At 41.9% G+C, this 1,153,433-nt stretch overlaps 3 protein-coding genes, 3 long non-coding RNA genes and 1 pseudogene across 40 annotated transcripts in view; 3 read left to right on the top strand and 4 right to left on the bottom strand.

Annotated features, from left to right (window-relative positions):
• Window positions 1–176,317, bottom strand: part of CNTLN (centlein) — a 388,354-nt gene extending 212,037 nt beyond the window's left edge. For 9 of the 11 annotated variants that reach the window (XM_070052688.2, XM_070052657.2, XM_089317500.1 and 6 more), the window contains exons 1-8: window positions 175,759–176,258; window positions 169,229–169,317; window positions 83,985–84,069; window positions 74,633–74,767; window positions 73,820–73,999; window positions 58,531–58,664; window positions 45,923–46,085; window positions 33,790–33,984 (exon numbers count right to left, since the gene is read on the bottom strand). In XM_070052688.2, coding sequence (XP_069908789.2) covers window positions 33,790–33,984; window positions 45,923–46,085; window positions 58,531–58,664; window positions 73,820–73,999; window positions 74,633–74,767; window positions 83,985–84,069; window positions 169,229–169,317; window positions 175,759–176,118 — 1,341 coding nt within the window. In that variant the 5' untranslated portion in view covers window positions 176,119–176,258. Of the gene's footprint in view, window positions 1–33,789; window positions 33,985–45,922; window positions 46,086–58,530; window positions 58,665–73,819; window positions 74,000–74,632; window positions 74,768–83,984; window positions 84,070–169,228; window positions 169,318–175,758 lie in introns of all 11 variants that reach the window. The other 2 variants (XM_008254476.5, XM_089317486.1) reach the window with 2 other exon arrangements.
• Window positions 31,226–32,240, bottom strand: LOC149128778 (mediator of RNA polymerase II transcription subunit 10-like). Its single transcript, XM_089317516.1, has 2 exons — window positions 31,973–32,240; window positions 31,226–31,873 (listed from the first exon to the last, which is right to left on the bottom strand). Exons 1-2 carry the CDS (start codon window positions 32,177–32,179, stop codon window positions 31,664–31,666), a joined length of 417 nt encoding a protein of 138 aa, XP_089173642.1. The 5' UTR covers window positions 32,180–32,240; the 3' UTR covers window positions 31,226–31,663.
• LOC103347692 (oxysterol-binding protein-related protein 9 pseudogene) lies at window positions 158,200–159,868 on the top strand (annotated as a pseudogene).
• A 55,715-nt stretch (window positions 176,318–232,032) lies between the features above and the next one.
• Window positions 232,033–334,715, bottom strand: LOC149128777 (uncharacterized). 3 transcript variants are annotated; one of them, XR_016213654.1, is made up of 3 exons: window positions 334,189–334,710; window positions 314,463–314,608; window positions 232,033–232,245 (listed from the first exon to the last, which is right to left on the bottom strand). It is a non-coding gene; the product is annotated as an uncharacterized LOC149128777 (long non-coding RNA). The 3 variants fall into 3 exon arrangements; XR_016213655.1 differs by lacking the exon at window positions 232,033–232,245 and adding an exon at window positions 273,020–273,131 and having other exon boundaries at window positions 334,189–334,715; XR_016213657.1 differs by lacking the exon at window positions 232,033–232,245 and adding an exon at window positions 279,811–282,173 and having other exon boundaries at window positions 334,189–334,715.
• A 13,925-nt stretch (window positions 334,716–348,640) lies between these two features.
• On the bottom strand, window positions 348,641–422,340 carry LOC149128776 (uncharacterized). The gene is made up of 4 exons (XR_016215132.1): window positions 422,327–422,340; window positions 422,134–422,250; window positions 418,751–418,807; window positions 348,641–348,797 (listed from the first exon to the last, which is right to left on the bottom strand). It is a non-coding gene; the product is annotated as an uncharacterized LOC149128776 (long non-coding RNA).
• BNC2 (basonuclin zinc finger protein 2) lies at window positions 422,186–877,415 on the top strand. 23 transcript variants are annotated; one of them, XM_089317439.1, is made up of 10 exons: window positions 422,235–422,349; window positions 498,425–498,499; window positions 560,775–560,900; window positions 570,021–570,221; window positions 613,711–613,794; window positions 720,734–720,836; window positions 749,268–749,503; window positions 856,126–858,095; window positions 872,548–872,581; window positions 874,147–877,415. In XM_089317439.1, exons 1-9 carry the CDS (start codon window positions 422,347–422,349, stop codon window positions 872,564–872,566), a joined length of 2,817 nt encoding a protein of 938 aa, XP_089173565.1. In that variant the 5' UTR covers window positions 422,235–422,346; the 3' UTR covers window positions 872,567–872,581; window positions 874,147–877,415. The 23 variants fall into 23 exon arrangements, with proteins under 23 accessions (XP_089173576.1, XP_089173572.1, XP_089173531.1 ...); XM_089317432.1 differs by lacking the exon at window positions 872,548–872,581 and adding an exon at window positions 859,046–859,106; XM_070052632.2 differs by lacking the exons at window positions 498,425–498,499; window positions 872,548–872,581 and adding an exon at window positions 858,548–858,609 and having other exon boundaries at window positions 422,218–422,349.
• A 31,095-nt stretch (window positions 877,416–908,510) lies between these two features.
• On the top strand, window positions 908,511–912,024 carry LOC149128775 (uncharacterized). Its single transcript, XR_016223827.1, has 3 exons — window positions 908,511–908,865; window positions 910,773–910,861; window positions 911,189–912,024. It is a non-coding gene; the product is annotated as an uncharacterized LOC149128775 (long non-coding RNA).
• The last annotated feature ends 241,409 nt before the right edge of the window (window positions 912,025–1,153,433 follow it).

The following is a 1,153,433-nucleotide window of genomic DNA, read 5'->3' as shown; positions in this document are numbered from 1 at the left end:
CTCAATTCAGGTCTCCCAAGCAGGTAGCAGGACCACAATTACTTGAGCTACCACTACTGCTCATCAGAGTCTGCACTGGCAGGAAACTGGAGTTAGAACCCAGAACCAAGAATCAAACCCAGGCACTCTGACATAATATGTAGGTATCTTAACCACAAGGCTAAATGCTCATTCAAGGAAAAAGGATAATTCTAAATGATAACAAGTTTCTTGTAAGTATATGAAAGGTGACAGTTTCATACACTGTGAAGACACAACTTGGTGTAATCAAGCTGGGATAGAGTTTGGTGTGGTCTATTTAAAAGTTTCAGGTTCTTTGACAAAAGATAAGGAGTTCATCCAGAGGAAGCAGAGATGGGAATAAACATACACAAATGAAAAGGTTCATCATAGCATCAGAATTCAAAGAAACAGAAAACAAAACATAAATTGAAATAAGCTAATGTTTCAAAGTAGGGCAACACTTAAGTGAAAAACAAAACAGAGAAATTTCTGTCCAAATATTATATAGGCAAAACACATTTTGAGGTCAGCACTGCGGCAGAGGGAGTAAAACCACCACCTGCAATGCCAGTATGCCACGTGGGTGCCAGCCAGTTTGAGACCTGGCTGCTTCACTTCTGATCTAGTTCCCTACAAATGTGCCTCGGAAAGCAAAGGAGGATGGCCCAAGTGCTTCGGCCCCTGCATCCATGTGGGAGACCCAGATGAAGCTTCTGGTTCCTGGCTTTAGCCTGGCCCAGATCCAGCCATTATGGCCATTTGGAGAGTGAACCAGCAGAAGGAAAATCTCTTTCTCTGTTTCTCCCTCCCTCTGTTGCCCTGCCTTTTGCAAATAAATCAATAAATTTTTTGAAAAAAGTTTCAAATGTTAACTCATTATAATGAAATGATAATCACACAAGCAGGATACAAATTTATATTCTGTATGATTCCAATTATATAGCATTTTGTATACCATTTTACATATACACATAGTTTCATGCAAGGCTTAAAGAGTATAAGCAAACTTTAGGTCTAGGACTATGTCTCTCTTAGGCCTTCTATCCTTATCTGAGACTGAAGGAGAGGCCAAGCAATCAGGCTAGGACCCAGATTTGACTAGATGTCACCTCACTCTACAGACATCAAGAGCTACTCTAGGCACAGGCCAATCTATTCTTGAATACACTACCCTGCTACCACTATATGTTATGAATTCAAAACTAATTTCTTTGTGCCTTTTGTCTCCATTTGTGTGAGTTACCAAAAAGTTTCAATGGTCATGTCAATTTAGCAGAATTATCATACTCCCATGATAATTATGAATTATTTTTAAAAAGAAAAGTTAGAAACTCGAAATATAAAAGAGTAAGAATTTGCAGATTTAGCTAAACTGGGTAGACATGAAAGAGTCAAAAAAAAAAAAAAGGAAAGCTAAAGAATCAAATTCAAGGACATTTCAAATATTCCAGGAAAAATAAAATTAAACATAACTTTATTTTAGTACAAAAATGTTTTGAAACCCAAACATAGTCTACTGTAACATACATTTCCACAAACTTTTGAAAACATCTTACACAGAATTGAAGAGTTTACTGCTCCATAGTAAGACTCTATCTTTTCTTTTACAATTATGCATGTTTGAACTTGGTCTCTCATCCAGGTCCACTCACCTCTTTCATACTTTGATCACACTTTCTATATGCCACATGTCAAGTCATTTCATCAACTTTATAAATCAATTTTCTAATACTTTCTTTAACTCAATAACTCATTGTGTGAGGTTGGTATTTTAACTCAAACCAGATAAAGGTGGTTTATGAAAGTTTTCCAAAAGACCAATCACATGCATAAACACCTATTGAAAACAAACGGGCCAGAGTTGTGCTGCAGTGGGTTAAGCTAATGCTTACAATGATGGTATCCTATATCCTGGTTCAAGTGCAGTATCCTCTGCTTTAAATCCAGCTTGCTACTAACGTACCTGGGCAGACAGAAGAAGATGGCCTAAGTATTTGGGCCCCTGCAACCCAAATGGGAGACCTGGATCGAATTCCAGGCTCCTGGCTTTGCCTGAGCCTTTGCAGACATTTGAAGTGAAGCAGCAAATGGAAGCTCCAACTCTCTCTCTCTCTCTCTCTCTCTCTTCCCCAACACCTCCCCTCCCCTCCCTTCCCTTCTCCTCTCCTCCCTTCTCCCTCCCCTCACTTCTCTCCCTTCCCTTCTCCTCCCCTCCCCTCCCTTCCCCTCCTCTTCTTCTCTTCTCTTCTATATTCTCTCTCTCTCTCTCTCTCTCTCTCACACACACACACACACATAAACACACACACTCAGCCTTTTCTATAAATAAAATTTTAAACCAAAACAAAACAAAACAAAACACCACAAAATGCCAGTAAAATGAATGAAGTAGTATAAAAAAAAGCTGGACATGCCCAGGTATGAAAAGATAAAACTTTTGACTTTTGTTAAAATTTATGACCCAAGGCCACTGTTTGGCATAGCATATTAAGCCATTACCTGCATTGTCAGCATTCCATGTGGGCACTGGTTTGAGTTGCAGCTGCTCCACTTCTAATCCAGCTCCCTGCTAATGAGCCTCAGAGAGCACTAGGAGATAGTCCTAGTGCTTGGACCCTTCCCACTCAAATTGGAGACCTAGAATAAGCTCCTGGCTCCTGGCTTTGGCCTGGCAAAGCCCAGCCATTGCAGCCATTTGGGGAGTGAACCAGCAGATGGAAGCTCTCTCTCTCTCTCCACCTCTCTGTCTGTAGCTCTGCCTTTCAAAAAAATAAAATTAATCTTTAAAAAAAGAATTTTTGACCTATTCAGCATATTAGTTTATCAGGCCCATTAATCCAATAAAAGAATATCTATAAGAAACCCCACCTAACTTCACTCTCAGAGATGAAATATTTAGAATTCCCTTTGGAATTAGGAACATGACAAGGACATTCAGTTTTATCACTGCCAGTGAACTCTGTCTGGCTATAAAACTGGATAACATTAAATATTTGTGTAATATCAAGACTGTGATCATTTACAGAGGATATGACTTTCTGTATAGAAAATACAGATTAATCCGCAGTAAATAATATTATTAAGAGCAGGGTGGTTGGATCTAAAATAAACATTTACAAATCAATTATGAGTTACACTCTTCCTCCAAGTGTGCAGGCTGCTGTGGGACAGGGTCACAAACTATGACTTTTCATTGACAAAATCTTCCTTCCCTGAGACCCTGCAATATGGGCCTGACCCCACCTCCAACTTGGAGCCCACAGTTCTTACTCTCACACCATCCAATGACTATGGGGAGATGGCCTCACCAACCTGCCCTCTGCTAACTCATGACCTGCTATAAGGGTGCTTTGGTGTCAAATCCTGAAGTATTACAGTTTGTGAGGAAATGAGAAATGAAATCTCATTTCAATGGATTCCAAGAGGGCTGAATATGGAAAGACATGCTGCCTTTGATAATGGGGAAATAGCAGAAGAATCATAGAAGTGCATTCCCAGGAGAGAAGTTTGCAGTAAAAATTCTGCAGAAGGAAGGAGGACACCATGCAGCAGGCAGAATGTGGGAATGTGCAGCAGCAAGCAGGGACAGCACACACAAATGCTGCAGGTGTGGGCTGGAAAAGACACCAGCACCTGAGACCAAGCACACACATTTGATATTCAGTGAAGAAGCAGAAACTCCCTAAGTAACAGAGGAATAGTTCAAAGATGAAACCCAGCCAAGGAGAAAACCAAGTATTTCCATAAATACTTAAAAATAGACACATAGACACAGAAATAAAACAAAAAAGCACAAGTAAGACAGCATGACTCCCCAAGAAGGGACAGCCAACATTTGAAAAGTAGAACGTCAAGATGAAGAGACTGATGAAGTGCATGAAAAGAAATTCAAAAATCATACGATTACTCAGAAGCAATGAGAAGCAAATCATGAGTAAAGAAATCCATATATCTCATGGAAGAAAAATTCTCCCATGAGATAGATTATGAAGATAAATTAAATGAAATATTAGAAATGAAGAATTCAATATGTCAAATGAAAAATAGAGTGGAAAGCCATAACAATAGATTTGGTGAGGCAGAACAAAGAATATCTGAGCTAGAAAACAAATCTTTAGAAATATCTCAGTCAGACCAAAACACAGCAAGAAAAAAAAGAAGAAATTAGAAAAATTAAAAATAGCATTCAATATATATGGGATATTATCAAATGACCAAAATACTGGTCTTAAGAGTTCCTGAAGTGTGAGAAGAAAGAAGGGATAAGAGGGCCAATTCAGTGAAATAATAACAGAAAACTTAATTTGGAGAAAGAAAAGGGGCACCCAAATACACGAAGTACATAGAACTCCTAATAGACATGACCAGAAAAGATGTTCACTATGACACATTGTAGTCAAATTTTCCAAAATAAAACATAAAGAGAGATTCTAACATGTGCATGACAGAAATTCCAGATTACTTTCTGAGAATCCACAATTAAACTCAGAGCTGACTTCTCATCAGAAACTACCAACTAAGAGAATGGAGAGACATAGTCCAAATCATAAAAGAAAAAAAACACCATCAACCCAAAATGTACCCTGTAAAGCTCTCATTTATGAATGAAGGTGAAATTAAGACCTTCCATAATGAACAGAAATGGAAAGACTTTTTCATTGCCCGTCCAGTCTTACAAATGATGCTTAAAGATGTGCTACCCAGAGAAATAACAACAGTCATCATTATGAAAGAATGTGAAAGCAGAAAATCTCCAGTAAAAGTACAAAGGGCATCCAATGCAAACAACAGGAATATTTATAGGAAAATGGCAGGACCAAGTCATTACTTATCAATAGTAACCATGAATATAAATGGCCTAAACTTCCTAATTAAATGATACAAACTAGCTAAATGGATTAAACAACAAGATCCATCTTTTTGCTGCCTACAAGAAACACTTTTCACCAACAAAGATACACGTGGACAGAAAGTGAAAGGATGGAAAAAGATATTCCATGCTAATGGAAAAACAAATGGCAGGTGTGGCCATCTTAATATCAGACAAAACAGACGTCAACATAAAAACTGTTGATAGACAAAAAAGGACACTAGTAACAATTAAGGAATCAATGTAACAGGAAGATGTGACTATAATAAATGTATATGCACCCAATTGTAGGGCACCTGGTTATGTAAAAGTACTGTTAACTGAGCTAGAGAGACACAGATTCCAATACAATAGTAACGGGGGACTTCAAAACCCCACTTTCACCAATGGATAGATCGAGTAGAAATAAAATCAACAAAGAAACAACAGAGCTAATTGACACTATGGACCAAATGGACCTAACATATCTACAGAATTTTCACTCCACAGGACAAATTCAACAGGAAGATGTAACTATAATAAAGGTATATATACCCAATGCCAGGGTGCCTGGCTATTTAAAAGAAATGTTAATGGAGGTAAAGGGAGACACAGATGCCAGCACAGTTGTAATGGAGATTTCAACACATCACTTTCAGCAATGAACAGATTGACTAGACAGAAAATTAACAGAGATAACCTACATATGGACCAAATCGATGTAACTGATATCTAAAGGACATTCCATCTCACAGTTGAAGAATACACATTATTTTAATCAATGCATAAAACTTTCTTTAGGATAGACCCTATGAAAGGCAGAAAGCAAGTCTCAGCTAATTAAAAAAAAACTTGATTCACAGCATCTGTCTTTTCTGACCACAATGGAATGAAGCTGAAAATTAACAACTCAAGAATCTTTAGAAAATATGTAGGAACATGGAGACTGGACAACATACTTCAGAATTAAGAGTGGAAAGAAGAAATCAAAAGGGAAACAAAAAAATTCCTAAAAACAAATGAAGATGACAATACAACATATCAAAACATATGAGATAAGGCAAAAACAGTCCTAAGAGGTATGTTTTTACCAACTGGTACCTACATCAAGAAATTAGAAAGACATCAAATTAATGAGCTTTCAATGCATCTCAAGGACCTTGAAAAACAACAAACCAAACCCAAAAGTAGTAGGAAGAAAGATATAATTAAAATAAGGAAAAAATAAACAAAATTGATTGCTCCCCTCAAACAAAATCCAAAAGATTAGTAAAATCAAGTGCTAGTTTTTTTGAAAAAATAAACCAAATTGATACAACATTTGTCCAACTAACAAAAAAAAAAGAGGAAGAAGACTTAAATTAAAAAAAAAAAAACAGTTGAAAAAAGATGTAACAACAGATAGCACAGAAACAAAAAAAATGATCAGGAAGTAGTACAAATAGCTATATGCCTATAAATTGGAAAAAATATAAAAGAAATTGATAGATTCCAGGACACACACAATCTATAAAAAGTGAGTCATGAAGACATAGAAAACCTAAACAGACTTAAAACCCAAAAGAGATTGAATCAGTAATCAATACTCTCCCAACAAAGAAAAGCCCAAGACCAGGAGGCTTCACTGCTAAATTCTACCAGACATTAAAGAACTAATTCCAATTCTTGTCTAACTATTCAAAATAAAATGAAAGGGGTGGAAGCCACTCAAACATCTTCTGTGAGGTTAGCATCACCTTAATTCCAAAACCAGAAAAAAAAGAAAAAAAAAAAAACACAACAAAGAGAACTTAGACCAATACCCTTGATGAACACAGATGCAAAATTCCTCAGCTGGAGCTGTGGCTCACTTGGTTAATCCTCCACCTGTGGCACTGGCACCCTGGATTCTAGTCCCGGTTGGGGCGCCGGTTCTGTCCTGGTTGCTCCTCTTCCAGTCCAGCCCTCTGCTGTGGTCCAAGAAGGGAGTGGAGGATGGCCCAAGTACTTGGGCCCTGCACCCGCATGGGAGACCAGGAAAAAGCACCTGGCTCCTGGCTTCGGATGGGTGCAGCGCACCAGCCATAGCAGCCATTTGGGGGGTGAACCAATGGAAAGGAAAACCTTTGTCTCTGTCTCTCTCACTGTCTAATTCTGCCTGTTAAAAAAAAAATCCTCGACAAAATACTAGCCAAATGAATTGGACAATACATCAGAAATATTCATTTAGACCAAGTGGGATTTATCCCTGGTATACAGGGATGGTTCAACATACACAAATTAATAAATGTGATACAAAGCATTAACAAATTGAAGTATAAGAATCCTATGATTATCTCAGTAGGTGCAGAGAAAGTATTTGATAAAATAAAACCACCATTCATGATAAAAGCCTTAAAACTTTAAAGAAATTGGGTAGAGAAGGAATGTTTCTCCACATAATCAAGGCAAACTGAAAGCCAGCATCTTATTGAATGGGGTAAAGTTGTAAGCACTTACACTAAGATCCAGATCAAGAAAAATGTCTACTATTCACCATTGACATTCAATATAGTCTTGGAAGCTTTGGCCAAAGTAATTAGGCAAGAAAAATAAATCAAAGGGAGACAAACTGGAAAGTAGGAAGTCAAATTACCCTTGTTGCATATGACATGATTCTATATATAGTGGAAGCAAAAGACGCCACTAATAGATTACTGGAACTCATGAAAGAGTTTGGCAAAATTGCAGGATATAATGTTTTTATTATTTTGTTCAAGGAATGCAACTTCATGCATTTAATATATACAAATTAGGAACATGATGATTCTTCCCTCCAACCACCTCCATCCAACCTGTACTTCAACCTTTCTTCCTCCTCCTTCTTGCTTTCCCATTCTTATTTTTTTATAGAAATCAATTTTCAGTTAACTTTATACTCATAAGATTAACCCTACACCAAGTAGAGGGTTCAATGATTAGTATGAAGAAAAAAAAGAAGACCAAAACTAAACAGACAAGAAAAACATTGTTTCTCAACAGTAAAAGCAAGGGCTATTCAAAATCATTGTATCTGAAGTTTTCAGTTTCACTCCTATAGACTACATTTTAGGTGCTAAATTAGTTACCACTTTGGCTTATTTTACTAAGTATAATAGCTTCCAGTTGCAATCATTGTGTTGCAAATGACAGGATTTCATTTATTTACCACAATGTAGTATTCCATAGTATATATATACCATAATTTCTTTATCTAGTCTTCAGTTGATGGACATCTGGGTTGATTCCATATCTTAGCTATTGTAAATTAAACTAAAATGAACCTGGGGGTACAGATCATTCTTTCATAAAATGATTTCATTTCCCTCGGATAAACTTCCCAGGAGTGGGATGGCTGGGGCATATGGTAGGTATATATTCAGCTTTCTATCTCCCTACTGTTTTCCACAATGGCTGTATCAGCTTACATTCCCACCAACAGTGGATTAAGTACCCTTCTCCCTACATCCTCTTCAGTATTTGTTGATTTCTGTATGAGAGCCATTCTAGCAGAGGTGAGTTGACATCTCATTGTGGTTTTGATTTGCATTTCTCTGATGGCTAGTGATCCTGAGCATTTTTTCATGTGTCTATTGGCCATTTGAATTTCCTCTCTTGAAAAATATTAGTTCAGGTCCTTTGCCCATTTCGTGACTAGGTGGTTTGTTTTGTTGAGTTTCTTGAGCTTTTTATAGATTCTGGAAGCTAATCATTTGTCAGTATCATAGTTTGCAAATATTTTCTGCAATTCTGTCAGTTGCCTCTTAACTTTGCAGTGCAGAAGCTTCCCAGATTGATGTAATCCCACTTGTTAATTTTGACTTTGATTGCCTGTGCTTCTGGGATCTTTTCCAGGAAGTCTTTCCCTATGTCAATGTCTTGTACAGTTTCACTGATAGTCTCTAGTGATTTGATGGTATCATGTCATAGATTTAGGTATCTGATCCATTTTGAGTGGATTTTTGTGTAAGGTATAAGCAGAGGCCTTGTTTCATACTTCTGCATGTGGATATCAGTTTTTCCAGTAAACAGTCTTGATTCAGTGGACTGGAGCACATGTGGACAACGGCTCTGGGAACACCTTAGTTTCCTTGCAGATAGGACGGGCCAGCAGGGCAGAATGGCCCCACTGGCATTCCTTGACCGTGAGAGCCCTGGGAGCTGAGACTGAGAAAACACTGTGATTGCATGAGAGGAGGCAGGGGGTAGCTGGGTTCTGGACAACCAGAGTGCCTCTGCACACCCTCAGAGCTCCTTGGTTGCCTACACCAGCTCAGAGCAGAGGGAGCTATGCTCACAGGAAGGACTCCTCAGATCATAGGTATGGTCCATACAGCAATGCAGATGAGTGTAGACATTGAGTGTCAGCAGTGACGATGCAAGTAATTGTGTTCCTGCCACCACACAATCTGGATTAGGTTCCAGTTTCCTGGCTTCACACCAATCTTAGTCCCAGTCAATGCAGACATTTGGAGAGTGAACCATGAATGGGAGATCTACCTTTCAAATATATATATTTTTTAATTTTAAAGTAAACCACATCCTCCATTGCAAATGAATACAGTCTCTAGAAATGGACTCACATAAATATGGACTCATATACACATGCAACAGTAAACATCAGTAGTGGCACTCCAGATCACTTAGAAAAACTATTATTGGCACAATAATCAGTGCCAAAACAATACCCACATTTTAAAACAATTAAATTGAAGTTCCTTCTTTAAACCAAATACAAAAATGAATCTCACATAAAGACATATGTAGAAGTCAAAACTGTAACATTTTACATGAAAATATAAGAAAATATCTTTATTTCTCTGGATGAGGTAGATGTCTTAAGATATAATGCACATACATGTCATTTGTGAGAGAAAATACTGAGAAATTTCACTACATTAAAACTAATACTTCATTTTTCCAAAGTCACCAAAAAATAAACTAGAAAGCCACAAATAAGATTTTGCAGCACTTACAACTAATAGCTAAGAGCACTTCCTTTTTTAGGAAAATGGGCACATATTTCCCAGTTTTGCAATTATATATCACTTACACAAATAACCGAGTTTTGGCCAATGGTGTTCCAGCAAAAGTAATATATACCCTTGCTAAGCTTGATTCATAAAACCTAATGTGAGTCTAAAAGCTCTTTTCCTCCTCTGATGGATGGTTGGTGTACAGATAACTCAAGCACACCTTCAGAAGTCCTATTTAAAGACAGCAGATCCAGTGATGAATGCAGTCAAAGGCCACATAATAATCACATTAGGATTTTATGTAAAGAAGAAATAAATTATTTTAAATTACAGAGATCTTGAATTTATGTATCACAGAAGCTGAGACTATTCTGTATAATACAATAACTACAAAGAATTTGTGGTATCCAAAATAAAAAATTTTAGCACAAAGACCAACACTGTAATAAAATATAGGCACAAGATATTCATACAGGTATTTCTTATAACATGAATTCAAGATGCTCAAGCTCATTAGAAATTAAAAAAACATAAAATGAAAATCAGCATGATATACTATTTTATTCAAGAATGTAATCAAGAATTCTGTAGTTTGATACAGCCACTTTGACAAACAAATCAATGTTTTCTTACATGCCTAAACGTATACATATCTATAACAAGTGATTTTACCCATAGCAATAAATACTAACAAACATCTTCAGTGTGTGTCAAGGAAATATGTACAACAAAGTTCACAGCAGCAGTGTAAAAATTCCTATACTGAAACAAAAACCAAACAATCAAAAAACTACACAAAGAAATTCATGGGCAAAAAGCACTGATAAATTGTAATAGCCCATTCAAGTTTGCTATAACAAATTACAAATTGGGTATCTTATAAACAGAAATTTATTCTTCACACATTGGAAGACAAGAAATCCCGAGATTAAGGTGCCAGCAGATCTGGTGTCTGGTGAGGGCCCATTTTCTTGTTCATAAATGATACTTGCATATTGCATCCAACAATTCACAAGAGTATACCTCTCATTGTCCTGTCTAGACATTCCCCAAATGTCACATTTCCAAATACTCTCAAATTAGTGTCAGACTTCAACATGTGAATTTGGGAAGAGCAATCTCAAACATTTAAACTACTGAATAAACTAATGGTATTTATTCATACTGTAGAATCCCATGGAAGTGGAAAGGAATTACAGCTACACTGAAAAGCAAAGAGTTATATTTTAAAAAATATATTCACAGAACATAATATACAGAAATTATATTTTCAAGGTTTAAACAAGAGAAATACTGAATACTATATTATCTAATGAAATACTGTATTAATAAACAGCAATGAATAAATAAAATCCAAGAGAATAATTATCCTTAGGAAAAATAACTAAGGACTGAATCAGGGAAATATAAGAAGCTGCCATATAGAGTACTGGTGAAAAAAACTCAACAACCAAAACCAAACTGCACAAAGGATATTAACAGACATTTCTCAGAAGAAATACAAATAGCCAACAAATACATGAAAAAAATGTTCAATATTACTAACCATCAGAGAAACATAAATCAAAACCACAATGAGGTATCAATTCATCCTAATTAGAATGGCTATTATCAATGGCTAACAAATACTAGCAAAAATGTGAATAAAACATTGGCATTGTGGCACATTGGTTTAAAGCCATGGCCTGCAGCACTGGCATCCCACTTGGATGCCAGTTCTCGATCTGACTGCTCTACTTCTGATCTAACACTCTGCTGGTACACCTGGGAAAGCAGCAGAGGATAGTCTAGGTACTTAGACTTTTGCATCCATGTGGGAGTCATGGAGGAAGCTCCTGGCTCCTGGCTTCGGACTTAACCCAATCTAGGCCATTGCAGCCATTTGGGGTGTGAACCAGTGGATGGAAGACCTCTCTCTGTTTCTCCCTCTCTCTGTGTAACTCTGCTTTACAAATGGATAAAAAAGAAACCTTTAAAAAATGTGGAGAAAAGGAAACTCTGTACACTGTTTCTAGGAATACAACATAGTACAAATGACACTGATGGTGGCTGGCTTACCTGGATTCTTTTCGGCCAGTGGATTAATGAATTAGTTTGGAGAGGCAGATGTACAGAGAATGAAAGAAGATTTTTTAAAATTGTTTTTAACTTTTATTTAATAAATTTTGAAAGCACAACTTTTGGATTACAGTGGCTTTTTCTCATATAAACTCCCTCCCACCTGCAACCATCCCATCTTCCACTCCCTCTCCCATCCCATTCTTCATCAAGATTCATTTTCAATTATCTTTATATATAGAAGATCAACTTGGTATATACTAAGTAAAGATTTCAATAGTTTGCACCCAAACATATACACAAAGTATAAAAGACTGTTTGAGTAGTAGTTCTTTTAGTTTCTGTTTTCTATGAAAGGTCTTTATTTCACCTTCATTCACAAATGAGAGCTTTGCAGGATATAATATTCTGGAATGGCAGTTTTTTTCTCTTAGTATTTGGGCTATATCTCGCCATTCCCTCCTAGCTTGTAGAGTTTCTGATGAGAAGTCTGCTGTGAGTCTAATTGGAGATCCTCTGAGAGTAATCTGGCGAGAAACGCATTTTAGAATCTTTTCTTTATGTTTCACTGTGGTGAGTTTGATTACAATGTGTTGTGATGAAGATCTCTTCTGGTCACGTTTATTGGGAGTTCTGTGTGCTTCCTGTACTTGGATGTCTCTTTCTTTCTCCAAACCCAGGAAGTTTCCTGCTACTATCTCACTAAAAAGGCCTTCTAATCCTTTCTCTCCATGCCTTCAGGAACTCCTAGAACCCAAATGTTGCGTTTTTTTAATAGTATCCTGTAAACTACCAACAATATTTTTTATATTTCTAATTTCCTCCTCTTTTCTTTGGTTTGACTGTATACTTTCCTGTCTCTGTCTTCTTCCCTCTTCTGCCTCACTGATTCTGTTTTTAAGGCTTTCAACTATGTTATTTGTTCCATTGAATTCTTCATTCTATTTTGATTTCTCTTTAATATCTCAATTTCATGTTCTACTAAATTCCTCATTTCATTTTGATTCCTCCTTAAGATTTCACTTTCACAAGAGATTTTTTCATATCCAGCATGGATTTCAGTAGTTCATGCATTTTTGATTACTTCTAAATATTCTTAATATAATTTTTTTGAGTTCCATTTCTTGCATTTCTTCTATCTCATTGTCTTCATAATCTTGTACTGAAATGACGTGTTCTTTGGGAGTGTCATGTTGTGTTCCTTGTTCTTGTTTCCTCGTTTCTTGCATTTGTTGTTCAGCATTGTGGAGATATTCTTTGGTTTCTTTTTTTTTCCTCACTGCGGTGGCTTTTCTCATTGTACTATGAATCTGTAGATAAGTGGACTGTCTGCTTTTGGGGAATCTCTAGAGGCTTGTGGTGGGTGTGGCCAGAGAGTTCAGTCTAGTTCTTTAAGGTTAAGGGTGTGCCTAAGGTGACACACCCAGGTTTGGTGTGGTAAATCTTGTCTGTCTCTCTCTCTCTCTTTAATCAGAAGGGAAGTAATTCTGCTCTTCCAAGCTCTTCTCCTCGATGGCAATCAGTGCCTGAACACTAGCCCCAGTGGGAATAAAATTCGTCTGCTCTGTCCCAAGGACCACATAAAGGATCTGTGCAGTCTTCAGTGTAAGCTCAGATTCCCCTGCAATGTCTCTCACTGGGTAGCCAATGCTGCCCGAGCTTGTGGCATCTCCCACTTAGACTACTCACGTCTCAGCCACACGGTGAGTTCTCCCACACACCCTCAATTTTTTTTATTTCCTTTTTTTCACAGTTCCAGTTCATAAGCTCCACTCATTCACTAGGTCTTGGTCTCCTGTTATTACTCCCCACCAGAGTCATGTTCTTCGGCTCGGCTGAAGAACAGGTACAGCCCTGAGTTGGCGCAGCTGTTATGTATGTTCAAAATGGCAACTGCTCTGTTGGCTCCTATGCCTTTGTAAGGTGAGTGGAGAGAGAGAATCGTATCCATACCATTCTTTCATTTTTTCTCTACTCGTTAGGTAGTGTACTTGGGGCTTCAAGCCTCATTCCCTCTAGGTTCTTCCTACTGCTTTTCCACCAGTGTCTCGGGCTACTGCGGTTTTGTCTTACCTCTCTTTCCAGCACTGGGGCAGAAGCTCTCTGCAGCTGGGGTCCTGAGCCATGGGCGCCCATGCCCTCCATGTAGATCCACCATGTCCCTCTAATTATGGGAGAGTTTCCTCTGCCGTTTTTCCCCTAACTCTTCCCCAAGATTTGAAGCAAGGTTTATTAAAGTATCTTCCAAGTTAAAAATAGTAAAGTTGAGAGGAAATAAGGCACCCTTTCTTCATGGCTAGGGACATTTATCCTTAAAGCTTAAGTGTGTGGACTGGTGATGTGGCCAAGATGCTCATGACTGATGTCTGTGGTTGACATCTGGAAGTTGCTTAGCTTTGTGGTCTCAGTGCCTATAGCTATAAACTAGGATTTTCTGATTTGGCTGAGCTCCCAATTTATCAGGATGCTTTAACCACAAGTTAAATCATGAAGTGGAATTCCCTGGCACGTTTCTAGCTCTCCCATTAGGGGTAAGTCTTAGTACGCATATGCCAAACTGTACCTCTCCTCCCTCTCTTATTCCCACTCTTATATTTAACAGGTATAAATTTTCAGTTAAATTTAAACACCTAAGAATAATTGTTTGTTAAAGAGTTTAACCCATGTTATTAAGTAGGACAAAAAAATACTAAAAGGAAAAAAATAATAAGTTGTTCCTCGACAGGACAAGGGCTGATCAAGTTATTGTTTCTCATAGGGTCTGTTTCATTTCTACGGGTTTCCTTTTAGGTGCCATCTTGCTAGTCAAAGTGATCAATTTCACGTCATAATTGATGATAATGATAGGATTAAGTGTCAAAGGGATCACATAAACAAGACTAGAGTCTGCTAATAATAACTGATAGAATTAAAAAGGAGAGAATGATCCTACATGGGAAACAGGATACACAGCAGACTCATGGAATGGCAGATGCCCTAAATAGCACTCTGGCCTCAGAATCAGCCCTTGAGGCATTCAGATTCAGCTAAAAAGCCCATGAGAGTTTCTCAGGCATGGAAAGCCAAGACACTGTGGCAACAAATGACCTAAATGAAAGATCTCTGTGAGTGAGATCCCAGCAGAAAGAACGGGACATCAAAGAAGGAGGTACCTTTCTCTGAAGGGAGGAGAGAACTTCCACTTTGATTATGGCCTTGCCTAAATAAGGCTGGAGTTTGTGAACTCAAGAGGCTTCCATAGCCATGGCAGCTCGTGACAAGAGCCTCGGGCAATTACTCACGTTATAAATAAGAGTGTCAATTGTTAAATCAACAACGGGAGTCACTGTGCACTTGCTCCCCATGTAGGATCTCTGTCCTTAATGTGTTGAACTATGTGAATTAATGGTAAAACTACAATTCAAACAGTACCTTATACTTTGTGTATCTGTGTGGGTGCAAATTTTTGAAATCTTTACTTAGTATATACCAAGTTGATCTGTACATAAAGATAATTGAAAATGAATCTTGATGAAGAATGGGATGGGAGAGGGAGTGGGAGATGGGATGCTTGCGGGTGGGAGGGAGGTTGTGTGGGGAAGGGCCGCTATAGTCCAGAAGTTGTACTTTTGAAATTTATATTTATTATATAAAAGTTAAAAAAAATCATGAAGTGGATAGTCTTGGGATGGCCCCAAGGGAAAAACAGGGTCCTTGGTTTCACCCTTATAGCAGAGTTGTACAGTCTTTCTCCAGTCACTCATGTCTAATTATCTGCCTGAAGCAACAGTAATGGGGAATAGTACAGAGGATCCTCAAGAAACTAAAAACAGATTTACCATATGACTTGGCTATTACATTTCTTGGTGTATTTCCAAAGGAAATGGAATCAGCATAACATAAAAAAAAAAGCCCGGTACTCCATGCTTATAGCAAGACTATTTACAATTGCCAAGATATGAAATCAACCTATATGATAAAGATTAATGAATAAAGATAACATGGTGTGTGTGTGTGTGTATGTGTGTATATATATATATATAATGGAATATTATTCAGCTGTTAAAAAGAATAAAATCTTCATATGTGCAGCAAATAGATGGCACTGGAGATGTTAAGTGAAATAAGCCAGGCACAGAAACCCAAAAATGCATGTTCTCTCTGTGAAAGTCAAAATATGTATTAAAATAATTAGTCGATCTGAACTTAGAATAGTGATTACTAGAGGGAGTTTTCATAATGAGCTCAATCTACAGTCAGATAGAAGTAACAAGCTCTAGTGTTCCAAAGTACCTTGGGGTAAAAGCGGTTCATGATAATGTATTATGCACTGTGTGTAGCACTGGGAGAGAAGCTGATAGGATCCAAACTCAAAGAAAAGGTAAGAGAAAGGCTAGATGCCTGGCTTCATTGGTTTACACTATGCCCTCCTAAATAAGTACTACATATTAATCAAAATTTTTTAAATAAAATAATTTAAGCAAATAAAGTATTGGTAATAGTGGGTATATAGACTACATTTGTTCTTTTGTGGGATTCAAATATTTTATAAAAAATGTTTTACAATAAAGTGAGAGTTTAAGTGGAAAAACATAAAGAAAATCCTCAACAAGTTAGGAAAGGAAGGATAGAGAGTATTTATTTATGAAAAGAAATTAAATACAACTGTGGTTAAAACTGCAACTCCAGTCTTGTGGTTCCACATTAGCCACATGGAGTGTATCTCATTCACATTTAAATAAAGTAAATTTAAGTTTCTCTCTTGTCCTCTACTGCAAGATATTCCTCCAAGGCAATAAACTAAGTATTTCTGCATGAAGAAGACAAACAATTGCTCTGAGATAAGAATAGGCAGTCATTCAGAATTCAGCTAGTTAAGAGCAGGGTGCTAAGAAATCAAAGGTCACAGGTTTCAGTCCCATATGAACCAATTAGCACTGCCCTTTTCTATGGCAAAGACTGTCAGTTAATGCACCAATAACTCAGATTATAAGTAAGATCAGGGAAAAGAAAAAAACAAATCAACACCAATTGGGGCAGGGTGGATCTCAAATTTACTATCATGATGTAGCAAGCATCTTCCCTAAATAATATTTAAAGCTAATATTTATTACTCTAAATGTCCAAAACATGGTAACTCATGTAATTAACACGAAACTTCTGTGTGGTAGGTACTATTATACTATCCATTTTATAAATAATGAAACTGAGTTGACTTAGAGAACTACCTTGCCCAAGGTAACATAGTTAAGGGATAGAGTCTGATCTAAACCCATGCATCCAGAACAGAATTTTCGTTCTTACCCATTACCTGGTAAATGTATTTCCCAAAAATCCTGCATAAAAATGTCCTATAAGCATTTGAAAAATCTTAAGTAGGGACAGAAAAAAATAGAAGAAACAACTTTCCTACTATTTCCCCTCAATTGAAAATTCCACTTGCCACTGAATATCTTATTAATCAAAGTATGATTCCAGGATTATATGATAGCTGCAATAGCCTATCCTGAGAATGTGATAGAAATAGAATCTTAGCTCCCAATCCAGACTTTCTGAATTAAAATCTGTGTTTTAATAACCCCCACCCCAGGTGATTCAGATGCAGATTTAAATTTAAGAAGCTTTTACCTTGAGTATTCTCATATCCAGGATATACCACAAACTTTCTCTCTTCTGGGCATATGATAATGTACTTCTGACAAGAAACTACAAATTCCCTAACAATTCCAGGCTGATACACACCCTTTCTCTGTAGAAGCTTTAGCAATCCCTTCGCTCATTAACATGTTTCCTGAAAAGCTGTTATCCACAAAGCTACCATTTAGTTAAAACTGAGATAGCAGCCTATGACATAATTATTTTTCTACCTGAACCCTATCTATAAGATTAGTAAGACCAAAAACCACTGTGTTCATTTTTGTATCCCTGATCACTAAACTGGCTATACAGAACACAGTAGGAATAGCAAATATTAACAAACATACATAATTATTAACAAATATTGATTGTATAACGGAATGAATGAATGATGGATGGATGGATAGAAGACTGGACAGATAAAGAGGTGAGTCTAGTTAGACTGAATCCTAAAGAAGAGATATAATACTAACAAGCATGATAAAGGACATGTTACTAATTGGTGGAAATCCCAAATCACACATTTCTTTCCATTCTACACCTTAATTCTGGGCTTCCACATCTCTCTTCAATTTAACGTCAGTGTTCTCCTACCTTGTAAGAGAGCTGACTCAATAATTTTTCTCAGAAAATGGCAAATCCATTTGTTCAGTTGGATAGTCCTGGAAATCCTGGATTCATTTTTAATTCCTTCCTTTTACTCATAGTGTACATGAGAATAAGACATTACCAAATCATGTTGGATGAAGTTCTAGGCTCCTGGCTTCAGCCTGGCCTAATTTTGGATGTTGTGGACATTTGGCGAGTGAATTAGTAGATGGATGCTGTCTGTTTGTGCGTCTAGGTCACTCTGGTGTGCTACCATTCAAATAACTAAAAATATATAAATTTTTAAAGGCATGCATAAATTGGAAGCTATGCCAAATCCATGAATCAGAAGATGCAATATTGTTAAAAATGCCCATTTGTCTTTAAAGTAATGTGTATCATGCAATCCAAGTCAAGCTCCCAGGCTTTTATTAGGAAAAAAAAATCAACAAGGCAAATGAAAAGTTATGAGGAAATGCAAAGAACCTAGAAGAATGAAATCAAATTTAATATATAACAAAATTAAAGGATTTATGTACTTCCTTATTTGAGATTTATTTCAAGTTAAATAATCCAGTGATGCGTTTGCATAACAATTAATAAAATAATCAATTGAAAAGAACTGATTCCAGAAATATACCCACTCAGATAATTGGCTACGGTAACCTTTGCAATGAGAGTGATGTAAGTCCTTTTATTTTTTTTTCCAAGTATATGTTTCTTGTTCCTTTACTTTTTGTAGAAATTTTAGGATCAGCTTGTCAATCTCTACAAATAATTGTTAACCTAGATGTGTACTTTTCATTTTATGACTTTTCATTTTACCTGGCTGTCACTTAGAAGTGTTTTTTTTTTCTTGAAATATTTTGTGTTTGTGTTTGTCTTATATATCTTATTATGATTTCTGATGTTCTTCCTTTGTGGTCATAGATATTACTCTGTAATATTACTGTTTTCTGAAGTTTATTGATGCTTGTTGTAAGGCCCATCATACAGTTTTGGTGAAAAACTTTGTTTTCAAGTACCACATGTACATGGAAATAATTTGTTCTTTGTAAATACTGGGCTGATTATTCCTTAAGAATCAATATTACTTTTGCCATCGTAAATGATAGTGTTTATATTATTCATGTATTTTTCAAACATTTATTCTGTTTATTAGAAAGGCAGTGACAGAGAGAGGGAAAGGATGAGATAGAGAGTGAGCGAGAAAGAGAATGAATCTTTCCTTGGCTACTTTACTCTCCAAATAGCACCAAAAACCTAATCTGGGCCAGGCAAAAGCCAAGAGCTCATACTTCCATCTGAGTCTCCCATGTGCATGGCAGGGTCCCAAGCACTTGGATCACCATATGCTGCAGTCCCAGGGGACAGAGCAGAGAGCTGAATCTGAAGCAGAGAAGTTAGGACTGGAACCAGGCACTCTGTTTTGCCTCTAACCTAAGCACTCCCTTTAGTATTTCTTACAGTGGGAATCTGTTCATTATAAATACCCTAAGTTTAGATTTATTGGAGAATGTCTATTTCTGCCTTCATTTTTGAATGTTATTTTCCACATGGATAAAATTATTGATTGAGATGTCTTTTTCTTTCTACATTGTAAAGATGCCTTATCTTTTGGTTTCTGTATTTTGCATTGAGAAGTCATCTGTTTGTCTTACTGTTGCTCGCTGGAAGGTAATTTATCCCTTTTCTTTTTATGTTTTATATTGTCTTTATTTTTGGTTCCTAGAAATTTTCATGTAATTTGTTTAATTGTGGTACTGCCTTTGTTTTTTCCTTATTTGGGAGGCTTTTTAGAGCTTTTTCTGAATATGGCTTTATGAATTTTCTTACAAAAGTCTTGGTGAAAGTATCTTCAAGTATGGTTTCTGAAAAATTTTTAATCCCCTGTTGAGATTTCAATTAATATATATGTTATTTCTACTATAACCCATTTACTATTTGAGTTTTAAAAAAAACAATAAAAAGTTTTGTTTATTTACTTATTTGAAAGGCAGAGTGACAGAGACAAATATATTTCTGCTGCTCCACTCCCTAAATGCCTGCAAAATCCAGGGCCATGCTATGCCAAAAATAATAGTCATGCATTGTTTCCTGATCTCCCACAAAACAAGCAGGAGGCCAAGTACTTGAGCTTTCATGTGCTTGCCTTTCTAGGCTCACTAGCAAGAAGCTGGATCAGAAGTGGAATAGCCTCAGCTCAAACACCAGTCCATTATGAGATGCTGCCATTCCAGGTTCTAGCTTAATCCTTTGTGCCACAGTGCCAGCCCCTGAACTCTTTATTGTATCATCAATACATTTGCTCTCTGTGCTGCAACCTTAATTTTTTTCTTTAATTCACTCACTCTCCCCTTCTTGTAGTTAGTCTTGCTGTATCTATCTCTGGAATGCTTGAATGGAATGAATATTACAGTATTCTCTAAGTTCCATTTAGGAAAAGTTTGTTGATAGTATTATTTAGATCTATATCTGTAGATTATTTTTACATCTTCTGTCAACTACTGAGGATATGTTGAATTATTCAATTGTATTTATAGAAAGTTTGTTTTACTTTTAATTAGTTCTATCCACTTTTTTCTGATTTGTTTGTAGTACCTACTTTTTTATTTTTTTCCTCTTTTTGGGGGAGGTTTTTATTTAATGAATACAAATTTCATTGTATAGCTTTTAGGGATATAGTGTTTCTTCCCCCATTCCCATCCTCCTACCCTCACTTTCATCCCACCTCCTATTCCATCTCCCATTCCATTTTCTATTAAGATTTGTTTTTAATTGACTTTACATAATACAGAAGACCAACTCTATATGAAGCAGAGATTTCAACTATTTGCACCCATACAGACACACAAAGTATAAAATACAGTTTGAAGACAAGTTTTACCATTAATACTCATAGTAGGACAGAGGTCCAACATTTGGAACAAGTGCACAGGGAATCCTGTTTTGATTTAATAAATGGCACTCTTATTTATGACGTCAGTGATCACCAAGGCTCTTGACATGAGCTGCTAAGGCTATGGAAGCCATTTGAGTTCACAACTCTGTTGGTTTTTACACAGGGCCATGTGCAAAGTGGAAGTTCTCTCCTCAATTCAGAGAAAAGTACATCCTTCTTTGATGGCCCATTCTTTGGGCTGGGGTCTCATTCACAGAGATCGTTCATGCAGAACTGTTTTTGCCCCTATGTCTTGGCTTTCCATGCCTGAAGTGCTTTCATGGTATTTTCAGTCAGATCTGAATGTCTTAGGGGCTGTTTCTGAGGTCAGAGTGCTGTTTAGGGCATTTGTCATTCTATGAGTCTGCTGTGTGGACTGCTTCTCATGTTGGAACTTTCTCTGCTTTGTAATTCTATTGTTGTTACCAGGCACTTGGATTTATTTATGTGGTCCCTTTGACTTATGGTTCTATCTATATGATCAATTCCATACTTAATATACTCATTTTATCACAAGATGGAATTAGTGCTGCCCAGCTAAATGGGATTGGAGTCCCAAGGCAAGAATTAGCTTCACCCTTAGGGGTAAGTCTGTGGGAATGTGTGCCTATCTATACGGCTCCTCCCTCTCACATTCCCACTCTTATTTTTAACTGGTATCTATTTTCAATTGACTTAATCCATTTATGATTAATTCTGTGTTAAGTAAGGAGTTCAACCAATGGTATTAAGTTGGGAAAAAAGAATAAAAATAAAAAAAAATTAATAAAATGAAATAATAAACTGTTCCTCAACTGTCTAGAAAAGGGCTGCTTAAGTAATTGCTTCTTACAGTGCTTCACTTCTACAGGTTTCCTTTTAGGTGTGCTGTTGTCACAGATCAGGGAGAACATATAATATTTGTCTCTTTGGTACTGGCGTATTTCACTAAGTATGATATTTTCCAGACTCATCCATTTAGCTGTAAATGACTGGATTTCATTTTTTAACTGCTGTGTAGTATTCCATAGATTACATATCCTATAGTTTCTTTATCCAGTCTTCTACTGATGAGCATTTAGGTTGATTCCATGTTTTAGCTATTGTGAATTGAGCTGCAAGAAACATGGAGGTACATATGACTCTTATTTCCTGATTTAATTTCCTCTGGGTACTTTCCAAGGAGTGGGATGGCTGGGTCATATGGTAGGACTAGATTCAGATATCTGAGGTATCTCCAAACTGTCTTCCATAGTGGCTTTATCAGTTTGCATTCCCACCAACAGTAGATTATGGTATCTTTTTCCCCACATCCTTGCCAGCATTTAGTTGTTTGTTGATTTTCGTATGAAAGCCATTCTACCTGGGGTGAGATGAAACTTCACTGTGCTTTTGATTTGCATCTGCCTGATGGCTAGTGATCCTGAGCATTCTTTCATGTGTTTGTAGGCATTGGGTTTCCTTTTTGGGAAATGCCTATTTTAAGTCTGTTGCCCACTTCTTGACTGGTTGTTTGCTTTGTTACTGTTAACTTTTTTGATCATTTTATATATTCTGGTTATTAATCCTTTATTAGTTGTATGGTTTGCAAATAATTCTCCCATTCTGTTGCTTGCCTCTTTCCTGTTTCCTTTGCTGTACAAAAACTTCTCAATTTGATGTAATCCCACTTGTTAATCTTGGTTTTTATTGCCTATGCCTCTGGGGTCTTGTCAGCAACTCTGTGCCTAGGACAATGTCTTGCAGGATTTCTCCAAGGCTATCTAGTAATTTGATGGTATTGGGTTGTAGAGTTAGGTCTTTAACCAATTTTGAATGGATTTTTGTGTAAGGTGTAAGGTAGGGGTCTTGCTTCATATTTTTGCATGTGGAAATCCAGTTTTCCCAGCACCATTTGTTGAAGAGACTGTCTTTGCTCCAGGGAGTGGTTTTAGCAGCCTGATTGAATATAAGTTGGTTGTAGATGTTTGGATGGATTTCTGGCATTTCTATTCTGTTCCATTGGTTAATCCATTTGTTTTTGTACCAGTACAAGGCTGTTTTGCTTATAACTGCCTTGTAGTATGTCTTGAAATTTGGTATTGTTGTAAGATTGCTTTAGTTATCTGAGGCCTCTTGTGTTTCCAAATGAATTTTAGCAGCATTTTTCCTAGATCTAAGAAGAATGCCTTTGTATTTTTATTTATAATGCATTGAACCTATAAATTATTTTCAGAAGAATGGACATTTTGATGATATTGATTCTTCTGATCCATGAACATGGAAGTTTTTTCCATTTTTATGTCTTCTATTTCTTTCTTTTGTAATTTTCATCATAGAGATTTTTGACATCCTTGGTTAAATTTATTCCAAGGTACTTAATTTTTTGTAGCTATTGTGAATGGGATTGATCTTAGAAGTACTTTCTCAGCCACGGCATTGTCTATGTACACAAAGGCTTCTGTTTTTTGTGTGTTGATTTTATATCCTGCTATTTTACCAAACTCTTTTATGAGTTATAGTCTCCTAGTGGAGTCTTTTGGTTCCCCTATATGTATAATCATAACATCTGCAAATAAGGATAATTTGACTTCATCCTTACCAATCTGAATTCCTTTTATTTCTTCTTCTTGCCTTATGGCTCTAGCTAAAACTTCAATATATCTAGGGATATACTGAATTGAAATGGAGAGAGTGGGAATCCCTGTCTGGTTCTAGATCTCAGTGGGAATGCTTCCAGTTTCCCCATTCCATAGCATGCTAGCTGTGGGTTTTGTCATAAATTGCCTTAATTATGTTGAGGAATGTTCCTTCTAGCACCAATTTGCTTAGTGTTTTCACTGTGAAAGGTGTCCTATTTTATCAAATGCTTTCTCTGCATCTACTGTTCTTTGATTTGTTAATGTGCTCTATCACATTGATTGATTTGCGAATGTTGAGCCATCCCTGCATATGAGAGATAAATCCTACTTGCTCTGGGTGAATGATCTTCCTGATTTGTTGTTGAATTGCATTGGCCAGGATTTTGTTGAGGATTTTTTCTTCTGTGTTCATCAGGGAAATTTGTCTATAGTTTTCTTTCTCTGTTGCACCTTTTCCAGATTTAGGGATTAAGATGATGCTGGCTTCATAGAAAGAATTTGGGAGGATTTCCTCCCTTTCAATTGTTTTAAATAGCTTGAGAAGAATTGGAGTTAGTTCTTCTTTCAATGTTGGTAGAATTCAGCAGTGAAGCCATCTGGTCCTGGGCTTTTATTTGTTGAGAAGGCCTTTATTACTGACTCAATTTCTGTCTGTTATGGGTCTGTTTATGTTTTCTATGTCTTCATGGCTCAGTTTAAGTAGGTTGTATGTGTCTAGGATTCTATCCATTTCTTCTAGGGTTCCCAGTTTGTTGGCATACAGCTCTTTGTAGTAATTTCTGATGGTTCTTTTTATTTCTGTGGTGTCTTCTGTTACATTTCCTTATTCATTCTAATTTTATCGATTTTGGTCTTTTTTTTTTTTTTTTTTGGTTATTTGGGCCAATGGTGTGTTAATTTTGTTTATTTTTTCAGAAAACCAGCTCTTCATTTTGCTGATCTTTTGTTGCTTCTTAGTTTCATTTTTTTATGTCTTCTCTAATTTTAATTACTTATTTCCTTCTATTGGTTTGGGGTTTAGTTTTCTGTTTTTTTTTTTTTTTTCTAGGTCCTTGAGGTACATAGATAGTTCGTTTATTTGGTGCCTTTCCAGTTTCTTGATGTAGGCTCCAATTGCGATAAACTTTCCTCTTAACACTGCTTTTGCTGTATCCCACATATTCTGGCATGTTGTACTGTCATCTTCAATTGTTTCCAGAAATGTTTTGATTTCTCTTTTGATCTCTTCTATGATCCACTGTTCATTAAGTAGCATGTTGTTCATTCTCCATTTGTTTGCATATTATGTAGGGATTCTCAAGGTGTTGATTTCCAGCTTCACTGCATTGTGGTCTGAGAATATGCATGGTATGACTACGATTTTTTTGAATTTGCTGAGACTTGCTTTATTGCCTAGCATGTGGTCGATCCTAGAGAAAGTTCCATGAACTGGAAAGAAATATGTTTACTGTTTGGATGTAGTGTGGAAGGTTCTGTAGATATCTGCTAGATCTATTTTGTCTATGGTGTCAATTAATTGTTGTTTCCTTACTGATTTTCTGTTTCGTTGATCTGTCCATTGCTGAGAGTAGGGCATTGAAGTCCCTCATCACTATTGTATTTGGATCTATATCTCCCTTTAAATCCTTTAGCACTTCTTTTAAATAGCCAGGTGCCCTGTGGTTGAGTGCATATACATTTATAATGGTCACATATTCCTGTTGTATTGATCCTTTGATCATTATATAGTATCCTTCTTTGTCTCCCTTGATGGTTTCTGTGTTAGTCTATTTTGTCTAATATTAGGATGGCCACACCAGTTCTTTTTTGGTTTCTGTTGGTATGTATTATCTTCTTCCATCCTTTCACCTTCAGTCTGCAAACATCTTTCTTGGTAAGATATGTTTGTTATAGGCAACAAATAGATGGGTTTTCTTTTTTAACCCATTCAGCCAGTCTGTGTTTTTTTTAACTGTGCGTTGAGACCATTTACAATCAGTGTTACTATTGTTAAGTAGTGATTTTGCCCTGCCATGTTTCTGTAAATAGTTCTGTTTACATATTTTGGATTTCATTTGCTCTTTTGCTGGGTAATTATCTACTTTTCCAGTGATGTTCCTGTTTCTGTGTTTGTGTGTAGCACATGTTTGAGCATGTTTCCTAGGGCTGGGCGTGTACTTACAAATTCTTTTAATTTTTGTTTGCTGTGGAAGATCCTTATGTCTCCTTCATTCATAAATGAGAATTTTGCAGGGTACAGTAATCTGGGTTGACAGTTTTTTTCTCTTAGGACTTGGAGCATGTTTTGCCATTCTCTCCTTGCTTGTAGGGTTTGTGATGAGAAGTCTGGGGTGAGTTTAAACAGGATCCTCTGAATGTGATTTGGCATTTCTCTCTGGCACATTTTAGGATCTTTTCTTTATGTGTTACTGAGGAGAGCTTTGACACTATATGTCTAGGTGAGGATCTTTTCTGGTCATGTCTATGGGGAGTTCTGTGTAGTTCCTGAACTTGGATGTCTCTTTCTTTCTCCAGAAGAGGGAAGTTCTCTACTATTATTTCATTAAGAAGGCCTTCTAATCCTTTCTCTGTTTCGATGTCTTCTGGAATTCCTAGGATCTGTATGTTGGATTGTTTGATAGAACCTTGCAGGTCTTCAACCATGTTTTTCAGTTTCCTGATTTCTTTTTCTTTTGTTTGGTCTGACTGTGTTATTTCCAGAAATTTGTCTTCTAGTTCTGATATTTATTCCTCTGTCTCATTTATTCTATTTTTGAGACTATCCACTGTATTTTTTATTTGCTCTATTGAATTCTTCATATCTAGAATTTTATTCTGATTTCTCTTCAGTATCTCAATCTCTTGGGAACACTTTTCATTTAGGTCATGAATGTGTTTCCGATTGCTTCTAAGTAATCTGATCATTAATTTTCTGATTTCTGTTTCTGGCATTGTGGGGGAGGCTGAATCCAGAGAGGCCTAGAGGAACTTCCTGAGTCCTGCCTTGAATTTGAAGACTTGTCTTTAAGTTTCAAATCCCTGGCGGTAAACGACCCAGCCCCAGGGCGCTTTTGGCTAAGGATCATCAAGGTGGTATAATAGGCTAAAACCCTTTTGCATCACATCACCCCACCCCTTGCCCGCATCCACTCTGTACAGCAGCTATATAAACACCTCCCTTTTACAATAAAGTGAGATCCTGCTTTGACTGGACTCCCCACCGCATCTGACTGTCCCCCAGGGTTTGGGGAGGCTGAGTGGCGGGTGGCGCACTTCCCCTCCTCAGCCAAGGCAAGCTGCGGGCAGCCTGCCTAATTCTCCAAAGGTGACGAGGAAGAGTCACTGCAACTGGCGCCCAACGTGGGGCACGAGGGGCACAAACAGGACATTCGGCTGAGGCCAAGCGGTTTGTCAGAGTAAGTGAAACCCTCAGGCATGGGTAATGCAACTTCAGCCAAGAATGACCCAGCCCTGAAAGCCCTAAGGCTTATGCTCAAGTCCAGAGGCTTGGAACTCTCGGATAGCTTGGCGCTTCAGACTTGGGAAACCATCATCTCCTTCGCCCCTTGGGTGTCTAGCACTAATCTCTTTTCCTGGACCACATGGGCAAGGGTTGAGAAAATATCCATAGACAGAGAGAAACATTTGGGGATCACCCCTCCACTGGGGTTCTTCCCTACCATCTCGGCTCTCAAAGCCTCATTCCACCTGGAGGGCCTGCTCCCCCCTGTAAGGGAACAAGGCGGTGAAGCCTCCTCCCTAACCTGCAGTGACGCTGATAAGGCATTCTCCCAACAACAGTGAGATGATAAGGGCCTTGTGTCCAGAGCTGTAGGTCCTGTTTGGCCATCCCAGGGGTTGGAGAAGGGCTCATCCCTTAGCCTCCGGGAAGGTGGGCTGGATCAGGTGTCCACTACAGATGAAGAGCGCAGGGAGGAGGAAGCCTGGACTGACTTTAGCGAACAGCAAGCCGCTCTGAGCCTGACAAAAGCAGGGGCAGGTGAGGCGGGTGTAGATGTGCCTACAGCCACAGCTCCACCTCCCCCTGAAAGGGCTCAGGGGTGAATGGAACTTCCTCTCTCCTATGTTCCGCATGTGGCGGCTAAGGCGAGGATGGGTGCCAATTCCCCTTATGCAGCTGCAAGGGAGGACTCAAGTCATGGCGAGATCCTGGAGGGGATTGGGCGTGTGCATTGGATCATCCCCCTCCTTCTCCTCAGGCGGGAGGGGGCGATTCACAACCGCCACTAGCTAAAACCCAGGCCTTCCAGGTCAACTTAGAGCCTGGGGGAGCCAGGCCACAAGCATGGTACCCCTGGGAGGCTAAGGATCTCAAAGAACTCAGCAAGGTGGTTGCTGAGGATGGCCCCAATTCACCATGGGCGCTTACTCTCCTTCAGGACATAGCATATCACCCCTGCATGCCTAAGGATTGGCTTGACTATGCAAGGGCTACCCTCAGTGGCCCACAATTCATTAAATGGGTGGCATATTATAAGGAGGAATGCAGGACTCGGGCCGAAGCTAATAGGCAGGCACAACCGCCAATCCCTATTACTTACCCCATGCTCTCGGGGACCTAGGAGGGCTATACTACGGACATTCAACAAGCTGTTGTAGCCGCCCCATATCGGGACCAGGTGCAACAGGTGGGATTGGTGGCCTGGCAGAAGTTGGATGAAGGACCAACAGAGTCACCCTTGGGAGGGGTTAGATAAAAACTTAGTGAACCCCTTGCAGACTTCATCAATAGGGTGGAACAAAGTGTCAAACATAAGCTTCCCACAGGGGACCTCAGGGAATGCATTTCAGCCATCATTTTTAGAATAGTGAAAACTATTACAAATAATATTTACATATGGAAATAAATACACACATTTTTCTGTCAGATTACTAACGCAAGTAATTGAGTCTGTCTATTCTAGGTATTGAGTATAATGGGTGACAATGGTTGCCATGATTACTTTCATTGGACCTCAACCTTAAAAATCTTCTAGGGACAGGGGCCAGCTCCATGGCGCAGTGGGTTAATCCTCTGCCTGCGGCGCCAGCGTTCCAAGTGGGCACCAATTCTAATCACAGCAGCTCCTCTTCCAATCCAGGTCTCTGCTATGGACTGGGAAAGCAGTGGAAGATGGCTCAAGTCCTTGGGCCCCTGCACCTGCATGGGAGATCCGGAGGAAGCTCCTGGCTCCTGACTTTGGATCCGCACAGCTCCAGCTGTTGCAGCCAATTGGGGAGCAAACCATTGGGTGGAAGACCTCTCTCTCTCTCTCTCTCTCTCTCTCTGCCTCTCCTCTCTCTGTGTAACTCTAACTTTCAAATAAATAAATAAATGAAATCTTTAAAAAAGTATCTTCTAGGGACAAACTATTTTTACTTTCTGCTTGGAGTTTTGTTTGTTTTGTTTTTCATGATGTAACAGATACTATCATGTTAATAAATTAAAGTAAAAACAGAATCATCCATTAAGAGAATTTCAGTTTGGGCTAGAGAGAAACCTAACTCTATGTCATATCTATAAGCATAGCAGGTGATTCAGAAAGGATATAAATAAAAAGTATGAGCAAAATACATTGGGAAAATTCAAGCAAAGTAAAAAGTTCAGAAGAGTACAATATTAATACCAGGCATTAATTAACATAATCAGGCCAGAAAGTGCTAAACAAGAAAAAGTCTACCTTTATATGCCTTCTGTAGCTTCCCATTGGAATGTTTTGTACTTATTTATTTGAAAGGCAGAGTTACAGAGAGAGACAGAGATAGAGACAGAGAGAGAGAGTTTCTCCAAATGTCAACAATTGGAACTCGGCCCATCAGAAGCCAGGAGTTTCTTCCAGGTCTCCTACATGGGTGCCGGGTCGCAAGCACTTGGGCTGTCTTCAGCCGCTTTCCCAGGTGCATTAGCAGGGATTTGAAGTAGAGAAGCCAGGACTCAAATAGGCACCCATATAGGATGCTGGCATTGCAGGCAGGGGCTTTACTCGCTGCACCACATGCCGGCCTCTGCTTTGTGCTTTTCAAAATACACATTTTACACATGCTTTGTTAAATTTATCCTTAATTATTACATAGCCATTGACATAATTATCAATGGTATCATTTTAAAATCTCAATTTCTGAATATTTGTTTCTGATATATAAAATAAAACTAACTTCTAAACTGATGTTTAGAATTAACTGATGTTAGATCCTGCAACACTGCTAAATTTACATGCCATTCCTAACAGCTTTTCCATAGATTTGTAGGGTTACAATATAAAATTACTTATTACCTGTGTACAAAGAATTTTCCTTTCTTATTCCTAATTGCTATGATTTTAGTTATGTTTTTGATTAATAGTATTAGAATCTCCAGTATGATGTTGAGTAAACTTGTGAGAAATGACATCCTTGACTTGTACCTGATCTTAGCTGGGAATCATTCATTGTTTATTACTGAGCAATACATAATCAGTCTTACATGAATTCTTCTATGGAAGTGAAAAAGGGAGAATATTTTGCAATTCATATTAGGATGCCAGCATCACTTCATATCAAATTCTGACAAGAAACATTCAAGAGATGAAAATTACAGCCCAATAGCCCTCATAAATATAGATGCAAAATTCCTAAGCTAAACATTAGTAAATAGAATTCAGCAATATATGAAAATGGTAAAACACTACAACTTTATTTCATGAATGCAAAATTGATTTAATAATTGCAAATTAATCAAAATGATTCATCACAATAACAATAAATTAGGTTAGCCTTATTATCTTAAAAAACATAAAAGCATTGTGTGCACTCAATACTTATTCATGAAAAAAGCCTTCCTCAAACTACTAGTAGATGGTGTCTTACTCCCTTTGTGCTGCTACAACAAAATACTTGAGATAGTGTAATTTATTTGTAAAGACTTATTTGGAAAACAGAATTACAAAGACAGAAGGAGAGACAGTGAAAGAATGAATGAATGAATGAGAGAGAAAGAGAGAGAGAGAGCGAGAGAGAGAAAATCTTCCATCTACTGGTTCACTCCCCAAATGGCCACCAGGGCCAGGGTTGGGCCAGACTGAAGCCACGAGTTTGGAACTCCCATGTGAGTGGCAGGAACCCAAGCACTTGGGCCATCTTCTGCTGCCTTCCTTGGCACATTAGCAGGGAGTTTGATTGGAAGTGGAGCAGCCGGGTCTTGAACCAGGGCTCATAAGGGCTGCTAGCACTACAGGTGGAGGCTTAACCCATTGTACCACATGCTGGTCCTGAGACTGTGTAATGTTAAAAGAACAGAAATATTTTTGTACAGTTGATCAGGAAGTCCAGTATCAAGATGTTGGCACTGGAGGGAGGGTGGGAGGTGGGGGTTAAAGAGAGAGGAAATTTATTTTAACATTTAACAAATGTTAACATTTCACCATATTCAAATTTCATATGTAGATATTATATACATACATATATACTCTTTTTTTCTTGAAAATGAGGATATTAATTTCACATAAAAATGGACTCCTGGTAATGACCATAAGTGAGAAAAGAAGGGTATTTTGGAGGCCATTGCTGTGGCACAGCAGGTTAAGCCTCCACTTCTGGTGCCTGCATCCCATATGGGCACTGGTTCATGTCCCAGCTGATCTTCTTCTTTTTTTTTTTTTTTTCCCACAGTAAGCCCACTTTTTATTTTGTTTTCAATTTTTTCTTTTCTTCTTTTCTTCGTCTGGTTTCCTGACACCATCACAGAACGGAACGGAAAGTCCACAGAGAGAACAGCATCAAGTGGAAGCTTTGATTTTCCAGTCCTAGCAACTGCAGGGCGCCCCTTCCCGTGCCCTGCGTGTGCACAGAGAACGAGAGGTCGCGCCCCGCGAGCAGGAGCCACCAGGCTGAGGGCTGCAGAGGCAGCTGGGGCTCAGTCCCTGCCCTCCTCTAGCCCCACCATCCCACAAAGGCAAACGGCAGGGACGGAGAGGCCAGGGGCAGGGCTGGGGCCCAGGCCCCGGTCGCAGCCATGGCTGGTCCACAGGCACGGCGATTCCGAGGTCTCGGAGGGATGCGCCCCAAGGGCACGAGGCACTTAGGAGGGGGGGTGATCCTCCCCCCGGATGCTTCGATACTTGGCCATGTCCTCCGGAAATACTTTAGAAAGCTCTTGAATCAACAGGCTTTTAAATTTCTTCATCGTGTCAATCTTGCCTTTAACTTGTTCATTTTTGGCTAGAGCCCTTTCCAAGCACTCTTTGGTGTAGAGCTGGGGGTTTCGACCTTGATCTATGTATCTCACGTTCTCCTGACGGCTTGCTTCACAAGCCGTTCCATTCCACGTGTGTTGGCATTTGTATCAGTCAACACGCCCTCACGCTACTGCTTTCTGATGCTCTCATACCTCGAAGACTTCCAGAGGCACGGTGATGTCGTGCAGCTGCTGCCTGCACTTGTCGATATCCTGTAAGCCAGTGACAATGAAATTCAGCTTCTGGTTGAGCCCGGCCTGGCTGCTTGGCTGGAAGTCGCTGACGATGATGCCGAGCTGCCGGATGTTCTCCACGAACTTCTCCAAGTGCTCCTCCAGGTGATCAAACTTCTCCGCCATCGCCCCGGCCCGACCGCCACTCCGCGCCCTCGGCCGGCCCAGCTGATCTTCTTCTGATCCAGCTCTCTGCTGTGGCCTGAGAAAGCAGTGGAAGATGGCCCAAATGCTTGGGCCCCTTACCCATGTAGATGACCTAGAAGAAGCGTCTGTCTCCTGGCTTCAGATAGGCCCAGCTCCAGCTGTTGCAGCCGTTTGGGGAGGGAACCAGCAGATGAAAGAACTTCCTCCCTGTCTCTCCCTCTCTCTGTAACTCTGCCTCTCAAATAAATAATTTTCTTTTAAAAAAAGAAGTGTATTTTGTCATGCAGATGGTATACCTTATGGAAGACATTATTTAAAACTATATACCAAATAATATGATATCCACACAATGTTTATACTGTCTATACATATTAAATTTCACATATAAAGAAAATGTGATATTTGTGTTTCTGTGGCTGATTTATTTCACAAAGCATAATGATTTATAGTTCCATCCATTTTGTTGTCAGAGTTTGATTCTTTTTTAATGGCTGAGTAATATTCCAACACCTATATATACCACATTTTATTTAGAGTTCAAAATTACTTTGAAGATTAACTAAAAGTGTTACTACCAAACTTTATATGTCAAGCTCTGCAGTTCACATGCACCACACAAATAATCCTCAAAAAACTCTATGATATAGATAACGTTATCAAGTTTATAAGGAAACTGGATAAAAGGATTAAGAAATTTGTTCAAGTTAATTAGGCATGTAAAGTATATAGTATATCAAATTATCTGTCGGCACTTGTGCTGGCCGCGACGGCCATTTAGGGGATGAACCAATGGAAGGAAGACCTTTCTCTCTCTCACTGTCTAACTCTGCCTGTCAAAAAAAAAAAAAATTATCTGTCCAAAGTCACACCGATGTAGTGATAGGATGAGGACTAACAGATAGAGTGTCATATACCAGGCATTATGGTAAGTGCCTTATGAGACTTACTGTGAGATACTCTTTCCAGGCATTACCACCTTCAGTTATAAAGTCCCAAAGTAGATATGATCTATTAATTGACTCTTCAATAAATGAATATCAACCAAATGACTCATAACAACTATATAGTTGTCCCTTAATATCCACAGGGTTTTGGTTCAAACTCCTAGCATATACCAAAACCCATAGATGCTCAATGGCATAGTATTTGTATACATCTTCCTTTATATTTTAAATTATCACTTGATTTCTTACAATACCTAATACAATGTAAATGCAATGAAAACAGTTGTTACACCATTTTGCCTACAAAATAATGAGTCCTAAAAACATCTGCACATGTTTTGTAGAAACCCAATCTTTGTCCTAAGTGTATTTTTGGTCCATGACTGGCTGCATCCAAAAATATAGAACCTGCAGATATGGAGGGCTAACTGTACTTGATATATCCTATATTTTTCACATCTGTATCTATCTGTATTGTATATAACGTTCACATCTACAAAACACAGAAAATAGTATAATGCAAAAGTACATGCCATAATTTATATTCTAGTATATGAAAATGTATTTAAATTTTCTGGTTTAGGTAACTGTTGATGGCTTAATTTGGTATTATACTAGATAATATTTTTAGAAAATGTCTCTTACCTGTGCTGAGTGGTCTGAATCACTTTCTTGAGGTAACGTGTAGTGTGCTCTTTGTGATTCCTGAAGTTCTTTTTTTAATTTAGCGTTTTCTTGCTCTTTTTGAAACAGCTGATCCTGAAGATTAATAACACTTTGCCGCAGCATAGCTTCACTTGATTTTGTAGTTTCAAAACAAACATGTAATTCATTGTAAAGCTGTTTCAAAAAATATTCAGATTCTATTAATGCCTAATACTTATATGTTTATGTATAAATATGTTTGTATATATTAATAAATATATATGATTATATGACATAGCACTTTCCCTAAGGTTATTTTAATAGTACAAGAGAGAAACAAGATATAACCAAAAGAAAAATTAAATGATGTAACCAAATATAAATATAAAACTACAACTGATATAAAAAGGCGATTATATTATATAAATATTATTTTACATATATTATATTATTATAGGAAATTATAACTAAATTTCTCAGGAGAATGAAAATATTTTAAGCTACCAATACAACCTTCAGAATACTTCATGAAAAAAGGAAGTAAATAGAGTCATGACAGTATTACCAGAATTGATTAGAAAAAATCATCCTAAAGATGTCAGAAATGTAATATACATATATATAATATACATATTGTATATTATAAATATGTATATTTAGGTACAGTGATAGGAAAGGACAGAAAGAAATAGCATAAGGTATATCAGCCTAACTGGCCTAAGTTTATGAAAGAAAACCTGGGAATAATTCACTGAGAGTTCTAACATTTTCCTATTTATAATAAATTAGTCTCCATTGCTGAGGTGGGGTAGAAGGGATAGTAAGAAACAAAATCAGGCATTAAGGCTGTGTAAGGATGTAAAGACTCTTCACTGCCAGATTAAGGGTGGATTTGTTTGTTTTGTAGACCACTGGGAGTTTCTGAAGACTACAAACAGTGTGATAACAAAGAAGCAATGTTTTGAGGGCATGTTTGATAATTCAAATTTTTTAAAGTCAAGGCAAAATGACATAAATACATTTACATCTAGAGTTTATTAAAACTATGAGATTGGATATGGTATATGAATGGTATCTTCCTCAGAGTAGTACTTCAAAAAGTCCATGGAAATTAAAATTACAGGATAGTGAACATTTTCTGTGAACTCTTTCAAGATTCCTCATATGGTTAAAATGGCATACATCCAATCGCATGAATTTAGTTGGTGAATAAAATCTTAACATAGCAGGGAGGGCATTTGGCCTAGAAATTAAGCTGCCATTCAGGATGTCTATTCCTATCAGAGAATTCAAGTTCGCTTGCTTTGGCTCCAAATTCCAGCTTCCTCCTAATGCACACACTACAAGGCAGGGATGATGGCTCAAGTAATTGCCACCCAGGTGGGAGACCTGGATTGAGTTCCCAGCTCCCAGTTTCAGCCATGGCCAGGGGCAGCTGCATGTACAGAGGAGTGAACCAGTGGATGGGAGCACTTGTATGCTCACTCACTCTCTTTCTCTCTCTTTGTCTCTCTACCTCTCAAACAAGTAAATGAAAAGAAATTAATCCTAATTTATGATTGAAATTTAATGAGACATAATTCAATTTTGGTAACTGATACACATGTGGTATCTGTACGTATATCTGCTACTGAACTTAGGAAAATAACCCAAGAGCTAAGATTTGCTTTTAAAATAAAAAAGAAAAGAAAGTATGACAATAGAAAGACCTTAAGACCAAAATCTCAAAGTGCAAATTCTCAAAATTATGTTATTTTATGTGTGGGATTTTAGATTTGCTCATCCAATTAAAAGATTTGAAATATTTGAGAACTAAATTGACAATGAAAGTATTGACAGAAAAATGCATGGTTCAAGCACAATGCTAGGATGTGGTCAAGTGAGTAGCAATATATTGGCCATTAGTGATAAGGCTGTGGCACACCTCACCCTTAGGTGTTATGTTTTCATATATTCCTTCCAGACTTTTCTGGGCCTATTTACTCTTGAAAGAAGGCTGTATCATCATCCCTTTACTTGTCCCCTGTCTTCTCTCCCTTTCCTTTGTTTCACAAAATACACAAATGACAGCATTATTTTTCTTGTATTCTCTACCATGATGTCTTTGCCATGCAGCTTATATAGTTCTACTTCCACTCAGAAGTTGCCTTAACTAGATTTGATTGGACCAGAAGCAAGATCATTTTTAATTCTAGACCTCAAGCTACCAGTAAACTTCACTAAAACAGCTTTTCACAGGTTGAAGTTAAATCTTTTATTTCCATCATGTTTTTGGTGACAAAGCCTCAGGGGTGATAAAATGCTGATTTCTTTCTTTCTTTTCTTTTTTTTTTTTTTGACAGGCAGAGTGGACAGTGAGAGAGAGAGACAGAGAGAAAGGTCTTCCTTTGCCGTTGGTTCACCCTCCAATGGCCGCCGCGGTCAGCGCGCTTCGGCCGGCGCACCACGCTGATCCGATGGCAGGAGCCAGGTACTTATCCTGGTCTCCCATGGGGTGCAGGGCCCAAGGACTTGGGCCATCCTCCACTGCACTCCCTGGCCACAGCAGAGAGCTGGCCTGGAAGAGGGGCAACCGGGGCAGCATCCGGCGCCTCGACCGGGACTAGAACCCGGTGTGCCGGTGCCGCAAGGCGGAGGATTAGCCTAGTGAGGCGTGGTGTTGGCCAAAAATGTTGATTTCTTTAGAGATCTTGTAAGGAGGCAAAAGTTTCAGATGGTCCAGTGCTCTGGCTAGACACTATATTATTCTCATTAACTAACATCATAAATTCACTCATCTACACTGGTTTAGGCATCCTGAGGTATTTCCTTGTTCACAATCAGAATTCTTTACAGCAGATTCCAGAGAGTCTTGTTTCTCTACATTTTCTTTACTCTTACAACCTTAATGTTGGAAAGAATCAGACTTTTCTACAAGATTCTGCCCTGTAAAAACAGGTACTCATGGATTTAATAATAAACTTCAGGAAAATCCATCATAATTCATAAGTAACTTAGGATGCTTTCTATTCTTCAAATCATTTTATATTAAATAAATTTAATTAAAAAAATTAAGTCTTTTCCAGTGTACAGAAAACAAATTAGCTCTAGAAATAGAAGCTCAAGCTCCAAGTTCTTTAATTTTCAAGGACTAGTCTGAAGCACTTTTCTTTCCATATTTATTTATTTTAATCATTAATGATTAAAAAAATGCACATGCATTGTAACCCAATCATACAAATTTACTTAAAAGTAAAGATTTCCACAAGTAAACTATTTGTAACACTGAAACAATTTATCACTGAAAATTGTAGCAGATAATGAGAAAACAGTTTAGACAAAGTATAAATAAGCTAACCCATTTCTTTTTAATTTATTTTGTATAATTAAATTATCATTGAATATAACAAATTTATAAAAACACATATTCAGCACCCCAAACATGTTAGATGGCTTATATATCAAAAATCCTGGGGTACAGTGTCGTGCACTGGCAGGTTAAGCCATAGCCTGAAATACCAACAACCATATGAAAACTTTTTAAAAGTCCTGGATACTTCATTTCCAATCCAGCTTTCTGTTAATGTGCCTGGGAAAGAAATGGAAGATGGACCAAGTACTTGGATCCCTGCCACCCACATGGGAGATCCCAACGGAGTTCCTGATTCCTGGCTTTGGCCTGACCCAGCCCTGGCCATTGAGGCCACTTGGAGAATGAACCAGAAGACGGAAGAGCTCTTTCTCTCTGCCCTCATTCTTTCCTTCTGTAGTTCTGCCTTTCAAATAAATAAATAAATCTGTAAAAAAAAAAATACACTGAAAGAAGGGCTGGTGTTGTGGCACAGCAGGTTAAGCTGCTGCCTTAGATGCCAGCATCCCATATAAGAGTTCGTTTGAGGCTTTGCTGCTCTGCTTCCAACACAGCACTCTGCTAATGGACCTGGGAAAGCATCAGAAGATGGTGTTAAGTGTTTAGGTCCCTGATACCCACACAGGAGACTCAGATGGAGTTCGAGGCTCCTGGCTTCAACATGGCCCATCTCTGGCCACTGCAGCCATTTGGGGGAATAAACCACCAAAGGAAAGATTTCTCTCTCTCTGACTCTCCCTCTAATTCCGCTTTTCAAAAAAAAAAAAAAAAAAAAAAAAACTTTAAAAATGCTGATATAATCTTATCAAAAATTAAATGATATGACTATAAATGATACACAGAAATATAAAAAAGTTAAAACTTACATACATACCAGACTTCAAGAGTTATTACAGGTTAGTTACAATCAAAACAGCCTGGTATTGGCAGAAAAACATACAAAAGTTGACCAACGGAATAGATTAAGAACACCAGAAATTAATCCACACATCATACATTTGGAAAGTGAACTAATGCAATGGAAGACTGCTTGTCTGCCTTTCTGTCTCTGTCTCTCTTTCTCTCTCTCTGCCTTTCACATAAAATAAAAATAAATTTAAAAAATAATTTAATAGGCTTAATGAAATATCTAAAGAAAGCTAAAAAGTTAAAACTATGACGTTGTAGCAGAATAAAAGAAACCAAATCTGTACAATCAAGAGAAAGAGTGGCTGTAGAGCAATGATGGATGAACTTTTCACAGAAGGTAACATGGTAAAATTCACACCAAAAAGGAAGCAATGGAAACTTCTGAATAACATTTAACTTAGATATCAGGATACATTTTCTAACATTAAAAGTTACCAAGTACTGAAAGGCTTTTGGTGATAATAGATAATGCAACTTTGTAAACCTGCTTACTGAGTCCTTTATTCTACATATAAATAAGCTGTAACTGTGGACTGTATCATACAGAGTAAGAGTGTGGTTTCTGAACTCAGGATTATCGAAATTTGAATTCTATTCAAGAGCTGTTTCACTTTAGACAGTATTCTAAGACTCAGTTACCTGACCTATAAAATAAAGAAATAACACCACAGACAGTTGGTCTGACACTTACACACTAAGAAACAGAGATCTATTGTCAGTATCTGATGCACAAGTTCAATAAATATTAATCATCATTATTATATAGTTGTTGAGCACAACTTAACATTTTTGCCTCAGTTTACATAATAAAAATCCAAAGTAACATGTGAAATGGAAAAGCATATTCTCTCTGGCTTAAAGTTCAATTTTATATTCATTATCTTTATGATTACAATCTAAATGGAAGGCCTTCTTAAATTATATTCTCCGTTTCTCTATCTTCTTATAGCATTCCAGAATCATTCACCCACTGAAATACTTAAACATTACATGAATTAGAATAATAGTTAAATTAAGATGGAAAATCTCTGTGACATTTAAATAAACATCTATAATTTTCAAATTATAAGTATTCTGCTTTTTTTTTTTTTTTTTTTGACAGGCAGAGTGGACAGTGAGAGAGAGAGAGACAGAGAAAGGTCTTCCTTTGCTGTTGGTTCACACTCCAATGGCCGCCGCGGCCGGCGCATCGCGCTGATCCGATGGCAGGAGCCAGGACCAGGTGCTTTTCCTGGTCTCCCATGGGGTGCAGGGCCCAAGCACCTGGGCCATCCTCCACTGCACTCCCTGGCCACAGCAGAGAGCTGGCCTGGAAGAGGGGCAACCGGGACAGAATCCAGCGCCCCAACCGGGACTAGAACCCGGTGTGCCGGCGCCGCTAGGCAGAGGATTAGCCTAGTGAGCCGTGGCGCCAGCCAGTATTCTGCTTCTTAAGATTGAATAATTTCCACTCAACATGGATCAAAGAACTAGAGATGCACCATGACACCATGAAACAAATTGAGAGCATAGGGGAAACCCTTCAAGATATTGGAACAGGCGAAGAATTCCTGGAGAAGACCCCAGAGGCATGGGTAATCAAAGATAAAATAAACAAATGGGATTACCTCAAATTGAAGAGTTTCTTTACAGCAAAGGAAACAGTCAGGAAAGTGAAGAGGCAACCAACAGAATGGGAGACGTTATTTGCAAACTACACAACAGATAAAGGATTAACAACTAGAATCTATAAAATCATCAAAAAACACCACAAAATCAAAACAAACAACCCAATAAAAAAATGGGCCAAGGACCTTAACAGACATTTTTCAAAAGAGGAAATCCAAAAGGCCAACAGACACATGAAAAAATGCTCAGGATCCCTAGCCATCAGGGAAATGCAGATCAAAACCACAATGAAGTTTCACCTCATTCCGGTTAGATTGGCTTACATACTGAAATCAACCAACAACAGATGCTGGCGAGGATGTGGGGGAAAAGGGACACTAATCCACTGTTGGTGGGAATGCAAACTGGTAAAGCCACTATGGAAGACAGTTTGGAGAGTCCTCAGAAACCTGAATATAGCACTACCACAGGACCCTGCCATCCCACTCCTTGGAATTTACCCAAATGGAATTAAAGGGGAGAAAAAAAGAGCCATTTGCACCTCAATATTTGTTGCAGCTCAATTCATAATAGCTAAGACATGGAATCAACCTAAATGTCCATCAACAGTAGACTGCATAAAGAAACTATGGGATATGTACTCTATGGAACACTATACAGCAGTAAAAAACAATGAAATCCGGGCATTTACAACAAAATGGAGGAAGCTGGAAAACATCATGCTGAGTGAAATAAGCCAGTCCAAAAGGGACAAATATCATATGTTCTCCCTGATCGATGGCAACTAAACGAGCATCTAAAATGATACCCACTGAAGTGAAATGGACACTATGAGAGACAATGACATGATCAGCCCTTGTCTAGACTGCTGAGGAACAACTTACTATTTTATTCCTTTTAGTCTTTTTATTGTTGTTGTTGCTCTGTTTGTTCTACATAAGACCACTGGTTGAACTCTGCAATCAATGCACAATCATTCTTAGGTGTTTAAAATTAACAGAAAAGTGATCTCTGTTAAACACAGGAGTGGGAATAAGAGAGGGAGGAGATATATAAGTTGGCACATGCTCACTTGGACTTACCTCCAATGGTGGAACTAGAAATGTGCCAGGGGATTTCAACTCAATCTTACCAAGGAGGCAGGTACCAATGCCAGCGCACTTGGTAAAGTGATAAGTATAAATACACAACCAATCAAAAAGATAGGGTATGTGTCGATGAGATTTCACAAATAAGACCAGTATAAGCAAATAATGAAGGATAGAATTAAAAGGGAGAGAATGATCCTGCGGGGGAAACAGGACACACAGCAGACTCATAGAATGGCAGCACTCCTGCCTCAGAATCAACCCTTGGGACATTCGGATCTGACTAAAAGGTCCATGAGAGTCTCGCAGGCATGGAAAGCCATGACACGGTGGCAAAAAACAATCTAAATGAAAGATCCTGGTGAACAAGACCACAGCAGAAGGAACAGGCCATCAAGGAGAGAGGCGCCTTTCTCTGAAGGGAGGAAGGAACCTCCACTGTGATACGGCCTTGACTAAACAAGTTCAGAGTTGGTGAACTCAAGGGGCTTCCATAGCCTAGACAGCTCATGGCAAGAGTCTCGGGTGATTGCTGACGTCATAAATAAGAGTGCCAATTGTTAAATCAACAACAGGAGTCACTGGGTACATGCTCCCCACTTGGGATCTCTGTCCTTAATGTGTTTTACTATGAAACTTAAAAACAACACTACTAGTCGAACAATACCCTATACCTTGTGCGGTTGTGTGAGTGCAGCCTGTTGAAATCCTTGCTTAGTATATACTAAGTTGATCTTCAGTATATGAAGGTAATTGAAAATGAAACTCGATGAAGGGCAGGACGGGAGAGGGAGTGGGAGAGGGGAGGGCCACAGGAGGGAGGGAGGTTGGGGGGGGAGCACACAACAATACAAAAGTTGCACTGTGTAAATTCACATTTATTAAATAAAAAAATATATAACAAACAACAAAAAAGAAGAACTTAATACTTCACCATTTTAGTATTTTTTATGTTCTGCTTAAAACTATTGGTTGAACTTTGTAATTAATACACAATTACTCTTAGGTGTTTAATTAATGCTATAACTAGTACTCAAATAGTATTTTACACTTTGTGTTTCTGTGTGGGTGCAAACTGTTGAAATCTTTACTTAATATATGCTAAATTGATCTTCTGTATATAAAGAGAATTGAAAATTAATCTTGATGTGAATGGAAGGGGAGAGGGAGTGGGAGAGGGGAGTGTTGTGGGTGGGAGGGAAGTTATGGTTGGGGGGAAGCTACTGTAATCCATAAGCTGTACTTTGGAAATTTATGTTCATTAAATAAAATAAAAAAATATTGAATAATTTAACATTTAATGATAATGTGCTAGTTAGGTCACCTTCAGACTCTATTATACCCTGTACATTCTTATTTAAATATTTAAGCAAGACTGATCTACATGTATCAACTAATTGAGAGTAAACTGTACACATTTAATATGTTACAAACTTCCTAATAAAAGGAATTCTTCCCTGTGTGGGTAGATCATTGTGTGTGTGTGCTTGTGTGTGTATGTGTGTGTGTGTGTATACTCACTACTCTCTAGTAAATAGTAAACATCTGAATAGCAGTAAAACATGTTTATTTTAGGGGCAGGTGTTGTGATGTAACACGTAAGTCACTGTTTGCAATGCCAAAAATCTGATATGAGTGCCAGTTCAAGTCACAGCTGCTCCACTTCCAATTTAGGTCCTTGCTAATGTGCTCAGGAAGGCAGCAGAAGATGGCACAAGTGTTTGGGCCTCTGCCACCCAAATGAGAGACCCAGATGAAGTACCTGGCTTCACCCTGGCCCAGTGCTAGCAGCTGCAGCCATTTGGGGAGTGAAACAGTAGATGGAAAATCTCTCTCTTTCTCTGTTTCCCTCTGACTCCGCCTTTCAAGTAAATAAATTCATTTTAAACAATTCTTATTGCACTATTATAACAGCGAAAAATTTAAATGCCATATATAATCAACATTAGAAAGTGGTTAAGCAAATTATATTACTATTTCTAATATAGCTACATGTCATATTGTTTTAATATAATGTTGAAGTAAAAAAATATTAATGTGCTCACTGACACATTAAAACACATTTTAAAAGTTGAAAGGAGGGGCTGGCATTGTGGTGTAGTGGGTAAAACCACCACCTGTAACACTAGCATCCATATAGGTTCATGTCCCAAATGCTCCATTTCTGATCCAACTCCCTGCTAATGGCTTGGGAAAAGCAGCAGAAGATACCCCAAGTGTTTGGGCCCCTGCCACCAATGTGGGAGATCTGGATGGAGCTCCTGGCTCCAGCCTGGTCCAGCCTGGTCCAGCCTGGTCCAGCACTGGCTATGACGGTCATCTTGGGAGTGAACCAGCAGATGGAAAATCTCTCTCTCTGTCTTTCCCTCTCTCTCTGAAACTCTATCTAAATCTTAAAAAAAAATCTGAAAATAAATATTCAAAATGTTAGCAGTGCTTGCCTTTGAGGGATGGAATTTCAAATTTTTTCCTGTTTTTATGAATAACTTCTTATCATAGACTATCAAAGAAAAACTGTAATGTTTAACTACTGGCAAAATTTATAAAGTATAAATAAGTAAAACAAGACTTTCAAGTTGAGTCTAGTCGAGCATATAATGAAAATCTTATGATCTACTATAAAAATCTAAGATAACTTCAGAATTAAAAGATTCTGATGGAATCACCGTTACAGAATAAGTAGCAAGCTAAGTACCAAAAAAGCTCCTTCACTCCACCCATTTATGTAGTGGTAGCACTTGCATGTATATATTTATTGTATTGTATGTATTTATGTAGTAGTTGCACTAGTATCAAAAGGAAAAGGGAATTCAGTCTGGAGAAATGGAGGGGAAAAAGAAACGTGAAACAATTGGGAGGATTTAATTATTATTTTAATTATTATTATTTTAATTATTTAAAAAACAGAGTGACAGAAAGAGGGAGAGAGAAGAGGTTCTCCTGTCTACTGGTTAACTCCACAAATGCCCTGCAACAGCTGAGGCTGGGCTAGGCAAAGCCTGGGTCTGCTATGTGGATGGCAGGAACCCAAGTACTTGGGAATCATTTGCTACCTCCCAGGCACATTAGCAAGATGCTGGATCAGAAATGGAGTCACAGGATTCCATTGAAGGCCCTCTGATATTGAAGGTGAGCATTTGAAATGGCAGTAACACAAAAATACTTCATCTGCACAATACCTATCTGAAAGTAACCCAAACTTAACTTGTCCTTTTTTTTTTCTTCTTGCCTCAACAGTAGTCAAAAGCACAGCACATTCCTATCACTTACCATAATAATTCTTTCAGGGTATAAAAATAATGACAAGGGGAAGGTATGTGAAGTTTTAAAAAGTATCCCAGATCAAAGTTCACAACAAGATGAGTTCTCAAACTGGAGTATACATGCTCTACCTCTCTAAATTTTGGAGTCACGGACTAGGGAATTTTTGGCTTGAGTTAGAGTTCATCTGGAAGACTTATGAGAAACTAATTTTGTGTCTTTGATGTCATCTTCTCAGGATAAACATTACTAATAATACTTCATCGATGAAAGCCTTCTACATTCCCAGCCTAGGATCAGGCTTCAACTATGTTCCCAAACCTCTCTTCTTCTATTATTACAACTTACATCACACTTTCTTTTATTTATTTAAAGTCTGTTGTCAACTAATTTTAAGCTATAAGAGGCAAAGAACAAAGGAAGCAAAATGGCAGTGATGTAGAGAAGTCAGGGAAGTGTTCTCAGGCACTGAGAGAAAGCACTGACACCTGAGGTTGAAGAATACCTGATCTGTTCAAGAAACAAAAGGTGACTTTGTCTGAAACAGAATCAATGAGAAGAGATGATAAACATTCTACTAGAGAAATAAAGTAGAACCAAATCACGTAGTGCGATTCCAGTTAAGAAGTTAAGTTTTTTACCTTTCATGGTCTGGAAAACTAATGGAGAGCTTTGTACCCAGGAATGCCCTGATTTTACTAACTAAGTTTTAGCAAGAATTTCTTGGCATTGGTGTGGAGAATGGATTCTCAGGGCACAAGGTTAGAGCAAAGACACAAATGGCATAAAACTATAGTATTCCAGATAATCCATGGCCTGGACAGAATCGTGACATAAGGGGTGGTAAGAAGTAGAACCCTAGACATGTGTTGAAGACAGATCAGATGATAGCTTAGTTCTGAGCATGATAACTGTGAGATGCCCATCAGCCATCCAAGAGAAGATACATTAAGCAGGTAATTACAAATACTTTTCCCTAATGTTTAGGGAATTAATCCCAATATTACATGTTCTTCAACAATTTTAAAAATACATGTTCAAGGTTTAATTAATAAAGCTATTTATTCAAAATTTTAGATTTTCAATTTTCATGGTGCTTTTTTTAATGAATAAAAGATTGAAAAAAATCCCAAAATGTTATGAATAATATGGATTTTTACTAATTAATCTTTCTAACTAAGCCTTACCTACCTCAACTATTAACTATCAGTCTCACAGAGTGATCATATACATTCTAAATTATTTATATATACAACCCCTCACACAATACAAAACACAGAAAGAACTCAATAATGGTTTCTTTTTATTACTACCAATAATTACTGTTGTCATTGCTGCTGAGTCAGCACAACTAAATAGCTGATAAGCCTTCTTGTGGGGCATCTAATACAACTATAAAGTAAAATGACTACTAAAAAGAAACACACAAAATAAAGAGAGTATTCAAACATTGAACCTAAAGATATCATCATCAGTATTCTCCTTAGTGTTTGAGCAGAATTCCCCCTGCAAAAAAAAAAAAAAAAAAAAACATACACACAAATTTTATGACAGTCTGCTTTCATCACACTTGATGAAATAAATTCATAACCAAAGTCTGAATAATTCCAACTCCCAAATCCTTTGCAGATTGGGGGTTAAACCACTAGAATGTTTGAGAGTATGCATCAAAATTCCAATTTATAAAAACAATATCCTAAAAAAATAAATTTATATTTATACTTTAAATGACTCAGCTCTAGTAACATAAGGAAAACAGGAGATTAATATTACCAAGTTGAACCATACTTCATGCTTCATTTTTCATTTTGAAGAAACATATGTAAAAGGAAACTAGATATGCTAATATTAAAATTTTTTTATATAGTTTCTTAAGTTCATACAAATGTTTATATTTTTTGATACAATAAAAACATACTTTTTGATAGGATATACTTTCAGCTGTATGAACATCTTCCTGATTCCTCAGTACTTTCTGTGTGTCCATATTGAGAACCTGAAGCTGCTGGATCAGCTCTGCTTGCTGTGCTGTGTGTGCACTGTTCTGTTTGTAAAGATTCTGCAGCTCCTGCAATTCTTTCCTGTGCCAAGCAAGCAATAAATAGAGAAAAGCATGAATAAAGATAATCTCAGTTAAATTACTGTGTTCATCTGATGTTATAAATCGGCTTTCTATTTTTCATCTATTATGCTTTGCAGCAGGAAAACTTATTAATAAAAGAAATAAAATATAAAGTATTTAATATTTATCACATATACCTAGAAAGTATTGATAGAACTACTATGACTTTCAAAGCCAAACACTTATCAATTTTCTTTAATAGCTTAATAGTAATAAAAATCCTGGATATACAGTCACAGTACCACCTTTCTTATTGAAATTAAGTTAACACTTCAGTTACAATTGATGTTGACTACAGTTATCCGACAATGTTCAAATAAGGTAAGTCAATCCTCCATTTTACATTATTAAAAAATTAAATGTATTAAAAAAGGATTCCAAAAGGCAACTTAAGTTTCAAACCAAAGTTCCTAAAACTCCACTGCCAATTCTAACTTGTAACCTCAGAGGCCTAGGCTAGGATTCTTGTGCCTCTAATGCAACTTAAAGAAAATAATGAAGAAAGAAGAATTAAGGACATCACCACAAGGGAAAATCAGCCCTTTCAATCCATGCAGGGTAAAATTAGTAAGCAGGAGGACAAATGACTGATGGTGGTGATAATGATGGCACTAAGAGTCCAAGAGAACCAGACACTTTGGACAAAGTGCTCCAGTTTCCTGTGGTAGTGAATTCCTTGTGATATAAGTAATACAAAATTGGAAATTATTTTGGGTATTCAAATGGAGCAAATATTTATGGATACCAATTTTATCAAAATAAAATACATAATGTACAGTCTGGAGATTGTGTCTTCTAATTTTTGGAAAAAGTACTAATTCATTTTATTTATTTGAAAAGCAGAGATATAAAGACAAGAGGAGTGTATAGAGAGATAGAGCTCTCCCATGTGGTAGTTCACTCCCCAAATCCCTACAATAGCCATTGCTGGTCCAGGCTGAAACCAGAAGGTAGGAATTCAATCTGGTCTCCCAGCAGGTAGCAGGAACCCAACTATTTGAGCCATTACCCACTGCCTCCTGGGTGCACATTATCAGGAAGTTGGAACTGGGGGCAAAGCCAGGACTTAAATCCAATAACTGATATGATATGTGAGAATCCCAATCAGGGTACTAACCACTATGCCATATGGTTATCCTTGTATTCCTTTCATTCATTCTTAAGTGCTTTATAATAGTATGATTATATCACTGCAGTTTTTTTTTTAATCACTACTGTTAAGTGTGTTTTTTATGACTAAAGATACATCATACATTTTGTTGCCTCTGATTCTTAATGCAAACCAATTACTGATTCTGGTCCTCTCATTAAGAAAGAGCAAATGTCTTCTAACATTGACACAAAAGTAAGTTTACTATATTTTACGTAATACTGAAATATGATATGTCATGTCCTCATTATATCCCCTCTCTAAATGGAACATTGACTTAGGTCTCCTGGCTAACATATGGCTGACTATACTATATAACATATACTGACTATACTAAATAGGAATTTTCTCCTCAACTAAGGGATGATTTCATTCTATGAAGATATGTTTCCCCTCGTCTACATACACCACATTCTGAAAAGTAGACAGGATGAAACATATACCACAGTTATAAAAGTTGAAAGTGGAACTTAATGAACATCAAAGTCTACAACAAAGAAACCTTACAAAATGCACAAATTTGGAGCACCAGTAAACACTGAGTCTGTCTAGATTTCTCATTTAAAAATTTATAAAAAATAAAAAATAGTAAGCAGGACTTACTTAATGCTTAAAATTAAGAAAACTGAAAATTTCAACATGCATACTCAGAGGTAAAGTGTAATTCTGAGTAGGAACTACTCGAGAAAATTTAGAACAAAAATTTAGATAAAGTATGGAAAAAACCCATCACACCTCTCGGAAAGAGCAATAGAGAGTCAAGAAGTGAGGACATCTCTGGAAGGGTAGGAGTGTTTTATTCACTGCTATAAGCAAAGCACCTAGGGTAGTCCCTATCCCTTATAAAATACGTGTTGTTCTGGCCGGTGCTGTGGCTCACTAGGCTAATCCTCTGCCTGAAGTGCTGGCACCCCGGGTTCTAGCCCCGGTTGGGGTGCCAGATTCTGTCCTGGTTGCTCCTCTTCCAATCCAGCTCTCTGCTGTGGCCCGGGAAGGCAGAGGAAGATGGCCCAAGTGTTTGGGCCCTGCACCCACATGGGAGACCAGGAGGATGCACCTGCCTCCTGGCTTTGGATAGGCGCAGTGCACAGGCCGTAGCAGCCATTTGTGGGGGTGAACCAATGGAAGGAAGACCTTTTTCTCTGTCTCTCTCACTGTCTAACTCTGCCTGTCAAAAAAAAATATGTGTTGTTCTATCAGACACATGTATTGTTTCTTTTCAGACTGAGACTCTCCTGGCTCATGAACACATGGTCTCTTGTTCTGCCTTGGCCTTTAAACGCCACTTCAGCCCACCCAAAATTTACAGCTCATGTGATTCCATCACTTGAGGCCAACCAGATGTATGCCTGGATTGTTTGTCTCTTTGTATCAGACTAGGATAAAAGGATTACCATATAGGATATGTTATGTTGGTAAACTCTGACCAATGGAAGATAAAACTCAAGAGGAAGCTGTACAGAAAAATGACCTGCTTCCATCTGATTGATTATTGTATGTAGTACAGCTAAGTTTCTCTCTCTAGAATCAATGTGGGCAGTTATTCAGTGTACCCACTATCTCTTCATGGCTCAACAAGAAGCAGTAGCCAGCACAATAATGCATTATCTTGAATTACTTTCTATCCTTCTTTTCCTCGGATTTTTGTTGCTTCAATTGCTTTGTACTGGAAGTGAATCTCCCAACTAAGTAATCAATACTTACTGCTGTTTCTAGCATAGATGAAAACAGTTGCTGAATGAATGAAATGGATTACAAAAAGGGATTTTTAAAAAGGAAAAAAAAAGATGACACCGTGGCATTAAAATCCATAATGAGAGCAGTTATAAGCAAAATCAAAGCTATGGAAAATAAAATAATTCTCTTAGGTTCAAACTTGAGAAGTTCCTCTAGACACAGATCAAAAGGAATAAAGGAAATTCAGGTTGAGATGAAAGAGAGGATGCTAAGCACCAACAATATTTCTTCTCATCGGGGAAGACTGTTAAGTTTTGTTTAAAAAATATTATATTGTGAAAGATAAATCCAATGATCTCTCAGTCACCATGATGCTATCAAAAGGATTGAGTGGGCCATGGGATAAATTAGGAAGATCTCTTTAGAGACCAAGTTTGATAGCAAAAACACAGAGGGTTTGAAATAGCTTTCTATATTATTCTGCAGTTTACAAAAAAAAAATCTTGATAGCTCACAAAAGTAAAGATTTATTACTTGCTCACATTGCAAGTGACTTTCATCTTCTGGTACTCAAACTAGAGTAACAGACTGCATTGGGAATATGTTACTCCCCTGGTGGAGGGTGAAAAGCAAAGGTAAACTAAGCAAGGAGTCCTTTAAAATATTTGCTAGGACATGGCATATGTCACTTTCACTCTTGTTCCACTGGCCAAAATAAATCATATGGCTAAATATGAGGCTGACTGAGGAGAAAATATACCCTAGCAACAGAGAAGACCCTGGTAAAGATGGGTCCATAACAAAATACAAAATAAGAATGATATGTCAAGAGTAAAAAGCTGTGACTGGCATTGTGGCGTAGCAGGTTAAGCCATTGTTTATGACACTGGCATCCCATATGAACAGCAGTTTGAGTCCCAGCTGCTCCACTTCCAATACAGTTCCCTCTTAATGCACCTAGGAAATCAGAAGATTCCTTGAGTACTTCAGCCCCTGCCACCCATGTGGGAGGCCCAGACAGAGTTTCAGGCTTCTGGCTTTGACCTAGCATAGCCCCAGCAATTTGGGACCATTTGGGGAATAAATCAACGGATGCAAGATATTCTCTTTCTGTCTCTCCCTTTCCCCACCCACACTTCCCTTTCTCCCTCATCGTCCTTTTCCCTCCCCCATGTCACTCTGCCTTTTAATTAAATAAAGTAAATCTTTTCATAAAAATACTAAGAATCTTAGTGATGAGCACTGAAGTAATATATACAGCTAAGACTAAATCTCTGTGGGCAGAGTGATTATCCAAGAGGAGATAAAAGCTATACTTCATGAAGCAAAAATTAAGGGGGAGTTCACATGGTTGAATTTCTAGCTAATTTCCAAAGTGTACATACCAGAGTATCAAAACTGACTAAAGATGAAATGTTGTGTTGAGAAAACACAACACAAACATGCAAAGTTTAAGATTGTTTCCTATAGATAAGAAATAATTATATGAGATTGGATAATTCCCACAATTGTACATAAGAGAGTCAAATACTGTTTCAATACATTAACAAAAACTAAAGTTATTAGTTACTGAAAGAATATGTGCAATTTAGTTCCTTTTATACAAAAACTTTGTCTACCCTATCTTCTATCTATAAATAGGGACTGAGAAATATGTAGAACAATGCTCACAAAAGTTAAATGGCTGTTATTTCCCTAGGTTGCATTTCTAGTGTAATTTATAACTATCATATGTACCTAAATAATTATGTTCTTATTTTATGTTATCCTATAAATAAACTGATTTACAGCCGAAATATCAATAGTAACTTCAGAGGAATTAGAACTCAAGGCAAAAAATTTACACACAAAAAAATTCACAGTAAAAATGAAATAATTGTTTGGGTTACCTTTAAAAATTACACTTTGATTCATGTACAGTAAAACCATAAACAATAAAAGGAAAATCACTTGAAAACTACATGAGAAAAAATTCCACTCAAAACAGCTTCAAAAACATGGAATAGTAACAGTGTATGCAAGACACATTCAATACCTTTATGGGAAGCAAAGCACTTCACAGGGACACAAAGGTCGACTAAAACAAATGAAATGGCAAACCATAACACAGAACAAGATTGATCACAATGATACCAAGTTCTTTGGGTTTATTTGTAAATTTGGTACTGCAATATAATACAAAAATAAGCAAGTTTACTCTAAAGTAAATATAGAAAAATTAACAAGCAACAATGTCTAGAACAGTTGTGAAAAATGAACCAACACAGAATGCACCAACCTTCATTGTCTACCCTACTTAGCCTGAGTGGCTATATTCTACAGCCTGCATTACACTGAGGCCTTGATCTTTGTCTCTCACTGAATTTGATCCAGTGGACATAATGGCCAAATCCTGGAAGGCAAAGGGGAAAGAGTCTAGGGTATTTATTTCCCTGGCCCCCTCTCTGCTGAGACAGTGCAGCAGTGTGGGTGGTCCTCTGCTTAAGGACACTGCTCCTATCATGCAGACACTCTCCCAGGGTTCTTTCTACTACTGAGATCCAGAAACAACCTCTCCTTGCTGCTCCTGGCCTAAGAGTGGTAAATGCTTGCTTTGTTGATAATTCATGAGGAGTTTTATTCTGAATCTAATTCAATTTGGAAAAAAAGTGAGTTTTTCATCATATCTAGTCTTCAGTATCATGAATTTTCCACATCCCTGCAACATGTTAGATCTTTTACTCTCTCAATGTTTTAGAGCTAGCATTCAGTGTTTAATCTTTATATTTTCATTGATATTATAAATTATTTTAAGCTTTTTTCCCAGTATAAAATGGCAATGTAGTGCTTTGTTGTTGTTGTTTTAGTTTATGTATTTGCTTATTTGAAAGGTCAAGTGACAGAGAAAAGAAAGACATCTTCCATCTGCTGGTTCTCACTCGAAATGGCCACAACAACTTAGGCTTTGTCAGGCTCACATTAGCAGCCTAGAACTCCATCTGGGTCTTCCAAGTGGGTAGCAAGGACCCAAGCACTTGAGCCATCATCTGCTGCTTTTCCAGGCACATCAGAAAGGTTCTGGATTAGCTATGGGATGCCAGTGTCAAAAGCCAAGGCTTAACCCACTGTACCACAACACCAGCTCAGAAACTGAGTTTTATAAATTGACCTTCTATCTACCAAGAATGATATACTCATTTTTAAAATTTGAATAATATACCTATACTACTCTGAGTTTTCTATGCAAAACCATCATAAGTTAAGTCTTCTTCATTTCTGGTTACTATTATTATTACTATTACTATTAATTTTTATCTACTTGAAAGGAAAAGAGAGGGGAATCTTCCAAATACTGGAACAGCCAGGGCTGGGTCAGTTCAAAGTCAAGAGCCTGGAACTCCATCTGGCTCTCCCACAAGGGTAGAGGCCTCAAACACTTCAGCCTTCAACTACTGCCTCTGAGGATACATCAGTGTTGGGGTCGTAAGCCTGAGGCTGGTCCCTGACCAGCAGGGAACAGTACAAGCACTCCCTGACAAGGCGAACGGGAAAGGTAAGGTCAATGGGTCAAGAACACAGCAAGCACCAGTGAGTTCTGTCAAAGCAGGAACTATTTTATTGAGGAAGTGTACAGGCTTATAAGGCTTACAAAAAGACATGCGCAGCAGGGGAGCCAATTAGCGAAAAGGTCATGAAGGTGTGGGTGGACCACCCACAGGGGCATCTTAAGCAAAGTATAGAGATCACACACTGTCCACCTGTCCTGAACCAAAGCGGACTTATCCCTGCCAGTGGTCCGATCTTATGTGGCTTAACCGCAGCAGCCGCAAACATGCCCCTCAAACATCCGCCAGGCACCATATTGTAATGGAGGTTTTAGGCAATGCCCAATACATCAGCAGGAAGCTGGATCAGCAGTGGACTAGATGGGACTCACATCATCATCAGATATGGAATCCTTGCATCCCAAGCAGTGGCTTAAGGCACTATACCATAATGTCTAACCTCATTTCATATTCTTATGTCTTTTTAATTTTTCTCTTTCCTTATTACATATTTGTTATTTTTAACTATGTGCTAGACATTATTTTGCAAAACTATAGACATAATTTAAGTTCAGAATTGTTTAACCATCCTCTAGAGACAATGTATACCTTGCTTCTGCCAAGTGACTGGGAAAAACCAGCAACACATAGGTATTCATTCAACCTGAGTTCTGATGCTAAGGATTTTCCTATCAAAAATTATAACTGTGCTGCATTCACATTCATTTTTTGTCACAGATTCACAACAAATTTCTAATAAAAATTCTCACCTCAACTGTAGATTTAATCATTATCTACTCAGGAAAAAGTTGTAGTCAACTTACTTGGCTAGCACTTGCTATGGAATTTATAGTTAAATTACAAGTATGTTCAGATGCTCTGTATTTATTATAGACATGTATATTATTATATATGTTATACAGTATTTACCAATTTATTTGCACACCCTAACTCCTGGAAGCTATTTTGAGGTAGTTCACAAAAAATAGCCCATGTTACTAAAGTAATATGGATTAACCTTCAATGAAATTTATATGGTTATGAATTCAAAACAGAATTTCCACAAAGAAACAGAGCAAAGTCAACTTCATCATTTATCAATAAGGTAAAGTATCTCCAAAGAAGGAAGCACCTACACCACTTTTTTCACAATCATGGTTGGTGTAATTTGAGCACATCATACAGATTCAATAAAGCAGCACTGGTATATCACAGCCATCACCCCCCTGTGAAACAAAAATGATGATGGAAATGAGTACATCAGCAGACAATCCTCATACAGAAAACTCAAGAGCAACACTGCAGACATTCTGACGATTACCTTATAATGAGTGTTCAAGAGAAACTCCTCTGCTCCAAACTACCAACTGTGCTACTATCCTTCTTCTCCATGAGTTCTTACAATGAAACTTTTATAATTATACACACTCACTTAGCTATTACTCATTTACTGTTGTGTAAGAAAATGTGCATATGTGGATATTGTTGCCTTATTTGTTATCACAGCTCTTGCAATAACTAAATTGAAGAACATAAACTCAAGCAAAATTTAGTGCAAAACACAATTTTTATACTTCCAATCAGTTAACATTGCACTGTATCCTCGAATGGATCTGATGTTCTATTCAATAGCCTAGCTTCCTCAAACTGTTAAAATGAAATGTAGGGACCAGGGCTGCAGCGCAGTAAGTTAAGCCTCTGCCTGCAGTCCCAGCACCCCATATAGGTGCTGGTTTGTGTCCTGGTTGCTCCACTTCTGATCCAGCTCCCTGCTAATGTGCCTGGGACAGCAGTGGGCCCCGGCACCCATGTGGGAGACCCAGAAGAAGCTCCTGCCTCTTGGCTTTGGATCAGCCTAGCTCTGGCAATTGCAGTCATTTGGGGAGGGATCCAGTAAATGGGGACCTCTTTCTGTCTCTCCCTCTATCTGTCTTTAACTCTGCCTCTCAAATAAATAAATAAACCTTAAAAGAAAAAAAAAGGAAATGTCATTTCTGGAATATTTTGTGCAATTGTATATCCTGTATCCTGTATTTTTTGAAGAAAAAAATATGTAAAATGTTTCAAGTAGTTTACTATAAAAAGGAACTAATATAGTTTTTGATTTATTTTTATATGTAAAATGAAGATTATTAGTTGATTCAGTCTTTATTTTTTGGCAACATTCACTTTTTCCAAAGCTATTACTTCACACACATCAAAAGCAATTACTATAATTGCTAGCACCTTATCTAACAGACTAGGACAGTGATTAATGTCTTTAAGACATCTTCTTATTTTTTTTCTTTTCATAATCTGTGCTAGGCACTGTATTAAGTTCTTCAATAGCAGACAACAATTATGAATCTGCATTTAGGGAAATACGAGCAAAAAATGTGACTAAGTGGCAAGGTAAGATTAAATTGAAAGGCACTCTTAAACAGTCATTTCAATATTTGCCAGTTTTCAACCTATGAATATGGGTTAAACCACCTCAACTTCTTACCAATCAGGACAAAATCATAATCTTTAAAACTCAACATCTTTGTACCAATCTCTTGCCATTTCCAGAGCAGTTTGCTTCTTTGGTTGAGTCAGTTATTTTACCCCATGAGGTTAAAACCCTTAAACCTAAGATGTCTTTTTCAAAGGCAGTTGTTCTCTGCTGTTATTAATGTTGTGATGTATTAACATATCAGAGAAAAGCTAGAGAACAATTTACTTAAGACAAGATCACTCCAGGATTGGCATAAAGGCAACCACTTCTACCATGTAATGTATTTTAAGAATTAGGAGGAAAAAATATGGCCTTAAGTTTGTTCACAAAAAAAGTATTGTCTGTCTAGGGAACTAAGATATCTTCAGTACAAAAGTAAGAATTTTTTACTTTCAGAGAGGTCTTGGATATCACATTATCATTATCACTACAAAGTATTTATTATGTTCAGTAGAGTACTATTTCAGATCCTGTTTTGGGCATTTAGAAAGTAAGCACCTTTTTTATTTTTATTTTTATTTATTTATTTTTTAATTTTTTTTAATTTTTTTTTTGACAGGCAGAGTGGACAGTGAGAGAGAGAGACAGAGAAAGGTCTTCCTTTGCCATTGGTTCACCCTCCAATGGCCGCCGCGGCCGGCACGCAGCGGCCGGCGCATCGCGCTGATCCGATGGCAGGAGCCACGAGCCAGGTGCTTTTCCTGGTCTCCCATGGGGTGCAGGGCCCAAGCACCTGGGCCATCCTCCACTGCACTCCCTGGCCACAGCAGAGAGCTGGCCTGGAAGAGGGGCAACCGGGACAGAATCTGGCGCCCCAACCGGGACTAGAACCTGGTGTGCCGGCGCCGCTAGGCGGAGGATTAGCCTAGTAAGCCGCGGCGCCGGCCCGAAAGTAAGCACCTTTTATAAGAAAGATTTATGTAAACATTCTAGACAGTGATACTTGTAACATAGTTTGAAGTATTTCCATACTCGGTGCTATATTTTAAGAAAATTGACAATATGGATGCTGACAATACAGCATATATATTTATAAAGACAACACAAAACATCATAACACTATTTTATATATAATATATATATTTAAAATATACATTTTTATATTACATATAATTGTAATATATATGTGTTATTTGTATGAGAGACAGGGGTAACTAATCAATTAATGAGAAAATGTAGTCATTGATACTATTTTCTACTAATGGAAGGGTTCTGTTAAAAAACAGATTAGATTGTCTCTGAGATTCTCCAGATACAAAAACTAAGATAAACAGGTACAAGATTATAAAAAAGTGATTTTAACTCAATATATAAAACAATGTTCAAAAATTTAAACAATGTAAAATGAAAATAGCACTGCTGAGAAGTATAAGAAACCTTTAAACTGAAAATGTCAAAAAAAGTCTAGAAGTTACAATATCATCAAAGAGAATCACAAGATATAATCATTTATTTTTTCCCAATCTAAGATGCTATTCCTATTTAGAAATACTCATCTAATTTTGTTAGATTATTGGCTTTTTTTTTTAACTTTTATTTAATGAATATAAATTTCCAAAGTACGGCTTATGGATTACAATGGCTTCCCCCCCATATCGTCTCTCCCACCCGCATCCCTCCCCTTTCCCACTCCCTCTCCCCTTCCATTCACATGAGGATTCATTTTCGATTCTCTTTATATACAGAAGATCAGTTTAGCATACATTAAGTAAAGATTTCAACAGTTTGCTTCCACATAAACATAAAGTGAAAAATAATAGATGATTTTTTAAATGATGATGAAATCAGATCAGACCTATTGTAATGTTTAATCCCAGTGAGAGTCAAGTTGGGAATTGATAATTTCTTCTTCTTTTTTTTTTTTTTTTACAGAAGATCAGTTTAGTATACATTAAGTAAAGATTTCAACAGTTTGCACCCCCATAGAAACACAAAGTGAAATATACTGTTTGAGTACTCGTTATAGCATTAAGTCTCAATGTACAGCACATTAAGGACAGAGATCCTACATAAGGAGTAAGTGCACAGTGACTCCTGTTGTTGACTTTACAAATTGACACTCCTGTTTATGGCATCAGTAATCTCCCTATGCACCAGTCATGAGTTTCCAAGGCTATGGAAGCCTTTTGAGTTCACCAACTCTTATCTTGTTTAGACAAGGTCATAGTCAAAGTGGAGGTTCTCTCCTCCCTTCAGAGAAAGGTACCTCCTTCTTTGAAGACCTGTTCTTTCCACTGGGATCTCACTCACAGAGATCTTTCATTTAGGGTTTTTTTTTTTTTTTTTTTTTTTGCCTGAGTGTCTTGGCTTTCCATGCCTGAAATACTCTCATGGGCTTTTCAGCCAGATCCGAATGCCTTTAGGGCTGATTCTGAGGCCAGAGTGCTATTTAGGACATCTGCCATTCTATGAGTCTGCTGAGTATCTCACTTCCCATGTTGGATCACTCTCCCCTTTATTTATTCTATCAGTTAGTGTTAGCAGGTACTAGACTTGTTTATGTGCTCCCTTTGACTCTTAGTCCTTTCATTATGATCAATTGTGAACTGAAATTATTGGCTTAAAACCAGAAGTAACACTACACACTGGACTGGTAAGCCAACCAGTACATTATCAATGAAACATCTATTTTTCCTCACCTTTATGATAGAAAGTTTTAAAAATGTAATACAGGGAATTAGTTAAAATTCTGACATTTTATTTTACTAGATTCAATAAAATTTCTCATCCAGAATAAATTAACAGTGGCATATCTGAAATTACAAAACCATATATACCCAGTGGAAATACATAAAACACAGCAATCATTTATCAAGTTCTCAGTCAACTTTTACCTCCCTTTAACCAAAAGAAAAACTGCATCCCACTGAGTAACAAAATGGCAATTACTTCCTCCCTCTCATGTACACTAAGCATTTATTTAAATGAAATAAATTATACAATTAAGGTTTAGCATATACTTCTATAAGCACTTATATAAGTGTGTGTATGTATCAATCTGTCAACTAAGCAAAATCCTTGTCCTGATTTATTCTCTTTAATAGTGTTTTCTAGTAAAGGTAATTATGAAGTAAATTAACCGCTGATTTTAACATCTTTCAAAACACTTAAAAAACAACTGTACTATGCTCACTTTTTCAAGTAAGCACATTTTTAGTGGCATTATAAAACATACTACGCTGGTAGTTAAAAAATATTTCACAACCTAAAACTATACAGAAACCAATAAGACAAAAAGTCAAAAATTTTCTTAGATAATATTCATTATAATAATATGAATAACATATAGAACAGAACTAGGTATTTTAGAATAAAGCAATGAAAAAATGTCTTGTTCTTGTTAGGGAATTAAATGTGTTCCTACTCCATGTTTTCCTAATTCTGTGGACCCACCAAATGCTACCAGGTAACTATTCTCAGTTTAGCATATAAAATTCCAGGTATCCAATGCATAATCATATGTATCATAGAAAGCATATTCTTGCTATTTTGAGATTTTAATAATAAAGATAAATTCTGTCATTCTGAATGACTGATGACATTTCTACGATAGTAAATAAAAATTGGATATACTTGCCTAACCAGGGTAATGTCCATATCCTTTTGGATGAGTTCAGTCTGTTTATTATTCAGCTGTAATGATAGGGCATTATATTTACTCTGTGATGCTTCAATTTCTTTCTTTGCTTCAATTAAGTTGTCTTCAAAGGCCTAAAATTAGAATACTAACATTATAATCAAACAAAATATACGAAATGTAACAAAAAGTCCGTTACAGCTAACTAGTCCACAAAATGACAGAAAAACAATATTATTCAACAATTTTAAAAAATGTTTTACTATTATTTACTCATTTTAAATAGTTTAAAGGCAGAAAGAGGGAGATAGCCAGCCAGCCAGAGGCAGAAACAGCATCTCCCATACACTGGTTCACTATTATAGTGCCTGAAGGAGTAGGAGCTGGACCAGGCCTAAGCCAGAAGCCAAGAATTCATTCTAGGTGTCCAACATAGGTGATAGGAACCCCACTACTTGAGTCTTCACTTGCTGTTTCCCTGGGTCTGCATTAGCAGGAAGCTGGAATCATCAGCAGAGCTATGACTAGAACTCAGGCACTTTGATATGGTATGCATGTGTCCCAAGTGATACCTGACTTCTACATAAATGCCTCTCTCAGGACATTACAATTTTTGTTGTTTTCATTTCATTAAAATGCTACAATTTTTAATTTTTTTTTTTCAGAAACTAAGAGAGTGTCATGGCTTCCTGGTGTAAAAAAATAAGAAATTTTTAAAAATTTGAAAGTTCATATAGAAATTTAATGATTAAAATTATAATAAAGGCATTGCTGTGAATAAAATGTCATTCATTATGTGAATAAAAATGAGCCTATTTAAATATTAATCAGAACAAATGGTTCTTATTTCCTATTTCCTCTGTTTTAAGTGCATACACTCAGAAAAGAAAGAACAGTTTTTGCTGTGTTTGAGACTCAGATCATATTCAGTTCACTTGTGGTCACATTTCACCAAAAAATTCTTCAAAGCTGTCCTTGTCTTTCTGATTACTCTGTAAATTTCTTTTCATCTTAAATGATTTTTAACTTACTATTATATTTTTAAAATATATTATTAGTTTTAAACATTCTTATGAAGAATTAAATAAATATATCTAAATATACATACTCACAGACATTAAACATTCATTATTTTCAAAAATAAACACCAGAGGTTAGTTTAAGCACTAGAAATTTCCATTTATTCAAAAAAAACCAATGATGGGTAAATTATGGGTAAATAACTAGGTAGGCAGATGGAAGGGAGAAACACAAGGTCAGAGTTTTACAAAACGTAAAACATTCAAAAACAAAAGGAACTGTCAAAGGAGTGAAACAGAAAATGGTAAGTGAGAATAGAGCAAATACATTTTGATCTCTGTGCCTTACTATATTTAGGGGTGGTTAGATGTTCAACAACTGAGAGACAGTTAGGAATAAATGCACATATTGATATGCTTTGGGGAAAAGAAGTAATTTGGATTTACAAAAGGACCTGGAGACTATGAAAGGGCTCTCCTACTCTCAAAAATAAATGAAAAAAAATATTGACTAATCTAGAAACAGAAGAAATTGTTAAAGTATCACAGAATCTGGGCAAAACTGCCTATTTGAAGAGTCAATGTGACTTATGCCAAATGGCAGTAAGGGAAAAACACCCAAAGTCATCAAAAAAAAAAAAACACCCTAATTCCTGACAAGGATCCCAGAGTGCCAGAAACCTCAAAATTGTTTAGAAGGAAGAAAAGAACAAGGGCTGGGAACAAGGACATTATAACATTTTCATTCAAAATAAACTCTTAGAAAATCTATCCTTCATAAGAAAGTCATGAAAAATAGAAGATAAATATTATAATAACAGAATTATTTCAAAAGAATTAGAAATATATATATGTATGTGTGTGTATATATATATATATATATATATATATATATAAAGGGCTATTCAAATTTCCCCAGTTTTGAAGATATTTACTCTTTTATTTATTTATTTGAAAAGCAGAGTAATAGAGAAAGAAGGAAAAACAGAGAGATATTCCATCCACTGGTTCACTCTCCAAATAATAGCAAAAGCTGAGGCTACCAGGCCAAAATCAGGAGCCAATAGCTCCATCTGTCTATTCCAAGTGAGTAGCAGGAATCCCAAGTACTTGGAACACCATCTGCTTGCCTCCCAGGTGGATTAGCATGAAGCTGGATTCAAAGCAGAAGCAAGACTGGATTCCAGCATTCTGGTAATGGGATATGAGTGTCCCAAGTGCCAGTTTAACCCATGTATCTGAATGCCCATCCTTAAGTAAATATATTTAACATATAAAAAGGACAAAAATGGAACACACAGGCTACTTAAGTGAAAAAAGTAATAGTTGGTATCAAGAGTAGAATCAAAGAAATAATGAAAAGGCTACTGAACCCAAGTACCAAAAAATCCAACCAAAGATGACAGTTGCTTGACAAGCAATAAGAAGAGTCAGAGTTGGGGCTGGTACTATGGTATAATGGGTAAAGCTTCCGCCTGCAGTGCCGCATTGCATCCCATATGCACACTGATTCAAGTCCTGGCTGCTCCACTTCCATTCCTGCTCTCTGCTATGGCCTGGGAAAGTAGTAGAAGATGGCCCAAGTCCTTGGGTCTCTGCAGGAAGACCCAGCGGATGTTCCTGGTGCCTGGCTTCAGATTGGCACAGCTCTGCCCGTTGCAGCCAACTGGGGAGTGAACAAGCGGTTGGAAGTCCTCTCTCTCTCTCTGCCTCTCCTTCTCTCTCTGTGTAACTCTGACTTTCAAACAAATAAATAAATATTTTAAAGAGACAGAGAAACAGTTGAAATATAGTCTGCAGGTAGAAATGACAGAATGTGTTGATAAGTTGCCTATGGGAGAGCAAGACAAATAGACAAAGACAAGCATGAAAGATCTCTCCTATTGATACAGCCTGGGTAATGAGGAACAGTGGTCCCCTTTACCATGACAGGGCCAACTACAGAAGGGATATGTTTCAGAAAAAAAGACAGTCTTTTTCTTTTTTAATTTATTTATGTGAAAGGCAGAGTTAGAGAGAGAGGAGGAGAGAGAGAGATATCTTCCATCTGCTGGTTCACTCTCCAACTGGCCTCAATGGCCGAGGCTAGGCCAGGCTGCAGCCAGGAGACAGGAGCTTCTTCCTGGTCTCCAACGTGGGTGCAGGGGCCCAGGGACTTGGATCATCTTCTGCTGCTTTCCCAGGCACATTAGCAGAGAGCTGGATTGGAAGTGGACCAGCCAGGACACCAATGGCACCCATATGGGATGCTAGCACTGCAGCCCACAGCTTAGTGACAGAGCACTGCTCTCCCTAAAGCCAGTCCTTGCATACAATTCCAGCCCATAATTCCATTGTTGAGAAGTCAGTGAACTCCAACCTGGCTTTATGTGCCCCCAAAGGTACTTGGAAGGAAACTCTTTGAATGAAAGTCTCTTAATAGTAACACAGAATTAAAATGAAACTTTTCACTGTATACTGTTAAATTTTAAGCCAGGTATCTCTATTATGCATTTTAAATGAAAAACAAATTCAATTGAAGTTGGAGCAAAAATAGAAGCATGTCAGAAAATAACTAAAATTTTAACAAATGCTGGTAAGCTAAAATAAGTATTTAAAATCTATACACAAAAAGCACCTAACCTGGTCATGAAGATTTACTGAAAAGGTTTACAATAATCTCAATAAAGGAATAATCTCAGTCTTAATGAGAAATGTTATAACAAAACAAATGAAGGAACTCATCTTATGAAATTTGCATGACTAAAGGAAAAATATGAACATTCAACAGATTTGGAACAATCATCAAAAAAGCTCAATACTTTTACAAGGTGATTTAAATAAACAAGCAAACAGAAACAGTACCAACTAAATAGAAATATGAAGGAAATTGTTAATTTGATAACAGGAATGCCAACATTTTGGCAAATATCATAATTAACAAAAAATATCATTTGTTGAAAAGATTGTCCTTTCCTCATGAAAGGGTCTTGTCATCCCTTGTCAAGATTTATTCTAGACTCTCTATTGTAACCCATTAGTGTGTATATCTGTTTTTATGCCAGTGTCGCATGGATTTGATTACCACTGTGTTATAAAAGCTTTGGAATCAGGAAATGAGAGACCTCTAACCAAAACACATTGAACTCTATGTAGCAGGCACTCTATCATGTTTGTATTTTTCCTTTATAAAGTCCCACTCATTCCCCAATTTTGAAAGAAACTCTCACCAAGGTTCTCCCTGTAGTAATGATGCATTTCTTTGGTTTTTGAAGAATTTTTTGAATTTCACATTTTGGTGCTGTGACTGAAAGAAGAGTGCAGACAGAATCAAAGGTGCCTCATCACCACATCCAGGTAGATGGACTACCAGAGAGCCCGTTCTTCTACCCTTTTTACAGAAATCAGAACACCCAGATGGGGAAGCCTTATTCCCAAGCCTTTACTTCAAAGTCTAAAAGTATGGTTTTATTATATGCTTAGAATTCATGTTTTGTCAGTGAATATTTGACTTTCATTTGCCTCTGGGGCTTTCATCTGAAAGAATATTTAGATTACCAGACTTTATCTGGTAAGACTCCTGCATTCTTAGAACCTACCTTTACACTAAATGTTACCTTTTCATCTGAGATAATTTAGCAACATTAATGTTCTCCTTTGTTTGAGACCTGTTTATCTAGTATACATCACCTTAGAACACAACCTTCAAAAGAAGTATGAAGGCCTCTAATGGAGACAGAAACACCCAATATGCAGATTAAGCTCTATTGATAGGGAGAAAAAACTTTTCTATATGATCCAAGAGCTACTCTGTTAACTATCCATGCTACCAATTCTATCATTCCTCTAATTCTTTAGGTCAAAAACATACAGTGATAATGGTAATATCTACCATTGTCTACTCCACATTTGATAATAATTTGGGGAGCTTTCATAGGATTACATGTACCAATTCTATTCGTTAACATAGAAGGGAGATATCACCCTTACAAACTGTTTTTTCCCATATTTACAACTTTCCCTTCTTTGGAAGAAATGAGTTTTTTCTTCCTTAACAATTTCCCATTTGTTAAAAAGCTGCTCTCTCCCATCTTCTTTCTGTTCCTCTTTTCTTTTCCTTACTCATTTAGAACACTGTAAGTATGAATTTGTCAAGAGAAGTCATTTCTGTTCCTTTCTCTGACTGTACAGATCGGATTAAATAAGTTACAAATACATTTAAAAAGATGAAAGGTTAAATTGTGTTTATTTCATTTGAAAAAATGTGTCAAGATTCCACTTTCAAAATAGCATAGTATGAGAAGTTTCCGAGATCCACACCCCGGAAAAATAGAAGCATAACTGATGGCAGTTATAAAACTTTTTTTTGAAATTTCTGGAAATTCTAATGTTCAAAGGCATACAATAAATGACAGAACATCCATAATACAAACCTACAAAAATTCCATTAGGAACAGTAAGAATAGCCGGCGCCGCGGCTCACTAGGCTAATCCTCCACCTTGCGGCGCCGGCACACCAGGTTCTAGTCCCGGTCGGGGCTCCAGATTCTGTCCCGGTTGCCCCTCTTCCAGGACAGCTCTCTGCCGTGGCCAGGGAGTGCAGTGGAGGATGGCCCAAGTCCTTGGGCCCTGCACCCCATGGGAGACCAGGATAAGTACCTGGCTACTGCCATCGGATCAGCGTGGTGCGCTGGCTGCAGTGCACTGGCCGCGGCAGCCATTGGAGGGTGAACCAATGGCAAAAGGAAGACCTTTCTCTCTGTCTGTCTCTCTCTCTCTCCCACTGTCCACTCTGCCTGTCAAAAAAAAAAAAAAAAAAAAAAAAAAGAACAGTAAGAATCACTGGCATTGGAAGCAAGACCCACTCACTACAACCCTCCTCCAAGTTTTGTTTGACAGAAACAGAGCCAAGAATTCTGATATCTCCACAGTAGGGGCAGTTAACAGGAATTCATAACCCTCCTTCCATAGCTGTGGAACTCTTGACCACCCAGGCACCACAGAGGCTCTACTGCAGGGGCAGTAGTCTAAAATACTGGGACTCCAATCGCAATCACCCTCACCTCAGATTAATTAATTAATAATGAATAGAACACAATTGACAGGTATATAATGTTACTAGGTTGGAAGACAATGTTAAGATAACAAAACTACCTTAAGTAATTTATTCAATGCAATACTTACCAAAATATCAATGGCACTTTTTGCAGAAATTGAAAAAAAGTCATCCTAAAATTAATTTGGAATATCAAGGGACCCAAAATACTCAAAACAATTTTGAAATGAACAATATTGGAGGACCCATATTTCCTCATTTCAAAATATATTATGAGGCCGGCGCCGCAGCTTACTAGGCTAATCCTCCACCTTGTGGCACTGGCACACCGGGTTCTAGTCCCGGTCGGGGCGCCGGATTCTGTCCCGGTTGCCCCTCTTCCAGGCCAGCTCTCTGCTGTGGCCAGGGAGTGCAGTGGAGGATGGCCCAAGTGCTTGGGCCCTGCACCCCATGGGAGACCAGGATAAGTACCTGGCTCCTGCCATCGGATCAGCGCAGTGCGCCAGCCACAGCGCGCTGGCCGCGGCGGCCATTGGAGGGTGAACCAACGGCAAAGGAAGACCTTTCTCTCTGTCTCTCTCTCTCACTGTCCACTCTACCTGTCAAAAAATTAAAAAATATATATATATATATTATGAAACTACAATAATCAAAACAGTGTGGGGGCTAGCGCTATGGCTCACTTGGTTAATCCTCCACCTGCGGTGCCGGCATCCCATATGGGTACTGGGTTCTAGTCCTGGTTACTCTTCTTCTAGTCCAGCTCTCTGCTGTGGCCCAGGAAGGCAATGGAGGATAGCCCAAGTGCTTGGGCCCCTGCACCCAGCTGGGAGACCAGGAGGAAGCACCTAGCTCCTGGCTTCGGATCAGCATAGCTCCAGCTATAGTGGCCTCTTGGGGGCTGAACCAATGGAAGACCTTCCTCTCTGTCTCTGTCTCACACTGTCTAACTCTATCTGTCAAATTTAAAAAAAAGAAAAAAACACAGTGTGGCAATAGTATAAAAGCACATAGAACAATGGAATTCACAGGCAAAAATAAACATTTTTACATGATAAAATCATTTTGATAAAGGTACCAAAATCACTTGATGAACTATGTATGCAGCCTTAAAATTAAAGTAATCCTGTCACATGTTACAACATGGAAGGACACTGAAAGAATTAGACTAAGTGAAACAAACCAATTACAAATGACTTGCACTAACTGTTGAAATCTTTACTTAATATATGCTAAATTGATCTTCTGTATATAAAGAGAATTGAAAATTAATCTTGATGTGAATGCAAGGGGAGAGGGAGTGGGAGAGGGGAGTGTTGTGGGTGGGAGGGAAGTTATGGTTGGGGGGAAGCTACTGTAATCCATAAGCTGTACTTTGGAAATTCATGTTCATTAAATAAAATAAAATATAAAAAAAAAAACAAATGACTTTCACTAAATCATTCCACTTACATGAGGTATGTAAAGTAACAAAATTCATAGTCATAGAAAATTAAAGTGACTGTCAGGAGCTGGAAGAGATGATACAATGAGGAGTTTTTTAAATATATATAACTATGAGGCCGGCGCCGCGGCTCACTAGGTTAATCCTCCGCCTAGCGGCACCGGCACACCGGGTTCTAGTCCCGGTCGGGGCGCTGGATTCTGTCCCGGTTGCCCCTCTTCCAGGACAGCCCTCTGCTGTGGCCAAGGAGTGCAGTGGAGGATGGCCCAGGTGCTTGGGCCCTGCACCCCATGGGAGACCAGGAAAAGCACCTGGTTCCTGGCTCCTGCCATCGGATCAGCGCGGTGCGCCGGCCGCAGCGCGCCGGCCGTGGCGGCCATTGGAGGGTGAACCAACGGCAAAGGAAGACCTTTCTCTCTGTCTCTCTGTCTCACTGTCCACTCTGCCTGTCAAAAAAAAAATATATATATATATATATATATATAACTATGGTTCAGCAGGATAAAAAGTTCTAGGGATTTGTTTTACAGCAATGTTAATATCCTTAACACAACCAAACTGTACACTTGGGAAGTTAAGATAGCAATTTTTGTTATGTGTTTCCTGCCACAACTTTGATACATACTATAACATGTATAAATTGAGGATATTATAGTTAATGAAATAAGGTATTTACAAAAAAATTAAAGTTCTATATGATTTCACTTCTACAAGGTATCTAAATTAGTCAAATTCATAGATGCAGAAAGTAAAATCATAGTACACAGGGTCTGGTGGTAGGGAGAAATACGGACTCATTTAATGGGTATGGAATATCATTTTTACAGGATTGAAAAGTTCCGCAGATTGGCTGAACAGCATTGTGAATATACTTAATTCTACTCAACCATCCACTTAAAAACAGTGAATTTTTTAATGATGGTAAATTTTATTATGTACATTTTCCTCAACTAAACAAATAAGGATAAGCCCACAAAGTAGCCCAGGTTTAATCACTTCAGACTGGGAAACAAACTATGTTGGAGGAGACCACCAAAATAATAGAAAAATCAATCAGCCATTTTTGGAGCTTAACAGCTCTCAGTGTTATACCAACAGTGACAGGCATATTAACAGTGAGATCAGGAGAAGAGACACTGACAGAGAGTCCTGCCATAACTAATTATGATCTCAGAATGAATGCACCCATGCACAAATCTATGCAGTTTCTGAGGATGTACACTACACGGGAAATAAACTTTACTGAAATACTATAATCAATCACTAAATGCATAAAGAAGTAACAACAAGCCATAGTGACAGAGGCAGGAAGGAATTACTATCTAAAATTGCTATAATGTATTTTTTTATTTATTATTTATTTTCATCTTATTTGAAAGACAGAGACAGAGATCTTTCACATGCTAATTCACTCCTCAAATGTCTGCAACAGCCAGGGCTGAGCCAGGACAAAAGCAGGAGCTCACAACTCCACCCAGGTCTCCCATGTGGGCAGTAGGAATACAAGCACTTGAGTCACCTTTTGTTGCCTCAAAAGATATGCATTAGCAAGAAGTTAGATCAGAAGTGGAGGATCCAGGACTTGAATCAGGCACTATGACACGGGATGCAGGCATTCCAAGCAATGGTTTAGCTGTTGCACCCAAGGACTGCCCCTTTTGGGGCCAGCACTGTAGCATAGCAGGTTAAGCCACCACCTGCAGTGCCAGCATCCCATATGGGTGTGGGTTCAAGGCATGGCTGCTCCACTTCCAAGTTCAAGGCATGGCTGCTCCACTTCCAATCCAGCTCCCTGCTAATGGCTTCGGAAAACAGCAGAAAAGATGGCCCAAGTGCTTGTGTCACTCCCCACTATGTGGGAGACCTCAAAGATGCTGCTTCTGTCTCCTGGCTTCAGTCTGGTACAGCCCCAGCAGCTGTGACCATCTTGGGAGTGAACCAGCAGATGAAAGAGATTCTCTTTCTCCCCAGTTGGTTGCAATGGCTGGAGCTGCACCAATCCAAAGACAGGAGCCAGAAGCTTCCTCTGGGTCCCCCACAGAGGCACAGGGGCCCAAGGACTTGGACCATCCTCCACTGTTTTCCTAGGCCATGGCAGAGAGCTGGATCAGAAGTGGAGCAGCCGGGACCCAAACCAGCGCCCACATGAGATGTTGGCCCTGCAGGTGGCGGCTTTACCTGCTACACCACAATGCCGGCCCTGTCATATATATATATATATATATATATATATATATATATATATTTTTTTTTTTTTTTTTGGACAGGCAGGGTGGACAGTGAGAGAGAGAGACAGAGAGAAAGGTCTTCCTTTGCCGTTGGTTCACCCTCCAATGGCCGCTGCGGCCGGCGCACTGCGCTGATCCGATGGCAGGAGCCAGGTACTTATCCTGGTCTCCCATGGGGTGCAGGGCCCAAGGACTTGGGCCATCCTCCACTGCACTCCCTGGCCACGGCAGAGAGCTGTCCTGGAAGAGGGGCAACCGGGACAGAATCATAGGACAAAAATAACAAAGTCCCAGCCAATAGAAAATAAAATATAGAGAAATAAATTATTTAATAACATTCAAATAGAAATAGAAATTCTGGCTTTTATATTTGTTGTGAATGTATCTTTGTTGGAAATTCTTATGTCCTCCTTTGACTTAGAATTACTGTCTTGCATGCTTTGTTTCCATCTGAAGGACCCCCTTTACCATTTCCTATAGCACTAGTCTAATGGTAATTAACTCTCTGGACTTGTGTTTGTGGATGTCTTCACTTTTCCCTCACTTTTTTAAAGATTTATTTTATTTGAAAGGCAGAGCTACAGAGAGGCAGTGGCAGTGGCAGTGGCAGTGGCAGTGGCAGTGGCAGAGAGAGAGAGAGAGAGAGAGAAAGAGAGAGAGAGAGGTCTTCCATCCTCTGGTTCACTCCCCAGATGGCTGCAAGGGCAGTGAAGTAGGCAGGCATACAGGTTAAAATAGATTAGGTTTGTGAGCTGGAAGACCACGCCTTCGCCATGCCCCTGTGTGACCTCATGACCCTACCTGGCCACACCTGGGTGCCCACCAGCCAATCAGGTTAATTAACCACTTCCCTTTGGAAGAGGGTTAAAAGCCCTCTCTTCCCTGGCCCCTTGCCAGGAGTGGGCTGGCTATAGCCCTGTGCCTCCAGGGTGCATGGCCTTCAGGCCAACTGCCCTAGGCTTCCTGGCCTAGATGCTCCTCCATGTGGCTGGTTCCTGGTGCTCAATATGAACCCAGATTTACCTCTCTCTCTTAAATAAAGCTCTCATCTTTCTCACTAAATAAAAGCCTAAAGTCTACCATGCTGCCTCATTTATAGATGCTGGTATTTAGAATTCTTCTCTAAATATTAGGCAGGCTTATTAATATTGGGGATTTATTAGTAAGCATATCATATGGCACCCCAAATTCTGGTAACATATGTGGCATCCCACATGGTGCTTCTGGGGAACATTAAAGAGCCACATTTTGGAGTCATTCCTAATTTCAGCAGGAGCTAAGCCTATCCGAAGCCAGGAGCCAGGAGCTTCTTCAGGGTCTACCACATGGGTGCAGAGGCCCAAGGACTTGGGCCATCTTCTACTGCTTTCCCAGGCCATAGGAGAGAGCTGGATCCGAGAGGAGCAGCCAGGACTTGAACCAGAGCCCATAGGGGACACCAGCACTGCAGGCTGCTGCTTCACCCGATATGCCACAGCCCCGGCCCCTCCCTCATTTTTGAAGGGACATGAACCATCAGATGGAAGACCTCTCTCTCTGCCTCTCCTCTCTCTGTGTAACTCTGACTTTCAAATAAATAAATCAATCTTAACAAAAAAAGATTAACAAGAGAAAAGCAAAATATTTGTTTAAGCCAAGTTTTACATGACATCAGAAATGCAAAACTCAAAGATCCAGGAAAAGGGCCAGCACTATGGCGTAGCAGGTGGTTACGGCATCCCATAACACCAGTTCAAGTCCCAGTTACTTCACTTCCAATGATTAAAGTATCTGTACAATGGAGTCTTATTCAATAATAAAAAGGAATGAAGTATTGAAATATGCTAACACATGGGTAAACTTTGAAAATATTAACCAGGGTTGGAGAACCTTCTGAATCCAAAGGGCATTTGAATATTTATAACATAATTCATGCGTCATACAAAATTATCAACTTACAAATTAGCTTAATGTAGATTAACTGATTTTCAAGTCCTGCCTGTAGTTGCCTTGGTAGGACAAGATCAAAAGGTTTCATGGGCCATATATCCATGAGCCAGATTCCCCCATCTCTACTACATGGAAGAGGTCAGTCACAAAAGACTACAGACTGCAATTAATGTTCTTAAAATGTTTATAGAATATAAAGATCTATAGAGGCAGAAGGTAGATTTGTAGTTATGTAGAGCTCGGGAATAAGAGGGAAATGCAGAATGACTGCTAAAAATATAGGGTTTCATTTTTGGGATAATGAAAATGTTTCCTAATTGATTGTGGTCATAATTTTACAACTTTGTGCATAAACTAAAAACCACTGAATCTAGACTTTAAATGAATTAAATGTATAAAGAAAATATGACATACAAATTATAATCCAATAAATTTTTTTAAAAGGAAAAGGGGGTTACAGCACTGTGGTGTAGCAGGTTAAACCAACCCCTACAATGATGGCATCCCATATGGGCACTGGTTCTAGTCCCAGCTGCTCCACTTCCAATCCAGCTTCTTGCTAACACTCCTAGAAAAAGAAGCATAAGATTGCCCAAGTCCTTGGACCACTGCACCCATGTGCGAGATCTGGATGAAGCTCCTGGCTACTGGTTTTGGCCAATCATTGTGGCCATTTAGAGGGTAAATCAATGGATGGAAGATCTACTCTCTCCTTCCCTTTCTCTATACATTTGCCTTCCAAATAAATCTTAAAAAAAAAAAAAAAAAGAAAGAAAGAAAGAAAGAAAGAAAGAAAGAAAAAAAGAAAAGAGGGGCCAGCATTGTGGTGTAGAGGGTAAATCTGCTACCTGTGACTCTGGCGCCAATTTGTGTCCTGGCTGCTCCACTTCAGATTCAGATTGCTGCTAATGGCCTGGGACAAACAGGGGAAGATGGCCTGAGTGTTTGGGCCCCTGCCATCCTTGTAGGAGACCTGGATAAAGCTCCTGGCTCCTGGCTTTGGCCATTGTGGCCATCTGGTGAATGAACCAGCAGATGAAAGATCTATTTCTTTCTCTAACTCTGCCATTCAAAAGAAATATCTTAAAATAAACTTAAAATTTTTCTAAAAAGTTTAAATAGGCAAATTATTATTATCGATAAAAATAATTAATTAGAAAAATAAAAAACTGAACAAAGCATTAAAATTAACAATTGGGGAAAACTGTTCCATAGAAGTTCAAGTAACATTCCTGTATTCTGGAAATATAATAGAAAATATATTACTTATTATAATACAATGTTATTTACAATAATATTTGTGTTAGAATCAATAAGGCCACTGAAGCCTAAACCCCTAAGCTCAATAAAACTAGTCAAAGGTAGATAAAAGGCTAGTAGAATGTTTATTGCTGGGGAAAGCCCCTTACCTGGGACATTCAAAATTGCTAAGACAATGCATTGTCCACTTTACCAAGAAGCTTTTCTTCAGGTCCGCCATCTACCTTATCAGGTTCCATATGGCTCTATGCGCCTCTCCCAAAAAGCTGCTTAAGAAGGGACTCTGCCTCTTGTTCAAACAGAATGAAACCTGGCTTCAAACCCCCTGCCCCGAATCCCCACTCTTTAACTCCCTTTCCACCCCCTCTAAAATAAACTCCTTTTTATTTTGACTAATTGCCTCGTTGCCTTCTTAGAACCCTAAAAATCCTAAAGCCTAACAAATTATTTTTAGGAATAAATCTAAAAAAACGAGGCAATGCAATTTTAGAGGAATTCACAAAACTTTATCCCATACAGAATCACAACTCTCTCAAAATTAAGTCATAGATTAAGTGTGGGTCAAATCTACTTTCTAGCTATTTTTCATTGAAGCTAATAAAATGATTCTTATTATTATAAAACAGTAAAGACACACATTTAGGGCTTATGAAGTAGACTTGTCTACCAAACTGTGAATCAACTTACAGAGTTACAGTATCCCAAACCATGAAAATAGTAGAAAGTCCAGAGATAAGCACGCATACATGTGGACACTTAAGAGATGTGAGAAAGATTAATTCACAAATCAATAAACTATTGAGTAAATGATGTGAAAATCATACTATAAAACGAATTCTAACTAAATACTTTAGGATAGGGAATACTTTAAAACTCATAAAGCATCATAAAGCAAAAACTTTAGAAAGTAATAAAATTGACTATTAAAATTCATACATCGTTGGAAGTCCAATTTACCTTATTCAAGATAGAAAAACATCACAGAAATAAAAGTTACAGCAAATCTAGAAATTATTATTTTGAATGGCATAAATAAGCACATGAAAATTATCACAAATAATCACATAGTTGTGAAACAACACAAAAAATGTTACTTACCTTTATCACACTATCAAATTGTTTAAAGGTTATACAAAAATAGAAATGAACACCACACTGATATAAAACATCAAGAAAACAACTGCATTACAATTCAATCTTCTTTATGGTGTAGTCATTCCCTGATTGTGTACTAATTTCCTAATGTATTTCCTTAAATATATTCAATAAATTGATTCACATACTCAAAAAGATGCAGCTTCTTCTCTTAAATAGTTATGCACACATGCATACACACATATGACATATACATACACATTAAATGAGTATATTTGTTGGACAGTTACATATATATAAGCATTTATTTGTTATATATTCTTTTTAGGCACACAAAGAAAGATTACAATATGGTAAAAGAGAAACCTGAATTTTATGGGAAAAAATGTTGAGCAAAAAAACTTTTCAAGACAGAGGGTACCACAAAAATGTATGTTTTAAAAATACTAATATAAAAGAATATAAGCAGTTGTCCTGGACTAGCAGTTAAGATGTTGGTTAAGGTGCCTGTATTCATATGTGAATATGTGAATGCCTCGTTTCAGTCCTGAGTTCTAGTTAATGCAGACCCTGGAAGGCAGCAGAGATGGCTTATTTGAATGAGTTCCTGCACCCATATGAGAGAGGACTGAGTTCCCAGTTCCCAATTTTGGCCATTTCATGCATTTTGGGAGTGAACCAGTGGATGGCAGTTCTCTCTCCCTCTCTCTCTCTCTTGCAAATAAATAAATAAAAATTTTAAGAGGTAAGAATATTATAAAGATTGATGGTAACTTTCACCCTTCTATAAAAATAAAATTTTACTATGAATAAGAGCCTTTTAAAGTCAAACAAAACATAATTTTAGAACCACATTTGAGTATTTTAACTGTTTTGTGGGTTTTTTTTTTTTGCCATATTTTATTTTTTAAAGGGCCTAGAAAACATTCTTTACACTGCAATATTATCTAACTATATTTATAACCATAAGCTTGAATTAAAAAAACTCAAAATCCCTGACTCTAAATATATTTTTTCAAAACACATTTTATTTCAAAATGCAACAGCCTTTATTTTTTAATGATTACGTTTTAGGATAACTATTTGAAGTCAGTTTCCTGCTTTGCAGCATCAATTTTTAAAAAGCTGTGGGTCTTAAGTGAAAGAATATAAATTAATGCTAGTCCCCACTGGTGGATTTGAATATATAACTTATTACTTAAAGAAAATAGTATGTCTTAAACTTCCTATACGAAGTGAGAGCCAAAACAGCAGTGTGGATTCCATGCTCATTCTATACCTTTATTTTTGCTTCAGTGCTGTGTTTTTCTTTTCTCCAATGTGTTTCCTGCTTCCTCAGTTTCTCCAGGTCATTTAGCAGGTCAGTGCAGCGGATATTTAATTTCTCATTTTCCTCCTCCAGATTTTTTATAACCAGTCTATTTTGTTCTTCTTTATTCTGTACACGCTCCTTAGCGTCCTGTAGAACAGTACCACAAGGGCCAATAAACAAAATAAAACCAAAAACCAAAAAAAAAAAAAAAAAAAAAAAAAAAAAGGTGAGAACTAATCAGCAAATATAAACTGTGCAGTTTTACCCTCACAGCAGCTTCTTCTATATTTGATGGCCAAGGTCACCTGTGTACTTTTATTGGCCTCTTTTCATGCAGGTGGATGGGTCATATTTTTTCACTGGATGACAGCTTTGATGAGTACACATTTGCAAAGAGCCCATTAATTGATCAAGCTGCCTTTGATGCTGTCCCCAGCTATTTTTGAGACCCACACAGACATATCCTCCCAGACCTGGGTTTTATCAATTAATAATGCCAGTCCCATCAGAATCTAATTACAAGAAGCCACATATTCACACTCCTACTTTCTTAGCTCCATTTCCATCATTAACTATTTATCTGGAAGTTATAAAGCTTAGAGTCTTAGCTTTAAAGCATCTTTATCAGAGTTTTTGCATGTGTGAAAAACTGTATGGTACAGCAGGGCCTAAGGCAATTTTTCCTCTAAGCCTGTCACTTTCTGTGCCACAAAGGCTGACAAAGCTTAAAGCAGGACTTCAAAGCAACAGTCCTATAAAACTGTGTACAAGTCAACACACCTTAACTTCTTGACTTTTATCTTTAAATTTCTTCTGCAAGTTGCTGAATTCTTCCCTTAAGAAAGCATATTCTTCATCTACTGCAATCTTCTTCTTTACAAGGTCATTTATTTCCTGCTTTAGTACTGATTCTCTCTGTGGAAAAAATTTAAATTATTGGTGAGCTGGTATTTCCAAGAAAAAATTATTTTAAGTTTTAGATTTTAACTGCTCATATCAGAATTAGCTAGCTTTCATACTAATATTTTCCATCATAATTATCATTTCCTGTGATATGTCCATGGATTATGAACAAATATGTGCAAGTAGGGTCCCTATTCATTAGTTCCAAATGAAGAACACAAAAAGCTTTACAGTAAATAGGCCACATAATTTCAGAACTTAGGTACATAATACGAGTAAACAAAAATTTATCAGGACACTCTAATACAAAAAAAGCCTTATAGCCAAAAGAAGAATTATTTATTCTATTATTTCAATGTCATTTGGAAAACTTTTTTTTTTTGAGAAATAATTACGGTTTTCAGAAGGCATAAATCATTTCAAAGAATAGAAAATGGCAATTTTATTGGTACTAACATTCTTATGCTATTGCCAAAATACTGAGACTACTAGAATTTTTAACTGAATAATCTGCTAAGAGGCAAGAAATAATTAAATGATACCTAATTGGTGGATGTACCCATGACTTAATTCTCAGCTTCCCTCTTTTCTCTTTACAGCTTTCTCACAGAAAATTTATCCTCTCTACTATCTTCTAGTCTTACTTCCAGTCCATAATCCAGCCTTGAATTTTCCAGTTACCAATCTCACATTTCTTTTTTTAAATACTTTTTAAAATTTTTTATTTATTTATTTTTTGACAGGCAGAGTTAGACAGCGAGAGAGAGACAGAGGGAGAGAGTTACCGACAGTGAGAGACAGAAAGAAAGGTCTTCCTTCCGTTGGTTCACTTCCCTATTGGCAGCCACAGCAGGCGCCGCGACAATCCAAAGCCAGGAGCTGGGTGCTTCCTCCCGGTCTCCCATGCGGGTGCAGGGACCCAAGCACTTGGGCCATCCTCCACTGCCCTCCCAGGCCACAGCAGAGAGCTAGACTGGAAGGGGAGCAACCAGGACTAGTACCCGGCACCCCAACCAGGACTAGAACCCGGGGTGTCGGTGCCGCAGGCGGATTAGCCTAGTGACCAAGGCACTGGCCCACCAATCTCACATTTCTAACTTTCTGTTCAATACCTACACTTGGATGGAGGGAGAGGAGGATGAAGGGAGAGAGAAAGAAAGGCTGAAAAGAATAAACAAATCCTTTGAGACTTAATAGTATACAATTAAACTAGGAACTATTAATTCACATTACAGGTATTTCAGAAGAAGAAGAGAAAATAAAATGCACAGAAAACTATTTAATGAAATAATTGCTGAAAATTTTCAAAATCTTGGGAAAGATAAAGACATCTAGATGCTACCTTCCAATAGGTATTATAGTCAGACTCTGTAAAATACAAGAAAAAGAAAACTCTAAAATCAGCAAGAGAGAAGTGCCAAGTCCGTTATATAAAGGAAGCCCCATTAGACTGACAGCAGACTTCTCAGCTGAAGCCTTATAGAACAAGAGAGAATGAAATGAAATAGTCAGTCTTGAAAGAAAAAAATCACAGCCAAGAATACTATGTTCAGTAAATAAATACTTCCAAAATGAAACAGAAATAATGATCCTCCATGAAAAGCAAAAACTGAAGGAACTTGGGTCTGGTGCTGTGGCAAAGCGGGTAAAGCCTCTGCCTGCAGTGCCGGCATCCCACCAGTTTGAGTCCCAGCTGCTCCACTTCCGATCCAGCTCTCTGCTGTGGCCTGGGAAAGCAGTAGAAGATGGCCCAAGTCCTTGGGCCTGTGCACCCACATGGGAGACCTGGAAGAAGCTCCTGGCTCCTGACTTCAGATCGGCACATATCCAGCAGTTGCAGCCAACTGGAGAGTGAACCAATGGATGGAAGACCTCTCTCTCTCTCTTTCTCTCTCTGCCTCTCCTTCTCTCTCTGTAACTCTGACTTTAAATAAATAAATCTTTAAAACAAAAACATTGTATATTCCCTTCTATTATTATATATAGTGGCAACAGCTATTTTATGAAATTTTTATCTCATGTATGTATACCGGATCATGAAATAACATGTACTTCTTTCAGTGAGGAAATCATTAAGAAAAATTTTAAACAACACTTGTCCAGACTCTATACATTTAGAGGTGAAATTTTTGTATCATTGGCTATAGGTATTTTAAGATTTACAATCCTTTCACATCACCACTAACACACAACTCTCACACTTACAAATGTTTTACAAATCCAGTAAGAATAAATGGCATGTCCATATAAATTTAATTATTCCCTGTTTTAATTATTGGCCATAACAAAATTTGCCTGACATCAATCAAACAGCATCAGAATAGCTACATTAAAATGACACTCCATGTCAATTTGTAAAGTCAACAACAGGAGTCACTGTGCACTTACTCCTCATGTAGGATCTCTGTCCTTAATGTGCTGTACACTGAGGCTTAATGCTATAACGAGTACTCAAACAGTATATTTCACTTTGTGTTTCTACGGGGGTGCAAACGATTGAAATCTTTACTTAATGTACACTAAACTGATCCTCTGTAAAAAAAAAAAAAAAAAAAAAGAAATTATCAATTCCCAACTTGACTCTCACTGGGATTAAACATGACAATAGGTCTGATCTGATTTCATCATCATTTAAAAAAAATCATCTATTATTTTTCACTTTATGTTTCTGTGTGGGAGCAAACTGTTGAAATCCTTACTTAAGGTATACTAAGCTGATCTTCTGTATATTAAGAGAATCGAAAATGAATCCTCATGTGAATGGAAGGGGAGAGGGAGTGGGAAAGGGGAGGGTTGTGGGTGGGAGGGACGGTATGGGGGGGGGGAGCCATTGTAACCCATGAGTCGTACTTTGGAAATTTATATTCATTAAATAAAAGATAAAAAAAAAATGACACTCCATAGGCTAATCCTCCGCCTTGCGGCGCCGGCACACCGGGTTCTAGTCCCAGTCAGGGCACTGGATTCTGTCCCAGTTGCCCCTCTTCCAGGTCAGCTCTCTGCTATGGCCCGGGAGTGCAGTAGAGGATGGCCCAAGTCCTTGGGCCCTGCACCCCATGGGAGACCAGGAGAAGCACCTGGCTCATGGCTTCGGATCAGCGCGATGCGCCAGCTGCAGCACGCTGGCCACAGTGGCCATTGGAGGGTGAACCAACGGCAAAAGGAAGACCTTTCTCTCTGTCTCTTTCAATACTCAGCTTCCACACCCTCCATAAACCTTCTCCAACTATTCCAGTATTATGTAACGACTGCCATTTCAAATTGTCTCTATTAACTACATTACTCATTGAACACATTTTACCATGTTGTTAATTATCTTCCTACATACTTAAACTATCTCCTATACTAGATTAGTAAATGTTTAAGGATGACTTGACACTGAATAATAAACTGAATGATGTAAACAATAAGACCCTTTATAAAATATCTATTGGCCCACCCCTTGAAAAATAAATGACAACATTTGAGTTTCACTCTTCTATTCTGTAGACTAATTTATATTCTAGGAAGGAGAGAATACTAACCACCTGAAGTTTCAGAAAGGTTTTCTTCCCATTAAAGTGAGCTAAATTTAGTAAGCACTGACAATATAAATGACACCAATAGCAAGTTCTATCATGAGAATTAGTTAATAATTTAAAGTTTATCATTTAAATTAACTTTGTAATTTTACAAAGACAAACAGAACTAATGTGTAGGCAAAAAAAAGCATATTAAGGTGGTAATTGGCTAATCAAAACTTCATATTGGTATAATGAAGTTGACAAGTTTGATATTATTGTCCACAACCATTAAAGCAATAAATTATAGTCACTCCCAATACAAGAGGATTGATAAATCAAACTTTCAAAAAATTTTGTATAATTCAACACTTTTTCCTAATACCCTCAATGAAGCTTTTTAAAATGGAAGCACAAGTTTATACAATTAAAGTTCACTTTAAATTTCTGCTTTATGAAATTTTTTAAAAAGTCATTTATTTCAGAGGCACACAGGAAGAGAGGCAGACAGACAGACTCAAAGAGAAGGCAAAAGAAAGAGAGAGACACCCCATCCACTGGTTCATTTTCCAAATCCCTTCAATGGCTGTGGCTAGGTTAGGGCCAAAGCTGGAGCCAAAAACTCAATCCTTGTCTCACACATGGTGGCAGGAGTTCTATCACATATGTCATCACCTCTGTTTCTCAAGGTCAGCATAAGCAGGAAACAGGAACCAGGAGCTAAGCAGGGCATAAAATCCAGGCACTCCAATGTAGGATGCAGACATCACAATCAACATCTCCACCACTAGGCCACACCCCACCCATATGGGACATTTTCAGCAAACCAGTCTGGATACAGTAAATTCTTAATGGTCTGGTTTGAATTAGTATTAAAACAGCAAAACGGAAATTGAGGAACCATAAAACATAACAAGAGAAAGTGTGTCTGGAAAAATAATTTATTATGGATAAGCCATGAAATGAATAATTCAAATAATGGTCAAGAGAAGTATACAGAGTAAGAAGAGAATAATAGTAGGTATGAAGCGAAAATTAAAAGTAGAGGAGGGGAACAGCATATGACCTAAAGCTCTATCAGGCAGTACTTGAGTAAAGTTAATTATTTATACTGACCTAGTTTTAAAATTGACCTGAGGCCGGCGTCGCGGCTCACTAGGCTAATCCTCCAGCTAGCGGCACCGGCACACCGGGTTCTAGTCCCGGTTGGGGCGCCGGATTCTGTCCCGGTTGCCCCTCTTCCAGGCCAGCTGTGGCCAGGGAGTGCAGTGGAGGATGGCCCATGTGTTTGGGCCCTGCACCCCATGGGAGACCAGTAGAAGTACCTGGCTCCTGCCATTGGATCAGCGCAGTGCGCCAGCCACAGCGCGCCGGCCGCGGTGGCCATTGGAGGGTGAACCAACGGCAAAGGAAGACCTTTCTCTCTGTTTCTCTCTCTCACTGTCCACTCTGCCTGTCAAAAAAATTGACCTGAAAGTATTAATATAAAATAGAGAAGTAATAAAAACAGAACAACTAAAATAGAGGTATAGGAGTAAAGAGAAGGAGTAATAAAACTAATGGCAACTGAAAACCAAGAGTTATTATTGAACTTCATGGAGGGGAAGAAAAAACAGAAGTATAATGACTAAAAGCAGTAATCATCTAATTAAATACAATATACTAAATTATCAAAAGTCATGTTATATAATACAAGGGAAATTTTTAAAAAGATTTATTTGAAAGGCAGCATTACAGAGAGAAAAGGAGAGACACAGAGAGAAAGAGATCTTCCATCTGTTAGTTCACTCCAAAATGGCAGCAATAACTAGGGCTGGGCCAAGCCAAAGTCAGGAGCTTCATCCTGCTCTCCCACAAGGGTACAGGGGCCCAAGTACTTGTGCCATCCTCTTCTGTTTTCCCAGGAGTATCATTAGGGAGCTGAATCAGAAGTGGAGCAGCCAGGACTCAAACTGTTACCAAACTGTTGTTAGCATACCAGGCAGCAACTCAACCCACTATGCCACAATGTCAGCCCCCAGGGAAATTTTTATATAACTAATAGTGACAAAGCTAAAGCATAGACTTACCAGAAGAAGTTGTATGGAATTCTACCTCCAAACTACCTTAGGATTTTTGCTCCACATAAACTTTCCTGGTTCTGCATTCTGCATCTTTTTTTTATGAAATTTTAAAAAAAAATTTAAAAAATTTTAAAAAATTTAAAAAAAAATTTCATAAAGCAGAAATTTAAAGTGAACTTCAACTGTATAATGTTCTACATCTCTCTATCTCCCTTTCTCTCTCTCTCTCTGCAATCTCCATTCCCTTGACCCATATTATTGCATAGCTTTGTCAGACTTAAATATTTTAAGATTTCATGTGCCATGTTCTTTCATTACTTTCTAAAATTACTTAAAATCTCATGGCTGCTTAAATTTTTTTGCAAATATCCCATCTTTTTATAGCATTTTATATCAGCCACCTTTTGCTTCTTAAAAGTCTTTTATTCTCAATTTATGAAATATTAAGGGAGCTTTTCTTTCCATACTTCCCTAAACAGTCTTTTTATCACTAAAATTTTTCTTTTCTCTCATCTATGCATAACATTGCCAAATATCTTATTGTCAAAATTTCTTTAAAGTCATCCCTCTAATTGTATAACATTAAATGTCTATATCTCAAGGTCAAAACTGCTTCCCAAGGGTCAGATTCATGCTTCCAATAGTTTGTTAAAAATCTATAAAGTGAATTTCCATCTGCAACTAAAACACAAACTGTCTTAAAGAAGCTCAACATTTTACTCTCAAAACAAGCTATGCTCCCTGTTAATAACCCTCTTTTTGATAATAATGTCACTGTTTTTCTGGTTTCTCCAGACTGAGAACCCTAAGAGTCACTTTCAATCTACTATCAATTCCCAATGGTTTCATTTATACACCTTTAATCCAAACAAACCTAATTAATTCAAGTCTATGAAATAAGCTCCTAACAGATCATTTCAATAAACACTAATCTCAAACCATAGTCTATATATTATCAATGAAACAAACTATAAATTTCAATATTACTCAGACATACCCTAAACTCCTGTCTTCATGATTCTTGCCCAGTACTCACCCTGGGTAAACCTTCCTAGAATCTCTACCTATAGCAGCTGGTTTGAATACTTTAAGACCCCATCACTGAGTTTAATTTCTCCCTGTTCTGAGTCTTTGTTGCATGGCACATAGAATTTATCATTGCTATCTGGATTCAATCACATACTCAACAATTTCAATGAGTACCTATGGTGAGTCAGGAAGTGTGCTAAACATTAGGTGTTCAGTATACAAGGGTCAATGAGAAAAAAAAAAAAACACCAACCCAAATATAAGAAATAAACTAGTGTTAAGAAAATCAGTATTTGCATCTTATTTTTATTCTACTCTACTCCTAAATGGTTTTTGAGAATTATTAAAGGCAAAACCGTAACTGAATTTTCTACAGGATGATTAAACACATTTAATACAACATGTTATTGTACCTAACTGAAAATACATCTAGTGAAATGTTATATCAATCACTGCACAAAAATGTATATAATTTAAGAAATTTGGGGCTCCCTAAAGAACAAATAATTTATTTTAAAAATTTAATATTTTACATAAAAACACAATTCTTCTTAAAAAAAAGTAAATATTGTAATGATTTCTATCCAAGAGAGATATAGCAGTAAAATAATCAGTAACAGGGAAAATTCACTGCATTCAAGAAAATCAACATTTTTTAATGGTATGCTACATTTTAACTTGGATTCTGGCAAACTGAACTGCATTCACTAAAGCACTGCACATTTACTATAATAACATATTAAAAGAGTATCCAAACCCACTCTCTTTCTCTGTAGAACAATACCATTAAATGAGGAAGGGGCTGTTCAGCCTACAACTACATTTTCCCCAACCTCTGATTCTTGACGTTTTTCCAGTACAATGTGACTGCAAATTACATTGTCACTTGTGAGTTACAATATTGTAAGGTAGCTTAACCTAGTCTATTTTTTTTGGGGGGGGGGGGACAGGCAGAGTGGACAGTGAGAGAGAGAGAAACAGAAAGAAAGGTCTTCCTTTTGCCATTGGTTCACCCTCCAATGGCCGCCATGGCCAGTGCACTGTGGCTGGCGCATCGCACTGATCCGAAGCCATGAGCCAGGTGCTTCCTCCTGGTCTGCCATGTGGGTGCAGGGCCCAAGTACTTGGGCCATCCTCCACTGTGGAGGATTAGCCTATTGAGCCGCAGCGCCAGCCAACCTAGTTTAATTAATACACTGGGCATGTGGCAATATTTATCTTAGAATGTACTGGATATTGTTTGAGACTTAGATGCCAAATAAAATTTTTTTTTTACAAAATGAATAAATTCTATCTTTAAAATGTTATAATTATTGTACCAAACAATTCTGGAGAAGGTAGTGCATTTTAACTGCATATTGGAATGCATATTCCATTTTAGAAAGAATTTGATGTGTACAGAAAATGAAAAAAAAAAAACGTGGATTAAAGTTAATGTCTCCTTTTAGTCCTTTAATAGAACAGCTTTATAATGATAATCAACTTTAGATCAAAGTTCTCATTATTGTTTAATTGGTTAGACAAAAAGATAGAATCTTTCCCTACTGAAACCAGTTTGAATACTTCAATACCTCATCAGAAAAAAATCCAGACAAAAAATCCACTTAATCCAGAAAAAAAAAAAACTAAATTACAGCTAATTTAATCTATAATAAAATTAGATATAAAATAAATTTAAATATTATACAATGACACAGGCCATTCTTAGAAAATTTTTTTCACTTCAGTTGTTAAGATATTTATACCTGGCCTGTGCCGCAGCTCACTTGAATAATCCTCTGCCTTCGGCGCCGGCACACCAGATTCTAGTCCAGGTTGGAGTACCGGATTCTGTCCCAGTTGCCCTTCTTCCAGGCCAGCTCTCTGCTGTGGCCCGGGAGTGCTTGGGCCCTGCACCCGCATGGGAGACCAGGAGGAAGCACCTGGCTCCTGGCTTCAGACTGGCGCAGCGCCGGCCATAGCGGCCATTTGCGGGGTGAACCAATGGAAGTAAGACCTTTCTCTCTGTCTCTCTCTCACTGTCTAACTCTGTCAAAAAATAAAAATAAAAAAAAAAGATATACCATAAAAATGGGACCTGTAAGCAATGAACACATGCATTTTTGCCATGATAATATACTGATTATACAATCACAGATCATTTTACATATGTATAATTTCATATGTATCATTATGAATAATTATATGTTATTTTATAATTTACTGACTACACATAAAAGATAGGACCATACTAATTCAAAAACTCAACGGAATCATTGCAATTATTGTTGAATTTTTCTACAAATGAAAATAATTTGAAAATTTACAAGTTTCAGAAATGAGCAATGCTTTCTAATAATAAAAGGCAAAGTTCAACAAAACAATGAGTTAATAGCTAGATATTACTCTAAAATTGTAACATTACCTTAAGAATTTTTAATGTATAAACATCATACTCTATTAATTCAGAAAACAAAGAACAGGCTATAAGCCAAGTATAATAATGAAAATAAAATAACTACAATGATTTTGAGATACTAACACTTCAACACAGCAATCCTAACATTTTTAATACTCATATTGGCAAAATAAGAACTTGAAATAATTTTAAAAATCTACAACCTGAAACAAATATAGAAATTTTATTATAATACCAACCTGTTCCAATTCTTGTATTTTAGCATCCTTGACTTGCAGAATTTCTAGAACTTTTCTATCCTTATATTCAGATTTCTGCTTTTCTCTAAAAACAAAAAATATATATATTGAGAGTTTATTAGTCAAAACTGGTAGTCATGCATTTAAATTGTTACCTCCTGATAAGGAATATCACTTTAAAATATGAGCCTAGAAAATTAAATCATCTTGGGCTGACAGCCCTTTCAGAATTAATCGGAACCATATGGCAAATGACAGCAACTTATAAGTGCTGACAACTAAGACAACTTCATACTAAAAGACAATTTAGTTTCCAGATTTAGATATATGATAAGAAATACATAAAACATGGTTTTGCTTAAAGTTGCTTGAAATAAGCATAATGTCATCACTTGGTGACATAAGCATTTTATACACACACTTATGTTAAGGATAAAATACTACCATTTTTAACGCAAGAGTCCAAAGGAGAAGGGCCAGAGATTTACTAATAATCAATATCCATGACTGGAAGTTTTGCATTTTAACACCTTCTTATACTTTTAATTCATTGAAAGTACCACTAAATAAACTGAAGTGGAGTTGTAAAACCAAAGCCATCATTCTCTGGGAAACATAAAAATCACAAAATTTATAAATGAGTAACTCCTAAGATTAAACAAATGTAACTTTAAAAAGGAAAAGGAAGAGAAGAAAGAAAAGAACAGAAATCTTAAAATGATTACACAATCAGGCTGACATTGGTTAAATTACATAAAATAATGAGGGGATATTTATTGGACACTGATTCATATTTTTAAAAAACCTTAGAGGTTCCAACATGGCAGAATAGAATCAGGATGGTCTGATTTACATGGGACGAAATTTATATATAAATAAGGAGAGAGAGTGCACTCTCAGGATAAAGCTGCAGGACAGCTGCAGTGGGGAGACCCTGACAGGGTAGTGGAGGTGGTCTGGACCCATGCTGAAAGAGCAAATACACAACAGAAGTCCCAGGGACTTGGATCTGGGGAAGAGGAGGCCCACCCCAGCAAGCCAGGTGAGAGGGGATTCCACAGGCCCAAGGCACTGCTGATGTAACGGGAGGGAGAGCTTAGTGAACTGCTTTTGGAGTTCCACATGGATCACTCACTACAGCAGGCCACCAATTGCCCAGAAGCAGGAAAAAATATTTTTAAAAAAGGTTGTGCTTCACTCTCCCTCCCCACCTCCCCACAACAGTTGAAACATGTGGCCAGTTGGGGGAGACCTGATACCATTTTTGGATACAGGTAGGGGGCAGCCGCCCCAGCTCCCGAGTCAGTTGTACCACCCTAGTTGCCCTGTGATGGGAGGGGAAGGAGGGAGGAACCCCTATGGAGGGGAAGTGTTGCTTGTGGGAGTCTCCAACCAACGGAGCACAACTGAGAAGAGCCAGCAAGGCTGCAATGAGCAGATACTTTGCGCATCTGTGAACTAGAGATCTAATCCGAGAGCAAAAAATTCCAAAATGCTGAAAAGTAAAGGCAAAATTCAAAAAACAAGAATAAGGAAGACACAATGAGTCACCCAAAGGAACACTACAACATTTCAACCAAAGACTGTGAGGATGAAGAGATTGAGGAAATGTTAGAAATGGAACTAAAAAAACGAATCATTGGATTACTCAGAAGCAATCAGAAGCAAATTCACTACCTAAAGAAAACTATATGATATGAAAGAAAATTTTTCCCATAAAACTGAGATTAAAGAGAAACCAAATTATAATACTAGAATTTTTAAAATAGATCAAATAAAAATTGCAGTGCAAAGTCCTAAAAACAGAGTTGGTGAGGTAGAAGAAAGAATATCCAAGGTAGCAGACAAATCACTGGAAATTCTACAGTAAGACCAAAAACAAGAAGAAATTACAAAACTAAAAAACACAGTTGGAGACCTACAGTATACTATCAAATGACCCAACATACGAGTATTAGGAGTACCTGAAGGCATGAAAAGAGAGAAAGGATGAGGAGGCCTTTTTTAGTGAAATAATAACAGAAAACTTCCCTAATTTGGAGAAAGAAAGAGATATCCAAGTACAGGAAACATATAGAACTCCCAACAGAAAGGACCAGAAAAGATCTTCAACACAACACATTGTAGTCAAACTCTCCCAGTAAAACATAAAGAAAAGACTCTAAAATGCACACAAGAGAAATGCCAGATCACTTTCAGAAGATCTCCAACTAGACTCACAGTGGAATTCTCATCAGAAACCCTATAGGCTGAGAGAGAATGACAAGAAATATTTCAAGTCTTAAGAGAAACAAACTGCCAACCCAGAATACTGCATCCTGCAAAGCTCTCATGTATTAATGAAGGTGAAATAAAGACCTTTCATAACAAACAGAAATTGAAAGAATTTGTCCAGCCTTACAAAAGATGCTTAAGGATGTGATACACAGAAACAAAGAAACATGGTCATCACTACAAAATAATGAGAAGGCAGAAAATCTCCAAGCAAAATTAAAAAGGAAATCCAAAGTAAAAATATAGGAATGTTTATGGAAAAATGGCAGGGATAACTCATCACTTATCAATAGTCACCTTGAATGTAAATGTCTTCAACTCACCAGTTAAAAGAAACAGACTGGCTGAATGGATTAAAAAACAAAATCCATCTATATTTGCTGCCAATAAAAAACACATCTCACCAAAAAGATCCATACCAACTGAAAGTGAAAGAATGGAAAAAGGTATTCCATGTTAACAGAAACCAAAGAAGAGCTGGTGTAGCCATCCTAATATCAGACAAAACAGACATTTTTAAATAGTTAAAAGAGACTAAGAAGGGCACTATGTAATGATGAAGAAATCAATTCGACAGGAAGAAGTGATTAATATAAATGTATATGCACCTAATTACAGGGAACCTGGCTATTTAAAGTAAATATTAATGGATCTAAAAGGAGACATAAACTCCAATACAATAGTAATGGAGGAATTCAATACCTCTGTTTCAGCAATGGACAGATCACCTAGACAGAAAATCATCAAGGAAACAACAGAGTCAATCAACATTACAGACAAAATGGACCTAAAAGATACCTACAGAACATTCCACCCTACAGCCAGAGAATATACATTCTTCTCATTAGTGCATGGAAGTTTCTCTAGGATGAATCACATGCTGGCCATAAAGCAAGACAGCAAAAAATAATCAAAATCATACCATGCATCTTCCCTGACCACACAGAATGAAGCAGGAAATCAGCAACTCAGGAATATCTAGAACATGAGGAGATTAAACAACATGCTTCTGAATGAAGTGGGTCATAGAGGAAATCAAAAGAGAAATAAAAAAATTTCCAGAAACAAATGAAGATGATAATACAATACATCATAACTTATCGGGGGGCCAGCGCTGTGGCACAGTGGGTTAAAGCCTGGCCTGAAGCACCGGCATTCCATATGGGTGCTGGTTCTAGTCTTGGCTGCTCCTCTTCCAATTCAGCTCTCTGCTGTGGCCTGGGAAATTAGCAGAAGATGGCATAAGTCCTTTGGCCCTTGCACCCACATGGGAGACACAGAAGAAACTCCCGAATCCTGGCTTTGGATTGGCGCAGCTTCGGTCATTGTGGCCATCTGGGGAATGAACCAGCAGATAGAAGACTTCTCTCTCTGTCTCTACCTCTCTCTCTGTAACTCTGTCTTTCAAATAAATAAAAATAAATCTTTAAAAAAAGACACTTATGGGACACAGCAAAAGTAGTGTAAATAGGAGAGTTTATAGCAATTGGTGCATACATCAAATATTTGGAAAGGCACCAAACAAATGAACTATCAATGCATCTGAAGGACCTAGAAAAACAACAGCAAACTGAACCCAAAGCTAGTAGGATAAAAGAAATAATTAACATTAGAGAAGAAATAATTTGGGACATGCTCAGGCTGACTTGCCCCAAGTGGTGGAGTTGGAAGCATACCAGGGGATTCCAATTCAATCCCATCGAGGTGGCATGTACCAATGCCATCTCACTGTTCCAGGTGATCAGTTTCAGATCACAGTTGGTCATGGTGAAGGGACTGGGAGTCAAAGGGAGCACATAGACAAGTCTAGTACCTGCTAACGCTAACTGATGGAGTAAATAAAGGGGAGAGTGATCCAACATGGGAAGTGAGATACTCAGCAGACTCATAGAATGGCAGATGTCCTAAATAGCACTCTGGCCTCAGAATCAGCCCTAAAGGCATTCGGAGCTGGCTGAAAAGCTCATGAGAGTATTTCAGGCATGGAAAGCCAAGACACTCTGGCAAAAGATCTCTGCGAGTGAGATCCCAGTGGAAAGAACAGGTCTTCAAAGAAGGAGGTACCTTTCTCTGAAGGGAGGAGAGAACCTCCACTTTGACTATGACCTTGTCTAAACAAGATAAGAGTCGGAGAACTCAGAGGGCTTCCATAGCCTTGGAAACTCATGACCGGAGCATAGGGAGATTACTGATGCCATAGACAGGAGTGTCAATTGGTAAAGTCAACAACAGGAGTCACTGTGCACTTACTCCTCATGTAGGATCTCTATCCTTAATGTGCTGTACATTGAGATTTAATGCAATAACGAGTACTCAAACAATATATTTCACTTTGTGTTTCTATGGGGGTGCAAACTGTTGAAATCCTTACTTAATGCATACTAAACTGATCCTCTGTAAAAAAAAAAAAAAAAAAAAAAAAAGAAATTATCAATTCCCAACTTGACTCTCACTGGGATTAAACATGACAATAGGTCTGCTCTGATTTCATCATCATTTAAAAAAATCATCTATTATTTTTCACTTTATGTTTCTGTGTGGGAGCAAACTGTTGAAATCCATACTTAATGTATACTAAGCTGATCTTCTGTATATTAAGATAATCGAAAATGAATCTTGATGTGAATGGAAGGGGAGAGGGAGTGGGAAAGGGGAGGGTTGTGGGTGGGAGGGACGGTATGGGGGGAAGCCATTGTAATCCATAAGTCGTACTTTGGAAATTTATATGCATTAAATAAAAGTTTAAAAAAAAATAAAAAAAAAATTAAAAAAAAAAAACATTAGAGAAGAAATAAAAAATATGAAAACAAAAAAATACAAAAGATAGCAAAACAAAGAGATGGTTCTTTGAAAAATAAACAAAATTCACATACTATTGACCCAACTAACCAAAAGGAAAGACCCAAATAAATAAAATTAGAGATGAAAAAGTTAATGTTAACAACAGACACAAAAGAAATAAAAAAGAATCATCAGAAATTACTACAAAAGGCTGTATGCCTATAAACTGAACCTAGAAGAAATGGATAGATTTCTAGACACATACAACCCACCTAACTAGTGCCATGAAGACACAGAAAACCTAAACAGACCCATAACCAAGACAGAAATTGAAGTAGTAACAAACACCCTCCTAACCAAAAGAAAAAAAAAAAAAGCCCAGGACTGGACAGCTTCACTGCTTAATTCTAACAGACATATAAACAACAACTAACTTCCAATTCTTCTCAAGTTATTCAAAACAATTGAAAAGATACAACAGAGAAATAAAGAATACTATAGACCAATTTTCCTGATGAACATAGACACAAAAAACCTCAGCAAAATATTAGCCAATTGAATCCAACAACACATCAGGAATATCATTCACCCAGACTAAATGGGATTTATCCCTGGTATGCAGGGATAATCAACATTCACAAATCAATCAATGTGATACATCACATTAACAAATTGAAGTACGAAAACCATATGATTACCTCAATAGACACAGAGAAAGCATTTGATAAACTATGACAACCTTTCAGAATGAAAACTCTAAGCAAATTGGGTATATAAGGAAGATTCCTCAACAAAAGGAAGGCAATTTATGACAAACCCACTGCCAGCCTCCATCTGAATGAGGAAAAATCAGAAGCATTCTCACTGAGACCCAGAACAAAACAGGATGCCCACTCTCACCATTACTATTCAACATTGTCCTGGAATTTTTACCCAGGGCCATTAACTATACCTACCTGCAGATGATATGTGCCTATTAATAGGAAATTCAAAAGACTCCACAAGGAGACTATTGGAACTCATAGAAGAGTTTGGTAAAGTAACACAATAAAATCAACACACAAAAATCAACAGCCTTTATATACACAGACAATGCCACAGCTGAGAAAGAACTTCTAAGATCAATCCCATTCACAATAGCTACCAAAAATTCAAATATCCTGGAATAAATTTAACCAAGGATATCAAACCTCTCTATGACAAGATCTACAAAACATTAAAGAAAGGAGTAGAAGACATCAAAAAATGGAAAAATTTTCCATGTTCATGGATTTAAAGAATCAATATCATCGAAATGTCCATACTACCAAAAAGAATTTACAGATTCAATGGGATACCAATCAAAATACCAAGAACATTCTTCTCAGATATAGAAAAAACGATGCTGAAATTCATTTGGAAACACTGGAGACCCCAAATAGCTAAAGCAATCTTATACAGGAAAAAACAAAGCTAAGGCACCAAAATACCAGATTTCAACACATACTACAGAGCAGTTATAATCAAAGCAGTCTGGTACTGGTACAAAAACAGTTGGATAGACCATTGAAATAGAATAGAAACACTAGAAATCAATCCAAGCATCTATAACCAACTTACCTTTGACAAAGGCACTAACATAAATCCCTGGAGCAAAAACAATCTCTTCAACAAAAGGTGCTGGGAAAACTGGATCTCCACATGCAGAAGTATGAAGCAAGACCCCTACCTCCCACCTTCTACAAAAATCCACTCAAAATAGATTAAACACCTAAATCTAGGACCCAATACCATAAAATTATTAAAGAACATTGAGGAAACTCTGCAAGATACTGGCACAGGCAGTTCTTGGAAAAGACCCCAGAGGAAACTCCACAAAAACAAAACCAACAACCCACTTAAGAGATGGGCCAAGGACTTCAATAGACATTTTTCAAAAGAGGAAACCCAAATGGCCAACAGGCACATGAAAAAATGTTCAAGGTCACTAGCAATCAGGGAAATGCAAATCAAAAGCACAATGAGGTTTCACCTCACCCCAGTTAGAATGGCTCACATACAGAAATCTACCAACAACAGATGCTGGCGAGGATGTGGGGAAAAAGGGACACTAACCCACTGTTGGTGGGAATGCAAACTGGTCAAGCCACTATGGAAATCAGTCTGGAGATTCCTCAGAAACCTGAATATAACCCTACCGTTCGACCCAGCCATCCCACTCCTTGGAATTTACCCAAAGGAGTTTAAATTGATAAACAAAAAAGCGGTCTGCACCCTAATGTTTATTGCAGCACAATTCACAATAGCCAAGACCTGGAACCAACCTAAATGCCCATCAATGGTAGACTGGATAAAGAAATTATGGGATATGTATTCTTTAGAGTACTATACCGCAGTAAGAAACAACGAAATCCAGTCATTTGCAACAAAATGGAGGAATATGGAACACATCATGCTGAGTGAAGTAAGCCAGTCCCAAAGGGACAAATACCATATGTTCTCCCTGATCGGTGACAACTGACTGAACACCAAAAAGGAAACCTCCTGAAGTGAAATGGACACTATGAGAAATGGTGACTTGATCAGCATAGCCCTGACTGCTAATGGACAACTTAATACATTATCCCTCATAGTATTTTTTTTGTCTGTTCTACTTAATATGACTGGTTTAATTCTGTAATTATCACACAGTTATTCTTAAGTGTTGAAAATTAACTGAAATGTGATCCCTGTTAAACATAAGAGTGGGAATAAGAGAGGGAAGAGATGTATAATTTGGGGCATGCTCGGGCTGACTTGCCCCAATTGGTAGAGCTGGAAACATACCAGGGGATTCCAATTCAATCCCATCAAGGTGGCATGTGCCAATGCCATCTCACTATTCCAAGTGATCAATTTCAGTTCACAATTGATCATAATGAAAGGACTAAGAGTCAAAGGGAGCACATAAACAAGTCTAGTATCTGCTAACACCAACCGATAGAATAAATAAAGGGGAGAGTGATCCAACATGGGAAGTGAGATACTCAGCAGACTCATAGAATGGCGGATGTCCTAAATAGCACTCTGGCCTCAGAATCAGCCCTAAAGGCACTCGGATCTGGCTGAAAAGCCCATGAGAGTATTTCAGGCATGGAAAGCCAAGACACTCTGGCAAAAAGATCTCTGTGAGTGAGATCCCAGTGGAAAGAACAGGTCTTCAAAGAAGGGGGTACCTTTCTCTGAAGGGAGGAGAGAACCTCCACTTTGACTATGACCTTGTCTAAACAAGATAAGAGTCGGAGAACTCAAGGGGCTTCCATAGCCTTGGAAACTCATAACTGGTGCAGAGGGAGATTACTGATGCCATAAACAGGAGTGTCAATTTGTAAAGTCAACAACAGGAGTCACTGTGCACTTACTCCTCATGTAGGATCTCTGTCCTTAACGTGCTGTACACTGAGGCTTAATGCTATAACGAGTACTCAAACAGTATATTTCACTTTGTGTTTCTATGGGGGTGCAAACGATTGAAATCTTTACTTAATGTACACTAAACTGATCCTCTGTAAAAAAAAAAAAAAAAAAAAAAAAGAAATTATCAATTCCCAACTTGACTCTCACTGGGATTAAACATGACAATAGGTCTGATCTGATTTCATCATCATTTAAAAAAAATCATCTATTATTTTTCACTTTATGTTTCTGTGTGGGAGCAAACTGCTGAAATCCTTACTTAAGGTATACTAAGCTGATCTTCTGTATATTAAGAGAATCGAAAATGAATCTTGATGTGAATGGAAGGGGAGAGGGAGTGGGAAAGGGGAGGGTTGTGGGTGGGAGGGACGGTATGGGGGGGGGGAAGCCATTGTAACACATGAGTCGTACTTTGGAAATTTATATTCATTAAATAAAAGATAAAAAAAAAAGTGAAAAGGCAACTGACAGAATGGTAGAAATTATTTGCAAACTACATAACTGATAAAGGATTAATAACCAGAACATATAAAGAGATCAAGAAACTAAAAATAACAAAACAAACTACCCAGTTACTAAATGGGCAAAGGACTTAAACAGACATTTTTCAAGAGGAAATCCAAATGGCCAACAGACACATAAAAAAAAATGTTCAGGATCACTAGCTGTCAAGGAAATGCAGATCAAGACCACAATGATGTTTCACCTCATCCTATTAGAATGGCTTTCTTACAGCAATCAACAAACACCAAATGCTGGCAAGGTACCCTAATCTACTATTAGTGGGAATGTAAACGGGTAAAGCCACTATGGAAGACAGTATGGAGATACCTCAGAAATCTGAATATGGACCTACCATATGACCCAGCCATCCTGCTCCTGGGAATTTACCCAAGGGAAATGAAATCAGCATATGAAAAAATGATCTGTACCCCCATGTTTATTACAGCTCAATTCACTATAGCTAAGATATGGAATCAACACAAATGCTTATCAACTGAAGATTCGATAAAGAAATTATGGGATATGTACATCATGGACTATTCTACAGTGCTAAAAAAAATCTAGTAATTTGTAACAAAATGGATGAAACTGGAAAACATCATACTTAGTGAAATAAGTCAGTCCCAAAGGGACGAATACCATATATGCTTCCTGACCTGTGACAATAAAGGACCTAAAAGGCAGTCTGTAGAAGTGAAATTAACACTTTGAGAAACAAAGGTTTTGAACAGCCCTTGTCTTGACTGTTGATGAAAAGTTTGTTTTTTTTTTTCCATACCATCTCTTGAACTACTGACTCAACATAGAGATAACCATATGTGTATAAAGTTAATTGAAAATAGACCATAGTTAAAAATAATGGTGGAAATAAAAGAGGGATGAGGAAGGGTATGTGGGAGATTGGGTGGGAAGGTAGGCATGGTGGGAAGAATCACCATGTTCCTAAAGTTATAATTGTGAAATTTATGAAGTTTGTAAATGTAAAACTATATAGTTCTGCATACATTCCACGACTTACTTCTAATGGTACAGTTTGAAAACTTGACATGGCACAGACTTCTTAGAAAAGATCCCAGAGGCACAGGTAAGCAAAGCCAAAATTCACAAATGGGATTACATCAAATTGAGAAGCTTCTATAAGGCAAAAGAAACAGTCAGAAAAGTGAAGAGGCAACTGACAGAATTAGAGAAATTAATTATAAATTATGCAAAGTATAAAGGATTAATAACCACAATATATAAAGAGATCACGAAACTCCAAAATAACAAAACAAACATCCCAGTTAAGAAATAGGAAAAGGACTTATACAGACATTTTTCAAAAGAAGAAATTAAAATGATCATCAGACACATGAAAAAAGGTTAAGGATCACTAGCCATCAGGGAGATGTAAATCCAAAGCATGATACCAATATCCCATGTGGGTGCTGGTTCGAGACCCAGCTGCTTCACTTCCCATCCAGCTCCCTGCTATGGCCTGGGAAAGCAGGGCAGATGGCCCAAGTCCTTGGGTCCCTGAACCCATGTGAGAGACTGGGAGGGGACACCTGGCTCCTGTCTTCGGATCCTCACAGCTCTGGCCATTGCACCCATTTGGGGAGTTAACCAGCAGATGGAAGACCTCTCTCTCTCTCCCTCCCTCCCTCTCTCTCTCTCTGCCTCTTCTTCTTTGTAACTCAGCCTTTCAAATAAAATACATAACTCTTTTTAAAAAAATCACACTTCAGGTTCCTTCTATTTTCTAAATGTGTGATATTAAAAGAGAATCATAATGAAAAAAGTTAAAGAGACACAGCTACTTCTCTGAGGATCACAAACTAAACAGAAATACAAAGCTACAAACAGAAGTGAAGCTGTTGTTTGCTCTCCTCCATGTACAGATGTAGGCTGCAATGGAAAGGAACTTGCTTCCAGGAATAATAAGAAACAAAAGTATCTTGCTCAAGGTGCAGAAGCAGAGTTGGGTTCACCTTTTGAAATCGGAACTGGAGTGGAACTCCTAGCTCATGAAAAAACAAACAAACAAACAAACAAACAAACTTTTCCCCACCCTTGCTTGGAACTAAGGCTTATATGAGTGCCTAGAAGAGCAAAAGTTTATAGGTAAAGTACCCCAATTAGAAACCTAGTTAAAACACAAGGCAACTGAGGCACAAAATATAATGAATCCCTTATGTCACTATTGGTTAAAGTCCTAACTACCTACATAAAACCTATTTCAAAAGTGGTTTCAGGTGACACTGACAATTAGGAGAAATCATAAAATTTCTAGAGACAGAAAGACATTACATGCGGAGAAATATCTGGGAAAGAGGGGGAGAACAATAATTTGCAAATCTCCCTTTCCAGATGTGACAAAATCTAAAAACACATAAACCCACAAATATCGACACTATCACAGAGTAAGGTAAGCCTCCAGAAAAAACAAAAATAACACACTGAAGAAAACATTAATTAAGGGTATTTAAAGATACAAAGCAATGGTTAATATTAAAATAAACAAAACAGGAACAGGTGGGTATACAATCTATCAAAAATCTTAAAAATAAAAAATTATCTGGGCCACCATTGTCATGTAACAGGTAAAGCTGCTGCCTGAGATACCAGGAGCCCAAATGGGTGCCAGCTCCCTGCCAATAGCCTGGGGAAAGCAGCAGAAGATAGCCAGAGTATTTGGGTCCCTTCTACCTATGTGAGAGACTGAATGAAGCTCCTGGCTCCTGGCTTTGGCCTGGCCCAGTCCTGGCTACTGCAGCCATCTGGGAAGTGAACCATGTGATGGAAGATTCTCTCTCTCTGCCCCTCTCTCTCTCTCTCTCTGTAACTCTGTTAAATAAATAGGACCAAGTACAAAGACACCAAGAAAAGAATCTACTGCAATCCTCTTATCCATGGGGACGCAAAGATCTTCAGTGGGTACCTGAAACTGCCCTAAACATACTGTATTTTTCCTACACATACATGGCTATAATAAAGTTTATTTTATTATACTTATTATATATTTATTTATATTTATATTTTATTTATTTATGTATTAGGCACCAAAGAGGGATGGGAAATAACTAATGATAAAATAAAAAACTAAAACGGGGCCAGTGCCATGGCGCAGTAGGTTAATCTTCCACCTGAGGTGCCAGCATCCCATATAGGTGCCGATTCTAGTCCTGGCTGCTGCTCTTTATATCTAGCTCTCTGTTATAGCAGTAGAAAGCAGTAGAAGATGGTCCAAGTGCTTAGGCCCCTGCACCCATGTGGGAGACCAGGACGGGGCACCTGGCTCCTGCCTTCGGTTCCGCACAGCTCCGGCCATTGCAGCCAGTTGGGGAGTGAACCAACGGAAGGAAGACCTTTCTCTCTGTCTCTCCCTCTCACTGTCTGTAACTCTATCTCTCAAATAAATAAATAAAATCTTTTAAAAAATTATACTAATATACTATAACAAAAATTAAGTGAATGTGATGGTAGGTAAGTAAAACCACATAAAGCAAAACTGTGATAAGGGGGCATTACTATAATTGGTGTACTTAGAAAATGGTAAAGAAGTAATTATATTTATAATTAAGTGAGCAAGGGAATGGCACCTAAGGGAAAAGATGTCAATGGAGATGAAATAATGTAAAGCCTTCTAGGACCTGGGAAATTTGAATATGATTCATAGTAAAAACGGAACAGCAGAGGATAGTTTGGAGTAGAGAAATATCAAATTAAAAATTAATACTTTAAAAGTATCATAGTAGCTTATTAGTTAAGAACAAGCTTAAAGGGTCAAGGGTGAAAGCAAAATGACCAGTCAGAAAGCAATTACAATACCTCAGGCGATAGGTGTAGTGGTGTTAAACATGATAAACATCTGCATATTTTAGAGATAGAGCTAGTAGGATTTCTGTATGGATTGCATATGAGATGTAAAAGTGAGAGAAGAGTTAAAAATATCTCCAAAGCTTCTGCCTGAACAAGGGGAAGAATGCAGTAGATATTATCTGATATATGGAGGAGGAGACCGGTGGACACTAGGGCTTGGTATTTGGACATGTAAAATTTGAGATGCCTAATGAACACACAAGAGAAGAATCAGTTTTATAAAGACATCTGGAATCAGTAAAGAAGTTAATACTAGCAACACAACTTTAAAACACACTACAATACATTTAACACCATAAAGTAGACAGGATCATCTTGGGAGTGAAGTAATTTTGGATAAAGAAGTCTAAGGCTTAAAGCCTGGAACACTCCAACATTTACAGGTTAGTAAGATGATGAAAATACTGTAAACGATACAAAGAAGGTTAAGCCAAGAATAGTAAGGGAGAATTAAGAGAAAGGTAAGTGAATAAATAATACATTTCTAGAAGAAATGATCAATTATGCCAAATGCTGCCAGTATGTTAAAACCGACAAGCAACTGGCCAGTGCTGCGGCTCACTAGGCTAATCTTCTGCCTTGCGGTGCCGGCACACCGGGTTCTAATCCTGGTCGGGGCGCCGGATTCTGTCCTGGTTGCCCTCTTCCAGGCCAGCTCTCTGCTGTGGTCCGGGAGTGCAGTGGAGGATGGCCCAAGTGCTTGGGCCCTGCACCCACATGGGAGACCAGAAAGAAGCACCTGGCTCTTGGCTTCGGATCAGCATGGTACGCTGGCCGTGGCGGCCATTGGAGGGTGAACCAATGGCAAAGGAAGACCTTTCTCTCTGTCTCTTTCTCTCACTCTCCACTCTGCCCGTCAAAAAACAAAAAACAAAAACAAAAACAAAAAAAAAAAAAAAAAAAAAAAAAAAGAGACAACTAACTGCTGGATATAGCAATATTACTTTATGTTCACTGATCATCTTGTCAAGAGCTGTTTAGGAGAATGGCATAGGTCAATTACAGAGTGAATTTAAGAGAGAAGGAAAAGATAGAAATAGTATGAACTACTCTTCAGAGAAATTTTCCTGTGCAAAGGAGCCGTGAAATAGGACAATTCAAGGGAAACAGAGATCACATGACTTTTTTAAAAACAGATGTGAGATAAAACAACATGTTTCTATGCTGACAGGAATGATCTAGGACAGAGAGAGGTATTGATGAGATAGGAGAAAGAGAAATCAATCCAAACATCTACAGCCAACTTATATTTGATCAAGGATCTAAAACCAATTCCTGGAGCAAGGACAGTCTATTCAATAAATGGTGCTGGGAAAACTGAATGTCCACATGCAGAAGCATGAAGCAAGACCCCTACCTTATACCTTAAACAAAAATCCACTCAACGTGGATTAAAGACCTATCTACGAACTGACACCATCAAGTTATTAGAGAACATTGGAGAAACCCTGCAAGATTGGCAGCGGCAAAGACTTCCTAGAAAAGACCCTGGAGGCACAGGCAGTCAAAGCCAAAATCAACTATTGGGATTGCATCAAATTGAGAAGTTTCCATATTGCAAAAGAAACAGGAGAGTGAAGAGACAACTGACAGAATGGGAAGAAATGTTCGCAAACTATGCAACAGATAAAGGATTAATAACCAGAATCTACAAAGAGTTCAAGAAACTCCACAAAAACAAAACCAACAACCCACTTAAGAGATGGGCCAAGGACCTCAATAGACATTTTTCAAAAGAGGAAATCCAAATGGCCAACAGGCACATGAAAAAAATGTACAAGATCACTAGCAATCAGGGAAATGCAAATCAAAACCACAATGATGTTCCACCTCACCCTGGTTAGAATGGCTCACATACAGAAATCTACCAACAACAGATGCTGGCAAGGATGTGGGGAAAAAGGGACACTAACCCACTGTTGGTGGGAACGCAAACTGGTAAAGCCACTATGGAAGTCTGTCTGCAGATTCCTCAGAAACCTGAATATAACCCTACCATTCAACCCAGCCATCCTACTCCTTGGAATTTACCCAAAGGAAATTAAATTGGGAAACAAAAAAAAAAAAATGGTCTGCACCTTAATGTTTATTGCAGCTCAATACACAATAGCTAAAACATGGAATAAACCTAAATGCCCAGCAACAGTAGACTGGATAAAGAAATTATGGGATATGCACTCTATAGAATACTATACAGCAGTAAATAAAAATGAAATCCGGTCATTTGCTACAAAATGGAGCCATCTGGAAAACATTATGCTGAGTGAAATAAGCCAGTCCCAAAGGTACAAATATCATATGTTCTCCCTATGGGCAACAACTAACCGAGCACCAAAAAGGAAACGTGTTAAAGTGAAATGAACACTGTGAGAAACGGTGACTTGATCAGTCCTTGCCCTGACTGTTGAAGAACAACTTAATATGTTATCCCTCTTAGTATTTTTTTGTTTATTCTACTTAATACTATTGGTTGAATTCTGTAATTAATACACAGTTATTCTTAAGTGTTGAAACTTAACTGAAAAGTGAACCCTGTTAAATAAAAGAGTGGGAATAAGAGAGGGAGGAGATGTACAATTTGGGACATGCTCAATCGACTGGCCCCAAATGATGGAGTTAGAAATGTGCCAAGGGATTCCAATTCAATCCTATCAAGTTGGCATGTACCAATGCCATCTCACTAGTCCAAGTGATCAATTTCTGTTCACAATTGATCAAAATGATAGGACTAAGCGTCAAAAGGATCACATAAACAAGACTAGTGTTTGCAAATACTAACCAATAGAATAAAAAAGGGAGAGAAAAACCCAACATGGGAAGTGAGATACACAGCAGACTCATAGAATGGCAGATGTCCTCAATAGCACTCTGGCCTCAAAATCAGCCCTTAAGGCATTTGGATCTGGCCGAAAAGCCCATGAGAGTATTTCAGGCATGGAAAGCCAAGACACTCTGGGGAAAAAAAAATAACCTAAATGAAATATCTCTGCGAGTGAGATCCCAGTGGAAAAAACAGGTCATCAAAGAAGGAGGTACCTTTCTCTGAAGGCAGGAGAGAACTTCCTTTGACTACGACCTTGTCTAAATATGATCAGAGTCGGTGAACTCAAAAGAATTCCATAGCCTTGGCAACTCATGACAAGAGCCTAGGGTGATTACTGATGTCATAAACAAGAGTGTCAATTTGTTAAGTCAGCAACAGGAGTCACTGTGTACTTACTCCTCATGCAGGATCTCTGTCCATAATGTGCTGTACAGTGTGATTTAATGTTATAACTAGTACTCAAACAGTATTTTTCACTTTGTGTTTCTATGTGGGTGCAAACTGTTGAAATCTTTACTTCATATATGCTAAACTGATCTTCTGTATATAAAGAGAATTGAAAATGAATCTTGATGTCAATGCAAGGGGAGAGGGAGCAGGAAAGGGGAGGGTTGCAGGTGGGAGGGACATTATAAGGGGGAAGCTATTGTACTCCATAAGCTGTACTTTGGATATATATATTAAATATGTGGTCAATCCTAGAGAAGGTTCCATGTACTGCTGAGAAGAATGTAAAATCTTTAGCTGTAGGATTGAAAGTTCTGTAGATATCTGTTAGATCCATTTGGGCTATAGTGTCGTTTAAATCTACTGTATCCTTGTTGATCTTCTGTCCTGTTGATCTGTCTATTTCTGAGAGTGGACTATTGAAGTCCCCCAGTACTATTGTATTGGGGTCTAAGTCTCCCTTTAAGTCCCTTAACAAATCTTTTAAATAAACTGGTGCCCTGTAATTACGTGCATATACATTGATAATTGTTATATCTTCCTGTTGAATTGATCCCTTAATCATTATATGGTGCCCCCTTTGTCTCTCTTAACAGTTTTTGTGGTAAAGTTTATGTTGTCTGATATTAAGATGGCTACGCCCGCTCTTTTTTCATTGCTGTTGGCATGGTATATCTTTTTCCAGCCTTTCACTTTCAGTCTGTATGCATCTTTGTTGGAAAGATGTGTTTCTTGTAAGCAGCAAATAGATGGGTTTTGTTCCTTAACCCAATCAGCCAATCGGTGTCTTTTAACTGGACAGTTCAGGCCATTAATGTTCAATGTGACTAATGATAAGTGGTAACTTTGCCCTGCCATTTGCCAAAGATAAGTTCTAATATATGCTTTGAATTCCCTGTGATCTTTTGCTGTGAGCTTTCCTTCCTTTATCTTATTTCATATTGATGACCGTGTTTCTGTGTGCAACACATCGTTAAGCATCTTTTGCAGGGCTGGATGAGTGGCGACAAATTCTTTCAATTTCTGTTTGCTATGAAAAGTCTTTATTTCACCTTCATTCACAAATGATAGCTTTGCAGGATATAATATTCTGGGCTGGCAGTTTTTCTCTCTTAGTACCTGGGCTATATCTCGCCATTCCCTCCTAGCTTGTAGGATTTCTGATGAGAAGTCAGCTGTGAGTCTGACTGGAGATCCTCTGAGAGTAATCTGACGTTTCTCTCTTGCACATTTTAGGATCTTTTCTTTATGTTTCACTGTGGAGAGTTTAATTACAACGTGTCGTGGTGAGGATCTCTTTTGGTCGTGTTTATTAGGGGTTCTATGAGCTTCCTGTACTAGGATTTCTCTGTCCTTCTCCAAACCTGGGAAATTTTCTGCTAATATCTCACTAAAAAGGCCTTCTAATCCTTTCTCCCTCTCCATGCCTTCAGGAACTCCTAGAACCCGAATGTTGGTTTTTTTAATAGTCTCCTGAAGATTCCCGACAATATGTTTTAGGTTTCTAATTTCCTCTTCTTTTCTTTGGTTTGACCGTATCCTTTCCTGTGCTCTGTCTTCTAAGTCCGATATTCACTCTTCTGCTTCACCCATTCTGTTTTTAAGGATCTCTAGTGTGTTTTTCATTTGATCTATTGAATTCTTCACTTCATTATGATTTCTCGTAACTATCAGTTTCCTGTTCTACTAGTTTCTGCGTTTCATTTTGATTCCTCCTTAACATTTCATTTTCACGAGAGAGATTTTCTATCTTGTCCATTAAGGATTTCTGTAGTTCAAGAATTTGTTTTTGAAAACTTCTAAATGTTCTTATCATAAATTTTTTGAGATTTGCTTCTTGCATTTCTTCTATCTCATCATCTTCATAATCTTGAATTGGGGTGTCTTTTTCATTTGGTGGCATCATAGTGACTTCCTTGTTTTTATTACCTCGGTTTTTGCATTTGTTTTTTTGGTATATTGGAGATACTTGGTTTTTTTACTGTGGTACTTATTCTTGTTATACTATGACTCTAGATTAAGTGGACTGTCTGCTTTTGATGGAGCCTTAGAGGCCTGAGATGGGTGTGGCCTGAGAGCTCTGTTTGGTGTGCCAAAGGTGACACTCCCAGGTTAGGCGTGGTAGATCTCTCTTTCTTTCTTTCTTTCTTTTTTTGATTCAAAAGGGAAGTAATTCCGCACAGCTGAACGAAGTTGGAGGTAGTTAGCAGGCAAATGATATACCCAAAGGAGCCAGAGATCGGAAGCTCTTTCCCAAGGACCACACAGGGAATCTGTTCTGCCCTCAGAGTGGGCTCAAATTCTCCTTCAGTCTCCCACTGGGTTGCCAAAGTTACGGAATTGTAGTGTCTCTGGAGAGTGCTCACGTGAATTCCGTGAGTTCTCTCCCCCACCCTCTCTTTTTTCACAGTCTCAGTTCAGTAGCACCACAAATTCACTAGGTCCTAATCTCCTATTAATTCACCCTGCCCAGAGTCAGCTTTTTCTGCTAGGCTCAGGGCCGGTGCAGACCTGAGGTCGCTCTGCTTATGACGTATGTCCAAGATGGTGCCTGCTCTTTGTCTTACTCGCCTTTGAGAGGTGAGCAGAGAGAGAGAAACCTGTGTCCGTATTGGTCACTTTTTTTTCCTCTCTCTCTCTTCTAGTTAGCCTGGTGAACTTTTCCCCCCGGGGTTGTTCCCTCTAGCCTCCTCTTTCTGCTTGCCTGCTGGTGTCTCGGGCTATTGAGGTTCAGTTCACCTCGCATTCCAGCGCTGGTGTGTTGAGTCTGCCGCTGGTGTCCCGAACTGTGGGATCCCACGCTCTCCACACAGGTCCACTGTGAATCACTAGTTCCGGAAGAGTTTCTTCTGCTGTTTCTTCCCCTACTCTTCCTTGAACCTGCAGTATCTCCACTTTTATTAAACTGTAACTCCCCGGACTATCAGTGTGCTCCCTTCCTATTCCGCCATCTTGCCACCCTCCTTATTTTTCTGCCTCAAAATAACTGACTAGGACAAAAAGGCCATAAAGCAAGTCTCAGCAAATTCACAAGAATTAGAATCATACCATGCAGCTTCTCAGACCACAGCGGAATGAAGTTGGAAATTAGCAACTCAGGAATCCCTAGAGCATACGCAAACACATGGAGATTGAACAACATGCTCCTGAATGAACAATGGGTCATAGAAGAAATCAAAAGAGAAATCAAAAATTTTCTGGAAGTAAATGAGGATAACAGCACAACATACCAAAACTTATGGGACGCAGCAAAAGCAGTGTTAAGAGGAAAGTTTATATCAATAGGTGCCTACATCAAAAAATTGGAAAGGCACCAAATAGATGAGCTTTCAATTCACCTCAAGGATCTAGAAAATCTACAGCAAACCAGACCCAAATCTAGTAGGAGAAGAGAAATAATTAAAATCAGAGAAGAAATCAACAGGATTGAATCCAAAGAAACATTACAAAAAATCAGCCAAACGAGGAGCTGGTTTTTTGAAAAAAATAAACAAAATTGACACCCCATTGGCCCAACTAACTAAAAAAAGAAGAGAAAAGACCCAAATCAATAAAATCAGAGATGAAAAAGGAAACATAACAACAGACACCACAGAAATAAAAAAATCATCAGAAATTACTACAAGGACTTGTATGCCAGCAAACAGGGAAACCTATCAGAAATGGATAGATTCCTGGACACATGCAACCTACCTAAATTGAACCAGGAAGACATCAAAAACCTAAACAGACCCATAACTGAAACAGAAATTGAAACAGTATTAAAGACCCTCCCAACAAAGAAAAACCCAGGACCAGATGGATTCACTGCTGAATTCTACCAGACATTTAAAGAAGAACTGACTCCAATTCTTCTCAAACTATTCAGAACAATCGAAAAAGAGGGAGTCCTCCCAAATATATATTAAATAAAAGTTAAAAAAAAAAAGAGTTTCCTCTTTTGAAAAATGTCTCCTATTCACATCCTCTGTCCATTTCTTAATTGGATTATTTGTTTTGTTGTTGTTGAGTTCCTTCAGCTCTTCATGGATTCTGGATATTAATCCTTTCCCAGTTGCACATTTTACAAATATTTTCTCTCATTCTGACAGCTGCCTCTTCACTTTAATGAGTGCTTCCTTAGCATGATATAATCCCACTTGTCTATTTTTGTTTTGAATGTCTGTGTTTTTTGGGGTCTTTTCCAAGAAGTCCTTGCCTATACCAATGTCTTAACAGAGTTTTCCCAATGTTCTCCTCGAGTAATTTGATGGTATTAGGTCATAGATTTAGATCTCTCATTTTTTTTTCCAGTTCTTCATTGGGAGGTCTTTATTACTGATACAAACTCCAGCTTGGCTATTGGTCTGTTTATATTATCAAGTCTTCATGAATCAATTTTGGTAGATTGTATGTGTCTAGGAATTCACCCATCTCTTCTAGATTTTTCAATTTTTTGGCATTTAGCTATTTGTAGTGATTCTAAATGATTATTTTTATTTCTGTGGTATCTGTTGTTAATTCTCTTTTTCATCTCTGATTTTATTGATTTGGATTTTCTCCCACACCCCCAATTTTTTTGTTACTTTGGGCATGATTTTTTTTTTTTTTTTTCAAAAAACCAGCTCTTACTTTCACTGATCTTCTGTGGGTTTGTTTCAATTTTGTTTATTTCTTCTCTAATTTTAATTATTTCTTTCCTCCTACTACTTTTGGGTTCCATTTGTTGTTGCAGTTCTAGGTACTTGAGATATACTGATAGCTGGTTTATTTGGTACCTTTCCCATTTTTTGACATATGAATCATTTGCTATAAACTTCCCGGTTAACAGTGATTTTGCTGTCTACTATGAGTTTAGATACATTTTACTATCATCTTCATTCACTTCCAGAATTTCCTTTTATTTCTCTTTTGATTTCTTCAATGATTTATTGTTCATTCAGGAGCATGTTGTTTGATCTCCATGTATTTTCATAAATTCTAGAGATTCCTAAGTTGTTAATTTCCAGCTTCATTCCATTGTGGTTAGAGAAGATGCAGGGTATGATACTGATTTTTTTTAATTTGCTGAGACTTGCTTTATGGTGTAGAATATGGTCTATCTTAGAGAAAGGTCCAAACACTGATGAAAATGTATTCTGCACATGTAGGAAGAAATGTTCTGTAGATGTCAGTTAGGTCCATTAGTTTCATTTTGTAGATTAGCTCTGTTGTTTCTTCGTTGATTGTCTGTCTAGTTAATCTATCCATTGACAAAAGTGGGGTGTTGAAGTCCCCCATTACTATTGTATTGGAATCTATGTCTCCCATTAGACCTATTAACATTGTTTTAAGTATCCAGCACCCTGGCATCATGCATGTACATTTATTATAGTCACATATTCCTGTTGAATCAATCCCTGAATCATTATATAATGCCTTTTTTGGTCTTTTTAAAAATTTTTGTGTTAAAATCTATTTTGTCTGATATTAGGATGGCTACACCTGCTTGTATTTGCTTTCTGACAGCATGAAGTATATTTTTCCATTCATTCACTTTTTGTCTGAGTGTATCTTTGTTGGTGAAGTATGTTCCTTGTGGGCAGCAAAGAGATGGGCCTTGTTTTTCAATCCATTCAGGGATTTCTCATGAATGAGATTAGTACCTTTATGAAATGAAACACTCAAAAAATGATCCCTCTCTCTCTACCATGTGAGGAAGCAACCACCAACTAAAGAATCCACTCTGGGAACCCAAATAATCAGCATTTTACTTTTGGACTTCTTAGCTTTCAGAACTATCATTAAAAAATGTCTGTTATTTTTGTATTTTGTTACAACAGTCAAACTAACACACAATGCCTCAAGTGATTCCAATGCACACAAAGTCTGAGAATCACTGAAATAATAATAGCTGACATACTTCTCAATAGATTCATGAAAGTGATACAATGCTCCAAATATAGGTTAAAAATTAAATACAAAATGTCAAATAAGGTCTTTAAAAATGCACTGCAATGATATATTTTATAATTAAAAACTCCAGAGTTGACTACTGCTATAATTTTTAAATTGAAAAACTATCACAACTCAAAACCCATATGGAGATTCGGCCAGCAGCTCCTCCCAGTGGAATGAAACACCTGATATCTTCATAACAGGAAAACATTCCCAAGAGAAAACAGTACTACAATGTGAATACATTTTTTATAGTAGAAAAAAATAAGGTTGTAAAATGTTTGCTTCAAGTTTAAAACATCACTAGCCTATCTGGTCATTTCAATTAATATATGCTCTATTTTTTATGAGACATAGAAAAGTTCCTAAAAAAAAAAAAGCACTGTCAAGAAGATGATGATGATCAATGACTGAGACAAACTCCTGTTTAGCTAATTAGAACCACTGATGTGCAATAATGATGTGAGCTAAGAATATTTGCAGATTTCTTTAGGATGAAAAATGAAGTGAAGTGAGGCTGTCAAATACACACAAGTTTAAAGCTCCAATCACTTTTCCCAAGAGTACTACCCATTTAAACATTTCACATTACTGTACTTAACCATGTGAATTACTATGCTAACTTTTTGTCATTTCTCTAAACACAAAAATATGAAAAATTATTCTAAATCAAGAAGCAAAATGTTACTGTATTATACATCGTGTCATATATAATATAACAGAATCATATTTTCTGGGTGTGAGCCCATTTTTAATGAGATGTCAAGATGAAATATTAGAGTCTAAAAGAAACATTTAACTATAAATGAGGATTTGATATAGGTCTGAATTAGAAAACAAAGAAAATAAAAAGCAAAATTTAATGAAGTTGATTATTGTTAATTAACAGATAATAGTACACAAAGTAAAGCTAGTTGCATGAACATTTGATTATAGTATCTGTTAAACTGCATATTTTACAAATATTATTGACTTTCACTTCAAACATATTTCCAATTTCTAGTAAACACTTTGATTCTAAAATAGTAAGGCTGGTAAAAACAGAAATTTAGGAAAATGACAATTTTATCATCATCAAATATTTATCCTTTATCCAAAAATCATTTTTTAACTATTTTCCTATTTTGAATATGCATAATGAATTACTATAATGCTTACTCATGAACAATACAATAACAATAAAATTTAAAGAAATCACAAAAATACATAAGAACACATCTTACTCTATAATAAAAACATTTATTGAAAAAAACCTTTTAGGACCCTGAACAAAAATAACTCAACAGATTCTAACACATAAAATCTTCAGTATAAAATATTTTAAAGCTTCAGATATACTTAGTATATTTCTTTTGCTTTTATACAGAACTCAGTCTTCATTATATAATCTAGTATTTACAATTATATTTTATTTTAATACATAATAAAAATTTATGACTATATCTGAAAACAAAAACCTGCACTTGGAAGAATCAACCTTATACATGAAAAAGAGTTTTTCCCTCCTCAATCAGGTATGTGCAGAAGACTACACAGGGTAGAATAAGGCTACAACATTTAAATCTCAAACTGTAAATTATATTTTATTGATGAATGTTTTCATCAAAAAAGAAATAATTTAATAACTACAAGTCAGTTTAATATATTACAATATAATGTTATATACTTACTAATGCAACATTATTTCTGAATATATAAAATTGATGCACAGAACACAACCTTTTCCACTTTATAATTAGAAATAAATGACTATTTCCTATATTTCTTCTAACTACATATGCAGATATTTCTGCATTTACTCAAAATTTATTATGTAAAACATTCATAAAAGAGTTGGAAAAGTTTATGTATTTCTTTAATAATCATACAAATATTTTTCACCTAGAATCTCACCATCTTTTACACTGTTCAAAAATATCAGCACTTCAGAACAGACTGTTTTAACATCTGCACATCACCAGGGTTGCCCCTCAGGATTTTTAAATGATGTCTGCCTGTGCTGAATAAAGTGCTAACTTGCACCTTGCATTTCAAACTGTGTCCTGAGCAGCCATCCAGTTGGTACAACACCAGCTGAATTCCCACAGGCCACTGTTCATTCAGGCTTGACTGCAATTATCATGTCAATATTTTGTGCTCCGATATGCAGATATGCACACATGCAAACTGCATAATACTTCCTTCTCCATGGAATGTTGACTTATGTTCAACGTTTTGGGAATTTTTAATGAAATCAGAAATAAACTTACATCAAATAAAGACAATCACAATTATTTTCACTGTAAAAACTAAAGTTGTTTCCGTATTACCCTTTCCATATATAGAGATGCTGATTTCTAAAATAACTATGCTTCACTATAATTCCACAGTTCTTCAATTTAAAGGTCTTCATAAAAGTTAAAAGACTATTTTTCAAGCTTCTTGCATCTATCATAAAAGTTCAAATATGTTTCTTCATACTTTATTGTATGTTATCTCACCTTGAACACTAGAGTGGTTCTAATTAAACACCTTTCTGTTAGTTCCCATAACCACCTATGCATATCTCTGCCTAGGCATTCATGGCTGTGGCAACAGGAAAGGTGCTCAGCAAAAATGTATTTATGCCCTGGTTAGAACTGCCTAGCAACACTGCTGCCAGATGGCAGAATTCTGGCAGCTACACTTCTGGGGTCTCCAACCAGCCATGCTACTACCAATGCTCTAAAATGCAACCCCTTTGCAGGCTGTGTTTGCTTAATACACATAGGACAATGCACAACCATATAGCAGCTGTGCAACCCATGTGTTTAGGAGTAGAATAGACCAAGAGGGAGTTCTTCCCAGAGGTGAGAGTATATAATATAACTGTATAGCAAAAGCATGCTTATTAAGTATCTAAGCTTTAAACATAAATGAATGATAACCTCTTGTCTATGAGGTTATATCTTTAAATACAAGTAGTTCAAAGATACAGCAGGTATATACTAAATAAACAAATAAGAATAAAAATCATCTTGCCTATTTTCTTCTCTTATAATTTCCATTTACAGGATTAAGTTTTCATTTCCAGACCAAAGAAAAAGAAATGGAAGAAAGTGGTGGAGAAGGGGCAGGGAACTGGGAAGGAAGAAGAGGTGGAGAAGAAGAAAAAAATAGGAATACACAAAAAAGTATTGAGAATTCTACCCCAAACTATAAATATATACAAGAAAACACCAAAAAAATTCATGAAAAATGGAGTTATAAGGTGTTTAGTGTGGTACAAACATTTTTTTAAAGTCATGTATACTTTTTTCACAGTATGCATTTTCCAAGAACTTTCTAAAGTCCCCTAAATATGTATAAAATAAAAAAATATTATTATTGGTTAACCCTGATGTATGCAGTTAGATATTTATAAATATTTCTTAATTTGAGTTTTCAAATAAAATGCAATACACATTTAGGATTAGTAAATTGCAAATCAAATATAATATTAAAGAACAATGTAACACCAGAAAAGCTGTGATACACCTTTAGAAGCCTATCATAAAGAAAATATTGACTGTTCTCAAGATTCAACACAAACAAACTGGGAAAGAACCTAAACTGTAATATGAGATGATGAAATCCTGAACATGCATTAATTCAAAACAATACTTTCGTGCCTAGGTTTGATTCCCAGCTCTTGCTCCTAACTTCAGCTTCCTACCAATGCAGACTATAGAGGGCAGCACATGATGGCGCAAATGCATGAACCCCTGCCACACACTTTGGAGACCCGAATAGAGTTCTAGGCTGTGGTGGAATGAGAAGGCCACGCCAAGATGGCCACTGGCAAGCAACTGTCAGTTACTCAGTAATGGCTTTGAAACCCACCTGGCAATAGAGCCTGCCTGGCAACAGACTGTGATTGGATGGCTTTAGAAACCACATGGCAACAGGCTGTGATTGGTTAGGGTATAGACCGCCCCTTGACTGGATTGGCTGCCTTGGCTATTTAAGCTGCTGTACCAACTGAAATAAACGAGTCTTCAGGCTGCTGGCCTCTGGCCTGCTTTCACCCACTCCCCGGGATCTGTGTGGTGACTCCGCGCCTCTTGTCCCCACCACACTCCTCCTCTCAGAATGAATCCATCTCAACACTAGGCTCCTAGCTTGGGCATGGTAAAGCTTTGACTGCTGCAGGCACTTGGAGAGTGAACAAGCAAGATGGAAGATCTCTCTCTTTGTTTCTCTCTCTCTCACTCTGCCTTTAAAATAGGTACATAAATCTTAAAAAGTAATAAAAGTAATTTCTTTTTAGATATTAGAATTAAATAGTAAGTTAAAATGAAAGATGTACAAATTTCCTCAAAACCTTTAAAACTGTTAATAGTGTTGGATCTTGGTGTTTTTTCATATCTAAACATGGGAAAACATTCATCTTTCTAGCTTATATTCTCATTTGTAGTATTTTCTGTAAAGTGAAGTCAGCATTGTCTATGAAACTTTCAAAAACATGGATAACCTCAATTGCTTTCTAAACCTTGGTAAATTATAATCTTATAGGTCATAGGTGACTCATAGCACAAGAACATCTTAAATGAATTCACAATTCTGTGAAGGAAATATTCAGCTAAATAAATCTTTCTTTTCTGTAAGTCTTCAACGCTTAAAATTAAATACACTGTTCCTCACACATCCTCTGATCAAAGTTCTGATAACTTGAGAACTTTTAAAGTATCATTATAATTTTTAGTACCTATTACTCAACAAGCTTTGAAGTAAACATTTTATGTACACTTTTTCTAATCCTTTAAAAAAAGCTTTTTTAAAATCATTTTAAAAAACGTAGAAACTGAAGTCTCTTGACTTCAGTGTAAGGAAGCCACATTAAAAAAGGTTTTAAACTCCAATCTATATAAGAGTTTAAGTCTATTCTCCTAACCATCATTACCTGTGTTAAGTGTTTGCAATTCTTTAAAGAAAATTATAATCTTATTTAAATGTCATGAAATTCTGGCTTTACATAAAAGTATAAGATTCTTTTACATAACAACCAAAATTTTAATCACTGGAAAAAAGTCTTTTAATTGAACGAGTACATCAAATTGAGTACTGAAATAGAGCGTAGGGAAAAGAAATTTTTTTAAGACTTATTTATTTGAAAGCCAGAGAGAGAGAGAGAGAGAGGAGGAGGAGGAAGAGAGAGAGAGAGAAAGAGATAAGAGAGATCTTTCATCTGCTGGTTCACTCCACAAATGGCTGCAATGGCCAAGGCTGAGGCCAGATTAAAAAGCCAGGAACCAAGAGCTTCATCTGAGTCTCCTGAGTGGGTACATGGGTCCAAGCACTTGGTCCATCCTCTGTTGCTTTCCAATGCATTTTAGCAGGAAGCTGGATCAGAAGTGGAGCAACAGAGACTCAAACAGGCACCTATATGGGATGCTGGCAGTATGAACAGCAGCTTAACCCACTATGTCACAGCACTGGCCCCAAGAACTTCTTTATTAAATAAGGGAGGTCAGAGAAGCCCTCTCTAAATCACTGACTGAATTTTTTCTGCCAGCACCACCACCAGGAAAACTTTTAACAATTTTTGCTTCCCTTGCTTCTCTCTACCTGCAAACAATGTGCAGAATGCTAAGCACATATTAGGCACTCAGTAAACAACTTAGAATTAAAGCATTTGTTAAACACCTTTAGGTATGCAAATTACAATCTATCTAGCCTTGAACTTAAAGCTTCCTAAAAACATAAAGAAGTTTAAGAAGATTCAAGACAATCAAACCATATATAATAATTACACTCTTTGGTCTTTTGCGCTGATAGGACAATGCATCAAAAAAAGGATGAAAGAACACTCTTTATTAAGAAGCAGACCATACAAGGAAAAGGTCATTCTGATGTCTCACTGAACCAAATAGCTTTCATTTCCAGTAATATTAAAGGTTAATATGATTAAGAGTGATTATGTCCACATATCTAATCATTAGTATGACCCTGAAAACATGATGAGCTCCAAGTATCTGCCTGCTAAAATCCAATCCCTTAAGCCTATTATGAAACATATTCCAATTTTAATATTAAATTCATCACAACATAAATTGAATAAAACACTACTAAGTAAAGTACTACTCTTTATTTTAAAATTCAAAGTATTCTATATAGCTTCTTTTCGTTGACCCTATCTACTAATAAAATATTTTAATGAGCTTAGGATCTTAAAAGAAATTTAGATCACACTCACTTTTCTTCTCTTTTCCTGACAAGTGTTTTCTGTGCTACCACTCAGGTGAAAGCTCACTCCTTAGGTAGTGGTACCTCCCTTAGGTAGTGGTTCAAAACATTGGCTCTGGAACTATACCGCCAAATTTCAGATTCTGACTCCACCATTCATTAGCTCTGTAAGCTTGGACAAATTACTTAACCTTTCCATGCCTCAGTTCCATCGTATATAAAACAAACAAACAAAAAAATAGGATCGATCTCATGGGACTACTGTTGAGAATTCAGTCAACATATGAAAAGCATATGTACTGTATATAATATAAATATGAACTATAAACATTATGGTTGTTCTAGGACATATTAAACTGTGAACATATGGAATTATAAATGTATCCTTATAATATTACACAAGAATAGCATTTTTCACAAGGTTCAGAATATACGTCCTTATAAAACATGTCATTCTAAAAAATTATTATGTATCACAGTACAGTTTAGTACAGTTCAATAGGCAGATATCTTTAAGCATCAATCATAACGTCCTTAGTACATTATAAGACAATCGATTCCACAAAAACCAGTAACAGCATAGTTTTTTCTTTTCTGTTTATTCGTACTATCTTGCATAGTAATATCTTCCTTCTTCTCTATATCACATTTACTATCATGTTCCAATATTTAACTCACTCATTTCTCTTTGTATTGTATATTATCGGTAAACATACTGTATAAAACAAATGTATTCAATAACTTCTCTATTAGGCCTCTGCTATAAGCACTTTCCCATCAAGAAAAATATCATATTTTATTCCCTTAGTTTACTATTATTCATTCAGTTTTTTAAGAAATTCCACTGATCACAAAGAATTCTCTATTTTCAAACAGATAAATTGAGACATTAATCATACCAGAATGCCAGTGAGGAACATTAGATCAGAATTAGCTATCCCCACGTTATTGAGAATGTGTGCCAAGGTTCTTGAGGTTGATACAAAAAAACACACAAAGGCCCTAAGGAGTATTTTTAATGTTTTGGGGAAACAGAACAACAGTTGACCTCTGTTACATACTGCACAGACCACTAGTTAGAGGAAGTTTGTGGTTTCATGTTCATATTTCAGTGATTCATGACATCATATCTTTATGATGCTAGGTTTTTAACAATTGATGTCATAAAAAGTAGAGGTCAAAAAGCAGTATGAGGGGCCAGCACTGTGGTATAGCTGGTAAAGCCACCGTCTGCAGTAATGGCATCCCATATGGGCACCGGTTCGAGTCCTGGATGCTCTACTTCCGATCCAGATCTCTGCTATGGGCTGGGAAAGCAACAGCAGATGGCCCAAGTGCTTGGGCCTCTGCACCTGCGTGGGAGACTCAGAAGAAGACGGTTTGGGATCGGCCCAGCTCCAGCCGTTGTAGCCATTAGGGGAGTGAACCAACGGATGGGAAATGTCTCTCTCTCTCCCCACCACCCACCTCTGCCTCTCTATTACTCTGCATTTCAAATAATAAATAAGTAAAACTTTAAAAAAAGCTATATGAAAAAAGAAATAAGGGTGGCAGTGGCCAATCTGATTCCAAGGTTTGAAAAGCTGTCCAGTATCCAATAGGCTCACAATCCTATCAGCAAATAATAATGATTATTGAAGAATTAAAAAGTATTTTTCTTTTAATTTGTGCCTATATTTTAAATGCCAACTACAATGTTAAGACATAATACTTAATGAAACTGTTAGGTATTTCTCTTTGCCTTGGAGTGCATAAAAAATTACTGAGATGCTAAAAGCATCATGAACTGAGAACATTTGGGAATGCCTGAGTTAATCTATAATGAAAGTAAGGTATTATTTAATGACTAAGAATTATAATGTGTGATAGTTATTAATTGCAACATTTACAGTAATAGAGATCTTTACTAAAAAATCTCTCAACTCCCTGGTAGTTCTTAATTGCTGTAATTACAACTCCACTCATTCTTACTCAACTTTAATCTCTACGTACAATGCACTCAGCATTTTACCAAATCCATACCTTCCTCTTCAAGCCTAATATTGAATAGGCATGAGAATATGCCTCAAGTGGTGAAAAAAAATCAGTCACACACTGCTAAGGTTAGAGATTTGGCATGAATTTTTAGCCAGCAAAAATTTCCAGGTATAAGCATCATTACCCATATCAGTCAATGAACTTCACTGTGAAAAGGCTACTTGAAACTCTAAAAATAACAACAAATCTGGTGAATTTTTGATACCTGGTACTTGAATGAAAATGAGTAATTGCCATGTGAATAAAGATAAAACTCACAAGATAAAAAAAAAATTATTGGCATAGTATTCAGTACCATCTGTTCACAATATACTTTATATATTAAATTATCTGAGGGAAAGGTGTTTGGTACAGCAGTTAAGATGCCACCGGGGTTGCCTTAATCCCACAGTGGAGTACCTGGGTTCAAGTCTTAGTTCTGTTCCCAATTCCGATCCAGCTTCTTGCTAATATGTACCTTGGGAGGCAGCAGGTGATGGTACAATTACTTGGGTACCTGCCACCCCCGTGGCAGACCTGGATTGAGTTTCTGACTCCCTGGCCTCAGAGTGACCCAGCCAGGGCTGTTGCAGGCATTTGCAGAGTGAACCAGTATATGGGAGATTTCTCTCTCTCTCTCTCTCGCTCTCGCTCTCGCTCTTGTTCTCTTGCTCTCTCTCGCTCTCTTTCAAATAAATAAAAAACAAATTATCTGAAAATTCTGGATCATTTCTTAGCATATAATGCTGAGTAAACTTTCACTTAATGCCATAAAGGAATAACAGAGACCAGATTCACCCTGCTGCCTTAACTTAAAAACTACAAAATATATAAAACATTTTCAGACACTAAGGTAACAGATAAAATATGACTACAATCCCTGAAGAAAGGAAATGAATCAAGTAAGTTAGCTGTATGATTGCCTCTGCTGCTTCACAGAGCTGTTTCCAACCCACAATGAACAAAGAGAATAACCAAACAGAACTTGGGTTCTCATCAAGTTGAGTAGACACATACAAATTCAGTAAGTCATGGCAGCTAGAACTTGTAGGGCCAAGTCCTAGAGGATGAAGCACCAGGACAGAGCTGAAAAGATCTCCAAAGAGCTCCTCTTTCTTCAAGTATTTATCAATCTATGCCTGGGAGAAAAGTAGAAAAGGCAAAAGAAAGAGCTATTATAAAACAGTAGACTGAACAGTTCCTAGAGGTCACAGAATGCTGCAAAGAGTTCATGCTTCCATTAGTTGCACTGGAAAGAGTTCACAGTACCCAGGGCCTGAGTCTCTGAAAGGGCCATGCGTTAGTAGTGGAATTAAATGCATCCTAGACAGAAAAAATGTTTCCCTAGATGTACCCTAATGAGGCTTAAAACTAAGCATCAAAAGATCAAACTGATACACAGGTAGTCTACCCACAAGCAAGAACAAATTGTAACACCCTTTAAAGCAATACAATAAAAATCAACAAGTTCAAGTGCATGGTGTCTAGCATCTAATCCAAAATTATCAAGCATGCAAAGAAATATAAACATGATCCATACTCTGGTAAAAAAATGCTTCAGATAATGGAATCAGAGGATTCAAGGACCTTGAAAGAGCTATTGTAAATAATAAAGATATGTTTGAGAATTTAAATAAAAGCATTAACATAATGAAGAGAAACTAAAGTTTAAGTAAAACCAATGGAACTACTATTGTGAAAAAATAGCATGTGAATGAAAAATATATTAGATAGGATTAATGTCAGGTTAAATAATACAGTAGAAAATGCCAAACTCAAAACTATAGAAACAAATTATTCAAAGCATAGCTAAATTATTTGCTAAACAACTGACAATCTGGACCTTGAGTAATTCTCACGAATCAAAGTCACTCAAAAAGAATGTAAAGACAAATGACACTGTGGGCTATTCTAGAATCTACAGACTTTTTCATTTTAAGTATAACAGTTATAGTTTTAAAAAATTAATTATCTTTGTTTTAATATCAACATGCTTCATAATATGTTTCCTAAGATAGAATTGGAGTAACCTTCAGAATTTTGCATATAAACACAAATAATAAATCTAAATATGTGATAATTTTCTCCATACCTTTTCCCCCTCTGACAAACATTATTTAGACATTCATTTTAAAAAATGTACCAAGGTCTTTATTTAAAGTTGACATTACACTTTGTTGAGTACGGTTCTTTTTGTGTTCTTCATATATAAAGGCTTGGACAGATAAAATATGGACTGTAAAACAATGTGAATGAAACTACTATATATATACACATATATATATAATATTCTTAAGCAAAAACAGAAAGCATATGAATATCCATTAAGTTGTTCTTTATATATTTTTCCATACCTAAAATATCTCAGAACAAAAACCACTCAAAGCTAGAGAGGATGTCATGAAATTAGCATTCTTATAAACTACAGCTAACTATGTACTATGAAAGTTAATTTAGGGGCCAGCACTATGGCGTAGTGAATAAGCCATTGCCTGTGATGCAGGGTGCTAGTTGGACTCCCAGCTGCTCCACTTTCCATTCCAGCTACCTCCTAATGCACCTTGGAAAACAGCACACAGCCCAAGTGCTTGAGCACCTGCACGAATGTGGGAGACCTGGACGAAGCTCCTGGCTCCTGGCTTCAGACTAGCCCAGGCTCTGGCCATTGCAGCCATTTTTGGAGTGAACCACCAGACAGAGGATCTCTCTCTATCTCCCCCCACCCACTGCTCCATAACTCTGCCTTTCAAATACATAAATATACCTTTAGGGGAAAAAAAGTTATTTTAAAGCTCCAACATGACCCAAGATTTCTAAGGTTTATGTTTTAAATTCATCATACCAATATTTCTAACACTATAAAATTGGAAAATAACTTTCAAAGCATAAAATAAGATTTTAAAAATTATGTTAAATTTATAAAGTAGAATACTAATCAGGTATTGAAAAGCAAAATTTTCAAAGAAAGGATATATAATGAAAATGCTATTGGTATATTACCAAGATACAGAAATGTGAATCCTTTTTTACAGAATAAAAACAAAAAATTTCCTATTTGCAAACACACACACACACACACACACACACAAACTACTGGGGGAAACTTTTGCCAGCTATTACAAAAGTTTTCACTAAGGGGACAGAATTGTGGAATAGCAGATAAAGCTGCTGCATATGATGTCAGCATCCTATATGGACATATAGGTTTGAGTCCTAGATCTTCCACTTCCAATCCAGCTCCCTGCTAATGCGCCTCAGAGAGCAGCGGAAAATGGCCCAAGTTTTTGATCCTGCACCCAGGTAGGAGACGTGGAAGAAGCTTCTGGCTCCTGGCTTTAATCTATCTATTATTATCACCAGATGCTTAATCCTATTTGTATGATCACTTTAACAATCCTATCCATATGATCACTTTAACACTTAAAATGCTTATCCCCATCCACTGCCCTGCTTATGGGGATTTGGCGTCCCATGGAAAATTTTTAAACTGTACCCTTAGAAGTAAGTCCATAGGAATGTACGCAGAACTAAACAGCTTCACAGTTACAAGTGTCATACATTTCATAATTACAACCTCAGGAACAGGTGATTCTTATATAGATATATATAATATTTATATTATACATGTGTAAAAAAGAACCCATCAGAACTATCCACATTTAATCAAATTATATTTTCACACATTTCAGAAAGTATCAAAATTAATGTGTACCTTGTGTGTCTTAAAAATGGTAATAAAACCCAAATATATCCATAATTGACAGCTAAATGCTATAAGCCACGAACCACAACAACAAGGAAAAAAGTCAGTAACATCTGCAACTCTGAATTAGAGAAGGGAACATCTTCTACTAAGTCATACACGGCAAGGTAGTCCAGCAAGAATTTCTAATTCAAACTGAAACAGATATTCATTCAATATTTTTGAACAGCACATTGATAACTTTAGAGTTAACAAATGTCCCCAATCAAGAAAACCAAAATTAATTACACCGTACACTTCCAGTACTTTCTAATGCCTACCAACACATATCCTACTCTGTTGGTAGAAGATTCTGTTAATACAACAACTACCCAATTTCTAAAGAAATGAGTTGATGGTACTTCTCTACAAAAGTACTAAATATACTCTATCTATTAGGAATGGCCAACTATAGACTATTTATGGAGATTAGTCTCAAGAAGTTTATAGTCTACTCAGCGGGTACATGCACATGAAAGACTGTGGAAAATCTTGTTAACAATTATAAACAGGGTCCAAGATGAAAGTAATTATCCTTAATTGAGAGGCTTAAAGAAGTACCAACTATTCTGAGTACTAAAAAAGCAAAGTATTTCAAAAAGCAAAGAATTGGAAGAAAAGCCTTTCTGGCATAGAGAAACAAGCAAGGCATAGAAAAGAACTTCCTTGGTGCTTTGTATCTCCCCCATTTGATCTCTAAAAAATCTTACTACTCTAGGAAATCCTTAGATTTGATTATATACATCATCCACATCTGAACCAAATCCAAAAAACCAAGTGATATTAAAGAGGAAATGTAAACTGAAAGAATAAAAATATTCAGCACAAATTTAAAAGTAATTTTCATATGAAGATCTGAACCAAATGATAATTAAAAGGCAGTGCCATTTACCATTGCAAATAGCAATGTATTCTAGAAACAATGGTGTGACAACATGATAGTTAGGAATTTATTACTGTTTAAGAAACCCCTTTAAAGGTTAAAATCATGTTTAGTTTATAGCCTTCCAGTTTCTAACACAATAGTGAAACAAGTATCAGAAGTTAATTCATATTTCATTTCCCTTTGACTAACTTATGTCCTAGGCATACTAAACACTGGAAAAAATAATGGATACCCTCCTTGGAAAATTAAAGAGTACATACGTCACCTAGGAGTACAAACAGTAAATATGGTTGAACTTTTACCAGAAGACAGGTTTCAACAGAAAATTCCACTAAAATGTCAACATTCATAATGGTTTACTTTAAGGATAACCAGTAAAGGAATATTTGGCTAGAACATTCTATTATTCCAAGACCATGTAAACATAATTTATTTGGCCAGAATTTTCATAAAACTGTCACTTTTAACTAGAGAATACACTCAATAGATATATTGTACGTTTGGTTTTAATACCAGATTTGCTTTTACAATATTTTATTCAAACCTACAATTCTTCAAAAAATAATTAATTATGGGTATTTTGACATTTCAAACTTTCTACAAGAAATCTTCTACAAAATTTTGAATACAGTCATGCTTATTTTGAGGGGGCTTAAGTATGATTATTGTGTATTACTTTTATTTTTATGGATTAATCTTACATTGCCAACTATGGTAGTAGGAATTCTGCTGAAATGGGTGCACTGGACCCTAAAAAAGCCAATCAAAAATGGCAATAGCATCTGTAGGTATGATCATAGCAATAATACTTAACTTCTCATGCAATACAATTTACAGTTCTAAAAAAAAAATATATCTGACATCTATTCACATTCACCAGTGCAAGAGTATCTGATTTCTTTTTTTTTTTTTTTTTGTATTTCTTGCATACATTAGTTTTAACTTTTGTAAGGAACTTACTATACATAAAGTCAAATTTTTAAATCAACAGTTATTGTAAATATTATATTTTAAAATTAAACTGCTGGGGCCGGCACTGTGCATAGCAGGTAAGGCCTGCAGTGCTGGCACCCCATATGGGTGCTGGTTCAAGTCCTGGCTGCTCCTCGTCCAATCCAGCTCTCTGCTGTGGCCTGGGAAAGCAGTAAAAGATGGCCCAAGTCCTTGGGCCCCTGCAGCCATGTGGGAGACCCAGAAGAGTCTCCTGGCTTCTCATCAGCACAGCTCTGGCCATAGCAGCCATCTGGGGAGTGAACTAGCAGAATAACCACCTCTCTCTCTCTCTCTCTCTCTCTGCCTCTGCCTCTCCATAACTCTGCCTTCCAAATAAATAAATAAATATTTTAAAAAATAAAATAAAACCGCTTCCGTATTTTAACTATTAAAATGAAAATGTTCTAAATTTGTTGAAGTGGTATTATAAAACGTGGTACCTATTATAATAAATATCCATGTTTACATAATGATATGAAAATTAAAATTATATAATTGTAAGAATTTTATATTCTTAAAATATAAACAATAAAATTTATCTAAGATTCTGAGTAATTTTGTAGGTGAAATCATTGATATACTTTAATAAGATTTCATAAACTATCAAAAGTAGTCAAAGTTAATGTCTGTAGAAAGATATTTAAACCGAAGGGTAAAACAAGCATTTGGGCTCATTTGCTGCCTCTCATGTGCTATCACAAACCAGATTATCTCATGACCTCAATGTGAAACTATAAAAAAGTTCACTATTTTTCCAAAGTTACTTACTTTACACTTGACTGGTTCTTAATCACAAAATTAGATACTAGCTTTCAGAGTTAGGTACATTTCTTATCGGCTGAATATAACCATATCTGAATATTAAAGGAAAATATAAATAATATTATCTTTGCTATGCAAATAAGGAATGCCTTAGGGATAAGAAAAGGCCTCCAGGTATTTTCAAATAAGTGGATGCAGAAGTGTATTTCATGTTTAGTTTACTTCCCAACTATTTTAAATACTATTGATCTCAGCATTGTTTATATATAATATCTAGTTCATTCTCCTTTGAAACACTTAGTTTTGATTATAACATGAAAATTAACCAAAGGCATTGTAAGAATGGGTAAGCCTTTATCAATGTTACTGAATAGCCAAAGACCATTTTTAGTGTCTCCTGTAAACACTGTAAAGTTACCATAATTGCATTTTCATTGCCTGACATTTTATTTAAGCATTTACATATCTTTTCTTACATTTTTTAAAAATAGGAAACTAAAAAAAGTTTTATGATACTAAAACTCTATAATCCTACTCAATACATTTTTGTGGTCATCCCTTTCTTCCAGGTTTATATTCTCCTTAAGGACCTTATAAAATAATAAATTTGTTAAGAGAATTAGGATTATTCTGTGATAACTCTACATAAAACAAAAACATATGTCCCATTCATAAGTACAATGATTTAAATTTACAGAGGGCTTCTAAATGTTTTTATTTGTTTACTAATTACATATTTATCTCCCTCCCACACAAAAAAAGTAAGTAAATGACAATTCCGAGTGACAAAACCTCAAAATTCACACATAATTGCTAGGATCAATAGTAAATACAGATTCTGGGCACACAACTATCCATTTATAGATACAAACAGGAATCTCCACAGATACGGACCCTCTAGTAACAACAATCATGAGGCACTGCATCAATTTATGGACAACAGAACCTATCCCAGTTGGGATCCTCTCATTACAATACAAATTACCACAGTTCACATATACTGATGAAAGCTGTAGAATAGGTACGGCAAATAAATTTTCTCTCCTATAAAAAATCCTCACAATTGACTACCTAAAACAAAGTTTTAATTCAGTACTTGATGGGAAGAACTGTGAACAACAAACAGGATGTTGCGGCATGGATAACACAAAGCCCAGGTACTTACTTTCTTCCTTCTAGGGCAAAACCTTCACTAGTCAATCTTGTAAAATACTATTAAGAATAGGGGGCTCTAACAATGTCTAATCACTCTGCAAATAAAGCATGACCATGTTCCACTCCCAGGAAAATGGAATCCAAGCATTTTCTCTATTTCTACAAAACTGAAAAACCCTAAATATTATATATAGAACAAACATAAGAGAACTCTGAGAGATAAAGGGGGGGGCATGCTGGCTAGGATCTTGAGACCCTAGAAACAACACACCAGGGAATTTCTTGGGTTTTCTTTTTCCCTCATATATATCTCTACCACAATCATGGAGCAGGAAAAGTTAGGAACCTAGAAATATCAGCAAACACAAAGAGGCAAAAGCCTCCTCTCTTTAGTTAAAGGAACAGAGGAAAGGGGAAAGGTAGCCTAGTCAGACAAAACAGTTTTAGACATTAATCACTCTACTCCAGCCAAACAGCACAGGAAAAATTATATAAACACCTATATCTATATATATCACCACCCACACCAGCAAACTCAAGTAGGGAGCTGAGTCCTCAATTCTTGCAAGGCGTTAAGGAGGCTCTCAAACCTCCCTAACTGCTGCAAGGATAGTTTCAGAGAGACAAGTGGGGAGCCTTTTATATACCCACGGGACTGTAAAGAGACTCTCCACTCTCCTGTCCACTGTTCTCCACTGGAGCAGTATCACAGGATACTGGTGGAAACAGAAGTTTCACAACTGCCCAGCAGTTTCAAAGCTCCCTTCCTCCCTACAGCATCAGCAGAAGCTACATAGAGAAGAGTAGGCAGACATTCTTGCTCATCCTGGGCAAAGTGGTATTAGTGAGGCCTAACAGAAGAGAAGAATGCTCATGCCCATCCATGAATAACAGCTACCTAAAAAGAAGGTTTAAATAAGATGCCGAAACCATGACATAAAAATGAAAACAGGATCTGATAAAAAAAATTATTCCTAACACCCCAAACCTAGAATATTTCAAACTGAATTAAAAATAAAACAATCAACAGATGTTGATGCCAAGATGACAGAGATATTAGAATTACTTAACTATAATTTAGCAGCAACCATCATAAAAATGTTTCAAACAGTAGGTATGCATATACAAGAAATAAATTGGACAGCTTGGCAAAGAAATAGATATTCTCAACAAAGAAAGAGATGACAAAAGAAAAGCCAAATGGAAATTTTATAAATGAAAAGTACAAAACCCAAAATAACTCAATAGGTGGGTTCAAGATCTGATAAAGGATACAGTGAAAGGGACGAGAGAACAACTGAAATTACCCAGTCTGAACAACAACAGAGAAAATAGACTTAAACGAAATTAGCACTGATTCTGGAACTTGTAAAGGATCTAACATTTATGTCACTTCCGGACTGAGAGGAGAAAAAAGGAAAGCAGAGGAAAATAAGTATACAAGAAAAACAGTGCCTCAGTTATCAGATATGGCAAAGGACATAAATGTACAGGTTCAAAAGGCTGAACAAATCCAAATAGGATACATTCAAATAAATCTAAACCAAGACATGTAAAAGCAAAACTTCTGAACTCTAAGGGCAAAGAAAAAAATCTTGAAAGCCAAAATAGCAAAATGCTGCCTTACCTTTATGCAGGTGTGGGAAACTCTGGCCCACACACGGTCTAAAGCCCACAAAATTATGCAATCTGGCCTTGCCAAGGCAGCCACAGGTGGGACTCAAAATTCAATACATCTACACCAGAATAATTTTTAAGTTGGTAATTTTGTATGGCCTCCAAATAATGTTATCAATATGCAAATGGCTTTTAGCAGAAAAAAAGTCTCCCACACTTGCAAGAAATAATTATTTATATGACAGCAAGTTTCTCATTGAAACCATGTTAGCAAGAAAGTATAGACACATTTTATATGTACTAAAAGAAAAGAATTATAAAAATTCAATATCCAGTGAAATATTTCTCAGGAATGAGACATAAGTCAGGACATCCTTAAGTAAAGGAAAACTAATTTGTTCTCAAGAGACTAATCATAAAAGAATGGCTTAAATAAGTTTTCTAAGAAGAAAACATAAGAAGAGATCCTGGAACATCACAAAAGGTGAAAGAAAAGAGCAAAAATTTGGGTACATAAAAGATCCATTGTCTTCTTACAGTTTCCTAAATTATGTTTGATGGTTGAAGCATAAGCATAAGAAAAATCTTTTGTGTTTCTAAATGTATTTAGAAAAAATATTTATGATAATCATGTTATAAATTGGGGAGTTAAGGTAAGGAACATGAAGAATAAGATTTCTACATGTCCCTTAAAATAGTAGTATGTATACATTGGAAGACTGTCAAAAGCTACATATATACAGTATAATTCTTATAGCAAAAAATAGATACAATCAGAAATATTATATATAAACCAAAATGAAATTCTGAAACTTGATTAAATTGTAAACCAGAAGATAGGAAAAATAAAATGAGGAAGGAAAACAGAAAATAAATGAAAAAGAAAAATATACATTTGAGTGCTAACATATTAATAATTACATAGAAAGTAAATAATCTAAAATAAAATGAAAAACATAAATCACAAGATTGCATTAAAAATATGGTATCTAAAAGAAACTAATTTCAAATATAGTAGTATAGGTAAGTTTAAAAGAAAAAGAAAAAGATCTCTCATTAACACATATTCAAAAGAAAGGAGAATACTTATTATTAACACTAGAATAAAGAGACTTCTTCAAAGCAAAAAATAAAACTATGTATATAGCTGATATTAGTGATGAAAATATCAGTGCAGGGGCTGGCATTGTGTTATAGTGGGTAAAGCCACCACCTTTGATGACAGCATACCAATTGGGCACCAGTTCAAGACCCAGCTATTCCACTTCTGATCCAGCTCTCTGCTAATTCTCCTGGGGAAGCAGCAGAAGATGGCCCAGGTGTCTCCCAGCACCCACATGGGAGACCTGGAAGAAGTTCGTGGCTTCTGGCTTCAGCCTAGCCATTGAGGCCATTTGGGGAGTACATCTGTAAATGGAAGATCAATCGATCTCTCTTTCTTTCTCTTTCTCTCTCTCTGTAACTCTTTCAAGTGAATAAAAGAAAAATCTTTTTTAAAAATCAGTCCAATAAAAAGACTTTGCTGATCTTAAATGTGTATGCTAAAATCTTTAGAGATTTAAAATATTTCCAGAAAAAACTGACAGAACTAAAAAGATTAATAAATCAATAAATCAGCAAATATTTTGGCAAAATCAAAACCACTAACTCAAAAATGATAGAAATTGGCAATAAATCATCATATATTGATTAAACATTCCACTAAACAGCAAATAGACTTTTTTTCATATCCTACAAATTTATACTAAGATAATCCATATCTTGGGCAATCAAATAAATGCTGACAATTTAAAAGAAATTAAATCATAGAGTTTATTCTCTGACTATATGAAATCAAACTAAAAATGAGAGGCAAATGGAAAGTCTCCAACTACTTGGAAATTACATAACACACTTTTACATACTTCTTGGGTCATAGAAGAAGTTCAGAGGGAACTTAAAAATACATATAAGTGAATAAAAGTCAAACACCACAAATCAAAATATGAGAGATAAAGCTAAATCAGCTGAGTAAAACTTATGAAATTAAATGTACATTACAAAAGAGAGAAAATCTCAAATCAATAGTCATGCTTTCACCACAAGAAAATAAAAAGAGCAAAGTAGATCCATAAAGGAAATAATAATAAATGGAAACCAATTAAATGGAAACAGCAAAAAAAAAATATAGAAAATCAATGAATCAAAGAAAGAGCTGTTTTGAAAACTCAATATACATGTAGAAGCTCTAGCAAGGTGCTCACTCTGTCAAACACACACACACACACACACACACACACACACACCCCTCACTGGTATCAAGAATAAAATATGATTATGCCTACAAATTCAGAAGACACCAAAAGTAATAAGAGAATTCAACGAACAGTTCTACACATACACATTTGGTAACTTAGGTAACATGAACCAATTCCTTGAAATGTACAAATTACCACACAGCCTCAATATGAGACAAATTTGACAGCTGAACTGTTAAGGAAATTGTATTTATATTATGAAAACTACCAGCAAAGAACTCTATGATTTCCCTGGATATTCTATCAAGCATTTACAGAGGAATTAACATCAAATTCCATATAATTTGTTACAGAAAACAGAAAAGAAGGGAAAATTTACCAATTCATGTTAGAAAACTATACATATTTCCAAAAACAAAACTAAAGACAGTAAAAAATAAAATACGCATCAATGTCCCTCATAATTACAGATGTAAAAAAAAATCCTTAACAAGACATTAACAGATGATACTTGATAATATGTAAAATGAACTGTACACTGTTACCAATTTAAACATATTCAAGGTATGAAAAGCTATTTCCATAGTTCAAAATAAATCAATGTGTTTAACCACATCCACGGTCTAAACAAGAAAAATTCATGGTTACATCAATAGGTGCAATAAAAGTTTATGACAATATTCAACAACCATTCATGACAAAAGTTTTCAGAAATACAGGAATGGACAACTTCCTCAACTTGATAAAGGATATTTACTCCAAAAATACAGTTAGTGAAATAAGTACCTTAAAGTGAAAGACAGCCCTTAGTGAATGCACAAGTCAAAGACTCAAATGCTTTCCACGAAGAAGGATATTCATTCTGACAGCTTTTGTTAAACATAGCACTTTAGAATGAATAAAGTGAGATTAGTACTAATGAAGTACTCCAAGATATAGTATAATAATGTAAGATTTTTAAAAAGTAATAAAACTGTACTTATATGCAGAGGACATGATTATGTAGAAAAATACAATCATAAAATATAAATAAAAAAATCTTAGAAATGCACAAAAAATAATTGTATAGATAGTAATTCACATAGGAACATCAAAATTTTAAAAACAGTATCACTATCACACACAAAAATGTTTAAATATGTTGAATGTAATTTTTTCAAAAATGGGCAGGATTTTTATACTATCAAGTAAAAAATGCTAATGAAAGAACCCAAAGATTAAAATTAAAGGAGGAACATACTGTGTCCAGAGTTTAGTAGAGTCATCATAGTAAAAACATTAATTTTCCCCAAACTGATACCTAGGTTCAACAGAATTCGAGTTGAATTATTCGAGTAAGATTATTTTAAAATAAAGATAAGATTCTAAAATTCATATGGAAAGCTATAGGATTAAAATAGCTAAAACATTTTTTTTTATTTATTTGACAGATAGAGAGTGAGAGAGAGAGAGAGAGAGAGAGAAAGGTCTTCCTTCCATTGGTTCACCCCCTAAATGGCGGCTACGGCCAGCGCTGTGCTGATCTGAAGCCAGGAGCCAGGTGCTTCCTCCTGGTCTCCCACGTGGGTGCAGGTGCCCAAGCACTTGGGCCATCCTCCACTGCCTTCCCAGGCAACAGGACAGCTGGACTGGAAGAGAAGCAGCCAGGACTAGAACCCGGCGCCCATATGGGATGCTGGCACGGCAGGCAGAAGATAAGCCAAGTGAGCCATGGCACCAGCCCCACTAAAACATTTTTGAAAAGGAAAAGAAGGCAGAGGAAACCATTCCACTCACCTTAAATATGTATTACAATGGTTTATCAGAGTGCCTGGGTTAAATACTTGCCTCTGGCTCCTGACTCCAACTTCATAACACAGGGAAGCAACCTATAATGGCTCAAGTAATCACATTCCTGCTATCCATTTGGGAGAACTTGACTGAATTCCCAGATCCCTCCTTTGGATACACCCAAAATACCAACACAGTCCCAGCCAACATAGGTATTTCATGAGTGAAATGTAGTAGATGGTTGTGCTCATTCACTCTTTCCACTCCTTGCAAAAAAATAAAATAAAATAAAAATTTTAAAATTTTAAAAAAATTGCAAAAAGGAAATTCTACTCACAAGTTGGCTCATTTATTTAAAAAAATGCATTACACTGCTACATAAATCAAGAATCAAGATACTGTGGACAGGTAGAAAGACAAACACATAGCTCAACAGAACAGAATAGAGAACTAAGAAGTACACTCCTGCAAACGCACCCAATGATTTTAGAAAAAGGTGCATAAAATAATTCAGGGAATGGAGGCAGGATTTCTAACGAACTGTGCTAGGAAATTGGACATCCACAGACAAAAAAAGAACCTTAACCTCCTAAATTTCTCGTTTTACAAAAATTAAATCAAAACGAGTCAGAATTAAATACAAAACATAAACATATAAAACTTTAAGAGATTGGATTAAGATGGATGCACAGGGAGGGAGTTTACTGCTCCAATCTAGAAGATAGGTTTTTTTGTTTTGTTTTGTTTTGTTTTTTATTTTATTTTTTGACAGGCAGAGTGGATAGTGAGAGAGAGAGAGACAGAGAGAAAGGTCTTCCTTTTGCCGTTGGTTCACCCTCCAATGGCCGCCGCGGCGCCGGCCCTAGAAGATAGTTTCAAAAACATGGAGAGAGGCTGGCGCCGCGGCTCACTAGGCTAATCCTCCGCCTTGCGGCGCCGGCACACCCGGTTCTAGTCCCGGTCGGGGCGCCAGATTCTGTCCCGGTTGCCCCTCTTCCAGGCCAGCTCTCTGCTGTGGCCAGGGAGTGCAGTGGAGGATGGCCCAAGTACTTGGGCCCTGCACCCCATGGGAGACCAGGAGAAGCACCTGGCTCCTGCCATCGGATCAGCGCGGTGCGCCGGCCGCAGCGCGCCGGCTGCGGCGGCCATTGGAGGGTGAACCAACGGCAAAAGGAAGACCTTTCTCTCTGTCTCTCTCACTGTCCACTCTGTCAAAAAAATAATAAATAAATAAATAAACAAACATGGAGAGAGTGCAGTCTCAGGAAGTTAGGGGAAAAACAGCAGAGGAAACTCCACACAAGTTAGAGGGACACTGTGGACCTGTGTGGACAAGCACAACTGAGGAACCCAGTGGCCAAGTACTTCAGCAGCAGCTCTGGAGTGAGGTGAGACCAGTCTGCAGCAGCCCAAGCCAATGGTGATAAAGCTGCGGGAAGAGCCTGAGGGGAATCCAGCTTGGGGCCCTGTAGGGGGACAGCATACCTGCCAAACTAGAGGGGAAAGGAAAGGGGAAGGCTCCTTTTTCTCTTTCTGATCACCCTGTAACCGGCCTCCTATAACAAGTTGATAGAGGGCGGGCACCATTTGGACATACGTAACAGCTGCACCAGCTCGAGTACACACGCCAGCAACCAGCAGAGCAGAGACGCCTGAGTCGGGCATGGAGAACTGACAGGGGGCTGGGTGCTTATGACTGTGAGAAGCTTGTGTGCCAGGACTGTGAAAACACTGTGGGCTGTGTGGGAGGCTTCAGGTTGTGACTGGGATTTTGGGTAGTCACTGTGAGAGGTTCCACATGCTCAGGGCTCCCTGATTCCCAGGTGAGGGTCATTGCTGTTTAATCTCTGCTTACACCCAGATGCTATATGTGGACAAATATCATACCCTTGGGGAGCTAGCACCAGGGTACTGGTCTCCTTTGAGGAGAGGTAAGCTGAGACTACACCGAGAGAGCAGAACAAACCTCCCCTGAGGTTTGTTCACAGACTGGCAGTCACTGTGAGAGGTTTCACATGCTCAGGGCTCCCTGATTCCCAGGTGAGGGTTATTGCTGTTTAATCTCTGCTTACACCACAGATCCTATATGTGGACGAATATCATACCCTTGGGGAGCTAGTACCGGGGTACTGGTCTCCTTTGAGGAGAGGTAAGCTGAGACTACACCGAGAGAGCAGAACAAACCTCCCCTCTGACCATAAAAAAAAAAAAAAAAAAAAAAAAAAAGAAAGAAAGAAAGAAAAAGAGGAGATTTACCACATCCAAAAGGGTGTCACTTTGGACACTCCCCTCACATTAGAGCACTGAACAGAGCTCCCTGGTCACAACCACCACACACCCCTGGGTATTCGCTGAAGAAGCAGACACTCTACTAATCCACAGAGGTATAGTCCAAAGATAAAAACCATCAAAGGGGTCTGGCGCTGTGGCGCAGCAGGTTAACACCCTGGCCTGAAGTGCCGGCATCCCATATGGGTGCTAGTTCTAGTCCCAGCTGCTCCTCTTCTGATCCAGCTCTCTGCTATGGCCTGGGAAAGCAGTACAATATGGCCCAAGTCCTTGGGCCCCTGCACCAGAGTGGGAGACCCGGAGGAAGCTCCTGGCTCCTGGCTCCGGATCGGCACAGCTCTGGCCATTGCGGTCATCTGGGGAATGAACCAGTGTATGGAAGAACTCTCTGTGTCTACCTCTTTCTGTAACTCTTTCAAATAAATAAAATAAATCTTTAAAAAAAATCAAAGGGACAAAACAAAGAAACTAAAGAGTATCTCCATAAATGTCAAATAATAAATGCAGCAATTCAAGAAACATGAGCAAGAACGACAACATGATAGCTCCAAAAGAACACAACACTTTAATAGTACAATGTGAAAATGATGAAACTGAAGAAATGCCAGAAATGGAATTTAAAAAATTGATTGTAGGATTTCTTAGAAGTAATCAGAAGCAAATCCATGAACCAATGAAATACATATGAGACATGAAAGAAAATTTCTCCCATAAAATCGAGATCTTAATGATAAATAAAAATGAAATACTAGAAATGAAAAATTCAATAGAACTAATAAAAAATGCAGTGGAATGCCTTAATAACAGAATTGGTGAAACAAATGAAAGAATATGCAACTTAGAAGACAAATCACAGGAAATTTTAGTCAGACAAAAAAAAAAAAACAGTAATTAGAAAACTAATAATCATTGTTGGAGATTTATAGGATACTAGCAAACTACCCCACATACAGGTCTCAGGAGTTCCTGAGGGCATGGAAAGAGAGAAAGGATTAGAAAGACTTTTTAGTGAAAAATAACAGGAAACTTCCCATTGCTATTCAATATAGTCTTGGAAGCTTTAGTCAGAGTCATTAAGCAAAAAAGAGGAGAGGGAGAGGGAGAGAAGAGAAGAGACAAAGAAAGAAGGAAAGGAAGAAAGAAAACAAAGAAAAAAAAGGAAAAGAAATCAAAGTGATACAAATTGAAGGAGGAACTCAAACTGTGCCTATTTGCAGATGACATGATTCTATATATAGCTAAATATAGGGGATCCAAAAGACTCCACTAAGAAACTATTGGAACTTATAGAAGACTTTTATTAGAGTAGCAGAATATAAAATCAACACACAAAATTCAACAGTCTTTGCATGCACAAACAATGCCACAGCTGACCAAGAATTTCTAAGATCAAACCCATTCACAATAGCTACCAAAACATCAAATACCTTGGAATACATTTAACCAAGGATATCAAAGATCTCTATGATGAGAATTACAAAATATTAAATAAAGAAATAGAAGAGGATGCCAAAAAATGGAAAAATCTTCCATGTTCATAGATTAGAAGAATCAGTATCATCTAAATGACCATGCTACCAAAAGAATTTACAGATTCAATGCAATACCAATCAAAATAAAAGGAAATTCTCCTCACATCTAAAAAATGATGCTGAAATTCAAATGGAAATACAAGAGACCCCAAACAGCTAAAGCAATCTTATACAACAAAAATAAAGCCAGAGGCATCACAATACAAGATTTCAAGATGTACTACAGGGCAGCTATAATCAAAACAGCCTGGTACTGGTACAAAAACAGACGCACAGTTGAATGGTACAGAATAGAAACACCAGAAACCAATCCAAGCTTCTACAACCAACTTATCTTTGACAAAGGAGCTAATAGCAATCCCTGGAGCAAGGAAAGTCTCTTCAACTAATGGTGCTCAGAAAACTTGATATCTGCATACAGAAGTATGAAACAAGACCCTACCTTACACCTTACAGAAAAATCCACTCCAAGTGGATGAGTAACCTAAATCTATTACCCAATACCATAAAATTATTAGAGATCATTGGGGAAACCCTACAAGACATTGGCATAGGCAAAGAATTCTTGGGAAAAAAAAAACCATCAAGACCTCTACCTTACATAATATACAAAAATTCACTCAATATGTATTAAAGATCTAAATCTAAGACCCAACACCATCAAATTATTAGAGAACATCAGAGAAACCCTGCAAGATATTGGCACAAGCAAAGACTCCTTGGAAAAGACCCCAGAGGCACAGGTAGCCAAAGTCAAAATTAAGAAATGGGATTACAGCAAACTGAGAAGTTTCTGTACTGCAAAAGAAACAGGAAAGTGAAGAGGCAACTGACAGAATTGGAGAAAATATTTGCAAACTATGCAACTGATAAAAAATTAACAACCAGAATCTACAAAGACATCAAGAAACTCCACAACAACAAAACAAATGACTCATTTTTAAGAGATGAGCCAAGGACTTAAACAGACATTTTTCAAAAGAGGAAACCCAAACGGCCAACAGACACATGAAAAAAGCTCAGGATCACTAGCTGTCATGGAAATGCAAAACAAAACCACAATGAGGTTTCACCTCACCCTATTAGAATGGCTTTCATACATAAATCAACAAACAACAAATGCTGGTGAGGTTATGGGAAAAAAGGTACCCTAATCCACTGTTGGTAGGAATGCTAATTGGTAAAGCCACTATGGAAGACAGTTTGGAAATAGCTCAGAAATACGAGTATAGTCCTACCATAAGACCCAGCCATCCTACTCCTCAGAATTTACCCAAGGGAAATAAAATCAGCACATAAAAGAGTTATCTGTACCTCCATGTTTGTTGCAGCTAAATTCACAATAACTAAGACATGGACTCAACTTAAATCTCCTCAACAGAAGACTGGATGAAGAAATTATGGGATATGTAGCATTATGGGATACTGCAACAAAATGAATGAATCTAAAAAACAAAACAAAAACAAACAAACAAAAAAAAAAACAGTTCCAAAGGGACCAATACCATATGTTCTCCCTGATCTGTGACAACTAACACAGCACCTAAAAGGAAACTTGTAGAAGTGAAACTGACACTATGAAAGCAATGACTTGAACAGCCCTTGTCTTGACTGTCAAAGAACAGTTTATTATCTTTTTTTATTATTTTCTTTTTCTACTTAATACCACTGGTCAAACTCTTTACTTAACATAGAATTACTCATAAGTGTTTAAATCCAATTGAAAATAGATACCAGTAAAACTAAAGAGTGGGAATAAGAGAGGTAGGAGCTGTACAGTTCAGCATACATTCCCATGGACTTACCCCAGGGGTAAAGCTAAAATCTTGCCATGGGACTCGAAATCTCATTCAGCTAGGTGGTACTAATGCCATCTTACATGTTAAAGTGAGCATATTAAGTGTGAAATTGATCATATAGATAGGATTAAGTGTCAAAGGGATCACATAAATAAGACCAAGGGTCTGTTATAAGAACAGATAGAGTTAAAAAGGAGATAATGTTCCAACACAGGAGCAGTCCACACAGCAGACTCATATAATGACAAATGCCCTAAACAGCATCCTGACCTCAGAATCAGACTTTACAGCATTCAGATCTGGCTAAAAACCCCATGAGAGCATTTCAGGCATGGAAAGCCAAGACACTGTGGCATAAAATGTTCTACATGAAGGATCTCTTTGATCAAGGATCTAAAACCAATTCCTGGAGCAAGGACAGTCTATTCAATAAATGGTGCTGGGAAAACTGGATTTCCACGTGCAGAAGCATGAAGCAAGACCCCTACCTTTCACCTTACACAAAAATCCACTCAACATGGATTAAAGATCCAAATCTACGACCCGACACCATCAAATTATTAGAGAACATCAGAGAAACCCTGCAAGATATACGCACAGGCAAAGACTTCTTGGAAAAGACCCCAGAGGCACAGGCAGTCAAAGCCGAAATTAACAATTGGGATTACATCAAATTGAGAAGTTTCTGTACTGCAAAAGAAAACAGTCGGGATAGTGAAGAGGCAACCAACAGAATGGGAAAAAATAATTGCAATTTATGCAACTGATAAAGGATTAATAACCAGAATCTACAAAGAGATCAAGAAACTCCACAACAACAAAACAAACAACCCACTTAAGAGACGGGCCAAGGACCTCAATAGACATTTTTCAAAAGAGGAAATCCAAATGGCCAAAAGACACATGAAAAAATGTTCAAGATCACTAGCCATCAGGGAAATGCAAATCAAAACCGCAATGAGGTCTCACCTAACCCCAGTTAGAATGGCTGGCATACCAACTTACATACTTACCAACTTACATACTAACAACAGAGACTGGCAAGGATTTGGGGAAAAAGGGACACTAACCCACTGTTGGTGGGAATGCAAACTGGTTAAGCCACTATTTAAGTCAGTTTGGGTATTTCTCAGAAACTTGAATATAGCCCTACCATACAACCCAGCCATCCCACTCCTTGGAATTTATCCCAAGGAAAATAAATTGGGAAATAAAAGAGCTGTCTACACCTCCATGTTTATTGCAGCTGAATTCACAATAGCTAAGACATGGAATAAACCTAAAAGACCATCAAAAGTAGACTGGATAAAGAGATTATGGGATATGTACTCTATAGAATACTATACAGCAGTAAAAGAAAATGAAATCCAGTCATTTGCAGCAAAATGGAGGAATCTGGAAAACATCACACTGAGTTAAATAAGCCAGTCCCAAAGGGACAAATATCATATGTTCTCCCTGATCTGTGACAACTAACTGAGCACTTAAAAGGAAACCTGTTGAAGTAAAATGGACACTATGAGAAACAATGACTTGATCAGTCCTTGTCCTGACTGTCGAGGAACAACTTACTATTTTATTCCTTTTAGTGTTTTTTTTTGTTGTTGTTGTTCTACTCAATACCATTGGTTGAACTCTTTAATGAACACACAATTATCCTTAGTCATCTAAATTTAACTGAAAAGTGATTACTGTTAAATATAAGAGTGGGAATAAGAGAGGGAGGAGATGTACAGTTCGACACATGCTCACTCAGACTCACCCCTAATGGTAGAGCTACAAACGTGCCAGGGGATTCCAATTTAATCCCATCAATGTGGCATGTACCAATGCCATCTTACTTGTTAAAGCGATCAGTTTAAGTTCATAATTGATTAAAAAGATAGGATTAAGTATCAAAGGGATTACATAAATAAGACCAGTGTCTGCAAATAATTGATAGAATTAAAAAAGGAGAAACGATCCTACATGAGAAGCAGGATACACAGGAGACTCATAAAATAGCAAAAGCCCTAAACAGCACTCTGGTCTCAGAATAAGCCCTTAAGGCATTCAGATCCAGCTAAAAAGCCCATGAGAATTCTCAGGCATGGAAAGACAAGACATTGTGGCATAAAAAAAATAACCTAAATGAAAGATCTCTATGAGTGAGATCCCATGGAAAGTACAGGCCATCAAAGAAGGCAGTACCTTTCTCTGAAGGGAGACGAGAACTTCCACTTTGATTATGGCCTTGTGTAAATAAGATTGGAGTTGGTGAACTCAAGAGGCTTCCACAGCCTTGGCAGCTCATGACAAGAGCCTTGGGTGATTACTGACGTCAATAAGGGTGTTAATTGTTCAATCAACAATAGGAGTCACTGTACAGCTGCTCCCCATGTAGGATCTCTGCATTTAATGTGCTGTACTATGAGAATTAATGGTAAAACTCCTATTCAAACAGTACTCTATACTTTGTTTGTCTTTGTGGGTGCAGTCTGTTGAAATCTTTACTTAGTATAAACTAAGTTGATCTTCTGTATATAAAGATAATTGAAAATGAATCATGATGAAGGATGGGATGGGATGGAAGAGGGAGTGAGATGGGATGGTTGCAGGTGGGAGAGAGGTTTTGGGGGGAAAACCTGCTATAATTCAAAAGTTGTACTTTGGAAATTTATATTTATTAAATAAAAGTTTAAAAAAAGAAATTATAAATGAGTTATCATCAAATAAATGAGCTATCAATGCCATCTTCAAGACCTACAAAAGCAACACAATCAAACCCAAAAGTAGTAGGAGGAAAGAAATAATTAAAATCTGAAAAGAAATAAAATTAAAACCACAAAAAATTAGAAAATGTCAGTGAAATGAAAAGAAAGTCATATTATTCCTTTTTGCAAATGACATAATTGTATCTTTAGGGGACCCAAAAGACTAAACTAAGAGACTATTGCAACTCATAAGACAGTTGGTAATGTGGCAGGATATAAACTGGCACACAAAATACATAGACTTTGGAAACACTGATAAGGCCATGACTAAGAAAGAACTTCGAAGATCAATCCCATTCATAATAGCTACAAAAAATTAACTACATAGGAATAAATTTAGCCAAGAATGTTAAATTCTTGGTTAAATTGAAAATGATTAAAATTACAAAACATTAAAGAAGGAAATAGAAGAAGACACAAAAAATGGAAAAATCTTCCATGTTCATTGATTGGAAGAATTAGTATCATCAAAATATCCATACCACTGAAAGCAATTCACAGATTCAATGTGATCCCAAAGTACTAAGGACATTTTTTTTTCAGATCTAGAAAAAAAAATGATGCTAAAATTCATATGGAAATATAAGAGATCCCAAATAGCAAAGCAATCTTAAACAACAAAAACAAAGCCAGAGACATCACAAAACAAGATTTCAAGACATACTACAGGACAGTTATAATCAAAACAACCTGGTACTGGTAGAAAAAAAAAAAGATGTTTAGACTAACAAAACAGAATAGAAACTCCAGAATTCAATCCACACTACAACCAACTTACCTTTAACAAAGGAGCTAAAATCAATCCCTGAGGCAAGTACAGTCTCTTCAACAAATGATTCTGGGAAAACTTGATATCTGCATATTGAAGTATAAAACAAGAGCCCTACTTTACAGCTTACAAAAAAAATCCACTCACAATGGATCAGTGACCTAAATCTATGACCCAATACCATCAAATTTCTAGAGAATATTGGGGAAACCTTCCAAGACATTGGCATAAGCAACGGCTTCTTAAAAAAAAGCTCAGAAAATCAAAGCCAAAATTGAAAAATGAGATTACATCAAACTGAGAAGCTTCTACACTGCAAAAGACACACTCAGCAAAGTGAAGAGGCAATCAACAGAATGGGGGAAAATATTTGCAAACTATGGAACTAATAAAGGATTAATCTCCAGAATCTATGAAGAGGTCAAGAAATTCAAAATCAACAAAACAACAATCCAGTTAAGAAATGGGCAAAGGGCCAGAGCCACGGCTCACTAGGCTAATCCTCTGCCTGAGGCGCCGGCACCCCAGGTTCTAGCCCCGGTTATGGTGCCAGTTCTGTCCTGGTTGCTCCTCTTGCAGTCCAGCTCTCTGCTGTGGCCTGGGAAGGCAGTGGAAGATGGCCCAAGTGCTTGGGCCCTGCACCTGCGTGGGAGACCAGGAGAAGCACCTGGCTCCTGGCTTTAGATCAGTGCATCGCACCAGCCATGGCGGCCATTTGTGGGGTGAACCAACGGAAGGAAGACCTTTTCCTCTGTCTCTCTCTCTCACTGTCTAACTCTCCCTATTAAAAAAAGAAAAAAAGAAAGAAAAAAGAAATGGCAAAGGATTTGAACAGACATTCGTCAAAAGAAGATATTCAAATTGCAATCAGACACCTAAAAACATGCTCAGGATCACTAGACATCAGGGAAATGCAAATCAAAACCACAATGAGGTTTCACCTCATCCCAGTTAGAATGGCTCTCATATAGGAATCAACAAACAACAAATGCTGGTGAAGATGTGGGATAAAAGTATCCTAATTCACTGTTGGTGGGAATGTAAACTGGTATAGCTACTGTGGAAGACAGTATTGTGATACCTCAGAAATCTGAATATAGACCTACCACATGACCCAGCCATCATACTCCTGCAAATTTACCCAAAAGAAATCAGTATATGAACGAGTGATCTGTACCCCAGGTTTACTGCAGCTCATTTCACAACAGTTAAGATATGGAACCAACCCATATATCCATCAACTGAAGACTGGATAAAGAAATTTTGGTATTGGGGCCAGTGCTGTGGCACAGTGGGTTAATGCCCTGGCCTGAAGTGCAGGCATCCCATATGGGCGCCAATACTAGTCCCAACTGCTCCACTTCCGATCCAGCTCTCTGCTATGGCCTGGGAAAGCAGTGGAAGATGGCCCAATTTCTTGGGCCCCTGCACCCACGTGGGAGACCTGGAGGAAGCTCCTGGCTCCTGGCTTCAGATTGGCACAGCTCCGGCCACTGCAGCCAATTGGGGAGTGAACCATCAGATGGAAGACCTTTCTCTCTCTCTCTCTCTCTTTCTGTATAACTCTGACTTTCAAATAAATAAATAAATCTGAAAAAAGCAAGAAATTTTGGTATGTATACCAAAATATATACTATGGAATACTACTGTAATCAAAAAATGAAATCCTGTTATTTACAACAAAATGGATGTAACTGCAAACCATTATACTTAGAGAAATAAGCCAGTCCCAAAAATACAAATATCATAGGTTCTCCCTGCAGTAATAACTAATAGAGTATCTAAAAGGTAATCTATAGAAGTGAAATTGGCACTGTGATATGCGATGATTTTGAATAGCCCTTTTCTCGACTATTGAGGAACACTTTTTTTTTTTTCTTTCATACATTATGTACAACTCTTTACTTACTGCAGGGTCAATTTTATGAATATAAAGTTAACTGAAAATATAGATCTTTGTAAAAAAAAAAAAAGAATGGAAATAGGAGAGAAAGAAGGGTGGGAGTGTGGATGCAAGGTAGAGTAGGGTAGGTAGCAACACTATGGTCCTAAATTTGTATATATGAAATGCATGAAATTTGTATATGTTAAATAAAAGTTTTTAAAAACTAAAAATAGAACTACCTTATGAAAAACTTATAAGACAAAAAAAAATAACATTGCCCTCTTTTCCATTTGGAACCATAAAGGTGGAACCATAAAGGATACCTAAGGGAAGAAGGGCTATTCAAAATCATCGCATATCACAGTGCAAGATACCCTTAAGAAAAAGTGGAAGAATTCAGAGAGCTGAAGATCAAGCCGCTGAGAAAAAAAACTTACCAGAATGTGCTTTGAAAGGCAAGGAGGAGGCTTATCTATGAAAAATTAAGAACTATCACAAGGAATACAGGCAGATAAACAGATCTGAAATTGGAATGGAGAGGATGGCAAGAAAGCTGGAAACTTCTAAATTAGCATCTCATTAGAAACAGGGGTATCAATGGTGTGAGACCAAAAGTTTGCAAAGTGTTGCAGCTTCTTCACCCTTGTCAGATTTTCAATGATACCCTTCTTAAGTTCAACAAGGCTTCAACACACATACTGAGTGTTATGCAATCATATATTATAGATTCAGGATACCTGAAGCTGAAGTCAGTATATAAGCTAATTTACAAATGCATCTATGGCAAAATCATTAAGAAGCAAATTGCCTTGACGGATAACACTCCAATTGCCAATTTTCTTAGTAAGTATAGTATCATCTGTATGGTGCTTCTTATTCGTGAGCTCTATACTGTTGGAAAACACTAGAAGGAAGCAGACAATGTCCCCTAACCCTCCAAGTTACCTTCTCTAAAAGGTAGGATGAAGAAAACAACCACCCAGTTTGTAAAGGGTGGAGATGCTGACATCATGGAAGAGCAATCTTATTAGAAGGATGAACTAAGATGTCTACTATAGTATTTTTGTAATCTGCTCAGCTAAGAAACCTAACTATATTTATTCAGTTTGCTTTTCAAACTGAAAAAAGAGGAACATTCCCCACCACCATCTTAAGTTTAAATATATGTCTTCCTTAAGTTATAAAAATTCATACTGTTTAATTCAAGATACAATCTTTTTACCTCTCACCTTTTTCCTAATACTAGAAGCCTTTGGATCTTAATGCCCCAAAAACAGATCTGAATATATCTTCCTTTGTGTGTGTTAGAGGACTACTATCCCTTGCTATTTGAACTTTTTCTACTTGCTCTTTAAAATATAGTATCAAAATAGATTTCAATAATTCAGCCTGCCTCATTACTGAGTTTTCATTATCTATATTCAAGTGAATAGATCTGAGTACTAAAAATGTTACGTTCATTCTTCTGATGCCTCTCAGCCTCTCATCACACCAGGAGAAGAACTTTCCTCATCACGCAGTTCAGTGACAGGATCATTCTCACAGCCTCTGTATGACAATGTGTAGCCTTGCCAGACAGTTCTGTACTGCCCAAGAGTGAAGAGGGCAAAAGAGTACTTGCACGCTTGCTAGAGACCCCATTGTGAGTTTTCACAAGGTGCTCTAGGCCAGCACCTTTGTGGATGTGCTATGTAACCCTTGTTTACATGAGAGGTATACAGCCCAATTTTCAGCTCCCTCAACACTCACTTATTAACCATTCATAAGTACTGTTAATGGCCAAGCAACATAACTACATTTTCTTTCGTATATTTATTTCATCTAGAGTTAAAAATTACATCATTCAATGACCTTATCATTTAGTTATGAGAATTAATAATACTGTGAAGATATGTTTCCTATCTTATTGGATAATTTTTCCACTTACTGCCAACTCTTAAAGAGAGCAGAAAATAATTCTGTTTGATTTTTGCTTCCTCTTTAAATATCTTTGATATATTCTTCCTTTTAGGTAATATCAGGCCTTTACTAGCCTTATGTGTCTTCTTTTCCTTCTACCATTAAACTCATGCCCACTAGAAATAAAAAACTTACAACCTTTTAGGACCTTGAATTGTGTGTAGATCTCAAAAGAAAATCAGTATTGACACTTTCTCTAATCCCTCATGTGAAAGGTAAGAGGCCATAACTGAGAGGAGAAAGAATAGGATATTGGAAAGAATTTTTTTAAAGTGAACTCTACAATAGGAAGTCTCGAGAGCTTACATATTCCTCCTTACAATTTATTTGGTGTAATATCTGGAATCCTATCAGGAAGTGATGGTTTCATGAATGTGTTAATGATGGAAACAAATGTTAATAAAGTTTTCCTTCTAAAAGTTTTTAAATGTGTCACTTTTTTTCAGTATTTACTTATCACTAATTCTGTCCATAATTCTCAAAAAAAGTAGCTTTCCCAAAAGCATTACATAGTCCAACAGCACCAACTTGTTCTTAGAATCATTTATCTTAGTCATTTATCCCAGGCACATCAGCAGGGAGCCACATCGGAAGTGGTACAGCGGGCCTTGAATCAGTGCCCATACAGGATGCTGGTGCTACAAGCTGGGGCTTTAACCACCTGCACCATAGCACCAGCCCCTGTCACAGTTCTTAGTGCCAGACATTTAGGGGATACTTTGAAACTAGAAACTCAGGATATTAGTCTTTACTGTCTTCTTTTTAAGTATCATTCTTGCACTTGCTCATCCATGCTTTTGTCCCAGAAACTGTGTTAAGCACTATGGAAAACAAATATAATACAGTCCTCATGGTGTTTATGGGAAAGGCAATACACTGATATATGTAAATAATTGTAATAAACTACAAATGCTATTAAAGCAGTATTCAACCACCTGAGATGAACCTCTCAAATCCGACTTATTTGGTAAAACTTAATGAATCAAAATATAATTAATTATCAACTTACTCTATGCTTCATGATACTCATTTCTGTAATAGTTTCTGAAAATTGGGGGATGATTACCATGTTAATAAAATAAATCCATTAGCACATCAATATATTACCAAAACAAGAAATCTACCCAAGAATCTATTTTAAATCCTCTCATCCAATTCCAAATCAATCATCAGTGCAAGAGGTTCCTCAGTTCATAAAAACTAAAATAAAAAACAGAACATTACCCTGTACAGTTACAAATGCTTCTGGCTGATTGACTTTAAGAGAATTGTTCTACATCCCATAAACTGTAGGTCTTCCTGCCCACTAAACCACCAACCATTCACAGGTGGAATAGCAAGTAAAGCAAATTAACACCTCAGGGAAGAGAAGGAATTATGTAAACCACCTGAAAGAGACCTGAAGCTCATAAGAATAAATTCCTCCTGCACAAATAAGTAAAGTCAAGTCAAAATGCATGTTTCAAAGAGTTCCATAATTTTCATTATTTTAATTATACCAGTACTTTTATGATGCATTTTCTCCCTCAATATATGTTTAATCATGGCCTCACAAACTTTCAGTGAATCCTTAACAATCACCTTTCCAGTTCTCTTCATACTCTACTGTCTTTCACTCACAGAGCTTAGAATATTTCTGGAGAAGACCATAGTAACAAAGAATAGAAACTTATATGAAGCAAAGAGTAGAAAAAATAGTTTGTTAAAATGCAAGACACTGGTGTGCTTGTTGTGAGTCAGCCATAGACAAAGCAAGATAAGTGTCTAGGCTTTCTCAATGAAGAAAACTCAAGAGTGATTTATATCCTGGCACATACTCCTTATTCTTTGCTTTTCAATACCGGCTTTCAGACTGACTCAAGACAATTACATTTCAAGTAACTAGAAAGAAACAACAGGGACTGGCATTGTGGTGCAGCAGATTAAGCTGTTGCTCATGAAGCTAGTATTCAGAGCAAGTCGCAGCTACTCCACTTCTGATCCAGATCCCTGCTCATGTGCCTGAGAAGGCATCAGAAGATGGCGAAAGTACTTGGGCCCCTCCTACCCATGTGGAGACCCAGATGGTGTTCCATGCTCCTGGCTTCAGCCTGGCCTGGCCGCAAATGTTCGTGCATTTGAGAAGTGAACCAGAAGACGGAAGATCTCTTTCTCTCTCTGCTACTCTGCCTTTGAAATAAATAAAATAAATCGCTTACAACAAAGAACAGAAAGTAATAAAAATGAGATTAGAAGCAGTAGCAAATGTGAAAAAAGGGTCACGAAACAGATTTATAAGCAACAGAACAAATCTGGACAGATTATTAGCAGCAAAGAAACATAATAATTCACTTCTTCGGAAACTCGTCACAGTAGTTGAATCCTAAATTGCAGTTCCTTTAAAGCAAAGCTATACAAAATATAGATTAGCACCTTGGTGAATAAATTTACAAAATTACTTACAATACAATTTTAGCAAGTAAATTAATAGCTGTGTCTGTTGTTCTACTCCAAACTTAAAATACTGGTCTTTATGGATAAAATAATTATTAATTTCAAAAGCCAGGATTAAGTTTCTGTCTAATGCAAAGATACTGGGCGTTAGCACAAATTTGTAGTTATCCAAAGTTGAAAAATTCAAGCTCCTATAGTACCTAATATATTGATACTCTATGAAACTCCATATTATTGTTTCTTCAATGTTTATTATTTTTGGCTCCTGAAGTTGTAATTTTTCCTGATGCATTCTAACATGCTGTGGTTATAATCATAAAACACTAATAATTTGAAGTGAGACTTTATATAAAATAGCAAGGAAACTGGATTTGGGGAGCCAATAAACAAATGGTAGATCCAAAAGGTACTTTTGGCAGCATTGGTTCATAATACACTCAAATAGGATCAGTAAACACAAATATCTATAAATATATATATATATATCCTAATATTTTAATAAATTCAAACTATTTTGTGATATTCTCTATTAGAGTAATTTTATTTTCAACAACATAAACTGCTAATTATTTAAAATAGATCTAGTTATAACATATTTATCTTTTTCATACTATTGACCAAATACCACACAAATCATCTCTGTATACAAATGTATTTCCAGTCAACAGTACCCTTTACCAGCTCAATGAAGAGCTCTTTTTCTAATTTTTAGCACTATGTCTGGTAATCAGATGATGTTCAATTGATACATTTTGAATAAGTAAATGTACTGGAGATACCTTAATGATTGCCATGCATGTACAACTCTCAGAATCTAGCTTCTTTGTAATCTTTGGTATCCCCTAGGCATCCAAACCTAAAGGTTATCTATCCTGTAGATATCCATTAGGAAAGTCCTAGAATTTGCACTGCTACCATTAACCTGAATTTTAAAAATTATTTTCTTTGGAATCTTATATCTTGCTTTGTCTCAATGTGAAGATGTAAAACAGAACTGATGTTTGAAAAAAAATCAATAAGATGTTCAAAGCTGAGATACTAAGAACCAAGATACAGGATTTGGAACATAAGGACACAGAGGAATTATGGGATTTGAGTGACACTGCAAAAGAGAAAGTGACTGAACTTGGGAATTGATTTTCTGTTCAAAAAGAGACCAAAAGGTATCAAAGATTACTCTCAAGATGTGAAATTTAGAGAAAAGGAAGAAAATGGCATGCCTGTGGTAGTCAGAATTTATGTAGTAACATAACTCAAAGGAAAGGTAAATAAGTTGTATACATAATATATTGATTTGAAGGGTATCGTAGGACAGGAATTAGAAATGCCGCAGGCGATGGATACAGAAAGACATATCAAAGAAAAAAGCCAAAAAAGGATATAAATGGTTCTTGGACTTCAATCATATACATTAAGAGAAATTTAAGAGAAAAGCATTTCAAGATATCATTTTTTACCTCTCAAATTGAGACAGATAGGATTAATTCAGGAGGCTAGCAGTCGACTCCTTACAGATATGTGACTGAAGAATCTGGCCTTATACAAACTACTTGTGCAGTTACTTGACCAATCAATAGTCAGAAACTTTCCTGAACTAGAGTTAAGACATCCAGGATTGAGACTCAAGGAAAATACCTCGATTAGCACCTGAGCAGAAGGGAAGGCTATGTCTCTGCCATGAACTTTGCTTCCTTACCATGGTTAAAAAATCACACTTGTGAATGGAGTCTTAATAAGATGTACAATGTATGAAGCAGCATAATGACTGACAGCTCCCCTCTCTACGTGCAATGATGTCAAGAAGCCTGGTCTCTGTTCATCCTAAGAATGCCATAAAAGTTTGCAGGACTTCTGTCCTGCACAAGTCAACCTGGAGAATCTTACTCTACATGCTGCCACCCTTGTGCTGGAGCATAACAAAGGTCTTGTTCTTTGGAGTACGTACCTCTGTCTGATTTTTCCAACAAGTGGGCATAAGAATCTCCATGGGTTGGTAGAAAGAACATCAAAACTACAAAACTTTGAAAACAATGTGGTGGTCCAGATGATGGGGATAGGAGATGCCTTCTTAAATTTCTGGTAGAAGAATAAATGGGTGCAACTTATAAAATCAATCACTTAACAGTCTCTGTATCAACTGCAACTTTATACATTTTTTGCTACAGTATATAAATTATCTACTGCTGTAAAACAAATTATCCCAACATTTAGCAGCTTAAAATAATAAATATTGACACTTTGGGCAGGACAGTGAAGAACTCTCATGACTCACTCCTCAGTGATATTGGTGAACATTATTTAAAAGCAAAACAAAGTACTTACAGCAACAGTAAATGGTCCTAAGGGCAAACAGCAAATGCAAAAAAAAATATTTGAGAAAATCAATGAAAATTTAGTAAGAAAGGCAAGTGGCTGTGCTACCTGAACTAACACCATTCCTTCTTTCTTCCCTACCAACTCAACGTGGAGGAGACGCCATTCCAGGACTCAAGGCTCCTTATCCCTTCAGCTCCTACTTGGAGGTTTTGTTAACAGGAGGTAAAGGCCATCAGCATTTCTCATCCTGTTCCAAACCGTCATTGAGGTCAAGTACAACTCAAGTGCTGTTAATATGTTAGGACTCTATCTTCTGCCCATGATATACTCTGAGTGCAGCACACTGAGATCCAAATACCTTTGCCCCAGCTTATGATGCAGTGGTTCCACACCAGCAGAGGCAAGCAAAGGATCTCAAGCAACTACCTCTTCCTCACCAGGCAACTGGCTCCAAGAGCAGGATGATGATATCATCCTCACCTCCAACTCCAGAGGCCCAGCTCAGAGATTTTTGCATGGATTAGGAAGCAGGACATGATCCAGAGAAATCCTAATCCCTTCCCAAAGAGAAAAAATTACTTTCTTTGCAATATAATGTGGAGAAGTTCAAGTTTAGGGGTACTCTAAAGAACAGTGGGGGGTGATGATAATGGGCAGCTGAAATGAGATTCAAAATACAAGCTGGGAGGCCAGCGCCTCGGCTCACTTGGTTAATCCTCCACCTGCGGCGCCGGCACCCATATGGGCACAGGGTTTTAGTCCCAGCTGCTCCTCTTCCAGTCCAGCTCTCTGCTGTGGCCCAGGGCAGGCAGTGGAGGATGGCCCAAGTGCTTGGGCCCCTGCGCCCACATGGGAGACCAGGAAGAAGCACCTGGCTCCTGGCTTCAGATCGGCACAGCACTGGCTGTAGTGACCATTTAGGGAGTGAACCAATGGAAGGAAGACCTTTCTGGCTGTCTGTCTCTCTCTCATTGTCTGTAACTCTACCTGTCAAATTAAAAAAAAAAAAAAAGATACAAGCTAGGGTTTGTGTTGTGGCACAGTTGGTTAAGTTACTGCCTGCAATGCTGACATCCTACATGAGCACCAATTCAAGTCCCAGTTGCTCTACTTCTGATCCATTTCTCTGCTAATGATCTTGGGAAAGCAGAAGATGGTCCAAGTACTTGGGCCCCTGCCACCCACATAGGAGCTCCCAATGGAATTCCAGGCTGCTGGCTTCAGGCTAGCCAAGCCAGGCCATTTGGGGAGTGAATCAGTGGATGAAGATCTCTTTGTATCTGTCTGTATCTCTCTTTATAGATAGACAGATAGATAGATAGATAGATAGATAGATAGATATAGATGTAGTTGTAGATGCAGATGTAGATATAGATATAGATATAGATATAGATATAGATATAGATATAGATATAGATATAGATATAGATATAGATATGTAACTCTGCCCTTCAAATAAATAAAAGAAATCTTGGGTTTGGGTTGGGTGGGAGATACAGGCTGTTTGCCAGCCTGCTAGTTTGTAGGAGACGGCATTGAGGAGCTCTTTAAGGACTGGGAAAAAAATATCAAGTAATAATTCAGAAACTTCAAAGAAGTCACAGATTATATTAATTTACAGAGTAATTTATGCTCTCAGGCATTGTTGAATAATCAGTAGCAATTAGTGGAGTTCAACAACTGGGCATGATCAAGGAAAGAGAGCAAAGAGCCCTTCCAAAACTACCATTATTCCAAGGTAACATACCCAAATCTGTATCTCCCTTAAGAACATCAGAGAGTGAACACAATGAGAGGGAAAAAATAAACCACCTAAGAACATGAGAGACTTAACATAATAACAGGGGGGAAAGGACTTCAATAAAATAAACAGTTAGTCACCAAGCAAATAAAGAAGGCAATAACAGTCCAGGAGTGGAAGCATGAGACCAATAACCAGATTTGCTGCAATATAATATCTAAAATGACTACTTTCCAAGAAAAAACTAAAGGCATGCAAATAAACAGGAAATACATGTATATACACACAAGTGATTTGTCTCTCTGGAGAATCCTAATACACTCACTTTCACCAATGGACAGAACAACTAAAGCAGATCAACAAGGAAAGAGAAAACCAAAACACTAAAAACAAAGCAGACCTAGTAAACATCATTAGAACACTCTACACCAAAAAAGTAAAATACATACACTTTACAACAGCACATATCCCAGGATAGACAATATACTAGGCCATAAAATAAATCTTTTTTTAACTTTTATTTAATGAATATAAATTTCCAAAGTACGACTTATGGATTACAATGGCTTCCCCCCCATACCGTCCCTCCCACCCACTACCCTCCCCTTTCCCACTCCCTCTCCCCTTCCATTCACATCAAGATTCATTTTCAATTATCTTAATATACAGAAGATCAGCTTAGTATACATTAAGTAAAGATTTCAACAGTTTGCTCCCACACAGAAACATAAAGTGAAAAATGATAGATGATTTTTTAAATGATGATGAAATCAGATCAGACCTATTGTCATGTTTAATCCCAGTGAGAGTCAAGTTGGGAATTGATAATTTCTTTTTTTTTTTTAACAGAAGATCAGTTTAGTATGCATTAAGTAAAGATTTCAACAGTTTGCACCCCCATAGAAACACAAAGTGAAATATACTGTTTGAGTACTCGTTATAGCATTAAATCTCAATGCACAGCACATTAAGGACAGAGATCCTACATGAGGAGTAAGTGCACAGTGACTCCTGTTGTTGACTTTACCAATTGACACTCCTGTCTATGGCATCAGCAATCTCCCTATGCTCCAGTCATGAGTTTCCAAGGCTATGGAAGCCCTCTGAGTTCTCCGACTCTTATCTTATTTAGACAAGGTCATAGTCAAAGTGGAGGTTCTCTCCTCCCTTCAGAGAAAGGTACCCCCTTCTTTGAAGACCTGTTCTTTCCACTGGGATCTCACTCACAGAGATCTTTTTGCCAGAGTGTCTTGGCTTTCCATGCCTAAAATACTCTCATGGGCTTTTCAGCCAGATCCGAATGCCTTTAGGGCTGATTCTGAGGCCAGAGTGCTATTTAGGACATCCGCCATTCTATGAGTCTGCTGAGTATCTCACTTCCCATGTTGGATCACTCTCCCCTTTATTTATTCTATCAGTTAGTGTTAGCAGGTACTAGACTTGTTTATGTGCTCCCTTTGACTCTTAGTCCTTTCATTATGATCAATTGTGAACTGAAATTGATCACTTGGAATAGTGAGATGGCATTGGTACATGCCACCTTGATGGGATTGAATTCGAATCCCCTGGTATGTTTCTAACTCTATTTGGAGCAAGTAAGCTTAAGCATGTCCCAAATTGTACATCTCTTCCCTCTATTATTCCCACTCTTATGTTTAACAGGGATCACATTTCAGTTAATTTTCAACACTTAAGAATAACTGTGTGATAATTACAGAATTAAACCAGTCATATTAAGTAGAGCAGACAAAAAAAAATACTAAGAGGGATAATGTATTAAGTTGTTCATTAACAGTCAGGGCTATGCTGATCAAGTCACCGTTTCTCATAGTGTCCATTTCACTTCAGGAGGTTTCCTTTTTGGTGTTCAGTCAGTTGTCACCGATCAGGGAGAACATATGGTATTTGTCCCTTTGGGACTGGCTTATTTCACTCAGCATGATGCGTTCCAGATTCCTCCATTTTCTTACAAATGACTGGATTTCGTTGTTTCTTACTGCGGTATAGTATTCCAAAGAATACATATCCCATAATTTCTTTATCCAGTCTACCGTCGATGGGCATTTAGGTTGGTTCCAGGTCTTGGCTATTGTGAATTGTGCTGCGATAAACATTAGGGTGCAGACCGCATTTTTGTTTGCCAATTTAAATTCCGTTGGGTAAATTCCAAGGAGTGGGATGGCTGGGTCGAATGGCAGGGTTATCTTCAGGTTTCTGAGGAATCTACAGACTGACTTCCATAGTGGCTTCACCAGTTTGCATTCCCACCAACAGTGGGTTAGTGTCCCTTTTTCCCCACATCCTCGCCAGCATCTGTTGTTGGTAGATTTCTGTATGTGAGCCATTCTAACCGGGGTGAGGTGAAACCTCATTGAGGTTTTGATTTGCATTTCCCTGATTGCTAGTGATCTTGAACATTTTTTCATGTGTCGGTTGGCCATTTGGATTTCCTCTTTTGAAAAATGTCTATTGAGGTCCTTGGCCCATCTCTTAAGTGGGTTGTTTGTTTTGATGTTGTGGAGTTTCTTGATCTCTTTGTAGATTCTGGTTATTAACCCTTTATCTGTTGCATAGTTGGCAAATATTTTTTCCCATTCTGTCGGTTGTCTCTGCACTCTCCTGACTGTTTCTTTTGCAGTACAGAAACTTCTCAATTTGATTCAATCCCAATAGTTGATTTTGGCTTTCACTGCCTGTGCCTTCCGGGTCTCTTCCAGAAACTCTTTGCCAGTGCCAATATCTTGAAGGGTTTCTCCAATGTTCTCTAATAACTTGATGGTGTCAGGTCGTAGATTTAGGTCTTTAATCCCTGCTGAGTGGATTTTTGTGTAAGGTGTAAGGTAGGGGTCTTGCTTCATGCTTCTGCACGTGGAAATCCAGTTTTCCCAGCACCATTTATTGAATAGACTGTCCTTGCTCCAGGAATTGGTTTTAGATCCTTGATCAAATATAAGTTGGCTTTAGATGTTTGGGTTGATTTCTGGTGTTTCTATTTTGTTCCATTGGTCTATCCATCTGTTTCTGTACCAGTACCATGCTGTTTTGATTACAACTGCCCTGTAGTATGTCCTGAAATCTGGTATTGAGATGCCTCCGGTTTTGTTTTTGTTGTACAAGATTGCTTTAGCTATTCGAGGTCTCTTTTGCCTCCATATGAATTTCAGCATCATTTTTCTCGATCTGAGAAGAATGTCTTTGGTATCCTGATTGGAATTGCATTGAATCTATAAATTGCTTTTCGGAGAATGGTCATTTTGATGATGTTGATTCTTCCAGTCCATGAGCATGGAAGATTTTTCCATTTTTTGGTATCCTCTTATATTTCTTTCTTTAAGATTTTGAAATTCTCATCATAGAGATCTTTACCGTCCTTGGTTAAGTTTATTCCAAGGTATTTGATTGTTTTTGTAGCTATTGTGAAGGGGATTGATCTTAGAAGTTCTTTCTCAGCCGTGGCATTGCTTGTATATACAAAGGCTGTTGATTTTTGTGCATTGATTTTATATCCTGCCACTTTGCCAAACTCATCTATGAGTTCCAATAGTCTCTTAGTAGAGTTCTTTGGATCCTCTAAGTAAAAAATCATATCGTCTGCAAAGAGGGATAGTTTGACTTCTTCCTTCTCAATTTGTATTCCTTTGATTTCTTTTTCTTGCCTGATGGCTCTGGCTAAAACTTCCAGAATGATGTTAAATAGCAGTGGTGAGAGTGGGCATCCCTGCCTGGTGCCAGATCTCAGTGGAAATGCTTCCAACTTTTCCCTATTCAATAGAATGCTGGCCGTGGGTTTTTTATAAATTGCTTTGATTATATTGAGGAATGTTCCTTCTATACCCAATTTGCTTAGAGTTTTCATCATGAAAGGGTGTTGAATTTTATCAAATACTTTCTCTGCATCAATTGAGATAATCATATGGTTTTTCTTTTGCAGTCTGTTAATGTGGTGAATCACATTGATTGCTCTGCGAATGTTGAACCATCCCTGCATACCAGGGATGAATCCCACTTGGTCTGGGTGGATGATTTTCCTGATGTGTTGTTGTATTCTATTGGCCAGAATTTTATTGAGGATTTTTGCGTCTATGTTCTTCAGGGATATTGTTCTATAATTTTCTTTCAGGGCTGCATCTTTCTCTGGCTTAGTGATTAAGGTGATGCTGGCTTCATAGAAAGAATTTGGGAGGATTCCCTCTTTTTCGATTGTTCTGAATAGTTTGAGAAGAAATGGGATTAGTTCTTCTTTAAATGTTCTGGTAGAATTCAGCAGTGAATCCATCTGGTCCTGGGCTTTTCTTTGTTGGGAGGGCCTTTATTACTGTTTCAATTTCTGTTTCAGTTATGGGTCTATTTAGGTTTTCTATGTCTTCATGGTTCAATTTTTGTAGATTGCATGTGTCCAGGAATCTATCCATTTCTGATAGATTTTCCTGTTTGCTGGCATACAGGTCCTTGTAGTAATTTCTGATGATTCTTTTTATTTCTGTGGTGTCTGTTGTTATGTTTCCTTTTTCATCTCTGATTTTATTGATTTGGGTCTTTTCTTTTTTTAGTTAGTTGGGCCAATGGGGTGTCAATTTTGTTTATTTTTTCAAAAAACCAGCTTCTCGCTTGGCTGATTTTTTGTAATGTTTCTTTGGATTCAATCCTGTTAATTTCTTCTCTGATTTTAATTATTTCTCTTCTCCTACTAGATTTGGGTTTGGTTTGCTGCAGTTTTTCTAGGTCCTTGACATGCACTGAAAGCTCATTTATTTGGTACCTTTCCAATTTCTTGATATAGGCACCTATTGCTATAAATTTGTCTCTCAATACTGCTTTTGCTGTATCCCATGAGTTTTGATATGTTGTGTTGTTATCTTCATTTACTACCAGAAAGTTTTTGATTTCTCTTTTGATTTCTTGAATGACCCAGTGTTCATTCAGGAGCATGTTGTTCAGTCTCCATGTGTTTGCATACTTTCTGGGGTTTCCTGAGTTGCTAATTTCCACCTTCATTCCGCTGTGGTCTGAGAAGCTGCATGGTATGATTCTAATTCTTTTAAATTTGCTGAGACTTGCTTTATGGCCTAGTATGTGATCAATCCTAGAGAAGGTTCCATGCACTGCTGAGAAGAATGTGAAGTCTTTAGATGTAGGATTGAAAGTTCTGTAGACATCTGTTAGATCCATTTGGGCAATAGTGTCAATTAAATCTCCTGTTTCCTTGTTGATCTGTCCGGATGATCTGTCTATTTCTGAGAGTGGAGTATTGAAGTCCCCCAGTACTATTGTATTGGAATCTAAGTCTCCCTTTAAGTCCCTTAACATATCTTTTAAACAGACCGGTGCCCTGTAATTAGGTGCATATACGTTTTAATAGTTACATCTTCCTGTTGAATTGATCCCTTAATCATTATATAGTGTCCCTCTTTGTCTCTCTTAACAGTTTTTGTATTAAAATTTATTTTGTCTGATATTAATATGGCTACACCTGCTTTTTTTTGGTTTCTGTTGGCATGGAATATCTTTTTCCAACCTTTCACTTTCAGTCTGCAGGCATCTTTGTTAGAGAGATGTGTTTCTTGTAGGCAACAAATAGTTGGGTTGTGTTCTTTGAGCCAATCAGCCAAACGGTGTCTTTTAAGTGAAGAATTCAGACCATTAATGTTCAATGTGACTATTGATACATAGTGACTTTGCCCTGCCATTTTCCTGGAGATATTTTCTAGTATATGCTTTGAGCTTCCCATGCTCTTTTACTGGTAGGTGTTCTTTCTTTCCCTTCTTTCATATTGATGGCCGTGTTTCTGTGTTTCTGAGTGTAGCACATCTTTAAGTATCTTTTGCAGGGCCAGACAAATGGCCACAAAGTCTTTCAATTTCTGTTTGCTGTGAAAGGTCTTTATTTCACCTTCATTCACAAATGAGAGCTTGACAGGATATAATATTCTGGGCTGGCAATTTTTCTCTCTTAGCACCTGTGCTATGTCTCGCCATTCCCTCCTAGCCTGTAGTGTTTCTGATGAGAAGTCAGCTGTGAGTCTGATTGGAGATCCTCTGAGAGTAATCTGACGTTTCTCTCTTGCACATTTTAGGATCTTTTCTTTATGTTTCACTGTGGAGAGTTTAATTACCACGTGTCGTGGTGAGGATCTCTTTTGGTCATGTTTACTGGGGGTTCTATGAGCTTCCTGTACTAGGATGTCTCTGTCCTTCTCCAAACCTGGAAAGTTCTCTGCTAGTATCTCACTAAAAAGGCCTTCTAATCCTTTCTCTCTCTCCATGCCTTCAGGAACTCCTAGAACCCGAATGTTGGTTTTTTTAATAGTATCCTGTAGATTCCCAACAATATTTTTTAGATTTCTAATTTCCTCTTCTTTTCTTTGGTTTGACTGTATCCTTTCCTGTTCTCTGTCTTCTAAGTCCGATATTCTCTCTTCTGCTTCACCCATTCTGTTTTTAAGGCTTTCTAGTGTGTTTGTCATTTGATCTATTGAGCTCTTCATTTCATTTTGCTTTCTCTTCAATATCACACTTTCCTGTTCTACTAGTTTCTGTGTTTCATTTTGATTCTTCCTTAAAATTTCATTTTCACGAGAGAGATTTTCAATCCTGTCCAATAAGGATTTCTGTAGTTCAAGGATTTGCTTTTGAAAACTTCTAAATGATCTTATCATAAATTTTTTGAAATCCGTATCTTGCATTTCTTCTATCTCATCGTCTTCATAATCTTGGCTTGGGGTGTTTTGTTTATTTGGAGGCATCATAGTGTCATCGTTGATCTTGTTCCCTCGATTTCTGTGTTTGTTGCTTGGTATAGTTAATTCTTCTTTCGTCACTGTGCGTTTTTTTTTTTTTTAATTTTTTTTTTTATTTTATACTATGTCTGTGTTAAGTGGACTGCCTGCTGTTGGAGGAGCCTTGGAGGCTTGAGATGGGTGTGGCCTGAGAGCTCTGCTTGGTTCTTCCTGGTTACGGGTGTGCAAAGGTGACACTCTCAGGTTATGCGTAGTAAATCTCTCTCTTTTTTTTTTATTTATTTATTTATTTATTTATTTTATTTATGCAGGGGGTAATTAATACCGCACGGAACGGCTATGCAGAATTGATTGTATTTAGCTTCCAGTCTCTGGCTTCTACCCAAAGAGTCTGTAGGCTTCATTTCTCCTCTGGACTCCCACTGGGTTGCCTAGGCTACTGAATTGTAGTGACTCAGTTCCTTAGCTCTCCCCTGTTGTTATGTAAATCCAGAGAGGGGGCCTGCTCTTTGTCTCTTGCAAACTCAAGCCTTGCAGCCTTGCAACCTTTGCAAGGTTGGCGGAGAAAGAAACCCCCAAGCTTTTTTTTTTTCCCTTCTTTCCGGTAGTGAGTCTGCTGCACTTTCCGGCTCCCCTGTAGATTCTGACCCCCGTTTCCCCGCCAATGTCTCAGGTTATTGAGCTCACCTTCCCTTCCAGCGCCGATATGTGGACTCGGAGCCCTGGACGTCCCAACTCTCTCCGCTGGCGTCTGTGTGACATGCACTCCCCTTCCTACACTGGCACGCAGACCCTGCGGCTCCCGCGGCTCCCGCGACTCGGCTTCCGCAGTGGGCGACCTTGTTCTCCCAGTAGGTCCTCCGATTCACAGCCACTCGATCCAGGAGAGTTTCCTCTGCAATATTTTCCTGGTTCTTTTTCTGAGGCTACCGTAATTCCCCTTTTATTAAACTAAATTTTCCCGGACTATCGGTGCGCACCCTCACTATCCCGCCATCTTGGCTCCGCCCCCCATAAAATAAATCTTAATACATCTGAACACAATGGTATAAAATTAGAAATAAAATCAGGGATAAAACTGAGAAACTCAAAATATGTGGAAATTAAAAAAAAAAAAAAAAAAAAAAAAAACTCCTAAATAACAACTGGTTCAAAGAGGAAGTCAAACAAAATTCTTTGAGATGAATTAAACAGGGACACAAAAATACCAAAACTCATGGCATGCAGCTAAACAGTGCTCAAGGGGAAGTATGTAGCTATAGATGTCCAAATAAAGGAATAAGAAAGGTCTGTCAAGAACCTAATATTCCAATACCTTAAAACATTGGAAAAATGAAAGCAAACTAAACATACAGGCAGGATGAAAGAAAAAAACAGAGGAGAAATTAAATGAAATAGAGAACAGAAATAATATTGTTAATAACTAGAATTGGCTGTAAACACTAAAGTGCTTACAGGAAAAAAAATAAAAATAAATTAAAAAAAAAAAAAAAAAACATGATGTCTGGGATTTGCTTCCAAAAAATCCAGTAGAGGTAGAGGGAACAGAGGAGCAGAGGGGAATAGCAGTTTATAGATCAAACAAGACTGGCAATGTGCTCATTATTGTTTAAGGTGGGTAAAAAGTAAACATCGATGTTCATTTAATGTATTCTCTACCTGTGCAATTAACTATGTTCCATACTAAAGAGTAAAACACATACACACAAACATCTACACATACATTCCTTCAAAAAAAAAAAGTATAAGGACATGAAATAATGTACCAAATGTCAAAGAAAAAAGAATTACAGATAAAGTTGTGTTTTCCCAAAGGGATACTACTGTCATTCAGAGTATTATGGTTGTTTAACTTGTTAGGATTATTTTATTCATTTCAGAATGTTTAGCAATTTCAATTACTGTGTCAGTAGCACAACTAGTTGAAAGTAATGATGTAGGCAAAGTCTTATATAAAAAGTTATTCATCACAGTATCAATATACTATTGCTAGAAATAAAATAACCTTAATGTACAAGACACTAATTAAACAAAATACGCTGTATCAATAGAATGTATAATAACACCTAAAATTATGTACTTCTCTTTAAAGATGATGCACTGAAACCATGACACTGACATTTCCATGTCACACTTGCTTAGACAAATCCCTATTATTAAGGAAAACAAAAAAAGGGCCCAAAATTGTGGGTGATCCTGTGTCTGGCTGGAAGACTGAGTGCCTAGCCTATGCAGGAAGTCAAGAGCGTGGCACATCATGTCCCCCTGGGGGGAACCATGGTTGAAGACTCAGCACACTGAAACCCACCCATGACCTGACTGCTGGAAGGTGACAGGGGACCCAGGCACATTTCCTCCAACCCCATTTCCTGTTGAAGGGCCTTGCACTAGGTAAACAGCTCCCAGTTGTGGCCCAGACCCGTAAGACCACCTGGAAGGCTATGTAGGCTTTGTGACCTTCAAGCTGATTGGAGAAGTGTACAGGTGCCAGTATCAGCTTTATCCTGTAGAATTAGTGTTGCTACCCTGAACTAGCTACTCCCCTTTGCCTGCCCTATAAAAGCTTGTGTCTGATTGTTAATAAACAGACATGTTCACAGAAACTGTCTCCATTACTTCTTGTCAAAGAACACTGTCACTCTACCATCTCTAAAGCGTGGGTTTCGCAGGATGAGCCCACAGCCGGTGCCCAAACAGGGACCTGAACGCGTAAGGTAGGCAACAGTGGGGACCTCCCTGCTAGGAGAGGAGACATTGCCCATCAGTCAGGCCCCCAATCCCTCTCTGCTAGGTGAGAGGGCACTTCTGCACATCAGTCGGGCCCCCAATCCCTCCTGCTAGGTGAGAGGGTACATCCGACCCTTTCTAGGGACCCCCGCCATGTACATCAGCTCCCCACGTGGATCTTCTCTTGTCCCCCTGTGATAATTCTCTTGGCTACCCTCGTTTTCTCTCTTGGACTTTCTTGCCTCCTCATCGGACTGGTCTGTCTGTAGTTCTATCTTTCTAGCTCTTTCTTTCACTTTCCTGATTGGTTACTTACTTTCACCCTCCACTATGAGCCAGATTCCAAGTAAGGACCCCAGGCCTAAACTCTTGCAGGCTTTGATGGAAACTCATGGCCTTAAACTGAAACAGGAAAAAGCTGAAAAGTTTTGGAAACCACTGCAGGCATGTGGCTTAAGATAGTAGACATTTATGACCCATTCATCTGGGAGGAGGTTTTACAAACTGCCCAATGGCAGGAGGTGGACACCCACATACCTGCCCCCTCCAGTTTTACCCTATAGTTACTGCCATCTTGCAATGCTTAGCACCCCCACTGCCATTTTCCCGGGCTCTGACTGCTGTGGTACGGGTTCAGGACCCTGCGGGAATAGGTGAACCCCCCACTAAGCTGAGGCTGTGGAGCAAAGGGCCAAATGCGATGCAATTGCCCTGCCACGTTTTCTCTGGCTTGTGCCCTACAACCTGTTCCTCCTCCCTCCTCTGCTCTCCATTTGGTGTGCCCCCACTGTAGGAAGGGCAACCACTGGGCAAAGGATTGTAGGTCCCAGTATGACAAAGAGGGCAAACCTTTAAATGGGAATCAGGGCATCCTCCAGCCCCGTCACCCCAAGGGGGACCGTCCCGCCATCCCAGTGTTGGATGATCCAATCAAATGGGAACAGATTCCCCTGGAGCTTACTGGATCATTCTTCTGGAGTCACAAATCAAGCCTCTTCAGGTCTTCAAGGACATAGCTGACTCAGGAGCAGATGTCACCATATTGCAAGAAGAGGAAGTTCCCTCAGGGTGGGAAACTATCCAGGGCCCTGATATGTGAGAGGTGGGGGGACTTTCTCCCCGTCAGCTAAAAAACCCTGTTACTTGGATAGACTCAGATGGACACAAAAATGCCCCTAAGGTTATTGCTCTCCTGTCCTGTTTTCTTGTTATGAGACTCCCACTTTCCATAAAAACTGACAATGATCCCATCTACACATCCAAAGTGTTCGCTTCCTTTTGTGTTAAGTATGCCATTCATCATATCACAGGTATACCCTATAATCCCCAGGGCCAAGGCATTGTAGAAAGAAGACATCAGGACCTTAAAAAACTCTGAGGGGCGGCCCGGGAGTCCCGGGGCAAGGGACGGGCTATACCTCTGACCAATCGCCCCCACTGCTGCCAGGCATCCGATCGCACCACGAAAAGGGGTGCTCGGGGGCATTCCTCGGCTCCCTCCCCTGGAGGCACTGAGGGTGGGGGCCTTGGCGAATGGCTTTCTCGCTGGCTACTTGCAGAGTGAGTAGACCCCAAGGGTCTTGGTGAGGGGCTGGCCCCCACCCCTGAGTCCCCGGGGTCCCTGCTGCCTGCTTGGGGCCACGCTGTGGGCGCTAATGTCACGCTCTCCTGGCCTCATCCTTGCCGCCCTCTGGGGGTTTGGATTCAGGGTTTGTTCCTACTGTCCAAGACTTTGATAAAAAACTTGCAGAGGCTGATGCTTACCTACATATCTTGATAGAACAATTAAAGCTTTTTGATGACAAGCTTCAAAGCTGCAAAGATGATGAACAGAGAAAGAAAGTTGAAACTCTCAAAGAGACAACAAATAGCATGGTAGAATCAATTAAACACTGCATTGTGTTGCTGCAGAAAGTACTATTAATCCTGTAGATGCAATATATCAGCCTAGTCCCTTGGAACCAGTGATCAGCACAATGCCTTCCCGGACTGTCTTACCTCCAGAACCTGCATAGTTGTGTAAGTCAAGCAGTGTCCACCTTCCCTACCAGTTGGACCTGTATTAGCTACTTTGGGACATCATCAGACTCCAACACCAAACAGTACAGGCAGTGGGCATTCACCACCTAGTAGCAGTCTTACTTCTCCAAGCCATGTCAACTTGTCTCCAAATACAGTCCCAGAGTTCTCTTATTCTAGCAGTGAAAATGAATACTATGATGCTGATGAATTCCACCAAAGTGGCTCATCCCCAAAGCGCTTAATAGATTCTTCTGGATCTGCCTCTGTCTTGACACACAGCAGCTCAGGAAATAGTATGAAGCGTCCAGATACCACAGAATCACTTAATTCCTCCATGTCTAATGGAACAAGTGATGTGGACCTTTTTGATTCGCATGACTATAGAGATGATGACGGAGAGGCAGGGTCAGTGGAGGAGCACAAGAGTGTTATCATGCACCTCTTGTCACAGGTTAGGCCCAGAATGGATCTAACTAAGGTAGTTCTTCCAACATTCATTCTTGAAAGAAGATCTCTTTTAGAAATGTATGCAGACTTTTTTGCACATCCGGACCTATTTGTGAGCATTAGTGACCAGAAGGATCCTAGAGAGCGAATGGTTCAGGTTGTGAAATGGTACCTCTCAGCCTTTCACACAGGAAGGAAAGAATCAGTTGCCAAAAAGCCATACAACCCCATTCTGGGTGAGATCTTTCAGTGTCACTGGACACTACCAAATGATACTGAAGAAAATGCAGAGCTAGTTTCTGAAGGACCAGTTCCCTGGGTTTCCAAAAACAGTGTAATGTTCGTGGCTGAACAGGTTTCCCATCATCCACCCATTTCAGCCTTTTATGCTGAGTGTTTTAACAAGAAGATCCAATTCAATTCTAATATCTGGACCAAATCAAAATTCCTTAGGATGTCGATTGGTGTGCACAACATAGGGCAGGGCTGTGTTTCGTGTCTAGACTATGATGAACATTACATTCTCACATTTCCCAATGGTTATGGAAGGTCTATCCTCATGGTGCCCTGGGTGGAATTGGGAGGAGAATGAAACATTAATTGTTCCAAAACGGGCTACAGTGCAAATATTGTCTTCCACACTAAACCTTTCTATAGGGGCAAGAAACACAGAATCGCTGCAGAGATTTTTTCTCCAAATGACAAGAAGTCTTTTTGTTCCATTGAAGGAGAGTGGAATGGTGTAATGTATGCCAAATATGCAATGGGGGGAAACACAGTCTTTGTAGATAACAAGAAGTTGCCTATAATCAAGAAGAAAATAAGGAAGTTGGAAGATCAGAATGAGTATGAGTCTCACTATCTTTGGAAGGATGTCACTTTCAATCTAAAAATCAGAGACATCGATGCAGCCACTGAAGCAAAGCACAGACTTGAAGAAAGACAAAGAGCAGAAGCCCGAGAAAGAAAGGAGAAGGAAATTCAGTGGGAGACAAGGTTATTTCATGAAGATGGAGAACGTTGGGTTTATGATGAACCATTACTGAAACGTCTTGGTGCTGTCAAGCATTAGGTTGGGAAATACAGAGTTCACCCCAGTGACCAGGACAGCAGGTGCCATCAGGCAGCAGTCTTTCTGCGGGAGAACCTCGGCGCTCCCTGCATGTCGCCGTGGCCCCTATCTCAGGGATACTGGACTTGCCGACGCAGAGGAACAATTACAGCAGGAAAAGTCTCCCTTTCTTCCTGTGTGGCAGTTACAATTTTGACTTCAGTCCTGAGAAAAACTTTAGGTTTTGAAAACAAGATGTCTGCTCGTTTTCAAAACCCTGTGCTTTGAAAAGCATTTATAAATCCAAGTCTCAAGCTTGCCACACTAGTATTGCTATTCAGATATACAACCTGTTTCCTAGTTCATGTAATCTTGGATTCTCTCTCTATATATACGTATATATATATATATATATATATAAATACAAATATATTTGAGATTTTTTTCATAAATACTCCATCTACTGTAAATATTGGTTCCTCAGAGATGTTTTAGAAAACTAGCTCAATGTACTTAAAATCAAGTGTTAAGGAAATTTCATGGCGTCACCTACAATAACTTTTATTTTGGAATTGAACTGTTGCTGAGTTGTATCTAACGCTGGATTACAGTTTAATTATACTCAGTGCTTCCTACAGCTTCATAAAATAATTTTTCTAACCTTTTTCAAAAAAAAAAAAAACTTTGAAAAACAGAGTGAGGAGTATGGTATTCCCAGTAAATATGTTAACTTTGCTCTCTTCACCTTAAATTTCTTACAAGCCTCACACTCTGGAGAGCCACCAGCAGTAAGACACTGGAGACCCCTCAGGGGCACAACCCATTTGCCTCTGGTTTAATGGAAGGACCCAACCACCCAACAATGGTAGGCACCTGATCCCCTTCCAACAATGGGAAGAGGTTTTGCTCTGCAGCCTGTGTGGATACTGACCCAAAATGTCAAACTCTAGACCCCAATCTCTGAAAACTGACCCTCTGACAAGCCAACTTCAATGCCTTTCCCTGAATGAGCTGCCAATGAAGACACACCAAAAGAGGAGAAGGCTGGACCCTGCCCAACATCAGGTGATATAAGGGGACCTGAAGGGTCTGGTGGGCCAAGCCCAATGCCTATCCCCAACCCCTAATCCCACGGGCTCACTGCTGGTGATGCTGATCTGTGCAGCACTGACATTAAACTCTCAGGCTGCTGGTGACCAGGCTGGGTTCCAGGATGACCCCGGTGATTTGACTTCTTGCCCAAATACACAGTAACTAGACTGGACCCTAGGACCAGCCCTTCAAAGATGCAGTCAGGTAGCTGGTAGAGCAGACAAAGAGGACCCTTGGACTGATTATCACTGCCATTATATCCACTGTCACTACAGTAGCTGGTGCAGCTGTTGCCACGATTTCCCTCGTCCAACCATGCGCCCCCAGTGTGATGCTTGCTTCATAGCTGTTTGTGTCTCCAATGTGCCTGTCTTGGACTGAGAAACTCAAAATCATAACTTGTCAGCCTGGATCAGGGGCCCTGGGGGTGGGACATTTTCTCAGGCGGTCTTCAATTTAACCCAACAAATTCTAAAGCTTAATGCCACCCACATTTCTACACTGGCAGTTACCACCTTTACACAGGGACTGGTCAATTACTGGTGGGGAGTCATGAAATCTTGGTTCCATACCTATGCATTGATTACTACAGTAGTGGTTATTGTAGGTTGTGGCTTATTGATCTGTTTTTTTTCATGATGCACTAAATAGGGTCACATCCACCAAGAGAAAGGTTGCCTTACTGGCTAAGATTTTGGCCATAGAGATAGTCTACCCTAAAAAAGAAGGGGGAGATGTGGGTGATCCTGTGCCTGGCTGGAAGACTGAGTGCCTAGCCTATGCAGGAAGTCAAGGGCATGGCACATCATGTCCCCCAGGGGAAACCCTGGTTAAGGACTCACCACACTGAGACCTACCTATGACCTGACTGCTGGCCCCAGACACATTTCCCCCACTTCCTGTTGAAGGGCCTTGTTCTAAGTAAACAGCTCCCAGGTGTGGCTCAGACCCATAAGACTACCTGGAAGGTTATGTAGGCTACATGACCTTCAAGCTTCAAGTGTTCGTAGATAGATAAAGCTTAAGACATTTTAATAACATGGTTAAATATAACATATTGCTGTTCATTAAAAAATATTATTAGTGGCTAGCGCTATGTGCTCACTCGGACTTACCCCTGATGGTAGAGCTAGAAACATTCCAAATCAATCCCATTAAGGTGGCACGTACCAATGCCATCTCACTAGTCAAAGTGCTTAAAGTTTATGATTGATCATAAAGATAGGATTAAATGTCAAGGAGATCACATAAACAAGACTAGTATCTGCTAATACCAACTGATAGAATTAAAAAGGAGAGAACAATCCAACATGGGGAATGGGATATACAGCAGACTCATAGAATGGTGGATGTCCTAAGCAGCACTCTGGCCTCAGAATCAGTCCTTAAGGCATTCAGATCTGGCTGAAGAGCCCCTGAGAGTATTTTAGGCATGGAAAGCCAAGACACTCTGGCAAAAAAAAAAAAAAAAAAAAACAACAAACCACAACCACACCTAAATGAGAGATCTCTGTGAGTGAGATCCCAGTGGAAAGAATGGGTCATCAAAGGAGGTACCTTTCTCTGAAGGGAGGACAGAACTTCCACTTTGACTATGCCCTTGTCTAAATAAGATCAAAGTCTGCAAACTCAAGAGGATTCCATAGCCTTGGAAACTCATGACTGGAGCATGGGGAGATTACTGATGCCATAAACAAGAGTGTCAATTTGTTAAGTCAACAACAGGAGTCACTGTGCACTCACTACTCATGTAGGATCTCTGTCCTTAATGTGTTGTCCAATGTGAATTAATGCTATAACTAGTACTCAAACAGTATTTTTCACTTTGTGTTTCTGTGTGGGTGCAAACTGTTGAAATCTTTACTTAATATATTCTAAATTGATCTTCTGTATATAAAGAGAATCGAAAATGAATCTTGATGTGGATGGAATGGGAGAGGGAGCAGGAGATGGGAGGGTTGTGGGTGGTAGGGAAGTTATGGGGTGGGGGGGAGCCACTGTAATCCATAAGCTGTACTTTGGAAATTTATATTTGTTAAATAAAAGTTAATATATATATATACTTATCAATCTATACTAAAAAAATATTGCTTTGTAACTTGACAAATTTATTTTGCAATTTATTTTAACAGGTTTCCATGCTATAGCAATGGGTAATCAGTACTTGATGAAACAGCAATGGGAAACCAGTACTAGTTATAGATGAATGCAATTTTAATTTTAATTGAATTCAGATAGAGATATAATATCAGTATCTTAAGTTATTTAGGTATAACTGCTAAATGTAAAATTGGGTAAAGGCAAATGAGATAAATGTGTTTAAATGTAAACTTTGGTACTCTCAGCACATTATATTCTATAAAAAAAACTATTTGGGTTTGTTAACAAATATGTTTCCATAAACTGTCTATGAAAAGTAGTTCAATACTACTTAAAGTAACTCAGGCTGAAATTTGAAGTGTTACCTTATTTAAAAAAATGTTGTCTTAATTTGGAGATTTTTGTAAATCAAGGAAGGTTAAGAAGGAAAGAGTGTTCTTGTTAAGGAAAGTTAAGAAGGAAAGTTTTTTAATAAAGAAAGGACATGGTTTGTAAGAATACTTTATCCTGAGGGCTAGTTTACTCTAGACTGGAATGGAAATGATAGAACATTTCAAGTAAGTTGAAGAGGATGTGTGGAAGTCACAGAAGGCTATGAAAGAAAGAAATTTTTGGATATAAAAGCTATTAATCTATTTCTCTTTGACATAGAATTAGAATATGATCCTCTGTTAAAGCAATGAGATAAAATAATCTATTAAGTTTTCTTAATGTCTCTGTTAGGTTCTAATTGTTTAAAAACAACTGAGTTTTTATTGAGTTATGATTTGTTTGTGCTTATTTTAAAACATCTGAGAAAGCACCTTGTAACAGTGATCAAATCTGGTCTATATTATGGCATGATGTTACGGGATCTTATTTCAACCACATATTTTAAGCCTTCTTGGCATCCCTAACAGGCATTCAAAAAAAAAAAAAATCAAAGTTCCAAATTATTCGGACTTTGATATTCCCAGGTGGGCCCTTGGAAATACCAAAGGATATGTCTCTCATCTTGTAGAAATACCAACCAATCAGGCTATTTGGATTATATTAGAAGTACTGTCAAGATGTGGGGTGGTGCTAAGTTTTAAATTTTGATAATATAAAATGCTACTTATACAAATGTCTGAAAGTTAAAAAGTCTAATGAGCTGTGTTACTAGACCTGATGGTTATCATAATGAGAAAGGCCCAGAGGCCTTAAAGGGTAAAAGATTTTGTAGAATCCTACAGGTGCTTTCAAAAATACTGTGTAAAATAAGCAAGTGCCTCTTGTTGGCTAATGAGTTTACAATTTTAAACATGGCAACTTAAAGTCTTTTGTCATCCACAGTTTTGTATAGGTTCCGATGGACTTTTTCAGCCACTTCTATTGTATTCAGTACTTTGGGATGGCTCTGTAAACAGATGAAGCCAATAATGCACTACAGGTTCCAACTGGGAGAAAGTATGGTTAATCGAGGTTACTAAGAGCAGAAAGTAATTCTAATTGGTTGATGGTAATAAAAAACAGCTAAAGGTTTTAGGAAACTATTACTGAAGCTGCTCTATTGTTCTAATTTCTATGCTGTTACATGTGTGCAGATGTTGTATGTCTACATGGAAAATTTATTAAGAACTCTGTTTTAATTGGCTTATGGATAAAATATCACTCACAAATTTAAACTGCTAAAATTAATCAGATACATTTTGATTCACATGACCTGCATCTCTGTGTCAGATGTTTTAAATTTGTTGGTAGAAAAAAACTAAAATGTTTTTATATGTTTGTGCTTGAGGTTACTGATTAAACAAGCCACACCATGTTAGATATTTAAGAGATGTTTCCAAATACATGTATTCTTAAGATTTATAGAAGGCATTGGACCTTCCAATAAATGTTTTTATAAGTTATTTAACGGTTGAAATTGTTTGCTAAATTTTCATTTGCTGTTGGATTTGGAACTGGCTACCTCATTTCTCTATTCTAAGCCTGACTTATTCCCTCATTTCTCTATTCTCTTCAAGGTGAAAACTGACTATACTGAAGGACTCTCTAGGATGTACAATTTGATTTTTAGACCTTATAAAATAGATGGCTAACATTTTCCGTAAAGACATAGCCAAAATGAGAATTTAATTATAATTTCACAGCTAGATTTACTTCGCCATGGGCACAGTAAACAGGCAAAACCTCCCTTTCAGACCAAACAAAGGGAGAGAAAGTTTTAGAGTGAGGACATAACTTTCCTCATGGGCATTATCTATCTCACAAAAAAAAAAAAAAAAAAAACCTATCAGAACATGCCTGTGATTACAAACTTCTAGTTTAGGCCACCAAAGATTAGAGATGGACCTTGAGCACCCTCTTGATCTGCATCCTCTGGTCTGCTTTAACAAAAACCAGGAGGAAAAGAAAGCTAGGCATCAGAAGCAATGTAAAGATAGGTGGCACGCCTATTAAAGACTGCTCTGTACAGTGATCTGCCCTCTAAGAGACCCAACAGGACAGACCACTACAGTGGCTTTCAATGTAGAAAGCCAGGGATTCAGCAGAAGTCAGCTTATGAAGAGCCCTGGCAGCTCTGCCAGCCAAGAGTTGGATCAATGGAAAAGGAACTGCCCTGGAGTCAAAGGATGCCCAATCAGAGCCGCAGATCTTGCTGGCTCCAAGCTGAAAAGCCCTTCACTCGGCCCAGCTTCCAAACTGACCACCACTGCTGAGGGGACAGCCAAGTAGGGTCAGTAACATTGTAGGCAGAACTGTAAATAAATTTGCTGTTAGACATGCCACTTGCCTTCAACTGGCTAACTCTCCTCCCAGGCCAGCTAGGTAATGGAAATCAACAGGGTGCCTTTCCCAAGGAGATTCACACCTCCCTTAGGCTGTATCCCATGTGAAGAGATTGATAGGTCTGGGCCTCATAACTGACAAGGCCTTAAAGCCCACCAGATTATTGTCAGGCCCCTTTTGTCAGGTTCTATTTGCCTCTCAATCAGAAAACTTATTCGTGTTTAGAGAGCAGCTTTCATAGGTCCTCCAATAATGACTCTTTCCTTTGTTCTAGACCCTATCTAGCCCACTTGGGGCCTCATTCCTTTGTAATCATAGCCGCTACTGTAACATCAATGGCTCTACTCCTGACCTGTGTGTACTGATGGTCCTCTCCCCTACTTAATGTTGTATGATGGTTCAGGATTTTCTCCACAGACAAACCTCTCTACCCACAAGAGATAAGTGGCCTTTCTCCCAGTCTTGGTTGACATCAGCTTTAAACCACATCCATCAAACATTCTTCACAAGGGTCCAGAGACCATTGGTTGCTATTCTTACCCCGTCTTTTATACTACCGTGTCTGTTTAAGTGTTTACAGGAGTTGATAACAGAACGAACTAAGGCCTTCACCAGCCAGATAGTCAACCAAATGCTGCTACAACGATATACTTGGCTCCCCACCCAGGAGACAGCAGCTTGAGACCTCATCCTATGCCAGCAGAGAGTACCTCATCACCCCATGTCAGTAAAAGTAACTCTAAAAACAGGTCATCATCCCTCTACCCTTCCTGGAGTTTTGGCGCTAATGTAATCCCATACAACTCTTGCTTTATAAAAAACAAAAGGGGGGAATGTTAGTAAAATAGCACCATCTTATCTATGGTGCGATCTATACCCCAGACGCCTTCCTAGGCTCTAGTCCCTGCCGCCATGACCCCATGGCCCAAAACCCAGTGTCATCTCCACCCCCATCCTAATGGGATTCCCTGTTCCTCCTTCCCTGCCTGCCCCCACTGGGGCAAAGTTTTAAGAGGACCTGTTCATGAGCACATGGCTCTTTAGATTCTCTCTCTCGACCTCTCTCAAGCTCTCCTTCTCCCTCTTTTCCTTCTTCGCCCCTTCCTTCCTGTCTGTCAGGTTTCCCCACCAATAAACCCTTTCCCTTAAAAAAAAAAAAATGAGAGAGAGAGAGAATACAAACTCTAACAGAATGCTCAAAGAAAGAACACAGGCAATGAAGAAAAATGCAAAAGAACATTTTCTCAATTAAAAGAAAATCTTCAGTTTTGAGATTGGAGAAGCCCCACTAAAGGCTAAGGATAAACTTTTAAAAGACCCAAATAAACAGATGACGTTGAAATTTCACAATATCACATATAAAGAGAAAATCCTAAAGTTTCAAATGAGTACCTTTTAAGAAACATTGGGCTCCCTGGTAGCTCCACCAGGAGAAGATAACAGAGTGCTTTCAAAAACCAAGGGAAATTACACAGACATAAAATTTTATGTTCAGCTGAAGTATCAAGGGCAAAAGAAAGGTATTTTCAGAGAAGGTAAGGAGTCAGAAAAAGCACCTGCACATCCTGAGAAACAATCCAATGAAAAGCAAAAGGGAAAAGTAGGATGCTACAAATTGTGGAATCAGTTCAGATGTACACAGAAAGCCTAGCATGACAACTGTGAGTAGATGCCCAGGAAGACCAAGGCTTACACATTACCTCACCAAAATGGAGCATGAACTGAGCAATTACTAAGTTGTACAGAAGGCCAATCTATTTTATTTTGAGATTTAAAATATTGTTGTTGACACATGCAGGTTGAGTGGCATAGCATTTTCACTTCTCATTAGGTCCAAACATACCACAATGTTTTCTAATAAATAAATACTTTTGTAGTCATAAAATTAAAAATGCCACTTTCAGGTTTTTAATTTCAAAAGTCAAATAAAAATCCACAGTATTTCACAGTGTGGTCTACGGGCTACATTTGAGAATTATCTGGAAGGTTATTTTTAAAGGAGATCCCCTAGAGATCATCATTTTAATAAACTCTCCAAGTGCATCTCTGCAAACTAAATTGTGTGAACCATGGCTATAAGGCAATAATCTCCAAAATTCTCATCATACATCTTATCAGCAAAAAACTAAGTATTCACCTATATATGTTTGTTTACAAAATGCACATTATACCTTTATGTTTTATATATTATATGTATTATAAATATAAAAAATAGAAATTGTAGAGTATTAGGAAATGGCTTAACAATAGTTTAATATATGCTTTGGCCCAATCAAGAGGAAAGTAAAAATTAAGGATGGATTTTAAAAGTTGAAAAAATATTAACAAATAAAAGGAGGGGAGAATAAAGAATTACAGAAATGAAAACTGAAGTCTCCAGGCTGCTACATGAGGCTTTTTATACTTCAAATTAAAAAAAGGGAGACTGAGAGTAATCAGATGTTATCTCAAAGATGACTGAGGAAGTAACAAGGGCATTTCAACATAAACTTAATTCTGATCATCAAAAAGAGAAATTTGTTGATGTGTCAGATAAATATACAAGCAACATGAGGAGAAAATAATTGCATTCTTTTAGATTCAGCCATAACCATAGATGGTAAAATTAGGCAGGTTTATGTCACACATTTTAACAAGTCAAATTTCATACAACTGTGGAATGATCCCAGGGCAACAGACACAAAAATTGGATATAGTCAGGTTATCAAAAATAATATTCAAATAATATAATCGTGACTGCAATAAAGATCAAAGAAAAGGGGAAAGGTATCCATATGCTAGGCTTCTCATTTAGAAAATATAATGAAATCTGTTTATTAGGAAAGCAAGTGCTTTAATTGCTGTGCTAAGTATCGTGGGACTACTGTATACCAAATGTTTGATAAAGAGTACCCAGCATCACTCCACTGTTTCTAATGACCAAGGAGAGGCCCAATAATCTATAGTTAAATGACTGAGAATCCCCTATAGGGTGATAGGGAGTGTTAAGTGAAATCCCTCAACCTATTCCAGAACACTTATGAGTACACTACTCTGGGAAGGTCATCTCAGACTTTCAAGTTCACACTGCAATTATCTCAGGGGAAAACTAAGCCATGTCTACAGTTTCCTACAAAGGCAGTCTATTGGAGTAAGAAGCCAAAGAGATTTCTGTAACTTTTAAAGCCGAACTTTAACAGCTGAAGGCAAATACACAGAGAGTACCCAACTGATAACTTTTCTATTACCTGCAAACTTCCCAAATATGTCAGAAAAAGGATAGGGCCTATCTATATGTGGATCCCTTACAACAAATCCAGTATTTATACTGGTCTATATATTTATTTGGAAATCCAATGAATTTCTTTAGGGTGTTAATGATGTTTTAACCTTAATACTAAAGAGAAACAAATCCAACAAATCAAATTCTTATGAAAAAATAATATAAGAGCTCACCTTTCCACAACCAAACTGACTGCTTGTGTGAGATCTGGATTTGCCACCTGGAGACGTTTCCACAAAGACCATACAAATTCTTTGTCAGCCTTAAAAGAAATAAAAGATATTTTGAATGTATTGTTTTGTACCAATACTACAGAAGACAAGATACTATATTAAAATTTGAAAATGAAAAACAATTATTTAATGCCTAGTGTTATAACTATACCAACAGATTCTTCAAAATAATGGCAGGAGAGTTTTATTTTTTAAAAGTTCTCACAATGGTAATCCCCATTCACTTTTATTTCTACCATCCACATTTTTGGGTACAAATGATGGAACCTGAATATCGAGGTACATTTTCTCCAAAAAGCAATTTTCCCTTCAGCTCCTAATCCATTTTTCAGCTCCCCTTTTCAGCAAAACTAAAAAGAATACCATATAATCAGTCTCCTCTTTCCCACCTAACATTCACTCTGAAACATCTTAGTCTAAGATGTTTCTCTCCTCTGACCTGTTATTAATAAAACCATTTTCCAGAGTCCACATTGCCAAATCCAATGGGCAATGGGCAGTTTCATTCCTTAATGCTTAGGTCAGTGATTATTAACACTGCCTGACTGATAGGAAGATTTTTAAGGAATTTTTTAAATAATAATGATCAAATAATTCTAATTATTGGCTTTTTCAGGTAAGCATCAGAATTTCTGAATAGCTCCTCAGGTGAATCTGTGCACTCAGGGTTGAGAACCACAGCCCTAGCTAACTCTATACCATTTTTCATGTTTTTATTTACCAACTCTGCACTGGGTCCCTCCCACATGACTATTTCTCTACTCTTGAGTACAGATTTATATCCAAAAAGTATAGATATTTATATCCAAATATCTATTCAACAATTCCACTTGAATGCCTAATAAGCATCTTCTACTTAACTCCTCCAAAAAAAATATCCTGACGCCTTACCCTCTTACAAACCTGCCCTTTTGCATCTTAGAAAATGGCACCACCAGAGCTGGCCTTGTGCTCCAGTGAGTTAAGCCATCACTTGCAGTGCCAATCTCCCATATTGGAGTGCCAGTTTGAATCCCTATCCTCTGCTTCCAAACCAACTTTCTGCTAATGCACCAGGGATGAAGATTGATTTCTTGGCTCCTGAATTCAGCCTGGCCCATGGCCGTTTGGGGAGTAAACCAGCAGATGGAAGATCTCTGTCTGTCCCTCTCTCTATCAATCCACCTTTCAAATAAAATCTTTTTTTAAATATTTACTTGAGGGGCTAGCACTGTTGTGTAGCAAGTAAAGCCACCACCTGCAGTGCAGGCACCCCATATGGGTACTGGTTCATGTCACAGCTGCTCCACTTCTGATCCAGCTCTCTGCTGTGGCCTGAGAAAGCAGTAAAGGTTGGCCCAAGTCGTTGGGCCCCTGTACCCATGTGGGAGACCCAGAATAAATCTCCTGTTTCCTAGCTTCCAATCAGCGCAGCTCCGCCTGTTTTAACCAACTGGGGTGTGAACCAGCATATGAAGGCCTCTCTCTCTGCCTCTGCTTCTCTGTCACTCTTTCAAATAAATAAATAAATCTTAAAAAAATTATTTACTTGAAAGGCGGAGTGATAGGGAGAGAGGCAGAGACAGAGACAGAGAGATCTTCCACCCACTGGTTCACTTCCCAAATGGCCACATTGGCCGGGGCTGGGCCAGGCCAGAGCCAGGAGCTTCATCCAGATCTCCAATGTGGGTGCAGGTGCCCAAGGACTTGGGCCTTCTGCTGCTGCTTTCCCAAACACTTTGGCAGGGAGCAAGATTGGAATTGGGACAGTCGAGATTTGAACTGTTGCCCATATGGGATGCTGGAGTGGCAGGCAATGGTTTAACCTGCTGCACCACAGTGCCAGCCCCTCAAATAAAATCTTGGATCAAGAAAGGAGGGAGGGAAGGGGGAAGGAGAGTGGGGGGGGGGGAGGGAGAGTGGGAGGAAGGAAGTTAGGAAGGAAGTGAGGAAGGAAGTTAGAAAAGAAGGAAAGAAGAAGGGAGGGATGCAGAAAAAAAAGAAAACGGTTAGCCCCACATACTTGTTCAAAGACCTAAAACCCAGAAATCAATCCTGGTTGCTTTCTTTTATCAACACTTCACATCCAAACTATCAATAAATCCCACTGACCTTATTTACAAAATATAACCCAACTGTGACAACTCCCATCTCTTCCACCACTCTCACCCTACTCAAGCCAATTCCATCTCTTTCTTAGCTCTCCACATACAATGATTCCCTAGCATTACAGCTCAAAACTCCAATGAATTCCCATCAGTTCAGAAAAACAATCCAACTTCTTAACTAAGACTACAGGACCCCATATTATCTAGCCCCAAACACACCTCTCCAAACTTCTATCATTCCTTTTGTTTAGAGTGACTGTCTTGCTCTACTTGAACCAGGATCTTAACACAAAATTATCATCCACCAGATTTTTATGTAGATTATCCCCACACATCATTCACATCTTTGCTTAAATATAACATTTTCAGAAATCCTCTGTGACTAACAGGCCCCAGAGCACACAGATCTCTGGACTTTCTCCTTACTCTATTTCTTCCTTTCTTTTCTCCCTCTTTCTCTGCAAATTACATATACTAATTCTGTATTTCTTTGGTTGTCTGAGTTTATTCCTAAGGCAGGCATTTCAGTCTGTGTGTTTCTATCATCTATTCTTTCCTTTTACAGAAACTATTTTGCTTTTCTGTCCAACTAACACACTGGCCTTCCATGAGATATATGACTAAGTTCTGACAATGAATTATAAGAAGTGGCGTTGTAATTTATAGGACATCCTAAAATTAGACTTATATCTACCAAATGAATGCAAAAGATTTTTCTCCAATCTGTCATTGCCTACCTAACTTATGATGGTGAGTTTTTGGGAAAAAAACATTCTTCCATACTCAACGTTTATCCATCTTGTCCATTATGGCATATAGATTTTATGTACCAGTTAGAAAGGCCTACTGTGCTCTAACATTAGGAATATACTGCCCGTTCTTTCTTCTAGAAATATTTTTAATTGAAAAATAGAAATTATATATAGATAGGGTGTGTAGTGAAATGGCTAATTAAGCTAATTAATATATCCATTACCTCACAAATGCATCATTTTCTCCATGTTTGCATGTGGTAAGAACATTAAAATCATGTAGTCACCATGCTGTATGTTTTATCTGGTAATTTGAAAGAAAAAATTTTTAAACAATAAAATGCTACAAATGAATTTTTGGGGACTACTCTGTGTATGCATTTCAGTTATTTAAATGCTCTATTATATTCAGTATGGATTATTCCTCTAATTACTAAAAAGACTTTTATATACAAAAAAAAAGCCCTCCTAAAAACACAGAACAGGTTTTTAAACTGTTTCAGGCATTAAAATAAGGAAATTATTGCCAACCATATTCTCTTTATATTTTTCTATATTTGCCCTTCCTCTGGGTATTTAAAAATGCCCTTTTAAATTTTTTAAATAAAATCCTTTAAAAATTACCCTTTATAAAATTCTTTATTTCACTACAGAATTCTCAAATAGAATCAAATAATTTAAAATTGAAATAAAAATCCTCACCCTTCTCACAAAGTTTATTAAACTCAGTTTATGAAACAGTTCACTAAATAGTAGATATTTGGGGTCTAAAGTTCCTTAGAAACAGAGTTATCTTGTCTATTATTTATCTACAGCATGGAAATATAGACACCTCAAACTGTCTTTCTCACTGGGTACCTACTCTCAACACCCAGGTTAGTGTCCAGCAACATATTAAGTCTTTTAATTGATCTCTACTGGAATGAATTAAACACCTGAAAACTCTTGCCTACATTTAAACAAACTGCACATTAAAACACAAAGAAAACCACATCAAGAGTTTACTGTTAAGATATGGCACAAAGCTTCATTCAGCAAGTTATCATGAAGCATTACTTTTTCTCATGTGGTACTCTGCAAGTGATGATCAATGTGCACATACATGTATTCCCAGCATTCTCTGTCACAAACAGAACACGGTCTTGAAATATATAACCAAAATTAAAGAGTATGATAGTGTTAGGGTCTAAATCAATGAAATACATGTAAATGTCATAAGACTCAAAATCACCCTTTGAAAATTCCTTAGGAAAAAGCTGCATTTGGAAGCTAAGGAACTATCCTTAGTGAGTTCAGAACAGACAGCTCTCCTCCCCACACTGAAATTAATCACTCTTCAGCTAAGCAATACATGTAATTTGTTTGCAAATCTGGGAGCCGTATGATTTTAAAAAATACACCTAGACAATATAATCATTTAGAGTGTTATGAGATGCTCATATTAAGCAAAACACTTGATCATTTTCTATTACATGTTTATTTTAAGGCATTCTAATGGAGTGCAATGGTATGTTGAATAAAACTTATTTGCTTATCAAGTACATATAACTGAATTCCAACAAGTTAAATGTGAAAAAGAACAGTGACACTACTATTTTTAACCATGGAATAATTAGCAAAGTTATTTTTATCAAACCATGTTTGACCCATTACTGGGTTGTAAAGTTAATTTAGATCTGTAGAGTATTTTTCAGAAGAATAAACAGAAAATAGCCAAGTTCATGACACACTATTAAATATTTTTTCTGAAATTATTCTTACATATGTGTATATGGGTACTACGTGTATTTAACAGGTTGAGATGTAAAATGAATTTCTTAGTTTGAGTTGTAATTTTTAGCATAGTTTTAATATATTCTCAGGTGTGATTTCTAGCTGAATTAGCAGAAGAATGAATAAAGAAGATATAAAAGTGAATGTTTAATTACTCAAATGCATTTTTTACAAAACAATTGAGAGTTCAATTATTATTCTTCCAAAGATTTCCCAGTAGTGTAGTCTGACTGAAGTTTTATGGTATGTGATACTGCCAACTTCATCTCACATCACAGGAACACCTATGACCATCTAGCAGCATAAACACTACAAAACCTCAAGAATCGTCTGCTAGGTTAGTTACAACTATCTCTGTATTCTCACATCTGCCTAGAATATTTAATCGTTCTTGGTCCACATAATCTATCCAAGTTCACAAAAGCTAACACTGTGTTTGGAGCCACATTTTTTAAGAATGTAATAATGAATGGATTGGAGGGAAAGGGGTTCATCAGGCTGTTTCCAATAAACTGACTTCCTTAATCAAGGCAGTCATAAAAAGTAATTATCTTTGTTCCTTAGCTAGCTAAGGGCATGGTGGGTCGGGGGAGGCTGCTTATAAAACTGAAGCAAATAGCATCATAGATTAGAACTTAAAGTAACAAAGGCCTTTATCATGAGTTCATTCACATTTTTAAACTCCCCAAGGGTGAGGTTTTCAGATGACAAAATGTGTTATATTCACTCTGTTCCTTAACCAGTAAAGAAAATGGAGAAATGAACAAGGACCAGCCAAGTAACACCTCTCCCCAACTCGTTTAACCAAAGGCATATTCAGTTTGAACAAGACTGTCCTGCTATTACAGCCTTGCAGAAATCAGCAGATAAAAAAAAAAAAATCCAAGAGTACAAACTATGAGAATGGATTTCATGAACTGTTTTATTCATCTAAACTGATGCTGCTGCTGTTCATCTAACTACCTTGGTGCTTCGCAGTACCTGATTGGTTACTAGCTTGAAGACAAGACAGACTTAAAAATCTACTTTTGAGTTCCTCACATTTAACCTCCCAATCCTGTCTAAAAATTCTGGTAAAATCAAAGTGACAGTGAATGGTAAGGCTGAGAAACCAAAAGAAAATTAAATCTCTATGAACATGGAGTAGAGTCAAGCTCATCTTTAGTATACACAAACGCTACAAATAACAGGAGATAAATATCAATACAGCTGATTTAGCCAATGTTTCTTCACCTGCAGGATCCCATGAGAATGAGATTTCTCACTCAAGCACTAAGAAATTACTAAATACCACCAAGCATCACCAATGTTTCAAAGTCCCCGCCCAGAAACTCCCTAAAATTTTTTTGGTTTGTGTTTACAACATAGTTTACAACTTAGTTTGACAAAGTAAGAACACGGACAAGTGTGGATTTGACCATTAAAACCAGGCTCCTTCTTCGATGGGCTTTATTTTAACAAGTGTTTACACTTTCCTGTTCATTTCAACTTGTGGACTGCATTCCACTACGGCGCACCAAAGACCCCGACAGCCTCCCCCCCGGAAACTTGGGCTTTGGGGGAGATGGGGTGCGACTGCGGGTTTCTGGCAACATCCAGGTGACGAGAGCTGGCGCAGGCGGACCCTGCCTGGCCACTGTCCGGAAGGAGCGGGAGCGCAGGGTCTGCAAGCCAAGTGCGGCCTCAGGCAGCGGGCCGAGCTGGGTGTGGGAGCCGGGAAGGAGCGTCGCCGGGAGGGGCTGGGAAAGTCCCAAGCCCGCGGAGCCACGCAGCCCGGGGAGAGGGAGAAGGGCGCGCCTCCCCACGGGCCCCGGCGGCGCTGCAGAGGGGAATGGCCGGCGGCGAGAGTCCTCGATACCTGACACAGGGCCAGCTCCTCCTTTAGGCTGCTCAGCTCTTCCTCCAGCAGCTGCGTCCGGGTCACCATCGCCTCCTCTACTGAGATGCCCTCTAGCCGCCTGGACCCCATGTGCGGGCTGAGGAGGGGAGCGTGAGCTGGAGCTGCCCTCCCTGGCCCTCGCCGGCTCCCTGACCCTTCTTCGCCCCTCCACTGTATGTCACTTTTGTCCGCTACGGCCTCCCGCGCCGCGCCCGCAAGACCCGAGGCCTCGCTGCGCACTGCGTGTGCCTCAGCTCCCCGCCCAACACGTGGGGACCGGGGGCCCAACTGTCGCGCTGGGGGCGGAGGAAGTGGGGAGTGGGGAGAGCGCGCCGCCATGGCCGCTGCTGCTAACGGGTCAAGTTCCCTCTTGGAAACTCCACCTCCCCATCCCCATCCCGGCGAGCTCGGAACGCCGGGCTGCGCATGCGCCAGCCTTTTCCCGCCTCGGCGCGCGGGGTCTCGCGCCCGCGGGCCCTGGCTGGCTTCCCGTGGGCCGTGCTCCTGCCGCGAGAGTTGGGCCGCGCACGCGCCGTGGGCCCAAGGAGTTAAAGCACTGGGGCCGGCTAGCCACCCCGGCTGGCCCTGCCTGAGGCCTTAGCCAGGAACGCCTCAATAACCCGCCCGCTTAAGACCCTACTCTTCACTTGGCTCCGAGCTTACAGCCTACCTCCTAAGCCTTTCTGGACAAACCCCCAGCCCCAAATGATCTCTAACTGTGAATTTCTCCTCCTTCAAGGCCGCTGCCAACTCGTTTGTCACGTTTCATTGACCGCCCTGGAGTGTTAGTTACACAGCTAATCTCCCCAGCGCTGCTGTAAGCTCCTTGAGGATCAGAGAATGAGTTTTACACTTAAGTGTTTTCTTCACACCCCTTAGCAAAACTGCTTCGGTCCAGCTGACGGCCAGCTGACTGATGTCAAGGAGACGTGGAAAGCCTTGTGCTGAGCTGGGACTATTGAGCGGGTTTCCCAATTGAATTATGAGCCTTTGTACACCCTTCGTCTTTTGTTTTGCAAGAGTCATGATTTCCTTTCAGTCCTGATGTCAGCTTCTTTAGTGGTTGGCTGACTGTCAGGGTGAGCATGTCCCGCATTGCTCGACAGTTTGGGTCCTTGGACCAGTTTGAAGTAAGTAGTTCGGAGCGTGACTCAAGAAATAAGAACTACTTTATCTTCCACCCTCTCTTCTTCTTGCTTTTTTAAAAACTTCGAATAGGCAATGACCTTTTATTTGTCTTTAAAGCACTCTTCCTATTGATTAGTAAAGAGATGCATATGCAGTTGGTACCAGAGTTTTACAGAAAACTAGATCAGCCCTCTCCTTTAATAAGGGTTCCAAAATCCTTGGAAAAGAACTGAAGTGCCAAGTGAGAGACTGTAGAAGTAGAGGCGTGGCCACTTTCATTGTTGACTTCAAAATCACCACATTTGCCCTGGAATCTACTCAGCATACCAAAAGGACACTGACTCAATAAGGATCCTTCTAAGGCAAGATGACTGGGTTTTCTTCTAGCTCAAGGTGAGCAGCACACAAAATTTATAAAAGATTATATTATAAAAAGTAAATGGTAGACTGTCTTAGAAGTACCTGCAGTATTAACTATTTATCACAAGCAAAGTCCAGTACTAAGTACTTTTTATAAATGAAGTCATTCAATTCTTACTTCACCTTAAATTACATATTATTACCCCATTTACTCATGAAGAAACTGATATCTCAGAGGTTATTGTAATTTGCCTTAAGTTCCACATCTGATATTAGAAAAGCTAGGACTTGGCTGTCCACCTAATTCTATTTTACTATAAAAATCTGTGCCTTTGATCTCACCTTACTCTATACCTGTCACTTGAAATACAGCATTAGGTATGGCATGTGAGATTTCACTGAGCTTCAGATTGGGAATTCTAACCACCTATTTCACATGTTTGGTTCAAAATAAATATGAATGCACATTGTAATGGCTATTATTCTCTCAAAAGGGAATCATTCCAACTGATCATAGAATCTTTTGAAACAATAAAATACATTACATACAATTCATGCGTGTGCACATGTACATGCACACACAAATATATCCCCAGAAACAGGATCTTGAGTTTTGGACTATGTAGATTTTAATTTTCTTCTACTTTTAAAAATTATTTATTTGAAAGGCTGAAATACAAAGAAAGAGGGAGAGATGGAGAGAGAGAGAGAGAAATCTTCCATCAGCTGGTTTACTCCCCAAATGGGAACAATGACTGGGGCTGGGCCAGGAAAAAGCCAGGAGGCCTCAGCTCCATCCAGACTTCCCACATAGGTGCAGGAGTACAAGCACTTGAGACATACTCCACTGCTTTCCCAAGCACATTAGCAGGGATCTGCATCGGAACTGGAGCAGCCAGGACTTGAACCAGCACTCATAAGAGACACCAGCCTTTCGGGCAGCAGCTTAACTCACTGAGTCAAAATGTTAGACCCTAATTTTTTCTTCTTATTGTGGCAGAATATGCATAACATAAAATTTAATATTGAAGCCTTTTAAATGGTTGCAAATAAAGAATAATTCAGTGGCATTAATACATTCACTAACCATCACCACTATCTGGTTCCACAGTATTTCTGTCATCCAAACTGAAAAATCCATAGCCAGTGGTCATGCTACATCTCCCCTCCCCCAAATCCCAGGCAACCACTAATTTACTATCCATCTATGTAGATTTACCTGTTCTAGATATTTCATACAAATAGAACCACACAATGTGTGGCTTTTTTTTTTTTACTTAGCATAATGGTTTCAAGATTGTAGCATGTATTACTACTTCATGCATTTTATAAATGATTAGTATACCTTACTATGGATATACTACATTTTGCTTACCTGCTCATCAGTAAATGGCCATTTAAGATTTTTGCCTATTTTAAACAGAACTATAATGAACATTATATACAAGTTTTGTTGGAATATGTATATTCAATTTATTGTGTATATATCTAAGAGTGTGATTACCAGGTCATATGGTAATTGTATATTTAATATAATAAGAACTCTCCAGACTCTTTTCTACCATGGTTGCACCATTTTACATGTCCACCAACAATGTCATAGAGCTCTGTTTTCTTAGCATCTTTGTTAACATGTTGTTTCCTGGTTTGGGGTTTAGCTTGATTTATATTGTTAACCTAGGCAACCAAGTGTTTATGAAATGATATACCATTGCACTATTCCAATGGCTATTGACACTGAGCACCTTTTCATGTATTTGTTGGGTTTTGTCTATCTTATTTGGAGAAATATCTAAATCTTGTGTCCATTTTTGAAATCAGGTTGTTTGAGTTGTAAGGGTTCTTTACCGACAAGCAATTTGTGTGTGTGTGTGTGTGCATGTGTGTTTTGACAGGCAGAGTGGACAGTGAGAGAGAGAGAGACAAAGGTCTTCCTTTTGCCATTGGTTCACCCTCCAATGGCCACCGCGGCTGGTGTGCCACAGCCGGTGCACTGCACTGATCCGAGGCCAGGAGCCAGGTGTTTCTCCTGGTCTCCCACGCGGGTGCAGGTCCCAAGGACTTGGGCTATCCTCCACTGCACTCCTGGGCCACAGCAGAGAGCTGGACTGGAAGAGGGGCAACCGGGACAGAATCTGGCGCCCCGACTGGGACTAGAACCCGGTGTGCTGGTGCTGCAAGGGGGAGGATTAGCCTGTTGAGCCGCGGCACCGGCAAACAAGCAATTTTAATACTAGAAACCTATGCACATTTCTGTAAGTGTATACAGGGAGTTCTTTTTTGTATTGGTTATTTGCTGAAATGAGATAAATGTATGCAATGTTGAATATTAGCAGTTGTAACAAGAAGTTCAATGTTTGCCCCAATACCCAAATTAAAATGTACAAAACAATTAACACAGTGTTTCTCTTTTTCAATTCTGTGTTCAAACATCTGAGAGTGATGTCTCTTCTGTCAAAATACATAATAAAATCTGGTGAGGGTGACGAATATTTGACTATAGAGACACACAATAACCCCCATATCATCATTGTGCGGTTGACATATTGAGGGAAATGTGCAAATTAGTATAGTATTTAATCACATCTCTTATTTTTATTTTAATAATTTATTTTTAACATATTTTAAAAGAAGAAAAAACATATTGGCTGCTTCTCACTCTTTATGTTTCTTTGTCTCCAGAAATAGTGCAGAATTTTAAGACATGTTTATTTCTACTTTACCAATTTGATGTACTCTATTTGTTGAACAGAGTTTAACTGTTAAATTTTAAACCATCATTAGGTATTGGTAAGGGATCATAAAATCCTTTTCTTGTCATTTTAAAAAACTATCTCAATTCTTGGTGTTTGCCACATCCTAGAGATTTAAATCGATAATGGTTTGCTGCCTACTCTTCAGTAATAAAAAGAGAAACCTACAAACTAGAATGTGCCACTGTGACTTGGCCACGTCAGCAAAAGAGAGAAAATTTTATCAAAGAACCATGGAGATGGCTGCCATCTGAAATGGCAGAGTCTCACTTCTAAGAAATCTAGTTAAGTAAACCTCATGCAGGAATTGGTTTCAGCTTCAAGGATGAGAGATTCACCTGGTGAGGTGATCAGTAAGAGTCCTGGCAGGAAGATGATGGCACATGAATACTTTCAGGAATAGTTAAAACAAGGACTCATTTCTCAGAGAAACGTAGAATTGAGGGAACCCACAAGGAGTAGTCCAGTACTCCGAAACTAAACAAAAGGTGGGAGAGTTAGGCTGGAAGGAGTGTGGGAAATGAACAGCTAATGCTGCCCAAAGACAGGAAGGACTGTTAATAGACAACTGCCTGGTGAAAGGCACTGACTTAAGGGACATGGAACTAAAGGAATAAAAATTCTAACCTCTCCCTTTTGCCTAGTCAACCCAGGAAAACATGGAGCAGAGTGGGAAAACATCAAGGGGCAATTTGGAACGGCAAAGTATGTGGCTTAAGAGGCCAATGTAGTCTCTAATAAGCAACAACTGTGACAGCCTGAATAACAGCCTGTTTTAGCTAAGAGATGATTTAAAATACCAAGTCTTATGTGGTTCACCTGGCAGCTGCCTGGACATTAATTACAATAAACACATAAAGGAGAAAAGGATGAATTTCATGTTACAAACAAGAAGGAACAGAATTGAGACAAGAGTTAGATAAAGAGTTAATGGTTTATAAACAAAACCCTACTGAGAGCAGTAAAGGGAATATATCTAATATACATATATATATATAATTTTCATTTCCTAAAAGGTCTAGACCACATTATTCTGAGTATCTTCAATATTATCCCAAGATAATGTGTACTGTTTGTATTTTAGATCAATTTTATATTTTGTATCTCTCTTTTAATTATGTAATTGCTCCTGTATTTCATATACATTTGATTTGTATCTCTAAATAGAATATAAGAAACTTGCAGGAATAAAATGCCTCTGTTTCTCTGTTTTTCCTGTATTCCTCATCATACCTATCACAATGCCCCAACATAGAAAGTATTTGATAAATGTCTGTCAATTAGCTATCTACTAGCCCCAGAAATTCTTGTCTTCATCCATTACCTCATGATAGTTACATCTCATTTCAGTGGACACCACTTTCCTATGAACAGAGAATATTTTTGTGGAGTACAGAATATCAAAACAACAATGGAGATAAATAGGTCACATGTATGTTATTAGGGAAATGGATAAATCACTGATAAAATGGTTCCTTGTGCCACTAACTTTTTTTCTCCCGTTTAATGTTTTCTGATATAATAAACTTACCTGAAAATTCCTTGGGGAAAAAAAACCATAGGAAGAGAATATACAATCCATTTAGGGATCCCTTCCCGTTACACTATTCATCCATTCCTTTATCTCTTCACAAAATATTTATTGAACAGTTCTAGGAATATAGAAGTGAACAAAATTCAGTTCCTACTTTTACAGAACTTTTGTTCTAGCCAGAAGGAACACTCCATAAACAGATATGTTTGTTAATTGATGAAATTATATTTAAAAATAAAGCAAGGGATGGAAACTGAGTGGTGACAGTGATTGGGTTGTACTGTAGACAAAGTAGTAAGCAAGTGTTTCTAATAAGAAATATGTGACAAAAACCTCAACTGAGTGAGAAACATACTTCACAAATATTTGGGTGACTGTCATACAAAAAAAGGAAAATGTGAACATAAAGCAAATGCTTATGAGTGAAATCTGAATATTATAGTGCTTTGTAGGTTCTGAAGGATGACACATGTATATACACTATTTCCCCAGGAAATTCCCTTTATCCTAGAACTTCAAAGAAGCACATTCCCAATTGGATAAAAATATCCACATGTCCAGAGAGTAAAGTTTGGGATACATAATAAATTCCTAATTGGTAGTGTTTTTTTCCCAAAGCATTTGGTAAGTACCAGAAAGGGACTCTCTAGAAATACTTCCTTGGAGCAAGCATTTGAATTGGAATCATATCAAAAGACTTAACTAACAAAGGACCCAACCTAGGGTGAAAGAAAAGAGGACTATAGTCACCCTTCATGCCCATTATGGTTGTAGATTAGAATCAACTAAAGGAGTTTTTGAAATAATGTAACTTGGGGCCCGTGCTGTGGTGCAGCGGTTTAAAGCCCTGGCCTGAATCACGGCATCCCATATGGGCACCGGTTCTAGTCCCAGCTGCTCCTCTTCCCATCCAGCTCTCTGCTATGGCCTGGGAAAGCAGTAGAGGATGGCCCAAGTCCTTGGGCCCCTGCACCCATGTGGGAGACCTGGAAGAAGCTCCTGGCTCCTGGCTTTGGATCAGCACAGCTCCGGCCGTTGCAGCCATCTGGGGAGTGAACCAGTGGATGGAAGACCTCTCTCTCTCTTTGCCTCTCCTCTCTTTTGAGTAAATAAATAATAAATAAATCTTTAAAAAATAAATTTTCTAAAAAAATAATAGAACCTGATTCCCATCTCCAGAAATTCTTATTTAATGGATATTCTTAAGGATCTAAGGATAGTAATATTAACATGTGGTCAGGATTGAAAAGTCACTGAATTAAGCTAGATTCTGGGGTTCCCAGAGTATTACTTTCCTTTGTTCCCAAAGTACTCATCTAATCATGTTTCATCTGCTTTGCAGGTGAACATCTCAGCTTCCAGTCACTGGACTTTCAGCTTCTGGAAAGCAGGGCCCTTGCCATAATCGTCCCTAAGTCACCATGCATTTAGAACAGTGAAATTCATAAAACATGGAATTATTTTCTATATTACACACACTCTATGCTTCGTATAAGGGTAGCAATTATTCTACTAATTTTACCTAGAAAGTCAAGACCACAAACTGTTTGGCCATCTGTTCTCCCTCTTTGTGATGAAACAACATTTTTGAATGTGATTTTGGTTTATTCTCTCATTCTTCCAATATAGCTAATTGTTGGTCTTTCCATTTGTCTCAATGCTTCTATCACCTTGTGGAGAGCATTACAATCAGACAATGCTTCAACTGTATCATAAAATGCTGCTATCATAGCCAAAAGTTTTCCACTTCTGATTTCTGGGATGGTGTTTTGGGAGAAGATATAGTTAGGTGAGTGTAGCTATATGAGAGCAAGAGGAAGTGGAAGAAAGGTTGATAGAGTGTTATTAGGCTTCTGAGGAAGCTAGTTTATGATGCTCAAAGATCACTCATTGTGTTGTTGATTTCTGAGGGAATAATCAACATTAACTTTCTATTATTATGGCCCTTTTGCTATAAAAATTAAGTAAATTTCATGCAAGGAATTGCCCTATTTGGGTAGGAGGAAACTGTACATTGATGAAGATGAGAAAAGACTTTCCAGTTTACTACTTCCGGTGAATCCCAGAATCCCAGATAATTACTCCCATCAGGACTAACCACTATAATTATATTAGTGCCCTCTGCTGTTGTACATGTGGAACATTACAGAAAACAATGTCATTTCAAGATAATGTCTAGACCGTCTCTACTTTCGCATTTTCCAGAAACAGAACTTTAATAGCATTTTTATTTAATTTCAGTTGGATGAACTTTTAACAAGTTGGGTGAAATTTTAACTCCCATAATTACTGGCTAATCCAAATAGAACAACATAATGTATAAGAAGCGGACATTATAGGCCTGTTGTTGTGTCTATAATGTTAATGTCATTTTCTTTACAAAATATTGATTACATATTTGCAAAATAACTGAAATTGCTTCCTGATATGGCAATTATTTTGAAATCTTCCTGGCTTTTATAATAGTCGTGTACTGATCATTTTCTCTTAGACTTTCCTTTTGTATATCCTCCTGTGTTTGCTTAAAGTCAGAGTCAATTCAGAGCCTCATAAACCTTTTTACTTTCTATGGCATTCAATAATTGTTTTATATGACATTTGTTTTGTACCGTTTGATTTGTTTCTATGCCCTAAATTAAAAATTTCTGCTTCTGTCTGAATTTTATTAACTGAAAATAATATTAGTAGGCTGAGGCCATAGCTCTAACTGCTCCTCTGTCAACCACTGATCTTTCTGTTTATCTTTCATTCTAGGATATGAAATTTTAAGCATCTCACTCACCTTTAAATAATCATTCCACATCTTTAAAACAACATACCCCAGTCAGATTTACATGCTGTATCTTTATTTTGTAAATTCTTTCTCTATGTATGAAGAAATATTTAAAATAGCATTTCTTAAAACAGAAACAAGAATTTGTTTATATATGTTGATATTGGTAATAATCTGTGAGCCTGGGAAATGAGTGTCTGGAATTTATTCCTTACTATCTTATTGCAGATTTTCTTTTCTAAATCTGTACTTAGTTCATATTTGTAACGTCTTTTGGGGGCTCATGTTTAAATCTGTTATTATCGAAATATTTTCATTTGTTCTTAATATTTATATTCATTTTTAAGATATGAGTATATCTTAGGAAGCAATTTTTTGATATATATTAATTTTAAAGGAAATATGACATACACTTGTAAAAACTAGGAAAACACATTTTAAAGTTAAATTAATTCAAATGTACAAACACAACCCAGGACAATGGAAAAATAATTTCAAACATTAATAGAGTTTAAATTAATTTCTTAATTTGTGAAAAATTAGATCAATTTTCAATGAACAATGATAAAAACAAAATGTAATTAAGGTAAAATTGTTTTTATAATGAGAAGTTGTATTTCCAACATTATGTTTTTACTCCAAATATAATTTCTGTTTTGTGTGCTTCAACAGTAATTAAGTAAAAGGAATAAACATTGAAAATGCTAATTTATAATTTCTAGATTTACAGATTTTCATTTTACCACATTTAGTTTGACATAAGATACATTCTAAAAGTAAATATGTGTTTGAAAGCAGTATATTGGATTACAAGAATATTTGTATTCTTCACATTTAAAAATTATTCTGATGTAGTTTTAGTCAGAAACAGGGAATGCCACAAATAGGATGCCACATGTAATTGAGTATTTCCAAGCTCGACTATACTCCCCACAGATGCTCATACTCTGTTCACTGGGATGAAGTTCATCCTTACAAGCTTACAGATAAATTTGTATCTCATGGAGCAGAATTAAGGTGGCTGATTCTCTAAATCCAAATTTTATTTTGAAGAAAAATGCATTCCTAAAACAGAGCATTCTTTATATTATTGAAACCAAATAACTAAGAAATTTTAAAAATGTAAAAAATTAAACCTTAACAAAGCAAGTTTTTTTTTTTTTTTTTTGACAGGTAGAGTTATAGACAGTGAGAGAGAGAAGGAGAAAGGTCTTCCTTCTGTTGGTTCACTCCCCAGATGGCCACTACTGCCAGCGCTGTGCCAATCCAATCCAAAGCCAGGAACCAGGTGCTTCTTCCTAGCCTTCCATGCAGGTGCAGGGACCCAAATACTTGGGCCATCCTCCACTGCCCTCCCAGGCCACAGCAGAGAGCTGGACTGGAAGAAGGGCAGCTGGGACCAGAACCCAGCACCCACATGGGATGCCGGCACCACAGGCAGAGGATTAACCAAGTGAGCCACGGTGACAGCCCCCTCTTTTTTTTTTAATGATTTATTTACTTATTTGAAAGTCAGAGTTACACAGAGAGGACAGGCAGAGAGAGAGAGAGTTCCTCCATATGATGGTCCACTCCCCAGCTGGCCACAATGGCAGGAGCTGCATCGATCTGAAGCAAAGAGCCAGGAGCTTCATTGGAAGCCAGGAGCCAGGAATTTCCTTCGGGTCTCCCACGCAGGTACAGGGGTCCAAGGACTTAGGCCATCTTCCACTGCTTTCCCAGGGCACAGCAGAAAGCTGGATCGGAAGTGGAGCAGCTGGGTCTCAAACTGGCACCCATATTGGATGCTAGCGCTGCAGGCCAGAGTGTTAACCTACTGCGCCACAGTGCTGGCCCCGCAAGTTTGTTCTTAAAGTAAAGACAAAATTATCTCCATATACTTGTCAAGAAAATATGCATTTTATGTTCAATGTATGTTACATAACTTGAACAAAGAAAACATTAAAAATCTACTTAAATTGCTACACAAACTTATTAAATAAATTATTCAATTATTCTAGAGTGGAGAGAATGGTTATATATGTCAAGACAATTTGCAAATACCAAAGATCTACAAATGCAAGAGAGGTAGTTGCTTATCCAAACACCTAGTCTCATTTTTTTCTTGTGAGAAAAACTCAGACATGTGTGTGTAAATCTGGATGTGGGCAGGCAATATGCCCAGGCAAAGAATACAATGCAGAACCTTCCTTGAAAGGAAGTATTGTCACATAACCAAGATCATCCAAGAGACATATAATTATATTATTAGATAATAGAATAAAATTAAAATGGTTCTTATTTGTAAGAAACCCATTTTAAACAAGAACAGATGATAAACTGAAGCTTAAACAATAGGAAGAAATGCCATATGTAACTACCTTGGGATGGCCCTTTTAATATCAGAAAAAGTGATATTCTAAACAAAAATAATTTGCTATGGATCAATAGGAGCTTTACTTAACAGCAAAAGTGTGAGTCTTCCAAGAATCACATAAATAGATATACTAAAGTTGTATGTGCCTAACAAAAGATCTTAAAAAATGTAAGGCAAAAAAATCAGAGATATAAGAGTAAATATAGAAAATTCTATTACAACTTGAGATTTCAACATTCTTCTCAATCAAAAATGATCAGAACAATTATATAGAAATCAGATAGGATACATAATACTTCAAAGCTTTTATCAATCCAATAAAATTAATTGCTCTTTTTAAGACTATAAAATCAATGAAAGCAGAATAAAAAACATTTTTATGACTGCATATGAAACACAAATATAAACTATATCTTAGATAATAAAACACATTTTAACAGATTTAAAGGAATTGAAAACATTCAAAGAATTCTCTGACCACAGAATTGAACTAGAAAGCACTAACAGAGAGATACTCAGAAAACCACAGAAGTATTTGTAAATGAAACAATACATGTCAAAAGAATGCATTGGCCAAAGAAGAAGACTAAAAAAATCAGTATATATGGGATTACATCAAATTGAGAAGTTTCTGTACTACAAAAGAAATAGTCAGGAAAGTGAAGAGGCAACTGACAGAATTGAAGAAAATATTTGCAAATTATGTAATTGATAAAGGATTAATAACCAGAATCTACAAAGAGATAAAGAAACTCCACAACAACAAAACAAACAACCCACTTAAGAGATAGGCCAAGGACCTAAATAGACATTTTCAAAAGAGGAAATCCAAACAGCCAACAGACAGGTGAAAAAATACTCAGGATCACCATCAGGGATCCATCAGGGAGATGCAAATCAAAACCACAATGAGGTTTCACCTAACCCCAGATAGATTGACTTACATACAGAAATCAACTACCAATAGATGCTGGTGAGGATGTGGGGAAAAAGGCACACTTATCCACTGTTGGTGGGAATACAAACTAGTAAAGCCACTATGGAAGACTGCTAGGAGATTCCTCAGGAACCTGAATATAGCCCTACCACATACCCAGCCATTCCACTCCTTAGAATTTACCCAAGCGAAATTAAATTGGCAAATAAAAGAGCCATCTGCACCTCAATATTTACTGAAGCTCAATTCACAATAGCTAAGACATGGAATCAACCTAAATGACCATCAACAGAAGACTAGCTAAAGAAATTATGGGATATGGGATATGTACTCTAGACTACTACACAGCAGTAAAAAAAAAAAGTGAAATCCACTCATTTGCAACAAAATGGAGGAACCTGGAAAACATCATGCTGAGTGAAATAAGCCAGTCCCAAAGGGACAAATATCCCTGATCTGTGACAACTGAGGACCTTGAAGTGAAACTGACACTATGAGAAACAATGACTTGATCAGCCCTTGTCCTGACTGTTGAAGAACAGCTTACAATTTTATTCTTCTTAATATTTTCTTTTTCTACTTAATACCATTGGTTGAACTCTTTAATTAACACAGAATTATTCTTAGGTGTTTAAACCCAACTGAAAATTGATCTCTGTTAAAAATAAGAGTGGTAATAAGAGAGGGAGGAGATGTACAGTTTGGCATACACTCCCTCAGACTAACCCCAAAGGGTAAAGCCAAAAACTTGCCATAGGAATCCAAATCCCATTAAGTTGGCAGGTATCAATGCCACCTTACTAGTTAAAGTGATCAGTTGAAGTTCATAACTGATGATAAAGATAGGATTAAGTGTCAAAGGGATCACATAAACAAGACCAGTGTCTGCAAATAATATCTGATAGAATTTTAAAAGGAGAGAATGATCCTACATGGGAAGCAGGATACACAGCAGACTCATGGAATGGCAGAGGTCCTAAATAGCACTCTGGCCTCAGAATCAGCCCTTAAGGCATTCGGCTATGGCTGAAGAGCCCATGAGAGTATTTTAGGCATGGAAAGCCAAGACACTGTGGCAAAAAATGACCTAAATGAAAGATCTCTGCGAGTGAGATCCCAGCGGAAAGCATGGGCCATCAAAGAAGGAGGTACCTTTCTCTGAAGGGAGGAGAGAACTTCCACTTTGATTATGGCCTTGTCTAAATAAGATCAGAGTCTGTGAACTCAAGAGGCTTCCATATCCTTGGAAGCTCATGACAAGAGCCTTGGGTGATTACTGACATCATAAATAAGAGTGTCAATTGTTAAATCAGCAAAGGGAGTCACTGTGCACTTGCACCCTATGTAGGACCTCTGTCGTTAATGTGTTGTACTATGAGAATTAATGGTAAAACTAATCTTCAAATAGTACTTTATACTTTGTGTGTCTGTGTGGGTGCAAACTTTTGAAATCTTTACTCAGTATATAGTTGATCTTCTGTATATAAAGATAACTGAAAATGAATCTTAATGAAGAATGGGATTGGAGAGGAAAAAATTAGTATATAAAAGGGAATTAAAAATAGATACAGCATATCAAAAATCTGTGGGAGTTGCTAAAGCTGTGCTTAGCAGGAAATTTCAAGTGAATATGTTATAAGGGAATACAGGTATAAAAATCAATAATCTAAGTTTCTATATTAGGAAATGAGAATAAAAAAGAGCAAATTAAAACCAAGGGAAGAAAATGCTAAAGGTACTAAGGTATTTGACTACACAGAAAACTTCAAAGAATCTATAAATAACCCGTGGGTTAGCAGAGGCACAGAATACAAAGTCAGTTATATACAAGTATGCAAGTCAACTTACAAAGATCAGGAGAGTTACATCAGCAAGACGGGATAATAAGACTTTCCAACATTTGTTCCCTCATAGGAACTTCAATTTGAACAACTATCCACACATGAAAATGCCTTCATAAGACTTAAAGAATCCAAGAGGGAGACTATAGCACCTATGTATAGCACAGAAATGAGGGGGGAAATGCATTAAAGAGGTAAGAGGGAGAGTTTCACATTATAAAAGCACCACCACTCATCTCCACCCAGGTTCATGCAGCACAACTTGGAGAGAGATATTTCTCCACATGGTGAAAGTAGAGTGAAGTGAGCACTCAATTTCAAGGCAGACCACAACACCAAGACCACTACTTGAACCTCGCATCAAGTCAACACCATGGACCCAAATTCAAATTTCTTCCGAGAGCCAGGTGGGCTGCTGTGCAGAAATAAGCTCCAGATGCACCCCAGTAGATTCAGACTCTGGGCTTGCTCTTACATAATCTTACACTTGAGGATTCAGGTGCCAGGCATACCTACTCAAAGGCTCCATATGGACATCACCTGCATATGGACATCACCAACTATCTTATGGCTGGACTGGTGAAGAGCTTTCCCTGCTAAATCCAGTGTATCAGAACTGGAAGAGGTCTTTACTATCTGAAATGGAAAGACACTAATTCAAGGTAATATGGATCAGGAAAAATTATGGAAACTATACCACTGAATGGATAAAATAAAGCACAAGTAGCTAACTCTAGAGAAATGGAGATAGACAGAGAACACAGGTAGCCAACTAAACAACACCAGAAAATAATACATGAAGAAAATGAGTTCAACAAAAATGTAGAAACCATAAGAAATAAAACAAAATACTCAAATTGAAGACCACAATGACTGAAGTGAAAAAGTCTGTAGAGAGCTTCAATAGAAGAATTTATCAGGCAGTAAAAGGAATCAATGAAGTAGAAGATAAGTCATTTAAAATTACCTAATCATAGGAGGAAAAAAAGAGTGATGGAAACCTATGGAACTTATGGGACACCACCAAGAGACTTAATATACAAATTAAGGAATTAACAGAAGGAAGAGAAAAAGAGAAAGAGGCAAAAAGCTGGTTAATTATGGTAAATACCCTATCTACAGAGAAAAATAAATATCAAGAATCATGAAAACCAAAGAACCCCAAATATACTAAAAATAAAGAGATGTTTGGGTTTGGTGCTATGGCTCAACAGGTTAAAGCTGTGGCTTGCAGTGACAACATCCTATATGGGCACTGGCTCTAGGCTGGGCTGCTCCACTTCCAAACCAGCTCCCTGCTAATGTGCTGGTAAAGCAATGAAGGATGACTCAAGTCCATGGGCACTTGCACCCATGTGGGAGACCCAGAAGAAACTCCTGGCTCCTGGCTTCATCCTGGCCCAGCTCCAGTCATTGTGGCCATTTGAGGAGTGAACAGGTGGATGGACTATTTTTTTTCTCTGTGTCTCTCCATCTCTCTCTCTCTATAACTCTGCCTCTCAAATAAATAAATAAATCTTTTTAAAAAAATTAACCAAACAGACATTATAATCAAAATCTCAAAAGTCAAAAAAAAAAAAAGATTTTGAAAGTAGCAAGAGAAAATTGATGTTACATAAAAGGGTACACCCTCCATAAAATAATGTGCAGATTAATAGCAGAAACCTTGTAGTCAAAGAGAATTGGAGGTATTTTCAGTGAGCTGAAAAAAAAAATGCCCAACCAAGAATACTATATTTGTCAAAGCTATTCTTCAGAATTGAAGGAGAGCTAAGCTGAGGGTGCTCAACATTGCTAGATATACCTTACAGGAAATGTTAAAGAAATTTCTTTAAGTTGAAATAAAAGTATGCTAACACCATGAAAATACATGAAGTAGAAAACTCACTGTAAACATGAGAGTTTAGTCAAGTTCAGAATACTCTGATATCATAATGGTTATGCATAAATCATTTTTACTCTAATATAATCATTAAATGATAAGAGTATTAAAAGTAACTGAAGGAACAAAAATTTGATAAAATATACATAACATAAAAGATGAAAATTGTGAGGTCTGGTGCTGTGGCATAATAGGTAAGGCTGCCATCTGCAGTGCCGGCATCCCATATGGGTGCCAGTTCAAGTCCCGGCAATTCTACTTCCTATTCAGCTCTATGCTATGGCCTGGGAAAGCAGCAGAAGTTGGCCCAAGTCCTTGGACCCCTGAACCCATGTGGGAGACCCAGGGGAAGTTCCTGGCTTCTGGCCGTTGTATCCATTTGGAGAGTGAACCAGCAGATAGAAGACCTTTCTCTTTCTCTCTCTCTCTTTCTCTCTTTTTACCTCTGCCTCTCTGTAACTCTGCCTTTAAAATAAATAAATAAATATTTTTTTTTTAATGTGACACTAATAACACAAAATGTGGGGAGAAGTGAAAGAAAGTTATAAGTAGCTGATTTTAACTTGTTAGCTTAAAATAGACTGTGAACAACTATAAAGATCTGCAGTAATTTATAAAAGATAAAGAGAAAGGAATCAAAGAATACCATTACAACAAAATATAATAAGAGAGGAAAAGAGGAACAAAAGAATAACAAAATAGTCAGAAAACAATCAAGCCACTGCCGCAGCTCACTAGGCTAATCCTCCGCCTTGCGGCACCGGCACACCAGGTTCTAGTCCCGGTCGGGGCACCGGATTCTGTCCCAGTTGCCCCTCTTCCAGGCCAGCTCTCTGCTGTGGCCATGGAGTGCAGTGGAGGATGGCCCAAGTGCTTGGGCCCTGCACCCCATGGGAGACCAGGATAAGTACCCGGCTCCTGCCATCGGATCAGCACGGTGCACCGGCCACAGCGCGCTGGCTGCGGCGGCCATTGGAGGGTGAACCAACGTCAAAAGGAAGACCTTTCTCTCTGTCTCTCTCTCTCACTGTCCACTCTGCCTGTCAAAAAAAAAAAAAAACACAATCAATGATATGGCAGTAATAAGTCCTTATCGTTATTATCAAATAATTATTTCATGTGAAAATGGACTAAATTTTCTACTCAAAAGAACATTATGGCAGAATGCCACAAGATTCAGTGATTGCTGCCTAAAAGAGACTCATGTTAACTTTAACATATTTGTAGGATCATCCAGGTAGGAAATCAGTAATGAAACAGCAGACTTGCCCAACACTATAGACAAATGGGCCTAACAGACATTCAGAACATTCCATCCAATAACATCATATTCTTTTCAAGCACATGCAGACATTCTCAGGGAGATGGAATATGTTGAGCTATAAAGCAAGTCTCATCAAATTTAAGGATAATGAAATCATATCAAATGTCTTCTCCAACACAAGGATATAAAACTAGGGATCATCATCAGGAGAAAGATTGGAAAATTCACAAATATGTGAAAATTAAACACATGAACAACCAATAGGCCAAAGCACAAATCACAAGGGAAATTTAAAAATATCTTGAGACAAACAAAAATAGAACTACAACATAACAAAATTTATGGAATCCAGAAAAAAAGGTCTAAGAGGATAGTTTATACCAATAAACAACTACAAAAAAAAGAGAGAATGATATCACATGAACAAACTAACATTATACCTCTGGGTATTAGAAAAATAAGAATAGATTGAGCCCAACATTCACAGAAGGAAAAAATAATAAAGACCAGAGCAGAAGTAAATTAAATAGAGACTTGAACAACAAAAAAGATCGATGAAACAGAGAGTTGTTTTTTTTTTAAGATAAGCAAAATTGACAAAACTTTAGATAGACTAAGAAAAAAAGAGAGAAGACTAAAATAAAGTCAGATATGAAAGATGAGCTATTACAACTAATGCCACAGATGTACAAAGGGTCATAAAAGTAATATTGTGAATAACTATTAAAAAATGGATAACCTAAAAGAATGAATAGTTTCCTAGACACAAACCACTAGGACTGAATCATGAAAAATGGAAAATCTGAAAGCACTAACTTCTGGGTAGCTTGAATTAGTAATCTTAAACTTCCCCAAAATGAAAAGCCCAGGACCAAATGTCTTCACTCATTAATTCTGCCAAACCTTTAAAAAGTTAATGGCAATCTGTCACACACACACACGTGCACACGCACGCGCGCACACAAATGGGAAGGAGTAGAAACACTTTCAAATTTATTTTATAAGGAAAGCATTAATCTGATACTAAAGCTAGACAAAGGCACCACAAGAAAAGAAATTTATATTTCAATTTCCTTGATAAACATAGACACAACAATTCCTTATTCACTTCCTTTCAAATTTGAATACCACAAATAAAGTTGGCAAGAAGGACTATTCTGTCATTAACAAGGCAGTAACCTGATAAGACACCATCAATATTCACAATCTCATTGATGGGGTGGACTTCAAGAAGGAAGCCTTTTGGGAGTGCAAAAAGACACAGAAATTGCCAAGAAAGACATGAGGACCCCATGTGTGTTTGTTTGCACTGATACTAAGCTCAGCAAAAGAATAAGGAATGAGTCAAAAGAATATGTGATATCTCATATCATATCCATGGACAGTGGTCCAGAAAATATGATGAAGATAAAGATATACCAAACAAGATCAATACTCAGGCTACCTATATACCTACCACCATCACAAAAACTGACAGTCGATATAAATGAGAACTAACTGCTGACTGTCAAATTTACATTAAATATCATAGATGTCAAAGTCTTCAACAAAATAGTGGTAAAGTGAATTTAATAATACCACATTAAAAGGATCACACAACATTATCACATGGGATTTATTCTTGAGAAGCGAGGATGTTTCACCTCATGCAGATCAATAGATGTGGTATACCAAATTGCAAAAATGAAGGATAAAAATCATATGATCATGTCAATGATGCAGTAAAAGCATACAACAAAATTCAAAATCTCGGCCGGCGCCGCGGCTCAATAGGCTAATCCTCCGCCTAGCGGCGCTGGCACACCGGGTTCTAGTCCCGGTCAGGGCGCCGGATTCTGTCCCGGTTGCCCCTCTTCCAGGCCAGCCCTCTGCTGTGGCCAGGGAGTGCAGTGGAGGATGGCCCAGGTGCTTGGGCCCTGCACCCCATGGGAGACCAGGAAAAGCACCTGGATCCTGGCTCCTGCCATCGGATCAGCGCGGTGCGCCGGCCGCAGCGCGCCAGCCGCGGCGGCCATTGGAGGGTGAACCAACGGCAAAGGAAGACCTTTCTCTCTGTCTCTCTCTCTCTCACTGTCCACTCTGCCTGTCAAAAAAAAAAAAAAAAGAAAAAAAAATTCAAAATCTCTTTATGATATAAAAAACTGAGTATGGAAGAAATGTACCACAACATTTATAAAATCCATACATGAGGGCTGGAGTTGTGGCACAGCAAGTTAAGCTGCCACTTGTGACACCAGCATCCCATACGGGCACCAGTTTGAGTCCTGACTGCTCCATTCTGATCCAGCTCCCCAATTATGCTCCTGGGAAGGCAATGGAAGATAGCCCAAGTGCTAGGGCTCCTGACACCCACATAGGAGAACCTGATGAAGCTCCTGGCTTTGATCTGGCCCAGCCACTGCCATTGCAGCCAGCAAATGGAGGAGTGAACCAGCAAATGGAGGATGTCTGTCTCTCCATCTCTCTCTGTCTCTCTATCTCTGTCTCTCTCTCTGCCTCTCCCTCTCTGTAACTCTGCCTTTCAAATAAATAAATAAATAAATAAATAAATAAATAAATAAATCTTTTATATAAAAAGCTCATAGATGATAAGCCAAGAGCTAACATCCTACCAGTGGTAAAAAGTTGAATGATTTATCACTAAAATTGGTAACACAAGGACACCTGTTCTTCCCATTTCTATTCAATATACTACTGGAAATCCCGGAACAATTGGACAATAACAGCAACAAATAAAAGGCAGCCAAGTCAGAAAAGAAACATCAAAATTGTATCTGCTTACAGATGACATGAACATAGAAAACCCTAAATATCCATTTCAGAAAAAAGAGAACTAGTAGACAAAATTAGTAATATTTCAGGATACAATCAGCATAAAATATCAATTGTGTTTCAAAACATTAACAACAAATTCTTTGGAAAACAAGAAAATGATTCTATTTACAATACTGTCAAAAAGAATAAAATACTGATGAATCAATTTAATAAAGAAAGCAGATCTATAAATGAAAACTATATAACAGTGACATTAAAGAAGGCACAAATAATTGAAATATTACCTCATGGGTTCATGGATTGGAAAATGTTCATTATTGTTAAAATGTCCAAACTACCCAAAGTGATAGAAGAGTCAATAAAATCCCTACAAACATTTCTGCTTTTTAACAATATATTTATTTATTTGAAAGGCAGAGTTTACACACACACACACACACACACATACACGCGCACACACAGCAAGCAAGCAAGAGAGCTTCCATCTGCTGATTCACTCCCTAAATGGCCACAATGGCCAGAGCTGAGTCAGTCTAAAGCCAGGGGCCAGGAACTTCTTTGGATCTCCCACATGGGTAGAGAGGCCCAATCACTTGGCCCATCCTCCATTGCTTCCCCAAATGCATTAGCAGGTAGCTGGATCAGAAGTAGAGCAAATGGGACTCAAACTGGTGCCCATATGGGATGCCAGTGTTGGAGACAGCAGCTTTACCTGCTACACCACAATGCTGCATCCCCCATCAACATTTCAATAACATATCTCACAGAACTATAAAAAAATTCTCCTCATAAGTAAAGCAATCTTATGTAAAAAAACAAAACTGGAGACATCATACTATCAGACTTCAAAGTATTCTACAAAGCTACTGTAATCAAAATGATATAATACTAGCATCAACATAGACATATGGGCCAATGAAACAAAGTATACAGAAAATACATTCATTTATCATTAATCTTTCATAAAGGTAAAAAAAAGCCACCACATACACAAGGTGCTCTCCTCAATAAAGGGTGTTGGGTCAAGTTGCTATTTTATTCCTTTTAGCATTTTTTTGTTCTACTTAATACCATCAGTTGAACTCTTTAATTAACACAAAATTATTCTTAGTTATTTAAATTTAACTGAAAAGTGATCCCTGTTAAATGTAAGAGTGGGAATAAGAGAGGGAGGAGATGTACAGTTCAGCACATGCTCACCCGACTTACCCCTAATGGTAGAGCTAGAAATGTACCAGGGGATTTGAATTCAGTCCCAGCAAGGTGGCATGTACCAATGCCATCTTACAAGTCAAAGTGATCAGTTTAAGTTCATAATTCATCATAATGATAGGATTAAGTGTCAAAGGGATCACACAAATAAGACCAGTGTCTGCAAATACTAACTGATAGAATTAAAAAGGAGAAAACGATCCAACATGGGAATCGGGATACACAGCAGATTCATGGAATGGCAGATGCCCTAAACAGCACTCTGGCCTCAGAATCAGCCCTTAAGGTATTTGGATCCAGCTAAAAAGCCCATGAGGGTATCTCAGGCATGGAAAGCCAACACACTCTGGCAAAAAAAAACAAAAACAAACAAAAAAAAAACACCTAAATGAAAGATCTCTGTGAGTGAGATCCCAGTGGAAAGAAGGGTCCATCAAAGATGGAGGTGCCTTTCTCTGAAGGGAGGAGAGAACCTCCACTTTGACTATGGCCTTGTCTAAATAAGATCAGAATTGGTGAACTCAAGAGGCTTCCATATCCTTGGAAGCTCATGACAAGAGCCTTGGGTGATTACTGACATCATAAATAAGAGTGCCAATTGTTAAATCAACAAGGGGAATCACTGTGCAACTACTCCCCATGTATGATCTCTGTCCTTAACGTGTTGTATTATGTGAATTAACAGTAAAACTACTATTGAAACAGTACTTTATACTTTGTGTATCTGTGTGGGTGCAAACTGTTGAAATCTTTACTTAGTATATACTAAGTTGATCTTCTGTATATAAGGATAATTGAAAAGGAAGAATGGGATAGGAGAGGGAGATGAGATGATTGTGGGTGGGAGGGAGTTATGGGGGGGGAAGCCACTATAATCCAAAAGTTGTACTTTGGAAATTTACATTTATTAAATAAAAGTTGAAAAAAAGGGATGAAGTTTGACCTTTATCTCTAAGGATGTAACAAATCAAAATGGATACATGACATAACTGCAGATCTAAAATTGTGAAACTGCTAGAAGAAAGCAAATGAAGTAAGCTTTTGACATGGGTCTTAGCAATGACATTTTGGATATGATCCCAAAATTACAGATAGTAAAAGCAAAAATTGACAAATTGGTTTACATCAAACTAAAGTGTTTCAGCATAACAAATCTGTAGATTGTTTCTACAGATTGAAGAGACGACCTACAGAATGGAAGAAAATATTTGCAAACCATATATCTGATAGGGCTGATATTTAAATTATATAAGGAACCCAAACACTCCACTGGAAAGAAATTTTCTAATTAATGTCACTTGAGACACCCACATCTCATATCCGAGTATCTGGGTTTAAATCTTGGCTCTGATAGCAATTTTAGCTTCTGATTCTAGCTTCCTACTGATGCACACCCTGGGAGGGAGTAGCTGATGGCTGAAGCAGTTGGATCCCTGTCACCCACATGTGAGACTCGGGTTGAGTTTCTGCCTCTTGGCTTTGTTATAGCCCCGCCCAACGTGTGTGGGTACTTGAGGAATGAGACTGCAAATGAGGTCTCTGTCTCTCTCTCCCTCTCTTTGCCTTTCAAATAAATAAAAATAAGTAAATAATTTAAATGGGTAAGGAACTGAAAAGATATCTCTCAAAAGAAAACATCATATGATCAACAAGTATAATTACATGAGCCATTCAGTCACAATAAATCTCTTTCTATATTCCCTGACATATCCTATTAGTTCTGTTTCTCTAGAGAACCTTGACACCAACATCAAAGGACTACAAAAAAGATAAAGAATTCTGTAAACTCAACAAATAAGAAAACAAATAATCCAAAAATATGCTAAAACTTTTGAATACATTTCACTAAAGAGAAAAACAGATGACAATAAAATCCTAAAAGATGTCATCAATGCAAATTAAAAACAGAATGAGGAGTATGTGTTTGGCCTAGCAATTAAGACTCTGGTTAGGATACCCACATCTTAAATAGGAGTACCTGGGTTAAATAGTCAGTTCTGGCTCCTGATTTCAGCTTCTTATTAATAGACAACTGTGAGGCAGTGACCATAGCTCAAGTAACTGGGTACCTGTCACTCACATGAAAGACCTGAACTGAGTTCTTGGTTCCCAAGTTTTGCCCAATCCAGCATCTAAAATTCCAGGCATTTGAAGGAATGAACCAGTGGATTCAATCATATTTCTCTCTCTCTCTCTAAAAAAAAAAAAAAAAAAAAAACAACAACAACAAACTCAGTCCTAAAAAAATGAACAATCCAATTTAAAAATGGGCAAGAGACATAGGCAGGCATACAACCAAGAAAGATGATACAGAGATGGCAAATGAACACACAGTTATTAGAAAATTGCAATTTAAAATATTGAGATACCACTACACACCTATTAGAATTCATGAAATCCCAAACACCAAAAACATTCAAAGCAGTGTGGATGTAGATCCCTAGGAACTTTTATTAACTGTTCTTTAGAATATAAAACAGTAGGTCTGGCACTGAGATGTAGTGGGTAAAGCCGCCACCTGCAGCACCAGCATCCTATATGTGTGCCAGTTCAAGTCCCAGCTGTTCCACTTCTAATCCAAGTCCCTGATAATGTGCCTGGAAAAGCAGTGGAAGATGGCCCAAGGACTTGGGTCCCTACATCCACATAGGACACTTGGAAGAAGCTTCTGGCTCCTGACTTCTGCCTGGCCAACCCTGACTGTTGCAGCCATTTGGAGGGTGAACGGTTGTAAGATTCTCATTATCATTCTCATTCTCTCTCTCTCTGTTTCTCTCTCTCTCTCTCTCTCAAATAAATAAATACAACTTTAAACAAAGAATATAAAATAGCAGCTATTTTGCAAGACAGGCAGTTAGTATCTTACAAAATGAACATACTCTTAATCAACAGTTTTCCCAAATGAGTTGAAAACTTAACTCAAAAATCTACATATGCATATACATTATAGTAATTTTACTCACAATTGCTAAAACTGAAGCAAACAAGAAGTCCTTCAATAAGTGAATGGATAAAGAAACTATTATAACCATATGATGGAATATTATTCAGCAATAAAAAATAAATGAACTATCAGAACGTTAAGTCATGAATCTTACATGTGTAAAGTAAAAGAAGCCAACCCTAAAATTCATATGGAATCATAAAATACTCAGAATAGCCAAAGCAATCCTGAATAACAACAACAAAATCAACCTGAAGGCATCATAACACCTGACTCCAAAGCACACTACAAAGTAATAGTAATTTATATGGCATGGTACTGGCATAAAAATCACCACATAGATCAATGGAACCGAATAGAAAGCCCAGAATTAATCCATGTACATACAACAATTGATTTCTAACAAAAGTGCTCAAACCTTACATTGGAGAAAGGATATTGTCTGTAATAACTGGATACAAATAAGTAAAAGAATGAAATTAGATCCATACCTCTCACCACATACAAAAAAAAATCAGCTCAAGTTGTATCAAAGACCTAAATTTAAAACCTGAGACTTTGAAGTTGTTGGAAGAAAATGTAGAGGAAACACTTCAAGACATTTGTGTAGGGGATGACTTCTTGTAAAAGACCCCCAAAGTACAGGCAGCAAAAACAAAACAAGACAAATAGAATTATATCAAACTCAGAAGCCTCTACACAGCAAAGGAAACAAGCAACAAAGTGAAGAGACATCTAAGAGAATGAGAAAAAATGTTTTCAAACTACCTATCCAACAAAGGATTAATATCCAGGATATATCAACAACTCAAAAAACTTAACAACAATAGGAAAACAACCAATCCAGTTAAGTAATGGACAAAGGAACCCACTAGACAGTTCTTAAAAAAGAAATACAAATGGCCAACAAATATATGAAAAAAATGCTTAATATCATTAGTCATCAGGGGAATGCAAATCAAACCCATAATGAGACATTACCTCATCTCTGTCAGAATAGCTATTATTGAAAAGACAGAGAATAACAAATGCTAGCAAAGATATGGAAAAAGGGGACTAATTTTTTTACAGATTTCATAGTCCATTTATTTAAGTTACACATCCAAATGCCTAGTTTTTTTTTCTGTATTTCAATTTATTTTTAAGGAATATAAATTTCATTTTACAACTTCAGGAATATAGTTATTCTTTCCACCATACCAGCCCTCCCACCTCACTCTCCCCCCTCTTCCTCCTCCTCTCCACTTCCCAGTCCCATTCTCCATTAAGATTCATTTTCAATTAACTTTGTACACATAAGACCAACTCTATACTAAGTAAAGATTTCAACAATTTTCACACACACGCACACACACACACAAAAAAAATGTTTGAGAACTAATTTTACAATTAACTCTCACAATACAACTCATTGAGGACAGAGGTCCTGCATGGGAAATAGTATACAGTGACTCCTGTTGCTAATTTAACAATTAACACTCTTATGTATGACATCACATTAGTGACCGCCCAAGGCTCTTGACATGAACTTCTTAGCCTATGGAAGCCTTTTGAATCGACAAACTCCATCTCAGTATTTAGAGAAGGCCATAAGCAAAGTGGAAGTTCTCTCCTCCCTTTAGAGAAATGTACATCCTTCTTTGATGGCCACTTCTTTCCACTGGTGTCTCACTCACAGAGATCCTTCATGCAGAGAATTTTTTGGATCTCCATGCCTGAAATGCTCTCACAAGCTTTTCAGCCAGACCAAGAAGTCTTAAGGGCTGATTCTGAGGTCAGAGTGTTACTTAACTCAATTGTCATTCTATGATTCTGGTGTGTGGATTGTTTCCCATGTTGGAATATTCTCTCCTTTTTAATTCTATTATTATTACCAGACTTGATCCTATTTATATGATCACCACTTTAACACACAATCCTATCTATATGTTCACTTTAACACTTAATATAATCACTTTAACATTTAAGATGGCATTTTTACCACCCAGCTTAACAGGATTTGGAGTCCCATGACTGTACCCTTAGAAGTAAGTCCATAGGAATGTATGTAGAACTACACAGCTTTTCAGGTATAAACTTCCCCCACTCTTTCTTATTCCCACTCTTATTTTTTAATGAGATCCATCCTCAGTTGACTTTATATATATATATATGATTAACTCTATGTTAAGTAAAGAGTTCAACAAATAGTATGAAGAAAACAAAAAAATAAACAAGCAGAAAAAAAGAAACTATTCTTCAACATTCAACACAAGGGCAGCTCAAGCCATCCCTTCTCAAAGTTTCTATTCATTTCTGCATATTTCATCTTAGGTGCTCTATTAGTTCTCATAAATCAGGGAGAACCTCTGTTCTTTGGGACTGGTTTATTTCCCTAAGTATGTTTTCCAGATTCATCCATTTTGTTGCAAACGACAGGATTTCATTTTTTACCACTGTGTAGTATTCCATAGTATACATATCCCATAATTTCTTTATCCAGTCTCCAGTAGACAGGCATTTAGGTTGATTCCATGTCTTAGCTATTGTGACTTGAGCTGCAGTAAACATGGGGATACAGATAACTCTTTTATTTACTGGTTTCATTTCCCTTGGGTAAATTTTCAGGAGTGGGATGTCTGGGTCATATGGTAGGTCTATATTCAGATTTTTGAGGTATCTCCATACTATCTTCCAAAGTGGCTTTACCAGCTTTCATTCTCACCAAGAGTGGATTAGGGTACCTTTTTCCCCACATCCTCACCAGCATTTGTTGTTTGTTGATTTCTGTATGAAAGCCATTCTAATTGGGGTGAGGTGAAACCTCATTGTGGTTTTGATTTGCATTTTCCTAATGGCTAGTGATCGACAGGGGACTCTTATACACTGTAGGAATCTAAATTAGTGCAGCCACTGTGAAAACAGCATAGAGATCTCTTTAAAAATTTAGAAATATGCTTGCCATATGATCCAGAAACCCCTTTACTGGGTATATACTCAAAAGACATGAACATATAACAAAGATATACCTATACCACTATGTTTATTGCAGCACTGTTCATTATAGCCAAAATATGCAATCTACTGAGGTGTCCATCATCAGATGAACTGATAAAGAAAATATAATGTGTGGATACACATACATATACAAAAACAATGCAATACTATTAGACTATAAGAGGGAGTGAAGTTCTGCCATTTGTAGCAAAATGGATGCAACTGGAGGACATCATGTTGAATGAAATGAGCTGGAAACAGAAAGATAAATAACACATGTTCTCTTTTATATGTGGGAGCTAAAATTAAAAAAGAAAAAATAAATAATATGAAAACAAAAAAGAAATGCCTGTGTATATGTATATCAGTATTATTGCAAATACAGTTTTTGTCAAACTTTGTTTTACACTTTTGTCAAACCCATGGTAGAGATTAATATACTACTATAGTTAATGATCTGTGCTGTGCTTTATTTTTAAGTTTACTATATTGGAGTTAAATGGTCATCTTTTCATTTGGTTGTTGCTTATAACACTTGTCTATATTCCCATTATGCTAAGGTCTTTTTACTTGTTGAACTCTTTATTTAGTAAAGTATTAACCCTTTGACTATAATGTAAATTAAAAATACATTATCTCAAAGACTGAAAAAGGAAAGAGAGAGAGAGAAGTATTATATTCTTAGAATTGTATATATGAACTACATTGAATTGGTTCTCTGTATTAATATCACATTAACATGAGAATTGTTGTAGTAATTATCATGCATTTGCTGTGAACCTGAGACTCTAATGTATTAATAAATTCCTTTAAAAAAAAAAACAAAGAAGCCAATCTGAAACACTATATATTTTGTGAATCCAACTATGTGACGCTGGAAAAGCCCAAACAAAAGAAACAATAAAAAGATTAGTGATTAAAAGGAAGAAACTTGGGAGATAAGTAGGCTCATCTCAGGGCAATTTTAGAGCAGTAATACCATTCTGTCTGACAATAAAATGATGAACACATGTCATTAAATATTCACAAAACACATAAAATGTACAACATCAAAAGTGAACCCTAATGTAAACTATAGACTTCAGTTAATAATATTGTAATCAATATTGGCTCATCATCAATGGTAACAAATGTATCACACTAATGTTAGATATTAACAACAGAGGAAATCCGGGTGAGGGGAGGAAAGTAGGGTAAATGAGAACTCATTATACTTTCAGCGTACTTTTTATGCAAAATGAAAACTTCCTTGAAAATAAATTATTGGAGGTATTTTAAAGCCACAACAACAATTCAGACTCTAACAAAATTTTCTTTGTAATAGCAAAAAAAAAAAAAACAAAAAAAAAAACAGAATTATACAGATGTCATTTAGCAAGTAGCTGGTGAAGAAAAATGTGACACTTTTATACCCTGAAATAATATTCAGCGACAAAAGGAAATGAGCATTAATATCTGCAACTTGGAGTGGGTAACAAGGGAATTAATGGTAAATGAAAAATAAATCTCAAAAATTTATATATTGTATGATTCACTTACATTATTTAAAAATGTTTATTTATTTATTTATTTGAATATCAGAGCTACACAGACAGACAGAGAGATCTTCTATTCCTGGTTCACTCCTCAAATGGTCACAATGGCACGGGCTGGGCCAGGTCAAAGTCAGAAGCCAGGAACTTTATCCAGGTCTCCCACATGGGTACAGGGGCTGAAGCACTTGGGCCATCCTCTGCCGCTTTCTCAGGTACATTAGCAGTGAGTGAGATTGGAAGTCAAGCAGCTGGGCGGGCATGAACCAATGCTCATATGGGATGTCGGCATCACAGGTGGCAGCTTAACTTGCTATGCCACAGTGCTGGCTCCTACATAATGTTCTTGAGATGATGAAAATTATAGAAATGGAGATCGGATTGGTGGTTATCAGGAGTTGGTGAGTAGTGAGGGAAGGGTAATGAATGTAACTATACAGAAATAATAAGTTGGAGCCCTGTGATAATCAATCAATTCTGTATCTTGAATGATAGTAATACAAGGCTACAACAGGTGATGATATTCACATGGAAGTTGATATGAATCTACACCTATGGGAGTGTGTGCATTTGAAGTGCCTGCTACTTGAGTAAGACCAACGCGGGGATATCATCATGTCAATTTCCAAATTGGGAAATTATACTGCGGTTATGTAATATGTTACTATTGGGGGAAACTGGGTACCGAGGATTTGAAATCTCTGTATACTATTTGCCTTCAATTTTTTTTTTTTTTGACAGGCAGAGTGGACAGTGAGAGAGAGAGAGAGAGAGACAGAGAGAAAGGTCTTCCTTTGCCGTTGGTTCACCCTCCAATGGCCGCCGCGGCCGGCGCGCTGCGGCCGGCGCACGGTGCTGATCCGATGGCAGGAGCCAGGTGCTTATCCTGGTCTCCCATGGGGTGCAGGGCCCAAGCACTTGGGCCATCCTCCACTGCACTCCCTGTCTTCAAATTTTTTTTAAATTTATTTATTAATTTGATAGGCAGAGGCAGAGAAAGAGAGAAAGCTCTTCCATTCACTGGTTAACTCCCCAAATGGCTGCAACAGCTGTAGCTGGTTCAATCCAAGGCCAGGAGCCAGGAGTTTCTTGCAGGCCTCCCTAGTGGGTGTAGGGGCCAAAAGTCTTGGACTGTCTTCTACAGCTTTCCCAGGCCATAGCAGAGAGCTGGATCAGAAGTGGAGCAGCTGAAACTCGAACCATTGCCCATATGGGATGCTAGCACTGCAGGGGGTGGCTTTACCCACTACACCACAGTGCCAGCCCCTCTGTGTACTATTTCTGAGAACTATACGTGAATCGAAAATTATCTCAACACAAATTATTTTAGATATTCAACATTCCAATTCATTGACAGGCACAATAATGTCAGTGAAAAAGTTACTACAAACTGGGAGAAGATATTTTGCCTTACCAACAATGGATTAATATATGGACTATATAAAAAATGAACAAGAAATAAGAAAATAACCCAATAGAAATGTGGCAAAGACATTTGATAGAAGATGAAAAACGGGTTGTGGCACAGCAGGTAAAGCCACCGCCTTCAGTGATGGCATCCCATATGGGCGCTGGTTTGAGTCCTTGCTGCTACATTTCCCATCCAGCTCTCTGCTATGGCCTAGGAAAGCAGTAGAAGATGGCCCAAGTCCTTGTGCCCCTGCACCCATGTGGGAGACTCAGAAGAAGCTCCTGGCTCCTGGCTTTGGATTGGCCCAACTCCAGCCATTGCAGCCATATGAGAAGTGAACTAGTGGATGGAAGATCTCTCAGCCTCTGCCTTTGCCTCTCTGTCACTCAGCCTTTCAAATAAATAAATAAATCTTTTTTAAAAAAAAAGAAGAAAAATGGCCAATAAATACCTAAATGAGCTTCACATCTTTACTAACTTTTGAGCTACTGATGAAATTTCTATCACAACAGATAGAAAATTATTTATAACACATATATTCACATCAAGTATTGGCTGCAAGACTTAGAGCCTTCAGACCTCTCATACATTGCTGGTACATGTGAAAGTTAGTAAAACTCACATTGGAAAACTATTAGAAATAACCTAGAAATTTTGAATCTGGTGCATACATACCTCATGATACAGTAATTCCACTCTTTGCTGTCTAAAGAAATCATTGCCCATTGGTGTTGGAGCACATGTTCTTAGCAGCTCTCTTCATAATAGTAGAGGCTGAAACCACACTAAGTCCTTCACCTGTAGGAGAGATGGATAAACTCTGGTGTTTTCATTTGATGTATTGCTCCACAGCATTGTAGACACCACATCCACATGGGTGACTCTCTGGAGCCTGAGAATGAACAAAACAAATTGTAGAATGAAACATAAATATAATACCAGTATATACATAGTGAGAAAAAAACATAGGTGAGAAATTTAAAGGGAAGGTAAATATCATTTAGATGTATTTTAGGGTGACTCTATGGGGTATTGGAAAAGATTGCAATGTGGAATGACACCCAGGGACAAATGATGACATATTAATGAAGGTGAGAGGGGAAAAGATGTTTATTTTATTGTTACTTTAAAACTCTATTTGTATATTACTTTCCAAATATGTCTGTGACAGATTTTATAATTTAAAAGGTTGAAAATAAAATAACAAGTGATAACTCAAGCACATAACATAAATGTAATCTCCAATACCAGTGTTTGGCTTAAATCTGTGTGGAAATCTAACTGAGTGAAAGGAACAAAGCACCCCAAGAAAAGTACTGTGCAGGACTCAAGCTTTTGTTTTCCTCAAGTGAACATGTAAACTTGTGACTTAAAATTCAGAGCTGGAGAAGGGGTTGGGGGCGGGGGTGAGGGTAACTATAATTCTGAAAAACCCTTGGAAAAACTCCAGAGTTTTGCAAACAATTAACGCATGATATTGCCAAATTATCAATGTCCCAAGGTATTGTGCAGCCTAAAAAAGGTTTAGTTTTGCTGATGCAACTTTTATTTTCCTATTTTTATGATTATTCTCTTTTCCTTTGAACTTCTGAGTCCATTTTCATAGCTAGCATAAACAAAAAGTCAAAGCTAAGAAAGCCATTGCAGATATAATATCCTAAAGATAAAATTTGAGAATATATATTCTATAACTCACATCATAAAAGCCTAGTGGGCATTTCATTGATATCGACATTCAAAGCTGATATATTGTTTTTCAGGATCTTCTTTGCCCATACACAGGGCTAGGAAGAGTTTGTACCCCATTCTTTTCAGATCGGTAGGAAATGAAAAATAATGGTGAGAACCTGAAAAGAATATTGAAACAAATAACCAGGAAAAAAATATTGGCCTAATAATACTGTAAAGTGACTTGGTGCTGGGCAAGAGATAGTCTGTTAATGCTGACTAGAACAACACAGCTTTGAGACTTGGATCACAGAAGCCCTCCCTCATTAAAAGAAGCCCATATGGCTCCCAAACCTATCGAAGACCCCCAACTATGTGCTTCCTTCAGCCTCAGATCTTTAATCAACACAGATGCTGAGATTTTAGCCAAGGTGCTTGCCCTGCACCTGAGTAAACTGTTCCTGCAATTAATTAACCCAGACCAAGCAGTTTTTGTGCTGGTCACAAATCCTCTGGCAATCAGAAGAGACCCTCATCCATCATTTCACACCACCAAAACCCTCTTGTATATCCCGTCCTTGGACTCTGAGGAGGCATCTGAGGAGAGAGTGAGCCTCTTTATGTTTCAAATATTAGCCAGATTGGTATTAGATGAGACTTTCTTCTTTCATTCCCCAAGATTCCATTTCCCCACATTTCACCTTTTTATTGTTCAATATACCCAAGGCTTTTTTTCTAGATATAAGGATACCTTGTTATAGGTAGCAACCAAATATTCATTTTTTTAGGATCAAGTAACCCACACTAACAAATGATTTTCATTTGTTGCTAATCCACTTCTCACAATGCTAAAGCCTCTCTGAAAACAGTTTCCAAAGTAATCCCTGTGTTGAATTTAAAAAGAAAACCGATTTCTCTGATTTTTATCTCAAGGCTTTGATACTATCTCCCCAACTGTTGAGTGAGAAAAAGGCAGTTAGAGAATATGTTTATAATTCCACAATTTTATAAAAGCAGCATTTAAAAGTTGAAAATTAAGGAATAATTAGAAAAGTTGTGTAAATGTTAAACAGTGGTGGCGAGTCAGTGGCAGAAAATCAACACCTGACACTGATTTTTTGCAGCTGACAGAATTAAGAGTTTCATATTATCCCAGACTGACTATTCTAACTCTCTCCTCCACCCCAGCTTGTACAGCTTCTACTAATTTACATTTCCAGTCTTCTTGTGGTTTCTTTAAATAAGATATCTTCATTAATATTTATCAAAAAGTTGCTTTGGTGTCTTCTTTTAAGTTTGTTCATCTTTAATTAAGTTTATTACATCTTTGAACTAAAATATTTTTCATATTAAGATAGCTTCAAATTGATGATAGAATATATGATATTGAGTAAACAGAATTCAGGGGCACATGGTTGTTAGAAAGAGATTTTATTAAACTTACCTATTTCGAATCCCTTTGGATCCCTGACTTGTATGCTGTAATGGGTTACTGCCATGGGAAGTCATCAGATAAGTAAATTTGAACATTTTTGTTACAAGGATAACTATCTTTTTTTTTTTTTTTTTTGACAGGCAGAGTGGACAGTGAGAGAGAGACAGAGAGAAAGGTCTTCCTTTGCCATTGGTTCACCCTCCAACGGCCGCCGCGGCCGGCGCACTGCGCTGATCCGATGGCAGGAGCCAGGTACTTATCCTGGTCTCCCATGTGGGTGCAGGGCCCAAGCACTTGGGCCATCCTCCACTGCACTCTCTGGCCACAGCAGAGAGCTGGCCTGGAAGAGGGGCAACCGGGACAGAATCCGGCGCCCAGACCAGGACTAGAACCTGGTGTGCCAGCGCCGCTAGGTGGAGGATTAGCCTAGTGAGCTGTGGTGCCGGCCATGAAGAACTATTTTTGGAATTTTGCTAGACTCTGTGTTGTGTTCTTTGCATAGTTGTACTATATCCCTCCATAAAAAATTTTTGACATTAAGAAAATCTACATATTAGAAAAAATCTCCCTCATTTTCATTTCTCAATCATAGCCTTCTGACTAGATTCATTCAAATAAATCAATATCTTGCTTCAAGAGCCATAAGTAAGCTAAAGCCAAAGTGCACTTTATAAAACAAATTCAATGTGATTATTAGTTCAGAGTAACAGTACACTCAGTTTGTTAATATACATTTTAAGCTCATTGAGTGTACTGGGTCAAAATATGTTTGTGACTACTAATTCTTTTTCTTTTCATCATTGTACTCAGACTTTTTTTTTTTACCAAAAATACAGTTTTTATAATTTAGGAATACTAATATTAATATTACGAGGGAATTCCCCTTTTAGTTAACATATTAGAACTTATAATGCATATAATCCCTTGTAAAACTGTCACAATTTACATTTTCAATATTTTAAAACTAATCAGAATTGTGGTGCAAATGATAATGTTTATAACCTTTTGTATTATACCTAATTTGAATTATGTTACAACAAACACTATAGTACTAGTCAAATATTATCTTAAAAATAAACATGGCTGGGTGCCAGCACTGTGGCATAGCAGACTAAGCCTCCATCTGCAGCACTGGGCATCCCATATGGGCACTGATTCAAGTCCCAGCTGCTCCTGTTCTGATCTAGCTCTCTGTTACGGCCTGGGAAAGCAGTGCAAGATGGCCCAAGTGCTTGGGTCCCTGTACTGACATGGGAGACTGGGAAAAGGCTCCTGGCTCCTGGCTTCAGATCAGCTCTGTTTCACCCATTGCAGCCATCTGGGGGGTGAACAAGTGGATGGAAGACATTTCTCTCTTTCTCTCTTTCTCCCCCTGCCCATAACTCGACCTCTCAAATAAATAAATAAATAAATAAAATCTTTAAAAAATATTAAAGTGGCAATTAAAAAATAAACATGGCCAAAAAACATGTGAAAACATAAAAATTAAGTTTAAATGGTTAAAAACTTTAAAAACAATACGTTTTTAAATAGAACCTCAAGAAGAAATCCTTTTAATAGAAACATTACAAAATAATATCACTTAAAGACTTTCAAATTTCAAATTTATTATAGAAGCATATGGAAGAAATTGTTAAAGTTGTAAAAATACTTGTTTTCCTAATGTGAAATATAGTTAAGTTCAACTTGCTTTCAAGAAATATCAAAGTAAGAATAAAAATACATCACTCTAAAAGAAAAAAGACACAGACATTAGAACCCTCAAATTACAATTAATTCAGAGATTCATAATCATTAGATTGTGTGTGCACACATGTGCATATGTGTAGAAAACTATTTACAGTCAAATTTGGAAAGAATGAATAAGAGATCTTATTTAATTCTGAAATTACCAAGTAGGATGTAATTTTATAGTTCCAATTGTTTGTAATTAACACAACAATTCAACCACTAGTTAGCTTTACATTAGCAATTTTAGTACTATATTATGGTAATAATGTATAATTAGCATTTCTTATCATTTCACATAGATGTTTTTAGAGAAAGTCATAGGGTTTCCATATGGAAAAGACCAGCTTATAGTAATTTTGTAATTTAACCTCATTAAATGTCACGTAAGTAGAATACACTTTCATAGAAATGTGTCTTTAACAAATGAGGTTGTATTGAGGTTTACATCAGTTTCACTTACATTGTGAGTGATAGGCAAATATGTTCTGAATCTATTGTTTTTTTTTTAAATACTTTAGTCATTAGGGTTAGACATAAATTTTAAAGTCCTATTGACAATGTCTCCTAGTTAGCACAAAATGAAAGTTTTATAAATATTTGCCTGAAGAATATATTTCTACTCAAAAATATTAGCAAAACATTTGAGATAGAGGAATCTGAAAATTTTGTTTAAAAAGATAAATTTTATTAACACAATATTTAAATTACTTATGAAAAGAGTCTTTTGAATTCATAACAAAATGGCAAAGATTTTTCTTAGGAGTAGAAATGTTTGTTTTCAGAAAATTACTAAAGATTGGTATGAGTTACCAAAGAGCTTTTTAAAAAGAGATTGCTTCAGGGTTGGTGCTGTGGCGCAGCCAGTTAAAGCTCTGGCCGGAAGCACAGACATCCCATATGGGCACCAGTTCTAGTCCCGGCTGCTCCTCTTCCAATCTAGCTCTCTACTATGGCCTGGGAAAGCAGTAGAAAATGGCCCAAGTCATTGGGCTCCTGCACCCATGTGGAAGACCCAGAAGAAGCTCCTGGCTCCTGGCTTTGGATTGGCCCAGCTATGGCCATTGTGGCCATTTGGGGAGTGATCAGTAGATGGAAGACTTCTCTCTCTCTGCCTCTGCCTCTTTGTAACTCTGCCTTTCAAATAAATAAATAAATAAATAAATAAATCTTTAAAAAAATTGCTTTGTGGTAGTGTGATTTTTGAGTAATGAAAAAAATTTTGGAAATAGTACTGCAGGTTGCACAACAGCATGCATGCAAATAATGCTATTGAGTCATACACTTAAAATGGGTAAAATAGCAACTTTTATGTGACATATATTTTACAACAATAAGAGAAAAACAGAAAGACATTATTTGGCTCTGTGACAAAGATGCTCATAAAGAATTAGTTGCGTAATCATCATAGTCCTGTACATACAACAGGTTTATTTTTGACAACCACATAAATGTTCTATACCTCAACTTCTGCTGAGTGGTGATTGCATTTTCCACATCGACATAGGGCTTGTAGAAGGAAAATGAAAGGCGTTAATAAAAAGAATAAAGTGGGACTGGCACCACAGCTCACTAGGCTAATCCTCCGCCTGTGGCACCCACATCCCATATGGGCGCCAGTTCTAGTCCCAGTTGCTCCTCTTCCAGTCCAGCTCTCTGCTGTGGCTTGGGAAGGCAGTAAAGAATGGCCCAAGTGCTTGGGCCCTGCACTCCTGTCAGAGACCAGGAAGAAATATCTGGCTCCTTGCTTGGGATCTGCGTAGCTCCAGCTGTGGCGGATATTTGGGGGGTGAACCAATGGAAAGAAGACCTTTCTCTCTGTCTCTCTCTCTGTCAAATAAATAAAAAAATCAATAGTCACATTGAATGTTAATGGCCTGAACTGTCCAGCTAAAAGACACAGATTGGCTGATTGGGTTAAGGAACAAAACCCATCTATTTGCTGCTTACAAGAAACACATCTTTCCAACAAAGATGCATACAGACTAGTGTCTGCTAATACTAACTGATAGAATCAAAAAGGGAGAGAACAATCCAACATGGGAAGCGGGATACACAGCAGACTCATAGAATGGCAGATGTCCTAAATAGCACTCTGGCTTCAGAATCAGCCCTTAAGGCATTCGTCTATGGCTGAAGAGCCCATGAGAGTATTTTAGGCATGGAAAGCCAAGACACTGTGGCAAAAAAAAAAAAGAAGAAGAAGAAGAAGAAGAAAAAGACCTAAATGAAAGATCTCTGCGAGTGAGGTCCCAGTGGAAAGAATGGGGCCATCAAAGAAGGAGATACCTTTCTCTGAAGGGAGGAGAGAACTTCTACTTTGATTATGACCCTGTCGGAAGAAGATCGAAGTCGGCGAACTCAAAAGGCTTCCATAGCCTTGGCAACTCATGACTAGAGCCTAGGGAGATTACTGATGCCATAAACGAGAGTGTCAAATTGTTAAGTCAACAACAGGAATCACTGTGTACTTACTCCTCATGTGGGATCTGTCCTTAATGTGTTGTCCAATGTGAAGTAATGCTATAACTAGTACTAAAACAGTATTTTACACTTTATGTTATGTGTGAGTGCAAACTGATGAAATCTTTACTTAATATATACTAAATCGATCTTCTGTATATAAAGATAATTGAAAATGAATCTTGATGTGAATGGAATGGGAGAGGGAGCGGGAGATGGGAGGGGTGCGAGTGGGAGGGAAATTATGGGGGGGGGCATTGTAATCCATAAACTGTACTTTGGAAATTTATATTTACTAAATAAATTAAAAAAGATAAAATTATAGCAGAAAAAAATTTTAAAAAAAGAATAATAAAGTAAGTAAGAAAAACAGCATAAAAAATTGGGGAGGGCCGGCGCCGTGGCACACTTGGCTGATCCTCCACCAGTGGCACTAGCACCCTGGGTTCTAGTCCCGGTTGGGGCGCGAGGTACTAGTCCCAGTTGCTCCTCTTCCAGTACAGCTCTCTGCTGTGGCCCAGGGGGGCAGCAGAGGATGGCCCAGGTTCTTGGGTCCCTGCACCCGCATGAAAGACCGGGAGGAAGTACCCGGCTCCTGGCTTCGAATCGGTGCAGTGCGCTGGCCATGGAGGCCATTTGGGGAGTGAATCAACGGAAGGAAGAACCTTCTCTCTGTCTCTCTCTCACTGTCTATAACTCTGTCTGTGTCTCTCTCGCTCTCACTGTCTAACTCTGCCTGGCAAAAAAATAAAAAATTGGGGAAATGATGTTATATAACAGGTTAATGGTATATTTTGGAAGACACAGGCCATTTATTTATGGCAAAATTTGCTTCTCAGCATTATCTAAAACCACTTGGAGTAATCGCTCAAACACAAGGATATTGGAATGAAAACTTACTAGTACAGTTTAATCAAGCTGACGAAGGAGAATTTGTTCACCTATTGTCAGCAGAGTTTTACTTACACTGCTTTTTGCCAACTACTGATCTAAATGAAGGGGATACAAAGATCCTCACTCTATTTGCCCTCAATATTGCATGCTAGAGCAGGCAGAGAAAGAGAATGCCATGGTAGGATTTGCTCCATGTGTAGGTTCATGATTCTGATACTTTACATGGCAAAAGAAAATCAAGGCGGCAACAGAATTAAGTTGCTAAACAGTTAACCTTCAAATAGGGAGGACATCCTGGGTCACCCAGGTAAGCCCAGTGTGGTCATATGGGCCCTGCACTTTAAAGAGGAAGTCAGAATCATGAGTGAGACACATACAGTCACATCCCTCATAGAGCGAGGGAACTAGCCCTGGCCTCCCTGGAAACAGAATATAAGACAGTCTCTATTGGCTAGAAACAGCCCTCACTTGAGAGCCAGCCAAAAAGGGTGTCTTCAATACTACAACCACTGGAACTGCATTTTACCAACAACCCCAATGAGCAAGAAAATAGATTCGGCCCTGCAGCCTTGAGGAAGGAACAAAGATTTATGAAGCTTTTGTTGTAGACTGGTGAGACTTGTACAGGACTTATGAGTGCTAGAGGTGTATGTAGGTTGGGCTAGAACTCTTTCAGGCAGCCGCATGGAACTGCATGGAAGGCTGCGAAATGCAGTCTAGCTGTGTGCTAGGGAGGAAAGTAAGATGGCTTTGGTGAACAATTAGCCAATCTCTGACACACAACTCATGAGAAAAATAAGCCCAGAGGCCTGCGCTGTGGTGTAGCAGGTAAAGTCGCTGCTTGCAGTGCCAGCATCCCATATGGACGCCAGTTCAAGTCCTGGCTGTTCCACTTCCCATCCAGCTCTCTGCTGTGGCCTGGGAAAGCAGTAGAAGATGGCCCAAGCCCTAGGACCCCTGCACCTGCGTGGGAGACCAGAAGAAGCTCCTGGCTTCGGATTGGTGCAGTTCCGGCTGTTGCAACCAACTGGGGGGTAAAACCAGTGAATGGAAGACCCCTCTCTCTCTCTCTCTCTCTCTCTCTGCCTCTCTTTCTCTCTCTGTGTAACTCTGACTTTCAAATAAATAAATAAATCATAAAAAAGAAAAATAAGTCAAGTGTATGAACAGATCATCTACTGTAAATGAAGTAAAACTGAAAGTCAATTTTAAGGCATTAATATTACCATAAATCAAAAATTGGAATTTTTTCAATGTTAAAAATTTTCACTTACCTATTTGGCAAAGATTTTTGTAATGAGACTATCTAGGGTTGTAGTAGATAAGGAGAAAACAGGATTGTTTTGTAAAAGCAGAGAGGCATAGATCAGGGGCTGGCATTGTGGTACAGGGCTGTGTTGTAGTGCAGTGGGTTAAGCTACTGCCTGTGACATTCCAAATGAGCACTGGTGGTTAGCGTTGGTGGTGTAGTGGTGAGCATAGATGCCTTCCAAATGAGCACTGGTTGAAGTCTCGACTGCCTCATTTCCAATCCAGCACCCTGCTAATGGGCCTGGGAAATCAGGGGAAGATGGCCCAAGTGCCTGAGCTCCTGTCACCCACGTGGGAGACCAGACTTGCTTCAGCCTGGCCCAGCGGAGACTATTGCAGCCATTAGGGGAGTTAACCAGTAGATGGACGATCTTACTCGCTCGCTCTGTCTCTCTCTCTCTCTGTCTCTCCGTCTCTTCCTGTAACTCTACCTTTCAAATAAATAAAGAAATCCTTTTAAAAAAATTAAAAGCACACATCAGACAGTTTGAGAGTGTATGTCAAGAGTTTTTAAAAATGCATATTCTGAGATCCAACAACATGGCATCTAAGAATTAGTATAAACAAAATATGAAATATCTTCACTAAAGTTTAGGTTATCAATATTTAATATAGAGAATGACTAGATAAATAAACACTTGAATCTGTATGTAGTTGAATCTGATTTTTAAACAGCCAGTATTTTTTCTTCGTGTAATATTTCAAACACTGTAAAGTATATGAAACCTAAGAATTAACTTCTAGAACTTTAATCCAAGGAAGTGTCAACAAAGACTTTACTATGACATTACTGGAAAAAACTGTGATCAAGAATATTAGTTTTGTCAAATAAAGTATATTACAGTGAAATATAACACATTCATTAAAAATGATGTTACAGGAGTACAATTATCAACATGGAAAGACATGAGATTTATATTAAACAGAAAAAATGTTACAAAGTACTATGTACAGTACTGATGATTGTCTATAAAAGACAAAGTACACATATGCATGCATTACATAAATAATAAGAAACTACCAAAGGCATTTATATAGTTTTGTTGAAAGCCATTTATATTGTTACAATAGAATGTATAATTATGGATGGCAATTCTTTTCTATGTACAGCTTTTTTTCCCCCAAATATCGAAAAAAATTCAAATATTATTTTATAGTATAAAAATGTATTACAAAAACAAATAATAAAATGATAAAAGTTGGATTTTGAATACAAAGATGATGTTGGTATAGCGATTTTACAATGTGCAACAGGTTTCTTACCTTTAATCAAGACTGTCCTGTTATAATAGCCTCCAAGCCTATCATCTCATTTGCCCTGGTTCCTTTCAAAACATTGCTTCTGGTGTGGGACTAAGGACAAAAATTATCTAAGACTTATCCAACTGATCTAGAAATCCTCAATGAGCGCAGAAAGAAGACTGGAATACTTCCAGGAAAATGCAGTTTAGTTCTTCAGAAACTATTGCCTACACCTACATCCACATAGTGCAGTAGCCTCTGTTACTAAATACTGGCCGTTTGTAATAACTTCCAGTTCCACTCAGAGAAAGAATAGGCAGCAGAGATACAAGCTTGGCCTAGTGGCTAAACCACCAGTTGTGACACACATGTGCCACGTTAGATTGCCTGGGTTTGAGTCCTAGCTCAGGCTCCTGATGTTAGCTTCCTTCTGAAGGGCACACTGAGCGGCTGCAGCAATGTCTCAAGTTGTTGGGTTCCTGCCACCTACATAAGAGTCCTGGACTGAGTTCTATGCTCACAGCTTGGCCCAGTTCTGGCCATTGCAGGCATCTGAGAATTGATCTTGGCTTGGCCTATCACTGGCTATTGCAGTCAGTTGATGTTAACTAATAAATGGGTGATCTCCCCCTGCTCCCCCTACCCAGTGTCTGTCTCTCTGCCTTTCAAATGAATAGTTTTTAAAAATAAAATAAGATATATATATATATATAAATTTCCAGGAGCCAGCATTATTATTTTGACATTAATAATACTTAAAAACTTAAATATTGATATATTCATGTCACCACTGAATAATCATTTCAAAACAACTACACAACAAGTCACTACTGATTTAAAAAGGTACTTCAAAACATTTGTGGAAAATGAAATTAAAAGATAAATTCATTTTGGTCCAAAAATTTTTCTGAATCTGTGCCCAAAGGGATCTTCATAAAAAGTTTCCATCTGCTGATTCATACCCCGAATGCCCACAGAGCTGGAGCTTGGTTGATACCAGAGTGGAGAGTCAGATCTAGGTTTTCCATGAAGGTGGCAAGGACCTAATTACTTGAGTCATCACCACTGCCTCCCATGATCTGCATTAAGCAGGAATCTGGAGTCAGGTGCCACATCAGGCACTGAACTATGATGTGTGATGCAAATGTCTTTCTTACTCATTGTCTTAACTACTATGCCAAACACTTGCCTCAAAAATGTGTTCGCAGCGGGAGGCACGGCTCAATGGCTCACCAGGTTCTAGTCCCGGTTGGGGCGCTGGATTCTGTCCGGGTTGCTCCTCTTCCAGGCCAGCTCTCTGCTGTGGCCAGGGAGTGCAGTGGAGGATGGCCCAAGTGCTTGGGCCCTGCACCCGCATGGGAGACCAGGAGAAGCACCTGGCTCCTGCCATTGGATCAGCGTGGTGCGCCGGCCACAGCGGCCATTGGAGGGTGAACCAACGGCAAAGGAAGACCTTTCTCTCTGTCTCTCTCTCTCTCACTGTCCACTCTGCCTGTAAAAAAAAAAAGTGTTCTCTTAAAAAATGTGCATGGATTAAAAAAAATTTTTTCCACCAAAATAAAATCATGTTTCATCCCATTTTTCCATAAACATACTGAAGTCCTATTGTATGCGTGTACACACACACACACACACACACACACAGAGTTTAACGGTTTAGGATGCTTAGACTTGTTGAATACATTATAACGATGTAATTCTAACAGATGTCTCCTGAGAAACTACATCTCTCCAAGACACTGTTTTGTCTGGTTCTTGTTAAATTCATATAGGGGCCGACGCTGCGGCTCAATAGGCTAATCCTCCGCCTTGCAACGCCGGCACACCAGGTTCTAGTCCCGGTCGGGGCACCGGATTCTGTCCCGGCTGCCCCCTTCCAGGCCAGCTCTCTGCTGTGGCCAGGGAGTGCAGTGGAGGATGGCCCAAGTGCTTGGGCCCTGCACCCCATGGGAGACCAGGAGAAGCACCTGGCTCCTGCCATCGGATCAGCGCGGTGCGCTGGCCGCAGCGTGCCGGCCATGGCGGCCATTGGAGGGTGAACCAACGGCAAAGGAAGACCTTTCTCTGTGTCTCTCTCTCCCTGTCCACTCTGCCTGTAAAAAAAAAAAATCATATAGGAGAAGTGAAGTAAAACTGAGAGAAGGCATTCAGAAGAAAATCATCCACCAAAACATAAGGCCAGAATTAAATTCTATTTATAAACATAAATAGACTTTATGTATTTTGTATTTAAGCTACTGGGCATAAAATTAATACAACGTAGTAAAATATAATTTTATATTAAAAATGCCCAAATTAGAAAATTTTTGAAAAACTAAATTATATCAGTCTCCCAAATTTTATATATCATTTCTGAATGTGAAAAAAACAGTATTTGAGCAAAAAATAAGTTAAAAGTAGATTTTCAATTGAGAGATTACACGAGTTACACAAGCAAAATGGTCTAGCCTTTGAGTATTATAGGTATTGCCTCCGGTCTCCAATGCACATTCCTTATGTAACCCTGACTCTGACAAAGGTGTTAACTATGGAGCCAATTCAACACTTCAGCTGTTTACCAGGCCTTCAGTCTGACCGTTTGGAACATCTTCAAGTGAGCCAGATGAGAAAGTACTTAATGAGGATTTTAATTATTTTCCTGCACTCTGATAGTATCGGGGAGTGGCCTGCTTCTGCAGTTGCTCAGCTGCTCGCACTGTTCCCCAAGGCAGTGTTTGTGGTAAATCCCCAGCTCCTGGGAGCGCCAGCGAGAAGCTGCGTTCTGCGGAGCAGGGAGGTGCGGCAGGCAGCCCGCCTGCTGGACGTTTGTTGCCGCCTGAACTCCATCGCCTCAGTGGGACACAACTGTCCCAGTGCAGTAGGACAGTAGGATGCACGTAGGGTATTTGGCTTCAGAATCTTGTTGTATCTTTGAATTTATCTGCATTCCTACAGCGACTGAGTTCTGCATGATGAAGTGGAGTCAAACCGTTGGTGATTCCACCTCGTACGCAGAATCAGATAAAAGTGCCCTCGTGTGTATGTGGTTTACATATGTAAATACCACAATTTCCAGCCCACAAATTAATTTTACAAGGGTGGCACAACCAACTTGATTATGATAATTGTCTCCAGTTTAAGATTTAACGACAGAATTGAGTAAAATCAAACCTCTATTAGTGTAGAGTAGTAAAACAGTATTTAGAGGTTTAGACATTTAATACTTTGTCAAATTGTTACTTTGAAGTGAATTTCCCCTAAGGATTACTATGAAGTAGCTTGTGTTTGTAGAAAAACAAAAAGAAGGGTAACTCCTCTGTGTTTATTATAGTTGCTGGTGTACTCTACAGCCTTGGGTTAACATTATCCACTAGAAACCGAGTTTGGCTTGAGGTTCACTTTTCCCTGGGTCCAGGCCCTGGGTCTACTGAAATTTCTCAAAGGTCTCAATTTTATTCCTGTACAATCAGGCTTGGCCCCTGGAAAAGGATCGGGTTGGCAGAACTCTAAAGCTGGCCTACAAAGGTTCCCATTCCTGGTTAGCCAATCCAATATTAACCTGTTCTCTGGTGGAGGGATCTTGCAGATGTCAAATCCAGCTCTAATCCTTTTCTAAGCAGAGTGTTTTGACTAGTGCAGAAGTAGAGATCAGAGACCCAAAGCCAAAGGGCTTGTCCTGCCATTGCAGCTTTGAAGATTTAAGGGACCCACACAAGGAGAACAAAGAGAGGCCTCTAGGAGCTGGGCACCACCCTAGCCAGCAGCCAGGGCAAAAATGAGACTTCAGTTCCCAGTCACGAGGAACTGAATGCTGCCAACAACTTCCATGATTAAGGAAGTAAACTCTCCCAAGATAGTCCAGGTAGGAGTTGGGCATAGTTCACACCTTGAGAAGATCCCAAACAGAAAAGCCTGCTGAGCCTTGTTGTTTGTGGTAACTTGTTAGGAAGCAATTAAAAAAAAGAATAAAAGAAAAATAAACTAACACCACAGTGTCTCAGAACATCGAGATTGGCAGATTATTCCATTAATTCTGGCTTTCTGTAAGGATTCATTTTCCAATTCTGACTTCTCTCTATTTATGTTTTCTTATGTCTGACTTATACCTCTTGTCTGGCCTTTCCTAGGCCACTTACCATCACTTGTACTGGCAGATAAAAACAGAAAAGATCAAGGACAGTATTTATGCTGGATTTCCCAGGATGTAAACTACAAACTACTAACATCATCTTATTTGGTTCCCAGGCCCTACATTAATTAAAACTTCCATTCCTTCTGATTCAACAAAGGAGATAGTCTCCTTTGCGGGTTAATGTGACTTAACACCGATCTACACTGATGGGTAGAAAACCCCTCACATAGTATCTAGCTAGAATTTAACAATGTCATCTATTTTACTGTATTTTCATTTATATTTTTGGCAAATTCTATTGGCTTTCTATTTGGTAGCAATACAGCTTCCTTTTTAAGAAATTCTTTTCTTTTTTTTTTAAAAGATTTATTTATTCACTTGAATGTCAGAGTTACACAGAGAGAGGAGAGGCAGAAAGAGAGAGAGGTCTTCCATCCGATGGTTCACTCCCCAGTTGGCTGCAATGGCCAGACCTGTGCCGATCCGAAGCCAGAAGCCAGGAGCTTCTTCTGGGTCTCCCACATGGGTGCAGGGGCCCAAGGACTTGGGCCATCTTCTACTGCTTTCCCAGGCCATAGCAGAGAGCGGAATCGGAAGAGGAGTAGCCGGGACTAGAACTGGTGCCCATATGGGATGCCAGCATTTCAAGCCAGGGCATTAACCCACCGCGCCACCCAGCGCCAGCCTCAAGAAATTATTTTCTTGATTCAAAGTAGCCCTTAAAAAAATAGTTTGATATCTCTGGCATTAGGACCAATCCCACGACCTCTGGGCTTTTGCTGCCTCGGCTGTCTTCTTGCCCCAGAGAGCAAAGCCAAACAGAGATAAGGTCACTCAGCAACTGCTCTTGCAACCCTTCCCCCAGCCCAGTCCACGGAGTCTTTTTGTTCCTTGTTCTCTCACCTGAATCCAAGCTTAGGAGTCCCTGGACTGAAAAACTCAAGGAAGTCTATGCTAGACAAACCTGATGCACGCAAAATGGGTTTATTTGGGCTGCAACCTGTGTTAATTCTCATCAGCTGTGGATGCAGAATGATAAAGACAATTTTAACTTGAGTAGGAAATAGTTGAGAAATTCATTCATGATTGAGCGGAGGTATATCCAAACACTTTTAATAAGTGAAAAATAAAACTTTTAAGATAAGAAGGAATTGTGACATCATTTATGAGCATTTTTTTCTTTATTGATGGTAAGAAAAAAAAAGAGTTGGGGCTGGCGCTGTGGTGTAGTAGGTAAGGCTGCTGCCCTCAGTGCCAGCATCCCAAATGAGTGCCGGTTCGAGTCCTGGCCGCTCCACTTCCGATCCAGCTCTCTGCTGTGGCCTGGGAAAGCAGTAGAAGATGGCCTAAGCCCTTGGGCCCCTGTACCTCCATGGGAGACCTGGAGGAGGCTTCTGGCTCCTGGCTTCAGATCAGCTCAGCTCCTGCCGTTGAGGCCAACTGGGGAGTGAACCATCAGATGGAAGACCTCTCTCTCTCTGCCTCTCCTTCTTTCTCTATGTAACTCGAACTTTCAAGTAAATAAATAAATCTTTAAAAAAGAAAAAGGATAAAGCATTGATTTTCCTATAGGTAGTACAGTAGATGCAAATAAAATATGGTAAATATACTGAAATTAGTTAAAAATATTAAAGTGACTGGCCGGCGCTGCGGCTCACTAGGTTAATCCTCTGTGGCGCCAGCACTCCGGGTTCTAGTCCCGGTCCGGGCGCTGGTTCTGTCCCGCTTGCTCCTCTTCCAGTACAGCTCTCTGCTGTGGCCTGGGAGGGCAGTGGAGGATGACCCAAGTGCTTGGGCCCTGCACCCGCATGGGAGACCAGGAGGAAGCACCTGGCTCCTGGCTTCGGATTGGCCGCAACATGCTGGCTGTAGCGGCCATTTGGGGGGTGAACCAACAGAAAGGAAGTCCTTTCTCTCTCTCAAACTATGCCTGTCAAAAAAAAAATTTTAAAGTGACAAATAGCACAGGTGTATAGAATTGTGAAAGTGGGTACACAAATGAGTAAAGTTTGTAAAAGGTCGGCAACAAAGGGAGGGTCTATTCAGCCACTGACTGCCTGAGGGGTGAGAGCAACACATAATTACCAATTTTAATAACTAGGAAAAGTAGCTCCAGGCTACAGGCTTCACTTCTGATTTCTGGTTTCTTGTCCCTGTATAGAATGTCACAGCCACTATTTATTTCCAGAGTGGTGATAGAGATTTGAGAAGACACTCCTGTTTTCTGTGTTCATTTGCTTAGAAAAGCAATGACGGTCTCTATAAGACTTACATCCAGGGGCTGGCACTGTGGCATAGTAGATGAAAGCCATCTCCCGCAATGCCAGTATTCCATATGGGCACCAGTTCCAGTGCCGACCACTCTACTTTCTACTCAGCCCTCTGCTAATGTGCCTGGGAAAGCAGCGAAAGATGGTTTAAGAGCTTGGAACCCTGAACCCCTGGTATATGAGAGACCAGGATGAAGCTCCTGTCTCCTGACATCAATCTGGACAGCCCTGGCTATTGCAGCAATTTGGGAAGTGAACCAGCAGATGGACGATCAAGAGCGCTCTCTCTCTCTCTCTCTCTCTCTCTGTGTGTGTGTGTGTGTGTGTGTCCCTCTCTGTCTCTGTAACTCTGCCTTTCAAATAATTAATTAGTTTTAAAAAGCCTGTGTCCGAACTTCAGCTCCTCTGTAGCACAGCTAAGAAGCAGAGTTACCTTTACATTAGAGTGATTTGTCCCAATAATCATTGTTTTCTCTAGAACATACATGGTTCTTTGATTTCTGTGGTTTCAAGAGCCATAGAAAGCATTAAGATCAAACTGACGCAGCACTTTGAAAATGAATGGTTTCTCCAAACCACATCTCCTTCAGACACTGGTGCACAAAATCATTATCAGAAACAACAGTGATCTTCAACGAAGAGGATCACTCATATACCCACTCTGGCCTGCTCTGGGGAGAGAAAAGGTACACATGTGTCCATGCCGTCATTCTGTACTTCTTAATAGAAGGGAAAAGATGAAGCAGCAAACAGTGCCATTGGCAAGTATAATACATAAAGTTCCATCCAGGAAGCAGAGTCACAATTGAACGAGAAATTCCATCAGAGAACTAGACCTTACGCAATTGTGAGAGCTGGTGAGTCTACGGAAGGATGTTGCCTCCCTATCTACCTGAAGTCACTGTTGATCGGGAGGTCCAGCAGTATGAGAGATGCACTGAGTATGATACAGGGGAGAGAGAACAAGCTAGTACCTGAAATGACAAACTGGAACCAGTGGATCAGTGCTAATGTGCCCAAGCTCCCATACCTCCTCACACCCTGCACCAGCCTTCAGCATGCAATGGCGGCTTTCCAAATCTCGAACAGATTTCTCTCAGCCCTAATCCAGGAGCAAACAGGCTCAACTGACAAGGTACAAAGGTACAACGTACAAAGACACCATATCCAGATAATATCCAACTGCTGCTGAAGATCATAGGCAAAGATAAGCCCAGACGAGACCTCCAGGACATCTAGTTTGCATCTGTCCTGTGTCCCATCTACACCTGAAAAAAAAATCTTGGTATGGATCACTTAGAACATTTATCCCTAAAAGCTAGACTAGTACACTGTTTATTATCTTCAAACTGCAAGGACTAGCTCAAAATAAGATGGCAGATTGATATAACAGCCCTAAGATTCTGGAGAACAGCCAGCCCTTCATTGGTGTTATGCTCACAGCAAGACGTCTCCCCTGGGTTTGATGTGCAGAGAACAGAAAAAGACATGAAGCTGAAGAACTTGGGGGAGTCTGCCAGAGGGTTGGTGGTGAAACAAAGGAACAACATAAGGAGACACTTCTAAAATGCAGAATTTCAAAAAGAGCTGGAAGAACCCTTATAGAACATCTCACCATCCTCAAATTTGTCCAGATGGAAAGCACCTGTATATCCACACATTCTTCGCAATATATTATGAAATGCTGATGTATTTAATTTCAAATGAATTGAGAACAATTTTGCCAGGAGAAAATACAGCTACATTATATGTAGGCAACATGAAGTCCCAACCATAAACACATATGAACAGTGGTTCTCAAAGTCATTCACCTGGAAAGCACCTGGATGTCATGCTGTACTTTTCAGAGTACTATAAATATTAATATATTCTAATACCATGTGAACTGAGAATGGTTTTACTTAAAGATAATGTGTATAGACTTATACAATATAAAATCACTACCACAAAAACACATGTCCTCAAAACTGAGATTATCAGTTGTTTCCAAAATATTCCAAGTATTTCCAAAGTTATTACTTATTCATATGTCCTTATCATCTGCTAATCTAACTTGCTGGGAATGCCAGACCCTCATCCCATTTCAGAGCACAAAAGTCCTCACTTACACTGCTAAAGGGCCCTTGTTGCCTGGGTTCCTGGTTTGAAAATCACCAGTTCACACCAGCTCCTTTAATATACAGGTGACAAGATTGTGGCAGAGATATTATGACAAATAATTGGTAGCAAGTTTGACACTAGAAATCACGTCTCAACTCCTAATTCTGTGAGGTTCTTTCTAAATTGGCCTGGATCTCAGTTTAACACATCACTGGTAATCAGTTGCTTTCTTGCAAGTAGGTCCTAGAGGAAGATACTCAAACTGGCTCTGCTGGTAGTGTACAAGTTTCAGACTTAAAAACATCTTTTAGATTCCAGAAAAGTGTAGAAGATCTTATATATTAGGTAAATTGCCTTCAACCCCTCCCACACCCAAATCACATAAAAGTCTTTGAAGGAATAGCAAAATAGGAAAACAACTTTTGAAAAATTATATAATAATGTTGCAGATAAAATGCACAAATTATCACATATGAACTTCTCCTTGCCCTTGTGAAGGCCTTTACAGCCTATCCTGTGTATCTCATAACATCTTTCTGAGATCACAGAATGTTTCCCTGCTCATCACTTTGCTGCATTTGCGTTCATGCTAATAATAAAAAACCTTGCAATGGTGACTTAAAATGTACAAAGTATTATTAGAAGTATTGTTTAGGGGCTAGCACTTTGGCACAGCAGGTTAAAGCCCTGGCCTGATGTGCCATCATCCCATATGGGCACCAGTTCTAGTCCCGACTGCTCCTCTTCCAATCTAGCTCTCTATGGCCTGGGAAAGAAGTAGAAGATGGCCAAATCTTTGGGTCCCTACACCCACGTGGGAGACCTGGAAGAAGCTCCTGGCTCCTGGCTTTGGTTCACCTCAGCTCCAGCTGTTGCGGCCATCTGGGGAATGAACCAGTGGATGGAAAACCTCTCTCTCTGTCTCTACCTCTCTCTGTAACTCTTTCAAATAAATAAATCTTTTTTAAAAAAGTATTGTTTAGTACTCCAAGCAATAATTATAATTTATTTTATTATTGTTACCATTGTGCTCATTTTTTATTTTTTTAACTTTTATTTAATAAATATAAATTCCCAAAGTACAGCTTTTGGATTACAGTGGTTTTTCCCCTCTCTCCCATCCCATTCACATCAAGATTCATTTTCAATTATCTTTATATACAGATGATTGATTTAGTATATATTAAGTAAAGATTTCAACAGTTTGCATCCACACAGAAACACAAAGTGTAAAGTACTGCTTGAGTACTAGTTATAGCATTAATTCACATTGTATAACACATTAAGGATAGAGATCCTACATGGGGAGTATATGCACAGTGACTCCTGTTGTTGATTTAACAAATTGACACTCTTGCTTATGGCATCAGTAATCACCCTAGGCTCTTGTCATGAGCTGCCAAGGCTATTGAAGCCCCCTGAGTTCACTGACTGATATTTAGACAAGGCCATGGTCAAAGTGGAAGTTCTCTCCTCCCTTCAGAGAAAGGTACCTCCTTCTTTGATGACCCGTTCTTTCCACTGGGATCTCACTCACGGAGAGCTTTCATTTAGGGTCCCCCCCCCCCCCAGAGTGTCTTGGCTTTCCATGCCTGAAATACTCTCATGGGCTTTTCAGCCAGATCCGCATGCTTTAAGGGCTGATTCTGAGGCCAGAGTGCTGTTTAGGACATCTGCCATTCTGAGTCTGCTGTGTATCCCACTTCCCATGTTGGATCGTTCTCTCCTTTTTAATTCTATCAGTTAGTATTAGCAGACACTAGTCTTGTTTATGTGATCCCTTTGGTTCTTAGTCCTATCATTATGAACAATTGTGAACTGAAACTGATCACTTGGACTAGTGAGATGCCATTGGTACATGCCACCTTGATGGGATTGAATTGGAATCCCCTGGTATGTTTCTAACTCTACCGTTTGGGGCAAGTCAGCTTGAGCATGTCCCAAACTGTACATCTCCTCCACCATTGTGCTCATTTAACAGATAAGCAAAATTAGGCTTACCAAAATCCAAGATCACTTAACAAGTAAGAAGTCAAAGCAGGGCTCAAAGCTAGATGTTCTGATTTTAGAATTCTTTGTTTTTCTTAGTTCCACAGGGATTTAGTTCTGAAATGTCTGGTTTACTTCTGTCATCCTAGGGAATGCTTTCTGCATATTTCCCCCAATATATTCTCATTTCTCTGCATCCCCTGTATCATTGCCACTTATGCCATGATGGTCCAAGTTGTCAGTTCACTTCTGAGACCTTAATTTCTTTAGCATGACGTAGTATTTCTGGGCCTCATAATTATCTCAAATTTATAACCCTCTGGCTATCTGACCCTAATGCAGTACACAGATTGCTTTAAGAAAAAATATGGAAGTTTCTTTATTAAATATTGTTCTTTCCTGTGGAAACATTAGCCTTCAGTGATTCATCATGATGTGTGCTATTCCAAATTAGAAAATACTTTGTAAAAAGCCAAACACTACATATATAAGGCATTATTATTATTATGTTATTTGTGTATAAACATATCCTCATTGCATAGCCAACCTAGTCAAGGGAAGAGGTACATAGTTACCTTATGTCCTGGTACACCTGTTATGGAAGGAATACTGGGAAAACCTACTTAATGCTATAAAAAAGAATTGATACTTTTTTTTTTTTTGACAGGCAGAGTGGACAGTGAGAGAGAGAGAGACAGAGAGAAAGGTCTTCCTTTGCCGTTGGTTCACCCTCCAATGGCCGCCGTGGCCGGCGCGTTGCGGCCGGTGCACCGCGCTGATCCAATGGCAGGAGCCAGGAGCCAGGTGCTTTTCCTGGTCTCCCATGGGGTGCAGGGCCCAAGCACCTGGGCCATCCTCCACTGCACTCCCTGGCCACAGCAGAGAGCTGGCCTGGAAGAGGGGCAACCGGGACAGAATCCGGCGCCCCGACCGGGACTAGAACCCGGTGTGCCGGCGCCGCTAGGCGGAGGATTAGCCTAGTGAGCCGTGGCGCTGGCCTGAATTGATACTTTTTTGATCCAACAGTTCTACTCCTAGGAATTATATCACATCCTTTACATGATAACAAATCAGGTGAATAAATGCTTATGCAAAAGAATGCTCATCACTGTCATTCATGGTAGTTATAAATTATCAGCAACTCATACGCAAAATAAAGGCTATGAAATAAAATATGGCACATTCATGTGATGGAATAGTATGTGACCATTAAAATCATGTTATAAGAGACAATTTATCAGCACAGGATTATTCATCATTTATTAGTAAATTTAAAAGAAGCCTACAAACAACTCTTAAAATGTGCTCTCAATTTTGTTTCTGTGGGCACAGAATATAGATCAGATGAATTAATACTAAAAGTTTAACTCTGGGTGGCCCTAAATGATATTATGAATAATTTAAATTACTTATGTGTGCTTTTTATATTATTTTTTATAATAATACTGCTTTCTAATCAGAAAAAAGATGCAGAAAAGTAATATAGAACATGGGCTGGCACTGTATTACACTGGGTAAAGCCCCAGCCTGCAGTGCTGGCATCCCATATGGGTGCCGGTTCGTGTCCCGGCTGCTCCACTTCATATCCAGCTCTCTGCTATTGCCTGGAAAAGCAGTTGAAGATGGCCCAAGTCCTTGGGCCCCTACACCCATGTGGGAGACCTGGAAGAGGCTCCTGGCTCCTGGCTTCAGATCGGCACAGCTCCAACTGTTGCAGCCATCTGGAGAGTGAACCAGCGGAATGGAAGACCTCTCTCTGTCTCTACCTCTCTCTCTAACTCTGTCTTTCAAATAAATAAGAAAATTAATATTTTTAAAAGAGAAATACAGAACAAAGATTTTTTAGAAAGCTATCCATTTAATTTCTATTCCAAGATTAATTTTAAATGAAACAAATTTCTTTGAAAAGCTCCTAGAAATAATTTTCCTTTTACATATTCACAGATGAAAATTTGCTCTCAAAACAGCCCTCACCTTTTGCAACATTTCACAGAATGTATGCAGCTATATAAAATACTAGAACAGAAAGAGCCATAGTTCTCAAAATTCAATGTTAGTTTACTTTATTTTCATTTCAAAGCTGCATACTTATATAGCAAAATGGTGCCTTTTATGTGAATTTTCAAAGACATGAAAAACTACTAATCAGCCTGACTGACTAGGGATTTTGTCATCTGTTATCCTGTATTCCTCATCAATTATTACTAATATTCTGCAATATATAGACTCCCAAGATCTGTTGGGGGAAAGGGGAAAAATATTACTGCACTGTTTGGGAAATGTTAACTCTTTATAATGTATAAATCTCAGTTTCCTTATGTGCTAAAATATGCTGTAAAATAAATTTAATGGACATAGAAAATTCCATTCTAGATTTCTTTTGTCCTGCAGCCTCTCAGACATTTTTCCCCAGCCACTGAATATTAGTATTTTTAAAATTACTCATGAATATAGTCATCTTCCTGTTATAATTTAAACATCCTCATTGTTCCATTTGCAATTTTCTTCTAATCTTTTCTATGAATCATCTGCTAACTTCTTCTTCCAGCTCAATAATATTAAGTAAAGCTAGTCTTTGCAGAACCATACCTTTAGATAATTCTCTATTTCTAATATGTGGCATTTTATCAGTAGATAGTTACATTCCCGAAAGTTTTTAAAAAGAGACAGAGACAGAATGGGATCTTCCATCTGCTGGTTCATTCCCCAAACACCCCCAACAACCAGAGCTGAGCCAGGCCAGAGCCAGGCCAAAGACAGGAGCTAGAATTCGATCCAGGTCTCCCATAGGGGTGGCAGGAACACAATCACTTGAGCCATCACCGGCTGCACCCCTGGATGACCATTAGCAGGAAGCTAAAAGGAAGAGCAGGTCAGAATTTGAATGCAGGTACTCTGGTTTACAATGCAACTGTCCCAAGCTACAGTTTAACTGCTGAGCCAAATGCATACCCTTGAGCCAGTTGTCAATACTGGTGACAACAGTCTGATTCTACCCAACTTGAATCAGCCTCATAAATAATTTCATAAAATAATATAATTTTCACTCTATTTCGTTTTCTGTTGATTTTAATATATTTCCCCAAAAAAGGATTGCTGTAAGAGAACCTGGACATTGGCTTGTCTTAAACCAAATATATTATGTTCCTTCTCAAAGCTGTAAGTACTGCTTTCTCTGAATTCCATTATTGTTGTTGTTTTATTTTCTTATTATTTTTTTTTTTGGTCATTGTAAGTCCACCTAAATGTATAACACATTATCTTTTTTATAAAAAAAAAAAAAACATGTATTCATTTATTTGAAAGTCAGAGTAACACAGAAAGAGAAGAAGAGGCGGAGACAGAGAGAGAGAGAGAGAGATCTTCAATTTGCTGGTTCACTCCCCAGTTGGCCGCAACAGCTGGAGCTGCACAGATCCAAAACAAGGAGTCAGGAGCTTCTTCTGGGTCTCCCATGCTGGTGCAGCAGCCCAAGGACTTGGGCCATTTTCTACTGCTTTCCCAGGCCACAGCAGAGAGCTGGATTGGGAGTGGAGCAGCCAGGACTTGAACCAGCCTCCATATGGGATGCTGGCACTGCAGGTGGTGCTTTACCTGCTACGCCACATCACAGGCCCAACACATTATCTTTGTGTACTTTTCTGGTCCCTGACTCCTATTCTAGGTGTTACTGCATATTTTCCTTCAGCCACTACACCATATAGTGATTCTAGTAATGCTGTTCTATCCATAGTGCTCTGCTTCCTGTCATCTACCAGCAATATCCAAATCTTTCCTGAAATTCCTAGAATATTTCTTTTGTGAAGCCTTCCCAGGTCACCCACCATTCTTGTTAGGAAGTCTCTACATCCAGTTTGCAACCCCTGCAGAATTAGTCATTTCCTCTTTGTGTTTCCCAAGTTCATTGTTATTGTAAACTCATAAACAGATCAAATGTTTAGCATTCAGAATCACTGAAAAATGCCCCAATTATCTACATTTGGCTTTATCCTCTACCCACATATGTCAAACAACACAAAAGAAAGATGTAGTGAAAATTAGACTTTGGACAACTGTTTCACTTACTCACTATGTTCCTTGTTTCTCACTCCATGTTAGCGATAAAAAAGAGTTAGATGTTAGCCTCATTAAAAAATTACAATTCTGGGAAGAGTAGCTCACTCTTTAATTTTCCAATCTTTCTTAGAGACCAAGCAATCTAAGTTGTGAGCTCAAAGGTCGTCCCTCCTGTGTGGCTGAAAGTAACTTTCTGATTAAACAGATCAATTAGCAAGTGGGTTTATTTTTTAATTGACCCCTAAATCTCTATCCAAGATTGTACTCTAAATGTAGAGAAGTACTTTTCAAATTGTGGGTTGCAACCCATAAGGAAATCAATTTAGGGTCATTTAATCAATTTGGTGGGTCACAGTGTCATTTTTTTTTTAAAAAATGAAATAACAGAATAGAAAATATCAGAGTAGATTATATATATAGATACTGAATCTCAAACTAATTTGTATTTTTCCTGTGGGTTCCAGTAAAAAATACTGAATAATGTCATGCTAGAGGGAATAAAATAATGTGTTTTTGCTTCTAATATGCTTAAAATATATTTGAGAAGAATAAAACTCTGTACATGAGACAGAAATTTTGCGACCATATCAAATGCAATTGTGTTTTACATGGTGAATATGGAAACGGGTTTCAATGACAAAGAAACTTTGAGAGCTGAGTTGATACTGTGTTGGGACCACTGAAAGTGGGCAGAATTAGGATTCAGTGTAGGGAGAGAGAATTTTGTAAAACAACCATCATGTCAGCCAGTAATTGAATGGAGCAGATAAGATGTTTCTAGAAAGACTCCAAAATATCATTTGCTAAAATTGATTATATAGTAAGTGACTTGTACACATGTACTGTAATAAAACATGACCACTTCACATAGACTCCCGCATATCAGCTGGCCAACTCATTCCTGCTCTAGACCTCAGTGTAGGTTTGCTTCCTTCCCTCACTTGGTCCTTCGGTGATTTTCAGTAGCAGCCTTTCTTGATGACACATAGCACACAGTACTGACATTGCCTACTTTCTTTTCTGTGCCCCTATATGATTGTTAACTCTGTCATCACAATAGTCAAGCCCATCCTGTTCACTTTTTCTATTCCTGAGTCTAGCTGAGAGCCAGACCCAGAGTCAATATTCCATACATACTTGCTGACAAAATAATGTCCATAATGACTCTAGGTTATTATGTTAGAATATTACAAATTGCTTTGCATTTAATCATTGTTACATTTGGGGAGTTGAAGGTTGGGTGATGAAGAGGAATTTTCACTTTTGCATGTCTGTGTTATCTGAAAAATATCATAAATACGTAACATATTATCATTTAAAATAATAATTTTTTATTTCAAACAAACAGGATTGGACTGGAGAATGAAAGAAAGCCTGGTAGAAACTGAGCCAAGAGAACTTCTTTTCTTTCTTCATGTGGAAGGCTTCTTCAAGGAGACGGGCTAGCCCCAATCTCTTAGGCACTTCTGCCTACTCCCAACCATTGCTTCTTCCTTCCAGTGGATGTTTGGCATCACAGACCTGAAAAATTATATTCAAAAATTCCTCAGCCTGAGAAATACAGTGGCCCCACAGTAAGAGTACTGATGTGTCTTTTCTTTGTTTACAAAAAGGGTTCATTTGTATAAGCTGGGGAATAAATTATCAAGGGTAAAATTAAAATGATCATATATTTCTGGATTATAAATAAATTAAAATAATTAAAAATGAATCATCAAATGGAATAATAATGAAAATGCAATAACATTTATTTCATACTTTAAAGCTATAGTTTTTCCTTGAATCTCTTCTCAAGTCAAAAACACTATTAAGAGGTTGGTGTAAGTTCTCCAAGTAAATGTATGTAAGGAGATTCACACACAATTTTAAAAACCCTTTTAGAGAAGATCTCAAAACTCAACATGAGCTCCAGAACAAGGAGCTCTGTTTTCCAGTACAAATGGTATTCATATTTACCATCTCATTTGCTCCTTGTAAACATCCTATGGTTAGGTTAGCTAGTTATTACTGTTACAAATGGAGAATGAGGCATTTTAAGTGATTGAAAATGATTTCTCTCCCATCTCACACAGCTGGTAGTAGAACTCCAACTACCTTACAGTTTTATATTATAATCTCATACTTTTTTTTCTAAAGATATTTGGTTCAAATTCAACTTGTAAATAAAACACTTATAAAATGCCTTCTAGAGCCACATTTTGCAGGAATTTCCTAAATGTATTTCTCTAATGTGAAGACAATGAAGTGGTCAGAGTTTAGCACCATTATGCATTCCCTTCTTGAGGTTGACTGTGTGCACAGTGACTGTTCTGCAAGTCCCTGCCAGCTTGGCGAGCCAAAGCAGGAGAGCAAACTGCAGGTCCACCACATGGCAGGCCAGCACCCTCTCTCCAGGCCAACAGGCCATTCTGCTAATGGGCTTTTGTATTTTGTAATTAAATAAAGAAGTTAAGTAATGCATGTTTATCTCTTCACTTGATGGAATTCTGGTCTCTTGAGCCACCTAAGGTATGTGTGTCATAAATAGTTTTCCAGATATATTTGAAATGTCTGTAGATCATGTTTTAGGGTAGAATGAAAATTTATTTTCCTTTTGGCAAAACCTGAGAAATTTAAGGAAAGGCCCTTAAGTAATATTTGCCATTATTTAAAAGGGGGAGAATAAAAAGCAAATACTTCAGTCTCCCTTGATTTCTACTCTGACAGTTTCTGATGTGAATTCCAGTATCGCTGCATCATTATGACTGATGATCATTTGTGGAGTAAACAAAAAACAGTGTCCCAGGGCGCACTACTTCCAGAATACCCTCTGTCTTTGGAGTCACTTGCCACATTACAAACATGACAACAAATGAATTGATGATAGCATCTGCGTAATCTGGCTTTTGTCCACATGTCACAACTGTAATGTTGTTAATTGAGACTTTTTTTTATTTGTCGTAGTCTAGTTTCTGCATTTCCTACTTTCCAAACCCAGCTTAATTTAATCAGCATTGACTGAAAAGCTGTCAGTTTTAATAATACTATATCTTCTTATCTAGATGTTGAAGAAACATACAAACCAAATGTTGTCTTTATCAGAAAAAGTTGAATTTTCTGACATGACATTAATATACCAGGATCATATCTGCTATTTGTTTAAAATTAAGATTTCTCCAGAAAGGGCTGATATTCTTTTCTATCCTAATGGAATAGGTCAACAAAAATAAAATTATGGATTTATACTGAATGGTTTCAGCACTCATTTAATTCATGAGGTGAAGAGTTAATCTAATATTTCTTTTTAACTAAAATTTTTTAATCCTGGAGATGATAAATATTTGGGAAGAATTTATTCTCACTTTTTTCACCATCAAATTTAGTGAAACTTAATCTTGCTGAGGGAAAACTTATGGTCTAATATAGTAGAAAAGAAATCATTTACCTATTAAAATTAGCAAGACACCTTCAGTTAAATTAGGGTATTCTAGAGTCAAGACAAAATAAAAATACCTTAATCACTCCTTTTACAGTCATTTATGCCAAATGGACTTCCAAATTAATTCCATTTATGCTTTGGATAGTTTATAAGTGGTAGTATTTGTATCTATGTTTACTGCTATCAAGATCAAATTGGTGTATCATCTCTAAATTGGCATCTAAATAGAATTTGAAGTATATTTGATTAAAGGTAATGAATATGTGGCTATAATCTCTTAGTATGTCCTCGGCATCAAGAATAAGGTCTTCTTCTTGCACATGGATACCACCAGCCCAACATTCTAACACACATTGGATATTCAACATCTATTTCATTGTATGTATAGAGATCCTTTCTGTAGTTACACTGCTCACCATCCGAGTGTGAGAGCCCTAAGTGTATGGCCAATATTGCCCTCTAGTGGTAAGCATGCCTAGGTGGGTCTGGATAGTCTAGATTCTACCTGAGGTTCTACTCAACACTATTACCTGTGAATTGTGTATAACAGACTGTTGAAAAAAAAAAATTTTTTTTGGCAAGGAAATATTCTTTTAAGATTGTAACATAAACCTAAATAAACTATGTTCAACATAATTTGAGAGAAGCAGATTGGTTACATCTTTGTAATGTTATCATGTTTTAACATGCATTGCCAGGAATGTCATATTTTATATGAAGACCAATTGGATTGAATTATATGGTTAAAAGGAGATTTGAGGCACATGACAAGGAGACTTAAAATACATTGTAGCTATCAAAATCCATCCTATATTTTAACACTGACTTTACTTGTGTAACTTGGAAATGCATATTTTCACAGCATGAGAGCAGCTCAGTCTGAAGTCATCTTCACTCTCTTTCTCTCTGTTCTTATTAGAGAAGCGAGAAGAATCTATAACTACATTCTCATCATAACCAGTTACCAGCAAGGCTCGTGTGCATCACTTCTGTCTGTATGACTCTCACAGAGAAGTTACAGAAATGTTTCTGAATTAGGGGACAGAGGCTGGGCTGAATGAACAGCCGGCCATAACCCTCAAACTGTCAAAATGGAATTCCTGTCCATGAGGCCACGCTCCTCTCTTGCTGGGAGACTCAGGCACCTCCCTCTCTTATTTATGCCATCCATTCCCCACAGCATACCGCTCTACAAGTGACAGCAGAGCTGAGATTTATCTGCACTGATCCCACTTTTCGCTTGCTTCGTGGGAGAACAGGGCTATGTGCATAACAGTTTAGCATTCACTTTCTGAACAGTCAGGATGAAACCAAAGTTATTCCCTGTTCAAAAATTAAAAGGTGAAAGACAGGGCAAAAGCATAGTATTGTCATTAATAAAACTAAGAGTGCTTGCACATGTACAGGGTACAATACTATTAACAACATTGGCAAGAATTTGGCCTGGAGATATGTCCCTGGCAACTATTCTGTGCCCTCCAGCTGCACTAGACATAACTCAGGAGAATCTAATTTGCATTACTCAGCATTAGACCTGGAAAGACTCAGCTCATCCATCAGTGGTCCAGACACCAGCAGCAGTTGAGGTGTAATTTGAAGTTGATGAACACTTGCTGTCTAGGAGTATAAGGCTATTTTCTCTTCATACAGAAGAATCTGCACGTGTCTGTTACACACTCAGGGTAGACCCTGGGTGAAACTCTAATGTGTTTATAATCTAGATTCCTAGAGCAATCATGTCCTCTGGGGTTAGTCTTTCTTTGTCTCTTGTTATGGGACAGCCCTGACCATCCCGTGCCTCATTATGGGCCCCTCCTAGGCATTCAGTGCCATGAGCCTAACACTTGTGCAGTTCCCTGCCTCTTTGCTCACTCAAATCTCCACCTTGCCTGTTCTTTTTACCAATCTTCTTCCATAAAATCTTCTTCCAGTTTTCAAGAATCTTTTCACCAATCGATTCTAAGTAATGTTGATAATCTAATCAAATTGAAGATATTTGCAGATTACTTAGGTAATTTCTACTGGCTGCATAATTCTATACCTGTGTGAGAGTTCTACAGTTGCATAAGCTCTCTGAAGTGTGTCAATAAAGAACATTTTAAGTAAAATTTCATGAAATGGATATTTTCAGCAAGTACATATTTTGGAGATTACCCCACTCAAACATAGCTTGGAGAGCTATGATTCCCCTACAACACAGATTCAACAAAAGACTTTCCTTCAAGCTCAGTTAAGTGTAAACCATATTAAAATACAAATCAAAAGCTAAATGAGACATCACTATACACAGAGAATGACAAAAATTTTAACTAGACAAACAACACAACTGCTAGAGAGGATATAAAAAACTTGATCTCCTATACACTAGAGTGTAAATTGGTACCACCACTTTCATTAGCAGAAACTACTGAGGCAAAAGATTGTACATCCAGAAATTCCACCCTTATATAGGTGGAATGTCAAAATATTCAAATATCAACATACACAAATACTCATGTTACTGAAACATATGTGCAAGACTGTTTAAAACAACACTAATTGCAATATCCAAAAACGGAAGCTGCCTACAAGACTATCAACTGTAGAAGAGATAAATGTGGTAGATTCTCCCATTGGAATTCTATACTGCAGTTAAAATAAATGAAATAAAACATGTCCAATAATTTGGATACAACTCAAAAAAACAACACTTAAAAAACTAGATACAAAAGCAGACATGCCATATCATTTATTTTATACAAAGTACAAAAACAGGCAAAACCAAATTATGCTGACCAAAAACGCTTACTTGGGTGAGGTGAGAAACTAGAACGAAGCGTAAGATGGTCCAAGAGGAGCTTTGTGGTTCTGATTCTGATCTATTTCTTGATGAGTATGTTTGTTTTGGGAAAAATTCATCAAGAGATATACTTAGGATAATATGTCTCTTCCTCTATTTATATCATATTTCAATTATGAGTCCTAAAGATACAAGCCATAACACAGAAGATAGTCTTCAAAAAGATTAGGGATGTCCACTCAAAATAATGAATTTTATTTCACGGCACTATGAACCTGTTCTTTGGAAAGTTTATAGGATCATCATTATATTTCTGAACAATAATGAACTTACTTGTAAAATTTGCCAGGATATCCTAAATTTTAAATATTTTGCTCTTGGTCATATGTTTTCCTAATCTGGGGTCTAGAAAATATACTCTCTGTCATAATTGGCCTTATAGATGTATAAACAATATCAGGAATGTTAATGATCATAAATCTGGCACCTAAAACTATTTTTCTGGAGTATTTCCTTGTCAAAGCCCACATGTCATACACACATTATATTTACAAAACCTGGTTATTGACATATGTCTTTTCTTGCCATTCTTTGTTTTGACAATCTAGACAAAGAACATTTATGGAATGACATGGAAATGTTTTAAGAAGAAATAGAAATCACTCCTGGATCAATGTTTCCAACAGTCAGAGTGGCAATATCAAGGATCATGCCAAGACAATTAACAGCTAATGGTGTCTGGTGATCCGTGAGTTGTCAATGGGAGTTAAGAAAATGATGAATAAAAGTGACAGATTATCACCAACGCCAGTGGATCAGCGTGTTAAAGATAAGACTTGATTTTATCCTCACACCTGGTCAGCTTGAACTTCCTCCAGTCAAATTAGCCCACAACCTTACCATTTCTCCTTCCTTAACACCTTTGTTCATGCTATCCTATCAAGAAAAACCACCATGGCAGCTCAAGGAAGCAAGATGCTTAGAGACTACTGACTCCACAAGCACTGCTGAAGAATAATTCTTTGACTTTTATGTGAGGAAGTGAAAGAAAGGCTGGTGTTCCCCATCCATTTGCCTCACTTCTGTATTACCAATCTTACACTCTACACCCATTCAATAGAGCAGAGCTTCTCACACTGTAACGTGAGTTCCAGGCACTTGAAGCTTGTTAAATTCTGGAAATTTGTCTGGGCTTGGGCCTCACATTCAGCATTTCTGATGCTTCTGATCCAGACAATGTTTTGAGAAGCCAGGCCCCAGGGAACTTAAAGGTATCACTCTACTCTAGGTTGTTAGGTGTAATTCAGTCTGGATTTCAAGAATGTGAGATAATGTTCCAAAGAAGAAATCGCAAACAAAAGCACTGTGATCTATAATAGCTTTCAGGTCAGGCTAGGGTGAATGGTGGGATGTTTTAATTATTAGGAAGACTCCCTGCCAAACAAAACAAACTCAAAATGCCAGGGAGACCATTTGGAATAAATGTGTTCCCAGAGACACAAGAGCATATTAAAATGGATTGTGCATGTTGTGCTTAATTTTGGATCCAGAGATTAAAGCATAGATAGAGAAGCTAAAAAGATATACAGGAGTTGTATAATGAGGAAGATTTAATGCTACTGTATCCCAGACTAAATCGATAACTGGCAACCTTACTGGGCCAGATATTGAGAGAACATGATTTGCTTTTCCCTTTCTTCCCTTTAATGGATTCTCTTGCCATTGGGTAATTCCAGTCTTACAGATTTTATTTTAAAAGTGCCCCCAAGACAAAACTCCATTTGAGAAAATAATATATATGTTGAAAACCTATGATACCTGAATCCTAAACCACTTATTTTTACAGGTAAGTAAAACAGATTTTAAAAATCTATTTCTTATTGGTTACCCTAACAAAACACTCTGCTCTATAATATATATATAGGGTTTCCATCAGCTGACCTGACCAATATCAGTGCTAATGTTCTCAGGGTGGCTATTTGGAAAAGAAATGAGAAGACATTAGTAAAATGATCAAGTGAGGTATGAGGGACATCAGAGACACTGATAAAGTGGTAGTCACCAGCAACTGCCTGCTATTCTTTTTTTAATCTTCTGGAGATCTTTCCCTTTTTTGTTGCTAAATTAAAAATAAATAAATAAATGATCTTAAAAGGCACATAAAATCTGTTCCAATGCCACATTTTTAGGTTTGATGACCTCTTCCCCCTGCAACTTCCATCCCAACTTCATGTTTATTTTTACCCCTGTGTTCTTACTGCTCTCTCTCGCTCTCGCTCTCGCTTGCTCTCTCTCTCTCTGTTTCTGTCTCTGTTTTTCAAATTACTGGGTTGAGTAAATGCCATCACATTGTGCCAGGAAATTGCTGAAGCCAAGGAGTCGTCTTAGAAAACTGAAAGCTATAGAGTAATCAAAACAAGCCAATCAAATATTGACCTACTTATGATCTTTTCCTTATACTCTCTAGGCACCACTTGAAAAACTCAGACCAAAAAATAAATTGGTTTAGAAGCTGGTGAAAATCACTTGTATAACAATACACACCTGAGGTTTTGTTTTGGCCAATATAAATTTTCTTTCTGTCCTTAAGTTCCATGTATACAGGGGCCATCATTGTGACATAGTGGATGAAGCTGCTGCCTCTGACACCAGCATCCCAAATGGGCACTGGTTTGAGTCCTGGCTGTACCACTTTTGATCCAGTTCACTACCTGTGGCCTGGGAAAGCAGCTGAAAATGGCCCAAATGCTTGGGCCCCTGCCACCACCAAGGAGACCTGAATGAAACTCCTGGATTCAGCCTGGACCAGTCTTGTTCCAGTCCTGACCATTAGAGCCAGTTGGGAAATGAACCAGAAAATGGAATATTTCCCTCTCTCCATCTCTCCCTTTCTCTCTATAACTCTGCTTTTCAAATAAATAAACTAATCCTTTTAAAAAATTCCATGTGTACAGATATTGGTTAACTGTTCTCTATAGGTATAGAATAGCAAGGTGGTTAAGGGCATATACTTTGGCAATAGATGGCTGGGGTTCAAATCTCAGTTCTGTTTCTTATCAACAGCAGGACTTTGTATTTTTCGGCTTTTTTCCCTGAAAATTATACAGAGGTGATGATGTGCTGACTCACGGAGGTATCAGGTTTAAGTGAATGAATGGATTTCTGTAGTACCTAGAATGGACCTGGGTTACTGGGCTCCAATTCAGAGATGGCTTACTCAACATTTTTTTAAATTTTTATTTAATAAATATAAATTTCCAAAGTATAACTTTTGGATTATAGTGGCTTTTTCCCCACATAGCCACCCTCCCATCCACAACCATGCCATCTCCCATCCCATTCTTCATCAAGATTCATTTTCAATTATCTTTATATACAGAAGATCAATTTAGTATATGCTAAGTAAAGATTTCAACAGTTTGCACCCACACAGAAACACAAAGTATAAAGTACTGTTTGAGTACTAGTTATCCAGTTAATTCACATAGTACAATACCTTAAGGACATGGGGAGTATATGCACAGTGACTCCTGTTGTTGATTTAACAATTGACACTCTTATTTAAGACATCAGCAATCACCTGAGGCTCTTGTCATGAGCTGCCAAGGCCATGGAAGCCTTTTGAGTTGGCCAACTCTGATCATATTTAGACAAGGGCATACTCAAAGTAGAAGTTCTCTCCTCCCTTCAGAGAAAGGTACCTCCTTCTTTGATGGCCCGTTCTTTCCACTGGGATCTCACTTGCAGAGATCTTTCATTTAGGTTTTTTTTTTTTTTTTTTTTTTTTTTTTTGCCACAGTGTCTTGGCTTTCCATGCCTGAAATACTCTCATGGGTTTCTTATCTGGATCCAAATGCCTAAAGGGCTGATTCTGAGGCCAGAGTGCTGTTTAGGACATCTGCCATTCTGCTGTGTATCCCACTTCCCATGTTGGATCGGTCTCTCCTTTTTAATTCTATCAGTTAGTATTAGGAGATACTAGTCCTGTTTATGTGATCCCTTTGACTCTTAATCCTATCATTATGATCAATTGTGAACTGAAGCTGATCACTTTGACTAGTGAGATGGCATTGGTACATGCCACTTTGACGGAATTGAATTGGAATCCCCCGGCATGTTTCTAACTCTACCGTTTGGGGTAAGTCCGATTGAACATGTGCCGAACTATACATCTCCTCTCTCTCTTATTCCCACTCTTACAATTAACAGGGATCACTTTTCAGTTAAATTTAAACATCTAAGAATAATTGTGTGTTAATTAAAATAGTTCAACCAATGGTAATAAGTAGAACAAAAATAAAACACTAAAAGGAATAAAATAGTAAGTTGTTCCTTGACAGTCAGAACAAGGGCTGATCAAGTCATTGTTTATCATACTGTCCATTTCACGTACATATTCAGTGAAATTACTCAATGAAAGAAAATGTGTTAAAAGTTTAATTGTTGGTAAAAATGCTAGATGGACTATCAGGGGAAAAAAGTAGAATACTGGCCTGGATCTGGGAAGAGACCCAATGGGGTAAAACTGGGAGGTCTGTATACAGTTCTCTGGTAGTGGTGGTATTAGGTGGAGACAAAATCTCATGTCTACACTCACAGGTCTATTTACCCCATGGCCCCCTCCATCATATGCTGCCTCCTTCCCTGTGTCACCACCAATCATCTGCTCCTGAAGCTGCATAGACTCCCCTAGTTTAGGATATCCCTAGATTTCTATCCAGGAATAAATTTGAATGAGTGTCTAGAGATGAACTGTTTGCAATATATGTAAAAAAATCACTTTTCTATGGTCTGGGTCCAGTACAATTGGAAATGATAATGGATTATGGACTTGTGGCAAAACTAAGATTCTCTTTGAGGCACAGCTCAGGAAGGGGGATTTTCAACCTGTGAACCTCTCTTCTATGGTCTACAATAGTGGTCGTGGCAAAATAAATCATCATTCCCACTAATTTTCATGCTTCTTATGCTTTTTTTTTTAAATTTCATCCTTCCATCAACTCTTTCAGGAACGTTGCCGCCCCATCCCACAGGGAAACTAAGGTTCAGAAATGTTGAGCTAAATGGTCAAAAGTCAGACCAGACATAGAATGAAGATTTTAGAATCAGGTCTTTCTGATTCCTCCATTCCACACAATTTCATAGGTTAAGCTAACAATTATCTCATCAGTGAAGATTTATACAATTCTTCACACTCCTGACTCCCATACTCATTGTACATTCCTTTCCCTGGACCTCTGTAAGACTGAATCATAATTATTTAAGTACCAGCTATAAATAACTTAGTGGAAGAAAGTAAGTCTTTTTTTTTTCATTCAGTACTTAGAACAAAATGAACACAAAACAATTTTTGAGTGTGAATGAATAGATAAATCATAGAAGGAAAAAATGCTAGTCTTTATTGCAACATTTTCACGTGGTTACTACCCTCTGAAGAGTTCCCTGTAGACTTATATAGAAATACTTTTTGTGCAAATGGGACCTTGCAATAAATTAAAAATTGTGCCTATAGAGAGGCTATATTACGCCATGGATAAGAGGTTGGATTATTGAATCAATCCTAATTTAAATCCCAACTCCATCTCTAATTAGCTTTGTGATTTCAGTTTCCTCATCCATAAAGCAGAGATAATAATAATACCTGCATGTTACAGTTATTGTGAAGAGTAAAGCTAACATGTGTGAAATCCACTTGCCATCCGGGGTCACCCTATCCCATAAGATTAAAGAAAGATGTCTTGAAGCTCCATTCAAGTACTTTAGAAAGTCCACAGCCCTCTGCAAGAGTTCTTTGTGATCCCACGGAGCTTACATTCTCCAGGGCTGCCCTTGTCCTTCCTCTCCCATTGTGGGCTCAGAGATAAAGGACAGAGCAGTAGGGAGTGGAACATAGGCACAAGGCTGGGTCATTATCATGACTGAGGGAGGCATAGGTACAGCTGAGTGTTAGAGCCCTCTCATGTATGTAGGAAAGAATGACTCCTTTTCTTCTGCACAGGAAGTTACAAAGTTTGGGGTGTCTAAGATTCTGGGGAACACTGAGGGACATGGTGCCATTCCATGAAAAAGTCCGGACTTAGTCAGTCTCCCTAGGAACTGGATGACTGGTCGGCCCTGCCTGTAGCTGCTTCCTTCCCAGTCAGCCTCTCAAGAACCTCTTAAAACTGCTGGACTGCCAGGGCTGAAGGAGGCAGAATGTTCGGTAATAATTATTACAAATTTTATAAAGTTTTATTACCTGGGGAGGGAATATAATATGTTAGTCTAGTCATGAGCCTTTAAAAATGTACTATTTTGAAACACTTTTTCAAAAAGCAGTATTTATGGAAGTAGTGGGTGACTTGTGTGCCTATTTATTTCAGATAGCTGACACAGTGGGTCTCATGTTTATTCAAGTGGCAGAGCACACAAGCGAGCAGGTGCTTAGTGTGGAATACCAGAAAATTATGACTGCTTTTACTCAAAATAAATATATAATTTAGAACTAAAGCAGTTACCATTAATATTAGATTAGTTAATATTAGATTTTAATATAGGCAAGTGGTATGAGGTGCCAAAGGTTTAGCAAATTTATAAATGAGAATATTACCTCCATTAGTTTAATTTGTTGTAACCTCAAATGGTCAAAGAGTGCCATTATTCAACTGGAAGAAACAATGAGGTACAGCATGAAGGATACAATGGCTCAAGAGGGCTTAGTTTGAAACTTTAATTTGAAGCTACATCACTAACCCATTGATATAGGTTACTACATGGCACAGAACCATCCATTCATCTGTTAATCAAAAAGTACCAACCACATACTGTGCACAGTGCTGGCCTACGGGCTACCCCATGAACATTATGAACAGCTTACAGCTCTCTGATTTTTTTTAAAGATTTTTATTTATTTATTTGAGAGGTAGAATTACAGACAGTGAGAGGAAGAGACAGAGGGAAAGGTCTTCCTTCTGTTGGTTCACTCTCCAAATGACTGCAATGGCCAGAACTGTGCCAATCCAAAGCCAGGAGCCAGGAGCTTCTTCCTGGTCTCCCACATGGGTACAGGGGCCCAAGGACCTGGGCCATCTTCTACTGCTTTCCCACGCCATAGTAGAGAGCTGGATTGGAATAGAAGCAGCCGGGGCTAGAACCAGCACCCATATGGGATGCCCGCACTGCAGGCGGAGGATTACCCTATTGCACCATGGAGCCAGCCCCAGCTCTCGATCTTAAAGAGGCTATAGACTAAGGCCAGGGAATATTTCAACAACATCTTATGGAGTCTATGATATGGGTGGGTACTGGAGGCTGGGAAGAAGAAGGACATGTAGGGGCAGGCATTGTGACACAGTAGGTAAAGTAGCTGCCTCGATGCCAGCATGCCATATGGGTACCGGTCCAAGCCCTGGCTGCTGCACTTCCAATCCCCCTCCCTGCTAATGTGTCTAGTAAAGCATCAGAGAATGTTCCAAGCGCTCAGGTTTTTGCACCAAGTAGGGGACCCAGAGGAAGCTCCTGGCTTCTGATTGGCCCGACTCTGGACATTGTGGCTCTTCAGAGGGTGAACGAGGGGATGGAACACAACTCTGTAACTTTGCCTTTCAAATAACTAATAAATAAGTATTTAAAAAATAAAAATGAGGGATATCTAACAGAATCTAATGGGAGGGTGGAAGGGAGGCAGAAGAAAAGCTTCCATCAGGAGATGATAAATAGGTAACCTGGTAACTGACTATATATTTTATTTGGTCCATCAGTAGGTGAATGGATAAATAGAATGTGGTTTGTTCATATAAAGACTACATGTGCACCTTCCCTGTATAAAGAATGAACTAGGTGAGATGAATAAACTCGATCTGTAGGTGAAGATTAATCTCAAAGCATAACACTGAATGAAAAAGCAAGGGTACAGAGTGATGTGCATATTATGGTACTGCTTAAGTATTCTTTTTACTTAGACAATAGCAACATTTGTTTTGGGAGTGCCTACTTATGGATAAAAAGTACAGAAACACGTTTTAAGAATTAGATACTAGAATCATGAGCATGCTTGCCTCTGGAGAAGGAGGGGAAATGAAACTAGGTACAAAGGGGTCCATGCGGATAAGTAATATTTTAGTTTTAAAAAATATAAAAGGGAATATTATTGAATGCTACTCACTCATTGTGGGTAGTAGATTCAATGACACATGTTACATTATTTTCTGAATATTTGAGTACTTGAAGTTTTTTCTAATTTTAAAACATTTTCCCCAGAACCAAATTTAACAGCAATTCTAATAAACAACTTGCTTGTAAAGTAGAAATTATAAATTATATAAATTATCTTAAAAAGTTATATAGTATAGGGCCCTGTTTGGTGGCACAGCAGGTTAAGCTGCCACCTGTCACACCAACATCCCATATGGGCTCTGGCTCCAGTTCTGGCTGCTCCATTTTCAGTCCAGCCCTCTGCTAATGTACGTGGGAAGCAGCAGGAGGTGGCACCTACCACTCACATGAGAGACCCGAATAGAGTTCCAGGCTTCTGGGTTTAGCCTGCCGTAGTCCTGGTCATTGCAGCCATTTGGGGAATGAATCAATTGATAAAAGCGCTCTCTCTCTCTCTTGTCCTCTCTCTGAACTCTGCATTTCAAATAAATAAATAAATCTTTTTAAAAAGTAATTAAGTTTATAGTATTTTTTTTTTGCTGATGCCATAAAAGACTGGCTGACTTTATCCAAAATATGTGGATCCAACACCGAAGCTGATAAACCAGAATTTCATCTCTTGTTCTTCGAATTTCTGGGGATAAAACACAAAGAAAAGAATAACTGGAGGGTCTGGTGCTATGGTGTAGGGGTTTAAGCCACTGCCTGCAGTGCTGGCATCCCGTACGGGTGCCAGTTTGAGTCCTGGAAGGTCCACTTCTGATCCAGCTCCCTGCTGGTGTGCCTGAGAAAGCAGTGGAGGATGGCCAAAGCCCCTGGGCCCCTGCACCCATGTGGGAGACCCAGTAGAAGGTCCTGGCTCCTCCTGGCTTTGGCTTGGCCCAGCTCTCGCTGTTGTGGCCATCTGGGAAGTAAACCAGCTGATGGGCTCCTTTTCTCTTTCTGTAACTCTACCTTTCAAAAAATAAATACATCTTAAAAAAAGGAGAAGGAGGAAAAGAAGTAGAAGAAGAAGGAAAAGAAGTGGAGAGGAAGCCATTGGCCTCAGAGGCTTCAGGATGATCATGACTTCTAAGTTGCAGTCCACAACTGACTGAAGCCCACTTAGCTAAGCTTAGTCCACCAACCTCCCCCATTCCAAACTGCAAGTAGAAAAGTGATGGCTACAATCACAAACCACTAGAGAGCCTTATGGGGAGGAGGATTATGTAGACATCTGCTTTAGCAGACGGATGTCTACTTATCTGCAAAGAAATAATAGCACAAAAACTCTGTGGATGAAAACACACGTCATCAAACACAGCATAGGGTTAACTGAACAAACGAGCAAACTAAAATGATAAAGTGGTAAGGATGAAGCAAGCTCACAACAATTTGTAATCAAGCAACTAGAATGGCTGTTGAAAGGCATAGAAGGGCCCATTCTACTGATGATCGTGGATACTGTGCATCCTTTCTACAACTGGTAGGGATTCCTAATAATTCACAGAGTGGAAGCCAAATTATTGTATGTCTGCCAGACTTAGCAGTAAAATGCTGTACTAGTCTTCAGCAAACACTAATAACCGACTCCTTTTGGTTTATGACTGTCAAATATGAAGTTATGAACCCAACCCATGGCATTCAGATGCAAGAAAAGTTATAGCACTTCTAAAGTCTAGCTCTAAGTCTCTACTTGCCAGGTTGAGGAGATGCCCGATATCATAAAGTAAGGCAGGGGCCCACTCACGCAGGGTTCAGTGAGAGTCTTTAGACTTTGGTAGGTGGCTTTTGGTCCATCATTGCTACTGCCTAGATGTGTATCATCTAGGGCAGCCTGGTCCATTTTGAACAGAAGCAGCCTTCTCCAGTCTTTCTGACCTAACACAGACTCCCAAATCTCATGCTTCCAGGCAGCCTCACAAGTTGCACCGTGCAGTAGCCTCAGCAGTTAGCAAACTTGACCTTAGCTTCTGCTGGGCTCACAAACCCCAGGGCCGTCCCTTTCAGAGGCTGACTTTTCCCAAAGTTCAGTCCCTTCTACCTTTCCCAGCTCCCAGAAGCCTCCATCAATCCTGTCAACAGGCCTGCAGCACAATCTCCATTTGTTCATAAAAAGGAGGGAGGTGGGGGCCGGTGCTGTGGCGTAGTGGGCTAAACCTCAGCCTACAGCACTGGCATCCTATATGGGTGCTGGTTGGTGTCCTAGCTGCTTCTCTTCCAACCCAGTTTTCTGCTTATGGCCTGGGAAAGCGGTGGAAGATGATCCAGGTGCTTGGGCCCCTGCACCCCTGCGGGAGACCCGGAAGAACCTTCTGGCTCCAGGCTTCAGATTGGCCCAGCTTTAGATGCTGTGGCCATTTGGGGAGTGAACCAGTGGATGGAAGACCTTTCTCTGTGTCTCTGCCTCTCTCTTTCTATAACTACCCCTCAAATAAATAAATAAATAAATAAATACAATCTTTTTAAAAAATGGAGGGAGGTGGCAGATAGCATGCTGGGAATTTGGAAATCCTGCTAACAGTCTGTGTTCTGGGGCAGAGAGTCCAGAGACGATGCTTTCATCTTCTTGGGTGAGTCTACAGAAGGAAAAAAAAAAAAACTACACAAACTAAAAGACACAAAATCAAAACGACCAGTGTGGTATATTTTCCATAACAGTTTATTCTCTTACAGCATACATCTATTTAATTCTTAAATAGACTTTGCCAATAAGTAGCATCTATTATAAGTATAAATAAAGTATGAACAAAGTTTATGGCAATGTGCACTACTGCATATAAGGATTTTAAGAAATAACTTCTTCCCTCATCCCCTCTCTCCTCTCTACACTTCGTCCCTTGCTTTTCCTTTCCTTCCTTATCTTTATAAGTTTTTCTTTTTGATTGGCTGGAGGTCCTTCAGGAGATCCTGGAGATTACCAATAGGCTGCAGATAGTGCTTTGACAAACAATGAGTTGGTGTTGAGCGATAGTGTCATGGAGGCTGCTTGCTTCATTCTCTTATAATTTCTCCTCTGGCAGATGGAGGAATTGCTGCCTATTTGTTCCAGGAGCTGAGCTTGAACCTCCAGAATTCTCTCTATCCCTAGCCCAGATGCCAACTTCCTACTTGCTCAAGGTGAAAACCTTCACTCAGCTTCCGTGCTGTAACCTCTTATGGGTTCCCACTCTTACTTCCCTCCATCTGTGAGTAGGGTCAGGGTCTCTGGTCATTTTGGCATAGTGGTCTCTCTTCTGAGGACTAGAGAAGATTTTTAGGAGTGGTAATCAGTTTCTGGGTTGGATATAAAGCAACAAAAGACCACTGTCAGTTCATTAATTTCCAGGAAGAGGAGGCAAATACATCTTTTTTAAACTCCTGGATCCAGCTATGCCTGAAACCATCACTGTCACTGAATTGTCTGGACATGACAATCAATCAATTCCCTTTATTTGCTTAATCCAGATCAAGCTGAATATCTTTCCACCATAACTGTTTTTCATCAGTTAGTCCACCAGAAACAGGGAATATTAAAATGCTGGACGATGGGCTTAGATGAGATTCAGTGACTTGGTGAGAAATTTTAGAATGTCAATAGCTCCCCCACCCCAAAGCACCAACCCTGACTCTGAAGTCCATAGCAAATTTCCACAATCAGGCTTCCTGGGGTTTCCTAGGATGCCTCTTTCCCCCTGAACTTGGTTTCTGCCTTCTTCAAAACTCTCAGATAAACCAAGTTCAGGCCTGGTTCTACTTTGCATGTGAGCTTTTCACATAATCTCAAATTTCTTTAATTTGAGATTTCTTTAGTCGTTTCAGTAAGTTTTAGAGGAAGTAAGATTAATGCTTAGGTTTACTAAACCATCTTGAAATCCTTATTCATAACTGTTTTGCTCTCCTGGGTAAACTATTATTTTGTCTACATATAGAAAAAATAACCATTTTCAAATGGTCTTCCCTATTGGAGTAGCTATAATGGATTTAATTTGTGCTCAGTTTCACAATCCCCACAGTACTTCCACATGAATTACCTCATTTGCACTTTGTGGACCTGATAAATATTTATTAAATGCGTGAACCAAAGTCTAGGGATAGACAGAGTAAAACACAAGAAGATTAGGTCCCTACCCTCATGAAATATATAATCCAAATATGATGTCTTATTTTGAAACCTCATTCAAGATGAAGTGAGCCAGGATCTCATGGTTCCTCCAGTATTTGTGACTTAGATCTATGACCAAGAGCCTGGATAAGCTTGGAAAAAGACCCGTGGTAGATAGGTCCACTCTGGGACTCCTATCATTCAGGAGTGCTTCATACTCCTGAGACAAATAATCTCTGATGTGGTGACATCAAGTAGCACCTACTTGATAGAAATAATATGTAAGGTAGTACTTTCAGAGCTGGCAGTCGTTTTATCCATTACCCAACCCATGAGCTTGATCTTACAAAGCGGGCAACTATAGGAGGTAAATGGCATAAAATCATCCAATGAATGGGTGACAGATTCCAGACTAGATCACAAAGCTGATGGAACCACAAGCTAAAAATAGGTCCTTACCTTTCTGGTATTATAAAAGTAAAAAATACTTAATAATTCAAAAGAGTAGAGAGTAAAATAGTATAAACAAGAAAACAGAATACCCAATTCCATTCCTCATCCAACAACAAACCACTGAGGAGCTGTATATGGATGCAGATATAGACAGAGACAGAACAGATACACACACATAGTCATCCTGTGATAATTGACAGGACTGCGGTTTGCGGACCTCCCTTGGATATCAAGAGTTGCTGATGCTAAAGTCTCTTATATAAAATGGCACAGTATTTGTATATAGCCCACATACATCCTTCCATATTCTTTAAATCACCTCTAGATTACTTATCATATGTAATACACATGCTAGGTAGATAGTTGCGATACTGTATTGTCTAGGGAAAGACCACAAGGAAACAAGTCTATGCATGTTCAGTACGGACGCAGTTTAATATATTCTGTCTGTGGTGGGGGGAATCCATAGATATATAACTCACAGGCTCAGAGGGCCAATTGTATCGGTAAGCAGGTGTGTATGTGAGTGTATCTATCCACATGTCTATGTATTTTTGAACACAATTGGAACAATGTACATTCTCATTTCACTTGATGAACTATCATGAGCATGTTCTTGTGACCTTGCTTAGCTCTAGCAATTAAATTCTCTGTGGCAGTGTAGTATTCCATTGTATAGATAGGGATTTATATCCTGGTTATTGTCAAGCATTTGAAATTTTCCATTTTTCTATCTTACAAATAATGCTTTATGAATGTCTTTGTACATAAATTATTGTGCACATCTTTGATGGTTTCCTTAGGATAAATTCCTGAAAGAATTATTGGATAAACACTATAAACATCTTTAAAACTATTAATGCTCATTCTCAAATTGTCCTATAGGAGAGTTGCATACTCTCTGCAATGAGAAATAAGCCAGACTTTTTGTGATTCTATTTACATGAAATGTCTTCAATAGGCAAATATAGAGTCAGAGGGTGGAAAACCCCTAGGGCTGGGACAGTCAAAGGGAATGGAGAGTGACTTTAATGGGTACAAAAGTTTCTTTTTTTGAAGTGAAAAATTTGTGATGGCTGCACAATTCTGTAAATGTACTAAAAACTATTAATGGTAAGCTTTAAAGGGGTGAATTACACTAAAATGAGCTAAAAATAAGGTTAAAGATATAAACCATTTGACTATCATTTGTGTTTGCAAATATACTTTCCCATTTGTCCCAGACCTTGATTTTGTTTATGGTGGTTTTGGTACAGAAAAATTAAGTATTCATGTGGTAAAATCTCTTAATCTTTTTCTTTATGTTTTTGTTTCTTTTCATGCTAAGAAAGGCCATCCTACCCTGATCATCAGATAAATATTTATCTATATATTCGCCTAGCTCTCTTTGGACTTGTTTGCTTATTTGTTTGTTACATCTAAATAATGTCTTTGGAATGTGCTTTCATATTTTGCAGCTATTGTGAGGGTTTTTACTGGTGGTGTAAACCTCAGTTTTCCTTTTTAGCATCAGGAAAACAAGATCATCAGTAGTTACAGTTCTCCAAATCAAACTTTATTTCTCATTCTTTGTGTTCAGACTGGAATATGGTTTAGCTTCTGTGATAAATCAGGAAGTGCCCTACCTCCCCCCTCAACGGCATCCTTCAAATTATACTTGGCAAATTATATTGTTGGATATGTTACTTGTTGAGTTGACTTCAGAGCTATAATCTGGAAGTTTGTCTAATTGGACTGATTAGTTTTGGTCTTGTGGTCATGAAAGAACCAAGAAATAAGTCTGAAATATCAGATCCATTCATCAGCCAAGATAGGGAGGTGTTGACGACTTCCCTTTCATGTAAATCCAAATGGCTGTGGCATGTTTGGCTCATACTCTTTTGATTTGTGATTTAATTTTTACAAACTGTAGGAAGAAAACTGCTGCCAATGTTATGGTTTGAAGAGCTGGCTTTTCTATCCAAAGGCACAGAAAATGTAGCATAATGACTGGGCTCAGATAATGAGGTGGGAGGAGGGAAGGGAGAAGGTTGGCAAGAGAGTGTCCCTTTCTGCCATTTTGTGGGAAGTCAGAAATGGGAAAGAATGAGAATGAAAATCTGCTCATTATTCTTGTCTCCAAAGGTTTACTCTCTAATGGGTCCTGCGTTGCTTCTTAATCTTTCTTTGATGGTATTTAGCCTAAGGGACACCCCTTGAGGGACATTTCTGTACCAAAGGGAACTGTGCCAATTGAATCTACTAGCCAGCAACTCCCCTAGATTCTAGTTCCCTCTCTTGTATTAGGAAATCAAGGCATGGTTGTGTTACACTACAGTGACACACGGACTCACTTTCACCAGCAAATGTTTCTGGAAGTCCATCTGGATTCCACTCTCCTCCTGTCTTTGCAGTCCCTGTTTTCATTTACTTCTCAGCTCCAACTACATTTTCCAAAGTGACCAATTACCTCTTGGTCACAAATCAGATGGCCTTTCCAAAGTCTTCATTCTTCTTTCCCTAGTACGTAAACTCACCCTTGCCCACTCCCTTCTTATGAGTCCTCTCCTCTCTTGCCTCATGAATTGCTTATTTTCCTTGGGTCACAGAGTGAGATGGCTAAGGGCAGAGGTTCCAGAACCAAATCTTGTCTCTGCCAGTATGAGTTGTGAACCTTAATCTCTTGATAAACTGGTGTCCCCAAGGTGCAAATGTGCAAAATGGAGAAATAACCATGTTCATCTTGTGGGGTTGTATTAAATTAATATATATAAAGATCTTAGAACAGTGCCTGCCTCACAACCCACAGGGCTTGCTGCTATTGTTATCTCCACTACTCCTTTCATTGTTAGGTCTGTAACTATTCTTACAGTTATCATTATTAATACTCTTATTTTCTTCTGGCTTCCCTGATCGCTTCTCAGTAGTGTCTTCTCAGCCCCATATGTCTCCTCCAGCCTCCCAAGTGAAGGTATGTTCTAGGGCCTGTCTCTTCTCTCTGGGCCATGCTGCAAATTCTGTTGGGTCAGATAGCTCTTGCACCACTCAAATATTCTCAACCCCAATTCCTACCTCAACAGTGCTCTGACGATTATATTCTTTCAGACACCAATCAACTACACACTGGTGCAGCCCACAGCCTCTCTGTGGGTCCCTCACAGGGACCGCCCAGTTCCCATCACAGGCTCCTCTGCTGGATCCCCTGCAAGAATCCTGCAATGCAAACATGCAGATAAATCCACACTCCTGAGGCCATCCTGACAACGGGGACAAGAGGTCATGGGCCAGTGCTTTCTTCTCCCTTTCACACTTAGGTGGGTGGTTATGAACCTTAACACAGCTCCTCATGAAACCCCAGACAAAAATGCTGACAGCCCTTGGTAGCAAACATTCAACAAATTTGCTATTGGCTTTGCTTCTTTTTCTGTTTTCACTCCCTCCAAACCCCTGATCCCCAAGAAAATATTTCCAAATTAATTTCCCACTGTAAGTCTTTGTTGCAGCTTGTTGCAGACTGAAACCAGGCTAAGACCCTTGTCTACTGAGTCAACTAATACATACCTCCTAATATTCTCTCTCTGCAGTTTTCTTGCTAAAGTAGACAACTTTGCACCATTCTTCAGGACAGGCATTTAGCCTAGTGGTCAGTTCCTGACTCTGGCTCCTGATTCCAGCTTCCTGCTAATGCAGACCCTAGGAAGAAGCAGTGATGGCTCACTGAGTTCTTGTCTCCCCCCTGTGAGACCTGGGTTGAGTTTCCAGCTCCTGGCTCTGGTCCTGGCTGTTACAGTCATCTGGGAATTGAGCCAGAGAATAGAGTCTCTCTCTTTCTCTCTCTCAAATAAATGCATGAATAAATATTTTCAAAAGGCCATATTTTTGTGAGGAATGGAGGGAGTGGACACTGAAATATGCCACTTTGGTTATAGAAATGTGAAATAAGTAGCCATCCATGTTCTTGGGCAAAAATGAAAACTGTTGGCCGGCGCCACGGCTCACTGGGCTAATCCTCCACCTGTGGTGCTGGCACACCGGGTTCTAGTCCCATTTGAGGCACCGGATTCTATCCTGGTCACGCCTCTTCTAGTTCAGCTCTCTGCTATGGCCTGGGAGTGCAGTGGAGGATGGCCCAAGTGCTTGGGCCCTGCACCCACATGAGAGACCAGGAGGAAGCACCTGGTTCCTGGCTTCGGATCAGCACAGTGTACCGGCCGCATCGCGCCGGCTGTAGCGGCCATTTGGGGGGTGAACCGACGGAAGGAAGACCTTTGTCTCTGTCTCTCTCACTCACTAACTCTACCTGTCAAAAATAAAAATAAAAATGAAAACTGTCCTCACCTGAGCACAGGTGTTCAGCATACTGTTTCCCACATGAATTCTGTGTTTGCTTAAGATAACGTCTCTGAACTGCTTCCTATGTTTGTTTTGCTTTTGGCTGGGGAGGACGGATTTATGTTTGTCAGGGGGTGAGGAACTGAATGCTCTCTTGCTTACTTACGTGTGCTTTCAGGTGATAGTGTCCCTGAACCATCACAGCTCCTGTGGGGGCGTCCTGAGTTTTGAAGTGTGGTGGAGTAAAAGGGATGTCTTGAGGAGGAGAAATGAAATGGAAAAGTTGAAGAAGGAGCTTTCTGTAGGACTTCTTGGAACCAAATGCAAAGATTTTCAGGAGCTGGCCACCAAATGTGGCAAGAGGTTAGAGGTTGGGCTGGGGAGGTTGGGTTCTTCTCCCTTCCCCATTCCCAACCTCCTGAGATGGCCACAATAGCCAGAGCTGCACCGATCCAAAGCCGGGAGCCAGGAGCTTCTTCCAGGTCTCCCACACAGGTGCAGGAATCCAAAGACTTTGGCCGTCTTCTACTGTTTTCCCAGGCCATAGCAGAGAGCTGGATCAGAAGTGCAGCAGCTGGGACTTGAACCAGAGCTCACATGGGATGCCAGCACTGCAGGCGGTGGCTTTACCCACTACGCCACAGAGCTGGCCCCTGGGATATTAAAATTTAACACATTTGTATTTTATACTCCTCAGTCTACAGAAGGGCCATTGTATCTTCACTAGATTAAAATAGTTCCAGCTCAGTATATATCAAACTGACCCCATCATATGGGCTGCTCAAACTTTGCTCAAACTGATAAAAGGATTCATGTTGTACATTCTTTTTTTAGTTGCCATTTTTCTCGTAATCATCTCATAAGCCAGACTAGAAAAATCAAATTAAGATTTAACTCCTCTAGAATATTCTATGGCTCCCTATTGCTTGTTTCTATTTTCATTATATCTCCTATTTGTCTTTTATCCTCTGTTCTTACTACCACTGTCCTGGGAGACCCTCCTGTGAGCCTGTATTTGAAACAGTGCATAGTCTCCCAACTGGTTTGTTTGCTTGTCTTTCTCTTCTCTGATCCATTCTGTCAATCCCCAACCCACAAACCCATTATTGTTTTCCTCTTTATTCAGCCCAAGCTCCAATATTTTTAAGGACACAATCAACATTATCTTAGAGAATTCTTTAAATATTCTGGTCTATGAAATACTATATGAATTATTTCTTCAAACACACATGAGGGCATTTAATTTCTATGACTCAGCAAATCTGACACAGCTGATTGTTGTTCCCCTTAGAACACAGTGTTGTCTTTGTGTTAAACACTCAGTAGAACAGGTGACTTGTGTCTAAGGGCCACACTGCCTGAAGAACGCATACTTCTAAAGTCAGTGATCATCCTTGGTGTGGGGGTGGGGGGTGGGGGGTAGTCAATGTCATGAGAAACACTTGAGAACCATGACGGAAAGCAAGAAATAATCACAGCTGCCATCCTACACTCACTTGGACATGGGCTTATTGGTAGCAAGTTGGGCAGTTTAAGCTGTTCTCTGTTGTTCTCATACTTCCCAAGGCCTTAGTTGTTGAATAAGGGTAAGCTGAAAGTCTCTACAATGCCACCACACTGTAGACATTTTTACATCATACAAACAGACCTACTGGGGTGGCCTGCAGGTAGAAGACATGACAGGCTTCGGATCAGCATAGCTCCGGCTGTTGTGGCCATTTGGGGAGTGAACCAATGGAAGGAAGACCTTTCTCTCTGTCTCTCTCTCACTATCTCACTATCTGTAACTCTACCTCTCAAATAATAAATAAAATCTTAAAAAAAAAGAAGATGACACGATAAACAACTAAACATGACCAAAGCATTGAATCAAGAGAACTGAATTCTAGTTCTGGCTCCAGCAGAGCGAACTGTGTGGTTTGGGTAAGTCACTTCACCATCCTACAATTACATTTGATTCATGCAAGTATATGCTTGTTTTATTTACTCCAGTTCACTTTGTGTTATTCACACAAATTTAAGTGTTTATTAATAATAATCATATTTACTGAGGATATATTTGAATCAGAAATTAGACTAAGAACTTTTTATAAATTGTTTATAATTTTTATATTAACTCTAGAAAGTAGTTACAGCTCTTCTAATTTCCACAAACATGTTTCAGCCTCCTTGGTTACAAAACCAAGAGAGCCATTCTGTGAGTGTTCACTAATAGCATCTCTTTTTTTGCTAGGCAGCAATAGCCAGCTTCTGTTTTAACAGGTAAATTTGTATTAATATACTACAACTTATTGACTCTAAGCTTGACATTAAGACACTGGAATATTTTGTGACTAAGAAAGCAAAAATATTTCCAATTATTTAGAAATATTATGTTTGTTGTCTCCTATAGTGTTTGTTTCATATTTACTGAAAATGCTCTTTGTTTCATTTTTCAATCCTATTTCACTCTTCTGCACACAAAAAGAGGGAAATACAAGTAAAATAAATTGGTAAGTTTCCCTAAGTTTGTTGCAGATTCAGAAGCTGAGTTTATTAATTACTGCCTTACTGAGAATTGTCACTGCTGGTGTTTTTCCTGCACACTGCTATCCTCTGTAGATCTACAGGGTTGGTAGTGCAGCATTTCTTATAAAACACATACGTGTAAAAATCAAATCACTGGTCTTGGGTTCTCAAATCTGCTTTGTCATTATTACAATTGGTTGACTTTGATTTCAGCTTTGGAGATACTGCTGCATATATTTGATTCACTGCCTCCTCACCACCTAGCATCATCTAGTTTTTAAGGGTTGAAATAATGTTTCACTATTTTCTACACTGGAGATTTTCTTCTAAGCCACCTGTGCTCATTTTACATATTTCATGCTTATACACACACACACACACACACACACAGAGAAGTAATGTTATCTGCATTGATACAACAATTGCTGTAAATTACTATTAATTTTAATACATGCTCCAGGGGATGGACACATTGTGGTACAGTGGGTTAAGCCACTTCTTGGGATGCCTCCATTCCATGTTGGAGTGTTTGAATTGAATCCCAGCTACTTAAAGTTTCCAATCAAGCTTTCTGCTGATGTGTCTGGGAGGCAGCAGATGATGACCCAACTATCTGGATTCCTGTCACCCAACTATTTGGGTTCCTATATGAAGTTTCTGATTTCTGCCTGGCCCAAGTGTTTTGGGCATTTGTGTGAAGTGAAGTCATTGACAGAAGATCTCTCTCTCAATCAACCTCTCTCTCTCCCTCTCTCTCTCTCTCATCATCCCCATCACTCTGCCTTTTAAATAAATAAATGATACAAATCTTTTTAAGGCCGTACACAGCCACAGTCCGGGGTGGCCATTTAGCCTAGTGGTTGAGATGCCTACATCACACAGGTCCCACATCAGAGTGCCTGGGTTTAAGTCCTGACTCTGGCTTCCTGTTAATGCAGATCCTGGGAGGCAATGGAAATGACTCAATTGATTGGGTCCCTGTCATCCACATGGAAGAATGGGACTGTGCTCCTAGCTCCCAGCCTGTGGGTATTTGGAGAGAGAACCAGTTGATGGGATTTCTCTCTCTCTCTCTTTCTCTCTCTCTTCCTCTCTCTCTCTTGCTCTCTCATAAATGCACATACACACACACACACAGCCCTTTTTGGACATGTCAAATGTAGAAGAAGAAGGAAGACATCTTAAAGCCAATAAAACATATTAAATTGTGAGTTTACAGGCAATTTAATTGTAATTAAATTAGAAGTTCCTGTTTAAAGAGGATGAGACTGACTCATCGAGGATAGGTGAAATGTGCCTAAGATCACCCCATCCATGTGATTCCAAAGCACCGTCTGTCACGGCACCTGCCTCTCCTTCCCAGCCAACCCACAGGTTACTTTTCACCTTAAAAGAGCTCCACATTCCTTATTCTTGAACCTCTAGTGGGGCCTCCAGTCACTTGTCATCACCACCATGGTGACCTCAGTGGGTGTTGTTGCTGGATGGTTTCCCCGGTATCTTTGCTGCCTCCTCTACTTACTAGTATAGTTAATAAGAGACCTTCAGTTTCTAAGAAACCAGATGAGACAAATAATATCACATAGCCAAAATTTTACCAGAGAAGAATGAAAGCAGCAGTTTCAATTGACCAGAGATTTGGCAACACATTTTATGGATTTCATTGTGCACCATTCAGATTGTTGGCAGCTAAGGAAACCAAGTACAGAATTCCAATTATTGCCTCATTTTTTACCTAAACTGTACATTTTCCTCTGGTTTCTCTCTAATTGTAATACTTTCATTATACATCTGAAAACCTGGTATAGATTTAAATATTTCCAAACAACATCAGGATTTCTGTTAACTTACCATACTTTTTATATGACAATTGATCATGGCTGGTAAACATTGAGTATTAATTTTCCCAGTGCCAGTTCATTTTTGATGTACTGGACTACATTTAGTGTATAAAAAAAATCTTCCAGAAGGCATCCACTGTGGGGTTGATTGTATGAAGGGGTTTCATTATACAAGGCGGATTCAAAAAGTTTGTGGACAATTCACATTACCTTCTGGTTCCATTTTCCATGCACTTTTAATATCTCCCCTGTACCTACTTGTCAACACACATTACAAAGGAAAAACTATTAAAATAGAAGTATATGATCCCTTCCTGCTACCAAAAGAAAATATCTTTTGTTACTTGAAATGCTATAGGGCTGGAACTTCTGTAGTAACAGGTAGATCTGCAGATTTGAAGCCAGGAGGAGAGTAGATAAGCAGATTAATGTACATGCAACAGAGCATCAGGCTCATCTAAGGGAGAAACAACTCCACAAAGAGAAAGGGTAAGTGTACTATGTTCTAGCCAGCATTTTGAGAAAGATACAGAAAAGAGCTAAATAGATGTTTCTAAGGAAGACAGTAATGAAATAAGACAATAAGGAGACAGTAATAAAATAAGAATTTTTAGAGAGTCTTTACTTGTCAGTACTGTGCAACGTATTCTTTGCCTTGTGGAGTCTACAGAAATATTTTAATAGAAATGCATTATTTTAAAGGCTTTGGAGAATTCAGAATTGTTTCTCTTGGAATGAACACTTCACTAAATTGGGGGAAAAATCAGGAGATAGATGGCCCTATTTTATGTTAATTATCTCACACACAACCTCATGATTCTGCATATTTTCTGATGTCACCTCGGTTGTCACACTCAATCTGGGGCGTCCAGCTCCCAACACAGTTACTCTCTTCTTTGTCTGGTACTAATACACATGTAGAAGAATGGCTGGCCATACCTGACCCATTCTTCTTTTCTAAAAACAGACCAAAAAATGTCAACATCAAATGTGCAGCTTTTGATTGAAAACAGATATGGAATAAAGGAGAAAGCATATTAGATAATCTCTGTGCACCATCTTCTGAGCAGTACAAGACTGAGTCACTGACTCTTCCTAATTTCAGTGATCCTTCTCAATAAAATTCCAACAGAGGTGAGAATGCCTGGAGTTCTTTCTGCTTTCATTAAATTGTAGGAAAATAGGAACTTGAAAGGAACCTCTATTACAAATATTGAACCAGCCAAACATATTAACAATAAAATTCTCAAATATTTTGCCAACCTTATTTTTTCAGGGGTTAGTTTAACACTCCTCTCTCTTACCCTCTGATATTATTGTAAGTGCTAAGTAACACTTTATTATATAAATATGGCCTGCCAGATCTAATTGCTACGTGCAAATTTTTCTAGATCACAAATAAGGGTACATATGAAGCTGCTTATAGAAAATTGCAAAGTATTTAAGTGATGGGAAGAGAATGTTATGGTTGGCAGGGATATACATTTACTCTACCTAAAATTGAGGAGGCTACATAAACAAAGTTGAGTTTCCATACACAAATGATCTTTTCCCTCCCAATTTTTGTAAGTAACACCAAAAATGAAAAGAATAGCCCTGAAAAATGATCCCTGTGAGACAATGTATGGTACTGGCATAATACAACATGTAAATACCATTTTTTGTTAGACCACAGAAAAACATGGTCCTAAATAAGTCTGATTTTGGATTTTCTTCTCTACTTACTATAACATAGTTTGTACCGAAACCCATTAACAATGAATAAAGCTTAGAAATAATCAAGTTTGAAATGATGATCATTACCATTTTCAAAGGGCTAAGGTCTCCTCTCTAATACTGGAAAGTCTATTTTCTCTAGATGCTTAGACTCCTAAACTATGGCATGAGTACAGTAACATGCCAGGAGCATAGGAGAGAGAATTGTATTCATATAGCTTTCAGGCAGCATTGGTGTGCATTTTTGAAGACAGCACTAACATCTAGAAGAATGACATCAACACTCAAGGTTCAGCCTGATTTTTTCCCCTGGGAACTCCTATTTGTTGCCAAGATATACATCTTTGTATTTTCACCCACAAAACAATTATATGTAGTCACGTTATCTTCAGATAACTAGTCAAGAACTATTAGGCTGAGATTTGCACCAGTAAACCACAACTTCCAAGTTTTTGTCCTGCCAAATGTCTCCCAGTCATTGAGAAACCACCAATACTTGGTCTCTACTTGTTAGGAAAATAATCTGTCCTTAGGGATTTCCTTGAAAGGGTAGCTCCTTTATACTAGCTCAGTTAAGTATGCATTCTTCCAAGAATGATCACTCCACTGGTGAGACAATTGCTTCTCTAATAGTGGCTGAACAAGTGGGGAAAACATTTAGAGACTAATTTCCTGTCTTTGGGTTGGGTAGGTAGCACTGTCAGCACTTACTTGCATCTACACATTCATGGAGGAGGAAGCACAGTTAACTCATTGTTGGACTATAGAATTATTTTAAAAAGGCATTGATTATGTATAGTACCTAACATTTAGGATCACAAGAGGTAATACAGGGAATTTTATTGATGAGATTACAATTAGCATTCATCACACCTAATAAAATTTGTGTTTCAGAAAAACTAATTTTTATTAAGTTATAAGACAAATAAATAATAGGTCCAAAATCTGAACATAGATCATTATTTAGGTAAGGGGGAAATTTTATATGCTGTCTATCTATCATGGTTTTTCATAAAACAAATTATTACAATATTTCTAACTTTAAAGTAGCAAATATACTAAAAGTTTTCTTTAACTGACAAATAATATCATTCCATATATTTTCACTATAATTCTTTCTTTTCTTTCTCAAAAGCTAATAGTCAAATATAACATGAAAATCGTCATTGTTTGTGACACTAGTGGGGGGGATGATGTCCTGTGAAAAAACAAACATTATATATTAAGCCTCTAGTAATCTTATGCTAACCTTTGGTAAATTTGCTTCACATAGTACACATTTGGTATTATTTTCTGAAAATGATCTGATTGTTCTGTTGTTTCCCAGGTACTGAAGTGAATATTTGTACTGAGGAATATCCAAATTACCTGTTTCTAGGAATCTCAGTTTTATCAAAATAAAGACCACATTTCAACACCAGGGGGGACAAATGATACTTTGACTGGTGATGCTTGTAAAATTGGCTATACAGCTTGAAGAAAACAAATTGAAACTCCAACTACACTGTGTATATATATACACAACAAGAAAAAAAGTCCAAATGAATGACAGATGTAAATGGAAACAAAACTCTAAGACATTCGAAGACAATTTAAGAGATTACATTATACAGGAGTTTGGGGAAATCTTTTTAACTAACTCAAAGGTCTATGATGCCATAAAAGAAAAAATAGATTTATCTATGTTGAAATTAAAAGTTTGTATATGAAAAAGTGTGACATATAAACATATGTAAGATAAATGATAAATTGAGAGAAGATATTTATAATATATATGACAGAAAACAGAGTTATTTTTTATCCACAAAGCCCTCATGAATTTGTAAGGAAAGGATAATCTAATAGAAATCTTGGGAGAGAACATGAATAGGAAAATTATAGAATAGGAGTTATAACCAGTGAATGCCTTACAATAAGATCTTCAAATGGTCAGAGGCCGTGAAATACTGAGATCCCACCTATGAGGAACATCAACTGACAACTCCAACTGTTGGCCCTCTGACCACAAAGATCAAGTTTCCAAGATGGCTGCCATCCAGTGACTAAGCACAGCAAGGATATTCACACAAGCTCATCCAGGTGACACGCAGAACACTTAACTAGTCCTTGGCCTAGGGATTCCACAGTAGTCTGACTGATATTGTCTTTAAATGCTGCTGCGATCTGAGACTTTTTGTTCTTAAATCTTCCTTCCTTCTTATCCCTCACAGGACCAAGCACGGCATCATGGTACAAAGGCTCTGACTGCTTGCTCCTTTTCCTTCTCCATTATGCTTTACATGTGTTTACTCAATGTGTCTAGAATTTATCTGTCTTTGCATCTGCCTCTGGGAGGACCTAAACTAACATAAAATAATGGTGAAAATGTGGATAATTATTCAAGCTATTACACTGATCTCAAGTGTATAAATTTTTAAAACAACTTTGGGAAAATACTGTAATCATCTAGTGAAGCTAAAGAGGTATATATCATACAACACAGAAATGTGGGATTTATTTTAGATTTATTGAATTGTTTGAGAGAGGGAGAGACAGAGAGAGAAAGGGAGGGAGGAAGGGAGGGGGAAAGAGAGACAGACAGAGAGAATCTTCCATCTGCTGGTTCACTCCCCATTATGGCTGCAACAGCCAGAGCTGGGCCAGTCTGAAACTGGGATCCAGGAGCTACTTCCAGGTCTCCCACATGGGTGTAGGAGCCCAGGCACTGGAGTCATCTTCTGCTTCTTTTCTAAGCACATTAGCAGGAAGCTGCATTGGAAGTGGAGCAGCTAGGACTTGAACTGGCACCCATGTAGATGCTACGCCACAATGCCAGCCCCAAAAGTGTTCCTAAATATGTGTCCCAGGGAACCCTGAAGGTCCCTGAGACACCTTCAGTGGGCCTATAAGGTCATAATTATTTCTATTATGATGCTACCTTGTTCACTATCATTATCTCAAACGTGTACATTGGTGTTTTGAGGGGCTTTATGACATTTGAAAACATTTTTGCTCTAACAACTGATGAAATTTTTCTCCTTGTATATTCATGTTTCCCAAAAATTTCAAATGTAGTTGGTTTGGGATATAAAAGTATGTGTTTCAGAGATTAATTCTACTTCATCTCTGAACTTCCACTGTGCTCCTACCAGCTATTTTCAGTCATATCTGTTATCTTCTTTAAAACCTTGTTATCCCTTATAATCCAATCATTGTTTCCAAAATTCTAACATTTTCCCAGCATTTGTGCAGACACAGAATAAAACAGAATACTTCATCGCTTCATTTTTGAAAAAGAATATAGGCTGGTGCCACGGCTCAATAGGCTAATCCTCCGCCTAGCGGCGCCGGCACACTGGGTTCTAGTCCCGGTCGGGGTACCAGATTCTGTCCCGGTTGCTCCTCTTCCAGGCCAGCTCTCTGCTGTGGCCAGGGAGTGCAGTGGAGGATGGCCCAAGTGCTTGGGCCCTGCACCCACATGGGAGACCAGGAGAAGCACCTGGCTCCTGGCTCCTGCTTTTGGATAGGCGTGGTGCAGCGGCCATTGGAGGGTAAACCAACAGCAAAAGGAAGACCTTTCTCTCTGTCTCTCTCTCACTGTCCACTCTGCCTGTCAAAAAAAAAATTAATTAATTAAAAAATTGTTTATGAAAGCTTGTTTATATGTTTAAATGTCATATAAAACTGTTTTTATATTAAATGTCATATGTAAGGGGCTGAAACTGGCACAGCAAGCTAAACTGCTACCTGCAATGCCAGCATTCCATATCAGAGCTCTACTTCAAGTTCTGGCTACTCCACTTCCAATCCTGCGCCTTGCTAATGTGCCTGGGAAAGCAGCAGAAGATGGCCCAGGTACTTGGGATTTTGCCACCTACATGGAAGAACTGGATGGAGTCCAGGCTCCTGACTTTGGCCTGGCACTGCCTTGGCTATTGCAGTCATTTAGGGAGTGAACCAGTGGATAGAAGATCTCTCTCCTTCAAATTAATTAATTAATTAATTAATTAAAAATATTATATTTAATGCCTCATTACACTTGATCTTAGTCAAAAGGATGAGAAGCGATTTATAATGCCTCATTGGCTTAAAAAAGGAAATAAAAAAGTAACTGGAATAAAAATAGAAATTTTTCTATGCCACTTGAAAATTTCAAACTCTACTTGATATCTATATAGTTCCAATGAATTGAAAATATATATTTATGTAAAGTAGAGTAACAAATACTTGAAAAGATGCCCAGGGGCCAGTGCTATGGCACAGTGGGTTAAGCCTCTGCCTGAAACACTGGCAACCGATATGGGCACGAGTTTGTCTCCTGGCTGTTCCACTACCAATCTAGCTCCCTGCTAATGTGCCTTGGAAAGCAGTGGAAGATGGACCAAGTGCTTGGGCCCCTGCACCCATGTGAGAGACCAAAATGGAGTTCCAGCCTCCTAGCTTCCTCCTGGCCCAGCCCTGGCCATTGTAGCCATTTGGGAATTGAACCAGTAGATAGAAGATAGATTGTCTCCCTCTCCCTCCCCCTCTCCCTCCTCCTTCCCTCTCCCTACCCCTCCCCTTCTCCTTCCCCTCCCCCTACCCCTCCCCTTCCCCTCTCCCTCCCCCTCCCCTTTCTCTCTTTCCCTCTCCCTCTCCCCCTCCTCTTCCCCCTTCCTCCCCTCCCCTCTCCCTACCCCTCCCCCTTTCTCTCTCTCCCTCTCCCCCTCCTCCTCCCCCTCCCTCCTACTCCCCCTTTCTCTCTTTCTCTCTCCCTCTCCCTCTCCCCCTCCTCCTCCCCCTCCCTCCTACTCCCCTTCCCCTCTCTCTCTCCCTCTCCTTCTCCCTCTCCCTCCCTCTCTCCCTCTCTCCCTCTCTCCGTTTTTCTCTTCGTAACTTTTCCTTTCAACTAAATAAACACAGTTTTAAAAAAATAGAAAGGATGTCCAACATCATTAGTCATCAGGAAAATACAACTCAAAAATCACAGTGAGATACACACTCATACCCATTAAGATGGTTACTATCAACTAAAGAACAGAAAATTACAAGTGTTGGTGATAATGTGAAGAAATTGGAACTCTGTGAATTGTACCTAGAAATGCAAAATGCTGCAGTTGTTACGGAAAACAATAAGACAGTTCCTCAAAAAATTAATAATAGAAATACCATTGATGCAGTCATTCTACTTCTAGTATCTACCCAAAAGAATTGAAAGCAGGGACTTGAGGAAGAGATTGGTGCACTCATGCTCATAACATTATTGTTTGCAATAGTCAGTGGTGGAAGCAATCCGTCTGCCCAGAGGTAAATGGTTGAACAAAGTTCAGTATATACAAGTAATGAAATATTATTCAGCCTTAAAAAAGAAGAAAATTCTGACACATGCTACAACTGCAATGCACCTCAAGGACCCTAAGCTGAAAACTCAAATGCTCTGTATTTCCACTTATACAAGGCACCTAGCATGGTCACATTCATAGAAACTGAAAGTAGAATGGTGGTTATCATTAGTTGGGGGTCGAGAGAGGGGAGTTATTTTTTAATGGTATAGAATTTTTTTGCAAGAAATGAATAGTACGAGAGATAGATGACGGTGATGGTTGCACAACAATGTGAATGTACCACTGAATTGAACATTTACAAATAGTTAAGATGGTCATTTCATGAGTATTTTACCATAATTGTTTTAATAAATTAAAGGACTTGCTTACTCATTCCACAGTTATACTATGAATTGAATACTGAAAAAGAACAAATTGATGTATGAGTATCAGAAAGCTCCCTTTACTTAAAAAATGGAGGAAATCCAAAGACCCTATGAGAAATTATCAAAAAGGAAATCAAAATATGATTAAAACTATCTTTCCTTGAACTTTACAGAAAATAGTTTTATTATAAGTTAAAAGAATATTTTAGCAGTATTTTGATGCATGTTGCAGTCTCATTTAGACACCAATCAATCAGAATTCAAATAAAAATAAATTGAACATTTTGAAAGCCCAGAATTGTTTGATACAGCTTTTTTGAACCAGAAATGAAAGAGCCCTGAGGTATCTTACAGGGTAAATGATGATACTGCATTTGCTAGAGAAGTACACACAGTAGCTGAGAACCAATAAATCCTTGGACCATTGAATTGCTACATGTCGGTTAGATGAAAAGTTGTCAATGAATTCATGGCATTGCCACCTTCTCACAAACCACTAACCCACTGAATAAAGATTCAGCTAGAAATATGAAGGCTGAATTACTATCTCTTTGTCAAAACTATGCACTTGCCTTAAAATGGATCAATCTACAAATATAAGTCTTCCACTTGAATTTGTCTAGTTTTGGCACCAGCTAAATGTTGAAGATCTTATTTTATGTAGCTCCTAGGCAGCAGAGACCAGCTGTGCTGAGACAAAGATTCAAATGACATTTTCTCTCTCCAGTTCTAGCCTGGAACAAATATGTTGACATTTGCAGAGGCATGAAATTGTAATAGTAGTTATTGTATTGTTCACCACCTCACACTTGCAGTTAAAAAAACAAAGGCAGTTCCACTTAAGGGACTAGTCACTCAGCCTAGCATTTAGATCTATGTTCCACATTAGGGTGCCCAGCTTCAATACTCATTTCCAGTTGCCAATTAAAGCTTCCTGTTAATGTACACCCTGGGAGGCAGCAGGCAACAGCTCAAGAGATTGAGTCTTTGCCACTGACATGGGAGATCATGATTGCAGTCCTTTCACCCGGCTTATGCCCAGTCCAGCCTGGCAGTGTGGGAATTTGGGTATGTACCAGCAGATGGGAGCTCTGTCTGCTTCTCAAATAGATAAATACATTTTTTAAAAAAAAAAAAGAATACCCTTGAAGAAGTAAAAAACATTATTAAACTTGACATTTGAGTTCGTGTCTTTTTTTTTTTTTTTTTTGACAGGCAGAGTGGACAGTGAGAGAGAGAGACAGAGAGAAAGGTCTTCCCTTGCTGTTGGTTCACCCTCCAATGGCCGCTGCGGCTGGCACACTGCGGCTGGCACACCGCGCTGATCTGAAGGCAGGAGCCAGGTGCTTCTCCTGGTTTCCCATGGGGTGCAGGGCCCAAGCACTTGGGCCATCCTCCACTGCACTCCCGGGCCACAGCAGAGAGCTGGCCTGGAAGAGGGGCAACCAGGACAGAATCTGGCGCCCCGACTGGGACTAGAACCGTGTGCCGGCACCGCAAAGCAGAGGATTAGCCTGTTGCGTCACGGCGCCGGCCGAGTTCATGTCTTTTTAATAGTCTTTCTGAAAGATGAGAGGAATGCATAGGACACATCTTCAGCCTACCAAACAATGATGGTTCTCTTAGGAAACATGCTTGTGTAAGTGTTTGAGTTACAAGCTGCCAATTTTTTTCCTCAAAAGTGAACTAAGTGAGACTACCATTTCAACATAAGCAACTGATAATACATATTGTCAATGTGGAGGAAATCTTAGAATTTTGGAAACATGTGCCATAATGACCTTCATATATGAATGTAAGCATTATAGTTTACACATGGAAATTGTTGGAGAAGGGGCTTTATGTTACATGTTTTTATGCCTCAATAAAAGAGAAAGATACATGGCAGGGGATTATGTATCACAAATTTATAGAAATGGCAATATTTTGAACCAAATTTTTCATGTTTCTAAAAGGTATTTAATTCTCCAAAGTCGAGTGTGAAATGGAGAAACAGAATGGAGGGTGTTAATGGCTGTAAGTAATTTTGTGGTATTGGAGAAAACTGGGCATCAGAAGCACCTGCCATAATAAAGTTCCAATTTTAAAGTACTATAAAAGAAAACAATTAAACACAAAACCCTAGTATTTGGATATTCTCTTTTATTACAGGGATTGTTCACATTCTGAAGTGCATGCCTATGTTTTCCTGCTATGGGAAGTGACATGCAGTGGTGAAGGAGCTCCACTGAGAAGTTCCTGGGCACACCCTGTGGTACTTTTCAGAGCCCACCTGGAAGAGCCACCCTTTGTGAGGCCATCCTCCTACATCTGTCCTGACATCCACATAGTTGGGGAGAAAAGGCAGAAGGTGCTCTTAGCTCTTCTCTTCAGTGAGCTAATTTCAGCTACCTTTGGCGAATCATTTCACTTCAAGTCTTTCATTAAACAGATCAGACATTCACAAATCAATAAATGTGATACATCACATTAATAAACTGAAGAGTAAAAATCATACAATTATTTTAATATTTGCAGAGAAAGCATTTGATAAAATATAACATCCTTTTGTGATAAAAATATTAAGCAAATTGGGTATAGAAGGAACATTCCTCAACATAAACAAGGCAGTTTCTAACAAATATAGCCAGCATCTTGTTGAATGGGGAAAAGTTGGAAGCATTCCCAGTAAGATAAGGAATCAGAAAAGGATGCCCACTCTCACCATTACTATTCAATATAGTCCTGGAAGTTTTAGCCAGAGCCATTAGGCAAGAAAAAAAAATCCAAAGGGATACAAATTGGAAAGGAGGAAGTCAAACTACCCCTATTTGCAGACGACATGATTCTATATATAGGGAAACCAAAAGACTCCACTAAGACACTATTGGATCTTATAAAAGATTCTGGTAAAGTGGCAGGATGTATAATTAACACAATCTTGTATACATACACAATGCCATGGCGGAGAAAAAACTTCTAAGGTCAATCCCATTCTCAATAGTTACCAAAAAAAATTAAATACCTTGGAATCAATTTAACCAAGGAGGTCAATGATCTCTATGATGAAAATTATAAAACATTCAAGAAAGAAATAGAAGAAAACATTTCAAAAATGAAAAAATCTTCCATGTTCATGGAATGGAAGAATTAATATCATCAAAATGTCCATACTACTGAAAGCCATTTACAGATTTAATGTGATCCCAATTAAAATACCAAGGATGCTCTCTTCAGATCTAGAAAAAATGATATTAAAATTCATGTGGAAACACAGAGACCCCAAATAACTAAAGCAATATTATACAACAAAAACAAAGCCAGGGGCATCACAATACCAGATTTTAAGACATACCACAAGGCAGTTAAAATCAAAACAGCCTGGTACTGGCAAAAAAAAAAAATAGACATGTAGTCCAATAGAACAGAATAGAAACTCCAGAAATCAGTCCATGCATCTACAACCAACTTATCTTTGACAAAGAAGCTAAAATCAATCCCTGGAGCAAGGACAGTCTTCAACACTTGGTGCTGGGTGAGCGGGAGGAGGAAGAGGGTTGGAGCTTGGGTGGGAAGGAAGGTGGGAGGGGAATTATCACTATGTTCCTAAATTTATATATATGAAATATGTGAAACATGTATAACTTAAATAAAAGTTTTTAAAAAAAACATAATGAAGTTTTACCTCATCCAAGTTTGAATGGCTCTCATACAGAAATCAAAGAACAATAAATGTTAGTGAGGATGTGTGTGGGGAGGGAAGGTACCCTAATCCACTGTTGGTAGGAACATAAACTGGTACAGTCAATGTGGAAGATAGCATGAAGATACTTCAGAAAGCTGAAATATAGATCTACCATATGACCCAACAATCCTACTCAGGGGAATTTACCCAAGGGAAATTAAATCGGCATATGAGAGACTGATCTGTGCCACCATGTTTATTGCAGCACAATTCACAATAGCTAAGATATAGAATCAACCCAGATGTCCATCAGCTGGTAACTGCAAATAGAAATTATGGCATATATACACTATGGAGTACTACTCAGCAGGAAAAAAAAATGAAACCCTGCCTTTTACAACAAAACGGATGCAACTGGAAACCATTATACTTACTGAAATTTGCCAGTCCCAAAAAGACAAATACTGTATGTTTTCCCTGATCTGTGATAATAGAGCATCTAAAATACAATGTATAGAAGTGAAATTGACATTTTGAGATTCAATAATTGTTTACAGCCCTGTCTCTACTATTGAGGAACAGTGTTTTGTTTGTTTGTTTGTTTTGTCCTTTGTACTAACTGCTGAACACTTTACTTAGTGTCGGGTTAATCGCATAAGTAAACTGAAAATAGATCTTTGTAAAAATTAAGAGTTGGATTAGGAGACAGAAGAGGCAGAAGGGTGGGAGTATAGGCATGAGGGAAGGTAGAATGGGAAGAATCACTATGTTCCTAAATCTGTATGGAGGAATACATGAAATTTGTATACCTTAAATAAAATTTTTAAGAGAGAGAGATCAGAGTATGAAGAAAACCCGAGATCAGCTGTTTGAAGTAATTTGCTTATTTTTCCTACAATTAAAGCCCCTGCCTGACTATATAAATCAATGTCCATAACTCACACTCCTAATTATTTTATTTTCTATTTTTAATAGATTATTTTTTGATTCATGTGCTGTTTGATAATTTGGGCCCAGTGGTTTCCATTCTTACACTCATTCACTGCAGAAGAAATATCTATTCATCACAATGTTCCAGGCGTTAATCTAAACACTAATGTAACAACAATTAACAATATAGGCACAGTCCCTCCCTCTTGATATTTGCAAAATAGAAAATGAGAATTGACACTGAATAAATTCACAGATAACAATAAACTCTCTTGAAGTGAACCCAGTTGTCACACAGTACAAATGATTGATGATGAAACTGCATGAAGCCTAAAAGTTTTTCTTTCCTGAGATTCAAATGGCTAAAGTGAAAACCTCACATGAAATTTCCTAATTTTGAATAGTCACCAGTATTTCAAGAAGTCTGCTGTTGGATTTGTTAGTCAAAATACTAAATCAGGTACCAATATTGGAAAAGGCCCCAGTTTGGGTTTGAAATTCCTAACCTAATATTGGTGGTTGAGGTTTAAATTTTCTGACCAAATTTTTTATGTAAAAACAAACACAGGATGAATTTGTGAATAAATGAGATCAAGTGTTAACACCAAAGTATAGCAGAGAATGTTTCAAGCACTGGTTTATATACTGAAGTTAAAAATTTTGTGTTCCAGACGGTAAAATTTTTTTTTAACTTTTATTTAGTAAATATAAATTTACAAAGTACAGTTTATGGATTACAATGGCTTCCCCCCCATAATTTCCATCCCACTCACACCTCTCACATCTCCTGCTCCCTCTCCCATTCCGTTCACATCAAGATTCATTTTCTTTTTTTTTTTTTTTTTTTTTTTTTGACAGGCAGAGTGGACAGTGAGAGAGAGAGACAGAGAGAGAAAGGTCTTCCTTTGCCGTTGGTTCACCCTCCAATGGCCGCCGCTGCAGCCGGCGCACCGCGCTGATCCTGGCAGGAGCCAGGAGCCAGGTGCTTTTCCTGGTCTCCCATGGGGTGCAGGGCCCAAGCACCTGGGCCATCCTCCACTGCACTCCCTGGCCATAGCAGAGAGCTGGCCTGGAAGAGGGGCAACCGGGACAGAATCCGGCGCCCCAACCGGGACTAGAACCCGGTGTGCCGGCGCCGCAAGGTGGAGGATTAGCCTATTGAGCCACAGCGCCGGCTAAGATTCATTTTCAATTATCTTTATATACAGAAGATCGATTTAGTATATATTAAGTAAAGATTTTATCAGTTTGCACCCACCCAGAAACACAAAGTGTAAAATACTGTTTCAGTACTAGTTATAGCATTACTTCACATTGAACAACACATTAAGGACAGATCCCACATGAGGAGTAAGTGCACAGTGACTCCAGTTGTTGACTTAATAATTTGACACTCTTGTTGATGGCGTCAGTAATCTCCCTAGGCTCCAGTCATGAGTTGCCAAGGCTATGGAAGCCTTTTGAGTTCACTGACTTTGATCTTACTCTGACAGGGTCATAGTCAAAGTGGAAGTTCTCTCCTCCCTTCAGAGAAAGGTACCTCCTTCTTTGATGGCCCTGTTCTTTCCACTGGGATCTCACTCACAGAGATCTTTCATTTAGGTGTTTGTTTGTTGTTGTTGTTTTTTTTTTTTTTGTTTTTTTTTTTTGTTTTTTTTTTTTTGCCACAGTGTCTTGGCTTTCCATGCCTAGAATACTCTCATGGGCTCTTCAGAGTTAAAAACATACCAGGGGATTCCAATTCAATCCCATCAAGGTGGCATGTACCAATGCCATCTCACTAGTCCCAGTGATCAATTTCAGTTCACAGTTGATCATAATGAAAGGACTAAGAGTCAAAGGGAGCACATAAACAAGTCTAGTACCTGCTAACACTAACCGATGGAATAAATAAAGGGGAGAGTGATCCAACATGGGAAGTGAGATACTCAGCAGACTCATAGAATGGCAGATGTCCTAAATAGCACTCTGGCCTCAGAATCAGCCCTAAAGGCATTCGGATCTGGCTGAAAAGCCCATGAGAGTATTTCAGGCATGGAAAGCCAAGACACTCTGGCAAAAGATCTCTGCGAGTGAGATCCCAGTGGAAAGAACAGGTCTTCAAAGAAGGAGGTACCTTTCTCTGAAGGGAGGAGAGAACCTCCACTTTGACTATGACCTTGTCTAAACAAGATAAGAATCGGAGAACTCAGAGGGCTTCCATAGCCTTGGAAACTCATGACTGGAGCATAGGGAGACTACTGATGCCATAGACAGGAGTGTCAATTTGTTAAGTCAACAACAGGAGTCACTGTGCACTTACTCCTCATGTAGGATCTCTGTCCTTAATGTGCTGTGTATTGAGATTTAATGCTATAACGAGTACTCAAATAATATATTTCACTTTGTGTTTTCATGGGGGTGCAAACTGTTGAAATCTTTACTTAATGTATACTAAACTGATCCTCTGTAAAAAAAAAAAAAGAAAAAAGAAAAGAAATTATCAACTCCCAACTTGACTCTCACTGGGATTAAACATGGCAATAGGTCTGATCTGATTTCATCATCACTTAAAAAAAAATCATCTATTATTTTTCACTTTATGTTTCTGTGTGAGAGCAAACTGTTGAAATCCTTACTTAATGTATACTAAGCTGATCTTCTGTATATTAAGATAATCGAAAATGAATCTTGATGTGAATGGAAGGGGAGAGGGAGTGGGAAAGGGGAGTGTAGTGGGTGGGAGGGACGGTATGTGGGGGAAGCCATTGTAATCCATAAATCGTACTTTGGAAATTTATATTCATTAAATAAAAGTTAAAAAAAAAAAAAAGAATACTCTCATGGGGTCTTCAGCCAGATCCGAATGCCTTAAGGGCTTATTCTGAGGCCAGAATGCTGTTTAGGACATCTGCCATTTGCATCAAATTGAGAAGTTTCTGTACTGCAAAAGAAACAGTCAGGAAAGTGAAGAGGCAACTGACAGAACAGGAAAAAATATTTGCAAACTATGCAACAGATAAAGGGTTGATAACCAGAATCTACAAAGAGATCAAGAAACTCCACAAAAACAAAACAAACAACCCACTTAAGAGATGGGCCAAGGACCTCAATAGACATTTTGCAAAAGAGGAAATCCAAATGGCCAATAGGCACATGAAAAAATGTTCAAGATCACTAGCAATCAGGCAAACACAAATCAAAACCACAATGAGGTTTCACCTCACCCCGGTGAGAATGGCTCACATTCAGAAATCTACCAACAATAGATGCTGGTGAGGATGTGGGGAAAAAGGGACACTAACCCACTGTTGGTGGGAATGCAAACTGGTTAAACCACTATGGAAGTCAGTCTGGAGATTCCTCAGAAACCTGAATATAACCCTACCATACAACCCAGCCATCCCACTCCTTGGAATTTACCCAAAGGAAATTAAATTGGCAAACAAACATGCTGTCTGCACCTTAATGTTTATTGCAGCTCAATTCACAATAGCTAAGACCTGGAACCAACCCAAATGCCCATCAACAGTAGACTGGATAAAGAAATTATGGGACATGCATTCTATAGAATACTATACAGCAGTCAAAAACAATGAAACCCAGTCATTTGCAACAAGATGGAGGAATTTGGAAAACATCATGCTGAGTGAATTAAGCCAGTCCCAAAGGGACAAATATCATATGTTCTCCCTGATTGGTGACAACTAACTGAGCACCAAAGGAGAAATATGTTGAAGTGAAATGGACACTATGAGAAACAGTGACTTGATCAGTCCTTGTCCTGACTGTTGATGTACAATGTAATACTTTATCCCTTTTAGTATTTTTTTTTGTTCTAGTACTATTGGTTGAACTCTGTAATTAACACACAATTGTTCTTAGATGTTTAAATTTAACTGAAAAGCGATTTCTGTGAAATTAAGAGTGGGAATAAGAGAGGGAGGAGATGTACAATTTGGGGCATGCTCAATCGGACTTGCCCCAAATGGTGGAGTTAGAACATGCCAGGGGATTCCAATACAATCCCATCAAGGTGGCATGTACCAATGCCATCTCACTAGTCCCAGTGATCAATTTCAGTTCACAATTGATCACACTGGTCTAAGAGTCAAAGGGATCACACAAACAAGACTAGTATCTGCTAATACTAACTGATAGAATTAAAAAGGCAGAGGGTAAAAATTTTAACTATGATTAGTGAATTAAAAAGTCTGCACTACATTGCACACAGGAATAAACTGACCAATCCCTTCCATCTTGAGAAGTGAGCATTGTATGACAGACTCCCTTAAAACAAGGCTCATGCCTTACATAATAGAAATCTGATCTTTTTTTTTTCTTCTCATTCTACCTACTTACAGATGTCCTTTCTAGCAATAATATTTATATCAGTTGGCCCTACATGATCACTTTCAACTGGGTTTTTCTTTTTGCTTTGGGAGTTGTCCATGTTGGTTTTTCTGAGAAACTCCCTAGTTTAAAAGTTAAGGAGTCAAAAAATAAGAAAGCAAAATAAAAATATCACAAGGTTTTCTGAGTCATTCTATTTCTGATTACCTTGGACCCAGGGACATTGTAAGGTAATATTTATCAACAAGTTTTACCAAGAGCTGATAACAATCACTGCACCTGACATTGTGAATGCTAAACATATGCCCTGTACTATTCTTTGACTTTTGTGTACATTGTCACATTTATCGAACAGTCTATAAGGAAAGTAATCACAACATTCCCATTTTACAGATGAGTAACCTGAGACAAAACAGGATAAATAACTTCCCCTAGGACCTTGACTGGCAAAGCTATAATATGAAACCAGGCAATCTGCCATCAGAGAATACACTTGTTCCTCCTTTTCTAGTAAACTTTGAAGTATAGCAGAAAAGTGCACAAGGCATAAATGTGCAGCCCCTCTTTGGGCTCCCAACAGTTATTCCCCTTTCCCAGAGGTAACTATTATCCTGATTCCTAACATCAGAGATTAGTTTTTCTACCTATGTATGTCAATATAAATAGAGTCATGCTATATTTTCTTTTTTGAGTCTGGCTTCTTTCAGTTAACATTATGTCACAATGTGTAGAAGTCATTAGTTTTGTTGTTATATTCTAATATATAACTATAGCACAATTTATTTATCATTTCAACTGTTGGGACAAATTTGAGTATTTTCCCATTTAGGGCTACTTAAAATAATTCTGTAAAGTTTCATGTATTTTGGTATATATATGTGCACTATTGTGTTAGGCATATTATATGTATTTTAAAGTGCAATAGCTAGGTTTTAGGGTATGTGTAGGTTAACTGTACTAGAAAGCATAAGAATTTTCAATTAGCACCAATTAGTATTTTCATCAACAGTGTATGAGGTTTCCAGCTTTTCCATATCCTTGTCAACACTTAGTATTGTCTCCCTTTTTATTTTTGGCCATTCTGCTACATACATAGTAATATCTTAATGTGGTTTTAATTTGTATTTCTCTGATAACTAAAAATATTGAGTCAGTCATTGAATGCTTGTTCAAATATTTTGCTGATTTATTATTTATTTATTTTTAAGGGAAAAGGTTTATTGTCAGGTGCGGAAAACCCAACAGGCTGCCTGTCTGTGCAAGAGAGAACAGCAGCCTGTACTGGGAGAACAGGTCTTTTATAGCTTTGCAGAGGTAAGGAAGTGGGAGCAGCAAATCTTGTTAGGCTGGGGGTGCAGCTGACACTTGTGATTGGGCCATTTGGTCACCTGACTTCTAATAAGCCAGGCTGGGCTTTAGAAGATGGTACCATTTTACTAACATTCCCCCCTTTTGTTTTTTATAAAGCAAGTGTTGTATGGGATTACATCAGCCCCAAAAGTCCAGGAGGAGTGGAGGGATGATGATCTATCTTCTAGAGCCACTTCCTGCTGATATGAGGCAATGAGTTACTCTCCCCTGGCAGGGGGCAATGCCTAAACTTGTGATGTCCTGAGTAGGGAGCCCAGTATATTTCTGTAGTAGCATTTGGTTAACCACCTGGTTGGTGAAGGGTTTGGTTCATTCCATTATCACTCTGTAAACATTTAAACAGACAATGTAATATAAAAGCCAGGGTGATTGCACATTTATTTTTAGAAGTTTCAAAATACCCTGAATATTGTCATCTGTCAGAAATATGCATCACAATGATCTCTTACTCTATTTTGTTTTTTTCATCCTTGCAATCATGTTTTGGCAAACAAAAGTGCTTATAAGCATCACAGTATTCTGCTTTATTCCTGGAAAAAGACAGTAATTTTAATGTCATCATAATAATGGATATCTTAGAAAGCCTTCTCTTTAAGTGATATTTCATAGTTGTATTTCTCCAATGTGCCCTAGTATATTATGATTATTTATAAGTGAACAATTGTACTTAATGAACAATTCTCCTTTAGTGGGTTTTTTGGTCAGAAAAGCATAAACAAAAGGGTCCGGTGTTGTGCTGGACAGGTTGAGTTGCCTCTCGGGATGCCCATATCCTATATCGGAATGTCTGGGTTCAACCCATCTCTACTTCCAAGAGCTCTCTCTCTTGCTCTCTCTCTAGCTCTTTCAAATAATTTAAAAAATCAACAATACATACAAACATAATATCACCTAGGAATATCTTTCCTCAAAAATCACAATATTCCAGGGCTGGCACTGTGGGGCAGTGGGTTAAAGCCATGGCCTACAGGGCCAACATCCCATATGGGTGTCAGTTCATGTCTCTACTTCTCCACTTGCAATCCAGCTCCCTGTTAATACACCTGGGAAAGCAGCAGAAGATGGCCCAAGTCCTTGGCCCCTGTACCCAAGAAGCTCCCAAAGAAGTTCCTGGCTCCTGCATTTGGCTTGGTTCAGCTCTGGTCACTGCGGCCACTTGGGGAATGAACCAGTAGATGGAAGATATTTCTCTCTCTCTCTCTCTCTCTCTCTCTCTCTCTCTAATTCTGCCTTTCAAAAAAAATTTTTTTTAAATTACACTATTTCAATGACCCTGCATGAAAAGAATAAATATGAGAAATTAGAAATAAAAATTAAATCATATTTCAAATAGGTTTGACCATAATTTGGGAGGAAGTAGATAACCAAATTACATAGTTTTCTATATTGACCTGCTGATAATAGCCTCCTTAGACAATATAATTAATCTGGTTGATTATGTTTTCATGTTGTCCAATTGACTTATTCCTGATATTTACCCCCTAGAATTGGCTTAACTTAATGTTTTGGTTTGTTTTTAGGCAATGAAGCTTCTACATTGCTCACGTTTGTTTAATTTGTTTCTATTTTCTCTCTTCTGTTTGTTTCCTAAAAGAAGTGGATTTTTTCAGTTGAATTGTTCAACAAGATAGTTATACACATAAAAATTATTTCCAAATATATGATGTATTAAGGGAAGCAGCATTTATTTGACGTTGAAAATGACTTTAAGGCCGGCGCCGCAGCTCACTAGGCTAATCCTCCACCTTGCGGCGCCAGCACACCGGGTTCTAGTCCCAGTCGGGGCGCCGGATTCTGTCCCGGTTGCCCCTCTTCCAGGTCAGCTCTCTGCTGTGGCCAGGGAGTGCAGTAGAGGATGGCCCAAGTCCTTGGGCCCTGCACCCCATGGGAGACCAGGAGAAGCACCTGGCTCCTGCCATCGGATCAGCGTGGTGCGCCAGCAGCAGCATGCCAGCCGTAGCGGCCATTGGAGGGTGAACCAACGGCAAAAAGGAAGACCTTTCTCTCTCTCTCACTGTCCACTCTGCCTGTCAAAAAAAAAAAATGACTTTTTGCAAGCTGTAGTGTTTTCCCTTTGTTTTCTGGTTCAGTGAAGCCCCACATTCTTCTCTAGAACTGCTTTATACAGGGGGACCCCTTTGCTTATTATAGCAATGCTCATTTTCTGCTTGTACTTGTCAAGTCAATGCTACCTCTTCTGACATATGTACTCAGAAATCTCAATTACTGACCAAGTAGAAGTTTATGCAGGTGGTTTAAGCTGTGTGTTTGAATAAAGTGGGGTTATTTTCTGTTCCATTGCATCCACCAGGACTTTAACCCGATAGAAGCTTTGCTGCCTTCAACACATGGTATCTCAATTTGCCCAAATATAGTGAGAATCTGGGGTAAAGAAAGAGCGGAGGAGCCAGTGGGAGATTTTACGAGTCAGGCCCAGGAATGATGTCAACTATTTCCACCCACATTCCATTGGCGTGCACTCAGTCTCGTGCCTCCCCCTAGAGCTGGGGAATGAGGGCCTGTAATAATTCTACATGAGGGATGCTCTGGTAGTGGAGCTGGAACCATCAATGCGCAGAGAGCCATTCCTACTTTAAGACAGAAAGGAGTTTTGGGTTTTTTTTTCTTTTCTTTTTTTTCTTTTGCATTCAAAAGGGTTCAGATTTCCAGTGAAATGACTTGCCTCAACCCAACCATGGCCAGTTTGTTCCTGTCAGTTTTTAATTTCAGAGGCCCTGTGACTTTTACCTTCTGTATCTACTTAATTGCAGATTCCTGCATCTATTCCTGCCTATCATCTCTCCAGGAACAATGCCTGGGCCTGTTCTCTGGTGGCTTTCATTCCAGGACAGGGACCATCTCCCTTCCAGATTCTGATTCACTCCCTCTCTAGTCCCCCAAATACTGAAAATTCCAAAAACCAAAGCTGCAGTGTGACCCACAGCGGGAAATATAATCAGCTGGGTCATCTCACTGACCTTTTGCTAGGATACCAGTTCACTTTATTTTTCAGAAGATTAGAGGTTCTCTTTAAGAAGTTAATGAATCCTTAGCACTTTAGATATACATTTGCTCTTATAACAGTATCCCAGTCAGTGTAGAGTAGATGTTTTTACATTTGGTAATATTTTTCAAGGGAAGATTCCTTAATCAACATTATAGAATAGACTCTAATATTACATTACTTTTTACAGAAAGTTCTCATAGTTAACTGGGATCATAAGAGTCTAAAATAACAACTCTAAGTAGTGTCTTGTGCTTCATTTGTTAGATTGGTCCACCTCTCAGCTCTTGTGCCTGGGCTAAGTAAATACGCACACATCCATATACTTCTCTTGCCCAAAGGCCTTGGATTTTTCACATCTAGAGACACAACTTCTACCTCAGCGAGAAATGCATAAAGTGTAACACTAAAGCAGAAATCAGCAACCTACAGCCCCTGGCCATATTCAGCCTGCTCCCTCTGTTTGTAGATAAAATTTTATTGGAACACAGCCATGCTTATTCATTTACAGATTGTATACAATTGCTTGCACATTTTATAAAGAGTTGACAGGTTACGGTAGAGGTGAGGGGCTGTGACAGAGACTGTGTGAGCCTCAAAGCTTAATGTCAATGCTTGCTCTATAGTACAAAGCTGTCTTCTTATGGAGGTGACACCTGAGCAGAATTCTGAAGAACACGTTACATTTTACAGATGGGAGTTAGGGAAGAAGCTGAGAAAACTTTTTTGTTAAAAAGAAATAGTGATATGCGTGAGAACAATAGTCTGTGTTGTTTGGCTGGAGCACAGAACCCAAGAGAAGGAATCCTGGGAGAGGAGCAGAAGAGGCAGACAGGGAGGAGCTAGAGCAAGAAGACCCATACATGCTTCATGCTAAGTAAGCTGGATTTTTTTTCCCTTTATACATCAACATTTCTGGGTGCATTATCAATGTAATACATTTCATTGAAGAAAAAGAAGAAAGAGTGCTGCTGTCCATCATCAAAAATATTTATGGAGTATTGGGTTAATACTTTCACCAAACTGTTAAAACATTCAACAAATGATTACAGAACTTCTCAAAATCTTTCAAATGTGCCTCTTTGTTGGAAATCTCCAAGAAAGGGAATGTGGCCTGTAAAATTCTCAATTTATTTGAGTCTACCATCTTCTTTGGCTGACTTTGCAGAATTCTTATCTACAGAACTAGTATTCACTGAAACACCTTGAAGAATCTTGCTTGAACAATAGGCAGACAGTGGAAGGGCTTAGTCAGAAAGGAGATGTGACCAGACTTGTGTTGTAGAAGAATTTGTTTGGCAGCTGGAAGAGGAATGGTTTGTTTGGAAGGAAGACCAACTGCAAGGAGACAACCATCCAGGGGAAAGGTGGTGGGAATAGCAGATCATTTCTCAACACTCCTTTGTGTAGCATGCCTGTTGCTGAAAGAATAGTGTTATTGCTTTCTCTTGTCTAAGAAGAGTCCTGATTGCAGTAAAAGTTGCCTTAAGTTCAAGATTTTCCCATTTTGAGGAACTGCTACAGGCTGGGGCTTAGACTGCTTGCCTTCGGTCCCACTCCAGCCACGCTCTGGATCCGGGTCTGACCTGTGGTCAGACCCCCTGGTGGATCAGTGCTTTCAGGTTCTCTGACTTGCACTTTGTTTTTCTTCTAAGGTGGTTTTAACTTCCGGTCTGCTTGCAGCTACTGCTTGGCCTTGTCTTCCCCAGCTGTGGCCGCCTATCCACACCTTGGTTCCACCAGGTAGATTTTGCTCCCCTAACTCCTCTACTAGCTTCATCCCCCTGTGTGCTGAAAATGCTGACCTCATGGTCCATACCGGGAGCAGCCTGCCTTCTCTTTTCTATCTTCTACACCAGCTGTTACTGTAGGCCAGGTACCATTTCCTCATCACCCCTGCTCCTTTCTGCCAGGATCTCTCTGATTGCAGCAACTGACAGAGCCAACACTTTGACAGCAAGGACAAAAATCAAACTCTACCTGATACTTTTGTCCAGGGGGTTTCCAAAGTGTCTTTCAGCTTCTACACACTGCCTTTGAGCTTTTCTCCAAACTTTTGTTCAGGATGGAGGGAGAGAAAGGATGGACTGCACCCAGCCCTCAGTCACAATGCCCTCTAACCATAGTGAGGGGATGCTCTTCTGTGCTTCTGCCTTCCTGGGGAGAGAAAGAAGATGCGACTCGAGCCATCACAGGGAACCAGGCCAGGGACTACTGAGGGTGAACGTCGTTCTCTCCCAGTCATGGCCGTGAGGCTCCATTTCACTCCTGTCCCAGGCTGCTCTCCCTTGTCCGGCTGGCCTTGGTGTTCCGTGCAGAGCACATGCTGTCCCAGCAGCCGCCCAGCAGGGGCTGCCAGGGAGGTGCTAAGCCAGGAGACTCCAGGGAGAGCAGCAGCAACTCAACAAGGAGGTCACTACAGGCCTCGGGCAGAAGCAGCCTGGCTCTGAGCAGCGGGGGTGCTGTGGCTGGAAGGGCACCAGCACTCTTTGTCCCACTGACTTCACCCGAGCCCACACAGCAGCCTCACTACCCCCAGGTGCAGCCCCGGGCTGTGGTCCAGGCCCCTGCCAGGCCCCACGATGTGAGCCCATCCGGTGAGCTGGCAGCCACACGCTGGGACTCAGGCACAGCGCATGTCCCTGTGCCCTGGGCTCATGACTTGACAACCAGACAACGAGCGCCTTGCTCCTGTCTGAGCTCCGAACCATTCTTCATTCGGGAACGCTCGCGAAGCCTGGGCATCCTAATCAATGGCAGATCCACGTTCTGTAGGAGCGAAGGGACAGCTGTGGGGAGGACCAGCTTCCTCTAAGTGAGAAAAGATGTGAACGGCTCGCAGAGGCCTGGCTCCTCATCTCCCCGCAGCTCAGAGGCTTATGTGACGGCTGAGGCCCAGGACAGCTCCGGGAACAGATGAAGCCGCGTGTTTCTGTCTGGCTTGGAGGGCGCTGAGCTTACAGAACCGGAGCCAACTCGGAGCCTCTGCTTCAGGATGGAGATTGGAGGGGTGCGTTCTCCCCTGCTGCGGACTTAGGTTTCAGGAGAGCAACAACAATCAGTGTCAGGGAATGCCTTTCAGGGAGTGTGGTCCTCTGTGTATTTTATGTTTGTAAAAGTTCAGGTAAGAAGAGGAGTCTAATTTCGCAGAAGGAAATCACAGTTGATAGAAACCATGTTCAAGGGAAGAGCTACCCTGTTTCTCTTGAGTTCTTCTGAGAGAGTTCAGTTACCAGTTGCATGCCCAAGTGTGTGCATCTGAAATGAGTGTAACAAAGCAGTAAATGCATCCTCTCATCTAACGTGCTGCCCCATGCTGCCCATGCTGGAACTCGTGTTTTCCTAAGTCTTTCAGCTAAAAATATGTCATACTGGAGAAAAGTTGAATCAGATCAAAATCATATGGTTTCCAAGTTTCAAAACTTGTGGATGGGCTTTTAAGCTTAACGTTCTTATTTCAAACAGGAAAGAAATCAGAAATTCCAAGGCCAAAATTGTAAAAATGCTATGAAGACAAATAATATTTTAGTTCTCTAAACTTTCCAAGATGAGATGTTTAGGTAACATTTAAGCTGTGTGTTGGTGGATTCTGGGATATTTATGATTTGGCCAAAGTAGTAATGATTTCAAAACAAAATCGAATGGAACAATGAATGCAATAAAAGGAGAGAAATTAAATAAGGAAAAGGAAGGAGCAAAAGAAGGGAGAAATGGGTTGGGAAATGGGTGGGGCAGCTAGGAAAAGAATAGCTCATGGTTCTCCACCCCTGTGTCTCCCCGGGGAAAATGGAAAATCAGAGGAGAAAGGAGCAAGGACATTCAGAGGGAATCAATCGTCTCCCAGAAAGTAATAAATCCAAAATTAATCCTTTATCTTTCCATAGTATTTCCTGGTAACTCAAGGGCTAGTAGCTGGCTGAAAGAAGGAGTTCATATACAGTTCTCTCTTAATCTTTTCTGGAAACATATTAAAGTCAGAATCCTAAGGACCCCCACATTCAAATATGTGGTTCTTCATGGTCATCTGAGGAAGAATGTCACTGTAACCATAACCCGCGCCTGCACACCGATACTCAGGGCCACGGAGTCTTCATTTCCCTCATTCCCTCCTCCACTCTTATCTCTCCCAAGCGTTTGTGACAGTAGACATCTTCCAGTCTTTTTTATTGGCGTCCACTTATAAACTCCAAACCTTTTTTATGTGTCTTGAAAGCTATCTTAGCAGCAAAGTGGGTGCTAATATTTTTTTCTATTCAGATTTCATTTCTAGGCTCAAGATACTATGATCATTTGCTTACATTATTTGACATTTTATTGAAACTTTTCCTTGCAGCAAGCTCTAACCAATCACAGCAATGTTTATTACTTGCAAGAAAGGATATGCCCCTACCACCTCCTTGATTTAACCTGATGTGATCCATAGATGGGTGCACCCTGCATGGTCTGCACTGATGTACTGGACTAGAAAAGCAATAAATAATGGAATTAAAGAAAATATTGTGCCTATTTGTCATTTTAGCCTCCCTCTGGGTACTGTGAAACTTCTAGGGAGTAAGAAAATCAACACACTTGTACACTGCCCACTGAAATCTAACAGTATGTTACAGTGGAACTTGATAACCCACGTGCAAAATTTATCTTAGAGTATTTCATCCAAATTATTACTCTTAAATAATTCCAGGCTTAAGAGAAGAGTAGTCACCACGCCAATCAAAGATCTGAGCATGTGTTTTAATTTATTTCAACCTTCTGTGTCTTTGGTTTTTCTTTAAGCCAAAAAAGTTCAAATCAGCAATCCCCTATTAGATTCCAGAAAGATCTGGCACCACACATGGAAGAGGAATAAACTTGTTAATCTACACAAAATCACACCATATATTACAAATATTACTTGAAAACCATTTATATAGAAAGTGAGTGGATAAATGTGTGTGTGTGTGTGTGTGTGTGTATGTTTGTGCACGCATGTGCGTGCGACTATAAATGTGTTTAGGCAGCAGCATGGAAAACACTTTTAAAAGCAGAATAGTCATAATAGACTAAAACTTTCTGAATTCTTACAGAGGTTCCCCCCACGATTTTTAAGTACTCATGGGACACACACACTAAATTTATTGATGTGCAAAATTCACTTGAAGGGTGTTTTAAAATGTGGCCATTCTACAAGAAGAAAATGTGGGCAGAACCCATTCTAATAGTCCACAACATTACAGCTCTCTCCATGGTTAAAGAATTTTTACAAACATTAACTGACTAATCTTCACAACAATTCTGTAGGAGGCAAATATTATTAATGGTTTCATCTTACCGAAGGGGAATCTGAGTCAAGGAGAGATTAAGTGACATGCCAAAGACAGCAACAAGACAAAGTGCTAGAGAGAGGATTAGGACACAGAAGATTCGGAATTTCAGCGCTCATTATAAATCACACAAGCAAGATAAAATACATGATAACAGATTTTTTTGACAAATAGGATCTCATGAACCTGAAACTTTTAATGTGAGCAATTTTGAAATTGCCAATAATAAATGTCTATTTTAAATAAATCACTTAATTTATCTCAAGTCTCTGCTGAACATAAATCTCCTAGTGAAAAAATTTAATTCAAAAATCAGAAATTAATATATGCCTGACAGAATCAATTCTCATCATGCTGGAAACGGAGGCAGTCCTGAATAGTCACAGTCTGTGGTGCTGCGTCCTAAATCTACGACATCTGCAGTTCTCAGGGAGAAGATCCTGTCAGGCCATGTCCAGAGGTCACGCAGATCCTGAGTGATCTCAGACTCTCCGTTTGGCTGGGCAGTTGGCTTTCCTGCATTTATTACTACTCCTTGTCCGAGTCAGCTAACCTAAGCTAGGCAAAGAAGGAAATAGAACAACCTGGAGGAAGAATAGACAGATACACAGAGAAGGGGAAGCAGAGGGAAGAAAGGAAGGAGGAAGGGAGCAGGAGAGAGTTTGGGAACAATAACGGCTAAGCAATGTTTTGAATTCTTCTATGCATCTGCTTCTCCATAGAAACAGATTCAAAAGGAATGCATACATTTAATACAAGCAATTGACTCATGAAATTATGGAGACTGAGAAGTCCCCTGATCTATAATGTGCAAGCTGGAGAACCAGGATAGCCGAATAGTACCAGGGGACTTCAAAACGTTCATGGAAAAATGAAATTAAAAGATGGTATGTTTTCCACAAACATTTTGAAAATCCCTGTATTCCTGTTCAAGTCCAAAGTCCTACCAACCAGGAGAGCTGGCGTGCAAGCTCCAGTCCAAATCTGGGTCCAAAGTCAGAATAAGGCTGATGTCCCAGGTCAAACACAGTCAAGCAGGAAGAAAATTAACCGTCTCTCTTTTTTTTTTAAGATTTATTTATTTTATTTGAAAGTCAGAGTTACACAGAGAGACGAGAGGCAGGGAGAGAGAGAGAGAGAGAAAGAGAGAGAGAGAGGGAGAGAGAGAGAGGTCTTCCATCTATTGGTTCACTCCCCAGTTGGCCACAACGGCTGGAGCTGCACCAATCCGAAGCCAGGAGCCAGGAAATTCCTCCTGGAATCCCACGTGGGTTCAGGGACCCAAGGACTTGGGCCATCTTCCACTGCTTTCCCAGACCATAGCAGAGAGCTGGATGGGAAGTGGAGCAGCCGGGTCTCTAACCGGCACCCACATGGGATGCTGGCACTTCAGGCTGGCCCCAGTGAATCATCTCTCTCTCTCTCTTCTCTTTTTTTTTTTTTTTTTTTTTTTTTTTGACAGGCAGAGTGGATAGTGAGAGAGTGAGAGACAGAGAGAAAGGTCTTCCTTTGCCATTGGTTCACCCTCCAATGGCCGCCGCGGCCGGTGTGCTGCGGCCAGCACACCGCACTGATCTGAAGCCAGGAGCTGGGTACTTATCCTGGTCTCCCATGTGGGTGCAGGGCCCAAGCACTTGGGCCATCCTCCACTGTACTCCCTGGCCACAGCAGAGAGCTGGCCTGGAAGAGGGGCAACCAGGACAGAATCCGGTGCCCCGACCAGGACTAGAACCCGGTATGCCGGCACCACAGGAGGAGGATTAGCCTATTGAGCCACGGTGCCAGCCAATGAATTGTCTCTTACTTCACCTTTTTTTTTCCATTCGGGTCTCCAACAGTTCTAAAGAGATCCAGGCACACGGGGGAAGACAATCTGATTTACACTGTCCACCAGTTTTAGTGTTAATGTCATCCGGAAAGACCCTCACAGACACGTGAAGGATAGCATTTCACCAAAGAGCGGGGCCAGTAGGTCATTAGTTGACACACAAAATCAACCCTCATATTGTCTCTCCCTTGTCCTTCATCCCACTCAACAGGAACCAAAGGGAATAAGAGCAAATACTCAGCTTTTGCGATTTAGGGATTTATTTTTCAAATGTAACTGATAATGTTGACTATGTCCAGGCACTTTCTTAAGTTCTTTATAAATATTAACCCTTTTAATCTCCTTAACAACTGCATGAGGTACACTATTATCATTCCTCTTTTATATGTGAAGAAACCAAGGCACGGAGAGGGTCCAGGGTCCCAAAACTAAGATAGAGCCATGATTCAAACTCTGCAAATCTTGTTCCACCATCCGATGTTATGGTGTAGTGGGTTAAGCTTTGCCTGCAATACTGGCATTCCATATCATTCCCCATTTTCCATATCATTCCCCATTGCTCCACTTCCCTTCCAGCTCTCTTCTAATGACCTGGGAAGGCAAAGAAGGATGGCCCAAATACTTGGGCCCTTGCCACCTATGTGGATGACCTGGAGGGAGTTTCAGGCACCTGTTATTGGCCTGGCCCAGCCTCAGTCATTGTGGCCATTTGAGAGGGAAACCAGCTGACAAAAGATCTCTCTCTCTCTCTCTTTCTCTCTTTCTTTCTCTTTCTCTTTCTGTAAATCTGCCTTTAAAACAAATAAAGAAGTCTTAAAAAGGTATCAGGCTTTTATACTTTGTGTTTCTGTGTGGGTGCAAACTGATGAAATCTTTACTTAATATATACTAAATTGATCTTCTGTATATAAAGATAATTGAAAATGAATCTTGATGTGAATGGAATGGGAGAGAGAGCAGGAGATGGGAGGGGTGTGAAGGGGAGGGAAATTATGGGGGGGGAGCCATTGTAATCCATAAACTGTACTTTGAAAATTTATATTTACTAAATAAAAAAGGAAAAAAAAAACATTAAAAACAAAACAAAACAAAAGGTATCAGGCTCCCTAGTCCCTGTTCTTACCTACTGTGTTGTGACTCCTTGAAACTCACAACAGAAAACAGTTAGAGGAAAGGTTTTGCAGAAACAAAAGTCAAAACCCTGAAAGAGCCTGAGTCTGAAGTGAATACCAGAAGTCAGAAAAATGATGCATGATGATCTAAGTGAGAGGCCTGTCATGCCCTCAGAGGAATTTCAAAGTTCCCAGGTAGTGTGGGAGTCCAAGCCGAGGAAGAGAAACGCCTCACTCCTGAGTGGAAGCTGAGGATGCAGGAGCCTCCGCCAGTCACAGCCCCACAGTCACACCATCACAACAGCAGGGAGAATGAAGGCGTGGCCTGGGGGCGTTCACCAGAGCAGCAACCAAACACTTCCTGTGCTTCCCTGTTGCCGTCCACTCCGAGAGCGCTGCAAAAGATAGGCCTGGGGCTGGGGGTGGTTAGATTCATTCATCCTGGCAATCTTGCAAGGAGTGTGGACTGGAAACCTGAGTCCCAGAAGAAAACAAGGCCATTTAGAGAACAGCGGCAGGGACAGAGCCCTGTGCGCAGAAATACATTGAATAAATAATGATTTCTGAGGATCAACTGTCCCATCCCCCTGTGGACAGCTTGACGTTTCTTAGGTCCCAGAATTAAGAGGCAAATCAGTGAGCAAAAGGTAGGGGGGAAATCCTGAACCAACCGAACAAATGATTGACCAAAGTTACCCTGAATTGATAAGATTTTGGAAGCTCAGTTGAGTTAAAGAAAGTAATGCCGCACTTTTTTTTTTTTTTTTTGCACAGATGATTTTACAATTTGAGATTTGTATCTGCTCAGCTCTAAAGAAATAAAATGTGTTTACCTTTGCAACCAGTTTTCTCTCTCACTCGCTTAACTCCTAGTCTCTCTCTCACTCTCCTTCTCTGAAAGCCAAAGAAAAAGTTTCAAAAATATTTTGAGAAATAACATCATTATTGGACTAAGTATATGACTTCCCAAAGGGCTTACTTTATAGAGCAATGCTCCTTTCTGGAAGCATTCATTCTGCTGTGTTTCTTGAAAACATCAGTCTTGTTAGCTCAGCTAGTAGTCATACTACAGACCCCATCCTTAGACTAGTGGCTAAAACAAGCTTAATGATGGTTGTGGTCCCTAAATTCAGGTCAAGTTGCTAGGTTTCGAACTAAGGTATTACAGATACAGATTTTGTAAAGTCAGGATGTAATTCACCTTGGAGTTTGGTTACTATTCAAGTGGAAGCTCTGAAGCTATTTCAACACAGTGAAACAGTCTTGTGATGAAGGATCAAAAGAGGAACAATGCGATGCCAGTAAGGGTTGGTTCATGCACTGTGAAGGCAGTGATGCCATCTATGACATCAGAGAGCAGGATGACGCTGGATGCTGAGGTAGCAGTTCCAGGGGGCAGCAAGACACTCGTTTTTGACGGCAGGGAAAGGACAGAAACGTTCTGTCCTGGTACCCAGGCTAGCCACTTTTGGTTAAAAACTAGAAGGCAACAGAATTAATATTGCTGAAGTAATTGCTTCAAGTTTCATCAAGTGTTTCTGAGTCTGTCCAAAGTATTCTCAATCTTATGATCGAGGACTTTTTTCAAATATTTAGGCCTCCTAGGGCTTTTCTTAACTCTAATTTTTTGTTACAGGAAGTATAATTTAGAAGCTTTGTCAGAGATCATTTTTAGAAGGCACTAGACTTCAGTTTGAAACCAATGAAACATATAACTATACTATTGTTTGAATATTTAAAAAGAAAATCAGGCTAGTTTGGTTTTTTGTTTTTTTTTTTTTTAATTATTATTATTATTTTTTTAACAGGCAGAGTGGACAGTGAGAGAGAGAGACAGAGAGAAAGGTTTTCCTTTGCCATTGGTTCACCCTCCAAGGCCGCCGCGGCCGGCGTGCTGCGGCCGGCGCACCACGCTGATCCGATGGCAGGAGCCAGGACCAGGTGCTTTTCCTGGTCTCCCATGGGGTGCAGGGCCCAAGCACCTGGGCCATCCTCCACTGCACTCCCTGGCCACAGCAGAGAGCTGGCCTGGAAGAGGGGCAACCGGGACTAGAACCCGGTGTGCCGGCGCCGCAAGGTGGAGGATTAGCCTAGTGAGCCGCGGCGCCGGCCCGCTAGTTTGGTTTAAATATTTTTTCTGTACAGGATCTTCTAGCAGAATTACAACTCATTGTAAGTCTAAGTAATATATGTAGGGCTGGCACATGAAAACACAATCAAAGGATCAATTTTTTAGAAATACATCTTTTCAGGAAAACAAGGATAGAAAACTTGGATATTGAAACAGATGTTGTAAACCAAATCTAATTGTTGATGTTCAAAATTCTGCAAATGTAATAGGTTTGCCTTTGAAAAATTTAGAGGACTCAAAATGGTTTCAAACAAACTTATTTAAGAAAACTCCAGGACTCCATCTTTAATACCTTCCCTATTACACCTTTTCTAAGCAATCATTGTGAGTTACAGAAGGTCTGTCAGCCTTCAATTTGATTTTATTAGCATTTGTAGCTTTAAATCAGACTTTCCACATTATTTATACAAGTTTTTTTTTTTAATTCAATATTCAAAATGATAGAACATATACACTGAACCACAGATAGGGACATAATTCACCATAGTACGAAGCGTGCCTTATAACACTTAAGTGGTTTATTAAACTTGTCGGCTCTTATATTGGATAAATTCTATCCTTGACAACAAGATGTGTGTATGATGCATTTATCATGTTTAGAGTTCCTCTAAGTTACATAAACTATTTCATCTGGGAATTGCTGAGTTCTACCCTAAAGAGAAAAATACATGGAGCAGCCAAATATTTCTTTTAAATATGAGTTAGACCTAGATTACCACATAGAATTATTTCAGTGGTCCCAATTCCATCCCTGGTGGACAGTAGCACATAGTAAGGAAAACCACCTCACATAATTTGGTGCTGTTTAGAACCATCAGCCTCTGATCAGGAGAGGCCGCACAGTGAGCCCAGGGGACCTGAATGACCTTGTATTAGAAGGAGCAGTCTCTCAGGCAAGGCTGAGGTTGGGGATTCTGGGAGGATTTTGCTCCTTTTTTGACGTGGGGAAGTTAGAGGTTTTGTTGAGGAGGAGCTGCCCACTTACTTCACAAATGAGGGGTCAGATACTAAAGGAGAATGAAATGAAAGAGCTTGTTGTCAGTATAGTGTAATGAAGTTCAGCATTTGGGGGAGCAGTGCATGCTAAATTTCACTTCTGCTTAGATAGCACAGGCACTAACACTGGAGAAGAGGGAAATGAAATGCTGTACTTGAGCTCTCTTTAGATAGAACATTGACAACATACAACTCGTTTATCACCTGTACTCTACCAACTCCCACAGAGATTTTGAACTTATTTAGAATAAACACACACACACACATGCTTCATTTTAAGAATGCAAAAAGCTAGGTAATTGTTGTAGAAGAGCTAAAGCTTGTTTGCCAGGATTATTAATCAGGAGAACATTTTGACTGGGAAATAGAATAGCATGTCAAAAAGATCACGAGATCAGTTGGCTTTGGCATCAATCGAAAACTTGGGTTTGAACCCCAGAATTTGAGCAAGAAACCTTCTGAGATTCCTCAGCTGTAACATGGGACCACTGCTGCTCACATCATAGATCTAATGTGAGATGAAATAAGCAAAAGCATAGGAACTGGCACGATGACAGACAGAGTGAGAGTAAGTGAAGAATTATATCTGTTCTCTATACCAGGGCGAGAATTCAGGGCATCAGTGAATTGGAACAGAAAGGCTATTACATCATTACTTTCACTAAACTCTAACTGAGAAATTGCATTTCTTAAATAATGCATGTAAGCAATACCAGCATATACAATACCTATGACGCTGACACTAATAGAAATCACAGGTATTTTCATAACACAGCACAGCTATTAGATATCTCAACAATGTTATTTATACTCATTACCATTTTAAAATTATCAGTGGTACTAGGTCTGCTGCTAGAGCTTGTTATTTAATGCAATAATAAAGGAGCACATTTATTATAAATTATTATTCATATTTTGATAGAAATATTTCAATAATTTTCTTCCTTTATAATATAATGTACTTTATTTTATTCTTTAAAAGCACACTGTAAATGAGAATGGAAAATATTGCTCTGAGAAGAGGAACATAGGCTTCAACAAGCTGATGATAGTCTTGCTCTAGCCCTGCTGCTGGGTTTTACCCAGCCCCCATGAAACTGACAAAGGTTCTGTTTACTGAAGGTCTGAACATACATAACTGTTTTTCAGATGCATGTCATCTGGCCTGTTTCCTGCAAATAGGATTAATTTGTACTTGCAGGTGATTAAAAAAAAATGAGAGGGAGAGGGAGAAGAGAGAAAGAGCATCCCATCCACTGATTCATTCCCAAATGCCCTACAATGGCCAGAGTTTGGCCAGGGCCGGATCCAGCCACACAATACAGGTCTCTCATGTGAACGGAAGGAATCTAGTTACCTAAGCCATCACTGCTCCCGCTCAGGGTACGCATTAGCAGGAATCAAGAGCACAGCGGGGAACCAAACCCAGACACTGGGAAGTGGGACAGGAGCATCTTAACTGGCACCTTAACTGACAGTCCGAATGCCCTTGCTTTGCAGGTGATTTGGGTTGATACTCAGCTGTTGTTCTGATGAGACCGGAACTTGATATGCACAATGAAAGTCAGTCCTTTCATTTCGGTTTTTCTTGATCTCACAAGCAAAGCGGAAAAACAAGATGCTTCCAAGTGCCTGGGAGCCATATTAATATGCGCATGCCCGAGGGATCCTAGAGGGTCGTTAGGATTTTATGACACCAAGTTATTGGCTTTATTTGTGGCAAAGGTACTGTGAAATAAGATAAGAATCAGTGGCTTGCAAATCTTATCTCTCAGCCGTTAAAAATAAAACTGATTCAATCGTCAGCGCTTAATATTTCCTTACGTGTCACTAGTTCTGAAACATACTAAAATATATCTACTTGGAAAATTATGCTGCAACTAAAATTACATTTCTGAGATTCCTATGGAATATTTTTTGCTCTGAGAGACCAGAAGTGCACTCACTAGTGGGTTTTTTTTAAATGTGTGCCTATAATCCAAACAGAGCCATCACTATTTTTGTTATAGGGAAAAAACATTTCATAATGCTACTTTTCTTTAGTACACACTGACAATGTATTTCCTATTCTAATATGTGGGTTTAGTACATAAAAAAATGATATCAGCAAGGTAATTTATAAAACATATGTAAGTCTCTGTTTTTTCTTGGCTTGATGCATTCAATGACAGACTTCCTGGGGCATTTGTCTGGCAGTTAGGTTGCTGGTTAAGATGCCTGCATCCCACGTCAGAATGCCCGAGTTTGGTTCCTGGCTCTGGCTCTGGCTCCCAATTCTAACTTTCTGCTAGTGTTATACCCTAGGAGGCAGTGGTGATGACTTGGGTAACTGGGTGCCTGACACCCTCATGGGAGATTTAGATTGAGTTCCTGGTTCCTGGCTCCAGGAGCTTCAATATTAATTGAATATTTAATAATATTTAATTTAAATGAATCAGATGGCACCAACTGCAGACATTTTGAGGTGAACCAGCAGACAGGAGCTGTCTGCCTCTCTCTCCCTCTCCGTCTCTCCCCCGCCCCCTCTCAAAAAGACAAGCAGGGGCCAGCACTACAGCCACTGCCTGCAGCCCCAGCATCCCATATGGGCACCGGTTCAAGTCTCATCTGCTCCACTTCCCATCCAGCTCCCTGATGACATGTCTGGAAATGCAGAGGAAGATGGCCCAAGTCCCCTGGCTACATGAGAGACCCGAATGAAGCTCCTGGCTCCTGGCTTCGGCCTGGCTTAGTTCTGGTTGTTGCAGCCATTTGAAGAGTGAACCAGAGGATGGAAGACCTCTGTCTCTCCTTCTCTCTCTGTAACTCTGACTTTCAAATAAATAAATAAAATATTTTTTTAAAAAAGATAAAACATTTTAAATTAAATAAATTACAGACTTCCTTTATCATGTGGGTAACTTTTTAAATGAATCAGATGGTATCACATTTGTTAATATTCTCTTTACAGCAGAATTCATTTCAAAGGAAGAAGATAGAATTTGACTAATGCTGAGAGAAAACTGCTTTTAAATGGGCTTATTTAGCAACAATTTCCTTTAAAGTGTTGTTGAGATATATGTGCTACTGTCTCTGCACATCTGTACTCACTTCACAAAGCCTTAAAAATTTTTATTTGAGATAGTGATATAGACATAGTGACAAAGAGAGTAAGACAGAGGGACAGATTGGATATGAGAGAGAGAGAGAGAGAGAGAGAGAGAGAGAGAGAGAGAGAGATTCCATCTGCTGCTTCATTTCCCAAATCCCATGATGACCAGGGACAATGAAGCTAGGAGAAAAAACTCAATCCAAGTTTCCCATGTGAGTAGGCAGAATCCAAGCATTTCAGCCATCACTTGTGGCTCCCATGGTCTGCATTAGCAGGAGGCTAGAATCAAGAGCCAGAGTCAAGTATCAAACCCAGGTATTCCAGTGTGGGACACGGGGGTGTCCTAACCAGCGGCTCAACCACTAGGCCAAATGCCAGCCATGCAGTGTAATTCAAAGGCAGGTTTATTTTGTAAGATCCCAAAGACTCTCATCTGTCAGTTCTTGTCAGGGATATCGGTTCTGAGTTGTAGGAAAGCCTAATTCTAAAGCATGTGCTTCCTACCAGGGCTTTCAATGTCACCTTCATATTTGACCCAGCTTGGTGTACTTTATACTTCGAAGCAGAGAAAGGCCTTGTGGAATACTTTCAAAGTGCTTCATGTTTAATGAAACATTCTGATAGTCCAGATGGAGTGCTCTCTTTCTGGAACTAATGTCATAGAGATTAGACCAAATTTTCCTTTCTGTCTTACTCAAAAATTCTGACTACTAGAAATAAGAACCCTAGAGATGCAACTTCTGCATCTATTTGATTTTCTTGTCCATTGAAAACATTACCTAAATGTCCCAGGGCATTTAATTTCTCCTATGATTTGTGTTCACTCACTGATTCATTGAATGCCATATAAGCATTTATTGCATCTGGGATGAACAGGTGCACTGACTGCAGCTCCACCTACTGGGAAGACATTCCAGCTTCCCCATCTCTCGAGGACACAACTGAACGTAGCTGTTAAGCAGCCTTCATCCGTTTTTTACTTAGCCCACATTGTCAGGCACCTTTTCTACAAGTATAATCCAAACCCCAAATGTTCCTCTTCCTTCATTTGGTTGGACAGGACCCTTCGTGCCATGTCATCCAGTGTGTGAGAAGTGCCAGTTCCTACGAGGGAGGAGGAGGGAACCCGATCTCTGCTCAGGGGCATTCATCCACCTGCTCCTACCTCATATCCCATCCTGATGTTCTGGGGCCCAATTCATCTGCTGTTTCTTGTTTAAAGATGTATTATTAATTTATTCATTTGAAAGGCAAAGCCACAGAGAAAGATGGAGAGAGAGAGAGATATTCCATCTGCTGGTTCACTCCCCAGATGCCCGCAAGTGCTGAGGCATGCCCAGGTTGAAGCCAGGAGGCAGGGACTTCATCTGGGCCCCTCATGTTGCTGGTAGGAATCCAAGTGCTCAGACCATCACCTGCTGTCCCCCAGGTACATTCGCAGGAAGCTGGACTTCCAGCACAATAGCTAGGACTTGAAAGAGGCACAGAACCCACTGCACTGTCACAGTGCCCTCCCTTGCCTGGTATTTTAGATGACTCAGAACACTGCTTGTTAGTTCATGTCCTCGGGGAAACAGAGAATTAACTGGGGGAGTGGTCATGTAGCCTCACAGTTCTGATACCCACATCTTACATCAGTGCCTGGGTTTGATTCTTGGCTCTGGCTCCTGACTGCATCTTCCTACTAATGCAGCTCTGGTAGGCAGCAGTGATGGCTCAAGCAATTGGGTTCTTGTCACCTAGGTGGGAGCCCTAGATTGGGTTCACAGCTCCTGGCTACAGCCCTGCCTAGCCAGCAATTGTAGACATTTGGGGAGTAATCCAGCAAATGTGTGTCTCTGTGTCTATGTCCGTCTCTCTCTCTCTTTGCCTCTTAAATAAATTTTTAAAAATTGTTTCCAAGCCGGCGCTGCGGCTCACTAGGCTAATCCTCCGCCTTGCAGCACTGGCACACTGGGTTCTAGTCCCGGTCGGGGCGCTGGATTCTGTCCCGGTTGCCCCTCTTCCAGGCCAGCCCTCTGCTGTGGCCAGGGAGTGCAGTGGAGGATGGCCCAAGTGCTTGGGCCCTGCACCCCATGGGAGACCAGGAGAAGCACCAGGCTCCTGGCTTCGGATCAGCGCAGTGCGCTGGCCGCGGCGGCCATTGGAGGGTGAACCAACGGCAAAGGAAGATCTTTCTCTCTGTCTCTCTCACTGTCCACTCTGCCTGTCAAAAAAAATTGTTTCCATAATTGCAGCAAATAAAATTTTATAAAAAGAACTGGAACCAGTGCTGTGGCACAAGTTAAAACATCACTTGCGATGCCATACCATACCAGAGTGGCAGCTGGAGTGGCTGTTCCACTTCCAATCCAGCTCCATGCCAATGCACTTGAGCCCATGCCACCAAGGTGAGAGACCAGGATGGGATCCTGGCTCCTGGCTCTGGCCTGGCCCAGACCTGGCTGTTACAGTCATTTGGAGAGTGAACCATCAGATGGAGGGTCTGTCTCTCTCTCTCTCTCTCTCTCTCTCTCTCTCTCTCTCTCTGTGTGTGTGTGTGTGTGTGTGTATGTGTGTGTGTGTACTCTGCCTCCAAATAAATAGATAGATATTTAAAAACAAAGCCAAGAAGCTGTTTCATTACTTTAAGCAGAGGGAACTACCATCAGCATCAGTGTGCAGGGCCTAACACCTGGAAGGGCATGTGCTACCCACCTTTCATCTTCAAGGCAAGCCCAGAGATGGGGTTATCTCCAGGTCCTTCACAGTGTCCCCCGTGCATCGTCCCTTCCTCCTGGGTGTGTTCTTACATCTAATTCCCAGTCACCATCTGCTCCACAGAAAGGATCTGAAGTTTAGTCCTTCCAAGACGTAAATGACTTACAGCTAAGCAGAAATTAAAATTTTAAGCTAATGGAATGAAACCTCTACAATGTAATTTTCTGACACAGTGGTGGTATAGGGGCAGAAACAGAGATGTACTTGGGGAGCAAAAGCCTGACATTATACCAATTACTACCTTTTTGCCCACACTGAGGTTCTACATTCCCAGAACTGGCTATTTATTTTTTATTTTTTTATTTTTTTGACAGGCAGAGTGGACAGTGAGAGAGACAGAGAGAAATATCTTCCTTTGCCGTTGGTTCACCCTCCAATGACTGCCATGGCCAGCGCGCTGCGGCCGGCGCACTGCGCTGATCTGAAGCCAGGAGCCAGGTGCTTCTCCTGGTCTCCCATGGGGTGCAGGGCCCAAGCACCTGGGCCATCCTCCACTGCACTCCCTGGCCACAGCAGAGAGCTGGCCTGGAAGAGGGGCAACCGGGACAGAATCCAGCACCCCGACTGGGACTAGAACCTGGTGTGCCGGTGCCGCAGGTGGAGGATTAGCCTAGTGAGCCTCGGCGCCAGCCAGAACAGGCTATTAACTCTGCAGTATAATCACATTTTCTAGACTAAGACACAGACTTTCAAAATAGGAAAGGATGGCTGGTGCCATGGCTCACTTGGCTAATCCTCCGCCTGCGGCCCAGCACCCCAGGTTCTAGTCCCATTTGGGGCACCAGGTACTAGTCCCGGTTGCTCCTCTTCCAGTCCAGCTCTCTGCTGTGGCCCGGGAGGGCAGCGGAGGATGGACCCAGGGACCTGCATGGGAGACCGGGAGGAAGCACCCGGTTCCTGGCTTCAGATGGGTGCAACGCCAGCCGTAGCAGCCATTAGGGGAGTGAACCAACGAAAGGAAGACCTTTCTCTCTGTCTCTCTCTCACTGACTACAACTCTCTCTGTCTCTAACTCTGCCTGTCAAAAAAAAAAAAAATAGGAAAGGAATCTTGTGGATTATACATGAGCAAAAAACAGAGATCTACATTTAAAAGGTATCTATGGAAGTGAAGCCAGAGCAAGAGCTATAGGATAGCATTCTGAATGTGCTGACCAGGTTGAGTTTTAAATAAGTTCCTTACCTAGACTGCTAGAAGCTCTGACCAGTGCCCAGCAACACCAAACTTACAATACTTGTGTATGTCATCTATTGCTGTGTTTATGATGGAAATGCATGTCAAGACAAAATTTATTATGCACAGCTCTATTAGTGCATTTAAATGTTCTGTTGTAATTATTTGTTTACGGCTCTATTTCTCTCAAAGGCAGGAACTCCTAAGAACTGGACTCTGACTTACTCATAATTCTGCCCTCAGGGTCTAGGCCACTATCTGGCATAGAAGAGGGCCTAGCAAATACTTGCTGAATGATTAAATAAAAGTTTATGAGAGGGAGGGGGAGGAATATCTCAGATCAGGTCTTTACAGCCTAAAATACAGTTGCCCAATGTAGCTAGAACTGTGTAAAGAGTTAATTCAGATTTTTCCTTGACCCTGCCAAGCTATATAATTTGTTAGCATCTCTCCCCTTCGTTTTCTACTTGGTAGGATTGGCTTTGTTGTTAGGTAATACACATGTAATAAAAACTCTAATTACCAGTTAGACTCATCTGCTTATTATGATACTAGTCTTTTATTAAAACTAGATTTCACTCCACCATGCTCCTGGCTATAAAATAGAGCTCTTTTACTTTCTACCAATTCTATTGGCACTCCTTTTTAATTCAAATACTGCTCTGGGATCAACAATGCAATAAGACATAATTATGTTTTAAGATCCATGAATTGGTTGTGAAAATGCAGGTATTTTCTCTCTAGGTAGTTTGCTCCAGGAAATACACTGAGAAGTATATTTTTATCTTGATGTATGGGGATTTACATAGGAACATACCCCTTAGAGTTGGAAGTAGTATTTTGTAGAAATGCCGGAACAAATACCACCCATCACCACTTTATTATGTTCACAATGTACTCCATTATCATCAGAGTGTGAGTATAAATCCTCATAAGAAACCTCCCAGTATTAAAAACCATAATTATAACATGTATTTATTCCAAACATATGTACCACCGTTTGAAACTACCCACCAGCTGAATATATTTTGCAGCTTTCAAAATTTGACTAGTGAGAAGATGGCTTTTATAAATGTGATTTATGACAATTTAGGTGCCGAAAACCATCGTAATTACAAGTACTGTAAATGTTTTCTCTCTGCTTAAGTAGCCGCGCTGAGGAGGACAGCGTTCATTTCCTGTGGGCTGGGCCTTCTGGCTCCAGCCTGCTCTGCAGCCAACAGACTGCTCTGTTCCCAGCTCTGTTTCACCAGTAAAAGATTAACAAAAACTTTTCAGCGCTCGGTTTTCTTTTCCCTCTGGAGCTATCCATTTTCCCATCTCCGAAGAGGGCAGCCTCTCCTAACATATGTTGGAAATTGTTGTTCAACTTCACAGAGTATACAAACACAAGACTTCTCCGTTCGCAGTGCCAGAGCAGACGTTTCAATGGAATATTTCATTATAATGCACAGCCCATGTGCCAGAAAAGAGGCTTTTCAAATGAAATTCATGATCTTTCTTTTTTCTTTTTTTGAACCGTGCGGTATCTGGGGTTTCTATAAAGCACAGGAGACATGACTTTTGGTGTAAAAAGTTTAAACTCTTAACCTACCTGGATTTGAACAGGATAATAAATTGTCAAGTAATGACTCTTTGCCAAATGTTAATAATCTTCATGAAAAGTAAAACCAGAGTCCTGGAAAGGCAGTGATACTCTGCACTTTCCTAGCACCTTCCATCTCGTTATTTTACAGTCTCTCTCCCTCTCTCTGAAAGCATCTACAGAGAGGCAAGCTATAACGAAGTTCAAGTGACTCACCCAAGGTTACAAAAGGAGTCAGTGGCAAGATGGATGAGAGAACCCAGGGTTCCCAATTCCCAGCTCAGTGATGTAGTTTAAAAAGCCCCCAAACACCACTCTCGTAAATTACACTGTCATCAGCACTTTCCTTATTACTCTTTGTTTTCGGTAGTTATAAACTCAGTAGTTTAAAAAAAATGGCTTTGGGACAAAATTTAGCCAACAAAATCTCAGGCTTACAGTCAATTATTTCCAAAAGACAACTTAAAAAGCTGCAGTTCAGTTACTTTGGGGTATAGACATGCCAAAATCCAAAGTTCACTCTCTTCTTGCTATGTCTTTGAATTTGAAAGTAAGTTAACTATGGGATTTATTAACATTGTGTGTTGATAACTGAGTTTTGGTCGTACCAAACCAACATAAAGGAGCTGAATTTTTTTAAAAATACACCTTAATTTCTATAAAAGTGATTACTCTAACCTGATTTACATCAGCTCTACTCCTAAATTACAACAGGAGTAACTATAGAGAAATTTATATATTTGAGGGTAATTTTGAAAGCTCAAGGGAATTGAATTTAACAGTAAGTTTATCTTGGTGCAAAATAATTTGGAAATCCATGCATATGAGGGCCTTCACAAAGTTCATGAAAAATGTGTGTTGTAGAAAAACTATGCATGGATTTTAGAGATATTTTGTTGCAAAAGAAGCTTATGTTTTAATTCCATTTCCCACCCCCTCTTTGAAGTGCCCTTGTAAGCTTTCCGTGGAGACTCACCATATAGCTGCTATTTACAGAGAAACAGGGCTGGGGATGTGTGGGCATGCAGGTTTTTCTCTTCAACCAGCTCTCAGAGCTCTGCGCGCCAGCACAGCCAGCCCTGTGATTCAAACCTTGGCCACCAGTGAGGCAACTCATAAGCGTGTCCTACAGTCGGATTGCCCTGACATCCTACTATGCTGTAGCATTTTCCTCTATAAAGACGTCTTTGTGTTTGTTTAGCTGTCTAAAGGACTATGCCTCCAAAATCAATAGAGGAACAAGAACAGCACAGAAAATAACAGCCACTGAAGACAGAGCAGCCACAATATGCTGTCAAATGGAAAAAGAGACCGGAATGTAGTCTGATCTAGTCTACAATTTGCGATTCCTTGAAGGAGAGTTTCTTGCCATCAGGGATGCACTAATGATGCGAATCACAACCTCCTTGGATTCCAGGGCTGCCTTTGTTAATTTTCAGATGTGACGAGGTTGCTGGGTTTGAACCCAAACATGCAAGGCCATGAGTTATTTTCTCCACCCCCTGTCTTTTATTTGTCTATACGCTCAAAAATTTTAATAGTACACACAGGTTATTTTTATTGTAGATTTGTCCCTATTTAAAAATGGAAAAATTAGAGTGTTGCTAGAATGAATATTATATATCAAGTGAAGATTGTAATTTTAGTATTGAGGAGATTGCCAGACTAAGAGTGTTTCAAACCAACAAATTTATACTTCTGTGATACATTCTCTTTAAGGAGAACAAATGTTGCCCCGAATTGTGCAGCTTGGTAAGCCACAGTGAACACTGATGCGGGTACACTTTTATGTAGAGAAAAGACCCAAGAACTGTTCCAGTGCATATAGCAGCATGGAGCCATCTCACATTATTTTCTCCTGGGTTATACATTTGAATTCCAGGTCTTTTACTGATTTGTAACAATGAAGTAAAACATTCTGACTGTCTTAAAATCACATGTTTCTCTACAGTAAACTCAAGACAGTAACTCACAGACAAAATACAAGTTCAACACTTTTCAAAGAATTTTGCTCTGTCTAGGAAGCTGTCTAGAGCAAAGATAAGAAAAGGTGCAAATAAGATTAACAGGTTTCATGAAAGTGAACAAAACTATAAGCAGGGATATATATTTACTTAAAGAATCTTTCCCCCAAAATCTATAGAGGGCCAGGAATAACAGAAAATAATAAGCATGGGTGTGCAGTAGGTCAAGTTGGCATCTCTTATATGAGTGCAGATTTGAGTCCTGGCTGTTCTGATCCAGCTTCCTGTTAATGCACCTGGGAAAGCAGTGGAAGATGGCCTAAGTACTTGGGAACTCGAATGGAGGTCAGGGCTCCTTGCTTCAGCCTGGCCTAGACCTGGATGTTGTAGCCGTTTGAGGACAGAACCAGCAGCTTCATATTCCCTCTCCTTCTCTCCCTTTCTCGCTCTCTCTTTCTCTCTATCACTCTTACTCTCTGCCACTCTTTCCTTCTTTCCTTCAAATAATGACTGAATCCTCAGTGGTCATAAGCAAGGCATCATATAGAAAATTAAAACAGCATGTTATCTGATTATAGTCTGCAATCTAAAATTCCTTAAAATAAACTTACCTCAAATGGTAGATTTAGAAACATACCAGGGCATTCCAATTCAATCCCATCAAGGTGGCATGTACCAATGCCATCTCACTAGTCCCAGTGATCAATTTCTGTTCACAATTGATCCTAATGATAGGACTAAGAACCAAAGGGATCACATAAACAAGAATAGTGTCTGCAAATACTAGCTGATAGATAAAAAAGGGAGAGAACGATCCAACATGGGAAGTGAGATACACAGCAGACCCATAGAATGGCAGATGTCCTGAACAGCACTCTGGCCTCAGAATCAGCCCTTAAGGCATGCGGATCTGGCTGAAAAGCCCATGAGAGTATTTCAGGCATGGAAAGCCAAGACACTCTGGGGGAAAAAAAAAAAACCTAAATGAAAGATCTCTGCGAGTGAGATCCCAGTGTAAAGAATGGGTCATCAAAGAAGGAGGTACCTTTCTCTGAAGGGAGGAGAGAACTTCCACTTTGACCATGGCCTTGTCTAAAAATTATCAGAGTCAGTGAACTCAGGGGGCTTCCATAGCCTTGGCAGCTCATGACAAGAGCCTAGGGTGGTTACTGATGCCATAAACAAGAGTGTCAATTTGTTAAGTCAACAACAGGAGTCACTGTGCACTTACTCCTCATGTAGGATCTTTGTCCTTAATGTGCTGTACATTGAGATTTAATGCTATAACTAGTACTCAAACAGTATTTTTCACTTTGTGTTTCTGTGTGGGAGCAAACTGTTGAAATTTTTACTTAATGTATGCTAAACTGATCTTCTGTATATAAAGAGAATCAAAAATGAATCTTGATGTGAATGGAAGGGGAGAGGGAGTGGGAAAGGGGAGGGTTGCGGGTGGGAGGGACGTTATGGGGGGGAAGCCATTGTAATCCATAAGCTGTACTTTGGAAATTTATATTTGTTAAATAAAAGTTAAAAAAATACGCATTTTTATAATTACATTCACATACACATAGAATTATATTGAAACATTCTTTTAAATTACCATTTAAGGGGCCAGCACTATGGCAAAGCAGGGAAAGCCACCACCTACAGCACAGGCATCCCATGCAGGTGCCAGTTTGAGCCCCAGTTGCTCCACTTCTGATTCAGCTCCCTGGTTAATGTGCCTGCGAAAGTAGTGGAAGATGCTCCAAGTTCTTGAGCCCCTGCACCAGTGTGAAAGACTTGGAAGAAGCTCTCGGCTCCTGGCTTCAGACTGGCCCAGCGTTGTAGCAGAGTGAGCCAGTGAGTGGATCATCTCTCTCTCTCTCTCTAACTGTGCCTTCAAATAAATAAATAACTTTAAAAAATACTATTTAAAATGGAAAGGGTCAAATACAGATTACTATTTATCCAGGGGTACAGGAACCAGAAGAAACCCTGAGGATCTCCAGAGCGCCCTTTTCCCCACCTCTTCTCTCCATATCAGAGTCACTCTTTTCCATCAGTCAGTTCTCCCCACTGTGTGGGGACTCTGAACATCCCTGCTGTTCATCTTTTCTACCCCAATCGCTCTAATTGCTCCACCCACTCTATCAGTTCTATCACAGTACAGGTTATACACACTGTCTGCATGTTAAGTGAGGTATAATTTGCCAAAAGAAGCTATGCTCTGACTTTTTCTTCTCCAAAAAATTTGTGGATTTCTTATTGAGTCCCCGGAGTCCACCGTGTTGACACCTGTTGTGTGTCTGCCTAGACTTCCCCATATTTTTGTCCTAAACAAACTTCAGCTCTATCCCTAGCAACCACATTGTAGAGCTTTCTCATGAACCTCAATCACTTGGGCAGGATCCAAGGTAGACAGGAGATGCAAGCTGAGTGGTAGAATTTCCTTCCCGGAGAAGGTAGACCCGAAAACAGGATAAAACCAATCGGGCTTTTCCCATGTGGCTGGAGCTGAACCATGGCATGTGAGAGCTGTACAAGGCCATATCTGTAATATGTGGATTGTAAAATGGTGGTGACGTGGTGAAGACTAAGATCAATGCTCAAAAAGCAGAGAGATGTGATGAGGAGAGGGCCCTGGACCTTTTCCAGATCTTGGCTCTAGCGTCTTCCTGAGGCCTTGCTGCCGTTCCGTTCTTGGTGAACCATCTTCATACTATTTCTAATAAATCCTTCCACATTAGCTTAAACTGGTTCAAGACAATTTACTGACACATGCTCTGATGCTTGTAGTTGTCTCTCAGCAAGCTAGCGTCTGACAGTCATCAGGAAAGGCACAGATTTAGAAATGCTGTATTCTAGCATTAGCAGTGGTGCCACACAGATTTGGTTCCTGTTGCCGACACACAAAGAATCTAAGTAGAAAAGACAAATATTGAGAAAATTGTTTTGATGTTAACAGGATGCTGTGACTGAGGGTAAAATGGAGACTGAGACATTTATCAAAAACATCTCAACATTTTATTTACAAATGGCATAAGAGCTAAGAAAGCCAAATACCTGTTCTTGTGAGAACACTCGGCCTATTCACAGACATCGGAAGTGCCTTCCCTGAGGAGTGCTGCTTTAGCTACATTCTGAGGAAGGCCCAGCAGGTGGCCAGGATGATGGCAGGGGTTGGAGAGGAGAACTCCAGGCAGAGGGAGTAGCCTACAATGGGTCCTGAGCTGAGGAGTGAGGCTCAAACAACAAGGAAGACCACAGCTGGAATCCAGGAGCCCACAGAAGCCACACACAGTGTAGAAGATGAAGCGAGGGTTTTCTTGGAGGGGGAGGCCCTGGCAGTGTCAGAGTTACCGGACTCTGCATAAGGACAAGAGCTCTGGATCAGTTTTGAGGCTGCATAACAAATTGCCTCAGACTTGGTTTCAGAATAAGACACTATGCTTGTGACCAGAGGGCTTTGGATTTTTATTTTCTTAGACTTTGGAATATCTGCATATATATAATAGGATATATCTTGGGGAGTGGAAACAAATCTAAAGACAAAATTTATGTGTTTCATATATACTTTACATTCATACACCTGAAGGCCATTTCATATAACATTTTCAGGGCACCTGTGTTTTGATATGACTGGCCACATGAGGTCAGGTGTGGAAGGCCAACACTCAAGATGTTTCAGATTGGGGAGCATTTTACATCTCAGGTTTTCAGCGTAATGGAAGTCTCTGGAGAGCTGAAGTCCAGCAGATGGGTTTTTCTCCTGACCAGAATCAGCGTGGTAGCTGGGAAGTTCCAGGGAGGAATTCCCTTCCACGTTCACTCAGGCTGTTGGCAGAACCTCCCTCCCTCCCTGGGGCTGTGGGTCTGAGGCCCCAGTTTCCTTTCTGTTAGCCAGAGGTCACCATCAGCTCCTCCTGGCCACCCACATCCCTTTGCACGCGGCCCCCTCCATCTTTAAGGCAGCAATGGTGTAGTCCTCACATTCTGAATCTCTGTGACTCTGTCTGGCAACAGTCAGAGAACACACTGCAGCTTTAAAGGGTTTCTTTGATAAGATTAGTCCCACTCAGATAATTTCCCTCTTCAGGTTAACTGATCAGCAACCCCAAGTACATCTGCAAACACCTTTTGCCATGGAATATATCATAATCACGAGAGTGATACCAGGGAGCTGAGGTCAAAGGGACGATCTAAGACTCCATCTACAACACATTTGAGAGAGTGAGAATTCAAAAGCTGACACCACTACTACCCATCTCTGGAACTGGGGCATCTCATACAGATGTCCTCATCAATAAAATGATGATGACAGTGGTGCCTACTTAAATTCACTGCATTAAATGAAGTAATGTTTATAGAAAACCTGGTGGAGTACATGATAGATTAATAGTTCAGTAAATGTTGATCACTTTTTTAAAAAGAAATTTGGACTCTGGTCTATGAGCAAAAAGGGGAGGAATACATTAGATTTTATATTAAATAAAGAGATGGAATTAGGCAATTGGAGGGAAAACAAATATGGGCTATGAATGAATGACTATATCCCAAAGGACTACCACAAATCCCTCCCCAAGTTTAGTTGAAAAACACTGCATCCCCAGCCTTTTGTAAATTTTAACCATAAATGTGATTCATATTTTAAGCCAAGTGTTTTCAGTATAATACACTGTATTCATGCATATTACATGTGTATAATGGGCTGCAGTGTGCATCGCGTCCAACAGCAAGTGCTCTGGATCAGCTTTCCTGGGTTTGAGACTCCCCACAACCTCTACCACTTAAGAAATCTAAGGCAAGTTTCTAGGCTTTTCTATGACTCGACTTCTTCATCAGAAAGATGGAATATCAGACCTACCCCATGGAATTCATGCGAGGATTGCATGAAGTGATAGCTGTCAGGCTCTCACACAGGTGTATCACAGTTCGCATTCAGTCAATGCCATCTACAACTGTATAGAAATTGTAGCAGGTCTAACTTCAGGTCTTCAGAGTCAGGCACTTATCTGTATGATCACAGTCTTCTAAGAGCGCTGAGTTCCTGGCTTCCTAAAGCACGTCAGTATGGCCTTCTCTTTATAGTCCACAGTTTCTGCAGTGCTTTTGGTTTAGCTAATACCTTTCCACCTAGATAATGGAAAGACTTACAAACTGAACTTGGAAATTGATGATAACTGACCTTGAGAAACTTCAAGAAAACAGACTTTGGTTAGAATTCTTTATTGTATCTTTGGTTTCCTCCTGAAAACTCCAGAAAAAATGGTTTGCTTAGACTGCCTATTTTGTAACCTCTCAATAGCAGTGAGTTTTCCCTTTTCAAGTCTACAAAAACATCTACATGTATCCTCCCTAGCCCTGGGGAAGTAGACACAGGTTATTTTCTGCTGTGATGGAGGGGAGCCTGAGAGTCAGCAAGGATGAGTGGCTGGTGTCATGGTTAACCCTTCTCAGGTGGGAGAGAAGTTGATGATCAGCCTAGAGGAGAGAAGAAGGGTGGGGAGAGTAGGGTGGACTCGGAAGTAGAAGGATATGGTCAGCTCCAGCTCCTTCAGTCCTAAAACTGAATTGAAGCTGCTAAGCACACTTAGCTTTGAAATCCAGAGGGTCAACTCAGGAGATCCCATACAAAGGGGCACAAGGTAGAGACTAGGGAAAAAATCTGAGCTGAGAGAGGAAGGAACAGTTAGTCCAAATCAGGTACAGAAGCAACATCTTCACTTGAGGGAGAAGAAGGAGGGAGAGGGAGGGCCAACATCTTGCATCCTCAGTGCAAAGGCTGAGGGAGGATCCAGAATGCCTGTAACCTCAAGATTTGTTCCAGGCCTACTGACAAGAGCTACTCACTGGAAAGCTCCACCCCAGGAGAGGACATTACTTGGGAAGGTGACTTATACAATGACAGAGAAAAGTGCATCCCCGCCACTCCAGTTAGTAAACCGAGGCCTTCAGTTGAGTGGAAGGATCACTAGTCACTGAGGAAAATGGTCAGCATGAAAAAGGGTTACATGAACTAACTGAACCATTGATATCCCAGCTACCCCACCCCCGCCCCAGGAACAAATAATTGGAAACAAAAGGGAAATCAGAGAAAAAAGCCAAAGCACAGTAAGCCATAAGCAGACATAACTGAAACCTAAATTAATGATTTAGAAAATAAGGCCTAGGAAAACTCGCAGAACATAAAGAGACAAAGTGGGGAGAAACAATTAAAAGATACTGAAATAGGCCCAGAGATTCTACATTTATATAACAGATGCCTCAGACAGAGATGACAAAATCAGAGGGAAATGGAATCTAAAACCCTAGGGAAAGGTAATTTTCCCAAACTGAAGGAAATACAGAGAATAATGACACCATGACATGACACCTAGATACAGCTTCTGGACTTCCTCTACTCCAAGCACAAAGAGAAACCTGGGAGAGCTTCTATCAGAAACTGTGAACCAAACCCATTAATATATGCAACATAAAATTTCCCTCCACGGTTGTAATGCTTTTCACAAAAACTAAGGGATTGGCATTCTATCACAAGTTAGCCACTGTTTGGGACTCCTGCATCCCATATTGGATTGCCTAATTTGAGACCTGGCTACTCCTCTTCTGGTCCAGCTTCCTGCTAATGCACATGGAGGCAGCAGGCGATGTGTCAAGTATGTGAGTCTCTGCTAGCCACCTGGCAGAACTGGATGGAGTTCCTGGCTCCTGGTGTGAGACTGGCTCAGCCCTGACTGTGGCAGGCATCTGGGAAGTAAACCAATGGATGGAAGGTCAATCCCCCCCCCCCCACTTCAAAAGAATTGAAAGAAAAATTGAAGTACTGAGATATTTTGTTTTGAAGCAATATTTTCTGAAGTTTGGTAATTTCTTCCATATCCCTTTTTCCTATAAAATTCAACTAAAAAAACTTAGTAAGTTTTTTTAAAATTTTTTAAAAGATTTTATTTATTCAAAAGTCAGAGTTACACAGAGAGAGAAGGAGAGGCAGAGAGACAGAGGTCTTCCATTCGATGGTTCACTCCCCAGTTGGCCGCAACGGCCGGAGCTGTGCCAATCCGAAGCCAGGAGTCAGGAGCCAGGACTTGGGCCATCCTCTATCACTTTCCCAGGCCATAGCAGAGAGCTAGATCGGAAAAGGAGCAACTGGGACTTGAACCAGTGCCCATATGGGATGCCAGCGCTTCAGGCCAGTGTGTTAACCCGCCAAGTCACAGCACCGGCCCCAATAAGCTATTTTAAAACTGATTTATTTTTGAAATACAGAGAGAAAGAGAGATCTGCCTTATGCTGGTTTACTCTGCTAATGCCTGCAACAGCTGGAGCTGGGCCAGGTTGAAGACAGAAGCCTGAACTCCATCTGGGTCTCGCACATAGGTGGCAGGGACCCAAGTACTTGAGCCATCACCTTCTGCCTATCAAGGCATGCATAACCTGAAAGCCACAAGGCAGGACTCAAACCCAGGCACTTTGATATGGGATGCAGGCTACTTAGATGAACTGCTGTGCCAAATGCCTGCCCCTAAAACTATTTTTTAAGTTGATACTGGGTCAAGAAGTTGATAGCATGTGAAGAGCCGTAGTTAAAGAATGGAGCAATGAATATGGAAAGGAAAGTATAAAGTAATCTGGCCCTGGAATGAGCTGAGGACAGCATGTGGGGTTCTTTAGTGTTCCCCAGGAACATCTCTTCAGTGAGTGAAGTTCACTGACCACTGTGAACGCCTTTATGCTAAACATTGCCAACTCCTTTGCATTTGTCTTTTGAAATACGAATGTTATACTGTATTGCTGATACTATTAAGAACCTCACACCGTACCTGAATGTGTGTCTTCAGCAATAGAAAACTATCCTCAAACTCTGCTCAACATTCTATCACCACAGGAACTTTCAGGTATATATATATATATATATATATATATATATATATATACACACAAATTCACCTGCTGCCGACAGACCTACAGAAGATGAGGTATCCTACTAGTGCAGAAGAGCACTAGAATCAGAGAGCCCTGGGTAAGTCACTCTTCTGCTATGAATTGGGGTAACATACCTGCTTATTAACCTTCATTTTGGTCTCTTACAAAAATAAATGAATGGTACTCACCTTGCAGAAATGTGAAGCCTTGAACAGATAAGAGATATACGATGTCTAGCATTTAATAGTTGTTCAACTAATGATAGTTAATTCCCTACTAGTTTTATTTGGAGGCAGAACTGAACACTTTAAAAGCACCTACTGAGGTGAGTGTTTGGCCTAGCAGTTAAGATACCTGTTGAGAAAAAACACATCCCTATCAGAGTACCTAGATTTAAGTCCTGGCTCTGCTCCAAACTCTAGCTTCCTGCCAGTGCAAACTCTAGGAGGCAGTGGAGATGGCTTAAGTAATTAGGTTCCTACCACCTGCATGGGAGGCCTGAGTTGCATTCCTGGTCTTCAGGAATTGCTCCAGCCCTGGCCAGCCCCAACTATTGCAGGAATTTGGGGAGTGGACTAGTAGATGTGAGCTCAGTCTGTCCCTGCCTCTCTCTGCCTCTTGAATAAGTTTTTAAAGCACCAATTACTTGTAATGCCTTCGAAATAGTAGTATCCTGACTACTCAGCAAAGATTTTCAAAATACATCCCCAGTCCGCTTGCTAACCACTCCTTAAATAATATTAACTGCTAATTCTTACTCTTCTCAAAGTTGCAGCTGCTTGAAGTGGTAAGTGTCTTTGTTCCAAGGTGTCATGGTTACTGAAGGATTCAATCCCAGGCTCATATGGCCTGCTCCTTTTGAAGTTCATCCAGAGAAAGAAAACCACACCCAAGGAAGAGTGCTCCAATTTAGTCATGCCCTGGGGATAAACCAGCTAAATCTGGGGTAAGGCACAGTGGGAATAAGAAATTCAACAACCAGTTAATGAAAACATATTAGGAACAAAGCAACCAAATACCTCGTGTGCTTTTATATCCCCACATCCTCCCCATCACATCTTCCAAATCTGACCACTGGGAATATTTTTTGTTGCTGTCTGCTAGTCTAGTGTTAAGTCTGTAATGAGCTGGATGAATCACTCCAGGAGAAGAGTATTAAAGATGAGGTGTCCAAAAAAAGGAATTCAAGTTAGTATCAGACTTTGTCCGTTAGTGCTTTGCCTTTCTGACTTTCCATTTGTCTTCAAGGGAATTCACTGAGCTCCAGAGCGCACGTGTAATGGGTTCACACCCAAACACCATTCTTCTAAACAGCTCCACTCTGCTAACAGGGTTTCTTTGCTTGCTTCTCATGCTACATACAAGCCGTTAGCAGGTTTTTAAGTTACTTTTTCTACAGTGCATAGATTTGTCCACATTATTGAGGGACAATGATTTTGGATGACAGCTGGTTTTATTCTGAGATGCATCTTTTAAAACCTTAGGAGTGGGTGTTTGGCCGAACACTTAAGAGGCCTGTTAAGATGCGTACCTCCCTCCCGTATCGGACTGCCTGGATTTGACACCAGATTCTGACTCCAGTTTCCTGATATCACACAACCTGGGAGGCAGCACTGATAGATCAAGTATTTGGGTTCATGCCACCCACATAGGAGGCTTGGATGGACTTTCTGGCTCTTGCTTCAACCCAGCCCAGTCCCAGCCATTGTGGGCATTTGGAAAGTGAACCAGTGGATGGAACCTTTCTCACTGGTCTATCTGTATCTCTATGTCTACCTCCCAAATAAAAAGTAAATTACAAAAATCTTAAAAGTGTTTAGTCTATAGAGAATATGTAAAATTATACTCATTTTTTGTGTCTTTTCCTTTTTAAATCTGTATAAGTGACTCAAAGTTCCATCTTTTTTTTAAAAGATTTTATTTATTTGAGAGTTAAGAGTTACAGACTGAGAGGGAGACAGAGAGAAAGGTCTTCCTTCCATTGGTTCCCTCCCCAGATAGCTGCAATGGCCTGAGCTGTGCCAATCCGAAGCCAGGATCAGCCGGGAGCTTCCTCCGGTCTCCCATATGGGTGCAGGGGCCCAAGGACTTGAGCCATCTTCTACTGCTTTCCCAGGCCAGAGCAGAGAGCCGTATTGGAAGAAGAGTGCCATGCTATGGCCTGGAAAATCAGTGGGAGATGGTGCATGTCCTTGGGCCTCTGTACCCATGTGGGAGACCTGGAAGAAGTTCCTGGCTCCCAGCTTCAGCCTGGCCAGCCCCAACCATTTCAGCCATTTGGATAGTTAACCAGCAGATGGTAGATCTCTTTCTCCTCTCTCCCTAACTCTGACTTTCAGATAAATAAATAAATTAAAAAAATGCTTCAGCTAAGTGTAGAAGGACAAGCTGGGTCAAGGCTAGAGAAATGTATTCTTGGTGAAGGGAACAGTACTGGCAAAGGAACCAGGAAACCTGTAATGCTTGGAGAATGTCCAGGAAAGAGAGAGGGAAAGGGAGGGAAGGGGAGAGAGAGCGAGCAAGCATGAGGGAATTAGAGCATGAGGACAGGGGAACGGTTGCATCTGTGTGTGTGAGTAAGGGGTGTGTGTGTGTGTGTGCGCGCGCGTGCGCTCATGGGTGCACACACAGTGTGAAGGGTTAGTGGGTCAAGGTCTTTGCCATTGAAATTAGTAGAGATTACCCAGGTAACCCAGGTAACACATAGAGATAAGTGAAAGAACAGGAGCTGGTAAGAAAAAAAAAAAAAAAAAAAAAAAAAAAGAACAGAGGAAGGTCAGTAGTCAAAAGTCAAAAGTTCTAGCGTGGGGCTGGCACTGTGGCGTAGCAGGTAAAGCCACTGCCTGCAGTGCCAGCATCTCATATGGGTGCTAGTTCATGTCCCGGCTGTTCCACTTCCAATCCAGCACTCTGCTATGGTCTGGGAAAGCAGTAGAAGATGCCCCAGGTCCTTAGGCCCCTGCAACCACTTGGGAGATCTAGAAGAAGCTCCTGGCTCCTGCCTTTGGATCAGCACAACTCTGGCCATTGCTGCCATCTGGGGAGTGGACCAGCGGATGGAAGACCTCTCTCTTTCTCTGTCTCTGCCTCTCAGTAACTCTGCCTTTCAAAATAAATAAATCTATAAAAATAGTACTAGTGTTTGAGTTTTGATTTTATTTTTCATCTGTGATAGTTTATCTTTTACTGACACTTGGATATTGTTACTTTGTAGTATTTGGAGGAACATTTCTGTTTTGGTTTCCTTGGGTAGTTTATTTTAGTGGTAGGCATTAACAATGTGTGTTTTTTTTATTTAAGGTATATTTTATTTTTTTAATTTGTTTTATTTTTTAATTTCTTATTTAAGGTATACAAGTTTCATGTATTTCATATATACAAATTTAGGAACTTAGGACCATAGTGATACATCCCACCCATGTGCCAACCGTTCTTCCTCCCTCTTATTCTTATTCTTACTCTTAACTTTTACAAAGATTTAATTTTCAATTGTAGGAATATTGCATTAAGTCTTGCTGATTTTCCCTCAGTATTGTTTTTTTCTTAATATTCTTGGTACATCCTTAACCCTTGTGGGTTGAAACCTAGAGTTTCTACCTAAGTGCCATCAATTGACCTCGGTGGCCAAGTCTTTGGCTTCTTCCTATAACTATGGTCAGTCATTCATTCTGTAACATCTTTTTTCTTTTCTTTTTTTTTTTGTAGTGAAATACACACAACATAACATTTACCATCTTAACCACTTTTAAGCATATAGTTCAGCGATGTTAAGCATATTCAGTGTTGGGCAACCAATCTACCGAACTCTTTTTATCTTGCAAACCTGAAATTCTATTTCCATTAAATAGCAACTCCTCAATCCCTTCCCTTAACCTCTGGCAGCCAACATTCTGCTGCCTGTCTGCATGAATTTGTCTGCCCTAGGTACCTCAAATAAGTAGAATCATACAGTATTTGTCTTTTTGTGAGTTATTTCACTTGGCATATTGCTCTTGAGGTTCACTGATGTTGTAGCATGTGCCAGAACTTCTTTCCTCTTTAAGGCTGTATAATATTCTATTGTGTGGTCATGCCACATGCTGTATACCCATTCATCTTTCAATGTGCACTTGAGTTGCATCCATTTTTTGGCTACTGCAAGTAACACTGCTAAGAACATGGGTGTACACAGTGTACACATATCTGATTTCAGTTCTTTTGTCTAATAGTTGGATCATATAGCAATACTTTGAGGATCTGCCTCTGTAGAACTGCAACTCTAATATGCTGCTATTAGAAACATAAAATGGTACAACCACTTTAGAAAACAGTTTGACAGCTTCCTAAAAATCAACTACCTTTTGATCTAGCCATTCTGCCCCTAGATATGGGAATTCACATGATCCCACAAATATCCAGAGAAGCGTTATTCATAAGGTCAAAAACTGGAAAACATCCAAATGTCCATCACTACCTGAATAAATAAAAGGATAAATAAATGGTAGTATATTCACAGAATAGAATAACTACTCAGTTTTACAGAAGAACAAAATATTGATACATGCTACAACATGGGCAAATCACAAAACAATTTGCTGAGTGCAAGAAATAAGATGAGGTTCTGGCATTGTGGCACAGTAGGCTAAGCTGCTGCCTGCAACACTGGCAGCTGTTGCAGATCAAGTCCCAGTGGCTCCACCTGCAGTCTAGCTCCCTGCTGATGTGCCTGGAAAAGCAGCAGAAGATGGTCCATGTACTTGGGCCCCTGCACCCATTTGGGAGATCTGGAAGAAGCTCCTGGCTCCTGACTTCAGCCTGGCCCAGCGCCAGCTGTTGTGGCCATCTAGAGAGCGAACCAGCAGATGGAAGATGTCTGTGTGGGCCTATATGCATGTTTATGTTGAACTCTGCATTTCAAATAAATCTTTTTTAAAAAATGAATTGTAAATACAATTCAATTGTGTTCTATAAAGTTCTAATAAATGTAATCTTCCATATAATGATAGAAATAACATCAGTGGATGGTGAAGGGAGATGGGGAAAGGGAGGAAGGTGGGACTACAATGGGGCATGAAGAAACATTTGAGGTGATAGGCATGTTTATTATCTTGATGTGGTGATGGTGTCAGAAGTGTTTCATATGTCAAAACCCAACAAATTTAAGTATGTAGAATTTATTGCAAGTCAATTGTCTCTCATTAAAGTTGCTAAAACTTTTGCTAGCTCAGTAAATAACAAATATAAAATAAATAAGCCTTAGAATGTACTATAAATGTACATTACAGAGTTAAAACATTTGGGTAAGTAATCTAAATATGAATGTCATTTAAAGTCTTCCTGTTTATATGAAAATCATAACATTAACAATCCCCTTTTATTGGAGTTGGAATGGAGACTAGAGCTAGAGAGCAGAAATGATATCCGAGTGACTGCCTCCTCAGACGGAGAGCTAGAAAAAAATTAAAAACTTGCCCAAGCTCAACAGCCAATCAGAAAGAAAGATTGGAAGGCAGACCTAGCTATTCTGGATAGCACTCATTTGCCCCTGCAGCCCTGCGCCCCATTCTCCACGCTGCCTACGCCGTGGGAGGAGACCTAAAAGACTGCAGCTGTGGTCCAGGTTGACTTCTGGCTTCCCATTGGGTATGGTTAGTCAAAGAGCAGCACTTGCAGGATCCATGCAGGAGGGAGGAGAGTGAGGTCAGGGGGTTCATTCTTACCATTTCTCCCTGGGCTCCACACTGAAGGCTGTATCTTCCCCACAGACTTGTCTTTCTTCAGGTTCCAACAGCTGCTCCTCCCCTTAGCTGTTCTGGCTACATATGCTTACCCAGCTGGTAATAGCACTGGGTGGCTTCCACACAACCTGCAAGGACACATGTACCCAGGACCTTGATTAAACATGCCTCAAGTGATCTACATTGAGTATGCCACTTGTTTCCTGTCAGGTCCCTACCCTATACAAAAACTTATCTCTTTTCCAAGCAGTTTGAAAAGGAGGCATCATTTTTTTGTCCAATAAAGGCATGATCAACTTTGGTGTCAGAATATTTAAACAGGAGGAGACAGCAGGCTGGAGAGAAAAGGTTGTGGGTGAGTATTTTGAAGATGTATCTGCAAATCCAACACAGTGTTTCATTGTGCCTGGGTTGAATGTGTACTTGCTGGATACCTGTAGGGGCTTAGCTATGATCTCCTAACAGCAAACTGACCCAACAATTCACTCCTGTTGGTCCCATATCTGACTCTCAACAGGTATAGGCAGGGCCTTAATATTTACGATCAGCTTTATAGAACTCTTATATCACAGGCAAAGGAAATGCACACTTACTTCTTGCCACTGATTTGTCTTTGAACCTACAGGTCACCCTTTTGTTCTTATGTCTCCTGCAGATACTATACCTCAAAGAAATGATGAAATGTTGCATAGTGATTAATGCGAACATCCCACAGAATCTCCTTCTCTTGAGATGGGTATTGGGTCAGTGAAACATTCTACTCATGTACCATTCAGTTCTTCTAGAGGTCACCAGTGAAGTGATTTTCCCTCCTTTAATTCCACATCCCTTCCACTCATAGAATGTGTCCCAGTGGTACAGAAAATGCATAAGGGTTTTTCGGAGCAAAGTGAAATATAGTTTTCATCAACACATGTGACAAAGGCCCTAACACAATTCTAAAAAGTCAGGGGATTTCTGTGTCTAGTGCTTGGAACTTCACCAAAATGTATGTGCCTGAACCAAGAGGTAGACATTAACCAGGTACTCTCCTTCCCCTTACCACTACCCATGGATCCGTCAGTGGAGGGGTCATTCTTTTGCCACTGCTCACGGGCTCCCATGTCCGGTGGCGAACACAGAGAGGGCAGGCCCCAGTTTTTTGTAACACAGCCTCCCTTCATATCCTTTCCCCCACCTTCCACCCCTAGGGAACTCATTCAAAGGTAGCATGCATCTGGTCATGTTGGCTCAGTCTCGTCTCTAAGAGTTTTACCCCAAGGGAAAGTGTGGTCGCCAACAACGCCTTGGCATCCACACATCTTGAGCTCTACTGCTGTTTCCAACTGTTCAGCATGTTTCTCACCACAAAGCTCAGCCAAAGTTGCATTTAGGTAGCTGGAGCTTAAGAAGAAGAGAGAAGATCAAATACCTTTTGTTCCCAATAGGCTAACTACTCTAAACAGCAACACCCTGGATTGGCATGCCGAGGCACAGTCACAAGCCACAACTGTGGTTCTTAAGCTTATGCCAGGAACCGAAAGGAAACACACACACACACACACACACACACACACACACACACAGCTATACTGTGTGGCAGCAACAGCAGGAACAGTTGTCTCTAAAGGAGATACTTGTTTCATGTTGTCTTTTACTCTTAGGTCGCATACCACTTTTGATTCTAATACTTTCCTTGTAGAGTGTATTCCACATGACCGTGTGTGTGTGTATGTGTGTGTGTGTGTGCCCCACTCAAATATATTGGTCTCTGTGACTATAATGATCCAGTCTGTGATATTTATCTCACGTCTCCTGGTTTTCGTAGAAACGACTCCATTGTTTCATTAGTTGGAAAATCTGGATCTGATCTTGGGATGAAGGATTGGAACATAACGACTATGCCTTTTAATGAAAAGATTAGCAATGGTTCCGAGCTGAATAGTCCTGTATTTGTTTAGAATGGGCCTTACATTTTGCTCTTTTGAGGAGAACATACAATACCCAGTCTTGTCTCAGATTTATATACCATTCCAATCCCCTCGCCCATGTTCTAAATAAAGGTGCTATGACTATATGTTTGAAATAAGAAATAATTCCAGTGGGCTATGGCTTTGTTTATAAAAGTGAATGCTAGACATTTTCTTGGATCTTTGGGAGAAATGACATCCTATACTGATGCCCTTTCTGTAATCACAACACTAACCACTTCCAGCCGCTGGTATTGTATTGCAGCATTTTGATGATGTTTAGTTTTACACTTATTAAAGAGCCATGTCCCGCATGATTATCCATTTTCCTGCATGTTGGCAGAGCACACAGCACCCTGGTCCACACAGGATTACACACTCTCACTGATTTTGCTGGCCGAGCATCGCTCATGCAGTTTGGCAGGGAATCCTCACCGTCAGTCTTTTCCTAATTTGGTTTTACAGCTGGCGCGTCCCGGCAGCCCACTCATCCTCCGGTTGCTTACCAGGGGAGGGGACACACACGACATCATGTTGCTGAGGAACTGAAGCACCTTCCTTCACGCTGCTGCACACCGATGAAAAAAGCCAAGACGGCCAGTGACACCGCAGCCTTCATGCTGCTGGGCACCAGAGCTGCTTCCAGCCAGGACGCACACCCTGCCATCAGCAAACCGCCAAGAGTGTGTTCTCCCTTCCTTTCTCCTCATTCCCCTTTTCCCAGTTTTGCCAGTTATTAACGGTAGCACTTCAGAAGGAAGACGTTTTAAATCATGAAACTTGAAAGATTGAATGGGACCTCAGAGATGATCTATTCCAGTGGCTTTCAAACTGTTAGAAGACTCAGGGATCCCCTAAATGGGCAACAGAACTATTGCTTTTCCTTCCCCCAACCCCCAAAGGTGGGTTGCATGGCCCCCAGTGTCTTCAACTTAAGGCACCTTTGCTCTGACCTACTTTATATATTAAGGATCCTTATAAGATTTCCTTTGGCAAAAGGATTCTGTACGAGGGATGGAGGGGGCTGTAGGCATTTGGCCTAGCGAATAAGACCCCTGCATCCCCGATCAGAGTGTCTGTATTTGAGTCTTGTCTTTGACTCTTGATTCCAGCTTCCTGCTAATGAGAACTCTGGAAGGAGCAGTGATGGTTCAAGTGACTGAGACCCTGCTACCCACACGAGAAGCCCGGATGTCCAACCCAGCCCTGGCTGCCATAGGCATTTGGGGAGTTAATCAGTGGATGTAAGATCTCCCTGTATCTCTCTCTCTCTCTCTCTCTGCCCCACAAATAAATCAAATAAATTTAAAATTTTATTTTAAAAGGATTACATACTGAAGAAAAAAATCAATAAGTATGGGAACCACTAGGGCTGGGGAAGGGAGTGGTCCAAAGGTGGGTCAGCCAGTCAGATCAGGACCCACAAGTGTCTTCTGAGTCCTCGAGGTTCTTCCTGCACACCTCCTACTCCTCTGCAGAAACTGGATTTACCAAATACCACATTGCTTTGCCACTAGAATGTAGAAAGTCATTTTCCCCTGAGCTTTATAACAACGCTTGTCTTACCAGGAAAAGGTACCCAGTGACATCACTCCTTTGGTGATGGATGTCAGGTTATGGCAGCCAGTTTCCCACCTCCTGGATTACAAGGGAACTTGCATTTAAAGCTAAATAGGATTGAAGTTGAATTGTACTGATAGCCAAGGGCCCTCGAAGTGCTCTTAGATCCCCCAATTCAATGCACCCAAAGCCAATACTTGGTGACAGACCACTTCTGGGTCCCTCTTTGCCTAATTCTGAATCAGAGTGACAGGCTCTCACTGGCACTCCTCCCAGGAGACAGGGGCCCAGCTGTCTGTGGTATGCTCCCTAACCCGCCCCATCCCTCTGTATTCCTACCCTTCCCTGTCCTAGGCTGGAATCTCTGTTACCTGCAGTGGTGCGCTTCCGTCACTCTGTCTGCCACACACAGGGAAGAAATCGCTTTCTCAGCTTGGTCATAAATATTCAAGGAGTGCCCTGCTGCCCCCTCAAGTCCCTTCCCAGGTGAAAATAATTCCTTTGAAAGTGATTATGGCCATGATTTGACTCAGAAGCAGCCTAAGCATCCCGGCCTTGGGGTCCAGCGGACTTCTGCTCAGCAGAAAGTGCTGGACTGCTGGGACCTGGAAGGACTGGGCTCTCTGAACAGGGAGCACGGATTGAAGAGATCATCACACTCCACTCTGTGCCTGCGAAGACCTCAAGTCCAGAGGGGAGCCCAGGACACAAAGCAATCCCGTCAAGACTCGCCTCGGCATGGGCATGTTTGACACAGCAATGAAGATAAAGCTCAGAGCACCTGGGTTCAAGTTTCAACTCCACTCCCAATTCCAGCTTCCTACTAATACACACTCTAGGAGGCAGTAGGTGATGGCTCAAGTGCTTGGGCCCTGCCACCCACGAAGGAGACCCAGGTGGAGATCCTGGCTCTTGGCTTCTGCCTGGCCTTCTCTCAGCCTCTCTCTCTCTCCCTTTCAAATAAATATATATATTTATTTAGAGTTTCAACTCTTGCCCTCTTCCCAAGAGGACCACGAATAGTACCCTAAAAAGAGAACACAGAACTTTCTTCCTTTCTCTAATCTATAGGAAAGGGGGTCGCAGGAGAGGAAAACACAATTGGGTGGCAGTGGGTAGGTAGTTGAGGGGGTTGAGTTTCAGACTGAAGAGTAAATAATCTCAAATTCCACAGTCAAATGCTCACATTCTGAGAGTATTTGGTTGTGGGGAGCAGCTCGGACTAGACTAAGTTACTGGAATTAAGACTTATTCTATGCATCTGCTCTCCCACAATATGGCGCTGGGAGAGAAGTAAACAGCTTCCGCACAGCTGCCTCCAGTTCAACCAATAAACTGTAGGACCTGCTCCTGATTGGAGAGCAGCGTACTCAGCGTGTGGGCAGCCGAGTTGGGATTGGCGGAGGAGGACTATAAAGGAGGAGAGAGACGGCATGCACCGGGAACATCTAAGGGGAACATCTAGCTGAAGGAACACCTGTGCAGCCCCCGAGAAAGCCGGCCGGCGGTGTGCCGCTCCCCTGCGGAAGTGGGGAATGTGGCCAGGGGGAACTGCCCTTCCACGGAGGTGGAAGGGATAGTAGCCAACCCGGGAAGAACCAGCAGCAAACCCGGGGAGGGCCGAGCAGACGAAAGAACAGCGCAGGGTCCTGTGTCGTTCCTCCACGAAGAGGGGGAGCGACATTTGGTAGCAACTTATAGCAAACAGGATGCTGAGAGGGGCCAGGCAGGGGGACGGAGATGGTGCAGTCTCAGACAACTTTGGAGAAAACATCCTACTGCCATCTTCTTGTAAAGAGAAGAAGCGCTTGCATGGGGTTGGGGGAGATCTTTACTTTGCCTGGATCATCGAGTTGAGCAGTCAAAGTGAAGGTTTTGCATCACTTGTGGCACCTGGTTTCCCTTCACACTCGATGGCAGAGGGCATGGTATCAGCTGGGCTCCAGCCTCTCTTTGTCCTTAGACCTCTCATTCTGGAATTCTCTTGCCTTTCCTCTTCCACCATAAATAACCTTCTTACCCTAATGTCTCTGCCAAACGAGTTTAAGAGCTTTACTGCTTCCCTTACTTTCCATTTGGGGATTTTAAGATGATTCCTCAGATGAAAATTTTCTTTGCGCTTTCATTTGGACAAAGATGAAGTTCAAGGCTCTCTGAATGGCCCTGCAAAGTGGGTGGACGATGATGGGTTTCCTGGCATCCCGGGGCAGGGAGACTCAGAAACCTGCCCTTAATTCTTCCACCACCCAGTGGCAGGATCAGGGGGCAGGGCTGGAAGGCTGCCATTCATGGTTTCCAGGCATCCACTCCTTTGTTACCTGTCCTGCCACGATGCATCATCAAAGCATCACCCTTGGAAGAAAAGTGTATTTCCTGAAGACCAAAGAAGGATTACAGCGCTTTTGTCTGGTCAATTTTTTTTTCAGAGGCTTTATGCGCAGTTTCCATTCCAAATGCTCTTTAGCCTGTCATACTGTCAAATGGTGGGTATGGGTAAAGACATGTGTTTACATTTGTGTGTCAGCTCCTGACGTTTGTATTTATTTGTACATATGTATTTTGTTTGTTCAAATAAATGTTTCATCAGAAGTGGAGTACAGTAGGGAGACGCAGAGAAGGAGCTGGCGCAATTCAAAAGCAAGTGAAATATTTATCAGTAAGACTTGGAATTCTGGCTTCTGGCTAATTGTAAATATGATCTGGAGGAGGAAGTATCACACCAGGGAGCTGGGGTCTCTATTTATCTTTTAATATTATTGTTGTATTATACAGTTTGCTGCATAAATAATTGGAATGAGAGTAATAACAATTTAGGGACCATTCAAATGTTATGTGTGCTATATTTCACTGATATTCACATTTCTGAACTGCATGTAGATTCATGATTCCCTGTTTAATGAACACACCGTGGAAAATTAAAGTTTTTCAAATGGATAAATTTTCTTAGTTCACCCCATTCAATAACATCCTTCATTATTTGGTCATTAAAAATCATTCAATGGTCCAAAAAAATAAACTTTTTTCAGACTACTTTCATAGTATTTGTTTTAAAACTGCTGTTTTTATATGGTTTTACTGGTAGGGAAAAGAAACCCAGAAAACGAATTGTCCCTGAATGGATGTGATTGCTGTGTTTACTGGAGTTCTTGGCTATGTACTTAAGGTATCATTAAAAAATATAACAACTAAGAATACAAGGCCAATGATTTTCACAAGCACAAGGGAGAACAGCTGCCAACGCAAGATGAATATTTCATCCTCTGCAAGAAAGACTTTCCATCTCTGCACATCTTATTATTCTTGGTTTATTATGGGAGTTATTATACTGAAAGGAGTTTCTGGAGGGATACACATAACCCATTCATCCTTGTACCTCTAGTGTTCACAATATAGTAGTTGCTCAAGAAACATCTGTTCAATGATGTCAGAGAATACCAATAGTAATCCTAAATACTCTGTTCCCCCATCTCCTTCAGAACGAACCAAGGGACAAACCACAGTAGATGCCTCAGAGAGGTAGACAGAGTCAGATCCTGCAGGGCCTTCCGGGCTCCTTCAAGCCCTATCTCTGACTTAGGGTGAGAGGGGAGGCAGAGCAATGTGGCGCTCTGGCTCAGGTTTAAAGGTCTTTAAGGAGCGAGCCAGGGAATGAGGAAGAAGGGCAGCCAGAGACCCTTGCCTTGTAGCAAACCCAGGCAAGAGACGATGGTTGCAGGGACTGAGGGTTGTAGCAGTGGAGGCAATAAGGGATGGCTGGGGGGTTGGAGTCTAGACCAGATTTGCTGATGGGTGATTAGATATGGGGTGCTTTTGGAGTTTCTGAAATTGTTCTGTCTCCCACTGTGTCATTTTTGCAGTTTCTTTACAGGTAAAATGAGAAGGATTTTTAATCCATCTTGAAAAATGTCGTCAGCATGGTGCCTAGTACATAGCAAGCATTCAGTACCCGTGACCCATCACACACACTTGCCAGGCAGAGAAGAGGGCACAGCAGCTCTGTAAGCACACAACCCGCAGGGATGGACAAGGGCTGCCCAGCTTCAGCGTATGCTCAGGACCTCGTGGGCTGAGGAGACTGGCAGACCAGCGCACCGTGCACCACCTGAGGGCTTCAGGCTGTGGGCGGCTTCAGAGGAGGAGAGAAAGGTACAGAGAAAGCAAAGGAAAAGTGTGTGAAGCACAAGACTTCTAGAAAAGTAAAAGGCTCCGGAAAGGACACTACAGTAATCTGCCCTTGACCTCCATCTCTGTACTGCCATAGTAGACATACCTGGAAAGAACAGAGGAAACTCTAAAACATACCTGACTCACTGAGACGTTTTGCATGACTAATTTATGACGTGCCAGAAAGGAAAGGCTAGAGAAAACAATCATGGAGGTATGGATCCCCTTGTAACTTTAACTCTAGTTAAGGGACATTTCTGGCTGCATGATTAGCCCTGGCCTCATCATGAAGGGAGTCTTTATTAAAGCTATGGGATTATTTTTGGCAAAATATTTCTTTTTTAATCTCCCTGTATGATCCAATCATAAGATCATGTTCAACAATGATTGAAAACACTCATTCATAGAGTTAGTGCTGACTTCCATTTTGATTCTGTGCTAACATTCATTGTGTTAGCTACAATGTTAAAATCATAAAATATTACTTATATAATTACAAAATTAAGACATGCTCACATTAAAACACTAAAAAGTTATATACATAATAGTAAGATGTGAAGATCTCCTTGATCCTGCAATCTCCAACATTTCTCTCATCAGAAGTGCTGCTATGAGTAGTTTTTGTGTGTTCTACCAAGAATGTTCTAAGTATATACAAACATATATGTGTGCATATAATTTTAAAAATTTTGCCTAAACAGGAGGAAGCAATTTACTCTATTCACTTAACAATATGCAGGAGGTTATGCCAGGATAAGGAGTTGAAAAAAGGCCTCTTAAAATTGAGAACAAAATATAGTTAAGAGTGAGAAAACATTTTTGTTGGAGCTCACTCTTAAGAAAAAAAACCTAAAAATCATAAAAGTAAATGTCTCACTTTAAACAAAATTTAGATTTTAATTGCAACCATGTGGCACTTCTTAGAAGCAAAACAGAAATCAAGTGTAGCTTGGGGTAAGGGGTTGAGTCTTTCCCCCTCCAAACTGTATGATAGCTCTATATATTTCTATTCACATTTAATTTTCACAGCATGATCTTAAGGAGGGTCATTTGTGCAAAACTATTTCTGGACTTTATCAGCTTTCCCAAGGATCTCAGTAAGAAATTCTTTGACTTTATTTTCTTTTGAAGTCTTTTTCTTATCATCATTCTTTATTGTTTCTGTCTTCTTTAATTGTCAATTAGTCTATGACTATCAGCCAACTGTTATGTATGATTTGAGCTGTTATCATCATCTGATGGGCAGAGATAAGTAGTGAGGAAAAACATTTGAGTGAGTAGTACATATTTTCATGTTTTGATGGCTTTCATAGTACTTCATTATCTTATTAGTGCAGTACCCAAATGACATCTATACTGGAATAAATGGTAAAGGAGAATCCTTTTTAGTCTGGGATACAGGGATCTAACAATCCTTTAAATAGGTTACATATATTTCCTACTTTACATTGTAGAGGTAGTCCATTATATATTTAACCAATTTCTCATTGATGGACAAGAAAGCTATTTACAGCTTTCTGAAAGTACTAACAATGCTGGAATGAGCATCCACACACATATATGTTTGTACCCAGGCAAGAAAAACAGATTTTTATAAGTGGAGTTGTAAAGTCAGTGGGTCCCAGTGTATTTGACATTTGATAGCTTCTATCACATTGCAATAGCTTCACTGGTTTATCCTCCCACCACATGCATGTCAGAGCCTGTGGATCACACCTTTGACAATTCTAGGTATTATCAAAACTTTTACATTTTTACCATTCTGGGAATTTAAAAAAAATAACATTTTGATTTCCATTTTTTAATTATAACTGACATTAAACTTTGTTTCCTCTTTTGTCTTTTGCCATTTTTTTAGTCTTCCTGTGACCTTCCTAGTCATGCTGTTTATAATTGAATTATTCACCTTTTCATGTTAATTTTTAGATATTTTTGCATATTAAAATAGTTCTTTGGTATGTGCAATGCATGTATTTTTCCTCAGTTCATTGTCTGTCTTTGATTTTGTTTGGGGTGCTGTTGTTATACAAACACTAACTTTTTACATAGTTTTAGAAGTCTTTCACTGATGACATCTGGATTTTGTGTCATGTTTCTTTACTGTAAAATTGTTTTTTAATTTCACTGGGTTTTCTTCTAGAAGTGCTGTATTTCATTCTCAGAAGCACATTAAATACGCTTGGACTGAGACCTTCACAGAGAAGAGTGTTTAGCATCATTGTGGGCTTGGTCATAATCGTAAAAGCAGGCTAGGTCATCACTGCATCCCTATCATCAAACATAGGAGTAAAAATTGTCTTAAGCACCATTGCTGCACTTTCTACTGCTAACAGGGAGTGCATTTGCGCCCACTAAACTTGTCTGATTACAAATTATGACTGGAGGAATGAAGGAAGAGTTTTTGTAGATACAAGTCACCAGATGTTTGCTAATGGTTCTGTTAATAGGAGCCTCAGGATTAGACTAGAACCAATGTTACAGGTCAAGACTGAGGCTCATGGACCAGACTACAGGGGAAGTTTGTGCAGTGCCTGCTGGCACAATACATAAATATCCAGATTTATTACTCTCTGTCTCCAGTACCGAATTTGCCCACAGATTTATAAAAGGGAAAACATGAAATTGAGATTTGTAAATATTTGAAGTTTACTTCTGAGATCTAAAAAGGCAGTAAGAAGACTAGTAATAAATTCAAAATAGAGGTTAGGGAATGCAGTAAGTTTGCAATTACAGGAATATAACTTAAGGAAGGAATCACAAACAATAAAATTTAATAATTTTACCCTTGGCTCATAAAACATCAAGCTCCAATTGACATAAATTATTAGCCTGAGGAAGAAAAATGGAGGTAGTTGAATATAGAGTCACAAAGGAAATTGTAGGCAGATTCGACAACTAGAGTTGGAGCTGCTAACTCTCCGGCAGAAGACTCCTTAGAGTTAGTGAAGACCAAAGCCTTTCACAATATTTACCAACATGCACAGTATCCTTTGCTCTTTCTCTGTAACTAGTGACATCTGGACAGCCCCTAAAGTTGGTCTTTCCAGGAGCTTGATAGGTTTTCCACTAAAAAAAAAAAAAAAAAAAAAAAAAAAAAAAAAAAAAAAAAAAAAAAGATTTATTTGAGAAGCAGAGTCAGAGAGACTTAGAGAGAGAGGGAGAGAGAGAGCGACATCTTCTATCTGCTGGTTCACTCCCCAAATGGCTGCAGTGGTGGAACTGGGCTGATCTGAAGCCAGGAGTCAGGAGCTTCTTCCAGGTTTCCCACTGGGTGCAGGGGCCCAAGCCCTTGGGCCACCTTCTACTGCGTTCCCATGCCATCAGCAGGGAGTTGGATCAGAAGTGGAGCACTCGGGACGTGAACCAGCAGGATGTTGTCGCCGCAGGTGGAGGCTTAACCTACTCTGCCACAGCACTGGCCCCTTCCACTTTTTATTAGTCAGAAACCCTCCTCCTCCTTCAAGAACCCAGTTAGCGTAAATCGGAGGACTGTGAACACGGGTCAGTTTTCAGGGCTACTGTTGGACTTGACTTAGCTAAAGTAGTAGACTCCTAATGAGACCGTGGGCTTCAGAGTCAGCAAAACTAACTTGCAGTTTCCATTTTGTGAGTTAGCATGTGTGTGTGCTTGGCAAATGAGTTCAGTTCTCCATGGCTTGATTTCCCCATCTTTAAAATGAGTCTATGCACAACTTCCAGTGGCAGACCCCACACAAATGGGGAGAAAGACATTGCTGCCTTTCTCGTTAAAACATCAGGGCCACTCACAGATGGTAGAGGCTTGCTGTGATTTATGAAAATGCAATTCAACAGCCAGATGAACTGCAAGGTTACCCCTTCCCCTGACCAACACAGCTGGGTCGCACAGCGTGATGTATGGACTGTAGAGAGAATGAGCTGGATTATGGCGAGGTGCCAGCCCCTGATGGTGCCATTGTTTAGTGAGGCCCCAGGGAGACCCAGGTTTTATTGAGTTCCTAGGCAGAGATTCCTTGATGTTAGGGAATGTGGGCCCAGTGTCCCTCCCAGGGATAAAATTGGTTGAGATGAAATGAGATGAAAAGTCAAGTCAGCTGGAGAGTTTCCTGGAAGGGAAAAAAGCCAAAGGAAATAAAAGTTTTGTCTGGTTCCTTTAAAAAAAAAATCCTTTATTTATTTAAAGGACAGAATGAATGGGGGAGGGAGGAGGCAGAGAGAAAGACCTTCCATCTGCTGGTTCACTCATCAAATGGCCACAACAGCCAGGACTGAGCCAGGCCCAAGCCAGGATCCAAGAACCCTATTATCAAAGTCTCTCACATGGGTGTCAAGGCCATCATCTGTTGCCTTCCCAGCTGCATAAGTATGGAGCTGGAAGAGAAGCAGAGTGGCTGGGACTCAAACCCACACTCCAATATGGGATGCCGGCGTCATAAATGTTGGCTTAACCCACTGCACCACGATGCCTGCCGCTGTCCTTGTTCCTGTTTCTGAATGCTGTCCTGTGATGCTCTAGGCTCTCATGATCATTACACAGCCGAGAGACTTAACCTGGAGCCCTGACACCGCTGAGTCATGGAGCTGATGTCAGAGCTCTCCTGTTTCCACCTTTCTGTATGAGAAAAATTCTCTTTAAGTCATGATGAGTTGGGTTTTATGCTCCTCAAAGTGGATGTTCTCTTATTGATAAAGGATCTTGGGGCCAGTGCTGTGGTGTAGTAGGTAAAGCTGCTGCCTGCAGTGCCAGCATCCCATATGGGCACCAGTTCGAGTCCCAGCTGCTCCATTTCTGATCCAGCTCTCTGCTATGGCCTGAGAAAGCAGTAAAAGATGGCCCAAATCCCTGGGCCCCTGCACCCACATGGGAGACCTGGAAGAAGCTCCTGGTTCCTGGCTTCAGATTGGCATAGCTCCAGCTGTTGCGGCCATCTGGGCAGTGAACCAGTGGATGGAAGACCTCTGTCTCTGTGCCTCCTTCTCTCTCTGTGTAATTCTGACTTTCAAATAAATAAATAAATCTTTAAAAAAAAAAAAGGATCCTAAGGACAGTTGTAAGGACTAAGTTGGATGGAAAAATAAACCTTCCGAGTCAGGAACACAGGAAGGACTGGGGATTCCAGGGCTCCCAGGATGATGGAAGTGAAGTGGTAATTATCATGCAAAGAGCTTGGGATTGAAATAAAACCACTTCATGCTGACTTTCCAGCTTTGTGTAGGCAAATCACCTGAGTTCAATTTTATACACTGTGAATTATGATGACACAGTTTTTTTTTTTTGTTTGTTTGTTTTTGGACAGGCAGAGTGGACAGTGAGAGAGAGAGACAGAGAGAAAGGTCTTCCTTTGCCGTTGGTTCACCCTCCAATGGCTGCTGCGGCCGGCGCACTGCGCTGATCCGATGGCAGGAGCCAGGAGCCAGGTGCTTTTCCTGGTCTCCCATGGGGTGCAGGGCCCAAGCACCTAGGCCATCCTCCACTGCACTCCCTGGCCACAGCAGAGAGCTGGCCTGGAAGAGGGGCAACCGGGACAGAATCCGGCACCCCGACCAGGACTAGAACCCGGTGTGCCGGTGCCGCTAGGCGGAGGATTAGCCTAGTGAGCCGCGGCGCCGGCCTGATGACACAGTTTGTTGTTGTGGACTCTTAACCTCAATTCCAAAGATGGGATAAAAATTGCTCTTGAATTAGAGATAAAAGCAACAAGATATGACTGAGTCTTATTTTACACAAAGGTGTTAGATAGTAAGTATTAAAAATGGGGGCCAGTATTGTGCATAGTGAATTAAGCTGCTGCCTGTGACACCAGCATCTGATATGGGCACTGGTTTGAGTCCAGCTGTTCCACTTCCCATCCAGCTCTCTGCATGTGGCAGACCTGGGAGAAGTTCCTGGCTCCTGGCTTTAGCCTGGCCCAGCCCCAGCTGTTATGGCCATCTAGGGAGTGAACCAGCAGATAGAAGGTCTCTATGTCTCTCCCTCTCTCTATAACTCTGCCTATCAAATAAATGAATCTTAAAAAAAAAAAAAAAAGACTTCAAAATAACTTTCAATCTATTTTAGCCATAAACTAATATCCTCTTGTTTTTTCTTGGGATTCTTGAAAATGGCAGTAAAATCATCTTCTATGCAGTGAAAAAATAAGTGGCTCTCCCATCCCCAGAGGTTCAGTGCACAGTTGAAGAAACCTTGGCAGTGAGTAAGAACAAGAATTTCAGACTGGAAGGGGAGGCAGCAGAGAACAGATTTTGGAGATGAAGGCCAGATATTTTGGGAGGCTGAGCTATTTCACAGGTGACCAGCGAGAGAAAGGAAGCAGGAAAGGGGTAAATTACAGTGATCCCTTCCTTTGCAGTACTCTGGCTCCAGCTCTGCTGTGCTCTTCAGTGGAGACAAGCGAGTTTTGTGTTCCAAGCAAACAGGCCTGAGATTGGCACTGGTCTCAGTCAATAACGGGTGCTGTTTAATAGGTCTGCCCACTCTCGACAGCGTTCTTAAGCCCATGCTTACAAACACCACAGAGCACAATTGAGATGTACCATAATTACACATCTGGTGTTGTGTATCTGGTATTCCACCTCTTGCAGCTCTAAATTAAGGCATTAATAAAAGTTTTAGCCAAGAATGATTAAGAAAATGTCTGCATCCCTGGTTTGTTTTGAGTTTTGGTTTTGTCATCCTGGTTCCAAGTAGTTCAACATTATGTGTCTCCAAATTCTACAAATCCCACATGGATTTGTTTATTTCCTTATAACACAACATAGCCATGGATTACTGCAGAGTATCTGACCAATGTTACTAAAAGTTCCTATTTTTAAAAATAAACTTAATCATTTCATTTTATTTCTATTCTGATTTGCAAAGTTGGAGATCTATGTAAATCTAAAAAATAAACAACACAAGGGTACTTCAAAAAGCTGTAGAAATGGAATTAAAGTTAAATAAAGTTGTACCAGAATAAGCTTATTGATTATCAGTTAATTAATATATTTATTTGAAAGGCAGAGTGACACTGAGGGGGGAGAGACAGAGAAACTGTCTATCAGTTGGTTCAGTCTTCAAATGCTACAACAACCAGGACTGGACTACGTGGAAGCTAGGAGCCAGGAACTCCATTTGATCTCCCAGATGCGTGGCAAGAACCAGGTCTCCTATGTGCATTAGCAGAAAGCTGGATTGGAAGCAGAAGTGAAACTCAATCCCCTGCACTCCAATATGGGATGCAGGAGTTTCAAGTGGTGACTTAACCCACTGTGCCACCATGCCCAACCTCCAAAAATATTTTTGAAATCCGCCTATAGCATAGATCATCAAAAACTCATGAAAGTGTGTATTATGGAAGAATTGTACATGGTTTCAAGTTTTTTGCCCCACATAAACATTTTGAATTTCATTTTACATGAACTTTGTAGAGTATCATTATATTATACATGATAGTATCCTTATACAAATTATAGAATGTATTGCACAGAATATATATTCTATATGATCCTGGAAACTCAAGTCTTTGTTGGATAAAAGTTTATGATTAACTTGTAGGAGAGAAACAACCTCTGGTCTAGAATTAATATCAGATCATTTTTGCCCATTCATCAAAAAGCAATTAATCTAAAGTTAATTTCTAAGAAATATTTCTACCCCCACTAGGATTTTTTTTGAAGTTTTTATCTATTTATTTTTATTTGAAAGGCAGAGAGACAGAAAAAGACAGGTAGAAAGAGATCTTCACACCAATAGTTCACTTCCCAAATGCTTGCAACAAACATTCCAGGTCAGGGCAAAGGCAGAAGCTGAGAACTCAATCCGAGTTTCCCACGTGGCTCGCAGAGACCCAAGTACCTGAGTCATCACCTGCTGCCTCCCCGGATGCACATTAGCAGGAAGTTGGAATCAGGAGTGGAGCCAGGACTCAAACTCAGGCACTCTGATACTGGGAGTGTGCATCCCAAGGAGTGTCTTAACTGCTGTACCAATGCCTATCCAAGAGTTTTCTTTTTTATAATTTCAGGTCCATTTATATATGTCTTTTAAAAGGATTTATTACTGGGGCTGGTGCTGTGGCACAGTGGGTTAATACACTGTCTGTAGCATGGGCACCCTATATGAACACTGGTTTGAGTTTCTGCTCCATTTCCAATCCAGCTCTCTGCTAACATGCTTGAGAAAGCAGCAGAGGATGGCCCAGGTGTTTGGGCCCCTGCACTCATATGGGAGACTTCGAGGAGGTTCCTGGATCCTGGATCCTGGATCCTGGCTTTGGCCTGGCCCAACCCAGGGCCATTGCAATCATTGAAGAAGTGAACCAGTGGATGGAAGAGCTCTCTTTGTCTCTCTCTCTCTCTCTCTGTCTGTCTTTCCCTCTTTCTCTATAATTCTGACTTTAAAAATAAATAAATTTTTTAAAGATTATTATTTTGTAAGTTATTTAAAAGTCAGAGTTACAGAGAGAGGCAGAGAGATTGAGGGATCTTCCATCTGCTGGTTCACTCCCCAAATGGCTGCAATGGCGGGGGTAGGTCATCCCAAAGCCAGGAGCCAGGAGCTTCCTTCAGGTCTCCCACGTGGATGCAAGGGCCCAAGGATTTGGGCCATCTTCCACTACTTCCTCAGGCACAGAAGCAGGAAGCTGAATTGGAAGTGTAGCGTCTAGAACTGGAACCAGTGCCCATATGGGATACCGGTATCTCAGGTGGCAGCTTAACCCATTATTCCACAATGCTGGCCCCTTCAGGTTCATTTAAATGTAGACAACACAAGCAAATGGATTCAAGTGCTGTTTCCAGCACTATTAATGGTTAAACATTTAATTCTAAAGAGACGGCCTACTTTTTAATTTAACTCTGTTAATATTAGTCTATTAGTTAATGTACATGCTCAGCTGCTGAGCTAGTAAGCTAAAGATTCCCCAATTTCCAATGAATGAAAGAAGAAAGATTTTTCTTTCTCTCTGAAGTAACAGTTCAGAGGTAGTTTGGCAGCCTTGAGCTAGTCAGTGGCTCTGACATCTTCAACTTGTTACTCCCACTTACAGGTCAAAGGTGATTACCATAGTTCTCCCCATCGCATAGCTAGAGAGAAGACCTCATCATTTCAAAGGCAATACTTGAAAGTAGCTCCCCTCACCCATCCAATCATCTCATTGGCCAGAGTATGGCTGTTCCCCTATTAGAAGAGAGGTAGGTAATATGGAGTTGGTATCCTATCAGTAACTACTTAATTTTCTATTAATATGGAAAAACCGTTATTGAGAAGTAAAAGAAGCCAGCTACACTAGTAGACTAGAACAGAGCTTCTTACGCTTTAATGTGTATAAATTACCTGGGGGACCTTGCTGAAATGCAGATTCTGATTTAGTAGGTCTGGGAATTGGGCTAAGACACACAGTATTTTTGAACAAGCTTCCAGATGGTGCCAATACTGCTGCTCTATGGACCACACTTTGAGCAAGGAACAAGGAACTAGGAGATTCTTGTTTGCAAGAAACACAGATTTCTTTAGATTACCTTAAGGAATCACTCACTGTTAGAAAGACTGTGAATAATCAGTGCGATTCTAAGTATCTCGATCTCTTTTGATCATAGATCTTTATTTACCCTTGTACAAATGTTCAGTTCTTCTTTTATACTAAACTAGAAAATTCTCTACGTATTCTATAGTCCAAAGTCTCACAGAAATATTAGTTGGTTCAGTTTGACAGGGACCTTCACTAACCACATGCTATGATTTCACGGGTCATCTGGAATCCTATAAATTATATGAACTTTAGTTTAATTATTAATCGCATCAAAGTAAACATCTTGCCTTGGCTTCTCTGAGCAAGGCACAGTGGGCATGGCAGCTTAAGCCGCAGAAAAAGCTGTACACAAAATCACATATATTTTCTTTGTTTGGATATTATAGAAAAGCATAGGGGCTTAATATATTGTGGATGAAAAACAAAAATATCAAGGTAATAAAGCTTTATACTCCAATATAACGGCATATAATTATTACAATTATTAAATTCACTCTTTTCTACTTATAAAAGTCATATTCACATATACATATTGTTAATATACTGAAAAGCATAGAGAAATAGAACAGAAATAAACACATCATGTATATAATTGATCTGTGATAAGGATATCAAGAATACACAGTGAGGAAAGGATAGGCCCTTCCATGAATGGTGTTGAGAAAAGTGGATATCCAAATGTGAAAGAATAAAATTGAACTTTGTTTTATGCCATACACAAATTTAAAACCTCAAACTATAAAACTCCTGGAAGACAACACAAGGGGAAAACTTCATGACATTGATCTGGGCAATAATTTCATGAATATGATACCCAAAACACAGGCAACAAAAACAGAAATAAACAATGAGAATTACATCAGACTAAAAACTTCTGCACAATCAGTAGAGTGAAAACTCAGCCTATGAAATTGGAGAAAACATTTGCAAGCCATGATTCTGGTAGAGGGTAAATCTCCAAAGTATATAAGGATCATAAATCTCAGTAACAAAAAAGAATAACCCAATTAGAAAATGGCTAAGGACTTGTGTAGACATTTCTCAAAAGAAGACAAACATACAGTAACAAGTAATATCTCAAAATGCTGATCATCACAAATCATCAGGAAAATGCAAATCAAAACCACCAGGGGATATCACCTCACACTTGTCAGGATGGCTATTCGAGAAGCAAGACAACAAGTATTGGTAAAAACATGGAGAAACTGGAACCCCTGCACACTGTTAATGGGACTGTAAAATGGTATAGCGACAACTCAAGATGCAAAAATCAAAACTAGAACTACCAACTGATCCAGCAATCCCACTCCTAAAAGAGCCAAAATACCTAAAAGGTATTTATTAAAAATAGAAAAAAACTGAAGCCAGAATCTCAAAGCAATATTTGCACTCCCATACTCACTGTAGCACCATTCCTAGTAGTTAAGATGTGTGCACAATCTAAATGTCCATTAACAGATGGATGGAAAAAAGAAATCTGTTATATACATACAATGAAGTATGCTGTAGTCTTCAAAAAGAAAAAAAATCTACAATATGCAACAACATGCATAGGCGTTGAGGACATTATTCCAAGGGAAATAAGCCAGACACAGAAAGACAAGTACTGCATGAATCCATGCAGCACAGACCACAAGGTATCTAACACAGTCAAATTCATAAACTCAATAAGCAGAAGGGTGGTTATCAGGGCATGGGGAGAGGTGGGGAAATGGGCAGTTGTTAATTAACGGATGTTAAAATTTCATTTTAAGTAATATGGTTAAGCTTTAGATATTTTCTTGACACTTTATATGTATAGTCAACAATAAAATTTGTCTAAGTCAACCCTTAAATTTGTTAAGAGGGTAGACCTCCTATTTGGTATTCTTACCACAATAAAATCCAATATAATACATTTTTTAAAGTTTTTTTTTTTTTTTTTTTTGACAGGCAGAGTGGACAGTGAGAGAGAGTTGAGAGAGAGAGAGAGAGAGAGAGAGAGAGAGAAAGGTCTTCCTTTGCCGTGGGTTCACCCTCCAATGGCCGCCGCGCTGCGGCCGGCGCACCGCGCTGATCCGATGGCCGGAGCCAGGTGCTTCTCCTGGTCTCCCATGGGGTGCAGGGCCCCAAGCACTTGGGCCATCCTCCACTGCACTCCCTGGCCACAGCAGAGAGCTGGCCTGGAAGAAGGGCAACCGGGACAGAATCCGGTGCCCCGACCGGGACTAGAACCGGATGTGCCAGCGCCGCAAGGCGGAGGATTAGCCTAGTGAGCCGCAGCGCGCTGGCTCCAATGTAATTAATTTTTACATTAAAATGTAAGAAAAGAAACACTAATTTTAACTTCAATTAACTCAAAAGTTCTCCCAAATTAACTTTAAAATGTAGGTAAGATAACGAATACCAAGTTGTAGGGGAAAAAACGAAAACATACAAATAGAAAATTTTGGCTGCTCATACTCTGTATAGCTAACCAGGGGCTCTCCGTGTTCCATGCCACATCAGGGTGACTTTTATGTTTAACCACAGACTTAGTCCCAGCACCCAGATTCTACTCACACTCACCTCAGCCTCTGGAGAGTTCCCGTCATGGAGGGCCTCCTTTTTGTTTTTTGGTTCTGTCTTCCTGTGCCCTCCAAGAAGGAAGTATATAAACCAGCATGGTTAGTGCAGCTGCTTCTAATTAACCCCTTCAGCTGTCCTCCAGATGAGTGACTCAATATGACTTGGCGAACTGATGGTTTCTAAGGAGTCATACATATTTACCACATACCAACATGTTTGATAAAGTTAACCCATCTTACCCCAGCAGTGCGAGATGAAACCCTGCCTCCGCCTATGCGTAATATCCAATTCAGGTGACTAACCAGGGGGGAATGTCTCTTCGCGGTAAGCCAAAGCCTCACCACGGAATTCGGGGTTCTGATAAATCCTTTTTCTCTTTCCGGTGGGAGTCAGGCAAGACCTGAGCAAGACCCACTGGGCCTCTCAGGACCACTGTGGGGCATGTGGAAAGGGCCCTCTTAGGGCCATATTGTGAAACTGAAGAAAATGAAATGTGGGGTGGGGGATGGGTGGCTCAACCCAAGGTAGCAATCAAAGGACCAGCTGAACACAGGAATTAAGCTGCGGAAGCCACAGCAGGGGGCCAGGAAGCAAGCATGCTAAAGAATGTGTATGAAATGAACTGCAAGACCTAGAATAAAGACCTTAGATAAAGATGATTTTTGCCTACCATTCCCTCATTCCAGGGGAATATTTCACTTGCCAACATGAAAGAGTATTGGAAGATTGCTGGAAAGGGCAGAGGACAGGTGAAAATAAAATTAGCCTCCTCCTTCAAGCCAAGAGGTGAGGCAATGTTAGGCAGGCCATAGCAATGTTTGTATCAATGGGTCTGTTCCCATTGCTGCTTGTCTCCCCCGGGGGCAAGATCTAGGACTTGTTTCTTTTATTTGTTCATTCTGCAAACACCTATTGAATAGAACTGAAGTAGTACACATGAATTGGACATACTTTCTGCCCTCAAAGACCATATATTCTTATTTGAGGCTAGAGAGAAGCCTTCTAACTATAGCGCAAGGCAAAACATATGTGTTAAACCTTGAATTAGGCAGTTGGGAGCCTCAGGTGAGTGAGGCAAGGAACCTTCCCCCAAGGAATGAGCATACAAGCAAAGAAGAGAAACATGAATAAAAACAGGAATTGTGAAACAACACATGTGCAGTGAAAGCAGTTTGTGCTGAGTCAAAAGGGTGGAGAGGAGAGGGAGGCAAACTGGGAGTGGTAAGGTGGTCTGAATCTTAGTAAGCAGTATGTAAACTATATTGGAGGGTGTCAGGGTTTATCAAAACTGACAGCAGTAAGCAAAGCATTCCAGAAACAGGTAGTACAAATACAATGTCATGAAATAATATCATTTCATTTTGAGGACAATGTGTGTAGTTCTGTTAGGCTGGAAGTTGAGGGATTAGGGATGAATGAGGATGTAGAAAAGACAGAAGGGGTAGGCAGGCACTCAGTTACAATAATAATATGAGGAATTGTGGATAAAACCAACCTGTACCAAACCAACTTTCAACTCAGTCTTTCACTGAATCTCGGAGAAAAGCATTACATGCCAGTCTGTGGTATAGCGTGATGGTGGCCCATTTCCCACATGGGGCACTTATGGCCATCGGCAACTCTGTATTTCAATAAAAAGAGGTCATGGCTTTTTTCATGCCAGTAAAGTTCCACGTAGCAGCGTGATTTGCCCTCCTTGGTGCATAGGCCCATTCCTAAACCAATCATACATCTAGCAGGATTGAGTGCTCTCACAGCCTAGGGCTGGTCATGTGTTTGGAGCTGACAAACCAAGGAGAAGGGCTGGATAGATTTTCGACTCTCATTAGCTGCCATTCAACTTGTCTGGGGATGCTGGAGTGCAGCATGCTCTGAGGAATTTTTAGCCATGGGTGCTGCTTGCAGGGAAAAGCTCCTTGGAAGTCTTGAGTATGGGGAACATGAAGTCTGAGAAAGAGAAGGCAGAAGAGGCGAGTCTCAAGACAACTTTACTGATTCCACAGCTTTGATTTGGACTTTCTGGCTTTGTCCTTCCGAGAGGAGATCCCTTGTGTGGCTAGCAAGTACACCAGAGGAAACATACATGTAGAAAATGCAGTTAATCTACCAAAGAACTTTGCATAGCTTACGTCCTCATCTTCACCCATTTCTTAGTCAGATTCCAATGTCAAAGTAAGTCACAGGGCTCATTCTTCAGTGGAGTCATTCACACTTTATATTATGCAGGATAAATCTTTTCAAATATACAAGGGGTGGTCAAAAGTGAATAAAGAATGTTTATTATGAAAAAGACTATTCATGGTTTTGAAATGTTTTGTATGGAAATAAACTTATCTTTTAATTCCACTTTTCCTTGAACTTTTTAAAGTTCCGTTGTATAAGGTAATACAAAATGGAAGTTTTGATCTTCCTTGAAAATAAAGTACAACATATATATGAAGGCAAGAATGCTTTGTCATCAATCATAGAACTAGAAGAAGAGAGGTGCCTTCATCAGATTTGCTTATGTTTTCAAAGAACCGTATGATTTGACAAAGATGACAGAGTCACTCAGTGGCGGAGCTGGCACTCAGTTCACATTTCATTGCCCTGTGTTTCACTGTATCATCCTAAGTCAGCCAAACCCTCTCCTAGCAGAAAATTGTCCAGCCAGAGATCATTCTAATACGGGCCTTTGTAAAATACCCTCATCATGGAAGTCAGGTGTGGTTATACCAGGGTTAATTGTGGATGCCTATGATCACTGCTAGGGATATTTAATTTAAAAAAAAAAAGATCAATCCAGATTTGTTGAGACAATTAGAGCAAACCTTTGCTTGATTTTGTTGTGTTGTTGTTTGTTATTTCATGGGATTTCCTTCATCCATCTCAGACTCCCAAAATCCAACCTTTTTTATTGCAAATGGTCCCATAGGTCACGGACCACTAAAATTGAATCAGTAGATGGAGAAATTATCATTGCTATTGATAATCAAGGACCCTTGTTGAAAGAACTAAATATCTAAGCAGGAAACTGTCACAGTGGTAAGAAGAAGGCAGGCAGAAATCCCAACAGGGGATGCAGATCGAATGAAATAGAAGAGTATTTTATCTAGTCCATTAAAATAGACAATTGAAAACAATGCGGTTGGCCCTGCAGGGAAACGCCTGAGCAGCTCCTCACTTACAGACGCACAGCACCAGTGTGCTTATGAGGCACCTTTCAATAGGCTCTTCCAGGTTCTTTCTTTACAAATTTTTATGTATTTGAGATGCAGAGAGAGAGAGAGAACTCCAATCCACTGGTTCACTCCCCAGGGGTTGAAGTTGCATTCCCAGAACACAATTCAAGTCTCCCATGTGGGTGGCAGAGACCCTGTTACATGAACTATCAGCTCTGCCCCACAGGGTCTGCATTGGCAGGAAGCTGGAGTCAGGAACCAGAGGTGGATATGGAATCCAACAACTCTGATGTAGGATACAAGCAACTTAACTGCTAAGTGAAATGCCCACACCTCTTCTGAGGCTCTTGTAGCGTGCTGCCAGCATCACTAAGCACATCAGCCGGAGTCACAGTAACACATGGACTAGGGGGCCCATGTTATGTGACACCTGGTTAAGTAAGTCTGGCAGGAGAGTTACACATTTAAGAAATGAGTTCAAGTGAAGTACCTAGCGACAAGTGTTTGGCGCAGGAGGAAAGACAATGCTTGGGACACCCACATGCCTTATCAGAGTACCTGGGAATCCAAGCTTCACTCTCAATTCCAGTTTCCTGCTAATGTACACAATGAGAAGCAGTTGTGATGGCTCAAATAGTTGGGTTCCTGCCACCCACGTGGGAAAGTGGGATTGAGTTCTAGGCTCCTGGCTTCCACACAGCCCACACTTGGCCCAGTCCCAGCTGCTGCAGATATCTGGGGAATGAACCAGTAAGTGGGGGACTCCTCTCCCTCTCTCTCTCCCCACTGTCACCTTTCAAATAAATAAAAATACTTTAAAAAAAATGAAACATGTTAAGCTAGAGTATTAAATATGAGGAATGGACAAAGAGAGGAAAGATAAACAGTAACGTTGTATCAATTGAGATAATTAAAAAGTAACTTCTCAAAGTCCACTGTGATATGCCCACTGTAATTGCCAAATACCCTGGCCCTTTGCTTGATAGCATCAGCTCCTACTCCTCTGTGAAAATCTCCTGTCTTGACTTCCATGACTTAGTTTCCATCACGTCCTTTATCTTCCAAACTCATCGTAAAGGCTCCCCTTTTTTTATCTGCAAGGAGCTGTGGAACAATTTCCCAGTCCTTTTTAACATACATAGTGCCATGTTCCTTTTAAGATCTCAATAAATAGAAGATTAAGCAACAAGTGAATATAAAACATTGAACTTGTTATCAGATTCTAAATAGATACATCCTCAGAAACATTCTCTCAAAATTTAGACCCTATTTCACAGTTATGGGAAGTCTACCATTGTCACACAGGCAGGCTGTAACAAGCCAGACAGTGCAATTCACTAAAGACCATGTTAGTAAGAAAATCACAACAGCTGGTATTATTGAGAACATTAAGAATGCTTATTGGAGAAATAATACCCACATCAACTCTGGAGAGCATGAAACCGAATCTCACTAGGGCAGTTCCATTCCTTCAACTTAACACCACCAGAAATGAATGAATCAGAAATTTTTTTTCAATGATTTATGATTTCCCTTATATCTGGAAAGGGATTATAAATGAATAAAAAGATGAGCCCAAGAGGCCATGTGGATATGTGTGAACATGGCAGTTGAAAGACAATTAAGAGAACAAATACCTTCATACTAATGAAGCCTCGACCTTATGCATATTTCTGAAGGAGACCAGATATAGCTCATTTTCTGTGAAGGGTTATTTTCTGTAATTTGGGGAATCTCACCTAAATAATACACAAACTACAAGAAGCATGTGGGGCCAGCCTACGAGACACCTCTTTGTGAAGAACTGCCCCATCTATTCATTTCCAACGGGAGCTCTGGGGTACTGGTTGTTGATGACTGGACAAAAATGAACACTTGATCCAAACTAGGCTAATTTAATTATATTCCTAGAAATCTGGAAATAGGAGTGAGACGGAGAAAATTCAGGAGCCACTTCCACCATATGCCCACAGAACCAATTCAGCTGGCCCCTGCTGTGCAGGGTGAAGTGGAACTCAGGCATGCAGAGCAGCCAGGCCTTCATGCATGCTTGGTAGCTCTCTGGGTCCTGCATACAGCCTCTGGTCAGGCCAGCTGTCCTGGGGATTCTTTGAAATACTCCTGTACCCCTTCAATAAAATTTCCTTTACCACTTAAGCAGTTATTTTCTCTTCCAACCAAAACAATTTAGCTAATAAATGGGAAGCACACACATCTGTGATGTGCCTGGAGTCTTCATACAATCTAAAGGTTCAGACCCATAGCCCCAGTGAACTCTTCAGTAAATGGGATAGGGGAGCCATAGGCCTCAGGAGTAGCTGTGCTTGGAAATGAATATAGAATTATTTTGACTTCAGTATTAAAATTGAAGAACTATGGAGTCTAGGAGGAAAAAATTTTCTGTTTAGAAAATTCCTATTAAATCTGGGAGATTTCTGACCTCAGAATCAGCTCTAAGGCATTAAGATCTGGCTTAAAACCCATGAGAGCATTTGTAGCATGGAAAGCTAAGACAAGGTGGCAAAAAATGATCTACATGAAGGATCTCTGTAAGTGAGATCCCAGTGGAAAGGAGGGGCCATCAAAGAAGGATGTACTTTTCTCTGAAGGGAGGAGAGAACTTCCACTTTGCTTATGGGCCTGTCTAAATACTGACGGAATTTGAGAACTCAAAAGGCTTCCATAGCCTAGGTAGCTCATGTCAAGAGCCTTGGGTGGTCACTGACGTCATAAATAAGAGTGTCAATTGTTAAATCAACAACAGGAGTCACTGTGCACTGGCTCCCCATGTAGGACCTCTGTCCTTATGAGTTCTACTATGAGAATTAACGGTACAACTTGTCTTCAAACAGTTCTTTATACTTGGTGTGTCTGTGTGGGTACAAACCGTTGAAATCTTAGTATAGACTTGATCTTCTGTATACAAAGATAATTAAAAATGAATCTTAATGAAGAATGGGATGGGAGAGGGAGTAGGAGGTGGGATGGGAGTGGGGTGGGAGGGCAGGTATCGGGGGGGGAAGAACCGCTATATTTCCAAAGCTGTACCTATGAAATTTGTATTTATTAAATAAAAGCTTTCTTTAAAACAAATCTTGGAGACTTGAGAGAGAGAGAGAGGGAGAGAGAGAGAAAGAAAGAGAGAGAGAGGAAGCAGAATGGGAGGGCCTAGGAACCAGTCACAAGAAAAAAATAAATCCAGAATTTAACCTTTTCTGCCACTTAGACTGGCAACGTTTTGTGTATAATTCATGCAGTATCTCGCTCTAAGTTTGATGTGAATTCTCTCACAAGAGAGTTGGAGATAATGTCACTGTGAATATTAAATCAACCAGCAAGAGGTGGGAAGGTGGTGACACTAAAGATAAGATCAGATACAAGCCCAGTGAACTCTTAAATAAAGAAACAAGTGAGCCCAACAGGGCAATAAACAACACTAGAGTGAAAGGCAATAAAAGAGAAGAAGGAAAATAAGATATTCAAATGTAATGAAGCAAGACTGATAATGACTAGTGCCTGGAATGCCATTTTAAGTAATATAAGCTTCTGTAACCAGAGTGATTAAAATGTCTAAGCCTCCACTACAATCAACCTGTATGGAATATGTCTTAGAGTGGTATGAGTTGTTTTTCCTAGTAGTAAAACAAAGACCAGAGAAGAAAACCGCTGACCTGGATCTGGCAGGTTTAAAGTGGACCTTGTGCTTAAGTGGACAGTGGGTGACAAGCTCCAGAACCTTTCAAGGAGAGGGAGCTTTCAAGGAGAGAGTGCATCAAGAGGAGAATGAGCTCTAAGGTTAACAGACAAGACCCACAACTCAGATTTGCTACACTCTGAAGTTAAAGTTCACATTTTATGTGTATTTCAAGTATCTGGGTTCATCAACAAATTCTTAATACACAATCAAAATTAAAATTAAATAGTAGTAGGTGCATACATTTCTCCACATTGAAAATGAGTCCGGGATACCTTTAAAAGGTTGTGATGAAATCTCATATATGACAACCACAGGACAAGAAACTGCCACGTATCTTTATTAATATTCATGATTAAAGTCATAAATCTTTTCTTACTTTGTGTTAATAACAACACCAAAACAACCAGAGCTAGCCTGTGACCATATTTGCATTTTGCATATCGCAGAGAAGCTTCCTGTACTTCCTTCCTAAGAAAGCCAATCTATAAGCAAAGAGACTCTCTAAAGTGTAAAAATATTTGGCAGGCATTGGCTATTATTACTCACTGAACTCTAAAATATGCTGAACCACGAGAATATATGGTTCATTGTGGTTAGGATTGATCTGGAATCAATATAGCAAACCTACACATTTTAATTACTGCAAGTAAAAGATACACTATGTTTAAAAATGTAGTACTACGGGGAATAATTATTTGGTTGACATACTAGTGAATGCTGATTTTCAGGGATGGGAAGAATCAATCATTAGGAAAATTCAATTAAACATTCTTTATTGAAAGCCTGCTGTGAACAAAACTATGCGATAACTCATGCACTTTTAATGGAAGTATGAATTCGTATTCTTCCCCCCTTCCTCAAGAAAGTAACTTAGCAATATGCATAATGAGTTTTTCAAATGGTTGTATCTTTGACAGAGTAATTCCACTTCCAGATGTATAATAATCAGATAGCTTCACAGATTTCTACCAGTTAAAGAAGTAATGCCAATTCTGTATGAGTGTCACCAAAAATCAGAAAAGAAGGGAACACTTACCCAATTCCTTGTATGAAGCCAATATAACCCTAATACCAAAACCAGAGGCAGACATTTCAGAAAAATTAAAAGACATCCTTAAAAAAAAGCATCCATGACAAAATACTAACAAATTGAGTCCAGCCACATCTAAAAAGAATTATGCACAATGACCATGTGGAATTTATTGCAGGAATGCAAGGTTGGTTTCATGTGTGAAAATCAAATAATGTAATATATCAACAGAGTAAAAAGCAAACCTACATGAGCATCGAATTAGATGCAGGAAAGCATTCAATGCACACAGGCTCCTTTCACAATAGACACACTAGGAAGAAAAAAAACTAGGAAGAAGAGAGAACTTACTCAACATGATAAACAAAATCTATGGAAAACCCACAATTTACATCCAAGTTAAGGGCAAAATACTTGATGCTTCTATCTATCAAGAACAAGACAAGCGTGTCCACTTTTGCCAATTCTATGAAATATTGTAATGGAGGTTCTATCCATGGTATCACACAAGACAATGAAATAAAAGGCAACACCAGCATCAGTTCAAGCCCAGTTCAAGCCCCAGATGCTCCACATCTGATCCAGCAATCTGTTAATGTTTCTGGGAAAGTAGTGGAAGATGGCCCAAGTGCTCAGGCCCCTGTCACCCACATGGGAAACCCAGAAGAAGCTCCTGGCTCCTGGATTTAGCCTGGCCCAGCCCTGGCCATTGTGGCCATCTGGGAAGTGAACCAGCAGATAGAAGATCTCTCTCTCTCTCTCTCTCTCTCTCATTGTGTAATTTTGCCTTTTAAATAAATAAATCTTTTTTTGGAAAATTTAAAACTATTTCTATTTGCAGATGATATGATTTTATATATAGAAAATCTTAAGGAATTCATTTAAAAACTATTGTGACTAATAGTTTAGCAATCAGTATACACAAATCAATCATTTTCTGTATATTTGCAATGAACCATCCAAAAGTGAAACTAAGAAAACAATTCTGTTTTCATTAGCATCAAAAAGAATAAAAATTTAGACACATGTTTAGAAATAAATTTAACCAAAGTATTGTAAACCTTATACTCTGAAAATGGCAAAATATTGTTGGAATAAATTAAGGATGACCTAATCAAGAACAAAAAAACAGTGTATGTTCACAAATTAGAAGACAATATTTTATTTATTTGACAGGTAGAGTTATAAACAGTGAGAGAGAGAGAGAGAGACAGAGAGAAAGGTCTTCCTTCCATTGGTTCACTCCCCAAATGGCCGCTACAGCCAGCGCTGCGCCGATCCAAAGCCAGGAGGCAGGTGCTTCTTCTTGGTCTCTCATGCAATATTATTAAAATGGGACTATTCCATCAAAGTGATACCCAGATTTAAAAGAATGTCAACCAGAATACTTGATGACTTTTTTGTAGACACTGACAAACTGATCCTGAAATGCATTAGGAAATGCAAGAACCCCATAACAGATAAAACAATCTTGAAAAAGAACAAATCACACTTTTTGATCTTAAAATGTGCTACAATGAAATAATAATGAAGACAATTTTGTAATGGTACAAGGATAAAAATGTAAGTCAACAGAACATTGATAACCTAGAAATAAACCCACGTATTCATGGCCACTGATTTTGGATAAGGGTATTAAGACAATTGAATACAAAAGAGTCTTTTCAACAAATGGTATGGTGACAACTATATACACATAAGCAAAATAATGAAGGTGGACCTCCACCGCCTTATGAAATACCATAAGCAAAACTGAACTCAAAATGTATAAAAGTTCTTAAAATAAGATCCAAAATGAAAAGTCTTGAAAGTACTTCAAATGATGCCATGAAGAAAGTGGAAGTCCATGGAATGGGAAAGGGTATTTGCAAATGGTATATCTGATAAGGGAATTGCTTGTATAACTAATAATAAAAAGAAGGATTTGTCAATTTTAGAATGAGAAAAGCATTGGCCGGCGCCGCGGCTCACTAGGCTAATCCTCTGCCTTGCGGCGCCGGCACACCGGGTTCTAGTCCCGGTTTGGGCGCTGGATTCTGTCCCTGTTGCCCCTCTTCCAGGCCAGCTCTCTGCTGTGGCCTGGGAGTGCAGTGGAGGATGGCCCAAGTGCTTGGGCCCTGCACCCACATGGGAGACCAGGAGGAAGCGCCTGGCTCCTGGCTTTGGATCAGTGCAGCACAGCGCCGGCTGTAGCACGCGGGCTGTAGCGGCCATTTGGAGGGTGAACCGATAGAAGGAAGACCTTTCTGGCTCTCTCTCTCACTGTCCATTCTGCCTGTCAAAAAAAAAAATGAGAAAAGCATCTAAATAGATGTTTCTTGAAAGCAAATATACAAATGGCCAGGGTAGAATCATAGAAAGAAGCAAATTGATATAACCACATGCTTAATACAGCAATATTTACTTAGTTACCAAGAAAGAAAGAAAGAAAGAAAGAAAGAAAGAAAGAAAGAAAGAAAGAAAGAAAGAAAAGAAAGTAACAAATTGAATGGTTAGGTAGATGTATGGCTGGATAAATATATAGTTATGGATAAGTAGATAAATATAGCAGTGTTGATAACAGAACTTTATATTATCCCATAGCATTTTAGTGGAGCAGGTCATCCTAGTTTTCTTGATTGGTTAACTTTTAATTTCTTTATTTTCATTTATTTAAAAGGCAGAGGGAGGGAGAGGGAGAGAGACAGACAAACACAATGAGACTGAGCCTGGAATTCAATTCAGGCCTCTCATGTGGGTTGCAGGGATCCAACTACTTGAGCTTCTGCCTCATAGGGTGTGCATTTACAGGAAGCTGGAATTGGGATCAGGGCTGTGACTTGAACCCAAGCACTCCATTATGAGACGTGTGTGTCCCAACAGGCATCTTAACTGCTGCAACAGATGCCTGCCCCCATCCTGATCTATTCTCATTTCATAGATCATATGTTTGTTTGCTTATTTATTTATTCGTTTGAGAGGTACACATATACACACACATACGCAGAGAGAGATACAGAGAAAGCACTCCCACCTGCTGGCTCACTCCCCCCAGATGCCAGCCATGGTCAAAATCCAGGAGTTGGGAACTCAACTGAGATGTTCCACATGAGTGGCAGGAAAGCCAACTACCTGAGTCATTATTGCTGCCTCTGGGAGGCGACATTATCAGGAAGCTAGAATCAGGAGGTGGAGCAAGGAGTTGAACCCAGGCATTCTTGTGAGATCCAGGCATCTTAACCCCTAGGCCAAACATCTGCCCCCATATGACTATCTTTTTTGAGATTTCTGAACACTTTTTTTTTTTTGTCTCTTGCCTGGTTTTTCTGTGGGTGCCTGCTAAGAAGAGATGACGTTACCAAAATCAGTCACAGATCCCCAGAAAGAATTGGCTGTTGCACTACCCCTCAGACTCTTGTTTACTGTCTCTGTGTTCCTACTGATGCTTTCCTGGCTGGAGGAGAGAGCCTGCAGTTTGCCTGCACGACAAGTATATTCCTTATTTAACTTACTTGGTTTTTTTAATCCCCCCTTGTTGGCAATTAGCAATCAAATTCTTAATTAGCTTAAATCCACCTGACTATTTTGCACCTAGTAAATCAATTAATTCAATTCACATGGAGGAGATTGTATTTCGTGCCATATTTCCATCATTACTGACCATCATTGTATGGGGCTGTTGTATGTACAGTGAAGACATGATATCCAAGCAGAATTTTTATTCTACACTGTTTTGTAGTCTGTCAGGTAAGTGGAGAGTGCAGTTAGTGTTTTTAATGTAGAAAGGGATTTAGCAACAGGCCTCAGAAGACCAAACCAGAAATTAGGAGTCTAGTGCATGTTATAAACAGGTTCACTGTTTAGGTTACGGCCTTCTCACATATACCTGATGATGTGCAGTATCATTCATTTTAGACTCAAATTGCATTTGTTCAGTAGAAAAATTGTGAGATTATATTCTCTGTTGTTGCAATAAAGGTTGCTACATAGTGGGATAGAGGCTTCAGGAACATGTCAAGAATGAATTCCATATAATTATACTTTGCCCCCAAGTCTCCTTGTGGGGCCATAGCTTGGGGAAAGAGAAGAATTTAAGATTTCATTTTAAAAAATCAACTTGAAGAAAGACTTTCATATAGAGGTAAGTTTAACCATTTAATATGTTTCTTGAAAGAAGCTTTTTTAGGGGAATGATAGTAAAGTAGCCCTGTGCAGAGAATTCTATGATCAAAATCAGTGTTTTAAAAATAGGGTATGTCTCTATGCAAAGACCAATGCACGTCAAACTCCTAATTATTACAGATATCTGACCTAATGATCTTGATTATTTAAAGAAAGAAATTTCCCAAATGTCATCAATATATCAAAATGCTTACACATAGATTGACATAGGCTGCAGATTCTTAGTTCACATTTCGTTCACAAGGTGAAAATACTATTGTTGACTGACCAGATACAATTTTGTTGATGTGTTCTAGCCAAGACTTCCCGTTTACGTGTATGGGAACCTCAGATCCAAGCTTGGGGCAGTGGAGAAGGAAGAGAATGAGACAAAGTTCTATTAGTGATCAAATACCCTGTCAGAGCTACTCTTGCAGAAGCAAAATTTCTACTGCCCCAAGGAGTAAAAAGAAGTCTTGGTGTAATTGTTTTCTTTTTACTAACAGCTTTATTGACATATAATTCACATACCATAAAACTCAGCCATTTGAATTGTATACCTAAGTGAGGGCTTTAGTAAATGTATAGAATTGTGTAAACACTGCCAATATCTAATTCCAGAATATTTTCATTTAGCCCTCCCCCCAAAAACAAACATCATATCCAATAGCAATCGCATATTACTTACTTCCCCTAGTTATTGCCCCCAATAAATCTGGTTTGTGTCTCTTTATATTTTGACAATTCATATATATGGGATCATACAATATATGAAGTTTTGTGACTGACTGTTTAATTTTCAAGTTTCATCCATAGTATAGCATGTGCCAGCACTTCATTCCTTTTTATTACTGAATAACAGTCCATTTTAGTAACTTATGACATTTTGTTTATTCATTCATTAGTTGACAGACCCTTTTGTTGTTTGCTTTCTGGGACTGTTATGAATAATGCTTCCATGAAAGTTATGTGCAAGTTTTTGTATAAAGTTAGTTTTAAGTTTTCTTGGTTATATGCCTAGGAGTTGAATGGTTATATCTTATGGTAAATCTCTTTTACATTTTGAGGAACTGCCAAAGTGTTTTCCAAAGTGGATTCACTATTTTGCAAACCTACTGGCAGCTTGTGAGTGTTTTAATTTCTTCACTCCCTCACCAGTATGTTTTTAACAATGTATTTATTTATTTTGAAAGTCAAATTACAGAGAAAAAAATTACATAGAGAGAGAGAGAGAGAGAGAGAGAGAGAGAGATCTTCCACCTACTGGTTTACTCCCCAGATGGCCACAATGGGCAGTGCTGGTCCAGGCTGAAGCCAGGACCCAGGGGCTTAATCTGGGTCTCCAATATGGGTGACAGAGGCCCAAACACTTGGACCATCCTCCTCTGCTTTCCCCAGGCCATTAGCAGGGAGAAGATTCAAAAGTGGAGTAGCCAAGACACGAATTGGTGCCCATATGGGATGCCAGCTTTACAGGTGGTGGTTTTACCAGCTATGCCACAAAGCCAGCTGCTCACCAGTACCTTTCTTTTTTAATTATTATAGTCATTTTAGTGGATGTGAAATGGTCTCTCATTGTATTTTGATTTGCATTTCTCTAATGAAGAATGACATTGAATATCATTTCATGTACTGTTTTTGTATACATTTGTATACATTATTTGTATACTTTATTTGAACAAATATCTATTCAAATCCTTTGCTTGTTTTGTAACTGGGTTGTTTGTGTTTTAAATGTTGAATTATTAAGATTTCTTATTATATTCTAGATACAAGTCCTTTGTCAAGTGTATGATTTTTGAATATTTCTCTCCCATTTTGGGTTTTATTTCTTCCCTTGTTTCTGACAACATCCATTGAGGTCCAATTTTTCTATTTTTAAAAATTTTGTCACTTATGCTTAAGATGCCTTATATAAAAAACCATTGCTTAAATTTAGGATCACAGATATAAATTCATGTTTTCTTCCATGAGTTTTATAATTTCAGTTCATACATATGTCTTCAATCCATTTTGAAATTAATTTTATAGATGTGTAAGGTAGGGGGTCTAACTTCATTCTTCCATATGTGGATATCCAGTTCTTCTGGTACAATTTGTTGCAAAAGTAATCTTTTACAATTGAATTGTCTGGTACTCTCACCAAAGACCACGTCACTGTAAATGTAAGGGATCTTTGTGGACTCTCAGTTCTTTAGCATTTGTCTCTATGTCTATCGTTTGGCCATGTCAGCACCACACTGTCCTAATCACTATGGTTTTGCTGTAAGTTTGGTTGTTGAGATGTGTGAGTCCTCCCACTTCATTTTTTTGCTTTTAAAATTGTTTTAGCTACTCTGAGTCCGTATGAATTGTAAAATTCCCTGTGAATACAAGTTCCACATAAATTTAAGGATCAGCTTATTAATTTCCACCAAAAAAATAGTCTTAGATGAATATTTATTTATATGAACACTGTTTCAGGTTCAATGATCAGAATACAGTTGATGAAGTACCCAAGGAGAAGTAATTGCTGGAGACCATTCGTTAAGCCTCATGTTCCAGGTGGTTGGTCCTGCCTAGAGCAGGCCCTGGGCAGCATCTGGAAAGACAAAAACAGGCGTCAGTCCCCAGAGGGAGGAGAGGAGGAGACGGCTGATGAGATCTGGACAGCATCTGAAGATCAGAGCCAAGAAGGAGGCTCAGAGATGAGGTGTGGTGTGAGAAAGAATGATTACACATATCAGGGAGCTGTAGCCATAAGCACTGAGTGCCAGCCATGATGCTATGCAAGTGTGTCCAAGCTATGTCAGTGATTCCTACTATACGCACTTTGTCAGAATTATTGATATGAACGTCATCTTACTAGCCCAGGCCTTCCACCACAGCTAGCTAGGTAATAATAACCGACATCTGGGAAGCACAATGCTGCTGACAGTACCCTGCAACATACACAGTCTCACGCATGTGATTCTCGTGACACTTTGCATGGCAGGTGTGTTTTACAGGTCAGTTTACACACACTTGCTGAACTTTTCTTTCTTCCACAAAACTTCTTAATGACTCTTTCAGACACTGAGGATAAAATATGAGGAAAGTAAGTCTCTCCTTCAGAAATCAACTTAATAATGGAGATGCAGTTAAATAATTGTATCTGTCAGCCAGTATTAAAAGTGATCATAAAGGATAAATGAATCAAGTGCTCATGAAAATGTAGACAATGATACCCTACTTTGGGGAAACACGCTTAAAATCAAAGGAGTAAATAGAGAAGGGTAAAAATGAAACAACATAACCTATGTTTGAAGCATGGAAAGTGACAGCTCAATATGAAAGGGGGAGTAGGAAGATAGAGAAATTCCTTCACTATTTCTGTATCTTTTCCTGTGGCATCATTATTTCCCTTCCTCTCCATCTGTGACTTAATAATTCTACTCATGTCTTAATGTTATGAGAGCAAAAACATGTAGAGTAAATGAAAATCTTCCTTAGTAGCATTTATTAAGTTACTATCTGAGGTAGGCCAGCGCCACGCACGGCTCAGTAGGCTAATCCTCCGACTTGTGGCGCCGGCACACCGGGTTCTAGTCCCGGTCGGGGTGCCGGATTCTGTCCCGGTTGCCCCTCTTCCAGGCCAGCTCTCTGCTGTGGCCAGGGAGTGCAGTGGAGGATGGCCCAAGTGCTTGGGCCCTGCACCCCATGGGCGACAAGGAGAAGCACCTGGCTCCTGCCATCGGATCAGCGTGGTGCGCCGGCCGCGGCGGCCATTGGAGGGTGAACCAATGGCAAAGGAAGACCTTTCTCTCTGTCTCTCTCTCTCACTCTGCCTATCAAATAAATAAATAAATAAAATTTTAAAAAAGTTACTATCGGGCCGGCGCCGCGGCTCACTAGGCTAATCCTCCGCCTAGCGGCGCCGGCACACCGGGTTCTAGTCCCGGTCAGGGCGCCGGATTCTGTCCCGGTTGCCCCTCTTCCAGGCCAGCTCTCTGCTGTGGCCAGGGAGTGCAGTGGAGGATGGCCCAGGTGCTTGGGCCCTGCACCCCATGGGAGACCAGGAAAAGCACCTGGCTCCTGGCTCCTGCCATCGGATCAGCGCGGTGCGCCGGCCGCAGCGCGCCGGCCACGGTGGCCATTGGAGGGTGAACCAACGGCAAAGGAAGACCTTTCTCTCTGTCTCTCTCTCTCACTGTCCACTCTGCCTGTCAAAAAAAAAAAAAAAGTTACTATCTGAGGAATGAAGATCTCGTGATATAAATATAGAAACAACGCTTTCATCTTAGATGTAGCTTTTTCTCAGTTTTCTCAGGCTGCATCTTAAGGCTTGATAAGCAAGTTAGATGATACAATGACATTATAAATTTAAATCTTAATTTAACTATTACTTGAGGTTTTTTTCTCTTCCTGGTATTCCATGTCAAGAAGTCAAGTATTATTTCTGGGCCTGTGCTAGAATAAAAGAGCACTCTAACTGAATAGTAATAAACATTTCATAAGTTTTATGGAAGAATTATTTTTTCCAAATCTGATTATTTATCCTTTATTTCACTATGGGGTGTTTATAAACTTTTATAAAATGTTTTATTCATTTATTTCAGAAGCAGAATGAGAGGGAGAGAGAGAGATGGCTCCTACCTGCTGGCTCACTCTTAAAATGTCCTCAGTAGCCAGGGTTGCTTTGGGTCAAAGCCAGGAGTCAGAAACTCAATCCAAGTCTCAGATGTGGCAGCAACCCAATTATCTAAGTGACCACTGCTGTTTTCCCAGAGTCTGGCTTAGTAGGGAAATGGAGTCAGGAGTCAGAAACTTGTATCTAACCCAAGAACTTAATATGGGATGCGGGCATCCTAACTACTAGGATAAAACCTCCCCATATATAGTTATTTCTAATGCAGCAAAACACAATTTATTGAATCTCATTAAGTCAGAGGCTGTTGACAGGATAGAACCTCAAGGAACCACTATGGATGGGGGAAATAGGCTCTTCTAGCCCCAAGGACTAGACCATAATTGGTCACCAAAGAGTTTATATTCAGCAAGAGTAATAACCGCACATCTTTTGCTGATGATTAGTTTATTGGTGGCCACATGAACTTTTTTTCAGTCTTTGAGATATAAGAAAAAGTTTTATATGGAGGTCCCTGATAGGAGCATTTATACCTTCGGCATAGAAAGGGAAAAAGAAAGAGACCTGTTCTGAACAAGGTTGTACGAGGACGTAGCATCACACGAGCTGCGATTGCGAACTTGCCCCAGCAGCCATAACCCAAGCCTAAGCATCTGGCATAAGAGGTTGGCAGGGTTCAGTGAGACAAACAACAGGAAATTGTTGGGCATTTGTCCACTCTCCATGTCTAGTTTTCTGAGATAATACACACTGAAGACAGAGTTGGTCAAGTCCTATTGTTAACTTGTAGCCAAATGAAAGTTAACTCATACTCAGGAAAGGACAAACCATATATATTTGCCATTTTCCCACTAGAGTTGAATTCTTAGCTTTAGAAATCTTTTCTAAATCCCCAAATCCTGGGGCTCAAGGAGTGGAGAGAGTTCCCAGATCTAGCTGTTATGTGACCTTAGAATGTCACTCCACAAACTGCATCCCAATTTCTTCACCATGAAAGAAGACACTTGAGTGAAAATCATCTTGAGATTCTTTATAGCTCTCTAATTTCACAAAATTTGGGCCAGAAAACAAGGAACAGAGTTATGACTTATCACAACTGAAAAAAATGTTATTTGTTAGTGCATGTTTGAATGTGTGTGTGTATGTTACCATTGGTCTTAATAACAAATTGTTTTTGGGCGAAAGTGTTGTTGCTCTTCAGTGCATCTGTAAACTCATGAGTAAAATGCCAAGTGTACAACACAGGCTCTTGGGAAACAATTTTATCAGGAGGAGCCCCATCTACCCCAAGTAAATCACGGCTGTGTGGGGAATAACACTGGTGCAGTGGTGGCCTAGAAGCATTTTCACTGGGCAAAGTCTCATGGATGCTAGAGAACAGAGAAGCTCAAATATCAAATTAAATAAATTTAATTATCAAATCAACTTTAAATATATAATGAGAAGCAAGGAGAAATCTGGGACTGGTTAATAAGGTGCAAGCTTCTGCTTAGGGACAAGAAAGCCAAAAAGAATACTGTTTCCAACTTTATAACAGGAAAAAAAATGTATTCATCTACAATGTATTTTTTGAAATTTATTTGAGAAACAGACAGAGGGCTCCCATCTGCCAGCTTACTCATAAGAACTAGTGCTAGGCCAGAACAATGGTGGGAGCTGGTAACTCGATCCTGTTTTCCCACAGGGGTGGCAGGGACTCAACAACCCAAGATACTACCTGCTGCCTTCCAGGGTAAGCATAAGCAGGAAGCTGGAATCAGGAGCTGAGCTGGGACTGGAAAACTGGCTCTTTGATTCAGGACGCAGGTGTTCCAAGTGGCCTCTGATTCAACAGGCCAAAAGTCTACTCCCAAAATAACTTCTTGAATGCTTTAGAGAGCTGAGATTGAATGACAAGCCACTAACCAAGACTCTACTGAAGATAAACACCTGAGGGAGAGGTGGCTCACAGCCCTTATTCACCTTAGGCAGATACAGAATGCCATACAAACTGGTTAAAAAACTTCACTCTTGCTAAAAATGTTTACTTGACTGCTGAAGGATGGATGCGAGATAGCATAAAAGAATAAAATCCCTAGGACAGACAGACAGACACAGGAGAATTTGTACGCACTTGATGGCTTTTCTTCAAGGATCTCACTCAGTATCCAGAAGGAAGACTGGAAGTAGAAGGCTTAAGATTTGAGTTTCTGCCACCCAAATGGTAGACCTGGATAGCATTCATGGTTCCTAGCTTCAGCTCCTGCTCAGCCCCAGCAGTTGTGGGCATTTGAGGAGTAAACTTTTGGAAGGAAGTGCTCGCTCTCTCTCAAATAAACAAATAAGTTTTTGTTTGTTTGTTTGTTTTAAAGGCATTGAAGGCAGAGAAGCCAGGAAGTACAGGCTTGTGGGCTATAAACAACTAGGTTCAACCTACCCCCTTCTCCCCTGAGAAATAAAACCAGTAAGCCACTAAGGGAAGCCTAACAAACCCTATCAGTATTTAGGAATCCTTGTAACTGGAGGGGAAAAAAACAGCAACAACAACAAAACTTATGTTCAGAGATGTTCAGGAAAATGTTCTGGTCTCCTGCCACTGAGAGGCCCAAACTCTATGACCCAGGAACACAACCCCTAACACTGAGATGGACCCAGAGAACCTGAATCCCCATCCCCATTCTGAGTATTAATTAACAGCAGTCTACAGCTGAGCAGAGGATAGACACATGCAGACGGTTCCCTCTCGGTGGCATAGCTACAAAGGGAAGACTGAATGCTCAGGGTGGCACAGACATGAAGAAAAATTGGCTGGCGAGCCAAGCCCACCTGAAACACAAAGTAAGCTTGAATTTGAAATCTGCTGAAGATGCAATAATAAAACACAAACCCAACTCACCTTTTGATTCCACACTGAAAGGCTAACTAAAGAAGAGACATACCACTTTCAGCTATGATTACTACTGTACTACACAAGATGTGCAGCTTTTAGTCAAAATGTTCTGCAAGGGAAAAGCCAAAAACAATATTAAGAAAGAAATCAATACACAATAATATGACCCAAATGTCAGAAATGTAATACAAGGAGTTTAAAATAACTGCAATTAATATGTTTAAAACTTAGTGGAGGCTGGCACCACGGCTCACTAGGCTAATCCTCCACCTGCGGCGCTGGCACACCGGGTTCTAGTCCCATTTGGGGTGCCATATTCTGTCCCGGTTGCCCCTCTTCCAGGCCAGCTTTCTGCTGTGGACCGGGAGGGCAGAGGAGGATGGCCCAAGTGCTTGGGCCCTGCATCTGCATGGAAGACCAGGAGGAAGCACCTGGCTCCTGGCTTCGGAACCTCATGGTGCACCGGTCGCAGCAGCCATTGGGGGGTGAACCAACAGAAAAGGAAGACCTTTCTCTCTCTCTCTCTCTCTCTCTCTCACTGTCCACTCTGCCTGTCAAAAAAAAAAAAAAAAAAAACTTAGTGGAAAAGATAGATGAGACACATAAACAGATTGGGAAATTCAGCATGGCAGTGGAAACTAAGAAACAATCACATGAAATTCTGAAAATGAAAATCACAGTATCAGAGATGAAGAATGACTTTAACGGTCTCATTGGTAAACTCAACCTAGCCAAGGAAAGAATGCATGAACTTGAAGAGAGAGCAAATAGGAAGTATATGCATTGAAAATATAAAGAGGAAAAAAGATTGAAATAGTATACACTATTCAAAACTCATGTGATATAATTTGAATGGGAATCCCAGTAGGACAAGAGAGAATTGGGAATGATAATATTTTTTTTTTTTTGACAGGCAGAGTGGACAGTGAGAGAGAGAGACAGAGAGAAAGGTCTTCCTTTTCCATTGGTTCACCCCGCAATGGCCCTGTGGCCGGCACACCACGCTGATCCGATGGCAGGAGCCAGGTGCTTCTCCTTGTCGCCCATGGGGTGCAGGGCCCAAGCACTTGGGCCATCCTCCACTGCACTCCCGGGCTACAGCAGAGAGCTGGCCTGGAAGAGGGGCAACCAGGACAGAATCCAGCACCCCAACCGGGACTAGAACCCTGTGTGCCAGAGCCGCAGGTGGAGGATTAGCCTAGTGAGCTGCGGTGCTGGCCCTTTTTTTAAACTTTTCAATTATCTGGCTGGCACCGTGGCTCACTAGGCTAATCCTCCACCTGTGGTGCCAGCACACCGGATTCTAGTCCCAGTTGTTCCTCTTCCAGTCCAGCCCTCTGCTGTGGCCTGGGAGGGCAGTGGAGGATGGCCCAAGTGCTTGGGCCCTGCACCCACATGGGAGACCAGGAGGAAGCACCTGGCTCCTGGCTTCGGATCAGCAGTGCACCAGCCGCAACGCGCCAGCCATAGTGGCCACTTGGGGGGGTGAACCAACGGAAAAAGGAAGACCTTTCTCTCTGTCTCTCGCTCTCTCACTGTCTAACTCTACCTGTCAAAAAATAATTTCAGTTATCTTTATCTACAGAAGATCAATTTAGTATATACTAAGTAAAGCTTTCAACAGTTTGCACCCACACAGAAACACAAAGTATAAAGTACTGTTTGAGTACTAGTTATACCGTTAATTCACATAGTACAACACATTAAGGACAGAGACATGAGGAGTAAGTGCACAGTGACTCCTGTTGTTGATTTAACAATTGACACTCTTATTTATGGCATCAATAATCACCCTAAGCTCTTGTCATTAGCTGCCAAGGCTATGGAAGCCTCTTGAGTTGGCCAACTCTGATCTTATTTAGACAAGGTCATAGTCAAAGTGAAAGTTCTCTCCTCCCTTCAGAGAAAGGTACCTCCTTCTTTGATGCCCCGTTCTTTCCACTGGGATCTCGCTCACAGAGATCTTTCATTTAGATTTTTTTTTTTTTTTGCCACAGTGTCTTGGCTTTCCATGCCTGAAATACTCTCATGGGCTTTTTAGCTGGATCTGAATGCCTTAATGGCTGATTCTGAGGCCAGAGTGCTCTTTAGGACATTTGCCATTCTGTGAGTCTGCTGTGTATTGTGCTTCCCATGTTGGATCATTCTCTCCTTTTTAATTCTATGGGAATGATAATATTTCAAGATATAATGATTTAGAATTTTCCAAAATTAATGAAAGACACAAACCATTAGATCCAAGAAGCTCAGGGTAGATCAAATCAGACAACTATAACACAACTGCACACCCTGCATGCATCACATCGTATTCAAACTGCTGAAAACCAAAGAAAAAATCTTGAAGGCAGCAGATGAGAAAAAATTATATAAGAATTTCACTATAGCATAATTCTAATCAGATACTATGGAAACCAAGAAATAATGGAATGACACATTTAAAGCCTTTTATTAATAACTCTTGTAAATTGCCAAATAAAATTTGAAAATAGTTACCATATATGCCATGGTGTTTGGAAACACAAGGTACTTAAAAAATTTCATGAAAAAAATGAAATCAAAGATCAGTTCAGTTTGTCCTCCAAATTTTTAAACTCTTCTTACATGGTATGTATTTACATGATCTTTTTGAAGAGTCCTCATATGTATGGATTTCAAAAAAGTTTTTTGCACCAAAATATACGTATGTTTTTCTTTGATACAGAGATAGAGACAGAGTACCCATCTATGGGTTCATTTCCCAGAAGCCTACAGCAGCTGTGACTGGGCCAGGCCAAAACCAGGAACTGGGAACTCCATCCACATTTCCCATGTGAAGAAGGAAGGTACCCAAATATTTATGTCATCACTGCTGCCTCCCTGGGTCTGCATTAGCAGGAAACTGGAATTGGAAACTGGTACCAAGACTCAAACTCAGATACTCTGAAATATGATACGTGCATTTTAACCTGCAGCTTAACCGATATGCCAAATTCCCACCCTTTAAACATATTTTGATTTCATTTTTCATGAACTTTTTGTTTTTTGTTTTTTGTTTTTTTCACCTGATCGGATATTATGCTTTAAGATCATTTATTTTTTTTGAACTTTTATTTAATGAATATAAATTTCCAAAGTACAGAATATTGATTACAATGGCTTCCCCCCTATAATGTCCCTCCCACCCGCAACCCTCCCCTTATCCACTCCCTCTCCCCTTCCATTCACATCAAGATTCATTTTCGATTCTCTTTATATACAGAAGATCAGTTTAGCATACATTAAGTAAAGATTTCAACAGTTTGCTCCCACACAGAAACATAAAGTGAAAAATACTATTTGAGTACTAGTTATAGCATTAAAGCTCAATGTACAGCACACTAAGGACAAAGATCCTACATGAGGAGTAAGTGCACAGTGACTCCTGTTGTTGACTTAACAAATTGACACTCTTGTTTGTGGCATCAGTAATCACCCTAGGCTCTTGTCATGAGCTACCAAGGCTATGGAAGCCCCCTGAGTTCACTGACTCTGATAATTTTTAGACAAGGCCATGGTCAAAGTGGAAGTTCTCTCCTCCCTTCAGAGAAAGGTACCTCCTTCTTTGATGCCCCGTTCTTTCCACTGGGATCTCACTCGCAGAGATCTTTCATTTAGGTTTTTTTCTTCCCCCAGAGTGTCTTGGCTTTCCATGCCTGAAATACTCTCATGGGCATTTCAGCCGGATCCACATGCCTTAAGGGCTGATTATGAGGCCAGAGTGCTGTTAGGACATTTGCCATTCTATGGGTCTGCTGTGTATCTCACTTCCCATGTTGGATCATTCTCTCCGTTTTTGATTCTATCAGCTAGTATTTGCAGACACTAGTCTTGTTTAGGTGATCCCTTTGGTTCTTAGTCCTATCATTATGATCAATTGTGAACAGAAATTGATCACTGGGACTAGTGAGATGGCATTGGTACATGCCACCTTGATGGGATTGAATTGGAATCCCCTGGTATGTTTCTAACTCTACCGTTTGAGGTAAGTCAGCTTGAGCATGTCCCAAATTGCACATCTCTTCCCTCTCTTTTTCCCACTCTTATATTTAACAGTGATCACTTTTCAGTTAAGTTTCAGCACTTAAGAAGAATTGTGTATTGATTACAGTATTCAACCAAAAGTATTAAGTAGAACAAACAAAAAAAATACTAAGAGGGATAACATATTAAGCTGCTCATCAACAGTCAGGGTGAGGGCTGATCAAGTCACCGTTTCTCATAGTGTTTGTTTCACTTTAACAGGTTTCCTTTTTGGTGCTCAGTTAGTTGTCACCTATCAAGGAGAACAAGTGGTATTTGTCCCTTTGGGATTGGCTTATTTCACTCAGCATAATGTTTTCCAAATTCCTAACAGGGATCACTTTTCTGTTAAAATTTAAACACCTAAGAACAATTGTGTGTTAATTACAGATTTCAACCAATGGTACTAGAACAAAAAAAAATACTAAAAGGGATAAAGTATTACATTGTACATCAACCATCAGGACAAGGACTGATCAAGTCACTGTTTCTCACAGTGTCCATTTCACTTCAACAAGTTTCCCCGTTGGTGCTCAGATAATTGTCGCCAATCCGGGAGAACATATGATATTTGTCCCTTTGGGACTGGCTTAATTCACTCAGCATGATGTTTTCCAAATTCCTCCATCTTGTTGCAAATGACTGGGTTTCGTTGTTTTTGACTGCTATATAGTATTCTATAGAGTACATGTCCCATAATTTCTTTATCCAGTCTACTGTTGATGGGCATTTAGGTTGGTTCCAGGTCTTAGCTATTGTGAATTGAGCTGCAATAAACATTAATGTGCAAACGGCTTTTTTGTTTGCCAATTTAATTTCCATTGGGTAAATTCCAAGGAGTGGGATGGCTGGGTTGTATGGTAGGGTTATCTTCAGGTTTCTGAGGAATCTCGAGACTGACTTCCATAGTGGCTTCACCAGTTTGCATTCCCACCAACAGTGGGTTAGTGTCCCTTTTCCCCCACATCCTCTCCAGCATCTATTGTTGGTAGATTTCTGAATGTGAGCCATTCTCACCGGGGTGAGGTGAAACCTCATTGTGGTTTTGATTTGCATTTCCCTGATTGCTAGTGATCTTGAACATTTTTTCATATGTCTGTTGGCCATTTGGATTTCCTCTTTTGCAAAATGTCTATTGAGGTCCTTGGCCCATCTCTTAAGTGGGTTGTTTGTTTTGATGTTGTGGAGTTTCTTGATTTCTTTGTAGATTCTGGTTATCAACCCTTTATCAGTAGCATAGTTTGCAAATATATTTTCCCATTCTGTCGATTGTCTCTTCACTTTCCTGACTGTTTCTTTTGCAGTACAGAAACTCCTCAATTTGATGCAATCCCAAATGTTAATTTTGGCTTTGACTGCCTGTGCTTCTGGGGTGTTTTCCAAGAAGTCATTGCCGGTACCTATATCTTGCAGGGTTTTTCCAATGCTCTCTAATAATTTGATGGTGTCAGGTCGTAGATTTAAGTCTTTAATCCATGTTGAGTGGATTTTTGTGTAAGGTGAAAGGTGGGGGTCTTACTTCATGATTATGCACATGGAAATCCAATTTTCCCAGCACCATTTATAGAATAGACTGTCCTTACTCCAGGGATTGGTTTTGGACCCTTGATCAAATATGAGTTGGCTATAGATGTTTGGCTTGATTTCTGGTGTTTCAATTCTGTTCCATTGGTCTATCCATCTGTTTCTGTACCAGTACCATGCTGTTTTGATTACAACTGCCCTGTAGTATGTCCTGAAATCTGGTATTGAGATGTCTCCAGCTTTGTTTTTCTTGTACAAGATTGCTTTAGCTATTCGAGGTCTCTTTTGCCTCAATATGAATTTCAGCATCATTTTTTCTAGATCTGAGAAGAAGGTCTTCGGTATCTTGATTGGTATTGCATTGAATCTATAAATTGCTTTTGAGAGAATGGACATTTTGATAATATTCATTCTTCCAATCCATGAGCATGGAAGATTTTTCCATTTCTTGGTATCCTCTTCTATTTCTTTCTTTAAGGTTTTGTAATTTTCATCATAGAGATCTTTAACATCCTTGGTTAAGTTTATTCCAAGGTATTTGATTGTTTTTGTAGCTATTGTGAATGGGATTGATCTTAGAAGTTCTTCCTCAGCCATGGCATTGTCTGTGTATACAAAGGCTGTTGATTTTTGTGCATTGATTTTATACCCTGCTACTTTGCCAAAATCTTCTATGAGTTCCAATAGTCTCTTAGTAGAGTTCTTTGGGTCTCCTAAATAAAGAATCATATCATCTGCAAAGAGGGATAGTTTGAGTTCTTCCTTCCCAATTTGTATCCCTTTAATTTCTTTTTCTTGTCTAATAGCTCTGGCTAGAACCTCCAGAACTATATTGAATAGCAGTGGTGAGAGTGGGCATCCCTGTCTGGTACCAGATCTCAGTGGAAATGCTTCCAACTTTTCCCCATTCAATAGGATGTTGGCTGTGGGTTTTTCATAGATCGCTTTGATTGTATTGAGGAATGTTCCTTCCAAACCCAGTTTGCTTAGAGTTTTCATCATGAACGGGTGTTGTATTTTATCAAATGCTTTCTCGGCGTCTATTGAGATAATCATATGGTTTTTCTTCTGCAGTCTGTTAATGTGGTGTATCACATTGATTGTCTTGCGCACATTAAACCATCCCTGCATACCAGGGATAAATCCCACTTGGTCTGGGTGGATGATCTTTCTGATGTGTTGTTGCATTCTATTGGCGAGAATTTTATTGAGGATTTTTGCATCTATGTTCATCAGGGATATTGGTCTGTAATTCTCTTTCAATGCTGCATCTTTTTCCGGCTTAGGAATTAAGGTGATGCTGGCTTCATAGAAAGAATTTGGGAGGATTCCCTCTTCTTCGATTGTTCTGAATAGTTTGAGAAGAATTGGAGTTAGTTCTTCTTTAAATGTCTGGTAGAATTCAGCAGTGAATCCATCTGGTCCTGGGCTTTTCTTTGTTGGGAGGGCCTTTATTACTGTTTCAATTTCTGTCTCAGTTATGGGTCTGTTTAGGTTTTCGATGTCTTCCTGGTTCAATTTAGGTAGGTTGCATGTGTCCAGGAATCTATCCATTTCTGATAGGTTTCCCTGTTTGCTGGCAAACAAGTCCTTGTAGTAATTTCTGATGATTCTTTTTATTTCTGTGGTGTCTGTTGTTACGTTTCCTTTTTCATCTCTGATTTTATTGATTTGGGTCTTTTCTCTTCTTTTTTTAGTTAGTTGGGCCAATGGAGGGTCAATTTTGTTTATTTTTTCAAAAAACCAGCTCCTCGTTTGGCTGATTTTTTGTAATGTTTCTTTGGATTCAATCCTGTTGATTTCTTCTCTGATTTTAATTATTTCTCTTCTCCTACTAGATTTGGGTCTGGTTTGCTGCAGTTTTTCTAGATCCTTGAGATGTGTTGAAAGCTCATCTATTTGGTGCCTTTCCAATTTCTTGATGTAGGCACCTATTGATATAAACTTTCCTCTTAACACTGCTTTTGCTGCGTCCCATAAGTTTTGGTATGTTGTACTGTTATCCTCATTTACTTCCAGAAAATTTTTGATTTCTCTTTTAATTTCTTCTATGACCCATTGTTCATTCAGGAGCATGTTGTTCAATCTCCATGTGTTTGTGTATGCTCTAGGGATTCCTGAGTTGCTAATTTCCAACTTCATTCCTTTATGGTCTGAGAAGCTGCATGGTATGATTCTAATTCTTTTGAATTTGCCGAGACTTGCTTTATGGCCTAGTATGTGGTCAATCCTAGAGAAGCTTCCATGTACTGCTGAGAAGAATGTAAAATCTTTAGCTGTAGGATTGAAAGTTCTGTAGATATCTGTTAGATCCATTTGGGCTATAGTGTCATTTAAATCTACTGTTTAAATCTACTTGTTGATCTTCTGTCCTATTGATCTGTCTATTTCTGAGAGTGGAGTATTGAAGTCCCCCAGTACTATTGTATTGGGGTCTAAGTCTCCCTTTAAGTCCCTTAACAAATCTTTTAGATAAACCAGTGCCCTGTAGTTAGGTGCATATACATTGATAATTGTTATATCTTCCTGTTGTATTGATCCCTTAATCATTATATAGTGTCCCTCTTTGTCTCTCTTAACAGTTTTTGTGGTAAAGTTTATGTTGTCCGATATTAAGATGGCTACGCCCGCTCTTTTTTCATTTCTGTTGGCATGGTATATCTTTTTCCAGCCTTTCACTTTCAGTCTGTATGGATCTTTGTTGGAAAGATGTGTTTCTTGTAAGCAGCACATAGATGGGTTTTGTTCCTTAACCCAATCAGCCAATCTGTGTCTTTTAACTGGACAGTTCAGGCCATTAACGTTCAATGTGACTAATGATAAGTGGTAACTTTGCCCTGCCATTTGCCAAAGATAAGTTCTAATATATGCTTTGAATTCCCTATGATCTTTTGCTGTGAGGTTTCCTTCCTTTACCTTCTTTCATATTGATGACCGTGTTTCTGTGTTTCTGTGTGTAGCACATCTTTAAGCATCTTTTGCAGGGCTGGATGAGTGGCGACAAATTCTTTCAATTTCTGTTTGCTATGAAAAGTCTTTATTTCACCTTCATTCACAAATGATAGCTTTGCAGGATATAATATTCTGGGCTGGCAGTTTTTCTCTCGTAGTACCTGGGCTATATCTCGCCATTCCCTCCTAGCTTGTAGAGTTTCTGATGAGAAGTCAGCTGTGAGTCTGATTGGAGATCCTCTGAGAGTAATCTGACGTTTCTCTCTTGCACATTTTAGGATCTTTTCTTTATGTTTCACTGTGGAGAGTTTAATTACAATGTGTCGTGGTGAGGATCTCTTTTGGTCATGTTTATTAGGGGTTCTGTGAGCTTCCTGTACTAGGATTTCTCTGTCCTTCTCCAAACCTGGGAAATTTTCTGCTAATATCTCACTAAAAAGGCCTTCTAATCCTTTCTCCCTCTCCATGCCTTCAGGAACTCCTAGAACCCGAATGTTGGGTTTTTTAATAGTATCCTGCAGATTCCTGACAATATGTTTTAGATTTCTAATTTCCTCTTCTTTTCTTTGGTCTGACTGTATCTTTTCCTATTCTCTGTCTTCTAAGTCCGATATTCTCTCTTCTGCTTCACCCATTCTGTTTGTAAGGCTCTCTATTGTGTTTTTCATTTGATCTATTGAATTCTTCACTTCATTATGATTTCTCGTCACTATCCCAGTTTCCTGTTGTACTAGTTGTTTCGTTTCATTTTGATTCCTCCTTAATATTTCATTTTCACGAGAGAGATTTTCTATCTTGTCCATTAAGGATTTCTGTAGTTCAAGAATTTGTTTTTGAGAACTTCTTAATGTTCTTATCAATTTTTTGAGATCTGCTTCTTGAATTTCTTCTAACTCATCATCTTCATAATCTTGAATTGGGGTGTCTTTTTCATTTGGGGGCGTCATGGTGACTTCCTTTTTTTTATTATCTCGGTTTTTGCGTTTGTTATTTGGCATATTGGAGATATTTGGTTTCTTCACTGTGGTGCTTTTTCTTGTTATACTATGACTCTAGATTAAGTGGACTGTCTGTTTTTGATGGAGCCTTAGAGGCTTGAGATGGGTGTGGCCTGAGAGCTCTGTTTGGTGTGCCAAAGGTGACACTCCCAGGTTAGGCGTGGTAGATCTCTCTCTCTCTCTTTCTTTCTTTTTTTGATTCAAAAGGGAAGTAAGTCCACACAGCTGAACGAAGTTGGAGGTAGTTAGCAGGCAAATGATATACCCACAGGAGCCAGAGGTCAGAAGCTCTTTCCCAAGGACCACACAGGGAATCTGTTCTGCCCTCAGGGTGGGCTCAGATCCTCCTTCAGTCTCCCACTGGGTTGCCAAAGTTATGGAATTGTAGCATCTCTGGAGAGTACTCACGTGAATTCTGTGAGTTCTCTCCCCCACTGTCTCTTTTTTCACAGTCTCAGTTCAGTAGCACCACAAATTTACTAGGTCCTAATCTCCTGTTAATTCGCCCCGCCCAGAGTCAGGTTTTTCTGCTAGGCTCAGGGCCGGTGCAGACCTGAGGTCCCTCTGCTTATGACGTATGTCCAAGATGGCGCCTGCTCTTTGTCTTGCTCGCCCTTGAGAGGTGAGCGGAGAGAGAGAAACCCGTGTCCGTACCAGTCACCCTTTTTTTTTTCTCTCTCTCTCTCTTCCAGTTAGCCTGGTGAACTTCTCCCCCACCGGGGGTCGTTCCCTCTAGTCTCCTGTCTCTGCTTGCCTGCCGGTGTCTCGGGCTATTGAGGTTCGGCTCACCTCGCGTTCCAGCGCTGGTGTGTTGAGTCTGCCACTGGTGTCCCAAACTGTGGGCTCCCACGCTCTCCACGCAGGTCCACTGTGAATCACGCGTTCCGGAAGAGTTTCTTCTGCTGTTTCCTCCCCTACTCTTCCTTGAATCTGCAGTATCTCCACTTTTATTAAACTGTCTCTCCCCGGACTATCAGTGTGCTCCCTTCCTATTCCGCCATCTTCGCAACCTCCGAACTTTTTGTTTTTGGCAACCAGTTTGATATTTTGGTGTGATTTTCTTTTCAATAAAACCTTTACAAATTTACTATTTTTGTTTTTTCAGAAAACTTTTTTCTCAAACTTTTAGAAGTAACTTCTTGTGTATACATTGTAGAATGGCTGCATCAAGTTGATTAATATACATATTATCTTCTATAGTTATTTTTGTGTGATGAGAAAATTTGAAATCTACTTACAATGATTTTCAAGAATACACTCCATTCTTATTAACCACTTGAATAGTCATAATGTTATAAACTAGATCTCTTGAACTCGTTTTGTTTCTCCCATGTAATTGAAATTTTGTGTCCTTTGGCCAACATCTGAACAACTTTCCTTCATCCAACTCCTTGTAACCACCATTCCACTCTTTGCTTCTAGGATTTCAACATTTTTAGATTCCACTTATAGGTAAACTTCTACAAAATTTATCTTTCTGTGATGGGTTCATTTCACCTAAAATAATGTCTTCCAAGTTCATCCAAGGTGTCACAAAGGACACGATTTCCTTATTTTTAAGGCTGAATAGTATATTCTGTCATGTATATATAACACATTTTCTTTAACTGTGCAACCATTGATGGGCACCTAGGTAAATTCCATGATTTGGTAATTATGAAACCTACTGTAGTGAACATAGGAGTGCAGCTATGTCTTTGACATGCTGGTTTTATTTAATTTGGCCATATACCCAATAGTGGAATTGCTGAATAATATGGAATTTCTTTTTTTTTTTTCGAGGAACTTTTATGTTGTTTTTTGTAATGAGCAGCCATACTAATTGATGCACTCACCAACAGTTTCTCAAGGGCTTCCTTTTCTCCATTTCCACACCAACATTTATTTTCCACCTTTTTATAAAAGCCATCTTAACAGGTATGAGGGGATATCTCATTGTAATTTTAATTTGTATTTCTCTAATGATTAATGAGGTTGAGCATTTTAAAACTGCTTCCTGGACATTTGAATATGTTCTTTTGAGAAATTTCTAACTGGATGCTTTCTTTTATAATTAGATTGTTTTCTTGCTACTAAGTTGTTTGAATTTGAATTCCTTATATATTTCGGATATCAACTCCTTATCAGAAGTATGATTTACAAATATTTTCTCCCATTCTGTAGGTTGTCTCTTGACTCTGTTGTTTCCTTAGCTATTCAGAATGAAACCCCATTTGTCTATTTCTGCTTTTGTTGCCTGAGATTTTTGAAGTCATATTCACAAAAATCACCCAGAACAATGTCACGAAGTTTTTCTGCTATTTTCTCTTAGAGTTTTACAGTTTCAAATCTCACATCTAAGTATTTAATGCAACTTGAGTTGAATCTTGTATGTGCAATAAAGGTTTAATTCCATTCTTTTGCATGTGAGTATCAAGTTTTCCATCACACTTTATTGAAGAGACTGCCATTTCTCAATTGCACTCATGGCAACTTTGTCTAAACTAAATTGGCCATAGATATATAGATTTATTTCTCAGCTCTCCAAACTGTTCCATTTTTCTATGTGTCTGTTTTTATGCCAGTATAATGCTGTTTTGACCATTATAGCTTTGTATTATATTTTGAAGTCAGATAGTGTAATGCCTCCAGCTTTTTGTTCTTTTGCTCAAGAATTCTTTGGAAATTCAGGTTATTTTGTGATTCTGTATTAATTTAGGATTGATTATTTCTGTAAAAAATATCATTAGAATTTGATAGAGATTGCATTGAATCTATAGATCACTTTGGATATTATGGACATTTTAACAGTTGAAATTCTTCCAGGTCATGGGTATGATATTCTTTCCATTTATTTGTGTCTCCTTCAATTTCCTTAATCGATGTTTTGTAGTTTCCAATTAGAAATCTTTCACTTTCTTGGTTAAATTTATTCCTCAATATCTTCTGTGGCTATCATAAATGGGATTCTTTTCTTTATATCTTTTTCAGATAATTTATTTTCAGTGTATGGAAATACTACTGATTTTTGTATGCTGATTTTCTATTCTAAAACTTTACTGAAATCATTTATTAGTTCTAACATTTTTAGGGTGGAGTCTTTATAGTTTCCCAGGTTAAAGCCCTGGCCTGAAGTGCTGGCATCCCATATGGGCACTGGTTCTAGTCCCAGCTGCTCCACTTCCAATCCAGCTCTCTGCTATGGCTGGGAAAAGCAGTGGAGGATGGCCCAATTCCTTGGGCACCTGCACCCATGTGGGAGACCCGGAAGAAGCTCCAGGCTTCTGGTTTCGGATTTACACAGCTTCAGCTGTTGAGGCCATCTGGGAGTGAACGAGCAGATGAAGGACCTCTCTCTCTCTCTCTCTCCCTCTTTGCAACTCCATCTTTCAAATAAATAAAATAAATCTTTAAAGAAAAAGTCATTTGCTTATCCAGTATCAATACATAACACACCACATGATTTTCATCCATGTCATTTTTGTTCCTCATAACAGGATTGACAATTGTCAAATAATACAACACAACAGAAGTATAATGCAGCAGCGCTTACTCTTTAGAAAAATTGGAAAACACTGAGTTAAAGAAGACTCACTACCTCTCTTTGGGTGCTGACCATGACATCTTTCTCATGTCACTTTTATCTCACTTACTATCAAGTATGAGGACCAAATTGTAGGGCCTGGCACAAGATATCCTGAATTACTTCATCTTTTAAAAAATGTGTATCATTGACAACTCACTCATTTAACATAACTTGATAGCATCTCTCCTCAACCTGTTTCCTCACTTATCACTTATTTTAAATAGCTACCTTGGCTTTGCAACCCTAATCATGACTGTTTCCATCTTGCTTGTGACCTCCCGCCCATGTCACTTACCTTTATAACCGTCCCTTAGCTATCTATTCCTGCCACAGATCCTATCCCTGATTTGGTTTCTCTTTGTGAATAATCAGCTTTGACCAAACCTTATTCCTTAATTATTGCCAGCAAATGTATTGATAGTCACCATTCTTTTCCCATAGCAAACAAAACTAAACTGTTATTTTCCTCTTTTCCACTGAGCCTGGAATTGGGCTGAGAACCTTTGTTAACACCATGTTCCAGATGGCCCATCACAATCAATCAAAGTTGCCAGTTAAGATGAAACCTAATTGCCAACTCAGGTCTCTTCTTTCACTGTGTATTATTCAGACATAAATTAGCATAGCCTAATTTAACATGGCATAGCCCTAAACTTCCCCAGGTTATGCCCCAGCTTCACAGTTGGCACCTGGTGACTGATTGAAAGCTGTTAAGTCACTCTTAATAAATATTCACTTTAATGAGTGGTGCATGGACCATCATCCTCATAGCCTCAATTTACTAAGCACTTTGATGCCTCCATTCTATCTGTGCTGGTCTTTCTGTGTGGAATGCTTTTTCTGTCTCATCCAAAAAGATCTTTCCAAAATGCAAATAAAACATGCTTCAGTGGTTTGAAAACCTACAATGACTCCCCGTGGCCTACAGGATAAAATGTACATGCCTCAGCATGATATAGAAGACCTCCTGTGAGTTACATCTGGCCTACCTCTTCGACTATCTCACGTTAGATTCCTGCTTCCCCCATACCCTATCCATGCCAAACCACCTTAAGTGTCCAGAAATCACCATTCCTTTATGAACTTCCTTCTTGCTCCAGTTCCATGAAATATCCCACTAGTACTACCTACCTAGTGAATGTCTACATGGGTATTTCAAAGCTCAGTTTAAGTAAAAATCTCTGAATATGTTCATAATCTGAAAAAGTCACTAATGTAATCATTCTCTTCTTTGTGTTTTTGTTAGATAAATCTCTATGGGCCTCTTAACATTTCTGCTTGTATTGCCAGCAGAATGACTCCTTTTCTTCCAGGCTACCTTTCTTTCCTTTATAAAAAAGATTTATTTAGGCCAGTGCCACGGCTTACTAGGCTAATCCTCCACCTGCGGTGCCAGCACCCTGGGTTCTTGTCCTGGTTGGGGCACCGGTTCTGTTCCAGTTGCTCCTCTTCCAGTCCAGCTCTCTGCTATGGCCCGGGAGTGCAGTGGAGGATGGCCCAAGTGCTTGGGCCCTGCACCCCATGGGAGACCAGGAGAAGCACCTGGCTCCTGGCTTCAGATCTGTGCAACGCTGGCCATAAGTGGCCATTTCCGGGGTGAAGCAACGGAAGTAAGACCTTTCTCTCTGTTTCTCTCTCTCTCTCACTAACTCTGCCTGTCAAAAAAAAAAAAAAAGATTTATTTATTTATTTGAACATCAGATTTACAGAGAAAGGGTGGGGGGAGAGAATGAATCTTCCATATGTTTATCTGCTGATTTACTCCCCAGATGGCTGCAACAGCCAGGGCAGGGCCAGGCTGAGTCAGGAACCAGGAGCATCGTCTGGGTCTCCCATGTGGGTGGCTGGAGCCCAAACACTTGAGCTATCTTCTACTGCTATCTCAGGCCATTATAGGGAGCTGGATCAGAAGTAGAGCATCCAGGATATGAACCTGCTCCTGTATGGGATGCCAGTGTTGCAGAGTGTGGTTTTACCTTCTGCACCACAACTCTGCCCCTTCAGGCTACCTTCCTAAGGCTGTCTTGGGAGATAGATCTAGTGTTTTCCTCCAGACCCAAGGACAGCTCTGTGTGTTGTTCAGTATAATAAAAACAATCTCTCTCTCTAATATTGAAGACTAGCATCTTTACTAACCATTGCATAAGACTCAGATTACCTAGACTCAGGATCCCTCTTATAAGACAACCTACTTCATGCTCATGCATCACTTTTTAGCAACTGGGACTTCTGGGATGTCCAGGAAAACTGATACTCTGGCTACCAATATTGTCACTATTAATAAATTCTTTTGTCTTTGTTTATGGAATCTCTTGTTTCTTTCTATATCCATGAAATTATGACAGGCTAACTCATAAGTTTATCAGTCCAATAAAATCTTAGACTCTTCACAGTTCTTGACAGTATGGTCTCTTGCCTCTAAAACAACTTCTCAGGTCCGTCATAGCTGTTGACAATGTCGTATCTGAACTATATAGCACTTCTAGCACAAAACATTTCAGTACACTTCTTGGTTACCTAATATGTACTAGATAATACAACCAGACCTTGAGTGAGTATGGAAAGCCAAAACTCATGGTTCCTACCTGGAAGGAGCTAATAATCCCATGCAGAAGTAGACAACAAACAATTAAATCTTTCAAGATGATTTATAAGTTGGTACTTCTGGGAACATAAAAGAAAGAAATGTAAGCTTACTGAGGCAGTAAGGAAGATTTTACTGACATTGCAGAGTTCTATTCTAGACTTGTAGGGTAAGATGAGAATTTGGAAGCAAAGGGATGGTGTTCCTGTTATGTAGATGCAAAATGAAAATTCCAAATTGTTTTCTAATTATCTATGGTTACATAATAAAGGATACCAAACTTAGCAGTATAAAAAGTAAAATCCACTGTATTATGCTCATGAATCTGTGTAGCTAGAATGCAGATAGGGAAGAGCTGGGATGGCTTGACTCCACTCCATGTCTACAGCCTCTTCTAGAAAAACTATAGAAATCTATAAAGGGCTACTAATAATTCAAACTTCTGAATGTTTCTTTGTCTGTTGTTGGGTAAGATGACTCAAAGGCTGGGCTCAGTGGGAATGATGGATAGGAAGACATACAAGTGGTGTTTCCAAATGACTTGATATTGCCACAACATAGTTGTTGGATTCAAAAAGAAATGCCTCAAAAGGAACCATCTTGAGCACAAATATTCCAAGGAAGCCTGGAACAAATTGCACAACCTCTTGTGATCTATTTTTGGAAGCCACTTAAGCATGACTTTCACTGTAATCCCATGGTCAAGGTAGTCACAAGCCACTCAGATTTAAGGAGAAGAGACACACACATCACATCACAACTGGAGAAGTCTCATATAACTTGAGGCCATATTTCACATTTCCAGTGCATATTTGGAGAATTATAAATGATTCATTAATATCAGAAGGCATCATGCTACAGGGGATGCTGCTGGATAATAGGCCATTTCATGGAGAACATGATTCACCTTGAAATTTCTTGGAAAGGAATTTAGATCTTATCTTGTATGTAATTATTCTAATAACAACATATATAGGCAACGAGAAACATTGAAAAATTTAGAGAAATGAAATGATCTAAAGCTTCTAACAAAAGTCTTGGCACAACACAGGGTTTGATGTAGATATATTTATTTGGAAGTAATAGAAAATGCCATTCAATCAGATTTTTAAAATAAAGGTGTTTTTTTCATTCATATAACAATATGAACTCTAGTGAGAAATTCTAGACATGGCTTGGTTCAGACTTCCTTCTTATAATTTGGGTTTTGCCTTCATGTTTCTGTAACACTCATGGCTCTGTTTTCCTCCCTGTATTTCCTTTATACACTCAAACTACATTTCCTCATGGAGAAAATATAGCCTTAAGAACTATAGGTCTCATATCTGCATTCCACTTCCTCTAGAAAGAGAGAGAACATCCTTATCTTTATATTGCAAATTGATCTGAAGATGCAACCTAATTGGCAGACATAGATCAAATGTCACATAAAAAACAACCCATGCACCAAAGGAGATGGAACAGTCTAAAAAATGTTCCATCTGTAGAATTCCATGTATTGAGACTTGCATTGTGTAACACAATGGATCAAGCCACCGTTGGGACACCAGCATTCCATACTGAAGCACCAGTTTCAGCCCTAGCTGCCCAGCTTCTGATCTAGCTCCTTGCCGATGTGTCTGAGAAACCAGTGGAAGATAGTCCAAGGACCAGGTTGCCTGATACCCATATGAGAGACCCAGTTGGAGTTCAAAGTTCTGGTGTCTTGGCCTTGGCCTGGCCCAGCCCTCGCTGTTACAATCATTTGGGAAATGAACTAATGGATGGAAGATCTTTATGTCTCTCTCTCTCTCTCTCTCTCTGTCTCTGTCTCTGTCATATTTCCTTTCAAATAAATAAGTCTTTAAAAAGAATCCCATTGATTTTAGAGTGAAAATTAAATGTTTGGGAAAAGGTAAAGGAAGTAAGTGAATACTGAAGAGTAAATAGCAAGAGTACAAGTTTGGCCTACATAAATGTTTACTGAGTGCGCAAATGCTCTCAGGCATTCATCGTATTTGTGATGGAATGTGAACTCTCTGGTGCAGGTGTGAAGAAGGTGAATGAGATAAGGCTAGAGACAAGATATCAGTAGGAAGTTGTGGTTGCAATACTAGCAGTCTCAGGAAGACAGATACAGAGTGAGTCAGTGAGTTTGTTCTTCCTGGAAGATACATCTGTAAGTCCTGGTACCTGCTAGTCCTAACTCATACATTTTTAAATGCTTCCTAGAAATCTTTATCCATGATACTCCATAAACTCTTTCACCTTCATCCATAAACATGCTCAGGTCTATGTAATAATGTAAACTATGTAATCATGATTGTAAACTTTTCCTTTGACCTCACCTCTCCAACTCATTGCTTCGACCACCATTTTTATTACAAAAACAATTCCTTTCCAGGTCACCATAATCTTCTATTTACCAAATTCATAAAGCATTTTAACTTGTTTTTACTGGACTGGCTGCTGTATCTGAAATGTTCTAAAACTCTATTAAAAACTTTATATGCCCTGGATATCCATGGCATCTCACATTTGATTCTTCTTTTAAGATATATATATCTTAACAAAATATATAGAGAGAGATATTATATATTTTTTTATATATATATATATATATATCTTAAAGGCAGAGTTACGCTGAGAGAGGGAGAGACAGAAGTAGAGATCTTCCATCTGATGATCCACTCCCCAAATGGCTGCAGATGCTAGGGCTGGGCCACACCAAATCCAGAAGCCTGGAACTCTATCCCTGTCTCTCAATTGGCTGGCAGGAGTCCAGGTACTTGGACCATCTTCCACTGCTTTCCCAGGTGCCTTGCAGGTGGTTGGATCGGAAGTAGAGCAGTCAGGACTTGAATTGGCACTCATATAGCCAAGGGCTTAACCTGCTAAGCTATAGTATGGGTCCCACATATGATTCTTACAACCTTCCCTTTTTCATTGCAATTTTTCAACCTGCCTGCAGAACCTTAGTTACTAGTAGTATTGTTCAGGGACCTCTTCTGGTCTTCTTGCTTTTCTGACTCCAAATCAGCAATACCAATATTGAGTTCACTGCCCAGATGTGACTTTGTACATTTGAAATGTAGTAATGCAAACTGAGATATGTTGTAAGCAGAAAATACAATCCAGGGGCAGGCATTTAGCTAAGTGGTCAAGACAAACATATCCCACATTGGAGTACCTGAATTTGATTTCTGATCTGGCTCCAGACTGCAGCCTCCTGTCAATGCAGGAAGGCAGTGGCTATGCCTGAAGTAATTGAGCCCTTATCACCCATGGGGAGACCTGGATTGAGTTTCTGGCTCTTAGCTTTGATCCTGGACCAGCCCTGGCCATTGCAGGCATTTGGGGAGTGAACCAGCAGATGAGAGTACTCTCTCTTTGCCTATTTGTCTCTCTCTCTCTCTCTTTCTCTCAAATAAACTTTTAAAAGACAGGTATTTTTAAAAAAGAAAATATAGTAGGCCAAATTTCAAAGACTTAAATACAGTTGAAATTTTTACAATCTTGGATATTTTGCATCAAATAAAAGATATTATCAAAATTAATTTTAACAGTTCCTCTAATTTTTTTAATGTTGCAGGAATCAAAAATTCCTGCAACATTATTTATTATTTTTTATTATATATTATATAATATATAATGTATATTATATTTTATTTTTATTTTTATTTTATTTTTATTATTATTTATTATTATTATTATTATTATTATCCACAAATTTTATTCGTGGATTTTTCTTTTATTTTAAAAATATTAATTTGTATGTGGCTTGCATTCTACTACAACTGGATAGAGCTGTTCTAGGGTTTTTTGACTCTCAGTATCATAACTTCTCTCAAAACTACATGAATTTAATCCCATTCTTCAATGATCTTCAGGTTCATATGTTCACCAGCTGGCTTACTATTTCCATGTGGATAATAGCTAATAATAGTACATGTTTATTTAGTATCATGCATTTTTCTAAATCTTTTACATGTGTTAACTCATTTATGATCCACAACAACTCTACAGGGTAGGTATCATTACCATCCTCTATTTACAAATGAGAAAATCGGAATGCAAAGAAGTTAAGAAATGAGTCCAAGTTCATGCATCTAGCAAGAAGTGAGTCACAGACACAAATGCAGGCCATTTTGCCTCAGTGCCATTCTTTCCATAAACATGCTGTTTAGCCCCCAGATACTCCTCTAAACACTTGAAGCCACCTGTTCATAACTGAACTCACTCTGTTCCTCCTCAACATTGAACTGCATAACTTTCTTTGCCCCTCCGGATCTACTCTTGTCCTAGGAGGATAAAATCTTTATCAACTGCAGTAGTGGGTCTCCTAGTCCTCTGCTTCCACTTCCATTTGAGCTTGACCTATGAGTGATCCTGGCAGGAGATCTGGGAAAAGACAAAAATGAGGTCTCAGTGTTTCTATCTCTTCCTCCACCTCCCTGCAGGAAGAAATGGTAGATTTCTGGACACATACAATTTACCAAAATTGTGTCATGAAGACATAGAAAATCTAAAAAGACCAATAAAAAGATAGAGATCGAATCAGTAATAATAAAGACACTCCCAAAAAAAGAAAATCCCAGAAACAGATAGCTTCACTGCTTAACCTACCAAACATTTAAAAAAGAACTAACCCCAATTCTTTTAAACTATTTAAAATAATTAAAAGGGTGTGAATCTTCCCAGACTCTTTCTATAAAGCCATTATCACCATCACCTTAATTACAAAACCACAAAAAGATACAACAAAGAGACCACTACAGACCAATATCCCTGATGAACATAGGTGCCAAAATCCTCAAGAAAATATAAGCTAATCAAACACAACAACATACCAGAAAGATCATTCATTTGGACCAAATGGGATTTATCCCTCGTATGCAGGAATGATTCAACATATACAAATCAATAAATGCATAGAAAGCATTTGATAAAAATACAACATCCTTTCATGATAAAAAAAAAATTGAAGCAAATTGGGTACAGAAGGAACAAACCTCAAAACAACCAAGACAATATATGACAAATGCACAGCGGGCACCATATTAAATTGGGAAAAGCTAGCCGGCGCCGTGGCTCAATAGGCTAATCCTCCACCTTGCGGCGCCGGCACACCGGGTTCTAGTCCCGGTTGGGGCGCCGGATTCTGTCCCGGTTGCCCCTCTTCCAGGCCAGCTCTCTGCTATGGCCAGGGAGTGCAGTGGAGGATGGCCCAGGTGCTTGGGCCCTGCACCCCATGGGAGACCAGGAAAAGCACCTGGCTCCTGGCTCCTGCCAGGATCAGCGCGGTGCGCCGGCTGCAGCGGCGGCCATTGGAGGGTGAACCAACGGCAAAAGGAAGACCTTTCTCTCTCTGTCTCTCTCTCACTGTCCACTCTGCCTGTCAAAAAAAAAAAAAAAAAAAAAAAAAAAAATTGGGAAAAGCTGGAAGCGTTTCCACTGCGATCCAGAACCAGAAAAGCATTCCCATTCCCACAATTACTATTCAATATTGTTCTGCAAATTGTAGCTAGAGTCATTAGACATGAAAAAGAAATCAAAGTATACAACTGGAAAAGGAGGAAGTCAAATTATACCTGTTTGCAGATGATATGATCCTATACATAGGGGAACCAAAAGACTCCACAAAGAATTGATAAGAGAGTTTGGTAAAATTGCAGATTATAAAATCAACACACAAAAATCAATAGCAGGGGCCAGTGCTGTGGCGTAGTAGGTTAATCCTCCACCTGTGGTGCCGGCATCCCATATGGGTGCCGGTTCTAGCCCTGGCTGCTCTTCTTCCAATCAAGCTCTCGGCTGTGGCCTGGGGAAGCAGTAGAAGATGGCCCAAGACCTTGGGTCCCTGCACCCACATGGGAGACTGGGAAGAAGCACCTGGCTCCTGGCTTTGGATAGGCACAGTTCTGGCCATTGCAGCCATTTGGGGAGTGAACCAATAGATGGAAGTCTTTCTCTCTGTCTCTCCCTCTCACTGGGTATAACTCTACATCTCAAGTAAATAAATAAAACCTAAAAAAAAAAAATCAATAGCATTTGTATACACAAACAATGCCATGGCTGAGAAAGAATGCCTAAGATCAATCTCATTCACTATAGCTACAAAAAACATTAATTACTTTGGAATAAACTTACTCAAGGATGTAAAAGATTTCTACAATGAAAAGTGCAAAACATTAAGGAAAGAAGTATAAGACACGGGGCCAGAACTGTAAAGCTGCTGCCTGCAGTGCCAGCATCCGATATGGGCGCCGGTTCGAGTCCTGGCTGCTCTACTTCCAATCCAGCTCTCTGCTATGGCCTGTGAAAGCAGTAGAAGATGGCCCAAGTCCTTGGGGCCCTGCACCCGCATGGGAGACTTGGAAGAAGCTCCTTGCTCCTGTCTTCGGATTGGCACAGCTCGGCCATTGCGGCTAACTGGGGAGTGAACCAGCATATGAAAGACCACTCTTTCTCTCTCTGCCTGTCCTTCTCTTTCTGTGTAACTCTTTCAAATAAATAAATAAACCTTAAAAAAAAGAAATAGGAGACACAAAAAAATCTTCCATGTTCATGGATTGGTCGAATTAATATTCCATACTACTCAAAGCAAATTACAGATTCAATGTGATGCAATCAAAATACCAAAGACATTATTTTCATATCTGGAAAAATGATCCTAAAATTCGTATGAAATCACAGGAGATCCTGAATAGTTAAAGCAATCCTAATCAATTAAAATAAAGCTGGAGGCATCACAATAACAGATTTCAAGACAAATTACAGGGCCAGCACTGCGGCTCACTAGGCTAATCCTCCACCTGCGGCGCCGGCACCCCGGGGTTCTAGTCCCAGTTGGGGGGCCAGATTCTGTCCCAGTTGCTCCTCTTACAGTCCAGCTCTCTGCTGTGACCCAGGAAGACAGTGGAGGAAGGCCCAAGTGCTTGGGCCCTGCACCCACATGGGAGACCAGGAGGAAGCACCTGGCTCTTGGCTTCAGATCAGTGCAGCACTGGCCGTAGTGGCCTTAGGGGGGTGAACCAATGGAAGGAAGACCTTTCTCTCTGTCTCTCTCTCTCACTGCCTAACTCTGCCTGTCAAAAAAAAAAAAAAAGACATATTACAGAACAGTATAATCAAAACAGTTTGGTACTGGCACAAGAATGGACATATGGGCCAATAGAACAGATTAGGGCCCCCCAGAAATTATTCTACACATCTACAACCAACTATTGACAAATGACTTAAATAACTTCCTGGAAAAGAAACAGTGGCGTTGGGATAATTGTATCTCTGCATACAGAAGTATAAAACAAGACCCTACCTTACATGCTGTACAAAAATCAACTCACAGTGGATCAGAGATCTAAACTTAGACCTTAAACAATCAAATTACTAGGGAAAAACATTGGTGAAACACTGCAAGACATTGGCATAGGCTAAGACTTCTTTGATACAGTCTCAAAAATACAGGAAATAAAGTAAAAAATAAACAAATGGGATTATATCATGCTAGGAAGCTCTAGAACAGCAAAGGAATATCAACAAAGTAAAGAGGCAGCTGACAGAATAGGAGAAAATATTTGCAAATTATACATCTGAAAAGGGATTAATATTCAGGATACGCAAGAAGTTCAAGAAACTCAACAATAGTAAAGCAAACAAACCAGTTAAGAAATGGGCTAAGAATATGAACAGGCATTTTTTCAAAGATATTTCTCAAAAATACAAATGGGAAACAGACAGATGAAAAGATGCTCAGACTCTCTAGGGATATGCTCAGAATCACCAGGGAAATGCAAGTAAAAAAACCACAAGGAGGTTTCCCCTCACTCTCGTTAGAATGGCTATCTTCCAAAAATCAAATAATAAATGCTGATGAGGAAGTAGGGGAAAATGTACCCTAATACACTGTTGGTGGGAATGGAAACTAATATAACCATTAAGGAAAATAGCATGGAGATTAGTCAGAAATCTGAAAATACATCTCCCATATGACCCCACCATTCCACTCCTGGATATTTACCTGAGGGAAATGAAATCAGCATATGAAAGACTGATCTACTCTCCCATGTCTATAGCAGCTCAATTCACAATAGCTAAGATATGGAATCAACCCTAGATGTCCATCAACTGCTGACTGGATGAAGAAATTGTGATACACACAGACACACACACACACACACACACACACACACATATATGATGGAATACTACTCAGCCATAAAAAAATAATGAAATCCTGTCTTTTCCAACAAAATGGATGCAATTGGAGACCATTTTGCTTAGTGAAGTAAGCCAGTCCCAAAAAGACAAATACCATATGGTTTCCCTGATTTGTGGCAATATATAGAGTACAAAAATGTAAACTGACATTTTAAGATTTGATTATTGGTTATAGTGCTTTTTTATGCTCTCCTCAGGAACAGTGGTTTTTCTACTTACTACTTGCTTAATTCTTTAGTGATTGGTTAAGCTTGTGATTATAAAGTAAATTGAAAGTATGTTATTGCGAAAATTAAAAGAAAGAAAGGAGAAGAGAGGGAGGGAGTGGATGGAGGAAGAGAGTATAGTGTGGGAAGTATCATCATGCTCTTAAAACTGCATATATGAAATGCATGAAATTTGTTCCCATCAAATAAATTTTTAAATGAAAATAAAAAATTTATTCTGGGTAAGATTTCCTTTTCAGTGCTGTGTGCATGCTGCATTGCATTCTCCATCTTTGTATGTCATTTCCTCTCATTCACCTTTACATCCCTGAGCCTAGCCCAGTGCCCAGTGCTTAGCACATTTTCAATGAATGTTTTTGCATGAGTACATATAGGATATACACAACGTGCATTCACAGAAAGTGTAGTCACTAAGACATATAATTTTGACAAAGGCCAGATTCAAATTTTACCTCAATTTTATGGCAATTTCAAGGAATTGTGTTTCTAAGTCATCTAACTGTTTGCATTTAAGGACTCAACCTCAATTTTTGTTGAGTCTTTTGAGTCAATGTTTCCACAACAGGTAAAGCCACACAGTCTACCTCCAAAGAAATTTAATGTTTTTCTGCTAGTGTTTTCCCCATTGTTTGCTGCCTCCCAGGGTGTACATTAGCAGAAAGCCGGATGGGAAGCAGAAGAGCCGAAACACAATCCAGTCACTCTGATATGGTATGCAGGCATCCCACGTGGCATTTTAACCGCTGCACCAAATGTCCTCCCTTTTGTTCACCATTTATAAGATGTACCCCTTTATTTCTTCACTTTTAAATCTGACAACTTACAGTGCTTGATACACTGCTCCCCTTGTTGACTATATTCCCTACTTTCAAAGAATCTCTGGCTTTCCATGACGACATTTAACAAGTAGACTTTCCCACCATCAATCCCAGTGTGAAACTCATTTCAAAGGAAGGGATAATTTCCTCTAGGTGATAAAGTATTCTTTCTCACTTCTTCTTCCACCCCAGAGGCCACCCAGTGAAAACTGGTCAGTTTATTTAAAACCTTTAAACCTATTAGTACCTTTAAATACTATTTATTTTTGTGGGTCCATTAAAATCTTTCTTCATGTATTTTCTAGTTATGGCTTAATTTTTTATCATTAGGTTTTGTGTGTTTTTTTTTTTTTTATTCTTTTTAACTTCTTACTGACTGCTTTCTTGGGCCCTCATGAAAACCTATATAGAACCTGAGGAAAGAAGTACTGCAATTATATATATTTTATGTTTTTATATTATTAGTTAAAATTTAGTAGAAAGGCAATCTCATAAATTTTCATCTAAAATGCAATTTTCTAGTCATTGAAAGAATTTTTCCAGGAAAAGTTTTTGGAAGATTATATATATATGTATATATATATTTCCAATAGAAGCCATGCACTACATCTAGGTTTGCATCTTCACCCATTTCTCTGCTTGCTTCTCCAGTGTGTGGGTGAATGTAGTGTGCACAAAAGCAGAGAACACCGTCAAGGACAGGTGCTTTACTCCCAACACCGTCAAGGACAGGTGCTTTACTCCCTGCACTGTCCTGTTCCTTTGGTCTCCTGTATACAACCCTTTCTGAGTCTACGAAACAATGTAATCACCAAGATCATAGGCCTGCATACCCATATTTTGGCATATATACATACATACACACATAATAAAAATAAATGCCATTTCAACTTATAATGTTTACCTTTGGAGAGATGATATTCCATGTGATTATTGACTTAACATCTTGAATGTCTTCATAAGGAAATAACTTGTAATGCACCCATGGGAGCTCCTATTTCAGAGACACGATGCCTTAGATGACTCTGCTAGCACTGTCTTCAGGGACTCCTTAGCTGGATGTCACTAAGAGGGCCAACTGCTAACAGATGATATTTATTCTTTGGTCAAACCAAACAAAGTTTGTTTCCACTGGGTCTCCAGGAGCTGCAGTGGTACTGAGAGGCAAGACCAGCTTCCTGAGCTCATGAACCACACGTTGCCTAGGGAGCCCTCCCCTCAAAAGGGCCCTGCATACCCATTTGTGCCCTGCTGTTGCTGTCTTGAAGTTCTTCATCATTTTTTAACAAGGGGCCCCTAGTTTTCATTTTTCACTGGGGCTTGCAAATTTTCTAGCTAGACTTTCTGGGAGGTAGGAATTAACAAGCACAATTTAGAGGAAAAATATACTTAATCCTGCATACATTCTTATTATAGAATCAGAACAACTACATTCCAGGAAACAAAAGCACCCTCTGTTTTCACCTTTGTTATCTTCCTCACCTTGATCTTTATGTAAAGATGAACACAGTATGTTAAAGAATCTAAGAGGAGGACAGGAAAAAAATGATGAGTTGAAATTGTATTTTATGTTAGAGGAAATAATAATAGTTTGAAAGGAATAATGCAGTTCATGATTTTTTTTTACTCTACATCATGAAAAATTTTAGATTCTATTCAAATAATAGTTAAGCCTAAATCACCTCATAAATCTCTGGGCAACAACCATGTAGATTGCTTTCTTCCTAGCACCTAAATTCTGGGACTTCGATGTGCTGACATTTTAGAGAGAAACCTTTTCCAAAATTTGATAGTTAAAGAAGTCATTGATTTGGAGGTGAGGGATGCAGCGGTTCTTATCCTGCTCTGCTCTGGGAGGCAGTAGAACATTGTAAAATCCCAGGTCTCCAGAAAGGATGGATCTCAACCCCAGCTGAATGACCTTGAGCACATCTCTTAGAGACCCTGAACTTCAGTTTCCCCAAGTGTAAAACTGGTTGGGGAAAAAAGAAACTGGTTGGTTAATATGCATCCACAGGAAGGTCATGATGACTAAACAAGACAGTGCCCAGCTGTTATCATTATTATTATTACTACCGTTAATATTATTCCTTTATCTCCTTGTTTTCTAGTGGAAACTATCTATAAAAAGACCTGATCTTTCTGTGAGAGCTTGGATAAAGAACTGAATATCTTGGTACTATAATACCCTCATTTGTGAGGTGCCTGTTAACCTAGCCTGGCAGCTATCAGGCACTCAGTAAATAATGCCACGTAAGTTGAAGTTTAAGGTTGAACAAGGCTTGTTCAATGTGGGCCCTAGACCAGGAAATACGTATACAAGTCCCCTGAAATAGTCCTCATCTCTTAATTTAGTGTGAGTTGTATTTGAAATTCAAACATAAAGATTAACTTCCCTGGAAATGTGTACAAAAGAATAACAAGAGCAGGCAAGATGGAACAGCAGGTTAAGCCAAAACTTGGGATGCCCACATACTGTATGGGAGTCCCTTTTCAAGTCCTAGCTACTCTGTTCTTCTGATTCAGCTTCCTGCTCATGTACTTGGGAGGCAGCAGACGATGACCCAAGTACTTAGGTTCTTGCCACCCATGTGGGAAACCCAGATGAAGTTCCTGGCTCCTGGTTTCAGCCTGGCTATCCCAGGTTGTTGTAGATATTTGAGGAGTGAACCAGTAGATAGTAGATTCCTTTCTCTGTCTCTGTCTCTGTCTCTCTCTCTCTCTGCCTTTCAAATAATTAAATGAATCTTTATTTTAAAGAAATAATAGCAGGCATACATAGTACTTTTAGTTCTCAAAGCATTTTTATGCATTGTTTCATTTAATATGGCCAATACAGCTGGTAGGTGAGAGCGTGAAAACTTTACTCTAAATTTTGTGATCTTTCTTCTTCATCACCTACTTATTTCAGCAAATATTTGGTGATTCACTATAGTGCTGTCTCTAGGAAAATTACTTGTGTAGGATTACTTATGAAAGATGGAGGAAACACTTTATAACCAAGAGTTGTTTGATGTTTAGGAACTAAGCACCCTCCCTTTCCCCAACTTGTGCCCACATTTCACAAGGTTGCCACATTCAAGATACTGGGCTCAAGACTGCAGATGCAGAAGGCCATGCCCAAGGTGCATGTGGACTAACTGAAGGCAAATTCACTTGCATTGCCATCCTAAGATCAACTCTGAGTTTATGCAAGGGTGTTAGTTTAAGGCCCAAATTTCAGAAAAATTGTATTATGTCTTCTCATATCAAGCATCAAATAAAAGTATCCCATCACCACCATGAGAGTCCTTGTCTTCTCATAACTGCTCCTCTTGGCAGACACCACTTGAGAGACATTTGTCTAATCTCTTAGATGCTTTGCCTTCCAGCTCTGGCCTCACTGCATTTGGCATCTACTTGATGTGGAATCCACTGCTCCAGTCCACATTCACCTTGTTCAGGTAGAGCAACCTCAGGGCCAGCCAGGCAGGGCCAAGGACCTCTCAGGACTATCTTGCTGTAGATGTTTCCTCTTCGTGTGGATAATGATCCACCCTGTCACATCTTCCCTGTCTCCAACAGGGTCCCACAGAAATGCATCACAATTTAAGAATTCAACATAACTTTGTACATTATTTTCTTGGTGTCTTGTTTACTGGGGAAAATTAACTCCTCTCTTCCAGCTACCAAATTAGAAGAAATAGAACAGCTCTTGTCAAAGCCTTACTTATATGTCTTCTTTCTTGCATGCTAACATTAGCAAGATTTCTCTAATAAACATAAACCAGCCCTGTGAAAACTGCTGGTGCATATGTTGTGAAACCTTTGCTGAAGATTGCGTGTTATAGCTGTCCAAGTGGCCCCTCTAGAAGGTTCCACATGGGGCATTTTCTCTGGAGTTTGTAAATAGAATTTTGACATCATCTAGAAGAAATGGGACACAGAGACATTAATTTCCTTTTTTTCCTTGCTGCCTGGAAGCTCAGCAATACTGTGAGAACAATAGTAACCCTGTGATTTGCAAATTTGCCTCCTCTTCCCCTCCCTTTGTCCTGATTTTTCATTTTATCATCTTTTTTTTAAGTTAGTTCAAATAATTTTTGAAAAGCAATAGGATAAAAATAAACCATTGTGTATGTAGTCAAGGAAGGCTTAGACTTTTCCAAAGGCTTTCAGATAAACCATCAGAAAGAGAAAGTTCCCAAGTATTTTGCAATACCCTGGGGAAATAAACAGATGGACTGGACTTCCTCATCTCAAATCCATTACCTGGTTAAGTGATTTGCAAACTTCAAGGAACATGAGAATTGTCTGGTGGGCTTGCTAAGACAGACTGCCAGGCCCTACCCGCAGAATTCTGACGCAGTAGCACCGGGATGGGGCCCGAGTAGGTCCATTTTTAAATCCTCAAGTGATGCTGAAGCTGCTTGCAAGGCATTAAAAACTAAGAACCATTGGCCTGCAGGAACCCTACAAACACATTATTAGCCATAAGTAAAGAAGAGATTCATACCAAATCTCTTCAAATAAGAGAACAGCATAAAGGGGCTATAAGGAGGTACCAAGAAGTAATGTAAATCTCAAGGGGAAACAAGGGTCAAAGAGAATGGAGAACACCAGAGCCTGGAGCTTTGGAAAAGAAATGAAGCTTGACCTTAGCCTGAAATGAAAAATCAAGTGCGGAGGGTGGGCCGGGCAGGGGGTAGATTTGAACAAAGTCAGAAAGCAGAAATGTTGGCAGCATGCTTGGGGAATGATGCCCTCAGAATCCACCGTCCAGAGAGCTTAATAAAGAGATTTGATTGGCAGAAACAACAAATGCCTCCCAATGAGCAGAGAGCAGGAATGGAGATGTGACCAAGGATTGGACTGCAATGGGATTTTAATGTTAAATCAAAAGGTTTCCTTAAAGTTTCTTTTAAACATTGGGGTTTGACCAGGCAGTATTTACAGATATTTTTGCAGAAAGGTGATATATCTATATATCTACATAGATATCCATACATACATGTATAGACATAGATATATGATATTATTGATTTCTTGTGGCTTACTACCCATAAAATCAATGCTAATAACAGAAGACATTTCAAAGGAGGCGTTAAAATGCTTGGTCGAAGACTGGTGGTGAACAAGGAACTGTCTAGAAAACCAACATGAGGTCTCGGTAGTAAGGAGAAAGAATGACCAACAGGGACGTATGGAGCAGGAGATGGGTTTTGGAGAAGAGTTGATGAGTTTTCTTTGAAAGGAGACAGTGGAGGGTGGGGAGGGAAGGTGAGGGTCTAGCGGGCAGCACATTGCCAGTTTTAGTTTGGTAAGAAAACAGGCCTGCCAGTGTGGTATGGTTCTTGTAGAGACGGTACCCCAGTCCCTCTTGCCAGCATTTTTGTCTGACCCCTGGTGCCTGTGCATTTCCCGGGAGCTCCAACAGCTCTGGCAGGTGGCAGTTGAAAGCCTTTCTCTCAGCCCCATGTCTCAGGCTGTGGGCAGAAGCACACTCGTTGCACAGAGCTATTCTTGCAATGGGGCTGGCTCCAGCTGGAGTGCTTCCCCAGCCTTCTCCAGACCTGGAACTTAGCAGCCCAATTCTATGGCAACCCTGGCAGGCCTAGCTGGCAACAGCAGAAATGGCAACAGCAAAGGCCCTGCCACCACACCCTGGGGGCGAGTCGTCCCAAAAGGGGGAGAGGTCAGGCCAGGGCCGGAGCCCAGGCAGGCAGGCAGGCAGGCAGCTCCCACCAGAATTCGAATGCAGCTGGAGGCGAACCAGGAGCAGATATCACTGCAGCAACCAAGGCTAGCGAGAATGTCAAGGCAGGGGGAGAATGTGACCGCACAGAGGAGAGGTCAGAGATAAATGTCCCGGGAGGCCTTCCAGTGCACCTGGACGGGTGGGAAGCCTGGAGGGCGTCCAGGGCAGATGAGAATCAACAGTTCCTTTGCACTAAGAGAAGTGAGGCAAGAGGGAGGAGCATGAGAGCTAGAGGGAGTTTTCTGACAGTGAGTGTGACTGGTTGTCCTGGAGGCTCTGGGGAAAAGAGAGACAGAGGTTAGACACAGGGACATGAACAAACTGGAAGGAACAGGGGTCCTCAGAAGATGTGCAGAGTAGAGCAAAGGAAAAATGAACTCTTCGTTATATATCTGAGTTGGAGGTGATTTAGCTCAGCTGACTGTGTCGCACATCTCCATGCATGTTGGGTGGGTCACTATGGAGAACCAACTGACATGGATCTGATTGTTGAAACAGCATCCCTAGGTAGTTCCCAAGTCCAGCCAGTTTAGAGACCTCTGGCTTTCTTGCTTCTGAGGCACAGAGAGGCACAGGAGGAAAGTAAAGCCATGGAGCCCTGTGAGAGCAAGGTTGTGAGTTGCATGGCATAAAATAGAAAGTGGGATTTTGACCATTTATGAAGTCCAAGGTTAGATGACCTATAAGCAAGGGAGCCCTGATCAGCAGGTCCTGGGATATGTGGAGAGGGGAATTAGAGAAAACGCAATCTGTACCTTGAGGGCCAATTTTCTAATGATACCAATGTCTTTGTGAAAAGTGCTAAAGTGCCTATGAGTAGTTTTACAGTGGTAATATTATTAAATCATAGTAAACCTACCATGAAGCAGGCATTATAACCATGTGACAAGGAAACACATATGAAGGTTTCTAATGCAGTCCTGTGTTCTGCTTTTTAAATTTATTTGTATATGTGAAAGGCAGGGAAAGAGACAGGGGTGGGGGACAGGGGAAGAGAATGCTTCCATCCACTTGTTCACTCACTCAAATGCCTACAGTGATGAGGTCTGGGCTGGGGCTAGAATCAGGAGCCCAGAATGAAAGCTGTTTCCAGGGTGGATGGCAGGGACCCAACTACTTGAGTCATCACTTCTTCCTTCTAGGGTCTGTCTTAGTAGGAAGCTGAAGTCAGGAGCCAGGGTTGGAATTCTAGCCCTAGTACTGTGAGGTAGTACTCAGGCATCTTACCCACTAAGCTAAATGCTCACTCCTCTGTGTTCTTTCTGAGACACAGTACTTCTAGTAAATAATCATCTTGTGGCCAACATGGTGGCACAGTGGCTTAAGCCATTGTTGGCATCCTAAATCAGAACACTGAATCGAGTCCTAGCTTCTCTGTTTCCAATCCAGATCCCTGTCAAAGTGCCTATGAAGACAGCAGTTGACAGCCCAAATGTTTGGGCCCAGGACACCCATATGGAAAACCTGGATGGAGTTCCAGGCTCCTGGCTGAAACCTGGCCCAAGCCCAGCCACGGCAGTGATTTGGGAATGAACCAGAGGATGAAAGATCTCTGATTATCTCTCTTTCTCTCTCTCTCTCTCTCTCTCTCTCTCTCTCTCTCTGTGTGTGTGTGTGTGTGTGTGTGTGTAACTCTTCCTTTCAAATACATAAATACATCTTTTGGGAAAAAAGAATCTAATGTTTCTATCTATGTTCTAACACTGGGGTCAAGGAGATGATTTGTAAGGACCTTAACCTCACTTGTGTAGCCTGCGTCGCTGAGGGAAAACTAAGAAAACTGTAAGAAAGGAATGATGCTATTTATCATGTTTGCTTTCATGACAAAGAGATGTGGTGCTTATCCTAGTGAAATAAAAGCAGAAATTAAACAAATGCATGGGTTACAGTATTATTTTTTTCTGTAATAAGAAATATGGGGAAAATAAAAGTAGACTTTGAACTCTTACCATGCTCTGTAAAGACATATTACTTTAAAGTCAGAGTGAGTCAGCCAAAAAGAGGTCGTTCTTAGCTTTTCCTGAAGCTCTGTTTTCTCAAGCATACTCCCAAATATTAGATCCTGAAAAAAAGGGTTTACGATGTCCAAAGTAAACCAGCCACAGGCAAGAGTAGCACTCAAATGTCTTTTTAATCATTACTACTTTTCCTCCTACTTCTCAGCATGCAACCTTAACTGCCAACCCACCAGGTGGCTGTGACAAGCAATTTAATAACTTCAATAAAGGTAAGGACATCATCATCGCCAACATATTAACGTTTTAAATTTAATCATGGTTCTGTTACTTTGGGCACAGTATCACAATGAAATTCTAGAAACAACACTCATCCTCTTTTCAGAAGTTTATTTTTAAAACATATATGTATGACCGTGTTTGTGTGCATATGCCCATGCACACAAATGTGTGCACACCAGTGCACACACACAAACACATCTTTTGAGTTCTAATACAGAACTGGTGATCCATAAACACAAGGTTGGCTTCTGTAATCTCAGAGGCAGTGCTGTGGCCCTCAGAAAAGAGAGGCTCTGCTTTGGGTTTGGATGTGACTGTGGGTCACTGTGGGATCTAGGACCAGAACAAAGGTGTGCGGAGTGCCAGGCAGCCTTGGTCATGTGGGCAGTTGATATTCAGCCTGTCTTTCGTCTTCCTTGGACAGGACCAGAGGGCCAGGTGTGACTCTCTGGTTCCCTGCCCGGCTTTGCAGGGATTGCAAGTGGCGCCAGTCACAGTCACTCACAGCCAGAAAGATCCTCCTGATCTTGAGCAGTCTATATGATTCAGGCCGTGGAGTCTGAGGCAGCGGAGACACCGGCCAGACACAGACAAAAGAGAGTTTGAAGCTATGTGAGGGATAAGGTTGAGCATTAGGGTCCAAAGGAAGTTGTCTTCCTTGTGGTTAGTCCAGGCGAAGAACCTTACTGTAATTTTTGTACTGGAAGTGCATGTGTTCTTCATAATGATAAATTCCAAGAATACTCTTTGCCCTTCAGGTTTTGCAATGGTAGCCTTTAGCATCAGAAACTGGACAGATTAATTGACCTCATAGCCTCTTGAAACACAAGGGCACTTCGTTTTGTGAAAATGGAATTAAAAGGTAAGCATCCTCATGCTATCATTCCTTAAAGGAAAAATAAAAAGAAACTGACCTTCTGTAAACCATCCATCACTAACAATTGCTGACACAGAAAAAAATATTAACCAATTCTTTATAGATGGGGCATTCATTAATTCAAAAATGCTTCTTCTCTTTTAAGTATTCTTGGACACTAAGAAGAATAAAAACACCAACCCATATTAAAATGATTAAGCAATAGGATGGTTGCTATTATAGAGACAATGCTTCAGAATGGAATAAATGTAAAAGCGAGACTTGTAACCATCGTGATGTTTTCGTTTTGAAAATATATTCTTCAAATGAACTTCTCAAAATATATTAAGTCTTCAAAAATGTATGACTGTGGAAAAAATAATTACCTTTTCAACTAGAGAGAAGGAAAACTGTTGGAACAGTTTAGGCAATGCCTATCCAATAATAAAAAAAAGTTTCTTGGACCACAATTCATTCTCTAAACCTTCAAAAGCCCATCATTTATCATTAATTTTGAAATAAAACAGGAAATACCTGTACTAAGAGAACCTTTGAAAACAAGCAGAATAATTGGCAAAGAATATTTTGGGAGGCACCGACAATAATGTAATGCCTGGATTAGTCTTTCAAAAAACATGAAACTAGCTGGGAGGCATATGTAGCGAAAGATGCAGCATTCCAGCACTGAGCATTGTAACTCAGTTCTCTTGATATTCTGACATTTTAGTTAACAAAAAGCACATGGAAGATGTTCCCAGAACCCAATACAGAGTTTCTATGTGAATTAAACTTCCACTGCTAAAATAGAGCTCACAGCTACAATTGGCATAGAGATAAAAATAAAGGGGGGGGGAGGTGTGCTTTTGTGCTGGGCAGTTTTCAAGAAGAGGAAGGACTTTTTAAAGATTTTAGATATTTCTGTTTTTGTGCATAGGAGCATATATGCATGCATGGGATCCTAGTCTGTTTCATTCAAAAGAGAAACAAAGAAACAACTATATTGAGTCCTCTTTTAATCCACTTCATCCTCCAATTGACAGTACTTTGGGATAGATCTAGAAGTATGCAGGATTATCAGATACTGTGATATCCATCGAAAATGTTTGTACTGATGTTTTCCCCAAAGGGACCTTGGATTTTCCCAGCTCTGAGTCTTTGCTCAGGCTGTGCTCTCCTTTTAGAATACCTTCCTTTTGAACTCTGAAGTTCGTTCAGGTGGCACATCCTCTCCTAATGTGTGCAATGCCTTCATTTTGTTTTTAGTCCCTTTCTTATACACATTTTACTTTACTTCAAACTAAGCTTATTAATGATTACATTCCTCTTCTTTCTTCCCCTTCCTGTACCCCCACAAACATGAATTCGTAAATCTCTTGAAGGATAATACTTTACTTTCATCTCATTTAAAAAATGAGACATCATGATGTTCAGATGGTGCTGGTATTCTGGGTTCTGACATAAGTAAACCATAACCCAACTTGAAGTAACTGAGCACTCAGTAATCGCCAACTAACCTCTAAAAGGAACTTCAAGGCTACTGTCCCACTCTAATCAATCAAATACTTTCTTTGTGTTACTTCTCCATATGACTCATAACTTCTCCAGGGTGGTTGCTTGGACTACTGCTTCAGATACCAGGGCTGCACCCTGTATTCATTCTGGTTGTGAAGTGAGTTCAAGTCCTGTCTCTGCTCCAATTCCAGCTTCCTGGTAACATTTACCATGGGAGGTATTGGGTGATGGCCCAAGTCGTTGGGTCCCTTTCACCCCCATGGGAGATTTTTATAAAGTTCCCAGCTCCCTACTTCTGCCTGGCTCAGCCCTTCCTGACTAATTCAGGCATTTGGAAAGTAAACCAATCAATGAGTCTCAGTCTCTCTCTCTCTCTCTCTTTCTCTCTCTCTCTCTCCTGCCACTGCCTCTCAAGCACATAAAATAAACAAATTAAAAGTTGTAACAATGTTCTCTCCAGCCCCTTCAGTGCCCCCCTGAACCACTTGCAGTCTGTTGTTGTCAAATGGCTCTCTGCTCAAATAAGTTCTTTAGAATTTAATGTGCCTAACTTTACCTTTTAACAACCTATAGAATACCACTTAATACAGTGCTCACATTTTTTATAATATTTACTTATTTATTTCTATTTATTTGGAAGGCAGAGCAACAGAGAGCAAGATGGAGAGAAATTCCATTCACTGGTTCACTCCCCAAATGCCTGATAAAGCAGGACCCTGGAACTCCATCTGTGCCTCCCAAATGGGCAGCAGGGACCCAAGCTCTTTTGAGCCATTACCTGTTGCCTCCCAGGTTGTGTATTAGCAAGAAACTGAATCTGAAGTGGAGAGTAGTGGGACTGATATAAGGCACTGCAGTATGAGATATGAGCACCCCAAATGACAACTTAACCAGCTGTGCCCCACACCTGCCTCTCAAAAACTTTGTTGACGAGTTAAAACAGATTTTTCAAAATTCCTGAGCTTTTTATGACTATTGAAATAAGAGAATTAATTTCTGGTGATTTTTTGCATTTTATTTTTTTTTAAACTTTTATTTAATGAATATAAATTTCCAAAGTACGACTTATGGATTACAATGGCTTCCCCCCCATAACGTCCCTCCCACCCATAACCCTCCCCTTTCCCACTCCCTCTCCCCTTCCATTCACATCAAGATTCATTTTCGATTATCTTAATATACAGAAGATCAGCTTAGTATACATTAAGTAAGGATTTCAACAGTTTGCTCCCACACAGAAACATAAAGTGAAAAATAATAGATGATTTTTTTTAAATGATGATGAAATCAGATCAGACCTATTGTCATGTTTAATCCCAGTGAGAGTCAAGTTGGGAATTGATAATTTCTTTTTTTTTTTTTTTTTTACAGAAGATCAGTTTAGTATGCATTAAGTAAAGATTTCAACAGTTTGCACCCCCATAGAAACACAAAGTGAAATATATTGTTTGAGTACTCGTTATAGCATTAAGCCTCAATGTACAGCACATTAAGGACAGAGATCCTACATGAGGAGTAAGTGCACAGTGACTCCTGTTGTTGACTTTACCAATTGACACTCCTGTCTATGGCATCAGTAATCTTCCTATGCTCCAGTCATGAGTTTCCAAGGCTATGGAAGCCCTCTGAGTTCTCCGACTCTTATCTTGTTTAGACAAGGTCATAGCCAAAGTGGAGGTTCTCTCCTCCCTTCAGAGAAAGGTACCTCCTTCTTTGATGACCTGTTCTTTCCACTGGGATCTCACTCACAGAGATCTTTTGCCAGAGTGTCTTGGCTTTCCATGCCTGAAATACTCTCATGGGCTTTTCAGCCAGATCGGAATGCCTTTAGGGCTGATTCTGAGGCCAGAGTGCTATTTAGGACATCTGCCATTCTATGAGTCTGCTGAGTATCTCACTTCCCATGTTGGATCACTCTCCCCTTTATTTATTCTATCGGTTAGTGTTAGCAGGTACTAGACTTGTTTATGTGCTCCCTTTGACTCTTAGTCCTTTCATTATGATCAATTGTGAACTGAAATTGATCACTTGGAATAGTGAGATGGCATTGGTACATGCCACCTTGATGGGATTGAATTGGAATCCCCTGGTATGTTTCTAACTCTACCATTTGGGGCAAGTCAGCTTGAGCATGTCCCAAATTATACATCTCTTCCCTCTCTTATTCCCACTCTCATGTTTAACAGGGATCACATTTCAGTTAATTTTCAACACTTAAGAATAACTGTGTATTAATTACAGAATTAAACCAGTCATATTAAGTAGAACAGACAAAAAAACTACTAAGAGGGATAATGTATTAAGTTGTTCATTAACAGTCAGGGCTATGCTGATCAAGTCACTGTTTCCCATAGTGTCCATTTCACTTCAACAGGTTTCCCTTTTGGTGTTCAGTCAGTTGTCACCAATCAGGGAGAACATATGGTATTTGTCCCTTTGGGACTGGCTTATTTCACTCAGCATGATGTGTTCCAGATTCCTCCATTTTGTTGCAAATGACTGGATTTCGTTGTTTCTTACTGCGGTATAGTATTCTAAAGAGTACATATCCCATAATTTCTTTATCCAGTCTACCGTTGATGGGCATTTAGGTTGGTTCCAGGTCTTAGCTATTGTGAATTGAGCTGCAATAAACATTAGGGTGCAGACAGCTTTTTTGTTTGCCAATTTAAATTCCTTTGGGTAAATTCCAAGGAGTGGGATGGCTGGGTCGAACGGTAGGGTTATCTTCAGGTTTCTGAGGAATCTCCAGACTGACTTCCATAGTGGCTTCACCAGTTTGCATTCCCACCAACAGTGGGTTAGTGTCCCTTTTTCCCCACATCCTCGCCAGCATCTGTTGTTGGTAGATTTCTGCATGTGAGCCATTCTAACCGGGGTGAGGTGAAACCTCATTGTGGTTTTGATTTGCATTTCCCTGATTGCTAATGACCTTGAACATTTTTTCATGTGCCTGTTGGCCATTTGGATTTCCTCTTTTGAAAAATGTCTATTGAGGTCCTTGGCCCATCTCTTAAGTGGGTTGTTTGTTTTGATGTTGTGGAGTTTCTTGATCTCTTTGTAGATTCTGGTTATTAACCCTTTATCTGTTGCATAGTTTGCAAATATTTTTTCCCATTCTGTTGGTTGTCTCTTCACTCTCCTGACTGTTTCTTTTGCAGTACAGAAACTTCTCAATTTGATGCAATCCCAATAGTTAATTTTGGCTTTGACTGCCTGTGCCTCCCGGGTCTTTTCCAGAAATTCTTTGCCTGTGCCAATATCTTGAAGGGTTTCTCCAATGTTCTCTAGTAACTTGATGGTGTCAGGTCGTAGATTTAGGTCTTTAATCCATGTTGAGTGGATTTTTGTGTAAGGTGTAAGGTAGGGGTCTTGCTTCATGATTCTGCACGTGGAAATCCAATTTTCCCAGCACCATTTATTGAATAGACTGTCCTTGCTCCAGGAATTAGTTTTAGATCCTTGATCAAATATAAGTTGGCTGTAGATGTTTGGATTGATTTCTGGTGTTTCTATTCTGTTCCATTGGTCTATCCATCTGTTTCTGTACCAGTACCATGCTGTTTTGAATTCAACTGCCCTGTAGTATGTCCTGAAATCTGGTATTGAGACGCATTTTATTTTTAAGATTTATTTATTTATTTGGAAGTCAGAGTTACAGAGAGAGAAGGAGAAACAGAGACAGAAAGAGATCTTCCAACTGCAGGTTCATTGCACAGATGGCCACAGCAGCCATGTCTGGGCTATGGCAAAGCAGGAGCCAGGAGTTTCCTCTGTGTCTCCCACAGGTGTGGCAGGGGCCCAGCACTTGGGCCATCTTCCATTGCCTTCCCAGGCTATTAGCAGGGAGCTGGACCAGAGGACCCAGTGCGCATATAGGATGCTGGCTTAACCCACTATGCCACACTGCCAGGCCGCAGGCTTTGTTTACTCAGTGACTATTCTTTACAAAGCACAGTGTGAATTGAAAAGTACTTGAATTTTCTTCTCTTTTTACATATAAATCACTAAATTTCCTTTCTTTTTTTTCCTCCCTCCTTTTCCTTCCTTCCTTCCTCCCTTCTTCCCAACAAAAATTGGATGCCTTTCATCTGGCAGTTACAATACACAAAGAGAAGTAAGAAATCTAGACCAAAATCTAGAATTTTTTTTAACTTTTATTTAATGAATATAAATTTCCAAAGTACGATTTATGGATTACAATGGCTTCCCCCACATACCGTCCCTCCCACCCACTACCCTCCCCTTTCCCACTCCCTCTCCCCTTCCATTCACATCAAGATTCATTTTCGATTATCTTAATATACAAAATCTAGAATTTTTAAAAAAGATTTATTTTTTATTTATTTGAAAAGTAGAGTTAATGAGAGAGGAGGGGGAAACAGGGAGAGAGAGAGAGAGATCAATCTTCCACCCACAGGTTCACTTCCCAAAGGGCCGCAATGGCTGGGAATGGGCCATGCCAAAGCCAGGAGCCTGAAACTTCTTCCGGGTCTCTCACATGGGTTCAGGGACCCAAGCACTTGGGCCACCCTTTGCTGCTTTCCCAGGCACATTAGCAGGGAGCTGGATCAGAAGTGGAGCAGCCAGGGCTCAAATTGTGGTGCCTATATGGGATGCCAGAGTTGCAATGGAAGGGTAACCATCTATGCCTCAATGCTTGCCCCAAAATCTAGAATTTAACTGTTCTGAAAAATCTGTAAGTCATATTCTAAATGAAGACAAGGACTTATCTGATGTATTAATCTTAACAAAAAATACATTTAAAATTTTTATCAGGGTTGGTATTGGCAAAGTGGTTAGGATGTCACTCTGGATACCTACATTCGACCTGGGAGTGCTTGATTTCAAGTCCTAGCTCATTTCCAATTTCAGCCACCTGCTAATGTATATCCTAGGAGGCAGAATGATATGGCTCAAGTAGTTGGATTCCTGCCACTTATATAGGAGACCCAGATTGAATTCCAGGCTCCTGGCTTCAGGCTGGCCCAGTCCTGGCTGTTGCTGGGGTCCAGGGATGGAAGGTCACTCTTTATCCATTCTTCTCAGTGTCTGTCTACCTTTTAAATTTATAAAAATAAATACATAAAAACTTTTTTAAAAAAAGAAAATGAAAACTAATTAAAAAAAAATGAAGAAGTAACATCAGTAAGATATCTTCATCCAATACCAGAATGCCTAGGTTCACTTCCCAGCTCTGTTTCCAATTCCAGTTCCCTGCTAATGCAGATACTACTGGGAGGCAGCATGTGATGGCTCGAGTAAATTGGGTTCCGCTGTCCATGAGGGAGACATAATTGAGTTCTCAGCTCCAGGATTTAGCCCAGTCCAATCCTGGTTGTTACGGGCATTTGGGGAGTGAATCAGCAGACAGGAGCTCTCTTGTTCTCTTTTAAATAAATAATTTTAAATTTTTAAAAAGCATTTATTTATTTGAAAGGTAAAGATGGGGAAGAAACAGAGAGAAAGAGAGACAGAGATCTTCCATCTTCTGGTTTACTCCCCAGATGGCCAGGGCTGGGCCAGGCTGAAGGGTCTGTCATGTGGGTGGGAGAGGCCCAAGTATGTCCACTGATTAGTAGGCTCATTAGCAGGGAGCCAGATCAAAAATGGAGCAGCCCAGACTTGAACCAGTGCTCAAATGGGAAGCCAGCATGGCAGGTGGCGGCTTAATATGCTGTGAAACACACCCCATGAAAGTACATATTATAGTATGTGAAAAATCAATAGTATAGTACTTGGCATATAGCACTCCATGAGTGTTAGCTAGTTTTATAAGCCACTTCCTTTTTTTTTTTTTGGCTTTTGAGGGGTCAATCAGCAGAAGGTAGATATCTCTCTCTCTCTGTCTCTCTCTCTCTCTCTGTCTCTCTTTCTCTCTCTCTGTCTTTCAAATAAAATGAAAATAAACTTTTAAAATTATTTACTGGCCAGCACGTGGCTCACTTGGCTGATCCTCCACCTGTGGCGCTGGCACCCCAGGTTCTAGTCCCGGTTGGGGTGCCAACTAGCAACTAGTCCCAGTTGCTCCTCTTCCAGTCCAGCTCTCTGCTGTGGCCCGGGAGTGCAGTGGAGGATGGCCCAAGTGCTTGGGTCCTGCACCCACATGGGAGACCAGAAGAAGCACCTGGCTCCTGGCTTTGGATCCTTGCAGCGATGGCTGTGGCGACTATTGGGGGAGTGAACTGACGGAAGGAAGACTTTTCTCTCTGTCTCTCTCTCACTGTCCATAACTCTCTCTCTGTCTCTCTCTTTCATTGTCTAACTCTGCCTGGCAAAAACAAAACAAAACAAAACAAAAACTATACTAAGTTCAATCTCAGGGAGCCAGTGTTCTAAAGGCCATTTCATGGGGTGGGCATTTGGTTAGGACGCTGCCTAGGACAGCACAGAGTACCTGGCTTTGACTCCTGGCTCTATTTCCGATTGCAGCTTCCTACTAATGCAAAACTTGGGAGGCAGATGTGATGGCTCAAGTACTTGGGTTGTTGCCATCCATGTGAGAGACCCAGGTTATGTTTTGAGCTCCTAGCTTTGGCCTAGTCCAGCCCTGGCCATTGTGGGCAATTGGGGAATGAAGTAGAAGATGGAAGGTCACTCTCTTTCTGTCTCCCTGCCTTTCAAATAAAATGAAAAAATAAAAATAGCCACTTCTCTAAGACTCAGCATTATAGAGGTTATATAACTTTTTCAAGGTTATGTAGCTGGTTGTGCCCAGGCAACCTCTCTTTCCAAGACATCAGGGATCCACTGTATACTCACATCCACAGCTGGCTGTAATGTGAGGTTTTAATGACTTGTGTGTGTGTCCTTTTCTCCCAGCGAAACAAATAGACTCTGGAAGAGATGGAACTGGGCTCAAGTATTCTTGTGTTTATCACAGAAATAGTACTGAGTAGACATTCAGTGCTTCAAGATTTGAACATTGAAAACAAATAATATTTTTAAATCTGAGCAGTGGTTCTTAACATAGGGAAACATTTAAATTGTTTTTATATAAAATATATTTCACTGATACTATGATGATAGAGTTCATAAATATTATAAAAATTTAAGAAGAAAATAATCAAATTACATCTCCTGAAATTTATGTCATAGTCTCTAAATGTTATTTATTTGTAGTTTCTAATCAAAAGTCAGAGAACATGAAATTTAGTTTTATGAAACTTTTTTTTTTTTTTTTGACAGGCAGAGTGGACAGTGAGAGAGAGAGACAGAGAGAAAGGTCTTCCTTTTGCCGTTGGTTCACCCTCCAATGGCCACCATGGCTGGTGCGCTTCAGCCGGCGCACCGCGCTGATACGAAGGCAGGAGCCAGGTGCTTCTCCTGGTCTCCCATGGGGTGCAGGGCCCAAGCACTTGGGCCATCCTCCACTGCATTCCCGGGCCACAGCAGAGAGCTGGCCTGGCAGAGGGGCAACCGGGACAGAATCCGGCGCCCCGACCGGGACTAGAACCCGGTGTGCCGGCGCTGCAGGTGGAGGAGCCGCGGCACTGGCCAGTTTTATGAGACTTTCTCCAACAAAGGTTCATAATGATGATGATGATCACACTGAATCTTATGGTTGTAGTTCTTTGTCCCTTAAAAAAGACCAAATAATGGAGTTTTAAAAAAATTTTCAACAGCACTCTAATGAAGAACTGTGTTTTTAAAAAGCTACTCTGTGGGGCCAACAATGTGGCACAGTGGGTTACATTACTGCTTGTGACACTGGCATCCCACATCAGAGTGCCTAGTTTGAGTCCTAGCAGCTCTGCTTCTGGTCCAGCTCCCACTAACATGCCTGGGAAGGCAGCAGATGAAGGTCTGAGTGCTTGGGCCCCTGCTACCTATGTGGGAGACCAGGTTGGAATTCTTGGTTCCTGGCTTTGGCCTGATCCAGCTCCAACCGTTGCTACCATTTTGGAATTGAATCAGTGGATGGAAAATGATCTCTCTCTCTCTTTCTCTCCCTCCCACTCCCCCACCCCCCGTTGCTTTGCCTTTCAAATAATTTTTTTTTAAAAAATACTACTTTGTAAAAACAATAGCTCATTTTTTATCAATCTTTATCCTTCTACAAATTCTATTATGCAGGGTGGGCACTTTGGTACAGCCAGTTAAGCTGCCACTTGGGACACCTGTGTCCTACACAAGAGGGCTGGTTCAAGTCCTAGTAACTCTCCTTCCAATCCAGCTTCCTGCTAATGCATCTGGAAAACCGCAGATGATGCTCAACTGCAGGGCCCCGTCACCCACATGAGAGACTCGGATGGAGTTCTGAACTCCTGGCTTTGGCCTGGGCCAGCCCTGACTATTGTGGGCATTTGAGGAGTAAACAAGAGAATGCGAAATACCCCACTCCCCGATCACTATGCATTTCATGTAAAATGAAAAAATAAGCATTTAAAAAATTTTATCATGAACATGAAATGGGAATTGACTGACTTTTAAAAAGAACATATTTCCCGGTCATTTGCAACAAAATGGAGGAATCTGGGAAACATCATGCTGAATGAAATAAGCCAGTCCCAAGGGGACAAATATCATATGTTCTCCCTGATCTGTGACAACGAACTGAGCACCTAAAAGGAAACCTGTAGAAGTGAAACTGACACTGTGTGAAGCAATGACTAGATCTGCCCTTGTCCTGACTGTCGAGGAACAGCTTACTATTTTATTCTTTTTAGCATTTTCTTTTTCTTCTTAATATCATTGTTGAACTCTTTAATTAACACAGAATTATTCTTAGGTGTTTAAACCCAACTGAAAATTGATTCCTGTTAAAAATAAGAGTGGGAATAAGAGAGGGAAGAGGTGTATAGTTCAGCACACACTCCCTCAGACATACCCCTAAGGGCAAAGCTAAAAACTTGGATTCCATGGGAATCCAAATCCCATTAAGTTGGCAGGTACCAATGTCACCTTACTAGTCAAAGTGATGAGTTTAAGTTCATAACTGATAATGATAGGATTAAGTGTCAAAGGGATCACATAAATAATACCAGCGTCTGCTAATAATAATTGATAGAATTAAAAAGGAAGCCGGTGCCGTGGCTCAATAGGCTAATCCTCCGCCTTGGGGCGCCAGCACACCAGGTTCTAGTCCCGGTCGGGGCGCCGGATTCTGTCCCGGTTGTCCCTCTTCCAGGCCAGCTCTCTGCTATGGCCCGGGAGTGCAGTGGAGAATGGCCCAAGTCCTTGGGCCCTGCACCTGCATGGGAGACCAGGAGAAGCACCTGGCTCCTGCCATCGGATCAGTGCTATGCGCTGGCCACAGCACGCCTGCCGCGGCAGCCATTGGAGGGTGAACCAACGGCAAAAGGAAGACCTTTCTCTCTGTCTCTCTCTCTCACTGTCCACTCTGCCTGTGTTAAAAAAAAAAAAAAAGAAAAGAAAAGAAAAGAAAAAAAAGAAAAAAGAAAAGGAAAAAAAAAAAAAGGAGGGAACGATGGAACGATCCAACATGGGAAGCCTAATACACAGCAGACTCATAGAATGGCAGATGTCCTAAACAGCACTCTGGCCTCAGAATCAGCCCTTAAGGCATTCGGATCTGGCTAAAAAGCCCATAAGGATATCTCAGGCATGGAAAGCCAAGACACTGTGGCAAAAAATGACCTAAATGAAAGATCTCTGTGAGTGAGACCTCAGTGGAAAAGGGGGGCATCAAAGAAGGAGGTTCCTTTCTCTGAAAGGAGGAGAGAACTTCCACTTTGATTATGGCCTTGTCTAAATAAGGTCAGAATTTGTGAACCCAAGAGGCTTCCATAGCCTTGGCAGCTCATGACAAGAACCTCAGGTGATTACTGACATCATAAATAAGAGTGTCAATTGTTAAATCAACAACAGGAGTCACTGTGCACTTACTCCCCATGTAGGACCTCTTTCCTTAATGTGTTGTACTATGAGAATTAATGATAAAACTAATCTTCAAACAGTACTTTATACTTTGTGTGTCTGTGTGGGTGTAAACTGTTGAAATCTTTACACAGTATAGAGCTGATCTTCCTTATATAAGGATAATTAAAAATGAATCTTAATGAAGAATGGGATGTGAGAGGGTGTAGGAGGTGGGATGGTTTTTGGGTGGGAGGGTGGCTATGGGGTAAGAATCCAAAAGTTGTACTTGTGAAATTCATATTTATTAAATAAAGGTTTTCTATTAAAAATAAAAAAGAAATAAAAGAACATATTCACCACGAAAGAATTAAAATTATAATTTTTTCTCTCAGCTCTTGACCATACTTCCCAAATTGACTTGTATTATTACAGAAAATATTTAGTTCTGATATATTAAAATATTATTATATAATATAATTTTAGTTGCTTTTTTCCAGTGGGGTTTTTCTTTGGTCACTCAATAATTCAATCAATATTTACTGAGTGCCAAGTATGTGTGAAGTACCATGCTCAGCACTCAGAGGCAGGAGACTGAAAAGATACATTAGCTACACTCACTAGTTATTCAGCAGGCATTTAGTGAAAAATTTTATTTCCTTGTCACAGGGAAATATGAATTCCTCTAAGCATGATTAAATGATCTATACTTTAAATGTAAGTCTCTCTTAATGTAAGACCGCCCTATGTAATGTCAAAGTACTACTGGATATTTTTAACCATGGGTCTGTTGTTGTCTTTTACCTTACATCCAATGAAAGACTTTGTCATTTATTCCTCTGAATGCCAATGTTTGTAAGGCAACATATTCATTTCTCTGCAGGCTAACATGAATAATATGGCCAGGAAATGCATGCAAAACCTGCATGGAAGAAATAGGAGCTTCAGCTAGGACTTGGGTAAGTACAAAGGAAAGCATATTTCCCAGTTGCTGGCACGTGCACCGGGATAATGAAGATGATAGCCATGTAAGTGGTTGCATATTTCCTCTCCTCAAGGGACGGCCAGCCTTCACACAATGGGTCACTTCTTGAATTGAACTTTCATCCAGAAGTCTACCCTGAGATGGTGTTTAAATGACCATGAGGATCGTACACTCTCTTCCTCCAAGTTTTTATTTAGTCATACCCAACCAATTACATCCTCATTTCTTGTTTCTGTTTCTTCTCCAGAATTCAGAATATGCACTGAAATATTAACAGCAGTGACTTGTGATCTATAGCATACCCTTCTATGATATTTTATCTCTAAAACCCAGAGTGTGTTTTCTAGTTAATTAAAAAAAGTTAAAAGATTAGCAAATCATATTCTCTGGAGTCAAAGCAGCTTCCAGCTCCAAAAGAAAAAAGTCCCTCCCAATTCTTAACACTCACACTGTAGAAAACATAAAAAGACAAATTCAGAATTTCTTCATATATCCACCACCAGTTTTGCTTTGCTCAAGTGGTTCTTGCACTCACTGTTTATTCTACAAATGTGTATTCTATAGCTCTCCCTGAGGAGATGGAGGGAGAGGCTCTGTGTGGGTATAGATCTTCAACCATAGTGGGATTGGGGTGGGAAGGGAGAGAATGGAGGCAGGGAAGGGGTGTTAGAAACTGGTCTATGGAGATGTGGCTCTGAAGGATTTGGTTACTGGTAGTTTACACCGTTTCTATCTTTCTTTTTTTTTTTTAAGATTTATTTTATTTATTTGAAAGACAGAGTTACAGAGAGAGGGAGGTCTTCCATCCGCTGGTTCACTCCCCAGATGGCTGCAATGTCTGGAGCTGCACCGATCTGAAGCCAGGAGCCAGGATCTTCTTCCGGGTCTCCCATGTGGGTGCAGGGGCCCAAGGACTTGGGCCATCTTCTTTTGCTATCACAGGCCACAGCAGAGAGCTGGATCGGAAGAGGAGCAGCCGGGACTAGAACCGGCACCCATATGGGATGCCGGTACTACAGGCCAGGCCTTAAACCCGCTGTGCCATAGTGCCTGCCCCAGCTGACACAGTTTCTACACAGATGCACCAGAACCTGATCTTGGTTATTTTTATTTATTATTGAAAAACATACAGACATTGAGAAATCTCCCTTCCATTGATAAATTTCCCAAATGCCTGCAACAGCCAGGGCTGAGCCAGGCAGAAGCCAGGGGTCAGGAACTCAATCCAGGTCTCTCACTTGAGTGGCAGGGAACTAATCACTTGAGACTTCACCTGCATCCCAGGGTGCACATTAACAGGAGGCTGGAATTAGCCGGGAAGGTAGAGACGACACTTGAACTCAGGCACTCTGGCACAGGCTTTAGGCACACCAAGTGGCATCCTCACTGCTATGCCCAATGCCTGCCTTACTACTCAGACTTAATTTATTTAAGTCTGAGGTTTCCACAAAGCTGGTTTTCAGAGGTTTTATGGTTCAATTCGTCCCAGTCTTGTACTTTAAAGTTGGTTGTGGGGTTAACTAATTACATGTTTCCTGAGGGGTGTTTACCTGCCAGATAAGCAGAAGGTTCTGTGAGTACTCCAAGTTTATGACAAGTAAATTCAGTTTCTTCTTAACATTTTTTGTTTTCCAAAGGCCAGACACAGTAAACCTGGACACTGAGTTGTTTTCCCCCTACGCTAAGTGGAATGAATGAGGTTGCACTTCTGAAATGAAGGGAAAACCACCTAAGATAGTTGACTTTCCTTTTTTTCTCCCATCAGCTACATGACCTTCTCTAAAACAGAATTCTAGAATTCTCTTCCTGCAGCCTCTTTCAGTATATACTGTGATCTGAATGTGGATGCCTCATTTGAATCTGCCCCAGTATTGGCTCCCTAGTTGACATATGCTGTTCAAAATCCTGTGTCTGCTATCCATGAGGATCTGAAGATAAAAAAGGAAGTAATACGTCTCAAAGTTTCTTATAATAACATATTCACTTAGTTTGCCCTTCAGATGAGTGTGTGTTTATTAGCCAGTTTCCTATTACTATAATAAAATGCATGAGGATAGGTACTTCATAAAGAAAAGAGGTTTATTTAGTTCCCAGCTCTGGAAGTTCAAGGACATGGTCCTGGTTCTGGCTGATGAAGATATCCTGGCAGATGTCTTCACAGTGGCAGGAGCCACTGTATCAATAGAAAGAGAGATCATATGGCAAGACTAGAAGCCAGAATGAGACTGAGCCTCCAGGAGAACCACCTTAATCTCTCCCAAGGGCACACCCCTACTGACCACTCACCAGGCCCTTCTCTTAAAGGTCCCACCACCTCTTAATGTCACTATACCTGGGGCCAACCTTCCAAGACATGAACCCTTGGGGAGCATACTTAAGTCATATCCAAATCAGAGCAGTGTGTTTTTAGTCATAGTACACTTTGTCGGTCAAGTACAATCCTGTTTTATTTTTGGAATCATATTTGGGGCATGCCAAGTGTCTTCTGATTTGCCATTAAAGAGTGAACTAGCATCTGTGATGTTCTTTATCACTGAGGCAATTATTTTGCATTGATATTTCCAGTTTCCTCATTTGCTTTTGCTTTCCATCCTGAGCGGCATATTTATTGTCATTGTTTCGGATCAGTTTTTCTGATCTTGCTATTAAGTGAGACAGCTATGTAAACAAGTTGCAAGGCATTACTAGTTTATCAGTGGATGTATATCTGGTTCATTGCCAAGATTCATTGATCTGTTTATTATGATCCTACCCCGTATAATTTTAGTGGCAATTTAAAAAATTGCCTTACCGTTTCACTTACAGAAGTCCACTGGTTCATTTATTAACCCACATTTGAGGGCTGGCTTGCTGTATAATCTCACCAGCATTATTATGACAGTTGTTATAATCCACCGCAGCCAGGGAGCAATATCCCAATTATATGTTCTATTGTTTCACTTGTGATATGAGAGCAATACAAATTGTTGATGATAATTATGTTGATTTTCAGCAGTTTGCAAATTAGTAAATTAGTACATTTAGAAATATAAATATACCCGAAGGCTAATATGTGTGTTGGGGCTAGTTAACAAGTATTTATTGAGTGTCTACGGTGTGTGTGGTGGACTATAATAGGCACAGTAGTAAGGATATCAGGGATAGTATAAAACAAACAGGGAACCTACCCTGGTACAGATTACAGTTTGTGTTAGATAAAATTCAAGCATCTTATTAATTGAGTTAGTCTATTCTTGCAACAAACCATCCCAAAACAACAGCATAAAAATTATTATTTCTTGCAATTTCATGGGTTGGCTGGGCTGCTTATCACCTGATTTCACCTGGGCTCAGAATGCTAGACTGGTATGTGGTGGGGAGTGGCTGGGCTGAACTGGCATGCCTCCCACATACCATGGTGCTTGCTGTGGGCTGGGGCTCCAGGCTTCTCTTCTGTATGTCCTCTCATCCTCCAGAGGGTTAGATCAGTTCCCTTACATGCTGTCAAGGCAATGCCCCAAGAGGGTGAAAGAGGAAGCTGCAAGCCTTGTTGAGGTCTAGGCTCCAAATTGCATAACATTGTGTCTGCCACATTCCACTGATCAAAGCAAGACTTAAGACCAGTCCAGACTCAAGGGAGTGAGGAAACAGACTCTTCTCTTGATGAAAGGACCAGAGAAGTCACATTATATAGGTGCCTGCATACCAGGATACGTGAAATTTGTGCCATGTTTTGCAATTTACCACCCTTGCACGTAAAAATCAGTCCTTTCCAAGGGCTGTGTTTACACTGTGCAATTCCCACTTTACTACTAGAGATGATCAGTGCTGAACCAAAACTCAGCTCCTCTCATATCTGAAGTTTAAATAGGCTAATTTTCCTATGTCAGTGTAAGTTCTTTTCTTGTAAATGCTGAAGAATTTGTATACATGATTTTCTTGTCAAAGTATCTGTTTAGATGTTCTGAAAATAGCAAGCCACTATCTGACTTTATATTTAGTTTAAAAATAGTGAACTTCTATCTATGCTTTGAAAAGTGCAAGAAGAAGATAATTGTAGAGCCCTGGCAATAAAGAAGAACTAATTAACTTTGGTTTTCTACAGTTGAAGTCTATTTATCTTCAGTTGCTTTTAATTTTTTGAGCCTGAAAGCACTGTCTTCTTTAAATCTTTGAAGAATATCTCATAATAAAAGCAGTGGCTACTAAAATAAGTCTTATTTTCACTCATTTATCCTGCTTTGGCAATTAGTGCAGGTAATTACCTTTGTGTTCTTCCAGAGATATTTTATCCACATAGAAATCAATGCATCAAAATTGCCCTTTCTCCCTGCCACCTTTTGACACAAATGGTGGCAAGTTTTAGATGCTGTTCTTCTCTTTGCTTCTGTCCCCTTACTATATATAATTCTATTTCAGTATTTAAAGAGATTTTCTCATTCTTTTTTAGAGCTACATAATTTTCCATGACATCCCACATTCCAGAACTTATTCAATGACTAAATGATTGAACTGACATGCAGGTGGCTTCCTATCTGCCACCTGCCATTACAAACAAAGTTACAATGTGTTACATTTCACTTTCCTCATGTGGAACTATATCTAGAATGTCCTAGAAGCTCAAAGAATATATGCATTTACAATTCTGATAAATATTGTCTAATTGCCCTCTTTAGCAGCTGAACTAATTTCCACTTATCTCAGCAATGTGTGAGTATGCCTGTCTTCAACACCCTGAGCCAGGTATTATCAAATAGCTACTACTGAATTTAATAACTGTTATTATTGCAAAACACTCTTCTATAATGCCTTAAAGAAAAATATACTTTAACATACTCTGAGATTATACAACAGGAGGTTAAATTTATTATCATAATTTTCCTGGTGGTGATGTGGAGGTACAAATATCCTGTATAACTTGTCTAATGTCATGCAGCATATAGGGGTCAAAATTATGTCTGGAATTCAGCTCTTCCAGCACTGAATCTGAATTTTCAATACTCAAAATGAAGCAATAAAGCATTTGCCAGAGGATAATCTGCTCACATACCCCATTGCATGGCACCAAAAATGGCTTAATATTTTAAGATTATTAAGTGGCAGAAAAATAAAACATATTATAGAAGATAGCATATCCAACCCTGGGTAAGATGACAAAAATCTGCCAGTTATTTGAATTCACATTCACTCCCACCTGGAAAACTCAAGAATACAAAGGGCTTTATTGCTTCTGGATTCTATATCTGAAAGTAATAGTAGAAGTTTAAAAGTGCATTGTTCAACTCCACTCTCCCTCCTGACATGTCTTCTCAAGCTGCTTTATGGAAATACCAATGGGATGGATGACAGACACTTATTTCTTTTAGTTCTGGAGGTGGGAAAGTCTAAGATCAAGGTGCTGGTTGGTCCATTCTAGTTGAAGGTGTTCCTTTTGCTTGCACAAGGCTGCCTTCTCTTGTGTGTTCACAGAGTGGAGAATGAGTGAGCTCTGGTTTCTTCTCTAATACTGGCATTAATACCATGGGGTTAGGGGAGAGGATGTGTCCCACCCTTGAGACTTTAATCAATCCTATTACTTCTAAAGGCTACATCTCCAAATATGATCATATTGGAAATTAGGGCCTCCATGTAGGACCTCAAAGCACAATTCCATCCAGAGCAAAGCCTGTGATGACCTTAGAGGCTCCACTTTCCCAGGCTGACCCTTGGAACTGTTCATAGTAAACAACCCATCCTTGTCCCTGATTTGAACAGGAACTAAATCCCACACTGACCCACTAATGTCCTCCTCAGTTGTTCTCTCTCTCATTTGTTTATTCTGTATATTCAACAATTGAACACCTGTCATGGGCCAGACACAATTTTCTAGGTGTCAGGAAGATCAGTGAGCAGAACCAAAGTCCTACACAGATAGAGCTTATTCTCTTCTAGGGAGAGAAGAGAATAAACACTTAATGTCCAAGGGTGACTTGGGCAGAAAGGAAGAAAAAAGCAGGCTAGGGGCCAAAAAGAACTGGCAAAGAGCTTGATTCTTGGGCTTGGAGCTGTGGCTCAGTGAGTTAAAGCAGAGGCCTGCAGTGTTAACATCCCTTATGGGTGCTGGTTCGAGTCCTGATTGCTTCACTTCCAATCTAGCTCCTTGCTGATGGCCTGAGAAAGTATCCTGCACCCGTGTGGGAGCTCCTGAAGAATCCTGGCTTCAACCCGGCCCAGTCCTGGCTGTTGGAGTCTTGGCTGTTGCGGCCATTTGGGGAGTGAACCAGTGGATAAAAGATCTCTCTCTCTCTCTCTCTCTCTCTCTGTAACCCTGCCTTTCAAATAAATACATAAGTCTTAAAAAAAAAGAGCTTGATTTTTCAGTCATCTTTCCTTTTACTTACAAAATTTGAACTTCTTTCCCTGAACTCTGTCTGCTTTATGAATTCCTGATGGATCCAGTATCATTTGTCCTTCAGTAATTTTGACATTATTTGAAAAATATTTTATACTAGGAATGTAGGAATGCAAGCCATCATTGATTAAGCTCTTTCTTTCTGCTATGCCTTGTGCTACTCTGTTGTCTTGAGTCTACTCGCTAATCCTCACAACAACCCTATGAGATGGACACTGTTATTGTCATAGTTTTTCAGATGAGGAAACTACGGCAGAGATAGCATCTCTTTTACAGCACAGCACTTGACCACACCAGTAGCAAGTCACCAAACCAGGCTGTAGATGCAGATGTAGATTCCCAAGCTTGTACTCGTTATCAGAACACCCAACAGTCCTAATTTCTCTTTCGCACTTAGAGTAAAACTAGATTTTTTTTTTAAACTGAGGCTATGATTCACCTCAGTAAAGTGTATATAATTCAGTGGTTTAGTATATTTCTAAAGCTGTGCAACTAACACCTCTATCTTTTCATTACCCCAAAAAGAAATCTCATACCCCTTAGTAGTCACTCCCCCAGCTCTTGGCACTAATCTGTTTCTATTGATTTGCTTGTCCTGGATATTTAATATGAAGGCAATGTGGTCTTTTGAGTCTAGTTGCTTTTATTTAGAATGATACTTTTAAAGTTTATTCATGTGTAGCATGTATCGGGACTTCATTCCTTTCTATGACTGAATAATATTTCATTGTGTGGATGTACTATTTTTTATTTATTCATTCATCAGTTAATGGGCATTTGTGTTTTTCCATTTTTAAAATGTTATGAATAAAGCTATTCAAGTTTTTGTTTGGACATATCTTTTCAAGTCCCTTGAGTATAATACATCTAAGAAGGGACTTTTGCTTAATTTTTGATGTTTGTTTATTTTTCATCTACTTTGAGAGGGAGAGGGAGAGAAACTTCTATCTGCTTGCTCACTCCCTAAATGTCCACAACAGCTAAGGCTGGGCCAGGCCAAAGCCAGGGGCCAAGAACTCCATCCAGGTTTCGCACTTGGGTGTCAGAGATCCCAGTACTTGCATCATTATCTTATGTCTCCCAGGTGTATTAGCAGGAAGTTGGATCAGTAGCAGAGTAGCCAGGACTCCAATTATCACAGCCATATGGGATGAAGGTGTCCCAAATGGTAGCTTAACCATCTGTGCCACAATGCTGGACCCTACACTTATCTGTTAGATGAAACTGGAAACTTTCCTAAGAGGCTTTACCATTCACCAGTACAAGGATTCTGATTTCTCCCAAAACTTTTTTTTTTGACAGGCAGAGTTAGACAGTGAGAGAGAGACAGAAAGAAAGATCTTCCTTTCCGTTGGTTCACCCCCCAAATGGCCGCTATGGCTGGTGTGCTGCGGCCAGCGTGCTGCGCCGATCCGAAGCCAGGAGCCAGGTGCTTCCTCCTGGTCTCCCATGTGGGTGCAGGGCCCAAGCACTTGGGCCATCCTCCACTGCACTCCTGGGCCACAGCAGAGAGCTGGAATGGAAGAGGAGCAACCAGGACAGAATCCGGCGTCCCAACTGGGACTAGAACCTGGGGTGCCAGCACCGCAGGTGGAGGATTAGCCAAGTGAGCCGCGGCGCCGGCTCCAAAACTTGACAACGCTTGTTACTATAGCCATCCTAGCAACGATATATCTCAATGTGACTTTTTAAATATTTCATTGTGGCAAGAATAGTCATAACATACAGTTCAATGTCTATATCATTATATATATAAAAAAAAAAACTCTTCTTTAATTATCTCTATCTCTATCTCTATCTCTATCTCCCATCCATTGGTTCACTCAACAAATGCTAGGAGCCAAGAACTCAATTCAGGTCTCCCATAAGGATGGCAAGAACTCAACCACTTGAGCTGTCATTTTGGCAGAAACCCGACCACTTGAGCCATCATTGTTGCTTTCCAGGGTATGTATCACCATCCAAAGCCAAGGATCGAACCTGGTTGCACATTAGAATCATTTGGAGAACTGAAATTATTTTTTAAAGCAACATAATCTACATCTCCACTTGCAAAAATGCTCATTCATAAGGTCTGGGAAGGAGCTGAGGAACCTGTTTTTATTTAAGCTCCCCAGTTAATCTATTGTGCAGCTAGGTTTGCAAACTGCTCTTAACATGTCCTACTGTCTTTCCCCACCTCAAACACATATTTCTGCTTTCTGCACATTCTTTCTTTGCACATTTATTTTCCTCTACCTGGCATCTGTGCTCTCTGCTGAATGGAATCTTTCCAGACCCATCTGAATACCACTTCCTACTTATTCCTCCAACCAGAAGCACAGTCTAATTCCCCTGGACTTTCCACAAGTCTTAAACAGGTTCTGTCGAATTCACTTCTCTTGCCCCATCTAACTGTGCTTATCTTATTAATTCTGTTAGCAACCACATTATATTTGCCCTTTAGTGCAGAGGACTACTTATTAAACTCAGGATTTGATAAACTTCCTTGAAATGGGACTTTTCATTCTGGGCCTAAGCTACATAAAAAAAGAGTTTAAAAACATCAGATTCTGCTATATTAAAATATGATATTATGGGTATGAACAGGTGAATGGTAAACCTTTCCACATGGGCCATTCATGCAAGCTAGCTTTGGTTAGTTTTTTTTTTTTTCCACATTCTTTTAATCATAGCTCTCCACTGGAAAAGATAATGGACAGAGCTATGAATTCCCATAAGGAAAACAGTCTAGAACTAAAATTCTCCCCTCCTGTTTGATGCTAGGCTCCCTAAAAAACTCCTAGTATCTGTATCCAGAGATTTGCAGGTCATGTCTTTGAGCCTGAAGCAAATCAAATACCCTAAACATTCTGTTCCCATCTGATTTGGCTGCGCGTGTACTCAGCACTGTTACAGTATTATGTTTTCCATTTTGCATGGGTATAAATTAAAGCACAGAGAGGATTTGATTAGCTCAAGATCCCAGAGTGACTGGCAATGATGGGAATAAAGGCTTGCTCCCCAGATTCCTGGCCCAGTTCACTCTATACCAAACCACAGGTATGTCGCCTTTTTGCTGATGAGGCCACACAGTGTTCCTTGGAGGAGATACCCATTAGCTCTGGGAGGATGGAGACACACAGGGAGGCTTCCAGAGAATCATTCAGAGAGTCAGAGCAAGGGCCAATGACGTCCTGGAACTTTGAGCGAGCATTTCTGAATATGGTTTAGAAAACATGTGGTTAGCAAATACTTAACAGAGTTTTTGGATATTTATTTTAAATGTCAAGCCACTTTGCCTTTATGGATAATATCTAGTCCCGCATGTTCATCTTTTTCTCTGAGTATATTGAAAATGAAATGATAAGTTAATACAATTTTTTAAAATTAGAGACCATCATTGGCATTCTTAGGAAATACTAAAATTAAAAATGACATCAGTTGGCATAGCAGTTAAGATGCTTAGGACACCCACATGCCACATGGGAGATCCTGAGTTCAAGTTTCAGCTCCACTCCTAATTCCAACTTGCTGCTAATAATGTGCACCATGGGAGACAACAGGTGATGGCTCAGATAATTGGTTCTCCACCCATGCAGGAGACATGCATTAAGTTCTGGCCTCCTGGCTTCAGCCTGGCCCAGCCCTGGCAGTTGCAGGTATTTGGGGAGTGATCAGTGAATGGGAGATCTCTTTCCATTTCTTTTATTTTCTCTACTTCTCAAAAATAAAGGCACAAATTTTTAAAATGACACCAATGACAAAATGAAGGTAGGGATAATCAAGCTGTAGAACTGAGTATCAGAACCAGCATGACTAGAAATTCCAGGTCTGTGTGGGAAGAAGGAAAATCACTAAAGACTCCCACCATAGTCCCAAGGTTTCAATGCCTCCCTTTTCAAACACTGGATTTTTTGGCTGGTGAATTGGATCTCATCTGTAACCACAGTATCTTAAGGTATCTTTCTCCATATTCATAGGCGGCTTCTGATGAATACACAAGTCCTTCAAATCTGGCCTTTCACTCCAACTTCCAGCCCTCCTATTCTTCCTTCTCCCAAGGATTCCAACCTTTAAATTCCTTTCTCACCTCAGGGCCTTTGCAGGTATTTTTTCCTCTGCCTAGCAAGAGCTTCCCACTGATACTTACAAGTAGTGTCATGATTTTAATCTCAGCAGAATATCACTTCCTCAGGGAAGCTTTCTTTGTTCCATAAAATTATAATGTAGCTAAAGAATTGCTATCACCCAGTATTTTACTGTACCTTCTCTGTCTAGATATTTTTAGATACAAGAAATTCCATTGTGTTACAACTGCTTATAGTATTCAGTACAATGGCATGCTCTATAGGTTGGTAGCCTAGAGCAATAAGCTGTGTCATGTAGCCTAGGTGTGTAGTAGGCTTCACCATCTAGGTTTGCATGAGTGTGCTATGATGTTGGCACAACAAAATAGCTTAAGGACACACTTCTCTAAGCACATCCACATGATTAAGCAATAGGTGATTGTGTGGGGTTTCACTCTATAGTTACCTGACACCAACACTCTACCTTTGGTCTCTGAGAATCACAGCACCCTATGTTATTTTCTTTAAAGTATTTATCACCATTTGAACTCTGATTTGTTAACTTCTCACTATCTGTCTTGCTCACTTGATAGTAAGCTCAAGGAAAGCAGAGATCTTCCTCCACCTCAGTCAAGGGTTTATTCCCAGCACCTGGAGTAGCATCCAGTATCTAGTAAGCGCAAAATCTATGTAGGTCACAGAAATGAAGTATCCATCAATGATGTCACTGGGGGAAGTGTGTCTCCAACCCATGGACTGCTCTAAGAAATTGCCTAATAATGATCTTTGGAATGACTTCAGCAAGAGAATTAAGTAATGTCCCCGTTATGTCGACTGGCTGCACCGTAATCACTGGCCAGGCTGCCGAGTTCGCTTGGTTTGTATAATCAGTGTGGTCAGTTTCCTAGTGGACAATCTTTTGCATCTATGTAGTAAAGGATGGAGGGCAGGTGTCCTGGCCGTCTGGGAGCAGCTCTCCCCCAGCACGCTGTGCCTGCTGCCGGCAGCAGAAGAGCTCTGATGAAAAGCAGAGGAAATTATAGTTGTCGGGCCTTGTGGTCACAAGGGCATGTGTTGCATTTGCAAGGTCATCATGGGATAATTCAGGGTGTAGCTTGCACACATTCTGCTGCTGAAAGGGAGATTTTTTTTCCTACCACATCCGACACATGGTTTGCCAGAGGAAGGGCACGAGATCAGCAGCTCGGATGAGCTGGCTTGGTGTTTTCAGGCCACATCTCTAGTAAACCAATGACTCCCTTCTGACTCCTCCGAAAGAGCCAACAGCATTTATTCATTACCAAGTGTGAACAGCAATCACACAAAGCCACCAGATTGCTTTTGCCTGCCATGCCAAAAGGCACTTCTCAATGAAATTCTTAAATAATAATACTGTCAATACTCACTAAAATTGTTGGGAGGAAAGAGTGTTAACCTAGTTTGAAGTTACATAAACATAAGTTTTATTTCTCCAGTATAAATCTAGAAATCAAAGGAGAATAAAGAACCATACCATAAAGCTACGTTTGGAAAAGGACATAGTGCACATAATACTAGCACGTGTTAAGTAGACAGAGGGTCAAACACATGCTCAGGCCTATTTGGGGGCCAGGGTGTATATTAGTACTACATAACAAAGTGATGGGAACTTGCCCAAAGTCTTTGGTGATGTAAGAGTCAGAGGTCATGAGAGTGATGCATGGTCAGTGAGTCCACGTACATATAGTGGACAAATCATTGACATAGGAATTAGTAGCTTACGCTAGAGTCTTGGGTTGTCTATTTTCGTGCCATGTGGCCTTTGTTAAGTTAGCTAATCTCTCTGAGCTTTAAATTCTTCATCTGTAAAATGGAAATCCCTTATAGGGTTGTTGAAAAAATGGAACGAGAAAACTTCAGTGCTTTATAGCTACCCAGTATTATGTTTGCTCCTATTTATTTTGGTTCCCTGAAGATCCCATAGCTCAGTCTGAAGTAAAATAGGATCATCCCTAGAGAAACTTTGTTTTAAATGCAGCCTCCAGCCTAAAGCCCTACAACATTCTAACCTCTTCCACTTTATCAAAACAGCCATCAGCCTTGGCACTTGTTGGTGAATGCACTTATGTACAAGTTACTTCCTGCGAGAAAGTTCTAATTTAAAGTATTTAACTTTGATAATTTTGGAGAATTTTACTACAATAAATAAGACTCTTACATCTTTTTGGGGAGATAAAGTATAAAAATTAATAGAATTAGTCTAGCAAAATAATGAAAACCTTTGCATATATAAGGGAAAACAGAGTGGTGTATGACATCTCAGTCATAAGTTAAGGATAAGCACGGGTACCCTAGAATTTAATTCACCTAGGACATTTTCTAAGAATTCTCGGGGCAAGAGTTAAACACTTATGTTTGGATGGAGCATAAATTATGTGGCATATAACTGAGATATATATTTTCTTGGTAGATGCAAGGTAATTTGGTGATATAAGGGCAGCGAATACAGGAGATGGAGAAATATATAAGGAGGACTCTGTTAGACACAATTACACTGCAATCATACACATAACTCTGTAAAAATGGGGCCTTTAAGAGGCCTTTCTACTTGAGAAGACACAAGTATATGACTGATGTATTAGCATATCAAAACAGCATGCAACAGAAACAAAGCAAACAGAAATGAGCCTGGTGCCAATGTTTGCATGCTCAGATACAACTGAAATGAAAATTTATCATAACCACATACTACCTTGTAATCTACGATGAGGGGATGTTAAATCCCACAGAAATGTTTTTCATATGAAATTATTTCATGTCTAAGAGCTGGACTTTTGCTTTCATAAACTGTTTCATTAAACCCTTCTTTGTTTATGAGCTTCTCACCCTACCAGGGACAGAGGGGAGTTGAGAAATGTGCAATTCATAGTATCTCCGCCCTCAAAGAGCTGACTTTCTCATTAGAGAGATAAGACAGACACACATAAAACCACCACAGATACTCAGCAGTGTGTGAGCAGGTGATGAGTCAATGATCCAGGTTATAAATGCTGTAGAGCACTACAGAAATTACAGAAATCTCCATGAAAAATGTGGGATGTGACCCAAGTCATGAAAAAATGGCTGGGATTTAAAGACTGGGGGCAGTCTTGGGAAGCAATATTTGCCTTAACACTTACCTGCTGTATATGTGCTCTGGCAAGACTGTCAAGTTTTACAGCTGCTCTCTCTCTCATGTATCATGATGCCAATGCTTAACTCTAAAGTTTGTTGAAAAGATTTGATAATACTTGTAAAAAATGATAAAGAACTTGACATATAGTAGTTATTCAGGAAATTTTAGCTATAATCATAAAGGGTCTTAATGCCATTGTGCTGCTTTTCCTGAGTGGCTTCAATTCACCCTTGAAAGTGGTGGCATACTGGCCCAGACAGGTAGAGAGGAAGGAGATGCATTGAGTTGGAGAGTCAAGAGAAAAATCTAGAAGTGCTTATGCATGTTTGCATGTTTGCAGGGAAGCCTATCCAAGCAGAGCAGTGAGTTCCTACTAGAGATGAGGAAACCACTCTACAGACAAGGTGTCACTCATTCAACAAAAAACCTAGGGAACAAACTGTTAGTTAGCCACCACACTAGGTACAGAGGTTGGGAAAAGGTGAGATGTTACCATTTATGTCAACATGTTAGAACTCAGAGCAAGACTGAAGATTTATTTATTTAGGTCCTTTTTAAGCAGAAGAGGGTCACATGATAAAAACAGAATTGAAAAAACTAAAGTCTAGCAGCAGATGGATTAGAATGGTGGTGGAAGGTGGACATAGGAGTATAACTGAAACACTATTGCAGTGATTTACCTGAATGGATGGTGCCATAGGTATGAAATGGCAATGGATGCATGTGAGGGATACACTGAAGGAGCTTCTCCGTGGTTTAGGAACTGATTTGGGAGATGAAGGCAAGGAAAAGATGATTCAGTTGACTACAAGGTTTTCTCTTGAATGAGTGGGAGAACAGTAAAGACAGAAAAAGGGAAGTGGATAAGAGAAATTTGGGAGAGTTTATCGTTGGCTTCAGTATCAGGTTCAGCTTGAGATCCAGAGCTACTTTCAATTAGGAAGACCCATTTAGTCAATATAAACTAAAGGCTAGAATTTGGGGCAAACAGATGTGGATATGGAGTTCAGGTTGTAGTTGGACTGTTTCTGCCTTGAAGACCATAATTAAAATAAAGGAGCCAAACTGGAGATTTGACCATTTGGGCAACTCTGACTTCATGTGTGTAAGAAGTATGAAGTGGTAGGGAAGGGAGGTGATGAAGGAAAGAGCCAGCATAGGCAAGTAAGAAAAAAACCACAAGAGAGGAGTGCATTTGAAAGATCAGCAATATCAAATGCATTGCAAATCAGAGAGTGGGATTTGAGCCAGTATTACTGAACTATAAAATGATTAATTGATAACCATAAAATATTGCAGATTTTAAAAATATATTAGGGTGTGAAAATTTTATTTTTAAAGACTTATTTATTTATTTTAAGGCAGAGTTACAGAGAGAGGAGAGACAAAGAAAGAGAGATCTTTCATCTGCTGGTTTACTCCTTAAATGGCTGCAATGGCCAAGGCTAAGCCAGATTGAAGCTAGGAGCCAGGAGCTTCTCACAGGTCTCTGTGGGTGCATGGGCACAGGCACTTGGGCCATTCTCTGCTGCTATCCCAGGCACATCAGCAAGGAGCTGGATTGGAAGTGGAACAACCAAGACTTGAACTAGTGCCCATATGAAATGCTGGTATCTAAGGTGGCAGCTTAACCCTCTACGCCATAACACAGCCCCAAGGTGTGAAAAGTTTTAAATAGTGAACATGACACAGACTAATCAAATGTTTTCAAATTATTGACAAATATTAATCTTTAGATTTGGAAATGAAAAAACAGAATTTTTGAGGATTCCCTAAATAATTTTATTTTTCAGGGCCGGTGCTGTGGCACAGAGGGTTAACGCCTGGCCTGAAACGATGGCATCCCATATGGGTGCCAGTTCTAGTCCCTGCTCCTCTTCCAATCCAGCTCTCTGCTATGGCCTGGGATAGCAGTAGAAGTTGGCCCAAGTCCTTGGGCCCTTGCACCTACGTGGGAGACCGGGAAGAAGCTCCTGGCCCCTTGCTTCAGATCGGTGCAGCTCTGGCCGTTGCGGCATCTGGGGAGTGAACCATCGGACGGAAGACCTCTCTCTCTCTGTCTCTCCTCTCTCTGTGTAATTCTGCCTTTCAAATAAATAAATCTTTTAAAATGTTATTTTTCATAACACTTCACTTATGTATTTTTCAATAATTATTATGAGTGATCATTTTCATAAGTAGTGAATCATTTTTAGTCCATTTTCTGCTGCTATAACAGAATACCCGAGGGTGGATAATTTATAAAGAAAAGAGGTTGGTTTTGGATTATGCTTCTGAAGGCTGGGAAGTTCAACATAGGGTGGCTACATCTGGTGAGGGCCTCATGCTGCATCATTGTGTGTCAGGAAAAAGTATGCAGTGGGCCTTTGGCCTAGCAATTAAGCTGCTGGTCAGGATGCCTGCAAACCATGTCAGAGTGCCTTGGTTCAACACCTTCCTCTGGCTCTGGACTTTGGCTTACTCCTGTTGTGGACCCCGGAAGGTAGCAGTGTTGACAGCTTCAGCGATTATGCTCTTGTTTCTCACATGGGAGGTCTGAATTGGGGTCTCGGCTCCCAGTTTTGCTCCCGGCCCTCTCCCACCCAGCCACTTTTGAAGACATTTGGAAAGTGAGCCAGTGGGTAATACTTCTGTCTCTCAAATAATTTTTTAATAAATCTAATTTCTTTAAGAACAGAAAAGAAAGACAAGGGAAGCAAGCACATGTGTGAAAACAAGGCATAAGTTGGATTGAGTGAGGGGAGAGGGCAGGCATGTTTTATAACAACCTACTCTGGAGGTAAATACATTAATCAACCAATGAGGGTGCAGTCCATATGACCTAATTACCTGTTTAAGGTTCTACTACCTCTCAACACCTTGACCCTGAGGAACTAAGCCTCAACTTGAGTCTTGGTAAAGAAAACTCTATTTAAAGCATAACATAGAGATATATAGTATCTCAGAAGTTTTCTACAAAAATAATAAATAATCAATGTATGGTTTATTAGTATTTGAACCCAAATGACAAGATTATATGTCTTAATAACATTTAAAAATTAACTCTACTTGATGAAGATATTTAACTATAGAGAACACTAAAAGATATGTAACATTAATGTAACATCAATGCCAAATAAAACACATTTTAAAATTATAAGCTTGAACTACAAGTATTTAATATTTAAAGGTTATCATTGTTCAAATGAAATTTTAAACTTAGAAAATATCAATTGCCCCAAAAATATTGATTTTGCTTTCATGATGAAGATTCCACATGTAGAAAATATTTTTTTTTCTTTTTTTGGTGACATTGGTCAAATTTTTGAGTCTGAAAGCATCCTCAGGTTGAACTTCTTTGTCTATGTTGCTTCACATAAACTCATCTTTTAATTCTTTTTTATTTGAAAGAGAGAAAGAGCAAGAGCAAGTTTGTACTCCCATCTGTTGTTCTACCCAAATGGCCACAACAGCTACGGGTTGGTCAAGGCTGAAACCAGGAGCCAGGAACTCAGTACAGGTCTCCCATATGAATGGTAAGAACCCAACTATTTGAGCCATCATCACTGCTTCCCAGAATCTACATAAACGGGAAGCTGGAATAAGATGGAGAACACAGAGCCAGGTATCAAACCCAGGCAGTCTAGTTGGGATGCAAGTGTCTTCACTACAAAACTAGACACCTGCGTGTCATCTTTTTAATGATGAAAATATTTTTTCAGCTTTTCTTTTGGTTTTGATACTGAAATTGAATTGCTTTCTAAAAATGCAGGTTCTCCACCCTCCCCCTCCAAAGAACTGCAGTCTACTTGAATTTATTGAGTAGTTATTGAATAAGATAACATTCAGGATCTCCTTGCAAGGTTAGCAAATCATGTGTTGAAATCATCAATTTGAGAACTTCTTTTGTTTCCAGAACATGTTATTTCAAGGAATACTACCCATAGGATTTGTATATAATCTATTATGCAAATAAGCTTCTATGTATTTAATTTGCAAGAATGCCTCATCAGTAGCAGCTGACAAGATCAGGTACACAGATTTATAACATGGCACAACTATATACAACATTAAGTGATAAGAGTGCAACCAGTTCTGGAAATGTCACCATTTCAACTCTGTGCCAGCATTCCTTGCTTGTGTTTATTGTAATGTCTTTATGTTGATTGATTAAGTTCTCATTCTCACAGGGTAATTATTCTTTTTCCCATTTTACTGATTTCTTCAAAGATCTTTTCTCAGGATTTGGGGGAAATATACATTTCATGTGAAATGATAGTGGAGAATTCCTCCACAGAACCTTTAACTAGTTATACCATTTCTCTCTAATATTTAGGAAGGTTTAAGCTGCAAGTAACAGAAATGCAAGCTCAAAGTGGCCTAAACAAAAAGGGATTGATTATAACACATAACAAGAAGGTCCAGGCCATCTAGGGGTCAGTTAATTCAGAAAGCCAGTAACACCATTAGGAGCGCAGGTGCTCACTGCCTGTGCTTACCCAGGTGTGTGGGTTCCTTCCTGGTCACAAGATGAATGCAGCTGTTTCAGGTACCACATTCTCACATCCTAACATCCACAGCAGAAGAGGGACAACTTATATCTTGTCAACCTTTTTCTTTGCTTTAATAAGTAAAATAATCTTCCCCAGAAGTCTCTCCATTGACTTCCCCTCTGCCTTCATCCCCTGGAGCTCAGTCACACAATTCTGAAGCCAACCTCAGCAAAGGAGAAGAGGGCCCCTCCAGCCAGTCTGAACCAATTTAGTGAACTTGAGGTGTGGAAGAAAGGATAGTAGCTATTGTCCAGGTTAACCACTGCACAGAGCCTTGGTTTATTTAGTCAATAACCATGCATATTTCCTGCATCAGAAACAAACTGAAATTTTAAAAATGTAAATTCATTTAAAATAACAATATTAAACCCATCATGGGCCCCTCATCATGGTCCACATCGTAATTCCTGGAATCCGTAAATATGCAGATGTGATTAAAGATTTTGAGATGGATAGACTATTCCAGATTATCCACATAGGCTCAATGGGACGCTCACAAGGGTAGTTAGAACTGAAAGACAGACGCAGCAGAAGAGTCAGTGTCAGTGATGTAGTTAGGGAAAGACACATCTGGTTTGTGCAGGCTCTGAAGGGACCACAAGCCAAGGAATGGGAGTTGAGGAGTGGATAAGATAAGGGAGTAGATTTTCCCCTAGTGTCCCCAGGAAGGAATGCAGGCCTTGACTATTTTAGTGAAACCTTTTTCTGAACTCTGACCTCCAGAATTAAAAAAAAAAAAAATTATGTTCTTTGTCATTATAGCAGTGATAGGAAATGAGTACATACACACATTTTCAAATGAAAACCTCTTTTCCAAAACAAGCATTTAGTGAGAGGAGTGACACTGATTTCCACATCCGGGCACATCTCTAACTTATAATAAAGAGAGATGGATTCTCCTACCTGCTTCTGCATTCAATCTGTTGTGATAGCACATACCACATTGTCTTTGGAAAGCGCCTGTGCAAACGAGAGACTGTGAGTGAGAATGCCAAATAACTTCCCAGTATCAAAATACAAAAAGTTCTGACTTCATAGAGCTCTTAACAACAGTCTCTGGAACCCTCACGTGGGGGTTCAGACCACACTTTCAGGATCACATCAGTGGTGTTGGCTGCGTCTCACAAGAGAACAGACTCTTTCTTCTACATTCCTAGAGGGAACTTGTTTGGTCATGTGGTCATCAGATCAGTAACACAGGGTGATGATTTTGACATTTCTAATTCGAGCCAAATTTTATGGTTTTATTTTGTGCCTGGTATTTACATGGGCCAAAACTAAGAGAATAAGGTGGATATGCTTCTTACCCTTGTGGGGCTTACATTTTAATTGAAGAAAAGTAACAACAGCCCGTAGACCAACAAACCAATTTCAGATATTCAGAAGGAATATGAAGAATTAAGTTCTGGATGATAGGCAAAGAGCCACTTTAATTACAGTCTGCAGAAGGAAGTTAGAACTGAGCTACGAATGATATGAAGGAATCACTGGAAAATAGGGGAGAACATTCCAGGTAGAAGAGGGGCAAAGAGGAAGAAGCAGCTTGGCAAGTTAGAAAAACAAAGAAAGTCAGTGTGGCTCGAGTGAGATTCACCAGAGAATAAGTAAGTGGAATTGAAATAGTTTAAAGACTTGGGCAGGTGTAGAACATTGAGGTCTTGCAGGACACAAAGGGACTTAAGATTTTATTACAATTGCCATTGAAATCCACTAGAAAAAAAAAAAGATGGATTTTTCTTCCATGCTGGGCTTTGTTTCTTCCTGCAAATTCTTCCACCTTCTGCAAGGTAATGATCTTTAGCTGAATACATTCCCCATCTTCATAATAATGACTCTCTAGAAAGGCAAGGGGACCCCAAATAGATATGTCTTGCCTCACAAATTGTTTGTATGCTAACATCAAAAACGGACAAATCTGGAACCAATCAGGGGAATGTAAATTACAGGTTACTTGATGTGGAATAACTTCTTCATGTTGGCCAGTGTAGGTGTGCAGCCAAAAATGCACTGTGTGAATACAATTGTTTGGCAACTTCTAGCCTGTCACTTGTCCAAAGCGGTAAGTGTGTGAATGGATTTGTGTGGGTAATGACTCTGAAATTAGCAACTAGCGTTTCTCATTTTTCCCAGATACAGGAAAACACATCGGAACTTGGCTCATTTCTGGAGCGTTCTTGCGACTATCTTCAGTTGCTCAGAACGAACATTTGGTCATCATTATCCCTTGTGTAATCAGTTTCTACAAACCATAGGATGATGTTACAGTTATGTTTAGAGAATAAGAGAACATGCCCCACACCTTAATCAAATAATTTAAAGATGAGCCTTCTTTGATAACATGCATTTAAACACATATGGATGGTCGTTAGCTAGCCAGTCTATACTTTGATTCATGCTCTAGTGAGAGAAGTAATAGTATTCCCATAGGAAATCTCCAGACGAACTGTGTGCCTTGAACTCCAAGGTATTTACCACGAGAGAAGTGTTTACCAGGCAAATTTTTTGCACTGCAAAAAAGTGATGCATGGAATCCACAAATGCAGATATGACTTGAAATTTGCTTTGAAAGGGCCTAGAAAGTGTCAGGAATTTGGACCTAATCAGTAATACAGAACTGCAGGTGTGGTGGCCCCGTTGTAAAAAGCTGGAGCCCTGTGAATAATAAGCCCAATCACATTTTTAAGGCAGCTGTGGCTACTTGGGACCTAGTTAGTCACGGCCCTCGAAATATTTTGAAAAGTTGACAATTGTGAAAATTTATATTAAACTTAAGACCAGATCGCGCATCAAAGAAAATAAGTCTGTAATTCCAAGGCTACATATTTTCAAAGGAATTTAATTCTGACCTCTGAATGCAATTAAGCAGTCTCTCTCTCTGCTTGGGGAGGAGAGAAGGGAAGGGGCGAGACTTTCTCTTCAGTAGGAACCGGTAACCAAACCTGTTGTTCTGCCAAGCAAATCTTCGCCGATTCTGATTTCTTAGCGCTCAGGGAGTACGCTAGAAACCTGTGCCTTCCTCCCGTGTCAGATAAGCAGAAAGTTTGCTCTAGCTATGATCAATCTGCACGACGCGGAGATGTTTTTGGCACAAAGTGGACGTTCGAAAGATGATGATGATGATAAAGTCCCCCGCTCCCCGCCCCACCACCCTTCGGCCGGGGAGCATGTTTTGCCTGCATTTAAGAAATGTCCTTCAGCTGCCGGCGTGTGCGCTGGGAGCCTGCAACCCGCTTTCCTGTGTCTGCGGGGCAGGGCGACGCGGGTCGGCCGAGTCGCCCACAGCTGTGACCGTGCTGTCCCCGCGGGCGCCCGCAGGGGCGGCAGCCTGCTTCCTCCCTCCCGCCGGCTCCAGCCTGAGGCCCGCGGCCCACACCAGGGAAAGGGGAAGGAAGCCCTCGCCGCAAGCCGGCGTCTGGGCCGGCACTAAACACGCCGCCACCAGAAACTTTTTTTTTCCCCCAGCTGCGCGCAACTTTTGGCCTCTTCTCCCAGCTCGCCCTTGTCCTGCGTGGGGGTCCCCGGGGTTTGCCCCGGCGCCCCTCGCCTTCTCCCCGGCGGCGCGCGCAGGACCTGGGCTCCGAGGGGCGAGGGGCGCCGGGCGGCCGCGGCGCGCACGCGGGAGGCGGCGGGTCCGGGGACGGGGAGGGGAGGAGGAACTGGCCCAGGGGGACGGCGACAGGCGAGCGCCCGAAAAGGAAAGGGCTGCCGCGGCTCGCCGCAGTCTGGGTAAAGTTCGCGCCCTTTCCTCGGCGTTTCGCAGCCTCCTCTCCCGGGCTTGCCTCTCTCCCCCATTTTTTTTTTTTTTTGACAGCTGGGCGCTAGCGGCCACCTCTTCCACCTCCACGCCCGCACCCCCCGGGGGGCGCTAAAGTTGTTTTTCCATCCCCCAGAAAGGGCCAAAAAAAAAAAAAAAGAGTAACAGGGTGGGGGGAGGGAGACATAGACATCCTCCTTCGCGAAACCCCTCGCACGCCGAGCACAAACAACAACAGAGCAAGCGGACTTCTACTTTGCAAAAGGGAAGCAACATTGTAGTCGCGGCAGTTTTGCAGGGAGAGGGAGAACTTGCGGGGCTTGCAGAGACGCCCCGCGTCACCTCGCCGCCGGCCACCCCCCTTCACACACACACACACACACACACCGCCCGGAGCAGCCCCCTCCTGGGACAGTCCGTTCCTTTTTTTTTTTTTTTTCCCCTCCCCTGGTCCGGAGGAGCCGCGGGGGAAGTACGCAGGCTGGGACGTGGGGAGCGAGGGCGACCCTGGGCGCGGGTGTAAATCAGTCACCTGAGCGCTGAGGGGCCGCGGCGAGGGCGCGCGCGGGCGGGCGGGCGGGGAGAGGCGGAGGCGGCGAGCGCGGCGGCCCGGAGGAAATCGGGAGGGGGAGGGCGAGCAAGGCCGAGACTGAAGGAGCGAGCGGCGGCCGAGGGGCTGGTCCAGGCGCGGCCGCTAAGAGGAGACCAAGAGGCGGGGGCTGCACTTGACAACCAGCATGCCGAGATGGTAAGAAGTTTCCACCCTCCTTCCCCTTTATTCTAGACTCCGCCAGGAGTGACCCCGGCCGCCCGAGCACCCCCGGGGCCGCCGGGGGCTTGCGTTTTCCTCCAGTCCCGTGGCGGGGGGCGCCTGGGAGGGCAGGCAGCAGAGGCAGGAGACCTCCCCACACCAGTCCAACCTGGCCCCTGCTGTGCTCCCGAAATCCTCCCCTAAACTTGGCCCCAAGTTTCCGCGGCGAGCTCCAGGTGGGAGGGTGTGTGTGTATGGAGGGGCGGGGGTTGGGAGGGTCGCCCAGGGTGGCCCCTTCGGGCGGCGTCCGAGCCAAGGTGAGCCGCTGGCGAGCGGGAGGCTCCGGGGTGGGGGGGCCGAGCCCCGGGCGGACGCGATGGAAGGGACGCGGGGGATGAGTGGAGCGCAGCAAGGAGCTGGCGGCGCAGAGGAGAGCGGCGGGGACCCGCGGGAACTTTCACAACTTGCCTGCGACCGAGCGGCCGGCGGCGGGACATGGGTGCCAGGGCGCACAGGGGCGCTGTGCCGCGTGGGGCACCGTTGCCGGGTACCCCCGGCCCGCCTACTCGCCCCCACTGGTCTCCCGCACGCTCGGGACCCCGCTTCGTCCGCGGGGATGTAGGCACCGCTCCTGCAGGTCTTAGGCAGAATGTGCATATAGCGCAGGGCGGCCAGAGCAACCCTGGAGGTACCGAAAGACCCTTCCGAAGTGCAGTTCTGAGGAAACCAATTTGTTTTACTTAACGCACTGGCTGCAGAGTGGGATTGGGGGCTCGGGGAGGGGGCAGAATGAGGGCGAAAGGGCTTAAGAGCGGGGGGAAAAAAACACCCTACAAAACAAAAGTAGGTGAAATCCTCGGTGAAGTGAGGCTGAGATTTTTTAAAAAGTTCCAAGTGCGAAAGGTGGAGGGAATGGGATGGTTTTGCGAAGCAGGCTCGGACGCAGCCCTGGACGCGGAGCGGCTTCTCTGCAGCGAGGAAGGGAGCGCGGACGCGCCGCGCTGTCCGCTTTCGGGGAAGTGATTTGTTAGAAGTGGGGCTTGACCACTCCCTTCCTTTTGAGTTCGCTTCCACCCAGTTGCTATTGTTAGCCCCACTTGGGCATCTGCTTGGAGCGTGTTTCTCGTGGAGACGGAGCATGGAAGGAGAAGGGTAATAACGGGGTGGCGTTCTCCCCTCCCCGCTTCCCTTCCCCTAATGTGACATCTCTTGTTTCAGTGATCAAAGTCACAACGGGAGTATAGGAGAATGCGACTGTCAAACGCAGGCGCGCGCGCACACACACGCACACACTCACACACACACACACACTCACACACAATAGCATGCGCCCAGGACTGTGGTTACAGTAAGGCTGACAGAAATTAAAGTGGTTTTGAAAGCAGCAGTGCGATTTATGATGGTTCCCATTTACCCTAGAGTCAAGCTGTTGTAAGAGTGATGTAAAAAGACATCATAAAATAATCCTGTGTACCCAGGATTAAAGTGGCAGAAAGTGGCCTGTTTTATTATTTTTTATGTACTTCGTGGACAGTTGCAGTGGTTGGAACCTGTATATAAGAGACACATCAAAACAAAATACTCAATATATCTGCTGAGAGCTTCAGAAATGCCCTTCTAACGGCGTTTTACGCCAGAACGCTGTAAAGGCTGGTTGTAGGTAGTATTTTTCTTCCTTTCCCCCTCGCCTGCAGTAGTATTTGTCTACACATCTATGCCCCTGTGCTAATCACTTTGAACAGTAGCTCAGCCCGTTTGTCATTCGCTGCTGTGAATTCTGCAGTTTCAGATGTTAGCGTGCACGTACATACATGCTTTAAGTGGGGAATTTATTTCTGGCAGGGCTACTTACTGTGTCTGGTCTGAAGATGTACTTGAGTAGCGAGACCTTGTACAAGTTATTAGAACTTCCTTTACCCTTTGGAATCACCCAAAAAAAAAAAATCCCTTGTGAACCTTTAGCGGGTATCTGTGTTTCCTATTATATTTGTAGCTGTTTCATTTAGGTTGTTCAGTCTTAATGAAGTTCTTAGGGGTAGCTAGTCTTTCTGTTCCCGGAGAGCAGTGTATTTAAAATCCAGATTGCTAATTACTTTACCAAAGTACCAGGAGTATCTTCACCTGAGGGAAGTAATAGCGAGTGTGAATGTGAACTTTATTTGGAGTATCTTGTGAGAAAGGTATGAAACGGTCTCCCCCCCCCCCCCAAGCCCCTTGAGAGTGTTGAGTTGGGTAGTATTTGCATGTAAAACTGTGACTAAGAATCCACCCCCACGTGGTTTTGAAAATAAATATTAAGGAAATATTAATAGCAGTATTAGCATTCCTGATGTCTGATTTTTTTTTTCCCTCTTTCACCTGAGTTGTACAATATCTGTCAGGCAGCAGGGCTGTGTGATTCCAAAAAGAAGCAGACAAAAGCAGAGCTGACTATTGCTATATTAAAATGTAAGTGTTACAGTTTGAATTTTCAAGTGAGAGTTTTTGAGTTCAGTGCTTTACATAACATTTTGTCCTAATCTTGCTTGCTGTCAGGGATGTTTCATGGTTGTGCAATTGCTGCAGTCAAGAATGCCAATTTGCATTCCAGGAGTGTCATTTGATTACTTTTATCTGCACAGCTCCAAGACCGGCCCAGACCTCTCGTTTCATCTTGCCATGTCACGAGTCAATGCTGTGTCGTCTTTTCAGAAATCTGCCTGATTTAGACAAGAAAGAAAAGTACTTTCATGTTGCAGCCGCAGTCCCCTGCTAACTTGTCAGCAGCAGGATATGATTCACTTGGGCCCAGAAGAATGGAACAGAGAGGCGGGTTAGGCGGTTCAATAAAGCCCACGGACAGGTAGTGTGTGACATCCCCAGAGAGCTGCAGTTAATGAAGAACAGGTCTGCTTAGTTCTCCACACGCTGACCTGGTGCTGTCCCCACAGTTTTCTCATTTGATCTTTCCCAGCAAATTGATCTTTTCTTGTATTTTTTTGCCTTCCAAGTTAGTCCTTGTGGGACTGAAATTAGCAGAGCAACTTAAGTTGGATAATACAGCTGTTCAGAAAAGAAGAAATTGGACACTGCCTCAAAAAGGGGTGGGGGTGAGGGGGGTAGAGGGAGCTGTTCTTTTTGTTGTTGTGCCTGGGAATATTTCTTATATTAAGGGAGTCCAAAATAGGTGATGACTTGAAGTTAGTGGTTTCCTTTGCTTTTAATTTTAGAGTTAACATTCAGCACTGTTTTAAATATTCCTTAAATATTTGAAAGATGGCCTTAGTGACTGTAAGGAGTTCGATTTAGCATTGTTCACATTCACTTGTTTGAAGTGATTTGCCTTTCGACTCTGTGGCTTTTATGGCTATTGGAAGATGGACTAACTATCAATGGCATACTTCAACTGTATTATTTATAGTCTTCTAAATAACTACAAACCCCAGATATCCAATACTGAATTCAGAAAAGATTAAACAATAAAAAAGTCATTACCAGTGTTGTATATAAATATTATGGTACGTGAAAATGTTTTCTACAAGTTACCATCAGCATCTCTGCTTTACATGGATTCCAGAGATACACTGCTCATAATGTGTAATTTTTTTCCTTCACTTATTTTTGAGATTCTGCATTTACTGTAGGCCCTTAGAACCGAGATCACAAGTTTGAATTTCTGTGGATGTTTACAATTTGTTTTTTGAGGTTAGAATTAATTTTAGACAAGGTGGGTAAAACTAAGTTGAGAATGTACATATAGTTTAGACATTAGTCTCTCCATAGAATTTTGCCTAGAAAGCTTAGGTTGGAAGCAATTAATAAATTCTTAACCTGATGCATGATGTAAGGAGCAGTGCTTTCTGAATTCCTTAGCAGTGGTCTCATTTACCATCCACATCCTGACAAGAAACAGAGTTGAAAACAACCTTTCTTGTGGAAGGGGAGGCAGTCTGCTCCAATCTTTCTTGTTGGATGGGAATTATATAGGATCGCTGGTTAGTAACCTCCTCTCTGAAGAGCTAGAGGGAGCCTCATGATTTCACTAGATATACTTAATGTTTAAAAAAAAAAAAGTGTACTCTAGCAATCAGAATCCTGCACAAAAAGAGTAGGTAATGAATACTGGCTTAGTGTTTAGGCTTGGACGTGCGATTATGTTTTTGTTTTTGTGTTTAAGTCTGTGAAGAAGCAACAGAACTTTGTGCAAGAGCAGTCAGGGCTCCCTCTGAGCTTTCTAGGGTTCTACTATCCAAGTGATGTGAAGATCAAGCAAAAGGCAACCAAATATATTTTAAATGTTTCAGTTTACCTGACTGGTGTTTGTTTTGTCAACTGAAGGAGTTAGCCTCATGTTAGGCAGCCAGCCTTGCAGTCCCATGAGAAGTAAATTCCCATCCCTGTTTTCAGTCCACTCATGACAACTCTTGTTCTGAAAACAAGGATTTTGAATAGTACCACATACACTGGATATTTGGGATCAAAAGCACTTTTAAAATAAGTGCTTCCTGTTATAAGCATAAATAATTAACCATTTATAAAGCTGATATATTAGGAATCCATAAATAAGTTAAATGTAAAAAGAATTAATATTATGTTTGAGATTTTTCATTATGCTGAGATTTTCCATTTAATTTCATGTTTATCAGCCTTTTCACTAAAATTTGTGATTTGTTTATATCAGAGTCAGGGTCATAATTGCTCTTTAATATTTATATGCTAGTTTTTAGGAGCATTACTTTGGACAAACTTATTTACCATTTAAGTAAATAATATAATCCACTGAGATAAACTCCCTAGATTTGTCTTTTTTTAAATCTCTTGCACAGTAGCGCTCATTATGTCGCTATCCAGTAATAGTCTTTATTTGTTGCTTATTAGAACCCTCAGTACACTCTAGAGTTCAACTGTAATTTAATTTGGCTGTCCAAAGAGCCTCCCTTGTTTTAAAACATGTTCTCAGTATGCTTTTACCATTTGTTGTGAACCTATGTTCTAACTCATGCGTACACTTCAGAATGTTAGTACAGATATCATTTTAAAGTTTGCTGCAGCAGAGTCGTAACTTTTTTCTTTTAAAGAAAGTTGTCTATATATTACAGTGTCAATTTTGTTCTTTTTCCTCTGTTTCCCCCTTAACATTCTGGAGCGTTTTTATTTTTTTTTTCCTGAGTGATTTACATTGTTTTACTATAATAATTTAAAATCACTTCCCCAAGGATTATAAACTTCTCTCAAGGCATAGTGAGGACAGTCCCCCCTTCCAACACACACACACACACACACACACAAAGTTCAATAATTAAGAATTTTTAGCGTTTTTAGCGGAGGTCATTTCACAGTTGTAGTCACTTGGAATTATGTTGGAATTATGTTATGAAAAGTTTGCCTGCACTTAATAAATTGCTTGCATGGTAAATTCAGCCTCCTTTACAGTAATTGCTGGGAAGTTTTGCAATGAGTAGATGATTGAGAATTTTGGTTGTATTTGTAACAGAGCATGTTCACTAAAGACTAGAGCTTGACTGTAAAACTCTAATAAGATGAGTATTAGTAATTCTTCCACAAAGGGAGGCAGAATGTAGAACTGCTGACTGAGTCACTGGATGTATATCTTACCAGTGGGAAGCTGCATCAGGCCAGGCTTCTAGATACAGTATTTAATAGTTGTCAAAATGTACAGCATTGTCTTGTAACTTGAGGTTCATGAGTTCATAGTCCCTGCTTTTTTTGTGTTTGGTACAAAGATGTAACAACCCACACAAAACATTTTTCTCTTATTATGACCTTACATTTGCCAAAGTGCCCCATGCTGAAATTCCTTTTCAGTATCTTTTTTTTTTTTTTAGTCCAAAGCCAGACGTGTACCCAGACACAAAAGCCTCTGTGTATAGCAAGCTGTTTTAAATATTGTGACTCGACGATGTGCTGTCCTTTCTCTGCTTGAGCCAAGGATCTCTGCTCAGTGTCTGTGGATTACCAAGCTCCTTCTTTATTGTACCTCTTGTCAACTATTCCTATTCATTTAACCTTTCATTAGTGTCTGTGCAGCTTCACTGTCTGCAAAGGCAAGGAAAAACCGAAAGGCCCCACTGTCACAGTTATTAGATTTCTCGGTTACATCCCAGCAACCATAAAGAAGTGAGAGTCGACACTATTGTGGTGCATGCTGCTGTCCCGTGGTGCAGCTCTTCTGTGCATGTCAAGGACATGTGCCACATGTTGATATGCATCCCAGGGATAAATGCACAACATGGGGGATAGGCCGACGCTGGCAGTAATGAGCTTTGTAGGAGTTATTGCAGAGACCAACAGTTTGTGAAGGAATTTTGCTTAACAGGCCAAGGAGATAGACAGAGTTGAGGGTTGCCAAGATTTGCCTGTGCGGAGCTTGTCAGTCACATTGTTTTCATCTAAACTTCATCTGAGGGGAAAATTGAATACGATTGACAGCAATGCAAAGTCTTCTTTTCTTTTCTTTTTTTTAATCTCAGGACAAAAGCAGTACTTCTGGTGATTAGTACATTGGAAGTATTTTTTTTTTTGTAATGATTGGATCATGTATATGAATAGATCTATTAGCAATCTATCTTAATTTTTACATATCTCGAAAAGAACTAAAATACATTTCATATTTTTTCAACCTATACAAAAATAATGTAGCCTATGAATTTTTTTATGCTATGTTTTCCCCTAGCTTAGACTGGTATTTTTACTTTGGTTCTTTGGAGATGTATTTTCCTAGCTGTCTTGATGCAAAGGAGAAAAAGGGTATCAGCGGATCATTTTCAAACAATAAATACAAATACAGATTTCAGCTTGCAAACTATTACTTCAACATCTCAGAGTGGTAATAGAATTACTTTTAAGAATTCTCAAAACATTTGAATAGAAATGATACTTTCATCTCTCTTTACCAAAAGTTTATTTTTCTAACTAGGAAAATAAATCTTTGTACCATGGATGAATAAAATGTTTTTATTTTCATAATTTAAATAATGTTTATTCTCTAAACTCATTGGTACCCTCTGATGGCTATTTAAATGTATTTGTGACATCACCAAATGCCTATAATGTTACTTTACCTGACCCTACCTTTTTTTTTTTTCTTCTTAGCCAAGACTAATTTTTTAGTAGTTATACTTGAAATTTTCTCTAGTCAGCCATCATGGTGTCTTGTGAAAGAATTAATGGGCTAAGTTGACTCTGTGGAAAGAGAGAGCTGTTCTGTCCCTTTCCCTCAAGTGTGATACATCTCTCTGGGGAAGCATAGATTGAATAATTGACAGCTAAGTGCCTAGGCAGCCTGGGACCATGCCGCAGTCCCTTGGCTGTTGAGCAGCCTTGCTGTGTAAGTTGTGTTGAGGTGGATCTGCCTTGATCATCTGACCTGGTGGCCTTCCCAGTGACAAAGTAGAAGCCTCTTAACTTTCTTTATTCTTGTAGTCCTACTTCCATTTGTTTTGGTTTGCCTTAGGGTAATAGAAGAGGCAAGAGGGACTTGTGAGGATCAGAGTTAAAATTTTGACCTTTCCCCTCCCAGGCTCCCTAAAACTAGGTGAACTAGGCCACGGCTAAGTGGTAATAGAGAAAGGACTATATAGCAGTAGCTGCTACTACAAGTCTCCTGATACAGTCCGTATCCAGTCAGTGTCTTGGTACAAGCTGTCCAACTCTGCCCTGGTAGGCAGTTGTACCATTGCCTGTTCAGGAGTGAGAACGTCATGAGTGAAGGAACAGGCCCCATGTGATTACCCTACGTTTCAAAACCTCTATCCCTCAGTGATAAAACAGATGAGTTCAATTATTTCTTAGTTAATTTCCAGTTGGGATAGTTCATATTTTTTGTGATACAATTATATAATCATAGCAGTTTTTATTAAATGTTAATTCTCAACATCACACAATTCACTCCTTTAATGTGTACAGTAAGGGACAGCCAGTTTGGCTAAGGGGCTAAGGAATTCCATGTTTGGAGAAGTTGGGTTTGATACCCATCTCCAGCTCCCGACTCCAGCTTTTCTGCTAATGCAGACCCTGGCAGTCAACAGTGATGGCTCAAGTAATTGGGCCTGGCCACTCATATTGGAGACCTGGATTGAGTTTCTGCCTCCTGGTTTTGGCCTGGCCCAGACCTGGCTGTTATAGGGATTTGGGGAGTAAACCAATGGATGAATGCTCTGTGTCTGTTTCTCTCTGCCTTTCAAATTAAAAAAAGTGTATTAGTACTCAGTATTCCATTGTATAGGTATGTAAATATATCACTGTTGATTCATCAGTTCATGGATTTTGGGTTGTTTACAGCTTTTTGGCAGGGAGAGAGCATTGTTTGCTGTGAGCATTTGTGAATGACTTTTCTGTGATTGTACGTTTTCATGTCTCTTGGATGTATACCCAAGAGTAGGATTGCTGGGTCATATTGCAATTCTATCTTTAACAGTTGGGGGGAACTACTAAATTGTGTTCCAAGGCAACAACAGCATTTAGCATTCTCACTGATTGTTTGATTCTTCAATCTCTCCACATCCTGTGCAACCCTTGTTACTGTCAATTTTAACCATCTCAGTGGCTATGAAGGAGTATCTTCTAGTGATTTTGATTTGTATTTCCATGATGTCTGGTGATAGTGAACAACTTTTCATGTGCTTATTGGCTATTTGTATATCTTCTTTGTGTAACAGAGCCCATTTTTCATTGGGTTGTCTTTATTATTGAATTGTAAGAACACGATATAGTTTGGATACAAGACATTTATTAGATTTAAGATTTACAAATATTTTCTCCTGTAGAGTATTTTGTTTTGCTTTACTTTTTAGATGGTGTCTTTGGAAGCATGCAAGTTTTAAATTTTGATGATGTCCATCTTTTTCTTTTGTTTGTGGTTTTGTTATGCTCTCTATCAAACTGTTGTCTAGCATAAGGTCATGAAGATTTACCCTTGTGTTTCCCTCTAAGTGTCTTACAGTGTGAGCTCCTACCAAGCAGCTTCATAGATCTTTGGTCTATTTGGGTTAACTTTTGTATGTAGTATGAGGTAGGGAACCAACTTCACTCGTTTGAATGTGGATATCTGTTTTGAAAACCATTTGTTGAAAAGATAATTATTTTTCCACTGAATTACCTTGGTACCCTGCCCGAAAATTAATTAGTTGTAGAAATAAGGTATACTACAGATAGCTCATGCAAGTGGAATCATAAAATATCTGTGGTATGTGTCTGTGGTGGCTTATTTCACTTAGCATGTCTTCAAGGTTCATCCATGTTTTTGGCATATCACAAGATTCCTTTTTAAAGGCTGAATGGTATCCTGTTGTGTATATATACCATATTTTCTTTATCCCTTCATTTGTAGATGAACACTCAGGTTGCTTTCACATCTTGGCTGCTGTGAATAATGCTGCTATGAACGTGGGTATGCAAATACACTTTTAAGGTCCTGCATTCAGGGACCAGTGCTGTGGCACAGCAGGATAAAGCCCTGGCCTACAGCACCAGCATCCCATATGGGTGCCAGTTTGAGTGTGGCTGCTCTACTTCCAATCCAGCTCTTTTGTAATGTGCCTGGCAAAGTAGCAGAGGTGGCACAAATCCTTGGGTCCCTGCACCCACATGGGAGACTTGGAAGAAGCTCCTGGCTCCTGGCTTTGGATTGGCACAGCTCCTGCTGTTGCAGCCATTTGGGGAGTGAACCAGTGGACGGAAGCCCTCTCTTTCTTAGTCTACTTCTTTCTATAACTTTGTCTTCAAATGAAATAAACCATTAAAAAAAGATTGTGTCCAATTCGTTTAAAACATTTTTTTTAATTTCAAAGGCAGAGAGAGATAGAGATAGAAACATATAGCTGTTCCGGACTGGTTTACTTCCCAGATGCCCTCAATAGTGAATACTGTGCAGTATCAAAGCCAGGAGCCTGGTACTCGATCCAGGTCTCCCATGTGGATAGAAGGTCCCAAGTACTTCAGCTGTCACCTGCTGCCTCCCAGTGTGCGTGTTAGCAGGAAACTGAAATCCAGATGGGGCTGAGACTCAGACTCAAAGGGATGCAGGTGTTCCAATCAGTGTCTTAACTGCTACCTCCCTCTGCTTTAGATTTTTTTTTTTTTTTGATAAATACCCAGAAGTAGTATTGCTGGATCATATGATAGTTCACTTTTTAATATTTTGAGGAACTTCCTATAGCAGTTGTAGCATTTAACATTTCTACCAACAGTGCATAAATGTTCCTATTTCTCTACATCCTCATGAACACTTGTTTTTTTTTTATAATAGCCATCCTTGCAGGTGTGAGGTGATAGCTCCTTGTTTTGGGTTGCTTTTACTTGGTGATTAGTGATATTGAACATATTTTCATCTGGTTGTTGACTGCTTGTCTTAATTCTTTGGGGAAATATATGTTCAAATCCTTTGTCATTTTTAAATCATTGTAATTTTGTTCTTGTTGAGTTATAGGAGTTTGATATATTGCAGATATTAATATCTTATGAGAAATATGATTAACATATAGTTTCTTCTGTCTTGAAAGTTATCCCTTCATTCTGTTGATGGCCTCCTTTGCTCTTGCTGTACAGAAGTATTTAAGTTTGACGCAGTTTCCTTTGTCTATTCTTGCTTTTATTGCCTTTAGCAGTTTACTTTTAAGGCCCAGATTTATCTGATCCTCAGGAGAGTAAAGGCTCCGTTAAGAAAGTACATTCTATTGTTTAGGTAAAAACCTCTTGGTGGTACTCCAGGGGACAAGAAATATGTCATTTGGTAGCCAAAAGATGATAACTCCTAGTTCCCTGTGAAACACCCGGGTTTCACTTTGATGTTTCTTAATTATCATTCAGTTTAAAAGCATTTTAGGTGTTCTGTATGATAACAGACACACTTCATGCCCTGAAGGGTAGAATTAAATACCTAGAAATAATTGTTTTTGGTTTTATAAATACCTCAAAAGGAAAGGGAAAAAAAAAACCATTATTGAGAAAATTTGCCTACTCAGACATCCATCACTATTAGAAAAACAGCAGCAGAGATAAAACTAAAAATTGTTGTATGATCTCCAAACCCCAAATAACTGGTCCAGTTCAGTTTTAAATAAATAACAGTGCTCAACTCTTGAATGGCTTGTTTGGAACCCTGAGCTTGATTTACATTTTACCTGGCAAATTTGTAAAATACTTCATTTGTTGAATTTAAGTAACTTGAGAGCAAATGGAAGGTAACTTAATTTGGAAGCAATTATGTTGTATCATTGTTGAATTCAAAGAAATATTTATTCCCTCAAAGTTCTAATTTTCTCTTTATTCATGCTAATAAGGACTTACACTTGTGTTTATTTCCATCTAAGAAAGTGCTTTTCTGCTGTTCTAATGGACCATTCTTGTCTTAACTGCTTTTGGCCTTTTGCCAGTTATCTTACACAAAAGTTTCATTATTCAGCTGGCATCAACTATTAATTAGATGAGGCACTGATCAAATTTACAGGTGGAGAGTGTATGGTTTTTTTTTTTAACCTCCTATGTGTTTACATATATAAACATTAGCCAATTTAAAAATAATATCGGACATATTTTGAGAATCTACCTCTTATTCTCTTTTGAATATTCTGTAGTGTATTTAAAATCTATAAACAGTAGTATGGTAGAAAATTTTATTTTTACCAGATACATGTTTTTTACTTACATGTAAATTCCGTTATTCCAAATGAGACATTTGTTCATGTGGAACAAAAATTGTTCATATTTTGACGTTTGCTTGTTGATACGTTTTACATATAAGGACTGACAAAATCATGTGTACTGTTACTGATACCTTACATAGTGTGGGGACATAAGGAATATTATTAACTGGAACAATACAGCCACACAAAGGCTGCTCAATTCTGTGTCCTGTGGTGTCTAATCTGCCTGTATCACACATTCCACCATCCAATGACTTGGGCAAGTTCATATGTATGCTAACAGATACGCTTTGGAAATTTACTATGAAGTTCAGATTTTTCTCTTCAAAGTGGTGATTAGCAATAAAACTTATTTGTTTGAACTGTCTTTTGATACTAAAATATTAACTTTGCTTCAGAGTGTATTAACTATAAAGGATATTAAAAAGTAGAGAGAGATTTTTTTCAACTTGGAGATTCTACAGGACATCAGCCAGATTTTTCACCCCATCAGTGTTCTTTGTAAGAAACATTTTCACATACAGGGTTTATGTCTGTGTTGGTCATCACGGCTTTACTTCTGTCCCCAAACAGCAGCCAGGCATCAAGTATTTCTGTGCAACAATGGTGATTAGATCTATGAAATTTGTTTGTGTGTATGTGTGTCAGAGTATCCATGACATACAGTGGTTTGTAACTTCCATATGATGGAACATAGAAGGCTGAGTCATATGGCTTGCTGAATTTTTAGTAGGGTGGGAGGGGATGGGTTTAACACAGCACATACGGGACTTTTTTTTTTTTATAGTTTTAGACGTGTTTATATATGGATGAATATTTAGTGTGTCACTGAATGCTTTACCAGTATTATTGTCAAATAGTATTTCTAAAATCCACATATTGCAAACTAATAAATCTGTTAACAGCCAGCAAATAAATGTTTGCTTACCATGTGTAGGATAACTTGTTGCAGATTTGAGTGGAACAACATTAGATGATTGTGTATTGATTTGGTAAAAATAAAAAAAAGTGTTTATTAAAATTGTTAGTTTAGCTGTACATTTGACCTAGGAGTTGTAGTTCCTTTCATTTTCCAAAGTCTAACACAGCTTTTAAGTATATTAGGTAATAAGAAGGCATTAAGCACTTAGCTTCTGTGGTACATGTGTCACTGTTAGGTGGATTACAGATGAAATAGAAGCTGTAACCATTAAGGAGCACAGCATCCATTGGCAGGAGGGTACTCGTGTCAAAGGAATAACTGCAGGCTACCGTCTGCCTCAGGTCTCATATGCCTAGAAACCCAATTTCATCAAAGTACCTTTGAAAGAGACCAGACCTTCTGGGGTTCCTTCACTGACTGAGGTGGGGATTGCACATGCGTGTGTGCAGGTGCCATTGATATGTGTATATGCCAGTGTTTGTGTGGGGGAAGCCCTCGTGTGTTTGTACGGGCAAGATGAGCACATTCTGTGCTTTGAGGGCACCTTGAAATGGGAGTCAAGTATGAACCAAAAGTTGCTCATTTCTTTATGTGTTCGGAAGCTGAGCAGAGAGTACGAGGGTAGGGATGGGTACTTGAGGGCCTTCTGCTGCAGAGGAACGCCTTACTGGCCTGTGTTTGCATAAAGTGCTTTGCCCCTGGGCCAGGCTTGGGAGACTTGACAGCGTTTACCACTTCTGCTATTTTTTGCCTCCCATTTCCCATTTGCTTGACAGATTCCTTTCTCTTTCCATATATTCGTATTCTTAGTCCATTATTAAACAACTGTCCTGGGAGCTGCTCGTGAAGGTGACTTTGCATCTGATTTTTTCATTTTTGGTGCATGTAATGCAGATGACAGTCTCACTGCACTCATTTTCAGTATCTTGAGGATACCTCCTGCTACTACCTTATACATAGCATGTTTTGTTTATGGGTAGGTAAAAATGGCAGGAGGCCATAGGATAAGGCAACAGCTTTTTTTCTTTCTTTTTAACCGGGGGAGTACTTTTTTTTTTTTTTTTAAATAAAAAAGCCTTTGTGGCTACTTATTAAAAGAAATCTTCTGTTATTAAGTACTTTAAAGAGAAATATTTTGATTTGAGACTGATCTTTTAAATAAGTGAGACAAACTGCTCTAGAAGTTGACAGAGGTGTGTGTGTGTGTGTGTGTGCACGAGCACGTGTGCATGTATTTAACTCCTGCATCTGTTTTCTGTGTGGTAGAAGATGTCTTCAGTTGCTTTTCGGCTTCTCTTCTCCCTTATAAAATTAAGGTCAAGATTAGGTCTTAATGATTCTCAGTAGTGTTTCACATTGTGTGATAGTCAACAACTGTTTATATTGTACTGTTCCATGGATGCTAAAAGGGACAGGAAGTTAAAGCTGTATATTCAGTTTCACATTGGTTAATCCCAGAAGCTTCCCAACTAGTTTTTTTTTTTTTTCTGACAGGCTTTTGTTCCTTTTAAAATGCATTAATCTAAGGAGAATTTGTTACAGGAAGAGAAGGTAGAAAGATAAGATTGTGAGCATCCATTTGATAACATCCAGAAAGATGGAAATCGAGGGAGCAGGGAGTGTCCTGTTGTCCTGGTCTCCTGGGTTTCGTGCTGGATTTTATACTTCTATCCAGATTTCCAGTGTATGCGTTCTGTTTCAGAGCACTCATGGTACAGTGCTTAATGTGAGAATTTTACTATTTAGACACACAGAATGTAGTACATTTTAAATTTTTTTAAAAGAATTATTTTATTTATTTGAAATACAGAGTTACAGAGAGAGAGGTAGAACCAGAGAGAGAGAGAAGTCTTCCATTCTGCTGGTTCACTCCCCAAATGACCACAATGGCCAAAACTGAGCTGATTTGAAGCCAGGAGCCAGGAGCTTCTTCCGGGTCTCCCACACAGGTGCAGGGGCCCAAGGAATTGGGCCATTTTCTACTGCTTTCCCAGGCCATAGCAGAGAGCTGGATTGGAAGAGGAGCAGCCAGGACTTGAGCCAGTGCCCATATGGGATGCTGGCACTGCAGGCCGGGGCTTTAACCCACTGTGCTACAGCGCCGGCCCCACATTTTTAATTTTTTTGAAAGATTTATTTTACTTATTTGAAAGTCAGTGATTGTGAGGGGGAGAGAGAGAAAGAAATCTTTCATCTGCTGATTCACTCCCCAAATGGCTGGGGCTGGACCAGGCAGAAGTCTTCTACTCACTGGCACATTAGCAGGGACTAGAACCACTACTCTGTTAGGGGATGTTACAAGGCATGACAACTTAACCCTCTATGTCACAATGCCAGCTCCTAAAATTTTAATTTCAGGAGGTGTCCAGACTGAAAACACAGTGAGAGATGATAGGGGAGAGAATGGAGAAATTCGACAGATGTGGAACACTGGGAAAAATATAATTAGATACATGAGAAACAGAGGGTCGGTAAACATGAGTGTCATTAGACTTATCTTTAGGTGCTTCCCAGCATTCATTTTCACTGTGATTTTTCAGACTATTTTTTTTTATTGTCTCTTTGCCTTGCACCCTTTAGCTGCTGGGCAAGCCCTGCGAGATCTGTCTTCTGATGGTCCGCATGCACTTGCTGCCTCAGCTGCCATCAGCCTGCTGCAGACAGCAGCTCTGGCGCACTGCAGTATCTTCTCACTGGCCTACTGTCTCCAATCTTGCCTCTCCCCACCCCCAACAGCCAGACTACTCTCCACAGAGATACTCTGCTTATCTCAACTCCCTCCAGTGACTTCTTATCACACCTGCAGGTGAAGTCCAAACTCCTTTCCATAATTGTAAGGGATGTGTAGTGCATGCTCCCTACTTGTCTCTCTAACCCAGCTTCCTCCTCCTGACTTTCTGCCTGCTCATTGAACTTTGAGGAACGTGTCCCTGCCTCAGCTCTTTGCATCTGTAATGCTCTTCTCTTACACTCTGGCAAAGCTTCCTCTCTGATTTCATTAGGATTCCCCCTCCATTGTCAACCGTTCAGAATGATCTTCCTGAGAGCCTTCCCCAGCTTGTTACCTTGCTGTGCTTTTTTTTTTCTTACTTGAAAAAGTGTTACTTATTTACGTTGCTTTTTTCCCTCTCTTTAGAGCATGTGTCACCACTTGAAATTATATTTGATTTTTTGTTTCTGTATAGTGTATTGCTTATTTTCTTCCCTAGAATGTAAACTATATCAGAACAAAGACCTTTGCTTGTTTTGTTAGTTTCTGAATTTCTGCTACCTGTAGCAGTGCCTGGGGAATACTGGACAAGTGTTTATTTATTTATTTTTTAATTTATTTATTTGACAGATAGACAATGAGAGAGAGAAACAGAGGGAAAGGTCTACCTTCTCTTGGTTCACCCCCAAATGGCTGCTAGAGCCAGCACAGGCCAGCCCAAAGCCAGGAGCTAGGTGCTTCATCCTGGTCTCCCATGCAGGTGCAGGAGCCCAAGCACTTGGGCCACAGAGAGATGGACTGGAAGAAGGAGCAACCGGGACTAGAACCCAGTGCCCATATTGGATGCCGGCACCGCAGGCGGAGGATTAACCAAGTGAGCCACGGTGCTGGCCCCTGGACAAGTGTTTATTGAATGACTGAATGAATGTACCCAGATATGATTGTCCTTATGATCATAAGTTGATTCTTTACCAGTGTTTCTCAGGCTCTGTTACTCCATGGAGAGTTCTTAATGGCATCTGCTGCTGTACTTTTCTGAACTGCTTATGCTTAGCTCAGTTGGAAGAGTGGTTTCTGGGATAGGTGTAAGCACTCTGAGCGTACAGAAATCATCCTATCAGATGTGGGGAAACTAGCACAGTTTGGTTTGTATCGTTCTATTTTTTGCATATTTTGCAGTGTAAAGGGTGTCACAGTGCAAAGACCTGTATAAAGGGAACATTGTGGAGTCAACGAAATTAAGACTACAAATTGAATATATGCTGGCCAAGGATGGTTAATTTCTCCTTCCTTCCTTCCTTCCTTCCTTCCTTCCTTCCTTCCTTCCTTCCTTCCTTCCTTCCTATCTTTCTATCTTTCTATCTTTCTATCTTTCTATCTTTCTATCTTTCTATCTTTCTATCTTTCTATCTTTTTTGACAGGCAGAGTTAGACAGTGTGAGAGAAGCAGAGAGAAAGGTCTTCCTTTTCCATGGGTTCATCCCCCAAATGGCTGCTATGGCCGGTGAACTGCACTGATCCGAAGCCAGGAGCCAGGTTCTTCCTTCTGGTCTCCCATGCGGGTGCAGGGCCCAAGCACTTGGGCCATTCTCCGCTGCCTTCCCAGACCACAGTAGAGAGCTGGACTGGAAGAGGAGCAGCCAGGACAGAATCTGGTGCCACAACCGGGACTAGGACCTGGGGTGCGGGCGCCGCAGGTGGAGGATTAGCCAAGTGAGCCACGGTGCCAGCCAGGATGGTTAATTTCTTTAAGGAAAAATGTGCCTCTCTAGTCAGATTGTTTGAGAGATTGTGTGCTTCTGAGTAATAAGGTCCTGTACTACTAAGAGCGAGCGTAAAATCTGGCTCTGCCATTCAGAAAATCACACAAATCTCATTTGAGTTGGAAAACTATTATATGTAAAATTCAGTATGGATGGATGGGTGTATCCATATATTTTTTATTTTTATTTTTTAAGATTTATTTATTTATTTGAAAGGCAGAGTCACAGAGATGCAGAGGCAGAGAGAGAGAGAGAGAAGTCTTCCATCGACTGGTTCACTCCCCAAATGGCCGCGACGGCTGGAGATGCGCCGATCCAAAACCAGGAGCTTCTTCCAGGTTTCCCACACAAGTGCAAGGGCCCAAGGACTTGGGTCATCTTCTGCTTTTCCAGGCCATAGCAGAGAGCTGGATCAGAAGTGGAGTGACCGGGACTTGAGCCGGTGGCCATATGGGATGCCAGCACTGCAGGCAGCAGCTTTACTCACTACACTACAGTGCTGGCCCCCCATGTATGTTTCTTTTTTTTTTTCTTTATAAAGATTTATTTATTTATTTGAAAGAGTTACACAGAGAGAGGAGGAGACGCAGAGAAAGAGGTCTTCCATCCAGTGGTTCACTCTCCAATTAGCTGCAATGGATGTAGCTGCGTCAATCTGAAGCCAGGAGCCAAGAGCCTCTTCCAGGTCTCCCACATGGGTGCAGGGGCCCAAGGACTTGGGCCATCTTCTACTGCTTTTTCAGGCCATAGCAGAGAGCTGGATTGGAAGTGGAGCAGCGAGGAGTTGAACTGGTGACCATATCGGATGCTAGCACTGCAGGCAGCAGCTTTACCCCTACGCCACAGCACCACACCCCTCATCCCCCCTCCCCCAATATATTTCTTAATATCAACCTCTGGTGGAATTCCCAAGTCTCTTTAGCTGATATACTACTGAGATGGGCTCCTTTGTACTTCTGTAATATGTGTACATACAGGAATGTGAGCTATTTCAGGGACTGCAAATTGCTACCTGGGGCCGATATGGTCCAGTGTTGTGGCCTAGTGGTGAAACCACCAGTCATGACATGGTCATCCCACATTGCACAGGTTTGAGTCTCAATTGCTGTGCTTTCAATCAACTCTCTGCTGATCTGCTTGGGATGGCAGCAGATGATGACCCAAGTACTTGGGCCCCTGCCACTCATATTGGAGACCCAGATGGAGTTGAGGGCTACTGACTGCCACTAGACCAGCCCTGGCCATTAGAAGCATTTGGGGGGTGAACCAGTGGATGGGAGAAATCTCTCTCTCTCTCTCTCTCTCTCTCTCTCTCTCTCTCTCGTAAATAGATACATCTTAAAAAGAAAGGAAGCTTGCTACCTGATGGTCTGCTTCTGGGTGATCTATGCTTTTGATTAATCTTTAAGTATGTTTTCCTTATTATTTTGAATAGTTTAATCTTCTTAATGAAGCTTCACTGGTTATTGTCACTTACATGTTTCTGAACAGTTTCACTGAAATATAATTCATCTACCACACAATTTATACCCTGTATCTAATTCTGCTAAGTATCTTTGGTGCCAGCAAATTCTCTGAGACATCCGTCTTGATTTTCTGATTCACTCAAAAGTCTTTTGGTGTTAAACCTGATGAAGTTGGTAGGTGATAAAGCCAGATAATTCCATTTTTTATTAAAAAAAGTTTATTTTTCACCTATAGTTTACCAGCTGACTCTGGAAGTAGTTATGGAGGAATTCTAGTTTCGAACAGTGGGAATATTGTTGGGAGAAGTGTACTGTCCTGAGGTGACAATTTTGACATTGATTCTTTCCCCTCATCAGTTATAGAACTTCTTTAAATTTTTAAAAACTCATTTAGCTATATAAGACTTGATGTGTGATTTTATTCATTGTTCATTATGAGTAGGCTCAAAAAGTTCAAGGAAAATGGAATTTAAATGGTATCACACATTTTCTATGAACTTCTTGAGGCTTCCTTGTGCATGAATATTTTTTTTTTTTTTGACAGAGTTATAGACAGTAAGAGATAGAGAAAGGTCTTCCTTCCATTGGTTCACTCCCCAAATGGCCGCTATGGCTGGTGCTGTGCCAATCCGAAGCCAGGAGCCAGATGCTTCTTCCTGGTCTCTCATGCGGGTGCAGGGCCCAAGCACCTGGGCCATCCTCCACTGCCTTCCCGGGCCACAGCAGAGAGCTGGACTGGAAGAGGAGCAACTGGGACTAGAACCCGGCACCCATATGGGATGCCGGCGCCACGGGCGGAGGATTAACCAAGTGAGCCATGGTGCCGGCTGTGCATGAATGTTTATAAGCATCTTTCCATCCTCCAAATTGTCATTATTTTGTATGTAACCAACTCTGTATGGGAAGAACCTAATAGGTTCTACATTAAAGTGCATTCTTTGGATGCTGAGCTAAATTGTTATAGGTCAGAGGCTTGCAAGACTTTTTTTTCCTAATATTTGAAAAGCAGAGAGTGAGAGAACATGCTATAGCTCTCATCAGCTGGTTTACTCCCCCAGAATGGCCACAGTGGCTGAAGCGAGGAGCTGGGAACTCTATCCAGGTCTACCATGCAGCAGCTAAGATCTAACCAGCTGAGCTATCACCTGCCACCTCTTAGGATGTACATCAGCAGTACCTGGAATTAGGAGTGGATTCACGACTGTAAGCCAGGCACTTTGATATGGGATACAGGTGTCCCAGCTGTGTCTTAACACCGAGGCCAAATGCTGCCCCAGAAGGCTTCTCAAGGCAAAGGATATCAAGAAACATTTTTGTTTGTTTTCAGTCATTGATAGGGAAACTTTATTGAGGTCACAGGGCCATGGCATTTGGGCAGGAGGCTGCCATGTGGGAACATGGCTTTCTTTGACCTTCTCCTTGGGGCGGAGGTGGTGGTTGTGGCTGTGTTTCTTCTAGGGGCGGGGTATCATCCAGTCGCAGTTGTCCTTTTGGTGAGCTGGCGGAAGAGGGCTCAAGGATGCCACCTCGAAGGCGGAGCAGCATGTACAGGGTGGCCTCTTCCTGGATGTTGTCTGATAGAGCGCGGCCATCCTCCAGCTGTTTGTCTGCAAATATCAGACTCTGCTGCTCGGCGGGATGCCCTCCTTGTCTCGGATTTTGGCTTTGACATTCTCGATGGTTTCTCTGGGCTTAGCTCCAGGATAGTGGTCATTCCCGTCAGGGTCTTCACAAAGATCTGCATCTCTGTGTGTGCAGAGCTGTTCCACCACCTTGTTTAAAAGTCAAAAAAGTTTTAAGAAGAGACTGCATGAGTGCACGGCGGTATTCAACACTCGTGTAGAGCTGTAGGCTGAAATCAGAGGGCTTGGTACAAAACTTAGGTTATGTATTTTCTGTTAGTGGAGGAAATCTGTGTCAGGCATAAGCAACACAGAGTGATACTGGAAATGAGAAAGCTAATGAAGTACATGAAATACACAAAGGTTTCTATGTACTATTTCTCAAGTGATTGTTTGCAAAATGTTGATATTTGACAAAAGTCAAAGAAAAATAGTTACTGAAGAGAAATACAATTTTGTTTCTTTATGAGTTAAGATTTAAAATGTTGAAGATGTTTAAGTAATAGTTAGAGATACCTCTTACCAGTTTCTTTATTAAGACTTCCTGGTTTCAATTAAGAAAAGCATTAGTTAATGCTTTCTTGGGGAAAAAAATCTGTGTTGTTGAAATTCTTCCAGTTCATCTTACAAACATTTTTCTACATCATAAAAACTCTACAATTTTGGGGGCAGGTGTTGTGGCAAGGTAAGCTGCCAGTTGAGACACATGATCCTGTATCAGAGTGAGTGACTGCATTCCACTTCCACTTCCCATCCAGCTTCCCGCTAATGCACACCCTGGCTCAGGTAGTTGGAGTCCTGCCACCCAGGTGGGAGACTCGGATGGAATTCCTGGCTCCTGGTTCAGGCCTGGCGCAGCTGTAACTGATGGGCATTTAAGAAGTAAGCCTTTCAAATAAAAATAAATAAATGAACCTTAAAAACTAATTTTGCGTGGAATCTGTAGATCTTGGAATCATTTTAAGGTTAAAAATATAAAAAGCATTTTTGAGAATTTAGTCTATTATATGAAGTCACATGCTGCCTAAAAGATTTGTAGACTATTTTTGAGGAATTGAGAGTTCAATACATTTTGAAATTTGAAATACATTTTAAATTAAATTCTAGAAAACTTAATTTTAGATGTTTCTTTTTTCCCCTAGGATTCTCTGAAACTTTGGAACTTTCTAATTTGGAAAACAGTCAAGACCAGCCTGTGTTAGAAGCAAATGTTAGGGTCAGCTTTTCTTGTGTAGCTACAACCTGCTGGGTATTTTAGCCAAATTCAAAGGTTTTTTACATAACTACTATACTGTATTTCCTATGTAGATGAGCTGGACTGGAAGAGGAGCAACCGGGACAGAATCTGGTGCCCCGACTGGGACTAGAACCTGGTGTGCCGGCGCCGCAGGCAGAGGTTTAGCCTATTGAACCGCTGCGCCGGCCTCCTATGTAGATCTTGAAGGTAGAGAGAGCTCTTAGCACCTGTGACAAGGTTCAAGACTCCGCTGGGCCAAAACCTGAGGGCATAATTATCACCCTCTTTGGAGGGACCATATGCTCTGTCCCACGTGGATGCAGGGGCCCAAGGACTTTGACTATCCTCCGCTGCTTTCCCAGGAGCATTAGAAGGGAGCTGGGTCAGAAGTGGAGCAGCGGAGACTCAAACTGGTGCCCATGTATGGGATGCCGATGCTGTGGGCTGGGGCTTTAACCTGCTGCACCACAGTGCCCAGCCCATCATGTTTTAATTTTTAAAGCCTTGCTCAATGAATGGTTATGGTTTCAGGGTATCTTGATATATCTTGGACTCCCTTGCACTTTTTTTAATTTTAGAATTTAGTGATTTATTCCTGATTGAGTAAATATGTCTAGAATTACCAAAATTTCCTAAAGGTGCTGGGTTAAATAGCAGTCTTCTTTGTAAAGTTAGTCTTTTTTAACAAATGAAGTTTTTATGAAGTCAGCTTCTTTAATTTGTAATGTAGGTTCAATGAAAGCCACAGGGTGTTTTTCACCCCTGAGAAATCTTTAAAGAGATGTTTACACAAATCAAAATATGCTTATAACTTAAAAGAAATAATTTGATGTGGCAAGTTTTAAATTAAAAAAAGCATACTCCATAACCTTTCTTTGAGTCTTTGGTTTAAGTCCTCTGTCATATAATGCCAAAAACTTTGTTCTGAGCTGCGTGTGTGTTGAAACATGCATGCCTGTCCTAGTGTCATAACTAATTATATCTCTTGTAGACTTACTTCTAGTAATTGGAAAATAGACCTACCGCAGCATACATTTTAGCATTTATCTTGAGGACCTGCTGCAGAAATCAAGAATTCTACCATGCAGCAATTTGACATTGTGAACAGATATTACTATCTTGAATGTGTCTTCTACTTAGTGTTTTACAGAAAAAGTGTACTTTCAGGGAAGAAAATGTTCAGGTGCTCTTACCTGTGAATCCATCTTTTCCGGTAATTAAATGCTAATACTGACTTTGCGATTTTGACTGAGATATTTCATCTGTGAATCAAAGTGATAGACTAGTGTTGTCACAGCAGAATTTTGTAGTATTTCTTTTTCTACAAGTTTTTTCAAAAGATTACGGTTTATAGAAAACCTGCTGGTATTCTGGTCACCTATTCATCATGGGTTGATCTAAAGTAATTTTCACAGACTGATTTAGTAGTTCTGTCTTGGACATGCTTGTGACTAGGGCAGCAAACAGTGCTATATGCACCAGCATGTGTGAAAATATGTGGTCCTTGTCCATGTCTGCTGAAAGAGAACTTCAGTGCTCTTCAGTCTTCGAGCTGCAACCTAGTGGAAATTAAAGTCTTAGGACTGGGAGCAGTTAAGGCTGGCGACAGGTTGTGGTATTTAACCTTATGCTGTGTTGCACAGTGCGTTCTCCGTGTGTTCTTAGGCTATTCTAGCTAGAATTTGGGAAAGAATATGCCATACAACTTAAGACAGTTACATATTTTTGCAGCAAGAAATACACAATGGTTTTTTTAAAATTAATAAACAGGCCTTTGGGGATTTGCTTAAATAGTAAAAAGATTGTGCAATCCCATTATTAATAATTGTTTAAAATTTAATACTGAAAATGCTGGATTTTTTCTCTTATTAACATGTTAATTACTTTGAAGTGTCTTTTTTTAACTTCTTTTGTTATGGTTAAAAACAAAACTATTTCATGCTGTTTCAAACTTAGCCCTATCTTTATTTATACTAAGTTAATTCTTAGAAATTCTATATTGTTTCTGTCATATGGCAACTTAATATGCAGAAGTCTTAAACAAGAACTTTTTAAAATTTTTGAAAATTTTTCTAAAACTGCATCACTTTAAAATTTTTTTTTATTTTATTTTTTTATTTTTTGACAGGCAGAGTGGACAGTGAGAGAGAGAGACAGAGAGAAAGGTCTTCCTTTGCTGTTGGTTCACCCTCCAATGGCCGCCGCGGCCAGCGCGCTGCGGCCGGCGCACCGCGCTGATCCGATGGCAGGAGCCAGGAGCCAGGTGCTTTTCCTGGTCTCCCATGGGGTGCAGGGCCCAAGCACTTGGGCCATCCTCCACTGCACTCCCTGGCCACAGCAGAGAGCTGGCCTGGAAGAGGGGCAACCGGGACAGAATCCGGCGCCCCAACCGGTACTAGAACCCGGTGTGCCGGCGCCGCTAGGCGGAGGATTAGCCTAGTGAGCCGCGGCGCCGGCCGAAAATTTTTTTATTTATTTGAAAGGCACAGTTATAGAGATGGGAGATCTTCTATCCACTAGTTCACTCCACAGATGGCTGCAACTGCCAGGGCTGGGCCAGGCTGAAGCCCGGAGCCTGGAACAACATCCTGATGTCCTTGTGATTGGCAGGGGCCCAGGTACTTGGGCCATCTGCTGCTGCCTTCCTAGGTGCATTAGCAGGGACCTGGATTGGAGGTAGGGCAGCTGTATTGCAGGCAGCAATCCATTTTTTAAAATATCCATTTCTCTTATGGTTTTTGTGATGTCAATCAAATTAGTGTAGGTGTGTTCAATTTGAAGAATAACTGATGATGGAAATGAGAATTGCAGCTGATAGGCCAGGAAGAGAAATTGTTATTTCAAAACAGTGCAGGAGGGGTTGGCCCTCAGCCTGACTGATAGGACTAGCTTCCTGCTCATCTGTTGACTGTGAAATACGAAAGGGTAGAGATGTTAAGGCTTGTCTGAGTTCTGAACCTGGGGGTACTGCCACCTTCAAGGATGTTTAGAAATCTTGAGAGATGTGTTCTTTGTCACAAATGACTGAAGTGGTGGTGTCTCCTATTCAGCAGGCCAAGGACATTACAGGGTCCAGATTGCAGAGGAGTTGACACAGTGATGAGTCATTCCATCCAGATTATCAATAACGTATCTGTTAGGAATCACTGGTCAGCCACTGATACAGAAATGAAAAATATGGATAAAAATATTTCTCTTTTCCTCTCAGAATATATACCTGATACTTTTTTTTTTTAGCAAAAGGAATTTTTCTGTTGTTTTGAAGAACATACTTGATGGCTACTTAAGAAGTGGAACCCCAAATTCCACTTCTTAACATTCTTGAGTAAATGAGTTCTGTAGAGACATATGGATATTTTATATACTTGGCGTACTAAAGATATTTAGTCATATGTCTCCAAATCAAACCCAGATATACCCACTTATGCAGATGCCCACCATATTATTTGTCAGTGTTTTGTAAATTAACACATTGTATGTTGAAACACATGTCTCTAATTTAAAAAATATATATCCTGTGAGTTATTGGTAAACCAGTAAAAGATTTTTAAATCAACTCAAAAAAATTTTAGAGGTTATAAAACCCCAGAATTTTATGAAAACAAATATTTTTACATGTTCATTTCTTTCAACTATCAATTGCAAAATTGTAGCTGGGAAGAGAACTTATATAAGACTACTTGGTTATGAATAAAGCTCAATTGAGAGTAACTATTCAATAGCCAGCACAGTACCCACCCCTTCTCTCCTCTTTGCATTCACATTGGACTCTTTTACAGTCAACTGGAAGTAGCTCAGAAATGTTCAATAAAACTCACTTGTTGCAGATTTTATTTATTAAAAAATAGTAACTTGGGGTATGCATTCAGTGCAGCAGTTAATATGCCACTTTGGATGCCCATATCAAAATTCAAGCCTGGGCTCTGCTTCTGATCCAGTTTCCTACTAATGCACACCCTGGGAGGCAGCAGATCATGGCTCAAGATCTTTGGTCTCTATCGCCAGCATCAGAAAGCTGGATTAGCTCTCTGCTGTGGCCCAAGAGTGCAGTGGAGGATGGCCCAAGTGCTTGGGCCCTGCACCCCATGGGAGACCAGGAAAAGCACCTGGCTCCTGCCTTTGGATCAGCGCGGTGCACCGGCCGCGGCGGCCATTGGAGGGTGAACCAACGGCAAAAGGAAGACCTTTCTCTCTGTCTCTCTCTCTCTCACTGTCTACTCTGCCTGTCAAAAAATAAATAAATAAATCGATTAAAGTGTGTATACTATGTTGGGTGTGTATACATGGTCAACTATGACCATGTTGAAATAGAACATTAAAAAAAAAAAAGCTGGATTGAGTTCTGGGTTTGTGATTTCAGCTTACTCCAGACCTAGCTGTTGCAGGTGTCTGGGTGGTGAATGAGCAATGGAAGATCTGTCTCTTACTCACTGCCTCTTAAATAAGTAAATGTAAATATATAAATTAAAATTAAAATTCACCTCTATTAGTGTATAGGTCAATAATGTTAGCCAGAATTATGACTTTTAAAAAAATTTCAAACTTTTTAACAAGATTTATTTAAAAGAGAGAGAGAGAGAGATACCTTTCTTCTGTTGGTTTACTCCCTAAATGGCCACAACATCCAAGTCTGGACTGGCCTGAAGCCAGCAGCCTGTAACTCCATCCAGGTCTCCCACATGGGTGACAGGTGCCCAAGTACCTGACCATCTTCCCCTGACTTCCCAGGCACAAGAGCAGGGAGTTGGATCAGAAGCAGAGTAGCCAGGATTTGAACCAGCAGTCAGTCCAGTATGGAATGCCAGCATTGCAGATGATGGCTTAACCCGCTGAATCACAATGCTGGCCCCCAAAGTTTTCATTTTGAAATAAGCACAGGCTTATTAAGAAGTTGGAAAAATAGTACAAAGAATTCCTGGATGCCCTTCACCTGTATTTCCAAAATGTTAATGTTTACTGTGACTGTGCGTTTTTTATAGTGACATAACTCACATAAGATAAAATTCACCATTTTAAAATGTACAGTCAGTGGTATTTTGGTATATTCACAAGGTTGTGGAATATACTTAATTCTAGAATATTTTCATTACCCCAAAATAAAAACTATGCTGAAATAACAGTTAACTCCTACATTCACCCCTCCCTTGCCTTTAACATCTTTTGCTTTTGACCCACCATTCTCTCTTATATAAAATAAATAATAGTATTTATAATTATATATTAGCATTTATACTAAGATAACATGTAAATATGCTTGCTATGGTGTCCAGTGCAAGTGCCAAACATGCATTGGTTTCTTTTTCCTTATTACAGAAACAGACGGCATCATACTTATGTCTACACAAATTATTTTGGAAATTGTGATGCCATTTCTTTTCTAAATAAGTGGTCTCTTATTAGTTTAGTAGATCAACAGTAGGCGAGATAGGTAAAATACAGTGGAGTTTCAGATGTTAATATAAGTAATAAGGGATAGATGTTTGGTTTAGCAGTTAAGGTGCTTGTGTCCGTATTGAAGTGCCTGGCTTCATACCTAGCATTGCTCCTGATTCCAGCTTCCTACTAATGCAGACCTTGGGAGGCAGCCCCGATGGCTCAAGTGAGTGCCTCTTGCCACCCATGAGGGAGACCTTGATGGAGGTTCCAGATCCCAGCTTTGGCCCAGCACAGCCCCTACTGTTACAGACAGTTAAGGAGTGAATTAGCAGATAGAAACTCACTCTCTGTGCTTCCCAAATAAAAAATAAAAACAAACAGAAACACCACCAACAAAATACTAAAGTAGGGCAAAACAGTCTGCAGAAGTCCAGAAACTACATGTGTTAAATAGTGTTTTGCAACTGTTGATCTATTGCAGTGCGTTGTTGTCCATGCAGATCATTTCATTGATTAATCTTTTATTTTGAAGTACTTTTTATTTTTTAACACTTTTTGTGTATTCATTGTTTAAACATTTTCAAGCTTTGTATTTTTGAATTCATAACAAGGCATGGTAAATACTATAGTGTGGTAAAACCACTCAAGGATCATAAGGGTTCCATTGTGTCTGATGTGACAGACACATACCTCATAACCTGGATTTAATTAGCTTTTGATGATATGATGGTTTGATTGTGGACATGCTGTTTATTCAAGATATCTGCCTTTTGAGGAATAATTAGTCAGTTGTGACTCTGATTGCCTTACCACAGGTTTTACAAATGTTTCCAAATATTTATAGTGTTGTGGGTAGCAGCCTGGATAGCATAGAGTAGACAGGGTCTGAGTCAGAGAGGCCTGAGTTTGCATGCCAGTTGTGTTATGGGAGGTTGGACAAGGGACAGAATTTCTTTAAGCTTCAGTTTCTTTATTTGTCAAATAGAGGAGAACAACTGTCATTGGTTAGGGTTTGATGGGATCAGCACAGTGCCTGACATAAAATAAAACATTAAAATTGGAGATGTCATTCAAATTTCCTTATATGTTGTTCAATGGACTTTAGGCCCGTGATGCCTGCTGTTGATGTGTAACCTCTTTTTGTTTGCCTAGAATATTGGCATTTGATTATTTCTGCTTGAAGTAGAGACTGTGGTGTTCAAATGAAAAATCTGAAGAGGAAAAATGATATTTATATTTTTTAAAAATGTATTTGTTTATTTAACGCAGAGTAAAGAGCTGGCAAGTGAGCTTGCATTCACTGGTTCGCTCTATAAATTTCCACAAGAGCTGGGGATGGGCCTGGCCAAAGCCAGGAGTCAAAAACTCCTTCCATGTCTCCCACATGGGTGGCAGGGACCCAAGTAATTGAGCCACCATCTGCTGCCTTCCCATCTGCATTAGCATGGAGCTGGATCTGAAGTGGAGTAGCTGGTACTGTAACCAGTGCTCTCATTTGGGTTGTGGGCATCCAAAGTAGTGACTTAACCCACTTTGCCACAACACCTTCCCAGTAACAACAATATTACTTAGCCTAGCTGAGGTGACAACAGTAGAACTTACAGGATTTCAATCAAAAAATTCTCTGCATCCCCTTATAAGGGAATAGACTACATGTTTATAATTAGGTTTGTTTATTAAGTAACTAATTGCTTTATGGTATTGAAAAAGTAATAAATATGAGAAAATTGCCAGTCGGAGAACATGCATGTATGTGGTAACCCTTCTTTGATGAGCCATATCAGGCTCATTTTACAATGGCACTGTAGAATGAAGTTGTAGTGTTCATTTGGTGTTGGATTCATATGGATTGTGTATTTGGTTTCTATGCCTAGTAGTTAAATGTAGGAATGGCAATTTTCTTTGGTCACTTGACTAGCTCCTTCCTTTTTGCTTTTGGTGTAACCTTACTGTTTAAATTCTTGTGTCTTAGTGACAAAACTACGTAGTATTTGTCACAAATATGCCTATTTGGAAAGACATACAGCCATTGTGCTATTTTGCCATCATGCCATTAAAGGTAAAAGTACTTTCTCAATAGGGTGAATACTTTTGGGCAGGAGCAAATGTCGAGCTCTGGAGTGAACCTTTGAGGGGCAGCTGATGGCTTAATGGGAGAGATATCAGGTTAACTGTAGGCATTTGTTTGCTACCTGCATCGGAAATAACAGTGAGTTCCTTCCCCTTTTATGCCAGGGACATGGAATTCTCTAAAAGCAGAAGGGAGAGGAGCATATGTGGCAAACAAAATGAGATAAGAAGTTAAATGATCAGGACACAGAAATCAAAGAATGGTAAGGGTTAGGGTGTGTGTGATAAACATTCCAGATAGGCCTGTGCTGTGGACCAGAAAACACAAGCTCTGGGCTTTTTCTAACCCAGACTCTGTCACTGACTAGCTCTTTGATCTTTTTAACTTCTTTGGTACCTTAGAGCTCCTTATCTGAACACTAGACTAAATTAAAGATGGAAAACAGGTTTCAGCTCTCATGCCATATTGATAGATTGGTAATGTCTACTTAAAGGGAATTTGGAGACAGAGCCCTAGGACACTGAGAAGGCGTTCTGGGACCAGTCCAGCACTTTCTGATGACTGTCACAAGGGAGGTGGTGGGTGTGTGCCTACAGGAATGCATGTGTGTAGGTACATGCACCACATTTGTTGACTAATCAATTGAAGAATCCTTTTCAATTCAAATCATGCACCAGAAATGGAAGTGTTCTTGGCTGTAGGGTTGGGAGGATCCTCTTCTAATCAACCTTTATATTTTCTGGCTGAGAGAGGGTTACTGGCTGTATTGTAAATGCCGAAGAGAAAAGCATTTAGCGATGGCATGTAGAAAGGAATGGAGTGGTTGCTGTCAGAGCTGAAGAGTGCACAGCACACTTTAAATAGACTTATGTGGGGCTGTCTTCTAACTTGCAGGTCTGTGTGAATCAACCTCCTAGACTCCTTCTTAAAGGAGTCATCTAATGAACCAAATTATTCCAATGTTGATTATTGCTTAATAATTGGTATAGTGCATTTGTTTCTATTCTAGGATAACTTCCAGAGGTAAGTGGTACTTGATTCCGATGTGGAAGGAAGACAGTAAGAAAATGGGTGAATAGCATATAACTTTTACCGTATTGATCTGTAGCATATTGCAAATAAGGCAATACAAAATGCAGAGCTCCTAGCTTGTGCCAGTTATGGTTGGCTGAGCAATATTGAGAACAAATGAGACTGCTTTCAGATATATATACACAATTGAACAATTATTGCTTGACTTTAAGGAAAAGAGTGCTTACGCTTTTTATCTAAGAAATTACCTGTAGTCGTTCAAGATTCAGTGCCCAGTGTTAGGAATGCCATGCTTTAATGACTTTTATGTTTCAGCCCCTTATATAAGGATGGACATATGTCAGTGCTAACTTCTGTAGGCTCACCTCCACTGACTAATTAAATTACTGGTTTTCCTTCTTGTGCATTCCTTACAAAATTATGTGTAGCAACCATATTTGTAGAACACATAGGACCCACCATTAAGATTGTCCCTACCCTGGGGCAGGAGTGATATTTTATTCATGTTTAAACCAGCAAATCTAACATAAGCCTAGCAGGCAATAAGTAGTCCATAAATGTTGAATTGATCACTGAAATAGTTTTACCTAAGAGCAACAGTGTGCTACCTGCTGGTGAAGATCAGATGAAGATTATGTCCACTTCGAAGTCTTAAGTTGTGGAATCTGAAAATATACTGGATTTTTCTATCCTGCATTTCATATATGTTAGCTTGATAGGTTTTGTGGTGTCCAGTTTTTATGAGAAATCCACAGAACCTGGGAATTACACAATAACAGCTTGCATTTCTTTGCTTTGTTTTCCTGTAAAGGTCTATCTAGAATTAAGCTGTCAGTAAAGATCTGGGCATAAAAATCCCAAAGAAACAATTTTGGTAAAAAATATGTGGTAGGTTGAAACTTGTGTACAGTATAAATATAGCATTATGTGTGCCTTATTTAAGTAGGCTGAAACATCTGGTAGTCTGAGCTTTCAGACTTGGTCAGCAGTAAAGACAGTAGTGGATCTTGTTAGGGCTTGGCATCTGAATGATCTGGTCAGCTTACACCGTAGATCATAAAATACAGAGAGTAGAGCAAAAGTGGCAGAGGAGAGGCCCTGAGCCATTTCGCTGGTGGTTCAGAGCTGATGGTAGTGGAAAGCAGTGCCTTTGGATCCCTAGTATAGATGGTGTGGCTCTCCTGTGCTGGTTTGTCATCTTTGAAGTACCATGAGGTTACCTGTCTTATACCTTAGGATGAACAGTAGGGTAATGTGTTTGTAAGAGCTTTAAAGACTGTAATTCTGTGGTTTGCTTATCTCTTTCTGCAAATAAAATCTGAGGACCTTCTTTATGCCAGACATTGCCTTTAGGTCTGGAGATGGGAAGAACTTGGCAGTCCCCCAGCGACTTTCCAGTCTGGAGGAATTATGGTTCTCTAAGATTATGTTTCCCAGTTTTTCAGTTTTATATTACTGAGATCTTGGTCGTAGGTCAAGTTTGAGTTCCAAAGACATGAAAAGAAAGCAGAATTTGAAAATGTTTTGTTACTTCTCTGTGCTTATTAAAATCTGACTTTCAGAATTTACCTATGTAGTGTCTACCTCATGTACTATGATAATGGGGAGGGAATTTGTGATATAATAAAATTTTTTGGTGAAACAAAATACTTTAACATTTGTTGAACCAGGTGTGTAAGTCCAATAGTTTTTAATCATGTCATTGTCATTGCTAATAAAAGTGGCTTACTACCACTCAAAAGGTTGGGTACTGCCCAAAAGCCTTTTCTGAAATCCTATAGAAGTAGAGATGTTTGATTTACACACATACATATATATATATATATATTTTTTTTTTTTTGACAGGCAGAGTGGACAGTGAGAGAGAGAGACAGAGAGAAAGGTCTTCCTTTGCCGTTGGTTCACCCTCCAATGGCCGCCGCGGCCGGCGCGCTGCGGCCGGTGCACCGCGCTGATCCGATGGCAGGAGCCAGGAGCCAGGTGCTTTTCCTGGTCTCCCATGGGGTGCAGGGCCCAAGCACCTGGGCCATCCTCCACTGCACTCCCTGGCCACAGCAGAGGGCTGGCCTGGAAGAGGGGCAACCGGGACAGAATCCGGTGCCCCGACCGGGACTAGAACCCGGTGTGCCGGCGCCGCTAGGCGGAGGATTAGCCTATTGAGCTGCGGCGCCGGCCACATATATATTTTTTTGAGTTTGGCTCTTTCATCATTTTTACTTTGTGGGATTTGTTAGTCCCCGTATTTCTAGTAATTTCACTTTAAAAGTTGATTTTCAAAGTGTCATGTTTTCATTCTTCATGACTTTGTATGGTGACGGTTCTTTAGAATCTGGGAAAAACTAACATTGATTGAGTAGAGTGGATCTTAATAAGAAATTCAGTTGTATTCTCAAATTGGCTTTCTTTTTTTTCTTTTTATTATTTTTATTTTTTTGACAGGCAGAGTGGACAGTGAGAGAAAGATCTTCCTTTGCCGTTGGTTCACCCTCCAATGGCCGCCGCGGCCGGGGTACCACGCTGATCCGATGGCAGGAGCCAGGTGCTTCTCCTGGTCTCCCATGGGGTGCAGGGCCCAAGCACTTGGGCCATCCTCCACTGCACTCCCTGGCCACAGCAGAGAGCTGGCCTGGAAGAGGGGCGACCGGGACAGAATCCGGCACCCTGACCGGGACTAGAACCCGGTGTGCTGGCGCCGCAAGGCGGAGGATTAGCCTAGTGAGCCTCGGTGCCGGCCTTGAATTGGTTTTCTAGAATTTTTTTTTCCTGGAAGGAAAAGCTGAGCAAAATTTTTAAAAATCAAGGTTAAGTTAGAGTATTTCACATTCATAGCCACTTTATTGTTTGTGTGTATACTTCTGTGTTTTTAAGAATATGTTACTCATGGTTTACTTTACATACACATTCATTGGACTCCAGCAAATAGTAATTGTTTTTAAACTTTTTAAATAAGTTTTTTTAAAAAAATCTCATTTTTTGGTCCAAATCAGAACAAATTGTTTTTGAAAGGAGGGCCATGTGGATACCTTGAATGACCACAGACCTGGCCCACAAAGGAAAGGAATTTATGAAGAGGAGAGAGCCATGCCTTTGGTCCTCCAAATCTTAATCTGGGAACCATTAGCAGGACCATCTTGCTGTGAGGCACATTCATAGCGTGAGAGGCAATTTCTAAACCTGCTAAAACCAATCCCTGTAGGGTTTTAGAGATTAAACTCACCACCTTGTGTTATAACCAGATGAAAATAATTATGCACTGCAGCCCTCTGAGCGGGGTGAAACAGATTGCTAGTGCCAGGATTCTTAACTAGGTGACATGGGTGCTGCATTTTCCTGAAGACTCCCTGTAGTTGAAAGCTTTATCCTATTAGAACAAATCTCAAAACTGGTAAGTCTCGGCAAATGCAATACAACTTTAGACACCAGTTCTTCTGAAACCTAACTTAAGTCTGTTTTTCTTGGCAAGAGACTTAAATCTCCTATTTAAAATATGATACAAGAACTGCGCCTTACACATACTATTTTTATGCTAAGTAGATGTTAAATGAAAATTTTTATAAGCACAAATGCAATACAGGCCCAATTTCCTCCTCTATAAAATAAGGTTAATAATGGAACCTGACTCATGGGATTATGGTGGTGAGGATTAAATAGTTTACTACATACAAACAGATATAACACAGAAAAATCAAACATTTTTGATAGATTGAAAAATCAGTTGCTGATTGACATATAAAGAATTTTCATTAACACAGAAAAAGCAGTGTTTGCTGTTATCTGAAGGTGCTGTCAGTAACATCTTATATGAATTTTTTCTCTATTTGTGTACAAAGACAGATTTTATCACTGTACACTGTATAACTGAGTTCCTTCTTGGTGAGCAATGACATGAAACATGTATTCTTGTGGAACAAAGCCAGTATGAGTGAATGAGACACATGGATTACTTTTCTTTTCTTTTTTTTTTTTTTTTTTTTTTTTTGACAGGCAGAGTTAGTGAGAGAGAGACCAGAGAGAAAGGTCTTTCTTCCGTTGGTTCACACCCTAAATGGTTGCTACAGCCAGTGTGCTGCACCGATCCGAAGCCAGGAGCCAGGTGCTTCTTCCTGGTCTCCCATGCAGGTGCAGGGCCCAAGCAGTTGGGCCATTCTCCACTGCCTTCCTGGGCCATAGCAGAGAGCTTGACTGGAAGAGGAGCGTCCGGGACAGAATCCGGCAACCCAACCAGGACTAGAACCCAGAGTGCCAGCGCCGCAGGTGGAGGATTAGCCTAGTGAGTGCGGCGCCGGCCTTCTTTCTTTCTTTTTTTTTTTTTTAGATTTATTTATTTATTTGAAAAATAGAGGCAGAGAGAGAGAGGTCTTCCATCTGCTGGTTCGCTCCCCAAATGGGCACAATGGTTGGAGCTGCGCTGATCCAAAGCCAGGAGCTTTTTCCTGATCTCCCACTTGGGTGCAGGGGCCCAAGCACTTGAGCCATCTTGTACTGCTTTCCCAGGCCATAGCAGGGAGCTGGATTGGAAGAGGAGCAGCAGGCACTAGAACCAGCACCATATGGGATGGTGGTGCCGCAGGCGGAGGATTAACCTGTGCCACAGCGCCGGCGCTTGCTTTCTGTTTTTAATGTATTTATTTTAAAACTCTTTGGGGGCTGGTGCTGTGCTCTTTGGAGCAGCAGGTTAAGTTGCTGCTTATATAGCTGGTGTCTTATATGGTAATGCCTGTTCAAGTCCCAGCTACTCTGCTTCTGATTTGGCTTCCTGCTGATGCCTCTGAGAATGTTGACACATGATGGCTCAAATGTTTGGACCACCCGAGAGGGAGAGCAGGGTGGAGTTCCTGCTTTGGCCTCACCCAACCCTGGCTATTGAGGCAGTTTGCAGGGGTAAGCCAGCAGATGGAAGATCATTCTCTCTGTTCCTCTGCCTTTCAAATTAATAAATATGAAAAATACGCTGTTGCATTCTTAACATGTATAAGGCAGACATTGTATTAGGCTCTGGAGATTTAATGGTGGGGCATAAAAGATTAAAAGTCCTTTATCCTTATGGAGTTGACATAACAGATGAGGAGACCAATACAGTTTTGGCAATCTGGCAAAAATGTGAAATAGTGACTGTGATGTTAGGAATGCAAATGCTGCCTTCCGCTTATATGTCTGCAGAATCCTCTAAGGAAGTTATCATTGTTTCTGTCTTCCTACAAAAGAGTAGATGGGCCCAGAGAAAATGGTGGCATTGCCTTAGGTCAGCCGCTGGTAAGCAGCACTGTGACTTGGTCAGACTCTAAACCTTTTGGGTTTTATGTTCTACCTTTGCCACTCATTGCAACCAACAAGGGGGAAAGAAGGAATAAAGTGATCAGTTTTCAAAAGTGGTGATCAATTTTTGGAGTGTTGAAAATAAATGAACATTGACCCTAATAAGTGGACTTGAGGATCTATGAATTTATAGCAATGAATCCTTTTTCAGTATAGTTTAACTTGAGTAGAAATTAAATATTTGAAATGTCAGAATTATTTGGTTTTAGGGATATTTGAAACTCTCCAGTGACGGCCAAACTTTTTTTTTGAGCCTGGATACCTCTGCCCTGTTTCTACATGGGTTATTATTCAGAACCCCCAAATACAAAGCAGACACCACCAACTGAAATTTCTGGGGTCGGGGAAGATTTCTTTGAAAAGCTTTGTGAGTTGAGATCTGAAGGATGAGAGGTACTAGGTTGTCTGCAGGTGTGGTGCAGTGCGCTGAGTGTTCCAAAAGGACCGAAATGCTGAGATCAGAGGAAGCTTGGGCATTGTGCATGTGGACAGAAGTGTGGCCAGCCTTGTGAGCTGGCATCAGATCATGCAAGGAGAGACTTCGTAGGCCGGGGAGAGGACCGCATGCATAATGCTACGTGAAATGGGAAGTTGCTGAAGACTTTCAGCAGAGTTTGAGTTCAGGTGATTTATTTTTGAAGAACTAATGAAGCCACTTTTCGGTCTTTTTGAGGTGGTCCTCCTGCATCTAGGGACACTGTTGAGTAGTAGTAATGATATTTGGCCAGTGGCCAAATAATCAGCAATTCCCAGCATATCAGGGTCCCATGACAGGCCTGCAAGAACAGCAACGATGGGGAAATAGAGAAAAACAAAATTGTGCTCTGCCCTTAGTGAACTAAGGATAAAGGAACAATAAAGGAGAATAGTCAACCATTAGCACTCTGAGGCTGATGACCCCAAAGCTCTCAGCTTCTCAGTGTAGCGTTTTTCTCTTCCCTCTTGGCATTTCATTGCATGAAAGCCACTGTTCCAGGAAATGGAAAAAGAATGGAGTTCAAATTCAAAGTGGGTATTTTCTTTACTTTTTAACAATCCTGGTAAAATGCTTATAGGGACAGAAGGTTGAAATTGTCCAGAAGAATGTTTTTGGATTTCTTTGTTAATCTTGGCCCTCCTCTTCAGGCAGAGAGCTTTTGAGAGAAGAATTCATCATCTGATGAGTAGACCAGTTTTCATTTGGAGGTAGGGAGTAAAGTTAGTAGTGGCAAGAGAGGAGCAGATTTGTAGGAAAATGTATCATTGTCATGAGGGTTTTTGTGCAAATTCCTCTACTGATACATAGCTGTGTGGTGTTGGGTGAATCAATGAACTTCTGTAATCCTGATTTCAAGAAATTCTGAACTGAGGGACTTCTTTCTCCCTGGTTCACTCAGCTCTTCCCACTACTTTCTTGCTTCTCCCCCTAGTGCTGTATGGAAAATGTTTATTTTAGAAATTAGTGTGTGGTGTTATGATTTGTCTTGAGGATTTCATAGGCACCTTAAGAGAATATTTTGTTTGTAATAAAACTTGGGATAAGACTCACTGACTCACATGTTTTATAATTTTTGCTTCAACGGGTGACATTATACTGAGCAGATCGAGTGTCACAGCTATGTCCTTGACAGGACTCTTTAAGGGCTCTGAAACTGGGCAGAACATACTGTGTGCTCTGCGTTTAGTGTCACAGATTGCCAGCTTTTGCCTGGAATTCTGTGCTTCTTCATAGCTTCTTTTCCCTTGATAGCATGACACATGACTGATAACCTCAAAGAACCTTCTGGATTTTTTTTCTTTTATTCTGTTGGCATTTAACTGCATGTAATAGCTTCAGATTTTTTCCTTTGAAGGCTTCCTCATAGTTTTATTAAGGGTCTAATAAGGAGATCCCATAGAGCTCCTTTCAAAAAAATGTTCTGAAAAAACTATGTTGTTTTCTTCAAAATAGAACCATTGTTTTAAGTCTAGAGTTTGATTTCATTCATCCTAGTAACTTTCTCTTATAACTGCTCGAGAAACAGTGCCACGTGAATGAAGCTTACCACATGGACAGTTAAAAATGCCGGCAGCCAAGAAACTACATCCAGTGTTTTACTCATAGCCAGCTGGAATTCTAATAGATTGGGTTGCTGGTTGCCCTCTTAGTTTTTGTTTTGTTTTGCTTGAGTATTCAATTTTTCTGGCAACCTTTAGCTGGTTGATAATTATTTCCTGGTCTGTAATGCTATAGAGAATGGCAAAAAAAGGTAATAAAAAATTTGCTGGTAAACTCCCCAGAATTTCCTAGATCTTACTCGATAGGTCTGCCTATCTAATAGTGAATATTGTAATGGTTGTCATTACTTACTCAGTGGAATAAAATAGGAAATCATTAGGGAGAGTCTTTTTGGAGCTTAGGTGTCATTGTCTACTGAGAGAAGCTGCTGCTTTGAGAAACCATAATCCACAAACACTCAATGGAATTTAGAAACAGAGTAGACTAAAGGCAGAATGCATGTACCATATGAAGTTTGATGTTAACCACAGGTTTGATAGTGCAGTGTTCAGCCATGAAATCTGTTCATATGGGTGTCATATAACTCTTGGAACTTGGCTACTTCCTTTGTTAACCCCAGGTTTCGTTCCTTTCTGACCTTTTGATGCTCTTAACAAAAACTCACTGAAAAACCATTACTCTGGGCCTGATGTAAGATCCAATGCTTTAATTGCCATCTTTCTTAGGAAAGTTTATTACAAGTTCAGCTTAAGAACTTGTGGATGGATAAGAAATATCACGCGAATTCATGCAAGTACAGATACATTCCAGTTCTTTGGGTAAACATGAGTGTTTTGCTTATTGGTTGAATAGTAAGACCAAGGAGAATGAAAATGGTCCTCGAAGCTCATCCATCTTTTAGACATTTGGCACCTCATTGTACAAATGTGCACGCTTATGATTTTGTTTTATAAAAGCTTTTAAATATTTGGCTTTTTATGTGGAAATCTGTTGGCCCTTGTTGAAGTCTTGTAACTTGGGGAGGGGGCTAGATTAGGCTGGAATAAAATATACTCTGCAAATAATTGCAGATACCTAGATTATTTCTTTTTTATAGATTGCCAGCAAATTTTATAAATTGAACCTTGGCGATGATTATTTTAGGTTGTCTAACTTGTCAAGAAGTACAGTTTCTTTTACAAGGAAATAACGACATTTCGTTTAGAGGATGAAACATTTTCCACCACCATGAATCTGTTATTGGCTTCATTCAGCCAGCTGCCAGTGGAATCCAATTTCTAGAAGGCAGAAGCAGTGCCATTCATTCTTGTTGTGCTTTCACTTATTTCTTCAAATTGTAAGTCCTTCAGCCTCCAAGCATCCTTGGGGTGTTTCTCTGCCAGGTTAAATGTGTGAATTGCAGAGGAAAGAGTAAGTTGAAGATTTGTTCCATTTCCTGCTCTCAAATAATAATTTCTTACAGTTTTCTTTTCCCCTTCAGTGATCTACTTGTGGAATCTGAATCACTAAATGAGTTTTATCAAAGGAGGAAAATGTACTTAGATACTTAGAAATTGAAACAAGATTTGTAAGTTGGCAGTTGCCTTGAATGAAAGTACCAGGTGAATGCTGCTGTGCCTTGATATAATTTATTGGTTTTAATGACTGTTAAGCATGAGCAATTTTAGGGATTTTAAATATTAAATAAGCAATTTTATACCTTAGTTGTATATCTTACAGAGGTAATTGCCCTCAGTGCAGTTTAGACTGTGTTGCCAAACCATTAGAAATTTTATTGAAATACAACTGTACAGGATTTTTGAAAGAAAATCTGGAATATGTTGCCTGAAACACTTTTGACATAGATTCTAAATTTCTGCACAAACCTTTGTAGTCTTTTCACAGATGTAAGCATTTATGGGAGGAGCACAGTGGATATTTTTGTGCGTATTCTTTATAACTTCAGTCCCATTCTACTAACTTCTACAATAGCAGTAAGCATTGAATATGTGAATTCATGCACAAGTAGGTGGTTTGTGTACAATGGTGTGGATATGGTGTTTCCTATTTTCTTTAGGGAGACATTTTTGATCCTCTGGGGAAATAAACTTCTCATTTATTTTTCTTAAGTATTTTAAAACTTGTTTTTTTTTTAAGTAATCCTTGCCACTGTATGTAGAACCCAGGAAGCATTTGAATCCTGGACATTAAGAACTAATTTGAGTCAGCAAGTGTTGGGCAGGTGCCTACTGTGTGCTTGATGTTTGTAGAGTTGCTGGGTGGTTTTGTGAACAGCAGCAGCACTGAGCAGAGACCTAAACCCTCTTTGCAAACACCCCTGAGAATATGAACTAAGGTGAAAATGTGTTTTGGCCTCTATCATGTTTTCTCATCATTCCTATGCATTTCATTAGAAAAATATTTTTTAAAAAACGTTTGGGGTTAGGGAACCAACCCGCTTGTCCAACTTGTGCATGGAACAACACCGCCATCAAAAAAAGACAACATTTTCAGATGGGGAAATGTGATCCCGCAGTCACCTAATAGAGGGCTTCAGAGGCACACACGGGGCAAGAAAGCACAACCTTTCATTTGGTGAAGAGGGAGGGCAGGGGCCCGGAGACTGCCCTCCCTTGAAGGCGGAATGCTTTAAAAACACGTTGCCATCAATATTGAAGACAGAAAGTGTTCTGAACCGGCTCCTCTCTTCCCCCTTCCTCTCAGCATTCATGTTTGAGTTTGCTCCCAAACGCTCGCAAGTCCGTGCCAGACGGAAATTCGCAGAGGCCGCTCCGGGGAGGGACGCGGGCGGAACAGTCGCGCTCAGTTCTCCAGGCCGGCGGGTCCCCGCGCGGGGGCTCCCCGCGCCCCTCCCCCCAGCCGCGAAGTCGCTGCGAGGCCATCTAGTCATACGCTGTCCATCAGATGTGTTTACTTTTTTCCTGACAGCCGACACATCTGGAGCACATATTCAGGTTATTCCAGTGCCACTAGACACATTCCACAAGATCATTTCAGCGGTTGTTATGGCGATCTTCCTCCCTCCAGTGATTTTCAAGTTGCATGACAGAAATAGCTGGAGCTAACCAGGGGGACAAAAGTCAACGGGATCAGGAAGGGCTTCTTTCACAGAATGAACTAATTAGTGACCCTGCTTTCTTCACAGGGCAATGAGCATATGGTTTAATAAAGTGAGCCTATGACACTTTTTTTTTCCCCCTCTGTAGGCAAAGCTGTCACTGGCTGCAAACTTTCCTGTTTTTACTGGTGGGACCGTAGTCTGCTGTCTTTCAACAGAGTTTACTTCACAAGTAGAAAATGTTTGCTCCTGAGAGTTAAACTTCAGAACTTTTTCTTGGCTTCATGCTACCTAACTATAGCAGGTCCTTCAATTTAAAGAGACAGGATTCATTTTATATGAGGTGCCCTGTAAGGATTCATGCTTACTTCACACCAAGCATTTTCAGTTTTTTTTTTTCTTTTAATTATTATCAACTCTAATCTGGAAGTTGAGATAACTGTAATGTGTTATTTGTTGTGGCTTTCCTATAAAATCAAATTGATCACCGGATCAGTTACAAATTTATTTATACCTGTGATTTTTGTTGGGTGCAATAATCAAATATTTTACTCTTAAAGGTTTCATTAATTAAACTCCATTTTTGTCACGTTTTTGGTAACATGCAGACATTTGGTTTCAATTTTGTCCCCCTTGAGGCTTAACGTTTTATAATTTGTGTAGGTTTTTTGACAATTTTGTAGTGTAAACATATCATTGCAGATGTAGGAATTTTGACCTGAGATCATTTTGTATTATGAAGTGGAAATATTAGTTGGGATATATATATATATATATATATATATATAGAGAGAGAGAGAGAGAGAGAGAGAGAGAGAGAGAAATGCTGTTAAAGGACTTCCATCTTTGGGGACATGAAGAATAAAACATACCTTAATGGTTTTTTGGGTGAATGTACATATGAGTATAATATAAATTCAAACTAAGTATGTTTCCACTAATCATAACTCTGAAATTTACAAATTATACATTTTCCCTTTTTTAATACTTTAATACTCTTGTTCTCTAATTCAGCCTTAAAACATGTAACCTATACGTATTTTACACTTTTTCAACCACATGTACCTCAAAATACTCTTCTATACCTGTGTGCACATATTGATCTCTTAGTCTCATTTCCTTGTTCTCTTACCATCACTCTCTAATGTACTTTCCCCAATTATTTATGTATTTGAGAAGCACTGAGACAGAGGGAGCTCCCATCCTCTGGTTCACTGCTCAAATGCCTACAGTGGCTAGTGCAGGCCAGGCAAAATCTGGGAGCCTGGGACTCAACCCAGGGTTCCCATGTGGGTGGCAGGAACCCAACTACTTGAGCTGTTCCCCGCTCCCTCCCAGAGATATGCATTTGCAGGAAGCTGAATTGGAGTGCAGCTGAAACTCGGACCCAGGCACTGTGAAGTGGTACACAGGGTACCCACCTTTTAAAAGTTTAATCTCAAGGCAGTAGAGTTACCATGAACAACAGAGTTATATTGTAATTTTCCTTTTTGATTAAAGTACTCACATGTTGACCCAGTTCTCTGGATTGTGGGACTGTGACAATGGGTGACAAGAGTCAGAGCTGGACTTTCTCAAGCACATTGTCTTCTTTCCCATCAGTGCAGTGGCTGGCTTCCCACCCACCCCCAGCCGAATTCCTGTTCCCTGGGTCCTGCTGAGGCTGGTCACCGGGTTGCTTTGGAGTACCTGCTCTCAGGGTAGGAGGACACAGAGAGGTCACATAATTAGATGTGAATTTAATTCACGGAGACCTGCTTGTTGCTTCTCCTTGTGTTTCTGCTAGTTACACATTATTAACTGTGTGCCTTTCAGGGCCTCAATTACTTGGGCGAATGTGTGTCATGCAGGGACTGCGCTCAAGTTAGAATGCTGAGAGTGGTTGTAAAATTATGTTTCCCTCTCCAGATGTAACTTTGCAGTAATTAAACATAATGCAATTTAAGCGTTGGAGCAGTGTTGTGGCAGCTATCTCCAAGTCTAATTGGTAATATCGCTTAAATCATAGCACTTATTGCCAGTTATCTGGGAACTAGAATAATCTCCCCCTCCCCAACCCCAAAAGGTACCTCTGTCCAAACCCTTGGGTCTTTTGTATCAGATGAAGTGGGGACCTTGTCCTTTTATCAAAATACCGTCTGTGTTACATGCTTATTTGATATCATTTGACACAGCATTTTCTTGATAGCTCTGTATATCCATCTGTTCATCATTCAGCTTCTTTAGGCTGATTTTTTTGAGGTATATTGCCCTGATTTTTTGGAGATTTCATCCAGCACAGAGCTGTTACTGTCCATTTGGGTTACTCTGTTTCCCTAAGTGGATGATCAAAACCCATGATGTGTAAACATACTTGCCCGCCATACAAGTCTACTTGTCTGCTGTATTTCTGTCATGCTTCTGCCAAAAGGGAAAAGTGAAGGTCTCCAACAAGCACATAACAAAAGATCCTCAAGTTTTACACAGTGGGGTAAGCCAGCACTTGGAATGCTTGCATCCCATGTCAGAGCGCCTAGGGTTGAGTCCTGCCTCTGCTTCCAGTCCAATTTCCTGCTAATGCACCTGGGAGGCAGTGGATGAATGCTCAAGTAGTTGTGCCTCTGCCACCCACGTGGGAGAGCCGAATGGAGTTCCTGGCTTCAGCCTGGCCCAGCTTGTGCTGTTGTAGGCATTTGAGGCATGAACCAGTGGATGGCAGGTTGATTCACTTTCTCTCTCTCACTCTACCTTTCAAACAAATTAATATATCAAGCTTTAAAAGAAATCCTGAAGTTAAAATTTTTCTTTTGCATTTATTTGAGTATACCCAAGACGATGGCACCAGCTTAATTCAGCCCAGCAGCTGGGGTGCCAGAGCAAGGTGCCTATGTGTGATGGCTAAATAAATAGTGAACTCAGGATGGCCATGATCATCTCAATTTACAGGGTTTTCTCACTTGTGAAATGTTTGTATTAAGGATGACTTTTTTGTTGTTTTTGTTACAGTCTGACAGCTGAAGATGCTTTTAAAGCCTTCTAGTCACTTAGAGCAGAGCTCTACGGCACTGTCTTGGTGGTTCTAAAAGGCAGTTCCTATCCATCACAGAAACAGCGAGTCTCTGGGTTATGAGGGAAGATTGAGGGGTGAGGGAGTGAGGCAGGGAGACGGGGAGCTGCTCTGTCCAGTTTACATTTGTCACCAGTGACTAGCTTTTAAAAAATGTATTAGCTGTGCATGGTGGTAAGTAAGATCCAGCTGCAGGGGATTACGGCTTTGAGTGGGTCGGGGAGCTTGGAATGCATTCAGTTCCATCAGGGGATTTGTGTCCCTCGTCATCAGCCTTAACATTGCTAACGCAGTCAAGATTAAGACCAGACCAGTGTCACCTGCCCTGAACTTTGAAAAACCCCGGAGCCATTAGACAAAGAGGGGTGGCGGTTTAGAAGGTGTCCCTTCTCTGTGTTCCCAAGTATTTTTCAAATGACACGTAGGAAATAAAGGGAAGCACATGGATGTGCTCAGGTGAAAGGCTGGCTGTGGCTGAATTATTTCCCTAACTTACTGACCGTGTCACGATCATGATTTATGATGAAAAACACCTTCCATAAATACGACTCTGTTAATGAATATCTTCGTCCAAATCGAGATGAAAAGTCAGTAGTTTGGAGAGACCATTCCTAAGAGATCCCGGCTCACTCTCTACGACAAAAAGCTTTTGCTTGGTTGGTTTTTGGTGACTCTCTCTTCCCCTCCCCCAGGAAGAAAGTTAGAACACCACAAAGGTTTACTTTTTTCAGGGATTTTGAAATTCAGCATCCATGCCAGCAAGCAGTTTAGAGGCAGGAAGTCTTTTCTAGTAGTGCAGTCATGAACTGGTAAACTAGAAGCATCTGTAAAAATTTAGAGGGAATATCAGCTTTCTCAAAGCTCCAGCCCAAGTGTAATGAGGTGCAAATGATAGCACTGCACAGCCCTTCCCCACCCCGATTGTGGAATGAGATATTGAGACCAAAAAAAAAAAAAAAAAGGCCAAGGCTTTTCAGAACTCTCCTTCCCTGAAACAAATTTCGTTTTTCAGATGAAATGGCTTTTGGATGATTAAGAACCTAAGGATAGCCCCAACTTCAGGGTGGATGAGTGGTGAACAAATGCTTTTCTGCTCAGCCTCTGTAGATACCAGTTTTGAAAATGGCTTTTGGGGTGTGAGTGTGTGAAGTGACATGCCTACTCATCTGGCTGAGTCAATTAACGAGCTTTTTTTTTTTTTTTTTTTAAATTTAAAGTAAACTTCAGCTGATTTGTATCTTTGGCAGGCACCGCTGTCTTCACAGAAAGAGGGAAAAAAAGAGGGGTAAGAAAAAAAGATGTGATTTGTTTGAAGGAACACATCTGGGGTGTGATCTGCTGTATCTTAACACCAGATGGCAGGTTTAGGCTGACAACTAAACCCACTTTAGCCTGGTCGAACTGTATCTTAATATATCATTGTCCCCTCGCCCCCAATTCATTCACAGGAAGTGGAGCAATTATTTGCACTCAGGACTAGCAGTCATGTATGTCTGTGGCTTTGGGCTCTGGTTCACTGTCTGTTTGCTGTTTATAGACAAGGCTGGCCTCCCTTGGCAACCCCTTAAACAGCTTCCCTGTGCAGCTCATACCTCTTCAAAGGTATGTTTTGTGGAGGCAGAGGTGTGGTGCCTTAAGGTGGCTGGTGCTTGTCATGACAGGCCTGGCATTAGCTGGGCTGAGCAGTGACTAGAAGTGACAGCCTTGGTTTGTGGTGCCTCAGGGCCTCTCCGTCACCGCTCCTGTGGAGCATTGAGAATATGAAAGCACTTCAGAGACCGCTGCTTATCGCGGAGATAACAGGGAAGAGCGGCCAGGAGGTGGCCGAGGATGGGCCAGTGCCTTTCCTCTTTGTTTTCTGGTTGTACATTTTTCTTAAAAGGGTGTTATATAGGTGACCTTTAGAAAGAAAGAATGCAAACAAGCTGTATGGAGCTACAGAAGAAAGGACGTTTGAATTCACAGAAGTTTCAAATCTTTTAACTTTCGCCATTAAACTTTTAGTTTTTTTGCACCTTGTGATGCCATAAAATGACCAAACAAACAAACAAACAAAACTGGGGCATTAAGATGCTGGTTAGGGGGGCTGGTGTTAAGGTATAGCAGGTAAAGGTACTGCCTGCAGCACTGGCATCCCATATGGGTGCAGGTTAGAGTCCTAGATGCTCCACTTCCTATCCAGCTCCCTGCTGGTGGCCCGGGAAAAGCAATGAATGATCGCCCAGGTGCTTGGGTCCCTGTACTCACTTGGGAGACCTGGAAGAAGCTTTTGGCTCCTGGCTTTGGCCTGGCCCAGTGCTGGTTGTTGCAGACAGCTGAGAGTGAACCAACAGATGGAGAGTTCCCTCCTTCTGCCTCCCCTTCTCTCTGAAATTCTGCCTTTCAAATTAAAAATATATATATAATAAAATAAAAAGATGCTGGTTGGGATGCCTGCATCCCAGTGGATTCCCGACTCCCACTTTTTGTTGTTGCAGACCCCAGGTGGCAGAAGGTGATTGCTTAAATAGCTGAGCCCCTGCCACCCACATGGGAGACCTGGACTGAGTTCCTGGCTCCTGGCTGGGCAGGCATCTGGGGAGTGAACCAGCAGATGGGAGCTCTCTCCCTCTGTGTCTTTCTCAAATAAATTAAAAAACAAAAAGCCAGCAAGCAAAAAACCGTTCAGTTAGACACTTTAGGGAAAGGAGGCAATAAATAATATATTCTTCCCTCTTACTTGGACCGTTACCCTCTCAACCAAAGCGGTCAGAGCCCATGGTGGTTATTGGTTCCCAAGGGAATGTGTCAGCCAGTTCCTATTACTGCTCACCATCAGGGTTCTCTGTAGATTTTTCAGGAATTACTCTTAGATTCTCACTGCTAATTAATGGACATGTGTGTAATCTATGCAAAGAGCTACAAAATGCATTTATTAATCCATTCTACAAACTAAGATTAATTAGAATCGTTGTAGGCATCTTATAAGGTCACAATTCTAATATAATTTGATAGGAGCTGTTAGGGATTTGAATGAAATTTCAAAAGTACCTCCACAGAGAAGCAAAAAAGGCACTCAGAGGAAGTCAGTGAATGTTCTTGCTGGGCAGGGCTTGAAGTTACTTCTTGAACTTTCTCTTTTTTCATAATTCAGTCTTCTGGGTAGTCGAAGATCACCTGTTTAAAAAAGAAGTGATTTCATTCTGGGTATCCCTGTAGTTATTTGAAAGGAAGGTAATCAGAACTTTTCCCTTTTCCCGAGTTTATTTTACTTGTTTTACTTAGGTTAAAATATGTAATTTTTACTATACCATAGAGTTATTTTATATAATAACTATAGAATAATTCTTAGTACACTGTGGAATTATTTTATACAGAGTGTTTGACATTCAGACTTCTACTTAGTATTTTAAAAATTTCTTTTTAAAATTTTTATTTATTTGAAGGGCAGAGACAGAGGTCTCTCACCCTTGGTATACTCACTCAGTGCTTGCAACAGTTGGGGCTGGGCCAGGCGGAAGCCAGGAGCCTAGAACTCCATCTGTGCCTCCGCTGTGGATGGCAGGGGCCCAGGTACTTGAACCATCACCTGCTGCCTCCCAGGGTGTGCTTTATTTAACAGGAAGCTGGAGTGGAGAGTGGCTCTGGGTGCAGAACACAAGCACTCTGATACTCTGGTCTGCAGGCATACCAAGTGGTGTCTTAAACATCGTGCCGAGTGCTCGCCCCTTTACTTGCTATCTTAGATTAAGAGTTTGCTGGTTAGGGAAATCACTGAACAGGTAAGAGTACTACAAGTTTGCTTCTTAGTAAACTATTTAAAAGGATTCTTGTAAACGAAACAATAATTTAGGTGTTTCTTTTTAGGGAACTTAGCTCAGTTTCCGAATATAAAGACCCATCTGGTAACTTTGAGAGCTAACTGGTTTTCAGTCATTGTGCGAGGGGAAAACATTATACTAATGAGGCAAAGCCATTTTCTAGATTCCTAAAACTATCTGGCCAGTTAAAATAATTGGAAAAGGAGAGCATTACTTCCTAAGTACTAGTAAACTAAGTTCACAGTAAGGTCTGAGTTCAGGGCTTCTGTAATTTTTCTTGGCCTAAGATGTATTAATTTGTGTTTACAGAATAGTAATATTAGAATGCTTGCTTAGTTTTTAATGCCCCATGTAGTTGAACATAATAGGTCCTAAGCTAGAATAGTCAGTTTCAGCTAGAATGTTTCCATTTACCCAACACTTTGTTAATCCTTTTTACTTACCTTTCACTTGGTATTTTTAAAAAATGTTCTGACGAAATTTGCTTTATTGCATCTGACACGTTTGGGTAAATGACAACAACTTTGTGTTTTTAAAGTGTTCTCTGATTCCAGAAATCAGCCTTCAAATCAGCTGCAGGCAGTTTCCTAGCAAGTTCTTAATGGATTGCTTTCCTTACCTCATCTCTCTTTGTAAGTTTTTTCCTTAAAGGCTACACGGTAAGAAACTACCTGCTTCTTCATATATTGCTGTACTAGCCTTACTTTAAACACTATTGGGAATTAAAAGCATGAGCATTTGCATCTAGATTCACTTGGGTTTTAGTAAGTGTTCTATGACCATGGGCGAGTTTTAACTTCTGTGTTTTAGTTTCTTCAAACATTAAAGTTGGGCTTGTTTTATGGCTCTTGTGAGGGTAAAACGAGGTCATATTAGAACATAGAACTTAACTTGAAGTCTAACATTTAGTAAAAAGAGGAGAAATACTTGTAATTATTATTATCATACTTTAAATAGAAAATTGGCATGAAATTTAAATGGGTTATGAATATTTGAGGAGTGGTCAGATTCTGAGTACAATACTTTGTAAAAGTTGGTATTTGCAAATTACATTCTTAATGCCTCATTTAGTTTGTGTCTCTGACATAGGACTTCCCAGTATGTTTTCCTTCGTTTACTTGAGCCACCACAAATAGTCTTCTGAGAATTGGGAAGAAGGTAGGAGAAAATTATAATGACTTAAGTTAAACTTAATACATTTTAATACTCAATTTTCCCTGATTCCCTGAGTTTATTTGTGGGTGGAGGAAGCAACACTTCCACTCACCACTACATTTGTGTTTACACACACCCGAGCAATCTCTCATTGTGGTCTGAGTATCTCAGGCCTGCTTTGGGCAGTGAAAGATGTATCAATCCAAGTTGGAAAGTCCTCTGATAATGCTTATGTTTAGAGGGTTGTGTTTGTAGCTGCTTTGGTCAAACACCCAATTCATTTTTGAAATGCAGTAGTTAACTTTGAAAAGTTGTGCAGTTTTTTCTTTTATTTTATGTAGAGGGCATATATGTGTATGTATATTTCTTTTTATTCATTCTTCTGCTTTGGTAGCTTGATTCCCTGGAAGGCTATAATGATTAATGAATGAAGGAATAATAGCCAGCGCCGTGGCTCAATAGGCTAATCCTCTGCTGGGACGCCGGATTCTGTCCCAGTTGCCCCTCTTCCACGCCAGCTCTCCGCTGTGGCCCGGGAATGCAGTAGAGGATGACCCAAGTGTTCGGGCCCTGTACCTGCATGGGAGACCAGGAGGAGTCACCTGGCTCCTGGCTTTGGATCAGCGCGGTGCACCGGCCACAGGGCACCGGCCGCAGCGGCCGTTGGAGGGTGAACCAGCGGAAAAAGGAAGACCTTTCTCTGTGTCTCTCTCTCTCTCACTGCCCAATCTGCCTGTCAAAAAAAAAAAAAAAAGGAATAATACAGTGAATAGCCTCAGTGATGTATACTGGTTAACTTTCAGTTATGAGATCTTGTATGCATCAACTACACACACAAACACTTAAAACCCTCCCTATAGGTGGTTTAGTTGTAGAGTTTTTTGGTGTGTATCTCTGTAGTTCCAAAGCACACTTGTTTAATGTAGTGGTAGTACCTTATACATAAATTTATGTTACAATTCCTGTTTTAGAGAGGTGGAAGTAGAAAAATGGTAGGCTAACAGACTAGCATCAAGTTGTTTTTCCTGCAACCTCATGGAGAACTTGATAATCCTGTATATGCCTTATTTGGGGATTTGAAAGTTGTTCTTATTTGTAATACTTTTTCCCAACAACTTGTGACATCACCTATTTAGCCTGATTCACCAAAACCTATAGCTATTTACAGTCTGCAATCCTGTGGAGGTAAGTAAGATGCTGATTGCCAAGGTGTTGAAGTCATTCAAAATCTATAGAAGAGATGTTTTTTTCCAACAAGCTAGTAACTTCTGAGTCATTGCCTTGCATTGGAAAAAAAAAGTTCCTGGATAAATATATATTTTATGTTTTATATAATAACATTTTATATTATAAGAATATATTATAGAGGGCCGCTTTGTGACGTAGCAGATAAAACCTCCACCTGCAAGGGGGCCATCCCATATGGATGCTGGTTTGTATCACGGCTGCTTTACTTCCGACCTAGCCACCTGCTAAGTACTGGGAAAAACCATAGAAGATGGCCCATGTGAGAGACCCAGAAGAAGCTACTGGCTCCTGGCTTCAGCCTGGCCCACCCCTGACCATTGCAGCCATCTGGGGAATGAACCAGCAGACAGAAGCTCTGTCTCTCTCTGTCTCTGTCTATCTCTCCTCCTCTCTGTAACTCTGACTTTCAAATAAATAAATCTTTATAAAAATTTATATTTTAAAATAATAAAATGCCATTAAGGTATTAAGGCAAATGAACATCTGTAACAACCTCCTTCTGCCCTAAGAATAATAGAATGTACAAATGTAAAAGTAAAATAGAAATTTGTGAGACTTGCAGACCTTGTTACTGTTTATACCTTATTATCTTATTTCCTCTTGAATCCATTTTGGAACTCATTATCTACTGTAGTGAAGTAGAATTCTTAAATCTGTTTTAGTGCACACTTGCTCTAGCAATTTCCCATTGCTGTTTTGATTCACAAACTGAGTACCACCCCACTTTAGGCTTTGGGTTTATTTACTTTTTAATAATTATTCCTTTCTCTGTTTATGTGTGGCCTATTTTAGCTTAAGGTTGACCAGTTGCTATATCTACTTTAACAAAAGATCAATTTTGTTTATGGTATAATTTGTGAGAAGTATTTCTCTTTTAGGGCCACATTATTAGTGATCACAGTGAGCTTGATATGCAGACATCATTGATATGGAAGGAAAAAACTTCCCCTTTGGGTAGTACAATTCCATGGTTGCCTACATTTTTTTTTTTAAGTTTTGAAATACAGAGAGACAAACAGACAGTTTCCTATGTACTGGTTCACTTTCCAAATGCCTGAAAAGCCGGTCCTGAGCTAGGCTGATGCCAGCAGCCCAGAATTCAACCTGGGTCTCCCACTTGGATGGCAGGGAGGAGCTCAAGTGCTTGCCACTTTTTCTTTTTCGTCTTCTTTCTCTCCTTCTTCTCCTTCTCCTTTCTCTTCTTCAATATTTATTTATTTCAGAGGAACAGAGAGAGGGAGAGACACACACCTCCAAGTGTCCATAACAGCCAGGTCTGAGTCATCTTCGACTGCCTTCCTAGACACATTATCAGGAAACTGGATTGGACAGAGGCGGAGTAGGCAGGACTGGAACTGGTGGCTCTCAGATATGGGATGCCAGAATATCGAGGAGCAACTTAACCCACTGAACCACGTGCCAGCCCCACTTAAGCCATCTTTGGGTGTGTGTCAGAAGGAAGCTGCAATCAGCAGCAGGGCTGGGACTGGAAACCAGGTTCTCTAATGAGGGCTACAGGTATCCCAAGTGGTGGCTTAACCTCCAGGCCAAACAGTTTATCCTTGGGGACTCTTAGTGAGAGTAGACGCATTGTTTAAAAACATGATTTTGGAGCCATATGAATGTATCATCTGAGTTGTGGTTCTTATACTTCCTAGCAATGTAAGCTTGAGCAAAGCCTTACCTTCTTTGAATGCTGTCATTAGTGCCATTGAAGGGATATAAAAGCTACATATCTCAGAACTGTGGAGGTAAGTGAGGTGATTTTGTAGAGTGCCTGGTTTAGATACCCACTAGAATTTAGCATAAATGGAGAGGTTTTTTTTTTTTTTAAGATTTATTTATTTATTTATTTGAAAGTCAGAATTACACAGAGAGAAAGAGGTCTTCCATCTGCTGGTTCACTTCCCAGTTGGCTGCAGTGGCCAGAGCTGTGCTGATCCAAAGCCAGGAGCTTCTTCCAGGTCTCCCACACAGGTGCAGGGGCCCAAGGACTTGGGCCATCTTCTACTGCTTTCCCAGGCCATAGCAGAGAGCTGGATTGGAAGTAGAGTATCTAGGACTTGAACTGGCGCCCATATGGGATGGCAGCACTGGAGGCGGTGGCTTTACCTGCTATGCAAAAGTGCTGGCCCCAAATGGAGTCTTAATAGTGTAGAATTCTTAAGTTTCTGTGGATATTGGCACAGACTGTATGTCTGTCTTCAGTGATTATTTTTATAGTTGTATACATTAAGCCATCAAAAACTGATACAGAGTTGGCATTGGCATGGTGGTTAAAATGCCATTTGGGACTCTCACATCCCATATGGGAGGCCCAGGTTCAAGTCCCAGCTGTGCTTCTAATTCCAGCTTCCTGCTAATGCATACCCTAGTAAGCAGCAGGTGATGGTTCAAGTACTATGTCACTCAGCTGGGAGACCTGGGTTGAATTCTGGGCTCCCTGCTTTGGCATGGCCCCACCTGAGCTGCTGCCGGCATTTGGCAAGTAAACCAGGGGATGATCTCGATTTCTGTTTCTGTCTCTCTGCCTTCCTAATACAATGAAAATAGACAAAAGTTACACATCATACATTTCCAACTAGTATTTTTTATTTATTTATTTATTTATTTATTTATTTATTTATTTGTTTATTTATTTTGACAGGCAGAGTGGACAGTGAGAGAGAGAGAGACAGAGAGAAAGGTCTTCCTTTGCCGTTGGTTCACCCTCCAATGGCCGCTGCAGCCGGTGTGCTGCGGCTGGCGCACCGCGCTGATCTGAAGGCAGGAGCCAGGTGCTTTTCCTGGTCTCCCATGAGGTGCAGGGCCCAAGCACTTGGGCCATCCTCCACTGCACTCCCTGGCCACAGCAGAGAGCTGGCCTGGAAGAGGGGCAACCGGCACAGAATCCGGCTGCCCGACCGGGACTAGAACCCAGTATGCCGGCGCCGCAAGGCGGAGGATTAGCCTAGTGAGCCGCGGCACCAGCCAACTAGTATTTCTTAAGTAGAAATAGACAGACCAAGTGTGGGCCTTGTGGCCCAGTAGGTCCAGCCATTGCTTAGGACACTAGCATCTCATATTGGATTGCTGGTTTGAATTCCAGCTGCTCTGCTTCTGATCCAGCTTCTTGCTCATGTGTTCTGGGAGACAGTGGATGATGGCTTAAGTGCATAGGCCCTTGCCACCTGCATGGGAGAACTAAATGGAGTTGTGGGCTTCTGGCTTCCAGCTTAGCCCAGCCCTGGCTATTATGGGCATTTGAGGAATGAACTAGTAGATAGACAATCTGTCTCTCTCTCTGTCTCTCTCCTCCTCTCTCTCTGCCTTTCAAATAGATGAAAATAAATAAACAACAAAAAGAAATAGATGGTAATCTTTACTAGAAACTCTGCTAAATCAGTCAGATAATGTCCCTACTTAATTTGCTTTTTTCCCTTGAGGATTTGTTGAATAGATAGCTTCCAGTTTTTTTTAAACACAGGCACAGAGGGTTATGTTACTTTCACTACTTAATTTGTGGTCCCCTTTTGTCATTGGCCCATGCAATGGCCCTCATTCTGTTAGTTTGTTTTTGTTAGAATATTTGTTTGATTTTCTGATGGGACAAGTGATTATAGGACTTTTTTTTTTTTTCTGTTGCAAAGGCTTGGGGATCAAGGGAAGCAGAGTACATCGTCATAATAGATTGTTAGAAACCTATGGAAGCCGGTGCCACAGCTCTCTAGGCTAATCCTCCACCTGTGGTGCTGGCACCCCGGGTTCTAGTCCCAGTTGGGGTGCCGGATTCTGTCCTGGTTGTTCCTCTTCCAGGCCAGCTCTCTGCTGTGGCCCAAGAAGGCAGTGGAGCATGGCCCAGGTCCTTGGGCCCTGCACCCGCATGGGAGACCAGGAGGAAGCACTTGGCTCCTGGCTTCGGATTCATGGACAATTTGTGTAGTTGAATACTTCTCAATTTTAAAAAAAAGTGTAACCCCCTCTAATGAATTTTTGGAAATCCAGATTCCTTTCCCAACTTATCTAATGATTGAGAAAAACAAGGTCAGAGAGGTGACATCAAAAGAATAATGCCCTTATTAATGGCCATCAGGCTTACATCTTTTATTATGAATCATGAGCTTCTCACCTGATTTAAAGATTACCTTTAGAGATACTTGAGTTCCCATTTTGGTGTTTTTTTTTTTTTTTTTTTTTATTTGAAAGGCAGACACAAACACAGACATATACACACTCAACCCCACCCTCATCCTCAAATACCTACAACTGCTGAGGTTGACCCAGCTAAAGACAGATTAGAATCCAGGTCTTCGATGTGGGTGGCAGGAACTCAAGTACTTGAGCATCACTGCTGCCTTCCAGGATACACATTTAGCAGGAAGCTGGAATTGAAAGTGGAGCCGGGATTCGATCCCAGGCAGCGTGCTGGTGTCCAAAATGGTTTCCTAACCACTGTGCCAAATGCCCACCTCTATTTTTGGCATTCTCTTTAAACTTCATATTTACTGTCCTTCCTCCTCCTTTCTGTGTTTAAAATTTTTCACTTTCATTTTATAGTTGTAGATTTACCATTTTTGCTGTCGATTTCACATTGTAGCAATTTTGGTCCTTCTCTATCCCCCTTTCTAATCTTGCCTTTTCTGTGACATTTAGGTTGGCATCAGACTCTCAATACAAATGATGAATATAAATCATGCTTACAGCAAAACAGTAAGGTGAATAACCTGTCATCATGATCCTAAAAATGGGTATTATTTAGTACTGCTTTGCTTTTTTTCAGGAAATTTTGCTTTTAGTCCATGTCCATAAAAACTAAAATGAAATTCTTCGAAGGTAGAAATTAAATTCATGGAAAACAAAAAAAGATTATTTTATATCCATGTATATGCAGGATTTTCAAAATGTTTATGTAAATGCATATTAACAAAAAGACTTTATGATTTCAAATTATTTTTTGCATCAAAGTAAATTTATCTTTAAAAATTCCATTTTTCTTGAGCTTTTTGAAGTATCCTCATATGCCAAATTCTGCAAACAGTGTTGGGCACACAATGAGAACTCAGCAAATGCTTGCTGAGTGAATACAAGCCTCCCATAGGAGCAAAAGCTATAAATCCTGGCTCTATGTAGGTTTGTGGGGCAGTTCGCCCTGATTTGTTAAAGGCACAGTGAACTATACTCTGGGAAGGGAGAGTAATGAATGAATGTTCAAGAAATACCTTAGGTGTGCCAAGTGTTTCTATCACCGCAGCTCAGTTTATCTCCATGTCAGCTCTCTGGATTTTTGTGTTTTCTCTCTTCTGCTCTTTCAGATAAAGAAATGGGAACTCAGAAATTTTAAATATGTTGTCCTAGAAGTTTGAAATTTAGTTGGAATCTTTCTGACTCCAGAACCTTTGTGCTTTGCAAACATCTGTAGCACTGCAAGAGATGATCACTGTCCTTATCACCTCCGGGCTTTTGTGGCATAGTCCTGAGATTGCAGCCGCCCACCTCAAAGAGGATTGAGCACTATGCAGACCTGAACTCCCTTCCAGCTACCCATTTCAAGCAAAGATTTTCCAGTTGGTATCACAGTGTTCACCTATGTATTTTATATATATAAAATATATATATCACAGTGTTCACCTATGTATTATATATATAATATATATATATATGGAAAAGTGAATTAGAAATGCAGGAATATTTCCCTAAATGGGAAGGTAGCTGCTTGCCTACCCTCTTCATTTCCCTTGTTGGTTGCTGGAGAGATGGCCAGTGACAGAAGAGCACTTTGCAAACTTTGGGAGTCCTGGATGGTTAGCAGATGAGATCATCTGATTCCAGTGAAACTTACCAGCTGCCCTGAATCCACTCTTGCAGAGCACCATACTTTTATTACTAGATTGAATTATGGGATAAGAAGAGTGCTTTGAGCATCTTTAGACCACACATGTTAGACTACATACTTGAGTGTAAGAATTTGGAGTGGGGCCTCTTAAGGTAAAAGAAAAGCACACATGTCACCTGTGTTTGTGTGTATCTTGTCTTATTTGACCTTGAGATTAATTTGTTTTATATAAATGTCAATAATGTCTCCATATTTCTTAGCTTATCTTTATATTTGCTTAATACTTCCATTTGATGTTTATTTTACCTGTATTTGTTTTCTGTTGACTTTTCTACCTGCTCTCAGTACTTTGCTTTTATTTCTTCTTTATGAAAAGCAGCAGGGAAGCCTGAATGGTCTAGAATAAACTCAGTTTAATCAAGGAAAGGCTGTCCAAGCTTGTATTTAATGGTATGGGACTAGCATATGTGTTTGTGGTTTCTACTGATGGTAGTGTGCACACCTGAACTCCACTGCATTCAATTCATTTCCTTTATCTTGAAGTGCTGGTGTAAAGAACACCCAGATTTCCCACAGAAGTCAGGAAAGGGGACTACTCAGAATCAACACTGGGTCAAAGGAGGTCTTAATGAAGGTATTTAAAGCATTGCTCATACATGAGATAGGTATGTTCTGCTTTACTTGGCCCTGACAGTGTTCCACACTAGTGATTAGGCTGTACTCCAGTTTTAACGTTGTGCAAAATTGATGTAGTTCTACTACCGTTTGTTGAGTAATTGAAGGAACAAAATGGGAAGTATTTACTTAATGGAGTGTTTTCCTAATTAAACATAAAAAAAATAAATAAAGGCAAGAGGCAAGTAAGCAGTAAGAAAATTTGCCTATTCCTTTGAAACATTAAGAACTGTAGCAAAAGGCCAATATTTTAGGCATAGCTGCTTGTTAAGTCCTTACAGAGCATTGTTCAGCAGTGCTGGAAATCTGAATCCAAGAGTCTTCTCTTTGAGTTGAAGAATTTGAAATACAAGTTTATTTTTTGTTATTTGAAAGGAGTGTCCCTTATCATTTTCTGCTAACTACAAACTATTCATCTGATAGGAAAGGAGTTCTTTAAAGTTAGAGATACATATAAAACCAATATGTAGGAGTATGAATCTTGATGTGGAAGCATGGATAAAGCAGGAAGTTTGAGCTAAAATAACAAAGGAGAAGTAAACCTCCTACTTATTATAGTTAACAAAGTACAGTTGAATTATATCTAAAGTTTCTTGTAATGATTCCATTACTCTGTTCATTACCAAGGCTTCAGACAATATTATCAAGGCAACCTTAGATTCCAGATATTAAGGATTCTGCATTCACATAGCCTCACACTTAGTTCTGTCTTAATATTTGTGACCATTACTGTTGCCTGCTTTGACTCTTGCAGTAGTTCCTTTGCCACCTGTCACCACTAATCTCTCCTTTTCTGTCTGTCCTGTTCATTGCTGCTAGAGAGATTTTACTTAAAGCTCAATTTTTATTCGTCTCTTCAAGCTTTGCACAGAGTTTGAGTTTTCAGCCATCACATCTGATTTGTATGTACTCTGCATGTATTCCACACCCCAGCCACACATAATCTGTTTTACTCATTCCTTCAACACAGTGTAAGGCTCTTGGAGTGTTTTAATCCTGAACTTTTTTTTAAATTAAAAAAAAATTTAAGGTAAACAAATTTCATACATTTCATATATGCAGATTTAGGAACATAGTGATACTTCCTACCCTACCCTACCTCTGGCCCACACTCTCACCTTTCCTCTTCCTTCCTCTTTTATTCCCACTCAATTTTTACAAAGATCTATCTTCAGTTTACTTTTTTGTTTTGTTTTTAAAGATTTATTTATTTGTTTGAAAGGCAGAGTTACAGAGAGGCAGAGGCAGAGAGACAGAGAGAGGTCTTCCATTTGCTTGTTCACTCCCCAAATGGCCAAAATGGTCAGAGCTGGGCCCATCCCAGGAGTCAAGCGCCTCCTCTGGGTTTCCCATGTGGGTGCAGGGGCCCAAGAACTTGGATCATGTTCTACTGCTTTCCTAGACCATAGCAGAGAGCTGGATCGGAAGAGGAGCAGCCACAACTTGAACTGGTGCCCATATGGGATGACAGCACTATAGGCGGCAGCTTTACCTGTTATGCCACAGCATTGGCCCCCGGTTTACTTTATACTCATAAGATTAACCCTACACTAAGTAAAGCTTTCAACAGAGGGTAAGAAGAAAACACTATTCCTCAACATTAAAGACAAGGGCTGTAAACAATCAACGAATCTCAAAATGTTTATTTCACTTATATAATGAAGCTCTTTTTACATATCACCTCTTTGATGAAGGCCTTGTCAGTTCTCTTAATGGGATAAGACTTTTCCCTCTAAATCACCTCTCTTCTTTTGCACTTCTCTCTTATTTCATTCTACTCTGTAGTGGTTTTATATTCTCACAGAAAACTTTATGCTGCTTAGCATAGGATCTGTGGAATGGTCATTATTACTATCATCTATCACAGTTGTGAAGTTGTGATGTCACTAATCTAAATGTCTTATTAATGATGCAGCAGTATTTACATTGATTTCTTAGGGTTCTGGGGAGAACGTGAGAGAGTTTATTTAGGTGTGTGACTCTGTGCATGTCATACATACAAACAGGGTCTTAGGGAACTCCAGCATTGTCATTGTAGCCAGATGGCCACGCTTTGAATTTTGGCCCAGCATGTGATTTGGGGTCTCTACTCTTTGTTTCAGTACCTCATCTCTAAAGTGAGAATAATGATAGTATTTACCTTGTAGGATTGCTGTGAAGGTGAAATGAATTTGTATGTTTAAAGCACTTCAGACAATACCTGGCAGGTTAGAAGGCTGCATTGTCCAATTTAGATCCTTTCATAAGCATTTGAAATTTGTCAGGTTCAAATTGGCATCTGCTGTAAGTGGGAAATACACAGTAGATTCCAGAGATTTGATATTTAAAAAATAATGTTAAAATCTGTTTTCTTATTGATTTCATGTTTAAGATTTTATGTATTTATTTGAGAGGTAGAGTTAGAAAGGCAGAGGCAGAGAGGGAGAGAGAAGTCTTCTCTCTGAGGTGGCCCCAGTGGCTGTAGCTGAGGCAATCCAAAGTTGGGAGCCAGGTGCTTCTTCCAGGTCTTCCATGTGGGTGCAGGGGCCCAAGGACTTCGCCATCTTCCACTGGTTTCCCAGGCCATAGCAGAGAGCTGGGTCAGAAGAGGAGCAGCCAGGATGTGAACCAGCACCCATATGGGATGCCGGTGCCTCAGACCTAGCCCAGTACAGCAGAGCACCAGCCCCTGATTTCATGTTGAAATAATATTTTGTACATATTGAGTGAGATTAAATATCTTTAGATTTCATCTTTTAAAAATTTAACGTGGCTGCTATAAAATTTCAAATTCCATGGGTGTCTCAAATTATATCTATTGTACAGCATTGTTGCAAACTGTATGTATTAGCTTCTTTTAGTTTATTGTTGCTATTACTGTATCAATACCTGTAATGGTAGTTTCTGTCTCTCATCTTCCCCTTGGTTGCCTCCACCCGTGTTCTCCTTTAGAGACTTGACCTTGGTTATTGTGGGTGAAGAAAATGAGGAAAGAAAGGTGTAAATGGATGAGATAAAGCTTAGGTCAAATGAAGGAGCAAAGGGGTGAGCAGCTTCTGATCGGGGCGAGTTTTGCTTCACAGTCACGGTGCCAAGTTTCTGTCTTTATCTTCCTGCTTTCTTGGAGGTTGAGAAGTGTCCTCCATTGACACATCATGTTTTTTTCTTATTACTAGGAGTGAGCTTATTTTGTTATCAAAGTTGAATATCTAGTTATAATAATTAAAATTCTATTAAAAATATGGATCAGCAGAATTAAGAATTTTTTCTTTCGGTTCAGAAGGAATGAATTTGTTTTCCATTAAGGAAATGAATTTAAATGATAACATTTTAAAAGGATCATAATGACTTTAAAAAATATTTAACAGTACTTAGTTATCTCAATTTCAAATATCTCAATTTCAGCTCCCAACTTCTGCTATGTCAGAATCAGCAGACACCATGGCTATGATCGCTGGGCATGGTGGAATCACTCAGACTGTCATATGCATCAGTTCCTTCAAATGATTTTATAAAATGTCCAAGATGGGATCTGAAAGTTGATTTGCTCATATCCTGTGCTTTTGTGTGGTACTGACTTGGCTCCTTGCTGGCATAGACTGAGACCATGGTTCCCAGGGTAGCTTCAGAGTTTGACTTGGGCAGCCTCTTTGCAGAGGCTGGTCAAGCAGGAGCGCAAGTCTTGTTGATTATGTGGTTAGCAATTTCCTGGGGTCTTCCCTGTAATTGCTTTTCATGGTGGCTTGTACCTTCCACTGCATACTTACACTCTGAGGGGTGGAGGTGTGGCATGCTAGCTAGAGATAATCATCTGAAGTGCGGGCTCCCTGCGAGATTATGAGGTACAGAGAGTAGCATTATTTCTCGGAGTGCCTCAGAACTAATAGGGAACCAAAAAAGCACTGGCCAGATTTGGTTTATTTATCTTGGTAAGACTGTGAGAGAGTGGAATCCCTGTAACGTGGACGAGGCCCCCCTAGACACACTGTGGGTGTGGCAGGTGGCACATTGTGTTGAGTCTCCCTGCTTCTGTACCAAATAAAAATCCTTGTGCTGTTTTTCATGTTTGAACCATATCCATGGGATGTGTTATCTCGCATACTGCCACTTACTAGTGTCACCTATTTACTTGTGAAGTGAAATGTTACAAAATTTAACTGTGAACTCTGATGTTTTGGTTTGCATAGTGTTTCTGAACACATAAATGCAGATCTGGACAATTTAGGGAGTAATTATTTATGAAAGTAAACACTGGTGTGTGAAAGAGTCCATAATATATTTCTTTTAAGTAGTAAGGCTTCAGTATGTTTTTGGATATTTGAGTAGTAAAATAATGATCACATCTTGAAGGAGAATGTTTATTGTGCAAGACTAGACATTTCTACACATCTATACTCATAAAGCTATATTAGGTACCTGAATATATAGGTAGATTGTGTCTGTGTGTACTCGCCTGTGGGCCCGCTAAGTATGTACATATGAAACTCCCTGCATTCTTTGCCTTGTAGATAAGCCACAAGCATTTTTTTATTGCTCTTGCCTGGAGTTAACGTCCACCCTCATCTCACTGCCGGTGTCAGGGCAACACAGAAAATAGTAAATAGGGAGATGAAACAAGTGGGACCAGAAAACATTGTCCACAGCCCAGTGGTCCGTGTCACCGTTCTTCTGCTTCTAGCATATATTGCATAATCAGGAGAGACGAGACAAGCCAAATCCTTTTAGTACACTGTGTCTGGGGAGGTTATGGAGTCCCAGAGGCTTGTTTCTTGTTGTCACTGTAGCAGTCTCGATAGTGACAAGGAGATCTTGAAGTCCCCTGAGAGTGTCATGAAAACCACATTCCCATTACTGTTAGTTCTACTGGACACTTACTGGATGGGGAATACGTTTGATTTATATAAAAACAGAAATCGAATAAATAAAAATCCAACCAAGGGAAAGCACCTATGTTGTTTGCATTGAAGGTGCATCCAAGAATACCTCCATTATACAGTTCAACCGAAGCTTTGGCAACAAAATGGGCTTGCTTTTTCTGTATTTTTCTGTAATAGCAACTAGAAGCTTTGGAGATATGATTAGCCACCCCCCCTTTCCAGTCTCACAGAAATATCAGGTTCAGGATGGATTTTTAAGAATCTTAAAATAATGGTTTTCCTGCTTGCTTCCATGATGGTAATTATGTGGAAAGAAAGAGCTTTAGGAATTTCCCCTGCTTTGAAAGAGTATTTTTGAAATAGTGCTTGAAATACTGTGTGAATACTTTTAAAATACTATTTTTCTTATAGACAGACACCAACATATACTAGTAAATGTATATTTTGTTAAGTGTTCTTTGTCCTGTTAATTAGCATTATTTTAAAACTACTTGCTGAGAAAGTTCTTTTTTTTAACTTTTCCAGAAATTACAGTTAGACCTGTATTTTGAATGATTCTAGCCTAAATGTTAGTTTTAAAGAATAAATTTTGTTTCATTCCTTGCAGCTGTAGTTTACTTTCCAGGCATGAGGAATATCTATTTTATTAAGTCCTGTGAGGAATATGTGTCACATACATTTAAGAAAAAACTATTTAAGATGAAAAATTCCAAAAATGACTTCCCCCTGGTGTGAAGTAAAATAAAAGCCCCAACTGCATCTTTGCCTGGGGTAATGACATCGAGGTGACAAACTGCAGGCAGGTGAGGTTCATGGGGATGATCTCACACCTGCACTATGAGCATGGGAAACAGCTGGGTTTCGAGCTGGCGTCTGGCCTTGCTTTCTGTTTGATGCAAGACCAGCTTGCAGGCTGGGGGCCATCGGTTTGCACAGAAGACTCCAAATAGACGAGACTGCAGGTGGGTTGTATTCCCTGGTTTTGTACATTTTTTTTCTCTGGAGTGGAGATAGGTGAAGAAGTCCTGTGCAGTCCCACTAACCTCTACGTCCAAACCCGTCACATCAGTCCAGAGCTTAGTCTGCCAGGCAGGTGTCACTTAGGAAGCCTGGAAACTGAGGATCCAGGTCCTCTGCTGTGGGCAGCCAGGTAGCTGAGGGCGAGCCTACCGCAGGACACCTCCCCGCCAGGCCTGGCTCTGTTCTCCAGGTGCACAGCGAACTCTGGAGGCAGCTGAGGGAGGTGAACTGGGTGGGCATGCAGAGAGAGCCCTTCTGGTTTAGCTCTCAAATGCAACTTCTGATGGAATTCTTAGGTTCCCTTATTTTTCACATGCCCTAAAAGAAAAGCACTGTGTGTACCCGTGCAGGGCAGATCAGGGTGAGTTTCTGTTTGAGAGTTCCACCCCATCATCCAGCCCAGCTCAGGGAAACTTTACAGAAACCACCAGGCCTGCTGGGATTCTATTTCTTTGCCCCTTTCTCCAGGGCCACATGCGTCCTCATGTGTTCATTCAAGGGCTGTTCTTGCCCTCTTCGCCTGGTGTTGCCTTGGCAGTGCTTTTGCACATGGTTTCCCAGGAGTGCTTTGCCTTTGTGCTTTCTTTAGATCGTTCTACTGCCTCCTTTCTTTCTTTCTTTGAAGCTGAGGGCACTAAGTCCAGCCTTCAGATGTTTGCTTTGGCATGTACATTGCTTGTAAACACAGTTTAACAGGGGGTGGGCATTTGGTGCAGTGGTTAAGATGACATTTGGGATGCCTGCATTTCATTTGAAAGTGCCTGGGTTCAAGTCCTGGCTTTGCTCCTGATTCCAGCATCTTGCTATTGCTAATGCACAACCAGGAGGCAGCACAGATGGCTCAAGTAGTTGGGTCCCTGCCTCCGGGAGACTGGATTGAGTTCCTGGCTTCTGGCTTTGGCCTGGCCCAGCCCCAGCTGTTAGAAGCATTTAGGGAGTGAAAACACAAATGGAGATTCTCTCTGTCTCTCTCTCTCTCTTTCTGTCTGCCTTTCAAATAAGTAAGTAAATAAAATTGAAAAATAAAATTTGAGGGAAGATTTCTAATGACAGTTTGGAGTTCTAGGCCTACATATGTTAATCTTTATTCCAGATTCTGGACTCCACAGACAGAAGACTTCAAAACAGAGGCATACGTAAATGAGAGCAGAATTTTTATTTATTTATTTATTTATTTTGACAGGCAGAGTGGCCAGTGAGAGAGACAGAGAGACAGAGAGAAAGGTCTTCCTTTTGCCGTTGGTTCACCCTCCAATGGCCGTCGCGGCCTGCGAGCTGCAGCCGGCACATCGCGCTGTTCCGAAGGCAGGAGCCAGGTGCTTCTCCTGGTCTCCCATGCGGGTGCAGGGCCCAAGCACTTGGGCCATCCTCCACTGCACTCCTGGGCTATAGCAGAGAGCTGGCCTGGAGGAGAGGCAACTGGGACAGAATCCGGCGACCCGACCGGGACTAGAACCCGGTGTGCTGGCGCCACAGGCGGAGGATTAGCCTGTTGAGCTGCGGCGCCGGCCGAGAGCAGAATTTTTTTAAGAGAGAGAACACACATTCATTTGTGAGTGTGGGCCACTGCACATGGAGAGATTCCCATCATGAGTAGGCCAGAGAATTGCCAATGAAGAGGGGCAGTATGAGGAGGAGGCTGAAGAAGGATCCCAAGCATTTCAAGGGGAAAAAAATTCCCTTCTCGTGTTATCAGCCTTTATGAAATGGAGCCAGGATGGAGTTTAATGTGTATGAAGCTTTTTTGGGACTTTCATGGCGCCTCCACATGGAGTGTAATTTCTATGTGGTCATCATGGTGTCTCCTCCTTCCTGGTCTTAGATGAGACACAGGTGTATCGTGGGAAAGTGGGCATATTAAATTGGCAGGTAAGGGGACAGAGTTACAATGCAGGGCTGGGAGAAATTCCAGCTTACCTACTCCTATCTAATCTTCCTGTGTAGATTCCCCATATCAGTTTTTCTTGAAACACTTGGAGGGACTGGCAGCACATTGAATTCCCAGGTCACTCTTAGAAGAGCTGGGTTAGCAGCGTACCCCTTTGTATTATTGGCTTTAAGCCTTTTTTTTTTTTTTACTAGTTATGCATATGTGTGACAAAATGTTTATCATTAAAACGTGTGATGCATTTTGTTCTGTTTCATTAAAGCATAAATGCTTGATAACGACTAGAATGATTTTGCCATCCACCTACATTTGTGGTGTGTGCTCTGCAGTTTGGGAAGCAGTGTGTGGGATCCGGGAGCAAGCCCTGCTATGCGTGCGTTGGTACGTTACTTCTGGCCTGCAGCATCATCTGGTTCCCTAGACTCAGTCATTGTCAGACATTTTAGGGAAGCAAACAACTGGTGTAAGACACCCAGTTTGCAGCCCCTCTTTAGGGTGTGAGTATGCAGGTGAGGGCTGGTTTTCCAGGACTCCTTGGTTTTGCAAGCCTGAAAGGTAAATGAGAAGGAGGAAAATAAAGTGTCCTCTGGAAGACTGCTACCTGCTGTCCTTTGGACTGCCTAATAGTTGGCCTCAATAAATAGGTACTGGGATAATTCATGTAACAATGTATTCTTTTATAGAACAAAACAAGTTTTTAATCATAGGTTACCTAGTGACATTATGGATTTTTAAGTCCTGTGGTTAGCTGAGCTGAGTTGGTGGGGTAGGGGGCAGAAAAAAAGATGGGAGAAATTCTTTAATCATCTTCTTTATCTTTGTATTTTACATTCCTGGAGGTAAGGCAGAGAAACCTCTGGCTCATCAGGATCATCAGTGACCATGGCCATAAAAACATTAGTTAAGAAATACAAAGCATCTTTTCATACAATTCAAGTGATATGTTCTTAGTTAGTCTTCCAATTGTAGATGGAGTAGAGAAACTTCAGAATTTTCAGTGAGAAAATGTGGCTTCTGGTTCTGGCCACATTGGTTTCTTATTGTATGAACCTGGATAGCTTTATATACTGGACGTTGGTTTTCCCAACAATAAAAACAGTTTTGGAAATATCTCCTACCACAACCATTTTCATTGATTTCTGAGGCTCCCATAATGCTATGTATATATGTATGTATATTAATATATACGTGTAAGAGTATAAAACACTGTGTCTTTCTGGTATGAGCTGCTATTTTATTAGGAGATGTAAAATTATATATGACAGCTACCTAGAAAGCTTCAGGTGTTTTACATAGCCACAAAGGTGACTCTTCCTTTTGCATCCTTTTGGGAAATACAGACCTCATTTTGATGATCCTTTCTGTTGGGTAGAGACAATAATTGAAGTCCTGATCCATACTTAGTACATGAGTATGATGCATTGGGTCTTGGTCCTGAAAACTGGTGAATTGCCATGTGTTGAGCTGGTAGGAGAGAAATGTAGCAAGTACCCTCATTTGATCTGTTGAAAGCTGGAGCTAAACTAAAAGTCCTGCATATTTATTTGCTTCATCCCATAATAAAGGCAAAAATGAAATTGAAAATATATTTTATTTCCAAAAATGAAACTTCTTCCCAGTGTTTTCAAATCTATCTGTCTTAGCACAAAGGTGTTGAGTGATAGCACACTGGAGACCCCTGAAAAGGTCAACCAGGAGGGATCCAGCAGGGGGCTTGTTTTTAGTTCTTATCTCATTGTCAACAATGCTTCCTGCAGCAGGCTAACCCCTATCAGACACACTCTGAGAAGATGCACTTGTTCTGACAAAGGACACTTAAGACCCAGGCCCTTTACACCTCAACCAAAATGATAGATCCACTTTTAGAATTCGACATAAACAGATTCTGGTTTCTCAGAATTCATGGGAACTATTGGCATATCTGATTCTAAGTCTTTTAATGGTCTGATCTGATTCTAAGTCTTTTAATGGTCTGTTGTCAGATGGCAGAGGTGATGATGTAAACAGGCAGATGGCAGAAATGGTAGGACCAAGAGGAGGTGGGATGTCTTCTTTGGGGGACAATCAAGTGCAGATTAGCATCTGTGTTCTGGTCCTGTCCCAGCCACCAGCTTATTGGCCTTGGGTAAGTAGGTTTGAGTATCTCTGAGCCTCATGGCAGTTATTAGACCTTACAGTGCTTACACTTGATAGTTCTACCAAGGCTTTAACCTTGGATAAGCATTTATTTTAGACACTCTTATTATTTACATTTTATAAATGTGAAAATTTAAGCTGGAGAGAATGCGTAACTTGCCCAGGATTACACAGCTAGGAAATTGATAGACTCAGGGTTGTAACCAAGGCTGGAGTGATTCTAGGCCCTGACAGCTGTTAGCCTCAGTGGCTTTTAGTTTGAAGCACCTTTCTAATGTTAATACCATAGGATCCTGGGCCCTGCTGTCTGTCGCATTATAATTAAAGAGATCAGAAGTATAATGATGAAGATGATGGATAATAAGACTTACAAAAATTTTCTGTCAATATTTTAATTTATAGGTATTTTAGACTATACAAATATAGTCTATATTTGCTGTTGTTTATTTGTCTAGTTGTATCTAGCACTTGTACCTGTCAGAAACATAGGGGAGTTACACTTACTTAATACTCCTTTGGTTAACTAACACATAGAGCCTCCTTATTTTTTGCTTTGTGTTATCATTCAGGATAACAACAAGAAATTGAAGTTTGGAAAGGTTGCTTACTGTCTGCCACACAGGTATCTATGTTAGTATTTGGCTGTGTTCTTTCCTCTTGTTTACACCATACACTAATAAAATGCTATTAGTGGCTATTATGAGTCTATCTGTTAGAAAATTTCTAAGTTCACTTCTCACCCCAAAAGAAAAGAAGCCATCCTAGGTAGAAACATAATTTTCAAGTCTCAGAAATCTTTCAAATAGATTTTCATATTTTAGATAACAATAGCTTCATGTTAGTCAAGGAAATAGTTAACTAGGCTTTATTCTCAGTGGGTTCAATTTGACACTGTAGAAATGTGAGCAGGAATTAAGTTTTTTCTGTCCTTCCCCTTGACTCCCCTCCCCATAAGATTTAGAACATTTTAGGGCCCTCCACTTAGGGAGCCTTCCCCTCTTGGCTTCCCCTCTCCACCTCCTCCCCATTTCCTTTCTTCAATTCACCGTATCCTCCTCCTCATCCTCATCCTCAATAAAATGTCCATATTTGTTAATTACATGTGGAATTGGTGCAAATTACAAAAGAGGATATATTTTATGGAGTTATGTAATATATATTACATGTATGAAGCAAATAGATTTCTGCTGTGATGATCATGGAAAGATTTGGGTGAAAAAATTGTTTGTCTTACAATCAGTGTTTTCATGGAAAAGGAAGCTAACTTGTATTCTGGATAACTTGTGTAGATAAGGTTTAGTGCTTTTACCATTCTTATAATTCATTCTCATCGTAAAGAGATCTATGGTCTTTTTATTGTCCCAGATATGGTAATTTGTCAGATGGTTTTATACAAGAAAGATACTAAAACTTAAAAACATGTCCGTAGGAAGGAAATGTATAACTTTGCCTAATGGACGTTGTTAATCGTAGATACTAATCACGACATTAGTAAATTCAAGACATTGTAATCTTTCACATTACATGAGGTCTAACCTACTGAAGTAAGAGAGAGACTATTTCTTATCAAAGTTAATCTTAGAGCATACCCGCAATATAAAACATAGTGAACTCTGATCTGCCAAAGACAGTTTCAGAATAGTCTCTTTCTGGTCAGTATGCAGAACCAGCAATCCAGGAGAGAATTTCCATTCTCCATTTAATTCACAGATATTTCCTGACACCTGTTCACTTCCTTCAGATGTGCCAAACCAGGTTGTCTGGACAGGGGATAATTTTAGAATCCCAGACATGTTTTTAATTCTTAGGGATACTGCAGAGTTTTGTAGAGAACGGAGTGATAGGAAGAACTGACGCAGAAAAGTTACACTGAGGGCATTACATGCACAGAAATATGATGACCCACTCCTGTATTTCTGGGTATTACTGTCACCCATTTCTGCAGACACCTTTCTCCCCTGTAGGCACACAGCTTTGCCTGGGTAGGTGAACAGCAAAAGGTGGCACGGCATTGTTTCCCAGGAATATTGGGTGCTGCAAATAATTTTTAATCACACTGGGTTTTCCTGTCCTGAAATTCCTTCTTTTCGTCATGTTCTAGGCACATCCATAAGTAACACTCTTTTCCTTTGCTTGTGTTTCCTTTTTTTTTTGTTTCCACTTTTTTTTTTTTTAACTTTTATTTAATGAATATAAATTTCCAAAGTACAGCTTATGGATTACAATGGCTTCCCCCCCATAACGTCTCTCCCACCCGCAACCCTCCCCTTTCCCACTCCCTCTCCCCTTCCATTCACATCAAGATTCATTTTCATTTCTTTTTATATACAGAAGATCAGTTTAGCATACATTAAGTAAAGATTTCAACAGTTTGCTCCCATACAGAAACATAAAGTGAAAAATACTGTTTGAGTACTAGTTATAGCATTACATCTCAATGTACAGCACACTAAGGACAAAGATCCTACATGAGGAGTAAGTGCACAGTGACTCCTGTTGTTGACTTAACAAATTGACACTCTTGTTTATGGCCTCAGTAATCACCCTCGGCTCTTGTCATGAGCTGCCAAGGCTATGGAAGCCCCCTGAGTTCACTGACTCTGATAATTTTTAGACAAGGCCGTGGTCAAAGTGGAAGTTCTCTCCTCCCTTCAGAGAAAGGTACCTCCTTCTTTGATGACCCATTCTTTCCACTGGGATCTCACTCGCAGAGATCTTTCATTTAGGGTTTTTTTTTTTTTTTCCCCAGAGTGTCTTGGCTTTCCATGCCTGAAATACTCTCATGGGCTTTTTAGCCGGATCCGCATGCCTTAAGGGCTGATTCTGAGGCCAGAGTGCTGTTTAGCACATCTGCCATTCTATGGGTCTGCTGTGTATCTCACTTCCCATGTTGGGTCATTCTCTCCCTTTTTTATTCTATCAGCTAGTATTTGCAGACACTAGTCTTGTTTAGGTGATCCCTTTGGTTCTTAGTCCTTTCATTATGATCAATTGTGAACAGAAATTGATCACTGGGACTAGTGAGATGGCATTGGTACATGCCACCTCGATGGGATTGAATTGGAATCCCCTGGTATGTTTCTAACTCTACTGTTTGAGTTAAGTCAGCTTGAGCATGTCCCGAATTGCACATCTCTTCCCTCTCTTATTCCCACTCTTATATTTAACAGTGATCACTTTTCAGTTAAGTTTCAGCACTTAAGAAGAATTGTGTATTTATTCAACCAAAATTATTGAGTAGAACAAACAAAAAAAATACTAAGAGGGATAACGTATCAAGTTGCTCAACAGTCAGGGTGAGGACTGATCAAGTCACCGTTTCTCATAGTGTTCATTTCACTTTAACAGGTTTCCTTTTTGGTGCTCAGTTAGTTGTCACCTTTCAAGGAGAAGAAGTGGTATTTGTCCCTTTGGGACTGGCTTATTACACTCAGCATAATGTTTTCCAAATTCCTAACAGGGATCACTTTTCAGTTAAAATATAAACACCTAAGGATAATTGTGTGTTAATTACAGAGTTCAACCAACAGTACTAGAACAAAAAAAAAATACTAAAATGGATAAAGTATTACATTGTACATCAACCGTCAGGACAAGAGCTGATCAAGTCACTGTTTCTCATAGTGTCCATTTCACTTCAACAAGTTTCCTTTAAGTATTTTAGTATTTTCCCAATACTCCCTGTTGAAGGTTTAGCCAAGGCATTCCCCCCCCTCCAATTTTTATTCATTTATTTTAGAGACAGAGACAGAGGGAGAAGAAGGGACTGTGTATTCCCATCTGGTGGTTCAGTTCCTAAATGCCTGCAAAGGCTGAGTGGGAGGGGCAAAGCTGGAAGTTGGGAACTCAACCCAGGTCTTCCACATGGGTGCCGGAAACCCAATTATTTGAATCACAACTGCTGCCTCTCAGAGTCTGCATCAGCTAGAAGCTGGAATCGGGAGCCAGAGTTGCAAGTTGGAGCCAGGTATTCGGATTTGGGACACTGGTGTGGGTATCCCACAATGCTAGCCCAAACACCTAGCTCCCATGGCAATTTTTTAAAAGCTAATTTAGTGTCTGTTTAAATGAGTATTTTCTCCCTTTGAAATTATTTTGGGAGTGGTCTGAGACATTTCCCTCAGTGTGTTCACACCTTTATTAAGTGATGCTTCTAAATCTCCTTGCTTGATCATTTGTGCTGTCAGCTTCACAAACTATTTCAAGTTAGGGTCAAAATCTATTTAATGGAAACTTTGTAAGGGGTTGTCAATATAGGTGAAACATATTTTAATACACCACTCTGTGTCTGAACATCACACTGTTAAGACCCACATTCATTTTTTTAAAGTTTTAAGCAAATTTCATTTTTAACTTATTGGCCAGCAAATTCCCCTTCAAGCAGAATTCAGACAGGCCACTGTAGATATGTGCATGTTTGTGTGTTTGGATGTATTACATGAACACCCAAGTTACACATATGAGTACTTGAATTTTTCCATAAGCAATTTCCATGTAGTGAAGAGTGAATTATTTTGAATGCAGAAAGAACCAAGGAATTCATTTGTTTGGTTCTATTCCCACAGAAACGTAATTGTGCCTATGAAGCCCTTGCACACCTTTGCAAAAAGTCTTCCTAGTCCTGAAGTTGGCTTGTGTTCACTGACAAAGCCTAATACATCCATGGATTATTTAGTGATGTTCATTTGAAGATTTGAGAGAGTTTTATATTGATCCAGTGCTGTTACATACCAAACAGATCCCCATACCACTTCTAAACCACATCAGGAGATCCCCCAAGGAATGAAAATCTGTTTTCTGACATGTGAAATAAATGCATCCTTTGCTTGCAGATACTAATGTTTGAGAGGCTGTTCCTTCTGTGTATTTCATATTCTATTTCATTTTGCAGTTGGTGTTTAGGAATTGGAGAGATCCTGTAAAAACAGCCTGTCTCCAGGACATGCAGGTTAATTTTAAGACTGGCAAGCACATTCCTCACATGCAGCATTTGTGTGTACTTGTGCGTGTGTGTGTCTTCAGGTGTACACATATATAGCATATAGTAGAACATAGCTGGTAAGACAGTAGGCTCTGGATTGAGGCTTGATACTGCAGTTTACTAGCAGCAGCCATGACCAAGGTTGTTAACCTCTGTGGTTCAATGCCCTCATCTATAATTTGGGGACAATAATAGTACTTTAGTTAAAACAAGTGAAGATTAAGTCTTCACATGTAGAATGCTTAGAGCAGTTAGATCATAATAATGTTAAATCAGTGTATTGTTTTTTAGAATGCAATTATTGTGTGATGCTTTATTTATTAAAATAATCACTAGTATGCAGATATTTCCTCAAAGGATTAAATTTATATCTAGAAACAAACCGCTGTGACATTTCATTCTGGAAATAGACTTGTGCGCAACCATTTCTGTTGTGTGGAACATGCTGAAGCCTGAAAGAGTTAAAAATATTTCCTTGTTTTTCAGGCTTTAATTTAGGCTCATTGTTATACAAAAACTGTTAGCCTGGGAAAGCTGCACCTTGAGCACTGATGTAAACTGAGTTTTTCAAAGTACATTAAAATTTGCCATAGTCTTCCCTTGACGATTGAGAGATTTGCATCTGGTAGCGATTCACTCAGCCGAATGGAAGATCGCACTCCTTAGAGTGCTGATAAGCGGACACATGACATTTGCAAAGAGCAGTTTGCCCACTTGAGTGCCAGGGCAAACTGGAGAAAATTCTGTGCTTCCAATTTCATCAGAAACGTAGGGAATATTGCAAATGACACTACCAAATCAACTGTAAATAGATGATAATTTGATTGACATCTGGAAAGCTGTCACCGGCTGAGCAGCCCATAACAGGAACATTTACTGAGTGCAAAGGCAGCTTTCAAGTAAATCACTTTTTGTCCAGTGGGGCCCAGCCAGATTATAATTGCATGTCCTTCCCTTCATTGCAAATTCCCCATTACCGTTACCAGCAGTGTCTCATTTAAAGGAAGGTTGTCTTCCAAATATTCAGTGTCTCATGTTAACTCGTCACCTCCCTCCTTGAAGGCTTGGTGTGTGCTGGATAATCCAGCCCTTGTCTTCCCTCATTGTAATAAAACTCATTAACTTTGGTCTCTTTTGTGTAATGGTACATAGGAGTATTATAAATTAACTGTTAGGTGAGAAAGCATGGCTGAAGTTGGGGGCTAGAAACAGTTCCAGCAGGATTTCAGCACGGTGCTCGGAATTGTCTCCACTGTCATTTTTGAATAAACGTTTTGGCACCGATGAATTTTGAAATGGCAGCATTTCAAAGTGGAACCAAGGAGTGGTGCCTTCCTGCTTTGTTGGAAACATACAGGACACGTCTAGAGCTCGTATTAGTTCTGGGCCCTTTTCTTTGCAGCTCCAAATGCTGAGGAACACAGGAAAACTGTAATTACTAACGCACGTGGCCATTTAGAGTTTCAGTTGTAGATAGTTTATGAAGTGGGAGACATTTGGGGAGAGAATATTAATGAATGTTCATGAGATGGTCTAGTCTGTTCTTTTTTACCCACTAGATATTTGCTACCTGGTCTTAATAAATTCAGTTGCTTACACATTGTAAGTTCTCCAAGTGTAGTGTAAACTTATCCGTCCTTATTCTCCCAAGATGGTGTGTCTGCATTTGGGCGAGACGATAACGACCCTTGCTTTGCCTAGTTCCTGTCTACTTTGTCTAACATCAGCAGAGTCTCCTAGATCTGAAGAACTCACTCCATCTTAGAATTTCAAAAATAGCCTGCTTTTGTAAGAATCCTTGAGTTCCCTGCTCACGGGTTTGAAAAGCATCTTGCAAGAGAATAGTCCGAAGAGATGGGAACCTTGGAGCATGTCGTCTGTATTCTCTCGTACAAGCAGGATAGGTCCTGAAGTTTCTGTTGCTGGAGCAAGGCCAGTGGGCATTTGCCTTGCAGGAAGAACATCAGATCTTTGTGTCACAAACAATCAAGAAATCATTTCTTGCTATTCAAATGTAGCTGCTGATGGTAGCCCCTGTGAAAGGGCGTGGGATCAGGGGATCTTGCTAATTGTACCGAGCCTGCCTGTGTTGCCCATGTCAGATGATTTGAAAGGACTGACGTGCAGCTAAATGGAATAGGAAAAGACACTGCAGTGGACTGTTGGTCCATTAGTTTGCTCCGGCATCTTGTTTTACTAAGGAGCCCTCTAATGGTTTCTCGGCAATAATTACTATCTCTCTTCTTCATGCTATTCAGCATGACAGGCACTTGGTGAAGTCGCAGCTAATACATTTGCACTCTAACCAGCCCCAATGCCGAGTCTCCTTGAGTATGTTTGGCTAAGAAATGAATGATGGCTAGGTTTTTTTCTTTGAGAAAATTTCTCTAATGCAGAAGACAGTCGTTTTATTTTGGATACTAAGCAGGCGTGTGGCATAACATGAGTGCTTGTGGAAAAAAATTGATGCATTAGCTGTGGACTGCCTATTACATGTCTCATGTATTTGTAGTTGATTATATTGAAATAGGGGAACAACTTCTATGGGCTGTTTTACTTGTACAGTGATAGCTTCAGACTTCCGCTAAAACCACAGAGAGGGAGAAGTTCATATAGAAATGAATCCTTAGGCAACTGCCTTGAAATTGTGCAATGAAAGGTTATTCCTTTGTTTCAGCTAACTCATGTTTGGGAGGCAGTTTTATTATTTTTTTCCTGTGTTTCATTTTTAAAATAAAGAGCGTATTTTAAAATATTTTAGCAAATTTTTTCATGGCTTTCTCATTTGCTTCTTTGTGAAGTACGATCAGTTTTACTTACAGTTGTGTTTGCTCTTTAAAAATCACTTGGAACTTCCTAGGTTAAGTATTTGAGGTTTAATGAGTGAGCTTGAATTCTTTTGAGATTCTCCAATAAAGTTTGCTGAAGTACAGCCTTTAAACGTGATGAATATCTTGATTATCAGTAGTGCCGTGATTATTGTTTTTATTCAAATCTTTGGAGGATTTGAAGGTCATAAAAAGCCTTACATTAGAAAATATCGGAGAAAGAAATCATAGAAAAATATGGAGATTTGTGTAGGGGATATGCTTTGGGTTTTGAAGTCTGTTTTTTTAAGTGCATATATTTGTGGAGTGATAATTATAATCATTTTGGGGTTTTCTTTCATCCAGTCAGGTTGAAGACCTCTTTTATATAATCTCTTCTTTCAGGGAAGATGAGAAAACATTTAGAAGAACTTGTTTTTTGGTAATTATTTTTCCCTTTGCTTCTAAAACATAATACAGCTGCCTGATAGGGTAGTTTCTACTTTCTTTGTATATCAGAAAGAGAAGAAAGAGAACTATCTTAGAAACATATTTAAAGCACATGATGAAAATGAAAGGTTTTCAAAAAACCTTTTAGAATCTATTTTCTTTGTGCCAGGTACCAGATGTTGATGTTGGCAGTGCTTAAGAGGGTCACAGGGCATTTAAAATCACTAGGCTGTGGGGAATAGAATTCCAGGTCTGTTGCACTGAAAATTATTTAAAACTTGTGTTTACTCAGTGGTAAGTAGTGCAAAAGTACTTTTTCTATATGAACCTCTCTTAAATAGGTACCTTAGAAAAACATGATCAATGAAATTGCTGCAGAATATATTTATGTCCCAATGGCTCTTCTTAGCATTGCAAAGGTCACTGGTTTCATTTAAGTCTCTCTTTTTTCAATGTGAAAAACAGATCACTCTCAACCTTGTTAGATAGGATTGGCCTTGCTTTTGAGCTATCCATTTCCAATTACAGAGAACAGTTTTGTGCTACTTAGTATATATACTTGTGAAGAAGGACATAGGAATATATAGCAAACTCAGATAATATTTATTTTGTATCCCCTGGAAGTGTAATTTTGAGAAGGAAATAAAACCTTTTGCTTGCTGCTCTTCCACCCCCCATAGCTATTTCTCTGGTTGAGCTAAAAGTTCCTTTTCTCACTGATAGGGTAATTAGGGTTAATAGTTTCATTGTAAACCTGGGATTTTAGAAAGTAAAAAGTTCTGAAAAACAAAATGAAGTCTGACAAGTGTACCTCTTTGTTCTCATTATAGATTATTGTTTCTTCTGGCTTTGTGGGGTGTAGCAATAGGAGTTAGAGGGTGCTTTTCTGGGCTTTTTCCAGAGAAATTCAGTGCATTTTGCTGTGGTCAGAATCAACATTTTACTTAGGAAATTTGAAGTTATTCTAGGAGTATAATGATAATAAGTTTTGTTTGTTTTATTGTTGTTGGTTTTTTTTTTTTCTCTCTTTGGAAGGTAGAGTTACAGATTGAGAGAGAGACAGAGAGAGAGGTCTTCCATCCACTGGTTCACTCCCAGATGGCTGCAGTGGCTGGAGCTGGGCTGATCTGAAGCCTGGATCCATCTTACACTGCTTTCCCAGGCCATAAGCAGAAAGCTGGATCGGAAGAGCAGCAGCGGGACACTAACCGTACCCATACAGGATGCTGGCGCTGCAGATAGAGACTTAACTTACTAAGCTGCAGTGCCAGCCCCTGTAATATTAAGTTTTTAAAACTGTTTTGCCCTACTTGTTACTGCCTGACAAAAGTCAATATTTTTTTCTCTGTAGAAAAGGAAAATTTTCAAATAATGCATCTGTCAGGAAAAAAAATAAAAAGGAATAGGTCAGTATTATCGGTTGTTGTCTCTGGGATTGTGGCTAATTTCTGCATCTTCACACTTTGCTACACTTTTTAGATTTTTCTACAGCTCGAGTGTGTTACTTGTAGAATCAGAAAGAAAATTCGTGTATCCTAGGTGATTTTGATGTGCCTGAGGAATCATTGCCTGTTCTAATTCCAGGTCTGGGAACTTTGGTCCATCAGACCTAGGCTGATGGATGTCTCTACAGTCATGCATTGCTTAATGAATGGGATATGTTCTGAGATGTGCCTTGTTAGGCAGTTTCATGTCTGTGTGGACATTGTGCAGTGTCGCTACATAAAGCTAGGTGGTACGGCTGGCTGCGTATTTTGGCTGTATGGTGTAGCCTATTGCTTTTCACTGCAAACCAGGATAGCATGTTAATACTGAATGCCTGAGACACTTGTAGCACAATGGTAAGTATTTGGAAACATAAACCTGGAAAATATACAACAGCGACAAGGTCGAGTGTTTGGTACAGTGCCACTTGAATTGCACACAGCTCATATCAGAGTGCCTGTGTTTAAGTCCTGGCTCTGCTTCTGATTTCATTTTCTTGCTAATATATACCCTGGTACAGGTGATCAGTCAACTGCTTGGATCCCTGCCACCCATGTGGGAGACCTGCATTGATTTCTCAGCTCCTCACTTCCAGGTTAGCTCAGTCTTGACTATCTTGGGCTTTTGGGGAGTGAACCAGTTGACGGCAGCTCTCTGTGTGTCTCTCTCTGTCTCTGTGCTTTTCAAATAAAAATTAATTTAAAAAGGTACAGTAAAAAGATGATATAACAGATAAAAAATGATACACGTGCATAAGGCACTTAACCATGAATGGAGCTTGCAGAACTGACTTGCTCTGGGGAGTCAGTGAATAAGTAGGGAGTGAATGTGGTGGCCTAGACATTGCATGCTGTGCACTACTGCAGACTTTATAAACACTGTACACTTAGGCTTCTCCAAATTTATTAAAAACAACTCTTCAAAAATAAATTCACATTCGCTTACTGTAACTTCTTTATACACTTTTAACTTTTTTAAACTCTCTGGCAATAACACAGCTGAAAACACAGATATACAGCTATACAACATAATTTTTATGTCCTTATTGTATAAGCCTTTTTCTATTTATAGCGTGTTTTATATTTTAAACTTTGTTAACAGCTAAGACACAAAAGCACACATTAGTCTAGGCCTACACAGGATGAGGATTGTGGATATCACCGTGTTCCGCCTCCACATCTTGTTCCACTGGAAGGCCTTCAAGGGCAGTAACATGCTGGCGCTGTCCTCCCCTGGGGTAGCAGCACCTTCTTGACACCTCCTGAGGGGCCTGCCTGAGGCTCTTATTGAGGAGCTGTCACTCTTTTTAGAAATATGTTTATGGTAGTTTGCTTGGTTTCTTTCTTCATCATAAATTTGCTAGTGAGCAGAGAATGTGCCACACACATTTCTCTTGATGATTGAAAACCTTTTGGTATTGAGATTCATGTTTTCATGAACTGAGTCTGCCAAAGCTTCTACTAAAATTCACTGTGAGGGGCCAGCGTTGTGGTTTAGGGTAAAGCTGCTGCCTTCGGTGCCAGCATCCCATGTGGGCTCCAGTTCGAGTCCTGGCTGCTCCACTTCTGATCCAGCTCTCTGCTATGGACTGGGAAAGCAAAGATGGCCCAAGTCCTTGGGCCCCTGAACCCTTGTGAGAGACCTGGAAGAAGCTGCTGGCTTTAGATCAGCACAGCTCCAGCCATTGAGGCCAACTGGGGAATGGACCAGATAATGGAAGACTTTCTCTCTCTGCCTCTGCCTCTCTGTAACATTGCTTTTCAAATAAATAAATAAATATTAAAAAATCATTGAATTTTCTTGGGATTCTTCCTTCTCCTGCAGTTTCCTTTAGTCTTGCCTCTTCTTCAGATTTGTGTTCATGTGGCGATAGGATTTTTTCAGCTCATTATAATCTTAACAGACCACTGTTCTCTACGTGGTCTGTTGCTGACCAAAACATCGTTATACAGTGTGTGACTAGCTCCCAGAGGCATCTGATGTTCGGAGTGTGGGTATGTATAGTTGTGGGCCCCTTCTCACTGGGTTTGCTGGTGACCAAAGACAGTATTTATGTCCAGACTTTAACTGGCATCAAGGGCTCACCAATGTTGCCATTACTATCACACAGATCCTTACCTCTTCCCCTACCCTGTATGTGTATTCTGTGGGCATTTTTCTATTATACTTGTATTCGTAGTGCTCATTCATTGTAACTGTGCAATGGAAATGGATTTACAAGGTGGTAGTGTGTCTTGATAGATAATTTCTGAATTTCCTCAATCATCATCCATATAGTTTAGTGGGGAATGCAAAATGAATGCCTACTTTGTGAATGGCACTGAGGGTTGATTTCTAATTCATAAAATCCTTAACGTAGTTTTGAATAATACTTCTGTTTAGGAAATTCCTTTAAACCATAACATGTTGCAGTTCTTGGAAAAATTACATAGAAGTCTAGTGTTTGGAGTCAGGAAACTGTTGTGTCACTTTTTAAATATGATGTCAGTGTTGGTACATTTAACCTCTGAACTTTGTTTTCCTTCTCTGTAAAATGGGGATGCTAATAATACTTTTGTTTAGGATAGCTGTGGGGATATATGAAAGTATTTTGTAAACCATATACATTTCATTTATTGACTAAGCTACTCTTGCCAAACTACCTAAATTAGAATGGAGGTGATTTGGATCAAGTCCCTGAGTTCACAGCCTAGAGCCAAATTGCATTTGTCCATTCTACTTGGAAGGTGGGGGTACGTCAAAGATGTATGGTTTTAATCTTATTTTGTGAGAGGCTGTGCCTACTCTAACCCCCATTGCTTCCATTAAAAAACTTGAAAATAGTTCATTTTCTGTTCCTAATTACTTGGCAGAAATGTAGAATAGAGAGAAACTAGTAACAACCAACCTTTCCTTTGCACTTACAGATCAACAAAAGGGATTCTTGGGTCCTAGAGACCAAAGAAAGAATCAGCAGGAATGCCCAGGGTGAATTGATGGATTGCAGAGCCTGGCTGGTAATTACTTTCACTGAGCTAAAGCATTAACTTCATACATGGGAGCAGGGCCAGATGAAAATCAGAATTTGGACCTCTTCCCCTCCTGTGGATATCCCACACTTTCTTCTGGATGCAGTTTTTGCTTTGTGGGATATCCCTGCTTCCCTTCCTGGGACCTGGCATGGCTTTTCATGCCCCACCCTGGCAGTCTAGAGTTGTGACTTTTGTTTTGGTTGTCCTGGGCAACTATTAGTTGGGATAATGACAACTTAGGTTAGCCAGCTTTCTAGGGTGACAAGAAATCCCAGTTTCTCAAGAATTCTTCTGGACACTTGATATTGACAGATTTATCTCACATTGGTGCTCACATTTCTAAATGGCAAACTTTTAGCTTTTAGAGTTTCGTGACACTTCTTACCATGTGCATACCTAACTGCAAACTAGGTGCTGGTGTGTCGTCTCGGGAAGGCAAGTGGGTTTCATTTCATAGGCTAGCATGTGTTGGTTGTCGACAGCTTCCAACTCTGATATTCTGTGAAAGACTGGGAAGCCATGGGGATTTTCTTCTTCTTCTTCTTCTTTTTTTTTAAGATTAATTTATTTATTTGGTAGGCAGAGTTATAGAGATACAGAGGCAGAGAGAGAAAGAAGTTTTCCATTTGCTGGTTCACTCCCCAGCCGACCACAACAACTGGAGCTGGGCCGATCCAAAGTCAGGAACCAGGAACTTCTTCTGGGTTTCACATGTGGGTGCAGGGGCCCAAGCTCTTGGGCCATGTCTACTGCTTTCCCAGGCCATAGCAGAGAGCTGGATCAGAAGAGGAGCAGCTGGAACACAAACAGGAGCCCATCTGGGATGCCAGCACCAGCAGGTGGTGCTTTACCCACAGCACCAGCCCCTGGGGATTTTCAGTGACATGATTATTGAGTAATGTGTGTTTGCTGTCAGTTGGGAGGGGCATGTCCGTGCTTTTGGATGGATGTCGAATCCATAGAACATGAGAGCTCATTTAATCTACTCTCATTCTTAACTCTCCCATTGTACAATGGAGAATATGGGTATCTATAAAGATGGAGGTGCTTTCAGTTCATGAGAACCAAAAGTAGACTTGAACTCAAGTTTTCCGAATTTGAGTTCCTTGTCATCTTATGTGGAGACTAATAGTAGCTACCTATGAGATTGACAGAGAGTTAAATAAAAAAAAAAAAAGTATGTTAAAAGCACTCATGACTGACTCTGATGAAAACTTAATAAATTAAAGCAAAAATGTAATTGTTGTCATCACACTTCATTCATTGTGCCTGCTACCATATTTTGTAAGGTAGGCAAGTAGTTGAATATTTTATGTCATTTTGTTGGATCCTAATTTTTGCTAACTAAATCATGTATGCAGCTTATGATTCTAATGAAAGAAAATTTGACAGTGGCACTCATGAAGGCTTTGGTTGTAGATAATGAATGATAATTTTGAATTTTATACATTTCTGTGTGTTTGAGTTTCTTGTATGAGTCCTCAAGTATCAGCTTGAAATGGTAGGTATTCAGTATGATCAGTCTCATGTGTTTCCATGAATATGAAATGTTTAATGTTTTGAAGTATCCTGGTCCCATCAGTCCCATCAGCATAGGGCTTTAAGTTGAAAGACTTTAGTTATGATAACTGGTATAATGTTGTTATTTGAAGGATCAGACTTTCGTATAGTTTTTAAAGACATGGGAATATACTACAATATATTAATTGAAGAGAAATGGACATGAAGCTGTATAAAATATTTAAGGAGAAAAAAATCAGGTCTCTTGTATCTTGGTTAGATAGTGAATGGTTCATGCCATTTTTTGTGGTATTGGTGCTGTCTCTGATGTCCTTGCTATCTCTCTAGGAGTGTTGCCTTGAGAAAGACTGTGGGCATTGGAGTCACATGTGTTTGAGGCTCCACCCATTTTCCTCATTTAAGAGCTTTGGTGTTGGTTAAGTTGGGGGGTCTCTGAGCCCTAGCTATTTAGTTGGGATGCCAAAACCTTGGATAGCTTTCTTAATCCTGAAAGTGGCTTGCTCTCGGAGGTGCTTAGTAAATGTTAGCTCCTTTTCTCCTCCTAACCACAACCCTTACCTCCTACCTCCCTTCGCTGGCAGTTCACAAGGATCAATTCAGAGAATAAATAACTTGGAAAGTTTTAGTTTCATACTAACATTTCCAGTGGTTTGTCTTTTAAATCATCTCTTTACTGTAAAAGTCTTGGTTCCTATAAATCTCATACCCTTGGGAACCAAGCTCATGACAGTCTTGAAGTGTCTAACTTCAAAGGATGAGAAAATCCGAGCAAGCCAGACTCCTGATGTCTTCTCTGGAGTGGTGTGTGTGAGTGTGCCTCTCCCTTAGGAGAATGTGTGGTGACCGCCTCACCATCCACCTCTCTCTGGCTGTGATGATGGAGGGTGTGGAGAGGACTCAGGGGCTCAGGGTTTATAATTGCATGGCTGTCTGGCCTTTCCTGAGCATTCTTTTCCCTTCCAGGATTCCTGTAATTGTCATCAGATGGCTCAGTCTCCCAAATGTTTCCGGTATTGCAGTGGCTTCTGGAGTGTGTTAAAAAAAAAAAAAGGCCAGAATCAGCAGTCATCATTTGTTTGGGTCTGTTTTGTGTAAATGTGTGTACATGGGGTATCTCTGGAGTACAGAAAATTCAGTCAGATATGGAGTCCCTCTTACCACCTCTCTTGGGTCTTCCTGCTTCCTTTGCTGATTCGTTTCCACCTGTACTACCTTAAAGAGCCCCTTCCCCTCCCCCAAAAAAGCAAGGAACAGTGGATCCAGTGTTCCTATTTTCAGCTATGGTCAGCTTTCCTTTTACTCTTATTTCTGGCAACTTTATAGAGTGTTCCACATTTCTTGGATCTGCTAAAGGCCTTTGGGAGGTTGGACTGGACAGTGAGTGAACCCTGTGAAGAATGTTTCAAAGTTTTGGGCCATCCTAGGCATGGTGCAAAGGCATGAAATGGACACTGAATTTTACTTGATAAAATCTGAATGACAGAAATTATAGCATTAATTGGCAAAGCTGGTGTGATTGTGGAAAGAACAGTCTAAAGCACAGATGTGGCAAAGATGGATGTGTTCAGAGCAGAGTATGTAGTCAGTCAGCAGCAAAATAAGAAAACGTCGTAAGTTCGTGTTCAGATTTTGGAAACAGATCAGCTTAAAAATTCTAATTTTATGGTGAGTGCTGTCAGTAAACTTAAATGTAAGACAGAAGGTTATAGAAGGAATGGCCCATGTTCTCCAAAGGGTTTGCATTCTGAGACTTGAAGGATGTTTGAATTTTCCTTTGTCATAAGCCTGTATCTGAAAGCACAAATACAAGAAGTTTTTTTGCATTTTTTTCCTATCAGATAAGTTCTTATAACTTGACCTTGACACTGCTTTTCTAGGAAAGGAAATATTGCTTTAAATGAGGAAGGACAGCTAATTAAATAAAACAACAACAAAAGTTGAGTGATTGACAGGTCTAAATTCATATGTTACGCCTCCCCACCAATTCCCCTAGCAGGCTCTGACTAGAAAGGTGAGTTTGGATAAGATTGCTCAACTAGATTATATAGGAAAGTGTAAAATTGAAGAAAACTAAGGCTGTTTCTTCTGATTCATGTTGTTGGCTAAGAAACGGTGTTTCTTAAAAGCCAGTCTTTTTTCTTTTGGAGGGAGGGTGTTTGGCCTGGAGGTTAAACCACCACTTGGGATGCCCCCATCCAATACTGGAGTGTTTAGGTTTGAGCTATGGCTCCTGACTTCAGCTTCCTGCTAATGTGCACTGTGGGAGGCAGCAGGTGTGAATCAAAATTTGGGCTCTTGACACTCCTGTTGGAGACCTGCAATGAGATCCTGATTCCTGACTTTGGCCTGGCCCAGTCTCAGCTACTGGGGGCACTTGGGGAGTGAACCTACAGATGGCAGCTCTCTCAGCCTTTTGAATTAAAAATGTAAAAAGCCACTTGGGCTCTTTAAAGAAATTTTGTTATATAAATAACAGTGACAGAGAGAGAGAGAGGCAGAAACCTATATCTTCCATCTGCTGTTCATGCCACAAATGCCCACAACAGCTGGGGCTATGCTAGGCTGAAGCTGGGAGCCTGGAATGCCACCTGGGTCTCTCACATGTGTGCTAAGGACCCAAGCACTTAGACCATCATCTGCTGCCTTCTCAGGCACATTAGCAGGAAGTAGGATCAGACTGGAGGAGGCGAGATTGAAACTTACACTCCCTTCTGAAATGCTAGCCTAACCAAGCAGCATCTTAACCCGTTGCACCACAGTGATGAGTTCATAACATCTAAGTAGTGAAGCAGTTCATTGTGTTCCGGTGCCTCTGTTTGTCTAATGATGGGGTATTCGTTTAACTTGCAGGGATCCACTTCTGGGTGTGATATTGACTGTTGTGCTTCTTTACATAAAACAGTACTTTCATAGTTGTTATTTGGATCTTTGGAAATAATGGTCATACATACTGATGCCTATCTCACCCCTCTCTTCCCTGATGGCTGAGGGTACAGTATAGGAAGAGGCCCCAGATCCCAGTGAGTAAAGTAGAATTCCTGTAAAAAGCCTCAGTCATAGTGATTGCTTGCCCCCTGGCAGTGATTGGTCTTAACCAGTAGGTGCACGGCTAAGTTCTGGCCAGTAATTTGTGAGAGGAAGTCTGCTGGGAGAGGGTAGTGAGAGTCTTCCATCTGGAATGGAATACAGATTACTTCCCAGGAAGGTGACTATGGTGTTTGGAGAGGCAGTGCGCCCTCTTGGCCTGCAGTGAGGAAGGCAGAGCCTGCAGCACTGGTACCCAGCATTGGGGGCTACTGCTGGCTTTTTGCTTCGTAACTCATAGCTAAGTCACAGTCCACTGTGTGTTCTGTGAAGAATCTTCTGTTTCAAGATGTGAAGGGCAAGTGCAGTTCTTGGTGGGATGCAAACTAGAACTGACTCTTCCCAAAGCAAATGCACTCCAGCCCATGAATTCATTTCCTCAACCATCTCATCCTCACTGCTGGTGTTATCTTGATGAAAGGTATTGTGGGGCAAACACATCCATGTTTATTAATTTATTTTGTTTCTGCTATTCGGATACTCTTTGCTTAGGCAATTTATTTCTGCTTTGGATTGTTAAGATTGATAGGACGAACAAAAAGAGTGTGAAGTGTTGGGAAATAGTCTGAAAAAACATTGTGCTGTTAGAGAAGTGATTCTGTTTTCTCAGTTAGTATTCGTTTGGCCTATTAGGCTTGTTTTGGTGTCTGATTTTGTTGACAGTCCTGTTATTATATTAAAGTTGTTTCTTGTAGTATATTTTCCATTTTAGTTAAGAAAACTCATTTCATTTCCTAAGATGAATTATAATTAGGACTGTTTAGTACTGAGAATCTTTTCTCACTTAATACTCCTAATAAGATACAAATGTTCTAAATGTCCTTATGAGTGGATTATATTTAGGGAGGAATCCACTTATTTTAGTTAACTAATCCCTTTGCTTTTGTATCCTACATTCTTATTAGGCTCTCACGTTCTTGTTCTATGTGGAATTCCTTGTGAAATCAGATCTCAACAAACAGTGTTATTAACTTTCAGGGTCAGTGGTACTGAAAATGTCAATGAAGTTTGTTAACTCTACACATCTTGTTTTTATAGCACTCTTGCTTTTTTAAACATTGACAAATATTCCCTCTTCTTGCAAAGTGAATTTTATTTTTTTTTAAATGTTTGTTTATTTTCATCAACTTGAAAGGCAGAGTGACAGAGAGGTCTTCCATCTGCTGGTTCACTCCCCATATGCAACAGCTGGCCATAGGCCTGGAGCCCCTGCTGGGTCTCCCATGGGGTTGGCAGGGGCCCATGTACTTGAACCATCATCTGCTGTCTCCCGGAGTGCTTTAGCAGGAAGCTGGATGGGAAGTGGCACACCGGGACTTGAACCAGTGCTTAGATATGGGATGCAGGTGAATTTTACTTCTTAGTTGGTTCCTTTCTGATATCTTTGGTTTTACTCCCTAGAATAAGATAATTAAATATATTTGAAAGTGTCTGCTCTATTCTTCTGACTCCTTTTGAAATCTGGGAATGTTTTTTCTGGCTCCTTGGATCTCTAGATGCTATATATCCTTGTCCTTTTGTGAGAAATCTGGAAAAGTCCCAAAAAAGCTAACTGGTTATGGTATTGGATCATAGTGAACTGTTTTTGCCTACTTTCTAGGATTCTGTGTTTTACTTTTCTTGATGACCACATCCTTCATTCAGAGGAAAGCAGATAAGTTGTGATGAAATGTTGAAGAACTTGACCAATGGAGTTACACATTTTGAGTTCAAATATTGTCTTCACTGTTTGCTGTTCTCATACTCTTAGGCAGGTTGTTTGACTTCATGGGGATTACCATTCTACTTACCTTGTCAGTTGTTAAGAAGATTATATGAGACAGGCGCCGGGGCTCAATAGGCTAATGTCCGCCTGCCGCGCTGGTACCTCGGGTTCTAGTCCCGGTCGGGGCGCCAGATCTGTCCCGGTTGCAACTCTTCCAGTCCGGCTCTCTGCTGTAGCCTGGGAGTGCAGTGGAGGATGGCCCAAGTCCTTGGGCCCTGCACCTGCATGGGAGACCAGGAGAAGCACCTGGCTCCTGGCTTCGGATCAGCGCAGTGTGCCAGCTGCAGTGGCCATTGGGGGGTGAACCAACGGCAAAGGAAGACCTTTCTCTCTGTCTCTCTCTCTCACTGTCCACTCTGACTGTCAAAAGAAAAAAAAAAAAAGATTATATGAGAATTGATGCAAAATACACCTGGTGCTTATGAAGTATATAGTCGGTATGATGGTGTCTAGTTGAAGTTTTAAGAATACTATTTTATCTGTTTCTCTTTTGATCCTTACAACTCTGCTGTGAAAAATGTACTATTATTAACGATATTTTATGAGGAAAGTCATAAAAACAGTATGTAACTGTGTTATTAGTAAGAGTAGGAATTACAATCTAGATTTCTCCCCTAATTTTTTATACTTGACAGTAAATTGGGTCTTTAGGAAGTCTCCTTGATTCTGTGATATCATCAACCAGAGGTGTAGCTGGGACATGCATCAATTTATATTTCTCTTATGAGAACATTTATTTCCTTCTGTTTTTTATTTAAAAGTCAGAGAAAGGAGAGAGACAGAGATATTCTATCTGTTGATTCCTTCCCACCCCCCAAAATGCCTGCAACAGCCAGGACTGTGTCAGGCCAAAGCCAGGAGTCAGAAACTCAAACCAAGTCTCCCACACAGATGCCAGGACAGAAGTATTTGGGCCATCATGTCTTGCCTTCCAGGGTGCACATTAGTAGAAAACTAAGTTGGAAGTGGAATAGCCTGAACTTGAACCAGCCTTCCAATACAGAGTGCAAGTGTCCCAAGCAGCAACCCAACGGCTGTGCTGCATCCCCTACCCCCAGTCCCTATTTCTTAAATTTGGTCTAATAGTGAGTTATTTCATTTGTTCTAGAATAATTAACAGAGGCATTTCTCAGTTTGCCTGATTCTGAAACACACAATTTTCAGTGGCCATAGTTAACTAAATAACACTGGTCCCCCAACAACACAGTCCACATTTTAGTTTCCATGTTTTATTAACTGTAAGTTATTGTATAAAGTACCTCTAGTTCTTCCTGTTATTTCGTTCACAGACAGCAAAGCAAATAGTGTGTCAACTCCTTGTCTCCTAGTGATAAATCCACTTAATAACAATGGAGACACAAAAGAGGGAATTAACCAACAAAGATCAAAGTGCAGCAAAGAAATCAAAAGTGTTAAAAGTGAGGTGAAATGGGAACTAATTGTAAATAGGCTTCTAAAAAATTAGCTGGCCAAGGGAATTTCAACCCTGCTAGTGTTGTAGAGACCCTATAGATGCAACCAGGGGAACTTAATGATGTGAGACTAATTTATCAATGTAAAGAGGAGGTTAAAATGAAAGGATGAAGATGTCACCAAGGAAAGGATTTCGTATTTTAAGGACACTCAGAGGTATTGTGTAACTATGGAAAACATAAAGAATAAAATGTTGGAAGCTAATCCAAACTTAGAAGGAGTATGCCAATTCACAAAGGTATTGAAATGCTGCAAGTTCTGAATTGTAAATTATACAATGGGAAGAAGACAACACTGTCCAAACTACTATTGGTACATTTTTATCAACAAATAAAATACTTGTATTCTCAGAGTCTCTAATACTTTACATTAGTTTAATCAAAAAATTTACTTTTTCCATTTTCCTATATATTTATAAAATAAAAAGGTTTTTAATATTTCGATAAAATTTTAAAGATCATAGAACAATCATATCTTTCCTATTGTTTTTTTAAAGAATTATTTTATTTATTTAAAAGACAAAGTTACGGAGAGAAGTAGAGTTAGAAAGAGAGAGGTCTTCCATCTGCTGCTTTACTCCCCAAATGACCGCAACAGCCAGAACTGAGCTGATCTGAAGCCAGGAGCCAGGAGTTTCTTCCAGGTCTCCTACAAAGGTGCAGGGGTCCAAGCACTTGGGCAATCTTCTACTGCTTTCCCAGGCCATAGCAGAGAGCTGGACTGGAAGAGGGGCAGCTGGGACTAGAACCAGCACCCATATGGGATGCCGGCAGTGCAGGCAGAAGATTAACCTATTGCACCAAGGTGCTGGCCCCAGAAATTATTCTTTAAAAAAAAAAAAGGTTTATTTATTTATTTGAAAGGCAGAGTTAGAGAGAGAAGGAGATGGGGAGAAAGGCAGAGACAGAGAGAGACTTTCCATCCACTGGTTCATTCCCAGATGGCCACAATGGCCGGGGCTAGGCCAGGCTGAAGCCAAGAGCCTTGAGCTTCTTCCAGGTCTCTCACGTGGGTGCAAGGGTCCAAGCACTTGGGCCATCTCCAGCTGCTTTTCCCAGGCCATCAGCATTGAGCTTGATCAGAGGTTGAGCAGCATGGACATGAACCAGTGCCTATATGGGATACCAGCACTGCAGGCAGCGGCTTTACCTGCTATGCCACAATGTTGGCTCCAATGGTAGGTACTCTTATAAGTGAAGTGAATATATCAATGAAGTAGACAGACAAAACCTGCCTTTGTGAAATATTTATAGCAACATAGATTTATTGTGTATCTGCCATGTGATACAGTACATACATGTATGTGAATAAAAAGTAGTCTTTTTTTCTGAAAGAACTTGCACTCCAGTTGATTGATGAGAGGCAAGATCATTATTCTGCAACATATGCATATCATATATATAAGACATTTCTGTGAATGTTATGGCAAGGAAAAATACAAGGCATTATAAAGAGTCTAGAGGATGGGCATCTGACTTAGAGCCTAAGAGTATGAGGTTGCTGGGAGAGGCAGGGAGATAACCTGGATGACTTCTTTTGGAAATGCTGTGTTGAAGAGACAGTAGTGAGAAAGGTCTTTATGGAGAACACAGAATGTTTTCAGAAAGTTGAGTGTCAGGGCCAGTGTGGTATTGTAGAAAGTTAAGCTGCCACCTGCGATGCCAGCATCCCAGATGGGCACCAGTGTGTGTCCTGGCTGTTCCACTTCCATTCCAGCTCCCAGCTAAGCACTGAAAGATGTTCAAGTACTTGGGCCCCTGCAGCCATGTGGGAGATCCAGATGAAGCTCTTGGCTTTGGTCCAGCCCAGCCCCGGCCTTTGCAGCCATTTGAGGAGTGAACCAGCAGATGGAGGACCTCTGTCTCTCTCTCTCTGTGTAAGTCTGCCTTTCAAATAAGTAAAAAATAAATCTTATGAAAAAAGAGAGATTAAAGAAAGTGGAGGGTTGCCAGAGTTTATAGGGCAAGATAGGAGTGAAGTCAACAGTGCCATGGAGATTACAGGCAATGGGAAGAGTCCTTAGGGTCCTCCTTCTGAGTTCCTTTTCTTTTTTTCTTTTTTATTTGACAGGCAGAGTTAGACAGTGAGAGAGAGAGAGACAGACAGACAGACAGACAGAGAGAAAGGTTTTCCTTCCACTGGTTCAGCCCCCAAATGGCCGCTATGGCCAGCGTGCTATGCCTATCTGAAACCAGGAGCTAGGTGCTTCTTCCTGGTCTCCCATGCGGGTGGCAGGGCCCAAGCACTTGGGCCATCCTCTACTGCCCTCCTGGGCCACAGCAGAGAGCCGGACTGGAAGAGGAGCAACTGGGACTAGAACCCGGATCCCATATGGGATGCTGGCACTGCAGGCGGAGGATTAACCAAGTGAGCCACGGTGCTGGCCCCCTGAGTTCCTTTTCAATTGAGGAATAATTTGGCACAGAGAAAATTGACACATTTGTACAGTGTAGTTTGGTGTGTTTGTGTGTCCCTTAGGATGAAGAGTATTCACATTATTCTTTAAAATCTCTTTGTGCTCTGCAGGGACAAACCTGTCCTCTTAGCTTAGCACTTGGCCACCACTCACCTGCTTTCTGCCCTTGTGGTCTTGCCTTTTCTAGAATATCGTATAAGTGGAATTGCATAGTGTATAATCTTTTAGGTCTGGTTATTTCACTTAACATGGTACTTTTCAAATTCATTCATGCTGTTGCACAGAAGAACCTTTGTACTTTAGCAGAATTGTCTGTGAGATTTGATTGGAGGATGCAATTCAGAAGACCATGGCTAGAGGCTTTCACTGTAGTCCAGCCAGGTACTATTTAAGCTAAGGGACCAGAGTTGCAAAAGAGGGGCTCGCTTTGGGTAGTGTGTGTGAGGGGAAATTGGTCTGAAATGAGGTAGGGCTCATAGAAGTGAGAGCACGTGGTAGTGAGGAGACCTTGCATATTGGGTACATGTAGTGTTATTCTGAGGTGGTGCCAGCAGAATGTGGGGCCTAAGAAGTCATTGCTTTTTTTCCTTCCTTATCCTCTCATCTTTTCCTGAATGAAATTTGCTAGGCACTGATCTTCACCTATTAATGTACTCCCTGTTATCTTCATCCTACCTCATCACTCCAAGAATTTGCTTCCCACACTTCACTTTGGATTGTGGACAGCTGTTAAATAAACCTGTCACCTTTCAAGAGTGTCTTGGTCACACAGTGTCAGCTAACTCAGTTCACCTGCTGTTAGTCATTGTCTTCCATAGACCACAGTAAAGTAAATACCTACAGAGCTGGAAGGCAGAGTTCAGTACTCACACTGGCCTCGTGCTGGGGATTCTCTTTTGTAATGATCCTTAAAATCTTTGCCACCAGAAAGGGTTCTCTGGAGTGGTATTTTTTGAGGATACTGCATTTGAACCAGGTTGAGCCCTGTTGGACTAGAAGTAGTGATGCAAGAACATGATCTTATTCATTTTTAGGATGTGACTGGCTGATCTTTGGGGTAAGCTCCGAGTCAGCGGGGGTTCTGGAGCTGCTGCAGGCTTGTCTACCATCTAGCCTACGAGGGGAGTACTTTGGGAAGTGGTGGGCAATGTAGTTGCCCCTTCCAAGAAGAACTTTGTAGAGAAAGATGATTGACCTTCTAAGTGACTACACCCAAAATGTCTTAAGTAAAAAATAAGCCCATGACTGTCAATACAGCTGAAATTGCAGTTTATTCTCTGGAAAGCTCTGTGAGGTAAGAAGAATATTGTTCTCTCCCATAAGTGAGGAAATTGAGGTACAAGAGGTAAGGTAACTTGCTCAAAGTGAGACAGCTAGCCTTGGCAGAGCTGAGATCCAAACCCAGGCAGTCTGGTCCCCACATCCATGTTCTTCTATATTTGCTGTGCTGTCTTTAGAGTTCTAGATGCTAGTGCCAAAAGAACTCAAGAAAACTGTTTCGTTTCCCTATCCTTCTTTTTACACCTGAGGGAGGTGAAATCTGGAGAGAGCTCTGAGGTGACTTCCTCAAGATCACACAAGCTTGTGGGGTGAGTCTAGTTCCCCTGTGCCTAGTGATGGTCTGGTCACTCTTGGCAGCTTTGTGCTTTTGTCTTGGTTGCTTGTCAGGTTCCCGTCAGGGAAGACAGATGTTGCTGCAGTGAGCAGACTGGCAGAAGTGGTGTTTTATTCCATCCTTACCTTTGGCCTCAGCTCCCTCTTGAATGGGAATGCTCTGACTGGCTCACTTCCTGATCCCGCTGGCATTCATTGTTCCCAAGGGAGCCTGGAATCGCCATTATTCTTCTCTAGCCTGCTGTATTTAGTTGTCGAGTGTCTGATCTTCTGCTTTCTCTGTCTCTTCCTACTGACAGGTCAGGAGGGAGCAGCTGCCTGACCAGCTGGGTAGCTGTTGAGTTTTGGGATGGGGAGGAGAGGAGGGAGAAAACTGTTGTGGGGTTGGAGGTTACTGTTGCAGATCAGAGACCCTCCCCGGGGGTGCTGACCTTTGTGATTTGATCTCCCCGCCCCTGCTATACCATGGTCTTCATCTCAGAGCTCCCACCTCAGCTCCCCCTCAACATTTGGTGCCCTCTCTGTAGTTGGGGTTCAGAGCTAGAGAGATTGCTGATGGAACATTCGTTCTCATGAGACCTGGTTACGTAGCATCTAGGACAGAAAAGGGAGCTCTTGTCATACTAGCTTGCATTTCCTATTTGTTGTAAATTTATCTTGAGGAGCTACAGTTTGGGGGATAAATTAACTTTGTTTAATATTTGTTAATCTTTTTTATTTTAAAGTTTCTCATGTGTGTAGGCTTATTCAACTAGAGAGACTGATTTTTTTTCCTCTCCCGTTCCCTTCGCTTATACTGGGTCTTTTTTTTTTTTTTTTTTTTTTTTTTTTTGACAGGCAGAGTGGACAGTGAGAGAGAGAGACAGAGAGAGAAAGGTCTTCCTTTGCCGTTGGTTCACCCTCCAATGGCCGCCGCTGCAGCCGGCGCACCGCGCTGATCCTGGCAGGAGCCAGGAGCCAGGTGCTTTTCCTGGTCTCCCATGGGGTGCAGGGCCCAAGCACCTGGGCCATCCTCCACTGCACTCCCTGGCCATAGCAGAGAGCTGGCCTGGAAGAGGGGCAACCGGGACAGAATCCGGCGCCCCAACCGGGACTAGAACCCGGTGTGCCGGCGCCGCAAGGTGGAGGATTAGCCTATTGAGCCACGGCGCCGGCTCTATACTGGGTCTTTGTATGTAAAAATTTAAGCCCTGTTCTAGTCTTTTTCCTCTACCCAGGAATGAAGTTGCATATTAATGCATTTTGGTCACCATTCTCCAGTGACTTTCTGTTTCTCCACATTTTCTATAATTAAGAATGTCCTTCTCAATTTCAACTCAAAATACCTGAAAAGACTCCTTGTTTAGTTAAGAAAAAGCAAATTTCCCCAGGTAAGTCCCCATATGTTTTCTGTAAAAACTGGCATGCACTTTCTTTGTGTTTTAGCCTTGTCAAACAAGATCCTTACAGAGTAATCAGTAGGTCTAAGCCATTCAGCTCTTTTTGGCTGTTTAACTTTGGGTAATTTTAACTCTTTTCATGCTTTTCTGTCGCAGCAGAGGGTGTCCTTGATTTGTGCTACACCATCTTCAAGAGGTTTCCTTAGAAGACCATGAGTTCTAGGACTGCTTACTGTGTAGGTGCATATGCCCATACAGTGGGCCCTAGGAAGTTCTTGCTTGGAGACCACTTTCCTGAAGACGGTTGATTAAGAGTGGATGAAGATTTGATAAGGCTTGAAGCTTGTATGCTTTGGAGACCCTTTTAAAGAAAAGGCATGTGGGGATGGGTGTCTAGCAGTTAAGATGCCTATGTCACATATTTCATTGCCTGGATTCGATGCCTAGAACTGGACCCTAGCATCTTGCCATGCAGACCCAGGAAGGCAGCAGTAATGACTCAGGTAATTTAGTTCCTGCCACCCATGTTATAAACCTAGATTGAGTTCTAGCTCCTGGTCTACCCCTGGCCGTTGCAGACATTTGGGGAGTGAACCAGCAGGTGGAAGTTTTCTGTCTATGCCTATCAAATAAATAAATACTTTTTGAAAATCTCTGTTAAAAAGAAAAAAAACTATAGAAAAATATAAACTTTATAAAAAAAAATGAAATTCTATCACCCTAAGGTAGTCACCTGATCCATTGAATTTCTCTGGTCTAAATCCTTCCAGTTGTAGTATAACTTCTTTTAATTTTGGCTGCTGTGAAATGCAAAACAGCTGCTCATCCACAGTGTCAAACAGAGATGAGATGGAGACCCTGACAAACCTTGCTAGTCTGTTGCTTCAAGGCTTGCTTAGTCTAATCTGGAATCAAAATAAGAGCGTACGTGTGGATGTGACCTAACCTTGCCCAGTCAGGAATTAGGTTCAGCACAATAGAGTTAAAGATTCTAGTTCTTTCTCTAAAGTACATGAACATTCACTTAAAAAAAAAAAATGCACCAGAAGTGGTCTATAGGAAATGCTTCGTTGCATAAACACCTACATCGAAACCTTTCTCAGCACTAGATGTGATCATCCTTCTCCTGTTTGCAGAGGCTTAAAAGCTTGAATGGTCGTCTTCCGCTTTCATCGCCCACTCCCATCATTTGCCAAGCCCTGCACATATGTGATTTTAGTTTGCATTGTCTCTTGGAGCTGTCCGATTTTTGAAAGAAGTCATCTCGGCCGGCGCCGTGGCTCAATAGGCTAATCTTCCACCTAGCGGCGCCGGCACACCGGGTTCTAGTCCCGGTCGGGGCACCAGATTCTGTCCCGGTTGCCCCTCTTCCAGGCCAGCTCTCTGCTGTGGCCCGGGAAGGCAGTGGAGGATGGCCCAACTGCTTGGGCCCTGCACCGCATGGGAGACCAGGAGGAAGCACCTGGCTTCTGCCTTCGGATCAGCGTGGTGTGCCGGCCACAGCACGCCAGCCATGGCGGCCATTGGAGGGTGAACCAATGGCAAAAGGAAGACCTTTCTCTCTGTCTCTCTCACTACCCACTCTGCCTGTCCAAAACAAAAAAAAGTCATCTCAGGATGGCTGCGGAGATGGAGTGTTATATATAAAGTGAATTTGTGTCATCCTTTTACTTCTTTTCATCCTTACTGTTGTAGTAGTAACTGGTCACTTCACCGTCAAGCTCCGTTTAGGACACTCTACCTGCTGGATTGGAAGCTTTTTACCATTATTTGAAAGGCAGAGAGATCCTCCATCTGCCAGCTCATTCCCCAAATATCCACAACCAAAAGGGCTAAGCCAGGAGCCAGGAACTCAATCCAGGTCTCCCATAGGCGACCCAGTACTTGAGCCAAAATCTACCTCCTAGGATGCCCGGTATCACTGAACTTGAGTCAAGTGCTCGAAACCTGCACTCTGATACGGGATGCAAGTGTCCGAACTGGCTGCTTATCAACTTTACCAGATTCCCTGGAGGCTTTTTAAAAAATGAGTGTTGTGGCTCAGCAGGTTAAGCTGCTCCTTGGAATGCCTGCACTCCGTGTCTGGGTTCCTGGATTCAGTCCTGGCTACTCTGCACTTCCGATCCAGCTTCCTGTTAATGCACCTGGGAGGCAGCCAATGATGGCCCAAGTACTTGGGTTCCTGCCACACATGTGGAAGACCTAGATGGAGTTTCTGTCTCCTGGCTTTGGCCTGGCCCAGCCCCAGCTGTTGTAGGCATTTGGAGAATGAACCACTGTCTTTTCTCCGCGTGTGTGTGTGTATGTGTGTGTGTGTGCCTTTCACATAGATAAAAATAGTAAACATTAAAAAACAAATATGACTTTGTTCATCACTGTTGAATCTCAGATGTCGTGTATGGCAGGCAGTCCCCCTATTTCTGTGCGCACAGCTCTCCTGAAGTGTAAACCCGCTTACCTGCTCACCCCGTCTCTCCCTGACATTCTTTGTTGTGCCCCAGCTATCTATTGCTTCCCTGGTATACCTTTCATTTTACAGTCTTTTTCTTGAAGCACTTAATGCTTTGTCCCCGTGGGACAGTCATTTGTACACATGTGCAAAAGTAGGTGTAGTGCTCAAAAGTAGGTGTAAAAATTCTTGAAAGTACTTTGTCATTTAATTGAAGCAACTGTGGGCCCTCAAGTACTCAGAAACAAAGAGCAGTGCCGGACTAGTGCAAAGACTTCAGGGCGCATCCCTCAGAGCATGGTGAACCCCAGTTCCCATTTGCAGGGCACTTGTCCCCACCACACTGTGAGGTCTCCAGAAGGGACTGTGCTGCCTCGCTTTCTGCCATTGGGACAGTGGTAACAACTGTCAGACTGAAAAGGTAGTCACGTGTGATGCTACTCTTTGTTATTTGTATAATGCTTTTCTTATTTTAACCAAAAGGCAGAATTTTTGTCAGGCTTTCTATAAAAAGAAAATTGAATGGTATTTCATAATTAGTTGAGGTGCCACTAATTACATTGAAATTTTTAATTCTTTAAAATTCCAGTGTGTTTATGTATGTATCAAAAACTTAAAATTTATATTTGAAAAACTTTTTGGTATCCTTTGGCAAATTTGTAACTAAATCAGTAGTGATTGATCTATCTTAACCATAGCCTTGATATTTCATCTGAATTATGTATTTTACATTTTTGCACATCAAGGTACAAAGGTGAATATGGTAGTGATTTAAATAAAATAGAAGTTTAAGTTGTGAATTAATTTTTAATTTCAGTTTGTTGTGCAGATACTATGATCAAGTACTAAGTAAATAATATAAAGCAGTGCATATTGTTTGAAGCTTTTACTAGCTCTTCTCAAATAGATCTTAAATCTAAATCAATATTAAGACTGTCCTAAATAGTAAAAATGTTTCATTAGACATTCTGAGATTTGGATGCATTTGTAGACTCTTGAACCTTGTCTTATGCTGAAGAATAAGCTTAGCTAACATAAACATAAACCATTGTGATTTGCATAATTTATCTCTGCAGCATGACTATTGTGGAGTAAAACTGCTATTGTGGAAATCAGATTTGGGTTGTCTGAGTATTTGTGGGACTGGAGGAGGTTTTAGGGTTATGTTTGTGTTTAGATTAAATTTGAATGGTAAGTTAAGATTTATGGTGAGCAGTGTGCAGAATGTTTTATTTACTTTTTCAAAGCTTATGAATAAAAGCTACATCTGAATTTGATCTTCAGGAACTAAGTTTAGGAAATAGGGTATAATTCTGTTTTAATTATTTCCCTTAATTGCACCTTACTTCTGTTTATTTGCAAGTTGTATATTCAAGACATTAACGTATTTATTACCCTGTTACTAGATATATTTTACTTTCAACTAGAACCGTGCTTTCAAATTTTTAAGCTCTGAAAACAAGAGCAACATAAGATTTTACTTTTGCTGAAAGTACTGAATAATTATGCTCTGATATTTTCATTAAATGAAACACATACCCCTGATATACTTCAGATAAGTACGTCTTAAGAATTAGGCATGTCTAACCTCTTAGGAGGATTATTTACTTTTTCATTCATCCAATAATATAGTCTTTTTTCTGAAAATATTTGTCCATACTGTGTACTAGGAACTAGAGTGTATATAGTGGTGAACAAACAAAAATGTTTCTCTTCCTCAAAGAAATTTAGTCTGGTGGAGAAGAAAAACATGAAACCAGGCAGTCATAGCTCTGTAATGTGATAAATGCTATGAATCCTAAGGCCAGACTCCCAGCAGCAACAGAAATGAAGTCTAGCGACTTCCTGGAGGAAGTGACACCTCTGCCTCCTTGTTCTGCAGGGGTAGCCTGATGACAGTGTCTAGGAAGAGTGGCCAAGAATGGTCCAGAACTAGGGACAACGTTGGTAAAAGCCTAGAGTAAATAGAGAATTTACTTTTGAGAAAACTAGTATCTTAAAGCTTTAGGCAACTAGAACTCAGAAGGAGAACGCTCATCTTGTGTCAGAAAAATTTTCTTCATTATAATTGATGAGAAGATGAGTAGTCACTACGGACTTGTTTGATACCTCCTCCCCAAAATGGAAATACACATTTTGTAAAATTTGAATTTAACACAAATTAATAGTCATCGTAATCATAGTATGCAGATAACCCTACTTGTCATTTTGTAGCTGTCTTTTTAAATTTTAAGTTTTATAAAATTGGGGTAATACCAGATACACTGTTTTGCAGCTAATATTTTACACTTAATAAAAAAGCTCAGTAATGGTTTTCATAACATTGAGCTGGCATCAGATAAGATTTTTTAAAAATTTTCACTTTATTTGAAAGGCAAAGAGAGAAAGAGAGATATCTTTCATTCGCGGTTCACTCCCCAAACATTCACACCATCCAGGCCTGGGCTGGGTTAAAGTGAGGCCAGAAGCCTGGAACTCCATCCAGGACTTGCACATATGTGGCAGAGATTCAAGTTCGTGGACCATCATCTGATCATTTCTAGGGTGCTCATTAGCAGAAAGCTGGAATTAGAAGCAGAACCAGGATTTGAACTAAGGCACTACTACAAGCAGTGCCTTAACGACTGTGCTATAACCCACCCCTAAAATAGGAATTTCAGTGAGTATATATTATTCTACTATGAACCATTATTTATGTATAAGCACCTGTTATTGAAAAAGTAGGTTATTTTTAGCTTTGCTATTCTAAATATTGCTGCTGAGAATGTGTTTGTATTTAAATGTTTAATTAAGTCTCTGTTTATTTCCTTGGGGTAATAAAAAGGTATGGCATTTGCTCCATGTCCTCACTTCTTTTTTGCAGATAAAAACTGCTTGTCTTTCTTCTCGTTACCTCCCACTTACCTCCAAAATCAGTCTAGACCTGATAAGATGTGATCTTGAATCCAGATTTTCAGATCTTTGGAGCATTGTATCCAGGGATTTTTCTTAAGAGAGGAATTATATCTTTTACAGGGAATGTTCTTTAAGTGTATAATTAAGTAAGCTTTTGATTAATAACTTGGAATAGATCGGTTATTAAGTAAATACTTCTGTGGAATTAAGAATTGAAATGTGGAGTTTGAAAGAAAAATGGAATTTTTCCTTAAAGATGTTAAGAAAGTTGTTTTCCACAGAACCAGATAGATGACCCTAATTACTAGGAAGCACTGCAAGAGTTTTATCTCTTGCAGATTTTGTGCTTTTCTGGGGCTGAAATCCTGATGTCTTTATCTGTTCATCCTTTGTCCACCTTGGTGCCTAAAGCATCAGTATGTATTTGAAAATGCAATGGATTTTTAAAAAGGTTTTACTGAGATATATTCCAGATGCCATATAATTCATCTACTTAAGATGTTTTTATTGGTTTCAGTCTTTTTTTAATGTATTCACAGAGTATGCAATACATCACCAAAACATGTTTAGAACATTAAAAAAATTTTTTAAATCTATTTGAGAGACAGAGAGAAAGTATACATGCAAATAAGCTCCCATTTGCTGGTTCACTTCCCTAATGCCCGTGATGGTCAGAACTTGACCTGGGCCAAAACCAGGAGTTGGGAATTCTATCCAAGTCTCCCACATGAGTGGCAACTGTCACCTGCTGCCTCCCAGAGTCCACATTAGTGGGAGGCTGGATTCAAGAGCAGGAAATCAAACCCAGCTACTCTGGTATGGGATTTGGGTATCTCAAGCACTGGGACACCTACTTGCCCCAGTTTTAGAACATTTTTATTATCTCATAAAGAAATGCCATACCCTACAGCCATCACCCTCTAGTACTGCCATTTCCTTTAGCCACACAGCAATAACGAATCTTTCCTTCTCTGTGGATTTCCCTATTACGGACATTCCAAGTAAAGGAAGGATGCTATGTGTGATATTTTGTGACTGGCTACTTGCACATGTATTATATTTTCATGGTCTATCCTTGTTGCACCATATATCAATTAGGACTTCTTTTTTTTTTTTTTTTTTTTGCTTAATATTGTCTGATTATCACAACTGTGTTTATTCATCAGTTGGCCGGTCAGATACTTTTTGTATGTGGGTAGGTGGGTGCTCTAAAGGCAAAAGCTGAGGAAGAACTGAAGTTACAGGAGCCCAGGCTGGAGATGCCCTCACAATTTATCAGGGCAAATATGTTTAGAATTGAGTTTGTGTGCTTCTTGGATATAAGAAAAGAATACCACTTCAATATTTTGTAAATATGCTTTCTTCTTATCTCTGAAACTGATCAGCATCTTTTGTTTGATCATTGCTTCACCACTACCATCACTACAATCAGGCAAAAGGAGCAATTTTGAAAATGTCATTTGCCCTTAGGTGACAGAAGTCCATAACATACCTTCGTGGCTGCCTCATATCAGGGCCTTGGTGCCTTTCCCCCCTCTCTTGCTCCTAGTATATAGTATTTAATTCAAATCTAACGAAGGATAATAGAATCCTTTCTGAAGTTGTTTGGCATCCCAAATCTCAGTTGATGAGACTTCAGGGTCTGTGTCTTGACGGGCCGCTTTTGCAGGCTGGTGTAGTGAAATGCTCAGACTTGGGAGTCTGGCACTCCAGAATGTGCCTCAGCGGTGAGATGGTCCCTTTCAGGCTCAAGCCTCCCACATCGGCACGATGCCTCACCCACTGTCGTGAAAGTGATGCTGTGTGAAGATAGCAGACATGTGGTATGTCCTTAATAAACTAAACTCTCTGCATTTTTCATTTGGCTTATTCTTTTGACTGTAGTGAGTCATTACTTTCTGTTTTTTGGCCGAAAAGAGATTTATACATTATGATGATACATTATCATAGCCTTTAATGCAGGTTTTTTAATAAAAAAAATTCCAAAGTTTTTATCTTTGTCTCGGAATCCTGCCGTCATGAAATCTCTAGAATTTTACCACTACTCTAATACCTCTGCCTGGAAGCAGTACTCCTTCAGGTCCCTGCTAATGAAGAACATCACTTATTACTTTCAAAGTATGTATGTGTGTATCTTTGTGCTCTCCTCATTATGAAAGTAATTATCATTCATGTAATTCAGAAAATAGAGAAGTAGGAAGAGGGCAATAAAATTAAGTTGGATCTAGGTTATTTGGTATAGTGGTTAAGACACTACTTGGGATGCCCGCATTCCATATTGGAGAGCCTGAGTTCAAGTCTTGGCTCTGTTTTGGATTCAGCTTTCTGCTAATAAACATCCAGGGAGCAGCAGATGATGGCTCAAGTACTTGAATTCCTGACACCCGCATGGAAGATCTGGTTTGAGTTCTGGGCTCCTGACTTTGACCTGGTCCAGCCCTGCTTGTTGCAAGCATTTGAGGAATGAACCGAAAGATGGAAGGCTGCACAAATAAATTTTTTATTTTTATTTTATTTGAAAATCAGAGATGGAGATACACACATGGCAAGAAAGGATGGGGCGGGAAGGGAGAGAAGAAAGGAGGAGGGAGAGAGGGAGAGAGAGGGGTTCCATCTACTGGTTCGCTTCTCAAATATTCTCATAGACAGGGCTGGGCTAGGCTGAAGCCAGGAGCCTGGACCTCCATCCAGGTCTCCCTAGTGGGTGTTGTAGACCCAACTATTTGAGCTGTCTTCTGCTGCTGTCCAGGATGTACATTAGCAAGAGACTAGATAGGAAGGGGAATAGTCAGTTCTTGAACGTGGCACTGCTACAGGATGTGTGCATCCTAAGTGGTGGCTAAGCTGCTGTTCTGGAGGCCTGCTCCTCCAGTCATCTACACCCCCAGCTTCATTTAATGACAGGGACTTCGTCTTGGCCTTGTCTTCCCACTGGCCTGTCTGAACTTCTCTTAAATAATTACTCCTTCATTTTGGTTAACACTTCTTTCCATGGATCCCAGTGCTTATCTTCATTAATTTGTTTCTGTTGTGTTTTCCATCATATCAGCTCACATTTGGATTTACTTAAATGTTTAATTTTATTGGTTATTCTGAGAATGTTTGCTTTCTTCCAAATAATTAGTGGTATGGTTTGAATTGGTACAATTAAAAAGCATTTCTTTTCAATGAATTGTCTGTTGCTCTAAATTTGGCTAGATAATATCTAAAGTTATTGTAAATGAAGGACAGTGTTTCCTCCTTTTGTGTCTGTTTTGGGCCTATAGCCAGTTGATTGTGTGTTTAAAGAGAATTAAGTATTTAGAACAATTTAAATATTAACCTAAGTTCATTGTACTGTATATTCCAATGCTGTGGCTTTTAAACTTAAGGATTCATCAGAATTAAGTCCAAGTCTTATATAATCCCAGATTGCAGGGCCCCATCCCCTTGTCTTCTGACTCTAGATGTTGGCTGAGGCCTGAAGGTTTGCCCTGATAGGTTCCCAGGTGATCTGAAGCTCCTGGTCCTTGAGACCATGCTTTGAAAGTAATTGTCCTAGGCCGGCGCTGCGGCTCACTAGGCTAATCCTCCGCCTAGCGGCGCCGGCACACCGGGTTCTAGTCCCGGTTGGGGTGCCGGATTCTGTCCCGGTTGCCCCTCTTCCAGGCCAGCTCTCTGCTGTGGCCCGGGAGTGCAGTGGAGGATGGCCCAGGTACTTGGGCTCTGCACCCCATGGGAGACCAGGAAAAGCACCTGGCTCCTGGCTCCTGCCATCGGATCAGCGCGGTGTGCCGGCTGCAGCGCGCCGACCGTGGCGGCCATTGGAGGGTGAACCAACGGCAAAGGAAGACCTTTCTCTCTGTCTCTCTCTCTCACTGTCCACTCTGCCTGTCAAAAAAAAAAAAAAAAAAAAAAGTAATTGTCCTAGAGGAATACAGAAATGATCCTTGGATTAGCTGTACTCTCTGTGATCATCTATTTTTCTCCTTATAGTAGTATTTATGACAGATAAAAGTGACCATATTTTATTAGATCTGGCACTTAAAAAATGAAACCCATTGTTGGCAAAATATAGGTGGGTTCACCAGATACAGAAGTTCATTCTAATGTAGGCAAGAATTGTGGACAGGTTGTCCAGAGGTTCCTGTGTTGTTTGACCAAGTTTCCTTGTATCTCTTACAGTTTTCCTGTAGAAAAAGAGTGATTGGGGCTGGCGCCGTGGCTCACTAGGCTAATCCTCCACCTTGCGGTGCTGGCACTCTGGGTTCTAGTCCCAGTTGGGGCGCTGGATTCTGTCCCGGTTGCCCCTCTTCCAGGCCAGCTCTCTGCTGTGGCCAGGGAGTGCAGTGGAGGATGGCCCAAGTGCTTGGGCCCTGCACCCCATGGGAGACCAGGATAAGTACCTGGCTCCTGCCATCGGATCAGCGTGGTGCGCCAGCTGCAGCGCGCCGGCCACGGTGGCCATTGGAGGGTGGGTGAACCAACGGCAAAGGAAGACCTTTCTCTCTGTCTCTCTCTCTCTCACTGTCCACTCTGCCTGTCAAAAAAAAAAAAAAAAGTGATTGGGAATAGAACTTTCTGGACCTGTACTCTAGTTCCTAAATCTGCAGAGATGATACTCATTATGTTTAAACAAGTTCATAGTGTTACAGATACTTAAGAATTGCTTGTATGTTTTTAAATAAATGTTCTAAATATTTCTGATAGAAGCATGATTTTAAGGTTGTCTCATAATGGGAATTTAAAATTTGAATGAGGGACTAAATACTGAAATCATAGATATTCCAGGTGGCTATGGAAATCAGAGCTATTAAACAGGGTATGGTCTGTATGTCAGGTCTACTGGAATACAAAGTTGGGCCCAGGAAAAAAAGGAGGTGAGAGACAGATAAAGATTTTAAAATAATGGGAATGCTCATCAATTCTTATGTTAATGTGATATTAATAAAAAGATTAAATGTAGTTCACTGATAAAGTTCTATGAATATAATATGTTGTTCTCCCTCTCTTCTCTCTTCCCTCTCCTTCCTCCTCTCTCCCCCAACGCTCTTTTTCTTTCCTAGAATTGTGTTGTAAGTTTTGTGCATTTGTTGTGACCCTGAGAATCTAATTATTAATAAATTCCTTTAAAAATAAAATAATGGGAATTGAAACTGTCATTGGATGCACTTGGTTCCTTAGATCTGGGTTCACTTCACTGTGCAGTTGTCTGGTCCTTATGTGTACCCAGTAGTAGTTGTGCTGACTAGTGTACTGGCAATTTGGACCTATGGGTCTTCAGTTCATTTCATTTGACAGTGAGGAAGGGGAAGGGTACACAGCCTTCCTCTGGCAGGCATGTTATTTGTATTTGAATAGAAAGGATATCATGTTAGAAAGAACACCAGAGGAGGAGGGCTCTTGTAAGGGTCATTGGCAGTATAGATGTGCAAAGGTGGGGCTAAAGCAAGGCTGGCAGCTGATAGGAGCCTACACAGAGTGAGATAAACCAGAAGTTTCCTTAGGCACCTGACTCTCATGTTTAGACTTGGTAAAAAGGTTGCTGATTTAGCATTGGAGATGCTTCAGTTGCTGTAGAGACAAGTTCCTTGTTCTCAGAGGCTGTCACTGTGAGCTGGAATTTAAAATCCTTTTAGGAAGCCTTTTGGACTCTTCTCTTATTACTAGTACTGCGCTGTCCCTTACCTTTTGTTTTTTGATGGCATGACATGTGTAGCTCTCTGTTCTTGTCAGCAATTAGGAGGAAAACCTCAGTGGAAAAAGAAAACCTTTGACACAAAAACATTTGCCTGAAGTGTTCTCATGTGAGCAATGGGCTTAGACATATGCTGAAAGGCGGGGTGGTGCTTTTTGTTGAGAATGATAGGCAGATAGGACAAGCAAAGTTTAACCTAAACCCTTTCATTGATAATGCAAAGTCATAAGCCTTCATATGACAGTGCCATGTTCAGGCCACTGTGTGAGCTGGAGCTTAGTACTGCAGTGTGTGTGTGTGTGTGTGTGTACAGTGTAAACATTTTATGAACTGCAGTGTCTGATCCATCCGTCTGTCTGGGCAGGAATGTCCCTTGATAGTAAAAAGAACAGCAATCAGGACAGAATTGGTCAATGCGGCATGTCTAATGGTGGGAAGATATTTGAAGGACTCGCTATAGACACAATAGTCTCTCTAAATAGCCTCTTTGCACCCGGAGTCTTATTGCAAACAGGTTCATTAAGGAGAGACATTCTGACACACAGCATCACAGTAATGAAAGTAGCCCTGTTTTTCTAATATTGTATCTTGCCACTTCAGTTATGCTGCTAGTACAAGATTTCCCCTGTGTTGTTGTATATTTCTCCAGAAAAAGAATCAGTCTTCATAGAATATACAATTATTTTGTACAGGAATGTATAACTCATACCTAAGATCTAGTCCTCCCTGTTTATGTGCACTAGTGCAAAAATAATTGGCAAACACATCTTCCAGACCAGAAGATTCCAGCACCTTCAATTTGTTGGGCTAGAAGATGTTGAACTGGAGTTATAATAAACTTTAAAAAAAATGTGTAATGTTCAAAATGGATTTGTGATCAATCATAAAAGAAAAAAAATATTAGTATAGTTTCCCATGAGGTATAATTTTTTTCCTAGGGTTTAAGCCAACTCCATATAGTGTCTCCTCAAAGAAGGGGAAAATGCAAAAGGTTTTCATCCCCAAAGCTTTACTTATAACTACTATATGATGACTTAAGCTATTGAATTTTCTGCCTGTTAATGTACAGCATGAACATTATGAACAAGGAAAAAAAAGGTTATATTGGTTTAAAAGTGGATATGGAAAATTTAATGTGCTCAAGTGGGAACAATGGCATATTAAAAAAAAACACTCATGACACAGATCTAATAATTCACTTGCCCCTGTAGGAGAAGGGTATCAGCTCTGATACTGGCTCATAGTTTATTTTTATATACACCCTTGGTCCCTGCAGTATACCCTGTGTGTGGGTTCCAGAGAAAAGAAAGAAAATAACCTGTAGGGAAATCAGCCTGGAAACCTTTCATTAAATACATTGTACTTTGTATTGTGTCATTCACTGAATCTTCAAGAAATAAAGAAAGGAAAAAATCTGTTATCAGCTTGCATGTGTGAAATATTATATTTGAATACTATCATTTGTCTTAAGATTAAGGCTGAGGCTGCAGACATATTAGTTATTATTCATTTACATCTGGTAGATAGTGCAATGGGGATTTGAACATTATTTTTTCTTTTCTAGCCCCTGCCATCCTCCCCTCTGCCTGCAAAGATACTGTCACTTAAAACCTCGCTGGCTCAGATTCTTCTGTGTTGGAAATGTGACCTCTTTATAGCATATTTGGGTGGTGAGGGTAATAAAATCAGTCTTAAAATACTTGGTGGAGTTTATCTGTCATTTAGCAAAAGGTGCATTTCCAAGGAAAATTGAAGAAAGTGTTAAATACATTCCTTCATGAGAAAAAGATACACAGTTGGAGTGTAACTGTGAATAGTGACACCTTCATCAAGTTGAATGTCCTTTGGTGTGAGCCTTTGTCTTGTCATTATAGCTCATGTATTGCTGTTGGACTTTAAAAATCTGTAAACGTCTTATCTTTTTTGCTGAGTATTCATGCAGGATATGCTAGGAGAGCCAACTGTGACACATATTCTGCCTGTACTTGTAGCTGTCTCTTGGACAAAAAAGAACACACATATTAAAATGAAACCATGGGTGCTGTATAGCAGTATTTAATGAACTTCCAGAATGCAGACATTTAAGAGTTCAGTTTTGATCTCTCATACCTGGGAGCACATTGTCCTACACAGTCTGTTGAAAGATTTATTATTTCTGAAGTAGCTTGTGTTGAAAACCTTGCTTTAAGTATAGAGGGTTATAACCTCATCAGTCTAACCAAATTGATACCTATTTTCACACCTGTTAGACTCAGTTCCACCTCTTGGCCTGAGAACAGATATAGCACATTCCACTCCAGGTTGAGACACCTTGCTAAGAAAAAAAAATGCTGAATGAATTGGGGTTAGGATTTTGGAAAAGTAGGTATGTGCTCATAGATGTAGAACTTCTTGGGTGAGACAGCCTGTGGGAGGTTGGTTATCACGGTCATTGTGGGTAAGCTCCGATTTGCAGGTAACTGCCACCATATTCCTGTGAGTCATTTCAATTTTGGTTCCTTTTCTGCTTCAGGTGCCTGCCAATTCAGTTCTTAAACTGAAGACCAAATTAACATATAGAGGTGTGCATGTTATTTAGTATTATGACTTGGAAAGGCTTTCTCATTGTCCATGGGTTACTGTAAAAAATAGCCTTCTCTTTTCCCTGGGTGGATGAGATTTGGGGAGAGGTTTTACATAAATGTTGGGCTCAATCAGTGCATGTCTGTTGATATACTGAGTTGGCAATCTGAGATGGCAATGGATAGGCATCCTCTGTCCACTCTCCTTTGTCTCAGGATTGGGCTCTCACATTCTGAGATTTGGAACCCTCTTGCCAGATGGGCATTGAGGCATGTGGCTGCGTTAGGTGCCCCTGCTGTTGAAGTACTCAGGGAAGAAATGAGCTTTCTGTTTCTAGCCATGACTGCTGGCCTAACAATCATTTGGTGCCAAGTAACTCATAGAGGGAACCCTGGAGTGCACAGTTCCTGCAGCCCCCTACCCCAGGATCTGTGTACATGCCCAAGGCCCTGTTCTTCTGCATTCCCACAATGCTCTGCTCATCTCCGAGCATTCAGTTAGATCCTAAGTACCCCACAGGCTGGTCTACACTTCACAGAATCAGGATTTTTTTTTTTGAAGATTTATTTATTTGAAAGTTAAAATTGGAGGGAAGGAGGGAGGGAGGGAGGAAGAGCGAGAGAGAGAGAGAGCTTCCATCCACTAGTTCACTCCCCAGATGGCCATATGGCTGGGGCTGGGCCAGGCTTCATCTGGCTCTCCACATGGGTGGCAGGAGCCCAAATGCTTGGACTCTCTTCCACTGCTGTTCCCAGGCCATTAGCTGGGAGCTGGATTGGAAATGGAGCAGCTGGGACACAAACTGGTGCCTGTAGAGGATGGCAGCATCACAGGCAGTGGCTTTACCCAGTATGCCAATATACTGTCCCCCTACAGCACAAGGATTTTCTCAGGATGGTAGGCAAGCTTCATGGGTTCCATCCACATTACACTCATAAGAATTGTTCACTCGGGGGTCTGTGCTGTGGCGTATTAGGTTAAGCGGCTGTATGCAGTGCTGCTGGCATCCCATATGGGTGCCAGTTCAAGTACAGGATGCTCTGCTTCCAATCCAGCTCTCTGCTAATGTGCCTGGAAAAGCAGCAGAAGATGGCCCCAGTCCTTGGGTCCTTTAACCCATGTGGGAGACCTGGATGAAGCTGACTCCTGGCTTCAGCCTGGCTATTGTGGCCTTTTGGGGAGTGAATCAACGGATGGAAGACCTCTCTCTGCATCTGCTATCTCTGCCTCTCCCTCTCAGTAACTCTGAGTTTCAAATAAATAACTAAATATTTAAAAAAATAAAGTGTTGTTCATTCAGTACCAGGCTTTCTGCTAGATGTTTACCTGTGTTGCTGTTTTCTCTTCACCTTAAGCTGGTGAAGTGGAGTCTTCTCCCCCTGAGTTTATAGACGAGGAGATTGTGTCACTAGCAAGGGACAGACAACATGGGCGTTTTCAGATCTGAGCCTGACTTCATCCCCAAGGCCATGCCTCCGCCTGTCATGTGAGAGCACATCCCATAAGCAGCATGGCTTCTCTGAGCTCCACTGCCCTGGGACTCCGTCTCAGATTTTAGGGCCTGTCATGTTACTCCCGCTGCTGGTAGCCAGGTGACTCAGTCCTTTCCCCGAGTGGCATCATCCCTATCAGTAAAATGGGGGAGAATGAATCTTCTTAAGTCTGATGCTGTGAAAAACAATAGTGTCCACGCTGGAATCTCATTTTATCAAGGATGTGGTCAGATGTGGTCCATGCCCTCATGAAGCTTGCAGACCTGAGGGCATGTTACAACACTTAAGCAAAAGGGTGGCACAATTGCTGAGTTTTATGCTGCATGTCTGAACCATATACAGATGGTAAGGCCCAGTTCACTTTGACTTTGAGTTAAGCCCAGCCTGCATAGGCACTGGACTTATCCAGGGTCCTGTTGGTAACACTTGATTTCTTTGCACTACTTGGACACAGCATATTTTTAAAAATTTTTAAAAAGATGTATTTATTTATTTATTTGATAAGCACAGTTACAGAGAGGCAGAGGCAGAGAGAGAGGGAGTTCTTCCATCCACTGGTTCACTCCACAAATGGCTGCAACGGCCAGAGCTGAGCTGATCTGAAGCCAGGAGCCAGGAGCTTCTTCCAGGTCCTTCTCGTGGGTACAGGGGCCCAAGGACCTGGGCCATCTAACGCCACCTTCTCAGGTGCATCAGCAGGGAGCAGGATCAGAAGTGGAGCAGCCAGGACTTGAACCGGCGCTCATATGGGATGCCGGGCACGGCAGGCAGTGGTTTCACCCTCTACGCCACAGCGCTGGCCCTGACATGGTCTTTTCACCCAGTCCTCTTCCACTGCTGCTCACTTCAGGCTTGTGGAAGCGAGAAACCAGCTGCCCCTTGGATCTCTTGTAACTGACACTGTCATTGCCCTGCTTTTTGTCTTTTCCCAGGTTTTGAACCCACTTGAATTTTAACCCCATGCTTAGTTAGCTCAGTCTTCCTCACTTCAAGTCATATGCTCCTTTTTAATAAATTTTCATTTTAAACTCTTACCTCAGTATCATATGTGCTTGTTTTATGGGCACTTTGTATGTTTTTCGACTGCAAGTTCCCTCAGGTTGGGGGCCACTTCTGTGCCTCTCTACTGCCTCTTCCTGGCATATGTCTGTTGGGTGATGTTATATTTGTTCCCTCATCTTCTCTGGGTCAGCTCATCCTCTTTCATGTCTTTGCCTAGCATTTTCATTTATTCTGCCTACATATCCAGTTGGCTTATCAAACCAAACATATCCCAAACGAAATACATCTGCCCAACTCTGTATTTCCTCCTTATTTCTAGTTCCTGTTTAGATGTCCCCATTGTCCTCATCCTAACTCAGCTTCCGTTCCTTGCACACATTCCCCACTCACCCATCTCCCTGCTAGGAAGATTTCTTTAGGAAAAGATGTCCTGGTGTCTGCTCTTGCTCCTCCATGCTCACTGCCACTACCTGAAGAAGGCTGTTACTGTCTTCACCTCTTGGCACTGAACTAATAATCCTTCCAAGCATAGATCTGATTATGTCAGAGTTTAAGTCTTTGATAGCTACTAAAGTATTTACTGATGACACGACACTATGTCTGGCATTTATTTTTAAATTGTCCAGTGGCGGGGGGAACTAAGGGGATTAGGTAGAGTATGGGAGAAGCAAGATTGAGCATGTGCTGATAATTCTTGAAGGTGGGTGGTGAGGCTTATAGTGGATTTTCTATACGATTTACATTTGTGTATGTTTGGAAACTCCAATCATATAGTCCAACACAAAAGAGCAAATTTTGGCTATGTGTTTATATTACTTATGCTAAGTATAGGTAATGTATGAGCTTCTTGGCAGAACATACAGTGCTTTCATGCCCTCTTCTCAGCGCCTCATTTGTTCTCTGTTCTTCCTCAACACCATAGGTGGATGTAGCTCTGCAACCATTTGTGTCCTAGCAGTGACCCCGAAGACTTAACTCTACACATGCATGCTCCCTAGCCCAATTAGTAGCCTGACTTGGGTCCTTCCTTCCATATCTCAGGGCACGTACTGACCTTAGAGCCTATTACATTGTTGCATGTCAGGTACTTGATGATGCTGGAGATTCTCTCAAATCATCACTTCTGGTTGGTTTGTAAGGTAGGGAGAGCCCCACTTTCTGGACTGAACTGTCCTTGGCGATGAATTCCATGCCTACCCTTCACTCCCAAAAGCCCAGACTCTGCTTTGGGAATAAAGTATTGTTCAGAGATAATTAGCTAAATGGTGCTGTGAAAATGTAAGTTAGTTATCATGGGCATGTCAGACTGAAACCAATAGGCCAGATTTGTTGTCTTTCTTTTAAAGTTGCCAGGCTCCACACTTATACTCCTGAAGTCTCTCCTCCCTCTCTCTGGTCCATCTTTACTCCAAGGCGCTCCAAGGGGGAGTTGGTTTTGCCACCCAAAGTTTATGTAAGGAGAACAGCCTCCAGCCCGCCATTTCCTCCAGAGCCCACCCTAAAGACCCTACAATTGGCCCTTTAGGGCATCACAACTTTCTCCCCATACCTTATACTGTATTTCACTTATTTCTAACCACTTGCTGATTCCAGACTCCAGCAGGACTCTGGAACCCAGAGGGAAAAGTAGAAAATGTTTAAAAGATTTGAGGAATGAGCTGATTTTTGTGGCCTGGAGAAGTGAGGACTGAGGTATGAGTTAATCACTGTTTCCAAACACGTTTTTACATGGAAGATGGTGCCAGCTGTTAGCCATTTGAGTGAAAATAAACAAAAGGACTTGGGTTGCAGCTGGAGGGATTTCAGTTAGATAGAAATTTTTCATTAAATGGTTCTGGGTGGGAACTGGGTTCCCATCCCAGTAGATTGTTGATTTAGGTCCAGATTGGAGGGCAGCGGGGGTGGATTTGAGGAATTTCAGCATCCTGAAAAATCAGGCTTCGTGATTAAAAAATCAGCAGCTGGGAACGCCCTCCGTGCGCTGAGCTGCAGAGTGAGGATTCCCCTCAATCCTCCCACCTTCCCCCAAGTTGAAAGAAATTAACCTCAATTAAAGGAAATAGTGATGGATAGCTACAGAGATAAATATGATACATCACACAGGAAAACTACATTAAAAGAACATTAAAGTTGGGACAGAAAGCACTAAAAGTGAAGAAATTTACAGGTAAGGTTGAGAATTGATATCATTTACCTCTCTGCTAGTACCTGGACCTAACAGGACACATTAAGAAACGATGAGTATGCCCTGTGATGCTAAGAAGCTTTTTGACTTGACACACTCAGCATACAGTTTTGTTGCCCAGCTTTAATTAAGGCATCATCCCTGAATGATTGTAGCCCATGGAAAAAAACCTGTTACTTGGACCAGAAGAGGTGTGTGTTGTTGTTTTTAAATATTTCATTTTGGATGGGGCCAGGTGGTGATTCTTTGTGAATTTCAGTTCCTGAGCATATTTCAGCTTTTCAAAAAGTCAAGAATTTCTCTTGAAAGACACTAGCTTTGACTAAAATGTAAATAAGTTAATAACTAATAACAGATTTAATAATCCTGAGTAATATTGTTTCCATCTGCATAGAATGCAACATTTATCCCTTCATTCCAGGGGTGGATTTTTGCTGCTCAAGAATAGATCTAAAATTTCATTTGTATATTTTAAGTAAATTATTATTGCATTCTAGGGGCATTAATCATAATCAAATCCAATCACATTTTGAACTTATAAAATCGTATTGTGACACTAGAAAACCTCTTCTGATTACTTTGTTTTTGGTTAATAATATTTGTATCTGTAATGTGTGTTTTTGTGTATGTCTTAATATCAGGGACAAAAACACCCCAAATGGGATGGAATACCATGGTTTCCATGTAGAATATAACTTAATATTTATGTCTGGTGGAGCTTGGATGGCACAGTAGCTAATACTTAGCATCATCCTTCTTTACTTCACTTTTGGTGTTACCTTTCCCTAAACCAAGAGCTGACACAGAAGGTTCTACCTTCCCCAGAAAAAAAGTATATGCCACTCTAGATTTCATATGCTTTAAGAATACAGATTTCCTTATTCCATCCCTTCCTCCTCCTCAACTTTGAGAGAATAGTGAATTCCTTAACTGACTCATAAGCTTATTTGGGAAGGAAGACAGAATTAACTTGTTACTGAAATCATCGAATTACGAAGAAGAAATTGAATTTAGTGAATTTAGATTCCAAATCTTAAATTTGATTTTTATAGCAGAAAGAGAAAATTGTGTTTATTAAAAAAAAAAAAAGTATACTATGTGGCTGGCGCTGTGGTGCAGCGGGTTAACAACCTGGCCTGAAGCGCCGGCATCCCATATGGGTGCCAATTCTAGTCCTGGCTGCTCCTCTTCCGATCCGGCTCTCTGCTATGGCCTGGGAAAGCAGTAGAAGATGGCCCAATTCCTTGGACCCCTGCACCCATGTGGCTCCTGGCTCCTGGCTCTGGATCGGGATCGGCACAGCTCCGGCTGTTGTGGCCATCTGGGGAGTGAACCAGTGGATGGAAGACCTCTCTCTCTGTCTCTACCTCTCTCTCTAACTGTCTTTCAAATAAATAAGTCTTTAAAGAAAAGTATATTATGTGTAGGCAAATAAAATCATGCTAACCTATATAATTCTATATTAATAAACTAGGGGATGGGTTAAAAATGTTAGTAATTTTAAGGAAGGAAATGTGGGCTACAATTATTATATGAGTTTTCTGTTTTTATTATAGTAAAGGTGAGTCTTGTAAAAGGGCCAATGAAATTGCCCTAACTGAAATGATTGTAGGCCAATACAATTTATGGCATGCTGACCTGGGTAATATTAATTTGGGTACACAACAGGATATATGCTCATGGTCTCCTGTCACAGATTTTGAGCTTGAGTTACTTCCCAGACGAATGACTTTGTGTTTCCAATTAATTTAAGAAAAGTTTAGGAGGCCAAACATTTAAGAGAGAGAAGGAGATTTGAAAATAAAAACGAAATTGAAGTCCCTCTTATTCTGGTGCCTATTTTGATACATGGTACATAAGCTTCGTTTCTTAATACAGAAAATAAAATCTGTGTGCCTGTTTGGAGTTTTAAATGTAATATAAATGTCATGCATCATCCTAAGTATGCAAACATGTTTCAAAACGTGGTATTGTATGGAAGCAATTACTGGCAGAGAGTGAGCTACACACCCCAAGAATGGGTTGGGGCCAAAAAAATGAAGGTTTTCAAACAGAATTGCTTTTGTGTGGGTGGGAAGGAGAGCAAGGTTGACTTTTATTAGGAACCAATCCCAGGCCCTTATTTTAATTCTGATCACATACTTGGTAACTCAAATAAATAAGTCATAAAGGGGACTTCGTGTATGGATTACGTTACTTTTTTCTCCCTTGTTACTCTCTTCCAGCGGAGAGTGATAAGTTTTTATAGTAGGAGGAACATGGCCCATGCATGTAGGCTCTGTAGGTCTCAAACACAGGGTCTTGGTTAAAGATGACACGGTGGCTGCCCTTGGTGACGTACAACTTGAGCATTCTTTCGCTGGGTGTGTTGGATGCATCCTTAACAGGGAATTGGAGAGGGATGTAGGAAGTTGGATTTTTATCATCCGGAATTTACAAGTACAGTGGTTTCTCCCACTCCCCACTCTCACAGAGAGGGCCCCAAAGATAAGTTCCTTTCCCGTCTCCTGCTTGCTGAGCGTGCTTTGTTTCATTTGTACTGTAGCTTCACATAAAACCATTGTCTTCTCAAGATGATTTTGCATTCTGTGATATCTGGGGAGTGTGGATCTAAAAAGTGCAGGGAGAAGGAATTGCTTTATAGGAAGATCAGTTTGTCTATGGACAGTTTGTCTCTCGCTTGTTGCAAGTTGCAGGGGATCTCTCTTTTATAGCCAGCATCACTGTAACCCCCGAGGCGGAAAGCTATCTTGGCCTAGATTGCAGGTTGAGCTCAGCAGCCATCAAGGCAGCAGAGACTGGACTAGCAGCCCTGTAACTGTTATCACCACTGTGTTGATGAGTGAGGCATGGTCACATCACTTGACCTTTCTTCCTTGACTATCTGTTGTATCGGCTGGAAATGATAATATCTGCCTTTGATCTCACAGGGATGCTTCAATCCATTAAAGTCATGAAAGCACTTTAAGTAAGGTATAAGCACTAGATACAAGATATCTTCATCGTTATCCTTACTGTTATTTTATTGTTGTGCCCTACACCAAAGGGGGCACTTTTAGTACTAAAGAGTCAGGTCTCAGAATATGCCCTCTGGACTTGGAAGAGACAAAGGGGACTTGGGACATCGCTTGTCTCGTTTCTCCTAAGGCCAGGCACTGTTGTTACCTGGCTCTGTTAGTTTTGGGAGCAAAAAGCAAACCGGATGAAGGATGGTGTGGTGTATCTCCAGCTCCTTTGCTAGGAGTACTTGTTGATGTGTAGCTTTCTGAAGGGTGAACATGGTGCCCTCTTGCTTTTGTAAAGTACAGGTTCAGGGGTTTTGAAGCTGGTTGTGTACTTTGATTCATCCCCACTTACTAGTTTTTCTTTCCTTTTTTAAAATGCCATTTCTCCAAGAAGGAGGCAAATGTTTGGGGGCAGGGTGGGCAAAGATCTCTGGATGTCTTTGGATAGTGTTCAAAGGCATTTTGAACAAAGTGATTGTATTTCCTACTCCAGCCCCTCTGGCATTTTGTCTTAGATGCTTCCTCCCTCACACCTCGTATAATATTCCAGAAGGTGTTGCACTTCCGTATAGCCTTGGATGGCACCAATTTGATGATGTTCATGAAAAAAAAATAGAAGATCAGCTCTCACCTCCCAAAGCGAGAGTTTGTTTCCTGGAATCAGGGGTTCTTTTGATCTCACAGATGTCACTGTTTTAAAATAACCCACCCTGTTCTTTATCTTAACTTTCTGAAACTGTTGAGGGTGACTATATTGGTTCTTCTTGGTTAAGAGATTTTTGTTACTTTCCATGTTCATTCTTTTTAGTTTTTGATAACTCTGGGTAGTGTGATAAATTTAACTTTTACTGCCTTATTCTGGGCTGCTTATTCTCTTTAAAAAAATTGTATCATTAACTTGACAGGCAGAGTCACACACACACACACACACACACACGGAGAGAATCAATCTTCTGTATACTGAGTTCATCCCCCCAAATAGCTACAATGGCCTGGGCTGGAACAGGTGGAGGCCAAGAGCCTGGAACTCTATCTTGGTGTCCCAGTGGGTGGCAGAGACCCAAGTGCTTGAGCCATCATCTGCAGCTTTCCTAGGCACAGTAGCAGGGAGCTGGATTAGAAGCAGAGCAGCTGGGACTCTACCCTGTGTTGTGATAGGTGGTGCTGGCATCATAAGTGCTAGCAGAAGCTTAACAGGTTTCATCAAATTCTGTTCCCATTGGTGGTGGTGGTTTTTTTTAAAGATTATTTATTTGAAAGAGCTTTGCAGAGAGAGAGAGAGTGAGCGAGCCTTCATCTTCTGTTTCATTCCCCAAATACCCACAACAGTCTGGTCTGACTGAGCCAGGCTGAAGCCAGCAGCCGTGAACTCAATAGAACCTCCTTCACAAGTGGCAGGGACTGAACTATTTGGGCTGTTATCACTATCTGCCTCCAAGAGTGCACATTAGCAAGAAGATGGAGTTAAAAGTGGAGCTGGAACCCAAACCCAGGCATTCTGATGTAGGATGTAAACATCCCAACTAGTGCTGCATCAAACGCCCACCCCTGGACTGGTTACTCTCACTTACAGCTATGTGTAACTTGATAGCATGTACAGTTTTGTCAGCCAAAACAACAAATTCCTTTAAAGGAGGTCTTCGTAGATAGATAAAGCTTAAGACATTTTAATAACATGGTTAAATGTAACATATTTTTGTTCATCAAAAAATATTAATAGTGGCTAGTGCTTCATGCTCACTTGGACTTACCCCTAATGGTAGAGCTAGAAACATGGCAGAGGATTCCAAATCAATCACATTAAGGTGGCATCTACCAATACCATCTTACTAGTCAAAGTGATTAGTTAAAGATCATAATTGATCATAAAGATAAGATTAACGGTCAAAGAGATCACATAAACAAGACTAGTGTCTGCTAATACTAACTGATAGAATTAAAAAGGAGAGAACAATCCAACATGGGGAATGGGATACACAGCAGACTCATAGAATGGCAGATGTCCTAAACAGCACTCTGGCCTCAGAATCAGCCCTTAAGGAATTTGGATCTGGCTAAAAAGCCCATGAGAGTATTTCAGGCATGGAAGCCAAGACACTGTGGCAAAAAATAAAAATAAACGACTTAAATGAAAGATCTCTGTGAGTGAGATCCCAGTGGAAAGAAAGGGCCATCAAAGAAGGAGGTACCTTTCTCTGAAGGGAGGAGAGAACTTTCGCTTTGAATATGACCTAGTATAAATAAGATTGGAGTTGCCAAACTCAAGAGGCTTCCATAGCCTTGGCAGATCATGACAAGAGCCTCGAGTGATTACTGATGCCATAAACAAGAGTGTCAATTGTTAAATCAACAATAGGAGTCACTGTGCACATACTCCCCATGTAGGATGTCTCTCCTTAATGTGTTATACTGTGCAAATTAACTGTAAAACTAGTACTCAAACAGTACTTTATACTTTGCTATCTATATGGGTGCAAACTGTTGAAATCTTTACTTAATATATGCTAAACTGTTCTTCTGTATATAAAGAGAATTGAAAATGAATCTTGATGTGAATGGAAGGGGGGAGGGAGAGGGAAAGGGGAGGGTCGCGGGTGGGAGGGAAGTTATGGGGGGGGAGCCATTGTAATTCATAAGCTGTATTTTGGAAATTTATATTCATTAAATAAAAATTAAAAAAAAAAGAAATTGGGATTGTTGTAGAACATCAGGGACATATAATTGCTATGGATATTAACTTTTCAGAATTGAGGGTAAAATAAATAAAATTATCTTTTAAACTTTGGCTGTCTATTGCTTGCTCTATATCTGAAGTATTCTTTATCTTTTTGTACCAACATGTGAAAATTCATAAATGTCATCAGAGTTAAGAAAATTTTGTACAATGCTATCTTTTCTCTCTCTCTGTCTCTCTCTCTCTCACTCTCTGGAGAGACACTGCAGTACCCAATTTTTATTCCCTTGTTCCCTTTCCATTCCCAAATTTCATGTCAGCAACTTCATTTCTATTAGAGTTCAAGCACAGTTTGAAGTAATTTCCCATGCCACCTTCTCCTCTGTGGTGAGGTGTGCCTCTTGGGGAGTTCATAAATGACTTAATAGACTATTAAGATTTTTCTTTATTTCCTGCATGGTCAAACTGGGTGATCCTTGGAGATGCCCAGAACCGGTAGAGGCTAGAGTTGTGGGAGAAGGGTTTGAAACAGATTATCAGCGATCCCTTAGCATTCATATCTGTATAGTTGATACCGAGGCTTGGCTTTATCCTGTATTCAAATACTTCTCAGCTTGTTTTTTTTTCCCCCACTGTCATGGCCTGAGAATCCCTTGTAGACATTTTGTCCAAACCACCACTTCTAACACCATTGTAATCCTAAAGAATCAGATTTTGTCCATCAGAACTGAAATTTACAAAAAAAATTTTTTTGGACTTTTTATTTCCTTGAAAGGTAGAGAAGGGAGCTATAGGTGTGTGAGAGAGAGAGAGAGAGAGAGAAAGAGAAAGAGACAGACACAGACAGAAAAAGAAATGAATCTGCTGATTCATTCCCAAACGCCTGCAACAGCAGGGATGGAACAGGCTGAAGCCATGAGTCAGGAACTCCATCTGGGTCTCCCACATGGGTGACAGGGAACCAAATACTTGAGCCATTACCTGACCTCCCCAGGATGTGCGTTTGCAGGAAGCTGGAATCAGAAGTAGGGCTAGGGCTCGAATCTACTCCAATAGGAGATGTGGTTGTCTCAGGTGGCATCTGAACTCCTGCACAAAACACCCTGTGCAGGGTTGAACTTTGAGGGAACACAAATCATTTTAATATCTAAATTTTTACCCCTATTGGGAATGCCCAATTTAGAATCAAAATGTAGATGTAGAAATTACTAAACATGTTGGCAATTAAAAATTCATCAAGTAATGTGTACATTTTCTGAGAGTTGCTCAACAGTGAAGGTACTTTGATAACTGCTTGTGACTTGAGGAGGTTACACTGAATTTGTCTTTGCTGCCTTCGTTGTAAAGTGAAGCGGAGCCTTGATGGTAAACTTAGATGATCTTTGTTAGGACTCTGTCCTGTCCTGCCTTCCTGCCATGGAAGAATCATTATAGGTTTTTCTTGTTATAAAAATAATATGTTCTCATTTCAAATAAAATTCAGAAAATACTTAGGTCTTGCGAGTTTCTTCCCTGGGTCCGGCACTGTGGTGTAGTGGGTAAAGCTGCCACCTGCAGTGCAGCATCCCATATGGGTGCTGGTTTGAATCCAGCTGCTCCACTTCTAATCCTACTCTCTGCTATGGCCTGGGAAAGCAGTGGAAGATGGCACAAGTCCTTGGGCCCCTGCACCCACATGGGAGACCTGGAAGAAGCTCCTGGATCCTGGCTTCGGATCAATGCAGCTCCGGCCGTTCTGGCCATTTGGGGAGTGAACCAGCGGATGGAAGACATTTCTCTCTCTGCCTGCCTGCCTCTACCTCTCTGTAACTCTCTTTCAAACAAATAAATAAATCTTTAAAAAAACAAAAGTTTCTTCTCCAAAAATTGAGCTCTTCTATAATATTTATGTTCTAACTTTAAATGTGATTGTGGATTGCCTTCATAGATTTAAAATATATAACAATAAAACCAAATTATACATAAATGGCATTGTTAAGGATGATTGTTATCTTAAGATTTGTTTTTAAGTTTTGTTTAGTGTCGCTCCCCCTCTTCGTGGAGGAACGACACAGGACCCTGTGCTGTTCTTTTGTCTGCTCGGCCCTCCCCGGGTTTGCTGCTGGTTCTTCCCGGGTTGGCTGCCGTCCCTTCCACCTCCGTGGAAGGGCGGTTCCCCCTGGCCACTTTCCCCACTTCCGCAGGGGAGCGGCACACCGCCGGCCGGCTCTCTCGGGGGCTGCACAGGTGTTCCTTCAGATAGATGTTCCCCTTAGATGTTCCTGGTGCATGTTGTCTCTCTCCTCCTTTATAGTCCTCTTCACCAATCCCAACTCTGCTACCCACACGCTGAGTACGCTGCTCTCCTCCAATCAGGAGCAGGTCCTACAGTTTATTGGTTGAACTGGAGGCAGCTGTGTAGAAGCTGTTACCTCCTCTCCCAGCGCCATATTGTGGGAGAGCAGATGCATAGAATAAGTCTTAATTCCAGTAACTTAGTCTAGTCCGAGTTGCTCCCCACAGTTTAGTATTCTTTTTCCTACCTGTGTGTTGTGAGGGACGTTAATGCTGATTCATACTGATACTGGTAATTTCCTTTTCAGTTTGAAAACTTACATTCTATCAAAATGATAAGATTTTACAGTAAAAAATCTGTTCAGTGGTTTTTCTGTCCCATAAGTTTTAAAAATAACTGAACTTTTCTGTGAAAGTCCATTTTAACATCTCTACAGAAAACATTCTGTCCCTGAACAAAGTAGGTGTGGTCCTTGATTTCTTTCTCTTTTGGGGGAGCTGGGGAGGACTTTTTGTAACTAATGAAATAAGTCCCATTTCCAGTTGCTGAGATTTTGCATGAAAATCCATCTTTCCTGTTTTGGAAATGCGAGATTTGGGCTGGGTTACCAGTTCAGTGATACCCTGTGCATGTCTCTGCAATGCAGTTTGGTACGAAGTGTAAACCAAGAAATTAATGTTGTATTTCACTATACATGAATTAGTTTCCTGGGATTTATCACTGGCAAAATCAGAACAAATTCCTTTAAGAGTTTAATAAATACAAATTTTGTGAAACATTTTTTTTCCCGTTCATAGAAAAGTAAGTTAAATGATTTAGAAAATAGATATTTAATTGTACATCTGAGTATAAACAAGACAAATGAAACTTCAAAGCTTTTAAAGATGTACTTATTTGAAAGGTAGAATAGTGAGAGAAATGGGAAGAGAGAGAGAGTTAGATCTTCCATCTGTTGGTTCACTCTCCAAATAACTTTAATAGCCTGGGCTGGACCAGGTTAAAATCAGGATCCGGGAACTCCATCCAAAGTGCTTGATCCATCTTCTGCCTCCCAGGCACATGAGCAGAAAGCTGAATTGGAATCATGGAGTAGCCTCTGATCCAGGCTCTGCTGCCCTACCACATTAGCCCCATATTTAAGGATTTTGATTGTGATCATAAGATTGATGTATTGTACATTAGCTGCATATGAAATGGACAGATTTCATATACAGGGCATTCAGAAATGGTGTGAATTCTCAGTGAAGACTGCTAACCTGAAAGACTTGCATGCCGTGTGCAATCAGCACAACATCAGCCCCCTAAGCATGCGTGTGTTTTAAGAACCTGTGAATATGGAACCCTCAGAGCAAAGGGGGAGATAATCTTGGCTTATCTGGATAAGCCCAAATATAGTCTCACAAATTAATAAAATTTGAGAACATTTTCTAGCTATCATCAGAAAGAGAGAAATTACTATGGAAGAATAGTCAGGGACAAAATTGCTCGTTTTGAAGGTGGAGCAGTGGGGCCATAAGCAAAGGTTACAGGCAGTCTAAGGAAGTTAAAACAGCCAAGGAAGTGGATTTTCCTTTGGAGCTCTGAAGAGGATTGCAGCCCTGCTGACACTTTGATAGCTCAGTGAGACCTGTGTTAGACTTCTGACCAACAGACTGAAACAAACTTGTGTTGTGTTAAGCTACTAAATTAGTGGTGATTTGTTATCATTGTCACAGAAAACTAATGCAACTGCCTTTGTATTTGTATAATTTGATGAAAGTAATTATTAGCAGCCTTTAAATCCTACAAAGGAATAAAAACTCTCTGGTTATATATAAAATATTAGTAATTTATATGACTTATTTGTGGATTGTTAGAATTAATTTTGCTTTTAAAATTTATTTATATGGGAGGCAGAGAGAGATCCCATTGGCTAGTGGACTTTCCAAATGAGAGAGAGAGAGAGAGATCCCATTGGCTAGTGGACTTTCCAAATGAGAGAGAGAGAGAGAGATCCCATTGGCTAGTGGACTTTCCAAATGAGAGAGAGAGAGAGAGAGAGAGATCCCATTGGCTAGTGGACTTTCCAAATGAGAGAGAGAGAGAGAGAGAGATCCCATTGGCTAGTGGACTTTCCAAATGCCTGCAATTGCCAGGGCTGTGCTGGAGATCTAAGCTGGAGTCAGGAACTCAATCCAGGTCTCCCATGTGGTTGGCAGGAACTCACTTGAGTCATCACCACTGCTTTTAAAAGTTCTAGTGCTGGCACTATACAAGGAATATAGTAGGCATTCAGTAATTGTTGAAAAAACAAGTAAAATGAAACACTGTTTTCATTAGGATGGAATTTTGTTAGGATGGAATTTTGAGGAAGTGAGGTGGGGAAACATAAAGGGAGCTGCTCTGTCAGGTCTGAATAAGTGTCTCCAAGCTTTGACAGATGTTTCTCACATTTATAATTCTATTATGCATGACAGTTATGTTCAAGGGCTTATTGGACTAGAACTCCAAGGCATAACTGAGTCTATCTCCACCTTGTTAATCTGAGTACTAGTGGTAGCCAAAACGCAGTCGTGGTGGGGAGTTCCAGTCTTTCACATAATGGTTTCCTATTTAGAATTCAATTGACAAAATTCAATATACATACCATGTAGCAAGAGATTTAAGATCAGAGTAAATGCATATAATAAAAGAGGTAAACCTGCATGCTTATAAATAGCTTTTTTAGCTTCCATTGGTTAGTACAATGGGACATTCAATTAGAAGTATTTATTAAATGTTTGTACTAGGCACTGGGGATGTAGGTTCAAAGAACCCTGCCATATAGTGTTTATTGACTTACAGGGAGATAGAAATTAAACAGGTTAGTACAACTTCTGGGAAGCAGTATAACATACTGTAGGAATGGTTAGTAATCTGCTCTAGTCCAAGTAAAGAAACCAACTGTGCAGGCAGGGGAAGTTCAGGAAAGAGGAGGAGAAAAGGCTTAAAGCAATGAGAAGATAGCTGGAGCAGAGGGAAAATCTGTGATTGCTGTCAGAGGTTCTGGAGATAAATCTGGTTAGCTTGTTAGAGATCAAGTCTTTTTGGATCCTCTTAAAGGATTTTAGAAACTCAGCGGCAATCTGAAGAATGGACTGGGAGGAGTGAACGAAAGAAGCTGGAGTAGGAGGCAAAAGATGGTAGTCGGTCTCAGGATGGTAGCTAGGACAATGGAGAGTAGCTGGATCCAGAGGTATCTAGGAGATCTCAGAGAAGGATCTGAAAAATGACTGCATGTGGAGTGTTGGTGGGGCAGTAAGAGGTTGTTAAAGAAATAAAATAATCCTGTCAAGAAAATGATGCATTCTTAGCCACGTAGAAGAGAGACACAATTTATTATTGAGTAGGCATTAAAAGACTTTATATGTGTGTAAGATAGTTCAAAAGTGACTATAAAGTTGAGGACAAAATCTCCAATAGTTTATACAGAGAAGCAGAACAAAGAACATTAACATCTCATCTCTTTGAGAGACAAAGAAACTGCCCCTTGTGACAATCTTCGGTATGTCTTATGAGAGACACTTGAGCTCATCCCAGAAGTTGGTTTTTACATATGTAGAGCTGATTTGTCACATGGCATTGGGAGTTTCTCTGCATTGTAAAAACAGGATATTGGGCTTAATCCTTTGGGAAATTTATGTTTGCTCCAAAGGTTAGGTTAAGGAGAGAGATTCACTATGTCTCTAAGGAAACACTCTTAAGAAACACAGGGAAGGATAAAATGGCCCTTTTTAAGTGGAGAAAATCACTCCCCAGTCTCCTCGGTGTGGATGATGATATTTACTACAGTGGGCACTTCTGGAGGAGCAGGTTTGGTGAGAGGTGGGTTTGAAATTCCTGATTGACACTGCCCTGAGGATCAAAGGAATGCATGCTGAAGGTACGGATGTGGTGTTCATCACTGGACGGAGGTAACTGAAGCCTGGGAATGGACCGGGCTACTGAGTGAGCAGGGAGGTGGGGTGAAGAAAGGAGGAGGGCTTGTCTTTTGTCCCCAAATCATGGGGTTAACATCAGTAAGTGGCTGACAAGTCATAACGCAGTGCATTTTTCTGGGTACCATGGTTAACAATTTAGGTCACCTCATCCTGAGACCTAAACTCTTCCCCTTGTGTGTTTGTCAGTGTATTTTTAGATGGTTTCTCCTTCCTGTCCACGGGATTTCCAACAGTCTCTGAGTCTACTGTTGACTGTTGTCCTGCAGCCATGCGTGCTCCTGATGCCCGCCTTGTGAGCCATTATGTCCGTTTCTGCAGTCTTGTTCTCCTTTTGAACTTTTGCTTATTTGAGAATGTTTTCCGTTGTTTCCAGACATAACTTAGATATTTATTCCTCTTCACAGAGTTAGGTATCCTTTTACTGGTTGGTTTATTTATTTGGTCTGGAATGCATCAGCTTTTGAGGCTATAGCCCAGATGCTTGGCCATGCTGAGAGAGTGGGAAATCTGTGGAGAATGGCTTTGTGTGGATTGGAAGTGGAGGAGAAGGGGAAGTATCTTGTTAGGAAGAAATACCTGGCTGTGGGTAGATGCATCTAATCATGTGCTTCTTGGGAAGATGCGTCTAATAATGATCCTGGTAAAGCAGTTACTGCATAGTGAATCAAAGGGAAGGCTTTTTGTATCTGTAATAAATTGAAAAATGAAATATAGGGAGGAAAGACACCCCCCCCCACAAAAATATTTTTATTTCAAAGGCAGGAAGAGGGATAGAAAGAGATCCTGCATCTGCTGGTTTACTCCCCAAAATGCTGGCAACAGCCAAGGCTGAGCCAAGTTGAAGCCAGAAGCCTGGAACTCAATCCAGGTGTCCCATGAAGGGTGGAAGGGATTCAAGTACCAGAGCCATTGCCTGCTGCCTCCACGGGTGCACATTAGTAGGAAGCTGGATTGGAAGCAGAGTAGCAGGGACTCAAACCAGGCAAATGGGATGTGAACATCTCAAGTGGCAATTTACCTGCTGTAACAGATGCCCACCCTTACAAAAATGTCTTGATTTATGCTGAAATTTGGACCACCTTTGCCGTTTATTGTATTGGATATTTCAGTTTGCAAATTTGTTGGGTTAGGGCAACTTTTCTGGATCAGATTCCTATATTGGTAAATACAACATTTGTTGTAGGCAGAGGAAATTCTTACTGAGAGACACTTTTGCCACCGGAGGTTTGACAAATAAATGGGTCATGGTAATGTTGAGGGACATCTTTTCCTTTTATGAAGACTAGTGACTGGAGTGAAGTATGAATACAAACGGGAGTAGGTACTGACGACTTGGACCAAAATCTTACCAACTGTCAGTGTGAAATACTTGGTAGACTAACAGTTTTAATGGGTTTATCTTAGTTCTTCTGTTGTGAATGTGTAGGTTAATAATTTACCCTTCCCGAGAGGCAGACGCAGTAATCACACGCTGTAAGCAGGCACTCTGGGGCCTGTTGCTTTGCTGGAGCTCATCTTGGCTGGAGCCATGAGCCCTGTTGGTTGGGACACGAGTACCAAGTGTCTGTACTTTGACAAATGGAAGCTTGGGAGAACTAAATAAGGCAGGGACGTTTGGAGTGATTCACTTCAAGTGATAGCTAAAGTAATGGATTACTGTAACTACCCATCTGCTACCCATCAAAAGAACGTTATACACACATGCATATATATATATGCACATATATATATATATATATTTCTCCTAAAAAGTTTATTTTGAACCAGGGTGGAGTTCTATATGGAGGAGAGAGTAGTGGTGGGAAAATAGATTATATTTAAAGAATATTTATGAAGCTTCAGAGAAGGGACAAACTGAGCTTGCTGATTGATACCTAGCATATGTTTTTATTGTCTTGCAAAATATTGGATGCAGCTGTGCATGCAAGACTTTCCCAATGGCAGTGTGATCATTAATGTCAAAAACCTGAGTCCGTTACTCCTTGCCATATACTTTGTTTTGATGCAGTAGTGAACACAACTCCACTCTAGATTTAAGTACTATTTATGTGAATTTTATTTCCCTGTTTAGTCACTGAATCATATTGTAGTGTTGGCATGGTAAGTTTTGTAATTTGTTTTCCTGTGGGAAGAGTGTTTTTCTTCTACCGAATGTTCACTTCTGCATACTTTTTTTTAGTTAGGAATTATGTCATTACCAAGATTTACAGTTATTTAATAATGATTTATTGTAGTAATTTATTCTGCCAGCTGTGGCACATTTTCAGTGGAATTTGTAAATCAAATTTATATAGAAATTTACCAGGACATGCATTTCAGGATTTAATAAAATATACTCTCAAATCTTTTTGAAGTGGGTAGTTTTATGCTAACACATTTGGGATTAAGCTTTACCTTAACAACCGTTGTTAATGTTCAGACTCTGTTTTGTCTTTCCCACAACCATTGAAAATAAGAGTCTGTGAGATCTGTTAAAAATATAGTTTCTGGTCATCCACTTTGCTCCCCCACCATTAGTGTCATGTTATATTTGACCCGGGATGTTCACATAACGTTTGGCTCCGCGCAGTTCCGTAAGTTTTAACCACTACTAAAATGTGCATCCAGAATCCTATTGAGAATAGACCTAGCAGGTTGTGTTGATTTTGAAGCCCTAAGTATCAGATTCTCCCCCTGCTCCACCAGTTTGCAGAGCGCCCTGGCCACTCACCATGTGGAATACATTTAACTTTGGCTGAGTTGCCAACTCATACGCCTCCTGCAATTTCTTTGTTATATACAAATTCTGCAAGTTATTGTAGTTTCTTTTTTTTAAAAAAAATGAGATTTTGTTGACTGGATAGTATGTTTGTTTAGAAGGAGGAACAGTGCACAGGTTCCTGTATAATTGTGTTTTTACAGAAAGAAAGCTGACCATTTGAGAGATTGTCTCTGAAATAAGGCATTTGCAAAAATGACTTTTTCTCTAAGATTATATGAAAATTTTAGTTCTAAGATTAAACTACAGACTCATAACTTCAGTCAGCTGGCTGTTTTGTGTGCAACAGAAAAAACCATCTCATTTGGTTTATTACTGTTTCCCAAACACCCTGACTTCATTGATCAGTTGTTTGGTTATCATAAAGACACAGTCTAAATGTGTCTTGATGCTGAAGTTTCAGGTGATATTAATCATATTTAAAGTAGTAGGCTGTGAGCTCTCCAAAATATAACCAAAGCATTTGAAATTGCAGCTGCTCATTTTTTATAAAAGTTTGTATTTGTTTATGAAGTTTAGTAAAATAGAACGTAATGAAACAAAAAATGCTGATACAGCTTAGCATCTGAAATGTTAATCCTTCCCATTTAGCTACTATTTTGGAGGGTGGGGACCCAAAATATGACAATGTGAATAAAGTTAAGTCTCTGACATTATTTCTTAACTTTTTTTTTTTTTTGACAGGCAGAGTGGACAGTGAGAGAGAGAGACAGAGAGAAAGGTCTTCCTTTTGCCGTTGGTTCACCCTCCAGTGGCCGCCGTGGCCAGCGCGCCGCGGCCAGCGCACTGCAGCCGGCGCACCGCGCTAATCTGATGGCAGGAGCCAGGTGTTTCTCCTGGTCTCCCATGGGGTGCAGGGCCCAAGTACTTGGGCCATCCTCCACTGCACTCCCTGGCCACAGCAGAGAGCTGGCCTGGAAGAGGGGCAACCGGGACAGAATCTGGTGCCCCAACCGGGACTAGAACCCAGTGTGCTGGCGCTACAAGGTGGAGGATTAGCCTAGTGAGCCGCGGCGCCAGCCCTCTGATGTTACTTCTTAAAAGATATAGTTTCTAACAGTATTCTTAGAGATACATTTTGCCTTCAGTCTCAAATGACAGTACATTAAAAATGGAATAAACTTATCAAAATGAAAATAATTTTAAAAGACAAATCATTAAAATATAGCCATAGTATTGTGGTTGGGAGTGTGCCTTGAGTGAATTTTTATTTCTAGGAAAATTGTTAATGACTTTGGATATGATTTATGATTTTTCACAGTGTTTGATGTTCATTTTTGTTTTGAGAAAAATAAACCTGGTATAAAATAAACCCAAATGGCTACAAGGGTCAGGGCCTCCCATGTGGATGGCAGGGCCTCAAGTGCTTGGGCCATCTTGTGCTGCTTTCCCTAGTGCATTAGCAGGGAGCTGGATTGGAAGTGGAGCAGCCCAAACTCCAGGGAATTGGGAGCAAGAAAGATTTCTTGAATGAGATGAGAGAGACTTCTCCTGAGTGATTCCACTGCTGACTCCTCCGTACAGTATGGTGCCTTGTTTTCCTCAGAAGCACTTAGCACTACGTGAGGAAGAGATTGTGGAGGCAGACGGAGGTGCTGCTTTTCCGTTCTTTAATCCGTTATTCAGGTGTTGACGATAGCAGTGTAGCAGGCATCTTTACCGAGTTCAAATGCAACAGGAGAGGCTATTTTACAAGTAAATTCTCATAGTACTGGACTAAGTTTGCACCTAGCAATGCTTTTTTTTTTTTTTTTTAAATGTTGGGCTTACCTGGAAAAGCCTTTTAAATCATACCAACTTGAAACCTAAAAAATATAAAGCATGCTTCAGGGATAATGGATATGTTTCATCTCGCAGGTGAATTTTGACAGAGTGATGGTGAATGCTTTGAGAGGCTGGGATGGGCAGATCCGAAGAGTTCTGTGCTTATTTGGCAATGCCAGGAGTTGCTGCTGAGTGAACAGGCAACGGATGCTGCCCTAGACACATTTCCCTAGCTCGAGAGCTCCTCAGTCATTGTAATCATTCATTTATTGATCTGGTGTTCATTCATTCTGCTAAATTTCTTGAACACCCTCAAGTACGAGGCGGCAGGCTGGACATGGTAAGAGGGTCAGGGTGAGGGTGAAACAGGCATGCATATGCTTGTATCCTTGAGTGGGAAGCGTAATTGTCCATTAACAAAAATGTAAAATAGGGCAGGCCACTGTTTTGTCAAGAATATATGATGGTTAAATTAAGAGATCCTCAGTCTGGGTGCAAATAAGAAGGATTATTCAGTTGCAGAATTCTGGAAGATTCTAGAGCAACATTGGAAGATTTGAGAGAGCCCTTGTATTTGCTGATTGGGCATGCCGGGCATTCTGGAGGGGTGCCCATTCCCATCCGATATGAATAGGTCATCCCCTTGTCAAATATCTACACCATGTGCAGCACATCTGTCATTCCAGGCAAAAGCAGTGGGTACCGGAAAGGAAGTGAGAGGGGCAGCCCAGAGGTGAGTGGCAAAGCCTTGTGTTGCTGGTTGAGCTGCCAGTTAGGAGAATATAATTTTCAGAAAATATTTTAGATGGATATTCTTATTTTTTAAAAGATTTATTTATTTGGGAGGTGGAATAAGAGAGGAGAGGAGGGGAGAGAGACAGATAGCTAGACATGTCTTCCATTTGCTGGTTCACTCCCAAAAGGCCACAAGGGTCAGGGCCTCTCAGGTGGGTGGCAGGGCCCCAAGTGCTTGGGCCGTCTTGTGCTGCTTTCCCTAGTGCATTAGCAGGGAGCTGGATTGGAAATGGAGCAGCCCAAACTCAAACCTGCACCTGTGTGGGATGCTGGCATCACAGGCAGCAGCGTAACCTGCTGAGCAACAACACCAGCCTTAGAAGTATTTTTATTGTAGATAGCAATGTACTGGCCCGTCTTTCTGTGAAACTGTACAGAATGTACATGATTAAGGCTTAGTCTTAGGAGTGCCCTCCTCCACCATTCTCCTTCCATGGAATTCCTAGTTTTCTTTGACTTAGTTTGCTCCCTCAAAGCTAAAACTCATTTAGGCATCAGTTCTTCCAGAGACTTTAAATAACAAAAAAACTCTGAAAAACTGTTTTCTCACGTTTGCCTAGTTAACCCCTTGTGTTCTATGAAATACTGTCCATTTTCTGCTAGTGCATACTGTACTTCCTTATGTTTCAAGGCAGAATGGACAAATACAACACCAGCAGATGTCCTAGCTCTTGGATCTTCTGTACCTTCTAGGGAAACATTAGAATTCAGGCAAATCCCGTAATCGAGCACTCCTGCCTCAGGTATCTCTCTCTTCTGATACAGCCTGCATACTTTTCCTGGATGAAACACAACTTTCATTATTTCACTTTTCTGTTCAGGAACTGAAAGTCCAATTTTTAAGGTTTCTGCAGTTTGCCTGTATCTTTTCTCTGTAAATTCATACTTTTCATCTACCTAAGGAACAGTGCTTTCTTATACTGACTTTTATTGTGCTTCCCTGCCCATTTTATTTGCTGTCTTCTCTTTGCCTTACAGTAAGTCTCTTTAACCCACGATCTACTCATATCCCTCTTTTGGCCAAATTGTTTGCACTCCTGGAAGTATAATAGCTAGAAACACATGTAGTGACTTGTGGCATTTCTGCTGTGGTAAGAGAGCATTTATTTACATCTTTCATTAACCCCATGTGCTTATAAGTCTCTCCAACTACACTGTAAGTCAGGTGAAATTAGAGGGCCTGCTCTTAACTATTAACACTGTGCTAACATGAGCCCAGTAGAGATCCAGGCAAAAATGGTGCTTTGAGCATCCAAGGAAGATGAAGCAGTCTGCAGGCTTAGACACTGAAGGTCTAAAGCTCATCGCCCTCAGGTTTTGCTCAGGTTTTACTAAACCTTAAAAGTATTTGGTTGTTTGTTAAATTTTTCATTGTGTTAATTGCTAGTACACACACATTGTAAACAGTGATAAAAGAGTATAGAGTCTAATACAGAGAAGACAAATTTCCCATCCCTCCTCAGAGGCAATCTCTGTTTATTATATTCTTAAAAGTATATCTGTAGGCCGGCGCCATGGCTCAACAGGCTAATCCTCCGCCTTGCAGCGCCAGCATACTGGGTTCTAGTCCCAGACGGGGCACCGAATTCTGTCCTGGTTGCCCCTCTTCCAGGCCAGCTCTCTGCTGTGGCTCGGGAGTGCAGTGGAGGATGGCCCAAGTCCTTGGGCCCTGCACCCCATGGGAGACCAGGAGAAGTACCTGGCTCCTGCCATCGGATCAGCGCAGTGCACCGGCGCAGCGCGCCGGCTGTGGCGGTCATTAGAGGGTGAACCAACAGCAAAGGAAGACCTTTCTCTCTGTCTCTCTCTCTCACTGTCCACTCTACCTGTCAAAAAAAAAAAAAAAAAAAAGTATGTCTGTAAACAGCTTAACATAAATAGAGAAGTGTTTAGGACCCCTCCCGATTTCCCCTCCTCGCTTCCCTGAGCCTCTCCTGCCTTTCTACATGAATGGTAGTGTACTGTATTTACTCTTCTGCATCTCACCTTTTACTCATGATTTTTTTTTATTTGAGAGGCAAAGTAGAAAGAGAGAGGGAGAGGTCTTCCATCTGCTGGTTCACTCCCTAAATGGCCAAAACAGCCAGAGCTGGGCTGATCTGAAGCCAGGAGCTTCTTCTGGGTCTCCCATGTGGGTGCAGTGAACCAAGCACTTGGTCATTTCCACTGCCTTCCCAGGCACATTTGCAGGGAGCTAGATCAGAAGCGCAGCATCTATGGCACTGCAGAGCCTTAACCTACTATGCCAAAGCGCGGGCACCATTCTCATGATTTTTAAGAAGTGTATCTTGGGGCCAGTGCTGTGGTGTAGCAGCTAAAGCCGCCACCTGCAGTGCTGGCATCCCATATAGGTGCCTCTTTGAGTCCCAGCTGCTCCACTTCTGATCTAGCTTTCTGCTATGGCCTGGGAAAGCAGTGGAAGATGGCCCAACTGCTTGGGCCCCTGTACCTGTGTGGAAGACCCAGCAGAAGCTCCAGGCTCCTGGCTTCAGATCTGCCCAGCTCTGGCTGTTGCGGCTGTTTGGGGAGCAGACCAGCGGATGGAAGACCTTTCTCTCTCAGCCTCTGCCTCTTTGTAACTCTGCCTTTCAAATAAATAAATAAATCTTTAAAAAAAAAGTGTTCCTTATCATTTTTTAAAATTTATTTGAAAGAGTTACACAGAGAGAGGAGAGGCAGAGAGAGAGAGAGAGAGAGAGAGAGGTCTTCCATCTACTGGTTCACTCCCCAATTGGCCACAACGGCCGGAGCTGCACCGATCCGAAGCCAGGAGCCAGGAGCCAGGAGCTTCTTCTGGGTCTCCCACGTGGGTGCAGGGCCCCAAGGACTTGGGCCATCTTCCGCTGCTTTCCCAGGCTATAGCAGAGAGCTGGATTGGAAGTGGAGGAGCCGGGTCTCGAACCTGCACCCATATGGGATGCTGGTGCTTCAGGCCAGGGCATTAACCTGCTGTGCCACAGTGCCGGCCTCAGTGTTCCTTATCAGTACTTACTACATTTTCTCATTTTTCCTAATGACTATGTAATATTTCTTTGGAAAGACTCATAGTAAAATAGCAAATTCTAGAAGTGGGAAGAAGGCAGATATTAGATACGTGATAGGTTAATTACAGCTAGTGACAAAAGGATCAAGTAGTAGATTGTTGAATTTAAAACAACAGTATTCATGGAGGTTCCCGCCCCATCTCAGGGCAAATAGAGCTCCCAAGCCCTGAGAAATTTTGAAAAGTGTCACTAAATATTCATGGAACTTCTAAATGAAAAATTACAATTATCAGTAAAATATCTTACAAAAACATGGGCTTATATGCAGCACTTTTAAAGAAAGAGTTTATCTAAAATGGTAGATACCTGGAGAGGTAATTCAGGGTATTGGGATGAGTACATGTTTTGAAATTGAACAAACTTAGTCATGAATTCCCACTTTGACATTTATTGCACTTTGACATTTAATGCACTTGACATATGGCCAAGTGACTTAACTCTTTTAGCTTCAATTTCCTTATTTGTAAAATGAGGATAATAATACCATCTCATAGGACCTGTGAAGAACAAATGAGAAAATATTTTATATTTTGCACAGTACCTGGCATAAAACATGTGTGCCATAAATTACAGATTAACATCTCCCGGACTTAGGGAATCTAGAATGATTCCCTAAGAGCTCAGAATGCTGCCATCTTTTATAAAATCGCATATATAATTGTATCTTGTATAAAGCCTCCCACAGTGTCCTGTACGAAGTAAGAACTTCACACGTACGCAGATTCAGTTCTGTCATCAGAAGCCTCAATCTCTAGAAAGAAATACGAGGATATGAACTTGGTCATATGTGCCGTGTGAAGATGCTCTCCTTAGCCGAACATCAGAATCTCAACCTGTGTGCTTGTAAATGTTGTAACACTTCGTGCATTGGGGTTGCACAGGAAAACTCTGGTGGTCTTATTTGCTTATTACTGTGGGTAAGTCTTCCCAGCATGGCCCGTTTCATGTTAACCAATGTGAAGTCATCTTGCTTATAAAATTCCTGAAAAGTTGACAGCTCTCACCAGTCAGTAAGAGCAGCTTTCTTAAATTAGTGGATTCTCAGCTGTCTTGGCCATTGCTTTGAACTTCACTCTGAAAGGAGTTTGGGAGACCCAAGTCCTGAAAAATGGTCCAGGATCTTCCCTCAACTCATTTTTTTGATTTTGCCTCAGTACTTGACTATACAAAAACAGTCCAATAAGATTAGCTTCCTAGAATTTTTTAGACAGCCTCTGGTCTCAGGCTATGGAGGCCAAGGGGCTCAGGCTTTATACTTCTTGTCTTGTTAATATTCAGTATTAACACTTTTTTTTCTAAAAGGTCTCCCCTGGTTAAAAGCAAATATATTTGCAAACGACTGTTACTAAAGTAGCTGTCACAATGCCCATGAATGTAATTGTACACAAGGCCCTGATATAGTTTATTCGCTCATTGTATATACATGCACATAAGTACATATATATGTGTGTGTATAAATATATATTATATATACATTACTAATATAAAGTTTAAGAAAATAAAAAAGGGAATGTAATGCATTTCAGTGTTATTTTCATCAGAGATAGTGATAATAGAAGACGTCTTTGTTACTCGGCATTTTATTTAAATATGACTTTCATTTATATGTGAATGAATTCTTCATGTATTTTAGATGAATGCAAAGTGACTTATAGGGCATCTCACAAACTCAGATGGCTGTAGTGGCCGGGCAAATAATGGAATTGAAACAAGCAGGCAGGGCGTAATGCAGTCCAGAGTGTTGAGACTGCCTGTCCAAGAGCACGTGCTCGCAGGAGAGCTTCTCTGCCGAATGCTGTTGTGAAGGAACACGGGTTTCTGTCGCCACATCTTTAGTCCTTAGCACCTCACCCTTTGCTCCATTCTCCCTGTGCCCTAGAAATCCACATTTTAATTTAAAATGTCTTGAATTTTACATGTTGCCACTAATTAAACACACATGCACATTCATGCACTCTCCTAGGGAGCCAATCAAAATATATCTGAGGGCCAGACTTAGAAATCTCAAAATATGTCTGTGGACTCCTAGTTGGGAATCTCTTTTTACACATGTAAATATAAAACAACAAATGTTTATTGAGTGCTTATGTGTAGGGACTCTTCTAAATCTTTCACAGTAATCAGAATAGTTCCTCTTCATAACTGTTCAGTGGATTAGCACTGTTATTTTCATTTGAGATGAAGAATTTTGACTAAGTAACCTGCTTTAGTCATGTGATTAGGAAAAGTTTCTTCAGGTATTCAGACCCGAGCAACCTCTGCAGATTTGACCTCTAGGATCTCTCTCACTGCATGTGCTAGAAGCATGCACACACACACAAAGTCTAAGTAACTGAAGGCAAAGGCTAGGTAGAGACTATTGTCTAATATTAGCTCCATAGTGTAGGGTGCTAGGATTTGTGCCTATGTGTGTGCTTGCTGTAATGAAGCCCTGGAGTACTGTATGCTTTCATACTGTATAAGATTTTTCTGATAAAGCTCAGTGAGACTATGTAAAAATTTCACAGGGAGTTTCTATTTCTTTTTGCTACAAACTAGACATCCTGAGCTTTGGGGCCAACATTGTCTGTGTCCAAGGGCAAAAGTTCTCTTTCTTCGCCTTGCCATATTTAAACCCCACCCGTGGAAATGCTCCAAGTCCTGAGTGATGATCACTTCCTCTGGGCAAGTGTATGAAGAATAAAAGTAAATCTAGCAGGAGGAATAAATCCCAAAAGACAGTGATAAGTACTTGAGGTCAGAGACTGCGTCTTTTATAGTTTGTCTACATACCAAGCTCATTAATATGAATAATCATCTTAGCTGTAGTGGTTGTAGTAGCAAAAATAATATAAAAGAATGGGCTTGTCCTATGTTTTTACATCAGCTTCCATTATTTCTAGGATTTAGGAAGGTCTTGTTAAGAGAGTGATGTGAAATCAAGTCAAATCAAGTCTCATATTTCTCCTTTATTTCCATTTCTTTTTCCTACCCATGTAATTGTTTTTTCAAATATTCTTCAACTGTAAAAACTCCATCTCTATAGGGGTAACACTAACACAGGAAACAAAAAACAGGGTGGGAAAAATTCTATATATTTATCCATTTAGGTTTTCCCTGGGGGGATTCTGGATTACCCTTTGACATCATAAACCTCTTTACAGGTTATTCATTTGGTGTGGAATGGGCACGTGGTGGGGAAGAGCCCATTCCTCTAGCAGGATTCTTCTTAACACTCTGCTCTGTACCCTCTAGTGAATGGAAAGAACCCCAAACTTTCATTTTCAGGACTATATCTCAGCCCCTGGCTCCTGCAGAAAACCAGTGTGGTTCAGATGTGGGATGGGAAGAGTGGTTTGCGTTGGCATCAGCCTTGCGGGTGCTTTGGGGCTGGCGCACACACAGCTGTGGGTTACAGATGCTTGCTCTCCGGTATTAATGTGGCCAACATGCGAAACCATGGCACCCACAATACTACACAAAGGTCCACGCCTCTGATAGTTAGAGAATTAACTCCTGGCTGAAGAAATTCCTTCCTCAAGAGCTGGAATATGTTCTAGAACAGAAGGTCCTCTTTCAGAGGGGTGCGCCTGAGAATAGAATGCTTGATGATACTGGACTGGGCACCAGGGACTGTATCATGGGGTTGTCTACAGCCTTGGGAGCTTTAACCAAAAATAGAAAAAAAAATGCAACTCTAACCCTAACATTCATAAATTCCAGATTCCAGACTGTGCATGCAGTAGGAAGCTTGGACACTCAAGTCATTGTGTAGTTTCTCTGGAGATACCAAGTGCAGACTGTTAGTGGTAGTTGCTATCTGGGCTGACTCAGGGTGTGTTAAGAATGCTTCCACCAATTTTTTGTTTTGCTGAGCTGTGTCCAAGGATGGTAGATACAAGAGAAAGGAAACAAGCATGGGATTAGGTTAGGTATTGCTTTCTTTGTAAGTTCAATAACTTGGACTGTTTGCAGGGCCTAGGGATTTTTGTTGCATCCTACTTAGGAGACCTATGCTTCTTTCTAATGGTGCACTTGAGAGAACTGGGATATTTCAGCTAGTGAGATAGTTTTCTCACTCAGGTACAATTTCCAGTGAAATAGTAGCTTATAAGTATCCAGAAGTTAGTTTATTGACTCTTATTGCACTTCTGAGTACCTAATAAATAATTTATTAGTCTGATGGATATGTGGCTACCTAACTATGGGGCATGAAATATGCACTGTTTTTCTAATACACTGAGGGAAACCTGTTTATAAAGTATTTAGTATTGGTTTTATAATGCACTGTTGACAACTGGAGACCACAAAGCTCAAAGATCAATGTCATTTTGGCCCACAGTATTAATGCTGCTTTATAAAGCTCTGTGACAGGTTGCTTAGACAGTGGTCCCTACTGTTAGGAAGGCAGCTGTCCAGGCTGGCAGGCCAGCAGATGAATGTCTTTGTCCATGTCCCTGAGATGACGGCTAATACTGGCCAGGTGATGGAGCCCATCGATTCCTTCTCCTGGAGAAGGACTCTGGATGAGAATTGCAGGGTTCTGCTCATGTAGGCCTTGTTAATTGGGCAGAGAGTTGGTGTGGCTTTGTATCTGGAGACAGGAATCAGGCAACAAGGAGTGGAACTTGGCTCTCCTCGGCTCTGTCTCGTGTGTTAATGTAGTGACATTCTTCCACATCACCTACTCCTTCATTCAAATCTCATAAGTGACATAGCTTAAAGTATTTTGATTTTTGTGCACCTTGGGGAATTTCCTTAGCCAGGAATAAATTCACAGACATTGAAAAACTCTACATAATAAATGTTTAGAATTGTGGGATACTTAAAGATTAAATAATTTCATCCAAATTCAGTACTCAGTGTTTCAATTTTCTGTATGAGAACCGCCCGCTAAGGGAATGCGGTATAACGACAATGATTTATAATGTGCTATTGCCTATTAGGGAGTATGTTTTTAGAATGAGGCATTTTTCTCTTTGCTTTAAGAACTCCTTGCTGGTTCTAAGTATTCCACTTCCCAAACTGGGAACTCTGAACTATATTTTCTTGAACCCAGTTGAATTGTTATATCTCATGCAATTTTAAGAACCAGGGTTTGAGTTCTTTCTGCTGCATGCTAATTCTTTTATTCATTCTTTATTGATCTAGAGTTTCACTTAACCTCATCCTATTGGACCAAACCTTTTCTATGCTCTTGTGATCCTTGATTTCAGCCTTTTTGCTTTTCTGGATGATAATTTCTTCTGTATAGCCATCATTCATTGAGCATTTACATGGTTGCCCCATGACTACCAAAAATTTATTTACTCTGTGTCTTTGAACAGATGTACCATTTAGTATAAGAAATGGGTACTAACTTGATTTTCTAACATAAATACTCTTTTTTAAAATTAAGATTTATTTATTTATTTAGAGGCAGAGTTACAGACAGAGAGGGAGAGACAACGAGAAAGGGCTTCCGTCCACTGGTTAACTCCCCATATGGCCGTAATGGCTGGAACTGAGCAATCTGGAGGCGGGAGCCAGAAGCTTCTTTGGGTCTTCGAATGAGTGCAGGGGTCTGAGCACTTGGTCCATCTTCCCCTGCTTTCCCAAATGTATCAGCAGAGAGCTTTATCAGAAATGAAGCAGCTGGGACTTGAACAAGCACCCATAGGGATGCCACTACTGCAGGCGAAGGCTTAACTATGCCACTGCACCTGCCCTAACATAAGTACTCTTAATACATATATTTCTTAATCACAGAAGTCTTTCTTTCTCTGTTACCTTTAGTTTCTGATAAAAAGTATTTTTTTTTCTCCCTTTAAGGGCACCCTTTTCATTTGTATTCTTGATCACATTCTCTCCTAGGACCCTTCTATATAATTTTCCCTCTGGCTTAGATCTTCAATATCCTTTCCTCTGTTGGCATCATCCCCTTTGTCTGTGATTGACTCTTGTTTCCCTGTAGTGAAAAGCAAACTGTCAACTCACCAACACAGCTTCTCCTAGGCCTTGCTAACTTTTCAGGCCACCTGTCTCTTCCTTTACCTGCTTTCTTTGCAGAATTTCTCCAAGGAATGTTTATCTTTCTGCTTCTTGTCTTTATAATTCTTAATTCCTCTGGTATATGGATTCTATGTATCTGTCAGGCTACTAAGATACTTCACTTGTGATATATAATATAAAATATTTCAGCCACAGATATATGTTGAGAATGGTACACTGAATACCTGTTTACTCAAACTTAAGATCTGATAAAGTACAAACACATCTGAAGCATGTTGGATCCCTGTTTAAATTCTGTTGTACCAGACACCGTCAGTCCCTCTTACTACCGACCCTGCATTCCTTAGCACCATTTTGATTTTGGTGTTTATCATTCCCATGCATTTTGTTTTGTTCTTATTATTTACAATTCCATTTGGTTTTGGTACACCCTAAGAATAGTAATTTTTTTTAGAACTTTTAGAAGTCTTGACCATCCTACCTCCTGTAAACACTGTCTTCCCTTATTATTCAGAACATTGGACAATCATGATGTTTCTGTCAATATTGGATCTTCTGTCTTCTCCCCTAATAATCATGTGTGTCCTGCAAGATGCCAACCTTGGGCACCATCTGTTCCTCTTGTGACAAGTCTGTGTCAATGGCTCTGTGGTCTTCTAACTCCATTATCTGTTTCTGAACCTTTCTCATTGCCTAGTCATCCGCATAACATGCTGTACGACACCCCCTCCCTCTATTTCTACAAATCACCCATCCCCACCCCTGTTGATGGGAGCCTTGGTGTCATCATCCACTCTTCTCATTTGTTATCAATATCTTGTCAATCATTCTTGTCTCCTTGATTAGTTATCCTCACAGTATCTTTTATATTTTATTCTTCTTCCCCCAGCCCAATTAAAAGCAGTCAATTTACCAAGAGCATTCTAATAGCTTCCTAACTGATTGTTTCACTTCTTTTATACATTAGTAAAACTTATAGGAATATAATAATGATCATACCATGTTGCTATTCTGAAGTTTTCAGAATTTTAATAGTTGGAATACTTTGCAACTCTTCACGATGGGGTACAGGACCCGCCTATTATCATTGTGCCTGGTGACCATCTGTCCTGTCATTCGTTCTTTATTCTGGTCCAGTGGTATCACTTCTTTAGGAATAGTATTGGTGCTTCAAGCCAGAGTAAGGGCTGTCTCAGCGTAGAAGCTTTCTTTTACCACACTGGCTGGAAGGAAATCTCTTTTCCCGGGTCATACAGAGTTCCTCTGCTGTTTTCTCTTATCATGTTCTGTTTTTATTAAGATGGTGTTGGTTCATGGTTTATCTTCAGGACTAGACTGTAAACTTTTTTTTAAAAGAGTTTTTGTTTAATTTTAAAGCAGAGTGATAGAGACAGAGAGGGAGATCTTCCATCCTCTGGTTCACTCCCCACATGGCTACAATATGCCAGGCTGGGCCAAGCTCAAGCTAGGAGCCCAGAATTGTATCTGGGTCTCCCACATGGGTGGCAGAGGCCTAAGGATTTGGGTCATCTTCCATTGTTTTCCCAGGTGTATTAGTAGGAAACTGGACCAGAAGCATAGCAGCCAGGACCCTGTATTTGGATATGGGATACCAGCGTCCAAAGTAGTGGTTTAACCTTCTGTGTCCCACCCCTGGCTCCTAGATGTAAACTTCTGTGCAGAAAATATAAATGTGTCCTAACATTTGTGTTACCCATAGCATCTTATCAAGTTGGGCCTTGACTAGTATTCCCTAATGATGGCTAAAAATATTTAAGATGACTCTATAATTAAAGTGAGAAAAAAAAAAACAATAAGAAATTGAGCTGTTCAGGACAAAAGCATATCAATTATCAATTAGCTAATTATTCAGTTATTCTCACTTGGCTGCGTTTATTTTCTCCAGGGTTTATTTATTTAACTGTAGGCTGTTGTCAGCCTTAGAAACTGTTCCCTCTGGGGGCAGAATGTGTTTGGGTGGTCAGAGGAGTTTATAGCTGCAGTTATGTTTTGTTTTTTAATCTGTGTTGATGTATGCAGTGTTTCTAAGTGATGCTGTCTGTATGGTATATGTAATTTCCTCTCCCACTCTCTCAACAGGCACGCTTTGTGCCCACTCCACCTCCGCGTAGCCTTGCTTGCAAATCAGAGGACAGGCTTAGTGAACAAGACTGGCCAGCACCTTTCAAGGTCCCGTGCTACGGGGTTGACACTTCCCAAGCTGAGGTATGTTGTCTACATGTAAGTCACTTGGACACACTGATGTGCTTTCGCTGCATGGTTATGATGTCTCACCTCATTACTCTCCCCCTCCCCTTACTGTCTTTCCCACTCATCCTCACTCCATGACACTGCGTACTCACTCGCTTCCTAACATGCCTTACCTCGGAGGAAATTGCCTCAAGCAGTAGATTAGTGGGGGTTTGCCCAGTGATTTTTACTGTGATAAAGTGTCTGCCCTATTTTGACTACTCTTCTTCCCACCCCTTCTTTTTCTTTTCCTTTATCTTTCATAGACAGATCTCTGGGAATCACTTCTTGTTATCAGTATTTTTAGTAGTACCAGAGTACTGTTAATAATAGTGGTCGTAAATGTTTAGAACTGAAGTGTGACATACATAGAGAACTGTGCACAAGTCTTAAGGGTGCTACAGCCTAGTAAATGTTCACAAAATGAACACATCGGGCCCCCCAGTTAGATGGACACATTGCCTATGCCTAAAAAGCTACACTGTACCTCTCCCCAGACACTGTTCTCCACCAAAAGTAATCACTATTCAGACCTCCTAAGCTACCTGCTATTTTTTCCTATTTTAAACTTGCTGTTAATGGGGTTTTTGTCATCTTCAGGGTTTTTTAATTTTGACAACAACCTATAAGTTCATTGAAATTTTCTTTGTTTCAACATTTTTCCATTTAAACAGGTATATTATAGCCTGGTTTTATAAAGATTTTTGAAATTTTAAGCGTATGGTTATTTCACTTTTTAAATTTACTTTTTAGGTTATGCATTGCCTATAAGGGTTTCTCAGTGATAATGTTGCTTTTTACCACTTTAAGGGTGGTAATGGATTTTTAAAATAATTTTGTAAAGTGTTGAGCCCTGTCCTGACACACTTTTTCTTGGGTGTTCGTGAATCTCAACTACCCTTTCTGAGAGTAATTTACACTATTATTAAGACTTCTTTACTGGGCTGCAAACTTGCTGGTCCCTAGACATTATAAGGAAGTAAATTTTAAAAAATAATATTATCTTTACAATCCTTACAACTTTCATAGTCATACCTAAATACTTAATACATAAATACCTACTTCGTCACCCCACCCTCAGTCTGTTTTTTCATATTCCTTTACGGAAAGACACGTGGTTCTGTCTTCTAGAAGATTTTCTCATAAAACACCGACTATGGCTAGCATAGAAAGAATCCACTGTCACTGTTTGCACCTGAGAGGAGATTAATAAAGTCACTTTTCTATTTTTAAACCAAGATAGGCAAAATGTTTGATCTTTTGTAGGCACAAGTTCATGCTGACCTCAGAAGCTTTTGTGTCTGCGATTGTCTTGATTCTAAGTATTCATCATTTTCCTAACATTTTTTCAACCATTGCAACTACCACACCCTACCCAAATCTTTAAAAAAAAAAAAAAGGTTGTTTTTTTTTTTTTTTTTACACTTTATCAAAGGATTATGGCATTTGGATATCTCCTTGATGTGTTTCTATGAAGTGGAGCCCCTGATTAGGCTGTCAGCAGATGTGGTAGCATGTTGATTGTTCTAACAGGTACAGAGAGAAGTGTCAACCAGAGTAGTTTCCCCCTTTTGCTCTAGAAGGCTGAAGCCTTTAGGTACTGTTTGCACAGGGGGCTGTGATTTAAACCTGGGTCCTCACTAAACCTTATGTTAAGGAGCCTGTTCCCTCTTTGTTCAAGGTCACATAATGATGTTTTCAGTGTTTATCGCTTTCTCACTCAGTGTAGATGACTGCTTTTTGGGGAGTGTAATAGCTATTACTTTTTGTCATGTGCCTTGATGTGGTGTTCCTGGGAGTGAGCACTAGAGTTTTTAGTGCCCACAATACTTTGGCAAAAAACAAGCTGAGCAAAAACTGCATGTTATATTTACAGCTTGCACCATGGGCTTGTCCCCTGAAATCTTCAGGCTGTTCTGGCTGAGGCTTCTATATGTTGAAATGCCCAGACCAGGCTGCCAGAGCCATCTGGAGAGGGTGAGGCTGTTGTGTAAATAGGAAAGGCACATGAACAAATCTCACACACTTTCAGGGAGCAGAGAGCGTCCAGTCTGGAGACTGACAGGCAGAGATGGCAGCAATTTCTTTCTTTTGTCATTTAAATCTATAAAGATCATTAAGTGCATTTTGAATTAATTAATCCATAAGCTGTTAACCCAAAATAACAATTCAAGTTTTTTTTTTTTTTTAAGATTTTTTATTTATTTATTTCAGAGGCAGAGTTACAGAGAGAGGGAGAGACAGAGAAAGGTCTTCCATCCGTTGATTCATTCCCCAAATGGTCACAATGGCCAAAGTTGGGCTGATCCAAAGCCAGAAGCCAGGAGTTTCCACCAGGTCTCCCACATGGGTTCAGAGGCCCAAGCACTTGGCTTATCTTCCACTGCTTTCCCAGGCCATAGGCAGAGAGCTGGATCGCAAGAAGAGCAGCTGGGACACAAACCAGCGCCCATGTGAGATGCCGGTGCTACGGGCAGAGGCTTTGCCTACTATGCCACAGCACAAGCCCCAATGACCCAAGGTCTAAGAGAAGAGGCAGTAGAATTAGATGTCTCCTAAGAAGCAGACTTAGGGGTGGGCATTAGGCACAGTGATCATTGGGATGCCTGCCTCCCATACTGGAGGGTCTGGGTTTGAGTCCTATCTCTACTCCCGTGCCAAGCTTCCTGGTACTGTGCACCCCTATCAGCAGTAGGGAGGGATAGCAAGTCATGGCTCAAGTAGTTGGGCCCTTGCCACCCATATTGGGAGATCTGGATTGAGTTTTTGGTTCCTAGCTTCAGTGTGACCTAGCCTGGGCTGTTGTGGGCATTTGGAGAGAGACATCAGTGGATAGTAGATCTCTCTCTGTCTCTTTGCCTTTCACCTGAATGAAATAAAAAAAGGAAGACTTGTAGAAGGACATAGGTGCATAGTTCAGTTCATTCACAAATAGGCTGTTTCTAGGTTAGATCCAGTAGTTGGCATGCATGCATCATTTTGTAATCTGAATTAAAGACCGCTGCATTCAGGTTAGGCTAGATCACCTAACAAAGTGAAACACAAAGAAAACTTGTTCAATAGGAAAGTAAAGTTTCCCAGGTTCCTTATAATGTTATTGCAGGAATCCCACTGGTATACTGCAAAAGTTTTCGTGATCATCCGACTTCACTGCCAGGGAACACTTGGCTGTTGGAAGAAGGGTGTTTCTTCCCTTATAAGGGTGGTAATGGAAAGGAAAGTAGGAGCCAGTTTGGAAGTGCAAGGATTTAGATGTAAAAGATAAGTGAATCTTAATTGTGCAGATGAGTGCCTTCGTGAGCACTCACGTGTTTGTATCTGAACTCTCTTAAAAGCTCCAGTTTAATCCCCCCTCCTTCCTTTACCCCAAACATGCAGGCTAGTAGAGTAATATTTCATCTTTTTGTTCATGTGTGGGTTTTTTTTTGGGGGGGTGCTGCAAACTTTTTACTGTCCTCCCATCAAATAACATATGTGAGTCCAGGGAAAACAGGCAGGTTATATGATGATATAATTATTCACAAAGGGAAAAGCTGAGTTGAAATTATTGTGAGTTTAACTTTTTGTCTATTCTTTATGGGTGAGTTGAAAAACTTTTCTCCTTAACTTCACGTAGAAAATGAAACTTTACATAATAAAGCAGGGATGGCAGATTTCACAAGGGAAAGAGGTTGCTGTCAGGGTTTTTACTCAGAAATATGGAAATTTGGGTGGATTATCTGTTCAGAGGAGGTTTCCTTTATTAATTCTTTCTCCTTTTTTTCACTTAAGACATCTGTTAACATTTCACACAGCCCAACAGATGTTGCAAAGCAAGTCCCATACTTTGTTCTCAAGAAAAATGACATTTCCTCAATTGGTTCTCCCACCTCTGTGACTCAGTCTAGCCTGGTGCTTCTGCATAATTTGCATATATTAAGTTATATACCTTAATTCCTTATGAATTTGTAGCTGCAGCATTATTTTTTATATGGTGAAGTCTGATTTCCATTGGAAGCTACATCCATGTTTTTCTAGAGTTAAGAGAAGGCAAACATTTTAAAACATATCCTTTGAGGATGGCAACCTGATTCCACATATACGATAGGCCAGCCTATGTTATAAACATTTTTTCCATAAAATAATTCAATTATAAAAGCCCAAGTTGTTTTGCCATAAGGAAGTGCTGATTGTCATGCGATGTGGAGCGTCATTTTTATTATTTTGGCAAGAACAGGGACAGTTTTGTCTTGACAAGCCATTAGATGAATACCAGCGTGTGTCACATGAAAAACCACTGATCTTTAACCCAGCTCTGTACTTAACCAAGCCTTGAAAATGAATAGTGAATAAAAGAAGAGCAAAGGCCAGTTTACTGTCATTACAGATTACAGAATCTGTTAACAGCTGCTGAGCTGAACCAAGGGAGTTACAGGTATTGTTCTGTGAACCAGCAGAAGTCTTAGCAGTGCTGCTTAAACTGTGTACATAAAATGTACATTTATTTTATATGTGCTTCGGATTTACATTGTTGGAATAAATAACTAGAAAAAAGTCTTCATTTTCTCAGTGAATATATGCCTTTATCACAAAACCATATGTATTTACATAGAACTGTCTCAAAGAGCAGTTTCTGTGCCCAATTACAGAACTTATTTTGGGAAAGCAGTGTACTTTTAAAGAAGCTACACATTAAGTTGGAAACAAAAAAAGTACACAATATTTCTCCCTTTCTAAAAACAGTAACAACACAAAACAACAACAAAGAACAAACCACTCCACAAATGTACTTCGTGCCTGCAAATTCCTTGGCTTACTTGCTTCTCCAGCTATCAACTGTGGGTAATTTTTGCCTCAAAATGTGACTTTTTTTTTTTTTAGGAAATAGAGGAGAAAACCTGACATCTACTTCAGTATCCCGATATTGAAAAGATCAGTAACATTTTAAAACAGTCAGTTGTGGGAATTATTGCTTACAGAGCTAACAAGAAAGAACACACTTTCTTACTCTGCTGGTGGAATTGCATTGTGCCTCCCTGTAGTCTTGTTATCCCACACTAACTGAAATGCAAATTCTCGGTAACTAATTGGATCTCATTGAGGGTACATGCACAGTGTGTAGTTATATGCAAAAAGGCTTTAAAAAGTAAATTTTCCCTGTAATTACAACTTTTAGTTGCTATCCAAAACATGAGGTTCCACAGCATAGGTTCAGAATACAGGCATCAGATTTTTTAATAGATTACTAAAAAATGTGAATATATGAATATGAAATGCATAATAAAGTGCCAGATTAAGAATTATAGGAAAATATTTAATTACAGCAGACTAAATTAGCTTTTATTTAAGTTGTGTAAAAAAATTTTTTTTTAAGTTTTGGATATAGCATCTAACAGCCCACATACTAAAGGTCTGTTAATAGTGCAATCCTTTTCTTAGAACATTTTAAATGCTAAGACAACATAAACATCTAAAATCATTTCCATGAGAGTTACCTCTTTTCCCCTTCAATTCTCTGATCTATTTTACCATTGTAAAATGCACTTGAGTTTCTAACCTGTGTCTCCGTATTTTTGCTATTGTTGTATGGGGAGGTGGAGGTAGTCACATTGCCACAATGTCTTTAATAACTGGAATGCCTTTAGGCCTGGTTGGTGTACTTCTTAATTTCCATGATCCATCACTCACTATCAGTAAATGTGAGAAAGCCAGCACATGTATGATTCTTTAGTCTGAAATACATGGAATCAGGGTGGCAGAAAGCAATTATTGTGGAAGTGATACCTACCTCTTATCCCCCTGTTTTTGAATAAGTTCCATATATACAAATGATTCCAAAAAGTTATCCCATCTTCTGCCAAGTTACATAAGCATTGGAAACTCAAAGACATGTTTGTACCTTGGAGGTGTATTAATTTTTCCCACCTGTCCTTAAAGTAATACAAAGTGTCTCACTTGCTAGATAGAAAATGATCCTAAGAAAATCATCCTAAGAACAGGGGTTTTACATGCTCTGTTATATTTGGAAGTGAGTGACAAGTTCAGATCACACGCTTTTGGGGATAACTGGAGGAGACAAATTTTTATTTTCAAAAACTTAATTTAAAAAATGTTAGAAACAAAATCTGCAAAGCACAGCATGTGTTTATGTTGGAGGTATTTGTTTTATTTATTTATTGTTAAGCCTTTGGGTTACTTGTTGCCTCTTACTGTGACAAAGCTTGTCCTTTTTGTAAACTAGTCTTTACAAACTAGTAAAGATTTTGCTTGATCAAATCTATTCAGCAGGTGCGATTTCCTACGATATATTTATCATGGAAAAAATGTTTTTAAGCCTCAGAAAGATAACCTGGTATTTTTAAGGCTTGGTTTGTGGCCGTAAAATGCAGTTAATAGTTCCACTGCAGATCTGTTTCAGCTAGAGCAACCCCAGACCTTGATCTCTGAGAGAGCTCAGTTTGCCTACACTGGGTAGCATTTTGTCAGAAGACTGCTGGCTGGGCAGACCAGATTTGGATGTATTAGCTAGTCAGCCTAATAACCCTGTACAGACTGTATTGATTTTCTAGGAGAGAGTTTATGAACTAAATAAACTTGGGGTTGGTGTCTTAATAAACTGCTTCTCTCAGTCTGTCACATTTAGTTACGGAGCTGTGCAGTTTAGGGGGAAAAAAGGCTAATTCTGTTACAGATTGTTCACAGCAGGGTCTCCAAATTAGCCCTTTGTTTTGTAATGCCACCTTGCTTGGGCTCGCTTTGAGCACATTTCTCAGTTTTGCCCTAATGAGTTGCAACACTGATAATGTGGCTGATGATCTTTCATTGATTTCACTATCACTTGCTTGTCTGGTAATTGATCCGTTGCTGAGCCTCTAGTTAATTATATCGGCTTTGACATGGCCCAGTCCACGGGGAATTTCAAGTCTTGCAGAATAACAGTTTTAATAAAAGAGTCTATTACTGCAGGTGCTTGCTGCTGCATGCCAGTTGATTTTTGTGTTGTTTGTGTATGTGTGTGTGGGTGGGGGGAGGGGGGCTCAGGCGTGGGTAGGATACCTGGGAAAGAAGAGGACTGCTGGACTGACAGAAAAAAGGGGTGGGAGGGGGGCTGGGAAAAAGAGGAAGAGGGAGTGAAGGAGAGCGCGAGGAAGAAGGGGGAGAGCCAGGCAGAGGGGGAGAGCGAGTCGCGAGAGAGAACACGCAGGCAAAGCGATACAACAGAGCTTGAGTGGAGCCGGGAGGAAGCTTGCTATTGACAGTGTCCTTAAGCCTCCCACAAATAACAGCCATTAGTGGGAAGGTCAGGAGCTGAGCAGGCAGCTTGACTGAGGCACTGAGTGCCACTTCAGAAATCAAGAGGCTAGCAAATTTTAGAGGGAGTTTAAGTGGGTAATAGCTAGCAGTAAAGGTACAGTCACCGTTGACAATTGACTCATAGGGGCTTTTCCCGCCCTCCCCCCCCAAGAATATTTTTTATTGACCACAGGTGGACTTAATATATTTTAAGGCAACAATTCTTTGGGTTCTTGTTTGTTTCCTCTCAGATATTGAATTTGCTTCTTTTGAGACTTTTTTGTGCTTAATGGTGGTGAACTGGAGGGAAGTTTAACAGAAAAGCTTTCAGGAGATGCCGGTTCTAGAGGGGAAGGCACATTTGTGTCAACACAGTGTACGTTTTCTCATCTTTTCTCATTGTCCACTAATGACTCGGAGCTGCCATTGAAGCTCTTTTCTGTTCTTTTGTTGTTTCAGAGAGTAAGGTTTATTGTGATTCTTTAGTTAAGAAGGAGCCAGCAGAGTGGTATATTTGTCCTCGGTGTTTGTAGGTGCTTGAAGATTAATGTTCCTTACATCTTAAGTTTAGGAAGGATGGCTTTTTCCTGCTGACTACTTTTATGAGGTGGCATGAATTCAGCTTTCCATTTTGAAGTTACTGTTTATGTACAGTGCATTTTCTTCAGTTCTGTGTTTCCATAAATAAGGCAGATAAATACTATCTAATAAATAGATGCTTTGTTTTAAAACTGGTTTAATTAAAAATATGACCTGATATCAAGGCTATATTTCATCAGGCAGGAAAATGTTATAGAATGTTCCATAGAGATCATGAATGAAAAAATGGAGTTTTTATGTTCATTACTTTTTACCTGAAATGGGACAGGCGTTCCCCCCCACCTCTCTCTCTTTATGATCTGAAAGGATACTGTAGATGCTTCATCCAGGAACTTTAACAAAGGATTTTTTTTCTTGCTTTTGAGCTTTAAGAAAAGGTATATTTCTTTCCTTTGCCATCTCGTTTCCCATTACCTAACATCCAGTTTAGTAATTAATAGCCTAGGGTAGTAGATATTAAATAGGAGAGTATGTATTTATTTTGCAGATTGTTTATTGTGCATCTTACACGTTAGAAAACCCGCTAGGTTTACTTATTTACTCTGCAGAGTGTAAGGTCAAGTGTCTATGTATATTATTTTCTCTAGGAGTTTATATGTGGTTAGAAATAGCCCAGCATATACTGTATGACTTCAAAGAGCTAGCATTTAGATAACAACTGAGCCAACTTTACATTTTCTTACAACTGAATAGTTTACTTTCTTCCAATGCAATTAAAAAAAATTCCAGCACCAGTTTTAGAAATGTTGACACAAAGACTGGTGTCAGATCTTGCATGTTCCATGAGGAAGCATTGTTGGGAAAATTCCTGGGAAGGGCCCTCCTGTCTGCTTGCTCAGAGTGAGCCTGAGTGTGAATCTATCTTGTATCTGGAGGGGTTAGCGCAGGGTGTCATTTGGTGCCTGACAGTGCAGCAGTTGACTCCGCGCTGCTATCCAATGACATGCAGTGGCTGAGAGTTTGAAGCTGATGGTTGGGTCTCCAGTGCTGCCTGCACACCTGACAGGCAGCTGTTAAACCGGGCAAAGCAAGCTTGGGGAGTCACAATCTATGCATAAATGATAGGGATATCTGTGCAGAAGGTGCGAAGGAAGCTCTGACCCCCTCCCTCCCCCAAATCTCCCCCTTCCCAAATGAAATGCACAGTCCAGCCAGCTCCTTAACTGCACTACACTCCTGCTACTGGCTGCCAAGAGGCTCAAAAAATCCACCTTCACTTTTCAGTCAGAAGAGGCAGAAGTGGATGTGAGAGAAAGAGAGACACAGAGAGACAGAGAGCCAAAGAGGGCGAGAGACTTGACTTTAAGAGACTCCTGTACTGACAACTCCATGCAGTTCGGAACCAGACCGACTCCGGCTGAACCAGGGTTCATGGGGACATGGCAAAACGCTGACACTAACCTCTTATTCAGAATGTCCCAACAGGTAAGTTACTTTATTTTTTTGTTTTGTTTTGTTGTGGTGGCTTTTTTTTTTTTTTAAAGGAAACCTCGAACTGTTACATGCACTTTTGTTTCTGCTGGTTTTCTGTATAAATATAAATACATATATTTTTAATGTGATCACTTTATGATTAGGCTCTATTTTGTCATAACTGTGTTATTGCAATATGCAGTGTTCCTGCTTGGGCTCCCTAGGGCTCCTTAAAAGAAAAAGGGTAGAGAATACTTAAGTCAAAAGAAAGCGAAGGCATTTGTTAAAAAGTTTCACAGAACAGCCTGGGTCATGCGAAGACTTAATTTATTTCTTTGTTTTCTGTTAAAAAAAAAAAAAGTGGGGGGAAGCCCCCACCCTACAAATAGAATCTGTATGAATCGCGTAGTCCAAGTGTCTGCTATCTCAGAGTAGGTTCCGCGACCAAACAGTCCTAACATCTAGGGACCCTCGGAACAGCCCGACTGACTTCATGGGGCTGGAGGCAGCTGGGTTCAGACCTGAGGACAGGAGGCTGTGCAGGCTTCGCGGTCAGCGCCGAGGGTCGCTGGAGGAGATGGCGTGTGTGGCAGCCGCGCCGGCTCTGTGCTCGCTCCGCGCTCGCTCCTGCGCTCCCGCGCTCCCCGGGCCGGCGCCCACCCCGCTCCGCTCCGGCTCAGCTCCGGCGCGCTCGCTCGCCCGCCCGCCCGCTCGCCCGCCGGCGCACTCACACTCCGGCGCAGCCTCGGCGTCCTCCCCAGAGCCGCTCCTCCGTCCCGGCCGCGCGGGAGGCAGCTCGGCGTGCCGACCCCGCCGGCAGAGCCGACGTGCGAGCGCGAGGCCAGCGGGAACTGATCATTAATCACCCGAGCCGCCGCGGCTCGTACCATGCGCTCCGTGATACGCGCCCCACGCGCCGGGCTCTTCTTGCACAATTGCTGGCTCTGCAGCTCCGCGGGGGAGCGAGGGTAAGAGGAAGCGAAGGGGAAACAACCCAGAAACTTTCATCTTGGACTGTGCTCAAGTGAGGGAGGGAAGTTCCCTGGTGCCTCCCTCCTAGACACGTCTTGCTTTTCAGGAGCCTTCACCAAACCCACACAAAGCAGGAGTTTATCATCCACGCGGCACGAAAGTAGTACTGACCATACTCGTGTATTTGGATGTTAAGTAGATGGGCAAGAAACTGGGAAGAAACTGATACTGCTCCAAGCGTTTGAAAAAATGGCAGCTGCTTTTTAAAAGCCTCTTTTGCTTGTCAGAGTTCACAGAATTTAATACGTTGAGTGAGATACTGTAAATAGTTGATAATGAAGGAAGAGAGCAATTTGCCAGACAGTAAACTACCCCAGGTGTAGAAATACATTTACAGTGGTAGTGCGTACAGCCAGGATTTAGCTAGCAGTTTTAGCCTACATTTCTAGATAGGATAAATGCATTTGAATAAGGTGTATTTTGACATCCTGTAGAGGGACCCTGATTACTGCTGATACAGTAAACTGGAATTTCAGTGCAATCAACACAAACCCAATAATGGGACTGTATGTGCAGTTTCCCATTCTTGAAAAGTTCATTTCCTGCAGAGATGCTCTTGTCGCTGCAGAGCGCTTTCAAAGGTGTGTGTCTGGCATGCCCCTGTCTAGGTAGCTCCCTTGAGTTTGGAACACGGTGGGTGTTCTCTCACCTTAAGACTAATAACTCGTGCCACACCCTCAAAATTAGGTGTCCCCTCCAGAGTTTTCCTGGAGTTTGGAGAGGGGCTGTGTGTGTGTGTTGGAAGGGAAGATTGGTTTAGGTCTCCCTCTAGCTAGAAAAGAGTTAATAAAACCAGATAGAGATAATGATCAATTGATAAATGGCTATTGAACCACATAGATGGTGTTAGATTGCTTCTTTGGCACTAACCCATTTCCAAGTAGATTTGAATCTAAGTAGACTTTAAGTCCTGGAAAACATTTTATCTAAAAAAAAAAAAAGAAACAATAAAAATAAATTATGTAAATGATGGATCAGAATTAGGAAAAAATTTGGAATCTCTCAGAAACAGAAATCTGTACAACCAAGCTATTATGATGTCCTTGATCCAGCTATTGATTGGGTATATAAAGATTTTGTGTATACCTGTGTATGAATGTGTGTGTGCGTAATAGTGGACATTAGTGACTATATGAAAAGAATAGAAATGTAGGGAAGTAATTTATGTTTGATTATGGTATATGATACTGTGTAATATTGGACTATTTATTAAAGAGTAGTACTACAAAAGGAGGAAAACACAATTTTAAAAGTATTGTGACTTAAGTATATTTTTAAAATGTAGTTTTTTGTTTTTGGATTTTTATGTAATGATCCCTCTCATTTTTTTCCTATCATGGTCACTAAATGTTTACCTTCTGAGCATTTTTTTTTTTTTTTTTGTGCATGTAAAAGAGAGTATGTGTTTGCATGTCTTTCCCTTTTTCAAAGTGCCGTTTTTGGTGTGTGGTAATATTGTATAAGTTGAAACTATGTAAATCAAAACTGTATTGTTATATATGTTTAATATGTTTATTTCTCCTTACCTGTAATTCATCAGCAATGCTGATTCAGCATGTGTGTGTGTGTGTGTGTGTGTGTGTGACAGAGAGAGAGAGACTTGAAATGCAATCTCAAAATCAACAATTTCAAGAATATTACCTTAAATATACACATCAAATCAGCTTTATCACAGGTAAAAGTTTGTTCTTATTTAATCAAGTGTGCAGAATTCTGTATGTATCATTGTTAAGACATACACAGTTTTTTAAATTATGATTATTTTAGTTTCTAAGTAAAGTTGAGGTCATAAATAAAACTTATTGGATACATTTTTTTATTTCAAAGTTTTCTTTAGTACTATAACAAATGTAATATTTCCTTGACCACTTCATTAAGCATTCGAAAAAACTAGTAGAGCTACTTTATAGCCTTTTATAAGGCTCCAAAACTGAGGTATAGAAAATACACCACTAGTGTTTAACTACAGAAAAACTTGTATTGGGAAATGTCTCATGAATACTGAAATTCAGTAATCTAAGTTTATGTTTTTTTATAGGTAAGCTAGGAAGGAGAAAGATAAAAATCCTTGTCTTTTGTTTCATAGGAGAAAAGTTGGATCTGTTTACATGTAGATCTTTCATTTTGATGCTAACAAAAAGACACTGCAATCTGGAGCCAGGTTAGCTATGGTGGGATTAAGTATGTGCACCACAAGTTGGAGACAGGACTATTAGACTGCATTTTCCTGCTTCCATACTTTTTTCTCCCACATTGAAGTGTGATTTTCTCGAAAGGATTCATTTCTTTGTTTGTGGAGGGATATTGGAGAGCCTTGTTCAGGTGTTCCTCGTGACTTTTTAAGTTAAGTTCTTTGGGTCACTTTGGTCAGTGATAGGTGGGGAAGGGCCAGAGAGCTGTTGCCTTTCTTTGCTCATCTGCAGTGCACAGCCTCATTTGGTCCATGTTGTGTCTCCAGGTCTTGTTAATAGCAAAAAAATAAAGCCTGCTTTTGGGAAGTGTTTATCTCAAACTCAGACTTTACAAGTTGATCTTTTAATTTTTGTAACTATTTTGTTTTGTAAATATTTGAAAGAATAGTAAATACAATTTTTGTTATTACCTCAAATGTTGAAATAATCTAGTGTGTTTAAAAATCTCTTCAGAAAGGAAACCATACAGGTAAAATGGCCATGGCCACATCTCACACATTAGCAGAGGCGTTTGTCTTTTATTGTTGCTGAGGTATGTTTAACCTGTTTCCTGTAAAGTACAGATGATCCCTTAATAAGGTCGCTTTTCAGACTCCAGTGAAATACTGAGTTAGAATTCTAAATGACTCTGTATCATTATGTTGTAATTTAGGATTCACCCAATGATGTAACAAAATTAACAACATAATTTCATTGTGAAATTGTGTCTTATTAAAGAACAACTGTCTGACATTCTCTTATAGTTGCTTTATTTAACTTCATGCAAATATTATTAGTAGTGACATTTTTCTATTGTGCATTAGATTCTCTCATTAGCATGATGTGTTAGTTATCACCAGAGAAATCATTTCCTGGATAGGTGAGGAGCAAACCAAGAAAGCTAAAAATTAAACCAACGATTTACATTAATACCAGAGTGTCTGCTTGCCAGAGATATGACAGAGGAAAGCAAACTTTCTTACTAATATAAAATCTAGCTCCTTTCAGAGAAATGATAAATAAAATATCTTATAAGAAATATGTAATAACACTGCTGTAATCCATTTAAATGCATGCTTGAGAGGAATATTTCTTTTAGTTCCTTCTATTCATACAGGCAAATACAGGCTCAGTTGGTGGAATCTATATTTTAAAATGAAAATGACATTTTTGTCTGACTTCAAAAAATAATTTGAATATTTATTCCCTAACCATTTAGAAGGTGCATATATGGTGTTTCTTATAAGTCAGATGCCTAATTGTCTATTGTGTTTCTATTTTTATAATGCATGCATTTTTTTCTAAATCCTATCCTACTCAAATAGACATTATTTTTTAACATAAGGTGTATGTACTGATTTAATCAGAGATGTGAGTAAAGCATTGATAGTTAATGATTTTTGAAAATGACTTTCACTGTCAGGCATCATCCATCCGTGGGTTTCTTCCTGCACTTTTCTCTCTTCCCTTTTTTACTCCTCTTCTTTGAGTTGGAGTGTTCTAAACATTGTGTTTTACTGAAAAGTGATTAAATTTAAAACTTATGATCTTGAGGCAAAAATAGTTTTATTAGGAGGTATATGCGCCTGTTGAATTATAAGGCTGCTGCCTCCAACTTAGTTCCCCCGCTAATTTGAGTGATGATCTGTTTTTAAGTTTTAACAATAGACATATTCAGATATAATTCTTAATCTCTACTTTGATAATGTAACACTAAAATAGGAATGTTTGTAGCTGTTAAAACACAAATTGTAGCGTAGAGACAGGTGCTTGTGTTTTTGGCTATGTAAGTCTGAATAACATGCAGACTTCACTTACCAGGCACTGTCTAATATATACTGTGTCCATGCACATGTTGATGCAGATAATACATGCACAGACTTATTTCTGCGTGCATGTGTGGTATATTTTAAAATGCCATGCATGAAGCTCAAGTTTATTTTCAATATGATACATTTAAATGAATCTGAACATAATAGATGATCATTTGGAAATTATTTACTTTCTCACCTTTCTGTCATCTGCAAACAGGCCCATTGTGTTTGTAGATTCTGTCAGGCCATTTTGCTAAGGTGAGTCAGGTAAGTGCAGTTGAAAAATAAATTCCTAAAGGTGCAGATATCTTATGTATAATTGGAGGTATTTTTATAATTATATTTATGAGTGTATCTTTGCGTTCAGTGATAAATCCAATTATTCATGCATAGCTGTATGGAAATTGATTAATGCAGTGGCAGGACAGATTTGGGCTACCGCAGCAGCACATCCTCCCACTCCTGTGTCAGGGTTAATCCTCCCTAACTAATTAGATGCTGAGTAAGGTATCTCTGAGAAGTTGGGGCAGAAGTGAATGGGTCACAGCCAAGGCAGGATTGCAAGGACTCCAGCGATCCTGAAGCCTCCGAGATGACCAGGTCGTTGTGACACAGGGAGCTGATTCCAAAGGAACAGTCCGTTACAGATAGTGAGCTGGCGTCATCCACTTCAGTGAAAAACAAAAATCCTAGTGCTCCCTCCTCTCTACTCAAAGAAAGTTACCTTGGGCATCTGCCGTCGTCCCTCTTCAAGGCTTTTGAGAGGATTTTCCTTATAAACTTGAGTAACTAATGATTCTGCATGGCCTAAGAGGTGTTTCTGAACCTGGCACTCTTGATTACTTTGCTTGTACTTCATGTCTATAATTTGAACCATTGTGTTTGGATTGTCCTAGGAATTAACTCCTTTCTTTCCACAGAGTACAATCAGAGAACTTTGTGGAAGCAGGGAAAACATTGGGAATGTGGATGACTTTTTCAGTGAGAGAAAATTTATCTGGGATTCCCTGCTTGTGATTGTCAAGGGAACGCGGGCTCTCGTGGTTCTAAGGTTTCCTTTCACGTGAAGTTGGAGCCTGGGTTGTTGTGTGCCTGAGCGACTTCCTTACCACGTGGAAGTCCTCTTGCATCTTTTGTGATGTGTGTGTGCTGCACGCTGACTGCCCTTCCTAAGGCCTTGGGCAGATGATTGTTAAGGTCATAGGAAATGACTGCCCAGGCTTACGCCTAGGGCTGGTGCAGCTGGCTTCCACATTGTGCTGGGTGAGCCTCATCTGCTGGAGGCTTGGGGGTTTGCTGAAGAAAGGGAGTCAAGGACCCTTGCAAGAAGAGAAATAAAGGAAGAGAGACAAAATTCAGGAATAACAGTCTTTATATTGTAGGACCTACAGGCAAATCTTTATCAGAAGGATTTTTCCCCACCGAAAGATAGACTAGCAAATGTGCAAGAAAAATAAAATGAAAAAAAGAAAAGAAAAGAAACTCTGAGAAGCTCAAGCTGTAAGAAGTATTAATTTGTGCAGATGGTGGCCTGGAAGTGATGCCTGGGGCTGTGACATCAGGGTACCCACGTTTCCTCAGTGAGCCTGACCTGTGCTGCCAGCTGCCTTTCTAGGTCTAAAAGTAAGTTTAGAGAATAGGAAAAATAAAAGTATTGATTCTTTTTTTAATTTGTACATTCCCTGTAGGAAGCCCAGCACATTTCGTGGTGTGCATTCAAACCCTCAGGTGAAAAATTTATGACGAGTTCATTTGGGTGCGGACAGTGTGCAGTGTCATTCTGTTCAAACACAGTGTGTAGCATTCCGTGCCACAGAGTGCCGAGATCAGGAGCAGAGAGGAAGCGCTGTGCCTTTGCTTCATTCATAGAGCTCTCCTTAATGGAGATGCTCCTGGAAAAACAATGCATCACTCAAACTGGCTAGTTTAGAAATCAGATTCTCAGCTTATTAATCACCATTCCAATTAAAGAAAAAGAATTGATCCTTTAACAACAAAATAATATCCTTTTGTTTTTCTTTAATTAAGCCCATCAGTTTCTCATTTCTCTCTGTAAAGAAAATGGAAATAATCTTGAACAGTAGCAAGTTCCTGTTTGAAACAGCTGATTCTCTTGAGCATGTCTGATGTCTTATTTACTCGGTCCTTTTGAAATGTAATGTTATTTTGCTAGTGTCTTTAGGGTGTATGTGTCATTGGGGGAGGGGTATATTTATAAATCCTTTTCCTATTTGGTAGAAATTTACTTAATGACCCAAATACAAGGTTAGTCTGTGCTTTCTTCCTAGTTCCCTTTTCAGAGACCTCATTTCTTTCTCACTTTATTCTCTTTTCCTCTCATTTGTCTTATTCTAAATTCCTCCTTACTCTCCCTGGCTATTTTTGCCCTAATATATAGGAATTGAAATGCACCTGAAACGTAAGAGTAATTGGATAAAGCACTCTTTGCCGATATATCATCCTGGCAGGGGCCTGGGGAAGAGGTGCCACCCTCAGATGTGGTCCTCGGTGAGTGGTGACAGGAAGACTATCCTGAGTTTTGCTGTAGAAGGGTTTTTTAAGTAGGGCCGTGATAAAAAACATGTAATCAGGGCCCCGACTTATCATTCAGAGGCGTTGAAAGGTAGCTCAATTTGATCCTTAGCTGAAGAGAGATTTTGCTTTCTTTTTTTTTTTTTTAAAGTAACTCTTGGATTTATCATTTTGTACAGTTAGACTTAACATGAGAACAATTCTTTAGGAGGAAATTTTGAGATATAAAGGATAGAGCCGTAGGTAGAAGATGAGTCTCTGAGAGAAACTGCAGCTAATAAGAGTTAACTGAAACATTTAAGGAAGGAATTGAAAGGTTGGCAGAGCTAATATTCATGACTGATGTTATGAAGCTGAATTTAGAGCATGTGGTGTACCTAATGCGTGAGGAGGATTAACGGCTGTTTTATATTTAACACATTTGAACTCATTGTCTCACAAGGCATAGACTTTGTTGAAATTGACAAGCTTAAAAGATATTCTATATGGGAAACACATAGTTTCTAGTATCGTACTTGCTGGCTTTTGTGTGACTGACATGAAATTTTCAACTTTATTAAGGTGCCTTTTAGTGGCTATTGGTTCTCCAGGCAGTTTTTCAAGATTCACATTTGATGATCAGAGTGCCTGAACTGGGTGTATGAAAATAAAAATTTCAGGATAATGAGTGTTTTACATGACAAGAAATAATGACTTTCAGCTGGCTTAACATAATAACAAAGCTGATATTAAAATGATAACCTCCATTAGCAAGGCTTTAATAATGTTTTCCCCCTTCTATTCAAATTTAAGAAAAAATTTCATTGACTTAAATTATTAGGATGGCTATTTGAGGCACATCACCGTGCCTTCTGCCAGTCCCCGAAGGCAGTGCACGTGGCAGGGATGCCACTTCAAGACACGGGGAATAAGTGCACAAGGAGCATGTGCACAAGAGTGTTCCTTGAGTGAAAGGCCTGAGAACATTCTCTTTGTTGCTCTTACAGCAGAACCTAACTCAGAGTCAGCTAGGTTATCTATTTGCTGTCTTGTCTAATACTGCTTTTCTTTTATTCTTTCTTTTTTAGGTATAAATATTAGAGTACCAGAAAAAAAATCCTGCTCTAGCCCTTGTGCAAAGGCTCACTGTCTTGCTATGGAAAATGTTAAAAGCCCCATATTGCCACATGGTAGTGCATTTGAATGTGGTGCATAGACCCACAGAAAGTGTATACCTCCTTCACTGGTTGGTGGATGACAGTGAAGTGGTTTCTTTCTAGGTATGTTGAGGATGTGTTAATGGTTGCCTCCCTTGCAATGAGTGAATGGATGCCTCACCCTAACGGGGCACTCAGTATCCTGTGAGTCTTGCTGTGGTGCTTTATAATATATTGCCTGTTTGTTCTTTGAACGTAGTCACGATTGCTTCATGAGTTAATATTTTCAACAGGTAGGAAACTAGTTTTCTTTTTATTGATTGATTTGAGAGGCATATAGAGAGGAAGATTCCAGCTATTGGTTCGCTCCCCAAATGCCCACACTTGGTCAGGACTCGGCTGAGGATTGGAGCTGGAAACTCAGTCAGTCCAGGCCTCACATTTGGGTGGAAGGGATGCTACCGCATGGTTCATCATCTGCTAGCTCCAGGATCTGCATTACCAGGAAGCTGAATTCAGGACCTGGAGCCAGGAATCAACCAGGTACCCTAGTGTGGAACCCCAGGCATCTTAACTGGTAGGCTAGATGCCTGCCCATCAAAGAACTTGGAAGTTCTAGGTTATAAGTTTCAAATGAGAGTAAGCTGGGATAGAGACACCAAGATGAGATGACTCAGACTCGAAACGTTCCGTCGTTTTTCTTCCCTGCCACTTTACTTTGTTTTCTTAGATGCTTCGAATAGTCATCATGGGAAAAGCATCTTAAAATGTTACCAGTCCTATTATCTACTAACCGGAGTTTGTGGTGGAAAAGAGTTTTTCCGTTTTAACTTTGTTTTTGACATTTATTATAAATGAAGTAGGAAGGGATAGGAAGAGTTAGAAGTCCAACATCTGGGAGAGCTTGTTTCAGTAGCCAGCCTGGGAGCCAGAACCCTGGCTTCATACAGGTGAGATGTGTTATGGGAATAGAGACCTTGCGCATTTAATGAACCCAGCTTGCCTGTCAGCTTGGTTTTTCAAGCACTATTGTTGTTCAAATAAGAAAAAAAAGAGTGTTCACAGCCTGTGGTGAGATTAGAGTAATGAAAATGAAGTGTTAATCTGTTGATAGGAAGCACATCCCATATCCTGCACCCTGGGCCACAGTCATGCATGTGTAATATAGTCCAGGTTTTCTCAGAGAAGCTTGGATGCTTATTATATTAAAAACACTCTTTTGGTGGAAGTGAGAAGTTGGTTGTTTTAGCTTGTGTAAATAGTTATTTTAAATAATTTCTTAATAAACCAACTGCCGCCTGTCTTCTGAGTTCGCATCAGACCCTACTCCTGTAAGTGCCAGGCTTCCTGTACTCTTGATCTTGTTTTTCCAATGTAGAATGCCAAAAGGATCCCAAGCATACACCAACTCAGAGAGACCCTTTCGCAGAAGCCAGTGATTCATAGGAAGGATTTAAGTGAGAGCAGTACCCTTTTCCCTGTAGAACACAGTTGAGATGAAATTAAACATATTTTATTTCAGGCTGTATTTTTCATCTTAAAACAGCAGAGTGCAAACAAAGCTGAAACCATGAGTTTTTGCGGACTGCTTTACATACTTTCAGCCACTGCGATATGGACCTGAGGAGGCCAGGTGTGAGGCTCTGGTCATCACCAAGCAGACATGACAGTGTTTTTTCATAAAAATCCCTGTGTAAGCTGGTGTAGAAGCCAAATCAACGTAGATGTGATGAAGTATACTTTTCCTAGAATACTTGTAAAATAGTAACTTTCAAGAAGTTTTAGTTTATTTTAAAAAAGCTATATACTTAGAAAGAAAATACATTTAGACTTTTAAAATACTGTGAATATTGTTTCAGTGCCTTTTATAATCAGGTTATCCTGTAAGATCATCTCTTTAAGAAGCATCTTAAGAAATGGTTTGGAAAGAAATGGAAAAGGGGTGGAGAGAGGTAAATTAATAACTGAGTTCCAGGTGTCTGTTTCTAATTGCTCAAATTTCAAACATAATGGAAATGAAGGAAAAGTATTTCCCATAAGGAATATATCATACTGTCATTCAGGTATCAGGCCTAACACAACATTTACGGAGCTCATACACATGGCATTTTTTTTCTTTCCCTATCCACTGAGGAGTGAAAGAATGTAGCATGATCATTATGATTTTGTGAACTGTTTACTTAAAGTTGTTCAAGTTGTTAAGAATCAAGAGAATTTGGGGATTAAAGTCTGATTGTGAAGTAAATTTGGCATGTGTTCAAGGATTACTCTCTTTAGGTATAGATGGAAAAAAATACTTCTCATAGGAAGGAAGCAACTAATTAAAAAGTCTTTCAAGCATGTAGACCAGTGATGAAACATAATTTAAAATACTACATTGTAGTTGATCTAAATTTCAGTGTGCGAAGTTGATATATGACTGGCCTTAGCCTACTTAGTATAATCTGCGTGATATCCAAGTGTTTCTTTACCACAATAGTATGCCAAGAGGTAGCCCATTTTTAATATAGTTGGAAGAAATAAAGGGATACTTTTATTTCTCTTCTAAATGGGGTATCATTAATTTGCTTGTAAAATCCACTAATAGAAAGTGCTGTGTTTTTGTGGCTCATTGGAAATAATAAAATGTAAAAGATTTTTCTCCTTCTACTTGATTTCCGTTAGGAATAAAGCAAATAGAAGTGGATGGTGACTTTGTCATAGACATCTGCTTTTAGGTAATAATCATTTTTAAAGAAATATGCCATGACTTTTTGGGTCATTTGAACCCGCAATAATGTCTAATTGTAAGTATAAATGTCAGATGATGGTATGCATGTGGAGTTGGTAAAGAGGAATATTTGCTGTGATAATATTCATGCATCTGAAATGTTGACTTTTAAAATTTACCTTGAAGACATATCCTATTTTCATATTAGGATCCGTTTTCACTTAAGTACATGATCGCTCTAGAAAGGAAATACAGAAGTGTTAACACGTGAAGGAACAGAATGGGAGTAGGTCTGAGTAATAGCTTGTCATCTGTTCTGGGCTGCAGCGAAGAACATGGTTGATTGAAAAACCTGTGTAAAAATTTGTCAAACCGTTGTATACTGTTAGGTCATCAATTCTGGATTTACTATTGAAATATTTTTAGATTATGAAAACTAATTTCCTTTGCTTTACACCTAAGTTTTATTAACAACTTTAGTTTGAAGCAAAAGCTGCCCATTGTATGACATTGTGTAAACTCATGAATGATGTATTTTTAAATCAGTTTCTAGAACACCCTGGTCTTTGTCTTCCATAAACTCCACAAACCCTCCTTGGAAGAAAATGACATTTAGAGATCATAGTTGTCTAAGAGGGCCGTGTAGGGGTAAGGGAAATTGTGTGAATGGGGAGTCTGGTGAGGGCCCTGGTAGACCAGAAAGCTCACCTCTCAACCACAATGAGGTAGCTGCTTCTTGGTCCCAGCCAGTTGTTGCCAGGTGTGAACGCAGGACTTGTGCTGCCAGATCTTCCTCCTCTTCTTTTGAAAGAGAAGCCAGAAATCCAGATTTTTATGTGAAATCTCCTGATTTTGAGATCTTGGCAACGTTCTCGAATATTTTAAAAACTGTGTGGTCCAAACAAAACTCCTCTGCAGGCTATATTCAGCCCACTGGCTGCCAGATAGAAACCTCTGTCTTAGATAATGTTTTAATGGATGAAGATAATGGTTTCATTGCATGTGATCATTCGTCTTGGGAATTCCCCATTGGGATGAACTGAATTCTTCCGTTTTTTTTCTTGTAATTAAAAACAAAGTTTTATAAATATTTCTGGTGCTGGTAGTTTTGATGTATAGATTTTCTCCTTATGACCCGTATCTAAAGAATCAAGTGTGTGATCAAGACAAAAAATACTCAAATGACTTAAATAAAGGTGGAAATGGAAGAATTTTAGAATTACAAGGGAAGAAAAGAAGATTTCTAGATCCTGAAAAACATCTCTTGATTTGTGTAACTGATGTAGATGAAGAGCTGAATTCAACTATAAAAGCTTTTCATCTCACCTTTAAGCAGTGGATTCTTGGCCCTGAATCTTTGTGGGATTGCTGTAATTTACCAGGCAATTGATTATGATGTCATGAGGAGGAGATGGACCACAAGGGGAAAACTTCCCCATACCAATTCGTGCAAGGCCAATATTTTATGCCTGCTTCAAGAAAACATCATTTATATTGTATAAGATGAGGTTTTCAATGTCTGTGTATATTTTTTGAAGGGGCTCTTTAAAAGAAATAATCTATTCATAATTGAAATTCTCCAGGCAAATCAGATATCAACATTTTCAACAGAACGGGTAATTAATTGGTTTGAATTTCAAATTGAAGGTCATCCTGTTATTGATTTTCGTGGGAACAGGAAACAAGAACATCTTGTTAAAATGATATCTGCAAATGGGGCCTCGGTGTGCCTAGGTTCTGTCTAGGGTCTTGTGGAATAAAGTCACTGGACAGTGTCAGGAACCAATCAGAAGGGAGCCGTCTCTGTTGCACACATAACAAGCTGTTGGTTTGCTTCCAAAACTGCAAAGAAGAGCTGAACTGGAGAAAAGACCAGAGATTAACAGTTTGTGTTAGAGTAAAATCGGGTATTCCAAATCAAGTGCTGGGGCAGTTATAAGGAAGCATCAGTAAGCAAGTGTGTCAGCTTGATGCCAGTATGCCATGTTCCAGAAGTTAGCATCAACACAGCTGTGACTTAACACTTTCAGAAGCCTTTCAACTGGGACTTAGATAAAATATCCTTAATACAGGAGAGGGAAGCACTGAAGGAAAGGGAGTGGTGAAGAATGAAGGATGAAAGAATATACCCTTTGAGATGCCATTAATTTTTATAAAATAATATTTGTTTCTTGTGTTTGATAGAGAGTTTTATTGTTCCATGTGCCAGGCTGTTTTAAAGCAGCCATTTCTCTCTCTGCTGTGTTTATACTTTCTGAGGATGGGATAATGTGAAGGTAACACGGACTAAGTGGGTGGCAAACATTATGCCTTTCCAAACTGGTGTAAGGATTTTAATTTTAGCTTTGCTAACCAAGTTGAGAATGCCATGCAGCCTCTTCTTATGGTTAAACTGAGATTCTTAATAATAATTAGTAATAATAATAAAGGGCAAACCCTCTGTTCTGAATACCCTGGAGCTGTTAATGCAGTTGTATCCAAGTTGACATACCTTTGTATAGGCATGACAGTGGCACCAGCCATCTACATTAATCCTTAACATTCCACAGAACCATTTCAAGTTTATTATGAACTTCAAAGGCTGTTCATCCCTAACAGAATATCAAGTTTAAGCTTGTCACTTTGCCACAGTCACAGTAAACTCTCTTGACTCAAACGGCACCTTTTCCTAGGCATCTGTTCTATAGGTAGGTGATCCTTGAAATTCTCATTTTAGATTAGAGTCATTTTTCTGGCCCACAGTTACTGCCCTCTTGGATTCTACAGACGCAAACTGATGGCAGTGGTTGGAAACCACCCCCACATAAAAGCAGCACGGGTCACTGTTTGTTTAAAGGTCTGGGATGATGTTAACATATTTTCTGTGCTTTTTGCTTAGAGCTCAAGTCATTGATTCCATTTTACTCATTCTCAGTTGGATTTTCTTTGCAACCCTTAAAAATGTAAGCTGAGAGAAGGAAAAGCATATGTCAAATTGTTAATGCCATTCTAATAAAGTGAGTGTTTCTCACCTTAGAAGGCTGATGATTTGAGAAAGCCCTGTCTCTTGTACAGGTACACTGGTACACTTCTTCACTTCTTAAGGAGTGGAAGTCCCTATGTCCTGAGTGAAAACACTACCCTTTTGGAAGCTCCTGATCTTTAGTTCCTACCTTAGTTAATAAACCATCCCTGTCTGTGCCTTGCATCTCAGAGATGGGACTTGACGGACCAGTCAGCATTGCAAAGGTCACCCTAAAGCTATTGGCAGAATACACTGCCCTTTGTTGCTCAGTGATGATAATGCTACTGTAGCAGTTAACTGGATGTATTAGATTGAGCTACTTTTCCAGAATACCAAATTACCTATTTACTTCTTTTAAACACCTGATAGAATGCCCATTCACAAGCTGTCTCAAGTGTGTTTTCAAAGGGATCTCATTGATACTTGAAATATCAGGGTTTTGGCCACAGGAGGGATTATCTATGCAGAGTGTGTATCTATTATGTTCTGTTGTTTCTGTGAATGTACTTACAAAGGATACACATATTTTAGAATTTCACTGTTGTCCAAAAATAGGAATGTTCTAATAAGTTTGAAAATTCAAGTTCTTTTTGAAAAGCTTTCTTACTTGCAGGTTGTCTCTTGTTATAGCCACAATAATTTAAAATAACTTTGAATTGCATTTTTAAGGAAAAATGAACACAAAGTTTCATCTAGTTTCCTACATATAGATTTAAAATGTAGAAATAGCCTTTTTGACTGTAGATTATAACTACGCAGAGTGCAAAATGGGTTTCACCAGTATCCTTTTGTATCTTCAGGTTTATTTCACATTTTACTTAATACAAAATTCATATTCAGGATTGTAGAGGAACAGCTAATAAATGATCATGCTACTCATTTGAATGAAGCAAGGGAACTGCACTTACAGTAGTTTGGTACTTTGTATTCTTACACTGATTTTGTGGCACTTGTATGCCCTTGACATATTTGTTTGTACACAGATAGTGTCTGTACCTTGGGTTTCACCTACATAAAAATGAATGAGGATCCAAAGTGTTAAGGTGCTTGTGACTTTCACTAACTACTTTCACTTACACATTTATTCAGACTAACTACTTCCTGAAATTTGGATTTGCCAGGTACTCTTCCCTCCTCTACTTCTGTTTTGTCCTAATCAGATGGGGTAAGTAGTATGGGTGTTTAAATTTACTTCTTTGCTTTCAAAATGAGTAAGCAAAGACTAGAGGAGATCCCTTTAACTTAGTGTTTAGTATCTATGAATAGAGCACATTGTGTCCTGCCTTTTTTAATGCATCCATTCAGTTGCTTTTTTGATTTTGAGCTAAACATGCTCATTTAAAGTAGAATATTTCTCTCTTGCACCCTCTCTTTCTCCAAATTAATAGAATGAAATTCATGATTGAATAGTTTTTGTTACAGTAATTCAATAAGCAAAGGGAAGTAATGAAAATGCTTTAAAATAGAATAGTTAAGTTCAGACACTGAACAATATTTGAGAACAAGATACAGTGACAGAATTTTGTAGGTTCTTCATGACTTAAATGTTTGGTGAAAGGACTTGTTTTCTTTCACCTTCAAGTATATTTATCTTAGACTAATAATCACTTCATGCTGTTCATTTTTTTTTTTTCTAGTTGACCCATTCTCCAGACCTTTAAAAAAACTTTTTTAAGTAGATGTAGATTCCATTTTAATTAGATCAGTGCAATCTAATACTGCAACCAGCTAGGAAGGGAAGAAACATGCTGGAAGTTCATACAACCCAAATCACCCATAGCCAGATAATTCCCCTGGTCTTGGAGCAGCCCCCTTCCCCACCTCCACAATTAAATGGCCCTGTTGTTCTGGAGTTTCAACAAGACATTTAAGGTTCATTTTAAAAAATGATCATCCTTTACAGGATTCTTTGCTCTTGCATTTCTCTTTCTTTCTTCCTCTTGCCACACAGCTGTCACTGGTATAGGAGAAAGAGTAGGGGGAGGGGAGGCCGAGGAAGCCCTGTTCAAATCGTGTCACGTAGCACTAATTCATCTGCTCTCATTAGAGGGAGCGAGGGACAGCAGTGATGGCCAAGAGCTGCACTCCACACATGACACGCGAACAGTTTGGGGAATAGAAAATTGCTTTCTCAGGAAGCCCAGCCAATTAAGGACTTGACCATATTGAATGTCAAGTGTTAATTTAGGTTTTTCTTCATTTTCCCAGTAGTAATGCGGGTCCTGTGATGAGCAAATACATGTCAAGTAAAAGTTGATTGCATGAAGGACCTGGGTATTATATGTCACTGACAAGTCACAAATGTACTGAAGTCTTTTAACCCCTTAGGTGAGTGTGGTGGGGGAGAGGGTGGGAGGAAGGGGATTATTGGTACCATAATGATAAGAATAGGTAGTTTATATGGGGGGTGGGGCTTAGATGGGACAGACAGGAATGGTAATTCATGCAAAAACTGGGGATAGGATGGACCCTACTCTGAGGACATAAACAGAGGACCTGGAAAAACACACAGATACACAATTCTTCCCCACTGCAAACATACTGCTGGAAATGTATGTTCTGTCCCCTAAGATTTTATGATAAATTAAAGGAGCAAACTCTGTGGTTTTTGAGCCAGGAAATTCCTGATCAATTACCTTCTTTGAAAGAAAAAAATTCATTAAATAATTATACTATTTTGGATACTTTGACCCTTTGGTTCAGTGCAGCTGTAAAGTTTCTGACTTTTAATTTCAATTTCTAATCAAGTATTCATTTTATAAAAAGACTCCATGTAATACCGTGTCACAAGGAAAGATGCAATGCATATTGAAAGAATGTTCGTTTTCTGTCATAAGTGTCTCTGTAAGATGGTGTTTAGCCAATAGAAGCTGGTGGAAGGTCCATCATTGTGGCTCATTTTTTTATGCCTAGTCCTGGAAGGAAAGAGATTCAGGCTTCAGTGAGTGAGGTAACTTTGCCTTTTTGTTCAAGTAAATGTTGAAGTTGCCCATCATGTATAGCATCTCATTTCCATTCATCAGCATTCATTTACATATGAATGTCTTGAAAATAAGAGAATGTCTGTTTCTGTTGCAGTTGTACAAGTAGCCCCCGCAGTTTGCACTACTGCTGCGTGCAGTCTATGCAGGCTTAGAGGAGTTACTCAGGGTTTGGGCTTTTTTCTTTCTTTTATAATTAGCACCGTTTTCCCCTTTCTATCTTTGGAGATATGATCCTAATTAAACACTTTATTTAAACATATTCTCTTCTGTTTACTGCACAATTTAAACACACTTGCCTATGTGTGTTGACATCGTTTACCTTCTGAAAACTAGTCTGACAATGCTTTAATTTCCAGAGCAAAAATTACTAGCAGAGTCTGTCTCTTAAGGTTAGAGACTGTGTTATTATTATTTTAAAAGTTAACTAAATTTACATTAAGGAATAATTAGAAAATAATTCCAAGAATTTTATGTTTAATACAAAATATTTTTCTTAAGGAAAAAAAAAACAGTTCTTACTAGGCCCTTGAATGCTGAGATGGAATATCAGTTCTTTAACATTTCCCCTCCTTGTATCAAAGTGAACTAAAGTAAGCCAAGCGCTGGTCATCTCCCTGTTTTGATAAGCTCTGTCTGTGGAACTGGAGTGGCATTGGGAGAGTACTGTTTAATTACAATCCCAGTTGTCAGCAGCTTCTCTTCCACTGGGTGCACCAAGAGACTTAAGTAAGTTTCTGTAAAGTAAATTCTGATATGGCAGCTCGGGTTGCTGATTCAAGTTATTCCTCCTCTTCTGTGTCACTTTTGACAGATGACACCTCCTGCAATCAACTCCAGGCAGAGCAAGCCTTTCCTTCGGTCGCTTTAAGAAGTGGAGCAGGGGTTCCCCTCCTCTCTTGATCTTCCCTTTAGGCCCTCACTCCTGCCTGCTGCTCCCCACCAGGACTTCAACCCATAGAAAAGCAGGAGGAACCACAGTGCTACCTGGGATGGGCTTTTCCTAAGCCTCTATTTCCCAGTGGTGGAGCCGATCTGCCTCCCTTGGCGTGCGTGCTTGATAAATTTAAGAAGTCAAATCGCTGACACAGATAGATAATCCAAGTGTATAGGGTGAAGAGTTATAAATTAACACATTATTCCCTCTTAATGTGAAATACTTGAGAATGCATTTTCTCAGTCCCCTGACATCTACCCAGTGAGCGCTAGCATTGTGCTTTTCAAGTGGCATTGATTTGTTAAAGCGCTGAATTAGCATCTCGGCCAGCTGCCTGACGCACTGTGGTGGTGTCCAGGGCTCCCATCCCTCCTCTGGCCCCAGCCGCCCCCTCTGGGCTACAGGCTTCCTCCTCTTCTGCCCTCCCAGGCCTCCCAGGCTTCTCCCCGTCTCATTCTCATTCTGTTTGCTGTGCCCCCTCCCTGCTGCCCCTCTAATCGGTTTCCTTCTCATTCCATCTCACTTCCTTCCTTCTCCCTTTTTTCCTGGCTCCTCCTTTCTTATCTCTTTGCCCCTGAGGTTTCCCCTCAGACAGGGTTGCCCTCTGTTAACTGTGTGCCCCCTCCCCAACCCCCTCCCTTCTTCCTCCTTCTTCCTCTTCCCTTTCTCCCTTCCTCCTCCTTCCACCCTCCCTCTCCATCTTTCTACTGAGCCCATCCTGTGGCTCCAAACTGAAGACTGTAGAGAGGAATGAACAGATCCTTCTTGCCTGGCATGTGCACTTTGTAATAGAAGTTGGTGAGAAGTCTGAGGGCCAGTTCTATGGCACAGTGGGTTAAGCTGTTGCCTGAAGTACCTGCATCCCATATGGCACCAGCTTGAGTCCCGACTTCTCCACTTCTGACTTTTCATGTAGCAAAGTTTTCTTCTGGTTCATGGAAAATGGAAATTAATGGTTAACACAGAACACCTCAGATGTACTCAGGGAAGTAAGTTAACAGTTCTAAAAACCTGTTGGGTTATTGCAACTTCTATATTTCAGTGAATTTATTGCTATGAATTATTTCTTTGGTAGGTTTTAAGTTAATCTGATTCTACTTACTTTTACTGGTACAGTTTCATATAAAATATTTTCCATTGTGGTATTTGTAGCACCTTATGATTTCCTGTTAGGTTATGTACCATTGTACTGTAGCAGTGAGTCGATTATAAAATTGGCTGGCAATTTGTTTGGAAATAAAATGAGACTGAGGTCCTCTCCTGTAGAGGTGTCCCTGAAAATTCCAGAGGTCTGCAGGGGACCTATGCAAGGTTACCAACCTCTCTCTCTAGATGTTGGTCCAAGATACACTGGGATCACTGTGATCAATTGGAAAGTGTATCTGTTTGGATTTAAATAAAAATTATCTTTTAATCTCATGGTTTTATATGTTTTTTTTTCTTGAATTAAGGTATATTTTCCATTACTGACATCAAAATAGGAATTTGAATGAATACATTGATAATAAATCAGATTACGTGAAAAAACTAAAATGTCTGTATTGCTGTGTTTTATATAGATGAAACTGACAGTTTGATTTCAACATTTGCATCTTAGAATGGAAATATTTTACAAAGTTTTTGATAACCTTTGCTTCTGTGTTGGATTTGACTTCCCCATCTCACCAAATATAATTTATTATTTAAAAAAATAATTGCTGGCCTCTGCAGAATTAGCAGGTCTTGGCCAAGGTGAGGGATTAGAATGACTTTTCAAGGCATGATAATGTCTGTTTGAAAAAAAAAAGAAAAAGAAAAAAAAAATGTTTCAACTAGGGCTTAAGACTAATTCCAGCTACTAAGGAGATAAAAATGACGCTAAAGAAGAAGATTTGGGTTTGTTTTATATGTGCATGTTAACTTGCTTTGAGATCATCATTTTGTATTTTAAGGTATTCTCAGTTGAAGTAAGATGTTTCTCATTTGAAAGGGCACAGGGCCTTACTCCAAGAGATTAAAACTGGAATGCTTTTTACAACAGGAATAATGACAGCTCACCTGGCTGTAGCTTGTGGTCAGAGCAAGAAGGGGTGGTTTGTACTTTTTAGACTACAATACAGAGGAAGAATAATAACAGAAAATAATAGGACAAGGTTGAAAGTGAAAGTGTCCCGTATGAGAATAGTTACTGATATGAGTGATTAGAAAAGGGAAAAGAAATCTGGAAGGCATACTCTGGTAGTGGGAGAGAAGTTGAGAGTAAAGAAAAAAGCATGTTTGAGGGTGCAAATTATAACCTCTGACAACTTAGAAAACTTAGTACTTTTGTAATTGGTAATAAAGGGTCACAGTGACATCAGAGCAGCTCTAAAAATTCCTAGAAACACGTGTAAAACTTTCATGTGTTTCTAAGTTTTCATTTGGTGTACATATATTTTCTCCTGTTCCTTGTGTTGTCAGTTATGTCAAATTTGAAGACAACTCTGCACAAGTACTTCATCAGTTTGGGTCAAATATTGTTGCTTGTTTATTTTGTGATAATCTGTTAGCCATGTAAAATGGTTCAGTATGGGTGTCTTAGAGTGTGTCACCTTTGAATTTTTCTCTAAAATTCTCAGGAGACATCAATTATTTGTTTTTGTATTTTGTAAGTCTATATTAAATGTCACTTAAATGTGAACGCACTGACACCTATGAAAAGTAGTCCCCAAAGCAAACCAAAACTGTTGTCAGTGATCATAGCCTAATTATGAATGCGAATATGTTGTTTGTTTTTCAGAAAGCCAGAAACAAAGGGGGGAAAACAATCACACCATTCTACAACTCAAGCAGAAAGCATCCCTCCTCTTAAACACAAGACATTCCATAGTAGCAGTAATAAGAAGAAAGCACCCTTGGCCCCTGTCCAAGGGCCTGCTGAGAGGGAGCAGCAAATGGCCCGCCCAGCATGTGGCTGTGCAGAAGCTCCAGGGTGACACATGCCTCACACAACGGTCACAATGCGAGGGGTCAGGGGTCATGTTCAAGAGCAGGGTGTTGCTGCCTGAAGCTGAGGAAGCAGAGGTGGCCCCTGCGTGCTCCGTGTGTGGGTCTGTGTACTCCTTTCCCGTCAAAGCTGGCCCAGCGCAGCCAAAAAAGCGGTTCCTTGGCAGGGCTTAATGGCAGGATGATGTAGTCTGTTGTGACTAGTGCATTCCTTTCAGGTTAAACTAGGGAAATGGCATTGTGTTAAAATTCCAAGTCGCATGAATGTTTTATTGCCACAGTGCATTTAGCCCTCCAGGGGAGTGTGTGTGGCGGCGGAGGGGGTGGGGGTGACTATCAGAAGAACACTTCCCTTGGAAAATTTTACCCACCAGCGTGAAGCTGATTTGCTGTGATGGTCACTTAGAAGGGTTTCGCTTTTTCCTAAACTCTGGCTGTTTAAAGACTTCAAGTCTGGACAATTAACAGCTGAAGAAAATATGACAAGACACACGCAAAAGAGGTTGGGAGAGAGAGAGGAGGAATTGGCAAGCAAGGAGCTGAGCAGTCTTCTTGTGCGAACTGCCCGGCGAGGGCCCCCCTCCGTCCCTGTCCCCCCTTGTCCGGGCTGTGTTTTGTTGTCTGCCTGAAGGCCAGGACTCATCTCTTAACCTTGCTTCGCTGGCGGGAGGCTGCTGCACATGGTACCGTATGTTACCATTACTACTCCCTCATTCCTTTCCCCTGGCTGCTTCCCTTTTTTTTTTTTTTTAAATCATTTCTCTATAATAACGGTTTATATTAGTCAGAGTGATACAATTTTGGAATGCAGAAGGTCCGAGTTTAAAACAAAACAAACTTAAGCTTTCTGTGTTTTCTTCTTGGCATTGAGAAAGGGTGAAGTGAACCCTTGTAATTCACTTGCGACCTGAGGTTTCCAGTATGATTTGAAACTAGGAATTCTGGAAATGGGGCACTTGAAAGATGCTAGTCGTCTGGGCTTGGAGCTCCTAAAGGAACGTTGTTGTGAAATCACACAAGTGTCTCCAGCTTCTTAGGGTGTTCTCAGGCTTTGCAGTTGACTGAGGTATGCGTTTAACAGAGTGCCCCCACCAGGCCCTTAGCCCTCCCTGATGGAAATCCTAGCCGTCTCATTCACGCTGTGGTTGTGTTAGTGGTCCAGTTCCTGACTTTCATTGTAATTGTGCATATTACATATATTGCTCCAGATTGTTTCACATTTTGATGGGACTCAGGTTAATTTAGAACATATTAAAGTGTGGATTATGGAACAAATTTCTGATTTTGTTTGTGCTTTTTTTTTTTTTTTGACAGGCAGAGTTAGACAGTGAGAGAGAGAGACAGAAAGGTCTTCCTTCCGTTGGTTCACCCCCTAAATGGCCGCTATGGCCCGGTGCCCTGTGCCGATCTGAAGCCAGGAGCCAGGTGCTTCCTCCTGGTCTCCCATGCAGGTGCAGGGCCCAAGCACTTGGGCCATCCTCCACTGCCTTCCCAGGCCACAGCAGATAGCTGGACTGAAAGAGGAGCAGCCAGGACAGAACCCAGAGTACTGGCGCCACAGGTGGAGGATTAGCCTAGTGAGCCGAGGCACTGGCCTGTTTGTGCTTTTATAATATATCCATGTGTTCAATTTTTTTGCTCAATCTATAGGAGAAATATATCTTATGGTTACCTAAGGAAAGATACAATACATTTCCATTTTGGTTTCAACTACCATTCTAGTTCTCTTCACTTTCAAACTTAATACTTACCTTCATGTTGATTTTTTTTCAAAGATTTATTTAATATTATTTATTTGAAAGGCAGAAGGCAGAGTTACAGAGAGGCAGAGGCAGAGAGAGAGGTCTTCCATCCACTGATTTACTCCCCAGATGGCTGTAATGGCCAGAGCTCCACTGATCCGAAGCTAGGAGCCTGGAGCTTCTTCCTAGTCTCCCATTTGGGTGCAGGGACCCAAGCACTTGGGCCATCTTCTACTGCTTTCCCAGGCTATAGCATAGAGCTGGATTGGAACTAGAGCAGCCAGGGCTCAAACTGGTGCCCATATGGGATGCCAGCACTGAAGGCGGCGGCTTTACCCACTATGCCACAGTGCTGGCTCCATCTTCATGTTCTTGAGAGATGCCACTTGCTTTTCTTTTATAAAACACATCTACATATATGTAGTTGCATATGTGTATGCATCTGCCCAGGTATAGGTACGTGCAGACTTTGGGAACTGCCAAGCAGTTAAGAAAAAAACCAGAGGTCCTAAACTAAGATGATTTTCAGTTGATTATTTACCACTGTTTTTTAAAAAAGATTTTATGTATTTATTTGAGAGGTAGAGTTACAGACAGTGAGAGGGCGAGACAGAAAGGTCTTTCCATCCGTTGGTTCACTCTCCAAATGGCTGCAACGGCTGTAGCTGAACCGAACCGAAGCCAGGAGCCAGGTGCTTCTTCCTGGTCTCCCATATGGGGTGCAAGGGTCTAAGGACTTGGGCCATCTTCTACTGCTTTCCCAGGCCATAGCAGAGAGCTGGATTGGAAGAGGGACTAGAACCTGTGTCCATATGGGATGCTGGCACCACATGTGGATTAACCTACTGTGCCATGGCGCTGGCCCCGATTATTTACCACTTTTGAAAGTGTTATGAGGCCGGTGCCGTGGCTCAATAGACTAATCCGCCACCTTGCGGCGCCGGCACACCGGGTTCTAGTCCCGGTCGGGGTGCCGGATTCTGTCCCGGTTGCCCCTCTTCCAGGCCAGCTCTCTGCTGTGGCCAGGGAGTGTAGTGGAGGATGGCCCAAGTGCTTGGGTCCTGCACCCCATGGGAGACCAGGATAAGTATCTGGCTCCTGCCATCGGATCAGCAAGGTGTGCCGGCCACAGCGGCCATTGGAGGGTGAACCAACGGCAAAGGAAGACCTTTCTCTCTGTCTCTCTCACTGTCCACGATGCCTGTCAAAAAAAAAAAAAAAAAGTATTATGTAACAGAAGTTTGACTCAAGTTTATAGCACAGAAAATTAAACCCTGAGCGGGTTGGTATGCCCTGTCTCTATGGAGTTGTAAGTACATGAGTTGATTTTTTTTGAGTTACACCTACAGAGTTTAACTTGGTAAGTTGTGTTTTTATGATGGCTTGTTCTTTTTAAACAGATCTGTTGACATTGTTCATGGGAAATCTTATACCAACAAGTAGTCAACTCTATAGCAAAATCAAGATTTATGTATGGGTTCAACTTAAAATCTTAGGCAAGTTCATTAGGTAGTTTCTTTGACATTCTAGAGTAACTCACCTGAATTGTTTCTTTTTACTCTGTTGAGTCTGGGAGTGTAATGATGAGAATTTTCTTTGGATGATATTTGCTTTTGTAAGCTTTAAATTGTGATTTTTTTTTTCAGAAAAATGTTACTTTGTGCTGGAATTTTGTTTTTCACTTACAGTCAATTTCAATGTTAATTCTTTTTCCTAAATAGTAGAAAAACTAAGTGTCAGACTAAGAAAAAAAACTATCATGTATGTTTAGATTAGCTAAAAATACACTTAGGATCAGGTGTTTAGCCTAGTGGTTAAGACACCTGCGTCCCACAATGCAGTTCTGGGTTTGATTTCTAGCTCTGCCTCCTGACTCTGGCTTCTTGCTGAGGCAGACCCTGAGGCAGAGGTACTGGCTCAAGTAGTTGGGTTTCTACCCCCTGCTTGGGAGACCTGGCTTCAATTCTCTGTTCCCAGCTTCAGCCCCAGCCTTTGCAGGCGGTTGAGGAGTGAACCAGAAGATTGGCGCTCTCCATGTGTTTTTCCATGTCTCTCAAATAAATAAATACATAAATATTTTTTAAAATATCATTCTGGTCGTAGAAGCAGTTGAAATTATGTTCAAACCTTTCTAGTTGATTAAATAAACTTTAAATAAAAGTTCCTTTTATAATCCAAGAAGAAAAGAGTAGAATTACTTCAGTATCAGATCTCCTTAATTAGAGCATTTCAGCTGAGTTGTGTTTGTTTTCCTTCAAGTAAAATTTTCTTTAAAATCATCAACACTTCTCATTTCAGCATCTTTCTGTTCCCATTGTGCCAGCACCAGTGTTTGGCATTAGAGATGGGGCAGGGTGTAGGAGTTTAGTCTTGAGTCCCTTGTATGATACTGCCATGAAGTGACTTGACTAAGTCCCTTTATCCCTGACTTTAAAAGCTTTAGAGTTTGGACGATGGCACAAGACAGCACAGGGGGAGCTGTGGCCCCTTCCTGGAGCTGGGCTGTAGCTTGCTCTGCAGTTCTTTCCTGTTGGGAAGCTTGGACTTTTGGAAACAGTGAGGATAGGGAGTAGATGGAGTAAGTTGAAATATCTTAATTTGTTCATTTATCTATAGGAAAGAAGGTAAATAAGCCATCAGTAGAAATCTTTATGTTTGAGAAACTCATTCCTTAGTCTGTGAGTTTGGCACTCTGCAAATCTTACCAGGTTGGCCTTCAGGTATGCCCGAGTGGTACTATTTCTGTGATATCATTATGGCCACGGTAGAGCAGAAGCCAAGTCCTGCTTACCTTTGGATCATTAGTTCTATTCATTTGCTTGAAATGAAGCCTCCTGGCTTATTAGTACTCAATGGTATGAGCTTGAAACGTGATTTTGCAAGGAAGGCTCCAGCTTGTGCGCTGGCTTTGTAAAATTCACCTGTAATCATGGTATTAAAATCGTACTAAGCTAATAGTGTTTATGCCTTTATCGAATTGAACAAAAAAAGCATCAAGCAAGGTGGATGTATATGGAGTCTTCAAAACTGTGAAAAATATGTATTATCAGAAAAGTATGCATGGATTTTAAAATATTTTTGCAGCAAAATAAACTTATCTTTTAATTCAATTTCCATGAACTTTTTGAAGCACCCTCATATATAGGGGCAGTAACAATCATCTTCTGCAGTCTTATACAAGTTCTTCAGGGTAGTTAAGGACTAAGGGACTTTGCTGAGCAAAATGGTGTGCTCCTTTTAATTTCACCCTCCCAATTATATCTATATTTATAAAAAAATAAAGGTGTTCTCATGTTGTAGTACACTTATGTTGTCATAGATGGTCCTAGATTAACTTTGCTATTTTGCCTAACATCTAGTTTTTTTTTTTAGCCAGTCCAACTTTGAAATACAGCATGTTAAGATCTAAAATAAATATTTGGTGTGGTATTTACTTTGGCCTGTTAGTTAAGAATAACAGAATAAGGATTGATAACTAATTATTTCATGGCTACCTTTTAGCATACATAATGTGTCTGGTGTGGTAACGGGTAGCTTCATTATTATTATTTATGCTTTTAGAAGCATTCAGGTAGGATACCCTTTTCATTTTACAGAAGAGAAAATAGAAGTCCCAAAGCTCTTGTTTTTTTCCTGATGCTTGCTTGCTTTTTTTTTCTCTCTCTCTCTCTCTTTCTTTCTTTCTTTTTTTTTTTTTTGTGTGTGTGTGTGTTTATTTATTTATTTATTTGAAAGGCAGAGTTAGAGAGGGTGAGACAGAGATCTGCCATCCGCTGGTTCATTTCCCAGGTAGCCGCAGTGGTCAGGGCTGGGCCATTCTGGGCTGGGCCAGGCTGAAGCCAGGAGCCAGAAACTCCATCTGGGTCTCCCATGTAGATGGCATGGGCCAAGCACTTACTTGGACCATCTTCCGTTGCTTTTCCAGGTACATTAATTGAGCTGGATCTGAAGCTGAGCATCTAGGACTCCAACTGTTGCCCATTTGGGATGCTGGTATCACCAGCTTAACCAGCATACCATATTGCTGGCTGGGCCTCTTCATTCTTTTGCTATCTATAACTTATGCTACCTCAAAATGAAAAAAGTCCGTGGTACAACTTGCTTTCCTTTCCTTTCAACTAAATTTTACAAGGAAGCAGATATGTAAAACTGATAAAAATCATAGCTGCTCTAGATGAAAAGGGATGGAAATAGGGGGTTCTCTCTTAAGACTTTGGATCCAGGGAGTAGTTGGCTGGGAAACCATAGCTTAATGCTCGCCACATTCCAGAAAATGAGGCTGAGCAAACCTCCTTTTCCCTGAGAATTGAAAGTTTTTCTTTTTAAAATCTTGTAGTTGGATGAGTTTTTATATCAAATTCACAGGACAAGCTAATTTGTATAAATTTTTGAGATTTATTTATTTATTTGAAACTCAGAGTTACAGAGAGACAGAAAGAGGGGAGGGATCTTCCATCCACTGATTCACTCCCCACATGGCTGCAATGGCCAGGAGCAGGAGCTTCTTCCAGGTCTCCCATGTGCGGGTGCAGGGGCCCAAAGACTTGGGCCATCTTTTACTGTTTTCCAAGGCCATAGCAGAGAGTTGGATCAGAAATGGAACAGCCAGGACTTGAACTGGCGCCTACATGGGAAGCTAGCACAGCAGGTTGTGGATTTACCTGCTATGCCACAGAACTGACCCCAGTCTATAATTTTAAAAGAGAACTTAACTAAGAAGGAAATAGTGTAAAAGAAATTAGTTTTTTTTTCATTTTTGTAAAAGCTTTTTACATGCTAATTTTCAGGGTGCAGATTTTGTTTAATCCATAGCAATGAAGTAATTTTACTGTGAGAAGAGTCTGAATAAACCAAGTCATAATTTTGTGTGTAACTGAAGTATCTATCAGTGTATAGAAACTCTGCTTTAGTATGACAATATCAGATGTTTGGGTGCTTGGTATAGTATCACAGCATACCGGTAAAGATATCTATCTCATATATACACTTATGTATACATGTGAGGATGGAGAATATAGATTGATTTAACTAGGAAGATAATGTTCAAAAACCCTATTGTAAGTAAATTGATGGGGCTGGCACTGTGGCAAGGGAATAAAACTGCTGCCTATTGTGCCAGCATCCCTGATGGGCACTGGTTCAAGTCCCAGCAGCTCAATTTCTGATCTAGCTGCCTGCTAATGGCCTGGGAAAAGCAGTGGAAGATGGTCCATGTGTTTGGGCCTAGGGCTGACATTGTGGTATAGCAGGTAAGGCTGCTACCCGTAGTGCCAGCATCCCATGTGAGCACCGGTTTGTGTCTCAGTTATTCCACTTGGAATCTAGCTCCCTACTAATGACCTGGGAAAAGCAGCAGAAAATGGCCCAAGTACCTGGGCCCTTGTACCCATGTGGGAGACTCGGATGAAGTTCCTGGCTCCTGGCTTTAGCCTGGCCCAGCCCTGGTTGTTTGGCCATCTGGGGAGTGAAACAGCAGAAAGAAGATATCTCTGTCTCTCCTGCTCTCTCGGTAATTCTGCCTTTCAAATAAATAAATAAGTAAATAAATAAATCTTTTAAAAGAAAGGTATCTGTATCATACATGCATGCATCCACAAAGACACGTGTAAGAATGGAGAATATGGATTGATTTTAACTGGTAAAATGTTAAAAACCCTATTATAAATAAGTTGCTGGGACTGGTGTTATGGTGCAGTGGATTAAGCCACAGCCTGTGATACTGGCTTCCCATATGGGCACTGGTTAGAGTCCTGGCTCTTCCACTCTCAGTCCAGCTCTCTATTAATGTGCCTGGGAAAACAGCAGATGGCCCAAACACTTGAGACCCTGTCACCCACATGGGGGACCTGGATAGAGTTCCAGGCTCCTAGCTTTGACATGGCTCAGCCCTAACTGTCTTTCAAATAAATAAATAAATCTTTTTAAAAGTTGCTTGTGAAGTAAGTGAATAGACGTGGCAATTTTGTAATATCTTTGTAAACCAGAAATTTCAAGCTTTCTCGTATGCTAAATTTATTTTGTTTCTTGTTTTTTTTTTTTTTTTTTTTTTTTTTTGACAGGCAGAGTGGACAGTGAGAGAGAGAGACAGAGAGAAAGGTCTTCCTTTGCCGTTGGTTCACCCTCCAATGGCCGCCGTGGCAGGCGCGCTGCAGCCGGCTCACCATGCTGATCCGATGGCAGGAGCCAGGTTCTTATCCTGGTCTCCCATGGGGTGCAGGGCCCAAGCACTTGGGCCATCCTCCACTGCACTCCCGGGCCACAGCAGAGAGCTGGCCTGGAAGAGGGGCAACCGGGACAGAATCCGGCGCCCCGACCGGGACTAGAACCCGGTGTGCCAGTGCCGCAAGGCGGAGGATTAGTCTAGTGAGCTGCGGAGCCAACCTGCTAAATTTATTTTGAGATTTATATAATACTTCACTAGAAATGCAGTTTCTCTTCCATGAACATGTTAGGAAGAGCCCAGGTTTGAAGTTTCTCTTTCTCATGTGGTTTGTGAAAAAGCAGCAAAACCTCCCTGTACTCAGTTTCCTTGTGTGTACAGTGGGTCTTGGAGATGGTGCCTGTGTAGTCTGGGACAGCGGTGCGTGTGGTGTTGCTCTTGCTGTTTTCTTTGGTCCCTTACTGTCGTTTACGTGCCTTCTCTGCACTTCCTTAGCACCTGTTTCTCAACAGCTACACAGGGTGCTTAGTGCTTGCATCGTGTACTAACTTGGCCTTTTCAGTGACTAGTTTAAAAATACTTGTGCCAGTCTTGCAGATTACTTTTGCTCAGGAAAATGAGGGTGGAGAGAAATCTCTCCTTTCTTACTCTTCACTGAGAATCAGTCACTGAGCAGCATAATTCTAAAGTCTTATGTGGCTTTTGGGTACTTTATGAACCTTTTTATGGTAACCCAGAAGCAAGAAACTGATTGAATTAATACATTTCCATCAAGGGACTATTCTGTTAACCTTTCCTCTTCCTGCTATCCCAGGCATGTTTTTGTAAGGGACTTTTTCAGTAAGCTTTGGATACTACATAGAGTGGGGATGCCTGCTCACAGACGAGCAGGTTAGCAAGGCTTGGAGCATTTCTGTTTTTAAGCAAAGAAAAAGACCCAAGTAGTTACAATACCAAACAAAAACCCTACCGCTAACCAAATTTTTTTAAAGCACTTTCTGAGAAATACAGAGTTCTATAGAATGTAGAATTGAAACTTGCACATTGATTTTTAGTTTTTGGTAGTTTTAAATTTGAAAAAAAAATTGAGAGGCGGTGAGATGAGAGACAAGAGATAGACAAATACACAGGTGGACAGAGCTTCCATCTGCTGTTTCTTTCCCCAGATGACTCTGACCAGGAGGCTGAAGCTGGGAGCTGGTCGCACAGTCTGGGTCTTACACGTGAGTGGCAGGAGCCCAGCACCTTGAACCATAATACCTGTCTCCCAGGGTCCACATTAATAGAACGCTGGAATTAGGATCTCAAGCTGGCATTCAACCCAGGCACTCTGATGAGGAGAAGGGTGTCCTAGCTAGCCTTTTAATCTCCATGCCAATTGCCTGCCTTATGACTCTTTTAAATTTAATGGTGTCTTAGATAGAGATGTTCATCATAATTTTTAATGAATTCTTATGCCATTGTATCATAATTTACTAGGGTACTTTAAAATGGAATTAAAGATGTTTATTTTGGTGCACAATTTTTTTCAAATTCATGCATAGTTTTTTCATAATACCCAGTTTTCCATGAGCCTTTACCTTTTAATAAAAATAAATTTATTTATTTGAGAGAGAGACAGAGACAGAAGTTGTCTCTCCTCTTTTTTTCCACAAATGGCTGACATAGTTGCAGCTGGACTAGAGTCCAAGCCTGGAGTTGGGAACTCAGTCCAGATCTCCTGTTCGGTAGCAGGAACCCAAGTCCTTGAGATAACACTGCTGTCTCCCAGTCTCAGGATCTGCATTAGCAGGAAGCTGGGATCAGGAACTGCAGCCAAGAGTCAATCTTAGGCACTCCCATGTGGGATGCGGACATCCTAAGTAATGTCTTGTCTTTTTCACTGTCCCTCCCGCTGGTACATACCTTTTAAAAATAAAGAGTGGTATTTCAATATTATGCTTGCACTTTTATGCTTACTTCCTAAAGGTGAGTTCTCGGAACTGGTATTCCTGGGTAGGTGGTCAGACTTCACACAGATTAAAATAAGGATTGGTAAACTTTTTCTATGAAGAGTCAGATTGCAATTGTGTTAGGTAGAGGTATGATTTCTGCAGCAATTATTCAACTTTGTCTTTCTAAGTCTATGCAGCTGTATTTGAAAAGGAATAGTTATGGCTATATTCCAATAAAACTTTATTTACAAATGCAACCAGCAAAGGTAACATTTGGCCCTAGGCTGTAGTTTGCCTGCTCTTTATTGAAGTAAAGTCAAAGCTGATTAGGGGTGGAAGTTTATTCTCAGTTGGCTATAAGCTGCTTTCATAGTCTTCTTATCAGGGCAGTGTAAAGGGCTGCTGACTTTCTGTCCAGGTGTATGGCAATCAGTACTTATTTATTTATTATTTTTTTGACAGGCAGAGTTAGACAGTGAGAAAGAGAGAGAGAGAAAGGTCTTCTTCCTTCCATTGGCTCACCCCCCAATGGCCACTACGGCTGGTGCGCTGCGCTGATCCGAAGCCAGGAGCCAGAAGCTTCCTCCTGGTCTCCCCTGTTGGTGCAGGGCCCAAGCACTTGGGCCATCCTCCACTGCACTCCCGGGTCACAGCAGAGAGCTGGACTGGAAGAGGAGCAACCGGGACAGAGTCCAGCGCCCCAGCTGGGACTAGAATCTGGTGTGCTGGCGCCGGCCAATCAGTACTTATTTTAAAGAGCTTACTAAAGGAGGTATTCATAGGTATGCCTACTGTGAGAAGCTATATTTGCTATATATATATTCTGTATATTCTATATATATATATTGCTATTCTGTATATTCTATATATATATTGCTATTCTGTATATTCTATATATATATTGCTATATATATATTCTGTATTTTATGTTTCAGCATATGTCAACAGCTTGTAGCAAGGTAAGACCTCCTCAATTACATCATAAGGAGGTGTGTATTTTCCAACTTAGGGAAAATTGCTTCTGTGGAGTCAGGTTCTAGAAATAATCTGAAGTGAAATTCAGCAAGAAGAGAATTCCTGCCATGGGGCAACAGGGTGACACTGGGTTAGTGACTGAAGCTTTCCAGGTTAAACTGAACACAGAGGACTGCCCTGTGCATACATAGTAACTTCTTTGCTTCTTGAGTTTCTATAAAACAGGAATTTTTGGCCCCTATCTGCTTTAAGGGTGTTGAGGATGAGGAGAATAGTTAAAGAGTTGGAAATCACTGTATTTATAGCATTGTACCATTTGTGCCACTGTGAATTTTAAGAGATTTATTTATTAGCATATATTCATGGCATGCTGTGTATAAAACAGGGTAGCAAGTGCTGTGGGGGAATACGAAGGGAACCAACTTTTTTCCTCTAGGGAAGGAGAAATATGTATTTTAAATTTTTATTTTTTTATTTGAAAGGCAGAGGGACAGAGGAGACAGACACAGAGAGATCTTCCATATTCAGATTCACTCCCCCAAATGCCTACAATAGCCAGGGCTGGGGGCCAGGCCAAAGCCAGGAGCCTAGAATTCCATCTGCATCTTGCACATGGGTGGCAGGGACACAAGTACTTAAAAGTCATCAACTGTTGCCTCCCAGAGTATGCATTAGCACAAAGTTGGAATGAAGTGGAGCCACACCTGGAAAACAGACACCTGATTCAGGATGGCTCCTGACCTCTGTGCCAAATACTCACCCCTCAAAGATCCAAGATTTTATAGTGCCGATTTCCCTAAGCGTTGGAGGGCACTGGAGAGGGGGAGACCCCTTCTATCCACGGATATTTGGAATTTCCTGGAAGAAGTAGCATTGGGAAATGAGGAGATCTTCAAAAGTAGAATGCAGCAGAACCCTGTCAAATTAGGAAAGCCCTTGTCAGAATGCAAGAGACTCCTGGTAGTCGAATTAGACTGTCTGCTAGGTATGCTTCAGGAAGCACGCTTCATGGAGGTATGCTAGAGCCAGATTGTAGAGGGCCTGGAAAGAAGGTGACGTGGTAATTTGTGGGGAACTCTGTCCATCCCCTAGGAGATATGCTTGGTGGGGGAAGGGGGTTGCACAGTGGTAGTTGGTGAGTGTGAAATGGTAACACTGGGATTATGACTTTAGGGTTACTACAGAGACCCCTAGTGCACTTGTTGGAAGTGATCCGGAAGGCCTGTGGGGGAGGGGGAAGCTGAGGTGGGGAGGGAAGTTGGGCTTTCAGAATTTGCTGAGAATGGGAAATATGGAGACGGCTTTGCTCATGTGGTGCGGTTCTGAGCATCTGTAGAGGGATCATGGTGCTAACTGCAAGCGAGTGCATAGTCAGTGGAGATCTGTAATCAAGAAAGGAGGGCAGTGAACCTCTTTCCTTAACTCTCCTGAGCTGTCCGCTGATTGCTTTGAGAACTTGCAGTGGGAGCTTGAAATTACAGGGCTGCGATCTGGTGGGACTTTGGAACCCCTGCACATGCAGGTGAGAAGAGCATCCCATCACTAAAACAAAAAGCACTTTTTGAGAGAATGCTGCTTTATTGCATTACTTATGACTAGGGAAGTCAATGACAGGAGTTACTTTATGTGAGACAACCAACACCTACATTAAGCAAAATAGAAAGCTTCCCCACTGTGTTAGCTTTTATAAAGCTTTCTGTTGTGTATTAAGCTGCTGCTTTAGTTTCTAGAGCCACAAGATTTCAGTAGTGAAGTGTGTTCAGTTTGGGGGAAAAAACATTTATTTTATAAAATCCGCAAGGAAAAGATAAGAAACTCAGGTATCTTCTCGCTACTTTCTGAGAACCTCAAATGTGTCATTGGTGGGAGTGAGGTATTTTCCTTTCTTACCTGTCTGATGCAGTGTTTCAGCTGTACCTTCCCCCCAAGTTTCACCCCAGTTGAGATTTCTGCATGCAGAGTGGGGGTATGGAGTATCCCATGAGGATTGACTTCTGAGGTTGATGTTGTAGCATGGCAGGTCAAGTTGCCACTGGCAATGCCAGGATCTCATATGAGAACCAGTTTGGATATCAGCTGCTCCAGTTCCCATCAAGCTCCCTCTTAACATGCCTGGGAAAACAGCAGATGAGGGCCTGAGTGTTGGGGCTCCTGTCACCTACAGGGGAGACCTGGATGGAGTTCCTGGCCTCTGGCTTTGGCCTGGCCCAACTCTGACCATTGGACCATTTGGAAGAGTGAACTGTCAGATGGAAGACCTTTCTTTATCCCTCTCTCCTCATAACTCTGCCTTTCAAATTCAATCAATTGATTTTTTTAAAATCAACTTTGTATACTTTTATTCACTTTCTGATTTTAGTCTAGAATCCTCAACAAGTTTAGAGGGAGAATTGTGTCATATATGGTGTAACTTTGAGTTGGGAAAAATTTTTATTCTGTTGGACAGTGTATTGGATCTCTTTTCTCATTTTCTTTCTTCTGATGTTTCCTGTATTCAAGATCTTTATGCAAAGAAAACCATGTTGCTTCATTGATCTTCAGCAGGCCATAATATGAGCTTCGACAGCCTGGTGAAGGTTCCCCTGGCTCTCCTCTTTAGAGTAGTGGGATTCCTCTAGTCCGTGGGTGGGATTCGTGGCCGTCCTTCAGGCTTATCTTTCGAGTAAGTTTAACTCATCTATATCTACAATAGGGTGAGGGGTTACTGTGGAGGAACATGGACCTCTTGCCAACCACTGTGCCTTAAATTGCCTTAAATCTAATATTAGGTGTTCATTGTATTTTATCTCTTAAACCTTGTATGACTTCTCAAACTTAAAAAAAAAATGATTGGTGTAATGTAAGTGGCTCAGTAAGTAGTTTGTGATATTGTTTCAGGTGGTAAAGTTTGTTTTTGATTTTCAGATATGACACATTTTCTATCATATGTCTTTTTTTAAATTAACTTTAATTCTTTTTTTTTTTTAAGGATTTTATTTATTTGAGAGGTAGAGTGGGTTATTTTCCAGACAGTGAGAGGGAGAGACAGAAAGGTCTTCCGTCCGTTGGTTCACTCCCCAAATTTCCACAACGGCTGGAGCTATGCCGATCCGAAGCCAGGAGCCAGGAGCTTCTTCCTGGTCTCTCATGTGGGTGCAGGGGTCCAAGGACTTGGGCCATCTTCTACTGCTTTCCCAAGCCACAACAGAGAGCTGGATTGGAAGAGAAGCAGCCGGGACTAGAACCAGTGCTCATATGGGATGCCAGCGCCGCAGGCAGAGGATTAAGCAGCACCATGACACCAGCCCCAACTTTAATTATTGATCACTATGGAATGCCACGGAAGGGAGCTGAGTCTGCAAGGCTTGGATCTTTCTTTCTATAGTGCTTTCTGGGTAAATGCTAATGTTAATGTTTGTCTCCAGGTCATATCCTTTTTAGGTTTGCAGCACCTGTGGAGTTGGCCATTCCACTGCTACTTAGGTTGCTTGCACATTTTGATCTTTGATGCTTCCCCTCTCCTACAGATTGGGAATTAGGGGGATCTCAGTCACACGCCCTGTTGTGTGCTCCTTCCTTCCTTCCTCACTTCTTTTAGTCATATCTCTGCTAAAGCTAAATTATCATCTAGAAAGACTTTGCCTCACCGATTCTTTTTTTGGTTATCTATTGATGCTCAGACTCGAATGTTCCTCATCAGCATCACTTGATGGCTGTGGAGTAGTCAGTCCACTGCCTCTCCTGCAGAGGGATGGGTTTCTTCAGGTTTTGTTCACCCATGTGCCCTGGAAGCTCCTTAGCTTCTTAAATTCATAAATCAAGCTGTCACTGTCATAAAAAAGAACTCGGAGAATGGTCTTGTGGTTGATAGGCATTTGGTGCAGTGGTTAAGATGCCACCTGGGATGCCTGTATTCTCTATTGGAATGCCTGGGTTCAAGTTCTGACTCTTTCCTGATTCTACTTTCCTGCTATTAAGCATCCTGGGAGGTAGCAGGCGATGACTCAAGTAGTTTGCTCCTTGCTACTCATGTGAGAGACTTGGATTGAGTTCTTGGCTCCTGGCTTTAGACCTGGCTTTTGTAGGCATTTGGAGAATGAACCAGCAAGGGGAAGATCTCTCTCTATTTATCTGTTTCTGCCTTTCAAATAAATTCATTTAAAATTGTCTTATATCTTAATTGTGAAGGGTGCTAATGCAGGAGGGTCAGATGGGTGCCACTTCCTGCTGTTTCTCTAATTAAGACTTTAAAACACTCAGCCCCTCTGAGTCCAGACACATCTTTACATTCTTGTTCCACACAGCATGTGAGGAAGCAAGTGATTGACTGGGATCCTAGGCAAGCCTAATCGAATATGCATGTATCTTTAATTTCTCCCATTGCTCCTAGTTTTTCTTTAACATGATTGCTTGCGTTCATCTCCTCTGAATTACTTCCCTCGATGTGTTAAGCTTCTCAGCCCTTACGGGAGTGGTGTACAATGGTGCTACTTTTGCCAGGTTTGTGAGGAGGGAAAGTAGCATTTACTGATACGCTGTGTACCTACTAGATGCTTAATTGGGTGCTTTACAGATGTCTTTTTCTTCAGCCATCTCAGCCCAACACACTAGATCAAATTATTCCCATTTTACAAACATAAGAACAGGGCACTGAGGGTGTGTGTGACTGACTTCACAAAGTACTATGGCTGGGGTTTAAGCAGTGGTCTAACTCCCACCCTAGAATTATTTTAATGTTATCTGACTTGAAGATAGGTGCAGTTAAACCTGAGGACAAAAGGTAGCCTAAGGATATCTAAACATAATTCAAATTTCATTTAATGTCAGTTGTCAGACTTGACGATGTACTTGACAATAAGCAACAATTTGTGATGGTGATTTTCACCATTTTAATGCCAAGTTAAGATTCATTGCAAACCAGTATAAAAGAATCTACTTCTGTATTTTCTTTTTTAATATACAGTTCATCCATGTCACATGCAAAAATGATGTCATTCTCACTTTTCTTCAATGCTAAAATCCAAATAAAACAGGACTTGTAGGAAGGAAGGGTACTCTGTCAAATGATAGAAAGTTTTTCTAGAAAAGCACTGGCATAGTAGTTGAGAGAACTTTTCTCTTAATCTTGCTTGTCCATTTTATGAAGTGTGGAAGAAGACCCTAGGGACAGGCGTCCATGTTCTTGTTTAAAAAGAGTGCAATGGAAATTCCTGCCCCTCTTTCCTTGTCTGGTGTAGGAATTAATAAATATTATGTGTAAAGCCCTTTGAGCACTGTGTAAGAATGATTCTATGTAATTTTAGTATTACTCATGGTCCATTAGGCTCTTCAGAGTGTCACCAGGGAAGAGAGATTTTTACCTTTTATCCCATATCTTGCAGAATAAAAACAAGGTATTTTTGTTGTTGTTTGTGCCTGTGAAAATCTCCTGTAATTGTAGCTGCAGAGGTTGCTCGTATCACAGAGCCCAGGGCTGTGTTCTTCAGCAGCTCACTCAAGAGAATCAGCTCTGGAGGATGAGAGTGAACCTCGTTTACATAGCTCCCGGCTCCTGGGACATGGTGCGCTCACACCCTCCTCTGCTCTGGGCCATCTTCTCTGGCTGTCCACCTGTCGGGTAGCACAGTTGCATGCTGGTTGATCTCCTCCCCTGCCCCTTCCCTTCTCCCGATCCTGTTTATCGTTCCGGGATGACTCTGCCAGGTTCTGTGTTCCCCTCTGTCACTGCACCCTGTCCTGCTCAGTTCTTTTCCTGTAACAAATCTCCCTTCCTTATTATGTTCCTGCCTCTTTAAGACCCCTACAAAAATGAGTGATACTCTACTAGTATTTCTGGCCATTTTAATTAAAAAATGGATACAAACTGTTTTAACTCACCAGTTGCTTTTTGATTTATTCTGCTGCTTTAGTTCTATGAGTATCAATTTGATTGTTCCAACCCTTAGGCTGGGGTTCCATGGTAGAAAAAGTTTAAGCTTGGAATGCTGTCCTCTAGTTAACTTGTAGGCTGAGCAGTTAAGATAGAAGTTAACTGTGTACCTGCCACGTAGCCCAGATGCTGTTTTTCAGTTTTTATATTCATTCATTTTGCCGCAGTGTGTTTAGAGTGTATCTTCACCTTCACAGTGTTAATTTGTTTATTTATTTTTTTCCTGTTCTTTCTCACGGGGGCTTCTGGCTGGCTTATTGTCAAGTCCATTTCACTTAGCGGTCTTCCTGAACTCTTTGTTATCTGAGTGGTTTTTCCTCCGGCTGCTTGGCATTGTGTCACTACTGAAATGAGGTTGAGGTTCTACAAGGGCTTCCTCTGGCTTGAGATGGGACTGCTTTTATACAGCCGTGTCCCTGTGGCCTGGGATGGGGCATTTTTTTCTGATTATCTATATAAAAACAACTTTATGTAGCCATTCTTCTCCATGTGCTTCTGATCACTTCCCTCACCCTTTCCACACAGCCTGACTTTAGCTACCAACACACATGTAGTGCTTCAGAACTGAGCTAGGTCTGTCGCCGGCTAAATGGAAGAGCCTTGAACTGACGTGGAAGTCAGGCTGTGGCTTTCATGGTGCCTGTCAGGCAGGCGTGTACCCAACTGTTTAGTGTTTAAAAGTGAAATTGAGTTCCTCTCAGACCCTGGCTGGCTAGGAAGCATTCCCTGACTCCAGGATCCCTTTTCTTGGTAACTTGCTTCTTTTCCTAAGTAATCATTTTCCCTTTCTTTGTGTCCCTTTCCTTTCGCCCGCCTCCCACTCCTATTCAAATTCACGTATTTTGAGTAGTACTTGCTGTTTACTGTGTGGGGCTTTTTCTGTCTTCTGTTCAGAAAACTGTTCCCTAACAGTTTTCATATGCATTGTCAGCAAACAAAGAATGAGTGTATGTGTGAGTGTGTGCCTGTGTGTGTCTATGTGTGTGGGAAGCCTGCCGCACTTCCTCTCTGCCCCACAGAAGATGTGTTTTCTGGAAGCCCTTTTGACACCGAAGTGAATGCCCACTGGCCCTCCCTTGCTGAACTCTCCCGGGAGGAGAGCAAGAAGCCTTTATGCTGGTTGTCATATCTTTTGTTTCTGCTGATTATACACAAAGTAAGTTGTAAATAGATTTCTCACACACCATGATTCCTCTGAGGTATGGACAGGAGAGTAGATTGTACTCGAGGGACTGCAGCATGTCCCTTTCAAGGCCCAGGCTTCCTGCTGCAGCACCAGCAGAGTGAAAGTTAGATCAGTTCTGGACTATTATCTGCCCAGAATTAAACCTGTGGCAGACGGCTGAGAAATACTAGCTGATCCATTCAGTATTTGTCTTTGTTTTTAGCTTTCATGATTCTTTTATTGCTTTGAAAGCAAAATGTCCAAAGATGCAAAAGGAGTCAAAGTAAAAAGTTCCCATAGCCTTAATTGCTGTGAACATTTTGTGCAAATCGCTGAAGAACTGTGTCTTAGAGTATGGCATTGAATCAGACACTAAGTGCCAGGATGAAGCAAAGTGGATAAAATGGGATTCCTCCAATCAGTGTAAAATTTATATGACAAACAGTGGTTAGGTACATTCCAAATTTTATTAGGTTAACTTACAATGGAGTTACAATAAGGAGTTAAGACAGTTATGTCTGCCGCTTCTGTCAGTCATTTGATCAGTTATAGATAGCTGGCTTACTTCAGAGGCTTCTCAGTTAAAAGGTGGACTGAGATGTGCCAAATTTCAACTAATTATCAGCTTTTTTATCCTTTGCGTTTTCCTTGGTATGTGAATTAGGGAGGAGATATGGCTTGCCTTTTCTTTTTAAGCAATGTCCCTATCTGATCATTGATGACACAATTGTGGCGGATGGGGTTGGGGGTGAGGATTGTCAGTATACTCTCAGTTCAATATGCACTTTTTAGTTTGTATCTCAATTTCCTACCCTTAAAAATATGAGAGCCCACTTTCATGGATTCTTTTGGATGTTTTTCCATTCAGACAATCTCAGACTCTAAACTTGAGAACACCATCCACTTCCCTGCTTGTTCCTTTTGCAATTTGGATTGTTGGGACATACCGGTGGCTTGCCACCGCTTCCTCCAAACTTACACAGACCTTTTTGTTTTCTTGCAGAAGCTGTGTGTTTCTCAGTGTCTGAAGTTGTAATTGAATGTAATTGTAGTTGTTTAACTTTCTCCTTTCCTCTTGAGAGTGTTTATAAAGTGCATTCTGTGACTGTGAGGATAAAAAGGAATGAAAAACTTAGTATTTGTGACATAGCCAAATGCTATTAAGGTAAGTAGGAATCTGTTTTGTGCACATAAACTGTGGTATTGTTTACACTGAATGTGCAATGTAACATGCTGGCTTATGGAATCTTACCTTTCATTGAAGTAGTCACATTTATTGAGGGTTTATAGGAAGCTGTTTTGGGGAGTTTCCTTTTGATATGGAATATTCTAAGATTGATTTTTCTCCCCCTTGCCTGTATTGCTCCCCCGGGAGAATGATTGCAGCAGAACTCATTAGTGCCCCTCCATCTGTCAGCTGAGAGCTGGAACCAGCATTATTCCTGTGTGTGATACAACAAAATGTGCAGTGTCTCTACTCTTCTCGCTCCTCAATTTTTTAAAAAGATTTATTTATTTATTTGAAAGGCAGAATTGCAGAGAAGCAGAGGCAGAAAGAGAGAGAGGGGGAGAAAGAGAGAGAGGTCTTCCATCTGCTGGTTCACTCCCCAGATGACTGCAATGGCCAGAGCTTTGCTGATCCAAAGCCAGGAGCTTCTTCTGCTTTTCCCACGTGGGTGCAGGGGCCCACATATTGGGCCATCCTCCTCTGCTGCTTTGCTAGGCACATCAGCAGGGACATGGATTGGAAGTAGAGCATTCAGGATGCTGGCAGTGCACATGGAGGCTTAACTCCCTACATTACAGTACTGGCCCTATGGTTATCAACTTCTATGACAGATGATATTCTCTCCATTCCACCTTATGGACAAAGGAGGGAAGAAAGAATAGGAAAATTGAAAAGAATGAAAGAGTTGGGCCCAAAAATGTTTGAAGAGTTGACTCAGTGCCCTTTTATATTATTGAAACTCATTTGTGAACCTGCAAAGTAGAGTTTATTGAAATTTGTTTAAGTTTGGAAAGTTGAACTAATTTGTGGGTCAAAAGAAAGAGGTAAAACACCTTCTAAGGCTACATGCTTGGCTGAAAGCTGATCTCTGAACAAAGAGAATGGATTAGCACAGATGTTCTTAATTGGAATTTTAAAAGTCAACTGAAAAGAAATACCAAAGGAATATTTTAATAGGGAAAGAAAAGGACAGATGTGATGAAGCTTAGTTGATGTACAGTACTAAGATTCTTGTACTTATGGAATAGATATATGATTATGAAGATATAATGTACTGGGAAATAATATTTAGATTTTTTAATTAAAAGAATATGTTTTGATGGAATGTAGATCCTTTTTAATTTATTTTAAAATTTGAAATGAAATATGCAAGTAGTGGGCAATGTTTAGGGATGATATTGACCAATTGTAGTATATAACTTGTGGTTTTTTTTGGGAGGGAAGATTTATTTATTTATTTGAACGGCAGAGTTACACACAGAGAGAAAGAGAGGCAGAGAGAGAGGTCTTCCATCTGCTGTTTCACTCCCCAATTGGCCACAATGGTTAAAGTTGTGCTGATCCAAAGCCAGGAGCTTCTTCCTGGTCTCTCACGCAGCTGCAAGAGCCCAAGGACTCGGGCCATCTTCTACTTCCTTCCCAGGCCATAGTAGAGAGCTGAATCAGAAGTAGAACATCCAGGACTCGAACTGGTGCCCATATGTGATGTCAGCACTGCAAGTGGCAGCTTTACCTGCCACGCCAGAGCACCAGCCCTATAACTTGGTTTTGAAAGGAAATCTTAGGAGGCCAGAGTTGTGGCATATCAGGTAAAGACTGCAACGCCGGCATCCCATTTGGGCTCCAGTTCAAGTTGCAGCTGCTCTACTTCCCATCCAACTCCCTGCTAATGTGCCTGGGAAGGCTGCAGAGGATGACCCAAAACCTTGGGACCCTGTAACCACATGGGAGACCCAGAAGAAGCTCCTGACTCTTGGCCTTGGACCAGCCCAGCTCCAGCTATTGAAGCCATTTGGGGAGTGGACCAGCATATGGAAGATCTCATTGTCTCTCTGTCTCTCCCTCTCTCTCTGTAACTCTGCCTTTTAAATAAATAAATCTTTAACAAAAGAAAAAAAGAAGGAAAGGGAATCATAGTGGCATTCAGAGTAGAATTCTAGATGTAGAAAAACATTCATTAAATTACAGCTGCTTTTTATTTTTTAAAATTAGAACAGACTTATAAAACAGCATTCTTGGGATGAGCATTTGCCTCATGGTTAAGACACTGATTGAGGTGCTGGTGTTGTGGCATGGTGGGTAAAGCCACCACCTGCAGTGCCAGCATCCTATATGGGTGCTAGTTTGAGTCCTGGCTGCTCTACTTCCAATCCTGCTCTCTGCTATGGCCTGGGAAAGTAATGGAAGATGGCCCAAGTCCTTGGATCCCTACATCCGTGTAGTAGACCGGAAGAAGCTCCATGATCCTGGCTTCAGATCATCAGAGGTCTAGCTGTTGTGGCCATTTGAGGAGTAAATCAAAGGATGGAAGATCTCTCTCTCTCTCTTTCTCTTCCTTTCCCTCTCTCCCTCCCTCTGTTCCTCCGTCTGTTCCTCTCCCTCTCCCTCTCTGTAACTCTGCCTTTCAAATAAATTAATTAATTAAAGAAAGAAAGGTACTGGTTGAGACGCCTGCATCTTACATTAGAGTGCTTGAGTTCAAGTTCAAGCTTTGGTTTCCTGCTCCAGTTTCCTGCCAATGAAGACCCTAGGAAGCAGTGGTGATGGCTCAAGTGATTGGTTCTTGCCACCCATGTGGGAGGCCTGGATTGAGTTACCAGCTCCCTGCTCCAGCCCTTACACTGTGCTAGCCTACAAAAGAACAGGAAAAATATATTTGGAAAAATTTCAGGCATCATTGAATGCAGTTTTCTTAATTTCTGCAGGTAAAAATTAAAGGAAAAAATGTGTGAACAACATCTAGCAGAGCTAGTCTTTTCCTCTTCACTCATTTCCTCCCTTCCATTGTTTCTGCCTTCCCACCCCCCACTTCTCACCCCCCTCCCATTCTGTCAAAAAATACTTAGTAAATGCCTACTCTGTGCTACATGCTTTAGGCACAAGAGGGAACAGATATATGTGGATCTCTTCTTCTTGGAAGTTACCTTTTGGTGGTCAATAAACTTTGTTTGTAAATATATTTACAATGTATTTGACACTCGTGTCAAGCCACAATGGCCTGCATCAGAACTGCAGTTGGGAGGCCCCTGCTTCTGCCTGGGTCAAATGTGACTGTGTGGTTCTTATCAGCCTTCAAACCCAGCTTCTAACCTGGCCGTGTTCCCTCAGGTTCCACTGGCATGTGCTGGCAGAGTGCTGGGTGCAGACTTTTGCCCAAACCTGGAGGAGCCAGACCAGAGGCTGGAAGTCCAGGTTGGAGTCTTATTGTTTTATCAGCTGTGGGTGGTGTGGCAGACACAGTAGTGCCTGAAGGCCATGCTGGTGTGTCAGTACCTTTAGGAACAATCATTGTGGCAGGTGCAAAGGAGGCACCAGTGTCACACATGTGCAGCAAAAGGTCTTTTTCAGGATGATTTGTCTGCAACTAGAGATTGTTTTATTCATTCAAGAAATATATACTGTGATAGCCAAGACGGGGTCTCCAAAGATTGACTCCCTGGATTGATACAATGGGGGACCTTTTTGATGTAACTAAATAACTCTTGCTTTCTTGTCTCTGAAACGGAGATTTATAAAAAAAAAAAAAATTGATTGTATTCAGGCGTTAGCACAGGGCCTGGCACAGAACAGGCACATACTAAATACCAGCTTTAAAGTCTTCATTACCCTTTGCTAACAAGGGCATCAGTTAGGAGTAAGTCGTGCTTCCTGTGTTGTGGTCTCCAAGCTCAGGAGAACAGCAGCTATCCAATGGGAGGCTTTAAAAGAAAAGAGAATTTAACGATAAGCATGGGAGACTTGTTGCAAAGTACAATTTTTTGTAGAAGTGTTGGCTTGGACTCTACTTCATTTTGTGTGGTCTTGAGGCATTAAAAGCAGTTTTATGTATAACAAAAACATGGATATGATCTCTTGGCTACAGATATGTTTCCCTTTCTATTTACCTTTTATTTATTTTTGAAAAATATCTATTTATTTGAAAGGTAGAGCAATAGAGAGGAGGGAGCAAGTGAGAATGAGGGATCAACCTGCCATCTGCTGGTTCACTCTCCAAAAACAACCAGGTCTGGGCCAGGCAGAAGCCAGGAGCCTGGAACTCCTTCTTGGTCTTTCACATGGGAAACAGGGGCTCCAGTCCTTGGACCATCACCTGCTGTTTTTCCAAGTACATTTATGGGGAGCTGAATTGGAAGTGGAGCAGCTGGGACTTGAACCATTGCTCCAGTAAGGATGTTGGTGTCACAAACAGCAGCCTGTGCCAGGAGGCCAGCTGCCCATTTACCTTTTACTATTTTTTTCTTTTTTTAAAAATTTTTTGACAGGCAGAGTGGACAGTGAGAGAGAGAGAGACAGAGAGAAAGGTCTTCCTTTTGCCATTGGTTCACCCTCCAATGGCCGCCGCGGCTGGCGCACTGCAGCTGGCGCACCGCGCTGATCCAATGGCAGGAGCCAGGTACTTATCCTGGTCTCCCATGGGGTGCAGGGCCTAAGCACTTGGGCCATCCTCCACTGCACTCCCGGGCCACAGCAGAGAGCTAGCCTGGAAGAGGGGCAACCGGGACAGAATCCGGCGCCCTGACCGGGACTAGAACCCGGTGTGCCGGCGCCGCTAGGCGGAGGATTAGCCTAGTAAGCCGCAGCGCCGGCCACCTTTTACTATTTAAGGGGTGTGTATGCTGATACAAAGAAAGAGGCTGACTTTTCAGTATGGATGACATTCCTTGGCATGAGTAAACTCTTAATTTTGTGTTTTTAGGACCTCCATTTGGCATCATTTTTGAAATTTTCAGGCTTATGGGATGAGTAGATCGAGCTCTGTTTTAAACCATTTTTACTGATTTAGATACCCGTGTGAGAAGAGAAAGAACAGTTTTAAAAATTGACTTCTTCACAGTGGGAAGAGGCCGTTGGGGGAGGTTTCCATTTTTATGGTGCTGAAGGGTACAGCATCTCTTGCACACCTGCTCTTGGCCTAGGGAAGACCACCTGCACACTGCTGTGCCCCAAGCTGATATACTGTCTGGGTGGTGGATGGCTGTGATAGAACAGAGAAGCAGGTGTGACACACATGAGCCATGATCATGGATTTCCTGGTTGTAGAAAGCTAACAGCTTGCATGTGACACATAAATGCCGTGATGGAAGAGTTTTTATACCAGAGGCTTCTTTGGGTAGGGCAAATGATGTTCTTCAAGCACATTGCCTGGAACGGTTGTTAGGTTGTTAGGTTCTGGGTGATTGTTGGCTGATCTATGTTTAAACCTTGTGTTACAATGCAACAAGAAGTGGTTTTACAGATGTTAGTGTGTGAAATAAAACTGTGAAAGACCCATGAAACACATTATTTTGACTTACCAAAGGATAAAAATGTATATTTACAAGTTTCAGTGAAACTCTGGTTGTTAAGTCAATAGAGGGTGATATTGACAGTTTAACATGGAGCAAGTTCCTGGCCAAAATAATGAAAGTATACATTGGATACCTCATCTTGTAGCACCATTGTGGTGCACTGAGTAGAAAGATTGAAGCTGTTAAAAGATCATCAGCTGGGGCAGGCATTCGGCATGATGGTTAAGATGCCCGCATCCTGTATTGGAGTGTCTTGTTCAAGTATTGTCTCCACTTCCAATTCCAGTATCTTGCTAATGTGCACCATGGGAGGCAGCAGGTGGTGCTTCAAGTAGTTGGGTCCCTGCCACCCATGTAGGAGACACAGTTTGAGTTTGAGTTATTGGCTCCTAGCTTCTGCCTGGCATGGGCCCAGCTGTTGTGGGTATTTGGCAAGTGAACCAGTAGATGGAAAAGCAACCAACAAGTCTGCCTCCCTCCCTCCTCCCCCCCTCCACCTTTCAAATAAATAAAAATTTTAAAAATTGTCAGCTATGGTGAATTGGTAATTAACTGGAATCCACTTAAAATGTTTCTTCCTCTCTTTCTGTTTTTCTTCTTCCTTCCTAAATATGACTCCTATACATTTTAGAAACACTAGTACATACCCCTATTATGTCAGTCATAATAAACTTGACACCTAATATATTCTTAACCAGCTAATAATTCCAGGAGTGGTGTTTTTTTTAAGCTTAAACTGTTTTCATTCTTGCTATGGCATTTATCCTGCTCAGTGTGTGTGTCAGTGTGTATGCACACTTGCATGCACTAGGGGTTAAGCCATTTTTTTACTTTTTAGTTCAGCTCTGTGCTGTAGGAACTCACACCAGGACTTGCCAGGGCCATGCACCATCCTGCCAGCTTTCCCCCAGGGACAGGCATTTGACCACTAGAGGATTTGCTCTTTGGTCTCTCTGGTTCTAAGAGTAGCCTCCTCTACACTCTGGTTCAGGAGCCATGATTTGTTTGTATTCTTTTTTTAAACGAGGATTTTTCTTTAGACACACGTGCTCTTACCTGGTTTACTTTGGTTTTTTTGCTGATATGTTCTTGCAACTGGTAGAACCCCTTCCTGCTCCCAAGTTCATTTTGAACCCTTGTCTTTTAACCCTTACATTTCAGATTCCTTAGAAACTTTATGATTTAATAGTTAAAAGATCCCCAGTACTCTTCCATGGATGGATGAATCTTTGAGTGACTGTCATCCTTTAAGTCTATGTTGAACTTGACTTTTACAAGGGCATCTGTCATATTTTCGTGTTAATACACCTGATTTAGAATAATAGCTGGAACTCAAGACTTTGATTCACTCTCTATTTTCCTGAGTAGCTTTTGAAGTAGTATGAAAGCGGGTACTCTTTAGCTGGGGAGGTTCGCTGACATATAGCAGCAAAGAATTGCAAAATATTCTTAAACAATTACCTTCTAGGAAATGGTTATTCTAATTGAGATTTCCCTTAATTGCTGGTGAATATTTTATTTTTAATCAGAGAAGTGGTGCATTTCTTAGCCTGTGTCTCCTCTGTATTAAGTTGCTACATTTCACTCAGTACACTTCTTTTTCTTGGTTGGGAGTCCACACTGTGAGGTCTGACTTGATATTTTTCACCATTGAAGTGCTTAGAAAATTAGAGTAAATAATGAACCAATATTTCAGTGCCATATTAGACACAGTTTACTGTGATGTTTCATAAACCACCGACTCTTTGCTTCTGTGAATGCATGAAGGTTCACTTTTTTTTCCAGACATACCGGGGTGCAAGTGTAAATTTCCATAAAATTTAAATGAGGTGCTTCCTGTAATTAATGAACAATTGTGGCTGCTCTCTGGTCTGCATTGTAATTAACCGTGATCAGGCTTGTTTAGTGATGACACTGTTCCTGTAATAATTTGACAAGCTACTGTGAATTTGCCAGGTTATTAAACAACCTGCAGCATTCACGTAAGGAATCACAGAGACCAGCTTGGCGGCCGCTGCTAGTTAAACACAACGAAAGAGTGAACCAAGAGCTGCCCGTTGAAGTCTATCGATCACCATGAATACATTTAATTTCCTGTGATTTTGAAGAAGTTAATTAACATACTAATTTTGTGTAGGGTCTTTGAAAACTTTTTATTACATGATAAACCTACTGGGGCAAAGCTGGTCATTTTTATGAACTTGTAACAAAGCCGGCAAATTCTCTATATTGTTAACACCATTATGTTCTAAACAGAATCTGAGGTTTCTCTGACTACCTTATTAAAATATGTATAATTACTGCTTAAGAAGCAAAATCTGTTCTCTCCCCAAATCCATCTTCATCATCCACCCAAGTTGTAAGTTCACCCCCTCGTGTGTATGTGTGTGTGTGTGTGTGTGTGCGTGCGATGATGAACTTGTGCCAGAGTTATGTCACAGGTAGGATGACCTAAGTGGACTGGTACCCTTCCATTCTTGGTCACCAGGGCACCAACCCCCAATCCCCTCTTTCAGGTTAAGAAGTGTTCAAAACGTTACTGTCTAGTTACTGTGGTGTCTTTCATTCAGATTCTGTTTATTGACTAAACCGCAAGGATTCCTGCCCAAAGTACCAGGCGGTCTATGCTTGACTGATTTTGATTTTCTAACATCAGCCCTGGGGTTTATTTGAAAAATGTACATACACTGCAGCTTTAACAAGTCAAGTGACTGCATGTTTTTGACCATGGAGTAGAGTATATCTGAAGATCATTAAAGCTGGGGGGGGGGGTGCAGGGAGGAGGATAAGTGTAGTAGTCATTGTACCATTTCAGAGTGACTGTGTGTGTGTGTGTGTGTGTGTGTGTGACACATGGTTTTTGTCTTTTCATCTTCTCCAAGAGCCAGAAAGTTTCCTGCCGTTCTCTTTCCAGCTATTGACAAATGATTGCCAGATGTGAGATCTTTGCAGTGCTTTCCCCCAGCAAACCTGCAGCGATGGGATATTTGATTCTCCCTTGCCCATTTCATCTCCTTTCCACATCTGCCAGGGACACACAAGCAATACATCCCTACATGAGAGTTTAAAGTTTACGCAGCTCCTTTTCCTCCTCCGATAAAGTGTTTGGAGACAACAGAATGAGGACCATATGATGCTCTCCCCACTTCACTGTATGAAATTAGTTGTTTATTTTACTTATCTACCTCTCAGTAATTGAACTCTTCGTGTAAGTTTTGGTCCGTGGAAAATTTGATGTAACTCTGGGAGTGCTAAGAGTTTCCTATTGTCTGCTAGCTGCAGGCATGCCCCCGTTCCACCTCCCCACGGAGGGCCTCAGCTCTGATCAAAACTAGGCTGTGGGCTTCATAGGGCTTCCCAAGAAGTCACGTTAAGAGGCAACTGTTAAGATATCAATTGTGGCGCATCTAGATAAATTCAGCGGTCATTTAGGATTTAAAAAGCCTTGTCTGTGTATGAGGAGGAAATTCAACTTGTTTGGCTTGATTTGTTGATCCCGCGTTTGTGTCCATTGTCAACATTGATGTGGCTAAGGCTCCAGTTTTAATCACAAGTAGCACATAAAAGAGAAAGTACACTCAGCTTCGGGGGTGTGTGAAATTAGCCCGTGCAGGCCACACACATAATCACGAACACACACAGAAGCCTTTTGCATCTGCTTGGGCTCTGTATAGATATTGATTTTTTTTCCTCGTCTCAGTTTGAAAATATTTTCCAAAATGCTCTTATAGCTCATGTTCGTACTATAGGGTGGGCTGACACAGGTGGCCTTTCTGTTTTCCTATTACGCTTTTTGGCAAACGAAAAGGCCCCTTATTCCCTGAATAAGATCAGCATTTTTTTAAAAAACGTTTAAAAAATAATCCATAAAATGTCTGCCACATGTTCTCCAGTTTATGGAAATGCTTTCCAAATTAGATCTGTAGTATTGGATTCCTATTGGAAAGCTGCTGGCGTGTTTACTATTCCTGCTACCTTCTTAAGCTACTACTGGTGAGTATGTGCATTCGCATTTTCACATGGAATTCAAATGAGGAGTTTACTATTTCTCAACTTCTGCCCTGAGAAAAAAATAAGGTTTTTTGTTGTTGTTAAGGTAAAAGCTGTGCCCATTCGGAATCAAAATAGAGAACGTGTGAAGTCTGGTTTTCAATAAAGCAATAGCCATCAGCAAAACCTCACAACAGAGAGCAAAAAACAACAACAAAAAAACCAAAGCCAAAACCCCTGAAAAGAATAAATCCTGCTAAGCCCAAGTAAGGGGTATGCAAATATGTACCGCAGGTTTCCAACGTGTTGTTCGATTCTGTTGGACATTGTGATTGACTGTGAAAGACGGCTGAAAACCATCCTTTCACACTGTTCACTCAAAAAACCGGGACGATGGTCATGACAGGGGGTTAAGTTGAAACAACAGCCCCACTGCAAAATGATCAACGACCAACAAGGTCTCTGTGGAAAAGTCTGTATTATTCCTGTTCTTTGACATTCCCCCGGGATTGACACCACCCTAGGCCCTCAGTTCATGCCAGCGATTGGGAAGTTGGAGGCAAAGGGCTCTTTCATAAAACAACAAGGTTAGGAACTCCTGTGGCAGGAGCCAAGTTCCTCCGAGTTTAGATCACTTCACATAATTTGCCCTCGCAAATGCATTTGCCCGTTGCTGCAGCCTTCCTGCCTGCTCTCACCATGGTGACTCTGGGAGGCAGAGAGGTGCTGAGCAGTGGAGGTGTCATCCGGCCGGTGCACCTAGGGAACGTCCTTCAGAGGACAACTTGTCACCAGCCGTCAAAGAAGACAGCGGCTTTGTGGTCTCGGAACATCTGGCAGCGCTGCACAGGAAGCTGAGGGGGTGTCATTAATTGTGATGAAATAATTTAAACCATCAGGAATAAATGAGGCTGTTAAGCTAAGTTCAGATTCCATTTGCCATGCACATGTGTCTAGCAGCCTGTGTGCAGTTAAAAAAAATTGAATTATATTAGCTCATGAGTAGAAGTGAAACAGATACTGTAAATGAAACAAGTTGCGTGTAGTGATGACATCGTGTAGAACCACTTCACAGAGTTACAGTTTGTAGGATCAATATATCGAAAGTGCTATAATATTTGGTGAATTTTTATATGAAGGAATTCTTATGGTATTTAGGAATACAGTAAGGACCAGTGATTTGTCCTTGTGCACGCAGAGGATGGGTAGCTGGATGGGCAGAAGGAGGCAGGGAAGGGGGCAGGGGGTGGGGGTGCAGGCTGAACTGTCACACACCTCACTACTCTAAGAGTCTGGCTGTGAGTACTGCATTCTTTGCCTTTGCAGTGCACACAAATTGTTGGTAGGAGAACAATTTCTTTCTGATGCCCAACTGTGGATGTCGCCTGGACACTTGGGGCACATCCACGTTGGTGTTATTTGCTTGTGAGTAAGACAGAGATCTTGGGTGATGGATTAGTCCTCAAGCAAATGAACGTTATCTTTAAGGCTTTTTGGCATCAGTGAACACTGGTTTCAGATGTAGATGTCAGGCCCTATGGAAAGGGGGAGCCTCAATTTCTTCACAAAGGACAGACTGTGGGGTTTGGAATGTTGGGGCAGCTCTGAGGTTTTGTGCACTAAACTGAGCAATGGTGTGTAGCTCCACAGTACATTTTCTAAAGTAAGTCATTCCTTTACACATAGCAAAATTGTCAAACTTGAACATTTATTTAAACATAAACATGAATTGGAAAAATACAATGAGACTGCTTAGATACAGAAAACATTTTAAAAAATCATCAAAGAGGTAATTCCGTCTGTCAGAAAACAGATACAGGCTGTGGTCAGGAGCTCTGGCAAGCTCTGGACAAGAGCCGATTCACTACTAATATTTTATCTCCGTTTGCTTCCTCCATCCCTGGGCTACCCCATTGCCTTTCTCTTTTCCTAATTGTATGTCTCCTCTATTTCTTCCCCTTTTCTTTCTCCATGTTTTCTTTTCCCTTTCCATTGTTCTCACTTTTAAATTTTTATTTTTACATTTGTCTCTCCTTTCAGCCAGGTCTCCTTCTCCATCCTCCGTGGATGTGAACTGTAATTGTGTTTCCGTTTATTGCCTTAGATTTCCTGCTAATAATGAAGGGATATCCAATATTTATTAATTAGTAAAATTAGAAAGTTTACATTGCATTTTGACATAAAGTTGTGTGGCCATAGGTGGATTCTTTTATAAAGGATGTGAATGAACCTGGGTTAATATTTTTTAAAACAAGGAATGTAGAATACTCACTGTATTCCCTGCCTTGCCTTGGATTCCTGCTGAATGGAATTATTGGTGAAAGTCAGCCAGAAGTTTGTGGCTCTCGGTTACCATCTACTTTGTACTCCTGTCATAGGAAGAAGACATTCAGATTGAAACACTTGGGTTTCCTAACTTTAGGCTTGCTTTTGAAGTCTTATGGAGTAACCAGTACTTAGCATATTTCTTCTGTGTGTGTTTATCATTGAATTGCATTTTCAATGATAGAATTGGAAGTTTTTCAGTGCCTCCTGGCTCTGTCAGAAGGATTGAAAAAGATAGTATCTGAAAGTATATAAGGCACTCTGCCTAGTGCACATAGTTAATACTGAATGCATTATTGTTAGATTTTTTTTTAACTAGCTTCTAGTGGATAAGCAGAATAAACTTAGGAAATTTTTTTTCCTGAAAATTCCTCCATCTTGACAATTGAAATATTCAATTTAAGACAATTTTATACTTTCCCCTAAAAAAAGGAATTCATGGTGACCATAGAAAGAGATATGTTTTTCTTTCTGTCTTTGCTTTGCTTTCTCTATTTGTTTCTCAAAACAAATAAGAAAATGAGCATATGTTTACCCGTTGCTTGAGGTTTTCTTTTGGAAGTGTATTTGTAAAAACTGGGGGAAAAACAGTTTATGAACTTAAGGGATTCCCCCCCCACCCTTTTAAAAATCTTGGTGGGGTATGAACTGGGTGCCTTTGTATATTTTCAAGACCTTCATTATTATTTCACTCCTGTTCTACTTTGGCTGCTTAAATAGCATTAAATTTGTGGATTCCTGTACATTTAGTTCAGTGTTTTAGGTACATTATGGACTAAATAAACTTTTGGTTGAACTGCCTGAGGACCCAACTGTGTTCTGCATTCCCTGTCCAATACCAGTGTTGCTAGGAGAGAATTGATGTAGATTTCCGACGACCATCTGAACATAAGCTGTTCATGTTGGAACTGCCACTGTTAATATATGAAATGTTCAATAAGATGCTTATGTTTACTTTATATAAGTTCCTAAGCCATAGCAAGAACAGTATCATAGAAGGAAGAAAAGGGAGAAAAACAGAAAGTGTTTTAATCCTTGGCTTGAATCAAGAGAATTACGTGTTTGTTTGGGGGCTATGTACATGTGCATGGATTTGTATGTACAAACACATATTTCTTATATGGATATATTGTGGATATATATTTATATATCTAAGAATAATTAGTGGCATTCTGTTTGTGTATCTTGCTGGAGGTAGTCACAATCAATAATTTACATCAGGAACACATAGTACTCACCCTCACAAAAGAAAAACCTTTTGTTTGAGAAGATAATGGAATCTGATTTTGTATGTTGATTCTGTAGGACTCAGTGTTTTTCATATAGTTCCAAAACTTAAATGTGGAAATGATCTGAAGTTATGTAACGCAGTGTGTTCCTTTTACAGATTTTGAAACTGAGGCCCAGAAATTTTATAAGAGTTATCTATGGTGATACATTTTGTAAAACATTGTCCTTTTCTATTGTGCTAAGGTCATTAAAATACTATTTACTGATTTCTTTGCCTTTAGAGTTTAATAAGTGTTATATAGAGGTGTTTAGGATTTTCTCTTGCTACATTAAATTATTAATTCAATTTGTCCCTTGTTGATATGTTCCAAGTGAATGTAAATAGAGAATGCAGGAATCTGTCCTACTTCATTAAAGAGGTGTGTATGTGTGTGTGTGTGTGTGTACAGAATGCAAAGGGGCTGTATTTGTAGGTGCTGTAGTGAGGTCTTAGCATGTTCTCGCATGAAAATGACAAATCCTCCTTTGTAATGTGTAAAATGCACTTATTAAATGCGAAGAAGTATGATACTTGGGTCTGGCTGTTACTTATCTTTCTCATGTCAATTAGTAATATAGAATTTAGGTCTTGTTCAGGAGTAAACTCTTGAACATTCAGGACTAGAAGTAGTCTCATTTTAAAATAATCTCTGTTTGAAAAGCACAGTTCCATCACAGACAGAAGATGCAGTTGCCCTGAACAGAAAAGTGGGGCTCTCTCATATTCAGGGGATGCTAGTGGAGATTCACAGAGTGTATTAGCAGACTAAGTGCCCTTGAAATCATTGTTATTATAAAAACTACCCTTAAGTGCCTTTTTGGGTATGGAACTGTGTTTGCATCCTATAAAGAGAGAGCTGTGCAGTTAGGGTCTCTGCCCTCTAGGAGTTGATAATCAGAAACAGATAATATGGCTGACATCTGTTATTGTATTTAGGTCCTGCAAATAAACATTAATCAAGTACATAAATAAAAGTTATGTAAAAGACAAGTAAAAACCTTTTTGCTTGCCTTATTGAAAAAGTAAACAGACATCCTCATACCCACATTGAAACTATCCTTGGGAGTTGTAAAATGACTAAACTAAAATAATCCTGACACCAGGATACTCCATTACAGTGTTATTTTTTAAGGGTTTTAAGGGAGTGCTGGCATTCCCATGACGTCATTGAGAGTGTATTGTATGTGGGTCTGTATTCAGAGATGTTGTTTTTGTCTTCCTTGTTAAGACATTGGGATGAGTTGAACTTTGCTTCATCTCTGGAATTTCCCCATTTCTAACTGTTTACTAGTGGAACTTGATGTTGTGAACCAGCATCCTGGAGTGCAGTTTTAAAATGCTCTCCAAACCCACAGTGTTAGTAAAAGTCATATATTTTCTAACATTAGTTGACACCCCCTTCCCCCACCAACTCACTAGCAACTGTATTAAAATACAGGGGGTTAAAATTCATTCTGTAATACTAGGTGAACTTTTACATCCAAAAGGCTCTTAGTGGAATATTGGTTAAGAGGAGGTTCAGAACTTAGGAATGATCAGTTCTAGTTGCCAGCTTGGGTAAAGCTATACCAACTAAAATTAAACATATAAAAGTTGGCAGGAGACATAGGTATTGGGTTTGATAAAATATTTTCTCTCTGCAGGCTTCAGCCTTAATGCAAGGTATGTTAACCGTCACTTCATTTTTGAAGTGTGGGGGAACTCAAATAGCAACATTGGGAAGACTAAACATGAACCCATCTCAAAGTTCAAGACATTGAAAACATAGCTCTCCCCATCCCAGTGTAGGTGTCTGTCTGTATAAATTAAAGCATGTGGATGCATAAATTAATTAGAGGAACAGTCAATGATATAAATCAGACTTATTTGGTACACTGATGAAATGAGCATTGTTTATAAGGTTATCTTGTTATTTAATCTCTTCTGTGTAAACCTGGCTGGCTAGCATTATGAAGTAATAATACAATTAATGTGATGATGGTATACTTTTTCTGGGTACAGGTCTGATCCTGCAGGTCTTTCTTGACTGGGATGTGTGTATATAGAAGACCATAGGAACTGGAAATTTTAATTAGCAAGAATGTTTCCGCCTACCCCCCTCAGTTTGTGGGTTGGCTGGCTTTTTACTTTGTATCTCTGAATGTTCCCTGAGCTTTTTATTCTTTTTTAACCACTCATCTTCTGACCCCAGAATAAAGAACTGCCTTCAGATACTATTTTCACAAAACTGTGCAAAGTTCATTATAAGAACTGCCTGCTGTCTTGTAGCTAAACTGTGTTGTGCTACTGGTCTCAAATAAAGATAAAATTTTACTTACAAATGAAGCCAGTAGGAATTTCCTAAACAAAGTCTTTCTTTTCTTTTGATGTGCAAAGGAAATATGTTTCTAACTATTAGTCATTTAAATCTGTGTCTAACATCTGTAAGGACCATTTCTTTTCTTTTGTATGCAATTGAATGTACTTCTGTTACCTGGAGAACAGAAAACAGAAACATGTTAAGAAAATAAAAACTAAAAACTAAGCAAGAATCCTCATGCAAAGGAAAATTGTTAGTGTCTTAGGTTTTGATTGCAGAATTTTGGCTTAGTATTGTTTTATTCTGCCTAGTTTCCCTGTCTCCTCCCTGATTTCACAAAGTTGGTTTCTTTCTGTTCCAAAATGAAAACTTTGCTTTTGGGAAAACAGGAATGTACATTTTCTTCACCATGCTCTCAAATTGCTTATCTATTCCATGGCAATCTTTTATTCTTCAACAGAATTTGGTAATGGTGCCCAATAACTTAATCATTTTTTTATTATTATTATTTTTTTATTTTTATTTTTATTTTTATTATTATTATTTTTTTATTTTTGACAGGCAGAGTGGACAGTGAGAGAGAGAGACAGAGAGAGAAAGGTCTTCCTTTGCCGTTGGTTCACCCTCCAATGGCCGCCGCTGCAGCCGGCGCACCGCGCTGATCCGTTGGCAGGAGCCAGGAGCCAGGTGCTTTTCCTGGTCTCCCATGGGGTGCAGGGCCCAAGCACTTGGGCCATCCTCCACTGCACTCCCTGGCCATAGCAGAGAGCTGGCCTGGAAGAGGGGCAACCGGGACAGAATCCGGCGCCCCGACCGGGACTAGAACCCGGTGTGCCGGCGCCGCAAGGTGGAGGATTAGCCTATTGAGCCACGGCGCCGGCCCCTAATCATTTTTACAAAGGTTTATTTTGTTTATTTGAAAGGCAAAGTTATGTTGGGGGCAGAGGGAGGACAAGGAGTTATCTTCATCTTCCATCTGGTGGTTCACTCTCCAAATGGCTGCAATGGCTAGGGTTGATCCAGGCCAAAGCCAAGAGCCAGGAGCTTCTTTTCAATCTCCCATGAGGATGCTGAGATCCAAACACTTGGGCCATCCTCTGTTGCGTTCCCAGACATGTTAACAGGGAGCTGGATTGGAAGTGGATCAGCTTGGATTTGAACCAGTGTCCATATGGGATGCTGGCCATCACAGGCTGCAGCTTTTACCTGCTATGCCACCACACTGGCCCCTAATTTAATCATTTACAAAAACAAAATGTCATAGGACATTCCCTTTTGTAAGATCTTTTGTGAATGGTGTCTGATGACTGAAATTTGTCATTCCTATAGAATCTCATAGAACAGAACCTATGCCTTAGCATATGGATGGGTTATGAATGTGATACCATAAAATCTCATTCATGATTTCATTTCGTCCTGAACATTGAAGATTTGTTGCTTCTTTCTTGGTCTGTGTTGATGCTGAACATTTCTGATAAATCTGATAAAAATCTGATAAATCAGATATTTGGATGTATAATTTTAAAAAGTTTTTTGTCTCATCTCTGTAGGAGTGCCACAGGTCTCACTGTTTCAGCAGTGATGATCCGTGATGCCATAGCAACATCCCTGGCTGTTAGCAAAGTATGTATTATTTATGTGGTTTTATGAATCAGTAACCACTAAAAGATTTCAGACCAATCACCCATGAGCGATTTGTTCAGAGTTTGCTTAATGAGAGAAGCTCTGGCGTAAGACAACCTCACAATACGTGTATGGGTACTTTTTCCCTGTTACACTTGGCTCTGTTCTGGATTATGCAACTTGAATTTTCAGTCACTGTTGAGCTGTGCAGATATATTTGATGGAGTTTGGGTCTGTTTCCTGGAAGCCTTTCAGGACAACACTTGTCAAATGGGTATTAAAATCAGGGGATCTTCTGACTGAAGTTGAGGCACGTGGTGGAACAGGACACCTTTGGGTTTGAGAGGGGACTAGCGCAGGGTAGGTTCTCTCCTCTGCTTGCTAACCAGATCCTGCGTCTCAGATCTGATGGGAAGCAGGTTTTAGTGAACTGAGGAAACAGTGTGAGGGCACATGTCCGTTTTCAGCTGGCAGTGATGCATACGACCAGATCTGATAAAAACTCTGGCATGTGGTCTGCTGACCCTTTGTCAAAGCAAGCCCTGGTGGTAATGGAAAAAGCTGACTGTGGAAAGGTTACAAGTGACATTCTTTAGAGTTTCCCTATTAAGTGTGGCTTCTCCTTAGGCCACTGTGCTTCTGGGTGGGAAGAACAGCCTTGTGCTGTCCTGGTTCCTCCCTTTTTATCCTTTATCCTTTCTCTCTTTTTTTTTCTCCTTTTTTTTTTTTTTTTTTTTTTTTTTTTTTTTTTTGACAGGCAGAGTGGACAATGAGAGAGAGAGAGACAGAAAGGTCTTTCTTTTCCATTGGTTCACCCTCCAATGGCCGCTGCGGCCGGCGCACTACACTGATCCAAAGCCAGGAGCCAGGTGCTTCTCCTGGTCTCCCATGCGGGTGCAGGGCCCAAGCACTTGGGCCATCCTCCACTGTACTCCCGGACCACAGCAGAGAGCTGGACTGGAAGAGGAGCAACCGGGAAAGAATCCGGCGCCCTTACCGGGACTAGAACCCGGTGTGCCAGTGCCGCAAGGCGGAGGATTAGCCTAGTGAGCCCCAGCGCTGGCCTATCCTTTCCTTTTTGCTGTAAATCATGTCACCGCCTCATCCCTCTCTCCATTCTGATCCAGCCAGGCATTGTTTCGTCTGTTCATTTAGGATGTCATCTGGGGGCTGACCCAGCCTGGGTCCTCTTGCAGACAGATTCACACAGTGGCATCAACTCCCCACACTTCTGACTTGTGCGTGCACATCTTCTAGGTTGTCAGGAAGAGTAAGGCACATGGGGCATGCTCAGGGTGAGGTGCTGTTTAGCTATAAAGGGGGAAGTCAATATAGCTCAACAAAGACAGGGAGAGATTTTAGTTTTCTGTAGGAACACGTATATTAGTTTTGGTTTTGCAATGGAAGCCTTGTGAGCTCTGTGATATTTGCTATTTGCTGTTCTGATTTCCTTATTTGTTGTACTGTGCTTCTCAGGTGAGTTCAAGGATGCCTTTGCCACCACTTTGCTATATGAAAGGGTTGTTTGCATTGTCTTCAATGATTTTAGTCATTCACTACTATGACCAGAGTGATGTAGAATAGGTAATGCACTGCCTTCTGTTGACATGAGTCTGTTGCTTAGGCAAACAGAAGCATATAAGACATTTACAGGCATCATCCCACTTATTTTCTGTGTCCTTGATTTAGTGGTAGAGGTAAGAGTTGTTAACTTTCTACCTGTTCTTAATATTCTTCTTAGAAACAGAATTATTTAGCAGAATTTTGCCACAGGGTGATTTGGCTCTTTCAGACCTTCAAAAGTAAACCCAGATCTTCACTGCAGTTTTGCAAATGGTCTTAGGAACCCCAATAGGTGTAGTTAATGCTCCCATTAAGCCATGACACATGATAGATTAGTGAAGATTCAGAGAAGAGTGTTAGGAAAAACTAAAAGCTACTACTCAGTGGGATTAAAACATTATGTATCCTTTCAGTACTTATCTGACAAAAGAGTTTGTTTCCATCGAGTTATACAATTATTATATATGTTATGTTATTATAGTTACATATTTTTACTGGAGCCATAAGGTTGTAACCATTATCATGGATCCTGCAGAAGAGATGAAATAGCATCAGTTTCCTGCCATCCATTCAAAGCTGCAGTTAAAGCCTCTCATACCCATTGTTTCTTATAAGTGTGTGAACTGGTCTTAAATTTCTTTCTCTGTGTTAATTTCTTCTGATATTAGTATTTCTTACAAAAGAACTATTCCTTGTAGGAATGATATTTTAGGGGGGGAAGGAAACAGTTCTCTGTATAGGAACATGGAAGTGATCTCATACAAATGAAATCCACTGCACTATAATTCCCTCAATAAATTATTATAATTTTTTTAAAAAGGTAAAAGACTAGGTGAGAGAAACAACAGAGAAGCAGATTTTAATATGAATTTATGGTTATTATATTGTTATCTGGTGCAAAGTTGTTTTGATTTGATCCTTTGCTCTACTTCGGAATAGGCAGCACACTTTAATAGAGAAAGAATTCAGTTTTCTCTCCAGAACTTTCTGTTGGACAGGTGGATGATTTGAGGTTAAGATGCCTTAGCACCTTTGGGGAAAAATGCAACCTAAGGATGTGATAGAGTATACCATCTACAGGCTAAGGGGTTTTAGATTATAAAGACCATTATTCTGTTTGTGGGCTCTTCAGGAACAATTTTCTATTTTGTGGTTGGTCACTTTCAATGTATGGCAGTTGCTTTCCATTATAATTCCAAGGTCCAATCAATATGCACAGTATTAGGCAACATATTGTGACACTATAACCAAAATATGTCAAATGTGGTTCCTGAGTAGCTGATTTACAGTAAGTCTTCCCAAGTCCCCAAAGTGGGTATTATGACTAATTTGAACTCACATAGACTGAGGCATTTTTCTTTATATGAAAATTGCCTGTGAGTTGGGGGGAAGGGTCTGGAGAGGTAGGAGAAGCAGTAAACCACTGTGTCAACTTACTCACATACAGATTGATCCATTGTCATCTATTTTGCATCCACATGGATTGTTGTGAATTATTTGCTCACCCTGGGAGAGACGTGCTCTGAATTCTAATAATTTAATCTGTGAATCTATTAAAACCATATTTGTAGCTTTAAAAAAATTGATATTCACTGGGCAGTTTGCCCAACAAGAGAAAGTCAGAGAGATTACACACTTATCCTAAGTAACAGCCACCACCCTGCCAATTCTTCCTTTGAAAGAATACAGCAGACCCAAATTATACATCTATGGGTAAGGGGAGACAAGAAAAGAATTCAATAAATCAAAATCACAAAGTAAATTCCACAGTACCAGTTACGATAATGTTTCAAGATGTGATTTCAGCCCAGACCTAGTCATTCAACTAATCAGAGCTTAGATGGATTTAAACTTGTTTAAAGCATATCCTGCATTTGTTAAATAAGTTTAGCCCTCTTACTTTGGAATCAGAATATTCACTCATGTTGTAGTAGGCCCTAAGATCACCTAGGTCAGGGACAGCCACCTCATTGTTTGATGAAGGGTGGTCCCAAGTGTCGTAATGGCAAACTGCAGTCACAATCTGGTCTTCTGGTTTCTCTTCTAAGGATCTTTTCATAGGGCACTGAATTAACATCCTGAGCTCCCATAATGTGTCACCTGGCAATACAAAGATGAATAAAAATAAGCCGGTGTTTCCGTGGAATCCGTGCTATGTGCTAAGCAACTTGTTAGAAGTGTACTGTGATCTCCTCAAGGGATTGGGTAAGACCTGTTCATCTTCGGTGTCTCTGCACCCGTGATTAGACCTGGCACAGAGAAGGAAGGTGCCTAATAATTGCTTGATGAGCGAGTGAATGAAGGTGAAACATGCTGATCTTTGTACTCTGGGGTCACAGAGGACAGACGAAGCAAGGAAGAATTCACACAGGGAATACAGTTTTAGTCACGTATTTGAACAGAATTTTTCTGTGGCAAACAGATTGGAGAAAAAAAATATATATATAAAAAAGCTTAGCTCAAAAAATGCTTTCCTTGAGGGTAAGAATCAAATTGTGTTCATGTTTGTATATAACAGTGCCCTGCACATTGTAGGTTCTCAAATAAGTCACTATTTTGCCTTCTTTCTGTGTAAGCCTGAAATACACCTTTCTTTTTACATTCCATATTAAGGATTTGATAAATGTTTGTTTTGGTTTCAAAGCATTTTTTGTTTGATTGTATCTAAATAATACTCCATGAAGGATAAGAGAAAATAGAATGTTACAAAAACACCAAATATCATATTTGATTTAATTATGTTGACAGGAAGTTGGAAGTACTATTTGCTCAGATAAAACTCACTTTCTGTTCATTGAGAATCAGCCTCCTTCTTGGGCTGTTGAAGGTGACTACCTCAAATGACTACATTTGGCACTGAGAAGAAAGTCCTGCTGTTAATTTTCAATTAACTGTGTTATTGATTATCTTGTCCAGTAACAATACTTTGGTTGTTTGTACTGCCTATCTCCATTGAGTGGAGCGTGGAACCAACAAGAGCCTGATTATGGATTTTATTCTTGTATGGGCTAGTTAGATTTACAAAGGGAAAAACCCCTTGAATAAACATAGACAGCACCCCAAATGTTGGTTAGCTGTTCGATAAATGGATGCTATTATTGAAAAGAAGTATTTGGCTGAAGAAGGTAGATCACCACATCTCATTACCATTCCTGGATAAAACAACGAAAGCATGTATTCTAGTGATAGCCGTTTCATGACCTTAACTTGATGTGTGTGTGGTGTGCCCTCTGAAATTAGTACGTAGCACTTCAATGTAAACAAGAAACCTAAAATGTTCTTTGTTGGCTTGAAATTTCTGTCAGAGGAAAATAACCACTCTAGTACTAGTTCATAAATATTTGTGTGTGTACATGTGTGTTTGTGTATTTTATGACAGTAAACTCAAAATATCAAAAAAATCAAGCAAATAAACTATTTAGATCGTTTTATACTGACTGTATTTAAGTTAAATAGATACAACTCCCTCAAAATATGAGAATTTTTGAAAGGGATATATGTCACCTCAAAAATATGTGCAAATCTTTGAATAGACTAGTGTTGATTATATTTTATACTGGCAACAAATCAGGTAAACTTGCTGGTTGGTTACTACATTTGGGCCAAGGCAGCATATTAGATCAGCTGGATATGTGCTAAGGTATTGAGCTGCAGAATCACCCACCAGATCTCTGTAAGGAAAGCTGATCTATGGTTTCTTATTTGCCAAATACTTAATTGCCAAAGTATCTTAGATATTGTTTACTGCAATGTCAGTTGCACTGTAGCATTCAGATAATTGAAATTATTGGTCAGTAATCACTTGTCCATGTGTATTTAAGTTGCTTATTTCTTTTAATGAAGAATTTTCACTATCTTTAACATCACCTGCCTGTTTTGTTGAAGATTTTGTAATGCCCCCCCCAAAAAAACACATCTGTATGAATTATAGGAGGGAAAATTTGCAGCAAAGATGGCATAGATCAAGGGAATGTTAAAATTTCCAGACTCGAGAAAACAGAATTGAAGATGAAACCAAAACCAGATAGATAGAGATGGCCTCTGGCAAAATATAGCTCTAGAGGAAAGTATGTTAGAAGAAAGAACTTCATAGAAAAATGTATTTTACAAGAAAAATGTACTAAAAACACATGGCTTCTTATTTATTGAAATATGAAGTCAGATTTTATATGAGAAATAACTCAATCAAAGCAATTGTCAATACAGTAACCATTAAAATTACTTTTTAATAACAAATATACAGATACTTATTGAAATAGCACAAATAAAAAATTGTATATTTTCAAATAAGATGTTAAAGATAGTTCCTTTAGACATCCTTACTGTTGATTGAAAACTAATCACAGTAGGATTTATTTTTTTAGTTAGTGGAGATTTCCTAAAGAGAGTTCAACAGGTAAGGAATATATGTTCACATATTATTTTCATGTTTATAGTATTTTTAAAGGTTTATTTATTTGAAAGAGTGACAGAGGGAGAGAGAATTTCTATTCCCTGGTTCACTCCCCTGATGGCCACAAAAGTCAGGGCTTTGCAAGACAGAGTCAGGAGCCAGAAACTCTGTGGGTTCTTCCATGTGTGTGGCAGTGGCCCAAGTACTTGGGCAATCATCTGCTGCCTCCCAGTCACATTAGCAAGGGGCTGGATTGGAAGTTCAGAGTACCTGGGACCTAACCAGGCACTCCAACTCCAATATGGAACATGGGTGTTTCAAGTGGTATCTTAGTGTGCTACAATGCCTGTCCCTGGTGCGTTTATAGTGGAACTTTAATGGACACAAAAGTTCTGTGCATATGAAGTTGTGGTTGGGAGGGAGGGCTGGTGAGAATCGTACACAAGACTGGGCAACATGTAGCACTGGGGAAGAATTAGCATCCTAATGAGCAGCAGCATGGGCAGTTGCGCTGGAGTGGGCAGGAGGACACCCTTAGGACTCTGGAGTATGTGTCGGAAGTCAGTGACCTGGCACATTCCCCTTTGAGTGCCTTGTTTGTCCTTTTCATGATATTTCCCTCTCCATTGGGAAACAGGAAGTAGGGAGGCCTGCTACTTAGAGAAGCAAGGTCAGGGGTAGAATTGAGGGTGAATCATGGCTCCAGTTGGTGTAGTGGGTCTCTCATAATAAGAGCTAGCTAGTGGAGTTAGACCTTCTCTTCTCTCTCCTCCCTCCCCTCCCCTCCCCCCTCTCCTCTTCTCTCCAAGATTTATTTATTTATTTGAAAGTCAGAGTTAACACAGAGAGAGAAGGAGAGGGAGAGGGAGAGGGAGAGAGAGGTCTTCCATCTGCTGGTTCACTTCCCAGCAGGCTGCAATCGCCGGAGCTGTGCTGATCCTAAGCCAGGAGCAGTGGACCATCTTCCACTGCTTTCCCAGGCCATAGCAGAGAGCTGGATGGGAAGTGGATCACATGGGATGCTGGCACTGCAGGCAGTGGCTTTACCTGCTACACACAGCACCAGCCCCTAGACCTTTTCTTGAGAAGAGATGGTCTCCTCCCCTGTTTTGAACCTTACAACTGGTACAGCTGGACTTCATAGCCAGATTCTATGTTAACTTCCTATAGGTTTAACACAACAGCAACTCAAACAGGAAATTATGTAGTAAGACAAACGTTTATTTGGAAAATGTTTTCAGAAATGCCCACTTTCAAGCATTTTTCTTTCTACTGAGTAAGAAAATATTCACACCTTACTCTTTGATGTAAAATTTTGTTCAGTAGATTAGACAGTCTAGCAGGCATATTTAAATTAAGGGTATTAGAAATATGATTTCTCTTTCAGGATTTTTGAAGTGCTCGTGTGTGTGTGTGTGTGTGTGTGTGTTTTAAACCTATTTGCAGTCACCTGAATGCAGTCACTGAAAGAACACTGTAGAGCAAATATTCCAGCAACTAGGCTATTAATACTGATAATGTCAGAATATTAGAGATTGTTTGGTTCAGTCCTTCCTGGATATTGGGTGGTCCAAAATCATAGAACCTAGTGTTGTAATGGTTCAAAAATACAGCAGGTGCCTGGGCACCACTGGATTTGATGCAGGGAGGGGCAGGTGTTGAGGGATCTGATGAAGTCACATTTAAAATGAAACAGGTCAGAAAGAGAGTAACTGGGATAGATTATGACCTGCTTGCAATCAGATCATGTATATATCCTTACTGATAGGGCACTCACTGACTGGCAGAGAGAGAAAGAGATAAATGGCGCTCCAATCCACTAGTTTACTCCCCGGGTAGCCAGAGATTGCTCAGGGCCTGGGAAGGGAACTGGGAACTCACAGAGGTATAACAGGAACCAGATCACTTGAGCCATCACCTGTTGTTTCCTCAAGTTTGCATCAGCAGGAAACTGGAGTCAGGTCAGGAGCCAGAGTCAAGCTTGGAATCGGATGTTCTGATGTGGGATGCAGGTGGTTTAACTGTTAGATTAAATGACTGGATGGGGCCTAACCTGGGAGCCTGGACCACCATCCAGGTCTCCCATATTGGGGGTAGGAGCCCAACTACTTGAGCCTTTACCACTAACAAGTCTCAGGGGTTAGAAGGAAGGTGGAGCCAGGAGCTGGAGCTGGCAGTGGAACCCAGGCTCTGTGATGTGGGACATGGGCTTCTTAACTGCTAGGTTAAATGCCAGCTCCAAGACTCCTGGAATTTAGAATATTGGTGATGTGGTCTGATTAGTTTAGAATATAAGAGGATCTTGCCTTGTTGTAGGCATTGTAGGTTGGTTATGTTTACTTTTTCAAGCCAAATCTAATATGTGGTAAATTTGTAACATCACAACATCTACCATTTGGAGGACCAGAACATCTATTTGGATTATACAAAGTATACTAACAAATGAATTGGTGGATATTCCCCACCCCACCCCCCAACCCCCGAAGGAGAAATACTGGGAGTTTAATGGGTTGAAGAGAAATTTCCTTTTGAATGGTTAACTAAATTGCTATCACCTTGTAAGGCCCCAAATCCCAATCTGTTTTGTTAGGGAAACATGTTTGCAGCTGTTTCAAATAACTAGTGGTTTGAAGATGATTGTTAGTGTGGTTTGCTACACTCAAAATTCAGACCTCTCTCTGTTACTTGTCTTTGAAGCTAAGGAATTGGCTAAGTGGTTGAATTAAATAATTTCAGAGTAGTTTTATTCATTAAATATTTTGAGTTTTTTAAACCTCTGCTAATACTTAATTTTGTAGTAGATGTTTAAGCAATAACATTTTTTCTCATGAATATTTCTATAGACATTTGAAAACTTTTGAGAAATTATTTTTTTTAAATTCAGGGGATTCTATCATAACCAGTCAATTTCACGTATGTCTATTCTTTATGAATAGACAAGAAAATGAGGAGACTATAAGTTCATGGCTCCTGCAGTGGGAGTCTCTTCAGCAGTAGCAGTGTATAGCCATGAATTGGGACTGCAACTCAGAATCTGTGTGGGAAGAAACTGGTAACACTGAACCTTACTGGCCTTTGAGATTATGAGGCAAAGTACTCTAGAATCTTCTGTGTTAGGAACCCAAGCTGGAGAACTAAAGTAGAGGTGTAGCATTTACTAATCATTCTCCAATCTATTACTAATGTTGGTTTCCAAGTAAACTTGTGATTTAGCAGGGCAGGTGGTATCTGCTGTTTCACAAAGGAGGCCGGTTTAGGGGAGGGGTGAGTGTAGGGTATGCAGTTTACCCAAGTAAACTCACCAAGCTAGTGAGGATTAGCTTTAATAGGATTGAAGCCCAGCATATCTTGTTCCAAGCTGAGTGTGTTAACTGCCACTTCAGGGTCCTCTGGTGACACCGGAATGGGGGAAGGACTCGCCCTTTCCTTCCACCTAGGAATGGAGGAGGAAAGCCATAGGTTAGAACCTGTTTTACCATGCAACTTGGTTCATCATTTCCTTGAGCTTCAGCTTCCTTCTTTTCAAAAAGAAAGAATGGCAATCACATTTTAGAGTATTTATGATTAAATTAGATGATGTCTAGCAATCATATTGCCTGATAGTTTCTGTGAGTACTCTTTTTTCCCTCCTTTCTATTTTTGTAGAAAAAAGTTTGAGTTTAGTTGTGGAAGCTGACTATATAGTCCATACTGTGCCTAAGTGGTATTTGTTCTGCTAAGGAGTAAGAGGAACTAACACAAAGCACTGAGTGTTGAAGTATTGCTATGTGTTAAGAACCAGGGGGAGCAGAGATAAGGAAGTAATCATGTTTTTCTGTTGAGAAGGGCTGGAAAGGAAGTGCTGGTCCTTGATGGCTACAAGATGTGGAATTTTCAAGAAATCCAAGGTGTGGCAGGCAAGAGAAGCATCCTGTGACTGGACTGGTAAATGCTTGGTACAGCTGGGAGCAGCTAACCAAGGTGGTCCCTGGTGTGGATGACCCTTACTGGGAGATGGGGTGATAGATTTATATAATGATTTGCAGGAAATTAACTTGGCTGTATTCATTTCACAAATATTAATTGATTACATAATTCTATCTCAGGCACTTATTTGGTTGCTGTGGGTACTACAGTAAATATGACAAGTTATTTCTTCCTGGAGGTTTTATTCTAATGGAGAAGAAAAAACAGTAAACAATATGAGAATAGGCAGCGAGTATATTAAAGACTATGAAGAAAAATGAAGCATAGTAAGGAGGTGGGTGTCTGTTGGGAGGGGTCTGCTGCTATAGGTGGACAGGTCAGGAAAGGTAACTTGGAGGAGAAGACATTTGAACAGAGACCTGAACAGAATGAGAGTGAACCCTGCCTAGGTTTAGGGAAGCCCTTCCTGCAAGAGGAACAGCAATGACAAAGATCCTGATGGAAGAACAAGCTGGGTGATTGTGAAGAGTAGCACAATGGTTGTCAGTAAACCAGGGCCTTGGAATTTGCAAAGGGAAGGATAGCCTTTTTATACAAGTGTGATGCCATTTGACAACAGCACTGTTGTCAGGGCCCTCTGCATCAAGGAAGTATGCTCATGCCTGTGCCTTCCTGGGTCCCCTGTTCCATCTGTCTGCCATTTACCCAACTACCCACCCATCCTTCTACCCACGTACCTCTCCAGGCATTATTGATTGAGTACCTTTTGAAACTCAGCCGCTGTTCTAGGCCTGAGCTCTCAAGGCCATGTTTAAATTTAATCACATCCTAAGAGAATACTGTGATCATCAATGGCTTATGTAATGGCCTAATCTGTTTTTCTGAACATAATTATTTTTGTTTTTAAAAATTGTTTTAAATTATTATTTTAATTTTTATTAATATAAAGAGCAGATTTCATGCATTCCATAGGTACAGTTCTGAGAAGACAAAAAAAATTATTTTAAAAGCCGAGAGACAGAGATCTTCCGTCCACTGCTTCATTCTGCAAATACTTGGAACAGTCAGGGCTGTGTCAGGTCCAAGCCAAGAGCTGGGAACTCAATCTGGGTGTCCGATATGGCTGGCAGGGACCCAAGTACTTGAGCCATGACTTGTTACCTCCCAAGGTGCTCATTAGCAGGAAGCTGGAATTAGAAGCTAAGCTGGGACTCAAATCTGACACTCTGATATGGGATGCTGGCATTCCAGTGTCTTAACTGTTATGCCAAATGCCTGCCCCCTGACTTTAAAACAGTATGAACTGTCACCTTAATATCTTCCAGTATATTGCCAGGTCAGTGGGTCATGTGCTCTTCAGCCATTGCCAGCTTCTTATAGGGAATGAAGGTTAAGGAAAAAGGGGGTGGGGAAGGTAAAAAAGAGCGAGGGCCTCTACACCTGGGTAGAGAGGGCGCTGGCACTGGATCTTTGCTAGTTAGATTGTCTGTTCTGGGATATGTAGTGAATCAGCTGTGTGGCAAAACGCCTTTCCCTAAGAGACAGTCCAAGTTGTTTGTTGACACTGTGGAGGAAAAGGGTTGGGCACGTACTTGCAAGACCTATGATCTTTCCCAGAATTTAGAAGGATAAGGGAATTGCTAAGAATTTGACATTGGAACCGTTCCCTCTAATTGTGGCTTAGATCATTTTAAGGAGAAAGAAAAAGAAAAAGGAATCTAGAAGGTGATATATGGAACAATGTGGGAGCTATTCGTGGTCAAAACAAGAATTTAGGTAAGCTGAATGTATGGTTTAGTTTCAGACAGTTTAAACTGAGGTGGCCTTGTTTCACAGTGGCATTTAGGAAAATTAATTAAATTATACTGGACTGGTCACACCCTGTGCTCCCAACCCTACCTTTGCTGATTTTTCCTTTTATTTTCCATTTTTTGAAACTGTTGCAAACATATTGAATAAAACATACTTAAAAATTTGTTAATTCTAAATAGTTTAACAATGGATTTCCACTCATTTTGTGGAAGTTACTGATTTCAGGGATTTCTTAACAGCAGTTCAGTGCAGACACCCATTTCCTTTCCAAATCAGTGCCTCCCTCTATCTGTGGATGCCCTGGGTGCCATCACCTCTCATCCCAGGGACTGTCTATTGCCCATATGTAAAAGATTGATTTCTTTAAAATATATACCATTGCATATAGTAAATATTAATTTTGGAAAATCAGCGATTGGAAAAAGGTAAGAACAGCATCTTAACTCTAGCTTACCTTATGATAACCAGACCAACAACATGTCCAGGTTACCCCTAGTATTACGCTAGATGCAATTATGTCCTCACTATGAAGCACAATATCACTAATATATTTGTATGTTTATGTGTGTATAATATTATGAATAGTCTTCTGTCACCTCTAGGACCTGTACATTATTTCATCATGTAGATAAAACAAGTCTCCCATTGTTCATTTCTAATTCTTTCCTATTGTAAATATAAGATAAGCTCTTTCTTGTCAGGTTCCTTCTCTTGAGCCAACAGACTGCCAGGTTGTGCTCTTCTCCCTTCTGGCATCCCTTTTCATGCAGGTTTTGTTCAGAACTCAGCCTTAGAAAGAAGAACACATCCAGTTCCTGTTTGCCCTTGTTCTGTTTCTGCCTTAGCCTCCTGCAGCCCGCTGCTGTTTCTGCTTCTCTCCACAGCAATGGCTCTGGAGCTGGCTCCAGTCGGCCACACCTCCTGGAAGGTTTTCTGGTGCTTTTCACTTGTTTCTCTGTGACATTTGATGAACCAGACCACTTTCGCTGCACCTTCAAGTCTTTGGATTCTGCATTTAACTCTTCTAACTGTTTCTAGTTCATCTTTTGTGTCCTTTTACAACTAAGCCTCCCTAGATACCCTATGCTGGGTTTCTTCCTGCACACTTTGGCAATTGTCCTCATTGCATTACTTTAAATTCCTGCTGATTGGCTGATGATGGTTTGTTGATAACTGCCCAATTCTTTCTCCAGCCCGTACTTCTTTATAAGACTTCACATTTGTGAGCTCAATTATTTCAATTGATCCACTTCAAAACCCAGTGAGTTGGAAGGTAAATTTCTCAGTGTCTGTGCTTGTCATCCTCCAGCCAACTTCTGACCTACATGAAATGGTATCACCGTCTGTCTAATCCCTGCCCAGAACCCAGAATGTTGTTCTTGAGCTCTTCCTTTCCCTGTCTCATACTTTCTTCCCAAATTTCAAACGGCAACTAAATGCTACTGTCTCCCTGTTCATTACACTCCATCCCTGGCACCTTTAATCTTATAAAGACACCTATTTTGAGGAATTGTTGATCAATGGGTATAAATTCACAGTTATACAAGCTGAATGACTTCCAGAGGTCTGTGTGCAGCCTAGTGCCTGCAGTTAACAATGAGGTATTATGCACCTAAAAATTTAGGAGGGTAAACCTCATGTTAAATGGTCTCACCACAGAACGAAACAAAACAAATAAAATACCTGACGGTACATAGGGATGGTACTTAGAGGTGATGGATATGTTTATGACCTTGATTGTAGTGATGGTAGCAAGAGTGTTTACCTATGTCCAAACTCACTAAACTGTAGACATTAATTATGTACAGGTTTTTGTACATAATTACACTCAGCCACTTTTTCAGTGGGGGAAGACTACCAGGATTTCTCAGTTTCAACATTCTCTAGGCTGTCTCTGCTGTTGCTTCCAGGGTGGTCTGACAGGCCGCTCTGAGCCGTGGGACTGCTCATGTCCTCACTCCCAGTTCGAGTCCTCACTCCCAGCATGTAGTGTTCTGTTGTCATCTCCCGTCCTGTCCTTGCCACCTTCCTGGTCTTTCACATGGGTGGTTGGGTTCTCTTTGGGAGGTGTTAAGCAATGTCTCCTATGCCCTCACTGAACGCACCATCAGGCCTTCTTACCCGTGGTCCTGTTGACATCCTGGGATGGATAATGCTTTGCTGCGAGGTGTGTTTCTGTGCATACAGGATGTCTAGCAACTTCTTGGCTTCTTTGACCTCTTCCCATTGCTGTGAATAACTGCCCTGCCCCAAGCCCTGGTTGTGACAACCAAAATGTCTGTAGACAATCCGGGGTGTTTCCTGGGTGACAGAACCCCCTCTCTTCAGAACACTGTTCTCCGGATGCCTTTTCTGAAGGACGTATCATAATGTTTTGTGACTCTGTCTTCACTTTTACTTCTTTGCTGTCAGGTCACTGCTGAGATACAAGTGGCCCCCAGTCAACGTGCGTTTGTTTGTAGTCTGACTGTTGTGGACAAATGAGGAAGGACAGAAGGTTCTGCCATTTTGAAAAATGCATAGTTTGCTAGTTTAGTTTTGTAATCTATAATAGTTTGCTTGATAATAAGTATATACAAGGTAATATTGCATAATAGGTACATGAAGAAATTATGTCTATCGTAAAATTCTTTTTTTAAAAATAGAGTTTAAAAAAATCCAATTCATTCATTTAATAAATTTGTCTATAATAGTTCCACATATGTTTTATTCCAAGAACTTTGCTTATTCCTGGATGAAGCAGACCTGCCCTTTCAGGGCCGTGTACACTTTTCTGATTTGAGGGAAGAATGTTAATATAGTGAGATAAAAATTAGTCACTCCAGCAGAGGTCCCAAGCAGAGAGTCACACCCCATACAGATGGGGCTTGTGTATGTGTGTAGGGTAAATTCCAAGTAATAGTGCTATGTTAATACCTTGTGAAATTTAGCAATATGCTTTCCCCCTCTTGTTTTTCCTTTTATTCATCTTCCTGTGATACCTTTGGAGAGTCAGTGTCTAAGACAGCAGTGGCTGAGACTCTGCAGGGTCCTGAAGCATTGAATGTCTCCTTCTTGCTGCATCTTAATGATTTGCCTCCCCCCTGCTCCCTCCCTTACCTGAACTGCTGTAGTATGAAGTGTAATATGGCAAGTATTCTGATCCCACGGCCTAGTCTGTCTTCAGAGGTGTATGTGAGTGAGACCCCTTTTAATCATTCGTATAATGATTGGTGGCTCCCTGTTGTTAAACCACAGTTATTGATCCATCATCGCTGAAGTACATGGCTGAAGGAACTGGTGCTGTCAGGCATTGATTGACTAGGAAGGAAGTGTAGAGCTGTTCTAACTCACTTTTATTTTCATCAGCAACAGTTACAGTAGAGACTTGTGCAAGACCTCCAGGATGGAACATCATTTTTCCTGCATTAAGAGGTGTCTGATGTGACTGAAATTGCTGGGGTAACTCAAACTGCTGCATTTAAAATATTTAGAACAGGAGAAGCTGTCCAAAACCATCTTCTCTGACTTGGCTAATGCTTCAGACCCAGGGAAATAAATTCAGAGGTGGAGGGCGGGTGAGAAAGAAGAGATCTAGCATAGCACCGTTCAGAACCAGAGAGAGCAGTGATGTGTGTATATGTTAACCTCTTAACAAAGAGATGGTGCTGTATACAGACATTAATGCGGACAACACAGAGCATGCTTTTTGTATAAGTTAAATTGTTTCATGGTTGTTGAAGTCATAATTAATTGCTGTCTTTTGATCCTGCTTTTACATTTTGAGCCCTTTCAGTAGGGTTTGGGGACTGTCAGCACATACAATTTACGTAATGATACAAGCTAAAAATACTGAAGAAACTTATTGAAAGCAAGTATCTCGGCATTTGGTACAACTGATATACATTTTAACATCTGAGATGAATGTTGTTTGTTTTAATGAACTCTTTAATAAATGCTTCTGTTATGCCTTTAAGTCTAATTAGTCTAAAAATGAACAAAAACAACAAAGATGAACTTGAGTGGAGGGTGGCAGGGGAGGGATGGGAGTGGTGTATTAAAAGAGCAAAGCCAAAAAGAGGATAAAAACGACAATTCCCAGGGACATTTTTCCCGTGCCTCAGAGCCTGTGCTTTGGTCCCTCTCTCTGAATGTTTTATTTTTGTTATAATTACAGTGTCTTGCCTGTACTTTGTCCCTCTGATCCTTTGTGAAAGCCCAGATCACTGTGTGCAGACTGCGCTCCTAGGTGTGATTTATTGAGTGACAAGTAGCTGTAGGGTGGAACACCCGCCTCTGTACCTGAGTAAAGTATTAGACATCACAGAGCCGGGGCAGGCAGGAGGGGGGCCACAGACGGGGGGTGGGGAGGCGAAAAGCAAAGAGCGGTAACACAGCAGCTCCTGGATACAGATCAGACAAGAGGTTCTGCCACAAATCACCCAGAAACATGTCAGACGCTGCATGTTTGTTGTTTTACACTGAGGGCACAGCCGTAGTCCTAAAGTATTGATTCTTTCCTTTGTACAGAGACAGAGACTGGCAGCCCTAGCAGGCTGACCTTGGTATGGTGCAGACAACTATTCCCCACCCTGCCGACCAGATGAACCCCACAGGAAAAGCCTAGGCGAGAGATGCCAGTGTCCACTTCACAGGCACAGAGAAAAACCCATGCCTGCTGAAACACACGGCTCCTTCTGATTCCCAAGCACTCACTCCCCAGACTGGGGCCCCCAGAGTGCTCCCTGTGACAGAAAATTGGAGGCAGAAATCTTGGAATGAGTGTGTGTGTGTGAGTGTGTGTTTGTGTGCGTCTCAAAATGAACAAAAGGAAGCCCTTTTATTTTATTTATCTGTGAGATAACCTGAAGGAGGGTTGGTCGATGGTGTGTCTGTGTGTGCCTCTTGTGTTTGAAGAGGCAAGAGAAGAGAGTTTATTTTCTGTTTGTACATATCAAAGGAGACATCTCTGTGTGTGGGCACTGCAATATGTTTTTGGGTGGGGACTGAGCCCCCCTCCCCCTTTCTGTTTGAAAAGCCTCCTTAACAGGCCGGATACAGGAAAGGTAACCAACTCTCATGCCTAATTGATTTGTGATTATTTTAAAGATCATTTAATAGTAAATCTGCAAAGACCCATTTACTTATGTGAATCCACAGTTCTCCTTCTAGTCTTACACTTAATCATTTTGCAGCATGTTAAAAATTGCATTGATCCTGAAAACCAAGTAAGAACAGAGGGACAAAGTTGAATAAACTGTTCTGTAGCTTAGAGTTTGCTTTGGCCAGATATAAACACAAACACATGGCTGCCAACATTCTGAAGTTGTGAGTTTGACGCTTGCACCTATACACTGATAGGGAGAACTGGCCCCTGGGTGCCCTCCAGGACACGCGGCAGGGCACGGGACAGAGAGCCTGCAGTTTGCCTGGCGTGAGTTAGTTACAGGGCTCTCAGGTACTCTGCACCAGAGCTGAGTGTTTTATTTTGACTGACAATAACAGGGAGGATGACTTTCTCCCTTTCACTTTTAGGAATGTTGTTGCATGTGTGACTCCTGTCCATATGATTGAGCTGCCCATGAGGAGAACCCCAGTAGCCTTCCAGTATTGCCTGCATGAGAAAACGAGATCCACTGATAGGGAAGAAAAGTGGTGATGCCATGGGTTCCTAGGCCCTAAAAATCACTCCTTTAAAAATGGGATTTCTATTATCTAACTACAATGATACAAATAGGTTCAGTGGAGGTGATAGTATGTTGGATCTGCATATGTAAAGAATAATCTTTCATTAGAAGGAATTTCTAAAATAGTAGAACATTAAGTAACTTTAAGGCATCTTGAACTCTTTGCTCACCTGTGTAGGAAACTTTAGTTTCCACTTCTACATTTTTACGTCCATGCTGTTTAAGTGTAGCCATTTAGAAACTTTGAGGAAAGACATCATGGTTTTAAAAATTCCATTTTTTTGTGATTTTTTTTCTTGTTTTTAAAATGTGAGATTTCTATGTAGAGAGACTGCTACTCCAGACTCCTATGAGATGAAAATTTCCAATAAAAGTGCTATTATATGAAATTATTAAGACCGAACTAATTATTTTGGTTTCAAATGTTGATTCTAAATATTTCTCATTCTCTTTGTTGCATGTTTATTTCTCAAAGGTAAGAACAGTAGAGCAACTCTGCCTGTGGGTTTAAAAAAATAAAAATGCAAACCATTTAGGATATTATAAATGTCTTCACAAAAGGATAATCTAGTTATGAAATGGGAGGTGAGACATGTACATGCTATGTATGAAATATTATGAAGGGAAAATAATGCTGGCAACAAATTAGGGATGGTTTAAGATCTGAACATTCAGGATTGGTGTTTCTTTTTTTTTTTAATACTTTGCTCTTCTTTTAACATATACATGTTAATCGTCTTTCTTCTCCAAATATGTTGTTATACCCACTTGATTTACTACTGAAATTATATCGTTTTTGAAAGTGTCAGTTGAGTTATCCCTTGCCTTGTTAGTATCATGTTTGATTTCTTGGACAGAAACATAAATCACTATCTAATATGCAGGTCTTTTGAAGACGCACCCAAGGTTTATTGCCAGTAACAGACTAGTGGCCTTCTGTGGACTTTCCATGAATAAAACAGATTGATGAGCCATTTTATAGCATCGCAAGCTGTATTATAAATACATCACTCTTTTCAGTAATTTAACGTGAGGAACAACCTAATGAGCTCCCAGTCATGATCAGCCGGGGAGCTGGGAGTTCTGTTTAGCTTCTAGGATGAGTGACTGGTAGAAGGGAAGAAACTCAAACCCTGTATGGTTATTCCTAGTTCAGTGAAAAAAATCTTCGTCCTGTGAATTGGTTGATGCAACAGTGAAGTAAAGCAGCATTTAGAATCCATCGGAGTAAATAAAGGGAAATAGAACATGGATCTTATAACTGGAAATCTAAGGCAATTGATGTTTTAAGTTATTCAGATTTTCTTTCTTTCTTTATTTGTTTGAGAGGTAGAGTTACAGATAGTGAGAGGGAGAGACAAAGAGAAAGGTCTTCTATCCGCTGGTTCACTCCCCAAAAGGCTGCAATGGCCAGAGCTGTGCCGATCTGAAGCCAGGAGCCATGAACAACTTCTAGGTCTCCCATGGAGGTGCAGGGGTCCAAGCGCTTGGGCCATCTTCTGCTTTCTCAGGCCGTAGCAAAGAGCTGGATTAGAAGAGGGGCAGCCACGACTAGAACCGGCGCTCATGTGGGATGCCAGCGCTATAGGCAGAGGATTAACCTGCACCATAGCACCGGTCCCCAGATTTTCTTTTACTGTTGATGTCACCAATAAAATTGTGTTGGCAGATTATCATTTTGAACTATACACAATCTAAAATCTACCCGACAGCTTGGTAGAAGAACAGGTAGATATGGCTACAGCAGCATGAGGATCTCCGTGGAAAGTATAGCTTAAGATGATCATTGTTCCTGTGTTTGAGCTGCTCTTCTGCACAACTTGTAAAACTTTACCTTTAGTTTCTAATTAATCCTCATAATAGCCTTGTGGAGTAGAATGAGTGGGTGGCATCTGAGGGTAAACAGTTATTATCTTCCTCTTTCTGGTGAGGAAACCAAGACACAGACTTTTTTTTTTAAGGGTTACCTGAATAAAAGAAAAATGATATTAAATGTATTTTCAAAACAGAAAAAAGTTGCTATTTATAGTAGATATCAACATTTTAGAAAATTTATGCGAACACATCTTTGTGGACCTTTAATTTCATAACAGATAGGAAGGTAGACAACAGCCTGGACTGGTAAGAACACATAGCTTTGTAAATTTTTTTGCCACCTGGAAACCTCAGCCTATTTTGAGCTGGAAAGTTCAAGAGGATATTTTCCTTTTCTGGAAACAGTTGATTATACCATGTTACAAAATGCCACTCTTGCCTATGTATCACTCTTTGAAATGGTACTATATTTTTAGAAGTCAGATTTTGGTCTGAAATGGCTTTTTTACAAATATAAATTGATAAGCAACTTATTAAAAACAAGATGAAAATTCTTTTTTCAAATATACTTTTCTACCATGACAGCAGCCAGGCAGTTGGTAGATGCTGTTATGAAGTGCCTTGAGTCTACCAGGGAAGAATGAAGAACTGAACAAGCTTTAATTAGTCTTTACAGAACAAGTAAAAACTGAATGTTTGACCATTAAGGCATAAATAGATCAGTGAGGGCCCACTCCTATGTATACTTAGACATAATGAATTTCAATTTTTTGAAAGTAATTTAAATAGAATGGTCCCATTTTTGCCCTCTGTTCCTTATTAAAGATGGTTGACAGGTATATCCATTCAAGAATATCTCTGCAGTCAGTCAGTATTGTTTGGAACTTTAAGGAGTTCTTTTGTCTTGTGAATGACATTAAGCATTTAGTGTTTTGTATTCAAGGACAAAAGACTTTTGAAACTGTGCATCATCTACATTTTGCTTTTTTTTTTTTTTAAAGATTTATTTATTTATTTGAAAGAGTTATATAGAAAGAGAAGGAGAGGCAGACACAGAGAGAGGTCTTCCATCTGCTGGTTCACTCCCCAGTTGGCCACAATGGCCGGAGCTGCGCTGATCCAAAGCCAGGAGCCAGGAGCTTCTTCCAGGTCTCCCATGTGGGTGTAGGGGCTGAAGGACTTGGGCCATCTTCTACTGCTTTCCCAGGCCATAGTAGAGAGCTGGATGGGAAAAGGAGCAGCCAGGATTAGAACTGGTGCCCTTATGGGATAACAGCGCTTCAGGCCAGGTGTTAACCCGCTGCACCACAGTGCTGGCCCCTGCATTTTGTTTTGTCTGTTCTTCACCTTTCTCTGTTATTCATGTGCTTATTGGATTGAATGAACCACTCTGTTCCTTACTGTCTCCATTGTAAAACTTGGGCTAGAACTTAACCTTCTTTTAGGGAGTATTTGAAGGAACATTATAGAATGGACTTATAAAGGACTCTATCTCCATGGTAGTCAGTGTAGACATTTAGTTCTTTAGAGTACCAGAGAAGTTTATCAGTGGGTGAATGATCGTGGCATTTTAGTGTAGGCTGAACCACAGCTGTGGCTGTATCATTTATGATTCCATAGCATTGGTTTATTAAATTGGTATAGTTTATGATGGTACATTATGTGAATGGAGAAATTTTGGCCAGTTCATCATTTATATAGCAGACATAGAGTCTTACAGACTTTGCCACTTGGACATAAGATCTTCAAGATTGTCAGCTGAAAATTTAGAGTCAGAGGAATAAACAGGTGGCTTTTCAAGCATACATCATTGATTTCTTATTGAAAATTGATAAGAAAAGGAATCCAGCGATAGAATATGTTTGTCTTCCTCTTAGTCCCCTTTCTTTCTTTCTGTCTGTCTGTCTGTCTGTCTTATTATAAGCCCTTGTGTTCTCCTAACTTTCCTCTTGAGTTCAGTGATACTTTTCATAAGAAAAGCGTTAGGCGGCGCTGGCGCTGTAATGTAGTGGGTAAAGCTGCTGCCTGCAGTGCCAGCACCCCATATGGGGGTGCCAGTTCAGGTCCCGGCCACTCCACTTCCAATCCAGCTCTCTGCTATGGCCTGGGAAAGAAGTAGAAGATGGCCCATGTCCTTGGGCCCTGACACTCCCATCGGAGACCCCGAAGAAGCTCCTGGCTGCTGGCTTCAGATCAGCACAGCTCCGGCTGTTGCGGCCATCTGGGGTGTGAACCAGCAGATGGAAGACCTCTCTCTCTCTCTCTCTTCTTCTTCTTCTTCTTCTCTCTGTGTGTAACTCTGATTTTCAAATAAATAAATAAATCTTTAAAAAAAAAAGTGTTAGGCTTTTGGAAAGAAAGACGAGTTGCCAGTGAGCTTAATTCTCCCTTTTGATTTATGAGGACCTGAGAAAGCAGTCTTCCAGGTCTTCTGCTCTTCTCAGGGCATGAAGGCAAGTCTTGTTCAAAGGTCATCCTTCCTAAGGAAGCTTGGCTCCAAGACTCGGTGGCAGTGATCTTATTTGATGCCGGCAGTCCTGGTCCACCCTTAGAAGTCCTTTATTTGTCAGGTTCATTCTGTCCTTCACTGGAAGTGCACTCAGATTCTTGATGTAGAATTCATACTTTGACCTTCCTCAGATGTCCAAAGTGCAAGTGTATACACACCCTTCCATATGTGAAGTATGCCTCTGTGTTTTTGTCTCTTCATTAGAGTCTATTGGGACTGAGTAGCTATGTCTTTCTGGCACATAAAGACATCACTAGTTTTAATACAAAGTGATTGATTCAAACTATATTTTTAATCATAGGTTGAGTGCCTCATATTCATTTACTGCCCTTTTATGCCTGGTCACCCTTAGAGGGCATAATTCTGCAGGAAAACTATTCCTAATGAATTGTAAATGGGGATCTGTTAAGTAGGTTGTGTTAATTATGTCATTTGCAAGATTGCCTAATGTGGAATTGGTCAAGAGATGAGAAACTGCTTGTCAAATGTTTCCCTTAACTAATGTGATATTTTGTGGTTTGCAAATGACACAATTCACATAACTTATTTGATGGAACCTCATTAGCCACCCCTTAGTTTGCCTTAGCAAAATTATGTTATTAAGCATGCTGTGATAGGTTCTGTCCTCATTACTTTGCATTCAGTCCAGTGTTTGTTTTGTGACACCTTTCCACATTCCTTAGTTTTGGAGGAAGCCAAGCAAACTTCAAGTTTAGATTCACTTTTTTTTTTTTAAGATTTATTATTTGAAAGGCAGGGCAACAGAGAAAAGGAGAAATAGAGATCTTCTATCCACTGGTACACTACCACAATGGCCGCAACAGCCAGTTATGGGCCAGGCTGAAACCATGAGCCAGGAACTCCATCTGGGTCTCCAGACATGGGTGATAGAATTCCAAGTACTCTGACCGTCTTCCACGGCCTTTCCAGGTGCACTAGCAGGAAGCTAGACTCTGAAAGCACAGGAGCCAGGACGTTAACCAGCACTCTGATGTGAGATGCTCGATGTCACACGCAGCAGCTTAACCTGCTGTCCCACAATGTAGACTCCAGGAATCACAAACATAATCTGATGCTTTGTGTACTTAGCACTGCTGTCACTGTGCAATCCTTCTTTTGCTACCTTTCGGCTAACTCCTGTTATCTCTTTCCTTATAGCTTGATGTTCTGTTGTCCTAGTGCCTTAAATCAAAACCCAGAAGACCTCTGAACAAGTTTCAGTTTAAAAACCTGAGTGTGTGGCAGTAGTAACTATGACAATGATAGTAATTGCTATTGTGAAGTCCTTTTCTCCGTTTGTTGTATCTGCCTCTTCCAGGAAGCCTTTGCATTGGAAGCAGAACATTTATCTGTTTGGAAAACAACTTTATTTTGTCCTGTGTTGTCTGTGGCCTGTTGCTGAGAAACTTAAAGACCATGTGGCCATGTGTCTTTTTAAAAATAGCATTTTAGGGGTTACATTGGCAACTCCTTATAATTCTGTCTTCAAAAGCATATTTTATAGTAACTGCCTTTTTGTGTTTAGTTTTTGTCACTTAGATGTTCCCAGTGATGAGAATGAATTCCTATTAATAATCTGTAGACTCTTTCCTAGATTGGGGGATCATTGAGGAGGGTTAGAAATAGAGTCCTTGGCAGTGGAATAGACCAGCTGTTCCTAGACAGTGTGAATAGCTGAATAGCATATTGCTCTAAAAGGCTATGTATGTTTACTCCTGCCTGAGAAGATCAGATTTAGTTTACATTGCTTGCCACAGTAATGGGAATGCATCTTACTTGAATTCCTTGAAATATTTGGTTGAAGGCCATTTTGGTTGATGGCCTCCCTTTCTGTTATTTAACAAAATTTTCATGATTGCCTTTGGATCAAGCCTCTTTATAAAGTCATTGTCATCCTAGACTTTTCCCAAATGAAGAATTCTTGTGTAAGGGAATAATCTGGTCTGCATCCTGTGTGTTGACTCTTCATTGTCTCCAGTTCTGTTGTCCATTGACCTTCTTCCCATTAGCCACATAGCTGACCAGGCTTGCCCCCAACAAAGTCCGTGTCGTGTGTAAGGATGCTATTCTTCCTGTGCTCTCCCGTTTTCTTCCTACCTTCTGCCAACCCCCACTCATGCCACACACATTCCACAGACTCTGTGCAGACTTGGCAGCAGATTGCACCCCGATCCTTGTTATGTAACGCACCACCTACCCCTTTTTGGCAAGGGACACCCGATTTAGCAAGTTGCAACAAAGAGTGGAGTTAATTGGAACATATGCTGTGCTCAAATCTGCAACAAAGAAGGGTTGATAGACATCAGGAAAACACAACTATATGTAGATGTTTGCTTGAGTAATATGAGTATACATGGGAAATGTCTTCCACAACTGCACTGCATTTAACCAAAACCAACCACCATTCTCCACTTCTTCCAACACCCTCCCTCTTAGATGTAATACTTGTAACTTGCTCTCTCATGCCTGCACGTGGGTGGTCATGACCCGCTGAAACCAACAAGTGAAGTAGAACTGTCTGTGATACTTCATTTGAGGAACCTTGTGTTACTTGTGTCTGGGACTCAATTATGAATGACATCACAGTGGACCCTCTATCTAGTCCCAGTTGTTGAAATAATACCCATACTTTCTGATGACCTCACCCCTATTTTTATAACTCCTCTTGTGCTTCTGGGTATCTTTTTTGCTTAATCCCTAATTATTTAAAAGCAGGTACAATATAAATACAATAAAATGAATAGATTTTAAGTGTACAGTTTTATGAGTTATGATAAATACATACACGCATGTTAAAATATCACCTCAATCCAAAGAAATATTTTTTCTCATAATATTCCCTCATGCACTATTTCAGTTAATAACTCTTCCCACCAGAGACAATGGTTATTTTGATTTATTTCATAAAAGGTAACTTTGCCTGTTTTAGAGCTTCATATGAATGGGTGTGTACTATTATGTGTCTTGCTATTTTTTGTTGTTCGGTGTCCTGCAGGCTTACCCATGTTGGTGTGGGTAACAATTGTTTGTTTTTTGTTGCTTTTTATTGCTGAGTAGTATTTTATCATAACAACACCCATTTGAAAAACAACATTTGGGCATATTTGATGAGTTGTTTCTGCAAACATCCTAAAATCACAGCTAACTCCTGATATATGTCTGATAGAATTAATTAGAAGGCCTTTCCATTGTCTCCTACTCCCACACCAAGGATGCTGACAGTGTCTGTTTCTCCAAAAGTCTTAGGTCACTCGGTGTTCTTGGTTCACGACCTGAACTTCATCAGGAATGGTGACTTACAGCTTCAAACCCTAGGTGTCCTCACTTATCTTGTAACACTGTTATGTTACTGAAGGCAGAGGTGTTTCTGTGTGCACACAGGACTTCTGGAAAAAGAAAAGATCCTCTTCAGAGCTCCTAGGTATGGCTTGAAAGGAGCTTCATCTTCAAGACTATTCTGAAGTGTGATTCAGATAGCAAGTCTTGCTCTCATGTGTTCTTTTCAGGTTTTTAGAAGTCCTAGACCAATAGGTTCTAGATGTGAGTATGTGAGAGAGTGCTGCAGGTTTAGATACCTTGAGGACAGAAGTGCTAGATGATTATGTTAATAGCAGTTACTCTTTGTTAAGCTACTTAACCCTTTTAGGCAATGGGCTAGGACTTTATATTATCTCATTTATAATCTTTCTAGCACTGTGTTTATGTAAGTACTGTTATTATGCCTACTTGATAGCTAAGGAAACTAAGTCTTAGATAATTTACCCATGATTTACAGCTGGTAAGTCATGGGAGAATGATGGGGTTCCAGATCTGGCATCTACTCCTTCAGACGCTTGACCCTAATGTCCCACAGATAAGTTTTGGACATTTTCATCCAAGTAGGAAAAAGGCAGTGTGGCAATGCCCTTATGTTTAGAATTGGATATTTCAGCATAATTGTTGAACTGTTGAATATTATGAAAAATATGAAAATGTGATCAAAACTGGAGCCAATACCTAAAATGGATTCCCCTCATTTAAAGGTCTCAGATCAGTATGGGGATTTCTTAGAAATCTGAAAACAGATCTGCCATTTGACTCAGCCATCCCACTTGTAAGAATTTACCCAAATGAAATGAAATCAGCATATGAAAGAATAGTCTGCATCCCTATGTTTATTGCAGCTCAGTTTACAATAGCTAAGATATGGAATCAACCCAGATATCCATCGATCAATAACAGGATAAAGAAAATGTGGTAAATGTACATTATGGAATACTATCAGCCGTAAAAAAAAGAATGAAATCCTGTCTTTTACAACAAAACGGATGCAACTGGAAACCGTTATACTTAGTGAAATAAGCCAGTCCCAAAAAGACAAATACCATATTTTCCCTGATCTTTTATTTATTGTTTATAGCCCTTGTTTCTACTGTTGAACAGTGTTTTTTTTTTTTCTTCTTGCTACTTGTTGAATTCTTTATTTACAGAGGGTTAAGCTTGTGATTATAAAATATACTGGAAGTATGTAATTGTACAAATTAAAAAATAAGAAAGGAAAGAGGAGAGAGGGTGGGGCATGGGCAGGAGGGAGGGTAGGGGGGGAAGTATCACTATGCTCCTAAATCTATATATATGAAGTACATGAAACTTGTTCACCTTATATAAATGGCCTTGTCTAAATAAGGTTGGAATTTGTGAACTCAAAAGGCTTCCGTAGCCTTGGCAGCTCATGACAAGAGCCTCCTGTGATCACTGACGTCATAAATAAGAGTGTCAATTGTTAAATCAACAACAGGAGTCACTGTGCACTTGCTCTCCATGTAGGACCTCTGTCCTTAATGTGTTGTACTATGAGAATTAATAGTAAAACTAGTCTTCAAATAGTACTTTAGACTTGGTGTGTCTGTGTGGGTGAAAATTGTTGAAATCTTTACTTTGTATAGAATTGATCTTCTGTATATAAAGGTAATTAAAAATGAATCTTAATGAAGAATGGAATGGGAGAGGCGTAGAAGATGGGATGGTTTGTGGGTGGGAGGGTGGTTATGGGGGAAGAATTGCTATAATCAGAAGTTGTACTTTCAAAATTTATATTTGTTAAATAAAAGTTTTCTTTTAAAAATAAAAAACTATTTTAAAAAGGTTTCAGATCATGTGAAATATAATAAAATAATGTTTTGTGATGAGTAGAATTAGATAAGACTGTTATACTCATTTTGAAGTTAAAGAATTTGAGATGAGATTCTTTCATTTTCCCATTGAAATATGGGGCTAGGGGGATAGTGTTTTTGGACAGTGTGTTAAGTTTCTGCTCAGGATGCCCACGTTACATGGGAGTGCCACTGTGAGCCCTGGCTGCTTCACTTCCAAACCAGCTTCCTGCTGATGGCCTATGAAAGCCAGGAATGATGGCCAAGTACATGGACTCCTGCCGCTTACATAGAAGACTTGGATGGAGTTCCAGGCTCCTAGGTTTGGCCCAGAGCAGCCCCAGCACTGGGGAGTGAACCATTGGATGGAAGACATCCCTCTTTGTCTCTCTGTCACTATACCTTACAAATGAGTGAATGAATGAATGAATGACTATATCTCTGAAAAAAATACAGAGCTACAAGAACTTCAGACTTTCTGCCGTACCTCTTACTCCACACTTTCAAATATTCTTTTCTCTTATCAACACCCTGTTTTAGGGAATGTTATTAATTATTATCGTCTTCAATTTAACCTAAGAGTCAGATATCTGTTTAGAGTTTACTGAAGAAAATACTATGACAACAGTCAGTATTAACTTTTTTGAACTAGTTGAATTCAACACCTTTGTTATAGCTTGGATTTACAGTGCTGAAAACTTTCTTTCGAGCCCAGGAAGGTGAAGCTAGGTTTTACTTTACAAGTTTACTTGGAGAACAGGTTCTAGTTTCATTCAGACTTAAGGGGAAGAGAAAAGCATAGTGAAATAGAAAGGGTTTTTTAAAGGTTCATGGAGAAACGCATCTTCTGAAAACACTGTGAATTTCAGATTTTTTTGTTGTACCAATTTTTTGCACCAAAATAAATATCTTTTAATTCCATTTTCCATGAACTTTTTGCTGTACCATCATTTCTAAATTGGCACTAACCAAAAGGAAAGGAGAAAAACAAAACCTGCAGTAGTTGCCTCCAATGGGAAGTGTATTCTCCTTGACATTTGCCAGGTTTGCCATCAGGTGTTTAATATGTACCATTTATTTACTGTCTGGTTTTCTGTTTCTCTTTCAATGCTGTTATGCTGACACTCTGTGTTATCTGTTTTATGCCACTAATGATATCTTTGCTTTCATGTGTGTTATTATGAAAGAATAAATTGTGATTTTCTACAAATGCAATGCGCAGGCTTAAAGGAGAAGAAAAATGTTATAGAGAGTTTAGTATTATTCGTAATCCTACTGACTACAAATGACTTAGTGATCTAGGCTGCAGCTGGAATCTCTTCATTTTTTTCTATTAATAGTCATAATAATTAGATAATGTGAAGAATTTTCAGCTTTAATTTTAAGTTCTGTTGTCTGTATTCAACTCTGGATACCATCAAAAAGAGAATGTTCCTTAAAATAATCTTTTAATCAAAATGTATTCAAGGTACATGGGGCTTTAGTGATCATTTAATTCAATCATGCACTTTCTGTGCTTGAGGGGCCACCTCCTGTCATTCCAGACATGGAGATTTTCTCCCTATTTTGCTCATTACTCCCTTAGTAAATTGAGAATGGAAGTATCCCTCAGGAATATCTTTTGATTTGTGTGTGCAAGAAACTTCGATATCATTAGAGAAAGGCAGGGCAGAAATGAAAGACTTTTGATATGTATTACCACTTGTAAGTTTGTGAGTTTTTGTTTTGGCTTCCCTAAAAGTTATTAGAAAGTTCATGTAGGTTTCTCCTGGATTCCTTCTTATAGGTCTGTAGGTGCTTCTACCCCATCCCATCCCCTTCCCTCTCCCTCTCACCCCTGGGCATCTCTGATATTTTATATGATAAGAGAACTCAAGGCTTTTAAAACTGGCTATTTGTTGCTGTATTCATGAGGAAAATGTGTCTAAGGAAGCCATTTGAAGATTTCCTAAATATAAAATTTTTATTTTTAATTTTTATTCTTATTTTTTAAAGATTTGTTTATTTATTTGAAAGGCAGAGTTAGAGAGAGAGACAGAAAGAGAGAGAGAGATAAATTTCTCCTATCCAGTGGTTCACTCACCAAATGACTGCAACAGCCAGGGCAGGGCCAGGCCAAAGCTAGGAGCTAGGAGCTTTTTCTGGGTCTCCAACTTGGGTGCAGGGGCCCAAGGACTTGGACCATCTTCCACTGCTTTCCTGGACACATTAGCAGGGAGCTGGATCAGAAGTGGAATAGCTGGGACTGGAACTAACATCCATATGAGATGCTGGCACCACAGGTGGTGGCTTCATCTGCTACGCCACAGCGCTGGCCCCAAAATTTTTAACCTTAATCTGTGCTGGGTTGAGATAAAGAGGTGAGAAATGGTATTTGAATGTGCTGCCCTCATAGACACTAAGAAAATATGTGATGGTTTGCTATTGACATGCTTAGAATATTAGCTTTTCCTCTTTTTTCATGTAAATATAGATAAACCTAAGAATTCTAGGATTCCAAGATTGAAGGGGCATAAGATCCTACCACATACTGCTATACACTAACCTGTGTAATTAAAGTTGGGTCTTTGGTGGACGGGGTCTATACATGGTTCTTTCCTTTGGTTTCCATGAGTGTTTCAACTATAGAGCCAGGATTGGATACCATTGTGTAGATTCTAGTCCAGCCATCTAATTTACATGCAAGTCACTGAGACTTCATAGTGGTAAAATCATTCTATGAGACTAGATTGCTAATTATTTGAGACCTGGTACCAGAGTTTGGTTCTCCTTGACTCGGACTTGAGATTTTTGTATGGCATCATGTGTGATAATCCCACTTAATCCTAACCTTGTTTAGAAAAGACAAGTCTATAATCTTTATTCATTTGTTTAGTCCTCTTTTGCTATGATAGTGATGACTTAATTTAATGAACATTTACTGTGGGCTGGGCACTGTGCTAAGTTTTACATGATTGCTTCCTTACATAGGGATACTAATATTCCAATTTCACATATGAGGAAACAGACCCAAAGAGATTAAGCAATTTTTCTATACTTTTAGAGCAAGAATAAGTGCATATTGGAGTGTGGTGGTTTGATACTAGAGCCCTGTCTTGTATATATTAGCTGTATCTTCTCTGAGAAGCATTTAGTAGTTTTTCTCCTCCCAACAAAAGTTTTTCAGAGACTCTTAAGCCTGAGAACTCTAGACCACACTTTGAAAGCCAGGATTAAGAAAACAAAAAAATGTGTCCCCAAGGTACTCACTGTTTTCTTTCCCTGTGCCTTGAATCCTGACAGAGCATGGGCTATTAGTGGTGACATCCCTTCCACTGCCATGTGGACGCTTGGCAGCAGTAGTAGATATGCCTTAAAGATTTTGTGTCTTCAGAAGTAAAACAAAAATTCTAGTGAGATAGATTAGGAAGGGTGGTATGGTTGTTGGCTTTTTAGTATGGTTTGTGTTGTTTTATCCATGTGTAAAGGACAAAGAAAGCAGATAGTAGGGCAGAATATGTTTAAAATATGCATTATATTTTTTTTTCTTTACTTGAGAGAGAGTTACAGATCGAGAGGGAGAGACAGAAAAATCTTCCATCCGCTGCTTCACTCCCCAAATGGCCACCATAGCCAGAGCTGGGCTGATCCAAAGCCAGGAACCAGCTTTCTCTGGATCTCCCACATCTTCTACTGCTTTCACTGACCATTACTAGAGAGCTGGATTGGAAGAGGAGAAGCCTGGACACAAACCATCGCCCATATGGGATGTGGGTACACACAGGCAGAGGCCTGGCCTACTAAGCCACAGCGCTGGCCCCTAAAACATGCATTGTATTTTCAAAGAAGAGTTCAACTGTGGGTGGCAAGCCCTAGTAATGCCACCTAAAAGAACTTTAAAGATATTTCTTGGGTTAGAATCAAAAGCCATTGTGGTATTGACAAAACAGAACTTCCAAAAAAAGAACTGTCTTCAGACATGTTAATGTTTATAAATGAGTATACTTCAGAAAGTTTATGAAAAAATGCAATTAAAAAGAAGTTTGTTGTGGTACCTTGCTAATTTGAAGGTAATGATGGAATGTAGTACCTTGAGAATTACTGAATACCTATTGCTGGGGTTGTACAGACAAATGTCCTATGCATATTATGTGTATGATAATAGGAATTTTCCATGAACTTTTTTTAGTAGCCTCATATTGTTTTTCCTCCTGTTCATTTACAAAAATTATTTTTGTATGCTCATTTTGAAGTATCAAAGGAAAAAGACAAACTGCATGTCATATTGGCTGTAATCTCCAGTTCAGGGTAGGGAAATGGAAGGAGCATGTTGGCAAGGTAATATTCTAGTAACATAAGAGATGAGTATTATAGAAGTAGAGTCACTGTTTGTATTGGCTTATGGAATGTGATGGTAAGTCTTAACTATGAGTGGGTGGAAATCAGACAATAAATGTTGCCTAGTAACTTGCTGCAATTGGTGCTTGCTTATTGTGGACAAAAAAATCTTTAACCAGTAAATTGGTAGATATTAGTTGGTGAGTTTTAATTAAAAGCTCACAGCAAACAGGGAAAATTGCCATTCCATTATGTAGCACTACCTCACGTAGTGTTCCCTATACATTCCTGCTTGTTGCATACAAGGACTTAAGATGGCGATGTTTTTGTGTATGCCTTTTTTCATTTAATCTTATACCCCCATTGAAATGCAGCCTTTATGTGAATTTGGAATTGCTGTATGATAGAAGTTTTGGAAATCTCAGAGACTCACTCTTTTTAGGCAAATTTGTATCTTAGTATTTTATTGTAGAAATTTTTAGTGATGAAATTGTCACCTATTAATAAAACTACTTAGCAAATTGGACTAAAATCAGGAAATTAACTCAGGGTAACAATCGGGATAGCAAACATTTTCACAATTGTAATAAATACTCACTTTAAAATCTCTGAGAAGAAATGCCATAGAAAATTTGTTATAGATTTTTGTCAGGTATGGGAAAGGGAAAGTTCTTAAATAGGGGAAGAAATTTTCTACCTACCTGACCATTTCATTCCCTCACAATTTAAGATCTTCTCCAAGATTTTAATGTTATCACAGATTTTTGAGTGATTTGCAATCTAAAGTTTTGAAAATACTCCAGATTTTGTGTGTGTGTGTGTGTGTGTGTGTCTGTATCATAAGTACTTTAAAAATAATCAGTTGTCATTATTTGAAAATGAATTTCTGGTCATTGATTTGTTCAGTATGGAACAAAGGCCTCCTTTTTTGTAGTTGCCTGTTAGTTATTCAGTAATCCTCATGAGCTTCTAGACCTTACTGTCAAGTTACAGTTTCCAGTCTTCATATGCACACACATCTGTAAGTGCTCCTGATGGTAGCATTTTACTGTTTTCTAGAGCTGTGACTGCATTGCTGCACTGAGCGCTTAGAGCACCTCTCTTCCTAAGGCAACAGGATTACTGTGTTAGTTTCCTCGTAACAACAGAAATACAGAGACTTCATGTCTTATGACCACAAGGGCAGAGCCAGCTGTTCTGATACCCAGCCAGGGCTCTTCACCGGCCAGCTTTTTGCTGTGAGCTAAAGTTGACATATTTGATGGGTCCTGTTGTAATCTTTCTGAAGGGTGTCTAAGGTTGTTTTTCTCTCTGAAATGCTCATACCTACCTAATGTTTGTGCTTAATTCATAGCAAGTAGCCCTCACAATGTCTTGCATAAACTTGAAATATGTTCTACTTCAGAAGTTAGCTCACTCTGACAGAATGACCTCTCAGTGGGTTTTTATAACTTTAAATGTTAAAATACATGGTAAGAAAAGGATAATTTGCTGCTTTCTGAGGAAACTATTAACCAATAAAAGAAAATTTTAGTTGAAAACTAGTAGTTAATAATTTCCAGTTTCTACATGAAAAGATCCTTTCCCTGATATGTTCTGTTAAACATTGTAAATGTGTCAAAATTAGATGAAGTCCAATGTATTTGTGTTGAATATAAATTATTTAGATGGTCTGGATAGGAAGTGTTGTGGGATGAGGGTTGTAGGTTAGAGAGAAAGCGTGTGTCTCTCAGTGTTTGGTGTACTGAGTTAATCAGACAAAACCAGTGCACTTACTTTATGTGTAACCATCTTGTTTGTTGTAGTCTGACTGCAAAATGTCGATTGGCGAGAGTAAGAACAGATGTATATCAAATTCTTCACTAGTCCCTATTGCTTATGAAGGAATTGGTATTACTACTTTTTAGTTACAGTAAGAAGAAGCAGTGTAGTAGAAATGAGTTCATTATCTTTAAAAAATAAAATTATTTATTTTGAATCCCTTATACTGTCACTAGTGTGAGAAAATATGATTCATTTTGGAGGTATTTTACCTTCCATTTAACGTGATATTTTAAGGTTCATTTATTTTTGTGACTATTATTGTAAATAGAGAAATTAAAAAAAAAATTTATGCAGGAACTATAGAAGATGCACTAACATAAAGATAATAAAGAGAATACAGTAACAGCATTCATTCAACAGTGGTGTACTGAGAGTATAATTACTTCTTACTACTCGAAATCATGACTGAAATGTATGTTAGACCCATGTCTACAAAATTAATAGGCCAGGCAGTGAGCTTTTGTTCTTTCTAGATATTGGCAATTCGTGAGTGAATGCTAAAATTTAGTACTAAAATAAAATGACCAAGTTTGTTATAATGCTTAACAGGCCAGTGATAGCATTGATATAAGTATGAATTTATTTATTATTTGAATTATAATTTATTTTTGATAAATGGAGTAAAATCTAAGAATATTTTGTTTTATGAAAATACTTTTTTGCAATGTCAATTTTTTAAAAATTAACACCAAGGAAAAGTTTTTCCAAAGGGAAAATAGCCTTGTATACATGAAATCCTTTTCTTTTAATAAGAGCTCCTTAAACTCCAGAGTTTCTAAATATTTTACATTTTCAGATCAGTAATAACTGAGTCATTACCTTGAAGTTACATTGCTATCCTAGATGTGATTATATTCCAATTATTATCTTTAACTTTTAAGAAGTTATATTATCATTGTGTTTAGATATTAAATTCCCTACTGAGAATCATAAATCCTACCCAGGGATTTAAAGTGAGGCAATTTATATGTATTTAAAAAGAGACAATTTTATATATCTAAAATAAATGAAAAAAAAAACATTAAAATTGTGATATTCCGTCCTCTTTGAGGTTTATCATTGTCTCTTTAGTGTATTTTAATAAATGAGAGAGTTGATTCCTTTTTTTTTCCTTGTAAAGGGTACCTTTTTCTAGGACTGTACTGTTATGAATGGAATATGAAATAATGTGTAAGAGTGTTCCCTATATCTAAGGATTTTACGTATAATTAGAGACACACTGTTTAAGGGGTATGGGTAAGAATCTGCGATGGAAGAATCAGATTTTGGAAAGTTCCTTGTAGTTCAATGACTTTTTTTGGTACTGAATTTATTTATGCATTTAGGTGACTGAATTCTTTACCATTGATAATACTGGCATGCTTATAAAAATAGCCTACTTTTTTTAAAACAGAAAAAAAATTACTTGGTTTTCTTTTTCTTTCAAGTTTTCTGTTTTATCCAATAATCAGTATATCATGAGTTGCCTTACCTCCTTAAAGTGCTACTGACAAATTTCATTTGACTTGCTTTTGCATCAAACCTTGATGATGAGAAGTTTGCATATGTGTGTATTTTTCACATTTTTATTCCTGTCCACTTGGGTTCAGCTGAGATAGGAAATGGAAATAACAAGACGCTCTTAGAAAATCTTGTTTCTGTAGACGGCTCAACCTTGCCAGAAACCACGATGCAGTGGAAATATCACCAGCAAGCTTGTTCCTGCAAGACTCCCAGACTGATTACCAGACCAAAGAAGTTCCCAGAAATTTAGCTTGAAGCAATCACTTAGAATTTAGGAGTGGATCTAATCCTGCCCAGAGTCACCAACTGCTAATTATAGTTGCTTTGGATGTCGCAGTGGTTTTGTTATCAGTCAAACCCAAGTGCATCTCTGATTTTTGCATGTTTCATCCAAAATACCTGCTTGCTGGACACTTAAAATCAGTTCATTTCATTGTATGTAAATTATACCACAGTATCCTTAACATTTTGAATCTATGCATTTTTATTTTTCTTCCCTGATATATCTTGTTCATCCTTGATACAGCAAATGGCCTTTTTCTTTTAATCTGGTTGCGTTTTGCCTTAAAATTTCCTGTAGTTGGGAAACTCTGATCACATAGGTATGGCTTGTTTCACTCTGCAGATGTGTTAGATGCGTGTCTATGTCTTTTAGATGCATAGAGCTGCTGCTTTTTCTTTAAAAAGGTGCCATTTTATTTTGGGGGTGTACATTTGGCTTGGTAGTCAAGATACCAGTTAGAATGCTTTCACCCAAAATCAGAATACCTGGGTTGGTACCCTGCCTTTAGATTCTAGCTTCTTGCTAATGTGGAGCTTGGGAGATGTCTGTGATGATAATCCAAGCTGCGCCCTCAGAGATCTGAATTGAGTTGTAGGCTTGAGTTCCCTGCTTGCTTGGCTTCAGCAGGGCTGTGGGCAGTTGAGGAGTGAACCAGAGAATGGGAAGTTCTCTCTCTGGCTCTTTGCCTCTTCCTCCCCCTTCCCCAAAACAGTACTTTTTAATTTTTTTAAAAAATATTTTGGAAAGCCACAAAAATTTAGTTATGGCTTTGAACACTTTGAATTAGTATGATAAAGCTAAAGTATATTATGTGCTGTTTGATTTAAATCACACACTGGGTTATTTTGGGGAGTTATGAGGATGCATTTGACACTGGCAGGTCTTCCCTGGCAGAGGCTTGCCCCTGCACGTTCTGGTTCTGGGTAGACGGCTTTGATGTCAGGTGAACATCACAACCTGAACTGCCGTGTTTATACTATAAAAATACTTGCCGAGTCTCTCGCTGCATCTCTCAGATAATTCCTCCTCTTTAGGTCAGAATTCATGGGCACTAAAAGGACATTTTCCTTTTAAAACATTGCTTGTCAATTAGGCACGTTAAGACACTTTTTCCTTTGCCTGATTTTTGAAAGTACACACACAGGGCTTGGTACTGAGTAATTTTAATCCCAAAATTAATTCTATATCCTTTCATGTGGTTAACGAAAGCCATAAGGGTATGGTAAGAAAAGAAGATGGAGAAATAAAATTGCCCCTTCCTAGACAGCAAAAAGGGGGAATAAAATGTCAGAGCAATTGTCTTTGAATTTTCTCCAGAATCTTTAAACCTGTTTTCCCCATTAGCTAGGAAAGCAGTGCTTGGACTTTTTTTTGTTGTTGTTGTTAATCATGGAATAATTATAGAACAAATGATTTAAAAATTGTATCAGATTTTACATCAACACTCTTGTAGTTTACTCATTAAATCAAGGTGATAGGTTCAAATAATTGCCCACCTGGTTGACTTGAAGAGTGTGGTAAGAGAGAATTCAGTAGCATGGACAGAAAGAGAGAAAAGGAAAAGTACCCCAGAAATCCATCACTTCCCTTCAGGTATCTTGGTGTTCTGTCGATTTGAAGTCTTACTTCATGTCTTGCTCAGTCATGCTTTATGACATATAGACGTACAGGTACTGAACAGAAGGCTTCAACTAAACCCAGGACCTTCCTGAACAGTAGTAACTAAAGATGGTTGACATTCTTATTTCTGTGTTCATAGATTTTTTTTTTCCTGTACATATTTCCGCAGTGCTAGGATTTTACAACCTACATGCCAATATAATTTCAAATTCAATTTAGTCTTCTGGTGTGCTGGTTCACTCACCTTAGCAGTTGCCGTATCCTAGCACTCTAGAGTAGTCCACGGAACATTCCTAAGGTTACTTTGCCATTTGCTTTGTGTGCAATTTGTATATCCTTTCATCTTAAATTTCATGTCATTCCCAATACCTGAACATTAACGAGACAAACAAAAGCCCAACTCTAATAATATATCTTCTCTATTACTTTTTTCCTCACTTGTGAGGAGTCATATTATTCCTTTTCTCCTGTAATTTCCCCACTCCTTTTCATGAAATGTATGAAGTACTGTGTCTCTTAAAAAAGTTGATACGGTTCTCACTCAGGAAGGAACTAATTTGCAGAACTTTATAGCATTTAAGCACCAAATCTAAAAAGTCTTGTGATTTATCTGATAAGTTTACTACAAAATTGTGTGTTGAAGACTGATTTCAGTCCCCAGCAAAAATTGGACAAGAAATCCATGTGCTAGAATAGTCCTCATTTTAAAATATGACTTCAAATTATATCTTGTGCATACATGTAAAAACATGTGATATTAATTCAGACATTGTCCGAATCACTATTTTTACTCACTTTCCAGTAAAATTCTACATCCTTAAAAAATTTTTGACATAATGACTGTGCTTCTTAAAATAGAAAAATACTGCCGTCAAAGTACTGAAAGGTTTTATACAATGTTAAGTGAAACAAGTTAATGCTTGTGGCACTTTGATTAATAAGTTTTATATGATAGTAACAAAATGAAATTGTAAAGTAAATAAATAAAGTTAGTAATTTTCACAAACAAGTATGTTTATGCAGGAGCATTGTTACTTACTAATGTTCAGAATAATTCTGAATCAAGATAATTCATGGCAGTGTCTTTCAAAGAGCCTAATTATCTTGTAACTAATACAACATGGGATAAAATTAATCTCTTTTTTAACTACGATGAGAAAACCCAAAAGCCTTAGCCTTGTAGATTAAATATCTGAACAGACAAATTACTGAAATAGTGTAGCAAAGTAAGAGCATCAGTAAAACTGCCACATGTACCCCAGCTTATACTGTTTGTTATTGAGTGTTGGTTACTGTGAAAATATGGCTTCCATATGGAGTGTACTATATGTAGTTTATATAAACCACATTAGCAATAGATTCTACCAAGTGACACTAGACCCAAGCTATAGCTTCCATAATGGAATATGTAAGGAAATTGCTGATGTTACTGGCTTGGATTAGAAGAAAAAGACTTCATTTGTGTGTACTCTCTCCTCTGCCTTATACGCAGTATATACCACTTTTTGGAATGAGATATTTGAAAGTATAATCACAGGATAATTTTGGTGACTAGTGACAATAATTCTCTGAGGTTGGAATTTTGAATTTACATTCTTTATATAGTAATTACCTTTAGTTTCCCTGTTTATCACTGGACAGGTATCCAGATTTTTGTGTTACTAAATTATGACAATTTTATTTGGAGAAATTGGGAAAATAAGCTGATGGTGATAGTCTTGAATCTAAAAATTTTAAGCAGAGAGGAGTGTGAAGTTAGGTCAGAACTTAGAGGAATAAATATATTGGAAAAAATACGTTCACTTGCCAAGAGAAAGATGCTCTTTATTTTTATTAAGTTTTATTTATTTGAAGGCAGAGAGATAGAGACAGATTCAGACACAGAGTGATCTTCCATTTGCTTATTTATTTGTGCAAGTGCCCACATGGCTGAGGCTGAACTAGGCTAAAGCTAGGCACCCAGAACTCAATCCAAATCTCTCCACGTAGTCTCCCACATGGACCAAGTACTTGAGCTGTCATCTACTGACAGAGTATGCATTAACAGAAAAGTGGAACAAAAAACAGATCTAAGACTTGAACTCAGGCATTTCTATATGGGGTGTGAAGTCCCAAGGGCATCTGAACCACTGTGACCAATGCCTGCCCTCCTTTAAAAAAAAAAAAAAAAAGAAACGTTGATTGAAAGGTGCTATTGCTGGGGCCTGCATTATGGCACAGCAGGTTAAGCTGCCACCTGCATCCCACTTGAGCACCAGTTCCAATCCCAGGTGCTCCACTTCTGATCCAGCTCCCTGCTGATGCACCTGGGAAAGCAGTAGAAGATGGCCTAAGTACTTAAGCCCCCGATACCTACTGGGAGGCCCAGATAGAGTTCCTGGCTTCTGGCTTAGGCCTGGCCCAGCCCTTGGTGTTGCAACCACCTAGGAGAGTGAACTAGTGTGTGGAAGATCTCTCTTCTCTGTCTCTTCCTCTTTCTCTGTAACTCAGCCTTTCATAAATAAAATATTTTTAAAAAGTTTTTCTGTGTACTTAAGTTGTGTGGTGGATAAACTGAAATTGAAGAATATTATTTCCATAAATAATCATATCAAATCACATGTGAGTAGAGTCTGTTGTTCAACAAAGTTTGTTTAGGGAAGAAATACTAGTTAGAAATCACTTGTGTTAGCTTGTAAGCATAACGAGAAAAACTTTGGTAGCTTAGTTTAAAGTAGATTGTGGCAGTTTGTCTTTGCTGAATAACCAACATTAGGCATAATTTTAGCATGTAATAAAAAATAATTTTAATGTATTTGATACTAAATTTCAGACTTCAGTTATTGACATTTAGGCAAGTTTTTGGTGTTTAGAGAAGAGTAAATACAGAATCTTCTTGGAAAGTTGCCTTTTAGGTGTTGTCTTTGTTGGGTCATGGTTCTTATCAGCATCATATGAATAAATAAACCTTAGTTTGTAATATTCTATTTGATCTCTATAAGAAACAATAGTGTGATAAATTTCAGAATACTTCAAAAATTCTAAGGCAGATAAAAGCAATAAAAGTGGAAAATAACCTAGAAAATAGTGACATCATGTAAAACTTTTGAATGGTTTTTGTTGGGAAAAAACATGAATATATCTGCTGTAGAAATTATTTCAGTGTAAGGCCAGAACATGCTACTACTGAAAAATATTTGAGGTAGTTGCTGGCAGCTGAACTTCTACAGTTTGAAATGGCTATTTTTTTAAAAAAGATTCATCTTGAGTATAAAAGATTTTAATTATCATACTACACATTGAAGTTTAGCTGGAGCAGCAATTCGAGGACTTTGTTGTCTTCCCAGTTGAGGCTTAGTAATACTTGCACATGGATACTCATTCCTCTGTGCACTATGACACAACCAGAACACAAGGCTCCCAGTTTTGTTTCGTGGTACAATCCCATTGTATTTCAGTAAACAGAATTTTGTCTTCTCTTCTTAGACATCTAAACAATGGAAATAATCTATAACTGCTATTCGTTATGTTGCAGAGACAAATTGTGCAGAAAATTATGGATAATTTTAAAAAGATGAAATACAGGTGGCTCATCTAAAACAGACTCCAATTAAAACCACATTGTATTAAATAGAGCTTGCTTTTAGATAGACTCCTCTTCATGCTAAATATGAATGAAGCAACAATTTTAGGTATAATAGCTGGTATCTGGATTTTAATATAATCAGTTCTCATGCTTCAGGGCCTGAATATTACCAGCTGGTATGAAGAAACCTACCCTCCTATAAAACTCGATTATCTTGTTTTCCCCAAGGGTATTGCTTTAGGAATTATTGAGACAGTGACTTTTATGGTGTATAGGCTTTTACATAAAAGTTGGTATTAAAATTTGACTTGTTAAAATTTGCATGACACTGTTGTATCTGGAATCTTATCAAATACAAAACATCAGCCAAAGATAACTGCACATCCCAGATATACGGGGTGTGCAGAAGTGTGGTCTGGACATAAGTACACTGCCTATGTCGTGACCTCATCAAGAAAGTAATTTTTCTAAGTTTTGTTGGTCTGATAATGCTAATTAATGCCTTGCCAAATTGTTCTCTTTAAGTATGATTTCATCTGTTAGGCAGAATGTGACCCAGTACAATGATTGGGGAATATCACACTTCTACAAATGCATATTCTTTTCGTCTGAATCTTCCTTTGTTTCCGGTCTCCAAAAGACATACAAGGTCATGCCAGCTTTTTGTTTGTGCTTGAAGAGAAATTATTACCTAAAGTGCAGGATCCACACAATTGAGCTTCTCCACAGGCAAGGGAGAAGGACAGTTTGTTCCTGAGTTCTCAGTACCTTAAACAGTGTTTGGCACTGTAAATGCAAATGCTTTCCTGAAAAAAAGATAAAGGAAAGGAGGGCATAGCCGCTTCCTGTCTCATGGAAGATGGGCTGGGCAGTCCACACTCTCACTCGTGAAGAGTGAAGCTAGGGAGCTGCTGCAGTTCTCACTGCTTAGTTAGAGGGGAATTTGGAAGCTCACTAGAGGGACAGATAAGCCGCTCTGTGATTGGATTGTGCCTTCATCTTTAGCCTTCGCTCTTGTCTCCTGCTCCAGCCTTGTGCTTTGTAGTTATCTGCCCTCTTTCTCATTGTGGAGCCTTCTCCTGTATTGCTTGCCCTTTTCGCTAGTCCCAGTCTTGGTCTTGCCTGGCTGGCGGCTGAATGTGTATTCAAGCTTCATTAAATTCCACCTTTTTCTTGAAGTGTTTACAAAACCCTAGATGACTTAATGCCCCTCCTCTGTGTCCCTGGAATAGTTGCTGCATTTCTACTCGGGCACACAGTAAGCTACAATTGTTTGTATTTTTCTCCTGTAGTAAATCCTTTATCCAAATTTATTTATTTAATTGAAGGACAGAAAAGAAAAGTGGCCTACGGATGGGGAGGCTCCTATCTGCTTGTTCACTCCTCAGATACCCACAGTAGGAGAAAATCAGGAGGTCAATCCAGGTTTTACACATGGTAGTAGAAACCCAATTACTTACACCACCACTGTTGCCTTCCCGGGTCTGTATTAGCAGGAAGATGGAGTAAAGAGCTAAAATTATTGAACACAGGCAGTCTGCTGTGGATATTGGTATCATACCTGTTGTCTTAATTGCTAGACCAAAAAGCTGCACAAGTAGGATATGGCATACAGGCATCCTACCTGATATCTTTTTTTAAAATTAAGATTTTTTTTTTTATTTAAAAGGTAGACATAGAAGGAGAGAGAGAGAGAAAGGAAAGAGAGAGAGAGAGATCTTGCATCCACTGGCTCACTCTCCAAATGGCCACAATGGCCAGGGCTGGGCCAGACCAAAGCCAGGACCCAGGAACTTCTTCTAGGTTGTCCTCATGGGTGCAGAGCCCAAGGACTTGGGCCATCTTCCATTGCTTTTCCCAGTTATATTAGCAGGGAACTTTATCTGAAGTGGAGCAGCCAGCACTTGAACTGGCACCCATATGGAATGCTGCTCTGCAAGAGGAGGCGTAAACTTCTGTGCCACAGCACTAGCCCCCCTACTTGATGTCTTAATTATTTCAGTTGCTCACTCAGTAGATGATGATTTTTGATGTCAAAACCAGTAGATGATGTCAAAATGCACAACAGCCTTTCTTTGATTTTTGTTCACACTCAGACATTGGACACAGTGCTAGCTCATAATATTTGGTCAATACCGGTTGGTCCATACCAGTCCTCTCAGAAGTCATCCAACAGAAGACTTTGAATTCTTCTTTAACAATAAATCCTTTCTATCACTGGGTGTGATTCTAAGTACCTTATTACAAGAGTACAGATGTGGGGACCAGCATCCCATATGTGCGCCAGTTCAAGTCCCGGCTATTCTACTTCCTATCCAGCTCTCTGCTAATGTGCTGAGAAAAGCAGTGGAAGATGGTCTATGTCCTTGGGCTCCTGCACCCACCTGGGAGACCCAGATTAAGCTCCTGGCTTTGGCCTGGCGCAGCCCCAGCCATTGCAGACCTTTGGGGAGTGAACCAGCAGATGGAAGAGTCATTCATTCTTCTCTCTCTCTCTCTGTATTTCTGCCTTTCAAATAAATAAATCTTAAAAAAAAAAAATCAAGAGTATGGATGTTCTCTGTTGTATTCATCCCATTATACTATCATGGATGACTTCAAGGTCCCTGAGTTACGATCTGCAGGCAGCTTCTGTGTTTGGTGGTTTAGTGGGTAGGTTGTTACTGTATGGGTATGCTTTGGCAATAGAAGTGCAATTTAAATGTATTTTTTTAGAAAGGTGAATATTTAGGTCTGTGACTCATTAATTATGTAAGCTTTGAATTAACAAAGGCTAGTTTGTAGCTCAAATTATGAAAGTATACTCTTGGGAAACTAGGGAAGGAGGATTAGTAAACTCACTGTTTGTCTTCAGATTTTGCAAAGAAAATGTACACTCACAAGCCACAAATGTAGTTTTAAAAGAATTGCTCACAGTAACACCATTTTTTCATTTTGAGAAAAGTTCCACCTTTATTATTGATACATACATAAGTTTTCAAGCGTAAGTTCTAGTGAGGACCATAAGTCTAGTTATTAAGATATTTGAATAATCAAATTTGTCACATTTTTAAAAAACAGAAAAGTCACTTATTTTTTCTAGATGTAATTTTTTTAATACAGGCTTAATAAATACAGTTAAATTAATGGGGCTGACGTGTGGTACAGCTGGTTAAGCCACTGTTTGAGTCTCAGCTGCTCCATTTCTGATCCAGCTCCATGCTAATAATATACCTGGGAAAGCAGTGGAAAATGGTCCCTGCCATCCATGTAGGAAACCTAGATGGAGTTCCTGGTTCCTGGCTTCAGCCTTGCTCAGCCCTGGCTTTTTTTGTTTTGTTTTGGGTTTATTTTTTAAATTTTTTTTTTAATTTGACAGGCAGAATTAGATGGTGAGAGAGAGAGAGAGACAGAGAGAAAGGTCTTCCTTCCGTTAGTTCACCCTCCAAATGACTGCCACAGCTGGCGCGCTGCGCCAATCCAAAGCCAGGAGCCAGGTGCTTCCTCCTGGTCTCCCATGTGGGTGCAGGGGCCCAAGCACTTGGGCCATCCTCCACTGCCCTCCCAGGCCACAGCAGAGAGCTGGACTGGAAGAGAAGCAAGCAGGACTAGAACCTGGCACCCATATGGGATGCCAGAGCCTCAGGCAGAGGATTAACCAAGTGAGCCATGGTGCCGGCCCCAGCCCTGGCTTTTGTAACCATTTGGGGACTAGACCAGCAAATAGAAGATCTCTCTTTGTGTCTCTCTCTGTCACTCTACGTTTCAAGTAAATAAATAAATAGACTTTAAAAACAAAGCAAATCAAGTTTAATGCCAATAGAATAATTACCAATGGTGTTTAATAATTTTATGATGTTTTTGACTTTTATTTCTCTTGTATTCATTTGAGAAAGAGAATGGAACTGTGTATGTTGCTCTGTAAGCTGCTTTGTGCTTATCAATGTATTATACCCATCTTTCTTTGTCATTAATTACTGTCATCATCTCATGGTAATCTTATAATTTTGGCTCAACCATATTAGCTCCTCTTGATAAGTTTTACTGTGTAATTTTATAATGTCGCTTTGGCCTTTTCCCCTCAGACTAGTATTTTTTTTTTATTAGAATTAACAAACTAAGGATACCATAAGCTGGTCCGTATCCTCTTAGAGAATGATATGTCTGTTTCTTTATCAAGGTACTGGTTTTCAAGTCAGTGCCCCTCGTTTTTCCTTCTCACAGTACTGTTGGTGTTCAGTCCTCCCAGTCTGTCTGCTTGTTGCAGCCGTAAGAATGAGTGTGATCTCTGGATTCACTCTGAGCATTTCCCTTAACTTCCCCAGACCCATAAGCACCAAAATTTATTTAGAAAAATAAATTTAAACCATAGGGCCCAAGGTTTTCCCTAATTAATGTAGTCAATCTTCTGAATGTTCTCTGGGTGTTACATTGATTATAGCTTCATTCAAAACAAAATAATATTTTCACAAGTGTGTGGTACAATCAAGAAAAAGCTGTGTTAATATGATATTTTGATTAGATCATAGCTGAATTAAAACATCTTTATGACATGAGTTTTGAATACTGTGTTTGGCTAACTTAGGCCCAAAAGGTAAACAACAGAGACAAACTTGTTAGTCCTCACATTTGATTTCTGTGTGTTTAAAACACTGGCATAAAACTGAAATAATGTCAGTGTTACTTGTTCTGGTTAAGACTTTGGATAAGTCAGGGACAGCTTCTTAGGTATTTGTTTTCCTCGGAACAAGCCTGAGATGGTATTTAGGTGCTACATAAAACTTGATCACTTAATGACATTGGTAAAATTTTATTAGTTACTGCTTTCACACACTACAAAGGTTAAAAAAATCCTGCCATTTCCACTTGCATTTCCAGACTTTATACTGCTGAACTTTCTTTCCCTTTAAGAGTAATGTTTATCTATTTGAATGTTGTTTCACAGAAAGGAAAAGTGCATTTGTGTAAAAAATCTGGGATTTGCCAGGGAATTTTTTTTTAAGAGTTCTCTGTGGTTACAAATGAAGCTTATTGTTGTATAAGTGGCAAGCTTAAATCAGAGAAAGTTTTGCAGAAACTCGTGGTGTGAATTGATAATCTGTGAATTGTTCTGCGTCTGTGTGCTTGTGTGTGCTCGTGTGTGCATGTCAGCCTATGTTAAGTGCCTGGACCTAGTGCCATTCCTCCTCTGTGCCTCCTGACTTGCTTATTCAGACACATGAATATGCACAATCTTAGGTCTCAGGCCAGCACCAAAAGATGTGCTTGGAAGGATGGTTATGGGAAGGAGGTATGTCCCTTTGATTATCCTCTTGTGTCGCTCCACTGGACAGAGGTTGACAACCCTCCTGGAAACTTGAGGTTTTCCCGTTTGTCGCTTTTGTCCCTCCTTCTGTAATTTCTGAAACATGCCTTCAACAAGATGGCTGGCACATTGTGGGGACAGAGCAGAGACACGGGATAGAGACAAAGCCGCCCTGGGGAGGCAGACACACTTATGCTGCTTGTGGTTGTTCAGTGCAGCTGCTTTTCGATGGGCTGGCTTGTTCTCCTCCGGCTCCACTGCCAAAGCGAGGCTGTCACACAGCTGGTAGTACTTACTGTACTTGCGGGAAAGTATGTGGTTCATTAGTTGGAACCGTATGTTTTTCACCAGTTCTGGTCATGTTTTTGTTAGGATGTGGTAAAAACATATGCAGGGACTGCAGGGACAATGGAGGCATGTGACTTGTTAAGGATTGGCCCCAGCCCATTATTAGCTAAATTGTACACCATAAAATGTCCTCTGTACCTCATAAGACAAATGACTTAATTTTTTATTCCTCGGTTGAGGTCATTTAGTCATAAGTAGTAAAAATTATCAACACTGAGCTCTTTTTGTCTTTCTCTTTTCTGTAAAGTATTATGATCCGTTTAAACCCCAAATTATAATATGAGGAGAAGTCATGCAAGTAAAAGACATTAATTTGCTGAAAGATGCCCATGACGGGTGAGGAACTCTAACTGGAGGGAACTCCTGCTACTGATAAAATATGACTGTGGTATTACAGCTCATCAGAAGCACTTCGGAGACTGCAGGGTGTGAGAAGAACAATAAATGGGAGTTTCTCTGTCTCACAGGATCAAGCAGACTCAAGTTGTGTGACTGGATCCAAGAGATTAGTCTTTCAAGTAATTTTGATGCCATGAGTGGGCGTGCATCAAGGTATCTGAAATGGTCGATTCCTGTCCTGTGCGGAACTGCTTGTGTGAGCCTCACAGGGCACCTGCGTGCTCATGGGTAGTTTTTTGAGTCTGACTATTGTACAGGCGCACAGGAGTAACTATTCTTTGGATAACGAACGCCGCTGCTGCCCTGATGTGTTCTCTTTACATAGGTATTTGCCTTCACATTTGCTTTTCACTGCCTCTTTCAGACATTCATGATGCTTCCTCTTTGTCCCCTACTCCCATAGCCACTCTGGAGACAGGGGACCTTTTCCAATCTTTCTAGGTGAAATATTGGCAGAGTATGCGTCTCCTCTCTGTTTTTCAACTGTTTCCCGTGAGGTTTGTGCAGCATCCATGCATCACCCACATATTCTCTCCCAGTTGCTGGACTCTGCAGAATTAGAACCAGGTCTGTCTCTGACAATTAGCTCAACTGGCTGCAGCATAAATAAAGGAATGCGCTCAGGGGCTGTAGTCTGTGACACGGTTTAACAGAGCGTAAAAAGGTGCATCTGTTCCCTGCCCAGATTCAGTCGCCTCACTGTCACCGGGAAGTTATCGACACGGAGACATGCCTGTGCTGTTTGGTAAACAAGCGGCAGGTATTAAATTAACGGGGCTGTGAGCGTGCAAAAGTGCTGCTTTATTAAAAGCCCTGCTCTCTCGGCTCACTGCTGGGGCACAGGCAGTCGCTGGAGTATCTATTAAGATGACTCATGGCACTGCATTCTTCAACACTCTGTCCTCACTTCTAGAGGGGTCCCTTGACCTTTGAGAGCCTGCTGAAGGAGGGAAAAAGAGGAGAGAGGAAACAGAAGGAAGGGTGTGTGTGTGTATTTGCTTCTCGAGCTGGTAGGCTAAGCCAGAAGGTGAAGCACTGAGCACCCCAGAGCCAGGATTTAGTATAAATTGTACTCCTGTAACAGAACCCCATTGCAGCTAGTTTTGTGAGTCTGTTTTTATTTCTCTGCTTTCTGCCTCACTCTCCCCATGGATGCAATTGCATTTAAGACCTAGGAAAACAAGGGGATAATGGATCAAAATTTCTGTCTGCATGCATTGGACAGGCAACAAGATCTTGTAATGTACCTGCAGATAATACAGTTAGACTTTGGTTATATTTGTTAAGTGTATATATACCTTTGCATTTACAAATTGTAATGGAGAAAAACACATGTTACAGACTTTTTTGCTTTCATTTAACATTCTAATGGCTGTTTTTCCTCCAGTTATAAGAATGCTTTACATTGACTCACATGTGGTTGCATACTCTGACATGTTGAGTTCTTCATTTTCATAGTTTTACCTCCATTAGGCAGTCTCCTTAAGACACACCAAGGTCCGTAGGCAAACGTACCAAGATAATTTTCAGTACTCACATCTGTGCTATGTAGACTTATTTCTGGAAGTGTCCTGCTCCCCTCCTGGTGGTGTTTCTTCTCAGGGCCCCCACTAGCCCCTCATCCATTAGGAGATGATACCAGGCTAATGGATCTAGCCCCACACAGCTTGGGCCAGAAATGATTCCGCTTGGCTTTCCTTGACAGTGAACGACCAGAGGGTGCTATCCAGTCTCCACTGTATTTGAGGTGCTCACCTTGGAAATCTATCTTTGTTTGTTGAGTCCTTTGGCCCCTGTGCCAGAGCTCTTGCAGCCACACCTGCATTCCTTTGTTCAGACCCATCTTTTATTGCCAGCTCTCTTTAGATACTGATGTCTGGGTGGAGGAGTGGGATGCAAGGCAGGGGTTGGGGTGTGTGGAGGAAGCATTCTTTCTCATGGCTTGCTCAGGAGAGGCTCAGACAGGAAAGCCTCCCCTGTCTAAAGAGCTGGTGCTGTCCCGGAATCTCTTTATCTTGGTAACATCTTTACTGAAGGGAGCTTAATAAGCCAGCTGTGCAGTTTATTTTAACAGGCCAGTGTACTACATTTTTCGTTCTTCCCTTTTCCTTTTGCTCTGAGTTTTCACTCCCTCTTTCCTTATTTTCCCCCCTCTCTCTTTTTCCTTTATCTCAAGGGAGTTCCCTGAGTAGCAAGACTGAAAAAGAGCTGAGGTTTATGTTAGAAGAAATTAAGGTTAATGATCATTGGCTCATTTTCATATTCTGTGGGTGTGGATGGAGGAGCAATCAGTGCAGGTGGCCCTGCCAGTTGGGAGTTTTTCTTTGTCATCAAGAAAATAAGGAAAGTGCGGGGATTGAATTACCACAACTATTTCAGGACTAAACATATTTCATTTCCCGATCGGGTCTGGTTTAAGGACACAAAGCTGACATTAATTTTATCCAAAGAAAGCACAGCAATTTTTTTTATTTTATAATTTGACTGAATGCATAGAGTAGATGCATGTTCAAATTTAATTCTAGTATAATCTTACAAATAATCTCTGAAAAGCAAAGGGCTTTTGATTCAGTTTGACAGTTTATGTTTCTGTGCCCAATTACCACTTAGTTATTGAATGTTAAAGAGCTGCATTCTAAAACGTGCACTCTGACTACACCAGTTGGCTTCCCAGCTGCCTGCCATTACGTGTAAGGTGCTCCCTTCTAACTTTTTAAAGGATGTACACATTTGAAGCAGTTATGTTTAGCTAGCAAAGGAAGTGGGGGGATTTGGTTAGGAAGTGCTTGCTGGCCTTGAAAAACTGTCTTGTGTGCATTCCGGTTTCAGCCATATAAAGACAATTTTTTAAAGAAATATTTGTTAGATTTTAAAAAACAAGTCTTAAATGCCCAGATAAACTAGGGAAATAATGTTTAAAAGAAAAAAGTTTGACTTCTCTTTGGAACTATTTCTTAAAGTTTTTATGTGTTTTTAATGTCAGTGATGTAACTTTCTCTAAAAGTATTCTGATCCAGTGTTTGGAAAAGGAAGATTGAAAGATTGACCAGGATAATATAAATTGAAAATGTTATCTCAAAAATTAAAAAAAAATTATAACTAAACAAAAACACCTTCTAATTCTGTGAATTAAAAAAATAAGTTGACCAAAGGCAATAAAAGTCATTGAGGAAGAATCAACACTTGTCATGCATGATAGGTTTTGCTTTCTTAGCAGAATACTACAGGCTGCTTGAGTGACCAGTGAGTATAATATTAATGATATTAAAGTAGAATTAACTTTTGTGTTGGGTGAGCACTTTTTCTTACTCCCTTCCCTCTTTAAAATTACAGATATTTATTTGTGCATATATTTCTAGTTCTACTGATATAGTGGACATTTAAATGACTTTGTTTAGGCCATAAAAATTTTGGTGTAATGAAATAGACAAGCAGAAGTGAAGGTGGGTTTTGGGTTGCATAGCCATGTGAGAGGAGTCCACATGCAGCTGAATATTCATTGTATGGCTATTAATGTAAATACTTAGTCTGGTTTATTAATAACACATGAAGAGATCATTCCCAAACATTCAGAGGGCAAGAATGTTTTTAGAGGTTTTTGGAAGCTCCTTGCTGTGAAATAAGATTAAAAAAAAAAAAAAAACATGGTAGTTAAGAGTTTTGAAGTCATACTCTAAAATATTTTAGGAAGAAATTTGGTATATTTTAAGAAATGTCTTGACTAGTCAAAAACTTAATATTGAATGAAATGATCTTTTGAAGTCTGTATGATTTCCAAAGTTTAACATTTAAGCAGACCACATTTTTTGTTTTAAGAAACATTAAACAAGGGGACAAACGTACCTAATAAACCTTTTCTAACATAACACCCTTTCTTCTGCTTTCTGCTTTGCTTTTTACTAAATTTTTTCACCTTCCTTACCTCTGTTAGAAAACAGACCCATTGGGTTTTCTCCAAGGCTTTTTGTAATATCCATTCATGTTATGACCCACATACATCTGGTACAATCCAAGAAAAGAGCAACTGTGAATTAGTTCAGCCTTACTTTAGCATTTCTCTGTTATGTATTAGGAATATTTATAAAGACAAATCATTTAAGCTTATGTTTTACTCGCATGTAAGTTAAATCCCTAAAATCAGGGAAAGATTGAGACTATAAAGCTGAAATTTTAAAATAATCTTTTGAAGTGCTATACAGAATGTGATTGTCAAAACCATTGTGTTGTTCTATTCTGCAGATTCCTTAGCTTTGACACCCTGCTATACCCCTTCACTTGCATCCATTGGTTATGGCTCTTTAATTTTGGGCTTTTGATTTCCTTGAAAATGCCCGTCCATTTGGATAAATACACTCTAAACCAGAATCCATTGATTGCTCCTTTTTGCTAACTGTGCATTCAGATTTTAAACTCATCGTGTCTGGAAATAGTTCAGTCTGGTGCAGTGTGCCCTCCTCTCCCAGCTTCTAACTCCTGAGTGTAATAAGCCACACTTTGAGTCTCTTACAGCTGACTAACTTTTTCTGTCTCTTTACTGAAATATATCCATAAACAAGCTGTGTGTATGTATGTTCATTTTGCACATATGACAATATAGTCCAACAAGGCCCTCCATGAGCCAGGGTGTATGGTTTACTCTCACAACCACTCTGGTAAAAATACATGTATTAAGAAGATATTGAATATCTGTCTTGCACTTAATCTCCTCTTGTTTTCCATTTCCTCTCTGATTCTGGGAACAAACTAATTTGCACCCTCATCATAATCTGTAAAATAAAATGTTAATTCCTAGAAGAGAATGTAGAGAATAAAATTGTACATTGTTCCTTAACAGGAGAGAAATAATAACATGTAATTAAGTGCTTAAATTGTCACTTGAAGTTGTTATGTTTTAGATGCTTCATTCTTAGCCCTTTTTAAATCACAAGACACTGTCTGCCAGTATGGGTTGTGGGAACAACAGGATCCTAAAAATATCCTCCTCTGGGCCTGGCGACCCAAGAATTATGTGAAGAGGTGTTTTGTGAGCTATCACAAAGTTAGTAATACCTGTTGCAATCTGTGCAGCTTTTGCTGTCAAAACTTGTCCCTCTAAAAGGACTCAAACCACACTAACTATCTTGTAATTTAAGATATACTCCCTTGGATTTAGTGAAGAAACCACTAAACCTTTTCTGAGGTTTTGGTGGGGCTTACTTGCTTTGGTAGCCTTCTCACCAAGTAAATTGTGATCAAATGTACCTGTGATAAGGAGTTTGGATTCATACAGCTGGCAACTTAGTTCAGCACTTCATTAACCCACACCCATCCAAGGCATAGCCGTTCTTGATTTTATACTTTATCTTGAGTGGTTCTTCACTGATGGGATTCACATTATTGCCAAGTTTGTCACATTAAAAATGCACAAATTCTTCTGAAAATTTTAATTTAAAAAGTTATTCAAGGGAGCTTAGTTCCTAAGATTATTAATAAATAAAGCTTATTTTCCTGTTATTTGTTCTTCACTGCTACTTTAGAGTGGGCTCAAGTTAAAACAGACATAGGTTTTTGGAATACAAGCCTGAGAGATATTAGATAAAACTTTATAATTTAGGGGCTGTAAAATTAGGGATATGTAGTCTTGATTTCTATCCCTCTTGTTTGAGTGTCATGAAGCACACGAGACTATGAATGATGACCCTGGCTATACAACCAACAAGAGAGGGACATGGACAGGAGTCCTAGTGTTTAGACCAGTATTGTCTGTTCACTTGGAATAATAATGCAAGGTACATGTACCATTTAAAAACTTCTAGTGGCCATGTTAGAAAAGTAAAATGAAATGGTGAAATTGACCTCAATAGTATTCTATTTAACCGAGAACATCAAAAATTGTCATTTGCATGTATAATGCAAATAAAAATGTTATCATCAACATGAGTGTTTATGGAGATGTTTGACAGTCCCCTTTTATTACTGAGTCTTTAAAGTCCAGTAGGTATTTTATACTCTCTGCACATCTCAATTTGGAGCAGCCACATTTCAAGTTTCCAGTGTCTGCGTGTGGCTGGACAGCGTCAGTCTAGACACCAGTCCAATTTTATTTCTACCCTAGCAGTGCCAGTAGCTTTTAAAGGGATGAGTTGGATTTTTAAAGTCCTATTTTGGTTAATTTAGGAGCCCTGGTGATGTTGATATATAAGTGAGGAACTAACTGATGCCTGGGCATAACAAGTCTTTGCTGGAAGCCTCTTTGTGCAGAAATCATCTTTCTCATTAAGATTTTTGATTCATTGGTAAATGCTTAGTAATACCTCAAGCAAGTGAATATTTTCAAGTTATTGTTGACTTTCTTCCTTCCTCATTTTACCCCCTGGGAAGCTGTGCTGTCTCGGTTTTGCTAACAGCAGACACATCACAGGCAGTGCTGCGGGAGAAGAGAATGCCTCCCTTTTGGAGCTTGAAGGCGGTACACCCTGGCGCTGCTCTGCGCTGGGGCTGTCCACCATCTGTGTAAGGAATTCACAACCCCAGACAAAAGAAATTGGCAAAGTCTTCCCTCTGTCTGCTCTCCAGATCCTCAAGATAGCCATAAAACACCTGGACAAAATCAGCAGGTGATGGCAAGGGAAAGAGAATGATCAGTCACAGGCGATGTTGGATCCTTTGAACATTACTTATGGCCTGGACATTGCTGTCACCAGGCACAGTTTGATCTTGGGTGAGTTTTCTGGAAGAGCTTTACTGCTGGCTCTGTGACAGCAGAACCAGATAACATTGTGGATAGGAGAGAGAAGAGGAAAGCCAAGGCTTCCTTGCCTCAAGGTATAGCAGTTCCAGGTGTTGTTACCTCTGCGTGTAAGAAGATCCTATAGAAATAAGTCACATCACCAGATGCTTAAAGTGTGCAATTTAGATCAGCGTTCTTATTGTAAACCTACTAGAGGAGTTAAAATATGCTCTCATCTACTTATAATTCATAAACTGGTTTCAGAATGAGGGCGCTTGATCTGCATTGTTCATATGCTATGCTTTTAAATGTAATTTTAAATCTGTTTTCTGAATTCAGATTGGAAAAGGAATATTTATAGGCTCCTAAAAATCTTTTGTGATGATGGTGTGACGTATCCAGACACACGACACCTCCACACAACTTGTATCCCTAGGACTTTTCTGAGCATATTTGTTAAAGTCGGGGAAATGTAACACTGACACCCTCAGTAAAGTCACCCAAGTTTATTTTTCCAGTGTATTCGTATTGTGTCACATGACTTGCTTCCATATTTTTTGTTTTGTTTTGTTTTGATGCTGTGTTCCCATGACTGAATAGGTAGAAGAAATCATTTGTGTTATCTGAAATTTCTATGATGGTATCATGTACTGGCAGAATTTCATATTCTTGGGTCTGGTAGGAAAGGGTCCATTTTTAATGGATCAGGAATTCAGCAGTAAAGAAATGGCAGTTTTGCCAGTAAAAGCTCTGAGCAAAGTCCTTTTGCTGTTACTTCTTCATCTGTCAGTAAGAGACAGTGTTTACTGTGGTGGGCATTTACATTGTTTGCCACTGCCAGTTGTAAGGGTCATATTTTAGCAATGATTTTTTTTATTTCCAGTGAGAGGGCAAAACCAAAGCAGAAGCTGCACTATTTAATTCAGAATTAGCCCCTCTCTCTTTGGCTCTGTCTACAAATGTATCCCTTTTTCATATAAATGGCGTCAAGCTTCATTGAATTTAGCTCTGTCTTGTTAAGTACATTAATGCTGTGTTCTGTCATTCATTACATGAGAATTAGTTGTCTATTACAAAGTGGGGGTTTTGTTTGGAGCCCGATCTTCATGGGAAGAAGGCCACACGTGGTTTAATTTCCCCAGCACACTGAGTACCGCGCTTGTTTATCTGTGACTGGTTGTACACCCCCGAGAGCATCAGGAAAACACTGATTCCACCGTTGGGAGGCCCACCTTATTTTAAGCAAGGAAACCCAAAAGAGAACACTTATCACCTTCCTTTTGGAAAATCCCTTTTCCCTCTTTGTGTTTTGTCACAGTTTTTTAGTGATCTATATGGTGTCCTTAGAGTGTGTTACAGAAAGTGTTAATATCTTAGAGCAGCAGTAATAATAATCCTTTTACTCAGGGTAATCATGTGCTAATCCGCTGGTAAGTCAAAAGTATTAGATCATTTGAAATTCATTGTGTCAGCTCAGTTGAAATAACTGGTATGGTGCTATAAACATTTAGAGAAAGGGAGTCTTTGAACCCAAATAATAATGTCAAATAGTTTGTTAGTGTTACATGCTCATGTTTAAGGGTTTCATAAGCTTAACCCATGGACAAGAGTATTTCAGTTTATATCAGTGTGTAATATATTATTTTAACAGAAGGTTTATTTTTATTTTGTTATTTGGGGAAAGTTTCTTTTCCTCTGGCACTTAGGGACTACGTTTTTATGGTACAGTTTTCACTCTGCAATCACAGGGAGCCTGGTATTTGAGAAAGTTGTTTTTTTTTTTTTTTTTTAAGAAAACTATTCTTGTTTTTTCTAAGGTTTCATATTGGACTTAAATTTAATCCTTGTTCCCCTCTTTGGTATACTTGGGCAAAAAATTAATGATGCACTTATTTATTTTTCTGTAAATATTCTAGCTGGGGAGTTCTGTTTCATCAGTTTCCCTCTTTCCTCCTAACCAGAGCCACTTCTTCTTTGGAATTACGTAATTTACCTAAATTATTCTCTCTCCTGTCATTCTGAGTCCCCAGCTGATGGAGGTCCCTTTTAAGATATGCTTATTTTAGTGATCTTTGCACTCAGTAACATTTTACATTCTTCTTTTCATACTCAGGTAGGACAAATGGGAGAAGTTCATTAAAAATATTTTGAATTTCTTTATTTATTATAATATTAGGAAATTTAGTAATTAAGTTGTCCCCATGCCAATAGATGAATATTGTTGCTTATGGATCGTTCTCTTTAGAACTTCAGACGATTGCTCTCCACCTTAGGGGACCTTTCAGCTGCCTCCTACCAGTTGACAAAGCCTCATGGTAGAGCCTGAGAAAGCACTAGCCTAAGTTCCTTTAAGCAATTGGACAACCAAGGCTGCTGAGGAAATGATGAGTACTCACATCTGCCCTTTCTTATCACTGCTTGTTTCAATCTGACCTTTTATTGGTAGGTTTGAAAAATATATAGATGTTTTATCCTATGACTTATTAACTACTGTAAAGTGAAATTTTACTCTATTTTGAGATGAAATTTCCTGCTATTTGCATTATGTGAAAAGAGGCGTGAGAATTACATCGGTTGTTATGCCAAGTTCACCACCATGCTCCATGCTTTCGTCTTCTTGGGTCCTCCCATGAACAGACTTTGGCAATAAAGCGTTTGATCTTGAAGCACTCCCAGATAGCCTTTGCTCTGCTATTGTAAATTTTTCAAATTAGTTTGTTTATTTGTAAGGCAGGGTGGCAGAGAGAGACGGGATCAATCTTCCATCTGCTGATTCACTCCCCAAATGCCAGAAACAGCTAGAGCTGGGCCAGGCTGAAGCTAGGAGTCTGGGCATCCCTCATGGTTTCCCACATCTCAGGAATTCAAGTACTTGAGCCATCATCAGCTGTCTTCCCAGGTGCATCAGCAGGAAGCTGGATCAGAAGTAGCTGGGACTCAGGCCAGGCACTCCATAAAGGATGCAGGCATCCCAAGCAGCAACTTAGCTCACTGGGCCATAATGCCTGCCCCATAAGAAAAAAGCATGTTTTTAAAAAATATTTTTACTTACTTATTTTAGAAGGGCAGAGGAAGGAAGGGAGAGAGGAAGGGAAGGAGGGAAGCTTTTGCAAGCACACTCCCATCTACTAGTTAACTTCCCAAATGCCCACAGTTGCCCAACGGAAGCTGGCAGTTGGAAATTCAATGCAGGTCTTTAATGTAAATGGCAGGGACCCAACTATTTGAGTCATCATCTGTTGCCTCCAAAGATACATTATCAGAAAATTGGAATTAAGAATGGAACCAGGGGGCCTGCATGTAGCAGGTGGCATAGCAGGTAAAGCCACTGCCTGCAGTGGCAACATCCCATATGGGCGCCAGTTTGAGACTTGGCTGCTCCACTTCTGATCCAGATCCCTGCTAAAGGGCCTGGGAAGGCAGTAGAAGACAGCCCAAGTCCTTAGCCCCCTGCACCCACATAGGCGACCTGGAAGAAGCTCCAGGTCCTGACTTTGGATCAGCCCAGCTCCAGCCATTGCAGGCATTTGGGGAGTGAACCAGCAAATGGAAGACCTCTTTCTCTGCCTCTGCATCTCTATAACTCTGACTTTCAAATAAATAAATAAATATTAAAAAAAGAATGGAACCAGGATTCGAACCCCGGCATTTCAGTATGGGATGCAGATATCTTACCTTCTGTGTCAAAGGCCCACTCCCTCAATGCTACTACAGAATGAACTGAAATCTGTGTAGAGAACTAACTCCAGCTCTGAAATTTGGCCGGAGAGGAATGTTGTTCAGTACAGCCTGAGTATTTCAGGCATGCCCCAGCTGAAAGAAGGCGGCGGCCAGGGTGTCTGTTTTCAATCACAGAAACTGTGCAGCCAACCTGCAGAGAACTTGCCCTAGCCGTGTCAGAGGTGACGTGCAGGGATGGGTGAGGCATGACAGTCCCTAAGGTAGGTGACCTTGAAAGTAAGTTTTGATCGTTATGACACTTCATTTTAGGGTTTAGTCCAGCATCACTGGGAAAGGGCAGCATGGCACAGTGACAAAGAAATGGACTGGGGAGGCAGGCTGCTGAGGCTGGAATCCTGTTTCCATTTGTCCTAGCTGTGTGGTATTAGACAGGTTACTGCAGTGTCTCTGTGCTCATTTTGTCCTCCCTGAAGTGTGGATAGTAACTTTGTACTAATAGTTGAAAAATTGTGAGGATTGTGAATGAAATTATAGTACCTAGGACAGAGCCAAAATGTAGGTATTTCAGTGATTAAAATGAAGGGGCCAGCGCTGTGGCATAGTAAAGTCACAGCCTGCAGTGCTGGCATCCCCTACAGGCACCGGTTCAGATCCCGACAGCTCCACTTCCAGTCCAACTCCCTGCTAATACACCTGGGAAAACAGCGGATGCTTGGGCCCCTGAACCACATGGGAGACCTGGAAATGGCTCTTGGATTCAGCCTGGCCATTTGGGGAGTGAACCAGCAGATGGAAGAACTCTCTGTCTGTCTGTCCATTTTTTGGGGTTCCAGCATAGTTTCCTTATTTTGATTGCAGTGCCAAGAAAAGAGGGAACTTGAGGGTAGCCTGACATTTATATTTACCGATGGTCATCATGAGCTCGCATCAGTTAACATATTTACAAATGTACCAAATGATTTTCTCAGTAGGTACTACAGATTCACCAATACTGTGATTTAAGCCTTTCATAAACTACCTGTTGTAATTCACAAAACTGAGTTTCTTATTATCTGTGGCAGCTATTTCTTCATTCCTCAAAGATGTAATAATATGTACACACATGGCTACTACAGTAGAATGGTTCAAATTAAGAGGGGAAAACAGTTTATTATGAAATGCTAAGGGGAGTCACTTAAGACAATTCTTAATGTTAAGATGACTTTTTCATTACAGTTATGGGAATGGTCATGGTTGTCAGATTTGGCAGTGTAATTGGTGTTATGTTGATATAATGAAATCACACAAATGTGATCATTGAGCTGTTAAACTCAGTTTTGAATACCATTAATTTCCATTAAATTAATTACCATTAATTTCCATTAACCAGCTGTGAGGCCTTGATCAAGTCTCATAACTTCTTTGATCCTTGCTTTCCTTATGGCCAAGAGGTAGATGATAGGAGTGTACCTGTCTTGTTCTGTTGTCATGAGAATTAAGTTAATTCACATGTGTAAAGTATTTGCATTGTAAGGAAGGAAAAATATACTTTTAGAGTTTTATTTATTTATTTCATTTATCTGAAAAATCAGAGATTTCTCATCTATTAGTTCACTCCCCAGATGCTTGCCACAGCTAGGGCTGAGACTGGCTAGAGCCAGGAGACAGGAATTCAGTCCAGGGCCCCTACATGTGTGGCAGGGACCCAACTACTTGAGCCATCATTTGCTGCCTCCTGTGGTGCACACCAGCAGCAAGCCAGAATCAGAAGTGAAGCCAGGATTCAAACTTAGGCACTTTGATATGGGATTCGGGCATTGCAAGTAGCATCTTAACTCACAGGCCAATGCCACCCCGCAAGATAGCTTTTCCTGCTATCTTTCTGAGTTCTCAGCTGTAATCCATGTAAATTCTGACAGAGTAACAACAAAAATTATATAAATTCATTTGACTTAAGTTTTATGTGGCACAGGGACCTTCATACAGAAAGGAAGGCTTGAAGAAACAGTTAAACTTGTGTGTTTTTATGCTAGGTTTGATGAAGAGTGGAGAGTCCTAGGAAAATGGGATGACAGGGTGAGTGTTTGGAATAAGTTTTTTTTAAAGTCTCTCTATTAAAAAAAAAAAAAAAGAAAAGACGGCCATATTGCATATCAGAGTGCCTAGGTTCAAGTCCTGGCTCCCTTCCTGATTCCAGCTTCCTGCTAATGCAGACCCTGGGAGACAGCAGAGGATGGTTCAGATGGTGGGATCCTTGCCATCCAAGTGAGAGAACTAAATTGAGTTCCAGGCTCTCAGCCTCAGTTGTTGAGCTCATTAGAGGGGACACCAGCAGATGGGGAGCTCTGTCAGTCTGTCCTAGTCTTTTTATTTTCCTCTCTTTAACTCTCAACTTAAAAAGAAAGAAAAGCGGTAAGATGAAAGAGAGTGTGGGTAGGAGTAGTAAATTGGAGAAAACTCTGCAAGGCCTGCTCATTTAGCTTCCCCTGCATGCCTTGTCTTCAGAAATGAAGATGCTGCTTTCTGCTGAGTGTAGGGAGGGTGCCTACCACGTGACAATCTCACACTTGCCTCTAGGGAGAAAGTTGAGGGAAAGTCAGAGTCCTTGTACCTGCGGTTTTCAAATTCCTTCAGCTTAAAATACTCACTATGCCCAAGGGCTATATTTGGGGAGGAAGGGAGTGGTAAGGAAAAGGTGTGATTTGAGTGTAAAATATTTAGCCTAGTGCCTGGCAAGAGTCTCAGAAATGGTAACTCTATAAGATAATGAATTTGAGAAGCTGTGAAGTAGTAGTGTTCATTTACGTGCAGGTTTACTCATGAGCTATCCCGCCAGTCATTAATGGTGGTGGTTGTACCATATCTGTCATCCTGTTGCCTGTCTCAGCGCATGCCTGTGCGTTCACAGAGGCTCTCAGCATATGGGAAGGTAACTGGTCCATGTGGTTTTCTCCAACTGTAAACTTAGCTCTTCTTTATCACCAGACTATAATCAAAGAGGAACAGTGTCCCAGCATCATTGTTTTACTTTTGTTTTATTTTATTTGTTTATTTGAAAACCAGAGCTACAGTGAGAGGGGAGAGGGAGAGAGAGAGAGAAAGAGAGAGAGAGAGATCTTCCATCACTGGTTCACTCCCAAATGGCCACAATGGCCAGGCTGAAGCCAGGAGCTTCATATGGTCTCTCATGTGGGTGGCAGGGGGCCACACACTTGGGCCATCTTCTGATGCTTTATCCTAGGCCATTAGCAGGGAGCTGGATCAGAAATGGAGAAGGGACCAGCACTGTGGCTCAGTAGGTTAATCCTCCGCCTGCAGCACAGGCATCCCATATGGGCACCGATTCTAATCCCTGTTGCTGCTCTCCCAGTCCAGCTCTCTGCTGTGGCCTAGGAAAGCAGTAGAAGATGGACCAGAGGCTTGGGCCCCTGCATCCGCATGGGAGACCTGGAAGAAGCTCCTGGCTTTGGATCAGCACAGCTCTGGCTATTGCAGCCATTTGGGAAGTGAACCAATGGACGGAAGACCTTTCTCTCTGTCACTCTCTTCAATGTCTGTAACTCTCTCAAATAAATAAAATCTTAAAAAAAAAAAAAAAAAAGAAATGAAGCAACTGGGATACAAACTAGTGCTATATGGATGCTGGCATCACAGGTACCTGCTTTAGCCTCTGTGCCATATGCTGACCCCAGGAACATTGCTTTTAAATGGTACCTGGAAGCTCCAATCTGACTTTCTTTGTATTTAGAGGAAAGAAGCATTTTTAATATTATAGTAATTCACATTGATTAGATTCAGTTCTCTGAAATTTTTTTTTCCTTCAGGAAAAAATAAACAGTTGTTTTCCAAGCAGTTTTGTTGGCATTTAAAACAAAAGCAGTCACAGTAAACAGAATCAGTTTCCAAAGCATGCAAAGTGTGAATATGTACATTGATTTCTTAGTCTGTGCTAAGCATTGTGCTAGGGTTTGGGAGGCCGGGATGAGAAATAAAGGATTCACAACATTCATAGCCTGCAGAGGTTTCCACATTTTGCCTGATGACCAAATATTTCTGATAGAGGTCCATCCCCTGCTTCTTAGACATGTAACCTCTCCCCTCACCCAGGTGTTTTTATATGGTTCTTGGGAGTTTGTAACAGTTAAATCAACATTTGAATTTCAGACTCATGCATTAGTTTCTGGTTCTTTATAGAACATGATACAATTTGGTTATGAGCCTTATTTGGCTCTAGTGGCACACAAACCAAAAAGCTGAATTTATTTTCATTTTTTTCTTCAAGCACTATTTACTATTTTCCATAAGGTACTACTTTTCTCCTTTTAATGACAATCACCTTTTTTCTTTTTTTTTTTTTTGGTTGTTGTTAAGCCAAATGTCACATGATATCATCTGGACAATTCATTTAAAACTCACTTTCTGGAATCTGAGGCAAGTCAGAAAATTTTGCAATCCTGTAAAACATGCCCAGATGACAAATGTGCTTGTCACCATTCCTTCTGGGAAATCCCAGAGTATTGTCATAGTCTGCTGTCCTGGTTAGCCAGACTCTCTCACGGTTGAATTGGTGATTGGACATTCAGGAGTGTAGCACAGTCCAAACAATGTAAGTGATCTGAGAACCTCTTACCCATTACTGCTTTCATGAAAAGTAGCAAGGGGGCACTTTTTGAACAAAATCATAGTTAAGGAATGAAGGTGACAGCCCCACTTTCAGAAGAGCTATAGGAACCACCTTTATTAGAACTATCTGTTCTGAGCAACCTGGATAAAAGTAGAGAGATAGAGCCATTACCACTGATTTTGAACAATGTGAGGCACTGGATGACCAGTTTTGTCTTTGATTTTCTTCATCCTTCAAGGTTTGTTAAAGCAACATTTTTCTGGGTTGCAAGCATATAATGGAACTTTTAAGGGTGTCTTTTAGGTGCAATGTCAAGAATCAGGAGTTTGCAAGTCTCTAATTCAATTAAGAGTCTTTGGATATATTCATACTCAAACTTGCACACTAGGTGCACGGCTTTGCTGATTAATCATATGCTTGGAAATTCTCAGTGTACTCCATGGATCATAAATTTAAAATAGGACACCTTGGTTGTGTTTTATTTTGGCCCAATTTATTTTCAGACTACCTTTCTGACTGTATGAACTCCTAGGTGCTCTCTTCTCTGGATCTCACATATTTTTTTTTTTTAAGATTTATTTATTTATTTGAAAGTCAGAGTTACACACAGAAGGAGAAGCAAAGAGAGAGAGAGAGAGAGAGAGAGAGAGAGAGAGAGAGAAGTCTTCCATACGCTGGTTCACTTCCTAATTGGCTGCAATGGCTAGAGCTATGCCGATCCAAAGCCAGGAGCAGGAGCTTCCTCCAGGTCTCCCACATGGGTGCAGCGGCCCAAGGAGTTGGGCTGTCTTCTAATGCTTTCCCGGGACGTAGCAGAGAACTGAATCAGAAGAGGAGCAGCCTGGACTCCAGCCGGCACCCATATGGGATGTCAGCACTGTAGGCGGCGGCTTTACCTGCTACGTCACAGCACTGACCCCCTCGAATGTTCTTGGAATCAGCTCCAAGCCACTTGACCTCCATACGGCTGTACTTGTCCACCTTCTTGGATGACCTTGGCCTATCTCAGGTTGTTGAAATCAGTTTTTTCAGAAACAGTGATGGCCCAGTCTTGTGTTAGGTGTGTGTTAGGTGTGTGTGTGTGTGTGTGTGTGTAGGGAGTATCAAGTAAAACAAGACAAGGTCCCCAACATTGTAGGCCTCAGAGCCCAGTTCTCTTGGTAGCCTCTCCATCTCCCCAACTACTTCCTTCCCTAAGCCTTTTCTCCTTACCTCAGAAGTAGTCTCTCTTCCCTCAACCCTAAAGCATTCTGTTTGTGCCCTCTCTTGTCACATTGATCCCTTTCCACTTTATAGTATCATTATCTGTGGTCAGGTTTATCTCCCTACTCAGTTGTAAATTCCTGAAGGACATATTTATGTTTACATGTCAGGTCTGAGGATTCTCCTTTCCACGTAGTAGGTTTTTGATAAATATTTGTTGAATGAACAGACCACAGGAATAAAAATTCTTGCTAAGATTTGGTGAGGGGAAGGAATCTCATCACATTTCAATATTTTATACTTCCTATTCAGTAGAGTTGAGCGAACTTACTTTTCCAATCCTAGTCTACTAGAAGAAAGGAAAATAAAAAGACAAATGCCTAATTCTCTAAGTTTGTTATGAGAAAGGTAGATGGAGAAGGGGCGGGAGTGGGAGACTGTTTAATGTGTACAGTGTTGTGGCACAAGGCAGATACTTAATTTCAGGAAACAGCCTAATGAATATGAACACTTGGAAAATTAGTTGCCCATTCCATTAATTGTTTATTTGTGAATGAAAGGGGCTAGTCAGGCTGGACGATTGCTTGGTTTCTGGAAATCGGTATAGTAAACTATCTCCAGATGTCGGGAGAAAGAAAGACATTCACATTTTATTGCGTATAACACTTTGTTGCACAATTCACAATTTGAGCTTGAATTTTTTTTTGCTTCTGTTTTCTAGCACTTCGTTTTAGTTTGGTTTTAGATCTCCGTTTGCTCTTCTATGTACTGTAAATTCACTATTAACATAATTAGAAGGAATGTGCTTTTATTAGTAGTAATATGCTTTTATTGAAGTTATGTGGTCCAGTTAGAAGAAAGAGGCTAGTATTTTTAGTGTAGAGGAATAAGTTTTCTTCCTTGAACTATTTATTTAATGGCGAGACATTTATATGATATATTCTCATGTATGTGATTCTTGACAATGTAGTTAAATCAATAATTGCTCTTTACAGGTAAAGAGGGGGAGCATTTTAAAATTGAACTCTCTTAGTACTCCAGGAAGTTTGATAAATTTGCTTTGTAAAACTTGGATGGCATAGCTTTATGATGCTACACCTACAGGTTGCTGCTCAATGACCAAATACAAACAAACTGTAGATGCGTTGCCTTAACAGAGTGTACAGTGGTGCTGTTTTCTTTTTAGCCTTGAATTTTTTTTTTATCTTGACAGTCATTTAAACAATAACTCTGGCATCACTTGACTGCTTAATTAGCTTCACCATCCCAGTATGAGTATCCCAAACCCCCTTCTTAGAAGCTGCTCGGGAACCTAAGTTTTGATGGATAAGTAGTCAACATAACAGCAGATTGATGTGGAGGACTGGATTTTTACATGTCATTTAAAAATGGCATTTGTGCCTCAGTTCACTTTACAGCTATTTTCCAGATAATTCAAAGCACTAGAGAAATCCTCTGGCCCCTTAGGAAAACTGTGCCGTGAAACTCTCCCTTCATCTGCAGGTTATGGAAGAAACTCTGGCGGGACACTTTGGTGACTAATTTAAAGTATCTGGCAGGACGATTGATAGCACCTTTCCTTTGTATTGTGACAAATATATTTCGGCTGCAGTTTATTAACATAATTCAGCACAACCACAGACATATTGTACATATTAGAGCATAGAATTAGAACCATTTTTTGCACATCACAGTCTCCTCTCGCTTGTACTATTTTTTTTTGACAAGGATCTGGATAATTGCTTCAACAAATGAACTGCTGTGTTCAGTCTGTTTCTATAATTTCATAAATTGTTTTCATGCTAAAACCAAGCAAGCTTTCACTGAGTTAATATAAAGAACCACAGTGTAATTACAGGAGTTGTATTATTAAAAAATATGACAGAAATGGCAGCCTAACTGACAGCTACTTTCTCTTCGCTCTGTCACAACAAATTATGAAATCTCTTTTAAGTGCCAGTGAGCAAGAGTCTGCTCTGTATGCATCATCTTGAAAATGGGTATACACTCATAACTAATTATTCTAACTTCGTGTGTGATGGTGTGCCCTGGAAGGACTCCATACACTGACATGTGAATGCTGCTTTGCTTGAACTCTGAAGCGAGGAAAGGTGAAATTGTTGGTATTAGAGTGGGAGTTAAGCTTACTAACAGGTAGATAGGGGCCAGCACTGTGGTGTAGCTGGTAGAGCGGCCGCCTATAGCACCGGCATCCCATATGGGTACAGGTTTGAGTCCCGGCTGCTCCATTTCTGATCCAGCTCCCTACTAATGCTCCTGGGAAAGCAGTGGAGGATGGCTCAAGTGCTTGAGCCCCTGAACTCATGTGGAATATCGGAAAGAAGCTCCTGGTGCCTGGTTTCAGATTGGCCCAGGTCCAGCCATTACAGCCATCTGGAAAGTGAACCAGAGGATGGAAGATATCTTTCTCTGTCTCTGCCTCTCAAATAAAATAAATATATTTTTTAAAAGCAGGTAGATAACTGTTTAAAATAAGACAGAAAAATTTTTGTTAGGTCTACATTGTACTCTTCACTGATTCCACTTAAATCTTGTTGGGTATACTCAATGAGATAGCCTATCTCTATTTCATTTTCTAGACCCTTCTCGCCCTGATAAATTATAATCATTGAACAGTTTTGTCAGTTTCTCACAGTAGTCTGCCCTTTCAGTTCACATCTATAGTCTGCTTTCTTCCCCTCCATAAATTGTTGGTAACATCAGATCCCTTCTGGGGGTATTTAGCAAAGATGTTACTCATCGGCCATTCTTTTCAAGTTTCAGTGAATGTAATTACAGTGGTGCATCTGGCAGGCAGGAAGACCATTGGCGAGCAAAGAGGACTCCCAAATGGCACTCCATGCACGCAATTTAACATGCTTCAGCTTCAGCATATCCTTCTAGAGTTGCGTGATTAGGTGGATTCCCTTGCACTGTCATCTTGGTGGCTGTGGTCACATGGTGTGCTCAGTCCTTTGCTACCTCTTTCTTGTCCCTTTACACTGTGCTGTGTGCCTTTCCTTTGGAACTGGTAGAGATACATGTTATATTTACCCAGAAAACGTTGGAGATAGAAATGATTTGGGGGCCGGTACTGTGGCACAGTGGGTTAAAGCCATGGCCTGTGGTGCCGGTTCACTGCTCCACTTCTGATCCAGCTCCCTGCTAATGTGCCTGGGAAAGCAGAAGAAGATGGCCCAGTTCTTTGGCCCCTGTACCCATGTGAGAGACCTGGAGAAAGCTCCTGGCTCCTGGCTTTAGCCCGCCCCAGTCCCGGTAGTTGCGGCCGTTTGAAGAGTGAACCAGCAGATGGAAGATATTCTCTCTCTGTCTCTCTCTGTCTCTCTCTTTCTCGCTCTCTCTCTCTCTCTCTCGTGTGTGTGTGTGTGTGTGTGTGTGTGTGTGTTTTTCTCTAAGAGTCTGCCTTTCAAATAAATAAATACATTTTTTTAAAAAATAAAAAAGAAATGACTTGATAGTCGGGGTGAAACATGTGATTTGCCTTAAGAGCTTGTGACCCTCAGGCAATAAATAACCTAGAACAATCAGGCCAAGACAAAGCCAAACCTAGCTTTTCACCTCTAAATTCAGTGAAGGCTGAGGACAGGGAGGCACGAAGAAAAGCAGGGAAGGGGTTCGAGCTGTTCAGGAGAGATGGAGGGGAGGAGAGATACTTCTGTGAAAAGAGCATTGATCTTTCTTGGAGTCTGGTGGAAAAGACTTTTCTGAAGATATAGTTTGAACTAGGAACCAGAATAGAAGTGTGCTCTGTGGGTTAATTCCAGAAGGCATATTCCTGGCCAGAACTCTGCAGTCCAGGTGCCTGAACAGTTTGCCATCATATGCTGGGTACTGCCTGCAACCCAAGGTCAGGAGGAATAGGAGACTTCTCCCCATTCCCTGAAGACACAGAAATAAGGTCAGTCTACTGCCCACCGCAAGGTGGGCACAGCTTGGACACTTTGTTCTTTGCATATTCAGCTTGTTTTTAGCAGAGTCCCCATGTCTTTGGGGGCAGCTCAGGCTGACTTTCACTTTGAGACCTTTAGATTTCTGCCTCCATTCACCTCCCCAGTGAATGAAGCAAGACTGGGCCACTCTGTGCTAACTGCATTTCTGCTGCAAATTGCTTCTGGACTTCCCTTACGGCCCAAGTTCCTTGAGGCTATTGAGGCTGTTGCCTATCTTGCACCACCCTTTTCTACAATCCCTAGCACAGAGTAGGCATTCAGAAAATCTTGTTGAAGTCAATGATTTTGTAATAGAAGATTTCTACTGTGAAAGCTCTCTGAGTGTTAACTGATAAATCAACAACAGGAGTCACTGTGCACTTACTCCCCATGTAGGACCTCTGTCCTTAATGAGTTGTATTATGAGAATTAACTGTAAAACTTGTTCTCAAAGAGAACTTTATACTTTATGTGTGTGTGTGTTTGAGTGCAAATCATTGCAATCCTTACTTAGTATAGAGTTGGTCTTCTGTATATAAAGTTAATTAAAAATGAATCTTAATGAAGAATGGGATGGGAGAGGGAGTAGGAGGAGGGATGGAGGGAAGAACCATTGTATTCCTAAAGCTGTACCTATGAAACTTGTATTCATTAAATAAAAGCTTTCTTTTAAAAAAATTATCATTGTGCCAAAAAATAAAAAAATAAAAACACCTCTCTGAGCCCCATGAATCCTGGCTCTGAAAGGTCCCCTGGTGTTGTTCTTTATCCAGCCAATCAGTGATCAGTTAGCCAGGCTTGGCCTATCCTGTTTCATTCAAACAGCCTGTGTTCAGCTTCTTTCACAAAGCTGTGTTCTAGGCACTGAAGAAACAAACAAATATCCCAAGGCCCTTTCCTGTATGGGAGACTAAATTTAGGTTGGCAATGTAGGATATTTAGGAAGCCTAAGAACATAATAAAAGCAAGTACATAGTACATTATTATAAATTATGTAAACCTGGAGTGCTGCGGAAATTTGGAGCACATTGGAACTCAGGCATGTAATGGAAGAGGAAGTTGAAGTTGACTTTTTCCTCTTTCAAGTCCACGTGCAAGTGAGCCACAGAACTGGAATCTTTCTTAGCGCTCCCTTGACCCCCTGCCAGATTCTGTCTTTGAAACATCAATTTACAAGGGTACTCTAGAGAGTTTCTGGAGGATGGCATTGAAAGATAAGTTTATTTTGGTGCAAAAAAATTTGAAATCCATGCATATGAGGGTTGCTCAAAAAGTTTATGGGAAATAAATACTAGGAAAAATGTATGCATGGATGAGAAAAATATTTTGCACCAAAATAAACTTACCTTTTTGATTACATTTTCCACACACTTTCTGAAGGATCGTTGTATATCTGAGTGTGTAACTGGATGTGTGGATGCCATATATTGTTTACATCAAATTGATTTTCTTCCCATGCTTATCATATTTTTGAGGATTAATTATCACTTTAATATTTTTATTTAGTATTGACTGTTTGGCACAGTGCTTGGCTCCTTAAACAAAGTATTTCTAGTGTATAAAAGCCCTTTGTGAGGTCAAGTGTTGTGGCACAGTGTGTTAAGGTGCAGCCTGCAATTTTGGCATCCCATATGGGCTCGGTTCAAGTCCCAGCTGGTCTACTTCTGGTCCAACTCCCTGACAATGCGCCTGGGAAGGCAGTGGAAGATGGAACAAGTGCTTGGGCTCCCACCACCCACATAGGAGACCCTGAAGGAGTCTCTGGTTCCTGGCTTTGGCCTGGCCCAGCTCCAACTGTCACAGCCATTTGAGGAGTGAACCAGTGGATGGAAGAGCTCTCTTTCTGCCTCTCCCTCACTGTCTCTGTCACTCTGCCTTTCAAATAAATATAATAAATCTTTAAAAGAAAACACTGTATGTGAAAGTCGTACCATTCTTTCTTTCCAAGTGAGGAATTGTGAGCTTGGGAAAGATGAACTGACAAGTAACAGGGTCAATGGGAAGAACTCGTTAGGAATTTTTTTTTCTCCTGGAAAATGGGAGAGGAGGGTGCATTTAGTTACTCACAGGCGTTCCACTGCTCTCTGGCCTGTATCGCTGCAGTGAGCATTAGTGCCTCACGATTCTTCAAATTTTGCTCACTATGAACAGTGCTTTGTGGGCTCTACTGGCAGTGTGGCTGCCACTCGGGCTGTGAGCTTTTGGATACCAGGAGGTAGAAACAGTCTTAGTAAGTTAAAGAATCAGTCATGGAGTCAGTGAAAAATAAGCTGGAGGTCCAGGAACCTTGTCTGCTTGATTTAAAACCGTGTGCACACACAAGTATTTCATGGGAGCATACTTTATTTTGCTTGTTCTGTGTTTTTTAAAATGGTGTCAGTTTTGTTAATTTATAAATTAGGTCGCCGGAGCTTATGACTTGACTCTAACAAGGGGCTTTCCATCTGGGAGTTTTAGCTGCCTTGACTGTGTAGGAAAATATTGCCTGTGATTTCAGGAAGACTTTACAGGAACCCCATCTGATAATGAAAGCATCTGTGTAACATGTATGAACACATTAGCACACTGTGCTGTGTTCAGTAGAGTTGTTACTTTCTCAATGCATTATCTTTAACAAGATCGGTAGGGTAAGATAACAAAAACCACTATTTTTTTTTTTTGGCCTTGAAAAGTTAGTTCATATCCTAAAATTATTTACTTATTTACCCTGAAGTATACCTTTTATCAGAGCTTCCTGTGTTTAGACCTGAACCAACAGCCAAAAAGACCATGAAGTTGAGATGATTACAACCAGGCTTACAAGTGTGGACTGGGTTCTGTGTATCTCCTTACTGGCACTTACGGGAGCGCTGCCCTCTTTTCTCTAAGTGCTATTATTCTTTACTCTGCCTCCCATTTTCTCTTCTCTTTGGGTTTTCACATTCCTTTATCAAGGCCACTCCCCCTTTACAACTGATTACCTGTTTATTCCCCCTCTGATTCATTCTTTTTTTAAAATAAGATTTATTTATTTGAAAGTCAGGGTTGCACAAAAAGACAAGGAGAGCTGAGAGAGAGAGAGAGGTCTTCCCTCTACTGGTTCACTCCCCAGATGGCTGCAACAGCCAGAGCTGAGCCGATCCGAAGCCAGGAGCTTCTTCTGGGTCTCCCACATGGGTACAGGGGCCCAAGGACTTGGGTCATCTTCCACTGCTTTCCCAGACCATAGCAGAGAGCTGGATTGGAAGAGGAGCAGTCAGGACTCGAAGCAGTGCCCATAAGGGATGACGGCACTGCAGGTGGCAGCTTTACTCGCTAGGCCACAGTGCCAGCCCCCTGATTCAATTTTTTTTTTTTTATTTGACAGGTAGAGTTATAGACAGTGAGAGAGAGAGACAGAGAGAAAGGTCTTCCTTCCATTGGTTCACTCCCCAAATGGCCTCTATGGCAAGAGCTGCACCAATCTGAAGCCAGGAGCCAGGTGCTTCTTCCTGGTCTCCCATGCAGGTGCAGGGGCCCAAGCACTTGGGCCATCCTTCACTGCCCTCCCAGGCCACAGCAGAGAGATGGACTGGAAGAGGAGCAACCGGGACTAGAACCCGGTGCCCTTATGGGATGCTGGAGCCACAGGCGGAGGATTAACCAAGTGAGCCACGGCACCGGCCCCCCTGATTCAATCTTTACCATCTCTATTAAAGGGATTTTCTCTCTCTCTCTCTCTCTCTCTCTCTCCTTTTCTTTTTTTTTTTTTTCTCATTATCAACTTTTAAAGCCAAGCCATTCAAAACCCACCTTTCTCTATTCTTTTGAGCTTTCATCCACTGCACATAATTCGTTGTTCTAAATACACATATAAACTAGTTTACACATAAGTTCCTTTCTTACTTAGGACTGAAAATTGTTCATCATTAGGCCCTTCCATTCTAGTACTAAGGATTCTAAATGACGCCAAGTCTTTAAGTTTCTGAAATGTTGGACTCTATTAAATGACATTAAGTACACCAGTATACACTCTTCATTCTGATTTTCCTGACTCTAGTCTCCATTGCACTGTAATATATTCCAACTTCATATTTTCTGTAACTCCCACTTTGAGTTTTTTTGGCCATCGGAAAATATTCTGTTCAGTCCATCTTAAATGTTAAGTGCGTGGGGGAAAGGCATCAGGTAGCACTTGTTCCTTCACTGCAATGATGGGATATAAGTAAAGGCATCCAAACTTAGAGGTGGCCAAGCACCAAGGGTTAGAGACTGGATTAGATGTGGATTAGACTTCGGAGTTAGAATAGTGTGATATCCTCCCATTAGGGTAATGCCAGGGTTAAATTATTTTGTACCTTTAGCATGTTTAGAGCACTGCAAGGTATATGATAAGTACTATGAAGTGTTGGCCAGTATTAAGAAACTAACTCTGCAGGCAATATGTGAAATATGAAAAATAAATAGAAATATGTACTTAAAATGCCAAGTCTTGACGTAGGATGTTTCCTGTCTTCATTCTCCTTGTGAATTTATTTCTGGAGAATTAGGAACATGTTTTAATGACATAACTTATTAATGTGTTTTAAAGAAAACACTTATAATGTTAATTGTGCTGTTTTTGAAATAATGACTTGTTCATTGACATGTATTAGGGGACATTATATGAAGTCAGTGTTGAAAGAAAATATAAAGAAGTTCACACTTTACTTTGTCATTCCCAAGAATGAGAGGGTTTGGTATAGTAGCCATATTAGATTTGCTAAAACAAACCTGTGAAAACACACTGACACGCAGAAGTACTTTTGTCTTTTGTTTTGTAAGGTCTGTTTTCTTTATTGAGGTAAAATTCACATAGCATGAAATTCACCATTTTAAGTATTTAAAGTGTCAAATTCATTGGTTTTTAGTATAGTCACACTGTTGTACAACAATTACCAATACCTTACATGGGTCTTTTAAAATTTTTATTGTTAATTTTAAATTTACAAAACAAAATCATTTTAGTTGAAAAGGATATATACTTTTAAAAATATTTATGAATTTTGCTTGAAATTCAAATTATATAGATTTTCTAAAATATTGAGGTTCAGTGTTTATTTCACAAAACTAAAAGGTGTTGGTGTGAAATATTTATTGAGCATATTTTTTTTTAAATCTCTGTGTTATACTAAGAGAAAGATGAGAGTTCTAATTAAGATAGTGGCTAGACATCTGCTTTGTATCTGCTTTATAATAAGTAATATTTCTGCTGACTAAGCAAGAAATTGTGTCTTTAAAATTATGAACTAATTAGAACAAGATAAAAAGAACTGAACTTCTTGCCAACATCCAAATCAAATGAAAACCTCAGATTTTAATATTTATCTAAGATTTTATTTTGTGTACAAACTCATACAAAGTATTATTTACTGGAGTTTATATACTTTTATATCTGTTTATATTTTATTTGAGGAAAGAAAGAAACTATGACATTTCTAAACATGTTAATAATCAGGACTGTGACAGAATATAACTTTATAAATATCTAATTTGTAAGAGGTTGCTTTAGAGAAGATTTTAAATATACCCAAACAAAAATTTTAGTCTCTGTGTACGTGAGTAGACTTGATTGAGGTTATGATCAGAAATACTAACAGCAGGGTGTTCGCTGTGAAACTCACCTAAATTAAAGTCTTCCAGAAAAGTCTTATCTTATTGCCAGATTTCATGATACTTCCAACCCCCTAAAACCATTTGTTCTGTCCACATTGAAGCCTCTTGGACCAAAGAGGACTTTGTTTCTTTTTATCTTTATTATGACATTTGAGGTCTGCTTATTGCTGATGAATAATAGGTATATACATGTATCCTTAATGTTTCACAATGATATTCTTTAGCCAAGTAGTTTTGTACACAGTCCAAAACATGCAACTTTTTTGGTGTCAGGGAAAAACTGATTATCAAATGTTTAACAAATATTTACATTGGTAGCGTTGAATAAATGCATGTTTTTAACTCTCATTTTAACTAACGTGAAAAATGTAATTTTAACTGGTTGCAGATTTTCTTGTAGAGCATTAGGTTTCTCTCTGGTGTCGTGACTGGAAGTAAATGTTTTAGTACTGTGTAACAACACATAATGCTGGATTCAGACTTCAGCTCTGACTTTGCAACAAGGTTGTGAACATTCCTATTCAGTGTCTGATTTTGTCTTTCTGTGGGCTAAAGAATAGGATTACTTTCGCTTCTTGATAATTTTACCTAATCTAATACTGGTTTGACAATTGGAAATTTATATGGATTATATGAAACCACGTATGCCTTTTTAGAGCATGGAATGCCACTCCATTAATGGATCCCCAGAAGGTTGTATCAGTGAGTGTCCCATAGAATATTCTTAATACATACAATGAGAAGGCTCTCCCTGTCTCTGAAATATTTAGTTCATTATTTTATTCGGCAAAATCGTATTTTGTACCATTACAGATAGCCAAGAAGTAACAAAGAAGGGAGAAGTGGACAAAATGAGAACTCGACAGCATTCAATGATAAAAATCCATCTTCCTGGATGCAGTTAATACAGAAATGTAAAAATGCTCCCATCTGTCTAAGCATCAGTGTCTGATGCAGTCTCTGGGGGAAGTGGCTACAAAGTCATTTCCACCTAATGGGTTGCTAGGTTGCCTCTGTACAGTAAGTTGGTGGTTGCAGCCCACTTCCTCCAAGACAAAGGTTCATGTCTCTAAAACCCCATCACAACTGACACTAATTGGCATTGCTGTGGGCTCCGAGCTGTGAAAGCAGGCCTGAGTGGGCATGGAGCAGGGCACACTGATGGGGCGTGTGGCGCCAAGGGGAGGACTTCTGCCCGGGTTTTGCCAGTGGATACGTGCATTTTGATTTTCTTTACTGACCCCTGCTCATGCAGTTTATATTATCTTCAGCTTTGTTGTTTGATTGAGGAAAAATTTGTTGGAAGCCCTTGTCTTGAGGAGGTATCCAAATGTTAACATTGACCTGTGAAAATCTCTGTGTGATTAAAATGATTAGTAGTAAACATAATAAATGAGTAGACCCTTCTTACCTCATGTTTTGATGCATCTAATAAGCTAATATTGTTTTATTTTTTCTGAAATGAGAAGCCAGAAGAGGGCATATTTGTCTTTTCAGAAATCAGCTTGGGAGCCACTTGGTCCAGTTCAGTTACAATTGCTGTGAATTACAGAGAGAACCTGCTTCGCTCAGGAGGATCGGGAGTGAAGGATTCTATTGCTGCCAGGGAGTTGGAATGATCAGGAACGTGAAAGCCCGTTAGAACCCTCGCCTTGGAAATGTTTAATTATGTCAAAACGTGAAGGCCAAGAATGGCCTCCATGCTTGGGTGACTATGTAGAGGACAGGGAAGAGAACCCATCCTGAGCACTTCTTACATCGCCAGGATTGTGTTGGGCACTTTGTTTTTCACAATGGACATATATTACCCAGCTTCAGGGCACAGAGAAGTGTGGCTACAGTTATGTAGGCAAACTCTGTTCTCTTGCATGCATATTGAAAAATTGGTGAGTTGTGGCAATAAGGAGGAAGAGAATAACTAAGGGAATGGATTAGTCATATTAATCATTTATATCTTCTCAGTGAATCCATTTAAAATGAAAGTGGATAGCCATTTAGGTACCCAGTCCCTGCCCTCCCTAGCTTCCTCTTCCCCTCTCCATCAGTCTCAGGCTCAGGAGTGTTCGGTAGGGATCCTGCTGGAACAATTGGCTGGGACTTCAGCTCCCTGTGAGAGGCTCTGCTTTCTAATCTTGGGAAAGCTCCTGAGGCCTTCCTCAGGAAACTGCTGACTTCCTTCACTGTTTCCAAAGAGATGCGAAACAAGTTTGGGATTTCCTTCACCCCCAAAGTCCTTTAAACAGAGCGTGCTTCTTGCATTGATGTCCATTTGTTTCGGTCTCAGTGCGGTCTCGGGCCTCTTCCAGGTCCCACGATACAGTTAGCGGTGACAGGGCTGGAAGGAGGCTGGGGCAAGCGAGCTGTCCATGGCACAGTCTGAAGAGCTGCTCCTTCCTGGCATTGTGCACCCGCACTTGGCATTCTGATTCTCTGATGCTGGAGTGGTGTTCTGACGCCTGCGAAGCATCACAGCTGATTCTGACGTATGCTTGTACCCATCCTCTTTTATATTTAATAGGCAAGAGCTGTGTGTGTTTTTTAAGAAGTAGAAACATTTGGCTCACAGCTAAAGAAGATGTGATTGTGCTATGAAACCTTGTTTTCTCAGCAACTTGATAAGTCTCACCTTGGTTTACAGAGTCGCCTCCCCCTCCATGATGTCTAAACAACGAAAGAGGTACCATCACTGTTTCCTGTGATCCCAAATTAAAGCAAAGGCAGTTCCGCCTTGGAGGCCTTATCATCTCATGCTTTATGCTTCTTACTCTTATTCTTAATACCTTTTGTTTTCTTAGACAAAGATATAACATGCTTAACACCTGTATACACCTGTATAGAACTTCATGTTATTAGGTCAGGTGTAATAGTCTCACACAGAAACTAGCTTTATTAGCTGTCATTCCCTCGTAATATTACTTCCCTCCAGCACCAGTTTTCCTCTAATCATTAACTATTTTTTTTTAAGATTTATTTATTTTGAATGGCAGAGTTACAGAGAGAAGGGGAGAGAGAGAGTCAGCGATCTTCCATCCTCTGGTTCACTCCCCAAATAGCCACAACTTGCCAAGGCTGGGCCAGGCCAAGCCAGGAGGCAGGAACTTCTTCTGGATCTCCTACATGGGTGCAGGGGTCCAAGGCCTTGGGCCATCTTCCACTGTTTTCCCAGGCCATTTGCAGGGAACTGGATTGGAAGTAGAGCAGCTAGGACTTGAACCACCACCCAAATGGGGTACCAAAGTCTCAGACAGCAGCTTTACCTGCTATGTGACAATGCTGGCCCCTAATCATTAAACTTTAAAAAATTAAATAAGTAGGCTAATGGGATTGGGGGATGGGAATCACTGCTTTAATTAATTGATGCACAGAATTGAAAAACGTTTTCATGGGGCCAGCATTGTGGCACAGAGGGTTAAAACCACCTCTTGCAAAGCCGGCAGTCAGAACAGAGCACTAGTTCAAGCCTGGCTGCTCTGCTTCTGCTCCAGGTCCCTGCTAATGCACCTGAGAAAGCAGAAAAAGAGGTCCATGTGCTCAGGCCACTGCCACCCACGTGGGAAACTAGGGTGCAGTTTCTGGCTCCTGGCTTCAACCTGGCCTAGCCTCAGCCATTGTGGCCATTTGGAGAGTGACCCAGCAGATGGAAGATATCACTTTCTCTCTGCCTCCCCCACCTTCCCTCTCTGCCTTTAAAATTCATATTTTTTAAAAAAATTAAATTTAAAGAAGAAAATAGTTTTCATGTAGATAAACATTGGAAATGATGTTTGGCAGCTAGATGATGGCTAGACAAGATTGTGAAATGTAACCCTAAACTTTGTTCATCTCTGAGGAGTAAAGAATACAAGCTGTCAATAGATGATTCTTCTTAAAGAAAGTAACACTGCACAAGTACACACCCACTGAAAATCCTCCCACTTCTCCCTTGCATTTTTCTGAGGCATGCCATCTGGCAGCCGTGTCCCGGTGTTAAACAACTGGAACACAGGTAATATATTTTACAATTAAAATAACAGCCTCACATTTGCTGGATATGATCAGACATAAAATATTAAAGCATGCTTACTGCCAGCTCTGTGGATATTCAGATAATGTTTCAGTGAAAATCATATTGAATTGTGCTTTCCAGATCTATTTATGGTTCACTCAAGTGAAACACACTAATTGTGCAAATAGAGTAGGAAGCAGCCATCTTAACAATCTGTGAGGTGCATGGCTGGGTTCATGAAGAGCAGTAGCTGCCGGCGTCTCGCCAGAGTCCATCTCAGATTATTTAAAATACATAATATGGTCTTGATGCAGGTTTCTTACACATCAAGACTAAATGTGGGAGGGTAAAACTTTGCTGATTGCCACTGTCTTCATTCTCAGTCTTCATGAGAGCAGCAGAGCTAGTCAGTGTGAATTCGTTCACCCAAATATATATCAGCTTGTACTCAGCTGGAGAATTGGAAGCATCACAACATATGGAAATGCCTGCTGAGTCAATGGAACATCAGAGTATGAAAGTATTGCAGGCCAGTGCTGTGGCATAGCGGGCCAAGCCTCCACCTCGGCACACGCATCCCATATGGGCACCAGTTCTAGACCTGGCTGCTCCTCTTCCGATGCAGCTCTCTGCTATGGCCTGGGAAAGCAGTAGAAGATGGCCCAAGTCCTTGGGCCCCTGCATGCACATGGGAGACTCTGAAGAAACTCCTAGCCCCTGGCTTCGGATTGGCTCAGCTCTACCCATTGTGGCCATCTGGGGAGTGAGCCAGTGAATGGAAGACCTTTCTTTCTGTCTCCTCTCCCTCTGTGTGTCAAATAAATAAATAAATAATCTTAAAAAAAGTATTGTACTTTCTATACTTATTTTTCATATATTAACTATGTTAACCAAGATTCTGTAACAGTGTAGCGTTTTATTCTCCAGAGGAAAGCAGATTGGGAAGATTTCATCAGCATGTGAAGAGAATTCAGATGGACCGCTTCATACTTCTTTGTTACCTATGCTGAAAGACAAGTGCAGGGACCATTCATTTGGAGAAGGTGTTAGAAGGGTGTGTGTTTCCTCACGGCGGGCTGCTGTATGGAGGCCTTCATTCACAGCCTTCTCTCTGCCTTACAGCAAGGGAGAGAGAATATTAAATTTCTACTTCTCTCCTTTTGATCTCAAGGAAGTCATAAATCTCTACAGCACACAAGTTGACTTAACCCTTGCAAGTACTTGAATCTGGTTGACTTAAAGCCAGTAGCCCTGATCTCTTTGCCTTCCTTTAGGAGGAAGCAGAGGTGTATTTGTTACTTTTTATGCGGCACAACTTCTCACACTGCCTTTAGAGTAAAGGATGAACAAGAAGTGAAGGCGAGAATGCTTTGTCTAGGATTGACCACAGGTTGTGAAGGAGCTGCTCTTCCTTATGGTTCAGTTATATTTACCTAGCATGAATGGATGCTGTAGAGACTGAAATTAGACACTGCAGTTACCCTTGAGGTGTGATTCTGCTTGTAATTTGTTCACATGTAAGCCACAATTTACTCGATACTTTAAATCAGGCAATCGGAATAAGGATAAAAAGAGGCAACTGCAGAAACTGAGGATAAGGAATCCCATAGAAAGATTTTGATGTTTGGCTTTTTCAAAAACAGGAAGTATGTCAGTCAGTTTCCAGATAGAGGCAGTCTGTGTTGCCCACGGATTTTCACATTGCCTGGGACAGAGCCAGTGCCTGGGCCTTGAGTGGTGATGCATCTCTCTGTTTTTTGGTTTCAGGCATAGCATGATAAAGTAGCCTTTGGGATTAAGGGAGATTGCAGTGGTGGAGGGAGTGGTATTCTTTTTGGTTAGGACAGGGAGACCTGAGGTTAGGAAGTTACTAGCATTGCCTAGAGGAACAACTAGACTCGAGGCCTTGGAAGACGGTCCTTGTTTCTGTTGTCTCTGAAATCTCTTCCCTCTAGTGGTGAGTCCATTCTGCTGCAGCCAAGCCTGCCTGGAATGTGCATCTCTGTCACTGTTCCCTGAAACTGGATGACCAGGCAAGATTTCCATATGGCACCTTGTGTATTTCAGTAGTAAATACATGCTAGACATTTCTTGTATAGTTTCCCTTTTCACATAGCAAGCCCTGGATAACACACCAGAGATGCTTTAGCAATTTCACCTTTTCACTTGGAAGTTTACATAATTTTACAAAAGTTATATCCACTTACAAATGTCATCTCTTCATTTTTGTCTCCTAGTGTGATAATACTTATAAGCATGAGTTTAACATAAATTGATGTAATAATATCCTCTTTTTTTAAAAAAAAGATTTTCTTATTTATTTATTTGAAGGGCAGACTTACAGAGAGGAAGAGGCAGAAAGAGAGAGAGAAAGAGAGAGAGAGATCTTCCATCCGCTGGTTCACTCCCCAAATGGCCTCAATGGCCAGAGCTGCACTGACCTGAAGCCAGGAGCCAGGAGCTTCTTCCTCCAGGTCTCCCACGTGGATGCAGGGGTCCAAGGTCTTGGGCTGTCTGCTACTGCTTTCCCACGCCTTATCAGAGAGCTGGATCTGAACTGGAGCAGCTGGGACTCAAACTGGCGCCCATATGGGATGCAGGCCAGGGCTTTAACCCACTACACCACAGCGCCAGCCCAGTGATATCCTCTTAGCGATCTAGCAGATTTCAAGTTCTTAGAAAGCGGTTAGGAAACCAAAAATTTGACGCATACATATGCAGTGCCTAGCAAGTGATGGGAATAGTAATAAAGATTTCACTTCGTTGCTATTAATTATGCTTCTGTTATTAATATTGTAGTATATTGTTCTTGTTCTCATATAGGGTCTCTTTTGTTGAGAGGGGCATATGCCTTATACTAAGAGAAGAAGTACTGGTTTGCAGTCTTTATTTAATGAAGAGATTTAATGAGATCTCAAAATATAGATTTATATCCTCAAAACTGGAAGGAACCAAATAAGAGAAACAGGCACAAAATGAAATAATATCATCTCTATGTGATAGATAAATTGTGATATTTAAAATCACAACTGGCTTTGTGCAAATAGGAGCAGATTTATTCTGTACACTAAGATTATAAGAAGAATGACATAAAAGCGCATGCAGACAAAGCCTGTGCCTTCTGGTGTGTAAAGCAACTATCTAAATATATGTCTATTTGTGTCCGCATGCAAAGTTAAAGGACACTTTTCCATGAAATAATGCATTCCTTTAGAATTGCTATAGATTTTCATAATTTTTTAAAACATTTCTATTGTAACCTACATCAAAAGGGCAGCCAGGGTTTTTTGTGTCTGACTATACATATGCATTATAAAAAAGTGAGTCTACTGTAATTACCAGTTTGCAGAGCGAATTCCTGCAGGGTTTGTACTCTCCCCATTAGTAAAAGAGATAAGTTGAAATGTATTAAAATTTCACTGTACAACTGGGAGTTTTTGTTCACAGTAAATGTGTTAATGTTTCTTCATTGCTTGACTGTTTGTGTTTAAATTTAGGCAGCGTGCCCAACAGGGACAAAATTATAGGATAAAGCTATGTATAAAAGAAAATCCTTCAGAGAGCACCAATAAGGCTCTTTTTAAAAATAAGCAGTTACATATAATAGTACATGGCTGCAACCACAGAGAAAAGTTTTATCTGTCTATTTCAGAATTATTGGAATTTTTCTTTCCCTTGTGTGAAAGTTAAGAGGACCGAGCTTATGTCAATAGCTGATACACTTTGATGTAAAAACATCTATTCTTTTATTCAGTGTTACTCCCGCAAAAAGAAACAGAAACCATTCCCTCTTGTTGTCCTTATGATGGAGAGTGGCTAATAACATTTTGAGAGACAGGTGTTAGATCACATTCTCTTCCTTAGTGTAGGAACTCTTTCTTGTTAAGAATTCTAATTGCAACTTGTTAACATTTTTGGAGCATTTTTCTCTGCTTTTCTTCGTTGCCAAGAACTTAGTAAATACAATTATTCACAAAGATGGCCTTACATTTTAAAAAATTAATCTATGACCACTATCACCTAGTGTGAATATGTAATGAAATTCACAAATACAGGATAAAGGCTCCCATTTCTCTGTCGTCTAGAGAGGGTGGAAGGTGCAGCTATCTGTAAACACTGGCTATAATAAGCTTTGGCCAGCCAGGAAATCAACCCTCCTCTCTCTCAAATGTTGAAGACATATTATAGTTTTATGATTTACCTTTTGTAGTTTCTTCCATCTGCTTTTACCTAGACATATGGATACTATCCCAAATGCCTCTGCACGCCTCACACAGCAGACCCACAACATAAACCAGTGTAAGGAGCCCAAAATAAAATGTCTGGCTTCATGTCAAGATGTCGCTGTCCTGGAAATGGTGATTTCTAATTTACTTACAGAGACAACGGAGGAGGGGGAGAGAGAATATGCATATATGAGATTTCATAGCGTGTTGCTTTTATACCTGTAGTCACATACCTGTATGAAAATGTGAAAGCCCCATATGTATTTTCTGTTGTATATTAGCTTTCCTTAAGAAAATGTATTTTTCCTGTAAATAGTTTGGTTCACCTCCCCCTGCCTCAGAAGACATTTAATTTTTACTTCTTCCTCTACACTGTTCTTTAAAACATGAATTTTTAACTGATAGACCTTGAAGTCCTTCAGAGCCATTACTTTCTTTTGGCTAATTTGTAGAAAGGCACCATATGAAAATTGGATTTTTGATCTGATGGAGTGATTCCTGAGTTCTTATGAACCATTTATAGTCTATCAAGTAAATCCTTCTTAGTTCACGGATTATTGACCCAATGGACCATATTAGCTGCTTCGAAGCTGTTATAGCCCATTATGTTGATTCAGCTGACACATATCTGAACCCAGTCCACATGCCCAAGATGACATTAACATTGTTCTGGAAGACCCCCCCCCTTTTTTTTCTACAACGTTTTTTATTTATTTCTTAATTTTTGAGAGTTGGCTCAGAGTTTCTGATAACCATTGCATAGATCTCTCAATTTGCTGGGTGATGCTGAAGCATTTGTTAGCAGATGGTCTGGTTCTTGCTGTCTTTCTCTATAAGTATATGACTCTCATCTTTTAAGCTAATCTGTAAAAGAAAAAAGAGAATAATGTTTTTTCAACACTCTAGGGCACAGTTTCCTTAAGATGCTCACAGATTCCATAGAAATTGTGGGATTTCTCTGAGCATCTGAATTTAGCCTTTTGAATTTGAGAAAAGTACCTTTTAGAAGAAATTATAACATTGTATTTGTGTTTTTAAAAATGTATTACATGAGAGGTTTCACTTGAAAAATACCAGCGACGCAGCCACTGGTAAAATCAAGTGTGCCTTCATTGATTTATATGAAGCTCTAATGAAGCCAGTTCAGGTCTCAACACAGACTCCCCCCCCCCGGGAATCTGTGACCTAACATAAATAACGTATAAGGGAGCATGTAGACTGTTCATCATATCATTATTATTATTTGTAATAGATGTGATTCCTACAGTGATACCTAGCCAAAGAAACATGCTGTTATCATCAGAGGTAATTATGCACAGTTATACAGACAATGAGAGGTTTGTTGAGATAATGTGACTGAACAGTAATCCCAGGACAGGTATACCATGCCGTCATAAGCCAGGTCTTCTCGCGAGGGCCTTGTCTCACTTTTTCAAGATTTTGGCATTTCTTAATATAGCCATTTAAAGACATCCTAAAACAGTGTTCTGAGTCAGTTTCTTTATCTAAAAATATACCACACTGTAGAAAATCCTGGTGTAGATTCTTAACTGTTTACTTGGCAGTGTCTGTTTTTCAGTTGACTTAAACCTTTACCCATTCTCTCCCTTTTCTGTGTAATCTTGCTGACATCTCCTATTGGGTCATAAACCCCTCTTGGGACAGAAAGAAATACCAGAGGAGTCTCACTGAGGAGGAGGGTAGCTAAGGGGATTATTTTGCTGCTTTCTTCTCATATCTAGGTGGAGTAGAAAGAGCTCTGGCTTACTAGCTGTGGCCATTTAGGGACATCTCTGAGCCTCATTTTCTGCTGTTTGAGAAATTACTAATATCAGAGATTGTGATGATTAACTACATGAGTATAGTTGAAGTATTATACTAGCTTCATAGCACTGTACAAACATGGCTTGTTGTTAGTCTCACAAAGACTGCCCTAAGGGGCCTGAATAATCAGTTGTCATTTGAAATGATAAATTCTAAAATGCAACTACTTTCTTCTCTTGTCGCTTCGCTGGGGTGAATTCGTCCATAAACCTAGAGGAGTAAATTTAGACAAAAGGTCACCTACCTGATGGTGTTGCTTGGTACATGAATTGATTACAGTGACCTGGCATTTGAAGCAATTTGGCCAGCTCCTTTTATGTCGAGCGTAAAGATTTAGAGGAACTCCCTTTGTAAAGGAGTTCTTCATGTGCCATCTGAGTAGAAAGGTGGCGTTGACTTAGGGTAATGTTTCACATCTGGCGTGAGGTGGGACAGATCCTCAATCCATCTTGTACCTCTCTGTCTGGTCCCAAATATGGGATCTTCATGCAAATCCATTGTTTCCCAGGATTGGAAGTGCTTATCAAATACCAGAACTTACGCTTTATCTTGTCTTCCTTCTTGCTTAATGAGGAGTAATGCTTAAAGGTTTATAAGTCTTCATGCATCTCATTATAAATCCCGTCCTTATTAATGTCTTCCCTATCATATTATATTAGTAATTGTTTTCATGAATGCCACAGAGAAATGTAATCACATTACCTCCTTTCAAATTGCATTAGTGAAAATGAATAAAATGTATATCAATGGAATACAAAAGTGCTGATTCAACATTAACGTGAAATGAGATAATTATTACTTAGCATTCTTATGATATCAGAGATACTTTGACTTCTTATACAAAGTTATATATTCTGATAAACAGAGATCAAGGTTGGTTAAAATGTGATTACTTTTTAACAGTGAGCTAACCCCTTCAGTATCAGTATCTTCATGCAAAGACTTTTTCCTTTATAGTTGTCACAGCCGCCAAAAGCACTCTGTAAAAATCTATAAGTATACTAGAAATAAACAGAATATATTAATTGTTAATTGCTAGGTAAGCAAGTAAAATATTTTTGCCTGAAATGAAATGCCTTTTATTTCTTGTTTCTCTAATATTACTAATTGCTTAACAAAATAGCTTGTATTACCATAGGCCTAATTTAATTGAAAAAAAAAAAAAAAAAGAACACTCCAAAGCTTGCATATGCTTTGATGCCATAGAAGCATGGGTATTTTCCTTATATAATTGGCTATATCCCGCTGTTGATTTTTCCTCTGAACTCCTAAATTATTTAAATGGGGTCTTCCTCTTGTCGATTGATAGTTGGTTGTGATCGTAAGGTAATGACTGCAGCTGCTCACTGGATCTGCGTCTGTGAAAATTTATGTGTCTGTTTGTGTCCCTTACTCCCAGTTTGTATTTATACATTTGAGTCATTGAAGCATTCATAGTCATCTATAAACATGTGCATACAGTTTTATGATTTTCGTTGTTTCTTGACTTTTGTTCAAGTAACTTTTACTATCGCAATTAATCGAGAGATGTTTTTGGTTATATGCATGACAGAATTCACCACTGTCAATTTTTAACAAATTATTCTTTTAGCACCTGGGTGTTAATATCACTGAGCAGTATAGTCTGGAATTTTGGTATGTTTTTAAATCCCCAAAACTTGAAGAATATCCTGAATTATCCTGATAGAAAAATGGCAATATTTTAAAAAATAATTATCAGTTATAAAATGGATATATTAGGTTTTTATTGTTTTAAAGGAGAAGAGATTTTCAAATATAAGCAAAAGTAAAATGCCTTTTTTAAACCTCCCATTTCTTTACTCATGTAGCATTTGTATATTGAAAATATGAATGAAAGACAGATATTATGCTGCAATATGTCTTCTAAGGAATGATATCTTGTAGAATTAAGTGATTTAATACCACTAAAAGAAAGCGGGTATTTCAGTGGGATTTTCTATTTACTCTTCCCAATGGTAAATAGCTGTGTTGATATATATTCCACATACCGTGCATTCCACCCATAGGGGCTGGTGTTGTGGCTCAGCAGGTTAAGCCATAACCTGGGACATCAACATCTCCAATGGGCACTGCTGCACCACTGTCCCAGCTGCTCCACTTCCAATCCGCCTCTCTGCTAATGGCCTGGGAAAGCAGTGGAAGATGACCCCAAGTACTGGACCCATGTGTGAGACCTGGATGAAGCTCCTGGCTCCTGGCTTCAGCATGGCCCACCCTGGTCATTGCAGCCATTTGGGTAGTTGGTAGATCTGTCTGTCTATCTCTCTGTCTCTTTAACTGTGCCTTTCAAATAAATAAATAAAGTATACACTTTAATACATACTGGTGTATTCACAGGTATGTGCTATATCCTTTAGCTCTCACCCTCACCACTGCCACCACCAATGTGATACCTAGGGAGCCACAAGTATATTTTCTGTCTCCCCAGGTTTTCCTGTTCTGGACATTCCATCTGAATGGAATCATATAATATGTGATATTTAGTGAGTGACTTCTTCAACTTAGCTTAGTGTTTTCCATGTTCATTCACGTCATAGCACGTATCAGTAGTTAATTCCTTTTTATGGCCAAATTATATCCTGTTACATGAATATACAACTATTTGTCATCAGATATAGGTATTGTGCCTTTTAAGAAAAACTCAAAAGTTGGTTATAGCTCTCCTGTTTTTCAAAGTGAGAGTTGTTCGAAGTTCAGCTTTTTCTTATGAATCTCTCAGTATTTTGGATGTGTTTACTGTGAAGATGATGTGTTTCCGTGCTTATAATTTTTTTTTCTCAATGTGTTTTGTTGAAGTGTAACCATCTTTGAATTTGTCTGGCTTTTTGTGCTGGCCATGTTGCCTGCTGTTTAAATTAATGGCATCTGGCCCCTGCGACAATGTGTTTTCAAATATTGACTCATCCATTCACAGGATCTAATATTTTACTTTCTGTTGAGAAGACACCAAGACATTTCAGGGCACATAGATAACACAGTGTTATCACTTATTCAGCTTGCAAGTTCTTCACATGACATTAAAAATATTAGATACATACAAGGAACCTTTTTTTGAAAGTTTAATATTTTAAAATTTTCTTGTTATGTTACCAGCAAATAAGATAGGTGCTTTTTACTATAATTTTCCATTATATTAATTTTTAAGTGATTTTGTTTATTTATTTGAAAGAAATAGAAGGAGAGAGAGAGAAGAGAGGAGAGAGAGAGAGAGAGCGAACCTTCCATCCTCTGGTTCCCTCCTCAAGTGCCCATAGAAGCCAACGCTGGGCCAGGCTGAAGCCAGGAGCCAGAAGCTTCTTCAGGTCTCCCACATGGGTTCAAGGGAAGAACTTGGGCCATCTTCCACTGTTTTCCCAGGCTCATGAGCAAAGAGCTGGCTTGGAGGTAGAGCAGCCAGGACTCGAACTGATGCCCATATGGATGCCAGTACTGCAGAGATTAACCTTCTACACCATAGCTCCGGCCACTATTATATTAATTTAAAAAAATGTTTTAGCAGACAGAATAACTTTGTTGTTTCTCAGTTGCTGTTATTACCATTAGATAACAAGTAGTAACAATTACATTAACACTTTTATAGACCCTTAACTTTTAAAAAATTCTCTTTTCATTTGCTTATAAGTTGGTAGGGGTGGAGAGGAATCGGTTGATTGATTTTGCATCTGCTGGTTCACTCTGTAAATTTCTGCAAAAGCCAGAGCTGGGGCAGGCTTAAACCATGAGGCCAGAATTCAGTACCACTATTACATATGGGAAGCAGAGACCTGAGTACTTGAGCCACTGCCTGCTTCCTCCCAGGGTGCTCATTAACAGGAAGCTGGATCTGACGTAGGAGGTAGTACTATGGATATGGGATATAGGCGTAGCTGCTGTGCCAGAACACGCTCCTCTTAACTTCTAAATGAGCTTCATAATTATCTTTCGTAAACTTTGTGTACTTTGTCCAAATTAGATTTACATGTTTCTCTAAAAAAAAAATACAGAAAACATTTTCACCTTGCTGAACTGGTACATCTGTATAGGTAATCTCATAGTCAGAGTTAGGTAGACTTTCTAGGTTGATAGCAAAGCTGTCTTGTAGGATCTTTAAAACCCTGGGTCCTATGGTGGACATTTGACTTTGCACTTGAGATACCCACATTGCATGTGAGTGCCTGGGTTTGAGTCCTGGCTGTGCTCGTGATTACAACTTCCTGCTCATGTACACCCTGGTCGGCAGCAGGTGACCACTTATATGGTTGGATCCCTGCCTCCCACCTGGGAAACCTGTATTGAGTTCCTGCTTGGCTTCTGCTCCAGCTAGGGGTCATTGAGGTCATTTGGGAGAATGAACCAGTGGATGGGAGCATGTGTGTATTCTCTCTCCTTCTGTATCTCTGAAATAAATAAAAACTAACACCCTTAAAACCATGGGTACTTTTGTCCATGTTCTATGTCTGTCCAATCATATTTTCTTGTTCATTTTGACACCTGATTGCCAAACCCCACAGTCCAACAAGTCGATATTCCTTCAATCATATATGTGTTTTGGAACCAAGTAAATTTCAGTTGTATAGATCATATTTGTTGTGTGTAAGTAAGCTCAGGAGTTGTCTACCATGCAAAAAAAAAAAAAATTCTTAAATGGCATTGTAACTTGACCAAATTTAGGACACTGGTATCTTCTACAAAGGCAGTATCAGGAGCCACAGTTTAGCTTAGTGGTTAAAATGCCTTTGTCCCACATCAGAGTACCTGGTTCAATTCCTGGTTTGGGCTCCTGACTCCAGCTTCCCATTAATGTAAACCCTGGGAGGTCTTGGTGGTGTCTAATGTAATTGGATTCCTACCACCCACGTGGGAGACCTGATTTGCTTTCCCAGTTCCTGGCTTCGGATGTGGCCCCTGCCTAGCTCTGTTTATTGCAGATGTTTGGGGAATGAGCTAGTGGATCTCTTTCTTCACCCTCCCCTTGCCTCTTTTTATCTACCTCTCAAATAAAAATTTAAAAATACAAAATTTGAAAAATTCTAAAGGTAGTATCATGTTTTCAAGCCTTAGTTAATACTCAAGACACTTCTTTTGGGAGTTGTTTCTTTTCAAATACTTTTATGTGTCAGCCAAATGGAAGCAGAAGGGATAAAACTGTCCTGAACACTGTGTAGAAAGATTCTTGCTGATTTAATCAGCATTACTGTCATGTGAGTGCTTTAGAGTCTCGGAGGTAGTGTTTGAAGTACATTCTTGGGATCTCATCCACAAAACGTATAAATGTGCTGGCCACAACTTTCTGGTCATGTGCAAGATCACTCTTGTGTCCTATAATGCTTAGTAATTGTTACTTTGTAGTATATACACAGTGTATTCTCCAGCAGTCCTAGAAAAATTATCTTCCAGATTCATTACGGATCATTTTCTATTCTAGATTTTTCTACAAATTGAAGACTTTAAAGAACAGTTTCCCTACCAAGTAAAACAGTTCACTTGACCTTTGATACCATGCATACCTTTCCTTCTGGGACATACGTGTATATGCAGAGGTGAATAATACCTGCTGTGATAAACTAATTAATTACAGCATAGAAGAGTTTGTATCCTCATAAAAAGGTTGCCAGGTGTACATATTTATCATCTCTATGACTTTCAGTGTAGAAGATTCCATTTAAATAAAAAAATTTTTGATATAGGTTTAAAAAGTGTCTTATCACTGGTAGTCCATTATAGGCAATCAACTTATATACCTAGATTTCCCACCTATGTTTATAGCAGAAACTGGTGGAGAGAGAATGAATGTTGTGTTAATGATTATCTTTTCCTAAAATTTACTTTTAATGTAGGTCATGTACTTAACCAGTAAAAATTTTAAGATATTTCAAGTAAAATTCCATAATCTAAATTGTAAATCTTGCTATTCTGCCCAGAAGTGAGCAAGAGGAAAGTAGATTTCAGACAGCTCTTTCGTTATATATGGGATGGTGGCCAGGGTCAATGGATACTTGAAGACAGTGTCCTGCTAATAGTTTTTGTTTTTGTTTTTTCCCCAATGGAAAGACAAAGCTGAAAACTGAAATGAATTTTAATTTTAGAGGATTTTTTCTCTCTTTCTGATTGTTCCTTTAAAATAAATGTTTTGTATTTCTGCTCGCCCCATGACTTTCACTGTTTTATTATTCTATGTTCTTGGGTAAATGTTCTCAAACAGGTTGTAACTGATAGGAGATTCATTGATTAGTCTTTATGCAGTTCTTTTGCAGGTATACTATGTACTAATTGAAACACCATTTTTGTGCTTTCCTGAAAAATGTCATTTTGTAAGAAGATTGATGTTCAATTCACATTTACTTGCAGAGTTCAAGCCAGTGATGAGTGTGATAAAACTAGAGACTTCAGTTGCAGTGCCAACCAAATCCGTTATTTGAATAGAGCCCAAGAACTCATCTAAAATACTATCAAATACACTTTTGCTTAAATATTCAAATATGAAAGTGTTACCAATCCTTGTTTCACTTTTTGAAACTAAGTCACCCTGTTTTTTGTGTTCTAGATCTACTTTTGAATTTGAATTGTTTTAATTGTATGTTTTCTTCATGTTTCTATAGGTTGTGGAAATAAACTGATTAGTATTTTGGATATTTATCTTCCTTACCACTGTATATTTAGAGCCATGTAACACACATGTACATTTCTGAACTCTTAATATTAGGACAAATAATAACCCTCAGGCCCACCTTGGAGGATTATAGTATGAATAGTACAGTAGGATGCATGTCAAAGTTTTCATTTGTTCATTTAGACTAAATATGATTTAAACACTTTATAAGTTATTAAAATAGAATTTAATACACAGGGAAGAATTAAAAGGGAAGAAAGAATCATTCACATGTAATATGTGGAGAGTTATCATTTATCACAGATACTGTTCCAGCCACAGGCGCTCAGGCTTTACATTCGTTAACTCCTGTAATTCTTTTGACAGAGCGGCCGTGTTGTTTGTAAATGGGGAGAGGGGCTCGGAGAACCGTGTTTCTCACGGTGCCTTTTGAGCATCTGTTGTTTGCCAGTATGCATTTCACGTCAATAGACTTGTGACCCTGTCTTCATGGAGCTTAAGTTCTAGAGTGGAAGACAGAGTCAAATCAAATAATTACACCAATAGAGACGATATTCACAGTCTGTGGTGAGTGCTGTGAGAGACTGTTGAAGACTCCTGATGCAGGCGGATAATGGGGAACTTGCCTGGAATAGCAAACCAGGGCAGCTCAGCTGGGGAAGAAGCGATACCTGACTTGAAATCTAAAGGGGCAGAAGGGTGGGCAGGTGAGAACATTCCCTGGGAGAAACAGCCAATGAAAAAAACAAGTAATAGGGGGTTCTGTTGGGTGACCAGTGACAATTGACATCTGTTTGTACTGAAGCAGGAATAAGCTGACAAGAGAGCAAAAATAAACTCAGTAACGACAGTGTCATACAAACAGATAAAATGTGTGTGGGACTTTAAAAAAAAAAGTTCCTGGAGATAGGGCAAAAAGAGCAATGTGCCAATTAATTAGGAGGCAGTTTGAATAGGAACTGTGAGAGTTTAGAATTCAGGAGAGGCAGGGATAGATCATTTTTAGAGGAAGGCAAAATATCAGTGAAGAACTGCCTGGTGCCTGCCTTGCCGCGTGTGGTCGTAGCTCAAGATTCCTAGTCTGTGGGAAGAACTTGCACAGACCTTGCCCTAATTCCTAGACCTGTGACGTTATAGTTGATTGAGTTGAGGCGAGGTACTTGATTATCTCTACCTCCGGTCCCTTCTTTGTGAAACTAAATAATATTGACATCGTCGTGGTATTCGCAGAGGACTGAGAGTGCCAGTGCTTGTAAACTCCCTAGCACAATGTCTAAAGAGCAGCAATTCTCCGAAAAATGTAGCTATTAATAATAACAGGTAATAGTTTCCTATTATATACCTAAAAATATCCTTGAGTTGGCAGAGGAAAGGATATAGGAATGAAGAGGGAACTATGGTGCTTCTCAGATTGTACAAAGGCTTCCTTCTTGCTCGTAGGGTCGTCTTTGAACCCACTGCACACAAACACCAAACCATCACGTTCTTGAGGACGGGGACACTGCCATCCATTTCCTGCTACTTAACAGTGCCGGGCTCCGCAGTGATGGGTTTTTGCATAGTGATGGTATTTGAAGCTGGAGGAAAGGAAGAAATTGCCAAATTAAAGAATGAAGAGCCAGGCCATGGGAAACACCTGTATTTATTTACAGTGGAGAGAGAGTGAGAAGTTGCTGCCAGAAAAGCTAGGATAGTCAGTCTCTCCTGCCTGGGGCTGAAGGAGAGTCAGTGCTGCAAGCTGCGAAAACGTCTAGGAGGACGAGGAGACTAGGAAAAGGGACCAGATGTGATGAGAACATTGCCTCTCGGTGCAGACGCAGGGAAGTGTGGGGCCGAGCCAGACTGCTGCAGAGCTACAATGTAGGTGGTGGTGGTGGTGAGGAAGTTGGAAGCGTTGGCTGCTGGGTGCATGGATTTCTCTTTCAGGAAATCCGTGGTAAAGGTAAGCAGAAGAAATGATTCCTTGTAATAAGTCTCGGGCTTAGGAAAATGTATTACTGTTGATCTTGGGGGGGGGGGGTAGGGGAATGGTGATCATCTAAGAATTGAGAAGAGTCCCGGGCACCATTAATGAGGGAAGGTCCTAGAGGGGACCCATGGGTCTGCATGAGCAAGACCTGAGCACCGATCCCTGCGTATAGAGGTGGGAGAAGTCTGACTGGACTGACTGCCCTTTTCCTCAGTCTGCATTTGCAGAGCTTGTAGTTTAGGTTATATAAAACCTACAGCCTGATCTCCTCCGAGTGCCCAGCAGAGAATGGCAGACACTCAGGCTGGAGCTGAAAAGAAGGAAGAAGCAAACGTGCTCCCAAGAATGAAAGCTTACCCATTTCTGCTCCTCCCAGCTGTCTCCTTGTAATGCATGAACATTTTTGAGGCATAACTGGCTTTGATAGTTTTATGATAATTTATGTTTTTTAACTGTGGGTGAGTTGGCAAGTGATCACATTGGTTCTATTTTGTTGTGAATAAATAGTATGTCAAAGTTTTATGCTGTTTCAAAAATGTTATTTAGAATAAAACTTCCTTTGAAGCCACAATACTCTCTCTTACTCAAAATATTTATTTAGACCATATTGTTTAAATAGAAATAATTCCCTTAAGGAGCAATTGTAGTCTATATAAAATCTGAGTTTGGGACAAATGCACCTTCTGGAATTCATAGGAATACAAAATGGATATTCCAGTGCTTAAGTGTTTATATACAAGAGGAGTTGAGGTGTTCCAGTGTTTATATGTTTAGTTACAAAAAGAGTAGAATTCATAAAAAAGGGATGATGGTCTGAAGAGTTGAATTCCCAAATGTTCCAGATGTATGAAGTTGTTTAGGAAGAGAAAATATTTGTATCATAAACTAATTGAGAGTCAGTAAGCCGAATGAATTATGCAGTGAAAATACATATAAAAATAAATCTTGCACCTATTGATTTATTCTGTTTTTAAAGAAATTAGAGCTTACAATGTGTTTTCAACATGGTATAAAATTAGTGTATTTTTGTAACATGATATTATCAAATTAATGATTTCTAGCATTTATGTCTTTTTTGCTGGAGTTAAATAGTCCTTGAAAGATCATCTCTTTTTTATTGTTCATTCCTGATTGTGGTGAAGACTTTTTTAGAAAACACTTATTATTGCTCTTCAAATTTTATACACGTTTTAATGTTAATATTGTTCCTCTATCTAAATTTATAATTGGATAATTTTCAGAGTGTCTTGTTTTTAGTGGAAACTTTGAATACTAAACTGTTGCACTCATAATCAAATTGAGCTTATTCTTTTAACTAGTGAACATGTTATGTAAAGAAGCTGTTTCTAACCTGGTACATTCTGATATCTTGTTCAGTCAATAAACTATTGAAATTGAAATAAGCACATTTGAAAGCAATGTTTCCCCCTGTAATCTTCGCCTTCCTTTAAGCACTAAGACATTCAGCAGAGTTTTACAACTTAGCTAATGTACAATTGACAGGTGACACTGGAAGAGAGTCCCTAAGAGATCAGGCAGATTATACCATTGAGTATTTCCCTGGAGGAGAACAGCAGAGGAAATTAGGGTTGGAAGTAGAGTATGAATTGATTCTGCAGTGCGGACTCCACCGTCCGAAACAGAATACAGACCCATTGATTTAATGTTAATTAATATGAAAAATACTTGAAAGCGAACTGATATAGGAAGTATAGGATACAGCAAAAGCTGGTTCAGTCTGAGTCTCATAGTAAATGGGAATTAGCCTAGCCGTGCTAACAATACCTAAAATACTGCCTGTTACAGGCAGTTCTAGTTTATATAGAAATCCAAATAGTCCCAGGAATGTGAGCCCTGGAGCTGAGTGAGTGTAGCTTTCTGCTCAGACGTATGGTCATGCACCTCTGCACCTACCCTTACCCCATTCAGTAATCACTGATTGCAGCTAAATCTGTAGAGATCTTTTCGTGGCATTTCAGGTAGTTACAGTAGATTGTTAATATCTGAGTGATCAGTCTAAATCCCTTCTATCTTCGGGATTTCCATGCAAATTAAAACTAAATGAAGGAGATAGTCTGTAGTCTGGGAGCATAGGTCAGCTTTAGTACAATTATTAAATTTAGGTTTTTATTCATAAAAAGTTACACTCCATTTGTGCTAATTTTCTATGGATTCACTGTCATACAAACTGGTGCAATGTTTTTTAAAAGTACTCATAAGGAAACGAAAGATTTTTGAGCATTTTGCCAGTTTTTTTAAGGTAGAATTGTATTGTCCCATATACAAAATGTTCACAGAAATGGCTTTCCTGTTCTACATCTGATATAAAAGCAATTTGTGTTTCTTATAACACTATTAAAATAGAAATTTTGTTTGGGATTTTTCAAAACAGGAATGAAATTAGAATTAGTAGATCAAGAAAACAAACTCCAAGTAATTAGAAAGTGAAAAAGAATAATATAATATGCTAAATCTCATTGAGCTACGAGGAGTGTCTTTCAAAATATAGCTGAAAGATTAGCAAAGCATTTAAGTTAAACTCAGCAGAAGAATAGTAATATCCTAATAATTTTCATTTACCATGTTTGACTCATGAACATAATTTTATTAGGATGTATTTTTGCATTATTACCAACTGAATAAACTTAAATAGAAGTGTGTGTTAATAACTTTTTTCTTTTCTTTTTTTACTATGATAAAAAAAATCCAGCATCTTGTAGAATATATAATCCTTAATTCTTATACTAGTTGGTCTGCATTTCCAATGTAAGGTTACTGTGAATGACATAAAACAGTTTATGAGTGACTAAGGTTTGTTTTCTCATCTTTTTTGGGGGAAGGGGGGAAGAAATTTTTAAATCAAAATTTATTTTCAAAATCCTCCAGGCCCCTGCCAACATGAAGCCTTTAGAAATGGGAGTGGGCATTATTTATTAAAATGGTGAAAAAAAAAAAACAAAAAAACAAAAAAAGTAGTACCTTTGAGCAGATGCTGATCTTTTTTTTTTCCTCCTTTTTTTGCAGGCCATCCGTTGCACACTGGTAAACTGCACATGCGAATGTTTTCAGCCGGGGAAGATTAACCTGAGGACTTGCGATCAGTGTAAACATGGCTGGGTGGCACATGGTGAGGAAAATCTGGGCTTTTCTTCCCCTGCTTGTTAGGTTCGTGTGAATGTGTGTGTTTTTTAGAGCAGTCACTGGCCTGGAGAAGAGCGAGGTCAGCTGTGCTCCAAGTGTTAGTTAACATTCAGCCTGCGGCTCTCAAGCAGCATACTCTGCTCCAAGAAGTAAGGCTGGGCACGCAGCTCCCTGCAGAAGGGCGAGATGTTTATAGGACGGTTGGGCCGTGGGGTTCTTACTGAGCGGAGCGGCAGCCAGCAAGCACCAGGCCTGATGGAAACTCAAACATACCACAGTTGGCCTTTGAGGGCCTGCAGCTCCGAGGGAAGCTGGCCAGTGCCCACTGCTGGAGATCTCCTCGATGACTGCTCCCCCTTGTCAGACGCATCAGGGCTGAGTTTATCCTTCCAGATGTTAAACTGGGTATGGTCTAGGGTGGCTGAGAGAGTGAACAAGAACATTGTTTGGCTGATATCTGAAAAAAATAATCCGTAAATATCCCCTTTCAGTGTGTGCTGGGATCAGAGGCGGCCCCTGTGGGTGGAGCGCGAGCTCCCTGTGGGTGTGCGTTGGGGTGGGTGCTGCCCAGAGAAAGGATGGAAGCGGGGAGGCTTCTAGCCCCGTGTCTACAGGCCTCGACTGAGAATGTAACTGGTTCTTGCGTATGGTTTATGTTTATTGTGTTTAGGTGAAAGGAGACTTGGAAATCAGCAGAGGTTTTCTTCACCTCCTAGACTGTGACTTTAAAAAGATAGGTAATGTTTATGAAAGAAATCCTGGCTTGAAACTTTTGACAGCCTGGGGTATTGGCTCTTAACGTGGACATATTCTTCATTCCCAAGCAGTGCCAAACATCCAGTGGGTTGTATTTTTATAAATGTCATGTTATTCTAGCAAGATCTGAGGTACCACCACCAGGCTGTGCCATGAAATGCTCTGAATTTATCATGTGCCTTCCTTGTTACGGCATGTGTGGGAGGTGGGGGCAGTAGCCCTGAGTGTGCTGGGGTGACATAGCCACCTTCCCATAGTGCTTCAGTGCCCCCAGGCATGGAGCTCGTTCCTGCTTCATCAACAAGGTCAAAATCTGCAGCCACTTTCTGGCTGGCCTTGAAGAACAGACACGCTGCCACTTTTGTAGTCTGTGCATCACCGCATTTCGTGATTTCCTTTCTCTCTGTCCTAGTTTGATAGGGCCAAACAAAATCGGGGTGTGCAGGGGGGGATGTTGGACAGCTCCCAGTTCTCTTCTCACACTTCTAGAGGTTGGGATTCCAGGATCAAGGTGTCAGGCAGGGTTGCTTTCATTGCGTCTGCAGATGGCCACCCTCTTGTGGTCTCTTCTCTGTAGACCAGGCCCTTGGTGCCGTCTGAATTTCCTCCTTCAAAGGGACGTCAGTTTGGACCCTTGCTTGGGATCCCCGTATAACTTAATCACTCTCCTTAAAGGCCCTATCTTCAAACACAGTCACATTCTGAGATATACGGGGGCTTATGCCTTCAACAGAATAATTTTAGGGGACACGATTTTTCTCATGGAATTCCCCAAACGTGCTTCCTGCTCCGATGCAGTATCGATTCTGCTAGGTGATAGGTCTGGAACTTCTGAACCCAAACCATTAGGAATCATGTAGGCACTGGAGACAGTCTGGGTGTTGACTCTTCTGTCAGATCCTGGCTCTGCCACTTTCAGTGGCATGTTACTCAACATGAGCCTCAGTTTTCCTGTCTGTAAAATAGGAATAATAATCCCTACTTTGGAGTCTTTTAAAAATAATTTTAATTGTTTTCATTTCTGTTTGAGAGACAGAGACAGACATAAAAAGAGCTTCTACCTACTGGTTCACTCCCCAAATACCCCCAACTGCTGGGGCTAGACCAGGTCAAAACTAGGATCCTGGGGGCCTGCGTTGTGGCATAGTGGGTAAAGCTGCCACTTGTGATGTTGTCATCTTATATCGGTGCCAGTTTAAGTCCCAGCTGCTCCACTTCCCATCCAGCTCCCTGCAAATGGCCTGGGAAAGCAGTGGAAGATGGACCAAGTGCTTGGCCCCTGCCACCCACGTGGGAGACTCAGAGAAGCTCCTGGCTCCGCCTTTGGCCTGGCTCAGCAGCCACTTGGGGGAATGAACCAGCAGATAGAAGACTTTGTCTTTCCCTCTCTGTGTGTGTAACTCTGACTTTCAAATAAATAAATATTTTTTAAAAAAGAGATGGGATCCTGGAAACTTAATCGAGGTCTCCAATGTGAGTGGCAGGGACCCAAGTACTTGTGCCCTCATCTGCTGCCCTCCAAGTGTGCATTTTCAGGTAGCTGGAAGAAGAAGCAGAGGTGGGACTTGAACTAAGCACTCTGATATGGGATACAGGCATCCCAAGCTGCATCTTTATGGCTGCACCACACACTCACCCCTACTTTGAAGTCGTACTGTAAAAATTAAAGGTAAAATAAGTGAAGGCTTTAATTAATAATATATTTCAAAAATAAACTTGACAGTAGATAAGCAGTAAAGTGGAGGTGGGCTATACTAGTCATTAAACAAAGAATTGTTCATCTGTTCTCTCTTTTATTTTTTCCAAATCTGTCTCGTATTACCATCATTGATCTGTAGTATCCTTATGAGTATAAAAGTTGACTGTGTCACCTGAGTTTGTTTTATCTATCCAACTTCCATGTGTATATTACATTAGTTGTATAATGGGGGAAAATGCAATATTTCTTCCTTCCTGAACAACATAAATTATTCCTGGCCAATGATTGTTTTGAAGACTTTCTGAGGAATGTTATATTTCACCCAACTTGCATATGATATTTCTGTTACACCACACTGTGGTTTTCCTATTGTGTCAGTAGAAATTCTGCTTCTGGGATATTAATTTTGGGGTTTCTCAGATCTGAGCAAAATGAATTCTAATTCTTCCTTCACAGTTTTACCTTGACCTCGTTTCTCCCATGCAACAGGGACATGTCTGTATAATGCAGAAGGCATTTAGGCAGGTATGCAAAGCCTACTCTTCCTCCATTCATTAGGGCAAATATGACAGTGAGGGGTTGGCTGGCTAGCCCTGGAGTTGGCAGTGGGAGGACAGCACCCACTCCTTTTGCCCCTAGCGTTTCAACTAATTGCTTCATTCCCTCCCCCTACACAGAAGCCCTGAAATCATGTCTCCAATTATTTCTTCTCAGAGGTGAGACACAACAGTTTCTGGCTGCCTTCACGGTACAGTGTCCTACGTGTGGGGCCAGGAGGAAGTGACTGGAGTTTTCTAATGTGGGGTTTTGCTCAGAAAATGAGTGAAACAGCACTACTATACCTTTCCTAAAGTTGTTTCATGGTAGCACTGAGTACATTCTACCTGTTGCTGGGCTCTTAAAACAAATTTTAATCTCTGCTGAATGCCAAATCCAGTATTCTCTTCTTAAAAGAAGAATGTTTAGAAATTTGTTAATCTCTTTCAGTTAAATGCCTTCTTATAATTCCTTTTGTAGCAACATCTTCAATTTATTTCTAAGATCTTGGGTTTCATATGTCAAAATATACCACTCTTGCGCGTGCGCACACATTTACATCCTACGAATATCTGTGTATATGTGTACAGACACACACTTGTTGCCTTATGGATTGCTGTTGAAGCCTGCCAGTCATTGATATTAGCTGCTTTATGGAAATCTTGACAAAGATGTTTTTGAAAATTATTAGTTAATTCATTGTACCCTAACACTTGCATTAATTAATTAATGGGCTGTGTTACTACTCACAGATTTCTTCCTTGAACCTTTTAGTTCAAGTTATGGGAAGAAAAAACTCAAAACAGGTCCTTGAATAGCAGTCAGTATTTTGCACTGAATTAATAAAGGATTTCTGACCCTTTCCCTCTTTTAGTGAATCTCAGCTCTTTCATTTTGATAATGGAAAACAGAGTTTATTTAATTTATTTAAAACAAACTTTTGGTGTGGGGGGAGTATAGGATAGATATCCATACCTAGACTATCATAACTTAGTTGACAGCCCAGGAGTAACTCAGAATTTCTGATTTTGTCCTGTTTCTGTTCAAAGTCCTTGGATACAGGACTCCAGCATCCAGCCACTTAATTTACTAACTACTATATTTTTTCCTCCTTTTGACAGTTGTCTCCTCATTTACCTACAATGATCTGAGTGAGTCTTGGGGGACTGGGGGACACATTTCCACAAATTCAATTCTTTTTGGTTTGAAAATTCTAAAATAAAATGTCAAGTAATGAGCAGTAATGAATGCTTTTCTGGTGATATAAGTGTTTTTGTTCACAGAGAAGTTCAGTTTGTATGCTTTGACCCTTTTCCTCCAGAATACGGTAGTTATTCAACCATTCATAGAACTGGGGCTTCAGCCAAAGGTTTTACATAGTGTTAAAGGTTAGCTGCCATTAGTAGTGTATCCCAGTGGTGGGGCTTGGGCAGGAAGACTCCCCACCGCCCTGCCCTCTTGAAGAATCCCTGCCAATAGGAGCCATGGTTGCCTTTGTGGAAAAACAGGAGACATGATGTGAAGGTTGAGAACTGCCCTGCCAAACCATTTGTGTTGTTCATTGTTTGAAAATTCATGTCTGTAGTTTAGATAAGGACTTTATTTCTAAACCTTTAGAATGAAAGTAAATGGTGGGGGTTGTGGCACTCTCGCTACACTGTCATCCACTGTGGAGTGCCTGGTTCCAGTCCCGGTTATACTGTGCTTCCAGTTCAGCTTCCTGATAACATGTCTTGGAGGCAGCACATGATGATCTAAGTACTCAGGTTCCTACCACCCATGTGGAAGACCCCAGTGTAGTTCATGGCTCTTGGATTCAGCCTGACCTAGTCCCAGCCATTATGGGAATTTGGGGAGTAAACCAACAGATGGATGATACCTATTTCTCTCCCCGCCTCTCCCGCTGTCACTTTGCCTTTTAAATAAATAAATACATCTTTTTAAGAAAAATATATATTTTTAAAGATTCATTTTTTATTTATTTGAAAGGCAGAGTGAGAGAGTTTCCATCCACTGGTTCATTCTCCAAATGGCTACAATGGCTGGGGCCAGTCTGAAGCCAGCACCTGGAACTTCATCCTAGTGGTCTCCCATATAGATGGCAGGGGCCTAAGCACTCTGGCCATCTTCCACTGCTTTCCCAGAAACATAGCAGGGAGCTGGGTCATAAGTGGAGCAGCTGGTATGCCACGAGGTGCTCATATGGGATGCCAGTGCCACAGGTGGCAGTGGGTTAACTCACTGCACAGTGATGCCAGCCCCAAGTACATCTTTTCTAAAAAAGAACTAAGCAAAATTCTAAATTGTTTTATGAAATATTGGAACCTAAGACAACTGGATAATTGCTTTCTTCTCCCATGATAGTGTGTTTGATTTGTGTTTGGATGAAACAATTGGACAGATTTTAGAAAGATAATTTGTTTAAAATCAAAAATTAAAAGCAGAGAGATTCATTGATTGATTTGCTATCTACTGGTTCATTCTTCAAATGCCTGTAATGGATGGGGCTAGACAAGGCCAAGCTAAACCCAGAAGCCAGGAACTCAATTTGGGTCTCCAGTATATGTAGCAGTGACCCAACTTCTTAAGCCATCACCTGCTGCCTTCCAGAGTGCACATTAGCAGGGAGCTGGGACTAGGAGTGTGACCAGGACGCAAACCCAGGTACTCTGATATGGTAGGCAGGTGTCTTTAAATTTTACCCCAAGAATTTTTTTCCTTTACTAAGTCAGTATATGTGTGTGTGTGTGTATTTAGTATATTTACTAAATATACTGAATAAGTGTATATATATATTTATTCTGATGAGGTCCATATGCTAAAAATACCTGTTTTTTTAAATCTAAAGCAAAAAAAAAAAAACAAAAAACAACACATGCACAATTCTACTCTTTCTAGGTATGTTAGGTAAGTGTTTGGCAAGAATATGAGAATTAATAAATAGAAAATATATAACTTCCTGAACCCTCAGCAGCTTTCTTGGTGACAGTTATTTTCCTAATAGAGTACTTTGACTTGAAATGAAAAGGAGGTGCCATTCCAGCAAGCCCTGTTAGTGCCTGGGTTTTCATTCCCTCTTACGCTCTCTGCCTGTGACACTGGTCGTTACTTCTCTTGGCTGAGATCTGGCTGCAGGATTGCTTGTTGCACTGGAATTCTCAAGACCTTGTCTTTATTATGTTCTATAAATGTGATTTCCTTTTGCTACTTGCAGTTCATCCAAGAAAAAGATAGTCCTACATTATTAGTTTAATTATTTTCTCATCAAGCCAGCTTCTTTCCTGCCCATATTTTATCCAAATTCTTCAGATATTTTCATATAAAATGAGCAGGCTTGGCCAGCATCATCTGGACGATCGATCAATAGATATTTATGAAACATACATCATACAGAAAGTATTGTACCTGGTCTCCTTCTGTTCTTTGCCACTGGAAATTGTGAGGGGCATAAAGTTAATTTAGTGTCATATACCAACCAGCTTTATGGTTTAATGTACTGTAAGACTTAATATTCATATAATCCATTAATTTCAAACCTTTCTTTCTTATAATTCATTGAAGGTAATTTTCCCCTTTTTTTCTCAGCATCATTTAATTTGAATCCTCAGCTTTTGCTTGATGGGTCTTAGCAGACCTGGTGTATTTATGGAGACCCTCCCTCAAAAATATAGAATAACCTAATAATGATGAATTTCAATATTTCAGTGATTTTTAATTATAAATGTATTTCATGTTAATTTATCTGAGCTTCTTGCATTTTTATTTGGTAAATATAGCAAGTATACACTCAAATAAAATCATAGTTAAACTTAATATGCATAATTAAGCCCTAAAGCAGGGCCTTTGGTCCTGAGCGGCCTGTTATCAAAGAGCTTTAGATTATTATCAGTCCCATATTCAGAATTATGAGCTTTCAGTATTCTGGTTGCCAATTCCTCAGATTTGTTGGAGACACCATACTTTGTAAGGACTCAAGCATGGCAAAAGCATTCCCTTTTTGTATTACCCTCTGAAAATTCACATCTTTGTCCCATCTGTGTTCGCCTGATGAGTTGTCTAAAGTTCTTGGAAAGTCCCCAACTGGTATCTGTAATATTCTCCAAGACTGGAGTTTAAAAGCCGATAGTAGTGGCCGGCGCTGTGGAATAGCAGATAAAGCCGCTGCCTGCAGTGCTGGCATCCTATATGGGCACCGGTTCTAGTCCCAGCTGCTCCACTTCAGATCCAACTCTCTGCTGTGGCCTGTGAAAACAGTGGAAGATGGCCCTAGTCCTTGGGCCCCTGCACCCTTGTGGGAGACCCAGAGGAAGCGCCTGGCTCCTGGCTTCAGATCAGTGCAGATCTGTCCATTGCAGCCACTTGGGGAGTGAACCAATGGATGGAAGACTTCTCTCTCTCTCTCTCTCTACTTCTGCTTCTCTGTAACTCTGTCTTTCAAATAAATAAATAGATCTTTAAAGTAAAAAAACTAATAGTAGCAATAGTGGTAACCTTTCCATCCTCATCCTCCTTTCTCCCTGATCTTCTCCCTTTCCGCCTCAACTAGACGATTCTCTATCGTAAGGGATAAAGGTATGTTGTGCTTTATTCTGACTCCCAACAGTGTGTATGTAACCACTTGCAAATTTCTCAAGACAGAGAGGAGGGTGAAAAAAAAATCCTCAGTTGCCCTTGACAGAGGAAGATAATGTTCCCAGGTATTAATCTGTACCAAACGCTAGCCTCTATCTTTCCAACGTGGAGATTGTCCCAGCAAGAACGATTTTTGCTTTGGGAGGAATGTTGTCTGGAGAATGTTCAGGGTTTGGTGAACAGTGTAGCGTAGTAGTTGTCTGGCCTCTCTGCTCAGGGAAATAGAACCCCTCAGTGCAGGCTTACCAGTGGCCAAAAGAAAACTTGATCCCTTGGGAGGATGCTTCTAGAGCTTTGGGAAGAAACACACCGATAGAAACCCCACAGTCCTCAGGTCTGGAAGAAGGGAGAATTAGTGCAGTCTCTGCTTACAAGAATTTGTTCTTTTAGTAGATTTGGTAGATTGGATCCAGACTGTAATACTGAAACCTGGCTGTCCCTAGGGGTGAAATTCCCTTCTGGTTAGAGAAATCAGCCTATAGCTGCCTCCCAGCTCTCTTGAGACAGCTGACTCCTGGTCTCTCCATGTGCAAAGTCCTTGAACATTTCTCCACTTTCATTTTAGACACAAAAACAAGGCCATTTCCTGCCTGGCACAGGAGCCCGTTTTGCTTGACCTGAGGGCACGGTGCCCTCTTCTGTACTCCCAAACCACAGCTCATGGGCTGTAAGGGGAGGACATCCTCACACATGGGAGGGTTTGGTGCTTGATTAATGACATTAACTATTTTCTCATTGTGGCCATGAACTGCTTATTTTGATTTGTTTCTCGGCCTGCCCACCTTTGGGAGGATGCTTTGAACTCCCTCGATTTCCTTTCAACACAGCACAAACAGTCCCTCCTCTTGCAAGTCCTGGGCTCTCTGTCTGTTAGCTCTCCCGACTTTGTTTCTAACTCCATTTGACTCAGATGGAACACAAGGGAGTCCAGCAAGACCTTGCCTCTGCAGTGCAGTCACTGCTGGGCCACCTGTTAGGAGTTTCTGGAGAGGATCTTGAGATTGACACCCCCACCCCCACCCCCACCCCCAGGGTTCTATCTCTAGGGTATGAAAAAGTTTCACGTAAACACATGGGAAGCACTGTAGAAAACAGCTGAGGGTACAGCTCCTGAGTGAGACTATTGAGGTTCAGGTGCTAATTCTCCCACCTGCTATCAAGAAAACCTTGGCCAAGTTATGTAATCTCGCTGTTTTCTCATCTGGGAAAGGTGAGTAGTAATAGCTCCTAGCTCATAGAGTTCTAAGATTACATGAGATAATCCAGATGTCTTGCCCATAGTAAACACTTAATAAGTTAGTTGTTATTACTACACTTAACACAAAAGCAAAACTTCAACCTTGAGGACACCACAGACGTGTTTTAGCAAAGCTTAGTGCTTAAAAGTTTGGGTGTGGCCAGGTTAATGCCTCCTCTAAGCTCCAGTTCTCTTATCTGTAAATTCAGATAATAATAGGAATGTATCCAAATATCATGGAGTGGTTTTGAGGGAGGATTAAATGGAGGAGCGAAGTTAGCCCAGTGTTTTTCTTTTTTAAAAAAGATTTGTTTTTATTTATTTGAAAGAGTTACAGTGAGAGGTAGATACAGAGAGAGGTCTTCATCCACTGGTTCGCTCCCCAGATGGCCGCAACAGCCGGAGATGCCTCAATCCGAGCTTCTTCCGGGTCTCCCACATGGGTGCAGGGGCCCAAGGACTTAGGCCATATTCTACTGCTATCCAAGGCCATAACAGAGAGCTGGATCAGAAGAGGACAGCCGGGACTAGAACCGGCGCCCATATAGGATGCCGACGTTTCAGGCCAGGGCATTAACCCACTGCACCATAGCACCGGCCCTTAGCCCATTGTTTTAACACAACAATTTTAGTTGCTAAAATTACTAAGTCAATAAAATAACAGTAAACTTCAATATTAATGATAATATCTAGAGCCTCGGTCAAGGTGCAGATGTGGAAAGTGATGATAGGAACTTCTTTCTCCTTCCAGGGAAGGGTTTCCACAGTGCCCAGCAGCACAGTTCCTCTGTCTCCAGTCCTCCTGGCTGTGGGATCCACTGTCCCCTCATTGACATTTCCCCAGCAAATTCAGTGTAGGGTTAATTCCTTCCATTTCCCCTGAAATGTCACGTGAGTCCTTATTTGAACAGAAATAAGGAGCTGGATTTCATATTTGGAGAGGAGCAGACTGGTTCTAATTAGTTGTAGGAATATTTCCCTGTTGAAAACCCAAAAACCAGAAGTTGGTGAATTTTAAACAGAGTTAAGGCTACCTTTACCTATTTCACACCTATCTTTCTGCATGTGAAGCACTTTGATGGGCTCACCACTTTATCATTTTATTGCATTTTATTACTTCATAAATTTTTATATCTTGCTAACGATCCTACAGGAAGCTTAATTGTTTATAGGAACATCTTAATTAACTGGAGTTCACCAGGTTAAGCAGAACACAAATTGAAGGGATTGTAAATGAAACACATTCAGCTCCTCTCGTTTTACTCCAAATGCATTGCTCAGGTACACTAAGAGGCTTGGCTGGGTCGTAAGCACCTGAGGTGCCCTAGCAATAGCATGTTGATACTCTAAAACATTCTTCCTTCTCTGTTGTGTCTTGTGACTTTGCCCAATCTTCCCAATCCCTTTATTGAATCATAGGATGTGATGTAACTATGATATTTCAGGGAGAATTCGAATGATTAAAATAGTTTATGTATCTTATTCCTTAACAGGTTTCGCCTCTGCCTTCATAAGTGTTTTTAACTCTTTAAAAGCTTTTTTTTTTTTTTTAAAGATCTATTTATTTATTTATTTGAAAGGCAGAGTTACAGAGTGGCAGAGGCAGAGGAAGAGAGAGAGATCTTCCATCCGCTGGTTCACAACCCCAGTGGCCGCAACAGCCAGAGCTGTGCCAATCCGAAGCCAGGAACCAGGGGCTTCTTCCAGGTCTCCCAAGTGGGCGCAGGGGCCCAAGGACTTGGGCCATCTTCCACTGCTTTCCAGGGTCATAGCAGAGAGCTCGATCGAAGTCAAGCATCAGGGGCTCCAACTGGCACCCATATGAGATGCTGGCACTACAGGTGGCGGCTTTACCCGCTGTGCCACAGCACCAGTCCCAAAAAGCTTTTTGAATTAATATATTCTTCGTTGGTGAGCATGAATTATTATATATAAAATACTTTAAAGAGTTTTTCTCACAACTGGATAGACTTGCGATGAGTGTCTGTTAAGGGCCCAGCAGTAAGGTTCTTCTCTCCTTTCAGCTGCTCTGGGTTTCCCAGGAAAAACCTGCTTTGACTGCCCATGCTTCCCAGCCTGGTGTGGCATTCAGTGACACCATAAATATGAGCACAGTCCTACCTATGTCAAAGGACAATGAGGTTGAGCCTTAGGTGCAATTGGCCAATGAATGTAAGAGCAGCTGTAGGCCTGGCTGTCCAACACAGAACCCACTATTGTGGATTTTGAAATGTAGATGGTTCAAATTGAAATGTGCTGAAGGAAAAAAAAATATGCATTGCATTGGAGATGTCATTTAAAAAATGTACAATCATTATTGATTTCTTTTTTAAAAAATTAATTTCAGGAAGAAATAAAAACTCTTAACAGTACTTGCTCACTCCCTAAATGCCTATAACAGCCAAGGCTAGACCAGGACCAGAGCTAGGAGCTGAAAACTCAGTCCAGCTCTCCATGTGGATGGCAAGGACCCAAATACTTGAGCCATCACCTGCTGCCTCCCATGGTGCACATTAGCAGGAAGTTGGAATCAGGAGCAGAGCCCAGACTGGAATCCGGGTATTTTGATAAGGGGTGCAGACTTCCGAAGTAGTGTCTTAACCACTAAGCCAAACACCCACTCCAAGACGTATTCTCATATGGTCTACATAGTGATGCTATTTTTGATGGACTGTGTTAAATATATTTTAGAAATTAGTGTCACTGTTTACTTCTTGCTTTTTAAGTGAGTCTATAAAAGTTAAAATTGCATATGTGGCTTGAATTATTTCTGTTAGACATGCCTGTTGTCGACTTTAGTTGTGAGACAGTGTATCCGGGGAACTGAAGCTTAGGTTTAAGAGATTTGGTGGCAGAGTAGTTAGAACTGAAGTGAGTGTCCTAAAAACCCAAACTGGGTCCTTGCCCCTGCATTCATCCCTGGGAGTGGTTTCCCAGTCTTCATACTTGCACACTTGTTGCACTGCTGAACCTGTCCAATTTTTCCTGTGCTCTCTTAACGAAGAAGAGGAATTTCCCCACCCTGCTCCCGTGCCACCCTTGTCCTGGAGCACTTAGTTACTCCTTTCTGTGCGCTCTCAGCAACTTTGCCGAGTCCAGAAGGGTGATTTCTGTCAAGCACTGGTGTTCTGTTCACTGGGGACACTCAGCCAGCACACTTCTGTGCATGCCGGTACCTCATGCAGTATCCCCACCTCGCGCATGGAGCAGAGGTCTGTGGAAACTCTTAAGTTTATCTAGAAGTCTCTGATTCCTGACTGTGTTTCTTTTCTGGCAGCCTCTGCTCGTTTTAAGTTGTGAGCATGGTCTGCAGATTACCTGTTGTCTTGAGTCCCGTTTCTGCATTCGTGTTTTCCAGTTCCCATTCTGTTTTCCCCTCTGTGTCTACAGATACTAGAGTAAGTGAAAGGAAGGTGGGAGGTTTTATAGCCTAACTCACCAGGAAGTAAATTTTAAAGAAGTTAAAGTCATTTGATCATTAACAGATGTTGGCATTTTCATTTTATTCGGAAGATACAGTCTTGAGTGAAATACCTTCCACTTTTGTTTGGTAGTTCTTCCTTTCTCCTTTGCCCGCAAAAATCTGAAGGTAAGAAACTCCCCCTTTCTCCTCTTTGGCTGATCGTGTTTTTTACTATCAGTAAAAATTAAAAAACAAATCAACCTCTAACATAAAAGAAAACACCTGTTTGGCTTGGAGAACTCGGCTAGGGAGGTCTTTTCCCTGACATGCCAAAAGCGACCATCACCAGGCCTCTTAAAAAAAAACCATTTTTTTTCTTTATTTCATGTGAGCATTGGCAGAAACTTTGACAAGCAGTTCTTCATATTTTATTATGTTCTTGTCTGCAGAATCTCTGTCAGGCAAAAACCTTGTCAGCGGAAAACCTGTCGTAGGATCAGAGGAGACAAAAACAGGTGTCACACAGGCAGTCAAAACTGAAGGGGAAAAAAGGCCAGGCTAAAGAGAGAGAGGCAGACAATTACATTAATGCCATTGCTTTTATCTTATAGATGTGTGTTATTATCTCGCGGTGCTGAGTGCGCAATTGCCTCAAAGAAAAGTAGACAGGAGACAAGGGGAAACTTGATAGTTATTAACTGAAGAGGCAGTGTGTCAAAGCTGGATGGGGTTCAAAGTTTTGCAAAGGAAAAAAACTGCAGGCAGCAAGAGACAACCGTGTGGTTCTGCTTTCGGCTACATAAACCTAGTAGCAATCTAACATTTTCTACTTGGAAACAGATCATAGAGGGAAAAGTTAATGAAAGATTTCATTTGGAGGTTTTGGGGGTAACATTTATCTTATATGCATGGGACTGAATCACAAAACCTTTTCTTTTCTAAAATCTTGCCACAACGTGAGACATGGTTGAGGCATGAAGACAGGCATTTGTCAGTTCAGCTGTGTTGTTTGGATATGTTTAAAACACCTATTATCAACACACTTTTAATTAAAAAAAGCTATTAAGAAGCCCTTTTACTAAGTGTGAACATCTGTACGTGCAAGCTGTAAATTAGGAGATCACATATGTGTGCCTCTGTCAGAGACTAAATGAATTTGGCAAGTGTTTTCTATTACTGGTTTTTAAATACAGTAACCTATCTAAAGGAAAAAACTGCTGCACTTGACAGTTTGCATTTTTTTTACTTACTATTCCTAGTGATATTGATTAATACAACTTTTTCTGATTACATTGATCCAATTATTAGCCAGAATTCAAAGCATGAACCAGGATCTCCCTTGTCTCTTTGTTCTCATGACTTCAGAAGACTTCTTTCTGGAAACTTTGGGCACCATTAAATATGTGTGATGGTATAACTCAGTTTCATTGTGCCAGTGGACTGAACCCTGGAAGACTGTTGGCCTTGCTGATAACTCATGCATGCAAGCAGCCGCTAACAGAGAATAGACTGCTAACTTTCAGGTTTCCCTATCTACTCCATCAGATGTTGATCATTTTAGTGGGAAAACCAGCAGGCAATGCTCCAGTCCTTAACATTTCCTGCCCATGCATTTAAAATCTGGTTGGTTTAGACTTCTCCTGAGTCCTAAGCCTTCCCTCTTCACCCTTTTTTATGAGAACATCTTTGTATAGAGTCTTTTATCCCACCAGTTACCAGTGCAGTGTAGTTTGATACTTGATATAGGCATTAAGCAAATCCAGCAATCGAGAAGAAAATACACATTGGTGTCAGAAGTGTGTGTGCGATAGCCCAGAGTTGTAAGGGATTGAGGGGGAAGGGGAAGGTTGATTATAGATTGAGGATAAGATTTTAAACTGAATTACTGGAGGAAGGAGGAAAAAACATACTTGTCAAACAAGGTGGTAGTCACTCAAAACACACAAAAAAAGAAAAAGTATAACCATCTCTTTCTTAAGCATTTCCTACCAGATGTTGGTTTATTCTCCATTTTGAAATATTTTCTCACTACATATGATAGTATTTAAAACATATACTTTATCAGGTAACGAATATGCCTTGTATGCAGAGTGTTTTTCTAGTGAAATTCTTACATAAGAAAATGAAGTCTTTAGAGCTAGCTATTTGGAGGTAGGGTGATAGTTCTCTTATAGAAGAATTGTTGAGTCAAAGGGCGTTTCATAGTTACTAATAACATGGGCTATGTTTTATAGTCAACATACATTTTATTCATGGATCTATACATTGAATGAAGCAGTGTTTATGTAACCCATGTGGGGTGGCCTTGGCAGCTGGAGATTGGATAGAACAGCAGTGCTAACAGTGATGATCCCTAAACGTGGCTTCAGCAAGCACATTCAGTTACTACATCTCTTCCTGGCTCTCCTGTCAAGTTTGCTGATTAAATTTTCTCTCAGCCCATTGCACCCTCAGGTTGCGTTGCTACAAATGAGCCCAGTCGTGCCCCACAGAAGTAGGCCATGTAGGGGAGGAGAGGGAATGTCAGGAGGAGGAGGAAGAGGAGGAGGAGGAGGAGGCAGAGGACCTCGAATCTGCCAGCCAGAGAGCGAGGCTCTGAGAACCCCACGTTGTCAGTCCACTTTCATGTGTGCCTCAGTCAAACCTTAATGATTTCCAAAGTCTGTTTTTGAAGACTTTATTATGCATAAAGCCCCTGGGGAGAAGTGCCAGTCAGTTTGAAATATTAGCTAGATAGTCTCCAGCGGAGCTCAGGTTCTAGCCTGGACTAATGGTGTTTGTCTGTGGACATCCCAGCACTCTGAAAGCTATGTGTGAACTGCAGGTGATTAAAACCCACAGGACCAAAGGGCTTCAGGGAACTACTTTAGTCCCCTTCCCTCCCCACAGCTTAGAATCACATTCATAATAGACCACGAGAGTATTTATATCCTGTCCCTCATGTGCTAAGGGGAAGAAGAAAAAAATCAAGGCCCATTCACGTGAAGTATATAAGGTCTAGCAATGTCATGAGAGTTCATGGAGGCTCAGTGGAGGTTTTTTCCACTTTTAAAACACTGACACACTATTTGTTCAAGAGAAAAAATAAATCCTTCTCACGGAAGGGCTGACGGTTTCCATCACCATGCTTGGGGATCAGCTTTTTCAGCTACAGATCATTTCTTCTCTCCTTAAAAAAATTCCAGATGCAAGTCTCTTCTTTCCTCAGTATTAAATATCCTAATTAATTCAACCTTGACAGTTACAGCTAGAAAGTTGTGACTTAAATGGAACATGAGTTATTTTGTACTTAATTTGCTCCCAATTACATAGTTCTTTTCCCCAAAAGTAGTGAATAAAATGTGTAGATCTAAATATTACTTCAAGTCATAAGGAATTTTTCTCTTAATCACAATCATTGCCCGCCTTCGTGATCTCCTGATTCACTAAAAAGTTTTTAATATGCCATCATTGCCATTTATTAATGTTCTCCCTGGGTGCGAAGGCTTTTATTAGGATCTGGCTTACAGTCTACGGGTAGGTTAAGCCTTTGCCTAGAGCCCTGATGGTCTTGTGTAGTAAGAGAGCTGAATGTTATAATGGGAAAGGATTGATGATATAATGATTCCAAAGGGCCCCTTTATGATGAAATTCTAAATACGCAAAATCCCATTAAACCTGTAGAAGTTAGTGGGCTAGCTACATTGAAATGACATATCATTATATTGGGTATAGTGTGCTTATTATAAAGTGTGGTATAATTGGAAATTATTGGTCATATTACCAAGAATAAAGAGCCACCTACCCTCATAAATTCAGAGGTTATGGCCTGGACATTTGAGGTAGGAACGATAACAATCTTCTGTTTGTAAGTAACCAAAACTTAAAAATCTGACCCCAGAAATTGCTCTAATAAAATACTGTCACCAGTAACTTCATTTTATATCTCTTAAGGTAATCATGGAAAGAATTCCATAAAAACAGTCCCTAAATATATGTACTCAGTGTTAATCTGCTGGAAATTAAAATAGTATTCTAAGATCCAGAACTCCTAAGAGCTGACCATTAGATGCCGTTATAACGTGGAATTCTAGAGGGAATTGAGCCAAGGGACCTGGCATTTCCTGAACAATTCACCTTGAGATTTAAGGCCTGCTTGGCTCTCTCCCAAAAGGAAAAATAAGGCTTCCTTAATTTTTTTTATCTTGTAAAATTGCTTCAAATTAGCAGTTAAACATTTTAAAATATCCAGGGCAAGACTGGAAATTAGTGAAATAACAAGGCCTTTTTTTTTTAGACCTTCTTCATACACATTTTTATATACTTTTTTTTTTTTAATTCGGCAAGGTAGGTGGTTTTCAAAATCATTCCACTCTTCAAACTTATGCTGTTGCATGGCTGTTGCCTTCACACTGCGGTGTCTGGACAGCTCTTAGAATCCACGGGCCATGGAGGCGTGTATTGAGCGTATTCCTGGGGAATCTACCTAAATCACATGAATTTGACTTTTAAAGAGAGTTATGTCCTAAAAAAACTTGTGGAAAACTAAGAACTATAAACTGTCACTGAGGGCCAGTTTTCTAGGATCAGTGAAAAGCACTTTTATATTCTTACATTAAGAGAAAAAAGTATTTGAATATGTTCTTATTTCTGTGACCTTCACAGAAAATACTGGAAGTGAAGTCTGTGGAATTACAGGTTGGCATTTATTTTAATTTATTTGAAGGTTTAGGGAGTAATTCCTGTTATTTAAAATAGAAATAAAAATAGTTATATTTCATTTGATAGATGCAAGTTATTTTATAATCATCCCTCACCCACCCCCTGTATGGTGTTATACATTTGCAAACTGGATTTTATAAAGGAGATTACTTTGTTTTCTAAATTGGCAGTATAATTAAATGTGTGTCCTGCTCTACATCAGTCGCATATTTTGCAGTGCATTTTATATGTGTACATTTACATTACATACATTAAATGAACCACATCAATTCCAGCTGTGGTCCTTATGGTGATTCCGTTCTTCACATAAATGAGTTGTCTTCATCCACACTTTAGTGCCATTTTTGGGTCTTGTGGCTTAGCCTCCTTTTTCCTTTGGAAAGCTATAGATCTGCCCAAGTGTTAGAATCAAGCTTCGGTCTATCCTTTGTTTTGCCAGAGAATTGCCAGATTAAGTAAGATTGTAGCATTTTAAAGAAACAGTAACCTAATTCACACTTTAAGAAGCTTGTAGTATATGATTTTTTTCTTCTTTTTCTAACTAGTATTCTTATTGGACTATTACAGACTTTGCTTTTTGCAGGTGAAATTTTGCATACCAAAAAGAGGTTATTTTTCTGTTTATTTTTTTGTGTTTCCTGTGGGTGTTTTACGAAAGAAGCATAGTTCTTTCTTGTTGATGCCATTCTGAACATCTTACTGTTTGCCAATTCTCCGACTCTCTTCTAAGTCTCTGCTGTACTATCTGTGAGACCATCAGCCTAGCATATTGATCACAAATCTAGTGATCTGGGTGACTACCGTGGGTGATTTTCATCATGTCTGTGCATTATGAGCTGGTCTGTGCATCCTGGCATTAACACTGTTTTCTTTCATAATAGCCTTCCGTTCTGTTTTTACTTAAAAACCCATTGTAAGACTCTAAATAATAAAGTGGTAGGAAAGGGAACAAATTTTGTAGGGTTTAGTCAGAATCCCTACCCAGCTAGGACCCCTGTATTGTGTCCTAAATTGTTGTAATTACCCACTCCCACTGTTATCTGGAGAGGCTTGAAGAGCAAGGAGAGGGCCGATAAAGAACATGAGTGAAATTCCGAGTTTGATGGCACAGTGGAGTCGTGTGTTGACTTACCTTCTCTGTGCATAGGCAGGGCCTTATTTATTTTGAGAGGCAGAGTTACAGAGAGAGAGAGGAGACAGGGAGAGATGGCTTCCATCTACTGGTTCACTCCCCAGGAGCTAGACTGATCCTAAGCCAGGAGCTTATTCCCGGTCTCCCATGTGGGCACAGGGGCCCAAGCACTTGGGCCATCTTCCACTGCTGTTCCAGGCCATTAGTAGGGAGCTAGATTGGAAGTGGAGCAGCCCATACTCCAGCTAACACCTATATGGGATGCTGGTGCCACAGGCAGAGGCTTAACCTACTATGCCAAAGCACCAACCCCTCATGTATATTCTTAAAAGTCTGTCTTCCTTGCTGTTTTGTTCACTTAAAGTGGTCATGAATCATGTCTTTTGTTCCTTATGATATCTCTAACTTAGCACAGGGCCTGGATATGTCTGATTAATCACCAAACATGAAAGTGCTAGAATATTTGAAAGTAGTTTACTTTGCTTGGATCAGCCAGCTTGTTTCAGACTTTCTAGACTGGAAAGTAAATCTGTCTGCCCAAGTCTTCTGACCCAGGTTAGTAGTTTTGTGTGTGGGAAGCAGGGTTGAGTGGGGATGGGGGGCATTGTGTGAACAGGCTGAGACACCTCTGCAAACTTGAGCAGAGAAGAGACATATTTTAAGCAAGGTCTTGAGAAAACTGATTTGGTTATACTTGGGATGTGCTGGGTCTGTGAGAACAGAGGGGACTGTGGCATTAATGGAGTAGTGAGAGTCTGAACACCTGCACCAAAGGGCTAGAATTTAGACCAGAGGAAGGGCTTGATCCAAGAAAACATGCAATGGTGAGTGACTGATTACATAGGGGAGCTAGGGAGAGTTGTCAGATCATTTAGAATGTTCTTGCAAGATACTGTTAAGTGATCCAACAAGATTGAAATGTGTATCTACAGTATGACCTCAATCGTATAAAATTATACTTTGAAGAAAGGAGATGCAGATAAATCAATGTGGACGGTCAAGATCTTTGGGTGTTGGGATTATGGATGATTGCCTTTTTGTTTTCCTTTTTCCCAAATTTGCAGCATTTTTTTCAATGAGCACCTGTGAGAAAATACAGAAAAAAAGAAGTCTGGTTTGAAGCATGTTGGTCTCCTTTCCTAGTCCTACCTTTCACAGCAAGGGAGGTCAAATAGACATTTGGAGTTGAGGGCTACATTTATAGGTTAGGGGTCACCAGCTTGCTGCAGGAGTAGGTGGTTCCTCAAGGCGTTCTCTCAGGAAGGCAGCTGGACAGGTGGCCTGTCTGAAGTCCTGAAGTTTCCTCTGCATCTCAGTTGATTTTCCCTCCAAATACCCCAAATTGGAAAAATCTCAGTCAGTTTGTAACCCTTCCTCATTGTTTTCCAAGCATCTGTTTTCCTCCCTTCTTTGTAGGTTGGCCTTGATTCTGTGCTCTCATCCTTTCTCCTTGAACTAAAGTGGTGGTCTTCAAGTGATGGCTTGCCCACACCTGAGGGAATTTTGAAAACTATGAACTATGTTATTATTTTCATGTGCTAAGTAGCTTGCCAGTGTCATACGGCAAGTAGCTGGCAGAGCTGGGATTTGAACCTGGGCCTAGAGATACTGTCCTTAACCCAGAAGACAGCAAACACCTTCTAAACACTGGAAGCATGAAATCCTAACTTTAAGCTGTTATTTCTTATCCTCAATGCTTGTTTCCAATTCTCTTCCCCCAAGTAACATTATTGTGAATGTTCACTGAAAGTCTGGTATTAAACTTACCATACATATCTACAATAAAAATTAAGAACATACCAAATGAAGGTTTTATTTTTAAATTTCAGTCATCTCAATAAGATCAAAGTAAAATAATTATTACGGATTTAACCAGTTCATTAAACACAGTGCAGAGTTTCTTAGAAATGTATCCGTCAGTGAAATGCACAGGATTATACTTTTTCCATCCCAGATGAATAGCATTTATTATGGAGAAAGAGAAGACACACTCTAGCTTCATTTCCATTTTCTCTGTTTTACACTTAGAACTGCTAAGACACCTGTTCATATGAATGGCAAGTGGATTAGGAGCTTTTACCACACCATCATTTAGTTCTTAGAAGTTCTAGATTGTATGCCAAATACTATACAGCACTTTAATGGTTTTGCTGAATGCAAAGAAATAGAATTCTACCTCTTTTGATATTGTTACAGTCATTCACTTTCTCAATTTCTGGAACAAGGCATAATAAGATGTATCAAGTGACTGTTTCTAAAATTTAAATTAGTCTTTCATTGGGAGGCATTTTGTTAATTTCAGTGTACACAGAAAAGATTGAGAAAATAAAAATACTATATTAGTTACTAATTAAAGGAACTTTTTCCAAGTTTTAAACAAAATGCTTTTTATCATACTGCTACAGAGATTTAACTATGTTAATTGAAGAAAATATCCAGCATATAGCCTAATTGGCAAAGCCAATGCTCATGGACAAATCTGGCCGACAAATCTGGCTTAATTTTCCTTAGAAAATGTTGAGCTCACATTTCAGTTCAGGTAAATGAATTAATCTGCATTTTGAGAAAAATGATGAAAATGATGTTATTTAATGTATCTTGTGTGATTACTAAACAGTTCAGAATAAGATGTGCAAATAAAGTCAATTTATTCAGTTGATACAATAGAAATGCTACTTCTCATTAATTAGTAATGAAATACTATTATGTATAACTTAGTTATGAGGTGAAGAGTATGTTAGAAGTTACTTTGAAAAGTGTGGTTCCATGTATTTATCACAATTTAGTGTTGGACTTCCCAAACAAATCAGATACTGTCAGGTATAAAAATATTTATTTTGCTAAAACTCATGTCAAATTGTTTTTATGTATCTAATGAAAGAAGTAGTTATGTACTGCCAAATACTAAGTGCTTTGGCATTTGGGTTCTAACTTATTTATTTTCATTTTTATTAACTAGATGTAGAAAATATTCAAAAGTTTGTAACATGAAAATGATTAATTGTAGCTGAAAGTAATATTTTGATATTATTAGCTTAGGTTGTATCTCCATTTTTAAATGATAAACCTAACTTCTGTCCACCTACTTTATCCAGTATGTTGTTTAAGTTTTGTACATCCTAAGGCCGGCGCCGTGGCTCAATAGGCTAATCCTCCACCTTGCGGTGCTGGCACACCGGGTTCTAGTCCCGGTCGGGGCGCCGGATTCTGTCCCGGTTGCCCCTCTTCCAGGCCAGCTCTCTGCTATGGCCAGGGAGTGCAGTGGAGGATGGCCCAGGTGCTTGGGCCCTGCACCCCATGGGAGACCAGGAAAAGCACCTGGATCCTGGCTCCTGCCATCGGATCAGCGCGGTGCGCCGGCTGCAGCGGCGGCCATTGGAGGGTGAACCAACGGCAAAGGAAGACCTTTCTTTCTCTGTCTCTCTCTCTCACTGTCCACTCTGCCTGTAAAAAATTTAAAAAAAAAAAAAATTTTTGTACGTCCAAGTAAATAACTTAAAAGGAATTTAAGGGATTAGGCATTGTTTTCTTCTCAGGTGACGACACCTCCTAGGGATGAGTGAGCCTTGAGAAGAATAGAAAAGAACTGCTTACCTTCAAATATGTCAGGAGATGGAGGGAAGACCATTTTCAGTATTGGACACTTTTGCCTTGATCCCACAGGATGCTTTCCCAAGAGTTACATTTTGTTAAAATAGATTTGAGTGCAAGATGCAGATTCATCATGAAGGCCCCATTTCACTTTATCCCTAAACTTTGAACAGTCCAACAAAGGCCCAAATATCAGGCTCTTGCTATGTCTTACTCGTATACGTATGCCCAAGGAAAGAGGAGGCTTTTCCAAACAATGAAAATTGCTAATTACTTTGGCATTCGGGAGAGAGCTACAATCTGAGCCAGTGCACGATATATAATAAGGCAGGTATACATTTATTTTGTAAAGAAGGAAATGTGCAATTTTCAGAAGAGACATTGTAATGGATAATCTGCATATGCATGCAGGTGGGACAGTTTTAGAGTAGATATTGAATTGCAGGATCTGGAGGTTGAGTCCTTGTTGCACACCTCTTAGAAGGCTTTTACATAGCCCAAGGCTAGGCACATCACAGTTAGAAGTCCACTGGCTTAAAGCTTCTCCCAGGGGAATGATAGAAAAATTTCATACTCTCTTTACATGACTCCAAACCATCCATGGCCCAGCTTGTTCTGTGTAATTTTCAGTGGTGGTGTGTAAGTGGAGGCATTTGGGTCACAGTCAAGATTACCTTGAACCTCCTCCTCTGGACTGTTCTACGTTAGGGACTGTGGCTCTGAACACTCTCATCTGCCACCATTACTGCTGGACCTGTGTCATTCTCCCAAGCTGACAAGTCTTGCTTTCATTAAACATCTGCACTCTTGTCAGAATTTCTAAAATTAAAAATCATTTTAATATCACAAAGTGTTTCATATTTTCTATATTCTGCTAACAAGAAATAAATTTCTAAGCTTTCCAGGGGCCTTTTCCTTTAGAATGAAACCTCTTGCAGTCCGCCCATCTGATGTATTTGGACTCATCTCCAACTGTTTTGCCACTAGTGTTAACATGTGCTTTGGATATTGCATTCCCTTCCACACACACCATGGCTATCACAGTATGTGCCTGGCCAGCAGCATCTGCAGCTTCTGGAGACACATGCTTAGTCTCCATCCCAGAGATACACACGCTTAGTCTCCATCCCAGATCCGCTGAAGCAGAAACTCTGGGGAAGGTGGCCCAGCATCTGTGATGTAACAGGCCTTCCAGGCGATTCTGATGCACATAGTTGAGAATCACTGCTTTGCTTCATGGACTTACATCGCTCTCCTTTCTTGTCTGCTGACTGCCCAATTTTCATACAAGACTGTGCCTTCGCAGCAGAGATGCAAGTTGATCTCTCTTCTGCATCCCTCAGTACTTTATCAAATCTTTTTTATAACATTTGTATCACCTGCATCTGTCAGCTTTTGAAGGTGGAGGCTGCAACATAAATTAGCTTCTGCATCTGCATACCGCACCTACCTCGGTGATAATGAGTGCTGGTGAATAAATGAATGTATGCACGAACAAAGGAGAAGAGCGTTTTATGAATATTGGTGATCAATAAGGTCGACTGCTACGGCAAGATCATGGAGAATAACGAAGGAAAAAAAAACTATGGGATTTCACAGTAACGCAAGTGTTGATGACCTTTGAAGTGCTTGCTTCAGCAGAGAGACGGGCATGAAGCCCAGACTGCTAGGAAGTAGGGACTTCTGACATGATTAGGACTGGCAAGCCTCTTGTCAACCGTTCATCTGAACATGTGGTAAAAACAGAATTTCCTTGGGTGAAGTTTCTGAGTGACCTTAGGGCAGTTACCTAACTTCATTGAGCCTGTAATTTTGGAATAGGACAAAGTAATATTATGTGTGTGCCTTAATTAAAAGATGAAATGAGATAACTGAGCCCCTAGAATGATATCTGACATGTACTTGGAACTCAAATGGTCATGCCTTGACTCCTCCCACCACCATCAGTTTTCATCACTGATTCCTGTTGAAGACATCCATCACCTTTGTAAATTTGTATGAGATGTGCAGTTGTCTAGGAGACCCATTATTGTAGTCATTGCAGAAATTGTGAGTTGCATTTGGCGAGGAACTCACATGCCTTTAGTTGAACCACTGACAGCTACTTTGGAATTACGTGGTATCCAGCGGAGAACTACCCCCAAAAGGAGTCCTATTAGGGTGCTTTTAGTTTCAAGCTACAGACTGCCACTCCAAGGCAACAGAGACAGAGCCCGAGGCAGGGAGAGATGGAGAGGGTAAAGTTGGTTGATTTTTTTTTTTTTTTGCTCAAGTGACTGAAAATTCCAAGGGTAATGCCAACTTCAGCACTGCCAAATCTTCTGAATCAAGCAGTATTATCAGCAGTTGGTCTTTTTCAGATTGTCTTGCCATCAGACTCAGTTGATTCACATTCTCAAGCATACTTTCTCACTATGAACGTAGAGGAAACAGAAGGAATCCTATAGTTTTAACTAAATGCTAGATTCACCATCACTGTCCTGACTTAGGTCACTTGCCTGTTCTTGAACCAGTTGGCTGTGGTTGGGGGGCTGAGATATTTGCTGGTTTTACAGCCATGGCAAAGGAATATGCAGTTCCATGAACTACTGGCATTGAGTGCAGAGGAAAAGTGAGTCCTTCGAGGGGAATCCAGTTTCTGTTCCCAGAATTACAGGACGTGGACACAGAACAGGCAATACATTGATTTTTGGAGTCCGTCCCACTGAGATACTTCAGACAAGCTGATGGGAAAAGGATAGTAACCAACAGCTAGAAATTCTATGAGCCATACTCACTCCAGCTTCACCAAGAGCAGCTTCAGTGTTTTTGTTTTTTTTTTTAAGATTTATTTATTTATTTGAAAGTCAGTTACACAGAGAGGGGAGAGGCAGAGAGAGAGAGAGTGAGAGAGGTCCTCGATTGGCCGCAATGGCCATAGCTGCGGTGATCCGAAGCCAGGAGCCAGAAGCTACTTTTGGGTCTCCTACACGAGTGCCGGGGCCCAAGGACTTGGGCCGTCTTCTACTGCTTTCCCAGGCCATAGCTTAGAGCTGGATTGGAAGTGGAGCAGCCAGGTCTTGAACCGGCGCCCTTATGGGATGCTGTTGCTTCAGGCCAGGGCATTAACCCGCTACGCCACAGTGCCGTCCCCAGCAGCTTCAGTTTTATATATTTTATGTTGCCAGTTCTGGTTAAGATTTCATTTGGAAGTGGGATCATGACAGTACCATTGGAATAAGATAAGTATGCAGATGGTTAGGCACATAGAGGATTAAATTAGGTAACATCTTGGGGTGAGTATTTCCCATAGTGGTTAAAATGCCACTAAGGACACCTGGATCTCATACCAGAGTCCTGACTTCACTTAGGATCCCAGCTTCTTCCTAATTCACACCATGGGAGGCAGTAGTGATGGCTCAAGTAGTTGAGTCTCTGCTGTTTACGTGAGAGATTCAGATGAGTTCCCAGCCCCTGGCTTTGGCCTGGCCCAGCCCTGGCTGTCGTTGCAGGCACTGGAAGAGTGAACCAGTGGATGAATGATCTCTGTCTCTCTCTGGCTCTCTGCCTTCCAAATTAAAAAAAAAAAAAAAAAAACAACTTTCCAATTCCATCTTAAAGAACATGTTTTTGCCCTATCTTTTCCTCATTTCCATTGGCTTGACTCATATTCTAACCCTACAAGAGCCACACAGGGATCCTCCACAAACATGATCATGTAATCAGGCAGAAGATCAGTTCTCAGCTTATAGATATCATAACTTTTAGAGTAATTGTCTCCTAACTTTAGTCCTGCCAAGGCTACTTACCCCCATATTGTCCCAATTTGGTGACTCAGTATGATCTGGCAAAAATGATCTGTGATCAGTATGATTTAAAGAAGATTTTGATACATTAAAGAAATTTGACAGATCATAATTTCTGATATTTTCATTCTGAAATTTACAGTTGATATCTACAAGTTGAGCAGTTTGTTACTTCCCGTGTCTGCCTCTTCTGGTAACTATCTCCTAAACTATAATTTTAAGACTTTTTTTCATTGTCTACTATTGAGTTTCTTTAAGTAACTGGCTCACATGTTCATCCTTCATAGCAGGTCCAAAGCTAGGCAGATGCCTGTGTCTGTAAGTAGAGATGTATTGGAACACAGAGGTGCCAACTACTTTGTCTTATCTGTGTGTGTCTGCCTTGGTGCTCTGGTAGCAAAGGTGAGTAGTTGTAAAAGAGAACATATGTCCCACAAACCCCAAATATTTACTCTTTGGTCCTATGGAATAAATAAAGTCATTGACCCCTGCTACACATTTATATGGTTTATTACAGTATTACTACTTCTTGACATATGGCATACTTATGAAGAAAAATCTGGTCATGTCTTTATAATATTCTCACTCCCTGGTATTCTAAAAAGCATGTATAGGGAAATACTGTCTTACCTGTTCCATCTGTGCTCTTTCAATTCTCTGAAAACATTCCTTTTCCCTGTACCCTCAATGGTTTGGTCCTCTTATCTTTTCTAACCAGTAACCTTTTTTTCATGAGTTAGAGGGAGTAGAGTTAAGTTTTCCACCCAGCACTTGAACAGCTTTGAACATACACCTGTGTCTACCTGATGCAGGTATACAAGGTGCCAAATGCATGCATGGAAATCAGGGTTTGGTGTTCTGTTATTTCTCCTCTGTTGAGTTCTCTCAATTTCATCTTCATTGTGTTTGTAGCAGTGTGTTCCATGTGCGGTCCAAGCTGGTTGACAAAGGGAATGGAGGAGGAGCACAGTTTTCCTGCCTGGTCACTGGTTTCTGTTCACAGATCAGCTGCTCATCAGAAGGCTGAGTGGTTAAGCTGTACTTGAAGAAGAACAAGGATAATAATACCCTTTTCCTGCTTTTTTACAGCCTAAATGCCCTGTGGAGTGAGAGAAGACTTCAATCCCTAGGCTTGTGATTCCCTTATCTTTCCCGAACGTTAAATTAATTTTTAAGGCTATTTATTCAAAGTTGACTTAACCACTAGAATAGGAAAGATCAGACAAATCAGCTGCAAGAAATGAAGTATGAGGAAACCCGAACTCTTTGACAAAGTATTCCTGGGAGTAAATGTGTTGAATGAAGCCAGCGGGTAAATGATAAGGGCCTTTACACTGTGGATGTAAGAAAGCAATTTATCAAGAGTACATGAACTCTCTAGTGACCACAAGTCAGGAGGAAACGCGAGTGGAGGGGGAACCCTGAAAAATACATTTGAAATACGAAAAAATCTGTGTGCATGCACTTTTAAGTAGCTCCATTATTATGCAGGAAAACTGCAAATATTAAAATAGCAGCTGCTCAGAGTGTGCATGCACTATAGCGCTCTACTATGGGACGAGATGTTAGGGGAAGCAGTTGGGAAGGGCCAGGCAGTATTTTAGAATTCATAGAAACCTCAGGTGTAGTTATGATTTGAGCCTGGCTGTGGTCTGATACCCACTTGCCTGACTCACGATGAGGTCAAATGACCATCTTTCAGGCTTACATGTTTATCTTTTTTAATCTCTAAAAGGGCAAACATGTATAATTCTGACAGTTTAACCATAATGTCTTTTGTGTTCTCTTAAGGAGTTCAGAGTGCTGCTTATCCTTTATCTCATTCATCCTTGCAGCATCTCTTTGAACCCCTATGACACAATGTTATCTTAATTGTTCACTTTAAAGAAACTGAGACAAAATGTAATTACATTAGCAGCAGCAGGGTTCCCAGTAAGTCAAGTATGAATGTAGACTAGAATCTATGACCTTATCTTGACTTCTGGCTGTAGGGAAGAGATGGCATTGCTTAAATTTGTGTAGAAAAAGAGTCCCATTGTTGAAATATTAGTCTCATTAAAAGTATTCCAGAAACCTTCATGCTCATCTTTCTCTCAAACAGTTGGTGGAAATACATAGAAATTCTCAAATTTTGATTTTAGTCATTTGTTTCCATTTTCATCTGATACCTTTGTCAGAGCTGTTAACAAAGTGAAGACATTATGATGAATTTCCTCCAACTTTCATAAAACTTGCCAGTGAATTCAAACACTGTCTTTACACCTGAACAGCAAGAGTGCAATTGGGAGAACCAAGTTTTCAGTGAATCCCCTTAGCTTAACTTGGGTTAAATTACTAACCTTCCACCCAGCTGTCAACTTTCTTTATCCTTTTTAAATAAGGTCTCTGGCTCCTATAGCCTGAAGAAGACACTCTTCTTCTTCTTTAAACCATTCAGGTGTTTTAAGGGTTAAATCTAACTGGAAAAAACAACTAGTATTGGTTAAGCCTCCTCATATGATATGAATTAGCAGTTGTTTGCAGTGTAGTTGTTGTTTTGTTTTGTTTGTTTTGCTTTTGTGGGAGGAGGTGGGGGACACTGGCAACTGGAGTCAAAGTCCAGTTAGCAGATTACGCCGTCAGGTTTTCAGAGCCACAGCGATTTAGAAACATCCTCAGTGTCTCTCTTTCTGAAGGTTGAATGTGTGTTTTGTGTTTGCTGTCTGGTGCAATTTATAAGCACCAAATGGAAAGAAAGCAAACAAGTAGGTGAAACAGGGAGGGTGGTGGAAGAGAACTATTTGCATTGCTAAGATGGGGCTTAAACTAAATCTGTGGTTATTATCATCCATCTGTAGAAATGCAGGGCTGAATAACTTCCAGTAGTGTTTCTAATTTCTCTGTCTCTGTTTCTCCTCTTTATCCCCACCTCCCAACCCTGGAACTTTTGGTGGGACCACTACAGCCTTGGATAAGCTCAGCACGCAGCACCTGTACCACCCTACCCAAGTGGAAATTGTGCAGTCCAACGTGGTGTTTGACATCAGCAGCTTGATGCTCTATGGGACGCAAGCAGTGCCTGTGCGGCTAAAGATCCTTCTGGACCGGCTCTTTAGCGTCCTGAAGCAAGAGGAGGTGCTGCACATTCTGCACGGCCTGGGCTGGACTCTGCGGGACTACGTCAGGGGATACATCCTTCAGGTAGGGGGAGCACTTGAATACAGGTGTCTGGGGCCAGCTCCAGGAGGGGATGGGTCCTTGGATTGCGTCTCCTCGACCTAAGTCTGCTCAGGCTCCTCCGGTTACAGTGATCATTTCAGCAGCTTGCCAGGGAATCACAAAGAAGGCAAGAGCTCCCTGCAGGCCACCATTGGGTTGCCGTGGTGTGTGTTAGAACAGCTTCTGGTAGCATCACTTTGCTCCCTTTTTAATTCAACTCTCTCTGCAGCATGGGCTTTCTTGCTTCTCGGGAAAGTCTTATTGTAGACCAGTGAAGAGGGGGCAGCGGGCTCCAAGGTGGGTGATGGGCATGTGCACATCTGAGATTACACTTCACCTGGGTTGACTGGGGTTTTTCCTCACGTTTATTTTGTAGGCATGGTGTCTGTCTCAGTTGACTGTGTCTCCTCACTTGGTTTCTTCATCCAAATCAAAGAAAGAACTGTAACCTGTGTACACTCCCTGCTTTTATAACCAGTGAACCCTCCCAGCACAGTTTTCAGAGTTCCCTCCTGAAAGATACAGACAGGGTGATTTATTTGGTTTAGTTTTCACAGCAGCTAGCTTTCCAGTATTGAGCCCCTTGTTTATATCCACAGCACTTCCAACCTGGAAAGGGTCTGAAGATTTTTCTGGGAGACCCTCAGCCACCCCACCCCTTACGTCCGTTTCTTCATTTGTTGTTATTTCTGTAGTATGTCATGCATCACTTTGCATTGTATACTTTGCCTCATACTTGTGACTATATGTCTTCCTGCAATCCTTGAAGAGGGTGATTATTGAGAACAGCATACTAGGAGATACCAGAGCCCAAAAGGACTATACTGGATAATGAAGAAGAACCACCTCCTGTTGCAGGAGATCTCAATTTGAAAAGGGAGCCTCTGCAGTGATTTTTGAGATTTCCCATGTGGATAATACTGAGAGAATTTAGTCCTACCAAAAAATTGTTTGAGGCTGCATCAGCCTTGGATAGTGCTAGAGATGATTCCCTGTGTTTATTCTCTGCACCACACTGTGCTATATGCAAGGGCTTGGCTGCCAATTTGGTATGTGAAGAGTAGAGAGCCTCAAGTCTGCCCTGCGCTTTAACCTGGCCTCCAAACACAAATTCCTGTCGATATCCTGTCCAGGACGGGAGAGCAGTGAAGGGAAGGTAAGTGGAAGTAGAAAAGGTAGGGGAATGGAATAATCTGTCTGCTCCCAGGGTAGATTTATTTCTTAGTTTACTGGGAGTCTCAGTTTGGAAGGCACAGAAAACTTGGCCCTCAGAAGAATAGATGAAGATGGTGATAATGATAATAATTATTATACCTTACGTTTTTAGTTTATATAGCACACTCATAAGCATTATCTCATTTGCCTCAGGATGGGGACATTTCAGGATAAGTGGGAAGATAGGTCCTGGGTGATCAGGGGAAATGAGAGGCCACAAGATGCAGGAGGAAGGGGCCCAAAACAATAGAGCACAGAGCCAGTTTCACAGCCCTGCAGAGGCCAAGGCCTGGAGATGCATACAGTGCCACAACCTTCTGCAGTGATTTCTACAACTTGATCCATATTGTCTGTTCTGGATGAATTTTACCCTACGTGAAGGAACAAACCTTGTACAGATGTTTGAATGAAAGTTATCATGCCTAGCAGATAGTCTTTTCTTTATGCAAATTCTACAGGTGTCATGCCCCTATCTGGTGCCTCCACTGTGCTGCCTGTTCCCGTCACCAATGTGGTACTTCAGTTCCAGGTGTATTTCTTGCCTAACAGGCCTAGAGCATATGCATTGTGTCCGAACAAATAGGTCAGCTTAGCCAGTGCATGGCTAAGCTTATTTGCCATCTTAACAACCAAGTTCACTGTGTGGCATTTCCTGGTAGTAAGTATAGAATCTACTGGTTATTTTGGGCAGTGGACACTGTTCTGCCTTGAATAGTACCTGTTTTTTTTTTTAACTGAAATAATTATTGAAGTGTTAATTTCCCTTCGCATTTCAACATACCTAAGGCAAAACTAGAAAATGTGCTCCTTTAAAATGTATTTCATATTTATTTTGTTGTATGAGGGCCCAAAATTTAAAGATACAAAATTCTAAGAGAAATTAAGTATAAGAGGAAAACTGAAAAAAAAAATGGTAAACTAAAATTTGTAAGGTCTCTTATTTGGATGTGAACTATTACATATAAAAGATAGTGTCACTTGTTATAATACTTAAATTATGATTGATTTCATACATTTGATACATATTTTGAGAGTCTCAAGTTTAATGTAGTATTTCTCCTTTCAGAATCCAGAAATGACATTTTCACAAAATCGTAGATGATGTTTGTATTAGAGGAACTCCAGGTTTAGTTTCTGTCTTGTTTATTGATAGAATTGATGTAATATAGATTTTATTTAAATGATGCTTTTGTCATTTAGCATTTGTAACCCACTTGTTCCTTGTTTGAAAACAGCTCTTGGTTTAAAAAAAAAAAAAGGTTGCAGGACGCAAAACTGTTAATACTTATATAGTGACGAAATGCACATTTTGTTAAAAAAAGAACACAAGAGCTAGAGCTAGACTCTTAACAATAAACCCTTTTCTTCTATAGCAATGTTATTTTATTATTGTCCAATATTTAAAATTATATGTAGTAATGATAAGGTATACACAAATGACTTTGAATATAATTGCATATAGCATTTTTGCAATGGCAGACTATAAAATGTCCATCCAAAGGCTGTGGAACTTTCTGATGCACTGTTAGTGTACAAGTCATTTTATCTGGCTAAAACTCAATTGTCTTGTAGCCCTCAAGGCATCAATTTTAACATTATTGCTCTCAACAACAGTATATTGAATATTATGTCAGTTAAAGGAGAATAATTATCAAGGCAAGTTAGGGTGGCTGTTAGTCTTACCACATATTGACTTGGTTAGCAGTTGGCTATAGATTGTGTTACTGGGCAAATGAAGATGTACGGTAAGTTGAACTGGTCAAGCCAGGATATTAATTTAGCTCTCCGTGGGCCTCAAACTGCATCCCTTATGTATACACAGTGACTCTTGCCTTTAGAAATAGTTTTGAATGTGGAACAATATCAGGTGTTTTATCTGATTCTGAATTTTTGGTTTGAGGCCGGGCAGGGGAGCAGTCCATTCAAAGCTAGTACTTGACAATGTGAATGGGAAGGTTCTTAAGAGGAAAGGGGAGATAGAAGTAATGCCAAAAATTCATTGAAAAGACTGTTAAAAGTCTATTCTGATCATGTACATTTTAGACAAAAATTACTTTTTACTTTTGTGATTATCTGCGTCATTCATTAGCCAGTTTGATCTAAAATGTGTAACATAAATTATACCACTATTAAGAACCCAGGTAATATCATAAAGGTAAAATATAGTATGCCCCTACATACTTATTATTCATTCAGAAAATACAGAAAATGGTAAATTTTAAGCATTTTCCCCAAAACAACAAAAATGGGAATATGCAATTAGTTGCTAAAATCTAAAAAGGAGCATGCAAAGTTTTTTTCTACTACTAAAGAATAATTCTTCCTCACTGTACATTTACTGACAATAAAAGCAGCCCCTACCTGTTGCGCTTCCCTCATTTTTCCCTGTCTTTGTCTTAGGAAATAAGAACATAGTTGATTTTCATTGTCCAACTTAGTCATTTTAGAATCAAATTTTCACTAGTCTCTTTTCAGTATGAACACATAACTGAGTTGCCAGGGCACAAACACTAGCCTGCGTCTCTGGAAATCTCCATCTGCAAATTGGTCCTGCCAGAATTCAGAGAACCACCTCAGACATTGTGAATAATTAGCTCAGGTGTCAGCAGCCTTGCAACAAGAGGACTGGTGATGCACACATCTCAAGTCACCTTTGTCTTAATGGACAGTCAATACCACTGATGAGAGTATCTCAGCATTTCTGAAGTGCCAATGTGGGCGTTGGTATTTGGGGCTGACTTCACATTTGGGAGAAAGTACCCATGGGAACCCTTCCCTTACAACCTCTGTGGTGCACATTATCATAGTAGAGGTACTGAGAAATTTTGGAGTATGTGGAGTTTGTGAGGGTAGGTAAGTAGCTTTAACCAATCTTTGCCACTTTATAACTTTTCCCTCTGATGCTCATCAGAAGTTTTGTTTCCCGAATATACACAGTTCTTCCTCAACATGGGAATTTGTGTGTAAGGACCCTTCTGCCAGGAATATGCTACTCTTTTGGATCTTTACATATAAGCTGAAATTCTGGTTTTCTTAAAGAGGAACATAACCAATGTGAGTCTTTTCATACATTAGTGTCTTAGGACTTGTAATTTAAAATCAAGCAATTAAGTCAACTGTTACAATGTTTTTCCTGGTTTCCTCATTAGGATACACCACAAGTGCATGGCACTCAATGAGTGTTGGTAAAATGAATGGATAAAGAAACCTGCTTACCTTGGTATAGCTGATGTTTCACCATAGAACTTGGACTATCTGGTAGTTCGGTTGGTCAAAGGGCCCTTAGTCTGTCTTCAGGAAGCTGAGGGGTTGCTGTAGCAGCAAGTGGATATGGAGGGCGATAAGAGGAAAAGTAAAGGCTGTCATTCTTCCTAGCTAGTGCTCTGTATAGAATAAGTGTTTTGTGGTATCCACGTGGTAGAAAACATCAATATTGAACACTGTTTAAACAGCCCTTTGTGGAGCAAGTTCACATGTGTTGGTTCTTTGAATCCTCTTATCCCACCCTCTTGTTGATCTTGAGGCTCAGAGAGGTTAAGTGACTTTAAGAAGCTGTTTAATAGCACAGTTGATACACTGCAAGCTTCCCAAAGATAAGAACCACATGGCTACAGTTTACCCCAGTAGGCAACTCCCAGCATCCAGCCTGGGGATAATAGGCATAGAAAATGTTGTAAGGAGGAAATTTTGAAATCTGTCTTGAATCAGATCCCTGACTTTAAGGGCAGATTTTTTTTTAATGTTTTTGTTTTTGTTTTTAAAGTCTACCAAATTGTCATTCTAGAATGTAGTGTATTATGCGAGAGCCTTGTATGTTCAGATGGCATAGTTTGGGGAACAGAAAGGTCAGATCATCTGTGTCTGACTTTGGGAAAAATTAAATTATTGTGTTCCTTTCTTGGCTGTTTTCTAATATTTCATTTGTTTCAGGTTGTCTATGCCTTTGTTCTCTCTCATTTCCATGACTGAAATATTTATAATGAACGTTTCATTTATAAATCCTGCTCTTTGACTTACCTTTCTGGGAACACATGTCTTTTGTAGTTGAGTATAAAAACGAAAGTTTTGTATGTAACTAATAAGCTTTGCATCATGTGTGGAGAGTAGATGAGAGAGACGAAGTGCTCTTTTTAGGCTATAAAGCCTATCAAGTTGCATGGTAAAAGGGCACCAGATATTGAATCAAAGGATTGGGTGAAAGAACCAGTTCTTCCACTGAGTCTCTGAGTATGGACAACTTTGTCAGCTCAGCCTTACTTTCCATATCTTTAATAATGAAATAACCCCTTTTACCTCTCTTGCCACTGAGTGACTAAAAGATGAAATAATATACATAGAAAATATGTTGTAAATTCTGACTCTGTAAATTAGTATTTTCACATATATCTATATATAAAATTAATCCTGACCAGTTATAACTTGGAAATATCAGAAGCCACGCATGTTTCTCTGCAGATGTCAAATGTTTAGAAAAGATAGGAAATACCTTTTAGGCTTTAGTCAATATCAGTAAAACAAATGTATATTCTCTTAGTAAGTAAACCCTGGAAAACTAGTGGGTTGACTCCTGGCTTGGGCACAGCTCATCCCTGTCTGCTGTGACATTTGGGGACTAAACCAGCAGATCAATTGATCACTCTGTCTCTCTGTTCCTTCATCCTCCTTCTTTCTTCTTCCTTTTTGTCACTCTTCCTTTCAAATAAATAGAGAAACATTTAAAAATAATGAAGTAAACGTGGCCATGAGATCGAGGGGAGCTAGGACACGTAGGCTGAGCAGCCACTTTCAGTGGCACCTCTGCATCATAAATACGGGCACAGGTCTGTGGCCCTCCAGGGGTGGTACTGTAGCTGTAATTACCCCTTATTTTCATACAGTTGAACAAGGAAAATTTGATGTAGCAGAGGCGTGTGGGAAAGCAGCTTCTTGGGTTTGAATCTTAAGGCTTCAGTCCTTACCAGATGTATGAAATAAGGCCTATGTCTTTATTTACCTCCATTCTCTCACCTGTAAAACAAGGGTAGTAACAGTACTTCATAGTTGTGTTGTGAAGATAAAATAAGGTGATGCATGCAAAACATTTTGCAGTGCCATTTGCTAAGTATTCTGGCAATGTTAACTGTTAATATACTGATGAAAAGCTGATGGTGTAGACTATTGAAAATGACTGCCAACCTGGTCTTTCTAGTACTTTGTTTTTAGAGAAGTCTTTAGTACTAAATTTCTATATTTTACTATGCTTCATAGAGCAGTCAGTCAGGCAAAAGGGTAGCTTCTATCCAATTACAAAGAAATGATGCATGTATATATATATATATATACAGACATATCTATATGAATGTATGTCTGCTTATGAACATACTAGAATACAGGAGCAGGAGAATGTCATGACAGACATGGGGCTTTTAGGTTACACAAACTTAGCTGTGAATCCTGGCTTTACCTTTTCATGGCTCTGTTACCTAAGACAGATAACACATTTGAACATCAGTTTCTTCATCTATGTAAAAGTTAAATGAAATGATAAAGAGTTCAGCGCAGTAACTAGCCCATAACACTCCTGTTAATATTAACTATTTCTGCATTGTAAGTGTATGCATTTACATCTGTGTATTTTTAATAACTTATTCAATATATGACACTGTTATTTTTAAATGACCATTACATTTCCCTATTCCATCAATTCTTCCAAGCCCCTGGCACAGAATGAATGAACACTCAGTGAGTTTGTTAAAATGATTAAAGTACCTAGGCTTTTACTCCACTGAATAAAGTAAATCTTAGTTCAAATAAGCAGCCTTTTTACAGGTATTACCTGATGTTACAGATTTTTTTGAAATTTCTGGAGCATAAAGAATAATGGACCTAGGTATAAATTCATTTAGGGATGAGTCAAATGGCAACTTTTATTGATTAACTACTATATGCTGAGTCCACAAGAGCTGATCTCAGGATTCCTACACTAACAGGCGAGACAGCTGCAGCAAATCAGAGGAAGTTGTGTGGTCCGATGTATTGATGTCACGGGGCACTTACCTGGAGGTGGGATTCTTGTCCTCAAGTGAAGTCTAGATTGTACCACCATGTACAAGGAAGGTGTCCCTGCCTCATGTCACCCACCTGTAAATCTTTGTTGGGCATGAAGGAGCACATGTGTGAGTTGTCAAGATCGCCAGCGTTTGGCAGATATACAAGATAGATGGTTCAGGGCAGTGTATTATATTTCGAGTGTCTGTTCTCCAGAGTGTTGGTACCCCTCTACAAACATTATCCTGGCAATCCTCCTAACCCCCCTATTAGAGAGATCGTTTCAGAGACTATTATCCCTGGTTTTGAAGTTACCGTGGCTGAAGGCCTCAGGCAGACTCAGAGCTGGAAGTGGAATACAGGGAATCTGAATCCCTTGCCAAAGCTCTAGCTATTTGCACAGCAATGAAAATAAACACCTCAGATCCAAGGACGTAGCTTGATGTTTTATGCTCAGAGTTCAAATAAAAATATTCCTCCCTTTACCCTTGCGAAACAGAAACAGATAGCTCACCAGATTCCGGGATGGAATGTAGAGACTGCTGGAGCAGAGTTTGTGCTGGTGGGACATGGAGAAGGGGATTTTGCATTGTGCAAGAGAAGCAGAAATGAGTCTGTATCTCCTTGGCCAGTCACCATTTGCTAAGAACCAGTTAAGATTGACCTGAGATAGATACCCTCTCTGATGGCATTGATGAAACCATACAATCTCCAGGGTAGTACTTCATGCTGCTTGTTGAGTTTTACATACAGAGCTCCTGGGCCATGTATGTAAACCTGAAGTCTACCACCAGTTCATTCTTTAGCCATGCAAAATTTCTAGGAGCCTCATTTTCCTAGTGATACATTCTTAATGGAGTTTTCAGGGTGAAGGAACTCGGTAAATTTAATTCCTTAAGTAGAGTGATTTTCCAATCCCAATCCCCACCCCCAACCCCTGAAGTTTACAGAACAGCAGAAGCATTACAGCTCTTCTCCTTGCCCATGCATTTTATTAGGACTACTTGGATTCTGTCCTGTGGGGAGCAAACCGGACTAGACTGAGTTACTGGAATTAAGACTTATTCTATGCATCTGCTCTCCCACAATATGGCGCTGGGAGAGAAGTAAACAGCTTCTGCACAGCTGCCTCCAGTTCAACCAATAAACTGTAGGACTTGCTACTGATTGGTGGAGAGCAGCGTACTCGGCGTGTGGGCAGCCGGGTTGGGATTGGCGGAGGAGGACTATAAAGGAGGAGAGAGACGGCATGCACCAGGAACATCTAAGGGGAACATCTGAGGGAACACCTGTGCAGCCCCCGAGAAGAGCCGGCCGGCGGTGTGCCGCTCCCCTGCGGAAGTGGGGAATGTGGCCAGGGGAACTGCCCTTCCACGGAGGTGGAAGGGATAGTAGCCAACCCGGGAAGAACCAGCAGCAAACCCGGGGAGGGCCGAGCAGACGAAAGAACAGCGCAGGGTCCTGTGTTGCTCCTCCACGAAGAGGGGGAGCGACACTGTCCCGGTTGCCCTCTTCCAGGCCAGCTCTCTGCTGTGGCCAGGGAGTGCAGTGGAGGATGGCCCAAGTGCTTGGGCCCTGCACCCCATGGGAGACCAGGAGAAAAGTTGAGTGGGGCTTGCACAGGACTGAAATATGTGTTGTGACTGTAGCCAGTAATCACTGGGAGCATCTCAAGGCCTGGTCCTAGCCCACCATACATTTCTTTTGAGTGACCCACAGTTCAAGTACTGATACATGAAATTATGTAGGGCTGTGAAAACAAGAAATTGAGATAAGGATCTGGGTGGGTTTCTGGAAGCATCTGCTAAGTCCATACAGATGGAACCAACATAAATAGCCAGGTACCATAGCCATATATGTAATGCCGATGGCAATTGGAAAATAGAATGTGGGCTAGTACATTTTCTAGTCGAATCAAAGTGACCACTGCCAAACTGAATTACTCTGGGAAGACCTGCTGAAAGAGGAGATTCCTGGCCGGAGCCATGGCTCAATAGGTTAATCCTCCGCCTTGCAGCACCGGCACAGCGGGTTCTAGTCCCAGTTGGGGCGCCGGATTCTGTCCCGGTTGCCCCTCTTCCAGGCCAGCTCTCTGCTGTGGCCAGGGAGTACAGTGGAGGATGGCCCAGGTCCTTGGGCCCTGCACACCGCGTGGGAGACCAGGAGAAGCACCTGGCTCCTGGCTTCGGATCAGCGTGATGCACCGGCTGCGGTGGCCGTTGGAGGGTGAACCAACAGCAAAAGGAAGACCTTTCTGTCTCTCTCTCTCTCACTGTCCACTCTGCCTGTCAAAAAAAAAAAAAAAAAAAAAAAAGATTCCTAAGGAAAAAGAACGACGTTGTTAGTTAGAGAGGGTGCAACATGCATTTTTCCCATACAGGAAGAATGTTAATCTGTAGAGGTATGACCAAGTTTATCAGGATTGGGGGCAGGAGTTGAGTTGAGTGTCAGTTAAGTGAGCAGCTTTGGGCTATAACGTTGGTGAGTGTGCTTAAGGCAGAAGTGAGACTGTTAATTCGAAGCTTCTCCTGATTCATTGGATGCTTGTGCATTACTGCTCCTTTCTAAGGGATGTGACTGGTGTTTCACAGACCTGGCATTTGTTGCCAGTAACCCTCAGACTTAAAAAGGTAGGTAACCAGCTAGCGACTTTATGCACATTCAAGAAGCCCACCATTGAGAGTGTTCTCATTTGTTGGTGGCAACTTAATAATCAGTTGTTCTCTCTTCCCACCTTCTCCTCTCCCTTCTTCCTCCTCTCTCCCTTTCCACTTTTCTTTTTTCTGGCAATCAAAGTAGGCTTGAGATGTTAAGTTTGCTAAGTTTTCATTTCAATGGTGGAATATCTCGCATGGCTATTGTAGATCATAATACTCAGACATTACACCCCCAAATGAGGCAAATAGATATCAGTTGGGATGCATTTTATGTCCAGAATGCATCTTTAGTTTTAGAGTTTTAGTTTTCATCTTACCTTATAGCTCCCAAGAAAAGCATTTTTCAGAAGCTTGGCGAACTGGAGGTTCTTTGTGTAAGGCGATGCTTTGCCCTGGTTTCCTTGTTCTCATGTAATTTCTCTCTGTAACAAAGCCATAATAATAGTGTCCACAGCAGCTTTCTAGTTAGTATGAGTAATGTGGTTACTGTATTTTCTATTTTTATTTTAATATGTATTTCCTGCTGTGGATTTTTCTCTTTTTTTTTTTTTTCGGTTTTAAAAATAGTGTTGAGTAAATGTGGTAATTTGAAGAGTGGTGCGTACTCTTGAATGCAGTTCTGAAGGCAGCCTTGGTGTACAACAGGCATTTCCCTCAGGTTCCTTAGTAGGGAAAATAGGAATATGTTTAGAACACAGACCGCTGGCATGGTTGGCTTGTGGTCATGTCAGTCCCAACTTCAGAAGAATTAGCCTTTGAACAATGTACTGTCCTGTAGGTTTTGTCTCTAGAGTACTTGTTAATAGTAAGTCTGTTTTATGGTATGTCGATAAAACACATAATTAGGTAGCCAGAGAAGCACCTTAGATGCTTCATTCATTTGTTGCTCTTAAAGTATGCCCGCATGTTTAGAAATTCTTACATGAACAATAACAAAACACACTTAAATTCCCCTCGAAAGAGTAATTAAGAGCTACTTGTCTCTCTGCTGTCACCCCTGCCAGAAGTGGCGTTCATGCTGAGTATATTCCATTGAGTCAGCCATCATTCAATCACCAGCAGGGATTGCTTTTCCACGTATTGACATGTGAGGGAATGTCTGTCTTGCAGTAGCCATGGGCTGGTGCCAGATTTTGAGATCCATAGGGGCAGTGCTGGGAGCTTTTCAATTCCGAATCAGGGTTCCAATTCATAAGCGCTGAGCCAGGGAAGCTGGGTGGAATCTGTGGCCAAAACCACGGCAGAAAACTTTCCCCCCTTTTCCCTTCTCTCAGTGCTTTATTGCTTTAAAATATGAGTGCCTGTGTCCATTGATCCTCTGGTGACTTTCTGTTGGATTCAAATTGTGGTCTCTTAGGTGAAAAGGTCAGTGTGTTATTCATCCAGCCACACATTGATGGAGATTAACAGAGAACAGTACGAGGCATTTGGATCCTGCCAGACCTGGGGCACCTGAAGGAAGTTTATTTCTTTTCTCCCTAGCCTTCAGATGCCTGCTGAAGAAGAGGACTGCCCTGCCTTCTGGGAGTGGGGGAGGGTTTTGATTGGCTGTGTGTTAACTGCCTCAAATCCATGGCCATAGGGTGAGTAAGAACCCCTGAGAATCCAACATGTCATCTTTGCAGCATCACCTGATTTAGTGCTTTTCCTCCAGTCGGAGATGTCTCAGGGGGCCTTTTTCCCTTGCAGCACTGATCTTTCAATGAGGTGCTAGTGTCTGTCCTGAGCGGTAACAAGGAAAAGCCATGAAGTGTGAACAGCTCTTATTAGGGGGTAAATGTCATTAACGCCTCTGTAGGCTTCTCTGCAATCTGAATGCTCTTGTCAAGAGACTGACTTGCTGAAGCCTCTTTTAAAATCACAGAAATGGAGTTGAAGATGCTGAAGTTTTACATGTTAATTAAGCAAGGCCACTGGCTCCTTTGATGTACACATTTTTGCAACCAGTGAGGCTTGTATGGCTTTTGAGGACAATCCTCTAAAATAAGGCTATTGAAAAAGAAACCTGTTCACAAAAATTATTTTAAGGGTTTGAGAAGCACTTTTGTTACTCTAAATCCAAGTTTAGATCATTTTTGGTGGTAACCGGGAGCAGATACTCGTACTTCTGTCCGTTTTAATTTTCTAAATGCAGAGACTCATATTCTCAGAACCTGAATGCTGTTACCCTGCATATTTTTAGGTATGATATAACACGAGCATTTCACGTATATGAGTAGGTCAGTCTGGATTAAGGTGATACTTGAAGCAGTGAATATTTAAATAGTGGTTTTAATATTTTCAAATACATAAATAGAAATATTTCTCCAGTCGTGAGTTCCTTTTATATGAAATTCTAACATTTTCTTCAAGCAAAAATTTTATATGCAAATACTTGGCTTTGTAAAGCCCTTCTCTGACTTTGAGAATTTCAGCGTCATTCCTAATTACAATGGGTTGTGTCTTTGAGTTAACAAAGCACAGTAAATAGTTACATGGAGCAGCAGTTAGAAATTTTCTCTTTTATTGTGCATAGTAATTTTAAGAAAAGAAAAATGATTAAACTTTGGGAGGTAAATGCAGACAAGTTGTAGGCAAGTTAGAGGTGGTGAATGGAAAGTAAGTATATGGTAACCATTATTACTAATTGAAGATGTGTTTTTCAGAATGTTCTGGTTATTTACTATATACTCACCTTTTAAGATTTATTTGTTTGAAAGACAGAGACCGAGATCTTCCATCCAGTGATTCACTCCCTAAATGTCCTTAATAGCAATGGCTATGGCAGACAGGCCAGGAGTTCAGACCTCAACCTGGGACTCCCACGTGGATGGCAGGGACTCTGGCACCTCATCTGCTGTCTGCCACGAGCGTTGTCAGGAAGCTGGCAGGCACCCCAAGTGGCCGCTTAACTCGCTGTGCACAACTGCTGCTCCACATCTTTGTTTTAGATTTGATCCTCCATCCCGTTGGGATACAGGTTTCTTATTTTTTTTCCACAGATTTCCGATTCTTTCCCCCGAAATTGAGGATTTTAGAAAATATATCCATTCAACAGATATTTGAGTGGCATACAAGCAGTAAACAGCATACTTTTTAAAAAAAAAAAAAAGATTTATTTATTTATTTATTTGAGAGGTAGAGTTACAGACAGTGAGAGGAAGAGACAGAGAGAAAGGTCTTCCTTCCATTGGTACACTGCCCAAATTGCCACAACGGCCAGAGCTGCACCAATCCAAAGCCAGGAGCAAGGAGCTTCTTCCTGGTCTCCCATGTGGGTGCAGGGGCCCCAGCACTTGGGCCATCTTCGACTGCTTTCCTAGACCATAGCAGAGAGCTGGATTGGAAGAGGAGCAGCTGGGACTAGAACTGGTGCTCATATCGTATGCCGGCGCCGCTGGCAGAGGATTAACCTGCGCCATGGCGCCGGCCCCAACAGCATACTTTTTATAAGACTTTTTATAACTTTAAATTTAGTTGAGTTTGGTGGCTCAAGCTAATCCAAAAGAAAGCAGAAATCTCTGGGTTCATTTTCTAATGAATATATAACCGATAATTAGTGCAATGATGAGTTACCTGTGAGTAGACTCTTTGGACCCCATATTTCGACCTTCTTGAAAAGTTAATGCTTTAAAGAATTTTAAACTTTCCCTAGCTTTTCTTGATTGTACTGTTAATTCAAACTCTGCAATTAAGTAACTGACTAAACTAAAATTACTAAAGTAGCCCCTACTTTTTGAGTTTAAAACATTTATTTTGGTTGAGTTAAGGAGGTTTTTTTTTTGTGTGTGTGTGTGTATTATGGAAAACCCACTAATTTATTATGGAAGTTAAGCAGAAAATATGTGTTTTCTTCCTCTTCTTAACTCACAGATGTTTTGACAAGTAAATGAAATTAATTATTTTTAAAATTCCCTTTTAGTACTAAAAAATTTTAGCCCCGTCAGAATCATTTCACAAAAGCTGCCTGTGAAGTCACTCATTTAGAACAAGATGATCCCTTTGGATTTGGGGTTGCCAGTGCCACTTGAGTCAATTAAAATGTTTCACATTGAATTGTGATGTCCATTAAAGATCATCAGACTCGGAATTAGTCTATATTCCCTTTGCTAGTTTCTTTCACTCAGCACATAGAATTTTAGTTTATCGGGTAGCTTGCTTGAGGGGTAAGTAGTATATGTATATGATTAAGAAGATGATAATCTAACACCAGCAGGTTCTTCTTCTGGAAAAGTGCCTTCACATTTGTGGCACAGGCAGAGGAACTTCACACAGCACCATCTGCTTTGTTCCCTCTCTTCTCTCTGTTCTCCCTAACACCTGGATCCAGGCTGTTAATATAAATTATCATTTCTCAGGTTCACATTCTAGGAGAACTTTGACAGAGAGACGTCTGGAATAGCAAAATTATCAAAGATGTGTAGTAAAACTTCATAAATGTTCTCCAAGGTCCAGATGGAAGGAAGCTTTGCTGCATTATATTTGCCATATGGGAAAGTATCTGGGACCTAACAGGGGCACACCCCTAGGAGGAGACTACTCCTTAGAAAGGAACTTCGCAGAAGTTTTCATGTGTGATTTACTCACTCCAGCGTATTGCTTTGAAGGCCCAAACTGCATCCCGGTAAAAGTTGCGGTTTCCCAGGCCAAAGGAGTAGCTGATAGTTTAAATTTCATAAACTTTTTAGATTTGCTTGTGCCACAGGTTAGATATGTCTTGCTATGAGCCTGATTGCCATTTATTTTACTCACGCTTTGGTTTTTGTTAAAATTGTTGGATTGGATTTCTCTACAAAAGATACGTATACCTTTTTCTACATATTATATTTTATATTAATAGAAGGTCAAGATGATAGAATTTAAATAGCAGTGTTATTTATAACAAAGATGTTATTTTTCTACACTGTTCTTTCTTTCATGACCTATATGTATGTTTATATTAATAACATGTTCAGTTTTACTCAGTGCATCTGTAAATAGCAGGACTTGGGGAGATCTTGGTTCATAACATTATTGTTATCCATTTATTTATAGCAGTGATGCTGGTATAAGACTACTCTTACCCAATATTAAATAGAAGACCACCTATTAAAAAGTTTTTTCATATGGTACTATAGTGTTCTGTGTGAAATACAAGGAGGTCAAATGAACTTATCTATTGAATAACAAGGTATACATTTAAAAGATGGTCCTTGTAGTTGGTACATATATAATTGTTTTGAAATGACATTCACTAAGTTAAAGTATTTTTTTCTTGCAGAATAAATACATGAATTTATAGATGTCTTCTCCTATGTAGAGTAATTCAAGAAACTTACCCTTGTTTCAGAAATATTTTTCTACTTAGAATGAGCTCTATAGTTGTCATATAATTTTCTCTTTGTAGAGGTGTGAGCATCATAGAAGTTAGCTTGATGATAAATAACATTTTTACATACTTAGTTTTGATGAAAAATGGTACACTAAATAGAATTTCTCCCCTATAGCTTAACTAACCTTGAGGAGTAAGCTAACACATGAAGAGTGTACAACTCAGTGAATAAAAATAACAGATAATAAATATTGCTTTTGTTAATGTCATTTATAACAGAAACTAAAATTTGGCTTAGAAAATGTTCCCAATTCCTTTTTTCTTTTTTCTCAAGTATATCTTTGGAGGAAAGAATAAAATTATGAGGATTCCTCTGAAAGATGATTACATTTTTTCTTTTCATTTGAACTAAGAGTATTAGGCTGACTTTGAATTCAATTAAGTATTCATAGGATGTAAACAGAGCTTTGTTTGATGTTATGGTTACTGTGGACAGGGCTTAAATACAAGCTTCTGAGGGGGGAGGGGAATATTTCTTTTTCCACATCAAATAGGGTCTGAGTTCATGTTTATGAAAGAGAAGGACAACAGTGCGCAACAAAAGTGAAAAGGCTCTCTTTCTCATAGCTGTAAATTGTGAGACCAGAAACGCATATTTGAATCTAATAAAAGTTCATATGTGAAGCTTATTACTGATTTCCTTTTAAGACTTTCAGAAAAGAATGTTGCTGAACTGCATGTAGGGTGTTTCAGGTAGTCCTTGTTGAATTTCACCCTTGTTGTTACATGTCCTGCGGACAGTTCTCAGAGTATTCTCGGGAAGCAATGAGAGGGTTTCAGAAAACTGGACTGGAACCAGAGCACCATAGGCTGTGGTTGCTGCGTTAAAGAGTTGCGTTCCATAGAAAGTTACACCTTTTAAATAAGGAATGTGTTCGTTCATCAGACACAGCTACCAGACAAACCACCCAAAACTTCGTGACTTAAAACATGACTTTATCATTGTTCACAAGTCTGTGAGTCAGCTGAGCAGATCTGCAGTGAGTTGGCACATTGACCAAGGGTTAACCAAGGGTTGACTGGTCTGCCATGGCCTTTACTTACATATCTGGCTATTTGGGCACTATCAGTTAGGGCAATGGAGCCAGTTAACTGATGCTTCTTCATTCAAAGGATTAACCTGGACTTGTTCACATGTAGATAGTTGCAGGGTTCTGAAGAGCAGCAAGAGAACACAAGGTCCAAAAATGCAAGTACTGTTAAAGAGTCTCCTTGCTTGGTGTTTGCTAGCATCTCACTGGGCAAAGCAACTCGGCAAAGGCTAGACTCAGAGCCAGAGATGATTACTCCAGGACACGGATACAAAGAAACATGGGCAATTTGGAAGCTAGTCTTGCCATAATTGCCCACTCATTAGTGCCTGAGGAAGCTTCCTTTGGTAGTGGCATCTGGGTGGAACTAAGGAATCCAGAGCCACACTATCTGATTTGGAAGCTATCATTCAAGTAGAAATTAGGCTGGCATTAAAGGTAGTAGCAGGGAGAATAAACAGCAGAATCAGATAAAATTGTTTACTGACTGGATGCAGAAGATGAGGAAGAATTAAGGTGCTTACAGATTGATTCTAGATTTCAAGGTTGGGTGTCAGGGAATCTAGAAAACTGATAAGCATACAGATGATATTTGCACATATGAAGTGACACTGAGTGGACATTGGACATTCCTTTTTTTAATCTATTACTTAAAATCCATGAGCTGCTCCAGGTTTGTTTTTTTTTTTTTTTTTTTTTTTTTTTTTTTTTTTTTTTTTTGACAGGCAGAGTGGACAATGAGAGAGAGAGACAGAGAGAAAGGTCTTCCCTTTTGCCGTTGGTTCACCCTCCAGTGGCCGCTGCGGCTGGCGCACTGCGGCCGATGCACCATGCTGATCCGATGGCAGGAGCCAGGTGCTTCTGGTCTCCCATGGGATGCAGGGCCCAATCACTTGGGCCATCCTCCACTGCACTCCCTGGCCACAGCAGAGAGCTGGCCTGGAAGAGGGGCAACCAGGACAGAATCCGGCACCCCGACCGGGACTAGAACCCGGTGTGCCGGCGCCAGATTAGCCTATTGAGCCGCGGCGCCAGCTTTGTCTCGCTCTTACTCTTGCTCTCATGCGTTCTCTCTCTCTCTCTGCCACTCAAGTAAGTTGTTTTAATAGCCACATATGGATCATTTGATATCACTTCTAGCGTTCTAAGCAGTGAACAGTGTTTCTCCTTAAATAATAATAATTCCACAAAAGATGGTTTTAAAAAGCACTTGACACAATTTCTGATTTATCTTGGGCTCGCAGAGTCTATGTGAGTTATGTTTTAACAACAAATTTTCTGCATTAAAATCTTACAGTACTAATAATGGTTGTCATGAAAGTTGATTTTTTAGACTCTCTGTAATAAAATTCACCTCTGTAAAATGTTGTCAGCTACTATGAGAAGACCTATAAAAACATATTTTTAAATGTTTATTTATTTATTTGAAAGGGTTAAGAGAGAGAGAAATCTTCCATCCACTGGTACACTCCTCTCCCCAGCTGGGCACAACGATGAGATCTGGGCCAAGCCAAAGCCAGGAACCAAGACCTTCTTCTGGGTCTCCCACATGGGTGTAGAGGCCCAAGTACTTAGGCCATCTTCTGCTGCTTTTTCTCAGGCCATTGGCTTAGAGCTGAATCAGAAATGGAACAGCTGAGACACATACTGGTGGTGCCCATATGGGATGCCAGTGTTGCAGGTGGTGGTGTTACCCACTATACCATAACACTGGCCCCAAAGCATACATTTGAACTTCAGTAATATATATTTTAAAGATTTTATTTATTTATTTGAGAGGTAGAATTAGAAGTAGAGGGAAACACAGAGAGAAAGGTCTTCCATCCTCTGGTTCTCTCCCCGAATGGCCACAACGGACCAGAGAGGGGCCGATCAGGAGCCAGGAGCTTCTTCCAGGTCTCCAACATGGGTGCAGGGGCCCAAGGTTTTAGGCCATCTTACACTGCTTTACCAAACCATAAGCAGAGAGCCGGGTCAGAAGAGGACCAGCCAAGACACAACCCGGCACCCCTAAGGGATGCGGGCACTGCAGTTGGGGCTTAACCTGCTACACCACAGTGCCAGCACCAACTTTAGTAATATTTATTCCTCCTCTTAACCCCAAATGTTGTTGGCATTTGGAATATTTCTGGATGGCAAGCTGTTTAGTTTCAAGGTATTTCCTTTAAATATATGATTTATAAATAGCCATGATGTTGAAAAATGTAGAGTTCGTTTTAGGTTTATAAACCAGAAATTGAAAGAATGAGATTATGAATGTACCATGTGATACACATGGGCAGATTTTTCTTCTTACCCAGATTTAGTTTTCAGAATATGAGTATTTGATTCGTCCTGATTTCCATCTTAAACAGATACTGCTGCATGTTTAACCAAAAGTTATTTATCTCTAAATTTTTCTTACATTTTAATGCCTGTAAGCCCTCTTTTTTCCCATTGGCTTTTATTCAGAATTATTTCACTCTTTTATGCTTTACTCCTTAGGTCTATTTTTTCATCATAAATCAGTTTATAGTTTTTAAAAACAAAGGGTTGTAATGGCTAGAACTTCATTCACTAGTTTATTATAAAACAGAATAATCCAGGCATTTAAAAAAAATAGAAAACAGAAAACCTGTGTGCCTGTGACTTAATCTTTGTGTTTGTTTCTAGAGGCTATGCAGGGTGTTTCCTGTCCAAGACACAAACCATATATTTCATTTGTCATATCTAATGTTTTTCATTTCCGGAAATCATGCTGCATGTTATGTTTTACAAGACTTCATAAAAATAAGTGATCCAAATAAAATTTATAGTTATTTTTAAAAATCTGTCATAGCAAAATTATCTCTTGCACTTCTTTTTCTACTTCCCAAACGGGTACAGATGGGATTATAAAGCTTAAATGAGTGTGCAGTTTCAAATGAAGTTGAAGTTTTGAAACTAGACAGCCATCCATGATTCAGAAGCAGCTAGTGTTGTACTGGTAAATGTGTTACAGCAGCTCTGTCATTGAAAAACTGATTTGCAGTGTTTGCCGATTTCTATGGTGGAAATATCCCACCGTGGCTGATTTCACCCTGAAACAGGAGTTGATCAACCTAGAGATGGGAAGAGATGCTCAAATAGCACATTATTAAATAGCTTGGCCACCTTGGTAGATGTAAATATAAGTCAGTAACTTGGTGAACATGGCTAACATAAGATACAGTTAAATAGGATGATGAGCTTTGAGTATCTGTTACTGTTATTTCTAATATCTCTTTAACTGTGTTTATGCAACTTCATTAAGTTTGCATAATTCTGTGTTTGAACAGCCAACTTACACACTTCTGAACATTGACCAATCAGCTCTCCTGGTCTGGTATGAGTCAGGCCAAACACACCACTGCAGGAAGCCATTTCTTGTGATAGCTAGGGCTGGGAGGGTCCATGGAGAGGAGGGCAGAATGTGTGTGTGCCCTGGAGGAAAGACAGCCATTTTCTCTTGTAGCTCGAATTACCAGCCACCACCTGGTCCTGTAAAGTTTGGTATTTATATTAATAGAAGGCACTGGATAGAAACCAAATACTAGAATCTTTAATAAAAGTACAGGGAAATATTTAAGACTTTTCATTACAAGAAATTAGTCTTTTTTAATTTTTTTAAAATTTTGGTTACTGATTATTTTTTGAGATAATACATTTTTAATTTACATTGTAGTCAAAGGCTTAATGCTCCACTAAATAACGAGTTCAACAAGTAAAAAGTAAAAAGACCATGGGTCAGCAGGAATAGAAGCAAGGGCCATAAACAGCAATCAAATGCAAAGATGCGGATTTCACTCACATGCAGTAAATTTTAAAAACAATCACAGATCATTGAAACAATAGTAGTATATCATTCTTAATTTGTTTTGCAAAGATATAAAACAAAGCTTAACAAAACTACTTGCAGCAATACTGTTATGCACAGGCATTACAAGAATCATTTGTGATTGTATTTTATGTTTTTGTGTCTCTTGTCTGTTGTATACCTCTCAGTTGAACATTGAATGAGAAATTTCTGTCTTGACTTCCCATTTTGAACATTCTGTATGCGGTACCTACAAAAGCCTCTGCAATAGCAAGGGTGAGCTGCTTAGATTGTTTTCTCAACAGGACAGACAGATGATATGGATAACATGAAGTAGGGGCTGTGTTGTTACAAAATAATAAAAAAAATTGTCCACATCCATTAGCAATTGAGATAATAAAATGAGTGGTAGCCAATTAAACAGTCTCACATAACTAATGGCAGGATTTTAAATCCATATTTGTAAAATTTTCCTGTTATTTAAGAAGAGGAAATGAGGATGGGCTTCCTCTTGTGGCTTTTGGCAGCTTGGTGGTGTTACTCAAACATTTTGAATAAAATTTTATGTTAAAAAATAAAATTAAATTTTTGGGGGCAGTACAAGAGATCTCCAGACAAATTCATTCCAGTGGGTCGACGAAACTCCTGTTGTGCATGGTTCAGAAGAAAAATTGGCTGTATTTTGCGCATAATGCTTTGAGTATTAATTCTGACCAGATCAAACTGTAAATAACGTTAACTGTCATAAAATAAACACAGCCGGGGTTTGCACCATATGTTTTATAATTATTTTGCAGCTTCTTTTTTTTGTTTGTTTTTACTGAAATGGAACCTACTGATAGCTCTGTGAAGTTATGTTTACATAAAAGTAAATTACACTTGTACTTTAGCAAACTTGGCTTCACAAACCAGTGTCTCTAGGCGGTTTTTGTTTAAAAAAAAAAATTAAGCAAAAGAAAAGCTGCTCTCTCTCTTTCCTTTTTCGTTGCCATTCCCTCTGCAAATGCAGTCCCAGACAGAGGTATGCTGTCCCGTCTTGGTGCCGGCTCCTCGGTTCTGCACATGTGGCAGAGATGCCTTTGGAGTGCCAGCAGAGGAGGGAATCGCCTAACCACTGACCTCGCAGACCGTGTTTGGCTTAAGTATCCCTAGAGTGGCCTTTCAGACTGAGGCTACTGTGGTCTCGTAGTTTGTTTTTGTTTTTTACCTGCCTGCCTGCCTGTCTGTCTGCCTGTGTTTAGCACTGTCAGAAATGAAGCCTCCCTTAGAAAATTTAGTTAATTTTTAAAACTGTGATTATTTTCATAATCACCATCTCTTCTTGATCTCAGGGGAGGCTAGGCACCCTTGATTATCTTTAATAGGGCACATGAGCGTGCTAGTGCCACTGGGAGGTAGGTGGCAAATTTCGTAAGCTGCCTGCCTCCCCTTGCCCGCTCCCTGCTCCCTGCACCCTGCTCAGTGTGTCTCTGGGCAGGCCTGGCAATACCCATAATTATCAGGCCCCATGAGCCGGGACTGCAGAGCACCTTGGCATGACACCTGTCCAACTCTTGCTCTTCGCCGGCCCCCTCTCGTGCCTCAGCTTGCTGGCTCGCCACACGTCAGAGCAACAGTCTGTCATTAGTGAACTCATTCCTCTTCGTGTCGGACGCTCACACACCAAGTCCCGCCCACACAGCTTACAGTGTGCACCATGGTGTGTGGTACAACCCTTCACGCAGTAGGGGTTTCAAGAAGTCTTGTGAACAAAGAAGAAAAGTTGCTGTAAGCATTACCCTTGGCATTGTGGTTTCCATTCCGCCTGCAGAAAGGGCTTATTTTTGCTCTTGACAAGATTTATATTGCACAATATCGTCTTTTCCATAAAAACTCCTCTTGATTGCCTTCCCTTTTAGACTTAAAAGAAGGTTCCTTAATTTTTTTTTTTTTTTTTTTTTTTTTTTTGGCAGGCAGAGTGGACAGTGAGAGAGAGAGACAGAGAGAAATGTCTTCCTTTGCCGTTGGTTCACCCTCCAATGGCCGCCGCGGCCGGCGCGCTGCGGCCGGCGCACCGCGCTGATCCGATGGCAGGAGCCAGGAGCCAGGTGCTTTTCCTGGTCTCCCATGGGGTGCAGGGCCCAAGCACCTGGGCCATCCTCCACTGCACTCCCTGGCCACAGCAGAGGGCTGGCCTGGAAGAGGGGCAACCGGGACAGAATCCGGCGCCCCGACCGGGACTAGAACCCGGTGTGCCGGCACCACAAGGCGGAGGATTAGCCTAGTGAGCCGCGGCGCCGGCCGGTTCCTTAATTTTTTAAAGATTCCTGAAGACTCTGGGGAAACCCAAGTGACTTAACCAGTCTCATGAAAGGAGGACAGAGTGGAATAGAGAAAAATACCATGGTTTCTGGAAATTTGTCCCTGACTATATCAACAGGGTGATACAATTTTGTATTGAATTCTGTAGGTGGAAGAAAAGCCGAAGATGAAGCCACAGTCAATGAAAAGACCTATGGAGAGGAATTTTGTTTGTAAGCGACAAGGTGAACTGCCAAGGGTGCTGAAGTAGTTCGTGCGTGTGCATAGTCGACCTTAGAAATGCTTTCTAAAAACTTTGCTTTTGAGAGAGAAGCCATAGAATTTGGGTTTGGGGATTTATTTTAATGGAAAAACTATCAGGATTTTGTAGAAGGATGGATTAAGAATAAACCTTTTATTTCTTAGAAACTGACAGTCTATTTTATGAAATACTACTCCAAATTTATGACTTAACACATTAATTAATTTATTTATAAAATTTTATTCCACCACAACAGTTGCTAATCATCTTTTATTATGAGAGTTTGAAAACCCCCTTTTCAACAGGGACCAAAAAGATTGCAGTTAGGTAAGAAAATTGGGGAAAATGTCAAAATATATTTAAACTTTTTAAAAATACATATTGTTTGCTTATGAAACTAATATAAATTGATTTAAAATTAAAACATTGCTATAATAGTTAATGCAAAAAAAGAAAACTGTCCCTAGCCACTTTTCCTAGAGATAAAACAGTCCTCTATGTATTTTCATGCATATATGGCACTAATTAATTCTCATTAACCTAAATAAATGGATTCATTTTGTATGTATTTTCTTAAGCCTTATTCTTTAATGATTTATTCATTTATTATTTATGTATATGTTTATTTGAAAGGCAAAATGACATCGAAGGAGAGAGAGAGAAAGAGAGACGTCCTCCATCTACTGGTTCACTCCCCTAATAGCTACAATTTCACCAGGTCTGGTTCAGGCTGAAGCTAGGAGCCAGGAACTCCATTCAGGTCTCCGACATGGTTAGTGGGAACCCAGGTACTTCAGCCATCCTGTGCTGCCTCCCAGGTGCATTGGCAGGAAGCTGGCTAGGAAGGCAGGGACAGGACTCCATCCCAGGCACTCCGATATGGGACGCAGGCATCCTAAGTGACTACTTCATCTGCTGTGCTACAATGCCCACCCCTGTGGTTTGAAATTTTAATGATGTATTTTAGACCTTGTAGTAGACCAAAAAAAAAAAAAATGCTCCCTGCCCCCCCCAAATATTTAAATGTCAAATCCTTGAAACCTATGAATGTTACCTTATTTGGAATAAAGGGGTCTTGCTGATGTAAGTTGAGGATATTGAGGTGAAGAGATAATATTAGACTATCTGAGTGGGCCCTAAAGACCACCATATGTATCCTCCTGACATAGAGGAAAGGGGAGATTAGAGAAAGGCACATAAAGAAGAAGCAATACAGAGAGAAGGTGATGTGAAGGTGGAAGCAGAGATTGGAGCAAGAGGGTACAGACCAAGTATTGCTAGCCATCACCAGGAGCTGATAGGAGACAAGCATGGAACAGATTCATTTCCATAGCTTCCGAATGGGCACAGCCCTATTGATACCATGATTTTCAACTTCTGATCTCCAGAACTATGGGAAAACAAATAACTTTAAGCAACTAAGGTTGTAACAATTTCTTATGACAACTCTAAGAAACTAATATAGGCCTCTTTCCATGTTGTTCCATAGGCATCTCATCCATTCTTTATAATTTCCATTTGATTTTCCATTTTGTGGATATACCTCATTTATTTCAATAATCCTTATACAGAAACTGGAGTTGCTTAAAGTTTTTTTGGCTTTACAAATATTGTTTTAGGAAATATCTTTATATGTTTATATACTGAATGTTTTTCTTGAGTAAATTTTTAGAATTGCCATGTCAGTAAGTAGGTGTGTATAAACAATTCTATTTTGAATAGTTAGTACATGCACATAGATACCCCCATTTCTGGGCTGCTTAGTTACCTCAGTTACACCATTTTATTCTTGAATATTCTTCCAGTATGGAAGAATGTAATTTTATGTATATAAATATTATTTTTATTTCCTTTTTGCACAAGTGAGTACCATACACAGTTTGGGTGTTATATTCCATGTCTTTTTTTCATCTAACAAGCATATTATGAAGAGAAGATAAGAGAAGTTGTATTTCCTGCCATTATTTATTGAGTGTGTCCTACATGTTTTCCAAAAACCTTGTACTGACTTAAACTTCATTAAAAATAATTGAGACTCCCTTGGTTTTCTAAAACAAGGATAGCTCTTGAATATTTTTTTTATTTGAAAGCCAGAGCCACACAGAGAGAGGAGAGGCAGAGAGAGAGAGAGAGAGAGAGAGAGAGAGAGATCTTCCATCCACTGCTGGCTTTCTCCCCAACTGGCCACAACAGCTGGAGCTGCGCCTATCTGAAACCAGGAGCCAGAAGCTTCCTCCAGGTCTCCCATGCAGGTGCAGGGGCCCAGGGACTTGGGCCATCTTCCACTGCTTCCCCAGGCCATAGCAGAGAGCTGGATTGGAAGAGGAGCAACCAGGTCTCGAACCGGCACCCATATGGGATCCCGGCGCTTCAGGCCAGGGCATTAACCCACTGCACCACTGCACCTGCCCCAAGCTCTTGAATATTACTTTTTCTTCTTTTCAAAACTTCTCTTTTAACAGCTCTTGTTTCATGGTGGTAAAAAAAAAAAATACATATGGTTATAGATATTTCAGATCTATGAGAAATAAAAATACTAAAATTTGTTGAAGATATTTATTCTCATAGGTTTTTGAACTCAGTAGATACTGAGTTTCCAGGCTTTTCAGAATATGAAATTGAGAAGAATATCTTCCACTGTTAATTCTCTTAGTGTTAATACATGCTATGGTTTGCATAGTATCAACTTAGTTTGTGGTCCACAGTCGTGATAAGGTAGCATAAACATTAGTTCATATCAAAACAGCAGATATCATACTTAACCTGTATTTAAAATAGAGGTAAAATCATCTTAGTAATTATACAAATGGATTTTTTCTTTTTATTCTGTTTTTTTTTTTTTTTTTCATTTTATTTTATTTATTTGAAGGGCAGACTTACAGAAAGAGGAAGGGGGCAAAGAGAAAGAGAGAAAAGGAGAGGTCTTCTGTCTGCTGATTCACTCCCCAGTTGGCCACAGTGGCCAGGGCTGGGTCAGACTGAAGCCAGGAGCTTTATCAGGATCTCTCATGTGGTCAGCCCACTTACACTGACTTCTGCTGCTTTCCCAGACTCATTAGCAGGGAGCTGGGTCCTAAGTGGAGCATCCAGGACTTGAACAGGAGCCCATATTGGATGCCAGCATTGTAGTGGTGACAACCCATTACGACTTAATGCCGGCCCCTTTACCAGTGTTTTTGAAAACAAATTTTTGTGGTTTCTTTCTTGTTTCTGATTTTACCATTCTAACATGATGACTTTTCAATCTCTCCTAATTTCCAAGTCCAGTTTGCTCTTGGTACTAATACAAGATTCATCTGGCATCTGTTCTCTTGCTAAAGCACTCAGGAAACATTATAAAGCTATTCTTGCAAATTCATCATTAGTATGAAGAACCACAATTTGCCTCATGGTTATCTCAGCCTTTCTCCACCTCTTATCTGAGCTCTGGAATGACATTGCCTTCCTTGGTGAGCCGGCATTGCAGCACCTCATCTCTCCCACCTTAATTTGTAGCGATGCGTTGCATTTGGGTGACAGGCAGTTGTTCGTGCTTGAGTAACTCAGGATTTGAATCCTACAGTTTGTGGCATCCATGTAATGCTTAGCAGTAGGTACAGCTGTTAACTATTCACTTATAAATAATCTTTTTTCCCTCTCAACCTGTCTCCCAGGTAGTGTACCTGTCACCATTAATAACTCTTCAATTGCTCCCTGGTGATTTGACCCATCAGCTGTCATTCACAGAGGAATGGTGCGCTAGCCTGCTATTGAAGCTTGTGCAGGTTCCTTTAGCTATTCAGCCACCCTAGCAGCCTTACGCTTGCGGGAAGTTACGTTGATGGGCTTCACAAGCAGGCAACTGAGTACGTTCTCATACAGTTTGAGAAAGACGGCATTATGTTTTGGGGTATTGATGATAGGTCTTATCATTGATACCCCACAGTAGGGCGACGGCAGTGGAGAGGAGAGTAGGAGTGGTCAGTGAATCTTACCAGCTGCAAATACAGCTTTCCTTTTTGATTCTATACGTGCACCTAGTTGTCACGGCATCATCATCTGTCATCTGATGTTTGCAAACTTGGGGTTGGTGCATTTGATCTGGCTAGTGGATCCATCAGGTGTGACACCCTGCCTATATCTAAAGCTTAAGGGTGAGAGGCCGGGAGCTGTAATGATAACTGAACCCAAGTCTTTGGCAGTTTTCTGGGTCCTTGGACATGCACTCACTTGCTTCTACTGTCTCTGCCTGAAATATACTGCTCCCATCACTTCTGCAGGCTGATTCCTCCTTGCCTTTATGTCTCAACCTAGCCATGCATTTCCCAGAGACTACTGCTGCTCTCCCTGTTACATGCTGGCTGTATCACCTGAAGCGCCATGTGCCAATTTTTACTCATCCCTCATTGTATTCTGCAGTAATTGCCCAGTTAAACTTTTTCCTTTTTTTTCTTGGGTTGTAAATTCTTTGATGGATGGTAGTTAGTGTTGTGTGTGTGTGTGTGTGTGTGTGTGTGTGTGTGTGTGTTTTTTTTTTTTTTTTTTTGCTAAATCCACATTCCAGTCATGTCATGGAGCTTTAATAAATTTGTTTTAAAAAAGAGTTTATTTTTTATGAACTCACTTTCCATTGACCTATCATGATCATATCAATGGTGAGTTCAAGCAGTAAATTAGAGACGTGCACTATCTTATACTGTGTTAGCACAGTGGGTCCAGATAGGAAAACATTTTGATTGCTGATTGCATTTTTGTGACTAATATATGCTTCTTTGAGAATAATCTTGGTAATACAGAATTTCTTCAGACCTTGCTCAGGAAGTGCTAGAGAGCAAGGTATCCAAAGGCAATAGAAGCATTAAACTGTATCTGGGAAGTAATCTCAACATTTGTGAACACAGACTGTTTTAAAATAAACTCTCTAAGGAGGTAAATCAGTTAGGCATTCTGTCCGTTGGGTTTTCATTTGGAAGTAGATTTACCCCTGACATGATCTTTGCTATTCTAATTTTGATGAGTGTAATGAATTAGAAAATGATCAAATTTATGATATCCAGAAAAATGCTGTAATGCCCTGTTACACGTGTACAGACAGGCTGTGTATACATGTATGTGTGGAAGTGTGTATGTATTCATGTGTTTTGAACTAAACACAATAGTGAACTGAAAATACTGAAAAGGGTAAGAAAAAATTTCAGGGAGACTCAGCACCAAACAAAAACCTAGAAAGCAGTATTTTAGTTTATTTTCCAAGGGTATCTATGCCTGTCGGAGCTAGGAAGATATTAAGATAAATGAAAAGAAATTTAGTCATAAGTTCAAGAATAGATTGGTCCTTGATACTGCTGTACAGAATACATTTGTAAAGTAGTAACATTTTTAAAAGGAAAGAAAGACATGCCTTTAGTGAAAAACATAATTGTATAAGGAATCATGTAGTTGATAGTAAGTCCAAGATGTTGGGATATAGTTCTGAAAATAGTCTGTGCATCTAAAGCACAATTTATCTTTCTGTTGGTTTGATAAAAACAATGAGGGAAGAGACAGTGAGCACATTACTCTGCCCTTTTCATTTTTTACTTAATAATATATCTTGTAAACAATTTCATCTCAGCACATAAAGAGCTGTCTCATTCTTTTTTAACAGCTGCATTGTACAGATGTATCATAATTTATGTGTCTATTCCCTCATGCACTGATAAACTAGGTATGGAAACAAATTCTTTCAACTTTGGCGTTCTGGTCAGTGATGGGGATAATGATGGTACGTTGGTTTCATTTGCATTTCTCTTAATAAGTGAGATTTGCCATTGTTTTAGTCATTTTTCCATTCTTTTCAAAATGTCTTTCCAGGTTATTTATACATTTCTTTAATTTTTAAGGTTTATTTATTTGAAAGGCAGAGTTAGAGAGGGAGAGACAGAGCTTCAGTCCGCTGATTCACTCCCTAATGGCCACAGAACCCAAGCCAGGAGCCTAGAACTCCAATCCAGGTCTTCCACGTGGGTACAGGGGCCCAAGTACTCAGCTCTCTGCTGCTGCTTTCCCAGGAGCGTTAGCAGAGAGCTGGATTGGAAAGAGCAGCTGGAACTCAAACCAGTGCCCATATCAGGTGCCAGCATTTTAGGCAGCAGTTTAACCTGCCTCGCCACAACACTGGCCCTCTCTTTATGTTTCTAATTGTGGTGGAAATCCTTTTTAATGCATATTCCACACCTTTTATGTCTTGAAGAATTTAACCCATAGTATATCCTTATTGCAAATATTTTCCATACTTTCTCTTCGACTCTTTTTTTTTCAGTCTTGCAGTTATTTTTTTTTCTTCTTAATTCTGTCTTACTTGAATTTCTAAAAAAGGTATTTATCCGAGAAGCAGAGACAGAGAATGAGCTGCTATCCACTGGTTTATTCCCAACATGCCTGCAGCAGCCAAGGCTAATCAAGGCCAAAGCTGGGAGTAGGAAACTCAATCTAAGTCTCCCACATGGGTGGCAGGAACCCAATTACTTGAGCCACAGTTACTGGCGCCATCACTGGTAGCTCTCCAGGTCTGCATCAACAAGAAGCTGACGTCACGAGGCAGAGTCAGGAATAGACCCCAGGAACCCCAGAGTTAGGCACAGTGTCTTATCAATCACTGGCTAAACTCCTGCCCCAATTTTTGTGTGTTTTTTTTTTCTTTGTAACTTTTGATTGACTTCTGTTTCCTGAACCTAAGAAAGGTCTTCAAGTCTTGTGCACAATCAAAACACCTCACATTATCCACTCGTATTTTATGTTGAATTTGTATTCAGACAATAAAATTTTTAAGCCAGGACTTTTATGTTTCTTGTGTAAGTATGCATAAGACTTATAATTATTGTTTTTTCAGTCTGTTTTTTTCAAAGGCTTCCATTTTTAAAGGCTTGATGTTTGATTAAAGCATCTTTAATAAATTATTGCATGTAGACAGAGCAGAGTCCTAATTATTAGCAAAGACATTCTTTAATTTAAACATTTAATAATTTTTAAATGAATAGTGAATATGTATTTAAAATTATAAGTTATTAAAAATTATTAATTATTATTAAAAATCACTCCAAAAATCTACAAAAATTACTGGATTCATGGAGATTTTTCTTCTGAAATCTCTGGGGGGGAATTTACCAGAAATACTTGAATAGAAATCCTTCTTGTTTGCAGCCTGACTTCTTTTCTGTGCCTAGGAGATTCTGAAGCCCTTTAGGGCCTAGGCAAATGAGGGACCTGAGCTGAAAACTCCTTAGCCTGAATGTTTGTCAGTAGCTCATCTGTCCTTTATTACAATTTCCTAAATGATTAACACCCATAACAGTCAGTTGCAGGACTGATGGGGTCATCATCAGTTGTTCGTGAGGCTTTCTGGTCGTTCTTGTCAGTTTTGCTGTCTTTATCTTGATTCACTTTTCTTACCATGCCTTGTGTTCCTACCCCAGGTGCTCACTCACCAAGTGATAAAGAGGAAGTTGGAGACTGAAGAAGTAGCTTGTTTCACAGCACAGTCCCAAACAACATAAATACATAGTGGTTCTTAGGTTGCATATTTTTAAATAAAACTAAAATTGATTTTTTTTCTCTTTGTAAAACAAAAATCATTGCTGCATTTTAGGTAAAACTAAGATCTAGTTGGGTTGTAAAACAGTGCAATTGTTAAGATTGCCTTTTAATCTTTCTTGCACCCTTCTGCTAAAAAGTTTATATGTTGTCTTCTCTTTTGTCATATTTTGAAGTGAGTTTAACAGGATTCACTTTCATAGTTGTTTTCCAAGGCAACTTTAGGAGCTGACCTTAATCCTAGTTTTGTTTTTGTTTTTTTAGAACCCTACTCGTGTTCTAGTTGTGAATGGAGCCATTTGGGTTATTGCTTTGGAAATATGCAGGTAGACACTGAAGGAAAGAAAAACTGATACCCGTGTTCTCTCACCACTTCTTTTCCACTTTCCTCTGTGTCCTGGTCCAGTGAATCATCAGAGGGCCTGAGAGTGATGTGGGAAGTGAACTCTTGGGACACCCGGCCTTCTTCACGGAGCTTGGAGTTGCTTTATTTCCATTGAGGGTGTTAGGCTTGATAGGTAACCTCATATTTTCCTGGGCATCTGAGGGTTAAAAAAAGAAAATGGTGGTTTTGGAGTTTGGCATTTTTCAGCTGCTCTTCAGGAGAAGCTGAAGTGTCTGTGGAGCGGGTCCAAACCAGTGCGTGTTTAAGGGGTGGGGGTGGGGTGGGGGTGGAAACTGGCTGAAGAACATTCTTGTGTGCTTTAGTTGCCTTCAGTTGCATTAACTGGATAGAAAGGGGAATAAGTGTTTTGCTTTATGGTTTTTAACATTAAAACTCTTTAAACAAATCCCAAACCTTAAAAAACATGAAACAACCTACAGGCCTATTGGCTCCCACTGTTTAGTTTATCAAGTCTCTGTCACACCCTCCCCCATCCCTGTTAAAAATCCAGAGTGAAGTGTGAAAAGCATCAGAAAGTCTCCTTTATGCCAGTTCAGCCTTTTAGTTGCTTGCCAGCACCTTCATCTCTTCATATGTTTCTAGCTAAGGTCTAACATGGAACAAAAACCCGACAGCAATGGAGACCAGATGCCGGTATTTCTTCTCTGTCACTTGGCTGCTGAGCAGATGGAATTTATATCAATCGGGCATGCTAGGAGGAAGAGGCCGTGGCAGCCAACATGTGGAACTGGGGCTGAGTGACATTTCTGCTAATGTTTTGTCCTTGTAGAACATTATGCTTCCTCTTTGCTTATGAGCTGTGGTTTTCCTGACTCAGACGAGGTTCCAACTCCAGCTGGAATGGCTGTCGCTCTTCCCCTCTCCCCCTGCCCCCCTGTGTGGGGAGTGCTGGGAGCTATGGAGGAGTGGTGGGACTTGCACAATGGAGCTCTTTATTAAAATACCTGACATCTGCATGCAATGCAGCAAAATCATCTTAGCTCCAGCAGAGGAATGCGCTGGGCATTACCAGTCACATTTTGTCTAGTGCCGTGTGCTCGTTTGATTTATATAATGAGTGAATGCCTCTGGCAAAAGAGGACGTTGAGCATGTTATTGGAGGAAGGGAACTTTTAAATTTTTTCCAAGAACATTGTCACAGGCAGGCCCAATACTCACACAAAAATATGAGTATTTAAAGGCAATTGCAGCCATCACATGGATTTCTTGCTGTGGTTTAAAAAATGTCATACCCCCTTCTTCTCCATTTAAGGTTAAAAAATCAGAAAACTCAAAAACCCAATTTAACATGATAAGTTTTAATGCTGGGGACTACTGTTAGTGGGAAATAGCACTTTTAAAGAATCTCTTACCACAAAAGCTGTGTATAAAAAACAAAATACGTATTAAAAGTGCACACATAAAAAAGAATTGTTGATGACTTTCTAATTCTAATCCCTTCCCTTTTTCTCCTGTAATGAATGTGTAGACACACACAAATTAGAGTTTCAAAACTAACAATGTAAGCCATTCACGTTTTACCTATTTATGGCAAGTAAATAAGAAAACACTGCCATGTTAATAACAGTATTTCATAAAACACTGAAGTGGTCATGAAACTGCTGCTTAAATCACAGAATCAGCAAATATGTCCATATTTCCACTTAGTCAAATCCCTCTTTCTGCTGGAACCGAGCAGCAGAGAAATTCTGAGTTGGAAGCAGGCAAGTGAATTGGAGAGAGATGGCACCTTCACTGCTTCTGTCTCTTTCTTTTGAAAAGCAGCTCTGGCAGACCTCTTTTCCTGGCCTCTTCCAAGTTCATTGGCCAGATCCATGGGGAGTTCAAAAAGTTCATGGAAAATGGAATCAAAAGATAAATTTGTTCAGGTACAAAAAGAATCTCAAAATCCATGTGTAGTTTTGCTATAACGTGCATTTTCAATGAACTTTCTGCAACCCCTTCAAATGTCACATTCTAAATCTCGAATACTCCGGAGCAGCCTGGCCATTTCTTCATCTTCAGGAAGCCTGCTCTATAGCACTTTGCTGTTAGCCATGCTCCTGATTGAGGGGTTTCTCCTGTGTCTCACTCCTTGATGTGGGGTTGGACCCCACAGGTCTCTGGTTTAGAAGTAAATCTGTGTAAACTGGACAAAGTCCCAATGTGTCTTGGGGAAAATGCTTCAAAATTGCCTGGACTTCAGGTTTTGCTTTTTTTCTTTTCCCCTTTTTTGCCATACTGAACCCAGGATTCTTATGTATGAAGTCATTTAAAGAGCCTGTTGTCAAAAGCTGCGGTAGCACAGCATGTGTGCCTATAGCTGATGCATGTGTGGTGGAATCCAGAGTCACAAAGTACAATTATTGCTCAGGATGCAAACTTTAGCTGTCTGCACTGAGGGATGAAATAGATTCAGCTAAATTATTTAGAGTGCTATTTGGATGAGTGGAATCTCCGTTTGTTTGTATTCTCTTATGTGCTGTTCAGATAATGTTCATCTCTGGCTACCTAAATTGTCATTGTCCACACACAGGCTTGAGGAAGATTTGGACAATGAGAAATGGCTCTGTACCCAGCTGCCTGCAATAATCCAGAAGAATGGGAATCTCTGGCTCTCAATTCAAGTTCATCTTAGACCAGTTCCTTTTCTTGCTTGGTTTTGCACTTAACCCTTTGTGCTTTTCCTTTAGAATCTTTTGGCTTACTTTCTGTTCAAGATTTTCTTCCTTTCCTCTCTCCTCTTTCTTCACAATCATTCACATAATGAAGTGCAGACCTTCCATGTTTCCTGTGACCTTATGTCAAGCATGCTTCAAGCTGGAAGAGCCCAGGTATCTTCCTAAGGTGGTATTTTGGGGATGGAGTTAAATAGCGTGGGATGACTGTTTTACTTATGGATGAAAGTCCGACCAGGAAGCGGAAGTGCTTCCTCATGGGCCTCTTGAAAGCCCTGGAGCGCATCTAACCAGAGGGGAAAAGAGAAGACATGGTCTTCTGCAGAAATTGGATATGGCTGCCAAATCTGTCTGTTAAACTTCCTCAAAGAGGATCCTTAAAGATAATTAGTCTCAGAGCTTAGATTCTGGACGTTGTCCCATTTGGATCCCAGAACTTGTGGAATCAGGCCTGTCCAGTGATGCCTGAGATGTGGTCATCTGTCCTGTAATGGGGTGAGCCTCCCAGGCACAGGCTTTGGGGTTCCACTTGCTTGTCAAAGTCCAGTTCTGTCTCCCACCAGCTATATGTGTTTGAGAAAACTTCCGTTTTCTCTTCTGTAAAACAGATGGTAGTATCTACCTTACAAGGCTGTAAGAGAGAAAAAGTAGAGGTAATAGCAGTTCAGTATATGGCACAGTAAGAACTCCACAGGTAGCAAGTTGCTGCTGGTAGCTTTGACAGGCCTTCTGGTCTACCCTTGTAAGTCTTACTGGGTCTAAATAGATAGAACATGCTGGTTCTTGAGCCTGACCACTTCCCTTCAGAACTTACTAGCATCTACAGAATAAGAAACTCTCCTAGCAGTAGTGTTGCCCATTCCCATCCTAAGGGACACAGCATTGTCTTTGAGTCTCTACATCGCCATAAGAAGTTACCTCCTAAATCTTCTAAGGATGACCAGAGACAAAAGTCACACTGCACTAGAAAGGGCCAGTTCCTGTGTTTTGGGACTTCACAAAGAGGCTGTGCCTGTTTCCAGTTCTAGATGAAATTCCTTTTGGGAGAATGTCCCTCTGGAACACATCCCTCCTCTGTGCTGGTGGCCCAGTATTCTGGGATTTGCTATGGGAAGGATGATTACACACCTGAGAGACAGTCCCTGGTCGCTACTGTCTGTTATGTGTTAATGACAGTTAATAAGGGAGGCCAGCAAAGGGAGAATTCATCTTTAGAAGAAATTGGAGCAAAGCTCTTCATGCCTGTGTCCCTTAAAATTAATCTGACCTTCTCTCCTTAACATCAGGACACGCTGATAATGCATCTGTGGTTTTTCTTCTTTGACTCAACAAACTGTATGAAGAAGACATTTGCTTTCTGGTTTTGTTAAAATGTGCCCTGTGCACCTTACACCAAAAACTCACATAACAGACGTTAAAGTTAAATTAGATGAATGGAAGTACATAAAAGGCGTGTTTTCTATTTTCAAATTTAATTTTCACAATAGACCATTCAAGCCACACAGAAGTATATACAGTAGAAAACCAGCACACCCTTCTCTTGTCCACCTCCCAAGATTTCACTCTCAACAAGGAGCTGTGGACCCTGTTCACCAGTTTGTTGATGTTCCTTCCAGACCACAAAACTTTATTCTACCAAATGGTGGAAACCATGGCATAAGTAAGATATTTATGCCAAAGTACATTTAGAATAGGTCTGCAAAGCTCAGGTATGGTTAAGAATTATACAATTATCTAGTATATTTATCAGCTTAGAAAAAAGTATTCTATGACTTTTCCATCTACCTCCCTCAAAATAAAATTTTGTGTGGTTACATCAAAGCTACAGTTAACTGTGCTTATGTGAACACCCTAGACCTACTTTCTTTCAAAAATGAAATAAATGACTTTTTTTGTCTTCTTCAAGCCTTGGATGAAGGAAGTAAAATATTAAGCATTTTTTCTTTGTAAATTTATTTATTTGAAAGGCAGAGATTGATTGATTGATTCATCTTCCATCTGCTGGTTTACTTCCCAAATAGTCATGACAGCCAGGATTGGGCCAGACTGAAGCCAAGGCCAAGATCCTGGAACCTGGAACTCATTCTAGGTCTCCCACATGAGTGGCACAGACCCTCCAAGAACATTCAGCCATCGTCTGCTGCCTCCTAGGGTATGCGTTAGCAAGAAGTTGGATCAGAAGTGGAGACAGAACTTGAACCCAGGGACTTGATATATGGGATGCAGATGTCCCACACGGCATCTTAATCACAAATGTCTCCCCATAATGAACTTCCTGGTGCTGTAAGTGGAATGCCTTGATCCTGGGGTGTTAGATTAGACGTGCACATATAAGTCTTTTCAGGGGGAGAAGTTCAAGATGAAATTAATTTGTCAGTGTTAAGTTGTTTAGGAATTATCTACCCTTTTGCTTCTCCCTCCTCTATGGTAAGCAACACAGTTTAAAACATATACTTATGATTAGGACTGGGCTACATTTTTTTTCAGAGGTTTACTTAATGTGAGATATCACAAAAGCCGTAATGCAGTAAGGTAAATATTGCAGTGAATGCCAGTATTTAGGTATATATTAGCATATGCTTGCTTTTCACTTTGCTAAGATAGACTAACATTTAATTGCTTTGCTTAAGGTAAAGAAGAGAAAGAAATTACCTTATAGGGGTGTACAAGCTCCTGAGGGTTCTCAGCTGTGAGCCCAGCCAAGCTGCCCTGTTCCAGCCAGCAGCTACGCTCCTTAACACACAGAACATTATACACCAACAGTAAATAACCCTCAACAAATGTGGATCTTATCTCAACCTAAAGACACGGCCCTCATTCCAGGGAGCGCTGTTAGCCTGCAGAACCTCAGTCAGTCTACAACACAGCAGTGTCCAAACCTTTTGGCCCCGTCTGGATATTGTTAGTGCATGTGTGGCTGCTGCATTCCTGGGTGCCATTTATAGAGGGGTTTCTTAAACGTGGGTTGTGTCACCGAGCGACTGAGCAGTTTGAAGCAGTTTTGCTCTTTTCCCTCAGAATCACAGAAACCAGAAACATCTAATTATCATCTACCTCATTCAGAATTAGAATCACCTGACTATTTCATTGCAGTCAGAGTAGTATAAAAGTTGCTTTTCATCTGAGAGCTTTAGCATTTTAAAAGCATGAATGCTAATCCACCTGTTTATTCATTTTTTTATTAGGGTCAAATTATGGGTTAATATCAACATCTAATTAGTCTTAAGAGTTATTTTTCAGAGTCCTTTGTAGGATTTAAAAAGAAGCACACCTATATAACTGGACTTATTTTGTGTTGACTGTGTATACTAGAAAGAGCAGGCTTTTGGTTAGAAATCAAGAGTGTTTGAATTCTCACCCTGGATCCTGGGGTATGTGAGGCACTTAATGTTTGTCTTTCAGACAGCGATGGTACATAAGTAGTATTTGTCTCAGTTTGTATCAGAGGACATTATGAATTGCCTTGAGACTAATTATCCGTTATAAACTCACTTGTCTGGAAGACAGAGTTTATATACATTTTTAAGATCTCCCATAATTGTCAGGGCATCTTAGCGTTTTACTTGGAAAAGCACCTCACAGTACAGATGCCGCAACTTGACATCCTAAGGACTTTGCCTGCACCAGACGTGTCTGTGTAGGATTTAAAAGGAGGAGGGGTGGAAACACCAAGAACAGCACAACAAAGAAATGCATGTTAATGTGGCTGAATATTCATCAGAAGCCCTGGGCCCGAGGCTGGAAGCACAGTAGGCTGTGTGTTTACCAGGCCACCCCAAAGGCAAGAGGGCAGAAGGCACTTATCAGCAGTGGCGCAGTGCAGGCAGTGTTGTCTTTGAAAAGTTTTCATTTTCCCTTGAATCAGCTACAGTCTCTTACTTAAGGCCACTGCAGTTTGCAATCTTTGGCAGAAGGCTTCTTCCTTTTTTGGTAGTGGCAGTCTGACTCCCCCCCCCCCCCCTTTTGGAAGTATTTTCCTCTCAAACTGCCATTATCTTCCAAACCTGTTTCATGTTATCATTGTCAGATGCCTCTTCTCAGAGTTTCTTAGAACAAAATGCGATGATACATACATACATATATATATATGAAATTTTTTAAAGCATGGAATTGAAAGTCATATGGTTATGATTTGAGAATGTCAAACTTGATTTTTTTTTTCAGTTTTTTTTTTTTTTTTCCAACCGTACCTTTTTCTCTGGGCAGTGAACTCACTGCAGACACATCAAAGAGAATGTGTACTGGATCAAGGTGCTTTTTTTTTTTCGACCACATCATTGCCAGCTGTGGTGTTTATGATTAGAGGCAGGCGTTCCAGACACCTCCGAGTCCTCACTAAGCGTCAGATCTTTAACGGGATCCATCCCAGCTGAGTGACACTAAACAGACAGCCAGAGGGGAGTTGGTGGATAGAACAGGGAAGGGGGGTGAGGGTGAGGGAGGCTTTGGTGCCTGGTACACTCACCAGCCAAGCTCTGTAACAAACTCTGCTAATGCCAGGCTGCGAGCTGCCCAGAGGCCCCATAGCCTGCCTTTCAACACAGCTTTCATTAGCCAAGGGGAGGACTGGAGCCCGGCAAACACAGTCATTGATCCTCGCTCACCAGGTGCAGGGATGCGCAGCTTTCAGGTCACAGCCCAGTCGGCTTTGAAGCAGCTCCATTTCACACCGCTGACAGCCACAGAGCGCTGGCTTCCAGGAGCTGCCACGATGCCCTCTCCCATCTCCATGCAGCTAACGACATTGAATTCCCTCTGGTTGTTGCCTCCACTTGCAATATTAACGCTTGTTTACTGGTGCTGTTGACATAAGAATTCTGCAAATAGCCAGCAGTCCCGAGAGCAGTGCACGAAAGGGAGTTCTCTTTCTGCCTTCTGTCCCCTTCCGGGTCGGTGTGGCTGCCAGACAGTTTTGCCAGTTTCTAAGACTAGAATGTACTTCTGGAAGCAGGAATCCATGCAATAATTGTGAAGTTAAATATTTGGGAATTAGTAGAATCAATATATTAGACTTCGCCAGTAACTGCCATTAACAGTGAAGAAAGTAGTAGTTTGATGAACAGCTGTCTACTTCTCTTTCAAGGTTAAAAAAAAAAAAAAACTTTATTTCCACAACCATGCTAAGATGGGACAGTTCCTAGTGACTATGGAAATTAAGACCCTTTAGAAGAAAAAACAATGTTACTTCAACAATTCAGACAAACCCTGAGCGCCTGTGGGAGGTCGTGTGAGTTTTCTTGTTTTCGGTTTTTGAGAGACAGAGAGAGGGGCTCCCATCCTTGGTTCAGTCCTCAGATACTCACAGTGATGGGGATGGGTCTAGCTAAAGTCAGAAGCAACGTCCAGGTCTCCCATGTGGGTGGCAGGGACCCAGCTACTTGAGCCCTCACTCCTGCCTCCCAGGTGGTACCTTAGCAGGAAGCTGGAGTCAGAACCCAGAGCCAGAGATCAAACGTGGGGGCTCTCTGGGGTGGGACAAAGGTGTTATTACCACAAGGTTAAATGTAGTCTGTGTGGACAAGGGAGATTTGCATGTTGGCTAAAACGTCTAAAAGTTATGCAAGGAGGAAAAGGTATGAATTTGATTTCAAAGAAGGATCGAGGTAACAGATTGCTTGTGCAGAGCTGCATTTAAGAAAGTCTCCTTCGTTACCAGTATTTTAGTTTACATTTTTAAAGAATTATCTGAAGAGTTAGATGTCAGGGCTGGGTGAAAACCAGGTGATGGCAGCATGTAAGATGCTGGCTGCCTCCCAGTACGCCGTCCTCTGCTCTGCATTCCCATGGCCTCCTACCTTTTGTTAGCCTCCGCGCTGCCTGGAGTTGCCCTAGTCCTCCCCAGTCGTGCTGTGGCTGCTGTCCTTCTTGAGTCCTAGAATGCACACTGGTTCTTCACACGGAAGGAGCAAGAGGTTTAGCTTGAAACCTGTGTGGTCTGGGAGCCGTAGAGTGACTTACTCATGGAAGGACACACAGCCCTAGAGGAATCAGGTGAACTTGCCTGGCTGGCTGATACTTCACTGCAGGTGTGGGCCTAGTATGTAAGGAGGGCATCAGTGGTACAGGTTTCCACTGTAAAACTGTAAGATCCTGAGATCTCAGAGAAGCAAGTTGCAGGACATGTCTGCACATACCAGTGATTCTTGCTCATCTGGATAATACTGTGAGTATTCTTAACTAACATTCTTGAAAAGAGTGTTAGCTTTGGACCTTCACAGAGGCTAAACTTTGATATGGTACAAGTGCCAGCATGCAGTGGAGTGATAGAATAACATTTTGAACCCCCTGAGTTGAGTTTAATGATTCTTAGAAAACTCTTAAACTCGTAGGTCGTTGTTCTTAGTATTTTACCTGTGGCTGTAATCACTGACCTTCAGTCTTCTGAACTGCCTATCAGTCTTCAAACATTGTATTTCCCAACTGCCGACTCTTAGACAACTCAGAATAAGACTAGCATCTTTGAGAGGAAGAAAGAAGGTGCTGGTTTCCTTCTTGGTCCTACACCTGCCTTTCTTTTTCATCTTACTGAGAAATTTCATGATTATTAGGAAACTTTTCTCAAGCCCTATACCTCTCTCTTCATGAAAACTATTTCCCTTAGTAAGGTCCTAAGATTTTAAGAGGAAAAGTAATAACCAAATAATATTCTATACCATCTATTTGCGTAAACACCTTATCTCATCATTCAGTTTATTATTTAAAAGTTTTATATGAGGAAAGTTAATTATACTTTATACCAGTGCCTCTCCAGGCAAATATACTCACTAATTGATGCTTGGGATGATTTTTTTTCCTTTGATTAAAACAATAATATTATGGTTTCATATAAAACTATTCTTAATAGTTTTTATGGAAACCCTTAAAACATCAAAGTTTCATAATGTATTTAAACTATGTACTTGTCTGTGTACTAACATTGCAAGTAAATGTATAAAGCAGAACAACAAAGTAGTTTTATTGAACATGCCTTTGTCATCATGCAACAAGTCTGTTCAATCAGTTGTTTATTTAATTACATCATTGCCCTGGTTCTATTTTATTGTTTTTTTGACCTTTATTAGTTTTCAGGACTTCTCTGTGTCAGCAGTATCCCATTTTATAGTTCATGCAACTGAGGCAAAAAAAGGATCTCATTAATTTGATTGTGAGTTGTTGACCTGAGGATTATGGTTACCCATTATACTTCAGTGTCCTCAACAAAAACAACTTTTCTAATTGCTCAGGACTGTATCTACTACATGTTGAAGTAGCATAGTTTTAAAAAAAGTTCACTTCTTCTGAGAAAATGAAGCTTACATCAACAGCTTGGTGACCAAGCACCCTTTGGAAAATTTCATTTTCCCAGCACTTCAGGGAAGGAGAAAAGGTCTAAGCATTTAGGAGGATAATGATTGTCAAATTTTCTTCATGAAGGGAAGTGTCTGTAGTACCTGCATGGAGGTGGTTCTAGATCTCACATTGATTTTTCATTGTTATGAATATTTGCATTAATATTATAAATATCACAATGAGATTTTTATGGAGAATAGCTGGAATTTCAAATGAATATTTTAGCATGTTATTGCCTGGCAAAAACAAGTACACAAATGCTTCCATGAGGCAACTAGTGCTCGTTTCAGTGAAATAGTACTGTTTGTGTAATACTGGCAAGAAATACCTTTGTTTACTTTAATGAGCAAAAGGAGTTGATTTTTCTGCTGCTGCTGCAGTTAGGTTAAGAATAAATTTAGCAATCTCCATTAGCTTTTTTTCCAAGAAAGCTTTTGTAGTAAAGAAAACTGAGAGGCTGTCTCTTCCTGGATTTTGCCCTTCCTCTACTGCCTTTGGTGGAACAAAAGGGTTGCAACCTCCAGAATTAGTTGTGAAAACTTATTTTAATGAGAACTTCACAATGAGGCCAATCTAGAAGAAAACATTAAATTTTGCCCATGTAAAATCCCACAACTGTTACGCAGATTAAAGATCAAATAAAGTTAAGTACCTCAGTGAAATTTTCAATTCTCTCACTTTAGCACCCAATACCACCTCAGGATTTCATCTATCACTCATTGATAAAACTTGACAACATTTGTAGATCAGTTTGTTCCCCTGGACTTTCCTTCACACTCGCCTAGCCTGTGGTATACCATAATTTGAAGAGGAGGAAATGATTCAGAAATCCATGAAGACTTAACACCTATTGATTTCTGAGCTAAGAAGAAGAAATTAGCCAATTTTTAGACCTTGTATGGCTGGTGCAAACACACAACACACAGCTCTGATGGGACATGGTGAATTTTCTGGACATAGTGGATGAAATACCAAATGTTTGTGAAAAAAAAAAAAGAAAGAGCACATGGTAAGAGGTCAGATACTTCTGTGCTTCCTGCCCTTTTATTTCCCAAGTTTATCATACAGTGGTGCTAAGTGGATCTCCTTCCTTTCTTTTCATAAGCAAGGAGACTTTCCTTTTGGTAACTCTTGTGCACCTCTAGGCAAATCACCAGCCAGGCAGACAGGAAGCCAGGATGAAGAGCTAGCGGGAGGCACTCCACCCAGTGAGGAAGTTGGACATTTTCTCCCCTGTAAAGATGACTGATGATCTATGGAAACAGAGAAGCAAGTGGGCACTGCAGCCAGCTCCTCCACGACAGCTTGAGTGAACGTGTGGCTAGCGCTTCCTTGATTAACGGAGGTCTCCCTGACCTTGGCAGTGTGTTGTGACTCATAGCCTTGCAGGGATGAATTGTTCCTGAACAGTTCCTCCAACATCTGAGATACAAACAGGTCTTTTTAGCCATTTGTTAGATCTAGTGGAAAAAATAGTCTAACCTGCTTGAGACCTGAAAACAGTCTAGAATATTCAGAACAACTGTAAAACTCACTTTAATTTCAGAACCCCAAATCTGGATGTAAAGAGAATCAGCTAATCATGATAAGTTGAAAACTCAGCCAGGTCATCTCATTTCTCAGAAATGCTTAAGAGACCTCTATATATTTCTTCTTTAGTAGTTAAATAATTTTTATAACTTTGAGTTTTGGGGGTTCTTTTTAAAGTAGCCAGTAACACTGCTTTCTTTGGCCAGATAGCAAGTTTCCTGCTTTCCTGGATAGAAACGACAGGTTTTGGAACCTCGTGCTTTGGTAAGGACCCCCAAAGATCTATAAAGCCTACAGACTGATTGCCTCCTTACCTTGTCAGTAACCCTGACTCTTCTCATTTCACATAATAGTCGAACTCTTCCTTTTGCTGTCTTCCTCTTCTTTCTTTCGTAACTGGAGTGGATATCTACAGAGGCATCAGTTGTTCCTAAATACCATTTTAGAAATGTTACGAGGTGTTATGGACTCCATATATGTCTGATTGGAATGCTAAAGTTTACTGAGTAGCTTATATGGGCAGATCTCTTGATACCAACAAGTAATGACATTGATGAGTTTCGTGCCCTCAAGAACTGTAGAGTAGCCGCCCTGGGTTAAATTGTTGTAGTACATGTACTAACATTTACACAATGGTAGAATCTGAGGAAGTAAGAGTAGAGGTGACCAACAGCAGAAGAGAAGAGAGCCAGTAGCTTCCTTTCCTTCCCAGAGCAGCTAATAATTATGCAAGGTATCCGAGGTGCTGATGGGGAGTGTTACGTGACCATAAATGGGTGTTTTAGGTGAAACTTCAGATGTGCAAGACTTATAAAGAACAGAGAAATAGACTCTTTCGAGGGCAGAAGGCAAAGTATCTCAGATGAAAATAAGTCAATAATTAAAAAAGTCCATAATTGAGAAATTACTTTTTGGGGGTGTTGGTGGGGAAAGACTAGCACAGTGTGTGAAGTTTGGATTTGAGCCCCTGGGCATAGAGAACCAGTGAGAGTTTTGAGCTGTGCGGCATGATAGGATGAAAATTTCATGGCAGGGCAACTATTGGGATAATAACATGTTAAATAATCTAGGTGTGAAGAAATCAGAATTTATTTGTGAAACCCAGTCCAATACATACATGGCAGAAATAAAACAGAATGGATAGTGGTTTGAAAGTCTTACAGGGAGAGATCCAACAAGAATTATGTTGTTTGGTTCTGAATGTTAATGGTAAAAGATATAAGAATGAAATCTCTCTTTTTGCTTCATTATTATTGCAAGCTGCTGGCATTTTATTCTGCCGAAGCACATGGCAAATACTACATCCCAAGTAAGAGTTGACTGGCCTGCCAAAAACTGTCCCTTGATGGTCATGGCCAAAATGTCTTTCACCAGAAGTTGTGAAGACCCATTGAACAGAATAGTCGGTAAGCTCCCTTTTAGGTTTTAGAGGTTTTAGAGCTGAATTGTTAAATGTGCTAATATGCAGACTTGGGGACAGTGAATCAGTGCAGACCTTTATGGTAATACTTAAACATTCTTCACTGCCATTATCCATCAGGTTTTCTATCTCACTGGACTTTACTTTCCTCGGGGGCAGAAAACTGTTTCTTACTCATCTTGATGTCTTGTCTGCCTAGCAAGATGCCTGTTGTAATCAAGATTCAGTGATTTAAAACACTTCTAATATTTGCATTGTCATCAGGAGTGAGTATCCCTTAACTTTTCAGATTTTGCATAGACTTTACCAGGTGAGCATCCTGAATCCAAACATCTGAAATCTGAATTGGTCCAAAATACAGGAATTTTTTTCGTACCGACATGCTGCTCATGAAGTTTCTGAATCTGAAGCATTGCAAATCTCTGGTTTTCAGAATAAGGCTGCTCAGCTGCTATAACAGTGAAGAGGCTTGCGTGTGTTACTGTGTGTCCCTGCTCTGGGAAGCTGCCAGTGCAGCCTCTTGCAGCAAGTATGGAGGCGAGTATCTTCAGGTGCCTTTGGGATTACGCTAGCAGGAGGCATAATTAAGGCCCGTGTATTCACTCACTGTGTGTTTACTGTAGACTTACTATGAGCAAGTTGTTGAAGAAGAAGCCTACGAGAAGGAAAAAGGCTTCCTACATTTAAGAGGGTCTTAGACTACAGGCAGAGAAGACGTAGTAAGTACTGTTGCTAGGTAGAAATTAGTAAATACAACATGAAGTATCTTGATAAAAAGTGCTGTGAAAGTAGCTAAAAGAGGAAAAGATTCCTTCCATCTCTGAAGATCAGATCTCTGCTGAGAAGTTTACTCTTTCAAAAAGCTGGTCCAGTAGAGCTAGGGAGACTCTCGACTTGCATTATGGCACCAGGGCAGAGAACCATGAGACATGCATAAGAAAGAGCAGATAGTTTGGTTTCAATGTGGGACTAACAGAAGTCATGGGAAAGAAGCTGAAGTTATCCAGAATGTTCCATGATAGACGGTTGCGAAATTTAGTGTGATCTTTTTAAAATTTGCACTTGACCATTAAAGGGTTAAAAAAAGAAAAAACTCCACATAAAATTTTCTTCCAAGGTTTAATGGGAAAAGTTTGTGATAGATTTTTCAGAGCTTTCATGGACCAGCGTCTGTGCCTGTTTCCTCCACTGCTTTTCAGAGCCCCCTTCTTACTAAGTCTTTGGAATAAAAGTGAAAAGAACTACCAGAAAGCTACAGTTACACTGTTTATTTGAGGAAGTGCTTCTGGTTGCAGTGCTCCAGAATTGTTGAAAGAGATTGTAAATGTGGTTAATGAGACTTTGTGTACCTGTGACCATCCTACAAATGTGCTAAAATGAGAACGTGGCCTCACAGCTTAGGCAGCCGAGTTGTTGGGCTTGGGGCGTTAATGCCATTATGAATGCTAAAATGAAATTCAGATTAGCTGATTGAAGTTCTTGGCACTGAGATTAAAGCCATGAGTTTGGGGAGGGGGGGAGTGTACAGTGTACTTGTTATGAGAATTTTTTTTTTGTCTACAACGTAACTGTTACTGATATGGACTCAGAACCTTTCTGATTCTGTTTTCAAAAATTTTCTCTATGAATTAGCAATACCATTTTCTTTCAGAACAGCTTTATTGTTTCAAGCTTAAAAATCTTCTGTCTTTAAATCTGGCTGCATATTCCTCTCCCCTCCCCTGCAGTCACAGTTTTCTCTAGATCTTGGCTGGCTCTGAATCCCAAGAGTTAAGATATCCTAGCTTCTATAAATCAGGAGACAGCTTCATTATCAAAGTTATGTGTTTCACCTTAATAGATAGCCAGTCCTGGTGTTGGTGCCAGGCCCTGCCTTATCATGTAGCCATCAGCACTGCATACTGGAATGTTCTTTGTTTGGATTATTTACTTCTTCTATAAACAAAGATTAGAGTAAAAAATGTCAGAGCTGGGGCCCAAAGCAGCACTGACTGTTACTAGAAAATCTCAGTAGCATGGTGTGGGATACGCTTTTCTGCTCAGAGTAACATAGCACCGATTTCTCTGCACTGAGGATTTTGCCCACTTTATCTCATTTAATCTTCCCAACAGCCCCAGAAGATAGGTTCTGGTCCTCCCATTTTACAGATGAAAAAACTAAGACTAGGAAAAAAAAAAAATAGTATTGTCACAACTTAGGCTGTAAGTGGGTAAGTGGCAGAGAATTAGCTTTCAAACCCAGGCATTCGACTCCAGAGTCGTCTTCTCTTTTACCTATGACATGATGAAGAAGTAACCAAAAAAAAAAAAAAAAGCTTTTAAAAATCAGTGCTGCTTGGACTTTGAGCTGCTTGAACTCATTACATGGTTCCATAGATTTAACTTGTATTGGTTGATCAGGACAGGAAAATGTGTTCCTATTGAAATTTTATTTACTAATTCCTAGTTTTATATAAAGGATCTAGGAATCACTAAATTTTTATCAAATCTTGACTGTTCTCCAGTATTTTAAGATCAGCATTTTTCTTACATCTTGTAGACTTCCTAGAGTTTACATATTTTTAAATATTTTTTAGTTGTTTTAAAGACACAATTACAGAGAGGGAAAGAGAGAGGTCTTTCATCCTCTGGTTCACTTCCCAAATATTTGGCTGCAATGGCCAGAGCTGAGCCAATCTGAAGCCAGGAGCCAGGAGCTTCCTCTGGGCCTTCCATGTTGGTGAAGTGTCCCAAGCACTTGGACCGTCCTCTGCTGCTTTTCCAGGTACATTAGCAGGGAGCTGGATTGGAAGTAGAGCAGCCAGGATTCAAACCAGCACCCATGTGGGATGCTGGTGCTGCAGGCCAGTGCTTTAACCTGCTGTGCCACAGCGCCAGTCTCTTAAGAGTTAACATTTTAGGCCAGCGCCGCAGTTCACTAGGCTAATCCTCCACCTGCGGCACCGGCACACCAGGTTCTAGTCCCCGTCGGGGCGCCGGATTCTGTCCCAGTTGCCCCTCTTCCAGGCCGGCTCTCTGCTGTGGCCCAGGAGGGCAGTGGAGGATGGCCCAAGTCCTCGGGCCCTGCACCCACATGGGAGACCAGGAGAAGCACCTGGCTCCAGGCTTCACATCAGCACGATGCAGCAGCCATTGGAGGGTGAACCAACAGCAAAAGGAAGACCTTTCTCTCTGTCTCTATCTCTCGCTGTCCACTCTGCCTGTCAAAAAAATTTTAAAAAAAATTAAAAAATAGTTAACATTTTGATCTGAATTTGGGAAAATCATCATTGTTCGTGTCATCAAATTAATTGAATATCTTGGATAGTTTGGAATAGATGTGATCCTGAAAGAGGGAGACAATCCTCTTAGGAGACGAGGAGTTGATAACAATAGAACCCTGGATTAAAGCTTTCTTTCCAGAAGCTCTAAGATATTTGAGTCTCGAAAACTGACATAATAATTGCTTTTCTTTGGGAAAACAATTATGTATCATTTCTAGCATTTCCACCTGCAGTGTAGCCAAAGAATCCTTGTTTTGCAATGAGGAAGCTACAAGTTAGAGCAATGGGTGATGGCTGTTCAGAGGCCATCTAATAGTACTGGCGCTGTGTTGTTGCCTGCACATCTTTTTCATGAGTTCTGATTTGCTTGTCGGTACTGAGTATGTTTTGAGATCAGGTATACTCATTTCTTGATTAGAGTAAATATGTTTTCTGGTTCACTGCAAGGTTGTTTTTCTTATTGAACTGTATTTCCTGGATAAAACCTCTTGAACTTAGGAACTATCACAATAAATATGTTTAATGGGCTTATTGGCATGTTGAAACTTGTATAGTGTTGGCACATGACGAGGCCCATAGAATTGCTAAATAATGATACTTCAGCTATGTTTAAAGGTGTTATTGATTTATATTTTGTATAACCATATATATTTACAGGGGGTCATCAAAAAGTTAATGGCAAATGTTCATTCCAAAAGAACTGTATATGGATTTCAGTATTTTTTGCATCAAAATAAACTTATTTATAATTCCATTTTCCACTAACTTTTTGAATATATAACATTCTGGTAGCAAAATTTGAAAAAAATATTATCATTTGTATACATATTACTGATAGAAAAAAGTCATAATTAGAGATGACTTTATATCTGTTTGTTTTCTGTTCCTGTAAGAAATATCCAAGGTTAGTACTTTGCAAAGAAAAGAGATTTAATTAGCAGTGCTGGGGGTGCAGGGACATGGTAGCAGTATCAGCTGGGCTATGGTGTGGCATTATGATGGGAGCACCTGCAGGAGGGAGAGATCACATGCCAAACAGGAAGCCACAGCAGGGGGTGAAACCCTTCTGAGAGCAGGTCCCCAACAAGGCCTAATGACCTCCCACACGAGGACCACGCCTCCAACACATGAACCCTTGGGGACAAACCCAAACCCATCCAAACTATAGCAACCGTATGAAGGTCTTTTTGCTCAGATGACCATTAATCAGATTTGTGATATGCCCTGTCTTTTGCATTTGCCATACTATCCTCTGACTAGAGACCTGCTCCCAGCCCATGGCAGTGTTGCCTGAACACATGATCACCTTTTCCCATTTCCCCACTGCTCTTGTGCCACATATTCTACATTTCTGATTAAACAAAATGATTAAACAGAACAAAAACGAGCAAAAAAAATGCTTAGGTAGATTGTTAGAGCATGGATGAGAGTAGGCACAGAGCCATTTGTTCGTCCCGTTGGGCACATTCATGGTGTAGTGTTTGGAGAAAGGCCCTGGGAAAGGGAGCTTTGCTTCCTTTTTACCCTCAAATGTACTCATTCCTGGTATGCCCAGTGCTGCTTAGAGATGGTGTTTATTGTAATGCTTTGAGATGAAAAATGTATTTGTGTGTGGGTAAACCATGCATGTGTTGGGAATTTTTTCTTTTCTATTTTTTCCTTCATATGTTCTCTATAGCAAACTGTGGAAAATTTCACTTCTTCAAACAAAAATTTATTTTGAGGCAAGTGATGATTCATTTAATTGTCTTGACAGTTCTCAACTGTGCTTTTGGAAAGTCTCCTTGGTAAGGTTTCATTGATTGAACACCAGTCCCATAAATCTAGGCTGTATTAAAATACGCATGTGATAGCTCTTACTTGGGGTCACTTCATGAAGCCACATGTAATTACCTTCTGACATTTATGCCTTTGTTCTGCCCTCTGTGGGATTAACATCTTCTCATCATCAAGCGAAAGCCTGGACACCGACTTACGATCTTTCCTTTCAGCAGAACAGATCCTACTATTGATGAAAAGTCATCTGAAGTGAAGCTTTTTTTTTTTTTTTTTTTTTTTTTTGGATAGGCAGAGTTAGAAAGTGAGAGAGAGAGAGACAGAGGACAGAGAGAAAGGTCTTCCTTTTTTCATTGGTTCACCCCCCAAAGTGGCTGCTATGGCTGTTGCACTGTGCTGATCTGAAGCCAGGAGCCAGGTGCTTCTCCTGGTCTCCCATGTGGGTGCAGGGCCCAAGCACTTGGGCCATCCTTCACTGCACTCCCGGGCCACAGCAGAGAGCTGGTCTGGAAGAGGAGCAACCAGGACAGAATCCGGCGCTCCGACCGGGACTAGAACCTGGTGTGCTGGCGCCGCAGGCAGAGGATTAGCCTAGTGAGCCGCGGCGCCGGCTGCAACATTGTTTTTATATGAAGTATGGGCTTCCTGCCTTTTTTTTTTTTTTTTTTTTACTAAGACTTTGGTCCAGTGTTCACACTTATTCATGGTCTCTTCAGACTTGAGGAGGGCCTCCGTTCTAAATCTGTCAGAATGGGGACTGGCATTTGGTGTAACAGGTCAGCACTTGAGATGGCTGTATCCCACATCAGAGATACCGGATTGAGTCCCAGCACCTCTGCTTTCAGTATACCTTGCTATTAGGGCAGACCCTGAGCGACAGCAGTTATGGTTTGAGTATTTGGGTTCCTAGTACCCATGTAGGAGACTGGTATTGACTTCTGAGCTCCTGGCTTTAGCCTAGCTCTGCTTTGGTTATTGGAGGATCTCTGTTTCTCTGCCTTTCAAATAAAATAGACATAAATAAAAATTTAAAAGTGCATAATTGTCAGAATGATATTATTCAAGTGAACACTTCACTCCAAGGAAAAATAAGAAGAGAAAAATGCAAAGCAAGACAGAATGTGAATGTTAAAATCAGGGTTACCAAAACATTTATTCTATGGATGCTAGTGTTACGCTTTAAAAGACATGGAGGTCAGATGAAGTTTGGGAGAATATGGGTTAAAAAAAAATCAGTCCAACTTACTTAAAACTTCAGAATCTTTTAGTGTGCTTATTTTTTTTAAGAAGGCATAAGATATGTTACCTTTTCTAAACTAATTTGTACAAGGAGACCTTGTTTTCTGGAACTGGACATTTGTAGCAGAGCATTTTTGGAACTATAGTCAAACAGTGCCCTTGCAAATAAGAAATGTATTTTGAATATGTAAGAAAATGGCAAAATGTCTTGGTATTCCTCAAGCTACTCACTTTTTTTTCTCTTTTGGAAATTCAACCAATATACCCAAGGCTATAGTTTTCTGTGAGTATCCATAGCGGACCACCACCCTCCCAGATGTCAGAGGAACAAAGACCTGACCTCCCTACCGTACAAAGGAAGTCAGGAAACCCACTTAGCCGCCCCTAATGGGATTTGTGTTGCCATCAATCTGGTTGTGGAAAGAGGGTTTATAGGGCCCTTCCTTATGCTTCTTAGATTCACTCCAGGATTAGTGAACTCCAGAGAGATACTTTCAAGTGGTGCAGACTGTGAGATGGGGTTTGGTTCTCAAAGCAGTGTTAGGGTCTGCAAGAGCCAATCCTCCTTGATTCACGTCATCAATTACCATCTCCAAGTCTCAGTCACCATTCGCCACCATCTGTACACCTATCTATCTCTGCATGCCACTGAGTGGTTGTGAGTTTAAAATGAGTAAAATGTGTTGACAAGTTGGAAACTTTAAGAGGACTGTGTAGAAAGCATGATATCATAATTATCACTGGTCAGGTGTTGAGGAATGGTTTTCGTCAGTGACTCAGGAGGTAAGTTATTACCATCATTCCCTAACACTTTTGGTGAAAAGACTAAGTGTTACCCATTTATATGAATGATAAGACTCTCTTCAACAGGGTGTTTGGAATGCTAATTAGATTTCTATTATGTATTCAACCCACAAACAATAGTGCATATTCCCTCTCCCCTCTGCAGTATGGAACACATTATAGAATCATAATAACAAAGATGAGAGAGCATTTACAGATACTGTTCTAAGTGCTCTACTTACATTTGCTTATTTATCCCCTCCACTTTATGTAGTATGGTTTACTAACTTTATTCCGCAAATAAGGAAACTGAGGCACAGATCATTTTGCTAACTTCCCAGCATTGCACAGCTAGTATGTGGCAGAGCTGGAATTTGAATTCAGTCGGTCCACCTTTGAATTCCATGTTGTTAATTGCTAACTTCTGTGATCTCAATGATGTATACCAGGATAACAGAAGGGATATTGCCATGTTCTGGGCTCGGACTCTGTAAGTTTGTGAATCCTTGGTGGTGCAGTGTGATTTTCCTGTTTTAGACAGCCTGGGGGAATTGAAGGCTTGAAGTAGAAAGAGGACATCCAGAAAGCTGAGCTCTGAGAACCTTGTAATAGTGGCAGCTAATTAAACAATGAGATTAGAGATTGAAGACACTGTATCCAGAGCACCCAACTAGAAGGCTGTTGAAGATACTTAGGGCAGAGTTGTATTTCATAGAAAAAATGGGAAGAAATGAGTTTGAGATACATGATTTAGTCTGACATAGTCAAAATGTTGAGTCATTTTATAGTAATGTAATTAATAATTAATAATAAATTAATAAAAATTAATCCATAAGCACCTGTGTTCAACAGAAACCATCACATGACACCAAGGGAGTTACCTAAGCCTCTGTTTTCTCATTTGCAAAATAAGAATAAGAATAATACCCACCTTGAAAGATACATGTAAATGACTGGGAGGGCATAAAGTCTAGCAAATATAGAGTGCAGGGAATTTTGATTGTTTGTATCCATATTTTAGAATTCACTCACATTGTGTTGTTTTTAAAGTTGAACATTCCTGCATTCCTCTGATGGCAGGTAGAGTAATTTTAGTAACTAATAAGACTATGATTGATTGATAGTGGCTTAAATGTATCTAACATGTACAGGATTTGTGTTGAATTCATATCCTTTTTGTTTGTTTATTTATTTTATTTGAAAGGCAGCCAATGAGAGAGAAAGAAAGGAAGAGAGAGCCCCCAGGGGTTCACTTCCCAGTGCCTGCAGCAGCTAGAGCTCAGAATTCCAGCTGGGTCTCCACATGGATGGCAGGAACTTGGGGCATCATTTGCTGCCTGCTGGGTGCATTAGCAGGAAGCTGGATCAGAAGCACAAGGTCGCTGCGACTCAGACCATCACTCCAATATGGGGCGGCGGGCATTCCAAGCAACAGCACACCCCGGTGTACCAGTGTCTGTCCCATGCTCACATTCATATCCCACGTGATACCCAGGGGCTCAGGGAAGGTGACGGCACTGCTGACAGAGATGCTCACTTCCTGCAGGGGTAGTAGGGACATGATAGCAGGACTGGAATCAGTGGTTTCCATGTTTCATTCTTTTTTATTTATTTCATTTGTTTGAAAGGCAGAGACAGATCTTCTAACCTGTTTTACTCCCCAAATGCTGACCCTGCCTGGGGCTGGGCCAGGCCAAATCTGGGAGCTATGACTCAGCTTGGGTCTCCCACAAGAGTAGCAGGAAAGCATGCACTTGGGCATCACCTGCTGCCTCCCAGGGTGCACATCAGGAGGAAGCTGGAATTGGGAGCAGTACCAGGACTCAAACCCAGGCACCCTGGAATGAGATGCAGGTTTCCCAACTGATATCTTCACCACTGCAGTGAATGCTCACCCCAGGCTTCTTAATTGTCAATAGAGCACTCACTCCCAATGTGAGGCATCATAGTTCAAGACAGGATGCCCAGGAGAAAGCTGTGAGAACGTCTGAGAGCCTCTTCAGCTGTTCGCAGGAATAACTGGCTAAAGAAGCTCTTTTTGTGTGTGCAACTCTGTTCTTTCCAGGGTGCACTGTCTGTCTCATGTTGAGGCTGGTGTTTTAGCCCAGCCTCTTCACCTGGGTAATTCCTGCTCAGTTCTCAACTTAAGGGCCGCCCAGTATAAATAGCTTTGCCCTGTATTTCCCTTTTCATAGCCCCCATACATTTCCTTCATGGTACTTTTCAAACTCTGTAATCTTACATGTGTTTACGTGTTCTCCCCCACCAAACTGTAAGCCCTATGAGAGCAGACATCATTTCTGCTTTGTCATTTTGTGTACATGGCTTCTGAGATCCTGTGTGTCTTCCAATAAGCAATCAACAACTATACATTTGAAAATGAATTCATGAATTAATATAGGTAATATTCAGATGTATGTCAAGGAATGTGGTCTCTGCTTTTGCTGATAAAGCTGGCCTGAATGAACAGCATTAAAATTCTCAGTGCTACACTTTCACCATTCAAAATGGACAGAATGATAATTGCCCATATCTACCTCACAGAAATGTTTTTAAGATCGATGAGCTGTTGAATGCTAATCTGTCCAGTATCTAAAAATTAGGCCTAGGTCATAAAGTGGCATTTAGGGAACTGCCTCCCTCACATTTCAGGATGACTAAGAAACACCTTTTAGACATTATAGCTCCAAAAAGCCAGCTCAGAGCCAGCATCAGGGCAGCAGCCCCAGAATGGTTATACACAAATGGCACCCTAACGGCCAGCAAGGGTGCATAGCCCCCGACCACTCTGCCCTGCTGCCAGGCAGGGTGAGACTTTGAGAAGCACGTGGGCACCACTGATCCATGGAATTATTCTGCTGACTTTTGAAAAAGAGTGTGGTGTGCAATGAATGTCACGGTGATGGCAGTGGTAGTATTGGCTCAGGGCTGCTGATGCGATGATGGGACTAATGTCTGGGAGGCAGGAAGAGCCTCATTTCAACAGAAAGCACCATTCAGACATGCGCCCTGTAAACCATCACTCAGGGCCGCAGCTCTGCTGGGTGTCTGGCAAATGCAGCATCCCATCGAATGGTCCCATTGGAATGAGATTTTCTCATTTGCTTCCAGGGCTCTAAAGAGCTTGATAGGATTTTGTGATTGTCCAGGCAACTCCCTCCCTGTCTTCGGAAAGGGTATGACTCTTGTCCTCCAGATAAACAGAAGAAAAAAATGTCCCTGGCTATGTTGTTACCATAAATATTTAGATGATGAAAATTCTCTTAAATATTTAAAGAAACTGCTGAGCATGGCTTAATCATCTTATTGAGAACTCTAGATTTAAAACTTAAATGCCTTCTTAGGAATGAAGCAGGCAGGTTAAACTGCCTTAAAAATAAAGTGCCTCAGTTGTATCATAAAATCTCAGTTGACATTAAGGTAATTGTGCTTAAGCACAATTTAGGGCTCTTGTGAATGTTTGTTGTAGATACAGTAATGATGCTATTTTTAATAGTCCAATGCTAGTTCTAAGGAAATAAACTTAGATTCTTTGTGCCTGTGTCCTAAACAGTTGGGGTGGGGTACAGACTGAATACTTTCTCTTAGCATAAAAAAGACAGACTATCATGGGTTCTGGCATCCTTGAGTTTAAATTACACTGTCGGGGCAGTGTAATTCTTTAAATCTATGATGTATTCAATTTTGCTGAACTTTACCCACTGAGGTCTGACTCTCTTCTGTCTCCTGGGGGCTGTGATTAAAATACACATTTCCAGGCCACATCCAGTGGGCTCCAGCTATTCTGTCCTGAACCTTTATGGCAGTGGAAAGAGTGCACTTTCTGGGTAGAAGCCAGCCACGCCTGAGCTCAGCTCAGCCCCAGGTTCCACTTTGCCTGGGCACTTTGTGCAGGCCTCACACCGAGCATCCTGTCCCTGACTTTCCTGGATCCTGCTCTCTGGGCGGTGTCCAAGCCCTGTTCCCAGGCACTCAGGACCCACGCTATTGGTCAGACTGACAGTTACCTTCCTATGCTGGCGTTTGAGTAGGTGACCTGATAAGATCCACAGTGGTCTCTTGACTTTCTCGCCCCGAATCCTCACAGTCAGTGGCATGACCACTAGGGTAAGGATGGTTCCACCCTATAGGGCACAGGAGCAGTTTCAGTTTATTCTGATTATGAATAATATTTGGTAACGTTTCTCCTCTTGTTGCCCTCTATCATGTTAGAACAGTGAAGCAGAGTAGGTTAAGCTCCAGTGGTCCTTTTTGGTACCTGTTAATAGTTCAGATAAATGCTGTTGCATCACCTTATTCAGGACTTAATAATTTTGCCCACTTTGGTTCTGTGCAGCAGTCTCTTAAGTAATCTACTCTCTACTCCTCTTTGCCTAAGTCATACTCACTAAGGATACTTCAGTGACTTTCCCCTGGATTGAGGAAAGTACAGATCCTCCACATGGCATAACAAGTCTCGCTCAAATTCTGACTCCTCCGTGTAGCCAGGCCTACAAGACCTGCCTCCCTCTGCCTTCTCTGAGGACATCTTCGAAGCCTCTCCCCTCCTGCCGCAACTCTTACAGCCATTCTGGGCTTCCTGCTGTGTGGCTGCCCTCTGAAATGCATTTCCCCCTGACAATCAGATCTTGACTCCCCTGGCTGCTGTATCTGAAATTTCAGCTTCTCTCCATCCACAACATTTCAGATCCCCCTCCCCAACTTTGTTGAACTCTTCCTTAAAAATTATTATTTAACATACTTCATTCATTATTTAGTTTGTCCATTATCTTTCTCTCCCACCAGGATTTAAGCCCCTCCAGGGTAGGAGTTTATCTGTTGCATAGACTGTTGTATCCCCAGTGCCTAGAACAGGACCAAGCATGCTGCATGTATTCCATAAGTACTAGTTGAATGAAGACTGCCTGCTTCTCCTCCCCCGGGTCTCTTCAGACTTCTTCCTGTCTTACCTGTTCATAGCTTCTCAGTCTGTCTGCTCTCTAAATACAATGTGCTTCTCACAACCTCTGTGCCTTTTAACTTGTTGCTGCTTCTCCTTGAGTGGCTCATCCTTACCTTCTCTGTCTTCAGGCTTGGTTCAGGAGTCACCTCTGTTGGGAAGTCTGCCTTAGCCTTGCAGGTGGAGTACTTTCCCAGCAGGGTCCCAAGCCCAGTGCCTTGTATCAAGCTCCTTGAGGGTCTTATTTGGCATTCATATTCTCAATCCCTAGCACCTGGTAGTCCTGGGTCATTAGCTAAAGAAAGGAGAGGAGGCATCCACCACAGCTCAGCTCTGGAGGTTTTATCTCAGGATTTCATTCATCCTTGTAGTCTACCTAGCATTCTGCCATATTCTATCATAGATGCTCAGTAAAGTGCCGAGTGAACAAGTGGTTTGTTCCCTTTTACACGTCCCCATGCCTCATAAGAAATTAAAAAAAATTTTTTTGACATTGTGTTTTGAAGAAGTCTTCTGAATTTATGGCTTTTAACTTCCGGATGTTGATAGATCTGGGTGTGGTCTCATAAGGCAAACTAAATCCTCTTTGGGGGCTCTAAAATCTGTCAGGAAGCACTGGTGGGAAATATTTAGAGGACCTCTGTGTGTATTTTCTGAGGGGCACAGATCCATGGTTTTGTTTACCTGGATCAGTGTTGCTGGTAATGAGTGCTTTATTCTGCCTACATACTTTGTTCCTTCTAAATAGGACTTATATGAAAATAAAGTGGATTAATCACTCAATTGTAATTTCCTCTATGAAATTTTTGAATAAAAATGAAATAAAATAAAAGTTAGGGGAGTTCTAAATCAGTTTCATACTCTAGTTCGGATGTTTGCCGGGAAAAATTTTCATAATAGCGCCATAATGTTCTGAGTGTTATTTATACTAATGATAAAGAATGCCATCTTAGTAATGCCTGCAAAAGACTTACCTACGTGTTGACTTAAGACATGCCATTTCAGATTACTTGTAAAAATTTTAGTAGCAATTTGCTGTCACTGATTTGTAATGAAGCTTACTACCCATCATTAATTGAGTAGACTTTGTGGATAGCTTTAGGAGAAAAAATTAGATAGCACTTTGCTGTGCTAAAAGGGATAGAACTTTCACTAGTTATTGGACCATGGCCTGTATTTCTAAAATATAGCATCTCAGCAGGAGCACCTCTACAAGCCACTAGGTAAATACACATACTATAGATAATTCTCAAACTGCCAAACTGCTTTTTTTGTTCTGTATGAAAACCATATGCAATGGAAAATGCCTCTTATCTTTTGCTAGTAGAACTTAGTTAGCCAGTTAATGGTCAGTCTTTACCCAAACAAACAAACTGCAAGTTTCAGTCATTTAAAACTTAGAAGTGTATATTCATTCTTTTTGCATTGAACCAAGGCCTTTAAGTAAGGATGGTTATGATTACTGGACTTCTCATTGGAGTTTCATAGACTTCATTCATAAAACACAACTGTAAATAATGTATCACTGAGATTTCCACTTCGGGATGGCTTAGAGTGTACCCAGCACTTAGAAATAAATAGGGCTGGCGCCGCGGCACACCGGGTTCTAGTCCCAGTTGGGGCACCGGATTCTGTCCCGGTTGCCCCTTTTCCAGGCCAGCTCTCTGCTGTGGCCCGGGAGTGCAGTGGAGGATGGCCCAAGTGCTTGGGCCCTGCACCCCATGGGAGACCAGGAGAAGCACCTGGCTCCTGCCATCGGATCCGCGCAGTGCACCGGCCGCAGCGTGCCGCCCGCGGTGGCCATTGGAGGGTGAACCAATGGCAAAGGAAGACCTTTCTCTCGTTCTTTCTCACTGTCCACTCTGCCTGTAAAATAAATAAATAAATAAATAAATAGGCGGGTGCTGAATCCTCTACTGATTTGCAATTGCCTTGTCCACACCAATATGAGGATATGGTTTCTTTTTTAAGTGACCTACAATCAACAAGGCATCTCAAAACATTCAACTTAGTTTTGTTAGAATAAATTTGCTCTTTTTTAACCCTATTTCACTGGTTTTTATAGCATTTCATTGAATCATGCAATTGTATTTGCACACAAAACTGTTGTAATCCAATCAGAACAACCACTCACCTCTTGGTAAATCCCTCAGTAAAAGAAGTGCATGGATGTACTGGAGTGCAGTTGAGTAGTTCTGTTTATTTAGTGTGCTATGGCCATCAGCATATTTTAAAGAAGGAATAAAGAGTTTATAGCCGGCGCCGTGGCTCAATAGGCTAATCCTCCACCATGCGGCGCCGGCACACCGGGTTCTAGTCCCGGTTGGGGCGCCAGATTCTATGCCGGTTGCCCCTCTTCCAGGCCAGCTCTCTGCTATGGCCAGGGAGTGCAGTGGAGGATGGCCCAGGTGCTTGGGCCCTGCACCCCATGGGAGACCAGGAAAAGCACCTGGATCCTGGCTCCTGCCATCGGATCAGCGCGGTGCGCCGGCTGCAGCGGCGGCCATTGGAGGGTGATCCAACGGCAAAGGAAGACCTTTCTCTCTGTCTCTCTCTCTCTCTCACTGTCCACTCTGCCTGTCAAAAAAAAAAAAAAAAAGAGTTTATTAATCTGGTATCATAAGGACACATGTCATAGTAACTTTTTCCATTTTTTTTAGGAAGTATTTTTTTAAAAATATTTATTTATTTGTTTTAAAAGCAGAGTTGAAGTGAGAAGGAGACAGAGATGGAGAGGGTGATCTGCTGATTCACTCCCTACATGGAAGTAATAGCTAGGACTGGGCCAGGCCAAAGCCAGGAGCTGGGAACTCCCGGGTCTCCCATGTGGGTGGCAGGAGCCCAAGCATTTGAATCATCTTCCCTTGCTTTCCCAGGTGCATTATCAGGGAACTGGATCATTAGTAGAGCAACCAGAACTTGAACCCATGCTCCTATGGGACGATAGTATCTCAGGCAGCAGCTTAATCTACTGTGCTGCAATGCCAGCCCTGTTTTTTTTTTTTTTTCTTTGTTCCTGTTTCTCTGTATGTTAAAAAGAGATGGGATGTAAACTGTAGTGAAGACATCCATAGGAGACAGTACCATACCTTAGGCATATGCAAGCACACACATAACATGTTGCAAGTGAAACGCTATAATATATGTATTAGCTATTCATTCACTTAACTTTGTCAGTTGGATATACTTTCATTCTATTTCATTGTAATACAGCCCAAGTAACAGTCATTATATTCTTTTTTTGCCTCCTCATTTCCTAAACTCTCGGAATTACTGCAATTTCCCCAGCTTTCAAGGTATTCAATATTGTTACTAGAAAAGAGCCATTTTGACTCTAACCTTATGTCTTGTCAATTACTAGATCTTGTCATTCCTGAGAAACACATATTCCTCTCCATATGAATGGCTTCCTTCCTTGGTGAGACCCTTTCCACTTGTTGAGTGTGTTACTGAAGTTGATGTTATAAGGGTGTTTAAGCACATTGGATAAATGGAGTTAAAAGATAAATTTATTTTAGCACAAAAAATTTGAAATCCATGCATCGTTTTTTCCGTAATTTATGTTATTCATATACATTTTGATCCTTTTATTACTTGATTAACCACTTTGCACTCAACCCGTGTCTACCCTTAAATCTGTGGCCAGAGATCCTTTTTCCATAAACTCCATTTTCATCTCCCCACTCTCAGAATTTTCCGTGGCTTTTCACTAAGTGCAACATAAAATAAAATAAAAAAATTGCCTTAGCTTTCTGTGCCATCTTATCATGGTCCATGGTCATTTCTGATGTCAGTTTCTGCTCTTGAACCTATGGGAACCTGCCAAAGCCGTGAGACTGCCTGCTTCTGTGCCTTTCCGAGCCGTGCTCTACCTCCAAGCCTCCCTCCACTAGCTGTTCATTACGTAGGGAACAGGGACTGCTCATTCTGACAGAAAAGCAGGTGTACTGCATTTTATTGTTAGTTTTTGTTTATCTCCTCAACTAGATAGTAAACCCTCCTTGAAAGTTGAGACCCTGTTGTAAATGTTTCTCTCTGTGTCGTCTTCAGGGAGCACACGGCACTGTTAATCCAGCACAGTTGTGTTGATAACCTGATTAGGGAGATGTAAAAAGGAGTAGCCCATTGTTCCTGGCCAATCCTCTAGGTACTCATACTCTGTTGGAAAAGAGATATGTTTTTTTTTTAAGATTTATTTATTCATTTGAAAGGCAGTTACAGAGAGGCACAGGCAGAAAGAGAGAGAGAGAGAGAGAGAGAGAGAGAGAGAGAGAGAGAGAGAGAGAGGTGTCTTCCATCCACTGGTTCACTCCCCAGATGGCCGCAATGATCAGAACTGCACCACTCCGAAGCCAGGAGCCTGGAGCTTCCTCCAGGTCTCCAACATGGGTGCAGGGGCCCAAGCCCTTGGGCCATATTCTGCTGCTTTCACAGGCCATAGCAGAGAGCTGGATCTGAAGGGGAGCAGCTGGGTTTCGAACCAGTGCCCACATGGGATGCCAGTACTGCAGGTGGCAGCTTTACCTTTTATGCCACAGCGCCAGCGCCAAGATTTATTTATTTATTTGAAAGGCAGTTTACAGAGAGTGGGAGAGACACAGAGAGAAAGACAGAGATCTTCCATCCACTGGTTGGTTCACTTCCCAAATGCCGCAATGACTGAGTCTGGAAGTCGGGAGCTTCTTACAGGTCTCCCATGTGGGTACAGGGGCCCAACCACTTGGGCCATCTTCTGCTGATTTCCCAGGCACATTAGCAGGGAGCTAAATCAAAAGTAGAGCTGCTGGGACTCAAACTGGAATCCTATATGGGATGCTGGTGCTTTAGGTGGTATCTTAACCTACTACGCCACAGCACTGCTCCTATGTAAATACATATTACAAGCGTACTTCAAAAAGTTCATGGATAAGGGAAGTGAAACAAATTTATTTGCGAAAAAATTTTGAGGGGCTGGTGCTGTGGCTCACTAGGTTAATCCTCCGCCTGCAGCACCGGCATCCCATATGGGCGCTGGGTTCTAGTCCTGGTTGCACCTCTTCCAGTCCAGCTCTCTGCTGTGGCATGGGAGGGCAGTGGAGGATGGCCCAAGTGCTTCTGCCCCTGCACCCGCATGGGAGACCAGGAAGAAACACCTGGCTCCTGGCTTCAGATCAGTGCAGTGCGCTGGCTGCAGCGGCCATTTGGGGAGTGAACCAAGTGAAGGAAGACCTTTATCCCTGTCTCTCTTTCTCACTATCTATAACTCTACCTGTCAAGTAAAAAAAAAATTGAAATTTATACATGCAAATTTCATGAAAAAATATATATTATGAAAAAATTTGTCATGGGTTCCAAAATGTTTTTGCAGCAAAACAGATATCTTTTAATTGCAGCTTCTGCAGACTCTGCGAAGTATCATCCTGTGTAGAAGAGTTGGGGGCAGGAGGTAAACCTTCACTCTGCCAGTGGGTAGGGAGCCCTCTAATTCAGAAGGGCTGAGACATGATTAGTAATTCACTTGGGTGTTTGAATCTGGTGTTTATTGGAAGATTAGAATGACATGCTTATTGGGGCCAGTGCTGTGGTGCAGTGGGTTAACGCCCTGGCCTGAAGCGCCAGCATCCCATATGGGCACCGGTTGGAGACGAAGCTGCTCCACTCTGATCCAGCTCTTTATTGTGGCCCGGGAAAGCGGTGCAGGATGGCCCAAGTACTTGGGCCCCTGCACCTGCGTGGAAGACCTAGAAGAAGCTCCTGGCTCCTGGCTTCGGATCGGCACAGCTCTGGCCATTGAGGCCAATTGGGGAGTGATCCATCTCTCTCTCTTGTTGCCTCTCCTCTCTCTGTGTAACTCTGACTTTCAAATGAATAAATACATATTTAAAAAAAAAAAGAATGACACGCTTATTGTTTTCTCAGCATTTTTTAAGGGGTAGGAAACAGTATTATTAATCAGGTAGGCACTAGCAAATTTAATAACTTGATCCAGTTCACATAATTAACCGGCAGCAGACAAGTGAGGCTTTGATTTCACCACCAGGAGTTGTAAGCAGGAAGCCGTGCTGCCTCCTCAAGTTTTGTTCTCATTATTTCCCGTCACCTGAACATATGGAGGGATCTGAGTTGTTAGAGGGTAGGAACTTTTCAGCCCCCTGATGTAACCCTCAAATCACTCAAGAATGCTTCTTTTTCAAAGTACTTCAAACTTGCCATGGAGTTAGCCTTTGGGGAGGAGAAAGGCGGGTAACATAAAATATCAGAGGAGTGCCTTTGAAGATGGTTGATGTGATGTTCTCCTTAGGATGCTAAATCATATATCACCACATGTGTGTGTGGAACATGAAAAGTGTCAGAGACACATTTATATAAACCACAGATCATATTTGCATATACAACATTTCAACTAGGCCCTCCTACCCTGAGACTGGCGATGACTGATGTTTTATATTTTCTTTTTAAAGATTCCTGTAGTCCGAGGATTTTGCTGCATGTTAAAACTATTATCTCAACACAAGGTGAATTAGTGTTTTTAAACCGTGGACCTATGCTGCCTATTACATTAGCCACTAGCCATGTGTGTCTGTTTAAACTCAAATAAAATTGGAAATTGATTTCCTCAGTTACATAGCTGCATTTCAAGTCTTTCATACCAAATTAAGATATACACTAAAGATAAATTTGAAAGACTTAGGAATAAAGTCTGATTCTTAAAATATTAATATATTTTTATTTTGGTTCTTGTTAAACTGACAGTTTTTGGGTTGTTGGGTCAAGAACAGTGCACTTTAAAAATTAAATCTTAAGTTTAGGGGTGATCATTCCGTGCAGCTATTAGGTCACTGCTGGGGACACTCGCATGCCATACCAGAGTGCCTCGTTTGGGTCTCCACTGCTCTGCTTACAGCCAAGCTTCCTGCAAATGTGCCTGGGAGGCAGCAAATGATGGTTCAAATACTTGGGTTCCTGCCACCCATCACATATGGGAGACCCAAATGCAGTTCCTGGCTATTGGCTTCAGCCTGGCCCAGCCCCAGCTGTTGTGAGCACTTGGAGATGGAAAGAAAACAGCTCCTCTTTCTGTCTTGCTCCTACTCTGTCATCTCTTAAATGAAATGAAGGGCCTGCGCCGCAACTCACTAGGCTAATCCTCCACCTAGCGGCGCCGGCACACCGGGTTCTAGTTCCAGTTGGGGCACCAGATTCTGTGTCGGTTGCCCCTCTTCCAGGCCAGCTCTCTGCTGTGGCCCGGGAGTGCAGTGGAGGATGGCCCAGGTGCTTGGGCCCTGCACCCCATGGGAGACCAGGAGAAGCACCTGGCTCCTGCCTTTGGTTCTGCGTGGTACGCCAGCAGTGCGCCGGCCACGGCGGCCATTGGAGGGTGAACCAATGGCAAAGGAAGACCTTTCTCTCTGTCTCTCTCTCTCACTGCCCACTCTGCCTGTAAAAAAAAAAAAAAAAAAAAAAAAAAAGTAAATAATTTCTAAAAATTAAATCTAATTATATCCCCTTATAAAAATAGTTGTTACTTAAAAACTTACACTTGGCCGGTGCCGCGGCTCACTAGGCTAATCCTCCGCCTTGTGGTGCCGGCACACCGGGTTCTAGTCCCGGTCGGGGTGCCGGATTCTGTCCCGGTTGCCCCTCTTCCAGGCCAGCTCTCTGCTGTGGCCAGGGAGTGCAGTGGAGGATGGCCCAAGTACTTGGGCCCTGCACCCCATGGGAGACCAGGAGAAGCACCTGGCTCCTGCCATTGGATCAGCGCAGTGCGCCGGCGGCCGCAGCGCGCCGGCTGCGGCGGCCATTGGAGGGTGAACCAACGGCAAAGGAAGACCTTTCTCTCTGTCTCTGTCTCTCACTGTCCACTCTGTCAAAAAAAAAAAAAAAATCTTACTCTTAGTTGTGCGAATCATAGAAATGTTCGACAGCACTGGCCTAGAAAGCTCATGTTAATTTTTAATCACCTTGTCTTAGTATAAAGGTTTATGCCGAATGAGCTTGCTAAACATTTCAGAAAACAGAGTAATTAGTAATGAATAAAACATAATGTAGATTGATTTTATGATTCCTAAAATTTTTTGCCTCTGATTTTAACCAGATCTACCAGTCAGTATTTTCTTCTTTTGCTACAAGAAAGCGTTATCCCTCTGCAAGCCGTTAACCTTTTAAGATTGTTTCAGATTTTTGATGTCATTTAGACTTTAATCTCTTCTCCTTAATTAGCTAGTGACTGAGGCTGGCTGAGTGATCAAGATGAGGGTTCAAGTATTTCATAAAGGCTTCTCATCGTGCATATCTTTTACAAGATCCTACAGTCAATACAGTGTCCAAGGCAGTACTTAATCTGAAGTATTTGCAAGCTAAACTCTGAATCAGATACTGCAGTGTGTGAAAAGGTCTCCAGATTGGACTGTTCATTTGCCAATTAGAAAATATTGTGTTTGTCACTGAAACATTTGGCTTCATAAACTTTATGTAGAAACACAGACGATTCATACAAAGTTGCTTAATTTATTTATGTGAGTTCAAACTCGGTTCAGTGTCTTTCTTCGGTTACTTTGACTGTATTCCTGCTAGTGTTGTGTAAACCCTATTTAGTTATTAGTGCTGCTTTCATTTGTTTGATTACTTAAAGAGATAATTGGAGCAGAGAACAGGCTTCCTAATTTACAGGTTATTAATATTTTACTTTTTATGTTATTTGGAACATCAAGATACAGTACATAGGTTGAGGAGAAAGATCTCTTGTGAATCGGATAGGAAGTTAAAAACCTAAGGCCATTGCTATAGTTTTCAGCTAACTTTACTGAAATTGTTTATAGTGCCACATAGTGCAATGCAGGCAGAGGGGAAACAGTGCCTTCCCTCCTGTGTGGGATATGTAGTTTGGTGGTACAGAGATTAAGGGCTCCCAAGATAGGGCCATAAATACTAGTTTTGGGGATTTTGCTGAATTGAATCGAGTGGTCTGAATATGTTCCAGTATTGAACCCTTTCTCCTCAACTTAAATCTTGTCCAGTTTCTCCATCTATGGTAAAATATCTATGGAAACAAAGTGGTTTCCTCATTGTTTGCTTACTGCTCCCACATTCGGAAAGACCAAACACGCCAAGAGGAGGAAAGACAAACCGTTGTGCAGCCGCTTCCCTGTCAGGGAGGGCTGGTGAAGACAGGCATTGGCATCGCCACCTTTCGTCCAGCTCATGGACTTTTGGGCTCATGCATTCCCAAAAGAAATGCTCCCGGAATCTTCAGAGAGACAGGGAATTATTGTTTCTGAAGGTAGCGCGTCACTTTCCTCTCACAGGACTTGGCTGGGGTTCAGTGCTCTCTTTGGTCTTGTTTGAATGGTATTTTATCAGTCAGACCAAATAATATTCAACTATTAATATCATTCTGCTAAAACAGGTTAGAATAAAGATTTAATGTTCTCTTTTCAGAGAAGAGCTTGAGCCCACCGTGCAGGACCGTAATAAAAGAGAAACAAATGAGGCAGCTCAAAGTTATGGCTCTCCATGGCTTTCAGGTCTCTCATACATTTTTATAAAACATATATCAGAACTTCTGAATTGTTAAATTGGGTTATTTTTGTAATGCAATTGTATTCAAATGTGGACCTAAGAGTACACTGTTGGTGCTGGCAGGTTTCAGTGTTCAGAGCTGGCTCTCCCGGACTGACAGATGAACTGCGCTTACCAGGCCCTCTGGTCTGTAACCTGCCAGGACACTTGACACCAAGGCTGCTTTCCAGTTGCCCTTCAAGTAAACTGGCTCAGCCCCAGGCTGACTTTCTTGCCTGTAGGCAGACAGGTATCTGAGTCACCCATCTCTTTTCTCATCTGTAAAAGGGGAGTACATGAGCTGTCACTTCTGCATTCCCCCGTGGACTGAACAGGCAAAAACAGAATTAAAGATGTCATGTGAATCTCCCACATTGCTACTGTTTAATAATCTGCACTTCCCCTATAAAACCCAGGAGAGCATTAAAGAACAGAAAGTAAACTTTAGCTCAAATTTTCAAGAACCTGATGTGTCATTCAATATTTGTGGGAATGTACGTTTGCCAGAAAGCTGATAATTAGGGCTAGCTTAAGTAAGCATTCTGCAGAATAATCTGACAAAGAGACTTTCTGATGACTTTGTCGGGCCATGGTGTGCTGGGAAGGTAATAAAATGAGGCCGTACTGCTTTTGCTGCAGTGGGATTGGGATTAAATGCCAGTTGTGCTTCAGCAGTAGTTCTTCCTGTGCCAACCTAAATTTTTAGACGGCCTCAAATAGAGGAGGAACATTGAGTCCTGCAACAGCAGCAGTGTCAATATTATTCTTACCTCAAGAAGCGTAACTGTTTTCCCAGCACTTAGAAATGACGAGAGCTTAACACCCAGGTCTTCTTTTGCAGTGGCCTGTCCTCCCAGGCTGACACAGCAGTGGAAGAGCCCCGTAACATCTGAGGCCGCTGGGTCACACTGTGCCAGGTTGTTCTGACTCTCCTAAGTTCTTCTCAGTACAACAAACATCCCTAAAAGACATTAGCCTCCGGCACAAGAGTGCGAACACACAGAGCAGGAAGCCTGCTTGGGTCTTTAGGGGGAATCTCGAGTGCTTTGGGGTGATTTATTTTCAGAGACTTTGAACTAGTTCAGCTCCAGAGCAGATAGGAACATTGGTGGGAGAGGAAAGTAGCAGACTCCTCTCCCCTCTCCATAAATGATCTCCCTGGAAAGCCATTGCAAGGAAATGCTTTATCCTCCTGGTCCTTGGAGGTCGGGGTACGGGGGGAAAGTTATGGACTGCCTGGGATATACCCCTCTCTCCCCCCAACCTGGGAAGCTCCAGTAGTATGCGATAAGCCTGGTGGGGTATAGGACCGATCCTGATAGAGCCCAGATGATGTCTTGACTGGGTTAATTCAAAGCTGGTCTCTTGTCAAATTAAGCAGAAACTCCAGACGGCTTGTGGCTGTGAGATGCATTTGGCCTCTAAAGCCAGAATGACCCACAAAGCAGATTTTTGAATAACAGATGCTTAATGAACAGTCCTGACCCAAGTTTACAAAAAATGCAAACCGGGCTACAAAAATATAAAAGATTTATTAGAGCAGGAGGAAAGCCCAAGTTGGTGGGAGACGTGCTGAGGTCTTGTGTAGCCACCTGTGAACTGGCTTCTTTTTCCAGTCCAGAACAGTTGTCCTGGATGTCTTTAGGAATGAACTTTTAGACCACAACAGAGCTCTTCAGAATTCTTTCAATGAAAACTAAACTGTTGTGCAGGTTCAGAGAAAAAAAATCAGAAATTGTGTGTGTGCATGCGTATGCATGTGGAATTTTTCAGGAAGCACAAGCGTGCTACATTCTTCTTTGTTAAGGGACTTCGTGAAACCACTGACGTCCTTATTCTGTACAGCAGTTGTAATTATAACCACAGGGATGTCCTGTTCTGAAACAAACATTCAAACGCCGGGATCGCAGGTTGCCTGAAGCCAAGCTTCACATATGGATACAGATAACAATGCTTCTTAGTAATCCTCTCCCATCACTTGTCATTGGCCTTCCCCTCTGACAGTGGAAATGTCTTCATAGCTTCTGCCTGGTGCAGTGCATTTTTTCACCTTGGGTTCATCGTGAAGGTTTTATTTTTTTTTAAGATTTATTTATTTATTCGAAAGAGTTACACAGAGAGAGAAGGAGAGGCAGAGAGAGAGATCGATCTTCCATCCACTGGTTCACTCCCCAGTTGGCCACAACAGTCGGAGCTGTGCCAGTCCAACGCCAGGAGCTTCTTCCGGGTCTCCCATGCGGGTGCAGGGGCCCAGTCCATAGCAGTCCATAGCAGAGAGCTGGATTGGAAGTATAGCAGCCAGGACTCAATCTGGTGCCCATATGGGATGCCAGCACTGCAGGCCATGGCTTTACCCACTGCACCACAGCGCCAGCCCCCATCATGAGTGTTTTAAACAGTGACAACACCTAGGTCCTTGCACACAGACATGTGGCACCTGAAACATAAGAGCTACACACCTGGCAGTAGGTGCTCTCCTTCGGAAATTTCTTCACAGTGCTACTGTAGGCTATTGAAACAGTTGGAGAGAAGAAAATCAGATCCACTTGCATGCCAGCCAGCTCTGGTGTGAACACATGATTATTTTATTGGGGTGTACATTAATTAATGCTGAAATAAGATCCTATGTGACATTCAAAGTTGTGCTGAGTAGCTCAGAGTTTAAATATTTTAGTTTTACAACTCTGTTATGCTGGCAGCCAACAATGGTGTCTCAGTGAAGTCAGCATATGAGCCCTGCTTGTGATGACATCTGGGAAGCTTGTTTTATCTATAAGCACAGTTGTAGACAAATGAAAGCAGACAGATGTAAGGCTGGGGTGGCATCTTCGCCTCGAGCATTCTCTGGCTGTACATTTTCCAGTGTGTCAAAAACAGGGAGCTTTCTTCAGGGGTGGAATAAAAACATTCTGTCACATCCGTACTCCAGCTCCTGTGCGGCATTTTCTGAGCTCTGAGGTGTAAAATGGCATAGATTGTTCAAAACGTAACAGGAGGAAGAGTTGGGAGTTGGGCTGCGGTGCCAGCTTGTGTAAAGGACATGACACCGAGGCAGGAGACGGGGGGCCTTGGAGGACTAATCACTGCCGCTCTGTCCTTGGAGAGCCGGGAGAAACAGACAAGTTGTCGGAAAGTGATGGGGAGTTCTGGGCAGATTGTGCCTGTTGAGACAGGATTTATTAGGCGCCCTGTGTTTACTGAGGAGCCTCTATAGTAGTTGGGGTGGGACAGAGAAAAGCTGGCGGACAGGGTCCCACTTGAAGATGAGCACTTAGGATCTGGAACTCGGTGACATCTCTCATGGGTGACTTTTCGGGTTCTTTTGCTCAGGGATGGACCGTGCTTTAGGACATGTTTCCGGGGCCGGCTTGCCTTTTACACCACTCTTTTTTTCTTTATAGAAATAAAATCCCTTAGATTAATGCATACTCACACATGTGCACTTTCTCCAGTTTGAGTTAAAACGGGTGCTTTCCTAGTTCTCCTCCTTCAACAGCAAGAGTCCGCTGTACCTGCTTTGCAGGTGTGGAACTTCTGTTTTCCTCTCTGGGGGTTTGTGAGTCCCTGTTTCACGACATGCACTGAACACACCATGCGGCCGCTGCTAGTTATTGTGAGATGTGCTTTACTGACATTTTCGGACCGCTGGATATAGTCTTGTCTCGCATCTGTTGCAGGAATGGATTACCCGCTTGCAGCCAAAACTCCATAGCTTTATAGGATTGGAATCTTGTATCAGAGGAAACCATGCAGATACACGTAATCTGAGAGCAATAAAATGATGGAAATGAAAAGAAAGGAACAGTGTTGTTGTGCTAGTGCAAAAATTTCTCTTGGTCTCAAGCAGCAAGTGTCTTTTTTTCCACAGCTCAAGGTGGTTCAGACATACTCTTTTTTTTTTTTTAAGCAATAATGTTGCATTATGCCATTAACAGGGGAAAACACAGTTGTCCATTTCCTGTGCCATTCCCACCACACCATCATCAATCCTTTCAGAGTGCATGGTGCTGAGATCCGCTGAGCCCTGGTAAGTGCCTTTGTGTGTACAAAGTGCCACTTTTTTGTCTTACATGCTGTTAGGCATGGTGGAGAAGATATACATGTAATCGAAAATGTACAGCAAATTGCCATTTGTACCTGCAAAGATTAAATGGTCCAGGCAGATGGGTCACTGAAGTGTTAGTAACACCTGAGCGGACTGATGGGCTGGCCGAGGAAAGTCCCGGGACCTTTGCATGACTTTTCACTTAAGCCATCAGAGGGTTCAGCGACTCCATCGCTGTTCTTTGAGAATGCAGTTTGGCCCAGAGAGGGCTGGGATCTGAAGTCTTTAATACTGCAGAGGTTGACATTTGTTCATTTAATTTGGAAACACAGAGGGCATCTTTTCCTAATTCTTGTGGTTCCAGTTTTGCCCTATAATATTATATTGGAGAGAAGGAAACAGATTCCATCAATTATCTGCAGACTGTGGAGTTCAGCCACCAGAGAGATCTCGTGTCTCATCATCCTTTCTGATTTTAAGCAATGACTAGTGAGAACTGCAAGTCTTGGGGTCTGTTTTTGCAGTTCCTTTCATCAGTGCCAACTTACAATTTAAACTGTTAATATAGAGGCCGTAATTCCTTTTTGTGTCGTTCAATAGAAAGAGAGATATTTTTGCCTGAGTTTGAGTTCTATAGCTAAATATTTAGAATATATTCTAAATGTTTGCCCATACTGTTGGGTTGGCACAGTGGGGTTTAATAGCCAGCAGAGAACATGTGCTGATACCAATGTGATTTATTTATAAATTAAATGATTCTGCTAAATCTGCCATAGAACTAGTCAGGCATCTTGATTTAATCAGAAATACCCTTTATGATGTAATCTCCTGGAAGGCTGTGTTTGGACAAGATTAAAATTGCACTTTTGGAAACATCAAAACAAAATTACAGATCTGTAATTTTCCCCACGGTGTCAGTAAACATTAATTATTATTGACATTAGACATATCTTGATCTTACATTATTATTACTAATATTATTACAACAATTTTCAGTATCTAGCACGTGCTACATACAGTGCTAGGGATTTTACATGTGTTTGTAGCTAACATTTATTGAATATTTATTATATTACAGCTACTTGGAACTTGGATTATCCATGTAACTCTCATAATGATCCCATGAAATTGATACTATTATAGAATTAGCCTCATTTTGTCAAGGAGGAAGTAGGTTCAAAGAAGTTAATGAACTCATCCAAGATCTCATCTCTGCATATTGAACTAGCATGTTTACATTTGAGTAGGCATCCGTTTCATTTCAATATATTTACTTTCTGTTCCAAATGTATTATAGCCATAATGTACCTTGGTTATGTAAATTTTTTTATCCAGAAGCAAAGCTGTAATAATCTCTTGGTTTCAAAGAAGTTGCATTGAAACTGAACATTGCTTCCATTTCTGAAGTGAAAATAGTCAGTTGCTGAGTTAGCAGTTAACATCAGTGATAATTACTTAACTATTAGATTTGCATCCAGAAACAGAAATTTTTTTGTTTTCTTGGTTTTGTTTTGTTTTTTGTTTGCCAGAGAGCTGGTACAGTGTACTGGGAAGCAATGAAGTCTGCAGTAGCTACCTTAGTTGAGTCTGAACCCCACATTGGCCACAGTTCTTGAACACTCTGTGCCCCGCCCCTTATCCTTAGAATGGAGATGGTTAATATTATCAGTACCTATTTAATGAAGGTACTGCATGTATTAAAATATGCAAGATACTTAGCATGGAACCTGCCCCACAGTAAATGCTGTATGAGTATTAGCTTCTATAATTATTTTATGATAGTGACTTAAGCTGATGTATGAGGGACCACAAGCAGCTTGCAAATAATTTTCAAGTTTTTAGAAACATTTGGAGACTGCCAAAGGTAAATATCCTTGCAAAGGTTAAGTAAGCTGTTGCAGATAACATTTTACTCTTTGTGCTGAGCTGTTAAAATAAACAGATAAATTAATCCAGCAGATATTCTTCCCAGAGTGCATAAAGAAAGAATTTAGACCTCAAACGCAAGTAAGATTGTATTAGTCTAAATTAAGCACTTGAAATGTTTATATCTGTACTTTAAAAATGAGCACTGACCCACTAGTATCAGGAATTTCCCCCTTGAAATTGTAAATTATATGACTGTTGTCTCATACTGATCAATGATACATAAAAGAGCCTTCCAAGGAAATATAATAAAACGTCAGTTGTAGAATTTAGATGACAGATACACCAGTGCTCACTATACAATTCTTTGAACTTTTCTATACTTTTGAAATTTTTAGTAATAAAATACTGGGAGGAAAAAAAGACTCTTAGAGTTCTTTATCACCAAAGAGAAAATAAACCTTTTCAAAGCTGGGAAACCTTCCCTAAGCCTCTGGTCTTTGCAGGAGAGATGCCAGTTGAAGCCATGAAGAATGCACACGTGAACACACCATATGAGAGCCCATTTCAGTCTCACTTGGGAACATGTTTCTAGCCACCAACTTGTTAATGTTTTGGAATCTTCTGGGTGCGTCTGAACTGAATTCCAATCTGCGTGTTGGTCACCTGTTTCGTATCAGAGTTGTGCTTCTCTCTGTTAGCCTGAGCTTTCCTTTAGAAGAGTCTAGAGAGGGAGCTGAGAATGCAGGGAGCCGCAGGAGAGCTATCCCAGTTCAGTGGACTCTTGTGCCACACAACGACTTTCCTTTCCTCTGTAATTTGGATGAGTTTGCTCACACTTTCTGAAGCTAATAAGTATCTGTGCATTAGATGATTTACATTTATTATATCTAAGGGTGCTTTCATCTTAGAATTGGTGTTCAAAGATATTTTAAGGTGAATATTCTGTTAGGCTAACACTGTTCGTTGAAGAGTAAGATCGAAAGATCATAGTCGACGTTAAGCAAAAGGCAGGTTTTTATAACTGTGTGAGATAAATAATTGAAGATGTTTGTGTTCTGTGTTATTTATGTCATGTGCCCTTTCCTGGAAAGGGCACCTGCTCATTAATTACAGATTTATCATGATATCAATATGTGTTCCCTTCTCAGGTTACACCCAGAATCCCACATATTAGAGTAGGAAGAGCATTGATAACTGAAGTGTGACCCACCAGGAGTGACCAGTGGCTGCAGATAAACCATAAGGAGATCATTTGAATAAACTGACAGTGTGGCCTGGAGAACAGCCTAGCAAGGGTGGACCTCCCACCCCCAGCTGTAGGGGCTCCCACATGGGCCAGGAAACAGGCTGATGGTGTTAATGCCTCAGAGGACCAAAAGGTATAGGAAGACAGATTTCAGCTTAGTAGAAGGAAAGATGCACAGCAGTTGGAACTGTGAAACAATGAAACCGAACGACCTCATCATGTAATGAGCCAGATGCAGCTGGGCTTTTTTCTGCCTGACTGCTCCCATCATCTGTTTGCAGGATATGGAAGATGCAGGGGCCCACCCAAGCACCTGCAAGCTCAGACATGCAATTGGGGAAAGGAGAGGCTCCTCTAAAGTAGGAGCTGGCCTTGGCTGTATTGCTCACACATCTTAGGGTCCTGGTATGTTAAGAAAGTTAAGTTTTCTTGTTGTTATTTTGATTTCCTTGTCACCTTTATATCAAAGAATATTAGTCTTTCTGTCTTTGAAAGCAAATCCTAAAGGTAATGAAGAGGTCCCTAAAGTGTGACCATTCTTCAGGGAGGGATCTTTTCCTAGTTTACTGCTTTGTCTGCTGCCTTCTCTTTTCCTACCTAGGTGGAGCAACAAGTACTTATGTCTCTTCTTCTGGATCCAGCATTACTGTCCTTTTTCCCCCTACAGACACATGAAAACCCCACAAATTGGAAAGGTTTTGTGCATTTCAAAAACATTGCTTCATTATGCTTTTTAAAAAATACGACTTCAAAAAGAATCATCTTGTAACAAACACTAAGTAGCTATAGAAAATGTCGTAAACTGAGCATGATTAGACAGAATATCAGTCAGTGGTAGAAGAACTTGTTGAGTACCTACTGTGTGCCAGGCAGAGCTGTATGATGGGAGAAGTTAAAATGATGAACATGACAGGCCTGTGCTTCCCACCCACTTAGAGACTGTGCTTTCCACCCACTTAGAGACCCACTTGCAGACTAGTGGGAGGACACAGTGTCATAAAGTGCCACAGGTTCTTGAAAAACAACACATATGGAGGTTAAATAAGCAAGTCTCCTGGAATTGCTTCGTTGGTCCTGTGAGCCTTGAGCAGAGATCTGCAGCAGCATGCACTGTGTCAGTAAGGGAGGTGGTGGTGGTGATGGCAGGCCTGGGGTGGGGGATGGGGTGGTTACAGACAGGAAGAAGCAAGACCTGCTGGGAGAACTGACCCGGGAGCCCTCCCTGGAGCATCTCAGTGTGGGGAGAAGCTCCGGCAGTGGAGGTGCCTGTGTCTGCATGCACGCTTGCCCTGCTACTCTCTGCCCCTTGCTACTGTTCTTCCAGAACTCTCCTAGGATCGTCACCCACAAGGAAGGACATACTGTTTTATTGTCATGAATCATAATCCTCTATTGTTTCAAGTGAGGAAGGCTTGTAGTAGCAGTGAAACCAGGAACTGTGTCCGTGTCTTAGCTCCTGATGCAGATCTTTAGGGGAAGCCCTTTCAGTTCTTACGGTGGATAAAGCAGAATTCCTGGTGCTCAGCAGCTTCCCCTCCAGCCTGCCCCGGGAGTGGATGTGATCGGAGATCTTTTGGATATGGGAATTGCCTCACTGTTGACAGAACGATATGGTGCATTTGATTAAATTAAATTAGGAGCATGTGTATGCCTGACAAAGTAAGCTAATGAAGGAAAATGCATCAAAAGGATTTATGGTGAATTGATTAAAATTTTTCTTCACAGAACGGCCTTCCGGCAGAACTCTTGGAATTAGAAGGCCATCGGTGCTTCTGGCCCGCAGGTTCTCACTTGCCTGTACAGTAGGCAGTTGGGGACTTTTCTTTTACCGAGCAACCTCTCCTTCTGCAGCGCACTCTGTTGCAGGCCAAAGTATTCCCAACCTGCAGTCAGAATTGCATGGAGGAAAGAGGATAAAAGACACTATTTGATTTATTAATTTCTAGTGGATTAGAACTACAAATGTTTGCTATGTTTTTAATTTGAGAAGTAGAGAGAATCACAGCAGCTTTTAATTATGCATTTTGTGTAATGCAGCTCTGAATAGAGCAGAACAAAATTAAAATTGTGGATCAAATACTAACTCTGAGTGGATGCTAAAGTGAGCTGTAGTGTAATGCTAATGGTTTTGCGTCTTCCTGGCATTATGTCAATAATGGCTCTAATCACATTAAGTAGAGAGCCCATTAGCTTTTTCTTTGCAGCGGCATGCCCCATAGCAACATACTGTGAGTTCTGAAATAACTTTTGACATTTTTAAAAAATTGCCATGGTCAGGGCAAGAGACAAGTGTATAACATGTACATGTGTGAACACAGGTGCATTCATGATGTTGTATTATATGTCCAGTAATGTCCTTTTATTAGTATTGGCAAATTAACCCTACCTAACATTATGACTTGTAGAAATACAACCCAATGCCTTTATCTTGATAAGTTGAATAATAGCTGCTCTGCCATTTTCATGAGACTACAGCTTTCCTGGAGTTCACTCTATTATAAAGTCAGATTAATTTGTACAGTAGTAACCTTGAGGGATAGAAGGCCTTTTAATATTTTCTCTTTGCTCAGTTTTCAAATGGCATGGCATCTTCTAACTTTCCAGCCCCTGTCATTCTGTTTCTGTACTGAAGCTGGAACAGAGAAATCTGGTTCAAGTTCTGCTTTCATGCCATTTCAGGTCCATTGTGGTAGAGTACTCTCCTGGTAAACCAGCCACATGGTGTTCATTGTGGGTTTTCTTAGTGACTGGAAGGATGAGAGTTAGCATAGTGTAATGTGTGACTGTAGTATCTTTGAAAAACTTGGTCATGGGAGAAATACTTAGCACTTGTAAATTGCTACCAATTTCAGTTTTCAAGGAAAGCTTCAAAAAAGCTTTGCGTTTTTCTGTTTTTAGGCAATATGTAGATACTCTAGGTAGGAATCAGTAGGACAGTTTTCAAAACAGCAGTGTTGCAAAGACAGCCTTTCTCAGTAGGTGTGTGGCTTGACTTTCACCCAGCCAGCCTGTGCCTGGGTGGCATTCGGGCTGTAATCATGGGGTTTGCTCTTCAATGCTTTCCTCCTTCTCACCTCCTCTATCCTATTTCAGATGCAAAAAGGTGATATTGCTTCCAGTTATTGGCAAACACTGTTCTTTCATTTGGACCCTCCTTTCCCACCTACCCTGTTCCCTCAGAACAGGCCTTCACCATCCCTTGCTTGTTCTCACATATCATGTTCCTGATTTTTCCTCTTTCACTTTAATATGAATGATTTTAAAGAAAGCAATACATTATGATGTGCATGTAGACTTACTTTGGTTTCTGCTAGGAGGTGTTCTTTTAGGTTAGGAGAAATAGTTTTAACTTTTATTTGTCATATAGGGTAAGTGAGCTGTTTTACACTTACAGCTAATCACTATGCATTTTGCTCTTGCATTTACAAATTATGGTTTTCTTAGAATGTGAAAGCAGATGCTACTTCTGTCAAAGATGAACATCTTGTCTGTTTATCTTTGGTACCAAAGATCCAGAGAATTTGGAGAAACATCACACAGCTTTTAAAATTATTCAGACAAGCTATATTATCCTGCACCACCAAATGGAAAAATTTTGCCTAGTGGATTTTAAAACATTTAAGCATTCAATCACCATAATATCATTTCTTAGAGATTTATTTATTTGAGAGGGAAGGAGGTAGGGAGGGAGGTAGGGAGGGGGGGGTGGAGAGATTGAGATCCGTCCATCTTCTATCCACTGTTTCATTCTCCAAATGCATACAACATCCAGGACTGGACCAGTTTGAAGCGAGGAGTCAAGAAATCTATCCGGTCTCCCACATGTGTGACAGGAACCCAAGTACTTGGGCCATCATCAACTGTTTCTCTAGCACATCAGCACGAAGCTGGATCAGAAATGCAGAGTAGCAAGGACTGGAACCAGGCATTCCAGTATGGGACACAGGCATCCCTAACAGCTGCTTAACTTTTGCTCCACCATGCCCAACCCGAACTGTCATATTCTTAATGAGATGATCAGTAATAAATTTAAATCACTTTAAATTAGGGTGCAGAGAGGTAAAGTGGGTGCCCAAGTTCTATACTGCTTGAGCTGGGAATATCCCTAGAAATAGCTCCCCTTTTATTTTTAAATTTTGAAAATATACTTCCACTTGACCTTTTAATTCAGAGGAGCTGACTTCAGTTGCTTGAAGGAATTCAGAAGTTTTACTTCATATACATATATAGCAGCTTTTCAGAGACTTTCAGGTTTGCTTCTCATTGGAACCCAGAGGGAAAAAGGTTGGATCCCCATCTGAGGATGAGAACTTTGGAACCTGGTGTGTCACAGAAGGGGCTGACATGGCATTCTGGCATAAGATGCTCCTAGCATGGCATCTGTATTCTGCAGAGGTATAATGTTCCCCCGTGACATGTGTCATTCTCTCCACCTGCCTCCTGGGAACAACTTAAATGGAGAGAAGTAAGGGCCTGCTGACCTGCCCATCTGGGGTCTCCTGGATGTGTGTCCTCCACCTCTGCTGTCCACTTCCTGTCCAGACCCACCTTGAAATCCTGCTGTAGCTACAGCAGCAGCCTCTCTGAGGTGACCACATCTGGTCCCCATGATTCTGCTTTCCCTCTGCACTGCAGGTCCGTGTTCTCAAATCTCCACTGGCTTTGGATGCCTGGTGACAAAGCTCTGCCCGTGTAGCCAAAGCCCAAGTTTTTATCTTTCACCCCTGTTGCTGAGTAGTTGGTTTTCCTAAGTTCCCAAAGTAACTGTTCCTTTGATACTCATTAGTGTCCCCCACTAGCAGTTCTGAAGTTCTGCAAAACAATCTTTTCCTCTAAGAGACTGAAAAAGAAGAAGGACTAGAAGCTGTGGATGGTATTTATCCTTCAGAGGGTTCACTGTTAGAAGGCTGCAGAGTGGTTTAGTTGTGCAAGGAGGCAGAAGGTGACTGAGTGAAGAGACCTGGAAGTTTTGTCCTTAAAGAGCACACAGTGGTAGAGGAGAGTAGGTCTGTGCAAGAACCCAGGTAAGGTCAAGCTTTCAGGATATGTTTAGAAAGCTTAGCTCCATGTACACCAATTTCTGTTAGCCACATTCAAGGCAGCGTCTCATAGGAGCCTGTTATCATTTTTTGTTCCACCCTCTCCTTGACTAACTAATCTCCATCTCTCTCTCTCTCTGTCCCCCCTTCTCTCCATCTCTCTCTCTCTCCCCCTTCTTCCCCAGGAAATGGGAGGAGAAGGTAAAGAAAGAAGGGAAAGGCGTGAGTGTGCCATCCTGTGCTAGAGTCCTTTACCTTTTTGCCTCCCTTCAGGACAACAAAGTGTCCTGAGGCCTTTGGAGTGCTCCCCACAGACCTAGGTATGAGGTGTGTATCCTCTTTTCAGACCTTCTTGTTGCTGTAAGGTAAAAGCAAGATTTACTCTCATTAAGCTATAACTTAATAATACACACTACCTAGTTTGTCAAAAGTGTTGATAGTATAGGGTGGCACTTGTACATCCTATGTCAGAGTGCCTGGGTTCCAAACCTTGGCTCTGTTTCCAGTTCCAGGTTCCCACTAATGCACAGTGTGGGAGGGAGCAGATGATGGCTCAGGTACCAGGGTCCCTGTCACAGCTGTGGCTACTGCAGGCATTTGGAGAGTAAATCAGTGGATGGGGATCTGTCTCTGTCTCTGTCTCTCTCTGCCTTTCAAATAAATAGGTACAGTAAAATTTTTAAAGTGCTTAACATATAAAAAGCAAACAGAAATATACAATGTAATATTCTCTGGCATATCTGCCTAATGCCTGATAATTTACAAATGGAAGATTTTTAGCTAGGTCAATATGCAGCAGCATTTTCATGAGGTGGCTCTGTGTTGAGTGCTTTGAATATGAAGGTGAAAAGTTACTATCCCTTTGCCATGCAAACCAGAAGTTACCATGCGATCTTAGATTTTTTTTTATGAGAGGTGTGGACAAGGACGAGTATAAGAGTGTGAACTTTGGTGCCAAATTTGGGCCCGAATGTTTCTGCTCCCTTCCACTAGTTGTGTCACCATGAGTGACAAGCCTCAGTTTGGTGATAATAATAATACCTTCCTTCTGATGGTAGTTCAGGAAGTTGTTCAAGAAGCTGGATGCTATGGACCTACCAGAGTACTTGGTGGAAAGCAGATGTTCAAAGAGGGCAGCTGTTGTTAACATCAATAAGGGAAGGAACCTCTGCTGTGTCTTGGGCAACAGAAGATGTTCCAATAGGTAGAGAGCATTAGAGGTGACTCTTGGGAGATGAGAAGAGGAGTTTCTCAAGGACAGAGTATCTCATTCAGGATAACAGAACAGTGTCTCTAGCACAGAGCTGTGAGAAGTGATAGCATGTTCCAGAGATTTGTGGAACAGTATTACCGAGACATAAGAAGATAGGTGCACCTGAGACAAACCTGGGCAGGTAGCCAGGTACCAACTCATGAAAACAGTTTTGAGTTTCTACTCTGTGCTGTCCATCTTCTGATGGAGTGCTTGTCGTTTGCACATTGAGATATGGGAAGAAAATATTAAAGTTCTCCTCATTTTCCTTAGTTTAATTTTGTCATATAATTCTAAGACATTGTGTGTTACTGAAGTAGTCCATGACTGGTTTGAAAACAATATTCAGCCATTTCCGAAGTATGGCCCCAATAACCGTACAGCTAGGGTATGTTCTTGTTGGCATCTATTCTGCTTGATGGCTAGCCGGCCATCAAATGAAAAATTTCAATAAGTTATAAAAAAGTTCTAATAGCACTCCTGAAAATAAGTATACCAGTGTCACACTTTGTGCTCATGCTTTGTCATGCATCTCCCTGCCACTTTTCTGAGAGTTGGGGACCTATTTGGGAAAGGCCTGAAATGTTTAGAATCATGTGCTAGAATTATCCCTCAATCAGTTTGAGGGCTAAGTTAGCATTGAGAAGGGTTATAGGAAGAGATACTGATTTCTGGTTTATTTAGGTCTAAGCATGGTGTTCGTTGTTAAGGCCCAACCTCCCATCTTAATGGAAGACTTATGGAAGAAAGAGAAACATGGTTGGTTTAACTTTTTAAAGATCAATGAGTAGGAGAAATTCTGAATTTGGGAGAAAAAATGACATCAGATCCAGTAGTGATAGTTACCAAAAAGTAAACACAGAGACAAAAATTGAAAAGTTTTTGAGAATAAAGGAAAAGCAGACATGTCCCAGAAAAAAAAGTAATAGTCCTGAAATATTTTTATTCCTCTGAATGGCATGGGTACTGCACGTTTAGAACAGATACCCAGACACTGGCCCGCATGCCACACCAGTCAGGAAATACCATCTCAGCGGCAGCCTGGGGTAGGAGAGGAGATTGACAGATAAGCTTTAAAATCTTGTATTTATTTATTTATTTGAGGATCTTGAAGAGTTGTTAGCTATTCTTAGCCTCTACCATATGCCCCTTGTGCATTTTTAAGCCATTTATGTTTGTATTCTTTAGTTATGAATTCTGTACTCAGAGAAGGAATTGGGAAATCATTTGCCATCATTGTTGCTGTGTCGCCCCCATTTGTGACAAATGGCAGTTTAATTCTCATTTAATCAGTGCAGTGAAGTAGTGTTGAGAACACCTTCCATTCAAATAGAACAGTCAAGGGATTTAATAGATATCGTGTATGCTATGGTGACAAGTTCTTAGTGCTATCATTTTTCTTTACTTTCCAAAATGATGTCAGAACATCTTCTCATTCAGTGTCCTGAAAGTGAGCTTTATTTTGTTATCCATGCGATTACCATGCTTCCTGTTAGACACACAGTTGGCACAGTCTTGTTCAACCAGTCTGACTGCATGCCTTCCATAGCAATTCCTGTCTATATCCAAAATGGGATGAGTGATTCAGGAAAGGGGTGTTGCCTTCAGGAGTGAACATGAAAAGAATGAGGCCAGTGGGGGAGTGTGAGGAAGGAAGCAAGCAAAGGGGTGGATCTAAATTGGGGAAGTGGACAATTCAGGTGAAGGAAGATGGGTCTAGCAATTTGAGAGTAAAACTGAGAAATCAAATAAGCGTGGAAGAACCTTCAGAATCAGAAGCATAAGAGTGAGATAACATCAAATAACTGGAACATCCTGGGTGAAGACCAAGAAGAAGGAGGGCAGGGAGGAGCGTGTGAAGACCAGGAGCACGCAGCTGTGGAGCCAGTGACCTGCTCTCCGGGTTCCCCTGGCAGATGGTGCTGTGTTCTCTCCCCGTGCTCTCCTGCCCCTGCTTCCACTGAGAATGAGAGAGAACATGGCTGGAAGACAGCTTGATTCTTCACTCTTCTGACACTCACGCCCCTGTGTTGAGTTTGCTGCTTGCCGTTGGGTTGGGTCTTCTCTGGTATTAGATGGATTTTTCCCCCTGCTCTCCAAATGTAGTCTTTTGCCAGCCTGAGGCACTGGATCTGGTCTTCATTCCCACTTTCACCAGCTTATATAAAACGGCAAAAAAGTGATTGAGACTTTGGAGACGCTGTTGGAAGCTCTATCCCAATAGAAGAGTTGGGGGCAAACGTGGCAGGAGGTTGCTGCTGAGCTCTTCTTAGATGGATCACTTCATTAATTCTTCGATAAAGCCACATTGAATTAACTTGTGCATACCACGTCCCAGCTGGCAAGAATAACTTTTTCTCTAGCTGATGAATGGAGATGGATTTGAGTTATTAAAAAAAATAAAGAATGTGAGTAAAGAAATCATAGGTTAGCTCAGAGACAGCTGGAGAACTTCTGAGAGAGTGGGAGTGGGAAAAGCAATCCATCGACTTGCCGATGGACACTCATTAAATGTTAATAGGAACTGCGTGTGATGAAAGGCAGGGGGCTCTGAGTTTATCTTGTTAACTATATGTCTACAACTGGAGGTATGCGAATGAAATCAAAGGAAGGCATTAAAGAAATTGTTTGTCAAGAAGCAAGATTATGTTTACTTTCATACCTTGAAGAGGACACTACCAGAATTTGTGAACACTAGAAGTGAGCAGATTTCCAACTCCGTGGCAGGTGGAAAATGTTGTTAGGACCAAAATAACTCTTATATCTGAATAAATTCCCAGGAAGATGGAGAGCCCCTGACATAGTAGGTATGTAAAAGCTTGTAGCTGACATCCAAGCCTGTTGCACTTTTGTAGCCTCCTTGAATCACTGGAGCGAGCCGTCCCTGGCGAGGGAGCATGTCATAGGGCTCTGTGTCTTGACAGGGAGCTGCACCTGTGGTACTGGAAGCCTCCTTCCCAGCCCCGTGGAGCCCTGGGTCGTTGGAATGCAGGCGCTGATTTGAAGCGTTTATTCATAGCAGATTAGGAATCTAAGTATCTGTGAGGCCTCACTTAGGAGGCTCTTAGAGGATTAATAAAATATTTACAAAATAACCTATATGATTGCTTCATTTTTGAGATATTTGGCTCTAATCGCATCGTAAATCCTCATTCAAGTGGTTTCTCTGTTCTCTGAAGGAAGTTCCCTACTTGCACTTCTGCAGGGGCAGGAACAAATTCCTGCCACACATTTATTAAAAACATACACAGCCTGGGGATTCTGCACATATGGGTTCTTGTTCTTACATACCAACCCCCCTAAACACACAGATCAGCAGAGGGATAAAATGATCATTTTTGAAAAAGGGTTTATCATCGATTCAAATGCATGACATTTACATGTAAAATAAAGAGAAAATTTATCCTATCGTTTACAATAAAGAATCTTATCTCTGCCTGTTTTACCTATAACCAAGAGAATTTTAAGCTGATTCAAGTTTAGTTTTTCCATTTAGCATTAATTTTTAAGTTTTTTAACCTTTGTCCTTAAATGTCAGTTGTGTCACTTGTGTGCTGTTATATGCTGTTTTGGTAGATCACATTGTACTATGAGGCTTCTCGATGCAGGGTCAAGATTTTGGTTAATCCTTGGATTTCTACTAAGGCTCCAGCTATTTTCATGAGCAGCCATTTTCATGAGCAGCCATATACTGAGTGCCTGCCCTGGGCTGTGAGTTGCATGCAGCCTTTCACTGGGTAGTATTGCGCTATCCAATCCAGTCCTACTCATCCTGAATGTTAGGGCCGTCGTCTATCCTTGCTTCACTGCTGGGAATCTGGGTCTCAGGGTAGTCACATAGGCAGGAAGTGAAAAACATGGTATTCAACAAAGCTCTGTAACCCCACACTCTGTCCTGGACTATATTGTATTGCATTTGGGTTTCCCTTGTTTTACATTCTACTCTGCCTCTTCATAAGTCCACAAAGGGAGAATTTCAGGACTGTTAGGACTAGAGTTTGCCTTCTTTCCCTGATGGCCAGTGCTTAGTAAGAATGCTATTCTTGTAGCAAATGTCCCTTGAGTTGTATGCTGTTGCTCATGTTATGTTGGTGGCTTTTAATGATGACTTTTCTGTAATATAATTTGGAATTGTCTTCTTGATAAACTTGTCAACTTTAACAAAATATTTATTAGATGATTCGAAATTTGCATTAAAAAGGTCATTAATGCAAAAACCCCATTTTCCTGATATATAGATTTCCTTTCATTTTCTTTCTCCAAGCCCTTCAGAAAGGAATGGTGGAACTGGTGGCTGGGGCTGTGAAGTCTATTCTATCTGAGGTTGATATACATGAAAACTAGATGCCAAAATATATGCATTGGCCATGAACCTTTATTTTTGTTTGTTGGTAAGGTGCCTAAGCCCCAACTTTCCACTTGACTGCCTTGTGATTAATTGGGATGTCTTTGTTCTTTTCAACGTAAGATCTAAAAACCAGTCTCCTCAGTGTGTCAGTGCAGCTGCTGTTTGCATGCTGTTTTCTTTGTTGTTATGTGTGTGGGTGCCTCGGGCCAGGTCCGGAGTCCCGTTCTCCTGCCGTGCATTGCCTGGGTTTCTGTGGAGAGCTGTAATGTTCTTGGATCAGGGACTTTTACAGATAGGTGTGTTCTTCCTGGTTGGCTTGGAGTGATCAAAGACCACCAGATTACATTTTGCCCAAAGCCTTCAAATCCTACCCCACCCTTCCATTGCAGAGAGCTCTACCCTAAAGCCACAGGAAACACGCAGCACCTGTGACCCAAGAGTGTGACTTCCAAAGGCTGGAAACTCCCGGGATGTTGTTTGTAAAGTGCACCCTCAGTCAGACTGGGAAGTATTGCTGTGTCTCTTGTTTCTCCTCCGTTGGAGCACGAGACTCTTACAGAGAGAGGGGGGCAGGGGAAGGTCATGGACAGGAGCTGAGTCCTGACCCACTTCCCAGGGGAAAGAGGAAAGACATGCCTCTGGGCGTATTCTGGCCTTCATTTAAGTCTCGGATTTTTTTTTTTTTTGAGCTTAAATAAGGATTTTTGTCTTGATGAGTGGTGTTATTCACAAGAGACCTCAGGGTTTCTGCATCCGCCTCACCATGCAAAGTGGAAGGAATGTGTTTTCTTCTGCTGTGTCCTTCCTCAACAGCCATATTCTCCCTACAAGCAGGAGGGCAAACAGGAGGATAGCATGTGCACTCGTGTTTGCTCCCTCTTCCCCCTCACTCTGGCCTGGAGCTGAAGCGCAGTCTGCATCCCTCCTGGATGCCTTGAATGATGGCATAATTAAGCAAGGTGATGCATGTGAAGGGATTTTCCTTTGGTGCCTGGCACATAGTGAGTGCTCATTAAACAGTAATTGTTACTTTTTCATTGGAGCCAAATCCTCAGTGTAGCTCTCTCTCTGATACTGATTAATGAGAGTCCTTTAGTTAGGCGTGTCTGTTTCTGACTTGCCATAGGGTTTTAGGAAATGATAACTTAAACTAGGACTTTTATACTTTTTCATATAGTGGGTGGATTGGTTTTTAGACAAAATACTACTTTGATTACCTCTGCTAAAGGAGCTCGTGATTCTTGCGGATTGTGATAAATAAGTTGAATATGTCATATTTACAGGCCAAGTATTGAAAAAAAATTTCAAAACCAAGAGATTTGTGAACACCCTGGTGGTGATTTTTGTAATCAGCAGTGTACGCTGAAAGGAGCCACAGTAGCTGCTTTTCTAGCTTCTACCAGATGAAAGGCAAAGCCTCTTTTGGGGAACCATTAGCTGCGTTTTCTAATAAATATCATTTAATATATTAAATACTTATTTGAATGGCTGCTGTCTAAAAGAAATGAAGCTAGCATAGTCCCTTGGCTTCTATGAGCCTGAATCTTATGTTCCTATTATTGTGCAGTTATAACAATAGGGGTTTTTTCCCCTTAGGTACAGACTAAGTTTTCAGTGTGTGTTTTTTTTTTAACTAAACCTAACTTGACACTATTGAGTACACTAATAAATCACACCTCCCTGTGCTCACATAAAGGCAGACATCTCCCTTTCCATCTCCTACCCTTGCCTAGACTGAGCAACAGCTCAGCTTGAGGTCATGTAGAAACCACCATAACCAACCTTCTTTTGTTGTTGTATGACATTGGGGGTGCAGGGCTGAAAAAACGGTGAATTTGATACAACAACAGATAAAAAGTGCACAAAAGCATTAATATGGCAAACCTGAGACTGCCATCCCTAGGAAGTCCAAGGTTAGCTTTTGGCTTACATGTGGAAACTTGGATTTTTAGGGAGTTCTGACCATTGCCTAACCAATAAAATAAAGCAGATGTTTATTCCTGAACTGTGCCTATAATACAGTTTTTGCTGAATACCTGTCTTCCTTTGGGATGCCAGAATCTTAGCCTGTCCTCAGCAAATGGTGCCTCCATGATCACATCCAGTGAAAAAACACAGGCACTGAGGTTCTAGTAAGCTGCCTTGAAGACAGCACCTGGCACGTGTTGTCACAGTTCAGTGTCAGAGGAATTAAGTGCATCCTGTGCGCCTCCTCTGAGAGACCACTCTTAGAAGGTTGGCTGCGTTCCTGTGGACTTTGCTCCATGCACGTTTTCCCTTGCTAATTCTGCCTTGTATCCTTATACTGACGTAAGTCTTACCTGTGAGTATGGTGATTCACTGAGCCCTGTGGAACCCAGTGATCCTGGGGCTGGTCTTGGGGACCTCTAGCACAGTAGATAAAGCTTAACTTATATAGGACTCCATATATGGAGAAAAGAGAAAGTTTGAAGGTGTGCCTGAAAGATTTTCCATAGGGATATTCCTCCATTCCATTCAATACTGTTTTTTCCCTAAGCACTATTTTACTTTGGTGGTGTCTAGTTGGCACACATGTTTAGGATATTAAAACATAATTAGGTAGGCATGCCTTGCACATTTAGATATCAATGTGAATTCATTTCTTATTCTCTAATCTTATTCAATCTGAGGAGTAAAGAAAGACTTAACATTGTATTCCCTCTCTTTCTGTTTCCACATCAACATGCACATGTTTTCTCTGCTGCCTGCTCTTCTGATCATCATAATCAGTGTAGTCATCCCTCGGTATCTGTGGGGAATTGGTTCCAAGACCCCCTCAGATACCAAAATCTGCAGATGCTCAAGTCCCTTGCCTAAAGTCGCACTTTGCATATAATCTACAAATATCCACCCACATACTTTAAATTATCCCTAGATTACTTATAATACCTAATACAATGTAAATACTATGTAAATAGTCATTATACTGTTTTTCTTGGGGGATAGTGGCAAGAAAAAAGTTTTTATGTGTTCAGAGCAGGAACAGTTTTTTTTTTTTTTTTTTTCTGGATTTTTTTTTATCTGCCATTACTGAAATCACATAGATGGAGGGCTAACTTCTCATTGGTGAGAAATGTGGCAAATGAGTGTCATTTGGAAACTCTTCATGAGTGACCAAATTCAAACAAATGAAAATTACATGAAATTAGAGTTAAAATTTTGTATGTTTTTTTAACCTTATTCTACTTTTTTTTATGTGTATCTAGATTATGCCTTTTCCTTACTGTATCAGCAGAGAATTGGCTAGAATGTTTACTGTTTATCTCTATTTGTAAGGAACTCTTTATTTAATTCCTTATTGGGAAAAGAAAAAGGAACAAAAGTGCTGGTTGAAAATAATATCCCAAGAGGGTATTTGGGGAGAAAGGACAAGATAGACACTAGAGTCAGTGGTGGCTGCTGCTGGCCATCATTGACTGATGGGACTCTCACCTGTCCACGAGAGTTCACCTGCTTACACGTGGGCTCTTGCCCTTGGAGGGTAATCTTCATGCCTTACTTCTGAGAAAATTGAACTTACAGCCAATAGAGACCATGGATTTACAGGCAATGCCTATTTTAGCCTCCATAAAAACAGACCCAGAAAGAAAAGACAGGTTGGGGTGACAAAAATCTTGCTTTATGCCTTAACAGGTAATTACATAAAAAGTAAAAAGCTAAATATCTACATTCTTTCCATTACTGATACTTTGACCTTCATTTTGTGTTAAAGTAGCATAAGCCCTTCATAGATAGTTTTTCTTTAATAGTACCTTTTTTTTTCCTCAAGTAGGCGTGATGAATTAAAAGAAAAATGAGGCTTTCTGGTGATTGAAGGTGGCTTTTTTATTGCACTGGGGTTCACTGAGACAAGCACTTCACTAATTAGAAGAGTTAGTACATTTCTAAGACAAGCAAGCCCTTCATTTGATATTCGATGGAACCGTTATAGCTAGTGCTTTAGAAATAGCAAATATCAATAGGTACAAAAAGCAAAATAAGTGAAAACCTTTTCTGTTTTACAGCTTGAGCTGCCTGAGGGCCTTTTGTTATATTTCTTTTTCAGTACGTTTCGTATTCATTCAACAACATTCTGCGATCTTCTTTTATTTTTCTTTCCATTCTCTGTGTTTTATTTGTTGTGTACAACCAGAACTTCATATTAAGAGATAAGTGGAGATGTTCAAAATTGACATATGTATATGTGCTTATTTTCTCTTTGCCATTTTAGTTTTATCAACTTGTTCTATAAAAGATATTTCCCTATCATGCCTCCTTCTGGAAACTGTTATATCTCAAACTTTGGCAAAGATTCAGCTGCTTCGTTTTTAATAGAAGTATTTTGAACATTCTGGCATTCAGAAGCTTTGCTATTGAGTACCTCAGTGTTTACCACAAGTAGACATTGTTTAGTCTTTCAACTTACATGTATTTTCATATCACATATTTGCATTTGGGTTTTTTCTTTGTTCTTTTTTTTTAAGATTTTTTCCTTACTTATTTGAAAGTCAGAATTACAGAGAGAAAGGGAAAGAGGGAAAGACAGACAGAGAGGTCTTCCATCCACTGGTTCACTCCTCAAATGGCCACACCCGCCGGAGCTGATCTGATCTGATCTGAAGCCAGGAGCTTCTTCTGGGTCTCCCACATGGGTGCAGGGGCCCAAGCACTTGGACCATCTTCTGCTACTTTCCAAGGCGCATTAGCAGGGAGTTGGATTGGAAGTGGAGGAGCCAGGTCTCAAATTGGTGCCCATATGGGATGCTGGCACTGCAAAAGGCGTCCTAACCGCCACACTACAACACCATCCCTTTGGGTTTGCTTGCTTGCTTGCTTGCTTGCTTTCTTTCTTTTAATTTGACAGGTAGAGTTATAGACAGTGAGAGAGACAGAGAGAAATGTCATCCTTCGTTGGTTCACCCCCCAAAATGGCCGCCACAGCTGGCGATGTGCTGATCCGAAACCAGGAGCCAAGTGCCTCCTCCGGGTCTCCCATGCCTCCCATGCCGGTCTCCCATGCAGGTGCAGGGGCCCAAGCACTTGGGCCATCCTCCACTGCCCTCCTGGGCTACAACGGAGAGCTGGACTGGAAAAGGAGCAATCGGGACTAGAACCCAGCGCCCATATGGGATGCCGGCGCCACAGGCAGAGGATTAAGCAAGTGAGCCACGGCGCCAGCCCCTGGGTTTGCTTTCTAATACGTAGTTTCAATCCCTAAATTGCCTTTCCTCCATGCTTGTTTTTCTTTAACAACTCTCTTTCTGTATTATAGTTTATTATCTTATTCATTATATATGATTCTGAAAATTAAACTTTTTGCTCCTAAACTGTAAGCAGTTCTGTAATTCAGAAGCAGAGGCCTAACTGAGGTCTGAAAATATTTTGAGAAAAATGAATTTTAACTGAATCAGAAAATATTCAGAATTTTTTTTAGAGCAGGTAAGATAAAAACTTTGGATTTATGCATTTGCAAATGGGAGTGCCTAATCACATACTGGAAAATTATGTTTTGGCTTCACACAGGATGGTTTGTTGTTTTGTTGTTTTTGGTGTTTTGGTAGTTATTTCTCAGAAGGTAGTTGAATTTACAGAAGTCTCAAGTGGGTAGTTTGCAACAACAAAGAATTGGGTATGAGCATAGAGTAATTCTTATTTATGAAAAACATGTGTGAGGCCTCATTGTAGATGCTGTAGGAATAGAAAGATGAGTGGAGCCCTGTACCCAAGAGGCCAGTTATATGGTTACCCTAGTTTACATGTGACACAGTAACAGAATGGGCCTTCCAAGGACATCACAAGATTGAAGATAGGGTCCCTCTGAGAAGTGGGCCCCATTCGATGATGTCTCCTCCGCAGACTGATGGCAGTGGTCCAGGTGGAAGGGACAGAGTAAGCAGATATGGGTGGTGAGAATGCATGGTGTATTCACTGAAAGTTGTCCAGTTCTGGTGCAGTGTCAGAAGCTATGTGAAAGAAGAAGGACTGGAAAGGCAAATCGGGGCAGTTCTTGAATGCCAACATTAAGGAATTTCAGCTTAAGATCATTTAGCCAAGGGGAGCCATCCAAGTTTATTTTGGAGGGAGGAGCTGTAATGTGATCAGCAGAGCTCTTTAGGAAAAGGAGCTCTGGGCACACCGTAGTGTAGTCAAAATGTGAGAGAGGCGAGTGAGTGAGTAAGAAAACTTAGGTTCTATTAAAATAATCCAGATAGAAAATAACGTGAACAATCACTCAACTGGCAAGAATAGGTATAAAGATGGTACAGACAGGTGTGTGACCAGACAATTGACTCAACCTAGGAACGGGTCAAAGGAAATTCAGCTTGAGGCTTGGATTTCAGAGAGAATAGCAGGAAATAGAGAAAGCAGAGGAAGGCACTCATGAGGGGTTAGGTGGACCTGAGAGGGCTACAGTGCTTTCTCTGTAAGCATAGCGATAGAACTGTAGACATGAGCAGCGGGCTTGAATCTGGGTGCAAAAATTACTTTATTACCTTAGGCAAGTTTATTCAACTTTGACATGCCTCAGTTTCCCCATCTGTAAAGTGAATGTGATAATAGTATCCCAAGTTCAAATTGGGTATAGATGAATGTAGTACATTTATGAGCATATAAAAATTTTTCAAAAATTTTATACCAAAATTAACTTCTTTAAATTCCAGTTTGCATGTACTTTTTGAAGTCTCACATTTGTTACCTAAAATCCTTGCTGGCTCATTGTCAGGGCTCAGCAAAGTTCATGCACTATTATTTTTCTTTAATCTTCATAGCCCTAGCAGATAGCTATTTGTTAGCCCATTTTATATAGGAAGAAACCAAGGCACAGAGTCTGTATTATCTAAAACAGTCCTTTTGCCTGAAAATAATATTTCAGCAAAAAATATGCCTTTATGTGTTTTTAGTTTGGGTTTTGTTTTCTCCCAGAATTCAGGTAGTAGTTGTTTTTGTTTTGTTTTGTTTGTTTGTTTGTTTGTTTTTTTGACAGGCAGAGTTAGAGAAGAGAGAGAAAAAGGTCTTCCTTTCCGTTGGTTCACGCCCCAAATGGCTGCTACGGCTACCGCCGGCACGCTGCGCTGATCCGAAGCCAGGAGCCAGGTGCTTCCTCCTGATCTCCCCTGCAGGTGCAGGGCCCAAGCACTTGGGCCATCCTCCACTGCCCTCCTGGGCTACAGCAGAGAGCTGGACTGGAAGAGGAGCAACCAGGACAGAATCTGGCGCCCCAGCCGGGACTAGAACCTGGGGTGCCAGCGCCGCAGGCAGAGGATTAGCCTAGTGAGTCGCAGTGCCGGCAGTAGTAGTTCTTTTTGAGCAACTGGTTACACTGACCTATATAGGGCAAATCCCTAAAGAAATGTTCAGAGGTGAAGTTTTCCTTGTAAATAGATTGAGCAAATGAAGGAGAGAAATGAAAAATAGCAGGAATGATGAGAAGATCAGCAGAGAATTCGTGAATGGATAAATATAAAAAGTTATTTGCAGAAGTCAAATGATGGAAGGAAGTAAATGTGCAGATGCACACATTTATATTTGTCCTGCGTCATTATTTCAGTGTCTGCTATTAAACAGTCTGATTTAGTTCTTTTATGCACTGCAGAGGCATTTACAGGATGCCAGCCATGCAAGAGACACTGTTGGACTTTGCTTTGTAGTTCTTTGTACACTGAAATTTATCTTTGATCCAGAAAGAGTTCAACATAAATGCAATATTCAATCCTGAAAGCATTTTCTAAGAACAACAGCTAATTTGCTGTTACTAGCAGAGAAGAAAATGGTGAGGACTAAACCTGAAAACATACACATACTGCTCAAGCTGCCATTCTCTTCCCTTTCCCCACATGCCTTATGTACTAGTAATTGGGCTGCCAGTCTGCACCAGGGTTCCTGGGGACTGACTTTACATTCCTGTTGGAGACCTTGATAGTCAGAGCGGAGTGTTCAGAGAAAAATCTCTTCCCAGTAGGGCTGGGAAAAGTCCCAGTTGATTAAAATCTGCTCAAACCCAGGGTGTGGCAGTGGGATGGACAGCTGTGCTGGAAGAAAGGGAAAGCACGCAGAAAAGCACTGGGCTAAGTCAAAAGGGCTGACCCTCGTCCCACGCAAGCTACTCACACTTCAGCCTCCTGGTCTCGGGTGAGACACACACGTTCCTCATTTGTAAAACAGAGTTGGCACTACATGATCTCTAAGCTGCCTCCGAGCTCCTCCATTCATGATATTAATAAATGTGGCCAGCATTGATTCATCTTGTCAGTGGCATACAAAGATAATAAACCTGTGATAAACAGACATGCATGACCCAGAAGGAGAAGCCAATAACAAGGGGCAGGTGTTCCTGCTGGGGGAGGGGGAGGAAAAGAGTAGAACAGGAAACATTTCATAGGTTCATCTCAGTGGGGCCTTGAAGGGTGAAAATGATTGTGCCAGGAAAGCTGAGGGATTCAGAAGCAGACATGACTTTGCAGTGTCGGATCACTTATGGCAAGTAGCTCTTGGGAACTGGAGCTTCGGAGGTCCTGGCAGGAGATGATATTCAAAAGGAGGGTCAGATCTATATCAAGGAGACTTCAAATGCCAGGTAAGGAGATTGGCCGTTTACAATTGGAAGCCACTGAAGGCTTGCTAGGAAGGGGAATGAAATAGTCTCAGTCTCTGTTTTTTTGGGAATTTGTTGGAAGTGGATAATGAGTCTACTAAAGGGGTGAGTGTTTGGCTCAGAGATTGAGCACTGCTAGGGTCACATGATCCCATGCAGGACTGCCTTGGTTTGTTTCCCATCTCTGTTCCTGATTCTAGCTTCCTGCTAATGCACACCCTGGTGGTGGCTGAAGTAGGTGGGTTCTTGCCATCCACATGGAAGACCAGTATTGAGTTTCTGGCTCAGCCTCAGCTGTTGGGGGCATTTGGAGAGTGAACCAGCAGAAGGGAGATCTCTGTCTCTCTTTGTTTCTGTTTCTCCCTTCAAATAAATAAAATTTTAAAATGAGTAGAGAACCCCAGCTATTTCTGTATCTGTTAATACCCACTTACCTTTTGGCAGTTTTATTGATGCATCTCGCTTTTTGTAACAAGCACTGTTTTTGCAAACTCCATAAAATACTGTTTGTGTTTGTCTTCTTTGAAGTCACACCAAGAGTTTACCTCCTCTGATTAGCCCCTAAACATAACATTGATAGCCCCACAGCAGACAGAGGGGAGAGTACCCCTAGGAAAGGGGAAAGGCAGAGTCATTGTGTTACTGCTCTCAGCATCAATTCATTATACATCTCGAAACAACTGAAGGTGAAGGGTGTGACTGCTTCCTCACACATAGAAATGATACTGTTCAAGGAGATGAAAGTGTGAATTACCCTGATCATTGTCTATTCTATACATGTGTCGAATTACCATGCTTTAACCTATAAATAAGTAAAAATGTGTCTTGTCAATGAAGAAATAAAGATTATAAAAGAGTAACAAAATCCAACCATACAGAAAGTTATTTGGAAATTGAGTTTCCTCAGTCCAATAGCTGTAGATAGCTTGGTAGTTAGAACAATCAGAACAGGTGTTAACCCCTTAGCAGTTGACACGGTTATCTCTGTCTTAACTGGACTCTCTTCCCTTTAACTGGAGAGACCGAAAGAAAAAGAGAATGATGAGGTGCTTCCATTTTAGCCTGCAGCACCTGCTTGGTGGAAGCTGCATTGCCTGAACATAGAATGGACAGTAAGATCCATCCTTGGGGACCGGAGCCCTAGGGGTTGTGCTTAGAATCCATCAGGCCCCTGGGCTAGGCCTGTCAACTCTGCCTTTCATGTTTTCCCTTCCTTTTGCTGCCGCTTTTTCTTCCAGCCTGTTCCGCCAGTGCACCAGGAGGTACTGTATGTGTGTGCATGCACGCTTACACCAAACAGCTTCATCATCCGTACTGAGAGCCCCTCCTTACAAACCCACAGCTGTCATAAGGCCGTGTGATGCACGCGTTCTACCCTCCCAACTAATTGAGAGTTGAAAGCCATCCTTCAGCTCGGGGTGGCTATGTTATCTTATACTTGCCAGTTATCAGCCACCTTGGTGTCATCAAATGGAGGCATTTTGAATGTTTTACATTTCAAAATGTTTTAAGATACTCATTAAATGGCAGCCATCTCAGGAAGCCAGATGTTTCTGCCCATGCTCTAGCAAACATTTATTTATCCAATAATCTGCAGAATCATAGATTTCAGATTAAAAACAAGGTCTTCCAGATTATCTCCAGCTGACCCGATCTTTTTTTTTTTTAATTTAAAGATGTTCATATTGTCCTAATTTTCCCTGTAAATTGTATCAGAGCAGATGTAGTCACCCTAGTACAGCAATGGACTAAACTAATTTCATTGACGTAAACATTGTTAAACAATTTCAAATGCAACTTTGGAAACAGTGTTTCTGAACCTGTTTAATAATGTTTAAAAATGCATCAATGAAATTGGCTTAGCCTGTGGCCTTTATTACATTATCTGTTCTCAATTACATAGATTCTGTGTTTTATGTCTGGACTAGTTATAAGTAACCGAAAAAAATGATCCCAGCTGGAGAGTGTGGCTTATCCCTAACCCATTTAATTTTATTTAAAATTGATAAACCTTGGAAAATTCTTCCAGAATGCCCTATCAGCTATTAAATAATAGGAAATGCATTCAGGAGGTCAGACTGGCATTACTATTTCAGGTTTTGGTTTTTTTTTTTTCCTTTTATCCCCATTGCTTTTCACCTTCCACTCACCCTTAGCCCCACTGTTGTGACTTCACTACCACATTCCAAGCTATCGGCTCTGAAATGAAACATAAAACATTGAATACATTTGTACTAATTGTGATCTGCTAAAATTCAAGCTCCACACCGAAGGTTTTTTGATTTTAATTTCAGGAGTAGTATTTAAGTGATGACATGCAGTAATTTGTTCATTCTTCTGTCAGTATGATTTACAAGGCAATGGCAGATAAACATAGCAATACAAGATTCATTTACGGTGACACAATGGCAGAGACACAGAGCAGAACCCTGCCTATGAGATAAAGTGGACTGAGTGACTTATGCAGTAATTAGGGGATAATTGTCATTAACCTCACAAACAGTAGTTTACCCATATTGTTTAAAAGGCTCCAGGATGCGTAATGACAAGGTAATCTGTCAAAGCGCTAGGGGGAAATATTAATAAGATTTGTGCAAGCCTGGATAGAAAATATGCAGAAAGCGGCCACATTAAGCTAATTGGTGGATGAATATACACTTGTAAAAGTGCTTCTAATGGCACGTTTGCTGCTCTCCAAATGACGACCGTTAATGTGGAGAAGTGGGCTGCTTGGAAAGTCAGGACTGCTGGGACAAGGGGTATTAGGCTTGCAGACGCTGTTATTGCCTGGTGCTCCGTAATGCCGGCTTCTCCTTTCATCCTTCCTTGTTTGGAACTTCTGAGTTTTCCTTACAGTAACATACATTGACTGTTTACTCCGATTATGCTGTTTTTGATCTGTATTTATTCAGTCAGCCATCGACCCCAAATCACCTCTTTTTTTTTTGTGGCCAAATAAAATATATAATCTCTACCTTGATAGCCGCTCATAAATATATAGAAACACAAACTATTAATGCATACATGGATTGATAATTATACGCACATGTGTATGTGTGGGTGCATTTTATAGGCACACACTTAATCTGAACAATCAGAGGAAAGTGTATCCATCAACAGCCTTGTGTGTGTGTTACAAGTAATAATGTGTCCTTCCCTGATGAATGCTAGAGCAGGAAATTAATCTTGGTGTTCTACTGCTATTCCTACACCCAGAGAAGAACAAAGTCAAGTCTCCCAGTACATCTTTGTGTTCAATCACACCTTCAGTCCTCTGTGTGTTTTACAGAATACTCAATCCTCACTCTTTTATGGAATACTGCCTAGTGAGTGCTCCGTCCCTCTCTCCCCTTGCTCCCTCACTTCCTAATGAAAATGTTAAAGTTCCTTAGGGTTCTTCAATCAGAGTCAGCTGCGGAGTAATTCAAAGTATAACACATAAAGTAGAATCATCCATGCAAGCTTTGGATGTTGTATACTCGGATTGAAAATTTTGGTTGCACAAATAAAACTTCGGCGGTTGGGGACTTGGATTGTTGCAAGGTTTTGGCTTGTTCTTGATGCATGAAGTCTCCACCAGAAAGAAACAATTTTCTGCACCCGTTTTGGCTGATTACCAGACGTTGTAGGAAAGCGCATCAGGAAGCGCCAGCATCTCTGGCATTCGTGTTTAGAAATGGACCACGCAGCACAGCCTCACGAGCACATACACTTCCTAGAAATACAGCAGCGGAAAGTGGCTCTGGAAGGAGAGGTGTAAGCTAGGGAATGCAGATGTCAAAGCAAAAATGTCAGACAGGGCTCTGCTCAGCTCTGCTGATTGCACAGCAAGCAGACTTGAGGACTGTCCTCAGACTCTGGCTTTCTCTTGATGTCTGAGGGGAGAAGAAAACAGGGATCAGCCTTCACTGCCCGCCATTTCTAATGCTTTCTCTGAGCATTTCAAACTGGGGCTTTGCCACCCTGAACTGTAGAACCATTTACCCACTAGGATCTCAGGGGCCATTTCTGAGTGTGGCACTTGTGTCTATTTAAACGGTTTGACTGTATACAAGCGCTGCTGTTTCTTGGAACTGCAAAGATCGCTTGAAGACCTCAGAGATCTACCTACTTGGCTTCGTTACTATATACCAGATTTACCTGGGAGTAGCTGAATCTTCAAGTTGTAGAATTTTCACAAACCCTGCTAGGTTTGGGCGATTTCCAAGGACTCTTAGGGACTTGTTTGGGAGTTTTGCTAGTTTTCGAGCAAAGCTTTCATTTAAACTGATCATTGAATTGACCAACAGTCAAAAATAATCCAGGAGAATTAGTATTTCTAATCACGTTAGAGATAAGCAGCTCCAGACTGAAACATCAAGGGAAACATCCAGGATGCAGGATCACACAGGGACTGTCAGATAAAGGCATGCTTTTGGTCATACATACACAGAACTCTAAAAGCAAGCTTGGCTAGACAAGATGCTTAAAAGTAAAAATACCTGCCTGGTGTTCAGAGCATTTTAATTGAAATGATTTGTGTGTCCAGATTCCAGGCACAGAACCCTGGAATTTGAAAGCCAGTTTTAGTAAAGCTGAGAAATTTCATTAAGGCTCTTGTTTACCCGTGAGCAGTGAAGCTTGGTGCTGCAGGTTTCATGATCACACAGCCTGGACTTTGGCAAGAGCAAGAAGACTGGAACTTTGGGGTCATTCACTCGTGTTCCCAATTTCATTTTACTCGAAGGTTGAATATGTGTAATTATATTCAACATAGTCAAAATTGGCAACTTTTTTTTTTTTTTTTTTTTTTTGACAGGCAGAGTGGACAGTGAGAGAGACAGAGAGAAAGGTCTTCCTTTTGCCGTTGGTTCACCCTCCAATGGCCGCCGTGGCCGGCACGCTGCAGCCAGCGCACTGCACTGATCCGAAGCCAGGAGCCAGGTACTTCTCCTGGTCTCCCATGGGGTGCAGGGCCCAAGGACTTGGGCCATCCTCCACTGCACTCCCGGGCCACAGCAGAGAGCTGGCCTGGAAGAGGGGCAACCGGGACAGAATCCGGCGCCCCGACTGGGACTAGAACCCGGTGTGCCAGCGCCGCAAGGCGGAGGATTAGCCTAGTGAGCCGCGGCGCCGGCCTTGGCAACTTTTAAGATACAAATTTTGTTTCAGTCTTCAGGTATAGAATTAGATATTCTGTGCTAAAGTTAAGGACTCAACGATAATTTTATATTAAAATTTGTTATGGTAAGAATACACACTAGATTTGGAGTTTTCTATTTTAAAACTAATATTTCCAAAAGATAGTTATTAAGTATCAAAATGTATTTTACCTTTAAGATGTTCAAGATAACTTCAAAAGTACTTATGAATCATTGCAATGCTAGTCTAGACATTGCAGAAAGTAATTTACTCCTCCAATTTTTTTTATATGCCAAAGCAAGGCACCTGTTTTATTTATGTGCAAACAATGCACATAGAAGAAATGCATATGGCTGGTTTTAAGCTAAATGACCTAAAATTCTTGGGTGCTGAGAAGAAATCCGGACAGGCCTTTAATAGAGCTTGGTTGAAGCTTCTCTGATAAAGTGTGTTGTAACCCCAGAGTGATCTGTCATAATCAGTTTTTAAAAATGCTGCACTGACTGTTATTGAGGGAAAAGGGGAGAGTATTCGATGAATTGTATATTCTTATCTGGTCCATAATCAAAAACAACTGCAACAAAGTGAAATTTTTCCATCCAAAGTTGAACAATATGTTTTTAAATTCACAGGAACCATCTAAATAGAGTGACCTGCTGTTGTGATAATGTTAATTTTGGTTAGAGAGGTGATCATTTGGGGAGGATGTTTTATTTAACTTATGATTAACTGTTTTCTTTTAAAAATACTTTTTTTCACTGTGAAAAATATTTCCAAGTATGGATCAAAAAATAAATTACAGAAATTTGTTTGTGGAAAAAATATATCAAAGCTGGTACCTAAACATCACTTAAAGATACAGTGTTGCTTATTCCCTCTGCTACCCATTGTATTCAGGGTCTGTGCTCCGTACATTCCAGTGTCGTCCAAGGAGAGACATGATGTTGACTCTGTCCTTTTTTTTTGCAAATAATTTTATGTATCTCATGTCCATCTACCACCATTCTCTAAGGTCAAGCATTCTGAGGTTAATATATGGTAAGACTGTACCAAGAACTGCACCCTCTGTGTTCTAGTGCATGCTTGTGTACATGTACATATGTGTGAAAAGTAGCTCTTTTAAAACATCAGCCTGTATGTGCAAACAGTGTTTATAGGGAGACGAGTTCAGTGCTAGCATGCCAGCTAACAGGGACTAATACAATTTTCATATTGGTAGAAAACTTTGCATTTAAGAATTTTCGAAAAGCTCCAACATTCTAACCCACATTTGTCCTGTGGCCTGTAGGACAGAGAAGGAATAGAAAAAGATTTCAATTCACATAGTAATCTTCACATACTGCATGTAGCCATCAGCTTCTGTAATCAGAGGAGTCTGCTATATACTGAACTCAAACATTTGTTCACTGTATCAAAGACTGCCTTGAGTCGATGGGGAGAGCACACTCCTATTTGTTTTTTGAAAGAAATGTTCCCACGGATAACAAGTAAAATCCAGTCTTGATTCTTACTTAGAAGACGTTCTGTCTGTGCCACACCCTGATGATTCTTTCTCCTGGGACATGTCTGTCCTAGAGGGGAGAGGAGGGAGCACGGAGGTGATTGGCCAATATTGTATTTTAAAGGAAAAGTGATGCTCTTGAGAAATTCTGTAAAATACAAATTTCCAAATCATGGAAATCGAGTAGGGTTTTCATTACCCAAAACAAATGTTGATTTTTTTTTAAATAAAGTCTAATCTGAACCATTTGGTGCAATCAAAGTATGAATGAGTGTTTCATTCTGCCTTACAGATATTACAGTTGTTTCAGCTGGCCTCCTAGAATCCTGGAAAAGCACAGTCACATAAAAGAGCTTTGTGTGAACAGAGAATGGCCAAATTTTGTTACTTACACAACCAAGCTTCTCTGCTGTAAGTGGTGTATGCTACTGGTGCATCTTTCTCAGGCAGTGCCCAGCAAGAAATATGTTTAAATGTAAATCTGCTAAAATAAATAAGCATACCAAGTTCTTTTCCCACATAATTTCGAGTGTTTCTCAGAAATTATCACAACATTGCTTGAAAAATTTCCCTAAGTACTTCCCAGAATCTATCATTTTCAGTAAGAATTTTTTATGTTACCATTTGTATGCATCTCCCTCTTCTTGCCTGTTTATATATACTCTTACACCCCATGCAGACACACAGACATTATGACCCATGCACAACACTTAAGAATGCCAAATTCAATCAAAGAGTGGAACATAATGTACAAAATAAGGAAAAATTGGCTCTGAAAGAAGTGCTGAGCACCCAGACCTGTTTAATGTTTGGACTAAAAATGTCAAAATTTGACCTTCTTTTAGAATGACAATTTAAAGTTGAAATATCTGATACATGTGGATCTCTCTTAGCTAATAGACAGGTAACTGAGGGCAAGAATTTGCCATGGCGGTTAAGATGCCACTGAGGAGGCCTACATCCATATCTGGGTTCCAGCCCTGGCTCTGCTCCCAATCCCAGCTTTCTGCGTCCTGCTCGTGCAGACCCTGGGTGACAACAAGTGATGCTCCAGTGCTTGGGCCCCTGCCACCCTTGTGGGAGACCTGGACTGAGTTTCAAGCCCCTGGTTTCTGCTTGGCCCATCTCTCTCTGCCATTCAAATAAATCAGTACATTTTCAAAACTAAGTAAATAAAATAGGTAACTTGTCCTCCTCCCAGCTGTAGGAGAGAGGAGGTAGAGAGAGCTTGTTTTTTTTTGTTTTTTTTTTTTGTTTTTTTTTTTTTGTTTTTTTTTTTTTTTCTTTAAAGCAGTTTGGCATGTGCAAAGGCTCCTTTTCTACACAGTCTCTCCCTCAAACTCCTGTTACAGACACCACTCAAAACCAGCTCTGTCCCACCCACAGGTAACATCCAGGAGCTCTCTGCTTGATGACCCCTAGGGAGTGCCCTTGTTTGTGTCAGCAGAGATAACAGCCTAAGCCTATCACTTGCTCCTCAAGTGACCCAGAAGTTTCATAACATACCTCCTGATTTCTGGATCATGTCCACCTAACCAGGAGGCGAGTGGGGACAAGTGAAGGTGGTTTATCAACTTCTCACAATGTGTTAATGAGGCTGTGTGCATGGTCCGTGCCTGCCACACATCAATGTTAGCTCTGTAGAAAAGCAGTCCCAAAGTTTTATAATTACAAACCCCATTAGTAAAAATATATGAGCATGTACCCAGTCATTTGTAAAGCTGTTTCTAAATGGGTAATATACTATTCTATACAAGATCTTAGCAAAAACTCATCTTCAGGGGTAAAAAATAAATAGAAAAGCTCCTGTTTACTTCCCATGTCTTGCATATTGTACTAATAGGAGAGACTGGAAACATGTGTTTGTGTTCTGGTCATGATATAAAGCAGGAGACCAGAAGTTAGACAGCCTGTAAGTGGTGGAAAGTTGTAAATGCTGGATAATGGGTGTGAGATTTCATGCATTTTACAGGATTTAATTTTAGAGTTAAGCTTCATTGAGGTATACTTCACATACACTCAAATCTACCAACTTTTTTGATTTTTTTCTCTAAGATTTATTTGTTTATTTGAAAGGCAGAGTTATGGAGAGAAAGAGATCTTCCATCTGCTGGTTCACTCGCCCCAGATGACCAAAAGAGCTGGAGCTGGGCTGATCCTAAGCCGGGAGCCAGGAGCTTCTTCCAGGTCTCCCACATAGTTTGGCAATCTTCTACTGCTTTTCCCGGTGCATTATCAGGGAGCTGGATCAGAAGTGGAGCAGCCAGCTGGGACTCAAACCAGCACCCATGTGGGATGCCGGCACCACGGGTGGCCGCTTTACCCACTACCCCACAGCTCCAGCCCCAAATCTACCAACTTTAGGTGCACATTCTATAAAATCAGAGAAACATCATCACGGCTTTGATGTAGAATATTCCCATCACCTCCAAAAGGTTCCCTAGTGTTCTTTTTGCAGTCAGTCCATTCCACCACCCTCAGCATTTGGCAACCACTAATTTGCTTTCTGTTTCTATAAGCTTACTTTTCCAGATTTCCACGTGATTGGAATGGTAGCACAGATAGTCTTTGGCTTATGTCTTTTCTCATTCTTAGCATGATGCTTTTGAGTCATCCCTGCTATAGTGTGTATCAGGAGTTAATGCCTAACTTTAATTGCCCAGTGGTCTTCTATTATATAGATATCCCACCAATTGTTTACCCTTAAGACTTAACATCTAGAAAACCTGGAGAAGTTTATGATTTAAGTTTTTCAGAGCATTATTTTGTCAATTTTTAACTCAGCAATTACTAGGAAGTTTCACCTGTTAAAGTGAGACAGGTTTGAAATTTGCTAAATTCCATGCCTTCTACCCAGCCTATTCTTCTTGCTTTCATTTATGCATTTGTTCAGAAGGAAAAAAGCAAGAAAATTCCAATGGGAAGCTGGTCATGAAAATAAATTGCCAATGCAGTTATGATGTATCTTAAGAAACCAGGCTGTGGCCGGCGCCACGGCTCAATAGGCTAATCCTCCGCCTAGCGGCGCTGGCACACCAGGTTCTAGTCCCGGTTAGGGCGCCAGATTCTGTCCTGGTTGCCCCTCTTCCAGGCCAGCTCTCTGCTGTGGCCCAGGAAGGCAGTGGAGGATGGCCCAACTGCTTGGGCCCTGCACCCCATGGGAGACCAGGAGAAGCACCTGGCTCCTGGCTTCGGATCAGGGCAGTGCGCCAGCCGCAGCGCACCAGCCGCGGCAGCCATTGGAGGGTGAACCAATGGCAAAAGGAAGACCTTTCTCTCTGTCTCTCTCTCCCACTGTCCACTCTGCCTGTCAAAAAAAAAAAAAAAAAAAAAAAAAAAACAAAAAAAACAACACCAGGCTGTGCAAATCTAGACATGAAATCAAAAATCTTGTAATCTTCTGATTTTGTTCTGGGTAGTCAGCAGTGCCTATAGCTCTGTGTCGTTTGGTATTTTTAGTTTTCGACTAATAATTTTAGGATTTCCCTTCAAATTACCCATTAAATATAACTGGAAAGAAGTTCATGGACTGGAATGGAAAACAAGTCATTCTGTGTTTATGACTTTTTAGTAACCTGGGATCGTTGAGGCCCACCATGAGCACAGGCCTGCTTGTTCTTAGAGCATGTCTGGGCTTACTGGACATTCTCCTTCTCCCAGCACCTCCTGTGGCCTCATTTCCATCTTTTCACATCGTATTCCTCTCCACTATCCTTCTCCCCAAATAAGAGAAAACAAATGAGCCTTATTTTACTTTAATTTTAAAACTACAAGTCATAGAAATATTGTGATGTGAAAAGGGACTCAAATAAAACCATGTAAACCATCACAGTTGGGCCTGCCATGAAAAAAAGTGTTTAGAACTCAACTCTGCAGGGCCATGTAGGAGCTAGTGCCAGATTTTGATGAATGAGAACCACCAGTTCTGACAAAAATAATCGAAGGAAGTCTTTTCATTTGAAGTGCTTAGATGCAAATATTTTAAATGTTTTCTACTTTTTCTAAACCCAGTAAAATCAGTTTGGAAGTCTGGATTATTTGGTGTTACTCAAGTTTCCATTAGTAGTACAGCCAGTTATTTTCACAAGAAATCAATACTTATCATAATATATTGCATTTAACTTAGCAGGGTAAATAAAAAAAATTTAACAACATTTCCCAGGCTGAAGTGCTAAGGGTCAGTGAGCTTTGGTTGCCAATGAGAATGCCTGGAAGAACTGCCTTGCCAGCTGTAAAACGGCAGAGCAGAGCCAAGAGTCCAGTTACCTGCTCTGTGTTGTTACTCATGCATGAGACCCTTGTCCTGGTATAGGCTGGAAAGCAGCCGAGATCTGCACACTGGCCTGACAGAGTGTTTCTTTTGTTGGTGTTTCTTTGGCAATATCTTTTTATGACTCTTACTCACTTTGGTAAAATTTATTTGGTCATCTGTACTTCTGTAACTATCTGTAGGGAGGACTAGTTTTTGTTTTTCCCTCTAATCAGTTTTGAGTCAATGCTTAAGTTACATACAATAAAATAAATCACTCAAAAATACTATCATGCCTTTAGTTGTTGCAGCAATGTCAAATTGTCTTAAAGGTTTCCAAATGCTTACTCTCAATTACTTGCAGGCAGGCTTTGGTTTTTTGCTCTTAAAAAAAAAAAAAAAAAACCCTGACAGTAGTCCACTGTGAATAACACACAGAGCAGTCACGAAGTTCTTGCCTTCCCTGGAGAAGCTTAAGCCACTGTTTGAGAATCACTGCACCAGACCATGCTTATTTCTGTCACAAAGATCTTTAGAAAAACCCCGGGCCTTTTTCCCTTTGATGGTTTCTAAACTCCCTTCAACCAGTTTATCCCTGGCTACACTAACACTGGTAGCCGTTCTTAACAAGGAGCTTGCCAACTCCTGACGTCGCCTAAGACATCCACTTGGGTTCTGGCGGCAGTTTCTCCGTTTGTGAACATAAGGGTACTAGGTGATCTTGATCGAATATGAATGATGACTTCTTTGGGAAGAACTGTGACAGCTCATATTGTCTGAATTCAGAGGCGGTCTTGTTGAGGGGACATCAGATTGAGCGTGGTTGTAGATAATTGTCCTGTTCTGAAGCACAATTCTCTGCAAATATGTTGAGTTGGATGCTTTATGAGTACAAACTGCTACCTCTGTTACCTCTCTGTAACCTCAGTCTGTTAGCAAAGTTCTAAATCTTGCTTATCTGGGCCTCTTACACCAGAAGTAAGTGGTTTAATGAAACAGTCTCCGTTCTAGCAGAGGCAGCTCCTCGGGACTAAGAGATGATCTGAAAGGCCGTGGTTTCAGAAATAGCAACAGGCATTGTGATGGGCCAGGAGGAAAGAGAAACCATATGGGACAGTGGTGGACTGTTGGGAAAGGGAACAGGAGGATGATGGCATGAGATGCCTTGGGTGGGTCTGATCGGTTGCTGTGGTTTCTAGGCTCACTGTAATACCAGAGGCTGCCAGATGTGTATGTACATCATTGACACGCAGATTTAGGTGCAGGCTACCTGTGAAGAACATGGGGAAAAGATGACTGCATTGCTCAGTCAGTTCCCTCTGGGCCACCATAATATGATTTAATCATTACAGTTGGTTTGATTCAGTGGATATTTGTTATTTATTTGAATGTTTTTTTTTTTTTTTTTTCAGAAAAAGCGGCTCTGACACATACATGGCTATTCTTCATAAGGTTCATGCATGCCAGTATCCTTCTTCCTCCTGTAGATAAAGTTGGTCTGCAGAAGAGATATTTTTGCACAGCTGTGTGCAGAGGTTCTGCCCGAGAAACAAAGCATAGTGAAAACATCATGTCAGAACAATCACGAGTAGATTTGATGGTAAAAGATGGTATAGAGAGGAGATCCCAGTGCTCCAGAGAACAAGCTCAAATCCTTGCCATCACAAAGCAAGGAGACACTGCGTGAACTGAGGGTTAGAATTTCAGGGCTCAGGATCCAGACCCCCAGTGAACACCCTGGCAAGCCGTCTTACTTTTCTTCACCTCTGATTTCTCATCTGCTAAATGCCTTGTAGAGTATTAGGAGCTTTGATGGGTTTCCAGTGAGATACCATCTATAAAATCACAACACACTTCTCTGTTGACCTATAACACCAACATCCCCCTACTCAAAAATGGCAATTGCAGGATTCTGGAATCATCTGGTGTTGCTGTGTACTGACATCATGATGTGACTGTCCTCTGCACACAGTTGTGCAAAAATATCTGTTCTGCAGACCAACTTTATCTATAGGAGGAGGAAGGATACTGGCATGCATGAAACTTATGAAGAATGGCCATGTATATGTCAGAGCTGCTTTTTATGAAAAAAAATCATTCAAATAAATAACAAATATCCACTGAATCAAACCAACTGCATTCATTAAACCATATTACTGTGGCCCAGAGGGAATTTTCTATCCAAGGGCTGAAGAGAGACTTTGCCATGGCAGAAATAGTGCTGTCCCTTAAATCCCATATCCTGCTTCCTCCACTAGTATAACATCTTACACACTCAGAAATGTTAGAACCAGGAATTATTTTTATAAGCTTATCTTTTAATTCCACTTTTCTTTGAATGTTTTTAAATATGTATTTATTTTCATCTTTATTTAAAGAGCAGATGGAGAGGGGCACAGAGATAGACCGAGAGAGATCTTGCATCCATTGGGTTGCACCCCACGTGCATGCAATGGCCAGGCTGAAGCCAGGAGCCCAGAACTCCATCTGGCAGCAGGGACACAAGTACTTGGGTTGTAATCTGCTGTCTCCCAGGGCATGAATTAGCAAGGACTGAACTGGAAGTGAAGCTGAGACTCAAGCCCAGGCATTCTGACATGGGAAGCGGCTGTCTCAAGTGGTAACATTACCACTGCACCAGATGCCCATCCCAAAATTGGGAAACCATGATTGACACAGTGCTATCACCTAATCTGGAGACCCTGTTCAAATTTTTGCCAGTTTTCCCACCGATTTACTTTTTCTGGTCTAGGATCACACAGTTATGTCTTCTTAGCCACTCTTATCTGTTACTATTGTTTATTTTAAAAAAACAATCTTTCCGTCCCTTTATGCTTTGAAGGATACTATCCACTGTTCTGTAGAATGTCCCTCCATTTTGGTTTGCCTCATGTTCTATCCTGATTAGCAGGAGGTTGTAAACTCTTGAGGACTGTGCCACCTAAGTACTGAAGTGTCCCTCTCTGGGACTCATCATGAGGTCCATGGTGTCACTGTGACTCCCACCAGTCATGTTAAATCTGAATCTTTGATTCTTAGGTTCTCTGATTCTTAGGATCTCTGTTGTACAATTGTGATTTTTCCTCTTTGTAACTGATAAGTGTCTTGACATTTTGGTTTTATGCTTTCTTAAATTGATGGTCAGCATTGGAGCCGGTGTCACTCACAGAGGATTGCAACGTGTCTTGTCCTGGTGCCCTGGAAAATCATGGAGTCATTATTGCAGTGAACAGATTTCTCTCGATCCATGCTGAAGTGGACTGCCTGACATTATAGTGCAGGATTTTTAAGTCCTACCTCCAGGCAAATCTCATAGTTACTAGCAAAAATGAAAGTGTGAATGCTTTTTAATGTATATTTAACAACACATAGTCTGGTGATTACTGATGCGTAGTCTCCATGGACTCCCTTGGCTATCAGAGGAGGATGCTGAGACAACTTTTCACACATTTATTCTATCTAAACCCATCACATGTTTACTTTTCACATATCTGTGACTGTCACTGATAACAAGATCATAAAATGTCGACTACTTTCAGTCTACCAAAGGCTTTGAATCATAGGATTTCAAGAAGTTTTGAGGAAAAGTACAATTACTTTTTACACGTGATGTTGTTCTTGTTCTGCTTTATGAGTGCCTACTGTTAAATGGTACTAAAATATAGCCATGTAAAAGAGAAAAGATGCAGCTTGGTTTTGGGAGTCTGAGGGGGTAATGCTACTTTATTCATCTTTTTGATTCAGAAATTCACATAACTCCTATTTAAAGGACTTTTCAACACTGAATCCAGTATCATGTCTGCTTGTGTTGAAGAAGTAAATTTTACAAAATGCACTTAATTCCTTCCTATGGTGTCACTGTGTAATAAGGATTAAGGTACCATTTTTTTTTTTGCATTTATACTGGGTTGCACAGCAAGAGTTCACGTCTTATACTAATATATGCTAAATAGTTGCATAGTATATAGATCATTGTTGTTAAAATAGCAGTACTGAAGGCATTGTGGATCACAGAGCCCCAGTGGTCTCCATTGTGTTTGCTTTGACATTATTAAACTCAATCTGTTTCTCTAACTGTGACTCTAATTACTACATTTGCATGGCAGAAAAGTTTGCTTTGTGGGTTGACTTTTATTAACAGAGCTTGCATGTTGTTTTCTGCTCCCGCTCTCAGTGCTTCGTGAGCAGACAGAGCACCTTCAGTTGCATGAATAATTATGCACAATCAATAAGTTTTTGTGTTTGTCTTTGTTGTTTCTTTGATGTGGCCTGTAGGATGCTGCCGGCAAGGTGCTGGACCGCTGGGCCATCATGTCTCGAGAAGAGGAAATCATCACCCTTCAGCAGTTTCTGCGGTTTGGAGAAACCAAATCCATCGTGGAGCTGATGGCAATTCAGGAGAAAGAAGGGCAGGCCGTGGCTGTGCCGTCTTCAAAGACAGACTCAGACATAAGGACTTTCATTGAGAGCAATAATCGCACCAGGAGCCCCAGCCTCCTCGCTCACTTAGAGAACAGCAATCCTTCCAGCATTCATCACTTCGAAAACATCCCCAATAGCCTTGCATTTCTGCTTCCATTCCAGTACATAAACCCTGTGTCAGCCCCTCTGCTGGGGTTGCCTCCGAATGGGCTCCTGTTGGAACAACCAGGACTGCGGCTGAGGGAGCCCAGCCTGTCAACCCAGAACGAATATAATGAGAGCAGCGAATCCGAAGTATCTCCCACACCTTATAAGAATGATCAAACGCCCAACAGAAATGCCCTGACCAGCATCACTAACGTGGAGCCCAAAACCGAGCCAGCCTGCGTCTCCCCCATTCAGAATTCTGCCCCAGTCAGCGATCTGTCCAAAACTGAACACCCAAAAAGCTCCTTCCGGATTCACCGAATGAGAAGGATGGGGTCGGCCTCCAGGAAAGGAAGAGTGTTCTGTAATGCGTGTGGGAAGACATTCTACGACAAAGGTACTCTGAAAATTCATTATAATGCTGTTCACCTGAAGATCAAACACCGATGTACCATCGAAGGTTGCAACATGGTCTTCAGCTCTCTCCGAAGCCGTAATCGCCACAGTGCAAACCCCAACCCCCGCCTTCACATGCCTATGTTAAGGAACAACCGAGACAAGGATTTGATCCGTGCCACGTCGGGAGCTGCCACCCCTGTCATAGCAAGTACAAAATCAAATCTCACCCTCACAAGCCCTGGCCGGCCCCCGATGGGCTTCACCACTCCCCCACTAGACCCAGTCTTACAGAATCCTCTCCCTAGCCAGCTGGTATTTTCTGGGCTAAAGACTGTACAACCAGTTCCTCCATTTTATAGAAGTTTACTCACTCCTGGGGAAATGGTGAGTCCTCCAACCTCCCTCCCAACCAGCCCCATCATTCCAACCAGCGGTACCATAGAGCAGCACCCCCCACCACCCTCTGAGCCAGTAGTGCCAGCAGTGATGATGGCCACCCATGAGCCCAGTGCCGACCTGGCACCCAAGAAAAAGCCCAGGAAGTCAAGCATGCCTGTGAAGATCGAGAAGGAAATCATTGACACGGCCGACGAGTTTGACGACGAAGACGATGACCCCAATGATGGTGGCGCTGTGGTCAACGACATGAGCCATGACAATCATTGCCATTCCCAGGAGGAGATGAGCCCAGGCATGTCTGTGAAGGACTTTTCTAAGCATAACAGGACCCGGTGCATTTCAAGGACTGAAATCAGAAGGGCCGACAGCATGACTTCGGAGGACCAGGAGCCCGAGCGAGACTATGAAAATGAGTCTGAGTCTTCGGAGCCCAAACTAGGCGAGGAGTCCATGGAGGGGGATGAGCACATTCATAGTGAGGTGAGCGAAAAAGTCCTGATGAACAGTGAGAGGCCCGATGAGAACCACAGTGAGCCCTCCCACCAGGACGTCATCAAGGTGAAGGAAGAATTCACAGACCCCACGTACGACATGTTTTACATGAGCCAGTATGGACTGTACAACGGTGGCGGGGCCAGCATGGCTGCCCTGCACGACAGTTTTACATCGTCTCTGAATTATGGCAGCCCTCAGAAGTTCTCCCCAGAAGGGGACCTGTGTTCTAGCCCAGACCCCAAAATCTGTTATGTGTGCAAGAAGAGTTTCAAAAGCTCCTACAGCGTGAAGCTTCACTACAGAAACGTTCACTTAAAAGAGATGCACGTGTGCACGGTGGCTGGCTGCAACGCCGCCTTCCCCTCTCGCCGAAGCAGAGACAGGTCAGTAAATCTCCATTGGCTGCTCCTGCTGGGGGGTGGGGGGCGGTGCCAGTTTCAGTCATGTTGGATTTCACATCTGAAAAATCCAACTGAGATGTTTCTGATGCACAGTGACCATGTGATAACTCAGCTGCTTGCTTACGAAGGGTCGTTGCTGTTGGTGCTTGCTATGATTAAGCATGCAGAGTCATCCGCCATTTACCCAGTCATGCACGCCATGTTTCTCTGTGTGCTGTGTACATGTGTGTGTAAGTATGTGTTTCCATGCATCTAGGTGTGAACCAATTAACTATGTACACAATTCCCTGCTTTCCCATGATCTTCACTTAGAAGCCGCAGCTTCTGTTTTTTATATATTTATATATATATATAAAATATATTTCTGCTTTGCCTTGTGGCTTTTTAATTAAATCAATATATTATCTTCATACACACATATTTATCCAATATAGAAACAGAAATTTACGGATGGAAAGAACCATAGGTCCAGGACATCGAGACAGCCTGCATCTCCGTAGGTATAACCAGAAATGTTATCATTGCTTACATGAGTGTACAGTGTGTCCTTGCATTCTTTAAGAGTCATGGAAATATCCCAAGGAAATGGGACCAGAGTAATTGTTGCTGTGGGGAAAGGGTGTGGTGGTGTGGGTTTCTTTTTTAACTTCACAGCATCTTTGAACACATCTCTGAAATGCAGTCCACCATGCGCATCCCTCTCAGAAGGGCACGTGTGCATATACGTTCAGGATCAGTTAGAATCTATTAGGTCCAGCCTTCAGATGACATCACAGCCTTGCTATGTAACTGCAGCTCTGAAACGGTCAGGCTTAAACAGAAGCAGCTGGTTCTAAACCTCCGATGTTTGTTATTAATCCTGAAGAAAAGGTAATATAAATGGACTGAGGCAAGGTGGCCCGCGGTGGGTAATGGTTATCCTGCACTCACAGGGATGAGCTCGGGAGCACATCTTCTCCGGAGTACACCAGCCCGACTCAGCCCACACACCAGGTAGTTTTTCCATTTTACCAGATGTGGTTTTTATTTCTACATTGGCTTTTTAAAATATGTTCAGAGAAAACTTTATTACATGGTCAAAAAAATCAATCTATGTGGAAGAAACTAATTAAAAATAGAGAGTTTTCAAATAAATACCACCCAAAGACTAGTGGTCATCAGCTGGGTACAACGGTTTGACAAAGTGGCATGTAGTGAGGGTACCCCTGAGTGACTACTCTTTTGACGATTCTGTGTTGGCCTTCATATTTGAAAAATCAGTCCTTTTTTAAGTTTAAGTTTTAAAAATACCTTTTTCCTTTCCACTGAAGTAAAAGGGACCCATTCTATGAAAAGAAAAATGTCTAAGAAAAATAAGTGACTTTCTTTCACAACTTAAAATGTGCTCTGAGAAGAATGCTATCTTCCCAATGCTTTCCCCACCCCTGTTTACCTTCTTCTGTAAAAATGGTTTACAGTCACAAAGTTGTTTTCAGTTCCAACTTGTCCCTGATAGTCCTTGAATACATCAGATAAGATAGCTACACTTTCAATAATAAAATGCAGTACTGTACTCAGCCTCCCCCAAGCTTGTGAGTAATATTCATTCTTTTAAATTTGAAATAGTGCACTAGTGATAATGAGGTTAATGCATTAGATTTTTTTTTTAACAAAAATAAAAGACTCATGAAAACCTGCATACAATATTTATGGAAATGGAGTGTTTGAAGACAAGCCAAAATTTAAGCTTATTTGCATGAATTCCTATCACAGTTTTAGTTCGTTTGCTGAAAGTACTGCAAGTCATAACACTGGAATAAATAGCTATAGGACCAAAAGGCTGCACGCCTGAAACTCCATGCTTTCCTTTGTGTCAGACTGCAAGAAAGCACGCGTGTGGGGGTGTTTACGTCCTCCTGCAGAAGGTGGTGAGGGACTGTTGCTTTGTCTGAAGAAAAATGTTTATTGACAGTAGAAGAATATATCAGCCTCTGTTTGTATTCTAAGGAGTCAGACTTTGGCAAATGGCCATCCGTGTAGAAGTTGAGACCAATGTCCAGGTAGCACAGATGGGTCCCAGGTGTGTTCAGTCACACAAATGATAGCAAACTTCAGCAAACAGTTGATACATTTCATTGGTGCAAAACATCACATCATACCTGATTTTTTTTTAATTTCAGAGTTTTTTCTTGATAAATGAAGAAAAGCTAATTGAAAAAAAGATTGTGAAATGAAACTTTTTTGATTCACACTTGAAATTTTCCTTCTTAAAAAAATACACAGCTCTTTTGACCCCAGGTTAAAAACTTGACAGAAACTCTTCATGCTTTGATTTTGACATCTTTCATTTCCTCAAAAGAAAAATATTTCTTCTTGTTGAGTCTCTGACTTGAATTAATATCATGATGTGATTTTCGCTACTACCCATACCTAGCAACAGTGCTGCTAGTGGGGTACAGTCTCTGTCTCAGCAGGGTGGACTGTGACACACAGGTGCACCCCTGTGTCTTCCTTTTGTCATCATTTCATCGACAGATGTGAACCTGTGAGTGACTCCTTATTCACAAATCCTCTTGGATCCCATCCCTGATCTGTCCCTTCGATGTCCCTTCTGCTGTTTCTTCACCTCTAATGTGTTAGGCACAAGCCAGGAAGTTTACATCCAGTTTTTGCCTCTTCAGCGCCCTATGAAACGAAGATAAGTTTTGTCAACCTTCCTCTTGAGCCAACAGCCTTCCCAGCCAGAAACCCTAGTGTGTCTCTGGTCCTGCTGCCCTGAGGCCCGTGCCTTCCTCTCCCCAGAGTCTCATTCACCTCTGACTCTACGGGGTCTTCCCTGTGCAAATAGAGTGGATTCTGAGTGGGGACTGAAAAGTGTAGGGCTGCAGGCGTTTCTAGGCTGCCTGAGATAAAGCTCCCAGAATTTCGCTGTCTCCCTTGTGCATGTCAAAGCAGCCTTCTCATCTCCAGCATTGCAGCACCTTAGGGGAGTTAGACACAGGCCTCCCTGGGCTCCTTCCAGGATGGTTATATGTGAGGGAGTTGCATTTTTGGTCTCCAGAGAGGCATGTTAGTAAGGTGGAAGTAAAAAGAAGTTAAACGCTGGATTGTAAGTTCAGCAGCTCGTGATCAGAGCGTCCTGGGTCTTTGCTTTTGGTCCTGCTACAGTTTATTACATCAAGTTGCAGACTTGTTGGGAAAGCAGAGTGTGCTTTGTCTAAAGTGACAGGGCAGAGAGAAAGGCACTGGCAAGGTTCGTTAGGGCTGAGGGTGCGAAGCAGTAGGGTCAGAGGTGTCCTTTCTCTGTGGTTGTAAATGAGTGTTAATCAATCAGCAGCCAAGAGGACCAATGCACATAAGGACAAAGAGCAAGCGAAGGAACAAAGTCCGAGTTGTCCCACTCACCAGGTAGCTGTCAGAGCCGTCTCCATTCTCAGAGTGATAGAAGCGAATTGTAAATAATCTCTGTAGCGAACTCTGGGAGCAAGAGGATGGCTGCAGTGTTCAAGTGTATCCTGGGAACCTCATGTAGTTTAGTTCGGGTCTAGGGCTCGGTTAGGTCCCTGGTTAATCCCCTAACTGCTCCACTGCTGAGATGCCATTCTGTCAGGGAACAGGCTGCAGGCACGCGGTCCTGGGAAATACATGAAGTACTCCCTGGGCAGAAGGATGACTGGCCTGGAACCTACAGTCTTCGTAAAAGACACTTTTTTTTTTGAGGACAAGATCATGGTCAGAATTAGGTGGGCTTAGTTGACCATTATACGTTTCTCATCCTCTGAATGGAATTTGATCCAGAAGAGGGCTGATTGCTGTGGATCGCCTGTATTTAAGGGAAGACCCTTTATAAAGTATGTTTGGATTTTTTATTCAAGGGAAATAAAACAAACACCCCATTGTTCCCTAATATTCCTTATCACTTCCTAGTATGTCAAGTTCTGTTTGTATCAATTATAGTGGTCGGCAGTTCTAAAACTCATTTAAAATGAGGATTTTATGTTTGGAACTCACCAATCTGTTCAGAAAGCTGTAGTTCTCTGTTTTTCATCCTTCATGAGTTTCACCAGCCTTGTTCCTCTCTTCTCCAGCTAGTGCCCATAACTGTCCAGGTTTGTCTTAAATTTTATTGGGAAGGTAGGCATGTACATTTGATCTGCAAGGTGTGGGAAAGGTGATTCAGCCACATGAATAAGTTTTAACAAAATAATATTTGCTTAGTGTGACTTATAAATAAATATGAGGCAACAATTGGTGCCAAGTGTGAAGCTTCTATTTGATTGCTGGTTAAATCAGTCCAGATTTAAACATGTAAACTTCTTGATTTGTATGGAGTAAGACATCTGTATTTGGTTTATTAAAACCTGCTGATGTCTCCAGAACTAATTTTGCTCCTGTATAGGCCTCTGGGTAGCTGTAGCTGAAAAGCAGAGATGTATGGTTTTTACTTGTCTTATTACCTGACTTCCAGCCCTGTACAGGTGTGCAGGAATAAATTAACATGAGCTACCTCTGAAGAGCCACTGCATACATTAACAAGAGAGGTGAAGGTGCAAAAACATGCTACCTGCCTCCTGTTGTCACCTCTTCAAGCAAGCAACATCCATTTTTTTTCCATCATTCTCTGTGTTTGGAAACTTATAAAGAACTTTTCTGCAGAAAGCTTTTCAATAAATACACATGGTTTCACCAGGTTTCACCTCCAAGAAACAAGCCACTTAGCACCAATTCGAGATAACTATTAGTATATTTGCCCTAATATAATTAGCTGTCAAATACAGTGTGATAATCCTCTCCAACGATGAGAGGAGAGCATTAGAAGGCACCAGCTGTTTCATTTCCTATATTTTTTGCCAATCAAACTGCACCTCTCCCTTTCCAAGATTCTTGTATAAAGTGAAGTGGTGCAGGTCGTCTGATTTTTAAGCTAAGGAAGAGATTTTCTCCCCATTGCTCTACTTGGTTTCACAATAGAGCCGGCAGATCAATAGGCCTTTTGTACTTATCTCCATTACTTTCCATCAAAAGCAAGCAAACAAAATAAATCCCCCTCCTGAGTAATTGCTAGTTGTGTCCTCCTCAAGCAAAACTTTGGTAGTAAGATAAACTTCAGTGTCACTCCTGTCCCTGGGGTTCTTTTTATACACTGAGAGAAGAGCAATGAGCAAAACGGTCTCCTTGTATCATGGGGAGAGACTCTGTCAGGCCTAAAGTGAGCCTCGGATCTTGCTAATGACCTCCTGCTGGCCCAGCTGGATGCAAGACAAGCTCATTTAAGCCCCTACTGACCTTTCACTCCTCCACGACAAGAGCCACACCAGTCTTCGAAACTGTGCACCACATAGACAACAAAGCTTAATGGCTGACGAATGATTTCCCTTTCATGATGCAAAGAGATTTTTACAAATTTCTATTGATTTAGTCTCCTATGGCTGTATAACCCCCATTCCTTACTTTTCTAATGTTTATTTATTTTCATCTGCTTGGAAAGCAGAACAGCAGAGAGAGAAAGCAGGAAAGAGTCACGGACAGAGAAATCTTGCATCTGCTGTTTCACTCCCCAAAAGCCTGCGACAGCCAGGGCTGGGCCAGCTAAAGCCAGGAGCTGGGATCTCCAGTTCAGTCTTCCCCACGGGAGTGGCAGGGGCCCAGGTATTCTGGCCGTCATCTGCTGCTTCCCAGGATGCATTAGCAGGCCGCTGGATGGGAATCAGAGGTACTGGGGCTTGAACTGCCATGCCTGTATGGGATGCTGGTGTCCCAAGTGGCATCTTAATGCACTGCGCAACGCCCAGTGCAGCCCTTATTTTTACTGTCCATAGAAGCTAACAAGCTATTTCTTAGGCCAGCATTATCTTGCAAATTCATCCACCACCACCACCCCCAAAATGTCACTTAGAGCAGAATTCACAGTCTGAGTGCACAGGTCGTATCTTTCTTGGTGGCACCACTTTGAGTGGGTTGTCTCCCTCATTTCCACTTCCATCAGGTCTGTTACAATCTGTCTGCCCCTCTGGTAGACTTCACTGTCTCACAAATCACTCATTTGAGGAACTTGTTTTGAGGGATAATCTTTTCTTTGCGAAAACACATACCATTGTCTAGAAAGGGGGGTATAGACTGCACACGTGCACTGGCACTCACTGAGGCAACCGGGTGAGATCCATTCTCTCTTGGATGAGACTCCTGCAGCTCTCTTGCTGTACATGATCATTGGTTGTTTGCTAATGGGAGGGGAGACTCCTCTTTCTCTGTTTAAACTTAAAGTTCAGCTATAAAGTCTTTTTTTCTTTTAAGCCTTCTCAGAAATAATTTAGTGTTTTTGCCATAAGATTTCCAGGAGCTTCAAATAAATGAATGTGGCAGAATATGAAAGGAGTTTACGCTTGCCAAAAAATTGCAATGTCATAAAAAAGGGATTTGGTAACTTTGATTCCTGAGTGCCAAGATGTGTGTGTGTGCGTGTGTGTGTGTGTGTGTGTGTTGGTGGAGGGGGCAGGTTAGTTAAATCAGAGGAGGAAAGAAGATTTTTTAGGAAAGGACAATTTTTCTTTAGTTATTTCTCATAAAACTCCACTTCTAAAAATACCTAGATTTTATGTCCTAATGCGAAGCTGCTTGAATTAAAACAGGAGTTGTAAATTCCTGGTAAAAAGCTGTTCTGCCTGAAGTGTTAGTGATCTTAACTCTAGTACTTTATGGAGTTTATTACTTCTTTTATTAACTAGGGGGAAAAATGTTACCCACATCCAGTTTAATTCTTTTTGTTGCTTACTCTAATTTTGACTTGACTTTAGGAAAGAAAAGAGAAAGCAGAATCTTTCTAACAGAACATATATTGTGATGCCTCAATTTTGTCATTGCATATGTCAATCTGAATTATTATCAGCCACTCAAAACTTATGCTAACCTTCTAATCTAAATGCACCCATATAATGTATCTGTGTGTTTATACATAAACACCCACATAAATAACAGTATCAAAAGACACATCCTCCTTAATTGCTTGAACTGACATCTCCATCTTGGAGAGTGATCCATGAAGTTACTTTATCATGCTGATGGGAAATAACAAGATTTTGTAAGTGGAAGGGACAGACCAGGGCAGGGAGAGCAGCAGGCCTTCGGAAGGAAGCCTGTCAGGGCTGAGGGCCGGCATGGGGCAGCAGCTCCGACTCCGCCGCCTGTGCAGCCGGCTCTGTCACTGAGGGGGCACTGGTGGGTCAGTCCACTCACTAGTAATTGTGTTTTACAGACTTCTAAAGCAATTGGCTCAGTCAGTCCCAATTCAATAAAAGTGGAGAGCAAGAGAGAGAGAGCACTTTTGTTCTATTTTTTCCTTGAAATTATTTCATTCAGCAGTCTGTCTTTTTTATTACCAAGACTTGACATTAGCACTCCAAGCTATATTAGCATCCATTTCAGCAGTTCAGTAATGGTATTAAAAAAACACTTAACTTCAACGGTGAATGGTTGTATGACAGTACCATAAAAAATCCACATTAAAAAAAAAAACGCATGTATTTGTCCCAGCAAATTATTTTTCACTTGTTTAACCGCTTCGAAACTATGTGTTCATGACGGTTACTCACGAGGACTTCCTTGTCCTCAGAAAGAGCCAGCAGGGGAGCTCTCCTGCCCAGGGAACTGGAGAAAAAGGAGGGAGAGGAGAGAGATGCTGTTTGCCCTGTACTCAGATCCCCTCCCATCCATCAGCAGAGATGGAATTGGCAACCTCACAGCACCTAAGGTGAGATTCTTGGATCCTCACGCCTGACTGGGATTTGATTTTGAACCCAACACTCTCCAAACTCGGGAGCACAGCCTAACTGCTTTGGCACTGTGGCGTGCTCATAAATGACTACATTAGGTTCTAAATTTTGATTAAACATTCAGTAATTAATCAATGGTAGACACGAAGCAGTTGGCAAGGTCCAGAGCTGCAAAATGTTTAAGACATAAAACATTACGAAGTAATTAGAATCTGCCCCTTCAAGGGAAGGATTGCCTTCAATAAGGAGGTAAATGATAGCATCCTGTTTATTGTGGACGTAGGCAGCCAGAGCAATATGATAAACTGCTGGAGATACACATATCAGTAATCATCCACATTATTAGTGCCATTAATCATAATTCCAAAAATATGACAGCAGCAGCCAACTTTTTGACCAATTTTGCTTCTGCCTGTTGGCCATTATAACTTCGCTAATAGACTGCAGAGCTCCTGTGCGTGGCAGTTTGCATTGAGAATGGAAGGTTAATTATATTTGAGCTGCTGATTTCTTCTCTCCTCGGAAAAGGCTTAGCACTTTGCCAATCCCAGGAGCTCACTGTTGTTAAACCAGTAAAAGTACTTTATTGAAATTTTCTTTGTTGGTCAGAAATGAGGAGATGTTTCAGATGAGATATAAGCGCCAGGCTGGGACGACTGCTAATGTTTCTTGCTCCGAAGTGATCCTTGAGCAGCAACTCGGTGGTTTCTTTAGATCACGTTGCTCTCATTTCTCTTCTGCAGACAGGTAAAGCGGTCTGCACTGTATGGCGAGACACAGAAACCCCACACCGTTAGCGGTAGTCTCAATATGTAAACTCGGACCAGGGCCTTAGGAGGGGCTGCTCACACCGGGAGAAACAAGCCCCTCTTTCATGCAGAAGTCCGGTTTCCAACCACACCAGTGTGAAAAAGGAGTGCAGGGAACGTCACCAGAAGCATCTGGATGTTTGTGGAAATTGGAATTGTGAGCAGCACGGGAGCGCGGCAGGTTTCCTAACTGAAGTTTCCAGGTTTCAGCGATCATTTAAGCAAAGATGTATGTTCGATTATGCTCATTCTAAAGAACTCTACACGCAAATAATAATAATACTGATTTTTTTTTTCCTACCAAATACTGTCTCCTTGCTTGGAGAACTCATCCATCCCTAATGTCATCTTTGAACAAGATCATAAACTAACTGTCTTAAAGATATAAAACCTGTTTGAACTTTTTTTTCCTTATGAACTACTCGCAGTACTGCTTTTGAAAGCAGTCTCAGGAAGAGATTGATGATCTGTGTGACACACATTTTGACATGGTAGATAAATTTGAATATGCAGAGAGGAAGTCATTCCTAATATTTTGGAGCTACATCTTTCAAACTCTTCATTTAATTCAGACTACAAAACATGGAGTGGGAGACTTGAGGGTTAGCTCATCCACGATAAATAGAAAATTCAGAATTGTAGCTCAGATTTATTTGCAGTAAATCCTTAAAAGTTGCCAGGCTTTGCTTTTCGTTACCTAACAATAATACTAAATGCAGCACCCTGTGAGCTGCCTGATTGAGAAAATTCCAAACACTGTGAAAACATAATCCTGTCCGCAGTGCAACACGCGTCTCACGTTATGGTTCAACAGGTACCTACTGAATAATCAGCACCCTTGAGAAGCCTCCCTGTGTCAGATACAACTCAGAAGTAAAATGGTTAGGGAACAGGGCTGGGGGATAGCAATTCCACACTTAACCTGAGCATCCAGCATGCACAGTTTCCATCTACCAATCTGCCTTCCCAAATACCATCACTACATTAGCATTTTTTATGCATTCCACTGCAATGACAAATTGTTTTCTAACTGTAGCGCCAGATTTAGTATGCGAAAGACACATTTGCCTCTGCCAGCAAACCAATAATTCTCACTAACATCTTCAGAGTTACAACATTTATAAAGTTGCAAAGTGGAGTAAACAAACCATCTGTTTGGCTTTTCCATATATGTCATGCTTTCTTATTAGCATATTACGATTCATTTAGTAAACAAATTTGGTGATTTCGTTCACGTCAAAGTTAGATCAGAAGCTTGAAGATGATTAACATTCCTGGGACAAGCGCATTAATACATTGCTTCCTCTGCAAAGTTAAATGGCCTCTCAGGAGAATCGCCCCTTGTTGACAAGATGAGACTGTCAATTTTGTTTGCCTGCCACATTAGGGGCCATAAGGGGATGGCAGGCTCTGAGAGAGGAGAGTCGTGTAGGCAGCATAATTCACTGTGAATTGAGAAAAGAAGTCTAATTCTGATAAATAGTCGACCCCAATACATCCTACCTGTTATTACAACAGACATGCCATATCTGTGCAGTAAATTAGCTAAACCCCCGAAGAGTTTGGTGGGAGCTTATCTTCAAGTGAATAATTTGAATGTAGAGGGAACTGTCTGCGTGACCAGTATGGATGATTTATTTTATATTGAAAGGGATTGAAATGACTGAATTTCATACTTTTAATTTGCAGGAATTTGCTTAGCCTTTATCTCTCGCCTTTAATGTGTTTTTCTTTATTGGGGGGGGGGGGCGGCTTTTGAGCGTTAGCCACTAGGATTTTTTGTTAAATTTTCTTTCTGGATGAAAAGATTCTCCTGGAGAGAATCTTTGAATAATACCCTATAGAACAACTACAAATTTTGTAGAAATTTATAGTATCTCCAGTGTCATTTAATCCGCACAGCTATAAGCATCCTACCATTAATAAATGATAATGCAAAAATGTTAAGTACAGTAGATAGGAGCATAGCAATCCTGATAGAAAGAAAAAAACTAATGAGGGACAGAGATTTCAATTTTTCATTCCTGTGAATGTAGGTAGCAGGTGTGAATTTCTGTAGAGGACTATTACTGACTCAGTAATCCCACAGTACACCTAGAATTTCACAGTACACCCTGTAGTAATCTAGACTTAACCAGACTGAACACAGATTTATTTCTCTCTCCTCTTCCTCCTCTTCCTATGTATGAAAGTACTTCAAAAAGTTTATGGAAATGCAATTAAAAGATAAGTTTATTTTGGTACAAAAATTTTGAAGTCCTTGGATAGTTTTTCATAATTCACATCTTCATGGACTTGTTGATGATCCCTCAAACACAGACAGTTGGCTATCCATCTCCACAGGTTCCTCAGCCACACACTCAAGTGACAGCAGATTGAAAATATTCAGGAAAAAAATTACATCTGTCCTGAACAGGTACAAACTTGTCCTCTCATTATTAGACCTTAGCAGTATAATAGAACAAGTGTTTGCTTAGTATTTACATTACATTAAGTATTACAGGGGCTCTAGAGCTGATATAAAGTTTATGGGAGGAGGTTATATGCAAACACAGGGCCATTCTACCTAAGGGACCTGAGCAGGTGTGGTTTGCTGTCCTCGTCAGGCAAGGTCCTGGAACCAGTCCCCTGAGGACACAGAAGGATGCTTGTACACACACACACACACACACACACACACACACACAGTATCTGCTATGTATACTAGTATACTAATACTATTGCTACTAATTATCAGATATTTTGTATCAGTTTACTAAGTTTAAAATGGCTCAAACGTGATTAACAGGCTGAATATTTCTTGTAACCACTAATTTGATTCGGTCTTCAGTTTCTGACTGCTGCTGTCTGATTTTTCTGATTTGGTCATGCGAGTTTTTCTTTTAAAACAAACAGTTTTTAGCTGTTTTAAACAGACTTTCTCTTTTAAAAAACAAACAGTTCCAAAGCCAACTTTGAAACCTCAGAACACGTTCCTTTTAAATAATGTTTATGCTTTTAATTTCAATTTTTCTGTGCTAAACATGGCATGAAGCAGAACTGGGTGTTTGGACAAATGGGAACGGGAGACTTGAGAAAAGCAAAGTCCAAGGCAGGGCTTTCTGTCCCGAAAGAGCATTTGCATTGACTTGGCTGCATTCAGTGAATTTCCTGTCTAACGTGGTTGCATGGTAAAGTTTTCATCAAAGAAACAGGAAAAGACTGGTAGTCCAGTCAGAGTGCTTTCACTCACCATTTCAAGGGAAAAAGAAGAAATCTGGTTTGATGATACCTTTCCCCCAGTCCAAGGCTTTATTTCTTTTTGCTTTTGAGAGTGATTTTTGGCAAATTCACAGTGTGGAAAGAATAGAAGTTCAGAGGAAACACTTGCAATTACAAGCATAGCCTGAGTGCCGGGGCTTTTATGTGCACCAGTTTGTAGCATTGTCTTGCACCTCACTAGGTGTTGGTAGTATCAGAGTGACCCTTTTCGGTGTCACCCCTGTCTTCTCAAACACTGCATTGCATTCTCCCTGGCTGGGCACTTTTGTCTTCTTACCTTCAGTGTGTTTGGGCAAAACTTGTCTAGGACTCATGCATATTATTTCTTGAAGGCAAATAAGTAGACTTTAAATTATCTCCTGTGTGTAAAGTAGTCTACTTGATTTGTAGGACCTTTAAAGTTGAATATGATTTAATTTGTGTTCTTGGAAGTGACCATCCTGGTCTGAATTTTGGACCTTTGGCTTAATGAGTTACTGCAGTATTTACTGAGGCCAGATCCTCAGCTCTTCCACCTGTAAACTCATTTTCCCTCTCCGCTCCAGTCGTTTTGATTTTGGTAAGAGGAATTTATCCCGACTTATCCGTATTATCTACCTAAGCAGAGCATGGAGAAGCAGCTTTCATGCCATTTATGTTCTTGCAAAATATAAGAAGTTCTGACTCTAGCCTAGGTTTTTGTTAATGACTGTTCTTCCTTCTTCTGGAGATAAATATTCATGAAGAACACTACATCTATTTCTAGAAAAAACATCTCTATGCCTGGAGAACTCAACACTGTTTCCTTCACGGATTCCTTTCCCCACTCGTTACAGACACCAGCTTCTGCACTGGGGAGTCCTCTTCCTGCACTCCCTATACTCCCTGGCTCCCTCCCATTTGGGGATCCTCTTTTGTGAATGTCAGTAGGTGAGAGCTCTTTCTCTTTCCTTTCTTTTCACCTCTTCAGGTTTGCTGATCCAAATAAACTTGTAATATTCCTCCAACGGCTAGTAACCCTAGGTCTTTGGAGCTCCTGAGAACATTGTTTTATTACAGTTAATGGTCTGGATTGACTGTTTAAAAGTCCAACAAGAGGTCTTTGTTAAAACTAAGTGCTGCCTTGTGCCCCTTCTGTGGAGGTTGGACCCTGTCTCCTGGAGGGGTAGGGAAAATTTCAGTCTTGCCTTTCCCTCCTTGTCCTTGTTCCTTTTTTGTACCCCAGACTGTGTGACTTTGTTAGACAGTCTCCAAGTCCACTCTTGATGAGAGTGAACCACTAGATCTTCCACAGACCATTCTCCTCGTCCCTACTTGGAATATTTTGCATATGGCATTTTAGGAGGATTATTAAACAGAAATGAAATAGATTAAGAAATGAACATAAAAGAATCAATTTCTCTTGAACTGTGGTTGCATAATGGAAATCGACTACCATGAATGAACCCGCGTACTGAAGTTATGAGCAGCAGAGCTAATGTACTGCCAGGAGTTCATCTTTATTATTGCATTACACCTGAATCAATTGATAAAGTAGCTTTTTTTTTTCAAAGCGAGGGATGGCACTTAATTGAATAAAAGTCAATGTAATTATATTAGCAGAGGCCAACAGTACTGCTGACAGCGGAAAAGGGACACTGTTGAACAGAGTGCCAGAGCTAGTCTACACATTTCTGCACATCGTTTGGTTGACAGATATTGAGGGCTGGTACATCATCTAATTAGATTACAGATTTCTACTACTGCAAGTGAGAAATGAAGAGAAAATCCTCCTCCTGGTAACATATCGGTGAAGATGTGTAATTTCACAAGTCATCTCAGCAAAGATGTGTCCATGTGGGTGATCAGTGTGTCCTTTTGTCAGTGTGAATGTATTCCTTATTCAGTGTGTCTGGACGTGACAACGACGTGTCTGGCTGCTGTTTTCCCAGCAGTGAGCCTAGGAAGTGGTAACTGCAGATGTGTGAGAAACAACAGAGTTCTAGATCACAGTCACTGCGAAATGTGTGTTTGTGAAATTAAGAAAGGGGGAGGGTGTTAAAAATAATAAATACAGGGGGTAGGATTTCATGAGCTGCCTATGGCTGGCAGGCTGTTTTATCAATAGAGTAACGATACTCGGTGTAACTCTGTTTGCACATTCTTGTAATAACCCTGGTGTCATGCCCACATGTCAGAGTGAAGGCTTCACAGTAGGCATTTCCTGCACTCTGCTTAGCAACCTGCACTTGGAGTCATCTGCCATCTGACACCACGGAAACAGGGAGTGACTGTGTCAGAGCAAGGACCGCAGGGACAACTTGTGTTCATCACTCACATTCCCACATACTGCATGCATCTGTTTAGAACTCATTTAAGGATGCTGCTGCTGCTGCTGCGAATTTGGTTTATCTTAATTTGATTTATGATTTTTGGATTACGCAGCTGATCTGAAAATCATCAAGACAGCGTATGGGATGATCGCTTATGACAGAAAATAATTTTGTGATCAGAACATTTTAAATCCCTATTTTATTGTTTAAGTTTTTTTTTTTAAAACCAGATGTCTAGAATGTGAATTTGTTTTCTCTCTCTCTCTCTCTCCTCTCTCTCTCTCTCTCTGTCTCTCATTCTTGCTTTCTTTTGTGATCGATTTAGCAAAAGATTAGAAAGCTGATCTTATTATCACAAGGTAAGCTCAGCCTTCCTGAGTGCAGCCTGGAGAGGGCAGCCGCCCTCTGCCCGGTAAAACCCAAAGTGCTTCCTATTGTCTTGTGTGGAAAGGTGGAGAAGCCGTTCCCACCTTTCTTGTCTCTGCGGCACATACCTCTCAACCATCCATTGCTAGCCTGCCGGTCACCCTGGGGAGTGGCTCCTGTTGATCTTCCATACTTTTCAATTATAACCAAGAGGTCTGTAGACTGTTCTACTGGCCGTGTAGGTCATATCCTTGATAAGAATTCCTTCTCCAAGGTGGGGTGCTTCCACCAGTATCAAGCAGCTCTTCCTTACTGGAATATTTCTTCGTTTATTGTTTGGAAGAGTAGCCTTCAATTTAGGTCCTTGTCAAACGTGTGAGCCTCTGCAGGTGGAGAGAGGTATATGCCCAAGGGCACTTTAAAAATAAATGGGGGATGTAAATACAAAGGCACTGTTTTCAGATAGATAATAACCTAGCAGGCTTTGTAAATCATGATGTCCCTGTAGATGCTCTGGGACAAATCCTCTTTTTTTACACAAGCAAAGCACTCAGTGAGTAGAGTAAAAGTTTTGCTTGTCTAAGAAGTACAAATTGGGATTGTATGTTAATGTTGTGCCTGATTTTTATTTTTTTAATTGCTATTTTATTGTGTTTTAGTTTTTTGTCCCATTGGGTTTTTTTTTTTTCCTGTTGTTTAGTGTAAATTTTTTAAGGGTTGGGTGGGTTTTACTTACAAAATTTATTTTTATTTTTCAGTTCTTATTTTAAAGAATTAAAATTTAAACTAGAATTGCTCAGAATATTTTAACATGAAAATGCAGCAACTCTTGAAAAATACAAGTATTTTACTATGTCATTTAACTGGGATCCCAAATCATGAGAAAAGGAATTTGTGTTGTTAAAGACAGTCCTTAACTTTCTGTCAAATTGCTAATCAGTGAAGCTGAATTTTTTTCCTACCTAAAACTTAAAATATAGGGAGGTGAAGGGAAGATTTCAACAATTTTTAAAAACTAAAATAATTATCTGGATTGTTTACTTTCTTTAAAATTGGATCCTTTATAATGCTCTAAATACAGTGTTTGCTGTATTTTTAAAACAGTTTTGTTTTGTCTTGTTTTGTTTGCTGTGCCTGTAGGTAAATTTAGACTACTCCATTTTGGCAAGCATGCTGTTTCCCTTCTCTTACCCTATTGAATCCCCATTCTAAGATCTCTGCTGTGGGATCCCCTGTAGCTGCTGCTGCTGCCACGCAGTAACACTGCAGAACCGTCACTGAGGAAAAGGTGCATGGGCCTGCATACATCCTGCCATTGAAGAATTTTACTCTCATAAAAACTATGTTAATGGAAAGTTCCCCTTATTGCACCTCCCAGCACCACTTAGCCCAAATCCTGAGGATGTGGGGAAATGCTTGCTTTTATAATGGTGTAATTAGCAAGGAATGTGCTTATTTGATGCCTCCTGCAAGCCGAATCAATTGTAAAATGCTCTCCTCTTTCTCGCCCCTGCCCGTTCCCTGTGCACCCACCCCCCCTTCCCTCTTGTTTTCCTAGACACAGTGCCAACATAAATCTGCATCGTAAACTGTTGACCAAAGAACTGGATGACATGGGTCTGGACCCCTCGCAGCCCTCCCTTAGCAAGGACCTCCGGGATGAATTTTTGGTGAAGATCTATGGTGCCCAGCACCCCATGGGGCTTGACGTCAGGGAAGATGCCTCCTCTCCCGCAGGGACTGAAGACTCCCACCTGAACGGGTACGGGAGAGGCATGGCAGAGGACTACATGGTCCTTGACCTGAGCACCACCTCCAGCCTGCAGTCCAGCAGCAGCATCCACTCCTCCCGGGAATCCGATGCCGGCAGCGATGAGGGCATTCTTCTCGACGACATCGACGGGGCCAGTGACAGTGGGGAGTCGGCGCACAAGGCTGAGCCCCCTGCCCTCCCTGGTGGCCTGGGGGCTGAAGTTTCCGGATCTCTCATGTTCAGCAGCTTGGCTGGGAGCAATGGTGGGATCATGTGCAACATCTGCCACAAAATGTACAGCAACAAGGGGACCCTGCGGGTGCACTACAAAACGGTGCATCTGCGAGAAATGCACAAGTGCAAAGTCCCAGGTTGCAATATGATGTTTTCCTCCGTGCGAAGCCGAAATAGGCACAGTCAGAACCCCAATCTCCACAAAAACATTCCCTTCACTTCCGTAGATTAGTCCCAGAACGGACACTACAAATGCCAGCTCTCACCAGATGGCCTCCGTGTTTGAACTGCCATAGTCATTGTGTGCTTACGTACTTGGGGGTGTGTGTGTGTGTAGGTGTCTACGCCTCCGGGTCTGCATAGACACACACACACTTCTTTAGATGAAAAAGAGAAACACTAGGTGCTTTTGAATTTTTTTTCTTTTTCCTTTATAGTTTTGGGGAACGGGTGGGGTCTTTAATTTGGGGGTATAAAAACAGAGTACCCCTTCAAACACACACACACACACACACACACACACACACACACACGTGTGCAGCTCGCCCCCATTTTGACAGAATCATTCTCGGTCTTCTCCAAAGAGACAACTTGTTGTGCCCATGACTGTTGCCTGCAAAAAATAAAAGGGAAAAAAAGAAAAAAGAAACAAAAAGGAACTTCTTATAGTTGTCTTTTGTGAACTTTTAAGGTTTTGAGAGAATCTTCAAGTAAAGCATGGCAGATTCACCTGTAAATACTTAGCCTTGAGAGGCCAATGATGTAAAACAATTGTACTGATGGTTGTTGAACTCTTTTTGTTTAATTTTTACAGTTACATCCAGCTGTTAGATACGCAGGAAAAAATAGTTTGCTGGCTAGCTCTATCCATTTATGTTAGCGTTAATGCACATTTTTAAAAAAAAAAAAAAGAAAACATGGTCTTGTTTTTACTACCTGTTAGCTGTAGTGATGAAGAGGTGCTGGCATGCTTCACAGCACGGATCTAATTTTTTAAAATGTCCTGTACTAGTACTTAAGTCCAGTCATGCACTTTTTTTCATACACTACAAGGGGATGTGTAATATCCATGCTTCTTTTTTTAATCCTTAAACTATTGCCATACTTCAGTAAGTGTCTTTTTTAAAAAAAATTCACTTGTATAAAAATGGTCTGGTCAGTATAGGGCACAAATGCCAAACAGAAGTACTAGTGTTAACACAAAACTGCCAACTTTGCACAAGTTTCCAGAAAAGAAAATACAATTAGTCACTCAACATAACCACAGGCCAATTTGTCGGCCACCAGAAAACCGCTTTTACAAAAATCACTCAGTGATTCTTTCAAGTGCTGAATGTTATTAGAATCAACATTGCATCCTTCGTGCTTATATGTTAAGTTACATAAAAGGAAAACAAAATTATGTGGTGTGAAACAGGCAAGGCATTTATTCTTTAGAGGCAGGATAATATTTCAGGATACAAAAGCCCAAATTACTCACTATGAAACAAAGCTGAATGCAGTCAAAGGGTTGAACACTCATTCCCAAGGCCCTAGCCCTTACCCTCCATAAAGAATGCAGTAGTGTAAGCTGGGCCGGTCTCTCGCGTGGCTGTCTAATGTGTTGCACAATCTGCAGTAGTGCTACGATGCAGGCCTGTTGGGTAGACAAAATCAAAAGACGCGTGTAGCAGCAGCAGTGCTGGGAAGCGTTGAAAACATGTGCTGAACTTGAACTGAGCGACTCTCCTTTCTGAAGAGCCAGGAGGGGTGGCGGGGTTGGGGGTATGGGGGGGTGGTTAAAACAGGATCTCTCTCTGTTGAGTGTTTTGTGTTTCCCCACACGATTTGTCAGAGAGAAATGAAAGCAAGCCTGAAACCAAGCAATTGAGAGTGAGAAAGAGGGAGAGACTATTCTGCAAACCTGTTTTGTTTTGTTTTGTTCTGTTTTGTTTCCGATGTTTACACATGCTGCCTGAGCTGGTTAACCACATCGGCAGCCTCAGCTACCACAACATACTGACTAAATGATGATATTTACTCAAGTTCAGTCTGCAGCCAAAACCATTAGGGTGTGCTTTGCAGACTACATTTTGTTGTCTTTTTTTTTTTTTTTCTTAAAGTGGAGGGGGAAAAGGAAAGAAAAACAAGAAACACTTTGTCAAACAGTACACACTAATTTAAAGAGAATGTATTACTTTTGTGCATTTAAATGGCCTCAACATTTCTCTTATCAGTCTGAAAGTTAGAAATATCCCTTTGTTTTAACTTTCCATGTCGTTTCCATTTTTATGTTTTGTAATTATTTTCTCTGTGTTCACATCAGCATTCACTTCCGTTAAATTTGCCAAAGGAAACTGTTGATAGTTTCTGTCGTTATGATTATGCCTGTAGGATTTATTGTACCTCACAGTATTTATTGTTTCCAAAAATAAGCATCATTAGCTGGGAATTCAGTATTTTTATTTGTGAAAATTTCAGAAACAATAGATTCTTGAAGATAAGCTAGATATGTCTGAAAGCTTTATCTTGTCACCTCCTTCAGAGGATGCTATGGGGTTCATTGAATTCTTCATTTGTTCTGCAGTGAGAAAAGACCAAAAGTATTTGCAATACAAAAGAAACAAAATCAAACACTATGGCTGTCAGATGACAAATGTTTACTGTACAAAGCTGAGGAATTAGTAATAACCATTTTTGTTTTCTTGAACTTTTGAATTCTCCAAAGTCTTAATTGCTTTATTTTGGTGTTGTGTTAAATTGAATAGACAGAGATGTTTTCCTTTGTTTTATACCATATAAGACTCTGTACAGTATGTTTGTGAAAGATTGAACTAGAATAATGAACGTTTGTTTGCAAACATTTTGGTCCTCTTAGCATTCTCTCTGTCGCGCTGTTGCCCCTTTAGCAAATGGTGAGATTCCAAAAGGGTGGAAACATGTTTGTTAATAGCCCAACAAAGGCGTCTGGAATCTCTGGCATTTGGGATGTACGTAGACTGAATTGCACCTAGCTTTATGAAAAGAGACATTTTCATGTCAGCGCCTTTGAAAGTTACACCCATACTTGAGATTTTAGAACTCATCGTGTACAAAGTCAGCATTTAGTCTGTTTAATGTCAAGTAAGAGATCAGATAGCCCTAGCGAGTGAGCGATGTCGATGTCGCTTGCAGCAGGTCACATCAGCAGATGGATCAGGCTTAGAACAGATGCTTGTTGCTTGCCACAAACCAGGCTAATTATGTATGGCCAGGTAAGGAAAAGTCCTCCAGGCCTGAGAGCCTAGAGTTCTGCGTGCTTGGACGTGTGGATTTCTTCACCCGTGTTTATCAGGGCTGAGTGGCAGTAGGTCCCAGCCGCTGGCACTCTCTGAGTATCCCCTGTACTTGCTACTACTTTGGCGCCTCAAGTGCCTCGTTGTGATGGTGGCCTTCCAAGTGGGTAGAAAACATTTTCCAGCAGAAAGCCTGTTTGCTTAAAGGGAACTGGGAGAGTGGAGGGATGTGGTAGCTAAGGCGAAAATCAGAAAGCATGGCATCCTGACCCCACGGTGTTGCTAGTTCTCGGGTGTGCGCCTGTGTGCCGGGCATGACTTCACTCTGGTTCTAGCTAATGCGGTGATCCAAACGCTGATGGGCCGACAGGAAGGACAAAGACGCCAACATTTTCATGGCTGAGCTCTTCCTCTTTGCCCATTCCTACTCATTTGTTTTTTTCACAGGAGTTGCCTGCAACAGTTCCTCTCTAAGCTGCATCCATTTTGTGCTGGCTGAAAATTAATTGTGATACAGATTTTCATCCCAGAAGCCTTTCCCCACTGGATTGACTGTAGCTAGTGTTTTCTCACAGGTACAATATGAGGGAGTGTCACTGGTGGAACTTACGGTTTGGATAATTTTAAACTAGGTCTTGTAAATGACAAAACACTTAGGCCACTTCCAGGAGCACCAACATGCCATGGAGGGAGAAGAAAGAGCAAGAAAAAAGCATAGACAATAGGTCTTTGGGTTTTATAAATGTTGTAAAAAACTTGACAGTCTTTGTTGTGCTATTAACCGTATTTAAAGAAGTCAACTCAAATGTAATTAATCTAGGTCTTACTGTGGCTCCTCTGCTCAGCCTGATGCCTCTTGTAAGGTTTAAATGTGCTCAGGTTTTCCTTCTCAACGTGACAAACATTTTATAAGACAACAACACGTTGAACACAATGGCACCTTGTAAGGGTGATTCTTGGGTCATGAATTTCCAGGCGGATCCAGAAAGAGGAGAAAGGCTCTTAAGTGGTTAACAGTCCAATTAGTATATACATTGCTATGGGGGGTTAAAGCTTTGAATATATCAAGAATGGGCTGTTGCACAGGCATCCTCCTCACAACTAAACTGTGACCTTTTCCCCCTTCTCCCTTCCTCTATACCTGCTCCACATGCGTGCCAAGCAAAGGAGAATGGGGACTTGGGGCGATTAAAACGCGAGGCAGCAACAAGCCAGACTGAGATGCGCAGGCTGCTAGCTGCTAACAGCTAGACCTGAGCAGTCCTAACTTGTATCTGGTCTGTTAGCATTAAGCTAGATTGACTAACACAGTAAAGACGGGCTACACCTGCTCTCTTAAAGAAACAAATCATCCGAAAGAAACCTTCTTTCATCCTATGGCTACGCCCTTAAAACTTCTTAGACTATTTAAATATTTTTGCTTTTCCCTCGCCTTCTTTTTTCAGCAGGAGGGTCCCAATGAGTAAGGATTGCAATAAAAGGCAGGTGCCAAAAAAACAGGACTCGAGGTTTTCCATCAGAAGAGTGAGTGAGACTAGGTGGAGAGCTGGTTCCTGCCCCGGCTTAAAGGCAGCCAGAAAAGAAAACTGTGACTGCCCTGCAAGTGTTTGTGCATGGGAGAATCTGCCAAGGCTCTGCCTGGCAGTGGGCTTGAGCGTCCTGAGGCAGTGGCTTGCATGATCCCCAGGAGCAGGTGAGTTGCTGAAGGCTCCTGAGGAAGGCAGGAGGAAAGCAGGCGCAGCTGCAGCGAGCCCCGGAAGTGGCCGAGCCGGGAGGAGCAGCCGTGGGTGTTTCGGTTTGCTTTGGTTTTGTTTTCCAGTGGGATGTGAGGCTGGAGTTCTTCGAGGAGCAACACGCTGCAAGGGGTCCCCAGGTTCATGAAAGGCTGCTGGCGAAACCCAGTTCTAACAGGGCTGAGCAGAGCGGATGTGGATGGTGCCAGCCTGGACCTGTTTCTGTGGCTGTCACGATTTTGCTCGCCGCTGCGGCCAAACAGGCAAGCGGCGAGTCTATTAGCACTCACACGCTCTGGCCAGAATGGGAGCTCATGCGCCATTGTAGGGGGCACCTGAGCCACTCTGCCTGCCTGTTTCCCTCAGAGTTCAGCCGTGCTTATCAGCCTTGCTTGTGTTACTCCTGAGGCCACACTGGCCCTGGCCCGGGCTTACTCCGCGTTTCCTGTGGTGAGAGAGTTGCTTACCATAAATGGTGATTTCCGAAGGGTAGTATGGCAACCCGGCTGCACAACCGACCTGTGAACAGTCTGTCGTCGCTCTTGCCCAGAATCCCATCCTCCCGTGTCCTTCCATCATCCTCCTTCTCCCACATCTTGCACAAACTGATTTTTACAGTCACTCAGCAATAACTGGATGTCAAATGCTGTCTTTCTGGCATTTGTTAAAAAAAAATCCAAATGCCTAATAAGAGAGGGTTAAAAAAACTAAGTGTTTTTACAAGTACACTGAATTGGATCAGCATTATTGTTCATTATAATGCTATATATATTTTCAAAGCAACATGCTAGAGTTGTCATAAAACTATCTTTATTCTTCTCCTCTAAAGTGTTGTTGTAAATTCATTTGACCTTTACTGCACGGGGAAAAAAAATCTTCCTTCTATAGCGTATCGAGACAAGGCTCAGTTTGTAACAAATAGCGGGGCCCTTACAAAACAGGCAAGGGAAAGCCAGGCTGAGCAGCAAGAAGCTTCAGTTCAATTTCACCTCATATCTTTCTAATAACTTCCTTGTCACTTTATTACCTTCCAGTAATGTGAACGCCGCTGACAAGACTGTCACACTAACAGCAGACAACACCCTCTCTGCTGGAGCCCCAGCTCTCCCGGCTACTTACTGCCCTGGCCCTGAAGGGACACCAACTAATAGTGTGCTTTCCACTTCAGCACTTGGCCATCAAATATAAAAGGATGCGTAATTGCCTGTTTATCCCTTGTGAAGGGGAAATTGAGTACCAGGGCCAGGCTTTCCCACCAGGTTCCCTGATGTACACACACATCCACTCGCAGCCTCCCTCCACTTCTCCCTCTCTCCCCCTCCCGTTCTCCTTCACCGTCTTGCTGCTGACACACAGGCACAGGCACACACCTCCTGTCTTCCAGAGCGCGAGGCCGCCACTGCGTGCCCTCTCCAGCTACGAGGCGGACCGAAGCATGATGGCTTCTTCAGTAAAGGGCCAGTGGAGAGATTCTTCCTTTCTTTGGAAACACGAGTATTGCAATTGCATGCCCATCCATGTTGTGATCACTGGGTGCGGCCCTATAATTAGGGCAAAGTTTCCTACAAGTCGGTGGCAGAAGTAAGAGTAGATGACATCAAGTTCTATAAGGAAAGAGTTAAGATCTGTTTTGGCTCCTTCAAAAAGTGCACGTGTTGTTATCAACAAATTGGTCATGTGTGGTGGTCAAAACATTTTTTTATCTCTGGTGTCAACCATGTTTCTAAATGAATACATGTATCTTCCAGTGACAGCCTTCAGATCCGTAGCGTGTAACTTGAAAAATTGACCTTCATTTTGTCAAACTTGACTGACAATCTTGGGGGGGAGGAGAAGGTACAGAGCTTTTGAATTTAATCTTTAAAGCAAGGACTACCCTGCACATAAAAGGCCAGTTCCTCACTTTGGAGAATTTTGGTAAGTATGGCACAGTACGGTGTGTTCTACAAAATCAAGTGACAGGGAGCAAAGGGATAAAGGTAGCTGTATGTGGAAAGGTCAGATCTCAGAATACCTTGAACCCCAACAGTGTGTCCTTAGCCACTGCTGTTTTTGTGTATTGGAGAGTGGCTAATGACTCGAAGAAGAGCAGGGACTCTGTCTTCCTTCTGGAGCCAGGACATAGGATGCTGGCTTCCACTCTCGGGCAGTGGAAGATAGTTGGACCCCAGTGCAAGCAGGCACGTTGCAAATAAGACATTAGTCAAGCAAATATGACACACGCCGGGGCTGTGTCTACGTGAACTTCTGTGAGGAGGGCAAAGCAGCAGATGTAGCGGTAGGCAGCGTAACAGGTCTGCGTGGCCAAACCTGTCCGTGGTAAGTGATGTCACGAACCCATCTGAGCGCTGGCTAGAAAAGCACTTTGAACAACAAACCCTGGGTCAGAGAAAAGGCAGTCAACTGACTTTATATTTTAAAGTGTCCCAGGATGTATATATTATAACCATTTAGCAAACAATTCAATCTTCTCATTGAAAATTCAGTTGCCAAAAATTGCACAAATTCTGCCAGCTGATACTGGCTTCCTCCCCTTCACTCTAAATCACAGGGATGCCTAAGGATATTTCTAACGGTTTTTTAAAACCTTTGTTTTGCTTTTTTAAAAAAAAAATCTTTGAAAGGAAGAAGAGAAAAAGGTATTTTAACAAAAATGGAGACCAGTAGATAGGAGAAAAGTATATTTCTTGAAGAGAGACAGAGTTATCTACATGCTATTCCAAGATTTTCTAAGGCTTCCTGCTGCCAAATGCGACACTGAGATAATGCACAGCTAAGATGGCAAACCCATCCATTATTAAGCGGCTCTGCCCACTCCTGTTCTGGAATGCAAGGATTGAGAGGTGACTCTGGGGACAGCCTGGGCGTTGAGAGCTCCACTCATCTGCCCTGGAAATGCTTTCCAAAAGAGGGGGCGACACTGCAGCTCTCTCTGCAGTGCCCCTGCAAGGTGAACTGCTCTGGGCCTGGCTGCGCAGGAGCCTCGCTCCCCGCCCCTTCCAGCCCAGCCCAGCCCAGCCCAGCCCAGCCCAGCCCAGCCCGACTTAGTGCTGTGGTGGGAGAAGCATTGATTCGGGAGGTCCGAGGCTCTTGAACTCCCAGACAATGTGCTGAGTTAATAGGTTCACTTGAGATGCATAAACCAAGGCTGACTGTTTATTTGTTTTCATCTAGTACTCGATTTGCAGGGTTTCTGCATGTCTTTGTACACAGCAATCCATCCCGTTCGCTGCCTGTTTCAATCTCCCCAGACCTTCCCGTTCTCTCTCTTAACTCCAGTCCTTTGCTGCTCTTATCTCACCCACCCCTCTCAAAGTCATCATCATCCCTATCATCTCTTCAGAAGAAAGTAGCACACCTCCCCCCCCCCCCCCAGTGTGTAACGCAATGGATTCCTGCGGGTGTGCTACCCTGTGCGGTATTTACCTAACGTGAATTATGCGAATGAGAGGCTCTAGTCTTCTGCGCTAATCTGATACGACTGTCTAGGATTCGTAACACGTGGTGCATGCGCGTTCCTGTGCAGACTTTGGTTCAGCTGCGCTGCAGAGAAACCTGCCATGTTCCCACCTGGGTGAGCAGGTGCACACAGTGTGGGGAAGCCCACTGTGGGCCCATGGGAATTAGAGGGGCAAAAAAGGTTGAGAAACTGGGAGAAGCCCTTGGTCGGAGATCCCCAGCCGGGCTCGCCCCACTCAACAACACACTCAGGGCGGGTGGCCTTAAGGGAGGCAGACATTTCTGTCCATGGGTCCCTGGAACCCTTGTTCTGTGACGCTCCTGCTTCTTGTCTGTGTCCTCAAAGGCAGAGCTTCAGGGACAGACTGGGGCTGTGGGAAAGAGAATTCTGGGCTCTCTCCTGATCCTGGGATAATCCTTTTAGAACTAGCCAAATCCCTCACACAGTTGGGAGAACACATAGCTTTCTCACTCACCGCAAGCCCCCTGCTGGGGCTCCACGAACACAAACATTTGACTCAACCTGCAGACTTGACAGCAAAACATGGCTAAAAGGAGGCTCTTGAGGAAAAGAAATTTGCCCAGCGATAGGTCCTCTCCCTCCCCAGAGTCTGGGGGTGTAGCTATTTCTTGGTTTGTATTGTCTTCATCTGTATCTAACTGGGCTCTTCCGTCAAGCCTGCTGCAGAACCAAAGTGTGTCCCACAAAAGGTCACTGCGCCAGGGGACGGGGCCACTCGCACCACCCCCACCCAGTCATCGTGACGTCGGTAGCTTCATCAATACTGTATGGACTTTAAACAAGGGGGTTTTATTTGTGTGTTTGTTTTGGTTTATTTTTCTTAGTAGTCTAAGGTCATTACAAATTTTTATTTGCTATTTCCTTTATTGTATTTTCTGTACTATAACTGTCAACAGTATGTCTTTTGCATAAAATGCATAAGGGTTTGGGGATGTAAATGGAATTTTATTCATATTTTGTCCAAATACCTCTTGTAATTTGTATCAGAATTCTTGTACAATTTTTATATTAAAGATTTATCAGTCACTGATCTTGTCCGACCTCTTTGATTTGGAGAAACTTAACTCTAGTGGACAGTCACCCTATCTCAGCACACGTGGCTGACTCACACAGCTGGTCTCCCATTTGGACTGAATCACTGTACTAGTTAGCAGACTTCCTTGGAAGATCCAATTTGTCTTTGACTCAGGTGGCAAAGCTGAGCCAGAGCTACAGATTCTAGCCGGTCCCAGTGGGGGCCAGCATGCATTGCCCCTCACCAAAGCGCTCCCTTTGGGGATGCCTTTTCTGCCTCTTTCCAGAATTCCTTTCCGCAAAGCCTTTGCCCTTACTCTCCTGAGGAACAGAAGATTAAAGGAAGAACATGGGTGTCTTTGCACCTTAGCATCCTGCACATACATTTGCTTCCCTTGCTCACCCTTTCCAGTGTGTGGACAGCAGCCACTAGCATGATGCCTGTTTTTTTCAGACTAAATGTTTGTCTTTCAATTTATATTCTCTTGGCGGTGGTTTTCTGCTGATGGTGTTTGTTACAACCAGAAGTAAAACCAGCAGATGGAAAGATGTCATAGTTGGTGACACGTCCCCCTCTCGTAAGGTTTAAGGGACCATGAGAAGAAGCAGATAGAGCTGCAACAGGACTGAACACTATGCTCGCCCCTTAACCCAATCCCAGTTCAATGTCAAGACTAAAGTCAAGCTTTGGCTGGAGTCCCTCTTCCAATTCAGTGTTCTCTGTTCTCCATCCGGAGCCTGCTTGTCCCAAGTCTCCCCAGCTTGTACCATGCACTTCTCTGGTTGCCTCGGGCCAGTAACCCAGGACCATGAGCTGCCCAGATCTACAGCAAACCCCTGGCCCTAGGTTTCTTGCCAGGCTGCCCCCAACTCATAGGCCCATGTAAGGAGCCATTTGGCTTCCAGGGTCACTTCCTGAGGGTCCCTCCCAAGATATCAAGGATTTTGGTCCCCGAGCCTTGGTGGGGGTCTCCTTCCATGATTTTCTAGGCACCCATAGATGTTTTTCAGGAGAGGGCAAAGAAAGGTTAAGCAACTCTGGGGAGTCCGCCTCTGCGGAGACACGTGGTTATTCCATGTCACGGCTGTGTTAACGCACTCCTGCGGGGAATCCAAGTGTAATTATGGTATTTTCATCTGTCATAACATGCCTGTAATTGGCACGAATTCTCCCTCGAATGGCCCCTTCTTTTCTTTAAGAAAAAAACAAGTTGTTTTAAATGTGATTAAGTGACAAGAGAGCCCGATGTTTGGCACAGAGGCACCCACAAAGACGGCTCCGGGCGCCAAGTGGAGCAGCACTGCCTGGGTCGTGGCCCTGGGTGCTCCTGGGCCATGCACTAGAGACTTGCCAGCTGCCTGCTTGCCCAGTGTCGGGTGACAATAGGACCGGAGATCAAGGGCTACTAATTTAATAAAGCAGCTTGAGGACGAGGCTGCTCTATCAGGGAGGGCTAGAGGGGATCACCTGGTGGGGGCTGGGAGGAGGGAGGCTGAGAATATTGAATGGCCGGAGTGATCCTGGGGAAAAGCTATTGATCCTCAGCGAGGCACAGTTATTTTCGTCACCTGACTCTTGAGTACCCAGTCATTACCTGTATTCATCAGAGGTGTGTAATGAACAGGGGCATTGATTAACAGGGCTAGCAGAAGAGATTTCCCAACAGTGCGAGTTCACGTTGATGGGTCTCCAATGGGAACACAAGCCTTTCAGTCCTGGAATGTAACTCACTGTGTTCTAGGTCCCTGCACTGTTCTGATTTGTGTGCGTGGCAGTGGAGGGGCTCAGCCTCGCACACAATGGTGCACCCTTGACCTTCCTCTGAATGCCTCCTTGGAAAGAAAGAGAAATCCCCAGCTCTTTGCAACAAGTACGCGACCTGCTCTAGGCTTTGTGTCGCCGTGCCGGGTGGCTGTCCTGCTTCATTTTTGATTGCCATGTGTCATCCTGATGGACAGAACTCTGCTGCGTGTTAGGACGTGCTAGTCAGAGCTCAGAGCCATCAGGCATAAGGAATTTTCCCTCCCCTAAAGATCAACATATGGCTGCAGGAAATTATCGTGTTAGACTAATTGCACCGAGTTGGCATGGTAGGGACATAATGAGTCCCCGTTTCAGCATGCCGACCCCAAACCCAGTGATGCCAGCATGCGGGAACGTCCCCAGCATTTTGCCTCATGGCAGGAATCCACATTGAGCTGCTGGTTGCAAAAGGCATTTGGTTGGGTTTCTAGCTTGCACTCTGAACCTGTGCTGCCACGTTCCAATCATCTGAGGGACTTCGCTGTGCTGTTCACAGGAACGCTCGTCTTTCCAAAGAACTAGTGGTGACCCAAATGCCACAACCATCAGAAGCCATGTGCTGCCTGACGGGCGACATGCTGCTTAAAACGCTCATGTGTAACTAGAAACCATTAGACCCCAGGGAGGACAAAGTGAAGGATTAAGACAAGGACAGCTGTGAAAAATAAAGCTCAAATGCATCATTAGAAACCAGAAATTCACATAGTAAAACTGGCTGTCATCCCCGCTGGATGTTAGCACTGTGTATTAACGCACTGCTGTAGGAACTCCAGTTCCCCCATTAACCGCTGAAACAAGAGGCAGTTCCTTCCCATCCCGAGCCCAGGTTTTGGAAGCTACTGAATTTCATTTGCGTCACAGTGGCCTCCCCAGCCTGCCTGCATTTTGTCTTACCTGGCCAGCACACCTGCTCATCCTCATCCTCACGTGCAGTCTCTTCTTTTGAACTCCATGTGGGCCCTTCTTCACTCTTCATCATTCAGTTCATATCCATTTTTGTTCTCTTGGCTGATGCCGTCTTTGTTTTATGTAAAAAAAAAAAAAAAGTTCAATATCATTGGATTCTCTAGGGTGAGACTGCGCATCGACTTCTTTCCAAATAGAAGAATTAGAGGGAGGAATTAAAATATAGGCCTTCAGGGACGAGTGTTTGGCTCAGCGGTTAAGATGGTACTTGGCATGTCTGAGTCCCGGCTCCACTTCCAATCCAGCTCCCTGCTAACGCCCTTCCGAAGAGGCAGCAGGCGATGGCTCAAGGACCTGCATCTCTGCCACTCTTGTGGCAGGCTTGCATTCCTGGCTCCTGGCTCCTGGCTCCTGGCTTTGGCCAGGCCCGGCCCCGATAGCTGCAGGCATTTGGAGAGTGAACCAGCAAATGGACATCTCACCCAGTCTCTGTTCCATTCTCTACCTCTCAAATGAAGTGAAAAATTTTAAACGATAAAATTTTAAAAAACTAAAAATCAAAGCCTGCAATAATTTTACCTCCAGTTCTGTGACTTGTGTAGCAAATTCAGTTTTTTGGAGTGCTCCGAAAAAGGATCCTAAGCGAAGGAATTTGGAAGTTATCGAGGTTTTGGGCATGTGCTGTGTGGGGCGATTGGAAATGACAAAAGCCACTTCCAGGTTTTTAGAGGTACTCCTGTTTACAAACAGAAAGGCCATTAACAAATGCAAGCACTCTCGGTGCAGCCCATCTTCCTTTTTCCCCATGATCTCAATTTCAATTTCTCTTATTTTTTTTTCCCCTTAAGTGGAGAATTTCCTCCCAAAGTTTCACAAAGTCATTTGCAGGCTGAAAACAAGACGTATCTTAGATTATTTTCAGATGTCGCATCAAGTGGGCTTCAGCAGAAACTAATCCTGCAAGATGAGATGCTTTTATGCCTTGTGTTCTCTCAAAAACCACAGGCCTGCGCGTTTGAGAACGCCCCCCTCCGAAGCGCTCAGCCTGCCCCAGAGCGCGGGGAGTGGAGGGTGGTTTGGGGCTCCCACGCAGGACTGCCTTTTCAGGGAAGCAGTCCATGGGGGGACATCCAGGAAGTGTGTTTCAGGTAGGAGCTGTGTGCTCAACACCTTGGAGCCGGGTGAATCCCTTGCCATCACCGTGCGTGGGGCCGAGCGGGTGTTCGGCGCTTACTAGCAGATCCACGCGAGTGGGGCGAGACCGTGGCCAGAGCCCTCACGCGTAGGTATACCAGACGCCGGGGCCGTGGAGCAGCCCGCACGGGAGGCGTGGCTCGCCACTGAGGGCTCCCGAAAGGAAACAGCGCACAAGCGCAGAGGAACGGACCCGAAGCGCAAGGACCGACCAGAGCCGCCCCAAAGGCCGCACTGGGCCATTCTTCCCTGTGGGCCTGACTCCACTGACACCCCACACCCAGCCGCGGGCCCTAGTCCTGATCAGAGAGATCTCCAGGAGCACCCTGTGAGGACGTGGGGACGCAAACAGCGAATGGTAAGGGAAAGGGAGAGAATTTCCGTATTCCTGATCTTTTCTTTCCACGTTCTCGCGCCTGCTTTAAACCCACGCAGTCTCCGACAAGGGTAGCAGTGGTGTTGACGGGAACTGGCAGGCGCCAAAACTGCAGGCAGGAAAGTGCCTGCCCCACTGGAGGAGCTGGTGCCCCCAGAGGGTGAGGAGCCCCCCACCTTGCTTTTCATCTTCATCTGTCCCCCTACAGCTCAGCTCTGGAGGTGAGCCGAATGGGAAGTGCGGGGCCCCACGCCCCAGCTTCTAACCAGGGTGCTAAGAAGTAGGGCGGGAAAGTCACGGGGAGCCGTGCACAGGGATCCCCTTCAGAACTCGGTTCCTTGAAGTTAAGAATTCCTGGGATCATCCTACACAGCAGCTACACAGCATAACTTTGAACAGTGTGCTGCACCACCAGCCAAGCCCATTCCGGACAGATCCAAATAGTCCTAAAAAGATTTTGAAAACAGAACTGGGGGTGGGGGGGCGCGGCGCTGTGGCATAGTAGGTAAAGCGACCGCCTGCAGTGCCGGCATCCCGTATGGGCGCCGGTTCGAGTCCCGGCTGCTCCATTTCCAATCCAGTTCTCTGCCATGGCCTGGGAAAGCAGTAGAAGATGGCCCAAGTCCTTCTGCCCTGCACCCGCGTGGGAGACCCAGAAGAAGCTCCTGGTTCCTGGCTTCGAATCAGCGCAGCTCGGGCAGTTGCAGCTATCTGAGGAGTGAACCAGCGGATGGAAGACCTCTCTCTCTCTCTCTCTCTCTGCCTCTCCTTCTATCTCTGTGTAACTCTGACTTTCAAATAAATAAATCTTGAAAGAAAAAAAAAAGAAAAAAGAAAACAGAACTGGTACTGGAACCACAAGAGGGCCAGTTGGAACTTGCACCCTAAACTCACTTAGCTCAAAAGTCTGCTAAACACTGTCAGGGTGGGCATTTAGCACAGCAGTTCAGGTGCCTATGCGCCGCATCAGAATACCTGGGTTCCATCCCCAGCTCTTGACTTCAGCCTCCTGCTGACACAGATCCTGGGAGGCAGCAGGGTCAAGCAGTTGGGTCCCTGCCACCCGTGTAAAGAAGCCTGCATTGATTTCATTTTAAGAAGTGAGCCAGCAGATGAGATTTCCTTCTCTCTCTCTCTCTCTCTCTCTGTGTGTGTGTGTGTGTGTGTTTGTGTGTCTGTGTGTCTGTCTGAGACTCTACCTTTCAAATGAAAATAAAAAACATATCAACATTCTCCATAGGATTTAAAGAAGACCCAGAACATAACCAGTGCAGTAGGCAGACTTCTTTGTACTTTTCTCCTTCATCTCCTCCTCCTCCTTCTCCATCTTCTTCATTTTAAAACACTGATTAAATATACATAACAACTTTACCGTTTTAATCATTTTTAAGTGTGCATCTCAGTGGCACTAGGAACATCCACATTACTGTGCCACTATCACTACCATCCCTCTTTGAAAGGCTTTTCTCTTCCCAGCTGAAACTCTGTAGTCGTTGAACACTAACCCCTGTTCTCATCCCCACCATTCTACCACTTTTTTAATCTAGGAATTTAAGTACTGCTAGGAATTTCATACAAATGGACTCCTGTGACACTTGTCCTTCTCTGACTTATTTTGCCTTCAAAATTCATCCAAACTCTAGCCTGCTTCCTTCCTTCTCAATGCTGAATAATATAGTCCACGTTTTGTTCATCCATCTATTCATTGATGGATTCTTGTGCTGCTCCCACCCATAGGCAGACTTCTCAGGAAGGCTTTAGTGACCCCCCACATACAGGCTTCATATCCACCTGTGATCCCGTCGAGTGTGAGCTGCATCTCGGGGTTAAAATTTTACAAATAAGTTGTGGAAAAAGTGATGATTACCGCTTCAATGATTGAGTTAGAAAGCTATTATTATTTTTAAAAAGATTTATTTTAATTATTTGAAAGACAGAGTTACAGAGAGAAGAAGACACAGAGAGAAGGGTCTTCCATCTGCTGGTTCACTCCCTCAGTTGCCTTAATGGCTGGAGCTGGGCCAATCTGAAGCCAGGAGCCAGGAGCTTCTTCCAGGTCTCCCACATGGGTACAGGGGCCCAAGGACATGGGCCATCCTTCCACCACTTTCCCAGGCACGTTAGCAGGGAGGGATCAGAAGTGGAGCAGCTGGGATTCGAACCAGCACCCATATGGGATGCCGGCATTGTAGGCAGTGGCTTTACCCACTATGCTACAGTCTTGGCCCCTATTATTATTATTTTTAAAGGTGTATTTATATTTGTGAAATTTAGAGTTACAGAGAGAGAGAGAAAGAACTTACATCCCCTGGTTCACTCTCCGAGTGGCCGCAACAGCCAAAGCTGGACCAGGTAGAAGCCAGGAGCTTCTTCCGAGTCTCCAAGCAGGGGCCCAAGTACTTGAGCCATCTTCTGTTGCTATTCCCAAGGCATATTAGCAGGGAGATGGATTGGAAGTGGAACAGCCGGAGCATAAACTGGTACCCATATGGGATGCTGGCATCGCAGGAGGTGGATTTACCTACTACACCACAATAGCAGCCCCTAGAAAACATTTTGATTTCTGTCTTACTTGGGTACTGCGTCTCTCCACACTATCAACTATAATCTAGCTCTATACTCTGTATGTTCAATACTGTAACATATTGTCTTATTGGCATACACACTTTGATAAAGCAAGCTGCCATGAGAGAGGCTCACATTGCAAAGAACTGAGGGTTTCCTGTAGTCAACATCCAAAGAGGAACTTAACCCCTTCAATTCAACAACCTCAAAGAAACGCACACCTGTAATGACCACTGAATTAGCTTGGATTCGGATCCTTTCTGATCTGAGCCTTCAGATAAGATCACAGATGCTTGGCCCGTACATTGATTATGATCCTGAGAGACTAGGAAGCAGAGGATGCAACTAGTTCCAAACTGAAGAAACTGTAGGGTAGTAGATGCTCTTTCAAGTAAGCAAGTTTTGGAGTAATTTATAATGCAGCAAGAGATAACTACCACAAGATAATATTCAAAATGTCCAGAGTGGGGCTGGCGCGGTGGCTCACTTGGTTAATCCTCTGCCTGCGGCGCTGGTATTCCATATGGGTGCCGGGTTCTAATCCCGGTTGCTCCTCTTCCAGTCAAGCTCTCTGCTGTGGCCCAGGAGGGCAGTGGAGGATGGCCCAAGTGTTTTGGCCCCTGCACCCACATGGGAGACCAGGAAGAAGCACCTGGCTCCTGGCTTCGGATCAGCATATCTCTGGTCGTAGTGGCCATTTGGGGGGTAAACCAATGGAAGGAAGACATTTCTCTCTGTCTCTCTCTCACACTGTCTAACTCTGTCAAATAAATTAAAAGAAAGTCCAGGGTACAATCCAAATTTTTCAGCCATGAATAACCAAGAATATCTCTTCTTACATGGAAGAAAACAATCATCAGAGGCCAGTACCAATATGACAAGGGGAATTATCTGACAAATACTTAAAAGCAAAGATTGTTTAAATGCTTCAGCAAGGGCAGATACCCTTGAAACAAATGGAAAACTAGAAAGTCTCAGCAAGGGAATAGAAGATACAGAGAAGTAAATGGAAAGTTTAGACCTGTGAAATAAGATATTTAGATTTAAAACTTCACTAGATCAGTTCAACAGCAGAATGGTGATGACAGAGAAAAGTCAGTGAACTTGAAGATAGGTCAATTGAAATTATTCAGCCTAAGCAATCAAAGGAAAAAAATTGAACAGAGCCTCAAGGACCATGGGACAATAACAAAAAGACTAACATATAATTGGAATTTCAGAGAAGGAAGAGTTCATTGAGGAAAAAAATACATAAAAAAAGGCTGAAAACTTCCTAAATTTAGCAAAAGGTACGAGCCTATAGATTCCAAGAGACTCCATAAATCCAAATAAGATAAAGCCACAGAAATACCATGCCCAGATATGGCATACCCAGATAGGGCATAATTAAACTGCTGAATTTTACAGATAAAGCAAATCTCCAGAAAAAAAAAAAAAAGAACGCAAGGAAAATGATGGCTTACTTATAGGGGAGCATTGGAACGATTATGTATTTATAACTAGAAATCACGAAAGCCAGAAGGCAGTGGAACAACATTTTGAAAGTGCTGAAAGAAAAGAACTCTCAACCCAGAATTCTAAATCCAGGAAAAATATTCTTGAGGATCGAAGATGAGTTAAAGACACGCTCTGATGAAGGAATTCTCATTTCCCCCCGCATCCGTGTTCCAAAAGAACTGCTGCAGGAAATTCTTTAGAAAGAAGGGAAATGATACTGAAAGGAAAGTTGGAAACTTAACAAGGAAGAGTGACAATAATGATAACTGTATGGGAAATGTATTCTTTTTTGCCTGTAAATTTTGTGATGGTTTGAAAGTAAATACAACATAGTCTGGTGGTATTTTCAGTGTGTGTAGATGTAATATATAAGACAAAACTTTGGTACATTCCACCCTGTATGCTTCTAATTGTATTACTTTCTCTAGAAAACACAATTGTGGTAGAGAATGGGTAAGTGGCTGCCAGTTCTTGCAGTTGGGGTAGGAAAGAAATAGGAGAGACTTTCTGAGAGGAAGAAACTGTGCCACATCTTGTCTGTGGTGTTGGTAACACAAATCTATAGTGTAGACAATTGCAGAGAACCATGTACAGAGGAAAAGTCTAACTGTGTATTAATATGAATATTTTAATAATGTGAAGTATAGGTAGATCCTTAGGAGTCCGGTTCAGAGAGAGTGAAATCTGCCTCCCTCTCACCTCCACCCGATATCTCTAAGTGATACATTCATTGCTTTTCTAGTTTTTTTTTTCTTTTAATTTATTTTATTTATTGGAAAGGCAGCGTGACACAGAGAGAGGGAGACACAAAGAAAGAGATTTTGTCTATCCTCTGGTTCACTCCCCAAATGGCCATAATAACTGGAGCTGCTTCAGGCTGAAGCCAGGAGTCAGGGACTCCATCTAGGTCTCCCATATGGGTGACAACTGCTGCTGCCTTCCCAGATATGTCAACAGAAAGCTGAACTGGAAGCAGAGCAGCCAAGACTTGAAGCAGCACACTGGTATGCAATGCTGGTGTCATAGGTGGTGACTTACCCTACTCAACCACAATCCTGGCCCCAATTTTCTGCTTTTATAGAAATGCCGTGGAAAGGGGACAGAATTCTTCACCTCTAAACTCTGAAGCTTAGAAGAAACCCTGGTAGAAGCCCATTGCAGCTGAAGATCTAAACATTCCTCAGCTTAAATCCAGCCATGTATTTTGATATCAGAGAGACTGAATGGGACAACACAGGACTTCACAACAGGAAGTGCCACCAGTGACTGTAGAAATGATTGCTCTGGGGGCCGGCGCCGTGGCTCACTTGGTTAATCCTCCACCTGTGGTGCCAGCATCCCATATGGGCACCGGTTCTAGTTCCGGCTGCTCCTCTTCCAATCCAGCTCTCTGCTATAGCCTGGGATAGCAGTAGAAGATGGCCCACGTGCGTGGGACCCTGCACTCGCATGGGAGACTGGTTCCTGGCTTCAGGTAGGTGCAGCTCTAGCCATTGCGACCATTTGGGGAGTGAACCAATGGAAGGAATTCCTTTTTTTTTTTTTTTTTTTTGACAGGCAGAGTGGACAGTCAGAGAGACAGAGAGAAAGGTCTTCCTTTGCCATTGGTTCACCCTCCAATGGCCGCCGCGGCCGGCGCACTGTGGCCGGCGTACTGCGCTGATCCAAAGGCAGGAGCCAGGTGCTTCTCCTGGTCTCCCATGGGGTAGAGGGCCCAAGCACTTGGGCCATCCTCCACTGCCCTCCTGGGCTACAGCAGAGAGCTGGCCTGGAAGAGGGGCAACCGGGACAGAATCTGGCGCCCCGACCGGGACTAGAACCCCGTGTGCCGGCGCCACAAGGCGGAGGATTAGCCTAGTGAGCTGCGGCACCGGCCCAGAAGGAAATCTTTCTCTCTGTCTCTCCCTCTGTCTGTAACTCTACCTCTCAAATAAATAACTAAAATCTTTAAAAAAAAAAAAAAAAAAGATTGCTCTGGAGTTGCTAGGAGCCTTCCTGTTGATCGGAAATGGACAAGGGAGGAATTTTTGTGATACTAACAACCAGGAGTCTTTCCCTCTGACAATTAAGTATCTCCTGTTTCCTGACCATGGCCATGGAGTTTGTCAGTACCTTATAGCTGCTGAATGGAACCTCTGAATCCTTGCCTACTACCTCCAGATTGATCTTCATGCACGTACAGGCCATAGTGTCTTAGGGAGCAAGGGTTTAGGTATGAACATCATACATGTCTTGTCTATAATGGCAAGTCCATGGACTATGTTCCTCTTCAGAGTAAGCAGTGAGTTGGGGAGATAAACCAGTGAAGGAGACCAACAGGTATGGAAAAGAGAACCAGGCTCATGTGGATGTAAGGAAATTATCAGTTTCTAAGAGTTTCTGGTCAACCATGTGACACACTCTGGAGAGGTCAGGGGAACACTGGGAAGAATTCACAGGGATGCTGTTTTACAAGCACTTTAGTGCAAACAGGGCACACAGGGGCCTCCCAAGCCTAGCTTGTGTTGTGGGTTGAAAATGTTTCGCTTCTGACTCCTACACGATGTGCAAACCTTGGTAGATTGAGTTTTAGGAACAATGGCCAAAGACGGGCATGGGTGCCTGACTCAAAAGCAGCCCATTCAAAGGCTGATGACAACCTGTGAGGAGATCTGGATAATAATTAGCTATTTAAATTGATCATTAAAACGATAACAATTATCAATTTAAAACTTCTTCTGGTCTGGATGGATTTAGCGTGGAAATATCAAGTGGATTGGCCAGTTGATTTGACAGGAAAATAGAGCAGGCGTGACCATGCATGCAGGAGAGATGGATACAGAGGCTGGTCCTCTGGGTTGCAGGCATTTGTGAAGAGCGTGAGTGCTAGCTTTATTATAAGTTTTTTTTTTTTTTTTGTCAAAAGTGAAAAAACTTGTTCAATTCAAAAGAAGGGTCAAGGTAGAGTGTGTGTGTGCACGTGAGCGCACGCTTCTATGCATGCATGCCTGTGTGTGTGTGTGTGTGTGTATTTGAGGAGAGAGAAGATTTAATCATGAAGAATGTGAGGAATGCTCCTATGGGACTCACTTAAATCCTGACTCTTAATCCAGCCTTAACAGTTAGGGGAACTTATGTTTCCCCTACAAATATCTAAAGGACAAGGAAGTGTGTACAGGTGACCACCCACCTGGTAGACCCAGGAGCTATAGAATATTCAGTAATCAAAGTGGGAGAAGGGAAGACTGTGTCAGTCTACCCTGCACCTGACTCACTGCTACGCATTTAACCTACATTTCCTCATTTAATCCCCACAAAACACCTGTAAGATAGGCATTATCACTTCCTGCCTTAAAGCTGAGAAAATTGAGGCTCAAAAATGTTTAGTAATAGAACCGGAAATTGAACACAGACCCGTTTGTTTGAAAGAAATCTTTCAAACCTTCCATCCTTTTTCCCAGTCATTGATCTTATATCTTTATAATCAACAAGCAACGTTTTTTGTTGGCTTCTTATAGGCTGAGTGAAATAAAGAAATTTCCAACACATTTGAGAAATAAAAATACTTGTAATATGGCAAGTGACTGTTCAAAGATGACCCGACAGGTTCCAGTTTTGAAAATAGAAACCTTACCAGGTATTTAAATGGAGAGAATTGAATATTGGGAATTGCTTAAGCAAAAATTGGAAATCTGAAAAAGGAAAACACTATGGGGAAATACATAGGAAGTACAGGAAGTAGCTACCACCCCTAGTACTTCATGGAGAAAAGAAAAAGATTAGGTCTTCAGAAGGCTGAGGAGAGGAGGAGAGGCCCTGTGGGCTTGGAGATTAGCTCCTGAGAAAGGGGTGGTTTTGCCTACTGCTAGTGCCCCAGCAACAAGGATGAGAACTTCCTGTAACTGAGATTCAGACCACAAGTGGTGGTCTTCTGGCAAGGTCTCATATCCCTGGGGCTTGAAGGAGGGGTTCTGACGAGTTGGAATTCATGCTCACAAGGGGAGTACGCTGCTAGCTACCTCTGGTCCCTCCAAGGAGCTGTCTTGAAGCCAGTTCTGGGAAAGGGAAAGAAATTAGAGGTTGCAGCCACCTTCTGCCTGGAGCAACATTGCTAGGAAGAGCAGGCACGCAGGAAGGAGCAAGTCCGCTCTGCCTCCCTCCTGCCTTCTAATCTCCCTGGAATTACCACATTGGTAACGCACACCAGGGAGCCAGCTGGCAAGGGAGAGATGGGGCTGGCAACGTCCCAGGCTCAGCATCACAGAGTAAAGTATAAATGGGCATGTCTGGAGCTAAAATACGGTAGCACACAAAGCCATGTGGACTAATTGCCAGACAAGGCAAGAAGCTCAGGGATGAGGGTGGGAGTCACCCCTGAGGGCTGTGCTGGATAAGGAGGCTTCTGAGGAGAGTTGGGACTTGAACTGGACTCGGAGGCGGGGTGGGGGAGGTTGGTACAGCAGAGAAAGGGGGACCTCCATGGGCAGAGGCCGAGCTGCAGGAAAGCTTGGGAGTTCTTTGGGACATGTAAGAGACAGGGGACCAATGTGGGAAATTGAGTTATGGGATGAAAGTGGGCTAAAAGAATTACATAAGCAAACATCAACATCATACTCAAAGGAGGAGTCTGGCATCTGTCCCTTTACAGAGAGGGATGGGAAGAAGCAGCTCCTGGCCTCCGAATGATGTCTTCCCTTTCATGACCTGCTCACAGAGTTGTGGCTGGAGAGCATGTTTTAGGAATCTTGACTTTCTGTGTCTTGAGAGATTACCCCAGCAAATGATCTTCAAGTGTGTGTGTGAGTATGTGTCTTTATTGGTTCTCTAATAACACTTTTCCTCAAGAAAATGATAAGTACAACCTCAACACAGAAACCAAAAGAAGCAGAGGTTCTGGGACTGTCAGAGCTCCTGAAAGCTAGAAATAAAGATGTGGGGCAGAGCCACAGTCACAGCATAATGAACATGCAGCATTAGCAAGCCCTGGTAGGCCACTAAAATATGGGGGTTTATTTGTTACCAGGCAGAACTTAACTTAGTCTGATTAATATATGCTCTCATCAAGATTCATAGGAGAATTTCCAAACAAATAGAGAGGGCGTTCAGATGCTTAGCCAAAAAAAAGACATCATTTTTGAAAAGCTCATTTTCATATATAAAATTCATCCAAATACACAATTTTTGAAGAATCACCTCCCTTCTTTAAGGTCTCCCACTGCAGCTCTCCCAAGGGCTGCCCTAAGTTCTTGAAGTGCTACAAGAGTATGAAGTTTGCTTGGATAAAAGAACCCTTGGGGCCAGATCAGCAAATTCTTCACCATCTCTGTTGCATGTTTGTTAGAGCAATTATTTATATTGATTGTACTTTAAAAAAATCACTGAATGTTAAAATTGATCAGGAAAGTCTTCCACTGGGAGAGAGTAGTTTTTGAAAAACACTCAAGGCAGGTTTAGACAATAAAAAGTTATAAAGCAAATATGTGCGTGCACATGTTTGTATGTATGTGTGTGTGTGTGTGCATGCATCAAATTTGGTTTTAGGTGGTTTTAGTTCTAAAAATTAGCTACATATTTTATTGCCATTTATTTAATGAAAATCAGGAATCTTTTTTTTTCTAGTGATTTTATAAAATACAATAGTTGTGGCTATTTGCTGTAGAATTATTTTTCCTTTTCTAAGGAAATTAAGCTTAGCACAATTTCCTGGATTCTTCAGGTTTTAAGGTTCCATGATTTCATTCACATCTGCTCATGATGTGCAGTTCTTAGGACATGGTTCACAGACTGACAAGAATCCTTACATTAAGAAGCAGGTCAAACAGCCAATTCCTAGGAGAGTTTACCTTAGAGGTTTTCAGAAATGCCTGGGCAGAACTTGGCAGTGGTGCCAGGTGTTGGTGAACCCAAGGCATGGAGATAATTTGGGGATCCAGCCTCTAGCTACCTTAGGCCAAGAGAAGTGATTAATATTCTGAGGAGTCATCTACAATGATGTGTTTACATTATTTTTCCTTTCTAGGGTAGGATATAATTGTGAAATTCCATGTATTTTCTTTCTACCACTTGCAAATCAAAGCATCAATCCAGCATTTTCAACACTGCTGCCATTTGTCTACTAATTGGTCAGCCTACAGATGTCTTTTGAGTACTCTGGCAGCACCTGCAGTGTGAACCACCTTGGGCATTCCAGGAGAATGCAGTGGTCAACTGAGAGGTTGAAAGATAGTATCCTAATGAGGGACATCGGAGCTCCTCTGAAGGAAAATGTTTGCAAATAATTCCCCAAGGGGCTGGCGCTGTGTCATAGTGGGTAAAGCTGTTGCCTGTGGCTCTGGCATCCCATATGAGTGCTCCTTCAAGTCCCGTCTGCTCCACTTCCAATCCAGCTCCCTGTTAATGCACCTGGGAAGGCAGCAGAGGATGGCCCAAGTGCTTGAGCCCCTGAACTCACATGGGAGACTCAGAAGAAGCTCCTTGATCCTGACTTTGGACCGGCCCAGCTTTGGCCACTGTGGCCATTTAGGGGGTGAATCAGTAGATGGAAGCGCTTTCTCTCTCTCTGTCTCTCTCTCTCTGTCTCTCTCTCTGACTCTCTTTCTCCCACTGTAACTCTGCCTTTCAAATACATAAATCTTCAAAAACAAAACCCCCAAGCATGTTCTATGGCAAGAGGGCAGCCTCCCAACAGAAGACACAGGACAAGCTGGATAAGCTACTTTACAGAACAAGATAAAAGGAGAGGGGGAGTTAGCAGAGGGATGGGTACTCTTCTCCCACTGAGAGGCGGTCATTGAGAAGTCCCCAGGTACAATGATGGGCATGAAGGCCCAGCACCAACCTGTGGCTCACAGGGAAGAGAGTGTCAGAGGGGGTTTACTCTTTTTTTAAAGAATTTTTATGCATCTATTTTCATTTTATTTGAAAGGCAGAGAGACAGCAATACAGAGAGAGATCTTCTATCTGATTCACTGCTCATATGCGTGCAACAGCTGGGGCTGGGTCAGGCCAAAGCCTGTGACCAGGAAGTCCAGTGGATCTCACATGTGGGTGGCAGAGACCTGACTATGTGGGCTACCACCTGCTGCCCGCGAGAGTGCACATTAGCAGAAAGTTAGAATCAGGAGTGACCAGGTCTCAGATCCAGGCACTCCAATGTGGGATTTAGGTGTCCCACATGACAACCTGAACTGCTGAGTCAAATTCTTCCCTCGAATATGTTTATCTCCAAATTTAGTTTTCCAGGACTCCCTGTGGGGATAGTTAAGTGAGGGGAAGTGCAACATCCCTGAAAGGGAGAAATGGTCTAGAAGCAGCATCATTGCAGGAGCTAGGGCTGGAGACAGAGGTCCCTGGATAAAGAAAACTCCCAAAGACTCCCCACAAAGCCTGCAAGGCAGGCTGGGGAAGCCACTCATATCATGGGACACACCATTCTTGAAATTGCCAATGGCCTCATGGCCCATCTACCATCTCAGCTACCATTATGGTTGGAGTTGTGAGAACTGTGCCCTTCCTCAAGAACCACACGTGTTCCTAAGGACTTAGCTATTTGTTGAGCCACACACTGCAGGCATGCTCTTCCCCACAGTACCCCCTACCTCATCCTCTGTCTTGCTTTACACTTGCAATAAAAATGGAAAAACAAGGTAATAAAATGTTGGGGGGCAGATGTTTGGCCTAGGAGTTAGGTGATTGCATTCTGTATATGTGCTGCAGAAGCGAGTGCATGGTGACTACATTCTGTATCAGAGTGTCTCAGTTCTAGTCCTGGCTGCTACTCCAGCTTCCAGCGTCCCGCTAATGTGCACCCTGTGAGGCAGCAGGTGGTGGGCCCCTGCCACCCACATGGAAGACCCAGACTAGGTTCCCAGCTCCTGGCTTTGGCCTGGCCCAACCCTGGTTATTGTGGACATTTGAGGAGTGAACCAGTTGATGGTAGCTCACTCTCTGTATTCCTCTCAAATAAATTTAAACAAATAAAAATTTTAAATGGAAGATCTCGGTCTCAGTCTCTGCCTTTATAAATAAATAATTTAGACCATATTCCTCTGATGTAACTCTATATTGGCACCCATTATCCAATATCCTCCATCCCACATCATCCTCCCCTTCTTAACCTCCAGTGGCCACTAGTCTAGTCTCTAATGATATGCCATCAACTTTTAAGTTTTTTAAAACAGTAAAGCATTGTCTCCTGTGTTTTCTTTTTCATGGCCATTCAGTATTTATTCATTTGAAATTTATTGGTAATGTGCTAGACATTGTTCTAGGATCAGGGATACCATAGGGAACCTTCCATATGAGGCTCATGACTTCATCAAGTGCTGTGGTGAGCATAGATTTAGGCTTACTTTCTCCTCTAGCTATGTTTGAATTGGCCTTTCCCCAGTGTGTGTTCCCAGCTGGCAGAGCCTTGTTTCAATTCTTCTATGTTCCTTGACTTTGATTTCCAGTCTTTACTCCAAGAGCTATACCTTGTGACAATCTATGATTTGGAAGAAAATAACTTGGAAAAACATACAGAATACTTAAAGATGCATAAAAGCTTGCAAAATTACCCCCCATGTGTTTGAAAATTATCAACACTCAAAAGAAACAAGGCTAAGAAATATTTACACTTAACTAAATAGAGTGTCGAGCTTCCTGTCCTATCTTAAGAGGCCTGTGTGTGTATGTGTTTGGATCCCATTTCTGCATTGACTGGCTTCCCTGCAGATCACTCTCAGCCAAATCATAGTCACTCAAATTCCTCTTGAATGACTTAGTTTGACCACATCCCCTGAATCCACAAGCCCGTGTCTTTAGCGTGAACCTCAAGTGCCTCACACTGCATAGTTGCTTAGCAAATTCAAACAAATGTCTAGCAAATTTCTTTGTCTTCTCCTATGGTGTCATGAGCAACTTGAAGGCTGACACTGTCTTACTCACCTTTGCATTTTTTTAAAAGATCTATTTGTTTGAAAGAGTTACGCAGAGAGATCTTCCATCTGCTAGTTTGCTCCCCAAATGATCACAACAGCCAAGGCTGGACCAGGCCAAAGCCAGGAGCCTGGAACTCCAACTGGGTCTCCCATGTGGTTGGCAGGGACCCAAGCACTTGGGCCGTCATCTGCTACTTTCCCAGATGCCTTAGCAGGGAGCCAAATCTGAAGTGGAGGAGCCAGAACTTGAACTGGCAGTCTCATGGGATGCCGGCATCACAGGCAGTGGCTTAACTTGCTATGCTACAATGCTGCAGGCCCCACCTTTGCATTTTTATTCTGCACTGTGGGCTTGCCTGGGACAGAATAGGTGCTTGGCAAATGTTTGTTAAACAAACAAAGGGAGAACAAAGAGAGAGGGCGGTGGGAGTGGGGTTTTTGGAAGCTCATTTTTAGCACTAAGCTTCATCTGAGTAGGAAGCTGGGCTTGGGGGGGGGGGCGGTCGTGATAGCGATAAGCAGGCTGTGGCTCTCAGAGGACAAGGAGTCAGCTTCCGCAATCTTGCTGTCTTGGTGACACCCGTCCTGTCTGTGTGAGGCCACCTCCCCTCCCCCATCACATAACAAGAGACCCTCTCTGATCAGCCTGCTTTGGAAAACTGCTTGCACCTGGCCTGGAAGAACACAATTAAAAGATGCCGTAAAAATTGACAGATCCCAGTGCGGAGAGCTGAAAATACATTACAATTCCGATCGAACTATAAATAAAGCCTCTAAATTAAATAAATCTCGTACAATTATGGATTAAAACATGTTTAGTGTTAATGGCCTTGCACATGGACCCTGACTCCCGAAATTGTTGCTGAGGCTGCACGGCCAGGGGATTGCATCATAATTAACAACACCAGGCCCTCCTGGGAGGGGCTGGCCTGAGGGTCAACTGTGGGCCTCCGGGAGGAGAGGGGGGACCAATGAGGCCCCTGCTTCCCAATGCTCACACTTCTTGGTGTCATTGGCTCTTCCTTGGTTGAGCCTGGACTAGAGATGGCTGCTGCTGCTAAGACGAGGCCTGCCCCTGACCGCCGGGGCTGCTTCTAGGTTAAGGGTTCTGTCATCCCATCAGTGTCCGCATGGCTCAAGGCCAAAAAGAAACTGTTGGAGAAATACTTGGATGGTTCAGTTCTTTGCTCACTCCTACCGATTGCTTTGCAGTCTATCTAGTGTAATGTGAATAACCAACAATAACATTGTGCATTAGAGTGGATAAAATTTCTCATGGAAGGCCTCACTTAAATTACTAGAACTGAGGGGGTTGGTAACATCATGCCAGATAAAAGCAAAGGGTTCCCGAGGATTCAAACTGAGGAAGAGGTCCTCAATTTTAGGAAATCTGAAAAAAGAAGTAAAGAGCCTGTAGCTTTCATTCAAGACAAATTCTGAGAGCTGAGACCCAAGAGAGGGGAGGGGGCTGTGGGCCTGGCATTAGGCTTCTGGGGTGCCTGGGCATCACAGTGACTAACAGCAGGGGGCCTGAGGGCCAGGCTGGCTTCTTGGGTTCTCCTCTTAGCCCCACCTCTCACTAAATGCATACCCTTCTCTGTGCTTCAGGTTCCAAAATGCTGGTGGCGGTAGCACAGTGGGCCTTCTGCAGCCACATAGATCACAATTAATCGGGAAAAATCATGTCTGTGCTGAACAAGTACAGATTTTTGTTATTGTTGTTGTTCCATAAACAATACAGCATAACAACTATTTATACTGCATTGACAGGTATTATTAAGTCATCTATACTATATACAAATGCTAAGACATTTTATAGAAAGGACTTGAGCATCCAAAGACATTGGTATGGGCAGGGCTTCCTGGAAGCTGTTCCCTGTGGAAACCAAGGGATGACTACACCTGCTCCTTGGCAATGGGGGTCTGGTGCACACCAAGCACTGTGAGTGGGGCCTGCTGTTGGGACTGCAGAGTAAACCAGCTCTGCTCTTACCCCCACTGTGGGCAGGGCCCTGGGCCACCCTAATGCCATCGGGAGAGAAGCTGCCAGGGTGGCTGGCATGCTTGCAGGATGCTTTGGAGCGTACGCCTACCAGGTGACTAGTTTGTCACCTTCAGCAGGTTGCCCACACCTGGAGAGAGGGGTAATAGACATTCACTGAGTTACTGTGAGGACTGATTGAAAGGAAGACATAGAAAGGACTTAATCCTGGCACCTGGGTTGTATATATAGCCGCACTTAGTAGGTCAGCGCACTCCCCCTCCCTCTCTTCCAGGCATCTTTCAGTTGTCTTAAATCCCAAAGAGGTTCTTGAGCACCAGACTCCCCCCAGGACGATGCTGTGCTCTGGACGGGAGGTGAGAGAGGCTGAGTCACACGGCGGAATAGTAAGCAGCCCTAGAGGCCACTGGCACATTGCTTCAGCTGCCCTAGGGCTGAGGGTAAACCCATGTCCCCACCTGAGGTCCTCCTTCTTGGACGCTGTTGCTGGTGGTAGGCTGGCAGGTGTAAAGATACAGATCTTCCCTTGTCACTCCCCTGCTTAAAACAAGCTCCAGCAGGTCCCTCTTAGGATACATTGTAAAGCTCCTTAGCAGTGTTTACAAAAGGGGTTCATTGATCTTTTGTAACCTCTCCACTCTGCTCCGAGCATTTCAGTCACATTGACCTTCCTCGGGATCCCTGACTGTCTCATGCTGGTTGGTGCTCTCCTGTAGGCTTTGCACACTCTTTCTGGGGCTTCAGACTTTCTCCCTGCTCCCTGGGGCGAGCCTCACGTGGCTGACTTCAGAACCCGACTTAGGTACTGCACAGTGCCTGGGCCCTCCCTCATCCTCTGGCTTGAGTTTGGTGCCCTGCCTGTCTGCTTCTGTAGCAGCCTGCTCCAACTCCATCCTAGTCTCCATTCATACCAGTAGGATTACCCAGTTCCTGTCTTGGTCTCTGCTGGACTACAGTCTCCAGGAGAGTGGGGGTTCCATTTCCTTTATTCTGTGCGGTATCCTTGATATAGCACAGTGCCTGATTCAGAGCAGGCGCACTGGAAGTAGTGGCTGCTTGAGTGAAAAAAGGAATTGCTTATTCTTGCATTGCCTGCCTGTCCACACTCACGGCTTCTTCACATCACCAGAGATGTGATCATGCAGGAAGTTTGAGGACAATGGGGTATGCCCCTTCCTAGTGAACCAAGAGCCAGATACGAGAAGTCCTGTGAGGAGAGGGGGTTCTCTGGAATGGACAGGCACCGACAAGGGAAGCTTTCCTGTCTTGCTCATCATTTTGCACATACAGTGCTTGTCATTAGATAGATACGGATACAGATCTAGAGATGAGCTTATTTAAATACAGATTGAAGTTTATTGTGAGGAGTTGGCTTATGTGACTGTGGGGGCTGATAGAAAAGTCTGAAATCCGCAGGTCGGCTATTGGGAAGAGCAGCTTGTAGCACCCGGGCCTGAGCTGTGGCTGCAGACCCTGGGGTGATCATTTCTTCTGAAACCTCAGTTCTGTCTCTAAAGCCCTTCAACTGCTTGAGTTAGGCCCCCCCAGATGACCCTAGGGTACTCTTCTTTAATGTAAACTGGTTACAGATTTTTTAAAAAGATTTATTTGTTTATCTGAAAGGAAGAGTTACACACAGAGAGAAGGAGAGGCAGAGAGAGAGAGGCCTTCCATCCACTGGTTCACTCCCCAAATTGCCGCAATGGCCAGAGCTGGGCCCATCCGAAGCCAGGAGCCAAGGGCTGCTTCTGGGTCTCCCATGCGGATGCAGGGGCCCATGGGCTTGGACCATCTTCTACTGCTTTCCCAGGCCATAGAAGAGAGCTGCATCAGAAGTGGAGCAGCTGGGACTAGAACTGGAGCCCATATGGGTTTCTGGCACTGCAGGCAGAGGCTTTACCTGCTACACCACAGTGCCAGCCTGGTTAGATTTTTTTTATTTATTTATTTTATTTGACAGAGTTAGACAGTGAGAGAGAGAGAGAGACAGAGAAAAAGGTCTTCCTTCCGTTGGTTCATCCCCAAAATGGCCACCATGGCTGGTGCACTGCGCCAATCCAAAGCCAGGAGCCAGGCGCTTCCTCCTGGTCTCCTATGCGGGTGCAGGGCCCAAGCACTCAGACCATCCTCCACTGCCTTCCCGGGCCACAGCAGAGAGCTGGACTGGAAAAGGAGCAGCCGGGACTAGAACCCGGCACCCATATGGGATGCCGGCGCCGCAGGCAGAGGATTAATCAAGTGAACCATGGCACTGGCCCCCCAGTTAGATTTTAATCACATCTACAAAACACCTTCCAAGCAGCAGTTTGGTTAGTGTCTGATTGAATCACCAGGGACTACAGCCTAGGGAAGGAATACCCAAAACTGGCCCATCAGACCTGAGGATCTTAGACTGAGAGGCACAGTGCCACACAGGTCTCTCCGCAGTCACACCTGCTGGCCTCAGCCCACCTTCCGGCTGTGAGAGCAGAGGGGACTATCACAGCTTTGACATCTTCTCCAAAGGCCTTGTCAGAATATGACCCCAGGACAGTTCCAGGGAGTCCAAGCTGTGGAAAGACGGCTTTTCTCTGAAAATGCACTGCAAAGAATCGGGAAGACAGTGGTTTCACAATGTAAAGGACCCTTGGCAACCCCAAAAAGAGAAATGCAAATCCGCCAGGGGGCGGATGGGGGCAGGGCTTACATGCAGCTTGGAGGCATCAGTATAGCCATATGCTTGTTTGGGGCTGGCTTCCATTCTGCTCGGTCAGTGGTAGGCCATATTGGTTGTTAAATATTTTGACTATCAACATTGGGCAGAGGTTAGACTCCCCTGGGCCCATGTGGTTTAAGCAGAGTAGCCACTTAAAATACACTCGGCAGCTTAGATAGTCAGAGAGCGCGTTGGTATTTGAGAGTCTGTAAGACACAATCCGTTCTGTCCATTCCAACATGGAAGTGGGGAAACGGTTGCACCCTGGGGTGGTGAAGGTTGTTTCACTGCGTCAGTGCTGCAGAAATCCTTCTGGAAGGGTGCCCGGCAGCTGAGTGGGGTGGGATGGGGACTCCCTTCAGAACCGAGTTACAGAGACTGTTGCTTGCAAAAGTGGGACCTGGGATCGGGAAACTGCATGCTTTCGCTGGAAGAGAACTCACAGATTAGTGGGCCCAAACCCCTTTCCCATGACAAGGATCAAAATGGTGAGAAGAAAAGAGAGACAGTTCAATGGCGTCTGGAAACAGATGTGTGGGCACATTGGCTTTGTTCATTTGGTTGTATATTCAACACTGAGTGTCCATGAGTAGGCACTGTGTTAGGTACTGCCCTGGATGCTGGGAGTACAACACTGGTTTAGTCACAGATTCTGTCGGTAGCACCCTGCATTCCCAGCAGGAAAACTGGCTCATTGAGGACCAAGGCTGAGTGTTTTCTCATTCATGGCTAACAGAACACCAATTTTTTTTTTAAACCATAATGTCAATGTGTTCGACTCTAGGTGATGATTTGTGATTGTTTAAGTCAAGATTGGCAATTATTTTTTGTTAAAGGGCTAGACAGTAAACATTTTAGTCTTTGTAGTCATATAGTATTTGTTGTTACTACTAAACTCTACCATTATAGTGCAAAAGTGGCTACAGACAACACATTAATTGGTGTGCCTAATAATGTTTGTAAGAACCCCAAAACTTTACTTACAAAAGATATGGTAGGCTGAATTTTTTCCAAGGGCTGTAGTTGCTAATCTTTAATTCTAGAACCAATACATTGGTTTCAGGACCTCTTTACACTCTTGAATACTACTGAGAACATCAAAGAGCTTTCATTTATGTGGGTTATATATAGTGAAGTTTTATATATCACAATTAAAATTGGGAATTAAAGGATTTATTTCACTTAATAATTTAAAAATGATATATTAGCATAGATAACATATGTTTTATGGAAAACAACTATGGCTTCCAAAACAAAAAAAAATTAGTGACATATTGTTTTGTATTTTCACAGATCTCTTTAATATCTGGCTTAATAGAAGGTGGATGGATTCTCATACCTATTTCTCTGTTCACAGTGGTGGGGTTGGGTGTCTTTGATTGAAATTCAATCTGTACAGAGATGTGTGGAGTTAGAACCCTGTGAAAAGTCTTGAAGACCCTCAGGACACTCTTCTCTTTGTGCTAGATTCTCAGTTCCCCAGCTTCCCTTGCAGCTATGGTGACCCTGTGACCCAGTTACAGCTTGCCTTGTGCTAGCTATTGAACTTGGACAATTTGATTATGGGTTTCATTTTCAAAACAATAGTGCCTAAGTCCTCTGCATGTTGTAAATATTTAATAAATTATACGGTAAAGCACCTTTTTTGATGTCTGGTATGTAGTAAGTATATGAGTGACACATGAATTATCTTAATGAAGATGATGATCAGTTAGATCTTAGGAATATCTGTTTGGGGTAGCACTGGGTAGGGCTTCCTTTCCTGGCTTCCTTTCTGCCAAAAGTGTGACACAGCCCCTCCTCTAGTCCCAGAAAGCAGCGCTTCCATCAGGCTGTGAACAAAAGGGAGTAGCAGAGAGAAATAACAGCAAGCAGGATAAAACTGGAATCAGAAAACCATTGCAACTGAAATGTGTTGGTCAAAGGCAGCCCCAACATTGAACCTATGCATTCGTTACTCTGCCATTAGGCTTTGAATGGCTGCTGTGTTGCTGGTGCTCACTTTACTTACTAACTCCTCGGTGATAGGCAGAATTCTTTTTTTTAAAAGATTTATTTATTTATTTAAAAGGCAAAGTCACACAGAGAGAGGTCTTCCAGCCACTGGTTCACTCTCCAAATGACCACAACAGCCAGAGCTGCACCAATCCAAAGCCTGGAGCCAGGAGCTTCTTCCCAGTCTCCCACACGGGTGCAGGGGCCCAAGGACTTGGGCCATCTTCTACTGCTTTCCCAGGCCATAGCAGAGAGCTGGATCAGAAGAGGAGCAGCCGGGACTAGAACTGGCACACATATGATGCCGGCACTGCAGGCAGTGGCGTTGCCCACTGCGCCACAGCACTGGCCCCAGATAGGCAGAATTCTGAACATGTCCTCCCACACGATTCCTTGTTATTTCGTCAAACACTAATATAGGGACTGCTGTGAAGGGGCTCTACAGATGTAATTAAGCTTACTGATCAGCTGAACAAGAGAGAGTGCTGGAGAACCTGAATTACCCAGGTGGGCCCAATCTAATCACTGAGCCACAAAAGCAGAGAAATTTTTCCAGCTGGAGACAGAGCGATGTCGTGGGAGAGAAAAGCAGGAAAGAAGGAATAAGAGAGATCGGAGAGACTGGATGCCTGAGAAGGGTTTAGCCACTGCTGACATTGACAATGAGGGAAGAGGGACTGGAGCAAAGAAACGTGCGTGTCTCTAAAAGCCGGGAATGAACTCCAGTTGAAAGTCAACGTCCAAATGAGGTCTTTATTCCTCCAACCTGATGGACCTGAATTCCCCCGCTGACCTGTTTGAGCCTGGAAGCCGATTTTCATCCAGAGCTTCCAGTGAGGATCACAGTCCTGAAGACATCGTGATTTTTTTTTTGGTAAGATCTGGTAGGACTTCTGACCTGCAGACCTTTTCGATAACAAATTATATTGTTCTAAGCCACCAAGCAAGTGGTAATTTGCTGCAGTAGCAATAGCAAACTAATATATATCCTCTTATCAAGTTTGGTTTGGGTACATCCTGCCGGCCTTATCTTATTGCACGCTGATCAGAACAATCTGTACACCTAAGCAGGACACCTTTGTTTATTACTTAGCGCAGAGTGGCTCCTCATTGTGTAAACTTAATCTGACAGTGTACATGATAGACTAGACCAGTGACTCCCTGTGGCCTCGCAGCCGAAACCTTGTCCACGAGGAATTCTCTCACCACTTGGAAGGCAGAAATGGTTGCATTAAAAATATTGCATTTCCTCTCCTCCTTTATTTTTCCTTTCCAAATTGTAATGGATCCTAGGAGGGCTAAATGCCTTTTCCTTTACCATCCACGTAGGAGGGATTCAGAAGCCCACAGATGCGGGGGTTCTGCCTTTCTTGCTTTTGCTGATTTGGGGGAAAGCGAGAAGAGGTTTAGAACAGGAGTCAGTGCTGAGTGGTCTCACTGCCTCCATGGGGCCTAGGATAGAAACAGCAGGAGCAAGGTAACCTGTTCAGGAATCTCACATGTGTGCTGTTTTTTCCCTGGTGGAGAAAGCAAGCAGAGTATGTTCCCAATCCTGACCTTCTCATTCATTTAAACATACTTGGCTGCAACAGCAATCCTCAAAGAACTTTCTTGTTTTTCTCACTTGGATAACTGAGTATTGCAATGGTTGGTGACCTGAAAACCCCAACAAAATCCACATCAACTTGGTTTCAGTTTGGAAAGTCACCAGCAGATTTAATCCAATTTATTCTGGCCCTGCCTCGTGGCTCTCCAGCATTTGGTCCCAACTTTAAGTTTGTTTCAGGAAGATGTGCTCAGTCACCTGTGTAGCCTGCAATTGCTTGTCTGGACTGTGACAGCTTTAACCTTGTATTCCAGCTTCAGTCGCAGGGCAGTGGTTTCTCTTGATTCAATGACACCCCTGTGTTCAGGATGGATTGAATGGAAGCATTGCATTTTCTTTTTGCGCCCCCCCCTTAACCCAATTTCCTGTGCAGAATGAAGGTAAAATCAAGGGACAGTGTGAACAGGAAGAGAAGGGCTACACCTGCAGCAGCCATGCCTTGTCGGGTGTGTGCGTGCACCTGTGCTGCTCCCGCTCTGAAATCCCGATGGCACCTCCAGTGTGAGCTGCACCCTAGCCTGAACTGGTGCTTCCACAACTCCTTTCCCACAGCAAAAGTCTAATCCCCTTCCAGATCGGGGCCACATCTTTAAAAACAAAGCTTTCAAAAGTTTTCCTCAGAGATGCACAATGCTCTATGGGATGTCTGTAGCACGGTACCTTAGCCATATCTCTAGGACGCACTCAAGTTTGCTGTTTCACCATTCTCCAGTGAAGATCCTTGGATGTGAAATACTGTATGTCTTATATCTGATTCTGATCTGAGACCAGCAATTGCAAACACCCTAAAAGGGTTCTGCGTTCCAACTCCAGAGGGACATCTGTCCCTCTCAGTAGCAGGACCTGGAGAATGCAGGGTCATGTCTTTCATGTCCTCCAGTGCTAGAATCTGCACATCAAAACCTTAGCTGACACAATAGAAGGGAAACAACAGAAATGTTTTCTCTTTTATGAATCACTGATAAGGTGCAACTTAAAATGTTTTTTTTTTTTTTAATGTATTTACTTTCATTTTATTTGAAAGGTGGAGAGACAGAGATCTATTCTCTGTTTCACTCCTCAAATGCCTCCAACAGCCATCTTTGGGAAGCCAGGAGCCCAGAACTCCATCCAGGTTTCCCACTTGAGTGGCAAGGGAGACCTAAGTAATTGAGTCATTGTCTGCTGCCTTCCAGGGAAGTGCATGAGCAGGAAGTTGGATCAAAAATGGAAGAGACAGGACTTGAATCAGGCACTCTGATGGGGGATGCAGGCATTCTAAGAGGTAAATCAAGTAAGCTACTACTCCAAATAACCATCAGTTCAGGTGAAATTTTATAAAATGTATTTGTGTTATTAGCCGTTTGTATTACCTCTTTTATCTTTGCTCATGTCTTTCGCTGTTTTTTAATTCATGTTGTTTAACATAGTCTATGAATGCTTTAGGTATCAGTGGTAGTATTACTTAACATAGCTGTGAAATATTTTTCCATTTTTAGTCTTGATTTTTTGATGTACAGAAGATACTTTTAAACCTTTTAATTAAAATAGGTATCTTTCCCTTTGTACATTCTTTCATTGTTTTTTTTTTTTATTTTTATTTTTTTGACAGGCAGAGTGGACAGTGAGAGAGAGACAGGAAGGTCTTCCTTTGCCGTTGGTTCACCCTCCAATGGCCGCCACGGCCGGCACACCACGCTGATCCGAAGGCAGGAGCCAGGTGCATCTCGTGGTCTCCTATGGGGTGCAGGGCCCAAGCACTTGGGCCACAGCAGAGAGCTGGCCTGGAAGAGGGGCAACTGGGACAGAATCCGGTGCCCCAACAGGGACTAGAACCCAGTGTGCCAGTGACGCAAGGTGAAGGATTAGCCTACTGAGCCACGGTGCGGCCCCTTTCATTGTTCTTATGTTAAGACATTCTTTTCTTTGCAGGTATTATTCAATATTTACTCTCTAATTTTTATAGACTGGTTTTATATTTTGGTTATTGATAACAATTTGAGAACTTTCTCCCTAAACCCTGTTTTCATTTATGAAGCTATTTGTTTTTCATCAGGAAATTATCTTTTTTTCCTGATTGTAGAAGTAGTATTTGCTTAATTCAACAATCAGAATTGATAAACATATGAAGTAGAAATGGAAAGTCACTTATAATTATCTCAGATAATCATATCACTGTTAATTTATAAAATTATTTTTCCTATTTATAAAATTTTAAAAAATTATAAGGGGAATAAATTTGGTGTATTTCATATATACAAATTTAAGAGCATGGCGATACTTCCCAGCCTAGCCTCCCAACCTCCTTCCCACCTTTCTTTCTTAATTTTCTTTTAATTTTACAATGATATACATTCAACTGCTTTTTAATCACAAGATTTACCCTCCACAAAATAAAGAATTCAACACATATTAAGCAGAAAAACCAGTGTTCTTCAAGGGTATAGACAAAGGTTATAAATAATAAATCTGAAAATGCCCATTTAGCTCATATGCATTACTTTTTTGTACTCTTTATATTATTTACCACAAATCCGGGAAAACATATTTATTTTTTAGGGATTGGCTTATTTCACTAAGCCTAATGGTCTCTAGTTGCATCTGTTTTGTTGCAAAAGACAGGATTTCATTCTATGGCTGAGTAGTATTCCATCATGTATATGTAGCAGTTTCTTTATCCAATCATCATTTAATGGATATATGTGTTGATTCCATAACTTAGCTATTGTGAACTGAGCTGCTGTAAACATAGGGGTACAGACAACTCTTCCATATGCTGATTTCTTTTCCTTTGGGTAAATTCCTAGGAGTGGAGTGGATGGGTCATATGGTAGATTTATTTCAGATTTCTAAGGAATCTCCAGCTTGTCTGCTATAATGGTTGTACTAGTTTACATTCCCACCAATAGGAGGTTAGGGTTCTCTTTTCCTCCACAACCTCACCAGCATTTATTATTTTTTTTATTTTTGGTTTATTGCCATTTGAACTGGGGTAAGGTGAAACCTCATTGAGGTTTTTATTTGCATTTCTCTGATGGCTAGTGATCCTGAGCACCTTTTCATGTGTCTGTTGGCCATTTGCATTTCATCCTTTGAAAGATGCCTGTTCTTGTCCTTAGCTAATTTCTTAACTGGGTTGTTTGTTTTGTTGTTGTTCAGTTTCTTGAGCTCCTTATGCACTCTGGATATTAATCTTTTATCACATGTACAATTTAAAAAATATTTTGTCCCATTCTGTTGATTACCTCTACTTTGAAGAGTGTTTCCTTTGCTGTGCAGAAGCTTCTTAGCTTAATATAATCCCAATGTCTATTTTTCCCTTTATTGCCTGTGCTTCTGGGGTTTTATCCAAGAGGTCCGCCTATGCCCATGTGCCCTTCGTTTTTCTTTAATAATTTGGTGGTTTCAGGTCTTAGATTTAGATCCCTGATCCACAGTGATTTGATTTTTATATAAAATAAAAGGTAGGGGTCTTCTTTCATTGTTCTGCATGCAGAGATCCAATTTTCCTAATACGATTTGTTGAAAAGACTGTCATTTCTCCAGGGAGTGACTTTAGCTCATTTGTCAAAGATTAGTTGGTTGTATATGAGTAGATTAATTTCTGGAGTCTCTAATCTGTTCCATTGGTCCACATGTGTATTCTTGTGCCAGTGCCAGACTATTCTGAGTATAACATCCCTGTAATATGTCCTGAAATCTGGTATTGTGATGCCTCTAGCTTTATTTTTATTGTGTAGGATTGCTTTAGCTGTTTGGGGTTTCTTCTGATTCCATATGAATTTTAGGCTCTTCATTTCAGATCTAAGAAGAACGTCTTATAGGGAGGGATCCTGCTGCTTTAGCTTAAGAGAAGATAATTTTTAAAAAGTGGAAAGAGTACAGTCTCAGGGAAGAGTTAGGGAGAAAATAGCAGAGGAAACTACGCAAATTGGAGGGAAACAGTGGACCTGTGTGGAGGGCGTGGATGTGTACAACTCAGGACCACAGCAGCCAAGAGCCTCTGCACCAGCTTTGTAGAGTAAGGTGACACCAGACTGCAGCAGCCCAAGCCACTGGGAAAAAAGGTGTAGGAAGAGCCTGGAGGGAATCTGGCCTGGAGCCCTGTGGGGGATAGTTTACTTGCCAAACTAGAGGAGAAGAAACAAAGGGAGGGGTATGCTTCTGTCTCCCTAATCACCCTGCAATGGTGTCCTGTAACAAGCTGATAGAGAGCAAGCACAATTTTGGACATACATAACAGCTGTGCCAGCCCAGGTCTGCACTCAGAAACCAGCCAAGCAGAGACTCCTGAGTCTGGTGGGGAGAACAGACAGGGGGCTGGCTGCTCAGGAGGCTTGTGTGCTGAGGCTCTGAAAATACTGAGGCTGTGTGGGAGGACTCAGGGTGTGGCTGTGACTTTGGGCAGTCACTGTGGGAGGCTCCACACACTCAAGACTCCCTGGTTACCTGGTGGGGATATTGCTGGGGAATCTGAGCTTACCGAGGACTGCACAGATCCTTTGTGAGGTCCTTGTGGCAGAGGATGAATAATATACCCATGGGGCTAGCACCCAGGAACTGATCTCCTTTGAGGAGAGGAGCTCAACTGAGTCTATGCCAACAAACAAGGACAAAACTCCCCTCTAGTTAGAGAGAAAGAGAGAGATTTACCATGCCTAACTTGGTGTGTCACCTCAGACATGCCCTTCACCCTGGAGAACTGAACTGAGCTCCCTGGCCACACCCACCACATGCCTATAGGTGTTCACTGAAAGCAGACACTCCACTAATCTACAGAGGCATAGTACAAAGCTAAAAGCCACCACAGCGAAAAAAACAAAGAAGAAAGCAATAAGTGTCTCTACAAAAACTGAATAACAAACACACCAATTCAAGAAATGAGAATAAGGAAGACAAGACACCACCAAAAGAAAATAGCATTTCAGTGCTAGATTGTGAAGATGATGAGATTGAAGAAATGCCAGAAATGGAATTAAAAATATTGAACATAGGATTACTTAGAAGTAATCAGAAGCAAATGCATAAACTAATGAAATCTGTATATTACATGAAAGAAAATTTCTCCCATGAAATTGAGATTTCAAAGAGAAATAAAAATGATATCTTAGAAATGAAGAATCCAATAGAACAAATAAAAAATGCATGGAAAGCCTTAAGAACAGAATTGGTGAAGCAGAAAAAAGAATATCTGACTTAGAAGACAAAGCAGAGTAAATTATGCAGTCAGATGAAACACAAGAAGAAATTAGAAAACTAAAAAACATTGTTGGGAATCCATAAGATACTATCAAATAACCCAACATATGGGTTCTAGGAGTTCCTGAAGGTGTGGAAAGAGAGAAAGGATTAGAAAGCCTTTTTAGTGAGATAATAACAGGAAATTCCCCTAATTTGGAGAAATAAGGGGACATCCAAGTACAGGAAGCACATAGAACTCCTAATAGACATGACCAGAAAAGATCTTCACCATGACACATTGTAATCAAACTCTCCACAGTAAAATATAAAGAAAAGATTCTAAAATGTGCATGAGAGAAATGCCAGATTACTTGCAGAAGATCTCTAATTAGACTCCAGCTCTCACAGAGAGAGATCTTCCATCTGCTGGTTCACTTCCCAAAAGGCTACTACAGCTAGAGTTTGGTCTGTCTGAAGCTAGGAGCCAGGAGCTTCATCCAAGTCTCCCATGTGACAGGGGCCCAATCACCAGGCCATAGCAGAGGACTGGATTGGAAGTGGAGCAGCCGAGTCTCAAACCTGCACCTGTATGGGATGCCGGCACAGCAAATGACAGCTTTACCCACCATGCCACAGTGCCGGCCCCTGAACTCATTTTTAAAAAGTAGTGCTATAGTAGTTTATAACTTATTTAATCATCCCTCTATTTATAAAATGTAGATATTTCAATTTTCTTTGTTAATAACAATCAGCAACAAACATTGTTATACAGGAATATTAGTACACCTATCCAATTATTATCTTAGAATAATACTTAGGCAATCATGGATCACTTTAAGGTTAGAAATGCTTAAAAGTATTTTTACAAGTTTCAATATCTATAAAGGATATATCATTTTGTCCCTTTACAATTGATTTTGTTTCTTTATATTTTCTGAATACTGAATACTATCACTCTTTCTAATGTTTCAAATCTGATTAATAAAAATGTATTTTAAGGTTAATTCCGTTGCTGATTTGTAGAACTAAACTGTGATACTTTCTTTATCATATATATTTATTTTAATTTTAAGAATTTTTAATTGATACTCTTAACTGGCTTTATTCTTTTGACACTGGGATTTATTGATTATTATATCTCATTTTCTGCATAATTGTTCTCCATATTCTGCTCCATGCCTTTCTTATTGGTCAAGATTCCTATAGTAAGCTTAAACAATAATTATGTGAACCAAAATATATTTTGCAACATTACCACACTGGGAATAGCATAGAAATGTTGTTTTCAGATTTCAAATTCCTTTAATATAATACTCATTTTTAGAATTATTATCAAACTGAAAAAATCATGTGAAGCCTATTTTATATTTTTGATTGTAATGTTTGGAAGGTTTCCCCACATCTTAGCTTCTAGCTATGTATGTATAAATTTTTGTTTCTCTCTCCCCACTCATCCCTGGTGTTGTGCCCTCTAGGACACATTCCTGTCTCAGTGTGAACTCCTGCCCTACCTGTTCGCCTCTAGACTCCAGCTGAGGGGTACGGTGAGCAGCAGGAACATTCCTGGAAGTTGTCCTTTCCTGGGACAGATGAAAGCAGCCTAACCCGAAAGCAGGGCACTGAGAACCACACAGATATGTATCATGTTTCTCAGTACAAACCAAACCTGTCTCCAACTCTGAGTCCCCTCAGTGTAATCCCAATTCTCCGGTGCTATCACTTTTCCAATACTATTCTACCCCAGAGGGCTGAAGGAGTGTACAAACATGAGGGTAGACAAAGAGAGTAGCTTACTTAAGTGGTTAAAATCTCTTTTAAAAATTGACAGGCTTTGCTCTGTGCAAGGGAGCTATATCAAGGGGGCACCATTCACAGGACGGGCGTCATGGAGGTGTATTTGTTAGTGCAGTCTTCTGGCAGTGTCTCATACTAATAGAACAGAGCTATTTCAAGGCTGTCTGATTGATGGATACAGTCCTAAGAGGCAGGTGTGTGTTTCTTTTTATTTTTTTTAAAGCAGCTTTCATTAAACATTTAAAAAATATTTTCATTTTATTAGAAGAGCAGAGGGATAGAGAGCAATCTTCCCTTTCTCCTTTATTTCCTAAATTCCCACAACAGCTGAAGCTGGACCAGGGACAGAGATCTGGGTCTCCCATGTGGGTGGCAGGAACCCAAGTAGTAGAGCCATCACCCACCCACTGCCTCCCAGGGAGTGTATAAGCAGGAAGATAGAATTGCGAACAGAACCAGGACTTCAACTCTGGCACGCTGATGTGGGATGTGGGCATCCCAAGTGGTATCCAAAGCAATCACATTCCCCAGGTATGTGTTGTATTGAATGGAGATGTGTGTACGATTTCCCGATACAAAGGCTAGATACGGGTCAGTGACAGCCCCGTGTTGGGAGCTGGCATGTTTCCAGTCTGCACAAATTCCACCTGGGATTTATTTGTAGTCTTCTTTCCAGAGCATTGCTGCCTGCAATTTTTTTAAAAGATTTTATTTATTTTTGTAAGAGGTAGAGTTAAAGACAAAGGGAAAGAGAGAGAGAGACAGAGAGAGAGGTCTTCATCCGCTGGTTCACTCCCCAAATGGCCGCAATGGCTGGAGCTGCGCTGGTCCAAAGCCAGGAACCAGGAGCTTCTTCCAGGTATCCCAAGTGGATGTAGGGCCCAAGGGCTTGGACCATCTTCCACTGCTTTCTCAGGCCATGGCAGAGAGTCGGATCAAAAGTGGAGCAGCCGGGACACGAACCAGTGCCCTTATGGGATGCCGGCACTGCAGGCAATGGCTTTACCGGCTATGCCACCGTGCCGGCCCTTGCTGCCTGTGATTTATAACACTTTATTTCACACACTCTCATCCCTGATCCCTGGTGCAGTTTAAGTTCCCCAGGGACATTGTTCCAGAAGGTATCCTTTGCCCCAGAGGAAGCTACTAAATTTCAAGGGTCAATACATAACTGCTTTTGGCCAAAGCTATTGGAGAACTGACAATTGGTGGGTCTTCATCTTCCAAATACAACATAAAATGAACATACAGCAAAATCAATGTAGATACTTGAGGGAAAGACAAGCAATATGTTAGTATTTGTTTCATCAGATAAATCATCAAGAAAAGGCACTGGATTTTGAAAGCGATTTTAGCTCAGTTTTGTTGAAGGGACATATATGTAAGAAACTCAAATTGTTCTGTATAATTCACAACTTAATCTTCTGTATGTTTTCAAGAGCTCAAACTTGATAAGATCACATAAGCACCTCCTATGATGGTTACAGTTACATAGTGAGGATGGATGTATTAGCTTTTTGTTACTACAACAAAATACATGAGATAAATACTCATGAATCAAAGAGGTCTGTTTAGCTCACAATTTTGGAGGTTCAAGTCCAAGATCAGAAAGCCCCATTGGCTGGGCATCAGGGTGGAGGGTGGTGGTGGCAGATGGTAGTGGGACAGCACTTGCAAAGGAAGGATTGTATGGTAAGCCAGGAAGCAGACAGAGAGGTTGGGCCCAAGTTCAGGCTTTTATGATAACATTTTGCCTGGACTGCCTATAACAGCAAGGCAAAGCCCCACCTCTAATCACCTTAACTGGATTGTTTCCACCCTCTTATACTGTTTAGAGTATGACTGGGATTTCACGTCCTGTGTGAGCTCAGGAGCTAAATTATATGCAAACCACAGCAATGGGGACAGTCAGTGTTATTCGCTATAGGGGAGAAGGCACTCTAGCTCAAGGATCTATCATCTGGATGTTTGATGAGTAGACTGGGGAATGTTACGGTTTTTTCCACGCTGCCATGGCTGTTAACATGGTTTGAATGCAACAGGCCATCACTTCTCCGCCACATACAATCATCCATGTTTACTTAAGATCTGCCACTAAACAGCTCTTCTGGCCGCTTCTGCTGCTTCCTGGGCCAGCCTGTCTGGACATCCTGCTGCTCTTAGACCCAACCATTTCCCTCATGCGGCTGCTTTCTGCAGTTCTCCCTGCCCTCATTCCCCACCCTCATTTTCCCCAGCAACCTTTCTTCCTCCCACCCTGTCGCTCCCCCTCTTCGTGGAGGAACAACACTAAACCCTGCCTAGGCTTCATATCCGAGTCACGGCACCATTATGTCGCTCCCCGTCTTCGTGGAGGAACGACACAGGACCCTGCGTTGTTCTTTTGTCTGCTCGGCCCTCCCCGGGTTTGCTGCTGGTTCTTCCCGGGTTGGCTACCATCCCTTCCACCTCCGTGGAAGGGCGGTTCTCCCTGCCACATTCCCCACTTCCGCGGGGGAGCAGCACACCGCCGGCCGGCTCTCTCGGGGGGCTGCACAGGTGTTCCTTCAGATAGATGTTCCTCTTAGATGTTCCTGGTGCATATTGTCTCTCTCCTCCTTTATAGTCCTCTTCCACCAATCCCAACTCTGCTACCCACACGCCGAGTACGCTGCTCTCCTCCAATCAGGAGTAGGTCCTACAGTTTATTGGTTGAACTGGAGGCAGCTGTGTAGAGCTGTTTCTCCCTTCTCAGCGCCATATTGTGGGAGAGCAGATGCATAGAATAAGTCTTAATTCCAGTAACTTAGTCTAGTCCGAGTTGCTCCCCACACCACCCCAACCGATTTTCAAAGTATCTCACCCTCGAAGGTTTATATTCAACTACTACTACCATGAGGTACAATGAGTCACCAACCTAAGAAACCTCACAGCAGTTTGGGCAAACTCTCACTCCTTCATTGACTACCTGCCTCCATTTTCTCAACTGAATTCTGTGTTTTCCTGTTCTAGAGGTTGGGGGACCTTAAGGCAGAATCCTTGGTCCCTTCTCTTCTTGGCCATCTCTACACACTCTCCCCACATGACTCCATCTAGGCTTATGATAGTAAACATCATCAACACACAACTGACTTCCCAACTTGTCTCTTCAGCCTAGAACTTTCTCTGAACTCCAGGCATGACTACACAAGCACCAGTAATCTTGGCTTGAATACTAATAGGTTTCTCAAACTCAGTATGTTCTCAAATGATCTCTTCGCCTGCCTGAGCCAGCTCCCCATCTGATGAAAAGGAGCCACGTTCTCTTCTCCCAGCAACTCAGGCCAAGCTGTTGTCCTCACCCTTGACTTACTCTTTCACACTCTTCAACCATTATTTTTTAATTTTTAATTTTAATTTATTTTAGAGGGAGGCAGGGATGGAGGAATTTTGAGAGAGAAAGAGAGAGAGAGAGATTCCCATCTGCTAGTTCACTCTTCAAATGCCCACCAAGATCAGTCTGTGTCAGGTCAGGACTGAAGCCAGAAGCTGGTAATTCTATCCTAGTCTCCCACGTGGGTGGCAGCGACCCAGCCACTTAATCCATCTCCTGCTGCCACCCAGGGTCTGCGTTAGCAGAAAGCTGAGCTCAGGAGCCAGAGATGGGTGGGACTGAACTCAGCACTCTAATATGAGACATGTCCCAAATGCTGTCCCTAGAGGAATGTTGATAAAATGAAAATATGTATATGTTAATCTCCTACTCAGAGCCCTCTGAGGGCTTCCTCCATATGCAGAGTGAAATCCACAGTCCTTGCCTACAAGGCCCCACAGGCTCTGGGCTCTGTCCCCCACCATTCTCTCCTGTCCCCAGCCCAGTCACCTTGCCCTTCTGCTTTTTGCTTGAACATACCAAGGATAGGCCTGCTGAAAACCTTTGCAGTTCACTTTCTGTGCGTAGTTTCATGTTTTTGTGCAATTTTGCTACCTCGGTGAGGCCTTTGATGCCCAGCCCTATTCAATGCAGTTCCAGCTTGCTTCACCTTAACCTGTGTGACTTTTCTTCATAGTGTTTTCCTGGAACTTTATGTTCACCTGTTCCTTTTTGCTCTCCCCATCCCTAGCACAAAAGTGTAAGCTCCCTGATGGCACTGACTTGGTCTATCTGGTCACTGTTACACCAAAGTGCCTTGAATAGTGCCAGGCACATAGTAGGTCTTCAGCATATTTGCTGCTTATGTGACTAAGTGAGCTCACATCTCCACCTGTCAGATCTATCGGCCTTTTTTGCACCTGCCTGTGCCTATCTTTTCTTCCGCCTGCAGCTTGCAAACCGAGGCCTCTTCTTGCTCCTTTGCGTTGTCTACGTTGCTCACGGAGCCCTGGGTCTTTGCTGTGGACTTGAGCTGGAGGGACTTGTCTGAGCTCTTGAGAGGCGAGGATAACCAGATGAGTGCTCTCCACGAGGACATGGATTCTCTGGGAGGCTTGTGCTGTCGAGCTCTCCCTTTAAGAAAAGAGGAACCTGAGTGGGTGGGCGGGGGTGGGGTATGTCTCAGAAGTGGCTCTCACTAATGCCAATGCTGCCAGCTTGCTTGGTGGAGCAGGGCTCCCCTCCAGTGAGCAGGCCGATGAGAACGGATGGGCAGTGAGGCCATGAAAGTGAACTTTCTGTCACACCTTGCCCTCTCCTTGGGCTGCGGTGACACTGGCTGGAAGGAGAGGACACTCGCAGTCACTCCTAGGGGACTGCGGTAGTCCCGACATACTAAGCAGTCCCCTGGAAGGAGTTAGCACCCAGAATCCAGCAGGACCCTCTCGAGGTAGGGGGGACTGGACTGTGGGTTGTCAGCAGCAAGGGGTGGCCAGTTCACCGGAAGACTGTCCCACAAAGGCTGCACCTCCGGGCACCTGGCTGGCTGTCAGCAGGATGGGCTGAGCTGCCCACTTATTCTGCCATTAACCCCGGTTACCATTTCACCCTGCCCGGCCGACCTGGCTCCACCACCTAAACCCAAAGCTATAAATCTTAGTCAGGACTTCTGGGCGTGGGGCACCGAGGCAACCCTGACGCTGATTCCTTAAGAAAACTCATTTCTTGTAATGTGAGCCCTGCCGAGGATGGCCACGTCAACTTATTAGACTTTTTACTTGGCCGTATTGATTCTGCTTACCCCGATGCGGCCCGTAATGCTGGCTAATGTTATTGACGAGCCATCAGTCCTGCGCAGAAGTGTGGGGCTTGCAGCTCTTTCCGAACCACAAAAACCTCTTGGTGGACAGTGATGGAGAGGAGCGGGAGGCCGTGAGTGGAACTCTTGGGCCAGCTTGGTGGAGGCTGGGCTACATTAATGAAAGACGGACCCTTGGTGGCGAGAGACAGATGCGCCTCTCCAAAAGCCATTTATTTATGAAATAATTATGAACGCACAGTTGAATCATGGATTTTCATTACTGTGTGTGTCCAACACTCTTTCTCAGTTCATATTTTGTTGGAAATGAACTGCCCTTGGTTACGGGGAGGGAGGGCCAGGGGACACCTTCAGGCAGGCATCCTGAGCGATTTCCTCCAGCCGTACACCCAGCCACTCCCACAGTAAAGGCCCTCCCTTCCCTGTGCCATTTGTTGAAGGAAATTCATCCAAGTTGGGCCCAGCTCTGTCTCCAGAGGGAGTTCAATTTTAATCTGTTCTCAGAAGAGCCAAAGTTTTCTACCCTCTAAGTCTGCCAAGAAAAGTCTCCCTGGAAGGAGCTCAGCCCTCTGGGACCAGCAAAGAGGAAGCTGCTGATGCTTGTGGGCAGGAGGAAGAGAGATCCTTACCACCACCGCCCCCTCCACACTGGCTTCTTCAGAGCAGAGGCCTGCAGCTCATCAGCTCAGTGTATTCAAGCTAACGCCAGGGATGAAGGGATGGTCCCGACCCCACCCTCTTCATTGCTCTGCTCTGGAGGGAACCTGGGTAACCAGTTAACGTTGGTCTCATGCCCTGCAAGTAGCGTTGAATCTGATCCCAAAGCCAATAGAGACGGGGAAAATGTAAATTAAGGGCTTGATGGCAGGCTTTCACTCTCTCCTTTGACATTAGGGATGCAGAGGAAAGAATTGGGTCAATCCTGCAAAAGCCTAGATGGAAACTTCTAGAAGTCTTCAGTGAAGTTGGCTGTGGGGTTATTTCTAGCAGGGCTGCTGAAGAACAAATGGTCACAGCAGGTGTTCTGGTGGTTTCAGGGCTGTTTTAAGGAGCGGTAGGCTTCAGCATCACTCCGGTTGGTCTGCCCAGGACGTGTTCATCTCTATCTAACCTGTGGCTCCTCATGTGTCCATCCGCCTACTAGGCTGAAAACTCCTGGAGAGCCAGGACAGCATCGTGGTGATTTAAAAAAAAAAAAAAGTAGTTTTTTAAAAAACATATCTGAAAAGTGGAGAGACAAAAAGACAGAAACAGAGACAGAACAGGCAGAGAGAAAAGTTCCACCCACTGATTTACTCCCCAAATGCTTACAACAACTTGTCCAGGGCAAGTTGAAGCCAGGAGCCTGGAACCCAACCTGGATCTCTCACATAGGTGGCAGGGACCCATCTTCTGCTGCCCCCCAAGAGGTACATTAGCAGGAAGCTGGAATCAGGAGCCAGAGCTGGGTCTTGAACCCAGACACTCTGATATGGGGTGCAGGCACCCCAAGCAGTATATTAGCAACTGTGCCATATATCTACCCCTGTGCCAAATGCCTGCCCCACATGTCAACTTTGAATCTTAGTGCATGATAAGGATTTCCTGGATGTCTGCTGGATTAGTGAAGATGTCTATTTTTAATTGATTTAGGACTGTACTAGAGACTGTTATCTCCAGTATTTGCTGTCCAATACTTCTTAAAAGTCCACTTGATCAAAATGGCCCTTTTGGTAGCTTATGTGATGTAATCTACATCCACACCTGGTTTTGAAAGCTGTTATAAAATGGTAGAACTCTTCCCTCCCCAGCAAGTCAGAACCTGAGCCCCACGAGTACAAAATAGATAAAATGGAGCTACTTTAGAAGAAAAGAAATGCAATGGTAGTGAGTCAAGGTAATTGGTATCAAGCAATTTGTTTCCTAAGGCCCTGGTCACCTGTGTGTGTCCAAAGGCAGAGGGGCAGCAGGCAGTGAAGACAGAGAGACCAAAATTAATCAAATAATATCACCTGGTTCCTGAGCCATTGCTCCCATCACACACATTCCCACTTAAACACTCATGTTCATGAAAACATACACACAAAACACACACTTACACATGCCTAAAGACACACACACTCATATTAAGAGGGAAAGAAAAAAGAGCAAAATTTGATTTTGACCCTTCAAAGGGTGAACTTTACAGTCTTCATAGAAACAGGAATATAACATGTCATGCCCTGTCATCTTCTCAGAGCTAGTGTCTTCTTAAGTTTTGAACTTTGTGGAGCAGTGGCTTTGCTCTGCTAATGGCTTCACAAATTAATTATTGGATCCGTTGCCAGTTTTGCGCCTGGTGACCTTGAGCAAGTTACCCCTTTATTTGTTTCTTCCAATGTGAAATGAGGACAACGTATTTGTCTCAGAGGTTAGTTGGGAGGATGAAATGGAGAATAGATGTAAATGCCTGTGACGGTGCATGGCGTAAAGCAACTATCCAAATCCTGTTCTGCATTCTTTCACAGGGAATGTAGTTTTTAGATGAGAAAACTGAGACTAATTGTCAAATAGTTTGCCCTCAGCTACTAACCCTGCCACCAGAGCAGGAGTCTCTTCCAGACACAGTGCCAGTGCCTCTGGGGTCATCTAAAGCCGATGGCACCTACTGGGTCCTTGGCCTGGGATCTGGCCTTCTTCTCTGAAGTCCCTAACACCCATGTTTTCACCGTCTGTGAAGGTTGATGCCTACAGCGTGGCTCTCATTGTCTACCACTGTGAGGTCAAGGATGATCATATGATCAGACTTTCTGTGTAGCCCAGAGGTCATAACATCGATCACCAATATTGGGTGGGCAATGCAGAGCTTGGTGGCCCTTGGGGGAGCATACCTTGTCTGTAAAAATAGGGATTTCGAAAATAGATGCAGTCAATATATCCCATTAATAGGAGCTACAGAGGTTGCTGCATTCTTCAATGTAATGACCTTCCGGAGGGCAAGGGGCATGACTGCTCAATCACCTCCTGTGCACTCATGGGCACATTTGTCTTTGCTCTCTTTCTTAGCTAACAGAAGCAAAATTAAGAACTTTCCAACTTTGATTTCTTTTTCTTATGAAAGCATTGTATGTCCTATAACAGAGATAAACAGAAAAATTTTGAAGTATTTTTATTTTGCCTTGAGAACTTTGGGCTGACCAGGTGACTAACCGGAGCACACAGATGGGCTCCCTGGCCCTGGAAATTATTACCCACCTTAACTTGCACTCTTCTCCATTCAGTGCTGGCAAAATCAGGGACTCTCTGCTCTTACAGTTCCTGCGTTTGTCTAGAGAGCCACGGTCTACACCAGGTGGCAAGATAGTGCTAAGAGGAATTTGGGAGCATAAGGATGAAGTGAAGATCATTGAGTGGTGGTCAGATTGAGTTCAGAAGTTGACTGAAAGAAGTGGAACTGTTCTGCAGGGATGAGATGAATGGGATTGATCAGTCATTATCATTGTTCAGGAAACAAACCTCTGGAAGCACACGTCTCAGGCTTCAGCTAATGCAGGCTCTTCCACATGGCACGCCCAGTGTTATGGAAACAGTCATGCTAGGACAGCTGATGGAAGACATTCTGTCCCTGTCCCTCCAGTGTATACTTTTTGAGAGATGGGACTGAATTATCTGAAATCATTCAAAAGCCACAAAGGGCAGAATTTGTATTAAATGGGGTGCACTTGGGGCAGTCTGAGAAGAGAGAAGTCAGCTTGTGATGATCCAGGATAAATGTGGAGGCTGTAGGTAAGTGGCTGTCATGACAGAAGGACAGGAAAGGAACCCCTACGGGGATGAGCCCTGGAAATCAGCACACTGGTGAATCTATATGGCAAGCTCAAGTTCCTAAAAAACCCATGCTACCACCTGAGAGAGATGTAGATGCTAGGAGGGAAAGCCAAATGGGCTATGCCAGGTCCTACAGTTTGAGACAACTTGGTTTGACCTGGCTTTCAGATGCCACATTAGAGTCCTGTTGACCTAGATCACTAAGTTGTGACAAGCAGCACTGAGGAAGAGTCCTAGGCCTTGCAATAAACCCAAGACTGACATAGCAAAGAGCAGCTGGAGGGGTAGGGAGCTAGGGAAGAGAAATGTAAAGCAAATGAATGAAGGAGATGTGTTCAAGGAGGCCTTTGTGTCCAATGGAGTACAAGCTTTGGAAAGTTCCAAAAAGATAAGAATTATAAAATGGACATTTTGTTTGGGAGTTAAGGTTTTTTTGAGGACATTTAAGAGAATATGTTCAGTAGTCATGAGGTAGGAATCAGCTAGAGAAAAGAGTTTAAGGGAGAGAATGGGAAGAGAAGAGGTAGAGGTAAGATGTATTGATGTCTGGATCCAAAGGCTAGAAACTGAAAAGGAGGCTATAAACAGGATGCAGGCTAAGTAGGTGAATGAGGTCAAAGTAAAATGCTTCAAACTGGGCATGAAGGCTGCATGTCTGCATCATGTGGAAGTGAACCAAGGGAGTGTGAAAGATGGGAGCGTGAGAATGAGCAAAGATGAGCCCTGGAGAATGTTCTTTGCAGATTCAAGAGGGCTGATCTGAAGGAAGAGGGAGAAGAAATTTAGACTGGAGGGAAGGGTATAGGGTCAATGACTGAGGAGAGGCAGAGGAGTTTGGAAGGCAGACGTTCAGAAGACATAGGATACAATTCTGGTACCATGGGACCATGACTTTCTCCAAAGTAGAAGGTCAAATTGGCTGCTGCTAGGAAAAGCAAAAGGAGAGTCACAGAAGAAGCCCGATGGGTCAGTGGTCAGAGAGAGAAACCAAAGGCTCTTTCCCCCCCCAGAAACCAGCTGGAAAGAAGGTGCAGAGCTGCTAGGGGAGAGGGTTGTGGAAGAAAATTCATTCCATTTTTGAGTCCAGGGAGTTAGAAAAATGGGTTGACTCAGGGCAGGAAGTTGAGGTTTGAATTAGAAGCTTCAGGGGGAGGAGGACCACTGTGAATGCAAGAGAGGATGCTTCCAGAACATGTTCCCTCTGCCAAATGTCAGAGCTACCAGACCATTGCCTTTCTGGCCTGCCTGGGGCATCTGAACACGTTCCCAAAGCATCTGCGAACCTGCTTGTTGTGAGAGGCTGGAAACAGAAGCTAAAGTTAGCATTCTTTTTCATCACAGCTCTAGGGGAGCAGGGTGGGGGCCAGTAAAGGCCACCCAGAAGGTGAGGAGGAACCTGTTGAAATGTAGCCTTACACAGACCCAGTCTAGGGACTGAGCCACACACCAACCTAGGCAGGATGCAAAACGATGGAAAGCAAGCAGGTTCAGAAAACTTTGGGCAGAATTACTCAGAATAATGAGCTAAGGTTTCTGTCTAGCAAAGTCTTGTGTCTAATAACCCAGTCATCCCTATCCACCAACCCTGGGATCCTGGAGCAGCTCTAATGGGAACCAGACTCTCAGTACTAATAATGATAATAATGATATTAGATAATAACTTTGCAGTATACTACATTCAAGTCATTGAACTTTCTCAATACCCAGTGAGGGAAGTCTCATTATTATCCTACCTTCAGGTAATAGAGGGAGGAACCAAGACTGTAAGTAATTTGTTCAAGGATCCCCAACCCATATCTGGGTCCAGAGTATGACCCAAGGCAGTTGGTGCCCCTTTGGTGACACTGTCACCATCATTATTCTCAAAGTACATGGCCTCTGTATGCAGTGCACCCTGGGTTTCACTTCCGGTCCTTAGCGTGTTACAGTGGGGCACTAGTTTTGTGTCCTCTTCCATGTCTGTGCCATCTAATTAGCTGAATAAAGGCAAGTGAAGAAATGGGTTTAAATGAATGGGAATTGCTCTTTGTCCTTAGCTTAGTGAATGTGTAAGACGCATCAGTTATCTGAGCAAAGCCATACATTAATTTACCACCAGTAAAACTGGATGCCTCTTGCCATCATTGCTTCTCCTTGGCCTCAAGACCAATTCAGTTCAATGCTTGCTGTGGGTTCATGCAGGAAGGAATCAGAAATGCCTCAACTCAGTCTGTCCCAATTTCAGGCTGACACTTCTCTAACCCAGGTCTTCAGTCTGCTGTTTTCTTTACTGTACCTGCCTCTGTGCTCTAGTTCTGGCCTTGATTATCTCTTATCTGTGCAACTGTAATAACCTCTGAACAGATAGAAGCAGGGGATTTAGAGTCAGATGGATCTGAATTTGATCTCGACTCTACTACTTATTTGCAGTTGAACCGTTGGGCAAATGCCTGGATCTCTTGGACTTCAATTTTCTTATCTGCACAATATGGAAAACAATACCTTACCTCACAGGTATGTGAAGATGAAATGGAAGTGATCACCTCAAGTGTCTAGCTAGCACAGGGTCACTGTCAATGCTATTATAACTCATGGGTATTATTATTAGATCTCCCACCTTCAAACCATTTATATGTCGCTGCCAGATTAATCTTCCAAAAATACAATTCCGATCATGTCACTTCCTATCCTGCAAGAGCTGCAGCTGCCAACAGAGAAAGTCTGTTTGGGATGGGAGTTACTTACCTCATTTTTCCCTTTCTAGATGCCAGAATCTTGACTACACAGTCAGGTAGTTCTTGCTCAGCCCACTCTCTATAAAAATACCTGGAGAGGTTCTTCAGTGTACAAAGACAATACAAGAGTTTGTTAATCATGGTTGAACCCACCTAATGGGATGAGACCAATACCATTTTCACTGCTTGGTTATGTTATGCATACTTATACAATGAGACAATTTTTGGAAATGTTGACAGAATCTCTTCCGCCCCCCCATCCCACTATACTTTCTCTGGCCCTTTGCCCCCCTTCAATTAGACTAATCATTCAGTGTTTATGGCCTGGGGGAAATAATGTGATAGAAGGCAAAGAACAGGAGGACTTCTTCCTGGCTGTTGATTTCTAAAATCTGAGAAATTCTAGAGAAAGAAATAGCCAACTGACAAAAGAGAAGGGAGAAATTCTAGAGTAAGAGCCCATGATGGGGTGACAGAGCTGAAGGGAGAGGACTCTGCTGGAGGACACTCCCATTGCAATCAGCTCATCTCCGAGTCCACATGAGCCCACCCCTAAGGCTCTTCTAGTTCCCCGTCCTGCTCTCTGCTGAGAATTTCCCTTCATAGCTGCTAGAATGTTCTTGACCAACATACAAGGGCAAGCTCCTCAATGCTCTGAGACTTTGCCCCAACCCATTTAACTAACTCCAAAAATCTGCCCTCACAATCTCTGCCAGGCCAGCAAGGATTCAGACACACCAAGTCAGCAGGGATTCAGTTCATGTTAATGGAATGTGTCTCTATTCCAGTTGGACATTAATCTATCCTCCTCCAAAGAACCAAGCTCTGATGGAGAGATGGCAGAGTGGTTACTCTTGAGATGAAGGAAGCTGTTTGGTGCCTCTTAAAACTGAGACCACCTGGGTGATACGAAGGTAAATTTCTGACTTGATCAAAGAAGGTGCTTGCCCCTGCCCTTAGGACTAGGGAGCTTCTCCTCCAGTCACCTGCTTCACTAGTGCTTCCAGAGAGAGAGCATGAGGAACAGAGTGCATGCTGTTGCTCAGGATAGGCAATTAGGTGGGTCACCCAGCCTGGGAAGAGTTCTGTGGTAGACTGTCCCATTGGTGTCCCCCATTGAACCATGCTTCCTGTGGTATGGGTCCCCTCCCACATGGTCTGTGGACTTGGCCATGGAACTTGCTTAGTCAGTGAAACATTAGCAAGCATGAAGCTGGCAGAGACTTGATCAGAGCTTGCACATGTGCCTCAACTTCTAGGGAACTCTCTCTTAGGAACTAGCTGCCACTTTGTAAGGAAGCTGATGAAGAACCCTGGAGAGAGGCCATGTCGGGGAAAACCAAGCCGTATCAGCTTTCAGTTGTATCAATTGCCAAAGAGTGGGTGGCTCCTTCATGGACTTCCCCTTCCCACTGCCTCCTTTCTCCCAACTCATTGAAGCCATCTGAGAGAGTGCAGCAGACACACATGGAAGAGAATTGAGCCAACACCCATGAAGCCTGTTCAGGTTGCAGAATCATGAAAAACTAAATAGTGGCTGTTGTCCAAGTTTGGGATAGTTCATTATGAGGCAATAGATAAGAATAACACCTTCTTTCTAGAGGATGTTTTTCCTTCCAATTGCAAGGACTTCCCAAAGGGCAATGAACTTGTCCGATTTTAGCACTATATCCTAAGTCAATAAAAGTCCAATAGATATCTGTAGAATTCATGACATGAGATCAAGCACCACATTGCTTTGCAATGGTCTGTTTACTTGCTATTTCTTTCTTCTAAACCATGAGCCACCTAGTCTTGAAGCTTCCATTTGCTGTTGATGAATAGTTGGCAAAATACATATGTGCAATAGTGTATTAAATAGTACTTTATTGTCTGTGGAATTTTGGTTGTTCTAAAGTCTAAGCAATGAGCCATAAATACCCCTACATTCTTTTTTTTTTTTTTTTTTTTTTTTGACAGGCAGAGTGGACAGTGAGAGAGAGAGACAGAGAGAAAGGTCTTCCTTTTGCCGTTGGTTCACCCTCCAATGGACGCCGCGGCCGGCGCACTGCGGCCGGCGCACAGCGCTGATCTGATGGCAGGATCCAGGAGTCAGGTGCTTTTCCTGGTCTCCCATGGGGTGCAGGGCCCAAGCACCTGGGCCATCCTCCACTGCACTCCCTGGCCACAGCAGAGGGCTGGCCTGGAAGAGGGGCAACCGGGACAGAATCCGGCGCCCCGACCGGGACTAGAACCCGGTGTGCCGGCACCGCTAGGCGGAGGATTAGCCTAGTGAGCCGCGGTGCCGGCTAATACCCCTACATTCTAAGATTGGTGCTAGATACATTCTCAGCACTTGCTAGCAGATGACTAAAATTTTTTTCTGAAACTTATTCCATCCTTCATTTCCAATCTATATTATCTGTAAGATAATGACAGAGAGGCCCTAGGGATTTTTGATTTGGGTGTGAAGCTAGTTCCAGACAGCCTGGGTTCAAATCCCTGCTCGGCCACTTCCCAGATGTGTGACCTTGGCCAAGTTCCTTAACCACTGTACTTCAATTTACTTATTTGTAAAATGGGGTGATGATAGCATCCACCTCACAGGGAGTCTGTGAAGGTTAAGTGAGTTATTATATATGGACCTGGTAGTTTCCTATATAGAGTTCTTAGTGCCCAGCTCAAAGTAAGGACATGCAGCTGTCAGCTTTCATCAGCATCATCAGAATGAGCCCTGAGCCTCTTTCAGAAGAGAATTTGCTGCCTTGGGGAGAGACATACATTTACTAGCAGAGGAACCCCAAGTTTGAGGTGGTTTGCTGGAGCAAGATTAAAACATGTCAGTCACGCTCCTCCTCCACCCTTCAGATGAGTGAGTGAACTGAGGAAATGTCCAGACCCTTCTTGGGCTTCATGTGGGTGGACGTGGTGAGGGCATTCTTGACCAACGTAACCTTTAATCCCTGGCACATTGCAGGGACCCAGGCTGGAAAAGTCCAAAGAAGAAGAATGGCAGAGGAAAGAGAAAGGTCTGAGGCAGGTGTGAGGCACACATGCAGGACTTCAGGGGTGACGATGCTGAGTTTTCTACCTGGTAATGAACATTGTGGGCTGCCTTAGAAGTAGTGCCCTCTTGACAGGGCTGTGCCCAAGAGGATGAGCTTTCCAGAGCAGCACCAGCCCCCCAGGGAGATGGGGTGGGGAGGATGGAAGGAGGCACTGCAGTACCTGTGGAGGACAGATCGCAGGTTTGGAGTCTGCAACCCAGGCAGACCGTGCAAATCTCAACTGCACCAGCTAAGTCAATAGACCTTTTTGTCCTTGCTGTTGAATATTTGTGTTCTCCCCCCAAATTCTTATGTTGAAACCTAATCCCAGTGCATGTCATTTGGAGGAAGAGCCTGTGGTGGGTGTCTGGGCCACAAGGACCAAGCCCTCATGCAAAGGATTAGTGCCTGCGCTGGTTTGAATGTAAGCATCCTCCCATTCATATGTTGGAAGCGAATCAGCAGTGTAACACTATGATGAGCGCTCTGCCCTCAGGAATGGGATTAATACCCAAGGGAACTGTGTTGTCCCTCTCTGCCATGTGCGAGCACTGCAAGGAGCTGCCATCTACAAAGCAGAGAGCCCTTACCACCCACTGAATCTTTTGGCACCATGACCTTGACCTTCCCAGCCTCCAGAGCTGAGAGAAGTAACTGCTGTTGCTTATAAGGCTCCAGGTTTGTGGTATTTTGTTATGGCAGTCTGAACCGACGTGGACCACCTTTTACCACCTGTCTCCCCTCCTTTCCTGTGACAGCCCTGGAGGGACAGCAAGTGGATAGTTCTCTGGGGGTCAAGGGAAGCCCTTTCCTTCCCAGCTGCAGGCTGCTCACTGACCTAGCTTTGACTGAAGGAAGGGAGGGCTTGAATCGGATGAAAAGTTAAGCATTCCTATTAGAATGATCTAGATTTTGAGAATGAGACTTTCCCAAGGCCTGAACCTGGTTGACAATGCTCTGTGCTCAGCCTGAAATGCCAGCCTGGGAGGCGGCTGTGCACGGTGTGTGGGCACAAGGGCTGCAGTGGGGAGGCACGAGGCTCTCGCTGCAGCCTATTCAGTTACACTGACATCACCTCATTTCTCACCACAGCTCTTAGAGGTAAATTGCTGTGTTCCCAGCTTTCAGAGGCTTAACATGTCACCAACTTGCCCAAAGTGCCACCCCCTACACACATACACAGAGCAAGTGGCAAAGCTCAAGTTCAGGTCTTGGCTTCTCTGACTGCAAGGCAGAGGCTGTCCAGTGCTTCTGAGGATAGATACTGCCTCTCTGGCCTTTGCATTGTACAAGGAGTGCTCTGTCCCTACTGCGAATGAGTGGGCTTTCAATCAGCAGTTCCCTCAAGCCCCCATTGCAGCCCAGGCCCCCAGTGAGTTGGAAAAGTAGGATCCTTTAGAGCCAAGCAGATTGGATTGCAGTCCAAACCAGAGCCTTGCTGCGCAGGTGGCCCAGGAGAGATCTGTTCTGGTCTTGGGTTCTTCTGACCCACCTCCCACCAGCCCCTCCGCAAGGCCATACCCTGGAGGAGCTGTGGGAGCAAACGCTGATGGAGGGCTCTAGCATCAGGAAGGCAACCCTGGCCTTGACCACCTCCCCTGAAGATTTCACAAGAACAAAATTGTTGGATATCAAGAAATATCCCCAGTGGCCTGAAAGACTTAAGTAAATCAGGAAGGATGCCTGTGTCTGTTTCCTTTCTTTCTCTCTCCATCAGAGGCCATTGGGTGAGATGGGTGTGGGTTCCAAATTGTTGCTTTGGAGGCAGGCAATGTGGCATTTGTAATTTACCTTCTGCACAGCAGGCTGATGATTCCATGGGTGGCAGGAAACCAGTCCCTGGGTGAATAACCCGGAATGCAGAGGGTCCAGGATTCCCAGCACCCTTGGCTTGGGAGTGTTTTGTACTTACATTTGACTGCGGGTGTGTCTGATGTTCTGGGAATACACATCATTTCAAACAAAAGCTTGAAGCCACACACTGAGAAGATTGTCCCTGGAGGCCTGGAGAAACTGTTCAATTTCTCTGAGCTGCCCCCAGAGCAGCTCCTCCTCATTTCGGTTGCTGTTTTGCAAAGCATTTTCACAGCTATCCTTTCATTCGATCCTCACAACAACCCCCGCCCCTCGCTCCCAAAGTAGATGGAAAAGGGTCATTATCTTTATTTCACAGAATTCTCAGAGCCTTGCCGTGGTGAAAATACTTGCCTGGGGTCAAACAGCCATAGGTGATGACACCTGGCCGAATTCTGGCTCAGTTCCCCACTACACCCCTTTTCCCTGGCGGGCCAACCAGCCCAGACCACTCCCAAGGTCATCCCTAGTTCTTAATCTGCAGCCTAGCCTGGGAACAGAGCCCCGTTTTCTTCGGAAGAGTGGTGGAGTCCTGTGTGTGTGAGGATTGTTGGAACAATGTCGTTATCTCCATCTCCCTTTCTACTGAGATTTTTCTTGAGTCTTTGATCTACCAATCCCATGTGTTGAGGTTTATTTTTAGGGAGTATTCAGCCTGGTCACAAAAATAGATGTCTAAGGTGTTCATCCATAGATAGATGTCTATACTGTCGTTCTTCAAAGGGGCACATTGAAAATAGCCTGACTATCCACGAAAGGGCCTTTTTAAAATAAATTAGGATATGTTGAATCAGTGCAAACCTCTCATAGTAGAGCATTGAATGACATGGAAAGATGTTCTTGGGCTATTGTTAAATAACCAAAACAGAGTACACAGAAAGTGTTTCAGAATGGTCCCATTTTGCTGTAACGGATATTTATAGCTCTGTACACATGCTGACAGATAGCCAGAAAACTATAAACCAACATGATAATGGTAGCTATTTCCAACGGACAAGATTCTGGATGATTTTTATTTCATTCTCTTTGATGAACTATGCTTTTTAAGCACTCTATATTGAACATGAATTAATTTTGCCATATGAGAAAAGATGTAACAATGAAGAATTAGCTCTATTTTATTGGTCATTTGTTAATTCAGTGGCTCAACATTTTTTGTTTAATGTATAGTGTGCCCTAGGTTCAGAGATGAATTCAGAATTCGCTCTGCCATCCCTGTACCATAGTCAGTTTCCAGATCAGAGGGGTCATCCCTTTAGCAGGAAGCCGGCATTTCCTGAGCATTTACTGTGTGCCAGGCTTTATCTGCTGTATCTCATTGAATCTTCCGTGTCATTCTGCAAGGCAGGCAGTATGAGTCCTATTTTAAAGATGGGAAATTGAAGTTTAAGGGGCTAATTAACTTGGTTAATGTTGTGCAGACAAAACCACAGAACTCCAGTTTGGACACAGCTTATCCTGAATGCAACCCCTGGTTGTCTTTACCTTGACCTCGACTGCCTTTATTTCACAAGGACTCATGGACTTGAGTGGCTTCTGCTGGATGCCTGTTCCCAGTTGTAATTTAACTGTGGTGTTTGCAGGCCTCAAAGTGGTGGCTGATTTGTCTGGGGACCTGGATTCCTGGGTTTCCCATCCTCTAGGAGTTCCCAAACTAAGGAGAAGGCTTGGTGATCCCCATGGCGCCAGTACATCCGCAGCCAGCTTTCGCCACCTGCTCCCCACATGCAGTGGGTCCAGACCCCATACTGCTAGGTGTCAGGACAAATGATTCATTGGAATCCTGCTGGAGTAGAGCAAAGACCTTTTGCTGAAAAAAGGAATTTTTCCAGTGAGCATTTAAAATTTTGAAATCCAAAGGAAAGCATAAAAGACACAAAAACCAAAAACAAAATAAAAATCCACCAGCGGGCTGAGCTCTGGGGATCAAATATTCTCTTTGTATCGTGCAGAGAGAGGCGTTGTGCAGCCGGGGCTGGGGTTTTCAGTTGGCCATGCAGAAAATGCTCCTGGGCACTCCCTTGAAAAACTAAATCAACATTATTTTAATTTGTGTTCCCTGCTTCCCCATTCACAGCGGAGGAGAAGGTGCGAGGCCGAACAGGAGCACATTTCTCTTACAAGTTAACTTAACATGCAGTATGCAGGGGATTACTCTGCACTCACTCAATACCACAGCCCAGAGCTTTATAGAATTCTATTGATCTTAGCTAAAGCTGTTTAATTTTTTTTTTGCTTTAATTTTCTTTCCTTATTTGCTCATTAAGCTGAGGTGAGGGAGGGGTGGGGGTCTGATGGCAAGTGATCATCCTTGGATTTAAGGTTGGTGTGAGGGACACCAGGGGCACTGGCCTGGCCCCACCCATGGGCCATGTGCATTGGCCACAGGGAAAGAGGAAATAGAATATACAGCCCTCCTTTCCCCCAGGTATTTTACTGCAAATACTCTTGGAGTAAGGATTCTTTATGCAAACCAAAGAGGCAAAGTTGGAATGATTCTGACATGGGTATGCCCCACAACAATCTTCCTGTCTAGTATCAGAGAGAAATGCATCCATTCTTACTGAGACATAGATGTGCCAGAATAATCAAATGGGATATTCATTTCTACTGTTGTAGGAGGCACAAAATAACTAAAATGTAATTTTCCCCACCATCCTCTAAGACATTTAACCACAGCGTAATCCCCACACAGGGTGACGAGGAACTTGAGTGAGGATTGCTCAGGAAGGGAAATCATGGCTGGAGCTTGGGCAGAAAGTATGGGTGGTGGCTAGGGAGAAATGAGCTAGGCTGGTATGTGAGGGTTGGAAACCTTGCCCTCTCTCTTGCTGTCTGTCTCAGGTCAGGTGGCAAGACTTGCGGAAGGGAATCCCAGGAGTGTCTGGCTCCCATGCTTCCTTCCGTGGGTGGGACGTGAGCTGAGGCTGTGCTGAGCCCCGAAATTTGCATTCTGGAGCCTGCTCCCCTGCAGCAGGACCCGCCCGGTCGCAGAGGACTGCTGCTCACCTGTGGCACCCCATAGTAGGAAAGGCCGAGGGTGATGGTGACAGACACCAAAGATGATGATCTGGACTTGCCTCTTATTTCCTTGCTACTATTTACGTCCTAAGATTTCTGTAGGATCCAGCATAGAGCAGGAGGAAAGGCAAGTAATAATAGTAAGAAGAAGAAATGACATTTATTGAGCTTTCTTAATGGTCAGGCACTGTGCTAAGTTCTTTATGTACGTTGTTGGAATGAATTCCCACAAAATCCCTGTTAGATAGTTTCCATGACCCTCCTCTTTTCGTAGATGACAATACTGAGGACAAAAAAAGTGAAGTCCCTTGTCCAAGGTCTTATGGATGGTAAGGAGCAGAGGAGAATTTGACCCCTGTCATGATGGTTGCAAGACTTCTTGCCTCCCCTCTCTCAAGGTTTACCAGTACCATCCTGCTAATCCCCACTCTTTAGGGCCTGCCAATACCCTTGCTCAAATGCCCACATGTCTAGAGACACATCCCTTCATGAATATTAGCATAATTTTACTTGTGGAAAAATAATTAAACCTGATGCTCTTTACACACTAGGGTTGTGGGGCAGATTCCCATCAAGTGCAAAAGTTATACAGAAAGATTGCTATGGGAATTTAGAGCCCACTCGGGTTACTGATGATGGAGAAAAGTTGTGGTTTTAGTGGGGTCACAAGAGTAAAGGCAAGCATGCAGGAGAGAAATATGGGGTTTTCTTGAACAGGATGAATGAAAATTAGGCCTGTATTCAGAGAGAGTGAGTGGTTCCTTTTGACTGTGGCACAGGAGTGCAAAGTGGTAGGCCAAGACAGGACAGGGAGGCTGCATCTTTGCGAAGCTCAGGGCTTGGAAAAGTGTGGTTTTTTTTTTTTTTTTTTTTTTTTTTTTTTTGTTTTTTTTTGACAGGCAGAGTGGACAGTGAGAGAGAGAGACAGAGAGAAAGGTCTTCCTTTGCTGTTGGTTCACCCTCCAATGGCCGCCACGGCCAGCGCGCTGCGGCCAGCGCACCGCGGCCAGCGCACCGCGCTGATCCAAAGTCAGGAGCCAGGTGCTTCTCCTGGTCTCCCATGGGGTGCAGGGCCCAAGCACTTGGGCCATCCTCCACTGCACTCCCGGGCGACAGCAGAGAGCTGGCCTGGAAGAGGGGCAACCAGGACAGAATCTGGTGCCCCGACTGGGACTAGAACCCGGTGTGCTGGCGCCTCAAGGCGGAGGATTAGCCTAGTGAGCCGCGGCGCCGGCCGGGAAAGTGTTTTATCTGATGGAATATGTGGGGTTGGCAGCAGCTTTCTGGACTGTTCTGTCAGAAGGATACACAGAGTCGGTGGGAAGAAGGCCAGGGAGCTTGTCTAATAGCAATGTCTGCCATAGACTGACTTACCAATCTCACATCCTGTGCTGGGGCTTAACTGTGGACTTGGAAGTAGGAAAGTCAGGTTCAGCCACACTGGGAATAGGTCCCTGAGCTGGTTACCAAACAGGTGGTCTTTCTAAGGCATGGGGACTGATTCCTTCTCTCCCTCCCCAACACCAATTTTATTGAAAAGGTCTGGAAATGGTGAAGTCGACCATATTTGGAGGTGGCTCAAGAGCTCTGGTTGTCATCTTTCTGATCTGGTACTGCTCAGAGTCTAATCCAGTATGTGGAGCTCTGCAGGGACTCTGGAACTCCAGGTTCAAGGCTGGGCTCTGTTGATAAAGCCGGGGGTCTCTAGGACCATGTCAGACCCTCTTGAAATTTATCATACAGCCCTGAGATTTTTGTGAGGAGAAAGTGAAGTAACCTACATGAAAATACCATGACAACTAAAATGTGACTTTCTGGCTTAACACAATATTATATCAAATAAAAAATGCCATCAGTTGTGAGCTATCCTATCATTTTATGCACCACCTAGAATGAGAAGATGCTGTAACTGCAGTGTTCCATCCACTGTCAATCATATTCTGTCATCAGGGTTGTGCAAATGCTGGGAAAACTGCAGCTTAGAAGCAATGAAATATGGTAGATGATGACAAAGATCCACCACCTCCCATTATGAACCCCTGTTTACACAAGTTAAAATTTATTTGCTGCGATTCAAGATCATTTTTTTAATTAATTTATTTTGCATATACTTTAGAGGCAAAGAGTGAGATCTTCCATCTGTTGGTTTACTCCTCAAATGTCCATAACATAGGACTGAAGCCAGAAGCCAGGAACTCAATCTGGGTCTACCACGTGGGTGGCAGGATCCAAGTACTTATGCTATCACCTGCTACTTTCCAGAGCGTGCATCAGCAGGAAACTGAAATCAAGAGCCAGAGCTAGAACTGGAACCCAACCCTCTGATGCGGGATGCAGATGTCCTGAATGGTATCTTCCCAGCTAGGCTAAACACCGCCTCGAGGACAGGTTCAGAAAGCATGGCATTTCCATATTCATAAACAACTCACATTATGTAACACAAAGAGGGATTGGTGATAGTTACTTTGTAACTGGAGGTTAGCTCTTAAGGGAAGATTGTCCCAATTTACAACATCTATGAAAGCACTGGTTTGCCTCTTGGTTCAGATACAACTAGCTGTAAATCATCTAAGCTGCCAAACAGCCCTGATTAAACAGTTGCTAGAAATATTTCAAGGTCAGGGAGCCCTGGGATTCTGCTGTGTGACACAGTAAAGCTGTGTGAGATGTCAGTCTGGGGCTGGAAACTGTAGAATGTGAGGCCCAACCTGATGATCACAAGCCTGGAAGCTGTCCCTCTTCGTTTTTATTATTTATAACCCCTTGGCAATCAGTTATGAGAACACAAACAATTTCCTGGCCAAACAAGCCCACTTTGGGGAACAGCCATGAAATATTCCCTAGGGGAGCATCAGGACAGTCTGCCTACTGGAGTTTATACAGACGTGGGGATTTCTAATGAAGGATTCTGGAAGGCAGGTAGAAGCATGCATTAGTCAAGGCTTCTATTTGTAAGTGACAGAAACACAACTTTAACTGGCAGTGGGAGCATTGTGAAGGGTCTGAGAGATGCCTCGGAATGTGAGGACGTGATGCTGCCAGGACCACTTGTCTTTGCCTCTCTCTACGTTGATGTTAGCTCCTGCTTTGCAGACTGGCTGCCCTTACTGGTCTGCCAGAACTCTTCCCCTCTAGGACATCAGTCTGCATGGCTGAGAACGTGGGTGGCTTTCTTATAAAAATTTCACCACCTAATAGAACCTGAAATCTTTTCTCTAGCTCCAATTTGAAAATCTCAGGGAAGAATTCTGATTGGTCCAGAATTGGATCACATACCGCTCCTAGACCAACCAGTTGTGACCAAGGAGCTAGCATACTATGAGTTTAGATTCCAATTACTTACAAATAAAGGATCTGAGGTAGGAGGAGGGACAGCTTCCTACAAGGAGTAGGAAAGATTCCAGAATACAAATAATGGATGCTTTTCAACAATCACATTTATTCTGGAAAAGCCCCTTCATGGTATGAAAAGAAAAAAAAAAAAAAAAACCTTTAGCATATGGCCAATAACAAGCTAACCTTAAAATTAGAAGCATTAGACAGAGGTAGCCCACTAATCAATAACGGGGTGTTGGAGTCTCCACAAAACCATGATCTTTGTTTTAGCAATGACTGGCATGACTTTCTGTGGAAGAGGTGTTCCCAAAAGCAATGTGTGTCCACACACCAGGAATGCTGACTTTCAGAATACTGTTACTGGAGCACTCTACCAAGTTCTGTCTGTCCAACTGCATATAGTAGGGCTATACTGTGTATGGGCTAGAATGTTCAGCCAGACTAGGTCTGATTCTATTACCACAATCTGTAAACAGACCTTGAAACTTCTTAGGAAGCTCAATTATTTGTGTGCCCTTGACCAAGACTTCTCTGAAGATACAGATTACAAAAACTCATCAAGGATGCTGCAGAGGATGGAATGTATTCCTCACGGGGGCTCTTAGGAGAACTGTTTCGTTGCTCTCAGCATTGGGAATAACTTTGTTGCTTCCTTGTAGCATCAGTTTATTTTTACCTTACAGACCTTCAGTCTCATGATCCTCTTGATATTTCGTAGTTCCCTTTCTGTGGAGGCCGCTAGGAAGCTCAAATAAATTTATGACCCACCTGTAGCCAAACCTTGAATCCTTAATAGTAAGCATTTAGTGAATGAACCTACTTCCTACTTCCCTTATTTATCATTTGTCTCAACATTTTAAAATAAGTTTTATTTATTAATTTTTAGTTATTTGGGAGACAGATGACAGAGAACAGATAGAGAGAGAGAGAGAGATCTTCTGCCCACTGGTTCATTCCCCAAATGTCTACAACAGATAGGAATGGGCCAGATTGAAGCCAAGAGTCTGGAACTCCACCTGGTTCACCCATCTAGATGGCAGGAAGCCAAATACTCTTATCATCTGCAGCCTCCCAGGATATGCATTAGCTGGGCTGGAAACAGAGCATGGACTCAAACCCAGGTCATCCAAGATAGGATTCCGGTATCTCAATTGGTATCTTAACCACTGCATGAGATGGCAACCTCTCTCTCAAATTTCTAAACATGAAGAAGAGTTATTTAGTCTTGTATCTTTGTAAGCCAAGTTAATTTTTTTAAAAGTTTAAGGTGGACACATGCTATGGTTTGCATATGATTTGGCTCCTGCATTCATGTGGAACTTTGACACCCGAGTCATAAGTTCAAATTACTAAAAGGATGGAAACTTAATCGAATTTTGATGTTTAGGAATTGGGCCTAGTGGGAGGTCCTTAGGTCATTTGAGTTGTGCCCTCAGAAGACAGCGCTGGCCTGAGGGTTGGTTATTAGAGCCCTAGGTGGGCAGCCGTTCTCTCAGTTTCCTCGCTGGCCGTGTTGTCGTTTCCTCTGTATCTGCTCTGCTTTTTTCCATCCACCACTCTAATTAGAGGACAAAGCAATGGGGCCATTTGATCTTGGACATGAACCTCTAGAACCATGAGCCAAAATAAACCACTTCCCTTTATATGTAGCTTCTCTCGGGCAGTTTGTTGTAATGACCAAAAGCTGATACAGGACAAAAGTATTTGGCCTTGGACTTGGAGGTCTTGATCCTCCTTCACGCAGAAACCAGTTGGCTGGCATGTCACAGTGAGTTCCTGGAGTGCCTTTCCAGGAGCCTGGTGGATGCCTCACGGATATCCCTGACGTGCCCTTTACAGAGATCCGAAACTCACCTGCCTACCATTGGATACAAACCATATTGTGAATTTGATTTGCTTCTTAACACTTTTAGCCTTGAGAATAGAATGGTATCTTGTGTTTCTTTCCGAGACTTGGGAGATAAATACATTTCCTCATAGTATTGACATCCAAAAAAGAATTCGGTTTCATCCTCTACAATACTATTCCATGTTCGAAAATAACTTTGAACTTTTACCAATCCGTAATTGCTGAGAAATTTGTAGTTAACAACAAATCTCGGATATTTAGCCTTAGGCATTTAAAATTCCAGCAGTAATGATAAAGATAAAACAATTACTGTCTGCAATAATGATCCATAGCAATGGCTTTTAGAAGAATACTTGATGAGCGACTTTTATTTCCTTGATTACGAGGTAGGATTGAAAGCCCGTAGAATCAGCCAAATGTAAGCATGGAAATCAGGTAATTTAAATGAGCCACTCCCTTCTCAACTCAGGGCTGTGGCGAGTGCTTCTGGGCTGACTACGCTTTTCAGTGTTTGCTAAAGGATTCGTGTTTCTCTATGGGAGTATTTTTAACCTTATATCTAAGGTGTGCTCAATTTTTCTGTTTTCTTCAAAGACACAATGAAGAAGGCAAACTTTTTTCAACGTAATCTGCATCAGGTTCTTCTTTGTGCAAGTTCGTATTCTGGTGGAAATGATAACTATAAATATTTAACATCCTGAAAGCTGTGGCTTTCCAGCCCCAACTGTCTGATGGGAGACAACGCTGCATGCATTAATTTACAACCCTCTTTCATTTCAAACTGATCGATAATATTTCATAAGGTAGGAAACCAGACGGCAGGATTTTGGTGGAGAGAGGAAAAGAGCAGAGGAAAAGAAGCTTGAAGACCTAAGACCCGATGCTAAGCAGGGTGGAGACGGGTGGGAGGGGGTGGGGGTGGGCAATGGAAACTGCTTTTTGTTGGGGGCTAATTTTTCCCAGTCTTTTTCTAATTAGTAATTTTATTTTTGTCTTTTAAACAATAATTGCTTTATTGCCTTTCACTAGTCTCTCTTCTTAAAATTTAATTAATTAAGAGACAGAGTGACATAGAGAGAGAGGGAGTTCCCATCTACTGATTCACTCCCCCAAATGTCTGCAATGGCCAGGGCAAAGGCAGGAGTGGGGAATTCCTTTTAGAGCTCCCACGTGGGTGGCAGGGAGCCCTCTCCTTCAGCCATTACCTGCTGCCTCTCGCGGTGTGTGTTAGTAGGAAGCTGGAATTGGGAGCAGAACCAAGAATCAAGCCCAGGCTCTTTGATATAAGATATGGGCATTTCAAAAGGTACCTTAATTGCTAGGTCAAATGCCTACCCTGGTTTTTTTTCTTAATCTTGACAAAATTTTCTTTTTCCCAAACTGAATAAATTAATGTTATTATTTTGAAAAGATGATGTGGAGGGCCTCCTTGGGCTATCTCCACCCCATCTTTCTGTCTCTCTCTGTCCCTGTCTCTCTCACTCACACACACACACACACACACACCCCTCAGGGCAGAGGGCCAAGTGGTGCCAGGGACTCCAGGGACTCACAGCAGGTTAAAGGGAGAGTCTTTGGCCATCCAAACTGGACAGGGTGTCTGTGTATTTGACCCGATTGAACAAAGGTAGTGTTTTGAAAAACGATCCCAGAGTTGACATTTACATGACACTAAATGATCTATTTGAACGTCATTGTGTAAGTGATTGCTTTTCTAGTTCGCAGACCGTCTAATTCTCATCAATTTCACCTTTAATCTAGAAGAGAAATGATAACCAGTAGAGGGAAGGAAAGGTGGAAACAAGCCACAGCAGAGGCCTGTGTCCTGAGGGGCAGGCTGGTTGTTTATTCACTATGGTCTTGATTCAACCTCCAACTGACAGGTAAAAGGAGGGGCAGAGAGATTCTTCCTTTTTAGTTGGGATGGTAGACAGACAGGTGACTAATAAAATACTTTAATTATGAAAGTCTTATTATAATAGGATCTCTTAAAATATGTAAGTATAAATTCAATCATGTGAAAGTAATTGTCTATCTAGATGCTGATGTGTGAACCAACCACTTTTACTTTCGATAATTCAGTGGCTATTGATTTTTTATTTTATATGTGTAATAACATGCTCCTAAGTTCAAAAGAATCAAAACACTGATGTTCAGCGATTTTCACCTTCAAAGACCTTTACCGGTGTAACTAATTAGAGCTCAAGCGTCATTGCCTGCCGCCCCTGGTGAGGTCCAGATGCTGAGAGCAGAGCTCAAGGTGAGAAGCCCAGAGCCAACCATCTTGGGGGATTGATTCCTTTCCACTTCCTTCCCTTCCCAAATGAAAGTTCCACTTGGGCACAGGGGCGGCAGAGGTACAAAGCTGAGCGATATGCCCATGTAAGGCACATATGGACTGCAGACTGGGCCCAGAGTCTGAGCCACTCTAGTTTTTGGTACTGAGACCAAATGCCCCTGGATTTCCATTTTCCCTTCAGGGAAGTGATAGGACCTGTGTGATGGCAAACAGCTATAGGACTAGTTAGGTTCAATGCATTTTACGGGTCAACATAATCTAAGGGTCTAGTGGTGAGACAGATGTCAGGTCAGGGGGCTCGGGTGACATCCCAGGACCTGGCATCCCCCGTACTTCTGGTTTGCCTTCTGTGGCATTGACTTCATCCTCAGATACTCAGAGTGGTCCGTTCAGCAGCTGTAGTCTCTCATCTTTTGAGACAAAATTACCCTAGTAGGTCGCACTGCACACCCTCACAACATTCCTCCAGAGGGAGAGATGGAGTCTTCCAGGGGCTCCCCTGAAACCTGGGGATCTCTGTCTTTTATTACTGATCTCAGGGGGATGGGGTAGGCTGCTTGCCAATCAGGTACCACCCTGGAATTGGGGGCGTGGCCCTTTCCATCTACATGGGTTGAGAGTGGAATAGGTGTGAATTCCTGAAAGGAAAATCAAGGTACCATTGAAGGGGGGAGATGGAGGCTGTGGATGCAAACGGCAAATGTTCACCTGAACAACTGTGTAGCTTCTTTCTCGGTTATGCCTTTTACTACACATCTTGATTTTATTTTCTCTTGCCACAGAGTCACCTGAGGGAGTGGATGGGTGAAGTCAGTTCTGGTTGCAGGCTGGATTCAGACTCAGATGATCCTTTGATCTTCCTCTCCAAATGCCGGTGCTGTGTCTCCAAAACAAGGGGCTGGCAGTGATGGCGGACACCTGGCACACAGGCCGCCACACTCTGCACTCCGTCCTATGGCAGACATCATCAATCAATCATGAAACTTTTGCCTGTGCAGTCCAGATGTGGCCCCAGAGACCTACTTAAAACAGTCCTCTGGACAGCCCCTACCAGTGTATTGGTGTTGACAAGTGAGATAAAACGTATTTGCCATCCCTGGAAAGGATTGCACACCAGTGACCCAAACTAATGCATTTCACTTGTGTACCAAGAGCATTCACAAACACATACTCAGACATTCATCTACCTAAGTGTTTCTCAAAATGTGGCTTGCAGATCTCTTTCATCAGAATCCCCTTGTGTTCTTATTAAAATGTGGATTCCCGAGATCCACTCTAGAGCTATAGAATGAGGACTTCTGGAACTAGTGGTGCATAAACACCTTGGGAGTAGTTTCTAAACCATGTTCTCAAAATAACAGTTTTAAATACTCAGTAGGCTCAGACACACAATAGGATAATGAGCTTCCTTCTACTGTTGAGTCTCTGGGGCTCATTCTTCACGTGTTCTTTCAGCAGAAATTTATTGAGCTACTGTGTGCAGGCACTGGTCAAGTTTCTATGAATTAGCTGAGGATGGCACAATTGAAGAGCTCCTCAACATAGTCAGTGAACACAAGAAGGGTGTTGTGGAAAGAGGTAATGGCCATAAGAAAGGACCAGGGGGCCAGCGCCGCGGCTCACTAGGCTAATCCTCCACCTGTGGCACCGGCACACCGGGTTCTAGTCCCGGTCGGGGTGCCGGATTCTGTCCCAGTTGCCCCTCTTCCAGGCCAGCTCTCTGCTGTGGCCCGGGAGTGCAGTGGAGGATGGCCCAGGTGCTTGGGCCCTGCACCCACATGGGAGACCAGGAGAAGCACCTTGCTCCTGGCTTCGGATTGGTGCAGGGCGCCAGCTGTAGTGGCCATTTGAGGGGTGAACCAATGGAAAAAGAAGACCTTTCTCTCTGTCTCTCTCTCTCTCACTGTCTAACTCTACCTGTCAAAAAAAAAAAAAAAAAAAAAAAAAAAAGGACCAGAGCGTATGAAGAGTAGAGTTGGAGGCAGGCACAGTCACTTACATATGAGGGGCTAGAGAGAGAGAAAATGTGTCGTGGAGGACACAGCCTTGGAAGCTTGCAGGCTAGAAATAGATGGGACGTGGGATGGAGAGGATTGAACTCTCTGGGAGGATAATGTGACAATGGACAGAGGTGGAAATATGCAGCAAGGGATCATGAACAGATATGGAATTAAGCCGGGGTTGAGAATATGGATCTAAGGAAAGCTAGAAAGATGGGGTGACGCTTTTATCAGAAGGTTTTGTGGGTCTGGCATCAGTGCTGAGATTTTTGCAGGCAACAGGGAGCTAGCTTAAGCAAGGGAGTGACATGATATTAAGCTGTGTTTGAATACATAGAATCTGGACACAACATAGGAAGAACTAGAGTGAGACAGACTAGAGGCCTAGAATGATGAAGTGTTGTTGTAAATCACCCGGGATGAGGTTGTAGGTATGATCTGGATTTCTGGCAGTGTGAGAGGAGAGGAATAGATGTGGGGACCGTGGACAAAGGAGAGCTTGGTTGGTTTGATAGGTTGGCCAAATTATCAAAGGTATATTAGCTAGGATGTACCAGACCATGCTACAGTAACAAATTAATCTTGAAATCTCAATATTTATTGTGGGGAGCAAACCGGACTAGACTGTTACTGGAATTAAGACTTATTCTATGCATCTGCTCTCCCACAATATGGCGCTGGGAGAGAAGTAAACAGCTTCCGCACAGCTGCCTCCAGTTCAACCAATTAACTGTAGGACTTGCTCCTGATTGGAGAGCAGCGTACTCGGCGTGTGGGCAGCCGAGTTGGGATTGGCGGAGGAGGACTATAAAGGAGGAGAGAAACGGCATGCACCGGGAACATCTAAGGGGAACATCTAGCTGAAGGAACACCTGTGCAGCCCCCGAGAAGAGCCGGCCGGCGGTGTGCCGCTCCCCTGCGGAAGTGGGGAATGTGGCCAGGGGGAACTGCCCTTCCACGGAGGTGGAAGGGATAGTAGCCAACCCGGGAAGAACCAGCAGCAAACCCGGGGAGGGCCGAGCAGATGAAAGAACAGCGCAGGGTCCTGTGTTGCTCCTCCACGAAGAGGGGGAGCGACAATTTATGATAACAAAAGTTTATTTGCGTGTGTTTTACATAGAAGATGGCTTGACAGGGAGCTCTGCTTCACCCAATCACTCAGGAACTCGGATTACAAGAGTCTCTGCCTATTTTTTAGCTGCATCTTGAAAAATGTGGCCTCCCAGGGTGCAAAAGAAGAGAGGGGATGGAGTAGGCACAAACACTTTTAACATACTTCACTCAGAAATGACCATCACTCGGTCCATTGGTCTGAACTAATCATGTGGCCTCAATATGAGGGAGCCTGGGAGAAGTAAGGAACACATGGAATATTTGGCAAATGCACACTTTTTCAGGTACAGTAGGGTAATTTCAAAATTCCACCCAGCATCAGAAATTAAGAAAGCATAGACACAAGTTGCCTCCAAGAACACAGAGGCAAATTGACAGGAGAAAGAAGCCTGGAGAACCATTTGTGTAACGCACCCAGTCTTTCTCAGGGCTGACATGATTTCAGGCACACGGGTGGTGGTGTATCTGAACCCGATTAGTTCTGCCTCTGGGTTTTAGTTTTTAGGCAGTAGCCAAATGAGCTCCTGACTTTGATTATCTGTAGCAGTGAACACAACTAACACAGACAAAGCCCAATACTCATACACTTACGCACACACACTCCTGGGTTTTCATCCACACATTTTTGTGTGAAACATAGATAGATACCCCAGATATAAACCCCATGTACCTTCCTCAGCAACCTCAAAGCCTGAGAAATACAAAAACTGTTGTGGCACAGGAAGTCTTCAGAGAACCTCCAATGGCTGTTTTCCCTGAAAACCCTCAAAGAGGAAAAGCCTCCTTCCTGTGACCAGAGCACCCTTCCCTCCCAAAGAAGCATGATTGTTGTCAACCCACGCAGGCATGAGGCGACAGCAAGCTCCCCCGGCACTCCGTAAGCCCTTGGTGGGGGATGGTGATGGGGGATGGTGTCTTTCTCGGACTTCCACTCTGCCCGAAAGAGACAGAGCTGGGCAGTAAACAGCTAGAACTCTACACGGATTTTAGGCTCCCAGTCCTTAGTGCCAACGCTCAAGGCTAACTTGCTCTCCAAGCAGATCTCCCAGCTTTTTGTCACTGCTACCTCCTAAGCACTAACTCTTTCCCAGCTTTCCTTGAAAAATGCCAATCAACCTAAACGTTACAGAGCAGCGTGGAGGCGGTGGTGTTGTGGGGGATCCAAAGACAAATAAAACACGCACCTCTTGCTTTCAGAGGCTCCTCTGGTTTAAGTCTAGGGTACTGATGTGTCTTTTTCCGATCTACCCCTGCATTCCTGTTACTGGTGTTTGTTTTAGCCACATATCCATGCGATGCAAGAACAGTCGAGCAGCCATGACTGCACACAGTCAGGAGGGAGCAGACCTCTTTTTGCCTACCTTAGGTAGGTGAGGTAGATATTCAGGGATGGAATGGGGGTGCTTTCCAGCCCCTCACTCCCGCCAGAACTGTTCTGCTCATTTAATAGATGCGCTGCCAGGGCAAATCCAAAGCCATCTTCTTTTGGCTCCTGGGGACAGCGGCTCCTCCAGAAAATACTTGGAGTCATCGGGGCAGAAAGTAGAAGGCTCTCTGGGAACAGAGTGCCTCTGATCCCATTCCTTTCATGCCCCAGGAAAAGAAAAGAGACCCATGTGAAAACCCCTCCTGGGGCTTCCCAACCAGTTAAACATGAGGGAGAGAGAAAGGGGAAAAAAATTCTAAATAAAAGCAAAGTCTTTGAAAAACTTCAAAGAGACATTTCTCCTGTTCAGAAGTCGGGAGCACATCTGGCTGGCGGTGCAAAGAGAAGTGTGTCATCTGGGCAAAAATGTGCTCTTCAAATATGTCCTTTCAGGAAAGCAAGAAAGGGGAGAGCGTGAGAGACAGAGAGGAGAGGAACCGTGCAAGGAAGGCAGGGAAGTTAAAGGGATAAAGAAAAAAGGGGAGAACCTCCTAAATCTTGTAATGTTTTAGGAGGGCTTATTAGAGCGAAAATTAAGTGTCATACAGAGCTCTGCTCCAGTATTGATGGCTTTTATTCAAAGAGCCATCACCCTGTAAACTCACTTTAACAACTCCCTTCAGATGAAATATAAAAATTAAAGACATTTACAACACAGCTTAGTAGCAGATGTAGCCGTCCTGTTGGGGCTTAGATCAAATGGTGATGTAAACCCCAGCAGGATAACAGGTCTTATGAAAAAGTCCTTAACAACAGCCCCCAAAAATCTTGGAAATCTTACAAAACATGTTTCCCATTCTCTCCCAACCTCAAGGGCCCCCCTTCCTTTTCTCAACCCCTCCCCAATCTGCTACACTCCTTTTCCAGCCCGTCCTTGTCTGGAGCGCTGTGAGTCACTCTACACCTAGCAACTGGGGCGGGGGGGGGGGGTTAAAACAGTATGTTTGGGCTTCTGGTTATCCTCTCCATCTACTCATCCTCCTGCATCACCTGGGGCAGGGCCAGGGTGAGAGATGGCCGAGCAGTCTGGGAAAAAGGACAAAAATATACACAGAGCTCAAGTGTGTGACTGAGGTCTGACTTTCACATTGTGAAAGTGGGGGTTGGGGTCTGACCTTCACCTTGCTCGTGTCTCCATTTGCTTCTCTTCCTCCTCCTTGATCTGAAGGCTGGGGTATAATGTGATGATGTAACCAGTGCAGGTCAGGGGCTTCTCCCCACTCCGTTCTTTCCAAAGCATTTTCTTGAGGATTTGCTCTCAGAACCACCTTCATATACTCATGTAACGACTCACTCACTGATTTAATATTTCAAAAAGCGTATCTGTGGGCCTGTGACATACAGAGAGAGCCCAGCAAAGTGCTAGAGACCTAAGCAGGGCCGTTTTGGGGGGTTGTGGTTCTCTTTGCTCTGAAGTTGTTATGTCATTTGATTTGACTTTGAAGAGAAAAAGAGATCATGGGATAGAAGTGGAAAGGGGTATGAATAAGCTCTCGCTGACAATTTCTGGTTGTCAGGTCCACTTTTTCTATGACTTTGGCTCTTAAACATTCAGTCAGTGACCTCTGTTGCCCCTACAGTGTAGAAGAAGAGTCAAATTTCCCCTCAGGCCCACGATTCTGTCCCTGGGCCCTCTTTTCTCTGGAAGATGATTATTTAGACAGTGATTTGGGAGTGGCAGTGTTAGATGTTTGGCTGTCGCTTGGCCCTTGGACCATGCAGAGGCCAAGAGGTTGGAAAACAAGAAAGAATCCAAAGGGTTTTCAAGAACAAGGGAGCAAGTCCTGACCCTGTACTGAGTTCCACTCTGAGGGTAGGCTGGAGCCCTGCTTTGGTTGGAAGCAACCTGAGTTTTAAAAACTGAGATAAAATCTTGTCACTTCAACTGCCCAAACCAAAGCCACAGAGAAAATTGTCCTAGAAAGCTCTGAGAGCAGTAAACGAGAGGCTAGCTTGGATGTCACATGGAACTCAAGAAGGTTGGAGATGTTTCAGGGCTAAGTGGGGGCCCTCTAAGGTCATGTAGTCGAGAGTTTTCCAGCACTCAAGCCAACGCTTACAGCTTTGGACCCATGCCCTCCCTGCCCTCTTCTCTTTTGCTTTCCCCAGAGAGCTGCAGTATGATTGGGTTGTAAGTATTGTCTGTTCCATCTCTATACCTCCTAATAGGCTGGGTTGGATTTTATTTCACATCTGTTTTAATTTGAAAACAAATGCAGAAAGTCAATCAGCTGCTAAACTGGAGGCCATGTGAATATATCCAGCAGTGAAGGAAAGTCCCTTTTCTGGATCCTGGCGAGAAATGTCATTTCCTCACTCGCCCTCTACTCACACGTGCACCCTAGCGCACACGCACACAGACACAGATTATCACAGTTCTCTGTGGGTCCCTTCCCCGTGCTCTGGGCCATTTGATCAAGGGAGAGGCAGCATTCACCTCTGCTAAAGCAAGGTCTAATCTTTGAAGAAAATGTGTGCTTACGAACAGAATCATAGAAGATAATAGTTACAGCCTATGTCATGGACGTGGACTAATCTTCGATTAAATAATGACATTCAGATGACATTTCTTGGCAACTGGCAGAGCAGCTGGAAAAATAAGTCAGAATTTCCACAGAGAATAGGCTGTTTTGCCATCCAAAGCTGGCCAAGTAACAAACAGCAAAGGTTCTCCATATATATGAATCAAAGAGCCCAGTGTCCTTTCTCTACTCAAAGATTACAGCACACTCTCATTTGCAGATGTGTGAAATTGCAGGTGTAAACTGAATATTTGTCTGTTAGACTTGCCTGGCCTCATTTTTCATTAAGGAAATTTACATCAAGACAACTAGAGAGCTGGAAGGACTGGACCAAGGTCATGTAGAAGGGCATTGCTTGACTCTCAGGCCATCCTGGCCTCCACAGAGCTGACTTACAGAATGTGGACACGTTATTGTATGGCACATGCCTGTGCAGAGGAGTCATGGTGGCTGGGACTGGGACATGGCTTGCAGGCGTGTAGTAGGGTCAGATGAGAAATGTGCACAGACCTGGTCTATTATCAATATCACAGCAGCAAAGAGATGGAAACCCTAACTTGGGGGCTACTCACAGCATTGGGCAGGGCTAAAGGAAACACATAAAGGGATGAGGCAAGAAAATGCAAACACAGCAGGGAGCTGTTTTTCTCTTTAAACTTGAAACCTGATGGTTGAGAGAGAAGTTCCCCAACCCAGAGAGAGTAAGGTTGACCTTTGGTAGAGGCGTGCAGTCTATCAGAATGACTTGGTAGAGAGGAAGCTGGGGGCCAGCACCATGGCTCAATTGGTTAATCCTCTGCATATGGCACCTGCATCCTATATGGGCGCTGGATTCTAGTCCCAGTTGCTCCTCTATTAGTCCAGCTCTCTGTTGTGGCCCAGGAGGGCAGTGGAGGATGGCCCAAGTGCTTGGGCACCTGCACCTGCATGGGAGACCAGGAGAAGCACCTGGCTCCTGGCTTGGGACCAGTGCAGTGCCAGCCGTAGCAGCCATTTGGGGGGTGAACCAACGGAAGGAAGACCTTTCTCTCTGTCTCTCTCTCTCTCTCACTGTCTATAACTCTACCTGTCAAAAAATAAAAAAAGGAAGCTGGGATATCAATACTGTGTCCTCGCCCATCTCCAGCCTCTCATCTGCTTGTGAACTGCCCTTAGGTGAACCCAACAGGAGCTGAATGAAAAGTAGCCTTGATGTGGTCTGTGATGAGCTTCCCAGTAGAAATGAGCAGTGACTGGCTTATGTGGGACAAACAAAATTTGGCATTTCTGAGTTCCAATTTCCAGTTGCTTTATGACTTATCAGGGCTATGACTAGGATATGTGATGCAACTTGCTAATTTGGGTTCCTTCATTTGTGAGATTATAATGCCACTACCTTAAGAAGCAGAACAACTCAGAGCTGGATGTATAAATCTCCAAGCTTGATGCCCAACACCTTTGATCTAGTTTCTGCTCCTCACAGCAAAACCAAAGGCCCCTGGACAACTGGGCAATATCAACTCCAAATGTTATACAATTCTACATCCAGGAGATTACTCTCAAGGAACAAATCAGACAAATGCACAAAATTATACCATTGTTTGCCATGCCACTACCTAAAATCTAAAAAAACTAGGAACAGTGTATTTGTTGTATCGATCAGGATTCTTAGTTATAAGCAACAGAAATTGATACTGGATGTTAAACCAAAAATGACTTTATTGAACAAGTATTGGGTGACTCACAATTGCTGGAAGAGGCCACAGAGTTCAGATCAGAAGAGGTCCAACAATAATAAATAGGAAAAAACAAATGATGGTCCTTCCCCACTACAAACTATATTGAGTATGGGTTGAAGAAGATCTAATGATGTAGGATATTAAATAATGTAGGCTTATTAAATTAAAAATGTTTGGCACAACAGAAAAAAGTCTGAAAGTGTATATGCCCAAATATTAACAATGTTCTCTGGATTGTAGAAAAATGATTTGTTTTTGTCTTTCTATTCTAAATGAATATTTTTATAATACCATGAAATATTTAAAAGCAACAAAATGATTTTAGATATTTGGAATGCATAGAAATCTCCCATCTCAGCTTTGATTCCATTGTTTTCTTACTTCTTATAAGGGCCAGTGGCCTCCTTTCTCTACATTTGTCCAGAGACCCAGTCCTGCAGCTCTGGCAGAAGTAGAGAGTAGTGTTGGGGGGAACCATGTCGACACCCACCACACCCTCAAGGGGACAGGTACAAGGGTTTGAGTGAGAGTGATGGGAGAGGGAATGGGAGATGAGGAGTGGGCTCAGTTGCTTTATTTTGCATGACTTTAGGTGCCCTTCATACAAATGACAAAAACCCCACACAAAACTGATTGATGTTTTGAGGAAAAGGAAGACTACACACACACACACACACACACACATACACACACCCACTCATTACAACAGCAGGAGATGCCACAGCTCCCTGAACCCCTTCTCTCAATTTCTAACACCCAGCATATGCTTCAGAGATAAATCCCCATGTCCCACGTGAATTCCACTCCTATGAGGACAACTTGTCTTCTCCTATGTACTTGAGTTTATGGCTGATAATTGCTAGGTGGCTATTTTAGGAAGTTATTCGTTACTACAACTAAAATACCTGAGAGAATTACTTATGAAGGAAGGTGTATTTCACCTCATGGTTTTGAAGTTCACGGTGCAAGAGGAGGCAGCCTCATCAGTCTGGCCTTTGATGAAGATGGTGAGTGGTAGAACACGTGAGGAGATAGGATCACATGATGAGCCTGAAAGCAGAGACAGGGGACAAGCCCATTCTCCATGTCCATGTGGTCTCTCTATAAAGCCACCATGATCCCATCACGGGGCTCCACCCCAGCAACCAAATCTAATCTTACCAATTTGTAAAGAGCTCACCTTCAGACAGCACAACGAATTAAGTCTCTCCCCTTGAACTATTAGCCCTTAACACTAATCCATTAACCATTAACATTAGACTTTACCTTTGGGCAACATTCAAACTAACATCTAAATGATAGCAGTGGTTGTATATAAACCATGTTCCCAGAAACCCACAACCTTAATGTTAAATTGTTTGGGGCAAACCAGCTCATCTCTGCCATCCAAAGGCATGTTTCATGGACACATATGTGATGCCTAATACATGCTTCACAGACACATACGCAGAGCTGATGAATAAGACGTGGCTTGGCATATGGAGGGGTTGATCTCCGGTGACTCTACAGCATGAATCAGCAGGCCAGTGGACCATGCACCTTCTACCTGTGGCTTCAGAATGAAGCTCTTCGAGGACCTGTCAGTTCACCCCTCCTCACGAGTGTGTTCTTTAAGAGGTTGCATGAGGACTGAGGTGAGTTCAGAAGAAAGTGGGCCTCAGGCTGGCACCTTTGACTTTTACCCACCTGCATCTGTGCATGTTGAAGTCCCACTCAATCCCCATTAATGGCCCAGTGCACCCACACCACAGGCCCTGTCGCTTGACTGCTGACAGCTGCCGACCTTTGGGGCTGAGTTCACTGAGTTTGTTGTCTTGCTGAGGCAAAATTTCTTTAGCTCCTGTCCTGAGGAGCAAGAAAAGAGTACATGTTCCCTAAGACCACATCCTTGCTCTGCCCTTTGTCTAAATGCACCTTGGCTTAGACTCACATCTGACCTTGAACACCTTCTGCAAGTGTATCTAGGCCCTGGCTTCCCCCTTCGCAATAGCCTTTACTTTGACTGTTGGTTCCAAGCTTGGTGTAATGGTGAAAAAGTATGTGGCTTGTGTGTGTCTGGGGAGGAGGGGTGGTAGTGGTGGCATCATCTGGTGCTGCCATTTTGTTTTGACTCCTTAGGGAGGGAGCAAGTTGTTGCTTATCAGGCTGAAGTGCCTTTCCTTTTTGTGAGCCCCCCAGAGCCCTTTGTCTACTTCTGCTGCCACATGTGCCACATAGTATTACAGTCTTCTGAATTCCTGTCTTCCTCCCCAACAAGACCAGTGCTCTAAAGCCAGGTGAAGACTTGTTTGTAGCTTGAGCCCACCTTGGTGACCAGCCTCAAGAAATGGAGTTGAGGGGGTCGTTGTTACTGATAAGTCACAGGTGCTATTTGTCAATCAAATAACAAGAATCTTCAGAGGGCAAGTCTGTTCCCGCTCAGAGGGCCAGCTCCACACTTTGGGAAGAGTGGATTTACCCAAGAGTCAGGCTTCATTAGCAGAGTAGCCCGTAGATCAGTTTAGACTGAGAAAGGAATGAGCCCAGATTCTCATTACCTAGGAGTCATTAAGCTGTAATTACGAGAAAGGGAGAGGGAAGGGGTGAACATTTGTAAAGGGACGTGACATCTGCATTCGTCTGTGCAACAGATCCACGTGGGCCCACTGGGCCACCTTAATGAATGGCATATGTTATGGCTTCTGTGGACCTTATTGAGTGCCTGCTTTGTGCTAAGAGCTAGCTAGCTCAAAGACATTCTCAGTTGGGGTCCCTGTTCCCAAGGATCTCACACTTTCATTGGGAAGGTGGACACCAGGCAGTTGTCATAATGGATGGTATTTATGGAGTGTTCTGTATTTACCAGGCATGGTTCTAGACACTTCCCAAGTGTTAACTCATTGACTACTCACCACCATCCTCTAGGGTCGGTAATTTTACAAATGTAGAAATAGAGGCACAGAGAGGTTGCATAACTTGCCCAAGGTGCCAAGCTATGGCATAGCTAGGATTTGAACCCATGGCTCTCTAGCTCCAGAGTCACTCAGCACTCTGCTGGGCAATGAGTGCTGCAAAGAGGTGTGAATTAAGTGCTGGAGGAAGCCCACTCTTACAGAGAACCTTGAACAAATGTCCCATCGGGACACATGTCCAAAATGGGAAGCATTTTTTTTTTTTTTGACAGGCAGAGTGGACAGTGAGAGAGAGAGACAGGGAGAAAGGTCTTCCTTTGCCATTGGTTCACCCTCCAATGGCCGCTGCGGCCGGCGCACTGCGGCCGGCGCACTGCAGCCAGCACACCGCGCTGATCCGATGGCAGGGGCCAGGTGCTTCTCCTGGTCTCCCATGGGGTGCAGGGCCCAAGTACTTGGGCCATCCTCCAGTGCACTCCCTGGCCACAGCAGAGAGCTGGCCTGGAAGAGGGACAACTGGGACAGAATCCGGTGCCCCGACCGGGACTAGAACCTGGTGTGCCGGCGGCAGTGCCGCAAGGCGGAGGATTAGCCTATTGAGCCAAGGCGCCGGCCAGCATGTGTTCTTTATCTTGATAATCCCACCTTCCTCTCCTCATGGACCACCTTGTCTTTGTAAAGGCAGTCGCATCCTGCTGTTGCAAACTAGGGACCTCAGAGTTGTCCTTGTCTGTTCCTTTGCCCTAATAACCTGTCAGATCAACCTGGCCGCTGAGCCTGCTGAATCCTGTATCAGATGTTATTGGATTCCAAACCTCATCCCCTCCTCCCTCTGCTCTGAGCCCTTGACCTAGTCCAGGCCCCTCATCTCTTGCGTGGGTCCTTGTAACAGTTTCTAGTGGTTGCCTGGCCCCTGCTCATTCTCTGCTTCACTTTGCTGCTTTTCCTGCCCTGGCCCACCTTGGCCATCAGAAACCATCAGGAAGGGACCCAGACCCGGGACAAAACCACCAAAGCAGGCTTGGGCTCTGTCTTTTTAAGAACCATCTAGGCTGGGATTAGAAAGTGACTCGCATTCCCAGGGGCAGGATGAGAGAGACCAGCTGTGTTCATGAGAAATCACAGTGCATCTCAAACATTAACGCCCACATGAATCACCTGGGAATCTTGTTATGGGGCAGATTCTGAGTCAGTGGACGTGGGTGGGGCCTGAGAATCTGCATTTCTAAGGAGTTCTCAACTGAGACATAAGCTGTGAGTCCCATTATTTGAACAGTAGGGAAATGGACTACAGTTACCTGGACGAAGGCAGGGATTTCTCCAACCACAACCCCATGCAAGGGCGAGGGGACCTATAGGGAAAAATGAAATGCAACACTGTGTGAAGCATTTGCTAATGGCTGGTTGCTGGGCTGAGTATGAGCTTTGCATGGGCTCACTTCATCCTCTCAACAACCCCAGAGGCTTCATGCCACTCCCAATCCCACTTCCTCTATGAGAAAACTGAGGCTTAGCACCAGGAGGGAGGTTGTCCAAGGTTACCAGTTATGGAATGGTGGGACTATGTTGCGAACGTGGTCTTATAAACACACCTGGCTGAGAGACATTATGGGCCTGAAGGTGAAGAAAAGTTCAGGAATGGATGCTATATTGACCAGCAACTGTTTATTGAAAATCTCACAGAGGACACTGTTGGGTCCTGGCATATATTTTCTCGATTCTGTATGATGTTGCTAAAAGTAGTACTACAGGTTGAGCATCCCTGATCCAAAAATCAGACATCCAAAATGCTCCCCAATTTTTTTGATCAATGAAATGATGCCACAGTGGGAAATTCCACCCCATGAAGCTTTTATGTTTAATTTTTTTTTTTTTGACAGGCAGAGTGGACAGTGAGAGAGACAGAAAGAAAGGTCTTCCTTTTCTGTTGGTTCACCCCACAATGGCCGCTATGGCCGGTGCACCGCGCTGATCCGAAGCCAGGAGCCAGGTGCTTCTCCTGGTCTCCCATGGGGTGCAGGGCACAAGCACTTGGGCCATCCTCCACTGTCCTCCCGGGCCTGGAAGCCCGAGCTGGCCTGGAAGAGGGGCAACTGGGACAGAATCCAGCGCCCTGACTGGGATTAGAACCCGGTGTGCCGGCGCCGCAGGCAGAGGATTAGCCTATTGAACCGCGGCACCGGCCTAATTTTAAAATACATAAAATTACAGTCCAGCCAGGTATATAACATACACGAAACAAATGAATTTTGTATTTAGTCTTGAGTCCCCCCAACATGATATCACATTGTATATATATGTGTGTGTGTATATATATATATATGCAAAGATTCCGAAATTCAGAAAATTCTGAAATCTGAAACACTTCTGATCCCAAACATTTTAGGATCCGAGACTCAGAGAGCTTTAGTGGCAGGAAGTGTACAACTGAGATTCCAAATGCATTGCCTGAATATTCCCTGCTACCTCTATCTGCAAGGTCTGTCAGTCAACCATGGATTGCCCCCGGGCTTCTGCAGCCTCACGGCACCTGTGGAGGCCTACCTGGAGCAGGTGAAGCGACAGAGCACAGGACTGAGGAGGACAGCATCAGAGGGTCTTGCCCTAAACAGAGAGCACCAGCACACCCAGGCCTAGTGTCTGGTAGAAAAACACTGGGCTGGCAGTTCTTGGCCTGGTTCTTTAAAAAACGACAGGTGTGACCCTGAACAACCATTTCCACTCTCTGAACTAATTTTTTTTAAATCTGTAAGGCTAAGAGAAAGACTGTCCAGCAATGTGTGGGGCCCAGTGCACAACAAAAATATGGCCCTTGGAGCAGGCATTTATCCTAGTGGTTAAGACACCGATGTCCCACATTGGTGCGTCTGGATTTGCTTCCCTGCTCTGGCTCCTGACTCCAGCTTCCTATTAGTGCAGATGTTAGAAGATAGTAGCAATGGCTCAAATAACTGTATTCCTGCCATCCCCATAGGTCACCTGGATCGAGTTCCTAGATCTTTGCTATTATAGGCATTTGGGGAGTGAACCAATGGATGGGACCTCTCTGTCTCTCTCCTCTTTCTCTCTGTGCCTTTGAAATGAAAAGAGAAAGAAAGAAAGAAAGAAAGAAAGAAAGAAAGAAAGAAAGAAAGAAAGAAAGAAAGAAAGAAAGAAAGAAAGAGAAAGAGAGAGAGGGAGGGAGGGAGGGAGGGAAGGAAGGAAGGAAGGAAGGAAGGAAGGAAGGAAGGAAGGAAGGAAGGAAGGAAGGGGAGAAGGAGAGGAGAGGAGAAAGTGGTCCCCTTGTTAAAACGAAAATTAATAATTCCAAGATGGTGACTGTAGAACATTAAGCCAAGGGTGAGGCTGTCCTAAGCATGAGGGTCTGTGTGACTGCACAGGTCCCGAGCCCACAAAGCCAGCCCTGCACGTGGAGTGAGATTCTAGGATCTACTGCCTCTTCTAGCTCTATTTTCCAGTTTTTTCTCTGACTCCCCCAGAATCAGAAGACAGAGTGTGAGAAAGAGTGAGTCAGCAGCTCCTGTCCCGTCCTTGGCCCCCCCCCCCCGGCACCCCAGGGAGTGAATACCTCAGTTCCCAAACTCTCTGAGTCAGGGAGGTCACCCTGAGGACATCTGCCTGTTTGTCTAACTGTGCCAGGCAAGCAACAGCTGCTGAAGCGAGCCCAGGGGGCATCACTTCCTGTTGACTGGGAGTCCAGACCAGGTGGAGTCCTTGCCCTCTCGCCCGAGTCCTGCCACCTGCTCAGGTGGCTTCAGTACAGGGAGAACATTGCCCAGTTCCATCCAGAGACCCAGCCTAGGGCCCTAGACAGCCTCTGCCGGTACCTTGTCTTGGGCTGCTATGTGTCAAGGTTAACAGAGGAGGAGGCAGCTGGCTGAGCAGTGCAGACTCGGCAGAGGCACAGAGCCCTGGCCTGGATGTCTGAGTCCTGGGGTCTTCCTGGGTGTTGCCACTGACTTCAGCGAAGTCTTTTCACCTTGACACTCTTCGGACCTCAATTTCCTCATGCATGAAGTGGGACGCTTTCTTTGCCCCTTCTCTGAGCCGGATAAATCAGTCTTTTCTTGAGAGCCCAAAACATGTGATCAGTAATTTAATCTGGGTACTTGGCACACTGTGATGTGATTGGCTAATTATGTACAAGGACATTGCAAAGAATGACTGGAAATGGAATTAAAAGATAAATTTGTTTTGGTGCACACATTTTTGAAATCTACCCATACAAAAGGTCTTTGAAAACTTCATAAACAATACATATTATTAAAAAAACTGCGTGGATTTCAAAACTGGTATTAAAGCCCTGATCCTCCATGTGGCTGTATGGGAGGTGAGTTGTTTAAGCTGGGAATTAGGGTTCAATGAGGTTATAATGGTGGACCCCCTAAGCCCATGGACTGGTGTCCTGACTGAGCTGGTGTGCAGAGAGTGCTGCTCTTACAGGGTACACAGAAGAAGCCAGGCAAGTGCCCAGTGAGGAAGCAGCTGTGTGCAAGTCAGAAAGAGGCCTCACTCGAAGCCAGTTCTACCAAGGCCTTGAGCTTGGACCTGCGGCCTCCAGAATGTGTGCTTGTGTGCTGCCTCCTGCGGCGCTGCCTATCATAAATGGGGGGAGGGGGACAGGAGTTATGGAACAAGGACTCAGGATGAGGCTTCACCCCAGACATGGAGATCCCAAGGTGGCAGCTGGGATCACACAGGGAGGTGGCTGGGGCTAATGAGGGTTTTCAGTCCCCCGTGGGGATACTGTCCCTCCCGAGGACCTCCCTCCTCACAGGGCAAGCAAGAGTGGGCCCCTGTCAGAAGCGGGGGAAGCGGTCAGACCATGCAGAGCAAGGCAGGCCGGCATGTGGCCGAGCTGACTGGGCAGTTGGCTCCCAGCTCCTGAGCCTCAGCAGCTCCATGGTACCCCAGTATCCCCGCTGAGGAAGGCAGCCTCACCCCATGGAGAGCTGAGCTCAGCTGCAGGCCCCTCCCCCGGGAGGCACAGGGCTCCTGGTGCCAGCAATGTCACTGTCCAAGCAGTCCAGGGTGAGCGCTGGCGTCATGCGCTGGGGGGAATGAGATGTGAAGGCAGCAAGTCCCAGGGAGGGTCAAGCTCAGGGTGGTGAGGTCACTTGGTAATCAGCTGCCCTGCCCCTCTGGAGCCTGAGGAAGTCTCTGGATTTCGCTCTTATTGGGGGAGCAGCCTTCTTTCCAGGCCTGGCTGGAGGAAGGGCCACGTCCAGGGCAGGACATCGGCACCTCCAGGCCAATGAGACTGCCTGCATTTGGAAATGCAGCCTCCTCTGTGGGCACAGAGACTGTGCAGGGCTGAGCAGCCGGGATGCCCATAGGTCTGAGGGAGAGGGTCAGCTTGGCTGCCAGCGGGGAGGCACCCCAGCCTTCTGTGCCTGTACATTGGGAAGCTGGGGGCTAGGCCCAGGCGATTTCCTTCCCTGTCTTTAGCTGCTTTTATCAGTTGGGCCCAACTAGGGCCGGGCATGCAAAACCCATTTGCCTATGCTATGCTTTGCTTCTTCCAAAGCCCTGGATAGGGAGAAGGGGTGTGAGTGTCCACATGGCAGTCTACCTTGGGGGTGCGTGTGTCTCTGCGTGTGCCGGCTCTGGAGCCGAGCAGAATAAGGACACAGCAGAGCTGGCAGAACTGGCTGTCAGGGCCCACCAAAGTCGGCACCTGAGGCTCCCAGTCAGGGCCCTCTTGCCACAGAGCTGGAGGCAGCTGGAGCCCCAGCTGGCTGCTGTGAAGGCTTGCACCGGGGCGTCCACCGCTGCAGGTGCTCATCTGTGGGTCCTGCGCGGTCCAGGCTGGGCTCTTTGTGAGGCTCCAGACCTGCTGTGCTGTGGAGGCCAGGGCCTGGCTCTGCACGCCTGCTCTCCTCCCTGTACCCTTCCTCTGTGGCCTCAGCCTCCCATCTTCACAGCCCTGCAACACATAGGGCCCTCGCCCAGCGCCTCAGCAGAAGGTGAACTCTCCCTTCTGAACTCTTTTCCATCAGCAGGAAGCTGGAGTCAAGAACTGGAGCAGGGAGGTGAACCCAGGCACTTCAGTGTGGAACACCAGTGTCTTAATCAGTAACGTCATCACTGGGCCTGGTTTCTTCAGAAATCCAACAAGTTGCACAGACAGCACCCATGGGGTGGTACTTTGGACGGGGTTTGGCTAATTCTCCTGCTGAACTTGGCGTTCCTCTGGGGAACCTGGTCGGTGGCATAGCCATCTCTTGCTCTGCTTGGTGGGTGGCCCGGCGCACTGCTCAGATCTGCCCTCCTTCCTCCCCCATCATCCTCTCTCAGCGCTGACCCCCTGTCCTGCTCCCTTGATTTCCATCAGAGGCATTGTCTCCACCCATGCTTCCTCTGGAGCCCCCACAATGAGCCACGGGGCATGGACGGCTCTACTCTTGGCCCAACCTGATGGGAAGCAGCAGAACAGAGGCATGAGGGCTGCAAGCTCCCTGCTGTCTCTCTTCCCTCAGCCCTGGGCGATGTCTCCCATTGGGGAGATGTCTTGGTCCCTGTCTCAGCCCATTCAAGCCATTATGAAAGAATTTCATAAGCAGGCAGCTTTGAAACAATGAACAGCTATTTCTCACAGTTCCGGGGGCTGGCAGGGCCACGACCAAGACCCTGCAGAGTTGGCGTGGTGACGGCGGCTCCCTGAGTCACACTGTGCTGCCTCGGCGCTGTGTTCCCAGGTGGCAGAAGGGCTGAGGGAGAGCTACAGGCTGCCTTTGACGAGGGCACTGATCCCATCCACGAGGGCGCCACTCCCATGACCTGGTCAGTCCCAAAGGCCCCACGTCTCAGTGCCAACTCCTGGGTGTGGTCAGGGTCCCAATGTCTGAGTTCTGAGGGGATGCAGACATCTAGAGCAGTCTCTGTCTCATATTAGCAAAGTCCAGTTCAGTCTAATGCCACACCCCCTCTCTCAGCCACTGCCAGGACTTCTGACTCAGAGTAAGAGACCCTAGTGAGCTCTTTTCTTTTTCTTTCTTTTTTTTTAAATTATTATTTGACAGGTAGAGTTATAGACAGTGAGAGAGACAGAGAGAAAGGTCTTCCTTCTGTTGGTTCACCCCAAAAGGCCGCCACAGCCGGCGCTGCTCTGATCCGAAGCCAGGGGCCAGGTGCTTCTTCCTGGTCTCCCATGGGGTGCAGGGCCCAAGCACTTGGGCCATCTTCCACTGCACTCCCAGGCCACAGCAGAGAGCTGGACTGGAAGAGGAACAACCGGGACTAGAACCGGGCGCCCATATGGGATGCCAGCGCTGCAGGTGGAGGATTAACCAGGTGAGCCACGGCGCCGGCCCTGTCTAGTGAGCTCTTTTCTATTGATGGTGCAGAGCTCAGTGCAGGGGACAAGAGACAGGCATCACGGAAAAGCCTTCCGGGAAGGGCCTGGGCTCTTGTCTCTTGGCCCTGGGGTGCATGTGAGATGCTGGCTCCTTTTCCTGGAGTTCCCAGCTCTGCCTCTACTGGGCATGGGAGATGCAGTCTTTGCTGACAACTTCTAGCCCACCTGTCGCTGTTTCTGCACTCGAGGGTCACCTCCAACCTCATTCCTTCTACCGTGCCTGCCAGGAGACCCTGTTGGCTGGAGATCTTGTCAAGACAAAACCAAACCTGCTGCCTTCCCTAGGTCTGCCTGGTGCAAAGAACTTTGCCTGCATCTTCTCTTTGCCTTGAGTAGAAGCCCCACTTGCTCTCATTCGCCCCTTGCTCTTTCTGCCTCCTGCCTCAAGCTGTATTTAGGCAGTCTTAGAATTCTCTGGATAAATGTCAGGCCGACTCCAGGGGATTCACAGCAGCCTCTCTCAAGGGCTGCTTCTTACCGTTGGTAGTAGCACCAGACCCAGATTTCAGCAGCCCTGCGCATCTGGTCAGAGGGCTGAGGTCCTGCTCTCTCCATGGGAGACACCCTTTCTGTATATGAGGTTCTCTCAGACCTCCCCTCCCCCATGTGTCTTTGGCTGGGCTAGGGAGCTGTCTGCCTGCCCCTGGAGCCCAAGGGTCAGACAGAGCAGGGCTGCTGGCAATGCTCCCTCCTATCATACTCTACCCATCACCCCTCACCTGTGTCTTCACACTTGTGTGTATGTGTGTTTGAGACCCTCCTAAAGGATTGTGAAAAACTTGGATGTAGTGTCTAAAGTATTTTTTCAGTTGACTTCTAACATTTTTCATCACAAGTCCAAGTAGTCACAAAGGGCGTGACTCCTGGTAGAATGAAGGTGACATAATATCTACATTTCAAATATTTTTCATCAGAATCTTGAAGCAGTCAATTTGGGCCATTCAATTTGTGAAAAAAAAATCTACCATATTACATAATTGGCAAAAACCAAGCAGCTAAGCCAGAACTTTCTGTGCGAAGAGGAAAATCCCAACTTTGCTTTTCAGTTTGAATGAATGTGTTTGTAGTGTCCCCAGCCACCCGCCATTCTCGTCCCAAGGTGGACAGGCAAGTAGGGAAGGCAACAGGGTTTCGTAATGAGCTTGTCACATGTATTTAATGCTTCTTGCTTGCCTTGTCATTGGTCTCCTTCTTGGGGTCCTGTGTTCGGTGCCCGGAGGATTTTGCAGCCGAGAGATTCAGCCCAGACACGTGCAAGGTGGGGGAAAGCTGTCCTTGTTTTGTGGGAACACTGGGAACCACCAGTGTGTGCTCAGACAGATAGTATTTAGGAAAGGATGTTTAAGGCAAGGGAGTCGAACAGTGATGTCCTGAGGCTCCCTGCCCTGTGTATCCTTGGGAAAATCTCTCTTGACTTCACAGTGGTTGTCTGTGGTGGCCCCCGCTCCATAACTTTTGCACAGGTGGTCTGCCCCCCCTCATTAGTGTGTGGGTGTGCTCACACCCTCCACCTCATCAGAGGCAGCAGTGACAGGCATGTCCCATCAGAGCATCCTGCCTGATTCACACAGGGCTTTGTGCACGGTGGGCTGGCCAGGGTCCCGTCTCGGCCCAGAGTCAGCCCCTCGGCCCCTGCTGCCGCTGTCCCTGCCTGCTGCCCCTCCCTGTGTGGGAAGGGGTGTGACGGGGAATTCTGGGCTGAGCAGCCACTTCCGTGTGGCCAGAGCTTTGGTGTGGGCGGCAGTGGGAGACACAGCTGGCCGGCAGGGGCTGGGGGGCCCCTCTAGGGATGAGGCCTGAGCCAGGGCAGAGTGTGTCAGCCAAGTGGAATCCCCATGGCCCCATTTGCAAAGCCATTTGCAGGGCTGAGCTGTTCCTTTGTCTGCGCCCAAGGCCCCCCACTTGCGGCCGTGGCCTGGGAAAATGTGTGCAGTCAGGGCCATGGGGGCCTGGCAGAGCAGCACGAGTGGGGCCGGCAGCTGTGCTGCACTGAGCCTCCAAGGACTCAGGGTGTCTGGCCCATCACCAACCTTATGCGGAAGTTAGCCCCTGCCTTGGCGGGTGGAGGAGATCCCAGGACACAAAGATGTACTTGATCCAAGCATCTCCCACACTGGCCTATCCTGGTGCCTGGCAGCCCACCATCAGAGGGAGCGGGAGAGAAGCAGCCTCGGGCTCCCCTCCTATAGTCTTCAAATACTTGGGTGGTGTTCTGGCCGAGCCCCCAAACCCCTTTAAGCCTCAATTGTCTCTCTCTGTTAAATGGGGCTGGGGACTAGGGTGGAAGGGATGAAATGAGAGCAGGAATGGGAAGTGCTTGGCTCACAGTCTGCAGCCAGTGGGGTCCTGTTTCCGGGGCTGACTTGCCTGCTGTGCCCTCTGACCTCTGGGGAGTACCCCCACCCTGAGTGCTGGCCTCTTGCCTTCCTGGTCAGAGCTCCTGGTGCCTGTGCTGTGCCCTCTGACCACAGGTGCCGATATGCAAGCTGCCCAAGCCTCCCACATCAGGGGAGGGGAGGGAGTGCAGATTTGCCTTCTTGGGATTTGGAGTAAAGAGACGGGGGAAGGAGCTGAACTGCAGAGAATGGAGAACAGGAGGGAAGACGCTAAAGCCCCAGGTCCCCCTGCTGGGCTTGCGCCTCTCATGGACTCCTGTGGTGATTGTCAACCTTTAGGTGATAGTCAACTTGTAATAATGCCAATTCCTGGTCTCCACCTTGAAAACCGGGTGCGAGAGGGCAGGCTCTGGGCTGGGACCACTCCCTGGAAGCCTTCACTTCTGGCCCCATAGTGTTCTCAGCAGATCCCGATGTTGGCCGGGGAAGGGCGGGTGATCCACACAGGACTGTCCTCCAGAAATCCCGCGGCCCATATGAGAGCCTTTTATAGTGGACCCCATCCCTGAATGGGGAGCAGAATTCTGCAATTCAGGGCAGTGCCGGGGTTTTAAAGGCTGGAGGAGGCAGCGAGCAGAGCCATCGTCCCCGAGGTCTCAGTGCTGGCTTCTCTGGGTCCTGCAAGGTGGCGGCTGAGTGGCTCAGCTCTTTGCTGGGGACAGGATCAGTGCTTACCCGGCTGTAGTGCTGGCTGAGCTCTGCTCTGACTACACAGAGCTCTGGCAGGGAGACAGTCACTGGAAAGGCTAGCTGTCACAGGCTCAGCTCCGTGGACTCTCCGGAGTGCTGAGAATGTCCCTTACCCATTTTCCTTCTCTCTTCTTCCAGGGCTAGATCAAATGCCTCCTCCCGGAAGCCTTCCCTAATTTTCTTTCCTCTAAAGCCCTCTTGTGTCCGAGTTTCCCAGGGAGGTCATTGCAGTTCTGTCTGAGGGCACTTCTGCATCTCTGCTGTCCCCAGTCTCCCTGTCCTGGGTTAGCACCGAGAAGTCTCTCTGGTGCTGGGAGGTTGGGTAATTGTGCAACGACTAACAGCTTGACTTTGAGGTGGGGATTTGGTGCTGCAGTCAAGATGCTGCTTGAAGCCAGCACCGCGGCTCACTAGGCTAATCCTCCACCTTGCAGCTCTGGCACATTGGGTTCTAGTCCTGGTCGGGGCGCCAGATTCTATGCCGGTTGCCCCTCTTCCAGGCCAGCTCTCTGCTGTGGCCAGGGAGTGCAGTGGAGGATGGCCCAAGTGCTTGGGCCCTGCACCCCATGGGAGACCAGGAGAAGCATCTGGCTCCTGCCATCGGATCAGCGCGGTGCGCCAGCCGCAGCGCGCCGGCCACGGTGGCCATTGGAGGGTGAACCAACGGCAAAGGAAGACCTTTCTCCCTGTCTCTCTCTCTCACTGTCCACTCTGCCTGTCAAAAAAAAAAAAGATGCTGCTTGAAATACCTTCATCCCATATCCCAGTGCCGGGGCTCAGGTGCTGGCTCTGCTTCTCATTGAAGCGTCCTGCTGATGCACACCTTGGGAGGTAGCAGGTGATGACTCAAGTGATTGGGTCCCCGCCACCCACCTGGGAGACCTGATGTGAGTTCCAGTCTTCTGCCTTCAGCCTGGCCCAGCCCTGGCTTTTATGGCCACTAGGAGAGAGAATCAGTGGATGGAAGATCTCTCTGTTTCTATCACTCTGCCTTTCAAATAAATACATACTCCAGAAAGAGAGCTCAGCTTTGGGAGCTGAGAGAATGAGACTCAAACCCCCATTTGCTTTTGTGAAATGCCTGGGAAAGCATGAACCTTGTGGAGCCCCAGTTTCCCCTCTTGACAAGTAGAGATCATAATAATTCTGACCCCACAGGTTTTGTTGGGAGGATTAAGAGATAAAGCGACAGGGTCGGCACTGTGGCGTAGCAGGTAAAACTGCTGCCTGCAGTGCTGGCATCCCATATGGGTGTCAGTTTGAGTCCTAGCTGCTCCACGTCTGATCCAGCTCCCTGCTAATGGCCTGGGAAAGCAGTGGAAGATGGCCCAAGTCCTTGTGCCCCTGCACCCAGGTGGCAGAGCTGGAAGAAGCTTCTGGCTCCTGCCTTCAGATCGGCGCAACTTCAGCCATTGTGGCCAACTGAGGAGTGAACCAGAAGATGGAAGACCTCTTTCTCTAATTGTTACAAAGAATCAGAGCTTTACTCATAGAACTTAGAACATACTTGGAACTCGATCTATGCGACTCACATTATGATCATTGATGCCTCATCCTCCTTCAGTGTCACATTCTAGGAACGTGGGTAAAGAAGAGACCTCTCGTGCACTGGACAACTTCTGTGACAGTGTTGTCATGGAGATATGGCTGGGGGCTCAGAAGGCTGGCCAGGGGTGCTCTTCCCAGGTCGAGCTGAGCTGCAGGGCAGGGGCGGCCTCTGTCAGAGCGGGAGAATGGCGGCTATGACTCTGTCCGGGTGCACAGCTTTCTGCCAAACTGAGGGAAAGGAAGACAGACATTCCAGGTGGAGAGAACATAAAAGAAGGGAACTCTGCTAGGAAGGAAGCTCCCAGCTACACCAGAGGAGGAGAAAGGGTTCAGGAAGGGGCTGATTAAGCCATTTGGGGGAATGGCTCCCCATCTCCACTACTGGAACATGAAAAATAACCCCTCCAATGTCAAGGATGCCATGCACCTGACCCTGGGAAGGCTGGCACAGGAGCCCTGGGGGCGTGCCAGGCATGACTCAGGGAATCCAGGGCAGACAGGAAGAGAAGCTACATAGAGTGACAGTCCCTCAGCTGGCAGCTGCGCCATGAAAGGTCCCCATGTGCAAGAAGCAAGATTCTCTGCCCAACGCCCTGACAAACCGACAAATAGAAGACCATCTATGGAGGTGAGACGATTTGCAGTGATGGGGACATGTGGAGTCTCGGGTCCCACCAGGGGAACTGGTGTTAAAGCTCCCATTTTGCTGATCTGTGGGCCTACAGGCAAAGACCACGTCAGCCAGGAAGCCAGCTGCAGTCATTTGCAGTCACACACACACACACACACACACACACACGTCAGCCAGCAGGAGGAGACAGGGCCCTCAGCAGCCCCAAAGCGTGTCTTATTATTAAAACTCATACATCACACACTGCAGCAAATATCCAGCGTGGGGGAATTGGAATCCTTCAGCGTGGACCAGATCCATCACCTTCTAAATCAGGTACATCAGCCCGTGAATCAAATGCATCACCTTTGGATGCGATGGACTCCCAGGCGGATTAGATGCATCACCTATTGAATCAAACACTACTCTGATTGAATCAGAAACTGCCCCTCACGTAGTAAATCATCTAAATATTACCCACATTACAAGCGTGCAACGGCTGCCGCACCAATACGTTTTAACAGACGACATGTTAAAGCCGCTATAACATTAAGCAATTACCTGCAGAGACGAACTCAATATATCCGTCACTGAAGCAGAAATCCCCGCCCAGATGCATGGGCTTGCCTTTGCCTCTGTCCTCATGGAGCCCTTTTCGTCAGGCTCCTGTGGACGGGAGGCAGGTGGGAGGCCTGCAGACCCCTGATCACGTGAAACCCGAGGCAGCAGACACGTTCTGCTTACCTGCGTGGTCCTTAGACAACAGTGAAGTTTCCAAAGTCGTAAAATTCATGGTGAGAACTTGGATTTGGGGCTCTCCTTAACAAAGTGAGATTTGGCAGTGATTGGCCTGTGTGTTCACTCTCATCTAAATCTCATGATAGTGACTAATACTAGGTTTGGTCTCCAAGGCAGTTCTGTATCACCTCCTTTGGTGGGCACAGAGAGGGCAAGTGACTTGTGAAATCACGCAGCTGGTCAGTGGTGGAGGCAGGTGCACAGCAGCTAGTTTAGACGGGTAGGGTGGAGCAGTGACTGCTCCAAGTACTGAAAGAGGATGCATAACCCAGTTCACCTTGACCCCAGCCATCCTGCCATTGTCCTCTTGACAGTGAGGCCAAGCATGGGGAGCCTTTAGCAAATGGGTTTCCATCCACCTGTTTCCCTCTGGGCCGTGGCCTACCTGACCCTTGAGGCCATTTGCATCCATGACCCCAGCTTCAGGTGGCAGCTTGGGTGTGTGCCTCTAGCCTGTGCAGAAGAGGTGCCCCCACCTTCTGCCTTGGGGCAAACCTTGGGGACCCTTTGCTGGTCCACAATGGCTCCTGCATCCGTGAAAAAGTGAAAATTCTCCCACAAAACCCCACTGTATGGTGCATCTGGTTTTCAAATGGTGGGTCTTGACCCGTTAGCTGGTTGTGAAATCAATTTAGTGGGTTGAGGCCAGAATACAGAAAGTCAGTAGACTAGAATGAAAGCGAAGCTATCAGACTACATTAGAGATAGGACTGATAAGTACGGTTCATGAAGCCTGTTTCATTCATGTGGATCCAATTTATTCTTCCTGTGGGTCAGGATGACAATTGCTTGAAAGCGACTGCCACATATCAAATGGGAGGACAGATCCCCCTATCTCCAGGAAACAGGAAGTGTGGTTATCGGCTGCAGGTGAGGGTAGAGGCGAAAGGAGGTTTTAGAAGAGAAAATGGGCTTGAAATCATCATTAGGGAATGAGGGAGAACAAACAGATTAGAGAACAACGGTAAGACTGCCTGCTTAAAGTTGCAGGCTGTGGTGTTCCTTAGATCCCTCCGGGATCCCTGGAGAGGTACAGGCATGGAGCAGGTGGACAGGTGCATTTAACCAAAGCTGGGCTTGGGCCAGGTGAGTCAACAGAGAAGGAGAAGGGTGAGGGGGCTGAGGAAGCAGAGGCGAGCATGTGCGGGTGGGCCCTGCTATCCAGGTGGAGCAGGGAGGGGGGTGAGGACAGGGCCAGGGTGCAGGTGGTGAGGGACGGCAGGCCCCATACGCTGGAAGCCTTGCTCTGTATGATGGATGATAGTGGGAAAGAGCTGAAAATAAGTAGTGGTCAGAGAATAGGGCGCTTGACGTTGGGGTTATTTATGTTGGCAGCCTCTGACATGATGGACAGCAGGAGCAGGCCGGGCAGGGGCCAGACACAGTGAGGGGTCAGATGACCGACCGCCAGACCACAGGGTCTCTCTCCAGAGACGGCTCTCAGAGTTTGGGGAATTCTTCCCCCTTTCTTAGACCTGTGTTCAGTCTAGGCCAGTTTTGACTTCCTAAAAATAAACACTAAAAAAAAAAGCAGCAGGGTTTTTGAAACCCTGCTCTTGTCTTTCTTCTTTCTTTAATGTACCAGGAGCCTAAGCCTCCACTTCCCCCAAGAAGCCCTTCTCCGGGCCGCATCATGGTCAGTGCACCACTGTAGGCTCAGAGGAACAGCATCCCCTCTGGGCCTAACCAGACAGGCCCCTGTCTGTCAGGAGCCATCTCTGTGCGCCTGTTCCCCACCCCCACTTCCCTGGCCTTTGGACTATAAACAATCCAAGTAAAGCAGAGGTGACAGCTCTGCATTGCATGGTCTTTGCATGTCACCTGGCTCTGGAAAGGCTTAGTAGAGATGACAGGTGAGTTTACGAGACAGAGCCTGTGAGAGACCAGACTCTAGGCCCCTGGAAGCTTGGCAGCATCCTGAGGCTCTGTCGGGGCTGCCCTGCAGGCCCCTGGGTGCTTTGCTGTCAACCATAAGGTCACAGAGTGCAGCATCCAGAACACAAGTCCAGCCCGAAGCCTCCCCTGCCTGACCAAGAAGCAAAGGAAAAGACACCTGCCATTCTGAGGGGGCTCTGCAGACCTGTGGCGACTGCCGGCTGTGCAGGCTACAGAGCTGGGCTTCTCCTCCCGCAGCCAGCGGATGCTGGGTGCTTCCCATGCTTGCTGTCCCCTCTGTGGAAGGACCTGGTTGAGAGGGCAGGGGGCACTCTCTAGGGAAGTACCCTCCTCCCTGGCCACCGCTTTTCTAGCTCCCCATGGGTGTACTTTGCATGATGGGTTCCTGCAGAGCTGCTGTCTCTCTGCACAGGCCCTTCCCTCTCACTGGGAAGGGGTCTTTCCCAGGAAGGGCGACGTCTCAGTGCTTTCCATGCAGGAGAGCCTCTGTAAGCTTCACAACTCTTTAGTGGCTCATTGGCTGTGACCAGGCACTGATACGATGCTTGACAAGAGACAAATTGGTCCAGAAGTGGCCATGAGTGAAAAGGTGCAAATCTTTCGTAACAGCAGCACCTGCACGCTTGCAAAAGCAACTCTGCATAACACATGAGTCGTACTTTGGAAATTTATATTCATTAAATAAAAGATTAAAAAAAAAAAAAAAAGCAACTCTGCAAAGAGCAAAGCATCCATGGTCCTGTCTGGATGCTGTTGCAGGCGTCAGGCACAGTACCCCCCTAATGATTAGGCCCAAGCCTAGAAACTTCGCTGGGAATAAGGGACAGCCTATTGAAGCACTTTAGCTTTTTACTTTCTTTACTACTTGACATTGCTCCCAGGCAAAGGAAGTCAAGGGACCCTGTGTTTTTGGGCTGGGGGAACACTAGGGAGCCACGTCTGTCCCCTTGCACATTTCTGAAGGATACAAGCTGGGTGTGACTGGGACGGTCTGTGTAAGTCTGAGCTCTGCTGCCTTATTCCCAGGTGCACTGAGGAATGCTTGTGGCTGGGGCTGGAGGCAGGGCCCATGGAAAGCCTTGGGAAGCTGCCCCTTAGGTGCAGCATCATGACAGAGGCCTTGGGCATTCGGGCCTCTCACAGGCAGAGGCTTAGGATGTGCAGTCTGGCTGTCTTGTGGGCTGCCCTGGGAGCTCTGGCTTTTGCTAGGGGGCTGCTCAGTCTTGGCATTGGCCTTGGGCTGGGTCTGGGCCTCAGTCCGGAGCTGCTCCAACTCCAAGGAAGCCTTTGGAGGGGTTGCTTCTGGAAACTTGCAAATGTGTGCAGGGCGCACACTCCAGATGCACTCTCTGGCGAACAGCACAGTGACAGGCAGTAGGGAGAGCAGACAAACAGCGGTGGCCTGACCCTCAGGGAGGCAGAGGGCAGAAGTAGGTGACAGGGTCTCTGGCCAACACCAGTGATGGGGAAAGAGACACAGACAGCAACCTGCCCATCATCCTAATAATTGAACTTGCTGCACTCAGGCCTAGTCTAAGTGCTTCTCATGCATTATTTTATTCAAACTGTGCTCAGTGCTCCGCTTTTCATTTCTACCTTTAGCTTGTCCCCATTTCATACGGTGGAGAAAACTGAGGATCGAATGTCATTCACTTGCCTAACTAAGATCCCTGAGTTAGCAGAGTGGCAGAATCTGGATTTAAATCCAAACTTGTCTGACTCTCCAGGGTGTGCACTTCAAGATGCAGGCAATGAGTGCAACTGTGTGGTCAGACCCAGGGCCGCCATGCGGAAGCTGGGAAGGGGGTGTGGGCCGGCTCTGACTAATGCCCAGGAGGTGAGCATTCAGCTCCACTTCCCACAGCACACACCCCACCCTGAACACACTCCGTTTCTACCTGGAAAAAGGGACTCATGCCCGCGAGTGCCTGGAAATGGCTCAGGTTGGTTCTGGGCAAAGAGGCAACTGGCACTTTTGGTGTCAAAGCACTGGTTTTGGCTGCAGCTGCTGCAGCTGGAGGCCGGGGAGGGGGCTGCCCACAGACCTCCCAGTGCTGTGCAGCCCCTGACCTCCTCCTTGCCTTGTCCTGCTTGCCCTCTGCCATCAGCAGCCCACCAGCCCACACACTCAGCTGACAGCCTGAACTTTTCTGCCCAAAGTAGCCTTTGGTGCCTGAGGCTCCTGGAGATTCTCAAAGGTCAGGAGAAAGAGATGCTGCCCTGGGCTCCTTCTCACCAGGTAGAAAGATTCCTGCCTTTGTACTCACGGAGCCTTCCAAGCACTTGATCGGATAGACCTTAAAAGACACTCTGGGGCTGGCACTGTGGTGTAGCTGGTAAAAAGCCCTGGTCTGCTGTGCCGGCATCCCATGTGGGTGCCAATTTGAGTCCCGGCTGCTCCACTTCCAATCCAGCTCCCTCGTAATGCACTGGGGAAAGCAGTAGAAGGTGGCCCAAGTGCTTGGGCCCCTGCATCCACGTGGGAGACCTGGAAGAAGCTCCTGGCTCCTGTTGCAGCCATTTGGGGAGTGAACCAGCAGATGGAAGGCTTCTCTCTCTGTGTCTACCTCTCTCTCTGTAACTCTGCCTTTCAAATAAATAAAATAAATCTTTAAAAGAAGTCTGCCCCCATAACACACAAAACAAACAAACAAACAAAACAAAACAAAAAGACACCCTGGACTGACCTCAAATGCCCACTTGTGACATGTTGGTAAGTTAAGTAGTTTTCAAATTTTCCTTAGCTGCAGGATTTTTTAAAGATTTATTTTATTTATCTGAAAGGCAGATTTACAGAGGGAGAAAGAGAGAATCTTCCATCTATTGGTTCATTTACCAGATGGCCACAATGGCCAGGGCTAGGCCAAACCAAAGCCAGGAGCCAAGAGCTTCTTCCAGGTATCCCACATGGGCAGCAGGGGCCCAAGCATTTGAGCTATCTTCCACTGTTTTCCCAGGCAAATTAACAGGGAGCTGGACCACAACTGGAGCAGCTGGACCCTGAACCAGTTCCCATATGGGATGCTGGCATTGAAGGTGGTGGCTTTATCCTCTATATCACAACACCAGCCCGCTAGCTACAGAATTTTTTAGTCACATAATATCCTATGCAAAACTCAGTCAATAAAGTAGATAAAAGTAGAATGTATCTGATAGGAGAAGGGTATATACTGCAGGACTTGGAATCCTTATCTGCTGGTCCCTGCCTCATGCCAATAGCAGGGCCAAAGCCCTCAACCAGCACTAAATCTGTGGTTTAGTCCAAACTCTTGGATTCCGGAAGGAAAACTACAGGGCTGTATGTGGCTTGTCCCCTATTTCACCAGCCAATTTAGAGCTAGCTAGATTATAGGAAGTGTGGAAGTGCCAGCACAGCAAACACAGAATGCCTGGGAATGCCGGGCCCCTCCTCCCCAGCCTGAGCTCAGGAGGCCTCCTAGCTTGAGTGCAGTCACGGGGGTGGTAGGACTCAGCTGGCCAGGGCAGGAGGCAAAGGGAGTTCCAGGCAGCACGAAGGCCAAGAAGGGAAAGAGGAAGATGTGTGCTGGAAGTAGACCAGCACCACTAGAGCAGGGAGGCGAGGCAGCCAGAGGCAGGAACAGATGCTGGGACCCCAGAGGCCATATTGGGCGGCGTGGTTTCATCTCATGGCAATAAAGGCAAAGGTTGGAGTGGAGGCGCTGATGGGGGAGAGGGTGCAAACAGAAGCTCATTGAGGACAGTGTCAGCATGGCCTGATTGGGTTCAGAGGAGAGGCCTGGCGTGGGGCTGTTCAGATAGGAATTCCAGAAATGTTTAGGATGCATTTCTGGAAGGTGAGCAATTGGTTTTGGGGGAGGGTGCTGGGGGAGAGGGAGGGACAGAGAATATTAGGCAAGTGATCTAAAGGGCATAGGAGAACAGACCACAGCTAGTCTAGTGCACACTCTCTCCTCTCTCTTTGAAGTCTGAATGTGGACAAGTCAGGGGGGGTTACAGTTGGGGCAAGGACCAGCAGGAGAGGCCCTGCGTGGCCAGTAGGGTCAGCAGGCCCTGCAAGGCCCCACTGCCCATCACTGCCCTGTCCTCCAGCTCACCCACACACCTGGGGAAGCCTTTTCTGATTTAAGGAACTTTCATCCCTGCTCCCCAGCCCCCGCCAGCCATGGTGGGAAGCAGTGGGAAGTTCCCGGCCTGGGATGCTGACATTGCAGGTGGTGGCTTTATCCTCTATGCAACACCGGCCCCCTAGCTGCAGAATTTTTTATTCAAATAATACCTTATGCAAAACTCGGTCAATCAAGTAGATAAAAGTAGAATGGGGGCAAGGCATGTGCCTTGTGCACCCTCTGGGTGTCTCCTGGCTGCTGCTGCTCTCTCTGGTCCAGCGTGGGTGTCTCCTGGAGTGCCTTCCTCCACGACACCTCTACAGCAGAATACTGTGGCCTGGGCGTCTGGAATCCACAGTGTTTTTGTCTCACGGTCCTGGAGAACAGCGGAGCCATCCAAAGATCAAGGCAGACTTGGTGCCTGCTGGGGCCTGCGTTCTGGTTGGCTGACAGCAGCATTCCCCAGGGGCCACCCATGTTGGCGGGGTTGAGAGTGCTCTGTGGGGGCCCTTTCACCCCACATACTAAGCCCAGCCCTGAGACCAGATCACCTGTCCATGGCCTTACACCCACCCCATGCCCCCAGGCTCCTAACACCCTGGGGATTCAGGGTCAACGCACGCACTGTGGGAACACAGGCATTGCCACCCTAACCTGGAGCAAGCAGAGCCAAAGCAAAGCCAGTCCCAGACCCCTGGATGAGCGGTGTGAAGAGGCTGCCCCCCACACCAGCAGCTGGCACAGGAACTGCACACTAAGGTCACGCTGCCCCCCAGCGCCCTCTCAAAGCAGGGGTTAAACATTTCTTTAAAAACCCTACAGTGCCTCGGAAATCAGCGGAATGGCCCTTCCGTACAGCTCCCAGAGTCCCGGGTGCGCTCGCTGGCTTTCTGATGAGAGCTCACGGTGGATTTTATGGGCAGCGGCATGGGCCAGTGGGCTAAGGACAGGCCAGGGAGTCGGCAAGGACACGGCCCCGGCGCCTGGTGACCGCTTGACTCAAGGCGTGACCTTGGGCTGGTTGCTTAACCTGTTTACACCTTAGTTTCCTTGGCTGAAAAATGGGAGTCCTGATACCGGAGAGCCTCACAGGAGGGCTGTGAGCTGGAGCTAATTGATGGCTCAAGTGCACCCTGGGTGGCTGCAGGGCTGCGAAATGGCTCGGTAATTAGGCAGAGCTGGCAGCCCCGCGCACGGCACTCTTCCCAGGCCCGGGGCCCCGGGCAGCCAGGCCCAGAATCCCTGGCTCAGCTAAATGCCAGCCATTCTCCTGCCCCAGCACGGCCCTGGCAAGCCCCTCCGCAAGGTCGTTCTTCATGGCCTCGGGTGCTGACGCCTCCTCTCTCTCCACTCTGCTTCTAACCTCCTTTTCTGCCAGACCCGGCCTTTTCTGTAGCTGACAGCCTGGAGGCGGCACCAGGCTCTCTGCATGCTGTCACACTGGTGATGCCTGCGTCTTGTCTCACGGGCTCCTCCCTGCAGGGACCTGCTCCCATTGAACAGATGCGGAAACTGAGGCTCAGAGAACTGTGGCACCCGGTGTATGCTCTCACTGGGGCTTGTGCCCATTTAAACCAGATGCCTGCACTGGGCTGAGATGTCAGGAGGGAGCCCAAACCCAGAGCCACCTGCCTTCAAAGGCTTCCCCCCACAACTCTCCATGGCCTTTCCTGTTGGTGCCGCAGTTCGTGGAGAGCCGTGGGTAGGGATGGAGCAGAGAATCCTCCAGCTGGGGCGCAGGGAACCTGGATAAGTAATTGACCTCATTGAATCCATTCCTTCCTTTACATTTTATTTATTTGGAATGCAGAGCCACAGAGAGAAAAGGATGGGGGGTGGGGAGAGAGAGAGAGAGCGAGCGAGAGCACTTTGATCTGCTGGTTGACTCCCCAAATGCCTACAACAGTAAGGGCTGGGCTGAAGCTGGAAGCTAGGAAGTTGATCTGGGTCTCTCTTGTGTGTGGGGGGTGATGGGAATCCAAGTATTTGAACCATCACCTGCTCACCTGCTGCCTCCCAGGGTATGGAAGAAAGCAGAAATTGGCCTCAAGCCCAGATTCTCCAATATGGGATATGGGTGCGTTTAACGTTGTCTTAACCGCTGTGCCAATTGCCTGCCCCCTTCCTTCCCACTGATGTCCCTTTTAGCTCTATTATATTCTAATTCTACATGTATATCATAGATACCTACCTCCTGCTGTTTTGGTAGATAACAGATACCAGTACATCTGCCTCACTGGGCTAGTCTAAACGATCCTGTGGGCAGAGATTGCGCCTTATAGCAGGTTCTCTGTAACGAAATGCACACATAGACCCTGTGTGTCCATGCCAGACCCTATGTTGGGATCTGCCTCCAGGAACAAAGTGTAGCGAACAAGATATTTGCGTGAGCAGGAGACTCCAGTATGCTGGTCCATATTCCTACTCTGTTAGGCTAACCTGGCCAGCTTATCAGTGGGCAGGAACTACAGAGATGGGCCCCAGTAGAGTGCTGCTTGAGAAACCAACTGATTGCCATCAGCCTATCTGGGAATGGAGCAAGTGAAAACAGTCGAGGGTGCCCAAGTATGACGTGGCTCCTATCTTACAGGGAGGTATGGCTCAGGTGGCTACACCAGCAGGACCTCTATCAAATGAACAGGGGCCTTAGAGCAGGGCTCTCCTCCTGAGACTGAGCAGTGACACTGCATCTGCCCAAGAGGGGCCCTGATGGGTCACAAGGTAATGAACACCACTATCACCAACGTAAGCTGTCAGAGAGGCTGACGCCATCTAATTTTGCGCTACCCAGTTGATGAAGCTGCAAAACGTTTCATCAGACCAGGTGTCAAACCCCCAAAATTCAGCACAGGCCTGGCCATGTTTCCACATTATCAGAGCAGCAGTGACACCTGTGTGTGTCTTCCTGCCCTGCCTCCGCCCCTCTGCTAAGGCTATGCAGGCCAGACAGTGCTTCCTGTCCCTACCAACTACTTCCCTGTTTTCTGCTTCCCAGCCTGAGTAACAATCTTGCAAGAATAACACAGTGACCCATGGGACCAGTGACTATCTCGCCATCCTCAAATCACAAGACCCGCTGCATTGCAGTCCCTCTTTCTCACCTCTGCTCCTGTGCGCTCCCCGGAGAAGCACTGTAGGAACATGAACCTTCCGGAAGTCCCGCCTTCCCAGATGTCCCCCGGTAAATGGGCTCAACGCTCACTTCCTGCCTTTCCAGTGCTGATGGACAGCCCCGGGCTGCTCTGAGGATCCCCATGGGTTACCCTTACATCGCTGAGGGTTCTGGGGAGCACCCAGGAAATGCGGTGAACTCAGACCTCTGCTAAATGCCTTCCCCACCCACCTCTGCCCTCCCCCATCAGATTGGGAACACTCCAGGGACGAGCACTTGGAGCCATGCCCCTTAGATCTCACTTAATCCCGCCAGAAAGTCTACGATACACGAAAGTGTAAGGCTCAGAGACATTAGGTGCCTTGCTCCAGGTCACAGAGGGGGCAGATCTGGGATTCCAAGGTTCTCTTCTCGTGTCTGCCAGAGAGGCCTCTTGGGGGTAACCCAGCGAGGCTGGTTCCCTGCAGAAGGGCCACATCAGGGCAGCGCAGCTGGTGTCAGAGGGCTGGAGGTCTCCCGGCCTCAGCGGGTAGAGTGAACGCGTAGGACTGACCCCTCTCTCTCCACGTGTGCACGAGCATGAGCACGGCTTCTCCTACAAAACCCAGGAGCCCGGGGTTAAATTCCAAACCCATGCTTCCCAGGCCTCATCTGATTCCCCTGCGTGGACCTTGCGGTGTGCACGGCAGGACCGAACTTTTACAAAAACGGACAGAACTTCACAAAAATCTCCCTGTGGAGCCACTGGGAGCCAGGCGTAAAACCAGGCGTGTGAGAGCCGCAGACCTGCTGGTCAGTTCCCGCCAGGGCCTCTGCAACTGCTGCAGAGGTAACCGCAGATGGTGGCGGCCCCCGGGCAGAGCAGCATCCCGCAGCAGCGTCCGCCGCTTGGCCGCCCTCCCGGCTGTCCCTCCCAGAATGCCCTGTCACGCCTTCATTCTGCTGCAAGTTCCTGCCAAAGAAACACAGGTGGAGAGAGGAAAACCAGGGTCAGTTTAGATGGGGGGTCCACGTGTTCATCCTCCAGGAGTCACTTAGGATACTATGGAATCAGTTTGTGGTTGCTGTGGGAACGCACCCTCACACACACACAGAGGTACAGGAAACAGCAGCTCGGGCCTCCACTTGTGTGTCTGTGAGCTCTCACTAGGAAATGGGGGTGCTCAGAAGAGGCCCGTGCAGAGGAAGGGGCTTGCTTTTCAGCTTTGCCTTCGTTGCAGCCCCGTAGCCTCTCCTGGACTCTTCCTTTCTGTGTCCCTCTTCGCTCCTGCACACGGTGCCCACCCCTTCCTTCCTTGTCTTTCCACATCCCTAAGTGTTCCTCTCCTCTCCCAGCAAGCAGTAGCTCTACAGGAAGCCTCTCACCTGGGCCAGTCACAGGGAAAGTGACTGACGATGCCTTGTGTGCCCTTCCTGGGACTTTTGCATTTCCAGGGACAAATGGCTGTGAAGGTATAGGGTCCCAGGACTCAAGCGGGAGCCCTCCCTGGCAGAGGGCACCCACAGGAGGGCTGCTGACACACTCCATCACCCAAGGGCCTCTCAGGGTGTTGGGTCTTGTAAGCCACCCCTTGGAGTCACCCCAAAGCCTGATGGAGAGAAGTCTTTAACACTGGTTCCTGCTTCGCATTCCAAATAGCCCCCTACCCCAGCACCCACCAAAAGAGGCACATTGAGAAAGGGCATGGGCCCGGCTGTCACTGGCTGTGTTTGTGGAGACCTCGCCGGTTGACTTGACAGGGGGCCATCTAGCACAGCAGCCCCTGCCCCTGGAGGTGCCCAAGCCGGGGTTAGAGGCCTCCGCCTGACAAACAGCACTGTGGCAGCAGCGAAAGGGCAGAGGGAAGGCGAGCCCGAGACGCTGAGCGGAGCTGACAGCAGGGACATGCCTTCGCCCTTTCCCTCCAGAGTGACTGGGGCCTGGAATTTGAAAGCCCCCGTGTGTGACACGGCCTGACCGCCTGACCTTTGCCGTGTGGGTGATGGGAACGGGTGAAATGACACAAGATACTGCTCAGACTGAGGGAGGCCCTGATGTGGACAGGTCACTCCATCTCATTAGGTGCTCACGGGTGATATCAGCAGAATAGCTCACCTCTCAGAACATCAGACTTTCCTTCTGGGAATTAGAGATGAGGGTCATGGCCAAGGTCGTCAGATGTAAGTGACAGACCAGGACTAGAATCTAGATCTTTTAGCTCCTGAAGGCTCATCCCACTGGTTTTTCCAGAGGTGTGAAAAATTATCCCAAATGTCAATGCAAAGTTCAGTAGCAAATAGGTGCAGGCCTCAGATGCAGAGACAGTCCCCCACTTCAATCCTGTCCCAGTGTATAATTACTGATGCCCACGGCACAGTGAATGACCCAGGCTAGCAGCTTACCTGTGGGCCCCTCACTTCCAGTAGACCCCTCCTCCCACCCCCTGCAGTCCATTCCTCTCCAGTGTTCACTTCTGCTTCTACCAGTCAATGCACGCTTGCTGCTAGTCAGTGAGTCTTGTTTCTAAACCCGCTTTATGTCTGCTTTGCCTACCTTTGTAAAAGCTGTATTGCAATTAGGTAATTTAATGAACGTTTGGCAAATAGATAATATAACGAAACTGGAAAGAAGGCCAGTTGTTACACCCATGCAGACAGAGTTAAATACCTGAAGATCAAATGACCACGAATTGCTAGAAAGCACTGCTGCTGAGTTAGATGTGGGTAAGGTGACATTAAAGATTGAGAGGAAATGAACATATCGAGAATGATTATTCACTCAGATTGCTTGGCAAGTGTGAAAATTTGTACCATTTTCAAGAAATGGGAGCTGAAAGTGGTAGGTGATGGATTATTGGGTGCGGCTTACTCAGGAAAGACAGCAGGACACGCCCTCCCGTGGACCCACACTCAAAGGAAGGGCGTTGGACCTACATCAAAGGATGGTGAGTGGATGTACTACATTTGTATGTTTTAAGTTAAAATGAAATGCTAAAGGTGTGTAGCATAATTTTATCTGATTTCTCTTTTCAACCAACTTTTTCCATTAACTGACCAACAGCAGTCCATATTGTGTCAGATAAAAGGGATCCTGATCTTACAGCCAACAGTTATTGAGCAGTTATTTGGTGCCAGACACTTACTAAGTGCCTTTTATGTAGTATCTCTTTTAATCCCCACAGTCCACCCACAAGCTAGATATTCACATCCTTTGGTGGCTCATAGGCCAGTTTTCACAAGTGCCGCTCTCTCCTGCTTCCCGCCATCTTTCTGATGCCAGCCCGTTACTGAACTGCATCTCCATACACCAGCGCCTTGCCTCTCACAGCCTCCTGTTGAAGGTGCTGAAGTTCTCAGGTTCCTGAGAAGACCCACCCTCTGCGGGATACATGGGGAAGGAGGCTTACTGTCTCCAAAATGGCCCAAAACAGGTGCCAGAGTTCATGCCTGGATGTGAAGAAGCCAGTAATCAACTCATGGGTGGGAGTTGTGAACAGAAACTCTAGGGCCAAAGCCCAACGCTAAGCCTTTTGCTGGGATGGAGAAAGATACTGAAGATGGGAATTTCAGCAGCAAAAACACTAGAAAGCCAAAAACACAGGGTCTCAGGTGGAAAGAGGAGGGAGCAGGGAGAATGGGAAGGGTTGAGGTACTTCTGGTAGCCTGTGGGTCAAGCAACAGAATTTCCTGATGCAAACTGGGACCCCTGCAACAGTGGCCCCTTGTCCACTGCTTCCCTCTCTGTGGTTTCAGTCACTCACAGTCAACCACAGTCGAGACAGTAAGTGAAAAATTCCAGCAATGAGCAAGTCATTAGTGTGTGATATTGTTACAATCATTTTATTTTATTTGCTGTGCCTAATTTATGAGTTTAACTTTATCATAGGTGTATATGTATAGAAAAAACTCAGTCTATGTAAGATTTGGTACTATCCATGATTGTAGGCACACACTGAAGGTCTTAGGATAAAGCAGGATGACCATAAACAGAGAATAGTCACAGCAGCTTCGAGAACCACCCTGGGAAAGAACAGAGCAGGAGGCTTCCTTTGGCTAGGAGCACTGGGGAACCATGACTTCCGCAGCTCGTGAAGTTGTGGTGGGAACATTGTCAGTGGACTGTTGGAGTCGAGGTGGCCATTTGGTGTCCTTTAAGGTCAGAGAAATAAGCGTTAACAGGATGAAACAGGAAAGTCTAGAGAGCTACTAGCTGGGGAGGGAGAACATACTTGCAATAGGTATACCTGACAAAGAACTTAGATCCAGTACGCATAAAGAACTCAGTAAGGAAGAGACGAGCACCCCAATGAAGAATAGGCAAAAGAGTTGAATGAAGACCTCACCAAAGAGGGTGGAGAGGGCCAATAAATTCAACCTCATCAGTCACCAGGGAAAGGCAAATTCAAACCATAATAAGACACCACTAGGCAGACACTAAGGGGGCTAGTGCTTAAAGAGTGACCAGAGCAACCCCTGGCCAGCAGTGGTCTGGCCAGCCTGGAGCAGATCAAGAAGTTTGAATCAGGGACTGAGAGAATTCTACAACAATAATAACACCATGAAAAGTCAATCTGCTTTTGATTATCACCACGCACCAACAATTCCAAGGAATGTCAGTGATAAGTATTCCCCAGCTAGGGCCCACCCTCCACGGCCCCGCCCTGGACACTCCACTCTTGGCCAGGGTACAGAGCCACATCACTGGTGAGGTTGACACGTGGTACAACCACCTTAGAGAATTGCATGGCAGTTTCTTTTAAAAGGAAAGCAGCCTCACTTCTACATATTTACTCAAAGGAAATGAAAATTCATGACATGAAAGTTTACGTTGTTTTATTTATAAGAAACTCTAAATGGGAGACAATTCAAACATTGGTCCTTGGGTAAATGGACAGCAGCATGCACTATATCCACACGATCTGCGACCACTCAACAAGCGGCAATGAAGGGCCCAGAGAATCAGGAAACCCAACATTGTGATGCTGAGCAAAAGAAGCCACTGTTGGAGTCCATATTTTTTTTGACAGGCAGAGTGGACAGTGAGAGAGAGAGACAGAGAGAAAGGTCTTCCTTTGCCGTTGGTTCACCCTCCAATGGCCACCGCGGCCGGCGCACCGCGCTGATCCGAAGCCAGGAGCCAGGTGCTTCCTCCTGCTCTCCCATGCAGGTGCAGGGCCCAAGGACTTGGGCCAACCTCCACTGCCTTCCCAGGCCACAGCAGAGAGCTGGACTGGAAGAGGAGCAACTGGGACAGAACCAGAGCCCCAACTGGGACTAGAACCAGGAGTACTGGAGCCACAGGTGGAGGATTAGCCTAGTGAGCCGCGGCGCCGGCCGGATTCCGTATTTTGAAGAGCAGGCAAACCTAGTCTATAGTGAGGGAAAGCAGAACGCTGGTTGCCTGTGGCATGTGAGAGTGGATGTTGGCTGGGAGGGCCTGGAGAGGAACTTCCTGATGGTCAAGTAATATTCAATACATTGGTTGCCCTAGTGGCCATGTGGGTGAACATTTTTGCCAAAACTCATCAGAATCATGTGCCTAAAATGTGCACCTTTTATTAGGTGCAAATTATACTTTAATGAGATTGATATAAAACAAGAGTTTGAAACAAAGGAAAAAAAAATCCTAAGGTTGGGACCAAGATACATATTGGTTAATTCAGTGCTTTTCGTGGTCATTCCTGAGTAGAACTCCATTGGCATTGCAGAAACAGGCCTGTGAACCACACATGCAATGTCCCGTCTCCATGTGTATTTACATTAACTATGACAGAGAGCCGCACCCACTTTTATCTGCACAAAGTTCTATTTCTTCTCTTTAAATGCTTTTGTGCTCTCTCATGGTATAGTATTTTTAACTCCTTAAGGTGCAGCTGAAAGCTGTTACTTGAGTGACAATGACAGTGATGATCATAATAGCTAATATTTATTGAACTGTGTCATGAGCATATCACCGTCTGTGAGAAACGAGTCGACCGAGTTGTGTCTCTCCACAATGTGAGGCTGTGACAGTGAATTGCCCATTAATTTAGCTACAAAGCCATGCATGCTGCAATGAGAGGCAATGACTTCAGGTCCTCTGTTTTGCTTGTAGTTGGGAATAGAATTGGTAGGTGGCCATCAAATACCAGCACATTCACTGGATGTCCACAAACATATATGTTCACATAGACCTCTGAACACACAGTCTGTATCACATAATCCAAAAAGGGAAACAAGTTTATTGGACCAGATTGAGATAGAGAGAATGAGAGACACCTTGGAGAAGTCCAGACATGGGCCCTGGTCTTGCAAGGGAGTGGGTGACTGGTTGGACAAGGCCTTTGGTGACCAAGGCCTGAGTCACCATGCTTTTCACAAGATGTGGTGCCCTGGCAGGGTCTGATGGGGTCTGGAAGGTTAGGTTTTCTGGGGCCCAGGACCAGGGAGGGGCTGTTCATGCTCCCTCTCCTCGCCCTCCATTGGGAAACATGTTTATTCTGAAGACACGGAGGCCCATCTTACCTCCAAGTTCTGTGTCTTGCTCTGTGCAACTCATCCTGGGGCCGCATGACTTACTTGCACGATTCTATGTTGTGCTGGCCCTGGAAGTGCTATCCCCATTTTTCAGACAAGGACGGAGGTGCAGAGAGGCGAGCTCTTGTCAAGAGTACACAGCGAGTACTGTTTGACTCAGACACTGTGTCCTTGGCACATGTTGCAGGGCCTCCAACACTGGACCAGCCTCCCGGCCACCCCCAGCCTCTGCAAAGTCTTCTGGGAGGGCTGCTCAACATGCCTGTTGCTGTGGAGCTCCCATGGGCGTCTATGCTGCCAGCATCTCTGGGCAGCTTCCCTTCCCCGCAGGAGCCTTCTGTTTTAGCTCAAGCTGCCTAGCAGTACCCACCGGCCCTGGCAGGGACCCTCCCATGGTGTGGTGAGCCCTTAGCAGCTTCCTGTACAGACTGCAACCAACTGCAATGCAGAACCTCCTCGGGATGGGGGCGGAAGGAATGACTTTTTGACCTTCACTCCTGCCTTGAGCTTTGCTCTCCCCCTTTCTTCCCTCCCCTAGGATTCCATGAAGTTTATTCTTTTGAACTGTGACCGAGACCATATATATCTCTGGGTGCATTCTAGCAGGAATCTGCGTTCCTTCCACCTCTGGGCTGCCTAGAGAAGTTATGCGGGGGCTCAAGGGACTCCTAAAGGAATTTGCTCGAGTCTGTTGGGGTCTGCATCTTGACAGCAAGTGCAGGAGTGTGGCCAGGCCTGTTTGAGGATCAAACCCAGGCAGGAGGCAAGGGGAGGGGGCTGGGGCACGAGTACAGGGAGGGAGGGAGGGCATGTGTCTGGCGGGGTGGGGAGAGGAGGAGGAGGAGGAGGAGGCTGCCCCTGATGGGGCGGGGGGTCCATCTGCAGAAGAAGAGAGAAGATAATGGAATCCAATAGCACTCCTGGAAACGAGTCATCTTGCTCCCGCCGAAACCCTTTGAATACACTAAATCCTTAATCAGAGTAGCCTCAGACGGCAATGACTACACGGAGACATGTTAGTCCAGATAAATCCTCGCAGGTTTCAAAGACCTGAAGGGCCCAGGCACTTCCCGGAGCAGCGGCTGCCCTCTGCCCTCTCCTGCGTGATGGCATTGTGGAGCGCGGCTCTCACCACGCGTGGTGTAAGTTGACATTGACAGCTGTAGCACTCTCACGCCGACTCTGGGGGATTATTAGCTTTGAAGCTATTTGGCCTTGAGCGGTGGATTCCTTTTTGAGCTCACACTGGCTTATAATATCTGAGAAGGCTTGCTCCACTCTGGCCCCAGCTTGAATTAGGGGAAGAGGCCACTTTCCAACTTGGATCTGATAGCAGCAGGAACAGAATGGGGAATATTATCCATTTCTGATGGGCAACAGAGTTAGTGTTCTCCGATCCCCCCGGGGCCTTCGCACCGAGTTTCCATTTGAACATCAGAGTTGGAGCCGCAGCCCAGGCTCGCCTTGGCCTGTGGTCACGGCGCAGCCTCGCAGCTGCACACGGGGAGGACTCCAGCAATACAAGCGCCTCCTGGCCTCTAATCTGTTTGCTATTAGGCTGTTGGAAACCCCTCAGTGGGGCTGGGAGCTGATGTCAGAAGAGGATAATTCAAGTGCATGTTTAAAAAAAAAAAAAAAAAAAGAAGCTAAAAAGCAAAGTTCCCTCTGTGATCATTTGCATGCGGCGAGTGCCAGCGTCCGGGGGGATTAATTAGCTGAACAAAGATGGGGACGGGACTGCCAATGAACTGGCAACAGAGTGTGACCCAAAGAGCTTCTGACCTGCTTGTGATTTCTTCTCAGGGTTTAAGCAAAATTTCCTCCCGGGAAAGGAGCCCTCCCAGCCTTCTCCCCACAACCCCTCACCGCCCCCAGCCCCCAGCCTAGAAGTCTTTTTTCCACGAAGAGAAAAAAATGTGTTCATCACTTCCCACCAGCTCCGCCAAGGTCCACCAAAGCAGCCTGGGCAGCGGGGCATGACACTCTGGGTTCCACTGGAGAGCATTGGCCAGGCTAGACGGCGGGTCTGGGAGGAATTCCGGTGAATCCTCTCATGAGAGAAACAAAGAACTCCCAAGTTTTCAGACTTAGGGAGTAGAAAAGTTTTCTCAAGATTATCACTTATTTATCTACATGTTCTTATTTGTCTCACTGTTATCACTTATTTATCTGTCTGTGTGAAGGTCAATCTTCCCCAATCCTACTCATGTTCATAATTCATGGGCTGCATCTCTCTTGATGCAACCGACTAGCGGATGTACCAGCCTTGGAGCTTGAAGAAACCCAAATTAAATACCTTCAGATTAGAGCTGGCCTCGGTTTTCCAGCTGGCTGGAATAAGCACAACACCCCTGCCAAACATCAAAGCCCGAGAAGTAAACGTGCCCAGGAGAAGAGGCTAAGAGAGGTGAAAGCAAACATTCGCGAGGACAGGGGAGCTGGCAGGATGGCTGGAGGGAGCTGGGCAGGCTCAAGAGGCAGACACCCCTAACCCAAACGCAATTCCTCTTCGCAGCGTGTCAGCTGAAAAACTTTCTTGCATGCTGTTTCTCCAATGCTAAGGGGCAAAACTATGCATTTCCTCACCATTTCTGAAATGACATTGGGATGTCTTAGCATTGGCAGGCACGTTTGGTGTATCAGCATCTCCAAAAAGGTGGTATCAATGTGACCATTTGTCTTACAATCAGTGTGCTTGCAGCGAGGAAATATGGTAAGGGAAAAGCATTTAATCTTTTTAAAATGCCAATGAGATTTGTAATCGTTTGTCGTAGGGTGTAACTCTTGGAGGGAAAGCCTGCACATGGCTAGACACATGCACATGGATGATTTGGATAGAGGCCAAGGGGAGTCTACAAGCTGGCTCTACCTGTACAATGTCCACACAGTGAGTGAGTGGTGCTAATGCTGACTTTTCCATTATCAACTTACTTGAGCAAGTGATGGGTGCTCACCTCATCAAAGTTTACTTGTTTTTGGCAAAATGATAAATTGCACTGCTATTTTTTTCTGCCCCAAGGCAAATTGGTGAGTTTTTTACAAAAGCTTTTTTGGATCTGTTAATAATTTCCAAAGAAAAGAGCAGCCAATGGTTGAATAAATAAACCACCCTTGATGACCATTTAAGAACTGGAATAACAGTATGTGTGCATGTGTGTGCTTGTCCATATATGTGAACATGAACACGTAATAGTGCAATCAACTCCTGATTAATCCTATTCATTTGGGAAGTACTATACAAGTTGATTCTGTGTCTAAATGTGTGCATTTAGATATACACACAAAATTTCTTGCAGAAAATGGTAATCAAAAAATTCAAAAAGCCAGCATCCATGTTGGAGGGATTAGTTAAAGACAGCTAAGTGTGCCTGCACCGCGGCTCACTAGGCTAATCCTCCACCTTGCGGCGCCGGCACACCGGGTTCTAGTCCCGGTTGGGTCGGGGCACCAGATTCTGTCCCGGTTGTCCCTCTTCCAGGCCAGCTCTCTGCTGTGGCCAGGGAGTGCAGTGGAGGGTGGCCCAAGTGCTTGGGCCCTGCACCCCATGGGAGACCAGGAGAAGCACCTGGCTCCTGGCTTCGGATCAGCGCGGTACGCCGGCTGCGGCGTCCATTGGAGGGTGAACCAACGGCAAAAAAAAAAAAACCTTTCTCTCTGTCTCTCTCTCTCACTGTCCACTCTGCCTGTCAAAAAAAAAAAAAAAAAAAAAAAAAAAAAAAAAAGACAGCTAAGTGAAAGCAAAGCACAAGAAATTTACAAGAGTAATTTAATAGTATACAATCACAGTTGAAAAGGTAGTACAGGCTACTTTAGAAGGTAGTGAGTTCCTGATCATGGAGATGTTGAAGTAGAAAGGTGTTAAAGGACTATTGGATGGGGATGTTTTGATTGGAGTCCTTGTCCAAACGTGGGGAATTGGAGGTGGACATTTTTTTTTTTTGGTCTTTTTCAATCAGAAAATCTATGATTCTATGACAAAAAATGCGCAATATCCTTTTACATGAGAGCACAATGAAGCACGTTGACGTCTTGGTTTCACACAGTCCACAGAGCACACACATCCACGTGTATGCGAGCCTGCATGAAAGGGATTTGGTGGTTTCTGATAGCCTCCCCTGCTCCAGATGAGAGCTGACGAACTGAGGGATGTCAGCCATGGCCATAGAGCACAGGGCGTGCATGACTTCCTGCCTCAAGCATGTATCTTACGAAACCAGTGGTTCGCTCCGTTTCTGCAGTCTGTGCGCCAGCAGTCTGTGAATGTTTTGGTGGTGCACCTGCTACAATTAAGTTATAGCATGGCTACCTCTTGCCTGCCTTGCAGTTCCGAGTTGCCTTTGGGTAGAATTGCTGGCCGTCCGCATCACACATCATTATACACTCCTGAAGGAAATTCTCCCGTGTTCCCGAAAGCAGCACGTTGCCCGAACCCTGGCTTCCTGTGATGCCTCCTCTTCTACACTTCCTCACCAACAGGTGGATGCTGCTCCACACTTGTGCATGGCTGGCTCACTTGGGAAAATGTGTCCCTCTTTAACCAAAAATGAATTTTATACACTGAAATGTGCTGGCTGGGGGTGACAGGAAGGAGAGCCATTATTCTAAACGTTTCTATGCTGTTGAACATTGGATGTGCAGCAATAAAATAGAGCAGGTTGCACACTAACGGCCAGGATTCAAACCTGCTGGTACACTTTCACTGAACTCTTCTGACGCTCTCTGTGTTTTGTAAGAAGTCTGGCTTCCTGCACTCAGCACGATTTTCAGAAACTTCTCTAGCAATCAGTGAGGGGCGGCAGAGGCATGGCAAAGCTGCTTCCAAGTACAGGAAGCTCAATAGAAACAGTCTGTGACGCTAAGGTGAGCATTCAACGCAAGGCGTTTAGCACCGGGGAGCTGGCCCACTATGTACCACTGCTGTCCGGCTCTGTCCCCCAGAGTCACTTTGCTGTTGAAGTTTCACTTTCTGATGTCCTTGAAAGGGGCCTTAGGCCATGCTGGGTCACGTTAGCCGCGTATGGAATAGGTGTAGGTGGGAATGGAGCCCTGTTCACCGATCATTGCTGGCTACCTCTCACCACACAATTTGCGTCTTTCTTAAGCGTCCTTGAGTCTGCCGGGTTGTTTCGCTACGTCGTGGGCTCAGGGGAGACTTTGTGAGGGGGACAGGCTCTTGTGATTTTTCACCCTGTGTCTCCCATTTCCTGCCAACAGTTGGCAACACCGTCCTCGCCACACAGAAAATCGCTCTCCATCCACCTTTACCCAGAGCACAATGGGGCTCCGCGAGTCTTTCTGGCAGCTTTGATTTTAATTCAAGTAATGCAGGCATTGAGGACTTCTCAGGAGGATAGCTTGCAAACTTCAAATTGCTCTTGCCTTTTTGGGACATTAAAGCGAGTTTCTTGTGCCCCTAGGCATCCCGCAGGACACTTCCAAACACCAAATTTGCTTTGACTTAAAGGAAGTCGACATGTGCACGCTTAATAGAATGGTAAGGACCAGTGAGGAATAAAGATGTAGCGGGGACGCCAGTTCGCTCACACTCTACTCAGATATGCAGTATCAAAGTTTCTCTGTTTCCTAAAGCGGATCTGATCTTCCTTAGACAACCCCCTACTTGCCAATTAACACTGTATCTGTCGCTTCCAATTTAAATGTTCCCATTTTAATTTACGTAGTTTATTTATTAGAAGTTCAGTTCCCTTCCAGGACTGGTTTACATGTTCCCATTTGGAAATCTCACACTCTTTGGATAAAAGCTCATTCTCTGTTCCAAGGTGGCTTTGGATGGTTAAGGAGGCATCTGTGCTGTTTGGCAGAGAGGAGAAAGTGGACCCTGTGGGATTCTACAGACCACAAAGTGGCCTGCTCTCTAACAGGTGATCCTCGTCCACCTGGAAGTTCTTGGGTGGTGACGTGCGCATTGCCTTTGACCTCTTTGGGTCCTGTTACTCTGACCAGCGTCTTCGTCTATCACACCATCTGTCTAGCACCTTCACACCCCTATGCCATGGATCCCAGATGCACCATGGTAAGGTGCTAGGGGTCTGGGAGCATTGTTGGTGCACAGGCCAGGCTGCTTTGGGCTTGTGTGCAGTGAGCATGCACAGGACTTCTTGAGGCTTGTAACCTTGCCCTAGAATCCTGTCCTCAAAGTGTGACAAGAGGTGTGCTGCAAATCTCTTTTCAGTCTAACATGCACCCCTTTCCAGGACCCACAGCTGGAGAGAAGACTGGGGCCTCACCTGGTGCCCCTTGTCTCACCTGCCCCTTCTGCCTTCACGAGATCTCTCTGGAGAGGAGTAGCCGGTTCTCCCTCAGCTACATCCTATGCTGATGGCATGTATAGTAAATCTCTAGGAGCTATTCCAACAGGTATGGCTCTTGATATACTAAAGGGAGCTAAAGGAATTTAGAAAATCCCTTTCCTTCTCAACAATGCTTGGCTTTGAAGACTATTTTCCTGCTTAAGAGGTCAAGGAGTCAGCTTTGAGATTCAAACTGATCAATGGCCTCTTTGTTCTAGGCGGTCTCCCTGGGGCCATGTGCCTCACGCCTCAGTCTTGGAGGTGGAAGACGGCAGGGGAAGGTGATTTAAGATGAAACCGAAAAGTTGGAAGTGTAATATTTGCAAAATATTATCCTTGTTACAGAAATATGGCTCTTAGCTTCATGAAGCACAGTTAAACACTCCCCTTTTAGGAAATGTCCATTTACACAATTTTCCTGTTGGAAACATCCATAATTTTCGACTTCCTTCCTAAAACACTTTCCCTAGAGTCCTATGTACTTTGAAGGATTTGCCTTTGAAATACTTTATTCCACATTCCTTCTCTATTTTTCTGGTTAACAAACAATGATGCATGTTATTGCTACCTATTTGCTCATTCTCTACCACTAAAAGACTTGGCTCTCTCTTGGAGCACCCCTTTCATTCTGGGAACTAAAACATAAGGGCGTTGTGTTGGAGCACCATTACCATCCTGAGTCTGGAAGCAAGCACGATAGTTTGGGGGCAGCCAGCTGGGTGGCTTGCTGTGGCCATGACCAAGAAAGAACTGCCACTTTGGTTTTCCTTCGTGCTGTCTCCACAGCCATGGCCATGATCCCAAAGAAGATGGACGCAGCACGAAGAGGGGTAGGTTTTCCTTACACTTGTCGAAGCATGTCAACATTCTCCCCCAGAATGTGGTACAGTTCTCCTGATTAAATTAAGCGGTGCCTTCTTTTGCCATGGAAACACACTTATAAATGCCAGGCTGGCTTGTGGTCACCAGAGTGGGAAGAACTTTTGTTATGGAACCTGAGACCTGGCCTGATTACTTGTTTTGCAGCAAAACTCCAAAGTTCACATGAACTTTTCAACTGGCAAGTTTGGCTGGGGCTTCAGCATGGATTCACTTGCATTTTCAGACATAGGGTTTTGACTCCGTGGTGCTCAGTGTGGTGTCTTGTCACCTTTCCCACACCTTCCAGCCAGCACTCTCACCCCCATTCTCTGGATGTGAGAGGAAGTCAGGTTTCCTCTACAAAACTCTGTGAAAAAGTCTCCACGCGAGGCTTTGGGTACAGGGCAGCTGATCTCTGCTCAGCAATAAACCACCAGCCCCGTCTGTTCTGAAGCCCTAAGCTGCTTCAACATGGACGATGGTCCCCATCTTGCCCTTCCAGTGAAAACCACCAGTCTGTACCTAAGTGTAGGTACCTAACAATTAGCTTTCTCAGGTAATTTACACCATTTCATTCAGCCACACCCAGGAAGAGGGATAACCTTTGTCCGCACACTGTTGCTGCAGAACCAGAGTTTTGAACTGGAAGCTGAAGGTCATGGCCAGAGAAGAGTGTACCAGAAGCAGGATACAGTGCAATGGTAGTGCCCATGGTCCTTCTTCCCAGTGGTTATGAGAATGGGCCTCCTCTCGAGGCGGTAACAAGGCTCAGCTCCTCATGGCGCCAGCATGAGAGCTTCCTTCCCAGGGCCAGCTCTGTTCGTGACTCCCAGCTCAAAGTGAAAACACAGGGTCCCTTACTCAGAAGGCAGCGAAAATGCCTTGAAAGGTATGCAAAGATGATGCTTTCTCCTTTTTTTGGGGGGGGGGTGGTGGTCTCTCTTACCTTATTGTGATGTTTTAAATGTATTATGTATGCCATTCTATCTAAAAAATTAAAATCTGAAATTATGAGCATATCTTTTACCATTCAACTTTGGAGCATGGAAGGCTGATTTTGAATGTGAACATTAAGATCATTTAATGCAGGGCCAGTGCTGTGGCATAACAGGTAAAGCTGCCACTTCCAGTGCCGGTATCCCATATGGGTGCTGGTTCGAGTCCCGGCTGCTCCACTTTTGATTCGGCTCTCTGCTATGGGCTGGAAAAGCAGCAGAAGATGGCCCAAGTGCTTGGGCCCCTGCACCTGCAAGGGAGACCTGGAAGAAACTCCTGGCTCCTGACTTTGGATCGGCGCAACTCCGACCATTGCGGCCATCTGGGGAGTGGACCAGCGGCTGGAAGACCTCTCTCTCCCTCCCTCTCTCTGTTTCTGCCTCTCTGTAACTCTGCCTTTCAAATAAATAAATCTTTTCTTTAGAGCATGTAACACATGTGGAATTATGAGAATCGCAGGATTTGTATTGTGTGGCTTGCACATGTGCTTTGTTGATATCAGTATGATGGAAAGGCCGCACAAAACTTACTCACCTGCTTTATTTCGTTTCTTGATACATGTGTATTCTCCCAGCCCTCTCTGCCTTTGACTGCCTTTGAGGAAGGAAGGACTCAAAGGGAAAGGAGCTGTGGGCTTCCTGCCTCTCCCATTCCTTCGATGTGATGGCTTTCAGTGGCTGACTAGTACAGGGAAGTAGCAAGAGAAAGAAAAGATATGACAGGGTTCATTGGTTGTTTGTGTATCTTAAAATGCCTTTGGCTTCTTTCTGTGTTCAAAGCAAGTTCTGGTTCAATCGAAAATGACCTAGCCTCTCTGGGTTGTCAGCATTCGCCATTTACCTCGTCTGCAGATATAACACACTTACCTTGTGCTCACTCTGAGTCTTGTGAAATGGTCCGGCATCACGGGGCCACTGAAGTTCTGCACCATAAAGCAGTCAAAATGCTACTAGGGGCTTCAAAAAGTTCAAGGAAAAATGGAATGAAAAGATAAGCTTAGTTGGGTGCAAAAAAATTCAAAATTCAGTCCACACAAAGGATCTTTTAAGTTCATGGAAAGTTCATGGAAAATGCATACTATGAAAAAACGATGAAAGCTTTCAAAACTTTTTGGACCAGAAATAAACTTATCTTTTACTGCCATTTTCCCTGAGGCCTTTGAAGTAGCTACAGATGTGAAAGGACCAGCACTCATATTATGTCTATCTCCTCTGCTTACATATATGCCACACTGTCCCATTGACCTTCACTTACAAAACCCATGTTCAAAGATAAAATTATTAAGAGTCTGTCGTTGGTGACAGCAGAATATTAAACTAAGTGCCAGGTGCTCCCTACTGTGGGATTCTGAGTGACAGCACACATTGTATTCCGTGAGCCTGCTCTGAGACTCTGTTCCTCACCTGGATTCAAGTCATGTTCCGATCACTCTCTGACTGTGAACTTGAGGATATTAGTTAACCTCTTTGAACCTCACTTTCTCATTGGTAAAATAGAAATGCAAGTGATGCTTCTCTGCCAGCATTGTTACAAAGCAGTGTCTAACATAGTACTGTCCAACCGAGTGAAACTCTCATATTTAATCTCATATATAATTTTATTTTATTTCTTTTCTAAATTTTATTTTTAATTGGCAAATCAAAATGAAGGATATTTATTGAGGCTGGCACTGTGGTGTAGTAGGCTAAGCCTCTGCCTGTGGCACTGGTATCCTATATGGGCGCCATTTCATGTCCCATATTTCATTTTGATCCAGATTTTTCTGCTTATGGCCTGAGAAAGTAGAGGAAGATGGCCCAAGTGCTTGGGCTCCTGCACCCATGTGGGAGACCCAGAAGAAGCTCCTGGCTCTGGGCTTTGATCTGGGCCTGCTCTGCCCGTTGTGGCCATTTGGGGAGGGAAGACCTTTCTCTCTAACTCTCCCTCTCTCTGTCTGTAACTCTACCTCTCAAGTAAATAAATAAAATCTTTAAAAACATGATATATATTTATGGAGAGCATGTGATGATGCATGCATATATTGTAAAATGATCAACACAGCCTAATTAACATGTCCATCTCCTTACAAGCTTAGTTTCTTGATGGTGAGAACATTTAAAATGTATTCTTGGTAATACTTTATTAACCATGGTCATGAGACTGTAACAAATCACTAGACTTTACTACTTCTGTCTGACTATAACTTTGTACCCTTGACTAACATCTCCCCTTCCTCATCTAGCCCAACACCCCAGCCTCTGGTAATCACCAGTATACTCTGTACTTCTATGAATTATTCTTTATAGATTCTATATGAAAGTGAGACCTTATCTGTCTATGACTGGCTCATTTTGCTTAGTCCTCTAGACTCATCCATGTTATCACAAATGATAGAGAGACCACTTTAAAGAATCTACTTTAGACAGCTAAACACAAACAGGTGAAAACTTTCTTAATGATATATTTTCCTCAACTCAAAATATCCCAAATATCATTTCAACAACTCAGTTAATATGCAAATCTATCAATAAGATATTTTACATTCTTTTTGCATACTAAGTCTTCCAAATCTGGTATCTACTTTGTACTTGCAGCACAGCCCAATTCAGACTGGTTACATTCCCTGCGCTCGGTAGCCACAGTGGCTAATGACTATGTATTGGGTAGCACAAACATAGGAAGTGCTTGGGTTCTCAAGTGGAGATTTGCATGCAAGTGGTATATTAGGAGATGCTCTGGGAACAATAACTGCAATGGATAAGGAAAGTTGGATTAGGAAAGGGAGAAGTTGAACTGCTCTGTAGTTGCCAAACAGATCTCAACTAATCTCACAGGATTCTCTGAAGCTTGAATGACCTTTCAAAAATGTCTTAAGTTGAAGAAGGGAGGGCCATTTTCTCCCTTCATTGACCCATCCAGGGCAAGTCAGCTCCCTTTGGCTAAATACAGTTCCTGGGGAGAGACCTCATGACTTGTCATCAGGGAACATTCTTGCCAACTGGTCAACCAGACCCTTAGACCTGAAGGGATGATCTGGGTGAAACCTCCCAGAACCCAAACCCACGATAGACTACCTCTGTGTACTGTTTGAATATACCTGCTTCATGTAATGCATCAGCACATCTGGGAACACTCACTAGGATTCTGGCTGTTCTATGTCTTAGGGCAACCTTGGGAGGAAGATGAGCAGAACAAACCGCAGCCCTTATTGCTGCAGCCGGTCTTCTGGTGGCTGTCGGCATCTCATCTCCTTCCCCCACTATGCATCCTACATTCCCTTCCCCCTTGCCAAACACCCCTGTTCTGGGTGGGTTGACTGCCAGAGTCATCTTGGAAGCTGAACTCCCAAGCATCATGCCTTTCTCAGGCTCCTGCTGCCGTGATATGCATTTACCATTAAAGGAGGATGGGGGACATCAAGAGATGCCCTAGTGGATAACCCAGTGGTGATAATTCCTTCCTTGCCCCGTTATGTGACAGCAGCCCTGCCTCCTCCTCACTTAGTCCTGCTGTGATGATTCCTTCTTCTCTTGCCTGCATGTCTCTTCACTCCAGAAGCCTGCAATGACTAGGAGGTACCCACAGCTCCAAGTATAAAAAGACTCTCACTGGGAAGCCAAATGTCAACAATCTCTGACATCCTCCATCTGACCCCATCATCCTTTATTTCCTCAAAAACCTCTGAAATGTCTGAGATATTTTATGTGTCAGCACATTCCCTTCCACGAATATCCTATCCCTGTTCACCGTGATGCAAGGTATAGTCATTGCACTGCCTGGAATACCTTGAAAGACAATGTATCTTACAAACTGCAGAATTTCCGGTGCCTTGACCAGGACCTTGCAAATATTAGATGTGGAGTAATGGGTGTCGGTTGCTTCAGCTGCTATCATTATGATTTGAGTGTTCGGGTCCCCTCCCCCAGAATTTGTATGTTGAAACTTGAAGTTCAAGGTGATGGTAGTAGGAAGTGAGACCTCTGCTCTCATGAATGGGGTCAGTGCTGTTACAAAAGAGGCCAGAGAGAGCTTTCTGCCTGTGCATCCTTCTGTTTCCTTCTATGGACACCCAGACATCACCATCTGCGAGGAAGTCCTCATCAGACCTCGAATCTGCTGGCACCTTAATCAATCGTAGGCTTCCCAGCTGCCAGAACTATGGGCAATGGGTTTTCATTGTTTAAATGACTAAGCCTTAGGTATTTGGTTACAGCAGCCTGAATGGACCAAGACACAGGCACTGGTGATACCATGCTGAGCAAGACTGGTAACTGTTCTCACGACACTTACAGTTTGGGCCAGGACACAGACCACAAGCTAAGGATAATTGACAAGTGTGAGAAGGAACACAAAGACACATAACAGGAGCCACGAGAACCTGACAAGACTTCCTGGAATAGTCCAAGGGGTGAGGGTAGGTGATCCCTGGGGAGCTGAGCTTAGGAAGCTGTGGTCTTGAAGAAACAATGGGAGCTAATCAGAAAATAAATCCAGCACCCTTTCCAGTTCTATGCTCCCTGAGAGCTACCTGTCCCGTAAGGAGAAATTGGCATTTCATTTCACACTTTGGCAACAGCAGCCAGAAAATCAGCTCATTCATGCTACTTTGGGCTCAGAGGGAAGGGCCCCAGCACTGCTGGTAGAGTCCTGGGGTGATTCAGGAGTAGAAGACTTGGTCACGCCATCCCAGGTGAAAATTCATTACTTCTGCTCCCTGTCAGGGCATAGCCAGGATCCTGGCTTGCCAAATGGACAGCGACATCCGAGAGGCCTTTTCTATTCAGCAAGCTGCTGGTGACAGTCCCTGAAGCATCTGCAGGCTGTTTGAAGTGGGTGTGACCAGCACTGCAGAGTGATGCCCTGACCAAGTGAGTCCAAGAGGCAGCTTTTACATCAGAGTCTAAATGGAGAATCGAAAAGCCCCTCTTCCTTGCTCCTCTGCTTCTCAGAGGGAGTATAGCCTCCCTGCCTTACTCTGGGCTGAGACTGGGTGGCTTATCAAGAACAGTAATTTCTTTCCCAGAGCTCTGGGGACTGGAGGTCCAAGGTCAGGTTCTCTTTCATGTTGCAGATGGCCATCTTGTCTTCCTCTTGTATCCCTCACTGGTTGGAGTGTGGGCAGAGAGAACTCTCCAAGGTCCCTTTTATAAGGGCACTAACCCCATTCAGGAGTGCTCTACCCTCCTGATGCCATCACCTTGCAAGGCCCCACTTCCTAATGCTATCAAATGAGTGGTTAGAATTTAAAATGAATTTTGGGGACACAAACATTCAATCCATAACAAATTTTCTGACACCCTTCATCTTTTCTAGGGACTCTGTGGGCATTACCTCATTCTATCCTGCAAGGGGAATAACACTAACCCCAGTCATCTTTTTTTTTTTTTTTTTTTTTTTTCCAGATGAGGAAACAGGTTCATAGAGGTCTGGTTAATTAAACAAGGTCTCCCAGCTAGTCAGTGGCAAGCCTGGGGTTCTGGCCTAGTAAAGCCCATCTTTCCTTACTGTGTAATGTGTGCATTGCCCAATCCTCTTCTAATCTTTGGACCATGGGAAAACTGATGCAGGGAATCCTTCAGTCTTCTCCAATCCACTGTTCTCCAAGTTACTGGGGCTAAAGGCTTTGAAATTGTCCTTGAGTTCTCTTTTTCCCTCATGCACCCCAGATGAAACAGTAATTGTTATGTATATGTGCATACCATTTATGCATCTGTTATTCTGGCCCAGGCACTATGTGTTATGCTTTGCATTTACTAACTCACTGAGTGTCATAAACTCTGGGACATGACTGCGGTTATAAGCCCCATGTTCCAGATGAGGATACTAAGGTGCAGAGAAGTTGAATAATTTGCTTAAGTTCATGTGACTAGATTGTGGGAACCCAAGAAATTCAGTTCTAGAGTCTATGCTGTAAAGTCACTGCATTTTAAGTATGTCTCATTGAGTCTATCCCCCAAAATGTACCTTGAATTTATTTTCTCCAACTTAATAGCTATCACTTTGTTCAGACCACTTTCATCCAGTGCCTGAACTTCAGCAATATTCTTATAGTTTCTTTGCTTCCATTCTACAAATCCTCTATTATGCCTTCTTCACTAACAGTAAGAGAGGGCTTTTAAAATTTAATCAGGGCGGGGGCCGCGGCTCACTAGGCTAATCCTCCGCCTGCGGCGCCAGCACACCGGGTTCTAGTCCTGGTCGGGGCGCCGGATTCTGTCCCGGTTGCTCCTCTTCCAGTCCAGCTCTCTGCTGTGGCCCGGGAAGGCAGTGGAGGATGGCCCAAGTGCTTGGGCCCTGCACCCACATGGGAGACCAGGATAAGTACCTGGCTCCTGGCTTCGGATCAGCGCGGTGCGCCAGCCGCAGTACGCAGGCCGCAGCAGCCATTGGGGGGTGAACCAACAGCAAAGGAAGACCTTTCTCTCTGTCTCTCTCTCTCACTGTCCACTCTGCCTGTCAAAAAAAATTTTTAATCAGACCCCAACACTTCTTCCCAGAGCCCTCGATATTTCTCACCATGATCTGTAATTTTGTTCATGATCTATGGTCTATCGTTGTCTCTGATCTCACCTCTTACCATGTTTCCCTTTATATACCAGTGTCCAACTCCACTGGCTTTTTAGCATATCTTGAATACACCAATTCCTGCCACAGAGCCTTTGTACACCTTTGTCCTAGACTTTTATGTAGTTTGGTCTCATTTCCATGGAGAAGCTGTCCTTGACCACCTTATCTCTGATAGGTATGTTAATCAGCATTTAGTTACTATAACAAATACCTGACCCAGACTACTTATGAAGCAAGGAGGTTTACTTTGCTTATGGTTTTAGAGGTTCACAGTCTGAGATCCTGTAGGCTCCATTGATTTGGTCATTTGATAAGGCTGGAGGATGGTGGGCTAATGATCACATGATGAACCAGGAAGAGACAGGAAGCACACTTGTTGTCTATGTCTACATGGTCTCTCCTTATAAAACCACCATGATTCAATCAGAGGGTCCCATCCTAGCAACCTATTCCAACCCAATCGCTTCTTAAAGACTCCACCTTCAGATACCATACTTGGATGAAGTTTCCTTCCTTAGTCTATGGACCATTGGCATAAAATTTTGAAGACCCAGACTTTAACACACATGGGCTTGTGAGGGACACCCAGAACACTTCCAAACCATAGAAGCCAGGAAAGATGCTCCCTATGATCTTTGACCACTGGTATGATGTCCTTGTGTGGGTGAACCTCTGACTCAATGGGAAATAACCCTTGTCACTAGGTTACAAATCATTTGACTTTGAGTTGCTCAAAAGGAAGGTATTATGGGGTCGGCCTAGTCAGGTGAGCTATTAGAGAAGCAGCAATAACATCTGCTTCTGTCACTGGCGGCACAGTGTCTACGAGTTCTACAGTAGCAAAGAAATGAATTCTGCTGGAAACAACACATGTGCTTGGAAGAGGACCCCAAGCCTGGGATGAGACTCCAGCTCTGGCTGACCCTTTGACTACAACTTTCTGAGGTCCCACCAGAAAACACAGCTAACCCATGCCTTGATTCTTGACCCAAGGGAAGTGTGAGAGGACACTTCTTGTTTTCAGACACGAAGTCAGTGGTAATTTGTAACACAAAAGTAGAAATACACATATACTGTCTAATGCACACACCTCCTGTTTCTATCCCTTGTTCCTGCCTTCTTTTTCTTTTTTTTTTAAAGATTTATTTATTTTACTTTACAGTCAGAGTTAAACAGAGAAAGAATGAGAGGCAGGGAAAAAGAGAGAGGTCTTCCATCTGCTGGCTCACTCCCCAGTTGGCTGCAATGGCTGGAGCTGTGCTGATCTGAAGCCAGGAGCCAGGAGCTTTTTCTGGGTCTCCCATGCAGATGCAGGGGCCCAAGGAGTTGGGCCATCTTCCACTGCCTTCCCAGACCACAGCAGAGAGCTGATCGAAAGTGAGGCAGCAGGGACTCGAACCGGCACCCATATGGATGCCGGCACTGCAGGCGGCAGCCTTACCTGCTACTCCACAGCACCGGCCCCATGCCTTATTTTTCTTTACAGAATGTTCTCACTATCTGAAATTACATTATGCAATTATTGTTTAGTCTGAGCACCTAACTGGAATTATTTTCCATGAGGCCAGTGACTTGGGCTTGTTGGGCTTGTTAACTATTGAATCCACAGTTCCTTACAGCAGCAGGGCCTTGCATGCAGTAAACACTCAATAAATGTTTATTGAAGAAACCCAAAAAGAAATGAATGTGTTTCCATTCCATGATTTATCTAATTTTAAAAATGATTATTATAGGTATACTTCAATTTAAGCAAACACAGCATGTGTAGTGTCTCTCTGTCTCTTTCTCTCTCTGCCTCTCTCTGTCTCTCTGTCTCTTTCTCTCTCTCTCTCTCTCTCTGTCTCCCTCCTCTATATAGGTTAGTATTGGTTTTTGTATTCTGGAGGAATATAAAATATGAACCATTTACCAAAAGTTCCAGTTTGGTGCAAGTTGTTGGGCGTGTGTTCATTGCATAGAGCAAGGTAAGCCTGGTTGTACAATGGCCTCATCACCATTTCTTTTGACAAATGTTAGTGTATTTTAACGTCAAACATACAGAAGCAGGACAGAAGACAGGCAGCCTTGACAATGTGTACTTGTTAAAAGACATCTCGGCTAGAGAGGCACGGCGAGTGATGAAACATGCAAGAGAGTGCTACCAACACAATTTAATTGCTGTCAATAATAAATTTACAAAACTATTCCAATGCTTGTCATTCTGGTGAATTATTTTGTACTTTAAAAAGCCACAACCAAATGAAAATGAGAAAAATAAACTTGCCAGTAGCCAATACTCTCCCTTATTTGTTCATTTGTGATGACAGAAAATGCAGTGGCTTATGTTTTGACTCATTTCTTGACAGGGTAGTTTTAACACTTCAACTACAGAGAGAAGAGACGTTTGTGGATCAGAGAATGTGAAGTTTTCCCACTCTGGTGGAGCCCAAGTGTGTGTCCCATGCAGGCTGTCTGCCAGGTGCCTCTTGGTCATTGCTGTTGGTTTCAGGTGGCAGGTCATGGGTGCGAGTTTTCAAACAGGCCACCCAGGTCGTCTCTTCTGCCTCCTGCAGTGACCCAGGATCCGTTCTGGGGGAACGTGGGTTTATTTTGAAATCGTGAGACATTCCTCACATCAGAGGTGACATTTACAAAAGCACAAGTCAAATCTGATTGACTTCATGGCCTACCTTGCTAGGTGTTTGTTTTTCTTCCTATGCCTCCGGTAGGGGGAGCTTGGAGCCTGACAAGGAGGGGTAGCCCTGGGGCCAGAGAACCTCGTGAGAGGCCAGAGAAGGAACACGGGTTCTCATTTCCTTTTCCTTGGAGGAAACACTTGATTAAGAGGACAAAGTGTCCTGCAGAGTTACCCAGCAGGACAGAGTGTTGCTTTGCCTGTACAACATCTTTTCAGCTGAGTCGATGAGGACATCCTGGACTCTGACCCCCGTCCACCTGCACCACACCTCACTGCCAGGGTTGCCTCTCAAGCCGTGCTCCTATGCAGCCACCTTGGCCTTCTCACTGGCCGTCCTTGGTCCTGATGCTCATTAGCTCTCCCCTGGATGATGGGTTTCCCTACTTCCGGTCTTGTTACTTACTCCTTTACGTTCCTCTGTAGACTGTACACTTCTTAAGGATAAAGCCAGTTGCTAATTTATCTTGACCTTTCCAGTGCCTGGGATGTGAGATATTCAATCACGTGTGCTGATGAATAGTAGTGATAAATGATAACTCCAAACACAAAGAGTTGGTCATCTGTGAAGCTTTGTTCTGAACACTATCTCCTAACTCACAAAAATCCTGCAAGGTAGATATTATTATAATCACCCCTATTTCACAGGGGAGGAAACTAAAGAAAGAGGGCTTCAGCAACTTGTCCTAAGTCACCCAGCTGAGAGGCATGTGACTTGGAGTTTCCTCCTCCGAATCACCTAGGGGTCAACCATTATGGAAGGAGGGAAAGGCAGACAGGATCAGGAAGAGCCTGAAGGTGAGAGCTGTGTCTTCAGTTTGGGGCAGCGTCAAGTGCCACAGAGGCTGGTAGAAGGCACTGCTGGACTGCTCCATCAAGCGCTGTGTGACCTTTTAAGGATGAGACGCCTTCCATGAGGAGGGGCCTCCCTTGTCCCTGTTGCCTTCTCCTTGGAGGCGCCCATCACCTTCTGGAGATGTGCCCTGTCATCAAAGGCTGAGGATTTTTTCCCGTGGCCAGGTGGAGGGCCTTATTTAACTCTGCTAACGGAGCTTGCCAATATTCAGAAGGTTGCATGAGCAGCTCCTAAACACAGTGTAGGGGGAAACACGGGCTTGCCTAAATGGCCAGAATAAAGTCTCTCATTGTCTTATACTTCAGCCCCCGAGGCCTCTGCTCCTGGTAGGAGGAGTGTGGTTGGGGCAAATTCAACCACCCTGGGCTGTGATGGTGGTGCAGCAACAATGAAGCCAGATCCCAGCCCAGGAGTGGACATGCTGCCCAGGAGAAAACTGTCCAGTGTGAAACAGTGGGTAAAGATTTACAAAGGCAATTCACAAATGAACTATAAATTCCCAGTCATCATTGAAAAAGCATTCAACTTTACTAAAGAAATGTTTAAAACAAAGAAAAAGCAGTTTTTTATTTAACTTGCTGTACTGATTAAAAATTAAAATGATTTTAATTGCTGGCAATGGTGTGGAAGTACTGGTGGAAGTGTATAGTGGTACAATTGGTTACTTTTTTTTTTCTAAAAGCACTCACTCTGAGCAGCCATCCTACAGAAACAATAGCATACAATGATTAAGAGGCATGCCCAACAGTGGTCAAAGCAGTATTAATAATACTGCAAAGCTAGAAATGACCTGTATAGTCGTGAAAAGGGGAACGGTTGTATAAAGATGGGCTAACTCTTCAGTTAGCACCGTGTACCCAAGGAAGAAAAATGAATCAAATTGGTAAACCCTAGCGTGAAAAAAAAAAACTCATTTAATAAAAAGTACAGAATCTACTTTTAATTTAAAAGTGGCAGCACTCCAATTTTTTTGCATAGTGAAAGGTTTGAGGAATAATTAACAAATTAATAACTACAATAACCTGTGGTTGTATGTGTGGGATTTGTGTGTGTGTGTGTGTGTGTGTCAATGTGTGTGTTTGAGAGTCACTACTGATTGTTTACCTAGGACCTGCTCTCCCATTCTTACTTCCTCACTGAACCCTAACTTTATGTAGGTATCTACACTCAGGGAAAGAACCCTGCCCTTAGCTCCAGGATGAATCCTGACTCATCGACAGCAATCCTGGTAGTGATAGTCCCTCTCCAATGACCGGGTAGGAGTGGGCATGTGACTTGGTCTTGGCCAATGAGAGGTGATAGGGGAATCTACTGATGGACTTCTGGGAAAATTTTTCCCTGTATTCCACTGAAGTGTTCTCATCTGAATGTGACACTTGGAACCACAGGCCATTTTGGAACCATGAGAAGAGCTAACTGAAGGATCAAAGCCACACATGAGACAGCAGAGAGGAATGAGGGAAAGAACCCACATTCTCATTGCTGAGAGTTGCTGAGTTAAACAGCTTTGTAGCCATGTTGCTTGGGACTTGACATTACATAAAGTAACCCCTATGTGTGACGAAGCCATACCTGCTCTCTTCAACTAGCAGAAGGCCTCCCAACTGGTAATGAAGATTTGAAGCTGCAGAAGCAGAGGTCTTTTTTTTATTATTATTTTTTAGAAAGTTAAGTGAATTTTAATGATGTGACTTTTTTAAATAAAGATTTTATTTATGTTTTGAGAGGTAGAGTTACAGACAGAGAGAGGGAGAGACAGTGAGAAAGGTCTTCCATCTGATGGTTCCCTCCCAAATGGCTGTAATGGCCGAAGCTGGGTCAATCTGAAGCCAGGAGCCAGGGGCTTCTTCCGGGTCTTCCATACAGGTTCAGGGGCCCAAGCACTTGGGCTATTTTCCACTGGTTTCCCAAGCTATAGCAGACAGCTGGATTAGAAGTGGAGCAGCCAGGTCTCGAACCAGTGCCCATATGGGATGCCAGCACTGGAGGCCAAAGCTTAGCCTTCTATGCCACAGCTCTGGTTCTAGAACTTTTGTTTCTTAGTTTATTGGAATTTTTAAAAACTGATGAGATTGTGTATGGATTTTTACATTCTCTTTTGTCATTTCCCATGTTTTCAAATAGAAGACAGAATATACAAAGGAGTTTGGGCTCCAGAAAATTTCCCCATCGTTACCCTACCCAGTAGGGCAGTGGAGTTGGCCCTGATGCAGGTCCCAGTCGAACCTGTTTTCGAGTTAATGAGAATAAATTTAGCCACTGTCTCCTAGATTGCTATGGAAATTAAATGTGGGCAAGAATGGACTGGCTAGCATCTTAATAAATGTTATTCTTTCTGTTTCCCAAACCCTGAACTCTAGTTTTTCTCAGGACTTCTGTGGCCCTGGAAAAAGGAGAGGTCAACAGTGGCAGTGAAGAGTCTGGCATTGGAAAACAAGTTCAAGTCTCAGCCTAGCCAAAATGGCCCAGGCAATGAGTTGAAAAATACATACTGTTTAGAGCCCTAGTTATCCTCAGGGTGCCTGGTAATGTCTGCGAGATTGAAACATGCCTCAGATTTCTGACAGTTGCACAAGGCTTCCTTTGGCTTTCAACTGAGGGTGCCACAAAGTGAGGACACCCTGAATATTGCTGCTCCCCCCATTTTTTTTAACAAACAGATTTATTTGAAAGGCATAATGATAAGAGAGAGAGACAGAGAGAGAGACACACAGAGAGAGAGAGAGAGAATCTTCCATCTGCTGGTTCACTCCCCATATGGCCTCTATGATCTAGGCTGGGCCTAGAAGAAGCCAGGAGCCTGGAACTCCATCCAGGTCTCCCATGTGGGTGGCAGGGGCCAAAGCACCTGGGCCATCTTTAGCAGCTTTCCCAGTTGCATTAGCAGGGAGCTGGATTGGAAGCAGAACAGCAGGGACTCAAAGAGCTGCTCTGATATGGGTGTTGCAGGCAGCCATTTAGCCCCCTGTGCCGCAACGCCAGACCCATGGCTGCTCCATCTTTAGGCTACAGCTTGGGAGCATAGATCACACAGCTCAGCTGCAGCCTAGCCCAGGTCCTCCCCCCACCTTCGCCATCGGTGCCTTGTACAAGTTCAGAGGCAGCAAATCCCCCCCAGCTCCCGGGCCCTCTGCTCAGTAGGCTATAAAACACTATTACTCCCAGCAAGCCCCGGTCATCAGTAATAACGAGATGGCTTTGAAACTGCCACTATGAAACCCTAAACCAGGCACAGAACCACGTGTTGGGCCAAGCACTGGGGAAAGGTTGGCCAAGGTTCGCACGCACTGGACTGAGTTTGGAGGGCGCCTTCCCAGCCTGGGTTTCTTTAGGGCCTGGGTCTGTTTCAGCAGATGCTGGTCTGGGTGGTATGTGAATGGGCTGATTTACTGGGCTTGGGCAGAAAACACGCAAAGCCTGGGGCTGCAAGTATTTTTCACTCTGAGGTTTTGGGGGAAGTGATTGAAGCCTGAATTTCACCTTTTGGAGGGAATTCTGGCCCTCTCTCCCCAACCACATCCCCATAAGGCTCATATATTTCTTACACCCACTGCCCCAACCTTCCAAGATGCCGGGTGTGAGTGAAGGGAGCTACTTCCAACAGATTGGCTTCTCAATAATTGGGCCCTGGAAACCTCAGAAGGGAATGGTTTTTGTTTTAATATGGTCTGTAAAGTCGGGCCCCGGTGGCCCAGCTCAGTGCACCAGAAGATATTGGATCTCCCTTCTCACTTTGAAGGAAATATGACAAATACCATCTTGGCTAGCACTGCCAATCGGAACCAGGGAGGACTTCATCAAATGTTAGCCTCTGGGTTCAAGCAGTACGACAAAGGGTTCAGGGCGGACCTAAAAGCAAACTCCCTGGCTGGGAGTCTATGGTGCCCCTCTTTATGCTATGTCTCATGGATGCAATGCCAGTCGAGGTCTGAGCAGGAAGCAGACAGCACATTCAACCCAGAGTTGGAGAAGAGCTTGGGGGGTGGGGTGGAGTGTTGGGGTGCTTTTAAGCATCCTGGCTGATAACAGAGAATGAGGCAGGCCGAGGGCAGATGTGAGGGGAGAAGCTGGGGAGCCTGCAGGGGTTGAGAGAGGGCTATCTCAGGGCTACGGCCTTTGTAGAGGATCCGTCTCTGGTCGTCCTACAGCCTGGTAGGAAGGGAGCTGGGGGCATGAGAATTCTGTCTCCCTCTCTTACCACATCCTGAGCTTGTGCTGCTGTCCTGTTGTGACTGAGCTCAATGGGAGCCAGAAGACAGGGAGCACATTTGGGTATAGTCTCCAAAGTTCCCACTCATCAGCACAAAGTGGGGATGGGTGTGTCACCCAATGCAGTTCAGCATCACCATGACCTGGAGAGAGGTTTGGTAATAAGTGCCCCAGTTACCCTTGCAAAATTCCAATTCAGGAGATCCAGGATGGGCCCAGAGCAGCTGAGCCTTTCTGTCACTTCTCTCTGTGCTTTGGTTGCTTAGCCGGGATGGACAACTCTTCCTTATGTCAGCGTATTACGTCTTGTGAATTGAGTGTAATCACCTGGGGCTCAGGACAAGTTGTCCTTTGACCCTGACACTATGCTCAAAGCTGCAGTGGAGCCTGTCTCGCCATTGATTGCACATGCATTTGTTGAGCACATACTGTGCCGGGCACTTGGCTGAGTGCTGGGGTCCATGGGTTTCTTCCCTAAATAGACTCCTCAAGGTCTCTCTTGCTTCTGCAGAAAATTCGACATGCACACTTTTCCATAGCAAGGTGGAAACACTTCGAGGAATACTTGGTGTTACTATAGGAGGCTTTTGAACATGTTCATTCATCTTTCTGTGCTTTACTTCCTTTGTTTGCAAAATGGGCATTATTAACATCCTTTATCCCAGGGTTATCATGAGCATCGAGTAAGATGATACGTGTAAACCTTAGTCTGTAACCCTGAACATGTAAGTGTTCAGCATCACTGCCATCATGACTAATACTACTATTGCTGTTTCTTAGTAGATCTTGTCAACCATCACCCTCATTCCCTGAATGGGAAATGATGAATGGATAAGAAAACGACAGCTCTGAGTCAGTACTTTCACTATTTGGGAACATTTCTTTCAGAAGAAATCCTGGCCAAGCCCATGATGTAATGGAATTGATAAATACCTACATGGCCACCCTATTCATATGCTTACTCAATACATTTTTGCATAACATAGTATATAGTACATAGATTTTATATATATTTTAGGATACAAAGAAAGTTCATTGGGATGCAGGGAATTGGGAGGTGGTTTGGGAGTAGTGATTTTCAGAGTCAGAAAACAGGATTAATGGAGGCAGATGAAAAAATTGCAATTATTAACGTGGCAAGGATATGGCTGAGGGGAGGAGGGTCTTCCTCTGAGAGACAAAGATTATTAAAGAGTGAGTGGCAACCAATACTTCCACAGTAAAGGTAGAACAAAGGGAAAATGGAGAGGGTGGCAAGAAGGATTTCAGCTCCATCTTAGGTTCATTTCCCAACAGAGAGGGTTATGAGTTCCAGAATGGGCTGTGAAACCTTTTGCTAGCTCAGATATACCAAGGATTTGCAGGATGGTTTCTGGAAGTCTTCCCCTGAAGGGATCATATTTGAAAAGGCAGAGGCAGCATAAGGCCGGTGGGGTGGGAAGGCAGGACTGTGTGGAAAATCACGTGGCCTCTGGGACCTCCAGGCTGCTCATCTGGAAGGAAGAGATGTTTGGACCGTGAGACTCCGAGCATGGCCTAAGGCCCACCTGAAGTTCCCAATCACTGTGGACAGTTGTAGGATGCCCCATGTGGTGAACACCTTGCTGCCTGGCACACCTTCTGAAATGCTGAATTCCACTTTGAAGATGAAGGCTGTGTTGACTGGTCAGTTGAAAATTCATCAGACCCACATATGGAGATTGTATGTGGCTCTAGACACTTTTTTGGCTGGAAAATGATTTCATGTTGCAGTGTTTTGCAAGGTTTTCTGCTCAGGCTAAGCAAAGAAGTACAAGAAGCGTCAGTGAGGAAGATCCACTATCACTGTTGAGTACCTTCAGGTACTCTCCTTAGATTGTAGAAGCATTCTTTTCTCCCAATTTTTCTAATGATTCATTTATTTTGAAAGTTAGACTTATATAGAAAGAAGGAGAGACAGAGACAGAGAGACAGACAGAGAGAGAGAAATTTTTCATCTGCTGGTTCACTCCTCAGATAGTTGCAAAGGCCAGAGCTAGGCCAGAGCTGGGCCAGGTGGAAGCCAGAAGCCAGGAGCTTCATCTGGGTCTCTCACTTGGATGGCAGAGGCCAAAACACCTGGGCCATCTTCTGTTGCTTTCCCCAGGTGCATTAGCAGGGAGCTGGATCAGAAGTGGAGCAGCCAGAACTTGAACTGGTGCCCACATGGGACACCGGCGTTGCAGGTGGTGGCTTTACTCTCTACACCATCACTCCAACTCTCTCCTTATGCCTTGTGTCTCCTGAGGTCTGCACACATGGGATACCAGAGACGAAAGACATTCTTTTTAGAAAAGCAGTAGTGTAGAAGAAGCACTGTGAATCTGGGCATGGTAGAAGGCCTGCTGACCTTGCAAAACCACATCATGGGAGGCCTCCTCTCCTCTACCTCCTATCTTACTCAGGGTTTATATCCAAATCACCCAGGAGGAAACTGGGTAGCACTCAAGGACTAGCAAGCAGGGAACTTACAGGAAGAATCCTAAGGGCTGGTTGAAAAAAAAAAAAAAAAAAGGAAGCAAATCCTGGAAGCTTGTGAGAGAGGCAAGAGCAGATGGGATTTGTCATGTGGAAGAGGCTCCCAGGCTAACCTCCATGGTTTGGGGGTTCTCTGAAGGTTGAGAGCTAAGAACCCCAAATGAAGAAGAAATTGGGGGATGTAAAGCTAGTAGGTTTGAGTGCAGAAATGACCCGGAACGTTTATTTCCTTTATGATGTCTGCAGTACTTGGAACATTCAAATGAACCTATAGGGAAATTTTGGTTTCAAGGAATTTTCTAGACCAGGGGTCGGCAATCCTTTTCTAAAGAGTGTCAGATTGTAAATATTTTTGGCTTGAGGCCCTGTGTAACTACTCAACTCTGCCAGTTGGTCTGGGCCAGGGCCTGAGATTCTGCTTTTCAAACACACTCCCTGGGCAGGTGGTTCGAGACCACACACGGAGAAGCAGCAAGGGCCTGGAAGCCTCACCCTGCAGTGGCTAGGAAGCTAGGGAGGCCAGAAGCAAGCACCCAGAGAGAGTGGGCACCCCGGCGAGTCTGCCTGCCTGGAGGAAGCTTCCCCCTGCTCCTTGCTGATCCTGCCGATCACTGCTCTGTGGGGAAACCGGCCTGGGTGCCCAAACCTTCTGATAGGTCACAAGGAACTGGAAATACAGGTTTTTATGGGAAAAGATCCTGATTTTAAACGATTGGCTCAAAAGTTTGCCAAACTCCACGCAAGCCAGATCAAGCACACATGTGGAACGGCTCCTTCCTAGAGGCTGCCATTTTGCAACCCTGATTCCAGGCCTTTGCCCAGCTGCCCTGGGCCTGCCTCCTTTCCATACAGCACTGTGGTGCTGGGGTTGTGCACACAGCATCTCCCAAGCTCAACCCCTGGAAGAGAAGGAACGCTCTTGTTTTCACATAGGAGGCTGGTAAGGCCGCAAAGCGGCACCGATGCGATGGGGTTGTACTTATTAAAAGCTGCCTCTTTGGACAGGTACAGTACAACAAGGCAGCCCCTCTGGATAGACTGAGGTCACAAAGCCCTTTCTGGCGGGGGACAGAGACTCCATACCCGGAGTGACTGCCAAGCAACTGTTCTGAAGTCCCCGGGCTAGGAATGAAGGGGCTGGGACTTGAACCCAGGCCTTTCAAACCCCAAACCCCATGCTCCTTGTGCTATCATCCATAGCTCTAATTATGATGGATACTTGAGAGTGGAAAAGTTCAACCTGTCATCTCCCCAAAGTCTGGATAGAAGTCACGTTTGTAAGGTGCAGGCACAGCCAACGTGATATTTTTATCTGAAATATTTACAGGTGGAAAGGATTAAGGCAAGTGATGGACTATTGAAGGTTAATGCCATCTTTTAATATGGAAAAACTACTCTCTCCACAAGAAATATACTTGTGGGATAATCTTGAGCTATGTGTGTGCGTGCTCAAAATGTCAGCCAGAGTTTCATTAATTTCCGCCTCCCCCTAGAACACTACGTTATGGTTCTGAGGCTGCGTGTGAGTGTCCTGACACAGGTGGGACCCACAGCGCCCGGCCCTCGGGGGTAAATTTATGGTGGATGTGTGAGAAATCCGTCATGCAATTTGGCCCATGCCCCCGGTCTCTTAATCAGAGATGGGAGATGCAAGACAAATGTTGCCTTCGTGGCTCTGGGTGCTGCATCTCAGTCTCCGGCTTTGATCCCTCGGGACAACAACTCCCACCAGGCAGGCAGCCCCGTTAAGAATGACTTAACACCCAGCCTTGCAGACTCAGGGGACTGCTTTACCCTCGGCCTCTCCTGGGCTCTTCGTCAGCTACTTTCTAGGGTGGAGGGTTGTGTTGTGGTGTTACGACTCAAGCAGATGCCTTTGCAAAAATGTCCAAGGCATAGCCTCATTTATTCTGGCTTGTGAAGATCATGCTCACAGCTGAACCAGAGCCAGTTTCTAAAGACTATGGGTCCAGCAGCTCCATCCTGGCACCTGCTGTAAGAGCCCATTTTAAGGGCTTATCCCACCCCCAGCATTGCTAGAGAGAAAGAGACAGCCTCCAGTTCCTCTCCTAGCTCTTCCAATGCACAGCTGAGTAACATGGGGGGAGTCCACCAGCCTCACTTTCTTCTGTAACTGGAGGCCAACAACAGAGCTCCCACATGGCAGCATCGCTGTGAAGACGAGAGCTGCTGTGTTGACAGCACCCAGTAAGATGGAGATAATTTCACTTGCTTTGAAGAGCTGTGGTCAGGATCAAGTGGACGGTCATATGTGAAACACTTCCATGAGGGGTCTCTAACAAAATGGTGGAAAATGTGTATTAGGAATAAACTGTGCATGGATTTCAAATTTTTTGCACCAGAATAAACTTACTTTTAGCTTAATTTTCCACAGACTCTTTGAGGTGCACTTGTATTACAGAGTTTGGTATATATAAGCACCCAATAAATGTTTGTTATAACTGCTAAGTAGAATATGCTCTTCGGAATCTGAAAGCTCTGGCTACATGTGGGAGAGGCTATCCCCCCCCCACCTCCAAAAATGTATCAAAGAACTCTCTAGAAAGTCTAAGTGACTTCAGCAACATTTATCTTTACACTCTGAGGTTGTGCCACATGCAGGCCTATATGCATTTGCTGGGAAAATGACTTTCTTGGGTGTGAACAGTATCAAAAGAACATCAAGCACAGCCAGAGTCTTCTTCCTAAAACAGATCCCTGGGCTCAGTGTTGGGAAATGCATAAGTCCACACTGGAGTTACTAATCGTTGGGCAGTGGTGGCGTGTTGAGTATGAGGCTGCAGGCTGCATGAATGCTGTGTTAAAGAAGAGGAGTTTGTCAGGAGTGTAACCCTCAAGATGCCTTTTGTTACCACGTCCATGCAGGCAGGAGGATCTAAGACTCAGAGAGGCTGAGTCACCAGGGTGTCAGTACTCAGAAGAGGAGGACCTTGGCCTTGAGTCACTGACTCCAGACTTAGATGCTAATCACCTTCTCAGCGAGATGCTGAGTAAGGCAGCTGTTGGCGCCTCTATTGTGTAGAAGGGGAAACTGAGGCTCATAGGGCTCACAGGACATGTCCAGCTCGGAGCACAACTGGGACTCACATCTCTTTAGCCACAGCAGTCTCGCTCCATGGTCAGAACCTGGATGACATCCCCCAGAAGCAGAACTCGCTCGTGGGTGTGTGCAACGGGTAGAGGAGAGTGTCATTTATCTAAGTGTCCCTTGAACTATTTCCACCTGCTGGGCAACCCTTAGCCTCTTGAGATGAGACCAAGAGACTTGCAGGCTGGTGTTGCTGTCCCACACCAGCGACAATGGGTGGACTTCCTGGGGACGCCGAGACAGCCGGCCCGGGTCTGCGAGTACATATTTCTCACTATAAAGCAAACAAGCCGACTGGCAGAGCACTGTAGGGAAAATGACATCACTGCAGAATTTTAGGGCTAATCATTTAGCTGGATTAGCCCCAAAGTGCTGTGTCTAAAATCAGCATCCCTGCCTCTTTATGTACTCCAGATGAAGCACATTAGCTGAAATATGGCAAGGGACACTCACAATGCACACTTCTACACTCTCAGCAGTTTTTGCAAATCTGCAATTAGTCTAAAGGGCCTGGGTAAATTAGGCCTCTTGATAAATGAAGCACCTAGACAGGCCTCAGATTTATTGGATCCCGCTGTCCCGCTGTCCAGAGCCCTTGTCAGCTCCACCGCAGAGCAGGGACTGAACAGGGAGAAAGGAAACGGAGCCAATCCAGGCTCAGGGTTGCCCCCAAACCTTTGAAAAGACTGGGCTTGAGGCGACCGCCTCCTTGGCCGTCGAAGTTTCTGGCAGGAACACAGTGGGCGAGATAGGAAGCCTTTGCCAGGAAACCCGTGGGGTGGTGTTGGGGGAGAGGGGGCAGGCGAGGCCCATGCTATACCCGAGACAGAGGAGAGAGGAGGGAAGGGAGACGGGTCTGGGTGAAACTTGTTTGGCTAAAGCGGGAAGGAGGGGGACACAAGAGACCTGTGAGTTTCCACAGCTCTTTGCGGGTGCCACCCTGGGCCCTGCCACTTCCTCCTGATGCCAGGGATTAGCCATGGGTACCCTTGGATACCACCAGCCTCGCCTGTCAGTGCTCCATGTCTGAGTTCCCAAACGCTATTTTGCACATGCCTCGTGCAATAAAGTGTGTGGAGGTTTTGACTCCACAGAGAGTTACACGGCTTCCAGAAAATCACCCCACCCGCAAAGTTGTAATGGCTGTCAGAGGCTGTGGTAGCAGGGCCATATGGGGAGGGGGTGGCACGGCCTATTATTCTGATTTATGTCTCCGGATCAAGGGAAGCAGTTAGCAGCCATATTGGGGTGACACCTGCTAACTTTGCTGCTGTTGCTGCGCTGCTGTGGGTGCTGAAGTCAGCTGAACCAGGCTGGAGGAGGGGGCCGGCGGAGCCACAGATGTTTTGGGGTGATGAGAATTAGTTTTTGTGACTTATTTGTTTTTGCAACATTTTCGTTTCTGGTTACTAAAATAATGAATGTTTTGGGATAGTGAGTATAAAGTATAATTATTTTATCTGAAAGGAAGAGGGAGAGAGAGGGAGAGAGGAAGAGGGAGAGGAAGAGGGAGAGAGAGGAAGAGAAAGGAAGAGAGAGGGAGGGAGGGAGGGAGGGAGGGAGGGAGAGAGAGAGAGAATCATCCATTCACTGGTTTGCTCCCCACATGCCTGCAACAGCCAAAGTTGGGACAGGCTGAAGCCAGGAGCCAGGAACTCAATCCAGGTCTCCCATGAGTAAATCAGGGACCCAAATACTTGAGCCATATTCTACTGCCTCCCTGGGTGCTCATTATCAGGAAGCTGGAATAGAAAGTGGTATTGGGACTTGAGTTCAGCACCCTGATGTGGGATGTCGGTGTCCCAAGTGGCATCTTAAATACTAACTTAAATAGTAGTGAAGGAACCCACTAGGTAACCTGCAACTGAGATTCCCATGTGTGAGTGTGTGTGTGTGTGTGTGTGTGTGTGTGTGTGTTCTGTCTCTCTCCTACTTTCTCAGGAGTCCAGCAGCTCTGGTTTCCTAGCACTATTCCCTGAAGCGAGCACTGAACTCTTAGCAGATTGGGCAGCTGGGTCCGTGGGCTCTCGGGGTGTCAGGAGCACCCCAGGGCATGAGCTTTTCCGAACCCCTCTCTCCAGGTGGCCTGCTGGGATTCGGTGTCTCTGGTCTGCAGATCAGCTGGGCCATTCTCCTGTCAGCGCACATTGATTTTCTTGTAGATTACATTACCTCCAATCACAGAAGAAATTGTGCTCCTCTCCTGGAGTGTCAGGGCGAAACGAATGGCAAACATTTTCCTGCAGGCCACTCGGCTCTCCCACCCGAGGCTGCAGGGGAAGACAGGGTACTGTGCTCGCTCCCCCTACCTGGCGGAGAAGTTCCCAGGCTGAGGGGGGCATCCGAGCCACAGTGCAGTGTGCAGGGTACCCAATTACAACTGGGTGAGCTTCTTCGGTGTCTTTAAGACCTTCTAAATTATGGAATTAAGAGGGGTTAGAAAGAGCGGGTGACACCAGATGTGTTAGGAATTTCGAATGTGCTTTCTCATACATTAAAAAAGAGCCTTTGAATAGCATCAAAGAGATTCAGCAATTTTTATTCCTTTTAAAAGTTTCTCTAAGTGCTGATTGGAGTCTCTGGTCTTTGGCTGGTGTGTGTGTGTGTGTGTGAGAGAGAGAGAGGGTTGCATTACAAGGGCCTCTCTTACTCTGTTTGGTTGGCACCAAGTCCACCTTCTGCAACCCTGGCGTGCAGGGAGAGCCTTGCTCATGTGGGCTGCTTTGGCATGGAGTCCTGGCACGGTGGAGGAAGACAGGCGTCAGCACTTTCCAACAACTAACCAGCAGCAGAAGGCAGGCGCTCATCTCCACAGTGGGCTTTGGGAGAGCGGGGCGCGTCTTCAACTGAGCGAACAACCTGCCTGCAAAGGCTGGATGAGCAAAAAGCACGAGACCTTGGGAAAGTAAGTGGTACTATTCTCTCTAGCGGCCCTGGGGGCGGGCCAGGGAGATGTAGCTCTCCACCCAGCTGAGCTTGGGTCTCAGTGTGTGTGCCCTATGTGACTGTAAGGAAACCATCACAGCAAACGTTGTAGTCGATAATTTCACCGGTATTAACTGAACAGCCCCTTGGACCCAGCGCCGGGTAAGTGCCCTGTCGTCTGTCCCTCCTTCCATTCATTGTCTGTATTAGATCCTCTCCATGAGGAGGTAATGTCATCCTTGCCTAACTGACCCGGAGACGGAGCCTCAGGGAATAGACGTTCTAGGTTGAATCACTTCCTCCCTAAAAAGATATTGAAGTCTTAACCCCAAGACCTGTGAATCTGACCTTATTTAGAGGAAGGGTTTTTGTGGATGATGGATGATCAAATTAGGATGGGCCCTAATCCAATATGACTGATGTCCTTATAAAATAGTGAAATTTGGACCCAGTGTGAAGACACAATGTGAAGACAGCTGTCTACACACCAAGGGATGTCCATCATTTCTAGGAAGCCACCAGAAGCCAGGAGAGACACCAGGGGCAGATTCTTCCCTCACAGCCCTCAGTACCACCCCTGCCGACACCTTGAGCTCAGACTTCCGGCTTCTTGAGCTACAGGAAAGTGCATGCAGGTTGTTTAAGCCACCTAATTAGTGGCACTTTGTGTCACAGCAGTCAGTGGCCACCCCAGCCATGCCTGTCTATGCTGTTACACAGTGTAGGCTCCACCCTGCCCTTATACTTGAAGAAGTGCACAGTCAGCACCTATACTTGCTCAAGTGGGCCTTGAATCTTTTGGAGTCAATATGTTGGGATGGTTTGGAGGCAGAGGCCTAGGCAGAATCTTCTATGAATCTGGTGTTATTCTATATACCTTTGCTTTGCTAAGAGATCTAGGAACCTACGAATTTGGTCATTTGTAGGAAGCACCTTAAAATGTTTGTGTCCTCTGACCTATTTCTACAAGTCTAATTCAAACAAAATAATAATAAATATGGATGCATATGTTTGTAGAATGATTCATCCCATTACTATTCATGGCACAGGTAGGAATGGCCCACCTCCCAGGAAGGTGTGAAAGGCCACATTTCTTTCTTTTTCAAAGTGAAACACAATTTGGTTGAAGTGAATACTAGCCAAGGAGGATGAGAGGAGCTCTCGACGACTCTACCCCAAGCTGGGTTTGACGGTGTGGCAGAGCCACCCCAGATGCAGTGTGTGGTGCCAGCTGCACAGGCAGCTACACGGTGGGGCCCATCTGAGGTCACCAAGAGCAGTGGGAGCAGATGGTGCTGTATCTCCATCCCATGTCCAAGTTCAAGTCTTCCTTCTTTTCCCAGTCTAGGGGAACCATTAGCTAGGGACGAGCTATTCTGCTTCTAGCAGCTGCAGCCCACAGCCTTGGTCTGCCTTCTTGAAAAGTGCAGCCCAAGATGATGACGGCTTTTGCCTTTGACACACACAGCCCCCTGGGCCATAGTCTCCTGTACAGGAACAAAGAGAGCTCTTTCTATACACATTGCCCCCCTCTGCCTCCCCAGGGGGTACAGCACAGTAGATACTGGGGAACGGTTCATCACTCACATCAGCACAGAAGCCAAAACAAGCACACACAACAAAATGAAAAGCTACCAGTTAATTCGTGGATAGCTAATCTTTAACACTTACAAAAACAGCAACACCCAAATGCCCAACAGTATAGACCTGTTACGCTCGATCTGCACATACACTAGACATAGCCATCAAAACTTTAGTTAAGAGTAAGAGAAGGAAAGGTTTAATGTGTAAGGTGAAGTGAAAAAAAAAATGAAGCATTGTATTCATTTCTGTTGCTGCAAAACAAGCAACAAACCTAGCCCCCTTAAAACAGTATCCATTTTTATTTCAAGGTTCTAAGATCAGAAATCCTAGCAGGTTCAACTGGGTTTTCTGTTTGGGACTTCCTATGTCCAAAATGAATGTGTTGGTCAGGTTGCATTCTCCCTGAGGACTGGTGTCTACTTTGAAGCTCATTTTGACTTTATGGCAGAACTGTGTTCCATGCAGTGGAAAGACCAAGGTCTCCATTTCCTGGCTGAATGCCCACTGGAGAGTGTTGTCAGCCCCTGAAGTCTTCCCACATTCTTCTCCACAGGACCCAACCCTTCTGAAGACTTATCAGACCTGTTTGGGACAATATCCCTTCCTTAAAGCCAACTGTGTTGTGTCTCATAGCAACATCCCTGGAGTGAGATCCCATCATCTTCCCGGGTCCAGCCTGCCTGCCTACATTCAAAGGGGGAGAGAATTACACACAGGCATGGACAACGAGGTACATCTTAGATGTCCACCTACGGCAGACGTCAGCAGCATATACAGCAAGATCTCAGCCAAGTAACATTCATGAGTTCGAAAAACATTTGCTTGAGATCATTCTCAACATGAATAAGTTGTTCTGGGGGGTAGGATTATGGGTGACTTGACATTTTCTTCTTTATAATTTTCTTTTTTCCCCAAATATTTTAGGATGAGTGCATATTATTTTCATAATACAAACCCTTCATGTTATTCAGATAAAGAAATAATTGGGCCTTTAGCTAGGACAGTAACACATGACTAAAAGGCATCTGCCCGGTGGAACTGAGTGTGTTTTGCAGAGCGGTTTGTTCCCTCACTTGTTCTGTCATTCATGTATTCACCAGCCTTGGGAGGGAGGAGCATGCAGACTGCATCTTCCTAAAGCGCTGCCTGGTGGTGCGGACCCTCTGTCCAGACTCTCTCTGGAACAGTTTTAGACTTTTCAGCAGGAAGATTTCAAAAGGCAAGGGACAATTTTATTTATTATTCTTGGGGGGGAAAATGAACATTTGCGGCAAGCTATTCAGACTGTTTCGGAAATACTTTGCAATTTCTGTTTTCCCACCACTACCCCAATAGCTTGATAATGTTTAGATTTTTTTTTTTTTTCAAAAAAATTCCCATTGTCTTTGTGAGCAAAACAAACCAGCTTCTCATAAATAACCGAAGTGAAGCAACAGAACTTTTGGCTCCAGTTCACTGTTCAGCCTGACGTGTCAGAAGGAGCCCGGAGCCAAAACACTCTCCAGAAACAGAAGCGTGGCCCCGGGAGACCCAGCAACACAAATGATGCAGAAACCCTTCTGGTGGGAACCCCCTGCGCCAACGCTGGAAAGAGGACTCGCTCAGGGAAGCAGATGTCAGTATGCAGCCGAGACATATTGACCAGCCCAGCCATCTCCAGGCATCCCGTGCCCTAGCAAGTCTGGGGGCTCAAGTCAGAACTAGAGACGTTGTGAAGTCAATGAAGCTGTGCAGAAAAACCAGCCCCTTGGGTGCCACGTTGACGGATGCTGCTGTGACCTACCAGAGGGGCTTCCTCATGTCCCTGTCTTCCTCTCCTTTCTCTGGAGCCCATCCATGCCCTGGTGACAGCTCTAGGTCCCGTCCACTCTTCACTAATACAGATCATTAAAGGGTTGATTTTGAGGCAGATGCTTCCAGGGGGACTTGAATTTTAATAAGGGATTGTAAGAGGTGGCAAAGCCTTGAAGATAGCAGGGAACAGTTTGCTAATAGTGAAAGGACCAGTGAAGAGGCTGTTTTTGCTCAGGGGCCCTACCAATGTCCCCAAACTCATCTCCTTTCAAACTGTGTGATTGCTACACATTTTTGGTATCGTGTTGACTTGGCTCAGACATGGGCCACAATGCTCCTAGGCTGCCACACTTAACTGTCTGTGGATAGCTGGAAGGAAGGCATCAGCATACACAGGACACAGTGTCTTCACACGAGACTCAAACCACCTGCCATGTGTCTTCCGCCCTGTGTGCCCCAGAGAGAACCAACGTGATCATGGATGACAGAGCCTCCTAAGAGGCTTAGCAGTGCACACGTGTAGAGTGGTCTCAGGGTGTGTGACTTACACGACTGTCCCCTACAGAGTCAGGGAGCAAAAGTGGGGCACAAAGATGGGCTGGCTTTTGAGAGAGGTGCCTCCCTTATAAGCAGCCATAGTTGATTAGGCCTTTTCTGAATGGAATGATACACAAACATCCTGAGACAATCCATGGGCATAAAGCGGAGCAATGACCCCTTTGATTGTTGTTCTGGGATTCCACAGGTTCACCTCTTTCTTATGCCTTGGTTTCTCGTTTATCGGACCTGGCAATGAAAATAAGAGCAGGTCTTCCCTAGGCAGGAACACGGAAAACAAGAGGCAGCAAGGGGGAAGTTCTTGGAGACATGCCTGGACAAGGGGGAGAAGTCCTTTCTGCAATTGGATATACTCAAAGTTGGAATCACCAGTTCTCAGGTCAATCAACTAATGTCTACAGATAAACACACAAGCTATGAAGAATAAGAAACAGATGAATACTCATGAAACTGCCACCCAACTGAAAATAAAAGCATTAGCCCTGCACTCCATCCTCAGGGCTCTTCCTCGGGAGGCCCCTTTTCTTCCCAGCCCCTCGACCCAGGGCAAGTAACCACTCTCTAAAGGCTTGTTTTATTTTATTAAAATCATTTTAATTTACTTTTAAAATTTCATTTGAAAGACAGAGGGACACCCATGGAGAGAGAGAGAATTTGCACTCTACAGATGTCTGCAAAAGCCAGGGCTGTGCCAGGTGGAAGCCAGGAGCCCATCCAGGTCTCCCACACGGGTGGAAGGAACCCAAGTATTTTGGCCATCCTCCACTGCCTCCCATCTCGCAGGGCGTGCAATAGCAGGAAGCTGGATCAGAAGCAGAACTGCCAGGATTGGAACCCAGGTACTGCAACACTGGAAGCAGATTTCCCAACCAGCAGCTCTACAGTTGCACCATGCACGCCCACCCTCCTTTTTTTTTTTTTTTTTAAACAAAATTCTTTATTCCAATTTTGAAAACCACAGTTTTATTACATATTCACCAATCACATATTACTTTAGTTTGGCTTTTTTTTTTTTTGACTCCCTACAAATGCTATCCCATTCATTTCCTCTTCTGTGCCTTGCTGTTTCTATTCATTGTTTTCTAGTTGTGATTCGATACATTTTGTGCTAGCAGGTTTGGTTTGTTATTCATTCTCATTCCATCTTATTCCACTTTGTGACCATACCAGAATGCAATCATCTCTTTTCTTACTGACGGAGCAGCTTTAGGCTTCAAATTGCTTTTAAATATGCTTTCAGCATAGGAGTCGGAGTGGTGGTTGTGTTCAGCTCGAGCTGCTGTAACAAACATCCTAGACTAGGTGACGTGTGAACGATAGAAGCTTATTCCTCACAGTTTCGCAAGCTATAAGTCAGATCGGGGGCCAGCATTGTTGGCGTCTGGCAAGGCCGCCTTCTGGGTTGTGGACTGCTGTGTTCTCCGTGTGTCCTCACAGGGCAGAGAGCAGATAAGCAAGTTCTCTGGGTCTCTTTTTTTTTTTTTTTTTTTAAGATTTGTTTATTTGGAAATCAGAGTTACACAGAACGAGAAGGAGAGGCAGAGAGAGAGAGAAAGAGATATCTTCCATCTGCTGGTTCACTCCCCAAGTAGCCACAACACCCGGAGCTGCACTGATCTGAAGCCAGGAGCCAGGAGCTTCTTCCAGGTCTCCCACATGAGTGCAGTGGCCCAAGGACTTGGATCATCCTCTATTGCTTTTCCAGGCCATAGCAGAGAGCTGGATCAGAAGTGGCAGCCGGGTCTCGAACCGGCGTCTATATGGGATGCTGGCACTGCAGGCGATGGCTTAACCCACTATGCCACAATGCTTGCTCCTGGGTCCTTTTTTATGGACACTAATTCCTTTCATGAGGACTTCACCCCATCATCTGGAGAAGGCCCCACGTGCCAATACCATCCTGTTGAGAGTTGGGCTTTCAGCGTATGAATTTTTCGGAGGCATAAACACATTCAGTCTGTAACAGTGGTGTTTATTCCAACAGGGGTAAGGGCAAAGCATGGTTAACTAGGTCTAGGTGACTGGGCAGGAGAATGGAAGGAAGGGATTGGAGGGGTTTTCTGCAGGGGAGTGGCACGGTCATATCTGTTTTCTTAAAAAAAAAATTGCTGCAGCTGGGGTGATGAGAACGGGTAGCAGGGGGCTGGTGTGGAGACGGGAGTCTGCAGGGTGTGGTGTGAGGCGACAGGGATTTGGGCTAGAGCGGCAGCTGTGGGGATGAGAGAGGGGGGTGTGGGCTAGGTTCCAGGAGGGTTTGGAGCCAAGAAAGGGGCATAACTGCAATTTCTTCTTAACGGGAAACATGATCAACATTAGAGATAAGTGGGAAAGAATCAGATCCCAGCTCGCCTCACTCGAGGAGAGAAAGTCCGGAGACAGCTGGGCTGGCCAGAGAAGAAAGCCCTGGAAGGTTGTAACTCTTTGGTGCGGGGACACCACAGAACCTTCTTGCATCTCCCTGTCTGCTTCCCTGCCCTCTCACCTCCCTTCCTCCACTTGCTAACTAAAGAGCATCCCTGTACCTCTGCTCTGGAGCAGACGGGAGCAGACAAGAACCCCCAGCCCCAGCCTCCCTGAGGACAGAGCGCATCTAACTGTCACACATATTTGCAGACCCGCAGAGCCGGTCCCCACGCTCCTTCTTCCACTCCTCCCAGCCCCTCCTGGCCGGAAGAAGTGCCCAAACTGTTTTGTTGGACCCCAACCCTGGCATAGACTTTATATCTCCCTAACAATATACTGCCCATTTAAAGTGCCATAAAACGTGACTGAACAGGGATAGCAGTGGCGGTAGAGTATGCTTTAAAATTCTTTAATTTGCTGTACCACAATAACTTGCCCTTTCATAAAAGCAATCTCTCGTCTTAATAGCCACACAATAAAGAGTTATTTATATGAGTCGGTGTGCAGGCCGAGCCTTCCAGGTGTGCCCCAGATTTTAAGCCCTCCAAGTGATCTGCGGGCATGGCGCTGCCTGAGGCAGCCCCCACCCCAGCAGCCCCGCAAACGCTGCCATTTTGCAGTGTCACAACTCCGGGGCTGCAGCCTGCCCCGGGCTCCGGGCCGTGCACGGCCGGCTCGGCGCGCTGATTTATTTCGGCATTACGTTTAATTGTTTCCTTCTTGTTGAAGCCTTAACATGCGATGCTTGTAAATCTGACCCAAATCCTCCATATGGCACTCTGGTTTTCCATTTTCAAATGCATTGGCCCTGGAATAATGACTGTGGTATAACTCAATTTGAGTTCTGCTGCTGGGGACTTTATTACATAATGCTTTCTAATTGACCCTCATAGTTTAATAAGACAGAACATTTCACCAGAACATTGACAAAAGTTATTAATTTTCACTTCAGCAGAGAGCCATGTCCCAATTAAATCCCCTGATAATGCCTGACTGACCTCATTACGGCTAATGCTTATTAGTCCTGCCGAGAGGATAGCAGCTCACACTGTTAAAATGCCTAAATGAGCACATACAACCCGCCCGACGCCGCTCGAGTTTACATACATGACAAACTCTGCTCCCCCCATCCTGGTCTGGGGCCAGGGGTGAGGACTGTGGCCTGTCGCTGTCACAGGGCACCCTCAGCCCTGGGGGAGGATCTGCCCTGCGGGTGGGCAGGGCTGCACCCAGGGGAGTCCCAGCTCTAGCACCGCTGCCCTTCCAGGAAGCCTTGGCCGGTGTGCGAGCGTCTTCACGCCAGAGATTGACTTGCGCCTGCCTTGCTTTAGCACGGAACAAATCGGACTCATTTGCAGGGGTTGGGGGGCGGGTTGGGGAGAGAAAGCGAGGAGTTGTTTGTGTCATTGTCCTTTCCGGCCAACTTCAGTAAAGAAAAGGCAGACACCCCCAAGAGCTACACAGCGTGGGCTCCCTGAAATGGATTTTTTTCCTCGTTGAGTCCGGCTGTATTTTCACCTTTCCTTTGGAATTTCATTTTGGGGGCGGGGGGGGGCGGTGGCAGAGGCCAGTAGGGGCGCCACACCTGCCGGCGTTTGGTCAGCCTCCATGTGAGGGCATCGCAGAGGCCACCCTGCTTCACCTGCTTCGGGACCACCTACTCAAGCTAGCCCCGCCTTGCCGGGGACGGAGCCAAGGACCGCTGGGCAGGAGCGTGTATGCTTGCCCATGTTGGCAAAGCTCATCTGAGTGGCCAGCGAGGGCACATGGAGACGCCGAGCAGTGCCTGAGGCTTCAGGTGGTGTGTCGGCCTCTCTGATCTACACAGCAGAACTTCTCCCGGAGGCCTTCTGGCCACGCTGGCTGTCTGCTTTCCCCGTGCCTTCCAGTCAGCCCCCGGGGATGCGTGATTTGACACATGACAACTATCTAACAGCGGAGATCAAACTTGGCCCATTCATGGCAATGTGACGAGTAATGCAAATTGACACAGCAAAGTGCACTGTGAAGATAGGAGCACTGGGGCGGGCAGCAGAGCCCCTCTCAGCCAGAGTGAGCTCAAGGCGGGGGCCTCGGTCGCCCACAATGAAGGAGCCAACGTTTCAGTAATGGTCACCAGCTGCACGCTGCAGCTCACGATATCTCCCCCTGCTCTCTTTTCTTTCCATACTCTAATATCGAAAGCAGGGATTTTGCAAGGGGGAGGCTGTGGAGGGAGAAGACAGCCATACTAGTGGTAGAAGAAATTAAACTATGTGTCCCTAGGGAATATTTGGATGTACTACCCATTCTGCCCAATCACCCATGGTGTTTATTTGGGAGCTCCCTGGTGACAGACACCATGTGGAGTGTGCAGAATACCACAAGGAATGAATGACCAAGGGATAGGTCCCATCCCAGACAAGACACCTGACTCATGGGCAGTAACATCAAACATGTGTGGTGAGTTTACAGGGGGATAAATCCTACTGAACACAAAGGCTCATGGGAGCCTCAAGAAGGGGCATCCGAACCATGTTTGTTGTTGGGGGCAGAATGGCGGTTAAGGTGGTTCCCACAGGGACTGTTAAAGGAGGGGACATTTAAATTGAGTCCCATAAGAAGGAGAGCCAGGCATATCAAAGAGGAAGCGCTGAGTCCCAGGGAGACAGCACATTATTTCTTCCTTTCCTTCCTGCACTTGACAGGTGGCATTTAACCCTACTGTGTGCTGCCTGCTGCCGAGGCTCCACAGCAGCTCCTGATGCGAAAGAGTGGCCCCCTGGCAGTGTCCAAAGGTGCGGCAGCCTCCTCAAGGAGAGGGACTCTATAGGGCATTGCCCAGGGGAAGCTCTCAACAGATGTCTGTAGAGTGACTAACTGAGGGAATGGATGTGTGGGAAAGTGAACTTGTTTATCCAAAAGAAGGCATTTGAAAACATGGCTGGGAAGGAATGATCAAGGAGAGGTGTGAATTGGGGGAAGGAGAGATCTGATTTGCTGGGGGAGAGGAGATTGCTTCGCCGTGATGTTGGCACTTCCCCCGACCACACATCTTTCTCCTACTTGGACTCTCCTGCAACTGTGTTGGCTGACAAGAGCTAGTTGTGCCTGATGCCTTCGTACTCTCTGTTCAGTTGCAGTACCTTGTGCTTCCATTTGGCGAGGGTGGGAGTATTTACACCACAGCAAATGGCAAACTCCACAAACCAGAGCTTCCTTCCTTCAACCACCCGCACCCCAGGACAGCCAGTGGGGAGACACGGATCCGCACACCACTGTGTGCACAAGCACCCCTGACTGCATGAGAACAGTAGGCTGGTTATCGCAGAAGCCTGGCAGGTGAATGCTCCATCCCACAATGCAAAGCTCTGGAAAGCTCAGTTAGCACATGTGTGCAGTGGAGGACTGTCTCTGCCACACAGACTCTCAGGCCTGGCTTGGCTGCACAGAGTGGGAGAGAATCAACAAGTCTGTTGAAAAGGTGCTGAGCCAGCTTCCTGGAGCCAACACATGGATGGATTGCACAAACGCAGTGGGCTGGCAGGTGACTAGGCTACTGCTATGGAAGTGGACATCCTGCTCAAGGGCACTGTACCCAAGAGAATGGGTATAAGTAATAACCAGGTGGGGAGCTGGCGCTGTGGTGCAGCTGGTTAAAGCCCTGGCCTGAAGCGCTGGCATCCCATATGGGCGCCAGTTCTAGTCCCGACTGCTCCTCTTCCAATCCCGCTCTCTGCTGTGGCCTAGGAAGGCAGTAGAAGATGGCCCAAGTCCTTGGGCCACTGCACCCACGTGGGAGACCCGGAAGAAGCTCCTGGCTTCAGATCGGATCGGTGCAGCTCCAGCTGTTGCAGCCATCTGGAGAGTGAACCAGCAGATGGAAGACCTCTCTCTCTGTCTCTACCTCACTGTGTAACTCTGTCTTTCAAATAAATAAAAATAAGTCTTTAAAAAATAACAAGGTGGAGAGCAGGAAACAGCAATGTGCTCAAGAATTTGTGCTGTCTTTCAACCTAGTGGTCTGGCCTTCCAGGGAGCATGGCCTGGGCTCTGGTCTGTCGAGGTGCAGCCTTGTCTTATGGAGTGGGACAAAGATGCAGAAGGGTGAGGAATGTCTCTCTTCTAGGGAAAAAGCTTAAATGGAGAGGCAGTGGGATGTCCTCTCTCCCCAGCAAGGCAGCTATGGGAACCACGGCAGGCGGTGAGAACAGCATGTGCAGAGGCACAGCACTGTGGTGTAGACAACCGTGAGTCACTCTGTAGGATGTAAGGTGTGTTCTGGGGGAGAAAGTGATGGCAAGAGAGGAGCACAGAAAGGAAGAGGGGGTTTGACTGCAAGCTAAGCTGTTTGCTCTTTATCCTGTGGCCAATGAGGAGTCAACAGAGATCTTTAAAACAGGGGTCAGATTTCTTTCTAGGGATATAAAGGGTAGAGTGGTAGGGGAAGAGTCTCAGCCGAGAGATCACGCCCTGGCTGCTGCAGACAGAGCTATTTGCCTGTGCTGTGTCGATTCTCTGATTCTCCTCTCTTCCTCACAGCACCTCCATTTTATTTAGGAAGGCACTGTGCCTTGCTTATAAAACAAAACAAAAGAAATACCCCCCCCCCACACACACACACACAAAGACTCCCAGTCTTCCTCGCAAAGAGTGGCTATGACATAGTTCTGGCCGATGCAAGTGCAAGTTATCTTCCATACTTCCAGGAGAGCTCTGTCGAGAGGCTCACGGGTGGGAGACATTTGCTTTTGCCCTTTGCCTTCTTCTTGCTTGGAATGTGGATATGGAGGAGGAGCAACAACTTTGTGACCATGAGGTGACAAGTACACAGACAATAGTCACCTGTCAAGAGTGCTGCTGTGGTTGGACTGTGGCCTGTTGCTGCCAAAACCCATGTGGAAGCTTGGCCCCTAGGGGAGCAGTGTTGTGGCCTTTAAGAGGCGTGAATGTCCTACTCCCAGGAGTGAGTCCTGGCTCTTGTAGGAGTGGGTTCTAACCAAGCAAGCCTGGCGCCTCCCCTCACGCTCTCTCACACTGTGCTGTTCCCCGTGCACCTACATTCCCCGTCTGCTTTTCTGCCCCAAGTGGAACTACCACGAGGGCCTCACCAGAAGCTGAGCAGATGCTGGCTCTATGCTCTTGAACTGTGCTCTTGAACTTCCCCACCGCCAAAACCAGGAGCCACATGGACCTCCTTTGTTTAGAAAGTACCTAGACTCAGGTCACGTGTTACAGCAACACAGAACAGACTAAGACAGTGAACGACTGGAAAGATAAAGGAACAAGGTGGTCCTTGGAGGCCTCACGGGGCTGCCATATTGTTGTGAATCTTCTGGGTCTCGATTGCCGATGGTATGAGATCAAAAGTCAGGCTCTCTTTGGTTAGGCAGCCACAAGATCAACTTGCTGTTACAGCAGCTACACCTGTTGTTAAGTAGGTCAGGTACAGTTTCAAAGACCCAGGGCCCAGGATTTGAGGGCTCAACGAACCATGACAGCAACAGGGCCATGCAGAGGTGAGGAGCGTCTCTCAGGCAGACGCTGCAACATTGCACTAGGCAGGGTGAAGCAAGCAAGACAACTGAGCTCCCAAGACCAAGTGAAACATAGAAGGCAGACCAGGCCCAGGGTTTCAGGTTTAAAGGAGCGGACAGGGCAAATGTTTGCAAGCCAACACTGAGCTGGGCTTGGGACAGGCTGAACTTGAGATGCTCAGCACACAACTGGCTGGATGGGGCACCTTACAGGGGGCTGGAGAGGTGGGCCAGCATTCAAGAGAGCGTTAGGAGAGGGCCGATGTACAGGTATGGCTGGTCTCAGCAGAGATGGGGAGGGGGTGGACACAGGGGAATGGATGGGATTGCTTAAGATACAGATGTGTGAGGAAAAGACGAGCAAGGGGGACATTTTGGGGCCATTACCAGGCAAGGAGTGGTGAGGAGGGGTTGGAGAAGGAGAGGATGCAGGGTTGGCAGAGAAGAGGGGGAAGAATTCACAGATGCTGGATCCACAGGGCTGAGAAGAGACAGTTTTGAGCAGGCAAGGGTGCTCAAGCAAGCTGGCTGCAATAGAGTTGTCAGGGAGGATGAAGAATGAAAATTAGCCTATGGATTTGGCAATTAGGATGTCAATTTTTCTCCTAAAACTGCTCTCACTGAGGTCACTAATGAAGCCAAAGGAATAGAATGATTTGCCCAAAGTGGCGTTGTTAGGAATGAGAATCGCCTTAGAAACCGAGGTCCCCGCTCCCCACCAAGTGCACTTCCTGCTTTGTGACAGTCTTCGGGGCTGCCTCAAATCACAAAGCCAGGTTTCCACTGGAGAGGAGCAGCTGGGAGGGCTCGCTTGCCGTCAGATGCAAACGACTTCTAGCTGTCTTCGATGACAAGTTGGTTTAAGTGGGTGTCATTTTTGTCTGCAGGTCCAAGCATCTCCTTCCTTACTGTTCTGATGTATTGAGATCTCCTAACAAAGAGAGCTGCAAGCCATGGAGCGGACTCAAGTCAGGCACTGGCCAGTGCCCTGCGCTCCTCTCCCACCTCTTGGCCCTGGTTAGAGGCCATCTTCACTCCTCCTCTGTGCCTTGCCCCGCAGCAAGAGGCCACAGGAACAGTCTGAGACATTGCCTGGCATAGAAGCGCTGTTTCTTTTATCTGAAGAAGGAGAAGGCTTCCCAGAGATGGATGCATCCTGATTGGACTTGAACCTGGCTGGAAGTCCTGTATCTCTCACCATGAGAGCAAGAAACAGCCTGGGCACATGAAACCAGTAGGTGATGCCTTCCCTGACACTCTTTCCCAACCAAGTTCAGAATTCATAAAAAGCCATCTCTGCCTACACGAGAGGCGGGGTGCAGAGGGAGGCCACAGAGACCATTTGGAAATTCTTGAGAGGCTCAGCCAGGTCTCATTTTTTGTTTTTCTTAAAGCAGAGGTTGGAGAGCGATTACAAGGTGAGGAACAAAGGTGTCACAATCCCAGTGCATGTAAAACTGCTTCTCTTCCCTGGTGGCGATCACACCCCTGTCAGTCCTGAGGGTGGCACAGCAGGGAGATTGGCAGAAACTGCTCCTGCAAAACTCTCCCCATGGGAGAACCAAAAGGAAAGCAAATATGAAAATGCCAAGGCTGGCTGTGGAACTCTGCCATGGACACCCTCTGCCCCAGGCGGACGGGGCTGAATCAGCAGCTTGAATATAAAGCTGGCAGGTGGCAGGGGAGCCTGGTGGGCCTGATAGGGGGCACTGCAACCCATGATGGAGAAAGTGTCTAAACAGAGCAAGAGGTTTGGCTGCTGTTGTTTCTCCTGAGCAAATGAGCTCCTATGTTCTCTTCTACGTAAGGAAGCTGCTACAGAACTGAAGCAGGTATTCTGTGATGGACAGGGCAGCAAGGGCTCCTGACTGGTTCAAGAAAGTCGCTACTATTCAGTCTGTCTCCGAAGAGGCTGCACAAAGGAGATGCAGCCAAACTAAACAGATGGCCAGATCGGGTGGGGGATGCTGTGATGAGCAGATACACAGGTAGCGCAGGCCCCAGGCAACCATGTGAAGCCATTAAGAGGAGCCAAAACTCAGCAAAGGCTCTAGAACCCCAGGAAACAACCAGTGCCCTGCCCCAGGGAGGTTGCCATGGAATTGTCACCAGTCCAAAGGTAGTGAAGGTTGCACAGAGTGGCGGTGGGAGTGGGGATTCAGCAAGCAAGCAGCCCCAGATGCAGGAGGAATAATGTGGATCCAAGAGTAAAGGGATAGGTTTGCAAAGTCAGCAGATGTGCTGGGCCCCTCCGGTGGCTGCAAGGCTTAGCAGCACATAGCGTGGGATGCCAACTGCCAGGTAGCATCCAGAAGCCATTCCGAGCCCCTGAGGCAATTCTGCAGCCATTTGCTAAGCAGCCTGTGGGTATCGGGCACTAAGCATGGGTCTGCCTTTGAAGATCTCATGGTTTGGGAAACGCATTTCTTATTCATCAATAAAATAAATTATACTCAACAAGATGAGTGTGAACTTGAGCCCCGCAGACTTACAAGAGAGGAAGCTATCAGCGAAGGCTTCATAGAGGTGGTGATATTTGAGCTGGGTGATGAAGACTGAGTAGGCTTTGGCCATGTCAAGGAAAAATTGCAGCAGAAGCTTAGAGGTGGGTAACCGTGAGGGTACCGTGATGAGGGCTCGGGTTGCAAAGTAAAGAAGTACAGTTACATTAGCTAGGGTTGAGTGGGGCTTCACTATTGAAGTACAATGGATAATCCTACAGACAGATTAGAGGAGAAAGTTGTTGTTGGACCCCATGGGGTCCAGAATCAGGAGATCATGGGTTGATGTTGATTAATCCTCCAGGCCCAAGGACTCACATATCCAGGTCCTTCCTTCCCTGTTCACTTGTGGCCAGGGAATCCCATACCTTTGCCTCACAGATGCTGGTTTGCTCCAGCATCAGCTTCAGTACCAATTCTCCATGACCTTTCAGGTCAAGTGTCCATCACCGGTGGGTACCCCGATGCCTTGCCTCAGTGTTCTTATTCCACATTCCCTGGAAGGAGAGCCCCATCAGCCCTGATTGGCAGATTGATGCCTAAGGATCAAAGCGGGTAAGTGCAGGTAGTGTACACAGGGGTACTTCAAAAAGTTCGTGGAAAAGTAGAACTAAAAGATGCTTATTTTTACGGTGAGCATTGTGGCGCAGCAGATTAAACTGCCTCTCGAGATGCCATATCAAAGAGTTGATTTGAGTCCTGCTAATGCATCATGGGAGGCAGCAGCTGATGGACCAAGTATTTGGTTCCCTGCCATCCCCAAGGGAAACCTGGATGGAGTTACAGGCTCCTGGCTTCAGCTTGGACCAGCCCTGGCTATTCAAGGCATTTGGGGAGTGAAGCAATTGAAAGATCTCTCTCTCTCTCTCCTTCTCTCTCTCTCTCTTCTCTTTCTCTCTCTCTCTGGTGTGCGCGCACACACACTCACACACACACACACACACACACTTGCTCTCTTTCTTGTTCTCTCTGTTGCTCTGCCTTTCAAGTACATTAAGATGTTTATTTTGATGCAAAAAAAAGTCTTGAAATCCATGAAGATTTTTCGTAACACATTTTCCATGGGCTTTTTGGAGCACTTGCGTGTGCATGGACTTCAGAGGGGACTTGGAATTCACAATGAAGTACTGCTTTGGTGAAAGCCCCACACGGCATTGTGGCACAAGGCAACACCATCTCCGTACCTGAGGACAAAGCAGAATGCGGAGGGAAGAAGTCTCTACCTAGTCACACAGTCAGTTGAGCTACTGAGAGCCCATGGGGCACGGCAGTGTGGGTGGCAGCAATCAATGCCGCAACACCTAGAAAAGGTGCCCAGCACTGAGAGTCCCTGGTGGACTGAAAGGCGTTCTGAAGGTGGACCTTAAAAGGGCTCAGCAGGACATGGTTCACACCTGGCCCGATTTCTTAGTGAGCACTCAGGATCCGCTCTCTGGGGTTCACTGAACTTCCTCCAGAAGCCCTCTCTCTGTAGGGGTGGAGGATCTGTCGGGATGCCTGGGAGACCACTGCAAAGTGACCCCACTTGTACCCGCAGCAGGTCACCCTGGAGAACCTTGGTGATGTAGATTGAGGCACCTGACTCCATCTTGATTGTGTCCAATGTCATAGGTTTTGCTTGACCTGTTGCAGGTTGAATTGTGTCCGCATCCCCCAAACTCTTAGGTTGAGCTCCCATTCCTCAGAATGTGACTGGTTTGGAGATAGGTATTTTGATAGGCAGAATTAGAGAGAGAGAGAGAGAGAGAGAGAGAGAGAGAGATCTTCCATCCACTGGTTCACTTCCCAAATGGCTGCAATGACCAGGGCTGGGCCAGGCCAGAATCAGGAGCCTGGAACTGCATCCAGGTCTCCCACATGGGTAGCAGGGACCCTAACATTTGGGCCATCTTCCACTGCTTCTTCAAGTACATTAGCGGGGAGCTGGATCAGAAGTGGAGCAGCCAGGACTTGAAACAGTGTTCACATGAGACAGGCAGCGGCTTAACCGATCGCACCACAATGCTGGCCCAATATAGGGCTTTTTAAGGTGTGGGTGCATTGAGCCCCTTAGGGTGACTCCTAATACAGGCCAACTAGTGTAACTAGTGTCCGTAAGAAGAGGAAATCTCGACCCAAAAAGAGATACCACAGATGTGCTGATGGAGAGAAAACGCCATGCAAGCAGGCAGCAAGAGTGGCCATCAGCAAGCCAAGGAGAGAGGTCTCAGTGGAAGCTAAGGATGCTGGCACCTTGAACTTGGGCCTCCAACCTCCGGAACTGTGAGAAAATAAGCTTCTGTCGTGCAAGCCACCTGGTGCGTGGCATTTTGTTGGAGCAAACCTGGTGAGCAGTAAAGATCGGCAGGTCTTAGGACCCTCCTAGCGTGACACACGGGAGAGCCACACTACTAAACAGTAACAGAAGCGGCGGGCTCCTACCAAGAAAACCAAGGGCACTGAGTGATTGGAAAAGAGCAGCACCCAGTGCAAGCGCGTAATCAGAGAGAGACAAACAGAAGCCTCCCAAAGAAAACAGGTGCAACAAATACACAAAATGCAGAAACCACACCACACAGATAGCTCTGTAAAGGCTGTGGTAGTGGTCGGGGAAGTAATCAGAACTCGGAAAGCGAGAAAGTATGAAAAAAAAAAAATCAAACAGCGACTCAGCCAGAGAAATTACAGCAGAAAGTTAAGAAAGTGCAAAAGCGCGATAAGGAAAGCAAAGGTGAGGAATGAAAAGCAGATTGTGAGAGAGACTAAGATACATAATCAGGCGCTTTTCAAGCGCGGAAGGAACAAGAGGTCAGCACCAAAGCCAAGAGGGCCTCTAAAAGCTGCAGAGGTAATTTATTGACAGAGCCGGAAGACATGGCTACGAAGTATGAAGAGGCTCCCTCCTCCCACCTCCTTGCCTCCTTTTCACAAAGGAGGATGGGGACATATGCCAGAGCAGACAGAAATTTCCCAGGAGTGGGAAAAAGACATATTGGAGGAAATCAGGATCGTGTCAGCACAGGTGATCAAGAAATTAGGATGTCAGAAAAATCGTCCAACGTCTAGAGCCAGGCCAGGGCCTCCTGGAACGAGGGACCCGAGGCCAGCGAGGCCCAAGGCCGGGGAACAGGATTGGAGGGGGGGCAGTGCAGGTCCCTGGCATGCAAGGGCAGAGGGGCAGTGACTGGTGCGGAAACAGTCCAGGGCTCTCTGTCTGAGTCGGTCTTGTGGGTGAGTTTTCTGCCCTGGAACGGGGAACAGATTTCGGGTTTTAGCACGACTTTATCCTACACACTGCTGGCATCTGGTGACCCTGGATGGAGGCATTTGTTTTTTATGAGTCCCCGGCATGAGCTGAGTTTGGGCACAAGTTCGGCCTCCTTCCCATGAGAAGACTGCGGACCTGAGGCGGAGGATCTGGGTTCAAGTTGCGACTCAGCCACATGCTGGCCGGCCGTATGACTCCAGGTGAGTGGCGTCACGTCGTAGATGTCAGTTCCTCAGCTCTGAGACAGAGTTAAAGAGGCCTCCTTCCAGGGCCAGCATGCTCCAGTGGAATAATGGCCGCATGCACTCCCCCAAGTGCTTACAGGGTTCCGGCAAGCTCCCGAGGGGGCGGACATACCAGGGTGGGGAGGCAGAGCTCAAACAGGTAAACAGCAACATCAGCAAGGTCTTTTCAGAGAGTGACGGCACAGCTGTGCAGAGCCCTGCTCATAGGGGTGTCACGGAAGATCTGAGACGGAACATTCCAGAAATGTATAATGTTGTGTAGAAAAGCCCAGGCAGACCGCTGGTGCCGACCACCTCTGGGTGGTGTTCCTAAGCGCCCTCTCCAGGGCTAAGGATTTGATTTTCGCTCCTGTCCCTGTTGATTTCACTCGACCACAGGGAATTGTCAAATCAAGGCAGACTTCCGCAAGACAAGCCGGCAACAAAGGAAGAAGTACAAAGGCTATGACACACACAGACACAGAACTCAGATTCCAGTAGGCGCTGGGGAGGACTTCCTCTTTCCTTCTGGCAGAGGACATGGTCACTTCTTGAGGCCCTGAATGAAGTCCCAAATTAAAAAAAAAATCAGCTTCCCGTGTGCTGGTCACCCTGCTTGGTGCAGCTTGAGTGCAGCTGGGACCAGCCGTGGGGATGCGTGGGGCTGCTCCCTTGCTGTGTGCATCAGCCCTGTGTGAGATGTGTTTCTTTCGGTTCCCACAATCTGTGGTGGTGTGAGGGATTCCTGCAGCAATTTCAAAGGAAAATTTCACTCCTGGGCTTCCAAACATAGGATTCTGTTTTCATAAAACGGGTCAAGCTCTTGGTCTGCAAAGCAAGCTGAACGCAGGGAGAGGAAAACAAATGGAAAGCGAAAGCTCTAACACTTTGTCTTAACACAGCAGCCCAATGAGGGCGAAGTCAACTTGCGCTTCCCAAATGTTTAGTGAGCACCTGCTACCTTCTGGACTATGAGCCGCATAAATCCAGCCTGGCCATTGTCATACACTCATGATCTCTCCTGTGAATCACATATTTCAAAATACAGTGTCAAAACACAGCAGGAGAAGGGATTTTCTGGTGATTCTCACAGAGACATAAGGCAGAAGCAATTATACCTCATTGGGGGAGACATTGCCAGATGAACTTTTTTTCCAAGTAAACAAGCCCTCAGATATGTGTCGGGATGTACAAGCAGGGCCTTAAATGTGGTTGTTCAAGGCCAGAAGGTGGACTTTGCTGTCAGGCAGCCTGAATTGAAAGCATAGCTCATTCATTCATTCGCCACAGAGTCATGAGTGAGGTAGTTAGTGTCTCAGTCTCCTCATCTGTAAAATGGGCCTAATAATATTTAGCTCATGGGATGGCTGTGAGGATAAAATGTGATTGTGCAGTCAAACCAAGAGCTTGGCTGTTGGAGATGCGCCACAGTTTCCACCTTCCTCTAACTGGAAAAAAATGTAAGCAGGTAAGTGACTAAGAATGGACACTTGTGTGTATCTTCCTTTTTAAGAAAGCTGTCATGCCAGCTGTACATTTTGGAACCGCTGCCTGCTGTGCGCCAGAGGTCTCCTTCTCTTATGAGAGAATGGCTTCTTCTTTCATGGCATGATCCTCTGATTCCCCGGGTCACACTGGCCTGAGCCAGAGCAGCCGCAGTCGGGCCTGGGAGCAGAGGAGACTGCCTCTGCTCGTGTTCACGGAAATCCACCGCTTCCAGGCCTCTTCACCGATTCGGCATTTCTACGTCTAGTGATGATGACTCTCATCGTGCACCTGCCCTGTACAGCTGAGGATGAAGTGGGAAGAAACCACGCGTGGCTCAGTCACGTGATCACACGGACGCATGTTTGCAATCGTTGGGCTGCAGCTTCTGAGAGTGATGGCAGATCTTAAGGACAACAGGTCCTTGGGGTTGCAGGAACTTGGAACGGGGAAGCTGTCCTAGGCAGGGAGATCAAACAGAGTCACTTTGAGGGAGTGATGCTTTGGGGGGGGGGGGGTCCGGGAAGAATGAACGAGAAGATGAGGGGAAGGATACCCAACTGGCAAGAGGGAGCAAAGAAGGCCAACGCCTATGGCTAGAGAGGTACTGGGACCTGGGGGACACGCCGAGGAGCTTCCTGCTTAATGTGGGCACCATGAAAATGCGGAAGGAGTCCGGTGCCACGGCTCAATAGGCTAATTCTCTGCCTAGCGGCGCCGGCACACTGGGTTCTAGTCCCGGTCGGGGCACCGGATTCTGCCCCGGTTGCCCCCTTCCAGACCAGCTCTCTGCTGTGGCCAGGGAGTGCAGTGGAGGATGGCCCAAGTGCCTGGGCCCTGCACCCCATGGGAGACCAGGAAAAGCACCTGGCTCCTGCCTTTGGATCAGCGCGGTGGGCTGGCCACAGCGTGCCGGCTGCAGCGGCCATTGGAGGGTGAACCAACGGCAAAGGAAGACCTTTCTCTCTGTCTCTCTCTCTCTCTCACTGTCCACTCTGCCTGTAAAAAACAAATGCATAAGGAAGTGATGTGATGACCCAGGTGTTTTGGAGCAATCACTGGAGTTGGGGCCTGGAACAGTGTATGTCAGCCTGTTAGCAGGAATCACAGGTATCCTGAAAGAAGCCACAAGTGGTATGGACAGGGTGGCGATAGAAATGATGGAAGGAGCTTTGTAGGAGTGTAGGGGCCATGGTGGTGCAGGGAGAAGGAAGACTGACAGTGAAGGAGGAGCCCTGGGAGAGGCCTAGAAAGTGGAGGGTGGGCGGGGCCCCAGTGGGATACACTGGAAGGCATTGGGCAACCCGAGGACTGTGAGCTCTGGTTCCCGCACTGTTGACCTTGAGACCCCGTGGAGAGATACTTGGGAGGTCAAGGAGCGAGTCAGATACACGGCTCTGGAGCTCAGAGAAGTCTGGCCTGAGTGTAACAGAAACCAGGGGTATTATTTTTGGAAGAGGCCCTAGAAACACCCTGAGAAGAGGGGTCATGTACAAGTTACTGATTAAGGCTGTGTTCCCCCTGGGGAGACTGGTGGAGGAATGGAGAGTAGAGCAAGCCGGGCAGGGGAAGAGGTCGGGAGCCAGGGCGTGATCGCAGGCAAATCCCCAGCGAGCATAGCTTTTAGCCAGGTTTCCACAGGGAGCTCCTGAGAGTAAGTTACACCTCACAGCTTCCCCACCCCACCACCAGGGAACTGCAGCTACAGGGCTACAAAACCCCAGGCATTGCCTAAGTCCTCCTCCCTGGCCAAGGGCTGCAGGGACCGAAGGAAAGTGCTGGGAGCTGGCAGGGGGCGGAACTCTTGCAAAGAGCTGGGCCCTCCGCAGGTGGACAGGAAGGCCTGGGAGAAGATGATTAAGGCCCCGTGAACGGCAGTTCCAAGGGCCGGCCTGAATGGAACAGATGCTCCCCAAGGGGCCCGGGAAGGGTCGTTGTGGACTCCACCCTGCAGCCGCCCAAGAGTTATTGTCCGCATTTTCCCATCGTTCAAACAAGAAAACCAAAGCTTGGGGAGGCTAAACGGCCCAAGCAGCCAACAGGAGGGTTAGAGAGTGAGCCTTGGTCTCTGACCCGAACCCTTGTGCAATTTCAAGCACTCAGAGGCGCCAGAAGATGGGAAGCTGGTCCTGTCTGGAACACATCTAGACAGGATCGTGCTCTGGCTAACACTTGCCTGGTCAGATTCTGGGAATTAGGAAGTGAGAGGAGGAAGGGAAGCTTCTTTCTCTGTGAACCTAAGAGGTCCTGTATTTTGGAGACCTTGTCATCAAAGGCCCAGGGATGACTGCTTGCTGTGTGCAAGGCAGGGAAATGGGAGGAGAGGTTTGGAAGGCTCAGCCTGGGCCCTTGACTTTGAACAGCAAGAAGCCTGGGGGCTGGAGGAGTCTGCAGCCGCCTTCCTCTGCTCCCCAGGAGACAAAGTGGGTCCGAGGACGAGGGCATAGGGGCGAACATGCCCTGACCACGTGATCCAGCGCCTCGCAGTGCAGCATGGCTTTGAGCTGGTTTCAGCCTCTGGGGAAGCCGCTGTTGACTTTGTCCACTCAGCAGGCTTGTTGGGTGTCTGCTGACCCCAGGTTCTTCCCCTGCGAGGAAGCCCCACCACCTCAGCCTTCAGCCCTGTTCCCAGGGCTGCCTCCGCCTGCAGGGAGGGTGTCTGGAGTGGCACGGACTTTGGGCTGGGATGCGGAGCATGACCCTCTGTGCCGTCTCCGGCTCGAGGAGCACTGAGGAAAATTGGAAGTGATAATCCCTGCCCCCTGAATCGCCTGGTATTAATTAGGAGACTGATAGTACACGGTGTGTGCCTAGGAGGAAAATGAGTTATAGTCTCGTTATTAACATAGCTGGCTGGGTGATTCATTTATATCAAACAAGGCCACTTCTCACAAGCCGGGGGTCGTTAGGCGTCCTCCTAGGGAGACTGAGGCGAACAACCCATGGGCCTATTCCAAGGACATCCCCCTGATTTACTGGAGAGGCAAAGCCAGTGCATCAAAGGGGTTTTGCCCAGTTTAGTAACTCAAGTAAAATAACGTAAAATAAACATTCAAAAAACAGGATGCAGCACGCTGCTTGTGTTTCTTTTTTTCCCTTATAAAAAATACCTCCCATACACTGGATACTCACATGAAGTGTTAAAAAGGGCGTAGGGGAGGAGAAGCCTAAAACAGATGTAAATTGGAAGCAACCTAAGATTCATGTCACGTGCAGGAATTTTATATTTTTTAATGGCGTTACTGCGGCTTTTTATTTCTGTATAAGGTGAAGAGTCAAGGCTTGAGGATTCTGGGCTTCCGAAGAAGTCTGGTTACAAGCACAGAGCCTGCAACTGGCCCGCCCGCCCCAGGCGCTGCTCCTGCATAACTAGCGCCTCCCTCCCAGGGCCTGGGCCGAGGGCCCTCTGACTCCCTGGAAGTTACACAGGGGTAGGCAAGTGTCAGGAATGCAGGATTAGGCCCATAATTGAGGCTGGCATTAGCTGGAGAGGCAGGCAGCCTTGTGAGCCTCTCCAAGTTTGCATTTATTATGGGCTGAAGAGACGCCTCCTTTGGTATAAAGGAGGTAGAGGGAATTTCTGCAAGTCGGCGATATTTTCTTCTCTCTCTCTGGCTGGCTGGTTCTGGAACATTCATTATGCTCTTCTTAATAGATCCCTGGAATGCTGAAATCGTCCTTTAGTGGAAGCATTCACTTGAAACAACAAAAGATTAGAGAGACCTTAAATATGTTGGATTTTCTTGTACCTTTTGAGGAAGACCAGCTGGAACCTTCTGAAATAATTTCTATTCAGCGTGCAGCCACAAATAGTCCCGATGGCCAGGAGGAAACACTCTTTTGGTAAATCACATGTGGATACAGCCACACCACTGAATCAGACCCTAATTATGGGGTGATGGGAGGGGGGACGAGTGCCGGGCTGAGCATCCTCCTGGGGCATAAACAGGCCAGGCAGGGGACGGGGCTCAAGAATCTGAAGGGAATAAAAGACTGAATCATTCCTCACCTACATGCAAGTGGTATTCTGCGTCCGCCTATATTAAAAATGTATTTGATATTGCATTGGAAAATCCACAAAACATAAAATGTATTATTTTAGTCACTCTTAGGCTCACAGTTCCATGACATTAGGTACATGCATGTTGTTGTGGGACCATTACCACCATCCGTCTCCGGAGCTTTCCATCTTCCCATACTGAAACCCTGTACCCATTAAACAATACCCCTTCCAGCCTCTCATTTCTGTCTCCCTCTAGCCCCTGATAACTTCTATTCCACATTCTGTGGCTATGAATTTGACTGCTCTGGGTACCTCATAGAATGGATTCACATAACATCTGCCCCGTTGTGTCTGGCTTGTTTCCTGCAATGTCTTCTAGAGTCATCCTTGTTGCAGCATGTATTAGAATTCCATTCTTTGTTAAGACTGCATAATACTCTACTGTGTGCATAGACCACACTTTGCTTATCCATTTATCCATTTGACAGACATTTGGGTTACCTCCACTTTTTGATTATTGTGGATAATGCTGTCATGAACATGGTATGTAAATATCTCTTCCAGACCATGCTTTCAATTCTTCTGGGTATATGCCGAGACACATAATTTCTGGATTATACAGTAATTTTATTTCCAATTTTCTTGAAGAAACATCATACTATTTTTCATAGCAGTTGCAGCATTTCACATGTTCACCAACTGTTGTGCACAAGGGTTTCAATTTCTCCAGTTTTTGTTTTTGCTGTTGTTATTGTTGTTAGTAGTCATCCTAAGGGTATGACATGGCATCTCATTGTGGTTGTGATTTGCATTTTCCTAATCCTTATTGATAATGAGTATTTTTTATGTGCTTGTATTTAAATATCTGCTCTGGTCCCTTTTTACTTTTCCTGTGTATATTACTTAGAAGTAGAAGCACACACATCCAAACACATTGAAGCAGGCCCCCTGATGACTGACTGGGTGATAATTTAAGTGGGTGACTACAAACCTTTGAGGATATACTAAAACCTCAGCTACCCAGAATTCTTAGAGGTAGAGGATATTCTAGTAATTGGAGGGTTAATTAAGACCTCTTCATTTTACTTTTTTAAATATTTATTTATTTATTTGAAAGGCAGAGTTACAGAGAGAGAAGGAGAGCCAGAGAGAGAGAGAGAGAGAGAGAGAGAGAGAGAGAGCCATAGAGACAGAGAAGTTTTCTATCTGCAGGTTCACTCCCCACTTGGCTGCATTGACCAGGGCTGTTGAGCCAGGCCGAAGCCAGGAGCCAGGAGCTTCCTCCAGATCTCCCACATAGCTAAAGAGGCCCAAGTACTGGGCCAAATTCCACTTTTTCCCAGGTGCATTAGCAGGGAGCTTGCTCAGAAGTGCAGCAGTTCAGACTCTAACCGGTGCTCATATGAAATGCTGCACTGCAGGCCAACGGCTTAACCCACTGGGCCCCAGGGCCTGCCCTGATCGCTTCATTTTTCATACTTGCTGAAATTTTTCCCAAAATGTTTTATTCTGTCTTTTAAAATGAGTTACACAGGTTGTTACAGGACAAATTTTCTTCTAGGGGAATACTATACAATGGCGACCTAGCAACCAGATTCTTAATGCATGACACGGAGTTTAAGATTAGAAGGTATCAAATATGCACAGTCATGAGCAAAAAGGTAACTGCTATATAGGTTTGTGGACTGAGTCACTGCAATGCTTGGGGTGTGGTTTCAGGATAGATGGTCTGTAGCTCTTCTTTCTGGCAGTAATTGAGCAGCAGGGCCTGTTGTCTATTAAGGCCACACCTAGTCCATGAAAGTAAAAGCATGTCAACTGCGTGTAAAAGAATGTTTCTCTTTGTATTCTCTATGGAGGGAGCTGGAGGGGCCAGGCTGGGAATGCACCCTGTTCATCCAAATGTGGTAGGCTATCACTGATGTTTCAAAGGGAAAAAAGCATGTTCAAATTCATCTATGTTTCACATCACAGGAAATTGTGATTTATGCTAGATGCTGCATTTACTCATCAGGGTACCATGGCAGTAGCCCAATGCCAGGCACATAGTAAGTGAGCAATGATTTTTGATTGTGGTGCAGTAGGTTAAGCTACTGCCTGCAATACTGGCATCCCATACAGGCACTGGTTTCTGGTACCAGCTGCTCTACTTCCTATCCAGTTCCCTGCTAAAGTGCCTGGGAAAGCAGCAGAAGATGGAGTAAGTGCTTGGGCCCCTGGCACACATGGGGGAGACATGGATGAAGTCCCAGGCTCCCGGCTCCTGGCTTTGGCCTGGCCCAGCCCCATCCATTTTGGCCATTTGGGGAGTGAAACTGTGGATGGAAGACTTCTCTCTCTCTCTCCCATTCTGTCTCTCCATCTCTCTATAACTCTGCCTTTCGAATAAATAAATAAATAAGTAAACAAATAAATAAATCTTTTTTTAAAAAAAAGAACTGGAACTGGGCAGAGCATTTTGCTCTCCAGGCTGCATCCCGGTTGCTGCGGTGTAGACAGGCCCACTCTTCACTCTCTGCTTGTTCTTGTTTGTGACCATTCCTTTAATTGCATGGGAACAAAGTGGTCATTTAGCAACTGATGGGGTGGGGAGAAAGGGAGATGTTGCAGAGAATGGCAGAAGCAACTATTTTGGGTCAGGTCTGTTGCACAGGGTTTGAACTCATGACTACAGGCTGGGAGCCAGAGCATGAGGGAACTATTTTCCAGGGAATGTGAGATTCTGGGCATGGATCTGCTGCTTTGAGGCCCAGGTGACATCATGGCTTGGGAGGCCTCTCTCCTCGTCTCCTCTCTATGGACCCATAGCCCTGCGGGGCACAGTGCAGAGGGAGACAGTGCTCCAGAGACATTCACTGTCCCAGGGCAGCAGGGCCTTCAGGCGAGTCTAAGAGAGCCAGGCAGAGAGGAGGAAAAGTGGTTGCTTGGAGCCCACTGGAGCTGCCTCACAAACTGTAGGCTCAAGCAGGCCCCTTTTCGGACTCCCAGAATTAAAAGGCGCTCTACTTTGAAGTTCCCTACTTTAGCACATTGAGTTAAAAATCATAGTGTTGTGTGTGTTGGGTGGCAGAGGTGGGGGTGGAGGTCACCAGCTGCTGAGTCCTGGGGACCAAGCAACCAAGGCCCCAACAGACATGCATTTCAGTGATAAACAGATGAGGAGAGGGCAAGAAACTCCGTACCAAGAAACCGTCCACAAATCTAAACAGGCTGATCTGCAAGTTGGCGTGAGGGATGGTTTTATGTCAAATAAAAAAACCAGGTTTGGGCTGTAGAATAAGTGTGCACACACTCTTCCACAGTGCTCGCTAACTGTAAGGCATAATTCCTAGCTCTTGGCAGGTTTTGATTCACTGCATTTGTCTCAACAGTCCAATGAAGTAGGCAATCTTATTATGTCTACTCTACAAACGGGGAAACTGAGGCACTTAGGAGCTAAGTAACTAGGCAAAAATCACACAGCAAGTGTATGGCAGAGCTGAGATTCAAACCCAAGAAGCTTGGCTCCAGAATCTCAGCTCTTTAAGAGATTTATTTTATTGACTTGAAAGGCAGAACAATGAAGAGAGACAGACAGAGCAAAAGATCGCCCTCCTACTACTTCACTCCTCAAATGGCCGCAACAGATGGGGCTGGGCACAGCCTGACCCAGGAGCCAGAAACTCCATTCAGTGACCAACGTGGGTGGCAGAGCAGCTGTACCTTGAACACGTGTTCCAATATGGGATGGCAGCATTACAGGTGGCAAGTAACCCGCTATTCCACAAAGGCGGCCCCTAGAATCTGAGCTCCTAACCAGTGACAGACATCAGCTTTATTGAGATACAATGTGCATGTCACTAAATTCACCCTTGTAAACTATACAGTTCAGTTCTTCCTAGTATATTCAGAGTTGTACAATTAACATCTCTATCTAATTTTAGAGTATTTTAAATCACCCCCTGAAAAAACTCCATACCCATAGCATTATTCTCCATTACCCCCTCTGCCCAGTCTTGGTAACCACTAATGTATTGCTTTCTCTATGGATTGCCTTCTTTTTCATGTAAATGGAATCACACAGTTTGCATTCTCTAGGGTTGTCTTCTTTTCCTTAGCATGATGTTTTCAAGGTTTATCCATGTTTCAGCATGTATTGCTTTGTTAATCCTTTTATGATATCAAATGTGTGGATATACCTCATTTTGCTTATCCATTCCCTAGCTAATAGATATTTGGGTTGTGTCCACTTTGTGACTCTTATGTGTAATACTACCATGAACAGGCATGCTACATGATGAACAAAAGTTTATTTAAAAAATCTAGCATATGGGGCTGACGTTGTGGTATAGCTGGTAAAGCCTCTACCTGCAGTGCCAGTATCCCATATGGGTGCTGGTTTGAGTCCCAGCTGCTCCACTTCCAATCCAGCTCTCTGCTATGGCCTGGGAAAGCAGTGGAAGATGGCCCAAGTCCTTGGGCCCTTACATCCATGTGAGAGACCCGGAAGAAGCTCCTGGCTCCTGGTTTGGATTGGCACAGCATCAGCCATCGCAGCCATCTTGGAAGTAAACCAGCAGATGGAAGACCCCCTCCTCTCTCTGCCACTTTTTAACTCTGCCTTTCAAATAAATAAATCAATATATATATATATATATATATATATATTTAAAAACCTAGCATGTATTTCACGTGCAGTAACAAGTAAGCCAAGAGATTATTTTCTGAAACACTCAAAGAATGACCTTCTAAAAGCAGACAGGCACTCTACTGCCATCTATGTTTGTGGAGCAAATGGAGTTTGCAGCAGTCATGCCTGATAATGTCTCTAAAAGTGCTTTCTGGGGTGGGCATTGTGGCACGGCAGATTAAGCAGCTGCCACTGAGGATGCCCACATCCCATATCAGACCTCCAGTTCAGGTCCTGACTACTGCACACTTCTCATTCAGCTCCCTGCTAATGTGCCTGGGAGCAGCAGGTGACGGCTCAAGCACTGGATTCCCTGCCACCCACATGGGAGACCTGAATGGAGTTCCCGTCTTTCAGCTTCAGCCTGGCCTAACCTTGGCCACTTCGGGGAGGGGACCAGTGAGTGGAAGGTTCTCATTCTCTCTCTCTCACTCTCCCCCTCTCTTTCTCTCTGCCTGCCTTTGAAATATATATATATACATATATATACACACACACACACACACACACACACACACATATATATATAGTTTTAAAAATTGCTGTCTAAAACCTGAACAAATGGCCCAAATATTATTCATGAATGTTATGAGCTTGTCCAACGACTTGAAAGATCTAATCAAATTCTTGAGAACAGTTAGCTGTTTAAACTGTTACTTATTTTTAGGGGGTACACGCTGTATTATTTGGGAGGCAGGAAAAGGGCCTGCTTGCAAATGCACAGCCAGTCACAGTGTCTCTCCGAGTCTTTGTGGGTCTCAGAGCTACTGGCTTCTCAGCTACTATTTTACTTTACATATTTGTCATTCACTTTTTGACAAACCCTTGAACATTCTCAAGTAAAGAGAAGACACTTTCCATTATATTTCACAGGTAGAAAGGGGAAGTTTTTCCATCTAATCCAGTTAGGAGTGCATTTGGCTGCAAGTTACAGAAAACCTAACTGCAACATATGCAAAATTGTTTTTTTCTCACGTACTGAAACTCTGAAGGCTTACTTGGTGACGCAGTAATATCAGCACTGATGTGTTTGTCTTGACCTCTCTCGTACTCGTGGGAGGATTGTCCCAACATGAGGCATCACGTCTGTGCTCAAGACAGAAAGGGGGGTTTCGTGAGAGTGGCTGCAGAAAGACTGAAGTCCTTCTAGAAATCCCTGTCAGACTTACTTGTCCATCTAAATGGACAGACAGACCACAAAGGAGGCAGGGAAAAGTCCCATGTAGCTTGTCCAGCCGGCACAGTAGAGAGAGGTGAAAGAAAAGGGGTTGAAAATACATGTCAAGTTATCCCCAAAAAAGGTGTTTGCCACCCCCTCCCTAGGAGAGAAGTCAGGCAGTGCAGGCTGGTGGGGGCAGGGCAGCAGCCACGCAGGAAGAGGGAGCACACCTGGCTCCATCCTTTTCTGGTTGCTGTGACCACTGCGAGTCCCCTTTGCCTTTTCTGTCTTCTAAGCCTTTCGATCTCCTTGGAACCACTCATCTCCCGCCCCCAGACACTGGCTTGTCTGCCTCGTGCTTGAAAGCGTGTCTGGATGTTTTCATGATGTGACCATACTGCTGTGACAAGATGTGATCTCCAGACACTGGGACCAGAACTAATCTGGCTGGGCTGGCCTGCCCAGCCCACAAGTTTGTTCAGGGCTGCGGGACCCACCTCAGAGTGTCAAAACCTTCTGCACAGGGGCTTTCTGAGGCTCTACGGCCTCATTAGGACAGAGATGCTCATGGCCAGCGTGCAGGACTCTCAATTCCCTCCTATCTCTCTTCCCCTGCTACCCACACTCTGAGTCCTGGGCATGGAGATGGCTCTCAATAAATAATTGATGGATAAACTCACATTCCTGGTGACTGGTCAAACTTGTGTCACTTATTGTGTGGCATGCCAAGAAAGCCACTCACTCGCCTGTCCAGTAATCACTTTAGTGATTTAATCTGTGAGCCAATTACTTCAATACAGTTTCTAGAAATAGAGTCCTCTATCCCTTTGAAGTGGGCTAATGTCAACTAATATTTTATCTGTGTTCATTCACCTGAAAGGCGATTTAGTGGGGGCTTCCACAGTGACAGGCGTGGTGCTAGGCACAGAGGGACACAGGCACAAACGCAGAGGGCAGTGGGCTAGACAGGCACGTCAGCAATGTGACGGGGCCCCGTGGAGGGCTGCACTGAAGCGTTGTGGGCTCACGGAGGGAGGGTGACTCACTGTCTGGAGGAGCTGTGGGCTTGTGTAATTGGGTTGGCCGCTGCAGACTCTTTCCTTAGACATTCCAAGCTGACTGCTGGCCTGGTTCCATGGAAGGGTCGGGGGCATCACTCCGTCTGACTTATTCACTAGATGGGTTCACTAGTGAGAGCGTGTTACTCCCCGGAGACCAGTTCCACATATGCTCTAAGCGGGGTTTCGTTTCCTTTTCTTTTCTTTTCTTTTTTCTTTCTTTCTTTTTTTCTTTTTGACAGGCAGAGTGGGCAGTGAGAGAGAGAGACAGGGAGAAAGGTCTTCCTTTGCCGTTGGTTCACCCTCCAATGGCTGCTGCAGCCGGTGCGCTGCGGCCAGCACACAGCGCTTATCCGAAGCCAGGAGCCAGGTGCTTCTCCTGGTCTCCCATGGGGTGCAGGGCCCAAGCACTTGGGCCATCCTCCACTGCACTCCCTGGCCACAGCAGGGAGCTGGCCTGGAAGAGGGGCAACTGGGACAGAATCTGGCGCCCCGACCAGGACTAGAACCCGGTGTGCCGGCGCCGCAGGTGAAGGATTAGCCTAGTGAGCCATGGCACTGGCCTCTTTTTTTTTTTTTTTTTTTTTTTTTTTTATACAAGAAACAGGATAAAGAAGAACATTATGAAGAGTGAGGATGAGGTTCAGGAAGCTGGAAGGCCAAGTCCCTTCTCTGAGGGACATTGGCAGATCTCATCTACATTCCCCAAGACCAGCGTGTGCACCTTTGATGGAGTGGGGCAGGTGTGTGAGGTGTGACAAGTGGATTAGAAAGGGTTGTCCTCACAGGACCCCTAGCTAGGCGAGACAATCAGGGTGATGAAAGTGACTTTGTTCACAAAAATGGTCAATTTAGGAGAAAAACCAACCTAATTTTGGAGGCCTCTTGCTCCTTCCCTCAGAGGCAAACAGCTCGGGGGAGTCTTACAGGGAGGGGAGGCAGAATGTATATTTTTTTCAACCTGGAGGACCACTTACGTGACTACGGCAGCAGCCCTGGGAAAACGACACTCCTCTGGCATCCCCAGAGGATTAACATCAGGCCATGGTTGAGACTTAGCAGCCAAAGGCAGTTCTGTGATATTTTATTGTGAAATCTCATCGGAGGCCATAGCACAAAGCTGGGGGAGGACGGGGAGTGTGGAGCAGGTGACCTTGGAAACTGCAGGGTGGGCATGGTCAAAGTCAGAATCAATCACCGAGGGTTACTTCCACACTGGCGATCATTACAGTCTGTTTGCAAAATAAAATTAGTATTTCTTGCTCTCCTTTAGTGTTTAGTATTCACTAACACAACAGAGTTGCTCAATCTGGAAGCTGGTAAGCAAGTATCTAACCATCGGTAATTTTTTACCCAGGAATCTCCTGGTGTATTTCACAGGCTCCCTGGTTCATATTAGCCTGTGCCTGCCCATTCATCTTGGCCATCCGAGATTCCACTCACTCTGATGTTACAGATCCAGAAGTTGAGGGAGAAAAAAAAATTGAGCATCCTCATAGAGCATTAATCGTGCAACAGGATCAGAGTTCCAAGTGCCCTGGCCTCTAGCTGTTGGCCCTGAAAGTGAAACAGGGCTCCTTTTCCTTCTCTTGGGGACAACTGCTATCACTTTGGCTCAGACTGCACTTCATGGGGCTGATAAAAAACACGGCCATTCGCTGAGAAAGCAGTGAAAGGCCTACTCCTTGGCCCTCTGGTCAAGGTTCTTGAATGCAGTTTGGTGTAATCCAGACCCTACTGCTTCATCTCAGCGGCGGAGACGGCTCTTGCACGAGTAATGAAAAACAGGAGAAAATACAGCCAAAAGCTGAACCCATGGCTACCAGGAACCCCCTGTTTCTTTGATTAAATGGATTCTTCTTTAAAATGCTATTGGGTTTACCAGTCAATTTAATTAAAAGAGCTGAACATGCTGGTAAAACTTTTTTTTTTTTCCTAAAGATTTATTTATTTGAAAGGTAGAGTGACAGAAGAGGGGAGGAGCAAAAGCGAGAGCGAGAGAGAGAGCGGAGAGATCGTCTAGCCACTGTTTCACTCTACAAATGCTTGCAACAGCCTGGGCTTGGCCAGGGTGAAGCCAGGAGCCAGGAACTCCATCTGGGTCTCCCATGTGAGAGGTAGGGACTCAACTACTTGGGCCACCATCAGCTGTCTTCTCCCAGGGGCATTAGCAGGGAGCTGGATCAGGAAACCCAGAGTAGCCGGAACTCCAACCAATTGTGTCAACACCTCCTTCTTCGTATCTGGCTCACACTCCATATAAGGCGCAGAGCTAAGCTGGAAGTCAAGAGAGGAAGGAGAGACTCTTTCCTATGGCACCTGCCTGTCCTGCAAAATGACTCTTAGGTACCTCAAAGCTTCCAAACAGTGGGAGCCAGTACAGAGCGAAGAGCTGAATTTAGGGATTGTGAGACAAAGCTGACAGGCTGGCCTGATTCCTGTTGAACTGTTCATATCCAAAATGTGCATCACAGAGAAATCAGAGCCAATGATAGCCACTTCTGATGAGCATCAAGAAATTAAGCAGAAACTTAAAAACAAGGAGTCATAGGTTAAGCTAGAGAAGCTATGATCCTGACTCAAGGAGTTTACTGTCTAGCAAATACTACTTAATACTAGATATTAAGGGCTGGCGCCACGGCTCACTAGGCTAATCCTCTGCCTTGTGGTGCCGGCACACCAGGTTCTAGTCCCGGTCGGGGCGTCAGATTCTGTCCCGGTTGCCCCTCTTCCAGGCCAGCTCTCTGCTGTGGCCCGGGAGTGCAGTGGAGGATGGCCCAAGTGCTTGGGCCCTGCACCCCATGGGAGACCAGGAGAAGTACCTGGCTCCTGCCATCAGATCAGCGCGGTGCGCCGGCCGTGGCGGCCATTGGAGGGTGAACCAACGGCAAAGGAAGACCTTTCTCTCTGTCTCTCTCTCTCTCACTGTCCACTCTGCCTGTCACCAAAAAAACCAAACAAACAAACAAACAAACAAACAAAAAAAAACTAGATATTAAGAAGCTTTTTTGGCCGGCGCCACGGCTCAATTGGCTAATCCTCCTCCTGTGGTGCTGGTACCCCAGGTTCTAGTCCCGGTTGGGGCGCCGGATTCTGTCCCGGTTGTCCCTCTTCCAGGCCAGCTCTCTGCTGTGGCCAGGGAGTGCAGTGGAGGATGGCCCAAGTGCTTGGGCCCTGCACCCCATGGGAGACCAGGAGAAGTACCTGGCTCCTGCCATCGGATCAGCACGGTGCGCTGGCCGCAGCACGCCGGCCGTGGCGGCCATTGGAGGGTGAACCAACAGCAAAGGAAGGCCTTTCTCTCTGTCTCTCTCTCACTGCCCACTCAGCCTGTCACACACACACACACACAAATACTAGATATTAAGAAGCTTTTTTGGCTGGCGCCACAGCTCAATTGGCTAATCCTCCTCCTGCGGTGCTGGTACCCAGGTTCTAGTCCCGGTTGGGGCGCCGGATTCTGTCCCGGTTGCCCCTCTTCCAGTCCAGCTCTCTACTGTGGCCCAGGAGGGCAGTGGAGGATGGTCCAAGTGCTTGGGCCCTGCACCCACATGGGAGACCAGGAGGAAGCACCTGGCTCCTGGCTTCGGATCAGTGCAGTGTGCCAGCCGTAGTGGCCATTTTGGGGGTGAATCAATGGAAGGAAGACCTTTCTCTGTCTCTATGTCTAACTCTGCCTGTCAAAAAAAAAGCTTTTTTAAATTTTATTTGAAAAGTGGAAAGAAGAGACAGACAGACATACACACACACATTCCCTAAATGCCCACAACAGCCAGAAACCCATCATGATCTCCAACATGGGTGACAGGGACCTGAGACATGAGCCAGCAACCTCAGCCTCCCAGGGTGCCTATGAGCAGGAAACTGGGTCAGAAACAGAGGAGCCTGGACTCAAAGCAGGCACTCCAGTATAGGACGTGAACTAGCGGTGTCTTAGTCATTGCACCAATGCCCACGGCGTACAGGTAATATTGATGAAGTTCACACTTGGTTCCAAACCATAATACACATTATTTCACTGCGTCCTCTCCACAAGCCCAGGACGTAGACACTCCTATGAAGACTTATCTTTTTACAGGAGGGAACATGAGGCTCAGAGAGACTTGGTCACTTTCCCCAAGGTTGCAGAAATTGTGCAGGATGCGGGCAGGAACTGAACTGCAGTCTGCCCAGCTCCAGGGACCACATCCCTAACTGTTTTTCCATGGTGGGGGGGGGGGCAATACTCCTTACACACCTGTAATGAATAAGGCGCTTCCAACACGTGGTACGAATGCAGGAGCTGTTTGAGATTGCCTCAAAGTGACTTACTTGGCTTTTGTCTTGGGCTGCATCGTGACAAATAGAAAATTTCATGAGCCAAGGTGCAGGAGACAAGGATCCTGAATTAAGACATGTTTGTGCAGAGAATAGCGCGGGGAAGAATGATTTCTGAAGCTCCTTGGAAAAAGGGAAAGAGGGCTTCAATATGACAAGTCATATGAGCACCCGAGGCTTGGAGATTAGGGGTTGGGAAGGAGAAAGAAGACGGCCTCAGGCAAAGACAAGAAAACTCGATTTTAGTTTGACATGGTAGCAACTTGCTTTAAAAGAGAAAGGAGGAGCTGGGAGAGATGTGGTAGTGAATGGGGGAAGACAGTGTGTTCAGGGGTGTGTGTGTGTGTGTGTGTGTGTGTTTAAAGTCATTCCCTCGAGTCTGCTACAGTTAAAAGTGAAGGAACAGAGGAGGTCATCTAGAGACAAAGTGCGGAGGGAGAATTGAAGGGAGCTCGGAGAACAGAAGGTAAAAGATCACAGGAGAGGGAGGAAGAAAGCCAGAGGTAGCACAAAGCCCTGGGGAAGAAAGTGTGGCAGTGGAGGCGGCAGTTTAATCAGCTTCACCCAAGGCAGCCGCAGTTAAATAAAGGATGCAGGGCGGAGGAGGGGGCGTTGGGAAAGGCCAGGGCCAGCAGTGGCTTCAGCAACAGCCATACGGGAGCAAAGGGACAACAGTGGGAAGACAGTCGGAGAAGTCCGCCTTGCAGGGATGGGGAGACAGAGCCCAGCGAGGTGAAGGACTGGAACTTGCTGGCAGGAAGGCGACAGTGCAGCCCCACTGGACCACAGCGGTCAAAGGAAAGTTTGGGGCCATCGGCCAGTGGATATTTACATGCCCCTCCAACAACTCAAGTTCACTGTGCCTATCAGCTAGGGACACATCTGCACTGGGCTGTTCAGCTTTGGTCCCCCTGGCCAGCTCAGTACTAACTGCAGAGACCTCATGTAGCCATTAAGTGGCCAAAAACACCAGGCCTGTTCTGCCACCATCCATTTCGGAGTTGGCCTTCTGACGGAGGAGGTGTCTGATGGAGACATGCAGATGAAACACAAGTGCTGCGGGGAGTAGCTTGCTCGGTATAGCACTCATTGTTTTCCCAGGTGGGGAAAGCCCAGGGAAGGGCATTCTGGAGCCCAGTGGAATCAAGGGGGAGCTGCAGGTTCTTTCTCTGAATTCTCTATCAATGATCTATCTATCTTCTCTCTCTGTGTCTCCCTCTCTCCCCATGCCCCATCTCTCCATCCATCCATTCATCTTGGCCGACCCAAGAAACTTGGTGAACTGAGAAGTACCTCTCCCTACTTCTAAATTATGCAAGTTTGAGCTTATGAAGCGCAAAGAAAGTTGATTTTATATCTGCTTTTAGTGCCACATCCAGACTGTAAAAGCTGCTGCTCAAAAACCTTTAGGTAAATATTTGAAATATTCTAAAACTGACATTCTGAATGATATTCTGATGCCACTTCAATAATGTTTTATAAAATTCAGAGGAAAAATAGAATTAAGTAAATGTGAACTTTCCCTGTGCCGAGCCAGTTAAAGGCCGTACTATTTGCATATTCTAATGTGGGATCACTGTAGCTCAAGGTAAGAAGCTTCCAAAGAAACTGTCCCCAGCAAGGCCAAAGAGCTTGCGCCGGTGACCTTCAGCCTTTCATCCACACAAGACGAAAATCACAGTCTCTTCTTTTCAAAGTGGCTTCGTGTAGCCACCCAACACAAGCCCGGCTTTCCAGAGCTGTCCTTGGAAGCACAATTAGAAGGTTTAAAAACGCGAAACACAAGCTCCATCCTATTTACACATTTAAAGTAAAGGTCATTCTCAGAAACTGGGCTTCCCACATTTCTCCCCCTGAAATCCCTTAAGATATGCAATACCAACATAAAGGGAATCACAAATCCAGTTTTCAGAAAATGGCATTAAATATAGATTTAAACTTTGACCTTTAGTCCCAAGTGAGAGGACAAAAAATTCTCTTTACAGTGAAGGGCATGTTGCTACTAAGCTTCAATGAGTAGGAGAGAACCTGCCTGGTGGTAGCCAGGATTAAGAAGCGCCAATCGATTTACCTCCAATGCAGGTGTGCTGCAAATCCGCTGGGCCCAGATGGAGCGTGTGATTGGGCCAAGCTCATCTATATTCTAGAGTTTGTCGAAGTAGCTTCTGGGAAACAGGGGTCTTCGTGGCTTGGGGAATTGACGTTTCCACGGCAATATTTGAAATGCATTTGGAGTGAGCAGGAATGAGAGATGGAATACACAGGATCTCCCACTCCACGTTAGGGTCGTGAGCCGAAGTGGGAGACCAAGGGGTAGCAGAGTGACGGATCGAGCAGACAGGGAAATCAAGCAGACCCAGAGCTTTCATATTTTTACATTCCTGATTACCCTGATTGCGCCACAGGTGCTGACCCACCCTGCAGCTCACCTCCCTGCTATCATTGACAAGTTGTTACAGGGGCCCGGGTGGGGAAGCGTAGTTGATGGACAATGGGAGCTGACTGGAGAAAGGGACTCTGGGTTATGTGCAGACCCAGAAGCAGAAGGAGAAGTTTCCCCTGGCTGTGGGCTTTGCTAGAACAATAGAGAGACAATGAGATAAACAGGAGGGAGCACTGGACTGGGAGTCAGTTTGTTTTGCTCTTTACCAGCTGGGTGAGTTCAAGGTGACTAGGTAGCACAGTGACTTACTTGTTTTGCTCTGTTGCTGAACAGTGACCAGCCTGATTTTGCTGATCTTATAGCTACGGGGGCCCACTCAGTGGCTGACACATACAGAGTGCTTGGGAGCTATTTGCCAGTTGCGTAAATGAGGGAAAGAAGACAATTATTTGTTGGGAGGGGCTCCAGCGCTCATCTAGCCCAGCCCCTTCTCTTTAAAGATCAAGCAACTTAAAACCTGGAGAAGTGAAACATGGAGGTCCCACGTCTAGTCAGTTGCAGAAATAAAAAGCACTAGGGATAATCATGACGACAATGATGGAGCCAGTGAACGTAATCGAGTGCTCTCAATTTACCAGGATTTGTGCTATGGCGGTTATGTTGATCAGCTCTTAGCTCTATACTCAGTCTTCTATTCTCTCCTTGGTATCTGGGATTTGGAAACTACAGTTCTCAGACCTTCTTGTTCTCAGACCTTCTTGCCACTTTGGGCTTGACTCTGTCAGTGGTAAGCACTCCCAGAATAGTGGGAAATGGGAGCAAGGGCGAAGTCCGGATTTCAGGGCTGTAATTCACTTTTTGGTGCAGGTGACAACAGCAGCAGTAGCAGCAGGTGACCGCAGGGGCATGGCAGTACCCAGGGTTCCTTGGGCTTCTGGGCTCCTGTGCCATTGGCAAGGACCCGAGCTCTTGTTTCTTTTTCACGGCAGCCATAACAGTCATGGGGGCAGTAGCGGCGCCAGAGCAACTCCTGGGGCAGAGCTTGTGAGATCCGGGCAACTCCAGTTCCCCTTGGGCTCCTCCTGCCCGAGGGCATGGGTCTTCCTGCAGCAACTACAGGAACTCCAGGTACCAGCTCCTTCCTCATGAGTCCCAACCGCTCTTCCATAGTGGTTGAGCCATGACCGGGTGTGTAGCCTCCCTCATGGAATCCCCCAGAGGGCCTTCTGCCCCTGGCTGGCATGACACTTTCTGTGACTCCATTGTCATCTCATAGAAACCTGTGGGATGTGAGCTATTAAATCTATGCTATTTATATGCATACTTATAGCTTAGGCTAAGCTATTTATATTTTTAGGTTTTATTTTTTTTTTATAGGCAGAGTGGACAATGAGAGAGAGAGAGACAGAGAGAAAGGTCTTCCTTTGCCGTTGGTTCACCATCCAATGGCCGCCGAGGCTGAAGTGCTGCAGCCGGCGCACCGCGCTGATCCGATGGCAGGAGCCAGGTACTTCTCCTGGTCTCCCATGGGGTGCAGGGCCCAAGCACTTGGGCCATCCTCCACTGCACTCCTGGGCCACAGCAGAGAGCTGGCCTGGAAGAGGGGCAACCGGGACAGAATCTGGCGCCCCGACCCAACCGGGACTAGAACCCGGTGTGCCGGTGCCGCAAGGCGGAGGATTAGCCTAGTGAGCCACAGCGCCGGCCAAGGTTTTATTTCTTTAAAAAAAAAAAAAATCTGAAAAGCAGAAAGAGAGGGAGACAGAGAGATGTTCCATCTACTATTTCACTTGCCAAAGGCCCGCAACAGCCAGGGCTGGACCAGGAGCCAGAACTCAATGGGGATCCCCCTAACGGGTGGCAGGGACTCAAGTACTTGGGCCATCACCTGCTGCCTCTCAGGATGTGCATTAGCAGGAAATTGGAAGCAGAAGCAAAGCCAGGGGGCAGGCACTGTGGTGCAGAAGGCTAAGTCTCTGCCTGTGGGCTGGCATCCTTTATGGGTGCCGGTTCAGGTCCCAGCTGCTCCTCTTCCTATCCAGCTCTCTGCTGTGGCCTGGGAAAGCAGTAGAAGATGGCCCAAGTGCTTGGGCCCCTGCACTCGCATGGGAGACCTGGAAGAAGCTCCTGGCTCCTAGCTTCAGATTGGCCAGGTCTGGCAGTTGTGGCCATCTGGGGAGTGAACCAGCAGATGGAAGACCTCTCTCTCTCTCTCTCTCTCTCTCTCTCTCTCTCTCTCTCTGTAACTCTGCCTCTAAAATAAATGAATAAAATCTTAAAAAAAAAAAAAAAGAAGTAAAGCCAGGACTTGAACCAAGCACTCCCATATGGGATGCAGATGTCCTAAGCAGTGTCTAAATTGCTGCACCACACACTCACCCTTGCTTATTTACAGTTGAGGAAACTGAGGCTGGGAGAAACCTGGTGAGCTGCCCAGGCCACACGGCCAGGTGGTGGCAGAGAAGGGATACACACAGGCCTACATCTGAGCACTAGACTCTGGCCTCAAGGGTGGCATGTTTCCGCACACTGAGTTGAGGTCATTTGGATGCCCGGGTGTGGGGTCCTTCTGTGCTGTTGGAGGCAGATTTTGTTAAGCTCCCTTCTTTTTTATTTATTTTTATCTTTTTGACAAAAAAAGTTAGACAGTGAGAGAGACAGAGAGAAAGGTCTTCCCTTTGCCGGTTCACCCCCCAAATGGCCGCTACGGCCGGCACGCTGCGCTGATCCGAAGCCAGGAGCCAGGTGCTTCCTCCTGGTCTCCCATGCAGGTGCAGGGCCCAAGCACCTGGGCCATCCTCCACTGCACTCCCGGGCCACAGCAGAGAGCTGGACTGGAAGAGGAGCAACCGGGACAGACTCTGGTGCCCCGACCGGAACTAGAACCCGGTGTGCCGGCGCCGCAGGCAGAGGATTAGCCCAGTGAGCCATAGTGCCAGCCTTGTTAGCTCCCTTCTTCGGCACATTCTCTCTTCACACTGCCCAAGACCATTGTTTTTTGACCTCCTGGGCCTCCTGATGAGGTCGCTTCTTTCATGGAAAACCTCACAGGGCCTGGTGTCTGTGTAGGCTGCAGGAAGAGCTAAGGGCCCAGTGCTGCTGGCAGGAGAAGCAGGGGTGAGGGACGGGGAAAGAGGATGAAATGAACGGGGCCAGGACACGACAGCAAGGGGCCCCCTATCCTGTCAGGACAGCAACCCCTCTCCTGGCTGGGGGTGGGAGTGAGCCCGAGGACTGTAGATTGGAAGAACTGGCTCGTGGACATAGCCTCGAAAGGTGCCTGGCGCTCTGCGAGCACTCAACAAGCATTAGCTTCAGAAAGAGCCCCGAGGCGGCAGGCGCTGCAGGAGACGGGGAGACTCCGCAGAGCCAGGCGGGTCCCCAGGGGAGCTCAGACCAGCGTGCGCAGAGACAGGGCAGTCTGCACCTGCAGGGAAGGGCTAGGAGGCCAGCACCCGGAAGCTCTGGGCGTCCCGGGGCATCAAGGGGCTGTGGGCTTCGAGCAGGCTCTGCAGAGAGGGGTTGAGCCACAATGAGGCTGCGGTGGGGGAGGAGAGCAGGTTCCCAGGCAGAAGAAGCCCGAGCATCTTCAAAGGGAATTCCGAACTCCCCAGGTCTGTTTTACAAAACCCACCATCTCCCTCCTGAGGGCCTCAGGTGCACCAGGACTGAAACTTTCCCCACAAGAGACGAAGCCCAGGAAGACGCCGGCTTCCTTTATGTATTCACCTGCCTATCTCCATCTCTGCACTAGCCCTGCCCGCTCCCCAGAGCCCGGGACTGTGTCACTTCAGTGAATCACAGGAAGCCGATGGAACCCCTTCCTCAGCTCAAAGCCCCCGTCTCCCCAGCCTACTGCTTCGGACCCTGTTATTGACCGCATCGCTATCTTGTAAACCCTTGAGTGGAGATAGCCGTGGCTGCTTATAACTCATGATGCTCCCCTTCCAGATAGCATTTGTATTTTATTTAACCCTGGCCTTCAGCACTTCATTCACAGCAGTGAGTCATGTGGAGTTTCAAATGACATGACAGGGCATTGATATCAGCTCAGAAGGCATTTGGCTCCTGCTCCGTCCCCCTCTGCCCCCACTACAGTGGCTGAAAGAGGAAAAGGTGCTCATTTCTTCTGGAATAGCCACACATCCACCCAGGGCTGGACAGTGAATCCACAGGCTCAGCCTCCTCCTCCTCTTCCTGCTTCACCCCCCACTTCTCCGTGGCAAAATGTCCACTGCTCCTTCAGGCGTCATAACCACCAGGGGCACAGAGGCGACTCCTGCCTGCATCTCATTGGCCATAACTGAGTCACGTGGCCAACCCCAGCTGCAAGAGACCCTGGGGCATGAGCTTTCATTCGTCTTTATTTATGACTCAGCATACTGCCCTTCAAGTCCTAGAGATGGGAGCCACGCTCAAAGCAAGGCAGGAGAGGCCACCCTTTCCACCACTGCCACCCACTCTACGCTTAGCGCGAAGTCCTCTTGCTTCTGTCCGGCACAGCTAGAAGGCCATTTTATCTACTTTTAAACAATTAAATTTTTTTTTAAAATTTGGTGGCATTGAGTATATTCACAAAGCTGCGCCACCATCGCCACCCTTGCATCTGTACTTATCATTTATCTGACGTCAGCTTTTCCAGGTGTGGGGTTGAGATGGGCGTTTGAAATAAGGGTAATGAAAATTTTAATTCACTCAGACATACCAAGTATTTTTTTTATTTTTCGAAGTGTCTAACAGCTTAGAAACACATGTACTTTCTTCCTAGAAACATGTGGTTTCCTATCTGGGTTATTTATTCCCTCCCATAAATGTTGTTACATGTAACTCTCCTACACAGAGAGCTGGCACCAGGGCTGGGAGCTGCCCATCTTTTATTCAAGGGTGTCAGAATTAATCCCCTCGTGTTTGTATTCTGACTCTACAAATAAATGATTTCCTTTGAATGTTCCTGGGGCCATTTTGTGACTTGGGGCAGATGAGCAAGCATTCCTCCGGCTTCTTAATCCCCATGAATCAGGCCACAGTGAGAACAATGTGGAGATAACTGGAGAGAGGGAGGGAGGGAGGGAGGGGCAGTTTCTCGCCCTCAGACAACTTTCCACTCTTGGAAAAACTCCTCCGAGTTTCACAGGCAGAGAATCGAGTCCCGTAACTTCAGTCGACGGTGGGGCTCTGGAGGGAGACAACTGGTGCAATTTCCATCTCTTGAAACATTTAAAATGCATCTGATCAAAGGAGGAGAAAATTAACCACAGTGTAGGAAGCTGGCAGGGGGACGGACAAGATGACCTAATTTGCCTTTCCCATTACTAATTTCAGTAGGAGTCTTCTCTGGGAATTCCACACTGAAATTCCAAGGCGAGAGCCCCTCAGTGGAAATCTGTGCCTGCGGAAAATGACAATCAGGACTCCTGATTTTCAGTGCTCGCCGCGGAATCCTTAGGGGGCTAGTGTGTAACTGAATTCTTCTTTGATAGATACACTGGGCCCCATTCTTATCTACATAATAATTTTGGAGAAATTTTCCCTTTGGGTTTCAAAGGACGTGCATGTGGCCTATCAAAGTTGGGTCTATGCAATGAATTCATTACTTGCTGAAGTAAAAAATCAACACAAATATGTCTTTGCCTTGAGAGAGAGAGAGAGAGAGAGAAACGCACACCACTGGGTTGCTTTACCAACCTCTGGATTCAATTAATTTTTAACATGGAAGTAAAGTCCCTTTTATTTTTTTTCTCCTTTCAAGCCAGACATTTATTTTTAACAAGGGATGAAATCATCTGAGAACAAAATGGGACATCTGTTACTTTATATCTGTTTATTTTAAGTACTTAAATCTGAGTTTGATGTCACACAATTTTGACATTGTTGCTTCATTAATAATCCTTACGTAATTGCGACCTTAGAGTGAGCCCCACGGCTGCAGCGCTCACCTCTCGTTAGCACAGCGTCTGATAGGAAACCCAGAGTCGCCTGGGGATGGGAGAGGCTTCCACGCTCAAAGCTGTCCAAAAGCCTACCTCAGTGGCAGCAGGAAACCACCTCAAATTGTGCAAGGAGAAGGCCTGTGATGGGGCCAAGGTGAGGAAGTGAATGCCTGGGGGCTGCTAGGAACATTTGCACGGTCTTAATCTGCAGGAGTTGTTGTAAGAGAAATTCCAGATTGCATAGGAACAAGGACAACTGACACATGCACATGAGCACATGAAACACAGGCAACTGACACATGAGTGTAACACATGCACATATATACATGTGAACCACGAACAGCACATGCACACATGTACACATGAAACCTGGGCAACTGATACATCATGTACACATGAAAGAGCAGACATGCACACATGTGCACATGAAACATGCACATATGTGCACATGAAACAAGGACAACACATGCACACGTGTGCACATGAAACATGGGCAACTGACACATGCACATGTGTGCACATGAAATGTGGGCAACTGACACATGCACACATGTGCACAATGGCACCATTTCCACCAGGCCAGCCAACCTGCCTTTCAAGGGTATGGGCTGCTGATGTGGCACTGCTGGGAGATGGGAGGCACACAGGACCCAGCGGAGCTGCAGGACTCAGTAAAGAGCGGGCTCTATAACCACAAGGGGCTGGAGGAAGCATATGGCAGGGTACTTGTGGCTGAGAGTGAGGGCTGGGGATCAGAGATTGGGAAATCAAAGTCAAGGCAGTGAGATTTTGAATTTTTTTTTTTTTTTTTTTTTTTGTAGAACAGGCATTTTGTGAGCACTGGGTATACACGGTAGAGGGACGATCCTTCCCTTTGTGAATGTCAAAAGTGCTAGGTGGTGTGAGCCAGGACAAGAGGGATTGACCCGAGGCTGAGGGTGTCACAGGAGGTCACTCAAGGTGAAATGCAAGGTGAGATCTGAAGGAGGGACTGGACTGGAACTGGGAAAAGGTCGGGGAAGCAGCCTACTGGGGAGCCCAGAAGAGGAGAGATGGGGGCTTGTTGGAGAAGTCGAAAGAAGGCCACGTGGCTGCAGCACAGAGAACCAGAGCGAGGGCGTGGAGAAGGACAGGGAGAGACTGTGGGGCAGGAGATGGGAATCACACCTGGTCCTGTGGGCCAAGGGGAGCCAATTGGGTTTAACTGCATGCACAAGGAAAGCTAAGGCAGCTTCGAGCAGGTAAGTGAAATGATTTCGGTCCTGCTTTAAAAGGATCATGTTGAGGGCAGACATTTGGCTCAGTGGTCAGGTTGGGATCCCACTTGGGATGCCACATCCCACATCAGAGTCCTGGCTTCTCTTCTGCTTCCAATCCAGCTTCCTGCTAACACGCACAGCAGATGATGGCTCAAATGCATGGGACTGTGCCACCTGCATGGGAGACCTGGGGGGAGTTCCAGGCTCCTGGCATTTAGGAAGTGAATCCAGCAGAAGGAAGATCTCCCTCTGCCTGCTTTCTCTGTCTCTCTCTTCTCCCCTCCCCTCGTCCTTTCAAACAAACTGAAAAACAGATAAATAAATTTTTGAAGCTCACGCTGGTTGTGAAGGGAATGAATTAAAAGGGGCAAGTGTCAAAGCAGGGAGATAATTTCACAGGTTGTTGCCATGGTCCGGCTCAGGGTAGCAGTGGAGATGATGAGAAGCATTCAAGTTGGGGAAACCTTTCGGATAGGTTGGTAGGGAATGCTGGGGAGTGAGGAAGGAGAAGGGGTCAGGACCATCCCGCAGGGTTCTGGCTCAAGCCTCCAGATCACGGATGGGACAGGTGAGGAGTGGTGGAGCAGGAAACCAGATTGTTGGGAGAGAATTGGGGTTAGGACAACTGACACATGCATTCTTCATTTTAGGACATGATGTCAATTTGGCTGTTGAATATTTGAATCTGGAATTCCTAAGAGAGGTTCAGCTTGGAGATATAAATTTGAAGTTGTTGAAAAGTAGGTTTCTAAAATCCTAACAAGTAAACTACACATGTGATATTTCCCCCTCAAATTCATTAGTGCACTTCTTCACAACATAAGGATATTTTCTGTCTAAGGCACAAGCCTGGGAAGTGATAGTTATGGTCTTCAACTCCACACCATGCCTTGACCTGTGTTATGTTTCTCTTTTAATTATCACAACACATCTAGGAAAAAAGCAGGCCCATTCTACCAACAAGGGCACTGTGGCTCAAGGAGGGTTAATAACAGCCCAGACCAGGTAACTGGAGACCTGTAAATTGTGGATTCCAACCCATCCGACACTCTGAGGCCTCCCTCTAGCTCTCCTTAGCTGTGCATACAGGACTAGAAACCCACCTTCATGGAAGGCCTCTGATGTCCCCCTTTGGGGCCCCACCTTGACCTCTCCTCTGAGAACTGGAGCCCATGAGTTGTCCCATCCTTTGCCGGGGTCGGAGGGCTATGCTTTCCTTCGAATCAGGTTGCATGGGTCGTGGAGGGACCTGTCTGCAAACCCAGTGATCATAGTTCTTAAGAAGTCAACAGTTGGGCTGGCGCCGTGGCTCGCTTGGTTAATCCTCCGCCTGTGGCGCTGACATCCCATATGGGCACCGGGTTCTAGTCCAGGTTGCTCCTCTTCCAGTCCAGCTCTCTGCTATGGCCCGGGAAGGCAGTGGAGGATGGCCCAAGTGCTTGGGCCCCTGCACCTGCATGGGAGAGCAGGAGGAAGCACCTGGCTCCTGGCTTATGGATTGGCTCAGCACCAGCATTTGGGGTGGGGGGTGAACCAACAGAAGGAAGACCTTTCTCTCCTTCTCTCTCTCTCACTGTCTAACTCTATCTGTCAAATAAAAAAAAAAAAAAGAAAGAAAGAAAAGAAGAAGAAGCCAACAGTCCTTCAGTCTGGGCTGCTCCTAGCTAGCAGGCAAGAGATGGGGTGAGAGGCAGTGGCCTTTCCCGGGAGCTAAGGTGAGGCGTTCTGGCGGCAGTGACAGGGTGAAGCCCGATGCAACACCACCTGGCTTCCTACAGGCCTACCAGTTCCTCTTCCTCCCTGGCCTGCCCTCAGGAGGAAGGCCTGGAGGGGAGGCGCTATGCTCCTGTAGCCTCTCCCCAGCTTCCTGCAGGTGGAGACAAGGGGCCCCAGTACATGCTGGCTCTACTGTCCTTAGGGGGCGCTCTGAGCTCACTGCCACCGTCCTCCCCACGGTGTGTCAAGTTGAATTTAGAGGGAGAGAGGCCTGCATCACTCCAAGAAGGGTCTGTGTGCTCCCAGAACACTCAGCAGGGGCCCCCCAGCCCTCGCCGGATGTTTTCTCCTTGCCTTTTCTCATCAGCTGCTGTAAATATGTTAGCTGATTATCTACCTCTTGCTGCAAGAATTTAAGCTTCATCAACATGAAACCTTGAACAGTTTGGTTCACAACTTATCCCCAGCACTAATTAGAGTGGCTGATACCTGGTAGGAACTTTATCCTTGTTTACTGAATGAATGAATCCATTGCTGTAAGGCCACAGGCACATCAAAGTATTCACCAAGCAGGTTCAACGCAGGCTATCCTGGACTTCTGTCTACCCGAAACCCCACTTCCAGCTCCAAAGCCCTTTCCTCTCCCACAAACCTCAAGGAGAAGGAAAAAAAAAATGGAGAAAGGGAAGGACGAGAGGGAGGGAGGTCAGAGAGAAATTGGGAGATAAGTACAGACAACACACATGAGAACCAACTAGAGGGAGTCCCGTTCACAGCAAAGTGGGGAACCCAGGCTGCTTCTCAGCGCAGGGTGGGGACAAGAAAGCTGGATTAATCTCACTCCAGACAACTCAAGGAACTATAACTTTTGATCATCAGCTTATCCCAGGCTGCCTTAGAGGTCTGGGGAGGACATTCAGGTGCTCTGAACTACAGCGATAATCAGGAAGAAGAGGGAGTCTTAAATTGAGGATGGAGAGCAATATACTCGGGCTAATGGAAGCACTAGCAATATTAAATGAAATTGCTCTACCACCTCTTCATAAGACGGCACTGGGGAGCCTGCTCTTTGCATAAGCAGGGAGGGTCCAGGGATTTCGCGGGAGGGCGGAGGGGCTGGGGAATCAGTCATGCAGCAACCATTACGGTTCATGGGAGCCCAGCTCGCAACCCCTCGGCGCACCTGCCGAGTATTTACTCAGGCCCACGCAGGAGCCAGGCAAATTTGGGCAGGATTTCAAGGGAGGCTGGAGCCAGGGGAGCCTGCTTTAGTCCAATTAAATGAAGCAGTATCAGGTGGAAAGTAATTCTGAGTATTCACCATTATAGGGAGTTTTGTGTTTAAGCCCCTCCACGGACCTTCTTTTAATGAAGAACTAAACTGCAGGGTCTGGAGCTGGGCAGGAGGGATTGCTCCAACTCGCAGAGGCAGCGAATCTCTCCTTGAGGAAGGCAGACAAGGGGCAGCAGAGCGTCCTAAGGGCTGCGTCTTTTGGCTTCCTGAGGCGCTCCCCACTGGACCTGGGCTGCTTCTGGGGTATGCCACTTCCATTCTGTAAGAACAGTGGGAAAACCTGACCTGGCCCGGGGGTGCCAAGAACCTGATCCAAGTCATCGTAGGAGGCTCCAGTGCACTTAAATCTTTGAGGGTCTTCCTTCTGTTTCCTGCCTTTCTTTCTTCCATCCCTGGTGTTGGTCTTCAGGGGCAGTGGAAGGCAAAGTAGTGAAGATGAGCTAATAGGGTTGCAGAGAATCAAAAGTCTTATATAACTGTCTCAGGGAGAAACAGGCCCAGGAGCACAGGTAATAAAAAAAGAGAGAGGAGGAGGGTGCGAATCACGAGATCAAATAGCACAGCGGAGGAATAGCTGCTTTTAAACTGTTGACGATACCAGAGAAATCTATCAGCAGGCATTTAGGGAAGAAATCAGGTGGGCCACATACTGTCTGCATCTAGGGGGACTGGCAGAGGAGGAGGGGCCAGACAAGCACCAGAAAGGATTGTGCCCTTCTAAAGCCCCGGATGACAGCGCCCTGAAGAGATCTGTCGAGCTACAGAGATAAAACACAAATATGTGCCATGAAGTAACCGTGCATAATGTAAGCACACATACAACACCCAACTCTGTCTCAGGCCATAGTTCTCTGTTGCGAGCAGCAGCACTTCTGGCATATCTGAGGATGCAGCCCGTTGGCAGCCTCTGGGGACTACCCAGAAACAGTGGTTCCAGGCACCAGTGTAGTTGGTCAGCTTTTCATTATCACTAGGCACCAGGAATTCCAAAAACATGTTGGTGATAAAGTACACTTCCTCCACCTCCCACAAAATCTGTTACTGTTCTATGTTAGGCAACTATTGCAGTCCCCATTGCATTTTTTAAAACAATTTTTTAATTTATTTGAGAGGCAGAGTTACAGACGGAGAGAGGGAGACACAGAGAGAAAGGTCTTCCATTCATTGGTTCACTCCCCAGATGGTTACAATGGCCTGAGCTGGGCCAACCTGAAGTCAGGAGCCAGGAGCTTCTTCCAGGCCTCTCACATGAGTGCAGGGGCTCAAGCACTTGGGCCATCTTCTGCTGCTTTCCTTGGCCATTGCAGAGAGCTGGATCAGAAAAGGAGCAGATAAGACACGAACTGGTGCCCGATATAGGAAGCTGGCACTGCAGGTAGAGGCTTAGTTTACTGTACCACAGTGCTGCCCATCCCCCCATTGCATTTTAGTTACATGTATACTACATTTTTGTTGCTTATCATTGTAATAAACACAGTGTCCTGCTTGGATACTAGTCTGCAATGGTGTCTGAAATAGGCACAGAAATCCATGACCCTTGGGGGGATCATTGGAGTTGATTTTGGGTGTAGTTTATATGTTCAACACCTGTGGTAGGACACATCCCTGCATTTAAACAATAGACTAATAAAAAAAAGTGGCGGTACTTGGGTTTTATCAACCCTATCATGTTATGTGATGTCTTGGAGTTTTTATTTGTGTTTGAAATTCAAGATAGTATACCACAGTGCTCGCTGAGATGTAAAATTTTTGTTTCATAAATGTGAATCAGAGTACACACATGAAATATCTTGCTGACTTTGAAGAGTCTCTTTTGAAGTTGAGACTTTTCTCTTTTTTAATGATTAATTGCTTTAAACTAAATAACAACTAAAAGTGATTATTATTGAATACTACATGCTGGTTCCTAAAAACTAACATGGTTTGAGGGTTTGGAGAGGATGGATCTTAGGTAATGAGCTGCACTGTGGGTATAACACACTGGGACACTCCTGCTCTTCAGAGTCCAGAACCTCTCCTGGCAGAACTATGGCCTGGGCTCACGACCTAAATGTTGCTTGGTTGGTAGAGTCATCCCGTATTTATACACCAGGGTGATCTCCCATCTCCTCCCTGATCCCCAGCCCTTTCCACTCTGGATCCCATTCCACAGAAAGACATCTTGAAAAACAGAGCTGCCTGTATTTAATTTTAAGTCTTTACTAAGAGGAGGTGGTTAGGTCATTTGGGGCCACCACGCTCATGGGTCCTTAATTAGTTCCCACCAGAGTGAGCTGAATGATCCCGCCTCTGCCCCAGTCTCTGGCCTTCTGTCCTTCAGTGTGGTTTCCTCCACACATTGTCCTGCCTTTGTGATCCATCTATGAGGTCCTCGCCAGAACCTGCCAAAGCTGGTGCCATGCTCTTAAGCCTTTAGAACTGGGAGTTGAATACCCCATATTTCCAGGTATGCTACCCAGCCCCAGGTGTGTTGTTATAGCAATGGAAAATGGACTGATCTAGATATCTGCAAGGGGAGCCTAAGCAAGGAAAGGTGCTCTTAGAAAGAATATGGATCAGTAGGTCCTAAGGAATTGCCCTCCCCTGCTCCCAATTTAGAAACTGATCAAAACAATTGCTTAAGCACTTCGCTTATTACAGGACTGAAAACTATGAATCATGGTCAGGGGATTTATCAGAAATATTGAAAGAAGACATGTGGGACTGATTTCCAAAATAGGGAAGCATTATTTCCCTGGAAATAATCCAGGGAAAACATAGAACTTGGAATTTCAATATTTTGCAAGAAAATGAAACAAGTCTTAAAGAGAGAAGGGCTCAGTGAATCTCTGTAGAACAGCAGGACGATGCAGTTGGTATGATATCTTTATGAAAAGCCAAACTCGCCAAACTTGATCTCCTTGGGCATCTCAGTTTCAGAGTTAGCAAATGAGGTGGCTTCAAACCACTTCATATATCTTCATTTGTGTGATGGATTTGATGTGAAGATGGGAACAGGCTTTGCAGCAGCAGGAACTGGAAAGTGACGGAAAGATCTACAAATCCATGGCACTACCTCAGTCCCAGACAGGAGGTTTCCAGAAAATCACCCAAAGGATCCATCACTCTGGCCAGGGTGGTTTCATTGATGTTCTGGAAGGGGAATCAAATGGCAGAGACTGGATGAGAGTCCAGGCTGTGTGATGGTGGAGAACTGGGAGGGTGAGCCAAGTCTGCAGTCAATGTGAGCCATACCCTGCACATCCAAGCAGCTGAGAGCGTGAACTTGACCAGAGCTGACATGGCACAGTGGAGCCCTAAGAGCCCTGCTGGCAGGTGTCACCCTTCCAGCACCAAGAGAGAAGAGTGTGTTCACAAGAGACTCTCACGACACAGCAGTCTGGCAAAAAGCTGAGAGCTGTTAATCCAGAAAAAGAGAAGATTTGGGGATAACATAAAGGCTTTCTGCACCTGTCTATAGGGCAGATTTGTAGACAAGGGACTGTCATGAATTGAGTTGTATCCCCCAGTCCAGATCTATATGTTGAAGTCCTAAACCCCCAGTGCCTCAGAAGGTGACCTAATTTGTAAATAGGTTTATTTCAAGTGTAATCAGTTAAGATTAGGTCAGGTTGGAGTAGGGTGGACCCTGGGTGCAATGTGATTGTTGTTCTTGTAAAAAGAGGAGTTCTGGAGATACACTTGCACACAGGGCAATGTCTGGTGATGACGAAGGCGAAGTTCTACAAGCCCAACAAAGCCAACATCACTAGGAAACCACAAGGAGCTGGGAGACACAGCGCCCTCAGGAGGAACCAGCCCTGAGGCACTTCAACTTTGGCTTCCAGCCTCCAGGGCTATGAGACAATGCATTTTTGTTGTGTGTGCCACCCAGTTTGTGGCACTTTGTCCTGGCAGCCCTGGTCAACCATCTGGCTAAGGGATGGAAGTCATTCTGTGGTAGACTCTTGCTGGTGAGTGGCTGGATAGATCTGAGAGGCAGATTCAACACTGAGGCCAGACCTGGAGGCCTCTCCAAGAGCAGCCAGAGCTGCCTTTCAGCGCAGTGCACTTCTACCACTAAAGATGTTTAAGTGGAGAAAGGATGAGCCCTGCTGGGGATGTCACAGGGGGAACACCTGCCTTGGAGCAAGGCAAGGATGAACAACCTCCAAGATTTCCTCCAACTGTAAAATTCATGGTTCTTTCTCCAAAAGGGAGAAAGATAACTAAAAACTAATTTAAAAATTTAAGTTGGGGATTGCTCTGTTATTAGAAAGGACAAAAACTATAGAAGTACAAAAACAGAACCAGTAAAATCATATAATCAATCACAGGATAAAGTCCTGGTATTTTTGCCCACTTATCCCAAGATCTACTATCTTAGCAAATTTTATGTATCCAACACAGAATCATTAAGTACAGAAACTACGTTGGACAGCAAATCTCCAGGACTTACTCATATCGCGAAACTGAAATTCTGTGCCCTCTGAGGAACATTGTCCCATGTCCTCCTTCACCATTCTACTCTCAGCCTCTCTGAGTCTATTTTCAATTGCTTAGACAAATGAGCCATGTGGCTTCTGACATTATATTACAGATGCATTGATAGGATTTGGTGGCAAATCAAGGTGGGTTACCGTGAGCTTTATGTGTAGGCATTAGAAGCCTGGAGTTCAAGTCAGGAAGGTTCCTATCCTGCCTCCCAAGAACTTTGTGGACTTGACTTGTCCGCAAACTTCTCTGAGCAAGTTTCCTCGTTTGCAGGAGACACTATCACCTGGCTTGGTGTCATGCCAGGAGGATAACATGAAATAATTAACAGGAAGTGAAAAGCATATAGAAAGCATACAGTAAATATGAAATGCTTGTCCTCAGAGCCAAAACAAAAGATCTCTCTCTTTCTCTCCCTCCCCCCACCCCGACACACACCGGGGAGAGGGAAGAGTGGGCATATAACAGAAACAGGGATGATGAAAATCAAAGCTTTAAAGGAAATTTCTTTGTTAGATCCCACAATGTAAATGGTGGTCATTCCCATGTAAACATGTTTTCTTTGCTAATATCATATCTAAGTTAAATTGTTGGGAATCATGGTTTGCTACTTAATCCCACATGAACTCAAGTGGAATGATGGATTTTAATTTTTTAAAGGGTAACCGGCTCATTTGAAATATCAAAGACTGGTCCATGTTTAGGACCTTTTTCTGATGTACTGGCCTGGAGAAACTTCTCTCACTCTGGTTTTCTCATCTGTGGCATGGAATTAGTCTCCCCTATCTCAATAAGCTGGTTGGATGACCAACAGGAATCAGGCCCAGAACAAGTGCAAGGGGAGATGGCAGGGAGCCTGTTGCCATGGTGTCCTCAGAACTCCATGATGGGGTTGTGGAGGCATACTCTCCCCCAAGTGGACCCCCTAAACACCAAGGGAAGAGAGGGCCAGTGGATCGTGATAGAGCCATCTGGAGGGAGGAGTAATGCATGAAATGAAGCTTTAAGGTAAGGAAAAACTTGTGTTCAGCAGGATCTTTCAGAAAATGACGTGGTCTCTAAGGAAACTTGAAGAAGGCTGCAGTGAAAGAAATATGCAAATGGGTAGCAGCCTCGCCCACGGAGCCCTTCAGCCATTCCCCAGTCTTCGTGGCTTCCTTTCCCTCTTTTAATTGCATGCTTTTCCTAGGGATATTCATTGATCTGAACTGTGCATCATCGGGGGCTTGGATCCCTTCCCTGTGTGGTTTGAATCGGCCCCCTTCGCTTTAGCCGGAGGGAGGGGTGATGCGGAAGAGTGCCCGGCCATCTTTCTGCTCATTCACCCTCAGTGCCTCTTCTTCACCCCGCTGCCGGTTTGCTGCAGGCCCTGGGCGTGCGGCCTGACTCCTGCGCCGCAGTGTCGGCCTCCTCATTAGGCAGGCTCGGCGCTGGGCGCTCGCCGTGTCAGAGCTGGCCAGTGCATCAGGATGCAGCGCAGGCCTCGGGCTCCTGGGAAGCTGCACACTCCGCATGAAATATGAAGGCAACAGCCAGCCCCGGGGAGACCCAGGGTGCACTTCGTGAAACAGCAGCAGAGGTGGCTGGGGCGGGGGAAGGAAAGAGAGGACGGCGCTACTACGCGGGCCCCTATCAGGTACTTTAAAGGCACCACTTGGTGGAGGAGAGGGATTCAGGCAGAAGCTCCCGGTTTCTGTGTCCCTGGGGCTGCTCCTGACTTGCACTCCCCCAGGGCAGCTTCCTGCACACACTCCGGGTGCCTCCGTGATTACTGCCGGGATGCGCCCTTTTGAGATCCGCCTCGACTCTCTCTCCCGCGGTGCTCATCACTGATTCTTGAGTTTCTCTTTGGGGATGAGCTGAAATCCTAAGAACAGTCTGTGTGGATTTTGGAATACCTGACAGTAAGGGGCATAATAAAAAGTAATGATTGTCCAGCGGGCCCTGGGGAGGCTTGTTGCCCTCTCCTGTGGGCCTGTAGAGGTTAAATGTGCTGAGCGAAGCCTGATGCTAAAACTGGTCCTCCTTGTTCCTGCAGATGCTTCCTGTTGCCAGCCTAGGCTCCGGATGAGGGGCAAGCCACTGCTCCCCTCTAAAGCACCGAGAGCCCACTGTGTGTCTTGGAAACCATGTGGGGTCATGTGCTGTGCACACATCCCTTAGAGCTCTCCCCCAACTGGGGCCCATGCAGGTTGGTGAAGCAGAGATGCTATAGCGTTTGCTGGTGTATAGCCAGGGACAGGCACATGGTAGGTACACATCCAAATCATCTTGAAATGCAGAAATCTGGGGGATCCATTTGTCTGCCTCTTGGCCTAAAGCCACGGTGCCAGTTACAGTGTCCCATTATTGTTGCTTACAGAGCATCCCTCTTTGTTTTAATCAGAGAACAAATAATTTGATATACCTATGTATAAGTATACTCATAGAGTTTCCCCCTTGAACTCCTGGGTTACGAAGGTATCCATGGGCTATACAGGAGCAAATGATGACTCACGAGGGGTGGACAATTCTTATCTCTGGCAGTCTCTTGTACCAAGGCTAGGGAGAGCAGATGCCCAGAGCTGCAGGCTCATCCTGCTTGCCTCTACCTGTGGTGGAAACAGTTTGCATTCCTTATGTTGGATGGATGCGAGTTTTCTGCAAGAAACCCTGAAGCCATGAGGTCTTCTTAGAGCTGAGCCATGTCTGGTTGGACCAATCTGCAGAGTGAATGGGCACTGAATGCACCACTGGTTAGAATGTGGTGAATATGGCAGAACCTTCAGCACACAGAGATGTATTTGGTACTTCCTGTCAGTACTGCAAAGCAATTGACTTCTCCAAATGGAAAGGACTCAATTTCTGGTTAGCTTCTGATGGAGTAGTGGAGGCGGCAGGATTCAAATAGATTATTGCCTTCTCCGGAGACTGTATGCCTCCTGGGGGCAAGGCATCAGCTGTTGTGTTCACCGTGGTATCCCCCATGGTTAGAACAGTGCCTACCATGGACTAGGCACTCAACACACATTTGATTGACTACTGCAAAGAGAGTGTAATGCCTTCTCTGTAGCCAGTGATGGGTTCAGGGTTGGACCAATTAGAATCTTCCCTGGCCTTCATATACAGATATTGAGAGATAGACTGTCTCTGCTGCAGCTAGGGAGCCAATCAGAATGACAAGAGAATTGGGCCATTAGACAAAATGAAGAGCTGAAGAGAGAGACAGAGCCAGCAAGGCCACTGACCCTAACCACATAATACAACCATAGATCCAGCCCCAGCTGAAGAGCCAAACCAGGATGCCATAGTTTTATCGAACCAATAAAATCCTTATTTATTTATCTGCTTAAGGTAGTACAGAAGAGGGTTTCCATCACGTAAAACCAAAAGTGGTCTGACCAATACACTTGCTTCATACGAGCCCTCTCTACTTTCAAAGCTATTCATTTCTCCCTTGCTAACAGGCGGTCTCCTCTTTACATTAAAAGCATGTGGATCTCACAAAAGTCCATTTCCACACAGTGGTCATCTTGTCCATTCCTCTTGCTCTGTTTAACCAGAACCGTGAGCCACACACTCAAGACAGACGTATCTTTCCCATACAAAGAATCTGGACAAAGGGAATTCTTTACATGCCTGGAGAGCAGACTTAACAGTTCCCACTGGTGACAGACCTCGCTGCCACCCTGGAACGCAAGGCACCACCCCCCTGGAGCTCACACTCATATTGCAACTCCAGACTTGGCTCTGTGGGGCTAGCACTCAAGCCTCTGTGGCTTGTGTTATAGGAATGGGGTTTGTCTCTACAGTCAGGAGACGGCCAGTTTTCAGAGAACAAAAGAGAGGGAAGAAGATAGACATTCCTCAGACTTGTCCACTAAGAACAAGCAATGCACATTCCTGCAGATAAGTAACTTCCCTCATCATGGTCGCCGAGGCTCAGAGGGACTCAGCAGTCCTGTGTCCGCGGGCTGGGCTGTCTCATCTGAGTGGCTGTTCTTTTTCTCCCTCCACTGGGTTGCCTCCTGGGGAACACCGTCTGGTTCACTTGTGCAGGCCAGCCCACTCAGTACCACGGCGGCCACTCTGTATGTCCAACGATGACAGCACAGGGCTTAGCGCCACTTCATACTAACCTAATGGGGAGGCAAAGCTCCAGACCACCCTCTCCATGGTGTGAGGGAATGGCCGGACATGGAGATGCACAGAAACGAGAGAAGCTTGGAGTCCAATTTCCGGCCTCTGTGGCCCACCCAGCCTCTGGGGTTGTGAGCGTGGCCTGGGAAGGCGTTCTGTTCTTGAACAAGAAGGGATGCCTCTGGCTGGTTGACAGCCCCTGACACACCTCGTTTTTGTTCTGCAGGTGTTGGAAAGAGGATGCAGCCATCCCCAGCCCTCAGCAGGGAAGGGTGGAAAATGCTGCACTGTGCACGGGTGAGTGTGCACATGTGTGCATGTGTGGTCCTTGGAGCAAGGGCCGGGCAGGGACCAGTCTGCAAAACAACATTAAGAAACCGAAACATTTTCCACTGAGAACCAGAATTACTGCCCGTGGAATTCTTCCCCAGCCCAAGAAGTGAGCAGCAGCCCCTCCTTTCATTAGTTCAACAAAGAGGGTTATTTTTCAAATGAAAACTTTCAGTGTGGAAAACAAGTGGATTCCCGGGGCTTTTTGGGAATCCTGCGATTCTGGGCACTCCATAAACACGTCTACACGGACGTGAGGTTGCAGAGGGCAGTGTGGGCACCCTGACACACAACAGGGCTGGCCTGGCCAGTGGGGGGCGTCAGGACTTAGCTTCAGGCCTCTGAAAACAATCCCAGGTAGAAAGGCCAAGGGAGGGAGTGAACTATGGCCTGGAAGGTCTGAACTGCTCTGGGAGGGGGAAAAAATGCAAAAATAAAAACGTTTTCTGTAAGTCCATTAAATGATGCCCTCTGTTCCACAAAGCCAGAGAACAACTTCTGACTGGAAACTAATCTGCAAAGGCAAGCCCTGATTGGTCCACTGGGGTGTATTTGGTCTTGGTGAACTCCTGGCCCTCCGAGCTTGCAAAAAGAAAACCAGCTTCTTTCACAGACCCGTGGGGGAAATGTCATGACTTTCTCTTGAGGAGTTCTCTTCCTGGAAGCTCCTGAGCACTGGCATGTGTTTAAGAGCAAGTAGGAATACGAAGGCAGACTGGCAGAGTTCGAATCGAGCTCCATCCCTTAGCAGTGTGTGCTGATTCATTCTAGGCCTCAGTTTACCTCTCTGCAAAGGGGAAAAGCAATGGTATGCACAGCGTAGAGTTAGCATGAAGATGCAAGGAGAAAATGCTTAGCACTTAGCACCATTTCTGGCCCAAGGAGGAACGTGGTAATTGTGAAGTTAAAGAGACTTGGCATGTGGTCATAGGCCTGTGCTCTTTCAATTAATAAATCTCACTCTTTGAGGTTTCTACTCTCCCCATCTTACTTGGGGAGAGAGTGTTATTTAAAAAAATAAAAGCGGACACAGAATAGCTTCTCTTCAAATCGGAGCTTCCTTCTCTAATCGGTCCGTGAATGTTTCGGGGAGTGCTCTATTTAACTTGGCCGGCCCCTGCTTTTGCCGTGAGTAATATGTTGGGCTCAATTTCAAACTCCACACAGCCAAGATCGCTGGATACTTGAGCTTCCCCAAGCTGAGTTGACACAGCTGCTCTGCCCCTGGTCACTGGTGAGTTGTCCCTGTGGATTCCAAAGCGTCTTAACACAAACAGGTCAAGGTGCATGGGCCAGCCCTGACAGTCAAGGACATGGGTTCCCACAGAGAAATGCCCAAGTGAGACAAGACTAAGGAGACCTGAGAGCCCTCCAGAGTCGTCGTAGGAGGCTAGGCAGAGAGCTGACAGGCCAGAGATGGCACAGAGAGGGCTCAGTGGAGCTGGAGATGCAGTGTTGCTGGGAGCACTTGTCCTACAAGGGGAGCGCAGGAGGGCGAAAGAGACCATCCTGGGGGTTGGCACTGTGGTGTAGTAGGTTAAGCCTCCACCAGAAGCACCGACATGCCTTATGGATGGCAGTTTGAGTTCCGGCTGGCTGCTCTACTTCCAATCCAACTCCCTGCTAATGCACTGCTAATGCAGCGGAAGCTGGCCCAAGTGCTGAGGCCTTTGCACCCACAAAGGAGATCCAAAAGAAGCTCATGGTTCCCAGCTTCGGGTAGGCCCAGCTCCAGCCATTGCGGTCACTGGGAGGTAAACCAGCGGATGGGAGACCTTTCTCTGTCTCTCCCTTTCTCTGTCTGTAACTCTGCTTCTCAAATATATAAATAAGTCTTAAAAACATAGGAGAGAGAGAGAGAGAAAGAGAGAGGGAGAGGAAGAGAGAGAGAGAGAGGCCATTCTGATTGTCAAGTTGCCACAAGGATGCATGAAGAGCATGGAAACTGCCCGACTTGGGATTTCTGAGACTAATTAGATCAGACGATGGCTATTTGCTTTACAAAGAATTGAGTGTGGCTTTCTTTTAAACACGGGCTTCATTTCAAATGGAACTGAATAAACCAAATTCACTTTGGACATGTTTTCCCTTAGGAACTTAGTTCTGTCCTGAAAGCAGGCTTGCCTGAGGCCACTTGAGAACAGTCTAGGGTTCTACAGGGCACATGGACAAATGGAGCCACATGTTAATTTTTTTTTTAATTTTGTTTAAGGAATACAACTTCATGCATTTAATATATACGAATTTGGAAGCATGGTGATTCTTCCCCTCCTCCCTCCCTCCCACCCAAACCTCCACCTTTCTTCTTCTTCCCTCTTCCTTTCCCATTCTTATTTTTTACAGAGATCAATTTTGAGGCCAGTCTAACCACGAGGGCAGGCCAGCAGACATGCACATTTGAAGAAGCTAACAACGGGCATATTTAGTGCCTTCCTTCCAGACCAGGCAGTGTGTCTTTGGCTTCAGAGCTGGCAACACCCTTACCTTAAAAGGTTTAGATTGATGATTGGGGCCTAATAAAAACCCCTTCTCGAGTCTGTTGGGAAACCTGAGCATTTCAAATGTGAAAGATAATAAAGATGTTCTGGAAGCAATATCGTGATCTGTATATGTTACAAATGATAATTACAATTCATGATATTAGTTTTCATAATCCCCAACATTATAATTCAACAACACTGGTAGACCCCTTTTCTGAAGAAAATTTGGTCTCAAACTACCAAAATGTTCTCCTTTCATTTGATGTGTGGTGATTTCGGCTTCTGGATAAATTTTTCTATCTCCCGAAGATGGGGACATGCTGGGAAGTGAGCTTTGGGTATTAGCGAAATTGGGAAGTCAGGATGCCCTGAAGTTCTAGAACTTTAGAATATGCCTTCCACCAATTGAGGGAAGCAACTGAACAGCCTAGATGGTTCTTACTTTTCTTCTCTCTCTCTTTTTTTTAAGATCCTTTTTTTTTTTTTATTTGAAAGTCAGAGTGACACAGAGGGAGAGAGAGACAAAGAGAGAGATCTTCCATCTGCTGGTTTACTCCCCAGTTGGTCACAATAGCCAGTGCTGAGCCAGGCCAAAGCCAGGAGCCAGCAGCTTCATCCAGGTCTCCCACATGGATGGCAGAGTCCCAAGTAGTTGAGTCATATTCTGCTTCTTTTTTCAGTCCATTAACAGGGAGCTTTATTAGAAATGGAACAGCCAGGACATAAATTAGCGACTATATAGGAACTAGTGAGTACATACAGCTTTACCACTAAGCCACAATGTCAGCCCCAGTTATGTCTTTTCTTTTTTGTTTAATAAATAAATTAATACTCCATTTGTTGGTTCACTTTCCAAATGTCCGCAACAGTTAAAGCTGGGCTAGGGTGAAACCAGGAGCCAGGAACCTCATCTTGTGGGTAGCAAGGGCCCAAGCACTTGAGCCATCACCTGCTGCCTCCCAAGTATACACAATTGCAGGGAGGTGAATTGGAAACAGAGAAGCTGAGAATCAAGCCAGGCACTCTGCTATGGGATGCAAGTGCCCCAAGCAGTTTCTTTTCTTTTTTTTTTTTCTTTCTTTCTTTCTTTCTTTCTTTTTTTTTTTTTTTTTTTTTTGACAGGCAGAGTTAGTGAAAGAGAGAGACAGAGAGAAAGGTCTTCCTTCTGTTGGTTCACTCCCCAAATGGCCGCCATGGCTGGTGAGCTGCACCAATCCGAAGCCAGAAGCCAGGTGCTTCTCCTGGTCTCCCATGGGGTGCAGGGCCCAAGCACTTGGGCCATCCTCCACAGCCCTCCAGGGCTACAGCAGAGAGCTGGACTGGAAGAGGGGCAACCGGGACAGAATCCGGCGCCCTAACCAGGACTAGAACCCGGGGTGCCGGCGCCGCAGGCAGAGGATTAGGCCAGTGAGCCGTGGCGCCAGCCCCCAAGCAGTTTCTTAACTGCTGTACCAAACACCTGCCCTCTCATCTGATTATGTCAGTGCCTTCCTGATATTGAAACACATAGCATTTCATAGATACAAAACTCCCCAGCAAATATTAGCAAATAAAATCTAGAGAAATATTAAAGGATCAAATATCATGACGGGACAAGTTTATCAGAAATGGCATGGTTAGTTTTGACAATCAATGTAATTCACCACAGTTATAAGAAAAAAAAAGATAAATCACAGACAGGAGGAAAGACGGAGAGCAAGAAAGAGAGAGAGAGATCTTCTATCCACTGGTTCACTCCCCAACTGGCCGCAATGACCTATCCAAAGCCAGGAGCTTCTTCCGGGTCTCCCACGTTGGTGCAGGGTCCCAATGACTTAAGCCATCTTCAACTGCTTTCTCAGGCCATAGCAGAGAGCTACATCAGAAGTGGAGCAGCTGGGACTTGAACTGGTGCCCATAGGGGATGCCGGCACTGCAGGCAGCAGCTTTACCTGCTACACTACAGCACCGGCCCAACAGAGAATGGTTTTAACAGATTTAAAGAAGTGAATGGATGCAACATGTAAACTGTATTGAAAGACTCAGGTTGTTGTTGTTAAAGATTTGTTTATCTGTTTGCAAATCAGAGCTACAGAGAGAGGGAAAGACAGAGAGAGAGAGAGAGAGAGAGAGAGAGAGAGAGAGAATCTTCGATCTGCTGGTTCACTCCCCAGATAGCTGCAAAGGCCAGAACTGGGTCAAGCTGAAGCCAGGAGTCAAGGGCTTCTTCCAGGTCTCCCAGGTGGGTAGCAGGAGCCCAAATACTTGGACCATCTTCCACTGCTTTTCCTAGATGATTAGCAGGGGCTGGATCAGAAATGGAACAGCCAGACGCAAACCAGCATCCATGTGTGACGCCGGTGGCAGCTTTACCTGCTACGCAACTATGCCAGCCCCAAAACTCAGTATTGTACAAATGTTAATGTTCTCCAAATTGGCCTATTACTTCAGTGCAATATCAATCAAAATTCTAACAGGTTTTTCCCTCTCCCTCTCTTTCTCTTTCCCTCCTCCCTGTTCCTTTCTTCCTATTGCAGAATTAAGAAAAGATGCAAAAATGAAATTGCAATATCAAATAGTAACCTTCCAGAGTGTAAAATTCAAGATAAATTGACATGCTGAGGATTGGTGAGGATGGGAAGCAACAGGAATGTAGTCAGTACAACAACTTTGAAAAACTCTTTTGCAATGTCTGCTAAACCTAATGTATGTACACCCTAAGACTCTACAATTCTCTGAGATACATACCTATGGAAATGTGTGCATAAAGGCGCCAAGGCTCATGCCAAGTGTGTTCTGAGTAGTGCTATTTTTACTAAGCCAAGACTGGGAGCAAAACAAATGTCTCCCTACAATAGAATGGCGTAAATTATGGTATATATTCCAAGGAATTCTTCATGTCAATAAGGATGAACAAACTGTCAGTTCATTCCACAATATAGCTAAAAACCACTAGGATGATATGGACTAAAAAAGAAGAAAAAATATTGTGTGACTATATATGACCTTCCAAAACAGGAAAAACCAATCTGTACTGACAGATGTCAAAAGAGGGCCCATTCTGGGAGTGTGGAAGTAATGACAGCAGCTATGGAGTAATGGCAATATTCCATGGCCAGATCCCAGTTCTGCTCACATGGGTGCATTCATTCTGAAAAACTCATCAAATGGCATGCTAATGGAGGCAGGTAAATCCCACTTGAAATTATGAAGCTTACCAAAACAGCAACAATAGCAAAAACCTTGAACCAGCGCATCTGTGTAAAGTTGGATGAGGTCTGGCCTTCAGGTTTTGCAGGTCGCTTTATGTCTTTGTAGTTCTGGTGCTGTCTCCATTCATAATTTCCATGGCTTCTGTGTGTTGACATGGTTCTATGCCTTTCTTCTTTGCTGCCCCCTGACTTTCAATCTGAACTTGATACATCGATCCTGATCCTCTAGTTGTTTCGCCCTTGGAGCTGACTTCTCATTCTCAACTTCTTTCAATATTTTGCTAACAATGCCACCCTATCAGATCAGTTCTCTCTCTTCTATAAATTTTGTTAATGGCCTTGGTTTAACTTTGTCAGTGAAACTTTCACTCCTTTATTTAATTTTTCCTGGTTTTGCCTAATGGGTTTTTATGTTCTTGTTTTGATCATTTCATAGATTATTTACTTGGTCCCCTTTTGTTCTCTTCCAAACCCAAATCCTTCTCCTCTCCTTTTCTGTCTACGGGTGTGGGGTGAGGCACAGGAGCCCAGGCTCACTCTTCACTCGGTAGCTCCAGCAGCAGAGTCAGCTGACCCAACATGCAATAGGAAAGGGGAAAAAATTCAAAACTGGGGACTAAAACAAGGCTTCCAGTTGTGCAAAGTAGTTTAACAGATTACCTTCCTTATAGATTTAGCTTAGAGGCCGTCTGACCTGAGTCCATTTATGGAACAATTTGGCCTAGCTTTTATTTTTTCTTTTCAAAATAAATCTTCTTGTCCTCCATTGGAGACACAGAAGGAACCAGGGAGCTGGCATTTTTTTTTTTAAATCCATACGAAGGTTTTGGCCAGGAATTTTTCAAACACTGGAATAAATTTTTAATTTGGACTTTGATATCCAGACAAGCCCAGCTCATGTTCTCTTGGGTCTCCTTCCCTAAGACCAGACTTCAAACAGGCACTGCTTGCTGTCTCCGCAGAAGCAGCGGAAGGCACGGGAGCAGCCACGGCAGCAGCAGTCAACAGAAGCCGCTGCACCCTGCCTGGCCCGCCCTGGAAACCATCACACCCGGCTCCTCGGACCTGCAGCCAAGTGCCTCCGAGGAGCGTGCACGGGCGCGCAGACCGTCAGGGCGGGAAGCTCTGGGGACCTCCCACTTCCATCTGGGGAACCTGCCTGGAGCAATCTCAGTAACGTGGCATCCGAATGTTGAAGAGAACGGGCAAATACGCGCTGTGCCATTTGGCTTTCTTACTTGCTTCTTTTCCTCTCCATTTCAGACTTTCACTCTCATAGTCTGGACTGTGGAAGCCATCGGTGTGCCTCTTCCAGATGAGGCCCCAGAGAACTCTAAGGTTTAACCCTTGGCATAACTTCCTGAAGCTTGACTGACAAAACGGAGCACGGGAAGGAGAGAGCAAGCGAAGGATTGTCTGTGACAACTACAGAAGCAAGCTCATTTCCGTTTGGAGACCTGGATGGGATGCTACACGGAATTGAAACTTAATACCCAGAGTCCCTTAGAGAAGTGGCCGCCCTGGGGCTGTCACCATCATTTCCTGTTAATTGTCGCCTGAAATAACCGGTTGTGGAAATGGCACAAGGCCTGGGGCGAAGGAATGTCGTCTGGGGAGAGTCCAGCCCACTCACAACCCGGAATGAAATACAAATGATTTAACAGCAGTACTGACAGGGTTCTCAGAATAAATCGGTTCCATTCTCACCACTTCAAATCACTTAATGTCACTGCCCTGAGACAAATTGGGGCAGTTGGCTATGGGTCACCCAGGCTTTGGGACAGTATCCCCACACTTACCAATGAGAGTGAACTGCAAGGCTGACCTAAACTGCCTGTCTTCCTGAAGGCTGAGCCTAGAAGTTAAAGGGGATGGGAATCATTACAAAGTCTTTCTAAGAATCCTCTACCTTCAGCCTGCAGCATGGGCTAGGAAATGGCCCCTTAGAAGCATGGGTGCTCCCATGTGCCGCTGATACTGGGCTAACCTGGTTTATCTACCAAGTCATGTGCTAGAACTTCATTTGTTTGTGATCCTCCTAATTCATGTTGGAACTTAAGTCCCAAATGTAGTGGTACTGAGGGAAGGGGCCTCGAGGAAGTGTGCAGCCATAAGGGCTGATTCCTGGCCCCCACATAAAAGGGCTTCAGGAAGCAGGTTTGCCCCTTTAACCCTGTGAAGATTCAACACAACGTACTGTCCTTGAAGCAGACAACAAGCCCTCACCAGGCACCAAACCTGCTGGCACCTTGACCTTGGAAGTCGCAGCTTCCAGAACTGTAAGCAATAAATTCCTATTGTTTATAGACTACCCAGTCTAAGATATTTTATTGTAGCAGCGCAAATGGAATAAGACCCAATCACCCACTGCTATGCATTTCTCCCTAGGTTTCCTCTTAGCTTCTTGGGAGAGGCCCAGTTCCTCTGTGCCCTGTGAGCTGTGCTTCTCATTTGAGTCGGTCACTTTGTCCACTTGGCCTCCTCAGCACTGGCCCCTGTCTGTGTATGGATTTGCGTGTCTCCTGTAGACTCAGGATACCAGGGAAGAGGTACCTGGTGTCTCCCACCTTTGTATCCCAGCTGTCTGGACAACATGCATAGGACAAAAGTCTGAGGAAGCAAGAGATGGAGAAGGAAGGCAGGAGGAAGTCCTGGACTAGTGGCTCTGTGCCCCGACTCTGGCTGCAAGTGGGTATCCTGCACAGGACCAGAACTTCAGGGAAGCTTTCTGGGAAGTCTACACCAAGATGCAAGCTCCAATATGAGTGCCCTGTGACTTTGTCAGGATCAGGATTTTTAGGAGGTATGTCATACCCCACCCCCACCCCCGGCCCAGTACTGAGACTGTGTTACTTCCTTATCTGCCCCTCAGGGTGTTAGCTCTGACCTTGCTATTCCACAGTGGGTGGCCAGGCTCTTCCTAGCCCACTTAGCGGTATTCCATTATGGCCAAGTAATCTTTCCCGGAGGATGGCTCCCACCATGCTCCTAGGTGAGAATCAATGCTCATTCCCAGGCCCCATCTGGCCTCCCAAGCTCTGTAACATCACCTCTGGCCCCGGTCAACTCTCCAGATTCCCTGTCGACCTTCAGGCCAATCCTCCATCATATCTTGCCCAGCCCTACCTGAGTCTTTCAGTGCTTCTCTGCCGATAGAGAAAGGATGCTTTCAAAACATTTTTTGTTAAAAGATTTATTGATTTATTTGAAAGTTAGAGTTACACACAGAGAGAAGGAGAGATACAGAGAGAGTCTTCCATCCACTGGTTCATTCCTCAAATGGCCACAACAAATGGCTGAAGCCAGGAGTCAGGAGCTTTTTCCAGCTTCTCCCACGTAGGGGCAGGAGCCCAAGTCCTTGGCACATTGGCAAGGAGCTGGATCGGAAGTGGAGCAGCCTGGACTTGAACCTTGGACAGGCGCCCATATGGGATGCCAGCACTGCAGGCTGTAGCACCCACAGAGAGACATATTCTTAAGGCACTACAATCCTACATTCTTTCTTGTACTTTATATCATCTCATTGCTTAGGTACCCCACTTGGACCAATCCTCACCATCTTCCTCCTCCTCTCCATTCTGCTAATGCACATGTAACCAACCCTATCAGGTGCTAGACCCACCCATCATAAGTGGCACAGCTGAGGTTCAAATCTAGGTGTGAACAAGTAGAAACTCCAACCCCAGGTTTATAATACCACATACCACAACACTGCCCCTGCCTAAGGCCAGGTGGTCACATAATCCTGGCTCTTGCATTGGCTTCCTGTCACTGTTTAATAATTTTTAGAAAAAAAAAGATTAATTTAATTTGAAAGGCAGAGCTTCACAGAGAGAGGAAAAGAGAGAGAGAGGCCATCCACTGGTTTACTCCTCAAATATCTGCAATACCTGGGGCTGAGCCAGGCGGAAGCCAGGAGCCAGGAACTCCCTCCTCCTTTCCTAAACTGGGCACAAAAATCCAAGTACTTGGGCTATGTTCTGCTGCCTTCCAAGGTGCATTAGCAGGGATCTGGATCAGAAGTGGAGTAGTTGGGACTTCCATCTGTGCTGTTGGTATGGGATGCCTGCGTCAGAGGCAGCGGCTTAACCTGCTATACCACAATGTTGGGTCTGGCTTCCTGGTCTTAGAGAGAGGTAGCATTGACCAGAAAACAGGGGTCTTTCTGCTTGGGATGAAGCTACCAGCTCCTCAATGGTTTCTGCCCATCGCTTTGGAAATGAAATCACTGTGCAGGTCCCAGGGATGCCTAAAATGGATGGCAAGACAGTAGCCTGGCCTCAGAAAGGGACCAAAGATGGAGATTAAAAGAGCAAAGCACTCATCCCTCCGTGTCCAGTGCCCCTCACTCACTAAGGGCAGGAGCTGGTGTGTGCCTGTCTCCTTTGAGGAAGGGGAGAGAGGAAGCAAGGAAGAAAGGTGGAGGCAGGGGTGAGGACGGAAGGTTACGGGCCAGAACAAAGCCTACAATCCAGCCCATAGCTGAGCGGCTGGTCTGGGCAAGGATGGAGATTTGGACAAAGTGGCTGGTGCCCTCTGTCCTTCAAGTAGAGACATCAAGCCTGCACCGACGCTGGCTGGGCCTGTGGAGAAGGAATCTCTGGATGTGAGCCTGAGGTTGTGAGTTCACTCCTAGCAGGCGACAAAAATGAGATGGTTGTTTATTTTATGGTAATGATCTCTGTGAGGCTCCAGTGTCCAGGCTGCAGCCTGCACGCCACACGGCAGGCCTTCCTCTGGGTGCGAGAGGATTTCCTTGGTTTGCTGGGATTCGTTTGTTGTTTAAAAGGGGGTGTTTATTTTCTCTTCCTTTAATGTTATGTGTTTTTTTTCCTCCGAGCTCACAAGGAGGATACATAATGCACAGGCGAATCTGCACTCTCCTATTTTGTCAGCTGCTTGTGCTGATTACAACTTCAATAAAGATCCTGGGATAAAGCCGAGCTATGTTTAAAGGATCTGGTGATGTTTTTAAAAGGCTGAGCCTGGCAGAAAAGACACAGAGTGCAGGTTTGCTACCTTGCTCTGTTTCCCCTTGCCCAGGTTAGAAAGGAAGGGTCTAGAGGAGAAACGTACTATGGTCTCTGGGAACGACGGCATAGTTCGCACATTGTTAACCAAATTCCCAATAGTTAGCAAGGTCAACTTCCATGACTTGGAAATTGTTTATGAAACTGCTGCTGAATGAGTGACCCAACAGCCTCCAGCTCTTCCCATAGGTCTGATTGACAGCTTCTCGGCACAAGGTTCTCAGCCGGACATGGACAGACAGGAGGGGTCACAGGCAAAATGAGGTCCTGGAGCTCCAGGAATTCCACACCCAGTGATTCACCAAGGCACCCACTACGATCCATTCCAGCAAGACCCCAGCGAACTGCCAGTAACACATTGCTTTCAAGACCCGGAGTCACTCAAGGATCCCAGGGGAGAGGCATCAGTGATGCTCACCTGCTTCCCACTCCACCCACCACCTCCCCTCCAGACAGCCCCTCCCGGGCAGCCGCCAGAGTCTCTCAACTCCTCTTCTGGAAGAGCCAAGAAATGGCTGTGTGTGAAGATCAGCCTAGCCAAAGTCGCTGACTTTATGCAAAGCAGGCAAGTGCAGTCAAAACACTTACAGCAATCAATTCGAGTTGTTGGGTAAAGTTTTTTCCATGTCCCATACATTATTGAACAGTTAATTTCGTCTTTGTGCCTGCAAGACATTCCAGCTCTCAGATGACAGCTTTATCCATTAAGGAGCGCGTGGTGACAGCCGTACTGTGCGAGCCTTGCCAGCCCAGCCTGCCGGGAGGCGCGCCTGCATCACCACTGAGAAATCCTGGGACACATCAACATCTTAATCAATATGCGAGAGTCAATTACCGGGGAAGCGAGGGCTTAACCAGGAGCTGATGATGAAGTTCACGTGCAAATGGGCTTGATCAATACGCAGCTCGTGGATTCACATCAGTCCTCCCACAGCCTCCAGCAGCCCTCCTCCCTACCACCCCTGCCCGACTGGCAGAACCATGCCCACTCCCATCATCTTTCCCAACCTGCCAATCACCGGCTTTACTGGAGCTTCGCTGGTTCATTCCCTTGGTGGATATACTGGGAACAGACGAAGCAGGGTTGAGGGGAACAATCAAAGCCAAGTTCTGTCATTAGACACTCAAGCTGGGCTCTTGCAGTTGACTACTGGGAGTCCAGAGTTCTCCTACAGGCCACGCCCAAGGGGTCAGTTCAACCCAGCCTGTCTAGGGAGAAAGGGGGTCTTGCAAGAAACCCTCATTCAAGCCTCCTTCTCTGTCACTGAAACTGCTGCAGGAGGCTTCTTAACTGGTCTCGGAGCACACACACGACCCCAGCCCACTTCCAGCGCTGGCAGAGTTGGCTGGATTGTGTCACGTGTGTCCTCAGAAACCTAGGGTGTCTGTCTGGGTAATAAAAGCCACACTCCACTGAGTGTTTCCAAGGCTCCGTTCTGAGTCTCACGATGCTATTCACTATCACGCTAACACGCTCTTCTATGTTTCACAGGTGGCCTTACCTTTTGTTTGTTTCCTTTGCCTGTCTCATCTTTTAAGGCTCTTGAAGCCTTTTCCGATTTCCCCATTCAGAAGTGATAGGCCCCGCCATTATTGGTTTGAAGTCCTTGTGTTTGGATTCAAGTTGTATGTTTGCATACTGTGTGTGTGTGTGTGTGTTTCCCAAGGAGCTTCTCTGCTCCTTAAGAATAGGCACTGTGATGGTGTTCATGGCTACCAGGAAAGAAGATAGCTTTCTATGCTTGTTGAATTTGAATAGCTCAAAGAAACTGCCACGTGCCTGGCTTCCTCTCTTGTGAGTGTAGATGTTGTCACTATTGCAACCCTGGGTGCAGGTGGTCCCCTTGTCCTCCAGCTCCTGCCTCTCCTCCAGCACCAGCCTGCTTGCAGAATTCAGCCCTTGCATAAGTACTTTGGTGAGCAATGGAAACTTCACTGGGGATTCGGGCAGGGGTCTACACCTTCTCTACTGCAGACAGCACAAATCCCCACGGGTGTGGCTCATCTATGTTGTCCCTCGTCCACAGCCACCTCTGGTTGCCCTCTCATTGCTCCTCCCTGCTGCCCCCACTTGCAGGAGAACACCCTTCAGGTTCTCACCCCTGTCTTCAAGGAGTCACCTCACTCATTCCACAACACTGTGCCCCTTTTCAAGAGTCTCGCCGTGCCAGCTTGCTCAGCTGTCTCTTCAGGGCCCTGAGAGTCTTCAGGGTACAACAAGGAATGATGAAGACCCACCACAGAACCCAGACAGTGAAAGTCCGAGAGAAAGGAGACAATGCGTCTCTCCTCCTTTCTCTGCAGGTGAGAACTGTGAGTAGGTCCCCAGGAGGCAGAGACCAGCGGTGGGGCAGAGACCAGGGGTGGTGGGTTGGGGGTAGGATTCCTGAGCTAGAAGGCCTGGAAGACTGCGACAGGGTGCGCCGCGATGTGCTTCTAGTGGTGCCGGGGCTACATTGGGCAGGACACCGTGGGCTCAGAGAGCCAGAAGGGAGTCTAGCCAGGTCCCAGAGGAGCTGCTCTGCTGGGCCCTTCTGACTGCAGGTGGCCACCATGCAGGCTCCACAGGGCGAGGAGAAAGGCTGTGCTTGGGGGAGAAGGAGGGAGGCCAGCGTAAGGATGCCTTTCTCTCTTGGAGGAGTCTGCAATCCAGAGGGCAATCAGACAACAGCGGCATCTGTGTGCAGGGAGTGAGCTGCCTCACAGCCTGAGGACTGTTGCCTGCACGCAGTGGCAGCCAGGGGACGGGTCCAGGCAGGGTGCCATGCGGGACAAGGTGTGGTGAGAAGTGGAAGTGACTAACATTTAGTACACACCTAGTCTACGCAAGGCCTGTCACTGATGCCATCTTGTTTAATGTAATCTCTGCTGCAGCTCTGTGACAGGGACATCATTAACACCATCTCCTAAGTACGGACAGAGAACCCAGAAAGGCGAATTGGCCAAGTGCCTTCACTAAGACCACTTGGCTTGCAAGCTGGGGAGCTAAGACTCCAACTGGGGCCTGAAGAGTACATGATGAATGGAGTAAGATGGGTTCCTTTTTCATACTGGACATTGAACATGACCTTGGAAGGATCCAAGATAATTTCTGGCCCCTGAGTTGGTTATACTTGAGCATGAGGTGTACAAAGTTCCATGCTAGCTCTACATCTCCTCCACTGGACTGCAAATTCCTTGAGGCTGGAGATGAGCTATTTTTAGCAACAACAGTAACAAGTGTCTCTCATGCATGGGATTGCCATGTGCAGGCTCTATGCCAAATGTTTTGCATATATTATAATATTTGCTTCTCTTAAATATCCTGAAAGATTATGATTACAATCTCCATTTTATAGATTAGGAGATGGACACAGAAAGATTTAGTAACTTGCCCAAGTTCACATACTAATTAAGTGAAAGAGAAGGGTCAAATCCAAGGGCTCCTGACTTCAGTCCCTGACCACCTTAAACTCTCGCCCTGAAGTATAAAGTCTGAGGCCCTGAAGGAAACAGAGTCTTCAGGGGATTGACCTTTCAGGAGATTCAAAAGTGTAGGCATAATAAAATTTTAAGAAATATTTATAGAGAAATGATCTCCCCATTAATTCTATCCAACAGCATTCCATTGTTCACCCATTTATTCTTTGGACAAACATTATTAAAGCTCTACTTTGTGCTAGGTACTATACCAGGTCCTAGGACACAGAGGCAGACATGACATAGTTGGTCACATTAAAACCAACCCCCAAGGCCAGTACTGTGGCAGAGTGGGTAAAGCTGCCGTCTGCAGTGCTGGCATCCCATATGGGCTCCAGTTCAAGTCCTGGCTGCTCCACTTGCAATCCAGCTCCCTGCTAATGTGCCTGGAAAGCAGCCGAAGACAGTCTAAGTCCTTGAGACCCAGATGTAATTCCTGACTCTTGGTTTCGGCCCAGCTCCAGATCGGACTGGCCCAGCTCCAGCCATTGTGGCCATTTGGGGAGTGAGCCAGCAGATGGAAGATACTCTCTCTCTATGCCTCTGCCTCTCTGTAACTCTACCTTTCATACACACAGACACACACACACACACACCTAACCACTTGCTGGGCAGATTTTGCACATGGAGATCAGAAGCATCATAAAGGAAAAGATTAAAAAACGTGGGAGCCCAACTGGGAGCCCTGATCTAGTTTGTGGAGTTAGAGAAAGCTGGTCAAGAAAGGCCTGCAGGCCGGCACCGTGGCTCAACAGGCTAATCCTCCACCTTGCGGTGCCGGCACACTGGGTTCTAGTCCCGGTCGGGGCGCCGGATTCTGTCCCGGTTGCCCCTCTTCCAGGCCAGCTCTCTGCTGTGGCCCGGGAGTGCAGTGGAGGATGGCCCAGGTGCTTGGGCCCTGCACCCCATGGGAGACCAGGATAAGTCCTGGTCTGATAAGCTCCTGCCATCGGATCAGTGTGGTGCGCCGGCCACAGCACGCCGGCCGCGACGGCCATTGGAGGGTGAACCAACGGCAAAGAAAGACCTTTCTCTCTGTCTCTCTCTCACACTGTCCACTCTGCCTGTCAAAAAAAAAAAAAAAAAAAAAAAGAAAGAAAGAAAAAGAAAGGCCTACAGCAGTACAGTTCTTAGTATCCCAAGCCCTCATTGTATCATCACTTTTATCAGTAATACTTTTTGAGTCCCTTCCATAATCAACCAGAGAGAGCTGATATTTTCCATGCCTACATGAGATAAACAGAGACAGAAGAGGCAGTGGAACAAATGTAACAACAACGGCTCAGCTCCACTTCCAGAGGCTTCAGCTTGCTGGTCTTTGCACACATGCTGAGATATGCTCTGCCCTCCCCTGGGAGCTGCCTGAGGTGAGAGGGTGATCCAGGGTTCCAGCCAAAACCTGGAGCTGAGCATTGTAACTGAGGAGGGGAGGAGGATGGGTGGTGAACACAGGCCCCAGATACAGCCCCAGAGCCAAGAGAAGAGTGCTTCTGACCAATGCCACGGAGAGTTCTGGTAGGAGTCTGGATAGCTATCCTCAGAGACAAAGACAGGATGTCTGCAAACATGCCTCCTTTCTACATCCATGCTCTTTTTTATCACTTCTTACAGGAAAACTCAAGTCAACTTCTGAGGGAACACTATTCCTTTTCTACAGAGGAGATCTCTAAGACTTAGGAGGGCCAAACATTCACTGATAGTAGATTCAAATGTGGAACTTGAACCCAGCTCAAATTCCAATATCAACCTAATCTGACTGAGTCATAGAGGCAAGGGTTAGAGGTGCACAAAGTGAGAGCCACATGAACTACAAAAGTGGAAGGAAAGCCATGTCTTCTTGTTGTCACTGGCATTTAAAACTGAACCTTTCAGAGTGGAGGATAACATGACAAGAGGTGGTAGAGAGGTGCATTCTTTGAGGGAGGGATCCTGTGTAATGAGCAGCCTGAAACAATGTCAAGAGCAAGTGGCTTGGGGCCGGCATCGTGGTATAATGGGTGAAGCTGCTGCCTGCAACACCGGCATCCCATGTGGGCACTGGTCCATGTCCTGGGTGCTCTACTTCTGATCCAGCTCCCTGATAATGGCCTGGGAAGGCAGCAGAAGATGGCCCAAGTGTTTGGGCTCCTGTCACCCATGTGGGAAACCCAGATGAAGCTCCTAGTTCCTGGCTTCACCCTGGCCCAGTGCTAGCCTTTGTGGCCATATGAGGAGTGAATTAGCAGATGGAGTGCTCTCTGTGTATCTCTCTCTCTCTCTCTCTCTGAACCTGGCTTTCAAGACAGATAGATAAATAAATAAATAAATAAATATTAAAAAAATCAAATGGCTGGGCAGATGAAGAGGGGGATGCACAGAGAGGAGATGAGGTGAATAGGTAGGGACAGCAGCATTATTGGAGTCAAGTTGGCAATTTTGCTTGAAACACTAAGACCAGGAGAGGAATCTGGACTTCATCCTCTAGGGTAGCCTTTTCTAATCTAGTGTGCTTTGAGAAACACTTGCTCCATGATGCACTTCACAAAATAGAGAGGAAATTCTCTGTATCAATTCATTCCCTCAAAAAGTCACATTATTCCTTAGCAAGCCATTAGGTAAAGAAACCTATTTGATTGTGTTCAACTCAATGTGGTCCTACAGACAGCTTTTGGATCTTCCTCACTGAAACCTCCCCGACGAGCCAGATGAGATCAGCCCACCTCTCAGGAGCTCCCCTCAGCAGCCTGCACGTCTCTTCTAAGCCTTCATCACCCATGGACATTTATCCCATCTACTTTCTGCTGGAATGAAAGCGCCATTCATCTGCCTTGTCCCCTTCCTGGAACCACAGACTCCCTCCGCTCAATGAGGGGAGGTGTTGGAATATTTCAGAAGAGCTGTGGAGACGACTGCAGTCGTGGAGCCATTTGGAAGGGTGGCTCTGGCTCAGTCTGGTAAACACAGCATCTTTACAAGGTGTGTTCTTGGTGACATTCCACATGGGAAACGGCTGAAGCCAGGAGAATTAAGAGAAAGGTGGTGGAGGGCTCACGACTTCAGGAGACATTTCTCAGGGAGAACTGGTTACGCCTTGCCATATCCTGTGGAGAGATGAAGTACATGGGCTCTGCAGAAGGACCGGTCAAGATCAGAATTAAAAGCCACCTCTTGTGTCTTCACACCCAGGAGGATGATCTTGGGCCAGTCACGTCCCATCTCTGAGCCTGCTCCTCATCTGTAAAATGGATATTATGGTTTCTATTTCATGTAAATGTGATGAGGAGACTACGAACCCACATGATGCAAGGCACAGGGCACACAGGAAGAATCCAATGAAAGTGAATCCCTATGATTAATAAATGGTTAAAAAAGATGGGAAGTGAGAATGGTTCTGATGTTTCAGACATGAGTAACTGGGACATTAGGGTCACCAGATAGAATATGGAACTCTGAGAGGAAGAGGTGTGAGAGGGTACGTTGAAGTTGAGGTGAGGCCATCATATTTAAATGTCCCACCGGCAGCTGGACACACAGGACTGACCCTAAGCAGAGGTCAGCATGGAATATAGGGGTTAGCTGAGAAATTGTGGCTGAAATTATAAGACCAGGTGAATGACTTAAGAAACGGAATAGAAAGAATGGGCCAACAGCAAGTGGGTAGCTGGGTTATCTGGGGAGCAGAAGTGACAAGAGGAGTCATTTCTGTAAGGAGAGGAAGGTGTGATTCTCAGGTTGCCTTAGCCAGCTCAGTAACATCTTATCAGCTGGGCCAGGAACAGGTTGCCATGTGAGTTCAAGCTTAAGCAGTGCTCAAAGAAGATGTAGAAAGTTCCTGTGGCAACTTCTTAGTGAAAAACCCTCACCCCAGTTATTTTCCATTCCTGCTGAGACATCCTTACGTCCCTCAGGTTATGATATAAATATTTTATGAAGTACAGAGGGTTGAGATATCTTAACACTTTAACTGAAAACTCATTTTCCTGCAAGTTAAAGATGTACTTTCCATTTGTAAAAATAGGAAACTCTAGATTGGACAAAGGAATGGAAGTGGCACACAGCAATATTTTATCCAATGCTTCTCAGGGGTTCAAAGTACTTAAAATATTAATACTAACCCCTCTCTCCACAAGTGTATGAGGCTCATTATCCAAGTTTAAAATTGGGTAAGGACTGAGCACAGCACCCAAAACACAGTAGGAATCCAAAAAAAAAAAAAAAAAAAAAAGGAGTGTCCTCTTAACATGATGAGGAGCGAAATGAGGGAAATGAGGTCTACAGACTGGCAGGTGAGTCATCTGAGATACTTCTGCTTAAATCATTAGCAGAGGGCGGTAGGGAGGGCAGAAAAGAAGCTCAACCAGACAACCAGATGCAGCAGCGCAGGAAAGATGTTCTGCAAGGTGATAGAGACCTCTGTGATAGAGGGGCATTGCAGGATAAAGCAACAGCCACAGTTCAGGAGCGCAGTGTAGACCTTCATCCCACAATGTCTACATTGGGGAATTCTTTCCCCAGTTGGGCAGGCAGTTGAACAGCCTTTGCCAAAGCAAGTTCAAGTTCTGAAAACCATCTGAAGGACTACTGAGGTCCAAGTCTCCATGGATCACAATCACTCTATGAAGACCAGGAGCAATGCTAAGTGTCCAAGGGATGAATGTCACCTCTTGCCATTGTCATAGACTTCTGTGTGTCCACAGTGCTATTCCTACCACTTCATGACGCCCATGGCTTAGGAAATTAGGCAGCTTTGGGGAAGTATACTTCCTGGTACCCAGAAGCATCATACTAACTCATGTCCTAGGTTGGGTCAACCTCCATTTTTATCAGAAAAGAGTGGGTAACACGTGAAAAAAAAATTGGCCCTGTAAAAGGATCCCAAAAGAATGACATATTTGTCTGTTAAGTATAAATACGAACAGTCATGGAGATTCGGCCCTGTGGTGCTAGCTTTTCACTCCAGCAACATTCATCTATTGCCAGGAAACACTAGATTTAGTACCTGAGGGACTGGAGTTTCAAATACCTTATACTTTTTTTTTAATACTCTGCCAAGAATTTAAATTGGTAAAAGCTGGGGACTGACAAAACTTGATCCCCAAGAGCTTTTCTGGCACTGGTTTATCAGAGAATATGGTGCCATTATTTTTATTATAATTATTATTTTTTTTCCTTTGGTGGGGCGAGAGCTCATTTATAACCCAGTGACTTCTACTCCCAGATGTATGTTTCTTTTAAAAAAAAAATTTCCAATGCTTAAATAAACAGAGGCTTTGCCTTTTGTGGTGGCGTTAGGAGCTGTCGTTGGCGTTACATGCAAGGGGATTGCAAGTCTTTTCATGTTTTGGGATCAGATCAGAAGGAGTTGAGAGGAGAGAGCTAATTTTAGGATGCATGTTGCCACCAGCTTCTCCCTGCACGAGCCCCAGGTCCCCACCAGGCCCTTGCATCAAGATCAGTCTGCAAAGAGGACCTGCTGGCTTCCACTGATGGCCGTGGGAGAGCAGCGAGGGCCAGAGATGAGTGAGAAAGCCTGAGTTTCCGTCCTGGTACCACCAAGTTTTTCCGCCATGTAACTTTGGATAACGTAGCCTCTCTCGGAGTTTCCATCTGTAAAATGATAATTGGATTTGTTTTTCTGAGGATTGTGGGGAGGATGAAATGAAACAAGATAAACTATGTGAAAACACCTGGAACTGTGTGAACGCTGAGTCCAGGGCTGGGGGAGAAGGCAGAGGACCTCGTGGAGCCGGGAGCCGGGTGGTGGATTTCTTTCCAAGGTTAGGCTCTTGACACAGACATCGGAGCTCAGAAAACAGCTGCCACCACAGAGACACATAAAACAAGAAGTTACTATTTACAGTACAGCATCTTTACAGTTCTCAGTGCTCCCTGCAGCCATATTCCTGACTCCCTTCAGATCCTCCTTGGATTTGCCCACAAGCAATTTCCAGGGTCAGCTCACCGCTCTCCTGCCCAGGGCAGCGGCGGCGGCGGCGGCGATGGCAGCAGCCTGAGCCTTTGGAGCAGACCTGGCATGTCCAAGCCGGCTGGAAATGATTCGAGTTTTATTATACAATTAGATCAAGTCTCTTAGGTGCAGTAGCCCTCCTCATACTTAGAAGAATAGATTAGCCATTAGGACTTTGGATATTTTTCCCAGTAATTGACACCACATCCCATTTTCCTCACCAAAGGGAAAAGGAACTGCATGAAACAATCATGATTTGGGGGGCAGAAGGTGGGGGCCGGGGGCACTGGCAATGCACCGGCGGCGGCTCGGTCCCTGCCTCCATCTACTTTCTCTCCCCAGCTTTGCATATCTCTAGAAGACAGGCAGAGCAAGGCTCATTTTGTTTTGTTTTGTTGTTGCTTTTCCATTCCAGAACCCCTCGGGCTCAGACTGCCCAAGCACTTTGCTAAGAATAAACCAGGCATTCTTTCTGCCACCGAGAACCAGCAGCCGCGGCTGGACGGGAGCCTGGGCATTCTTAAAAAGCCCTCAAAACACCACCAGGAGACTGCATTTCCTTCTTCCCTCCCTCCCTCCTCCCCTTCCTCCTTTCTCTATTTCTTTCTCTTCCTTTTATTTCGGGACTCCAGGTTACTCCCTAACAGGTGCATTAGACACCCTCTCCCTCTATACCACCTTTCTCATCTAGCGCAGGGAAGAAGTGGGCAGCTGTTGGGTGGCCCAAGCAGCACTGGGTTCCTATCCCAAGTTGGGAAAAGAGGAGTGAAAAGCAATGGTTCAAAGTCCAGAACCATTTTTGCCCCGTTCCTTCATCCACTCAAAGTCTAGGATTTCCACAGGGAGCCGTGCAATCGCCCAGGCTGGCTTTGTTGGTGTTGGGCACTGCCCATGTTTGTGATGGGCCTCTGTTTTGCATATTGGCCAAAAGCAGATACCTCGGGCCAGGCAGACTGCACCGACACAAGCAGGACAAAGCAGATGTTCTCAGATGTCGGTTCAGACATTTGTTTCCATTGGCTGTGTCTTAGCAGCCCAAGCGCCCATCTCAACTACAGGCCTGGTGGCACCAGCAGGTGCGCTTCAGGAACCACCCACATGCAGGAGCTGAAGGCGCTCCTGACTGCAGCAGTCCCGATGCCAGTGCTGCGGGGTCCTTGCCAGCTTCCCTTACCACATCTAAGCCTGTCCACGGGGTTGCTCGGCAGAGGGGGCAGCTTGCCCCCCGCCCTCCCTTTCTCCCTGGACAGACCCCCAGACAGCGCAGGCAGCAGCATCAGACTCAGTGGATGGGAAACGGTGGAAGTGCATGGCTCAGTTTGGGTCGATGTGTCCGAAGCGACTCCTTGCTGACACATGCAACCTGAGCCCTCGGAGAGAAGCTGAAATGCCCATTTTCCAATCAGATCAATGAACCCACTCATTGAGGAATACAGAACTTTCCTCAAGTACCTGTGACAAGTCAGGGCGTGCTGGACTCTTGTTGTGGTAGGGGACCCTACCTCCCAGGGCCTGCGTGTCACCCTGAATGTGCACTCCCCCGGGAAAAGCCCTAAAGCTACACATTTGGTCCCTAAGCACTGTGGGAAATCACAAGATGCAAAGCAAATTTTCTTGGGCCACAACTGGCGATGACTTGTGAACACGTCTCTGTTCTCCAGCTTGGCTCCAGCTGAAACCTGCTGCTCTGCATCAGCTGGACTGCCCTCCACCCCCTTCAAGCCCCTCTCTAGGCACCCCTTGCAAGTCCTAAGAGGCCCCCTCTTTTTTTCTAATGAGGAACACGAAATGGTAATCATAACCTGTCTTGCTGGTCCTGAAAACACACAGATGTAGTTTTTTTTTTCCCTGATTCTCAACGTACATATGTGCCTTACTTTTAAGAATTTCTCTCCCCATCCCTGCCCCCACTGTTATTAGCCAAAGGTCAAGTTCAGCAGCACACTCCCCAGGGGGCATCGAGCACGCACCTGAGGGCAGGATGACCAGGTGGCCTTCTCCTCCCTCCTTCTGCTGCCAGAAGAAACCCAGCTGGGTCCCTCAGCCGACACAGGCCCCTAATTTAAGTTTAATAGTACAGCATTTTTACTGCTTTTGGCCAGGGCGTTTTGAGAAAGGTTAAAATATGTGAAAAATACAGGCTAAGAAAATCTGTTTAGACAACAATTCCAGTCTAAGTGCTCCATGCCCTCAGCTCCTGGCCTCCCTTCCAGGAAAGCAGCTAACAGCAGCCGCACAATTTCGCTCCATTGTGGGGGTGGGGAGTTTCCATTTCCTTCCTATGGGATTTTTTTTTATTAGTTTTTTTTTTTAACTGTTTTTCTTTCCCTATGCTGGTTTACTGCCTTGTATCTATCTACCCCCAAGGAGTTTAAAAACCTCAAGTAAGTATTATGAGATTTTTCTTAGTGTGTTTTCTGATTTTTCTGGTGTGAGGGCGTGTGGTCAGGGTCTGTGCGTTTGTGTGTCGGTGAGGCTGGAGAGCTGTGTGCCAAAGCCACGATGTCCACAAGGCTTCAGGAAGAGTCCCCTTGACAAAGGAACTGCCGTCATTTGCACTGCAGGGAAAGCCCTCCTGCTTGAAGGTAGATGCAGTTAAGCACCCATTGATGGATGAGGCAGTGAAAACACACCGGGTTTACTTACTGGACCTAACCCAGTTCTGTCTTCCCCTCGGAATCATCTGAACTGGGTGGAAGTGTGCATCATTGTGACCCTCTGCCCCCTGGGCCAAAGGATGACGCCTGGGCACCAGGGGCAAGAGTTTGCACCTGTTTGCAAAAGACAGTTGTAGAATCACTGACTTGATGCACCTGGCTAGTTTGGTGGATTTCTCTGGGCTTTCTCTTCTGCTAAAAGAGAGCAAGGAGATCCCAAAAGTCTCTGTTGCTTTCCACCTGCAAACCTGCCTGGAGCTCTGTGGCAGACATCACTAAGGGATGACACATGGGGCCTCCGAACCCTGCTCCACACTCTCGCTCTTTTGCTCTTCAAGGTACCCTGGCTGATGATGCCGTCCCCAACCACCAGTCATTTCTTTCCCTCCTTTATGATTTTATCATATCTTCCTTCTCTACCAGCTCACTGCATTCTACTCAATGGCTGTACACCAATTCCCTTACTTTTAAGCCCAAAAATAGCCCTTTTAAGAATAAAATCTATGAAATAAGTTTAATGTAGTATCAAGGTTTTGAATGTTTATTTAAAAAATATTTTTCTTTTAAATGTCATTATTTAATGATAGAATTTTTGGTAAATTTGTCCAGGAGTCTCCTCGGTACATTTCCCATCCTTTCTGTGATGCTAGCATGATAGGAAAACCAGAGATTTGAGGATCAAAGAGACTCAGTTGGAAGCCCTGTTCAATTCTGTGGCCTTAGGTCAATTATGCAAACTTTATAAAAAAAAGATTTATTCATTTATTTGAAGGCAGAGTGAGTATGTGTGGGAGGAGAGAGAGAGAGAGAGGGAGGGAGGGAGGGAGGGAGGGAGGGAGGGAGGAAAGAGAGGAGAGAAGAGAGAACAGAGAAGGAGAGAGGAGATCCTCCATCCCCTAGTTCACTCTCAAATGGTTGCAACAGCCAGGTCTGGGCCAGGCCAAAGCCAGGAGCCAGGAACCCTATTTGGGTCTCCTATGCGGGAACTTGGGCCATCCTCTACTGCCTTCCCAGGCACAAAAGCAGGGAGCTGCATCAGAAGCAGAGCAGCTAGGACTCAAACAAGTGCTCCAACATGGGATGCCAGCATTGCAAGCTGCAGCTTAACTGGCTGTGCCACAGTGCTGGCCCCTGTGCAACCATTTTGGATCTCTCTCTCTCTCTCTCTCTCTTTTTTTTTTTTTTTTTTTTTTGACAGGCAGAGTGGACAGTGAGAGAGAGAGAGACAGGGAGAAAGGTCTTCCTTCACCGTTGGTTCACTCTCCAATGGCTGCTGCGGCCGGCGCACTGTGCTGATCCGAAGCCAGGAGTCAGGTGCTTCTCCTGGTCTCCCATGGGGTGCAGGGCCCAAGCACTTGGGCCATCCTCCGCTGCACTCCCTGGCCACAGCAGAGAGCTGGCCTGGAAGAGGGGCAACCGGGACAGAATCCGGCGCCCTGACTGGGACTAGAACCCGGTGTGCTGGTGCTGCAGGCAGAGGATTAGCCTATTAAGCCATGGTACCAGCAACCTTTTTGAATCTCAATTTCTTCTTTTCTGTAAAACAAGGACAACAGGACTTTCCCTACTGCCTTGTCTGGAGTATTGATACCAATTTGATGCCATATGCATACAGAGCTCCTAGTGCAGTCTTCGGCATACAGACTGTTCAGTGAGGGCTGTCACATGACTCTCCGTGTGTGTCACCATACCAAGGCTGTTTGATAGTCCCTGCTAGATCTTATCTGTCCCCATGCCTGGAAGTCCCAGAATACAGCGGCACTAGAGAACACTGCAAGCTGATGTCCTTCAGGGACAAATATTCCCCCCAGAAAGGGGCGATCTTTCTAGAATTCTGTTCACGCTGTCCCCCTGGGAAACACGCCTGAGTGGTAAGACTCCTGGTTGTTAGGGAGCCACTCTCTTTTGCAATCCCATCATCCCTGGGTTCACACACCAAACACACAGGTGACTTTTCTTCCCTGCCTCATCTCTGTTGTGACTTTTAAGGCTTTTCTTCTGGAAGCTGGGACAAATCAAACCGACTCATCCACAAGAAGCTGGGGACCAGAATCAAAACCACAATCTCTGCCTGGCCGGGGATCGGCCACAGCAGCTGGAAGGCCCATCTTGACCGCTGCCAAGCCAGCTGCATCAACACACCTATCTGACCAGTTGATGTAAAGTAACAAGGGACACTTCAAGAGCTGTATTTTGTGGTCATCCCAACCTGTCTGTGACAAGACGACGACGCAGGGGTGTGATGTTGAATCCTCCCCCATGGAGTGGTTTGAAAGGTGGCTTTGTGTATTTACTTCAAGGAAGAAGGGAGGGAGGCAGGTTGAGTGGCAACCTGGATATGTTCTGAAAACTCCAGGAGCTGTTGCTGGCCCTGTCCTTGGGTGAGGTGCAATGGCTGGAGCTGGTCCCCAGGAGGGAGGAAGGTCAGTGTGTCGCCGGGGGAAGTGCTGAGATGCTCTTTCACGTGGCTGTCACTCTCCTACCAGCTCCCACGTTTTGTTCTCTCTGGGGTCCAGACCGCTGCCCTCAGGACAGGAGTGGAGGTGGGAGCGGAGGCCGAGGCCTCACTGAGGCACAATGGGGACAGATATGGGTCCCAGGCAGATCATTCCTGCCAGGCAGGGAGGAGGGAAACTCCTAATAAACACAAGATAACTCAAAGACAAGGGCAAGAACCAACATCATGGCCAGAATGTGGGGACTTGACCGGGAAGCGAAGCAAGAGGAATACAAGGACTGAAGAAGCCATAGGAGGACAGGGAAGCAAGGGCTCCTCTGCTCACGCTTTGCCCTCTGCTGACCCCAGCAGCAGTCTGCTCCAGACGGACAACAGCCAAGGCTTGGGCACGCCACGGCCGCCTCATTTCCTGGCCGACCGTGAACTTACACACTCGTGTGTGTGTGTGTGTGCACATGCACATGTACACGCAGAGCAATTAAAAAGAAGACTGAAGACTGAACAAATCGATGCTTACAGATTCATAATAAGTTCCTTTCTGTACATTTATTTATTTATTTTCTCTTTAGCCACTAAAGAAGCAACAGCGATCTTGCAGGGAGCAGTTGCTGCCAGAGGCTGAATCATGGCTATATTGATTTGATTATGTAAAAGCTCAGAGGAACCTAAAGCCAGATACAGAAATATCTCATAGCCCTGAACCCTAGGGGACGCACACTAGTAAAAAAGCAATCTTTATATTGTTCCTGATAAAAGCATCATTAGTTTCCTCATAGTGAAACCATTTCTCTGCTGATACAGTGTACGGCTTGCTCTCCTCCAGAACCCACTCAGACATAATTAACACTCAGTAACTAGACTCAAGCTTCCCTGGGGTGAGCTGCTCAGGTTGGGGAGGGGGTGGGGGCCAGAGACAGAGAGAAAGAAAGACTGAGTGAGGGCTGGGGGGAGGGGCAGAGACGACAGAAGGGAGAGGAGAAGGAGGGAGACGGGGTAGAAGGACAGTATGGAATCGATCCCTCTCTGGCCTTCCTGAGCCTGGCCCCCCCAGCCGCCTTGCACAGCGCGGTGAGCGCCGGCGCGGTGGCGCCCTCTGCTGGGCTTGTGCGTGCTCCCAGCCGCACGTAGGCACCAAGCCTAAGTCCAGCCAGTCTGGGCATCCCTGTCTCTTCCTTGCTGCTCTTGTGAACATTCTGCCAGCTATCACCTTCCAGGGAGCACAGGCCGGACTGGCCCCTGTGCAGACAGACCAGTGCGCATAGACGAGCTCCTGGTCTGAGACTGTGCGCCCACTGCAGCAACCGCAGTGACAGCAGCTTCTAGGTCTCCTTGCCTTGCTCCTGGTAGGCAGCGGCTTTTCAAGAAAGCCCTTGCCTAGGCAGTGTTTCTGGGGACAGCAGGGTTGGCTTTGCAGTCTTAAATTTTTAAGGGTTAGGGGAAATGGCAGCTGTGGGGCCGTCCCAGGTCTCCACTTCGTGGCTAGACGATTAATGATTAATGCCTATTGCCCCAGGGGCAGGGCCGGGCCACCCACAGGGCTGGCCCCTGTCTTGGGGGCTGGCATCCCGCAGTGTCATTCAAGAGAAGCGAAAATGCCAAGTGCGTTGCTTATCCGATGTACTTCTGAGCAAATAAGGGCCCTTTCAGGACAGAAAAAAAAAGTGTTGGTTTTAGAATTCTTGGATACCAATCTAACTCCCTAAGCAGGCAGAAACCAAGTCACTTCAGAAGGAGTTTATTTTAGCCCCTGTACATTAACAAGCCCGTGGATGTGTACACACACACACACTTGCTCAGCACACCGGGCGTAAGAACATCAAGGCGCAGCCACTTTCACACACACGGACTCCCAGCCAGGGGCCACAGGGACACACGTCAGTCCAAAGTGCTGCCGTCCTACTGTCACGGGCCTCACAGCTGCAGCTGCGGCCTCCCCTGCCTTCCTCCCTTTGCTCCCAACAAATCTGATATTTCTGTGCAACTTGGGAAATCTGCTCCAGGCATCTTCCTGTACCTCTGATGTTCTGTCCTGCAAGCTGTCCAGAGACCACTTCTCAGCCAGCAGAGCCCGCAGCCTCTCACCAGCCCAGGCCTCGCCAGTGTAGGCAGAGCTCTGCAATTATAATCAGACCTGCTGAGAAAACTTAAGGTGCAGAGGAGCTCCACGGTGAGCCGGGCTCAGTGGTTAGCAGCACAGTTTCTCAGCCACCTTATGTGTCCCCCAACGCTGTCATGTGCCAGTGGTGTACCTCAGCTTCCCTATCTGTGACACTGGGCATAGCAAAAGTACTTGCCTCATGTGGCTGAAATGGGTTTATATCCAGAATCTGCTGGCATAGTGCCTGAAGCATCATAACCACTACGTATTTGTCAAGTAAAAGTACACAATGGAGGCTGCTTGTGTGGTTTGCAGCAGTTATCCCAAGAACCTTTTCTGTGCTTTCTCTCTCTCTGTCTTGCTCTCTCTTTCTCTTTCTCCCTCTCTCTCTGGGTAAAAGCAAGAGAAAACACAAAGAAATGACAACAGGTATCCTTTCTGCTCGTTCAACCCAGGGGTATCCCTTCCTGGACCTCATCGAGTATCTCTTATTGTAGGTTATAATGCGCACAAGCATAATTCAAAACATTACTGGCAATGGATGTAAAAGCTAAATTTTTGGGGGTACAAAAATTCTGAAACCAGTGTATACTTTTTTCGTAATACGCATTTCCATGAACTTTCTGAAGAGCTCTCATGTATGTGGACTAGCCCGGCAATAAGTCTGTTTTGAGGGCGGTCTCCTCATCTGCACAAGCCCGTAAGTAATTTCTGAGATCTTATTTAGTGTGTGTTGTTTTACAAGTTGGATACAGGCAACTTTTAAACCTCACTTTAACAACAGCAGTTTTAGCTTCCTCCTTTGATTTTCACCCTGGTTGATAAAAGCAGAGTTGTTGAGAGTTTGCACCTGTGATGCTTTCGATTCCCTCCCTTCTTTCTTATCCTTCCCTCTTCCTCCATTCCAACAGCCCAACGGTAAAGGGTAGAATGATTAGGGGTTATAAAACAAGTTGGCCAGAGAGTATTAAACAACTGATGCTTTGGGGACAAAGCTAGACAAAGACATGATGTCCTCAGTGGGAGGTCTAAGAATTGAGCATCTCTCTACATTTTTTTCCTTTGAGTAGCTGCTTTATGATTTTGTGGAGTAATGACAGAAAGAAGAGGAGGACAGCAGGTGACAGGCACAGCCTTGCCTCTGCTCTCTGAACAATTCTGCTCTGCCCCAGATTTGCACACCCTCACACACAGAAATGAAAGCACTAGAGGCAACCAGGCCCGCCTACCTGCAAAGACTGTGAAGAACCTCAGCCCACTGCAAAGAATATCCATTTGAAATATTCCAACTACACATATACTTTTTTTTTTGACAGGCAGAGTTAGACAGTGAGAGAGAGAGAAACAGAGAGAAAGGTTTTCCTTCCATTGGTTCACCCCCAAAATGGCTGCTACTGCTGGCGCACTGTACCGATCCAAAGCCAGGAGCCAGGTGCTTCCTCGTGGTCTCCCATGCGGGTGCAGGGCCCAAGCACTTGGGCCATCCTCCACTGCACTCCCTGGCCACAGCAGAGAGCTGGACTGAAGAGGAGCAACCGGGACAGAATCCGGTGCCCCAACCGGGACTAGAACTTGGTGCCCATATTGGATGCTGGTGCCACAGGCGGAGGATTAACCAAGTGAGCCATGGTGCTGGCCTACACATATACTTCTGATAAGCACAACTTTTCCCCTCTTGTCCCCTTTCTAGTAAGGATTAACACTGGTGTGATGGGTTCGTGCCCCTTAGGAAGCAACGCCCCTGGAAGCCTCCCCTTTGAATATTAGTAGGTGTGTTTCCAACAGATACCTTTCTAGCCATTGGTCAGAAACAGCTGCAGTGGCATTTGTCCTCTAGCATGGACCTATGATGCTTTTTGAATATGTACTTATCTGAGGGATAACCTGGACTATGGAAGACTTCCTAAACTGATATCCACACTCAGCCACCAGGGCAAGTTCAGTGACTTCCATGGGAAAGCACCCCTTGCCCTCTCTCCTTTCTTAGTTCTGTGTACCTAACCTACCTTTAAAATGTGGACTTTAAGAACCCACCAAATTTGGGCCACCATTGTGGCACAGTGGGTTAAGCCACTGCCTGTGGCATTCAAGAACATTCCATTCAAGTCCTGGCTACTCAGCTTCCAGCTCATGCGCCTGAGAATGCAGCAGATGATGACCCAAGCACGTGGGCCCCTGACACTGACATGGGAGTCAGGAATGCAGTTCTGGCTCCTGGATTCAACCTGGCCCAGACCTGGCTGTTGCACCCATGTGAGGGAATGGATCAGCAGATGGAAGACCGCTCTCCCCTCTCTCTCTCCATCACTCTGCCTTTTGAAAAAAGAACCCACAAAATCTGTAGTGCCTTCTGAGTCCTCATAGAAATATTAAATCATGCACAATGATCTTAGAACAAAGCAGTGCTAGTACTTTGCTGGATTCTAGTTATTAGGAAACTAGTAATGCATGGATGACCTCCATAGCAGCTCTTGGTAAACTGAAATATTCAGTTACTACCACATCCACATTGATCTAGTTGGGCTAAATAGGAGTTTACTGTGGCTGTGATGTGGCAGTCACATGGAAGGATGGTTCCTGTCATTAAGACATGAGCCTTCAGGCCTCTCATCTACTGTGTGTAAGGGAGATGGAGCTTGTCCAGCTAGAGAGAGCCAGCCAGGCACACCAGTAGAACAGGTGGCTGGTGGTGGTTACTGTGGTACTCACGAAAGCAAACCAGACCATGTGGGAAATAAAATCAAGAGGGTGTTGTCTTCCATGTCCACTCAGAGCAATGTGGTTAATCAGATACAGATAGGAAGTAGACTTGTTCCTCTTCCTCATACCTACCCCTGTCTCCTCAAGGACAGGAATCCTTTCCATTTGGGGATGGACCAGAAGCAGCCTGCAGGTGTGGTCTGTACAAAACTCAGCCGTGAGTACCACAAAAATGCCTGTCCACATCTGCCAGAACCTACAAGAGGCTTGTGGGAAAATTCCAGCAGCTCTCTTTATCCAAGCCACATGTTCATGAATGCCTGCCCATGCTGTATCCTTCCATCTCTCCCCTTGTCTGCCCAACACACTGCTACTCATACTGTACAGCCCAACTCAAGTGTCTTCTCTTCCAGGAGGGCTTTCATCCATCTTACCAGCCCCCAGACAGGAAGTGGCTCCTCCTCTCTGGGCTATTCTGTTGTTGTCTCTTGCATCCCATTTTTACCAATTGCTAGTAAGTAAAATGGGCATAGTATCAACACCAATCTGAGTGTCGCTGTCAGTGTTAAGTGGGCTCAGCCGAGTACAGCCTGTGTGACAATGTTGGGCACCTGGTAAGAGCTCAGTGTGTCTTGGCCACGGCTGTCGCAGCATGGTGTGCAATGCATTCTAGCAGTAGGCAGTACTGGGGATTGTGGGTGTTTTCTACTATCTTTTTCAGCGCTCCATTAAAGCTGTCCTATGATGCCCCTCTAGCCAGGAGTATGATTCAGAGACGGCTTCATCCTCCCGGCTTCATTAACAGAGAGTTGCTGGAATGTTCTTGAATGCCATTGAGAGTACCCAGTGCTCCCGCAGTCCTGTATTCAGGTTGGAAAGACCTGGATACCTGGATACTTTCTCCTTTGTGAGGTTGACACTCACTTCCCTCCCTGAAATGTGAGCTGTACTTCGAGACTCACTTCTTTTTTTTTTTTTTTTTTTTTACAGGCAGAGTGGACAGTGAGAGAGAGAGACAGAGAGAAAGGTCTTCCTTTGCCGTTGGTTCACCCTCCAATGGCCGCCGCGGCCGGCGCACCGCACTGATCTGATGGCAGGAGCCAGGTACTTATCCTGGTCTCCCATGGGGTGCAGGGCCCAAGCACCTGGGCCATCCTCCACTGCACTCCCTGGCCACAGCAGAGAGCTGGCCTGGAAGAGGGGCAACCGGGACAGAACCGGCGCCCCGACCGGGACTAGAACCCGGTGTGCCGGCGCCGCAAGGTGAAGGATTAGCCTAGTGACTCACTTCTAAGGATGGAGAATGCCAGACGGGACAGGAAGCGACTTCGGAGACTAGACCACAAAAGGCATGGAGGCATCCTTGGCTCTCCCTGGGATTGCCTTCTCTGGGGAAGCCACCTGCCGTGCCATGGGGATTCAAGGAGCCTCATGGGAGGGCCACATGGCTAGGAAATGAGGCTATGTGCCCACAGTTGGCAAGGAAGTCTCCTGCCACGCCATGTGGCTGAGGGGTCCCCCAACCCCTCCAACCCTCAAGTGACTGCAGCAGCCAGGAAGCCCTGAGCCTGAACCCCCAAGCTGCTCCTAACTCCTCTCACAAAGAAATGAAGATGACAAACGCTGGTTGTTTTAAACAGCTAATTGTTGGGATAATTTGTCATATACTAACAGAAAATAAAACAGATGGTGACTAAGTCAACACTACCACTTGGGTCAGGCTTCTTTCTAAGAGTGACATGTGGCTGAGCAGAAAATGAGAAGGCAGAGGAGAGAGGCGATCATTTCTGGCAAAACTTGAAGTCTTGGGCACAGAGGCAGCCCGTGCCACTCCCTCTACGGCTGATCAGGCTGCTGCTCATCTTGCGGTGCCATGCCTCCTGGAGGCTCCCCTCACGGAGAGGGCTTGGTTTGCTCATGGGGCTGCTGCTCCCTAGCTAGAAGGCAGAGCCAAGGACTTGTGAGTATCTCCCATCCATCCCCTGGAGAGTCCACCGCAGGCAAGAAACAAACCACTCAACCCAGGACCCAAGTCACACCTAGACTCTGCCTCTTATCTCCAGATCTGGGCAACGTCATGGACTCTCTCAAAGCCTCTACTTTCTCATCTGTGAGATGGGAATAATTTAAAAATCCACCTTTTATGTCATTGGAAGGAGAAGGTGAGGGAGCACCTGAAGTGCAGGACTCCATAAACCACAGATTTATGGCACCATAGAAGTCACGTTTTGTCTTGCTTCCCCCCTCAGCTCACCCTGATGTCCAATAATCTCAATTTTGCTCAGTTATCCCCTACTGCCCTAGAGAAATGTTATTTGATAAGTTTATATCACGATCGAACGAGAATGCCTGCAGACACGTAGCTCCGACACATGACTTCTCACAAATGAGGTTTTAGATGGCAACGGAAAAGCACTTCAGATGGACAACTACCTGGTGCTCCTCAGAAGACTGCACACGAGGTCAAGTCTCCTTGGCACGTCGGGCTTCTGGTGGCATGAGAAAGATGGAGAGGAGGGAGTGAGGGGGTGGACTCAATGTACTGAATGCCCTTAGTGCCAGCTTGAGACAGGAAGCACTCCCAGCCCTGGGATTTAGCGCAGTCCCGCATGCAAAGGGGCGCTGCAGCACCCGACCTCTGAAATTCTTTCCCTTCCCATAATTTTGTCCTCACTACTCCTCCTCCCTACCTCCATCTCCACATGCTTCTACTTTGTCAGATCAAACACAGAAATACTGAAATGTGGTTTGAGTATCCCAGCAGCCAGGAAGTTGAGAGAACAAGTTAAAACTATTTTCTTAACTTACCGCTTCTTTCCAGGAAATATAGCACTTATACCGGATAGATAAATAGCCAGATCCATTTAGATCATTTCACTTGTCCTTTCCCACTTGTCAAAGCAGTGAGCTGCCAGCATGCGGGGCTTTATATAAGTGAACGGAGACCTCGCTCAACCATGCACTTCCGCCCAAGCAAACTGTGGGTTTCTCCTTAAAGAACTATAAAATCCAAACCCTTGGCCAACTGAGTTAGGTTTTTCCTTTAAGGTTCCTAGATAATGTCCCGTCTCAACTGTTCTCAGCTCACAGTCAAGGTCAAGTGGGGCTGTGTTCAGTTTCCAGGCTGCTGAGACAGCAAAGAATCTTTCAAGGTCTCTGCCCCTACAAATGCCCTCTCAGAGCTAAGCATTCAGCGCTATCTCAGAGCGTAGGAGGGCTGAGGCGCTAAGCCACGGCTGCATGCAAGCTGGGAGTGGACCATGCAGCTGTGGGTTCCACAGAGAAGGACAAGAGAATGCGCCCCCTCGTGTTTGTGCTTGTGTTTGCTGGATTTGTCCTCAAGAAGCACCAGGACCTGACTCTTCCCCTTCCTGTTTGTACACTCTATGACTCAGTCCCAGTTGACTACAGGGAGGAGACGAACTCCAAGGCAAAGAGGCATTTGGCGCAGTGACTGACATGGCTTGGGAAGCCTGCATCTCCCATTGGAGGGCCTGGGCTCAAGTCCCAGCTGGGACTCCAATTCCAGCTTCCCGCTAATGAGCACCCTGGGAGGCAGCACAGGATGGCTCAAGCAGTTGGGTCTCTGCCATCTACACGGGTGACCTGGATTGAGTTCCTGTTTTCTGGCTTCCACTTGACCCAGCTCTGCTTGTTGCAGGCATTTGGGGAGTGAACCAATGGTTGGGAAATCTTTCTCTCTACCTCTCAAATAAATAAATAAATTTTAAAAGAGCCTTTATGGTGACAAGACACAGGTCAGGACAGGAATTGGAAAACTAGTGATGAAAAGGACAGTTATAGGGACTAATTTCTCTCCCTCTCCCTCCCTCTCTCTCCCTCCCTCTCCTATGCATCTTCTTTTACTGCCTCTCAGCAGCCTGGGTCTCCCCTGTCCACTGCATCTTCTCCCTGCCTTAGCGTCTGTCACATCTGCTTCCTTATCTCACTCAGATTTGTTTCTCCAGAATCTCATGCAGTTCTCTTTTACCCTATGACACCCCTTCGGCTTCAGTTCCTTCTCCTCTCAGCTCCAGCAGAGATCTTGGTTAACCCAGTTCACCTCCTGGGGGCAGGCCACATCTTGTTTCTTTAACAAGCTTCAGCATGCCTTCCTTGGATTACTGCCCATCCTTGGTGCAGTCAGCCGTACCAGGGACAAGTCATATGGCATAAAAGATGATTGCCTAGGGGTGATTCTTGAGCAGAAGTTGCAGGCAGGGAAATTTTTCTAAGCAGGGGACATGGGCACGTCAGCATTCTCAGTGCTGTATCAGTGTAATCACAGTGAGACAGGTGACCAAGGCAGGGTGACTGCCCACAAGCCAGGCATTCAAGTTTCCTTCATTATCCCCATATTAAAAAGTAAAGATGTGGCCGGCGCCACGGCTCAATAGGCTAATCCTCTGCCTGCGGTGCCGGCACCCCGGGTTCTAGTCCCGGTCGGGGCGCCGGATTCTGTCCCGGTTGCTCCTCTTCCAGGCCAGCTCTCTGCTGTGGCCCAAGTGCTTGGACCCTGCACCTGCATGGGAGACCAGGAGAAGCACCAGCCACAGCAGCCATTGGGGGTGAATCAACGGAAAAGGAAGACCTTTCTCTCTGTCTCTCTCTCACTAACTCTCCCTGTCCAAAAAAAAAAAAAAAAAAAAAAAGTAAAGATGCTTAAAACTATTCTGAACTTGGCTTCACACCAGGCACCTCTTGCAGGTTCATGGTGTTCTTACTAAATGTTTATCAGGACTGAACACAGGCAAACAGGATTCTGAGCTGGTTAACCCCAGAGCTCAAGAGTGCAGTCTCCTCCCCATTCACCACTGGTCATCTCAGTACCCAGCACCTGGAGCAAGTTCAAGAGCTTGCTGAGACTGGAGCTGCAGGTCTGAGTGTCAGTGAGGACTGATGTGCTGAGTCTGATTATCACACTCCTTGGGATCAGGTTTCCTGTGTGTCGTATAACAAACTCACGGTTAATTTGGAAACCCCTTGAAGCATAAGCATACACCAATGATGTCCCAAAGAAAAACAATTTTGTAACTGTCAGACTGATGACAGAATGGTCAAAAGGACAGGAAATCAGCTATGCAAATTGCGAGACATAAGTCACACTTCCATTTGCACTGCGACAGTGTGAAAATTGGAATTATTTTTTGTCAATATGGAAAAAAGTCAAAGACTTATGCACTGTCTTATGAAGAAAACTACTGTACTATGTCCAAATTATCTGTGACATGCTCCACTACACCCTTGATTCTTTTCCCCACATTTAACCTGTGGCTCAATGGCCATCAGAATTGTGCTGAATTTGTTGCTGTTGTTGTTTAAAGAAACTAATACAATGGAAGTATATAGGTGACTCCGAAAGAAACAGTGTCCTGGCTGACAATGAGAAAACAAATCATACCAGTCTGTTGATAATCAATTGGTCTCATTCTGTCAATTCAACTTCAAACATGTAGGCAATGATGAAAAAAACTGAATCTGAAGCTGAAACTTCGTCACCATTAAACAGGAACCTTGGTTAGAAGCTCCAGATCACCACGTGAACTGCAATCTGATGGCCGAGCAGTGGTGGGAAACTACTTTTGGGAGACAATGTGGTGGTGCATGAAGAAGATGGGCTGGACAGTTAACATTTCCCCCACCCGTTATGGGATGCTCCTTAAGCCCTTCTTGGCCTCTATGTGGAGCAGTGGTTGAGACGGCTCACTGCAGAGTTCTTAGAAGGACTGGATAAATTGATGCCTATGAAGTGCTTAGCATGGTGCCCAGCAGTATGAGACACCAATGGCCAGCAGCATTCATGACTATTTTACCCAGCTTTCCTTCTGGAAAGAAAAGAAATACTTAAAGTTCAGAGGTGAAAATTCAAAATATAAATAACACAAACTCCTAACTGCTAGCAATTACAACCTCATTTAGCTTTAATTTAGGTGAAAAATATATTTCCAATTTTCCCTGAATCTTAGAAATATAATCAGCTGTTTCCCAGGCCGGCAAATTTGGCATTGACATGCCTTGCGGTTGTTGGCACTGAGTTCTTCGGTTACTGGTGGGAGAGTAACGGTATCCCAACAGTGACGGCAGCACCAACCTGCTCGACTATTGACCCTTATGACAGGGAGGACGCTGGTTTGCATTTCTGGTCTCTTTCTGAAACTCTCTCCCCAAGAATCCCTAAGGGCAGAGGCAGTGGTCATCAGGAGGCCCGAGTCACAGAAGTCCCACGCAAGCAGAAATTTACTACGCTGCTTTCTGATTTATTTTTCACGTCCATGTGAGTTTTGAATTCTACTTTATCATATATTGATGTTCGTTTTAGAAACAAAATACAGTTTATCTTCTGCCTTTGCATAACACCAGCACACCAACCCAAAGCTACAGCTATCAGTCAGAACTGCTTTCAGCTGCAGGCACAAAATTCTCATCCATCATGGATAAATTCCTGCTACTGTATTATTGCTGCACATGTGTACGTGGGCCAGCTCCACCAGCAGGGATTGACTCTTTCCATTCTAACTTAACCCATCATCTTCCATGATCGTCTTGAATTTTTTGTTAGTCACAAAATGACTGCCTCTTCTCCCGCCCCCACCCTTTCTCCCTCTTGCCAAATTAGAAAAAAGATTTTAAGAAATAATGCTGTATCTTTTTCTTTTCTTTTTAAAAAGATTTATTCATTTATTTGCAAGGTAGAATTACAGAGAGTAACAGAGAAGGGGGAGAGAGAGAGAGAGAGAGAGAGAGAGAGAGAATGAGAATCTTCCATCTGCTGGCTCACTCCCCAGATGGCTTCAACAGCTGGGGTTGTGCCAGTTGGAAGCCAGGAGCCAAGAGCTTCTTCTGGTTCTCCCACGTGGGTGCAGGGGCCCAAGCACTTGGGCCATCTTCCACTGGTTTCCCAGGCCATTAGCAGGAAGCTGAATGGGAATTGGAGCAGCTAAGACTCAAACCAGCACCCATGTGGGATGCCGGCACCGCAGGCCGTGCTTAACCCGCTGTGCCACAGCACCAGCCCCTATAATTTTTCTTAAAATAGAAATAAAAATATTTCTCTCCCCAGCAGCAATGTCCAGCACTAATTGGTGTCACAGGAGTTCTTAAGACTCAAATATGTTCCCTGCTTGAGGAACACCACCTGTATACACTGAGAGAGGTTACTGTGGAGCCTGGAGGCAACCTACACAGCATCAGAAGCGTGCCCTTGAGAAGGGGTGCATACGCGGGGCCAGGGAAGGGTGGCACACTGCAGTAGACGCTGGCAGTGGTGGGCAGGAGGCCGGAAGAGGGTGCCTATCTCGGAAGGACTCCATGGCACAGACCACCTCTCCCAGGGGCCGCCTGAGTGCCGCCAGGCAGCTGAGCCCAGGGATGTCTTCAGCAGAGGTATGGGAAGTTCTCCCGCTGCTTGCAGTGTACAGCCGTGGAAAAGGCACAACCCTGCAGATCCCACTGGTCCTGGCCACCGTCAAGGGCAGCGACAGTTTGGGAATGAACAAAACTTGGGGACATGCCTTTCCCTACTACTCTTGGGGACAGGAGTTCGCTGTCACTCATGGAGAAGAGTAAGATCCTAGAGGGGTCCCCCCAGGCCCTGGACACCATGACTCAGTGTGCTAATCTGTTGGTACCTAATGCTGGAAATGCTACTCCCCCTTCCTCTTGGTCACCTGCCGATCGTGCACCCGGTGTGCATGCTCAGGACATGGCAGCCTTACCTAGGCAGGAATCCCAGACAACTCACACACCCTCAGACAAGCGAGCAAAGAACCATTGGAAATGACATCAGAGGGTCCAATAAAGAAGCCCAAGCTGAAACCAGGAGCCTGTTGAGGCTGCCTGAATGACAGAAACTAATACAGGGAGGGGCCGGTGCCATGGCTCACTTGGTTAATCCTCTGCCTGCGTCGCTGGCATCCCATATGGGCGCCAGGTTCTAGTCCTGGTTGCTCCTCTTCCAGTCCAGCTCTCTGCTGTGGCCTGGGAAGGCAGTGGAGGATGGCTCAGGTGCTTGGGCCCTGCACCCGCATGGGAGACCAGGAGGAAGCACCTGGCTCCTGGCTTCGGATCGGCGCAGTGCCAGCCGTGGTGACCATTTGGGGAGTGAGCCAACAGAAGGAAGACCTTTCTCTCTGTCTCTCTCTCTCTGTCTAAAACTCTACCTGTCAAATTAAAAAATAAAAAAAAAAAAAAAACTAATACAAGAGCCAGCACTGTGGCATAGTGGGTAAGCCTCTGCTTGCAGTTCCAGCATCCTATATGGGCACCGGTTCAAGTCCTGGCTGCTCCACTTCTGAACCTTCTCTCTGCTACAGCCTGGGAAAGCAGTGGAAGATGGCCCAAGTCCAAAAGAAGCTCCTGGTTCCTGGCTTCAGATTGGCCCAGTTCTGCCCATTGTGGCCATTTGGGGAGTGAACCAGTAGATGAAAGACCTCTCTCTCTGCCTCTGCCTCTCTGTAACTCTGCTTTTCAAATAAATAAATAAATAAATAAATCTTAAAAAAAAGAAAGTAATACAATAGGAAAGAAAATGAAATTGAGAACTCAAGAGATAAAATATGTTGCAATGGAACAACCCAAGATTCTAAACATTTCTGAAAGAAGCAATGTGATTTCGTAATGTGAAAACAGGAAAAATGAAGACCAGACTGGCCCATCATTAGCATTCAGCTAGTGATGTGGAAGATCCATGGGTAAACCATGCTACAAGACAAAGCAGAGATATGAAGAAATGGTAATGATGAGTGGAAAGATATGTAGAAGATGGATCCAGGAAATCTTATGTGAAAATAATAGTTTGGAAGAAGATAAAGGAACATTTTGAAGAGAATAATCTAGTGCATTTTAGGAGAAATTTTCTTGACCCAAGAAATAACTAGCATTTTCAGATCAAAAAGTCTTGCTCAGTGTCTGGCAAATTAAAAGTTTTCTTTTGAAACAAACTTAGACATATACAGATAAAGCTTCTGAAATCAGATAACAAAAAGAGAATGAGTTATACAGAAAACAGTGTGAAACAGGCATTAGTTTTCTTACCTGTAAGAAAAAGACTGTAATTTCAAAATTATCCACCTGACCGAGATACTGAACGTCAAAGAAAGACATTTCCGTACATGCAGCCAGCCAGCCAGCCAGCCAGTCATTCAGTCTCAATAAGCATCGCTGACTCCTGGCCTCGGCTTGGGCTCCTTCTTTGGAGGCTGCATTTCCAGCCATGCAAAGATCTTGCACTTTTTCTAATGGAATTAATTAACACAAGTGATAGATAAAAATAAAGTCAAAATACAAATCTCAGTGTAGTAGATAAGGGAGTATAAGAATCAAGGGAGATAAGACCCAGCAATGCAATGGAGTTTACAGTTAAGTCTGTAAATCGCATAATGATAGTATCACCTTACAGTTTTTGAACACCTATCAACTGCCGAGCATTTTTCTAAGTACTTTGTATGTCTTACTACTGCCTTCTCCACACTGCAGGGGAAAACATCACATTTTACTATTACTTTTCTATTGACAATTTGTCCAGGCTCATACATCCAGGATCTGAATTCCGATCCATTGATTCCAGAACCTGCACACTTATCCTCTATACTGTAATACCATAAATATCTTCAAGGTAATGCAGATATATACATTGTAATACAAATATTAAGATCGAAGTCGGCGAACTCAAAAGGCTTCCATAGCCTTGGCAACTCATGAAGATTACTGACGCCATAAACAAGAGTGTCAAATTGTTAAGTCAACAACAGGAGTCACTGTGTACTTACTTCTCATGTGGGATCTGTCCTGTTCTCCATTGTGAAGTAATGCTGTAATTAGTACTGAAACAGTATTTTACACTTTGTGTTTCTGTGTGGGTGCAAACTGATGAAATCTTTACTTAATATATACTTAATCGATCTTCTGTATATAAAGATAATTGAAAATGAATCTTGATGTGAATGGAATGGGAGAGGGAGCAGGAGATGGGAGGGGTGCAAGTGGGAGGGAAATTGGGGGGGGGGGGAGCCATTGTAATCCATAAACTGTACTTTGGAAATTTATATTTACTAAATAAAAAATAAAAAATACAAAAATACAAAAAAATAATTAATGGATTTTAAAGAGAATATTGAACATAAATCCCAAAGCCTAAAAAAAAAGAAAGAAAATTTCAAAAGTAAGAGATTTACTATAATAAAACACGTTCATCAGTTGTGATTAAAATTTAACTAATATGTTAAAAAAAAAAACAGAAATAGAGGGACTAGTTATAGGAATTAAGAGTGAGAAAGCAAAAGGCTGATAAAGTTGCCATACTTTTAGGGAGAGGGAGTGGGCTATAATTATTTCATTTTTGGTATAGGAATGTTTAAATGACTTTTAAAAATATGAGTATCTTTATGAAAAAAATGATTCAAAGCAGAATTTTACATTACATAAGGGAAAAGAACTTTTAAAAAATATTCAAATTAGGGAAAAAAAGAATTTAAAAATAAAATGCAGAATAATATTGAAAGCATCAGAACAAAGATACCAGATACCACAACTTAGAAAAATGACTTTTCTCATTATAAAGATGGACAGATTAAGTCTGGAGCCAAGAACTGCATCTAGGTCTCCCATGTGGTTGGAAGGGGCTCAAGTACCAGGACCATCAAGTGATGCCTCTTAGGTGCATTAACAAGAAATTGGGGGCCCGGTGCTGTGGCGCAGCGGGTTAAAGCCCTGGCCTGAAGCACAGGCATCCCATATGGGCGCCGATTTGAGTCCCGGCTGCTCCTCTTCCAATCCAGCTCTCTGCTATGGCCTGGGAAGGCAACAAAAGATGGCCCCAAGTCCTTGGGCCCCTGTACCCATGTGGGAAGACCTAGAAGAAGCTCTTGGCTCCTGGCTTCAGATTGGCGCAGCTCCAGCCATTGCAGCCATCTGGGGAGTGAACCAGAGGATGGAAGACCTCTCTCTCTCTGTAACTCTGTTTTTCAAATAAGTAAAATTAAAAAAAAAAAAAAACCATAATCACAGGGACTTTAGTTCCCTGAGATTCCAACAGATCAGTTTTGGCTAGAAAGAGAGAGAGGCGGCAGAATAAGTTTCACATATTATGTGTGTGCAAATATTTTCATGTTTGTGAAAGTATTTATACACACACACAATGCCTTATTTATGTAAAGAATTCATTTTTCTTCTTCTGTTCACTATACATTTTTATTTATTTTATTTTTTTAAAACTTTTATTTAGTAAATATAAATTTCCAAAGTGCAGTTTATGGATTACAATGGCTTTTCCTCCCCCATAACTTCCCTCCCAATCACACACCCTCCCAAAAAACCAAAACGTTGAGTTCATATAGCTTATATGCTCATATCATAGTGAAATAAAGCTAGGAAAAAACAACAATGGCAGTAGCAAAAATATAACCAACCAAACCATAAATATTAAGCAATTCCTAAATTAAAGAAGAAATTAAATTGAATGGTAAGTTATCTAGAAATTAGCAGAAAATGACACTTTATAGCAAACATTTGTGAGTGGCGTCTAAAGTGGTATTTGAAAGAAAATGCATAGCTTTATAAATTAAAAAATAGAAGTAAACTAAGGCAACTTAAGGAAATAGAAAACTAACAGCAAAAAAACTCCACAACTAAAATGAAATTGGGAAGGTACTGTATAAAGGTAAGTGCAGAAAACGGTTAATGTAAAAACTTTAAATAGGAAAGTATAAGAGACTTGCAAAGCACTAAATTAGGTCCTTTGAAAAGATAAATAACACTGACCAAGATCTGGTAAGCCACAGAAAGCAAGAACATACAACATAAAGAATGAGAAATAAAGGGTACAGTTGCAGATTCTTAAGAGGACAAATGCAAGCACATCTCTCAGCTATTGACATAGCCTCAGAAAATGTCAGTATAGGGGCCGGCGCTGTGGCGTAGTGGGTAGACACTGCCTGCAGTGCTGACATCCCATATGGGCACTGGCTCAAGTTCCAGCAGCTCCACTTCCGATCCAGCTCTCTGCTATGGCCTGGGAAAGCAGTAGAAGATGGCCCAAGTCTTTGGGCCTCTGTGTCTGTGCGGGAGACCTACAAGAAGTTCCTGGCTCCTGGCTTCAGCTTGGCTCAGCTCCGGCCATTGCAAATATCTGGGGAGTGAACCAGCAGCTCTTTCAAGTAAATAAATAAATCTTTAAAAAAATCAACATAGTAAGTGCCAGAAGTAAAGATTGCTCTGTCCTCTGTCTCCAGTCCCTTAGAATCAGTCTAAAAATGAATCTCTGTTTCTACCAGAACGAGTCATTTTAAAACTGCATTAAAGCTAACCATAATAAGAGCTTACACAGCATGTAGTGGGGGATGTTCCTATGTTCCTGCTCCTGTTTTAAAAGACATATGTCTTTTCCAGAATTCAAAATGTAAAACAACAACTTCAGCTTTGCTTTGGAAGGCAAATCAGCACATGGATTTTTTTTATACTCCAATCACAATAGTCTAAGTCTTCCACCCACTCAGTTGTCAGCAATAGTTATTTCTGGGAATCCCCAGCGGGATGCCCTGCACATGCTAACCTGTGACAGCAGCTACCACCCATGGAGCTGGCCTGTTCTTCCCTTCCCTGCTCTCTGTTATCTTGCTTCTCAGAGAACACAGGCTCTATGTTGTTTCTGTCACCCGGTTTTCAACCACCTTCTTTTACTCTGGAATCCTCTCTTTCTTAGTAAAATGTTGGGTCTATATCTATGGCGCTCTTAGCCCCAAGGGTGAGCCTGTGACTCAGCTCTGACCAATCCCCAGTCAGTGCATTTGTACCTCTGGATCATGTATCAGTTCCAGGATGGCCAGGTGGCCCAATCAGAGGCAACAAGATACAATGGTTTTTGTGCAGGGTATGCTGGGAAAGAGGCTAGCATTCTTTACATTGGACTTGAACTGTTGGCTGCCATCTTCATATGACATGCAGCCTTAGTCATGAAGCAAATAGATACACAGCAGAGACAAGAGAAGGGGAATGGTGACATCATTTGGGTCCCTAGGACAACTTTTGAGCTGAAACTTTTCAGTCACATGAACTAAAAACTCCTTTCTTTTCTTTTCCTTAAGCCAACTGATTTATGACTAGAATTAAGAATTCTAAAGGAATTATTTGGTTGATAGAACAGTGTTGGGGATTTTCTAGGTCCCAAAGTTGTTAGGCTTATATACAACAATTTACCGTTTCTCTTTTCTTTTTTCCCCTTAGTGCATTTTAATTTTTTAAATTTATTATATGTATTCAAGGCATATGCTAAGGTTTGAATATGGTTTGTCTCACTTGAAACTCATGATAGAGCTTCAAATACTCCATCATGAGATATGCATGATGTTTAGAGATGGGGCTTTCAGGAAGTGACTAGGGTTACATTATGTCATCAAGGCAGGGCCCCAGGGTTAAATGCTGCTGACTTCATAAGAAGAGGAAGAGAGCCCACATACACAAGCACGCTCCCTTTCTCTCCCTGGGTGATACCTTGCACTGCCTCAGGACTTGTAGCATGAAGGTCTCACCAGATGTGACCCCTCAACTTTGGAACTTCAGAACTGTAGGCCAAGAAAAACTCTTATTTATAACTTATCCTGTCTGTGATATTGAATGCAACATTTTTCTCTTTGAAAGTTTGAGAGAGAGAGAGGGAGAGAGATCTTCCATATGCTGATTTACTCATCCAAATGACTGCAACACCCAGGTTGAAGCCAGGAGCTTAGAACTCCATCTGGGTCTTCATGTGGTTGGCAGGGATCTGAGTACTTGAGCCACCATGCAATGCTACACCCAGAGTACAGATTAGCAGGAAGCTATTCAGAAGTGGAGCCAGGAACTGAACTCAGGGACTCCTATATGGGATGTGAGCGTCCTATGAGCAACTTGACCACTATACCAAATGTCTGTCCCTGATATAATGCTTTGATACGGACATGCATAGTGTAATGACCACTACAGTCAAGCTAATAAACATATCAATCACCTCACATAGTTGTATGCATGGTAAAATTACCATGCAAATTTCCAGTGTACAATACAGTATTACGAACGCTAGTCTTCATGTGCCATGTTAGTTCTCTGGCCTCATTCATCCTGCATAACTGCAACTCTGAACCCTTTCACCTCCAACTCCCTGTTTCTCCTGCTCCTACTGCATTCTACTTTCTCTGTTTATTCCAACAGGGTTTTCTTTCTTTCTCTCTTTTTAAGAGTCCACATATCAGTGAAATCATGCATTGTCCTTCTGCATTTGGCTTATTTTACTTAGCATGGTGCCCCGTGGGTTCATCCATGTTGTCCCAAGTGGCAAATCTTATTTCTTTGTACTTATGGTCACTCCCTACTTCATGAAGTTCTAGTGAATAATGGACCACATAGGTGACAGTGGCCCCGTAAGATTGTATTGCCAAGTGATGTCATAGCCATCTTGGGTTGTGTCAGTATTATACACTCTGTGATGTTCCCACTTTGATAAATTTCTTAGGATGTATCCCCATTCTTAAAAGAGACATTACTCTATATACACCATAGTTTCTTTATTCATCTACCTGCTGCTTAGGTTGCTTCCATATCTTAGCCATTGTGAACAGTGCTACTACCATAGGACCCAGCAATCCCTTTCTGAGTGTATATTCAAAGGAAATGAAATTGCTACCTCATAAAGATGTGTGTGTCCCCATATTTACCAAGTCCCTCTTGAGTTATTCTGATGGCTTTTGAATTAACCCTAAACAGAAAACTAAATTCAGCCCAAGAGAGTAGATACCATCTATCACCCCAAACCTGCTTCCAGCCAAAATGCCCCCCGCCTTCCTTCTTGGCTGAATGACATCAGCTGATGCTCACAGACATGGCGAGCAGGGCACTGGAAGAGAAGGTGACATTGGAGCAGTATCTATGCTCCTGCCAGGCCAGCCAAGGTTTCCTAATTCATCATGGTTCCAATCTGTGTGGCAAGAAATCTCTCCTGTAAGCACAAAAAGCAAGTGCATACAGAAAGACCTTAAAGAGAGACTGAAATAGACAGAGAAGGAGTTGTCTAAGATCTCATCAAATATTTTGGTTTAAACTGCACACATACATCTTTAAGGCTCTTTAAAATTCTTCTTAATATTTAGAATTTTTCAACTCACTGACTCAAACTTTTTAAGATTAATAAACCTTCAAAAATCTGTTCTTGTCGAGCATTTTAATAGATTTGTCCCGCACAGGCCTCATCCCTACCCCCTCAAAATAAAACAAACCAAACAATAAATCAAGACCACTGAAATGAAATCCAGTTGCACATCACAGAGCAATGGTTTTATGGCTGGAACGTGCGCTCACTAATTTCGAGAACAAATTATTGTGTTTTATTTAGTGTAGTCCAATTTATAGTTTTAGCTACAGGAAATAGCCTGTGGGCCAATTTTAACTTGGTCAACTTTTTCCTTCATGAGCAAGCGCATGGTAGAAGGAACTGGTTAACATCATGTCTGAAATCCCTTCTGTGTTCTCTTGCCTGAGAGTAAACACAGCCACTTGCCCGGCACAGACCTCTCGCTTTCACTATCAATGCTCCTAACTTAATAGAGCTGCATTATTAATTGAATAAGGCTTCTGCCTGGCAAAGCTGGAGTCAATATTTAATAGATTTAGGTCCTATTTAGCAACTGGATTTTGGAGAAACCTGACAAAATTAAGCTCAGTATGCAAACTAATAGAGTAGATTCAAAGATTACAAAATGAACATTTCCATAAATATGCATTCCTCATAAATATTGAGGCAAAGAACGGAAGGAACTCCAATGTCTTTTAATCATTTCCTAATTAATATTCTTTAGATGGGGCAGTACTGAGTAAATATTAGGCTTCTGTAAAAGAGTTCCATTGAAAAACAAAATATCCAACCAAATGTTCGTGTTATTGTCTTTGTTAAGGAAGTGTGAACAGGGTTTTTCGAAATAAGACATCTTGCTTAGCCTCAATGAGCAGAAATTCTTTCCTCTGTCCTAACCACTGTGAAAGGAAGTTGAGTGAGTTCTTAGGATCACAAGAGATGGCTGGAAGAAGCTTCAGGAACCTCTGAGGCGAAGGTGTCACTCACAGAGGCCCAGTGCTGAGGGATCCAGAACTTCTCAGCAAGAAACCTCGGTACAAGGCTCTACCCTGCCCCGGCCAGCTAGCCTTGGACACCTGAAATTCTGAGAGTCAGCTTTCTTGTTTGTAAAACGGGAATCATAATTCTCATCCTGCTTCCCAGAGATGCTCTTTTATTGAGAAGTCAATGGAATAGCTTATGTGGAAGTCTTTGCCAGCAGTTTTAAGTCTGTAAACAAAAAAAGTCACACTTGGCTCCAAAACTCAGCCGTCCTACTGACCTACTGAGTAGCTTTCAGGGAAGCGTTTAGACAACCTGGGCCTCAGCTTCCTCAGCTGTCAACTGGGGGTGATAACAGTGTCTGCATGGCAGGGTTCTCGAGAGATTTAGAGGAGCTAATTCATGCACAGGACTTAGGTGGTAATAGGATCACAGTAAATGCTTCTCCTCCTCCTCCTCTTTCTTATCATCATCATCATCATCATTCAAGAGAAGGAATTTCTTTTTTTTTTCTTTTTTTTTATGTTTTTTTTTTTATCTTTTATTTAATGAATATAAATTTCCAAAGTACGACTCATGGGTTACAATGGCTTCCCCCCCCATACCGTCCCTCCCACCCACAACCCTCCCCTTTCCCACTCCCTCTCCCCTTCCATTCACATCAAGATTCATTTTCGATTATCTTAATATACAGAAGATCAGCTTAGTATACCTTAAGTAAGGATTTCAACAGTTTGCTCCCACACAGAAACATAAAGTGAAAAATAATAGATGATTTTTTTAAATGATGATGAAATCAGATCAGACCTATTGTCATGTTTAATCCCAGTGAGAGTCAAGTTGGGAATTGATAATTTTTTTTTTTTTACAGAAGATCAGTTTAGTGTACATTAAGTAAAGATTTCAATCGTTTGCACCCCCATAGAAACACAAAGTGAAATATACTGTTTGAGTACTCGTTATAGCATTAAGCCTCAGTATACAGCACATTAAGGACAGAGATCCTACATGAGGAGTAAGTGCACAGTGACTCCTGTTGTTGACTTTACAAATTGACACTCCTGTTTATGGCATCAGTAATCTCCCTATGCACCAGTCATGAGTTTCCAAGGCTATGGAAGCCCCTTGAGTTCTCCGACTCTTATCTTGTTTAGACACGGTCATAGTCAAAGTGGAGGTTCTCTCCTCCCTTCAGAGAAAGGCACCTCCCTCTTTGAAGACCTGTTCTTTCCACTGGGATCTCACTCACAGAGATCTTTTTGCCAGAGTGTCTTGGCTTTCCATGCCTGAAATATAGAGAGAAGGAATTTCAATTCTAGGAAAACTCAAGCTTGCAATTCCACAGGGAAAATATGAAGCAAGTCTGATTGGAAATAGTGATTTGTTGAAATCAAATCTGAGTAAGTAACGACACCTGCCAGAGTCACCTGCCACCTTCCCAGGTAGGAGTGGGCCTTGATAATGAGCAGCCCCACTGGGCAGGAGCAGACAAGACCCTCCAGCAGGGCTGGTGGGAAAGAATGCAGCTGGGGTCCTGACATTCTCAGAGGGAAGGGAAGCCAAGGGAACCCAGCTGCCCCAGCCCTGAGACCAGACTGGGAAGACAACCGTAAAGTGTGTCACTCTGATTGATGGAGAGGTGTGAAGGTGTGCCTGAGGAGCAACTCCTTCTCGAGGTGAGCCTGTGCTTGTGGGGGTTTCCTTCCTAAGGGGCAGGCTTATAAATCGCAGTTGCTGTCAGTCGCTGTAAATATGAGTTGCTCGGCAGCAAGACAGCTGCTTTCTCTTGTAACATGAGCACTCCATCTTCAGGTATCCTTTGCCAAGACTGGAGACATTTCTCCAGTTCGTGCAAGTGCCTAGGCCATCCGTACAGCCACGATCTTTGACTTCTCATCTTCCCACGCTCCATGCTCCATGTACCCCACTGTCCACCTCTCAACTATCAGACTCTTATCCCCTCTCCTTTCATAGCAATAATTGGGTGCTTATCATTTTTGCTTCCAGAGGGAGAATAATCAGGTATTACCCAGAGATGCCAAGGACATGTGCAGGGGCCTGAAACAGCGGCTGTCACTTGGCTTAAGCAATGGTGACTTTACCACACTTCTCCATGCCCAGGCCAAGGTGCTATAATATTTGGGAGGCAGGCAGTATGAAGGCTGCAGATGGCAGACTGAGACTGTCCTTGTCATTACCATCATTCACATCACTGCCTCTTTTTTTGTAAGATTTATTTATTTTATTTGAAAGTCAGAGTTACACAGAGAGAGAAGGAGAGGCAGAGAGAGAGAGAGAGAGAAAGAGAGAGAGAGAGAGAGAGAGAGAGAGAGAGAGAGAGATCGGTCTTCCATCCATTGGTTAACTCTCCAATTGGCCACAACGGCTGGAGCTGTGCCAATCTGAAGCCAGGAGCCTCCTCCAGGTCTCCCACGCAGGTGCAGGGGCCCAAGGACTTGGGCCATCTTCTACTGCTTTCTCAGGCCATAGCACAGAGCTGGATCAGAAGTGGAGCAGCTGGTACTCAAAACAGCACCCATATGGGCTGCTGGCACTGCAGGCTGTGGCTTTACCTGCTACGCCAGAGCACCAGTCCCATACCACTGCATCTTTGTCCCTGTCCTCTGCCTAGTCCTCTCTTCTGATCCTGAGTTTTTCTCCCTTCCTTTCCTCCCTTCAGCTTCTGCAAAATGTGAGTATTCCAAATGGAGAGTCACAGGATGCCAGGTATTTTGCCTTCTTTTCTATTGTTACTCAAACAACACCATTCTGAATAAATATTTTTAAATTTTTAACTTATTTATTTTCTTATTGAAAAGAAGAGAGAGAGAGACTTTCCCTCATTGGTTCACTCCTCCAAATGCCTACAAAATAGCCAAGACAGGGCCAGGCCAAAAGCCAGAGCCAGGAACTTCATCCAGGAGTCCTACGTGGGTGGCAAGGAGCCAAGCACCTGAGTCCTCACCTGCTGCCTCCCAGAATGCACATTAGCAGGAAACTGGATCAGAAGTGGAGCTGGGACTCAAGGCCAGGCACTTCAGTATGGGATGCAGGCGTCCCAACTCGATACTCAGCTCATGTTTGTTAGGCTGCACTGTGAACTGAATCCCCTCCTGTTGACAGTGAGGGGAACTGACTATGCTGTTTCTTATGCCCTCCTGTTGACAGTGAGGGGAACTGACTATGCTGTTTGTTTTTTTTTTTTTTTTTTTTGACAGGCAGAGTGGACAGTGAGAGAGAGAGACAGAGAGAAAGGTCTTCCTTTGCCGTTGGTTCACCCTCCAATGGCCGCCGCGGCCAGCGCGCTGCGGCCGGCGCACCGCGCTGATCCGATGGCAGGATCCAGGAGCCAGGTGCTTTTCCTGGTCTCCCATGGGGTGCAGGGCCCAAGTACCTGGGCCATCCTCCACTGCACTCCCTGGCCACAGCAGAGAGCTGGCCTGGAAGAGGGGCAACCGGGACAGAATCCGACGCCCTGACCAGGACTAGAACCCGGTGTGCCGGCGCCGCAAGGCGGAGGATTAGCCTAGTGAGCCGCGGCGCCGGCCTATATGCTGTTTCTTATGTATTTATTTGAGAGAAGGAGAGAGAGAGAGAGAGAGAGAGAAACAGACAGAGAAAGAGAAATCTTTCACCCTCTGATTCCCTTACAAAATGCCCACATTAGCCTGGACTGGGCCAGGTGGAAGCCAGGAGCCAGAAATTCAACCCAGATCTCTCTCGTGAGAGAGAACCAAGTACTCGAACCATCAGCACCTTGGCCTCCCAGCATGCACATTAGTGGGAAGCTGAAATTGGCAGCTAAGCTGGGACTTGAACCCAAGCACTCTGACATGGAACACAGACTTCCCTAGTGGCATCTTACCCACCGTGTGCTGCATGCCTGCCCCAAACAGCACCTGAAGTTCCTGCCAGCTGTGTCTCCCAGGCCCTCGTCCAAAGCTACTCCTTCCTTCTCGCTCACGTGTGCCTCTCTGGACTTGCAGTCACTTTCTGGAAGGGAAATTCACCCCCAAACAGTATGGAATCAAGAAAAGTCACCAAGAAATACACAAAGGGATGGCAAGGCCTCGGGGGACAAGCTCTGTTATGCTTCCCTGGGCCTGCATCTTAGGAAGTTGCATAGTAGAGACATTTTCCACAGCTCTCAAACGGAAGCCACACAGGGCAGCAGCAAGTCACCACCTCCCTTCCTCCTAAACTCTCTTACTCTGACCTCAAGACCTTTTTTTCCACAAGGTGTTTCAACAACAAGAGTGTGTTTCCGCAGTCCAACTTGGCTTCCTCTGATGGAGGCGCGATAGCTCAGAGATTCCACAACCAAAATTCATTGGGCTTATCTAAGAAGTCACCCACCTATGAATTAATATCCCACAGGAAATGGGATATCCTCAGGTCAGTGACCCAAGTGCTAAGTGTAGATCCAACCCACACCAGTCCTCCCTCAACTACCTGGGACACAGGCAAACATGCCGGTCCTCTTACTGTGATGTTGGCAGGCAGAACCAATAAATGTGTCCCCTCTTAAAGTGAAAGTGCACACAGCAGGTACTGTGACTGTTATTAATAAGACATTAAAGTGATGCAACAGTACTCGCATGCCAAAACGATCAAAACCCCAAACCAACAGGAATTAACTTTGAACCTTTGCAGCACGTAGTATATCACACTCACACAACCAATTAAAAAGGCATGTCATCTTGTTTGGAAAGTATCTATTGATTTTCCCGTTCATCAGATCAGGCTGATGTGTCTTTCCACAGCCTCGGTGACATCATCAATATTTTTCTATTTAGAATAATGACTTATTTTATATGCCAACAGCTATTAAAAAAACAGCCCACCTATCTATATTTCTACCTACACCAGCTTAACAGCCATCTGGTTTTCTCTCCTTAACATATGATACTGGTAATCTGGGGAAAAGAAATGTTTTGGTCTTGTCATGAGACTCATTTAGAGACCACAGTAAATTTGTTGAGTTTAAAAACCAACCACTAAATCATATTTTCTCTATTAGGGGCCGATGCTCTCCACTGCATTTGGTGTCCAAATTACATTCGTTTTAGAGTGAATACACTCATTTCAGAAGCAGCCCTCAGCTCCCTTCTCCCTCATGTCCAAGAAGGCAATACACTGACCAGCTGTGTGATCTTTGGCAAGTGACTGAATCTCTCTGAAGTTCATTATTCTAACATATTAAATGGGGTGAATATGCCGAGTGCCTTATGCATACTACCTCTCTTAAACCTCACCAGATTGGTACTTTTTAAGGCCCCCAAGATTGGTACTGTTATCAGTCCCATTCTACAGATGGAAGATTGAGGCACAGAAAGGCTAAGAAACTTGCGCCCAAACAAAACAGAGAATCTGACTACAAATGTGATAACCAATTGTACTTGTCGTGTAGGGCTATATGGGGATCCAACACCATTGTGAAAATACCAAACGCCAGTTCTACTCTCAGTTGGTGCTAAGGAGGCATTATGGCTGTGGGCTGGGAATCAGACCAGTCGAGTTCAAATCCCAGCTTTGTCATTTAGTACCTATCCAAGCTTGGGAAAATGACTAACCTCAGTGTGCTCAGTCTTCCTTGTAGAAGGGTGATAGGCATGGAGCCTGCCCTGGAGGGGGTGGAAAGGATAACACAGCTTGTGGCAAGGGCAGTGCTTGGTTGAGTGTCTACATACAGTTAGAGTTCAATAATAACAACTGTGGTTATTAATAGGCCCATAAATGCCATACTTCCCTTCCCCCAAGCCCTTTGTGGCCCTGTGTCTCCAGTGCACAGGCAGCCGCGGACTATGAGGAGTCTTCAAAAAGTTCATGAAAATGTGTATTATGAAAAAGTTGCAGGATTTCAAAAATTTTCTGCACCAAAAATAAACTTACAAATCCATATTTTCTGCCTACTGTTTGAGGTCCTGTCCTGCAACATGTGGATCAGAAGTTAAATACCATGCTGGCCTGGCAGGAAGCACCTGCTGAAGATCTGTGGGATGCAGGAACTTGGATGGTGGCTCCTTATATTTTCTTCTCAAGTCTAAACATCCACCGCCAATGCATGTCCAACTCAATGAAGGACAGCAGTCTGTCCTGCAAGGTGCTGCTTGGTGCACGGGTGACATAATCTGGACAGGAAGTGGAAAGAGTGGGAGTAAGACAGATATGGCTTGAGACTTGTCCCTATACAAATTAGCTGTGTGACTTCAGGTATTCACATCACTGTGCAGAGTTTTAGCTTCCTCTGTAATCTGGGGTTCACACCATCTCAGCTCATGGGTCGTGAGAACTGAACAGGAGAGCACGCTGAAGCTGAGGCTCCAACTGACGTCAGCTGCTTTCCTCACCACTCTCTGCAAAATTAACGGGTGATAAAGGGTCTGTACCCTTTCCAAGTTGGGAAAGTTTTTTCACTCTAACTGGAGCCTGGAAGAGGTAAGGGCTTGCCTTGGGTGACCCTGATTATGGGATTTTCAGCATCACAATTCACTGGGAGTGATATTTTAGGGCAGTCTTCAGAATCTTTGCCGGAAAGGGGCTCATGTAAACAGGCCAAGTTTTAGGATGGAACAGACTGTTTACCAGCCTGGGACAAACAGCAGATGAGCTCTGAAGTGACATGCTCTGATGGCTGCCCAGGTGGGACTGCAGCCAGGAGCAGGGAGTTAAGTAGCTGTGATGACAGTCATGTGTGTTTTTCCATACCTTCCCTTGTCTGGTGCCTCCACTCCAGAATTTTCCTCCTCTGTTTCCAAGTCCAAGCCTCAACAATTCAGCATTTGCTTCTATAAAAATAAGTCTAGCTTGCCTCTTCTCATTTATGAAGAATGGAGGGAAAATGAGGCTAAGATCTTGAGGCCTTGGGAAAGGCATCCTGTGGAAGAAACTGAAAGCAGAGCCTGGCACCTCAACCTGAACACTGTTCCGAATGAGGCAGGTCAGCTGGGCAGGTCAGCTCACCTTTCATGGCCTCTGTCCCCTCCTCTCTAAAGAGGGGAGCCTGAGCAGCTCTGTGGTCTTCACAGAGCCCAGGGCCCCTGAAGGCCAGCCATCAGGTTCTAGGGCAGAACTCCAAATCAAGCACTTCATGGTCAGCCAACAGATGAGTTTTTATTTCCCTATATAGTAGTTTCTTTTCCTTTAAATATTGCAGGAGTAACTAAAATTTCAAAACCAAGAGTTTTTGGTTAGTAGATTTTTTTTATAGCAGTTTCAGGTTTATAGAAAAATTGAGCAGAAGGTACAGCAAGTTCCCCATATTCCCTCCCACCTTCAACCTTCCCCTTTCTCCAGTTTCCTTTATTTTTGGCAGCTTGCATTAGTGTGGTAGGCTTGCTGCGATGGATGAGGCAATATTTGTACACTGTTATCCACTAAAGTCCACGGATAACATTAGGGTTCACTCCTTGTGTTGTACCTTTCAAGGCTTTTGCAAATGCACAAGGTCAGGTAGCCACCATCACAGTGAAGCTCACATCACAGTGGAGCTTACAGAGTAGTTTCACTGCCTGGAAAAGTCCCCTGTGCTCTGCCTGTTCATCCCTCCCTCTCCTCGACCTCTTGGACACCACTGATCTTCTTACTGTATTTATAGTCTTGCCTTTTGCAGAATGTCATACGGTTAGAATCCTTAAGTATGTAGTGTTTCCACAGTGCACTTAAGGCTCCTCTATGTCTCCTCATGACTGTATAGCTCATTTCCTCTAAGCCCTGAATAATGTTCCACTGTATGGATACATCACAGCTCATGAGGTACCAAAGGACATCTTGGTGGCTTATAAGTTTTGGCAACAATGAATAAAACTGCAATGCATACTCATGTACAGGTTCTGGTGTGGACCAAAGGTTTCAACTCATTTCAGTAAATATCAAGGAACACAATTCCTGTATCCTAAAGACTATGTTTAGTTTGGTAAGAAACCATCAGGTTGTCTTCCGAAGACAGGGCACCTATTTACATCCCCACCAGCAGTGAATGAAGGCTGCTGTGGCTCCACACCTTGGCCAGCAGGTAGTGTCACAGGTTTGGGACTGAGGCCATTCTAATGGGCACATGGCAGTGTCTATTGTCATTTTGGTGGGCAAGTGCCTTGAGGTATAATGTGGAGAATCTGTTCATATGCTTATTTGCCATCTGAATATCTTCGGTGAGGCATTTGTTCAGATCTTAGTCTGCATTCAAATTGGGTTGTTTGTTTTCCTATTGAGTTCTTTGTATGCTTTGGGTACAAATTTTTTATTGGGTCTGTTTGCTGCAAATATTTCCTTTTGGCCTATGGCTTGTTTTCTCACTCTCTTTATGCTGTACAAAGGGGAACAGTGGGAATACTGGGGTCCATTCCTATAGGGCTGAAGATACCTAGGGGCAGCCTGTTTAGACAGCACGCTGCTGTATCTATTTCAACAGAGCTGCACACACCCCACTTTACCCAGTTATGTTATCTCTTTGGCCCCCAAGGATATCTGACTACGGTGACTCTCACCTGCCTAGAGAACACTCTGCCTGTTATCTGTTTTCTGCTTTGGATTCCACATATATTAGTTTTGAATAAAACTCTCTGACACTTAAAAAACAAAAGTTAAAACAGGTTTGGCTTGGGTGATCTTCCTGTTCTTTCACATCACTCCTATCTTTTCATGGTCATATTTGATTCAAGTGACAGAACAAGCAATTTCATAAGCACTCCTCATGCGGCATCTTCTAAAGAGCATCTGTTGTGCTCATTCCAGTCCATGCCTTGGAGCAGGATGCCTACATGACATCATCACTAATGTCCCTGTGCTCACCAGAAGTGCCCCATGTCAGCTGGATCAACGAGGACACTTTTACGTGGGATCATCGCCTATATGGAAATGGGGTTTAGGATCATCTTCTAATGCAAAAGTATTTTAAACCCTAAACTACCCTTGATGCATCAAAAATAAGTATCTGTATAGACAGAAATCATGTTTGTAATAGAAAGACACTCTCCCAGGAAGGCATGACAGGGCCGAGACTAGGAGAAAGTGCAGCTTACATCCGCAGGTTCCTGTCTCCCTGTTTACACTCACTCTGAAGCATAAGCCTACTGAGTAGATGGTGGGAAAACTCACCAGCATCCTCTAAACTATTCTCTTCTCCCTTGAATTGGTGCACTCGACTTTCATTAAGGAGCATGGGCATGGCCTGACTCTATTTTCACCACAGCCATTGTTGCAGCCAGAAAAACATTTTGTGGATTTTGAAAAACATCAGTAAAAGTGATTCCAGAGGACCTAGCAAATTAGAAGCAGGGAAATGTTTTTGCTTGTTGCATAAATGCCTCATCCCCAGGCTAAGTCTAGTAGCCTATTGTGCGTCCTTGTTGAAGTTGCACACACAAAGCCCAAGTTAGTTTGTTAGGACTGCTATACTAGAGGACCACAAACTGGGTAGCTTTAACAGCAGCAATGTACTGTTTCATAGTTCTGAAGGCTCCAAGTCCAAAATCCAACTATCATCAGGGTTGACTCCTTCAGAGGACTGAGAGGAAAGCATGTGTTATTTGTCAGATCATCACTGCTATGATGAAATACCTGACACAGACTACTTAAAAAGAAAAAATAGTTCCTTTAACTCCCAGTTTTAGAGGCTGGAAGTCCAAAAGGTAAGGCATAGGCTCTTGCAAGGGCTCCAAGGCTTGTGGTAGAGAGTGAAGTACCGTGGAGGCTGGATCACATTGTGAGCCAGGAAGCAGAGGGAGGATGGGAGGCAGCGGGCTTGCTCAAGGGGTCACTTGAGAACCACCGTCTGAGACCAGTGTCCCCAGTAACATGAGGACCCATGCTAGCCTCCACCTAAGAAAGCTTGATGCCACCTCCCAAGACTACCACCCTGGGAACCAAGACTCCAATCCCAATGGAATGTTGTGGGGACTCTCAAACCACACCCATGCCATAGCAGGATCTGTGTCAGGCCTTTCCCCTTGGCTTTCAGATGACTGCATTGTCCCTGTGTCTTTTTTACATCATCTTCCTTCAAAGGGTGTCTCTGCGTCCAAGTTTCTCCTTTTAATAAAGGATGCCAGTCGTGCTGGATTAGGGCCACTCTAATAACCTTATGTTTAGTTAACCAACTACAGCTAAAATGATCTGATTTCCAAATAAGGTCATAGTTTGAGTTGCAGGGAGTTGGGACTTTTGACATATGAATTTGCGTGGGGGACACAATTCAACCAAAGCTTGTAGGACAGGAGGATGAAAGTCCCTTGTCTCCATGAGTCAGTCAAAAACAGTGAATTAATGAAGAAAGCCTTTAGAAGCAAAGCTAATGATAATATTCTCAACTTGGTCAATTATTTTTGAATACCACTCTTTTGCAGTTAATACTGCCATGATAGAATCAACAACTGCAAAAATACTAACAAGTAAAAGGAAGTTTATTGGAACTCCTACAGTTCTGTTCCAGTCTTCCCCCAACCCTCATGGCACCTTCATAAAGGCTGCTCTAAACGGTGGTTCCACAAACAGCCCCTTCAGACAGCCATCAGGCAGCCATCTTGTGCAGGTGCAGAGAGCTCTAAAATGAAGTCCAGTTCTACCTCTTGCCTACCAATCAGCAACAGGGTCCCAGAAGCACCTTGTCTAACTTCATGGACTCTTATTGTTTTCCTCCTTCCACTCTCTTGATAACTTCTACTACCCACCGAGCCACTACCTCCCCGTCCTGTTTCATCTATGACCAGTGCTTTTGGAGACTCACAATTTCCTCTTCTTGGTAATCCCATTCTGCCCTGTTTTGGTCTCCATTCTGTTTTCATCTCAAATCCTTCCTTTCACCTTTTTGGGTTTTTTGCCCCCAGGACGTCCCTTTCTTGAATAGCCTCTTTCTTGGATGGAAGCATGCTTTGTTTTATTTCTCTAGTGAAGGCAATAATTAAAGTTGAAACAGAGTGTGGGGGAAGAGGAAGGAGGCAGAACAATTAACAGTAGGCCTGAAAGGGCAGATCAGTAGTTCCGAGGTGATGAGGAGCCAGAGTTCTCACATGGCCTTATGGAAAATGCATAGGTTTTGTCAAAAAAACAACATGGGTTTGGGGATCTTAGTTATACCACATCCTGGAGAAAGTTTATTACATCCCTGTGTAGCCTTATATATCACCTCAACATCAACAACTTTTTAATTTGTAATTTCTGTCTTGATCTTCCTCCTATATTAGGGGGTAAAATTCCAACTTACTTCTAGATATTTCTATTTGAGTGTTTGATCAGCCTCTCAACTCAACATATCCAAAACCAAACTCTTAATTTCAATCCCAAATCTGCCCTTTGTCTAGTCTTCTACATCTTGGCAGATGGCAAGTCCATTCCTTCAGGACTCAAGCCAAACATTTCAGGAGCCACTGTTTATTCTTTGTGTAAGTGTCTGATTCCTGACTTTTTTTTTAGCCATTGCCAAATCTTTCTAATCGCACCTTTAATTATGTGCACAGTTTGTGCCTTTCTCACCATCTTTACCCTTGTCATCCATATCTGTACTATTTTTCATTCCCAGGATTATAAAAAAATCACTCCCTAACTAGTCTATTTACTTTCATTCTCAGAACCCAGATTAGGGGCCGGTGCCATGGCTCACTTGGTTAATCCTTCACCTGCGGCGCCAGCATCCCATATGGGCTCTGGGTTCTAGTCCCAGTTGCTCCTCTTCCAGTCCAGCTCTCTGCTGTGGCCCAGGAAGGCAGTAGAGGATGGCCCAAGTGCTTGGGCCCTGCACCTGCATGGGAGACCAGGAGGAAGCACCTGGCTCCTGGCTTCAGATTGGCGCAGCGCACCGGCCGTAGTGGCCATTTGGGGAGTGAACCAACGGAAGGAACACCTTTCTCTCTCTCTCTCCAACCCTGCCTGTCAAAAAATAAATAAATAAGCGGAGCCAAGATGGCGGAATAGTGAGGGCGCGCACCGATAGTCCGGGAAAATTTAGTTTAATAAAAGGGGAGTTACGGTAGCTTCAGAAAAAAGAACCAGGAAAATATTGCAGACAAAACTCTTCTGGATCCAGTGGGCGTGAATCGGAGGACCTACTGGGAGAACAAGGTTGCCCACCGCGCGCGAAAGCCGAGCCGCAGGACCGAGCCGCGGGACTGAGCCGCGGAAGCCGAGCCGCGGGACTGAGCTGCGCAAGCTGCAGGGTCTGCGCGCAAGTGCTCGAAGGGGAGTGCAACAGCGGGGAGACTTGGGACGTCCAGGGCTCCGAGTCCACACATCGGCACTGGAAGGGGAGCAGACCTGCGTGGAGAGCGTGGGAGCCCACAGTTCGGGACACCAGCGGCAGACTCAACACACCAGCGCTGGAACGCGAGGTGAGCCGAACCTCAATAACCCAAGACACCGGCAGGCAAGCGGAGAGAGGAGACTAGAGGGAATGACCCCCCCGGGGGGGGGACTTCACCAAGCTAACTGGAAGAGAGAGAGAGGGAAAAAAAAAAAAAGGTGACTGGTACGGACACGGGTTTCTCTCTCTCCGCTCACCTCTCAAGGGCGAGCAAGACAAAGAGCAGGCGCCATCTTGGACATACGTCATAAGCAGAGCGACCTCAGGTCTGCACCGGCCCTGAGCCTAGCAGTAAAACCTGACTCTGGGTGGGGCGAATTAACAGGAGATTAGGACCTAGTAAATTCATGGTGCTACTGAACTGAGACTGTGAAAAAAGAGACGGTGGGGGAGAGAACTCACGGAATTCACGTGAGCACTCTCCAGAGACGCTACAATTCCGTAACTTTGGCAACCCAGTGGGAGACTGAAGGAGAATTTGAGCCCACTCTAAGGGCCGAACAGATTCCCTGTGTGGTCCTTGGGAAAGAGCTTCTGATCTCTGGCTCCTGTGGGTATATCATTTGCCTGCTAACTACCTCCAACTTCGTTCAGCTGTGCAGAATAACTTCCCTTTTGAATCAAAAAAAGAGAGAGAGAGAGAGAGAGAGAGAGAGGTTTACCACGCCTAACCTGGGAGTGTCACCTTTGGCACACCAAACAGAGCTCTCAGGCCACACCCATCTCAAGCCCTAAGGCTCCATCAAAAACAGATAGTCCACTTAATCTAGAGTCATAGTATAACAAGAAAAAGCACCACAGTGAAGAAACCAAATATCTCCAATATGCCAAATAACAAACGCAAAAACCAAGGTAATAAAAACAAGGAAGTCACCATGAAGCCCTCAAATGAAAAAGACACCCCAATTCAAGATTATGAGGATGATGACATAGAAGAAATGCAAGAAGCAGATCTCAAAAAATTGATAAGAACATTAAGAAGTTCTCAAAAACAAATTCTTGAACTACAGAAATCCTTAATGGACAAGATAGAAAATCTCTCTCGTGAAAATGAAATATTAAGGAGGAATCAAAATGAAACGAAACAACTAGTACAACAGGAAACTGGGATAGTGACTGAAGTGAAGAATTCAATAGATCAAATGAAAAACACAATAGAGAGCCTTACAAACAGAATGGGAGAAGCAGAAGAGAGAATATCGGACTTAGAAGACAGAGAACAGGAAAGGATACAGTCAGACCAAAGAAAAGACGAGGAAATTAGGAATCTAAAACATATTGTCGGGAATCTTCAGGATACTATTAAAAAACCCAACATTCGGGTTCTAGGAGTTCCTGAAGGCATGGAGAGGGAGAAAGGATTAGAAGGCCTTTTTAGTGAGATATTAGCAGAAAATTTCCCAGGTTTGGAGAAGGACAGAGAAATCCTAGTACAGGAAGCTCACAGAACCCCTAATAAACACGACCAAAAGAGACCCTCACCACGACACGTCGTAATTAAACTCTCCACAGTGAAACATAAAGAAAAGATCCTAAAATGTGCAAGAGAGAAACGTCAGATTACTCTCAGAGGATCTCCAATCAGACTCACAGCTGACTTCTCATCAGAAACTCTACAAGCTAGGAGGGAATGGCGAGATATAGCCCAGGTACTAAGAGAGAACAACTGCCAGCCCAGAATATTATATCCTGCAAAGCTCTCATTTGTGAATGAAGGTGAAATAAAGACTTTTCATAACAAACAGAAATTGAAAGAATTTGTTGCCACTCGTCCAGCCCTGCAAAAGATGCTTAAAGATGTGTTACACACAGAAACAAAGAAACACGGTCATCAATATGAAAGAAGGTAAAGGAAGGAAACCAAGGAAGGAAAGCTCACAGCAAAAGATCACAGGGAATTCAAAGCATATATTAGAACTTATCTTTGGCAAATGGCAGGGCAAAGTTACCACTTATCATTAGTCACATTGAACGTGAATGGCCTGAACTGTCCAGTTAAAAGACACCGTTTGGCTGATTGGGTTAAAAAACAAAACCCATCTATTTGCTGCTTACAAGAAACACATCTTTCCAACAAAGATCCATACAGACTGAAAGTGAAAGGCTGGAAAAAGATACACCATGCCAACAGAAATGAAAAAAGAGCAGGCGTAGCCATCTTAATATCAGACACCATAAACTTTACCACAAAAACCGTTAAGAGAGACAAAGAGGGACACTACATAATGATTAAGGGATCAATTCAACAGGAAGATATAACAATTATCAATGTATATGCACCTAACTACAGGGCACCGGTTTATCTAAAAGATTTGTTAACGGACTTAAAGGGAGACTTAGACCCCAATACAATAGTACTGGGGGACTTCAATACTCCACTCTCAGAAATAGACAGATCAATAGGACAGAAGATCAACAAGGATACAGTAGATTTAAACGACACTATAGCCCAAATGGATCTAACAGATATATACAGAACTTTCAATCCTACAGCTAAAGATTATACATTCTTCTCAGCAGTACATGGAACCTTCTCTAGGATTGACCACATACTAGGCCATAAAGCAAGTCTCAGCAAATTCAAAAGAATTAGAATCATACCATGCAGCTTCTCAGACCATAAAGGAATGAAGTTGGAAATGAACAACTCAGGAATCCCTAGAGCATACACAAACACATGGAGATTGAACAACATGCTCCTGAATGAACAATGGGTCATAGAAGAAATCAAAAGAGAAATCAAAAACTTTCTGGAAGTAAATGAGGATAACAGCACAACATACCAAAACTTATGGGACGCAGCAAAAGCAGTGTTAAGAGGAAAGTTTATATCAATAGGTGCCTACATCAAGAAATTGGAAAGGCACCAAATAGATGAGCTTTCTATTCACCTCAAGGATCTAGAAAACCTACAGCAAACCAGACCCAAATCTAGTAGGAGAAGAGAAATAATTAAAAATCAGAGAAGAAATCAACAGGATTGAATCAAGAAAAACATTACAAAAAATCAGCCAAACGAGGAGCTGGTTTTTTGAAAAAATAAACAAAATTGACACCCCATTGGCCCAACTAACTAAAAAAAGAAGAGAAAAGACCCAAATCAATAAAATCAGAGATGAAAAAGGAAATGTAACAACAGACACCACAGAAATAAAAAGAATCATCAGAAATTACTACAAGGACTTGTATGCCAGCAAACAGGGAAACCTATCAGAAATGGATAGATTCCTGGACACATGCAACCTACCTAAATTGAACCAGGAAGACATCGAAAACCTAAACAGACCCATAACTGAGACAGAAATTGAAACAGTAATAAAGGCCCTCCCAACAAAGAAAAGCCCAGGACCAGATGGATTCACTGCTGAATTCTACCAGACATTTAAAGAAGAACTAACTCCAATTCTTCTCAAACTATTCAGAACAATTGAAGAAGAGGGAATCCTCCCAAATTCTTTCTATGAAGCCAGCATCACCTTAATTCCTAAGCCAGGAAAAGATGCAGCACTGAAAGAGAATTACAGACCAATATCCCTGATGAACATAGATGCAAAAATCCTCAATAAAATTCTCGCCAATAGAATGCAACAACACATCAGAAAGATCATCCACCCAGACCAAGTGGGATTTATCCCTGGTATGCAGGGATGGTTTAATGTGCGCAAGACAATCAATGTGATACACCACATTAACAGACTGCAGAAGAAAAACCATATGATTCTCTCAATAGATGCCGAGAAAGCATTTGATAAAATACAACACCCGTTCATGATGAAAACTCTAAGCAAACTGGGTTTGGAAGGAACATTCCTCAATACAATCAAAGCAATCTATGAAAAACCCACAGCCAACATCCTATTGAATGGGGAAAAGTTGGAAGCATTTCCACTGAGATCTGGGACCAGACAGGGATGTCCACTCTCACCACTGCTATTCAATATAGTTCTGGAGGTTCTAGCCAGAGCTATTAGGCAAGAAAAAGAAATTAAAGGGATACAAATTGGGAAGGAAGAACTCAAACTATCCCTCTTTGCAGATGACATGATTCTTTATTTAGGGGACCCAAAGAACTCTACCAAGAGACTATTGGAACTCATAGAAGAGTTTGGCAAAGTAGCAGGGTATAAAATCAATGCACAAAAATCAACAGCCTTTGTATACACAGACAATGCCATGGCTGAGGAAGAACTTCTAAGATCAATCCCATTCACAATAGCTACAAAAACAATCAAATACCTTGGAATAAACTTAACCAAGGACGTTAAAGATCTCTACGATGAAAATTACAAAACCTTAAAGAAAGAAATAGAAGAGGATATCAAGAAATGGAAAAATCTTCCATGCTCATGGATTGGAAGAATCAATATCATCAAAATGTCCATTCTCCCAAAAGCAATTTATACATTCAATGCAATACCAATCAAGATACCGAAGACCTTCTTCTCAGATCTGGAAAAATTGGTGCTGAAATGTATATGGAGGCACAAGAGACCTCGAATAGCTAAAGCAATCTTGTACAACAAAAACAAAGCCGGAGGCATCACAATACCAGATTTCAGGACATACTACAGGGCAGTTGTAATCAAAACAGCATGGTACTGGTACAGAAACAGATGGATAGACCAATGGAACAGAATTGAAATACCAGAAATCAACCCAAACATCTACAGCCAACTTATATTTGATCAAGGATCTAAAACTAATTCCTTGAGCAAGGACAGTCTATTCAATAAATGGTGCTAGGAAAATTGGATTTCCACGTGCAGAATCATGAAGCAAGACCCCTACCTTACACCTTACACAAAAATCCACTCAACATGGATTAAAGACCTAAATCTACGACCTGACACCATCAAGTTACTAGAGAACATTGGAGAAACCCTTCAAGATATTGGCACAGGCAAAGAGTTTCTGGAAAAGACCCGGGAGGCACAGGCAGTCAAAGCCAAAATTAACTATTGGGATTGCATCAAATTGAGAAGTTTCTGTACTGCAAAAGAAACAGTCAGGAGAGTGAAGAGACAACCGTCAGAATGGGAAAAAATATTTGCAAACTATGCAACAGATAAAGGGTTAATAACCAGAATCCACAAAGAGATCAAGAAACTCCACAAAAACAAAACCAACAACCCAATTAAGAGATGGGCCAAGGACCTCAATAGACATTTTTCAAAAGAGGAAATCCAAATGGCCAACAGGCACATGAAAAAATGTTCAAGGTCATTAGCAATCAGAGAAATGCAAATCAAAACCACAATGAGGTTCCACCTCACCCCGGTTAGAATGGCTCACATTCAGAAATCTACCAACAACAGATGCTGGCGAGGATGTGGGGAAAAAGGGACACTAACCCACTGTTGGTGGGAATGCAAACTGGTCAAGCCACTATGGAAGTCAGTCTGGAGATTCCTCAGAAACCTGAAGATAACCCTACCGTTCGACCCAGCCATCCCACTCCTTGGAATTTACCCAAAGGAATTTAAATTGGCAAACAAAAAAGCGGTCCGCAGCCTAATGTTTATTGCAGTTCAATTCACAATAGCTAAGACCTGGAACCAACCTAAATGCCCATCAACGGTAGACTGGATAAAGAAATTATGGGATATGTACTCTTTAGAATACTATACTGCAGTAAGAAACAACGAAATCCAGTCATTTGCAACAAAATGGAGGAATCTGGAACACATCATGCTGAGTGAAGTAAGCCAGTCCCAAAGGGACAAATACCATATGTTCTCCCTGATCGGTGACAACTGACTGAACACCAAAAAGGAAACCTGTTGAAGTGGAATGGACACTATGGGAAACGGTGACTTGATCAGCATAGCCCTGACTGTTAATGAACAACTTAATACATTATCCCTCTTAGTAGTTTTTTTGTCTGTTCTACTTAATATGACTGGTTTAATTCTGTAATTAATACACAGTTATTCTTAAGTGTTGAAATTTAACTGAAATGTGATCCCTCTTAAACATAAGAGTAGGAATAAGAGAGGGAAGAGATATATAATTTGGGACATGCTCAAGCTGACTTACCCCAAATGGTAGAGTTAGAAACATACCAGGGGACTCCAATTTAATCCCATCAAGGTGGCATGTACCAATGCCATCTCACTAGTCCAAGTGATCAATTTCAGTTCGCAATTGATCATAATGAAAGGACTAAGAGTCAAAGGGAGCACATAAGCAAGTCTAGTACCTGCTAACACTAACCGATAGAATAAATAAAGGGGAGAGTGATCCAACATGGGAAGTGAGATACTCAGCAGACTCATAGAATGGCAGATGTCCTAAATAGCACTCGGGCCTCAGAATCAGCCCTAAAGGCATTCAGATCTGGCTGAAAAGCCCATGAGAGTATTTCAGGCATGGAAAGCCAAGACACTCTGGCAAAAGATCTCTGTGAGTGAGATCTCAGTGGAAAGAACAGGTCTTCAAAGAAGGAGGTACCTTTCTCTGAAGGGAGGAGAGAACCTCCACTTTGACTATGACCTTGTCTAAACAAGATAAGAGTCGGAGAACTCAGAGGGCTTCCATAGCCTTGGAAACTCATGACTGGAGCATAGGGAGATTACTGATGCCATAGACAGGAGTGTCAATTGGTAAAGTCAACAACAGGAGTCACTGTGCACTTACTCCTCATGTAGGATCTCTGTCCTTAATGTGCTGTGCATTGAGATTTAATGCTATAACGAGTACTCAAATAATATATTTCACTTTGTGTTTCTATGGGGGTGCAAACTGTTGAAATCTTTACTTAATGCATACTAAACTGATCCTCTGTAAAAAAAAAAAAAAAAGAAAAGAAAAGAAAAGAAACTATCAATTCCCAACTTGACTCTCACTGGGATTAAACATGACAATAGGTCTGATCTGATTTCATCATCATTAAAAAAAAATCATCTATTATTTTTCACTTTATGTTTCTGTGTGGGAGCAAACTGTTGAAATCCTTACTTAATGTATACTAAGCTGATCTTCTGTATATTAAGATAATCGAAAATGAATCTTGATGTGAATGGAAGGGGAGAGGGAGTGGGAAAGGGGAGGGTTGTGGGTGGGAGGGACGGTATGGGGGGGAAGCCATAGTAATCCATTATTCGTACTTTGGAAACGTATATTCATTAAATAAAAGTTAAAAAAATAAATAAATAAATAAATAAATTAGAACCCAGATTAGTTTTCAATTTGACATTTAGAGTGGTCTTTCTAAAACAGAAGTCAGATCATGTCATTGATCCATCCAAAACCTGCAACAGACACCTACCTCCCCCTCAGTGTCCATTCTTCTTTCTTCCTTTAATAACAGACATTTTCTCCTACAGTTTTTACCTGGGTGATGACTAATGACTCCATCCTCTCTTACAGCTGTGTGTCCATGTGACTGCATTGGAGCCCACAGGCAATGAACAGAGATAACATGAGCAATGTCTAGGCCATGCACTAAAGGGAGAAGAAGCTCCTCCACTTTTTCTCTCGCCCCTTCTGCCTGGCTGGCCATTGCCTGCCCTCACAGCCTGGGGGCAGGTGGAGCAGGGTTACCATCACAACTCTGGATGGTCTACTTCTGGACGTTCCATGAGACAGAACCACACTTCCATCTCATTAAATTATAACAGCTGAAATGTGCCCTTGCTGTAATTAGAATAAAATCTAACACTTTTCTAAGCCCACAAGGCCTGATGTGATCCTGCCCTTGACTCACTCTTTGATTTCATTCATATCCCCATCTCCCTTGTTCTCTGTGCTTTAGTACCCCTGGCCTGCTCACTGGTCTTCAAATACACCAAGAACATACCTCCTTGGTTTAGATACAGCCTCTTCAGGGACCATCTGATATAACTTCCCACACTGCTTTCTTTTATTTAGTTTCTCTTATCACTACTTACCATATGTCTGCTTATTTGTCTATTGTCTGCTTCTGCCCTGTCACAGGAATGTGAGCTTTCTAAGAAGGGTACATTGTATTTCTGCTCATGGTAAACCCTCCAAAAATATTTATCGTCTGAGCAAGCTCCTGTTTCCTCACCTGTAAAATGGAGATAATGACTTTAACCACAGAGGCATGGATGAGGGACATAAGGCTGATGGCTTCATATGGGGTGTGCTATTGGTAGATGATCAAGACAGGAGCTACACAGTGTGAGAGACTACTCAAGATTTCCTACCTGTGCCCCAAAGAGAACATGCTAGCTGAATGCTTTCCTATTTAAACCTACAAGTCCCCCACCACCACCCGACACCCAATGAAAGAAATCCCTTTCAATAAATCCATTCTGTGTTGTAATATCTGTTTGTTCCTGACTTCCGGTCCTTCTCACATTTGTATCCATTCACTGAGGCTACCAGTTGATTGGCTCTATTGTTGATCCAAGTGTCCCTGAAGCGGGTGGTGCTGTTTCTCATCATTGCCAAGGTCAAAACCAAGCCTGGAACTTTTGGAAACGATTGACACCCCCATGACGGGGGATGCTTCTGCCGACCGGCTCTTTCAAGTTGGCAGGAGAGTGCAATGAGTCTTATATTTCTCCCACTCGAACAGAGATTTGCTGATTCAGTAAAAATTTCCCATAAAAAGCTGGCCTCCAGGGAGTGGAGACTGAACTTGGAAAGCTTTATCCCTGAAGGAGAATTTGTCGTAAAGCTATGAGGGACTGAAATGTGAGGGGCGGGCGCTGTTGGGAGAGGGATTGCACGGCGTGGTTTACAACTGCTGCGATTGTGTTTCCTCCCATGAATGCTCAGCTATTCCCCCATGTGCCACCCTTCCCCGTGACCCTTGGCAAGAAGCATCATTCCCCTGTTCACCCGCTGAAAGGGAAGATTAGGAATATTACCAACAAAGCTACTTCCCATGGCAAAAAGAGGCTCTTGGATCAAGTTTTCTCACTCTGGTCACTGAAAATGACAATTCATTTCTCCTGCACCAGCCAAACACCATCTCCAGATGCACACATGTGGATCCCATTGAAGTCGGAGAGGCCCTGAACACATTTGAGGGTCTCTTCTCTGAGGCAAGAAAGCACAGCCCCAAGAGAGGATGTCTGTGAATGTGTGTGTCATGTGTGCGTACGTGGGAGCTTTCTCCCAAAACCTAAAACCCACTTCTGAGCCTTCATGGCTTGGAAGCAGCCAATCTGATTGTCCTGGGAATCTTTTAATGTATGAGCTCTGGTGTAAGAGTGAAGGGAATAGAAAAGTTCTTCCTGTAGCAATCATTAAATTTATGAAACCATGAAATCTGCAGGGCAGAAGGCAGAAGGCACAGGAGGTGACAGTAACACACATAGGCTTTGAGGCCACACACCCGTGTGCAGCTCCCAGCCCTGCCACCCTGAAGATCCATGCATTGACAGCTTCCTTGATTCCCCTAAGCACCCGCTCTCTTGACTTCCGCAGAAGTAATCTATAAAACTGATATTAATATATTGCAAATATTTTAATCACACACCAAAAATGCCCAAATGGTGGCAATTTTCAATGCAGTAGCAGAAGGCTGGAAGACACTAACACTAAACCTTCCCCCCATCTACATGTAACTCACCTACACAAACAGTCACAGACTACTCCCAGGTATGGTGCACTGATCAGGGTGTGTTTTCTGGCCTCCAGTCATCCTGCCTCACACAACTGAGACATCTTGCCTCCACTTTAATTGTGGAGTGTCTGGAGTGCCCATTCTGAAGTTCAAGTAGGTCAACATTGCACCGTTCTCAGTGCCCAACCCCACTTGGAACTAAGAGAACTGGATTCTCCCCTTGCTTCTGCTTTTGCTAGCCACTATAAACTTTGTTCATTTTGGCTCAAATATGTGATGACAGATACTTGTCTGCAGCTTTCACGAAGGTGTACAACTCAAGTGAAATAAAATGTCCCAGATACTCTCCTAGGATTCTGCTGCTTTCATGCACAACACTTGGGTTTATAGTTCTGTTCGTCTGTGCAGTGATTTACTTAAAACCTGCCTCCTCCACTGGATTGTAAGCGCCATAAGGCCTATTTTGCTCACCACTATAGCTCCATGCAGACCATCCTAACAGAGAGACTGGAACATAGCAGGCATTCAGTGAGTATTTTCTGAATAAATACAAGAATGAGAATATAAAATACTCTGAAAACTGCAAATGCTAATGTCAGAGACCACTATTATTATAAGACATCATGTAAATACCAAGTGATTGGTTACTGGGTTGCCCTGTTCAACCAATTTATAAAATGTATTTAAAAACTCTCCTCTATACAGGTTTTAGGTATCTCATTTCTACTGGATTGAGTATGGTGCTTTTAGTCATTTCTATAGAAATTCAGCATGGAGCCAGCCCAATATTGCTTCTTAGGAAAATGGATTTTTTTTATGTATGTATATGTGAGGGCTACTTGTATTTTATCTTCATTTACAAGTTCACCAATTCATTTATACACTTAAGGACATGATGATAAATATGGCCAGTGGTCCATGTATTCAGTTCATTGTCTACAACCATGTGATGGGGACTACAATGGAGAGGGACATACACACAAGAACCAGTGGGGCCACAGAGGAGGGAGCATTCTCTTTGGAATGAGGTAGAGTTCTGTAAAGTTTTGTGAAGAATGGGTCTGGATTTTCCAGCAGAGCCAGATGCGAAATCTGTCCTGGGGTCTTGGCAAGAATGCATGATTTCATGAAGGAGGGAAGATAGATGAGTGAAAGGACAGCTGAAGTCATGCAGGAGATAAAGCTCCGTTACCTGCACCTCGTATTTCAGCTGCCTGGGTATCTGCAGAAGGAGGTGGCTGCAATGAGCTCCTTTCAACTCCAGGCACCAGGAAGGACCCTGGGACCCATGGAGATAAGTGGATGGGTCTCCACAAAGGAAGGTCAAGAAGGGAGTTTCAGGCTGATGCTGGCCACTTGCCCACTTCTAAGAACAGGGCAAGAAATAATATTCAGTGCTTTTTCAACCAATTTGGAAATGTCAAAATGCAACAGAGGACTTAATCTTCACATGTCACAAAGATGTTCCAAAGAATGGATGGGATGATGGACATTTTCCTGCTCTCCAGGATGCACAAATGCACTTTGGCTCAAAGCAGGGGACATTGTTAAAGACAACATTATTCTTCCCCAAAAGCCAAACCAAGTGCTTTTGAAAGCCCCTGACTGTTCTGAATGCTTTGCAACCTATGCATTTAAAATCATTTTCTAAGCTGGGACAATGACACAAACATCCGTACAACACAAGCTGCCGTGGATGAAGTCGGGCTGCCTGGTCTAGTTGTGCTGAAAAGTGCTGTTGCAGAGTGTTTTCATTTAAAGATTCTTATTATTTTTTAAAGAATTCTTGTTATAAATAAAAAAATTATTATTATTATTCAAGTGCATGCTGAAAGTGAATCATGCTATTCTTATATAATTTTTCATTGGATTGTTGCAACCCATAAAGAAATCCAATTAAATTTCCCTTGCAGGCACAGGGCCTCATTCAGGGGGCCTTGAAAAAGCTGGCGTGTTGTATTGTATGGCAGGTCGATGAATCAAGAAGCAGAGAGGGCCTGTCCCGTTTCTTGTCCTGTGTGACATGATGTGAAGAGAGTCCGCCAGCAATGTTTCAAAGAACTGCATTATCAGACAACATAAAGGCGCTCCGTCCTTTCTACTGCTGCACCACGGAATATGCACAGACCAGTGTCTCCATCCGATGAACAGGTCTGAGCACCGCATGCTTAACATATTGCTTTCTGGACCACGTGAGCATTCCCTGTCATTATCCCGGAGACATCAGACTCAGGGTCGAGGCTAGAGTGTGCCAGAGAGAAGATGTTTATGAAGATGTTTCAAAGGGAATGTCCTGGAAACAGGCGTGTGTTTTCACCCCACCCCCACCCCCCCAAAAAAGAAAGCAGAAATAGTGTGTCATAGAATTGTATTATTTTACATTACTTTGTGTCTTGGCTGTTATCTGGCTTGTTTACGCATTCACCTTCATTGATTTATATATAACGTGGGGGTCTCAATTATTTCTAGACATCCAGGATTTTTGCTTTTAAATAAAAATTCTGCACAAATAGGCATGCAAAAGGCATACACACATCTTTTTTCCCTTATCTTTCCTTCAGCATAGCAAAAAAAAAATCTTCTAAACTTGAGCCACGCAATGGAAACTTCCTTAAGATGTCAACCATGTTGAGAATTCCATCTTCTTGCTCCCTGTCAAACTAGTTGTGGAGAACTCAGGGTCGAATGAAAACAAAGCAAAAACACTGTTAGGCAGAGGAATAAAAAATACTGCTTTTTGCATTTCTTTTCCAAGTGCTACCTGAACGCAGTTTCACATTCTCCTCTCCTGCTGGTTTTCCTGTCTTGTTTGTGTATCAGTTTTCATGATGCATCAAGAAAGCAGCAGCTCCCTAACTGTTCTCTTGCATCCTCTATTAGCAAACACTAGAAACTTATTTTACTACAGCTGGAATTTCATAGGACAAGGATAGCCATTCAACTCTGCCCTTTCATTCTCTCTCTCTCTTGGACTGAACAGGCATATCTCACAATTAAATTTTCACAATAATTCACTTAGGCTATTTCCCTGCCCAAGACATTCAGGCTTGCATTTGTCTTGCTTCAGCACAATGCAATGATTTGACTGGTGACGAGCTTCGCAGGCAGATATAATTGTTTTATGTAGAGAGAGTCTTAGGGAGCAAAGCAGGCCCGAGTGTCGATCTGAGCTGGATAATTGGGACGCTGCACAAGGCTGTTCCAGCTCCAGTGTTGGCAAATTATTGATGTGACAGAAGCATTCTTTTAAAGTTGGAATTCTGTAGTGAGGGTGAGAGCTGATCATTGTCTATCCAGGAGGAGCCCAGTGAAAGGCATAAAAATGGGGCCAGTGGGGCTCGTGTAGTGGAGCCCTCACTCTTTTCAATTCTGGTTTCTAAATTCCTTATCACAGAAAATTTCCTCTATTTTTTCCTCCGAGTGCAGTTCCCTAAGCCTGAACGTATCCAGGTGAATGTAGTTGGAAGAGTCCCTTGCATTTAGACCATCTACAACCCAGATACGCCTGTCTGTCTGTGCATGTGTGTGCACGTGGGTGTGGCTTCCCTTCAGAGGAACCCCAAATTGTCCTTGAATCAGAAGTCAACTCTGCTCACACACCAAGTCCTAAATTGGACACAGACTCTCTCCCACAAACTGACCCCAGGTACCCGAGAAACCAATCTTGATGAACTCTCAAATTTGCCCAGGCCTCAAGGGTCACACCACAAATCAGCCTTTGCTGAATTTGGCCCATGCCTTGGGTTTTCAGTGAAACTTGAGCCCAGGGGCAAGCCTTCACTTCAAATGCAGTTGGGGACATTTCCTCCAAGATGCTCATGATTTTGTTCTTTTTACCAAGGCCCCAAGACACACCCCCATACACACACACACACACAAACGCGCTAGAATCACAATTTCATTAACAAGGAAAACTTTGAAAGGAATTGGGTTTCAGTGACTCCATCTTCTCCTGGAGAAGAAGTGTAACTGACTGGTAACTGAATTATTTCTGTAAGAAAAACAAGTCAGATGCCGAGAGTTTATTAGAAATTGAAAAATAAGATCAAGCTCCAACGTGTTTGCTCTTTGTGATGTGAGGTTTTCATTTTCGTCAAACAGTGCTGACGAGATGTCCACTGGGCGGGGGGGAAGTGGAACAGGATGCATACTGGTGGAAGGACTCTTCTCTTTGTGCACACCCATTGTGGGTGCCCAAAGACATGTGGGCTCTAGAGAATGTGTCCAGATAACTCACGCACTGCAAGATTCACTCCACATCTAATCAGGCCGTGTATTTGTCCTGAGGACTCTCTCTGCACTGCATTTTGCCATTTGTAAACCCAGAGCTCTCATCACTGTGCACAGAATCAAAAAACCCCAAGTGAGCTTAAAAATAATGTCTTGGGCCAGCGCTGCGGTTCAATAGGCTAATCCTCTGCCTGCGGCACCGGCACACCGGGTTCTAGTCCTGGTCGGGGCGCCGGATTCTGTCCCGGTTGCCCCTCTTCCAGGCCAGCTCTCTGCTGTGGCCCGGGAGTGCAATGGAGGATGGCCCAAGTGCTTGGGCCCTGCACCCCATGGGAGGCCAGGATAAGCACCTGGCTCCTGCCATCAGATCAGCGCGGTGCACCGGCCTCAGTGCACCGGCCACAGCGGCCATTGGAGGGTGAACCAATGGTAAAGGAAGACCTTTCTCCCTGTCTCTCTCTCTCTCTCTCACTGTCCACTCTGTCTATAAAAAAAAAAAAATAATGTCTTGGGGTCGGGTATGTGGTGCAGTGGTTAAACTGTCACTTGGGATGCCTGTATTCCATATCAGAGAAACTAGTTCAAGTCTTGGCTCTTCTACTTCCCATCTAGCTTCCTGTTTTATTTAAAGCACACTCTGGAATGCAGGAGACAATAGCTCAAGTCCTTGGGTCTCTGCCACCCATGTAGAGACCTGAATCCAGTTCCAGGCTTCTGCTTCCATCTAGCCTAGCCCTGACCCTTGTGGCCATTTGGGGAGTGAACTAGCAGATGGAAGATCTTTCTCTCTTTCTGTCTCTCTCTCTCTCTCTTCCTTTACAATTTAAAAAAGAGAAAATAAATTTTTAAAACATGTTTTTAAGGCCTGACACTGAGGAGTTTGCACCCTGAAGACCCATCAGGATGAAAAGGCACACACACCAAGTCTTAGGTATTGGGCAAAAGAAGAAATTAAGGAATCTTCATTATGTGAAAGCTGAGGGAGCTGGAGCCATGAGAAGGCCTCTGAGAGTGGGTGTCAGGATAAGTCACCAATGCCCTTCCAGTGGGCAGAACTGCTGTTGGGAAGGAAATGGGATTTCAGAAAACCTCTGACAAAAAGAAGAAGGAGCTGGAAAATCTGTGAGGAATGAATACAAAGCCATTCCAGCACAGGAGTAGAAGAAGAGTGAGAAGTGGTAATGACCTTATCTTGGAGGACACAAGGGGAGGATCAGGTTAGCAAGTTCTTAAAAGACTTCAAAGAGAACAGGGGACTTGGTCCCTTTCTCGGTATAAAAAAGAATTTTGGGGTGGGATGTTGGGATGAAGCTATACGAGCACATTTCAAAAAACTGCAAGAAGTTTGGAAAACAAAACCCTAAAGAAATAGAAAAATAGGGGCCAGGGTAGTGGCATAGTGGGTTAAGCTGCCAACTTCAACACCAGCATCCCACATGGGTGCTGCTTTGGGTCTCAGCTGCTCCACTTCTGATCCAGCTCCCTGCTAATGTGCCTGAGAGAGCAGCAGAAGGTGGCCCCAGTACTTGGGCCTCTACACCCACATGGGAGACCTGGATGAGGCTCCTGGCTTCTGGCTTCGGCCTGGCCCAGCCCTGGCTATTGCAGCCATTTGGGGAGTGAACAAGCAGATGGAAGATCTCAGTCTGTGTCTCTCCTTCTCTTTTTTGCAACTCTGTGTTTTGAAGAAATAAATGAACCTTAAAAACAAAAAAACAAAAAAAAAAAGGAAAAATAATACCTAGAGGCTGCTGGCACTAAACCACTAAACTAAAAATAAAATAAAATAAAGTAAAATAAAGGATGGGGCCATGAAGCTCATTTTTGTTCAGTAACTTCTAGAGTTTCTAGTAAATTTTTACAAAGAACCAAAGAAAGATACCTTAAGAAAACACACACACACACACACACACACACCCATAGAAAATGCCTAGGCCCAGCTACAGGAAACACCCGAGAACATCAGTTTCTTTGTTGTTGGAGAGCTAGGATGAGTTGTGACCCTGCAGACATCCCTTGGGTGGGGGGAGTGTGTGACGTATTTGATGCAATGGTCTAGTGTAAAGAGTGCCCCAAGGCACAGGGTGGCAAACTGAGAGCTCCCAAGCCATCTCCCTCCACATGAAAGGACAGTCTGAGGTTAGGCAGGAAGAGAAATTTTGAGAAACTCACTGAGCCTCACATCTGAACCTAGATGGACTGCAGCCAGAAAAGTTGACCTAGACTGCAGAGTGGGGCAAACAGAAGACAAAGAATGGAGTTTGTCTTAGTGGAGCCATGAGAAGATGTCATCAAGTCTTTCAAAAAATCATCCCAAGCCAGTCCAGTTCTCCAAATGAGCCCAGGCAAATACCATTGGAGAGGCATCTGGGGCTGCCAAGCAGTGACCAGACATTATGAGCAAAATTAGTCAATTAATGGGCTCTCCTGTCTCATGGCTGGATTGCTACACTTGCTGCAGCAGAGCTGCAAACCCACCCCCTGCTGTCCCCGGGCAGGTGCTCCACCAGGTGAGTGACAGCAGGGTGATGGAGGGAGGACTCAGTGGATGGCTGAGCTAGGAGGAGCTGTGATCAGCTTTTGCTTTGCTGGAAGTTTCTCCTAATATACACAACAGATAACCTTCCAGAAGTGATTCCCCATCTACATTTAAGTTCCAAGCATTTCCTGAATGGGTGATTTTTATATAGTGTCTTTTTTTCCCCACAGGTTAAAACTATTTTTTTTAAGATTTTCCCACAATGAACTGAGACCCTGATCCATGCTTTCAGTTACTACAGCAAGTTTTGCGTTTGTAGACTTGAAATTGTTTGAAAGATCTTGTGTTATTCCTCTATACCACACAGCTGACAAATGACAGTCAGGTAGATGAACACCAATCCCCAGTTTACAGGAGGGACGGCCAAGGTGAAGAAGTGTCAAGTAACCAGTCTGCACATGTGCAGAAACCCAGCAATGGATTCCTGCTTCCAATACCCACTGGACTACCTCTGCCAACGGTGTACTTTGGGCTATGTTAAAGAATGCTTTTTAAAGAGGGAAGAGCAAAGACACTTTGCTCCTAAATTAAGACAAGTACAGCTGTTAGTTTTATATGCCACAGAGAAAATAAAAATGCTGCCTGTTGTGACATCTGTAATGTGACTGATGGAGGTGCCTGAATGGATGCCACTTCAAAACACAAGGCAAATAACATAATAGTATCATTTGCAGTATTAATAAAAATAGTCCAACTAAATTCAAGAAACACATGTCGCGTGCTCTTTTTTTGGCCAGGCTTTGAGCTAGGATTTGCAGAGACTCAATTTCATTCTTCAAGGGAGTTATTCTCACATTTTATACAAGAGGAAGTTGAGTAGATGAAGGCTTCTGGGGGTCTAATTGGAAGGAGAGCCAGGATCCTGCCCCTATTTCCCACCACCCACCCAGAGCTATGGAGGAAGAGAAGATCTGGCCCAAGAACTTCATTTGGCCATCATTTCTGCAAAGAGAAGACAGAAACCTCAGAAGAAGGCATCAGGAGTCTGGGAGATGGCAGCTGATGCCAGAAGTTAAGTGACAGAAAAGCAAGGAGGGGCATCAATGAGTGATCACATCCCCACCACCCCCGCCACCACCATCACTCTCTGCAAATATGTTAGAGGAGACACTCTAAAGAGAAGGGAAAATGGACCTGACATTCTAAAGTTTATCAGCTGGGATTCATTTTGCCCCAGAGCTGCCCAGAGACCCTTCAGTGAGAAGGGAAATTGTGGCAGCCCATGCTTGAAATCTCGGGAGCATAGGGCCAGCGCTATAGTGCAGTGGGCAAAGCTGCCTACAGTGCCAGCACCCCATATGGGAACTGGTTTGAGTCCTGGCTGCTCCACTTCCAATCCAGCTCTCAGCTATGGCCTGGGAAAGCAGTGGAAGATGGCCCATGCCTTTGGGTCCCTGCACCCACGTTGGAGACCCGGAAGAAGCTCCTGGCTCCTGGCTTCAGACTGGTCCAGCTCTGGCCACTGTGACCATTTGGGGAGTGAACCAGCAGACGGAAGCTTGCGCGCTTGCTCTTGCTCTCTTGCTCTCTCTCTCTCTCCCCCCTCTCTGTAACTGCCTTACAAATAAATAGACCTAAAAAGGAAGGAAGGAAGGAAGGAAGGATGGAAGGAAGGAAGGAAGATAGACAGATAGATCTCAGGAGCAAATTGAGGCTGCCTGACTCTTGCGGGACACACAGCAAGAGATGGTAGAATCTGCACAGCAATCCCAAAAGGCCTGGTTCCATCTGCCAGGGAAGTGTGGGAGCTGCATGCGTCACTAGCACAGGGAGTGAGACCATCCAATCCATGCCGACTTCCCTGGGTTTTTACAAGCAGCCAAGCAGGCAGCCACAGGCCTCTTGTCCAAGGCTCCTGCGTGGCTGGCTTCTGAAGGAGTGCTTCCCCGAAACAGAGGCCTCTTTCCTGGCTAAATGTGTTGGTTCAGCCCTGCTCATTCCGCTTGTTACCACGACAGTGCTAATTCGAGCATGGCTCACTTCAAAGTTGACACTGATCTTCCTCATAAGCAGTTGTTTTTCAGCCAGACCCATCAGTGGCTCCGTCAGCCCCTTTCAAGCATGGCGCCAGCTTTTCAAAATGCTGACAAGGGTTCCCCTCTGTTGCCTAGGACAAGCCACGGTTGTCCTTTCCTGAGCATGTAATTGTCTCCTGGGGTGAGCAGATCCCTCTTCTCCTGTGCGCCCAGCCACCTGCCTTTCCCATCACAGCAACCGGTAGCTCAGACTCCAGTGAATGCTGGGGAAAGGGGAGACAGTTTTAGAGGCTGCAGCCAGAACTAGGTTATGAACCAGAATAAATGTAGGCCCACTTAGTGATAGCCACTGGGATCTCTCAAACAGCTGCCTGGGACAGGCCGTCCCTGGGACTAGGAGAGTAGGAGGGTTTCCTTTTCTGTTTCCAGGGAGGACTGGCCTGTGTCATCCCAATGGCGATCTTAGTCCTCTTCAAGGCATTGGTTCTCCGACTTTCCTTGGCACCAGGGGACCTTGTCAAATACACGCATTTCTGGGCTCCTTCCCCAGAAGTTGGGATTCAGCAAGTCTGGGGAGAAGCCCAGAAAACTGCTTGTTTGACAAGCTTCCTGTGTTGCAGACACAGGTGGTCTTGAACTACACTCTGTGAACCTCTGTCCTAGAGTCTCAAGCAAACAGAAGTCCAAAGCTTCCCTTAGGAACTTGTTGGGGAATTTCAAAAGCTTCAAAAATTCTGCCTGAGGTATCTGTTCCCATGGATGTTTGACGTGCACAGTGACATTCCTCAAAAATAAATGCATTTCTTTCAGCCAGAGGAAAATAAGAGCCAGGTGTCAGCCCCTGTTTCTCTCTCCAACTTTCCCATCCTCGTATTCTCTCGGGTTTATCTTATGATGGGAAACTCCTGGGTTCCTGGAGCACCTGTGCCAATCAGGACTGCAGAAAGGGGTAGGCATGTGGCATGAGCCCCCGCACTGGGAAAGAGAGATCTGGGGTTAAGTCATCCACCATCCTGACCTGGTCCCCAGGGGCAGCACTGGGATAGGCATGACCACTGAGCTGTAATATGTCTCTCTGCCACCTTGGGCTTCCCACCTACACCTTGTAGGCTTGTTTGGGGCTGCTGCCAAGTCTCCCCTTTCTCATCCTTCCTATTGTTTCCTCTGAAACTCTACTGGATCTCGGGCCTTAACTTGGACCATGCACTCCTCATTAAGGCCTGAGCCTCCCATAGAACCAGGAGGGGATCATGCCAGTCACTAATGTCACTGGATATTTGCATGTCTTCTCCTTCTCACCTTGTATTTCCTGCACCCCTTTTTGTAGAAGGACTGCAAAGCTAGTCCTGGTCAATGAGTTGTGAGTTGGACTTATGAGTTATTTGGGGCGATAAAGCCTTTATTACTGGTATGAGACTGCCTAAAGCTCTCTTTCTCTCAGGCAACATTGGCTGGCAATTCTTGAGATATGACAGTTGCATCAACACTTGTCCCCAAGTGATGATGATGAGCCGAGAGCACTTTGCTGATGTGCAAACACTTCCACATAAGCAAGAAACAAATCTTTCTGGTTTTGAGTCATTGAACTTCGAAGCTTGTTTATCATCATAACATAACAGTCTATCCTGGTAACGTAAGTCCTCTTGCTCTTTGCAACTCTGGCTAATCCCCTTCTCTGGTTCTTGGGTCTTCTTTTTTTCTCCCAAGCTACTGGCTGAGAAACTTCCAGGACTGATGAAATGGACAGACTGAACAAAATAATAGTGCCACCCTCCCTGCCCATTGGGTTCATGACTCTCCCCTCCTCTGCTTGCACTTCTTGACTTAGTGCCATTTGTGTTTGTAACCCAAAGGACAGGGTGTCCCAATCTGGCTTGTGCCTCTCCAACCAAGCAAGTTCCTCCAGCTCATAGCTAAAACCCTGGAAAGGAGGCTCTGCCAAGATCATACTTCTTTCTCTTCCTCCTGGCCTAGTATTGCCACTGTCTGATCCAAGCCTCCTCAGAGCCTGTTTGTACAACGACAAGGGCGATAGTTATCTTCGTGATTTCTAGAGTTATCTTCATCACTAGAAGTTTTTGCTTCGACTTGGGAAATTATTACAAGTATGTCTACATTCACTGCCTCTGTTTTTCATGACAATGATACCATAACTGCTAGAAATAATTCATTTCCTGCATTTGTCTCTACCTCGTGTTCCAATTCCTAAGGACAGTTGGCAAGTGAACCCCCTCTGCTGCAAGTTTTGGCAACTCACGTGACTATCTGGTTTTGCAATGATGACAAATGAAATTACTGCAGGTCCTGGAGCTTTAGTCCCTGGAAACCATCAAAAGGATGACAGCTCCTTCTATTTGGCTGTAACAAGCTCTTCCAGGCAACTAATCACCAGACAGGGTCTTCCATCCAGAATGTGCAGTTTTTAATTTTATTTTGAAGAATTATCGGTGCCACCACAGTACTGGGTTTTTTTTCTACATCAAGGATTCCAAGGTTGTAACTCAGTGTAAAAGAGTAATCATAATCCCAAAGATACAATGACATAAAACACAGAAAAAAATTGGTAAATTAGTGATATGCTGAAAAATAAAGTTTCAGAGCCTATGTATGTGTGAACAAGCAATTTCTGCTACAATTACAATAAGTAAAAAAGACAGCACTAAGATTCAGTAGAAAAGGGGCTTTGCTGGAGAACACAGTCCTTTCTTATGCCTTTTTCTATGACTTTCCTTTGCTTCTGCACTCAGTGGAGGGCTAGCATAAAGCAGGTGTTCAACCGATGCTTAATGAGTCTGAATTTGATGAATATGACCTTATGCCTAAATGTCTGTGCATAGGTATTTGTGTGATGTGTGATAAAATGTATGTTTGTGTGTATGTGCTTAGGGGGTATATCCCAGCATACACATACTCCTTTACACACACATTTATTATGTAAAACACAAATACTAAGCACAATAAAGATATGTGAACACTTACCCAAATATACATACACACATACACACAATCACATATGGCACAAACATAAGAGAGATAAAGATATGTTAACACTAAATATATAAGCATTCATTTGTTTTTTTTTTCTACAAATATTTGTTTAGTGCCAGCCATCTGCTAGCTATTAATCTTGAGAAACAAGTTCTGTATTTGAATGAAGGAGATAGTAAATATACTCACATAAATCTTACAAAGAAGAGTAATATGAATGAATGGAGAATGATGGATGGGGGGATAAAGGGGTGAAGGAAGCTTCTCTGAGCAGATATCTGAATGAATCAGGGGTTAGATGTGTAGTTATATGTGCTGAAAGCATTCCAGGAAGATGAACCAGCAAGTTCAAAGGTCCTGAAGCATGAGCTGTTTTGTGCATTAAAGAAACAAAGATGCCAGGTTGAGCCAAAATGAAGAACAATGAATGTTAAGAAATGAAGCTTTGAAGGTAGGCAGGAAAAAGATATGGGAAAGACTTTGAATTTTGTTCTAAGAGAGAAGGGAAACTACTGGAAGATTCTAAGTAAGAGAATGATAAGATTGATTTAATTTAAAAAAAAATATTCCCCTGCTGCAGTATGGAGAATGGGTTGTAGGTTACACTGGGTACACTGAGTTCCATTCCCATGATTAAGACTGAAAGTAGACTTCCACTTCAAGTCAGGGTGATGACCAGGGTCCTGCATGTTTGATTTTTCAAATGGATTCCTGCCTTTGTGTGACTCTTTTCTCTCAAAATCTCAGCGTAAGTACAGAGCAATAAAGTCAATCAGAACACCAAAGACTGTTGCACACAGACTTGAGGACTTATGGATGGATTTCTGGAGCTCTAGAAGATGGGGATAGAAAACAGTAGAATTTGTGCTACCTCCTAGCCCTCAAGTTTCTATACAATAATTCCCAGCTTTGAAAAATGAAGACACAGGCCGGCGCCATGGCTCACTAGGCTAACCCTCTGCCTGCGGTGCCAGTACCCTGGGTTCTAGTCCTGATTGGGGGGCAGGATTCTGTCCCGGTTCCCCCTCTTCCAGTCCAGCTCTCTGCTGTGGCCCGGGGGTGCAGTGGAGGATGGCCCAAGTGCTTGGGCTCTGCACTCACATGGGAGACCAGGAGGAAGTACCTGGCTTCTGGCTTTGGATCAGCGCAGCACGCCAGCCATAGCAGCCATTTGGGGGGGTGAACCAACGGAAGGAAGACCCTTCTCTCTGTCTCTCTCTTTCACTGTCTAACTTTTCCTGACAAAAAGGAAGGAAGGAAGAGAGGGAGGGAGGGAGGGAGGGAGGGAGGATGAAGACACAAATCAGATCCACATCGACAGCAGCTCCACTTCTGAGCATTAACCAAGGATGAGCTTTCTTAATTTTGGACTCCTTCCTAATTTCAGAACTGCCAAGACAGTTTCAATAGGAGGAAAAGATCTTTCTGAGACCCCTCCAAATTAAAGCTTTTCTTCTGCCACTAAGAACCTCATAGGATTGTTTATTCAGCATAGGCACGCTCTTGCAGCCTTTTGAAAAATACAAAAGACCTCCAGATCTGTATTTTTGGAACATGAAGCTGGAGTGAGAAAGAGAGAGGGAAAAGAAAGCAGCAAAAGAAGGTTGAGGTCATGGGGCTGGTGGTGGCTTCAGAAAGGGCTTTCATGCTCCACCAGGAAAAAGAAGGCTTTCTCCTCGGTCTGACCTTGCAGCTGGAACCACTTTTCCAAACTAAAACTTTCCTGTGTGATAATTTTTTAAGAACCTTTGTTTCTCTGATCTTGGTTTCCTCCTTTGTTAAAAGAAAAGGGGGTTGGACTAGATGACTTATCCATGGTCCATTTAGCTTTAAATTCTGATATTTGGAATTACACACAAAGAATTCAGGACCAGTGAACCAGTCCTATAACAAGGAGATGCAAGCATGTATCCTAAGACTCACCCTAAGTGATTTTGTTTATTCTCCCATAGTTCTTTGCAGTTTTTATGCTATTTTCAGTAAGGACATGAAGGTAGAAAAGAAGAAGAAAGGCAGGAAGTGTTGAAGGAAAGGAGGGAGGTAAAAAATGCAGTTGATATCCACTAGATAAAGAATAGCCTTCCTTTCCAGTATCAGTGGAAATACAAGCTTCCTGCTTCATTCAAGGTATCCAGTGTATTATGGGGCTACAACGTTTGGTGGCCCTGGATCATGCCGTAACTTTTCTGCTCACTCCATTAACTCCAGAAAATCCTTGTCTCAGAAGACACTTTCTGGGGCCAGCTCTGTGGCATAGTGGATAAAGCCACCATCTGCAGTGCCAGAATCCCAGATGGCCACCGGGTTCGAGTCCCAGCTGCTCCACTTATGATCCAGCTCTCTGCTATGGCCTGGGAAAGCAGTAGAAGATGGCCCAAGGCTTTGGGCCCTTCTCTCTGCCTCTGCCTCTCTGTAAGTCTGCCTTTCGAATGAATAAATAAATCTTTAAAAAAAACAAAAAAGACACTTTCTTCCTCCCTTGTGGTTTCCTCTAATACCGGTGGGGATAGAGCCGGTGACT

Source organism: Oryctolagus cuniculus, chromosome 1 (genome assembly GCF_051225735.1).
Source record: "Oryctolagus cuniculus isolate XC-2025 breed Fujian yellow rabbit chromosome 1, ASM5122573v1, whole genome shotgun sequence".
NCBI classification, from domain to species: Eukaryota; Metazoa; Chordata; class Mammalia; order Lagomorpha; family Leporidae; genus Oryctolagus; species Oryctolagus cuniculus.
This window is presented reverse-complemented; position numbering and strand designations above follow the sequence as displayed.

Coding starts and splice junctions, on each gene's coding strand:
- BNC2 (XM_070052511.2), top strand. CDS start 500,880: ATGGATTGCAGAGCCTGGCTG. Junction 500,901..560,774: donor TGGATTGCAGAGCCTGGCTG/GTAATTACTTTC, acceptor CTCTCTCAACAG/GCACGCTTTGTGCCCACTCC. Junction 858,614..874,146: donor GACAGCCTGCATCTCCGTAG/GTATAACCAGAA, acceptor TTGTTTTCCTAG/ACACAGTGCCAACATAAATC.
- LOC149128778 (XM_089317516.1), bottom strand. CDS start 32,179: ATGGCGGAGAAGTTTGATCACCTGGAGGAGCACTTGGAGAAGTTCGTG. Junction 31,874..31,972: donor TGCCTCTGGAAGTCTTCGAG/GTATGAGAGCAT, acceptor AGCCGTCAGGAG/AACGTGAGATACATAGATCA.